Below are 1,137,974 nucleotides of genomic sequence, written 5' to 3'. Positions count from 1 at the left end.
ACAGAAACAATTGAATACTGTAATCAGTCAACAGCTGAACAACTGAAAGAACTAGATCGCAGATGCAAGTGTGAAAAATGAGATTCCATCACAGTGTGTCTGGGCTCATTGTTAGAGACAGGGTGAGGAGCGCTGAGATTTGGAAGATTTGGGAGAAACTCTGCATCGAAAGTAGCCAAATAACATGGTTTGGGCCTGTGATCAGGAAACCTTCTGGATGCGGCCATGTTCAACTGCAGGGAGACCTCGGGGCAGACTCTGGACACTCTAGAGAGATTATCTCTCTCAGCTGGTCTGAGAACATCTTGTTATTCCCACAGGAGGAATTGGAGGTGGTGGCTAGGAAAAGAAACATCTAGGGATCTTAGACTGCTGCAATTTGTGACCCAGGCCTGAATAAGAAACAGAAGATGGATGGATGGATGGTCAGTTAGTTCTGGGGATGCCCTTTTTTATGAACTCCTTTTGTTTTTTCCACTAAAAAGAATATGACCTTAGTGCTTGAATCAGATGTCTCACACTGGGTTTTTTCTTTCATCTTTTTTTTGTAATTAGTTGTCTGACCTCCAATTGGCTACCGATTGGAACAAGTTCCTGACAGCAGCCTAGAAATTCCACCATCAAAGGGAGATGATGTCAATCACTGCTCTCCCATTTTCAGTCCAGGAATGTTGAATTAAATGTGTAGTAGCCCAGGCAGTTCACTTGAGACAGAAACCTGCACAGTATATTTATGTGGCAGTGCTACACCACTCCTATCTGTTGATAGACTTGGATTCATATGACACTGCCTTATTAACAAATTATGAAGTGCGGTCAAATTAACACATCCATCCATCCATTATCCATCCAGCAATATCCTAACTACAGGGTCACGGGGGTCTGCTGGAGCCAATCCCAGCCAACACAGGGCGCAAGGCAGGAACAAATCCCCGGGCAGGGCGCCAGCCCACCGCAGGGCGCACACACCCACACCCACACACCAAGCACACACTGGGGACAATTTAGGATCTCCAAAGAACCTAACCTGCATGTCTTTGGACTGTGGGAGGAAACCCATGCAGACATGGGGAGAACATGCAAACTCCATGCAGATGAATGGACGAATGAACGAACAGGCAAACAAACCGAGGTCTCCTTACTGCGAGGCAGCAGCGCTACCATTGCGCCACAGTGCCGCCCCAAATGAACACAGTGGTGATAAAAAATTTAATCACAGAAATATTTACTGCATTAATCACATGTGTAAATGGTGATTAAACAGCACCCCTACTTTTAACAAAAAGTTTTATAATTAAAAACCATTTCTTGAAGCAACATGTTTTAAAGTTAATAAAAGGTGCTAGATCGCCAGTGTTCATGTTATATTTGGATTGCTGTACAAGTCATTATTAACAATTTACTGTGCAACCAAAAACATTTGTCCATCCCTGGTCTAGGGTTAGTTTTTGTTTAGCATGTAATGCTGACAGGTTATGCATCCACCTCTAGAATAATATATTGGAACAGAAGGAGTGAATAAGCAAATAAATTGTGTATGTTGCATACTGTCAAGATGCATTGTCAATGTGAAAACTTGGATGTTGTACATTATGGCTGTGTATTAAAGCATTGCTCCATTTTTGTAATCCACATATCCAGTTTGGAGTGCACAAAAATCTGTTTCCTATCCCAATCCCAGTATTCACACAGGGACACTTTCCTGTTGCCAATTAACATAACACACATATTTGTGTTGTGGGAGCAATAATAATAATATATAGCTAAAACTGTTTTTTGTAGAAAATAAAAATAGTCATTCAAACATATTTAATTACAAGATAACTTGGCACATGCAATAAGTCACTTGACTCCTAGCGTGCATGTTCTGTGTACAGTGAATGCCAATCTAATACAAGTAACCACTACGGATGAATGCATTCATGTTAATGGGAAAATGAGAAAAATACTTAAAAAATTAGCATTGGTAACATGTCAGTTTTTGTGCTTCAGGGTAGAAAGTATGGTTTGAATACAGGCATTGTCAGAGTTTGCCTCATGATTATGGCTATAGATCATGATCCATTTTTCCAACATTACACATAGTTTAGCAGTGTAATGTATGATGACTGCACAGGGATCAGTGGAGCGTTTTTTAAGAAGACTATATGTGAATTTCGGATCTTTTTGTTTTTGTAGCCTGTCTGTTTTACATCAGGTATTTGTAAAGCTTAACTAAGTTAAAATTATGAAAATATTTATTCTCATTCCTCACATTTGCATTTGATTCCTAGTAATATTTACTTTATTAGTCTAATCAATGAACAACCAATCTTTTCTTTCATCAATTTAAGTGATTTGGTGGGTGTTAATACCAGTTGCTCTATACAGTCTCCTGGTAAATGATGGACATTTGGACTGATATATTCTCTGTATGCCTGAAATTTAAAAAAGCAGATCACGAGGAGACAGAGAAAAGGAAAATGTAATTTTGTATTCAGTGTATATTGTTATACACAGGCCCATCTCATTCTTCTCAAAAGTAATTGGTTTTAAAAATTACTAGTGGCCATTTAATGCTACTGAGGTCGGCTCAGCCTCCCATAAACATCAAACCCTGAATCAGATTAAGCAGATTCAGAAAACTGATGGGTTAATTTTGACACTTGGTCATAAATGATCAGTCTGCATCTTGGGACTGTCCTCTGGTTAAATATTCAACAAAGAGAGTAGTTCTAATAGTTTTGTGTCATTTCATATTAACAGACTTTCACATTGAACACATGAACCACTTAAATAAACTGTCCTCACTGAAAGGGCATTCCTTCTTTTCATTCCATTGCCACCAAGATGTATTTCACTTTCAGGACATGGCATAAGCTGTCTTGTGCCTGGGATCAAGCTAGATTCATAGCCGGAGGATTTGACAATCTCTGTGTAGAAGACTTTCACTGTATTTTAAAGGCTGTTTTTGAACTGTTCTAAGTGAGCAGAAAAAATAAACCTTAGATGGTTTCCTAAAAGAAAGGAAAATAGGAAGGTATCTTTTGTAATTGTTCCTCTAAATTTTACTGCTTTTATTAAGGGTAACTATTAATTTAAAGAAGAGGAGACTCTTTTCACCTTTAGCATTTCACAACCAAAACTCTTCTGAAAGTACTACTACTAATATTTTTGGAGCATGCACCAGCCAAATACTGTTTTAGAAAGAGTCAGTCAGCAAAGAGTCCAATTGATTCTGGAGAAAGCTAGTATTCTTTGATAAAATTAATAGTTTATGAAAGAAATTAATCTCAAGTATTTCATAATTTCATAAATTTTATTTTTACAGGCTAGTTAGTATATACTTGAGTATTAAAGAATATTTATTAATCTCACTGAATTGTGAATGTGGGTGTGCTTAATGTAGGTATGATTCAGGTGTGAATGACTTACCATGGTATCTAATGACCATAAGAATCCATTTATGATCCAGTATAATTAATTAATAAAATAATCTTGTAATCAAGTTGGTTTGTTCAGTGTTGTAGAACAATAAAATGTGAATACTTTTTAAATGTACTATACATTGGGATTTGCTCTCCATATGAAGTGCTCTCCATAAAACGACAACATTTCGGGGAATTTTACTCTAAACCTGTCATCTAAGATGAGCTCAGGGTTGATAATAAGTTTAAGAAAACAAAGTAAACAAAACGACAATGAGACACATTAGAAAAAAGAAGGTTTATTTCATAAGTAGATCACCAGCATCACTTATTAGCTGGCAAACTTGAAAATGGATGGATTCATCATCTTAAGTGAATTAAATGCTTAAACTAGTAATTAAAAATATAAAGATTCAAAAATAGGATCATTGCAGAATTCAGAAGTATGCATTGCTCTGTGGAACCCAGGCCTCTTCCTTCATATTGATGACAAAAGGCCGGTGTTGTAGATTGATTAAATTAGTGGGTGGTGAAGTTTTTATTTTATTAATACTGCCACTTCAAAACTGAAAACCAAGAACAGTAGTTGGTCTTTTTTTTATTTGGCTACTACTGAAAAAATAAATGGTTTTTAGGACAGTAATAGTGTGTTCTTAACATTTTGTGCTGTTTGTTTTTGAATGTAATTTGGGTTAGTGAATTAAATGTGTTCTTTACCATTTTTAATCCTTTAGTTACATGTCTTATTTTTGCTGTTTTAAATATATACAGTGCCTTTGTTTTTCCAGCATGGGTTACAATCATTCTTAACAGAGTGGGATAATTTAAAGGCCCGATTTAGCCTTGATCTCAGTAAACAAACACTTTCATGTCTCATTTCTTTCTGAATAAATGTCATGGCTTTCAAATCTGCTTTTTATGTTTTTTTTTAAAATGATGTGCTAATTTTTTTTTTTTTAATTACTTGCAGGGCAAAATATATCAGCACTGAACTAGGAATACGGGAGAGACTTTTTGTTGGAGTCCTTACATCCAAAAATACCCTTAACACTATGGCAGTGGCTGTAAACCGAACAATTAGCCATCATTTAGAAAACGTTGTCTATTTCACTGGAATGCGGAACCGAAAAACCCCCCATGGAATGTTTGTGGTCACTCATGGTGATGAACGCCATATCTGGAACATGTTCCAGACCATTAAGTATGTGCTTGAACACTACATCAATGAGTACGACTGGTTCTATTTTCTTCAAGATGATACCTATGTGGAGGCAGACCGCATCAAAATGCTAGTGGGGCATTTAAGCATTGATGTGGATCTCTACATGGGCAAACCGGAGGAATTCATTGGAGGGGAGCTGGAAGGAAGGTATTGCTATGGTGGATTTGGCTATTTGCTGTCTAGGATGCTTCTGCTTAAACTGCAGCCGTACCTTGAAAACTGTCGGAATGACATAGTGAGCGCCAGGCCAGATGAATGGCTAGGAAGATGCATCATCGATTACGGCAATACAAACTGTGTAAATGAACATGAGGTAAGATTCTGTCTTGTAATTTGTTTTTGTGTATTACATTAAACTAAAGTCTTTAAAAAAAACTCTTAATGAAGTGCAGGGTAGAACAATGTTACCATGTAAAGCAACTAATATTTGAAATAATCCTGAATTTTAATGTTCTTGAAACTTTAAAATTACTCTGCAGTTTTCCTAAAAGAGTACCTGGTTAACATGTTTTTCTGCCAGACTTGTGCAGTAGCATTCTGCCCATTCATTCATTATGAATTGTTCAGTGGTGTATTTTGGGTGTGTTTGTATATGCAGAGGCTTTTACATGTAATACAAGGAGTCACTTGTAACACATGGGTGTAACAGTGGCGTCAGAAGTTGACGGTGGTGGCACCTTGTAACTTTTCTGTATTTAAAACTGAAACCAGTCTCATATCAGGCTGTCAAGTTGATCAACATCGAATGGCAACAACTGTAGACTCATACTATCAAATAATTTTTGAAATAATCAGTGGAAAATAAGGTAGTAAGTGCTGACACAGTGGATGTTGGAAAAGTAGCCTGGCCTTGGTTTCAAAGTTATTAAAAATTATATTTGTAATAGAAGAATGAGAAATGTTATGTTATACTGTAAATATTTTATTGTTCATAAGAACTACTTATGAGCTTTTCTTGGAAGGTTAAAAATAGCAAAATTCGCACGTATGAATGTGGGGTATTTTTTAGACTATTTCAAGGCCAGTGATTATGAATTTCCTACTATTTTTGATTTTTGATCCTTTATGAGAATATTTGCACTTTAAACATTTAAACTAAATCATGTATTTAATCATTTTAATGTTTCAATCATTTGACCCAGCTATTCTTCTTTATTACGTATTTCTACCTCATGAAGTAAATCATCACATTTCTTATGAACACCCTGAATTAGGGCGGCTTACGCTAATTCAGACTTTTTATTATTAGAGAGTGTTATTAAAGAACGTTTGCTGTCCATTTTGAAAGCAGAGCTGAAAATATTCTCCGCTGGTGGTGATGAAAGGCTCCACACTCCATCATAAAAACTGACATCAGTCCATTGGCTAAGATGTTGTGTGTCTCTTGGTGTATGGCGACATTCTACTTTTCCAAAGTTTGCTGGTTGGTTCCATATACTTTTCCTTTTAATGAGACTAGGAGGTAAAAATGGCAAGATGATAGGTCTGAAGTGCTTGATGACCACAACCATGCATTGATACCGCTTTCCTCATTAAATATACATGTATTTGGATGACTGAGCTGTCAGTCATATACCATGTTGCTCCATCCTTTGTTATAATCACCACATCCAACTGTTCTTCACTTGAGTATGTCTGCTGTTGGTGCTGAAATGGTGATGGGGCTCCTTATTATGCTACTTCTTTGTGTACCAACCTGTATAATGTAACAGTAGTAAATAATAAGGGGATAAATTATCTCTTAATTTTTTGAAACTGTCAGGGTCCCCAGCCCGGAGACCTGATAAGAGACATAAAAAGGCAACACAAGCACAAAGAAAGAGGGATGTAAGGACTAGAATGTCCGATAACCAAAGGCAATGAGATGAACAAAGACAGAAAGATGTAAGGCATATCCAGTGAACAGAGGTTTGTAACTACCATTGTACCATTAAGCTCTTTTTAATGATGATGAATATACACAACCACAAATAGAAATAAGTTACATGGAGAACTGCTGGCTCTTTTGTCATTTTTATGTTGTTGCTTATAAGGAGCAACAGTGAATGCAGCTGTTTAAGACTAAAATAAGAAATAAAGGGTGGAGAATCTTAACAAGAGAGACGACTAAAATGAAGCATAAAAATATTGCTTAAGCACTTTTTGCTTTGAAACCAATAATTGTCTTTTCATTAAGAAATTAGGCTGGAACCACAATTTGCAGCCACTACAGCCCTCATGGACTGACTTTGCACACTCCAGATTTAGGGCATCTTTTTTCAGTAATGTTTTATCGATGAACTAAAAAGCGGTTTAACTATTTGTTACAAGCAACCTGGGAAACCTTTAAGCCATATAGGATTGAAGTTGTGATCATAATAAAGATGTTAACAATGAACATTATTGTCTATTGACCTATTTTCTTGTACTTTTGGTGAAAACATATTGAATATTCCTGCTGCAAATAAATTATTCCTGGGACAACACAGTCTGTTTAAACCTAAACTGAAAATTCACTACAACACCTGGCTAGGATGTAATTAGGGGTTAACATTAATGGCCAATGTGATTGTATTTGCAATGCTTACATTGAGTAAGCCACCCTATTGCATTTTTGGGTATGTGGGAACAAAGGATTTGTTTAAAATTCTGGCTTGAGTGCACACTGAAGAGGCTATTTAAACAGACCTTATTTGTGAATGAGTTAAGTTTGATGAGCTTCTTGATCGCAGTGATCAAAGTGATTGATGATCACAGCTTGCTTACTGGACTGAACTACTTTATTGTCTTCTTAAGTGTCAAGTTTCTAAATAACCGAACTGTTTGCCTTCTCAATAGAATTGGCTATTTGTTCTACAAATCTGCATCGTCAGAATGTTTGTTTGACTGTTGCTTTTTTTGGTAATTTCTTTTTACATCAAAGCACTCCCAAACTCAGGTTTGGTTCATTCCTCATATTAAATGATAGGTAAAACTTCCATGCTTACACTTTTATTTTCAGGACAGCATAGAAACAACAATTTGATTCATTTAATTTTATTTTTAGTGTAACACTACACACCACTACCATTACATTATAGTCAAAAACAAAACACATGAAAAATATAGCATAAGCAAATATATTACACATACATAAATGAAAGACCTGTTTGTGTATTGAGCAGTCCGCTCTGCTCACGTTCAACCACAGCCACTAGATGGAGCATGCATGCACTTATAATTTTTTTCTGTGCTTGCATGCACCTCACTTCTCACTATGAAAGGCCTGTGTACAGCAAATGCGGCCACACAGCAATGTGCACGAGAAAAACCTCAGCAACAGAGGGCAAGGCTTGAAGTTTTCATTAAAAACAAAGTATTTTCTCCAGGCAAAGATTAATAGGACTTGTATGCCAGAGATACAGCTAAGATATGGCATCACTAACGTTTTTCTTACTAAAGCCATTGGGGCAGCAAGCACAGGTGAGTCCACGTCATCTGCACTGCGGAATTCTTAAGAATTCTGACTGGCTATATACAGTACTGTGCATGGGGTTTTGTACAGCTTTAAGAATTGTTTTTGGTAGAACATCTGGCCACTAAATGTTTTTTGATTGTGAAACACTATATACATTTACATTAGAAGAAATACAAATAAATATTAATACAATGAAAAGTAACAGAAATTTCTGAAAATTCATTGATATCGCACAAGATGACTGAAGTAACACAAGTTAGTTTCCCAGACCTCTTTTCGAGGCACCCCAGCCATTCAAAGTATTTGTTAAATGTCCTGAAGAGCACATCTGATTGAGGTAGTGATTAGCTGAACCAGGTGTGCTAGTGGGGTGATTTAACAAATAAATTACTATATTGGATTATAGCCACAGATAATGTGGTGCCTTGAAGACAGGTTTGGAAATTGCTAAGCTAACACTTCACAGACATAAAATCAGAGTTTTGTATCAATAAGGCTATAGTTAGTGAGTAATAGCATGCTGAAATGTGGTATCTAAATGATCAGAAATCTGAAGAAACTGGGCAAGTTGAAGACTGAAAGCACAGTGAAAGACCCAGGAATTAACACAGAAATCGGAGTGTTGGAGCTAAGAAAGCATTCTTGCAGAAAAACAACATGCAAATGAGATTAAAAAAAAAAAAACATAAAACTTGGAGTGGTAGCCAGTGGCTGAAGTCTTACAGAGTAATGAATCCTAGTTTAAACATTTTGGTAAATAAAGACACAAGTCTGTTAGAAGAAAATGTACAGAAAAGTGCCATGATGCCTGTTTCCAGTCTGTGTGGTGGGGACTCTTATCATGTTCTCTAGAGAGTATTTTATAATCTAAGGAGTCTGATACATAAGTAAAATTAATATAAAAATGAATAAAAAGTGATATTGCATTAAATCGTATGTGTTAAAATGAACTACCTTGAAACTCTTTGACCTCAAAACGGATAGGATTAAAAAAAAAGGCAGTAAGAAAAATTCGTTTGAATTAATAACTTTTTACATATTTTTATCGTGTGCCTGCATTCATTATATCAAACCTGTTTAGCACTAAGCATATTAATGTTAGGGGTACCTCTGCCACAGTAATGTTGCTGCATAATTCAGTATTTTGATCCTCTGTAGACTGTTGCCCTGCATAAATCAGCTCAAGAGGCTTTGTGCGTTTTCATTAGTTTAAGAAAAAGGTTTGAGTAAAGAAGGCTTTTGTTTCAAATCCTGTTCACTGACCCACCCTGTGACCCTTGTGTAATTTGCCTAACTTGATGCTAAAACAGGAGGAGATTAAAAAAAAAGAAGATATACCATGCATTCAGACTATGGATTCCTACATTTTATAATAGAACAGCCTGTACTCCTTTGTTTATCTAACAATTACATTTTTTTTCTCAGTCTTTTTTTTTTTTTTTTACCCAAAATAATAATAAGTTCATACAGTGCATCCGGAAAGTATTCACAGCGCATCACTTTTTCCACATTTTGTTATGTTACAGCCTTATTCCAAAATGGATTAAATTCATTTTTTTCCTCAGAATTCTACACATAACACCCCATAATGACAACGTGAAAAAAGCCATTTTAAGATCTCTCCAGAGATGTTCAATCGGATTCAAGTCTGGGCTCTGGCTGGGCCACTTAAGGACATTCACAGAGTTGTCCTGAAGGCACTCCTTTGATATCTTGGCTGTATGCTTTGGGTCGTTGTCCTGCAGAAAGATGGACCGTCGCCCCAGCCTGAGGTCAAGAGCGCTCTGGAGCAGGTTTTCATCCAGGATGTCTCGGTACATTGCTGCAGTCATCTTTCCCTTTATCCTGACTAGTCTCCCAGTTCCTGCCGCTGAAAAACATCCCCACAGCATGATGCTGCCACCAACATGCTTCACTGTAGGGATAGTATTGGCCTGGTGATGAGCAGTGCCTGGTTTTCTCCAAACGTGACACCTGGCATTCACACCAAAGAGTTAAATCTTTGTCTCATCAGACCAGAGAATTTTGTTTCTCATGGTCTGAGAGTCCTTCAGGTGCCTTTTGGCAGACTTCAGGCAGGCTGCCATGTGCCTTTTATTAAGAAGTGGCTTCCGTCTGGTCACTCTATCATACAGGCCTGATTGGTGGATTGCTGCAGAGATGGTTGTCCTTTTGGAAGGTTCTCCTCTCTCCACAGAAGACTTCTGGAGCTCTGAGTTAGTGACCATCCGGTTCTTTGACACCTCCCTGTCTAAGGCCCTTCTCCTCTGATCGCTCAGTTTAGATGGCCGGCCAGCTCTAGGAAGAGTCCTGGTGATTTCGAACTTCTTCCACTTACGGATGATGGAGGCCACTGTGCTCATTGGGACCTTCAAAGCAGCAGAAATGTTTCTGTAACCTTCCCCAGATTTGTGCCTCGAGACAATCCTGTCTCGGAAATCTACAGACATTTCCTTTGGCTTCATGCTTGGCTTGTGCTCTGACATGAACTGCCAACTGTGGGACCTTATATAGACAGGTGTGTGCCTTTCAAAATCATGTTCAATCAACTGAATTTACCACAGGTGGACTCCAATTAAGCTGCAGAAACATCTCAAGGATGATCAGGGGAAACAGGATGCACCTGAGCTCAATTTTGAAATTCATGGCAAATGCTGTGAATACTTATGTACATGTGATTTCTCAATTTTTTTATTTTTAATAAATTTGCAAAAACCTCAAGTAAACTTTTTTCACGTTGTCATCATGGGGTGTTGTGTGCAGAATTCTGAGGAAAAAAATTAATTTAATCCATTTTGGAATAAGGCTGTAACATAACAAAATGTGGAAAAAGTGATGCGCTGTGAATACTTTCCGGATGCACTGTATATATAATATATACATACATACATACACATACAGTATATAAAACTCCTGGTGACAGGGTTTGAATCTCTATCCATTCACTGTTTGAGTTAACTTTACATATTTTACCCATTTCTGTGTAATTTTTTTCCAGGTGTACCAGTTTCCTCACATAGCCCAGACACATTAAGCTTATGTTGTTAATTGGTGACAAGTGAATCTGATTCTGTGCGTGAATATCACTTGTGTTATACTGCTCTCTGTCCATGACTTAACTTCTGCCTAGTTCTGCTAGTGCTCAAAAGGAAAATAAGGGTTTTCAAAGCTGTAGTCAGAAACAATTGAGAAATTCCACTTTATAATTTCTCTTTTTATTTGGATGTTTCGGACAATGATCAAAACCACACTGGCCCATATATTGGAAGACGTTTTTACTAGCATAAGTTTCATGTAAAGCCTTTTCATTCATCACTGTAATATCCGATGAAAGGACCCCTCTTTCCCATGATTCCCGCGATCCTCCATAAGGGATGACTTTACCACAGGCAGGCAAAACAACTTGGCAGGTGGGCCGTGACACGAAGAGCCACATTTGAGTACCGCGAAGATAAACAAAATAGGTGATGGTTAGTATTCAATTATAACTGTCATGTTACTTATGTTTTAGTGCTAATGACTAACAACAGAGATGCAGTATGTACAGTTAATCAGCAGCTTTAGTCAGGATATGCTAAACTGAAGTAGTGAGTCTTCAGCCGGGATTTAAAGGCGGAGACCGAAGGGGCATCTCTTATAGAAGCAGGAAGACCATTCCACAATTTAGGGGCCCTGTAACTAAAAGCTCGACCTCCCACTGTTATTTTATAAATCCTTGGAATCATAAGCAGACTGGCATCTTGAGATCTTAATGTGCGCTCAGGTTTGTAAGTCATGATAAGTTCAGACAAGTAAGCCGGACCTTGGCCATTTAATGCTTTATATGTTAAAAGGAGGATTTTGAAATCTGCCCTAAACTTAACCGGGAGCCAGTGTAAGGATTTAAGAACTGGAGTTATGTGTTCGTATTTTCTTGTTCTTGTACTAATTCTTGCAGCCGCATTTTGGATTAACTGGAAGCTATATAGAGAACAGTTTGAACAGCCAGTGTACACCGCTTTGCAGTTGTCAATCCTACTAGAGATAAATGCATTAATTAATTTCTCACAATCCTGTTTATTTAGAAAGCGCCTTCATTTCCTAACATTTTTAAAATGGAAGAAACATGTTTTGGACAACTTTGTAATATACGCTTTAAATGACATACTAGAGTCAAAGATAACTTCTAGATTGCGGACTGATTCAGTAAAATTAATTGGGATTCCAACTGAGTTAAATGATGACAAAATATTGTTGTGATCAGCGTCATTCCCTACAACAATTAACATCTCTTTTTTATCTGTATTTAAAGACAAGTAGTTCTCATTCATCCACTCCTTTAATTCACTAACACAACTAATTAAAGACAACTTCTGAGAAACTTCATTTGATTTAAATGAAAGGTATAACTGGGTGTCATCTGTATACGAGTGAAAATTAACATTATGTTTTACTAATGAGAGATCCCAGTGGAAGCATGTAAAGTGAAAACAGTAAATGTCCCAATACTGAGCCCTGCGGGACACCATATTGAACTTCTGTGTATAATGATGGAGTACTGTCAGCACATTTCTGTACATATTGGAATTGATTTGATAAATAAGAACTAAACCAAGCAAGCACGGGGCCTGTTAGCCCAACATCATTTTCTAGCCTGTGCAGTAAAATAGAATGGTCAATGGTGTCAAATGCTGCACTTAAGTCCAACAACATAGTTACAGTGGAGTTTCCTTCATCAGAGGATATCAGAATATCGTTTACAACCCGCATTAGTGCCGTTTCTGTACTATGACCAATGGAAAAACCAGACTGGAATTTCTCAAGTAAATTGTAATGCGTAAGGTGTGACTGAAGCTGACTGGCGACTACTTTTTCTAGTATTTTTTCAAGTATTTTAGAAAGTAATGTGCAGAATGTGTTTCTGTCTTATACAGTTTGTTTGAAATATTTTTTTGAAATCTGCTCTTTCATTTTGAATAGTCCTGTATATATTTTACGGATAAAATTAAACAACATGACAGCTTCTAATTATGAGAAGCACTTTATTTTCTTTTATGCCATATGTATTATGGATAAAAAATTTTGTACATATTTTATTTATATGTATTTTATTTTAGCATTTTTATGGTCACTGAACAATAAACCTACAAATTTTCATTCACTTGTTAATAAAATAATGAAAAGTTAACAAATGTGTTCCACAGATTAGTTATAAAAGTAAAGGTTAATATAGGACATAAGGCTTCTAAGTGTCTGTTTATGCAGGAGTTAAGTGTGAAATGTTTTTTAAAGGGATAAAGGAAAGAAAAATGGAATCTGTATTGAAATCTGTCGATCAAGTAACATGAAACTGGTGATCGGTATCTGCCTTAAAAAAAAAAAAAAACATGATTGGAGCATCCCCAGTTGTTGGCCTTTGCATGAGACATACCTGATAAATCTCCATTTACAGTTTCTTTTTTTTTTTTAAAACAGGGTACTGTTGTTGTTATTGCTATTATGAGTTTATATAAAAATGTGCAATTTCTTAGTCTATACCAGCATTCATATTACGTTTAAGATATCCATAATGTGAGTATGACCTTACCCTTGGATATCACTATGACAACAGGTGCTTATTAAATATAAATAGGTAATAAAACAACCTTGTATTCCAAACTGTAGTTCTCATCAGTTTACAGCTGCAGGCCTAAATTACATCTTATTCAGCAGCAGCTGCTGTTTGCTCAGTCTACACTGTGACTTATTTTAAACCCCCCAAAAATCTGATAGGCTTCTGTCAACAGCATCTAATGTTGCAATAACTGCTTCATGGACAGATGAGTAGACATGTTAAAATTTGCTTTCTGCAAGATTCTTTTTGTACATTGTTTTGTACATTGTTTTTATGTGGGTGAGTTTTCACTCACATTCCAAAAATACGCGGTTTTGTTTGAATGGTAAGTCTTAATTAACTGGTTATTAATGATTGTGAGTGGCACAGTTTTTCAAGTCTGGCCCTGATACTGTGTGTGTTTATTAGTTTTTCTCATGTTGTTGAGTTTTCTTCAGATATTTCTTTTTTTTCCCCACATCACTAATCAATTGCTGGTTATCCCTAGTCCTTTATGGGTGTGCCCTGTTACATAATTCAATCATTTTAATCTTTTTCTGTGTTGCTTTTGATGCTTGCACCTTCATCCTTGTATGTATTTAACTTGTTTTGTATGTTTTGTATGTCACCATGGATAAACGCAAAATAAATGAATAATTTAACAGTAATAAAAGGTTAGGTACTGCATTGCACTTAGTGTGGCCAAGAAGGTCTGTGGTACCCCATGTCCCTTTTTGAAGTAAGCAGGTTTGAAAAATGAAGAATAATAGAAGATAGAAATGAAAATGTTACATATGCTATTTAGAGTGTGTTTTGAATTGGACTGCTGTATCATTCGATATAGCTTCCTGCTCTCCACTAGATGCCACAGGGTTAGACTTTGATATCTTTTAGTAGTATGAGCAGGTTTTGAGAAATGTACATACTAATATAAATTATTGTGCTTTGTGTTTTATTGATCTTTGCGATTTGCCTACACTGCAAAGACTTAGAACATCTAATCGTTCCTACTGTTGTCAATCAGAATCACTTTTATTTGCCAGTACTTAAAGTACAGGAATGTATCTTGTTAGCTAAGGAGCTGCTTGTAATGGAGCACAACATGACATACAAATAACAAAAGTTAAACAACATACATTGTAAACAGTTGCAGAATAATACAGTTATAACTGCACACCAAGAAATTTGTCATGTCTTTGATAAAAATTGATAGTTTTTTATCAAGAGTCAAATTGATTTAATCAAATTGATTTAAAAATATATCCAGGACATTACTAGTGTTTCCAATGGCTATTACAGCTTGAAATGACTGATTATTAACACACAACTGCAAATCTCCATTTTCAGTAGTCATTCCTTTATTGTCCTAATAATAAAACCACATTAGTTTATTCTTAATTAGTCATGTATAAATGCTAATATTTTTTTTTTTTTTTGTTTATAGAAGCTATTTTAATCGCATTGGCACCCCTGACACCTGTTAATATATTCACTTTGGCTGCAAGGTTCTCGCGTTCTTAAAATTCAGTTTTGGGTTCAAAAACGGTGGCTTTCTCAAAAAACATGTCAGTCTGTTGTGTTTTTTGTGGTTTTTTTTGGAAACCAAAGGTTATTCCATGTGAAAAATTGGCTAATAAACTGAAGATTTCATACAAAGATGTCTAATACTGTCTAGAGTGAAGAGGGCAGTATAGATCTAACTAGAACAGATAAAGAAGATGCATAACTGCATACGTGAGAAAGTATATCAGTGTTTGTAATTTGAGAAACAAATATCTTACATGTCCACAGTTAGCTTCTTCCTTAAATACACACCAAATACCAGTGTCATCTGCATCAGAGAAAAAGTGACTCAAGGATGCTGGCTTAAAGCCGATGTCACATTTTTGTCAGACGTGTCAACCACAGTCGCTGATCTCATTGTCCCACCATGTCAGATTAAATGACAGAAAATTGTTGGACATGTCTACCAGTCGGGTTACCACTTTCCAACACAGTTGTTCTCGCCCCTTTTTCTGACCGCCTTTAGCATGCTACCTGATGAAGTTCTGGCATTTGTGAAGAGTTAACAGCTGTTGCAAGTTCAAGAGCAATCTCAGCCACCTTTTTATTTCCATTTTGACATGCTTTGTAAATTCTTTGTAAATATCTTTAAAATAAGGCAGTCACAGAGCTGTATCCAGCAGGGGGGCGGTAGTTCCCTTGTTGAAATTAGTTATTTTTTAATTGCAGTGTGTTACATAACCCGAAACTATACAGATATCTCTCTATTATAAAAAAAATCCTGGAGAGAAACACAAGGGCATCAAGACATGATCTTCACGTTAAGATCACGGAAGATATTTAAAAGAAACCGCAAGATGAGATTGGCCACAGAGCGTCTTGCGGGGACCTTAAATGACCACAGAGCGTCTCGCGGGGACTTTAAACATGAGACTTTGTGCCAAGAGGTTGACTCAGGACCGACTCGCAATGACGTGGAACATGAGATTCTTGCAAGACACGCCCTACTTACAATCAATATCAAATAAGCCAAGAGGCAGCAAAACATTCAGTCGTCTATAGGATTTGAGCACACACAGATCCAGGGCTCTCAGTGCATATAAAGCGTATAAGGACGGTATGTTATAAATGAAACAACGACGAATAAGCGAAGAAGAAAGCAGCATGGAGAAAAGAGACTCAAAAGCGTTGGAGAGAAAAGAGAACAAAAAAGAATAATCTAGGTGCAAATTCAGAAAATAAGGAAAGTAATTATCATCTCGGAACAAGTGGAACTGAAAATAAAGCACGTCCATTCCGGCTCAGAATTAAGACAGATTAAAAGACAAAGTAGAACTTCATAAAGACGTTCACAAATGTTGGCGCTAAACACTTGCAGAGCAGGTTAGAGGTTATGAAAGCAGTGGAATTCAAAAGGCTCAGAAAAAAAAAATGTTGGCGTGATACACATGTGGAGAAAGTTAAAGGATATGAAAGTAGGAAAGTTAGAAAGTATAAAAAAAAAAAGAAAGTAAAGATCCCAGTAGTGCAAACAAACAAATTGCCTCATTTAGCTATGCACCTATCTAACTTTGGTTTTGCACAATAATCTCTGCACTATTGCAACTTAACACTTAATTCTACTTTATTCACATAATTTTACTTCTTTATTATGTGCAACTATACTGTTATCTTTTAGTCTATGACTTTTTGTTAATCTAATTGATATTCTTCTAACTTTGCACAGTTTTTGATAAGCGGATCAGGATGCATTTCACTGCATGTTGTCCTGTATAACTATGCATGTGACAAATAAAGAATCTTGAATCTTGAGATTTTAAAAAACGGAGTTTACTGCACGTGCATTTATTGGTTACTTTGTAAAAAAAAAAAATTAACTGCTGATGTTGTAGATCACTTTGTCTGGGCTGAAATTCCAAATAGTGAAACCTATCCTGAATTATGGTACAAAGTCATTAAACACATGTCTCACTGACCTCATTAAAAAGATTCAGCATATTGGGACTCGCAAGATTCCAAATATTGTTTTTACAGAAGTACTAAAATAAAAGTGAAACTAATGAAATAGCAACAATTCAAAGAAAAAAGAAATCTTAAAAGTGTGTATCTGGAAAACCAAACACGGGGGTTGGCGAGCAAAGCGAGCAGGGGGCGAAGCCCCCTAGTAATATAAAAAAGCGATACCCCACCCTTAGTTATACGACGGTAAGAATCACATAGGAGAAATAACTTAGCTTTCTTTAATGACGATTTATGCGGCATAACAGATGAAGGAAGCCATGACAAGATCCCAGTTCGGGATTAAGGGCCCGATGTATAGAGTGTGCCATTTTTGTCGCTGCGTTGGAAGGATTTTCCAGATCGGATGACGTTATCACCCATTCATCTGTCGGCTTCAAAGGTGTGCTGGGAAATGCTCCAAGGCTTTATACCCTTTCTTCATGTGCAGGCCCCCTCTTAGGTGAATAATACAATTCCAAACAAGGCAAAAATTATACAATTGCATGTTGACAGACAAAAAATAGTCCAGGTTTCCCCAGCTGTCTTTATCTGTCTTGTCTTATGCTTTGATTAGCAGTTCTAAATGATGAGCCCCTGTGCTAAATCTGTTTCCACTCTGGATGTCAGTAGAAAGAAAAGTAGATTTATAAAATATTTTTGTACAGAGGACAGTGACATATTAAACTTATGTTACGGGAGCCCAGATAAAAATTCAGAACATTTCTTTATTTGCACAGAGATAATCACAAATTTCTAAGTCCATGGAGTGAGTGAGAGAGAGTGAGAGAGGTTAGGTGCATGCACTGATACAGTGCATTGCCGCACCCACCACACGACAAACCAATTCAGGATCCAGATTAGGACCCGAGTGCGGCCATGCAACGGGTGATAGATACCTCAGCACCACACTAGTTGAGATGGAGTAGAACAGTGTGAGGTTTTTTTATGGTGGCTGGAGTGCCAATTCTGCCACCTACCCCCAAGTTTTTCCCTGCAGGTTGGAGGGCCTACATGCAGGGATGGATGCAGATCATTTAAGCAATTCATCCTTTTTTAATACTTTTCTATTACTATTATCTCATCTAATATATCACATCATCTCACTCTTAATATGCAGAATTTTTTCATTTGGTAGCTCATAAATGTGCTGGTAAATATGCCATTCGAGTTTCAAAGCTAACTTCAATGGACTGTGCTGTAGTAGTGTTCCACCGGACTGTCATGTTAATTACAAGAGCTGTGATCAAAAGGTTTTTGGGATTTGAGAGTTTGTACTGTGAATTTAGCTTCAAAGTGAGATGAAAGTATTGTTGGCTGTGTTGCTGTTTGCTAAGTTACAGGTCACCTATCATTTTCAGATGATCCTACTGCTGAGATCACCACCTTTGTGCATTCATTTATATTTAAAAAGTATTATCTTGGTGTACTTCAAATATATAATGGTGCAGTACTCAAAACATTTGGTTTGTTGATTCAAAAGGTGGTATTGTGTTTCACAGACAAATAAGTGTTACATCAGCTTTATGAAGGAGGCAAAGAGTACGATGTTGGTTCACTTTCCTAATGTGATTCTCCACTGTGTGACCCTGAGCCAATCTTAATTATTTTAACTCACAAATGAATTTGTTATTCTATGTTTATTGTTACATTTCATGGTGCATTTATTTTTGTGCTCATTCATTTACTTCATTTTGTCTAAAATATTCCTGCATATTAGCCATGTTCACCAATAAGTCATAATCTTTATTTATTTAGTTTCTACCTTGTTTCCATTTCTTAGAACAAATTTGTATTTTTTGTCTACTAATGTTGCATTTAGTAATTGGTATAATCTATACTTGTGTTTTAACTGAGAACTGTTCCCACTGTGCTGTGGAAAGCACTGTAAAAATTTAAGTTGTATTGCATTGTAATTGTTTACATACACTTTTATAATTGAATCACAAATGAGCCTCCTTTGTGTTTGTTTCATAGTAGGATGGGGTTGTTTTTTGTATGCATTGTTTTATCTTCCTTGACCATGGAGTTGCTGTGGCTTACCACAAAGTTCTAATTTAGTTTAATCTATCCAAAGGAAGAATGGCTGTGAGGCTAGGGATCTGTGCCAGCAATCAGAAAGTTTCACATTTGAATCCTGCAAATGCCAGAAGTGATTCCAATCTGTTGGGCCCTTGAGCAGACCCCTAACTTGCAATTGCTCCATCCAGGCTATGATGTTAACCTGCATCTAGCCCTGCATGCAGGTCCTCCAACTTGCAAGGCAGGATTAGCACTCTGGCCACTGCAAAAAAACTCACACTGTTCCATTAAATCTGAACTAGCGTAGTGCTGAGGTGTCACCTATTTCATGAGTGGACTCTGGTCCTAAATCTGTGGATCCTGAGGTGGTTCATCGTGTGGTGGGTGTGGCAATGCACTATATTAGCGCGTGCTCCCAACCGCTCTCCAAAGAACATTTTTGTAGAGGCAGTGTGGCTTGCCAACATACATTTTTATCAAATTCCATTTTAAGTTCTTTTGTGCTTGCCCTTTAGAAATGTGGTCTCCCATAGAGTCCAATTTCATTCTGACAGCAATTGATGCTTCATCTTGAAACTATTATACTGTACCTTGATCTTGGAGGTCACCTTGAATGTGTTATTTTTTTGGTTCTTTCTCCACCATTTGAACATCATTCTGGGATAGTCAGTTTTGAGTTGGCTTTCTTCTTGTGGTTATGTTCAATGAGACTTGCTGTAGTCCCATGGACTTTAAGCCTTCTGATAATATTAGCTACCATGGTTACATCAACATGAAGTTCTTCATAGATTGTCTTGTGGCCTTTACTTTTGACCATGCTTGACTATTACCTTATTCCATTCATCCTCAGTCTAGCATTGCAGAGCATACTTATACTGGAAAAGTACTGAAAAACCCCAATTTTAAAATGGTATGGTTCTAGCATTTCAGGATTTTGGTACTGGAAGTAAATGTCAGTTTTCCTGTTAATCTCCCACATCATCCCCTCCCACCCCTTGACACTTGGTAGTTGTTGAAAAAACATCCTTTTTGTAGATATTACAAGATGTAACTGCATGCTTCAACGTGATGAAAACCCCCCCACCCCCACCGACGCCCATTGCTTCCACAGAATTGGGACTTAACCAGGGGAAAACACCTCCCTCAAAACTCCATTTCCAGCTTCGATATGATTTGCACTTCACATCTGTAATGACAGAAGTGGGGAATAGTGCTGCAGAAAGGCACTGTGCACCATGGAGGCTGGAGTTATCCATTTTTTGCTTTGTAACCATTTTGTTACTGGTAGCTGGCATCAATACTGAAGTCAAAACTTTTACACCGATCTGACAGTACCTCAGACAACATTTTGCTTTTCCTTTTGTTGGCTTTGGTCAATGTGATGCACACAATGAAGCAACACAGCTGAGTGAGACTTTTTGCTTTATTCACATAAGCTGAGTGACTGATTATAAAATTGAAGATACTTCTGATACTAAGAAAAAAATATTTAAATGCCTTTCAGACAGCCTTGGTATCACAATCCCTCCTAATCCATTAACAACTGTGTTTGGTGTACCTCCAGATGGGCTTGAAGTGGAGAAGGACAAACAAACAGTAATTGCCTTTACTTCATTATTGGCACGTAGACTTATCATGCTGGAAGAATCCTAACTCACCTCTTTTAAGTCAATGGGTAACTGGTGTTATATATAAATTGAAATTGAAAAAAAAATGTAATTCTCGCTTAGAGGATCTGTGCAAAACTTTTTAAAACCTGGATCTAATCAATAACATTTTATAATAAGCATTTAAATTGAGGAAGTGGATTGTCTTCATGTATGTATGTATTTATGTACGTACGTACTAAAATTTTACTCTGTTGGACTAGCTCTCTTTCTCATGAGTGGGAGTTGATTTGATTTAAACTTAGTTTTGTCAAATTTGACTTGCTTGTATAGAATGTTATTTTATTTTAATAAATTCAATAAAATGTTAAAAAAAAATAGATTGAACTCATACATAAACCAAATATATTATACTAGACATTAAGCCCGTTACAATAATGGGTGCTAGAACAGTAGTGTATAAACATTAGTAGGAACAGTCTATATTAAATGGCAAGGGACCTTGACCTCATTCTGTTTCTTGTCTTAATTTTTTTTTTGTCAAAAATATTTTTGCAAGACACCTAAAGTAAAATAATAATAAAAATAAAATAGAAACGTATATGACAATACAGTAAGTATAATTAATATTTCCTTACTGTAAAACTTTGTAACAATCTGTAAGACACAATATCTGAAGAAGATATTTAGGTAAAATTTTCTATTTTTTTATCTCATGAAATTTTTGTATACAATTTCATTATAAACAACATTTCTTGTAAATATTCTGTCTGAATTTTGCAACAGTTTGCCTTGTTCAGGAATCTCTACAACCTTGACAACAACATCTGGAAAACTTCTAACTCTTGATAATGCAACATATAACTGACTGTGGCTGTGGCACTTTTTCTATGGTTTGCTCTTCTGAGTCTTTCTCTTTTGGCTTTTTTTCTGACGGTCATTTTCTTTTTCTTCAATCGATCTATTTGCTCGTATTTTTCTTTGTCTTTCAGCCTTTCTTTTGTTGATGTTTACATGTTGAGCTTATCGTTCTTCCAGGATATGTTGCTTATATAGGATTTGATTGTCTGTGTCTTTTTTCCTACTTGACGTGTCCTTTTTTTTGGGTGGCATGTTGTTAGTAGATACGTCCGTAATATTTTCTCCTACAGTAATACTGGCTTGTATGTGGCTGTAATATGCATCACTGTATTGTGGGTCTTTAATTTTCTCGCAGTAATACTGGTTTGTATTTCCTTAAAATGCCTGTAATTTTCTCTGACAGTAATACTGGCTTTGATGACCGTAATATGACTTTAATTTTTTGTCACAACAGTGGCAATCAGCAGAGTGTCCCCAGCAACTGATGTAATGTGTGGTGTGCTGCTTATAATCATGCCTGTGGCGTCTCCCCAGCAAGTACTGTGCAGTTCCCCAGCAAGTATTTTAATCTGTGGGGGCGTGCAGCTGATTATTTTATGTGTGGCATCTCCCCAGCAACGGATTTTATGTGCGTGGCCGCGACTACCCAATCAGCACTGTCCCCAGCAGTGGCGTCCTTTATTTCTTATCATGCGCGGCAGCGGCAAGGCCATTCACTGTGCCCAGCTTCCAGTGTGTGGGCATCCATGGTGCCGAGCACATGGGCGGGGCATGGTGCAATGTGTGCCGCGGCCCCCCGCATGCGCACTTCACCAGAAGACACACACACGGACACCTGGACGCTGACAGGGGTTTTATTAATGAGGATTTATGTCTGAAATGGGGTTATAAATTAAAAATCGGGTGAACACAAAGTACTGTGTTTGTTGAATCAATATTAGCAGGCAAGAATATTTTTTTAGTCCTTACAACTTTAAGGTTTTTATATAAGGAACAGAATGTTGTTTTCTATTCTCTAAGTTAGTGTTTTCTTGATTCAAAGATACATTTTAAATGTTACCAGGGATGAATATGTTGAAACAGTTTCATCCAATAAACTACATTTCAAGGCTTTTTTTAGACTTTAAATTGAATTACTGCCAGTATTCATGGTTTTTGAAAGGCTTACTTTGTCTGCATTGGCAATCATGTAAGTTTGGGACATTTTTAGCCTAGGAATGTGCTAAATTTGATTTTCTTTGCAGTTCACCATTTTAAGTCACTGTAAAACTTAAGTACCTGTCCACCTCTTTACTAAATGAATGATGAAATGCAAACCTCCAATGACTCCTCTTATTCCTCTGTTACCTTGAATTTTCACAGTTGCCAGTCAGACAAAGACTCTTGTCATACCCATCATATTTATGAACAACCATGGCTTTATTTCTTTAACAGTTAAAAATTATATGGAGCAATGGAGTATTTTTTCAAAAAAGAGCTTGTTTGCGTGATAACACAAATTCTTTTTGCTTTGTTCACTTAGCCTGTTAAGTCATTCTGAAAAAGGAGTATAAAATAATAAATGGAAATTATGTTTATATTTACTATTTGTAAAACAAAAAAGACACTTTTAGGGTAGCATGGCAGTATAGTGGTTATTGCCTTTATCTCTCAGCTTTTCAAATAATAGGCCCACTGTCTGTATGGTGTCCCTAGATTCTCCTGTGTCTCCATTTTTATATCTTTCACATCCTAAATAATTTGATATCTCTAAATTGGATAGTGTGAAATGTATCCTGGTTTCCACTTTACACAAAACTTCTAGGATAATCTCCCATGGACTCCTCAGTGAAATAAGTAGACTTTGATAAATAAGTAACTGAATGAATGAAGGATCCATCCATCCATCCATCCATCCATCCATCCATCCATCCAATTCAGATTACTGAAATAAAATTGATTAATGCATTTTTCATGATTCTTATAGATTTATCAGTCTTTTTGATTTCCTTTCCTTTGAGTCTTCCTCTAGTAAAACACATTTTACTGAACCATTGTGGGGAATTTGCTGCAGGCCAAAAAAGGCAATGAAGTAATTTTACAGTGACTTGCTTGTATTCTGTTCCTCTGTGTCACACATACATTAAAATAAGTGTTTTGTACTATACAATTGGTTATCAAACAGTTGCATTTAGTATGAATGAGTTAAATTAATTGTAAAAAATCAAAATTAGCTTGAAACCTGCTTGGGGGCGTATTGCATAGCAACTAGCAGAGGTGACAAGAGACAGCATTGTTGATTCAGGTTTTATTATAAGGGAAAGAAATGAAATAGCTGTGCTTGACCCAGATTGTGGTGGGAGTTAACAGTGATAAGTGTATTCTGTATTTTTTCAGTGCTGTCAGTCAGCACCTTTAGGTAAGTCTTTAATAAAGTGCTATACAAGGAAGTAATAATTCTGTATTAGATTATAGATTGTATAAAGCTAAGGTAAATGAAAAGAAAATACTAAGACAGTGGTGTCAAGTTGTGTTGGATACATAAGGAATGTTATGATCCTCATGGACTACCCAATTTACGTACACGTGCTCATACAATGTGTGACCTATAGGGGGTGCCACTGAGCCCCCAGCACACCGACACCAACAGAAGACCTGGGTACAAGCAAATGAATTTTAATTTCACAATATCTTTTCAAATCTCCGTCACTCAGTAATAGAATCATCCAAGTACAATTCCCTTCTCTCCCTCTCTTTCTTCTTCTCCTTCCACTCCTCCAGGTGGGCTTTGTCCTCCACCTGTTGACTCTGACTCCCTTAGGAGAGATGTCAGATCCCTTTTATACCAGACCTGTGATTGTTTTAGGTATTACTGCACTATAAGTTGGAAGCACTTCCAAGTCAGATGAAAGTTCCTTAAAGTAGGGACAGTCTTTTCTTGCAGCTACTCCAGGTGGTACTCATGTAACCAACCAGGGCAGTCTAATGGGACTGCAATTTCCAGCCTGCCCTGCGGGTGTCCTTGCAGGCTCAGTAATCCATAGAGACTGCAGCCCAATATATAGTTCATACGAGTGGTCTCCCCCTGTCCTTCTGTTAAACTGGTCTCCTGGCCAGGTAAGGCAACTTAAACCACCCCGGTCAGAGTGTCAAACCATGCTTGGTGTTCATGACAAAAGTTACTCAGTGACATTTTCTGTATGATAACTGGAATATCGTGGAATAACATGACATTCTGAAGTAGGGATCTGAGCAAAAAACTTGTAAAGGTTTAACCCATTTGAAGTTGAAAACTGGTTATGAAAATTAATAAAACTGATTGTATGTAAGCCTCACTTTCTCATACCATTACCCCAAATGCACTTTACAGAGATAATGGTGTCAGGACTGTGCAAGGAAAGAAGGGAGAGAGATTGCACACAGTGAATAGGCAAAAACAAAAAGAAAAGATTGTAATATCAAACAGGAAAAGAGGTGCTGCACATTGTAAACCCCACCTTCCACTATTTAAACACAAACCACCTACATTAAAATAAAACACTGAATAAATTGCGGAGCTTTTGTGTTGTACTTGTAGATATTTTAGAGGTACAGTGCAACCCACGTGACCTTCTAGTTCTTAGGATTCATCAAGAATAAGACAAACATTAAATCTGCCTATTTGGAGTTCATATAATTTGACATTAACAAGTAAAGATTTTTGTATAAATGTTTACACACTTCAATTCTTCATATAAAATGTTTGCCAAATTTCTAGGATTGAAGAATCCGTATAATCCCTATTCTGAAGCTCTTTTTTTAAAATCAGTACTTACAAACCATTGTCTAATTGTTATTATATCAGTGTCACATACACATCTTATTTACAAATACTCTTTAAGGTCCCATTTATAACGGCACACTTTTTGTATCATCAAGTTACGTGTGCTGTTGTAAGACTTATGTTTGTTTCAATATATGCTGTAAACCATAGCTTTTTCATTACACTGTAAAGTAAAGGATGTGTTAATTAAAAAAATACTAATGCCTTAATTTTTCCAATCTGTTCCTTTTCTTCAATATATTTATGTCCACTCATCTGCCATCAAATTTCTTACTTAAAGAAAAATCCAGTATCTGAGAATTTCTGTAAAAACAGTCCTCCTTATGTTGTTTACAAGGTATCACCCCTGAGTTATTAGATGTTTGCTAGAGCTTGTACCTGGAACCAACCAGAACACACAAAGAAATTCAAACCCGAAATTACCATAAACAGGACATATAGCGTTAAATGTAGTAATTAATTCATTAGTTAGATCATTTCACAGTTCTTATACTTCACCGCTTTTGCCCAAGTTAGTTGCTGTACTGACAGACAGTCCATTGATTTCAAAAACTGAAAACAAGCTCTGCAAATGTGATATTTGCTCATATATTATTCACATTGTAGTAAGCTGTTTTAAAAGACTTGCATCTGCACATGGTAGTATATAAAGTATATGGAGTGATACTCATAAGACCAAACGAGTTATACCAAAAGTGATGAAGTATTTAACCAGGGTAAATGCACCACCTTCAGCTTTGAAATCTAGCATGTAGAGTAGGTTGGGCTTGAAGCTATACTTCTGGGTAATGTTGTTATTTTAAGTGATTATTATGATTCTTCTAGCAACTGCCCCAAACAACTTGGGGATATGTTCGAAGTCTCTGATCATGGTTTTGGCGACTTTCTGACCCCTGTAGCCAACTAACGCCTGCAGTTCTCCAGCTGTGATCCTTGGGGATTCTTTGGCCTCTTGAACCATTCTCCTCAATGTTTAGGGTTAGTATAGACATTTTTATACACACATTTTCTTCCAGGTTGATTCTTAACTTCAGTTGCTTCTATTCATATACATTTTTTTTATTACTTAATAGTAATTGTCCTGATAGTGGACATGGCCATTTTCAAATTTTTTACTATTTTCCATTTCCCAATTTGTGCAGCTCAATACAGGGACGGTTTTATTTATGTCATTACTGTAGATACTGTATACTGTAGATTATACTTGGGCGGCATGGTGGCGCAGTGGTAGCGCTGCAGCCTCGCAGTTAGGAGACCCGGGTTCGCTTCCTGGGTCCTCCCTGCATGGAGTTTGCATGTTCTCCCCGTGTCTGCGTGGGTTTCCTCCGGGCCCTCCGGTTTCCTCCCGCAGTCCAAAGACATGCTGGTTAGTTGGATTGGCGATTCTAAATTGGCCCTAGTGTGTAGTTGGTGTGTGGGTTTGTTTGTGTGTGTGTCCTGCGGTGGGTTGGCACCCTACCCAGGATTGGTTCCTGCCTTGTGCCCTGTGTTGGCTGGGATTGGCTCCAGCAGACCCCTGTGACCCTGTGTTCGGATTCAGCGGGTTAGAAAATGGATGGATGGATGGATAGATTATACTTGCATGACTTTCTAAGGAGTGCAAATAATTGTGAGAGGAATTTGTTTTATGATGAAAACTTATTTTTCCTTTCAATTATTTTACTTCAGTTAAAGTTTAGATTTTTGTTCATTTTTTGAATGGAATAATGAATGTACAGAATTATTTCAGCTTGCTTGTGAAAACGAGTATAGGGAACATTCTCTAAAGAAGAAGAGGATATGATTAATTTTTTTTTCCATTTTCCTGTTAATTGCCAAGTGTTCTAATATTAATGGAGGACACGCTATACAGCATGGTTTATGCCCAAATTGTAACTGTCCTGGGTCAGCTTCAATACAGTAGATGACACAGTAGACACAGCATCCTACGAACTAATGTATAGGATAGAAGAACACACTTTGCAAAATTCTCAGGCAGCAGTTGTGATGTTTAGATGTCTTCTTGTACTGTAAGGCACAGTGCAGTAGATCTTCAATGTAAGCATTCGTCCATCTTTCTCTCAGTCCTCTAGCCCACGTTTTTTTTCCTCAAGTAGTTACTTCTACATCAGAGCCATCATCAGATTTCTGAGAAGTGTTCTCTTCATGTTCACTTTGCTGTTCTCTAAGAGTGAACTACCATGGAATGATCATGCAGTCCAGATGGATAGTTGTTTAGAGGTATGGCATTTCAGCCTTATAAGAAGAATCTCACACTTGGGCTTTAATCACAGACTATTGTCATTATGTTGCCCAGAAAGAGAAAGTTCCCTATGGTCGTTTTCAGAAGCAGGATGAAATATTTGTGCAAACACTTTATGGAGTGTGACTAGTTTGGAATTGAAACCTTGCTTTCTGGTGCTACTAGGTGCCCCTCTACACCTCTATGCTACCCTTTAATCTGTATTACTTCTGTTTTTATTTAGCAAACCCATGTGAGTCTGCTACCAGTGTTCATCTTCCTTACTGTTCGCATTCAGAGATCTTGTGTAATTCAGTTACAAGTAGGAAAATTATATTTTAGATTTGGCCTTCTACACATGGAAATAAAAAAGAATCTTTTTTGAAGTCTGTTGCAGCTGCTTATGAGAGATGCATTTATTCATAATCTTGGCAATGATTCTTGTTATCTTGAAGTAAGCAAGCTAAATTCAGAAATAAATTAGATGTTCCTGCTTTTTTATTGACCTACTAAAAATGACACTTTTATAGCCCATTGGAAGAAAACCAAATAAATTAGGAAGTAGGAACAACTGTTGCTTCTCATCATCAAAATCCTGTTTGTACAGATTAAATTAGCTTGATTTTACATTATGAACATAAATGAACATCGAAATGAGTTTATATGGTTCATTCATATCAAAATATTACTTAGTATTTTTCAAAAGCTATTTTTCAATATGCTTATTACATGAAATATGTTAACTTCATCATGGGCTGTTTGATGTGCTACATTTGTTGTGAGAAAATGTTTAAAGTGTTGCAGTAATCATTCGTGTGTTAATTTTACAAGCCAGGAACAAGGAAATGACCAGCTCTGAGCAGGGCACAGCACACATCCAAGCATACAGTATATCCATGCTTTTTTGCACTGGAACAAAAAACAGTTGGTAAGTAATCTAACCTGCATGTTAGTCACTCATCATACATACTGTACATCAGTCCTCATATCCTAGAAATTCAGAGGTGAAGTGTTAGGTTGTGGGCAAGTATAAATAAAGCCAGAGCCAAGTGGACTAGGAAACTGGAGTTGGCAATTATACAGTTCAAGACCTGGGGCATGCATAGATCCTAAACTTTGAACAAATGATTTTTTTTATCTGAATTTTTAGCATATCATTTATTTTTTTTTATTTTCTCCGAGGGCGGAGTGGTAGCTCTGAGGCTAGGGATTTACACTGGCATTTGTAAGGTTGCAAAAAACACCAAATGCTACTTCATTGGGTCCTTGAGCAAGGCCCTTAACCTGCAATTGCTCTGTCCTAGGTATGATGTTAATCTGCATCTAGCCCAGCATGTAGGCACTCTAACCTGCCGGGAAACACTTGGGGGTTGGTGGCAGAATTGGCACTCCAACCACCATAAAAAACCTCACACTGTTTCATTCCATCTGAACTAGTGTGGTGCTGTGGTGTCACCTGTTGCATGGCTGCACTCAGATCCTGAGTTGGTTTGTCATGTAATGAGGGGGGCGATACACTGCATCAGCACGTGATCCTAACCTCTCTCTTGCTTTTTCTCTTCGAGAGACATTAAAATGTGCATATGCAAACACAAATGTTCCTTTTTCTTGCAGACAAATCACAAATCATTTTAAATTTGCACATGAACAAGAATGTTTTTTGACCCCAAAATACCTTATGTGGTAGGATATAATGCTATACAAGTAGCAAGTAGTCACCCGTGTAAACTTAACACTAGAATTACCAGAGCCTACGAAAAAACTCGTAGGTCCATCCCGCCTTAAATAGCTTCTTAAATCCCTTCACACCTCTCTGCCAGCGTCCTTTGTCCTCTAAATGTGCTGAAAAACTTAGGCTGCAAGCAGCCGGCTATTCCATCCCCCCACCGACAGAACGTGCACAAACTTCTCCCAGCTCATGCCTTGATTGATTTTCTGGGAGTGAAGTGGAGTTTTAGAGTGGAAATAATAGATCGTTGTTTGGAACACACGCATTTCATGTCTGTTCCGTTTCTAACACATTGTTAAAACAGAAACGTTTTTTATATTCTAGTAGTAGATGACAAAATGTAGGCATAAACTATATAATGTATGAAGCCTGAAGTCCAAATATCAAAGAAACACTTTCACAAAAGGTACAAATCTAACACAACAATTGCGCTTTTATTCAAAAATATAACTGCAGAAACAAAAAGCCGCCTTAACATGCGACATTGACAACCGTTCATTATGACTGCCTCCGTGGTGTAATAGAATCAGCTGCTGACTGGGAATCAAAAGGTTGCGAGTTCGATCCTGCACCACTCCGTTTTGAGAAGTAAACTGCTCTTAGTCTTACCAATCTAGAATAAAAACATACATTTGATTTCAGTCTGTAACAGCTGGTGTAATTTATGATACTTGTAAGGGTTAGCTTTGGTTTTTGTTTTTTTTTTAGTCAGTTTTATTATCTCAGCCGCGTTCACGAGCCCAAACACACCCCACCCCCGCATCTGATACTGCTGTTTTCACATAGACGCGCTATAACAGAGGTAAACTCAGCTCCCTTCTACATCAGAGCAAGAGTGCACATACCATTGCTTGCATACTAAAGTATCAGCAGGCACTTTTCGTGGCATTACACACATTTTTGAGCATGCCCTCTGCACACTACTTGTGACTTTAGGCTTTAGGAAGTAAGTAAATAAATAAAGGTAAATCGTGTCATAAAATGATTTCTTCAAAACTTCACATATATTTGTCTCTTTCTTTTTTTAAAATGTGCGTTGATCACCGCCACCATGTTGTAGCACACAGCATCTGGCCACCTGCATGTTCTTGCGCGCACTGAATAAGAGACAAATATACAGTCTGACTGAAGAATCAGACTGAAAAAAGCAAACATTTAGAAATGCCATACTTTTACAGCTGATCTGACGCTGTTCGTTTTCAAATAATATTGCATTAGTGCAACAATGTTTTCACATATATTGTCTCTTTCTTTCAGGTGTGTAATAGAAACCACAGCATAGAGAGAAGTGTGTACAACGCTTCTTACAGGAAAATGCGATGGAAAAAGAAAAGATGATGCAGCATCAACAAGCTTCAGTTCTTTATTTACCTTTAGTTACCTTTATTTATTTACTCACTTCCTACACCGTAAAGGCACATGTAAAATGCAGAGCTTCCCATATACATATACAAAGTACAGCGATGGCAAAAGTGCGATGTGCATTCTAGCTCCGACGCTAGATCTGCAAAATGAAGTGTATGCATGCACTTTTTGTGGCATTACACATGTATTTTTTGAGCATGTCCGTGCCAAATAAATAACATTTGCGCTATAGCGCGTCTCCAAATAAATAACATTCGAGCTATAGCGCGTCTCCAATAAATAACATTCAAGCTATAGGGCGTCTCCAAATAAAAAACATTTGAGCTGTAGCGCATCTTTATGTGATCCAATTTTTCACATAAAGGTGCTCTATAGCTTGAATGTTATTTATTTGGATCACACAAAGACGCGCTATAGCTCGAATGTTATTTATTTGGCACGGACATGCTCAAAAAATACTTGTGTAATGCCACAAAAAGTGCATGCAGACACTTCGTTTCGCTAGCATTGGTAAGAGAATGTATCGTGATACACTGCAGAGCTATAGCGTGTCTTTATGTGAAAACAGCAGTGTCAGATGGGCGGCCTTAGGGAAGGATCCTGAACGCGACTGACAGAATGAAAAGTGAATAAAACTTACATACGTTTTTATTCTAAAATAGTAAGAATAAGATCAGTTCACTTCTCAAAACGGAGTCGTGAGGGATCGAACTCATGACCTTTTGATTCTCAGTCAGCAGCTGATACCATTACGCCACCGCGCCAGTTGTAGAAAACATGCATCAGAATGCAGTTACACTTTAGAATAAAAGCGCATTTGTATTGTTATATTTGCACCTTTTGTGAAAGTGTTTCTTTGATATCTGGACTTCAGGCTTCATACATTATATAATTTATGTCTACATTTTGTCATTTACTACTAGAATATGAAAAACGTTTCTGTTTTAACAATGTGTTTACACAGATTACTGTAGAAACGAAACACACATGAAATGCGTGTGTTCCAAATAAGGATCTATTATTTCCACTCTAAAACTCCACTTCACTCCCAGAAAATCAATAAAGGCATGAGCTGGGAGAAGTTTGCGCACATTCTAAGTCGGTGGGGGATGGAATAGCCGGCTGCTTGCAGCCTGATTTTATCAGCACATTTAGATGACAAAAGATGCTGGTGGAGAGCTGTGAACGATTTTAAGAAACGATTTAAGGTGGGACGGATCTACGAGTTTTTTCGTAGGCTCTGGTAATTCTAGTGTTAAATGGTAAGTGAAATAGCAAATGATCTTTCATATGTTTGCATGTTAACTGAAAGTGCTTATAGTGCAACATTAGACGATTGTATTGTACCACTCATTTTCAGGAATCCTGTCTTCTGGTAATCCAATCTTAATTGTGCCTTAAGTTCTTTTACCTTAAGAGTAACTAATGAACTGTGAAGACTTGTAGTGAATTGTAGCCTTCATAACATTAGGCAGGCTTTGCCTGAGATAAGGCAGAGATGCTCCTAATCTGTTTGCATGTTCTTTCTGAAAGAATCCCCATTGCAAAGAACCCTTGCATAGAGAGAACTTGCAGTCCAACTGGAATAGCGTGATTGCACCTAGTTGAGCTCTCAAGAACGGGATACAGATGTTGATAATCATCCATAAAGATAGCCCATGGCAATTGATAAGAACTTTTGAGCTTTCATTATCATGAGCCAAAAACTCTGTAAGATCTCTAAAAGTGCACACTGTGCATATTGTGTAGTTGTTGACATCTTCTAGAAGAACAACTGCATCTATGGCTCCTCAAAGAGTTTTGCCTATATATTGTATATAGTGGACACTACTATAAGTAGTGATAAGTAATGCTAGACTGGTGAGGAGAATGTCAAATTTTAAAATAACAAACAAATGGGAATGTTTTTGTTATAGTTCACAGCAAAATCAACATTTTTAAATCACATATGTTTTTATTCTGATGGAGTTAAACAGTCTTTCTATTTCATTTTCTCAATTATTTCTTCCCCAGTACCCTTTTGTTGACCTTTACCAATATTAATCCATTCTTATTTTGGGTTTCTATTTTTTATTTTTTAAGATTTTCACAGCTCATGTGAGCTGGATCTAATATGCTGGTTTTTTGTTTACTCTTCATTACTTTAATTTAAATTTCATACCATCATGAGTAAGCTTCCAAAGAGAAAAGAAATTAAGCAAGCAGTAGCTTACCAGTGATTGTGTTGCGTTTTCCGTTTGCGTATATGGACATTTCATATCAATTGCAGGTTTTATAAGTCCCATTTTTTACATTGATTTTTCACATATGAACAAATCCATGCACATATAGTCTTTTCAACAGCAATTGTGCTAAGCTGGATATCTCTGGTTTCTTACTGTGGTCTCACTATGATTTCTCTATTACTGCACAAGCCAAGAACCAATACTGGGTAAGGTGCTCCGGTGAGGAGGAGTGAAAAATTATTGTCAATGTTTACTAATTTACTGAAGTAAAGATTTACTTTTTTACTTGGCTTTGAGTCTGCTGGATCTGTTCCTGTCAGAGCTTTCTCTTGTTTCCAAGGTACCTGTGGTGGTGTAGGAAACTGTACTAACTGACAACTTGGCTTTCTTTGCAGTTTCCTTAAAGCAATAACATGTTTAAGGGTTACACTGGGCTGTTTGTCTTTGTTTGTTAATTGCAGTTTTCTTGCCATTATGATACCCTTATAAAGTGCAATGTTGTCAAAATAAAGTTTCGGAGGGTGTAGCAACACAGTTTGTTCCAGTACTGCTTAGTATTCAGACAGAGGGTTTATAAGTAATCAACAAAAATGGGGGCACCTGTAGAAATTGTTTGAATCAACTTTCAAGTCGTAATTAATTTCCAATACTGCAGAAAAGCTGTAAGTTGTTAATGTATTATTTTTTCCCTGAAAAGTGTCTGAAAATATTATTTTTCAGTTTTTTTTTAACATAATTACCATTAGGTACCATTACAGGTTAGTCATTAGACTTGCTTAAATTTTTATTGAAAATGGAAAAATGGGTGGTTTCTATATAGTACATGGTTGCAAAATATGATTAACATATTCTATTACATGTGTTTCTTTAATTTTAGTTTTTCTCCCTGCCCATTTGTGTATGCTGCATTTTTCACTCAACAGAAAAAAACTAATGGAAAAGATTAAAGAACAGCTTTACTTTGAGAATGGTGAGAAACTTGAATAAAGTGCTGTGCTGTTACTTTGAAATCACAACTTTAATAACTGTATAGATGTTATCTGTTTTTTCTGACATTACCTGGACTCTACTCTTAGTATGTAGATTTTCCTCTATCAACAAATTGAAGTAACAGTTTGAGGTATGGTTGGTCTGTTTTAGGGTCAGTGGAGGATGAAGCCTGTTCCAGGAGTATTGGGCACAAGGCAGGAACCAAACCTCAACAGAGCATTGATCCAGTCAAGGACCTCGTCTTGCACAAACCCTCAGTATTAGTTTAGAGTCATTATGCCATCTAACATAACTTGCACATCTTTGGGATATAGTTAGAAAAGCAGAGCACTCAGTGATGCATTGACCGGGTGTGGAGTTTCAACCCAGAACACTCATATGTCCTGTAATGGACATTATATTATCAAACATGAGCTCGGGCAACCTTTCTGGCGGGTTTTCAGAAGATTTTTTTGTTCTGTAAGAACAGTTCCGGCAAAGGCTATAGTAACCTTTCTGTGTTTCGCAAACCTTCAGTTATATTGAAATTTCTGTTACAAGTGTTTCGTTTTTCAGACCTTAATGGGGAAGCATCTGTGGTATTCACTTATCATACATGACCAAATGCAGAAACATTTACCATAACCAGAATCATTCATACATATATTTGTTACTTATAAGTCAAATGAGTGATTTATGAAAAGAATGATTATTATGAAGTCCAGATTCATACACTGTTGAACTGATAAAGTAAACATGTGAGGTGCCTTTTTTTTAAGTGACAACAACCTTCTATTTTCTTGCCTGTAGGCTCTGGTTTCAGCAGGAAACCAGCTTACTCAAGAGCCATTACCTAAACATGAACACAGTGCCTTATTTAACAGCTTCCTCGTCACTCTGGTCTTTTGGGGGCAGGGAGAACTTAGCCATTTTAGAAAGTGCTGTGTTCTTCACATTGGCTCCTAGAACATACCCAAATAAATTAAAACTCTTAAGAAAGCTACTGCCTCTTTTCGTCTTGCTCTGTGTGCTTCAGCTAGGAGTCAGTAACGGTTATGATACAGGCCCGCCTCTGTGATACTGGAATACGCTGGGGGTTTGCTATTTACTCAGCACTACTCTCCTGAGGGCTGCTTGGAGAGTCAATAAAAAACTGTGAAGTTCTAGCCTGGCCTCAAGCAGGGAGATGATCTGTCAGCAAGCCTAGGTGATCTTGATAGCACAGACAAGGCACGGACTGGAGGTGAGAGGCAACAAAAAAAGCTTGCAAATATCTGAAAAGGCTTTTCTGTTGGAGCAGAGAGTTAAGCATATTTTAATGCCCTCATAATCCAATCATTTATTCCATTTCACTGGTCCAGCATTATTAATAACCACTTTTTTGAATGATGCTTATTTTAATTTTGGTTTGTAGATGGTCAGAAATAAATGTTTATCTCATGATTTCACAGAGAGCAGAAATGACAGAATTGCTCGTTCAGTGGGCTTCAACGTGGACCCAAATGGAATAAGAGCAATATCAAAACATCCATTAAAATTGTTTGCTGCATAATACAAATGCCATATGTTCACAACATCCTAAACATACACTGGTGAGGCAAAACATGATGACTACTCCTACAGTATATGAAGAATGTGACATTGATTGTTTTATAACAATGGCCCATGTCAAGGTTGGAGGTACATTAAATAGTAAGCTGACATATGATGTTAACCTGCATCTAGCCGTGCAAGTAGGCCCTTCAACCTGCAGGGAAAATTTGGGGGTTGGTAGTAGGATTGGCACTTTAGCCACCATAAAAACACTCACACCGTTCCATTCCATCTGAACTAGTGTGATGCTGAGGTGTCGTCCATTAAAGGGCTGCACTCTGGTTCTAATCTGGGATCCTAAGGTGGTTTGTCATGTAGTGGTTGCTCCAAAAAATAAAAAAAGGTTCTGGAAGTCAGCGTGTTGCAGAAGATATTGGCAGGTGTAAAAAGCTGGGTGACTTAGATAAAGGACAAACTGTTATGACCTGGTGACTAGGGCTGTGGAGTCGGTAGATAAATGCTCCGACTCTGACTCCTCAGTTTCTAAATCTTCCGACTCCAACTCCGACTCCCCGACTCCGACTCCTCTGTATGTATATACTATGCTAATGTATTTTCTACATCCATTGAAGGAAAGGAAGGCAACATACATGTAATTTCACCACAGAACTACTGGCTAGGAAGCCAACACTCTACTATAATGCCAGATTAAAGACAAACACAATGAAAACAAGGTTTTGTTTATTTTTTTTTTTTAAACAAGTGTCTGGATAGTAATAGCAGGCATAAAAATCAGGAACAGGAAATGTATTGGTTCAAAAATACAAACCACATTCTTTGGTAGTTTTAACTTTTAAAACAAAAAAAGCTTAACTATATGAACTAAAAACAATATCTGGAAAACCTATATTAAACTTGGAATACAGTTATAGTTAAAGGAAAGGAAATAAATATGGCAGCCTCCATATTCCTCTGACCTCTGGTTCCCTTTAAATGCAATCTAAAATCAGTGTAGAGTTCTAAGAAACAGAATTGCTTCAGCCAGATCCTCTTTCATAGAGGCTCTTAAATCTGATTTGATTATTTTCAGAGCTGAAAATAATCTTTCAACACTGACTTGGGTGGGTGGCATTGCCGTTACAATTCTAGCCACATCACCAATGATCTCTGGATACACAAGGATGGCTTCTTCAACACTAAGTTTTGGCATTACATCCCATATAGTGACGCATACAGTCAATGAAAAGCATGCTTCATGGTTACTTGACATGTTCGTTTTGTGGTAACATTATGCACTGCATGCATTGGGCTTTATTCTTACAGCAGAGAAGTAGTTCATTATGACTGTTTGTGAACTGGGACATTTCAACTTACTTTTTTAATTCCCATTTAAATTTAGTAGGAGTCGGAGTCGGTTAACTTTTTGCCGACTCCAACTCCGACTCCGACTCCAGGTACCCAAAATTGTCTCCGACTCTGACTCCACAGCCCTGCTGGTGACCTGATCACAGCATTTTTAAAATAATAAGGTTTGTGGGGTGGTCATTAGCATCCATGGTGAATACCTATCAACAGTGGTCTGAGAACGAATAACCACATACGAGTATCGGATCAGACCTTGGATCAATGGAGGAACTTCACTTCATCCGATAAATCCAGTTTTCATGTTGCATTATGTGGAAGGGCAGGTATGTGTGTATCGTTTAACTAGGCAAGAGATGGCATCTGTATACTGTACACTGTGAGAAGAAGACAAGCCAATGAAAGGATTTTAATGTTTTGGGCAACGTTCTGCTGGAAAATCCTGGTTCTGGACATGCAAGTAGATATTAATTTGAGGAGTATCATCTATCTAAACATTGTTGAAGACCAGGTACATTCCTTCATTGCAATGGTATTCCTCGATGGAAGAGGCATCTTTCAACAGGATATTATATACCCCGCCAGACTGCACAAACTGTTTGGCAATGGTTTGAAGAATGTGACAAAGAGCTCAAGGTGTTGCCTTGGCCTTTAAATTTCTAAGATCTCCATCCAGTGAAGCGTCTGTAGGATTTGTTGGAACAACAATCCATGGCAGCTCCACCTTGTAAATCAGAGGATTTAGAGTATTTTCTGCCTGCTAACGTCTTGGTGTCAGATACAACAGGATACTTTCAGAGGTTTTGTAGATTTCATCCCTCAGTGGTTCAGAGCTGTTGTGGAAGCATACACATATTAGGCAGGTGATCATAATATGTTCACACATCATTACTGAACTATTGTTAAATAAACCATTACAGAAAATGTGCTAGAAATGAAGAGTCAACTGTCCCCTCATTTGTTGGTCTTACATTTATGTTCAGAGTGGTAAGCCATAAGTGCAATATTTAAAGGTTATTCAATAACAGTTTGTAAATTGACTTTATGCATCCCACTTGTGCATAAATACTAGACATAATTTCTACATGGTAATGTTTTCTCCCACTTTTCTTTAGCTTTTAATTGATTATCCATTTTCACTTGCAATATCCGGTCACCCACTCTGCCTGACCATCATGACAAATCTGCTTTCTTTGCACAGTATGGCCCGCCTCTCTATTTTCAAATGAGAGTCCATAGTGATCACTAGTCACTATGAATAGCAGCTTACTTATGCTTTTGTCTCTCATTTAGACAAGCAATAACATTAAGTGTCTTGCTGTGAAATGCAGTTCTAGTTTCATTGAATGTAATAGTTCAGTAGCAATTTGTTCATTGGTCTGCAATCTGACATTCTGGGCAAACAAATTCAGCTCTCTCTGCAGACTCATCAGTATGTCGCCTGTCAGGAGAAATACTTTGGTGTTGTGATTCGATTAAAGTTAGTATTTGAGCAGTCTTTTTGGTGCGTAAGAGTTTCAGGGTTTTTGCATTTTGCTCAGTTCTTGTCAAAAGTTCTTTGTAACTGTTAAATTAAAAAGTAACTAAGAAAAATTACTCATGCATGGAGAGATACAAAGTAGAGTCCATTGTTCTTGGTAATTCATGGCTGTAGGTATGCCTTATTACCTGAAAAGCACATAGTTATACAGCAAATGAAAATGAGAATATGCTGAACTCTAATTCCAAATGAGGTTCAACTTAGTAATTTATGTAAGGTGCTAACTAAGTGGGAACCTAGGGTAACAGCAATCCAATTTGATTGTGAACCAGAGAAGGTGAACATTATGGTCAGTAATATAAATAATATGCTTTGCAACTCCATTAAGTTTCTGGCCTCTTCTGTAGGGCTGCGCATTGGGTTTATTTTTTCTTTTTATTTATTTGCATTATTCTTTTAATTTTATTGATTTTATTGTAATCATTCCATACAAATAGATAAGTTTTTACAAAAAATCGGATTGAAAACAAATCAACCACCACCCCTGAGAAAGAGAACATGGCCAACGGAGTAAAACTTAAAGCTAGTAAAAATAAGTAAATTGATGAGTTTTATAAGTGGATAAAGATAGATGGAGAAGAAAAAGAAATGGGAAGAGAATCAACTTCCTCAGTGCTTTTAAGAGCTTAATCTGAAATGTTATTGATTACATCCTACCAGGTCTTTAAAAAGTTAACGCACAGATCCTCTAAGTGAGAATTGGATTTTTTCCAAGTTCAAATAATCTAAAACATCAGTTACCCACTGACTTAAAATAGGAGAGTTAGGATTCTTCCTGTTTAGCACGCAAATTCTACATTCCAATAGTTTAGTAAAGGTGATAACATTTTGTTTGTCTTTCTCAACTTTAAGCTCATCTAAAAGTAGGGAATCCATTCCCGGATGGGTTTATCCAGATTTCCAAAAAGAACTTTGAATCGTGACTCGTCTGACCACAGAACAGTCTTCCATTTTGCCACACTCCTTTTTAAATGATCCCTGGCCCAGTGACAACGCCTGAGCTTGTGGATCTTGCTTAGAAATGGCTTCTTCTTTGCACTGTAGAGTTTCAGCTGGCAACGGCGGATGGCACGGTGGATTGTGTTCACTGACAATGGTTTCTGGAAGTATTCCTGAGCCCATTCTGTGATTTCCTTTACAGTAGCATTCCTGTTTGTGGTGCAGTGTCGTTTAAGGGCCCGGAGATCACGGGCATCCAGTATGGTTTTATGGCCTTGACCCTTACGCACAGAGATTGTTCCAGATTCTCTGAATCTTCGGATGATGCTATGCACAGTTGATGATGATAGATGCAAAGTCTTTGCAATTTTTCGCTGGGTAACACCTTTCTGATATTGCTCCACTATCTTTCTGCGCAACATTGTGGGAATTGGTGATCCTCTACCCATCTTGGCTTCTGAGAGACACTGCCACTCTGAGAAGCTCTTTTTATACCCAATCATGTTGCCAATTGACCTAATTAGTGTTTATTGGTCTTCCAGCTCTTCGTTATACTTAAATTTACTTTTTCCAGCCTCTTATTGCTATTTGTCCCAACTTTTTTGGGATTTGTTGACACCGTGAAATTTTGAATTAACATATTTTTCCTTTGAAATGATACATTTACTCGGATTAAACATTTGATCTGTCATCTACGTTCTATTACAAATAAAATATTGACATTTGCCATCTCCACATCATTGCATTCAGTTTTTATTCACAATTTGTTTAGTGTCCCAACTTTTTTGGAATCCGGTTTGTATATACACACACATTTGACTGGGACAATGTACAAGTAAAATTTAAAGCCAGTACTAAAAGTGCCAGAGAGCTGGCTGAATCTTGGCTATCAAATGAGAATGCCATCAACAGACACTTGAACATAAATCCAGCATATGCAAACTTAAGAAGAACATGTTCATAATAAATAAAACTTTACAACCAATACCCCCCCACTCTTTCTTGATCACACTGACTTAGCCACCTACCCCACGTAATTTTTTGCTATATATTGCCTTTGATTCTTGTAAGTCTAAGCATTATCCTCTGATGAAGACCCCTGGCAGGGGTTGAAAGCTCAGGAATAAAATCTACTTTATGATACGTGATTCATTTTCTTCCTTTGTGGATCTCCAGCTGCAAATATGCAAACCGTAACACAGACCTTGTCTTCCATATATATATATATATATATATATATATATATATATGTAATCATTTTTAATGTAGGTGGATCATTTTGACCTGGTCATTTTAAAAGTAGCTCACAAGCCGAAAAAGTGTGGGCACCCCTGATCTAGTTAGTTGCAATAATAAGAGCGTAGAAAGCACAACATGTCCAGCGTGCAGTCATCCAGGTAAGAGCACACCTTCGTGCAGAGTACGCCAACCGCTGAGAAAGCATGCTCTGCCTCCACTGAAGTAGGCGGCACAGTCATCAGATACTGATACACTTATTCTAAACAACGCCCGCACGCTGTTGCTCTGAAACACCGTCATTTTAGCTTTTCCTGATGCATCCAGTTTCTTGTGAATTCTCTGCATTGCTACCTTCCACTCCTTTTCTGATATGTTGAGTGAGAGATCCATTTCCCACTGTCCTCTTGGAGCTTTGAAAGGGAGGGACTGTAAAATGATTTTATATATTGTAGAAATGCTGTCTTGAGTCCACGAAACTGAGCAATATTAAGGAATGATGAGGATGAGGAAAATCAGCCAGGTTTTGTTTAACAAAGTTTCTAATTTGAAGATAGTGAACAAAATGTATTGCTGTAAAGTTACATTTGAAATGTAATTGTGCATAGGATGCAAAGATGTTGTCTATATAAAGATCTCTAAGTAATTTAATCCCAAATGTTTTTCAGATATTAAAAACTGCATATGTTTGCGAGGGTTGAAAAAGGTGGTTCTCATGCAGAGGTGCCAGAGATAAAAGATTCTTTATCTTAAAATGCTTATTGGGTTTATTATAAAAAAGACACATAACCTGGCAAACTGGATCATTGTGGTCTCTGAATATTTATTTTTCCACAATTGCACCTGAAGGACATCTCACCAGTGCATTTGTCAGCCATATGAACAGCAAAATATGTTTGAAAGGACACAAATGTTTGGTGTGTTTGAGGCTTGGTGGTCCGTCCAAAACATCACAGTACATGTTAGGTATATCGATGTGACAGTGAAATGATACTGTCAATGGCATGGAGGCTTTCACAGCTATTGGTACTGAAGTACAACTCTGTGGATTGAACATTGGACCATTAGACCACTATGTCACTGCTTTCTTTACCTACTCTGAGGTGTGTTTCATGGATCACTGGGTATATCCTTGAACTATAGATTTTTAAGTCAAAGAAGAGCAATTCCATTTAAAGCATCTATTAAGACATGTGTCATTATTTGGTCATAATCACAGACAAAATTTGGACTGGTTTAAACAGGCAATACTGCTGCAGAACTGTGTCATGTTTTCTCCATTCACAAGCCCTGCTTCTCAATTGGATTCAGTGACCATTTAATAGCTCATACCAATAGCATGAATAACTAAAATTCATACATTGCCAAATATTACATGTTAAGAACAGAGAGAGTTTGGTTTGAGCTACCCTTGCTGCTTGTTAGGGATAGCCTGACTATAAAAGATACATTATGGAGGGGATTCATTCAGTAATAATGATTCTCATGTATAAATTTGTTGCTTGCTGGTTTTGGGATGATTTCGTATTCACAAGTGTACACTGTAAACAAATGTACACCAGTAAATGCCTTTTTTTTCTTTTGTACCCTTTCACCAAGTGATACATAACTAAACAATCTAATGTCTTGCTGCTTTAAAAGGGTCTAACTGTTGTGATGAGCGTTATACTTCAAGGTTCTTAATGTGGTGTTATAAAGACTTTTTTAGTTTCAATTCTATAATGTTGCACACACTTCCTCTCTAGCTCTTGACTTAAATATCTTAAGGGTTTCATTTAAGACATTATTTCCAACCTGAAGGCATTATTTTCTAACCTGTAGTAGGTACAACTTTAGGAATGGAAAATGGTACTCAATCCATATCAGTGGTAGGAAATCAAAATCTGGTTTACTATCAAAGGTTTAGTCAGTCCAGTGATTAGCAGATATAACAGGTCATCCCAGCTTATTTAAAACTGTCTTAAGTTCTTACGTGCTTCTTCTAAAAAAATATGCAATGCAGACTGTGCAGGAAATCGGGTACAAAAACAGTGGAGTCTTGGCTACATTAACCATTTCATAAAGTTCTTTTTAAAGGAATACACCACCTAAAGATTATTATTTTTTATATATTTCTTGCCCCATGTACTATGTAGTGAAAAAAAAATTACTCCCAAGCAGAACACAGAGAAACAAATATCTGAAATAATAGGACCCAATGTTGGCTAAAGCTATACAACGGCTAAACATGTGAAAAACATCCATGGAAAATAGTAGAAAAATTTCAGGTTCAGTATTTAACACAATAAACCCCTCTAAGCTCATATCCAAGCTCAGGGACCTGCATCTGAACACTTGACTATGTAGGTGGGTTTTTAACTTGTTAACAGGCAGTCTCCATGTGGTTCGAGTGTATTACCACACTTCATCATCCCTCAACACAAGAACTCCACAGGGCTTTGTCCTGGGTCCTCTATTATTCTCCCTTTATATGTATAATTGCATGGCTGCACACAGTGCTAAAATCATTGTCAAGATTGCTGATGACACAGCAGTGATAGGCCTGATCTCTTACAACAATAAACAGGGTTACTTACATGAAGTAGAGACCTTGTTACACTGGTGTCAGGACAACCGTGTTCTCAGAATGTCAGCGAAGCAAAGACAATGATTGTGGACTCGGGGAGAAAACAGCAGAGGCACTACCACACCCTCGAAATTCCAGTGGAAAGGGTGGACAGTTTCAGATACCTCGGTGTCCACATCACAGAGGACATGACCTTGTTTAAGCATATTGGTACCATGGTGAAGAAGGCCGTACAACATCTTTATGATCACAGATGTCTCAGGGATTTTTGACTAGCCTCCTAGAAACTAAAGAATTTTTTTGTAAATCCACCATTAAAAGTATCCTGACAGGAAGTATTACTGTCTGGTGTAAAAACAACATGCAGCAGGACTTCAAGGCTGTACAGAGATAGGTACAGTCAGATGAATGTGTCATAGAGTGTGCACTCTCAAACTTCCAGGATGTCTATACCAGGGGTCCCCAATGTTGCGGCCGTCTGGCATCCGGGCCGCGAGACTCACTTACTGAAGGGCTACAGTAAAAAGGCTGTCTCCTTCACTGAGGACACTTTTCAGAACGATAGGCGGGTGGGGCTTTGCAGCGGCGCAGAGAGAGGAGAGAGACCGAGGTGAGAGAGTATTACAACAAAGAATTTTTATGTTTCTGACAGTTTCCCCATATGACACAAGTCTATAGAAATCTCGTTACTATGAAGTACATTCAGCAGCAGATACTTTCATTACAACGAAGTGACCTTGAAATGCTTGAATGAATCATCCACAGAGCAGTTAGTTCTGTGGTCGCAGCTCAGTTGTGCACATTTGCACAATGATCCCCAAACAGTAACACTGTAAAAAAATGTTCTTTCTTCAAACTTTCCTCGTACTGTTTTTTTTTTTGCCGTTTTTGTTATCTGTGGTTTTCAGTGATACCTTTTGCTTATTGCTCGTCAAAAACATCCATTGGAATTTAACTCATTGTCACCCTTCTATAGAAATGGCAGACACGGAAAAACGATAACAGTGTTAATGTTTGTGACGTGCAATCTGTTGGAATGACAAATGCAATGCATATGTCTTTGTTATATGTAAAAAAGAAGAAAAATCTCGGGTTGCAAGTGTATGCGAACTGCTGCATTTGAAGACGGCGAAAAAGACGTTTTTATGTGGTTCAGTGATGCTCGTTCAAGAAACATTCCTATTAATGTGGCACTCATTCAAGGACATATATGGTTTTTAAACTCTCTTGGGACCTCCGTCAACGGGACAACACGCAGTGAGCCTGCTGTTTCCCTGCCCCGGCAATGGACAAACAATCTTACACAGATGATGCAATCGTGCTTCAGGATGCACTTCAGTGTGACATTCCCTTTGGGTGGGGGGATCCCAAAATAGTTCAGAAACCTCACAATATGAAGAAGAATATAAGGATTATTCGGATACAGATTAATAACTGTGCTGCCCACAACATACTTCCACATTCAGATAATGTTCGCGTTAAATTCCTCCCGCCCAATTGCATAGCAGGGCTTCAGCCATTGTATTTGGGCATCATTCGCACCCTGAAAATGTATTATCGCAAGGAAATGCTGAGAAAAATTATTGTCAGCATAACTTGTAGGCAAGAGCAGATTAAAATTAACACGAAAGAAACTATTGAAGCTGCTTCCATTTCCAACATCCTATCTTTGTGAGGCAGCGTTTTCTGAAATTACAGCAACCAAAACGAGATTACATAGTAGACTGAACATAAGCAATGCACTTCACGTGTCACTGTCTTCCATTGTACCCAGATGGGATCTTCTGGTTGCAGGAAAACAAGCTCAGGGCTTCCACTGATTCTGCATTATGGTAAGGTGTATAATTTCTATTATGCTATTTAAACTTAATAATAGAAATGTAATGTAAATTGTGTATAAAACTACCCTATGAACCCGCCCCTAAAAATCCCTATTGCATTTAATCCAAACTATGTCACGTTAAATGATAGAATACAAGTATTGTATTCTGTATATGAATGTGCTGTTTGAATTCTTTAAACTATGAAACTGAGTGCATAGACAAGCTCTCAGTTTGTAATACCAAAACAAACACTCATAATCAAATAATAAAAATTAAAAGTATTTAATTTGTAGTAACTTTCTTTTTTCTCATTTGTTTCTATTTCTCATACTGAAAAGATCATTTTTCTTAATTTCTGCCTTTGCAGTCTCCAGAAACAAATATCTAAACATACTCAAAATCTACCTAGCAAACATGCCTTTCCCCAAATAACTTTACATTACATTTTTAGCATGGTAAACACTGACATTTTGTATAATCAACCATTTCACTAGAAGAGATGGTGTTGAAAGACATGTTACACCTTGTAACTCTATATAACAAATTCTTAGGAAGGCTCTGAATGACTGTCGTGTTGAAATACTGTGTACATTCCACTGGATGAGTTTGAAGTCACATGCTAATAATGTAAAGTTCCACTGCAAAACTTGACAAAGTACGGAGATCTGGTGTACCTCCGTTTATTTGTTTTCACTGTTATGTGAGTTTATGGTTTATTTAAACATGATAATTACAAAAAAAATGCTTATATATATGGTGATTTTAATGAATACAAAATTTGTGTATATGCTGTGTACAGTATGTATATTTTTTGTTGATCACACTTTTATTAAAATATGAAACACACAATTTAAAGGGGAACATAAGCCATTCTGACAGGAATCAAAATAAAATAAATCCTCATGTTTGGCACCCACCCCCTAACCCTAGCAACCCATAACACAATCGTATCCAACCCAGTCCCGCTACATTAAAAGTAATAGCAGCAATAAAAGAATAAAGGAGAGCCCTACTGCCATACTGGATGCAGACAAAAGCCCAATGGTATAACTCAAGATCCAGCAGGGAAACAACACCCCCACATATATGTATATTATTTACTACTTCTATTTTTTTTGCATCATCCTTCTTGTTCCCTCTAATTTTAAGTTGTTTTTCATTGCCAGTTTTTTTCTGTTTGCCCCTTAATTTCTTTTGTGGTTTATATACAAAACCATAGCTACATACATAATACAGCACCATGTGAATTAGTGTGCTCTGCAATTTTCTTTCTATAAATGTCACAATCTATTTCTCTGATTGACAGTCAATTTATGCATTTCTCTTTCTATTTCTATTTCTTTGACCTCCACTCCCCTCCTCACAAATTCTGGCTCCTCTGCTGGAGGGAGGTGGCCCCTTTTATAATAACCTGGATGGGCTCCAGGTGCTCCGTCCGACAACACTTCCTGGTGTGGCAGAAGTGCTGCCATCCAGGGTTCCATAACTGTCCGGGCGCCCCCTGGCGGTGGCCACGTCCTCCCATAGGGTTGAGCTTCCCAGCTCTGTTCCAGTGGCCCCCAAGCAGACCAAGGCACAGGGAAGGTATCGTCCCTCTCGTGGATCGTCCAAGCATCCCGGCTGGGTAGAGTCCCCAGCCATCTGGGACACACACACACACACACACACACACATATATATATACACACACACACGGTGTACACACATATACATACTTTATATAAATATACAGTAGGCTTTGCTATTTGTATTAAACCATTATTTGATTGGCTTTCTCTCTTGAAAACTTAAAGTGCATTGAGTAACTACATCAAATTTTATAAAATTAATTGACTTTTTTGTTTTGTAATGAATTTATAATTTACCTTGCAATAAATAATTAGTCAAAGCTACAGTGCCTTGTATAATGTTGTAGCTAAAAATTATTTGCACTGCTACTTGACTGCATTTGTTATTGTCAAAGGGCGTGCCACTGAATATTATTTCTGTATGTTCCTTTGTATTGAGTATTCCAGTCCTTGATTGGACCATATTCAGATTTTGTTGTATTTGTGGATGTAACCTTCAACACACCTCAACTGGATTATAGAGGCCATATCTTTTCAGTAATTGAAACAGAAGGATCTGTAAAATATTGGTCTGCTTGTTCTCGCAGAGAACCTGTTCTTTGTCTCTGGCCTTGAATGACACCCTTTCTTTTTCATAGATGTTAATCTAATATAACAGTGAAAAAGGTCAGAGGGTGTTTACCTGGTATGTTGTTTATTCTTCAATTTCTGGTTTTTCCTTAATTCCATTTCCAAGGATTTTAGTGATTTAAAAAAAAAAGAAAAACTGTAAATTTACAGGATACCCACACATTCTTTCTTGCCAAGTCTTCCTTTTTTTATTTAAAGCAATTTTACATTTGTTTTCCAAGGTAGTTACTCTTTTATCAATAACATTGACCATTAGTTCCAAATGTTGAACATGTAAACATTTTAAAAAATGTGTTTTCTTGCAGAGTTGAAGATGAAGCATATTCATTGTACTGCCATTTTTTTCCAAACAAACTTAGGTGTTTCACTTCAACTTTAATTTCCTGCTTGGAATTAATCCTTCAGTCATATATCATACTTTCCTTCATTTTCTTCACATCCAACCCCAGCGTAATTACCAACTTTCTCAAATTGGAAACATCTTCTGTGTATTCTTTTATATGAGGTGCTGACAGTGTCTCATTACCGCTTGGTGTTTCTGCAGGAGTTGCACATTCAAAAAACAAATGACCCACAGAGATTGTTTTGTAGACCATATGTGAATTGTCTTCATTGCTGATCTCATTTCAGGTCTCAGTCTTTGGACTGGCTTAGCTAGGACCCTAAATTGGATGAAGTGGGTTTATAAATTGGATCAGTTATTTTTGTACAGACTTCTTATATAGCTCCCAAATGAAAACATTTATTTCAGTGGAGAGCTTTTAGTCTACAAAACCATGCCCAACTATGATTCTGAACTTGGAGTAGTGTCAGAGACACTCAGGGACAGAATTTCCTGGCTAATCCTCAATTAAAGAGCAAGGGTCATTGTGATGCTAGTCATATTTGGAGTAGACGAGGTGAATAAGAGTGGAGACAGTTTAGGTGGTTTAAACATTTAGTAAGAATGCCTGATGAGTGCCCATCGTAATGCATATGTGGCATATTGCCCTAGAAGCAGACCCAGAGGCAGACTTTAGGATGGCAGGCACTATTATGTACTGTCTCATAAACAAACTCTGTCAGGGCAGTCCTGTAATCAAAGCACTTTGCTTCTGTCTACTTTATAGTATGTTTCTTTTAAACCAAAATGCAATATTATTCAGATTTCACCCAAAAGTAACAACAATATTTTAACAGCACTGCTTGTCAATTCTATGAGCATTTTACAGAGACTAAAAAGTGGAGAACGGACACCAATAAATTCTTAGCTTAGAGCCAAAAAACAGTAATAACAAGTGACTCACTACCAAAGATCAGCAATGAGCTTCCTGAGTTGTGCAGCTTCTCCTCCTAAAGGAAGTCATCAGACTTCTAAAAACAGAGGGTGCATTTTTCTCTCTCCAGATAATCTAAAAAAGGAAGTCTAAAAACTGTTTATACTTTTGGATTGAAGTGTTTAATCTTCAGTTTACTGAATAGCATGACAAGGTGACCTAACACCATATGCTCCAAAGTTTGGTAATATTTTTATTTTCATATGGTGTATACATAAATATTATAGATTATTTTCAACATTATACATCACCTGTGATTGAAAGCTTAGCTATTTTATGGTCTTGCTGAAACAATGAACCAGAGATTGATAAAGTCATGTACTTTAATATTACAAAATCTCATGTTAATAAAGGTAACATAAAAATGAATGACAAGCTTGTGGCATCTACAGCAGAAATATTCTATCTGTGGCCTCCAGCCCAACATGAGACTACAAGCTATAGCATATGATTTGACTGTTAAAGAAGTCTAGAGAATAAGAGCAATTTAAGAAATATTTTTGGTATGCATTATAAATAAGGAACTGCTTTAAATAGATGTTAGTAAACATGTCTATATATGTCTGTTTACTGACTTTGCTGTAAAACTAAGCAGTATGGAATAAAAATGCTAATTTTAGTAACGTGTTGCTGTTCTGCCCTGTGGCTTGTGCTGATGTTGATTTTGGCCTTTCAGTCTTAAACGTTTGGACACCAATGGTTTATGGCAATATGTCTTTTCTAACTATCATCAAAGGCCTCAATGGCATCCCTTTACAAAAAAAGAAAATTCAATTGGATAGTTACAGAAGATGGAGTCACAAGGTAGAAACCATCACAGAGCACATTTCCCAATATCTGTCCTGGTAGCAAGAATTAAACCTGGTTGGTATGCCAGCCATTAAAAGGTACACATGCATATCACCCCCTCCATTGGTTCATTTGCAGAACCTTGGAATGTTAGTCCGTTGCAAGGCATACCCATTCAAATGCCAGATACATTAAAGGCACATGATGTGTAGTGCACAATTACTAAAGAGAAGACAAGTTCCTTCAGAAACTTTATTGCACCTTTTTTTCCTTACAGTAGTAAATCTTTTTTGATATGAAAAACTTTAAATCCAGAAAGTATTTCTACCCACTATTTTTAACCAGTTATATTTAAATAAAGTCAAATTACACATTCCACTGACCTGCACCATTTATAACTACTTTGAATATTGCCCTCTATGATGCCAGTATGTCTAGACTGTGGCTGTAGGAATTAAATGAATGAACATAGAATGGTGGTGTTCAAAAAGTTTTTTGTTCTTTGGAAGATGTTTCATTTTGCTCTGTAAACTCCTAAAGCTTTTTTTTTGTAATTTTTAAAAATCTTTTCAAGTGTAATTAAAAATAAAAGCCAAAAATGGTTTGCTTCTTTTTCCTCAGTCACAACTATATTTAATCTTAATCACTGTTTTACTTAGAAAGATGACCAAAAAAACACATAGCTTTATGTCTGTGTTTAATGATTTATTTTAGTAATTGTTTCAATTGTTTGGTCATTTAAACATATAAGTGAAAATCCATTCACTTACCATCAAATTATTAATAATGATGCCATTATAATATATATAGTATAGAAAATATACTTTTAAAACGCATACCTATAAATAGATATGATAAAACATTCAGGATTTTCTTGGTCACTTGAATTGTTAATTAGCATCTGTTTGCCAACTTCAAGACAATATAACACCTGGAACTGTCATGTGGATGATTATAAAATTAAACATTTTAAATCAGTTGTTCACAGCTTTCAACACTCCTTAATTAATAACTGAGCTCTTATGAGACATTTTTGTCCCATATCCTAACAAATGTAGAAAGCAAATACTGCTTAAATAAAGCCTTACATAACTTGTTTCCTTAAACTAAATACCCACCAAAATGTTATAGTAGTCCTATGTGAATTTATAACCGTGGCATTTATGACACCATAAGTGCATACTTGCATATGTAGTTTAACTCTGTGTGCAGTGCACCTTGATCATGCCATGTGTGCCAGACCACCAAAGAAAAAATTAAAATAAGCACGGAAAATGGTAGAGAAAAAAATTGGATGCTCTGATGAGATTTTTTTCAGGCCGATGTGTTAAGCTTGGTATTTTTACAATTAAACTACAGACAACATATTTGTTTTACTTGTTCTTTTTTTATGAACAAAAATGAATTTGGTTGGCTTATTGTTTGGGGACTGTAAAAATTTTAAAATAAATAATACAGTAATCCCTCGCTATATCGAGCTTCGACTTTCGCGGCTTCACTCTATCGCGGATTTTAAATGTAAGCACATCTAAATATATATCACGGATTTTTCGCTGGTTTGCGGATTTCTGCGGACAGTGGGTCTTTTAATTTATGCTACACGCTTCCTCAGTTTGTTTGCCCTGTTGATTTCATACAAGGGACGCTATTGGCGGATGGCTTAGAAGCTACCCAATTAGAGCATGTATTACATATTAACTAAAACTCCTCAATGCTATAAGATATGCGTCCTGTGCGGTGCTTGATTGTTTGCTTGTCTCTGCCTCTGTCTCACCCTCTCTGACATTCTCTGCGCCTGACGGAGGGGCTGTGAGCAGAGGTGCTGTTTACACAGAAGCTGTTTGCCTAGTGGATACGGACACACCTCTAAGAAATGCCGCTTCCAAAAGCACACTTACTGATTTTTTGATGGTTTGCTTTAATCCCGCTCTCTCTCTCTCTGACGTTCTCTGCGCCTGACGGAGGAGATGTGAGCAGAGGGGCTGTTTGCACAGAGGCTGTTTGCGTAGAAGATACTGACGCTCCTCTAAAAAATGCCGCTGCAAACTTAAAAGCACACGTTTCTCTGAAATTCTCTGCTTCTGAAGAGAAGATCTATTTACATTCTTTTAATTGTGAGAAAGAACTGTCATCTCTGTCTTGTCATGGAGCACAGTTTAAACTTTTGACTAAAGGGTGTTATTTCATGTCTAGAGGGCTCTAATGATGTTAACAGTGTGGGAGAGTTTATAAGGGCTTAAAATATATAAAAATAACTACACAAACATATGGTTTCTACTTCGCGGATTTTCATCTATCACGGGGGGTTCTGGAACGCAATCCCCACGATCGAGGAGTGATTACTGTATTCCTTAAAAACTTGCATTTAAATTAATATAGAGTAATATTTCTATGTAATACATATATTATAAAAGAAAGTAAAGTACTTATCATAATTATAACCCAATATTCTAAGGAAATGTTTGTGAAATGTTTATCAAGAAGATAAAAGGCCAACATGCTCATCACGTTTACACATAAAATAGACAAATTTGACCTTTAAGCTAGCAAGCCTATCGTTTAGTAAACAGCAAGGGCAAATTCTTTATCTGTTCTTTTTCTAATTAAAAGTGTGAGCTGCTGTAATAAACACAAACTTAATCACTGCCTACATTAGGACAACAAACGTCTGCTTTAACTAAAGAACTAAAAGAAAAGGTCTGAACCTATTAAAGCAACTGCTGTTTTCATTTGTGCCAAAGATGTGCCACCTTTTTCTTCCCCTCAAAGTTCAGTTCAACGATATATATACTTGCCATTCATTTACATGCATAAGATGACACAGATTCCTCCTTCTTAGTTTATTCCTCCACATTCTTTAATGTAAAATAAAATATTCCAGTCTTTTACCTCCCCTAAAATTCCTGTCTGCTCACCGTTTATAGGAAGTTCCGGATGCAGCAACACAAACACTTACTCGGGTACCATAATACTCCAAGTAAAGGAGCACTACAAATAAGTAATATTAAAGCTTGGAGAATTGTCCAATTTAGATCATCTGCTGGTTGATCAGAGCATCCTTAGACTTTATTACCACTACCTCAGTCATGTGTAATTTACATTTTTCCTGGTGTTTGTGTATTTCCATGTGAAGGGAAAATTCAGACTTGGGGAACAGTTTAGCAAGATGCACTTCATTGGCCCACTATAGGTAATGTTTACACATAAAATGTACAAAGGATGGTTAAGCAATGTACATCTGCTCTATTATTGTAACAATTTAGCTAAATTTGATAGAAAAGTTTGTTCTTTTAGCATTTTTTTCTTCATTGTTTCTTTGTTTTCTTGCTTTCACTACAGCTGAGTTCTAAACCTACCTATTTGAATCAATGTTTTCAAAATCCTGTATGTAAATACACATTATGGTAGAAATTGAGATTTCCGGCTTTTGCCCTTATTGAGCCTTGTCAGGTGTATGCACTTTTGCATCCCCTACCTTGTAGTACCCATTTTCTACCCAGTTTGTAAAAATGTGTTTACAAAAAAGCTGAATATAAAGCAGCCTTTCACAGAAAAATCAAAATAGCCCATCTTATTTTTTAGTATTGCTTTTGTAAATTCTTGCCAGAGTCTGAAGAAGCTTTGGGCTGTTCCTTGTGAAAAAAATTTGAACTTTTCTAATTTTAAGCAAAATAAGGCATCCTCTTCCCAGCAAGTTAATGGTGGGTTAAATAATGGATTGTTTTGATATAGTAAGAAAAGATGACAAGCAAGTGGTACAGTACAAGATGTCATGAATGGAGAAACTTTAGTGCATCCAGAAAAATGTAACATTGTTTAATTGAAGTTGCAGTTAATTGCAGTTGTTGGGGACCTGTCTAAAGCACATTTTAATATACAATTAAAATCTTGTGCCATCCTAAGGTTATAAGAACTTGGGAATTAATGAGGAATTAAGTAATTTTTTATCCATATATGAAAACACTTTTTTCTTCTCTAAGTAGCCCCCGGCAGTGTGGGGGTGTGTGAATTGGTCATGTAATGAACTGACTTTCTGTCTGGGACTGGTACCATACTTATACCCAGTGCATTGGATTCAATAGGTTTGAGAAGATTGTCTTGCTTTAATGTGTCATTTAGTTTTAGATTTTTCATAGTAATTTTATATTTTATTGTGTCTGTAAATTTGTTTATTCTAATACTATTTAAGAACAAACTTAAACTATGGTCTCATTTTTAAATCAGTTGCCAACACATTTAATGCATGTGCACACATACACACACAAGCTACTTTTAGAGAGGCAGCATGAGCTTGTAAAATATACACTTCCGTACTGACATTTTCAGCATGACTAAGGGTCAGCATGGTCCAGTTTAAATATGCTTACAAATAGGAAAACTATTCAAAGAGGCTCAATAGTCAAAAAGCAAAGGAAGTCTTAGTACCATGTGAAAAGAAGACTAGACTATTCAGAGCTGAAAGATCATCAAGGATAAAATGAGTGAACACAGTAAGCTGGAAACTGAGAGAAATAAAGTGCAAAAGAAAGCTCTTCTTGCTGCACAGTCTCACTTAAATTCTTTTTGCGCAGATATTTTACATTTTCTTTATCTTGTTTGCTTCATCAGGCCGTGATCTTCAGCTCTCTCTGGATCGGTTCGCAGCTGAGTGTGAAGCGGCTGGGATGAGAATCAGCACCTCCAAGTCCGAGACCATGGTCCTCAGCCAGAAAAGGGTGGAGTGCCGTCTCAGGGTTGGGGGAGAGATCCTGCCCCAAGTGGAGGAGTTCAAGTATCTCGGGGTCTTGTTTATGAGTGAGGGAAGAATGGACCGTGAGATCGACAGGCGGATCGGTGCGGCATCTGCAGTGATGCGGGCTCTGCATCGGTCTGTCGTGGTGAAAAAAGAGCTGAGCTGTAAGGCAAAGCTCTCAGTTTACCAGTCGATTTACGTTCCTACCCTCACCTATGGTCATGAGCTATGGGTAGTGACCGAAAGAACGAGATCGCGAATACAAGTGGCTGAAATGAGTTTCCTCGGCAGGGTGTCTGGGCTTTCCCTTAAAGATAGGGTGAGAAGCTCAGTCATCCGGGAGGGGTTCAGAGTAGAGCCGCTACTCCTCCGCATCGAGAGGAGTCAGATGAGGTGGCTCGGGCATCTGATCAGGATGCCTCCTGGACGCCTCCCTGGTGAGGTGTTCTGGGCACGTCCAACCGGGAGGGGGCCCCGGGGAAGACCCAGGACACGCTGGAGGGACTATGTCTCCTGGCTGGCCTAGGAACACCTTGGGATTCTCCCAGAAGAGCTGGAAGAAGTGGCTGGGGAGAGGGAAGTCTGGGCCTCTCTGCTTAAGCTGCTGCCCCCGCGACTTGACCCCGGATAAGCGGAAGAGGATGGATGGATGGATTTATCATGTTCAAAAGGCAACTCTTGCATTCTCATCAACTATAGTGACAACGTTAAAGATCAGGTGGCAGAGTTACATTTGCAAAAAGAAACTAATATTTATCTTACAGCATCTGCCATCTCTGCTTATCCTGCATGAATCTATAAAGACAAATCACATTTTTTTTCCAGCCTGAAAAGCTCACTATATAACTGATGTTAGTCATTCCATAGTTAAGCTCCTTTAGTTGAAACATTTAAATTAAGAATTTGGCCCCATCTTCTCAACTGCAGCTTTGTAGAGCTCTGTTAAATTTATCAAATGTATTCTGCACAGTAGACATGTATTACACATCTGTTTCAATTAATTCTTACAAAGCACTCTTCAGTACACAAGTCAGGGGCGCATTGTACAATGTAGTTAAATTACAAAATAACATGAAGCAACACACAAAAAACATAATACTAAACACAAGTGACTGTGCGAAATACACATGGACATAAGCAAATATATACTGTAACTAATTTAGGGTGTGCCGGTGCCACTGAGCCCCCAAACCACTGACACAATTTTGCCCAACACAATCTTGGGTTTAAATGAAGGATTTTTGTTAATCACCAACCTTTTCATGTTAACACAGGTGTTAAATATGCAATCACAATGTTCTTCTACTGCAGGTGAGTGTTGTTTACTGCTTTCCAACTCTGACTCCCCAAGGAGATGTGGCAGGCTTCTTTTAAACTGGACCCGGGAATGACCCCAGTGTTGCAGCTGTCATCCGGAGCAAATATGGACACCAGGGCAGTCTTCCCCAACAGTGCCATGTTGCGGTACCCAAGGACCCTGACAGAGCTGCACTTTTCTACCCTCCAACTCCTATTCAACTCTACGAGAATCCTAACTGTGACCAGCCTGGAGGGACACTGCCACCTGTCTTCCATGCTGTCTTTCCATTATGGCCTCCCAGCTGGGTAATGGATCACTCTCCATTCCAGTCGGGATCCCAGTCCATTTGCCTTGGCACTTACAATACATAGACTGTTTGAATTATGTTGGGCTCTTATAGAGAAAAAAATAAAAATATAATAAGTTAATACCAATTGAACAAATGGTAATGCTATTTTTTCTAATTGTATCTGCTGTTAGTCATATTTCATTCAGGCTTTGCACAATGCACTACAGTACAGTTACAGATTAGTAACTCTTGCTAAATACAATTAGATTCTAAAATTGGTCCATTACTGGTAAAAATACTAACACACTTGGGTCCCATTCAAATTCCAGGAGGAATAGCCTCCTCAAAAATCATTCAGTGACACCAAGTGCTACTGCAGGACCCTGAGAAGTGAAACTGCATTGAAATGTTCAGTAGATTCAGTCATAGCTTCACATCCAAAAGGAAAAAAAGGTTTATTTTGTTTATTGTTTACAGTTCAGTATGGAATAGGATTTTCTTTTGAGCAAGTTTCTTATTTACCATTTAAAGGGATGTGAAAACATTGTCAGCAATGACTTTTCTCACATTGCCCATGAAAGACACAAGTCTGTCTGTCACATTTTCTTTCCCTAGCAATAAAGTGTAATCTTGTATGGTATAGTACCTGGTATGTATTTGTTACTTGCATCAGCAGGTATCCAAAATTTGATTCCCAATGGGGTTAGTTTGAGTTTCACAGCATGGAAGGACATCAGTATTTTAACAACTGCTTAATAAGCTTTTTTACCTCATGTATGTGCCACTTCGCATGTTCTCCCTTCCCTACATCAAATTCATGTTCCCTGGTGTGTGAAAACCATTGCAATGCCATTTCAAGTGAGTTTATAGTCTTATTTTAGTTAGGTTGAAAAAAAAAAAAGTACAGACATTTAAAAAAATTTTTTTTCATTTTAGTTAGGTTGAAAAAAAAAGTACCAACATTTTTTTTTTCTTCTTCATCACACATAATGATGTGTTTGAGTGATTATGAAGTGTGACTTTTTTACCTTGCTTATTTCATAGTCCGCCTTCAGCTGGCAACAATTCGCATCTGAGAAACCATTTTCAGTAATATCGATGACAGTGATAGGAATATGCAAATGCAGTAAAGTGCAAGATGGAGGAGAGAGATGGCGATTCACACCTCGGTGCCAGTGTTGAATGGTATTTCTTATGATGGTAATAGGTGGGTCTTTTGTGTGAAAAACAAAGAAAATACATCATCAGTCATGTTTTCAGAATAGAATTTCAACTTTGCAATGGCATGACATTTCAAGCGCAGCAATTTAGGAAAAGTCGAGGAAGGACAAGAGCATGACATGCACACTGATAAAATAATTAAAGATTTAAAAATACAATGCCATTGGCAACAGCCATGATGCTTCATTAATTATTTTATCAGTCTACTTTTCTTAGTGCCCCTTTGAGTTTTTCACGAGCATCACAGTCAGTTTTATGCTGATTGCATCTCAAACTCAATCGCTTATAAAAGGTTTTATTAATATGAGATATGAGGCATTAATGTGTTGACAATTATTCCAGCACTAGACATTAAGCCTGTTACAATAATGGGCGCTAGAACAGTAGTGCATAAACATTAGTAGGAACAGTATTTTTTGTCAAAAATATTTTTGCAAGAAGCCTAAAGTGGGTGGCACAGTGGCGCAGTGGTAGCGCTGCTGCCTCGCAGTTAGGAGACCCGGGTTCGCTTCCCGGGTCCTCCCTGCATGGAGTTTGCATGTTCTCCCGTGTCTGCGTGGGTTTCCTCCGGGCGCTCCGGTTTCCTCCCACAATCCAAGGACATGCAGGTTAGGTGGATTGGCGATTCTAAATTGGCCCTAGTGTGTGCTTGGTGTGTGGGTGTGTTTGTGTGTGTCCTGCGGTGGGTTGGCACCCTGCCCAGGATTGGTTCCTGTCTTGTGCCCTGTGTTGGCTGGGATTGGCTCCAGCAGACCCCCGTGACCCTGTATTCGGATTCATTGGGTTAGAAAATGGATGGATGGAAGAAGCCTAAAGTAAAAAAATAATAAAAATAAAATAGAAACGTATATGACAACACAGTAAGTATAATTAATATTGTCTTAGTGTAAAACTTTGTAACAATCTGTAAGACACAATATCTGAAGAAGATATTTAGGAAAAGTTTTGTATTTTTTTACCTCATGAAATGTTTCTATAAAATGTCATTACAGACAACATTTCTTGTAAATATTCTGAGTTTGGCAACAGTTTGCCTTGATCAGGACCATCAACAACCTTGACAACAACATGTGGAAAACTTCTAACTCTTGATAATGCAACATATAACTGATCGTGGCTGAATACTGGTTCTGGCAAGTAAATGCCAACTTTTTGTAAGGTTTGCTCTTCTGAGTCGTTCTCTTTTAGCGTTTTTCTGACGCTCATTTTCTTTTTCTTCAATCAATCTGTTTGCTCGTATTTTCTTTTGTTGATGTTTACTTGTTGAGCTGACCGTTCTTCCAGGAGATTTTGCTTATAGGATTTAATTGTTTGTGTCTTTTGTCCTACTTGACGTGTCCTTTTTTTTTTTTTGGGTGGCATGTTGTTAGTAGATATGTCCATAATATTTTTTTTGTTTTATTACTTTATTTTACTCTGTAGCACTTTGAGATCATTCATATAAAGTGCAGTATAAATAAAATTTATTATTATTATTATTACTATTTTCTCTTACAGTAATACTGGCTTGTATGTGGCTGTATATTGCGTCAGTGTATTGTGTGCCTTTAATTTTCTCTTGCAGTAATACTGGTTTATATTTCCGTAAAATGCCTGTAATTTTCTCTGACAGTAATTCTGGCTTTGATTACCATAATATGACTTTAATTTTCTGTCACAACAGTGGGCAATCAGCAGAGTGTCCCAAGCAACTGATGTAATGTGTGGCGTGCAGTTGATAATTGTGACTGTGTTGTCTCCCCAGCAAGTACTGTGCAGTTTCCCAGCAAGTATTTTAATATGTGCTGGCGTGTAGCTGATTATTGTATGTATGGCGTCTCCCCAGTAACCGATTTTATGTGCGCGGCGGCGACTACATAATCAGCACTCTCCCCAGCAATGATGTATTTTATTTGCTTATCATGCACTGCCATGGTTAGGCCATTCACTGTGTGCCCAGCTTCCAGTGTGTGTGTATCCAAGGTGCCGTGCACATGGGCAGGACACGGTGCGATGTGCGTCGTGGCCCCGCGCTTGCGCACTTCACCAGAAGACACACACACACAGACACCTGGACGCACACAGGGCTTTTATTAAAGAGGATTTCTTTGACTTGTGTTTTCTCTCTGTAACTAAACTGGCTCTAGAAAGCAACAACAGGGCCCCATATGTGACATAATTATATCTTGGGGAGGCATGGTGGAGTAGTGGTTGGCAATGCTATCTTTCAGCTCAGGTTGCATTTTTGCTCACAATAATTGGTCCAACATAGTTGGCAGATGCATCCCGAGCCATCAGGGACACTTTTAAAAACCGTTTCACCACTGCAATCCACTCAAAACTAGTTTAATTTCCCCCTCCCTGATTTATAGATAATTAAATTATTTCTGTTCTATTTGGTGGGTTGGAAACTCAGCTGAGCTGTTTATTTACAACTTTGTATTCTGTATGTAAGAGAATCTTATAATCAGTTCTTAAATTAACTGTAAAGTCAATAATGTGATTTAATTGATCATACTCCATTTTTTCATTGTATGCTGTTAATTGTAGAGGATTAATAATGCTGATAATTGTAGAGTAATTTGAACCACTTTACTGTAAAGCATTTATGAATATCTGTGAATTGCACTGGCCTTTATGTTTGATGTGTAATCATTTTCACGTACCTCAGTAATGTATTCATATTCCTGTTTTCACTTCATTATTAAGTAAAATTATACAAATGTAAAGTTGTGTATATAGGAAATTAATCTGTTGTATATGTTCTGGTTACAAGAAGGACATAACTGCTTTATAGAAGATGAAGGGGAAGAGCTACTAGACTGCTCACTTGCCTTACGTGTTATATGAGGAAAGACAGAAGTAATTTAATTTATTCAGCCTAAACCAGTAATTTGAGAATGACATTACAGACATTTAAAACAAATATATGATCAGAATAAACTGGGTGGATACAAGCTGTACCTTTTAAAATCCATTCTTCCAACAAGTACATGTGAAACATCTACAAAATAAATATTGCATAAATGTTACAAAATATTTCTTCACTTAGAGTACAGTTGGCATGTTGAACAAGTTATTTAGCGTCGTAGTTCAAAGTAGCGCTTCAGATACCTTGAAATATCAACATTAGCTTGGACAAAGCACAGTTTATAAGCAAGGTTGATCTAAATGACCAATTCTTTAGAAAATGTTGTGACATGTTCATTTGAGTGTGTGGTTAACATCACCATTATTGCATGGAGGATGGTGAAAATGTGTCAAGTGTTATTGTTCAGTATTGCACACATTATTTTTATATTTGTTTGTTATAAAAATCCTTTACTTATATTTTCCAGATGTTAACAGATGAATAAGTTAAAACATCTGTTCAACTTATTTTTTTCATTTTAGGGAATCCTCTACAATCACTTTGAAATGGGCAAAAATTCAGATCCAAGTAAAGAAGATAATTTGCAATTTAAAAATGCCTTTGCTGTTCACCCTGTGTTGGATCCTGTACAAATGTACAAATTACATAAGCGCTTTACTGAACTTGAATTGCAGAAGACTTACAATGAGATTGAAAAACTTCAGGTAGGCATTCTTTAAACACTTACTGGATGAGCTTTATGGTGTACAACTGGTTAGACGAGCTCAGGCTCAGTGAAGACTTTTAAACTAATCCTAGAGTCACGTCATACTATTTGGATTTCAATTCTTGTCTTGTTTGCAACATCTGCCTTGTGAAACTTCATATAGTAATGGTGTATTACATATGTTAGGTGGCACACACATTGTTGGTTCTTTTTTGTGGGAAAGCATTAATTTTTTTACATTCATTAGGTTGTATAACTGCTGTCATTTTCATTAATAACTTCTGTGTAAATAGCTTTTCTATTGTTTACATGCATTCTGAATTATTTTTAATAAAAATGTAAATGCTATAGAAAAAGATTAGGTTGTAAAAGTGTAGCATTAACCAAAATATCCTTAGTTTTATGTTATTATAAAGCTTTTTACCATGATAGAGCTTAACTAATATGTTCCTTAAATTGCTGATATTGCCTAAAGATAAGATGTGCTCCACTTTTTGTGTGCAAAGAGAAAACATTTATTATACACATGGTCATTGTCTTTTCAAACCCAGTTTTCTATATTCATTTATTGCTCTTCATTGATTAATATTCATTGCTCAAAATGCTGCATCTTCATTGTATACATCATTAAATATTCTAATGGCAGTAAGACAGACTCTTCATTTTAAATGCTAACTATGAACCAAAGGCTCTTTTCCAGCACTTATAACTGTCTACAGAAGATGCTATCTGCAGTTTTCTTATAAACCTGTTTTGTTTGAAATTGAATGCATTACTCCTCAGATCTATGATGACAATAAATGTTTGAGTTAAATATGTCCTAGAATGACTTTTCCATCATTGTTGTTATTTTTTGTTACAGGTGGAAATAAAAAACATCAGTGAGCTTGCCATTGATGGAAACAGAAGTGCCCATTGGCCAATTGGTATTAATCCGCCTTTCCAGCCAAAGAACCGTTTTGAAGTTCTTAGATGGGACTATTTTACTGAAGACTTAGTCTATACCTGTACGGATGGATCTCCAAAATGTGAGCTTCAGGGAATTGACAAAGCAGATGTGGCAGACATTATTGAAACAGCAATGGGAGAGCTTAATAAAAAATACAAGCCCGTACTACATCTTAAAAAGCAGCAGCTCTTAAATGGCTACAGGCGCTTTGATCCAACACGTGGCATGGAGTATACTTTGGATCTTTTAATTGAGGTGGTTAACCAGAAAGGGAGGAGCCGTTCCATTACAAAGCGAGTTCATCTCATACGACCTTTAAGTAATGTAGAGATTATTCCTATGCCATATGTCACAGAAGCAACAAGAGTTCATATTGTGCTTCCAATGACTGTACACGATCGAGATAATGTTAACCAGTTTTTAGAAATATATGCAGCCAATTTTTTTGAAACCAGCGAAAATGCTGTTCTGTCTTTCTTATTTATATATGATTCTTTTGAAGCTCAACAAGTTAATCAGAATGATATTTTTGCAAACGTTAAAGCTAAAATTACTTCTTACGAGCACAAGTACCCTGCAACGAAAATACCCTGGATAAGTGTCAAAACTGAAGCACCATCACAGATTAAGATCATGGACATAATCTCAAAGAAACATCCTGTTGACACCTTGTTTTTCACAGCTAACGTCAATACAAATATAAATTCAGAGTTCCTTAATCGCTGCAGAATGAACACTATTAACAACTGGCAGGTCTTCTTCCCAATCCATTTCCAAGACTACAACCCTGACATTGCTTACCATAACCAACAACGCCCCATAACTATTGACCTGGTGAAGGATGCTGGTCATTTTGACCGCAATGTTTTTGATGAAGCTTGTTTCTATAATGCTGATTACATGGCAGCAAGAACAAAAATGTCTTCAGATGTGCAAGAGAATGAAGAGATCTTGGAGATTCTGGATATTTATGAAATGTTTATCAAATATGCCACTCTTCACGTGTTTCGCGCAGTTGAACCTGCTTTACACTTGAAATACCAACAGAAAGTGTGCAATCCGAGACTAAGTGAAGATATTTACCACAGATGTGTTCAAAGTAATTTGGAGAGCCTTGGATCCCGATCTCACCTTGCAATGCTGTTATTTGATCAAGAGCAGGGGAACAGTACTTGACCAAACTGAAGAGTAGAGCTGGCGTTTTCAGTAATGAATCATAGGGTGTTTTTAAAGTTTTTTTTTTTTTTCCTCATCCTTGAGTAAAGTTTACACTACAGAGCACCAGGACAGGACTGCTATATCCATTTTATCACATTCTCTATTCTTCTTTAAATGAAGTAGATTCTGGATTTTTTTCTTTATATATATATATATATATATATATATATATATATATATATATATATATATATATATATATATATATATAAGATTTCAGTCCAAATTGCTGGCTTCAATATAAATGACTGTAAGTTGAATATTTAAAGATAGAAAGCTGATTTCCTGGTTTTTCTACATTTTGCAGTGTCTTTTACCCTGTGGTTCTGCAAGTTTACAACTGCAGATTAGCTTGAAACATCTGTCTGTTGTCTTCAGTCACTCCATTTTGGTTTAACATAAAGGCATTCCAGCGACTTTCTTTTATCATTCTAAACTGAAATTATTCTTTTTCTTTAAGACGTGTAAAGAAATACTGAACTATTTTTATACTATTTGTGTATTATAAGTAAATGGAAAATTTTAACCAAGGCTGCTTTATATCAGGCTTTAAAGAATCCATACTGGCACTGACCTGATAATCTTAGACTCATTGGAGGTTTCAGTATAGTGCAATATGAGATTATTAATGTTTAAGCAGGAATGTGTTTAATGTGTCCTGCTGGCTTTTCATAGTTAAATCCACTCCAGGATGCCAAAACTGGACTAAGAGTTAACCAGCAGGCAGAGTATGCTCATACCAAAGTATGTTAAATGAGAAATACTGGAATGTATGAATGTACAGTAGCATTCTGTTTAGTTAACATGTGAGACATGCACTGCTGTTCCATTGTTTCACTTTGTAAATCAAAAACTCTTTGTTCATGTTCAAATAGTGTAACACTTTTTTCTTAGAAATATATTTTTGTAAGAATTATTTGCTATTGGGAGACATAGTCATTAAAAAGGAGGGTTAAATAAACAGTTTAAAGGTAAGCATTAAGCAAAATTTTATAGCTTACATGTATATAGGGGAAGAAATAATGACCATAAGCCCTGTGAAATTTGACTTTTATTTTTTTGTTTAGCAAGTCTGTAAATGAAACCAATTCTTAATGACTTGTTCACATTAGTTCTGTACTTTTTGTCTCTCTCGGGCTTTGTGCTTTGTTTTGTTTTATGGATTAGCTAAAACTGACCATGTGCAATAATTACAAGCTTAATGGCAAACATTGCTGTTGAGCCAGATAAGGAGTTAGCATTGTGTTGACTTGTTATATTTGTCGAAACACTTCCATATTATAACAGAAATAATATTAGGAATTCTGGCACAATATTACTTGTACTGCCGACTTTTTCAACATACAGTGGCATTTGCTTTAGCTTTAATTTAAATTTTTGGAGTAATGTGTGTCTTATTATATTTATATAGTGGAGGAAAGAAATGTGATCACAAAGTTGGAATAGAGATAAACAGTGCAATATTTGAAAATGATTACATACGTACAATATGCTGTGTTCACAGGCCTACCAGTCAGTTATTTCCAGTTCATGATCACTTTCACAGACTAAAGTTTAAACATATTTGCACTGTCATGTACATGTTTCTCCCGTTTCACACCACATTGGTCATATATGTTAACTTTTGTTTTATTTCAAAGTCCATTTTTAGTTAAAATTTACTCGTATTTCATTGACCCTTTTTGTAAGCATGAATGTGTGTTTGTGTGTGTGTGTGTGTGTGTATATATATATATATATATATATATATATATATATATATGTGTATATATATATATATATAATGAGTCATTTTTACAGATGAGTTGGCAAGGTACCACAATGGTTAGTGTTGCTGCCTCACATTTCTAGGGACCTGGGTTTGATTCCCAGCTAGGTCAGTCATGGTGCAGCTTGCATGTTGTCCCAGCTTTATTGTGGGATTTTTTCTAGAGAGTCAAGTTAGTTTGCTAGGTTACTCTAAAGTAGTCCTGTGTGGGTGTGTACAGTTGGCATCCCAGATGGAGTTGGTTGCTGCCCTGCATCTGATATTGTATGAATAGGGTCTGACTCTTCACAGTCTTTTATTACAAAAAATAGGTTCAGAAAATTGACAGATGGCTGCAGCCATTTGTTGGAAAGACATGATAGGTCAGTATTACTGCTCCATCACAACTCCAGGGTCCTTACTTATTTTGTTGGTGCAGTCACTGCCTTTGTTGAGCTTGCACATTCTCCCCAAGTTTGTTTTTCTGTGAAAACTACCAAATGACATGAATGAAAGGTTAACCAGTGGCCCTGAGCTAAGCTGATGTCACATTATGTGACTTCTTGTCATGGGGTATGTCAGACTTGCCAACAGCAGTTGCTAATCTCATTGCTGGACCATGTCACTTTAAATTGCAGTGGATGTCAGATTTAAAGATTACATGCTGACCTTCCAGTATAGTCATGCTCACTTCATTTAGTGACTGCCAGGTGGAGTGCTTCCTGATGGAGCAGGTGCTGTACAAACAGTTAACAAGTATAACAAGATCAGCTGCAATCTCCGCCCCTTTTTTTTCCACCATTTTGTCATGGTACATAAAACAAGACACATCAGACAGATGAGCTTCTCTTCTTTTTTTAATGTCCAACACACCTCATTGTTGCACTCTACACATTGGCAACTGTCATGCACAGTAAGCCCACCGTCTACAACTGAAGGCAAATTTGATTTTAAGGGACCGAGTCACAGTCACAATGCTTTTAGGATGGACCAGCCTCCCGTAACAGAAAAATGAATGGAGCTGTTTGCTGTAATTTTACATTATGGATTCTACATTTTGGTTTTCATTTTTTCCCCGTCATTATATACAGTATATACTGCAGTACTAGTAAAACATATTACCAAAAAAGTTTTTTTTAAGCTAGTGTAGGTCTTTTGTATAGACCTCCCTTTAATAGATTATTAGAGAGATTTGTATATATACAGACTTGAATGTAATGTACTCAGTAGTTTCATGTATCACGCTTCTCATTGGGCACACTGCATTACATTGCACTTTCTATTTTATTCATTTCTATGACACTGTGTCATTTGCAGATGCCAACTACACACATCATATACATTCCAAAGGTATACCTTCACCATTAATAATAAATCACCAATTGTATTCTGTTTCATACATCAACAAAATTGTTTTATTCAGCATATTTCTGCCTTATTTGGGAGATTTTGATTTAGTTTTTTCACATGTGTGCCATTGTTACTGGAGAAAGTCTGTGCTTATGGTTGTGAATTCTATGCAAAAGCAGGGTGAGGGAAGTGTTGAGGTTAATGTATTACTGTATGCTGAATTTATTGTAAATATATTGCAGATGTTGGTGAGGACAGGATATGTTTGTGTGCAGTGCTCACCCAACACCTATGTTAAATGTATATAACAGGTAAATTGGTCATAAATCTAGTTAATGAGATGAGCAATAGACCAAAAGGATTTTAGAAAATATAAAGTACATACAATACACATGACTTTGTTAGCACTGACTCTGGATTTGAAATGTCTGTTGTAAGCACATTTTGTTATTTAACTCTGAATACAAGGAGCTGTCTCAAATGTTGAATACACAGTAACATGGATGGTAATGGGCCGTAAGAAAGTCTGTACACTAATGAAGTATATGTTTGCAGTTTGAGTTATGTATCTTTTTTTAGAACCAAGGTCTCTTGCAGCTTGTGATGTACAAATGATCCTGATACTGCTCTGTCTGCTTCAGATATTATTTAACATTATGCTTTTGGTGTCTTACTGGCAAAGTTAATCTAAACTCTGCATATTTCACCGTTGATCTCTGAGACCTGTCACTTCCAAGTCCCTGCAGCAAGCTGTTCATAGTAGGAAGACATTTGAATGGACAATTTGAAAGTGTTGTGAAGTGCTGTTTCACACAGGCCCTCTGTGCTGACTGATGGGTCTCAGTCATCAATACGTATTTAACCCTTCATTGGAAAAAAAGATTGTTTTATTCATGGTACAATGCATATGGTAATTGCTATGTTTCTTATATATTTTTCTGTTTTTACTACTTTATTGTATTTTTTTTTTTTTTTTATTTTCTTTTATGATGTAGCTTTTAATGTGACTCTGCTGTTTCCAGGGTTAAATATTCAATGGTGAATTTTACTATAATTGAGCCTGACATGAGTATGTAGAGTGTGTGCCCCTTGTTAGATAGCATCCCATCTTGCCTTGTGAGGAATGCTGTCATGATAGACTATATTAAACACTGAAAGACAGATGGTTTATCTACTGGATGAATGGACAGAATATTCTAATGAGAACTGAACACAGAACATGGCAGATTTGAGTTTTATCACCAAGTAAAGTGAATGGCTTTTTGTGATCCACAGAGAAACAGTCATAAACGTTTAATGTGTATATATAGGTAGGCAAAGAGCAAACAAGCTCACATTTGCAAAATGAAAAGAGAATGACATTCATTATCACAATCATCATCATCGTGATTAAGGTAGTATTTAGAATTAATGGTGCTGGATTCACTAGTCACGTGTCCACTTGGACGTCTGTTTGATCCCATATCCAAAAGGAATGAAGATTAGGGGAATGGGAGATTTTATTTGGTATAACATGACATGTGTGAGGTTTCTTTGTGTGTGCATGCGTATACATTGCGATGATTTTGTCGAGGTGAGTCATACTAGATGACTGACCTTCATGGAAATACACTGCCAAATGCTTCTAACTTGGTAATTACCGGTTATGTCAATGAAGGCTGTTACTGAAAATTGCTGGACAGTCGTCTAATATGACATTGTCTGAAATGGCTTTCCAGACTTCAAACACAGGCCTTTCTACTTCCCGTAAATACCGGAATTTCAGGAACGTTTCCTAACTTTTCTGACTATAAAAAGAAAACAAGTGACCGCTGTGACTAAAGGTTCAACAGGAGTTTCTTAAATCCTGCCTTCCTGAAGTTGAAAGCAGCTAATATGACACTAAGAAATGAAGGCACGTTTTGTGGGCCTTCATGCAACTTTTTTTAGCCCATTGTTCTACTTTCCTTGTCCTCACCCAGTTGTGTCCCAACAGTAATCTGATTTGCATCTGTGACAGTTACAATAGACTTGGCCTGATTAGACCTCTTCTTCTCAAGGCCTACAGTCACTTGTGTTTGAATAAATGTCACTTCAGACTTTCTCTCCAGCGTCTAATTTGCAGAGCTGCTACAGGCATACAGTATACCCGTGTAGTTAAGACTCGTTTGTTGCCTCAAGTGTAAAATAAATAATTCAGCCAGGCAAAAGCAACTGCAGTTCCAAATGTATTTGCAGTATTGTCGTGTGACTATACAGACAGGCTTTGACTCAGAGGTCTGTTAAAGGGAAGAAAATGGCGTTCGCTTTCCTGACAAGAGCATGATTTATTGATTCTCACAATTAGTACCAAATGACTAATATGTGGATCTGCAATATCTAAGAAGTAAATCTTCAGTTTTTAAGCTTATATGGTGCGTTGAGGTTTGGTTGTCAAAACCTTGAGCCTCCCACAAGAAAGCTGTTCAAATTATTCCATTAGCCCAAGTCTGCGGCTATCACTGTATGTTTTTGCCAGCAGACTCTGCAATTACTTACTTGCTTTCAAAAATAAATCATGCTGTTTAGTCTCTTATGAAAAAAATGACTTTCCTGTAATAGAAGCAAATGCTCCGAGATACGTTAAAGTGCACAGCAGTGTCATTGGTGGTAAAATTCAGAGCTGAAATTCATGTAATAGGAGGATCTATTGATTTAGCTAATCTGTGTTATGTTTTGAGGGAGTCAGTAACTATCCTGGCAGCATGAGACACAAGGCAGGAACCAACCATGGGCAGAATGCCAGTCAATAACAAGACACAGACATACTGAGCCAATAAACTCAACCATTTATTTTGTTCAGATAGTGCTCTTCTCATTTGCAGTAGGTGGAACAGTCATATTTCTTGGGTAGAATCGACAGTCCTTTACTGGGGTTAGGCAGGAAAAGTAAAAGCGTAACAGGCTTTATTGCCCGTGCAGTAAATTTCACCTGCAATAATTGTAACTTTTCTGTTCTTCTGCCAATCAGCTGAAATTCTTCTGTAGATTTACACGACATTGGCCTACATACTATAGCTGTGTTGAGCCAACACAGAATTTTGACAGCTGTCTAATCTGTACCTTGAGAGGAACTCTAAATAAGAAATAAAAGTCCTGCTTCATGTAGTTTATCATGGAGCTGGTTTAAGTCCCAAGGAAGCTGTACTTTTAGGGATATTTGGCTGCATTTTGTGCCAGTTTAATGTTTGCTCCTTTGAACTTTAATAGCATTATTTATCTAAGGAGATGGTAAAGTTTTGAACAGACTCAAAATATAGGGGACCCTCTTTAGGCTGATACATTTCCATGTGCGGCACATCACTGAGAGCGTTTGTCTTTTAACTGCCCACACAACACCTAATGTGGTTGATATGTATATAATACAAATTGTCAGGTTCCAGTGAGGTATGATACAGGCAACCAACCCCAATGAAGCTTTTTGCCAATATGTCATTGTCTGTACTTGCCAGTCTTTACAAGAAGATCGAGTCAGACTTTGAATTGCCACAGTTAGGTTGTCAGCTTCTCTGAGGTTGACACAATTTTTCTTCGGCCTGTTCTTGTCCTGCTGCCTAAGACTGTAGCATATTGATTTGAGTCTAAAGAGTAAATTAAACAAATAACTGACATTATGTACTATATGTACATACACTTTCTGTACCAAATTGCCCTGTATTATCCACCATTGTTTCTGTATTCCACTGATAGTGTTCAGGATTGCTGGGAGCTGAAGCCTATTACAGCAACGTTGCAACTAACCTTTAACGGGGGACCAGTCCATTGCTTGATACTCTAATATATACATCAACAACCATTTTAATTTGTTTTCCTGAAGTGGCCCTATGGACATTTTATGTTAGCTGCTGATAACCTTCCCTTTGCACACATATAAATTAGACCAGTGTTGGGCTATTTCTTTTTTTTCTTTTTCTTTATGACACCGTTCTATAAATTCTTGTTAATGGACACCTCCATAAATATATAGCTGGAGGTGTATGTGTTACTTAGCTGCTCCCACTATACTACTGTTCTGTTCCATTGTGATTACCCATCAAGCTTTACTCATGCCAACTGAATCTTACGAAATTTTCTATATGCACAGAAATTATAAAAGTTGTTGGGCTTCTGATAAGTAATTGCTTTTTTTCCTTCACTAGTGTTCATCCCAACAGCATCTACCACAAAATGTTGCCTTTTTTTGGTTGTTTAGTTTGTTTAACATCTTTTTTTTTTTTTTTGGACAATGGCTAATGTGTAAGTTGAAAATTAACAGTACTATATAATAGCCATGGCAACCATTGATAAGCAGAAGGTTTGATGTTTTGCAGTAAAAGTACAGCATATTCTAGTATGAAGATGTTTGAATATAAAGACTTAAAATATAACTGTAAATATCGTTGGCCATTTGGCCAGCATTGATATTTAATTTAGTGATGGACTGGCATTCTGTCTGGGGAAGGTTTTTAGCTGTCGGTGTAAACTTTGAATCCCCAATCTCTGAACTTTGAAAAAGACAATGTGGAAATGGATGAATATGGCATTGACTTTATTCAAATTGCAAAGACTTTAAAACATTCTGATCCACTGACAGGGTAGCTGGTCCAGAGATCATGTTTAATTACTTATATTCTCATGTTTAAGGGCCAGAAAGGTGTCAGTGCACATTCAGACGATATGAAGCATGTAGTGTATCAGGATCATTTGGCATAAATTATAAAGTTTATTTATCACTAAACACTTGATTGAACAACTGTGAATTTGTAAGATTAATCCATTAAATATTATTTAATATTGAAAGATTTGTGTGTGGTTATTGATTCTGTGCTAATGTGTCTTAAAGCTGCCTAATGTAATGGAGTCATTGAAACTGGTGAGCTGGAGTCACTTCTGAGCTGGGCGTCCTTAACATATTTTACTCATTTTCGGAGTTCATGTTTAATCCACGTGACCTGTTACTTGTTCAGCATACCATGTTATACATTTCAAGTTGCACAACAAAAAAAGATTACAGTTTGAAACAAACTTCAAAATTGGCGAGCAGTATTGGTGGAATACCATGAACCTTCATTAAACATGAAAAGCAGAAATAATACAATAAAAAATGCATATAAACAAAAGTGTATGATCACAGTTTGTCATTCAGTACACCCAGAAAGAAATGTCTGAAAAATGAACACTTACTGTAATTCCAATAATCTGTAACAATTTAATAGAATCCACTATCTTATTTCCATCTCTTATTATGTACACTTATAAATCAAGCCTATGTAAAGTATTAGAGCCTCACAAAATCTTTTAGAAAACAAATGTGTCTTTGTTTATGCCCATGTTAAACCAGAAACGTTATTATCTGCACCAGAGACACAGGCTGGTAAGCCACTCCATCCATCCTTACGTTTTCCGCAGGTAAATTCAGACTTGGCCCTGATTAATCTGGTTAGATTTTAATATGCACGTCATTTATACAAAAACGTTTGTTAGAATTAGGGCTGATAATGGAAATCTGTTAGGAGGCGTGCATATCTCCATTTTACACAATATAAAGATCCATCTATCTATCGAGTTGCCAATAGGCATGTGTAAGCTGTTACAGCAAATGTTTCATTTTTCAAGTTCTACAATAATAAGTCAAATTTAATAAATATATATATGGTGGTACGGGTGGAAAAATACTTTTTAAAAGGGACTGGGAGAAAGGCGTAGTCGAAACAAAACTAATTTGCAACCAGAAGAGTTGCCAAACATTAAAACCAAATGCTCTAAGCCACGGGTGTCGAACTCCAGGCCTGGAGGGCCACAGCGGCTACAGGTTTTCATTCTAACCCTTTTCTTAATCAGTGACCTGTTTTCACTGCTAATTCACATTTTAATAGCTCTGTTAGAAGGATTCAGTCCTCTGAATTGATTCGTTTCCTCATTAAAATGCAGCCAAACAGAAATGAGACGTGAAACGAGCCAACAGATGACCAGCTAAACTAGGGCTTCAAACTTCAACCAGTTTCTTAATGAGAAGCCAATTCTTTCTGTTAATTAAACTCATTATTTAATTCCATGGCTTGTTGTTGCTCTCGTTCTGCTACAGCAGATATTTCCAAAACTGTTGATTTTCTGTTTTTCATAAGAACATCGTCAAAGTGTTTTGGTGAGTTGAGAGATCAGCCTTACTGAGACCTTCACCTTTCTTTATTTTCAGATATTGTGTGATGTGGCGGCTTGTTTTGTGCCTCATTATTGTTTGGCTACTAATTAAGGAAAAAGAAACAACTATGGGGCCTGAGTCAAGTTAATTAAAAGAAGTAATTAGCAGCAAAAACTGGTCACTAATGAAGAAGATGGTAAGAATGAAAACCTGCAGCCACTGCGGCCCTCCAGGACTGGAGTTTGACACCCCTGCTAAGGAGCAAATTGGCAGCGAATCACCTTTAAACACACTCGCCTTGCTTTCAGTTTGTCAAAGTCGAACAAATAGGAAGTGCCCTTGCTGACCTTTACACATTTGACCCATTATGTCAAACATTGTGATCTTCCAATCAAATACTGCATTAATGTGTTCAAACAGACAGTAAATCTGAGTTGCAGAGTCAGAAAGTCCACGCCGAACACTACAAACTCGGAAATACAATTTGGACAAAACAAAGCTACACACATTGTCCGAGTTAGTGCTAATCTTTCTGACCTTTCACCTTAGACAGTTATTTAAAATAAAACACAGTATCCTGGGCAGCCCGAAATGACATTTTTTAGGTTGAATTGCATTTGGAGAAAAGTGATACATTGTTTAATAGATTTGTTTTTTGCTCTCTTTCCACATAAAAATGCTATTTCTCATTTATTTATTAAATTATTTATTTGCAAAGCAAGTAACAAAATTAACAGCAAACTCGCGTTTCTCCAAAAAGACCTGCTGAAAATTCACATTAATGCACTGAAGTGGGAAGGTGAAACGTCACAACTCGGAGCTCCGAATAGTCCAAGAGCATGTGAACGTAGCAATAATCTGGCAATCAAAAGGCGCTTTTCCACTGCATAGTACGGCACAGCACGGTTCAGTACAGCTCACCTTGGTTTGGCTCAGTTTGGCTCGGTTTGCGTTTCGACTGCAGTTTAGTACCGCTTTAGAGTGGGCGGGATTATTCACGTGTCGTTATAGTTGCGCCGCCTCTACTGCCGTGACATCATCGTAAACGCACCACAAACAAACATACAACAATGGAGCATATCGACGGAATGGTGTTCTTCATTCTCGGCATGGTGTTGTGTCTCGTGTCGCAAGTTCAGTGACGCAGTAATGACGATTTTCTCCCGCCAATCAGTGACCAGCAGAGTTTACACGTCACGTTTTGGTAACGGTTCGCGCTTGGAACCTCGGCTGAGGTGGTACTAAAAAAAGGACCAGGTACTGTTCCCAGTGGAAAACCCCCCAAAAGTGAGCTGAACTGAACCGTGTCGTGCCGTACTATGCAGTGGAAAAGCGGCAAAATGTTCACAAAATGGCTGTGCCCATGACTGCCAAGATGGGGTCATGGAAGGTCACTAAGATTTTTTTTTCTTAAAATGAATTGCTTCCTAGTTAACTGTAGGTCTGTAAATAAGCAGTATACTAAAAGGAGATGGCAGAGTTCATGTTTAAATATGAAACAAAAATGCATGTTGTAATCCCTGTAAAACCCCAGTAACATGTTGAGCGAGACATTGTAAGGCTCTTGGTCCGTCCCCGAGACAGACACGTTTCTCAGCTGGTCGAGGACTGTCAGAAGGGGGATGAAGTTACCTGAAGAGCCATATCATAAAAGCTGAGAGCATGGAAAGGAGGTTTGCAGAAAATCAGCTGCTAATGTCTGTCGACCTTGGTGTGCGGCCACCAGCAAGTCATAAGTAGGATCCTGCATTTGGATTGGCTCAACAACATTTATTTATATAGCACATTTTCATACAAACAGTAGCCCAAAGTGCTTTACATAATGAAGAATAGAAAAATAAAATAAGTCAACATTAATTAACATAGAATAAGAGTAAGGTCCAATGGCCAGGGTGGACAGAAAAAACAAAAAAAAACTCCAGACGTCCAGAGTCAGTTGCAACTTTAGGAACCATAGCAAATTCCAAACCTGGAAAGAAAGGCTTGTAAGTGCATGTCAGTGGTACTCTTTGTATTGTGCTGTCCTTAACTTTTATTTACCCTTATGGATACCTCCCTTATGTTAAAGAGCATCTAAGATCAGCACACCTACTGGTTCTCCACTTGAATGCATTCAAGAATGTCAATGAGGCTTTCCAGTCCAAACACATAGCCCCTGTCTGGTCGATCATGGACCATTTGGTCATCACGAAAACCATTATAGGTGCTGTGAGCAAAGTCTATCATGCGGACATCTAGATTCGGAAGAAGACGAGCATTATCCTCGGGGAGAGGGGCTGGGGCTGCATTGATGTTTGCAGCATCTGTTGCTTTGTTTGACAATGGTTCGGCCGTCTCACCTTTCCCCTCATAGATGATGAGAAGAGAGCTGGAGTAGAAACAATAAGAAGCCTGCTTTTCCAGTACACTACAGGCTCAGGGAGCTGGAGAACGTTTGGCAGATGGTGTTGCCACTGACCTTAGGTGAGCAGTGTGAGACAAGGCCAGCGGTGTGTGTGTAGGCTCAGGGTGAGGCAGCCAGGAGTATGTGGAGCCATAGAACATCAGGGGCAACCAAAGCAGGAGACAGTGGGTTCGACCAGGAAGGCACCAAAGGACCAGCAGCCACTAGTGCTGTCTTATTGCTAAATGTGTTTCTTACACTCCCTCACAATAGATGGATTAGGGTCACTTGAAAAAGGTACTGCATTAAATGACATAGGTTTATACAACCACTGGCAAAAAATGATTATCTTGGTGAATATTCATTCAGTTGTTTTTCTTTGTTGCAAAAAACAAATCACAGATATGACACAAAACTATTTACTGAACAGCTGAACATTCTAGCATTAAATTAATTAATTTTTTTCAGACCAAGTAGAGGAACAAATTATGGAATTACTCAACGATGAGGAAAAAATTTTGGAAACCTTAACCCAGAAACTTACAATCAGCACTTTGTTGCACCTTTTGTGACAGCTGGAATTCTCTGAGGCATGGACTTCAAAAATGAAAAAACAATATTCTTCATCAATCGGGTTCCAGCTTTCTTGTATAGCAGTTGACAGATGAGCTTTGCAGGATGATGCCTTGTCATGGACCATTTATTTTTTTTTACTTTCTCGTATACATAGTATAGAGAAAGTATAGGAATTGCGAGATTTTGATTAATCTTGACGTTTTAGAGCTGAAAATACCATTTTTTAAAATTATGTCTATCTGTGTGTAAACACGATAACTCGAAAATGCTTTGATCAATGTCAATAACATTTTTTACAGGACACACACACACACCAAGCACACACTAGGGACAATTTAGGATTGCCAATGCACCTGACCTTTGTCTTTGGACTGTGGGAGGAAACCTACGCAGACAACAACATGCAAACTCCACGCAGGGAGGACCTGGGAAGCGAACCCACGTCTCCTTACTGTGAGGCAGCAGTGCTACCACTGCACCACCCGTAGTACTGAAACAGTTCTAGTGAAATTAGTAAATGACATGAGAATTAATGCAGAGGCAAATAAAATATCAGTACTTTGGTTGTACAGTATAATGTAAATTACCATAGACATGCTGATGACACACAGCTCTATTTATCTATTGTGCCTGATGACCCAGAGGCTTTAAACCTTTTAATCCATTGTCTTATTAGTATGAATTTCCTTAAACTAAACCGGGAACAAAAAAGGATTGTTACTTATTAGCAGCATAAACAAAGTGAGAATCTTAGAAACTGAATTAATCATCTGGCCCTGTGAATCAAACCAGAGGTCAAGAATTTAGGTGTTATTATTGACCCCAACCTTAATTTCAGATCACATATTAATAATATTACCAAGACTGCTTTCTTCCATCTAAGGGACACTGCAAGGGTGTGATCTCTTATCACATTTAAAGAGATTACTGCAATGCTCTCCTATCAGGACTACCCACGAAGGACATAAATTGGCTACAACTTGTCCAGAATGCAGCAGCAAGAATTTTAACCAAAAGGAAAAAATATGAGCATATATCTTCAATACTAATATCATTACATTGGCTGCCAGTGTTCTTTAGCATCTATTTTAAAATACTTCTTTTTGTATTGTCATGCACGCAAGCATAGGGAGCTGCTTAAAGACCCGACCAGCAGCGTAGTATATCGTGCCAGGAGACAAAGGCAGGGTACTAATCTCTCTTTCTTTATTTCCACAGAAAGTCCAAAGCAACACCGCCTTGAGTTTACCCGGACTCCCTAACCACGCGCTACCATTTTCGCATTCCTTCCTTCCTTCCTTCCTTCCCTCTGGTCCACCTCTGATGACGTCATGACTCCCATCCATCACTATTGTTCCTTCCCAGCATTCCATCTGCCTGTGTCCAGTCCCACCCCATAAATTGTTCCCCTATGCCATTTCATGTTGTCTGTTGTAACGCATCTAAGCAGTAACTGACCTTTCTGAAACCAAAGTATGGCTGGAAACCCCAAACCTTTATGATTGTTTTTGTCTTGTTTTACAGTATATGATGTTTTAAACAATCCTGCCCCTACCTACAACTCAGAATGCCTGTTTCCATGTGTACTACGTTGTAATCTTATATCTGCAAATTCTAGTTTGCTTGTTTTTCCAAGATCAAAGCATAAAAGATCTGGTGAGTCAGGTTTCTGTTCTTATGCACCTTAAATTTGGAATAATTTACCAATTCAAATACTCCAGGCTAAATCTGTGGAACATTTCAAAAAGACTCCTAAAAACCATTTTTTTAATCTGGCTTTCCAGGAATCATATCATAATATAGTGACCTGAATTATATGTTTAGGTCTTTGATGTGTTAATAAGTACCCAGAAATTAATCCGTTTTTTTTCGTTTTTTCTTTTTATGTTTTTTGTCTCCCATCCTGCACCACCCACACCTGCTCAAAGCGCTCTATTCTGCAGTCACTTGGAGGAAACGAGGAGGCCTTGGAAGCCTTTATTATCGACTGTGCTAACTTGATCAGCTGTGCCCACCAGAAAGTGGGTGGCCAGCTGCCCCGGGTCATTCTGACTTTCATGATGCAGAAACCGATTACCATCAGACCTAACAATTTGACTTGCTTGTTTCTGTTTTCTGACCGTAGCCTCAAGAAGTTTAACTTTCTCCAAAGACTTTTTTGTTTTCCTCTTCTCGGTGTCACCTGGTCAAAGACTCACATTCAGGAATCAAGAAATCCATATACAGTGGAACCTCGGTTTACGAGTAACTTGGTTTACGAGTGTTTTGCAAGACGAGCAAAAATTTTTAATACATTTTGACTTGATAAACGAGCGATGTCTTGAAATACGAGCAGTATGGATACAGTTTGTCTGCTGAGCATGTTGTGATCACAACTGAGCTGATAGTTCTTCTCTCTCTCACGCGCGCGTCTCTCTCTCTCTTTCTTTTTCTCTCTCGCTCACGCGTGTCTCTCTCTCTCCTTATCTCGCTCGCTCACTCTTGCGTCTCTCTCTCTCTCTCTCTTCTCTTGAGGGCAATCGTCTCCTATTCGCTGTCTGAGTCTGTGTGCCTCACTCATATAGTCAACATCCGTACGAGCGTATACTGTTTACTACAGAATTGTGACTGTGTGTGTGCGTGTGCTGTGAAGTGCGAGTTCCCATCTTGTGCCCCAAAACACGAGGCTGAGTCTCAGTACTTTAACAACACCAGCTTTATTCAGCTTGAAACAGCAACAGCGCTGTTATTTATTGTAGCGGGATCTTTATAATGTTCCTTGTATGACCCATCGACGGCAGGCGCTTATAGCATGTCTGTGATCTTTTTGGATGCGCTTATACGGCGAACTGCTACAGCGCTGGGAGACTGCGATTGCTTTGGGACGCTCTTCCGCATGTCGTCCCATTGGATGGAATCCCACAGGAGTTTAGAAACTCGCTCACACCAGCCATGATTCTTTTTAAAGGTAAAGTGCAGGTTAATTTGTATTATGTATTTTACTTTATATATTGTATTAATCATTTTTATATGAATAGTTTTGGGTTGTAGAACGAATCATCTGAGTTTCCATTATTTCTTATGGGGAAATTCGCTTTGATATACGAGTGCTTTGGATTGCGAGCACGTTTCCGGAACGAATTATGCTCGTAAACCGAGGTTCCACTGTACAGTCTAGTTCAACTGAAACCGCCGTTTTATTTGCTTTTGTATCTTTTCATTAACTTTAATAACATCAAACTGTTTCTACTAAATAAGTTGTCTATGTAAAATGTAGATACATAATACAGGGTGGTCCAGATCTAATTATGCAGATCCAGATTGTCTGGATGACTTTGACTTATACGGGGACGATTCCAGTTCGGCGCGAAAACGATTCTTCATGTCGTCAGTTCGCACACTTCTTGATTGTCCGGGATTTTTCGGGTGATTTTCTAAGTAATAAACTTATTAAGTTATAGCGTAATGAAAATTGCATAATTAGGTCTGGACCACCCTATATATATATATATATATATATATATATATATATATATATATATATATATATATATATATATATATATATATATATATTTATTTTTATATAAATTAATTAGAACTGCTTGTTTTATTGTCAACCTTAATGTATAAATATTTAATTAGAAAACCTATTGTCTGATAAGGGTGAAGGTTTGTTTTGCACTTTAATGATTACATTTTACTTACATATTAATCAGATTACTAGGACAGCATTTTTTAACTTAAGAAATATAGCAAAAGTTAGACCTCTTATAACATTGCAAGATGCTGAAAAAATAGTTCACACGTTTGTTTTCAGTCGGCTAGATTACTGTAATGCACTCCTCTCAGGAATACCCAAATAAAGACATCAATCGATTGCAGTGAGTGCAGAATGCAGCTGCTAGAATCTTAACTCGGAAAAGAAAATCCGAGCACATCACCCTTTTGATGTCACTACACTGGTTACCTGTGCCATTTAGACTTTAGAATAGTGCTTATGGTTTACAAAGCCTTAAATAATCTCGCTCCATCCTATATTTCAGAATGTCTTTCACCTTACAGTCCAATTCGTAACCTTACATCTTCAAATGAGTGTCTGCTTAGAATTCCAAGAGCTAAACTTAAAAGAAGTGGTGAGGCGGCCTTCTGCTGTTATGCACCTAAAATCTGGAATAGCCTGCCAATAGGAATTCACCAGGCTGATACGGTGGAGCTCTTTAAAACACTGCTAAAAACTCATTACTTTAATATGGCTTTCTCATAGCTTCATATTAGTTAAATCCTGATGCTCTGTATATTCAATTAATTATTATTATTATTCATGGTGGCTCCAAAATCCACACTAACCCCTACTTTCTCTTCTGTTCTTTTTATGGTTTTCTGAGGTGGCAATCTGTGCCACCACCACCCGATCAAAACACCGTGCTGTCCTTACATTGATGGATTAAAGGCCAGAAATCCACATGACCATCATCATCAAATTCTTCCATGTGAACCCTGAATACAATGAGGACTGATCATTTATGTTGGGTAGAATGCCTAGGGGGCTGGATGGTCTTGTGGCCTTTGAACCCCTGCAGATTTTAATTTTTTTCTCCAGCCTTCTAGTTTTTTTTTTTTTTTCTGGCCATCGGACCTTACTTTTATTCTATGTTAATTAGTGCTCCCTAATTTTAATTATTTAGTTTGTCTTTTTTCTCTTTCCTCATCATGTAAAGCACTTTGAGCTACATTGATTGTATGAAAATGTGATATAGAAATAAATGTTGTTGTTGTTAACAATACCTGGCTGATTTTGTAATTAGTATACTTAAATTTAGAAATGATCATAGTATTAATTAATGATAATAATCCAAGTAAATTTGGTATAGCTGGTATTTGGTATAAATTTGGTATATCTTTGTTTTTGTTGATTGATCTATGGAAAGCATCCTTGAGTTGCATGTAAATGCATGATAAGGTTGTATATAAATAAAGTTATTATTATTATTATTGAATCTTTAGCACAGGACCCCAAAGCTGTGGTTGATCTTCCATGGTGCCCCATCAGTCCCAGCACTGACATCTGGACTGTGGACCCTTTCTTTAGTCCAGAAAAGCCAGATCAGAGCAGTTGACTTCCTGTTCATGCTTCTCAGTAGACCTCTGGATGAAGACTCAAAGCTCTCATGACTGCTCAAGGTGAATCTGCTACATGGTCACTTGAGCTTGGGTGAACCCTTATGCAATCAGTTATTGTGTAGTTTATATGTGTAGGTCTTTTAGAATACTTCATAGAGACCTGTCTTCACTTTGACATTAAAGAGTATCTTTTCTGTTTATGAAGGTCGAAAAAGCCAAATTAAATCAACTGTGATTCAATGTTGTATACTAATAAAATGTGAAAACTTCCAAGGAGGTTAAGAATTTATAGACACCAGCACATTAAGGTCATCTTTAACAAACCTTACAACAAATAATAATGATTGTTCTTAATCAATGAAAGTGCACCCTTTTCATTAAGACTGTGTATTTATATATGTAATGCCTGAAAACTGAATTATTTATTATTACATATTTTTACACTATGCTGCATAGTCTATGCATAAATATCCATCCATCCTCTTCCGCTTATCCGAGGTCAGGTCGCGGGGGCAGCAGCTTGAGCAGAGAGGCCCAGACTTCCCTCTCCCCGGCCACTTCTTCTAGCTCTTCCAGGGGAATCCCGAGGCATTCCCAGGCCAGCCAGGAGACATAGTCCCTTCAGCGTGTCCTGGGTCTTCCTCGGGGCCTCCTCCTGGTTAGACGTGCCTGGAACACCTCGCCAGGAAGGCGTCCAGGAGGCATCCTGGTCAGATGCCCGAGCCACCTCATCTGACTCCTCTCGATGCGGAGGAGCAGCGGCTCTACTCTGAACCCCTCCCAGATGACTGAGCTTCTCACCCTATCTTTAAGGGAAAGCCCAGACACCCTGCGGAGGAAACTCATTTCAGCCGCTTGTATTCGCGATCTCGTTCTTTCGGTCACTACCCACAGCTCATGACCATAGGTGAAGGTAGGAACGTAGATCGACTGGTAAATTGAGAGCTTTGCCTTACAGCTCAGCTCCTTTTTCACCACGATAGACCAATGCAGAGCCCGCATCACTGCGGACGCCGCACCGATCCGCCTATCAATCTCACGGTCCATTCTTCCCTCACTCGTGAACAAGACCCCGAGATACTTGAACTCCTCCACTTGGGGCAGGATCTCACCCCCAACCCTGTGAGGGTACTCCACCCTTTTCCGGCTGAGGACCATGGTCTCGGATTTGGAGGTGCTGATTCCCATCTCAGCCGCTTCACAATCAGCTGTGAACCGATTCAGAAAGAGCTGAAGATCACAGCCTGATGAAGCAAACAGGACAACATCATCTGCAAAAAGCAGTGACCCAATCCTGAGTCCACCAAACCGGACCCCCTCAACACCCTGGCTGCGCCTAGAAATTCTGTCCATAAAAATTATGAACAGAATCAGTGACAAAGGGCAGCCCTGGCGGAGTCCAACTCTCCCTGGAAACGGGTTCGACTTACTGCCAGCAATGCGGACCAAGCTCTGACACCGGTTGTACAGAGACCGAACAGCTCTTATCAGGGGTCCGGTACCCCATACTCCGGAGCACCCCCCACAGGATTCCCCGAGGGACACGGTTGAACGCCTTTTCCAAGTCCACAAAACACATGTAGACCCTCCAGGACCCTGCTAAGGGAGTAGAGCTGGTCCACTGTTCTGCGACTAGGACGAAAACCACACTGTTCCTCCTGTATCAATAGTTTTGATTAAAATATTTTTCATATAACTGCTTATTTTGTAACTTCCTTTTCAGTTTTTCCTTTTTTTAACATAGGTGAATTATCTAAACCGTTTCAAAATAACCCACGTTTATATGCACAAGTAATGTGCAATCCCCCCAATCATTAGGGGGATTGAAGCGCAGGTGTGCTCCAGAGAGAGAGAGTCTCGTACGGTGTGTTGCCTTCCGGGAGCACAGGTGGGAGACCTCCCTGGAAGGGTGGATAGGCTCTTGGCCAGAGCGGGGGTGGATCCAGTTGTCATTGTCCACGTTGGAACAAATGACATACATAAGGGTAGTCTGTCAGTTCTGCGATCCAAATTCAAAGAGTTAGGTACCAAGCTGAGGAGCAGAACTGACAAGGTAGTCTTCTCCGAAGTTCTGCCTGTGCCACGCGCCAGTCCAGGTAAGATTGAGGAGATTAGAAGGCTTAACGCGTGGCTCAAATCTTGGTGCAGGGTAGAAGGGTATAGGTTTATGGGGCATTGGGACTCCTTTTGGAACAGATGGGACCTGTTCCGCCGTGACGGGTTACATCTGAACCGGAGGGGCACCAATGTATTGGGGAGGCGTATGTGTAGGCTAGTCGAGGATTGTTTAAACTAGGGAATGGGGGGGCAGGGAGTTTAGGACAGGCCAGATTTAGATCTATACATGGAAGAACAAACAATGGTGTAGAAATAAAAATGCATAGTAATGTAAATTTTAAGCAAACACGTAAAGATAGAAGGATTAACACATTAAAAATAGCTTGCCTTAATGCTAGAAGTATCAAAAATAAGGTAAGTGAGTTGGAGTTGTATGTAGCAGAGCACAATTATGATATTATAGCAATAACGGAAACCTGGCTAAATAACAAAGATGGGGATGAGTGTAACATAGAGGGATACACATTTTTAGGAAGGATAGACAGAACAGAAAAGGAGGTGGGGTTGCTGTTTATGCCAAACAGGAATTAAATGTAAGTCATCTTCAGTTGGATGATGAGCCCCATCTTAGTGAGGACATGTGGCTTCGCCTGGAAAATATTAGGGAAAAGGTCTCATTTTAGGAGTGTGTTATAGACCACCCAATTCAGACAGTAATTTCAACACACATCTTTTAGTAATATCAAAAGGCAAGTTTACAGGGGATATTATAGTCATGGGGACTTTAATTATCCAAATATTAACTGGGATAACCTTACAGATGGAGGAGCACAAGAGCAGGAGTTTTAGAAGTAATCGCGACTGTTTTTAACACAGCATGTTAAAGCACCAACAAGGGGTGAAGCCTATCTGGATTTAGTATTCTGTAATAATCAGGATAGAATTGAGGGTGTAGAGGTGATTGAACCACTAGGGTCAAGTGACCATAATGTAATACAATTCTCAGTATTTTGTAAGAGTACAGATGCAAAGACTAAAATTGTTAAGTTGAACTTTAGTAGGGCTAATTTTGAGCAGATGCGACAAAGTCTAAGTAGGATAGACTGGGATAAGCTTTTAAATGTGGAGACAGTCGAGGAGCAGTGGAACAGGTTTAAAATGTTTTACATGTAATGCAGGACAGATACATACCTAAATTTGGAAGTAATAGGAAACTAAAAAATCTCCACGATGGATTAATAAAGATTTAAAAAAGAAGTTGCAAAGGAAAAAACTGCTGTATAAGGCATATAAGACTAATGACTGCAAAGAGAACCGTAGCGTATGAGAAAATGAGGGCAACCATTAAGAAGGATATCAGAGAGGCTAAAAGACAGTTGGAGAGGAATATAGCAGATAAGGCAAAGAAGACCCCAAGAGATTCTTTCAGTATTTTAGTAGTAAAAGAACAGTTAAGGAGGAGGTCAAGTTCATCAGGAATAGTAAAGGGAATTAAAAGATACAGACAATGAAATAGCAGATGCCCTAAACTTACATTTTTCTGAGGTGTTTACAAGTGAGCAAGTGGATAACCTGCCAGAGGTAAACACAACTACTAAGGAGGTACTGAGGGATTTGGAAATTGTAGAGGGAGAAGTGCTGCTCAGATTAAATAAGATGAAATCAAACAAATCACCAGGCCCAGATAATATTTATCCTCGTGTTCTTAAGGAGGCTAGTGAGTACATATATAAACCCTTGACACATATTTTTAGGAAGTCACTGTGCACTGGAGAGATTCCAAAGGACTGGAAAATGGCAAATATCATCCCATTATATAAAAAGGGTGACAGGGCAGATCCAAGCAACTATAGGCCAGTAAGCTTAACAAGCATCACAGGAAAATTAATGGAAGGAATTATTAAGGATAAGATTGAGCAACACATGACAAGGACAGGAGTTATTCTGAACAGTCAGCATGGGTTCAGAAGGGGGAGGTCGTGTTTTACTAACATGTTGGAATTCTATGAGGAGGCAACAAAAGGATACGATCAAAGTGGAGCTTATGATATTATTTATCTGGACTTTCAGAAAGCATTTGATAAGGTGCCACATGAGAGGTTGGGCATCAAGTTAAAAGAAGTGGGAATTCAGGGTGATGTTTTTAGATGGGTGCAGAATTGGCTCAGACACAGGAAGCAGAGGGTGATGGTGCGAGGAACCTCATCAGAACTGGCGATGTTAAGAGTGGTGTTCCACAGGGGTCAGTGCTAGGGCCGCTGCTATTTTTAATATATATAAATGATTTAGATAGGAATATAAGTAACAAGCTGGTTAAGTTTGCAGATGATACCAAGATAGGTGGATTAGCAGATAATTTGGAATCCGTTATATCATTACAGAAGGACTTGGATAGCATACAGGCTTGGGCAGATTTGTGGCAGATGAAATTTAATGTCAGTAAATGTAAAGTATTACACATAGGAAGTAAAAATATTAGGTTTGAATACACAATGGGCGGTCGAAAAATCGAGAGTACACCTTATGAGAAGGATTTAGGAGTCATAGTGGACTCCAAGCTATCAACTTCCAAACAGTGTTCAGAAGCCATTAAGAAGGCTAACAGAATGTTAGGTTATATAGCACGATCTGTGGAGTACAAGTCCAAGGAGGTTATGCTCAACCTTTATAATGCACTGGTGAGGCCTCATCTTGAGTACTGTGTGCAGTTTTGGTCTCCAGGCTACAAAAAGGACATAGCAGCACTAGAAAAGGTCCAGAGAAGAGCGACTAGGCTGATTCCAGGTCTACAGGGGTTGAATTATGAGGAAAGATTAAAAGAGCTGAGCCTTTACAGTTTAAGCAAAAGAAGATTAAGAGGTGACATGATTGAAGTGTTTAAAATTATGAAGGGAATTAGTACAGTGGATCGAGACTTGTATTTTAAAATGAGCTCATCAAGAACACGGGACACAGTTGGAAACTTGTTAAGGGTAAATTTCGCACAAACATTAGGAAGTTTTTCTTTACACAAAGAACGATAGACACTTGGAATAAGTTACCAAGTAGTGTGGTAGACAGTAAGACGTTAGGGACTTTCAAAACTCGACTTGATGTTTTCTTGGAGGAAGCAAGTGGATAGGACTGGCGAGCTTTGTTGGGCTGAATGGCCTGTTCTCGTCTAGATTGTTCTAATTCTAATTCTAATTCTAATTCTAATCTTCTGTTGTTCTCCTATAGCAAAATGCTCCGACATCTTTAAACTGCGCAAAAAACAGTTTAACATCATCATCAACCACTATCAATCCAAAATTAAGCATGACGGCGTCGATCATTTTCTTATCTTGTACATAAACGACTATGTTGGAAGTGTGTATGTCTGTCTGGCTGGCCCAGAAGTGAGAGGTGGAGTCGGGGTAAGGGCTCCACATCCGAGGATACACAAGCAAGGCAAGCACATCGGCAAAACGAAATCTCTGAAGACAGAGTCATTCACTTAGCCGCTAATACAGAAGTGAGGCAAGCACATCGGCAAAACGGTATTCCTTTTACTTTTCCTCACGCCGCTAATACACAAGCGAAGTGAGCACACCGGCAAAAGGAAACCTCCAAAGAAAGACAGTCGCTTAACTGCTAATGCACAAACGATGCGGGCACGTCGGCAACACGAATCCTCCTAAAGAGAAATGGCCAAAGTAGTTCCAATTACCTGACATCTGTACATTTCAATTTTTTCCGACGATTTCAATGCTTTGTACGACCCCGTGCGGCTTACACAGCTAGTGTTTCATAAATGTGTTAAGTCAAACTGAAGCTTTATTTGTACAGCTCTGTTAGTGAATTGCATGCAGCACAATATTTTCTGCTTGGCTGTGCCACTGAGCACAGCAAACAGCTTCTTGCCTGTCACCCAGTGCTGCTAAAATAATAATAGTGCAGGCATTTTTATTTCAATAAGACTAAGTATTATCTTAGGTTAAACTCGTTAGTATAAAAAATAATCAGACTATGTGACGCACGATACTTTTCCGTGTTCCCCTACTGTGCTCCCAAGGTTTCGTTTGCGGAGTTTAGCACTGCTCATCAGTATAAATTTATCAAATTCTGAAATATGGTGACGGATTATTATGCCAGGCGAAGAAAGAATTTCTCTAATCGGAATAGGATTGTGCATTTTAGAAATCGAGTTTCCGTGAATAATCGGGTTATTGAAGCCCAGCGCATGTAAACACGCTAAACGACGAGTTACATCCATTTTGTAAAGCTTTGCGTGCGCCCGGGGGCTGTCTCATCCGGGTTTAGATCTTTCACTAAACCAGGAAAAAAGGAAAAAAGATTTTCTTCAATATAATAAAAACAGTAGAGTTACGCAGCCACCGATGTGCAACTTTAAATATTGTGGAATGAGTAGGACTGCAGACGCAACGCGAACGCGAGACGGGATAAAGCGGGATGTGGAAAGTAATCGAGTGTGTGTGCGCGTGCGCGCGCGTTGTGTGTCTGTGTGTCCCGTCTGCTCTCCTCCAGACTCCGTTTAGACCTGCTGTTTCACTGCAACTGAAGGGGTTCAAATCACGGTCATTTACTATTATTCTTTCCCTATGTATTTTCCAGATCTCTTCCCACATCCAGATGATGTGCCAGTTAACTGGACTGGAGACTTAAAAATGGACGAACGAGTTTGTGTGCATTAGAGTTTTTTTGCGCCGGGACCTCGCATTTGAATTAAAAAGGGTCAAAAAACGAAAAGGTTGTCATTTTCTGTTACACCTTGTAAAAACTGACAAAAAAGAAGTGCGCGAGTAATAGACGACCCTGTTATTCTGGTATCGACCCATAGATGTCAGCAAAGACCACAGTAACTGTGAAGTGCTACAGTAACGGGACATCTCGTTTTCAAAATAAACAGCGCAGCAGTCACTTTGTATGATACACAGAAGCTGCGATGTTTCACTGTGATGCTGGGATACACGGCTTTTGCATACACTCACTGGAGTTTTCATTTAATCAGATGTGAATTTTAAATGGTATGACAAACAGTTCGTTCTTCTGAGTCACCGCTTTAATAAGCAAATCAAGTAGCTGTATTTTGTTTCTGTTCGCTATTCTCACGTCTTCGCCTGTCCCTTCGTTTTTACTTAACTTTTATTAATGATTTGCCCATTTGTGTGGTTCACAGTGTCCGTAAACGTCTGTCAACCCGATGTAATATTAAGGGAGATTTAGAAAGTATTTTAAGACACCTGAAAGTGAATGAAAGACACCTGATAATACCTCTGTTTTAAATGCATTTCAAGGTATCTTAAAATGACAGCAGCCCTTGGGATATCTAAACCGCTTTTCGAGCTATACGCGCATTTACAAATACATTTTGAGACGTTTTAGAATGACTAATGTGCCTGTAATGCAAACCAGGATATATCTTAAAATTGTTTCCTGTTAAATGTCCTTGTTCTTTTAATATGAGAACATCTGAATAACAAATTCGTCAGACCTATTCACTGATGTTTTCAAAAGATTTGAAAGTCTTTTAAATCCTTATCTCTACCACACTACTTAATAATTCATTCCATGTGTCTAAAGTTCTTTTGGCTTCTTGTCGTGGTAAAATATCCCAAAATACCGGGGAACTTACTGTACGCTATCTGCAAGTACATTTTGTGTACACTATCTCACCGTGATCTGGATGTTACTTTAAGATATTGGTGAATGTAATCAAGATGTCACTCTAAGATTTTAATATATCATAAAATACAGTAGTAAGAAGTCCTACTGAAAACATAGGAAACTGAACAGGAACTCATTTTGAGATATCCTGAAATGTAACTTGAATTATTTAAAGATATCTTGCTTTGTGTTTGACGTATCTCCAAATGCATTTCCTGATCTCTTAAAAGAACTTGTCAGTATTCAGAGATACCCATCCATCCATTATCTAACCCGCTGAATCCGAATACAGGGTCACGGGGGTCTGCTGGAGCCAATCCCAGCCAACACAGGGCACAAGGCAGGAACCAATCCTGGGCAGGGTGCCAACCCACCGCAGGACACACACAAACACACCCACACACTAGGGCCAATTTAGAATCGCCAATCCACCTAACCTGCATGTCTTTGGATTGTGGGAGGAAACTGGAGCGCCCGGAGGAAACCCACGCAGACACGGGGAGAACATGCAAACTCCACGCAGGGAGGACCCGGAAGAACCCGGTCTCTAACTGCGAGGCAGCAGCGCTACCACTGCGCCACCGTGCCGCCCTATTCAGAGATACTGTAATCATATTTCAAATTGGCCTGGATGTAATGAAGATATCCTAAAATGTTTTTCAAATATCGTAATGACTCACGTCTGACAGATCAAAAACAAAACTGTTGTGACAGTTTTTTTTTTTTATTTTACATGTCTTTCCTATCCACAAATTCATCAGTTTGTGGAGCAGAACGACGGGAAACTTCAGGTGCAGGAGTGAAGTGATGATGGTGCAGCCCACCAGCACACATTCCCCCTTTTTGTCCTACTCTGTTGGCCTGACTGGTCAATACAAAGTTGTAAGTTTAAATCCAGGAGTAGGCTGACGTGAGGTGACCATGGTTCCAAACTTTTACACTCACTCTCCCTTGTGAAGTACTATCTCAGTACTGATTAGTTGAAGAGTGAGCTGTTTTCTTTCTGAGGTACAATGGTGTCACCGTAGTGCTTACAAAAAGAGTGACTGTTAATTTGCTGGCCTGCAAAACTGATGGTTTAGCTCAGCATATAAAATGTTAGTTTTGTCGCAGAGATAAATTTAGTTTTTTTTCCACTGTGGGGCCAAAGAATGTAAGTTTGAGTGGTATATGGAGCCAACTTGAGTTGGGCATGATAAAAGGTTATTACATTGGTGTTATTAGTGGGATAATCTTCACTTTCAGTGGGATATTTAGTGTACAAGAACATAACAGAGTTAAGAGGTGAAACTGTTCCTGTGGTCAGTATAGTGCCTTCACCTCTCTTCATTCCAGATGAATAACTGGTAGCATTGTAGGTGGCAAAGAAGAACTGGGGCTACAGACCAGGTTTTAAAAATTGTTTGGCATCAAGTGCAGCAAAAGCAAGATTAACTTCATAAAAATGTATATAAGAGATGACAACTTTTTTAGACCAGTCTGTAGCGTTGGACTCCATTAATATTTACTGATCATGGTGCTGGAGAGTCAAGAATGTGTTGCATGTTAGTCAGACATGCAGGTAAGAATTTCACTTTATTGTGTTCACATGATAATCACTTTGAACTTGAAATTTAAATAGTAGCAAATATATTCATAGAAAGCTGACATTTCATGTTGCTCATTAATGTGCCAACCACAGGAACTCTTAGAGTTTTTACATTTTATTAGTATCTGACTCATCCTTGGATCACCCAACAGGGATGGGGCTGATGGCAAAGCACACCCGGGAGACGCGTCGATTTCAGTTTCTTATTTTGATGAAAAGCATAATATGCTCTTCTGTGACTATTTCAGAGAGCTGTAGAGCCAAGGATGTATATTTAATGAATTATTTTATTATGTCTGTAACTGTTGCATGTTGGTAAAATTTAATTTTTTTTTTATAATAGAGTGACATATAAGAATTTATTGGTTAGCACTCACAGCTCCATGAGAGAGAGAGAGGTTAGAAGCACACACTGATACAGCGCATTGCCGCACCCACCACACGACAAACCAACTCAGGATCCCAGATTCGGACCCGAGTGCAGCCATGCAACGGGTGACACCTCAGCACCACTCTAGTTCAGCTGGAATAGAACTGTGTGAGGTTCTTTATGGTGGCTGGAGTGCCAATTCTGCCACCAACTCCTAAGTTTTTCCCTGCAGGTTGGAGGGCCAACATGTAAGGCTGGATGCAGATTAACGTCATACCCAGGATGGAGCAATTACAGGTTAAGGGCCCAACGGAGTAGAGTCAGACTCAGTTTAAATCCCAGCCTTAGTCACTGTCTGCCTGGAGTTTGCATGTTCTCCCCACCTCCTTAGAAATTTGTTCCAGGTCACCCAACCTCAGATAGCGAGTGTGAGTACCTAATCAACCAAAAATGCTTATTTTTGGAATGTAGATGAAAACTGGGGTGTTGGTGCTAAAGATTACCCCCAACAGCCAGAGAAACAGGGCAGAAACCACCCAACAGCATTGGGAACCATCCTAGACTAAACCCCAGCTTTCTTCTACCTTCCATACACATTTTTGATTGATTAAGTACTCAAATTGGCCTACTGAGGGGGTGTTCCCATGCTGTTGGGATAGGCTTTAGGGCCTGTCACCCTCACACCACTTCCTGCATGTCCTCGTTAAGGGTCTTATTGGTAGTATATGATGTTGGTCAGAACACACAACTCTATGCTTAACAGCCATCTCCAGTTATGAGATTTATAGATGACACAGCAGGGCATTGTCCCAGTGATCCATACTTTGTATACTTCCAGTGAGTGATGTTCACTTTAACTGGCTCCACTCAGTCAGGAGAAGCAGCATTTCTACTATAAGGTCCTCCCTTATCGCTGTGTTCCTCACCCTGTCAGAGAAAGTGGTGACAGCATCCCTGTGCAGAAACCTTCTTTCGGCCACTAGTACTCATGATGTCATTCTTTCACTCACTATCCAGAGCTCATCACCATTAGACAGGAAGTGGAAGTAGACTGACATGTAAAATGAAAGGTCCATTGCCAAATTTGTTTCCATTTCACCGGTATTGTCTGGTACGACATGAGCACAATTCATTGGTTAGTCACACTATCATCCTTGGGAACAAGTCCCTGAGATCCTTGAAATCTTCCATATGGGCTAAGTGCTCACCTCATACCTGTAGAAATGAGCCGCTGTTTTCCAGGACAGGACCATGGCCTTCGATTTTAAGGTGCTAATTGTCATTCCAACCACATTTTAACAAGGAGCCATTCCATTGTGCACCAATGAGGAGAACAACATCTGCAGATGATTGAAAGAGCAGAGATTCAACCCTTAGATGCTCAGCTGGATACCCTCCAAGCTTTGGAATCACCTTGGCATAGACACAATATTACAAGCTCAATTTGTCCCAAGAAAATGTGTTGTAAAGTAATTAAACAATGCAAACATCACCATAAAATTTAAATAGTATTAGTAGTATTTCACACATTCAAGTCAAGTTGGGGAGCATGTACTGGTACAGTGCGTTGCCGCACCCACTACACAACAAAAAAACTCAGGGTTCTGTCTTGCAGACATGCGGTCCAGTCCCACCCTCCGGAAATGACCCTCTATCTGCCACAGACAGGTGTTACGTGGGCGACCCCTTGGCCTGGTCCTGCCACTCAGGTCCCCAACAATGAGGATCTTATGAGCCGGATTACCCTCAGGGAAACGCGCCACATGGCTGTAGTGCCGTAACTGACACTCCCTCACAATCCAGGTAATGTGCCTCATTCGGGACTCCATGAGTAACCGTTCATTCAACACTTAGTCAAACCAACGGTACCCAAGGATTTTCTGGAGAGACAAAGTACCAAAGGAGTCCAGTCTTCGTCTCAGTTCACTGGATAACATCCATGTCTCGCAGCCATATAGCAAGACAGGAAGCACCAGGACTCTAAAGACTTGGACTTTCGTTCTTTTGCATAGATATCAGGAGCACCACACACCCCTTTCCAGTGACCTCATAAACCCCATGCTCTCCCAATCTGTCTACTGACTTCATAGGAAGAGTCAAAAGAGACATGAATGTCACTGCCAAGGTAAGTAAACTTCTCAACAAGGTCAACACTCTCTCCGCAAACAGATACACTGCTGATGGCTGTGCCCAAGAGATCATTAAAGGCCTCGATATTGGTTTTTATTCAGGACACTCGCAAGCCCAGACACTCAGACTCCTCGCTCAGTCTCTTGAGCGCCCTGATCAGAGCCTCCATTGACTCTGCGAAGATCACAGCATCGTAGGCAAAGTCTAGATCTGTGAATCTTTCTTCACCAACAGATGCCTCACAGCCTCTGGACCCCACAACCTTGCCCAACACCCAGTCCATACAAGCATTGAACAGAGTAAGAGCAAGAACACACCCCTGATGAACCCCAGAATCAACTGGGAAAAATTCTGAGGTCCTGCCTTCATTCTGCACATTACTCACAGTACCAATGTACAGGCCAGCCATGATATCCAACAACCTCAAGGGGATCCTGCGAACCCTCAGGACGTCCCTCAGGTCAGCTCGATCAACTGAGTCGAATGCTTTGCGAAAATCGACAAAGACTGCAAAGAAACTCTGCTGATATTTGTGTTTGCGTTCCATGAGAACCCTCAGTGCCAGGATGCAGTCGATGGTAGACTTCTTAGGCGTAAAACCAGACTGTTCCGGTCGCTGTTAGGTGAGCAAGTGATCACAGATCCTATTGAGGATGACCCTAGCAAGGACCTTACCTGGCACTGAGAGCAGTGTTATCCCCCTTTCCAGATATGGGCGACAAGTCCCATGTTCCAGTCAGTTGGAATGATGCCAATCTCCCAAATGGAAGCAAAGATTGCTTGCAATGCCAGGAGATCAGCCTTACCCCCAGCCTGGAGAAGTTCACCCCAGATCCCTGCATCCTTTTCCCCCCTCAGCTGGTTCACCACCTGTGCATCCTCAGTGAGATTGGGTGGTTCACAGCTAATTGGAGGATCAGCCTCAAGAACTGTGAACCCAGAGATATATGGAGGATCATCTTTGAACAACTGCTCAAAGTAGCCAGCCCAGCGGGTCACAACTGCAGTGTCATCCGTAAGGGCTGTTACATCAGACGCCCTTACTGCGACTCTACGAGGAACAGATTCAAGTGGGTGTAATGCTTTAATTCATCTATAAGCAGGACATGGGTCGCTAGACCACAGATGGTGTGTCACTTGCTCACAGATTCCTCTAACAAACGGCTCTTTATCTGCCCTCAGAGCCCTCACAGACATCCTTCTCAGCTCCCGGTACAGACCAGAGTTCCCATTGAGTCGTGCACTGCGACTCCTTTCGATGATATCCAGGGTGCCCTGCAGGATCAAACACCTCCTTCGGGGAACACCAGCAACACCAACGCAACCCTCAGCAACCTTCAGGGTCTTGTAACAGAAGGTCTCCCACATCATTTTTAGGATTGGCAGTCGTTCCCAAATCTGCAAGTTCCTCACACAAACTGCGTGCTAACTCGTTAGAAACAGCCTGGTCTTGGAGTCTGACCAAGTCCAGGCTCATTTTTGTAGTAGGTGGTAACCTACTGGACCTAAGCTGAATCCCAAGAGTAGCAACAACAAGTCTGTGGTCAGAATTCACTGGGCACTTCTGTAGACCCTGCAGTTTTGCAAGAGCCTCCAGCATCTGCCCACGAGGATTTCATCGATCTCCGTCACCGCTCCACCAGTATTGGAGTACCAAGTCCAACGATGCAGTTCTGGGCACTGGAACCAGGATCCAGCAATTCGCAGCCCTTGACCTTTTGCAATTCAAGGAACATGGAGCCACTTTCACCATGGTCACCAGACCCATGGGGACCGAGACAATCCTCATAGCCAGCCCTGTCAATGCTAGTGGCTGCATTGAAGTCACCCATGACCAGAGGAGTGTCACTTTGTGGGCCCCCATCAGCCACCGAGTGAAGCTGCGAATAAAATGTCTCCCTCGCCGAGGCATTACTCACTGCAGTCGGAAGCATACACTGAGAAAACAGACAAGGCACCCAGGGAGTGCCGTAATCCGAGTCTCATAATACGCTCGTTGAAAGGAGTGATATCGGACACCATATGAAGAAACCACTCTGCTACAGCAACAGCTACTCCCCTTGTATGACAGCCTTCAGACTGACCAAACCAATAAAAGGTGTATGCACCTACTTAGATCTGGCCAGTCCCTGGTTTGCGCACCTCACGAGAGTTCCGCCACTGAAATGCAGAGTTTACGCAGCTCCTCCAACAGCAGAGGAAGATGATCATCTTGCCAGAGAGACAAGACTTTCCATGCTCCCACCTGTATGGGCTGCCTCAAATTGGGACCCGAGTGCTGCCGTGCAGTGGGCGACGCCATAGCACCACACCAGTTCCGATCCCCAACAGACCTGACCTTATTGGCCCTCCAACGGTTTCGACTCTTTGGTGATGGGGCTCCCGAAGGCTTTCCCCTTATCCCCTTCATGATGCGAGCAGCCTTCGTATGGGCGGCTGCAGCAGAACTACTCCCGCGGAGAGCAAAAAGGAGTCATTTGTGTCATCTTGGAGCTTTGTGAAGTTTTTTTTTACAGTGGCTAGAGTGACAATCCTGCAACCAACCCCCAAAGTTTCCCTGCAAGCTGGAGGACCACTTGCAGGGCCAGATGCAGTTTAATGTCATACCCAGGACCCGACACATTTAAGTATTTAATTAAAATTCTGAGAAGGTTTTCCCTTTCATATGTTCTTATAGCACATTTCCAGCCGAACTGTGCTTGTCTGTAATTCAGACACATTTTCATGATCAGCTTATCTGCCAAGGTAGGGGTAAGTAGGGTACTGCACTCCATCTCCCAGAAGATTGTGTTGTTGTGTAATAATAATAATAATTTTTTCAAACTTTTTGGTCATAACCTGATTTGTACGTGTTCCGAAACGTTTGTGACCAGAGGTTCTACTGTACCTGCTTCCTCCATAAAAACTGAATTAAAAAATAAGATGGTTTCTTAAGTGGCAGGATCTTGAAAAGCTTGTTGATTTATTTGTGTCAAGCAGACTTGACTATTTTAAAGCCTTATGGTCAGACTGATGGAGTGGCTCCTGTACTACTCCACAGTTCATTTAAAACAAGTAAGGATAATAATTGGAAGTATGAAGTACAACCAGATGAGTCCAATTCTTAAATCACTTCAGTGATTTCTAATTACCTTAAATCTGATGTTAAAATTTTCCTTCTTACATATTAAAGGTTTTATCCCCACCCTTCTCTCATATGATGTATGAATGGCTGCACTTCAGGGTGTTCTGCAGGTTGCACTGCAATCTTGAGACACAGGCTTCCTTAAAATTCCAAAGATAAAAATGAATGTAGGAGGATGAGCACTAAAACCCGGGAATGATCAGCATATAAATATTAGAGAAGCTCCACTGGTCTTAGCATTTAAATCAAAGCTCAGGATACATCACGGTAATATGGCATACTCTTTTTAAAGTTGCTGATGAGGTGGTTTAGTTAATGCTTTTTAACTAATTGGAATTTTATTTCTCCTATTAACAAGTCTCTATGTGACTTTTCCAAATCAGTCCTGCATGAGCGAGCGTAAGTGAGCCCTGTGGTGGTCTAGTTGTCATCTTGTGTCCAATGTTGCCAGAGCAGGCTCTGGTTCCATGCAGACCTGAATTGGATTAAGCAGGGTTTGAGCTGTCCCTTTTCTCACTTTTTGCTGTCTGTGGTGGAACTTGATTTACCTTGGGGTGGACTTGGCCATGTATGGAGATTCTGCCCTTCAAGGGGGAAAAAAAAAACAGTCAGGAAAAGGCTGAGTGGGAGAATGCTTATACTGCTGATGATCCTAAGAGTTTGTCAAAATAACCAAGGGCAGTCAACTGTGACCATGGAATGCTTGAGAGATGGAAACTATTGTCATCTTCACATCCAGGTCAGCAGTCAGGGCCACTATAACAATCATTCAGGTAAACATACTCTTTTCAAGGGTGTGTCTGACTCCCATGACTATGTACTTCACCATTGCAACTGAAGAGGGTGAACCATCCTTGGAAAGGAAGTAGTCTCCCTTCAAACTGAAAAGCAATGGTAGATTCAAAGAGTTTGGGTGGCAGACATCAAATAACCAGTGCATGCTGGGGTTGAGTGGATAAGAGTGCAGCTGGTCCTTGTTCAGAGTGCTAACATTTTTCCAGTTGATACTATCCATCAGCCTTCAGGGACCAAAAATCCTAAAATTCGGGTAATCTCCACTCCAATACTACCACCAAATGCTTCCTCTGCTTGAAACAATGTGCAACAGTCATTGTTGACATCCAGTTGTGAGGAAATCAACGCATCTCACAAAAAAATAACTGAGACCTTCTGCTTGAAAACCACAATATTTTTACTACCTCATCAAAGGTTATGGGATGGACCTATCAGGTATAATATGAGATTGACACATGCAGCACTCCTCCAATTAAACACGATCCTCAGCACATCCCACTATCTAGTCAAATGTCTGCTGATAACATAATTACGAAAATGTTGGCAACTAGAATTATAGAGCCCTCAGAGTCGTCTTGGTGCTCACCAGTCATTCTAGTCCTAAAGCAGAACAGAAGCTGGTGGCTTTATATACTGTAGATTATTGGTAGGTAAATGCCACCAATTATAAGGATTCGCACCCACTGCCACAAATTGAAAAGTTGTTAGTTGTGGGATGAAGTTTGTTTTCATCACTCGACCTCTGGAGTGGGCACTATCAGGTGGAATTAATGCCTGCCACAAACAAAAAGAACTGCTTATCCCGAGAAGCATTTTATGGCATTTCTGTGTCATGCCATTTGGACTGTGTAATTCACTGGTGCCTTTCGAAAGACATGGACAACTTGCTTTATGGCATACCCTGCTCACAGTGCCTTGTGTGTGTATCTCAATGATTTATTAGTGCATGGACAAATATTTAATAATGTTTTGAGTGATATTTTCCAGAGGCTATGAGAGGTGAAGCTGAACTTACATCTGGAAAAATGTCACCTGCTGGACCAGGAGGTTTCAGTTTTGGGACACCATGTTAGTGTTTGGGTGATCTACACTGTGGAAGATAAAGTAGCAGCAGTTGGAGAGTGACTGATTCCTCTGTCCTGGTAATACGTCCTGGAGTTTTTGGGACTGGCATTGTGTTACAGGATGTTTGTCCTGACATTTCCCACCATAATAGCACCCCTTCACCAGTTACTGCAGCAAGACAAACTCTTTCTTTAGCAGGAGAGCAGGAGACATTTAATCAGTTAAAGGCTGTCCTGTGCTAGGTGCATACATACATACATACTGGCACCTATTGATCCCCACTTGTCCTATATCTGACGGAATTAAAGAAATGATACACACAAGAAGAATGTCCAGTGGCCTGCTACAATCATATTTGACATGACCAGAGCACAACTATTGAGTCACATGGAGAGATTTATTGTCGGTAGTGGAGCCTGTTCAACATTTCCAGGATTATTTCTTCCCACTCCCCTTTGTGGTCCAATTGATCTTGCGGTTCTTCAGTGGTTACTGTACTTCCGTGAGCCTGAACAACAAGTGTGTTTATTAGTATGAATGGCTCCAGAACATCCACTTCAAGATTGAACACTAAGGGGAAGGTGGCCACCACAATTATATGAATTTCCCCTTGGGATTAATAAAGTATCTATCTATCTATCTATCTATCTATCTATCTATCTATCTATCTATCTATCTATCTATCTATCTATCTATCTATCTATCTATCTATCTATCTATCTAATACAGTCTATAGTCTTATAGGCCATGTACAGAGTAATACTGCATAGAACTGGGAGAACGGGAATGAGAGATGACTGAGGAGAATAAAAGACCAAGCTACTTGCACACTCACTCTCCCTGAGTGTGAAAGTTGTTGTAAAGTACGCCAAGAAAAGATCTAGACCTATGCAAAATCAGGGCTAGATAGAGAGGTGTGCTGGATCAAGGTAGAAATGGCTGGCATTTCAAAATAATGTTCTTAAGGGACTTTCATCCCAATGGAACAGTTTGCCAATTTGTGATGGCATAATAAAGTGATGGTGATGTGATTCAGGTATAGGAGAAAGATGGTGGAAAATTGTAGTACTGAAGTGACTGCAGGAAAAGATGCTAAAGAGTTACAACTGCAAGGTACAAGGAACGTTCAAAAAGTTTAAACACTTTTTTAAAACTCTGTTTATTAAGAAATTCAATAAGTGACATCACTTTTCTACACAGTCACCTTCATTTGCGATTCAGTTTTCCAAGCGTCGTACCAACTTTTTAATGGCCAATTACTACTCCTCCAACCTTCACCATTTCCAAAGAAAATATAAAAGTGTGGAAACTTTTTGAATGTCTCTCATACTTTGGTGCCACAAGACCTTAAAGTGTTTCAGAGTTTTTATTGGGGCGATGTTTTAACGTTGTGATATCTGCACTGCCCTACTAGTCAGTCCATTGTGCCATTCCAGCAATATTTCATCAGAGCACCCATGAACTGACAGGAAGGAGATGTGTTGGACCTCATTCCTAAATCTTCCCAGAGCATCTGCTTTGTGTTAGTGGACTATTTGACAAAGTGAGCAGGGTAAAAAAATCACCAGGACCAGGAGCCAGAAGCTGTGGCAGAGGTGCTGATAAAGGGCATCATCGGCCAGGTCACTGTGCTGTGCACTCTGACCAAGGGCATCATTTCTAAAGACAGGTATTCCAGGTGTACCCAACTTGGGTTTCAGAAGACCTCTTCATCCACAGAGTGACGGGCTGGCTGAGTGTTCTTTCTGGACTCTGAACACACAACTAACTTTGTTCACAGGCATAGATCAGTATTATTGGGACCATCATCTGTTATTGATCTTGTTGTCATTGTGCTCTGTGATTTAATAATCCACCAGTTTCAATCCTGCATTTTTAATGTTGAGACAGTAACCTGTGAATACCCCCACAGCCTTGGTGTTTGGATTGCCCCCAGACTGTCTTGCAGATAAACTGGAGGTAGTACATATCTTACTCGTGAAAACTGCGATGTCTGAGTTTGATTAAATCCTTTATTTGTAGGAGATTGTGTTGGGGACTACAGCCCAAAAAGAAAGAATAGATGATCACAGAAACTTGACAGTGTGTTGGTTCTCCAGTGCCAAGTTTTAGACAGGATTAGGGAAGTTGTTGTAAGTGACCTTACCCAGGACAGAAAGTATTTCTCCAAAAGGATCACTTAACGTCATATATGGGGGTGGGGGAATACCAAGCCTGCAGAAACAGCTGAGAATGCACTCCCGATTTGCACATAGTTGCTTTCCAGCCATTTTCATTTACTCAGCCATTGACTGACCCCACGAGTTACTAATGACCTCTCTATCCTGATGCAAAAATTACCTTCTCAACACCTCCAGCAACCCCTAGAAAAACAATACAACCAAAACATCTGCCTGCCTGTTACAAAGACTTTCATTGTCCTCAATTGTGAGGAACTAAACTAAACTAGTGAGAGCTAGTGACTCAGTACCACCTGGACAGGCAGTGGCATATTCCAAAAAGTATTCATGCTACAAACTCAGGAATGTTTAAGTCCAGGCCGACACTGTCAAAGCAGAGAATAAATACAGAAGATAAGGGGTCTTCAGTGAATTGTGCAGAGACACAGAGCAGGCAACAATATGAGGATGAGGGATACTGAATGAGTTAACGCGATGAAGGAATGGCACAAGAATAGCTGTGTGTTTTTGCCAGTGGATCTTTATTATATGAGCCATTTTCTGTGGCCATAAATGTGGGAAGGTGGGACTTTACAAAGACTGGGGTTCATTCTTTTATTGTGAAATAAGCCTTATTTGATGTGTTCCTCAGTTATTCCATCTCAATGCTTATATATATACTAGGGGGCACTGTTTGGTTTACTGGATATACAATTTAAAGAGACTTTGTTATTTTCATAGGAATTGTTACATATGCATTATTTTCACTTTTACTTTAAAAACTTTTGTAAAAACAATACTTGTCTTTTATTTCAGGCCCCGGGTGTGGTTACATCTATTTCTTGCTGAACACACTGTATAACGCTGCTCACATTGTGAAGGGGTTGTGGCAGAACGCATGCTAAGGAGATGCCGTCAGATCATCTGCCGTCTTTTTGCTGCTTGTGTGCTGCCTGTTCTGCTTGTCGCATGTCATTGTTTTAAGAGCTGGGAGCACATGATGTGTGTCTGCCAAAGCAATCCAGCAACTGCTAGGTTGGATGTCCATGGATTTGTTTTAAATGATGGCTCACTGCCTTGTCTCATGTGACGTTGTAAAAACAATATTTGTTCTTTATTTCCGGCCCCGGGCGTGGTTAAGTCTTTTTCTTGCAGGACATATAACGATTTTGCTGCTGTCGATCATTTTAAAGCCTGTACAGCCACTGTCCTTTTTGCCACTACGTGTCTCTGCTGCTCGCTTTGTGAAGAGGGGGGGTTAGGGTGGCTGGGCGCATGAAAGGAGAAGTGGTCAGATCATCTGCTGCGAGCTGCATGTTTTGCTTGTCTGTTGTCATTGTTTTAAGAGCTAGAAGCAAGTTAAAGTGTCTCTCGTGGGACTTCAGATTGTCTTCTGAGAAGATCATGTCTCGTCTCCCTAGTCTGCCTCCCCAAGATTTTTTTTATTATATATACATATATACAGTATATATATATATATATATATATATATACAGTATATATAAAATATGTGCCATTGCCAGGAGACATGAAGTTGCTCAAAATAACAGGAGAGCTGAACAGGGCCGTAGAAGGTCCTTAACTCATCAGCAGGACTGACCGGTGTCTAGTAGGCCCTGTGCTCACTGCCCGGTACCGTGGAGCTCAATTGGCATTTGACATAGGATACGAGAATTGGCAGGTCCACTACTGGCACCCTGTACTTCACAGATCACACAGTTCACAGATGGGAGCAGGTTGACCCTGAGCACATGTGACAGACGTGAAAGGGCCTGGAGAAGCCGTGGAGAACGTTGTGCTGCCTGTAACATCATTCAGCATGATCGGTTTGGTGGTGGGTCAGTGATGGTCTGGGCAGGCATATCCATGGAGAGACGCACAGACTTCTACAGGGTAGACAACAGCACCTTGACTGCCATTAGGTATTAGGATGAAATCCTTGGCCCCATTGTCAGTCCCTATGCTGGTGTAGTGGGTCCTGGGTTCCTCCTGGTGCACGACAATGCACAGTCTCATGTGAGGAGAGTATGCAGGCAGTTCCTGGAGGATGAAGGAATTGATGCCATTGACTGGCCACCACACTCACCTGACCTAAATTCAATGGAACACCTCTAGGACATTATGTTTCGGTCCATCCAACGCCACCAGGTTGCACCTCAGACTGTGTAGAAGCTCAGTGATGCCCTGGTCCAGATCCGATAGGAGATCCCCTAGGATACCATCGTCTCATTAGGAGTATGGCCCCCCTGACATTGTCAGACATGCATACAAGCACGTGGGGGCCACACAAACCACTGAGTACGGTTTTGAGTTGCTGCAATGAAATTTCAGCAAAATGGACTAGCCTGATGCCTCCCTTTTTCACTTTGATTTTCCGGATGTCTTTGAATTCTGTCCTCTGTAGGTCTGTAGGTCATTTCCATCAAACGATGTGGTCAGATCATCTGCATTTGCTTTTGTTCCTAACACATTACACAGTCCATATCAGTATAGATATCCAGCAGGATTTTTTTCCAATTGAGATGTGATGTGTTTTCAAAGTGTTCCTTTAATTTTTTTGAGCAGTTTATATAGGGTGGTCCAGATCTAATTATGCAATTTTTATGACGCAATAACTTATTAAGTTTATTACATAGAAAATCACCCGAAAAATCACGGACCATCGAGAAGTGTGCGAACTGACAACATGAAGAATAATCTTTGTGCCAAACTGGAATCGTCCCCGCATAAATCAAAGTCATCCAGACGATCTGGATCTACATAATTAGATCTGGACCACCCTGTACATAGATATAGATTATATTTATTATTTTTACACTTAGGAAGTGATGACGACTGGTACAAGGGTGAACAGTAAGAGGTAGGGAATGGGACTTTTGTACCCTGAACCTCGTACTGGTTTAATGAAGCTCTCTGCTACAAAGCTTGTATCGAAGATTTACAAGCATGTGAGTGATAACATCTGAAGCTTCAGCACCTTCAGCTCCCTGACTGCTAAAAAAGCTTTGCTCTGTCATTTATGCTATGAAAGGGAATATGAAACTACGACTCGTATCTTATACATGGATGATATTGAATTAAATTTGGAGTTCAGATGTACGACAATAAACCAAATATGATGCTATATTATTTTTCTGTAATGGAATTTATAATGTGTCATGAATGACTACTGTAGGCACATTCTCTAAACTCTTGTGTGTGCCCAGTTCCAATAAACCCTGTTATGATTCATTTTGCCCATAAGACAATTATTCCCCCAAGTACTGATGGAAAATATTAATCTTTCACATTGCTTCACAGCAAGACAAACAAAAAATGTCACATAAGTGTGAATCAGTGGTGGCTTATAATGTATGGTAGCGCCTCGCCATTGTTCACCAGCTCTGTGCATTTTTGTTGTTTACAGCACTATTGTAATGGAGCTGTTAGGCTGCACCAGCCTGGACATGAGTCATCAGCAGTATTAGTTGGCATTCTGTCATACAAATGAGCAGTTTAGTGCCAGCTGCAGGGGAGCAGATAAAAACAGCAAGCTTGCCAACATCTCAAAATAATTCCAATTAGAGTGGCAGCAGCAGCAAGTGGTCCTTCTGAGGATAGTGTGCTACCTAAAAGAACCATGAGAAGAGGGAGAAGCTATTGGCACTTGGCGCAGGTGAGCACTGGGGCGGCGCTACAATCTCAGTATTCATAATGGCATCAAAATACAACTTTAGGACTAATGATACCATGATTATCATAACAGCAAAATGAACACACAGAATATTCTTGGGCTTTTAATGTTTTAGTGCACCTCTCCGATAGTAGCCATGTGATACACAAGAGTGAGAAGTAGTTGAGTTGTGTCAAGCTCATGGCTGCTATAATTTCTGTAACTCACCAGATGTTAACTATTTTCGAGGGGAAGTCACACCCGCCTGGTTCTAAATAAGTCATTTTTCCACCATGCCAATGCGCCAGTGCACACTGCAAAGCTACACATTGACACTTTGATGCCATCTGGCATGCAGCTGGTTGAACACCCTCCTTATTCACTCAATTTAGACGTGGCTGAAGTTGACTGTTTGTTTTCCAGCTACTTATTCGAATTTTCCCGCTGGTGAATAAGTAGCCAACTTCAGCCTCTTCCGATTTAACACGTTATGATTTCTGGTTGTTCCCAAAACTTAAAGAACTTTTTGTATGGAAATGTTCTTGAGACGCGTGATGAATTGATTAATGCAGTGAAGGAGCAACTTGAGAGTTTAAGTAAAGGTGATTTTTCTGCTTCCTTTGACAAATGACATGTGCATTGAGTTTGACGGTGACTATGTGAAAAAAGTATGAATGCTGCTTTGAAGTTTCTCATAAATAAGGTTTGATTGGGAAAACCTTTTTTTACCTAAATTGTTATTTCTTTCATGATAGGCTTTGGACTTTTACAACACCCCTCATTTATATAATGATTCAGTAGAAAATGATCATTTATTTTAATCTGCCTGTCTCCCATTGCAAATGCACACACAGTGCCCCCCAAACCCAGATATAGGCAGTGTGGGCTTGGGATACCCCAGTTAAATACGGCACTCACCCAATGTGGGTGCTGCTACAAGGAGATGTATCGACCTGCCGAGCTACAGCAGCATACGTCACTGTAGGCCTATACCACCATATATACCTTCCCGTCTGGAAGTGACGTCCAGACCAGCAGTTTAGTAATAAATGTTTATACTGTAGCTCATCACAAATCAAATTGATCGACACGCTAACCACAATAAACCCTAACCTTAACAAAACTAACCCCTAACCTTAACCATTTATCCTACACGCTAACCATACTAACCCCTAACCTTAACTTCTGTCCTGTAACTGCTGGCCTAGAACTGCTAGTGCAGACCTGCAGTCACGTATGGTGCTCTGGCTCTGCAGTTAGTTATTACTGGACAAGAGGACCCTTAGCAGCATTCCTCTAGTGGTCCAAAATGGAATGGTCACTGGCAGTACAAATTCAGTAAGTGCCTCATTGGCACAGTGATGGTTTGGTAACACTGGCCAGTGTAAACATTGCCCCGTTAGTTTCCCACTTTTTATTGTTTTTGCAGAGTAAGCGATGCAGCGAATTATTCTTTTCAATGGGTTTTAGATTTTGATGATGGAAGTATGAACACCAGTTTGGACACCTTCAAAGGGTATCATTGGCTAAAATTGCACACTTTTTAGAAATATTATTGTTAATGTTTTCATGTTCAGGGTTATAACATTGCACAAAAAAGGGCTCAACTAGCACCAAGAATCAATAGTTTGAAGCCATGTCAGTATTGTGCTTTTGCATTTCTTTTGTTATTATCTCGGGAACTGCAGGTCTGACATTGTGGTCAGCAGCACTGGAGCGCTGCAGGAGACTGTACTTTCTCTGGTCCTGTTCAGCCTATATACATCAGACTTCCAATACAATTCGGAGTCCTGCCACGTGCAAAGGTTCGCTGACGACACTGATATCGTGGGCTACATCAGGAGTGGGCAGGAGGAGGAGTATAGGAACCTAATCAAGGACTTTGTTAAATGGTGCGACTCAAACCACCTACAACTGAACACCAGCAAAACCAAGAAGCTGGTGGTGGAATTTAGGAGGCCCAGGCCCCTCATGGACCCCGTGATCATCAGAGGTGACTGTGTGCAGAGAGTGCAGACCTATAAATACCTGGGAGTGCAGCTGGATGATAAATTGAACTGGACTGCCAATACTGATGCTCTGTGCAAGAGAGGCCAGAGCTGATTATACTTATTTAGAAGGCTGGAGTCCTTCAACATCTGCAGCAAGATGCTGCAGATGTTCTATCAGACAGTTGTGGTGAGCACCCTCTTCTACGCTGTGGTGTGCTGGGGAGGCAGCATAAAGAAGAGGGACGCCTCACACCTGGACAAACTGGTGAGGAAGGCAGGCTGTATTGTAGGCATGGAGCTGGACAGTTTGACATCTGTGGCACTGAGCAGGCTCCTGCCAATCATGGAGAATCCACTGAACAGGATCATCTCCAGACAGAGGAGCAGCTTCAGCGACAGACTGCTGTCACCGTCCTGCTCCACTGACAGACTGAGGAGATCCTTCCTCCCCCACACTATGCGACTCTTCAAATCCACCCGGGTGGGTAAACGTTAACACCATACAAGATTATAGACTGTTATACCTGCCTCACACTCTCCACCTTGCATTTTTTAAACTTGCACTGTATTTTTATCACTCTTTAATTAATATTGGTTTTATCAGTATGCCGCTGCTGGAGTATGTGAATTTCCCCTTGGAGATTAATAAAGTATCTATCTATCTATCTATCTATCTATCTATCTATCTATCTATCTATCTATCTATCTATCTATCTATCTATCTATCTATCTATCTATCTATCAACTTGTAAATATGTATAATTACATTTAATTTAATTGATAAAAAAACAACTGAATACTAAAAAAAAGTTTCATGGAAAGTAAGAGGTAAACCAATGGTAGCGCTGCTGCCACCCAGTGAGTGATGATACTGGGGTTCACATCCTGGGCCCCCCCATGAATGGAGTTATTTTCCCCATGTCCGTGTTTTCTCCCCCAGTCCAAAATCATGCAGGCTAGGTGGACTGCTGATGCTAAATTGGCACTATGCTGTGTGTGCGTGTCTGTGTGAGTTCATCTTGTGATGGGCTGGTGCCAGTTCAGGGGTTGTTTCTTCCTTCACCCATTGCTTGCTGGGATAGACTTCAGGTGCCCCACAACCCTACTGTAGACAAGCAGATATAGGAAATGGACGGATGGACAATAGGTATGCACTTTTTTCAGGTTCTCTGTTTGTCCATACTGGGCCAGAGATTTAGGGTCAATGTTCCCATGATGTGCAAAGTGCCTTGAGAATGGGACTGGAGCTATATAAATAAAATTATTATTATTTCACATTATCTAATTAATTTAAGTAGAGTTTTTTAAATATGTGGAGGGGGGATGTCGCCCCACAATACAAACTGTCACTGGTTGTTAGCTGTTGTGTCTTGACAATTTTTCTTGTATCTCTGTAACAATGTTTTATATTTTTGTACTGTCCTACTGTAGACAAATTTCCCTTTGGGATAATAAAGTCTAAGAATGGCGCCCCCTAAAGTGGTTGTTCCTGCCGCACTCACAAGGCAGCAGCTTCCTGCGATCCCAAAACTGACAAATCTGTTCGATAACAGCCCAGAAAACAAATTGCCATTGAGCCAGTGTGGGTCGCCCACAATGTCCCAGTTGGGTTTTGATCGTGAAATAAATGTGTTTATTTGCACAACGTGCCGGGTGTCAGCGCATGTCAACGTCCATTAAACATTGGTTCCCGCTGGTATTTGTTTCCTTTCCATGTGAATACCTAGATTTGCTGAGTGAAAGGACGCCAACCAAATGAGAGTCTATGATCTTTTGGCAAGCAGGTGACCTGAGGCTGCCCTTTAATTGGTTGCTTTCAGATTTTCCCAGGGACGCAGCTCTCTCCACCCCGGACACTCCCACATGTATTGGCAGCGAATTGTATTGTTTTAGGTTTTTTTAATTTAGTGTGATTGGACAATCGTCGATGCACTGTTTTATGTTGACGTCCATGGTTCACAGTTCACACCTGCCATTAACAAAACTACAGATAAGTTAACGCAACTTTAGGGAGATGGCAACTTTAAATGGAACTTCAGAAATCAAAGAAAATTCAGTTAATTCTTTAATCAAATACCCCTTCATGAATTGTTCACTTGAAGAAAAAGTAGAAGATTAAAGGAGCTTGGACTGGACTCACCAACTTAAGAATTCAGGAGCAGGCAAAGTGATCGAGGACGAGCTTTCACACGGACTTTTTCCTACACACCCTCTGCATGTGGTCGAGACCTGTCTGAGGAAGACAGGACAGCCTGGAGGAGCTGGCATAAAAGCAGTGCCACGATCGCCATGATTGAGCACTTCAGACATGTCTCCTGGCTGCTAGAGTCCATCTGCCCTGGGTGTGTGGGCACCAGCAAGCCTCACAGGGCTTGTGGATATGGCAAGAGCGATGTTTGGGGGTGGCAAGTGGGGCGACCACCCCAGGCCCCACGCCTAAGGGGGCCCCACTTTTGAGGTCTGCGTGTCCCGTTCAAGCGGATTTGTCAAGTTACTGTATATTCTCTAGTATTTATATATTTTGAGATGCTTCTAATAGGAATCCTTATTGCATACCAAGACTCAGAGTATACTTGCAATTTGGGTAATTTTCTAGAAGAGGCCCTGCTAATTTCCGCATGACACTGCATTGCATTTTGCACTGTCGTGGCATTGTCATGAATTATGAATTGCACTTTTTTAATAGATTATATCATTATATTTTGATAAAGTCCATGTGTTATCTTGCAAAAATTCAGCTGAATACTGTAATGTAAATTTGCACACAAGTTTATACAGTCCACACATACTGGTAATGGCATTTGACATAAACGGCCCCACGTGGGGTGGTCCTTCTTAGGCCCCGCACACCCCTAAGGCCGCCTCTGGGATATGGGCATAAACTGGGATGTAAGACTTGCAAAAAATCAAACGACTAGTGATTGTATGATGTGGATTAATGGAATACAGTGGAAATGGTCAAGGGCTGGGCACTCTGTTAGCAGAGGCAGCTAAAAGTTAGCTTGGACTTATGTTATAGATGTATTATAGGACAGAGAGAAGTCCATGTTATTGGACGAGTACGGAGGTGGGGGTGCAGACATTATGGTGTGGGTTTTGGCAGAATGGGGAACTGGGCAAGTTGGCAAAAGATTCTGCAATTTATAGACAGGTGTAGTATAAAATTTGGGTGGCAGGTGCACCAAGTTATGGGAAGAATAAGGGGACTGCAGATGTCACGGACTGAAGTTTCAGAGCACAGTAGAATTGGGAAAGCTGGCATCAATTTGGGCAGCATGGTGGAAAGAGTATGATACATTTTAGTGTGGATATGTCCTGTGGTTCTGGTACTGGACAGGCCAACATGTGCATTGACACTATGATGAGGAGCACAAGAGAATGTGAGATGACCAGATGGATAGTTATGAAAGGCACTATATAATAGATGTGAAAGGCACTATATAATAGATTGATAGATATGAAAGGCACTATATAATAGATAGATAGATATGAAAGGCACTATATAATAGATGTGAAAGACACTATATAATAGATTGATAGATATGAAAGGAACTATATAATAGATGTGAAAGACACTATATAATAGATAGATAGATATGAAAGGCACTATATAATAGATAGATAGATAGATAGATAGATAGATAGATAGATAGATATGAAAGGCACTATATAATAGATGTGAAAGACACTATATAATAGATTGATAGATATGAAAGGCACTATATAATAGATGTGAAAGACACTATATAATAGATTGATAGATATGAAAGGCACTATATAATAGATAGATAGATATGAAACACACTATATAATAGATGTGAAAGACACTATATAATAGATTGATAGATATGAAAGGCACTATATAATAGATGTGAAAGACACTATATAATAGATTGATAGATATGAAAGGCACTATATAATAGATAGATAGATAGTTAGATATGAAAGGCACTATATAATGGATAAGTTCTGCTTCAGTTTGCCCCCCCCCCCAAAAAAAAAATGTGCCCCTGCTGACAACAAGCGTTATATAGATGTATATACACTCAAGATTAGTTTAAAGACGAATAATTTCATCTAACAATGCACAAAATAAAAATTCAGAATTTAGCTTTAGCATCTCTACCGGTAACCGAATTCAAAATGCGTATAGCAGGAGGTCTTGAATCTGTTGCTCTTTCTTGCGCTTGTAGATTAATTTAACAGAACTCGTGGGTCATTATGTTAAGTTCTGGTAAACCGTGCACGTCCTCAGCTTGCCTGTGGTGATGAGAGCTGTACGAAAATGAACTGTTAATAGTAAAGAGCCCGGGCGGCCCGCCACATTAAAGAGTGAAGACTGCGCACCTCTAGTCAGGCTACATATAGCGCCATACATTTAACTTCAAACATCAGAAGGGGCGATCCTGCGCGCACGTCTGCCTCATCCAGCGCAATTGTTTCATATTCATCATGCATAAACTCCAGAAAATGTCTGAAATGGATTTTACCGTGTAATGAAGCAAATCGCACTCTCCCACTTCCTGCCTGCATGGCTAATGCGCTCTCAAACGTCGCTAATGCTGCATATGGAATGATCCCACGACAGATCGCGCTGCATGACCAGAATAAGCTCTGAATGCATTACGGGGTTCTATTATGATTATCATATAATTATATATTGATATAAACTCGCACCCATAAGAAAAAACAGCGCAATGACTGTTCTGATGAGACGCGAGCTGTATTCTTGTGACTGTGTGAGGCGCTATATAACTAGATCAATGACTTATTCCTGTCGGCGGTACATTTCCTTCCAAGAGATGCATAGGCTAACAAGCTGGCAGTCTTTCCAGTCCGAGACCTGCAGAAAATCCTACGCGTGAAGTTAGGAAGCGTGTCGGCTTGTTTCAATCCCTCTCAAGCTTGTTTCAGGCATTTCTCTGCTATTTGAGTCTTCGGTGCCTGTTTGTTATCTACTCTTAGACAGCCAAGGGTCCACATAATTTGACCCCAGGTAAGTTTCAATCAATATTCAAGTAACGTTTTCATTTCCAAAATTGGCCAACGGTGACTTAGAAATTCATTAGGAGGCTTTTCTTCAGCCGTAGCCTTAATCCGAGCTGGGCAATTAAACTAAATGAAACGTAAAGGAAAAAACACAGATCAAAGATTGATTCAATTACGCCTCATTTCTAGCCATTTGATGAGTTAAACTCCCAAAAGAACACAAAATCCCACGGTTGAATAATTTGCTCATTATTCAGAATGTTTCAAGTCTTTTACATTTTTTTTAAATTAAAGGTCCACTGTTCACCTCCTATTGAGTGATGCCTGATGTTCACATCAAACTTATTGTAATAGTTTTACAATGATTTTGCATGGACATCTGAGACATTTCTATCTGTTACTATTTGAATTGTAAAACTAATGAATAAAATGTGCAATGTTTATCTTTATCTGTCAAGTGAAAAATTATGAAGTGTATGCAGCTCTACTGGTTAAAATCACAGAAGACATCATTTGTTAATCAAAGGTGGTACAACTGAAACATGTCAAATTCCCACCTTTATTCTACTTATTTAAAATTGTTAATAGTGTATATTTGAGTATTTGGAGAAAATCAATATGACTAGTCCACAAACTTAACAAAGACCCTCTCTTTAATGTTTCATTAAATGGACTGCACATTCATCATTGTCACTTCACAGCTCCGGAGTCCTGGGTTCAAATTTTCTCGTCACTATGAAGTTTGCACATCCCCTGTGTGTGCGTAGTTATTTGATGTGTTCTAGTTTTCATCCCATATACAGGGTAACCCAAATGAAGTACCACATTTTTCAAGGTCATTAACCAAGATAGAGGCAGCCGAGTGGGGTGGGGGTCCTTTGATAGGCGACTCCTTGTAGTTTTCAGTCAGCACATGCCTTGGTCCGGTGCACACTGTGCTTTTGCTGTCGAAGCGTTCTTCAAAAACAACAAATCCATCATCATTACGCAATGCACCTTCTGAACGCACTTCAGCATTCCTCCTAACGGTGACATCTCAAATCAGAAAACAATTCTTCAGTGGGTGGATAAATTTAGACATTGAACAGAAAATCTCCAGGCCGTCCTCGGACTATAGGAATGCTTGAAAACATCCAAGCTATAAAGGCATCAATTTTGCAGTCTCCTAGATGGTCAGTGCACAAACCCGCTTCTGCCTTTGGCATTTCCAACACGTCTTTGAGGAGGATTTTGCACAAAGAACTTAATTTCCACCCATACAAAATGAAGGTAATGCAGGAACTCACTGAGTGAGACTGGTAGAGCCGTAGAGAGTTGTGAACAAACATTCTGAAAACTGTTCATCGAGAGCACTGTGCAGCAACGAGGCACATTTCCATTTGAGTGGTTGCATAATTAAGCAAAAGTTTTGCTGTTGGGCTGAAACCAACCCTCGTGAACTTCATCAGAGTCCCTTGCACAGTGAGCGTGTTACAGTTTGGTGTGTCGTTGAATATTTGGCTTCGTAGTCCCTTATTTTCTCTTTTTGGGTGCAACAGTCACTGTCACTTCAACATGTTACAATCAAATGCTTTAGAACATTTTACGGCCACAACCAGAAGTAAGGGATGTGGTGGATACCTGGTTTCAATAGGATGGAGCAACAGGTCATGTGGCACGGAGATACAATACAATACAATACAGTTTATTTTTGTATAGCCCAAAATCACACAGGAAGTGCCGCAATGGGCTTTAACAGGCCCTGCCTCTTGACAGCCCCCCAGCCTTGACTCTCTAAGAAGACAAGGAAAACCTCCCAAAAAACCTTGTAGGGAAAATGGAAGAAACCTTGGGAAAGGCAGTTCAAAGAGAGACCCCTTTCCAGGTAGGTTGGGCGTGCAGTGGGTTTCAAAAGAAGGGGGTCAATACAATACAATACACAGAACAGAACAAATCATTAATACAGCATAATAATAAAATTTTAAAACGGAGCAGAATTTAACAGTAGATGATATCACATAATAAGATTTGAATATTTTTAGAGTCCTGGAGACCTCATCCATCAAGCTGCCTCCCCATTTGGCCATTCCACGGCTGAAACGCTGCTCGCCAGCCAATCCGATGAAAGGACCCTCTTTCCCATGATTCCTGTGATCCTCCATCAGGGATGACTTTACCATAGGCAGGCAAACAACTTGGCAGGTGGGCGTGGCACCAATTGCCACATTTAAGTACCGAGAAAGAAACAGAATAGGTGAGGGTTAGTATTCAAATTATAACAATCATGTTACTTATGTTTTAGTGCTAATGACTAACAACAGAGATGCAGTCTGTACAGTTAATCAGCAGCTCTAGTCAGGATATGCTAAACTGAAGTAGTGAGTCTTCAGCCGGGATTTAAAGGCTGAGACCGAGGGGGCATCTCTTATAGAAGCAGGAAGACCATTCCACAGTTTAGGGGCCCTGTAACTAAAAGCTCGACCTCCCACTGTTATTTTATTAATCCTTGGAATCCTAAGCAGACCGGCATCTTGAGATCTTAATGTGCTCAGGTTTGTAAGTCATGATAAGTTCAGACAAGTAAGCGGACCTTGGCCATTTAATGCTTTATATGTTAAAAGGAGGATTTTGAAATCTGCCCTAAACTTAACTGGGAGCCAGTGTAAGGATTTAAGAACTGGAGTTATGTGTTCATATTTTCTTGTTCTTGTAATAATTCTTGCAGACACATTTTGGATTAACTGGAGGCTGTATAAGAACAGTTTGAACAGCCAGTGAACACCGCATTGCAGTAGTCAATCCTACTAGAGATAAATGCATGAATTAATTTCTCACAATCCTGTTTATTTAGAAAGTGCCTTAATTTCCTAACATTTTTAAGATGGAAGAAACATGTTTTGGACAACTTTGTAATATGTGCTTTAAATGACATGCTAGAGTCAAAGATAACTCCTAGATTGCGGGCTGATTCAGTAAAATTAATTGGGATTCCAACTGAGTTAAATGATGACAAAATATTGCTGTGATCAGCGTCATTCCCTCCAACAATTAACATCTCTGTTTTATCTGTATTTAAAGACAAGTAGTTCTCATTCATCCATTCCTTTAATTCACTAACACAACTAATTAAAGACAACATCGAGAAACTTCATTTGATTTAAATGAAAGGTATAACTGGGTGTCATCTGCATACAGTGAAAATTAACATTATGTTTCCTAATGAGAGATCCCAGTGGAAGCATGTAAAGTGAAAACAGTAAAGGTCCAGTACTGAGCCCTGCGGGACACCATATTGAACTTCTGTGTATAATGATGGAGTACTGTCAGCACATTTCTGTACATATTGGAATCGATTTGATAAATAAGAACTAAACCAAGCGAGCACGGGGCCTGTAAGCCCAACATCATTTTTGAGCCTGTGCAGTAAAATAGAATGGTCAATGGTGTCAAATGCTGCAATTAAGTCCAACAACATAATTACAGTGGAGTTTCCTTCATCAGAGGATATCAGAATGTCATTTACAACCCGTGTTAGTGCCGTTTCTGTACTATGACCAGTGCAAAAACCAGACTGGAATTTCTCAAATAAATTGTAATGCGTAAGGTGTGACTGAAGCTGACTGGCAACTTTTTCCTAGTATTTTAGCGAGAAACGGTAAATTTGAAATAGGCCTATTATTATTTAGTATGTGTGGGTCTAGGTCTGACTTTTTAAGTAATGGTTTAATGACTGACACTTTTAGTGCATCAGGTACTGTGCCATGCAATAATGAACTATTGATAACGGTTAGAATAGGCACTGCAAGAACATCCATGGCACTTTTACTAGTTTTGTTGGCACTGGATCTAGGGAACAAGTAGTGGGCTTCATTTTAGTAATTAAAGTTAAGACTTCCTGCTCAGTTACAGGATTAAAATTACTAAAGTGCTGAATGCAATGTGCAGGGTCGGCTAAGCTAGTATTTGGTTTGTACTGTGATGCTGAGATCTGGGATCTTATATTTTTAATTTTCTCATTGAAGAAGTTCATAAAGTCTGTACTGCTAATATCTGTTGGTATTTTGCACTGTTGATCTGAATTCCATTTGTTAATTTAGCCACTGTTCTAAACAGTACTCAAGGATTTTTATTATTGCTATCTATTAATGTAGAATAGTATTCTGAGCGAGCTTTAAAGAGGGCTTTTTTATATTTATTAACACTCTCTGTCCATGCAATTTGAAAGACATGTAGCTTTGTTGTTCTCCATCTGCGCTCCAGTTTTCGACACTCTAATTTAAGAGCTTGAGTATTTTCATTAAACCAGGGAGAGTTTCTATGTGCTTTGATCACTTTTGTTTAAGGGGAGCCACTGTGTCCAGAGCATCTCTCAAGGTCACATTATAATGTGATGTTAGCTGATCTAAATTGTTTTCCACTTTTACATTTGATGTTAACTGATCTAAATGGTTTTCCACAATTACACTCGACTTACTCAAGGTATCTATAAATTTTGAAGCAGAATTACAATCTAGATGTCGCACTGTCTTTGTTTTAATCTGTGAGTGCGTTGGCAAGGGCAGAACTAAATCAAATGTAATTAAGAAGTGATCGGAAATAACTTCATTTAATGGAGTAATATTTAAATTTTGAATTTCAACTTTGTAAGTTATAATTAAATCTAATGTGTAGTTATGATTATGAGTTGGGCCTTTGACAATCTGACAAAATCCTACTGAATTTAACAAATAAGTAAAACATTTGCTAAAAGTGTCAGCTTCCACATCAATGTGTACATTAAAATCCCCCATCAGTACTACGTGATCATAATTTATAGCCAAATCAGATAGAAGGTTGCTAAATTCAGTCATGAACAATGAATATGGCCCTGGTGGTATGTAGACTAGCACTATAATCCATGCAAGTTTTGCAGGAGATGTTTCAGAGGAAGCTGATCTCCCTGGGTGGTGATGACGGGTGGCCTTCACGTTCACCTGATCTCGCGCCATGCGATTTCATCTTGTGGGGCTAAGGTATACACACACCGACCTGTATGTCCAATATTGATTGATAAGCAGCTGCAGGCCAAGACTGTCCACCGATGGGCTGATACGCCGTCCGGGGTTTCTTCTTTCCTCATGTCTGATTGACATCCCCATCAATTTTTAGTCAAGTAAATTAACAACTTCAGGCAACCAGATCAGTCTGACATTATGTCCTAGAAGAAGTCATGAAATGTGACATCAGCTTTAGATATAAGAGCACCAAGATGAGAGAGACAGGAACATCACAAAGTATTAGCAGTTTAGACCTTAAATGTATGGGCACATGCTTAATCCTAGCACACCTGAATCTGTTACGTCCCTGGAGGCATGTGGCCACCTCTTCTTCAGCATGCCATTTCTGCTTAGGCACTCCAGGCTTCCAGTCTTTTCTTCTTGGCTCCCCCATTTTTTAGCCTCCTAGAACCCCAGGGTGATAGAATTTCATAAAGGTTTTGATTTTTTACAGTTGACTGTTTCTACAGGTAGCTGGTCCAACCCTAACACAATGCTCAATAGACAGATAGGAAAATGTGGCTTTTTATACAAGCTCTTTAAATAAAAAATACATAAATAGATGGATAAATAAATATACATGTACACACAATATGGTCTTAAATACACCAGAATGACTAAAAAGGAAGAAAATTTAAAAAGAAAGCGAACTTCTGAGTTGGCAGTCCAAGTCTTAAAGGTATTGCTGTCGGTATAAAGGAGCCCCCGGAGTGTTTCTTGACACACTTCTGCTGTGTAATGTGTTGTTTAAAAGTCTTCAGTGTTAGTGTGTCAGAGAGAGGATGTGCAGCATTCTTCATAATGGCACTCAGTTTTGTTTTCATTCTCTCCTTCGCTACGACCTCCGGGGGACTCGGAGTACTACTACTTCAGTTTAGGATACCCAGACTAGAGCTGCTGATTAACTGTGTATACTTAATCTCTGTTGTTAGTCATTAGCAGTAAAACATAAGTAATAATAAGAGCTGTAAGTTATTACTAACCCTCGCCTATTCTGTTTCTCTTCTCTGTTCTCAAATGTGCCACTGCCCTACTGCCAAGTTGTTTCCCTGCCTAAAAAAGTCATCTCTGATAAAGGAGCACTGAAATCATTGGATAGAAGTGTTCTTTAATCAGATTGGCCGGCCCAGCACTGACTCAGCTGTGGAATGGCCATGAGGGGGAGGGGCTGGGGGAGGCAGCTTGATGGCAGAGTCTCCAGGACTCTCAACAAATCAGAATTCTATTATATGATAATCATCTACTCTTACATTGTGCTCTATACTTGTACTGTTACTATTATACTATTGCATTGTACTGAGGATTACTTGTGTTCTGTTCTGTGTATTGTATTGATTCCATTTTTTGACACCCACTGCCCTCCAAACCTACCTGGAAAGGGGTCTCTCTCTAAATTGCCTTTCTTCCATTTTTTTCCTACAAGGGTTTGTTTGGGGGGAGTTTTTTCTTGTCTTCTCAGAGAGTCAAGGCTGGGGGGCTGTCAAACAACAGTCCATGACGGTACTCCTTGTGAGTTTTTTAGGCTAAACAAATAATAAATTGTATTGTATTGTGTTGTATCTCATAACTGAGGCTACCCTTGCAATTATCTTGTTAATTCAGTGGGCCTCATTCGCAGTGATGTTGCCAGCCCAGCACACCACAGTGTAGGAAATTGCTCTGACCATCACAGAGTTATTAAAGATGTGAAGGATGTCACTACCCTCATTAAAAGAACGCAGTCTGCTCTGCTCTTTATTATGTAGTTCCTCTGTGTTTCAAGACCAGTCCAACTTGTCATTGATGTGGACACCAAGTACTTGTAGGAGTGCACCACCACTACAGGGTGGTCCAGATCTAATTATGCAGATCCTGATCATCTGGATGACTTTGATTTATACGGGGACGATTCTACTGCGGCACGAAGACGATTCTTCATGTCGTCAGTTCGCACACTTCTCGATGGTCTGGGATTTTTTGGGTGATTTTCTATGTTATAAAGTTAATAAGTTATAGCATAATGAAAATTACATAATTAGATCTGGACCACCCTATACATCCACTCCCTGAATAGTGACCAGACATACTGTAGAGGTCAATCAATGTGCCGGTGTGCCCGCCTTGTGCTCTGTGCTGTTCAGATCTGCTCTGCCCCTGCAGCCATGAATTGTGTTGCACTCACGGATACTTTTGAAAGTTAAGTACACGTGCGCTCAAACTTTGCATGGGGCTCAGGTTTTTTTTTATACATCTGCAAATTGACAGTTGCCTGCTATTATCTGGATTTCTGTGACTTCATTTAGAAGTTTTTTTTTGACAAAGTGAACTGTTTTAGCCAATCAATAACAGAAACATGACATTTGGCTCAGTTTATTTTTATTAAGCACTCCTCACTTATACATTAATCTTGCTGGGGTAGCCAACCGTAAAATTCTCTGGTGAATCTGAACCGAGGCTCTGCTCTGTCATTGAGAGGCGGCTAGCAGGCAGCTTAATGACTTTGGGTGAAAGACCATTTTTCCTCAAGTGGCTGCTAATGTTTAGGACATTTATCCGGAGGAGATAGAGATGACTCACACTAAAGATGAACGTGTGTCCAAACTCACACGCAAAACTGTACAGAGGCTTAGAAGGTTATGTCCTGCTTCTCAGCAGAATTATGTTTACCTGCAGAATATTTAAGACATTTCACTAACTGAAAAGTTCTTTTGTTAAATCTTGATGAAAGTTGAGCCTGCAAATCAATTCACCCATCCATTTTTTTAACTTGCATTTTTAAATAAAGCTGGAATCTATCCTGGCCATGTAAGGTAAGAATCAACCATGGATGAAGCAATGTCATGATAATTTAGTCTCCAGTCCATTCAATCTGTACATCTTTGGAAGGTGGAAGGAAGCTGGAGTACATGACGAAAACACACACAAAGTCAAGCTGAGAACATGCACAGGCCACACAATGACAACCCTAGAAAATAAACCCAAACCCTTGGCCCAGTAGGTTTGGAGTATTAAAAACAGGGCCTAGACTCCTTTGTTTTATTTTTTCTTCAAATATCTATAGATGTTTGGTGATGGGGTCAAACTGAGTTACCGTAAGTTCAGATTCTGATGCTATGATATTCAAAATGTTGAGAACAAGATATGAATGTATGTGTGGAAAATTGAAATGGAATTTAATTTCTTAAAATTTTTTCCGTTGGAAAATTAGACATTTTTTTGCATTCTGTAGAGTTCCTGTATGGCTACATCCTAGCAAAGATACAAAAGTTTGAACAGACAGTTTCTGGGATATCTGCCCTGAATGCCAAGACACCAATAACCTCTAGTCTCAAGGCCTATTGTTTTTGATTCAGTTGACCTGGTACTTATCTCCATATCCTTCAAAAACTGTTTGATTTGTCCAACTAGCTGTCCCCCGCTGCTCTGCACATGTAGTAGTGAAATAGGACAAATTTTAAAAATCAAATTAAAAAATTAAGAAGAATTTATATTGATAGCTTTCATATCCGAGGGCTTCTTGATATACAGTATTTTTGGTTTTGATATCAGGGGTGAGAATGTAGCTGTGATCTCTTTGCCAAAAATGTAAAAAGTTGGCAAGGTATTTCTGGCCAAGTGAAAGGTTGGTACACTCCAACATCAAACATTGCCACTGTATCTGATCATGTTCATCTCTGATGGGATAGCTTCCTCAAATTGGGGAGAAGAGTATGTGGCTGTGATATCTCTGCCAATGAGCAGCTATCCTCTTAAACACATGTGGCTGTGATCTCATTCTCAAAAACGTCAAACGTTACTTCTTTAACAAAGATGATACAAACAGCTATCGCTAGCTAAGCGGAGGCAAGATACACTCCAACATGTGGCGAGAGGTAAAGTGACTCGAATGGAGGATGGCGCGTGAGTGAGGATGGCCAAGCTCAGGTCCCTACTCCTGAGGTCCCGCCTCCCCCTCCCCTCAGCCTGCAGCCTGTCTCTCAGATTCGCACGAATAAATTGGTGCCACAACCGAACTAGAATAATTAGCGCGATGAGAGAAGTTGCAAGATCAATTGGAATGTTCAAGTAAATTATAAAAAAAAACTAAATCTGTTAAGTAGTTCCCTCATGAAACACAGACAGACATACAGACAGAGAGACGTTGGATTTTATATAAATAGAGATGATAACTGACATGGACATTGTTCAAATTAACCCAGAGTTTTGCAGTCTGCACTGTTTCGTCATGGGACCAGACCCAAACTTTTTGCATTATTGGTTTTTGGGATAAGATGTAATTTACATGGAAGTACTGTATGGACCCATTGCATAATGATTTTTTTCTTCTCAGACAGCTAGTGAGTTTATAATAATACAAGATGGTGGATCAAGAGGTAACACAAACGCACTGCAGCACAACCTCATTCATTCATTCAGTTTCTCACTTACTTCAACATAGTGTCGCAAGGAGACTGAAGTTATCCTGGCAGTATAGGGTACAAGGTAAGGTCATGTACACTCCGGTACTTACTTATACACATTCATAGTCAAGTATATGTGATGTGTGAGGAAAGCAGAGTTCAAAGAGATAGCCCATGTGGATATGGGAGAATATGCAAACTCCGCACAAACAGCGACCATGCCAGAATTTACACAACAAAAGAGAGGCTTTGATGAAAACAGGCCTCTCAGCCCAAACAGTCTTGTCAATCTTTATTCACCTCATTCTTTAACAAAAAACAATCAAGTTCTGATTGCAAGGTCCATAAATTTAGTTCACTACTTCAGAGCTTATGCCATTTATCTGTCATGATCACTATTGTGACCTGTTCTTGCCCATAATTTTTTCATAAGAATTACTTATGAATGCTTTGAAATCACTTCAGGTATTTTTGTCCCGTGCATCTTGACTCACCGGTATGATATGATATACTGTTTAACTCATCTTCATGTCGAGCTTTTTGGTGTGTACCCCTTTTTTTGGCCCTCTTGACCTGAAAAAAACTCCTATTTTTGCCATTTTGAACCACATTTTATGCATCAATTTATACCCTTATGATAAAGAGTAAATCAATAGGCGTCTTCAGCACAAACGATCAGAAAGACTTGAAGTTGTGCATGCTTCATCAACAGACCCCAGGGGTTCACCCCCGATGGAACACAAGGAGTCAAATGTACTCTTTTTCACAAAACTCACAATGAATAAGATACAGTAATACAGGCATATTTTGAGGCTGCTGGTTATGAGTATGATAATAATTTTGGTATTTGATTCAGTACTGGAGGTCCTTGCCCTCTAAAAGACACTCCAGAAGGTTACAGTGACAAATTTTGAAGATATTCATGTGAGATATCATTTAGACTATGTCAAGGTCAGTGATTATGAATATGATGTTATTTTTTATTTCTGATTCTTTACTAGAGATTTAGCCTTATGTGGACTTTTATCAGAGGTTGAAAAATGATAACTATCTTGTACAATTGTGCACATGTAGACTTTAAACATTTAAGTACACATTTTAATATGTGTTATATTTGACCCAATTTTTTTTGTTTATTATGTATTTCTATCCTTACATTTCTTATGAACACTCCACATTAGGACAGCTTATGTTAATTCATTTAAGTTTGAACCATTATGTTGAATTTGATATTTTTTATCATTGTCTTTAGTGACATTTCCACAACTCCATTTTGTCTTCTGGGTGCTGGTTTTTCGTATTGTTCACTGCTAATAAGTCTATTGCCAATCGATCACCTCGATTAAGTCAGAAGCTGTACCTCCTGCACTTCAGAACAGGTCATCCACTGGAAGCTGAGCTTGCCAGTACTTGCGTGAAAGACCATTTAGGAAAAGTTTGGGTTGCTCCTGGAAGAGGTGTTTGGTTGAGTCCAGCGGGGAGCGCTTATTTTGTGGTTTCTGTGAGGATCCCAATGCAGTGATGGGGACACTGTACTGTAAAAATGATGCCATCCTCTGGATGAGACATGAAACCGAAGTCCTGACTCTCAGGGGCCATTGAAGATCCTGGGTGTATTTCAGAAAGATCAGGGTGTGTCCCGATGTCCAGGCTAAATTGCCCTTCATAGCTTTGTTATTCTGGCCCCCTAACCATCTCCTGTCTCTAATTAGCTAATTATCCCTTAACCACCTAATAGCTAATGTGTGGTGAGTGTACTGGAAGAAAATGGCTGCCATTGCATCATCCATGTGGATTCTACAAATCGGTGGTGGTTCTCCACACTTTATGTAAAGCACTTTGATAGCGCTATATAAATGTAAAAAAATATTATTATTACATGACACACAAGTCATGTGGCATATTACAATCATAATGACCCACCAATATAAGATGGCATAACAAATGCTTTGGTATCCTTGATTTGGATCTCTTTCTCTCACAGTAGAATTAGATGAAGCTCCCAGAAAGTCATTAGTGCTAGGACCTTTCTGCCAGTTCTTTTGACTTCATTTAACACTTTATAAATTGGGCCTTTTGTTAGGTTCTCCTACTCCCTCTTTCATAGGATTCAGAATTTTCCCAGGACCTCAGAAAAAATTTCAGCTTACCCTTCTTGGCGCTTTTTAATCCCCATCTTTACTGTTTCATAAGACACACCCTGCTTCAAGATGTTCCCAGTAGTAGTGTTGAGGAGACAAATTCCTGTGAAACTTTTAAGACGTCTTCCTGATTGTGCTGGAAAGATCTGAAGTTTCGGAGCTTCAAAAATAGTAACATCTTGTATTTTACAGGAACCAGAGCAGCCAGCAGAGGAAGCACAAGTACAACCCTTATTTTAGCGCATAGTTTCAAGCCTTCAATTGCACTAAAAGCCTAAGAACACTCTTTGTGCTCATCTTGATGTTATTATAATCACAATGTCATTACAATGCTGCAATAAATGCACATGTTAGTATATCCAACACTTTTCTACAATAGAATACTGTTCAAATCTATTTTTTCTAAAGATGTAATTCGTTGCCATAACAGCAGCCATTATAAATAGATTGTAAGCCAGCACTAATTCATAATTATTTTCTTTTTCATGTGTGGGGAGTTTTGCTGTGAAGCAATGTGAACGATGAACATTTTCCCATCAATGTCTGGGAAATAATAATACTAAAGGGCAAAGAGAATCATAGCAGGGTTTAACAATGTGTTTTTAGAACAGGGAATAGGGAAAAGTGAAAGGGGCAGGGGCAGTGTATATGGGGGTTTAGGGAATATACCTACAGTAGCCTGCAGTATTTCTGACATGTTATAAGTTCACTACAGAAGAATTACATAGTATATTATTTACCTTATTGTCAGATAACAGGTCAAAATATTCCTGCATTCTTCATTGTTTTTTTTTTTCCAGTTTTGCAATGCATATTTAATTCAAGTTTGTCTCACTGGCCATCAGAAGGTTGCCGGTTGAATCCCGTAAAACGCCCAAAGTGACTCTACTTCATAGGTCCCTTGAGTAAGGCCCTTAACCTGCAATTGCTCCATCCTGGGAATGACGTTAATCTGCATCCTCTAACCTGCAGGGAAAAAACTTAGGGGTTGGTGGTAGAATTGGCACTCCAGCCAACATAAAAAACCTCAAACTGGTTCCATTCCATCTGAACTATTGTGGTGCTGAGGTGTCACCCATTGCATAGCTGCACTGGGGTCGTAATCTGGGATCTTGAGTTGGTTTGTCATGTGGTGGGTGCGGCAATGCGCTGTATCAGCGAGTGCTCCTAACCTCTCTCTCTTTGTATAAAATACAACCAATAGTTTTACATCTCCTCTCCAATGCAGTCAGGGAGTTCCTGGTGTTTCAAAGATGTTCCAACTTTCCATCTGTGCCCTGTGTTTTAGTTTGACACATTTTAATAGAACTACTAGAATCTAAAATATGAATTCCATTCATGCTTTTAAGGAATTTAATCATTTCACTGTTTAATCTTTCTTTACTTAAACTGTAACAACTCAATTCCTTTTATCTTTCACCAAAGATCAACCTGGTTGCTCATCTCAGGACTTTCCCTAATGATGCTATGTCTTGTTTTGTAATTTGGAGCCCAAAATCACCGACAGCAGCTCAGGAGAGGCCTCACTTGTGCATGACATAGCCTAAGGGGAACGTTCCTTGATTTGTTCCCAAAACATCATGCTGTCTAAACCATAATCCTGTTAACTTTCTTAATCTCTTCTGTCAAGCTGTCAGGATGTTGTAGACATTTTTATTTGGCTGTGAGTTCAGATGGATGTTAAGTTTAAACTCATCCAGCTTCTCCACAGCCTCATGTCTCCTAACCAATGATGGAACAGAAGCAGGGACAATTAATCAGACTCATATTTATTGCTTTTGATCTAAAAGTACAAATTTATCTTTATGGTATAAATACGTTATTGTAATAATTGAGTAATTTTCACTTCTAAGTGTTTACAAAGCTTTGGTGTATATACTCGTAGAAATCAATATGACTGCAATTAATAGGCTCTTTTTATCTGTAACCTCAGAAGTTAAGGCTAGACTAGCAGGTGTTCTGTAATAAAACCTCAGCAGGTAAGCAGCTGTCTTGGCGTGTGTTACATAAAATATACGGTGCACCCCCAAAATTCCCAGAGCACCCGCGAATTGTGAAAAACCATGACTTTTAAATTTGGTTAAAAAAATGACTTTTAAATGCCTATTTTTATATTTTAAACCGTAAATACAGTATACCCACAAAGCACTTTCATTTCATTGCAAACTCAGCTTAATACATTAATACATTATCCAACAAAAATTACCTTAATACATTACCTAAAAACAGAATGTAAAGGTAAACCCGTATACTGTACAGTACTGTACTGTTATGTCTCCCGCGGTGCTAGAATGTAAAATACCGATGTTATTGCTATACATACTGTAATTCATGCAAGCACATTTTCTTTGTTATAAGTAGAGTAAATACATAATAATTTCATTTAATTAAAATATAGTAAAATGTACGGGTACTCACCAATGATTAATGATATTGATGATGAAGTAGCTGTGCAGTATGATGCAGAGGATTTAAAACTCCTTGGGTGACGCCTCTTCTTCAGGCGCTTCAGGAGGAGTCATATCTTTGGACGGGTCTTCTTCTGGTGGGGTTTTGTGTTGGCTTTTCTTTATAGGTTTCTTTATATGCTACATTGTCTCCTGTAGGGAACTGCTGGTACAATTTCTGTGCTTTCTCATGGATGATGTTACTGTCCAAGGGGATGTTCTTGTGGTATAGCAGGTCTGAGGCTTCCAAAAAAATGGGTCGGTTTTTTAAATCTGTATAGCCGTGTCGTTCTCCATGGGCGTGATTGCACGACTGCGGTGAGTTAATGAGGTGATTTAGGGGAGGTAATGAGGGGATCTGAGGAGCGACTGCGGGTGCGCGAAGGATCGAGGGAGGAGAGTTGACCTCGGTGGTCTGGCAGTGACATCCTGTTGGAGGCCAAGATGGAGGTTAACTGAAGGAGGTCGTGGTTGTTGTTCTCCGCTGGCTGCGAGTAATGATGAGCCGGGGAGAGAGTGATGGAGGTGGGTTGGAGAGTAAAGAGAGAGAAAGAAACTGTGTTTTAACTGCCGCACATATTAACCTTGTGTTTTAAAGGATTTATTTATGGTTGGTTTTAACCCCACTGGACACTTGTTTTTATGGATTTATTTATTGAACTTTGACACTGCACTTTTGGGATTTTTGTTTTTGATTATTTTAAATAAAAGCACTTTATCACTTTTTGGAATATATCCCCTGGCTTTGAGAGATTTGTCCCCATTTGTCAGCTCATCTCGGTGACATTATCGACGGTGTTGGGTTCAGGACCCCCATCAGGACGCTGGAAGCATGGAAGAGAACCGGCATCGTCACAGTTCTTACGGTCGTTACCTTTTTGGCACTATCACAGAAACTTACAGATATGGTACTCCAAATTGCTGCTTCGTTCTTCTTTATGTAGCGGGCGGTGCTTTCATTAATGCGATAGTGGCATGCTACTGCAGCATAACTTTTTAGTTCCTGGAGCAAATCCAGTAGTTCAACCTTCTCCTGGAGTGTTTTAAACTTCTTCTGGTACTTCTAGGCTCAGTGCCAGAAGTCTTAGAAGGTGCAGGGCGACTCGCTGACATCTTGTGCATTTAAGAATAACAAAATGAAAAACATGATGACACTCAGCTGGAGTCGCATCACAGGGCAGCAGTCAATCAGCAGCAAGGAGAAATGAATAATGCTCTTGGATTGGCTACTTTCACCATCACAAACCACGTTTCCCTCAGCAGTTGCTTCCTGTTCTCAGCAGAAGACCAATCAGATCCACTGCAGGGCCTGCTGGGAGTTGTAGTTTCAAATTCTATTGGCTACTTTTAGGTTCTACGGAAAAATCCACGAATGACTGAGTCCGCAAACCCTAAATCGCGACTTTGCAGGGATCTACTGTATTCCATACATAACCTCAGAGGCTGGGCGCCATTCTTTCAGCATGTGTTTCAGAAAAAACCTCAGGAGCCAGGCAGCTTAATTTAATTCAAATTTTAACTATTAATGAATGCTCACAAAATAAGCATATTCAGACTGAACCTCGGACGCCAAGTGTCCACAGTAAAAGGGACTACTACACCTTTTTAAACTGAGAGCAGCTATAAAACCAGTATAAATAACAATTTATTAATAGCAAACCCAAAATTATATTCAGTAACAAAATAAAATAAAGTTATAAAACAGTAAAAATAGGAATACTAGATGTGAATTCTAGAAAACCAAAAAAACGATCTTCCCTTCTTAAATTTGAAACTTATTCATATATACCCTGAAAAGTGATTAAAGATCATCTAATATGGCAATGCATGGCCATAAAATCTTCAAAAGAGTTAACACCAATTCCATTTACTGCCAAGAGATACAAGCAGAGGGAGGACGAGGCTGACATTTCAGATGTCATAAAACTCACAGTTTATACCCAGGAAAACATACCTGGGATCTGCTTCATTAATATTCATAATTATAGGAAGCTTTTGCAGAGATATAAGAGCAGAAACATACCCTCCTGAAAATAGGCCAGAAAGGTTCACCATATAATTAGAATTAATTTAAGACCAAACATGGCAATGAGGATATTACACATTATAGAAATTCTTAAATTTATTCCAATGAACTGGTAAGACATACAACTGGTTGAATGTCCATTTGGCAAAGGGATGGAAGACTTTTGACAGCTGTGTTCATAGGGAAAGCCCATCTTATCATGAAGTAAAACAGTCCTCAGAAGGTAAACAGACACTCGTACTTTGTTTATTGCTGATGCACATGTCATTTCTTTATGCCACATGCACCAGTTGGCCTAGAATGTGACAAGACTACTGTTGAGATATCTTTCTCCCTATCATGTGGTGCGCTTGTAACTGTCAGACCACTTATTGTATAATTAATGATTGTGCGGTATATCTGCCTAATTCCTGCTTCTGTGTCTTCTCCAAACATAGCCAGCTGTGCACACTGCACCATCAATTCTTGGATCTTTTAGCCTGACCATCTATCCATCATGCACTATTTTATGAAACGTTTTTAGAAAATGAAGAAAAATAACATTGTATGCACTTCCCTAGTCGAAAGCTTTTCTTGCTTTCACATTCAGTTCTAGATTATTAAACACCACCTCATCATCTAGTCCCACGTTGACTGCCCTCTGATACACCCATACTTGACAGAAAGTGCTCGATTTTGTCTTTAACTGTTACTTACATCATGTTAATTAACTGGTTTATATTTACTAGGATCAAAACAACACCTTTTTTCTTAGTAAGAAGTGGTAGTTGCGATAAATAACAAGTTCTAAATGTGCATTTTGGTTGTTTTTGTGTTTTTTTTACTATCAGGTTTCCATTCCCATTTTATTTTTTCTCGCATACACATCATGTCTGCATGCATCACATGAGCATGATCATCATGTTGATGATGTTGAGGAAGTGATGCTATAAATAGATCAATGGGTTCAGTTTGCATCATCCTTCAGTAAATAATGTATTGAAATCTTTAGTATAGTTAGCTCTGTTTCCAAGAAGGCCAGAGTGTCAGGCTTCATTTTTGGCTCTTATTTTGGATTCTGCTTTGCCCTTTTCATTTTGGCTGCCATTCATTTGCCAACTCTGGTTTTGACTCAGCTTGTTACTCTGCATTTATTAACTCCTGTGTTTAGATTTATAAAACTTTCGTAAACACAGTAAGATGCTCTAAATATCTGAACGCAACTTCCCATGCAAAAGTAGGGATTTTTAAAAGAAAACTTCACAGGTGAGCTTGTGTATATTTAAGGGAACTCTGATTCTACCCTATGCAACACTTCAGAGAAACATCGATAACCATGGTATGGTAAGGAATTGCAACCAAACCAGCTAAATGACGACTTACATACACAATAATTCATATTACTGAGCTGTTATTTTAATGTGAATCGACGTGACAGACATATTAAACTTCAAAAGTGATGAATATTAAAAATATGCTTTTAATAGTGCCAAAGCTGCATATTTGTACTGTAGAACTAGCAGTAGTTGGGTTTTCTTGAGTTGATATCAGCTGCTTGTTATCACTTCTCAGGATTAATAGTAATAATTATGTTAAAAGTAAAACACAAAGGTGACTCACTCCCTGTGTACAAAACACTCTAACTCTGCAGCCCTACGGCCGGTTTGTACTCTAATGGTTTGACATAACACATCTTGTTTGGTGCTACATGAAGACAATACAAATGGTCAGATACAAAGGGAAACAGTTTTTAGGGACAGGCAGGTTTCTCCCCATGATGATATCAGGCTGATGAGCTGATTTAGGCCCCCAAGTGCCGTATATTTGGAACTACACTACCAGTCAAACGTTTTAGATCACATCAGTTTTTTCCAGTTTTTCAACTGATTCAATTATAAGTTGTTCTAAAACTTTTGACCAATACTGTATGTGCTGAGCTGGGCCCAGCATTAGAAAGACAGACTGGATGAAATCAGGCCACACCTGTTCATATCCAGTGTGGTCCCCGGCTGGGGCTGGAGCCCAGCCGGGACGCCCAGGAGGACGAGAGGAGGGCTTGTGCCTCCTCCAGACCGCGAGGGGGCGTCCGTCCTGGTTATGTTGGGGGCCTCGGGTAAAGGGCTTGGAAGCCCAGCCCTGTAGGGACCCGTGGCCACCGCCAGGCGGCACCCCAGTGCCTTATTATCCCAGGAGCCCGGCACTTCCGCCACACCACACACGGGAGTGTGTCCGCGGGAGATTGCCGGGAAGCAGCTGGAGCCCATCCGGGTTCCTATAAAAGGGGCCGCCTCCCTCCAGTCAGCAGTGGAAGTCGGATGGAAGAGGACGGAGCTGGAGTGAGGACTGGAGGCGGCCAGGAGGAAAAGAGGCACAGGACTGGGTGGCCTGGACATTGGGGGAATTGGTGCTGGAGGCACTGGGGTTTGTGCACGTGACTTGTTTGTAAATAATAGTTGTAAATAAACAGTGTGAGGTGAATTTAAGATGTCCGTCTGTGTGTGTCCGGGTCCAAGTTCACACCAGGTTTTAACACCGGTTAGCTTTCTATCAACGGGCCCCTACCACAGAGAACTGGCCGACAGGTCAGGAATATCTCAGTCAACTTTCAACTTCAGCATGCCCGCTGTGCTGGAAGCCCTAGACTGATGGATGAGGCACCACATTCGTTTTCTGTATGGTGTGGGTGTACAGGCCAACAAAAAAATGGTCAATTTGCATGAGTGCCCAGTTTTCCTAAGGTAATTGACTTTACTCATTACAAAAGGGGCACCTAGAGAGAATGAAAGGCTTGGAAGGAGACGAGACGTGATTTTCTCTGAGACACTTTAACGTCCCGTGAGACAAGGCAGTCAGACAAAAGGACAGCTGCTGTACAGGCTTTTAAATGTTCGAAGTGCAGCGCGACATGCAGATCACGCAGCTTAGCAGCAGCAAGCCAGCAGCTGATCTGACCGCATCTCTTTAGTGTGCATTCAGCCCCACTCTTCAAAACGTGAGTGGCAGAGATGCAAAGAGGCTGGTGCATAGTGCACCCTACGAGTGGGTGGGTAAGCAAAGCAAGCAGGGGGCAAAGCCCCCTAGTTTTTTTTAAAAATCATATGTTTTTTGGCATATACATTTTCCTGCTTTTGGTGTGGACATACTTTTGCACTCAAATCCATTTTACATTTTACAAATGAGACCCCTGGTCTATTTCTATTTCACAAAACATCCTCGGGCATTCATATGTCTCTTAACACTAGTCCTTAAGAGTTTCTCCACAGTTTAATTACAATCCCTGGCACTCAGCAGTAAAGGTTGTGTGGTTTTTGGTATTAATTTGATTTTATTCATTTTAGTTGTAGCAGTTCTTCACTGTCCGTAGTCTTCATTAAGATTCCCTGTAGTTATAAGGAGGTTTCTGACTTCTTCACAGATGAAGACTTCAGAAAAATCTGAATCTGAAAGCATTTGCCATTTCACTTTCTGTATACTTGATCCCCCTTGCTGATGTGAATGCACTTCTCGACTGTTTCTTGCTGCTGAAAAACCTGAAAGATCCTTTTAGGATTGACTTTTATATTTTTGGCTATCTTCATCCTTTACTGACTTTCAGCGTGTTTAATGTTTCTTTCCACTGTTGCTCTCATGTACGCATAAGCCCTGCAGTTAGCACTACACTGTTTGGATCTTTTATAAAGTTTTTTTCTGTAATTTCTTTCTGAGTTCATTACTTGCTCACTGAGTATTTCTTTTAAACTTGCAGTTTTTCCAGATTTTGTGATGTTCTCATCTTACTTGGTATGAAGTATGGCTTTAAACTGACCCCAGTGCCATCTCCATGGTACAAATGTAATTACAGTTTGTTTCTTTAAGGCAGTCGATATTTATGTATCTAATTAAAATGTAACAATTGTAGTTTTTGTATATACTCTTTGACCCACTATGATCAAATTTATATTGTGACCACTATACCTTAACAGCACAGTGACCTCTATACTCTTTAATCTGTCTTGACTAACAGCAATGTCTGTGTTTCTTATTTTAGACAGAAGAGTGAAAATGAAAGGACAGATTTAAAGCTGTAATACTGATGTCAAAAGACGTTCTACCATGGATGAATTTGGCAGGCCACTGGAGCAAGTAGTGGGACCAGAAGAAGAAAACGAAAACTAATAACCAAACAGGAGCCCAAAGCAGAAGGTCAGTAATGTGTGTCTAAGCTCAGTAGAAATTCAAAACTTGTGCACAAGAAAACATTGGAAAAAGGTTAAAACCAAATGCAGTGGTACCTCAGTATACGTCCTTAATCCGTTCCAGTAGGATAATTACCTATTCTAAGTCAACTGAACATATCACACCTATTCTCTCTGAACGTCTCTGGCTCCCAGTCTACTACCAAATATGATTCAAAATGCTGCTCTCCAAGATCAAAGCTCTCCACAGTCTTGCTCCTCTTTTTATCACTGATCTCCTACAGACATACACTCTATCTCGCTCCCTCCGATCTTCATCGGCAGATTTACTTTCTGTACCACATATCATACTCTGTTTTATTGAAACAAGAGCATTCTCTCAAAGTGCACTTCAACTCTTGAATTCTCTTCTCTCTGACATCCATCAGTTAGACTCAATAACACAATTTAAAACTGCTCTCAAAAATTAACTTTTCAAACTGGCATACCATCTATGATTTTACCAATGTTACAGCCAGCTATCTTTTATCTTTGTTGCTATTTTTGTATCCTGATTGTTGTTTGACTTTATTGTTCTATTTGCTTTTATCTTTATTACTGTTTAAATCTTTATAAGGTGACCTTGAGTGCTAAAAAGCCAATTAAATAAAATGTATTATTATTATTAGTGACACACTGGCATAAAGTTTGTGTTGTGCACGGCCTCCAAATCCAAGTACTGTGAACAAAACCTGTCGATTATGCCTATTTTACTTCTCACTTTCATCTTATCGTAAAATAACTTTTTTGCTGTGGTTTCTTGACTATGATTCTGGTTACTGTTAGAACTTTATTAAAAGATGGAATATACTTTTCAGTATTGGTTTTTAGCTCGTCGTTTTGACTATGTCCTTTTATTTAATATTCTGCCCCCTTTATCTGAGATATAAACTTACCATAATGCATACCGGAGAAATGCATTTTGATATCATGATACTGTAATTCTGCTTATCGATTAAGTTTCACAACACTGTATTAAAATGAGAGAATTAAGCAAGAAGAAGATTTAGCCCAGTGGAATCCTCAATCTATACCTCTTCCTTTTTTTAAATAAAATTAAAAAATGTGTCCATGAACTGCAACACCATCCTTCTTGTGCGTTTCCAGTTACTAGCATCTCTGCCTCGATACCTCTGTCCTGTTAAAGCCATTCAAGAAGAAACTTCAGGACTTGGTAAAAATGAAAGGGGGGTGGTAGATGGTTCATTCTAAATTTGATAATTTCACAGTGTCCTTCAGACTGTAGAGACGTTTGTAGCATCCCAGTAACACTAACTGTTGATCAAGTTCCTAAACCCTGCAGGAAGCAAATTTCTTCTAGCAATCCTGTGATCTCTTTTATCTCCTGCTTAAGGAGTTTCATTTGAGAGATGGTGGCAGTATTTCTGGAACGTTACAACATCACATTACTTTGTCTGACTTTCTGTTTATTTGATCCCACTGCATTTGTTTTACTTATAACAGGATAAATGTTAATGAGAGTGTTAAACCATTCAACTGATCACATACACTGGATATTCCTTTATTAATATGCACCAGAAAAGAAAAGCAAACAGGAATATCTACTCTAAAGGCACACAGTGACTCATTTCTGTTTGTTATTCCTGACATGAATTTTCTAGAAGCATACATTAGATGAAATAGCTTGTGGCATGAAAAGCGGCCTGCAGAGAATAGCAGGACAAAATCCAAGGGAGTCTTTGATTTTACAAGAAATCCTTCCTGATATAGTAATCTGAATGCTTTTATGTTTCTTTTACCCTATGGCAAGGCATAAAAGTGTTTTAAATAGTCCAAAGTTCCTTGTACACCGGAATACATTTTGTTCAGTCATGTAACAAAAAATAAAGCTAAATATCACTAACAACTATTTATTATGCTAATAATTAATAGAAACAGCGATGGACAAGATTACTTTTTGTTAAATATGTATTGTTTATCCAATTTGTTACAGATATACATATACAATATGTGACAGAAAGTCAGTGGTTCAGCTTGCAAGGAAACCATTCTCAAATGATAGAAACAGAATGTATTGCTCCTGAGTGGGACTGCATGCAAAGGTCATTGGTGTTGGGAAAACTCCCCTATAATGCAAGTGACAATATATCATGGCTTTGAGTCAGCGGAACACCCTAAAAATATTGAGGAAGTAATTCTGTACACAGGGTGTTGTCAAATAACTAGCAGGGGTCTGAGCAAAGATCAACAGGACTGAAATGTTGAAATGTAAAACACAAATCAAAAGAAACACACAAAAGTCCTAAATCCCTTACTTCATTTTCAGTAAACTAGAAGATGGTGTTTAGAATCCAGAAACTTGGACAACATGATCAGTGCACTGCCATCTTGAAGAGTGAGTGACAGGTGACACAAGTTCAGTTTGTCACACTCTAGAAACTTGTCACATTTGCTAGAAATAACATGGGGTAAAAATACACACAATTCAAGTGACAGTGGATCAAATCAACACATACATTGGCAGTGCTTAATGTTATAAAGATTCAAAATAACAGTAACCATAAAATGAAACCAGAAGTACATCATAAGTGCTGAAATGAATTCAGCAGGTTCCAAAACCCAATTTTCGTTTCATTTATTTTTTATTAATTTTAATTCGAAGCAACAATTAAGTCAAACTTAACAAAATCAAAATTTAACGCCCACCCAAGAGAAAGGGAGGAGAGACAACAACGAAAGCTATAAGCAACAAGAAAGAAAGAGTATCCTTATCCTTTAAATGGAAGCTTATTCTAAAATGTTATCGATTTTATTTAAAAAAAAGTTTTTGAACAGCTCCACTAAGTGAGAATTAGTTTTTTCTCAATTTCAAAAAGTACAAAACATCAGTTACCCACTGACTTAAAAGTGGTGGGGTGGGATTCTTCCAATTGAGCAAGTCAAGTCTATGTGCTAGTAGTAAGGTGAAGGTAATTATGATTTGTTTGTCCTGCACTTTCACTCCATCTGTGAATTCACCAAACACAGCTGTTAATGGATTAAGAGGGATTGTTACTCCAAGGATGTCTGAAAGGCATTTAAAGATTTTGGTCCAAAATGATGTTAATTTGGTGCCCACCCAAAACATATGGCCCAATGAGGCTGGAACTTGATTACAACGTTCACTGATTGGATCTTGTCCTAGAAACATTTTGGACAATTTTAAAATAGATAAATGCATTAAAAATGTATCTGTATAATGTAATATATATAGTTTACTGCATTTCATCTTAAAAAAGATTTCAAGAGCTCCAAAAAGATAGTGCTTGGAAATCTAAACCAACTTAGAAGCCAGTCATCATCATCTGTAAATACACACTCTCTTCTATTGAATTGAATTCCTTTATTGTTATTGTATGGTACAATGAAATTCAATATGCAAATCCTCCATAAACTTATTTTCCAATAAAATGGTATAATAATAATATAAAAAACAATGAAAAATATACAATGTGAAAGTATAAGTGGCTCTGGTTGTGCAATATTACAACTGTAATGCAAGTTTACAGTGAGGTGAGCACAAACAGTTCTACCAGGAGCACGTGATGGAATGATTGAGTGCATTTATAGCTGTTGGGATGAAACTATTCCTGAACTCCAAGGTTCTTACAGGTAAGGCTCTGAAAGCATTTGACGAATGAGAGAGTTCAAATAGACTGTGTGCATGGCTGAGGCAGCATGTGCTATAAATGTTCTTCAGGGTAGATACTGTATCCCGATAAATCTCTCTGCTCTTGACACAATCTGCCATAGAGTTTTCCGATCAGCTGCTGTACAGCTGTGATTCCCCACCCAGACACAGTGGGTTAAAATATTATGAGTGGTGCACTGAGAGCAACAACGCTAAAGCAGCTGTGATATTTTGAATAGTTTGGTCATTCTGTGCACCATGATATAGTTACAGGTTGATTACAATCAGATGCCTTAAACTAAAAACCAATATGTGGTTAATTTCAGTGTATTTGATAAAGGGATGTGAATCTAAAAAAGAAAGGGAAACCACACAGGAACAGCAGCACTGCTTTGATGCTGGGTGCCCCCAGCTTACAAAATCGAGCCAAAAACTTGCGTACACAATGGATTTTGCTGGCATGAGAATGTGCGTGGCTTTACTACGTTTAGTTTTTATACATTATGATGTGAGCATGGAAACGGGTGTATGCAACATTTTTGTGCATACGCATCATTTGTACATGAGGCCCCAGGTCTTTATCGCTTGTATATTTGCTGCCCAGTAATTGAACTAAAAGTTAGGTAGTGCCCTTCTGCTTTAAGTCATTGTAGGGTCTCCCTTTGGATCTGTATATATTTCATATTCCAAATAAATTAGGCAATTGTTGAATCTCATTTTTTAAAAATGATTTCTTAATATATATGGGGATGCTTTGAAATAGGAAGAGAAGCTTGGGAAGAATGATCATCTTAACAGTGTTGATTCTACCTGCCAAGATGGAAGGTAGACCATCTATTCACATCTTGTTTTATTTTTTTTATGCAGACAGCAAAATCTTGTTGAAAAAGAGCTTTATAATTACCCATAGATATTTATACCAATACTGCTAAGATAAATGGGAAGGTGTCCAGTCCGATATTGTGTGCTAGAGATTTCACTGGAAAAAATACACTTTTATTTAAAGTCTAGTTAACTTTTGAAAATCTACTAATGTTTTAAGTACTGCTGTCAAAGAATTTTTTGGGTCAGATATATACAGTACTATACGATTTGCATATAGTGATATTTTCTGTTCAAGACCTTCTCTGAAAATCCCCATTATCTCAAATTTTGAAAGTATACAGTCAATGTATGGCAATTAAAAAGAGCAAAGGTGATAAGGGGCATCCTTGTCGAATACCATGTTGTAGTTTGAAGTGGTCTGAAATAATGATTTTCATACAAACTGAGGCTTCTGGAGTTAATATAAAGTGGTTTGATCATGCACATATGTTTTGGCTGAACCCAAATTTCTGCAATGTGGTGAATAGGTAATCCAATTCAACTATATCAAATGCTTTTCTGGATCTAAAGATACTAAGATCTTTGGGATGTTAGATTTATCCATCCATCCATTTTCTAACCCGCTGAATCCGAATACAGGGTCACGGGGGTCTGCAGGAGCCAATCCAGGGCAGGGTGCCAACCCACCGCAGGACACACACAAACACACCCACACACCAAGCACACACTAGGGCCAATTTAGAATCACCAATCCACCTAACCTGCATGTCTTCGGATTGCAGGAGGAAACCGGAGCACCCGGAGGAAACCCACGCAGACATGGGGAGAACATGCAAACTCCACGCAGGGAGGACCCGGGAAGCAAACCCGGGTCTCCTAACTGCGAGGCAGCAGCACTACCACTGCGCCACCATGCCGCCCCTGTGTTAGATTTAATTGGTGAATATATTATATTAAACAAACATTAAAGGTTAGAAGTATCTGCTGTTAATAAATCTAGTTTAGTCTTGTGATAGTACACAAGGAAGCACTTTCTCAATCCTTCTTGCTAGAACTTTGGAGAGTATCTTAACGTTATTATTCAGGAGTGAGATTGGTCTGTATGATGCAAATTGTAGTAAGTCCCTTTTTTCCTTAAGAAAGATAATAATTATTGCTTGGTGAAAGGTGTGAGGTAGAATTTTGTTGTGTTTGCCTTCTATAAACAGTGTTAATAATAATTGAGATAACTTATTTTAAATAATTTTTTACAAATTCCACTGGGAAGCCATCATGGCCGGCTGCTTTCCCACTTTGAAGTCAGTTGATAGCATCTAGTAATTCTGAAAGAGTCAGAGGTTTATCAAGTTCCACAGCATTGAGTATCTAGCTGTGATATGTGCAATGAATAAAAAAACTAATTAGATTGTGTCTTATCTTCTTTAAACCCAACTTTTAACAGCATTGGAATATGGCAGCAGGCTGCTCTGCCATGAAACATCATGTGATGGGTGGCAAGATTTCTTCAGAATACTATTGCATACTAATAAGTAGAGGGGGCATTGTGAAGGACACTGTGAGATGATATTATCATGATACTCGATTTATGATACAATATTTTTGTGTTTTTTTGTTTGTTTTGCAATACATTATATATTGTAATTCAATTTTTCAACATCATGCTGAAATTATATTCTTACTGTAAAAAGAAAAAAAACATTATTCAGTACATCCCACTTAAAAGAATACCAAACCAAAAATAGGATTTTTTATATATTACAAAAACAACATTTATTTATATAGCACATTTTCATAAAAATAATGCAGCTCAAAATGCTTAACATAATGAAGAAAGAGAAAAAATACAAAATAAATTAGAATTAAAATTAGGGAATACTAATTATCCATCTATCCATCCATCCATTCTCTTCCGCTTATCCGAGGTCGGGTCGCGGGGGCAGCAGCTTAAGCAGAGAGGCCCAGACTTCCTCTCCCCGCCACTTCTTCCAGCTCTTCCGGGAGAATCCCATGCTCCCAGGCCAGCCGGAGACATAGTCCCTCCAGCGTGTCCTGGGTCTTCCCCGGGGCCTCCTCCCGGTTGGACGTGCCCGAACACCTCACCAGGAGGCGCCCAGGAGGCATCCTGATCAGATGCCCGAGCCACCTCATCTGACTCCTCTCGATGCGGAGGAGCAGCGGCTCTACTCTGAGCCCCTCCCGGATGACTGAGCTTCTCACCCTATCTTTAAGGGAAAGCCCAGACACCCTGCGGAGGAAACTCATTTCAGCCGCTTGTATTCGCGATCTCGTTCTTTCGGTCACTACCCATAGCTCATGACCATAGGTGAGGGTAGGAAGGTAGATCGACTGGTAAATTGAGAGCTTTGCCTTACGGCTCAGCTCCTTTTTCACCACGACAGACCGATGCAGAGCCCGCATCACTGCGGATGCCGCACCGATCCGCCTGTCGATCTCACGCTCCATTCTTCCCTCACTCGTGAACAAGACCCCGAGATACTTGAACTCCTCCACTTGGGGCAGGATCTCTCCCCCAACCCTGAGAGGGCACTCCACCCTTTTCCGGCTGAGGACCATGCTCGGATTTGGAGGTGCTGATTCTCATCCCAGCCGCTTCACACTCAGCTGCGAACCGATCCAGAGAGAGCTGAAGATCACGGCCTGATGAAGCAAACAGGACAACATCATCTGCAAAAGCAGTGACCCAATCCTGAGTCCACCAAACCGACCCCTTCAACACCCTGGCTGCGCTTAGAAATTCTGTCCATAAAAGTTATGAACAGAATCGGTGACAAAGGGCAGCCCTGGCGGAGTCCAACTCTCACTGGAAACGGGCTCGACTTACTGCCGCAATGCGGACCAAGCTCTGACACCGTTGTACAGAGACCGAACAGCTCTTATCAGGGGTCCGTACCCCATACTCCCGAGCACCCCCACAGGATTCCCGAGGGACACGGTCGAATGCCTTTCCAAGTCCACAAAACACATGTAGACCGGTCGGGCAAACTCCCATGCACCCTCCAGGACTCTGCTAAGGGTGAAGAGCTGGTCCACTGTTCCGCGACCAGGACGAAAACCACACTGTTCCTCCTGAATCCGAGGTTCACTATCCGACGGACCCTCCTCTCCAGAACCCCGAATAGACTTTTCCAGGGAGGCTGAGGAGTGTGATCCCTCTATAGTTGGAACACACCCTCCGTCCCCTTTTAAAGAGGGGACCACCACCCGGTCTGCCAATCCAGAGGCACTGTCCCGATGTCCATGCGATGTTGCAGAGACGTGTCAACCAAGACAGTCCTACAACATCCAGAGCCTTAAGGAACTCCGGCGATCTCATCCACCCCGGGCCCTGCCACCAAGGAGTTTTTGACCACCTCGGTGACTTCAGTCCCAGAGATGGGAGAGCCCACCTCAGAGTCCCCAGGCTCTGCTTCCTCATTGGAAGGCATGTTAGTGGGATTGAGGAGGTCTTGAAGTACTCCTCCCACCGACCCTAACGCCCGAAGTGAGGTCAGCAGCGCACCATCCCCACTATATACGGTGTTGACACTGCACTGCTTCCCTCCTGAGACGCCGGACGGTGGACCAGAATCTCCTCGAAGCCGTCCAAAGTCGCTCTCCATGGCCTCTCCAAACTCCTCCCATGCCCGAAGTTTTGCCTCAGCAACAACGAAGCGCGCTCGCTTGGCCTGCCGGTACCTATCAGCTGCCTCCAGAGACCCACAGGACAAAAAAGTCCTATAGGACTCCTTCTTCAGCTTGACGGCATCCCTCACCGGTGTCCACCAACGGGTTCGGGATTGCCGCCACGACAGGCACCGACCACCTTGCGGCCACAGCTCCGTCAGCCGCCTCAACAATAGAGGCACGGAACATGGCCCATTCGACTCAATGTCCCCACCTCCCTCGGGACGGGTTGAAGTTCTGCCGGAGGTGGGAGTTGAAGCTACTTCTGACAGGGGACTCTGCCAGCCGCTCCCAGCAGACCCTCACAACACGCTTGGGCCTACCAGGTCTGACCGGCATCTTCCCCACCATCGAAGCCAACTCACCACCAGGTGGTGATCAGTTGACAGCTCGCCCCTCTCTTCACCCGAAAGTGTCCAAGACATATGGCCGCAAGTCCGACGACACCACCACAAAGTCGATCATCGACCTGAGGCCTAGGGTGTCCTGGTGCCAAGTGCACATATGAACACCCTTATGCTTGAACATGGTGTTCGTTATGGACAATCCGTGACGAGCACAGAAGTCCAATAACAAAACACCGCTCGGGTTCAGATCGGGGCCATTCCTCCCAATCACGCCCTTCCAGGTCTCACTGTCATTGCCCACGTGAGCATTGAAGTCTCCCAGCAAAACGAGGGAATCCCCAGAAGGTATGCCCTCTAGCAACCCTCCAGAGACTCCAAAAAGGGTGGATACTCCAAACTGCTGTTCGGGCATACGCACAAACAACAGTCAGGACCCTTCCCCACCCGGCGGAGGGAGGCCACCCTCTCGCCCACCGGGTAAACCCCAATGCACAGGCTCCAGTCGGGGCAATAAGTATGCCCACACCTGCTCGGCGCCTCTCACCGGGGCAACTCCAGAGTGGTAGAGAGTCCAGCCCCTCTCAAGGAGATTGGTTCCAGAGTCCAAGCTGTGCGTCGAGGTGAGTCCGACTATATCTAGCCGGAACCTCTCGACCTCGCGCACTAGCTCAGGCTCCTTCCCTTCAGAGAGGTGACATTCCACGTCCCAAGAGCCAGTTTCTGTAGCCGAGGATCAGACCGCCAAGGTCCCCGCCTTCGGCCACCACCCAACTCACATTGCACCCAACCTCCTTGGCCCCTCCCATAGGTGGTGAGCCCATGGGGAGGAATACTAATTAACATAGGATAAAAGTCAGATGGTTAGGGAGGACAGAAAAAACAAAAAAACTCCAGATGGCTAGAGAAAAAAAAAAAAAATCTGCAGGGGTTCCAAGATCACGAGACCATCCAGCCCTCTCTAGGCGTTCTACCTAATATAAATGACCTCAATCAGTCCTCATTGTATTCAGGATCCTCATGGAAGAACTTGATGATGACGGTCATGTGGACTTCTGGCCTTTAATCCATCAATGTAGGGACATCACGGATCAGGTGGTGGTGGCGCAGGTCGCCACCCCAGAAAACCGGAAAAAAAACAGAAGAGAAAGTAGGGGTTAGTACGGATTTTCAATATGAACGCCATGAATAATAATGATAATTAACTGAATATACAGAGCATCAGGAATAAACTAAGATGAAGCTATGAGAAAGCCATGTTAAAGCAATATGTTTTCAGCAGTTTTTTTTTAAAGTGCTCCGCTGTATTTGCCTGGCGAATTCCTATTGGCAAGCTATTCCAGATTTTAGGTGCATAACAGCAGAAGGCCGCCTCACCACTTCTTTTAAGTTTAGCTCTTGGAATTCTAAGCAGACACTCATTTGAAGATCTAAGGTGACAATTTGGAATATAAGGTGTCAGACATTCCAAAATATAAGATGGAGCGAGATTATTTAAGGCTTTGTAGGCTATAAGCAGGATTTTAAAGTCAGTTCTAAATGACACAGTTAACCAATGTAGTGACATCAAAACTGGAGAGATGTGCTCGGATTTTCTTTTCCTGGTTAAGTTTCTAGCAGCTGCATTCTGCAGTAGTTGCAATCGATTCATGCCTTTTTGGGTGGTCCTGAGAGGAGAGCGTTACAGTAATCTAGTCGACTGAAAACAATAGTGTGGATTAATTTCTTAGCATCTTGCAATGTTATAAGAGGTCTAACTTTTGCTATATTTCTTAAGTGGGAAAATGCTGTCCTAGTAATCTGATTAATATGTGATTTCAAATTCAGGTTAGTGTCAATAGTTACCCCTAAATTCTTTACCTCCGTCTTGACTTTTAATCCTAATGCATCAAGTTTATTTCTAATAACCTCATTATATCTATTATTGCCAATCACTAAAATTTCTGTTTTCTCTTTATTTCGTTCGAGAAAATTACTACTCATCCATTCAGAAACACAAGTAAGTATCATTGTATCAGTGAATCAAGAGAGTCGGGGTCATCAGGTGCTATTGATCAGTACAGTTGTTTGTCATCAGCATAGCTATGGTAGCTTATGTTATGCCCCGAGATAATCTAAGCTAATGGAAGCATGTAAATCGAAAAGAACATGCCATTCTGCATGAAAACATGAGGGAGAGATTTTTTTTTGGGCATCACCATAAACTACATAGGGGATAATAGTATATAAACAAATTATATTTTGGTGGAATATTCATTGTTATTGTGGAAGTAAACTTCTGCTATGTCAGTAATCTTTGGAATAAGACTCAGAGTCTATGCTTACCATCTTCTAAAGACTGGAGTGCATGATACAAATATCTGTCTGCTCCACAAGGTTTTTTTTCACCTGGAAAAAGGTGGTAGCACTGTTAGGGTTATATTTTTTGATTTCTACAGTGCCATCAGTACCAATCAGCCACCCCTTTAAAGGTCTAAACTCGGGTATATTGGTATGGGGGGGTCAATAAGCCATTGTATCCTGGACAATGGAGTGTCTGTCATACACACTGCTGTTTGTGTGATCAACACTGGACCACCACAAATAACATTCCTCTCTCCTGTTCTCTTCACTCTGTACACTATAAATATAATACCAGGTCACGTCACTTGCAGAAGATTCCGCACTTATGCAGTGTATTGATAAGGGGAATGTGAATAGGAGGAGACTATTGGAGTCAGATAGAGAGCTTTGTTTTGTGTTGCAAAGAGAATTGTCTTTAACCTAACATCAGCAAAACCAAAAAACTGGTTATTGACTTTCGCTTAACCAAATAGCCTCTACATCCAGCCACTATTCAGGAAGAGTGTGCAGTGGTGGATACACTCCTACAAGTACTTAGGGTTCCACATTAAGGACAAGTTGGACTGGTCTTGTAACACAGTCAAATTATATAAGAAAGGGCAGAGCAGGCTCCTTTTTCTTAAAATACTGTAGTCCTTTAATGTGAAGAGCGACATCCTTCACGTGTTCTATAACTCTGTGATGGTCAGTGCGATTTTCTACTCCTTTTTGTGCTGTGCTGGTAACATCACTTCAGAACAGGCTCACCAAAATAACAAGCAGACTAAAAAGACAGGCTCAGTTTTGGGACACACTCTGGACCCCCTGGAAGTCGTAGCAAAGGAGAGAATTAAAACAAAACCGAGTGCCATTATGAACGATGCTGTGCATCCTCTCTCTGACACACTAACACTGAGGACTTCCAGCCAACAGATTATTCAGTTGAATTGTGTCAGTAAACACTACTGGGACTCTTCATACCACCAGCAATACACCTACATAATGCCTCACTTCGACTGGGACTGCCAAGTCAGAAGTTTCCTTTCCTTTTAAATTTTCTTCCTTTTTAGTCATTCTGGTGTGTGCTCAGACCATAGTGTGCATCTATCTGTTTATGTGTACAACTGCATAATGCCTCGCTGTGGCTGTAACTAATAGTGTGTGGTCAGGATGTGTGTTTATTTATTCATTAATTTAATTAGCTTCTAAAAATGCCAAAGTTACCTTTGGGGACAAATAATTATCTATCTATCTATCTATCTATCTATCTTTCATACACACATGGGTACTTTGATCACCTTTAGCTCTAGGAGATTACATTTGAGACAAGTACTGAAGTCTTTATTAAGGCTGCCAACCAATAATCTCAATAATTAATATTTTTAAAAAAGCTATTGTTGAAACATAGGAATAGTTACTAAAACATTTTGGGGTTGTATTCTTCTAAGCTAATAATAACAAGAAGTTTTCAAAATTCATCATTTATTAAACTTTCATACACAAATAAAAAGTGTTGAACGCCTTTCACTTCTCAAATACTAATAAAAGATTCATTTTAATTAACGATGGTGAAAGACATCCCACCCATACTTTTTTTAAAGACTTTATGTTTTTTCCTTTGCTTGTAGCGTTTTGTTGTAGCTTTTGACAGATTTATGTTTCCCACAGACAAGCTTTAGCTAACAACACCTGAGTAAACACTTTGTGAACACAGCAGCTGAAATTGAGTTCACCTTCTTCTACAGCAGTGATTATGTTAATGACACACAATTTATGTTGCTATGGAAAACCATTAAAATGCTTTGCTGCTAAAGTCTTTGTTCTGTGTAGTTCTACAAATAATACTTCACAAGGCATCACTGATATATCCCCTCAAAAAATACTACAATGAAATACTACATCTGATTCGTTCCCCCAACTGTACTAACAACTAATAGAAGTATCCAATTGTTAGTAGACATTGATGCCCCACATCACGACATCCCCTTTTCAAGGTGTTGTCTGAATATTGATCATTGTTCTCTTTGCCTCCATGAGCAAACTTGACATTCAAAGAGCTGATGCCAGTTCATAGCTATCCAGGTTACATGAGTCTGTACAAAACAGATGAAAAGTGAGGGTGGTCAATGACAGATATTGTGAACCTCTGTTTCTAGATATTACTGACCAATCTTTGAATAAATCAACATAGACAATGTGACCAGCCCACTGCATGAGCTGTCGGTCCTCCTATGGTGTGGTTCTTCTAGGCCTAAGAGCTGCTTCCCAATGCACACAAGGCTTCCTGGTTGTATCACTAGCAGCATCATCCTACTGTGACCACGGCATACTTAGGACTGACCATGTGGTCTCTCCAAAATCAAAGAGTTTTGCCATATCCACCTCACTGAATTACTTTTCTGACTAATGAATGCTTCATCAAGGCCTTCTAGGTTTACCCCATCTTTAGCAAAAGTCATAATTCTGTCTGGTCATTGTGTTTTTATAGTACAGTATATCACCCCTAATGTTGCTTGTAATTATAATGGATCTTAAATTTCTCATTACCTGGCCCTGCATATGCTCTCAAGATAAGTTAGTACACTCCAGACAAATTAGGCTTCTGCTTTTTTTACCAGAGAGTGTGAAAGTTATAAGCGTATAAAGTTACTTATTAAAGATCTGGCAGTTTGTATATCAAGTTCTTATATTAAATTTCCATTATTGAAACAGTTCTGAGATGGCTATGTGCATGTTCTAAACGGAACCTAATTTAAGCCTCATGCTGCATAAACATGACAGCCATAATAGCTAAAGGGGCAAGTTTAATGGAGCTCCACAGGGCATGTAGGGAAAATATATATACTGTATCTCTCTGGAGCAGACATGTTCTAATTTCATGTGCATGGATAGCTGACATCTGGTAAATCCTTTAAGGAGGTATAGCAAAGAAAAGAAAATCATCTTAAATTTATAAATAAATGTTATAGTCACCAGTTACTATCATATGTCCGTTATAGCTTGTATTGATGCCTGGATGTGTTCTCCACAACACCTTTCTGTTTATATAATTAGCAAAAATAAAATCAAAATCTTTATAATTGTTATGTAACAACATTAACAGGTTTATGTTCTATATATATCTGTTAATGTATTTATTTATTTAAAAAGCTTCTATAAAAAGACAAATTTCCTCATGGGGAAAAATAAAGTTCTATCTATCTATCTGTCTTTCTAAAACAAACATTTCTGAATACAGATCCAAAATTGCTAAACTTCAAAATCAAAATTCAATGAAGAATTAATTAAAGAAAGTAAGTACTACAGAAACTGAATACTATTAAGACATGAAAATGAGCGACGCTAACTGAAAAAAAAATCTTAAAGACTGAAAAAAATGAAAAGCACAGAAGTGACTAAGGGCTAAAAATATGGAACAATAATTTTTAAACAATTTGCACTTCAGCCAAACATCCAAAATCCATAATTTTAATTACCCTAATAATTAGCCAGAGATCATAAAAAAGGAAATCCATAAACCCCAATGGTCAGAAGTCTGCAAAAACTCACACAAAAAAGGAAGCTCAGAAAGGAGCTGAAGAACAAAGTTGCAGAGTCAACATTTAAATATCTCTAAAGTATCTGCAGCCCTAAAGACCGACGGGCACCACCTCAAAACAAGAACTTGCAGGGCAAGGTATTGGCAAAACAAAAAAGCAAAGAACCTAAAAGCACAGGAGTAATAAAAATGATAAACTAAAAGAAAAATTAAAAAGAGAGGCAACACACTGCAGCAATCCTAAGACATACCAATCAGAATTATTTGAGAAAAGCTCATTATGTAAAACATGGTGTGTTTGTTTAAATACAAGAAAATGACAAACACGACATATGGACAAAGTAGACAGAAGAAAATCAGACCCTATACAGATCTGAACTCTGTGTACCAGGTGGAGTCTTTCTTGATCCATCAGCCCGGAATTCGTTTTCCTGCTAGTCGGCTTTCATTTCAATTTTTTTTTTCTGACTCCATTCTTGATCATTCTTCTGATTTGAGGTGCCTTAAACTCCCTTTTTGTATCACCCAGGGTCATATTCAGTTCCAGAGTTAGGAGCCAGAAAGCCCTCTAATGCTGCCTACAACCTACACTACACCCACCTCAGCCTTTAGCATTGCTTAAAGGGCCCGTTCTCCCAGGAGCTTGACTGCTGCCTAAAATAAGGAAACATAGTTACTCTCCACCAAGCTTATCTCTCTAGTAGATTGACTGAAGAATAACAGTAACTTGTGCCATTACTTCATGGCCTCATCCTTCATTAGACAAACTAGACAGGTTCCACACCTAGTGAGTCAAATTATTTGCCTCCTGTCAGCTATTATCTGCTCTAATTGACCTTTGTCTCTCTCTTTCTCTTAACAGAGATTAAGGCACCCTGGTTTCTGCTGTGTTGACTGCCCTCTAGAGTCTTGGAGGAATGTATGCAGATTCCTTCCCAGCTACCATTCTTTTCTTCTTCCTTAGTGCCCTTAACCTAATTATTATTATTATTTGGAGGCACCGTGTTTGACAGGGTCTGCTGTGCTGTAGTGTCCTATACACAGATAGATAGATAGATATTGTTGTGATTGTGCATACAAGATAGCAAAAAAGGTGCAAGGCTTCCAAATTGGTCCACAAAGCAGACAGAGGCCTTCTAACCTGCCTAGAGATGGCCTTACCCCAGGCAGCCATATCCAAAAACTCAACAGGCAGTTTTTGGCCTGCACAACCCTAAAATGAGGTACTTGCTTTCAAAGTTCAAAATACATTTTTAAAAGTTTGAAAAAACATCAAAAATACCCCACAAGGGAGAGGAACTGTTAAACCTCTAGCTTGAGAGACAGACCAAACAAAAAGCTTTAAAAATGATGCAATGTATTTAAAATAAACAAAAGTGGTAAATAAAATTGGCAAAAAGTGTTTGCCTAAAGTGGCAACCTAGAGAAGACAAGTCCCAATATGAAATCCAAGAGACAAAAGCAAAATAAATCTAGAAACCAGAGCATGTTCTGTCAAATTGTTAATGAACCAGTGAAAGATCAACTCCCTGATCTTAAATATAAAAGCTAAAGGGTGGTCCTCAGAAGTGAAGTTAAGTTGGTTACATTTCTGCCCGCAAAAAACACAAACAACATATGCAAACTTAATTACATGATGCATAAATTGTGAAATAATCAATAAATACAGGGTGTCCATAAAGTCCATGTGCAATTTGAAATAGTTGTAACTTTGTAAGTATATGTGATAGAAAGAATTTGTAGAAAGGATTAGAAAGCTTGATGTATCTGTTGTTTTTTTTTTTGTCTTTAGAAGTTTTATTTTTGCCATATTTGGGGAACTGAAAATCCACAAGAGTCTGTTGAATATGAAAGAGATCCCCCAAAGTTAACGTGTGGTGTGCTTTGAGAAAAAATCGAGTCATATGGCGATTCTTTTTTGAAGGGCGTGTTGTTAATGGTGATAGCTATTTAGAAGTGCTGCAAAATTACTTTATACCTTAACTTGAACAATTAGGACTGATAGAGAATACAGTGTTTCAACAAGATGGTGCTCCTTGTCACTTTGCTTTAGATGTTAGACAGTTTCTACATGAGAAATTCCCTAACGGATGGATTGGAAAAGGTGGACTGTTTTCTTGGCCTCCACATTCGTCAGATTTGACTCCATTGGATGTCTTTTTATGGGGACATATGAAAACTAATGTTTATTTGTCCTCACAGATGGCACAGTGGTAGTGCTGTAAGGAGACTGTGGTTGATTGTGTGTTCGCTTCCCGGTTCCTCCCTGTGTGGATAGCACTTTGAGTACTGACAAAAGCGCTATATAAATGTAATGAATTATTATTATTATTATTATTCAACCAAACCTCGATCTTTAGAAGACTTGCAAGCTAGGATAACTGATGTGATTGCTGGCATTACTGAAAATCAGCTTGAAAATGTTTTCTGAGAACTACAAAATTGTATTACCCATTGTATTAGTAATGATGGTGGACATGTTGAACATTAACTACCAGGGTGGGCCATTTATATGGATACACCTTAATAAAATGAGAATGGTTGGTGATATTAACTTCCTGTTTGTGGCACATTAGTATATGTGAGGGGGAAACTTTTCAAGATGGGTGGTGACCATGGTGGCCATTTTGAAGTCGGCCATTTTGGATCCAAGTTTTGTTTTTTCAATAGGAAGAGGGTCATGTGACACATCAAACTTATTGGGAATTTCACAAGAAAAACAATGCGGTGCTTGGTTTTAACATAACTTTATTCTTTCATGAGTTATTTACAAGTTTCTGACCACTTATAAAATGTGTTCAATATGCTGCCCATTGTGTTGGATTGTCAATGCAACCCTCTTCTCCCGCTCTTCACACACTGATAGCAATACCGCAGGAGAAATGCTAGCACAGGCTTCCAGTATCCGTAGTTTCAGGTGCTGCACATCTCGTATCTTCACATCATAGACAATTGCCTTCAGATGACCCCAAAGATAAAAGTCTAAGGGGGTCAGATCGGGAGACCTTGGGGGCCATTCAACTGGCCCACCATGACCAATCCACTTTCCAGGAAACTGTTCATCTAGGAATGCTCGGACCTGACACCCATAATGTGGTGGTGCACCATCTTGCTGGAAAAACTCAGGGAACGTGCCAGCTTCAGTGCATAAAGAGGGAAACACATCATCATGTAGCAATTTCGCATATCCAGTGGCCTTGAGGTTTCCATTGATGAAGAATGGCCCCACTATCTTTGTACCCCATATACCACACCATACCATCAATTTTTTGTTCCAACAGTCTTGGAGGGATCTATCCAATGTGGGTTAGTGTCAGACCAATAGCGGTGGTTTTGTTTGTTAACTTCACCATTCACATAAAAGTTTGCCTCATCACTGAACAAAATCTTCTGCGTAAACTGAGGGTCCTGTTCCATTTTTGTTTTGCCCATTCTGCAAATTCAGTGCGCCGATCTGGGTCATCCTCGTTGAGATGCTGCAGTAGCTGGAGTTTGTAAGGGTGCCATTTGTGAGTAGCTAATATCCGCCGAAGGGATGTTTGACTAATGCCACTCTCCAGTGACATGCGGCGAGTGCTACGCTGTGGGCTCTTGCTGAATGAAGCTAGGACAGCCACTGATGTTTCTTCATTAGTGGCAGTTTTCATGCGTCCACATTTTGGCAAATCCAACACTGAACCAGTTTCACGAAACTTAGCAAGCAGTTTGCTAACTGTAGCATGGGAGATGGGTTGAAATCTGCTGCAATGACCCGGTTAATGCGTTCACCAGACATCAACACAATTTCTATCCGCTCCTCACGTGTTAACCTCTGTGACATGTCAATGGCTGTAAACAAGGAGAAACTTGTAAATAACTCATGAAAGAATAAAGTTACGTTAAAACCAAGCACACCATTGTTTTTCTTGTGAAATTCCCAATAAGTTTGATGTGTCACATGACCCTCTTCCTATTGAAAAAACAAAAGTTGGATCCAAAATGGCCGACTTCAAAATGGCCACCATGGTCACCACCCATCTTGAAAAGTTTCTCCCCTCACATATACTAATGTGCCACAAACAGGAAGTTAATATCACCAACCATTCCCATTTTATTAAGGTGTATCCATATAAATGGCCAACCCTGTAGAACAATAAAAAATGTAAGTGTTTCTTCTTTCTAATCCTTTTTACAGATTCTTTCTATCACATATACTTACAAAGTTACAACTATTTTAAATTGCACATGGACTTTATGGACACCCTGTATATCAATATTAATAAACATTACATACAAACATGAAAAGTGATACTTCAAAAATGGCAATTAAAAGGAAAGTACACATAGACAATCCCAATTGTCCTTATCATCAAGCCTGTCATTTGAGGCTTAGAAAATAATTCTATATTTTTGGACTCTGTTTCTCTTAATTATACAGAATATCTGTCTTATGTAAGTATGTATTATTTATTTTTGTATACTGTTTATGCATTATTTTCTTAACTAAATTTACTTTGTTTTCCTTTCCATGTAATTACTTCTTTGACATTTTGTAAAGCATTTTGAGCTACATCATTTATATGAAAATGTGCTATAGAAATAAATGTTGTTGTTGGCTATAGCATAAGAAATATTCAGTACAAATGTAAGTACAAATGGTTTTAAAGGGGCACACAAAAGGGGAGGAGCCCCCATTCCTGTCTGTTTTCTTCCCAGAGAGGAATAGGATGAGAAGGAGGACGATGAGGAGAAGGAGAAGAGCATGCCACTGTCTGATGTGGGTGATTAATTCCATTCTTCCTCCTGTCCAGCTGTTCCTCAGTAAAAATCCAACCACTGTTAACAGCTGGGATGACAATCCAGATGAACTTTTGAGTTATAACAGTCACCTATGTAGAAGAATGACTTTTTATACTTTATTTTTCCTTTCCCACCGTCTCTCTAGTACACAAGGGCCTGAGTTGTTTTTTTCTGGTCTAAGTCTAAATATACATCCAGATAAATTTTTTACATTTTTCACTGGGCAGAGCATTGAATAAAATTAGCCACTTTGTAATCCTGGCAGTGGTGTCCTTAGAGACAGGCCAGCTGTAATTGAACATAATATCTGCTTAATCAATGAAGATATAAAGTGTCATCAGTGTAAATGGAAAGCAGTTTTTAAAATTCTGTTTAATTCAAAAGTAGCCTTATTTTGTTTTTGATGCATTTTTATTTCCCTTTGGTAGAAGGGTTAGGTTGCCAGAAATTAGCAGACCGTGGTTTTCTAGTTTGATCATTGATTAGTGTTATAATAAAGCACGTAATGCATTTTTCTTTCCATTTGTGAATGCTGAGGATAAATTTATATTAACACCATTAAATGTAAAATGTGTGACCTTTATCCTTGATTACATCGACTGATGTGGTGTTAAAGTCAATCAAAAGTTAATACTGAAAGGGTTGGCACAGTGATTAATAGATTTAATTTGAATTGTATTTAATCCTTATACGTTTCCAAGTTTCTTGGTTTTTATTTTAAATACTTCCTTTACAATGTATGTCTACAATGGTTAGTCTGCAGTTTGAGTGTTGACTCTAAATTGGCTTAACATGAGCAAGTGTTTGGGTGTGAAAAAGACTAAAGCCTGGTGTATACTCAGTATGTCCGCGCTGGTCACGAGGACCTCTCAGTGAAAAGACCTAGATGAAGAGACACAGGGTTTCACATGCTCGGTTTTTGCATTGAATTTTGTCCTGACTACTCGGTGGTGTGATTGCAATGCCATGTATCCAAAATGATGAATTTTGAGGAGAGGCTAGTGACACATGTGATCCTACCAGGCTTCAGTGGTAGACTGAATATGATGCAACAGGTCATCAAAACACAAGCCAGACATGCAAAAATATTTGAAATTCATCTCTTCATCGTGTATGCCACCCACTCACAAAAAACATCAGCCTTAAACCCACCCTTCGTCACTTTGGGTTAATGGGCCTGACATTTTCTCTTTTTTTTCCATAAAGCGAGTAATAACAGGCACTGTCACTACCCAATCTGTGCTACCTTCCCACTACTGCTGATATCTTTGGCTGAACAATCATGTAAACAATTCACTTCCTCTGCTGTGAAATTGTAAGGTATGCAACATTGACCACTTACTGACTGGGAGAAAAAAATCGACATGCTGATTGTACGGGTCGCCACAAGTTTAAAAGAGTTTTGGTCATTAGCCATTGATAGTGCACAAGCTTAACATGGTAAGTGTAGACAAAGCTTAATGTCCCATCAATTGACTGTTTTATTGTGTGTTTTGATCCCAGGATTGGTTCAGGCTCTCTGCAATTCCATAGGCAGTAAATAGATGAATATTAAACGGGAAGCCAATTTGTAGCTGTGTCTGTACTTCTTAATTCATTTCAGAGCTGTTGGAGGCTGAACTGTCCTGGCAGCATCAGATCCTGGTAAGCGTGTCCATGTACAGGACAATTTCATACAACCCTGACACACATATACAAAGACAATGTAAACTTTCTAACTGGCCTTAGATGCTCCTTTGGGACGAGAGAGGGGAACAAGTTACTCAAGAGACCTCCACCCACACAGCAACTGGTAGGGATGTAAACCAAGTTTCCTGGGGTTGTTAGGCAGCAGACATGTGTCAGTACTCAGAACTCCAAACTTTATTAAGCAAGTTCAGCCCAGGATGAATGTAAGGAAAATGAAGCGGCATTTACAACTACATGGGGCAAATTTCAAAACTAGCTGAAGACTTAACTTGAAAAAAATTTAGAGATTAAAGTAATTGAATTATAGGGTCATTATTGTTAGCATGTACATGCCACTCGCTGGTTTAATGATCAGTGAATATCACAACATTGTCCTGAAACCTCTATTCTCAGCCTCCAACTTCAAAAAAAGACCTAAATGGTTCGAGTAAGCCTCAGGGTCTATGCCCTCAAAAAAGCCTGAGGCCAAAAAAAACCAAACCTAACAAGGGAGAGGTGGCCCATTTAAAATCCTGGCTCAAAGAACCAAGCTAAGATTTCTTTTAAGAAAAAAACTAAGGTCTATGTAGAAAAAAGTTCAAAAGAGCAAGGCAAAGAATAAAATTCAAATGGAGAAGTATACAAAAAAAAACAAACACAGGAAACCCTCACTGTCCATCGATTCCATTCCCAAGGATTTGCTTATCCACAATTATAACAATGCACCATTTTGCACAAACCACTGTCTGCTTATTCGGCAGAAATGAAGTTCCAAAAGGCCTATTATGCAGCAATAAATGTTTGATCGAGCAATAGTAAGTCTCAGATGCCCTATAGATGTCTGGGGTCGCACACGTGGTACTCTGAATGAATGAACGTGTGCCTATCCAACTCCTATAGACATGAGTAATCCATTGCACCCCATTCATAATGAGATATGGCACTTACAATTGTTCCCCACAAATGAGGAACAAGTGCAGGTCATTGATTATGTCCCTGCCCTTTGTACACACTGACAGTTGGTATTACAAATTGCACACCATAATGAGTCCTAGGATCAGTCCTGCTGTGGTCACTTGTGACCTATGGTGGATCGCCTAGAAGACAATCTAATCTTAACTATAGGAGAAGTAAACGTCATAACAAGGTTAATGCAAGTGAACCAGCTGAAGGGTTAATTACTGAGCCTCAAGGATTGAGTGCTGAGGGCCGAAGTGTCTGCCCACCCCGTCTCCTCCTGTCAGTTCTCCCCAGTACTTCTTTATTTAGTGCCAGAAAAATATTTCAGTGTAATGCAATCAAACACAAACACAGTCCACTGCAATGACACAGAATACAAATCAAGGTATACAAAAATAAAAATAAATACTGGTGATGCTGTACAGTAGGTGCAAAAAAATAGACTTGCTTTGCAAGGAATGCTCACTATTAGCATGCATGGTCACACACTCACACTATAGCTATGCTCTCCCAGTTGACAGACTATCAAAAGGTGACCCCTGCTGACTGGTTATCCATTTTATATGCCAGGTGTGTCTGACCCGGACAATCCCAGTATGCGACTTCCATCACATTCAATGATTGAGGATGTTGCGAAGTCCATCTACCATTTACTTCTAATTAGATGAATGCCCTTTTATAAATTCTTCTGTTGCACGTGCGTGTGTATCTACTGGCATACATACGTGGATGTATCTCCATCTTTCAGGTAACGTTTGCCTGAACTCCTTTTGGGACCTTAACTCTATTATGGCTCTTTCTGCTAACCAGCATACATGTTCTCACTCTGTCAGCAACCTCTGCACATCACATGGACTCAGCAGATGTAATGCCGGGATGTTAGTGCTTTGGCGATTGAGGTACATTTGGTTCGATAGACCTCCTCAAGCCATCACGGTCGACTGACTGTAACTCTCTCCTTGTACTTCCCTCCAAGGTGTGACTTTGTTTTGCTGCCCATCCATTTCTTTCTGGATTATTTTCCATCATTCCCCCATAAACACAATGTAAGTGAGCTGTACGTTAGAACATTAGCACAATCTAGACAAGAACAGCCCATTCTGCCTAACAAAGCTTGCCAGTCCTATTCACTTAATTCTTCTAATAAAACATCAAGTCTAGTTTTGAAAGGCCCTAAAGTCTTACTGTATACCATGCTACTTGGTAGCTTATTCTACGTGTCCAAGTTGTCTGTGTAAAGATAAACTTCCTAATTGTTGTGTGAAATTTCCCCTGAACAAGTTTTCAGCTGTGTGCCCTTGTTCTTGAAGTACTCATTTTAAAATAACATTCTCGGTCCACTTTATTAATTCCCTTCAATCATGTCTCCTCTTAATCTTCTTTTGCTTAATCTGTATAGGCTCAGCTCTTTTAATCTTTCCTCATAATTTAACTCCTGTAGCCCTGGAATCAGCCTAGTCGCTCTTCTCTGGACCTTTTCTAGCACTGCTATGTCCTTTTTGCAGCCTGGAGACCAAAACAACACACAGTACTCTAGATGAGGCCTCACCAGTGCATTATAAAGGATGAGCAGAACCTCCTTGGACTTGTACTCCACACATCGTGCTATATAATCTAACATTCTGCTAGCCTTCTTAATGGCTTCTGAACACTGTTGGGAAATCGATAGCATAGAGTCCACTATGAATCCTAAATCCTTCGCATAAGGTGTACTCTCGATTTTCCGACCTCCCATTGTGTATTCAAACCTCACATTTTTACTTCCTTTGTGTAATACTTTACATTTATTGACATTAAACTTCATCTGCCACAAATCTCTCCAAGTATGGTGTCCAGGTGCTGTATAACTAAAAAGAAAATTGAGGTGTAAACAATTGTAAGAAAACAAAATCAATTCCTGTGTTATGGCCCATCACATCTAGTAGCATAGTGCATAAGACAAAAACGAACCTTAGACAGTAGGCCAGTCCACAGGGCATGGCACATACAGATGCTGACAGAACTTAAAAATGCCATAGAGAATGTTCCTCAGCTGGAGCAGAAACCTAGGTCCATAATGTTATGAAAATTACATGCCTTTTTCTTATCTGAATACAATTTTAAAAACTTGGCCGGATGAAAATAATGAAATGTGCTCAGAGTGGGCCCAGGTCAGCTTATGAGTGACAAGAACTTGCCCTAGTTGGCCGTTAAGTCATTTATTCTTATAGCAAGAAGAATCCTAATCAGGCCACACCAACACAATCCATGAACTCGGTAAGAAATGCATTTCCTAATGTATATTTGAAAAACAGCGTCTTTAAAATTGAGTGCCCAAAGGTTGTTGCTGCACTAGTAGAAGTGCATTGTTCATATTGATTGGCATAGATGAGGAGAGCTGATGTCTTTTGCAAAGAAGTTTGTTCCCATTTTCACAAAAGAGCACGTCTTCAGCATTTAGAATGGCTCTAGTAAATAAACCGCAGTGACCTGCATGTGCTGAGTAGCCATGATGGAAGGCACTGACAAGTGATTGGTATTGGGAGGGTGCTGCGGTTGTGCCGTGCATGCCAAGCAGCTGACAAGCAGGCACTAAAAATGTTAAGGGTCTCGGAGAGAGCACAAATGTTGTAGTCCTTGGTGTCATTATTCAGACTGGGCTTGACGTGTGAGGGCGCTAAGGTTATGAGTGTCTATATCTGTGTTAGGAATAAAACATAATGGATGAGAAGCTTATTCACTGTTAAGACTAAAGGAAACAAAATTAGACAGAGAAAGACAGAACGGCAAGAGAACAAATGTCTTTTTTTTTCCAATCAATGCTGCTTCGCATACATTTATGTTCCATAGTAAATCAAGTAAAAATCGAGAGCTGCCCTTTTGTTAGTGTCTACATTGGTCAGGCAGGTGTGGCGTGGTGGGTAAGACTTAGGACTTCAGCACGTGAGGTTGTGGGTTCAAATGCTGCTACTGACACTTTGTGACCATGAGCACATCACTTCACCTGCCTGTACAGTACGCCGATTGGATAAAGCAAAACAAATGTAACTAATTCTATTACAAATGTTGTAAAATGCCCTGAATAAAGGTGTCACTCAAATAATAAGAAAATAATAACAATACATACAAACTAGCTAAGCTATCTGCCATCAAGCAAATGCTAGTCCAGGAAAGAGCCTCATCTTCAGGGTTTCTTAAATTGCTGCCCGTCTTCATAACCAGGTATGTAGCACTGATTGTAATTATAACTTTGAAAACTTAGATATATGTTGCTTGTGTATCATCTGTGAAAATATACTGCTGTGTGCTGTTTCAATAATTCAGTTATTCTGTTCAATGCATTTGCAAGACTTTAAATATGCTTACATCCTGTGGAGTTTTTATTATATATTTTATTTTGTTTGTAGTTTTCATTATAGTGCACATGTATTGAGATAATAATCTCGAAGCACCTGTCAGAGACCATCAGTGCCAAAGGCTGCTAAAGTCATAGCTCATCATTACATCCAGAAATTCTCTGCGTCTTGTGCTGCATGTCATCTCAAGTGCTTCACAGATGAGAGAATCTGATGTCCAGCTAAGCTGCACACTGGCAAGTTCAGACACTGACAGCATGCCAAATATATGGGGCCGCAGATTCAGTGAGAGACTTTGATCGACGACAGACAGCAAACATCAACCATCCTCATATGTATGTAGCACAGCGTCTCATGTTAAGTGGTCATAAAGACATTATAGCACATTAGAACAATCTGGATGAGAACAGGCCATTCAGCCCAAGTAAGCTCTAACCAGTCCTATCTACTTAAGTCTCTCTATTATAATAAAAAAAAATCCTGGGACAAGACGTGACTTTTTCAGAGAGATACTTTCACGTAGCGCGAGACGAGACTTTGTTCAAAGAGATTTAACCAGGCCTGGGGTCGGAAATAAAAGACAAAGAGTAGATGACAAAGTAGAACGTCGTAAAGAATTAAAAAATGTTGGTGCGATTCACATGCAGAGCAGGTTAGAGATAATGAAAGTACTAAAATTCGAAAGTCTCAAAAAAATGATAGTAAAGATAGCATTAGCGCAAACAAACAGAAATTATTACTCAGTGAAATAACGGAACAGTGAAAAGAGATCGAATATATTGTTCGGATTTAAACTTTAAGTCGGAGACTTGTAGATCGTCTAATTCGTGTTGCCATCAGGGAAAAGTAGTGTTTCTTCCCAATGAAGAGGCGTATCCACGAGAATTAAATGATTTGTTGTTTGGTGAAAGTGAAATCCACAGACGTGAGTGGCAGAGACACAAAGTGGCTGGGGTGTAGCGCAAGCTGGGGGGCGTTAGCAAGAGAATCGAGCAGGGGACACCCTAGTATAATAATAATAACGTCTGGTCTAGTTTTGAAAGGCCCTAAAGTCCTACTGTCTACATGGTCACTTATTCCACCTGTCTGGCTCTCTGTGTGAAGAAAAGCCTCCTAATTTTTGTGTGAAATTTACCCTTAACGAGTTTTCAGCTGTGCCCCTGTGTTCTTGATGAACTCATTTTAAAGTCAGTGTCTCGATCCACTGGACTAATTCCCTTCATAACTTTAAACACTTCAAACATGTCACCTCTTAGTCTTGTAGCACTGCCACATAAATGTATGTTCTGGTTTGTCTCTCTATGTGAATCCTGTCTCCGTCTGAGCACAACTGTAACATAAGATGGGCAGGTTGGATTATGTAAATAGGGAGGACCTTTGTGAGGTGTCATTGCAATTTCCGGGAGTGCCATGGGAATGGACGCAGTATTGAAAAGGAGTGTGAAAAGGCAGGAAGAGAGAGGAAAAACAGCCCGAGCTTTATGACGAAGGGGAAAGACTTGATCTATCTAAGGCCAGGAAAAGGATTGTTTCTTGTGGAGAACCAAAAGTCCGATGCAGTTTGGGGGTGGCCACCTTGAGGAATCCTAATACACCGAGGGAAGTGGACTAGACAGTGGATGGGATTGGGATCAGAGTGAGCAATAAATATTTTATTCTGGAATTGGCATGTTTGAAGAATTGAAATATTGGGAGATATGATTATCTTATAAAGAGACTAAACTGAGTGGACATTGTGGGATATTTTTGGGTACACTATTTTATGGTATTTGTGTACTGTATATGTTGGGAGTTGGCTTATGTCCGGGGAGTTTCTGGGATTGCATATAAATCATTAATTACATTTTTTCTCTGCACCTTTTCACTGAGTCATTTCTATAAAATACACTTTTATTAGATGTAATTCTCAGTGCCGTGGGAAGGGATCTGAAGACAGTTTGGGGTTGACATGCAATCTGTATTTCATTTTTCACTATAAACTTAGTCAAGCGTATAGTGGTTACGATCGCTACAGTCTTCTTTTGCTTACACTGAAAAGGCTCAGCTCTTTTAATCTTTCCTCATAACTCATCCCCAGTCTTATATGTCTACGTATATATATATATATATATGTATATGCATTTATCATGCTTCTATAATCTTTGTGTTTATCAATAAGTTGCATTATTCTGTTTCTTAAAACGAGTGTGCTTCAGTTACAAATCTAAAGGCCAGAGACCCTCCTACAGCAGAGAAAGGTAAGGTAAACAATGCAGGAGCCTTGCTGAATTATTTGATTAATTACTGGTATCGTGGAAGGCAAAACTAATAGTTAATTAACCAAGTCAAAAATGTCTTTTAAATCGCATATTATTATGGCCTCCTCCTGGGTATCCACCTCATTGCTTATTAATTAATCAAACTCCCTACCCTGTGTAGCTTTGGCTTTATGCTTGGGGTCGTTGTCTGGCTGAAAAACAGATTTTCTTCCAAGGTGCACATTTCTTGTAGACTGTATCAGGTTTGCTTTGAGGATTTCTCCTGTGCTTTGATTTTACTCTCTACCCTCACAAGCCTTCCTAGAGTCTGCTTCAGACAAGCATTTCCATTATGCGATGCTGCCACCACCTTCATTTATGATTAGTTTTTGGTCTGGAACCCCTACAGATTTTATTTTTTTTCTCCAGCATTTGGAGTTTTTTTTTTGTTTGTTTTTTCTGTCCACCCTGGCCATCGGACCTTACTTATTCTATGTTAATAAATGTTGACTTATGTTTATTTTTTATTGTGTCTTCTATTTTTCTATTCATTTTTTAAAGCAATGTGCTATATAAATAAATGTTGATTTATTGATTGATAATGTGTAGTGTTTAAACAATTAATTTTATTCTAATGGTGAAAAAGTCCAATTTTGCTCTTCTCAGACCATAGAACCATCTTCCAGCTGACTTCCGAGTCTCCCATGTGCCTCCTGGCTGACTCTAGCTGGGATGTCATGTGTGTGGGTGTGTGTTTTATTTAACAGTGACTCTTCTTTGCCACTCTCTCATAAAGCTCTGACTGCTAAAGCACCCAGACAGCAGCTGTTTTATGTCCAGTCTTGTAGTCACTGTTGCTTGTAACACCTTTAGGGTTCTCGGTGGTCTCTTGGTGGCTTTCTTTACTAGTCTCCTTCTTGCATGATCACCCTGTGTATGTGTCCAACCTGCCCTAGATAGATTTACAACTGGCCCATACTCTCTCCATTTCTTCATGATTCATTTAACTGGACTTGAACGGTTATTCAGTGACTTGGATATTTTCTTGTCTTCTTCTCTTGACTTGTGCTTTTCAATTACCTTTTTATGGAGTCGCTTGGAGTGTTGCTTTGTCTTTATTGTGTAGATTAGGCCGCCATACTAACTCACCCCAGGTTAGACCTTCCAGATTAGCTGTATTTATACAACAATCAACTAAAACCCCAGGCAGGTGATCTCTATTGGACTAATTGTGCGACTTCTAAAACCAATTGGCTCGACCAGTGAGTCATATTGAAGGGGGTAAATACTTATGTGATCAATTATTTTGCATTTTAGATTTGGAGTTAATTTAGGCCACTTTGCAAACATCTGCTTTTACTTTCATATTAAAGAGTCTTTTTCCAAACTAAAACCACGGTGGTTCAATATTCTATAACAATGAAAAGTGAAAACTTAACTTTTAAGGGAGTACTTTATATAAGCACTGTATATAAGTATATTGTCACCTGAGGATCACCACCCAGACTCTGAGGTGTGTAATACCACCCCACGACTAGAGGGGGCACGGCCGCTAATCTTGTCATCTCTTTTTGTCTCCGTGGTACCAAGGGACCGCCCCTTGAGGGCAACTGAACTCCTCCCCCAGAGGCCCTGCCCATGTGAACTGTGATGCAATAAAACCATGACGCTCTCAGAAAGGTGCATCTCACCAGGGCCATTTTGACGCATGGGCATGCTGGGCAGTTCCCTGAGGACCCCATGCTAATCTATGTATGTAGTGACTTGCTGAGTGGTTATGTAGGTAGGGGCCCAGTGCCCTGCTTTGACCGGGGAATGCTGTTAAGATGGCCGTGCATCTCACCTCAGGGAGAAGCCTTTGCATGACTTAACTCCTTGTGACTGACCCACTCAGACTTACTCCTTTTTCTAACGAGCCTTGCTGACTAAGACGGCATTTATGAAGCCTGACTTCTGTTGCACCACCGAGAGAATATTTGTGTTTGGCCTTAGGGACTGTTGCATCAAACAGGATGGTCTGGTAGGCACCCCAACTTTTCTTTGAGACTCCAGTCATCCTTTCATTTATCACAGTATGTATTCCATATATTTATAGAGATTTTCTGAAGAAGATGTGAGATGAAGCACAGAATGTCTGTTAACACAATGCTTTCTATCAGGTGGTACTCAAACTTTTAGCTACAGGGCCCAAAACTATGGTTGATCTTCCTGCTGGTGCCTGTGAGGCCCCATCATTTCCAGCATTGACCCCCAGACTGAAGACCCTTTCTATAGTCAAGAGCAAGTAGATCAGAGCAGTTGACTTGCTGTTCACACTTCAGTAGCAGGAGTACGTCAGGATTACAGCACAAGAGGAAGGCAGACTCACCACACAGGGTTCAGTGATCTTTATTTTGACATTTAGTATCGTGAGGTTCATCAATAACAAGAAAGTCGATGGGATAAAAGGAATGCTTCCCCAAAATGAAGCTAATCATTGTCTAAATGAAGCATTAATTGCCAAAGCCTTCAAAAAAATCTGATGCCAGAGCAAGACTATTTATGTATTTCTTTATTTATTTATTGTTCATTCATCCATTCGTTACATTTATAAAATGTGTTTTAACTAAGGATATACAGTCACAACAGTAGACTTCTGTACAGCAAAAAGTTCCATGTTTCCTTCTGATCCTTTTGACCATTTGCATCTCATTTCATTTTAAACACCACAACTAAGTTTTAATGATGGTTACATTTGTTTTCTTTAGAAGTGTTGCCTTGCATATTCTCAATTTATTCTCTTTTTCGCTCAGTTTAACACAAAACCTAAAAATGGCACAACACTTGAAAATATTGGCTGTAACAAATGGAGAATACAGTTTGATTAACACAGTTTCCGCTACCCTGTCGCACTTTAATTAGGACCATAATTGGTAATTCATTGTAACGAGGGATACAGCTTTTTGAAATCAAGCAGCCCAAATTTATCTTCCAACCTACATTATATATACTGTATATCGTATCTACAATTTACAAATGCAGGTCGAGTGGAAATGCTTTGACACAGAGTGCATGGTGTGGTCGAGAACACTACACTAATTACATTAGGATAGCTGTGTCATAACTGTATGATCTTCACGTATCAATAGAACAGAATCGGCATCTATTTGTATGTATGTCAGTGTACGTACATATTTTATATTTGTTCTAGCATCACACAAAAATGGCTGCACATATTTTCTGGAAAAGTGGAGGATCACTCAGGAATACTCCAGCTGTGGAAATGAAGACCTTGATGTTCCATCAGGTAACTCGGGCCGAACAAGCACCATGAAATACTACACTGTGATCTATAAACAGAGAAACAGTGCTGGGCAGATTGCAGTTGTGCTGTAATAATTAGTACACTTGCTGTCTATGCAGTCTAATATCTTTTCTTTAATCAGAATTCTCGCTATTTTCATCACCAGTGTTATTCATTATAATTTGAGGTTGCAATCTTTCACAATTACACCGCCATCACAAATCTCCCAGCGCTTTTTCTCTGTCATATTTGAAGTCATATTCTGTTACAACATTAAGCCATCGTAACCCCCAAAGCCGAGCCGATTCGCATGACAGTTTGCTATCGCTGGTCGTATTTAGTCTGAAGACAATAAAAATTACCGTAAGCTTTTGGAATAACAGCTGGGACTTGATGGATGGCACAGCTAATTCTTAATAAATTCTTACCATTTCGGTTTCTTAATTTAGTCAAGAGACAGTCTAGTAAAAAGAAAAACAACTATGTTGAAGATATTGAATATTTCAGATTTGTAATTCTGACAACTGTTCCTAGTGCAGTTGATAAACATGCAGATGAGTGAAATTCAGTGGAGACGTTCAGTTCCTACTGTGAATTTCAAAATGTAGTGAAATTAGAATCTAATTTAAAAAAATAGTAAAAGAGTATATGTGGAAAATGTCGTATTTGTGATATTTTTTGATTATGTATAATAAGTGTAAGTCAGATGAAAAGATGTAAGCTTAGTGTGTGTGGCTTGATTTGTAAAAGGTTTAAAAACTAGCGAACTGTTAGTGAATTATGCAATTCCAAATAAAATTGTGGCATCCAATGTGTCAAATTTATCCACATGTTTGTTTGCGAAAAAGGAAATTTTAGTTTATGTGGACATTTTAGAATTATCAATATGATTTAAAAACATCTAATAGGTCAAATTTATAACACATCTGATGATGGAAATGGCGATTTGTGAATGAAATCTACGGCTAAAATGAGAATTTATGTGCTTGTTACTTCAAGCGGTTGACTTCTGGGGCTACCGATGAAATCTTTCCTCAAAAACCCATTTGTGTTTTTCTCATTCACAAAGTACTAGGGTGTTGTACCGTGTTAGCCATTACGGATGTGGTGAGAAGATAAGCAAAATGACACATTTTACTGGCTAACTAGAAAGATTACAATATGCAAACTTGCATATTGTAATCTTTCTAGTTAGCCAATAAAATGTGTCATTTTGCTTATCTTCTCACCACATTCACAAAGGAAAGGAAGTGATGTTCTGTCCATAAGCAGTTCAATAATACCCCCTCAGTGTAAATTTAAAAGAAGACTACTTGTCAATGCCCAGAGTATCCGTCAGGACGAGGAGAATGAGCATTTAGAGTACATTTTATCTTAAACTTCTTAATATTTTCGGTCATGTACTTTCACTATCATTGTTCTGATATTTTGCTGACATGATAATACGTATTATTTTCGTATTTTATATTGCAACATGAAAAGCTAATGCATTATGTGATTATATAATTAAATATGAGGATTAAGTGTTTAAAAGATATTCATGATAATTATAAATAATCAAAAAGGCATGCAGTGTACATGAACTCTAATAACATGCTAAGTGCAGTATATTTTTATTATGAATGAAACATGAAAGTTACAGTTTACAGATCAGTATGCAGACGATAACACAAGTAAATAAATATTATCTGATGACAGCTTAGCAGCCAAAATGTTGTTTCGCTATTTTCATCATTGAATTACCTTTCACCAAAATCACATGCAATTTTATGTTTATTAACGATTGATCTTTTGTTTACTATACATTGGCATTGCTGTTTGATTTGATTGCCCTGACTGATGAATATTTATGATATGCTAACTAGAGAAGTGAACATTTTACTGTTTTGCATCTGCTAAGTCAGTCCAGTGTCCTTGTGCCAAAATCATGTAAGAATACTTAGATGACAGATGACTATTTTTTGCAAATATAAATATGGAAAAATATAACAGAACTTCTCTCCATTTTCTGAATCCACATTTCCCAATACTCTAAGACCTGAAGCCAACGTGGCATCAGCCTGTGCTGACAGGAGCCAAGATTGTTCACATCAGAACAATGAATACTGGGGAGCTGATCAAATAGTAAATCACTACACAATGTAAAAAGACTGGCATCCTGGGGCTGCTGGGAGAAACTGGAAAGTTCACACATAAAGCATCCCAGTGAAGAACTGGTCCAGGGTCCAAGCCCTGCTTTGCTACTGTGCCAGTTTCGCTTTTTAGTAGATGACAATTAGCTTTAATTTAGAAGTGCGATAATCTTCTTGGGGAACTACATCCTTAGTCAGGAGGTTCAATGGCAGTAGCAGACGATTTGTTTGTTTTGGTTTTTTTAACTGTCCTCAATTTAAGTTTCACGCAAAAAAACATGACTCATGAGCAGCAGCAGATCAAATAATTTGTTGTTCTTGGATTTTAAATCTGACGATAAACTACTACTATTATAGAAAGACAGACATAAAAAATTCAGTGCAATTGAGACAAATGACACTTGGAGATGAACTAGTGTTGCAATATCAACACAAACCTGACAAATGATCTGTTTTACTGCAACAATTCTAACTTTTTAACTTAGACCCTAACCACAACCTAATCATTTAAGATTGCTGAAGTCTTTCATGGTAGGTACATTAGGATAATGAAGGGTGTAGTTAAGCAAAACAGACACAGTCTAGTTAACAAAGTTCCTTCCTTTTACTGAGGGCAACTCACCAAGCTAGGGCTAAGGCTATGTCCACTCTACCATTTTTTCATTTAAAAACAGAGTGTTTTCAAACTGAAACGATCTCCGTCCATACTAGCATTCTCACATTGTTTATGAAAGTCCACACTAAAATGACTGAAAACACATATGATGTAGACTTTCACCTACATTTAGCACATTTGTTGAATGGACGGACAGTAACACAACCAGCCATGGGATTTACTGCAAAACTCTGGTGACCGGTAAATTATTTGCTTTGTGTGCAAGTATGCAGATTTCAAACTGTACACATAAGTTATTTCCACGCTGAAAAGGAACAAATGTTAAAGACAACCTTAGCTAACCTTCTTTCCTTTTCAGTTTTGAAATCGTTTTTCACCTTTTTATCCTGTGCAGATGCACACTGACGCAGCCCTATAGTAAAAACGCAATTTAGATGCATACAGGTAAGCAGCACAACAAGTGCCATGTAAAGCAACTCTTCTGTGTCCACTAGGTTGGAATATGTAAAGGGAGACCAATCAGGAAATGAGATGTTAGGATGAGCAGGATCCAATCGGGGAAGGGCTACATGATAAGCACTAACAAATCTTCATACATCCACATTAGAATGCTGAGGTTGTGTTTTCAGAAGGGAGAGGATTTTTAAAAATCTGCATTTTTGGGGTTTGAAAACTCCTGGGGCAGTGTGGACGAAAGGTGAAAATGGAGGCAAATGTCTGTGTGTTTTATTGAAAATGCAGTAGTGTGGACAAGACATCAGTGGAGTCGCTGTGTCAAGGATGGCTTAATTGAAAGAGCTGAAGAAAGTGGAGATTCACAACCGCGATGGCATACAATGACCATTTTAAGAGATATTAGCATTATTTAAGAGATGCGGTCTAGGTGAAAGCAGCTTAACATCTTCTAAGCACACCTGAGCAGTTCACTATGTAGTGCAGACAAATTACAATGAAATTCAGCTCCTTCAACTCATTGAGTGTGTGGTATGCTTTAATTTAGATGAGTGGAGAGCAACTCTCATTATGAAATTAAGTTACTACTAAATGCTGTATTAGTAGTGATAGATTTAGAGAGTACGAAATGTAAGCGAAAATAAAAGTGATGTGCACAGGCGTCTGAGTGTGGTATCAATTTTCAGATTTAAAGTGAGAGCTAACACGTAATGACAGAATCTGTAGCTCAGTTTATATCAGCATTTTTAGTGACCCTCTGCTAATGATCAACAGGAGAAGGTTGTACTGTTAATGAGTGCCATCATTAGCTTTTTACTTTGAAAAACTAAACAATGCTGAAAAAATTTGAAATGTGTGACATCTCATTTAAAATGAAAAATGGCAATGTTGCTACAGAAGCCCAGTCGGCGCTCTGCTCTATACCTTATGACTCGAGAAGAAAAGAGTGAATGAATCTCCAGCAATGCCATCCGATAGACAAATCACATATAAACATAAGCAAAACTCTGAATTTGTGTTTATTTGTTCCAACCGAATTATTTGAAGACTAGCTTTAAGTTTCATATAACAGGGTCTAATGGCCAGACGAAGATCGTGTTCTGCTTCAGCCTTTCTTTGTTAGGCTTTTCCATGGATGATGGAGGCTTTACAGTTACATAGATGGTTTAAAGGCTGTAGTGCAGAAAATGCCAAAAATAAAAGTATACGGTACAAAATATCACGGGTGCAGTACGTGTGGTTTAGATGTGTATGGGCTGCTTTGTTTTGAGCTCTAGACAAAAGAGCATGTTATATCTTTAAAAATAAGTTTGAAAATGTTTTAAAAATCATTAAGATTAATACACTTACAAAAAAAATAAAACAACAAATATTTAACAGTTTTCATTTTCTGGAACTGGGCATTGCCAGTTGGTAATTTAAACAATTGTTTTTTTGTTTTTTTTTTAAATAAAATCAACAGTGTCCTTAATATGTACAGTATATCTATTTATCAAAAATACAGACCCATAGATATACTGTATATAGAAACATCCTTAAGATTTCTATAATTTATTTTTTAAAAAATAAAGGACAAATTTATATAAATATAAATTTTAAATATTTAAAAAATATCACATTTTGCACACAAGCTAAAGAAAACGTAAGAGATACTAAATAAAATTAACAGCCAGTATATGATAACCAGTATAACTTTTACTAATCTGCCTGACTCACAGAAACTAAGCACACAACACAGAAAGAAAGAAAGAAAGAAGATGAGGAGGAGGAGGAGGAGGAGGAGGAGGAGTGCTCGATGCAGAGTTGATGGTTACTGATGTTACTTAACACACTTAGCTTGTCAAATTTCTCTAATATACAGTAAAGGCGGCTATTTCTTTACACTGTCAGTTCTATTTTCTCATTCATGAAGACATCTTCAATTCTTTTTTTTTCCTGCCATACTGCTTAAAAACTACTTTTCCGTTTAAGAGATATTAATATTCAACTTATTTTTGAACTTATGCTATGGCTTCCATCCAAGCTCACTGAATTAGCTGTCGATTTCGCGGACTCCTCGATTGACTGAGATTTGTAAAGTGGTCATCATCAGTGTAATAAAAGACTTCAAAGTAATGGATTTCTTTTTAATTTAAATCTATCCTATTTTATAAAGACACAAATAGTGGTATAATGACTAGAGTGATGACTTCCTTTGTTATGCAAATAACACCTTTCTACTAACAGGATTCATGAACTATTACGATGATATCTGTTTTTGGTGTTTATTTCCACAAAACAGCGTTTCTTTTTAATATCTGCATTGCTTTCCCGGCTAAAGCATCACCTCTAACATGTTGAAAATATCTTTTTGTGTTACACACACAAAAGCACAGGAAAAGTTTATACTTTACATGAACATCTATGAAAAAGTTACCTCAGTTTAATACTGTGTTTAAAAATTCATATATGTGCAAAAATTGATTTATTACAACCACAGTCTGAGAATAATATTTAAAAATATGTCAAGGAATAACTTAACGTACAAACTGTTCCTAGACAAAGCACAGTCCTCATTGTAATCTATGCTGACCCCTGTAATATTGTGTCGAAATGTCAAATTAATTCCGAATATTCTTCAAGAAGAGGGGAGGGCAGGGAGATGCAATTCTTCTGTTGATCATTTAATGTCATCCAATTGGTGCCTTTGTATCACTGATATCTTTTGCACAGTCTTGGTGCTTGGCTTTGGCTGCAGCTTTCACTCATGACAGCAGAAGAAAAGAAAAAAAAAATCAAACGTCTTTAAAAGTCCAGAGTTTTATAAAATGGCCCAAATACAGTATGGAAACAGTGCAAGATCAGGCCATAATCCTGAAGTTTCAGCAGGCAAAATCCTCAAAGACACCATGATGTGAGTGATGAATGGGATGATTAGGAAGGATATTCGTTGAATAAGCTCCTTCTGGATGGCTTCTCATCATTTCACAAGATTCCTAAGGAAATAAGAACAGATCTTACATATACAGATTTATCTTTAAAAGTCATGCTTGCATATCTTTCCAGTCTGACAATGTATAAAATGGAATTATAAAACATTTCTATATTGAATATGATATATAAAAAAACATTCTGGGTTGTGTTTGTATCCAGTACACTTCTTTTATCATGCATTATTCAGCCTGATTAACTTAGTTGAGGATTTTAGGGCTGAAGTCCATCCTAGCAGCAATGAACACAAGGATGGTACCAATAAGCACATAGAGGGGCACCAGTCTATAACAGAGACATTCACACACTCACACACTTACACAGGGCAAGTTTAGAGTTGCCAAAAAACTTAACACATGAGTGGTAGGAAAAGCAGAAAGGCCAGAGAAAGCCCCCCACAAAAAAAAAGAAAAAACAGTGAGAATGTAGGAAGTCCATGCACATGGTATTGAGAGTAGGCATCAAACCAAGGGCTCTGGAGCTGTAAGGCAGCAGTGCTAACCACAGGGCCACAGTGCTGCCCACCTCAGTTCAGACCAAGATATCCTTATGTGCGTACTCCAGAAAGCTAAATAGCAAATACATTTTAATGACAATGACAGACATGTAAAATCACATAAAATACATTTTAAAAGCACAAAATACACTTTTATCTGGTTATTCCAGTCCAACGAGAGGATATGTGCCTACAGTGCTGTTTTCCCTTGAACAGAAAAGTAGACAGCCTGCTGAGAGTAATCAAATTACCCATAATTCCCCAGAGAGCTTGAAAATACAGATACAGCTAACCTCATTTATTCCATGCATTGTATGATTTCAGATGAAGAAGTGAAATTTAAATTGGTGCCAGCCCAGGTTCTAGCCAGAAGTGAAGTGAAATTGTTAATCCATAGCAAGGAGGCTGTTATACATAATGGCTAGAAAGGTCCCCAACCCCACTGCATACTGAATATTGGCTGTCCTTATTCATACAATGACAAAGAGAAACACAAATTCAGAAACACCACTGGACTGCCCGGCCATATGCTTATCTAATGGAATATGGCCAGGTTGCTTGATAACATATGGTGAGAGAGTCACTATTACTGTTCACATTAAATGCTCACCAAGCTCTTTGTCCAGTTTCTTTATGGTTTGCAAATAGATGAGTGACATGAGAGAAACTCACAATGGTGAAACAAAAATGTTTTCTTTAAGGGACATGGTATGCGTAGCTTCGATGTACTGTGTGTAGCAGCTCAAAGTAGAGGCCCAATGTAAAACATTACATATTAAATATTCAAATGATGAGAATGTTTACGATAAAAGTATAGGAAATAATAAAATAAATGAAGTACACACAAAATGTACTGCAAGAAACACATCTTCTGTAGACATAAATCAGCATTAAAAAAGAACCAACTATTTTAATATACTGCAATAATGACAGTTGATAACTTGTATATTCCAGTGTGGGAGAAGAAAAATAATATTAAAAAAAATCCAAAAAGACAATTATATGAGGAACTGGTAGTTTCTATACTAGAGACTGAAGTGATAACATTCCAAAACTTTATTAATTAGATTAAAAAATGAGGTGTCTGTGGGTAGAAATAGTAGAAAGTGACTGTGGCTGGTAGTGTACCAGACGGATTAGTTGTCATCATGTTAGAGCAGTGCTGTTAAAAGAAAATGAATGTGATGGAAAACAGAGTGTGGGAATGTGGGTGGTGGGCCATATACGCACGCTAAGGAGAAGTGGCTTTCTGCTGCTGGTGAGCTGCGTGTTTTGCTTGTCATTGTTTTAAGAGCTGGGAGCACATGAAGCGTGTCTGCCAAATGCAGTCCAACAACTGCTAGGTTAGATGTCCATGGACTTGTTTTAAATGATGGCTCACTGCCTTGTCTTGCGTGACATTGTAAAAACAATACTTGTCCTTTATTTCCGGTCCCTGGGCGTAGTTAAATCTCTTTCTCGAAGGACGTATAATGCTGCCCGTGTTGTGAAGGGGGCCGACTGAACGCACACTAAGGAGATGCCGTCGGATCATCTGTTGTCTTTCTGTTGCTTTTGCTGCTGTTGCGCTGTCCATCGATCAGTTTAAAGCCTGTATACCTGCTGTCTGTTTTGGCACTTTGTATCTCTCCCGCTCGCGTTATGAAGATGGGGGTTAGGGTGGCTGAACACACATAAGGAGAAGCAGTCGGATCATCTGCTGGATTTCTACTGCTGGCGAGCTGCGTGTTTTGCTTGTTGCTTGTTGTTGTTTTAAGAGCTGGGAGCAAGTTAAAGTGTCTCTTGTGGAACTTCAAATTGTCTTCCGAGAAGATTACGTCTCGTCTCCCTAGTCTGCCTCCCTAAGATTTTTTTTATAATAGAGAGATATCTTGAATATTCTGTACACTGTTTTGGAATTTTAAAACCTTCCATTGAAAACCATTGGCAAATTCGTAAATTCATCTTAAAATGAAGAAATATTCAGTGTGACTTCAACAAATAATTAGTTTACTGTTTCAGTTTTACCTTGACAGTGGTGACACCATCTTGTATATTTTGTAGATTTTCCTCTTTTTCACCTCCAATAGCCGCTACTGACAGCAAACAGACCCCCAGTACAAGTTAATAAAACAGACAGACTGCTTGCATGGGAAAGACGTTACCTGCTGTTACTGGCAACTTGAGCACAAACAGGATAGCAATGCTTTGTCTGCAAGTCCATTGAGGAATGCATGGAAACCTCTGTATCAGCAAATTGATTTTTGCTTTATGAGATTTTCTCAGCAGCTTGATCACAAGGCAAGGAGAGTAACAGCATCAGCACCTTAGGCCTTCTGATGCCTTAAGTTATAACAAGTAAGTTAAACGATCTTTCTAGTCATAAAAGTATAAAATGGAAGCAAAGTAAAGGTTATTTAGCTATGAAAGATATGTCCTGTGGTATGATGCGCAAGACTAAAAAAAACATTCATTCAGTATTAACTTTACACTTAACCAACTTTAATTAACCAATTATCTGCACAGTACCTGCGGTGGGTTGGCACCCTGCCCAGGATTGGTTCCTGCCTTGTGCCCTGTGTTGGCTGGGATTGGCTCCAGCAGACCCCCGTGACCCTATTCAGATTCAGCGGGTTAGAAAATGGATGGATGGATTATCTGCACAGTACAATAATTCACTATTCCACTGTAAGTAAAATTTACTAGGGTGACCAGACATAATGGTGACAGGAACAGTCCCAATTTCTGGTTAAGATGCCTGATGAATAACTGAAGAATATTGCAATGTCCCAGTCTTAACAGGCTGCCGATCCAATTACTTTGCAGAAACAAACAGTATATTAAAAACAGCACATATGAAACTTCAAGGCCCAATCCCCTCCCACATACTTAGGCCACCATCCTTCGATGTAATATATGTGTAACAACACAGTCAAAACTCCTGAAGAGGAAAGGTTGAATAAGAACTAAGAAATTTGAATAGCATCACAGCGAGGACCATGACCCAGACAAAACAGAGTACAGACATTTATTTTTTACCACATCAACCACTACGTCAAATCATGTCTTCATATGTGTTTTATTTTCAAGTGCCCTGATCCCTCTCTTTGATGACGATGACATAAAGCAGGCATTAAAACAAATGCGGATGGGATTTACATACATGCTACACAAGTGTCCAGGTTTGGCGCTATATAAATAACATGTATTGTTATTATTATATTCATAATGGCTATTCACTGTAATAAAATTTGCCATTCACTTCTGTTATTCCTTAACATTTGTCACAACTGAATAGCTTTGCAAGTCCCATTTCATAAAAGTTATAATGGCCAGACATGCTGTAACTTAGAAGGAATTCATTACAAATGCTTTTAATTTTCAATTTAGGTTTTTTTAAACTGTCATTTGCAAATTGTGGTGTATGTATGCATGTGTGCATGTGTGTGTGGTCCCTGTAATGGACTAGAGTCCTGACCAGGCCTGTTTTCAACTTTTTGCCAAACACTGAACTAGATTGAGAAGGGGTTCTACCTACTGAACTCAGTCCATTGACAGCTACAGCGCCTGTGCAGTCTTTGGAAGCTCCTGAATGTTACACCTTTTCTAACTTGTTACCTTAAATCTTTTACTATTGCTTTGTCATTCTGTCATATATACGCTCTACACTTCTTTGTCATTCATTCACTTTCTCTGCTGTGTCTTCATATCTGTTGAAGAATATTTCAGTGTGTCAAAATATAGAGTATAGTGAAGCAACCATTTTCTGCCTGACAACATGATGAGAACTGTATAGATTAAACAGTTTGAAATGCTTGAAGGGAAGAAAAAAAAAAGATTTCTATGCATGAGCGCTTGTATGTTTCTTTTCAGGAAAGCTAGTGAGAGCCTGGTAAGCTCTTCTCACCACTGTTAGTTGCTTCTCATTATAGCAAGACACTCAAGAAACATGGCCTATGTCTTTCTAAAACCTGCTTACTTCAGTTTAGAAAATGTGCAATGCTTGATGATACTGAAATGTGCAATAGTAACTGCATAAATCGTTTAACACCTGAAAGTAAATTATGCCCCCTGCCACAGTTCTATGTTCATAGCTCAGAGAAAATGGCTGAAAAGAAATATTGATTTGAAAAAGTGCACTGATTGAATTTCTTATAAAGGAAATTCACTCTTGACAATGCACACTTGTAGACACCTGCAAGGTAACTAACAATGTCAGACAAAGAATAAAGCACTTTAAAGACAGAAGCACAAACATCTCCTACTGTTTTAGACGGATTGCCAAGAAAATCAGAGAAATAAGGCTGCATGGTGTTTCTGTGGTCCGCACTATGCTTTTTGTGTTCATGCTCTTTTAAAATTGACATTGTATTGTGAGAAGGGTAATGTTGATTAGGGAAGCTAAGAAACAGCACTATAAAATATATCCCATATTCAGGCCATTTTGCATAACAAGTAGAAATAAGCATACATCCAAATAAGTGAGAAGTTGAGTGTAGGACTGGATTTTAGCTCTAACTATCACCATTAACCACAATTATCATTCTATTTGAATGGAAGAAAGGTTATGTTATGATATGAGAAAATCAGGCAAGCGTCTGGCATACACAATTAATAAACTTAGCATCTTACACCTATCTATTCAAGAAACAGTACAGATTTTATTATTCTAAATTCTCTGTTTATAATTTTTTACTGCTGTAATTATATTACTGACTTTTTTGGAAACGTTTTATTTTTTACTGCAACAAGTCAGGTTGAAGAGATTACCATTGGCAGCCTGCAAGAATATTCCTATATACATTGGAAGATTAGACAGTATACACTAATGCTTTTCACATGATTGTCTGTTTACCAGTAAATTCCTGATAAACTATAATAAACTAATGCAATCTTAATTTAAGATGTGGACATTTGCAGCCCAGAGCTGTTCTCAGTATAGCCTCTGAGGCTAATGTTTTTGTCTAACAGCTACAAATATGTGGGTTTGTTTTAAATTATTCCATGGGTACTGAAAATCAAACCCAAACCAGCTCATAACCATTCAGTTCAATTCAAAAACACCCGTATCCACAGCAGTTTGTAGCCAAACCCAGCCATACCTGTGTGACTTTGCTTTTTTACATTAATTAATCCCACACCCTGTTCACATTTTCTGATGCTGTAAAACTGTTTCTTGTTACTTAACAAAATAACAGTCCTCATTGAAGTGCAGATGGTTGTTTCCAAATGGATTTTATTTGCAACAACTCAAGATTTATACATGCAAGAAATCCCATCCTGCCACTGACTGTATGGATTTAGCATGGTAAATTCCTATTGGTTCATACAGTATAAGTTTCCTCTCACATCCTAGAGACATACCTGTTAGGGGTGAATGGTGACTCTAAACTGACTTGTGATAAGATTGTGCACTTTAGACTGGTAACTCATCTAGAACTGCTTCCTGCAACCTAATATTGGTCCTGCTTTCTGCATACCTGCCTTGGAAGAAAAGTGTAGATATACAGAAAACAATCAACATATTTCTCCCTTTCAAAGATAACACTCAAGAAAATAAAACAAAAATTAGCCAATCCCTTTCAATCCTTAAAAAGCCTTCCCTGCATTTGAATATGAGAACATCTGTTAAAATAGTAAAATCAGATCACACCAAGTTTAAAGTCCCATCTAAGGCTGGATAACATCAAACACATACACACAGAGAGCATTTTTAGTGTAACCTGAAAATAACCATGTGCATGCTTTTGTAGCGAGGGAAGAAATTGCAGTCTCTAGGTGAAAACACTCAAATACACTGGGATTCTACAATCAAGGTTCTGGATTTACTGGAATGTAAAATAAAAGTCACTAATTTCAAAAAATTTGTTGAATTGTGCAGCATAATGTGTGTTTGCACATTAGGTCATACCTAAAAACAGCCTTAACGTGAGCGAGTTTGTTTAAAATTATACAAGTGAAGTTGCTCTTTGACGGTAATGCTTAAAGCTAGTTTACTATGAAGACCTGATTTTTACAACTCTACTTTAGTGGAATTTTTAGTTAATATATAAAAATATTTTATACTCTATTGCAAGTATATATGAAGCTATAACAGAATGAATTAACATTAGGAAAAGGATTGAATGTAACTCAAGGGTTAACTAAATATAATTTAAAGCTTAAGTACATTAGGTCTCTGTCTCATCTCAGAGAAGCCAGCAACGTAATTCTCCAAGGTCAGAATGAGGTAAATGAGTAACAACCATACCTCCAGAAAGCAGGGACAAACTGATATGAAAACCCATATACCCATCCTATGAAGCAGTGGTAAAATCAATGGAAAAATCCACTGAACACATCTGTTGACAAACTGGCATTCAGAATAATGGGAGAATCAACATGAGTCAGAAATTACTGGTGGCATTAGTTGATTGGAGGAGGTAATAAAGTTCAGCATATTAAGAGTCAGATGACATGATGCATTAGATGAGGTAATAATCATTGAAAAAGTATTAAAGCAGATGAATTGCTTAATTAATTGCTGGGTCAATGGACTGAGACATTTGTGGATAACTGTGAAAATAAGGTATTATTCTGCATTCTAATCTGGACTTTGTGACTGCCTTCTTTGAATACAGAGAAAGTTTTTTCCATGACACTTTGGGGTAACAACAATTTCTGCTGTCAGAATTTGCATTGTCAAAGTTAAACATACATGTATCGGTTAAGAAACATGCCTGGCAGAAAAATCCTGTCACTGGAGCCATGAGCTGAATTCAACAAATTTATGCTGACCTGTTACCGTGGAACTATTTGCTGCTGACAAAATGAAGGCAAAATGCATGATGTCAAAGACTGAAATAAGTAAAACGTGTTAATGCATTATAAATGTGCCATCATCAATTGATGGTCAGTGGCTCTGCAAGGAGGAAATTTATCTTTTGCTCAAATGGGAAGACGCCACCACTTTTACTACTTGTTTTCATACCCTGCTAGAAGTGCATGCTCACAGCTGCCACAAAACATTGCGTTTCACTTTTACCAGATGTAGTAATAATAATAATTCTTTACATTTATATAGCACATTTCTCACTATTCATAGCGCTTCAGTGACTCGGGAACCACTTCATCTACCACTGATGTGTAACATCCACCTGGAAGAGGCGATGGCAGCCCTTTTGCGCCAGTACACTCACCATACATTAGCTGTTAGGTGCTGAAGGAGATAGCCAATTAGAGACAGGGGAAAATCAGGGGGCCAGAATGACTAGGCCATAGTGGACAATTTAGCCTGGGCATTGAGTTACACCCTACTCTTTCCGAAGGATGCCCAGGGATCTTTTATGACCACACAGTTTTTTTAACATTTAATCCAAAGGACGGCACCATTTTCACAGCACAGTTTCCCCACCACTGCACTGGGGCATTGGAATTCACATTCAGACCACAGGATAAATGCCCCCTGCTGGCTTCACTAGCACCTCTTCCAGCAGCAACCCTTTCCAAAATGGTCTCCCATCCAAGTATTGGCTGGGCCCAAACATGCTTAGCTTCAGGTGAATGACCTGTTCTGAAGTGCATGTGGTATGGCTGCTGACTTGTACACTTAAAGTGGCACTAGGCTGGAGTCATGCCAATCTGAAACTAGCGTCCCTCACAGTCTTGCAAGAATTTAATTGCATAAATTCTTAACAGGTATATTGGATAACTTAAATACTCTATAGAATGTTTTAAAAATTACAATTTCTACCTTAATTTTTGGCAAGTTCCTTCTATTTTATTACTTTGAATGTAAGGAAATTCTTCAGCCTGCACCCATGAAATGTTTGCAGTGTGGTAGTGAGTATAAGGAGGGATGAACCCGCACCTCTACTCATAAAAACTTTAGTTTGTTTGTCACATTGGTCATTATTTATCTCCATATTCTCTGTTCTTCCAATGTCTATGCATTTTCTCCAGGTAATCCTTCAAATTCCTAAAATGTGACTGCCAAGTCCCTAAGCTATTGTATGGATGAATGTGAAGGTGTGTAAATGTTTTAATCTCTTGATGCACCAGAATCCCATTCAGGGTGTTTACGTGTCTTACTCCTGATGCTGACAGCATGGCTTGTGGCATTCCTTGCCTTTATAACAGATGGTTTTAATTTATCCATCTCAGAATACCAAACTGACAAAATACAAGACTTGTTTTTGGCCAGTCTTATTCATTTGTTTTTCAATTTTTTACTCCCCCCACCCCCCCTTTTCTGAATAATGTACAGACAGTTTAAGAAAAAGGATAGTTATCTAGCAGTGAAAGTTGTATTCTTTTTTTTTTTTACTTTAAGCTAATCAATAATTACTTTTCATTTTATCAAAATCTAAAATAAATAAATAAATAACCTGGGGTTTCATATCTTCCAGTCGTAATGTAGCTACACTGCTTGACTGTCTCTTGTTCTGTTCTTTCTGGGGTTTCAGTAGTCTGTGAATTTTGTCCTTGATCACCTGAGGAGGACAAAAAAAAGTTAATGATCATGGTAGCAATAAAACAATATGACTAGACAAGGCTGGTTAATGGCATTCAACTACTGCTAATGAGCTCAGTGGCTGTCTCAGTGACGGATTGTACAGCAATGAACATAATTCACTCTTATCTTTATTGGCACATGAATTCATCAATACTGTAGTTCACTCTTAGATTCCAGTCTGAATCATATGTAGTGCATGATTTCAACTGTCTCTTATGCACAACTGTTGTCTTTTAATCTTAATTCGCTATACTGAAAGTAGACACTTAGATAGCTTAACACAAAAACTTTTTATTTTTATTTCAGTATGTGTGTGTTTCTGATTAAATGTTAATTATTTATTTATTAATCACCATTCAGTGTCATTATTCTTATAATAGACTGTGATGTACAGTAATTATTTGGCAGCTATGGCAACTATAGTGAAATTACATGACTAAATTTGTTTTTGATATTTTGTAATTACATTTTTTGTAATTAGGACAGATCATATTGTAAATATTTCCAAGCATCTTTTAGTTATTTTATTACCTCTAAATACAACATAAAAGATAAACTATGACCATGACTTTCTGCCAAACATGGCTAATTTCTGCTCTAGTAATGTTTCTAAAATAAAGCTAAGTTGAGACATGAAGCCCCAGAAGGTGCTACTTTTAACTAAACTTTCAGTCGAAATGGTCCCAAAATTTTGCCTCCTCTTTTGAAAAAAATATCATGTAAAATGTTTTAGAATAATTATCTTACATCTGTTCCCTTATGTTCTTTCTGAAGAACATTCCTTATATTAAAATAGCAGTCTGTATCCACCTTTATATTTTCATATATAATGGCAGTGAAATGGCCCGGTTCTTTTCAACTTTTCAATAGTGCTGTAGTCCATCTTTTAATAAAGTGACTAAAACTACAGCATCATTCTATTACGCTTATAATTGAAACTGGAAAATTTGTGATTTTTCAAGACATACGCTAAGTTTTTGCTCTGATTATCATAAGCTATTAGTAAAACTTTACATTTGTTTACCCTGAAATATACTCACCTAATTTGGAATTTGGCCAAGTATATCTTTTATAAGCATTTTGCTAAGTAAATGCTGATCCACCCAATATAGTATCACTTGTAAATTTAACAAAATGTAACAGATCTTTACTGTGGAATATGTTTGACCCAACTACATTTAGAAAAAGATCTTTTATCAAAACCCATCATTGTACTTTGTTTAAAACAAGCCTGCATATACCTCAATAGCATGCCCTGTTGCTGCTACCTGTTGTTTCATTTTGAGCCTCCTGTGGAGTACTTTATAAAAATCATTTTGTAAATTAATACTGAATGTTCTAACTCTATCAATTATTTAAATTATTTACTAATGAAGTAGATTTACTGAAGTAAATCTAAGGTATTACAAGAAAATGTACATTATTATAAATAGGAAGTCGAAATGTGAGGATTTTTTAATATTGTAATAGATTTGAACACACAGTGGGAGGTCTGAATGGTGAAAGTACACTCATGAAAGCAATCTTGGAGTCATAATGCACTTGTTACTATCTTCATTAAGACAGTGTACATAATATTAGGTCACATAGCACAATGTGTGGAGTACAAGTCAAAAGAATTTATGTTTAAGCCATACAACAAACTAGCAAGGCCTCACCTGGAGTACTTTGTACAATCAAAAATATAGCAGTGCTACAGACAGTCCACAGAAGAGCAACTAGGAGGATTCCGGGACAAAGAGGTATGACTTATTAGAAAACATGGAAGGAGCTGAACCTTTCCAGTTTAAGAAAACACAATAGAGGTGACTTGACCAAAGTGTTTAAAAATATGAAAGGAATTAGTATAGTGGATTCCAGTGTTTAATTTAAAATAAATTCTTTAACAAGAACATGGTGACACAATTCTAAACTTGTTAAGGGAAGATTTCACACAAATTTTATAAAGTTTTTCTTCAGGCAAAAAAACAGAGAGAAATACAATAAGTTACCAAGTAGTGTGGTGGACAGCAGACCTTTAAAGACCTTGAAATCTCAAATGTATGTTATTTTGGTCAATACTGGTAAATAGGATAGACAAGCTTGTTGGGCTAAATGGTCTGATCTCATCATAATATTTTTAATTGTCTACATTTTTCTAATATTCCAATAAATCTTCAAATACTGTGTAATTTGTTGAAAACATAATGATGTAACAATAGTCAATAGAAACCAAAATCACCACCCATTGAGGGTTGGATTCAACATCACACTGAAAAACAAAGTCAAAAACTGAAATCACACGCTGATCCAGCTTGTGTGAATTTCATCCCAGCAGCTCATAATGTGACTCAGTAGTGTGTATGCTCGACACATGCCTGTATGCACTCCCGGCACTGTATGGGCATGCTCCTGATGAGAGGGCGGAAGATGGTTTCCTGGGGGATCTCCTCCCAGACCTGGATCAGGGCAGAAGTGAGTTCCTGAACAGACTGTGGTGCTACATGGTGGCGTCGGATGCACCAGTAATGCACCGTAATGTCTCAGAAGTTCTCAACTGGATTCACATCTGGGGAATGTGTGGGCCAGACAATGGCATCACGCCTTTGTCATCCAGGAACTGTCTACACACTCTGGCCACATGAGGCTGGGCATTGTCCTGCACCAGGAGAAAACAAGGGCCCATTGCACCAGCTCAAGGTCTGACAATGGCTCGGAGGATTTCATCCCAGTACCTAAAAACAATCAGGGTACTGTTGCCAAGAATGTGGAAGTCTGTATGACCCTCCAAGGATATATGCCTCTCCAGATTATCACTGACCCAACACTGAACTGGTCATGCTGGGTGATGTTGAAGGCTGCATAACATTCAGCATGGCATCTCCACACTCCTTCACAACTGTCCCATGTGCTCAGGGGAAACTGCTCTCGTCTAGAAATGGACTTTTAGCAAAGGTCCCACTAGAGAACATTGGGCCCTCATGCCATTCTCATAGAGTCTGTTTCTGTCAGTTTGGTCAGTAGCCATTTTGTTAGGCTCTGGCAGTGTTCCTCCTCACATAAAGCAGCAGATACCAGTCCTACTGCTAAGATGATGCCCTTTTATGGCCCTGTCCAGCTCTCCTTGTGTAACATCCCATGTCCTGGTATCTCCTACATGCTCTTGAGATTGTTCTGGGAGACACAGCAAACCTTCTTGCAGTGGAACGTATGGATGTGCCATCCTGGAGGAGCTGCACAACTTGTGCAACCTGAATCTGTGGCAAGTACTGCCTCATGCTACCTGTAGAGACAAGGACACTAGCAAAACATGAAACTAAAGAAGAATAAGGAGAGAGCAATGGTCTGTGGTTATCACCTACAAACCCATTTCCTTTATGAGGGTTGTCTTGCTGTTGCCTCTCCAGTACACCTGTTGTCACTTTCATTTGAAACAAAGCAGATAAAGTTGATTCACAGTCACTTAGAGTTCCTAACTAGACAGGTTTCCTGAAGATTAATTTACTTGGTATTGAAGATTAAGTGTTCCCTTAATATTTTTGAGCAGCGTACATAGTAAAACCCATTTGGTAGGTTATTACTTTATGTTAAAGAAAGCAGAAAGAGTGATTGCAGAAATGGATGCCACTACTCAGAAATCACCAGCAATTTAGAAAATAGAAGAAACCGTACTGTAGGTTATTGTCATCAGAGTAACTGCCATATGAATGCAGTGGACATAAAAAGATTATGACCCTTGTCTGTAATAATACAAAGAATAATGTTTTACAATTTATTATTTACTATACAGTATGAAAAGTGACAACTTTTGTTAAAATAAATGATTAAATACTAATTATTCTTATTTATGATTAATTATTTTCTTAGTTGTGAATGTTTACTTACCTCATAGATGTAATCTAAAATTTCTAGAATAGTGAGAAGACTTGCTCCAATAAATAATCCCATCTGACCTCCTATGTCACCTAATTGAAAAAAAATTAATGAGTAACAGTAAAGGCATTAAAACAACGTGTAGTGCAAAAACTATTAACTGAATGCTTACCCAATAACCCTGCCACATCATAAGCTCTTTTCTGTTCAATTGTCTCATAATTTAGAGCTTCAAAGAAAATGTCCAAAACCAGAAAATTTTCCCTGCACAGAGAACAAATTTAATTAAACTGATATTTTCTTTCTTAGTAAATGACAAACACTAGATGTTGCAGAGGGAAAATGTGTATTATTGAAACAGTGTTTATATGAGTTGTAAACTACACATCTACTGTATTAACAGAAAAGATTAAATCATTATAACCATATTATAAAAATGCATGAAAACGAGATTCGATTTTTATCAGGGATCTACTTCAAAATAATTATAAAGAGGCAAAAAAAAAGAAAACTATATCTGCAGCATTTAGAGTTATTGAGTAAATTAAAGTTAAATGCACATTAAATAAACAAAATATAGTGGAATACAGTGTTTAAATCATTGTTCTTTGTGGATGTTTTTGAATCTGTCTTTTCAAATAATCATGTTGGACTGTACAAGACATTACAGCATATTATAAAATACATTTTTTAGCAAAAAACAATGTTTACAATAAATGATTCTTTGTGGAACACCTATAATAAAACAGATAAAATACGTGTAATCGTTACAGATACCTTATGTGTTCTTCTGATTTGTTATATTTTTTGGATAAGTAATGTACTGATCCCCTGCTTGGAATTTTCACCATGGAAAGTTCTTTTCCGTAACGTGTTAGGTTGCATGGAGTCTCACAAGTACAAGGATCTGTAGAATTCTTTTGAAAGGCAGCTGTAATGTAACAAACATTGAAGTTATAAAAACTAGATCATTTAAGGGAAACTTTACACACAGACACACACACCAACACTAAAGCCAATTTAGCAACATAAATCCACCTAATCTGCATCTCTTTGGACTGTGGGAGGAAACCCACATGCACAGGGAGAACACGCAAACCTCATGCTGGGAACACCCAAGATGTGCACCCTTGTCTCCTTACTGAAAGAGCACCACTGTTTTGCCCTAATAGTTCACAGTTTATATAAAACATAAAGATGATTGCTGCATTTTTCTCTATCATTCTTTCATGGCATTTTCTTCAAAACAATATTTTGATGCATATACCTATGCCTCTGTGAAACTATTTGGATTCCAGCAAATTTCTCTTACTGGCAGCCTGAACAACCAACATTGTTTTGAAAAGATGTGCAGCTAAATAATCAAACAAATCAGCCAAATAGGTTCACCAAGAGGCAGAAGTATTATAGCTGTTTCAGCCTTCAGTATCAGCATAAAACATTGGGTATACTGCACTTCTCACAAAGAAACTTGACAACGGGTTTATAAGAAAGATTAATTATTTATCATTTTCCATTTCAGAAATTATTTCCTTTAAGGAATTGTAAAAGCTTGACAGAAAAAAACATCACAGAAATTTTAGTCTAAATATCTTGTAATATTAATTTGAGCCTTTTAAATAGGCACAGTAAATAAAGTATTGAGCACAAATCTATGTTTTCATTTAAATTTACTGCATTGCTTAGGCATATATTTAATAATAAAAATACTAATAAATGTTAAATACTTAACAATCTAACATAAATCAAAAGTATGAAATCTAAACTGGACCACTTTACATAAAAGAATATTTATGGTATATTGGACATTAAAGCCAAAATGTGTAGGTTGTGTTACATCAGTTATAGAATAAGAGTATATTTCAATAACTTCACAATGCTTTCACATGCAGTTTTCACACGTATGTTACTTACACCTTGGTGAGGATATTAAATTACATATATCATTTGCAATTACTGTAAGTCTGTACAGTATGTATCAAGAAATATTTACATTACGTTTTAGGATGCAAAAAAAGGCAATATCTATTTCAAATCATGATTTCTATATTACTAAAACCTTTTTTTTTTTTTACTTAATGTTTTTTACAAAGTTTTATAAATCAAAACAAAACTGCTTACCAAGGGCATCATCTGCACACTCAATGTAGAAATTTGGAGAGCATATTGTTTCATTTCCTATAAACATAATTTAAATACAGTAATTTAAACTGAGAGCTGACATACAAAAATTACTATTAACATTCCAGAGTGAAAATAAGAATGTACTGTGAGTGTATCAACAAAAATAATTGGGTATACAGTATTTCTAAGAAAGAAATCGGACAACAGTTATTACAAAACAGGAGTATCCATAGCTGAACAGTTTCACTTACTATATTAAAGCCTTCTCTTTCTATCTGATATTTCCTTAGAGACAAGAATATCTTTACATTCTTTCTTCCCAGAAAGTGTGTGTACAATGCAAACTCATTTTTGGAAGGTTGAGGAGTGTAAATATTTACTGGCTTGTATTTGTGTCTAGTATAATTAAACACTCGCTTGCTGACAGATTGCTACCACTTGCATTGATGTACAGTGTAAACGATAAAGCATTGTTTGAAAATGGAAATGGGTTTTTGAAAGTTTACTATAAAATAAATATTAAATGGGAGATTGAGCATTCTTGAGAATTAGAGTGAACTTTGCATTGAGATTGATTTCACATTATTTCTCCTCATGTGCTCATTTAAGTTCATCTAAGTTGGCTGAAAATTATTTCAAGTCACATAGTAGTTAAATAACTCTGTCGGATGAATGCTAAAAACTTGATTCAATGATTTTCTTATGTTTTCCAAAATACTGCAAAAGGGTAAAAGCAATACAATGAAAGAAACAATCTTGAGCATAGGCTAAGTATATTGTCTAGTGAAGTTCAAATAGTGTAACAATTGCTTGAGTGGCTTGATACATCAGTATTCCGCTGTATACACTATAAAGCTACAAGTCCCTGACTGACTTGCTGGCCAGAAATCCTTGGCTGTTTGCAGAAAACGTAAGGAAGTAACATTTTAACTAATGTATTATTTGCATTACCTGAGGCAGCAAAAATCTACCCTCACTGAAAACTGTATTTAGTCATGATAAAAATGGAGAAAACTGCAATGATGTATCATAAGTTAATATTGGAAAGAGTGGTCTTTGTAGCAATTGATAGCATAAATGGTAGCACATTTGACTGTGAGCCAGTGACATTATAGTTCAGTTCCTAAATGAGCCCTTTTCATCTTGATCTTTATATTTCATATACAAAGAATAATTATTAGCACCACTTACATGGTATCAAAAAAAAACCTGATTGTTTATTGCTATAAAATTAGATTTTGTCATATAAAAATAGAGTACCTGAATTCCAATCTCTTACATTGTTCCAAAAAACAGTAAGATACACTTTTCAAACTGTACATCTGTTGCTTATGTATTAAAATGTGCAATTATAACATGCATTCAAACAATAAAATAAAAGTGAACATCTTTTAACTTCTTTTAAATTTGTCATTGCAGTCTTCTTGATTACATTACCAGTACCACATTGGAAATTACAAACCATCTCTGCCCCCGTATTGTTCTTTATTATTTCACATGTCTGATTTGCTCCTGCACAATTATTTGGTTGGGAGTTTAGAATTATCACTTCTACTCATAAGTACATCATTAGTATTTCATGGATTTCTTTGTTCCTAGAGTATCCATTCCACTCAAAGAAGTCGTGTGTATTTATAGGCAGTATGGCATGGTTTAAATGCTGTTGTTGTGAGTTCAAATCCCAGTAGCGACACTGCGTGACCATGAGCAAATCACTTTGTCTGCCTGTGTTCCAGCTGAAAACAACAAAAGGAAATGTTACCAATTTTATCTCAAATGTTATAAGTCGCATTGGATAAACACATCAGAAAAATCTGAATTAATATATATATATATATATATTTTTATTACAAGACAGAGTGCAGTGATTTTTTTGTTTATTTAAAAGACAAAAAGGGAAAATGATGAGATAGAGAGAGCAATTCAACCCTAAGGAAATTACACTCCTCTGCCTATCTAAGAAAGATTCCATTTAGAGACAAACATCTTATAGATATCAATCAGAACTCTGCATTTTTGAAAGAAACACTTAGTACTGATATATATTTATCTGCATCCTCAAATAATTTTACAAAATGTGTGTAGTGACCAGAAGAGTAAGACCCATAACTACAGAATCGAATAGTATAGGTAAGCAGCTTGGAAATCCAAAAAATAATTTGCGTCCAAATCAAGGTGGTTTGTGTGCCTGGCAACTTCCAGTGTAGATATGTATAGCACAGACAGATGGATGATAGCTGTCACAGACCAAGGACACAGTAAAGAGAATATATCTCACGTGCTTTCTGGAAACTCTGGAAATTAAATCTACCTTGACTAGCTTGTAGTCAAGTATGTTTTTCTCCTTGACACAAGTGACAAAAGAGTTGCATAGATGGTCAGACAGACAGACAGATAGTTTTACATAAAATTAGAACTTTATTAGGTCTCCATACATTTATATAACTTTGTTTTAGAAAATAATGTAAATGCTATACTGTTATTAAGCTATACTGATACTTTGAATCGCTTAATGTTAATTTCATATTTTCTGAAAAAACAAAAAATTGCATCATACACTGCTTGGATTTTACATCTCAAAACACTCAACATTATTAATTGCAAAATGTTTTTTTTAGCCTTTTTGTGTGCAATCTGTATGAATTAGACATTTGGGGTTTTAGCCAAGGGCCTTATAGATATCCTTGGCACATTTCAAGTGTGGATCAGAGCTTTAACCTTATATAGCTAAAAATAGAATCAAGTGTCTGACACTTAAAAAACAAAATTAAACAAAGAACTCATCAAAACATGCTGTACATTTCTCCTATTTCTAACTAAAAAAAACTATGTTTAATGCACACGACTAATTAGTTTGCACCTTTTGGAACTTATTAACTTGTATCATGACACATATTTTTAGGAAGTCACTGAGCACTGGAGAGATTCCAAAGGACTGGAAAATGGCAAATATCATCCCATTATATAAAAAGGGTGACAGGGCAGATCCAAGCAACTATAGGCCAGTAAGCTTAACATGCATCACAGGAAAATTAATGGAAGGAATTATTAAGGATAAGATTGAGCAACACATGACAAGGACAGGAGTTATTCTGAACAGTCAGCATAGGTTCAGAAGAGGGAGGTCGTGTTTTACTAACATGTTGGAATTCTATGAGGTTGCAACAAAAGCATACGATCAAAGTGGAGCTTATGATATTATTTATCTGGACTTTCAGAAAGCATTTCATAAGGTGCCACATGAGAGGTTGGGCATCAAATTAAAAGAAGTGGGAGTTCAGGGTGATGTTTTTAGATGGGTGCAGAATTGGCTGAAACACAGGAAGCAGAGGGTGATGGTGCGAGGAACCTCATCAGAACTGGCCGATGTTAAGAGTGGTGATCCACAGGGGTCAGTGCTAGGGCCGCTGCTATTTTTAATATATATATATATAAATGATTTAGATAGGAATATAAGTAACAAGCTGGTTAAGCTTGCAGATGATACCAAGATAGGTGGATTAGCAGATAATTTGGAATCAGTTATATCATTACAGAAGGACTTGGATGGCATACAGAATAGGGCAGATTTGCGGCAGATGAAATTTAATGTCAGTAAATGTAAAGTATTACACATAGGAAGTAAAAATGTTAGGCTTGAATACACAATGGGCGGCCAGAAAATCGAGTGTACACCTTATGAAAAGGATTAAGGAGTCATAGTGGACTCTAAGCTATCGACTTCCCAACAGTATTCAGAAGCCATTAAGAAGGCTAACAGAATGTTAGGTTATATAGCACGATGTGTGGAGTACAAGTCCAAGGAGGTTATGCTCAGCCTTTATAATGCACTGGTGAGGCCTCATCTTGAGTACTGTGTGCAGTTTCCGTCTCCAGGCTACAAAAAGGACATAGCAGCGCTAGAAAAGGTCCAGAGAAGAGCGACTAGGCTGATTCCAGGACTACAGGGGTTGAATTATGAGAAAAGATTAAAAGAGCTGAGCCTTTACAGTTTAAGTAAAAGAAGATTAAGAGGTGACATGATTGAAGTGTTTAAAATTATGAAGGGAATTAGTACAGTGGATCGAGACTTGTATTTTAAAATGAGTTCATCAAGAACACGTGGACACAGTTGGAAACTTGTTAAGGGTAAATTTCGCACAAACATTTGGAATTTTTTCTTTACACAAAGAACGATAGACACTTGGAATAAGCTACCAAGTAGTGTGGTAGACAGTAAGACATTAGGGACTTTCAAAACTCGACTTGATGTTTTCTTGGAGGAAACAAGTGGATAGGACTGGCAAGCTTTGTTGGGCTGAATGGCCTGTTCTCGTCTAGAGTGTTCTAATGTATTTGAGATTAGTGCAGAACCCATGGAGTTCTTTTTCAATTCACCCACAATTGTGTTGTCAAGCATGACAACAAACTTTAATGTTTAACCTAGAACTAGTCAAACCAATACTGGGGGACTTACACTGGGAATACAGGCTTGGGCAGATTTGTGGCAGTTGAAATTTAAAGTAAGTAAATGCAAATTATTACAAATATGAAGCAGAAATGTTACATTGGAATGAACTTTTGAATTGTAGTGCACTGGTCACCATCTATATCTAGATAGTGTACAAAAGCCATTAGGAAACAGAATTAGGTTATATAGCACAATGAATAGAATATAAGTCAAAGGAAGATGCTCTTAAACTTTTTAAAATACCAGTGAGACCTCATCTGGAGTACTACATGCAGTTTTGGTCATAGGGCTCCATAAAAAAGTCCAGAGAAGAGGCTAATTGTGGGACTGAGAAGTACAAGCTATAGAAAAGATTAGAGGAGCCGAACCTTTAAGTTTAAGAAAATGGACACTAAAAGGTGACATGATTTAATTTTTTTAAACTTTGAAAGGAACTTGTACATCAGAGCAGGCTGTTATCTTAAAATTAATTCAATAAGATAGCAAGGACGCAGTTGGAGAATAGTTATGGGTAAATTTTGTACAAACATTACATTTTTTTCACATAGAGAACCATAGCAGCATGATAGAGAGCAGAACTTTAAAGACCTTCGAAATTCAACTTGATGTTATTTTAGAGAAATAAAGTGGTTAGAACGGGTGAGTTTTATTAGGCTGAGTGGCCAGTTCTTATTAAGATTATTCTAATGTTCTACTGCTCTGATGACAATAATGAGAAAAGCCAACTGAAAGGAGGTTGAAGTTTCACTAAATAGCTCAATAACAACATGTCCCTCAATAACAAAACCAATGGAGCTGATTTTATACATCAGTGGACTTACTAGGGGTCATGTACCTAATAATATTAGTGGGGTTGCTTTAGAACCAGTAAGTGACTTTAAGTTCTAGGTTTCCATGTTAGTGATGGCCTTTCATGGTCCCTCAAAACCATTGATTTTGTGGAGGGGTCAGCAGTACCTTTAATTTTGATAAGGCTAAAGAAAGACTATTTATTCCTCTGCCTCCTCAGTAACTTCTGCAAATGCAGTTTGAGACTGTACTGACTACATGCATCGCTGCATCTAATATGGAAGCAGCCGTGCACAAGATGCCAAGGCAGACTGTGAGTAATTAACAGATGTTTCTGCAGCAAGTTGGATTTCTCAGAAGATTATTTGAATAATACAAAACAATGACTTTTCAATTAGTTATTTGTGAATGAAATGTTTTCCAGCTTTGTCGTGAGAGATAAAACTGATTTTTTTATAATTTCAATGTAAACACTTAAAATAAAAATCTTCTTCTTTCAGCTGCTCTCATTAGGAGTTGTCACAGTGGATCATCTTTTCCATATTTTTCTGTCCTCTGCATCTTGTTCTGTTACACCCATCACCTGCAGGTCCACTCTCACCACATTCATAAACCTTCTCTTAGGCCTTCCTCTTTTCCTCTTTACTGGCAGCTCTATCATTAACATCCTCCTCCCAATATACCCATCATCTCTCCTCTGCGCATGTCCAAACCAATGCAATCTCGCCTCTCTGACTTTGTCTCCCAACCGTCCAACATAAGCTGACCCTCTAATGTCTTCATTTCTAATCCTATCCATCCTTGTCACATCTAATGTAAATCTTAACATCTTTAACTCTGCCACCTTCAGCTCTGTCTCCTGCTTTCTGGTCAGTCTCCAACCCATATAACAAAGCTGGTCTCACTACTGTCCTGTAGATCTTCCCTTTCACTCTTGCTTATACCTGTCTGTCATAAATTACTCCTGACACTCTTCTCCACCCATTCAACTCTGCCAGTGCTCTCTTTTTCACTTCTCTTCCACTATCCGCATTACTCTGTACTGTTGATCCCAAGTATTTAATCTCATCCACCTTCACCAATTCTACCCCCTGCTTCCTCACCATTCCACTGACCTCCTTCTCATTTACACACATTCTTGTTCCTACTGACCTTCACTCCTCTTCTCTCTAGAGCATATCTCCACCTCTACAGGGTCTCCTTAACCTGCTCCCTACTCTCACTACAGATTACAATGTCATCAGCAAACATCACAGTCCACATGGACTCATGTCTAACTTTGTCTGTCAACCTGTCCATCAACATTACAAATAAGAAAGGGCTCAGAGCCGATCCTTGATGTAATCCCATCTTAGAGTTGAACGCATCCATCACTCCAACCGCAGTCTTCATCACCGTCACACATCCCACGCACATATCTTGTACAGCTCTTACATACTTCTCTGCCACTCCTGACTTCATCATACAATACCACAACTCCTCTCAAGGAACCTTGCCATATGCTTTCTCCAGGTCCACAAAGACGCAATGAAACTCCTTCTGGCCTTCTCTATACTTCTCCATCAACACCCTCAGATCAAACATTGCATTTGTGGTGCTCTTTCTTGGCATGAAACCATAGTGCTGCTCACTAATCATCACCTCCCTTCTTAACCTAGCTTCCACTACTCTTTCTCATAATTTCATACTGTGGCTCATCAATTTTATCCCCCTGTTGTTACCACAGCTTTGCACATCCCCGTTATTCTTAAATATCGGCACAAGTACACTTCTTCTCCACTCTTCAGGCATCTCTCACTTTCCAAGATTACATTAAACAATCTGGTTAAAAACTCCACTGCCATCTCCCGTAAACACCTCCATGCTTCCACAGGCATGTCATCTGGTCTCAGGGCCTTTCCATTCTTCATCCTCTTCATACCTGTCCTAACTTGCTCCTTGCTTATTTGTTGCATTTCCTGATTCCCTATCACCACATCATTCAACCGTTTCTCTCTCTCTCTCTCTCTCTCTCTCTCATTCTCTTCATTCATCAGCCTCTCAAAATACTCCTTCCATCTGCTTAACACACTCTTCTCACTTCTAAGTTTCCATCTTTATCCTTTATCACCCTAACCCGCTGCAAATCTTTCCCAGCTTGGTTCCTCTGTCTAGCCAATCAGTACAGGTCCTTTTCTCCCTCCTTAGTGCCCAACCTCTCATATAACTCATCATACACCTTTTCTTTAGCCCTTACCACCTCTCTCTTCACTTTACGCCTTATCTCCTTGTACTCTTGGTCTACTTTCTGCATCTCCCTGACTATCCCACTTCTTCTTCTCCAACCTCTTTCTCTGTATACTCTCATGTATTTCCCCATTCCACCATCAGGTTTCATTTTCCTCCATCCTCTGTCAAGATGTCATGCCGCACCAATCTGGCTGTCATTCTTACTACGCCTGCTGTAGTTGCCCATCTGTCTGGTAACTCTTCACTGTGACCCAGTGCCTGTCTTACCTCCTCCCTGAACTCAGCCTTACAGTCTTTCTTTTTCAGCCTCCACCATATGATCCTTGGCTCTGCCCTCACTCTCCTCCTCTTCTTTGTCTCCAACGTCATCCTACAGACCACCATCCTGTGCTGAATAACTACACTTTCCCCAGCCACCACTTTGCAGTCTTCAATCTCCTTCAGATTGACCCTCCTGCATAGGATATAATCTGGGTTATATGCATCAAATAAAACACTGAAAACACAATATCCACCACTTAACTTTTTGGCATGCACAAACATGATGCAAAACCTGTCAATGCTGGCAAATGCAAGGATTAGAAGAAAAAATGTAATTCATATAAACACATATGGAAAGTACAAGGCATAATTGTTGTCCATCAAGCAACTGTTACAAAGAAGAAAATACTATAATCTGACTATTACACAAGCTTTATTTACATCCGATGTATTTGTCTGCTCATATTACTTGTTCTTCCTACTTGTTCAACATGAAATAGCAAAAGGAAACAATTAAGCTGGAATTTGCATTGTCACACGTTTTTTTGTTGGCTTTTTTGGAGCAGAATAGGAGTTTGTGTTATGTAAGATTTTTTTTTTAAATAAATAATATAGAATCTCTCTCTCTCTTTTGTATGTATATATATATATATATGTATATATATATATATATATATATATATATATATATTGTAAAGGCGCTATATAGTGCCCGACCCGCACAGACCACGCAGAGGCAACGTGTACAAAACACTCAGGCTTTATTATTTTTTCAGCTGTGTGACACGCCTTCCCGTGCCACACAGCCCAAACACAGTCCCAAAAGCACAAAGCCACAAAACTCACTTCTCCACCTTCTCTTCCACCACTCCTCCCAAGCTTAGTCCTCCTCCTCCCAACCCTGGCTCACCGAGTGGTGGTGGCTGGGGTTTTATAGCCCACCGAAGCATTCCAGGTGATTAACCACCTGGTCCTAATTGAACTTCCGGGTGGGGCTGAAAGCTCGCTCAGCCGGGCTGTGGAAGCAGGCAGCTCCCCTAGCGGCCATTCCGGCCCCAACCAAGCTGTGGAGGACTCCATCTCCCATGGAGCCCCGCGGGTGGTTGGGGAATCACCGCCGCCAGGAGGCTGCCACCAAGCGTCCCGGGAGGTATTGGACTGCCCATGGCGACCCCGAACAGAAGAAGCAGGCGCCCCTGCCGGGCATGGGACCCGGCTGTCCGTCACAATATATATATATATATATATATATAGTGTAATATATATATATATATATATATATATATAGTGTAATTATATATATAATGCACAGTTGACTCACTGAAATTTGGTAGGATGGTACCTATATGAGTAGGCATCCAGTATGAAAGGACATTTCTATATATCAATATTTTGGGATAACCACTCCACAACTGAAAAACAAAATACCCCAAAATCACAAAATGCAAATGAAGGATGCCACAGAAATAATAGACTAGCCATGCAAATAATACCAGTATCCAATTTGGTGAACAAAAGACTAAGATGGGATGGTGTCCTGGACAATGCTTAAAACATTGAAGGAGAAAACCCTTAGCCAAACCCTGCTCTTCGATCAGAATGCTGTAAACTCCATGGGAGAAATGTGGGTCTTAAAAAGCGGTGCTTGAATCTGAAATTGGGAAATTTTCCATGCATCTCAGTCATCATGTTAATACATCAGTATAACACCTAGTGTACCAGCACTTATGTACATCCACTTATGTGCGCTGCTTTGCATATACATTCACATCCGTGGACTTTAATGGAGGACTTACAACCAACTATGAAAAACATGAAAAGAAATACTGTACTTGAGTGAAAAGGATAAACAAATGAAAATTGTAAACATCTAATAATGACAACAATGTACAATGTAATAACCCAGGGAATGCAGAAGACAGAGGAATGAAATGAGCTTGCTAGGTGAGTTGACCTAAAAAGGAAAGTTGGAAAAGCAGATATTGATCTAATGCAGAAATGTTTTACTTATGGACAATTTTGTATAGTATGTTGAACAGTAATTAGCTCTAGTGACCTAATCATATAATTACTTATAATTTGGAAAATTATCTTTATTCAAGGTGACTTACAACATCTGAGATACAGTTAGTTACATTTCTGTTCTTAGTTTGAGCACAGGCAGGTGATGTGTCTTGCTCATGGTCACATAGTGTCAGTAGCACGATTTGAGCCCACAACCTCAGGGTTTGAAGATCTAGCTCCAACGTCTTAACCACTACACCACGCTGTGTACCCATAACATTAGCCCTTTGTAAACAAATAACTACAGGTATTGTATATAGAAAAGCACTTTGTTTTATTTACATATTACTTCTGATACGCCTGATTAACAGACGGTGCTATAACTGACACCCATTGTCTTACAAAATTTCCTGGGCAAAGCTGAGCAACACAGCTAGTAATATATATTTCAGTATGATGTTAACTTGTGAGGTTTGCCTTAAACATCTTAAACATAAGCATAATATTGACACTACTGTATATTTAGGAAAAAAAATCTGAAAAATATTATGAAAGTAATAAAAATTCTTTTATTTTTGCAAGCATGTTTATTTTTATTGAAAACCAGACCTGAAATGATTATTTGACTTTTCTAGGATTGTGACCTTAGTGTACCTAAGAGCTTCTTGTTGATTGGATTGGACTCCTAATAGAGATGCCCTTGTCAAACTGATCTAAGGGGCAGAAATCAAATAAACAGAAATACATTTGTCTCATACAATAGACGTCATAAAACTAGGCAAACATCACCATCTATTAGGACAAATTTAACATGAAATAGAAGTAACAAAACAGCATTCATGTCACAAAATGGTATTAGGTAGCACAGTACATTTTTGCATTTCTCTCTTAAAACATTATTCAATAAAAACAATACATATATGAGAGGAATAATGCGCAGTTACTATATTGTAACATTCAAAAAAATGTTCCTCTGCTGTATTGAGACATGCTGAACAAAAAATATTTTTTGTGAGCAACTCAAAGACCTCAAGTGGAGGCACACACAATATATGTGAGGTAGTTTAAGTGCCTTCAGGGACAACAAACAGCTGTCATAACTGTGTGTGCCAGAAAAGATATGCTGGCACTAGTTCCGGCAGAAGTAAGGATTAAAGAGCTGCTTTCCATGTAAATGAAGGCCAAAAAAGTAATCCATAGCAACTAAGCATGACTGCTATTGCAAATGAATCATTCTATTTAAAAACATTTTTTAAAGTGCACACACTTGTAAAATGATTTTTTTTAACTGAATATGGAAATAATACAAATATATGAAAATCTACAAAGGATTACAAAAAAAATTATTTTTCCAAAGTACAATTTTTGACATACATTTATACATATTTAGACACCTTAAGTGATGCTCTAAAATTAATTCAAGGATTGTTCAAACTTGACTTTTAAGACTTTTAATAAAGTTTTTAGAAATTAGTATTTGCTGTTTAAACAAAAACAAATATTCCTATGGGGAACAGTAATTATTTATTAGTAAGAAATCATACTATTATTCACATACAGTATATGCCTGCCAAATGATTAATGCAGTTTCCAATTTTAGTAGTAATACCATTTTAAACAAAACATTGTTAGTGATATTATCCTGATGTCACAAAACAGTGACAACCATAGTTTGTATCAGTTAGGTATAAAGTATAGAGTGAAACCTACTTGTCACTCATATTATACAACAACAGAAAGCTACACAGTGTGTTTTTAGAAAAAATAACTGATATACTAAAATAGACCAAATCATAGATTTGAAACTAAAAGCATGGATAGTTTTTAGAAATATTACCTGGCATATGAACCATTCTGCACTGACACCGACTTAAAACCTCCTCTTTCTCACACTTTAATCGGCAGGCACTGATACTGTAGGTATCATACCCTGGGATCATTCTTTCTGTAGTTGGCCTACATTTTCCCCAAGGTTGTGGTAGGTATGTCAGCTGCACAAAACAGGCCAAAAAAATTCAAAATTAAAATAAATAATGCTGATATCACCTAAGTCCTGTACATAATGTGTATCAAATATGTACAGTAACTGCATTTGTACCTCCACCAACATTAAGAAAAGTGCCATAAATGATAAGTTATAAATAATTCAGTATTAATTGGCATAATGATTCAGAAACTCATGAGAGGCTGCAGGGAGGCTACATTACAAATCTTTTTTTTTTAACAGCAGATCAGAGTCCCTAACTTTAAAAGTGGAAACCAGAGGTTGTCCAAAAAAATCATAAAACCATCAAGTGTCCTGTGAGACTCATATGGAGGGTTTTGAATACTGTGGTAGAAGAATAAAAAAAAAAGAATCAAGTTTTACACTAGTTACATCACTGTATACATTTATATTTACTGCTAATATGAAAACAAAACATACATTAACAACTTGTCTTAGATGCACTATACTGTACATTTATTTTAACTTCACAATGTGGAAATTCCACAATCAAGAAAGTCCATTATGTACAGGTGTCTACTCCAATACAGGACCGTATAAAAAATGTTATTAAATCGAGCATATGCAAAGGCTACTATCTGTACAGAATCAAATGTTTTTAACATGTAGTATTATAATATTATTTTATTATAAGTAATGTAATACACATACAATATTTGTATGTAGAATATTTTTGCACAATCACATACAAAACACTGTATTCAGTTTTGTTACCCAACAACCTTATCTGAGTGACAATTACATGGCAGTAATAAGCACAAAAAATGAACCTATTAGACAACAGTAATGTGTACATTGTGTGTTAAAAAGACTAACAAGGAAAAGTGTTGTCACTAAAGTAACTTTAAATATATTAACAAGATACATTTCCTGTTTTGAGTACTATTTTACTATGTTTTTCAAAGATGGCAATAGTCTTTCATTTCATAACATATTTAAAACATAAAAAGGTCCTTCTTATCACCATACAAGAACTTCATTTATCTGTACTCTATAAGAGAAGGCAGCTCTAACCTGCTTTGCTCTCTCTTTTAAATGAAACATAAACAAATATAAATATGCTTATAATGCAACATAATTAGTTAAAACAGCTGTCTTACTTCAATACACTAACTTAAACAACAATGCCTACTCCACTAGGTAAGATAAAACAATATCATGAATGATTAGACTACAGTACAGAATCTGAATATGTTACAGTTTAAACTTATTCTTAAATATATTACCCTTGAATGCATTGTTGTAGTTTAGAATTACAACAAAAAAGATGTACAACAGTGCTTGATAAAATACTTGGTTATTCACTTGTTAGTAATTATGATTGTCTGTTATGTTTTCAGTGGCCACTTTCTTTTAATACCAACAAGTGTCTGCAAACGTAAATGGAAAATATTGCCTGGCAACTAGCCAGACAATGAAAGGATAAAATGTTGATTTGGAAATTAAAAACTTGAATATTATATTAAAAAGTGGTGTTACACTTAGAACTGATTCAAAGTGGATGTATGCATGTGTGCCATGTGATGGCCCAGAGCCCTATTCAGTGCTGGTTTCCACCTTGAACCAGTGCTGCTGGGATAAATTCTAGCCTTATTGCAGCATAATTTAGATTAAATGGCTTTGAGGATGTATTTATGCACATATAAGGTCACTAGTCTGATCTCCAGCTCCAACTCTTTGTGAAACTTAGCGACTCCCATGATCTGTTCATATTACAGTTGTAAAATGAATGTGAACATTTTTACTATGGAAAGGTGATATATAAAGAGTGGTACAGTGGCAATGTAGCTGACATGAAACAAGGTGTTCATGACCCGTTTGCTCTCTGTGTGGAACATGCATGGTCTCCTCGAGTCTGCTTGGGTTTCCTCTAAGTGCTCTGATTTCTTCTCACAGTCCAAAGGTGTGATAAATTGAATAAACTGGACCATGATGTGTGTCTGATTGTTTGACCTTGCAATGGGCAGGCACCCTATTCCTGCCTTGCACCAGATGCTTGCCGGGTTAGGCTCCAGCTCTGCTGACACACTGTTCTTGATAATTGGGTTTAGAAAATTGATAGACAGAAGTTTGATCTACCAAAAACACATAAATTAAAGCAATGCATTTGTCAATAACATGGTTAAAGTCTGTGTGTCTGTCTATCTCCAGTTGTTATGTCTCTGTCTTTCCAAAAGATGGCACATCACCAACATTAACACTACTTTTACAACATTTAAACCAAATGGAATATAACAGAGACATATACATTGCATGGTGCCTGCAAATGTTAATTCTCAAGTCTTTGCTAATTACTTTGATTTCAACCTATCTTAGTTGGGTAGCACAGCTAGTTATGAATATTTAAGAAACGTATGATTCTGGTAAACTGGGAGAATATGTAATTTTTTAATTTTATTGCATTCATACTGTAATGACAATGCACATATTACAGACAATTAAGGCACACAATGTATCAATTATAGAATTCAATTCAAAGCCAATATTGAAATACTCTTTCCACTGCCCATGAAAGGAGAATACAAATGGGATAGAGTGAATAAAAATTAGTCATTCAAAAGCACTGACATATTGAGAGAGTTAGCAATGGTTCACCACATTCAATTAGTTAAGTATAATATTGATAGGTCCCTGCCAAGTTTCTAAACATTTCAGAGCTGATCCTCATGAAATCATTTTTTTTTAACACATTAAAGCATTATTTACCCATTGGCCACGGTAGGTGGGCTGGCACTCTTCCTAATAAGCAAAAAGAAAAAAAAACAGCATGCAGCAATTGTGGTGTGTCACCAGTACTGTCAAATTGCCAACTGAATTCCACACAATATAAACACATTAATATGAATGTATCATTCTTAAAAATGATTATAATAGTTTTGTCAGACTCTTTTCACTGACTCTGTTTTTAAGCTAGGTAAATACTGCCCAGTATAACTGAGAATTTCCATACCCGCTGTTCTTGACATGAAACAAACGTCTGAAATCCAGGTGAGACTCCAAATCCAAGCTGATGGATATAAGGAGGTTCATCTTGACTGTGGATCTGAACTTTTATTCCTGCTTCTAGAGATGTTTCATCTGATGTATAAAAGAAAAATGTGCAAGTCAGTAAAAATGTCACAAAATTTTAAATCAGCTAATTTTAAAAGCTATCATTTATATTGTAGTGGACAAACCATTTGTCCTATTTGAATTAGCAGCTAAAAATTAAGATGCATAATTTCAAATCTTCTTCAATGTAGTATATTCATCATCTATAAAATTAATGCTGATTAAACCAGCTCCTGTTTTATATGCAGTGTGTAACAGTGCCAGATGTCATCACCAGTTTTATTTAGTTATTTATATTTATTTCCCCAAGGAGGGAAAGAATGTTGTAACATATATTACCAGGTACAGCAAATGACATAAAGCCTGAAAATTGTTGCCCCATCTTTTTTTTTCCAGACATCTCAAAGGATGATAGCACTCCAAAGAACACTTCAGATTATATTTGATTCTTTAATAGTTTATTATAAATACAATAATTTAATATGTGCTAAAATTTACACACTTACTCTGAACAATTCACACTAACTCAATCAGACTAAGAATAAATGTTTTATAGTGATACATCATATATATATATAAACGTAAAATGTCAGGCATCTGCTGATTCGCCAATTTTTAAACAAACAAATTATATGCTTAAATCCTACTTGTTTCTTTCCAGATGGGCAGGTATTCATCTTGCTGAATATCGAGCATTATTTCAAGTCCATTTCCCATTCCACTTTGTTTAGTTATCCTTGAGGAATTTTTATTTGCATTGAAGGTGTAGCATTTTCCATATCTTGTATATACCTAGATATAAAATAAATTAGATAGATTTCAGCAATCTATTTTTTCATCTCATGGAAAATAACAAATGTTTCATTAAACTCATGCAGTAAACTGCTGTAATTCACTAATTCTCTGAGCTATAAAGGACCCTTTGCAAATTACTAACCCAAATCGAGACATTCCATTAGTTTTTTGCCTTGCAAAACCAAGTATTAGATTTCTTGCATCTGAACAATTAATGTCAGATCCATGGTGGCATGCCATGTAAAATTTTGTGTTTTGCAATAAATGGAAAAATCATTTCAGGAATTATAGTGGTTTCAGCTTTTAGTTAAGCGTATAAGTGTTACTGATACTTTAATTGTATACTGCACCTAAAATTCACATGATGCTGCATTTAAACAAGTTGTACACCTTAAATTTGTCAGTACTTTATCAAAACAAGTTCACTAGAAGTATTTTGCAACTATGTACTCTGCTTCAGCATAACATACCTGATAAATTATCTTTAAGCATTTATTTCATCCTCAAAGCATTTAAATTGTGTCCATACAAATTTAATTCAATATCTATAACATTTTAGATGGACTGTGTGCATAAAAATTATTATAAAAGATAATTCTTTCTGTATGTCATTTAATAATAACACCTTATTGCCAGATAATACTCTATAACATCCTGGCTGATTTAGCTTTTAAATATTCAGCAAATGTTTGGTATTAAGAAGTAACATACACAAAAAGAAATGCAACATTACAAGTAAAACAGAACAGCACTCATAAATCACCAAGAGTAAAATTATGAATAAATATCAAGAAAAGAAATTGATCTGTCAAAAAACTCTTATGTAAAATGAATAAACAAATGTGAATATAAAGGTTAACTGTTTTTACAATATTGTTTTTCCTGAAGTTAAGTTAAAGAATCAGTTTTCGTCCAACCTACTGTTCTATCCAACTTTATTTCTGGAAAATTCCTTATCAGTGTTCTCCACATGCACCTGCAACAACCACTAAAAGTCCATTAAAATTCCATTAACTACTTTTGGGTTTCCATCATAGTAAGGAAATATCTTTTCTAGGACGTTGCACCTAGGTTAGAGGGTATATGCAGAGTGCTATAAAATCATTACATAAATTAAAAACATTAAAGCTGTGAATCTGCCTAGATCATTAAAACTGAAGTTGTTACTCTATCTGAGCAGTGATGTACTGGCTGAAAGATTTTGTAATTGATGGGAAGTTGTTTAAAGTGGAATTTCTAAAATAGCAGTCAGACCAGACAGGTCAAAAAACAATAAATAAAACAATAAATCAACACAGCTGTATAAACCAAAAAAAACCAAAACAGAATCAAAAGTCAGAAGATCAAAAGCCAACGTGATAAGCCAAATGAAAATGTAGTAAACTACACAAACTACCCAATAAGCTAGTCTTCCTTAACAGATATGTTGTTGATTTTAATAAACAAAACGCAGACACTTACAGAGCCCCCAGCTCCTTCTTTAAAGGACAACCCATGTGACCACACCACAGCCCCCATGACACATTTCATCATAGCGAAAGAAACATAAAATAGTGTTAGTGTTGTCACCAACAGAAACCACTAAAATGTTTTTAAAAAGTACACTGAGTTCACAACTGTTATAACATATTGAAGATACTTTTAACCATTTTTGATAACAGGATTGTTGCTTTTGTGCTCATAATGGATTACAAGATCCTTACCAGTCAAAGCTTTAGCTTAGGTGTACGAATGTTGTAGATAAAAAAAATATATTCTTTTTAAGTCAATTTATAGAAACAATGTATGTAACAACTAAACATATTTTGTTAATATGTCCACTGTCAAGAAAAGGACTCTGTTGCAGCCACCTTAAATACCATACTTAGAATAATACCAACTTGTGAATTCTTGAAGTACAATCATGATTAAAAAACAGAATGGGAGCTATCTAGATTAATCAATCTTTAAATTTTGGTCAAATTCTGAACTAAATCCAAAATGTCAACCTGTGCCAGGTCATACTTCAAATGCTACATCATATTAAAGTGGCACTTAAATAATAGTTATTATACTTGTTGTAATGCTTCCTTCAATATATAAAAAAACATCACTGGTTTAACTGTCATTTCCTGGGTTGGCCCAGGTGTACCTGTTGCCCCGAAATCCTTTTTTTTACTTCACTCTATGCCATATTGGGCATCCTTTGGAGTGAGAATCATTCCTCTTATGTGATCTCCCACTACCGCCTATCATATTGTTTTCAGCCTCTCTCTCTGGGTCTTATCCTCTCCGTCTCCATTACAGTTCACCTCTTCACCCAGCCATCCTCTGCCTGTTGCTCCACATGTCTGAACCACCATCATCAGTTTCTCCACAGCACAACAATGTTTGCCTACACACCAAGTCTTTTTCTCAACTCAACATTCATCTTCTTTTAACTCCATGATACTCCATACTTGCACCTGATAGCTGTCATTTCTGTTTGTTTCAAATATGTTTAATTTTTCACCTTCATAGGCCAGTTCTCAATCCTATAAAGCATACTAATCCTAACACAACTTTCAATTACTGATTAATGACATTTACTATCATGCCAATACTGCCATCTGAACAACATGTGACCTAAGTAGACAAACTTCTCTATCGTATTAAAAAAAACTCCCTTGCCTTTACTTAAATTCACACTACGTCAATATCCTGCACCACTCTTGTACATTTTGTTTCAACAAGTTCTGCACTCATTACCTGCAGACTACTCTATACACCGCTACATGTTTCATGTTCCCACTTACGACATTGGATTGACTTTCTCCCAGCACCTCCATTGCATACCTTTTACTTCCAAACCTAACTATAAAAATCTTCAAATGACATGTTAACAGACTGAAATTTCTCATATGCAACTCTTCTGGTAATTTTCAATATGCTCCCATATTGCCTATAACATAATGAATGTAAGCCTCAGCCATGGTTTGTGACAGTAACTTGAGTTCAAGGTCATTCTCCTCACCCATCAGTGCATCTATGGACATGCCCCCCTTTACTTACAGGAACTCCTTACCCCTCATACCTCCTCACGCACTCTCCACTCTGTACACACTAACACTCTCCAAGTCCCTAGAACCAAGCTTCGCAGTATGGGTGATAGGGCTTTTTCATCTGTGGCGCCGAGACTGTGGAACGCCCTCCCTGACTACCTGAGAGCCCCACAGTCGACTGATGTTTTTAAACGGAATCTAAAAACTCATCATTTTAGAAAGATATTTTGTTAAAGTATACATAGATTTTCTTGTTTGATTATTTTTGTTTTTACTCTGTAGCACTTTGAGATTTCTAAAATATGAAGTGCAATATAAATAAAATGTATTATTATTATTATTATTATTAACTTGGAATGAAAAAGGAGATAATAATTTCATTAGTGATTTACGCAATAATTTTTGCACTGTTCTGAATGAGTTCCTTTGATTCAGGATTACTATTTTCATTCTTTGATTTTTTTTTATTGAAATTACTTTTATTTTAGCAAATCAATTGCAATTTTTCTCACCTTTTGAGCAAATCAAAGAAACTGTATCACTTAAATAACATTTTTTAGAGGACTGATATAATTAAATGAATGAATTTCACAGCCCTGTGAAATGAATATAATTTGTTAAAATCTTGGAATTACCCATGGACCGCAGACGTCTATCATATTACATACTTTTGAGATGTTATTTGTGGATACGGAAAATATTATTGTGCATGACTGAGAAAATAAAACATCTCTCTGTTATATAAAAAAATCTTTCGAAGCGACAAGACTTTTTGGAGATGAGACTTTTTGGAAGAGAGATTTTCTCAAGTCACACCCTCCTCTCAATCATTTTCAAACAAGACCACGGTCCTCTCTCATTTGTGTAAATGCTTTTGTCAGACACACTTCCTGGCTCTCAGCTCTTATAAATTTTAACGTTCTACTCACTTTAATTTGCCAATTAAAGAAGACTATTATGTCCCAAATATTATTGAAGAATTTTATCAGAAAGGGTTATCAACATAAAAAATGAGTACACGCAGAATCCTAGCACAGAGAAACGAGGAAGTCAAATGAATTAACACCAACAATGTTGATCGGTGACACACCAAATTGGTTAAATGCGTCCATAAATGTTGAATGGTTACACAACAAATTACGACAACTTACAATATCCCAAAGAATATCTATAACCGTTAACAACATCTGGTCTTACAATGCACGAATTACTGTAGAAAGAAGGATATATCCAAGAAAGTTAATGTAGTACATCTTCCACGGATAACATGAGACAACAAAGGAGATCTTGATATGCAATTAAAATGTTAACAGTTTCCAGTTAGAATAGCTTTTGCAAAGATAATTAACAAATCTCAGGGCCAAACATTTGAAAAAGTTGATTTATTTAATAGAGAGAAAGAAATAAAATTCAATCACGGGCAGTAATATGTTGCACTGATGCATAAGTAACAATTCCCATGAAAATAAAAATCTGTTTAAATTGCATCTCTGCATCCCCATTCGTAAGTGGCAAAATGGCAAAGAGGCTAGTGCCTAACGCAGGCTGGGGGCTTGGCGAGCGAAGTGAGCAGGGGGCAAAGCCCCGTAGTCTTCTTAAATTAACTAAAAGTTATTTAAATAATCATTTTCACATTAAAAAAAAAACATTTTGGGTTGTCAGTGCTGTTTTGTCTATCAGTGGTTATGTTTTTAATATAAGACTTGAGTGAATGTTTTCTGAAAGTATAACATTCAATCATTTTCTGTACCTACTTTATAATAATCTTGGAAAGAGCCCGGAATGGGATGTCACATCACTGGAACAGGTGCTGGAATACCCCAACAGTTAGTGACAGTACATTGGCACTGACTCTGAGTCACAAGTCAACAAAGCAGAATATCTTTGGACGTACATAAACACAAAGAGAATGTGCAAAATCCAGACTCTCATTTCAGATACAAAGTTAGAAAGTGCACACATTTGGAAAAATATAGCATATAATTACAAATAATGAAGTTTATTAACTGCTTTATATTTTTTTAAGTTTGACATCATTATTAAACTCTTTATAAACATATCTTGATTTTCTTTGTCTCACAGAGATGTTACAAAATGGCACACGTCAATATTTAATTTTGTGTGACTTAGGAGTTTCTTTCACTAACTGGTTAAACCATACCTGACTTATGGGCTGTGCATGCCAGATATGTTCTTTGTTAATATTTTAGACAACTATCTCCAGAAATGTGTTTAAATGACCCGGTTATTAGCAACTTTTAATACAGTAATGTTAGAAATTATGTTTTAAAAAATGAAGTGAAAATATTCACTTATTTTGCCTTTCTTTAACTTTACATCCTATAAAATAAATATTTATAATGATTTTAAGTGAGGATGTCATCCATCCATAGGTAAACAGCCGTTTATGATAACACATGTACTTTTTGTACATGTACAAGAGATATAAATCGTTTGCAACGAGTGCAGAATGCAGCTGCTAGAATCCTAACTAGGAAAAGAAAATCAGAACACATCACACCAGTCTTAGCGTCACTACACTGGTTACCTGTGTCATTCAGAATTGACTTTAAAATTCTGCTTATGGTTTATAAAGCCTTAAATAATCTCGCTCCATCTTATATATCGGAATGTCTGACACCTTATATTCCAAATCGTAACCTCAGATCCTCAAATGAGTGTCTCCTTAGAATTCCAAGAACAAAACTTAAAAGAAGTGGTGAGGCGGCCTTCTGCTGTTATGCACCTAAAATCTGGAATAGCCTGCCAATAGGAATTCGCCAGGCTGATACAGTAGAGCACTTTAAAACACTGCTGAAAACACATTACTTTAACATGGCCTTTTTATAACTTCATTTTAATCGTAATTTAACTTAATCCTGATACTCTGTATGTTCAATTCATCATAACAACTATTCATGGTGGCTCTAAAATCGCTACTGACCCCTACTCTCTTTTCTGTTTCTTTTTCCGGTTTCTTTGTGGTGGTGGCCTGCGCCACCTCCACCTACTCAAAGCTTCATGATGCTCCAACAATGATGGATGGATTAAAAGGAAGAAGTCTACGTGACCATCATCATCATCAAGCCCTTCCGTGAGAATCCTAAATCCAAAGAGGACTGTTTCATTTATGTTAGGTAGAATGCCCAGAGGGGACTGGGCGGCCTCATGGTCTGGAATCCGTACAGATTTTATTTTTTCTCCAGCCGTCTGGAGTTTTTGTTTTTCTGTCCCCCCTGGCCATTGAACCTTACTCTTATTCGATGTTAATGTTGATTTATTTTGTTTTATAATTGTGTCTTTCATTTTTCTATTCTTTAATATGTAAAGCACTTTGAGCTACTGTTTGTATGAAAATGTGCTATATAAATAAATGTTGTTGTTGTTGTTGTTTGTTGTTTATTGTGGGAATATGTATGTGTGTGAATTCTGTCTGTTTTTTTGACCAATGGAGAACTGTAGTTTCTAAATGCTTTCACTGCAACCCATGAGCATTCCTCCTTAGCAACTAATAGCTTAGTTTGATATTGTCTTCCATTATACTTATTTAGATTTAACCAGGACTGTTAAATTACCATAATATCGTCAAAAATCAGCCCATGAGAATAATTTTCCTATCCAAGAAGTACGTTTTGTATTTTTTTAAATAGCATTCACATTTAACACTTGGCTGAAGCAGACTGATGGTCGTTTCCAAAGGTGGAACGGGACTGCGTGTCTGACTGGGGGGTTGCCAACCAGGATCCCGAGCTGTTTAGTCATGTGGTGGGTGTGGCAATGTGCTGTACCAGTGCCTGCTCCCCAACCAGACTCGACCTGACATGCAGTCAAACTGACACTTTGCAGACTGTGTTACACTGACCTCTACATTATAATTTTGTTTTTTCATAAATGATCACCCCCTCCCCATTTCATGTAGACAACAATTAACAAGCAGACTAAACATTAATTTATGTAAAGAATATTATTTGAAAGTGATTGAGGTTTGTAAAATGTGTTACAAAAGTAAAATATTCTGTGGTATATCTCTAAATCTTCAGTAAGAGGACAAACACTGGCAGATAAATAGTTCTGTTTAAAAATAAGTTCAATATGAACCACAATTTAGCTGATTAAGAAATTGGTTTTAATTAAAACCTATAGAGCTGAATATGCAGTGTGTAGTATAATAAGACTGCAAGTAGAGAGAAGGAATTGAACAAAGGTCTCACATACACTTACAGGAGTAAAATCTGCAGGTCCACAGGAATCACCTTGGAATTTACACTCCACTAGCATATCCTCTATTTGATGCCCCAAACGGTAATAAAAGTTCATCATATTTTCAGGAACTTTAGGTGGAAGAAAACGTGAGAAATTTGCCAACCTTGATAACTGCTTTCTTTTGTCTTCAGTTAAATACTCCATAACATTTGTATCAACAGATTTGTTTTCCAAAGTTAAGCCCAGCCAATGCCCAGCAAAATATAGGTCCGACTTAGTAAGCTTATGAAAACGAACCATGTTATTGTTGCAAAACGTTACTGCTGGAAAATTAATTACATTTGCCCACATCATATGAATCCTGGTGTGGAAAGGAAATGACATCAGATAATGAATTCTGTTACTTGACCATGTACATAGGAGACAGACTGAGGCCAGAAAGGCTAGGATCCAAAAAGTTCGTCCTTTGCATGACTTCTGTCTCAGATACATGTAACGGATGCCATGAAGTTTTGTGCTTTGCAAAAAGTTAACGGTGATCTCTCTTAATGGCTTTGGACTTTCTTTACATGGTTGCTGATTGCTATCTTCATTGCAGCAGTGGTGGACCATATCTAAATACAACTGTATACAGTAAAGGGAAAATTTAAAAAAATTAAAAGACATATGACCACAACTAAAGTACTGTAAATAATTGGAGTAAAACAAAAATTTAATGTTAAATACAGAGCAACAAAAACATATACATATATCATGTGTGAATTCAATTCATGACTTAGAACAAAATGGCTTTATTAATTTTATTAAAGACTTTTTCTACATATAAAGACACAAAACTGGATGGAATATGGGTCAATAGCATATCTTGTAAACAAAACATTATTTGAGACACAAAACAACTGAAACAATGTTTCTTTTAATGGATGTCTGACATCTAATTTTCAGTATGAAAGAAATGTACAAGTTGTTAATTGTTATCTAAAATAAAATAATTTTGTAGATTATTAAGGATATATTTTTAAAATTATACAATCATTTAAAGAATACATTTTATAAATATAGAAAGATATAAATGGATATATGAAATGTAATTTCAAATATAGTTATGCATGTGTAATAACTCAGACTAATATAGTTCTTGTTGGAAAAGCAGAAAAAGCTATCATTACAGAATGTGCACTTTAGCTGAGTGCTTGCAGCATTTTAAAATACAGTAGGAACCGCATGTAAGCTAAAATGGACAAGCAATGAGTGGCACAACAAGCTTTTTGCTATTAAGCAATTTAAAATTTGCATGCTTTAATGAATTAAAATGCACATCCTTGGCACAGATTGTACCAGACAGTCATTTTCAAATCTCACAACAAATGTAATAATGTATCCACTTCTCTCTGTGAATTTACATTACAATGTTAAACGGACAGATCATTATTAGACCAAAGTACTGGAACATTTCCAAGCATCCTCTATTTAATTAGAATAAGTTAAAAATGTTTCTCACTGTTAAGCAAATCACCTCCATGTATTTCTCTTATAAAACAATAAGGTGGTGCAGTTGTTAACACTGCTTCCTGGCAACTATAAAGCCCCGAGTTCAAATCCAAGCTTATGTACCCATTTTGCAGAATTAAAATGTTCTCCCAATGTCCATATTTTTTTCCCTCTCTGGTCTATCAGTTAACCTTGAACTAGATTAAGTGGGGTTGAAACTATTTGTATGTATGTACATAAACAATATTTCTTATTTTCCTTGCTTATTCATGAATTGTATTTTTCTGTTAACACCTCCTGGGTTGAGGGAGGTATCATGACTTGCTCCTAACTGTACAGGTACAGACACTGAGACAAAACACAGAAAAAACTGATCAATGTGTCTATTTTTATTTTTCACACGTATTATTATTTCCAAGAATTTAAATATTATAAACAGTAAATCAATGCATATTTACTGTTTATGGGGGTTAGGTCTAAAACAATTTAAAAATTCATTAATATTTCTCATAATCTACATTTTGCATAACTGAACATTTCATGGTAGTGCTGCTGCCTTGCAACAAGGAGGCTGGGGTTCACATCCCAGATCCTCCATGCATAAAATTTGCAAATCTCCATGTGCCCCGGTAAGTTTTCTCCAGGTGCTCCACTTTCCTTCCAGTCCAAAGACATGCAGGTTAGGTGTATTGGTGATGCAGAAAAATGGCCTTAGTGTGTGTGCACGTGTATGTGTGTGTGCATGTGGGCCTGTGTTTACCCTGCAATGGACTCGCCCTGTCTAGGGATTGTTCCTGCCTTTCACCCTATTACTTGCTGGGATTGACGCCATTTTCCCTGCAACCCTACTTAATATAAAGCAGGTTTGGAAGGTGGATGGATAAGTGTGCACTCAGAAAGTGTATAATATTAACAATAAATGTGGAGTATTTACAACATGAAGAAGCATATAAAACAAATGATAACCAAGCTCATTCATTGATCAAGAATGTTTGTGTATGTGTTTATATATCTTACTTTGATATGTTATATATACACTGTAGCTATCAATAGCATACACAATATTTTTTTTTTATAAACCAGAGCAAGCTCTGTAGAAATGCTGCGCTAACTTAACAAATATCTACATTAAGATATTGGAACCATCCATCCATCCATTTTCCAACCTGCTGAATCCGAACACAGCGTCACGGGGATCTGCTGGAGCCAATCCCAGCCAACACAGGGCACAAGGCAGGAACCAATCCCGGGCAGGGTGCCAACCCACCGCAGGACACACACAAACACACCCACACACCAAGCACCACTAGGGCCAATTTAGAATCGCCATGAACAGCTTAGCTATTAGCTAAACAAACATGCCTGCTGGAATGAATGGCCCCTCTAGTTTATCAAATTTCTTATGTTCTTATCTTTGATGGTCATAAAGCCTAATTACTTAACTACTAATTAATTACTTTATTACTGTTAAACACTAATGTATCCCTATAGATAACCAAAACACAATAATGAGTGTATTGTACCTGGCTTTCAAAAGTTTTCTTTTTCTTTCATAAACTAAATGCTAATGCACATGGGCATTGCTATCACTCATTAAATCTTTGATAATAAGCGTGTAAATCCTACCAGCCAGCTCAATAGGGGCCCACTGGGCCAGTTCAAAGTGACTGATGATCACTGAAAGCTTCCATTCAGTGAACTGACAGCAAACCAATCAGGTGCAAATTAATGCTTCAATTATATTCACTGAACAAGGAAAACGTTTTTTTGATATTTTATTTGTTTATTTATTTAGCCTTTCTGAAACATAATCTGAACAAGACTGCCGCATTTGCAATACGCTGGTCAAGGAAATGGACTGATCAAGGGATACTTAAAACTTCATTAGTGTTAATGAAGTACAGAAATCTTATATGCATTTAAATAAGTTTATAATAATAAGATAATTTTAAAGAAATATATATATATATATATATATATATGTGTGTGTGTATTATTTTCAAGTATGCAGTTATTCTTAGGAGTCTGTTTCGGATCTCTTTCCTTTTTGCCACTTAAAGGATGTGTTACGTATTGAAAACAGATTATCATCATCAGTCAATAAAGTCAACGCAAGCACGGGACTGGGTTTTACTAATTTGTTAATCCAAAGAAATAAACCAATCAGTCAAAGGGAACAATTTTTCGTTTCTAGCTCTAAGCCTTCATACACAAGAGAACACCTTAAGAAATTTCATCGAGGGCTTAACAATTACCTTAAGGCCTTCTTTAGATGCTATTGAGGTGACTTTTGACACGGAATGGCAGCAAATCTTATAATAAAACGCGTAATAGGCTTTTCAAACATCACTTAAATAACTGGTAAAACAAAATATATGCACTGCTAAAAAATGTATGAACCCTCCATTTCTGTTTAAAGGGTCGAGGTACGTTGGTGCCTATCCCAACAGCATCTGAATACGGATATTGTAGCGTATGGTGGTTGGTTCAAATCCCGCTACGGACACTATGTGACCATGAGGAAGCCACTTCACCTGTCTGCGCTTCAGTTGGATAAGCAAATGTAACCAATGTTTGGATAAAGGCGTCTCCCTAATAAGTAAATATTAACACGAATAGACGGGATGCCACGTAACAGCTGCATTAAACCGCGGTCTTTTCCACTCACCCAGTGTCGGCCTGCCAATAAGCTCAACACCAGGACTCTTAATGCCAATCCAGGCGAGGGCAAGGACCGGGAAAACAAACCTGAACCCAAATGCGAAAGTTCTATCCAATGCTTTACTGTACCGTCCTTTATTCCATATTAACATTTGTGTTAGTTTTAAGTTAAGAATATTGACATTATTTTATTGAAATATTTATCATAGTGTTTCATCTTTGGTGTACGGTAGTGCAGATTTTGTGGGTCGCCTATTTTAACACTGAAATTTGCCTGTGTGAGTAGTAAAGTATCTGCCGTATGTTCATTGCACATTTCTTATCTACCTATGAATTGTGCATTTGTAAAATGTTACATATTGTTAACATACTATATACTGGCAACAGGTACACAATAATACAACTGCAAAAATGAACTTTTACCGTGTGTTTAAATTATCCTGAAGCAGTCCTCTTTATCATTTTACTGTAATGATGCACAGATTCTTTAGCATTACCGAACGTTTTAAATGACTTAAAAACAGCATGCAGTTCCATTACGATTCCAGTAGAGTTATTCACACCTGTAGTATGTAGGTTTCAATGAGCTTGTAGGCAACATGAATAAGAAGAGAAGTACCTCGCTGTCCACTGGGAAGGGATGAGACACAAGACACACTACTGGCTTCAGCCTCGAGGTTTTAAAGCGATGTCTTCATCTTGACAGCCGTCCAAGTCACCGTAAAAGAAAGATGTAAGTAACGTGCCTTTGCTTTGAGGTCTGGAATGAAACAAAAATACCGCCCCTTTTCGTAGGTGCGACCATCTGCTGCCTGAATTCGAGGTGCCCGGATGCGCAAACGCGTGCGCGACGCGCGCCACCGCCAATACCTTTTATTCGCTTCGCTGAGCGGAGATTGCACAGCTCGGATGTATGGTGGTGAGCTGCTTGTCAGATCGCCACAGCTCTCGTTTAACGTCGACAGCACAAGGAACGATAAGTTATCAGCCTCTCTCCTTTCTTCTTCCTTATTTATTTATTTACTTACCCCAAAGCGGAATAAAAGAAAGTTATCTCAGTGGTGAGACATTAATCAAATGCGTTAGAACCACGTTGTTTCTTAGATCAAACCGGAGTGATTTATGGATGCTGGGAATTCAAAAACTCGTCTGCCTTACTAATAATGTATTAGTTTTAGTATCACATTCGTATCCCTTTTTGTGTCATTTTCTCACCATCCATCCATCGCGGTCCACATCTTTTTAATTTGATGCGGGAAGTGGATGTTTCATTTTGGTTCGCAAATAGTTCACTTTTTAAATATACAGATAATTTGAGTTGTAAAACAGCACTAAATAATCATCTAAGTACGCGCAGAATCAACTTAAATGGCAAATAACATGTTAGGCTAGATCATTAAACCTGTTGAATGTAAATCAAGGAATGCTGTGCTTTGATTATATAATGCCCCAGTGAGACTGAATCTGTGCAGTTCTGGTCACCATGAAAGGACCTACTGTAACAGCACTTTTGAGCTATGCAGAGAAGAGCAACCAAGTGCATCCCAGTACTTAAGGATATGTCTACTCTGACAAGCTTAGGGAGTAAACATTGTTTGGCAGAGGAGACTTTGTTAGGATTAAATCCAGGTGACTTCTGAATGCACATCACGTTGAGCCTTGATACAGATTGGCAACAGCAGCCAGAAACCACACCTGGTGGCACTCCTGTCAGCTAAGAACAAGTAACTGAGGCTACAATTTGCACAGGCTCTCCAAAACTGGACAATAAAAGACTGGAAAAACATTGCCTGCTCTGATGAGTCTCGATTTCTGCAGCGACATTTGGATGGTAGGGTCAGAATTTGGCTTCAACAACATTAAAGCATGGATCTATCCTACCTTGTCTCAACGGTTCAGGCTGCTGGTGGTGGTGTAATAGTGTGGAGGACATTTTCTTGGCACATTTTGGGCCCCTTACTATCAACTGAACATCATTTAAATGCCACAGCCTACCTGAGTATTTTTTCTGACCTTGTCTATCCCTTTATGATTGTACTAGCAAAATACCCGCGCTTCGCAATGGAGAAGTAGTGTGTTAAAGAAGTTATAAAAAAGAAAAGGAAACATTTTAAAAATAACGTGACATGATTGTCAATGTAATTGTTTTGTCACTGTTATGAGTGTTGCTGTCATAAATATATATATATATATATATATATATATATATATATATACACACACACACACACACACACACACATATAAACATATATACATATACATATAAACATATCTACATATACACGTATCTACACATACACATATCTATATATATATATACACATCTACATATATACATATATACACATATCAACATATATATACACATACATATACATACATACATACACACACATATATATATACACAGACACATATATACACATCTACATATATCTATACATATCTACATATATACACACATATATACAGTGCTCACAAAAATTAAAGGAACACTTTAAAGAAACACATTAGATACATCAGATCTCAATATGAAGTTGGATATCTATACAAATAACGACAGGGCAATGTCTTAGGAACAAAAGGATGCCAAGTCTTTTAATGGAAATAAAAGTTTTCTGCCTACAGAGGGCTCAATTGTGTAGACACCCTAAAATCAGAGTGAAATGAAGATGTGGCAGCCTAGTCCATTTTTTTAAAAACTTAATTTCTGCTACTCAAAATGCTTTTCAGTATCTTGTGTGGCCCCCACGAGCTTGTATGCATGCTTGACAACGTCGGGGCATGCTCCTAATGAGACGACGGATGGTGTCTTGTGGCATTTCCTCCCAGATCTGTATGAGGGCATCCCTGAGCTGTTGTACAGTCTGAGGAGCAACCTGGCGGTGCCTAATGGACCGAAACATAATGTCCCACAGATGTTCTATTGGGTTTAAGTCAGGGGATCGTGAAGGCCATTCAATTGTTTCAATTCCTTCATCCTCCAGGTACTGCCTGCATACTCTTGCCACATGAGGCCGGGCATTGTCGTGCATTAGGAGGAAACCAGGACCTACTGCACCAGCGTAGGGTCTGACAATGGGTCCAAGGATTTCATCCTGATACCTAATGGCAGTCAAGATGCCGTTGCCTAGCCTGTAGAGGTCTGTGAGTCGCTTCATGGATATGCCTCCAAGATCATCACTGACCCACCACCAAACCAGTCATGATAAACGATGTTACAGGCAGCATAATATTCTCCACGGCTTCTCCTGATCCCTTCACGTCTTTCACATATACTCAGGGTGAACCTGCTCTCATCTGTGAAAAGCACAGGACGCCAGTGGTGGACCTGTCAATTCTGGTATTCTATGGCAAATGCCAATTGAGCTCCCTGGTGCTGTGCAGTGAGCACAGGGCGCAGTAGACATTTGGGCCCTCAGGCAACCCTCATGAAGTCTGTTTCTGATTGTTTGGTCAGAGACATTCACACTAGTGGCCTGCTGGAAGTCATTTTGTAGGGCTCTGGCAGTGCTCATCCTGTTCCTCCTTGCCCAAAGGAGCAGATACTGGTCCTGCTGATGGGTTATGGACCTTCTATGGCCCTCTCCAGCTCTCCTAGAGTAACTGCTTGTCTCCTAGAATCTCCTCCATGCCCTTGAGACTGTGCAGGGAGACACAGCAAACCTTCTGGCAATGATACATATTGATGTGCCATCCTGGAGAAGTTGGACTACTTGTGCAACCTCTGTAGGGTCCAGGTATCGCCTCATGCTACCAGTAGTGACACTGACTGTAGCCAAATGCAAAACTAGTGAAGAAACAGTCATAAAAGATGAGGAGGGAAAAATGTCAGTGGCCTCCACCTGTTAAGCCATTCCTGTTTTGGGGGTCATCTCATTGTTGCCCCTCTAGTGCATCTGTTGTTAATTTCATTAACACCACAGCAGCTGAAACTGATTAACAACCCCCTCTGCTACTTAACTGACCAGATTAATATCCCAAAATTTTCATTGACTGTATGCTATACTCTGATTAAAAAGTGTTCCTTTAATTCTTTTGAGCAGTATATATACATATTCACATATATATATAGATATCTACATATATATATATATATATATATATATATATATATATATATATATATATATATATATATATATATATATATTGTATATAGCAAAATCCCCGCGTATACCACGTTGTCAGTTCAGCAGTCTGGTTGTAATATGACCAAGCTGGGCACTGAGATTACTTTTGAGAATGCAATGTCTAGTTTTGTCCAGGATTAAAGCAATGTTGCCTCAAATCAATGGCAACCTTTTGTGGGGTGTGTCCCTGAGACTTATTAATTGTCATCGCGAAGCAGAGCCTTACTGGAAATTTGAGGCATTTGAATTGAAATGGGAGATCAGAGGGTATAACGGTGATGTGAGGAATACATTCAGAGTGTGGCACTCTGCTGTTTTTTTGTGTAGCTGCCTTCACACAGCTTCCCCGCTGCTTTATAAACGAACGGCATATAAGGCCACTGTTTTATTGTTCGTTTATTACGATTCTTATAGTTATTGTGTAGCTATTCGAGACTTTCTGTACTGTTCAGGTACCCATTTCCTTTATTTAATCCGCGGCTTGTACGCTATTTTTTGTTCGTTTATCACGATTAGAGATATTTATTGATTCCCTTCTTCAGCTGACTGCCTGCCCATATAAGGCGCTTTGCTGGCTTTTTGTGAAGCAGCCTTTACACAGCTTCTCCGCTGTTAAATAAATGAACAACATATAAAGCCATCCTCTTTCCTTGCTTTGCCAAGAAAGCTGCCTTTTTATTTAATCCATGGGTTCTCCGGTGTTTTATTTTTCGTTTATTACAATTATTATAGTTCTCTTTATATATCACGTTGTCAGTTCAGCACTCTGGTTGTAATATGACGAAGCTGCGCAAGCTCACTCTTGAGAATGCAACGTATAGTTGTCCAGGAGAAAAGCAATCTTGCCTGAAATCAATGGCAACCTTTTGTTGGGTTTGTCCCTGAGACTTCTTACTTCTCATCGAAAAGCAGAGCCTTACTGGAAAATGGAGGCATCTGAATTGAAATGGGAGATCAGAGGGTGTAATGGGGATGCGAGGAATACATTGAGTGTGGAGAAACTCTAGAGACAGCATGTGTATTAACTTGTGGATTTTTCTGTGAGTATTTGGTGGCAGCGTGATGAAGTTACTTCCGCAAGACCGCATTAGCTGTGGAGCTCAGCTCAGAGCGAAATGAGGTGAATGGGAGGGGAGAGGATGACGTCACTTCCCCACCCGCCTCAACTGTCAATCCCCCCACAAACACAGTCTCTCGGAATTTGCATAAGCACAGCCCTTCACCAGCAACTTTAACTTAGTTACAAAGTGATCAAAACTCGTTTATACCCTGCGTCCTCTCATTAAACTTGTATCCCGCATTAGTCGTGGGCATGACAAACGCCAGCAGCAGCCTGTCTATGAACTTAATTTAAACTTTAGGTTTACACCGTGCTTTGTTTCCGAAGTAGCTGCACTCATGAATATGCTTGTATGCGTCACTGTGCATGACAAACGGCAGTGGGAGCGTGTCTATAAACTTAATTTAAACTTACGGTTTACACCGTGCTTTGTTTCCGCAGTAGCTGCACTTATGAATATGCTTGTATGTGTCACTCGCTCGCTTCTTATTGTTTCGCTGCCTTCTCAATTGTATAATGCATGTTTTCTTCAGCGCTTTTTGGAGCTCTTCCTTGTTTTCTACGTACTGCGCTCACAGTCATTTCTTGTGATTACGTGGGAGGCGTGATGATGTCACACGAAACTCCGCCCCCACATGGCCATCGAGCTGAACTCCATTACAGTGTATGGAGAAAAATAGGTTCCAGTTATGACCATTACGCGTAGAATTTCGAAATGAAACCTGCCCAACTTTTGTAAATAAGCTGTAAGGAATGAGCCTGCCAAATTTCAGCCTTCCACCCACACGGGAAGTTGGAGAATTAGTGATGAGTGAGTCAGTGAGTGAGTGAGTGAGTGAGGACTTTGCCTTTTATTACTATAGATTGTACCCATCTTCTGATGGCTACTTCCAGCAGGATAACTCATGCCACAAACCTCAAATCATCACAAACTGGTTTCTTGAACATGACAATGAGTTCCCGACGCTCAAAAGGAACCTACAGTCACCAGATCTCAATCCATATGAGCATCTTTGGGATGTGGTGGAACGGGAGATTTGCATCATGGATATGCAGCTAACAAATCTGCAGCAACTGTATAATGCTATTATGTCAATATGCGTCAAATTCCCTAAGGAATGTTTCCAGCACCTTGTATATATACGAATACACCTCTAAATATATACTATATAATACATTTGATTATATTAGATTAGATTAAATAAACTTTTGATAATGTAAAATCTCAAATTAAGACCAATCATTTCAGAGTGCTCTTCACCTTTAAAAAGATCTTATAACCAACAATATTTAAGTAAACACAAGTACATAATTTTTTTTGAAGGAAAGTTAAAAAAGAAACTTAATGTTTTGCTTGCATACACTGTCTTTTACATTTTTGCAAATGCTTAATCACACTCATTGCGCTTGCATAGTTATTTTTAACAGTCATATATATATATATATATATATATATATATATATATATATATATACAAAAAACATTTAACCTAAATGGTATATGCTTAGTGGCCACGTTACCTGGTAGCCCATTTCTGTAACACTAATTAGTAAAGGTGACATCCATTCAATGGACTCATAACACATACATCTAGCTGATTTGTGACAATAGACAGTATTCCCAAAATCCTTCACCTTTGCAAAAGTGTGTGTTTATGATGTCATCTCCATGAAGACACCTGGAAAAGTGAGAGCCATGGCACAACAACAAGGAGACACCAAGTGCTCTCTAATAAGAATATGAGTGCTTCCCTCAAGTTTGGAAAAAAATGAACGGTGGCATAATTGGTACAGTATGTTGCTGACATACTGCATTTGTACCTTGGTTCAATTCCAGTGAATGTTTCCAAGACTCTGGACTACCTCCTGTGAACCCGGCCCGGACACAGACAGGCGGACATGTTGTTAAAACACCACCACACGTTTATTTAGAATATAAATAAATGATATGGTCACAAAGACCCCAATCCATTGGTCACTCAGACCCCAGTCACATGCATAATTACCCCAATCACAGTCCTGGCCACAATGCCTTTCTCTTCGGGCCGCCTCCACAGCTCTCCTGAGCTTTGTCCTTCCACCTCCCGACTCCAGACTCGAATGAACGGAGATGGCCCCTTTTATACAGTCCCAGGATGAGCCCCAGGTGTTCCTGGCATTCCTCTTCTGGCCACGCCCCAGCGTGGCGGAAGTGCCGGCTGTCCTCCCGGCAGCTCTCTGGCGCCGCCTATTCTTCCCCAGCACTTCCTGGTGTAGCGGAAGTGCTGGGGTAACAGATCCCCAAGGCATTGGGGCGCCTCCTCTCCTGGCGGTGACCACGGGCCCCTACAGGGTAGAGCTTCCATGCCCTGTACCCATAGCCCCCAAAGCAAACTGAAAGGCGACCCCCACGTGATCCAGGGTGGGCACAGACCCACATCCGGTCCCTCATGGCGTCCCGGCTGGGTCATGGCCCCTGGCATCCCTGACACTCCACAATCCAAAGACTTAAATTGTTTTTTGTTTGCATAACACTTAAAGAAGTACAGCGGTGGTCTGTTCTTGGTTGGTTCCTGCCATGCTCTTGATCCTGCCAGTTTATGGGAAGGCAAAACAAAGCCAGAAAATAAAGAGAACACTATGAAAGCACCAACAGCACAAGGAGAAACAAGAGAAAATATGGTTTATAGACAGGCTCAACAATCAACAAAAGGAATGTCTAAAATCCATCACTGATGAAGTGAAACTGCTGTTTATGAAAGATCCTTGTTTTCTATTAATACTTTTCTTTTAGTTTGTCTTTTTAAGAAATGGTATTTTTAAAAAAATTGTGTTACAGTGCACATTTCCTCCAGCTTCTTAGATATTACCCTGCATACTTTCTATTTGTGGACATCGTCAACCAAAAGAACAATAAGTGCTTGCGTGTTGTCTGCAGTCCAGAGCACCTGTGATGCCAATTTCCACTAAATAAAGCAGTCATTGCACAAAACAAATCTTATCCAAACCATTGTTGAAAGTGATTGGTTAAAATGATGTACCAATAGCAACAATCCTTTCACTGCTGTTTTGTGGATGTGATGATCAGACAGACAGTATTATGAAATGTAAGTGGAGAAAAGTTCATTTTATTAAGCAATATATATCAGAGAATAAATAGGGAAAGAAACAATAAGGGTTGTTAGGACTGAGTGGGTGTTGACATATTGAGGTCTTTGAAAGGTTAAGTCATAGGAACAATTGGAGAAGAACAATGGGCTTAAACTCAATACACACTCGAGTCAAAACTGTTTTATTGCCACAAAATGCAAAAAGGAGAGGGAAACAATGAAAGAACTAAATTGTAGAATCTACCTAATAAATACAATTTAATTAAAAAATCAAACTACTAATCCAAACAAAGAATCAAAAGGTAATACATAAATAGAAGCTGTGCAAAGGTAGACAAAACAATGAACTAATGGCAAATAATACAAAAAGAATAAACATTTCAGAAAAGAAGCAAGAAATACTAAATAAATAAAATATCAAAATATAGAAAGGAGCACAAGTTCAAGGAGATAATAAAAATAAATGCAAAATTACCAGAAAAAAGTGAAAACACAAAAATTAACAAAAAACACAAACAATAAAATCAGAAGGTCAAAAGCAATAAAAAATCCAAACAATAAATAAGCCAGTCTCCAAAATCCTAATCTAAACCACAGAGCCAAACTTGTAAAAACTCCAGAAGAATCATGCAGTAGTTACAGTGGTGGAGCAGATGTTTTTAAGTGTGAAGGCACCCTTGTTAGTGGGCTCCTCACTGAAGTCCCCTCTCCCCATATAAATGTATTTTGGGGGCCGTTTTGGTTGATCCGAAAGTCTTCTGGATATGGAGGAGGTTGCTGAGGAAGGTTTCATGGGTGGATGAGTGTTCTGAGGATTAGGTTGTCGATTGCTTTGGTTTTCTGCAGCATGGAAGTGCTTTCTATTTTTGGGAGACAACTTCCTTGAACCTGTCATTTGGTTGTTCCCCAGCACCTTGGTTGGTTTCACCACTGAGAAAATGTTCAGATAGCTCTAAAAAACCTAACCAACAAAGCAGAAATTCAAAAAACAAGCAAAGATACAGTGAACAGAAGTTAACTAACGCCACGCCAAAGCATGTATAGCCACCAGTAAATGTGCATTTTATGTAAAACTAGCTGTCCTCCATGGCTCTGCCTGTGCAACAGTGAAACAGGACAAACTTTAAAAATCAATAAACAAACAGGTATCGCTAGCTAAGCAGAGGCAAAGTACACTCCAAAACGTGGCGAGAGGTAGACTGGGCGAATGAGTGAGGAGGCCCCTGCCTGGCGTTCCCCTCCTGACATCACAATTCCCTTTCCCCTTGGCCCAAAGCCTCTGTCTCAGATTAGTGTGAATAAATCACTGCTGCAACCGAACTATGATATTTAACATGATGAGAGAAGTCGCAAAAATCAACCGGAATGTTCAAGCAAGTTGTAGAAAAAAACCTGATCTAAATCCGTTAAGTAGTTCTGTCGTGAAAGCAGACAGACAGACAGACAGATGTTGGATTTTATATATAGGGAGAAGTATGTAATGTATTTATTTGTTGCATCATATTAAAATTATTGCCACTGATTTCTGTCCTTGAGCTTTCATGGTAAGGCTGCCATAAAGCTTCAGAAAACCAGCTCTAAAGAACTAAATGGTCAACAAAAGAACAATTTCAGTTTCATGAGCCCTCCCTGTTGCTGCATTGATGCTGAATTCATGTTAAAATGGCAAAACACAGGAGAAAATTCATAATGGATTTGTATAATTCACAGCAGCGAAAAGGTGAGGTCGGAGTGGCTGTGAAGCGATAGGTGCACTCCCTTCAAAGGCAAGAGGCACAAGCAACACACCCTCAGCACTGCTAGCCACATCCAGCGTGCCTGCTCTTCCTCTGTAAATTCATCTTTATCAAAATAATACACATAAATTCACAGTTAATCCACGTCTATGTTGTCTGTTGATTCATCAGTGTCTAGGGATATATGATCAGCTTGACTGAACGGTACCTATTTCATAGATTATCTTTTAATTTATCACTAACAAGCTCCAAGTAAATGTCTGTAACATACACCTTTAATACCTCTGCGTCAGTAAATGTTTTTCTTGTCCTTAGCCAATATCCAAATAGGTTGGAGGCAACCAATGTTGCCTTTTCTCATTGAGTTATTGAATGGGTGAGTATTTTCCTGCTGTGATTGTAGCATGCATTCAAGGCCTCAATTTTCTTCTGTCGGGCCCCAGACTTTGCTGGAGAAGATTAATCAAAAGTGCAATGATGATCCTGACATATAATGATTTACTCTTTTATGACAGTGGCTGTTTCATTGCAGATCAGACTGATTGTTTGAGCATTTCAGAATGATTGAATTGAAAAGGCATACAGAAATGATGATTCTCTATATCAATTTTCCTCTTAAGATATTTTGACAAGAAGCATTTTTTCAAGCTAATTCATTTCGATAGCCTACCTTGTCATGAGAATATTGAACATTGCTTCTTGGTTAATAAGAAAACGTTATATGATTGGGTACAACCATTGCAGATTATCTTGAAAAAGAAATTTGAATTCAAGTGATTGAGTTTGCTTGTTTGGAATGATAACATCAGAATGGATTCAAAGCAGGATATGTTTGATGATACCTTATCTTTCACAGATATAAATTTGACGATCCCTGGACTAGAACTCTTTCCATTTTTGGATCAGCATGCTATGTGAAAAATCACAAAAGAAACATTGCGCTAAAACATCACTGGGTAGATCTACCATCAGGGCATTCAGGGTGCGCATCCAGAAGACCATAATGGAAAACAACCTTTTCGCCAATATCTCCCCTCAGGCCAAAATTTCCAAAACTACTAATCATTAGTCGAAACATCCAAGGGGCAATGAAGGAATCAAGTCTTGTAAAAAAATCAAGAGTGAGAGATTCTGTGCTGATTAACTCTCTATTAAGGAACTAAGTCACCCAGGGGGCTATGGGGGTCTTAATCCAAACTTGAACATCACATCATCTCTATTGCATACTTTCACTATCATTGTATCGATGCCTGCAACAATTATTAAAAAATAAATAAAGGATAAAATAAGATAAAATCCTATGCAAGATTGTAATATAAACATTTTGAGTATCCCCCTCTCTAAATCCCCCATCCTAAATCTGACACATTTTAAGGTATATGAAAATACAAAGATAGGTGGCGGAGGCAAATCAATTGACAGCATCAGAATTACTTGTAGCTGCCAGAAAAATTCTCCTGTATCACCTGAAAAAGCACCCAGCTGAGAATAGAAAAGTTTTATAAATATAATATTTCAGTATGTTAAAAGTTCATGGCACCACCCTATTTTGAACTGTAAATCATAAGCCAATATAGGCCTAAATAACCTGATGATTCAATATGAGACCTCTTTGACATCAGCTGAATGACATCCGGTTCACTTGTCAGACATCACAAAGCCATCAGTTTCCTATCAATACAATCCAATCTGGTACTCCTGCCTCTGAAATGGATTGTATCACATTTATGGTCAGTTTTTGTAAATGTGTTTTATATCATAGAAAATACACACTTTCTTTGTAAGCTTCCAAGTGTGTCATTCTATGTAGTCAACATTTCTTTCACCTATCACTTCCTGCACATAAACCATGAAGATGATGACATTTTATGACATTTTTATTAACAGTAGTATTTATATATAATAAATTCCTAACTAATAAAAACATGTTTGCTATCTAGTTTTAATCTATCTAACTATTCTGAAAACATAATATAAAGATATAGGCTGGGCTATGGATTATACTATTTATCCATATCTTGATTTGTATAAAACCAAATGCTCCCCATTATTCAATCTTGTGTAATGGATCTAACTGATCATATGTTGGCTCCCTTAATACTGTTGCAATAAAGGACATCCATCTTGGAAACACTACCGTGGTTATCCAGGCTATTATTTATAGAGAATTTTTACCAAAAAGGTGTAACATTTTAGATGTACTGTCCTGACTCCAATAAAGATTTCTTTTTGACATGATGCACTTCAGTTAAATTCCATGGTTTTCTTATCCAGTCTCTAGCATGTGAGACTTGGTTTTGAGTACTTGAATAACTGTGTCCATGTTGGACTGGTGTCCAGTCTAGAATGGTAGTCAGACCCTGTTTTTGATCTGTCCCTGCTGGTGTTGCTTGAGGGGAGGAGAGGGGACATGTTCAGAGGTGTTGTTGCTTTCTTATAATTACATGGAAAAATGTTAAATTATGAACCAAATATTTAATTTAAGTCAAAGCATATTATCCCATCTCTAGTAGTAGTGGTGGTAGTAATAGTACTCTCATATATACAGAGTACAGTTAAATTCTTATTTTCATGTCTGACCATTCAACACTTCACCACTCTCTGGCTCCATGATAAACATCCATCCATCCATTATCCAACCCGCTATATCCTAACTGCAGGGTCACGGGGGTCTGCCCATGATAAACAAGAATTATTAAATGCAATTGTAAAAACAACATATAATAGTTTTTCCATTGTATAAACATTTACCAGGTTACATGAGAATGGGGGTAATGCAGTTTCCTTCCCTTAATTGTAGAATGGAGGACAACTTCAGGGGAAAGAAGCAACGTCACTTTCTCCACAGTTTAAGACACGGAGAGATCAGCAGTCAGCATTCATTACTGAACCTGCAACTGATGGCGACATACCTTGTTCCTCAGAATTGCACCTCAATTAACAAGGAATATACCTGGACCATGACAGTCCTGACAGGTGTTTCCTGTACAATTTATGTCATTTGTAAACACCATTAAATGAGGCCAATATCTCAGATCCCAAATCCTTATCTTAATAATGTATGGTACGTGTATATGCTTATAGTTATATGCATATTGCTGTGGTAAACCTTCCATGTTAGTGTGTGAAGTGTTATGAGAGTGCCTTTTCTATACTTTCTGTGTCATTTACCATGAAGATCATTTGATTTTAAGGCTTTAACTATAGTGTTATATGTAACAACATCCTTTTTAATAATAGGGTGCTTGCCAAAGTCTTTCTGTCTATCATAACTGTTTTTGGATCTACAAAGATACAAGGTGAGGTATGGATTATACCATTTATATGTATGTTGATCGGTGCAAACTAATGTATATTTTAACTGTGTTATGCATATTATCCTGTCATTTAAAAATGAATCTGCGCCCAACTTTCACCAGTTGGGGTATACTTCTTGAGTCTCTGCTCCACATTCCAGGTCAGCAGGTGGCAGTAAAGCACCTTTACATTGTCCTGCCAACCGCCACAAAAACTCAGAAGACAAAGAAAATCCTTACTTAGTCTGTCATAAAAACTGACCTGATCGTTTCTGGGACTCTATCAAGCTTGTTGTAATAAAGGACATTCATCTTGGAAACAATACCGTTTAAAAGAAAATTTTCACAACAACTAAATACAAGTGTTTTTCATAAAGTTTTCTGTGTTCCGTCTAATCCATACTGTCATAGACATATTTAACTGTCTGTCTTCCATTATAGGTTCAAAGAGTCATTAGTATTCACATGCAGGTCAAATAAGGTTATGTTTAAGCTTTATAATGTACTAGTAAGCTGCAGTTTTGGCCTTAAGCTATAAAAAAGACAAAGCAGCACTAGTAAAAGCCCAGAGAAAAGCAACTAGGCTAATTCTAGGATTTCAGGATATGAGTTATGAAGAAAGATTGAAGGAGCTGAACCTTTTTGGTTTAAGCAAACAAAGATTAAGAGGTGACATGATTGGAGTGCTTCAAGTTATGAAAGCAATTAGTACAGTGGATCAAGACTGTTACTTTAAAATTAATTAACCAAGAAAATGGGACATGATAGAAACTTGTCAAGGGTACATTTTGCACAAGCATTAGTAAAATTTACTTCAAACAAAGAACTATAGACAAATGGAGTAAGTTATTAAGTAGTGTGGTGAACAGTAGGACTATCGGAACATTCAGAATTTGAGATGGTGTTAACTCTGGAAGAGTTAGGTGGATAGAATTGTCAAGCTGTGTTAGGCTGAATGGACTGTTCTCATGAAAAGCTTTTCTAATGTTCTAATGTAGAACACAGAACACTAGGCCAACCGCATTTTAACATGTACAAAGTACAGTGACATTCATACTTACAGTTATGCTTGAAAGTTTATGAACCCTTTAGAATTTTCTATATTTCTGCATAAATATGACCTAAAACATCATCAGATTTTCACTCTAGTCCTAAAAGTAGATAAAAAGAAACTAGTTAAACAAATGAGACAAAAATATTATACTTGGTCATTTATTTATAAAGGGAAATGATCGAATATTACATATTTGTGAGTGGCAAAAGTATGTAAACCTTTGCTTTCAGTATCTGGTGTGACCCCCCTTTGCAGCAATAACTGCAACTAAACGTTTTGATCATTCCTGCACACCGGCTTGGAGGAATTTGAGCCCATTCATCTGTACAGAACAGCTTCAACTCTGGGATGTTGGTGGGTTTCCTCACATTAACTGCTCGCTTCAGGTCCTTCCACAACATTTCGATTGGATTAAGGTCAGGACTTTGACTTGGCCATTCCAAAACATTAACTTTATTCTTCTTTAACCATTCTTTGGTAGAACGACTTGAGTGCTTAGGGTTTGTGGATGTGTATTATGGCACAGACAAAAGAGATTGGCAGGGTTGTAAGGAGAAAGCCACTGCTCTCCAAAAAAACATTGCTGCTCATCTGCAGTTTGATAAACATCACGTGGACAAACCAGAAGGCTATTGGAACAATGTTTTGTGGACGGATGAGACCAAAATAGAACTTTTTGGTTTAAATAAAAAGCGTTATGTTTGGAGAAAGGAAAATGCTGCATTCCAGCATAAGAACCTTATCCCATCTGTGAAACATGGTGGTGGTAGTATCATGGTGTGGGCCTGTTTTACTGCATCTGGGCCAGGACGGCTTGCCTTCATTGATGGAACAATGAATTCTGAATTATATCAGTGAATTCTAAAGAAAAATGTCAGGTCATCTGTCCATTAACTGAATCTCAAGAGAAGGTTTGTCATGCAGCAAGACAACGACCCTAAGCACACAAGTCGTTCTACCAAAGAATGGTTAAAGAAGAATAAAGTTAATGTTTTGGAATGGCCAAGTCAAAGTCCTGACCTTAATCCAATCGAAATGTTGTGGAAGGACCTGAAGTGAGCAGTTAATGTGAGGAAACCCACCAACATCCCAGAGTTGAAGCTGTTCTGTATGGAGGAATGGGCTCAAATTCCTCCAAGCCGGTGTGCAGGAATGATCAAAATGTTTAGTTGCAGTTATTGCTGCAAAGGGGGGTCACACTAGATACTGAAAGCAAAGGTTCACATACTTTTGCCACTCACAAATATGTAATATTCGATCATTTCCCTTTATAAATAAATGACCAAGTATAATATTTTTGTCTCATTTGTTTAACTAGTTTCTCTTTATCTACTTTTAGGACTTGAGTGAAAATCTGATGATGTTTTAGGTCATATTTATGCAGAAATATAGAAAATTCTAAAGGGTTCACAAACTTTCAAGCACAACTGTGCATGTGCGAATCAATATGTAACACATCAGCACTTTATTAATCTTCTACTGAGAAACAACTACATGCACAGCAATGCCTTCCAAACCTTGTAAATGATCATTTACTTTATGGACAGTTTCTGTAATCCTTAAATTAGCTGGAGTCTTTATTAGTTAAGAAGGCTGTAAAGGTGATTACCAAACCTAGAAAAGCCTGATAACTAAGGTCGACTGCTACAGCCAATGTTCCATTTTCTCCTCATGCTCTCATAATTATTTATCAGCCATTCTGTTACCACTACATTCAATTGAATTGATGAAATGTATTCATTTTTATTCTAAAGTGTCTGGTCAAAGTCAATTGCTGATTTAGTTGGGAATTTTTTTTTTTTTTCCTGATGTTGATCTGTGTAATTTTCAATTGAGATATCTGAAGTGAGCCACGAAATAAAAAAATGGAGGAAACTTCATAAACCATATTTTAATGATGCTTATTAGCATTTGCATGGTGTAAAGTGAATTGATTCTTAGCTGAAATAAGCTTGTAAGTGGATTTGAATAATAATGTAACAACGCTTTCTTTGAAGAAGCGCTATAAATGCCTCAATTTCAGTTGCAGAATATTGTATAAACCATTTTCAGTTAAAGGAAACTGCCTCATGAGTGTTATTTAGTGTTTCCAGGGCTGAAGCCTGAGATCAACAAGGGAATAAAATTACTCTGTCAGAAAACCATCTTTCATTTCCTTTCAGTATAAAGGGTTCAGCAACCCAGGGCTTCTCTTTAGCAACAAGACTGACAGAAGCATAAGTGACAGCTTTATTAAATTCGGGAAAAGTATGATGTTACTGAAAAGATGAAGGCCACTCTTAAAAAATACTTTTAATCAGTAAAGGAAAAGGATTAAAAAGGTTTAGACCTTTGTTAGTGCCATTTTTCTCACAGAGTAAAAGAACAAAGACGTCTTTTCAAAGCCATGTACTCTAATTTAGTGCAGGCATTGACATTTTTTAATGAAAATCTTTCACAGAACAGTAGTATTTTGTGCACAGACATAATCAAGGTTATCATAAGTCCAAGTTATGAGCTGTAATCACAGGTTAAGATCTTCAAGAATGACCTGCATTACTGAAAATCTTTTAATGCTATTACTAAAGTCACACTGACTCAGAACTGCAATGTATATCGCCAATATTGCCACTGAAATCGTTTCATTGAGACCAATTCAAGGCGAAGCAAAATGCAGTATGCAGAATTATTTTCTTAAAAGAAACATAAGAAATTTAATAAACATTAGAAGACCATTCATTCCATTAAGCTCATTTGTTTAGCTAGTAGCTAAGCTGTTCCAATGTCTCATCCAGATACTTCTTACAAGTGGCCAAGGTTTCCGTCTTATAGAAGTTAGAACTTATACTGTGCACTTTTCTGTTTTATTGAAAAGCATAAAACATTTTTGTCTTAACTGTCTCAAAAATAAAAGCATTATCTATTGTGAAAGAATAGGCCTTAAAGGTAATAAGAGGTAACACGTTTAATGCATGTTTGGGTTTTTGGGCTGAATACTCCAGTCTCACTCATGCTAGAAGTACAACCACGATGTAAATGTTTTCATAAACATTCATAAATATTTCCCCCAAAAAACCTTTGCACTCATAAAGTGCTCTGTGCAGGGGGATTGAATAAAAAGGGGATTGAAAAAGCTGTGGCGGCACAACAGTGCAGTGGGTAGTGCTGCTGCCACGCAGTTAGGAGACTCAGCTTCGCTTCCCGGGTCCTCCATGCGTGGAGATTGCATGTTCTCCCCGTGTCTGTGTGGGTTTCCTCCGGGTGCTCCGGTTTCCTCCCACACTCCAAAGACATGCAGGTTAGGCAATCCAAAAAATTCCCTAGTGTGTGTGTGTGTGTGCGCTGCAGTGGGCTGGCGCCCTGCCCGGGGTTTGTTTCCTGCCTTGCACCCTGTGTTGCCTGGGATTGGCTCCAACAGTCCCCCATGACCCTGTACTTAGGATATAGCGGGTTGGATAATGGATGGATGGATGAAAAAGCTGGGTCGTTCGGAGGCTGTCCAAGCTGGCAGGAACTCAATGCGTGTAACCCCTGGTGTGGCCATGAAGGGCAAACGGAAGCCAGGAGTGTCTGGTAAAATCCAGAAAGGTCCTACTTTGGGAATTGTGAGGCAATAAGCCTCACAAAATGACTTTTAGTCAAAATAGATAAGTACTGTTTGAAACAGAATCTTTTTACAGAATAGTTGAAAAGTAAAAAAACGCATTTAAATATCGAAGCAGTTATTGATGGACAAGGCTGAAAGTCAATTTTGTTTTATTTCATGTTACAAATGAGTGGTGATTAGAAGACACAGCAGGCACAAAGTAACTACAATACAAATATTAATACCCACAAATAGACAACAATACAACATATTTCAGACAAAATAATTAATGATCAGATAATACAAGTAAATAAGCTAAAGATGGCCGGTATGTTTTAACTGATAGAGCAAACTGATTGAGAGTGCAGTTGCTTGTGCGATGGACTCTCAGTCGCAGGGCAAGCTGATGATTATGATTACATGAGTTATCAGTTTAATGGCCCCACTTTTTGTGAGTCTGTTGGTATGGCATCAGATACTTAAGCTCCTGTATATCACTCCCTGGATGGGGGAGACTAACAGTTTGTGGCTGGGGTTTGTGAGGTCTGGCAGGTCTTTCTTTAGGCAGATCTACTTCTAAAAGTCTTATGTGGACAACAGTGAGATGAGCCGGACCATTTTTAATTTTCTGACTGCAGAGTCTTGTGATCTGCCCCACTGCATTTACAGTACCAGACGGTGATGTAGCTAGAACGTGATAACCAAGTTATACTAAAAACAGCCTGGCCAAAACATACCAGGACTATCTGTAATTTTTCTTATTGTCAGCAATCTGGAATTAATAAATCACTTGCTTTATTGAATTGTTTTTATTTTATTGTGTGGTCAGTTTTGCAAATAAAAACCGAGTTAAAGATAAGGAGATATTGATACTTATATTTTCTAAATAGTTACTTATTTCAGTTCCTCTAGAATTCATAATGCATTTTATTATTTGGTAAGCACACAGACCACTACTGTAAAGATGTAAAAGTAATGCTTCATATGGTCAGAACGTTTGACTATTGGACAATCTTCTCGATTGTCGCTTGTGGCATGTGGCTGGGGGTGGTACCCAGCCGGGACACCCAAGAGGACCGGAGGAGGCCACGAGGGGGCGACCACCCTGGTTGCTTTGGGGACTACGGGAACTGAGCTTGGGAGCTCAACCCTATAGGGGCCCCCCAATGCCTGAGGAGCCCTGGCCCTCAGCACATCCACCACACACACTGAGGAGTGCCGCCGGAAGCTAATCGGGAGGCACCTGGAGCACGTCCGGGTGTGTAAAAAAAGGGCCTCCTCCCTCCATTCGAAGGCTTGAATCGGGTGCAGAGAAGGACGGAGCTCTGTAGGAGAGGAAAGGAGGCAGCCTGAAGAGAGAAAGGCATTGTGTGAGGCCTGGACTTTGGGGTTGTGTGCACTTTATTGTTGTAAATGTATAATAAACATGTGTTGAGTGAATCATCACTGTCCGCCTGTCTGTGTCCGGGTCATCGGGCACACCCTGCAAATTCCTGCCTCTAGAGCATTTTTGTATGCTGTATCTTGGACTTTGTCTTGCATGCTTATGAGCCATCGCACTTGCCTGCTGTTCAATTGCTCTATGTATTGTAACCAGTAGGGGGTGTCACTGGGCCCCAAATCCCAAACACAATCAGACCAGACACAGTTCCAGGTTCAGATAATACTTCTTTTATTAATCACAGGATCTAACTACTACCACAATAAACTGTCCTTTCCTCTCTCTTTCTGTTCCTCCAGCTTAGTTTTACCCTCTGCCTCCTGACTCTGACTTCCTGGGTATGACAGAGTGGCTCCTTTTATATAAATCCCACGAGCACAGCTCCTAGACGGAGACTCTCCAGAGTATGGAGAACTTCTCTTGGCAGCACCCTCTGGTGGCATCAAGAACCCCAATAGGGTTGCCCTGTTGTCCTTGCAAACAACAGGTCCCATGATACCTTGTGGGTGTCCAAACTGGAACTGGATCAGAGAAGCAGAGAAATTGTCCCAGTCTATCCATTATAACCCGAGTGCCCCACCTGGGATTGGAAGTGCTAGCCATCTTGGTCAGGTTGCTTCTATTATGTTGTCCGTCCTTTATGAACTTCCTCGACAGGTAAGGCATTACTCTTCATCCTAGCTAGGACAATCATTCTGGCACTTACACTATATTCAGGATTACTTCTTGTTTGTTTGTGTGCTTCATCATCTTTTCCTTTATCTTATTCCTTCTCGTTCTTTATCACATAATTGGCTTCTGCAATTTCCTTGATGTTGTTATATCTCATCCCAGGTTCCTCACCTGGCTGGGTTTCAAAGTCTTATTTTGATGTCCTTTTTCTTTGCTGTAACATTTATTTATGTTAAAGTTACATTTGCTAATCATCTGCTACATTTGCTTTGCCTGTGTTATGTTCCATTTGTTTTGTCGATTGAACTGGAGTCATTACAATTTTCCTGGTCTAAAGGAAGAATTTTGTTCCTTTCGTTCATTTTCTAACCTGTTTCACCTACATCAGTGTCATATATGCTGGCACCTTTATCGATAGCATTGGGTACAGTCCCCAGTCCTGGGTAGTTTGCCAGCCCATCATACAGACATCTACAACAAGATCAACTTAGAGTCATCAAGTACCCCAACACATAAGAATACCCAGAAAATGTTTTAGGAGCAAAGAAAATTATAGTCACGAGACAACCCAGTGTCAATATAGGCAAAGGTAACCATTCACATTGTAATCCAAAACTCAAAGCAGAAAACCAGGAAATTCTAGTTAAAATAATCATTGCAAAGGCTTTATCAGTAGCTCAATTTTGTCAGACTCTGTTTATACCAGATTTGCATACTTTGGGTGTTGCCATCTTATATAGGCAGAGCATGATGATCTCTCTCTTATGTCAAAGGCAACAGACATTTCTACCACCATGCAAAGACACAGTAGATGCAACATGAATGATCATACAAAAAATTGCACAAAATGGCAACAACCATACAAAAATCAAGACGAAAGAAGGCATCTCTAGATTAATGATATGATATAAACACAAAAAGAAATGTTTAATAATTACAAAATTATAGTAAATACAATCAGTTTTAGCAGCTGATGTTTGGGCATCTTTGCTTACACTGCTGCCCTCCGTCCTGGACCAGGATAAGCAGCAGAAAAATGAATGAACGAATGGACTGGTGGACGAACAGATGGACGGATGGATGGATGGATGGAGCAAATAGACTCACAATAACAGTGACCCACAGAAAACAATATCATGCGGCTATGAAAAAGCAGCTCTACTACCGTAAATACATCAATATTAGACATTAGAGTTTCTATGATAAAATAGCTCAAATTGATATGTTCAAAATAGAAATTACAAAAACATGGTCATGTACCTTATTTTTATGGTATCACTTTAGATTAGGTGTCCCTTATTATGCTGTACTTACCATGTAATTATCGTATATTTATAGAGTAACTAGATGTTATGACCTTGTATTTACTGTGTAACGTAATGTAATACTCTGGTTAAGCACTCTATTGTAATTGTTATTGTACAGTTTATGCACATAACATACTTTTAAAAATGTGGAATAACAATTATAACTGAGTAATTAATTATAGTGTTACAGTGTATTACACAGTAAGTACAAGGTAATAACACCTAGTTACACTGTAATTATATAAGTAATTACATGGTAATTATATTACATTTTTACTTTATGCACAGTAGATGGCTAAGAAGATGCTTGCCTTTTTGGCGGGGCAAGCAGAGCCTTCACCAGGCCTGAAGTAGATGTATGCCTGCCATACTGCTAGCGTCACATCGCACAAGCCTGCCAAAGTCAAAGTTAAAATCCTTGTGAAAGCGCACCCCTGCACTTCAATGATTTAAACACATAGGTGCTTCTCTTTTTTTTCTCTCCATGTGTAAATCCTTCTACACTTCTCTTAGAATTTTTCTTTTAAATTGGTAATGCCTGGTAGGGAGATTATCGCAGCTTTCCATAATCTCATAATCAATGAATTAGGTTCTAATTAAGGCTTCCAGGTGTATATAACTTCCATCCATCCATTTTCTAACCCGCTGAATCTGAACACAGAGTCACGGGGGTCTGCTGGAGCCAATCCCAGCCAACACAGGGCGCAAGGCGTAAATTTATATTACATTATTTTATAGATTTTATAGTTTTTTTTCCTAATTGATTGATCTGAAATATAAAGTGTATTGGAAATTGTAGTTGATCTAGCCATAAGATTCAAAGCTCAATGAGCAAACGACTCTAGTTTTTGTTCTTGTTTCACCCACAATGATTGTACTATCTATCTATCTATCTATCTATCTATCTATCTATCTATCTATCTATCTATCTATCTATCTATCTATCTATCTATCTATCTGCTTTAATAAAAGGTCAAGTGTCTGTGTGTATGTGTGTCCATCTGGTTGCTACATCTCTGTTATTTGCCATTTGGTATAGGATTTGTAAAAGTAGTGCTAATGTTTTCATTCTGTTTGAATGAAAAATGCATTGCATTTTATTACTACATGTTTGTGATGCACCTCCTGTTGGAATGAGAAATGTAACATTTTATTATTACATGCTTCACTATCTATCTATAGTATTTTTTATTTCAGAGAATCATATTCATATTTTTAATTATAAAGTTATCATTATGAACAATGGGTTTTAAATAGCATAAAGGGACTTACTGAATATTTTATGTGTTTTATTATAACCTTATTATTGCTTTTTTAAATGTATAATTTATGACATACTTAATATTTAACAGGAAAGCTACTGTATTTTGTATATATGATGTAGGAATAGATCCAGGAGAGTGAGGTTATTAGAGAAGGTGGAGGAAATAGCTTTGTGGCAGGTGCTGCTGTTCTGTTCATCATATGTCAAGCACCTGGGTAGAAACTCAAAGGTCATTTGGACAGAAAGTAGAAAGCAGGAAGGTTAGATGGAAGTCATTTTTTTTCAATCCTGCATTAAGATCTGTCAGTAGGCTTAGTAGTGGAGCACTTGTAAACTGTGCCATGAGTATCCATTTTTAACCCACTTAGTCCTTATCTATCCCTGCAGTGTTACACACACAGCAAGAACCAGATAGCACAATATGTCCAGCCAGTGTCAGGGCACACTTGCTCACATGACTATGCCTTATGACTCCAGGTCATTTTTGATATACCACTCATTGTAACATGCTTGTTTCTGTGATAGGGAAAGAAAAAGGAGTGTCCAGTGAAAACAAACACAGAAAAATGGGGAACATGCAAATTCTGCACAGGTTCTAGCTGGGAAAATAACTGTTTTGAGCTCCTGGAATTGTCATACAGTAGGGTTATACACTGTGCCACCCTCTGCCACAATGTGCAAAGAGTTGATATGTTTATATTTCTAGAACATCAGAATAAAATTAAGTGATCTGATGCCAAGGTCTTGCAATGTCAAATGTCAAAGCAACTCAGATCCTTGTCTTATGATAGCCATTCTGTCTACATAGTATGATGATTAATTTGTGGCAGCAAACAGAACTAAAGGAAATTTGACCGATAGCAATGCATTAGTTATAATTGTTTTTTAATCAATCATTTAATAAAGTATCTATGAAACATCAACCAAACTTGCATCATGGAGGACATTATAAATGTTACTGTACTGAAATTCTGTAAGGGGGATGAGTGCAATTCTCATTAAACAACAGATTTGGAAGACTTAATGTGACTAATCTTCTGCATAGATTATGAACAGCTGAGCAAATAACACGCAGTGACTGTTAGAATCCCGAATGGCATTTAAAGCGTAAACGTGATGTGGGTGTCACACTAGAAGTCAGCTGAGAAGGAGCAGATTCAAAGAACACAAAGACTGTAACACATGCCTCCTTTAAGGTTAAGAGACAAGACCTCCAGAATGTTTTAAAGAAGAGAACTGTTAGCGTGGATGAGTGTAGTTGTGCATCTGGTGCTCTGAAAGTTAATCCAGATATTTATGCTGGCCTTACACAAAGTGTTAGTGGGAGAGACTTCAGCCTCCATGACCCTGAGGGAATGGAGTGATATTTTCTAGTGAATTCTCAAAAAGAATGAGCCAGAGCCTGAAGAGTTTATGTCTTAGTGAAATGTCTGGCAGCGGAGGTAGTAAAACAGTGCCTTAAGAAACTTGATTAACTGTTGTGCTATTAATTGTTTTATCAAACGTAAAGAACGTTGTTAAGTGGGCTCTCTGGTCATGTTGATCTCTCTCTTTGTTTTGAGAGGGTGAATACTGATTTCTCTATTATTTTTCTTTTGTATTCTTTGGATTGATTTTGAAGCATATTATTGTATCTGTTATGTTATTCTTATTTGTTTGTTTGAGCTGTGTGCTGTTGTAATGTTTTGTTTTGACACCGATCAACTTTAAAAGACTGATGTGAAAACAAATCTCTGCCAAGTGGTCTAAATTAATTAAAAATATAAAACACAAAATTACTGGTCATGCCAGTGTTTGAACCCTTTAATTTGACAGTGGGGCAGCCAATTAGTTTTAGAAGTGACATAATTAGTTCAGTGGAGATTACCTGCCTGTAGTTGAAGGGTTTCAATTGATTGTCGTATGAATGCACCTTATCTGGATGGACCAACTTGTAGAGATTCAGTATGGTGGGCTAACCTACACAATAAAGACAAAAGGACACTCCAACTCTGTGAAAAGGTGATTGAAAAGTTCAAGTCAGGGAATGAAGACAAGGAAAAATCCAAGTCAGGAAGTATCCCTTTGAATACAAATATATCTTAATTTTTAAAAAAAGACTAAAATGCGTCTAAATCTCTTTTTAAGGGGGTCTTTTTGAGAGGAGGCTTGATTTACTAGAGAAAACCCAAGTGAAAATGGGAAAATAATTCAAATTTCAGCAAAATTGCTACAGAAGGGCATGGACTACATGCGGGCTTGGGCAGATTTGTGGCAGGTGAAGTTTAATGTCAGTAGATTTAAAGCATCATGTGTAAGATGTGGAAAGGCCGATGTGCATCAATACAGTGTAGAGAAGCAATCAAGAAAGCCAATAGAATGTTAAAGTATATATCAATGTGTGTCAAGATAAAAATGTTACATTTCTCATTCCAACAGGAGGTGCATCACAAACATATGTAGTAATAAAATGCAATGCCATATTAATTGCAATAGAATGAAAACATTAGCACTACTTTTACAAATCCTATACCAGATGGCAAATAACAGAGACATAACAACTAGATGGACACATGTACACAGACAGATACAGTGTCCTTTTATTAAAGCAGATAGATAGATAGATAGATAGATCATGCCTTGAGCTCAGTGATGCCAGGATAGACTATAATTTCCTGTTTCATGTATTGAAAAGATGATTATGTAAACTGGATGGAGGGATGAATATTCTCTTTTTTATGGAGTGCTCACCTCCACCCGTGTCCACATGGACACTGCAGCTCCCTTACACATCCTACAAAATACATGTTAGCTTAACTCAGTGTTTCTCAAAGTGAAATTCAAAGATATGGAAGACCACCTATGGCTGACAGCCACTTATTACCATAAATTCTGTTACAATCATAATGTTCTTCTTTTCCCAGGTACTCATGAAAAATGCTGTAAGCACCTTAAGAACAATAGGCACACAAATACTGAGTTAGTAAGCCTGAACGGGGTTGTTTATTGGAAAGCACCACCTTAACTAAAGTGCCTGTACTACTCCCACTGTTAGCCCCAGTCATGTTTCTTGACACACTTCTGTTGAATAATTTCTTGACTGAAAGTCCTCAGTGTTAGTAGGTCAGAGAGAGAGGATGTGCAGAATTGTTCATAATGACACTCAGGTTTGTTTCAATTCTCTCCTTTTGCTACCTCCAGGGGCTCTGGAGTGTGACCCATAACAGAGTCTGCCTTTTTAATTAGCCCATTAAAAAGGCATGAACAGTCAGTCCTCTCCCCTCTGTTCTTCTCCCTCTACACAAATGACTGCACCTCAAGAGACCCATCTGTTAAACTCCTGAAGTTTGCAGATGATATGACAGTCATTGACCTCATCAAGGACAGTGACGAGTCTGTATACAGATGAGAGGTCGAACAGCTGGCCCTCTGGTGTGATCAAAACAACCTGGAGCTGAACAAGCTTAAAACTGTGGAGATGACAGTGGACTTCAGGAGGAGCCCCTCTCACACTACACAACAGCATTGTGTCAGCTATGGAAAACTTTAGGTTTCTGGGATCTATAATTTCCCAGGACCTGAAGTGGGCATCAAACATAGAGACAATTGTCAAAAAGGCCCAGCAGAGGTTGTACTTCCTGCATCAGCTCAGGAAGTTCAACCTGCCTCAGGAGCTGCTCATCCAATTTTACTCTGCAGTAATCCAGTCTGTTCTCTGTTCAGCTATCACAGTCTGGTTTGGTTCAGCCACAAAACAGGACAGGAACAGAATACAACGGAAAGTCAGGATTGCAGAAAAAATCATTGGTGCTGATCTGCCTTCCATTCATTACTTTAATAGATCTTGAGTCAGGAAACGGGCAGAAAACATTGCGGATCCATCACACCCTGGTCACAACCTTTTTCAATTACTTCCCTCTTGTAGGCACTACAGAGTACTGTTCGCCAAAACTACAAGACATATGAACAGTTTCTTCCCTCAGGCCATCACTCTCATGAACACTTAAGTCAGTCTCACAGCATCAGGGACAATACTAGGAAGAAAACCAGAATCCAATTCCTTGTATGTGTTGTGACAGTAGGGGGCAGTATCGCTCCCTTGAACCCTCAGGTACCACGCCAAACATGAGGTAAAAGTGCAATAATTCTTTGTTTTATTATAATAACTATGTGCACCAAGCACCCTCCACTCCACACTATTCATAAACAAATCACTGATCACAATAATAACCAATCCTCCAGCTCCCAGACGCGTTGCCACCCTTCCACCCAGCTCAGCTCGCCGTCTGGGAGCTCCCACAGTCCTTTTATACTCCCTGACCCGGAAGTGTTCCTGGCCAACAGTCCACAAGTCCTTATTCCTTCTGGGTCAGGGTAAATAGTACTTTTTCTTCACCCCGGAAGCCCGTCGCTCTTCATATGACGATCTTCCGGGTCATAGTGCACAAATGAGTCTACTGGCCTCCCGACAGCAACTCCCAGTGGTCTCCAAGGTATCCAGCAGGGCTGCGCATAAAAACTACATAGTCCATGAGGCCCTGCTGGAACTCGGGACCCGTCCAAGCTCTCGGGAGAGCTCCTCCTGGTGGCCTGGGGTTGAGGGCCGGAATATGAAGCCGGCCATCCATCACAGTGTATATATACTTGGCCAATAAAGATGATTCTGATTCTAATTCATTTGTTAGGTCTCTCTTGAAATACAAGTCCAGGGAGGTAATGCTTAAGTTATATAACACACTAGTGGCACCTTACCTGGAGTGCTGTGTTCAGGTTTGGTCTCCATATTACAAAAAAGACACAGTTGTACTAGAGAAAGTTCAGAGTAGTGTGACTAGAAGGATTCCAGGACTAAGAGGGATGAGCTATGAGGAGAGATTGAAGGAGGTGATCTATTTCAGTTTAAACAAACAAAGATTAAGAAGTGACACGAACAAAGTAATCAAAATTATGAAAAGAAGTAGTACAGTTTATCCCAGCTGTTGCTTTAAAATAAATTCTGCAACAAGAACATTGGGACATTCATACAAATGTTAAAAAAGATCCTCATTAATAGAACTATAGGCAGGTGGAATGAATGACCAAGTAGTGTGGTGGAGAGCAGGACTTCAGGAACTTTCACATCTCGACTTGATGCTATTTTAGAGTCATCTTGAATAGGTTGGGCAAGCTTGCTGTACTAAATGCCCTGTTCTTGTCACAACTGTTCTAAAGTTCTCATGAGTCAACATCACTCCAAGAACTCGGTAATGTCAATGCTACCCATTGTGTCACTGCACACAAAATATTTCTGTTTATTTCAGTTGAACATGGCAAAGGCTACATATGTCATTCTTTAGTTTTTTTCTCCCATAATTTGTGACTGGATATAAAAGATTGAGACGGTGGAAATTCTGAATTGTTTTTTCTTAAGGGTCAGTGGTTTAGACAGTAAGGCACCAACCAGTTTTTTGAAACTCAAAGATGTGAGGAGTCAAATCTTATCATTGTAGAAATGTAAAAAAAGACTCAAATGTGCCTAATGCAAGATTAAACACATTATGGGAATGTTCTACTCTCAAACCAATCTGGGGACACATTTCTGCATATGTGTCAGAGAGCTTTGTATCTGAAATCACTTCAAATGTCTTAACAACACCTTTTGGAGTCCTACCAGACAGAATAAAAGTGTGCTCAAGAGAATCTATTGTGATATTATGAAGATATATTTTGCTTAACTAGAAAATCCTAATCCAGTGGGTAAGTGATGTTATGTACTATAGGAGGAAAACATCAATTTCTCTTTACAAAGATCTGTTTAATTTTTTTTAGAATTTGGAATTGCAAAGTTGGCTTGCCAAGCCTGTGCTGAACCATTTTACTTTATTTGCTATTTTATATAAAGTGAACAACCACTTTAGATGGGACTCTCTTATCGGTGGGTGTTGAGTACTGTGCTTTATGATTCTCTTCAAAACAATATGGGGTACTTATTATGTACTTTCTTTGTTTTAGAAAATGTTTTGTTCTTTAAATGAAAAAGTACATGTAAAATGTAAAAAAAATAAACAGAATTTTTATACAGTATGCTGTATATAAAACAGTCAACGTTCAGCTTTAAATATTTTACAGAAATGAGAACAAAACACACAAGAGTATTGAGTTATATCAACCCAGGAGGTTAACAGACCTTTGTTGTCAATTTTGTTTTCAAATAATGAATGATTTATACTGATCGTTAAACAGAATTTACTCCATTCTTTAAGTAAAAAATAGCAGTTAAACACTTTATGATTTTTATTAGCATTGAACTCATTCTTTTAGATGGGAGCTGATGCAAAGCTTAAAGCTCTGTACCAATAAATATGATGTACTATGACAGAATGCTGTGCAATAACACACCGTCATAAAGATGTTCAAAACTTGATATCATTACAAAAGATATCGCTGTGCAGTATTAATTTGTTTTGGGGTTACTGTCTTGAACAAGGAATATGTAATGCATCATTTTATTATTCCTGACTGCCAAGAAAGAGCCACTCTCAGCAGACACTGGTGTAAGGCAGATAATACATCAAATAAATATTAGCCATTTTCATTTACCACACATGGATGGCTCAGTAATTAACACTGCTGCCTCTCAGCTCAGGTGTCCTAGCCGCTGTCTGTGTGGAGTTTGCGTGTTCTTTTTTTTATGTGGGTTGTCATCTGAGCACTTGTGTTTTCCTCACACATCACAGAGACCTGTATGTCAGATTAAATTAGTGACTCCCAACTGGTCCTACATTAATGTAGGTGTGTGTGAATGTGTTTTGTGATAGACTTCTTCCAGGGCTGGTTCCTGTTTTTTGCTCAGTGCCGCTGGTATAGGCTTCAGCTCCAATGACCCTGAAACTAATAAGCTACAAAACTGATAAATGGACGAACTTAGTACACATCTCATATGTCAGAGGCGGCCTTAGGAGTATGTGGGGCCTTGGGCGAGTGTCATATGCGGGGCCGAGAGCCATAAGTGTAGGCTATATACTGTACCAGCACGCTCACGGGCTTGTCCGCCTCTAATGCTGTATGCCTTATTATTGTTAAAAAACATGGTGCCTTATGTAGGTACCATTGGCCGTTTGATTACATTAGGTATTGTAATTGTTCTTATATTGGTTTAGTGACCTTTAACCAACTTAATTAATGATTCCGAAACATTTTGCACATAAAATTAACAAACTAGATAACAGTCGTTTCTGCCAAACCCGCTGGAGTCGGCAAATTTATTTAATTACGGAGAACCAGAACACTTGTAATAAAACAAACACTTACCAAACAGCTGCTTTGACAGTCACAGACGGAAGTCCACTTTTCTGGCTTTTTGCTGAGCAAAATCGTTGTTAAGATCCTCGTAGTCCAATGTTGAGGCAAGTTCCTTTTCGATTGACAAAATAGCTAAACTGTACAGTCTGTTTTGCAACATTGTTGATCGTAGATAATTTTTGATAAGTTTCAACTTTGAAAAGCTTCTTTCCGCGCTCGTATATTTGTATGATGAGCTGATGGTGACAAAAGAATCTCCTATCACGGAGCCCCCTCAGGCGCGGGGCCTGGGGCGATTGCCCTAGTCGCCACCCCCAAAGGCCGCCTCTGCATATATAAACTTTAAAATAAAAGGCACATTAGACTTAACTTAAATATTTTATCTATACTATTAACTTGTAACTTCTCATATATTAAATACTTCTACAATTCTAAAGATCTAGAGCCTGCACTGACACTCTAACACCCATCAAGGATGTCCAAATCTGTGACCTCAGATGACTGAATAGACCGATCCTAGAGCCAAACTGCGGACATTTTGGACTAGCTTCAACAAATCTCCCCTTATTTTCCGCACTGCCAGTCATTTTCCTTTATTAAACTCATCCAGGAGGATGATGGTCTCAAAATGAAGTGCTGCATGATGGATCATATCATGCCATAAGTGATAGTCCATTGTTAGGACGTCCCAGCTGGTGAGAACAAGCCCTGAAAGGGTTGTCAAAAAAGAGGAGGAAAATTCAGGAGGCTGAATTCACTGGAGAAAACCCAATTTAAAAATGGGAAATCATTCAAAGCATATAATGCAGAATTTACTAAATGGTTACAAAGGGATATGGACAAAATACAGACTTGGGTCAATCTGTAAGAAAATTTTTACATGTAGAAAGTAGAAATGTATAGATTAGAAAACAACATGGGATGTTTGAAACTTGAAAGTACCCCTCATGAAAAGGACCTGGGAGTCATAGTGGACTCATCACTATCTACGTCCAAACCGTGTACAGAAGCAGTCAAGACAGCCAATGTGATGTTAAATTATACATCCCGAGGAGTAGAGTACAAGTCAAGGGAGGTTACACTTAAGTTATAGAACATATTGGTGAGGCATTATCTTGGGTACTTTTGGTCTTCATATTACAAAAAAAGACATAGCAGTTCAAGAGAAGGTCCAGAGAAGAGCAACTAAGATGATTCTCAAACTATGAGATATGAATGATAAGGAGAAACTGAAGGAGGTGAACTTTTTTAGTTTAAAAGTAAGAGGTGACACGGTCAAAGTGTGTAAAATTATGAAAGGATTCTATGTTTCAGTTCCCATTGACCATTCAAGATGTGACTCTATGCTTATGATTTTACAAGCTTGGAGGATAGACATTACTTTATGAAAAGAATCCAGCATATGGCACTTCTTCCAAGAAATGTAATGATTGGCTCTTCAAAGAAGAAACACTGAGGAATATTGCCAAAGAGCTACAAATTCTTAGAAGCATTCCATGTTTCTGCTTTTATTAGATTAGCATAAGTAACACAGTCCGCTAGTCATAAGATCAATGCTAATCAGGCCAATACTGATAGCGAACTTAGCTACATTTAGCCCACTGTAAAATCAGAGATACATAAAAATATAATTCTTCTCAGTGTTAAATTGCAAACAAACTGTAAAGTCTTACCTGATGATCTTGGTCATGCAATCACAAAAGATTGTGCAAACGTGACACCTGTAAAACTGTATAGCATAAGCCTCCTTCTGATCAACTATCAATCCAAATGTGTAAATGTGCTTGGGAGAGCTCCCAAACTCCAGATGTCATAACATGTGAGAAAAATCGGAAGATGTGTGCCCTCCCTAAACTTGACACCTGTCCATTTCATTTTCTTATTTGGTACCCTCGCTGGTTGTACCGAAAGCAGGTGCCTTGTAAGCCAGGACCCACATTAGACTCTTGTTTAATCTCGAGCAGAGGAGACTGCATGGGGACGTAATACAGGTATTTAAAATCCTCAAAGGCGTTGATAATGTAGATCTAGCAACATTCTTTCAGCTTAAGGGTGAAGCACATACTCAAGGCCATCTGTGGAAATTATGGAGAAATGTGCAATTAAAACGGAAGCCAGGAAACATTTCTCTGACACAAACTTCTGAAGACATGTAGCTGAATCAGAAACCTTTCAGAAGAATCTGGAGGAGATATTGGGATAGCTTAGCTATTAGCTAAACAAATGGGCTTGATGCACTGAATGGTCTATTCTCATTTGTCAAATTTCTTATGTGAACTTATTATTATTACTTTTTTTTGCACAGGCTTAAATTTAATTTAATTTAGTTTAATTTTTATTTTTAATAATGTCTCAAGCAATTGCTTACATACAAGCCATCAAGATGCTTATGAACCATGAGAATCATACTGTATATTCAGTGCTTTGTGTTTAGGTTTTTTTTTTATGTATATGCAGTCTTAGGCCCGGGGGTCCCAGGCACTCACTCAGTTGTCCACATGATTAATCATCTCTGTCTATTTCATTTTCACGGAACTATCTTGGTTCTGACTTGTGTTGATCGGCTAAATTCACCAAAGCATTTTTCAGAGAAAATATGCCATATTCGCCTGAGACCTTGTTCGGCAAATATTTTCTTGGAAATTCACCTTTTTTTGTCAGTGCCCCATGATGCTTTGCAAGAGCAGTGTAAAATCACAGAGCTGTAGCAGCCATTTGCAAAAATTTCACGCATGTATAATTTAAGATTGTTGCCGATCTGCTGCAGGCATGCATGATGTCATGACCTGCTCAGTACTCCTGCCTTCCAACTTGCATGCCTTAAAAACAAACTTGCATTATTTTTATTTGAGGGGTACATAATGAGTACGGCCACCAGATTTAGGACAGTGATCCCTGTGTGCTGATAGCACAGTGCCGCATGGCTAACTTACATCCATAACTAGTCTTGTGCTACAGCAGCAATCAAAAACAAGCTTAAAACAGACCTGCACATCCCCCTAGAAAAAAACACAAGTGACCCTGTGAAATAATTATAATAACATAAGAATTATTACTGTTTACAAGGAGAAAAAAGTGCAAAGCATCTACACAGAATTAGCAATAAATAATAATAATGCATGTTATTTGCATAGCACCTACAGTATGTTAAAAGAACTTTAGAAGCAAAAAAAGATGTTCCAGTTGTTCCTGGAGCCAGGACTTCATACAGTGGAACCAGCTAGTTCCATGTGCCATTTTGTCACACAGCTAAGGTGTGCCCCTAGATTGTAACTCTGTGAGTGCAATTATATATGTACTCTATATATATTGCTTGTTGGTAGTTTCTGGCCATTTGTTGTAATTTTTCTCTATTGTGGTTATCGTTCCATCTTCATCTTTTGTTGCTTAAGACATGGTGGCACAGTCATTAGCACTGCTGCCTCACAGTTCTTCAGATGTTTTCCTAGCCTTCAGAGACAATTAAAACACCATCACACCATTACAATCTGCTCAAAAAGAAATTCAGTTCCACCCTTCCTATTGACTTCAATGCATTTCACGTAGTTTCGTGAAGTTCTTGAACATTTTGTGACGCAAACACTGAAGAGTTTGCTCATCACTAGTCCCAGCCTTTAACAAGAGGGTACCCCTTACTGCTTCCTGGAAGCTATGAGTTTTTATAGCCTCTTGTCAGTCACTCCAACCTCATTCCCCTTATCTATCTTATATATAAACATCTACGCTTGGAAGTGTGTGTGTCTGTCTGTCCGGCCCGGAAATGAGAGGTGGAATCATGGTAAGGGCTCCACTAGGGAATCCATTCCTGGACATTTTTCATTCCCGCATTCCCAGGAATGACACTGCTGTAATTCCCGGGAAACCGGGAACGACCAAGCTCGCATATATAGCGTGTAAAAGTGTAAAAATCGATCAAGAAATAACAGAGTTATAGTTGAAAATAATTAAGTGGCACGGTGTTTTGCTGATTAATTTAGTCAACCAGCAGCAGTCGTCAGTCTCTCGTCTCCCACTAAGACTGAGCACAGTGGACTGGGAAGAGTCTGCACTCGGCAGCTCACGAATGCCGGGACAGGGCAGACTTCATTGACGTCTGTCAGACAACAGCTTTGAACAGTAACTTGAAATCGCAATGCGTCAGTCTGTTGCATCCGCATTATCTGTGCCAAGAAACTTGTTATCACAGAATGATGACAAGAAACTGGATGCATCAGTAAAAGCTAAAATGGCGGTATTTCAGAGCAATGGCAAGCGCAGGAGTTGGTTAGAACAAGTGTATCAGTATCTGATCAGGTAGATCGCGTTGCATTCAAAAAGTTTTTTTTTAAACGTTAGTCTGTCATATATCCTCCCTATGTCATTTGACACTTGATTGACATACAAGGCAGCCAGTCTGAGATCTCTTTCCTTCTAACACACTGGTCATCCCACATGCACCCATACAATCAGATTGTGATTTAGACTACGAATGCCATGAATGTAATTACACCGATCTACATGCTGTGAAATAAACGAACCACACACCGTGGCTTCGCCTCTGACGCTGACCTGCAGTGAGTGTGTATGCCTGATGAGCCCAGAATTAGGGCAAAATACTCTGCATTATTTGACAGTAAAACTTTGCAAAATTCTATGATCTGCTTCTCGCAACTGAAGAGGGCACCGTGGCGGATGTTTGCCGACACAAGCGTTACCTTGTAGGTAACCACCCATACAATCAGATTGTGATTCAGACTACGAATGCCATGAATGTAATTACCCCGATCTACATGCTGTCATATAAATGAACCACACGCCGTGGTACAACGTAAAGGGCGAAACATGTGTCGCGTGCTCTTATTTGACAGTAAAAGTATGCTATATATCTATACTAATAACAGGCAAAGCCCTCACTCACTCACTCACTCACTGACTGACTCACTCACTCACTCATCACTAATTCTCGAACTTCCCGTGTAGGTAGAAGGCTGAAATTTGGCAGGCTCATTCCTTACAGCTTACTTACAAAAGTTGGGCAGGTTTCATTTCGAAATTTTACGCGTAATGGTCATAACTGAAACCTATTTTTCTCCATATACTGTAATGGACGTTAGTTTGATGGCCATGGGGGCGGAGCTGCGTGTGACATCATCACGCCTCCCACGTAATCACGTGAACTGACTGTGACCGCAGTATGTAGAAAACAAGGAAGAGCTCCAAAAAGCGCTGAAGAAAACATGCATTATACAATTGAGAAGGCAGCAAAACAATAAGAAGCGAGCGAGTGACACATACAAGCATATTCATAAGTGCAGCTACTACAGAAACAAAGCACGGTGTAAATCGTAAGTTTATAGACATGCGCCCACTGCCGTTTGTCATGCACAGTGACGCATACAAGCATATTCATGACTGCAGCTACTTCATAAACAAAGCACGGTGTAAACCTAAAGTTAAATTAAGTTCATAGACACGCTGCCGCTGGCGTTTGTCATGCCCACGACTAATGCGGGATACAAGTTTTATGTGAGGACGCAGGGTATAAACAAGAGTTTTGATAGCTTTGTAACTAAGTTAAAATTGCTGGTGAAGGGCTGTGCTTATGCAAATTCCGAGAGACTGTGTTTGTGGGGGGATTGACAGTTGACGCGGGTTGGGGAGTGATTTCATTATCTCCCCTCCCATTTACCTCATTTCGCTATGAGCTGAGCTCCACAGCTAATGCGGTCTTGTCACACTGCCACCAAATACTCACAGAAAAATCCACAAGTTAATACACACGCTGTCTCTAGAGTTTCTCCACACTCTGAATCCTCCAGGCACTACTTACAAAAGGTTACATTGGCAATCGTGTTACGTTATTTTTAAAATGTTTCCTTTTCTTAGCACAAGCACAGCTGAGAAACTTCGATGCATGTGCTCCATAACGCCTTAAAAAATCACGTATTTAATCACACTTTGCATTCCAAGCAAAGGGGAACTTCTCTCAATGCATGATTTCCTGGTACACCGATTACATTGATCAGCGCTTCCCAATTCATTTTACCCTCCCACACCCTTGGTTTGACAAGAAGTATGAAAAAATATGAGGTTAACGCAGAAAAACAGATCACCAATTGAAGCTTTATGAATAATGGATACTTTATTCACCATTCTCCATTTTATAATTTTTCCGTGACTAGCCATGATTAAATGAACGGTAAAAAAGTAAGAGCAAAGCGAGGGTGACTTATTCAGGCAGGCAGGCGACAGCTCAATAGCTCGAATTTGGATATAAGTAGGTTCTATTTAGTCGCCAGAAATATCTGGTAGGAATGGAAGTTGAATTTAGTCTTTAAATTTCTATGGTGAAGAAAAATTTATGCAATGATGACTAAATTTAACTTACATTCCTACTAAACATCTTTCTGTCGACTAAATAAAAATTACTTATATTCAAAATTTAAATAGAACTTGAACAGATACGATAGTTCATAATACCCACACAGCACTAAGTGCACGTAAGAGCAGGAATCATCTGTTTTAACAAGCAGCGTATTGCACTGATACGAAATAGCCTGCCCATTTAATTATTTAGGAATGGATAGATAAATTAACATTTTGTACAAATAATGTTTTTAATTTTTCTTCCTCGATGGATTCTGGCACCCCCAGCAACAGCTGCTCGCAACCCAAATTATATATATAAATAGAGAGAGAGAGAGAGAGAGAGATAGATATAGATATAGATTTAGATATAGATATAGATATACATATATAGATAGATAGATATAGATATATAGATAGATAGATATAGATATATAGATTATATAGATAAATAGATATATACATACAGATAGATATATAGATAGAGATATATATATGTATGTATATGTGTGTGTCTATATATGTAGACATGTATGTGTATATATATATATATATATCCCAGCAACACTCATGACAATGACAAAACAATTACTTTGTCAATCATGTTAAGTTATTATTAAAATGTTTCCTTTTATTTTTCATTACTTTAACACACTACTTCTACGCTGGAGAGCGGGTATTTTGCTAGTATATATATATATATATATAGAGAGAGAGAGAGAGAGAGAGAGCATTTTTAATGGAAGTAGATCATTTCGACCTGGTCATTTTAGAAGTAGCTGTCAACATATTGCAGTAGTTTTATTAAAAATAAGTGTTGGTCGTTCTAAAACCGTTCACATGTGAGATGCCCATGCACTGTGTCATCCCCGGGAGCCCAGGATTCCCAGGAATGACATGTGGGATTCCTGAATTCCTGGGAATGGATAAACCCATCCAGGAATGGATTCCCTAGACTCCATCTCCGAGGAAACAAACTTGCATAGCTGCTAATACACAAGCGAGGTGAGCACATCAGCAAAACAAAACCTCTGAAGAAAGAGTTACTTGCTTAGCCTCTAATACAGAAACGAGGCGAACACATCGTCAAAATGAAACCTCAGAAGAAAGACAAAGTTGCTTAGCCACTAATGCACAAGTGAGGCGAGCACGTCGGCAAAACAAAACCTCCAAAGAAAGAGTCACTTGCTCAGCCGCTAATACAGAACTGAGACGAACACATCTATAAAATGGTATCCTTTTTACTTTTCCTCCCACCACTAACACACAAGCGAGATGAGTACGTCAGCAAAACGAAACCTCCGAAGAAAGACAAAGTCACTTAGCCGTTAATGCAAAAACGATGCGAGCACGTCGGCAACACAAATCCTAGAAGTGAAATGCCCATAGTAGTTCCTTTCAATTACCTGACATCTCTACATTTAAATTTTTTTCTGATGATTTTAATAGTTTCTAGGACCCTGGGCATTTTACAGCACAGGCTTACACAGCTAGTGATGATAATAATAATATATTTTATTTATATAGCACCTTCCTCATGCTCAGTATCTGGCCAGTTAACTCAAGCACATGCTGGTTGTCTGCCCTCTGCACTGTGCAGGGTGGGCATTACGTGTTTCAATGTAGGCTGCAGCTCTGTTTCTCCAACAGCGGTGCCCCACCTAATGCTTTGAGAGTATCTACTGCTCCTTAGTAGCTCCTGGCTTCCCCACACGGTCTTCTGTTTCCCAGATGTGGCCTTATCTTTTCTTTGGAGATTTTATCAATTGAATTCTCCTTACCGTGTGCCTTTCTGGTGGTCCCCTCAGTGGTCATTAGTTGCCCTGTTCAGAATTATGAAATGAATTTTGTTCACAGAAAAGAGAGTTTATGCACAATATGACAATTTCATGAATGCACAATATAGCTTAACCTGCAACATAACTCACACTTATGTTAAAATATACTTAAAATACACTGTAAATGGCTTTGATTTCTTTAAAGTAATTTTTGTGCTGAATGGGGGGGTTCTTCAGGGTACTTTGTGAAACTGACACATTCTGTTTTTCCTTTTCATATACTATTCTTTGAGATTTAGAGAATGAGGGTGTGTTAAGATTGATATTTTACTAGATATTCTCATAAACACCTGGGGCCCTGAACAGCCCTTTTGCAGATAAACAAACAGACCAAAATTATGACAGGAATCCATGCGTCACCTTTTAAAATGTACCTATCTATTTCCATACTTTGTTTTCTTCAATTTCTCCTCACAGTCCTTCTAACATTTTTACCCACTATTCCACATCACTGAGACAATGCCCGCTTTTTTTAGCTTCTGTCTTCTGGTACGTCTTGTCTATTAAATACAGGAGTATAGGATTCCTTGATGGGTGGCAGAGGAATACAGGAGCCGCTTCTCTCTATCTCTCTTCTTATGCTCATTGCAGTAGTAGAACTGCAGGATTGGCAGAAACTGTCTGGAATCATTGATGCAAGGAGGCCCAGCAATTTGAAGGAGTCTGTCACACATGACATGTAGTTCCTTTTGTGTGCTTGAGAACTGAACATTTTTGCTCATTTATGGATAAACTTTGCAGCACTTGAGAAAAGGAACAAGAAGACAACTGGCAACTGAAGGTATTATGTGGAGGAGTGTTGTACGGCTCTTAGTGTCTAGTTGCTTTTTAATTGCATTTTATTTTTGGGGTTTATCATACGCTGAAGCTGGCAGTTTGTACTCGAGCTAGATTTATCAATTGAATTGGCACCACTGTGTGACCCTATCCAAGTCATTACACCTTCTAGTATTATTTTCCACACTATGCACATATACTTTGTATGCTCATTTCAGTAGAAATGTCAGTTAAATAAACATAGATGTCTCTGGATGAGCCGCACATGCTTCAAACTATAAATAAATTAATGTTGAAATATGAAACTGTCAAAGACCAAACAGAGGTGGCGACATGCAGTGAGCAGAAATCACAGCTTCGAAAATACAACAGGAAAGAGGAGGAACAGTTTACATATCTGGTAGAGTTTCCCACCTCCTTTCTAATGGCATCTCAGGAGCCAATGAATGCAAGATGATCTTTAACATTTAGGTTTTGAAAGGTGATATTTCATCATGAATTCAGGAAAGACAAGCTGCCAGTGAGAATCCATTTGCCACGCTTCCCTTTTGAAAGTGACACAGAGAATAATCTTTCAGTTAGAGGATCTCTGACATGAAGATTAGATAAATCCATCTCTGTCTTTCACCCTGTTGTTCTCATACTGCTCGGAACCGGCAAGTGGAATTAGCACTCCTCAGGGTTATTCAAGAAGGATGCCTTGCCCTAGGCTTTAGCAACACAATGCCCAGGAAATGTTTTGAATCATTTATAGCAGCATTTCCTTTAAAAAATAGATAATATGTATGTATGTATGTGATCAGGTCTAAGGGGTGTGGGGGCCCACAGTCTATCTTTACAATATTTGGTGCAAGGCAGAAACTTTACCCTGCATGGGGCACACATCTACTCACACACAATCACACTGTGTGGTCCGTGACTATGTCCCAGGTTGTCCATAGGCTGACCCTAGTCATCATTCTTAAAAGAACTTTCTGGCTGATAAGGCCACACAAAAAAGCTCTAAATATGCCTACAGGAACACGCCTCAAATCCCACCCACTTCCTTCCTCGAAACAACCATATAAGGACCATGCTAATTAGCCTCACACATATGATGTATGATGAACTGTCACCATTGCTGGTCAGGTGAGTCAAAGGTGATAACAGAGACGAAAGGCAAAAAGCAAAAACTTAGCAGAGTGTGAGGTAGATGTTCAAGTTTATAAAGCAGAGGCATGCAAAGAACCAACAAGCACAAGTATGTTGAATGAGAATAGATTATCACTTCCGTGAATGTGGGGTGAGCTCTACCAGCCGTACCATTCCTGAAATATCAAATAAATAAATAAATATGGTCTGATCTTAGATTAAGATAATGCAGATCTATTACTAGTCACCGGCAGAATGTGAATGCAGCGGATTGAGAAAAAAGCACATCTATGCTCTTTGATTTCAATAAACAAATGGCATCTGTAACTGGAGATGCCTTATTATGTGGCATTATGCCTGAGCAGTGCCTTTGGGTTGATGGAATGTCCCTGCTTATAGTTAACAAAAGCAGCTTCTTTCGCACTTATTGCAATACGAGTGCAGTCAATTGCATTAGTAAAACCGGTCTTTGCTGCTGCAAATTGTGTTTTTATGTTGACTTGTACTCTCACACCATAAGGACACTGAATGTGGTGTGTCATCAGTTGGTTTATGCCTTCCAGCACAGCAGACATTATGGAGCTGAGGTTTCGCTGAGATATTCCTGACCTGTTGGCCACAATGCCGATGGTTATGAAAGCGGGATATGAACAGGTGTATGGTGATCTTGGGCAACCTGTTGTTCTAATGCAGGGCCCAACTCCATATGTAGTTTCAAGAGAATGGCTCTTAAAAGCCTAAATTGGGCAGTCATCATCAGGCTGGGCAAAAAAAAAAAAAAAATCCTTCTGATGCCTAAAACCTCTTTCATTTTGTGTCTGACCATCTGCACACTCCTTACATAGTGCCAATCAAGAAATGTTTTGTCAAACCATTAGGCTATGAATAGGCCATAGGGTATGATGTTTATAGCTTTCTGTATGAAGGGATTGACTCATGTCTGTGTTTTTACTTAATGCAATTATTGACAGCAAGGAATTGCATTGGTTTCTAATATAAAATAATATAAATTGAGGAAAACCTGATTAAATTCAGTGGAAATATGCACCATTGGCCCTCTTAAAAGGCAACTATACTGCAGTACACATGTCATACTCATTATATTTGAGGTTTATATGACAACACACATTGTTATAATGTCTCAGGTTGATGGTGGTTTTGGTTCTTATTTTGCTCTTAAGGCTCCAGATAAAGAACGTGTGTATTAGAATTAGAACTCAGTGGCTCAGTGATATGCATTATTCTGCACATCAGTCATCATTTAGCTTCTTGATCAAGGGTGTCATCATTTCTCAGTTTCTATGAAATGTTGTGTAGGCATAGATCACAGTTCACGTAAATGTATGCAAATTCCCCAACCAAGTTTTGCATGGAAAGCTTCTCTTTGTGTATACATAAGTTTTATTAATCTGAATCCCGTTGAGAGGCTGGGACTTGTGAGTACAACCAACAAAAAGGTGACACTCATAGAGCAGCAGTACAAGAATTCATTTACAAAATATAAAGAAACTGAGGAGCAATGCGAGTTTGACAGACTTCTGTCTGTGCTGGGTGTCTGTTGTCATTTTTTTTAGGGCACCTTCAGAGAAAAGCCTAACAGTGGGAGTAGCACAGGCACTTCAGTTAAGGAGGTGCTTTCCAATAAACAACCCAGTTCAGGCTTACTAACTCAGTATTTGTTTGCCTACTGTCCTTGAGGTGCTTCCAGCATTTTTCATGAGTACCTGGGAAAAGAAGAATGTTATAATTATAAAACAGAATTTATGGTATTAAGTGGCTGTTGGTCATAGGTGGTCTTCCATATATTTGAATTTAACTTTGAGAAACACTGAGTTAAGCTAACATGTATGTTATAGGATGTGCAAGGAAGCTGCGGTATCCATGTGGACACGGGCTAGAGGTGGGCACTCCATAAAAAAGAGAATATTCATCCCTCCATCCAGTTTACATAATCATCTTTTCAATTCAGGATAACAGGAAGTTATAGTCTACACTGGCATCACTGAGCTCAAGGCATGATCTATCTATCTATCTATCTATCTATCTATCTATCTATCTATCTATCTATCTATCTATCTATCTATCTATCTATCTATCTGCTTTAATAATAGGTCAAGTGTCTTTGTGTGTATCTGTGTGTGTAAATGTGTCCATCTGGTTGCTATGTCTCTATTATTTGTCATTTGGTATAGGATTTGTAAAAGTAGTACTAATGTTTTAATTCTGTTTGAATGAAAAATGCATTCAATTTAATTATTACATATGTTGGAATTAGAAATGTAACATTTTATTACTACATGCTTCACAAAATACATTCAAATAGATGTTGCACTGCAAACATTAATGCTGAATACACTGAGGTCTATGTTTATCTATCTATCTATCTATCTATCTATCTATCTATCTATCTATCTATCTATCTATCTATCTACCTACAGTGGTGTGAAAAACTATTTGCCCCCTTCCTGATTTCTTATTCTTTTGCATGTTTGTCACACAAAATGTTTCTGATCATCAAACACATTTAACCATTAGTCAAATATAACACAAGTAAACACAAAATGCAGTTTTTAAATGATGGCTTTTATTATTTAGGGAGAAAAAAAATCCAAACCTACATGGCCCTGTGTGAAAAGTAATTGCCCCTTGTTAAAAATAACCTAACTGTGGTGTATCACACCCGAGTTCAATTTCCGTAGCCACCCCCAGGCCTGATTACTGCCACACCTGTTTCAATCAAGAAATCACTTAAATAGGAGGTGCCTGACACAGAGAAGTAGACCAAAAGCACCTCAAAAGCTAGACATCATGCCAAGATCCAAAGAAATTCAGGAACAAATGAGAACAGAAGTAGTAATTGAGATCTATCAGTCTGGTAAAGGTTATAAAGCCATTTCTAAAGCTTTGGGGCTCCAGCGAACCACAGTGAGAGCCATTATCCACAAATGGCAAAACATGGAACAGTGGTGAACCTTCCCAGGAGTGGCGGCCGACCAAAATTACCCCAAGAGCGCAGAGACGACTCATCCGAGAGGTCACAAAAGACCCCAGGACAACGTCTAAAGAACTGCAGGCCTCACTTGCCTCAATTAAGGTCAGTGCTCACGACTCCACCATAAGAAAGAGACTGGGCAAAACAGCCTGCATGGCAGATTTCCAAGACGCAAACCACTGTTAAGCAAAAAGAACATTAGGGCTCGTCTCAGTTTTGCTAAGAAACATCTCAATGATTGCCAAGACTTTTGGGAAAATACCTTGTGGACTGATGAGACAAAAGTTGAACTTTTGGAAGGCAAATGTCCCGTTACATCTGGCGTAAAAGGAACACAGCATTTCAGAAAAGAACATCAACCAACAGTAAAATATGGTGGTGGTAGTGTGATGGTCTGGGGTTGTTTTGCTGCTTCAGGACCTGGAAGGCTTGCTGTGATAGATGGAACCATGAATTCTACTGTCTACCAAAAAATCCTGAAGGAGAATGTCCGGCCATCTGTTCGTCAACTCAAGCTGAAACGATCTTGGGTGCTGCAACAGGACAATGACCCAAAACACACCAGCAAATCCACCTCTGAATGGCTGAAGAAAAACAAAATGAAGACTTTGGAGTGGCCTAGTCAAAGTCCTGACCTGAATCCAATTGAGATGCTATGGCATGACCTTAAAAAGGCGGTTCATGCTAGAAAACCCTCAAATAAAGCTGAATTACAACAATTCTGCAAAGATGAATGTACCAAAATTCCTCCAGAGTGCTGTAAAAGACTCATTGCAAGTTATGGTAAACGCTTGATTGCAGTTATTGCTGCTAAGGGTGGCCCAACCAGTTATTAGGTTCAGGGGCAATTACTTTTTCACACAGGGCCATGTAGGTTTGGATTTTTTTTCTCCCTAAATAATAAAAACCATCATTTTAAAACTGAATTTTGTGTTTACTTGTGTTATATTTGACTAATGGTTAAATGTGTTTGATGAGCAGAAACATTTTGTGTGACAAACATGCAAAAGAATAAGAAATCAGGAAGGGGGCAAATAGTTTTTCACACCACTGTATCTATTATATAGTGCCTTATTCTATCTATCTATCTACAGTATCTATTATATAGTGTCTATTATATAGTGCCTTTATCTATTATATAGTGTCTATTATATAGTGCCTTTATCTATTATATAGTGCCTTTATCTATTATATAGTGCCTTATTCTATCTATCTACAGTATCTATCTATCTATCTATCTATCTATCTATCTATCTATCTATCTATGTATGCTTGGGCATGTGTAATTTGGACAGGCCAGTGCCTTACTAAACTTAAGTGATAAATTATATTTACTCAAACATCACATATGAAAATCCTCCACTAATTCAAAATTTACATTTTTATTAACAGTTCACAGAACCTGCATGGCATATCTAACACCTTGTCAAATGGTTCTTAACTACATTACGGGAAAGGAAAATGGCAGTATTGGAATTTTTAATGGTGCATTGCTTAAAAAATTAGCTAAGCCCTGATAAAATATTTCTCCAGTCAGTGAGCATATTGCTTTAATGTTCTGAGAGAAACATTTAAACAGTTATTATATATATATACAGTATATATATATATATGTACAGGAAATTATGATAAGGAAATGATTATTTATTTGTTGCAAGGCACATGAGGCAAACCTTTGGCATTTACTTAAACTAATGTGCTTTGCTTTTGCTTGTTGTATTTCTCTAATAAACATGGTTAAAACACCCTGTCTATTTAGTCCTGGAACTTAAGACATCCATTAGTACAAGTCTGTATTATTTAATTGTATTGTGTATGTAGTGCTGCAATCTTGTTACTTGATAAACATAATTACTTACTGAAAAATGAATTTTATCAGGACTCCTTATATTTACTTATTTTAAAATTACCCTACTCGCAACATGCCTGCTGCAGCAAGATAATAAACTCATTACGTTGTGGTACACTGTGTCTTCAATTTTGTTCATTTCACAAGAAGCAACAGCCATTTTTAAATGCTGCTTTTCAGTGGCACTTTTGGACTATTCTTGTAGTGAGCTGCACAGAGCTGGAGCCATAATGGAAAATAAATGGGATATTATCTGCGGCAGTGAATAGGGAAATGCTAATCTAAAACAGATTTTCTTCCAGGGGAGTCAAAGCCATTTGTTTCAATTCCTCCTAATAGTTCAATAAATTACACAGATTAGAAATCAGAGCCCCATATTCTAGCATTTTATGTACCATATATCAAAATCCCTATTTATTTACAGACTTGAAAATTGCAGCTTTAGAGGAAAAACAAAGCTTTGTTGATCTTTGTCATTTCTGCATAGAGGCTGTCAGACAATTATTGTGTTTTGATTTGTAGTTTTTAAAAACAATACAGAACTAAAAATTGACTTCACCTTCCAGACTGTCAGCTTTTTATTTAGTAAGCTGTTCCAAAGCTTAAATTGAAAGATATCAACTCCATAATATTCTTAACTAAATATAGTTTTAATAAATTTGCAAACCTTTCTGAAAACTTGTTTTCACTTTGTCATTATGGGTTATGGAGCGTAGATTGATGGGCAAAAAATGGTAAATTCTTCCATTTATAATTAAATCTACAACACAATAAAGTGTGCAGAAAGTGAAGGGGTCTACTTCTGAATCAATTCATTTACGTTTAACCCTCTCATTTAAGGATTCACTGGGATGTTTTTAGCGTTTCTAACTACATAATACAGATACAACTCAAAGCTGCTTTATGTCATTCTGCAGGGTGGCAGAACCATCTTTGTGGATAGAGTGCCAATGCATCTGAGGACCCACTCATGCACTCACCCACCCATTCTGCCAATATGGATTTTCCAGGTCGCCCAGCATGCACCTCTTTGGTAATACTGGACAGACAATAGTGCAAAGTCATGGAGGGCTTGCAGACTGCACACAGACAAGGCCAGGTGCAGGATTTGAGCCCAGGACACAATACCCATGTCACCCTGTACATTACCTTTCATACGTAAAGTCATATATTAATGTTGGTGTGGTTTGAAGTACAAACACTGCACTTAAAGTAAGCAATTACACTTCAACACTCTCTATCACAACCTGGCATAGCACAATAACTAAAGCAAATGAGAAGAACCTGGTGAATCATAGACTGGGGATCTTCCTTTGGTTTCCATCTTGTACAGTAGATGATGTTTCAAACAGGCCAACAACATCATCACGGACTCTACCTATGCCAGCTCTTTCCTCTTAGATATCTCAGGGAGATGTTTGAGATCGGTTTCCACCCAGACCTCTCAACACTGTGACACATTCTTTCTGATTTAAATAGGACTCCTTCTCTCTGGAGCAGGGGTGGGCAATGTCGGTCCTGGAGAGCCGCAGTGGCTGCAGGTTTTTGTTTCAACCCACTGTCTTAATGGGATGTCAATTATTTCTGTTGAAGCACTTATTGCTTAAGTGACATTTTAATGCTTCATTTGAGTGGTCTCGCTTGCTAAGGTTCTCCAACCTTAATTGCTTATTTCAATCTTAAACTGCTGCATTCACTGTTTTAATGGCTCCTTATTAGCAATGAGATGTAAAAGACAAAGCAGCCAGCAGTTCTCCAGCTAGCTGTTTTCAAATTACATCTGTGTGTGTTCACCATGCATTGTTTGTTTTAATAAAACATTTAATAAAAGAATGTGACGGACTGAAAATGTTCAGCTTTAGGCTTCAAATCATTAGGATGATAGCTTTGGAAAGGAAAAAATCTACGATATAAGAACCTCACATTGTGCAGGCTAACAAGCCATAAAATTAAATAAGGTCTGAGACTGACAAGGATTCGTTTCTAATTAAGCAATTGGGTTGGAATGAAAACCTTTAGCCACTGCGGCTCTCCAGGACTGACACTGCCCATCTCTGCTCTAGAGTTAAATCTTAACATACCATTCACTGTCTTCACTGGCCACTTGCACTATTGTTTTAAACTTGGTTTCTGTGGGGTTCCAGAACTGATCTCGGCAAGTATAAGGCAGGAGCAATCCCTGGACAGGGCACCAGTCTATCACAAGGAAAACTCACACACACACACACCAAGCACACACTAGGGGACAATTTAGGATCACCAATCCACCTAACCTGCATGTCTTTGGACTGTAGAAGGAAACTGGAGCACCCGTAGGAAACCCACACACACACAGTGAGAACCTGCAAACCACATGCAGGGAGGTCATAAACCCTGATCTCCTTACTGCGAGGCAGCGGCACTATCACTGTGTCACCGTGCTGCCCCAACTTTATTTTATTATTGCATAACTGGATTCAATGTTTTGCATTGTCTGCAGTTTATTTTAATCACTTTGTAGTGTTACACTGTAATTGAGCTGAACTTTATAACTTTTGTGTAGTATCTGGGTTTGTCCATTTAGTTTTTTCAATGTTTGTATTTACTGTATACATTGTCATTGTTGTGCTTTAATGTTATTGAGCTGGGCTGCTGGGCTGCTGGGCTGCTGGGCTGCTGGGCTGCTGGGCTAAGTTAAAATCCAACCACTTAGGTTGTGTTGTGTTCAATATACTTACACTGAATAAGCACAAGTCCTTAAAAGGTTTACTTTCTTCCTTTGACTTCAAATGAATTGATTTGGCAGGCTGTGTAGTCGCTGATTAAACATCACACGTATCAGATGTCATAGTAATCAGAATGAATCAAAATGCAGTAGTTGTAAGAAAATGTTTAATTTATGTGAAGCCTAACACATCTCAGCACTTACTACTGCGGTATTAAAAGCTCTTGAAATATACATATGGCCTCCTGTGTCACCTTAGGAACAGTAGCAGGGAATTTTTGAAACTGTCATATCAATAACCTTCTGTCAGATCAATACATTTTTTCATAAGTCATATTTTATACTACACAGACTGCATTCTTTGATCATTGTGAAATGTTTATTTTGATCACTACTTAATCGTTTTTCTAGCTTCTTACCATTGAGTTTGTAGCCTTCAGATGGGTCTATTTAGCACTATACTACTGCCACACTGTGGCACATTTGGGAAATGCGTTTATTAATATGTCCCATTCTTAAAGCTGAAACTTAACAGCAAATGTATTATATAAATGTAACATTACCAAAGTTTTACAAAAGCACTTAAATAACAGAGTATTTATTTACTCTATTTATTTAATTAGAAAAAAAAAAGACTGGACTGCATCCAGCTCCGTATATTTCAAACTGTAATTTTACTAATTTTGTTTTTCCAGGCAATATTGTTTACATCTAATGATTGGAGCTTCAGGTTCAGCTCCCACCTTTGTGCTTCAATGTGTGCGAACTCACACTGGTCTCCAAGTCTGTCCAGTCTAACTCAGGGAATTGTGTGGAGAGGCATTGTGGTGCAGAGCATAGTGGTGCTGCCTCATCAAATCTGACACTTCTTTGAAATTACAGAGGGGTGCCCTCAGGACAGAGTTGATATGCTGTCCTTGAGTTCATACAGTTCACCTGCAGCATGTCCAATTACCTTTCATAGCCTTTCAATATGTAGTTAGCTCAAATGAGCACTCCAACTTTACCTCAACATTGCTAAATGTAAGTTGCTCTGTACTGACTTTAAGGGCTGGCTCCTGATTTGTGCCCATTGAAAGCTGGATAGAATCCTGCTGCCTGCTACCTTCTAAGAGAAGAGTGACATTAAAGACCAGCTGTGACATGCAGCTGTGCAAATATGAAGTGCTTTACAGTATGTTACCATTAAAATTGATATACTGTATATAGTCAGGCTGCCGAGTGGCTTAGTGCTTATTGTTTCCTTTTGTATAAACTTGTGCCCTCTGACTCCCTGAGACTTTGTCCTTTACTAAATCAGTGGTTACTGAACCTTTGCTATGCCTGTGGGTCATTTTGAGTGTCAATTCTGCTCAATAACGACCTCAACCACCATTCCAGTATACTCCCTCTCTCTCCCTATATACAGTATATACACTATATATATATATATATATATATATATATATATATATATATATATATATATATATATATACTGTATATATATATATATATATATATAGTGAGACTTCTGAATTATTTTGAGACCCTCCCCATGGGATGACATGCAGAAGCACGACTGCCACATCAGTTGAAGTTTGCTTATCTGTTACCGAGACAACCGCAGGTTCACAGCGCCACAGAAACAAGCTGACCTGATGGGTGATGCAGGGAACATCATAACTTGGACACTGATTTGGGTGATCTGGCCCTGACCCTGTGACCCTGCCCATTTGCTGTGTCTGTGTATAGTAGAATGGTAGATCCTGTTACAATAAATAGCTTTGCTGATCCTGTTTTGAGGAGAACAAAGCTGGTTTTGGTAAAGTACTTAGATACAGCCTCATCTGTATGTAAGAAGGGGCCTGAGTTGCCTCGAAAGCTTGCACATTGTAATCTTTTTAGTTAGCCAATAAAAGGTGTCATTTTGCTTGGCTTTTCTCTACATTCATAATGGCTAACACAGTACAACACCCTAGTACTTTAAATATATATATATATATATATATATATATATATATATGTTGTGACCACTAAACCCCAGCAGAGCTCCAAACACCAGAAACACAGTCCCAGGTTTAAAATCAGTACTTTTATTTAATGGAGTATCTCTAACAGGCTTCTTTTCTAAATATGACACAGCACAATCCTTATTTTCTCTCTGCACCACTTCTCCCAGGCTAATGTTGTCCAGGTCCATTCCTGACTCCCAATCCCTGTGCAAAGTGGAGGGCTCTCTTTCAAACCTGTCCCAGGAGTACTTCCGTTGTGCAAATCGTTATCTACAGGAAATACTTCCAGGTCAGGCGTAACCGCCCTAGAACAGATAATTCAAATCCTATTTGCTTCCCCTGTCATCCCCTACAGCACCCAACAGGGTAACCCTATGGGACCACAACTCCCATGGTGCCCTGAAGGCTTCTGTACAGGGGCATCCCACAAGGGTTGCTACCTCAAAGAGTATGGAAGGAACAACCTGTGCTTGGAAGGCAGTCTACCACTGTGCTTCACTTCTTCTGGCCTCCAGACCAGCAAAGGGACTGCTGACCATCCCAGTCAGGATGCCTCTTCATCAAGGTCATCTGTCCATTACGATGGCCTCCCAGACAGGTAAGGAAGTCTCATCCATTGCTGCTGGGATGTCAGCCTTGGTGCCCCAGTAGCCGTTGTACCCCTCCATGCCCACCTCCTAAGGTGTGAGCAGGAATGTCAGACCCCCAGGTAAGGAATTGAGGTTCCATCCACACATTCCATCCACACACACACACATATATATATATATATATATATATATATATATATATATATATATATATATATATATATATATATATATATATATATATATATACATAGAAATATACATATCTACACACACAACATGGGCGGCACGGTGGTGCAGTGGGTAGCGCTGCTGCCTCCCAGTTTGGAGACCTGGGTTTGCATGTTCTCCTCGTGTCTGCGTGGGTTTCCTCAGGGTACTCCATTTTCCTCCCACAGTCCAAAGACATGCATGTTTGGTGCATTGGCGATTCTAAATTGTCCCTTGTGTGTGCTTGGTGTGTGGGTGTGTGTGTGTGCCCTGAGGTGGGCTGGTGTCCTGCCCGGGGTTTGTTTCCTGCCTTGCACCCTGTGTTGGCTGGGATTGGCTCCAGCAGACCCCTGTGACCCTGTAGTTAGGATATAGTGGGTTTGATAATGGAGGGATGGATGGATGGATAAATACAACATATATATATTTTTCACAATAGCCACCAGAGGGCAGCATATAACAATATATGCCTTATCACTTCACAGTCTATTTAAAATTCATTCCTGGTACAAATTTTTAGGTGGTGTTTGACACGATGGTCCTTTTAGAATACATTTTCAGCTTTTTTATCTCTGTGTTTCATTAAAAGGTGCCCATTATCAATATACTAATAAACAGCCTTGCAAATCTGATTATTAAACTTATTCCATTATCCAATCCTATAGAACAGCCAAGTTGCCTACTGTAGTGGCAGAAACACGCTGCTCAAAGAAGGCACTCGGAAACCTCATGGTGTGCACGCAGAATCAAGCTTTATTACGTGATGTACACACGGTCTCAGTTCAGATGAAATGAGCAATTAGCAAATTCAGCGAGCTCACATTTATTCTTATCACCGAAACAAAATACTCTCCTCCTTTTAGTTCTTCCCATCATTACCTAACGTTCAAACCCACCATTACCTAATGTCCATCACTTGACCGAAACTGCCATCATTACTTCATACCCTGTGCAGGTGACTGAAACGTATTCATTGATCAAGTACACAACTTAAGTCGACACCAGGAGGATCCACAATAGAGATATGGTTCTGCTCGAATGAAAGTTACTTGTCATCCAAGCATCTCTCAAGTTTGAAGTTTTAAGCAACTGCATTTCTAAAGCAATGGCCTGCTTAGTTTTCTCACAGTACACACAGTTCTTGGCTTTTCATTACCTCATACTGGTGTTTAAGCAGAGATCAAGGCCACCTGGCAGGCCTACTGCCCTCCTTGGTCCTGTCCAGTTCCTGCCACCATTATCTCTAGTCCTCAGCCCTCGCTCGCCACCTGCCTGTTAGCCTCTCTCTACACACTTGACCTTCATGAAATATTGGTGGTTTTCCAGCTTGCTAAGAAAAAGAAAAATACACAGGCAGAAGCCTGTTTGTGACTTAACCCTTGCTATATTATTTTCATACATGCTTATGATTCTCTTTGAACATATGGAAATCATCAACTTTAAGAATATACTCTTCTATACTACTGATAATAAGTTTTGAAAAGTTAGCGGCAAACTGAGACTTGCAGTGTAAGTGTATTAAGTGTGGCACTGAGCAGACTTTGTTTAGACAATTTTTGGATGTATGCTTGCAGTTATTACCGGAGGGCGAAGGATGAAGTCATCCTTCATAAAATGAGCCAAGGACGTGTGTAATGACTGTGCAATCTCAAGGTCACAGTCTCCGCAATGGGCTAAATTTAAAATGACTAAAGTTTATAGTTAGCCAGGGCAGCTTTCCGCTACATGAATATATACTGTGAATATTTCAGTGTCCTACACAGAAAATGTTGGAAAGTTCAGATTAATGGCAGACTAATGAAGCCAATCATTTTATATTCCTCACTCATTAATTTTGCCTGTATGTCCATCATTGAGCCTGCTATGTTTCATCACCAGTCACAAGGCACTGGAATCGAGCCTGTCCCAGCAGCATCAGCAGTAGCAGTCCCACGCACATATGTAACAGCACATGCACAAAGGGTCAATTCAGAGTCAGCATTTAATCAAAACTGCACATCTTTAATGTGAAAGAATAAACTGGAGTACCTGAAGAAAAGCACCATACAGACACAAACCACACCATTCTCAAACCCCTTGATCCAGTTCAGGGTAGCAAGGGATGAAGTCTATCCTGGCAGCACTAGGCATAAGAGCATAAGGCAAGAAATTGCCCTAGACAGAGTACATGTTTATTGCGGTGACACTTTTACTTGAACATTCACACTCACAGAGGAGGCAATTTGAAACTTAGGCATGACTCTGTGGTGACTGGCGGGGGGAGAAACCAGAACAGACTCAGAAAAATGGCCACTGAGACAGTAACGAGGCACTGCAATCATGAAGAAGAAATGCAGACACACCTACTACTATGCTAAAGTGCAACTCCAAATCTATCTATCTGTCTAAACTGATTTAAATCAGGGTTTTTTCTATAATTTGCTTCAACGTTCCGATTGATTTTGTGACGTCTCTCATTGCAGTATGTATCATAGTTTGCTTGCGGTACTGATTTATTTGCGTGAATCTGAGAGAAATGAAATGCAGTGGGCCAAGAGGAGGGGGAAGCGTGACATCAGGAGTAGGCAGCTGGGCAGGGCTCTCCTCATACACGCGCCAGCCTTGGGGCATGTACCTTACCTTCGCTAAGCTAGCGAACGACAGAACTACTTAATGTTTTTTTTTTCTACAATTTGCTTGAACATTCCGGTTGATTTTGCAACTTCTCTCTTCGCGCTAAGAATCATAGTTCGCTTGCAGGAGCGATATATTCATGCTAATCTGAGACAGATGCTGCGGACCGAGGGGAGGAGGAAGAACCCTGATGTCAGGATTGGAGATCTGGGCAGGGCCCTCTTCACTGTCCTTATTCACTAATACATGGGCGGAGCCACGGGGGGCACAGCTAGTATATATATATATATATACACACACACACACATACAGTATATACTGTATGTATATATATATACACACACACATATATATATATACTGTATATATATATATATACGTGAGATACTATACATATAAAATGATCATACAAGTCGTGTTCTACTCCAATTTTGGATAGCTACAGGGTTTCCAGGTTTTCATTCTAACCAATTTCTTAATTAGTGACCAGTTTTTGCTGCTAATTCATTTCTTTTGCATTAAACGACTTGCTGTTAAAGCATCAGACCCCTTAATTGTTTTATTTTTTTCTTAATTAGCTGCCAAACAATAAAGAGAAACAAAAAAAAGAGCCCACACCGGACCAGCTACACTGTTTCCATCATACAAAACCTTATATAAAGAAATCTTTTTATTTTTATATCATGAAAGGTTGAAGTTCTCAGTAATGATGATCTGCTCAGGTCCACAAAGCATTTTGATTGAGGCCTTACAGAAAAAAACATAATCAACAGTTTTGGAAATGTTTGCTGTGGCAGAATGAGAGCACCCAACAAGCCATGGAATTAAACAAATGGTTAATTAACTAAGATAATTCTAATTCTTCTAATTATAAACTGGTTGGAATTAAATTAGTTGGAATTTGAGGCCCCAACTTAGCTGGTCATCTGTTGGCTCGCTTCACATCTCATTTTTTTTTTGGCTGTTTAAGGAAAAAGAAGCAATTCAAAGCACTGGGTTTTAAAAAACAAGGTAACTAAAATGAAGCAAAAGATATTAGAAATTGGTCACTGATTAAGAAAGTATCAAGAAAAACAAACTGCAGCCACTGCGGTCCTTCTGGATTGCAGCTGAACACTCCTGACATACTTGCTGTACATGTCATAAATATTTTTTCAGAATAGCCACCAGAGGGCAGCATATATCAATACAGTATATACCTTACACACAACCTATCTGAAAACTTTTTACAGTCACTGGAAATTAGTCAAGTTAGTAAAAAATATATGAAAGAAGTGCAGTGTACATTCTTGAAGCAGCACCTCATATAGTGCATCTCTTATCTGATATCCATACATTTTGTATTGTCCTGAAATATCACCATGTAGTTGCCAACAAATACAAACAGAGTGCTATTGTAATCGCTGACAGAGCTCTTCTTAGTCGTGTATCTTCACTCAGACCTGCAGGGTATGAACTCAGGATGGTCACTGCCTAAGTAAATTTCTCGCTAGTGACATTTGGGGGCTTATCTGGGATTCATGCAGATGGACTGGGGTGTGATTGTACTGAAGCTCGCTTGTCACTAGAGAGAGGAGAGTCTCCCTTCAGATCCACTGGCTAAATCAGCTGCACTCCGGATTCTGAATTCAATGGTCCCAGTCTGTCCTGCAGCTCTGACATGTAAATGAAAGGGGCGTCACACGAGTGAATTTCTCACCAGCATTAACTGACAACAATACAAAAGTTTTGTAGTCACCAGCATTGTGAGGTTCAATGCATGGAATAGCTTGACTTTACCAAGTTGTTCAGAGCATAGATGGCACAACTCATGCACTGTGTGAGACAGCAATGTTACCCATAGTGCCACAGTGCTGCATGATTTGTTAACATACCAAGGTAAAAAAAATCAGCACAGCAAGAACAAGCCAGTTCTTCAAGAGAAAATGTCCCTTCCTTGTATACTTGTGTAAGGTTCAAGGTGTCAGCATGGGATTAGATGGGAGGTTGTGTTTTAATAATATGCTGGAAGTCTTTGAGGAAGCAACAAAAGTATATGATTAGAGAGGTGCATATATTACTTATCTTGATTTTCAGGTCCAAAATGAAGGACTGGGTATCAAATTAAAAGAAGTGGGAGTTCAGGTCATGGTGTGCAGGTGGGTACCAAACTGTTTCAGACACAGGAAGCAAGAAACCTTATAAGAATTAGATGATGTTAAAGGTGGTGTCAGTGCTAGGGCTAAGGCTGCTGCTATTTTTTTATATATATACAAACAATCTGGACAGGAAAATAAATAACCAGCTGGTTAAGTCTGTAGATGATACCAAAGTACATTCTTACAATACTTGTTCTTTAATGGCACTTTAATGTTTTTTATTGGGTTGTGTTCTTCCTCGTTGAACCTTTGCTTGACCAAGCACCATTTCATTCTGGGACACTTTCTAATATGCATGAAAAAAAAAAGAAATCTTTAATGTACCTTGGACTAACTTGAACACTAACAGATTAAGAAAACCAGGACTTAGCCTGGGCGGCACATGGCGCAGTGGGTAGCACTGCTGCCTCGCAGAAAGGAGACCTGGGTTCACTTCCCAGGTCCTCCCTGCGTGGAGTTTGCATGTTCTCCCCGTGTCTGTGTGGGTTTCTTCAGGGTACTCAGTCAAAAGACATGCAGGTTAGGTGCATTGGCAATTCTAAATTGTCCCGTGTGTGTGTACCCTGTGGTGGGCTGGCGCCCTGCCCGTGGATTGTTTCCTGCCTTATGCTCTGGGATTGGCTCCAGCAGGCCCCCGTGACCCTTAGGATATAGAAGGTTGGATAATGGATGGATGGATGGACTTAGCCTGCGTTATTGTATGCAGTGAGTGTCCTTTACAAATCATAACCCATGGTATTTCACAAATCTGTCACCATCTTTTCATAGTTATTTACTGAATGGAGTCTGTTCTGCCCCACATGCTGTTAACTGTTACTATTATTTGTCGAACTGTGTTCTCCCTTTGTGTTATCATTTATTATCGCACCTGTCAGTCACATCCTACATGCACAGTGGTGTTATAAATGTCTATGAAACTCACGTAAAGCATGTAGGTCCCATAATAAACATTTAAATACAATACACTCCTTGTGTCTCACATAGGCACCCCTTATCTCATGTTTAACACGTATCTCTAACGTATATAAACCCTTGGGTCTGGTTACTTGTGGTACGCAGCAGTTTGGACTTCTGTCTACGCACTTCTCTTTGTCTCGATCTGACTGTGGAAATCACTCGCCTTGTAAGTGTCTTTTAAAGCTTCATTGTTTAATGTATACTGTCTGCTATGTATTGCCTTGTAAATCATTCTTTATTGTCTTTGGTTCTACACCTGTATATACCTGTATGTTTTTTTTTTATATATATTTCAGTTTACAAGGTGTGTCCAGTAGAAGCCTTCAAGAAAGCTCACCCTTGTCATTTTTATGTGGATTTGCCGAGTTATTTAAGCTCTCAACTGTGGCCGCGTTGCACAGACAGCGCAGAGTGAGGCAGACAAGAGCCTGTTACAAATGTAAAGAAATTAAAGGTTTTTTCTGGAACATTCATGTGGATGGGTCTTTTGGGAACCAAAAATGGTTCCCCTATGGCATTACTGTAAAGAACCACTGTAACAGCAGAGCGTAGGTGGAATGGCAGATAATGTAGAATCAGCCACATCATTACAGAGGGACTTGACAGGCATACAGAACTGGGCAGGTTTGTGACCAATTTAACTTAAGGAAATCTAAAGTATTACACGTAGCAAGTAAAAATGTTAGATTTGAATACGCAGTGGGAGATCTGAAAATTGAATGCAGCTCTTATGTGAAGGACCTATGAATCTACGTCCAGGCAGTGTACAGAAGTGATTAAGACAATTCACAGTATGTTCACAGTGTGTTAGGTTATATAAGTCAAGGGAGGTTATGCTTACGTTTTCTAATGGCGCTTTTCCACTGCATAGTACGGCACGACACGGTTCAGTTCAGCTCACTTTTGGGGGGTTTTCCACTGGGAACAGTACCTGGTACCTGGTCCTTTTTTAAGTACCACCTCAGCCGAGGTTCCAAGTGCGCCGAACCGTTACCAAAACGTGACGTGTAAACTCTGCTGGTCACTTATTGGCCGGAGAAAATCGTCATTACTGTGTCACTGAACTTGCGACACGAGACACAACAGACCCGCTAGATTTTTAGCACAGCCAGCGAAGGTTCGGACGCACCATTTTGTTTTAACCAAAAATGGCTGTTTCGTGGTCTATTGAGGAAGTACAGATGTTCCTCTCGTTGGTAGCCGAGGAGCGGATCCAGCGAGAGCTGGATGGGGCGACGCGGAATGAAAAAGTTTTTCAGGAGGTCGCTTGTGGCGCGTTTACGATGATGTCACGGCAGTAGAGGCGGCGCAACTATAACGACACGTGAATAATCCCACCCACTCTAAAGCGCTACTAAACTGCAGTCGAAACGCAAACCGAGCCGAACTGAGCCGAACCAAGGTGAGCTGTACTGAACCGTGCTGTGCCGTACTATGCAGTGGAAAAGTGCTATAATGCACTGGTGAAGCCTCATCCGGAGTTCTGTGTACAGTTTTGGTTTTTGGACTACATAAAGGAACTAGCAGTGCTACAAAAAGTCCAGAGAAGAGCGACTTGGCTGATTCCAGGGCTACAGGTTTTGAAGAAAGATTAAAGGACTTGAACCTTTTCAATTTAAGGAAAGGGAAATTAAGAGATTACCTGATTGAAGTGTTAAAGGAAGTAGTGCATTGAATCCAAGCTATTACTTTAAAATGTATTCAACAGGGACACTTTTGGAACTGATAATGGCAGATTTCGCACACACATTACAAAGATTTTCTTCACGCAGAGAACCATAGACACATGGAATAAACTACCAAATATGTGTAGGACTATTGGGACCTTCAAAGCTCAAGCTGATGGTATGTTGGACAAATTAGATGGATATGATTGGTGAGCTTCATTCATCTAAATAGCCTGGTCTCATTCAAATTTTTTATTGTAAATGATTTTAGTTCTGTATATATCAAACGGCTTTCTCATTGTAGCAGCTTGCACGGGTTCCTAATTTGTATCTTTCATTAAAACATATCAATTTACCTCAAAGTATTTTTCCAGCAACAAAAAGTGAAATGGAACTCTGGAAAGAAACATCTTTGTGTGTGAGATAACGTCATGCCTCCTTTCACATCTTTATTTCAATGCTGACCTGGAAAGTTTTGAGATTGAGTTACATTATATATCACTTACTCATCTCCTGAATATTGATTGCACTTTTTAAATCAAATTTGATAATACAATTCATTGTTTTATCATTTTCTGTAATCTTTGCTCACACATTCCAGCTTCCCAAGACCATGAATTAGGAAATACAAATTCAGAAAATTTAATAAAAGTCTACTTTGAAACAGCGATTTATCATAAGGATCTTGTGATACTGTAACTGTTAACAAATGACTGGAGTTTAGGAGCAATGTCTGAATACCTTTAGCACTCCATTAGTTGTAATTCCACACAACATCACTAGAGGGCTCTCAGAGCAAAGTAATGAAACCTCATTCAGCCAGCGCTGCAGGCGCTTAATTTTGATGAACAACCTGGCTGCAAGTTACTACTGTAGTTTATTTGCTAGAAGCAGTCAGCAGAATTTTGAGCACACCAAAGACATGACTGTACAGAAAGAGAGTTTATCCTTAACTTTAACTAATATAATTTCTTCTCTTTTTTGTTTCCTTTTTTCATCAACATTTTAGTACTATACTAGGGTGTTGTACCGTATTAGCCATTATGGATGTAGTGGGAAGTCAAGCAAAATAACACCTTTTATTGTATAAAGGTGTCATTTTGCTTGAATAAATACAATAAAATGTGTCATTTTGCTTGACTTCTCACTTCGTCAACATTGCGAAACACTTGCTCATTGCCTTTTTTGTGTCTCAGGGAGTTGTGGTTTATGATGTACATCCAACTCTTGTGAGTAATGGACTGTATAAGCATTTAAGCACAAACAATTCCATTCAGAGAGAAGGGCATACAGTGGTTAACCACGTTATTGATCTGATGGGCTGGGTTTGAATTCTGGCTTGTTCACTGTCTATGTGAGGTTTGGATGTTCTCCCTGTTTGCTGCTGTCTTCCCATCACACTCCAAAGAAACTGAAGGAAGACTTTAGCCTTACGGTTCTCAGCATTCTCACCAGCTTCTACCCATTTTCTTTACTTATATTGCGGTTCCACATTATGACAGAGAATTTGTATGTTCTCTATCAATTATGTATAAAACCATCAAGCAAGAAACTATTTTTTATAATTTTACATGTGAAAAGTAATGTACAGGGAGGTAGGAATATCGTGTCTAGGGTTCAAATGCTGCACCGGACAATTTTCAGTGCAGTGCTCAATGGCTTTGCACTGTAGCTTGTCCAGTTTTCCATGTTTATCCCAAAGACATGAATGTTAGACTCACAGGAGATCCAATGCTGGCTCTATGTGAGAGTGATAATGAGAGTTTTTGAGTGGGTCCTCAGATGCACTAGTGTCTCATCCAGGGTTGGCTTCATTGCTACCTGGACACACTTGAGTCTCCATGACCATGATTTGGACTACTTTTTTTTTTGCAATTATTCATGATCACTCCAGGGACCCCCGTCTAAATAATTGTTACTTAATGTCTGCATGTTGTTAGTGTTTTGTGTGCTCCAATTTTACTCTCAAATACAGGCAGGTAGGAAGGCAGGTAGGCAGGCAGACAGACAGACAGACATATAGATAGATAGATAGATAGATAGATAGATAGATAGATAGAACAAGGCACTATATAATAGACAGATAGATAGATAGATAGAACAAGGCACTATATGACAGATAGATAGATAGATAGATAGATAGATAGATAGATAGATAGATAGATAGATAGATAGATAGATAGATAGATAGATAGATAGATAGATAGATAGATAGATAGATAGATAGATAGATAGATAGTGTGAAGATCAGGTCACAGACAGACACTGAGACACACAAGTTCTAAAAGCACACGGTTAATTTCTTTATCTGCCCTTTACAGCACCGTGCACAATCACCCACAGCACTATTGCTCAGTCCTTTTCCCTCTTAGTCCTTCTCTGTTGTTTTTTTTTTCTTCTTCTTCCTTCTCTGCTGCCCTCACTTCTCCACTCGCAAGATCTGTCCTCTGCCTCCTATCTCCTGCTCCTTGAATGGAGTGAGGCGGCCCCTTTTATGTTACACCTGGATGGCCTCCAGGTGCACCTGGATTCTCTTCCGGCAGCATTTCCTGGTGTGGTGGAAATGCTGTAGTCCAGGGTTCTGGGATTGTCCAGGCATCCCCTGGTGGTGGCCATGGGCCCCCATGGGGTTGTGCTTCTAAGCTCTGCTCCCGTGGACCTAATGCCAACCCTGGCGGCTACCCTCTCGTGTCCCAGGGGAGGTACTGTCTCTCTCTCTCGGTCCTTCCACTCTCCAGGCATCCCGGCTAGGCAAGGGTCCCACAATAGATAGTGCTTTATTTACCCTAAAGGGGGATAGAGCTATTGCAGAAGCTCAAAAACTAAAAAAAATATAACAAACAACAGCCCTCTCCTAAAACACACACAAGAATTACGAAAAAAGAGAAAACTAATAAGAAAGTAGTCACAGCAAGGTACGGCAGAGCTACAGATGTGTTTCTTGACACACTTCTTTTGAATAACTTGTTAGCTAAAAGTTATCAAGCCAGCAGCCATACCACCTACACTTCTGAACAGGTCATCCAGCTGAATCTAAGCTTGTTTAGGCCTGGCCAGCACTTGAATGAGAGACCAACCAGGAAAGCTTAGATTGCTGCTAGAAGTGATGTTTTGTGAAGCCATCAGTGGACGCTTATCCTGTGGTCATTGAGTGGATCCCAATATCCTGGTGCAGTGACGGGGACACTGTGCTGTAAAAATGGCATTGTTATTTAAATGAGATGTAAAATCAAAGGTCCTGACTCTTTTTAGTTATGAAAGATCCATGGGAATCCTTTAAAAAGGGTAAGGTGTACCCTGATGTCCTGGCTAAATTGCCCAGCATGGCCTGATCATTCTGGCTCACTAATCAATCCTTGTCTCTTACTGACTAAGTATCTCTCTCACTCCTTTACTACCTAATAGCTCATGTGTGGTGAGTGTACGAGTACAAGAATGGCCGCCATCGCATCATCCAGGTGGATGCTACACATTAGACTTTTCATTGTTCTGTGTGGTTGTGGCTGCTTTTTTTATATATAATTCACCAAGACACCCGACCACAGTAGTAGCGAGGTTGGGCTTCGTTGTTTCCTTCGCATGGTTTTTCATGGTGGACACGGTCGGGTGTCGAAACCGGAAAAAGAATAATGAAAAGTCAACGTGGCTCAGACGTGCATGTGGACTCCTAGCACTGACGAAAGGGACTAACTGGGTGGTCGGTGAGTTTTTGCGTCCGGGCACATGGGCAGGCAGTGTGAATGCTTAGAGAGCAAGGGTAGACGCGGACTGGTGAAAAAGGAGTGTTGGTGGGCAGGGAAACGTCTTTCGTGTTCCTGCAGGAGCATCTGAGAAGACGCATGTTTGTCGCGGATGCGAATTGCTGTATGTAGCGTGTAAAACAGTTTGCTATGGTGCACGCGGTCATGTGTCGTAACCGAAAACTCGGTTTTTAAAGACTGTTTACTTCATTGTGTTTTAACCTCAGTTGTAAAGGATCGCTTTAAGGATCCCATGGGATACCCCTCGCAAAAAGTTTTACACGCTGCATATGGTGATTCACCTCCGAGAGAAACATGCCTCTATGAACAGTCAAAGTGGCTGAATGAAAATTCAAAGTGGTGAATATAAATGACACCGGTTTTTCTGTGTTGTTGCGTCCGAGTTGGTAGGCGTGGCTCTGCGAGTTGTCGTCGTATCCAATGGTCTTGGAGTTGGTGGGCGTGGCTCCTTCCTGCGTGCGCCATAGGTGTCTTACTTGTCGGCGGCTTAGTGAATCCACGCCCCTTCCGGCATGCTTTCCATGGTTGTCTTGTCTTAGTGAATTATACAGTATATAGATTATATTACACACTATCCTCTCCATTGGGTGACAGGGCCTGACACAGAATTTAGCCTTTATTTTGCTTCAAGGATCTCAAATTGACTCTCAGATTGTGTCAAAGTCAGATCACAGAGCCAGTTCTGGATGAGAAGAATATCTTTATTGACACATCTGTGGAGTCACTCTGTACATTGAAGGATATGATTGACTTACAGATGGTGGTAACACTTCTTAAATACACTTGTCAATTATAGAAGTGAGTAATTGGTTTAATTTTTCATGGCCTTGCAAGTTACTAATAAACAGAACCCTAAGAGTCAAGATTCTGCTACACTAGATTATACTGAGTCTCTTATTAATCCTTAATCTTGTGCTAAAGTAGCAGCGGGACTGAGTCACAGATCAACAGGCTTAATTAAAATGCTTTCTTAGACTGCTAAAGGCAAAAGCTAACAGTTAACATTTACATAAATCTTTCAGTTTAACAAATACATATATACATAACCAATTTTTGAAATTCATGTTTATCTGTAATAATTACCTATAACAGTTTCCCATTGTCTGTGTGGACATTGTTTTTATTCCAGATACTTCTTTTTCATTCCATTTGTTCCAATTGCTGACTATAGGAAGTAATTGCACCTTTTTTTGTGCCTTGTATCTCATAATGCCTTACAAGGCCTCAGCTTCCTGCCGCGAAAGAAGCTGGACCAACGAATAGATAGACTTTTCTTTAGAAAGCTGCCATGGAGGCACAATAATCAGTGCTGCCGCTTCACACCCCTGGAGATTTAAATTCCATTCCTGGCCTAGTAACTGCCTGTGTGGGGTTGGCACATTTTTGTTTATATTTGGGAATGTTTTTCTTTCTGAACACAATTCAAAGGCTCTTCACTATCACAGAACTATAAAGGACTTTCCATAGGATACAATGCCCAGACATCATCAATTAATACACATAGCAATATCCCTGTTCGCATAGTGACTTTTTCGGACCACAAAACCACACAAATGAAATCAAAATGATAAATTTATTATACAGAATATATACATAATAAATCTAGTGGTTAACTAGTTATAAAGATTCTACAAAAGTAAAATCAAACCAATACCAGACATGATTATTTTAATGAAACAGCACAGCAGAGTCTACATCTGTATAGTGGGTGCTGGGGACTTAGTGTGAGAATAATATAAACAGAGACAGACGCCCTGAAATTAGAGCTGCGACTGAAACATGTCTTGCTCAAATCATGTTTTGATTGCCAGTTGATTCTGCTAAAATCCATCCTGTATGCTGCCAGCAATTGATAACTTGGCTTAAATTAGTTTCTGAGGCATTTGCTAGACTCAGATAATAAAAAGAGAATCTCTTTTTCATAAAATTTGCCACATGCAATTACTTGCACATTTACAATATTGTTCCAGTGCTCGTCTTGGACACTGCAAACAACATCCTTCTGAAAGCTCTGCACCAAAGACTCGAAGCTACGTAGTGCATCATCTCTAACCGCTGTGACACCGATAAGTGTTTGAGACTATTCTGCCTGCAGCATTTGTAACTTTAAAAAAATTGTCCTTTACACAAAATTTGTGCTATTTGCGGTGAATCATTTGTACTAAAAAAATAATTTTCTTTTATCCAGCAGTACTGAAATTCATTACAGGCATCTGTAAAATGTTGTATCTCTTTCATTTTTTGTTTTAATGTGTAGAAGATCTCAACATTTAATCTTGTGGTTTACTTCAAAGGATTTCCACATTTTAATTTATTTGTAGCTTTCAAATTTGTGCCATTGTTTACTCTCTAACCTATTTGTTACTTCATCTCCGGACAAAGTGTGATGTGTTGTAGGGGAAAGCGACACCCTGTTAGTTCTCCAATTTGTCGGGAGTGAAAATGTGTAATTTCGCCAATGCCATATAGTCACAAAGAAATTAATTTCTTTTGTGTTATATTGATATTAATGGATGAATTACAATCCTTAAATCACATGTTAGAAAGGTATACAATATGCTCCTATCCATTTGTCAAACATTGGTTTAATGTGAATGGTAGCAGTCGTGTGTAAATTCAGGGACTATCATGTGGATTTAGGAACAGCAGGCAATATAAAGTACCTCTTTGTACATATGCCTTATACGTCTAGTCACATTCTGTCACATAAAACTATGCTGCTGGCAAAAAAAAAATTGAAGAATAAAGGTTTAGAATAATAATGCAATGTATTCATCAATATATGGAAATATTCTAAAATATTCTTCCAATGTAATTGTAATGCAGCACAAAATAACCTGAAATTAACCTTAACCTTAAGCATAATTAGACACATTTATCATTATATTTTTCATAAAGTTATTCATGCATGTATTGCCTAAGAATATTCATCCACCTATCCTGACTGCTACAGTCACTACTTTTTAACACAGCACTCCAGTTTGAAAATTCACCTCTCAATGTATGTACGCGCTAATCCCACTATAAACGTAGTTTTCCTAGTACTGCTTCTCAATCCCACCTCACTCATTTCAATGTCAGAGCCCTTCCTAGCTTTGGCTATGTCAATCAAAATCCAATTAAACCAATCCTCGGCTAATGTGGCTTCATCCACTCAATCGAAGATTAGAATCTCGCAGTGAGGTCAGAGTCTAACCTGGCAGCGCTAAGTACAAGGCAAAGATTCACTTTGAGCAGGGTGCCAGGGCACTCTCACTCAGATACAGCAGGACAGAAAAGTCTGAATTAGCACAAGCCATCATAATTTGGGGTGTTCATAAAAAAAGAAATGATTTACGGCATGAGGTAGAAGTACATAATTAACAAAGAGAGCTGTGTCAGATTTTTGAAATATTAAAATGTTTGTTTTAGTGGAAAGAGGTCCATTAAGGGCTAGATACCTAGTAAAGAAACAAACATTTTGACTTTAAAAATTGTCTAAAATGATACTGAATATGATAATGAAATTTAATGTCAGTAAATGTAAAGTATTATACATATTAAGTAAAAATGTTAGGTTTGAACACACAATGAGAGGTCTAAAATTTGAAAGTACACCTTATGAGAAGGTGTTCAGAAGCAATTAAGAAGGCTGACAAAATGTTAGTTATATAGCGCCATGATGTGTGTAGCAGAAGTCCAAGGAGGTCATGCTCAACCTTTATAATGCACTGGTGAGGCCTCATCTGGAGTACTGTGTACATGTTTGGCCTCCAGGCTAAAAAAAGGACATAACAGCACTAGAAAAGGTCCAGAGAGAAGTGACTAGGCTGACTTCAGGTTTCAGGATGAATTATGAAGAAAGATTAAAAGAACTGAGCCTTTTCAGTTTAAGGAAAAGGAGATTAAGAGAAGACACAATTGAAATGTTTAAAATTATGAAGAGAATTAGTACAGTGTTTTGAGACTGTTATTTTAGAATAAGTTCATCAAGAACATGGGGACACTGTTGGAAACTTGTTAAAGGTAAATTTCACACACACATTAGGAAGTTTTTCTTTACAATGAGAACCATAGACATTCGGAATAAGAGATAAATTAGTGTGGAAGACAGTAAGAATTTAGGGACTTTTTTAAAGTAGACTTGATGTTATTTTAGAAGAATTAAATGGATAGGAGCACCAGGTTTTCTTGGGCTGAATTTCCTGTTCTCGTCTAGATTCCTCTAAAGTTCATAAGTGTGGGTTTTCTCATACAGGTGAGTCAGGAGGCGCCAGAAACAAATAACTGAAGTGATTTCAAAGCATTTCTAAGTTGTCCTTAAGAAGACATTATTCACTTTCCCAGCAAAGTAGGCATGATGGATCACTAAAACCCTTAGAATCACTGATTGTTCCTCCACTTTGGAATATTTCAATCTATGGAACTTCTCTGAGTTGCTTGAGTCAAGAGAAAATGGCTTCTTTAAGTGTTTATGGAAGGAAAATCAAATATAAACAATGTAAATACAGACTACATTGAAACAAATATATTCTACAAATAAAAATGTTGAAATGTGACTGGTAGATCAGTCTCGACCAAATCCCAACTCCTTTGCCCTCCATGGTGCCACTTCTAGCAATCAAACAGTGGTAACACAATGTCACTCTTTGTAAAGTTAAATAAATGATCATACTTACACCTGAACACCAGCAAAACCAAGGAGCTGGTGGTGGATTTTAGGAGGACCAGGCCCCTCTTGGACCCCATGATTATCAGAGGCAACTGTGTGCAGAGGGTACAGACCTATAAATACCTGGGAGTTCAGCTGGATGATAAATTGAATTAGATTGCCAATACTGATGCTCTGTGCAAGAAAGGAAAGAGCCGACTATGCTTTCTTAGAAGAATGGTGTCCTTCAACATCTGCAATAAGATGCTGCAGATGTTTTATCAGATGGTTGTGGCGAGTGCCCTCTTCTACACGGTGGTGTGCTGGGAAGGCAGGATAAAAAGAGGGATGCCTCACGCCTGGACAAACTGGTGAGGAAGGCAGGCTCTATTGTAGGCATGGAGCTGGACAGTTTTACATGCGTGGCAGTGCGATGGGCGCGCCAGACTGAGGAGCAGCTTCAGCGACAGACTGCTGTCACTTTCCTGCTCCACTGACAGACTCGTACCTCCCCCACACTATATGACTCTTCAGTTCCACCTGGCGGGGGTAAATGTTAACATTATACAAAGTTACTGTCTGTTTGACCTGCATTTTTATCACTCTTTAATTTAATATTGTTTATTTTTATCAGTATGCTGCTTCTGGAGTATTTGAATTTCTCCTTGGGATTAATGAAATATCTATCTATCTATCTATCTATCTATCTATCTATCTATCTATCTATCTATCTATCTATCTATCTATCTATCTATCTATACTAGAGTTAGCAAGAGTGAGAGAGAGAGAGGTTAGGAGCACCCGCTGATACAGCGCACTGCCGCTCCCACCAAATGACAAATCAACTCAGTATCCCCAGATTAGGACCCAAGTGCAGCTATGCAATGGGTGACACCTCAGCACCACACTAGTTCAGATGGAATGGAACCAGTGTGAGGTTTTTTATGGTGGCTGGAGTGCCAATTCTGCCACCAACCCCTAGGTTTTTCCCTGCAGGTTGGAAGGCCTACTTGCAGGGCTGGATGCAGATTAACGTCATACCCAGGACGGAGTTAGCAAGGTTAGATAATAAATATTGAGACATTCTGTACATCTCTCTATATATAAAATCCAATGTCTGTACGTATGTCTGTCCGCTTTTCATGAGAGAACTACTTAACGGATTTAGGTTGTGTTTTTTTCCATAATTTGCTTGAACATTTTGGTTTGTTATTTGCGCGAATCAGAGAGAGGCGTGGCAGACCGAAGGGAAGGGGTTGGGGCCTTCCTCACTCACACTACAGCCTTGGGCGTATCTTACATCCACTTAGCTAGCAAATGGATTTAGATCAGGCTTTTTTTCTATAATTTGCTTGCACATTCAAGTTGATTTTGCGACTTCTCTCATCACGCTATGAGTCACAGTTCGCTTGCAGGAGTGAAATATTTGCACTATTCCGAGACAGAGGCTGCGGGCTGAGGGGAGGGGGAAGCATGACATCAAGAGTAGGGAGCCAGGCAGGACCCTCCTCATTCACGCGCCAGCCTCCGTTCAAGTCGCTGTACCTCTGCGTTTTGGAGTGTACCTTACCTCCACTTAGCTAGCGATCCCTGTTTGTTTATTGACTTTTAAAGTTTCTCCTGTTTCACTACTATGTGGGCGGAGCCGTGGGGAATGGCTAGTTTTGTATAAAAATATGGATTTTTCTCTGCCATTAAAGAAATTTTCCAATTGCATACAATACACTCTAAATGAATGTTGTAGCAGTATTATTATTATCTTATGTACTGAGTACAGAGAAAATTCTCGTCTGAAATATGTGCACATGTACTGCCTTCTCAATATGTAGACCTCTTTCTGTTACTTGATCGATAAGACTTTGGGATCCCAACAAAATAAAATAAAACAATATTTTAGTAAATGAGTTAATCTTTATACTATCATGTGACATTAGTTTTCTCTTTCTGATTATATTAAGCTCAACAAAGACAAGCATCCATGAGTAAGAACAAAAGTGAGGAAATGGAAAACAAAGACTGTCCATCAAGCATCATTTATATACTGTAGCAAGCCTACAGTAACATATTTCAATGTCAGTAAAAGTTAAGTACATTTTAATTGCTTCAATTAATCTTCTAGAATCACATTAATAAAATACATTATTACATAGGAACAATGATACATATAGTCAGTAACATATTAGCTTGAATATTTTACATTCTTCTCTTTACACATTAAAGTAACATGGTGGGTTGCTTACTGCATAATATTTCTTAAATGAAGATAAATATTGAAACACAACCATAAGCAGAACTCAAAAAGACTGCAAGTTTCCTGACACTTCTAGGTGTCCGTGTTCCATTCATGGCCTGGTCAATGTCTGTTTGGGTTTTTGCCAGTTTGTCTGCTTTTCTTCTGCAGCCCGAGCCATCCCTCAGCTAGCCTAACGGTGTTACTATACATTTAACAGATACCATTTTCTTAGGTTGCTTACAAGATAAGAATACAGTGAATTATAATTCTTTACAAGTTGTATATGATGGAAGATATCAAACAGGGCGTAAATTTTGGGGGGGAGTGACAGGAGAAAGTCAATAGGGTGTAGAAGCTGTGGCTTTAGACTTTAAACTGGGAGGCATCTGCTTTAATTCTTGTGTTAAGTCTCACTGTGTAACCTTGAGCCTCTCTTGTAGAAGATACTTTTTAACAGACTACTATCACTCTGTAATATGAATATTATTTAATACAGAAAAGTACACCCATACATTTTCTTTCCCATTATCCCAGCAGAAACCAATGAAAGTTTGAAACCAACCCTGGTGTTATGGTTTGGCCATGGCTCCGTCCCTGGCTTTAGTTTTGTCTTTTTCATTTTGTCTATTTTTTTGGCTATCTGTGTATTATTTATTTAATTTTTCTAAATATGCTTTGTTTTTTTCTATTTTCGATTGTTATTCTTTAATGTGTATTGTCTTGTTTATGAATAGTATATTTGTTAAAAATTTCAACTTAGTTTGTTCTTTGTTTTATGCACCCTCAAGTCTGAGCCGAAGAGGGAAGGAACCTCTAGTGCTGAAGCTGAGGGACTGCTCTATATAAGTGCCGAGAAGTCTCAGTATTATTGCTAAGGCACTGATTACTCTTCTCTTGTTGTTTGGTTCTTTTCCGCCCTTTTTCTATTCTATTGTTTTAAGTCTTCTGGCTTTGAATTCTTGCTTTCATTTCTGGCTTTGCTATTTGGATTACAGATTTGGCTTTGTTCAATTCTGGTTTGCCTCTTAGGTAATTATATTTTTACTTTTGTTTGGTTTTGCCGATCTTTTTCAATTATTAAGAATCCCTTTTTCGTTATTTTCAGCTAGGGGTTTCACAGTCTCCCTCTCCCTTTTTTATAATATAAATATTTTGCCCCTTTTTCGGTGTGCAGACCACAAGCCGCATCTTGTGTCTTGGAGCCAGGCTGACTTTTGTTGTAATTTATGTTTATTATTATTTTTTTTGTGGGCTTTTCAGGAGCTTTACAAAGAGTTATATAACTTTTCTGTGGGTTTCTGGCCCAGAGAAACCATACTCCCGCCCTGCTGCCTGCTGTTGATTGTTGATTTTACAATAAAATAAAATTAAAAGAGTGATAATTCTAAAACTCTTCACTTTTAATATAAAGCTGTAATGCAGAGTTTCAGCATAGTATATGTGTACCAGATTTCAGGCTACAGGTTATTTGATTTTTGACCTTGACCTTCCTGAGTTGATCTTTGACCTTGGAGGTCAATCATCACTCCATAAGTGGATAGTAGACGTTGCATATCACATTTCATGTTAATAGGTCAAAAGGTTTGTGAGCTACAGGTGATTTAAAATCCTGGACAGACAAACGGAGAGCCGTGGTAGCGTATTATATATATACCAATAACGCCGCACTGCTCGATAACGTGCAGTGAATACACTTAACTTATAGTTTTCATACTCTTTCTCTGTACGTTTAGCATTCATTTGCTCAGAGATTGATGTGCTTGCTGCTTCATGTGCAGCTCTTCTTTTCTTCACTCTAGCGGCCCGCTTCTTCTTTTCTAATGTCGGCATCTTTTCAGTATTTGTGATGCAATTATTTAGTATATTTTTCTGAAAACTTAAGTGTTCCATTTGCCTCAAGAATGATTTAGCCGCCCTGCTACCGAAAGTTGGTTCTACAATAAAATAAAAATAAAAAGAGTAATAAAAATCATCACCCCAAAAGCGGACAGTAGAGGTCACGTAGTATATGTGTACCAAATTTCTGGTCAATATGTGAAATAGTTTGCGAGCTACCAGTGATTCAAAATCCTGGACAAATAAATGGACAGTCACGGTAGCGTATTATATTAGATTATTTTCAATGCCACTTTGCTTTTCCAATGGGTGCCACCCTATCGAGGACTTTGCATCTCTATTTACTATGGTAACATATCCCAAAATGCACCAGAGTGGTGTGATAATGTTATTGTCTGTGTGACTATATAAAGGTCACCTCTCACAGTTCTTGTTTACCTGAGATTGAATTTACTATGAGCTTTGTGAATTTTTATCATAAAACCTTTGCTCTCTACTTTGACTTTGTTTTTTGAGTTAGCATGTCTAGTTTTGTTGTTTCTATCTTTGATCTCTGGCTTTGACCTTTGCTACATTTTTTCATTTCATCTTTTCTGCCAGTGCTTCCTCATAAAAAGTTTCTGGATTTCTTTTTGAGCTGTGGTCTTGTGAGGTCTACCTGTCTTTTTTAGCTGTACCCGAAAACCTAATTTTTGAGGTTTTGAGTTTAAAGTATTTTCTTTTATTGAATGACATGTTCCCGGAGATGGGCCACTCACTGCAAACCCAAACTCACTCATACTGGGCCAATACAAAGTTGTCACTTAATCTAACCTGTACAGCTTTGGGAAGTGCGAGAAAAACAAATATATACACAAGAAATGTGTAAATTCCATAAAGGCAATACCCAAGCTAGGATTCAAATTAGTGGTACTGAGTTATGATGCAACAGAAAGGATGTTATAGAAAAGTGGTGATTGGTTGGAAGTCAACCTTATAGCCAGCTAAGTCCATTATGATGTCAGCAATAAAGTGGACTGATGAATACATTGTGGAAAAACATAAAAAAGCAAAAAAGTGATTAGTCAGTAAGATTAATTCCTGACATTATGTAGCCAAGGATGTATTTAACAAGCAAAGAGCTGTTAACTAAGCATATGAACTGTGGGGCATAGTGATATATTTTGCAGTGAAAGAATGAGAGCAGCTGGTAAAAGGTGTCTGAAATGTGGAGGTGGTAGAACTAACATGGAGGGAATCGACTAACAAGCTGACAGACTAACACACACATCTTGTGCACAATTCTCAAAAATAAAAATCAAATCAAGATCATTGTTAATGAAAAACAAAATGAATATGTTGCAGGAGGCACAAATGAGCAGAGAGAATAAATTAGGGGATAATTAGCAAGTAAAAAGTGCAGTCTTGAGCAGATAAGGCTTAGTGAGGACCTGCAGTGAATTAAGGTCTTCAAAATTTCCAAAGTCAAGGATAACATTTTTCCATCAGAATGCTCTCAATTAAATAATGAATCACATACTTTAGGATACTGGTGGAAATTAAGGAGTAGTGTATTTAAGATGGGAGGCAGGGAGCACATCTTCACACAAAGAGTCATGGGAATCTGGAACAAGCTAGCAAGCTAAAATAGTGGAAAGCCTAAAAAATGTGTCTGGATGGAATACTGGACAAAACGTACTCGGAAACCAAATAAGTTTGACCAGCTGAATGGTTTCCTCCTCTTTATGAAATTTCTTCTCAGGACTGAAGGGATAATTGTTTTATTTTTGCCTTTGTTTAATATGTTTAATTTTTCCATATTAATTAAACAGACTGTCATGACTGATGCCATGATTATTGTCATTTTACATAAAATGGTTTCTGTGGTACTAGGACACATAATTCCTGCAGCGTGTACTTGGCCTGCCCTTTTGATTTTCTTCTAGTGTCTCCTGCCAGATATACACCTCCCATTCCCTACTAGCTGGCCAGCCATTGTCTCTTCAATCTACTATTTCTTTTGTGTTACATCACCCGGAGTGGCTCTACTGTTTTTATTTATGATAGATAAAGTTTTCTTAAGTTGTGAACTTATCTTTCCAGAAGCTTTGATTTTAGAAGTTTTTCTGTGGCTTGCTTCATCTTTCTCAATGGGCGTTTGTTGTGTGCCATCCTATAGGCTATCCAGAAGGACATGCCACAGAATATTGGGCAAGCATGGGGGCATATTAGTGACGATGAAGAAACATCTAGGAGTGAGATATTTATCTTTAATCTGCCTTCTCAAATCAGCTACTATTAGCTCCCATTATATATATATATTTTTGTTATTCATTTTATTGGAATCCATACAAAGCAATCAAGTTTTTACAAAAAGAAAAATTGAGTTAAGAACAGATCGATCCCTACCCCTGAGAGAGAGAGCAAGCCAAACGGCGTAAAATTTAAGGCATGGATAAACATACCTAAATTAATAAATTCTCTGTGCTTCATAAACTTATTTTAAAATATTACTGATTAGATCCTGTTGTTTGCTTGTTGCAACTCCTGCCGCTGTGTTTCGTTTGCTTGTTTCCATTCCTGTTTCAATACCAGCATCTCCTGTTTCAATTCCTGTTTCAGTCTCTCATGTGCCTTTGCCCTTGCTTTCTCATTTGCCTTCTCGGTTTTCTTTATATCTTGTATGAGCTCAGCGAACATCACCTGCAGCTTAGACATTTCAATTGTGCTTTCTTGTATAGTAGGTGAAGCGTCAGGCTCTACTGTAGGTGGTGTCCCCGCTATTCCCGGCTCGCGTGGAGTAATTGAGGTCGCGGACTGTGAGGCCTTTTCCAGTTTCAGGTGTTCTTCTCCGATCGACGAGTGGACCTTGGTCCCAAAGAGTCTGTACTTTCGCCCAGCTGATCCAGGTCTCTCTCTGAAAGGCCATATCTTGAGCTAGGGCTTGCTGATCTTAGCTTGGGTGCAGCTTTAGTTTTTGATTCTTTCGGACCCCCATTCTTGCTGGCCATGTTTATATATGCTTACATATATACTGTAGCAGTCTCCTTGGGTTGAATAGATACAGGATATCTCAGGATAAGCAAATAATATGAAAACAACACCGCTGCTAGCGGAGCTCCACTTCAGACGTCCATCTCTCGCATCGGACGAGACCAACTTCCAGCTCCCATTATCTAATGCCAAGGCGTTGGTAGACATGAGGCTGATGTGTGTATTCTGCATGGAGCAGAATATTCACCCTTCTCTATTCCTTCAGGTAAGCCACCATAAGCTCCAAGCCTTCAGCCACTGAGACAACACATTTGCAGACATGGGGTTGATCGTTGTAATTTTTATGAACTACAATATACATCCAGTGAACAAAATCATAGGACCACCACACTAATACTGGGTAGGGCCTCCTTTCACTCTGAAAATAGCATCAGTTCTTCATGGCATGGATTCCACAAGATGTTGGGAACTTGGAGACCCAAGGAAAAAGGTGAAGCAAGCCACAGAAAAACTTCTAAATTCCAAGATTCTGGAAACAGGTTTGCAAAAGACGAAAGCTTTATCTATCAAAAATCAAAACAGTAGAAGGGATGCAACACAAAAGAAATAGTAGAAGGAAGAGACAATGGCTTGCCGGCTAGTACACTGGTGCAGTCTTAAAAGTATCAATAGAGGAGAACACTGAGTTTGTCTCAATGACCCCTAGCCTTACAGTTAGCCATATCAAATTGTTTTAAGAGGAATGGATAAACAAGTAGCAATACAACATTTTTACTCTCATGATACATCAAAAATGTGTGATATTTCCGCTTGAACCGCAGATATTAGGACATACCTTTGAAGCCAGGCCTGGAGTGGTGTTCACTGACAAGTGTCTACCAGCAAGGCGACACATTTAGTTTGGCTAGATTCAGCTCCAAACTCTATGTAGAGCTACTAGGTGGGCAAAGGTAAAGGACAGCAAACAAAAGTTGGAAGGACTTTGGCATGTTCATGAAACCAGATTATTGATGCAGGAAGTAGCCATTATAAGGTGAAAAAATTGCATCCATGAAGTGTTGCACATGGACAACAGCAATACTTAAATTGGTTGTAGTATAAAATAGACGATTGATTGTTATTAACATGCCCAAAGCATGCCAAAAAAATATTTTCCACACCACTACATCACCACTACCACCAACCTGGACTGTTGACACAAAGCAGGTTAGGTGTGTGGATTCACATTCTGACACCACCATCTGTGCGCCTCAGCAGAAATCGAACTTCATCAGACCAGGCCATATTCCTTCAGTCTCCAACTGGTGAGCTTGTGCCTGACTGACAGGAGTGGAACCTAACGGGGTCTTCTGCTGTTGAAGTTCATGTGCCACAAGATTCGACATGTTGTGCATTTGGAGATGCTTTTCTGCTCACCACACTTGTTACTGTACATTAGAACATTAGAACAATCTAGACGAGAACAGGCCATTCAGCCCAACAAAGCTCGCCGGTCCTATCCACTTGTTTCCTCCAAGAAAACATCAAGTCGAGTTTTGAAAGTCCCTAACGTCTTACTCTCTACCACACTACTTGGTAGCTTATTCCAAGTGTCTATCGTTCTTTGTGTAAAGAACACTGTAGCCTTTCTATCAGCCAGTCTGACCATTCTCCACTAACTGAATCATCAACAAGGAATTTCCTTCTGCAGCGCTGCCACTCTCTGCATGTCTTTTGTTGTTCGCACCATTCTGAGTAAACCATAGAGAGTGTTGTGAAAGAAAATCCTAGTAGATCAACTGATACAGGAATATGCAAACAGGCCTATCTGGTATCAACAGTTGTAATCACTTTTCCCCTGTTCTTATCATTTCCAGATTTGAAGAAAGAGATTCATGCAATCATATATTCTCATTTAGATTACTTTATAAACTGGTATCTGTCACTCTTCTTTGTGATGTTTGCAATCAGTAAAGAATGCTTTGGCCAGATTATTAACTGGTACTAAGAAGAAAAGTCACATCACTCTGGTTTTTAGTATCCCTTTATTGGCTCTCAGTTTGGCTTAGGATTTATTTCAAAGTACTACTTTTTGCTTTTGAAGGTTTGAATGGCTTGACCCCATCCTGCCATCAGGTCATTAACATTGTCATGTCAGCTATTGTTAGATCAATTGCAATTAAAACTTAAGTGGGATTATGCATTTGCAATAGCTGCCCTGAGACTGTGTAGCAGTCTACCCCTTAATGCTTGAGCTGCTCCTTCTATTGCTGGTTTTAAATTTGACTTATAACACACATTTTTATCTTTTGATGCATGTTTATATACTTGGCTTTTGCTTTATGTCTTAATTGATTCTATTCCAGTGATTGTACAGGGGTGGCACGGTGGTGCAGTGGTAGCGCTGCTGCCTCACAGTAAGGAGACCTGGGTTTGTTTGCATGTTTGTTCGTTCATTCGTCTGCGTGGAGTTTGCATGTTCTCCCCATGTCTGCGTGGGTTTCCTCTGGGTGCTCCGATTTCTTCCCACAGTCCAAAGACATGCAGGTTAGGTGCATTGGCGATCCTATATTGTCCCTAGTGTGTGTGTGTGTCCTGCGGTGGGCTAGTGCCTTGCCTGGGGATTTGTTCCTGCCTTGCACCCTGTGTTGGCTGGGATTGGCTCCAGCAGGCACCCAGGACCCTGTGTTAGGATATAGAGGGTTGGAGAATGACTGACTGACTGACTGATTGTACGGTTTGGGTCTTGGCTGTCTTTTTCCTTGCCTTTTTATTGTTAATATGTGCAGAACTGTAGTTAACACTTTGTTTTTAAATGTGTTTTATAAGTAAATTATGCTTGCTTGCTCCATCATGTCAAGGCTTCAGTTCTATAAAAAGACTAACTAGTGTGATTGCTGATTTGGGTTTTTTTTTGTGTAGTGCTTGCATGTTCTTCCTTTGCTTCTTTTTGAGATTCTGAATCTGTAGGAATTGCTTTCATTTATTTTGTAAGAGTAAGTATATGTGTACTTGTCAGCAGCCATGCCACCTGCGCTTCAGAACAGGTCATCCACTTGAAGCTAAGTATGTTCAGGCCAGGCCAGTACTTGGATTGTCGATGATCTAAGAAAAGCTAGGGTTGCTGCTGGAAGAGGTTTTGGTGGGGCCAGCAGGGAGTGCTTACTCTGTGGTGTGTATGTGTAGGGATGCCAATGCCACAGGCAGGGCCGGATTTTCCTATAGGCTAACTAGGCTTCAGCCTAGGGCCTCAAGATCAAGAGGGGCCTACATTCAAATTGTTAGCAATTTGAACAAACTTAAAAATGGGAGGTGAAAGGGCCTCATAAGTGGAATAGCCTAGGGCCTCTTTTCATCTAAATCTGGCCCTGGCCACAGGGTGATGTATATATGGCGCTGTCCTTCAGATGCGAAGTAAAACTGATGTCCTGACTCTGTGTAGCTATAAGACAGATATACTATATCATAAAAGAGCTTAGTTTATCCGGATGTCCTTGATAAAACTACCCATCATAGCCTTACCTGTTTTGACCCGCTAAATACCCCCTGTCCTACAGATGAGACATAAAACTGAGGTTCTGACCTGTAATTATAAGAACTCCCTGGGCATCCTTTGAAAATAGTCGGGGGTACTCTGAAGTCCTGGCTAAACTGCCCCCCATGGCCTCCCTTGTCTCTCATTGGTTCTCTCTCACCCCTTCCCAACCTAATAGCTAATGTGTGGTGACCATACTGGCACAATCATGGCTGAACTATCCAGGTAGGTGCGACACATTGTAGGCGGTTCAAGTGGTTCCTCTTTGTCCAGTATAGCACTTTGACTAGCGTGGAAAGTGCTATATAAATGTAATTAATGATAAATATAATTACTATTACTTATTTTGGGTTCTGTGATGGATAGACTCCCTATTCTTCTTTGTTTCTGTCCTAACTAGGATAGATTCTAGTTTCCCACCATTCTGCATTGGGGAAGCTCAAGGAAAATTAACAGATCAGTATTTGGACAAGTAAATGACAGCTGCTCATGTATCTTGCTACAATTATCATTAAGGCTTAAAGCAGACAAAAACACTTATGATAAAAGTGATAGTGAGAAATGTATACCTGACCCAACTACAATTTTCACATGTCGGCCTCAGCTTGCTTGGTTACATAAACAGTCGTATTAGGTGGCCCATTTTCAACTGCAGGCAGAGTGAGAGAGTGAGTAATGTCACATTTGTCAGTCACTTTACATCAGAAAAGGTAATTCACACTTTTAATGCACACAGTTGTTTGAGAGGCAGTGCTTCAAATCCGCATCAGTCAAAGGTCAACATTTCTAATTCACACTTCATTTTGTAAGACTGTATTAAACTGTTGTTAAAAACCTTGCCAGTAATGATATCAGCACAGTGATTACAGCTCTAGTTGATGCACTGTAATAATCTTTACTTGCTGAGGTGATTTTACAATTTTCTAAAATAAAGGGTGCAAACAGCCTTTAATATTTTGTTTATGATAGTGAGTAGAATAGCATATGTTATTTTATAAACTCACAGACTCTTCTGCTGATTGTCCTGGTGAGGGTCACAGTGGCAGGATGCTGAGTTATTCAGACCAAGCCACCCACCCCATCTCCTATCACAAGGGTCCAGCTTGATTTTAATAGAACAATATATGCACCCTAATAAAAAAAATGCCCAGAATGACAGCTCTATATGGTATCATTGCATTTCATCATGGTGCTCATTATAAATGCCATTTTGAGTATTGCTCTGTGCCTGCTTGTGACGGTGCGGGTCTGGCTCCATGCTCCCTCTTCTCATTTGGGAGCTTCTTGAACCCGACACCATCAATAGTCTTGGCTGGGATGATCAGTACAAATGAGGACACCAAATGAAGCAAGGGGAAGGTGCAAAGGTGTTCAGTGCTTTTATTAAAAACAATCCCAAAAGGTTTCATAAGTGTAACGCGCCATCAAAAGTAAATAATCCAATAAAAAACAAAGGTGAAGTGGAGGTTAAAATAATTCCAATAAATAAATCCATTAAAAACAAGATTATAAACAACTGGCAGGAACAGTCCCTTTTAAAAACCCAGTGCCTTCTTCTTTTAACAATGGCGGCTCCCCTGCTTATCACATGCAGGCCTTGCAGCAAAGAAGTTGCTCTAACAGCAGATGCAGCTGACCTTACTCAGGTCCGGTTGCCTGTCATCCCATGGCTATGGACAGGTTCCCTCGCCAGACCAAGACTTGGATCCCTAACAGCAAGGGCGCTCACACTGGGGCTCTACTTCCAAGTCTCCTTGACCCCCGCTGCCTTCCCGGTCTTCTGCGGTGGGCTGCGCAAACTCCTGGTCACTCCCGCTCCTTGAAAGAGCTCAGTTCCTACCACTCATCCCCAAGTGTTGGCCACACACTCTCTTCCAGGAGCAATCATCCAAGCTGCCTACTTTCTTACGCTCGAGTCTGCTCTCCTCAGCTCACTCACTCCCGCACCGGCTCCTTCTGCCTCCTGCCTTCTTGTCTTTTTAACCTCCATTCATTTTCCTTTCTCGATCCTTTTTTTTTTGTTTCCCTCCTCGCACTCATGCTTCCCCTTTTAAAATGGGGACGTGGCCCAGCTTCAGTATGTCGATTAGCCGCTCCCGGCATCAGTTAGGGTCATGGACAATCCCATACCCGTGCACTTATTTTTGGGCCTCTCTTGCCATGCTACCATGCCCCCTCCTACCAAGACGCAAGTGGGTCGATTATTTATTTAAAAAGATGCCGATCAGCCACGGACTTCACTTTACCACACTGCTATTCAGTAATTACTCAAGAGATCCAATATGTAAACTGCAAGAAGGTACATTTTTATCTCTGGTTGATTGTCATCACCATACCACCACCACTTTTTCATTGTGCTGGTCAGTTATGAAGAAAGTTGAAGAGAGAGCTGAGCTAAGTTCTCAATTTTCCAGATGTATGTGGAGGCTCATGGTCATGAGCTTTGGGTAGTTACCAAAAAAAAACTTGATCACAGATAAAAGCGGCAGAAATGAGCTTCTTTCACAGGGTGTTGGGGCTCAGCCTTTGAGACAAGGTGAGGAGTACAGACATTTGGGAGAGGAACAAAGTAGAGTATACTGAAATATAAGATTTGGTTTAGGAAAAATACTGAGATGGTCAAGTAAATAAAGAATGTACCAGAAGAAAGGCTGATGTAATAAACACAATGTACTGAAGGATGACTAAGAAATCAGCAGATGTACTATAAGCAACAAGAATGGACAATTGTTATATGCACAGAATTTTCAAGGGTGTTGGCGCAACTCAAAGGTATAAGAAGAACAAGAATCCTTCTATATAAAAGCGGTCGGATTGTCCTTCCGTCCTGTGAGTGCTACGCAGACGCGGAGTTTCACACACGCCCTGTCCATTTTGCAATGCACGATGGGATTTGTAGTTTCGTTTTTCCAGGTAAAAGATGATTTTCTACTCCAGACTGTGCGATATCTGCTTCTTCTTTCTTACTATATAAAAGCGGTCGGATTTGTCCTCCTGTCCCGTGAGTGGAAAGCGTAGTGGTATTCCGATTATCACAGACTTACTACTTGCAGCTTGCGGTACGAAGCGACATGATGTGAACAGAGTTCTGGTGCTCCCATCGGTCCCTTGCTTTTGTGTACGATGTGCTGGAAAAATAGACAAAATTATGTCTCTGGAAATAATTAACGTTGATGGAGTACAAATGCCTCACCGTGTAGTAAATATCAGGGGGGTTCAAAAGGGCGACCTCAACATAGAAAAAAAGTTTAAATTTCCTTACAACAATAACAGAAACTACGAGTATTAAAGTAATACCGCTCAAATGCAATATAACCAAATTAATGGGTTTTCTATAAAATATCAAATTGATCTACAAATTGAATTGCCTTAAGAAGTGGTCAACTTAAAAGTCGGTCGCCTTAAAAGGCGGGTCAGCCTAGTATAATATAACATACTTTTATTTTATATAAATCATTTGGGTGTAAACCAATGAACCAATCAGAGTAAAATGTCTGCATTGATTGACACTGTATGTAAATTCAACAGTCTATAAAATGAACCTCTATCCTTTATTTCTCTGATTATTCTGACAGGCTGTAACGGACTGCTTTTGAAGAACGCTCCCTCCAAGACATTTTGCTGAGGAGTAATTAAAAGATACAATGAACAGCTTTTCTCCTGCCTGATTACTGAATTGTCCTGTTAAAGGATGTTTCTTTCTTTAATAAGATGTTAAATTTTGACCACACCATTCATTGCAAATTTACTGTTTTATGGTTTAAATCCCTTGGATCCAAGATTTCAAAGAAACATTAGTTGTTCCCCGTTACAACAGTACATTCATTTAAGTAGTATATATGTGTCCAATTTGTGTGCGCTAATAAGGTTTAGCCAGCACCACATTACACAACATCTAGTTGGAAGGGATGTTGAACTTGATGACTGCAGTTGCTGATCTTGTCACCTGAGGATGTCAGATTACAGAACTAGTACTAGTAGGGAATGACAAATTAAATGACTCCATGGTTACTTTCCAGCACAGTTTCACATTTCCAAAATATCACTGTTCTACCAATAAGAGGATAATGGCAGATCATGAAGAAAGACTTGAAAACGGGTCAGAAGATAAACCTTAAGTAAATAAAAATGCATTGTGAAAACCAGGAAGGAAAGATTAATACATTTCTAAACCTATTTAATGAACCAAAAATCAATAAACCGTTGTAAAATCGTAGCCAAAAAATGCAAAAACCTAAAACACAGGTAGCAGTAGTAAAACACAAAATAGCACAGGTAGCAGTAGTCAACCCTGACAGTGAATGTACTAAGGAGCTGGCTTAAGTATTGTCACTTCAATTTGTCACTCAAAATGTCCTTAGTTTTCCATTACCTAGCACCCTGAATTCACGCCCTTGCACAAAATAGCACCATTTGTAATAATAATAAGATGGTGTCAAAGTAAAATAAAAATAAATGATAATTCATTTAAATCATGCCATAATGCAGATCTGAAACAAAATGAACTGCAAACTAGACATTTTTATTGCAGAAATGTGAAAATCTTAGCAGGGGTGATGCCTGTGAGGAATTTTCAAAGTTATTTCATTATATGTGAGTTTTTAATGAACTTCTTAAGGCTGTTAATGGATTAGATTAAGTGGCAACTCTGAAATGGTTCAGTATGAGTGAATATGGGAATGCGCACATGCGCATGGGAGGCAGCTAAAGGGCTCAAATTAAGGTAATTCTATGCCAGACCAGGGGATGGCAGGGTGCACTGATCCCTTCTCTTTTTAATCGGCAGATTGACCACGGAAAATTTCGCCTGGATTCAATAACGTCACTTCCGGTCCCATGCCCCGATGATGTCAGTTCTAGTTCTGGGTCTGACGACATCACTTCTGGTTCCAGCCCCGAGGACGTCATATCCAATTCCTGTCCCACTGACATCACTTCCCCTGCCTGACTTTAAAACTGCCATGTTTGCCTGTCTGTTTGTTCTTGTTTTGGACTGAAGTCTGTGCAAAGTTTGAACCACAGCCTTCACTTTTGGCAGCCTATTTCAAGTATATGCTGCCCCAAACCTCTTTCTGTATCCATTTGAATCCTTTCACAACCTCCAAAACTAATCCTATTCTCCAGGTACACATGCAGGTAGACCTACAAAATACCAGGTAGACCTCACAAGTTCAAAGTAAGCCTGACCCTAAATGTGAGATGCAGGCTTATGACCTGCACACCAAAAAGGGGTCAAAGTTTATATTATAAAAAAGGGAGAGTGGAACTGTTAAACAAAACCAATGACTCTTAACAATTATTAAAAAAAAATCAAAAAACAAACCAAAAGTTAGCAAATGATTGTCAAAAAGGCAAATCGAAACTAAACAACACCAAATGACAAACACATAAACAAAAGCAAGTCGTTAAAATCAGAAGACTCACATATATGAAAAAGATTTGCTGAAGGCAGAATAATTATATATAAGCACAAATTTACAACACATGTGATCTAGTCACTTTTACCAACGTGCTGCCTGACAGAGCTGTCGCTGCATGAATGTTTTTCAGGTACGGCGAGTTCACTGCAGTTTCTCGGTGCCTTTTTTTCTTTTCTTTTGTATCCCGCCATGGTACGTAAAACTTAAGATATCAGACAGATGAGCCTCTGTTCTGTTTGTCAGGTCCAAAACCCTTGCGTTCCTTATTATGATAAGCTGATTTATATGCATTGTACTTCCAGTTAGTTGTCAGCTCTTATAGCAGACTGTTTCGTGCTTGCCCTCTGTGTTATGTCGTGTGCGTTGAAACAAAAGGCAGTCAACAGTTGGCTGTCTCCAATTTTTTATTCTTATGCAAAGAAAGAGAAAAGACAGCGACATCACACAGGGAATCTCTCTCACTCTTTTATTGCCTTTTAGCACTCACACTTCATCTCCATTTACACAAATATAACTACAACTATTTACATGGGTATTCGAAAAAACAATTCACCTCACTCAGAAATCTATTTACAATGATAACATAGATATACCTTACACAAAGCAAAAATAAAAGACGGGGCATCAACTTCTCTGTCTCTTTAAAAAAATCCAAAAAAATATTCCATCCCAGTAACGGCGGACTACACTATAACGTGCAGAGAATACACTTGACTTATAGTTTTCATCCTCTTTCTCTGTATGTTTAACATTCGTTTGCTCAGAGGTTGATACTCTTGCAGCTTCCTAAGCAGCTCTTCTCTTCTCCACCCTAGCGGCCTGCTTCTTCTCTTCTTTTTTCTGCATCTTTATGCGTTAAAACTGATTAAGTCAGTGTTTGTGTTGCAACTACTTAGTACGTTTTCTTAAATTTTTCACTTAAGTCTTCAATTTGCCTCAAGAATGATTTAAGATATGAAGAGGTAGGGGAAGTGACGGTGAAGGTGGTAGGGATGAGAATGGCGCCTGCATGGCCGCACTTCTGGCCGCTGCCGTGAGTTGATTCTACAATAAAATAAAAGTAAAAAAAGGAATAACCTTTGAGGTCAAGCATCACCTCAAAAGCGGATAGTAGACATCACGTAGTATATGTGTACCAAATTTCAGGTCAGTACGTCAAACGGTTTGTGAGCTACCGGTGATTTAAAATCCTGGACAGACAAACAGACAGCCATGGTAGCGTATTATATAAGAAGATTAAGATAACACAATGAAAACTGATGCTATGCGATTTCAATATGCCACAGATGCCAAGATGCAGTGAAGCAAAAGCCATGTGCGTGGACCTTCCAAATGCTGTAATGATTTTAATTATGTAAAATTATCCTCTTTAATAAAAGCCCTGTGTGCGTCCAGGTGTCCATGTGTGTGTGTCTTCTGGTGAAGTACACATTGCACTGTGCCCCGCCCATGAGCATGGCATCTTGGACACCCACACACTCGAAGCTGGGCACACAGTGAATGAGCTTGCCGTGGCAGCGCATGAAAAGCAAATAAAAGACATCATTGTTGGGGAGAGTGCTGATTAGGTAGTCACGGCCGCGCACATAAAATCCGTTGCTGGGGAGACTCCACACATAAAATAATCAGCTACACGCCAGCACAGATTAAAATACTTGCTGGGTTACTGCACAGTACTTGCTGGGGAGACGACACAGGCACGATTATCAACTGCCCGCCACGCATTACATCAGTTGCTGGGGACACTCTGCTGATTGCCCACGGTTGTGACAGGAAATGAAAGTCATAGGCCTATTACGGATATCAAAGTCAGTATTACTGTCAGAGAAAATTACAGGCATTTTACGGAAATACAAACCAGTATTACTGCGAGAGAAATTTAAAGGCACACAATACAGTGATGCATATTACAGCCACATACAAGCCAGTATTACTGTAAGAGAAAATATTATGGACATATCTACTAACAACATGCCACCCAAAATAAAAAAGCACACGTCAAGTAGGACAACAAACACAGACAATCAAATCCTATATAAGCAACATCTCCTGGAAGAACGGTCAGCTCAACAAGTAAACATCAACAAAAGAAAGGCTGAAAGACAAAGAAAAATGCGAGAAAATAGATCGATTGAAGAAAAAGAAAATGAGCGTGAGAAAAAAAGCCAAAAGAGAAAGACTCAGAAGAGCAAACCATAGAAAAAGTTGGCATTTACTTGCCAGAACCAGTATTCAGCCATAGTCAGTTATATGTTGCATTATCAAGAGTTAGAAGTTTTCCAGATGTTGTTGTCAAGGTTGTAGAGATTCCTGAACAAGGCAAACTGTTGCCAAACTCAGATAGAATATTTACAAGAAATGTTGTCTGTAATTAAATTTTATATAAAAATTTCATGAGGTAAAAAAATAGAAAATTTTTCCTAAATATCTTCTTCAGATATTGTGTATTACAGATTATTACAAAGTTTTACACTAAGACAATATTAATTATACTTACTGTATTGTCATATACTGTACGTTTCTATTTTATTTTTATTATTATTTTACTTTAGGCTTCTTGCAAAAATATTTTTGACAAAAAAAATTAAGACAAGAAACAGAATGAGGTCAAGGTCCCTTGACATTTAATATAGACTGTTCCTACTAATGTTTATGCACTACTGTTCTAGCGCCCGTTATTGTAACGGGCTTAATGTCTAGTAAAATAATAATTATAAAATAACTACACATACAGTGTAGCACATACTGTACTTGAAATGAAATGCTACAGATAGTAACGGTGTGCCTTTCATATAAAAAAGTGAAAATACTATAAGTAAATCAAAATTATAGTCGAGAGAGACATTGGAACGCACATCTTACCCTTTCAGCGCTCATACTGTGTCAACTGAAAGAGCAGACAGCACAGTGCTGAGGTGCAACACTAATTAACGCCCTACGACAACATGAGGACGAACACTATAAGTTAACTCTATCAATGCAGGGTGCTGATTTTGGGAAAGCTCACCAACTACGAGGGGGACTCAAGCTAAAGTTAAAAAATGGGATTTATTAGAAAATGTAACAAACCTTAACAAAACTGATAAAGTCATTTTTCAATGTGGTCTCCACAAGGCTGTCTTAACAGCATTATAGGCCCCTGGGCAAAGCAGTGCACTGGGGCGCCTACCTATACAATCACTCACAGGAATTAAAATGTAAATGGTTGATGAAATTAAACATATATTTATTGTATTGGTACTTCCAACAAAATCAGTATTTAAACATTAAAAAACATGCTGTACAGCAAGGATTAATCAACACAAACATTTGAACAATATAACATGAGCCTTGAAAAACACAAAAAGTTCAACATATAAATGATACTCAATTGGTAAACCATACAGACGGCACAATATGAAATTACTATGAATTATGTACAGTATTATTAATCAAATGTTCAACACAAACATTTTTTTTATTTCTTTGCAGAGAATTGAGTTGAAGTGAATGCTTTTATGTTATGTAGTTTGTGAGATCCATACACATACGTGCACGTGAAGTTGCAGAGGTGACCATGATACTAAATCAGAGGCGAATGCCAATGTCCACTTGTAATACAGTAACAAATATTTATAGTTTAGTATAGCATTTATTTATTGACAGAAAGTCACAACATACATAGATTAGCATGGGGCCATAATGCTCATGGGGTCCTCAGGCAACTGCCCAGTGTGCCCATGCGTTAAGATGGCCCTGAGACTCCAACCTTCTCAATACACTTGCACCACCTGCCTGGAAGTGCCTGGATTCCAACAGAATGAAAGGTTTTGTCTTGTTCTTACAACCACTCATGCACCACTTTCTTCACGTCGTCATCTATCTTGAATCGACGACCAGCCAGGTGTTATTTTAGCAGTCCAAAAAGGTGGAAATGACACGGTGCCAAATTTGGCGAATAAGGAGGATGTGACAATACCTCAACCTTCAGTTTCTCCAGATATGCCTTGGTGTTCTTAGCAGTGTGTCATTGTCTTGCACAAAGGGACTCCTTCAGACAGCAGTCCCCACACTTGGATCGAATAGCAGGCTTCACGTTGGTCTCCAGCAAGTCACAGTAACTTGCACTAGTGAATGTAGTACCCCCCGTCATGGAGTGTTCGACAATAACCCGGGTGCACGAGTGATTGCGATGACAAGACAAAACCTTTTATTCTGCTGGAATTCAGGCACTTCCAGGCAGGTTGCACAAGGTCATTGAGAAGGGTGGAGACTGCATTGAGAAATGACATTATCAGTTTTGTTAAGGTTCATTCATTTTTTTAAATAAATGTCATTTTCTAACTTTAGCTTGACTCCTCCTCGTATCTACATATAAAAAATATAAACACTTGGCTACACTCTCACATGCACACAAGCCCATACCTCTGACTAGCATTGATTTTGTTGGGGCGAGTTGCTGACTGGCTGGAATGAGTTGCTGGGCATGTCAAACTGCATGACAGAGTTTAAGTTTGGGACTACAAATCATGTAATGTGACACGGTCCTAGTTGGTACTTACTGTGATTGTTAATCTCTATGTATTTATGGTCACTAATAAGGTGATAACACCCATTAAATAAAACTTTTAGAGACTCAGGCCAATGAAAAGACGTTATGTGGCATTCTTGTGGAGTGGAATTTATTGTATTATAAAATTCTCTTTATACTGCTTCTAAAGACAAATTTAATATTTTTGCTTACATTAATAACACAAAAATGACATAATCACATTTCTCGTAATAATGAGTTTTAATAGTATTTTGCTCAAATACACCTGGTGTTAGTCCCTCAGGCTAAGGTTATTTTATGTATTTAGTTTGCCTCTTGTTTAATTACTGAATTCAAATTTATCCAGCATTACATTGTAAAATATACTCGGCTGAGAAACTTGTAGCTGTGTAAAAGGGCATCCCAGCAGATGGCAGAAGACATACATTACAGTGTGGTCCTGGAGCAGGACCTGCTCTTTCATGTCACACATCACTGCTGCTGTCTCCCTTTAAAGGGCTAATTGGACAAACAAGACAGCCCTTGGCTAAGTGTCTTAAAGACAGTTCCGTGAGGTAAGTGCCTTTTTCTATTTTTGGATGCCGTGCTATGTGGCAGCCTTTATAGAAGTCCTCTTTCTCTTTTTTTATTTAGAATAATTAATGTTCTTAATGTAATGAATAAATATTATTAATTAGTAATTTTAACATTTGACTTCTACCTTGTTGCCATATGTTTTTGAATGAATATTTATAAACTAAACTGAAGAAATACTGCTGTCAATGCAGACCCGTGCACCAGCCTGCCTCTCAGACAAGCTGTGATATTGGAAAATGTCACTGGGTGAATGTAAAGGATCCAATGGCTGCCTACATCTATAAATTCTGAGAATGTGGGAGACTCTGGGGAATGTAAAGTGGGATATATTAGACATTCCTGTATTCACCTGCTAACTATAGAGTCCCCCTAAGCCCTATTGGAAGAGATGGTCATCCAAAAATGAAAATGGTGAAAGTGTGAACATCTGGACCTAGAACAAAAGTTATAAACTTGCCTGGAGATGGAGGAGTCAAAGATCTGGAACAAGGATAAAAGTTACAAACTCGTCTGATAATAGAGGAAGTGGTGATTTGTCTGTTTGGGGCAGATGGAATAAGCTATAAAGGATTCAGCCCTGGCCTGACTTCATGAAGTGAGAAATGTTCAATTGCTATCATACAACTTGTTTGAACTATTATATCTATGGCGAGTAATGGCAAGTTCAGGTACTGTGATATTTTGGGTACTGACGAGAACCAACTTACACCTCTTATTTTATTCACTATTTTAATGCTGGACGAGTTTCATCAGACGGAGTGGACCAAAGCAGAAGGGGGATTGGAGATTTTTGTGAAAGTGCAATGGTGAAAAAGTGAGCACAGTACAATTAAAACTAAAATGCATGAATGAGATATTGAGACGTAGAATGAATCTGTCCACATCACCACCCTGGAAAGTAAGGTATATCATCTTGACTGACTCAGCAACAGAAATGAGTAACACCAATATCTTAATGATGAATCATTCTGAATGCAAAGCAAGGAATCAAGTGTCTTTTAGGCATGTTCCATTTGTGGACACTGCAAATATCAAAAACTTTAAATATAAAACTATAGTACAATCTGTGCGGTACAATCTGAGCAGATCCGATCTCATCTTACTGCTGCCTACAAGCCTGTTATTGACACCAGCAGCATCTCTCTGTTATCCAAGCCAGAACTTTTAATGCATGTTGGGGTTGTTGTTTCTTTTTATTTATTTTGGGAGCTTCTGTAAAGTTTGAGGACATTAAAGTATCTATCTATCTATCTATCTATCTATCTATCTATCTATCTATCTATCTATCTATCTATCTATCTATCTATCTATTACATTGAATATGATAAACTAATAATGAGTGCAACATCACATCTGTGGGAAATCTACTTTTTCTGTTATTGCAGTTAATCTTCTTCTTCTTTCGGCTGCTCCCGTTAGGGGTCGCCACAGTGGATCATCTTTTTCCAAATTTTCCTGTCCTCTGCATCTTGCTCTGTTACATGAACATCTATTAAATATTTTTAAATAGCCTGTAGCAGTTTGTAGTAAAAGGGTGATATGTAACTGAGCTTTTGGGTTTGCATATCTGCACCAAGACCGTAAAGGGGATCCTTTATTTGAGTTTGGTGTTGTTAGGTGTGTCTTACCTTCTGCAGTGGCCTTGCTATCTGCTACATTGCAGTTCATGTCTATGTTGGTGTTACAGGGTTTTGCACAAATGGAGTGTGCGTTGATGATTTTAGATCCTTTCTTAACTTCTGTAATGTCACTCTAATTAGTCTCAACTTCAGAATTCACAGCTTGTTGAAATCATTTTTTTTTTTTAAATGTCAGGTATAGTGTTTTCATTTCTCTGCCCCACTGGGGGTGGCATTGTGGCACAGTGGGTAGCACTGCTGCCTTGCAGTTAGGAGACCCGTGTTCGCTTCCCGAGTCCTCCCAGTGTGGAGTTTTCATGTTCTCCCTGTGTCTGCGTGTGTTTCCTCCAGGTACTCTGGTTTCCTCCCACAGTCCAAAGACATGCAGGTTAGGTGCATTGACGGTCCTAAATTGTCCCTAATGTGTGTGTGTGTGCGCCCTGCGGTGGGCTGGCGCCCTGCCCAGGGCTTGTTTCCTGCCTTGTGCCCTGTGTTGGCTGGGATAGGCTCCAGCAGACCCCTGTGACCCTGTAGTTAGGATATAGTGGGTTGGATAATGGATGGATGGATGGATGGATGCCCCACTGGGCTCTTGCTTTGAATGACCATCAATGTGGACTTTTTTTTTTTATTGTATGATAGCTCATAAAATGTAAGATCTAAAGAAGTGACCTTTTAGATACCTTCACAGATCGGGGCCCCCTCCCCACATATCTATCAACATGAACTTGAACTTTTCTGTTAAAAGCATTTTATTTAAGTCTGATTGGATAGGGGACACGGTGGTAGTGCTGCTGCCTGTCAGTAAGGAGACCAGCCCCGCGACCCAGTTCAGGACTAAGCAGGTTAGAAAATGACAGATTGATTAGGTTTACTATCGTGTTTACTGGACACTGAAGTTTTGCAAGTGCCTGTTTTGTAGATGAAAATTTGGACTTTTCCTGTGATTAGACATTTTGTATATGCAAAGGTCCTTTTGTGAGAAGAGCCCCAAGTCACTCTGATGGTAGATCCGGCGAGGAGTACATGTCATTTTAATCATGATGAAAACACATACTGTATGCTACTGACAATAACTATTGAACACACAACAGTAACAAGCTGTGTATGAGCCAATGAATTGCGGACTGAGAAGAAGCAACAACAAAGACTTGAGAAGACTGCAAACTCCATACAGGTGATACCTGGAAAAAGGGTTTGAACACAGGATTTTGACACTGAGTGGCTACAGCCCTAACAAGTACTAAACAGGCTTAGGGAAAAACGTCTTTGTAACATTCGATCACCCCAATGAGGCAATATTATGATGATTTACACATATAGGTCTTGAGCTTAAAAAGATGATCATATCATATCAAATCATATCATATTCTATCATGGCTAACATGATGTCAAAGACAGATGTGCACATACATATCAATAATGCCAGCGTCCCAGCAGAGATTGTGTCAATCAAGTAATCTGATGGTGTCATCGATGCTGAATACTCAAAGTTCAAAATGTAAATAACAGAGTGATGAAAAGAGATTTCCAAATAAATTACTATCAAAACTTAATAACAACATGAATGCGAGAAAGGCTTGTGGCTCATTTGTGTTGTGTCACCACAAGCTGAGGTGTAGAAGAATAATGGATTAGCAAATGAAAGTAAAAACCCAAAGTGTGGGTAAAAACCAGAAAATCAAGCCTATCTACTGTATCATAATAGACGAAACGTGTATCAAAAGTCAAAGTCAGGAAACTGTAGCTTTAGACTGTTTGACTAAAAACACAAAGAATGTGTAAGACATTCAGAATGTATCCAAAAGTGCTTTACACCAGCTTAAAATCGTTGTGCCAAGGGTGTCACTTGGTACAACTTTCAGGAACTATAAAGATTTTTTGAATATCCTTGTCAGGGTTTTGAAGACCAAGGAATCCATTGATTAGATCTATTCTTTATTCGAAAGAGTTTTTAAAAATGCTGAAAGTTCATTTTTGTTTTTCTCTTTTGCTTTCTTAAGGGCACCACTATTGTATTGACTGTTGCTTTGCAGTTTTGCAGTTACCAGGAGTGTGTGACATGTGACTTCAGCAAATAGAATCTACGAGGGGGGACCCAAAACTGAGATTTTTTTTCTGGGGGCTGGGGGAGTTAGTTCCGATGTTTGCCAGCTAGATGAGTGTACTACAGTGGTTCTCAACCTGTGGGGCGCGAAGATGTGAAAAAAAGAAAACAAGAATCAAAAATATGAAAAAAACATCTGTTGAAACCAAAACAAATTAACTTAAACTACATTCTGATACTAGAACAATAAATATAGAGTTAGATACTGTAAATGTCGATAAAAGTTAAGTAGGTATAATAAAATATGCAACTACATTTCGAAAAAATGTTGGGGGGGGGAGATTACAACTGTTATGAAAACTTGCGTTGCAAATACTTAAAGGCTGAGAAACGCTGGTGTACTACGTTGCTCTCTGCTTCATTTGGCCAAGTGACATCCTTAGGGAAAAGTCTGTAAGGTCAGTGTAATGTTTTTCTTGGGCCTCTGTTACTGACGATTTTGTGATGGCAGACTTGAAAGAATAATGTGTTTGCATCAAAATTCTGTTTTCTTTTGGGGAAACAGCAGCAGAAGCTGTCAAAATGCTTCAATAGGCTTTCAAAGAAGAAGCTTTGAGCCAGGCAAGGGTTTTTACCTTAAAGTGCTCAAGTAACTGAGTGATGCAATGTGGAGGAAACAACCTGAATTGTGGCGATCAGGCGAGTGGCTTCTGCATCACGACGACACTCATTGAGCGTGTGGCAGTGTCTCACGAAAAACGGGATGACAACGGTTTCCCCGCCCTATTCACTGGACCTTGCACCCTGCAATTTTTTTCTTATTTCCAAGAATGAAGAGGGACTTTAAAGGAAAGCATTTTCAGGATCTAGAGGAGGTCAAGAAGCAAACAACGGAGGCACTGAAGGCTGTTACTTTTCAAGAGTTTCAGAACAGTTCTGAACAGTGGAAAAAGTGTATTGTGTCTCAAGGAGAGAATTTTGCGGGTGAATAATTTTGGAAATGTTCAAAGAAATACACGATTTAAAAAAAAAAAAAAATTCTCGTTATTTTTGGGCTCCACCTCGTATAAAGCATAGCCTGTGCATTCTCTCATCTTCTGAGATTTCAGATTCAAAATCTTTAGTGATCATTCTTATTAGTTTATCCCAGTTACAAAATCTTCTTCTGTTCTTTGACTCGGTATAACATCTGCTCGATTTGATGATATCCTACATTGTATCCTGACTTCGAACTTTGATGTGATGATTTGGTATCATTTTGGGTCCTGTATGGCCACCAGTGTTTATTTCCGTTGTTAGTTCTGCTTCCAGCATTGCTAGGGGTGTGGCTTCTGAGGTCTGGACCAATCAACATGACGGGATAAAAGGACAACTATGCATACAAATCCTTATCTGATCTGCGGATGCCAACACTTTGAAGTATTCCAAGTTTAAGTTTGTACTTTTTTTTTTTTTCGTGTGTGCTTTCGATTTTGACTCTCTTGCTGTCTCAACCATGAATATTGGCTCTCATATTGGGCGTTCACTTTTTTTTGTTTTGTTTTTTAAATGCATTTTCCAGTTTTGCTCAAAAGTTAATTCGCTGACAGAACATTTGCTTCACCTTCTGAGCTTTGCTTATTTATTTGACATCTTCACAGTTTTGACCTTTGGCTGGTTATTCTGACTTTGTAATATTTGCCATTTTATTTAAAACTGCTACTACTCTAGAAACCTGACATTGAATTTCAGCAATGACCTCGCAAAATGGCAGCTCCCAATAAATGTTTAACACAAAACTTAAAATAATACCAACTAAGCGAGATCAAAAGAAATAAAGTGTTTATTCCTTCCTTAATCCTTGTGATTGAAAACATAAGAAAATAACCCAAGAGATTTAAAAAGACAGCATTGATAACAATTTGTAGTGTCCTCTTGTCCTTACCTTTCTACATTTTACTAGCTTGATGCGCATCCCATGATTTTGCTTTGCTCTTTGTTTATGGATGAATGTGTGCACCAAACAAAACATGATAAAAGTAAGTTGAGAGTGGCTTAAAATGAACCTTTATTAATGGCCATACCAAGAATCTTTACATTTTTGTCTCAATAAACTAAATAGCAGAAGGAATGGCACATTTAATTATAAATCATGCAAAAATAAATTATGTATTATACTTTTTTTCAGGTCTTAGGTTTTTATAGCCCTATCATGTTTTCTTTGAAAATCAATCTTCTTAGTAATCTACCCAGACCCCTTTCCACCAGAAGGCTTTCATCAAATACATAAAGGTAGCTGATTTTTCAGAAGCAGGAGCCTCGTACTTGCTGACTGACAAGGCAGAATATTAATGTTAATGAGGAGACCACATTTAGAATCACTTACTTTCTATGAGCTGGAATTAAATCAACTTGGAGCATGTTTCGTTTAATATATTTATAATCTACCTTGCGCCCCTTTCAAGCCTGTGCAGGTGGACACAATTTTGACATCCCAAATGGCATGTTTCTTATGTTAATAGCTCACATCCAAATGGTAGACTAACAATATTTGCCTTCTTATTATAGTGGTTGCCTTTCTCAATCACTGCTTATGATTAAATATTAAAAAGAATAATACCCTTCATTTGTTTCAGTTAGAGATACCTTTTATATGTTTAATATATATGAATATAACAAATTCCTAATGAATATAGGCTATTCTATTTCAGTTTATTTAAGCATCACCCTAGAGTTCTGCCCTGCTTCATCCTCAGTTTTTAATGAAATGATTCTGAGTATAATGTGGATGTTGTAAAAGTATGTTCTCTTTCTCTCTTCCTAGGACTGTGACCTTTATTTGGTGGGGGCTTGTGTGCCTCAGTGATTCATAAAGTTAAATAGTCTGCAGATATGTGTTCCTCTTCATGCCACCCATGGTATAGTATGTCCCTTTCTTCTCTTTCTCTCTCTCCACTCCAGGTGAGCTTCATCCTACTCTGTTCCCAACTGTGACTCTCCTAACCATGGCAGAGTCGACCTGGGAATACTTTCAGCAACGTAGCCAGAAAGGACTTCTGGGTCAGGCAGAACCTTCATCTGACATTTAAACCTCCCATAGAGGCACCTGTGATCTCCAACAGTGGTGGCCTCCAAACCTACAGCTCCAGTGCAACACTGCGGGCATCCGAATGTGAGCTGTGCCAGAGAGACAGCCCCAACCTGGAAACAGGAATCATCCTGGGTGGCATGCCCATCTATCCATCCAATAGGGCTTCCAATTAGGAAAGGGAGTCCTGATCCTTCCAGTTGGGATGCCCATCCACCCATGCTGTCCATTTCAATCTACATAACCTCTTTGCTAAGAGCTCTCATACCTGTCTTAAATGTGTTTTCTTTTTATTCAATGTTTTTTTTTTTTGTTTATGTATTTTCTGTCTTTGTAAATGTTTTGTTGTTTAAATTTTGCATTGCCTCCGCCATCTGTGGCAACCCCTAACGGAAGCAGCTGATAGAAGAAGAATATTAGCAATATATACTCATTCTTGATGTTATGTGCCTTATCCTGTTTATGCCAAGCCTAAGGGGTTACGGCCCCTAACACAGCAGTTGTGGGACTGACCTAAAGCTTTATTTACTCATTTTTATTGGATTTTAATTTGAAGCAAATAGCATTTCATACAATAAAGTCAAACGTAACAAACCAAATTTCAATCTCCACCCAAGAGAAAGAGGGAAGAGCCAACAACAAGAGCAAATCTTTAAAAGCAGCAAAGAAGGAAGAGTATTATTTTCCAGATATAGAAGCTTATTCTAAAATGTTATTAATTAGATCCTGCCATGTTTTTTAAAATTTTTGAACAGATCCTCTAAGTGAGAACTTAATTTTTTCCAATTTCAAGTAGCGCAGAACATCAGTTACCCAGTGACTTAAGAGTGGTGGGTTGGGACCCTTCCAAGTTGAGCAAAATACGTCTACGTGCTAATAGTAAGGTAAAGGCAATCACAGTTTATTTGTCCTTCTTCATTTTAAGTCCATCTGTGAGTCCACCAAACACAGCTGTTAATGGGTTAGGAGGAATTGTGACTCCAAGGCTGTCTGACAGGCATTTAAAAATTTTGGTCCAGAATGATGTTAATTTGGTGCAGGCCCAAAACATGTGGTCCATTGAGGCTGGAGCTTGATTGCAATGTTCATTTGTTGGATCTTGCCCTGGAAACATTTTGGACAATTTTAAGTGAGATTTTAAGTTAAATGATTTAATGCTTTATGCATATGGAGCTCAAGTGTATTCTGTGTGTGGCTGTCTTCCACTCCTTTTCTGAAATGTTGAGTAAGAGATCCTTTCCCCAATGTACTCTGCAGTCTTTGAAAGGAAGGGACTTCAACTCTTTGAGGGCTGAATTATTTTTCAAGAAAACAATGATTTTACTCAGAAATCAACATAAAACGTCTGTTGCTGCATGCTATGGCTGCCAGTTTGTCAAGAATGTGCAGCAGGCTTGCTGCCGGGCTGTCTTCGTATAGCTGGGACAGCAACAGCGGTCACGGTCGCAGTGCATTATAATCTGGTTTCTACCTCTTATCATTGTTAAGTGGCAGTCCTCCCTGGTGAACACTGTCAGTACCATGATTAGCTGGGGACCGATCAGCTGAAGCTGGAACCTCACATTCATTTTTGATCACTTGTATCAAAAACTGAGTCAGACAGGTCATAGTCCAGTTGAGAAATAATAGGCAAAACGTCATCCACTGAGTATTTTGCTTTATGCATTCGCTTTGATCTCTTGTGCCATTTTTGCCGTGGTGTGCGCCTTACTACTCATGAGAGCGCCGGGAATCTCGGTCAAACCAATGAATCTAACTTTCCTTCTAGCAATGAGAGTCCAACTAAAACATAACAGTTGGTTTTGTCACAATTTACAGTTGATTACCATTGTCAACTCCTGCTTTTGACAAAAATCGACATCATCCCTGAAAGAGTTAAAATGTTTTTATATATAGTAGAGTCTTCAAGACTGATCAATATTTCTTCTGGAATAGGTGGGAGGTGAAGAAAGTTGGGCAGGATACGTATAGCAAAGTTTCTAGCTTGAAAGAAGTGGGAAAATTGTGTTGATGAGAAGTTAAATTTGAAGCTTAATTGTTCATAGGATGCAAAGACATTATCTATGTACAAATCACTAAGTGTTCTAATCCCGGACATTTTCCAATCATTAAATACTGTGTATGTTTTAAGATGGTAGAAAAAGGTGGTTGTCATGTAGAGATGCAACAGATAAAAACTTTGCTGCCTTAAAGTGCTTCTTACATTTGTTCCATATTCTGAGTGAATGAAAAGCAATTGAATTATTAGTGTATTGACGATAGTTTGTATTAACTGGGGCACTGAGCAGGGACTATAAAGAAGTACTGCAGGATTTTAATTCCATTTCAGATCAGGCTTTGTGTATATTCATCGACTTTATAAGACTGCAAAAGCCACGGACCTGCTAATGCTGAAGCTTCAGTGACTTCTGATTCTCTTAGCAGCTCTTTTGAATTTTGTAAATTATATAACTTTAGGTGCTTCTTCTATTTGAGCTGTTGGTTATGCACTTTAGTGTGTTTATGGATTAAGATAATTGAATTGCAGACTAAATTGATTTGTTTTAGGTTTGTCTTTTAGACATACCTTTCTGGACTCCTGTTTGGCTTTTTTTTTGGGTTACTGTTTTTGAATATTTGTTAAATACATTTCTAAATACTTTTTTGCTGTTTATTATATGAGCCAGGGTTTTTCAGTTCTTTCCTAATTTTCTTTTTTTTTTTTTCACTTTAAAGCCTCATGTCACTTTTTGTTAGGCCCGTGGAGACCAGAAGCCTGATTTTAGGGTGGGCTTGCAATGATAGTAGGCCCATGTAGATCTTTGACACCTACTTTTGGAAGCAAAGCCTCAATTTTGAGGTTTGAAAATCCAGCAGATTGTAACACTTGGCATTAATGAACATTAATTAGTACTTATTTTTCAATACATTTGTACTTAAGGTAATCTGAGTCACCACTAAGAAAGCAAGAATCAGAAGAGTGCAATCAAACCATGACATTACTACTGTGTCCATCAATGTTCTCTGCTCAACCCTTTTTATTACAGCGTTAAAGTTCTTTGTAATGTAGGGCGCCGCCTGGTTATTTTAGGCTTTGGCTACACACAGGCCGGACATTGGATGACACAAGTTACAAAAAACAGATGAACTGATGGAAGTGAATGAGTGTGTGAGCGTGTCTGCATGTATTTTGCAAATGCCTTGCCCTGAACCCATTCATCAGATACAGGCAGCTTCAAAATGTAGGTGCTGACATTTGACTTGACTTGATTGTATGTTTCTGCAGAGGACTGGCATACCTTCTACGGTTGGTTGCTGTCTTCCACCACATTCTGCTCATGCCTGTATACCTCTGAACTGGGTTAAAATAGATTGAACATTGCTAGACTGACTTATTGTCAAGTAAGTATAATGGTTACCCTATTTTCTTCAAAAGTAAATGCAGCACTTTGCACTATCAAAAGACTCTGGACACTCACAAATTGCATAAGTGAGGTAGAATGATGCTGCATGGGTAGTATGTAAGTGTATGCTCACGGTAAAAAACATAAATGACGATAAGTGGATTTTAGCTTCTTAGTTTTTAAAGGTATACTTAGTAGTAGGAGAATGCACAGAGGAAGCTTTGATACTCACCCTGGGTAAGTCCCGAGCATGGCTTTCAACATATAAGGAGCCTGTAGATGTCACATGAGCTGGGTGGGCATCCCGGCAAGAAGATAACACCGGAAGGAAGGACTAGAAAGAGTGGACGGACAGCCCATTAAAAAGAGAAGATATCGCTGGAGTTTTTTATTCCATCAGTGCCCCGTGGGAAGTCAGCAGGGCATACCGGGAAATGTAATCTGGCAGGGCAGCCCTGCTGGGGTCACAGGGTGCCACAAGAGGGTGCTGCAGGGAAATAAGCTCCCTACTGTGATGATGTACTTCTGTGTGACCCAGAAGTACTTTTCGATCAGGCAATCGTCATTGCACCTGAAGTACTTCCACGTCTGTAATAATAGGGACTGCACTCCCTTATCCAGGTTAGTCGGAGCTGGGAGGTAGAGCGGCAACACTTGACTGGAGGAGGGCAGTGTGGTGATGAGAGAATTATTGTAGAGAATGAAAGAAAGAAACCAGTGTTTTTTTGCTTGTTGTGACATATTTGAAGGGAATTTGTTTAATAAACCAACTTTTATTTGCACCCGGTACTGTGCTTGTGTGTTCGTGTTGGAGTTTGGGCTGGCTGACGCCTGGGTTTCCATCACAGCCAGAATCTACACCATCTAAGAAAAACACCAATGCCACCAAGTGAAATAAAAAAAAGCTAAAGAAAATGGGAACAGTCCGTGTACATAGCAGAACTTCCATTGTTGAGTATGGAGAGAAATCTACCAGTACGGGGCTTAATAAGCACATTGATCAGATTATTATCAGATTATCTTCTCATCCAATCAAATAGCAGCAGTGCAATGTATAAAAATAGGCAGATACAGTTCTGGGACTTCAGATAATGTTCATATCAAACACTAGAATGGCAAAAGATGTGATCACAGTGATTTTGACTGTGGCAAGTTATGTGGTTTGAGTAGTTCTGAAACTGTTGATCTCCTGGGATTTTTACACACAAAATTATTTAGAATTGTGTAAAAAAAAAACATCCAGTGAGCAGCAGTTCTGCGCATAGAAATGTCTTATTGGTAAGGGAGGTCATAGGAGAATGGCCAGACTGGGTCGAGCTGTTAGAAAGGCTACGGTGACTCTGTATAATTGTGGTGAGTAGAAAAACATATTAGAATGCACAACTCGTTGAACCTTGAAGTGGATGGACTACAACTGCAGAAGACCAGTTTGGGTTCCACTCCTCTAAGCCAAGAACAGAAAGCTGAAGGTTTAGTGGACAGAGGTTCACTAAAACTGGACAGATGAATCTCAATTTCTGTTCAGGCACATAGATGGTTGGATCGGAATTTGGTGCCACCAGCACACATCTGTGCACCTAAACTGCATTATGTAAACAGTTCTTGCTGGTGGTGATGGTGCAATGGTGGAGATGTTTACTTGGCACATTTTGGGCTGTTAAAATGAATCAATCATCATTTGAATACCACAGCTTTGTTGCTGACTTTGAGCATCCCTTCATGGTCACAATTTACTCATCTCCTAATGGCTACTTTCAGGATAATAATGCACCATGTCACAAAGAAAAACTAATTTCAATCTGGTTTCATGAACCTTGCAAAACGTTCAGGGTTCTTCGGTGGATCTGAATCCAAAAGAACACATTTGGTATGGAAGATGAATGTGCAGCTGGCAAATCAACAGAAATTGTGTGATGCAGTTTTGTCAAAATGAACCAAAATCTCAAAGAAATATTTTTGACATCTTATGGACTCCATGTCACGAGGAATTGAGGCTGTTTTGAGAACAAAATGGAGGCCTACCCAGTATGGGTACAGTCGTCCTAATCATTTTCCACCATGCGTGAAATCATACCTGTTTAGTAATAAACTACAAGAGAAGGCTATGCCAGTGCTGCTAAGCTCCTTGCATTTGTTTATTTGTTTTTTCTGCTTTTCTAGATTGACATTTGAGAAGTGCCACTTCATCACTGAGCCTGAAAAGATTTCCAGAGACATCTGCTAAGAGGTGTGTTTTGATGATCTTAACCTTCAGTATGTTAGTTTGATGGAAATCTGCTGGGCAACCAGCTTGGCTTTCTGTGATCATCTCCTGATGACTGCCTCCCATGTGAGTGTACACATTTGATTCTTGGCCACTTTATGCGTCTGATTTGTCAAGTAGCTCTGTGTACTTCAAGCACTAATGAGTGCCATGGGAGTCCACTGTGCAAAATATTTACGAGTGACAGACAGCTTTGCATAGCTCTGTCAGTTAAGAGCCATTGGGTATACTGCACATTACACAGATCTCATGCAGTATTTTGTTTTATAGGTTTATTTTAATTATTTTCTGATTAAGAAGCTTGCTTATAACCCATTTATAAAAACCACTGTGCTACAGAATTTATTTTTGTGGAATGTGCTGTACATTTCTTGTCTGCTGATTTGTGCTTAACAGGATTTTTATATGGCAGCATGGTGGCATAATGCTTAGAGTTCTATTACAATTTTTGAGATCTGGGTTCTTTTACCCCACTTATTGGTATCTTAGTGCTTTTGTGGATTTTCTCAGGGTCCTCCAAAGATGTAGCATTTAGGTTAATTGATTGATGTGTGTAATTTCATCAGGTATGACCCATGAGTGTGTGGGTTATTGCCTCTATTCCATCTAGGAATGGCTCATACATTGGACACAGTATTACTGACATAGGCTTCAATTTATGAAACACCATGGGCTCAATTTAGCCAATGTTTTTGTTTGGTTGCATTATTATAATTAAGGTTTATTTATTTATTTTGGTACAAAATCTTATATTCACTGTGGTGGACTGGCACCCTGCCTGGGGTTTGTTTCCTGCCTTGCACCCTGTGTTGGCTGAGATTGGCTCCAGCAGACCCCCGTGAACTTGTAGTTAGGATATAGTGGGTTGGATAATGGATGGATGGATCTTATATTCAAACGTAAATGATTTCTGTTGTTGGTTTTGCAAGCGGATGTAAACCTAAGGTGTGCCAACAAATTGATAATGTCTATTACTGCCCCTTGGAGGACTACATGGCCAACTTGTGAAGGTGTTTTACCATTAAATACAAGTGTCTTAGCCTGTTAGTTCCCATATTGACTAAATATGGCAGCAACTGCACTATGATTGTGCTCTTGAAAAGTACCATGGATTAGTGTTCATAATGGAAAAGCCAAATTCTCCTTTTCCTGAATTAGAATTAATCAGTAAAGTGTAGCGGGCAGCTGTGCATATCCAAGCAGTGTCCGTTCAAAGCAGTGAAGGAAGGAAAGCAGAGCACTTTGAAGACACAGGTAGAACATGCAAACTCAACACAGTTCCAAAGTGATAGCCCCATTGTAGATAATATTATCCATCCATCTATTAATATGTATTCTGAACATTTCTCACTACAGGGAATGAAATGACGGGGTGTTCAAGAGCTATCAAAAAACCCAAATAACTTTTCTAAACAACATCAAAAAAAACTTTTCACACGAACACACCATTCAGCCCAACAAAGCTCTCTAATTCAATCTATCGAATTCCTCTAAAACATGTTTTGAATGTCCCTAAAGCCACACTGTCTACCACACTACCTGATCATTTATTTCATGTGTCTATTGTTCTCTGTGTGAAGAAAAACTTCCTAACATTTATGCAAAATTTACCCTTAACAACTTTCCAGCTGTGCCCCTATGTTCTTGTTGAACTCATTTTAATGAAACAGTCTTGATGTTGCAGGTCTGACATTGTGTTCAGCAATACAGGGGCGCCGCAGGAGACTGTACTTTCTCCAGTCCTGTTCAATCTATATACATCAGACTTCCAATATGTCTCGGAGTCCTGCCACGTGCAAATATTCGCTGATGACACTGCTATTGTGGGCTGCATCAGGAGTGGGCAGGAGAAGGAGTACAGGAAGCTAATCACAGACTTTGTTAAATGGTGCTACTCAAACCACTTACATCTTAACACCAGCAAGACCAAGGAGCTGGTGGTGGATTTTAGGAGGCCCAGGCCCCTCATGGACCCGGTGATCATCAGAGGTGACTGTGTGCAGAGGGTGCAGACCTTTAAATATCTGGGAGTGCAGCTGGATGACAAATTGGACTGGACTGCCAATACTGATGCTCTATGTAAGAAAGGTCAGAGCAGACTATACTTTCTGAGAAGGTTGGCATCCTTCAACATCTGCAGTAAGATGCTACAGATGTTCTACCAGACGGTTGTGGCAAGTGCCCTCTTCTACGCGGTGGTGTGCTGGGGAGGCAGCATAAAGATGAAAGACGCCTCACGCCTGGACAAACTTGTTAAGAAGGCAGGCTCTATTGTAGGAGTAAAGTTGGACAGTTTAACATCTGTGGCAGAGCGACGGGCACTAAGCAAACTCCTGTCAATCATGAAGAATCCACTGCATCCACTTAACAGTGTCATCTCCAGACAGAGGAGTAGCTTCAGTGACAGACTGTTGTCACTGTCCTGCTCCACTGACAGACTGAGGAGACCCCACACTATGCGACTCTTCAGTTCCACCCGGGGGAGTAAATGCTAACATTACTCAAAGTTATTGTCTGCTTTTTTATTTTTATTTTTTCATTTTATTACTATTTAATTTAATATTGTTTCTTTGTATCAGTATACTGCTGCTGGATTATGTGAGTTTCCCCTTGGGTTTAATAAAGTATCTATCTATCTATCTATGATCCACTTTACTGATTCCTTTCATAATTTCAATTAATTTAAATAAATCATTTATTTTGCTTTAAGTAAAAAGGCTCGACTCTTCTCTGGACTTTCTCTTGTGCTGATAAGTTGCTTTTTTTTAACCAAGAGACCAAAACTGGAGTGTGCAAAAATGAGGAATTCCTAGTATGTGTGAGCCATAAGCTTGCACTAAGCGACTGCCCTTTGTACACACACCCATCACTACTACTAAAAGGATTGTGTAGTAAGGTTCTCGGATCGTCCAGACTGCAGTCACTTGTGACCACTGTTGGATAGTCTAGTAGACAATTACACTTGACTATCTTAGAGGAAGTAAAAATTGCTGCAAATGTTCTGTAGTGAATCTATGGCAGGATCACTACCAAACTTCAAGGGGCATCCAAATGACCCCGTCTCCCCCACCTGTCCTCCCACCGAGTCACTGCACTGCCAGAACCTAACCCCATTTGTCTTGCTGGAATAATGCTTCATTATCTATATTTTTTGTATCCATAGAGTTATTCAGGAATGTAACACAAGGTGATATACCACAGTTATAAGAATGGCATGCAGCTTTACTTATGTATGTATCTTTGTATTGTTCCTGATGATACTTATGCTCTGGGCTCTCTGATCTAATATCTGTCTTGTATTTCTAAATGGATGAGTAGTAAACTCCTCAAGTAACAAACGGGAAAAACTGAAAACTTATATCCATCCATCATCCAACCCGCTATACCCTAACTACAGGGTCACGGGGGGGTCTGCTGGAGCCAATCCTTAGCCAACACAGGGCGCAAGGCAGGAAACAAACCCTGGGCAGGGTGCCGACCCACCGCAGGACACACCCACACACCAAGCACACACTAGGGACAATTTAGAATCGCCAATGCACCTAACCTGCATGTCTTTGGACTGTGGGAGGAAACTGGAGTACCTGCGAGGCAGCAGCACTACCACTGTGCCATCATGCCACCCTCAGTATATTATATACTCTGACTTAAACTTTAAATCATATATTGGCCATATTACCAGGACTGTATATTTTCATTTAAGGAACCACTTATAACATTGCAAGATGCTGAGAAATTAATTCAAGCTTTTGTTTTCAGTTAGCTAGATTACTGTAAAAAATTCCTAACTGGTCTATCTAAGAAAGACATCAATTAGTTGCAAGTATTTCAGAATGCAGTTTATGAATCTTAACCAGAAAAAGAAAATCTAAGCACATCTCACCAGTTTCAGCATTGTTACATTGGTTACCTGTATCCTTTAGAATTGACTTTAAAATACTGCAAATCTTACATATAAATGTTTACGTGTGGAAGTGTGTGTGTGTGTCTGTCTGACCCGGAAGTGCACGACTACATCATGAAGCTCAAAGAGCTGGCAAGGTGGCCCCAAGTTAACGAGTTAACGAAGAAGAAAGAAATACAAAGCTACAGCATGAAGATGAAAGAAAGCCACTCCGTCACCAAAGTGAAACCGCCAAAGAAATTAAAAAGTCGTTTAGCTGCTAATACCCAAGCGAGGCGAGCACATCTGCAAAACAAAACCTCACAGGAGTGAGAAACTCGCTGCACGTCCACAAAACGAAACAGCCGACTCTGCATTTCAATTTTTTTTCTAACGATTTCAATAGTTTCTAGGAGCCCAGGCTTTTTACAGCACGGGCTTACTCAGCTAGTAGTATATAAAGCTTTAAATAAACTTTCCCCTTATTATATTTCAGAGTGCCTGTCCCTTACATTCCAAATGGTAACCTTAAATCTTCCAATAGTGATCTGCTTATTATTCCAAAAGTCACTCATAAAAGAAGTAGTGTGACTGCCTTTTGTTGTTATGCACCTAAAATGTGGAATATTTTACCAATAGAAATATGCCAGACTAACACCGTAGGTCTTTTTAAAAACACTCCTTAAAACCCAGATTTTTATTTTGTCTGTTTTGTTTCATTCTATTTGTTTTATTTTAGTTCTACTCTTAATAAACTACAGTACATGTGTGTTGAATTTTCATACTCTTGTATGAATCTGTAATTTTTATTAATCTTTTCTCTGTTTTCTATTTTAGTTTGTTCTGCGCCACCACCACCTGATCAAAGTCTCGTGCAGCCACCTGTGATGTTTGAATGAAAGCGGATACACCAAATTCCCACGAAACCCACTGAATCAAATCCTCTAAGATGAAGACTAAATAAAATAACATGGAACTACTTAAGGACATTTACGTTAGGTAGAATGCCCAGTGGGGGGCTAGGCAGTCTTTTGGCCAGATGTTGCCTTTTTGGCCAGTTTAACTAGAGTTTTTAAAATTGTTTCTGTACTCCCTTGTCACCTGACCCTATCATCAGACTCACATTGAGTGATTTAAAAGACATTCCATATTTAAGAACATATCTATGTTATGTAAGTCTGCATTATTTATTTTTGTATACTCTTTATTGATTATTATTCTTACCAAATTTAATTTGTTTTTTTCTTTGCCTGTAACAATTTCTTTGACATCCTTTGTATAAAAATGTTGTTATCAATAAGCAACTGTAAGAACCAAACATGGAAGAACAAACTGGTTCAAGATTGGGAAAGGAGCATGTCAATGCTGTATGCTGTCACCTAACTTGCTTACCACATACTGTATGCTGAGTATATCATGCAAAATGCTGGTCTACAGTAGATGACGCAGATGCTGGAATCAGAATTACTTGATGAAATATCAACAACCTTGATATGAAAGTGACTCTACACTAATGGCTGAAAGCGAGGAGGATTTGAAGAAGCCTTTGATGAAAGCAAAAGAAGAAAGTTCAAAAGCAGGCTTCTGCTCAACATCAAGAAAACCAAGATTATGCCAACCAGCCCTCTCAAGTCTTTGCTAATAAATAACAAAACTCATCCTGGAAATTCATTGTTTGAGCTCCTCCCGTCAGGCAGACGCTTTAGATCCATCTGAGTACGCACAGACAGACTAAAAAATTGCTTTTTTCCACCTGCCATAAACTTTCTGAACTCTGAATCTCCTCAGTCTGAGATCATTTTTAATTGAACATGTGCAATAAGCTATATTGGTAATGGGCAATATACAAATGTACTACAATATATAATATGTAATGTACTATTCATTAACAGATGCAATAACAATTTATGCTGCTGTACTTTGAGCAATAATAATTTGATCTGGTTACTTGATCACTTAACACTGTATACGCCATATTTGGAATTATTTGACTTTTCTTTAAATGCACCTTGGGGCTGTCACACAAAGTAATTTGGTTGTGTTACACAATGACAACATCTGTTTTTCTTTTCTCCAAGATTTCTGTTGATGGAGACTGCAGCCATGAATTTAAATGGCTCTTGTTTCTGGTACGGACAGCTATGTCCGATTTACAAAGGACACCAAAGAGCAGAGACATCACATTGTCAAGAAAGGTCCATATTGTTACCGCTAAGACGTTTCCACTGGTGATGTATGGCTATGAGAGATGGACCATCACTAAAACGAAGCTCCAAAGAATCAACACTTTTGAACTTTGGTGCAGGATAAAGCTGCTGAGAGTTCCTTGGACAGTAAAAAGGTCCAGCAAATCATTACTTGAAAAAATATAAGCAGACTTCTCATTGGAATGCTTGACTATCAAAGAAAAGCTTGAATGCTTTGGCCACACAATGAGAAGAGAGGATTTCTGGAGAAGAATCTCATGTTGGAGAAAACTGAAGGCCTAAGAAGAGGACAACAGAGACTAAGATGGACAGATAGCATTACTGAAACTATCCATGGGACCTTGAAGAGTCTCAGAGGAGTAGTTTTGGATGGAAAGGTCTATGTTCTAAAGTTCATAAGGTCATGAAGAATCGGACACAGCAAAACGATTAAACAATAAAAAACGTATTTATAAAATGCTAATGTAGCCCTTTTGGTATGAAAAAGCACATGAACACCTCCAAGTCTTGAAATTCATAAGCAATATAAAGTGTTTTACCATCCCAGCCTATTCATTTGATTTGTGCTTTTGGGCCCCGTTTGGTGGAATGGGAACTCTATATTAACCTCAGTATGCACGTCTGTCACAATTTACAGTACAAGTTATCTTAATAGCTATCTATTTGCCTATGAAGCAGTAATAAAATAAAAAGACTGTAATTAAAGGGCGATGAGATTACATTATGTTTACAGAACAGCCTTCAGTTCTTGCTGAGAATTAACACTGCTCTTCTTTCTTTTACGCTTCAACCTTCACAAAAAAAAAATGTACCTGAACCCTGAAGTATAATGCCTGCAGCAAGAACAGAAAATGAAAGGGCAATTCACAAATGGGAAAGAGAGAACGGGAGAGAGAATGAGAGATCACAGAAGATTTAGTCTACGCAGCATTTTTCTTTTGAAGTTCCAGTTCTTTTAAACTGCTCTGCCCTTTACTGCACTTAGGAAACTCCTTACTGAAATATTAAGCACAGTTATATGTTGTAGTTTAGACGCTGTGCTTGGCATAATTCCTGGGAATAGAGGAGAGCTGATCTTGCTCAGACATATTTAGGGTTATAAAAATACAACTTCTAATCAGATGCTTATACAGCAGCCTATGCCAACATGGGGTCACCTGCATAGTAAATCATTGTGTGAAGTTCTACAGGACTCTGCAGGATAATTGATTGATTAAATGATGATATATTCATCCCTATAGGATGATAGAAACCACATGCACTCCAGGATCTATATTTCTTTTAACGTAAATCTGAATCTGCAGCACAGTGGCATCTTGCAGTTCCAGAATCTTGGGCTTGAGTCCCAGTCCACGGTTTATGTCCAGTTTGCACATTCTCACCATGTCAGTGGAGGATTTACTTTATATACATCCTGTCATAGATAACATGGGTTGGCTGGCATCCCAGCTGGGATTGATGGCTCATTAGCTGGCTGGGAAGCCTTTTGGAATGGAACGATGTCTATGGATGGACATTTTTTCTGGGTTATTTGCTTATACCATTCCCAGCTGGTAGGCATTTATAGCATAAGGAAAGTGGGAGACACCCTATGCTGACATGAATTCCTCCTGTATACTGGGTGGCAGCATCCCTCTAGTGGACCTTCCATTTGCACACCCACAGGGCAGCATAGAAACTGTAGTCCCAAAGGGTAGCCCTGTTGGGGTATTTGGGTCGCTGCTGGGGTAGCTTCCAAAACAGCACGCCACAGTCCTAGGGAGATTTCACCTGACCCACAAGTGCTTTTCTCTAGCAATACCATTGCACTTGAAGTGCTCCTGGGTCTCGACTGATAAGCAGCTGTTCTGCCTTCTCCAGGGGAGTCAGAGTCAGGAGTGGAGTCAGACAAAAGTCACCTGGTGGAAGTGGAGGAGAAAAGAGGAGGAGAGGGAAGAGAAACAAGCAGGAGAGTTGTTGAAAGAACAGGTAAGAAGGTATTTTCTGTAAAATGAAACACTTTAATTGAACCCACAACTTTGCTGGATTTGGGGCACTACTGCAACCCAACAGGTCACACACCCCATAGCATTATGCTGCCACCACCATGCTTCATCATAGGGATGGTATTAGGTAAGTAATAAACAATACCTGGCCTACAAAAAATAGAGCTTGAAATTCTGCCCAAAGGGTTCAATTTACCATCTCATCAGACGAGAGAATCATTTTCCTCGTGCTCTCAGAGTACTTAAAACTGTCGAATACCCTCTACTCAACAATAACTTCCATCTAGCAAAGCTACCGTAAATGCCTGATTGATAAAATGTGGCTGAGATGCTCATTCTGCTGACAGATTTTGCCATCTCAGTTGATGACTTCTAACGCTCTGTTAGAGTGACCATAGGGTTCTTGGTCACCTCAGTGACCTGATGCTGCTTTGTTGAATTCAACCTCCCTATGATCCTAATTTTTTTTTTAAGAATTCACAGCTTTTCACTGCAAGTTGCTGGGTAATTTACATTTGCTTGGAAACTTTTTGACTTGTGTGGTTCGAAACTAGAGTGATGTCAGAATAAGACCTGGCTCTCAACAACCATTATCTAGATGAACAAGATTTGACAATAAATCAATGAATTGACTTTTTGAGTAGGTTTGATTTGACAGGCCATTTAACCTAGATGTCTTGATTACTGTAGATTCACATGTTACTATCTCATCTATCTTGGAAAAGTCTGTTTAGGGCCTCATTCAATAAGCAAACCAGTGATGTTCTAATATTCAATTATTACTTTGGAGATGTACTGCACATATAAAGTATTATGAAAGTTTATGAATGTTTGGAATCAGGTAGTGCTCTGGGGAGATGCAGTGATGGCATTAAATGTCCTGTTTAATCCACTTCATGGTTATTGGTAGCCTGATCATATCTCTGTAGTACTGAGTGCTACGTGGAAACGTACACTGAATGGGCTGCCAGTCGGCTGCAGTCCAAACTGGTGCACACATTCATCCTTATGGAGTCAGTTCAGAGTTGGCATTTATCCTAATAAGAACATCTTTAGGACGTGTGAGAAAAATCAACCAACTGGAAGAAAAACCCATATAGACACAGAGAGGATGCGTAAACACTACTCATATAGACAGAGTTCAAGCTTAAAAATGTACATGACTGTTATGGTGTAATGCTAACCAATGTGACCGCATGCAAATGGAGAAAGTTCCCAGGCTTTAATTGCCGGATATCATTACTATTTTGTGGGGGAAGCCAGAAAAGAGGAGCAAGTCTACTCATTCAAACATTAAAAAATTAGAAACATTTGACAAGAAGAGGCAATTCACCCAACAAAGCTTGATAATCCTATCCACCTACTACTCCAAAATAACATCAAGTTGAGTTCTGAAGGTCCATAAATTCCTTCTGTTGACCACACTACTTGTACACACTAATTCCAAAACATTGGCGTGAAACATATGCAGAGCAGGTTAGAGATTATGAAAGTACTAAAATTTAAAAGTCTCAAAAAAATGGTAGGAAAGATCGCATTAGTGCAAACAAATTGAAATTATTACTCAATGAAATAATGAAACAGAGAAAAGAGATTGAGTATATTGTTCGGATTTAAACTAAAGTCGGAGACTTGTAGATCGTCCAATTCATGTTGCCATCAAAGAAAAGTAGTGTTTCTTCCCAATAAAGAGGCGTATGCACGAGAATTAAGAGATTTGTTGTTTGGTGAAAGTGAAATCCACATATGCGAGTGGCAGAGACGCAATTTGGCTGGCGCGTAGTGCAGGCATGTTGGTTGGCAATCGAAGCGAGGAAGGGACGAAGCCCCCTAGTTTTCTTGAAGGAAGAAAAAATGAGAACAATCCACACAGATTGGAAACAAAAAGGACATGCCAACTGCATGAAGTGCAACTTCAATAAAATGCTGCATGGCATGCCAAATCAATACCCCGGAGGTAGGAACTCTGTGAGTGCAATGATATATATATATATATATATATATATATATATATATATATATATATATATATATATATATATATATATATATATATATATATATATATATATATATATATATACACATATATATATATATATATATATATACATGTGTGTGTGTGTGTTTTACTTATTGCTAGTTTTTGATCACTTGTTGGTTGCAGTATCAGTATAAGCGAAGACAACCGAGAGATTGCTACCTCTGCAGCTCCACCACTGCTGCTCTCACTGCTTCTATGTAGAATGTATCATTCTCTGGCTGGCAGCACTGATGTAATAAACAAATGGCGTATGGCCTTTGTGGCATGTAGCAGCTGGCTTTGGCCATTATTACCCTATTGTTTTCTTATGGCCCTTGGATAGAAGTATAAATGGCCTCAGCTAGGATAGCTATAAATCAGTGCATGACTGTATTATTACTTGTAAGGAAATCACAAAAGTATGTAATTGCAATAAAATAGTAGGTGACAGGAAAATTTGAACTTAATCCATAAAATACACCCAAAAGCATTCAGGAAGAAAAATCTTTGTTGTCCAGTATAATTATATTAGCTGAATGTTAAAGCAAAGGATGGGCCTTGAATGTGATTGTGGAGGCATAGACCTCATGAACCTCTCAGTATTCTTAGAGTTTTCCACAATGTGGTGATTTTACTGTCGTCATCATAAGACATGCCATCTAGTTAAGTGGGTATCTGTGCGTATGAATCAGCAGGCACTATCTTTCTCTCCACTATGTATCTCGATAGGCTTTAATATTTACTGACTCCAGATGGAAATTAAGGTACTTAAAAGAGATGAATGAAGCATCTGATGTATCAAGGTATCTGTACCTCTAGTTTTGCTGAAGCATATGATGACTTGTTTAAAGATCACCTGCACTGTCTTCTTGTCAATGCAAGAAGCCAAAATTGAAACCAAAAACAGTAACTCCAAGAACATCAAATAAATAAAATTAAACGTTTCTATTACTAAAATAACACAAAAAGGTGAAATATATGTAGCTTTAAAGTAACAAACAAAAGAAGCATGAACAAAACACCCTTAATGACCCAAACTAATGCAGCTCTCGCATCTGTGTCCATCTTGTGGGATGCCTTATGCACTTGCTCTCCTATCGTTTCTTTCACCTTCCATATATATTCTTACACCGCTGGCTTCTCTTCCTCCTGCTAGTCAAGCCCTTTCCATCACTAACAATCCCAACTCCATGCTCCTTGTTTTGAAGGCTAAAAGGGGCTTTTAAGCCTCAGCAAGGAATTGCTCCTAGACATGTCCGGAAAATAACTTTCAGGGTCTTGTCCAGATTTTGAAATTTTGGGGATGTCACAAGAGCATACATAAGAAATTTCATAAATAAAAGAAGTTTATTTAGTTCATCAAGCTAAGCTGTCCCAGTGTCCCATCCAGATACTACTTAAATGTTATCAAGGTTTCTGCTTCAACTACATGTCTTAGTAGTTTCTTCCAGATTCACACACCTCTTGCTTCCTGACGTCAGTCCTAAATGCACATCCCCTAAATTCTCACTGTTGTCCTCAAATATGTGATTAATCTTTAAGCTGTAAGAATTCTGCTGGATCTGCTTAATCAATGCCTTTAGGAGTTTTGAAGACCTGGATTAGGTCAGCACTCAATCTCCTCTATGTGCGGCTAAACAAGTTTAATTCTCTGAGCCGGTCAGAGAATTACACTACAACATGTCCATATGTCCTGGTTGCTCTCCTCTGCACAGCTTCAAGTGATGTATTGTCATTCTTTTGGTGTGATGACCAGATGTGGTCTCACTAGTGGTCTATGTAGTCTCAGAACAAAGCCTCTTAATGTATATTTATTTTTTTTTTTTACAATATAATGTCTTAGACCTTCCCGTAGTGGTCCCAGTTGTCCACCTTGTCTTACGTCTTATCTGTTAATTTAAGTGCTAGGCAACCCCCATGTCACTTGTCCAATTAAAACAGAGAGAAAGGAGGTATGTAAAACTGAACAAGTCCCCTTGCTGCCACCCTATGGCCTGCACTAGATTCTTGTTTCTAAAACACCTTACAAGGTTAGGCAATAAATTGCACCCGTCAGGTGTCAAGTGACACTGGGAAGTTGCAAAGTTTTTGTAGCACATCCTGGACAAGTACAGTAAGTATAGCCCTGGCCCACCATCACACACACAGAAGAACATTTTAAAATGTCAGAAATGTGAGAATGAGAGCAAATACTCTTAACTTCAGTTGAGCAACTTAAAAAGTTTCTAAAAAAGAAATGAAAGTCAGCATCGGTTCAACAATATTTTTTCTATAGATAATAAATAATTCAGAATTCCTTTCTTCAAAGGCACAAAAGCAATTTTAAGTATATAAGAAGTAATCAGTCAGTTTTAACAACTTCCAAGATAGTCTATTATTCAAATAATTTTGCATTAAACTTTTATTTCACACTGCAATGCTTGTGATCAGATGCTGGATGACATGAGCCAAATACTAAATGCGTCTTATATCTCCTATGGACTAAGGCAGCTGATTTGAGTGTACAGAAGAGTAACTAATGTGATGTGGAGAAGTGGTGAGAATTTCATGATTATAGGCCCAAACTCCATTGATAAAATCAAGTGTAGGCCGCCTAGAATATTATATCTACTGCTCGGCTGGCATTACATTCTGCAGGGCTGTAGTTGATAGATAGATAGATAGATAGATAGATAGATAGATAGATAGATAGATAGATACTTTATTGATCTAGCCTTCAAGTAGTTTTGAATTTAGGCATAAAATCTATATTATCACTCAACCCAAAATTCCATAAAACTTTAAATTCTTGGCTAATTTAAAGCCTCATTTTGACTGATGAAACCTGAAGGGAGGGAGTGAATTACTGCAGCATTACTGTAAATAAAGATGCCAACCTGAGGAGAAGTTAAATGAACCAGAGATGGGGTATAAATGTTAAAACTCTAAAATGAGTTTTACTTTATTTTAGGAAATTTTTTTTTCTATGTACATCCATGAATTTTCAAACCTGCTTAATCTAATTTAGGATCACAGGGTGACATCGTGTGCAATGCCCTGGACAAGATGTCTGTTCATTTCAGTTGCAATAAATGAGAATGAAAATGACTTTAAGATCATGAGGGTCGTTATTTCATTTATTAATTAACCTTGAAGCCTCAGGCCAATTATTCTCAGTGCAAGTTTTAATTTTCTTCAGTTATTATATGTTTATATAGGTAATTATATAAGATGTAAAGATAGGGAAATTTGAATGATGGGAGCCTCCTCCATAGCAAATATGTGAAATTAAATATTTAATACTGCAAGATAAAAATTGAGCTTTGTTTGAATGGCATTCTTTCATATGCATCTATTAGCCCAAATAGGTCTACTCCCCATGCCCACCACAGATGTGAAATCAATGATCCCACTGCATTTTATGTGGTAATAGCTTCTGTTATCCTCAAATTAATACATTATTAATATAAATAACCAATTTTCAAAAATGTACACCATGTAAATGATAAAGTGCTATATTTTACATTTAGGACCATTTCCTGACATGAATGAGCTAAATGGTCACGTGGGACTCCTCAGTCAATGGGGACCCCAATTCACACAAAGAGGATGGGTTTAAGAGAGGTGGCCCCCCCAAATAGGCCCCTAAAGTGACAAAAAATGTCAACATTATTTATCAGCTTTACAACCACTGCTTTACAGTACTTCTGCCTTTTACTTATGGATAGTTATGTCAGCGCCCTGTCCGGGTTTATTTTTCCTGCCTTGTATTAGCTGGGATTGGCTCCAGCAGACCCCCATAATCCTGTAGTTAGGATATAGCAGGTTGGATAATGAATGGATGGATAGTTATGTCAGCAAGCTGACAAGTAAGTTTAATGAGCACCAGGAGACAGAAAAAGGGGCCAAAACCAGGAGATCAAAAGACACAACCATCAAGTCAAGACACAGAACAAAAATTATATCTGTGAAACAGGAAAAAGGTCAGTGCTGCAAAAAAAAAAAAAAAACAAAATCAAATCAGAAAAGTTTAAAGCTAAGGACGTAGACAAGGGTTTTGAATCCACAACTTGGTTAAGTAAGTGCCCATTAACTGACCTTTTAACCCATTTTGCCGAATACCCATGGGTCATGACCTCTGAGAACACGACACTGGAAATGTGAGATGCTATCCTAACGACGGGTATCCAAAATGATGAAAGTAAGTTTGACGCATCGCCAGGTCGCCACACAAGGAGACGACCTGCCTAGACAGGGTAGGGCACAAAGAAGAAGTGTGGAAGAGCGGGTGAAGCTACGGATTCCCTTCCATTTTCTAAATAAAAGAGAGCGGTGCTTTCGATGCTTGAGGTGGGGACACTGATGGAGACACTGACCCACCCATCATGATATGGAGTCAGAGCCGCATTTTTTTCAACCGTGGCCACTGAAGGCTCCTACTAACTGTTATTATTCTTTTTGCAGAGGCCAATTTGCACATTCGGATTATGATCGACTGCCTGTGCACACCTCCTCCACCCTCATGGGGCGAGATACTGATCCCTACTGGGCTCAGCTGAGGCAGGAGTTATGTAGAAGGATCAGAGGACATACCATTAACCAGAAAGTAGGTCCGAGTTGAACAATGGACACATTGGCCAGCAGGGTGGAAAGATAAGTGTGCTCAGCTGTTTCAAAATAATGGATGGATCAGTGGAAGCTGGAACTTGGGAGTGATTCCATCCCCCATGCACTAGGTGGCAGGGGTCCTTATATAAGAACCCAGTTGGGACACCTGCAAGGGTGCTAGGGAAAGCGAACGTGGAAGTGCAGCCCTGTAAGGTTCCCTTCTTGGGATTGGTAGAGACTGCTGTTGGGGGAGGACCACCCTACTTTGTCTATGGCTTCTTAGAGAAGACAGAATGGCATTGGAAGCATTCCCAGGTCCAGCATAAAAGGAAGCCCAGTGCCACACATGCAGAGTCAGAATTGGGAGGCTGCAAGCAAAGCTCAACGGAGGAGAGGAGGAGGAGGAGGAGGATTTATTATGCTTCTTATTTACATATTGTGTTATTCTGGCTGATTCTTGGAGGAAGGTCTGTGACGAAGTGCCAGTGGGGAATAAAAGTTGACTATTTTATTCAGTTAACGTGTGGTGTTTTACTGCGTCTGAGGTTTTGGGCTTTCTAGCATCCTCTTGTGGCCATGACAGACAGACAGACAGACAGACATAACTTAATTTGTCTCGAGTAGGAAATTTGACTTTTTATTAAAGCTCTTTAAATAAAAAATACATAAATATGTAGCTATGACTATAAAGCAAGAAACTTTAAAAAAGGCTGGCTGTAACAGTCCCAGTGAGGCATTATGCGGACATACTGTATTGCTGTTGGTATAAAGGAGCCCCACTTGTGCTGCCTGACACACTTCTACTGCATGATTCATTGGCTGAAAGTCCTCATTGTTAATGTGTGAGAGAGAGGATGTGCAGCATTGTTCATAATGGCACTCAGTTTTGTTTTCATTCTCTCTTTTGCTGTGACCTCCAGGAGGTCCACAGTGCATCCAATAACTGAGCTGGCCCTAATTTGTTTGTTGATTCGCTTTGCCTCTCTTGAAGTGAGGTTACCAGTCCGGCACACCCCAGCTGTGACATGTGTCACAAATGTCAATAACAACACCCAAAAAGTCATTAAATGTATGCAAATGCTAAATATGGGAGTGTTAAATCTGAGTTCTATTGTAAATGATTTTGTTTTTTCAGGCAGGGACTCCAATTCTCTTATTCTGGTCGGGGAGTGATGGGGCACAAATTCTGTGCTACACCACTAGAAACGTTTAAATAATTTAATTCACAAATATTTTTTATGTGATAATTTAACTAATTAGAGGAGCAGTACAAGCCATGTCAATACACAGTTGTGCTTTTAAAACTCTGAACACTGAGGATATTATTCAAAGCAAAGACACTAATTCAAAGTTGCAGTTTAAACCGATATAGCAAGTAAAGTTTAAAAACAAGTACTTCTTGAAGATAAAGGGAAAGATGTTTGGTGCTTTCTCAGACTTTGTAGCTATAAATAAAATGTACTTAGGGAAGCAAACCAGCCGTCTACCAGCTTTCAAATTAAAGTTTGACAAGAGAGATTGCTCCTTGTAGTTATAAGAGTCAGGTTGAATCAAGAACAGTACAAATGTTAAGCAAACAGAGGTTAAGGTTTATTGAAAGAACATCATGGCAGATTAAAAAGTAAGGTTTCTCTCTGATGAGTAGAAGTAGAAGCTGTACAAATACTCTACAAATAGGCAAGGATGGGACATGAATTTGCAAGAAATGTTGGCACAAAAGGTGACTTACTTCTGCAAAAATCAAGTTTTGATTCTGTGGAAAAATAAAATTTTAGTAGTAGTGCAAAATCAATAAAGGAATACCAGTTAGAAATTATTCATCCATTTTTGAAAACTTTTTAGGGCCTGCAGGAACATATTCTGCTGCCAGGCTGGAGCCAACCCTGGACAGAGGACAAGTCTATTGAGGGGCACATTTTACTGACATACATTATATATATATATATATATATATATATATATATATATATATATATATATATATATATACATATATACAGTATATATATATATATATATCTACTATAAAAAGATCTTGGGAGGGAGACTAGGGAGACGAGATGTGATCTTCTCGGAAGACAATTTGACGTACCGTGAGAGACACTTTAACATCATGCGAGACAAGGCAGTGAGACAAAATTTAAAACAAGTTCATGGACATCTAACCTAGCAGTTGTTGGAATGCTTTTGGCAGGCACACTTCATGTGCTCCCTGCTCTTAAAAAAACAACAAGCGACAAGCAGAACACGCAGCTTGCCAGCAGCAGCAGCAGGAAGCCAGCAGATGAGCCAAACGGTTTTCCTTAGCATGCGTTCAGCGCCCCAACAATGTGAGTGGCAGAGACGCAAAGTGGCAAAAGGACAGCTGCTGTACAGACTTTTAAATGATCGATGCGCAGCTTGCCAGCAGCAGCAAGCAAGCAAGCAGATGATCCGACTGCTTCTCGTTAGTGTGTATTAAGCCCCCCTTTACAACACAAGCGGCGGAGATGCAAAGTGGCAAAAATACAGCTGCTGTACAGGCTTCTAAATGATCAACACACAGTGCAACAAACAGAGCAGGCAGCTCACCAGCAGCAGCAGAAAGACAGCAGATGATCCAACAGCATCTCCTTAGCGTGCATTCAGCTGCCCCCCCTTCACAATGTGAGCAGTGTTATATGTCCTGTGAGAAAGAGATTTAACCATGCCCGGAGCCGGAAATAAAGGACAAGCATTGTTTTTACAAAAGTTTTAAAGTAAAAGTGAAAATAATGCATATGTAACAATTCACTGAAAATAACAATTTCTTTAAATTGTATATCCGGTAAACCAAACCCGGAGGTGGGTGAGAGCGAGCAGGCGTACCCTAGTATATATATATATATATATATATATATATATATATATATATATATATATATATATATATATATATATATATATATATTGAGCCTCAATGGGCGAGGTTTTTATTGGTTAGTTAGTTTTACCCGCCACTTTTTTGGGGAGTGGGTGGCGGCACAAGGTAATCCGACTTCCTGGTGAAAACATGAGTGATGTAACCTTGATGTGTAGTCACAAACAGACGTCATCCTGCCCTGTATTTAGCCCTAGACCATTGAAGCTGTGAGGCAGCAGCACTAATCATTACTCCACCAGGCTGTCACAGAAAATGACTGCATGCAAAATGACTCTTTTTAAAAAATGGTAGTCGCATATGTTTTTATAAATGACCTTTATGATCATTTCATTTGGCAGGCACTACGTCCTAACCACAGTAAAGCTGGACTGGGAACCCCAAGGATGTTGTTTCAAAGCCAGACTCACTTTGGGTTAGCGCCTATTTCAATTAAGGGTCACAAGGAGCCACAGCCTTTTCCGTGTTAAAATTGGGTTGCCAAATTTGTAAATTCGACCAGGGTACTCAAATAGAAAAGCAGCATGTGATGCTCACTTGTTTCTGTGTGATCAGGAATGAGATGTTCCCTAAACCATCTCAGCTCCTGCTAATGAAAAATTAAACTCCTCAATACTGAAAAAAATAAATGTCAAAAATTGCAAAACGTCTGTACAAATCATTTTAAAATAGGTGTGCAAAATGTACAAGCAAACAAGTGAAAACTGCAAGAAACTGCAAAGTCAAAATTAGCGAATAAGTGAAATGGACAAGTTTGATTTGCATACAGTTTCTTGAACCAAACTTCATTTCACAGGCAATTTTGTAATTTGTGAAATGCAAAACTAACTAAGAAGAGTTTTCTGTAGGTTGTAAAGTTTTTTTTTTATTTGTGAGGGGGAGGCAGAGGTGGATAACAAGAAATATTCCTTCCTAAAGCCGCATTCACACTTCCATATTTATTTGTGTTCTGTAATGCATGTAATCCAAGATAATCTAGTAAAATCCTTTCTTTTTATGTATTATACAATTTGAATCAAATATTTTTAAGCAATACATGATAATTTTTACAGTTTAATACAAGCATATACTTAATGAAGTTGTAACAATAGATTATTAAAAGCATAAAGAAAAGGACTGAAGGTAACTAAAGGGTTAACTAAACGCAGCTTAAAGCTTGGGCACGGGAGGAGCCACCAAATTAGTTTTCTAAGGTTAAAATGAAGTAGATATGTAATGAACACCTCCTTAAAAAGCAAGAAGAAACTAGTGAGAAAACCTAAGCACCCCTATTAAGAAGCGGTGATAAGATCAATGAGAAAACCCATGAGACACTCCTATTAACAAAGAGATGTTTAGAATGATGGAAGAATCGACATGCATATGAACTGGCTGTAGTAACTGTAGTCAATTGGCTAAGATGGTAGAATTCTGCTTATTAAGAGTCAGATGGCATGATGTATTAGATAAGGTAATGGTGATAGAAAAGTATAAAAGGGAATGAATTGTACTAATGATTGTTCACTCCATGGATTGAGACATTTATGCATATCTACAGTCATTGAAAAAGTTTGGGGACCCCTCTTACTTCTTTGGATTTTTGTTTATCATTGGCTGAGCTTTCAAAGTAGCAACTTCCTTTTAATATATGACATGACTTATGGAAACAGTAGTATTTCAGCAGTGACATAAAGTTTATTGGATTAACAGAAAATATGCAATATGCATCATAACAACAAAATTAGACAGGTGCATAAATTTGGGCACCCCAACAGAGATATTACATCAATACTTAGTTGAGCCTCCTTTTGCAAATATAACAGCCTCTAGACGCCTCCTATAGCCTTTGATGAGTGTCTGGATTCTGGATGGAGGTATTTATGACAATTCTTCCATACAAAATCTCTCCAGTTCAGTTAAATTTGATGGCTGCCGAGCATGGACAGCCTGCTTCGATGATATTCAAGTCAGGCTACTGTGACGGCCATTCCAGAACATTGTACTTCTTCCTCTGCATGAATGCCTTTGTAGATTTTGAACTGTGTTCTGGGTCATTGTCTTGTTGGAATATCCAACCCCTGTGTAACTTCAACTTTGTGACTAATCCTTTAACATTATCCTGAAGAATTTGTTGATATTTGGTTGAATTCATCCGACCCTCAACTTTAACAAGGGCCCCAGTCCCTGAACTAGCCACACAGCCCCACAGCATGATGTAACCTCCACCAAATTTGACAGTAGGTAGCAGGTGTTTTTCTTGGAATGCGGTGTTCTTCTTCCACCATGCAAAGCGCTTTTTGTTATGACCAAATAACTCAATTTTTGTCTCATCAGTTCAAAGCACTTTGTTCCAAAATGAATCTGGCTTGTCTAAATGAGCATTTGCATACAACAAGCTACTCTGTTTGTGGCGTGAGTGCAGAAAGGGCTTCTTTCTCATCACCCTGCCATACAGATTTTCTTTGTGCAAATTGCACTGAATTGTAGAACGATGTACAGATACACCATCTGCAGCAAGATGTTCTTGCAGGTCTTTGGAGGTGATCTGTGGGTTGTCTGTAACCATTCTCACAATCCTGCGCATATGCCGCTCCTGTATTTATCTTGGCCTGCCAGAGCTGGGTTTGACAGGAACTGTGCCAGTGGCCTTCCATTTCCTGATTACATTCCTTACAGTTGAAACTGACAGTATAAACCTCTGAGATAGCTTTATGTAGCCTTCTCCTAAACCATGACACTGAACAATCTTTGTTTGCAGATTTCGAGTGTTGCTTTGAGGATCCCATGCTGTCACTCTTCAGAGGAGAGTCAAAGGGAAGCACAACTTGCAATTGACCACCTTAAATACCTTTTTTCATTATTGGACACACCTGTCTATGAAGATCAAGGCTGAACGAGCTAATCCAACCAATTTGGTGTTGCACGTAATCAGTATTGGGCAGTTACATGCATTCAAATCAGCAAAATTTCAAGGGGACCCACATTTTTGCACAGGCAGTTTTTCACATTTGATTTAATTTCATACAACTAAATACTGCTTCACTAAAAATCTTTGTTCGGAAAACACCCCGGTACTCAGATGTTCCTAGAAAATGAAAGACATACCACCGTTATCTTTTTTGTTGAAAGTAGAGTCGATTATAATGCAGGCTGAGAGGGGTTCCCAAACTTTTTCATATGACTGTATATGCAAATAAAGAACATGGTCTTCAAGAGTAACTTCTTTGAAAACAGATGAAAGGTTTTTTTCCCTAATAGTATCTTGTTCATATCACTACAAAGTAACATACATGTATTTTTAAAAATGTGATATGTTGCAAATATTCCATATGAAGGCACATTAAATTGCATGCTTGTGATAATTACTGGGTTTTCGTCCACAGTTAAACTCAGGACATGTCGCCATTGCCACCCCTCCACTACCTAGCAACTGGCTTATCCTAGCTGAGGATATGCACACTTCTGGTGTCTTTTTTACTTTCTCGTATATGAAGTATAGGGAAAATATTGTAATCGTCCAAAAATTTGCTGTCAAGCTTTTGATAAAATCGCTTTACACCTTCCTGACTTTCTCATATACGAATTATAGGGAAAGTATTGGAATCCTCCTAAAATTCCATTTTGAGATTTTGAAGAATCTCAACATTTTAGACATCCCTGAGTCTGAAAATACCATTTTTGGAATTATGTCTGTGTGTCTGTCAGTGTGTATGTGTGTGTATGTAAACAAAATAACTTGAGTGTGCTTTCACTTGTATTAGGTACAAAACGTAGATTTCTATCAACATTTGAGCTATTTCCGTTAACTGGAAGTGGTACTTCACTTTTTATTCATGTAGCTGCTGAGTCTGATTTATTCAGCTTTACTTTTATAATAGTATAATTTATAATAATTGTTCAGTATATGGGCGGCACTGTGGCGCAGTGGTAGTGCTGCTGCCTCACAGTTAGGAGACCCGGGTTCGCTTCCCAGGTTCTCCCTGCGTGGAGTTTGCATGTTCTTCCCATGTCTGCATGGGTTTCCTCTGGGTGCTCCAGTTTCCTCCCACAGTCCCAAGACATGCAGGATAGGTGCATTGGCAATCCTAAATTGTGCTTCGTGTGTGTGTGTGCCCTGCGGTGGGCTGGCGCCCTGCCTGGGGTTTGTTTCCTGCCTTGCACCCTGTGCTGGCTGGGATTGGCTCCAGCAGACCCCCGTGACCCTGTGTTAGGATATAGCGGGTTAGAAAAGGACTGACTGACTGTTCAATATATTATTAATTTGATTTGATTTGTTGTTGATGGTTCTTTAATGTACATAATATAAAAATATAATCATTGTCTTGCGGTTTAGTCCTCAAATATCCATCCCCATATCTGAGTATACTAGAAAGTCTAAGGGGGACCACTCCCGATTTTTACTATTAGAAATCTTTGTTTAAATACAAAATCGCAGGCGGAACTTGAAGAATTCATGCATGAAAACACATCCAGTCAGAAAATAAACAGTGTTCATCTGGTGTTAATAGCTGTAAGTGAAACACAATTCATTTTGTTTTGAAGAAAAACATTGATTTTTGCCATAAATCATTTTGCTCATCATGAGTCAAATGTGTTGTGTGTCTGGTTTCCTAAGCACATTCCTTGTGTCTCAATTTATAAGGCACAGGATTCCATGACTTTATACACACACATTATTAACTGGAAGACAATGGAACATTGTCAGATACAAAACCAGCAACAAAACGTGCACAAAATGCGCATTTACTTAACAGTGTGGAAAAGCATGTAATTGTTTGGGCCCAATGCAAGGTCCAAGCTCAGCACACATGCCAGTCCACTGGGGGCAAATAAGTTTTAATAGCGTGAAGAGATCCTTCATTCCATCAAACATGTTTGGTTAGTTAATACATAATCTGTATAAATGTTACTAACACTTTTTAAATGCTATCAATGTTTTCAGTTCAACTACATACATACTGTATTGCTACAAATTGCTTTTGGAAGGTGACAGCAGTTTTGAGGAGAAAATTGAAACAGGAGATGGCATGGAGAAGTCAGAATTCACACAGGGTTCAGCACTGGGAATATATAAATTAAATAACAAAGCCCTGGACACGTAGCCAGAATTGCAGTTGGAGAACACAATGGTAAGTCGTAAGCCAAAAATAGATGCTGTAACCTGAGCCAAGAAATATGAGACATAAATTGTAATCAGAGGGCAGAAACAATTGTCATAATCAGTAAATGCACAACATAGAATGAGTGGAGCCAGCTTTAAAACACGTCACTCTAGTGACATCATGACACACAAAAACCAGGAACCACCGCCAAGCAATGGGTCCTCAAGTCCTAGAAACTGATCTCCGGCACTGCATTGTTCATAAGGAAAACAAGACATCGCTGTAGGAAAATGTGAATTATTTTCAACAATGTCGAAGATACTAGAAAGCACAAGATGAACATAATAATTAGAATCCTTGGCCTCAGAAACTTTGAAAATCGATGACAGAGCTGTGTGTGCAGTTGTGGAGTTCTTTGCCCAATATCCCGCAGTGAATTTATGGAGTAATGTTTAGCAGGCTGTGACAGAGCTATGTGCGAACTTGCTGGGGTCTTTGTCTGGATATCCCAAGAGGGCCCAAATGATGGAAGCACTGTAACAGCGTTATGTGTGGGACTGATACAGGGGCTGTTGGCTGGGAAAAAAAAAAAAGAGTGCTTTCTGATGCCCTGATTTTTAAATGAAAAACATCCTGATGGTGACTCTCATCTCCTTGTGTTATTTTGATCAATTGGAACTTTAGTTATTGATGATTTTAAAAGGATTTAATCATTTATTGCACTATACTTTTTGCACTTGAATAAAAAGTTCACCGATTGAACACACAGCAAGTGACTCCTTCTACTGTATACACTTGGCACTGATTCATCTCGGTTCGTGACTCCACGATGTCCCAAAACAAGGTGGTGTCCATGACTTGGCTGTTTATCCTAATCAGTATGTTTGTGTGTCTACATCATGTCATTTGTACAATTTGTGATTTGTATTGTATCTGTAAATCATGTCAGAGGTCTCTAAGCCAGCACCAAATGAACAGCTCTATATGGAAAAAAAACCTGTTTTTAAATATTGAAAATGTGCAAATTCCATACAGGTAGCAACTGTACTGGACCCTGGGGCTGCAAGACAGCAGAATTAGCTCCTGTACCATCATGCAGTGGGTCAGTGGGTAAAAACAATGTGTACTGCCTGCTAGGGGGTGCACAAAGAATCTTCTCATGTAGTGTCCCCACCCCAATTAGCAATGTTAGCTTAGTACAGAGCTTCTAAAGTAGATATTAATTAAGTTAGAAATGATCATGCTGTGTCTTTAATAACATTTTAGTTGTTTTTACTTTCAGAGTGTAGATGGAGGCCACTTAAATATATTATGCATTACTATATCTGAACTGTGAACAAAAATGACAAATTTTGGGGAAACATTAGGAATTTTATTCCATTGGGCCTTTAACCTGCAATTGCTCTGACCTGGGTATGACGTTAATCTGCATCCAGGCCTGCAAGGAGGCCCTCCAACCTGCAGGGAAAAACCTTAGGGTTGGTGGCAGAATTGGCACTCCAGCCACCATAAAAAACCTCACACTGGTTCCATTTCATCTGAACTGGTGTGGTGCTGAGGTGTCCCCAGTTGCATGGCTGCACTCGGGTCCTAATCTAGGATCCTGAGATGGTTTGTCATGTGGTGGGTGCGGAAATGCGCTGCATCAGCGCCTGCTCCTAACCTCTCTCTCTCTCTTAGGAATTTAATTATTCATTTTTGGCTATTAGGTTATGTGCACTAATGAAAAACTAATAAAACACTCAGCTTTTAGAGTACTGGTGGTAGACATGGAAGAAAAAAATTAGTACAGTGTACTCCTGAAATATTTTTGTCACAATTTATCATTAATATAAAGATTTGTTTTCCATCCATCCATCCATTATCCAACCTGCTATATCTTAACTACAGGGTCACGGGGGTCTGCCGGTCTGTGGGAGGAAACCTGATTACCCGGAGGAAACCCATGCAGACACGGGGAGGACATGCAAACTCCACGCAGGAAGGACCCGGGGATTTGTTTTGCTGTTGGAAAATAAATTGCTCCTATATTCCCAAAGATGGCACATCTATATATAAAAAAAAGTCAATGTTTGTACAGTATGTATGTTCCAATATCACGTCAGAACTGCTGGAGCGATTTTCATGAAACTTGGTACACATGTTCCTCATTGGTCGACTAAAAATACTGTAGGGAGAAATCAACCCTCACCCACCACTTTCAGGGTAGTGTGGGGGGTGATCTTGTGGTCTTGTATGCATGTTATCATCCAGTTGACAATCGGAACGACCACCAGAGGGCGAACTGGAGGCGACTGCCAGCATTCTTTATGTTTGTAGGCGCCACCACTGCGTCCCTGTTGCTTTTGAAATGAAATAGAGTTCTACGTGTGGAAGTGTGTGTGTCTGTCCGGCCCGGAAGCAAGACATAAAGTCGGGGTGAGGGCTCCAGCTCCGAGGATACGCAAGCAAGGCCAGTACAATGGCAAAAGGAAACCTCCTAAGAAAGACAGTTGCTTAGTTGCTAATGCACAAATGATGCGAGCACTTCGGCAACATGAAATCTTCCAGCAGAGAGATGCCCAGAGTAGTTCTGACGATTTGAATACTTTCTAGGATCGCATTCTTTATTTTTAAGCAGCACCACGCCCCTGTTGCTTTTCAAATTAAATAGAGTTGGCCTGCTCTGAGCGTCAACTAGATAATAACATACATACAAGACCGCAAAACAAGGACGTTAGTGAGTCTTTGTTTCTTAATTTATTTTTAACTTTGAAAACAGCTTGTTAATAGTAGTCAGGTGTACGTCACATATGGCAAGCTACATGTATAGGAGGAGGAGATCTATAGAGCTCCCCGGATTTTCATTATTATACATTAATGAATATTCAAAAGATACATTTCAAATATGAACTATTGATGGACAATCATACTACAGACATCTCACCAGGAATGGCCAAGATCTAATATTAGATGATATACCAATGTGTGGATTATAAACCATAAACTAAATATGTTAAGCCTGGGACTGTGAAACACTTGAAATCCATCTCTGCAGTATAATTAAAAGAGAATTAAATGGGATGAACTGAGTCCAGATTTTTTCTTATTAGGTAATGATTGACATGTTTGTGCTTATTGAAATATGATTTCAGATTTAAAGTCTATTGAGTAAAAAAAAATAAAAAATTAGAACAAATAACAGTAAAATGTAGAACTGGATGATAATGTGTACCCATTTTGTAAAATATTGTATTGTGATTAGTTATGAGCAAAACAGGCATGTTTTAGTTGTCATACAGATTTCTAAATATGACACTAAAATTAATTTTGCAGAAAATTTTGTATTTGTGAAGCGCAAAACACACTAAAAAGTTATTTTGAGTGTGGAAAATAAGTAATCCTGCTCCCTAATCATTCATTTACATTTCTGTGTTTACCAGCGCTTTTTTCTGTGGCTTCATAAAGCATGTAATCTGTACCACACCGGTGAAATTAGTTCTATGTATGCCTCTCATTCACATCACCATGGAGCATTAAAGTGTGTTTTTTATAGGTGTGATATGCTGCATATTTTCCACACAAAGACGCACTAAAATCTGCCATTGTTCATATTACTGTGTCTTTCCTACAGGAAAATGCATTTATTTAGCACAGTTTTGGTCATCAGTTAATTAAGATTGTATTGTATTGTATGTACTTGGTGATTTCAACCCCTAGTTTTTAGTTAAAGCTTTTTGGCAGCTTAGATCAGATGCTTTACCACTGCAGGAACTTTGTTTCCAGGAAGCAATGAGTTCCTGTATGATGTAGGCCTTGAGCCACTTGTAGTCCCTGGCCACTTTTGTGTGTTGCGTTCCCACTATATAACAGGAGCTGTAACCTTTATGAAAAATAGGTGATGTAGAAAGAAATGCGTTTGGGAGTACTGTACACAGGGGAACCCCCTTCCCTTATTGATTCGATGTACTCTGGGCTTTGTTGAAGAAGATGATTGCTTCGTTCCGGTGCGTGGTGCAGCCCACCTGGGAAGCAGCTATGAAGTGTGAGGCGATTGGGAGTTCACAGGGAACCCTACATCTTATTACTTTGATGCAACTGTGACTTCACGATGGATATTATTGCTTTGATGTTATGCATGGCTTGGCACACCAGTGAGGTTTCAATGAAGAGTGAACTGCAGTGTGATCAAGCATTCACGGGAGACGATTGTGTCTTCATGGGGATGTTTATTGCTTTAATGCAGTGAATGGCACTGTGCTATGAAAAGTGATACAGTGCGAAGTGCAGCTCTCCATCTTCGATGATAACTCTCCAACGTCCAAACTGCTAATAGATTGGTAAGATGGTGCCAGTACTTGTGGTCTGCTAATCAGCATAATTAATTGCCGTGCCCTACCCACGATAGTTTCTGTGCATACCCTGGAATTACCTACCAGGAATTCCAAATGGACTGAGTTCCTGCAGTGGGAATTCTACATAAGTTCCTGAGTTTCTAAAAAGTCCCTGGTTCCTGAAAAGATTCCTATGGGGGGAGAATGACATTATTCTATGATTTCTTACCATGAAAGGTACAAGATAAATCTGGGCAATCAAAATGTCAAATTAATTCAGACTTGTGTAGACTAATTCATTTTAATAATAATAATTGCATTATGTCAAGTAAAAAAGTCAATAAATGCATCTCCTAGTTTTACACAAGATGGAAACTTCACTGTTGTTTCCAAGCTCAGCACATCTTCCAAGCAGGCTTGGAAGTCAACAGATAAAGAATGGCAGCAGACTGGACACTGAACGAGACTCATGATGATAGAGATCAAATTTAAAATCAGCAGCATGCTTTTGTAATGTTTATAGTGCTCCAGCACAGAATGACGGTTGTAGTTAATGCAAGGTAAAAATTAAACTGATTCTACTGTATTCCTGCATTGACCAAAATTGATAAAGTGAAAAATTGACCAATTATGGGGCATAAAAGGCAAAAATCATTTTCTGTACGGTTGTGGTGGGTTGGGAAGACTGGAAACCTGCACAAGGATCTGCCATTAGTAAGGTAGAAAACTTACTGTAGTTCAGAGGGTCTGTTTGCAGTCAAGGAATAAAATTGGACTCTACGATATATTACAATTTTGGTTGGGCATATCATTTGTAGCAGAAATATCAGCTGAGGTTGGCAGCACTTGTGGAAGACAAATGTTCTCTTCGTTCCCTTGTACTAATTCATGTCTGAGAAGTAAGCTTTACGAAACCAAGTAACAGCATGCTTTGTTTTAGCAAACAGAAAATATTTGTGCAAAGGACTCAAGGTCTGAGCATTCCACACTGAGTCTGCCTTATCACATTTTCCCTTAGCTTACATCTGAACGCCATAACAAAAGGAGCAAAGAAATCAAGTTTTACAAGGGACATTAAAGGGGCTCAAGGTTTGTGTATAATAAATGTGTTGACTGTTGCATTTTATAATGATATTAAATCACGCATTCTAGGGCTATAAAACTGGACCCCACCCAACAGACGGGGTTCAGAAGAGCCCTGACGCTGTCATGTACATTTGATTGTCTGCTTTTCTGAAACTCTTCTCACCGCGACTCTAAAAATAAAGCTGCTTTATAACCACACTTGCTGTCTGGTCTGAGTTTTCGTCCACACACTTTATAGCAGCATCAGGATAACCTAGCATGGTCTTAGAGAAGGCAGCCACACTGCTGAGAGCTCTGATACATTAAAAAATTCACTAGCAGAGAAACAGCCAAGAAGAGAGAGATAAGGAGAATTAAGGAGCATTACAGATAGGAGATCCATCACATGAAGACTCTAAGAGTATTGCTTGTTTGAAAGATTAAACATAAATTAATGATTACTTTCTGCCTGGATCAATATCAAAACTCCCAGTAAAGTATGGTAACATTTCTTACATTTCGCAGTTAGAAGACCTGGGTTCTCTCCTGGGGCCTCATGTATAAACGGTGCGTATGCACAGAAATGTTGCGTAAGAATGTTTCCACGTTCAAATCGCGATGTATAAAACCTACACTTGGCGTAAAGCCACGCACTTTTCCACGGTAGCTCATACCCTGTCATACGCAAGTTCTCCACTTGGTTTTGTAGACTGGCAGCACCCAGCGTCAAAGTGTTCCTGTGTGGTTAACCTTTCTATCTCAGATACACATTTCTGACGAGGCTTTATTAATACACTGAAACTAACCGCATATTGTTTATTAGTGTAATACATCTTATTGTAGATTACCTGTAACAATATAATGGCCCAGGGAATAGCCATAGTATTCCAAATACCATAACTGCTTTAGCATTGTTACTTTCACTGCACCTTCTTCTTCTTCTTCTTCTTTCAGCTCCTCCCGTTAGGAGTTACCACAGCGGATCATCTTTTTCCATATTACTCTCACTGCATCACTCAGAGTATTTATATCACTGTGAGTGTGAATCACAGCAGCAGCTGATCGGAAAGAGAATTATCAGTATACAGTTTCATGGACACACTGTCTCAGCCACTGCAAAACGTTTTAAAGCCTTTCCTGTACGGACCTCGCGGTTCAGAAACAGTTTCATCCCAAGAACTATAAACGCACTCAATCAATTGCTAAGTACAATTACCCCACTGTAAACTTGCACTACAGTTATAATATAACCTGCGCAACTTTATAAAGCGCAATTTACATATGATGGCAATATCATTTTTAAGATGAAAAGCAGCAAAATATGTTGATTATATTATACAGATAAAACTTTAACTTCATTTAAATAATCTGTATTGTTAATAATTAAACATGCGAGGACACGGTGCCGCTGCACTAGCAAGTTCACGTATTGTTCCTGCCTCGCTCTGTATATTTGCTGAGGCTGGTGCGACACTGGAAGGATTGACAGATAGAATAATTAAACACGTACTATGAAGATATTTCAATGTTCCTTACAGATGGCTTAATGTCTATTACAGAGCTGATTGTGTGGCGATTGGGTATTTGGAGAAAGAAAAGTAAGGACAGGAATTGCAGGTTAGTATGTTTGAAAGAGACAGTACTGCTACAATAAATTATTTCATCGAAGGTCACTCACGGTGCAGCAGCATCTTGTGCGAGACATGAACAATCACTGCTCCATCGTAGTCCCATTTAATAACATGCTTTAATTCCAATCATCATGAAAATGATATCACATATACATCTCAGCATTTTAATTATTCAGAGAGCTGTAATATCACGAACGTAATGGATTCTGTGTCCTGTCGGAGGTAGAGAAAGCCGGTTCAAGAAGCACGTAATGATTTACACACATAGAGCACATTTAAATCAAATGCAAAACAAAGCATTTAACATGCTACTTTAGTTACGATGGGATTTGTGAAACTAGTAAATTAAATGATTTTAAGATGAAGTTTCTGATGTTCTATTTTAATGACAAAATAAACTACGTGATTAAAGTGGAAATTTCGAGATTACAGTTGACGTTTCGTGCTTTTTTCCCACTGTGTGCCTATTTTTTTTTCACTGTACCCTAATAAGCTTTCATATGACACTCAGACACCTTTTCACGGCGACTTTGATATGTGACTTCTTTTTTATTTCCGGCACTGTGTGACTTTGTGAACTTGAACTTTCGAGTTTCTCCAACACGCTATGTCACTCGATCAACTTCCTTTTGTTGTTTATTCCACTGTTTAAACCAACAAATAGTATGTTTTTCTTGTGCCTCCACTTGATATTTGCTGAAATTATTATATTTTCCCCCGTGCTTTTCCCATTATCTTTTCACAGAACGCTGAGCTTAAGGGCTATTTATATTGATTTACATATTCAAAGAGGCGTAATTCTGGGAGGAATTGGGGCAGGAAGCACATGCGTACACGTGCGTTACTTTTCAAGCTGACCGGGATTTATGGAGCGGAAGAACATGTAAATTGGAGTACGCACAGATTCCTGCATCTGGATTTTTCTGTGCGTAAGCACATTTTGGCTTTTGTGTTTATGTCATGTTATAGTGCAAATTCTACGCACGCCGTATTGCATGAGGCCCCTGGTGTCTGCGTGGGTTTCCTCCGGGTACTCCGGTTTCCTCCCACAGTCCAAAGACTTGCAGGTTAGGTGCATTGGCGATTCTAAATTGTCCCTAGTGTGTGCTTGTGTCCTGCAGTGGGCTGGCAGCTTGCCCGGGGTTTGTTTCCTGCCTTGCACCCTGTGTTGGCTGGGATTGGCTCCAGCAGACCCCTGTGACCCTGTAGTTGGGATATAGCGGGTTGGATAATGGATGGATGGGTAAACTTGTTGATAGATTTTAGCCACAATATTGATTACAGATGTAGATACCTCAATAAACATGAAAACTTGTATTTATACAATTTTTAAATTTTCAGAATTACATTTCATATGAATATATCAGGCAGCATTGTGTTACAAGGGTTAGAGTTGTTGTGTCACACCTTCATAGGCTAGAATGTAACCTACATTTAGCTTAAGTGTAAGTTAATCAGGAATCAATCGATAATAAATTTAATTAACAGGAATAGAAAAGAAGTAATTAAACAAAATAATTAATCTTTAATAGATAGAACTTAAAACACAGACTTTTTTATTTGTTGAAATTTGACAGTTAGTGTGAAAATGGCCAACAAGTCAATTGCTGTTTTAAACCCGGTGTTACTGGGATAGGCTCCAGCTCCCAGCAGACCTGCAAAGGATTAGGCAGCTTAAGAAAACGGATGTATGGATAAATATGCTGCTTCACCACTTGAAAGGATCTCAACTTAAAGACAGCAGTCACTTTCATTGATTAAATAATAAACTCTCTACAGGCTTGTTTAATAAAATGTTCAAAGGACTAGACAAGCTGTGGAAAATGTCAATAATCTGTTACTTTTCACAAATTACCCACTTAAAAAAAAACAGAAATCAAAAATTTCGGTTCTTTCCCTGTACAGTGAGACAACCTTATTGTCATAAAGGTTTTCAGCTCTACTTTTGGCCCAGAGCTGTCCAGTAATATGGCACCCTATCTTTGACCACAGAATACAGGGTCAAATGGGTGACCTGCCCCTTTGCCCCCATGACAATACAACGGCTAGGGCTTCTGTCCACTAATGCTTGGATCCTTGCATTAGTTGTCAGCTAACATGTCCACCATGCAGAATTTCTCTGTGGAGTTGTGTAGCTTTACTCCATTATTATAAATGGCAGCAACTGACCTGATTTATTGTGATAATGACAACTATGTAAAAATCCTTATTTTTATTAAAAGGCATCTGTTAAATGTCCTGGTCCATTTCTATCTAATTCTCCATCAGTGACATTACTCATGTATTAGTAATTGTGCTACATGAGCTGTTCAGATTTAGCGATGGGTGTTTTCAAATGACATTGTTTTTGCATTCCCATGTTACCAAGACTGGTGACAAACTACAGTAAATGTCACCTTCATACAGTATACACTGTATGTGATCTGCATGATTTGCATCAAAAGCCCTGCCGGTCTTTTGTATTGGTTTGGCTGAAATAAAAAACATCAAAAGATGGATAAATGGGAGGGTTTTGGTGTCAGGAAAGGTATCAGGCAGTACAAATAAAATGCCGAAAGCTTTAAAACTTTGACCCGACATAGAAGTAGGAAAAGATGAAGAGGAAGAAGAAAAAGAAGAAGACTCTGAATAGCAAAAGTAGGAAAGCGGAACTGCCTACAGGAAATCCTAAAGAACAAAGTCTCAAATATACAAATCTAATAAGGAGAATTCAAATCCTAATGCAGGGAAGTAAGACTAAAAAAGTAACAAGAAACAGAGAAAATCAGCAAAAAGAAAAACACAATACGTACAACCAATAATACCCACCACGCACTCCAGAGTGCATTCAGGTGAACCAAAACTAACTGCGTTTCCCATTAGCCTTTTCAGGGTTGGTGGCAGTCCCTCTAGGGAGATGTACAGGTGGCCTCGCCTCTTGGGGAACCACCCACAAAAATACACAATGCATAATAGAAAAGTAAAACACACATAGACACTAAACTACAACCAAACAGAAAAAAATACATAATTAAAGAAATAAATGGACAGTAGAATATTAAAAAAGAAATGGAAAACAATGAATGATAATGAAAAAGAATAAAAAAGACAGAAATAACAAAATTAGGCATAGAAAATGGGGAAATAACTCTGGCTTAAGCATAATAGTATGGTTTTCTCATTTAATTTTGTGTCCGTTTATAGTACTTTCTATAGGGTGGTCCAGATCTAATTATGCAATTTTCATTGCGATATAACTTATTAATTTTATTACATAGAAAATCACCCGAAAAATCCCGGACCATTGAGAAGTGTGTGAACTGATGACATGAAGAATCGTGATCATCAGAGGCGACTGTGTGCAGTGGGTGCAGACCTATAAATACCTGGGAGTGCAACTGGATGATAAATTGGACTGGACTGCCAATGCTGATGCTCTGTGCAAGAGAGGACAGAGCCGACTATACTTTCTTAGAAGGCTGGCGTCCTTCAACATCTGTAATAAGATGCCGCAGATGTTCTATCAGATGGTTGTGGCGAGTGCCCTCTTCTACGCGGTGGTGTGCTGGGGAGGCAGCATAAAGAAGAGGGATGCCTCACGCCTGGACAAACTGGTGAGGAAGGCAGGCTTTATTGTAGGCATGGAGCTGGACAGTTTGACATCTGTGGCGGAGTGACAGGCGCTGAGCAGGCTCCTGTCAGTCATGGAGAATCCACTGCATCCACTGAACAGTGTCTTCTCCAGGCAGAGGAGCAGCTTCAGCAACAGACTGCTGTTACCGTCCTGCTCCACTGACAGACTGAGGAGATCGTTCCTCCCCCACACTATGCGACTCTTCTGTTCCAACCCTTAATGTTAACATTATACAAATTTACTGTCTGTATGTTATACCTTTATTGTTATTACTCTTTAATTTAATATTGTCCTTTATCTGTATGCTGCTGCTGGAGTATGTGAATTTCCCCTTGGGATTAATAAAGTATTCATCTATGTATCTATCTATCTATCTTTGCGCTGAACTGGAATCGTTCCCGCATAAATCAAAGTCATCCAGACGATCTCGATCTGCATAATTAGATCTGGACCACCCTGTATTTGTATAACGTTTAAAGATTAAAATGTACAAAAGCCTGCTTTCCTGCCTGCATATTTGCTTTATTTATCCACCAGGAGCAGAGAACCAAGTTCTTTCCTCAACTCGATCAGTCAGGAGTGAGGGAGAAAGAACATTTCCAATATGAAGGCTACAGTGACATTCATACTTGGTAGAGTCTGAAAGAAACTACTGACAGAAGGTAGTGGGCTGTAGCCCTGGGTAAGAGTACACTGCGGCTGTGAACTGCATATCCCCAAATGCTGTTACATGTAAGAATAGGCAAATAAATAGTGATGGAAAATTATGCTTTATACTGTGGGTCCACATTAAAAGGAATCTGCACATTCGAATAGGGGTTTGTATTTTAAGGAGAGGTGTCCCAAGGCCTTCCCAAGATGAAACATTATGTGACTAATGGGTTTTCGGCTTTAATGCAGTTAAACATGTCTTGGTGTTTTTATTTCCTTTCAATGTGTAGGTTTATAGTTTTATATGTTCAATATTTTCATGTGACCAGAGTACAATGAAATTCTTACTATGTTCTAATTAACATGTAGCATATCACCACTCTCCCACTTTATGATTAATGAGAATCAGCACCTTACCTCAAATTGAATAAGAGACAAATAACTACAAGAGCAACGTGATTGGTGATGAAAACAGCAGTCCAGCAAAAAGCCACCAGAAGCACACTCAGTTCAGCACATATACGTTGAGCTCACAGTCCATGGCCCACACATACTTTGAGTACTTAAAGAAAAAAAAAACTGATCTGTAAAAGCAAGCTACAGAAGTAAATGTTTTATTTTACAGTTATTATCAAAAAAAAGACTTATCCCTTTCCAAGGTTGACAGCAGTGCTGTCCATATAAGCTCCAACCACAATTTTATTAAGCAGGTTTGTTAACGCAAGAGTAAATGAATAAAAAAATAACTACCTTTAATGCCTGATATTTTCAGTTAAAGGAAGAAATTATATATACTTCACCCTCATTGTATTTTAGTGAAGAAAAGGGGCAATTTAATATTTTTTTATTTTAATCAATAAAGTGTAATGTACACATTGAATTTTTTCTTTATCTAAGTGTCTTTGAATGAGCTCCCACAATGGTTTACATTGTAAATGCAAGTCAACCTTTAAAGCTGCTGGAATGAATAAAGCTCCCCAAGAAAAAAGAGAAACAAATCATCCATCCTTTTCCACTTGAAGGATTAGTAAACGGCACACGTTTTCTTGTTTCTGGAAATAATTTTGTATGTGCCATGCAGTCATATTTCTTGTAACGGTAGTTGACATATTTGAATCTATACTTGCAGAAGTAAAAAATGTCTTCTTTAAAAGCAAGAGCACACTAAAAGTCTGCATGTTGCTACAATAAAGGTGATAGACAGTAGAAAATAGGAAAAAATATACACGTCAGGACTTAATTGAACTTTTTAAAGTGTCAACAAGCCACATTTAATTCTTTAGCATTTTTGAATTTCTCAGATTAGAATAAGACAGGATACATGAACATTCATTGTTCAGTATATTAAAATAACCTCTTGCATTGCTCAGTGATAAAAGAAATCAAAGGAAACCCAATGCAATTGATGACTACAAACATCAGAATATTTAATGATCTATTACTTTATTATTAACATAATGCCGTCCATTGCCCTGAATTTCATTTAGTAAAGTTCTTTGCATAATAATAATATGAGTGCTGACATACAACATAAGAACAACAGCAATCATCAAACCTCTACAATGCATGAACAACCAATTTAACAGAAGTATTCATTAAATCATAAATTGTAGACTCTTAAAACATTGACTGCTTATTACCAAGGGGCTACCGTATAGGCCTGTGCATTTAGGATAAATAATGAATTCTATCAAAACTTGTAAAAAATTTAAAGAAATGTACTAGAAAGGAATGGTTTTATTATCTTCAGTAACTTTGTGAAAGTGTAAAGAAACTGTTAATTACTTAATTTTCACCAGCAACATGGCTAAAAGTCTCCATTTGAATGAGTGCCCTTGAAGCATAACACCACGCAGAGTGCTGGTTTAGAATCACATGAGCTGCAAATATAACGTGTTTCTTTGTGCTGTCCATGCTTGCTGCACACAACACATCTGTTAGTTAGTGACTGCTTGCGCTCAGTGGGAGGCAGAATGTCCATGTACTGTTGTTCTAACAGTCATGACAAGTCGAACGCCTTATGATGAAGAAATGCCTTTGGAGCAGCGATCTGCATATGTGCCAGAGCCTACAGGTTTCATGTCAACCAATTAATTATCACTATCTCAATCTCTGTCATAATCATCAAAATATTCATCTTGTAACATATCTAGTTGTTTCAAAACAACAGCCGCTTTATACGTTTTTTGCAACAACTTAACTACGAACTGTCAATTTATAGCACTATTTTCTGCAAAATAAATTCTTTTGCTATCCATTAGATGGCAGCACTATAGCCGATGACTGAGACACAGCAACAAAGTTAACTAGCATCCTCGCCATGTCTAGAGTGACTGTATACTGAGAAACAGTTTGTCTTGTACAGCATGTCACATTTTAAAAGGTTCAGTGAGCTATGTTTTAACTCATACCTTGCATTCAAAGTGTTAAAGTCAGGATAAAAACTGGAATTCCTAGGGCCTCATGTACAACATCTTGCTCAGAATTCGCACTAAAACATGGCATACGGACAAAAACTAGAAATGTGCGAACGCATAAAAGAATTCAGATGTATAAAACTGCGTTAGCAAAGTTCCACTGCACATGCACGTGCTTACTGCCCCACCCTGACTCCTACCTAAACTGTGCCTATTTGATATGCAAACCAGTATAAATAGCCCCTTCTGTTCACTGTTTTGTTAAAAGGCAATGGCAAAAATATGTGTAAAAACAAAGAATTTCAGTAAATTGTAGAAAAGGAAAAATATACTATTCGTGGCTGAGGTAGCAGTATAAACAAGAAAAGGAAATTAATGTAATGTTACAGTGTGGTTAAGGCACTCAAAAGTTCAAGTTCAAAATGTTGCACAATGCCCAAAACAAAAAAGAAGTGGTTAGAAATCAAAGTCGATTTGAAAGGGAGAGTGCCTGAGTGTCAAGCCAGAAGTGTATTAGGACCACAGAGAACAAACAAAACAGGGACACAGTGAAGAAAAAACAGGTCTATGTCGAGATTAAATTCAAAATGTCAATTTTAAGAGTGAAATTTCCACTTTAATGTTGTAGTTTATTTTGTCATTAAAGTAGAATATCATACACCTCATCTTAAAATCAATGTTTAATCTACTAGAGTTTCTCAGATCACATTGTAACTAAATTAGCAGGTTAAATGCTTCTTATTCTCAGTGTCCCCGACCCAGTCACTATGTGCTTCTTAAACAGGCTTTCTCTTACGCTGACAGTACCGCACAGGCAGTGATCACCACACACACTGCATTACATTCATGATACAGCTCTCTGAACATTTTAGAATAATAAGATGTTTTCTTTTTGATACCATTTTCATGATGAAATGCATGTATAAAACATGTGGGGGCACGGTGGTGCAGTGGTAGTGATGAGCTGGCGCCCCATCCAGGAACTGTTCCTGCCTCCCTCAAGATGCCTGCTGGGACATTGGCAGCTCTGAATGGAATTATTTATTGCAGCAGTACTGTCTCTGTCAAACATACTAACCCCCAATTCCTGTCCTTTTATTTGTTTCTCCATGTAACCAATCACAATCTACAATAAATGTAATACCAGCTTTAGGCTTAGAACGCTGATTTGCAAGAAAGGAAAAATCCCAGGACAGGGAGCTAGCTCATAGCTACCGATGTGCCAGCGTGCCCCCCATTATTTAAATGAAGTTAACAATTTATCTGTAAAATGTAATATACATACAGTACTTCGATGCATTTCATCATAAAATATCAAATATGCATCCGAGTATTCTAACAGCACACCGCTCCAAGAGGGTCATCATCATCTGTCTTCAAATTCTTTTCTTTGTGAGGTCTTCTAACAATGCTAAAGCAGCTGTGGTAGCTGGAATGGTTTGGCTATTACAACCTGGCCTTAAATTGAAGGCGAAAGTGATCTTTTCCTAAAAGTCCATCAGCAATTCTTTTATTTTCCTGACATTTACTTCCATATTATTTAGGTAACACCATTTATTTATTATTTATAATTTAAAGCGGACACCACTGTGTGCTAACAAAAGCAGCATTAACTAACACACAATAAGTTCAGACTCAAATGAAAAAGGAGACAGAGCTTCAGGGAGAACTGAAGACTGGTAACCCATCTGTCATTAGTTAGCACTGAATCACCATCCGCTATACAGATCACTCACAGCAATGAGAAACTGGACAAAGCAAGACCTGTGCACACAATGACCTGATGTGCATGTAGATGTGTCAACAGTAGCAAACATGACCAAAAAACAAATCAACAAGGTTCTACAGGCCCAATTGACCAAAACCAGCAGGGGAAGTTACATAACCATCCAATGGAATATACGAGAGGTGGAAATAGACGCTTCCTGCAGTCTAGTTACATAAACAGCATTGAAATGTAAAGTCAGATATCAGAAAATTACCTTTTTTTAAAGAACTTTTCAAATTCAGAATCTCTTTTAAGATTGTCAAGGAAATATATCAATGTTTCATTTAAAATTGATGACATTACATTGTAGCTGTGAGGTCGAAATCCAAATTGTCATGAACACTCTCTTGTGAAAACTAGGTTTATTCAGAGGTTTCTTACATTATCATCATTTGTTTAAATTATTAATAGTTTTACCACATCATTTTGTGTATAGACTTTAACCATAGCTATTTTGTTATTGGTGTTTTAAGGCTATAGCCAATGGATTCAGAAAGTACTCAGATCACTTCTCTTCCTGCATTCTTTTTTATGTTATAAATTTAATATTAAATGGATACGTTTCTGTTTTTGCCCATCAATCTACACTTGATAACCAGACATGAACAAAGTGAAAATGTGGTTTCAGGGAGATCTACAAATTTATTAAAAATCAAGAACTGAAATCTCTCATTCACTTAAGTATTCATACATATTTGCTATGGCACTCCAAACTGTGGTTGAAGCATCTTGCTTGCTTTAATTCTCCTTGAGATGTCCCTAGACCTTGATTGGAGTCCACCTGTGGTAAACTGAATTGATTGGAAATTGTGTAGAAATGTATATAAGGTCACACAATTCACATGGCATGTAAGAACAAAAACCATGCCATGAAGTCTACTGTAAAGAAGTCTCTGTAGACCTGCATGATCAAGTTGTCGTGAAGCACAGATCAGGGCAAGGATACAAAACCATTTCTAAAGCTTTGTGTGTTTCCAGGAGCCAAGTGGATTCAGTAATTGTGAAATGGAAGACATTGGGCCTTGGTCAGAGAGGTTACCAAGAACCCAATGGTCATTCTAACAAAGCTTCAGAAGTCATCTACTGAAATGGAAGACCCTGCTGGGGGGGCGACCATCTAGGCCACATTTCATGAATCAAGCATTTATGGTAGAGCTGCTAGATGGAAGCCATTCTTGAGTAAAAGATATATGACTCTGCAATTCATGAGGAAAAGATCCTCTGGTCTAATATGATAAAAATGTAATTGTTTGGACAGAAGTCCAAGCACTATGTCTGGCAAACACCAGGCACAGCTCATCATGTGCTTAATACCATTCCTACCATGAAGAATGGTGGTGGCAGCATCATGCTACAGAGTGCTTCTCCATGACAGAGAGACTGGTTAGTATTGATGGGATGAATGCAGCCAAATACAGAGAGGTTCTTGAAGATAACCTGCTCACCTTTCAATGTGACAATAACGAAATGAATACAGTCAAGACAATGCTGGACGGGGTTTAGGACAAGTCTCTGACTGCCCTTGAGTGGCCCAGACAAACCCCATCTTCAAATCTATGCAGAGACCTAAAGATGGCATTTTGCAAACGCTTTCCATTAAATGTAATGAAGTATTAGGGTCTTCGAGGTAGATAAACTTCCCAAATCTATGCATGCAAAGCCTGCAGAGACTTACTGAAGAAGACTCAAAGCTGTAATTGTCACAAAAGGGGCTTCTACAAAAGTACATGAATGAGGGATTTCCATTTTTGCTTTTTAATACATTTGTAAACCTTTGTCATTATGTTTTATTGAGTGTAGATTGATGAGAAAAAATAGCACATTTCTTAAAAATTCAATTAACAGCACAATGCAGTGTGTAGAAAATGAAGGGATCTGAATGCTTTCTGAATCTACTATCGCTTGGAGAAATCAGGTGGACAGGATTGGTGAGCCTGTTGGGCTGAATGGCCTTTTCTTGTCAAAATTGTTCTAATGTTCAACCAGCCTGATGTTCACATCTAATAGACGTGAAAGGAAAAATAGAGTACTGCAGCAAAGCCATGTAGGTAATGAAAGAATCTTTTAACTCCACTGATAATCAAGCCTACAACTCTGTGGCAGCCGTGCTAGCCCCTATGCCATCATGTGGTCCAAATTAAACACCGTAAAGCAAAATGTTATTTTAAACAGGGGAATGTTTGCAAAATAAAAAATGAATGTAAATGATAGAAAACAATGTGATTAGCCACTTGTGCAGGAATCTTTAGTAATGCATCCCACAATTCCCTAAGAATTTAGTTTATGTAGGAAATATGCATCTCTTCAGGTAGATTCTATGACTTAGCCAGACCTGTCACTTTCTGTTATTATTGGCACTATAGCATTAGGAGAAAATACTCACCATTGACTGAAGTAAAAACAAAAAATAAATAGTAATTTAGTACTAACAAACACAAAAGGGAACGTTTCATGTGTTCTAGAAGAACTGCATTGCTCCCAACGGGATGAGAAATTAAATTCCGCAATGGTAGGATAAACAAAGGTTAAGGAGGTTTGATGATGATTAAGTGTTCCGTTTGTGGTGGTGCAGTTGGACAAATTAAATTAATTGAAATAATCTTGGATTAAAAGCTTTACATTATGGAATTCATTCTGTGCCTGCTTTGTTTCAAGTTCATTTATCAGGAGGATAATGGTGCAAAACATTATTTTTACTAACTAAAAACAACTAAAAGAAAATAGGGAAGCTAATTAGGACAGATTCCTTATCTTGAATCACCCTAATGAATGATACAACAGAACTTCAGTAATAACCAAAGATTGCATTTGTAAGTTTTATAGCAGCTGCCTTGATAAAGCACCAGACTAGGCTCCTTATTTCTACAATACATAAGTTACGTGTAAATTCTATTAGCAAGGGATATAGAAATTGGACTCAAATGGAAAATGGCTTTCTTTAAATCACATGAATAAAATTGTTCTTTGAGGAAGGGTTTTATGGCCTAACTCACTTTCATTTATCAAAGCTTCCAGCTGCATCTAATGTTTATGAGCAGTACACAATATAATAAATAAAGGACCATTAATTCATGTACAAAAACATTTTTAAAACTAAATATTTATATCTAAAATCCAACAAATGCTAAAGTCAATATGGAACAATTGTGAGTCTTCAGCTTTTTTAATCAAGGTAGCACCCAGCTGACATGACACTTAAGTAATTCCTTATATTCCTGGAGAACATCACATTGCTAAACTTTGAAGACATTTTATTTTTACATTTTTTAATATTTCTTGACTGACACATTTGCATAGCATTAGGATACATACGTTAGAGATACTGCTTCGGGAGACAGATGGTTAATTCCTTAAACCCAGTCAACATTTGCGCACATCCGATCCCATCTCTCCAGTTTTGATGTCACTACACTGGTTACCTGTGCCATTTAGAATTGACTTTAAAATACTGCTTATGGTTTACAAAGCCTCAAATAATCTGCTCCATCCTATATTTCAGAATGTCTCTCACCTTACACTCCAAATTGTACCCTTAGATCTTCAAATGAGTCTCTGCTTTTTAATTCTAAGAGCTAAACCTAATAGAAGTGGTGAGGCAGCCTTCTGCTGTTATACACCTAAAATACTGATATAAAATTTGCCAGGCTAATACAGAGGAGAACTTTAAAAAACTACTAAAAAACATTGCTTTCTTATAGCATTATATTTTGTATATTCATTTAATTATCATTTTTATCATAACACCGCAATCCATACTAACCCCTACTTCCTCTGCTGTTCTCTTTCCAGTTTTCTGTGGTGGTGATCTGCACCACCAAAACCTAATCAAAGCACCGTGATGTCCTACATTGAAGGATTGAAGGCCAGTTGTCCACATGACCATCATCATCTAATTCTTCCATGTGAAGCCTGAAAACCATGAGGACTGATTGAGATATTAATGTTAGGTAGAATGCCCAGTGGAGGCTGGATGGTCTCTTGGCCTTGGAACCCCTGTAGATTTAGTTTTTATATTATGAGCCCTCTGTTGTTTTTTTTTTGTTTGTTTTATTCTGTCCTCCCTGGCCATCAGACCTTACGTTATTCTTTGTTACTTAGTATTGCCTAATCTTATTTTTATATTTTTCTTTCTTCATCTTGTACAGCACTATGAGCTACAGCGCTTGTATGAAAATGAGCTGTATAAATAAATAAAAATAATATTTTTGATTTAATAGGCGCCTTTCTTAGCGCTCAGGGTTACCTTACAATAAAATTAAACAACATTAGTAAAATAAAAACAAGAGAATGATAAATCACAAAGCAATAATTAGCGAACAAACAAAGATAACAGGCAGTAACAGTGTAGAATTCACAATTGGTATACCAGCTTGAAAAGATAAGTTTTGAGGGCAGTTTTAAAATGTGTTATTGAATCAAGCTTATGTATATGAGAGAGAAGAGAATTCCCGAGTTGAGGAGCACTATAAGAGATACTCGAGCTCCCATAGCACTGAGTCTGATGTGTGCTACAGGAAGTAGAGCTGCAGATGAGAATCTGAGTGAGCGAGGGGGTGTAAGTTGTGGAGAGCTTTAAATGTTAAGAGCGGTATTTTGTATTGTATTCTGTAGTTAACAGGAAACCAGTGGAGTTGAGAGAGAGTAGGTGTAATATGTTCAGTGGATTTAGAACAGCAGGTTATTATCCTGGCAGCAGAATTTTGAGGATGTTTTAAGCGATGGATACATTTTTGGATAATGTTCTTGTTGTCATATATTATCTATTTATCTTTGTGGAATTTCTTCTACTGGTTGGTTGGTTGGTTTTCATTAATAAACTGGTCAATTGACCTAGTGTGTTTAAATACGCGTGTGTATGAATGTGCCCTGTGATGGACTGGTGCCCTTCCATTGCAACTGATGGTACTAAGATAGGATTCAGACTTCATGGCCATGAATGGGCTGAAAGGGCTTCAAATTGTACAGTATGAATGGATACTTAATAATGAATAAAAAATAATGAATGAGCAGGTGTAACCAGCATTGAATGTTCTGTCTCCTCTACTCACAGATTTAGACATTTATGTGTACTAGGTAATTACCATGAATTTATATTGCAGTCATCTTTAACAGCCTCATACAATTACAGTCCTGGCCAAACTGAAGCCAACCTGGAGTGATAAACAAATCACCCTTAAGGCCAAATTGAAAATACTGCATGTCTGGGTCCTTTCAATCTTTTTATATACACATTAATTCTGGACCTTGACAGCAGAACTGTAGCAAAAAATCCAAGCGGTGGAGGCGAGGTGGTACAGAACTGTTTTGGAGATTTCATACTTTGACCAACCACAAGTTTGTTGCATCCAACAGCAATCAGGCAATTATGAAGACCTCCTCATGACTGTAAAGAGGAGAAAACTAAAATAGTATGGTCATGCCACAAGATCTGAGAACCTCTCTAGGATAATCTTGCAAGGACTGATCCAGCAAATAAGAAGAAAAGGCAGACAAAGAAATGAATGGATGGACAACATCTCAGCGTGGACCCAGATGACTTTTACATAACTGGCAAGTACAGCGACAACTTGCTGAGTGTTTAACTGTACAGCACCGCTATGAACACATCTGGTCAAGAGACCTGAAGAGGAAAGAGAAGAATCTCTAACAAATATAGAGTATTCTGTTCCATGCTGTGTCTACAGGGGCTAATGTGGAGAATTCACAGGAGGGAATGTCAAAAGAAGCCAGGGAGTTACGGTACGTCCACTTCCACCAACACGTTAAATGTCATTGACCCAATTCAAGCTCACTGAGGCCTTGCCTGACTTTACCCATCTGCCCATCATCATCCTCAACCATAGGAGCCCCAGTTTTAAAAAAGGCCATCGGTACATCTGCTCTTGTCTCTAAAGACGCTTTAAAAAATCCATAATTTGTTTCCAAATGTAATCATTATGCCATTTCACCAAAACATTTCTATTCCTGACCCTTCATTAAATGCCATTAAGACCCAAATACTTTTTTATATCTCCTGCGTTTGTTTTCTTCACAATACCTAATGAAAATCTGAAGGCATTACTGAAAAGAAATACATAGTAGTATGTGTATAAATACTGTATATTTGTACTTTATGCAGATGTGACTTAGCCAGGGTACATCAAAGGTGGCATGTTTGCATGAGCTTCTATGCAGAGACAGTAAAGAACGTCATAATCATGATCATATCAAATAAACATGTTGGGACACCTTAGTAAATCTAGTGATTATTACAGAAAAGCCATAAAGTGAAGTAAAGTGTTTTTTCCCCTCTGTTCCTATCAAAAAAACTAGCCAATGTACCAGACATTGCCTGGGTATATTTATAGAATGTTTTAAGGAAAGAAATCAAAGGTTTATGTGTTTTTTTAAATGGTGACCCTATTATTATTGCTAGCTGTCCCCTCAATCATTCACACTGTCTCTGCTCTCGTGAGTCAAGAATTTGTTATTTTTGGGTCCAATTGGACTCCAGAATTGTGGTAACTCCTTGCTGGGTTTTAACTATGAACATTGTCATGTCTGACTCATACTCGTCGTTCAAAATAGACAGTTCATAGTGCTTAAATTATGAAGAATAGATGACAACAGCCCTTTGATTCTCCTTTGTTTTGGTTGGCATTTCCACTCTTGGTTGAGCCTCACCCAACACCCCACTGCAAAAGCACACAATACTCCTTTTTTATAATATTACAGTAGATAGAAGGAGCATGCAGCGTTGCATGGGTAATTTTTAACTCTGGTCATTTTTCCTGCTAGTCTGCCGTTCATTCTGTTCAGATGTTTCATTTGCTCTGAGCCAGCAGTTGGCACATGGAGGAAAAAAAAAACACTTAAAAATTTTGGGTTCCAAAGAAGCCTATCATGTCCGTATGGTCCTTGAAAGCAACTATGCAAACTTTGGTCCACATCAGTCAAGAGGTGTAGGTTTGTAAACAGAACATACAGACAGACATTCTGTTTTGTATATACAGTAGGTAATACTTATATTAAAAGAAGCGGGAAAAGATGAAGAGGAGGAAGAAGAAGAAATATAATAATAAGTGAAAAAAGTGAATAGTTTAAAAGTAAAATAGTTTTTTCAGCAAGAGGTGTTTGGCTTTTGCATTGATTTCTTTTTTTAGTCTGTCACTTTTCTTTAGAAAAGGTTAAAAAGATGCACAAAAATAGCATAGGCATTCAAACAACGAGAACCTTTAAATCCTTCTGTCTATTGTGGTATATGGCCAGCAGTTCATCCCGGCAAATACCCCCAAGCCACCATATGTAGCCATCCCTGCAACATGGAGGGGCCTCAATTTTTCAGCAGGGAATCACATGGAACTTGGAGTCTTTCATCACAGCCCTGCTGGATAACGTGGGGGCCGCCAGGGGATACTGCAGGGAGGCCCAGGGACTTATATTTTCCATATAACCCGGAAGTACGTCCTAGTCATGGGGACAGAGGAAATGACGTACTTCTGGGCTGAAGAAAAAAGAGGACTTTTCACCTGACCCAGAAGCGCTGGGGAATCACATGGACTGAGGGATCTGAAGCACTTCTGAGTTAAGAGATATAAAAGGACTGTGGGAAACCCCAGCAGGTTGAGCTGAGTTGTGAGGAAGGGTGACAACGCGTCTAGGAGTGGAGGATTGGATTTGATTATTAATTGTTTATTGTTTATGAGTATAGTGGAGGTGTTTGGTGCACATTATTGTAAAAATAAAATTAATATTTGGACTTTTATCTGGTGTCTGGCGTCTGGTCCGAGGGTTCAAGGCAATGACAGCGCCCCTTATCTGTCACACTATGTACAGCTCATTGGTGACACCTTAAATTTCACAAATTTTATTCTCACACATATATTCCCAAGCAGAGTATAGCATAAAGTTATGCAACATCTGAAAATGAATATGTAGATATTAATAAACACACACAATGAATTCCAATTTGGATAAGCTGCTTTAAGAATTCAGATTTTAAGGCTGTGTTTGAGTTTTTAACTATATTACCTCATTTTCACATTACATTTTGGTGTGCAACCACGTGTGTCATTTCCTCCATCTCCGTCATTTGGCAAATGTTTGATATTTTTGGTATTTATTTGTCTTTGTCAGTTTTTACAAAGGGCTGACCATCTGTCACTTATTCTACACTAGAACAACCTCAAGAGCAAAAGGTAAAGTAAAAGTTTTTGATACAGAAAAACAAGGACAATGAATGCTAAATAAATGCAGAGTTGTTACTTTATACAGTTGATAATATGCAGACAGAAATATTTGTGTTAATTAAATGCAGTAGTAGGGCATTGTACCATGTTAGCCATTACGAATGTAGTGAGAAGTCAAGCAAAATGAGACTTTTTAATGGCTAACTAAAAAGATTACAATATGCAAGCTTTTGAGGCAACTCAGGCCCCTTCTTCAGGCAAGACGTAATGATTAATTAATGGCAAAGATTAAACTGTTAAATACATATTTATGCATTATAAGTATAGGAATTATAAGAGGAACTGCATTACCCAGAATTCAGAAAAAAAAATGAGAAGGAAGTTAGAGCACAATTGTTTCAAGTTTAAGTGAAATTGTTCATTGTTGTGTTACACTAATTAACAATTAAACTTTGCTTCAAAAAGAACGATGTATGGCACCTTAGTGAAGTTCCTGTTTGCCAAAAGAGTGTTTATTCAAAATATTGTGCATAACAAAGTACATCCTACTTAAACATGTTATTTAATTCAAGTGTCACGTATTATACAAGTACCAGTAACGACGTACTGCGTGATAACGTGCAGTGAATACGCTTGACTTGAGCATTCCTAGTTTTCATCCTCTTACTCTGTACATTTAGCATTTGTTTGCTCAGAGGTTGATGCGCTTGCTTCCTGAGCAGCTCTTCTTTTCTCCACCCTAGCGGTCTGCTGCTTCTCTTCTTTCGTCGGCATCTTTTCATGTTAAAACTGATTAAGTTAGTTTTTGTGTTGCAATTACTTAGTACGTTGTCTTTAATTTTTCACTTAAGCTGGCAATTAAGTCTTCAAACTGCCTCAAGAATGATTAGCGAAGGTGGTAGGGAATGAGAACGGCGCCCATACGCATGCGCCGCACGGCCGCCCTGCTGCTCACTGCAGAGAGTTGATTCTACAATAAAATAAAAATAAAAAGAGTAATAAAAATCATCACCCCGAAAGTGGATAGTAAACATCATGTAGTATGTGTGTACCAAATTTCAAGTCAATAGGTGAAACGGTTTGCGAGCTACAGGTGATTTAAAATCCTGGACAGAAAACGATCTGCCACGGTAGGGTATTATATAAGAAGATATATACAACAAGCTTTTAAGCATACAAGTTGCATGTATGCATAGACACCATCCATTTTTCATCTTTCTTCTGTGCTTAAAACCGTAACTGATTTGTCAAACAGGAGCTTATTTTTACATTTTCAACTAACCTCAAATATGCATCCTTGGGAAGGTGGGAGGAAACTCAGAGTACTGAAAGGAAAGCCCATTGAGAGAATGTGCAATTGCCACACATACAACAACCAGGTTGGAACCGTGCACACCATATCCATGATCTGGCAAATGTATGAAATAAGAGCATGTGGGGAAATAAAATTACATCTGCTTCAGAAAAAAAAAAGAATTCTGCCGTTTTTACAGCCTTAATCTTTTTGTTACTGTATCTAACTTTTAGTTTGCTTTAGTTCAATTGTCAATTATTTTAGTGCTAGCATTGTAATTAATGCAAGGATGGTAGAGCCTGTTTTACTGTGGACAGGACACACACTTGAACTTATCCTCTGAGGTTCGCAGCCTGAGTATTCCTAATTGGAGAGTATTCTTTAATAGTGAAGCTTTGAATCAAATGTAACACACGTTAAGTTAAGCTGCCTAGCCTCTAAGGTTTTATTCTGCACCAAACGCTAAGGAATAGCCTTGGGTTACCTGCATAGTGAACCATTATTCATATAACACATGCTAAGTGAGTTACTTAGCCCCGGATGCTTTATTATAAAGCACATGCTAGTTAAACAGCCCTCAGTCTCTGAGGTTAAGCACTGTATTAGCCATTGTCATATTGCTTTTTAGGGTTATATAACCTAATGCTTTACAAACAGTCAATTACTAACTCAAATATTACAGTTGCTATAAGACTTATTCATCTCTTAAAGACAATATTGGTCAAATAGACTAAAAGCAATAAAAGCACTAATTTGAAGTCAGATTAATGATCCACACTTCTGTACTGACAATGATCAGGAAACATGAGGCTGTAATGAAACTGGGTGAACTGAAACATCTGTCTTACCTCATGACCACATATCAGATCTACAGAGTGCTACGTCCTGCAGCACCAAAATTACTATTATTTCAGTATGACCTCTATATTAAGCCATGAAACCAAAAATTTAATTTGGTAGGAGAAAGAGCAGAGCACCATGCATATATTCTATTAGTATATGGATCCTTATTTTTGCTGTACTCTCTTGAGAAATCAATCTTTATTTCACTTTTCCAAAATGAGGAAATATACATCTAAAGAAATTGGTCTGAATCCAATATGCAGTGAATTCAATTCTTTATATGTTTAAGGCTTAGGCCTTTTAATTGTCAATGATCAATAGCATTGATAGCATTTAACCATTCCTATAGTTTGGAACCTCCTTCTGCTGCTCTCTCTGGTCTTTACTGAGGCCTCCTTATCAAGATCTGAGTAAATTCCCATAAACTGTTTTATCTCATTGAATGGATAAATACTTCCAGTCATTCTCATATAACCTGCCATAAGGGAAAATGTCAAATATTTCTAAGGTGACTGTAGAAGGTCAAAGGAGTCACCATTAAAGACAGAAAGGTTCTGGAAATAGCATTGAGCATACAGGTCTGGTCCATTCTATGCTTTCAACCAATGTATTAGTATAATAGTGTGAGGTTCAAATAACTTAATTAAATAGGACTTGATAGGGTGTTGGTCCTGGAGACACCAATTCACAAGTTTACATCCCATCTCTAACTGCAGAATCTGTGAAATGTATTATTCTTATAAAAATACAACCTGAAATGTGTTAAACGAAATAAAGGTCAATTACACATCAGTGTCATCGGGACAAGGAGAAGCCACTCTGTTTTCTTCAGTTTTAAACGTGACGCTGTAGTCCATACTTGCCTTTTTTTAGAGTCTACAAAGATCAAATGGTTACAAACATGAAATGCCTTACCACCTAGCCCTTAGCAGTGTATCAGCACTACCAAGACAGAATCGGATTAATTGAAGGAAGAAGCTGCTATGCAATCATTGACATTTCACTTGCCCTGATTTTAGACTCATCATTGGCCGCACACCGATCTATGCATGTATACCTAACAAGCTCCAGAGGACTTGATTGCCATGCCTAGCACTGAGGTGATTTTTTTTTTTTAGATGCTTCAGGAAAAGAAAATTAAAATGAACATAAATAACTCATTTTAAAATTACATCTTGATATTTTGGCTGTATTTCTTTTTACAAAAAAAAAAAGGAATTGAAATGTCTGACAACAAAGGAGAAAAGCATCATTTACAGCTTTAAATAGATTGAATTTGGTGTGTGACAAGAAACGTGTTGAAATCTTATTAGGATATATGGATTTTTTGCTTAATTTTGATCATTGTGAAATACTCTACAAAGCTGACCTATTAATCTATCCATCCATTTATTTTGTACAATGCTTAATCCAATTCAGGATTGAGAGGTAAAAAAGGAATAAATGAATAAACTGTGTGCTGTGTTGAATGTTTGTTGTGCTAAGGGTATAGCTGAATTACAGCTAAATAAAGGTCATATTAAAGGGGCAGCAGTAGTAGCAGTAGCAGTATCACATATACCGTACACAATACAGTGAAATTCTTACTTCTGTCTAATCAACGTGTAACCCGTCTCCAGTCTCGTGCAGTGCCGTGATACGCAAGAATGTCACAAATCAGCTTACCTTTTTGTGCGCTGAGCTGGTCATTTAAGTTAAACATATATTTTAATCTCAGCCATACCATCAGTGAAGCTACTGTACAGTATGCAGGATATTTTCTTGCAATTGTAATTTTAGGAATAGTCTGACATTGTAAAGCCTGAGGGTGGGTTTTAAGTCCAAACTGTGATGCCTTCACACTTTATTCATGTTGATATGTATTTCTCTTATATTCTGAGTTTCTGTCTGATTGACCAGACACCCAATGTATCATCTAAGGACAAGCCACCAAATTCCTGACCATAATGTTTGCACACTTACAAAACATCTGTATTTACAAGTACAGCCTCTTCTATTATTCTTTGCCCTTCACTGCCACCCAGTTGCACTACACATCAGTCTTTCAATAATTGAGAGGCGACCATTCAGTGCGTCAGGCTTGTTTTTTTAGCTAAGCTGTCTAAGTATCTCATCCAGATAATAATGAATGGTTGTTAAGGTTTCTACTTCAACTACATGGCTTGGTAGTTTGTTTTAGATTTCCTCAACTCTTTACATATGGAAGTGCTTTCTAGTATCCCTTTAATTTCCTTTGATGTCCTCAAGTATACTGTACTAAACAGAGTTGATTCACTGAATCTGTCGGAGTAAGACAAATTCTTAAATTCTGGGATGCACTTGGTTGCTCTCCTCTGCAGAGCTTCAAGTGCTGCTATGTCTTTCTTGTAGTGTAGTGGCTAGAACTGCAATCAAAATTCCAGATGTGGTCTGACTAGAGCGTTATATAGTCTAAGCATAACATCCTTTGAATTTATATTCAACAGTTTTTACGATACAAACTATAGATAAAAATTAGATGGGCAGAGAGAGGAACAGATAATTTAATGAAAGGAGAAACATCCTTCCATCCATCATGAAAAGTTTAGACTTCACCTTTTCATACAGTAGATTGACAGAAATGCACTACACTATTTTAAAGAGATAGATATGAAAGACACTATATAACAGATAGATAGATAGATCTGTCAGGCATCCTGGGTTTCGGTAGAAGAAGCTGTCAGGGAGGACCTCCCAACTTCTTTTATGGCCTGGAAGTGTATCCCAGAAGACATGGCATGACCCCGTAAGCATTCCCAGGTTCGGCATAAAAGGCAGCCAACTGTCACCCATGAACGAGTCAGAGTCGGGAGGCACCAGGCAAAACTCAGCAGACATACATAAGAAGGAAGAATTGCATGCTTATTGTGTATTTTCATTATGTTTGTACAACTGGTCAAAGAGGAGATTTGGAAAAGTGCTTGTGAGGAGAATAAACATCCTTTATAGCAAATGTGTGGTACTTTACTGTGTCTGTGGTTTGGGGCTCTCTTGCACCCCCTTATGGTTACAACAGATAGACAGATAGATAGAAATGAACTACAGTACTTAATAGAAACAGATATGAAAGACACTATTAGATAGATAGATAGATAGATAGATAGATAGATAGATAGATAGATAGTACTTGATTTATCCCAAAATTATCTCATTTAGAAGAGACCTATGAAACATACTCTTAAGTGAAGTGAACTGAATGTGTGGCTCAGGCACATTTAGTCACACTTGTCTTTCTAGAAGAACTTCTTTTTGTGTGCCATCTGTTTGTTCTCTCCGTACGTGGGCCTTACATGTGGCTGCTTTGCTTGATTTGAAGGAAAACAATGGAAAATTCCCATCATACCTAATATCCAAAAACCTGTGTGTCAAAGAGGTGTCATTGCTGCTGGGGTGAACCGGTGATAACATGCTGTATATTATTCACATATGCATGTTGTGTATTCTCAGAATATCACACATTGCTAAAAGTTATAAGAAGAGTTTAGCCCTTGCAAAGTCACTAGAGTAATGAATAATTTTATAGAAATGAGACTTGCAAGGAATGTTTTGTCTATCAATACATCTTGTAATTAACAAAAGTAAGTATTTTTAATCTGATGGTATCTAAAGTGTTGCCTGTTTCTATTTATTTGGAATGTTTTTACTAACAAAGCAGACTCCTACTGTGGTACTGTGAAGCAGAATTTTTCAGATTTGTTTCTCTGTAAACACTCACCAGGGAGTCATGCTTAGTCTTTTGTTGCATTGTTTTATATTAACACAAGCAATGCAGTTTTTTTGAAATGCATTAATACAGTATTGACTTAAATTATGGTACATAATTTTTTAGAAAAATACAATGCTATATTTTGCACATTTTATGTATATTCAGTTAAGAAAGTTTGACACTGTGATTGTACTGAAATATGAATAATATAATACAGCATGTTTTGTCACTGTATGTGGTGGTTGATGGAGGGTGCTCTTAAGCTGTCCCCTTGCCCTAACATTGTCAAAGGAGGGCAAAGAAGTGCATTTAATTTGAAACAAAAGGAGGAATAAAAAAGAACAAAAATAGCAAAGGAAAGCAAATGACTCGCTGTGGCTCTGGGACAGTTTAAACTTGACCTGTAGGTGATGTACACTTTGCTACAAAAAAATAACCAAACCAAACATTCCACTTTCTTATTTCCCATACCTTTTGCTATCACTTCACATTCAGAACACTAAGGATGGGAAGAGCATTCAATTGTCAACCAAGAAACCCGGGCAAATCCATCAACTACTACTGAGGTCAGATTTGCCTTCTGGATCTCCTGGAGCCATGCAGTTAAAGCATTGCCTAAAGGCTTGAATTATCCTTGAAGGGTTGAGCATTTGTTCTTCTTCAAAGTTCCATGAGATGGCCAGGTGGTAGGAAGACAAAAAGAACATGTAGGAGCTCCCTGCTATCAGCTATTGGACTGGAGAAACTCCTAATCTGCTCCTCATTCTGCCACAGTATGAGTTTATCTGACCCTCAGATTATCTCTGTCCACTCCCTATTGGTCAATGCCTAACTACATTAATGGCTTCTACCAGGGCAACTTCCATTAAGGCATCTTCTGTCCTCTACTGTCTGAAAGGGCCTATAGCCCTGACTAGGTACCAATTAACCAATCAAAAGTCGACAAAGAGCCCCTAGTGACACTGCTGACATTAAAATTGATTTCATGTTAAATTTTGCAAACCCTCTCATAGATTTATATATATATATATATATGTGTGTGTGTGTGTCTGCACCCTGTCACTTTCAGCAATATGAATGGACAGTTTGGCTTTGGCGTAATTTGCCTGTTTTGCTTTGGTGGATGTGACTGAAACAGGAAATGCAAATGTTAGACACACAAGAAGGAGAAACAACATAGGAGAAACACTGACAGAGTCGCCTTTGAAAACGAGAAGTATAAAAATGGACAGGAGGTAAGAACGGCGCCTCGAAAATAATGGCCAAGTCTGAGAAGCAGGCTTTGCAGGAACACGCTTTAAAAAGGGAGTTCTGGTGAAGAGAGGTTCAGACATACTCAGATACAGAGGAAAAGGTGCTGAAGGTACACGTAGAGCAAGAAATATCAAATATTTTTAAATTACGTGGCTAGTAGAAATATAAATCATAATGCAAAATTCTCAAACAAACTGAATTCTGCTCAGGAATTTGGGGATGAAAGTCTGTCCTGGCAGCATCACATGCTCATGTGTCTAGAGTGGGCACCAATGCATTGTGGGCCATGTCACACACATATACCTGGACATTTCCTTGGCCTCTCCTGGCCTTTTCATAATGTTTAACAAATCAAAACCCACATGACTTTGGGACTTAGGAAGAAAACCTGGATCCAGGGAATCTGTATACATGCTTATAACGAACATGCCCTTTGTAATATATAATTTGTATGTATCTGCTTTTGTGTCTCCTCAGCTTTTTACTGTGTTACAGTCAGATGGCTGTATAAGACTCGGGGTTACTGCTTGTATGTATCTGGCCGTTCTATTGTTTGCATGACTTTTTTTTATCAGATTGCAAGCTGGATTGCATTTCGTACTGTTGGTTTGGATACACTGCTTTGTCAAATCAACAGGTAACATATTACATAACACAGCTTATAAACATATAACATAATATTGCATTTGTAAATAATCAAAATAATTTTGGTTAATTGAAAGAAAATGGCAAGTTTAAAAACAAATGGTAGAACTGCATAATTTGTGCTATATAATAGAAAACAGATCAGCAAAGAGAAGGTTAACAGGGAGTTTCCTTTTTATTTTCTTAAATGTTCTTCTTTCCAGCTTTACAAGTCTACTCTTTCTCTCCTGAACTAACACACCTACACATCATGAAGGACATCTAAAAAGTGGGGCTGTGTCAAGACAGATGCTTGGTTGTGATATAGCAGGGTCCATTTACCAAGAGTAATATCCTTAAAAAGGTTTGCCTTAACAGTGAGCTCTTTGTGCTTTCCTTTTTTTGACCTTGTACCTAAAGTGGTACAGATGCTGCATATGGGATTAAAAAGTTTGGGAGCGCATTAAATCAGATGAGAAACATAACAATGCCTTTCTCTTTGTCCCCATTACTTAATCAATGTCATATTCTCTACTTAGCTGTTATATCTACAGAAAAGGCAGTTTTAATCCAAGCACACTCCATTTGGCCATCCATATTTTTTTTCTAGCAAGAGTTTCAAGAGCTTGCTTCAACAACAGCATACACAAAGTTAACCCCAGTATATTTTCGAATGAGACTGTTATTTATTGTCATTTCAACATGACTCAAGCCAGCACCATGTTACATTCAAGGGTGTTTGATGTCAATGTCAATTTATTTATATAGCACATTTAAAACAACATAGGAATGCTGTCGCCAAAGTGCTTTACAATAAAAGAAGAAAAAAAAACATACAATTAACATAAATAGAAATACAATAAATGAATATAAATAAAATAAATAATATACAAGTAAGATTACATAATCACAATGAGGAAGCCATTAGTATTACTGAAGGTCACGGAAAGCAAGTGAATAGAAATGAGTCTTTAATCTTGTTTTGAACAGTTCAATTGTAGACGACTACTTTATGTAACGAGTTCCACAGGCGAGGAGCAGCAGCTGCAAAAGCCCTGTCCCCCTTAGTTTTACACTTGGTACGAGGGACAACAAGAGACAACTGACCAGAAGATCTAAGCACACAATTCAGATAAATAGGCAGGAGCAGGCCCATGTAAAGATTTAAAAACTAGCATCAAGTTCGATGCCACCGGCTGCTGAAAAGCCAAGCTTTAGCTCTCTTTTATTATAGCCATCGCTGCAGTGCAGCATTGGCTCAGCTTGTGTGGCACTTCTGAATAGATTTCTTTGGCTTTGTTAATCTTCAAAAGTGTAAATGTGTGGGAGTTTACAGTTGATTGTGCACCACTGCAATATGAAACAAATGACATCAGCTATCTTGGAAATACTGCATATGTCAAGGTCGGGGATATATTAGATGGTAGGCTGACATTCAACACTGACAGTCAATGTACTGAACGTGGAAGATATGGGCAGGCGTAAAGACCTGGGTGACTTTGCTAAGGGCAAAATTGTTATGGCCAGATGATTGGGTCATAGAATTTGTGAAAAAGAAAGCCTTATGGGGTGCTTGCAGTCAGCCATGGTGAGTATCTACCAACAGTGGTCCGAGGAGGGAAAAGCATGTACCACTGACGGGTTCTTGAGTGGCTAAGCTAATCGATGCGAGAGGTCTACAAAGACTAACTTGTCTAGTAAGAAACAAAAGAAGGGCTACTGTGGCAGAAATCAAAGATAATTTTAATAAAGGTTATTGGAGTAATGGGTTACAACACACAGTGCATTGAGCACTGTAGCTGCAGGCCAGTCAAAATGCCCATGCTAACTTCCTGGTCACCACGGAAAGCACCTACAATGGACATGCAAGCATCAGAAGTGGACCCTTGGATCAATGGAAGAAGGTGGCCTGGTCTGATAAATCTTATTTGGATGTACTGTGGGAAGAGGACAAGCAGGTAGAGGGGCTGCGATACTTTGGGTGATGTTCTGATGGGAAACCTTAAGTCCAGTCATTCTTGATCTCATACACCCCTTCATGGCAATAGTATTCCATGATGAAAGTAGCATCTTTCAGAAGGATAATACCCCATGCCAAACTACATAGATTGTTGTGAAGAGGTTTGAGGAACATAAAGAGTTTAAGGTGTTACCTTGGACTCTAGATTCCTCTAATGTCAATCCAATCAAGCATCTGTGTGATGAAGAGCAAGTTCAATCTGCGGTTGCTTCTCCATGCAACTTACAAGATTTAGAGGATCTGGTGCTAACACCCTAATGCCAAATACCACAGGACATTTTCAGAGGTCTTGTATTGTGCTATTTTTTGTAGTATCCAGTTGAGCAACAGTATATTAGGACACAATGTTTTGGCTTCCTCACACATCTCAAAGAGATGCATTTTAGATTAATAAGTTACTAATGAAACACGCACACCCATGGTCCTAAAGCAAAATGCAAGTAAAAAGCAAATTAATGGTAAGGAGCTGCTGATATTTATGTTTTCTAAATAATTTCTTGTTTCAGTTCCTCTAGACGTTTTAATGTATTTTGCTGCTTCTGGAGGGCCATTTAGAGCAAGCAAATTGTTTCTATTTTGGCTACACTTTGTTTTGTTGTCTACATGATAAAACACAGCTTGACATTGATCACATCGGTGATGTAACGTGCTAAGTTGTGGTATTTCCATGATGATCAGAAGATGTCACTCCTTTTCTTTTTTTTCTGCTTTTATGGCTGTTATTACTTGCTTTAAACTCTCCTTGCTGTAACCACGCAACCACAGGTCACTTTGCAGTTATGTATTGATGTTTAATCAAGTTTGATGTTTGATGATCAATAAACAATACTTACACTTGATTATGAATTCTGAACAAGTACATGTCACGGTACATTTCTGTCCTTGGAGCGTTCTTGCATTCTGTGTCCTGGATTTTGTGTTGTATGCCTATGAACCATTGCATCTGTCTGCTGCTTAACTGTTCAGTATTCAGGATTATTTCTTGCCTAATAATGTGGTTCAGTGTCTTGTCTACTGAATCTTTTTCATTCTGCCATAATTTTATCACCTTCTGTGTGTCATGATTAGGGCTGAATTTTAGGGTCTTATTGCTTTTTCTGTAACAGATGTCATTTTGCATCATCGTCATCAAGATTGCGTCCTGCGTTTCTTGGGGTATGGTCTGCAGGGTTGTGACCTCGAGTTCTTTGGCACAATGGGACAAAAGGTCAGCGAATGCACCAAGCTTTATCCAATCTGTGGGTAAATTCTTTAAACACAAAAGAAACACTCTCTTAGCTTTTGATCTTCATGTCTTGGCTGGTTTTGACTTCTTGCCTGATTTTTAACTTTGATTCTTGCCTCTTGTCTAGATTTCAGTCACTTCATTTATATTTTATTTGTTTTGTTTTGCTTTTTGCATGCATCTCCTGGTTCATCTCATGAAATTATTTTTTTCCTGCCGAGCCAGGACACTGCAATGTGCTCGTTGCTCAGTAGATGTCTCTGCTCTTCTTTTTCTTTCATCTTAATGTCGCATTCTTCATCATGTAAATGGCACCCCTGATTTGTGTGATGGTCAGATGATGTTGCTGCTGTTCTTTAACTTTCTGCCATTTCATTTGGTTTTGCATTCGCTGTTTAATGATAAACACACTGGTTTCTGCTACCTAAAATTTTCGGAATATACAGAATGTATCAGGTCATAGGCTTTAAATTAGGACCAAGATTAAGTTTCTAGTCCCAGTATATCATGATTTATCCTAGCAGGCCGTAGCATTTTCTTATATGTGATTATTCTAATTTGGCCCTGTGTGTCTCTTAGTTTGCTTCCTGTCACATCTAATACTACCAAGATATACTCCGACCAACAGTGACTTTAAACTGGATTAAACTGGTTTCAGAATATCATTTTAAATCAGACTGCCTGGTGCATGTTACCTTGTTGCTTATTTGTGTATTGGTTCAACTGATGGTTATAAATCTTGCTAGTGTTTCTTATAAAATGCAGTCCCTAAATATAAATATAAGGCGGTAGTTTGAGATCAACAGGATCACATTGTTCAAAATAAATAATATAATATTCCCAGACATAGAATAATCTCAGTGAGGGCCTCAGAGGACCAAGGCTTACAAAAGCAGCATTAGGTACAATGGAGGAACCAGCCTTGGACATGACACCAGTCTATTGCAGGGCCCATTCACATTAAATATCACATAAGACCAGCCAACAATCACCAAAAAGAATATGTTTGGGATGTGGAAAGAAAATCTGAGTACCCGGAGAAAAACACATGGAGGAAAAGGGAGAACATGAAAACTAGAAAGGGGATTTGAACAAAGGATCTTGCAAAAGCAATACAATCAGAATGCCACCTGATAATGTGATTGAATATATTATATGAATCTCAGATTTCCATAAGTGGTGCATTTAATTCATGCAGACCTTTTATCAAGCTAAAGTATAGATACTGCAAATCAGAGGAATACTACACAAATCATAGACATCCAAATGCTGTTGTGAAGTTTCTTTGCTGTTTTTTATTTCCAGATCTCATTATCTTCTATACTCTAATGTAATTATAAATAATAATTTATGTTTTCTGACTTCTGTCTGGAAAGTCTTCTGTCTGTGGAGTAGTGCCTCTAAGGCTAGGGATCTGTGCTGGCAATTGGAAGGTTGCTGGTTAGAATCCTGCAAACGCCAGACCTGACTCTACTCCGTTGGGCTCTTGAGCAAGGCCCTTAGCCTTCAATAGCCCTGTCCTGGGTATGATGTTAACCTTCATCCAGCCCAGCAAGCAGGTCCTCCAACTAACAGGTCTCAGATGTGGATGTGAGCAACACTGGAGCACCACAAGGAACAGACTTGTCCCCTGTTCTGTTCACTCCGTACGCTCTGAACTAAAAATGTAACACCACGTCATGTCACTTTAAGAAATCCACGAAGATTCTATACTTACGGGGTGTACAGATAAAAGGGATGAGACAGAGTATAGGAGTCAGGTGAAGAACTTTGTTCTTGGTGCAAAGTCAATGTTCTGGGATCAACAAATCCCTGATATGTAGTGTGCAGTTGGTCCAGAATGCTGCTGCCCATTTTTTGGTCAGGGCAATAAAGTTTGATTCTGTATTTCCAATTTTATCCTCTTTACACTGGCTGCGTGTTAGTTTCAGAATTGATTTTAAGATTTTGCTGCTGATTTTTAAATGAATACATGGGTATGCACCCACTTATTTATCTGAATTGTGTGTTATACACCAGCCATCCAGAGAGGTTAGATCTACCAGTCAGTTGTATCGTGTTTTTCCTTGTACTAAGTGCAAAACTAAGGGGGGCAGGGCTTTTGCAGCTGCTGCACCTCATCTGTGGAATTCTTTACCAAATTACATTAAGAAGTCACCCTCAATTGAACTGTTTAAAACAAGATTAAAGACGCATTTCTATTCTCTAGCTTTCCGTGACCTTCAGTGATACTGATGGTTCCTTCCTCATGGGCATTTGTTTGTTTTTAATTTACTGCTGGTTTGTATTGTGTTTTATTATATTTTATTCTATTTATGTATAGTGTATGTTTTATTGTAAAGCATGTTGGCTACAGCCTTACTGATGCTGTTTGAAATATGCTCTATAAATAAACTGCCATTGACATTGACAGTGTTCTGCGACTTAACATCAGCAAAACCAAGGCACAAGGTACTAAAGACCCTCTGCATCCAGTTTCTATTCAGGTAGTGAGTGCGGAGGTGGTGCACTTTACAAGTACTTAAACATCCACATCAGTGACAGGCTAGAACTATATAAGAAAGATGGTATTCCTTTAATATGGATAGTGACATCCTTTACTTGTTCTACTGTATATCTCTGTGAACGTTAGTAGTAATTCCTACACTGTGGTGTTCTGGGTGGGTATCATTACTTAGTTCAGTTATGGGACACACTCTGAACCCCCTGGAGGTCGTAGCAAAGGAGAGAATTAATATAAAAATGAATGCCATTATGAACAATGCTGCACATTCTGTTTGTTACACACTAACACTGAGGACTTTCAGCCAATGAATCATTCAGCACAAGTGTGTCAGGAAACGGTATGGGGGATCCTTTTTACCAAAAACAATACATTTTTGTGTGTTTCAGTGAGACTGCTCTTTGTTAAATTTCTTGATCATCTGGAAAACATTTAACTTCCACTGGGGTAAAATAAAGTATCTATCTATCTATCTATCTATCTATCTATCTATCTATCAATCATTATATAGTGCCTTGTTCTATTTATCTATCTATCTAACACCTTCACATTGCCATCATGTGTCTATCTTGTGCACGAAGCATTTTCTGTCTTTATGTGTAGCATTTTTCATTTTCCTTTACAAAATTACAGTTTTTCATTGACAAGATATTATTTACATATACTTATAGAAGTTGCCACATAAGTACTGTCTTTGGTGTTGTCAATTCCCCTTTCAACACAGTGACATCAAGCCACACAAATATGATGTCAAATGTCACACCCGCATGACCAGCAGCAGGTGTCATTGCCATTAATAACATGGCTGGGCTCATGAGAAATTAGCAGCAAAGGTTCAAAACACCAGATTCAGCTCTTGAATGTGTGGAGTCTGCACAAGCACTCTGTGTCTGTGTGGGTTTTTCATGGTGTCCTCTGGTTTTCCTACTGTGTTCCAAAGACATGTGTGTTAAGTAACTTGACAGTTCTACATTGGTCCTCTGTGAGGTCAGGTGTGTTTATAAATGTGCCCCATCCTGGATGTTTCTCGGGGTGGCTTCTGCCCTTGCATCCCAGAATTGGATTAACTTTCAATAAGGTAGGGTGGCTGTTCCATTGTTTTGAAACTTAAACACAATACCATGCAGCAGGAAATTTGATTTTCATCTTACCGAATTTGATTTTTTAATGTCAAAGTGTACAATAAATCTCATTAACCAAATTTCTGGTTCCAATCGATCAGGTTCCAGAAATAAGTTTAGGCCTATGTCAAAAAATATATATATAAAGGTTGTGTTTTGAATAGAAAAGTTATAAAGCCTTGTCCTTTTGAAAAATAAAAATGACAGCTGATCTCTGGAGTAAAGAATAATATAAAAGTCACAATGACATATGTGACATATCCGCCTGTAGACAAATAAAGAGATAATTAATACAAATGCTGCCTTTGAGGTTTCAGGGTCACAAAACAGCAGCTGGCTCAGCCACCTTTAAATTTCCGTCAAAGTGTTTAGTCTCCTGTAGCTTGAACAGTGTTCTGCATGAATATTGCTCATCTTGAAGTACATATCCCCTTATTTTTTAATAATAATGATTCTGCATCAATAGATGACACGCTAAGAAGTAATTTTACATTATTCTGCAGAGATTAGAGTGGTTAGCCTCCATGCAGGTACTCCTCATCCTAGCAGCTTTCATAGGCTTACAAGCGGATGCTGTGTCATGTCTTCTTACATTCAATCAAGTAACAGTAGACATGCAGGCACTTCATTCATATCACGCCTGCCACGACAAGCGGATTTAGCAGTTTCCAGTCAATCATTTTTTAAATAACTAATAACTGAACACCATCTCCAAAACCCTTTCTACATACAATGTAATAAGCATAGCATTTACTAGCACAGGACTGAAACACGAGGCAGCGATGGACAATTTAGAATGCAAAAATGTGTTTTACCTGTTAACTATAAGGCACACAGCAGAAAGCTACAGAGCAGCCAGTGGGAGGGAGTTTGTGCCCTAATGGCTCCAGCTGAAGCTTACATTCACACTATAGGATGTCACCAATGATACTAACCAAATGAGAAATTCACCAAGCTGAAATACTGTCTTCTGATATACTGTAGTCTAAGTACAAGTGTAACTTCTAGTATATTTTCATGTGTGCAGCAGAGAAATTTTTCATTGAACGTTGTGACACACGAGTTTGGGGAGAGTCTCACGAGGATGAGTTTTAAACACAGGAAGAAGAAAAAGTGTGAGACACCACTGGAAAAATGGCTTCTGTTCCCATTGAATGGAGGAAAAGGTAACAGAAGATGATCGACATAATTTCCGCGGGTGTCACCGCTAGCCCCACCTCTTCTGGTCTCATCGCCATACTAGGAGTCAGCGTTCAATGCTAGACCTACTGTGGAAGAGAATGGAGCTCTGAAGAAACATACATTTGCAAGCCATTGGTGGAGTTTTAGGGGGGCCCTTAATGGATGCACATGTTACTAAAATAAATATCAAATAAAGGATTATATTTTTGCCTCAAAGTTTTGTTTTTAAGGTCACATCTAATGTAAACATGCTTATAATCTATGAATACAATAATTTAATTTATCCTACCTAAACAACTCTTCATTGCACGGCACCTACCCTTAAAACAGAGAAACATTCTTTAGTACATAAATTACGGATTAGTTAACTGAGATTTAGCTTGAAGTAGGTAATTTGAGATTGTATGTTTTGTACTCAGTGTTTTCCTTCTTTAATTGTCAGATAATTGCTTGTGTCGGCAGAACATATCATGAAGCAACTTTTTAAATGACCACCCAGTCTTGTGTGTCCATCTTATATGCTTGAATGTAACTTCTGTATAAGCAGCTGTGCAGACATTTGAGCAAACCTCAATTACAAGTCAAACACATCTCATTACAAAACATTTAATAAACAGAAATGTCCCATTGATGAAGTAAATAAGAAATTAAAAATGCTTTAATTTTCCATCAGTCCAACGGTTTTCTAAACCTACTTATCCAATGCAGGGACACAGGGAAGCTTAAGCCTAACCCAGCAAACTTCGGGAGCAAAACACAATCAATCTCTGGATGGGACACAAGTCCATTATAGTGTGAAGACGAACACACATTCACACTTACACACACACACACACAATTTACCCGAAGTCCACTTACTCTAAAGCAGTTAAACTATTTCAGAACATCTGAATAATATGCCTTCTACATACAATATAGTAGAATTTAGCACTAGTAGGACTGACTACTGCGATGTTGTGTTCAAATGTGGATGTTCAAACTGTTCTCTATATAGCTTCCAGTTAATCCAAAATGCTGCTGCAAGAATTATTACATGAACAAGAAAATACAAACACATAACTCCAGTTCTTAAATCCTTACACTGGCTCACGGGTAAGTTTAGGGCAGATTTCAAAATCCTCCTTTTAACCTATAAAGGCTTAAATGGCCAAGGTCTGGATTACTTATTTGAACTTATCATGTCTTACAAACCAGAGTGCAATAAAATAATAAAATAACAGTGCAAGGTCGAGCTTTTAGTTACAGGGCCCCTAAACTGTGGAATGGTCTGCCTTCTACTATAAAAGATGCTCCTTCGGTCTCAGCTTTCAAATTCCGGCTAAAGACTCACTACTGCAGTTTAGCACACCCTGACTAGAGCTGCTGATTAACTGTACAGACTGCATGTCAGTTGTTAGTCATTGGCACTAAAACATAAGTAACATGATAGTTATAATGTTTACTAATCCTCACCTATTCGGTTCCTCTTCTCGGTACTCAAATGTGGCACTTGGTGCCACTGCCCACCTGCCAAGTTGTCTGCCTGCCTAAGATAAAGTCATCTCAGATATAGGAGCACTGGAATCATCGGGTAGAGGGGTCCTTTCATCAGATTGGCTGGCCCAGTGCTATCTTAGCTGTGGAATGGCCAAATTGAGGGAGGCAGCTTGATGGCCGAAGTCTCCAGGACTCTAAACAAACCCAAATTGTATTATGTAATATCATCTACTGTTAAATTCTGCTCTGTACTTGTAATATTTTTATTTTACTGCTATACTGTATTGAGGATTACTTGTGCTCTGTCCTGTGTATTGTATTGTATTTACCCCTTTTTTGACACCCACTGCACGCACAACCTACCTGGAAAGGGGTTTATCTTTGAACTGCCTTTCCCAAGGTTTCTTCCATTTTTTTCCCTACTAGGGTTTTTTTTGGGAGTTTTTCCTTGTCTTCTTAGAGAGTCAAGGCTGGGGGGCTGTCAAGAGGCAGGGCCTGTTAAAGCCCATGTGTGATTTTGGGGTATACAAAAATAAATTGTATTTATTATATTGTATTTTCTAACTTGGTTAAAAATTAAAAAATGTTTGTTTTATAACTTAACGACAACATAATAGGTTTGTGTAATTTCAATGTTATTAACAGAACTTGTGTACTTTTTCAAAGTCTCAAAGTTTTAAATATGTTTATGTAAGTGAGGTTTAGGTAATTTAGTATTAGGAACAATTTATGATATGAGACTTAGGATATGGTGTCAATATGTAGCAGTACTGTACAGTTGTGTTGTTGTTTATGGCTTGTCTGGACCCCCAAGCCTAAATGTCAAACTCCAGTCATGATACAAGCTGATGCCTGAATGTGAAGGAGAATGTTGCTTTTCATCATTTATTCTTTATTTTTCCATTTGGACATTAAAGCAGGATGTCCTCTGGAGCACCAACTCTTTATCTTTGTGCTTTGTATTTTTTACAATGTCACATCATGTGTAGGAGAAAGGTCATATCACTTCAGCAAAACAATCCTAATTGACCATTGTCTGATTTTATTTTACTTAAAAGACTTTAACAGTGTGGTGCTCTGGATAAACAGGGGAGGCATTTATAGAAGCCTGCACAAAAATCAGCATATAAAATCAAACCAACATGCAACATGTCATATACACTTTAGCACAGTGGTTAGCACTGCCCTGTAAAAGCATATTTAATAAATATCTTAATTAATCCCTACAAAAATACATCTCTTAATATTATATTTAAAATATGAAAGCAAATTACACTAAATAATTGTTTTAAAGTCCATACTTGTGTCTTACTTAATAAAAGTCTTACTTTATAAAATAGACTTACTGAATAAAATTTTAAAGGTACTTTGTATATTTTATAAGTATTAATAACTCATAGACATTCTTAATATACTGCTCACAAAAATTAAAGGAACACTTTAAAGAAACACATTAGATACATCAGATCTCAATATGAAGTTGGATATCTATACAAATAATGACAGGGCAATGTCTTAGGAACAAAAGGATGCCAAGTCTTTTAATGGAAATAAAAGTTTTCTGCCTACAGAGGGCTCAATTGTGTAGACACCCTAAAATCAGAGTGAAATGAAGATGTGGCAGGCTAGTCCATTTTTTCAAAAACTTAATTTCTGCTACTCAAAATGCTTTTCAGTATCTTGTGTGGCCCCCACGAGCTTGTATGCATGCTTGACAACATCGGGGCATGCTCCTAATGAGACGACGGATGGTGTCTTGTGGCATTTCCTCCCAGATCTGTATGAGGGCATCCCTGAGCTGTTGTACAGTCTGAGGAGCAACCTGGCGCCTAATGGACCGAAAAATAATGTCCCACAGATGTTCTATTGGGTTTAAGTCAGGGGATCGTGAAGGCCATTCAATTGTTTCAATTCCTTCATCCTCCAGGTACTGCCTGCATACTCTTGCCACATGAGGCCGGGTATTGTTGTGCATTAGGAGGAAACCAGGACCTACTGCACCAGCGTAGGGTCTGACAATGGGTTCAAGGATTTCATCTCGATACCTTGGCAGTCAGAGCACCATTTCCTACGCAGTAGATGTCTGTGCGTCCCTCCATGGATATGCCTCCCCAGACCATCACTGACCCACCACCAAACCTGTCATGTTGAATGATGTTGCAGGCAGCATATCGTTCTCCTTGTCTTCTCCAGACTCTTTCACGTCTATCACAGCTGCTCAGGGTGAACCTGCTCTCGTCTGTAAAAAGTACAGGGCACCAGTGGTGGACTTGCCAATTCTGGTGTTCTTGAGCAAATGCCAGTCGAGCGCTCCACGGTGCTGGGCAGTGAGCACAGTACAGGACATCGGGCCCTCAAGCCATCTTCATGAAGTCTGTCCCTGATTGTTTGGGTAGAGACATTCACACCAGTGGCCCTCTGGAGGTCATTCTGTAGGGCACGAGCAGTGCTCAGCCTGTTCCGCCTTGCACAAAGGAGCAGGTATCGGTCCTGCTGATGGGTTGAGGACCTTCTACGGCCCTGTCCAGCTCTCCGAGAATAACAGCCAGTCTCCTGAAATCTCCATGTTCTGGAGATTGTGCTGGGAGACACATTAAACCTTCTTGCTGCAGCACGTGTGGATGTGCCATCCTGGAGAAGTTGGACAACCTGTGCAACTTCTGTAGGGTTAAGGAATCGACTCATACTGCCAGTAGAGATAATTACTCAAGCCAAAACTAGCACGAGTGGAAAACCAGCCAAAAAAGATCAAGAGGGAGAAACTTGAAATGACCTCCACATGTAAAACCAGTCCTGTTTTGAGGGTTTTCTAATTGTTGCCACTTTAGTGCACCTGTCGTTAAGTCCATGAACACCAATACAGCTCAAAGTGATTAACAATGACCTCAGCTGCTTAACCAACCAGAAAATTATCAGACAGGTTTAATTGATTTCATGCCAGGCCCAATAAAAAAAGTGTTCCTTTAATTTTTGTGAGCAGTGTTTATCTTCAAAAAGATCTGACGAGCTGTAATAGTCATATTAAGTGAACTGTAACTTCTTACAGAAAGGGCCATCACAACAGGTTCTAGCTCAGTTTCTCAATGTCCAGGATGAGGCAGCTTTGGAAAAGGCAAGCAGGGGTTAATTGCAACTGATTCATTTCTGGCTAAATCTTAAATGCAAATATTGAGGGCTATAGGGCTTCTTCCATTTTCACAATAGACTATCTTGTCAGCTGCTGGTACAACAGCAGCTAATAGTTAATCAAAGACATTTTAGCTTTAGATAGATAGAAGACATGATATAATAGACAGATGGATAGTTAGAGATGGGCAAATGTTAGGATTTAAAGCAATATAAATGGTTAGCTTTGTACATTGCTTGGCAGGATAAGGCAAATTTTACCTGTAGGACAATTACTCACCACTAGCTGAAATACCCAGCATTGCCTGAGAGGAAAATAACAATTTTTTTGTTATAATTGTTTGAGAAAAACATAATTAAAAAAAAACACAACTTTAAAAATAAAAATAAATTAACAAAGAATAAAGACTTGCTAATGTAATATTTAATTTCAAAAGCAACAGGGGCGCGGTGGCACTTAAACATAAAGAATGCTGGCAGTCACCTCCAGTTCACCCTCTGGTGGTCGTTCAGAGTGTCAACTGGATGATAACATGCATACAAGATCGCAAGATCAAACCCCCACACTACCCAGAAGGGGGTGGGTTAGGGTTGATTTCACCCTACAGTATTTTGAGTCGACCAATGAGGAACATGTGTACCAAGTTTCATGAAAATTGGTCGAGCCGTTCGGACGTGATGCTGGAACATTCATACACACATTGACTTTTATATACAGTATATAGATATAATGTCTTAAAATGTGTTTCTTTTGGTGCCATTTTTACATTTATATATATATATATATATATATATATATATATATATATATATATATATATGTTTATTTTAATTATATCTGTTCAATGTGTCTTGTATTTGTTTCATTTGTATTATTTTTTTTACTTTTCCATTTACTATATTCAGATATATTTACTTTAATGGTTTATAACTATTGTACTCGGTGTATGTACATTTCCTTGAATATATTATTTTCTCAATTGTTTGTAATTTTGTTATCTACTTTAAATGTATGACTTTAAGTTATACAATATTATTATTTGGTTATTCCATTATTATTAGTTAGGCTACTCTAGTGCATTAGACAGTCTGAGCACAATGCACCGTGCTTTATATTCAGTACAATATAACCTAACATTTTATTTACATTTTTAATTGTTTCTGCACATTTCCTGAATGACAAGACTGTGGCATCAACATTAACTCCTGCATCCATTTCAGAATTTCTGTCCTTTGTGTCAGTTTTCAGTTAATATTTCAGTTAATATTCCTTTAGCCAATATGTAGTACTTTGCACTTCTCTACACTGATCAGCTTTATGTTGAGCAGAGAAGGAGCCAACAGTCACAAAGGATCTAGAAACCGTTTAATTTAAGAAGCTAGTGGGATCTGACATGTGTTTAAGTTTACTTTTCTTTTTCAATTGTGTCCGATTCTGGAACTAATTGTTGCTTTTGGGCTGCAAATATTTTTACTTTAAAATTCCTGCTCATTATTATTCACGCATTACTTATTTTGTACTTCATAGTTTTTATTTACTTATTACTTTTTATATGGTTTGATTATTAGTGTAACATGTTGGTGGACATACAATTTTACTGTACTCTGCACAAGTGACAATACTGCTGACTCAAGATCTCAAGATGTCAGTCTGCTTATGATTCCAAGGATTAATAAAATAACAGTAGGAGGTCAAGTTTTTATTCACAGGGCCCCTAAACTGTGGAATGATCTGCCTGCTACTGTAAGAGATTCCCCTTCAGTCTCAGCTTTTAAATCCAGGCTGAAGACCCAACACTTTAGTTTAGCATACCCTGACTAGAGCTGCTGTGCATACTGCATCTCTTTTGTTAGTCATTAGCACTAAAACATAAGTAATATGATATTTATAAACTGTTACTAACCCTCCACTATTTTGTTTCTCTACTCTGTATCTTTATGTGCCACCTGGTGCCACTGCTCTACTGCCAAGTTGTTTGCCTGCCTATGGAAAAGTTTTCTTGTGTAAAGGAGCACTGGAATCATTGGGTAGAAGGGTATTTTCATCAGATTGGCAGGCCCAACACTGACTCAGCTCTAGAATGGCCAATAGGGAGGAGGCGTCTAGTTGACGGAGGCTCCAGAACACTGACATTGTGTGGCTTGTCTGACTTCTTTTCTACAGTTTGGCTATAGTTCTTCAATTAACTGATGGATAGATATTGTTGTTTTCATTTAAGATAATTAATTTATACTTAATTAATTATTCATTTATACTTTTGATTAATTTGAACAAATCTGTATTCTTATATGTGGTAGTTCTGTCTTTAGTGACTGGTATAATCTATTCTTGCATTTTGCCTAGAGAGTTGTTGCGATGCTCTGTGTCTGCACTCGGTGAGGAGCAGAGTAAGAACAAAGAGTTTCTCTTATTATATTATTTGTCTAAGGTGACACTGATAGATTGGCCATCTAGTTCTTATAAAGGATTATTTGCACTCTTTTTTGTGTTTTGTATTTACCCCATTTTTTTGCCATCCATTGCACAACCAACCTATCTGGAATGGGGTTTCTTTCTGAATTGTGTTCTAAAAGGTTTCTTCCATTTTTTTTCACCAGTAAGAGTATTTTTTTATTATTTATTTCTAGTCTGTTTAGGCAGACAAGGCTGGGAAGCTGTCAAAAAACAGGGCCTTTTATAGCCCATTGAGGCCTTCCTTCTGTGATTTTGGGCTATAAAAGTAATAATTTGTTTTTGTTGTTGCTACTGCTTCTACAACTGCTACTAGCCGATTAACAATTGCTATTTGTCTCTTGTTCTCTTAGTGTGACAAGCCAATGAGATCATGTCATTGTTGACTTCTGTGTCCGTTGTTTCATTATAAACTGCAACTCCCATCCATCCTTCATTTCATCTATCCTTTTTTAATTCTGATTATGCTAAAGGGACATCATGCTACAAAATTAGTAACATGATTAAAAGAAATGGAGAAATGATTCATTGCATTGGATTGATTAAACAAATGGAGTTAAAAGACAACCGAATGAACAATTTCAAATTCATTATTTTTGGAGTCTCTACCATCCGGTGCAATTGATTATAAACTGTGGGGTTTATATCTACAATAACCAAAAAAAAGTTATAGGATCCCATTACAATATGTGTTGGACTCCTTATTAACAAAATAACACACATAAATTCTACAAACTGCATTAACATTGAATGTCAAGCTCAAGTTCAGGGTAATAGCCTTCTCCCATGGTTGTGTTTTCTTCAGAATGCATTGCATATTGAGATAATAAAGCCTTAATAATTAACCTGTCACTCGAGCACTTGTGTGTGCTAAGGAAACTTCAACAAACTAGGATAGAATAGAAAATTCAAACCTCTTAGGAAATAAAATGACGCTTCCACCTGCAGGTCCTGACCTCAGTTGGAATTCCTAGTAAGCACATGAAATTTTATATTATGGAAATTAAATAGAAGTGCAACTGTAAAGGTTTAATCCTTTGTAATGCCTTTTCACCTGCTTTTTCAAAGTGCCTAAGGCAAAATCTCTGAAATTGCGGCCTGCACAGATATGACGAGTGTTCCTTCAATTCCAAATCCTGCATTCACCTTGGCTTTACAAAAAGCCAATGGCATCCCAACATTGTGAACCAAATAGCTCCAATCATGCAGTAATTAACAGTTTATCTCAAGTTTCCATCTTTCCCCCTGAACAAAATTCATTTGGTTGAAAATGGAGGAAATGAAGCTATTTTGCAAATTAAAAGCCCCATTTATCAAGCTGTGTGCATTCCAGAAAGATATGGCATCATGAATAATTACAGGTGTGCTTTATTTATCAACAGGTAGCAGGCAGCATCACTGCAGAAAACTGCCGTACACGGGAGGCTTGAGCTATACAGCTTTCAGCCAAATTAACTCAGTGTGTGACCTGTTACACTAAATATAACTGAAGTAAACTGTAATGCCTTCAAGTACAACCTGAAACACAGAGATATAGCACATTTCACTGCTTACATAAAACCACAAGTCCATAGTGAGAATCAATCGATTGGCTCAACCGTGACATGGTAAAGCCTTTCAGAATAGTTTCTTAGCAGAATTACCCCAAATTATATTTACTTCGTATTTCTGAACTTAACCCAGAGATTCACGTTGCATAGGATACCTATAGATTACATCTGGGAATTGGATTGTAGGATTAGAGCAGGTGTCTGCAAGTTCTCCGTTAGATTCCAAGTACATTCATCTTTAGTGTGTGTGTGTGCATTGAAAGACAAGCAATTATGTGTGTGTGGTGTGAAAGCCTTGGGCGCATACTGCCACCCAAACCTCGACACACACAAGTGCAAACAGCGCACAATTTATTTCTTTTGTTGCCTTCCCAGGACAGAGTGCACAAATCACCACAATAATACAGCTCAGTCCTTCTCTTTTCTCCTTTTTCTCTCACTATTTTTCTCTTCTGCCACCTCAACTCCTCTCACGCAAGCTTTGTCCACTTTCCACCAGACTCTGGCTCCTCAAATGGAGTGAGGCGGCCTCCTTTATAGTGCACCCGGAAATGCTCCAGGTGTACCTGGATCCTCTTCTGGCAGCACTTCCGGGTGTGGTGGAAGTGCTGCAGTCCTGGGCTCTGGAACTGTCCAAGTGTCCCCTGGCGGTGGCCACGGTCACCAGCAGAGTGGAAGCTTCCGGCCCCGATGCATTCCAGGGGGGTTGCCCTCTCGTGTTCTGGGGGAAGTGTTGCCATGAACATGCCCACTGCCCCAGTCCTTCCATCATATGTGCATCCCGGCGGGTTAAGGGCCCCAGTTGTCCGGCACAGTAGAATCAGAAAGTTGCGAGTAGGTGGCAGCTACAAGGCTAATACTTCCACCGGGGAAGGGGACACCTTCTCCTCTTTTGCCTCGAGGACCGATCCTACCCAGACTACTGACATCATTTGCTCTTTTCTTGAACCAGAAAGAACATTGGCACTAGAAGTCTGCGTTCATTAGTGGAACCCATGCCTGAGTGGAAATATCAGTACACCAGAAGCAATTTATACAATAACCTGTATGGTCTTGTGTGCATTTGGTTTGTCCTTGCCACTTAATTTTTTCTTCTAAACCGGACACATCCTTGGGATACTCCAACCTTCTTCTTGAGTTTTGTGTGTGATAGTCGTTGTATCCACATGTGAGCATAGTTGCAATTTATGTTTTTAAGCTGTGTATTCTCTTGTTAAACTTAATTTCAACATTCAAGTTCATTTAAATTTTTGAACTTTAATGGAAAATAATTGTACTGCCTGTTGATTTTACTAAATACATTTTTTTCAGGCTCTGGTGAGAATATACCTAATTTTGTTAGTATGATTGATGGATGTGACATCTTTACAATTTACAGACTTTTACATTTAACATGCTCCTTTTCACTGAACGATGCAAAGTTATTAATCATCTCTATTTCATTTTTCATTTTAATTTTTTTTTCTTTTGTTACTCTACTTATATCCAATTTCATTTTTGCAGTTGAAAGATATTTATTTTGCTCAATGTTTTGATCTGCAAGAGGTAATACAATTAACAAGTTCAGATTTATAATTTAGCACCACTGGTTTATACCTTTAGAGGCTTTACTTAATATACAGCACTTTTCACAGTGAGAAGCTCCACATACTAAGAATTAGTCAAAGTCTTCATAGAAAGGAAGGTTAACAGAGGCACAAGAGTAGATAAAAAGGAGAAGAAGATGATGATATACAGTGGTGTGAAAAACTATTTGCCCCCTTCCTGATTTCTTATTCTTTTGCATGTTTGTCACACAAAATGTTTCTGATCATCAAACACATTTAACCATTAGTCAAATATAACACAAGTAAACACAAAATGCAGTATTTAAATGATGGTTTTTATTATTTAGGGAGAAACAAAATCCAAACCTACATGGCCCTGTGTGAAAAAGTAATTGCCCCCTGAACCTAATAACTGGTTGGGCCACCCTTAGCAGCAATAACTGCAATCAAGCGTTTGCGATAACTTGCAATGAGTCTTTTACAGCGCTCTGGAGGAATTTTGGCCCACTCATCTTTGCAGAATTGTTGTAATTCAGCTTTATTTGAGGGTTTTCTAGCATGAACCGCCTTTTTAAGGTCATGCCATAGCAGCTCAATTGGATTCAGGTCAGGACTTTGACAAGGCCACTCCAAAGTCTTAATTTTGTTTTCTTAAGCCATTCAGAGGTGGATTTGCTGGTGTGTTTTGGGTCATTGTCCTGTTGCAGCACCCAAGATCGCTTCAGCTTGAGTTGACAAACAGATGGCCGGACATTCTCCTTCAGGATTTTTGGTAGACAGTAGAATTCATGGTTCCATCTATCACAGCAAGCCTTCCAGGTCCTGAAGCAGCAAAACAACCCCAGACCATCACACTACCACCACCATATTTTACTGTTGGTATGATGTTCTTTTTCTGAAATGCTGTGTTCCTTTTACGCCAGATGTAACGGGACATTTGCCTTCCAAAAGTTCAACTTTTGTCTCATCAGTCCACAAGGTATTTTCCCAAAAGTCTTGGCAATCATTGAGATGTTTCTTAGCAAAATTGAGACGAGCCCTAATGTTCTTTTTGCTTAACAGTGGTTTGCGTCTTGGAAATCTGCCATGCAGGCCGTTTTTGCCCAGTCTCTTTCTTATGGTGGAGCTGTGAACACTGACCTTAATTGAGGCAAGTGAGGCCTGCAGTTCTTTAGACGTTGTCCTGGGGTCTTTTGTGACCTCTTGGATGAGTCGTCTCTGTGCTCTTGGGGTAATTTTGGTCGGCCGGCCACTCCTGGGAAGGTTCACCACTGTTCCATGTTTTTGCCATTTGTGGATAATGGCTCTCACTGTGGTTCGCTGGAGTCCCAAAGCTTTAGAAATGGCTTTATAACCTTTACCAGACTGATAGATCTCAATTACTTCTGTTCTCATTTGATCCTGAATTTATTTGGATCTTGGCATGATATCTAGCTTTTGAGGTGCTTTTGGTCTACTTCTCTGTGTCAGGCAGCTCCTATTTAAGTGATTTCTTGATTGAAACAGGTGTGGCAGTAATCAGGCCTGGGGGTGGCTACGGAAATTGAACTCAGGTGTGATACACCACAGTTAGGTGATTTTTTAACAAGGGTGCAATTACTTTTTCACACAAGGCCATGTAGGTTTGGATTTTTTTTTCTCCCTAAATAATAAAAACCATCATTTAAAAACTGCATTTTGTGTTTACTTGTGTTATATTTGACTAATGGTTAAATGTGTTTGATGATCAGAAACATTTTGTGTGAAAAACATGCAAAAGAATAAGAAATCAGGCAGGGGGCAAATAATTTTTCACACTACTGTAGCACCTGCAGATGACGCCACAGTGGCTCCCCACGTTAACGTTTCCCCTACTTTCATAATAAAAGCAATCCAAAGGACCAAAACACTACCATTCCCTTGCCAGTCTTGTGTTTAATATCATCAAATCCACTAAGCACCCTCCTAAATAACCTTGGTTATGGGGTCAACACCAGCACTCGGAATCAACCAAACCCCAAGACAGACATTCATTTCTCATTTACAGATGACCTGAAGCTATACATCCTCAGCAACTGGCAACTACAAGAACACCTGCACTTGGTAAAAGTATTTTCAAATGACATCTAAATGACATTTGGGCTCGATAAGCGTGTCAAGGCTATCCTCATCAGCGGAAAATTGACAAGTAGTGAAAATATCAACCTTGATGGGTAATGCGTCCTCTGAGATTTAAATTGAGAAGAAACCTATAAATACCAGGTATAACTGAAGGTGTCTACATAAACAAAAGAAATTAAGGCAAAAAGTCAGCAACGAGCACATCCCCTGAACAAAGCTGAAAGAAATTCTCTTATAGTGTGCAATAACATGTTTCCTGGCTTATCATACAGCTTTGGTATCATTGTCTGGCCAGAAAACAACTTGCATAAACTTTACCCCAAATCACAAAAATGGCTTGATGCACACCGATTAATAAATAAGAATTAATGCATCCCATGACTATGTACTCCAAGATCTGAAGGCGGCATGGGTCTATTTGAAATTGACAACATGTACAGGATGACAAGCATTGGACGACAGACACAGCTAATGTTTTCAATAGCCCATCATATACTGAAAGTTCACAACAGATACTATATTTTTTTCTTTTACCTTCAAGTGCACATTTTGAAATCCAAGAGATGCAACTGCATGCATTCACTATAAACTGTATATATATTTAGATTGATATTCAACCCTTTATTATTTTGGGCACCAAATGATCACCAGACACAACTGCCACAGACACAGTTCCAAGTTAAAATAAAGTTATTTTATTTAATATCGGTATACCTGCAGACTTTTAGGTCTGTCCACACAGGATAATCTAATAACTCAAATGCCTTTCTGTCTCCTTCCACCTCCACAGTGAACATTATCCTCTTCCTCCTGACTCTCACTCCTTGATGATGACACGCTGGTTTCTTTCATGCTGGATCAAGGTCCACTTCCGGTGCCAAAGCATTGCACATTGGAAGTACATACGGGCCAGGTGGATGGGACCAAAGAAGAGACAATGGTCCTTTGCAGCTCTCCTGGGTGTTAGCCAAGTACCCCAACAGGGCTGATCATTCGGACTACAACTCCCACTATGCCCTGCTGGTGTACAAATGGGTGCTCCATCGGGGGAATGCTTTGACCTCATGATTCAGGGGAATATCTGGGCGTAAGTATGAAAAAAGAAGCTTTTTTGGGTTTTAAGTGGAGAGAGTGTGTGAGAGGAGGAGGATTTGGGTTTAACAGAGCATGGTATGGAGAGTAGGGGCTCGATTATTCTGTCTTTTGATTTCTTTTTTTTTTTTTTTGCTTGTTTAAAGAAATGTTAACTGTTGTAAGAGCACCATTCAGGTGATAAATGTGGATAGAGTGTCTAGCTGCGTAAACTTTGTTTTTTGCTAGATAGCAAAGCTAGTGTTGTCCTCTTGCCTTGGTTCTGTTTTGTGTGTATCTGGCTCCATATCTTGTGAGATTTTCTTTTTGACAATAAATTAAGTCTGTTTTAATTTCGCTGGTTTAGTTTTTTTTTCCTTTGTTTTGTCTCTCTCTCACTTGTGTTAGGCCTATTTACAGTATATGCGCCTAGGGGTAGGCCATAAGATATTGAATATGTGGGTAGCAGACATCCTCTGTCTTTCCACTATAGCTTCCCAACTGGGAAAAGTAATGATAACCAACCAATCCATTTTTCTATCCTCATAGTGGCCCACTCGCCCTCTATCCTAATCGTGATCCTCACCCATCCACCAAAGCACACATATCCTGCTTTTCACTATTGATGCCTTTGAGAAGAATATAGGAATTCAGGAATTATTTGAGCATATGAGGATATATATAACACAAATGCACTTGAATCTAAAGTACACAAATAACATTATACAATAGGCTTAACCTTATTTAAGTTCAAGCAGTTCAATCTGCTTAAAGAATGTTTTCAAGTATAATGAGACTGTTCCTCCCACAACAACAATAACAACAACAATTTGTTTCTTGAATAGCCCAAAATCACAATAGAAATGCCTCAATGAGCTTTAACAGGCCCTTTTTTGACAGCCCTAGCCTTGACTACCTAAGAAGATAGGAATAAACTCCAAAAATACAAAATAAATACATAAATAAAAACCTTGTATGTAAGAAAATTCAGAGAAAGGCCTTCTACATGCCAAATATATGTCAGAAATTCATGAAATCATTAATATTGTGCTTTTCAATATATTCCTGCAACCCTGAGCTTAACACATGTACTAGGAAATGTATTAATGGATGCATCATCATTCGGTTGTTTTTTATGACACTTTTAATGTTTGGGGTATATGGTGATGCAGTGATCACTGCTGCGACCACTCATCTCTAGTGTCTTAGGTTTGAATCAGGGAGCTCCGACACTTTTCCTGTGTTTGTCTAGAATTTTCTCCACCTAGTCCAGTTTTCAACTTACAACCCAAAGGTAAGTGTTTTAGAATCATTTGTCTAATCTAAAAAGGGCAATACTGAGAAAGCAATTGTGGCCTGGCACCCTGTCTGAGACTGTCTTCCACTTTGTATCTAAAGCTGACAGAATATGCTTTGGCCAGAGAGACCCCAGAATAGATAAACACGCCTGAAAATTAAAAGATCAATCCTGACCACAAAGGATAGCACAGTTCTTCATAGGAATAAATGTTAGTTCACTGGAGCACAGAAAAAATACATGTCTTGCTCATTGTTTAGAACTCTTAAGTGTTATTGGGTGGTTTCCCATCCAGTTACTCAGTTACGAATTTTGTAGTAAATTTTTATGTGGAGAAAACACAGTAATGTGCGCCATGGTGTGTTTTCTTGTGTCTCTGTATGGAAAATATGCAGCAGGAGACATTTTTTAAAACTTTGCTGTGATGTGAAAGAAAAGCATAAATAAATGTAATTTTACCAGTGCGGTACAGGTTACATGAAAACCTGTTATCAGAAAAGAACACAGGTAAACACAGTATTTCTTGTTTTCCACCCAAAAAAGACTTTAATATTGCCAAAATTCTTTAGTGAGTTTTACGTTTCTCAATTATGAAATTGTCTACAAAATGATTTTTAATGTAAGCTTTGCAAAACTGAATGTGGACTGAAACCTGCCTGTTTTGCTACTCGCTAGAGGATACTCAAACTGGTTCAATTTCAAGTCTTCAGTTAACCTCAACACAAAAGCTTTTGGGATATGAGAAAAAAAGCAGAGGTGTCTGGCGAAAAGTCCAGCCAAAGTACAAATTCCACATTTATAATGTGATGGGCCAGGCTGGCTGCAACTGGCTTAACTTTCTTGAACCCAGGGCAGTCAATAGTCATGTAGAGAGATGAACCGGGGCAATGAGGAGACCAATTGGCAAGAGTAAAGTGCAAGCAGAGCATAATGCTTTTATCCCAACAATCACAAGTTCAAACCCAAAGTGCAAAAGTGCAGCGATCTTCAAGAATAAATAAGTCAATAAATAATCCATAAAAAGTGTTAAAGTGAAGGTTAAAAAGTCCAACAAATAAATAAACCAATAAAACAGTTAAAATCCCAAGTCCAAAGCACCATCAGGATCTTCTTTTAAAGTTACCACAAGCCTTAGTGCCTCCCTCTAAAACTTCAGTCCTTAGTTCACCATTATCATGTCTCCTCAACATGAAGAGGCATCAACCGACTGATGCAGTCATCCTTTTCTTCAGCTTGGGCCCCGGCTACTTCAGGCAGTATCCACTGGGGCACTCCAGGCCCAGCTTATGTCATCACCACAAGCCATGCTCCTGTCTCTCGTCATCATACCTCTGTGTCTGCAGGAGCCCATTCAGTGCGATTGGTCACTTCCTCTCCTACAGTGTCGACCAAGTGCAAAACCCTGCCACTCCCAGGGCCGATCGCTTGCTCATCTTGAGGTCACTCACTTCCCGACTGCCTGCCTTCTCTGCATATCAACACTAGCTCCACCAGAATCCTGACACCTTTTCCATCTTTAAATTCTTAAACTTCTGGACTTCTTAAATTTTTTTAAGTTTTTTACTCAGGTTCATCAGGCTTCCATTTATACACCTGTGAATGCAGCAACCTAATTACTATCTACAGAGTGGGCTATACTCACAGATCCTGAACTGCACTGATTTTTTTATTAAACTTGTGCCGCCACAGACAGTAAACAGGACAAAACTTGAACTCATGTCATGAAAATGGTTCTGAACAACTCTGAACAAGTGATTTTAATGATCTTTGTCTCCTCCCAGGAATTTGCTCTAAGGTGGTGCTGCCCACCTGTCATGAACCTTTGATGTTTTGTTGCAAAGATAAGATGCTGTCCCACTTTAGTGAGCAATAAAGGTAGGACTCGTCTTGCTCTGTAGTGTGTAGCTTGTCATTTTGAAACGACGCACTTCTGTGTGTGCAACGTCAAGGTGTCCCTCATTTGGACTATGACAATTTTCTCAAAAAAAGATTAATAAATATTATTTTTTTCTTTTACACACTATTGCGTAATTACAACACATTTACATATTTAATGACTTTTAAGTGCACCTATGCCCCCTTTACACGTAGTCAAACCCACATCAATGCACACACACACACACACACACATACACATACACACACAGATTTATCACACTGCAATACATCTGATGATGCATCCCTGGGACTTCTAACTGTTCATCTCTAAAAAGACAGAATAATCTATTAGGCCTCAGTGAGGAAAAATGATCACATCAATATAGCCATTTCAGAAAAAAAATAACAACTTATAAAGTCCTGACTTTAAGCAAAAGGAACAAAAATTCCCCATGAATTTTTAACAAGGGAAAGCCTGTACAAAAAATGTAAGTTTGGACACTATTATACAATTTTTTAGATGCAATCATGTGAAAAATAAGCACACCTCAGGAAATGTGTTGACTTTTTCAACATATTTGAACAGTAGACCTTCATGCAAATGGCACCTACAGATAAATGTGATATTATTGAATAAAAACATAATGAAAACGCATCTTCTCAGTCATTTATTCAAATATCAATTGATGGAGAAAAAGTGAATACACCCTGAGAAGCTGGTATTGCTGTTTTAGCAGCAACGAGTCTGACATTGACTTGGCGTAATTGTTGACCACTCTTCCATGCAAAATTCTTTCAGTTGTAAGATGTTTGTGGGTGTCTCCCATAACATCTCAGTTTAATTCAAATCATGGCTTTGACTAGTCCAGTCTTCTTTTTGAGACATTCCTTGGTGGATTTGCTAGTGCGCTTCAGATCATAATCTTATTGGAAAGTCTATTTGTGGTTCAACTTCAGCTTTTGGACAGATGACCACACATTCATCTCAAGCACACTTTTGGTATGATGCACAATTCATAATTGACTCGATGTCTACAAGCTGCTCAGGCCATAAGACAGCAATGCAATTTCTAACTAGCATATACACCACCAGGCTTCACAGTTGTTATGAGATTCTTCTCCTGAAATGCTGTTTTCAGTTCGCACCAAAAATTTTGACTGTTACTGTAGGCCTGGCCTGGTCTTTTCCCATATGTTCACCTAGCTGTATGAAAAAAGCAACCCAAAGACTCCATAGCAGTTTTACTATATTGGTGAACTTACAGAGGCATCAGCTAAGTGGGACGGGGCAAATCGTATCTTCTCTGAGATGGACGTGTTGTTGAGTGCAGCTGTGGATCAAATTGAGCGGGACAGGCTGAAACCAGTGTCTGGCAAATGTACAGTAGCTCATTGTGTGAATGTACAACATGCAGATACCACAAAACTGAGTTTGACTGCTTGGGTTGAATGAGAAGTGATGTGCATGCAAGTACCAGAAAAATTTAAAAGTGCATGCAAGTGCCATTTCACCATATGCCAATTCCAGTCTGGCTTTCGCACTGGTCATAGTACAGAAACGGCGCTAACACGGGTTGTAAATGACATTCTGATATCCTCTGATGAAGGAAATTCCACTGTTATTATGTTGTTGGACTTAAGTGCAGCATTTGACACCATTGACCATTCTATTTTACTGCACAGGCTAGAAAACAATGTTGGGCTTACAGGCCCCGTGCTCGCTTGGTTCAGTTCTTATTTATCAAATCGATTCCAGTATGTACAGAAATATGCAGACAGTACTCCATCATTATACACAGAAGTTCAATATGGTGTCCCGCAGGGCTCAGTACTGGGACCTTTACTGTTTTCACTTTACATGCTTCCACTGGGATCTCTCATTAGGAAACATAATGTTAATTTTCACTCGTATGCAGATGACACCCAGTTATACCTTTCATTTAAATCAAATGAAGTTTCTTTGATGTTGTCTTTAATTAGTTGTGTTAGTGAATTAAAGGAATGGATGAATGAGAACTACTTGTCTTTAAATACAGATAAAACAGAGATGTTAATTGTTGGAAGGAATGACGCTGATCACAGCAATATTTTGTCGTCATTTAACTCAGTTGGAATCCCAATTAATTTTACTGAATCAGGAGTTATCTTTGATTCTAGCATGTCATTTAAAGCACATATTACAAAGTCGTCCAAAACATGTTTTTTCCATCTTAAAAATGTTAGGAAATTAAGTCGCTTTCTAAATAAACAGGATTGTGAGAAATTAATTCATGCATTTATCTCTAGTAGGATTGACTACTGCAATGCGGTGTTCACTGGCTGTTCAAACTGTTCTCTATACAGCCTCCAGTTAATCCAAAATGCGGCTGCAAGAATTATTACAAGAACAAGAAAATATGAACACATAACTCCAGTTCTTAAATCCTTACACTGGCTCCCAGTTAAGTTTAGGGCAGATTTCAAAATCCTCCTTTTAACATATAAAGCATTAAATGGCCAAGGTCCGGCTTACTTGTCTGAACTTATCATGACTTACAAACCTGAGCGCACATTAAGATCTCAAGATGCCGGTCTGCTTAGGATTCCAAGGATTAATAAAATAACAGTGGGAGGTCGAGCTTTTAGTTACAGGTCCCTAAACTGTGGAATGGTCTTCCTGCTTCTATAAGAGATGCCCCTTCAGTCTCAGCCTTTAAATCCCGGCTGAAGACTCACTACTTCAGTTTAGCATATCCTGACTAGAGCTGCTGATTAACTGTACAGACTGCATCTCTGTTGTTAGTCATTAGCACTAAAACATAAGTAACATGATAATTATATTTGAATACTAACCCTCACCTATTCTGTTTCTTTTCTCGGTACCCAAATGTGGCAGTTGGTGCCACGGCCCACCTGCCAAGTTGTTTGCCTGCCTATGGTAAAATCATCCCTGATGGAGGATCACAGGAATCATGGGAAAGAGGGTCCTTTCATCGGAACAACGTTTCAGCCGTGGCATGGCCAAATGGGGAGGCAGCTACTGTAGATGGATGAGGTCTCCAAGACTCTAAAAATATCCAAACCTAATTATGTCATATCATCTACTGTTAAACCGTACTTCTAAAATTTTTATTATTATGCTGTATTAAGGAATTGTTCTGTTCTGTGTATTGTATTGTATTGACCCCCTACTTTTGACACCCACTGCATGCCCAACCTACCTGGAAAGGGGTCTCTCTTTGAACTGCCTTTCCCGAGGTTTCTTCCATTTTTCCTACAAGGTTTTATTGGGAGTTTTTCCTTGTCTTCTCAGAGAGTCAAGGCTGGGGGGCTGTCAAAAGGCAGGGCCTGTTAAAGCCCATTGCGGCACTTCCTGTGTGATTTTGGGCTATACAAAAATAAACTGTATTGTATTGTATTGTATATGCAAGTCACACTTGTATAAGCTTCTACATCTTCCGTAGAATTAACACCAACTCCCGTGGTTGTGGGTGAGCGTGAGCAAAGTGGACTGCTCCATACACCCACATCTTTCATAGTGAGAACTGAGGTGCATGCTTGCACCATCTAGTTGCTGTGGTTGAGCATGAGCAGAGAGGACTGCTCCCTACACACAAACTCACACAAAGGTCTTTCATTTATATATGTTGTCATGGACGACCGGGGCTCTTGCCCGGTCAAGACACCTCCACCCTGGAAGGAGCAGGGGAGGAGACATGTCCAGAACATTACCTACCCTGGAACATAAGGTGCAGCTGCCCAGAATAATAGCGGTGCCTCAGACTCCATCAGGGCTCCATGGGAGTTGGAGTTTGATACAGCCTTGTTGGAGTCAATGGGCGCCACCAGGGGGTGCTGCAGCAGATGCTGAACCCTTGAGCACAGCATTTCCGCCACTGCCGGAAGTTCATCACCAAGCACCTGGAGCACTTCCAGGTGCCTTATATACAGTAAGGGGCCAGAGTTTGGAGGAAGAAGATAAGCCTGAGAAGGACTGGTGGCATGAAGGCACTCTGTTATGTGGTGATTTGTGCACTGTGCTGTGGGGAGTTGGGTGAAATGCTCCCCAATTGTAAATAAACATGTGCTGGGTGGAAAACCTGTCTCCTGCTTTTCTGTGTCTGGGTTGGCTTCACAATGTCTATGGGCAAACTGTACACTTGCTCTAATGTTCTTTTTGGACAGAAAAGGCTTTTTTTTAACTGTCACACAAGCAGGTCAAATCTTTGCAATTTCTTTCTGATTGTAGATGCATGCACTTTGACACCAACTGTTGCAAGACTTATTTACAGATCCTGCAATGAAATTTTGAGGGTTCTTGCTGGCATCTTTTAGTATCAAACAGCCGAATTTGCTGGGCCAGCCATTTCTGCAAAAATCTAGAATAATTTAAAAATTTTCACAATGAGTTTCTTGACAGTGGAGTGATTCATTTCAAATAATCTGGTGATCTTTTGAAATCTCTTTCTAGACTCATAAGCATTCACAACCTTCTTTCTGAGGGCTTTTGATTTTGGCATATTGACACCACACACATCAATAGAAAAGAGAACACCAGAACCCAGATACATACTGTTTTAATAAGCCCTGCATACTCCCTAAAGAGGTTCAAACCATTGGCACCTAATTTGGAACACTTGAAATGTATGGATTTGGAGTGGTGATAAATGTAGGGGAGTACTTACCTTTTCCACATCACAGATCCACATTTTACTTAATTTAGATTAATGAGAATGAATACACCATGTCACTTTTATGTGCCATTTGTTCAAGTATGTCATCTTTGTCTGTAGGCACTGTTTACATGAAGATCTACTATTTACCATTTCAAATACAGTACGTTGAAAACAACAAGGCAACAATTTCCATGGGATATACTTGCTTTTTCATATGACCGCATGTACCTGACAAACACACCTTATTCAAATCTGCTTAATACAAATCAAGTTCACATGATCTTCTCCAATCAAGTTTAGGCCCCGCACAGGGCAGTCCAGAGTTGCTAATTGCTCAAAGAAAAATATCTTAAGAAATGTGGGAGGGCAACCAGACATAGGGAGAATGTGTGAACTCTGTTCAGACTATAACCAAGATTCAAATTCCAGGATATTGGATCCATGATGCAGAAGTGCTTACCACTACTTCACTGCCCCTTGTGAGATTACAGTATTATTTTGTTCAAAAAATGGTACCTTCATATGCAGTTTTAGTGGTTTGTTGTTTTCCCACTTCATTACATTTTGGAGTATGGAAAAGCTAATGAAGTAGCAAAGTAAATGAAGTGGCGACAATTTAATTGATACATTAAAGTGTACAGAATCCTGATATGGAAACGTCAAACAGGATTTTGGCTCATAAACTACATTTCTGCTTACCCATGGCCTATTTTGTTTAGTTACAGTACATTGAGCCTTTCAGTCAAGCTTCTGAGCACAATGTTATCCCCTGGTCTGTCCCTGCGTGTGCCCCCTTATCATATGCTCATATCTAATTACTCTTCTGGAGCTTTATGTATAACACCATGTACAGAATTCACACTAAAATGTGGTGTAAGGACAAAACTAAAAATGTGAGTACCCACAAAAAAAATCATAAAACCGTGTGTAAGCAAAGTTCCCTTTATGAAACCCAAATAAAATGTATTTTAACGTACATGCACCATACTACAGCCCCACCCCAACTCCTCCCAGAATTTCAGCTCTTTGAATATGCAAATCAATATAAATAGCCCCTTCTGTTCAGTGTTTCGTGAAAAGACACTGGCAAAAGCTCATGTAAAAAAGAAGAATTTCAGCGAATGTGAAACAGAGGTCCTGCTCAGTGAAGTATAGGTAAGGAAAAACATAATATTTGGTGGCTTAAGCAGTGGTATAAACAACTAAAGGAAACTGATGGCGTAGCAGTGTGGCGGATGCACTGAAAAGTTCAAGTTCAGAAAGTAAAAAAGAAGTGGTCAGATATCAAAAGTTTTGTGAAAAGGTGAGTTGCAGCCCACCGTCTGAGTGTGAACACCACTTGAGGTAGTAGAGGAATTCTGGGGCTCACACTGTTTGAGCAGCAAGCTGCTGCAATTATTGTTGAGACACTTATATATCTCACCACAACGTTAACAAGACACATTTTTGCATCACAGATAATTTTCACATTAATGGAGAGGAAATGGTTTGTATTTGCAGAAGTAAATTCATTCTCTGAAGGCAACTTTATAGCAATGCATATGCATTCAATCACTCCAGTTATATTTGGAAAACTGGACATTGCAGTGAATTACACTTTGATGTCTGCCAGTTCAATCACAGTGTAAGGAAATCTGATATATCTGGATGACAAGCAGATAATACCATCCTATCTACCGTGAAAATGTGCATGGCATTACACCAAGCTTAGTTTTTATATATCTAGACGTGAGTGTGGAAATTATCGTATGCACCATTTATACATGAGACCTCAGCTCTGCATTCTTTTGTATTCCTTGTGCATTGTACATCTCCTATCATCATCACTGATTGCTGTTTGTCAATATTATGCTGATTTGTACAGATGTTGCTCTTTGTTCCACATATTCTTATGTAAAATCATCCACCCCTCTATACTGTTATATTGCTATTGTCATTGCATTGTGGCCCAGGGAAACATAATTTCATACCCAGTGTATAATGTACCAAGGCATGTCTATAGATGGTATGACAATAAAACCCACTTGACTTGGCTTCATTGATTGTTGCTACAGATGCCTTTAGCAGGAAATGATTCCAGTTTTTCTAGCCATCAATGCTTATTTTTATTATTGATTAGATATCCCCTGAAACTATACTTAATTTTCCTATTTTTTGTTGTCATTATACTGCCGGTTGCTAATGATCACTACAAGCTTGACTAACAGCGAATGTATTTTGCACAATCTTCCTTTAATCTCATCTCGCCTCTTTACATTTCTCACTTGGTTAGACATTGTGAGCGCAATTTAATTTTATTAGTTGTTTTAATAGATGCCATGAAGCCGCCGTTTTTAATCTGTATTATCTCACCTCATTAAAAGACATTTTAAGATAAAATGTGGGGTAAACGATTTTGTGGATATTAGCTAAACAATTTGGAATTTCTGTAACAACAATACTTATTTTGACACTTATTTGAGGAAAAATATTTCTGCAATGCTTTTGCTTGCTTTTGTCCACCAAGCAATTAGCTGTGCCAAAGTCTTTTTATTAAGCGACAAGGCAATTGGCAATAAAGACTGCAAACCAAAAATCAATTGCTTTCTCATTCAAATCAGTTTTCAGAATTAAATTGACAGTTATTTCCCTCTTAATATCTAAAAAAATGTAAGTGTAACAATTACAGAATGAACAACAGACTCGCACAAATAGCTGACCCCGCCGCTTACCCTCCCAAATCCCAATTTAATTAAAGGATATTCAGACACTCTTCTTTAATTTGTTGTGTCTAGGGCCACTTCTAACTTTATTAAAAAAATGTAAAAAAAAAGCTATTCCCCTTTCTTTGGGCTGCTAAGTCTCCATGAAACTGTTCAAGAGGTATATAATATGTTTTTAATTTCCCCTAGGAAATGGTGTAGAAACCATTTCATAGTGCGTGGCGAGGATGAGTGAAAGATAAAGGTAATGCGTTTTTGGGTCATGCACTTTGTTCTCTTTGAGGTGGGCCGCCTGTTACTGTCATAGCTGAAGATCACGGCCCGTTTCAGATTTCCTGTTTGGCCGGTGAATGTCGCTCTCAAAGTGAATGAGCAAATCAACGGCGTCTTCAGAATTATTGAAGGCTTTGGTCAGAAACTGAATTACTTGGCATTTGTTTTCTTTGCATAATGCATTTTAATTAAACTCTAATAGCCTAATCACATGCTGAATTCAAGGCATTACTTAGTGATTAATCAAAGGCCTAAATCAATGTGTACTGTAACCGCCTGTTTCAATTTTTATTTGATCCTTTAGTTTACATTACATTAGCATTCTCTGCATTCATTCCCCACCTCCACCTCCCTTCCTCCTGTGAAGGAGTCACAAGTAAGTGAAATCTGGAGCAGCACATGTTGTTTATTAATTAACAGCAGCTATAATATTAATTGCTTTTAAAGCTAAACAATTACCAAGGAAGATATTCCTCTGTGACATTTGTTTTGTCTTTAACCGCATTTAAAGCATTTCAAGTACAACATTTGAATTTGTTGCTGATATTCTGGTATAGGCCAATGTCCATGTAGACATTACCTGATTTTTTTCTTTTCATTCGGACAACTCAGTCAAAAAAGCAAAACGTTTATAAGGAATATCCAAGACTATCCAATCAGCCTCAAGACCAAAGCAGAAATAAGATTTCAGCACATGAGCAGGTACATGCAAACCCAGCACTCAGTCATAAAGGGCCAAATTTCAATAATGAAGGAAATCCATTGGATGGTATAAGTGATAGAATCCTAAACCTGGGTCTTCTTTTTTATATAAATGTTGTGCTTGTTTTTTAATATGACATTTATTCAAAAATAATTGTATTTTGATATTGTAGATGTTCTAGAAATATAGCAGCATTTTACACCTGCAATTTGCAACGATAGGTCACATCCTCTCATGGTCCTGAATTAGATTAATCTGGATTGGGAATATTATGTTATGCACACTTTATATTATTACGTGACTTAGAGTGCTAAACACTTGAAGAAATGTAAAACATTAAGTCAAAACCAAGAAAATTTAAACAAAAGTAACAAGATGTCACAATGCCATATCCATTTATTCCAACTAAGAATCACAGACAGGTGGTGTGACGTTACAGCCAGGGTTTGTTCCCTGGATTGTTTTTTTTTTTTTTGCACTTTATTGTTATTTTTTTTTATATTTTTATTGTTTTTTTATTTAATATTTACTGTTTATGTTTTGCATATTTAAGTTGTTTGAATAATTTCCTTGCATTTTGTGAGTGGAGCCTCAAGAGGCAGGGCCACCATGATGTCACTATGTGGAAGCACCCTTAGCCTTTATATTGTAGTTAATCCAGCAGAGCATCACTGGCAATTGTGGAGAATATTATCATTGTGAAAACGCTTCTGGTTTTCTTGTTTAGTGTAGATTTTTTCTTGGTTTTTGGTTTCCAATTTCTGGGCTACACATTAGCCTAGTGTTGTCCTTTTGGCACACCCGCCTTTGACTTAATTTTCACTGTTTTGCCATGTTATGATTCTTTTTGTTTATATAAATTCATTCTTCATTTACAAAGATACCTGAATGGCATGGTGGCATAGTGGTAGCATTATTTCCTTAAGACAGTGATGCCTGCATTCTTGGTGCTCCCTGCATGGAGTTTGTGGGTGCTCTGGTTTCTCCCAAAAACTTGCAGATGAGGTGAGTTGGCATTGCTAAATTGGCCGTAGTGTGTGTGTTTGTCCTGCGATAGACTGGCATCCTGTTCCAGTGCTGTTCCTGCCTTCTGCCCGATGATTGCTGGGGTAGGCCCCAGATAACATTAAACCCTGCCCTGTATAAGTGTATTAAGAAAAATGGATGGATAAAGATACTTTGTTAGCCTTTTGGGCTTGGCTAGCCTCTTGAATTTGTGGTTTGGCTGCCTGGGGTGAGGCCTATTTTGAGGTCTTCGTCAGACCTTTCTTTGCTTATTTTGTGGTCTTTTCCACCTTGCACCATCTTGTGTGCTGCTATTTGCAACAGATTGAGTCAATTCCAGCAGCACTGTGTGCAAGGCAGGCCCAGTACAAAAGTAATGAATGACAAATATACTGTAAACTGAGAACTGCTGAGGATAGGATATTTCTTTAAGAGAAGAAAATCAATTGTCAAATCAACCACTTCCAGATCAATTGTTAGCAAGTAACAAGGACAGAGAAGCACATCTAACCTTTAATCACACAGATCCATTAACTGTTGTGTTATCTTGTAAATTAGTAATGAAAAACAAGACAGCAATTAATTAATAACTACCTAATTACAAACACAATCAAAAATTATAAATAACTCATGTTTGTCTTGCTCAGTTTGTGCATACTGTCTAAAGTATGTTATAAAAACTTGGCAAAGCAAATAATTCCTTCTATTTAGCATTCTTATATTTAGAAGTGCAATAGTACTACAAAACATGAACCAGAATAAAGAACTGGAAACATATTAATTTTTGTAAGCATAAATGTATTTTCATTATTACCTTCCTTTCATTCTGTCGATTTTTTAAAACATATATAAGGGTTTGGGGTACAGGATGACATAAACAAAATAAAAAGAAAACGAAATAACCAATGTGGTCCAAAAATAACTAGTGGTGAGTTGCTTCTGAGGCACAAGATCCATCACCATCGTTCACTGGCTTGACAATACAATACAATACAATTAATTTTTGTATAGTCCAACATCACACAAGAAGTGCCACAATGTGCTTTAACAGGCCCTGCCTTTTGACAGCCCCCTAGCCTTGACTCTCCAAGAAGACAAGGAAAACGCCTAGTAGGGAAAAAATGGATGAAACCTTGAGAAAGTCAGTTCAAAGAGAGAGACCCCTTTCCAGGTAGGTTTGACGTGCAGTGGGTGTCAAAAAGAAGGGGGTCAATACAATACACAGAACAAAACACAAGTAATCCTCAATACAAACGCTAACTTCTGGATCTTCAGTTGCTTTTATAAATGGTGGGGGCAGAAGAGTCAAGTCTTCCACGTAATATCACATCATTTCTTTGAATTCATTTTCTTCATTGTGCGGTGTGGTCCCCGGCCGGGACGCCCAGGAGGACCAGAAGAGGGCTTGTGCCTCCTCCAGACCGCAAGGGGGCGTCCGTCCTGGTTATGTTGGGGGCCTCGGGTAAAGGGCTTGGAAGCCCAGCCCTGTAGGGACCCGTGGCCACCGCCAGGCGCCGCCCCGATGCCGGTATATCCCGTGTGGTCCCCGGCCGGGGCTGGAGCCCAGCCGGGATGCCCGGGAGGACCAGAGGAGGGCTTGTGCCTCCTCCAGACCGAGAGGGGGCGTCCATCCTGGTTATGCTGGAGGCCTCGGGTAGAGGGCTTGGAAGCCCAGCCCTGTAGGGATCCGTGGCCGCCTCCAGGCGGCGCCCCAGTGCCTGATTATCCCGGGAGCCCGGCACTTCCGCCACACGGGGGTGTGTCCGCGGGAGATTGCCGGGAAGCAGCTGGAGCCCATCCGGGTTCCTATAAAAGGGGCCGCCTCCCTCCAGTCAGCAGTGGATGTCGGGTGGAAGTGGACAGAGCTGGAGAGAGGACGGGAGGCGGTCAAGAAAGAAAGGCACAAAGGACTGTGTGGCCTGGACAATTGGGGGATCGGTGCAAGAGGCACTGGGGTTTGTGCACGTGATTGTAAATATTTATTGTAAATAAACAGTGTGTGGTGGAGCCAACAATGTCCGTCTGTCTGTGTCCGGGCCAGCGTTCACAGTGGCGTAGTCGGCAGGATGGTCTGTCTGGTACAAGATGGGGACCTGCTTTAATATCAAGTATATCTGTGAACGGCCCGGCGCAGCAGCGGACCCCACACACTGGCCGCGGGAGAGACCGTCGCCGGACCGCAGAATGGCCATCCCCGGGTGCGGAGGAGAAGGAACAGACGTCGCCAGAGTGCAGCGGGCTCCAAGAGCCGCGCTGTCAGGAAGGACGGCCTGGTCGGCGTTGCGATACAGAAGGCCACACCGAAGCAGGGGCCTCAGAGTGGCGAGAGTCGGGAGGAAGCAAGACGGAGCTGGAGTGAGGACTGGAGGCAGCCAGGAGAGAAAAACAAAAGGTGCAGGAGGCACTGGGGTTGGTAGTGCACGAAAACTGTAAATATTGTATATAATAAAGGGTGTGTGGTGAAACTATGTTGTCCGTCTGCCTGTGTCCGGGCCAGCGTTCACAACGGTAAAAAGGAAAGTAGTTACAAGTTACAGTTCTTTCTCTCCGATAGCCCACTTTCTACACACAATATTCTATATATATGGATATATATATATATGGATATATATATTTATATATATATATATAAATCCAAGGATAAATTAAAAAGTAAAGACAAATTGAAAGCTGACACAATACAAGTTTGTGATGGCTTATGGGCAGATGGAATATGCACCATGCAGCGTTCTGTCATTACTCTAGTTGAAGCCAATGTCAAATGAACATGGATGCTCCACTGTGGGATTGTATTATTGTTAAACAATGTGCCGTTGTGACATTTCTTTGGGTAGAGAGAGTGAAACCTGCTGAAATTCATCAAAGGATGTTGGCTCAGTATGGAAGTGAAAATGACATGACTTAAGAAAAGGTATGAATGGGTAGCAACGTTTAAAGTGGGAAGAACAAGTGTAATCCACAAAGCTCGATCTGGTTGAGCATCAACATCATGGCAGATGCCTTCATCAGAGGCGATCAATTGATTGCATTGTCTGCTGTTTTTGCACATTTGGATAATAGCTATGCATCTGCAAATGCAACAGTGTATGATGACTCAGTACTGTAAAGTTTGCGTAAGATGGACACCCAAGCAACTTATTGATCTGCACATGCCAACAACCTTCAGTGAATGTCAGGAGGTTTCACACCATTGTCTCAAAGAAATCTCACTACAGTGCGCCGTTCAACAATGACAATCCCACAGCGAAACGTCCATGTTCATTTGACCTTGGCTGCATTTGTCTGTCAACTTCTAGCCGATGCAGTTACCATGTAGTCTTCCTTTACTTTTTGGTATATATTTAAAATATATATATACATCGGGTGTCTCATACAGCCCATAACTTGATTAATTTTTGTACCTTTTCAGATATACCATATTGGAAGTATGGCTGAATAAAGGATAAACTTTGCAAAAAATAAGTTTATCATCAAGTGCTACTGGAAGTGTGATTATTTTCAACCTTCTCATTATCACCCTGATGTGAAGGCCTATCTTGACAAAAATCTGCAGAACAGGAGGATTGGAGGAAGAAGTCACGTTGAATTTCCTCCGCGTTGACCAGACTTTTTTTTTTATGGAGATACATAAAAGATAAAGTTAATAGCACAAAACCGGCAATAATAAATTAAATGAAAGCAGCAATTCAAAGAGAAATTGGCCAAATATCAAATAAAGTGATTGTTAGTGTCTGTGATTCCATTGGTCCTCATTGTCAGCAGAGCTTGGATCAGAACGGACATCAGTTTGAACACTTGCGATAACCACAACAATTGTACAAGTGTCTCCTTTGATATGAAATGAAAACTTTAGAAATATATTAATAAATATTGGATTTATAATATTTTAAAGTGTGTCAAACATTAGGCTGAACTAACTGCAGGGCAGAGCTCCCTTTTGACTGAGATGTGTGCCAAGGGTGGCTAACTTTCATCTTTTGTTTAAGACTCAATGTTGAGATCATGTCATTGCATACTGTTTTTGTTTTTGTTTTGTAAAGATTAAATGGGACCATCTGGCTGGTTTCCCAACTTTACATATTTCAGGACACTATCATCCCCGCACTCAATAACTATATACAATATACCTATTAGTCATATATACTGTAAATGAAAAACCTGTATGTGTGTGTGTCTGGAGCAGTCCGCTCTGCTCATGCTCAACCCACAGCCAATAGATGGCGCATGAATGCACTTTTTTAAAATTTTTTCACCGCATGCATGTACCTCACTACGAAAGACTTGTGTGCAGTAAAATGCCGTTGCACAATAATGACGTTGTGCTAATGACACAGATGAAGAGACACAAAGTCGAAAGGAAGCAAACACCATGGCTGAACAGCGTGCAAATGAAACACCATAGCAATGGAGAGCAAGCTTGAAGTTTCCACTAAAAATATTGTCTATCTGGAGATTTTTATCTTGAGACAACGATCAATAGGACTCATATGTGAGCAATATGGGCAAAATATTGTATCACCAGTGTCTTCTTATGAAAGCCAATAATATATATTCTTTTTGTTTTCTATTATTATTTAAATAATATTGTCCTAATACTCATTTTATATTAATCATGTCAGTTGTTATGTCTGCAATACTTGTCCACCTAATGTTGTAGCTGAATTTGGATTTTGCAAGTAATTATATATTTTTTTATTTATTAACTTTGCATTTTGGGTTCTGTTTTTTGAATTGTGGACTTGTTTTTGGTATTTTTTATCTTGCCCTTTAGGTAAACATTATTTACTCCTTTTGTTCTGTTCATTTTGATTAAAAACTTTAATATATATATATTTAAGAATGTTTTATTATTTGGGCCACAGGATTTTTTTTTATTTTTTTAACAATTTATTGTTCCCCTTTAACTTTTCATATTTGTCTGCTTAAGGCACAAGCCTGCTTCTTGAGTTTCAGGGACAGGCCTAATTTATAATAAGTTTTGAGTCTGCCTTTTTGATTTAAGTTTTTCTTGAGTTATGTGGAGCCCCTAACACATAGCAGTTTAAAAGTGAGAAAAAAAACAAAACAAAACTTGTGATCAAAATCAGTTTCAAATGCAAAAGAAGTTGGGAAAAAATTGCAGTCTAGTAAAAGAATTCAAAATAATACTGTGAGTAAAACTAAATTCCAGCTGTTTAGCAGAGGTTTTTCATCCAGATCTCAATTTGCATTTGAATTATTCAAGCAGTGATATGTAAATATACATGTAACAAAAGCGAAAGTCTATTCAATATAAAAATATAAGTTTGCTTTCAAAATAGCTTCAATCTATATTGCACAGTATGACAAGAAGAGGAAAGAATAGTAACAAATCCCAGAATGCAATCTAAAGGGCGCTTGCCATATATAGAGATACATTGTATGTGGTTAATATATCATTTTCGCTAAGCTATTTTAGAGATAAAACCATTAATTTGATGCATAATGCAGCTGTGGCTTCCTTGTTATTGAAACAAAGCCACTTTGTGGGTTTCACTCACTCACTTATTTAGAATCCCATTTTACTTCATAAATATTTTGAAAAAAATGTGTTTGAGGTTTGAAGAAGAATTCCAGCTGAACGCCAGTGTGCAACAAAATCCATTTAAGAAGAGCTGATGATCTTACTCTTGTGTGGGCCATTTATTTCGGCCACTGATACTGGTTAACCTCAGCCATGTGACATCCTACACTGACAACATCCAATCTAAAGTGTCTGTGAAGACTGACAGCTGTACTTTGATATGTCTGCAGAGAGCAGTACAGTCTCCTTATTCTCTTTGTGGCTATACAGCTCTAAACACAAAAGTAATTTTGATCATTTAAAGCTTTTCTCCACTCCAAAATAATAAAAAAAAAATAACCATGTACTGTTGATTAATTTGTCTATCTTCTGCCTGTTGCCCAACTGGCATTGCACTCATTGTTCAGTTTGATGGTGGTGGAAGTATATGGTGGCTCCTTGTGCCTTTTTTAGACTGAGCATGATCAGGACACATGGGTCACCCAGCTGCCAGGCACTGGCAGGCTATGCTATTCTCAGGTCTGGCCCTGGAAATGGGTTTCTGTATCCCTGTTATAAGTGAGGTTCAGTTTCATTAATATTAATATTAATGAAATTATTTTAGCTAAATATTTATATAATTAAATTATTATAATTAATGTTAATATTCATTCTCAGGCGCCGCCGCGAGTGGCAGCCTTTCCACCAGCTCCGTGTATAACTTTATTTTTCTACCTTTTTCTCTATTTTACTGATCACTCCTATCACTTTCTTTTATGTGGACTCGTTCCCTGGACACTTTTTACTACATTATTTTCATTCTTTAATTTAATATTTTTTTTTGTGTATGCTGCTGCTGAAGTATGTGAATTTCCCCTTGGGATTAATAAAGTATCTATCTATCTATCTATCTATCTATCTATCTATCATTATAACAATGTTTTGATCGAAAATGACAGTTTATCAAGATATCATTAAATTGATTTGAAAACGAAGCCAAGACATTACTGGCTATTACTGCTTGAAATGAATGATTTTTAATTTATTATTCTCCAGCAACTGCAAAACCCCATATTCAGCAGCCATTGCTCCAGTGGCCTAATGGTTTGCTCCTTTATCTTATTCTTAATTAGTCATGTTTAAATGCTAATTTGTTTTTAGAGAAACCAGCACCATTGAAACCTGTTATTCTGTTCACTTGGTTTGGTGTGCACTGACATTCCTAAAGTTCAGTTCTGTCTTAAGAAACACATCAGTCTATTGCTTTTTTGAAGACTGAAGCTTATTCCATGTGTTACATTGTCAAGAAAATTAACATTTCATTCAAAGATGTCTATTACTGTCTTAATAAAAATTAACAAATACAATAAAGCATTAAATACAGATACCTTTAAATAGATAAATGACACCACCGCTATCCTAAGGTCACATTTAAAATTAGACAATTTTTCTCTATACAGTATATATTGTGATGGACTGAAGGCATAGACTGGTGTCCCGACTGTGACGGTGTATGATTCCTTAAATGTCCTGGGGAGGGAGTTGTATTGAATGGCCAAGAAGAAAGGCAGTCCCTTCTCTCCCTTTGCCAGGATGTTGGCAGGAGGTGCCAGCCTCAGAGTGAATATGCTGGCATCCCAGCAGGGACGGACCAAAGATAGGCCAGTGTAAAAGAAGAACAGGAGACGCCACCTGTTCAGGCTATTTAGTCCTCCGACATGCTCGATGGCAACGGCCCTGGGATATGGTTACTCATACAGATACCTGCAAGGTATGATGGGAATTGTAGTCCTGTGGGGGTAGCCATGTTGGGCACCTCCAGGGGATACTGCAGGTATTTGTGGTCCCTACTTTGGGGAGTTTCTGCCTTACCCAGAAGTACTTCCTACAGCAATGCACTGGCACTGGAAATTCTCCCAGGTCTTCCATAAAATGAGTCACCTCTGCTTCACCCAGGCGGGTGGCATATCTAGGAAGAGTGCAGGAAGATAAGACAAGTTATGGGAGACAAGATAAGATAAGATTTGAGAATTGTGATTGTGCATATGATGTTGAGAAGCCTGTTTGGCAGTATTGCTGAAATAAATTATTTATTTACACCCGGGACTTGTGTTTGTAGAGCTCCGTCTGGGGTTTGGGGTGCTGCAACACCCCCGACAGGCCACACTATATACCCTACTAGTTGTCCCCTGCGTCTCTGCCCGCGAAGCAATGAAAAAGGACAAACTTTAAAAATCAATGAACAAACAGGTATCACTGGCTAGTGAGGGGAGGTACAGGGACTCAAACGGAGGCTGGTGCGTGAATGAGGAGGGCCCCGTCTGGCTCCCCACTCCTGACATCACGCTTCCCCCTCCCCTCAGCCAATAGTCCCTTTCTCAGATTTGTGAGAATAAATCAGTACCGCAAGCAAACTATGGTACTTAGTGCGATGAGAGAAGTCACAAAATCAACTGGAATGTTCATGCAAATTATAGAAAAAAAAGTAAGTAGTTCTCTCATGAAAAGCGGACATACATACATACATACAGACAGACAGACAGACAGACATACAGAAGTTGGATTTTATATATAGAGAGATATATACATGTTATTCAGGTCAGGTGACTTTGAAAATTTTGTACTCCAGCCTTATTCACATACTGTAAATTTAAACCATGCTGTTTATGCATCATGAAGACTGTAAGCATTAAAAATAAAAGGGTGGTGATAATCTGTTAAGCTCTTCTGCAGGATTTGCCATAAAGTCACTTCTCAGTAGATCATATTTTATTATAGTTTCTGACGAGGTTTTCATGCCTGGCTCTGCTCAGTAAAAAACTTTGTGTATTTTTTTCCGCTAATAAGAATATTCCATTGAGCATTAATACAAGTGTGAGTGAGTTCCTGTAATTATATTCCTTGCACACTGTCAACGTTTTTAATTGCTCTGCTATTCTTCATTTTTTTTTTCTTATTTGAAAAGCAGATAGTGATTTGCCTTTTGAAAACAGTAAAGCACTTGATTCCCAGAACCTTGTCTAGATAATTTTTATTGTGTCTGACAGGCTGAGTTAGGTTAAGCCACACACATGTTTGACCCCCTGCTAGTTTGCCTTCTGTGAGCACTTGAGGCAGGTGTCATTTATTGTCACTGGGTTTGTATGCATAACACTTCTCAGAGTAAAAATTCAGACCTAGAAATTTGGAAATTTAGTAAATAATTCTAATTTGGTCCTAAGTGTGGCACATTAAAAACCTGAGAATATCCCGACATTAAATGACATTTAGGAGACTTCACAAACCACTATAATTATTCAGGAGACACAACCCAAAGAATTAAACGATGTACGGATGATGGTGTGTTTATACTACATAATGAAACTTACTATCGTATAAAATGTGAATTATGCATTGAGAAAATATGCAGCCTACTTGTTCTTTTTCTTTTAAATGCAGAGAACCAACATCATTTATTATAGAGGCATTGCAAGAAGCTCTTTCTTTACTATCAGACCCTCAGTCTCTGTAGTTTGGCCTCTGCCTTTCCTGTTAGGTGAGCTCAGCTACTCACCTCTGTAGTCTTCATTCAGGAAGCCTTTGTGCTATAGATGGCTTTAAACTCCTGTCACGCATGCAAGCTCCCAGCATGCCTCACAGGTCTGGGGTCAAATAGTAATATGGGAAGGATTTGGATGTGAGACTGCCGTTAACGCAATTTCCGTACGGAAACTACCCTGAGGATGAAAGACGTTACTTCTGCCTTGATCACCAGCCACTCTGCATCTTCCACTTCCGCCTGCGTATATAAATTACTTGACCCAGGAAGTCTCTGTCGGTCTCGACCTGTCTTCTGAGTAGAATGGACCTCCTTTGGAGAGAGTTGCTTAAAAAGACATCAATGTTGACATATCCTTCTTTTGTATTTTTCCCGCCAATTTTCAACTTGGACATTAAAGAGCATCACCCCCGGAGCTTCAAACATTCTTTTGCTTCTGTTCCTTCATTTCATGCTCCATACCAGGGGAATCTCCGCTTAACTGCACTAATTTGGTTCTTGGTCAAGGAAAGTCCTGGTTTAGCAATGGTGATCTAGGGCTAAGCTAATGCCATCTCTGCACCCATGAACCTTCGATCTCTGACAGCGGCAATATTTTCCCTGCTTACCATAACTAAACTTCTGACAAGGCTAACATTGGTTGCAGCACAAGACCCCAGAAATTAATTAAGATGTATTCAAAATATTTGTTCTTTATTTTTCACACAAATATTCCTTTTGCTAAACTAGCCAATCTAGTCCACTTTAACCCCTTTACTGATATCCCCTGTAATAGCTCGTCCACTGCAAGTCGTATGCACACGATCATTGCTACGTTTACACATCTCCACTGAACTCCAGGTAGTGACAGCACTTGTGGCAGAACGAGAGATGAATATGGGCCTCACATTGGAAAGCATATCAGCAAAAAAGTGATTTGTTTGTGCTACAACAGTGACTTCTTCTCCATTAAGAGTAAACTTTGACTCCACTTCTGAATGTGAGTGGTCCATTTACTCATCTCTAGAGAGCAAGGCAGATTCATCAAAAGTGCCCAGCGGATGCAAGCTGTATTAAACCTGATGTCTTTTTATTTAATTTTTTAAAATTTATTTGTTCAATTTTTAATTTATTTTCATTATGTTCTTGTATATGAAGTATAGTGAAAGTATTGCAGTCATCGAAAAATTCGACCTTGAGATTTTGATGAATCTCTACGTTTTAGACACCCCGCCCCCCGAGTCTGAAAATACCATTATTGAAATTATGTCGTTGTGTCTATCCAACGATAACTTGAGAATGCTTTGAATGAGGTAAATCAAATTTTGCATAGATATATTACATCCAAAATTGAAGTTTCTATATATTACATCCAAAATTGAAGTTTCTATCAACTTTTCGGCCACTTTTGCTAACCAGAAGTGGTACTTTACCTGAAAATTAATACAGTAGCCAGAAACCATAAAATTGTCAAAAATAATATCTTATACCTATACATATAATAATAATGACCATTTTTTTACCGTTTATCCATATGAATGACTCATCCCCATGTCTGAGTATACGAGACAGTCGAGGGGAGGTGACTCCCAATGTTTTTTTTCATAGTTTTATCTTAAAAGCCAAAAACACCTGCAATTGTGAAAGTAACTTAAAAGTGTTTTTAAATATTTTTAATAATGAATAATAATAAAACATTTTGTTCAAATATTTTTTCCCCTCTCTCGTCTAATCTCAGTCTCTTAAAATAGATCGTGCCCTCTTTGTTTTCAATTTTTGACATGGCATACTGTTCTGTGTTGGAGAACTTTACTTAAAAAAAAATCTTAAGTTACATTATACATTGCTTACAAAAAAAGCAAATAAATATATAATTGCTTATTACAAAATATAACTCTTTACAGTGTATTAATTTTGTGTTACGTTTTCTTCTTTTGTATGAAAAACTGCACATTTCACTCTCCAGCATTTGTTATTAAATCCTAAGCCCATGTGATCCTTCATGGAATTGAGCCGAAACTGAATGCTTTTCTCGTGTTTCACAAATACATTTAGTCCTTCATGTGCTGTGTTCTCCTTTTTCAATCTCCAAAACGAGCCCCCGACTTTTTGCGATATGAACACTGGCCGCTGCTTCACCAGGGGCCTCATGTATAAATGGTGCGTACGCACAAAAATGTTGTGTAAGCCTGTTTCCACGTTCAAATCGCGATGTATAAAACCTAAACTTGGCGTAAAGCCACACACATTTCCACGGTAACTCATACCCTGTCGTACGCAAGTTCTGCCCTCGGTTTTGCAGATTGGCGGCACCCAGCGCCAAAGCAGTGCTACTGTTCCAGTGTGGTTTGCCTATCTTTTTTGATCCACATCCCTGACGCAGCTTTATAAATACACTGAAATTAGCCGCATATTGTTTATTAGTTTAATGCATCTGATTGTAATTAACCTGTAACAATATAATGGTCCATGGAATGGCCAAACTATTCCAAATACCATAACTGCTTTAGCGTTGTTATTCTCACTGCACCTTCTTTTCCTTCTCTCAGCTGCTCCCGTTAGGGGTTGCCACAATGGATCATCTTTTTTCCATATTACTCTCACTGCACTACTCGGAGCAGCTGATCAGAAAGAGAATTATTGGTATACAGCATCAAGCTCACGCTGCCTCAGTCATGCTTTCTATTTGAACTGCTCTCACATGGCAAACGCTTCAGACCTTTTCTGTACGGACCTCGCGGTTCAGAAACAGTTTCATCCCAAGAACTACAAGGAGCTGGCGCTCCTTTCACGGATTGTTAATGCCTTGTGCTGTATTCTTAGGGCTGGCGCAACACTGCAAGGATAGATGTCTATCTGTCTGTGTGCGCACTCTGAGGTGGACTGACGCCCTGCCCAGGGTTTGTTTATTGCCTTGCACCCTGTCTTGGCCAGAATTGTCTCCAGCAGACCCTCGTGACCATGTAGATAGCATATAGCGAGTTGGATAATGGATGGATGGAATCTATACTAATAAAAGACAAAGCCCTCACTGACTGACTGACTGACTGACTGACTGACTCACTCACTCACTCACTCACTCACTCACTCACTCACTCACTCACTAATTCTCCAACTTCCCGTGTAGGTAGAAGGCTGAAATTTGGCAGGCTCATTCCTTACAGCTTACGTACAAAAGTTAAGCAGGTTTCATTTCGAAATTCTACGCGTAATGGTCATAACTGATCCTACTTACGTACATATATACGGCCATAGCCTGCAGCTTGGTCGCCGTGTGAGGCGGAGTTGCGTCCCCCATCACCATGCCTCCCACATAGTTGGCTACCTGCCTATATTGCGTCCCCCATACCCACGCCTCCCACATAATTGAGTGCCTGCCCATATAAGGCCGTCCGTCAGCAGCAATCCAATAGATACACTGCCTTTACTGCTGGGATAATGGAAAAAGTTCCGACAGCACGTGGAGCTGATGTTTTCTGGCCCGCTAAAAGTCAAAGATGAGATTGAGAAATGCAGCTACCTGCTCCTGTGGACTGGGGAAAAAGGAAGAGACATTTTAAACACATGGACTCTCACCCAGGAAGAAGCCAAGGTACTGAAAACTTATTATGACCATTTTGACGCGTTTGTCATGCCTAAGACGAATACGGTATTCGCAAGATAGAAGTTTAATGAGAAGACGCAGGGTATAAACGAGACTTTTGATCACTTTGTAATGGAGTTAAAATTGCTGGTGAAGGACTGTGCTTATACAAATGAAGATGAGATGGTCAGAGATAGACTAGTGTTTGGCACAAACTCAGCGAAAGTGCGAGAGAAACTTTTAAGTGCAAGGTAAGGTGTAAGGTCTTAGCTAACATTAAATAAAACCGTGGACATCGCAAGATCGCACGAGATAGCACAAGCACAGCTGAGAACGTTTGATGCAGATACGCCTAATGGCTCATGTGAACTGACTGTGAACGCAGTACGCAGACAACAAGCAAGAGTTCCAAAGAGCGCTGAACGAAAAAACGCATTACACAATTAAGAAGGTAGCAAAAGAATATAAAGCGAGTGACGCATACAAGAATATTCATAAGTGCAGCTACTGCAGAAACAAAGCACACGGAGGAAGAAGTCAATGTCCAGCTAAAGGAAGACAGTGTAAAAAATTTGGTAAATTGAACCACTTTGCTAAAGTTTGCAGGACTGGGAAGGGTAAACCCGTGCATGCAGTGTGTGATGTCTCAGATAAAGAGGAAGACGAGCTGTTTATTGATGCAGTAAGAGAGGAACAACTCTCTGAAGCTGAACAAGCCTTTGTAGACATATCAATAGGAAAGCAAGGTGTAAAGATTAAGTTTAAATTAAGTTCATAGACACGCTGCCGCTAAATATTCACAGGCAAATCCACAACTTAATACTGGGAATGCCTGTTAAACATCTTAGATTCACGAGTACCGATTTGGGTAGTGAACACTTCGATGAATGAAACCTGTTATCTTTACAACGGTTGACAAACACGGAATGTAACTTGAACACAACACATCCTCCAAATACGAACCTGACTGAAAGAAATAATGATAATCAAATCCTTGATGACAGCAACACTCATAACAGTCACAAAACAATTACATTGACAATCATGTTATGTTATTTTTAAAATGTTTCCTTTTCTTTTTCATAACTTCTTTAACACACTACTCCACTGCGAAGCCCAGGTATTTTGCTAGTTATTAATAAATAATAGGTGAATGAATATATAGTAATAAGTTAAAATAGATAGTAATACATAAATAAATCACAACAGCTATTAATAAAAAAAAAATAAAAATAGTAACAAATATAACAGCTCTCCTGTATGTACAGTAGATACGCTGCCAGGAGCAGATTAGAAGAGACGGGGCAGGTCAGAGTTCAGAGTCTGAACAGCTAAGATGTACAAGCTCATGCATGAGCCATATATTAACTGCAGGTACTGTATATTCCCCAAATTAATTTCTTAGAATAGTCAAGGAGCTTTTTTTATATAACTTTAAAATTTACACACAACAAAGCAACTCAGCTGCCTAGCCTGGTGTTAGTTAAATAGCTATGAATGTAACAGAAAAATGAATTTCTACTGGAAAACTGCAAAGAGTTATCTGATTAAACTTGCGCTTTCAGCCACACCATTTCAACTGATTAGGAGTGGCAATTCTTAAAATATAATATTTAAGTGTTTCTCTGCCAAATATATACGTCTAAGAGCATGAAGCACTTATAGATCCAATATACTATGAAGTGATAAGAATCATCCACTAAATCAATTCAGGAAGTGGCTGGAATTTAATGATTGTCACTCACCAGAAGAGAAGTCATTTCACTTAAAGAGAATTTAAACAAACTGTGCAGAATATTTACAAACGTCTGTTTTTACTACACTATAACCAAGATCATTTTCATACACAGTGCCCTCTACACCTGGCATGTGGGAATGATCCAGGGCTCTAATCTCCACATACAGATAAACAACAGAAAGAAGTCTCTGTCACTGACAATAATATCCATGGAAAAGTGTGCCCAAATGTCACGGACACTGGGATGTAAAACACAAGGCTGCTAGTTCAATCTGCAGATGTGTGATCCTTAAGCAAGTTATTTTACTACCCCTGTGCTCTAGTTGTTAAATGTCACATAACCTGACCTTGCAAGTCACCCTGGGTAAATACAACTCACAAGTAAGATGACTTACTAAACCTTCTCAATGCAATTTTATGGACTTTAAGATCCAGAGCCCATCCAGGTAGCATTAGCCACAAGGCGGGGACTATTCCTGATAGGAGCATAAGTTCATTGCACAGCACACTCACACACTAACTCAGACCGGTTCATTTTGGGCTAAGTTATAGTTACCTATTAGCATAACATGTAGGTCTTTTGGAAGCAGAAGAAAAGCTGGAGTAATAGCAGAAAAAACCCAAGCAGACACGTGAAGAACATGCAAATGACGAGCAGGACCACAGCAGGCTTTCCTAGAGTTGTGAGGCAGCCGGATTAACCATTCTGCCACTTTGCCTCCCACAACTCATGATGATGACGATGATATTATGGATAGGGTATGCTATTTAAATGACTGTAAATGAATGTTTCATAATACATGATGGACCTGTTTTCTGATGTCTTTTTCCAACTAAAATTGTCATTACTTGCAGACGCTTTGATTTTTTGTAAAATGCAGTTGACCTAAACAGAATTTAGATTACTTCATATTTACTGGAGTTAAAGATATGCATGTGTGTAAGTATATTGTCAGGTCAGGTCAGGCTGGGGAGCATGTACTGGTACAGCACATTGCCACACACCACCATTTTTAAAGTATTTAAAGAATACAGTTAGTAAGCTGGTTAAGTTTGCAGGCGATATAAAACTAAGTGGATGGGTAGATGATGTAGAGTGAGCTACATTTTTACAGAGGAACTTGGACAGCAGATTTGTGGCAGATGGAATTTAACATAAGTAAATGCGAGGCTTTACATGTAGGAAGTAAAAATGTTAGATTTTAATAAACAAAGGAGAGAGTGCTTAGGAGCACCCGCTGATACAGCGCACTGCCGCACACACCACATGACAAATCAACTCAGGATCTCCAGATTAGGACCAGATGCAGCCATGTAACGGGTGACACCTCAGCACCACACTAGTTCAGATGGAATGGAACCAGTGTGAGGTTTTTTATGGAGGCTGGAGTGCCAATTCTGCCACCAAAATACACAAGGGGGGGCGGATCTGAAATTTGAAAAGAGCCCTTAAGAGAAGGACTTTGGGAGTCATAGTGTCCTGTTTACTATATAAATCAAGACTGTATTTAGAAGCTATTAAGAAGGCTAACAGAATGTTAGGTTTATAGGACGGTGTATAGAGTACAAGTCCAAGGAGGTTACGCTTATATTAAATAACACATTAGTGAATGCTGCATTTAGTTTTGATCTCCATGTTTCAAATAAGGTGTAGCAGCACTAGAGAAAGTTCTGAGAAGAGCAACTAGGCTGATTCAGGGACTCAGAGGTATGTGCTGTGAGGAGAGACTGAAGGAGCTGAACCTTTGCAGTTTAAGCAAACAGAGATTAAGGCCTGACATGACTGAAGTGTTTAAGATTATGGAAGGGAATAATACAGTGGATCAAAGTTATTACTTTAAAAAAATCTTCAACAAGAACATGAGGATTTTGATGGAAATTTAAGAGCAGATTTTGCACAAAAGTTAGAAAGTGTTTCTTCATAGAAGAACCATAGACACATGGAATAAATGACCAAATAACTTGATGTTATTTTGAACAATCTAGGTGAATAGGATAGAAGAACTTGTTGAGCTGAAAGGCCTGTTCTGATCACAACTATTTTAATGCTCTGATGTTCTAATACTGTCATGTGCAGCAGAATAATATGAGTCTTACGGGGACCTATTTGAAAAAGAGGATTTGACTTGTACCACCACTAACCAATTTCTTCATTTTTTCCATAATTGTGAAAATGACCCAGAAGAGCTGTACTGAACCTGACTTCAACTCCCTGCCAACCATTTTCTTTCTGGTCTCCACGCTTCATAGCCCCAAAGACAACTCAGCAATGTGTCAGTTATGATAAGCGCGTGAAGACAACACACCGGTGTGACTAGAAAAGGAGCATTGTTATTTACGTCAGATGTGTAACTTTTCTTTTATTGTTTTCCCCTCTTTACTCTTCCCCTTTTTTCAATCTGGAACAATCACTTCATCACACTGATGCTATATTTCTCGAGATAAGAAAACATTTTCTTTTCGCTTGTGTGGTACCAGCGGCCTTTCGGGAAAGAGTCCTAACATATATATGGAAGTAAATTAACATGTGGCTGGGACAGTTTCTGTGATTTTGTCTTTCCAGCGGAAATCACACCTCTGAGGGTGAAAGGCTTTTGCAGAGGAAGGGAAGCACTGAGTTAGCGCTCGCAAATGGTCTTCCTTTCTCATAATATGTTTTTTTGTTTGAAATGATATGTTTGGTGCCGCCGTGAGTGGCACCTTTCCAGTAGCTCCGTCTACGACTTTATATTTCTTTATATACCCTTTTCTCTGTCTCACTGATCATTTCTACCACTTTCTTTTATGTGGACTCGTTTCTTGGACACTTTTTACTTCTTGGACATGTATTGTTACACGCCGAGACTCATCTATTCAGGTAGTCAACTTCTAGCACTAAGAACAAAGGCCCGCACCGGTGAGGTTCCCTATTTACCTGATGAGGTAAGAAGGTGGTATCGTGGCAGCAGAGCTGGTGCTAAGCTAAGCTAAGCGGCTAGCGAGGAAGTGGCGATACAAGCCTTCAGTGTCTTCTGTGATCCTGGGAAATGTAAACTCACTACCAATTAAGAGTGACAAACTGGCTGGGTTGGTGAAAAATGACAGGACCTGCAGAGAATGCAGTTTGGTGTGTTTTTGTGAAACGTGGCTAACGATTATAATCCCAGATGCTAAAGTGGAGCTACCCGGGTTTAGCACAGTTAGAGCGGACAGAAACGCAAATACCTGCGGGAAGCGGAAAGGAGGAGGACTCGCTCTCTATGTGAATGCAAGGTGGTGCAACCCTGGATATGTAAACGTCAAAATCTCCACTTGCTTGCAGGGACATCGAACTGTTGGTCTGCGTCCCTATTACTTGCCTAGAGAGTATGTTTTGTGACCACCAGGGGGCATACCAGCTGCCCGACCCCAAGTAGCACAATACAATAACAGTCCAAAGGACAGTAAACCAGCACTTTCTTTCCTTCTTCCTTTTCTCCTCCTCCTTTCACCTCTACTCCTCCTCTGGAAATTTTTGTCTTTCTCCCTCCCGACTCTGGCTCCCCAAGTGAAGTGAGAAGCTCCTTTTATGCTACACCTTCAGGTGGCTCATCAGCGTTATCTGGAAGTACTGCTGGGTGCGGTGGAAACCCAAAATAGCCCTGGCAGCCCCCACAGAACCCAACAGGGCTGTGTCAAACTGCAACTCAAATGGAGCCATGTGGAAATCCAATGTGCCGCAGCAACCCAGGCGGGCTACCATCTAGTGTGCGGGGGAGGCAGTGTCCTGTGCATGTTTACTCCCCAGGTCCTTCCAGTGCATTGGCCTCCGGGCTGGAAAAGGGATACAACCGTCCATCACAATGTATTTATACATATAGTTTGTCTTGCACGAGCACACAGGGGATGGTTTAAGGGCTCTGGTAACAGTAATTCTCTCTCACTCCTGGGGTTGGCAGTCAACTATAACATCTCTTTCTCTCCCTATGTAGACTGGAAGATTGACGGCTTTTCCACTGCTGACATTATTTCCGATGTCGTCCTACCTGGACCTGCCTCTTTCTGCCTGAACGGTTTTAACCAGAATAACCAATCTTTGACCAATCTCATCTGTAAACATTCAACTTACCGCCTTACCTGCGTTTTATTTTTCTGTTTTTGAGACTCCAATTATACAGAGTTTGACTACAGGTGTCCCGTTTCTCACTGTTTTTATTGTGTTATTACAATATATATATATATATCCAGACTTTGCTATCTATTTGGAATTTCCATTTTATTTTACTGCTATTATTCATCCATCCATCCATTGTCTAGCCCGTTGAATCCGAACACAGGGTCACGGGGGTCTGTTGGAGCCAATCCCAGCCAACACAGGGCACAAGGCAGGAACCAATCCTGGGCAGGGTGCCAACCCACCGCAGGACACACACAAACACACACTAGGGCCAATTTAGAATCGCCAATCCACCTAAACTGCATGTCTTTGGACTGTGGGAGGAAACCCACGCAGACACGGGGAGAACATGCAAACTCCACGCAGGGAGGACCTGGGAAGCGAACCTGGGTCATCCAACTGCGAGGCAGCAGCGCTACCACTGCACCACCGTGCCGCCCTGCTATTATTCTATTTCAATAAATACCACATTGGTTTTTAATGTTTATGTTTTGTTTTTATATTTAGAGTGATTTGAAGTAATAAAGTAAATAGCAGGGCACCTATTTACTTTAGGATTTCAGAGGCTGAGAGAAGATGTTCCCAAAAGAAATGTATCTCATTGTGAGGTTAAACAAATCATTGGTAGGTTGGTTGCTTTAACCAAAGTGTGCCAGCCTCCATATGTCCCAGGGACATGGGAGTGTTGTTTGTTGAGAGCTGGTGAGTCCCTATGTGGAGTATTGCAGATAAACATTTAGTGTGGGCATCACTCACAAATAGTGAGTGAGTAAGTAGGGTATGTGTGTGTAAAGTTTAAAGTGTGATAGCAGACAAATCCAGTAACAAACTTGGTGAGTTCCCCTCATTCCTCGATGAAACAAGCGTTTATAATATTTTACACGACATAATAGTCTCAGTCCCACCTAACCTAATTGAAGGTCACGGGAGGTCTAACCCAACAGCTTTGAGTACAAAGTAGGAACCAACTCTGAATCAGGCAGCAGTTCACCACAGGGCCTACTCACACACCAATCCAGAGTACCTTAAAAAAACAAAAATGGAAAGAAGCGAGCAAAAGCTACAATGATTGGGTGTGGGATCTGAACCCAGGACAGTAGATTGGTGAGGCAGGAGTGCTAATCTGTGCTCAACTGTACTATCCACAATTACACTTACAATTTAAAATAGCAAGATAATTTACATGTAAAAATGTGTCTTATATAAACTATAATAAACAGCCCAACGTCTACCAGACGTGAAATGTGTGCTTTCTTCCAGTAAATATTTCCCAGAATACAGAGACAGATTTTAATTCTGCACTGGGCACTTCAGGATATGAGTGTTTCTCATTTCTCTGCTCCCAAGGGCTGAAGCTCAAATAAATTTGTCAGAAAGCAGGACCCCTTCAGGGTTGTGAATTTCATGTTTGCCTTGGGAGTTGCACAAACATCACAGGCATTCTGCAGGTCAACTCTTAACACAGCACCACCTCCGTGGCACTGGAGGGATAGTTTGATATCTTAGTCATATAATCAGAGGTGAAGTTTGCATGATGCTAACTCTTTTCCTGCCAAGAATTAACTGAAATTGAATGGCTGAAGCAGGTTTTCATACATACAGTATCATGCTGGACAGAGTGTCAAAAGATAGTGGAGCTGTAATAACTGGCAAAATGTTTTTTCACAGGGTGAATGATTGCTATGTTTCCAAATAACACAGCCATCCATCCATTTTCTACTCCTGTTTATTTTTGGCAGTACCAAGTGCCAAAATGGCAGCAACGAATCTTGGATTTGGTACACTCACTTACTTAGCCACATCTACTCAGAGTTGTCATTCTAACAAGAATATCTTTAGGATGTGCAAAGAATGTGAAGTACCCAGGAACATTTGAAATGTGTGCTGGGACAGCACCCAACCGTGGGCATGAGCCCAGGTCGAATTAGTTGAGAGCCACTGGGAAATCCTTCATGGACACTCCCTATCCATTTACAAATTTGTCCCTGCACCTGCTCAGTCCAGTTCAGGGTCATAGGAGTCAGCCAGCCCTGGACAGCACAATCGATACCGTTATCTTCAGCACATTCAGTTCTGAAATTGTGTGATATTCATAGTTTGTTTTTTTGCTGTCTTTCTGTTCTGAAAGTTTATACATAGCAAACTAGTTTACACAGCTAAAATATCCAAGACTTTGAATAGGAAGTATTTAAATGAGTTCCTCATCAAACTGTCAGAATATCGGAAATCACCTATCTAAATGAGAATTTAATTGGGCGAATAATCTACTAGAGCCAATATAATTTCATCAAAAAGTGTATATGCAAGACATAATGAATTTAATATGCCTGAATAAATACATCTATGCTGTCTTGTTGTCTTGGTAACCTAAATCGATCTGGATGCCATTTACTCAAGCTCCCCATCCTGTTGTGGTGGCTCTGTATGGAAATGTGTGGCTATGGAAGGTGACGCATATCTTCATTTTGAAGAGGCCATATGTCAAAGCAAAAACCATTAGAGATGGATCTCCAGAAATGACAACACCCAATCAAAAAGAAAACGTAACTCAAACAAAACCCTGATGACTCTCTTCAGGTTCTGACTGCACCCAGTTTTGATTATAACTTGCAAAAAACAGAAAAAAAATTGTTCCTGACAAATACCTAAATATGTCAATAGAATTGTTCGATCACATACAGGTTTTAAGAAAGAGGTGAAGGTTCAAAATGAAAAACACTTTTTAGAGAGAAAAATGTATATTTTTTAAATTAATAATTTATACTAGAAGTAATTATAAAATACAAATACACAGTACTTGGTTTAAATATAATTATTACTTACAGAAATTAGTCAATTGATAGTTTTTTTTTTCTTTTATAAAACGCTGACGGAGTTTCATGATGGTATCACCAACAGTCTCTACTAATATAGACTCACTCCACTTCCACTTGAACAATGTCCCGGTGCAACCTCACCTCATGTTCATCAGATACTATTCCCATGGTCTCAAAGAAAAACAATCCAAAAGAAGGTGTAGTAAGTGGATTTTTAAAGACATGTTGTTCCCAAGTGCTAGGTGGGAAGAGACAGCCTCCTCAGCTAGTTCCTTGTAGTTTTCAGCCTTTGTATTCACAAGAAATATTTTTTTTAGTAAAGCAAGGGTGTGTGGGTGTGTGTGTGTTGTAGTGACACAGGGGCGCAATTGGTAACACTGCTGCTTCATAGTAAGTTGACCAATGTTCACGATCCGTGTCCTTCCTGTGTGGAGTCTGCATGTTTTCTACAATGTGTGTCACTATGTGATTTGACTGGGGCCCTGTCCAGGGATTGATCCTGCATTGTTTCCAGTGCTTGCTGGGATAGGGTCCAGCCGCCACATGGCCCAGCTCAGGATTAAGCAAGTTTGGGAAGTGGTATGGTATGGTGTGGTATTGTATGGTATGGTACGGTGTGGTATGGTATGGTACGGTACGGTACAATGTGGTATGGTATGGTATGGTATAGTATGGTATGGTACGGTACGGTGTGGTATGGTATGGTATGGTATGGTATGGTATGGTATGGTACGGTACGGTGTGGTATGGTATGGTACGGTACGATGTGGTATGGTATGGTATAGTATGATGTGGTATGGTATGGTATGGTATGGTATGGTATGGTATGGTATGGTATTGTTATAGGGTGTGTATTCATCTATCCTTTGCTTATCTTTCACCTGGTCAAGACAACGAATGGATTAACCTGACCTTGGATACTTTAACCACAACCATTTAAACAACAAATTTCACTCTTCTGGACAATAAAAGGACATTTTTCTAACTTTCTCAATATAAACTGCCGGCTTATTTGAAGGAATAAAAAGAGAGAAAAATACACAGCAAAAATGTGCAGCAAACACTTGCTTTTAACTTGTTTTCACCCCCATTAATGTTAAGAATGAGGAAGACTGCCATTTTTCATTTCAAAAGATACTATTCAAAGCATGAAGAATACTTATGTACTGTAATATTGCCATTAAGAAACGTATTTAAAAAAGATCTTCACTTTTTTTTTTAAACAGTGTTTTCCACTAAATCCAAAATCTCGGAGAAATGGTTTCCAATTTCAATTAGATTCAGAACACCTAAATGTAGAAAGTATACCAGTTTTTTGTGCAGGAATATTTTGATGCAGACTAGTCTTATATTTGCACCTACTGGCGTAGTTCACCCAAATGCCCACCTAAATGTAGCATTAAAGAATTCTCTTCTTCACCTCCCTTCTTCTTCTCTTTTCCTACCTTAGACATTCCTCCTTCTCTTGTCCCAACTTACCTCTTCAGTGTACAGTAAACTGAATTTTAGCTGTAAGACCAATTTAAACTAGTCCAGGAGTTACTAACATTGTTAGAAACAACCTTACTTCTTACCTGAAACACAAGTACTTTTAGCAACCCTGGTGTCCCTACACTTCTGGGTCTATTGAGCTACTTGCAACTGCCAGTTCTATTAAAGTGAGAACATGGTCACATAAGTTCCAACCAGGGACTGTGAGACACAAGGTGTTGCAGCTGGAATTCAAAACCTAGAAATGAGTATCTAATCAAAACACAAGTACCCAGTAGTGCCCATTAGCAATGCAGGTAACCACGTGGCTAGTGTTATGTTTAACACAAAGAAAGGAAACTGAAATTAATGGAGTTGACCAGGATAGGAAACATAGAAACAAGAAATTCATAATCAAAAGGCATTTCTATTATCATCAAAACAAAACTACAACCCAATAAGTCATAATCTTAATTCAGAAACAAAAATTAGAAAACCAGGTATTCTATAAAGCACTAAATTAACACACACACACACACACACACACACACAAAGGTTTTTCCTTGAATTATCCTCAAACTTGGATGATGATGACTACAACGTTCTAATTTCTATGACGTTGTGCTGGTGACATCAAACCTATGACTTGCGGGGCTGTGATCATTAGCAACTGAAGTTGCATCTTGACAACAGCAACCCAAAGTGGTGACATCTCAGGAAAAACAAAATGGCGCAAAATAATTTTTTAATACCTAAATATAGTTTCTAAAATTAAATTAAATGCAAATACTGGATTTAGCACCTCAAGCAAAAACATAATAGGAAATAACACTAAACATTCAGAAATCATAACACCTAATGACTCCAGCACCTGGGGGATGTAATGTAGTTAGAGATCTTGCCCCTGCATTTCTAATGAATGTACTTGCATAATTAGTACAGAAATTAAACAATAATAAAAAGAAATTAACAAAAAACAAATTTGGAATAGGAAGAGAACAAAAGAAACAAGCAACAAAACTAATATCAGGGACAAGCCGTTTATGAAATTCTGACATGATCACATCATGATGACTTGGAGACAATCGTACTACTACTACGTGCACCAATGTGCCCACCCACAATGCCTCACAATCATGACTGTTAGCTGTGTGAACAACAGGGTAAGCTTGACAGAAGATGAATCATTGGACTTTTTACAGAATGGCTGTAATGGTTGTGTGAGAGTGAGAGGGTGGCAGTGCTGGCAAGGATAACTATGAGGTGCCCCTCGGTCTTTTTGGAAGGAGATGAACAATGGGAATACATGTGCAACTTCGTTGGGAATCTCAGACTTGCCAACTACAGTTGCTGATCTCGTTTGCAGACCATGTCAGTTTTCACAACTGAATATTGCAGGATTTGACAAATGTAGCACCTGCATGACAACTTTCCAGAACAGTCGTGCTTGCCCATTTTGCTTACAAACAATAGTGTGCTGCCTGATGGAACCGGTACCATACAAAGGGTTAACAGCCTCAATCTTTGTCCTTCTTTTTCTTTATTCCATTCTATGGCGGCACATAAAACATGACATTCTACTATGACAATTGTGTTCCCTATTCCTGCTCACTGGATTATATGCGTTGTAGTCCCAGATGGGCATTCATTGCTTGTCAGCTCTCATGCGTACACAGAGCCCAACTCTATGACTAAAGACAAAATAAAACTTGGGTTTGGGTATGTCAGGAAATTGCTGCCAACTGCTTCTGACTTGCTAAAATTACATAAATGAAGGCTAAAACTGAAAACCGCTAGAATAGTCGTCTAATGTGACAAGTAGAATAAAAAACAACACCTGACCACAAACAGCTGCCATTTTTCAGGAATATCCCTGTGATTGAACTGTCCATGTGTCTTATTGAGAATGCGCTTGACAATTGGAGATGATAACTACAGGCTGGTGCACACTGTCTAATGAATATTGCTACCTTATAGAAGCAGCTGCACAATAACTGGGTAGATTCCACAGGATGCCATTTAACATTTGTGTGATTTCATGGCACAAATGTATTGATGATCTTTTGGTGCCATTATGTAGCCCTGCTCTGCCCCATTAAAACTTTTTTTGTTCTAGTTTTGGAATTTTTAACTCTCACGTCTGTCATACGTACTCTGTAGGCCAGCAATCTTAAAACAGACCGCTGTTTCTGGATGCAACTATAATATTCCTACCTTAATGCTGAAACTATTACTGTAGCAGTATTAACACATCATAAAGTAGGATTTAGAAGCCAGAATGTAAATATACACAGATTATTATTCGATGTTATGCTTTTGTAATGAATATCCATTATGAATTCACTTGGGATGTAGCAACTCAAAAGCTCATTAACTAAAACTTCAAGTGCTTAACATATAATTACTATTAATGTCTAGTATTATTTAGGGAGTGATTTCACCATAAGGAATACCAGAGTTCCTAAATGATATTGTGTAGTAGCCCGGTCATATGGCAAGCATTCACTCATCAAAATCCCCCAGCTATTCACGAGAATGAACTTAAAGTGAATGTTGCCAGGTATTCTAATTTCACACAGTTTAAATGTAAAGTTAATGTTTTATTTACATCTATGTATAGCACTGATTAATTTGTTTTATTCAATATTAAAAATATGTTATTAATAATTCTTAAATAGGTTAATTTAAGACAGAGTGGCATGGTGGTAGAGCATCCGGGGTTCAAATCCTGCCACTAACTGCAGTTCATTGCAGTTCGGCAATGGAATCCTTCCAGAAGGCAGTAAAAACAGTTGCTGGGTTGCAAGTTGGCAGAAACGTACGGTTGACTTAAGAGAAAACTTGACATTACTCCTTCATAGGTTGGCTTACTCCCATCAGACAGCCCTCATATAAAGTGTCTAAACTTACAACCATGAATTTCATTAAATGGCTGTGATATAATGGTTACAGTAAAATCATCATGGAGCAATTTACTATGCATAATTGCCAGTACAGTGCCTTTTTTTAGGATTTATGAATGTGAGATGGGAGCCTTTCAGAATGAACGTCAAGATAAGATATTACGATAGCTTAGCTATTAGCTAACCAAACAAACTTGATAGACTGAGTAGTATATTATGTGTGCTCTTATAATATAAATAGAGTGAGTAGTGTATTATGTATGCTCTTATAATATAAATTGAATGTATAATGTCAGTTCAGTTTTGTAATATAGAGGCATAAAGTTTATAAGATGACAGATCTAAAATCATTAGTCATTTGTTTGCAGTCAATCTGAGTCCTTTACTCTAACAATACATATATTTTTTCTCAACACTTAGGACTCATAGACCAAGAGGCCAGGTTTTGTTTTAAAATTTATATTGTTTTGATGTGATTCTGTTTTTTATTCTGTGGTGTACAACATGGTGGTAATGAAATCTTAAACAATTTGCTTTGACTCAGTCAGAGATCTTCATTCACACAAATTTTATTTTCTTCCCTACAATTAGAAAACCCAGAGTGAAGTTGCCTAAAGCATACAATTGCATGGCTGACATGTAAACATGGCTCTAGAATGGGCAAACGTGGCATATATTAATACATTGCAGATGCATTGAATGGAAAGAAACAACAGAAATTGGTTCCAGCACCACTACCTGTGTAGGCCCCAATTCAGTGAGGTCTGTCAACAGGAGCGCCTTCATGCTGTTCAACAACATTTTCATTCTACAAAGCTACGGCGTCAGCCCACTGCTATACAGTCTATTACCTAGGACTGTGTAGCAAAGCATGAAGGCAACAGCACCATCGAGCCTGCAGAGAACATCACCATGAGTTGGCCTCATCAGTGGTGGTAATTAGGCTGCCATCTGGTAGGAGGTAAAAGAGCTGACTGTGTGGTGCCATGACTACAACCTCTCCCTGAATGTCGACTTCAGGAAGAACAAAAGCAAGTTGTGTTCCACTCCACATAAACAGCTCCCCTGTTAGGACCTTCAGGTTCCTGGGTTTCCAGATCACAGACTGCCTTTTATGTTCTATCAACACCACTTACATCTTCTAAAAGACTCCTTTTCCTGAGGAGGCTAAAGAGCTTTGGGATGGGAACCAAAATCCTTTTGAACTTCAACTACTGCATTGTTGAAAGTATCCTGACTGGATGCATCACTGTGTGGTTTGGCAACCTGACATGCCAGGACCACAAGCTCCTCTAAACGATAGTCCATACTGGTTCTAAAATCATTGGAGCTACTCCACTAGATGGGTGAGGATGTCTGAATCCATAATTTTTGATGCCAGCCATTCAGTTCTTCTCCATTTTTCACTTCTGCCTTCTGCTATATGCTACTGCAGTCTCACCACATGCTGCACCTGCTTCAAGGACAGCTTTTTCGGCATGCTGTAAGGTCACAGAACTCTCGGTAACCTGCCCTGTACTGTACCCACCTGCTGGTTTATGTGTCTTTTTCACATGTGTGCTGCCATCTTCACATTCAGAATGCTCTCACAGTGTACATATATGACAATACAGATGTAATCTAATCTAATCCAATCCCTCCATTTGACTTAAGTAATCATGCACTGATGCAATTGTTCATTAAAATAAATGCAAGATAATCCAATATAAGGTATATAAGCAATGAGAAAACCATGACTAAAACATATTCAGTAAGGCCAAGGCCTTTAGTAGGATTCATGAATTGGGAATGATACTCTGACAAGGACATCAAAGCTGCAACAGCTTCAGCAAGAACATATGGCAATGGCAGAGGAACATAACACATGAGAAAAACATGGTTCAGGAAGTTAATCACACGCTAGTGAGGACCCTTATTTTTGTATTCTTCCCAGGAAGCATAAAATTTAAAATGCATGAGAAAGAAAAATATTTTTATGAGATGAAACAGATGGTATTGGGGGCAAGGGCTGAGGGCTGATGACTTGCTAGCATATAGATTGTGTAGGAAAAATAGATTACAAATGGGGTGCTCCTTAGTAATTTCAACATCTGAAATGTGCCAATGGAAAACAGATAAAGTGCTGAAACTTTTCAGTTTGTTTACTCTGCCATGACAATTTTGGAATGCGATTTCACTTGAGGCACACAGTCCAGGCAGATGAGAAAATTGCAGATGCCTCTAATCAGTACTTCATTTATTGTCAGTTATGACTATTTGCAATTCATTTTCTGAACCTCATTTTATAGCTAGGAGCCGAAGTCCATTGAAAATAAGAGGGGAACCAGTTCTGGACAGGACACGAGTTTATCATTAGGACAACAAGCACACTTCTACACTGATGCACTTTCACTTAATAACATAGTTAATAACAGAGTAGCCTATCTGTCAAACATGCACAATTTCATGATAAGGGAGTACCCTAAGAAAAGTACCCTGATCTGGAAACTCACTGCAGGCCACACCCCAGGCAGCCAGAACCCCAACTGTAAAGGCCCAAAATGAGGTACTGGATTATAAAACTGAAAAATATAGCTTTAGTGATAAAAATACACAAGGGAGAGGAAAATAAAAAAACATCTGCTTTAAAGGACAATGGCAGAAAGAGTCTTTATACATAAATAACTTATTTTTGAAAGAACAACAATTAAAAGGTCAAAATAAGGCAAAATATATAAATAAAATAAAGGCAATCTAAAACAACCAAGACAAAATCTGAAATTCAAAACCTTATTCACAAAAACAGGGCAAAAATATCAGACATAAAATAAAATCCAACAATAAACTAAACTACACAGCTCTCCATATCGATCTGGAGGGTCTAACTCTCTGCCTTGAATAAATAGGCTGAGGGTGGGCCTCCAGCTGGACATTATGGTGGTTCCACACCCTATACATCATCTTAAGGGGGCATAAGATGAAAATGGAAATGCATGAATAGCACACAAAACAATATTCAGAACACAACAAAAAATGTAATATACACAAATTCGACACCTAACAAAAACATCATAACACATACAACTCTTCTTTTCTCCACCTTAGCGGCCCGCTTCTTCTCTTCTTTCATCGGCATCTTTTCGCGTTAAGACTGATTAAGTCAGTGGTTGTATTGCAATCACTTGGTACATATTTCTTAATTTTTCACTTAAGCTGGCACTTAATTCTTCAATCTGCCTCAAGAATGATTTAAGAACCGAAGAGGTAGGGGAAGTGACGGCGAAGGTGGTAGGGATGAGAATTGCACCTGTTACGCATGCGCCACACTGTCGCCCAGCTAGCTGCTGCTGAGACTTGATTCTACAATAAAATAAAATAAAAATAAAAAAATAATAACCTTGGAGGTCAGTCATCACCGCAGGAGTGGATAGTAGAAGTCACATAGTATATGTGTACCAAATTTCAGGTCAATAGGTCAAACGGTTTGTGAGCTACAGGTGATTTAAAATCCTGGATAGACAAACAAACAGCCACAGTGGCATATTATATGCAAAGACAGATATAAAGATAGATTGATTTATTTGGGAAATGTAGCTTTTTACCAAAGTAAAAAAAATTAATAACTGAAAATAATAAAAAAAAACAATGATCCCCCTCAAATACACACCAGAGCTACTAAAAAGAAAGGAAATCTACTGACATGGCTAAAGATGAGAGAGCAGTCCCAGTCCCAGTGAGACTCGTATTATTCAGGCATATTGCTGTTGGTATACAGTAAAGTAGCTTCCATAGCATTTCTTGACAAATCTCTGCTGAATACTTCATTGGTTGAAAGTCCTCAGTGTTAATGTGTCAGAGAGAGGATGTGCAGCATTGTTCATAAAGGCACTCAGATTTGTCTTCACTGTCTCCTTCATATATAACTCTAGGGGCTCCAGACTGTGTCCCATAACTGAACCTGCCTTTTTCATTAGCTCACTGATTCGATGGGCCCCTCGTTAAGTGATGTTATCAGCTCAGCACCACCACAGTATAAAAATGGCCATCACAATGTTGTACAACATATAAGGAAGTCAGTACCTATGTTAAAGGAGCACAGTCTCTCCTATGAATAAAAAGATTCTGCTCTGCCTGTTCTTTTAAAGTTTGTCTGTGTTATGAGACCAGTTCCAGTTTGTCATTAATGAAGACCCCCAAGTACTAGCAGTGCACCACCTCTGCATCCACTCCCTGAATAGTGATAGAATGTCTTTGGTGCAGTGAAAGAAACACAGTTCTCCCCCTGACTCATATCCTCTATATCATCCCCTCATCAGTATGCTTCATCAGTGCAGAATTAGAGCGTTATATTTATAGTCTGAGGGGTACAAGATGAGGAGGAGGCAGGACTGCACCTTTTTCTGCTCCAGTGTTGCTTACATCCACATCAGAGACACAGTCCTTGAACCTCACAATATTGTTATTTATCAGCAGCCTTTACCTAGGATAAGTAACATAAATGAGGACAATAAGTTGTAATTCATGGAAAAAGAGCCAAAGATTAAAAATAATTGAAAATGAACTTTTACTATTGCCAAGGCTGTCAAGCAGCAGTCATACAGTTAAATGCATTTAGCTTTTCACAAATTGCTTTTCTGTGATTTCACAGCCTAGAGTGTATCTCTATAGAAAATTCATGATGCAAATCTAAATTTAGAGAGAAGGGCTGCCTTTTTGTTATTATAACTACTCTGAAGAGCAGAAACCTGAATGCACTGCGAAAATGAATTTGGAGCTTCATCAAGCTATTTGAAATTAATAGACAAATCTTTTGAAAACTGAATTGTATCTGTTTTAGTGTCTGAAAATCAGCCATTAGAATAAAGGAGATCCTGATCTCTTGATTGTTTGCTTCACTCCAAGCTTAACTAAATCTTATAATTTTACATTTTGAAAATAAATAATAGATAGATAGATACACACGCACACACTATGGTCTGAACACACATGAGCATGACAGAAAAGGAAGAGAATTAAAAAGAAAGAAAATCTTCTGACTTGGCAATCCCAGTCACAATGAGGCATTATGCAGACATATTGCTGTTGGTAAAAATGAGCCCCAGCAGCATTTTTTGACATACGTCTGCTGAATAATTTGTTGGCTGAAAGTCCTCAGTGTTAGTGTGTCAGAGAGAGGATGTTCAACGTTTTTCAAATTTAACACTCAGTTTTCTCCTTACTACTACCTCCAATTGGTCCAGAGTGTATTCCATAATGGAGCCTGCCTTTCAATTAGTTTGTTGATTTGGTGGGTTTCTCTTGAAGTGATGTTACCACCTCAGCACACCAAAGCATAGAATTTCACGCTGGCCATCATAGAGTTGTAGAAGATAGGAATGATTTCACGTCCACATTAAAGAAACATAGTCTCCTAAGAGAAGCTGGAACGGCTTTGCCCTTTGTTTTAATAGTTCCATTGTGTTATGAGACTGGTCCAACCTGACATTGATGTCAACCACCCAAGTACTTGTAGGAGTGGACCACCTCTATATCCATTCCATAAATGCTGACTGGATTATAACTGCCAATTCAAACAAACAGTATAATTGACCATATATCCATCAAGTCCAGGGCTGGGTTCTGTCTAATGGAAAATGCTGCCATTTAGATGTTCAAAGTAAGCCAAATTGTATGATTTACTTGACGTGAGTTGTCTTAGATTTCTCATCTGCTAGGCAGTTTTAAGATTTGTTGAAGGAAACTCATGGCTACAATGTTTATCTTCAGCAACACATAATGACTCAGATAATTGAATATCTGACATCACATACACCAGTTTACATAAACAGTGCAATAAATAACTAGATAATATTAAACTATGGATGGAATGTATTTTCAGTGTCTACTATATATGAGGTGAGACACAAAAATAACCAGACTGCTCTTGGTGCTTTCCTGGAAAGGTAGGCCGGATGTGAATCATAGAACTATATTACCCTTCTACACGCCATCTCAAACCGCCAACCGGCTTGGTATATCCTGTGAATAGCCCTGTCAGTATTTGCACAACAATCTCTTCACGAGTTGCCGCTATAATGTCGAGTGAAAAAATCGAACAGCGAATCAACATCAAATTTCTTGCAAAATTGAACAAAACGGCCAGAGAAACTTATGAAATGATAAAAACAATGTACAGTGATAGCAGTTCGTTTCGCACACATGTTTTTCAGTGGCATAAATGTTTCAAGGAAGGACAAGGAACTGTAGAAGATGTTCAACGCCCAGGTCGCCCACCCTCATCTCAGATGGATGAAAACATCAAAACGGTGAATCAGATCGTACTGCTTTTTTCTGTAAAGCAGTTTTTGACTGACAAAAACATTCCTGTCCTCGATCATCCTCCCTATTCGCCCGATTCAGCTCCCTGTGATTTTTTACTTCTTCCCGAAAACCAAAAGTGACCTGAAGGGAACACATTTTTCGTCAATGTATGAAGTGAAGACAGAAACGGCAAGTCTGTTGAAGATATTTAGCACTGTTTCAGTCAATGGAAGATACGTATGGAGCGATGTAGAGATCGGGAGGAGGAGTATATAGAAGGTGACAATGTTTAGGAAGTCATCAATAAATACGGTATATATTTCTTTACCAATCTGGTTATTTTTGTGTCTCACCTCGTATTTATATAGTATCTATCTTTTTTCAAAGATTTTTGGCAGTGGTTAGTGCTGCTGTCACAGGGTTAAAACCCCTCACTGGTGACTGTCTCTGTGACGCTTACCTCACATAATCATATTTTCATTTGGGTGTCGAGTTAAATGAGAACTATAGCTGTCCTGGTGTGGGTGTTTACAGGAGTGTGTTCTATGGTGGACTGGTGCCCATCTCCAGATCGAATCCTGTGTTGTACTAAATGCTACTGGCATAAACAGCAGATTTCTTGTTTGTGCAGTGCCTAAAACATGCATTCATCGCCATGGAAACTTTTGCATTTTATTTACATACAACATCGAATCTCAGTGGATTTAATTTGCCGTTTTTTGACACTGATCAACAGAAAAAGCCTCTTTAATGTCAAAGTGAAAACAGATCTCTGCAAAGTACATCTAAGTTAATTACACATGTTAAACAGAAAATAACAACACAAAACACAACCCAAAATAATAACACAAAGCACAAAATAATATTCCCCCTCTTCATGTCAGTATTTAGCCGATGCACCTGTCTCAACCATGACAGCCTTGAGTCTGTGTGCACAGGCCTCATGCAGCTTTACACATCTGGACACTGCATTTTCTTTCTCCATTATTCTCTGTACCACTTCAAGCTGTGTCAAGTTACATGGGGAGCACAAGTGAATAGCGTTTTTCAGGTCCAGCCACATACTCTCAATTGGACTGACATCTGGACTATGACTTGGCCACTCCAGGACAGTAACATTCTTGTTTTGAAGACACTCCTCTGTATCTTTGGCTTTATGTTTGGGCTCATTGTCTTTCTTGGACAGAAATCCTCTTCCAAAATGCAGGCTTCTTTCAGACTGCATTACTATGTTTTCACCAGGATTTTCCTGCATTATGCTGCTTACATTTAACCCTTACAAGCCTGTCATATAGAAGCATCATCTCAGTGTGATGGCTGCCACTATTCGTAATGGTGGGGATGATATATATCTGAAAGTATGGGTTGAAGCATGGTGTTTAGACTGTTGGCCAAAAACCTCAATTTCATCATGTCAGCCTAAAGAATTTCTTCGAGCTGACTTCAGAGTCTCCCATGAGCCTTCTTGCAGTCTCTAGCTGAGATGTCATGTGTGTTTTGTTTTAACAGTGGCTTTCTCTCAATTGGTGATGCACCCAATGTCACACATACAAGTCAGAGGGTCACCTTCCAGGCTCATCATAGGTAAAGCGCTACTATGCTGGAACACAAGGGTGCACTGTCACTGGTGGAATTGCCTCTTTTTCCACCCACAGCTCTGAGAAGACACCCAATGAGGGCATCTGACTCCACCCCTTCCAGTCTGAGGACTGAAAATTGAGATGCTCCTGGAAGGTGACATCTGATTTGGGAAAGAGCAAATGGCTAAAGAGAGTTTCAGCCTAAACATTGACCGCTCTTCAGGGATACCATAATCTGTGTTTTGAAGGCCTAATAACTGTTTTACTCTTGTCTGCACCATGTTTATTTTTGCCTTGCCAGCCCCATTATTAAATGGGGCAAACAGGTTGGCACCAAGCAGTGAGTTGGACTTGTGAGTTCCCATGACCACACTAGGCAATACTGGTTGTCTGCCCAGTCTCTCCAATCTGAACCACTCTAGCTTGGAACTCCATCAGAGTTTTCATAGGTCTCTTGATGTCTAGTCTTCTTGAACAATCACTCAGTTTTCCTGGATGGTCTGCTGTAGGCAGATTTACAGCTATGCTATACTCTTTACATCTCTAAATAATTGATTTAGCTGGCCTAAAAGGGATATTCAATGATTTTTCTAATCTCCATTTGCTGAGTTGTGATTTCCAATGACCTCTTCACAGAGTTACTTGGAGTGTTCATCTTGTCCTAATTGTGTAGGATAAGCCTCCATTTAGAATCAATCCAAGCTGGACCTTGCAAATAAGGGACATATAGTACAATCTATCGAAACCCCAGATAAATCATCTTCATTGAACTAATTATGTGGCTACTAAAGCCAATTGGCTCCACCATTAATGATCACATTAAAGTAGATGAATACTTACACAATCCATTATTTGTGTTTTATGTTTGTAATTAATATATACAACTAGCAGAGATCTGTTTTCACTTTGACATTAAAGAGTCTTTTTCTGTCGATCAGTGTCAAAAAAGCCATATTAAATCCATTGTGAGTCAATGTTGTGATCCCGGCTCTGAGGCTTGGGATCTGCACTGGCAATCGGAAGGTTGCCAGTTCGAATCCCATAAATGCCAAATGGGACTCTGCTCTGTTGGGCCTTTAACCAAGGCCCTTAACCTGCAATTGCTGAGCGCTTTGAGTAGTGAGAAAAGCACTATATAAATGCAAAGAATTATTATTATTAACACTAAAATGTGAAAACATTCAAGGAGTTAAATACTTTTAATAGGCATTGCATTTTTATATTATTATTATACTAGGGGGCTTTGCCCCCTGCTCGCTTTGCTCGCCAACCCCCCGGCCTGCGCTATGTGCCAGCCACTTTGCATCTCTGCCGCTCGCGTATATGGATTTCACTTTCACCAAACAACAAATCTTTTAATTCTCGCAGATACGCCTCTTCATTGAGAAGAAACACTACTTTTCCCTGATGGCAACACGAAATAGATTATCTACAAGTCTCTGACTAAATCCGAAAAATATATTTGATCTCATTTCGCTGTTCCATTATTTCACCGAGTAATAATTTCTGTTTGTTTGTGCTAATGCGATCTTTGCTATCATTTTTTTGAGACTTTCAAATTTTAGTACTTTCATTATCTCTAACCTGCTCTGCATGTGGATTGTGCCAATGCTTTTGAATTCTTTACGACGTTCTACTTTGTCATCTACTCTTTGTCTTTTATTTGCGGCCCTGGGCGTGATTAAATCTCTTGGCACAAATTCTCGTCGTCTCGCAGGACATGAAAGTATCTCTCTGAAAAAGTCACATCTCGTCCCAGGCTAAAAAGTCTCATCTCATCCCAGGATTGTTTTATTGTAATAGAGAGATTATACCTTCCAACATGTTAATAGATTGCATGTTCTGAAACTGTGGAAATAAAGAGGTCCAGAAGTGAAGGCTCCAGGACTCCTCTGACCAGACTGCAAGACAAATGCTCAGTCCTCAAGCTCTCTTAATCTTATGTCATTTATCGTCAAGCTAATATGCATGCTTGAGAAACTCTCTCTCTCTGGCCCATTTTCTGATAACTGTAATTACCTGAATTGAGGCTGATGGCTGCCAGGTTGGTAATTCAGACATTGCAGTGTATTTGAGAGTTTTAAGCTTTATAACAACTTTTACACACCTAAACACATTCAGTTAACATTAGATAGATAGATAGATAGATAGATAGATAGATAGATAGATAGATAGATAGATAGATAGATAGATAGATAGATACTTTATTAATCCCAAGGGGAAATTCACATAATCCAGCAGCAGTATACTGATACAAAGAAACAATATTAAATTAAATAGTAATAAAAATGAAAAGAATTAAAATAAAATTAATGTTCGCATTTACTCCCCCGGGTGGCAATTGAAGAGTCGCCATTATTAAAAAACAAGGACACAGATCTCACCTTAGACTTAGGTGTGCAATATGCATAATGGTAAAAAAACCTCCTGCAGCATGTGAGGCCGGGGTTGCCCACAGCTGGAATACTCGTTCTTCAACAGGGGACATCATGTACTGATTAAGGACTGGGCTTTGAGGACACATTTGACAGCAATGCTTTTAATTGTCATTCAGTGAAACAATAGCACAAAGGTGCAGTGCAAGTTATCAATAAATGAATAAATAATCCTTAATAAAACAGTGTTTGCATATGTTAAAATGAAAAAAAAAAATCCAAATCAAAAAATAATCCAAACAGTTATGGTCATGGATAAAACTACAAACAGGATTTGTCCATCATGTGCTTTTGTTCTTCCTTCTAAAATGATGAGAGAAGTCTCCTCACTGAGAAGAGATGTCCACTGGCAAACACAGTCTCTTAGTCTATCTGTTATGAGTCCAAGCCGCCATCCCACAGAATTCAGTGAGGAGCACTGTGAGCCCTACTCCCTTCTCCTGCTACCACCCCTTGCCATTCTGTCAGAGTCACTTGGAATGGTTGGTTATTTCTGCTCCTTGGGTGCTCAACAGGAGGGATCCTGTCCACTGAGTGCTGTTGTGGAATAGCAGTTCTGCGGCTTAGGAATAGGTGGCTAATTTTAAATAAACAATAATTGTGGGGCTCCAATCAGAGCGGTTGTATGCACGCTTTGGCTAATTGGGGTACTTGGCTGTTCCTGCTGCATACACATGCAGAAGTGGGTGGATCAGTTGGGCACCTCAACTGAGCCGCAGAGATAATGGCTTGTCGGACCCTCACCCTATTAAAGAGGCAGTATAAAGAACAGCCTGCACAGGACAAAAGGACTGGAAAAGAGAAGGTTAAAGTCGGGACTGAGAGAAAGGCAGGAGCGGACGAGTGCCGGTGTGAGTGAGTGAACGAGAGAGAAAGAGAGAAGGCAGGCAGCTGGGAGGTAAGTACTTGGAGAGTGTGTGGCTGACGCTCAGCGGCTGAAGGAGACCAGTCCAGCTGAGCGATCAGAAAGCTGGAGGATGCGCTGCTTGGATGGAGTGACTTGCAGTGTAAGGCCGGGAGAAAGGCAGCGAGGGCTGTAACGGTTATCCGAATGCCTGGTGAGGCATCCTGCGAGAGAGCAATGGACTCCAGGGACACAAGCCTAGCAGCAGGAGCCAGAGGCTTGGCGTGGTGCCCTACCAGGGCCACAAACAGCTGCTGGGGCCCAAGCCAAGGAGCAAGGTGGTTCGAAGAGGCATGGGAGCCATGGGCTACAAATAGATGCACCAGGGGGTTGATTTCAAAAAGAAGTTTCCTGCCTTGGGTTTTTAACCTTGATTTTACAGGATTATTTATTGACTTGTATTAACCTCCACTGAACACTTCATTTTAGTTGGATTAATTATTTACTGCTCATTTGAACACTGTTTTGATATTTGTGATTCTTTTAAATAAAAGTGCTATTCAACTTTTTACACCTACCCCTTGCTATTTGTGTGTGTCCTCATCTACCCGCCTCATCTCGGTTGTGGTATTGCCGGTGGTGGGTTCAAGAGGCACCCAAAGAATGGGGGCATGGAACCAACCAGCACCATCACAGTCGTTCATTCCCGACCTCTTGCCTCTTCACTCCTGCCATAATCTTGCCTTTTCTTTCTTTCTTTCTTTCTTTCTTTCTTTCTTTCTTTTAACCTCCTGGACTCTTTCTCAATCTTTCTCTTAATTTTTTCCTCTCTCGATTTTCCTATTCAAGTTTCTTTATAATCGAGAGGATGTAGGTGACTTATTTACAATTCCCAATGCATTAATGAGGAAACTGGCTGAGCCAGACACATCTGTATGTGCATCCTTGCACAGCCAATCTCCTAATCAACAATCTATGATCACCTGGCTATGTTACCATGCATATCTATGCTGCCCAAATTTGGAGTGCACTGTTTTAAGTTAATATCTTGCACACTGCCACAGAACCCTAAATGCATTTTACCAGAAAGCACGATGAAAATAATTTAACTGTATTTTAACTTTAAACATTAAAACCTTGAATAAGAAGAGTATTAAGGTGGTTTCAAGCTGATAAGGTATGATCATTTTTATGCATTACGTTTTTTACTTCTTATTTAGAAATATAATCATTTAGTGGCACTTTATTAGGTTAACCTGCTACTCATAAAGTAAATCAACCACTCAATGGTATGTGCAAATAATGCTCTTTAATAGAGGATGGTAGATAGTATCAACAGATCGTGTGTGTGTGTGTGTGTGTGTGTGTGTGTGTGTGTACAATCGGTGGAGAATATGAATGCCTGAAGATTTAACAGACTTTGAAGACAAAATTGTAGCAGATGGTGAGAGTGCTGGCATCAGTGTGTCAGGATCAGCTGGACTGCTGAGGATTTCATACACCACAATATCATGAGTGAACTGAGAATGAATCTTCAGGCAATAAAACATCTAAGCAACATCTGAAGAAGTTCAATTAACAGCATACAATGGTCTCAGGATATCAAATTAAATTAATCAAAACCTGCTTCTACAGCGACACCAGAGTTGTCTTCCACATAAATTCAATTGCAACTATTCAAGAAGCCACTTGTTGGCGAAATGTGGTCTTTGGGGTAACTCTTCATGGCCTGTGACTCTCCTGAAAACTATGCCAGCAGATTAAAGACACTGTTTATATTCTAGTTTCTGATGTTTTGTGCTGATGAATTGTTAATTTTTATTTGTTGTTGTTTGGAAGCTGTGTGAGAAGTATGTGACTTTGGCATGGATTGTCTGTAAAAGACAGCGGAATAAAGTGCAATACAGTAACAGAAGTTTCACCTTCATCAGAAACTTAATACTTAAACCAACAAACAATACAGAAAAACAAAACCAGTTATGTAACTGATAGCTTTATTTTGTAGTTTTGAATCTGATATTTTTCTATTAACATGCTCAGAGATTAGCCACAATTTCTTTTGCCTACTCCTAAAAAAAGACCTTTTAAAAATCTCTGCCATTCACTGCATTCTTTGTTCCCTTGGATTTCCTGTTCATTCTACAAAATATGTTCATAAAGAACAAAAGAGCATAAAAATTGAATATGGTCCCAGCTACAGGCCAATACGCCACTCAATATGTGACCTGAAAAGATAACAGCAACCGCTAACGAGCAATAACCACTTGCTTCAACTAAGAGCAATTATACATGCTAAATTTCTATAAACAATCTTAATGCATTGATCTTTGAGATTATGAAATGTCATTTTCTAAACTGCTTAATCCAGACTGTGGTCATGGGGGTGCTGGAGCCTATCCCACCTAGCACAGGGCTCAAGGCAGGAATAACCCTGGACAGGGTGCCAGTCCATCGTAAGGCAAATGTACACCCACACACATTATGGCCAATTTAGCATCTTTTGACAGTGGGATGGACGGCAACATGCAAACTCCATGCAAGAGAACCCAGGATGTGAATTCTGGTGTCCTTACTGCACCACTGTGCCACTCTTTCCACTGAGAATAAATAATGTAAATTAATGGAAAATATGAAATCTACTTCAATAGTTATGAGTATTTGCTCCATTCTGAGTTATAAACCTTTAACTAAAATTCAGGCATCCTAACCACACAATAAAAAGGACCTCAGTAATTCCAATTCAGGATTGCTGAACTCAGAATCAAAGGAATTTGACTGAGGTTATATTTAAAATTCTCACTAATAAAGTTCAGACTAAATAAGGAGCTAGCAATATGTGTGAAACTGAATTCACAGATAAACTTAAAAGTTACATTCTGCAAATGTAATTCAATTTAAAAAAAATGCAAACCTACAAGGATCCAAGAATTTATACTATTAAATATTTTATTCTTCCTAAAAGTCACACATAGCTTTGTTTTCACTGGATAAGCACACCAAAAAGTTACTAACATGGTAGAGAGCGTAAGGCAGCAGTCTCAACATAAACTAGATTTAACAATTTTCTTCTTGTTTTGTCTTATGTTTTAGCCTTATGTGACTCTTCTTTCCCCTTTTTGTAGTCTTTATTGTGAAGACTTTATCAGAATGCCTTAAATCCTATAAAATTACCACTGTTTATAAGGAATTATACTGTACTTCAGCACTTCTCCCCACATTCCCTTCTACATTTATAACCTCAGGCATTTAGATAGAGTAAAAGGACAAGCAGGAATTAAGTTACTCATTTTAATAATGCATTAATAATAATATTCATAAAATATTAATAATGAAGCAGAGAACGTGTGAATACTGGCAAACCCTAATCATACAACCTGGTAAATGCTAAATGTGTGGTTTCAGGCAGCACACAGACTTGTAGTTACTCAAACGTCTCTGGTCAAGTCATCATTCTTCAGGATAGGCCGCATCCCTGTCTCAATATGGCTGCTGAGTTGTGCTCCACATTGTGTTCTCTTTATGGCCATGGTGGGAGATAGAGAAGGTGGGGTAAAGCAACCAACTTTATGAATTTCCTGTCCAAATCCTTAGACCAATAGGGCATCATGGTACAGAATGGCCTCTGATTCAAAACCAATCCCAAACAGCCATACATCAGACCAATGGGTGCACACATTGCCTTTTTACACCTGCCCTCAAGTAGTGGATAGAATTATAGAACGGCCACCATTTGTGGCAGGTAGGTAGTTTTATGGCCTTCCTGTGGGGGTTCGCTTATAGAATGTCCTGCACTGAATCACACTGGCGAAAGCAGATCGAGACCCCCTCATCCACACTGCAATAAATTTCACATTCTCAGTCAGTCCTAAAGACTTGGGAGGTTGGTCAGTTTGACACGAAAGTACAACAAACCTAAAGGAGCAACAGTATTACAATTGGTATGTCTAGCTTGGAAATAAAGGCATACAAAATGTTGTCACACATGTGCGCTTAGGAGGCAGTCAACAAGTCCTGAGGTGAGTGAAACATCGCGAGATGAAGGGTTGATTTATGGTACTAACGTCTCTGTCTCTTTTCATCAGACCAAAAGAAGAAAAATAATTCCATTTACTCACCGCTCAAACTTCTGGATTCACAAGATGGCTGCCCAACGTCACCTCTGCTTCTGACTCCAGATGATGACGTCACTGCCAGTCTCCCGAAGGTGATGTCATTTCCAGCTCCCAGTGATGTCACCTCCGGTCCCCCGTTGATGATGTCACCGCTCGTTTCCATGATGACGTCATTGCCGGCTCCCGATGATGACATCACTTCCGTCACAACCACGATGACATAATTTCCGGTCTCCTAATGATAACGCCACTTCTGTCCACCTGGTCTGATGTAATCTCCTGCCACATCACTTCCGCCAGCCATATTTTGCATAAATAATGCCATGTTACTGTTGCAGATTGTCAATTGCTTTTGTTGTTGATCATTTTTTCAAATCTTTCTTTGCTACGTCCACTGGACATTATATGGAGTCATTCCGCAACTCTTTTTATTTTGTTGTGATTCTTTATTTACGACTATATACGAAATATCACTCCACCGCACTTCCCAATATGGATGAAGGGCAGCTGATTTATTTGAGGGTCCATCCAATTTAAAAAAAACATTTTCAAGTGGCTAAATCTGTAAAACAAAAAAAACTTCTCCGCTAGGTTTATGTTTGTAATGACTTCCTTGTATCTTTTCTTTAGTGTCTTACAATTGGTTTGCTAACATGGACATCTGATGTGACACCGTCATGATGTTCTTCTCACAATTTTATGGTTTTGTTTGCATGTGTGGTATCAACAGCAGATTCCCAGGAATTCAAATTTGCCTTGAAAATGGAATATACTGTACACACTGATTTTCTTGGGATATCAAATATGTCTTCTCCTTTTTCATAGAACCTGCAGTTACCAGTTAATTCCCAGGATAGCCAGCACATGAGAATGGCCTAAACAGCTTCTAGGTTTGCAGTCTTGGTTATTGATGCTACAGTCAACTTTTCTTCAAATTGCATCATATATATCATTTTAAACCTGACTCAGAAAAAGGATTCTGCAATTTAAACAGCATACTAAATGTGGAACATACCTTTACAACTAAAAGATTTTGTTTTATTTAAAAATATTTTTTTACATTCAGTGATTTAACAAAAACCTGAGAGACAACACACTCACTCTAGTCTCCAATACATATTAAGGGAGGCAGGTATATGTTCTATACACACCTGTTTTATAAATACTAGGGGGCTTCGCCCCCTGCTCACTTCGCTCAACAACCCCCCAGCCTGCGCTATGTGCCAGCCACTTTGCGTCTCCACCGCTCGCGTATGGATTTCACTTTAACAAAACAACAAATCTTTTAATTCTCGTGGATAGGCCTCTTCATTGGGAAGAAACACTACTTTTTCCTGATGTCTCCGACTTAAAGTTTAAACCCGAACAATATCTATATACTTTTGTCATATCACTATGTCCATATTTTCAATCTCTTTTCGCTGTTCTGTTATTTCACTGAGTAATAATTTCCATTTCTCGGCGCTAATGTGATCTTTACTATCAGTTTTTTGAGACTTTCGAATTTTAGTACTTTCATAATCTCTAACATGCTCTGCATGTGTATTGCGCCAACATTTTTTTACCTCTTCACGACGTTCCACTTTGTCTTCTACTCTTTGTCTTTTATTTCCGACTCCGCTTGGAGCTGAGAGTGCAGGAACTGTGTCTGACAATAGCATTCACACAAATGAGACGTGATTGGACTGTGGGCATGGTCGTAAATGTTTGTATGGAGGGTAGGACTTGTCAGAATCTCTTGGCAAAAAGTCTTGTCTCACAGGACCTGAAATTATCTCTCACGGGAGTTGAAAGAGAAAGTCTCGTCCCAGGATTTCCTTTTATAATAGAGAGATATAAAAAAAGGGGTCACACGTTTGAGATAGCATTTTACAACGAAAGAGGAACACAAGTTACTTTTTTGCTAGAACTATGAAAAACAAAAACAGAATTTGCATCTCCCTGGTGCCATAGGCTGCACTGCCAGCTACTGCAATTAATCAATCCTGCCATCCGTCGGTTTTTTAATCTCTCTTATTTTAAGGGAGAATTACTAAAATCCAAAGCCTATACTGGCAGCAATGGGACAAGAGGAGAATCAGCCCTCATATACCACCACACTCAGCAAGCTGTATGTCTTGGAGATGTGGGAGGAAGCCAGAGTACACTGACAAAAGTAATGCTCATTGATAGAACACACAGATTCCACAAATCCACTGAGGTGAGCATCAAACCGGAGTTACTAGAGCTGAGAGGTGGCTGTGCCAAGCAGTGCTTCATAGTGGCACACCATTAAGCCTGACTGAACTGTTTTATTGAGCAGAAAGCTGCTTTATTGCCTCTCACAGAAGTAGTGAGGGCTGTTGCTGTCAGTTTTTAAAATAAACATAACTTATAAAATAAATATCACTAGCTGTGCTACCTATCTAAAGTGGGCTGAAATCTAAGTAATGAACGCAGACCTCAGAGTTAATGTTTGCAGTGCACCATGCAATGAATATGTCTCTGTTGTATACCATTTGGTATGGGATTCATAAAAGTTGTGTTAATGCTTGTGACGCGCCATCTGTTGGAAAGTCAAATGCAAAGCATATATCCCTGTTATATGCCATTTAGTATGGGATATGTGAAGGCAGTGTTAATGCTTGTGATGCTCCATATGTTGGAATGACAAATATAGTTTTTACTAAAAATTTTTATGATGTCCCATCTTTTGGAATAATAGAGATATAGCAAGCACAGACCATTATCCTTTTATTAAGTGGATATTATGAGTTCTGCCTGTGGCTTATGCATATCATTCCTACTGAGTATTACACAAAGGATAATGTAATTTCTGGCCTTGCTGTGGAGCAAAACAAGCAAGCAACTGAACAAATGACCATTCTCCTTCAATGAAGACATGATTCCACTGCTGAACTAATGAGATGCAAGGAAGAAAACAGCAATTGTCAACTCCAGTAAAACCATTTTGCTTCACTGTCTGCTGGTCGTTGAGTTACTTCCTGCAAGGAAGTACTTTTTTTACATACCTAGGCTATTATTACTGACTGTGCCATTGATTCATTTGAAAACAATTATTAAAGGTACATTAAGGAACCAAAAAAGACATGGTCAGAAATAAGTCACTAGCAAGTGTACAAAGAAAGAACATATTGACTGCACAAAACTGAACAACAAAGCCAAGAGTCAGAAGCATAAGAAGTACAATTATCAAAGTTATAAAATTAAGGAATATTTGGGTAAAGCATAAAGCTATTAATTTATTGAAAATCATGTCATTTATAAATTGAAATGAGTTCAAATGACCTATTCTGTGATCTAAATGCACATGAATGTGTCTCTGTTATTGTATCAGAATACATCATAAACCATAAAGCTGCATGCATAACAAGCATTTAAGAGATAAGAAATATAAAAACATGATTATAAAACTAATAAAACTCATAGGAAATGGCACATTTATTGTATTTCTGCCATGTGGCACAATGCTCAGCATCGTGATTTGAAGTCATTAATGGCAGCTTGATGGACAGTTGTGAGACTGTACATAGCTGGCTTCTGTTGTACAGCAGAAACTTACATCTGTGACTGAGGCATCATGACAGCTCAGCACAGATCACGCAACGTCTAAAAGAGCTTTCTTAAGATCACAGCCTTTTTGCCAGAGGCATGGATTGCCAGTATAAAGATTTAGAAGACTGCCTGATGGGTGAACAAATGCCATGCAGTCACTTCAAGTCATGAAGTACGTTTTACTTTTTAAAGTGAAGCTCATCTACTAAAACGCCAACCCAGACTAATTCTTTGGTTTAGCTATAACTTGAACATTTCCATAAACTTCCAAACAAACGACATTCAAGGACAATATGGTTCAAATAAATAAACAAGTCAGTTTTATACCAAATTAACTAAAGGAACAGTTTAAAATTATAGCTTAGGTTAGAGTCATGAGTGTAGTGGAGTTACAAAACATAACTGTCTCAAACCTGCTTGTCACAGGTGGGCCGGAGTCTGTTCCAAAAGACTTGGATGGAAGGTAGATAGCAACGCTAGTCTTTTAGAGGGCCCATTCACATTTACACTTACACAGTGAAAACTTACCAAATAACATATGACATGGGTATTTGGGATATAGAAGGTAAACATGAGCACCTGGGGAACAAAATCCAAGCAGAACCTGCAGAGTCACAAGATTTGAACCCAGAATGCCAGATCCATGAGGCACCACCACACTGCTCAAACATAACAACATTCTAGTGTTAATCGCTTACCACCTAAAAACCTAAACAAGCTCACTTCTGAGTTTGTAGAAATATAGAAGGCTGTCAATGCTCGTCGAACTGCAGGAGAGGAGATCTGCAGTCGAGGAGGCCTCTGAAGTTAAGGACCATACACACCTCATGGGCAGCCTCATCGTCAAGCAGCACATCTTCTGAAAATCAGTACGCGCTGGACAAGACATGATTGTGTTTCAGTTTTTTTTCATATAGCATTCTTCACAAGTAAAATACAACTGGAAAAGTTCCTAATTACTAAGCATGTGATGCATACACATAAAGATAAACACAAAGGATAAAAGAGCAGTCCTAAACTCAGTGCAATGCATTGTGGTGTATCAGGCAGTGTGGTGTAGTCCTTAAGACTTTGTACCTCAAAACCTGAGGTTATAGGATCAAATGTGTGACTGTGAGCATGTCACTTGACCTGCCTGTGCTCCAACTGGAAAAACCAAAAGAAATGTAATTACTGTAATTGTATCATAAATATTGTAAGTCGCCTTGGATAAAAGCGTCAGCCAAATGAGTAAATATAAACTGATTTTAATGTAAATGGAATGTTACAATTTCAGCCTATTAACATTATCGCAAAATTAGAACTTATTAACAACAGAATAGAGGAAAATGAAAACTGTAGTCAGCAGCATCCCTGGAGAAAATAAACCTATAGAGGGTCCACGGCAAAGCTGGATTAAGACCTCTACAGGCCCACTTCCCCACTCTCACCTTACTACCCCACTAGGCACATGTCTACTGTATACTCACACTCGACGAACATCACACGTGTTAAGAATAAATCAGGTACGGGGTTTGAAGTAGTAAAAAAAAAATCTCAAACCTTCATCAAGTCAACTTCACCTTCCATTTCTGTTAGTTGTTGCATTTTAATTAATTTAACAAATAATTAATGCTTGCAACATCACATCTACAGAAAATCAACTTTCCTCTGACCGCACACTTAACTAACCTCAATTAAACATTTTTAAAAGCACTATGCCACTTTGTTGGAAAATGTGATGTGAGTTGAGCTTTTGGATTAGCATAATTGCACCAAATAAAACAAGAGACCATTCGATCAGATTTGGAGTTTCTTGGTACATCTAACCAGAGGTAGTGGACTTGTCTTCTACTTTGTTGTTTACGGTTATCTCGATTGGATAGGACATCACAGAATTAGGCAGCAAATTGCTGCCAGAAATGGGGATGTTTGCTTCATCTCACTGTCTCTAAAGTCGATCTCATTTGTCTCAACTGCAGTATCAGAGTGCTTGATCAAATCATTATGTTAATTTATTATTGAAAATATCGGGTATAGTTGCTTTGTTATGAGAGCGTCCTAAGGTGACCCCTTTTTTCCCTTGTAGATTCTTTACTATGTAGACCTTAACATAATGGCCCAAATCTCATCTGTAGTCTTGTGTGTTTATTCCTATCAGCCTGGTCATTGTCAGGCGTGACTGCTATTCTACTTAACTCTTTGAAGGCTGAATATTTTTTTGCAAAAAACAGTTTTTTGAAAGGCAATGGTTCAACACAGAAATCAACATTAAACGTCTGTTGCTACATGCTGGGGCTGCCAGTTGCCAGGCTGTGTTTGTGTGGCTGGGGCAGCAACAGCTTTGCATTGCATTCTGGTTTCTACCTTTGATCATTGCTAAGTCAGGCGAACAAGTGCCGTAGGCGTGCCAGCTACATGAACCCGTTCAGCATTATGATTAGCTGGGGACCAGTCAGCTGAAGCTGGAACCTCACATTGCTTTTCGATCACTTGTATCAAAATCAGAGTCCGGCAAGTCATAGTCCAGTTCAGAGAGAACAGGCAACATGTCGTCCACGGAGTATTTTACTTTACACATCTGCTTTGATCTCTCGTCAGGTGTCAGGGCCTTTTTTGCCATTGTTTATGCCTTGCTACTCATGGGAGTGCAGGAAATCTCGGTCAAATCCAATGAAGCTAACTTTCCAACTAAAACGTAACGGTTGGTTTTATCATCGTTTATAGTTGATTACCAACGTCAACTCCTCCTTTTGACAAAAGTCGACTTCAGCCCTGAAGGAGTTAAATATGTCTCACTTGCTTTTACATATATAACCTCAGGCAATTAGAGAAAAAGTGCAGGTAAGAGAAAAGGTTACATATTTATTTATGTATTATAGATAATATATCCAAAATATAAGCAAAGTACAAATGTGAGTATTGGTAAAATAATATTAATACAACCTTGATAATAGGCTACCAGGTGGCTACCTGTCTTAGCTTGTTAAATGGTCTCTGATCTGTTGTATTCCAGCATGCTCTCCTCTGAGAGAAAGAGAGAGAGACGTCTATCCTCTTTCTCAGCTCTTCATTTACTGTAAGTCCTGTCACGTCAACTTTGGCACACCTCTTGGACTAGTATGTGCAGTTCCCAATGACTCAGCTCTTCAGTATGATTCTGACCTCATTCCAGTACAGTCCAACAGCCAGCCTGTAACACATCCTTTCTTCTCAGTTACAAAACATACTGTAATATAACTGTCTCAAACCTGCTTGTCAGGAGTCTTTATCAAAAGAGTTGGATGGAAGGTGGATACCAATGCCACTCTTTCATAGGGCCCATTTAGTTTCACTCTTGTACAGTGAAAACATATGATTCTGTCCCCATTCCAGCACAGTCCAGCAACCAGTCTGTAACATATCCTTTCTAGCTGCTCAATGGCACATTTTCATTTAAAAATGGCACCTTTAAACAAACACAATCTCTCTCCACACTAGTGTTGCTTGTGAAATTATCTCTGTCCAGACCAAAACAACCAAAAACGCATATGATGCAAACATTCGCCTACTTCATGCATGCATGCATTGGCAGAAAAATTCTCAAAGGGATTCTAGCAACACTGACCACGCTGCTAGATATACGGTGTAGTATCTGCACATTTCTATATATAAGGGTTTTTGTCTTTGTTAGTCTGTTAGTTTTTTTTATCAGGTGAAACTAATGTTTTAAGGTTTCTAACCATTTTTTTAACCAAGTTTATGTTTTTGTTTTATTCTGTTTTTTTGTTTTGTGTTTGGTACATTTGTGATGTAAATGGTAGATGTGCTATAAATATGGAGGCAGTTCCATGTTTTGGTATGTTTTGATAAACTTGAAAAATGCGCCGATTGTGGTCACACGACATGTCTCCCTTCACACATGAACAAAGGAAAGTGGACAAAGTAAAAAAATAAACTTTATAAAAAAAAAACAAAAGCAGTCAGAAAAAAAATAAAAAATAAATTTCACCAGGAAAAAAAACTAACAAAGACGCAAAGCCCACATATAAAATGTGTAATTACAGCACAATGATCTAATCAAAACTGTAACAACTATAATTGCCTTTTGTGCATGAAGGCAACATTCAAACTGGCAAATCTCAATCTAAATGCATGCAAGTAAGCAACACATCCAGCGCCATGGAAAGCAACTTCTCTGTGTACCATAGATACTCAAATATACGTCTTGAAACCCGAAAAATCGATCACAAAATCAGACCACGACATATATACTTGTTCAAAAATACGACTTCATTTTTTTTTTACATCTTCTTGCTTCCTCCAATCATGCATCAGTTTCTCATGCACATTGAATTTTGTTTCAGCAGCGCAGTTACCAATTTCTTTCACCACTACAACGACTTTTAATTTAAAACCAGCTTCATATTTTCTTCTGATCGAACGCTCGATCATAGATAAGGGATGCTCTTATGATAAAGGTGTATGAGTGTGTCAGATACAAAAAACATAAATCAGTGCAAACGTTGCTTCGGAATAGTTTGGGTATTACCGTGTGGTCACGTAGGCACAATACATAGGAAAAAAGGCAATGTGCTCTGTGGTTACTCTCTCAGGTGGGCATTAGCATATCATAACCTCTTTGATCAATAGTGTGAGTTTTCCGCATTTGACCTATGCGGCCGACATTATAAAATACCGGAAGTTATACGGTAAAATCAAGCCCTGATTTATCCACGGGAGAACTTAAATGTGAGTATATATGGTAAGCCATGTTGGAATTTGTTTTTTCTTCCATGAAGAATGACCAATCAATGAAAGAAATGATGTAATAAGCAGGATCCAATCGGCGAGGAGCTTTGCAATAAGCACTGGTTCATAATGTCTGCATTTTTAAAAGTCTCCGTTTTCACTCATCCAGATTGTAACAATGAGTCTGTATTTTTAGAAGCATACAGCTCTGGAGAACATTTTCAAAACTCTTGCTTCTTGGTGGTTAAAAATGTGGAGGTAGTATGAATGAAAGGTGAAAATGGAGACCAGTGTCTGCGTTTTTAAATGAAAAATTCCCCCAGGCTAACTGGCCAGTCAGTACCTGCTTTAGAATTTCAGCCTAGGGCTACCTGCATGCAGAAGTCATATCTGATAACTGGTCTGGCTTAAACATTATTAAAAATTAAAGTAGAAGTATAAAGACAATGTACAAAATATTTATCACACTAAATATTACCATTTTTGTCTCCACTACAATAGTTTTTTATACAATAGTTTTTCTTTTTTTGAATGACCATCCATGTTGAGTTTTTGTCTTTTTGTGACACTCTAAAATAATCAAATGATGTAAGAGCTCATTAAATTGACCAATTAGAGACCTGCTCTGATTGTGTGCTTCCCATATTAACCAATCAGAATCCCAACACACCTTTCAAAAGCTTTACAAAGGTTTATAATCGTGACAATTAAAGTGGGGTAGGGGTGGGTGCTGGATAGCATATTGCTTTGAGTGCTGTTATTTTCTTGTATATGCTAATGATGCTTTGAGAAAAAGGGTCCCAGGGTGTGCATCCAAATCATCCTGACCATAGATCTGGCCATGGTCCACAAATAGTTATTACAGAAAATGTCAAAAGAGAAAGTTTTCAGTTGATTTCTAATATGTGCTTTAATCCGTTCATCCAGCTGTCCTCCTGACCTGCTGTTCCAGGTGGTGCAAGGCAGGAAACGGCCCTGGAAAAGATGTCAGCCCTAAACTCAGATATTTAAGATAAAGATTACGATAACTGACCTAACATACACCTCTTTGAAATCTGGAGGACATAAGAGAAAATATAATTTAGGCATAAAAAAATAAAAACATGCCACATAGACACTGGTCAGTCTTGAGACTCAACCCACACTGTGCGAGGTGTGGGCCAGTAGGTCCTAAATATGACACCACTGTGCTATCCTATATGTTAGGATGGGATGTTTTAATTGAAATAAAAAATAAAGTTGGCCAACATTTTATACTGCCAGGAGAGCCAAACAGTTGTGTCTTGGGTTATTACAAGGAACTGCTTTGGTCTTCCTCCTTTTTTATGAATATTATTTTATTAATGGTGCATTTATTAATTTTCTATGTTGCTTTATGAAGGTTATTAATATAACATGAAATATGTAGCTTAAATAGCCAAGCATTTCCAGAGTGAAAAATAAAAAATTGTAAAATTTAATAAATGGCTTCAAAAGAAAGTGCTGGCCTTGAGTGAAGTGCATTGGCAGTGATAATAGACAGGTATGTACTTTAATGTAGACTTTCTTGATCCATATTGCTTTCCAGTTAAAAATGAAAAAAAAAACACTGGGAAGTGCCTCCAAGGCCCTTAGAATTAAGTAGATGGAAAGATTTGCAGAATGACAAGTCGAGTTAAACAGCAATGAAAAAGCCTGTCTGAGATGTACAACATGATTTGCTACTGAGTGCTGCCACAGACGCAGAGCACGATCCGAGTAAGTGTTGCAAGTGGTCACCACAATCATGCAACTGCTAATGCGCTGTCAAAAGTCATTAGCCAGGGGCCTGTGTTGCCAGTGTGTTACATGAAGAGCTTTTTAAAGACCAACAGCTTGTTTCACAGATTAACAGAATCTCCCCAGCGGTGCATGGTCTCCATTTAAATCTGCAGCGGCAAAGTGAGGAGCACACTTAAAATTCCTCCATCCATTCATTTCCAAACCTGCTTAATCAAATTCAAGGTCACGGAGACTTACATTTCCTATCATATAAAACAAACAACCGTTAACGTTTAGGAGATTAACTGACACGGATTCCAGCATGAGGCCAAATCTGATAACATGAAAAATATTTTTTTATGTTTTTGCATTCAAGCAATGATTAACAAAAACAAAGTTCCTTTATTCCGTAATCCTCCTCTCCCTTTCCTAAGTTAGATTTCACTCAATTGCAGGACATGAGGACATCCACTCTCTGTTAGAGAGATGGAAGTATTCAGCAACCCAATAAGTGTGGGCTGTAAACAATAGGGTGGAAAAAAACAAGAAAAGCTGGACAGAAAAAGAGGAAATGTGAACGGCCGTAATTTAGAATCACGAAGCAGCAGCCTCCTACTCAATACAACATTGTAATAAAGGAGCACAGCTTGATCATTGGCTTGTTTCTTGGTACTTGTGCTCAAATCCAGTGCCCTGAATCAGAATGCTTTACCTTATAGAGGTGTTGTCAGTCGGTTTAAATGGTGAAATAAGCACATACTGATCAACAAGTGACTCAAAATGCAATCTCAACACTGAGCCATCAACCAAAAAGAAAAGCTTTGGTATTAATTGATAAAAATGATTTAATGTACATTATGTTACAATTACAACTAGTGATGAACAAACACTACTGAGTTCTTTGAAATGTTCAGGAAGTTTGCTGAACTCAGCAAAATGCATTGAAGTCTCGGCGGTGGAGGAACTGAACTACTTTTGAGTGGAGTATAATGGTGTCAATGGTCTTTTATGTGATCCTGAGGGTGAGAGAAGCATCTGGCAGGTATGCTGGATCAACTGTGACCAAAAATGTGACCTGAGGTGTGAGACAGCAGTGCCAACCACTGTGCCTCAAGCAACAAAAGACGATATCGGAAGAGAAGGAATTTAATTATCAGTTTTGTTTTTTGGGAAGCCAGTAATTTATGGAATTATTTGGTAAAGCTCCTACTTTACCTTCCTTAACTTTCTCTTTAGGGGGTGTATCTAGCCATTAGACTTATGTCAAGGTAACTAAAGCACACTCATTTCCAGAAACAGTCAGTGATTTTCTGACCCGCTTGGTCCTGAACATAGTTTTGGGGGAGCTTGCTCGAGCATTTTCCAGCAAGCATAGGGTGCAAGGCAGGAACAAACCCTGGACAGGGTGCCAGTCCATCGCAGGGCAAATACACATACCCACACACACACACCCCATACACACTAGGGCCAATTCAGAATTGCCAATTTACCTAATCTGCATGTCTCTGGATTGTGGGAGGAAACCAGAGCACCCAGAGGAAACCCACAGACACACAGGGAGAAATTTACAGCAGTATGTGAACCAGGGACGTGCGGTCAGGGGAGGCAAGTGAGGCAGAGCCTCACCTGTCATTATGAAAAGTAAAGCAACTAATAATGATAACATAAAATAAATTTGTCTGCTGGGCTGTGCTATAAATTTGTTTTCTGTATGATTCCAATAATTGTGATAATTTGTATAGTCAAAATCGTTGAATTGGTACATTCCCGGTTCAAATATAGAGGAGAAATGTGAGGTGCGGCAGCAACGAGACGAGACGAGCCTCACCTCAGACTGCGCTACCCTCAATGCTGGGTTGATGCATGCAATTGGTGTGTGCCTGATGCTGTCTCTCTTTATGTTGCCAATATAATGTTTGCAGGCACGTTTATTATACACCCTGACTTTCCACAGTCTGGCTAATATCTTTAAAGTGACATATCTAGTCTTGCTGATCGGACATTAAACCGAGAAGGCACAAGGTAAGTTCTTCTTGTTACTACTGTTCTTCTATGCAGAGGCTGCAGGCGCTAATAAGTTAGCGATATCAGAAGGTCAAGTGAACTGCAGCGGCCTGTTTATTTTTATTTTTTGTTCCAACTGACTGCCAAAATGGAAGATTAAGACTTTTAAAACTAAATGAAAATAAGGAGGACTTTTACAAGAAAGTGACTGAGATTTTCATGGAGCAGGATAGGCGCATGGACTTAATTTACAAATAAAGGTAAGACCATAAACGGTTTTCAGTTTTATAAAAATGGGATCAAACTAAGAAAAAAACAATCCAATATTTAAAAAGTTTTGACCTTAAATAAAATATTCTTTCTTGTTATTCTTTTGTTGAACAGTCTGTATTAAAATTGAATAAACCATCAGAATTTAAAGCTTTTAACAGCAACTAAATATTTCAATTAAGGTCAAAATTGAAATCTGCTTTTTTGTACATCACTCTATACATTCATTTGTATTGAATGAGTATGAATTGTGAAATTGCAATGGCAAATTTAGAACATGTGGAGGGTGCAGAGCAAATGCACTCTCTCCGCTCTCTCTCACCGCTATAAATGTAATGTTCTTTCTTAGCCAAATATGTACCTTACCTATGTGTTTGTAAAGAATGCTGATGAGATTTGAAACATAAACAGTATTCAATGTGCAGGCTGCCAAATGAATAGTGAATAAGCTACTCTTTGGGGTACATATATTTGTAAATCTCCCTCTGAAGGAGTCAGTGTCTCACCAGCCATGAACCTCACCACAGCAATACCATTGTTCCACCGTGCTATCCTTTCAAGAAACAGAAAATACAATTTAATAATAATAAATAATAATAAATTTTATTTATATAGCACCTTTCCCATGCTCAAGGCACTTCACAGATTGTAAGAAAGAACAGCAGGGTATACAGTATATAGCATTGTACAAACCAGATAAATAAATAAAGATGAGTAAGATAGTAAATTCAGAGAAAAAGCCTAACAGACACCATAATTAGTGATCTAGCACACACATACAGGTTACATGAACATCTTGACAGAGAGGTAAACTGAGAGAAGGGTAATAAAGTCAAGTACAGCTAAAAACCTTCCTGAACAGATGAGTTTTGAGTTGTTTTTTAAAAGAATTCATGGAGTCAGCTGACCTGATTAATTTCGGTAGGTCATTCCAGAGTCTGTGCGCTATACAGCTGAAGGCCCTGTCACCCATGGAGTGTAGATTAGTGTGGGGCACAACAAGATTGGCAGAATCAGAGGACCTTAGTGGGCGGACAGGCACATAGTGATGGAGAAGGTCACTGATGTAGTTTGGCGCAATGTCGTTTAAGGCTTTGTAGCTTATTAGTAGGATTTTATATTTGATTCTGTAAGACACAGGGAGCCAGTGAAGACGGAGCAGGATGGGTGTTATGTGCTCACTGCTGCTGGTTTGAGTAAGGACTTTTGCAGCCGAGTTTTGAATAAGCTCGAGCTGTGATATAAGATTAGAAGGGCACCTGCCAGTAGGGAATTACAATAATCGATGCGGGATGTGATAAAAGCATGGACAAGTTTCTCAGCATTAGAAAAGGAGAGGAAGGAGCGAACATGGGATATGTTACAGAGGTGAAAGAAAGAAAGTTTCTTAATGTGATTTATGTGGGCGGAATAAGAAAGGGAGGGATCAAAAATTACACCAAGATTCTTTGCAGTAGAGGCAGGTATGATGAGATCACCGCCAATATGGACTGGGAAAGAACTAATTTTATTAAGTTGCACTTTAGTCCCAATTTGCAGGAGTTCAGTTTTGTTGCAATTTCATTTTAAAGAGTTCTGCTCCATCCATGTATTAATTTTACTGAGGCAGCTGAGAGAGCTCTGATGAAGTTCCACATTTAACATTGAAATAGAGTTGAGTACTGTCTGCATAAAAATGATAACCCAGACCAAAGTTATGAATAATATGGCCAAGGGGAAGCATATAAATACAGAAGAGAAAAGGGCCAAGGATAGAGCCCTGAGCTACTCCTTGTGTGACTGGCACTGAGCTGGATCTGCTGTTGCTAAGACTAACAAACTCTTGCCTATCAGTCAGATAGGACTTGAACCACTGGAGGGCAGTGCCAGAGATACCCAACATGTCCTCCATTCTGGACAGTGGAATGTCATGTCTGACAGTGTTGAATGCTGCACTGAGGTCTAATAGAATTAATATGCTGGTTTGTCCAGAGTCTGCTGCCAGAAGCAAATCATTGGTTCCCCGTAGCAGAGCAGTTTCACAGCTGCGCTGCGCCCTGAAACCAGAATGAAAGGGTTCCATCAAATTATAAGAAGTTAAGTAATTGGTGAGTTGGGAAGCTACAACACGCTCAAGAACTTTTGACAAAAAAGGTAAGTAGGAAATAGGCCGAAAATTGTTGATTGTCAGCATCAAACCCAGACTTTTTTTAATATTGGGGTTACAGAAGCGATTTTAAAAGTGAGCGGCACAGAGCCAGTGTCAAGGGATGAGTTTATTATTGGTTGTAATAGTCGGGATTATGGCATGAAGGCAGGATTTAACTAGTGTGGTGGGGATGGGGTCCAGTACACAAGTAGTCATTCTCATCTTACAAAGCAGATCATTAACAAACGCTGATGTGACTGGTGAGAACTTAGAGAAGGAGCTGGATGGAGTGGGAAAACAAGGAGAGATATAAACAGGTGATGTATTTATGTTAGTTGAATTATTTAGACCTTTAATTTTGTTACGGAAAAAGTGGAGGAATAACTGCATACATATTTACATAGAAGACAGGACGCATGACACACATATAACACAGGAGAGGCTGGCTGTTTGCTTGCTATTTAGAGCTCTGATTTATCTTAAGCAGTTTTACAATACCAAGTCTTTAAGGATGATGCCCAATGCTGGTTGGAGTTGTTGCACTGGGTTCAAGTAGAGCTTGAGGTGGTGTGCATTCTTTCTCTTTGCTGTGGGGTCCTTTTGTTTATGGTTTGCTGTGCTTATCTCTTTGCTGTTTCATCAGCATCTTCAATGGGTAAAGCTTAAATTTTTCTGGTACAAGAGCTTAGATGCTGAAGTTCCCTTCTTGAAGTAACTGTCTGCGTCTCAGTTTGCATCTGGGCTCAGTCACTGGAACAAAGCTTGGCTTGGCAGATCTAGGCTTTCAGATGCACACAGAGAAGAGATTGTCAGCTTTCAGCTCCCCAGTAAGAAAGAGTGTCTCATCAGGTTACAGTTTTCATAAAACAAGCAGATTACACAGAGAGCTTTCCAGAGGTGAGTGCGGCTAATTTTTGAAGGAAGGGTGTGACCTCAAGTGATTGGATCAAGGTCACTTCCAGATACAGAACCACTGCCTGCTCAAAGACACATTATTTTGACCATCAAGGTTGCCACTTGTTGAATTATAGCTTTTTGTTCAAACTTGGGTGTCCAGCTGGTACTCCCATTGAGATGTCTCTGCAGTGTTACTTGGTCTGAGATCGATCTTCTAATCAGACAAGACACAGAGGCTGCATTCAAAAGTTTTAGTATGCTCTGTAGTTTAGTCATTTTTCTGGAATGTAGGTTGAATTTGGATTTCTGAATCCCTGTTAAATCTGCTGTCCTAACAGGCCTTGTATGCCACTAGAAAGCTTAGCAGAATGTGCAATGCCCACCTAAAAAGAATTATAATCACAAACACATTACTAGCAAAAACATAAAAATAATTTATTGTTGTACTCACAGAATTCCAAACTTTTGGGCACTGATTAGCCAAGCTATACAGCATTTTCTAATATCATGCTTTTAACCAACATGCACAATTAGCCATGTGGTGCAGCAGTGTCCACACTGCTGGTGTGTCTTATTTGTTTGCAATCTGTTTGCGCTACTGCACTACTCTATACCTGCTCTTCTCGGTTTGAGATTCCAAGAGCCTGTGATACATGGAGAAGGGTTGGAAGCATGTACTGATATAGCACATTGCCCCACCAACCATACAACGAACCACCTCAGAATCCCAAATTGGGACTCGAGTGCAGCCATTACACCTCAGCACCATACTAGTTCAAATGGAATGGAACAGTGTGAAATTTATAGTGGCTAGAGTGTCAATCCTGCCACCAGCCCCCGAGTTTTCCATGCAAGCTGGAGGAACCTGCTTGCAGGGCTGGATGCAGGTTAACATCATACCTGGGATGGATCAATTGCAGGTTAAAGGCTTTGCTCTAGGGCCCAATGGAGTGGAATTACTTCTGGCATTTACGGGATTTCAGCCAGCAACCCTCCGATTACTGGTGCAGCCTCAGAGCAACCACTCTGCCACCACTCTGATGTATAGGATTAGTGTTACATACTCTGGGAAATCTTTAAGTCACTACTGGATCTGTGCTACATAGCAAGGTGCATAACATGCTTAATCCATCAGTGGAGACACAAGGTACAATGAATTAATGTAGAGCAACACAGCATTTTCATAATGTTCTCATCGCGTATCTGTCAAATGAAAATGCTGCACATTATTTTTTTCTTAATCATATGTGGGGTGCAAATCTGACTGGAGCACTGATAGGATAGTTGTATCATGTATGTGCGAAACAGACTGGCCAGATATGAGATGAAATATGCTTACTGTACACACACATTAAAGTTCTGCATATGACTGTAACTGCTCTGTGATGTCACACTGGCCACGAACAGAATCATGAAGCATTGGGATAAAAAGTTCTAAGCGTCTAAGTCTGCCGCACAATATATTCACAAACAAGATCACCAGTGAATATAGAATATTCACTGTGAAAAAAGCTTTGGTGAATTTCAGCAATTAAAACTGATTACAATGGAGACATTGCGCTATAGAGTATATCTGCTCATCCATCCATTTTTAACTAGTTTAATCCAATTCAAGATAAGGCAGTAGTCCATTGCAGGTTACACTTTATATTAACCCTCATGACATTCTGTGCCAATATCTACTTCCACCTACGTGTTTATTCAATATGGTAGGGAAATCAAGTTCATACCAAGAAAGCCCCAATAGACACGGGGAAAACATGCAAGGTCTAAACAGCCAACAATCAAGCCACAAATCAAATGCAATCTTCTGGAGCTACAAAGCAGCAGTGCTAACCAGCCCTATGCATCTATAAACTGGGCATCCTTGTTTTTTGAAGACTTAGGAAGCAAAAATCAGCAAACAAAACAAAAAACAAAAAACTCTAATCTGCATTCAATGGGATTTTGGAGATGGTGTCTCGAATAACAATATTATGCTTCTCTTAGGGTGTATTTTCTTTCTTTCTTTTTTCTTTCTTTCTTTCTTTCTTGTCTTCTATAAATCAGTTTCTTCTGCCTCTGGGCATATTAGACTTCTGATTGTAGTGGGAGAATGGGTTTTATTGACGAACAGCTAGAAGGGACAGAGATGAGAATTAAACTCCTTGGTCTAATGGCAATATATTGTTCTTTTCATTAGAGAACAAATGAAAAGGCACAGTAAATGTCTGGTCAGGAGTCTGTCCCATTCTGTCTTCCCCTAAAATTAGTCCCTAAAGAATCCAATCGATGGTTGCACTTGTGACATGACATATCTAAATATATGTGTGCATTTACTTATATTGAGATAGAGATGCTTGTCTGGGCTTTATATTTATTATATAGTTATATAGTTCTGGGTGGTTACTTGGTTCAGGGGTGGCATGGTGGAGCAGTGGTAGTACTGCTGCCTTGCAACAAGTAGGCTGAGCAGTTTACATCCTTAGTGTTCCCATTGTGTAGCCTGCATGTACTCTCTGTGTCTGTGTTTGGTGCTCAATTTTCCTCCCACGTACAGGTTAGGTGGTTTGGAGGTGTGTTAGTGTGTGTGTGGATGGACTGACTCCCTACCTTGGTGTTGTTCCTGCCTTGCATACTATGCTTGCTGGGACAGACACTAGCTTCTGTTAGGTTTAGAAAATGGATGGATGGATGCTTGTTTCAGTGTGAGCATTTTGACAGCTTAACCTGTGAACTCTTCATTTCCCTTTTGTGTGTTTCTCTTTATTGGATTGAGATTGTTCTGTCATCCCTCTGGTTTAAAGTAGGTGAAGTTCTGGAAGAGGCAATGGTTCTGGTAATTGAACTTCAGAGAGTAGAACTGTACTGTTGTTTTGATTAACAAATAAACATCAGTTTGACTTGTTTTGTTCTCCTCTTGCTATAATCTCAATCTTCAGCCTACCTGATTTTAAACAGAAGTCGTATTCCCACTAACTAATCGTGTTGATCAGTGAAACTTACCAAAGCGTTTCTCTCAGTGAATTTGCTGGGTTTGCTAAATTTTTTTTACCATGTGGTCGACTTTGATGAATTTTTTTCTCAGCACCCATTATGTTTTGTGAAGCCAGTTTGACAGAACAGAGCAGTAGCAGCCATGTTGGATGGAGATGTCACTACCTGATCTGTGCTGCCTGCCTGATTTGAGTTGTGTGTGCACAGAAATTTAATCTCATGCATAGAGTTCACCGCACACTTTATGTTGTTGCTCTTTCTGCTTTGCACATGCATGAATAACATACGGCATAGGCATGTATGCATGAGGTCACTACTTGATCAGTACTCCAACTGAATTTGTACCCCACATGCAATTGGGAAAAAAAGGCTGCAGTATTTTCATTTGAGGGGTACATTAGCTAAGCATAATGAGAATATTATTAAATGTAAATGAAAAATATTTTGCTTTGCTGCATAAATTCATTGTACATTGTGTTTTCACTGCTGGATTAAATAGACTCCTCACAATGTAGCACGGATTGGGTAATGACAGGGACAGCCCCTTAGTACACAAAGTTGATCCTTTACATTACAGGCTGTGTAGGTATCAGATTATTTGGGGTTGCACAATGGCACAGTGGTTAACACTGCTGTCACGCAGCTCAGGTCACAGTTTTGATCTCAATAGTCAGTCCAGAATAGTTGACTGATGCTTTCCCAGAACTCAGAATCACTTAAAAGACTCCATTATAATAAATACACAAAACGGGTTCAGTTTCTCCTTACCAATTGACTTTGCATTTTGCAGAGTTTGCCGATATTCCCAGACATTTTCATTGTACTTAAGGTGAAGCAAATTCACTATTGTCTGATTATTTACTTGGTCATGGTGAAGCTAGCAGTGGTTATTTGGTATATATGCATGGCATTCTCCAGGATAATGAAAAAAAAATGTTACACACAAAAATAAAAAGAAAATGAAGATAAGACACACTGTATCTGATTTTCCTATCCCATAATTACTTGTGAGTTTCTTGGGGTATTTTCCTCAAGGTTTCCATACTACTTAACATATATTATAGAAACGATGGTATAGAATACATAAGGTAAGCTGTTTTATATTAATTCGCCGCGGTACCTATCACAAATAGAAACAAGAATAATTAAAACATATTTGCTATATCTTGCCGTACATGTATCTTCAGCATCTTTTATCATTTTTGCGTGTGAATGCCTCTTCACTGACACTCCCTCTCTTGAGCATGTTCCTGTACAGCCTGCTTCTCATACTCTTTAATTATTTTCGAGGCACTGTTCTCACCTCCTGTCTAGGTTTATACTTGCCAAATTGGATGATGACTCTATCAGCATTGCTCATACCCCTTAACTCCTCCACATGCGTGTCACACTCACACTTCCTCTTTCGTTGCATCACCAAAGCCACACTGGTCAATCACACCAAAGCCAAACTAAACAATCAGATTCCTCTGAGGGACTGGGCACACCTCATTTTTTTATACAGTATATAACATAAAGTTACATACTTACCATATATACTCACGTGTAAGTTGGGTCTTGAAACCCGAAAAATCTATCATAAAATCAGACATATGCCCGTTCAAAAATGCAACACTTACATTTTTTTTAACATCTTCTTGTCTCCACCAATCTCACACCAGTTTTCTCAGATGCATTGAATTTTGTTGCAGCAGTACAGTTACCAATTTCTTTCGCTACTTCAATGACGTCTAATTTAAAGTCAGCTTTATATTTTCTTCAATCGAATGCTCCATCATAGATAAGGGATGCTCTTCCAATAACGATGTATGAGAGTGTGAGATACAAAAAACACAAATCAGTACAAACATTGCTTCAGAATAGTTTGGGTATTACCGTGTGGTCACGTAAGCACAATAGAGAGAGAGAGCTGATACAGTGCATTGTCGTACCCACATAGAAAAAAAAGGCAGTGTGCTCCGTGGTTACTCTTTTAGGTGGGCGTTCGCATATCATAATCTCTTGGACCAATAGCGTGAGTTTTCCGCATTTGACTTATACAACTGACATTATAAAATGCCATAAATTATACGATAAAATCAAGTCCCAACTTATCCACGGGAGAACTTATCCACGAGTATATACGGTAAATACATTCTTTTTTCATGGTGTTTGTTTTAAATGTTATCAGATCACTTCTGACACACACCTAACATGACAGGTACCCACAAACCTTTTTTATTAATGGGGGGCGGGATAAGAAGAAATGTCAAAAGCAGTTACACAAGTGTTATCTATAACCTCTTACTCATCTCACTGTTCATGTTGTACTCCGTGTATTGAACCTTAGGGACCCCTATCAGCAGGCTGCTCGCTGACTGTTTACCATTAATAGAGGTCTGCCAAAGAGCTCTCTTTCATGCCTTGAATACAATTGGACAAGGAATGAACAATTTAGTTGTAACAAAAAACTAGTAACAATCAGACAAAGATACTGACTTTATGCTTTTACTTGAAAATTATATTTATTTGAATGAAAACAAGTAGCGGTAAAAATAAGTAATACAAATAATTATACAACATAGGTGGGCTTATACAGTCTTTATTCAGTCAAATTAGCAACAGAAAGGAAAAGATGATGCTTTCCTATATGGTCCAGTTCCTCAGTACATATCCTCATTCGAAAAAAAAAAAAAACAATATCTTTCGAGAGAGAGAACTCTTTGTGATGTGTACATAGCAGCAGAAATATAGAAGAGCTTAACACATATCTCCGTAACAGCAACTGAACTAGAACCTCCATTTTCTAACAGTATCTGAGAAAACTGTCCAATAAAAAGGCGGCCAGCCTCCATCTCCCTTCTCGCACATATGAAACACCTGGCTAACTTGTTTTCAATTCCGTTAGCAAAACACACATTTTGCAGTTTCTCAAAACACACAGAATGCTACTAAATCATTAGCACAAGCTCAAGGTAACTTTCCCATGAGAATCAAAACCTACACTTTCTTAAGTAAGCAACTAACTCTAAATCTAGCTTTGTCTTTTAGCATTCCTAGAATACACTGCACTCCTGCTCATCTTAGCAAGTCTTTCACGCTTAAGGTCTATCGCTTGAAATCTGTCAGTTGAAAAGGTTAAAGCATTTCCCATACAGTACTGAAGAGTAAAGACGTGTTGATTGGACATGCAGATCAAAATTTCTCTGTACTCTCACAATGCTTTATGTCTACTACTGCTATTTCCAGACCATTTCTTCCAAGAAAGGATGGGGAAAGGCAGCTTACTCAGGGAATTGCCACCACAGATTCCCACAGGGCACACTGGGAAATATAGTTGGTTGCCTCTACCCTGTTTGGGGGTGGGGCAGAAGAGACTAGTGAGCCCTACTTAGTCAGGCTTCAGCCTTACCCGGAAGTAGCTTTGGGACACCAGAAGTACTTCTGGGTTTTAAATAAAAAGAGCAGCTCCACTTCAATCTTGGAGTCAGAATCGGAAGGAGGAGGAGTAGGAAGCTTGTGGAGAGAGGAGCAGAGAAGAGAAGAGAAAGATGACAGAGTTACTCTGCATTGGAATTAGAGTGCAGCTCTGAGGTGTGAAACGCTTACATGAAAGAGTTTCCCAACCGTAAACCCCCTATTCACTGGTTAACTTGTGTCCAAGCCGTTATTGTCAGGAGTTTGGGGAGCTGCAGTGCCCCCTGGGGATCACACAATCTATATGGAATCTACATGTTCCAGCATGGGTCTTTCTCTCATATTCAAATGTCACGTGTTTTAGGACAGCTGAAAACTCTAAACTGACTTGGTGCGAGTGAATGCATGAGTGTGCCCCTTCTACTACTGTACTGTATGTACTGCATGTCTAGATTGCGAATGCTATGTAAATGAAATCTAATATATATTTTTTCTTTACAATAATGAGTTCTATATTTCTTTGCTTAGATGTTTGCTATGTGCAGGTTGTATGTTCTCATTGTGTTTCCAACACTTCCTACAGGAACTCTGGGTTTCTCACACAGTCAAATGGAAATAGTGAATGGTAGATTTCGAATTGCCCGATGGTGAGTAACTCAGGTATAACACGACTGTTCCCTAGAATGGACTGGCATCTGTTGTAGAAAAAACATTCCTCTGTTTTCAAAGAAGTCATTCTCGGAGACCAGATGAAAAATCAGAAAGATTCTTTAGATATACACAAATGTCTCAGTCTATGGAGCGAGCAATCAAGAAAACAATTCATTCCCTTTTCTACTTCTCTATTACCATTACCTTATCTAATACATCACCTCAACTGACTTTTACTATGCAGAATTCTATCATCTTAGCCAATCGACTACAGCCACCAATAATTTCATATACTGTACATGTCATTTTTTCCATTATTCTAAACATTGCTTCATTAAGAGGGGTGTCCTACAGGTTTTCCCATTGATCTATCACTGGTTCATAATAGGGGTGTTTGGGGTTTCTCACTAGTTTGTTCTCACTTTTTAAGAGAGTTCATTTTAACCTTAGCAACTATCTTGGTGGCTCCTCTAGATAAGGCAAAAACCTCACACACACACAAGCTTTAGGCCGCGTTTAGTTAACCTTTTAGTTACTTTCAGTCCTTTTCCTTATGCTTTTAATCATCCATTGCTACAGCTTAATTTAAGCATATACTTGTATTAAATTGTAACAATTATCATGTGTTGATTAAAAATATATGATTCTATACATCCCACTCAGAGCTGATTTTGGTCTAACATGCAGTGCTGCTGGTATAGACATCGCTTCCCTATGACTTTGCACTTAATAAGACCCTCACGTCACAGTACAGCTTGGGCAATCAAATTTATTTTGTATAGAACTAACAGCTGTTGGTATGGGTTGCCCAAAATGTCACAGTATGGACCTACCTACAATCAAAGGTAGGATGAGCTTCAGTGTTTGATTTAAGTTTTAGGTTATTTCCATTTAGGGCTGGTTGTGTACTAATCGGATCATTTATCATTATGTACTTCTCTGTTTTCTGACAATATTTTTCTTCTACCTTTATATATTTGTGTTGAACTTTTAAAATAATGAATTGCCTGAAATTTCATGCTTTAGACACCTGTGTGTGAGACCTTGTTCAATAATTTAATCTGCTTTGTTATTTTATTTGTTTGGATTATATAATCCTTTAGAAAGGGACCTACACGGTCATAAAACACATCAGACATGATCAGTCATCTTGGTCTCCTTCTGTGTTCTCCTTCTTTTTGAAAAAACATGTATGTCCGGGTCTCTGAAAACCAGAACTGGAACAGCCTAACCTTATATAAAAGACCTTGTGGGATGTAGCAAACAGGTGTGGACATTTTTTTATATATTTGGTTTACACAATATTGTCCCCCAAAACCCAGTTCACTACAATCGTAGGTTTATTGGGTAGCTCTGGTGCCGATGCCTATAGTATTCTGTATACTTATACCTAAATGCTGGTGAAGGGTGCATTAGGACATTTGTCCCTGGAATAAGTTAATTATTACAGCTATGTTTTTTGTATGGAAATTATTACATTGGTTAAAGGTAGATCTTTATCACTAACTAGGGGGCTTTGCCCCCTGCTCGCCTCACTTGCCAACCTCCCTTCCGGGCCTGCGCTATGCGCCAGCCACTTCGTGTCTCTGCCGCTTGCGTATGTGAATTTCACTTTCACCAAACAACAAATCTTTTAATTTTCGAGGATATGCCTCTTCATTGGGAAGAAACACTACTTTTTCCTGATGGCAACACGAATTAGACGATCTACAAGTCTACAAGTTTACATCCAAACAATATATTCAATCTCTTTGCACTGTTTTTTGGTGTTATTTCACCGAGTAATAATTTCTGTTTGTTTGCGCTAATGCGATCTTTACTATCATTTTTTTGAGACTTTTGAATTTTGGTACTTCCATTATCTCTAACCTGCTCTGCATGTGTATCATGCCATTTTTGAATTCTTCACGACATTCTACTTTGTCATCTACTCTTTGTCTTTTATTTCCGGCCCTGGGTGTGGTTAAATCTCTTGGCACAAAGTCTCATCTTGTGGGACGTGAAAGTATCTCTCTGAAAAAGTCATGTCTCATCCCAGGCAAAAATGTCTCGTCTTGTCCCAGGATTTTTTTATTATAATAGAGAGACATTATTTAATTGTACACTGGGATTGGTGATATGATAAATCACGCACCTATTGATTTATAGAAATATGAAGGTGACTACAACTGTATATGGGTGGTGCTATTCTGATTCCCAAGTGCATTTAAGACTTAATTATTAAAGAATAATTATTATTACTAATTGTCTATTATTTTTTTGATTTAATGTGTTCTATATACTGTCAAAGATTAATCCTGCCCTTTATTGGTGGTGTGTCCGTAGTTTGACATTTCAGGCAACTGACACCAACAGCTGTTAGTTCTATACAAAATACATTTGATTGCCCAAATTGTACTGTGACATGGGGTACAACTGATTTTATGTATTTATTTATATACTAGCGTCTGGGAGCCCGATCGAATTGGGCTACAAATTCTACGTTTGTGAAATCCATACTTTCTCTGCAAAGAATTATTTGTTTTTTTAAGTCCTTGAAATGATTTTGTTATCATGGTACTGATTTGTGCTTAAAATAGACCTTTTCGGCCGATGTAATGAAGTGCTTCCTGTTTAAACGGGGTGCAAGACGTGAATTCGGCTCTTCTACGCACCTCATTTGATTCAAAAATTTTCAAAACAGACCATATTTTACGACTCTGTTCAGAGTTGGAGTAATAATTATGTTGGCGTGGTCATTTTAGATCTGAGATCGGCTAAAATTTAAACAATGACCGTTGTTAATACCCTGCCGTCATTACTCAGTTTGCCAATAGATGTCAGAAGGACAGATGTTAAAACCGAACTGCCCAAAGATAGATTTTGGCGTACCAAGCAAATGGAGATACGTTCTAAATTACTTACGGTTCTGGAGCTGTCAAAGGGTTTAAGTCAGTCGACGATGTTAGTCCTGGAAAGTACGCCCCACCAAACCAGCGTTCCAAAATCCAACCGAATTTACTGTTATCTGCTCGAACCAACACCGACTTACTATACTCGGCCATCCAGCGGCGTCTCTGAAGCATTCAAACATTCTTAGCCTATCATGCCATACTGCATCTGCGTTTGCCACGTTATGTTCTAACTACAGAGGTTCTAACTTGTATTGAGTCGAGGTATTGACGTGAACACCATACATACGGGGTATTGACGTGAACACCATACATAAGGGGTATTGACGTGAACACCATACATACAGATTGTATCAAATTATATATAAGGATAGGCTGGTTTATCAAGTCTTCTCCTGATTAAGGGAATTTAAAAATGAAAAAGAATTGAATTTCCAAATATTTGTCACTTCTCTCCATCTCTCAAACTCAATGGCTCCATGTAACTGCCATTGTTGTCCACATATTTCAGTTCATTACCTGTTAACGGCAGGTTGTTAACCAGCAGCAGAGGTGAGTCCATAGTGAAGAGCTATAAGAATATACAGTATTGTGTTTCAGTTCATTTACCTTTTCTTTGACAGAGTTGAGTTTGACGACCCATTGTCATCAGACTGGAAACACTGCAAGAGTGATCTGTGCATTATTCTTTAAAGGATGTGCTTCAGCCTATTGACTTTGTAACTGATTGCTTGATTTCTTGAGCTGGACAGCTTGCAGGATCAGTAATTGTTTAGTCATTGGTTCTGTGGTCAGATGGAGGGTTTATTGATTTTGTTAACGGTTTAATCATTGTTTTTTTTTCTTTTTTATTTTGTAAATTGCATCAAGGCTGTGGCAGACATGTACAGGGTGAAGATGTGAAGCCAGGGCAGACACTGTCTGGTCAGAAATTACTCAGCCACACTAATTGTTTGTGTTTCTAAGGTCACGACTGGATCTGTTAATATGGACATAAAAACATCTTGAATCTTAAAAAAAGAAGACCGCAGCCTTGATTACAGTTCTGTTTGTGTTTCAGGCAATTTTAAATCAAATGCATCTTCACTTTCTAGTGGATTGCAGAAAAACACAATCAGCAAATTCTGCAGGATTATGCAACATAGGTGTAGGAGGACAGATGACACTGGCAATCTTACTTAACTGCTTAAATTCAATTTTAAGTCACATCAACAGAGAAAAGCACGTTGGCTGCAAGCCTACATATATAAAACATACAGAAAATTAAGTCAAGTGCTTTCTTGGGACTTTAAATACAATTAATTACAACAGAACATTTGACTTTACACTGATCACGACTCGAATAGTGAGATACTGTACATCAGGCAGTCTGCTCAAGCAAAGAGGTTATTCCTCAAAGTAAACACTATTGCAGCAGATTTATGGTTCATGCCAATTGCTTATTGTATGATCATAAAACTTCATCCATGCATTCACTTTCCACACCTAGCTATTCCATTCAGAGGTCATGAGATAATGGAGTCCATCCCAAATGCTGCACATCATAGACAAAGTAAGAACCCAATCCGATTGAGACTCCAGTCAAATTGCATTCATAAACATTCACCCAGACAGACCAATTTAGAGCCCGCAGCAGGATACGAGAGGAAACCAAAGTACTGAACAGGAGAATGCCTGTGGTAGGGAAATAGGTTAAACAGGACATGAATGCTAATGAAGGATAGTATTGGATGATGACAAGATTGCACAAGGTTTGAACCTTAAGGAAGTGTCCAGTTACAAGGGCAATGTAAAGTTCAGTGTGGACCCATACAGTGGATTCAGAAAGTATTCAGACCCCTTCAGTTTCAGTTTCTGCACACTTTATTGTGTTATAGATTTAATTTCAAATTGATACATTTTGTCCATCAATATACACTCAGTAACCCATAATGACAAAGTGACATGTTCTCAGGAAGGTATACACATTTATTAAAAATCAAACTGAAATTTCTCGTTCAGACCCTTAATGCAGTATTTCATAAAAGCCTCTTTGGTAGGAATTACAGCTCTGTGTCTTCTTGGGTATGTCTCTATAGGCTTTGTACATCTGGATTTGCGCAGTTTATCCCTTTCTTTCCAGAAGGTCCTCTGAAGCGCAGTTAGATTGTATGGGAAGCACCTAGAAACTACCATCGTCAGGTCTCACCACACATGCTCTATGGGGTTTACCTGGGAACTCAGGGATAGTTATAGAGTTGTCCAATGTCACTCTGGCGTTGCCTTGGCTGTATGCTGAAAGGTGAACTGTTGCCCCAGTCTGAGGTCACATGCACTCTAGAACAGGTTTTCTTCAAGGACCTCTGTGTATTTGGCTGCATTCATCCATTTTTCAATTCTGACCATTCTCCCTGTCCCTGCCGCAAAGAAGCACCCCTATAGCATGATTCTGCCAGCACCCTGCTTCACCAAAGGGATGGTGCTAGTCAGGTGAAGAGCAGTGCCTGGTCTTGGAGTTCTGCTCAAAGAGTTCAATTTTTGTCTCATTAGACCAGAGAATCTTCTTCAGAGTGGAAGTTAGCAATTCTACCAGAAATACCTGATGAAGTGCTGCTGAGATGGTTACCATTTGACAGGTTCTACCATCTCAGCAGAGCACTTCTGAAGCTTTGTTAAATTGATCATTGGGCTCTTGGTCACTTCTCTGACTTCTTGCCCGGTTACTATGTTTGGTAACTCTTGGAAGAGTCCTGGTGGTCCAAACTTCTACCATTTCACAATTATTGAAGTCACTGTGTACCTGGAAACAATCAAAGCTTTAGAAATGGTTTTACATCCTTGCCTTACTATCATCTGATTGCAGAGACCTTCAGTTCCTTGGATGTCATGGCTTGGTGTTTGTCCTGACATGCAGTGTGAATTGTGTGACCTTACCTGCATATACACAGGTGTCCAGGTCATTTCAGTTTACCATAGGTGGACTCCAATCATATTCTAGACACATTTCAAGGAACATTAAAGCAAAAAGGACATACCTGGCCACAGCAAAGGATCAGACTACTTTTAGAAATGAAAGATTTCACTTTCTGATTTTTAATAAATTTGCAATCCTTTCTGAAAACAAGTTTTCACTTTGTCATTATGTATTATTTATTTAATTGGCAAATATATCTATTTAAAATTAAATTTACCACACAATAAAGTTAGGAGGCCTGAATACTTTCTGAACCAACTGTAGTTTGTTTTTTACTTAGTATTTATTTGATGTAGATAATGCAGTGTTTAGTGCACAAAACAATCATTTGATATAAGCTGAGCTGCTGCATTTCACACACTGAGTGATAATTGAACTAGAAACTATGCAGTATGCAGCCCAGTCCCTTAGCCACTACGCCCCTCTAATTACCATTTTCAATTGTATTATTTGAAATGGTCAAAATCCATAACATTTCATATGTTGCAACGCTGTTTCTTACTCATTTGCACAAAAAATAAATTGTGGCAATTATTATGAACTCTTACCGACCATACTCTACTATGTGAAGAGGTCTGAATCTGCTATAAGTTAGATGGACTTAAAGCAGGGTACCATTAGAAAAGGAAATGAAATAAGAATTGTGGGAAAAAGTTATTATAACTTGGTATTTTTTATCTCAGTTTTTAAGATTTTCATTTTCATCAAGCTTTTTCTTCCACTTTTGTAGATGTTGTGGTTATTTAAGCAGTTCATTACTAAGGAGGACACTAGTGAGTCTGACACTACAGTAGCTTCATCCTTTCAATATTGAAAGTTGTTTGCATTTGTGTCTCTTTCACTAGCCATTAACCTGCATTATTAGAATACATGTAAAGGGAGTGGCACATTACATGACTTCTAGTCAGTGTGGATGTCAAACTTCAGTTGCTGATCTGGTCGTCTGAGGATATCAGATTACACATTCTTGACTTTTTAAAGGATGACATTTTAGATGTTGTGACAACTTTCCCGTACAGTTTCACATTTCGCATTCCCACCCCTTTGTCTGACAGTCAATAGCATATTATCTGTCAGAGATGTTGCTGTACAAATGCTTTCTAGGTACAGCTTTAATTTCTTCCTCTTTTTCCCTTTTTTACTTTCTCATATACGAAGTATAGGGAAAGTATTGTAATCGTCCGAAGATTCGATGTCGAGATTTTGATGACTCTTGACGTTTTAGACCTCCCTAACTTTCTTGTATATGAAAGCATAGGGAAAGTATTGGAATCCTCCAAAAATTCCATTTTGAGATTTTGATGAATTTTAGACCTCTATTAGTCCGAAAATACAATTTTTGGAATTATGTCTGTTTGTCTTTGTGTGTGTGTGTGTAAGTAAACATGATAACTTGAATATGTTTTCACTTAGGTCAACCAAATTTTGCATACAAGTATTAAGTTCAAAACACAGATTTCTATCAACTTTTAAGCTATTTCCATCAACCAGAAGTGGTACTTTACCTTTAATTCATGCAGCTGCAGAGTTCGATTTATTTAAGTGTACTTTTATAATATTTATTCAATGTATTATTAATTTGACTTGATTTTTTTGATGGTTCTTTAATGTACATAATATAAAAATACAATCATTGTCTTGCGGTTTACTCCTCAAATATCCATCCTCATATCTGAGTATACGAGAAAGTCTAGGGGAGACCTCTAATGATTTTTCAATTCTGTAAAGGTACATAAGACACCATACATCAGACAGATTAGCTTCTGTGGTGGCAGAGCCTTTCAGTAAGGTTTAGGCTGAGTAGGCAGCTTAACTGATGTCACCAGAAAGCAGTCTGCATGCAGTGTTCAGAAGCAATGGACTGCTTGGCCAAGGCCAGGAGCTTCCTTTGGCTGAGGCTGATAAGATACTGTGGGTTTGTGGATGGCCACCAGTAGTTACCACAGTGCAGATCTGTGAACCGACATGACTTCTTGGTGTGAGTCCATGGCAATACAGATTCTATTTGTTTGCAAGGTCCAAAACAGCCATGTTCCTTATTCCCCACAGCGGAATTATAAGCATCATTTATTCAAAACTACAGTACACACAGAATGTGCTTCTGTGACATAAAACAAAATTAAAGTTGTTTGATTTTGTTGTAACAAGTCGCATACAGGTCAGACCGAGTCGATGGGTATGTCAGCCTACCCGACTAGCGGTCTCAAATTGCTAAGATTATGCAAGAGAAGTCTGTGACTGAAAACAGGTGGAAAAGTCATGTAATGTGACAGACCTTTTAAGGAGCAAACTACACAAAAAACTGAATGATAGGGGAACAACAAAAAAAAATTAAGTATTTAAAGCTCTGGCAAAAACAGAAATATTTCTATGTTTCTGATAAATGTAAATTTGTCACAACCAGCGAACTAAGAAATGAAATCAGTTAAAGAGAAAATAGTTTACCAGTTGTGACACTGTTTTAGAAGAGAACCCTGCAGCCACAGGGGTCCACCGGACTGAACTTGAGAACCACAGCTTTACAGGAAAGCCCAAAGAGGACGTAGCTTTTTTTTTTTTCCTACTTCTGCTTGTTTCGTACTTGTTTCCTTCCTGTAATGAACCTTCCTTTCTGTTTATTTTGTCACTATAGCTGCATCTTTTTTCATGTTTTCAGCATTTTTATAGGTTAAAAGGTGAGTGCCTGCTATCATTTGGATTCCACATGGACAGCAACCAGGCTGGATTTTAACCCAGACCGCTGGAGGTGTGACTGACTACTGCAGCACCCATGCTGCCAAAATTTTTATATGCTTTTTACGATACTCCGTATTGGAAACATCAACTAACACACACATACCTCTTTTACTTTTCAATGAGAGAACTAATAACTCTTAAGGTTACATTCATGTATCATCTAAATATGTCAAAATTCAAGGACTAAAGTCAAATACACATACACTAAATATTGCTTCTCATTCAGGCAGGTCAAGTCATTGCCAGTTCAAACATTATTGATGGCTGAATTTGACTGTAACACGGCTTCTCAGTATAATTTATTTTAGTATCTCTCTCTCTCTCTATTTCTCTGTCTATCGACTATATATGAAATCACTCAAATGCAGGACAAACAGAACAACTAGCTATACTTGATTGATCCCCAACAAAAAAAAAAAATACACTTTAGGGTAACTAAAAAACAAATTAACTAATCCACCGCCGCTTTTTCTTTCATATCCAGGTTTACGACTTTGTCAGACTGTTGAGGTCATATAAGGCACTATAAACTCTATCTGTGTTCAGTAAAGCAGGTGATGTTGTCAAGATGTGGAAACCAGTGGCCACAGGTTTGTAAAATGAAACTGCGCATGATATGAGTAATGGGCTATTGCCATTTGCTTAATGGTGCATTAGTGAAAGTTACATGAACTTGACAAATTCCCATCCTTCTTTCAGAAAATTCTCTTCCATGCGTTTTGTTCTATTAACAGAACTACAGTGCAGCCATCTGAACAGAATGCCCATCATACAGCAACCGTACATGTGTTGTCTCCAAGCTGCTGTCCCATTTTATATCGTACACTTCTAAAATTAATATATTTTAATTATATAAAAATAATAAAATGATTTCATTTCTTTTTTACACAGGTGGCATCATGCAGTGAACCGGAGACAAGGGATTAACTGGCAGTCTTGTGGTCTAAAGTCCAATGGTTCACTAGGCCACACTCCTCGCCAAATAACTATAAAAACAAATCTGACACAATTTACTTTGGCAACTAGAATTTAAAAATACTGACTTGTAGGCATTCACACTTGTTTTTGTTTTTTTTGGGCACATTTTCTCCCAAAGTGAGCGTGGTTCTTTTAGTTTCACAACAGTGTGAATGTTCCAAATGAAAACAGCCTCCCACAGAATTTGTTCTACATAACCCTAAGCTGAAATATCTTTTTTTTAAATTTATTTAAAGGGCAAAAACTCTGATGTATTTAAATACAGAAATGCTGAATGCACAAATCTTTACTCAAACCGCAGAGCAGAGAAGAGGGTTTTGTGAACACACAGAGGAGATGCACCAAATATTCAAAATAAGGCATCACATAAATGAACATAAGGTACCATAACATTCTTAAATCTGCTTGATCCAATTTTTGGGTTGCAGGGTTTCAAGCCAATCCTGGCAGGAAACAGCACCAGACAGGGCACCAGTCTAGCACAGACCTCACTCACGTACACACTCACAAAGACACAAAGTCAGTTTGGAATGATCATTTAAGCCACCCTCTATACTAGAGATCAAAAACAGAGAACAAATTACATTATTGTAATTTACAAAATCACTGCATATTCAAATCAAATGTTATCTCAATATGAATAGAAGAGTCATCTTATAATCATATTTCATCAGTGAAACTATCCCACATCAGAAAATAAAAGATTTAAACAAGATAATTGAAGGGGCTCAGCCATCAAAATTAGAGAACGCAATGTGATAATTAATAGTTTGTTCTAATCTGGCAAATGTCTTAAAATACCAGGCAACACCTACTGATCAGTCAACATTGGTAGGCATTTTGTAAGATGTTGAGCCACTCTAGGGTAAGTGAAACGCTGCAACATCAGGTTGTTCAGATGAAGGCTGTTGGGATGACCTTCTTAGCCATTGGAACAGAAGTTGGCCATTCCAAAAGCATAGTTTCTCAAATAAATAAAGTCATTCATGTCCTGATAAAAGGGCGGACACCCATGTAAGACAAATGCACGAGAAATCAGGATGATATGGACACTGTCAGTCGGGGATAGGTTCAACATCCCAGCTGGAATTGCTCACCAATTTAGTGCTGAACGGAGCAAGAATTTGTCTCAACATACAGTGTCTTGTTGTCTGAGAAAATTAGAACTGAAGGCCCAATCCACTGTGACCAAGCCTCTCATCAGCAAGAAGAATAAAAAAGCTAGAGTAGCTTTTGCTGAGGAGCATGTTGTGTGGATTGAGGAGAACCCCAAGAAATGTACCCCAAGGATTGGTACTGAGTCTTTTCTCTTTGTACACCACCTCACTGGTCTCCATCATCCAGTCCTATGGGTTCTCTTGGCAATGCTATGCCGATGATACACAGCTGTACCTGTTTTTCCCTCTGGAGGATAATACGGTATAAGCTATAATCTCTGCATGTCTTATTGATGTATCAACCTGGATGAAGGACCACCATCTACAGCTCAACCTGGCAAAAACCAAACTTCTTGTGATTCCGGGCAGCCAGTCTGTTCATCTCCCCATCTCTGTATAGCTTGGCTTACCGTTGCTAACACCTGCCCAATCAGTACGCAACCTTGTGGTGGTGATTAATGAGCAGCTGTCTTTTTGTGACCACATTTCTACTTTTTCTTGTTCATGCAGGTTCACACTGTACAACATTCACAGGATCAAACCTTATCTGACAAAGTATGCAGTGCAACTTCTGGTGCAGGCTCTGGTCTGGTCGCGTCTGGACTACTGCAACTCGCTTCTGGCAGGAGTACCCACAAGTGCTACCAGATGACTCACAATGCAGTGGCCTGTCTTTTATTTAACCAGCTCGGATGGGCACATGTCACTCTCTTCACATCGCTACATTGGGTCCCTGTAGCAGCACACTAAGTTCAAATCCGTGATGCTTGTCTACAGAGTACTCAGTTGGTCAGCACTTGTGTTTATGGAGACACTGGTGTGGTGTAATGCTTCTTCTCACCCACTCAGGATGTGCCACAGTGAACAGCATCTGGTGATGCCACCTTTACATGGTATCAAGTCTCATTCTAGACTCTTTTCATACTGTATGTGGCTCCTGGTTTGTGGAACGAGTTTCTCACTTCCATCTGTACTGCTGACTCCCTCAATGTGTTTAAGAAGCAACAGAATACCGAGCTGTTCTTTGAAAATCTGAAAATTTGAAAAAAATAAACCTATGCTCTGTGATTTTCATACTGTTGTTTAATTTGTTGTTTCATTGATTTTAATCTGTGATTGTAAATTGTTAGTCATTACATCTTTTCACTTGTCGCAATCAACTTGTTTCCTCTTCTATTACACTTGCTGAACAAACAGGCCCTCAACCTTACGTTACTCGATTGTTTACTGCTGCTGTAAGTCGCTTTGGATAAAGGCGTCAGCTAAGTAAATAAATGTAAATGTAAAATGTAACTTGTCCACAGTTAACTTCAGTGATGAAAGCAAGTTATTTTAGCTGCTTCAGATGGGAAATGTTATGTTCAGCATCGAATTGTGGAAAGACTGAACCCAAAGTGTGTAAATCAGTAAAGTTCAGAGGAGGAAGCATCATGATGTGGGGGAGTCGCACCTCTCGTACAGCTACATGGCAAGGTGAATGCTAATTTGAATCAGAACCTCCTGTGGTTCCACCCCTGCCAGCATCTCCCAATCAGCCAGCCATTTTTATTCAGGAGAGTGCCCCTTGCCATGCTGTAAAACAGATGAAGCAATTCTTAGAAGAGGAGAATATCAATTTGATGAAGTGGCCAGCCCAGAGTCTGATCTGAGCCTGGCTGAGAATCTCTGGAAGATAATTGGTGACAAAGAATTGGCAAAGAAACTAATACATTTACCAAATTGTGGAAAAAGAAGTGTGGAACAAAATCAAGTCCGATTAGTGCAAGAAAGTGTTCATGTTCAGTGGGGGCTAAAGTCATTGAAAGCATGGACCTCTACACTTCCTACTAAATTCTGAAAGCTGTAACTGTCAAAATTCTTTTGCAGGCTTCCTTTGCAATACAGTTGTTAAAAGCTCTCTAATTTTGATCACTGTAGTTTTCCAAAATTAAATGTCTTTTTTTGAAGGACTTTTTCTTACCGTGGTTATTTTTTAAAACATTCTAGTAGAACCCTAATCACACCTACAGCTACTATGACTTTAAATTTTGAGCAATGACAGACACCAATATTTCAAAGAAACAGTTCTTCACAAACTGATCTTGTAACGGACAACCAGGGGTTCTACCTGGGCAGGACGCCTGCATAAGGGAAGGAGAGCTTGCATGGGGGATTACCCCGAACGGCAGAGGGCAGTCTCCCTGGCTTAGGACAGTTCCACGGGCTTCAGCCCCATTGGGGCCCATCGTCACCACTATGGGTGCACATGGAGAACAGCAGAGCCCTTCATAGCAAGAATGCCACCACACACAGAAGTGGTGCTGGAAGGAAATCACAGTACCCCTCCAGCACTTCTGGGTGCCCTATAAAAGAAGCCACCTCATTCCATTCAGGGAGCTAAAGTCGTGAGGGAGAGGACGATGCTTGCCTGAAGAGGAGGGGGTAACGCAGAAAAGAGACAAAGTGCTGTGATTTTTTGGTGGTTAGGTATTGTGCATAGGTAGGAAACAAAAAGAGGAAAGCGTTTCCCACACTTTAATAAAAGCAAACTCCACATAAAGCATATCCTGACGCAGTGTGTTGCATCCATGAGGCAGCAATGCTACACACATTCCCACCATACTGACCCTTTTCACAGGGTGTGTTATACTTAAAGTAATAAACACTGAAATTACAATTGAGATAGTTCATGTTCATTAAACCATCTTCATAGATGGAGAAACTGGTCTAAACTTGAAAAATCCTGTTTATTTTTATAAAAATTTGTAATGAAAAAATTCACAGTGCCATTAGACCCTAACACATTTACTATGACAGGCAGTAGGTATGTGTATATTAGTTCAAACATTTATTTGTGCACTGAAATGATCAAGAGGGGTATTAGGGTTGTATTCATCTGCTGCTTCCCAGTGCCGGAGTGTCCTTGGGGAAAATTTGGCTTTTTTTGAGTAAAACACAAAGCTCTACCAACTATACGAGTTGAAGTAACCGCGCTCAAAGTAAATTTGAAACAAAATATTAATTCATAATTCAAGTCACTCAGAATATTCCTCAGTTTTAATATTAAAAGTATGAAAAGTTGCCAACAAAGATAAGCACAGTCTATCTGAGATATCTTAATGAACTTTAATTGTTCTGACAAATTTCCTTGAAGAATAAGTGTGCCCAACTAAACAAAATCGGTCGACTAGGAGCCAAGTGGTTTCATGCAAACTGACAGACAGACACACAGACATGATGACAACAATAGGTGTTTTTTGTATTTTATGCTGTCACACGAGTGCACTTGGGGAACAGCTTACAGGCTTAGTTGATGACGATATTAACCCGAGCCACCTGGGTGCAGCGTGCAATAACGATATCTCTTCTTCTTTCCTCTCTATAGAAGATTGACGGGCCAACATCTGTGACATCACTTCCAGGTAATGACCAACAACACCTGCCTCTTCCCCCCAGAAACCATCATAACTGGAGATACCGCCATCTTGGGGCAGACTCGAACATCACATGGAAATAATCCATGTCATAGCACTATACAGTAATCCCTTGCTATATCGCGCTTCGACTTTCGCGGATTCACTCTATCGCGGATTTTAAATGTAAGCACATCTAAATATATATCATGGATTTTTCGCTGGTTCGCTGATTTCTGCGGACAATGGGTATTTTAATTTATGCTACACGCTTCCTCAGTTTGTTTGCCCTGTTGATTTCATACAAGGGACGCTATTGGCGGATGGCTTAGAAGCTACCCAATCAGAGCATGTATTACATATTAACTAAAACTCCTCAATGCTATAAGATATGCGTCCCGTGCGGTGCTTGATTGTTTGCTTGTCTCTGCCTCTGTCTCACCCTCTCTGACATTCTCTGCACCTGACGGAGGGGCTGTGAGCAGAGGTGCTGTTTGCACAGAAGCTGTTTGCCTAGTGGATACGGATGCACCTCTAAGAAATGTCGCTTTATCGTGGTGCTTACAGAAGCACACTTATTGATTTTTTGATGGTTTGCTTTTGATGGTTTGCTTTAATCTCGCTCTCTCTCTCTGACGTTCTCTGCGCCTGACGGAGGAGATGTGAGCAGAGGGGCTGTTTGCACAGAGGCTGTTTGCTTAGAAGATACTGACGCTCCTCTAAAAATGCGCGCAAACTTAAAAGCACACGCTTTGATTTTTGATTGTTTGCTTTTTCTTTGCGAGCGCTCTCTCTCTGAAATTCTCTGCTCCTGAAGAGAAGAAGATCTATTTGCATTCTTTTAATTGTGAGAAAGAACTGTCATCTCTGTCTTGTCATGGAGCACAGTTTAAACTTTTGACTAAAGGGTGTTATTTCATGTCTAGAGGGCTCTAATAATGTTAACAGTGTGGGAGAGTTTATAAGGGCTTAAAATATATAAAAATAACTACACAAACATATGGTTTCTACTTCGCGGATTTTCATCTATCACGGGGGGTTCTGGAACGCAACCCCCGCGATCGAGGAGGGATTACTGTACCACACATTTTGTTTTGAGCCTTTTGTGGACATTTCAGTATATGGGGTTTGACTTTGATTGCTTCAGACCCTTTATGAGAATCTTGTGTGTTTTCTCTTATAATGCAAACATGTCTAAAAGCTGGCTGAATGTTCTGTTTTGTGATTGTTCAGATTTTCTACACCTGTTTTGGAGTAACTGAGACACAACACCAGGAGGAGGTTTGCTTTAAGTCATACCCATGTGTTTACACTGTTATGTAAAGTAAGATAAATAGAAATATTTCCTCAATGCTTTGCATGACATTCTTGTCAGGATCAGTGCATCTTCTGGTCTTCACTGTTGAAAGCCTCTCATGATGTCAGCAATAGACTTTTGTGTCTCCCTCTTGGAAAATTGGATGAAGAGCAGATGTGAAAATACAGGCCTCCCCACACAAGGTTCAGGTCGAATGTTAGAAAGTATTGGCTAAAAGTAAACTAGAAAATTGCTAGAAAGTACCTCTGCATTTATTGTGGACAGTAAGTCAGTCATTTTCTGACCCACTTCGTCCTCAGTAGGGTCACAGGGGAGCCTATCTATCACAGCTGGCATGCAGCGCAAGGCAGGAACAAATCCTAGACAGGGCAACAGTTCATCACACACTATGGCCAATTTAATTTCACCAATCCACCTAACATGCACACCTTTGGAAGGAAACTGCATGCAATGACGACACGGGGAGTACATGCCAACTCCACACAGTGGGACCCCGGATGTAAACCCAGGTCTTTTTACTGCTGTGTCACCCTTAGTGTGAACAATCATAGATAAATGTAATAAATAATTAAGTAGTCTAGTAGATTTGCAAGTAGTGCTTTCTTTAAACAAATTGAATAAATAGGAATTGACAAGTTAAGCTGAGCTGAATGGCTTTGACTCATCAAAGGTTTTCTGATGTTCTCATATCATTTGTGTCCTACAGCTTTGTGACTGAAGAACTAGTGCACTCTGTGAACCTAGAAAGCAGTGGATCTACAGAGTTAAGAACAGTCAGACAAAACTAGGATTTCATATTTGTATTTACATTTCTTCTTAACCTTATATTTCAATAATTTTAGTTCCCTACCCTTTTCCATCATGCAGTTCTGTTTTCTTTGTGTTTGCCCTATTGTGGTTTGTTGAAGTTACCCAAAGAAATCTAGCAAGCTCCACAGGTTATGAGGTCCATTGTTGTAAAGAATAATCTCTTGTGGCCCACTTTAACAAATTAACATACTATAAGATAAGTTTTTAACAAATTGATATCTTTTAATTGGTGAATCATGTACTCAATTGTTTATCTCACCAAAACCATAAGAAAACAGACAGACAAAAATAAAACGTTTCAATTGATTTTGCCTCTAAGGAAAAGTTTGATAGTAATTTAATGGAGAAGCTATTGTAGAATTGTAAGATCAGTGAAGTGATTCAAGAAAATACATAAATAAATAAATTGAGGTCCCAGTAGCTTTTGCGCGCTTGACCTAAGTTACAAGTGTTAGTAAATTAATGAGCCCTGATTGCTTCTTCTTAAATCAGATATAGTTCATGTGTATTACCTGAAAGTGAATTTATGAATAGTATAAACTTGCAAGAGCTAAGGATGTATTTGCTGTAAAGTGTTTTTGACAGAGGCATTCTCAATAAAACATCAAACAATTCCTGAAGGAATCTTACCTATTGAATTTCTGCTGTGCATTACCTTCTACATACTATCATGATTCCAAGACTAACAATATATAAATACATCAGATGTCCAGTTTTCAGTTCATCTTTCCAAACAAAAATGAGAAAAAAAGTGAAAGATTTAAAGGAAAAAGTTTAGTGCAAACATGTTTTCAGCAACATTTTGCCAAAAGTGTTAACTTGCATATTACCTTGTAATTAAAGATAATTCATTGTGATCCTTGGATCCAGGGATGGCCTGAGCTGACAATGGGCTTAACAGATGGGCTGACACAAAAGGCCAAAGGCCTTGGTGGTAAATAAAGTAGCTATCAAACCATCTGCCATTAGTTCAGACTGTGAGGTAAATTAACACGTTTGAAATATTGTCTGGGGTGCTATCTTCTCCTCTTATAGATTTGTCGCTTGCCTTGAAGCTTCATGAAGTGGTCATTAAGTAGGACACCAATCATGAACTGGATGTCTAACAGCCGAGTACCTGGACAAGGGTAACCTCAGCGGATTAAATCAAAGGTCACGTGTGCTGCACAGTATACAGGATTTATTCTGTACAGGTCTATTATTGCATCTTTACACTGTAGACATCTGTGTCTATTTCTAAAATGTATTAATTTTGTTATTTTGTAATGCATTTTGTACTCATCGTATCTCATTAAGAACAATATGTATAATTATGAAAAAAAAAGCTTTAAAAAGGGTACTACCACTACCAGTTGAATTCTACCATCTGAGATATTCAGTCGAGTCTCAAAGTGCCACCCTGATCAAATGTGACTGACTCCTGATTTAATACCCTCTTAATATCTCACATCAGGATCAATTAAAAACTTGACCTGCTCATCAAGTCTCTTCTTATCCACACAGGCAATCATCACACAGCATCTTCCTGGAGCAACGAGTAAAACCGCTTATTATATTAATCATCAAGACCGTGAACTGGCAAAGCAGTTTCAGAAATGCAAGTGTGTATGAAAGTTAAATACACAAGATATGTAATAAAATAAAGGAGATGTAAATAAAAAAGAATTTTACTGTAAAAAATGCTTCCATGTTGTTAGATGTTGGTCCTCCCCACCTGTAACGGGACAGGCGAGTGTAAGGCTGTGAGAGGAAGCCTGTGGCACTCACAATCAGAAGCTGCATTGGCTGAGAAGGGTCTTCATGAATCCCTAGACCCTGAGTTTATGTTTAGCTTCTGTCTCAGGAAGAGTGTACAGTTATGGTGGGCATGGGCTTGAGAAAGTTCTTCAACCGAATCAAACATTGCTGTGACCTGGATCGAGGATAAAATGAAAGTAAAGTGAAAGGTGAGTGTAACATTGAGGGAGAGAGAAAACCTGTTGCTACATAAGAGGAACCCAAGCAATTACTGTCCAGAAAGAATTAGTACTTCTAGTATTGTTAGCGGTACAGAGTACAATGAAAATCTCACTTGTATTTGTTTCACAAAGCTAGGGGGGAATATGAGAACTTCCAGATAATATGAGAGTGGCTATTCACCCCATGTGCAATTTCCTAAGTAGGGAGAGCTTGGCATCCACAATCAGTATATTGGTTGTGGCTTTTTAGATATTTCTATCAATTCCATTAACTTAACCACAAGCCCTGTACATTATAAAGTTCCCCCTTTCATTAATTTTCTGAACCCATTAATAGAGGATTATAAGGAACTGGAACGGTATCAGGCAGAAATCACCAGCCAACCCTGCAATTGACGCCTATCCAATTATTATAACATTGCTGTCTCAACAATACAACCTTCTTTGCTACTCTCTGCTTTAATCTCATATTCCCTGTACATTAAATTATGTCGCCTGAAGCAAAGTACACTTTTGTCACCCTTCTGTATATCCTAACTAGGAATGAGACGATAGACATACAGTAATTGACATACAATATATATTGTAATACAGGTTCAGCATACAATGCATTCTCTACAAATCACTCAAAAAATATAATATTTTTAGAAAAAAAAATAAAACATTAAAAAAATATAGTTCTGAAACAATAAAATACAAGATAGACATTAAAAAATATAAAAATATAATATGTAACTGAATGTGAAATGAAACTCGACTGTATCGCCCTCCTGTACTTCTCTAATTACCTTTGGCTGTTTCGAAGTGTTCCACAAGTTAAAATGTGGCTAACAGTGCAAACCTAAGAGACTTTTTACAGATATTGTGACTGAGTCCAGAAATTAACATTTTTACAAAATGACTTAACCAGTATGTGTATATTGAGATATGCATCTGTGCTGACTTATCATAAACAGTGTGGAGGGGAAAAATTATAAATTAAAAAACATAATAATATTATTAATAATAATATCCTCAAACTGGCATAACATATGAGACACAGACAGGTCAAAGTAAGTCAAAACAATCAACACAGCAACAGGACTGCAACTGTTGACTTTGAATGCTGATTTAATTCAAAAGTATAAGTGTCTCTTGAATGGGCTTACATTAAATCTCACTCTAAAACTCAGCAAATGCCATCCTCTGTTGTTTACCATCATGAATGATGACTATACTCTTCACATTCACACCTGGGGCCTCATGTATAAACGGTGCGTACGCACAGAAATGTTGCGTAAGAACTTTTCCACGTTCAAATCGCGATGTATAAAACCTACACTTGGCGTAAAGCCACGCACTTTTCCACGGTACCTCATGCCTTGTCGTACGCAAGTTCTCCGCTCGGTTTTGCAAACTGGCGGCACCCAGCGTCAAAGCAATGGTACTGTTCTTGTGTGATTACTCATTATTTTCATGACGCGGCTTTATAAATACACAGAAACTAACCGCATATTGTTTATTAGTGTAATGCATCTGATTGTAATTAACTCGTAACAATATAATGGTTCAGGGAACAGTCATAGTATTCCAAATACCATAACTGCTTTAGCGTTGTTACTCTCACTTCTTCTTCTTCTTCTTCTTCTTCTTCTTTCAGCTCCTCCCGTTAGGAGTTGCCACAGCGGATCATCTTTTTCCATATTACTCTCACTGCACCACTCGGAGTATTTATATCACTGTATCTGAGTGTGAATCACAGCAGCAGCTGATCGGAAAGGGAATTATCGGTATACAGCTTCAAGGACACGCTGTCTCAGCCACTGCAAAACGTTTTAAAGCCTTTCCTGTACAGACCTCGCGGCTCAGAAACAGTTTCATCCCAAGAACTTTAAATGCACTCAATCAATTGCTCCTTGTAGAACGGTTTGTACTTATAAGTACAATCACCCCACTGTAAACTTGCACTACAGTTATAATATCTCACAACCTGAGCCACTTTATAAAGCGCGTATTTACATATGATGACGATATCATTTTTAAGGTGAAATGCAGCAAAATATGTTTGTTAAATTATACACATAAAACTTTAACTTCATTTAAATAATCTATATTCTTCACTGGGAGTGTCGGGAAAGATATAATAATTAAACATGTACTACGAAGATATTTCAATGTTCTTTAAATGTTTTGAAGAATCGGCGCTAAGCTTACAGATGGCTTAACGTCTATTACAGAGCTGATTGTATGGCGATCGGTTACTTGGGGAAAGAAAAGCACTGACTGCAGTGACGGCTACGCCAATATATATTGAATATAACACAGAAAGAGAAAATAACAACACAGCTAAAAACGCAGCGACAAATTTCGACAATAAATTATTTCATCGAAGTGGAACACATGTTTAATAACGTGCTTTAACTCCTATCATCATGAAAATGACATCACGTATACATCTCAGTATTTTAGTTATTCAGAGAGCTGTAATATCACGAATGTAATTGATTCTGTGTCCAGTTGGAGGAAGAGAGCCAGTTTAAGAAGCAAGTAGTGATTCACACACATAGAGCACATACGAGTAGAAGATCAAATACAAAACAAAGCATTTAACGTGCTACTTTAATTACAATGTGATTTGAGAAACTGGTTAATTAAACGATTTTAAGATGAAGTTTATAATGTTCTACTAAATGACAAAATAAACTACGTGATTAAAGTGGAAATGTCGAGATTGAAGTTGACATTTCGTGCTTTTTCCCCACCGTGTGCCTTTTTCTCTGTACCCTAATAAACTTTCATATGACACTCAGACAGTGGGCTTACAACTCTTCTTTTCACGGCAACTTTGATATGTGACTTCTTTTTATTTCCGGCACTGTGCGATTTTGTGAATGTGAGCTTTCAAGTTTCTCCAACACGCTATATCACTCGATCAACTTCCTTTTGTTGATTATACCACGGTTTATTTGAACAAATAGTATGTTTTTCCTTTGGCTCCACTTGGTATTCGCTGAAATTCTTATATTTTCCCCGTGCTTTTCCCATTGTCTTTTCACAGAAGGCTGCGCTTAAGGGCGATTTATATTGATTTGCATATTCAAATAGGCGTAATTCTGGGAGGATTTGGGGCGTTACATAATGCGCGTGCACGAGCGTTAGTTTTCACGCTGATCGGGATTTATGTAACGGAAGAACGTGGAAGTTGGAGTACGCACAGATTCCTGCATCTGGATTTTTCTGTGCGTAAGCACATTTCGGCTTTTGTGCTTACGCCATGTTATAGTGCGAGTTCTACGCACGGCGTTATACATGAGGCCCCTGGAGAGCTAAAAAATAACTTTTAATATGGTCTCTCACTGGATGTCATGCATTGATAAGAGAGATATATTAGCGAAGATACTTTAAACAGGAATCATGGGTAAATATTTAGAGATAGATAGAGAGTCATTATACTTCAAATTCATTGAATTTTGTGATTATTTTAAGGTAGTCAATTCAATTCATATGCCTTAATATAGACTATATGGTTATAATTTATGTGGCTGCATAGAAAAACACTAATTGTGCTGTCACCATCGCTTTAATGTACCAGGTTGGCTTAGAGAGCTAGGCTAAATATTATCATTATTCTTCCATTAATAGATAACACTTTTTTTTAATCATGTGACTTAGATTCCAGCTTTTTTGCAGAAATGTGAAATGCAAAAAATAAGAAAAGAAAACCTGTCAGTACATCCCATTTGCTACATGCTTTTTCAATGTCATGCTTCAAATACGTTTTTTTCTAAGATTCTTGGATACTCTGGCGAGGTGTTGCAAACTGCGTTATGTAAAAAGTGAAACATTTAAAATGAAAATACAGGGCTATTCATAATGAAAAAGCAGATTTCAAAAATGTATTTCAAACAAACTGTATAAGACAGAAATGCATTCCACATATCACTGGATAGGGGAAAGTTCAAAGTTTGTTCCTAGGGTCCTTGAGGTTGCATGCACTCAATATAAGTACCATGTGTAGCGTGACAAACATCAAAACGATAGACCATTTCTTGCCACACACAAATCAACTGGATTAACAGCTTCAACAATTTGAAGTTGCAAATCTAAAATATTAGTGGGCATGGGTGGCACAAACACTCCTCCGGGTAATGCCGGACCTCCAAGTGGAAATGAGGCGGGACACCATCTTTCAGGAAAATGAAGTCATTTGAATCTTCCTGAAGTTGAATTTTTAAACTTTGAACTTTCCTCTATCCAGTGATGCTCAGAATGTGTTTCTGTCTTATACAGTTTGCTTGAAATACATTTTTCGAAATCTGCTCTTTCATTTTGAATAGCCCAGTATTCGTGTTTTTTAAATGTAATATATATTGAACCATTGGGTGAGTATGTAATAGTTAATGTTAATATTTAAGCTTTTTATATAACAACATACTATTTTGTAATGTTAAATAAAATGTACATATAAATGCTTCCCTTACCAAAGTGCTGCCTATGCTGATTGTCTCGTCACTTCACCTCAGCAATGTTCCACTATGTTACAGAAAAGAGGTTTCTTGAATACTACCAAAACCTACTATTGGAAATTCATCCTAAAAAATAACGTATCTGGATGTTTTCACTTTTATAAAAAAAATTAAATGTGGGATCATGGCTTGCTTTATTGCTCTAGTGCACATTTTTTCCATTCCCCAATGCTCTGAGTATTGTAAAAACTTCAGTTTTCTTTCACACCTCCAGTGAACATGTTAAATTAACTGATGATTCCAAATCGCACAGTGTGGGCATGGGTGGGCCCCTGCAATGGACTTGCTCTCCGTCAATGGATGGTTCCTCTGCCTTGTGCAAAATGCTGCCTGGAAATGTTCCTGATCTGTGTGACTTTAAAGTGGATTAACACTAGAATTACCAGAGCCTACGAAAAAACTCGTAGATCCGGCCCAACTTAAATCCGTTCGCACCTCTCCGTCAGCGTCTTTTGTCCTGTAAATGTGCCGATAAAGACAAGCAGCCTGCTGTTCCATCCCTCCACCGCCGCAGAACGTGCACAAATTTCTCTCAGCTCATGCCTTGATTATCTGGGAGTGAAGTGCTGGAGTTTCAGAATGGAAATAATAGATCACTATTTGGAACACATGCATTTCATTTGTGTTCCGTTTTTACAATAATCTGTGTAAACACATTATTAAAACAGAAACATTTTTCATATTTTAGTAGTAAATGACAAAATGTAAGCATAAACTATATATTGTACTAGCAAAATACCCGCGCTTCACAGCAGAGAAGTAGTGTGTTAAAGAAGTTATGAAAAAGAAAAGGAAACATTTTAAAAATAACGTAACATGACTGTCAATGTAATTGTTTTGTCACTGTTATGAGTGTTGCTGTCATCAAGGATTTGATTATCATTATTTCTTTCAATCAAGTTCGTATTTGGAGGACGTGTTGTGTTCAAGTTACATTCCATGTTTGTCAGCCGTTGTAAAGATAACAGGTTTCATTCATCGAAGTGTTCACTACCCAAATTGCGACTCGTGAATCTAAGATGTTTAACAGGCATTCCCAGTATTAACTTGTGGATTTGTTTGCAAATATTTAGCAGCAGTTTATCTATGAACTTGTGGATTTGCCTGCGGGTATTTAGCGGCAGCGTCTCTATTAAATTGTGGATTTGCCTGCGAGTATTTAGCGACAATATGTCTAGTAACTTGTGGATTTTTTTGCGAGTATTTAGCGACAGCGTGTCTATGAACTTGTGGATTTTTCTGCAAGTATTTGGCGGCAGCGTCACAAAGTTGTTTTCATCTAGGTGCATCAGAAAATGTACCACGGCATCTGACATGTCATTATCAGTTTGAGTTTCATGGTTTGTTTCAATTACGTTAGTATTTGCAGGACTTGTGTTGAAGTGACTTCGGCTTCATTGATAACTTTGCATCCAGCTTTTGAGAGTTGAAACATTCATAAACATCAAAGTGTCCACTACTCAAATCGTCACCTGTGAATCTAAGATGTTCAAGAGGCATTAGCGGTTCTCCAAAGGTGTAAAATATTTGGCCATTTCAGTACACTTGAAAGCAACAACTGAACAATTCAGCGGCAGCCATCAACTCACATGCAGAAGCATAGGTGAAGTGCTTAAGCATTTCACTCTTATAGTGCCACTGTGTAGTATAATTATCTCTTGTACCGTCATCTGTCCACACCTCGAACCTGTCCGAGTCATTCAATACATAAGACACAATGTTCCTCCGGATATCAAGAGTAAGCCTGATATGGCCATGCAATATGTAACACAGAGAATGTAAAAGGCAGGCAGCATCTCTGGGCATGGAAACCACTCGGTAAGTGACAGTTCGTTGATCGATGGTGATCCCCTCGATAGACATGTTAATGGGAGTACAGTTGGAATGATAAAGGAAATGGGTACCTGAACAGTAAACTAAGTCTAAAATACCTACACAATAACTATAATCGTAATAAACGAACAATAAAACAGCGGAGAAGCCGTGGATTAAATAAAAAGGCTGTAGTTATCAGCTGGGAGACATGAATACCGTGGCGAACCAAGGAAGAGAATGAAGAGACAGGAGTGAAGGACGGCCTTATTTGGGTAGGCAGTCAATTATGTGGGAGGTGTGGGTAAGGGGGGCGCAATATAGGCAGGCAGCCAACTACATGGGAGGCATGGTGATGGGGGATGCAACGGCGCCTTACACGGCGACCGAGCTGCAGGCTATGGACGTATATATGTATTTAAGTAGGATTCAGTTATGACCATTACACGTAGAATTTCAAAATGAAACCTGCTTAACTTTTGTAAGTAACCTGTAAGGAATGAGCCTGCCAAATTTTAGCCTTCTACCTACACGGGAATTGGAGAATTAGTGATGAGTGAGTCAGTGAGTGTGTGAATGAGTCAGTCAGTCAGTCAGTGAATCAGTGAGGGCTTTGCCTTTTATTAGTATAGATGAAGCCTGAAGTTCAAAGATCAAATAAACATTTTCACAAAAGGTTAAAGGATGATACAACAGCTTCCGTGGTGTAGTGGTAAGATTTGCTAACTTGTAATCAAGAGTCCCCGGTTCTATTCCAACTGCCTCCTATATTTGCCGTTTTCAGTAGTGAGCTCCTCTTATTGTTAATATTATACAGTACACACATACATTTGGTTTGCATCTGTAACAGATGGTGTACATTTATAGGACTTGTAAAAGTTACCGTTTTTTTCACTTTTATTCTCTCAGTCATGATCACAATATATACTACTGCCCTAGGGATCTGACATTGTTACTCTTTATTTCAAACTGGGAATAACTGTAGATGTGAGTGGCATTTTGAGGCAATGGAACTGGACATTCTCTGATCTGGAGGGATAAAAGCTGACATACAAACGCTGGTGAGTCTGCCTTCTTCTTATCTCACCATCACTTGATTTTTTATTCAGTTTTATTGAGTGTTCCTGCTCACACTGAATTAGTATGCGCCATTCTGAAACTCCAGCACTTCACTCCCAGATAATCAAGGCATGAGCTGGGAGAACTTTGTGCACGTTCTGCGGTGGTGGGGATATGGAATAGCAGGCTGCTTGCTGCTTGCCTTTATCAGCACATTTACAGGACAAAAGACTCTGATGGAGAGGTGTGAATGTATTTAAGGTGGGCCGGATCTACAAGTTTTTTCGTAGGCTCTGGTAATTCTAGTGTTAAGGAAATCTGAGAATATTATTTTATGTAAAATCAACCTGCAAAATGTTACATTTCTGATAATGTAGATCAATGTTCAGCATATTAAGAGCCTTTCACTCCTGATCTTCATTTTCCAACAATCAGTAGACAGAAATCTCTAGGAAGTTGAAAGTTGTTAAGTAATCTGGCAAACTGGTGACACATGCCTAAGAGTGGCAAGAGATGTTTTTAGCAAAAGTGATAGACATGGTTTATAGAACATTTTGTAATTTTAATAAAGGGTACTGTACAAGAATGTGATTTTGTTATTTATATTTTTGCTGGGCTTTAAAGTGTTCAAAAGGATTACAGATAACTTCCCTGACATTAAACAGTAAGTTCTTTAATTTTGTTTTTCACTTGAACTTCTCACTTCTGAAAAAGCAGCAAGCTTTAAACCTAGAAAGAAGAAGTGTTAGTAGAGACAGAAGGCAGGTTTTTCAGAAAGAATATTTTTCTGCAGACAGACACCTTTTGCATACAAGTAAAAATTAACTTTGGCAGACAAGTAGGATTCAGAGAAAGGTCAAAACGTTAAACAGCACAATGATCATTTTTGCTAGACATTCCATATGCTTAAGGGTGAGACACTTGACCTTTACATATGCTAAAATGGTCTGTCAGATATCATTGGACAGAGAGAGGCTAGGGGTGTTTTCTACTTAGCATTGAAAAGCTTTAAAAATAATTTTTAAATAATAAAGTTATGCTTAAAGTGAAAGCACACCAAAGCGAAAGTAAGAGGAAGGTGTTTTGTGCTGTGAGACACAGTAATGTAACTTTAAGAGAACAAACACCACACATGTTGGGTATGTTGGATGGCATTGTCCATAACAGCTCTTGAAATTCCCAGGTTGTATTATTGGTGATTTGCCACACCCATTTGCTTTTATTAGCTTTCGCTTTTGGCACATTAAGGATATTTAAGAATGTTACAGACTACAAGATCTGAATAAAAGTTATATTACCTGCTCCTCCTGTTTGCATTTAGTATTTGCTGTGTTTTACCACATAGGGTATAAATGAAGAAAGATGTCCTCTAATAGGAGAAGTGAAGCTCTGGGTGTAGTAGGGAGCTGTAGTCCCAGCTGCAAGTGCATTGTATCAGCGGGCTGCGTCTCATTCAAGGCCAGGTGAGTGCAAAGTTAAGAGGACCAGGAAGGGGTGGAGGATATTTGTGTAGGTTTATGTAAAAAAGAAATTGAGTGTGGAAATAAAAGAATCTATGTTTAAGGATAGGTCAGGTTAGGTTAGGAAGCATGCTCTTGTAGAGTGCATTGTCACGTCCACCACAAGATGACAAAGATGGAGATCTCATTTGACAACCCTCCAGGCAGAGACATGGTTCAGTCCAAGGAAATAACCATCTATCTGTTGCAGCCAGGTGTTATGTGGGTGTCCCCTTGGCCTGGGCCAGCCAATCAGTTCCTCAACAATGAGGACCCTGCAAGCTTGATCACCCTTGGGGAATTGTGGCACATAACCGTAGTGCCATAATTGATGCTCCCTCACAATGCAGGTAATGTGCTTCATTCGGGACTCCATGAGCAACACTCATCTGACACAAAATAGCAGTACTGGAGGATTCTCCAAACAGACACAGTACCGAAAGAGTCCAATCTTCTTCTCAGGTCACTGGATAGCATCCATGTCTCGCAACCATATAGCAAGAAAGGAAGCACTAGGATTCTAAAGACTTGGACCTTCGTTCTTTTGCAGAGACATCAGTAGCGCCACACATCCCTTTCCAGTGACTTTATGGATTCACCCCAAAATCCTTCTATGAAAGATACATAAATGGAACCTTCTTTTGGATTTTTTTTGCATACATGAGGATTTGCAGCAAGCTATTTCTTGTGACCTTTCAGCCCTTATTGTGCTTGTAAAATTCATGAAGTAAAGGAAGGGGAATTTAAACATAAGTTTTGTTGACATTTCTAAATCAGATAAACAATTGAAGCTGTTGTGTTTGGGGTGACTCTTGCTTTCTGAATTAAGCATAATGATGGGCAGTAATAAAACAGCATTGTGTGTCTTGTTTGCATTATGAGGAAGCTGCCAATGTTTCAAATTATAATATAGGATCCAGAGCTACTGTAAGTTTATAAATATGTATTTTTTGAAGCAAAAGGGCAGTCTTGTATTATAAGGATTGGGTCGTTTAATTTCCTTTGTGTGCTATTGAGCCTCCAGAAAGTCTATCGATTCTTCACCCAGAGATGAGCATCATAGGAAAACAATTGCTTAGATATTAGCAGGTGTCAAACAAGCACGGTGGTTGTCTAATTACTTTTTAGATCATGTCAAATCTTTATTTTTCCCCACTCTACATGCTCTTAGATCAATCTTCTGCTCTAAATTAGATGTGCAATGTGCCTGACATTTGTTGTGTTTTATATGCTCTTTAAAACAAAAAGAGTAATATGCTGTAACCCTACACAACAGAAACTTAGTTTCTGCATATTTCATTTTGTAAATTGAGCTTTGTGTGGGCAGAATGTGAAAAGGTTAAGCCATGATCCAAATACTGCAAGGAATATACAGTGTGTATAACATCAGCAATATTTAGTCATAAAACACATAAAAAAGAAGATTCTGGGTTTACCGGAGAGCACACAGTGATTTTAGATTTGTAGAAGCAAACAGACATCCAGTGATCACTATAAATCTAACTCATGGTGCCACAGGTAGCACTGTTACCTTGTGGATTCAGGATCTTAGAATCAAATCCTTAATCCATTTGCCATCTGTACAGAAGTCAGCACATTGTCCCCATGCCTGTGTGGGATTTCCTTCTGTGTACGTAGACTTGTGTGTTAGTTTATTAGTGATTTTAAATGGACCCTGTGTGGTTGTGTGTATGAGTTAGCCCTATATGTATATGTGACTAGTTAGTTTCTACTTTGATGCCGAGGGGAAAAGCCCTAGTCCTGGGCCAAATAATAACATAAATGTTATGTTCTGTACAGAGAAAACTAATACTTTTCACACAAAATCAACCTCTCTAGGAAAAATATAACAAAAACCTGGCACCTGAATGTCACCAGAACTAATGCAGAGAGGACTTTAGGTGTGCTAGAGGCAGGCAGGTCAAGTGATAGTATAGCTAAACACTGCAGATTAAGTTGTTTCATTGACTCCCGACAGGTAAGGTTTTGCAAACCAGCAAGACAGATGAATGTCGAAGATCTGGTGACCACACCAGAGCAGGACTGACACATCAGACTTGTTCATCTGAGAGATTATCTTTGATCCAGAGCAGACAGGACACTACAGTATGCTACCACTCTATCAAATTCTCTGCTCTCATGAGTCAAACATATGTCCTTTTTGTGATAGGACTGGATTCCATAACTGTGGTAACTCCTTGCTGGGTTGGAACCTTGAAGGCTAATTCTTTGTATCTCCAGGGTTAATGGATTTTACAAATAAACGCTTACGCACCCATTAATAAAATGGTGGGCTTGTTGAATAATTTAATCCATGGACTGTGGAAAGCAACTCCAGTAGGCAGAACCAAGGGGAGATTGGGGTTCACAAACATCTCTGCAGGTGTCTATATTATTACAGGAACCATCACCAGTATTTAATAGTGTAATACAGATGATTCAGAATTGATTCATTCAGCGTTGATTTAAAATTGTTACAGGTTGTACTGACACCAAAGCCTAAAATTATTACTGCCTCATCATAATAATGGATTTGAATAAATATCTACCATGAAGAAATAGGGAAAGGGAAGTTACTAGTGGTGTCTTCTATTGTTATCCTTCTAGTATTTATATTCTGAACTGTGAACATGCAATATAACTTGCTTTGTTTTTGGATTTTATTGATTTTAATAATAAATAACATTCCATACAAATAAGTCAAGTTTTACAAGACTTGGTTTAAAACAAATCAACCCCCACCCATGAGAAAGAGAGCTAGGCCAGCAGAGTAAAACTTTAAGCAAGTAAAAATAAGCAAATAGCTAAATGAATAAATAATTAAAAATAAACAGAGGAAAAAAAAGGAAAAAAGAGGGGAGAGAATCTGCTTCCTCAATTAAAAAGCTTATTCTAAAATGTTATTGATTAGTTCCTGCCAGGTTTTGAAAAAGTTCTGCACAGTGAGAATTTGATTTTTTCCCGTTTCAAAAAGCATATAATATCAGTTACCCACTGACTTCGAATAGGAGAGTTTGGATTCTTCCAGTGGAGCAAGATAAGTCTACGTGCTAATAGTGTAGTAAAGCAAGTTACTGTTTGTTTGTCCTTCTCCACTTCAAGCCCATCTAGAAGAACTCCAAACACAGCTGTTAAATGATTAGCAGGGATTGTGACACCAAGGCTGTCTGAAAGGCACTAAAAGATTTTTGTGCAGAATAGTGTTAATTTGGTGCAGGCCCAAAACATGTGGTCTAGTGAGGCTGGAGCTTGATCGCACCGTTCGCAGGTTGGATCTTGCCCTGGAAACATTTTGGACAATTTTAAATGAGACAGATGTGCTCGAAATATAATTTTTAGTTGAATAATTGTATGCTTTGCGCATATGGAGCTCAAGTGAATTCTCTGCGTTGCTACCTTCCGCTCCATTTCTGACATGTTGAGTGAGAGATCCTTTTCCCACTGTCCTCTTGAATCTTTTAAAGGGAGGGGCTGTAAACTGATTTAATATATTACGGAGATGCTGTCTGAGTCCTCAAGACTGATCAACATTTTTTCTGGCATAGAGGTAGGTGGGAGGTGAGGAAAATTGGGCAGGTTCTGTTTAACAAAGTTTCGAATTTCGAATTCGTAGTGAAAGAAATGTGTTGCTGAAAAGTTAAATTTGGAGTGTAATTGTTTGTAGGATGCGAAGACATTGTCTATGCACAGATCTCTAAGTGATTTAATCCCAAATGTTTTCAAGACATTACTGTAAAAACTGTGTACGTTGGAGAGGGTGGGAAAAGGTGGTTCTCGTGCAGAGGTGCTACAGATAAAAGTTTCTCTGTCTTGAAGTACTTCCTACATTGGTTCCATATTCTGAGTGAGTGAAGCACAATTGGATTGTTAGTATATATAACTTGTGTTTCATTCTGTTTCATCATGGCTTCTATTTGTTTCACATATTGACTATTTAATGGTGTAAAATAACACTAGCATTTAGAAAAATGCAAGACTTTGCTTTGATAAAAATGTAGTGTTGTCAGTTGATTTCAAAGTTATTATCACGTCCATCCATCCATCCATTATCCAACCCACTATATCCAAACTACAGGGTCATGGGGGGTCTGCTGGAGCCAACACAGGTGTAGAATGAAAATCCTACCTACATGTTTGACCAACATGGAGCAGACAACCGCTGTCCTTGTGAGGCAGCACAAATCACACTCCATTGGTTCTGTATAATATAAAAATAATAGGTAGTGGAGATTGAAAGAGCCAAGTATTCTTTCTTATACAGTTTCATGAAATTAGCGGTAAACTTTGTGTTTTCATGTGATCTCACAACTGTGAATATCCCTAAAAAGAGTCTATTGGAGTTTGAGAAGTTGTTTTGGTGCTCAAAAGAGAGGAACATTGCTCCTTATGGGTCTGGTAATACCGCACTCCACTTTTGGAACCATGTAGTTCTCAGTGAAGGGTCCAAATGAAAATACTCAGGCAACAACTGTCTTTTGGAAATTTTTCATGGTTAAACACAACCCATGATGTGAAAAAAAGACAAACTCTTACGCAAAAGGTGTAATGCAGTGAGACAATCAAACTGTCTTCCAAATTTGTCAGTAAGAACATGCAGCCTTAGATGAGATCCCTCTTTGGCCAGTGCAAAAGTTTGTGTGCACTGGTGAAGGTGTCCTTCCATCAACCCCAGTGCCCTTCTTCTGCCTGATGGGAATTGCAGTCCTTGTGTCGGTACTTGTTTTTGAGTTCCTCCCATTGCTACCTATATGCCTGATTTTGAATTGAACCAACAGCAACATCTATGCAAAAGTTTGCAAAATTCAGTTTAGGCATTTTTCTGTAATTGGCAAATAAACAAAGAGGCAAACAAACAAACAGCTTATGACTTTAATTATATACTGTAGATAATACAATATGCAGTACTGGAGGTGATACAGAAACAGGAGCCTGGCAGCCCTTTTCTGTTGCTTGTGCGCTGTACTGCCTCTTAGTCCTCAAAAGTGCTGACAGCTCTGCAACTGTGTTTTTAGTATGGAACAGCACATTACATGGGCATGCAAAGCCTAATTGACTGGTAACTCCATGATTTGAAATGCAATAGGTCACAGGTGGGACTTCCTCATAACCAATATTGAATTCACCCCACACCTGCCTTCAGCTGAATCCTGTCACCGAATGCAACATTTTATATAAACCACATGCCACATTTCCAGCAAAATGTTAGACTCTTCCTAAAATAAATTACAAACCTGTCCAGATCTCATGCTGATATGCGACAGTACATCTTTACTTTTTTTCCCCCTGCAACCTCCTTGTCCTCTGTAAACAAGCATAAATCAGCCAAATTAACCTTTTAAACGCCCAATGCTGAAATCCTTTAGAAGAAACCTTGCATGCTTTGACAATGCGCACACACAGTGTAAGTCCACGATTGCTTCTGCAGGCACTAAATGTCACCCTCAGATAAATATCATTGTCTCGTATTGGAGTTATAGATGCAAACCTTTGAAAATGTCATTTTGCTGTCCAGCAGTATGGGGGGAAAAAAAAGCCTAACATGCTTTTTCACACACATTTTGCTTAACAGTGAGGTGGCTCAATTTTCTGAGCTTTGATGCACTGTTTATGCCACAATAGCCAGTTCATTGTAATCATTTCTTTCACGATTAAAAGAAAGAAGAATAAGGCAATCGATGGAGCTACTGTATATTTTAAGATTCCATCACATTCTTTATAATTCAAAGTATAGAGCAAAACAAAACAAATGCTAAATGCATTCAATTCAGTGTTACAGGGGGCCACAGACTATCCAAGCTGCACCTGCAAATCTGGACAGGGGGTCTATTGCAAGGCACACATGCACACAACTACACTCATTCTGAATCATCAATTACAAAAAAACTGCACAGGGAAAATACAAAATATCTGAAATAAATGTGTTGTGATAGGGGCCAGGCTGCCAAGATGATGCTAGAGTCGGAAGTGGCAAATGGCAGTGAATTGAAATCAAATTAACCTGGGATGGTCAGTATCTTAGTAAGGGTGCCCAAATTTGTTTGGGTAGTCACTAAGGACCAGGATGCTTCATATACATCACAAGGATAATGCAGGCTGGTGGTCGCTAAACGACTAGCTAGTTTTGAGGTATGTAGGCAGTCAGCCGTTTCATGACCCTGCACTGGAAATGTCGATAGCCCCAGACTCATTTACTCTGTAGGTGATAATCTAACAAAATAGTTATGGGACGGGAAGCTGGTTCCGTTCTCCCAGACAATCTATATACAGTATATAAAAGTCAATGTGTGTATGTATGTATGTATGTTCCAGTATCACTTTCGAAAAACTAGAGCGATTTTCATGAAACTTGGTACACATGTTTCTCATTGGTCGACTAAAAATACTGTAGGGTGAAATCAACCCTAACCCACCCCCTTCTGGGTAAGGTGGTGGTGATCTTTTGGTCCTGTATGCATGTTATCATCCAGTTGACACTCAGAACGACCACCAGAGGGCGAACCGGAGGTGACTGCCAGCACTCTTTATGTTTGAGCACCACCGTGCCCCTGTTGCTTTCCAAATTTAATAGAGTTGGCCAGTTCCGAGCATCAACTGGATAACTTACATACAAGACCGCAAGACAAACACATTAGTGAGTCTTCATTATTTATTAATTTATTTTTATTTTTAAAGTTCTATTTTTTCTTTTAATTATATTTTTGTCAAAAAATTGAAAAAAAAAAAAAACACTTTATTTTCCTCCTGGGCAACGGCAGGTATTTTAGCTAGTAGTAAATAAATTGGGTTGTCACAATAACAAAATTTCCAACTTTGATACGGTACTAAAAAAAGTATTGAAGTTCGATACCATTTTCAATTCTCAATTCAGCATAACATGTAAATAAATTGCAGTTGTGTATGCATTAAAATCTTAACATTGATGAAAACAAACAATAGAAATTTTAGTCATTAAATATTCACACTTTTGTAAAAAGGTAAGAGTAAAGTTCTACAAACAATAAAGAGTAAAGAACATTAAATCTGGTCAGATGAAAACAAATGTTATTACTGAAATAGTACAATGAAATGTTTCAAATGTCATTATTTTTTTTTTTGTGATCGTGATTTTTTATTGATAAAATAAAAAAGAAATATAGTAATATGAAACCAACAATAATAACTGATTTTTGGGCTATGTTACAACATAACCACAACCACTGCCCACCCACCCAGAAACACAATAGCAGAACAAAAAAAAAAGTTGACAGATACAGTTTCCTCCTTTTTCATGTATTTCAAGGAGCTAGACAGAGCTGTCCTTTTTCCCCCGATTCTCTTTATGCTTTCATTAGAATCTTTAGCAGAAGCAGTCCGATATTGATTAAAGATATAGCCCAAAAGGTTTCATTGTATGTTTATGGTGTTCTTTTCTACCATAGTAATGCCCCTGCTAAAGCTAACTTTAACCCTAAGTTTTCTACATATCCTTCATGTGTTTAACATCTATGAAGCCCTATCTGGTTATAAGATTAACTGGTCTAAATCTGTTCTTCTCCCACTACATTTTTCGTGTTGTCTCTCTACATTTCCCTAATTCTTTCAGATACCTGGGACTGGAGATCTATGCCGGGGTCTAGGATCTTGCAGTAGCCAGCTTTTGCCATGTTCTGAAGGGTGTCAGAGACTCCATTTCTTCTCGATTCCACCTTCCTCTGTCAATCTAATCCAGACAGTCAGGTTAGGTCAGGTTGGGAAGCATGCACTGGTACAATGCATTGCTGCACTCACCACATGTCAAAACAGCTCGGGATCCTGGGTGGCAACCCCCCCAAGAAGACAAGCAGCCTAGTCCCAATTGAAATTGAATCCGTACTTGCAATTATTAAAATGAATTTGCTTCCTAGAACTTTGTTAGCTCTATTCTCCTTCTTTCTCCCCCTCCTAGGTTCAGGCAATCTGTTAAATATGTGGTGTCTTCATTACTTTGGAACCACAAGAGACCTTCTATTAGACACTCCACTTTGATCTGCGAAGGTCGGATGGTGGTGCCTTCCACCCTGATTCTGAGCTGTATCACCTTGCTTTTACTCTAAGGTCAGTCTGGAGCCGGGTCTGCACCCCCCAGCAGCAACCTTCTTCTTGGTTGCCCATGGAAACAAAATATATTCTCTCCCATTGCTCAAATGTCATTAAATGTTAATTGAATAAGTATTGCAATCTTTTGTAAATAGTGTGTATAAAATATTAAAACAAACATTAAATAAACATTTAAGTAAATAGAACATTAATTCAGCCATTTGTAAACAATTGTTTAGAAAACTAACATACAAACAGACCACTAAAACATGTAAAGGCTTTGCAGATGTGTGCAGATTGCATTTTTGAGTAAACAAATTATCTTTGTAACTTTGAATTATTTTAAGAAAGACTAGCATGTTATTGTGCTCTTTCGTGAGGCCACTGTGTGCTTTTGTTGGACTACATTAAGTACACATTCGGAAGCACAGTATGAGGTATACGACAACACAGAGGAGTTTATACAGTTGAGCACTGAAAGATTGCAGTGGATTACATTACATTGTAAATTGCTGAAATATAATTTTAAAATCACATATACTGTAATAAAGTCAAAAAAGTAATGGGAAAAGTTTAAAAATTGAGGAAGTGATGGAGCTCTAGTGCTAAGGAGTATTGCCTCTTTATAAACAGCACATAATAAAAGTAAGATAACTGACGGCCCCGTCTTGATGCATTAAATGTTTAACTGGCAACTAAAATTGTTTTAACCTGTAGAAAAAAATTAATGTCACAGCCCTACTTCAAACGCAACGGTTCACAAGTTTATAGCTACCAATATTTATGTCATTTTTAAATAAAATACCTCTTAAAATTTTTTGTATTGACTCGCTTGCAATTCTTTCATACAGGCTTGCATGTATCTTGTAGTTTTCCGTTTGCCTTCACTACAAAGCCAAAGCATTTCAAATGCCCCTCCGGCTGCCCTCTTTTCCAGTTACGTGTGCTGGTGAATGCTCCAACATGCTGAAACTGCCATCTTATTAATGCTTGTGAGCGGATCAAAACGGGGCAGCAATTTGAGCCATGGTGAACTGGAAGTGCATGCGTAATATACGCTACAGAAAAAATACCATGAAAAATGACTATTAAAGTAAACTTTAAAATGTTAAATATGTCAATATTTTTGCCAACCATAGTTTGAAAATACAGTGGTACCTTGAGATACGAGTGCCCCAACATACGAGTTTTTTGAGATACGAGGTTGATTTTTTGCCTTGAGTAAAGAGCCAAAATTCGAAATACGAGCCATCAAAGAGCTTGTCGCCGCTCAGCAAACTGACGACGGAAGAGTTGAAGGAACTACAGATGCGGCAACATATGGAGGTTCTTCAGGAGATCGGTATCGCGGAGGAGGTTATCTCTTAAAGTGAGATAAAGAAAGTGTTTGCAATGTGTGAAAAAGTTTCGAACTTTAAAGAAAAGAAACACCCTGAAAAAGTTACAACTGATAGTGCAGCGGCGCTATTTAATGACATTTGCCTAACACTTGACTTTATTGAAAAGAAACCCTGAAAAAACTGCAACTGATCGTGCGGCAGCGCTATTCAATGACACTTGCCTAACACATTTCAGAAACATTCTAAAGGGGAGGACTAAACAAAGCTCCTTGGACAGGTTTCTATTGAAACACCTTGAAAATGAAAGTGATGAAAGCATGGCAAAAAAGAAAAAAACTAGTGAAGAAGAAAATTAAGTTAAACAAAAGTGAAGTGAAAGAAAAAAATATTACAATACGCTAATCGGCGTCGCCAACATCTGTTTATTTCTTTAGATTCTCTTTTATGTATTAGGTTTCATTTTGTTTGTATACAATATCTGTTCATTAGAAATATATTTTTCTTATGTTGAAAACATTTAACAAAAAATTGGAGTGTTTTTTTTTGGGGGCTGGCACGAATTAATTTCATTTCAGTTAATTTCAACGGGAAAAATCGATTTGAGATACGAGCATTTTGACTTATAAGCTTGGTCACGGAATGAATTAAACTCGTATCTCAAAGTACCACTGTACAGGAGCAAAATATAGAATACTGCTTCCTAAGGCATTGTTCACACTTTTGTATTTACTCAAGCCAGGGTTTGTTTCCTGCCTTGTGCCCTGTGTTGGCTGGAAATGGCTCCAGCAGACCCCTGTGACCCTTTAGTTAGGATATAGCGGGTTGGATAATGGATGGATGGATGAAGTTTCTAACTGTGTGTCCATGCTCTTGATGAACTAATTTTCAGTCTTGATTCACTGTACTAATTCATAATTTTAAACACTTCAATCATGTCTTCTCTTAATGTCCTTTCCCTTTCACTGAAAAGGCTCAGCTCAGCTTTTAATCTTTCTTTATAACTCATGCCCTGTAGCCCTGGAGTCAGCCTAGTTGCTCTTCCCTGGACTTGTTCCAGTGCTGCTACGTCCTTTATGTAGCATGGACACCAAAACTGCACACAATACTCCAGATGAGGCCTCGCCAGTGCATTATAAAACTTGAGCATAACCTCCGTGGACTTGTATTTCATACATTGTGCTATATAACTTAAGATTCTGTTAGCCTTCTTAATGGTTTCTGAATACAGTCTGACAGCTGATAGTGTCGAGTCCACTATGACTACTAAATCCTTCTCATAAGTTGTACCTTGAATTTTCAGACCTTACATTGTGTATTCAAATCTAACATTTTAGCTTCCATCCTGTTAAAACTTTACTTTTACTTACATTAAATTTCATTTGCCACAAATCTGCCCATGCCTGAATGCTGTTCCATGTCCCTCTGTTATGATTCCACAGATTTGAGATTATCTGCTGATCCACCTACCTTGGTATCATCTGCAAACTTAAGAGCTTATTACTTATCACGGACCCCTGAGGGACACTACTCTTAACATCAGCCAATTTCAGATATAGTTCCTTACACCATCACCTGATGCCTTCAATGTTTTAGCCAGTTGTGTACCAAACTACACACAACACCCCAAACTCCCAGTTCTTTTAGTTTGATACCCAACCTCTCATGAGTGACCTTATCAAATGCTTTCTGTTTATATCTCTCCTTCACATTACCCTAGAGGAGTACAGTTTGTTTTTTAAAAAGGTGACATGCTGTATACTGTAATTTCCAAAATAAAGCTCTACCAGAATGCATTGTTAGGCACAATACTGTATTTTCTCCACTGGAAAACAAATTACACAGAAATCCGCTTGTGGCATGCCCACCACTGGGCTGTACATTATCTAGAAACCACCCTTTCTGGTTACTTCCCTACTTGCTGATGAGCTTCACAGTATGCACACTCCATGTATGGTGGAGTTTTGAGTTTCTTTTCTGTCTGAAATCCATCTACAGGACTGCAATCACCAAGATTGTACGAATAGAACAACCACAATACAAAGCTGACGGCTTAACAAAATGTCTACACATGACATGTAAAGGAGATATTTTTTTCACCAGAGATCCTTATTGAAAGACTAAATAACAGGTAGCCACATATGGAATCAATGCTTGCAAATGTTCCAAGACAGGGATAAACATCGGCATAAATTTCACTGCAAATGAAGCATAATTTATTTTGGGAATCAAAACACGAATGTTTGCCGCAAATTCAGTTTCCTGCAAACCATTTTGCTCTTTATTAGTCAAGGCATAACATGCCAGTCCAATTTTTCTTTGAGATCTGAGAAATGAAGACTATCTGGAGAAAACCCACATAGAAACAGGGAACCCATGCATGTTCCACTGAGATGTTCACTGGGCAGAGATTCATATTCCTCTGGTATGAATGACTGCACCAGCCATTTTCTGAGGGAGTCACACGAAAGCAAAGCATCTCTGTGACAAAATGAGAATTCATTTGATGTACATTGATCACCTGAAGAGTTCTCTTCCTTTATGAGAAGAGGAAATTTACAAAAGGACACAAGTTAATAAAAAAAGAACTCATCATTCAGCCTCATCCATGAAAGAGAACATTCTGAATAAAGAGCCCAATTTAAACTGACCATCGTTCCTCCACTAGACAGTGTTGCAATGGTCTCTAGGTCTGCACATCATCTGCAGGACCAGACAGTATCTGATAGAGTATGCAGAACAACTTCTGGTTGTGTTACTACAGCCACCCTCTGCTGGAAGGAGTACTGGCATGTGTCACCAAGCTGCTGCAGAGTTACAAATTGCCTCTGGAAGCAACATCACCATAAGAACTCCATGAAATGGGTTTTTATGGCCAAGCAGTTACACACAATAGCTTAAGATCACTATGCACAATGTCAAGTGCTCATTGGAGTGGTGTATAGCAAGCCCCCATGGGACTCTGGATCAATGGAAATTTGTTCTCTGGAGTGATGAATCATGCTGGTAGTCGTATGGATGAATCTGGAATTAGTGGATGCCAGGAGACCTTCCAGACTATATAATGTCTAACTGCAACGTTTTTCAGGTTTTGGGTTAGGTCCCTTGGTTCTAATAAAGGGCACTATTAATGCTGCAGTATACAAAGACATTTAAGACACTTGTGAGCTTCCAACTTTGTGCCAACAGTTTGGAGAAGGCCCTTTCTGTTCCGGCTTGACTATGCCCCTGTACACAAAGCTGGGTCCATAAAGACATGGAGGAACTTGAGTGTCCTGTACAAAGCCCTGACTATTGAGCTCCTTAGGGATGAATTGGAATGGCAGATTTTCTTGTGAAACATTGGTACCTAACCTCACAAATGCTCTTTTGGCTGAATGGGCACAAATTCCCACAGACACACTCCAAAATCTTTTGCAATTCCTTCCCAGAAAAGACAAAGCTGTTGTAGCTGTATTGTGGGGGCCAGCTCCACATTAATACCCATGGTTTTGGAATGGGATGTCCAACAAGATTTTATAGGTGCTGGTCATGTAGCCCCAAACATTTGGCCATATAATGTATACGACATATTTAGTAGGAGCTCATTTTTACCAATTTCCAGTAAATTTACCAACATCAGCAATCCAATTAACTCCAATCCCTTTCATAAAAAGCCTTTTTTAACAGATTTGTGTTGCCTTCAGAAATGTTCCCACTACTTTATTTTCATGTTCTGCCTAACAAACTCTAAACCATAATCTGTAACACACTTCATTTTGTTCTAAAACTGACAAAGATCAATGGATCCCCAAAGAACTTTCTAATCCTTAAATATCCTAAAGGGCAGCGCTTTATCCTTACGGATTTCATACCACTACCTTAAAACCCTTTGAATGCTGCATATGGCAGCCTTTTAATTCCTGATTGCACTTCTGGGATTACTCTAGTGATTTTTGCAGGGCTACATTTTTTACTTCTCCTTACAGTAGAAAATCTGCGCGCAGAAGTGTATGAATACTAAATGACTTGCAATTTGCATTTTAAAGTCTTACAAATCGATTGCTGATTATCCTAAAGCATAACTTATCAAATGCTGTCTAAAGAGAAAGTCTTTTCATCTCACTAAATAAAAGCAGCTTGCAAAGGCAATGGACTGTGCACTGCTAGTGATAAAGCCGCATTTCACTTATAGAGCGGCGTATTGACTGTTAAGCAATTAGAGCCAATCACAGCTTTCTTCCAATCTGTTCAGCTTATATATTCAGCTCCAAATAATGAAAAACAAAACTTAATGTTGTTAAAAATAGATTTGAATACTAATAAACCATTACTATTATGTGACTGGTACTAATCAAAAATGAATATTTCTAAAGCGTAATTTTTTTGTTAGCATATCTCATGAGAAGGAAAAGTCAAGTAGGGAGACACCAGTAATCAGCCAGCACAAGATAAAATAATAATAATTATTAGAATGTATATAGCGCCTTTCTCACTACTCAAAATGCTCAGCAATTGCATGTTAAGAGCCTTGCTCAAGGGCCCAACAGAGCAGAGTCCCTTTTGGCATTTATGGGATTCGAACTGGTAACCTTCTGACTGCCAGTGTAGATCTCTAACCTCAGAGCCACCACTCCGCCTACGATGAAGATGAACCAAAGCCAGTGAAACCAAACACAATAGTCGGGCTGATTGTGTGCCTATCCACTAACTATGGCAAAGACACCAAAAAGGCAAACTCTGCACCCAAATTTACAACAGCAGAATGGTTTCCTGCAACCGGACTTACAGGGCAGTGGCATCAACTAGAGGAAAATTTTACAAAAAAAACGCTGCCAGTAAAACCTATGAATAGTCGTGAAAGCCAGAAAACCTGCCAACTGTTCTGTAAATAAAGAAATTTAAAGATCTAATGCTGTTTGCAGATTTCAAAACTGGTGATTGAATGAATAAGACAGCTTACACAGCAAAGCATTTCAGTGAAAATGCCACTCAAGTATTTATGTTGAATTGTCAAAATATAACATTTAGTTTGATGACATTATTTGCAAACAAGTCAAAAAAACTGCTTCTGCGAGAAAAAAAAAAAAAGATCAGAAGTTGACAAGTAAGAGCTGGATTTACAAAAGTAAAGAAACATTAAAATACGTTTCAAATGCTATTTTTTTATCCAACCTTCCATTTTCTAGTTCACTAATTTTGTTCAGGGTTGTAGGGAGTCTGTCAACTATCCCGACAATGTAAATAGAAATGTATTTTTAAACTAGCCACGGCACCTGTTGAAGACAGTTAATAGAATAATTAATAAAATATTTGCTATCTTCTGCCTTACGTGTACCTTCAGCACACCTTTCCATAATTGTGTGTGTGTGAAGTCTCTTCACCAGCGTTTCCTTTTTCAAGCACATTCCCATAATTATGGGAATTATAACAATTATTATACCTCTTTTATGTATATGTGTTACAATTCTTTTGTAAGTTGCTTTGCTAAGCAAATAAATGTAAATGTGAAACCATTGCAGTTACTTGAGTATTTTTTTTCTGCACCTTTTAATATACTTTTTGAACCGTGTGGGCTGCTCACTCAGCTGCATTTCACTGTATACCCCCGTGTGTGCAAATAAAATCTAAACTTTCAATCTCAAAATCTCAAATGATATCACCGAAGCTGATTCCCTTTTGTTCATTAACGCTGCCTTTAAGTTCTAAAGGAGTCAATGCATTGTGGGTTACAGTCAATACAATGTATCATTGTGATTGAGTGATTGATGATGATGTGTTTAATTATAAACACCTCTGTGTATTTACTTATTTACGCACACACACACACACAGTCACAATGCTGTACTAAACAGTATACGCTCGTGTGGATGTTGACTATATGAGGAGGCACTCAGACGGAGAATAGGAGACGATCGCCCTCAAGAGAAGAAACAGAGAGAGAGAGAGAGAGACGCGCGAGCGAACGAGATAAGGAGGGAGAGACGCGGGCGAGTGAGAGAGATGAGAGAGAGAGAGAGATGCGCTGCCCGCGAGCGAGAGAGATAAGGAGAGAGAGAGAGAGAGAGAGAGAGAGAGATGCGCGCACGCGAGAGAGAGAGAAGAACCATCAGCTCAGCTGTGATCGCATGATGCTCAGCAGACAAAGTGTATCCATACTACTTGTATTGCAAGACATCGCTCGTTTATCAAGTCAAAATTTATTAAAAAATTTTGCTCGTCTTGCAAAACACTCGTAAACCAAGTTACTCGTAAACCAAGGTTCCACTGTACTTATATGCAATATGTACATGGAATGATCCAAAATTGACTCACCCTGAATCTGAATGGGATATTTTATAGTGCTGATTTTGTATGTGGCCAAACACTAAAATATCTTAATTAAAATTTTGTAGTATATATAAACAATTTTACCATATGTTTATTTTTTCTAGAACCAAGCTGAAACCACAAAACCAAGTATTATATATTCACTGAATTTGTTGCGCTACAGAACAATATGATTTTTCAGTAGGATTGAGGGACAAACACAGGCAAGCTGTAATGTCTACATAGGACTCTAACTTGTTTATTTCTTAATAGCTGTGCTACCCATCTAAGATGAGTTGAAACCAAAGTAATCAACTTCAGTGTTAACATTAGCATTGAAATATATTATGTAATGCATATAGTAATAAAATGCACTGTATTCATTCCAACAGATGGCGCATCACAAAATTGGAGTAATAAAATGCATCACTGCAAATGTTTGTCATGTGCCTTCTGTCTCTTTTATATGCCATTTGGTATGGGGTTTGTAAAAGCAGTGTTCATGTTTGTAATGCTCCATCTGTTGGAATGACCAGTGCAATGCATTTTAGTACTACAGATGTTTGACATGCCCTACCTGTTTGAATAACAGAGACATAGCAACCACTGTGGAAGAATAACTTTAGGGTAACATAACATTCATTTTAAAGAAACAGCATAAAGAGTTAATAAATGTGGGAAACCAAATAAAGGTCAAGTGAACACCAAAATGTACACTGAAATATAAGAATTGGTTTAGGAAAAATATTGAAATGGTCAAGTAAATAAAGAATGTACCAGAAGAAAGGTTAATGTAATATACACAATTTACTGAAGGAAGACTAAGAAATCAGCAGATGTATCATAAACAGCGAGAATGGACAATTGTTATATGCACAGAAATGTCAAGGGTGGTGGCGCAACTCAAAGGTATAAGGAGAACCAGAATATAATATGACAGACTTTTATTTCATATATAAATCATCTGAGTGTAAACCAACAAACCAACCAGAGTAAAATGTATGCATTGATTGTCATTGTATGTAAATTCAACAGTTTATAAAATGAACCTCTAGCCTGTGTTTCTCCGACCAGGCTGTATCAGACTGATTTTGAAGAACGCTCCCTCTAAGGTATTTTGCCGAGGAGTAATTAAAAGATACAACGAACAGCTTTTCTCCTGGCTGATTACTGAATTGTCCTGTTAGAGGATGTTTCTTTCTTTAATAAGATGTTAAAAATTCGACCACACCAGGCAGACACAAATGTAGACAGAAAAACAGACTCTTTTCTTTTTATTAAAGTGGCTAAAAGTGTCTGTTCTTTTTTTCTAATCTTTCCGATTTAAAGGATGTGCCTTTCTTCCTCCTGGACTGGCTGCTGCCACCCAGATATTCAGATCAACTAACCTTGCAGTCCACTGCCTCCTAGTCCTGCCTCTTAAGATCTTTCACTTTCTCAAAATCTCAGTAATGGGTACTGAGTGTTTTATAACACTGTTGCATGTTTTTAAAATTTATTTTCAGGGCCGACCTAATATTTTGATTTTCAGGCTTTCAGGGGGTCCCTCTAATGCCCTTCATCCCCATACCCCCAGCATTTCACACCTTGCAAGGAAAGCGTTCAATCTTATTCTGCTTCATGGCAATCCTGCCATCACAGAGCATGGATTTCAAAAGCTACCCTTAAATACTTTGGATCTAGAGAGAAGCCACAGCCACCCTCTTCTCCTTGAAATTACCTCCAATTCCTCAGCATGAAGGACTAGCTCAGTGGGACATGAGAATGATGACAATTTCAAGTCAGCTACAGAAGAGTCACAAATGTTTTGATCTGAGTGCCATAGAAAAGCTTAATGAACATTTTTAGAAATTTATGAGTGTCCACAGAAGTCTACTATACTGTATAATAAAAGGCTACTCTCTGTGTGTTTGTGTGCGTCCGGTCCCTACGGGAAATCTGATTGTTCGGTTTGCCAGCTTAGTGGAACAGGTGATGACCCAATACATTATAGGTGCAAAGATCAATTTCTGGTTGTAACATTTTTTTAAATTTTTTTACAAAAAAACTAAAATGGAGAATTTAAAACAACAGCAAAGTGAATAAAGTAACAAGCAACGTTGGGTCACTAAATACAAACGATGCAAAACGAGCTGCCTTTAGAAATAGAAAGTGTTTACACAAATAAGAATGATAGTGATAGTCAAAAAGAGGACAGGGGGTGAGCAGAGCACTTTGATATAACCAAGTCTGAGAAGTAGAGGAGCGCCAGCCAAGAGAGGTTCAGGCACATGCAGATACCAAAGAAAGGTGTGGGAGGACTGATCAGGGTATACATGTCAAATATCAAATATTTTTATAAATGTATTCTATTACATGTAACACACTGCAACTAGTCATATTGTAAAATACATGATTGATTTACTAGTGGGGCAGCACGGTGGTGCAGTGGGTAGTGCTGCTGCCTTGGAGTTAGGAGACTCAGGTTCGCCTCCCGGGTCCTCCCTGCATGAAGCTTGCATGTTCTCCCCGTATCTGCGTGGGTTTCCTCCGAGGACTCCCATTTCCTCCCACAGTCCAAAGACATGCAGGTTAAGTGCATTGGTGATCCTAAATTGTGCTTGGTGTGTGCCCTGCCACGGGTTTGTTTCCTGCCTTGCGCCCTGTGGTGGCTGGGATTGGGATGGATAATGGATGGATGGATTTACTAATGTCTCTCATAAAAGTTCAGACTCCAAATTTTGATCACCCTTCATATAAATTTTAGCAAGCGTTCACAAAGAGAAGTTTCAAACAATGTCATCTTTTGGAACACAACTCCATGACAGCTGAAAAAGTAGTAACAAACAAATCTTTGCCAGCTACAAGGCAACTTTTATAGATTCCAGCTCTTAAAGCAAAGCCATTATTAATAAAGACTGACCTAGGTCCATGAAAAAAACACGTTTCTCAAAAATCTATGTAAAAATCAATATTTATTGTAGCATTGATTAGGTTTGCTGTAGCTGAAATTCATACACAGGGTTCAAGATATTTATCATGCAAGAGAATATAGCATTCAATCAATAATATGATGGTACAATAAAGTCAGTAATTAAGTACATAAGCCAATTAGTCAAAGTGCAGTACAAAAAGTTAGAATTAAATAATATAAAAAAACAGGATTTAAGTTATATTAAAAATGAGTTTTACTGTTATAATTAGGGTGGCACGGTGGCCTATGTGACATTTGCACATTCTGCCTGTGTCTAAGTGGGTTTTTCTCCAGATACATTGATTTTATTTCCACATTTTTGAGAAATGCACGTTATTGAGTGTTAACTGGGATGTGTACATTGGCCCAGTGCGACTGACTTGACATGAGTGTATGCTGCGTTTGACTTGTGCTCTGTGTTGGTTTGTTCCTGCCAAGTTCTCTGCACTGCAAGGATAAGCAGTAACACTCTATAAGTCTAAATGACAAAAGTTGGTTAGAAAATGAAAGGAAAGATGGATGCAATATATAATCAGTGAGTAGTTATTGATAAAATAAGTAAAAGACCACCTTGAATTTAGGTTATGCCTAAAAGTTTTAAAATTCTAAGTATTAATACTTCAGACATGGTTCTTTAGAGGGAAAGTTACAAGTTTCCAGATGATGATTCTCTTTCTTGTTGACAATAGCAGTGACAGCTGCAAATTCCAGAAAACTGTACCATATTGTTTCTGATACAACAGTTCAAAATCTAACCTAATAGTGCAGAGAAAATATTGAAGATCGTCTTAAAGGGAAGGGGTGGCACAGTGGCGTAGTGGGTTGCCCTGCTGCCTCGCAGTTAGGAGACCCGGGTTCGCTTCCCAGGTCCTCCCTGCGTGAAGTTTACATGTTCTTCCCATGTCTGAGTGGGGGTACTCCGGTTTCCTCCCACAGTCCAAAGACAAGCAGGTTAGGTGCATTGGTGATCCTAAATTTTTCCCTAGTGTGTAGGTGGGCGTGTGTGTATGCCCTGCGATGGGCTGGTGCTGTGCCTGGGGTTTGTTTCCTGCCTTGTGCCCTGTGTTGGCTGGGATTGGCTCCAGCAGACCCCCGTGACAGAGGGATGGATGGATGGATGGATCTTAAAGGGAAGTTAAGGGTTGTGAACCACCATTGCTTGGTTCACCAGCACTGCATGCATGATGGAAACAAACTCTGGAACAGTCGTCAGTCCATCACAAGCACCCACCCAAAATAAAGTTAAGTAAAACTTGACAGGATGTTGTGTTTTATCAATAATGTTTAAATTACCCGAGGTTCAAACAAGGAATCTTTGCAGTTGGATGTACAGTTTTTTTTTAAATATTTTTTTCCAAAAAACTCAGTTTTCCGAAAAGCACACAAAACAATGGTTTCACATATAAAAAGTCTGTTGCTGCTGTTGGCAGCTGTTTGGTGTCTCTGGCAGCAGCGGGTGCATGTGGCAGCTCGATGGCCTACAGGAATATGCGGCAGACCTGTTGCCTGGCTGTTTTTGCAGTGCGACACAGTCTGGTTTGTACCTTTTGTCACAGTAAGTGGCGGTCCTCGCAAGCTGTAGGTGCATCAGCTACACAAATGCATTCAGCACTGCGATTAGCTGAGCACCGATCAGCAGATGCTGGTACCACACTGTCATTTTCAATCTCCAAATCACTTGCAGCAAAGTTGGAGACTGACAAGTCCGAGTCTGATTCAGTGATAATATGCAAAACGTCCTCCACAGAATATTTCCAACAAAAGTCGACGTTCGTCCTGAAAGAGTTAAAGTGCAAAATCACCATGCAGCTTGGTCCAAATACACTGTACAAATTAGAAGAATTACATGAGACCTGATATAAAATAAGAAAATAAACCAGAAATGAAAATAAAACGACATCAATAATAATAATTAATAAAATTGGAACAAAGTCTTGCACCGTGCTGTCCCTCGAATGATGGATTAAGGGCCAGATGTCCACATGACCGTCATCATCAGATTTTTCCATGAGAACCCTGAAAACCATAAGGACTGATTGAGGTCATTTATGTTAGGTAGAATACCTAAAGGGGGCTGGGTGGTCTTGTGGCCTTGGAACCCCTGCAGATTTAACTTTTTTCTCCAGCCGTCTGGAGCTTTTTTATTTTTTTCTGTCCTCCCTGGCAATCGGACCTTACTTTTATTCTACGTTAATTAGTGTTCCCTAATTAGTGTTAATTCTTATTTATTTAGTCTTTTTTTCTCTTTCATTATGTAAAGCACTTTGAGCTACATCATTTGTATGAAAATGTGCTACATAAATAAATGTTGTTGTTGTAAAAGTCTCAGTTGAGTGAGCTTCTCTTACACATAATGGCAGGCCATTCCAAAGATAAGGTGCACGACAGACAAATGCTCTTTGACTAACTGATTTTTTCTTAACTGAGGGAATGACCACAAGGACTAGCGTTAAGAAAGCGAAGAGGATGCACTGGAGTGTATGTAGTTAGCTCAGCTAAGTAAGGAGGTGCAACTCCATACAAGGCCTTAGATGTTAAAAGACGAACTTTAAAATCAGCTGTTGCACTGGTAACCAGTGAAGGGAAGCTAGAATGGGTGTTATGTGCTCACACTGGGCCAGGTTAGAGCTACCAGTTAATCTAACCTGCACAGCTTTGGGGATGTGGGAGGAAAACCAGAGCACCAGACATAGGGAGACATAGGGGGAACAGGCAATGACACGGAATGGGATTCGAACTCCGAATGCAGGAATCATTAGGCAGCAGTGCTAACCACCATGCACCATACCAGCCTTGTTTTATTATAGTTTTATATTATCTTTATGTATAATATGCTACCATGGCTGTTTGTTTGTCTGTCCAGGATTTTAAATCACCTGTAGGTCGCAAACCGTTTGACCTATTGACCATCCGCTTTCGGGGTGATGATTGACCTCCAAGGTTATTCCACTTTTTATTTTTATTTTATTTTATTGGAGAATCAACTCTCGGCAGTGGCTAGCCGGGTGGTCATGTGGTGCATGCGTACAGAGCGCCGTTCATCCCTACCACCTTCGCCGTCACTTCCCTTACCTCTTCATACCCTAAATCATTCCTGAGACAGATTGAAGACTTAAGTGCCATCTTAAGTGAAAAATTAAGGAAAACATACTAAGTATGTGAATTTCCCCTGGGATTAATAAAGTATCTATCTATCTATCTATCTATCTATCTATCTATCTATCTATCTATCTATCTATCTATCTATCTATCTATCTATCTATCTATCTAATTGCAACACAAACACTGACTTAATCAGTTTTAACGCGAAAAGATGCCGACGAAGGAAGAGAAGAAATGGGCCATTAGGGTGGAGAAAAGAAGAGCTGCTCAGGAAGCAGCAAACACATCAACCTCTGAGCAAACAGATGCTAAACGTACAGAGAAAGAGGATGAAGACTATGAATGCTCAAGTCAAGTGTATTCACTGCATGTTATTGTGCAGTGCGCTGTTACTGGTATGTATTATATTACATAATCACTTATTTACAATACTACGCTTAGTAATCAATTAAATCGAAAGCATATGCATCCCATACTAATTTTGTGCTTTGGAATATATTTTTGCTATTTCCAATAATTATATTGTTATTGTGTACAGCACTCAGAGCTTGTCAGTGGGAAGCGTACTATAAGTAAAGAAACGAATTGTTAATTGGCTCTTGAGGCTTTACTGTTTTTTAATTATCTTTTGAGGTAGAAACATTTGCAGTGAGTGAGGGTCTTTATGAAATGTCCTGTATTTTTTACTGAGTAGTTTGTATGACTGATGAATCTGATGTCACCTTACGTAACCATAATTCATAACATTTAATTAAACAATGGCATACTGCAGTTCGTTTTTGATATGAATAATATCAAGAGACCCTTTGATGAACTAAGTGCATGTACAGCTTAACCTCTTTTCAGCTCTGGTGAGGATCTGAACGCACCCAAGTGTACATTAATCCTTTTCAAAAATAGTCGAGCAGCACCTGTTTAGCAGGAGCCCCATTAAACGGTGGGCCTATCACAAACATTCCACGAAACCCCTAAATTAAAAAACAAGTCACGACCTTTAGGTGCCATCCTTGCTGAATCCTCCATGCTTGCATGTGTGTCTCTCTGTCACAACCAATCCAAATATCCCCATCAAGCAGCCAGTGAAATACACGATCCCTGACAACTTTTCAAATCAGAAGGGGATTAGAGAAAACGGCTTATACTGGCCTTGCCGGCACCAAGGGATAACATTTTTTGATTCAGCAATTTAAACTAATTTCAAGGCTGGCGCCGCAGCAATTTTCTGGATCAATGGAATGTCATAGCTTGTCCAGCCGCTTGCTTTCTTATCACAGGTACCTACAGCAAAGGCAGCTATGCTAATCAGCATGAGAAAAAAAAACACATTTTATACTGCGAGGCACTGTCCCATTCCTCAAAGGTGATAATGCCAAGCAATTTTGTGTTTGTGCAGTTCACTTTCCCCAGCGTTACCTCGCAGGCACAGGCAATGCTCACATGACACATTATTGTTGAAAGCACACAGAGTGTTATGCTGGCTAATGGAGAAGAAATATGTAAAGATGGTCAGCAGGAGTTGCAAAATGCCATGATGCACCCTAAAAATGTGCTCTACATAACTTTCACTTTATTGGTCACATATTTAGACCTTAATTTATTTCATAATGACTGCAATTAGTAAAAGACATCAAAGTGTAAAGAAACATAGAGCCTATATCATTTGTTCCAAAAACACCTTTGATGATGTGACACATCTCCAAAGACATGATTAATGAAGGTGTCATCCCTTGTAATTTTTCAGACCAGGTGCAATGGAAGATTTTACCTCTAAACAAGTAGAACACAAATTACTGAATAGTGAAACTATAAAAGCTAAAAGTGGAATTTTAAATGTATTTTGAGTAGATGTATTTTGCTGTGGAATATTATTGTAGAATGATAATCTACAGTATAAGTAATGTAAGGCTGCTTGGTGTACCACCGGGTCCTCCTTTTGAGACCCTTCTGCTACTCCTGAAGACTTTTATAGAAGCTCTAAGCTTTTTCTCGATAAACTTTGCTTTTTTTAAATAATCATTAATGCTATAATTAGATGTCATCTGGCTTGTCACTAGAAATGTATAAGGGGATTGGAAATTGAGGAAATGCTGCAGTCATCACAAACCCAGGCTTTGATTCATTTCAACTGCCTTTCAGAGAAGCTACAAATTTGAAAGAAGTCCCAGGGAAGCAAAGAAGACCACTGAAGGCCACTTTATATCTACAACATCTGAAAATATAAGGGATTCTGAGGAACATAAGGTGGAGTGTAGTAGACATTCCCATAGTAAGCTGGTAGCCCTGCAATGACGGGCCTAAGAATCCCTGTTATGTCTTATTGAATGGGCAGCTCATTTAAAAACAAAGTGGGCAAAGATAACAGTAAGGAGGAAAGGTTTTCAAAACTGGTCTGCCGCCCTATAATTAGGAATGTTTGAGCGCCTTTGATTAAGATGGATGAACTGTCACATCTCATGGTGAACAATGGCACCTTCTGGTTCTGTGGTATTTTGTGCTTTGCAGAGAACAGGCTTAAACTTTTTATTCCAGATGCTATTTAAAAGCTTGACAGATTTCATCTGATATGATCTGAAGGAGTGGACTGGGGACATCTATGTGAAAAAAAACAATGGTGTACAAGCAAGCACATTAAATGAATACTAAAATGTGTAATCCATGTATTGAAATACTGGCTCTAGCAATTCACCCATGTTAATGCCTTGGGAGATACGTTACAAAATCAATCTTGATGAATGTTTATAGTCCTCCCTAGGGCCTTAGCAAAACAAATCATTTACTTGGTTGAATGAGTCATTCCAACCCTAGAACAACAGAGACATCAACCAGAGAAACTCTGGAAGAAACAATGACAAACTTCCAGCAGCATGCATCATGTTCCATTTGAGGACACAACAAGCTGAAGCTTCTTTATTTAAATGCTAAATCCTTCTAATTTAAACCTGCAGCACAACTGGGCAGATCTGATCACAATCTGATCCATTGTACTCCAACCGTAAAATGTATTATTAGATGACAACAGATCTTTTATCATTAATAATAATAATATAATATAATATATATATATATATATATATATATATATATATATATATATATATTGTAGCGTCTTCCCAGACGTAATGACGATGCGAGACGGTCACTTGGTTAGTCCTTTCTTTATTAAATAAAACGGTTGCTGTTGGCGCAACCACGCGAACAGGCAGAACTCAAAAAAACAAACTCACAGCGAGAGCGACATGACCGAACTTCTCCTGTCTCCACCCTCCTCGCTCCAAACCAGCGCCCCCGCCTCGGCTCCACCCCCATCCCTCCGAACCCTCCTTTACCTTCCACTCTATTACATGAGAAATAACAGGGACAACAGAATAAATAACTGAGGGATGCAAATCACAGAACACAAACTGCAAAACAGAACTCTACAATAAAGAACAGAACGCTACTATATATATATATATATATATATATATATATATACTGCTCAAAAGAATTAAAGTAACACTTTTTAATCAGAGTATAGCATAAAGTCAATGAAACTTATGGGATATTAATCTGGTCAGTTAAGTAGCAGAGGGGTTGTTAATCAGTTTCAGCTGCTGTGGTGTTAATGAAATTAACAACAGGTGCACTAGAGGGGCAACAATGAGATGACCCCCAAAGCAGGAATGGTTTAACAGGTGGAGGCCACTGACATTTTTCCCTCCTCATCTTTTCTGACTGTTTCTTCACTAGTTTTGCATTTGGCTACAGTCAGTGTCACTACTGATAGCATGAGGAGATACCTGGACCCTACTGAGGTTGCACAGGTAGTCCAACTTCTCCAGGATGGCACATCAATACGTGTCATTGCCAGAAGGTTTGCTGTGTCTCCCTGCACAGTCTCAATGGCATGGAGGAGATTCTAGGAGACAAGCAGTTACTCTAGGAGAGCTGGAGAGGGCCATAGAAGGTCCATAACCCATCAGCAGGACCAGTATCTGCTCCTTTGGGCAAGGAGGAACAGGATGAGCACTGCCAGAGCCCTACAAAATGACCTCCAGCAGGCCACTGGTGTGAATATCTCTGACCAAACAACCAGAAAGACTTCATGAGGGTGACCCAAGGGCCCCATGTCCTCTAATGGGACCTGAGCTCACTGCTTAGCAGCATGCAGCTCGATTGGCATTCGCCATAGAATACCAGAATTGGCAGATGCACCACTGGTGCCCTGTGCTTTTTACAGATGAGAGCAGGTTCACCCTGAGCACGGGACAGAAGTGAAAGGGTCTGGAGAAGCCATGGAGAACATTATGATGCCTGTAACATCATTCAGCATGAGCAGTTTGGTGGTAGGTTAATGATTGTCTGGGGAGGCATATCCATGGAGGGTCACACAGACTGCTACAGGCTTGACAAAGGCACCTTGGCTGCCATTAGATATCAGGATGAAATCCTTGGACCCATTGTCAGACCCTGTGCTGGTACAGTGGCTCCTGGTGCACGACAATTCCTGGCCTCATTTGGTGAGAGTATGCAGGCAGTTCCTGGAGGATGAAGGAATTGATACCATTGACTGGCCACCACACTTTCCTGACCTAAATCCAATAGAACACTTCTGGGACATTATATTTTGGTCCATCCAATGTCACCAGGTCGCACCTCAGACTGTCCAGGAGCTCAGTGATGCCCTGGTCCAGATCTGAGAGGAGATCCCCCACAACACCATCTGTCATCTCATTAGAAGCATGCACCGATGTTGTCAGGCATGTATACAAGAACACAGGGGCCATACAAAGTGCTGGTTCACTCTGATTTTTGGGGCGTCTTTGAATTCAGGGCTCTGTAGGTTGATCATTTTCATTTCCATCAAACGATGTGGCATCCTTTCGTTCCTAACACATTACCCAGTCTATATCAGTATAGATATCCAGGAGGATTTCTTTTTCCCATTGAGATCTGATGTGTTTTAGTTTTCAAAGTGTTCCTTTAATTTTTTTGAGCAGTTTATATATATATATATATATATATATATATATATATATATATATATATATATATATATATATATATATTATTTTATTAGCCCAGGCAGGGCTTCTTGTCTGCATTTGTTTAGGGAGATTGTTATTTTTTATAATATTAATATTTTTCTTGGGTGTCTGCAATGTCTTAATCCCCTCTTGGTGACAAATAGTATCGAACTGTATATCTATCTATAAGCTTCACCTACAGTTTATACTGTAAATGTTGAGTAGATTCTCCACTTTTGACTCTCCTTGTTTTAGACATAAAGACCTTCACACAGTTAAGGAATATATCTAAAAGATTAGATTATGTTTGTATAATAAAGGATTTCTTCTTTATTCATCAGTCACTCCTTTTGACAGCTCTGAGGTACTGTAGATAGTAGTATTTGGATGTCAATGTCCTCCAGAATTTATACAACATTTACCGGCACTCTAGAAGATGAGATAATATTTCAAGAATATAAGACTACTTTTGTATACGAGTTGAGCCAGTCTTCCTCTTCTGAGAGCCTTGAAGTAAGCAGTGGTTTTCAGGGATCAATGCCTTCTAACATTTACAGGATATATGCTGGTACTCTAGAAAATAAGATTCCATTTGAAGAAGCAAAGAATAAAGACTTCTTATATAAACATTTAGCCAGTTCTTCCTCTGTGACAGCCATAAAGTAGGTAGTGTTTCCTTAGGTGACAATGCTTACCTACATTTACAGAATATATTGTAGCACTCTATAAAATGAGCTTATATTTCAAGACTAAAAGACTGTTTATATTCTAACCGATCCCCTTCTTCTGAATGCCGTAAGTACAAAGTGGCTTTTAGCTATCACTTTCTTCCACCTTTTACAGAATATATGCTAGTACTCTACAAACAAGGTTAAGTTTGACAAGAAAAAGGCTGGCTACATAAAAGTGGAGTCGATCTACCTTTTGGCAATCTGGAACCAGGTGGTGGTTTTCAATGTAAAAAATGTTCAACCTTCAAAGAAAATAAGGTACACTAGGGACCTAATGAGGTACACTAGGGGTAACGAGACTGTTTGAAGGGTAAAATACTATTTATAACACTTTGATTTTTCAGTGCCTTCTACCATTTAAAGGAGATATGCTGGCACTGTAAACAATTGGGCCAAATCTGAAAATGAAAAGACCTTCTACAGTGCCATGAAAACGTGTTTTCTCTTTTCTGACTTTCTCTGTTGTTTCAAGTTTTAGACGCTGAATGTTCTTAGTTCGTCAACCAAAATATCATGATAGGTAAAAGGCATCTGAGTAAATAAACACATATTTTGTTCATTTAATGAAGAAGTATATTGAACACCAACTTCCATTCTGTGAAAAAGTAATTGCCCCTAGCTAAACCAATTTAAGTGATGATCAGGGTGAAAACAGTCGTGTTTGATTAGAGAGAGAGATCTTCTCCATATAAAGCTCATTTATGTAGACTCTTAGCATCAGAGATTCAACAAGTAAAAAAAGGCCACAAAGGAAATTAATAAAGAGAAAATGATGCTCTTGATCTCTGTCAGGATTTGGGACCACACTGAACCACAGTGACTGCCATAATCCCCAGGTGGAAGACAGTATTGAACCTTCCTGAGAGTGGTTTGCCTGGTAAAATTACTCCAACAACACAACATCAAGTTATCCAGGATGTTGCTGATATCCTAAAAAAATCCAAAGACCTGCCAACATCTTATGCTTAAGCACAGGTCAGTATTCATAACTCCACAATCACAAAGGTATTGCACAAAAATGGGATTATTTGGCAAGCAGCAAGGCAGAAACTACTGCTAACCAAGAAGAGTAACAATGTTTGACTCTAGCATCTGGATGTACCCCAAGCCTGTTTTCGGGACACATGAAACGAAAGTGGAGTGTATTGGATGACTTGTGCCCAATTATGTTTTGCATAAAGCTAACCCAGCATTCCATAGTAAGAACATCAGTGGTTAAACATGGCGGTGGCAGTGTGATTCATAGGGAATGCTATGCTGCCTCAGGACATAAAAGAGTAGCCATAATTTAAAAACCCATGAATTCTGCTATGCATTACAAAATTACTAAGGAGAATATCCAATCATCTGGCCTTAAGTTGAAGCTGAAGTCTAGTAGGGTCATTCAGCAAGACAATGACCTTAAAAACACAAATAGAAGTCCATATCAAAATGACTAAAAAGACGCAAAATAAAGTTTTGAATTGGCCTATTGAACAGATTCTATTTCAGTTAATGAACAACAATCCACCAAGGTTTCTGAAGGTTTGTAAAGAAGAGGGAGCTAAAATTCCTTCACAGTGAAGTAATAGAACTGAAACTGATTTATAGGAAGCATATCGTAGTTGCAGTCTCAGCAATCGTTTACTAATTTAAATATATTTCTTGTTGTTGGATAACTTTATTCATTCTAATAACATAAATAAAAAATGTATAATTTGTTCAATCAGGTGTGCTTTGTCTAATAGTAGATGTAGGAGCCATTTTGTTAGTTATTTAGGTTATGTTAAAAGTTGATAGAAGTATTTCCTTAGTTATGTTAAAATATTTGCCTATACAGTATATTAATGCGTAGTCTATTGGAGACTTTACTCTATTATATCCCCCACAAGCTAAACTGAAATGGAATATTGTAATTCTGTTTTGTCTCTCTGACTTCAGATTGTGACGATGCGGTTTCTGCTCCATGGCTCCCACTTCTCTTAAAGGAGCCTCTTGAACCCGACACCATCGGTAATGTAGCTAGCTGGATGAGCTGGACAATGAGAACACCAAACGAAGCAAGGGGAAAGGTGCAAAGTGCTTTTATTAAAAACAACAACAAAGTGTCCAAATAAATAGTGCAGTTCAATCAAAATGTTCATAAATAAATAATCCAATAAAACTGATGTTAAAATACTGGCTGGAAGCAATCCCTACTTTGAAAAAAAAAACACGCTGCCTTCTTCAGCTGGCGGCTCTCCTGCTTCTCCCGTTCGGGCCCTGCACCAGGGGAGTCACCCTACCTGTAGCTGACCTTCTCCCTCTGCTGGTCTGGTAGCTTCCCGATCCATGGATTCGTTCAGCTCCTCCAGACCAAGACTTGGATTCCCCCAGCGACCAGGACACTCACACTAGGGCTTCCACCACCCAAGCCTCCAAATCCCACTGCCATCCGCGGCCTTATGGGGCAAGCCGTCCTCGATCGTGGTCACTCCTACTCCTCTGCAAAATTCAGCAGGAGTGACCCAATCCGTCTGACCCCGGGTGCCGGCCAAACACCCCACTAGGGCTCACTTCCCAGCTGCCTTCTGCTAACCATGAACTTGCTCTTTCTGCTCACTCGCTCGCACTCGCACCGGCTCTCAGCTTCCCCTTCTTCCTCCTCTAACCTCTGTTCTCTTTTTTGATCTTTTTCTTCAAATCCGCACTCACACTCCTACTATTTATAATGGAGATGAGGCACAGGTGCAGCAATTAGCAGCTCCCGGCATCAATTATGAATATAGACGATTCCTCACCTGTGCACTTAAGTGAGGAAACACCCACACCACATCGCATTTGAGAACCGCTTCGGCCACACTATCACATCCCCTCTTTAAGTCACGAGTGCGACGAATATTTATTTAAAAGCCGGCCTTTTCTTCTAAGATGCAGACCGACTATATGACACAGATAAGTTTTATGATCTGCCTGCAGTTGGTAAGGCATGGATGGCAAACAGTTTTCAAACCGTATCCCGTAACATATCATATTGACCATATTGAATGTGCCCTACATACTGAATGAAAGATTTCCATAGAGAAATAATGCAAACCTTTTAAGTATAGAAAATAATTGAAGTTTAACAAGAAAAAGATAAGTTTGTAGAAGATAGAAGAACCATTTTTTCCTTTTTTGCCTTTTATCTTAAGTGTGTAGTAACCGTTATGCTCTATTTTTGTGTGAGCTTTATTTCTTTGAATTTTCACTAAACCATTTTAAAACAAACTTTATTAGACTGAGAAATTTCTTTTGTTATGCATTTGATTCATGTTGGATCCTACCTTACCAACTCAATAGCAGCTCGATTTTGAGGAAACTGGAAAAGAGGACGCTACAGTAGATGTTTGATGAAGAACTGAAAACTTTGTGTTTTAATTTTTGTGTAGGTGGGGTTCTTCCTGCTTTTTTTTCCTTCTTGAAGCAGGTAATGATTTTTGACATTGAGGTCTTCAATTACTTGGAGAACATCTGATTGAACACTAAAAGCCTGGACTATGCTTAAAGAAATAAAGGCTATTTGTACAATTGTTGAACCAATCCTCTTTTTGTGATAGCCTTGAGTTAGGAAGTGTTTAGTGGTTATCAATACTTTCTTCCACTTTCAGAATATATGATAGCACTCAAAAAGTTAATATCTATTTATTTACTGTAAGACAAGTTGTGTAAATGTTCATCTGAGCCTCCGTTTTCAATAGATGCTAACTATGTTAATGGTTTAGTAATCAGTGCCTTAAAATGTTTTATGAATATAAGCTGCTACTGTAAAAAATTAGACTAGGCATTTATAAACAGTAATAATAATCTTTAAAGTCAGGACCTGACCCCAACCTTTTTAAGATGTATCATACATAACCAACTAGAAAGTTGTGGGTTTTCGAAATATGTATTGATCATGTATGTTTTCATTTTTTTTAATTTCCACCTTATGTGATATGCAGTACATGTTTCAGAGAATGTTCTTATTCTATTATAACATACAGTGTATAATTTTGCTATTTACATTGCTGAGCTAAAGAAATTTTCCCATGACCACCAAAGCAATGACATCTCTTTTTCAATGTAGGATGGGAACATGGCCCAGAAATACAAAATCACTCCTTAATGCTGCTGCAAAATGATCTAACACTGAATAATGATAAAGTGTATGAAGACACACAGTATACAGGATACTGACTTTTGGGCACTATCTACGGTATATCTATTAGGAATGTACTGCTATGTAACAACACCTCAATGGGGTCTTTATTTAATAAGAGGAGTGCAGTGCCAGTATTGTAGTTATTCATCTGTTTCTGCAATGTCACAAAATATGAACAAAGCTTCTTAAAAAAATAAAATGTATTATTGTTTTAAATCTATAATTTATAAAGCATGGAAACATGGTGTGCTCTAGTCAAAATTTACAAGAAATGCTTTGTAAAAATGCATGAAGATTTTGTTTATGTCTTCTTAATAATTAAGTGCCTGTCATCCAAATTCATATTCTAGTGGTCAACACTTAATTGAGAAATTAATTTAAGAAGCTTTTAACATTTCCGAAGTTTATAATTTTGTAATAATTTAGTTAACTTTAATGACCACGATAAAATAATGCAGCACAGCTAATGATTAGTATTTGATGTAATGAATCAAATGATTTGCATTTATTTTGTAATCTTTTATTATTGCTTTCATAGCATTTAGTTTAAATGCTGATTTTTACTTTTCTGCATTGGAATGAAATATATACAGTGTGCATGATAGATAGATCTGCGGTGGGTTGGCGCCCTGCCCGGGATTGGTTCCTGCCTTGCGCCCTGTGATGGCTGGGATTGGCTCCAGCAGACCCCCGTGACCCTGTGTTCGGATTCAACGGGTTGGAAAATGGATGGATGGATGGATGATAGATAGATAGATAGATAGATAGATAGATAGATAGATACTGTAGATAGATACTGTAGATAGATAGGAAAGGCACTATATATTAGATAGATAGATAGATAGATAGATAGATAGATAGATAGATAGATAGATATCTGTTTGGCTCATTGACTGACTGCCAAGAAATTCTTGGCTATTTTCATACAACCAAAGGTAAAATGATTTTCACTAACGTTATCAGTCTCATGGCCCTGAGGATCATTTAAATCCAACATCATTGAAAAGAAAGAAAGTGGAGAAAATAATGATGATGTTTTGCTTTTAATTGCTCTAAAGGGCTGTCTTAGTGCTCGTGTACAGCAGTTGCACAATAGTGCAGATGGTGGTACATCTGATTGTTCAAAAACATTATGGTTTAAGTCCCATCTTCACCTTTTTATTTTGATTTTATTTTTGTTTTATAAATAACAATATCTGCAGAAGAATGTTTAGTAAATCATACCTAAAGAGTATCAAAAATCAAAATTAGATTTTTTACTACTATAAAACTTTCTCTTATCATGAAAATATATTGACACATATTTTTCTACAAAATTTAACCATCCTCTGTACTTTCATCCAGTTCTTATGTATTAAGATGTGCATTTATTTTGTACTGCTTCATTGTCCTGAAGCATACTAACATCCTTTGATTTTTTTTTAATTTTCCATTTTTTGTATTCTGAAATTTAAATACATTACATTACCAGTGTAATTCTTTAAGAAAGCAAAATTATTGCTGCCTCCATCTATCCGATATTTATATTTGTTCACATGCTTGAGCTGCTCCTGCACATTTTAACTGGCTGTTTAAAACTGTCATTCTAGAAAGAATCCTTAATTTTATTAATTTCTCTGTTCCTATACAGTAAGTGTCATCATGATAACTATGTTACCTTCTCATATATACATGTACATTTGTTTCCATCCATCTCTCAGGTTTAGAGTAATATAGTGATGGATCTGTGGCTAAGGATCTACACTGGTATCTGGAAGGCTGCCGTTTCAAATCCTGTTACTGCCATTAGGCTCTTGAGCAAAGCCTTAACCTGAAAATTGCTCCAGGAGTGCCGTACAATGTCTGACCCTGCTCTTTGACCATCAAAGGTCATGCAAAGACAATTTCCTCTCTAGGATTAGCAAAAGTATATAAAAATATTTATTTATTTATGTATGTATATATATGTCAAACACTTGCTCCATGGAGACAGATTAAAGGCTCTAGTGGTGGTAACTCCTCACCAATCAGCAGGATGGTGCTGTATACAAACGCCTCTTCTCTACCTCACTCTGCAGACTGAATGATTGACAAACTTGCTACCTTGGACATCACTTCCGGTTTCCCTCCATCTGGACCCACCTCTTCCTAACTTGCCTGTATTTAATCAGAAGTGTCGCCATCTTGGGCAGTCTAATCTCAATCTCGTATCTACAAAGATATTCTTTGCTGATTTTTGCATATACAATACCCTTTATCTTGTCTTTGTCCTCCCTTAGTATCTATCTATCTATCTATCTATCTATCTATCTATCTATCTATCTGTATATGTGTGTGTGTGTGTGTGATACACTACCTGCTAAATAATACAATAATACTTTCTCGCAAATGAGAGGATGTGGTGGATGTTTGGCAGACCACCCATCCAAAATTATCAAATTTCTTCCTTGTTGTATGTCATTTGGTATGCAATTTGTGAAAGCAGCATTAATGTTTGTGTTGCACCATTTATTGGAATGACAAATGTAATGCATTTTATAAAAAAATATTTGTGATGTGCCATCTTCTGGAATGACAGACACACAGACACTTATCCTTTTAATTAAGGTGGATATACAGTGTGTATATATATATATATATATATATATATATATATATATATATATATATATATATATATATATATATATATATATATATATATATATAGTGGGATATGGCCTGCCTTTCATCTCGGCCAATACCCCCTGGCTGCCAGGTGGAGCCCTGGAAGCAACATAGAGGTGCCCCGAGTTCCAGCATTGCATCATGGACAATGGAGTTTTTCATCACAGATACCATGGGGACCTCCAGGGGACACTGCAGGAAGACACAGAGACTTTGGTTTCACCTAAAACCAGGAAGTACGTCTTAGTCAAGGCGACAGAGGGAATGACGTACTTCCAGGATAAAGAACAGGACTTTTGATCTGACCTGGAAGTGATAGGAAGTCACGTGATTGAAGGATTGGAAACACTTCCAGGTCAGGGACTATAAAAGAGACTGAGAAACACCAGAGTGTTGAGCTAAGCTGGGTGGAAGGGTGGCAACGCGTCTGGGAGAGTGGAGGAATTGTTTATTGTGTATTTTGTAGTGATTAATGAGTATTGTGGAGAGGAGGGTGCTTTGTGCACTGTTGTTAATTAATAGTCAATTATTGGACTATTATCCGGTGTCTGGCGTGTTGTCCGAGGGTTCAAGGGAGCGATAGTGCCCCCTATCTTTCACTATATATATATATATATATATATATACTGCCTGTATTTAAATGTGTGTGTGGGTGTGTGTGTGTACCAGTATACTCATATACCAAAATATCTATCTATCAATCTATTGTGGAGAATGGCTGGCCGTTTACCCCGGCCAATACCCCCAAGCCGCCAGGTGGAGCCCTCCTTGCAGTATGGAGGTCCCCAGAAGACCAGCAGGGCATCATGGACAATGGAGTTTTTATGCGCAGCCCTGTTGATGCCGTGGGGGCCACTAGGGGATGCTGCAGGGAGGAACAATGGCTATTTTACATGCAACCCGGAAGTTCGTCATAGGAAGAGCGACGGGCTTCCGGGATGAAGAAAAGAACTTGTACCTGACCTGGAAGTGATTGAGAATCACATGGACTAGGGATTAGGAACAATTCTGGGTCAGGAGATATAAAAGGACAGTGGGAGCTGGAGGATTGGTTTATTGTATTATTGTGATTAGTTATTGTTATTATATAATATAACATTTGGACTTTTATCTGGTGTCTGGAGTCGTGGACAGGGGTTCAAGGGAGCGAGAGCGCCCCCTATCTATCTATCTATCTATCTATCTATCTATCTATCTATCTATCTGTCTTAATCAGTGTAAAGTCCTCTATTTTGAAAAATACAATTACTGTAAAGATTGAAGTACAGCATAAGATATAATACGTTAAATTTCATGTTTCCAAATAACAAAAACCAATCTGAAACATGGCACAAATAAATTTGGATTTTACATACAAATCCAAAGACATAAATAAAAAAGCAATCTCCACTTCACCACTGCCTTCCTTCAGGTCTGATGAAACATTTTAACATGCATTGCGGCCCAAGAAGAAACATCACAATCCATTGTCACTGTGATCATATTTCAGTGTAATACTACAACACTTTAACTGCAGGTACAGTATGTGTAAAGTTTTACCAAATAACAAAGAGAGATATGAAGAAAAGCACCAGCATGAATGACTTGTTTCCAATCGGACTTATTAAGTTTTCCAAAACTGGGAAAAAAAAAATCAATCAATCAATAAGCATAAACAATGCATCTGCCTTGCTGGAGGTGAAGCGGGTCTTATCACTTCCACCATTCAGCCGTGCTGCCGGTCTCATTTTCCCTTTGATCGAGCATGACTTAAAATGCAGCCAAAGCTTCAAAGTTATCAAGGATGAAGGAATCAATCCAAACACATGATTTGATTTTTTTCAGTCTGCAGTAGATAACTCCATGTTTCCTTTAACTGTGTGAACATTGAAGGGATACTGGCAGCTTAAAATAAAGAATAAAGTAAAAGAACATGTTGTTATCTTGTCAAGTTTTGTGCTAACCAGATGTGTATCAGATACCCTGTCGAGGTTATTACTCGGTGGCCAATTAGCCCTGCTCTTCTCTTTCTCACATCCAGGTAACAATGCATTGATCCTGAGAAGTGAGGGTTAAAAAGCAATTTCCCCACCATGACATTTGTACAAATGTATGGCAGGAAATGTAAGAAATAAAAGGGAAAGATAAAAAGAAAAACTTTGCACGGTACTGAGGTTAATCCTCCTGTTTAATCTGTTGCAGCACAGAGTAGTCTTATCTCCCCTTCCTGCTGTAAGAAAGTGTGCTTATTCAGCATTGATGCCTTGCTGCAATCATTCAGGAGTGAAGGGAATGTTTCAGGGCGAGCCCATGGCTTTGCTGCCCCAAAGACTTAAAAGCTTATGATAGTCCAGTCTTTCAATTGTGCATGTCCTGTGAAGAAATCAACTTAGAAAATCAGACTCGGGACCCTCAGGCTTATTCGTCTTCTTACCGATTCTGAATACTGAAGTCACACTCTCAGGATCTCCAAAACTTAAAGTGGCAGCTTGAGAGTGGGCATGACAAGCAAAACTAAAGAAAGCAGATCTGAGTTCACCCACTTAAAGAATCATTTAACCTTTTGGAAGCTCATGATTCATTGTTCTAAACTGTTTATTCTAAAATTTAAGAAGGTCACATGGAAAAGCTAAGGTGGAAGGTCCAGCCCTTACTAAAGTGTGATAATTGTAACATCTTGTACCTGTAAAGCACCACTGAAGAACATCACAACAACATCCACCATGAATAAGTAAGTGGTGGATTATATGCTGCCTGGCCCAATCTGAGGTTTCTACTCAAAATTCTTAGACTCTAATTTATTGTCTATCACCTATGCATGGTAAGTGAGATCTAACACAGGTCCATATAAAAACAGTCACGCATACGCATACAGCATGATTTAGAGACAGAGAAACATCTTAAAAAACATACACATCATCAAAAGGTTACACTGAAAATGGGAAATAAACCCTATGAGACAAAATGATAACTTATCCACCGTCATGCTCTTCATATTTAAAGTATAATTTCTAAATATATACAGTATATATGTTTCTTAAATATATACAGGTTGGATTTGAGTTATTGCTGAATCTACAGCTATGGATGCGTACAGAACCCCAAAATGTGAATACATAGTAGCTATTCCTTGCACTCTGGGCATAGTGAAGTACATGAAGTGTTTTGGAACCATTTTCCATCATTTTGTGTTTTTAAGCACTCATGTTACCTGATGAAACTGGAAGTACACAGCTACAAACAATACTGAAAAAAGAAAAGATTCTCTGTCTACGATATTTTTCTTCAGTAAACCCACTTTGCCAGTTCAGGATCACGGAGAGCCAGTTCCTGTGCCTAGATGGGATGCAGTCTCATGTATCCTGTCCTGCTCACTCATAATGGCCTAACTTGGAGACACCACTTCACCTAAAATCAAGGAGGACCACCAGAGAACCTGAAGAAAAACCAACCTGGACACAACTTCTTATACCAGCTTCTTATAAGCAGTGACCAGGCCAGGGCTCAAACCCAGGACTCTAGACATGTTCGATGATTATGCCACCATGATACAGTAGCTTTATTCAAAACATATTTGTATTTTCTTACAATATCAAAATTTAACCTAAAAGAAAAAAATGTGTGGCTTGTCTAAAGTAAAGTCCAAATGAATGTGGCATTAAACAAAGCCACTCACATATCAGATATTTCTGTCATTCCTGAAGAATTGCAACTAAAGCATTTCACATAAAAGCAGAATTGGCCCTCAGTCTCTGATTAGACCCCCAGTGACTAAGGAAATACAAAAAAAAGGAAACAGCAGGGGTTAAGTTCATCAGATGGGCTTTCAGATACCAACTAATAATTGAAATGTCACTTTGGCCGCAGTGGGAGATCACGTAATCAGGCACAGATTAAACAAAAATGATGAGAATGGTTTCTGCCTTTAACTGTTGTCGATTATAACCTCTTACAGTTTGCCACATTTTAGTGCTTTTTATAGAATTAGGTTAGTCTAGAAAATAAAAAAAAGTAAATAAAATACAGAAACAAAAGTAAGTCTTTCATTGTTATACCAATGACCATTACATGGACTTTGCCAAGAACAACACCAATACAACTTAAAGAGAACAGCAGTCACCTCTCCCAACACTCAAACAACAAACACTGACATACAGTACATTAACCACATCATTGCAGATGACTCAAAAAATCAAGATGTTAAATTTATGTGCTTCACAGCTTGTGGAAAAGTCCTTTCATAAAATCTCATAATTTGAATCTTGATTGATTGGAGCCGTTTACCTGATGGAAGGAGGAAGGTCAGCAGAGATTGGGCCAGCATGGCGGGTCGAGTTCTTAATGGCTTTCTGTTTCAGTCTGGAAGAATAGAATGAATCGTAGAGTGGCGAGGAGGTGGGCAGCGGTACACACCATTCTATTGTATCTAGCTGCTTGCAGTCCTTTTTAACAATTTGACAAATTGTGATTGAGAATTTCAAAACAATTTCCAAAAAGACCATCAGAAAATACTCATTCCTTCCTATTATTTTCCAAACATCTTTCCATGTTTCAGAACCTTCCACACTTAAGTGCGTAACACTAAGATTATCTTTAATGGTCACATTCAAATTATCCCAAAAAACCCACATCTTTTCTCTTACCCTTATAATTGTATCTATACTGTCTAACCTGACACTTCTGGGCAACTTTACTAATTTAGATTCTACTGTCCGGTCATCTCTTTCTGACAATCCACTGCCAATTCACATTTACTTGCACAGGCACTTCCCTTTTTTTCCTTTTAAATTAACATGTATATTTTCATGTATTTGCTGTATCTTATTATTATGTAAAGCACTCTTATTAGATTTGTAATAAGTTTGGGATGATGGTGTGCTTCATGAATAGTGTGATACAGTCTTCACTGACAGATTTTTTTACAGTTTAATAAAACACTTTTTACACACAAGATTTACAGAAACGGTTGCTCTGTCCATCTTTAAACACATTTATCTAGGATAGATAGATAGATAGATAGATAGATAGATAGATAGATAGATAGATAGATAGATAGATAGATAGATAGATGGATATGAAAGGCACTATATAATAGATAGATAGATTTGAATGCCTGCCAAGAAATTCTTGGCTATTTGCATACAACCAAAGGTAAAATGATTTTCACTAACGGTATCAGTCTCATGGCCCTGAGGATCATTTAAATCCAACATCATTGAAAATAAAGAAAGTGGAGTAAATAATGACAATACTTTGCGTTTAATTGCTCTAAAGGGCTATCTCACTGCTCGTCTACAGCAGTTGCACAATAGTGCAGATGGTGGTACATCTGACAGTTCAAAAACATTATGGTTTAAGTCCCATCTTCACTTTTTTATTTTGATCTTATCTTTGTTTTGTTTATAAGAATATCTCTGCAGAAGAATGTTTAGTAATCTTTCATAAGGAGTATCAAAAATTGATTTTTTTCTTACTATAAAACATAAAACTCTGTTATCATGAAAACACATCGACACATATTTTTCTACAAAATCTAAGGTGTTTGTACTATTCTGTCTACTTCTATCCTGTTTTTTAATGTATTAAGATGTGCATTTATTTTGCACTGCTTTATTGTCTGGTAGGTGATTAGAACTGCACATACTTATCACGTACAATTTCACAGAAAAGGACATTATTCCTTGGCCCAGTTTATTGCTCACACAGTCATTGTCTGTTAACATGTCTGTTAGACTAGCTCAGTACCATTTAGCACACATGGAACAATCCCCTCGGCTAAGGGGTGACTCATTATAGAGCTACAGATGTCTGTTAGACCAGCTCTGTACCATTTAGGGGACAATACCACCTCGGCCGAGGTGTAACTCATTGTAGAGCCTGATGGCTGGGGGTACAAGTGACATCACAATGTGCCCATTGGAAAAAAACACAGTTGCCTCAGTATGTTACTAAATGAGCTCCACTGTTTAGCCAAAACCTCATTGTCCAGGATAGTCAGCATCTTCCTGAATGACCTCTGTTCCTGCAGTGAGTCCAGCCTGGCTTCCAAGATTGAACCAGCCCTTTCTTTCAGTCTGTTTAGTCTGTTGGCATCACCTGCACTAATGTCACTTCAACAGCACATTATGGCATAGAAGAATAAATACACTGGCCACTACAGACTATTAGAAAACATAGAAGAGCGGCCTGCACACAGCAAACAACCTCAGCCTCCTCAGGAAACAGAGGTGATTCAAAGCCTTCTTGTATACAAGCCTCTGTGTCTTTCGGGTAACACCATGAGGTACATATACATCCTTACCACCTCCACATTTTTACCATAAATGAATGATAACTGGGGACAAAGTAAACCTGACCCTCCTGAAGTCTATGATTATATTTCCTTTGTCTTACTGATGTTGAAGTGCAGTTGATTCAGTTTACACCATTCAACAAAGTCCTCTACTAGTGTTCTGTATTCATTCTCTGCCAACCGTTGATGACTATGGCTGTGTCATCAGAAAATTTCTGCAGATGACATGACTCAGTATTGTATCTAAAGTCTGAGGGCCGCAGAGTAAACAGGAAGGGAGCCAGTATAGTAAATACATTGACTCATGATAACAGAATGTATCTGTGACTTAGAATAGACATCATTTTCAAATAGGTTGTCTATTTTGTGAATCGTCTTACACGGAGGCTATTCTTATAGGGTCAAGCAAATACAGACTGGGCACCATTCAGCTGAAGGGCACACATACACATTCTGACAATTACGACTTGATGATTCTGTTATATGTATGTGTTTAGGATGTGAAATTGGAGTACCTGGAACAGTCATGTAGACACAGGGAGTATGTGAACGTTTCACTGGGCTAGGCATTGCATCCAGGTTACTGCAGCCATCTCCAGCATCCTCATCATGTTGCCCTAGTCCTAAATCAGCCATTATATATCTGTTTCACCATCGCATCACAAATGTGAAGGTCTGCTTGTGCTGTAGAAGGTCAGCGTTAGTGGGCAATAAGTGAAATGTCACCTTTAGCAGCAATGGAGAGATCTGTGGTCATCTAGTTCTGCACAGTTTTTACAGAACCCTCAGTTCACCTTTAATATTGAAAGAAATAAGAAATAAGCAAATAGTCTGCCTCAACAAGAACAGAACTCTGAATTTTTGCCTCCAGCTACAAAAACAATTACCAGAAAATCCATTTCTGCGTCTTGGCACCATTTTTTAATGAGTCTGTTACGATCAGATTCAATCGACCCACCAAGCTTTTTATACCATTGTTTTTTCTTCGTTTAGTTTTCCTGAATTATATATATGTGGAAAAAAATAAGACTTGGGCTTTCATACTATATTCTATGGTTTTTAACCACTTTATACATTAGTTGATTTCCATAAGCTGCTACCAAAATAAAGACATTCACTACCATAAGTGTTATTTCCGAATCAATCCCAATTATTTATTGGTTACTACTTACATGGCAGGGTGTGTGGCCTTAAAACTTTGCAGTCGGACCACTTCCAGCTGACTCGTGTACATATGCAAAGACTAATTTGGCATCTTTCTCAAGGTGTTACCATAAACCGTCAATCTGTACATGGAAGTCAAAATAGTCAATTGATTGAAAGTAAAGATTGCTTCATATCTGGTCATTCAGATGACTTCAGTTCATTTTAATGAATCATATTATTTAATTACAATTTATGTGTGACTGGAGTGCTGTCAAAGGTAGAGAGAACCCTTCCCATGTTCAGTGCCAGTTATGGCTCTCTCCTCGGTTACCTTAAATTGGGCAGAGCAGGTACTGTAGTCCAGGTCTTGTTCACGCCTCGCACCCAGTGGATTTCTGGGATAGTCTCCAGCTGCCCTGTGATCCAGCCCTGGATGAATGAGGTAGGAAAACAGCTGGATGATGGATGGATGATTGTACAGGCAGTATATGTGCTAATTTAAATGTCCAATAAATGCACCTTTTATGTAATTTTCTAGTTACCTGTCTTTACAAGATAAGTTCTCTTTTTTAAGTAATTATGAAAAGTACTGTACTGTGTGGAATAAGCTAACAGCACAGGGGAAACTACAAGATGGGGCAATGAGAACTCTGGATGCTTTAATGCCTGCTCTGCTTCAGTCTCAAGAAGGATCTAGAAATGCTTCTGCCCAGGCGGGATCAGGAGGGGCACCAGATGTACTATGGGTAGCTACTAAGGTCAAAAAGGGGACAGCTCATTCATGTCACATGGCCTCAAGGGGATGTAAAATGGGGATGGGAACAAAGGCAGTTCTCCGAGGACATTGTTGTAATATATTTAATAACTCTGTTCACCAGGATAATAGAACTTAAAAAAGTTGAGAACCTTAAGTAAAATAAGTATATTTAAGTTGGTGAAACTATTTTAGCCTGATAGACTGCTTTCGTGAGCACCTCCTAACAGTCACAGGTTGTTTAAAATCAGTTTATGTAATTAATGGATGTACAGGTTTACAAGACAACATCTGGTGTGCCTTCTTTATAATCAAGTACAATAACTGAAAGCACAAATATTATTATAGAAATGTTTAGGGTTAATTACAGTAGTAAATCAAATAAATATTATGTTAAAAAGATACGACTATCATTTCATGTTGCATGGTATTTTGCCTGAAATGTGCCATGTTAAAAAACAATAAGTTAGATTGAGCTGCTTAAGTAAAGCGCTTAGTGTTTGCCATGGTGACTGGTAAGTGAAAAAGAGATTTATTACAAAAGTTTGATGCTCCAGCTGTGTAAAATGTTAACTATTTTATCGGCTACAAAGGGGGCCGGGGAATATTGGATGCCTACCAGACAGTTTGAGTAACTTCAATTAAAATGTACAACCCCTTCATACTGTTATAATTATGTATCATGTATAATTTTTATTTCATTTTCCACGATGACTTTTACATATAAAATCAAAGTAATGAAACTCACATTCATGTACCTTGTAATTTACATCTTTTCTTGATGCCCTCTTGGTTTTCACAGACGTCACCATATTGGGGTGTGGCTGCCATCACGTTACTATGGCATAGGCATGTTAATGTATGATGTGTGACGTTATTATTGTGACAGCATAAACAGTCCAATAAATGAATACATTTGGATAACGACATTGAACTTTACGTGTGCTTTTTCTTCTGGAATGGATGTCGACTATGATTTAGGGTTTTGTGAGAACTCTCTTATGAACTCGGCTAAATTTTGACGCACATTTATTCTTCTAGTCCCTTTACCTTCCATCTGCTCAGTAGAACAAATACAAAGTGCTGTGTTCTTTTGACTCAGAAGGGAATATGATTGGCATATAAAAGAAGCAGATGCTCATCCAGGCAATATTCCTAATTTGGAATCTCTGTTCAACAGGACAGGATCTGCTGCTCTGCAGTGGGGTTCCCAATTTAACCCAATGAAGAGCCATTACCAGTGGAACTCGGTCCTATGGCAGGCCTGCTGAAGAATCAAACTTTTGTGCTTGCTCTTATTTTTGGTCCCACTTCTATCTAATTCAGTTTAATCTGCAGGCTCTACTTTAACTGCTGAAGTTTTCATCACTGGGAATTTCCTTATAGAATTATTCAATATTGCTTGTTATTATTGCAGATATGGATTTTGATTACTGTACTTTGTACAACATAATTATAAAATACTCTAGTGGAAAAAGTTACACTGTATAAATGCCAGGATTTTCATATAAAATAATTATATTTTCAGCATAAAAATAAATACTTACAATAACGGAGCCTACTTATTCATATTTATGCTAGGATTGCAGGAAATCAGAGCGGTGCGAAGCCTTTAACTGGCCATTAGTCCATTGCAGGGCACATTCAAACACACTATGTCTAATAAGACACAACAGATGGCGTAACATGCATAAATTTGGGCTGGGCTTGGACCCCCACCGTCCCAGGGGTTGTGTGAGAGAGGATTGCCGCACCCACCACATGACAAACCAACTCAGGATCCCAGATTAGGACTCGAGTGCAGCCATGCGACAGGTGACACCTTAGCAGTTGACTAGTTCAGATGGAATAGAATCAGTGTGAGGTTTTTTTATGATTGCTGGAGTGCCAATTCTGCCTCCAACCCCCAGGTTTTTCCCTGCAGGTTGGAGGGCCTCCATGTAGGGATTGATGCAGATTAACGTCATACCCAGGATGGAGATTGTGAGACACAGTCTTAATCTCAATACACCTAATAGTATTAGTAATAATAATATAATGGTGACGTAGTAATTAGCGGTTGCTACACCCCATCTCCACAGACGTGGCATTGATTAGCACACTCTGTCCTCATCCATTGTGGTTTTCTCCAGCTGCTTCATGCAGATTAATGTCATCTAATGAGGAGAGTGTGGCCTGTGCTAGATGGACTCCTGCATGGAAATCAAAGCTGCCAGGTTAGGCTCCTAATATTTATGACTTTTTAATAGAACATGTAGGTCCAGAAATGAATGGATCAATGAAATAAAAATATTCTTTCAGTTCATAACATTTGCACTGCTAATAAAATATTTGCTTTTCTCAGTTTACCAGTATGAAAAAGATCCCAATTTTTCCTTTAAAGGTTTTAACTAGTTTAAACTTGTTAATTTTAGGTTATGATTTTTTAAAGGTCATCTAATACAGGCCTTCAACAAAGCACTTAGTCAAGTTAGAGGTACTAAAATCGCCTTGTAAAAGACCTGTGTGGTGCTGGCATGTTCTCCCTATATCTAAGAGGCCTTTCCTCCGAGTATTCCAAGCAGCATTCTTTTTGGATGCATGAAGATGCTACCATTTCTAAGATATGATTTAGTGCAGCTATTTAAAATAGATAAAATGCTATTTTGTCTAAAAGCAAACTTTGTAAAGCATATCACTCTTTTGCAAAATGAAAGACTAGCATAAGCCTGCACCATAATTTTAGCATGCAGTACCTGTTTTTTAATTAAGCTTTTTTGACACTGAAATATAAATAATTAAGTTCCACATCTAATGTCCATAATTTCACCCATGGAAACTAGAGAGATAGGCAACCATAAAGCACACTGTATCGTCTCAAATACCGAATGTTAATTATTGTTAAGTTAGTGACGGAGCTCTGGCTGCCCTGAAAGTGAAATGTGCCAATGAATACAATTACCCAAATAAACAGGCTTGAAATATGTTGCCTGAGGGCTGGCAAGGGTTTCATTTTAAAAAGAAAATTTAAATGAGATGAGCTAGGAGGATTTCTGAACACCAATATCAGTTGTCTGTTTCACTTTTTTGTGCAGGATAGTACATTTCACCGTTTTTATATTAAAGATGGGGAAAAGTATAATTACGCATTATAAATGAAATATAGTAAAATATAGAAAAGGCCATTTTTGAGTAACAGCTTCAAGCAGCAGAGGAAGACTACCAGAAATCTGTTCACATAACGTTGCAAGCAAGTTGAGGGTGGCCACTAATGTCTCAGATTTATACCCACAATGTGGGACTCCAGTGCTATTGGATGCTGATAATGGAGTAGTCCTTGAAACTTCTTTCCCTGGATTGTTGTCAATGGTGGTGCAGATTTGTGTGTCTGTTATTGACATAGACACTGCTGCCTGTAATGGAATGAATTGATTTAGAAGATGTGTTTCTGATGCTTTTGATGAAAAGATGTAATATTTCTCATGTTTAAATTTATTTATATCATGGACACATTTTTTCCATTAGTGGCCCTGTTCTGTACTGACATCCCATTCAAGATTCATTCCTGCCTTGTGCCCTGTTCTGCAGAGATACATACAAATGACAGGCTCAGAAATGTATGGATTTACTTTATAGCAATGAACTGGCATTTTGCACCTGATACCTCAGGGATAGCGTTCTTCCACAGTGACGAAAACAAGCAGTAAAAAAAATAATCACCACAAGAACCAGAAGACGAGAAAACACTAAATCAAAAAAAGCACAAGTCAAATCCAGGAAATGAAAAAGAACCAAGAACATCAAAACCAATAAAGAAGAATTAATCAATAACCACATCAAGTCCTAATTCCCTAAAGTGATATTTAATAACCAATCACAAAAGCAAAGACACAAAATCGGGGACCACCTTCTTAAATGTTGATGGCATCATGTGATGTCATTTCCAGTAGTGACATGAAAGGAACCTCAGTGTTGTGAAGAGGTGCCACAAAGAGTAATAGGCCTCCAAAATCATCTACAAACCATGTCAGGACCTTACTGCATAGCTCAGAGATAGAAAGTCACTCCACAGGCAGGCTTCAGCATGCACAGGCCCAAAATAGGGAACTGGCTTATCAAGTTTAAAATATACTTTAAATGTTGAAGGTTGCCCTTCAAAACAAAAGAAATGGTCAAACCTTTGGCTTTAGGGAGAAGGTAATGAAAAAAATTGTATAAATGAAGGAAATCTGTACAAACAAAAATCACAAAAAGGTCAAGAAAATTATAAAATAATCCCAACAAAGTTATGCCCAAAAGGCAACCAAGTCAAACAAAAACAGTCCATAAATCAGAATCAGAAACCTAGAAACCTAGTTAAAATCCAACAAACCATAAGAAGCCAAACAACAGCAATCTGCAATTGACAACACTAAATGGCACTCTGTGGGAATCCATTCCCTCCACCAGAATATAAAGGAGGAGGGGGCGGTCCTTCAGACAGGAAGAGGTGGCTCCAACATGACATCATCAAGGCCTGCCCACAGAATACTGGGAACATAGCTACGAGACAAACATACACAATGCTAAATGATAAATAACATTTAAATAAACTACTTTTTAAACAAATACATAAACATAAAAAATAATTTTTTTTTAAACAAATAAATAAACATATATATTAACTTAAAAATATCAACAAAAAGGAAAGCAAATATAAGCCACTGCGGTGGGCTGGCGCCCTGCCCGGGGTTTGTTGCCTGCCTTTGTCCCTGTGTTGGCTGGGTTTGGCTCCAGCAGACCCCCGTGACCCTGTAGTTAGGATATAGCGGGTTGGATAATGGATGGATGGATATATAAGCCATGCAACAAACTTTGGCTATAACATAATGCAGAGCTCAGTTGCCAACAACAATATGGCTGCTCCAATGATGCCCAGATAGTTTTACCCACAAAATAGTGGCACCAAAATAAATAAAATGAATGGTAAAACATAAGCACAAATTCTAAACTAATATTACATTACAAAATATGTGCAAAATTTATTTTCCACACTTCAGAACCATAAAATCATTCCAGTTATGCTGTATAATGTGTAACAAGCAGGGGGCGCCACCAAGCCCCAAACCCCAGAACTAATAATTCCCAGCACAGTTATGGATTCGTATAATGGATTTTTAATCCACCAAGCACTTTTTCACAATGAAGCAGAGTCAAAAGTATGCAAGCAATGAACCTTTTCCCTCTCCTTCTGCCTCCAGTTGAGTATCAACCACAGTTTCCCAAGTCCAAGGTAAGGTAGCAGGCTCCTTTTATTCTGGACCCTGAATGGCTTCCAGTGGGCTAACTTGTTGGGAGCACTTCTGGGTTGTTTGGGAGCCAAGGTAGTCCTCCCCCAACAGCGCTCCCTTGCAGCACCCAGGGCCTCCTATGGTTGTCTACTTCCAGACTCCAGTTCCCATGAAACCCTGTGGTTGTCCAAGCTGCACTCCTCCAGGGGACCACTTGCACCTAACGTATGGGGATTGGAACTTTGCACCTTTCATCTTGGTAGGAGGGCATGTCATCATCCAGCCGGGATGCCTGTCAGTCCTCCACGGCAAAATTGCAGTCAGACAATGGACGTTTCCACTGCTAGTCAGATAGCTATGAGTAAGAGTGTATTTCCAAGCATAGTAGCTTAAGCTTTCCTTAAAAGCAGCCCATTTATTTCAAGATAATTGTGTCAAGCGGGATTAACAGACACCAAACAGAAATAAAACAAAAAGAAAAGTACATTAAATGCAAATTTTGAAATGTATTTTCTCTATCCTACATTATTTCAAGTGTCTTTGCTCTGCTCCACAGGCACATCCACCAACTTACTTTCATGTTTAATATTTCCATTTAATAGTGTGACATCAAAAATGCTAGAATATTGCTGTGATTTGCTTAAGGGTGTGTGAAAGGCCGTTTTTTAATAGTGGCTCATAGAGTGTTAGACCGAACATCTGAAACCTGAAAAGAAAAGTTGGTGAAAATGGAGGAACAAGAAGTGTGAGCAAACAAGAGGGGATGATTTAGCCCATTAAGCTTGTTTGTTTGGCAAAAACAGTGATGCCCCAAAATTCCATCCTGATATTTGTAGAAAAACTGCCAAGGTTTCCTGTTCAACTAACTCAGGATTCCCGCGACTCCTTTATATAAATAAGTTTATCTTAGATTCCATATTAAACAGACTTCTCCTCAGTCCCCCCTTGGTTGCCCTGGAGTACGGAATTCATTATTGAATTGGAAGAATTTTATTGGATCTGCTTTATCAATGTCTTTAAGGATTTTGAAGATCTGGTTTTGGTCCCCAGGTTCTCTGCACAAGACTATCGACGTTCAATTCCCTTAGTCTGGTTGTGTTAAGACAATGATAGGACTACTGCAGTACTAAAGCCAGCACATACTTTTTAGTATGGAAGGAAACAGCATGCTAAATCTTTAAAAGATATAAACACTTTAATGAGGTCTAAGAGTTGTTCCTTAAATAACATCTAGTTATTGATGTACCCGGACATTCTACTCTGTTAGGCTAAAGATGATTTAACAAATGAACAGAATAAGTGAGCAATGGGAATAATGGAAGGCATGTGCAATATTAATAATGAAAAATGTAAACCTGGCTGCAGAAATAGTAATCAACCTACAAATATTTTAGTGTGTATAATAATGGCCGCAATTCATGACAAATGAGGCGGATGAAAGTCTGTAACTCATGAAAATGTCACGGAGGTAGTTAAATGCTAAGCTAAGATAACTAATGATGAGCTTTGGTGGATTTCTTTTGCATGCACGAGAGTGAAGTCAGAGCAAAGTGTATTAGTGAATTGTCATAACTCACTTTTGTGAGCTTCTCTGCTGCGGTGGGGGGGTGGCTGGAATACGGCATCAGCCAATGTATAAGTAATGGTGGTTGTAAAGTATGTCAAATAAGTTCCTGGACTTCAAGCCAAGTTCAAAGTATGCAGTTCCACATTTTACCAAGCTGTCAAATTATTGGCAGCCATTTAGCCATGCTGTTGAATAAATACAGTAGAAGTGCACACTGTATGCAGAGTAAGCAGTATGCTGTGACCGGTCTCGCTGATAAGGCACAGGGGCAGAGAAAGGTGATGCAATGACATGCAAGTCTGTCCCTACAATGTTCAGAATTCATCTAGCGATAATAAAAAGAAGGCTCAACTGCTTGATTTAATTGGCTTAATAGCCAAGGGCAAAATTTCAGTTGGGAGCAAGTCCCAAGGTGCTTGGAGGTCATCTTGTGATCAGTCAGGATAAAGTAACATTAAATATTGAGCCAGTCTGTCTGCTTTTCAGTGCCTTTCATACATTTTGTATCAAACTGATTAGATATTTCACTTACAGTTCAGTTTATATAGCAAAATCTGGGAATAATAAAAAAAAACACAGAATTGGCTTCTTTTTTTTAGCATAGTACTGTTCACAAAATGGCAAACCATTTACATTCACATGGGTAGAGCTAATGGAAGTAAGCATCTTTATATATAATACTCTACTGTCCCTGTTTGTCTGGCCAGGATTTGAAATCACCAGTAGCTCGCAAACCGTTTGACCTATTGACCTGAAATTTAGTACATATATACTACGTGACGTCTACTATCCGCTTTCAGGGTGATCATTGACCTCCAAGGTTATTCCTCTTTTTATTTTATTTTATTTTATTTTAGAATCAACTCATGGCAGTGGCCAGCAGGGCAGCCATGCAACGCATGTGTATGGGTGTCGTTCTCATTCCCTATCACCTTCGCCGTCACTTTCCCAACCTCTTCATATTTTAAATCATTCCTGAGACAGATTGAAGACTTAAGTGCCATCTTAAGTGAAAAATAAAGGAAAACATACTAAGTAATTGCAACACAAACACGGACTTAATCAGTTTTAACGCAAAAAGATGGCAACAAAAGAAGAGAAGAAGCAGGCCATTATCGGGGAGAAAAGAAGAGCTGCTAAGGAAGTAGCAAGCGCATAAACTTCTGAGCAAACGAATGCTAAACGTACAGAGAAAGAAGATGAAAACTAGGAATGCTCAAGTCAAGTGTTTTCGTGCAGTGCGAAATTACTGGCTTAAAATAATTTGACATTTTCTAACCCACTTGATCTAGTCCAGGATTGCAGGGGATGGTAGGGCCTGCCCCAGGTAGCACAAGGTACAAAGCAGAAACAAACCTGTTCAGGGTGCTAGTCTATTGCACACCCACACACCTAACACACACCATGTCCAATTTCACTTAATCTGCATGTCTTTAGACTTTGGGAAGAATCTCATGCAGTCTTGGGGAGAATATGCAAACTCTGTGCTGGGAGGGCCCAGTACACAAACCCTGGTGTCCATACTGAGAGCCAGTAGCACTACCACTGCTCCACCATGCTGCCTTCCATTTAAAATATACATGACAAATATTATCCAAGTCATTTTTTTTAATTATTCCATCACTGAGGGCCAAAGCTTATCTTGCAGATTTCAGTCGAGGATGGGGCAGCAGACTATCAAAGATACACAGCCACATTCACTCCTGGCCATTAGACACATACCAAGTCATGAAATATGCATGACTATCTAAAGCAAGAACCTGGGAAGAAAGCTCAAACTCTACACAAACATTCACCAGACCATTTCCTATGAAACAACAGCACTAACCTCTACACCAGTGTGCCACTCCGCAAACGCTTATCTGTTATGCAAAGATGAACCAACTTTTGGAGTGAGACTGGGAGAAGAGACGCAGTCAAAACAAAAGATAGGTCAGAACCAGAAGATTAAGAGGACAAAACCAAAAAGAGAACCAAAGACCATAGTCAAAGGGGCAAAATTTGTAACCAGGAAAAACGGCATTAACATCTAAACAAAATGGCATCACCCATAAACATAAAACAGGAGTGTGATATCTAATAAAATACATTCAAAACAATAATTATTATATTACAATTTGTGACTCCTGGACACATGGTTGTTTTGCATTAAATGTTTTTCCCAATGCCATAGTTTTTCTGCTTATCTTCCCCATTTTAGTATTTAATCAATCAAAATTTAAATTTAACAATGGGTATCAGTGGGTAATCTGTTCTTCATGTCTTAAATGTAAAACTTGAATGAAAATAATGTTTTGAGTCAGTTTCAGTGACAGAGCTGATTATGGCCATGTCAGTTGATAAGAAAAGAGGATGGCATCAGAGGCCCGAGGACTTCAGGACAGAGACAGGAAAAGGAATCTTTGAAAGCCAACTCCATTAAGATAAAATCAACAAGCCGATGTACAATAACTCATTGCACTGCTGCTAGATCATATTAAATTCATTTTAAGATATCACTTTATCGCTTATCTATTATCTTAAATATACAGACTCTCAATTTCACTGCCGCTGTCGGCTCATAACTGTTTGTTTTAGGGCCAGAAACTTTTTGAAGTTTTAGGGCAAAATACCTATTTGCTTTGTTTCATTTCTATTTGTGAAAAGGTTAAGGAATTAGAGATAAGCTCACATTTCAGCTATTTGTGATTAAAAGTCTGCTCTGAATAATACAGCATAATCTTTCAAATGTCTCTCCAGTTAAACATTGTTGGTACTCAGTGGTAGTGAAATACGTTTAGGCTCCCAATGAGCAAGAATTGGAAAAAGTGGAGGACAAACAAAGCTCGTCTAGGAGGAATGGAGGAGAAGAAAAAGAGAGAGTGAGATAGAGAGAGAGAGAAGGAGAGGAAGACTTTATTATATTGTGTGTTTAACAAGAAGCCTGCATTGAAAGGTACTTGTATTAATAAACCTTTGATTTAAACTGGGACTTGTATGATGTTGCATCTGGGGTTTGGGCTATTGCAATGCCCCCTATGGGTCACACCAGTTTAAATGTGATGGAATCCATCCATTATCCAAGCCACTATATCCTAACACAGGGTCACGGGTGTCTGCTGGAGCCAATCCCAGCAAACACAGGACGTAAGCAGGAAACAAACCCCAGGCTGGGCACCAGCCCACTGCAGGGCACACACACACACCCAAACACCAAGCACACACTAGAGACAGTTTAGAACCTAACCTACTTGTCTTTGGATTGTGGGAAGAAACCGGAGCACCCAGAGGAAACCCAAGCAGACACGGGGAGAACATGCAAACTCCACGAAGGGAGGACCAGGGAAGCGAACCCGGGCCTCCTAACTGCGAGGCAGCAGCGCTACCACTCCGCCACTGTGCCGCCCTGTGATGGAATCTCAGATCTGATAATAGGGGGTGCAAACCAGCACAGGCAACTGCCTTTCCTCTTGAAGACCTTTACTTGCCTTCTCATACAACTAAATTATAATAACACACTTGGATTGTCCATCCAAAAGCATTTAGGACACAGAGAAGGAAAAACTTAATCTATGAAGACAGTGCAGGTTAGTTTGAAGGTCACCATTGTACACTTCATTATCATCATTATCATCATTATTATTAATTTGATTATGTAGCAGCTAACCTTATCCAAGAAGACTTACTTAAACGTCATTCATCCATCCGTCCCTGCAAACAGTTTTTCTCTCCAGTTGTCCAGTACAAAAAGGACATAGCAGTGCTACAAAAAGTCCTGAGAAGAGCGACCAGGCTCATTCTAGGGCTACAGGGGATGAATTATGAATTATGAAAGATTAAATGATCAGGAGATTATGAGGAGACATGACTGAAGTGATTAGTTATGAATTAGTACAGTGGATTGAAACTGCTATTTTAAAATGACATAGAAACACATTTGGAAACTTGTTAAGAAAAAATTTCTCACAAACATTAGGAAGTTTTTCTTCACACAGAGAACCACTGACTGGAGTAAGCTACCAAGTAGTGTGGTAGACAGTAGGACTTTATGGACTTTAGAAACTCAAAATTATGTTATTTTAGAAGACTTACAGTAAGTAGGACTGGTGAGCTTTGATGGGCTGAATGACCTGTTCTAATTTAGATTGTTCTAATGTTCTAATATTCAAACCCAGACAGATAACAGGGCAAATGCAGAATCGTTACAAAAATATAATATAAATATATGAATATATTTTGGCAAACTCCAGGCGGGCTGCCATGTGCCTTTTACTAAGGAATGGCTTCCGTCTGGCCACTCTACCATACAGGCCTGATTGGTGGATTGCTGCAGAGATGGTTGTCCTTCTGGAAGGTTCTTCTCTCTCCACAGAGGACCTCTGGAGCTCTGACAGAGTGACCATCGGGTTCTTGGTCACCTCCCTGACTAAGGCTCTTCTCCCCCGATCGCTCAGTTTAGATGGCTGGCCAGCTCTTGGAAGAGTCATGGTGGTTTTGAACTTCTTCCACTTACGGATGATGGAGGCCACTGTGCTCATTGGGACCTTCAAAGCAGCAAAAATCTTTCTGTAACCTTCCCCAGATTTGTGCCTCAAGACAATCCTGTCTTGGAGGTCTACAGACAATTCCTTTGACTTCATGCTTGGTTTGTGCTCTGACATGAACTGTCAACTGTGGGACCTTCTATAGACAGGTGTGTGCCTTTCCAAATCATGTCCAATCAACTGAATTTACCACAGGTGTACACCAATTAAGCTGTAGAAACATCTCAAGGATGATCAGGGGAAACAGGATGCACCTGAGCTCAATTTTGAGCTTCATGGCAAAGGCTGTGAATATTTACAGAATGTACATGTGCTTTTTCAATTTTTTTGTTTTTAATAAATTTGGAAAAACCTCAAGTAAACTTTTTTCACGTTTTCATCATCGGGTGTTGTGTGTAGAATTCTGAGGAAAAAAATGAATTTAATCCACTTTGGAATAAGGCTGTAACAACAAAATGTGGAAAAAGTGATGCACTGTGAATACTTTCCGGATGCAGTGTACGGTACCTTTTACTGCAGCTCCTGCTATATTAGGCCAGAGGCTGACTTTAAAGCTGATTTGGTTAAAGCTGAAGGAGTAGTGTAAAAGAGGGGTTCTGGGACCTCTGAAAATGAACTAATTCAGAGTTTAGCTAATAGAAAGCCCAGTGCAGGAATCACGGTCAGATGACTGGAGATAAGAGACTGTTGAATTCCAGTATTTTATATTTTATTTAATGTAACAAACAATTGATAACAATAAACAAACAAACATGCTGCAGGTAAACCAATATGGTGGAAAGAAAAATATTAAAGTTTGTGTTACATGTAGCAAGAGTCAGGTGTTAAACAGTACACATAGTGAACTGTTGCTCAATGGCTGACTACGGACTTGCCTATAAAGTTAAATTCTATGCCAACAGCGCACAGTCATTCCAAACTGACAAAGGTAATTCCAGAATATTTTCTATTAAGGTAGACTGCAATTACAAAGAAACTTTACTAAACAAAAGTGTGAGCAATTTTATAATTTGGACACTTAAATGCATACTTAAGATAAGATTGCCTGTGCACCAATAAGACAATAACTCTTTAATATTTCTTCATCCTAGTGACAATGAGGCCAGTCACATTGTTTACAGTGTGCCTTTCAGTTTCTGAGGTTCCCATCTGTCAGTGCAACGGGTGGAATTGTAGCTGTTCTTGTATGACCGGCCCAAAAGAAGCTGTGTGAGTTGTGAGACGTGATCACGCCATATTTGACCTGATTGTGATAAACAGAACTCATTTTACAAGTAATCCAACAGATTGTGTGGTTGCAGTGACTCATGTTTCACGCATCAAACATAGCTGCTGTAGTTCTGAGAGTCACATAACAGATGTGTTCATGATATCCCCTCTGACATGCTGTGAGGTCAATCCCACTGTGAGTCTGAGGCGGCAAAACTGTTATGGTGACAGGCTGATTAGTTCCCCCTGTTGCGATTGTAATTTTCATAGAGGAGTTAATTAATGTAGGATCCCGGGGCACTCTGATGTCACTAATTCTGTCATAGGCAAAGTATTTTTAAACGCAGATTTTCTTTTACTTTCATGCTGGAAGCTTAATTGCAGCCTTTCCAGTCTAAAGACAATTAGTGTGTCAGCCACACTAACAAAAGCACTTGCATGTCTAGCCCCCAAGTGATACCCTAATGCAGCCAAAACACACTTCCTCCTGGAAATCCTAGCAGCTTATCATTAAGTACCCAAAATGGCGTTACTTCAGTTTGACGCATCTATTGTGTGGATCCTCCTTAAAACAAAATATGTGAAAAAACTGAAAGCATATACAAACAAATAAATAGTTGGCAGTGTAGTGCAATGACAAATAGCTGCAGCCCCCAATCTTTTGGTGCCCTGCATTCAAGTTCTAGCCAGTGTACCAGCTTTGCTGGAATTCATATGTGATGTTGCTGTGTCTCCTTGGATTTTCTCCAGGAAATTTGGTTTACTGTAGCATTCCAGAGATGTGCGGAATTGGTGGCTTTGTGACTGTAAATTGTCTGAGGCAATGGTGGGTGCTTTGTGATTGATTGCCAGTTCATCCAGGGCTGATTTCTACATGGCACCTAATGCTGTGTGCATATGTTCCATCTGTGATAAATCATTATTTTAGGCAGTCGCTGATTTGTTTTATTATAGTTTTGGATTTTTTATGTATATTAATGGTTTACTCATTTTTTTTTTACCATACTGGGGATACCATGTTGTATTTTTCTTTTTGTATTTTCACCTGCATTTTGTGACTGTTGTTTGCCAGGCCATAGCCATATTGTTTGTAGCTGCTATGCCCATTGCCAATCACATGATGTGGCAATAACATTGTATTGTTGTGGAAATGTCCAATGGTAACCTTAGCCTCACCTTAGGACTTTCTACATCGAATGAGTATCTTCAGTCATTTGACTCTTGCTCTATTAAGTCTCACTTACCTCCCTGTCATGGAGATGCAGCTGCAAGTCTACAACTCTGCATGTAGTCACCCTTAGTAAACTGGATATGCATAGAATCATCATACTCTTCAGTGAATCTGTAATCGTTATTCATCTTCAGGACTTCTCTCTGTTTTCTTTTCCATTTCTTCTGTGGTGACGTTTTGCACCACCACAACCTGATCAAAGTCCTGTGCAACCATCTGCGGTGTTTGAATGAAAGCAGATAACCCAACCTGCCACTAGGCCCACTGCGTCAATTCCTCCAAGAAAACAATTAAGAAGTACTTAATAACATTTATGTCAGGAAAAATTCCCAGATTTTTTTTCTCCAGGCTTAACTGGAGTTTTTATTATTTTTTTCTGTACACCCTGGATATCTGACCTTATCATCGATCAACTAGAGAATTACAAAAGTAATTCTATATAAAAGGGTTCTTTTACTCTTATTTACACGTGCATTATTTATTTTTGTGTACTGTTTATGAAATATTATTCTTATCTAATTTTTCTTTGTATGTAACTACTTCTTTGATATCTTGTAAAGCACTGTGTACCAAAATGTGCTATAGAAATAAATGCTGTTGCTGTCACCAATAGTATGAATTAGGGTTGGCTGCATATAAGGCTAAATGACTTTCTCCCTTCTCTAATCTCTAGACCCCGTATGATTTAGAAAGAGCTTAAGGTGAACAGAGAAGCAGTTTGAAAAGTTTATTCACTTAATATAGAATATAATATTGTAAATTATATTTTTTAATGTGCCAAAACCAGAAGCAAAGCAAATGGATGTCAAAAAAGTAAAACCACAACAGATAGCAAGTCTAGGCACTCAATGTGTCAAAATATCAAATGATTCTTTCATTCTTGCAATGCACTTCTGAACTGATAGGTCTTTGATCCAATATGGTGTCAAGATGAATATTGTTGGAAAGAGAAACAGACAAACCCTGGGCTCCTGGCTTGCCCAAATATTTATTGTATACTTCCTTAATATACATCTTGGACTAATGGGGCAGTGTGGATTAAGGGCCAACGCCATTTTCATATACTTGCCTCATGCCTTGAATGAATCCTGGATACTCAAAACCTATGTTAGTGAACCTTCTACCAATCAGTGTTCTACTCCTGGCCATGGGCTAGGGTGAAATATTTATCTTGTTTTTGCAATAATGTGTCAGTACAGGCGACCCCAAGTAGCTCTTTTAACTGTTTGAATCTGTTAAGCGACAAGGAGTTTTTATTATATATTGACTAAAATGTTCTTTTTTAAACCTTAAATGCCGGTAAAGTTGCGTAAAAAATATGTACATGTACGTTTGTTTCCTTAGCAAAAGTTTTTATCCAAAAGCAATGTACAAAAAAGGTCAACATCACTCTGGGGGAGTGTTTGGGAACAAGCATTTAAGGCAAGGTTACAAAACTGATTATCACAAGTGAAGATCGCAAAGCAAAATACTGTAATGTGTTGCTGCATAGACCTCTAAATATGCTTCATCATAAATACAAGCAAAATACAATTTCTAGGTTACAAAACCTAACAGCCAATATCAGTTGACAGAAATTCACGAAAAAAGAGAGTCTTCTTGAACACATTGAGGGACTCAGAATTTCAAATGGAGGTGGGCAGCTTAGTCCAATAGCCAGGAGGTACATGAAGAGTCTGGACTGAGATGTGATACCATGCAGAGGTGGCATCACTAGACGTCATTCAACAGCAGACCTAAGTGCTTGAGAAGGACTATAAAACCACAGAAATGTCTCCATATATATATATATACACTGTATATATATAGGTGCTGGCCTGTTGACTACTCTGTAAGCAAGCATCAAGGATCTGAACTTAAACAAGAAGCCACTGTAGTGGTCTGAAGAGAGGTGAAACACTAGACGTGAAGCTGCATTTTGAATCACAATATGAAAGAAGACACATGCTCTGTCCATAAAGGATGGCAACAGCATTTATCCAAGCCTTGGATCTCTCAGCAAACAATCTACAAATATGTGAGTTAGAGAAAATCAAACAAGTTAATGCAAGAACCTGTTTGCAAAAAACTTTAGACTGCAGCTTTGTTTTACATATTGTTTTTTTTTTTTGCATCCTGTATAAATCTCTGCTCCAGTTTATTTTTAGATGATTTTAGTCTGTTCCTTTTCTTCTATTTATTGGTTTCTATCTTGCAGAAATTTCTTTTTTGGTCAACTACCTCACTTTTGTCATCATATCACCACCTTTTGTAATTCTGTTTTTGATAAGAAGGTGTTTAAAATAAATTAATGAATTTAAAAGTAAAATAAGACAAACTATCCCATGTATTTCAGCACACACAATAAAATATAAAAATGCAAAAAACTACTTATCAATGAAATATTTCACAAAATGTGTGGTCCATGACTAATAGGTTCATTGTGATCTGCTGTTTATTAAAAACATCAGTAGCACAACCATAAGGCAAAAAAAGAAGCATATTCAGGTGCATTAGTGCTGGTGGTTAGACTTGCTGCCTTATAGTTTCAGCATTCTGGGTTTGATTTATGCGCTGTTGTCCATTTGTACTTTCTAAAAATGTTTAAAAATAGGAAAGTTTGGTTAACTGTCAATTCCAAATCGGCCTAAATGTGTTGATGTGGGCACAAGTGGGTCATGCCATGTTTCCTGACTTGTGGTCAATGGTGCCAGGTTATGTTATGTTTATTAAGATGTGCTAGATGTGTTGCTGAGTTGCTAAGAATTCTTAAATAATGAGGAGACAACAAAGAAGAGCACATTGGGATTAAAAGTATGAAACACTATGCCACAAAATGAAGTTGAATGCATAGGTCTTAAGAACAAGCCTGTTCTCACTTGCTTCTGCATAGACAGATGCGAGTGTCTGCCTGACATAAGTAGCTCCTAAGTAGCAAATGAAGCCTCACAGAACTATAAAAGGAAAATAAGTGTAAAACTGTAAAAAAGTAACAAAGAGAACAATACGGAACTGGGTACAAAGCAGGAGCCAACTTAGCACAGTGATCCAATCTCACTCACACACACATGCACACTGGACCAAATTAGAAGCACCACTTGACCTTAACACACTTATCATTGGATTTTGGGAAGAAAACCAAAGTGCCCAGACAGAAATACACTCGAGAGAAAACAAAGTATAACTCACCAATCCAGGAGGCAGTATTACAACCTTGCCAAGCCATTGCATTTTTAATTATACAATATAAATCATTGTTTGAAAAATATTTTTAAAAAACTCAATGACTCTGATTTGCTTTATGTGAAATCAGTAATAGACGGATTAATGCATGCCTCCATGGATAAAAAAATAGCAGTTTACCTCCTTAGATTGGTTGTTTGTCTCCCTCAGTCTGTTTGAACATTTTTCTGAATTCCCACCTCTTCACTCTCACATCTTGATCTGTTCTTCCTACATTATCTAAAATGATCTGTATCATGTTTTAATGAGCTACAGCTTGTCAGCTGTATCACTCTCCTGATGTCAATGATTTTTCCACCTCCTGTTAACAGCTATCAATATTACATTCTTGACTTAATAATATTTTAATTTTATTTCTATCTACTCTATTTCTGAACATATTTTAGTCATATTTTATCGTATTATAATCTTACTTGATTCACAGCATGCCTTATTTTGGAGACTTGAATGGCACTATATAAAATAAAGATTGATGATATTTTTGGCCTCAGACTCTCCTTTTCCTGTCACTGATATTGTGTAGTCAGTACCTTTACTGGCCAATGACCTGACACCATGTGCAGATAAAGAGGCAGATTCTCCACAAAGTACTCACTGTAACTCTATCGATCAATCCAAAAGCTGGTTACCCCTGGCAACCAAGGCCACACACTGGTACACAGTCTGTTGGCATTCCCTGTCCAAGTTGCCTAGTAACTGTGCACACAGGTTAGTGTCACAGTGAACAGGAATGCCCCAAATAATCCCTTCATTAAATTAGTTGCCCTTAAGTGTCACTGCATTGCCAGACTTGCACGGTGACAAGTCCTTAAATTTTCCTCATACTATATTCATTTGGACTGTCTCATCATATACTTTAAAAAAAAAAAGAAATAGAAAAAAGCATGCACTGCTGGATGATTAGTAATGATCAATATGCCATGTAAGTAAGAATTATATGAATCATAGCAGCCTTGATGAAAAATGCCTCTAGCATAATTAATAGTGATTTTTACAGCTTGGTAAAGTGTTGATAAAGCTAAATGCAATTACTTTTCAAACCAATTAGCTAAATTAAGGCTTTATCCACAATCAATCCTATGAGGACATTTTCTCTACTAGATGAATATGAGGCACAGTGGAAATATAATAAAAATATTATCAACTTCAATACAGTCACTCATTCATTGTTTGAGTAGCAGGCACTTCAGTACTTTTCCTACTAAAATGGTTAAAGCTGCTTTTTGTGCCGCATGCAACCCATGTATACATTACTTGTAATGGCTCCGTCCAATTCAGGTACACGTGTAAAAAAATTTTCAAATTCTGATAAAGGTCAATTGAGTCAGGGCATTATTACATAAGGTCAGTTATATATGGTGTATTTGCCGATTAACTGTGTTCATTTTTACTATAATGGAAAATCAATTTCTTCAAACCAGAATGATACATCTACCAAATACATTAATTTTTTAGTATATATAGTGCTCTTGATAACAAAGATGCATTTTCCTTGATTTATCACTCTGCTCCACAGTTTAAAATAACAAATCAAACAATTCAGACATGAAAAGAGTGCACATTGCAGACATTAATTTAAGGGGATTTGAATCCATTTTGGTCACACCATTTAGAAATGTCAACACTTTGTCTACATCATCACACACATTCACACCCCCCATTTCAGGGCACCATAATGTTTGGGACAATTGGTGTCATAAGTGTTTTATGATGACTCAGGTGTGTTTCATTGCTTCATTAATACAGTACCTTGGCTTTCTTCCACCCTTTAGAGTCTGTAGTTGCCATTATCCATTATGAGCATAAGGGCTGTGCCAATAAAAGTTAAAGAAGCCATTATGAGACAGCAAAGCAAGAATAAACCCATATGAGATATCGGTAAAACCTTAGGATTGCCTAAATCAAGTGTCTGGAATATCATTAAGAAGAAAGAACGCACTAGTGAGCTCAGTAATCACAAAGGCACTGGTAGGCCAAGGATGTTGACAGGACAGTAGAATCCTTACTTTGGCAAAGAAAAGCTCCAAATGCTTAATATTGAAACTGAATCATTCAGCCCACTTCAATTCAATTCATTTTTAATTCAATTCAATTAATTAATTATTAAAGCCCACTCAGTAAAGTTCAGAAAGGGTCTGAGAGTCTGTTTAGGCAGCATCAGACACAAGGCAAGAACCAATCCTAGAAGATGCACCTCTCTGTCAGGTTATACTTTATCCTTCACTATCTTCACATGGATTATTTATTTCAATAGGAGTCAAGAAATTCCAGATAAGTCAGACACGTGTGAGTAGGAAGGAGCAATAAACCTTTCCAGTGCCCTGAAGAATGTCATTTCCTGTTCCGCCATGTCACTTCTGGTTCTGCCCTTTAAAACCACCATATTTTTACTAAGAAGTCAGTTCAATTGTGGACTCTAACCAATGCATATCAGTGCCATTTACATAACCTTTTTGTAGCCAGGGATATTATATGGGTGGCTGCCCCAAACCTTTTTTTTGAGTGTGATGAGTCTGTTTATTTCACTTGATGTGTGTGTGTGTGTCCTGCGGTGGGCTGGTGCCCTGCCCGGGATTTGTTTCCTGCCTTGCACCCTGCGTATATATATATATATATATATATATATATATATATATATATATATATATATATACACCTACCTGATTGACTAGCTTTCCTGGTGATGGAAATGTCTGCCTAAAAGCTTTGATTCTCATAATTTTTCTGTGCAACATCTTATTGTCTGTAGTTCTTTTACTATTAAGTAAAAATAATGGTTTGAATGTTTATTATTTGTATGCTTATTAATATATTGTTTATTGTGATAGTGCAAGTGTGACTACTTCCTTATTTGTTACATGTACAATGGACTTACTTTCTGAACAATTCATTGTGTTGTAAATTTCCTTTTAAATGGATATATTAGCCATTTTTGCCAATCAATTGTACTCATAATGACAAAGTGAAAACATGTTTTCCATAAAGTTTGAAAATGTTTTAAAAATTAAGAACTGAAATCTTTTATTCGAGTAGTCAGACCAATAATTTAATGCTTTGTACAGGTAAATCTCTTCAAGCTTTGTACATGTGGATTTAGACAGTTTATCCCATTGTTCATGGCAGAGCCTGTTAAGCTCTGTTATATTGGATGGGAAATCTCTGTAAACTGCCATCTTCAGGTCCCTCCAGATATGTTCTTTGGTATTTAAGCCTGGGCTTTGGCTGTGCCGCTCCAGCACAGATAAAGACTTGTCCTGAAGCCTCTCCAGCATTGTCTTGAATGTATTCTTTGGGTTCTTGTCATGTTGAAAGGTAAACTGTCACCCCACTCTGAAGTCAGATACTCTCTGAGAAGTCTTTTCTTCATGGTCCTCTCTGTATTTGGCTGCATTCATCCTGCCCGCAGTTCTGACTAGTCACTCTGTCCCTGCCACTGAGAAGCACTCCGCATAACACCATAGAGGACAGTATTATAGGCAAGTGATGAGCAGAGTCTGGTCTACTGTACACCAGACATTGTGCTTGAAATTCCTCCTAAAGTGTTTAATTTTTGTCTCATCGCACCAGAAAATCTTTTTCCTCATACTTGCAGAGTCCTGTAAACTCTCACATGGCTTTTACTCAAGAGTGACTTCAGTCTAGTAACTTTGCCCTGATGGAGTACTGCTGAGATGGTTGTCCTTCCAACAGATTTCTGATATTAGCAGGGGACTTCTGCAGCACTGTTAGAGTGACTACTGGGTTCTTGGTCCCTAACAAAGGCCCTTCTTGCTTGGTTACTCAGTTTGGTCGGACAGCCAACCCTACAACAAATCCTTGGCATTCTGTACTTCATCTGTTTCACCACTGCTGTGCTTCTGGGAAGTCCCAAAGCTTTAGAAATGTGTTTTTTTACCCTTGTCCTGATCTATGCCTCACCAGAATTTGAGGTCTATAGGGAGTTCATTGGACGTTATGGCTTGATGTTTGCCCTAATATGGAGTGTGAATTGTGTGACCTTCTATACGCAAGTGTGTGCCTAACAATGAAACGGCAATTTAATTCATCACAGGTGGACTCCACTCAAGTTCTCGACACATCTCAAGGAGAATTAAAGCACCAAAGCAATTTGATGTGCCAAGCAAAGCATCTAAACACTTCTGTAAATGAAATATTTCCATTTTGATATTTTAATAAATTCGCAAGTGTTTCTGAAAACATATTTTCAATTTGTCAATATGAGTTATCGAGAGTAGACTGACGGGCAAAAATCGCAAATTTGTCCATTTAGAATTAATCCTAAAACACAATAAAGTGTGCAGAAAGTAATGGACCTGGATACCTTCTGAATCCAATGTTTATTTATTTATTGAGGTAGGACCTAGATCACTGCTTCAAGATTTGTTGCTTATTTTCTCTCATGTCATTTTTCTAGGGATAAATGGGGGTGCGGTGCAGGGTTTCTGCCGTCTAGACCACAGTTGTTCTCAATTCTGTTTTCTTGCCGTGGCAGGGGCCACTTAAGATTTTAGACTCTTTAATTATGTAGTAATGTCACACTGCCTTTGCTTGTATCTATTCATTCCTCTGCTCCACACCTCCCACTGTAATAAAAATAACAGCAAGTGTAGCAGAAAAATTAAACGGAGATGAGTATAAGAGGGTTTAGAGCTGCACTCAAGGTCACACTGTCCTACTGGCAGACGGAGCCAGAATTGTCCTGGATTTGAACTCTTTCCCTTTCCTATAACTACTGGACCATTCTATTTATAAAACGCTGAATGAGGAGCACTCTCAGAGTGACATTTACCTGACAGAGAAGTGTCAAGGAGTCAAGCCTCAGCGGTACTGAACAATGATTAAACCACAGGGAACAGCCGGTCATGCAATGGAAACAAGGTAAAAGACCTTTCTTCGGACAAAATATTATAGGCTTTTAAGAGTAATTGATTTTGAATATAAAGTGCTTTCATACTACTGGACATGAAAGCATTCTGCAAGTTGAAGGAGCGTAATGCCTTTTTATTGCCATCATTCAAACACACTATATAGGGCTCAAAGTTAAAAGGTTACACACTATTCAATCAGTCTTTAATGTATACAGTATATCACCTTTCAAGTCCCATCTAAGTGCATTTTATCAAACTTTTATCATAAAAGTCCACCATAACTTTGAGATGCACATTTCTACAATCAAACATCAAGAAGTTAAATGATATTCTCAGAACAAATGTCCCCCATGCCAGAAGGTGAGATATGGGCCTGCAGCCTCATAGGCAGTTTTTAAATAGTCATTTTTTTTGTCATTAGGCCAGGCTGTCTGAACACAGCTAAGATAAGCATTGCCTATTATAACATAAGAAATTTCAGCAAATATTTACTACAAAGTTAGAAGAGTGTATACCTCTTAATAAAATTGTGACCTGAACCATCTGATCAAGAAGAACCACCTTGCTTCTTAAACATTGCTTGCACACGCGTCCACCCATGAGCCTATTTCGCCATGGACGGGTGCCACTCGTAATAATCTTGTTATATATGCTGCACTTTTTATTTTCTAACTGATTTAACAACCATTAGTTAGTGAGGAAAATTTTGTCTGCCAAGTCATTTAAATTAAAAAGACAAACTTTCATGCAAATTTATAAAAATATATACAGAAATGTACAGGGCTAAGCAACTGCCCTCTCAAAACTGAAGCCGGTCCTACTCAACAAGAGAGAAGTCCCTGGAATCCCTTATGATTGTAACACTTTATGCACGGTGATCCTGCCTAATGCTACTTTTTAAAATACACCGTACAATGTCTGCATCATTACGCCATCAAAGAAGTGCATTAGGAAAACATTACTGAAGTTAGCCAGCCATCCCAGCTCTTTGTCTTCTGTCTGAAAATGTTGTACTCTGCTGAGGCTCAGCATTTAGAGGCGAAGTCAAATAATAACTTAGTAATGATAAAAATTTAACATCATATTCTGAAATCCAGTTTGAAATTGTGGGGGGGCTGGAGCCTAAACCAGCAGCATCAGGCAGAAATAAGTCCTGGATGAGGCAACTGTCTGTCACAGCTCCTAAATATAAAGTAACGCAACATAACATTCTCCAATCTACTTAGGCTAATTCAGAGCCCAGGACATATCGCAGGATGGAAAGCAGGAACTGGACAGAGCTGGTCAATTTGGTATCACCATCTTAGCCAGCAAGTCTGTGAAGATGTGGGGAAGGCAAACTCAGAAAAGGGTGGAAAATGTGCATAGCATACTCCACATGGACAACATCTGGGGATCAGACAGTATATACTTTCTCTATATATTGTAAACGCCAGGAGTCTCTGTTGCCCTTTTAACCCCAACAGACAGACGCTTAGGACACAAATTAAAAGCACCAATAAGTGGCTTAATAAATATTTCTTCTTCCACAGTGCTCCTAAAACACAACCACCATAATAAACAAATAATAAACACAATAATAAATCACTATTCTCTCATCCACACCTCCCAGCAAGCTCTGTCCTCTACTTCCTAACTCCAGCTCACTTGCTGGGTTCCCATCAGTCCTTTATATAGTCTTCAACCCGGAAGTGTTTCTGTCCTTACGACCACGTGACTGGTTAGCACTTCCGGGTCTAATGAAGAACTGGCTTTTTTCTTCAGCCCGGAAGTACTTTGGGGCTTCCGTCCTCGTGACCACCTCATACTTCCGGGCTATAGGGAAAGGATGAGTCCCCAGCTCCTTTGACAGCTCCCCCTGGTGGCACCCAACAGGGCTGAGAAGCTGAACTCCAAGTCCCAGGATGCCCTGCGGTAATCCGGGACACCGCTACACTACAGGGGAGCTACCATCTAGTGTTTTGGAGGAGGCAGTGTCGCAAAATATCTGCCTTCCCCCATCCTTCCCTCCTTTGGGCGTCCCGGCCAGGTTGAGCTGCCGGCCGTCACTCACAATTTATATATATATATATATATATATATATATATAATGCTTCCAGTACTGCTAGAATTGGGCTGCACAGCTCATAGTCAAGGAGGTGACTCCAGAGAATTGGTAGTTTTATAAGATAAGGTTTTGCATTTTTGAATAGAGCCATGTTGTCATTTGTTCCTGACGCTTTCTCTTAATCTTGAATGTGTATTTAGTAGTTTAATAAACAACTCATCCCCATGAGGACCTCACTATGGATGTTGTAGAGGCACCATTCTAAACACGAAACAGAAATCTTACAACTTGCAGGATACGGTTATTGCACATTCTTTACATCTGTCGCCCAAAGCAGCCACAATGAGCGGCTTTAATTTCATTATTTATTTTAAAATTATTATTAACATCTATGTGTGTAGATTTAAAAGAGTCTAGGGAAATCAACCTTATTTAGTAGAATCTGAAAATATATGAAAATAATTTAAAGAAACATGTAAATAATTCAAACAGGTTAAAAATGTAATTCCTGCATACCTAAACTGGTTTAAATATATTCATTCATTAATCTGTACTGAATCAGATTTCACAAGTTTGATTGTGACATTATCTATCTATCTATCTATCTATCTATCTATCTATCTATCTATCTATCTATCTATCTATCTATCTATCTATCTATCTATATATCTATCTGTCTGTCATATTCATAGGTACGAATTCAATACATTTCAATGTACATATGTATGATTGCAGCTGTACTTTCTTAAAGTGTTTGAATTGACAGTTTTAGTTCTGTCCAGGTACCATCAGATTAAACCATATGAAGCTAAGTAGCATCACAGAGTTCTTCAGAGAGCCTTCTAACTGGGCCCTGTTTGTGCATCACCTCCAGGAATTGCCTATTCATGTGTTTGGTTGAATAACTTTCTTGTCAGCAATAAACCGGACATGTTTCTGAGAAAGAGGTGCTTTTGAAAGGCTGGCTTGTCTGTGATGTTCTCTTCTTGGCTGGCATCACTCATCTGCCAGCAGGCTGTGCCAGCCAGTGTGATGTGGCATGGGCATTTCTATCCTCTGTCTTGCATATTACAGGGCGGGTGCTGACAAACAGCAGTGGAGTACCATACTCCAAAAACTCATAATGTCTCAAATTGTCATATAAAACACCTTTTACTTTTTGAAAAGTTCTGCATTGGTCTGAGAAGTTGATGAATAAATATGTTTTTCTAAGTAAATACCTGTATACAAAATATGGTAGATTGCAGGAACAATGTTAAAGTAGTTTCTCCCCACAAATGTAGTTAACATTAACATCCATTTACTTCGAGATGTGATCTGTCTGTATGGTGACCAGATAAATGTTATCTAATAAAAAGCTCACTCACTTGATAACCTTACAGTAGCTTAATGGACCAAGCACTGTCACTCTTCTTAAATCTGATATGCCTGTGCGGCTATTATAAGCCATACTGCAGAACCAGTGAAAGACAGATTTATATATATAAAAAAAAAAAGAGGATTATGAATCAGCACATCTACTGAGGAAAGCACACTGTATGGCCGAGCTGAGCTCAGTGTATATGTAAGAGGCAATGGGAGAAGTGCTGGGGACTGTGTGTGCTTAGACTCTAGCCAGGGATGAACTGCCTAAATGCTACATCATTATTCACAGCCTGCTTTCTTTTTACTCTCTAATTAGCTCAGACTGGGTTTGCAGCGGGGTTCACTTGTCAGTTTGTGTGTTTTTCATGTGAAAAGCTTAAATAAAACATGTTTGCATATTTATATAAGGCCTGCCACCCATTGCTTGAATAGTCCATGCATGAATAGCAAAACAGAAACAGAAATATAGTCTAAATAGATAGATAGATAGATAGATAGATAGATAGATAGATAGATAGATAGATAGATAGATAGATAGATAGATAGATAGATAGATAGATCTTTATTTGTCTCCAGAGAGAAATGCACCTTTTTGCAGAAGCTTAATCAATAAATAAATGCATAAATAGACAAATAAGTAAATATATAGACACACTATGATCTGAACATAATCACTAAAAAGGAACACAAATTTAAAAAGAAAATATCTTCCTTGGCAGTCCCCATCCCAGTGAGACATTTTGCAGATGTACTGCTGTTGGTATAAAGGAGCCCAAGTCACATTTCTTGACACATTTCTGCTGAATGATTCATTGGCAGAAAGTTCTCAGTGTTAATATTGTCAGAGAGAGGATGTGCAGCATTGTCCTTAATGGCACTCTCCTTTGCTCCTTCCTTTGGTCCATAGTGTGCCCCATAACTGAGGCTGCCATTTTAATTACCTCGTTGATTCGGTGGGCCTCTTATTAAGTGATATTACCAGCCCAGCACACCACAGCATAGAAAATTGCACTCGCCATCACTTAGTTGTAGAAGATGTGAAGGATTTTACTTCCCACTTCTTACACTGCTAATGATAGTTCTTATTTTTAAAATTAGCTTTATTTTTATTTTGATTTAAACTATAAAATTCATTTTTTTTAAATTATTTTTGAGACCCCTCTACAAAAATGTCACAAATGATCCTTTCATATGGGCTCATCACTCATTTAGGCTGGCTGATCTTACCCAGCACGTCATTATTTTGCACCAATTTAATTTCCAAAACATAGCAGGGGTGGTTCAGTGCATGACAGGATGTTAATTCTTTTAAAGATTAATTAACCAAATGATTTTGTGTTCCAACAGGTTTTGCTTGGTCAGAAATCATATCGACCCTGTATTGGAGTAAAGGGGTTTGGGAAAAGAATGAGAAGAGTGGCACAACTTGACACATTCATTAAAGAATTATAAATACCCATATAGTTATCACTACCAAAATGAAGCATGCATTAAGTCCCCAAATTTGTAAATGAAATGCAAAAAAATAAACTTTTTTAAACCCACTATTCCAGAACTGGGCTACAGGAGCCTACATGAGCAAATATAAAGCAGGAATAACCCAAAGACAAGGTGCCAGTCCCTCACAGGGCAAACACACTCACGCACATTTGGGACTAATTTAGCTCCAGCAATCCATCTGACCTGCATGTCTTTGGGAGGAGACCAGAGCACTCAAGTAGACACAAGAAGAACATCCAAACCACACAGGGTGCACCAGCGATCTGAATGCTGTCTCCTTATTGCAAGGCAGCAGCGCTACTACTGCACTACCATGCTGCTCTGTTCTAAAACATTTGAACAGACAAATATTTCTATTTTAAAAATTCAAAGACATATACAGGTATTAATTACTGGTTTATCGTGTATTTTCCATGCAACATTTCAGGTGTAGAATGTCCTAAGTATCTAAACCAATGTTAATGAACCAATACACTTGGAACCAATGTACTGTACATATGACCAGCCCAATAGTTTCCTACAGTAATACCTCACAATATTCAGCATATGCAAGTAAAATATAAAGTTAATTTATCATTAAAAAAGGGAAGAAAAAATATCATTTCACTTTTGCTAATGCTCACAAACAAAGCAATATAATTAAAATGTATTATTATTAATACCAGGTGGCATGGTGGCACACTGGTAGCGCTGCTGCCATGCAGTAAGAAGACATGGGTTCTCCCTATGTCTGCGTGGGTTTTCTCCAGGTGCTCCGGTCTCCTCCCACAGTCCAAAGACTTGCAGGTGCACTGGTGATCGCAAATTGTCCCTAATGTATGCTTGGTGTGTGCATGTGTGTGTCCTGCAGTGGGCTGGCGCCCTGCCCGGGATATGATCCTGCCTTGCACCCTGTGCTGGCTGGGACTGGCTGCAGCAGAACCCCTTGACCCTGTGTTAGGATATAGTGGATTGGACAATGACTGATGACTGACTGATTATTAATACCAGTAACCGTGCCCTGTATGATACCGTGCACTGAATACACTTGACTTGAGCATTCATAGTTTTCGTACTCTTTCTCTGTACGTTTAGCATTTGTTTGCTCATTTGTTTCCTGAGCAGCTCTTCTTTTCTCTACCCTAGCGGCTCACTTCTTCTCTTTTTTCGTTGGCATCTTTTCGTGTTAAAATTGATTAAGTCAGTTTTTGTGTTGCAATTACTTGGTACGTTTTACTTAATTTTTCACTTAAGTGTCTAATCTGCCTCAAGAATGATTTAAGATATGAAGAGGTAGGAGAAGTGACAGCAAAGGTGGTAGGGATGAGAGTAATAAAAATCATCACCCCGAAAGCGGACATTAGTGGTCATGTAGTATATGAGTACCAGATTTCAGATCAATAGGTGAAATGGTTTGTGAGCTACAGGTGATTTAAAATCCTGGACAGACAGACAGCCACGGTAGCATATTATATAAGAAGATTATTATAGTATTATAGAACGTTTGATATAAATGATGTATAAAGTAAAAGTGATATGGTTGCATCTCTTCTTTATATAACCATATATCTGAAGGAAGCCTACATTTAAGCTTTGACCAGCCCACATAATATTTTTCCTATCAGTTTTCACTCAGAACTGTACCCTTTATTTAAATGCATTGGAAAAAGAATAGACAGGTATTAGTAAAGCCATCACAGATAGTTTGATAAGACTGTTTTCCGTACTGGCATAAAGGAAAGGAATTTGACCAATGAAACAGACATACCAGTTAGTCTGCAAATCTTATATATGAACATCTATGCGTGGAAGTGTGTCTGTCTGTCTGTTCAGCCCGGAAATGAGAAGTGCAGTCGGGGTAAGGGCTCCACCTCCGAAGGTACACAAGCGAGGCGAGCACGTTGGCAAAGTGAAACCTCCGAAGGAACAGTCACTTGCTTAGCGGTTAATACAGGAGCGAGGAGAGCACAATGGCAAAACGTCACCCCTTTTACTTTTCCTTCTGCCGCTGATACACAAGAAACTTTCAATTACCTGACATCTTGACATTTCAATTTTTTTTCTGACGATTTCAATAGTTTCTAAAACTGTATAAAATAAAAAGCAAAAAGTGACACAAGGGGATGAAAAATTTTGAAGTAGAAAATGAAATGAGCAGTCAGGCTTTCCAAATGGGTCCACATTAAACTTGAAATGTTATCGCATCTTGACATTCTGATTCCATCCTTTGGTGGATGATTCAAAATGCATTGTAGTGCCTACCTAAACAATTGATAGAACGGCTTCCAAATGATTAAACATTCTTTAAATATGAGTACATGAGCTGAGTTTTTGATGATGCTTCAACATAGACATCAACCAGATGCTCATTTGTTATTTACTTGCTGCGACCCCATTAGCTTCTTTGCATGTCCAGTGCCCATCAGATGGCTCTGTGCCCAGAAGCTTACATTCAACAGATGCCCTCAGAAATATGACAGCATCACATCTGAGAAAGTTTCCTAAGATCAAGATATTGTTGTTTGAATGTTAGTTTATTTATATTAAAAATGTTTGTTTTCTTTTTAAAAAGATTCTCAAACTGTGGGGCAGGCCGCCCTAGGGGGGCGCAAAGATGTGAAAAAAGAAAACAAGAATCGAAAATATGAAAAATACATCTATGGAAACCAAAACAAATTAACTTAAACTACATTCTGATAGTAGAAAAATAAATATAGAGTTAGATAAATGTTGATAAATGTTAAGTAGGTGTAATAAAATGTGCATCTATGATATATCATTAATTTAAAAAGAACTAATTGGTATTAGTGGGTTCCTTTCAAAAAAAACTTAGGGAGGCACAATTATAACTGTTATGAAAACTTGGGTCACAAATACTTAAAGGTTGAGAAACGCTGCCTTACATTAATTACTGTTTCACTACTCTACGTTACATAGGTTAACAATAAACTATTTACTACATACCATGTGTGTTTATAACACAATTATGGCATGTAAATGAAATGCAAAATGAGGAATCATTTGCTGATATATATACATTTTCTTTCTCCATTATATCTAGTGTTGTGTATTTGACCATCTTACTGTTCACATAAGGGAAGTATTCAAAGCATGGAAGCCATTGACCCAGAAGAAGACCTACAACTGCAACTTGGCTTCGACCTTAATGCAGGTACAGGTTCTGAAACAATTAGAAGACAACCAGGGAGAAAGATAAGTTAACTTTGATAGTATAAGAAAGGAAGCTGCTGCTTCAGCAGCTGATGACAATGTGCTTATGCACATTACAAGAAAATCAACGTTGACTTGTTAAGCAGGGATTTCACATCTTGGGACACCAACTCCTTATCTCGTTTTCTGTGCTTATTCGCAGATCATTCGTTTATCACACACACTCCCACATCTGGCAACTTCTTTAAAGGTGTTAATTGCACCCATTGAAAAACTCATACAGTAAGAGAGGAACCTGCAATCCTGACACAAACAGGAATTCAAAATGAGGATTTTGAACCCACGAAAAAGCAGTGCCACCAAATTTGCAGTTTCTTCATTATATGTATTTGTACTAGCTAAGTCAAGAGCACAGACTTTATCGGTTTGTAAAGTTTCACAGCTCACTTTCTGTTGGGAGTTTGCACTTTCTCCCTTTATCTTAAAACATAAGTAACATGATAGTTATAATTTGATACTAACCCTCACCTATTCTGTTTCTCTTTTTGGTACTCAAATGTGGCACTTTGTGCCACGGCCGACCTGCCAAGATGTTTTGTCTGCCTAAGGTAAAGTCATCCCTGATTGAGGATCGCAGGAATCGTGGGACAGAGAGGTCCTTTCATTGGATTAGCGCTATTTCAGTTGTGGAATGGCCAAATGGGGAAGGCAGCTTGGTGAATGAGGTCTCCAGGACTCTAAACAAATCCAAATCATATTATGTGATATCATCTACTGTTAAATTCTGCTCCGTACTTCTAAAATTTTTATTTTTATACTGTATTGAGGATTTGTTCTGTTCTGTGTATTGTATTGTACTGCCCACCTTCTTTTTGACACCCACTGCGCGCCCAACCTACTTGGAAAGGGGTCTCTCTTTGAACTGCCTTTCCTGAGGTTTCTTCCATCTTTTCCCTACAAGGGTTTATTTTTTTAGGGAGTTTTTCCTTGTCTTCTTAGAGAGTCAAAGCTGGGGGGCTGTCAAGAGGCAGGGCCTGTTAAAGCCCATTGCGGCACTTCTTGTGTGATTTTGGGCTATACAAAAATAAACTGTATTGTATTGTATTGTCTGGGAGTTTTTTTCTTGGTATTTTGATTTTCGCCCACATCCTGAAGTCATGCTAGATGGGTGGACTGGTGACTCTAAATTGGGTCTATGAACAAAGGTGTTCTGCAATGGACTGGCAGCCAATACAATTTACTGCCTTGAGTCTGAAAATAATGAGAAAAGCATATGGGGAATCTGGAATCAGCAGGTTCAGTCGAAGGTTGAGTGGGCATTGCTCTTCAAAATAAATAGAAATTATTTGCTGTAATCCTAAATGAATATAATAATTCTTTACGTTTATATAGCCCTTTTTTTAGTACTCAAAGCTACCACACAAGGAGGACCCGGGAAACAAACTCATGATCTCCTTACTGCAAATCAGCAATGCTACCACTGCGCCATCTGCTATGTTGTAGTATAGTGGTTTTCAACTTTTTTTGGCCTTGTGACCAATTTTTATTTATTGTTGTTTAGTGAGAACCATTTATTAACAGTAATTTTAATACAATTGAATGACACTATTTGTCACACTACTCCTCTCAATTGATTATCTTCGATTGGCATTACCTACACTCCACTAGATTGGTTCAGATCCTACCTCTCAGGCCGCACTCAGTTTGTTCAGCTTAAAACTTTCACATCCCAACCCACCGCTGTTACTTCAGGTGTACCCCAGGGCTCTGTCTCTGTCCTGAGGATGCTCCTTTTCATTATTTACCTCCTTCTTTTTGGTAATATTTTTCATAAATATAAAATTAGCTTCCACTGGTATGCTGATGACACCCAGCTCTATCTCACTAGCAAACCTATTGCTTCCTTTCCACCCTCCTCACCAAATGACCCTCATTTCTCAGGATAAACCAAGAGTACTGTGTACCCTCTCTTAGCCTTAATCAGGCTGCCCAGCAGTACTGAGGTGAACACTCCATCAAAGACACTAAAATGCTGACAACAAAGATGATCTCTGATGTCAATCTTTCCATTTTTTTATGCCTCCCAGATCCCTTTCTTTAATCTTGACGTACACAGTACCCAGTACCTTCTAATTACCTAGCGCTCTTTACGTAGTCTGATCTACGCACCGTAACCTGAAGGAAGGCCTTTCAATTTGTGACCCGAGCTCATGCGCATGTGAACAGCCTCAGACACTTCAACTTCGATTACGGTCCAGTAAATAATCTCCCTTTTCTTTCTCTCATGCCCTTTTCTCGTACTGAAATGGCTTCACTACTTTCATTTTCTCCCTCTTAGCTTGGTACCTCCAAGCCAGGATATCTCCTCTCATTCAGGTTTGGATGAGTTGTGTAGCACTATGCCTCACACTGCCTTGGATTCACACACCCTCGCAGCTGCCTTCCAGTTTCTTCCACCAGAGCTCTCATGGGCACTGCCTTCCAAAGCTCAAGGTAATCACCCTCGTAGCTATTTAAAAAGAAAGGAAATCTATAAATACTTACCCAAAACACAAGATGAAACTGTAGCCATAGCACCACTCACCACAGCGGGGCAGAACGCACTGGATATGAAGCATTAAAGCAGCTGTGGACAAGATGCCCATCCATTGCTGGGCATACTTATGCACACTCACCCACACTATGCATTTTGTGATAAGCAATTAAATAAACAATCTAGTCTTGAGGCACATGGGGAATAAAACAACGGAGAGTACACAGAGAAAAGCTCAGGTAGACACATGGAGAATTCCACACAGACAACCAGAAGTAGAATTCAAATGTAGAAAGCATTCCTAACCACTGTGCCACCCTACCACCTACTGTACAATATTATAACATAATCAATTATTAAATGTTATTTATATTGCAGACTGGAAACTGGTTATTCTCATTTTTAAAGGACACATTTAAAAACATGACCCACAATGTTTCCAAAGACCACTATACTATAAAATTCAGAATGATTGAGTTTTGTTACGAACAATACACATTTTGTAACCTGAATTACCTTTAATTTGAACTACTTGAAAATAAACTTTTAGCAAGGTACAATGCGTGTAATCTAGAAAAAAAATAATAACATTCCAGGCTAATCACATTTTTGCATATCATACGCTTTAATGGAATATGACAAAAAAATTGAAACTGGATAACATTAGCTACAAATGTTTGCACAATTCAGACCATAATTAACCTCTTGTGACTCCATTAATGCTTTTAAATTCACTAGCTTAAAAGCTAATCTGCATAATCAGGGTCAGAACCCAGAGGAAGAGAGCATCAACGGGACTGTTCATCACACAATTTCATTGAGCTACGATTCAGATTTGAATCATATAAATAAATGCATGGAGTCTTGACAGCTCTCTAAACGAATAGATCGACATAACATTTCAGACAGGACTGAACAAATGACCTCCTACCTATACCGTGAAAGATGTTTTTCCTTTACTCATTAAAATAGGTAGTTGAAAGTCATTCATTTATTTAGTCATATTTCTAATCACTTCATATACCATCAGATAGTTTGGTTAGTAATTTATGCATGTCCTCATTGATACATACACTGCACCGTTCCATTTCAGCACTTGCCGCATATCAATATTGGTGTCACACTGTTATTGACTGCTGTTTTCTGCCTTGCACTCATTGCTGCAGGCTATCCACAATCTTACATAAATTAATTGTATAAAAACAAAAGGATGACTAATAATATGTATCACAGGCATAACTGAAAAAGACAAAAAGTGTGTTATAATTCAAGGAATAGTAATCGTTCATTATTACTTGTTATTTTAATCCGCTGACTTGCAAAACACTGGTCTGTCTTTGTCAAGTGCATTAATTTGAAAATGTACCATTTGTACCGATACACAGCACTCTTGCTAACTACTTAAAGAACAGGTTTGATAGCCAAAGTTCCTAATCCGGTTTAACTGCACATACAGAACAAAGCAGGATTTTCTTCTTGGATTTATCTGTTGTTATAAATTTTCCTGTACTCTGTGTAAATGGTTGGAGCCCCTTTGAATTTGATGGTGGCCACCATCACCTAAGTAAGTGTGTCAATGTGAGGCCTACAGGGAGTGATGCAACAAATATGGCACTTTTTTTTTTTGACCTGGAACATCATTAGAATGATTTAATACTAGATCATTTTTAATGAGGAGAGGCCATTCAGCCCAAAAAATCTTGCCAATCCTATTAATCTGATTTCTCCAAATAAACATGAAGTTGAGTTTTGTGGGACCCTAAAGTCCTGCTCTCTTCTTACTACAGTACTTGGCAATTTAGTCCATGTATCTATGATTCTTTCTAAGGTTTGTGCAAAATTTACTCTTAACAAGTTTCCAGTAATACCCCTTGTGATCTTTGGCCGGCTTGTCATCCCGGCCAATACCCCCAGACCGCCAGATGGAGCCCTCCCCGCAGTATGGAGGTGCCCCGAAGACCAGCAGGGTGTCATGGACTTTGTAGTTTTTATCCTCAGTCCTGCTGGATACCACAGGGGCCACAAGAGGGAGCTGTGGGGAGGACCGAAGATTCCTTTGTGCCCTATAACCCGGAAGTGCGTCAGAGAAAGAGCGACGTGCTTCCAGGGTGAACAAAAGGAGTTTTTTACCTGACCCGGAAGTGATACAAGATCACATGGACTGGGGATTGGGAACACTTCCAGGTCAGGGAATATAAAAGGACTATGAGAGCTCCCAGACCACGAGCTGAGCTGGGTGGTAGGAGGGCAACGCATCTGGGAGTGTGGAGGATTGTATTTGTAATTGTTATTGTCATTTATATGAGTATAGTATAGTGGAGGAGAGGGTGCTTTGTGCACTGTGGCAATTTAATAAAGTCAACTATTGGACTTTTACCTGGTGTCTGGAGTTGTGGACAGGGGTTCAAGGGAGTGCCCCCTATCTGTCACACCCTGTATTCCTGTTGAACTCATTTTAAAGTAACAGCCTGGATCCACTGTACAAATTCCTTTCTTAATTTTAAAAACTTCAAGCATGCCGCCTCTTAATCTCTATTTGCCTAAACTGAAAAGGTTCAGTTCCTTCAATATTTCCTCACTGTTCATATCTCTCGATCCCAGAATTCGCTGTGTCTTTTTTGTTGTCTGAAGATCCAAACTGACCTCATTACTTTAGGTGAGGTCTCATTAGTGTGTTATAAAGCTCACATATAACCTTGTTTTATTCGACACATCACGCAAAATAACTAACATTCTGTTAGCCTTCTTAATGGCTTCTGTACACTCCCTGGATATAAATACTGATGAGTCCACTATGACCCCTAAGTCCTTCTTACAGGGTGTACTTTGAGGTGGAAGACCTCCCATTGTGCATCCAAATCTAACATTACATTCACTTACAGTAAATTTTATCTGCCAAAAATCCACCAAGGCCTGAATGCTGATCAAGTCAACCTGCATTTATCTGCCATCACACCCAGCTTGGTATCATCTGCAAATTTAACCAGCTTGCTTCTTATATTTCTATCCAGATCATTATCATGTAAATTAAAAATATCAGCGGCTTCGGCACTGAGACCTGAGGGACACCAAGTTAACCATCGCCTAATCCTGATAAGTTTCTTAAAATCATAATCCTTTGCTTCCTGTGTTTTCGACAAATTTCCACTCATCTACATAATGTGCCTCAAATTCCTACTTCTTTTAGTTTGACGTCCAGTCTCTCATTGTGGACCTAATCAAATGCATTCTCTGCATGTCTCTGATCATATCCTTTTGCTGCCTCCTCATGGAATTCTAGCATATTAGTAAAACATGACCTCCCCACGTTTTTAGTCATGTTGACTGTTTACTAAAACTCCTGTTCGTGCCATGTGCTGCTCAACAGCTTCCTTAATAATTCCTCCCATTAATTACCTATGATGAATGTTAAGCTTACTAGTCCGTAATTAATTGTATCTGTCTGATTGCTTTTTTGTATAATATTTGCCAACTTCCAGTCTTTAGGAATTCAATCAGTGCACCGTGGCTTTCAACAAATAAGCACAATAGTATATTCAATCTTATAGTTTGCTCAATTTGCATACCACAGCACCACACCAAAGCACTCTCGTTCTTAACTCTCATCCCTCTTTACTTGCTGTCAGTTGAGCTAGTGTCCATTTCTTTTCCTGACACTGCACTCAATAGGGCTCTGGTAGACAATGATGTCCCAGCACCACTGAAACATCAATTGCCTTCCATGGAAGCCCAACATTGTGTCCATGGCAGGTCTTCATCTTTCTGCTGTAGTTCTGTGTGCCCTCTAGCAGCCAGGAGGTGTTGGCAAATCTGGTATGTTCTTCTTTTCTCTCTCTTTCAAAAGATTAGCCAGAATGCTATTGGGTCACCTGTCCTCTATCTGCTTCTCTCTCTGAGATATGTTGGTGCCCATGCTTGCTGTCAGGTAGTACTCAGAGAATTGGTGGCCTCTGTACTCTGTATGGACATACACAGGACCTTTTCTGCTAGTGCAGCTATGGTTCTGTCTCCTTTCCTGGTCACTGTCTACTTAAAACTAGATCTGCCCTGTGCCAACCTGCCAACTCTGCCAACCAGCCTACAGATTTTATTTTTTCTCCAGCCGTCTGGAGTTTTTTTGTTTTTTCTGTCCCCCCTGGCCATTGAACCTTACTGTTATTCGATGTTAATTAATGTTGATTTATTTTGTTTTCTTATTGTGTCTTTTATTTTTCTATTCTTTATTATGTAAAGCACTTTGAGCTACTGTTTGTATGAAAATGTGCTATATAAATAAATCTTGTTGTTGTTGTTGAGCTCTTACCCGGCCAGTGACCTCCTCACAGTACTTTTAGCATTTGAATCACACAAATATAAAAGTGGTTAACAATAAAGATTCATCCTTCCATTATCCAACCCGCTATATCCTTACTACAGGGTCACGGGGGTCTGCTGGAGCCAATCCCAGCCAACACAGGGCAAAAAGCAGGAAACAAACCCCGGGAAGAGCACCACAATAAAGATTCATATATTTAAAATTAGTGAACTGCACTAATGTAAAAACAGTATGCTTCAAGTGAAAGTATTCATTATTTCAGTTGCACCACTTCTTTATTCATTATAGTCTAGAATAGTAGAGTAGAGTTTGATAAAGTAAAGTAATAATACAATAGAGCAAATGTGCTTTCCAACATGTGATAATATTTATACATACCGTATATAGACATTATATATAATATGTTGATTTTACCTCCAAAACACAACCAGTAACGGAAATGTACGCCTGGTGAAACTGATGGAAATGCAAGTCTTTTATTAATTAGCTAAACATTAGAGATTTCCAGTTCAGTCATGGCCAGATGAATTGGCTGTGCCATTAAGATAATTTAAGTCAGTGAAACAGATTCCATAGCCAGCTAGGTACAGGAGTCTTTCTGTTTTAAAGGCTACTTGGTTTTATTCCATGCTTAATTAAATTAGACTGTTCATTAAACCTGAACCCTCTCACCTCAATAATAAAAATGTCAAGGCTTTAACAAAGGTACTTTATGCACAAAATCAATTTATTATTATTACATGCATAGCAAAATGCTCTTGCAACTCAATAACTAAAACAATAATAAAACGTGTCGTTATAAATATGATTTAAAAGTGAAAGATGTGATAGACAAATCCCAAGTGGCAAACATGGGGCTTCTGCAGCTAAAGGTGAGAAAAAGGACCCAAAGACACCTAAAGACACTGTAGCTGGATGCCCACAATCTCACAATTGCCTCCCATAATATAATTGTAGCCAATCATGCCAATGGGCATGAAATGGTGAAGGTGGCTCTTCATCCAAACCTTCCTGCCTCTCTACAGTTTCGTATTCTCCCATCGGCTTACGCTCATTCCAGGTCCAGTTAGTGAATTTCGCATTAACCCTGCACTTTCACAATCTCTATATTCCTCATTCAGATGTGAATAATCCTATTCATTTTTAAGGAATTGTTGTCGTTAGACTAAACTGTAACAAGCCTTAGAAACATACATTGGGAAATACTGATGAAAATCACAGCACCTCCAAAAACAATTTAGAAAACATTTATATTAAAAGGCATCTTTGAGAATAAATAATAACATAGGCTCCCTTTTTGCCAGAAGAAAAACCTGATATAATTATAGATCATGTTTTAGTGAATATTATTATTATTATTATTATGTGCCTAGGGAGCCCGAAGCAAATAATATCCTTGTAGGAAAAATTCTTTATCTAATTGAATTGTCAACCATTAGCTAAGAGCATCAGAATAGGTTAAGACAATAATCAGCTTTCTGTATTTGGCTTCATTGTTTTGTAAATGGAAAAATAAATCTGGTTCAAAGTATGAGAATTAATGGAGTGATAATCAAATCTAAGACATATAATGCTCAATAAATACCGTCATTAGTTTATTTAGCCCAGGAGGATGAGGGTCATGCTTGGAATCTTTTTACCTTACTTGTTGAAGCACTTAAACCAATTTATAAAATCAATGGTGTAAAACAGTCATTGATGTACTGAAGTTATGGCTATAAGTGTATTTCATTTGACTCTTTAAATGACGGGATGCTGATGTATTTATCCATGGCTACACAAGCTGTTATGCCCTGTGTGTTCTGACACCTTTCTGTCTTGGCCAGCATTAAGTTTTTAAACAGTTTGTGGTACAGCAGCTCCTCTGTGGTATCAGACCAGAGGGGCTAGCCTTCGCTCCCCATTTGCATCATTGAGCCTCGGGTGCCAATGACCCTGTCTCTGGTTCACTAATTGTCCTTTCTTGGATCACTTTTGGTAGGTACTAACCACTGTATACTGGGATCACCCCACAAGGCATGCCATCTTGGAGATGCTCTGACCCAGTCATCTATCACAATTTGGTACTTGTCGCCTAACATATCCCACCCCTTGACACATGCGTTTGTAATGCGATAATCAATGTTACTCACTTCACCTATAAGTTGTGTTACTGTTATGGCTGATCAGTACATGCTGTATATTGTTAGGTGCATAGGGAGGTCTGTCCCTGTCAAAGATACACTGAGTTAGGGGTTTGGAGATAACATAGCAGCTTACCTAACTTCCTTTTCAGCACAAGAGAAGAACACAGCATGTAAAAAGAACTGTGACCCTCCATCTCTATGTCAGATTACTGTGGAAACCTTTAAAGAAGGAAGTGGTACTGGACTTTTCATTCTTGTTGTGTAGCTTTTACTGCATTACCTTGACATGGAAAAGTTCAAACTGTAAGTGTAAATGCATAATTAAAATTACAAAAAATGATCACAATAAGAGGCTGCAGCCCAATAACTAAAGTGGAAGCTCAAGTTGCATACATACACAAACAACCTTGGGTAAATCCAGAACACTACAGGGCCAATACGGTTAGCCCCCTAGCCAGAAACCAACTTGAAGCACCTGGCATAAAGATTTCATGTACTACAACAAATTAGTTAATGGACGTATGGCATAACATGTAGGTGCGTTTGAGGGCTGTGCAGTCACTGTAGCCTTCAGTGGAATGAGTTGGTTGCTTTAAGCGTACATGGCTATTGCAATAGGTCTGTCACACGTTATATGTGAACACACCTAAAAAGTGAGATTTTTCCAAGATAAGAAAAATTGAAAAGAAAACAAAGCTGAGTGTTGGTACACACATTTTATTAATAAGGTAAATTATTGAAAGAAGCTTTTGCTGATTTGTACAACACCCAGAGTTTAATATGTACTGTGAATATTTGCACATTCAGAGAAATGTTTGCACAATTACATGTTATGGAGACACGCCTGTTGATTCAGCTATTCATTAATAAGTTAGAAAATGAAATCCAACATACCGCTGGCTCACAATGCTGGAATAATAAATTCAATAGTCAAGCTGCTACTCCGTTCACTTTTATCTCCGCCACTATTGGAGCCTGAATATCCCACAGAAATGAAGCACATGTGACTGAATCACAGCCAACTTTATTTATTTTTGTTTTTTCCTTTTTCAGTTTACTTTTGTTACTAACTTTGTTGCAAATAAACAGGCATCTTGGGGAACCTCAACACTTCATAGTGTCTTGTCCTATTTATCCTACAATGTGCGTCAGTTTCACACTGGTGATCTATGGCAATGGACAACATTTCTTAAAAACGAAAATAACTGCATTTGAAGGATTTTACTAGTAACTTTTCCTTTGACCAGTGGTCCGATTTCTTTCACATTTGTAGAATATTATTCTATGAAACCCACTAAGAATGTTCTGCAGCTCACAAAAGTGTGAATTAGATCCCATTATGTGCATCCATTTGTCTCTTCATTTGTCGTGTAGCTCAGCCACAGTTCTCGGTCTGCAGGCCCAGCCTACATCCCCATCACGCCTTTCATTCAAACACCAACTTGATATAATGGCATACAACATGAAATATGCAAATGGTTCTGTTGTAATGTTATAATGGCTTTCAGCTTGTAATTAGAGTAATAATATGGTATCTCTCTTGCAAGATTCCTTTAGACCAAAACTGAAAATGTGCCTACCTGTTTTTTGCTGAAAATTCAAGGAGACTATTTACATGAGTGTCACCTCCCAAAAAAAGCAACCATAACTGATATTAGTATGTACCAAAGGATTGGTGAAAATGTAAGTGCTGATATCAAATTTTTATACATGGTCTCATTGCTGTGAAGATTCCATACTGTAGCGTTGGTGTCAGGCCCTGCTTATTCAAGTTTCTTTCACCAAAAGTGTGTTAAACATGGCCATAGCAATCATCACTTGCACCACAACATGCAGCTATATTCAGGGTTTTCTGGAATTTTTCCAAAGGCTAATCCTTGGACATTATCATGGAGGATCATTGAGGTCAGACAGTGTTCTTTTATTATTTGGTAATGTTCATTTGTCCATTTCTTCTCAGACTCTTTAAACATCCACCATTTACACTTCGAGATTTTCTAATTCCCAATCGTCTAAGAGGCTGCAGTTTTATTCCAGACTATGTGTTGCTTGTACCTCCTCCAGACCGTGAGGGGGTGACCGCCCTGGTTATGTTGGGGGCCACTTGGAAGCCCAGCCCTGTAGGGACCTGTGGCCACCGCCAGGCGGCGCCCCGGTACCTGTAGAAGTCTTGAGCCCAGCACTTCCGCCACACCAGGAAGTGCTGGGGGGAAGACACCCGGAAGGCTTCCGGGTGTGCAGCCGGCATTTCTGCCACACTGGGGCGTGTCTTCGGAGGAATGCTGGGAAGCAGCTGGAGCCCATCCGGGTTCCTATTTAAGGGGCTGCCTCCCTTCAGTCGAGAGCGGAAGTCGGGTGGAAGAAAGACGGAGCTGGAGAGAGGATTGGAGGCGGCCAGGAGAAAGGCACAAGGACTGTGAGGCCTGGACATTTGGGGGAACGGTGCAAGAGGCACTGGGGAGTGCATGTAAAGAACTGTGTAAATATTGTAAATAAAGGGTGTGTGTGGTGAACTTAAGATGTCCGTCTGTCTGTGTCCGGGTTCAAGTCCACAATATATATTTAATAAATACAATACAGAAACCTTAAATATGTATACATAAATTCTTACAAATATTTGTGTAAATTTGATCATCTAGTAGGACAGTAGTCAGCTTTGTGGACTCACAGCTCCAGGAAACTCTGGATTTGAACAACAACTGTCTTTCTGGAGTTTGCGTGTTCTCGCAATGTCTTTGTGAGTTCTTGGCAGTCTGGTTTTCCTCCCACATCGTGAAGTCATGCATATCAGGTAAGTCAGTGAACCCTCCTTTGAATGACCGCTGCAGGTTTACTAAATGGCTAAGCCATCCATTTTACATTTATATTTATTTGCTTAGCACTTTTATTCAAAGTGACTTACAAAACAGGTCAGCATAATCGAGTGTTGATTCCTGCCGGGGCAGTCTCTGGATTTTCATGACCATGACTTTTATAAGCAGGTATGTAAATTTATGGGTGGATGAGCTTATTTTAATTAGAATTTCACTGGATGATATGTGTTAACACATTTTTGTTAAATAAGCTGGCTGCTGCTGTAATCCTACTGCAATTTTACATCTGTAATATATTCGTTAATAACGTTTGATGCCGTAAACTATCACATTAGATTAGGAAATGCATCAATGAATGAGATTATAAGCATTTTATGGAGAAATAATATATTACTGTACCTTTCATGGGCAATGTGAGGAAAATCATTTTACAAAGTTTACTCCAGGTGATCAGTTGAGAGCAGTCTAGTAAAATCTAAAATCATTTTACAGGAACGAGTGCAAAAAAATCTGCTAATCTTTTTACATGTCATGGCAAAGAAGACCAAGAACAGTGCATCAGTCTTCAAACAACTATCCTAACACACTTTTATTTATCTTCTCAAGGGTAGCTTGTTGGGGAGGTTTGACTAGAGCTCAATAAGCTGACAGAATGGAGCAGCTGCAGATTTTAATTTGAACTGATATTGGGAAATGAATGGTAATAAAAATAACAAACTGTGAGTCGTAATCGAGAAAACAAGAAACAAATAACCAAGGTTCAATGTATTTAACAAATATTGTACTCAAGTAGCAGGAGAGAAATTCAAAAACCAGTTGTGAAAAAAAAAAGGGCCAGATTTTAAATGCGTAAAACTGTGTTGCTCTCCATGGGCGCGATTGCACAGCCGTGGGGAGTTAATTGAAGTAGTTGGAGTGAGTCACACCTGCACGTGTAGGTGCGATCGTTCGCGATTGCTTCATTGGCTTCCTGCAGAGTGTAATTAAGGTGCTGCGCCCACGGAGATGCGGGTGTACATATACGGGTCGGCACCAGGGAAAGGGGAGAACTTGAGATGGAAAGATAGACAGATCAAAGTGAAGAAAAGAGGTTAAAGGATGTGAAAGATGTGAAAGAGCTGTCTTAGCAGCTATGATCTGGCAACCTGTAAGGAGGAGATACCAAACATATATATGTAAGTTTTCAAATAAGCTCGAATTAAAGCATGACAAAACACGTGTCATAAAAAGTCTCATAAAATTGTCGTACAAAATCATTACACTTTTAGGCTTAGGATTTTATATATAGAGAGTAGATATAGTAAATATATATATATAGTACTAGCCAACCCGCGGCATACCATACGCCGCATAATCAGGCCGATTTTTTTATTATTTTTAAGCACAGGGAGAAAATTAACATTTGAAAAATCGGTAATGTAATAAATCAGCAAGAAAAGCAACATTGTAACAATGTACGGAACGAACCAACACACAATCGTCCGTGACTGAAAACTGAAAACGCCATCGCACCTTCACCTGCCAGACAGAGGGATGCGAGTGCACTGCACTCAGGCGCGGAGTGTGGAATGGCAGGAGAGGAGAAGGACACCCACTCAGCTCCCTCCATCATGCTAGTCTGCTGATTTCTCATTCAGGATGCACTGCCCGCTCATGTGCCCACCTCCAACTCGTCACTGGAGTCACTGTCGTCTTTACACAGTCCAGATGCATCTATGACTCGCATAGACGTTTCATTGCTCTGTGCGGTTTTGGCTGCTTTTCTATATATAACCCACCAAGACACCCGACCACGGTAGTCGCGAGTTGGGAGTGGGGTGTGCACAAAGGGTAGGGACGCAACCAGTGGGAGCGTATGAGTCGCACTTAGTGGGAATTCCATGGTTTGCAGCCCGAATGGGGTTCAGCGGCTTACCCACACCTCTATGCGCCTGGTAGACACACGCTCAATCTCATGCATAATTATTAATTGAATGCTAAACACTTCTGGAAAGACACGGTTGTCTAAAATGGGTTGGTGTGAGAACACAACATTCACAAAAGTGAATGAAAAGATGGAACTCTGGAGAGAGCAAAATACAACACAATAGTGAAGCCGCGGCATAACAAACGCTGCATAATTATTTATTGATGGTTGAACATTTCTGGAAAGACACAGTTGTCTAAAAAGAAAGGGTTTGAGGATACAACAGAAAGTGAATGAAAAGATGGAACTCTGGAGAGAGCAACATATAATTGTCTGTGAGTGAAGAAGATGCATGTTTGTCATGGATTCGAATTGCTGTATGTAGTGTGTAAAACAGTTTGCTATGGTGCACGCGGTCGTGCGTCGTAACCGAAAACTCGGTTTTTAAAGACTGCTTACTTCATTGTGTTTTAACCTCAGTTGGAAAGGATTGTTTTAAGGATTCCATGGGACACCCCTCGCAAACCGTTTTACACGCTGCATATGGCGATTCACCTCCACGAGAAACTTGCCTCTATGAACAGTCAACGTGGCTCGGAGGTGCCAGGAGTTGGTGGGCGTGGCTCCTTCCTCCATGCGCCATTGGTGTCTTACTTGTCAGCGGCTTAGTGAATCCACGGCCCTTCCAGCATGCTTTCCATGGTTGTCTTGCCTTAGTGAATTATATATATAGATATTCATATACATATTTATTTGTTTAATATGCTTCTTTAAAAAAACAAAAATCCTCCTGGGAACAAATAAATTTCTATCTATCTATCTATCTAAATGGTTGCGTGCAAATAAACAAACATACCAATACAATTTAATATAACTAAAAAATGACCAAGATTGTACATAAAAGATACCAAAAATAAGGATAACAAATCCTAGAATGATTACAATTACAGTCATCTCCAGTATTAGGTTTTATTTTTCAGCCGTTTAAGACAATGAATGTTACTAAAATAGGGTCGACCATAACGGCACAAATCTGTCCACAATTAGAGTTCAAATGGCTGCAACTCTGCCAGAGCCAACAAAGCTTACAGATGGAGTGATGCCTGAGATTTTAGGGCAGGAATAAAAAGGTTGAGTGAGGTACATAGTATTTAGACTATGGAAAAGCAAGCTCGCTGTCCCCTCAGACTATTATAAGGTCCTGACACCTTTGCGAGGAAATCTGAGTCCATAGAACACAGGGGAACAGATGGAAGCTGAACATCATAGAAAATTTTCCTTTTCTCAGGAAACCACAGATGCATGAATTACGTTACTAAAGAAGTAAGGTAGATGGTAGAACTTTAGGGACTGTCAAATCCCAACTTGAGGAATTTTAGCAAAAGTTGCATGAGTACGGATTGACATTCTGACCAGGCTATTCATCTAGTAGTGACTGCTGAATATTAAAAAGGAAAGACACGGGTCTACAAAACAGAAGCTTGAGAAGATTTTAGTTAATCTTAATTAATGTTGTTTGATTACACATTAGATAATTAAGAATGTAATTCCAATTTGATTGTACTCTGTAGATGTGTTTTTGTATTGGAAAAGTAGAGCAAACCAAAAGTAAATGGAGAAGACAAATAAAAGTGCTGATATCTGTTATTATCTTTAGCTTGTTTTTAGCAAATGCATAGTAAAGAATGTTTGGGGTGGTGTTTTTGAGTAAAAGATGTTGTGAAATCAGTCAGATAATCAAAAATAAAAAACAGCCAACACATCACTTCAGGCATCCTGCTGGGTCTGACCCTTCTACTGCCCCAGCATCTGACCTCTGACCTCTAAATCCTTAGCAATGGATTTATTACTGCAAGTAACTGGCTGACTTCTTTGCACAAAATACCTGAAAACTGTGATATCTGCTCTCTGTTTAAACTCTGTATCTGTATCTGTAAATCCTGAACATGGGGGAAAAACAAAGCTGTTGAGGGAGTTTGCCAAAAGGCCCATTTGAGACTCTGAGGTCAGTTGGAAGAAGGTTCTATGGTCTGATCTTCTGATCTCTTTCCCATAAGATCTAAACACCACGTTTGGCATAAGCCAAGCACTACATATCATCAAAACACACCATCCTCACCATGAAGTATAATGAGGTACTGGCAGCATTGTGCTGTGGTGATGCTTCTCTGCAGCAGGCCCTGGAAGGCTTGTGGGGGTAAAAGGAATGCAGCAAAAGAAGGGGAAATCCTGCAGAAAAACCTGATGCCATCTGCAAGAAAGCAACACTTTGGGAGATTTCTTTTCCAACAAGACAACAACCGTAAGCATAAAACCAAAGCTACACAGGAATACCTTTAAACAACATCACTGTCTTGTAGTATCCAAGTCTGAGTCCAGATCTCAGTCCAGTTGAGAATTTGTGGCTGGACTTGACACGGGCTGTTACCTCACAATCTGCTGTAGTGACAGAGCGGGAGTAGTACTACAAAAAATAAAAGATGGGGAAAAATAGCACAGTGTCCAATGTGCAAACCTGATAGAGACCTGCAGATACAGCCTCAAAGCTGTCATGGCAGGCAGTGTAAAGCTGTTTACAGAGATCAAATCAAAATCTTTATTGTCACTGTAGCAATGAGACATTGTACAACAAAATTTTTAGTTGCAATTTTTCAGTGCAGAAAAAAATAAAATAAAAATAAAAGCAAAAACAAAACACAATTACTCAAGTTACAACTAAAATAAGGGAATAAAATAAGTATCCAAAATTGTCCATAACAGCAGAACAATGGACAATGGACTTATACATACATACATACATACATACTGTACATACATTATATTGCACTTGTCCCTTTTCTAATGTTAACTTAGAATGAAGGTGCACTCAGTCAAATTGACCACTTAACAGCATTCAGCATGGAGATGGCTGAAGGATAGAAACTGTTTCTCAGTCTATTTGTCTTCGTCTTTATGGATCGGAAACTTCTGCCTGAAGGCAGGCGTTCAAACAATGCATGTCCTGGGTGTGATGGGTCCTGAAGAATTTTCTTGACGTTCCTGAGACAACAGGAACTATGTAGTTCTTCTAGTGAGGGGAGAGGACAGCCAACTATCCGCTGGGCAACCTTAATGACCCTGTGGAGCTCTTTCTTCTGTACTACTGTGCAGCTGGAGAACCACGCATAGAGACAGTAGACCAGGATGCTCTCTACTGTGCAGCGGTAAAAGGGCACCAGCAGTTTCTCAGGGATGTTGTTCTTTCTGAGCACCCTCAGGAAGTACAGTCTCTTTTGGGCCTTCTTCACTACCTCAGCAGTGTGTGTTTCCCAGGTCAAGTCCTCCGTAATGGACTGTATAAGGATCTGTATAAGGTATGACATTAAAGAATCTTTTTTTTTCATGGTCAGTGTCAAAAATGTGATTTGATATTGCATAACAATAAGAAATGAAAATTTCCAGGAAGGTAAATACTTTTGTAGGCACTTTACATACTGTGTATGTTGATAAGGGATGATTAAAACAGGCATATTTTGTGCTGGTTATTTTTTTAAGTGGTTTATCATGTACTAAAATATGTTAATTACACACCCCTAGCATTTGTATTTAATATGCAATATACTGCACATGGTTCATGTAACAAGGTATGTCGTGTGATAGTAATTAATACTGATTATTTTGAAACATAACAGGAAACCCACACTGAGAGAATTGTTAAGACTGCTGACTGCCAGCCTGAGAAGCCTTAGTAGTTAAGTAAGTGATTGTTAGAAATGATCTCCCATTACCCTGTATTGGATTAAGCAGTTAAGAAAATGGGGAGCTGAATGGTTGGAATAATGCATGTGTATGGCCAAGTGCTGAAAACTGCAGTGATAGCATCAAAACTGTATTTATGGAGAAAAAAAGGCAGAAAATACAATGACTGTTGTTTATGAGTTGTTAATGAGAAAAATACAATCATCACCGAGAGCAAAACTGCAGCCTCAGCGAAAGCGAGATGGAAACACATTGCAACCGAATCGCAGGATGTATTTATGTTTAAGGAGGACCTTGGAAAAACATTAAATAAAGCACCACCTGTCACATTATTAATTAATTAATGACCACTAGCATCAGGCCTTCAAAAAAGCCTCTCAGATTTACGAGAATTAATTCAAGTTAGAAAGCTTGCTGTCACAATTTCTGTATATGGAACAGTTTTTTCATAGATGGATCTTACATTTAACAAACAATGATTCTGTTAAATATATAAATATACTTAAACAAGTTAAAGGAATACAAAATGTGGAGAAATTTAAAAAGGGTGTTACCTGTCAGTTGTTTTTATTTATGATAGTTATTGCCAAACAAACTGAAAACCATAATGCACACTTATACAGTAAGTTCTCCTTGAACCTAAATATGGTGCACGGAGATCAAACGATGGGCCTACCTGTACTCAAGGAGGTCCTGGTCTACTTTGTAAAAAGGCCGCTCTAGTTTTCTACGAGTGCAGGAAATTCATTCTTTCATCCTATCTAAATGACACACTCCTTACAATCCCCAGGCCTCTCTTCCTCCCACCAGTCAAGCCCTCCCCACTTACTTCTCCCAAGTCTAAGCTTATTGTACCAGTGGGAATGGAGTAGCTGTATAATAATAATCTATTGGAAGTTCTATAGCAACTCCAGCAACCATTTCTAAGGTCAGAAAGTCTCATACTTTAGACTTGAAGTGCCTTATGGCAAGAATTCTGGGCCTCGATCAGCATTTAAAGGAATTGACATAGCCTGTCCTTCTGACCCTCTAGTTAGGATATAGCGGGTTGGATAATGGATGGATGGATGTCCTTCTCAATAATAAAATAATATAAAAGACCTGTATGTTGCCCTCAAATGGACTGGGTTGGGGCTCTCCTCTTTTGTCAATTATTTCCCACTGCCAGTTAGCTCATTGCATTTGGGCAACTACTTCATGGAGTCAACTAGCCCCCTCATTCTCAAGTTTTTTTGGAGGAATTTCTAAGAAGGTATGTCTGTCTGTCTTCCTCTGGCTCTGGTTGCTGTCTGTCTAGAAAAATATCACACACTTATATTTGGACTTGCTTAATCCAGTTCAGAGCTACAGGGACTGAGGACAATCCTGGCAACACCGGGTACTGGGCAGGAACCATCCATAGATGAGGTAATGTTATATGTGTCTGTATCAGCAGCAATTTAACTTGAGAGGCTGTATGGCTTGAATAATTAATTTGTAATCAAAAGGCTAAGAAGGATTTAATGATTAATAAAGTTGCATCATTATTTGCATAATTTTTGGTGTTTAATACAACAAATATTGTTACATTACAGTCATTTCCTTTATGGTCCTTACAGCATCCATCTATTTTCTAAATCCACTTATCCAGGGGAGCGCCTTGAGGGAGCTATCCCAGCAAGCACTGGTCATAAGGTAGGACATGGCACCAGCTCATCACAGGGTGAACACACACAAAGGTCAATTTAGCAGTAGCAATTCACCTAACCTGATTTCTTTTTGCTATTGGAGGAAAATGGAGTACACGTGCAGGGAGAACATGCAAATTCCACACAGAGAGCACTCAGGACATGAGCCACGGTTTCCTTGTTGTGAGAAAGTAGCGCTAGCACAGCACCATTATACCACTCTCTGTACAGCATATTCTTAAGAACAATTTAAGCTGCAAGTTATCATTTTTCCTTTCATTTACTGAAAGGCTATTACAAACCCCGGGCTGTGATGATCCATAGCCTTTCTGAGACGCACTGAATAGAAGGCAGGAGAGAACCCTAGATGGGAAACAAGTTCATTACACAACACCCTGTCACTCATACTGTGCCAATGTAGAGTCACCATTCCACCCAACCTGCATGTCTTTGAGATGTGGGAGGAAAACCAAAGTACTTGGAGCAAAACCATATAAACTCCACACAGATTGTGTCTTGGTGGAGATTTAGAAATAGGACTTCTGTAGTTGTGAGAGAGCAGCAGCATCCCCTTTTGTAAAATTAATACATTGTTTGTAGTTATTGTGCATTGTCAAAGGCACTTTTACATAGATTCTTAATTGGCCAGAGTCTTAAAAAGGAAGCTAGAGTACAGACACTTAAATCACCTTCCCTTTACATTATCATACAATATACTGAGTTGTAAACAAATGATATTCATGTTTTTACTTGCCTGTTTTATGATCCTAGATAACTATATTTTATTATATGCATAAAAAAACATTAAACCAAGACATGATATTAAATATGAGCACAGATTCAAAGAAGGACTTGTAGACTGCTATTAAAATGTCACTTCTAATGTTGAAACTCCTCAGATTGCTAAGCGGGAGTAGACACTTCTGAATGTTCTTGCAACCAGAACTGGCTTGCTGAGAAAATCCTGTTTCTACAATATTCTTGATCTACTACTTGAAAGAGAGGATTTCGGCCATCATGTGCCCACCTTAATTTTTACAGCTACAGTGCAAATAGGATGGTACAAATAGAGAGACAAAATTGCTTTTCTGAGTCCAAGATATCAACATGCCTTCCATTGTGTTAAGAAGTAGTGCTGAAAGGCCATATTCAGTTCAAGCCCACTCCACTGATTATTTTCCAGTGCATGTATGCTTATGAGTCTAGTGCTGCATGCAGTAGTTACAAACATGAGCAGCAAAATCAAACATAAAACATCATTTTGCAGATTAAACAGAAACACCATGGACATATACAGAGGGTGAAAAATGAAAAAATAATCAGCAATTCTTTACATTTATATAACACCTTTCTCACTACTCAAAGCACTTTACATAGAGAGTGGGGAGCCACTTCACCCACCACCAATGTGTAGCATCCACCCGGATGATGTGACAGCAGCCATTTTTTCTGCCAGTATGCTCACCACACATTAGTGAAAGAATCAGAGAGATAGCCAGTTAGAAACAGAGGATGATTAGGGGGACAGAATGAGTAAGCCATGGAGGACTAATTAGCCCTGACATCGGGATACACGTTTTTCTTTACAAAGGATTCCCAGAGATCTTTAATGACCACAGAGAGTCAGGGCCTCAAATTTACATCTTATCCAAAGAACGGCACCATTTGTACAGTACAGTGTGTCCATCAGTGCCCGGAGGCATCAGGATACACACACAGACCACAAGATAAGCACCCACAATTGGCCACTCCAACACCTCTTCTAGCAGCAACCCAAGCTTTTTGTAGATGGTCTCCCTATCCAAGTATAGGCTGGGCCCAAATTTTTTAAACTTCAAGTGGACCTATTCTGAGTTGCATGTGTTATAAGCTCTACAAATGGTAAGGGGTCCTGTCTTGTCTTCCTTTGCTTTTTGTAATTATTTGTGTGCATTTGAGGGGATTGTTGCTTTTTGTTTGGAATCTCTGGTCAAAGCCATCCACGAAGGAAAGGAAGGACATGGTGATCAAGGAAGTGACAAGAATGTAGAAAGACTCTATTTGGTGAAGTCTGTCAGCCGAAGCCAACTCTTCGGAGGGTATTGACCAAAAAACAATGGGACAGACTAGCTTTTGAAAGATCCCCCAAGCAATACTGAACTTCCTTTCAGGGTCACAAATGACACCCTTCCAAGCCCAGGCAATGTGACTTGATGGTTTAGCACAGAAGACAAGTGTGACTTGTGGTGCAGATTACCTTTCTTTCAAGCTGTGTGTCAGTAATAAGAGGTGTGACAGTAGGGGGCGCTATTGCTCCCTTGAACCCTCAGGTACTACGCCAAACACCAGGTAAAAGTCCAATAATTATTATTTAATATAATCATAATGTGCACCAAGCACCACTAATCCACACTACTACCATACAATAACTCAATAAACAATCAATCCTCCACTCCTCCCAGCAGCTCTGTCGCACTTCCTCCAAACTCCGGCTCTCGTCTGGGAGTTCCCAAAGTCCTTTTATAATCCATGACCCAGAAGCATTTCTTCTCCGGGTCAACTCCACATCTTCCTTCTTCCAGTGCCTTGGAAGTACTGTGGACTTCTGTCCTCGTGACCCAGAAGTACTTCCAGGGTGGCGTAATCATAAAAGTCCCCGGGTTCTTGGTGAGCACCCACAGTACCCAACAGGTCTGACTCCATGTCCCATGCTGCCCTGCGGGAATCCGAGGAGCCATTTCTATCCAGGGGAGCTGCCATCTAGCATTCCGGGGGATGTAGTGCCCTTTAGAGGCTGTTTTTCCCAGTTGAGGGACATCCTGTCTGGACTGAAATGTCGGCTGTCTCTCACAGAGGTTAACTGTTGATTTCATGTTTAACAGATCTTAGCCACTAGACTATGTTGTCTCCATTGGTTACATGAATACTTATGAGACTAAATCATATAAAAAGGGGCTATGGGTCTCAATTTCAAATTTTAGGCACACCGTCACATCCTGTGTGGCAGTGAGATCAACCAGGGTTGAAACAAATAGTGGCACAACCAGGTGCTAAGGAAGCTGGCAGAACTTACAGAGTACATAAGAGTGGAGGCAAATGAAAAGTCCTGATGTCATAGAAATCAGATCATTCAAGTGTAAAAGCATTCAAGGATGTAAAGTTCCAACCAGCACAAGAAGGATATCAGTCTTGGCCTAAGGAAAAGACTGAGTCATGAGAGCAATATAAGTAGGCAGTAGGGCTGCAACGATTAGTCGACATAATCAATGTAGATTTTTTATTGTAAATGCGTCATAAATGGAACCTTCAATAGAGGCTCCAGTCACAAAGAACCACATTGTTTTTTGTAACTGCAATGCACTACATGAACGTCTGGGGGCAGTATTGTTTGTTATTGTTTGTCAAGATGCAAACCGTCTCTCGAGAGGTAAGTTTTAGCGAGTAAAGTTAATGTCACGTGTTAACGTTGATGTTTGTATAATGTGTATATCAAGGTTTCGACAATGATAGTTAACCCTTAAACCGACACATACTTGGGGGTTAATGCACCCCTGGATGCCAAATACTTTTTAGCTGCACTTTTTAAGTAAATGTCACAATTCACAAAGAAAATGTGAAATTGTAATGGAATACGTATGTTTTTTCATGCAAAGAGCATCAAAATTACTGCAACACTGATCATTTTACACACTGCCATTGAACTGTAAAAACTACATAAAAAAAAAACTACTACAACAATCTATTACTATATGTTCAATATGCAACTGAAGTCATTGATGAAATTCAGTATATTAACGAGCCAACTGCGCTTGAACTCACTGCATGCAAACACACAGGGGTAAACTCTGATGACTGCAGGCGCGTCTAGTGCAGCGGATGAATCCCAGTGACAGTGTTGCTGCAGTTCTGCCGGGGCCGGTAGTGGTTGTGAGCTGGCTGCTCAACGAATATATGGCACTGACTGATCAGATATGGGGTGCTGGCAAATTGCACTGAGAAACAAGTTTAGCTGGTTGCAGAGTTCAATGAATGTACGTCGCCAAATACAGTATATGTCGCCGCATATATTTGGCTTCGGCGTGCTTCCAAATCGCACTGGAAACCGGCGTTCAACAAACGCATTTTTCCAAATATACTTGGCTCCAGTGTGCTGGCAGTAATTACCTTGTTACATATTTTAGTTCATTATTTTTTTATTTTGGCATTATATAGTACATGATGTGATAAACTATAACACTTTTCTTTCAGAGTGTGATGATTAAAACATCTTTCTCTGTCTACAAAATCATTCTTATGTATTCCTGCTACCTCTGCGCGTCTCTTCTCAGCAGCTGGGAACATTGTCTCGAAGAAGAGAGCCAGCCTCACACCAGAGCATGTCAAAATGCTCATGTTCCTGCACTGCAATCAGGAATAAATTAACTGAATCTTTTATAAACTGTACATTATTGTTTTATTTTATTTAAATGGAAGCTTTATTTAAACTTTTGAACTTTAAGACACACCAGTGGCCATTTTTGGATAAGTTAAATGTACTTTTTGTATTTAAAAAATATGTGCACTTTACAAGTAGTTTGTATTTTTTAATGTATTTCTTTTTTATTGCGATAGTCACACTAATATAAAAACATCTGATTATTTTCAAATTCATATGTTTCACTTGTTGTTATTTTAATTTGATTATTATTAATTTTAATCGTGTTAATGCAGAGACATCAGGGTGCCATTCACAGGTGGACAGACGTGAGCAGATGAAGTAAGACATGCACTGGAGCCCAGAACAGGATGTTCAACCACAGGTCGCAGGCATCAAAATAGTCAGGCATGAAATAATTGTGACTAATCAAAAAAAAAAAAAAATGAACAATTAGTCGACTACCAAAATAATCATTAGTTGCAGCCCTAGTAAGCAGCTAAGGTTCCTTACTGAGATCACTATCATCTCACTGATGATTGACATTGTCATTTGGTCGACAACCAAGAAGCAGTTATGGATGATTGAGATGACAGTTCCCTAGTAAGAGGGCATTCAGGAAGCCCATGAAAAAAAGAAGGTAAAGTATGCTTTGCTGAGAGCAGAATGCAGAGCAAAGTTTTGGAGAGGAGGAGGCTGGTTGCCACGTCTTCATGAGCCAAGACGTGCTTCCTAGAGGGCACTCAAATGACTGCCTCAAAACTACAAAAGGCAATGAAAGATCTAGATGAGGTGACTGAGACATTAAGTTTTTGGCTGTGGCCATGAAAGAAAGACGAGAGCTGCTGGACTTAATAAACCAGAAAATTAGTCAAGGAAGGTCCTGAAGATCTAAATACAACTGCAGGGAGTGTCAGAGAGGCATCCCTGAGATGTTCTTCGATTAAAGAGGTGAAATATTTGGCTAGCTGATGACCCTGTAGCAGAAATACGACAGGCAACAGTGCCTTGCAGGGTTTCAACATCTATATGTTATGAAAGCTTAAGCTTACTTTCCCCCGGGACATATAAAGTACTGTCTGTCTATTTATCTGTCTATGTATGGGTTTTCACTGGAGTCCCATGCACTATTTATTTTATCATTACTGCAGTTGGAAAGAAGACATTCTGTATTCATTGGAACATTGCATTTCAATTCAGCAGCCACATATTCATGTAGTGTCTTTCAAGATGATGCATGAGAGATCCTAGAAATAATACTCCATGAGGTAGTTTTACAAATTACTCTTCTGCTACAAGAGGCCTGAAAGAGTTAAATAGAAATATTCTGTAGTAACAATATCTTGTGTAAGTTAGCTTTAGTTATTCAGGCTTCCTAAAGTTAAGGTCTGGATCCAGTTATCACCATAGTGGTAGAACACCACCTCAAACAAACAGCTCCCCTAGGTGCTGATAAGCATGTGAATAATCAACATGAACCTCCATGCATGCAGCCTCTAAACCCACTGAAACTCCATAGCTGCCTACTAAGCCGAATCCTTGAAAGACATTAATATTATTGTTCTGCTGTTATCGAGAGACATACAAGTAAGAATTTCATTGCACTATGTACATGTGACAATAACCTTGACATGGTTATTTCCTTATTTCGTTCAAGGATTTTGCTAACAAATTCATTTGATTATTCTAAAGTCACCCCATGCATACTATACATGTTAGCTATAATACAGTATACTTTTTTTATCAATAGATGATTTTCATATTTTTCCTAAATGTGGAATAATCTCTTTTTAAAGAATTTAATGGTAAGTTTGTTAATACTCATTAAACTATTGCATTTGGTTATATTGTTTGCCAAGATTTGCCACTGAACACAAAGTAAATATAGATATTTTTAATCTCATTAACTGATGACAGCTGTTTTTTAACATTTTTCATTCTTGATAAATGGGTATCACAAGAAGAAACATATAAAACAATTTATGTAAAATAAGTGAAATACCAAAAAAACTGACAATACCAGGCCAGGATGCCTTATGATTTCCCTCCTTATTAGGATGCCCAAAGGTTCCAGGAATTGCCAAGAGAGGATGGTGGGGAGCAGTTCATCCCTCACTTTAATAGGTTCCTCATATGGAGTCCCAGTTTGGGCACATGCAGGGCTGCATGGGAGCTGGAGCCCAGAGGTGCAGTCCTGTAGGGGTCCCTGGCAGACAACAGAGGGTGCTGCCAGGCCTTCTCATGACCCAGAAGTGCTTCCGACTGGCTATGTCACAACACCGGACGTACTCCTAGGTCCTCCATAAAAGAGACCACACTGCCTTGTCCAGGTGAGTTGGATATGGGAGTGGACATGGGCAACACTTGATTAAAGGAGTAGCAGTGCAGTGGAGAAAGAGGGAGAGAGAAGGAAGAAGAAACATAGTTTACAGTAGTTGTTATACAAGGTAGTTGTGTAATAAAACCCCTTTTATTTAAACCTGGGATTGTGTTTGTGTGTTCGTGTTTGGAGTTGGGGCCTCTGTGGTGTCTCCAAGCCTTCACGATAGATAGATAGATAGATAGATAGATAGATAGATAGATAGATAGATAGATAGATAGATAGATAGATAGATAGATAGGTCCCCAAAAATGCAGGTCCGCTGCTGCTTCACAGATTGACAGAGTTTTCTTCACAAAAGCCTGTGTTATGTCCATTTCTGTCTTCTGACTGGCAGCCTAGCAGTACGGCAGCTGCTGCCAGGTTCATAATTTACTCACAAATATCCTAACAGGAAAATGCTGCCTAGCTAATGTTCCAATTAGAAAACTGCCACAAAAAAATGACAAGCATCTTGACAGAATAAGGTCCTGTATAGAATGTGAATTGTATAAAAGTACCTTATTGCAGTAGCTCCAAGCTCCATCGGCTATTAGGGTTGTGAGCCTCAGTTTTACATCTGCTTATTCCCTGATGCAAACCAGGGTTGTATAGTAACAAAGTGTAAAGTACTTACCATACATGAGTATGATTTTTGAGGATATTTCTCCTTTACTCAGGTATAAAATTTTCCTTCTACTTTCACTTTTACTTCACTACATTTTTCCAACACAAATAGCTACTTCAACTCCTATATTTTAAAAGACATTAATGACTGCAGTATTAAACCTTGGAAAAAAATATGGGCTGCACAAATAGGCACAATGCTTTGCTCAGTCATTTATTCGAAATGCAGGGTTCCTCCACTTTAGAAAATGTGAGAATATGAAGAATCTGCATTGATTTTTAAATGCATACCACTGGTGCAAACACCCAAACATTTACACAGTCATTCCGAGCGCACCTCTCTGCAGCCCACAGAACAGGGCAGGGCAGGATGTTAAGGATGTGCAATCTCTAGTCTTGGTCATTAGTCACTATCCTCATGGTAGTCTTTGAACGAGGCAGGGCTGATCCATACGATGCAGTGAGGTGTGCTTTTGTGTTCACGTGCTGTCATTGTTGATGATGACACATGTAGATCTTCCAGGATCTAAGAAAGTATGTGATACCACCTAGGGGATGAGAGGGGGTACTGGTGCTAATTGTTTCTTCTCTGTCCACTGTAGCTGTTGGAAAATGTCTCAGAATGGCACCCCAGTCCCACCCATAAGAGAAGTCTCCCTGAGAAGTCTCCTCCCCTTCCAACCTAGAGAGAGAGAGAGAGAGAGAGGTTGGGAGCATGCACTGATACAGCACAAGCCACACCCACAACATGATGAACCACTTCAGGATCTAGACACCAAAAAACTGTCAGTCCCTAAAAGGAGGTGTCTATTCTGGACCTGGAACTCAACGGTGACAGAGTTGAAGGGCCATACCTTTTTGCTGCTGCAAGGTGCTGGAATTTGAATGCTGAGGGCACTAATTTTTTTAATTTTTTTGCCAAATAATTAGACAGCATTACCTAATTGGCATTCCAACCTTTCTTCTGGCATCCATGGTCTGTTTACCCAGTCACAATGACTCCTCACATTGTCCTGGGAATCATGGCTCAGAAGCAGATTGCGAATAATTTGGAAAAGCCCAAGAACATTCAAAAAGCAGTTCTTTTGAATGTGAAACGAGAAGTGATTAAGTTTTATTAAACATTATTTATGTCTTATTAGGGCTTGTTTTGATGATTGTTATTGGTAAACTAATTGTGTCAGTCATCATGTAGTTCTGTGTTTTTTTAACAAAACTGAAGGCCATTTATGGGGCCAGGGAACACCTAAAAATGTTTTTTATACTAAATAATTGTAATTAGGCATTTGTTTTACAAAAATACACTTTGCAGGGATGGATTAAATTGTACACCTCTCCTATTAGTGTCTTTACCACTAAATTAAGGTACAGTCATTAAGATGTCCACTCATGCTGAATGTCACTGCTTTAAGTTGCAGTTGCTTGGCTCCTACTTTAGTGATTGTAATCAAACAAACAAAAAGAAGGTACCCTGAGTTATTTTAAGTTTTTTAGAATGTTTTTGACTACATATAAAACAGAAATAGATCTCTACGGTTACTTGTACTTTCGATACTTAAGGACAATTAATATCAGATACTTTAAATTGTTAGGCATTTTTCAACCCGCCATATCCTAACACAGGGTCACGGGGGTCTGCTGGAGCCAATCCCAGCCAGCACAGTGCGCAAGGCAGGAACAAATCCCGGGCAGGGCACACACACCCACACAACAAACACACACTGGGGACAATTTAAGATCACCAATGCACCTAACCTGCATGTCTTTGTACTGTGGGAGGAAACCGGAGCAACTGGAGGAAACCCACGCAGACAGGCAAAAAATTATTTTGATTATGCGTTACTTTACAGAAAGGTCTTTAGTTTAATTCAAGTATGCCTTTGGGTACTTTATAAAACACTGATACAAACTCCCATTGGATAAGTGCCACTGGTCATTATTGGTATCCAAACGGACACGTTGAATAGCAGTTTAGCTCATCACCTCAGTGAATCCAGTCACACACTGGCATTGTTTTAAATAAATGTATCGCCTGAGCCCTGCTGCACACTCGTATGTACTTTGTTTTTATAGGAACTCTGCTTTTTCAGCACATCTGATGCATGTCAGATCTTGGTACACACATCTATATTTCTATTTTCCCTTTAGAAAATCAGGTCATAAATTCATCCTGCCCTGTTGCACACTGTACTTGCATTACTTAGTTATTGAGCAAATACACTTAGCACTACTGGGATTTAAAGATCTTCCCCCTCTACCGATCAATTATACAGCCTGCATTTCCCAATTCCCACACAATTCAAACGCACCGCTGTAGCATGAAGGCAAACACATAAATGGCTAAAGGTGAAATGATGTCCCTCAGCACATGTCTTATTATGCTGCTGCAAACTAGAATTATATGGAAGAGGGCAAATCTATTGCTTTGGGACAACTTCACAGTAGGAATTAGACAAACATGCTCCCACTCGCAGTTTTTTTTCAACATATTCTTACAATTTCGATGCCACATAACAGAACCCTCGCACACATTTTATTGGATGTGCTTTTTATGCTTCTGCTCAGTATTCAAAAAGTGAGTGTTCAATTTGCAACACAATGCTACTGTGAAAAAAATTTGTGTTACAGAAATTTTCACACCCATTAGCCACATGGAGGGTTAGGGTTAGGATTAGCCCTAATCAGGTATTATCTCCACTACCTTAACCTTACCCTATTTTACTTGGTTACATTTTTTTGGTTTGATATTTTTGGCAGTTGCATAAATGAGTGTAAAATTAACTGTTTATAGCATTTGCAAAAATTAGCACTTACCACATAATTAGCACTTGAGTCTGAGCAGGTAGCTAAATCTGCATTTAGCTGCATTTTAGTTGTTTAGATTTTTTCTGTGTGAATTGGTAAAATATGTTTACTAATGTAACAGAGAAAACAGGCAATGTAAAGACTGGTAAGCAAATAAGTTAGGATTTTTTTAGCTAATTTGAATAATGTCAGGTAGTCATTTAATTTTAAGATCTATTGGTCATTTTTTGGCAGATTTTGAGAGTCCTGGGGCCTCATGCATAATGCCATGTGTAGAATTCACACTATAACATGGCGTAAGCACAAAAGCGGAAACGTGCTTACGCACAAAAAATCCAGATACATAAATCCATGCAAACGCCAACTTCCGCTCCATAAATCCTGGTCAGTGTGAAAAGTAACACACGTGCACATGCGCCTGCTGCCTCACCCCAACTCCTCTCAGAATTACGCCACTATGAATATGCAAATCAATATAAATAGCCCTTAAACTCAGCGTTCTGTGAAAAGGCAATGGCACAAGCATGGGGGGAAATAGAAGTTTAGCGAAAGTAGAGGCAAGGAAAAAGTACTATTTGTTGGTTTAAACAGTGGTATAAACAACAAAAGGAAGTTGATCGAGTGACATAGAGTGTCGGAGAAACTCGAAAGTTCAAGTTCACAAAGTCGCACAGTGCCTGAAATAAAAAAGAAGTTGTCAGATATCAAAGTAACCAAGAAAAGGAGAGTTGTAACCCACTGTCTGAGTTTCATATGAAAGCTTATTAGGGTACAGTGAAAAAAAAAAATAGGCACATGGTGGGAAAAAAGCAGGAAATGTCAACTTTAATCTTGAAATTTCCACTTTAATCACGTAGTTTATTTTGTCATTAAAGTAGAACATCATAAACTTCATCTTAAAATCATTCAACTTACTAGTTTCTCAAATCCCATCGTAACTAAAGTAGCACATTAAATGCTTTGTTTTGCATTTGATCTTCTATGTGCTCTATGTGTGTGAATCACTACGTGCTTCTGGGCTTTCTCTTCCTCCGACAGGACACAGAATCCATTCCATTCGTAATATTACAGCTCTATGAATAATTAAAATACTGATATGTATACTTGATATCATTTTCATTATAATAGTAGTTAAAGCATGTTATTAAACATGGGAACACGGTGGCGCAGTGATTGTGTGTGACCTTCAATGAAATAATTTATTGCAGCAGTACAGTCTCTTTCAAACGTACTAACCCCCAATTCCTGTCCTTACTTTTCTTTCTCCAAATACCCAATCACCACACAATGAGCTCTGTAATAGACATTAAGCCATCTGTAAGCTTAGAACGCAGATTCTTCAAAACTTTTAAGGAACTTTGAAATATCTTCATAGTATATGTTTCATTATTCTATCCTTCCAGTGTCACGCCAGTCCCAGCAAGCATACAGCGCGAGGCAGGAACAATCTATGAAAGGAGCGTCAGATCCTTGCTAGCACAGCGACACTGTATCCTCACATGTTTAATTATTAACAATATAGATTATTTAAATTAAGTTAAAGGTTTATCTGTATAATATAATAAACATATTTTGCTGCATTTCATCTTAAAAATGATACTGTCATCATATGTAAATACACGCTTTATAAAGTGGCTCAGGTTGTGCGATATTATAACTGTAGTACAAGTTTACAGTGAGGTGATTGTACTAATAAGTACAAACAGTTCTACAAGGAGCACTTGATGGACTGATTGAGTGCATTTACAGTTCTTGGGATGAAACTGTTTCTGAACCGCGAGGTTCGTACAGGAAAGGTTTTGAAGCGTTTGCCAAGTGAGAGCAGCTCACATAGACAGCATGGCTGAGGCAGCGTGTGCTTGATGCTGTATACCGATAATTCTCTTTCCGATCAGCTGCTCTGAGTGGTGCAGTGAGAGTAATATGGAAAAAGATGATCTGCTGTGGCAACCCCTAACGGGAGCAGCTGAAAGAAGAAAAAGTAGGTGCAGTGTGAGTAACAACACTAAAGCAGTTATGGTATTTGGAATAGTTTAGCCATTCCGTGGACCATTATATTGTTACAGGTTAATTACAATCCAATGCATTAAACTAATAAACAATATGCGGTTAATTTCAGTGTATTTATAAAGCCACGTCAGAGATGTGGATCTAAAAAAGAAAGGGAAACCACACTGGAACAGTAGCACTGCTTTGATGCTAGGTGCCACCAGTCTGCAAAACCGAGCGGAGAACATGCGTACGCCAGGGTATGAGCTACCGTGGAAATGTGTTTAGGTTTTATACATTCTGATTTGAACATGGAAACTGACTTACGCAACATTTTTGTTCATACACACCGTTTATACATGAGGCCCCAGGTGATCATAAATGTTGTTTTCATTAGAAATCACTTATTTTTAGTTGAATTATGTATATTTTCAGAACATCATTACCATCTCTAGATTTAATAAAGTATATCAAATCAAACAAAAAAGTCATTAGTTGTCTTATCGTTATAATCATCTCTAGCAACAATGAGTCCAAGGCTAGAACCAGCTTCAAGAAGAGATGCCAATTTACAGTCAGCCATTAACCTCAGATGTACACTCACTGAGCATAATTATTAGGCACACCTGCTTATCCATGCAATTATCTAATCAGCCAATCATGTGACAAGGTCACAAAGCATAAAATAATGCAGAGTTTCAGTTAATATTCACATCAACACCAGAACATGATAAAATCTGAGCTTGGTGATTTTGACTGTGGCATGACTGTTGGTACCAGACAGGCTAGTTTGAATATTTTTGTGTTTGCTTATCTCCTGGCATTTTTATGCACAACAGCCTCAAGAGTTTACTCAGAATGGTGCAAAAAAACCCCAAAAAATAGCCAGTGAGTGGCAGGTATGCGGACAGAAACACCATGTTCATAAGAAAGGTCAGAATGGTTTGAACTGACAGAGAAACTACAATAACTCTGTACAACTGTGATGAGAATGTCTCAGAATGCACAACACGTTGAACATTGAGGAGAACGGGATACAACAGCAGAAGACCATGTCGGGTTCCACTCTTGTCAGCCAAGAACGCAAAGCTGAGGCTACGGTGGTGACAGGCTCGCCAAAACTGGAGAAGACTAAAAAACATAGCCTGGTCCAATGAATTTCAATTTGTGCTGAGACACACAGATGGTAGGGTCAGAATGTGGAGCCAACAGTATGAATCCATGCCAGCCTTGTATCCACAGGTGGTGGTGTGGTGTGGGCAATGTTTTCTTGGCACACACTTTGGGCCTGTTAATAACAATCAGTCATCAGTTGAATATCATTGCCTATGTGAGCGTTGTTGATGACTAGCTGTGTTACCTGACTTCACCCAAGAAATTTTCTAAGGCAGTGGGCCTCAGTTATAGTCCCAAGGGTTAATCAAATCATTCAGATGTACTATGTAACTTTCTAAGTTCTCTTCTTTAGAGGAGGTGTACGTGTGAAAGAGATTGCAGCAGAACTCTGAATTACCAATAGCACTATTTCAGTAATTGTACAAATGTGAATTTAAACTCCAGGGCTGCTTGTTCAATCCCTGTCTGTGACTCACTGTGTGACCCTGGGCAGGCTGTCTGTGCTCAAACTGTAAAAAATACCAATCAACAGTGATATTGTATTCTGAACTCGTAAGTCATTTTGGATAAAGGAATCAGACAAATGTAAGATGATAATAATAATATGACGTAAACTAACTATTATATGATAATAAATATATATAGTAGATCTTGGACATCCTGCACAACCACTTTTCGACAGATTCGGGAACAGCTTCTGTCGACAGGTTGTAAAGTTACTGAACAACAAATACATGGCTTCTGTCTATATATTGTGAGCTGGAGGGCTGATCGCACCCCAAATAGATACAGACGCCCCTGGGAAAACCACAAACCCTGAAACACTGACTACCCTCACATTGCTCCTTATCCTTGCACTATAACGCGTAATACAAGCCTCACGCGGTACTCCGCCGACTTATAAGCCTTGCAGCGCCTGTCAGTTTTGGAATTGATTGTTTGCTTTTATCTCTCTCTGCTCCTAGCGGAACTGTCATCTCTGACTTGTCATGGAGCACGTTTAAGCTCATGTGTTTGCGGTGTTTGAATAAAAATCCTTCTTGTTTCTACGACCTCCTGTGTCTCTGTGCAAATCTGTGACCCAAGCGTGACAATATATAAAATGGAATATCTGTTTGCCTTTGTGTTCCCTATACAATCCTAAAACTTTTGACTGATACAGAACAAATTTGGCAAAGTTGTTCCATAGGAACATACAGACTACTTTACAAACTGAAATTTTGACCCTGGGGCTCCAGGTATTTTGTTTTTTAGTGTTCTACAGTTTGCACACCAGTGCCACCTGCTGGCTCAAAGCAAGTGAAACAGCTGAACAGACTGAAATGACAAACAAACAAAATGACCAGAGTTTAACATGACTTACCCGGGCAACGCTGTGCACTACTTCTATGAAATATTGCGAGCTTTGACAGGGGGGTGTTGGGTGAGGTTTGATCGAGAGTAGAAGCGCAGCGTAACACAAAGGAGAATAAAATCACTTGGAATAAGTTACCAAGTAGTGTGGTAGACAGTAAGACATTAGGGACTTTCAAAACTCGACTTGATGTTTTTTTAGAAGAATTAAGTGGACAGCACTGGTGAGCTTTGTTGGGCTGGATGGCCTGTTCTTGTCTAGATTGTTCTGATGTTTTAACTAAGTTGAAGAGTCAAATATGACAGCATTCTTTGCAATAAGCTACCACAATTCTGGAATTCTAAAAGAACAAATTCTCGACTAACGAGAGCAAAGATATTGATAGACAGGCAATATGGCTGATGGAGGAGACAGCAGTAACAACAGGGTTACCATTTAACAAACATATAAACCTTTGCTTTCTTTCCTTAGCTCGTTTTACAAATATGCCTAGGCAATGACAGGTACTTCAGCTAATATTATATAACAAAATTTATATATTCAAAGGTGAGTCAATGAAAACCTTATATGCATAATTTATTGGAGCAAAGGTGTCATATACAAGTGTATCATTCTAATAAGTAATCTCCATGTCGTATGATACAAGTCAGTGCTTACAAAGTGCATGGATTTCTCCAAAAAAAAACTTTTGGTCAGTGAGCCACCACTCATTCACCACCTTCTTTACCTGTTCATCTGGCTTGAAAGTCTTTCTACCCATTCAGATCTCAGAATGGTCCAATAACGTGGTAATCAATGGCGGTGAGGTTTGTCGAGAAATGGCGGATATGGAAGACACTTGAAGTGCAGGTGGAAGTGGAGCACATCATGGATAATGTGGTGTGCTGAACCTTGTCCAGGGGTGCAGCTTTTATATTCACTGTCACTTGATGATGTGTTCAACTTCTACATTCATCTCTGATGTCAGACCCTATCAATGAGAGCCTGACACAGACCTCACGCCTTTTCAGAATTTCCCCTTCACTTGTACACTTGCTATAGTGAAAGATATGCATCACTGTACTGAACCTTCAATCGCAGATGACTATCAAATGGTTTAACCCCTTCAGTGCTCAAAATGCAGATAACAGAACACTGTTTCTCTTTGGTGTATGTTTCCAGTAGGTTCTGCAATCTTTGTGCTGCTACTATGATGTCATGTAGCTCGTCTGTACCACGCTTCCACCTGCTGGACACTACTAATGTCCTTGCTAACCATGTTGCTGATTTACATGACAATGGTACAATGTTTATAATTTCTTTTGCAGTGTTAAAGTTTTCATTTGACTCGTGCTGCATACACATTACAATGAGCTTGACCTTAACTGAATCTTAAATACTATAATAACATGTCTATCTATAGTTGCTGCTGCCAAGATAGGCTCTGGTAGTCCATGAATTTGAGCAGCTTTGAAAATACAATGTAATGCTATAATTACATTTTAATTATTAGATTGTTGGGATAAGATAGTGACAGTGCTGTGGGAATCTTAACAGCAATGGTCAGTGCCAGGAAGTCATAGTATTATTGATTAAATATTAAAGAATGCATCAAGGGGGGAAAAAATATAGACTGAAGGCAGATTTGCTTTCTCTCCACTACTTTAGTTTTTAAAATCCTTCCATTGTTCTTCTTCTTGATTAAAATCCACATTATCTCTTGTGTAACTTTCCTTCTGACTTCATATAATGCATTTTCAAACAGTTAAAGTTAAAGGCTGGGAAAATTCTCTATAGCTAAACAAAACAAAAAAAAAAAGTAATTACTACAAGAAAAAAAAATCTGCAGCACTAGCCAACAAAACCATGACTGGCAGTTTGCTTTTGTATTAAAACTTTTAGCCTGGGGTCACTCCTGTTGTCTTCAAGGTGGCTTCTATCAGAATGGCAAAGCCATCAGTGCCTGGCCTCTGACACAGGGCATTAGATACAAGATTCAGCGGAACAAACCAAATAATGGGGGCGCAGTAAGAGCCAGGAGAAATGGACAGCTGAGATTCAGCACTCTTACATGACAAGGGTATGTGAAAAATAGCCAGAAATAAAATTCAGATGCTCCGGCTCCAACATTTCTTTAGCTAATTTGAAATCTACATAAGGGTGGAGGCTTAAAAAGTGTGACTAGTTTAGCAGTCCTAGATAACCCTGACAAAACAGAAAGGGAAAATGTAGAGATGCATGAATAAGGAGCGGGTAGCATTAACACCTTACACCTTGAACCTGGCCTTCAGTGCCTTGTGGCCTTCTCTGGGATGTTCGCATGCTCTTTTTCTAGCTTTCTCGCATCTTAATATAGGGTGATTTTTAACTCTAAATTGGCCAAATGTGAGTGTATTTGCTCTGTGAAACACAGGCTATCTGTCTAAGACATGAATAGATACAGAAAACGAATAGATGAACGTGAGGTCAGATACATGGAATACATTAAACACTCCCAAGCAGTTTAACTTAGCAGTACCTAAACCAAAACTGAACAGGAATTTAGTCCATCATAAGACACAGGCAAACGACCATACAACTACCCACTCAATTTTGAGACATCAATTAGTTTAAAATGCAGATCTGGGGGATGCTGGAGAAATCATTGAGCCCTGAGAAAAGCCACATTGACACAGGAAGAATGAAGAAACAAATAAACAGTCAAACCCAAGTTACTTGTGCTGTTAAATTAACCATAATACTACCCTGCCATTTTTGTCGAAAAAACTTTCCTCTACTTCCAAAGAAGTATTTCACGGAGACAATATGAGAAAGCAGAACAATTCTTTATCTGTACATAGACATGCACAAAGGTCTCAGTCTATGGAGTGAACAATTAACAATACAGTTCACTTGCCTTTACGCTTTTCTACTACCATTACCTCATCTAATACATTATGTTAGCTGACTTTTAATATACAGGATTCTGTTATCTTAACCAATCAACTACAGCCACCAGTAACTTCATGTACATGGCGATTCTTCCATTATTCTAAACATCGGTTTGTTAATAGGGGTGTCCAACGGGTTTATTCCATTGATCTTATTACCGCTTCAAAACAGGGGTGTTTGGACTTTCTCACGAGCTTGTCCTCACTTTTTAAGGTGGTGTTCATTACTCATTTACTTCATTTTAACCTTACTAACTGCTTTGCAGCTCCTCCACCTCATGTGCTTACATTTAAAACAGCATTTAGTTAACGCTTTAGTTACATTCAATTATTTTCCCTATGTTTTAGTAATTCTTTGTTACAGCATCATTTAGGTATATACTTATAACAGATTGTAAAATATTATATATTGTCATGGATGGCCAGGGGCCTTGCCTGGCTTGGTCAACTCTGCCGTGGAAGGACCGGTGGAACAATTGCAGATAGAGGATCACCTCCCCCAGAATGCTAAATAGCAGTCCCCTGGATAGCAGTGGTGCCTCGGACTCACAGGGCTCACTTCATGAGAGCTCGTTACAGCCCTGTTGGGATCCGAGGGCGCCACCCTGGTGTGTTGCAACTATTTCTGAGCCCGTCTGGGTGGCTCTTCCACCACACCTGGAACTGCTGCCTGAAGTAGGTCAACGAGCACCTGGAGGGAACAGCAGCCACTACTCCAAGAGCCAGAGTCGAGTGGTAGAGGATGAAGCTTGCCAGAGAGGAGTGGCGGAGATACAGAGAAGATGACTAAATTGTGGTGTGTTTTGTGCTTTGGGGAATGTGTTGTGTGCTCATGGGAACAGGGAAGACGTTCCACACGAGCGAAGAATAAATAAAGGACATTTGTGTTTTATCAGTGCCTCCTGTACTGGGTTAAGCACTGGTATAGCACCATCTGCTGTCACAATTTTAAATAAAAATTCCATACCATAAGTCATTGTATTGAAATAAGCTGCCAGAAGAAATTGTCAGGAATGAGAGGTCAATTTATTTGATTTGTTTCTTTTTGCGTATCAATTTTTATGACAATTTGATGTTGCCTCCTACCATTATTTTGTGATCAGCAAACTATTAGATTTTCATTTCTGATGCTTTTTTTCTGTTGTGTTGCATTCATTTTTTTAATAATAATACTTACCTATCATTCACTGGTTTTTGACCGAAGGGTCTGACGTGCCACCTTCTCTGTTTCTTCCTCTTAAAGTATTCTTCTTCCATCTGAAGTGTCTCACATTCTCTTCTGTGACATTGTTAGCTATGTGACATTGACCAAACTCTGTCACTTACTGACTAGAAAAATATCAACACACTGATTGACAGCATAAAGTATAAATGTGTTTTGGCTGCTTACTGCACACATATGTTGCGTTGTGGTCTGTACACATGCTTCACGCTGTAAGGATAGACAAAGCACAGACATTGGTATTTCTCACTCTTGATGTTGGCACAGTACTCAGTTGCTTCATTGATAATTATCGCCTTGGTCATCCCAAATTACAAATGCTTGATCATTTCATCATGGGGTGACAAAGCGTCTTGCCATCATGGGCTGGCTGCTTGGCGTGCATCCACACTGCCCTGATGGTAGATCACACATTACACAAAAAGACAAATTCACATTAATCAGGACTGGTCTTTAACTATTGGATAGTCAAGGTCATTACCAATTTTATATTTTGTTAAATCCTACTGGAGTAATTTAGAAATGCCTGTTGTGAAAATATTGTGTTCTGAGTCTACTTTTTGTTATTCAACAAATGATTACCTAGTTAAGAGTTTTGCTTTGCATAAAATTTCACAAATCAAATGGTGTTTTCTCAAATACGCCAGGAAAAGATTTGTGGATATTCTCATGCCAATTCCACAAATTCAAAATTTACACAAATTGTTTCGCTTACTACTAACCATCATTAATTTTCTCTCTTTTAGCTTACAGTTTTCTAGAACAAGTTTGAAATAATTTTTGCTTTCAAAGAAAATACAAAAATGTTTTATGATAAATATGTAAATTGTATGACTAATATATAATGGTATTTGATTTTTTTTCATTCAACCCCCTTTCAACCACACAACACATATATTTAAAAAGAAAGTACTGTCAAGCTCACATAAATGAAATTGATTTCAGACACAGATGGTGACGCTACTGACAGTTGAGTTAGAGGGACCCGATTCTTTCAGAACCAATATGGGACGGTTGCCAGTGGCGTGGGAAGATTTGGTGCGTGTTTTTGTGTCAAAAGTGCGTGGCTTATACTGATGCATATACAGTATATAATTACTGTACATCTTTTATTTTCTTCAGAATTTATATTCTAGTGCCAGCTTTTGTAGACACATCTATATTTTTCACTCACATTTACAGTCTTTGCACATGTGACAGTACTAAAGCAGTTGGATGAGTATCTGCATAGCTATTAAAGGAATACTCCACCAAAAATGTTACTTTTTTGTATGCGTTGTTACTAACTCCATGTACTTTGTAGTGAAGGCTGATTTATTTTTTAATTTTTTCTAAATTTCATGTTTTAATGCAGAATGGAGGGAAAAAAGTTAATGGTATAATAAAAGCCAATAGTGATACTATAAATGTAGTACAATCGCAAACAAAGAGAAAAACATCCATGGATAAATCCTCATGGGATTGTCTTTTTAAACTGAACTCTTCACTAATAAATGATGGGAAGAGGCGGATCTTCGATTCAAAATGTGACTCCCATGAAAGTTTAGTTTGCTGTTCATGATTTGCGCTGATTTTTAGTCATATCTAAAATACAGGGCACCTCCTACAACTCCTCCAGGGGGATACCGAGGCATTCAAAGGGCAGCTGGGATATATAATCTCTACCCGAAGCAGATCTAATTATGCAATTTTCATTACGCTATAACTTATTAAGTTTATTACATAGAAAATCACCCGAAATAATCCTGGACCATCGAGAAGTGTGCGTACTGATGACATGAAGAATCGTCTTCGCACTGAACTGGAATAATCCCCACATAAATCAAAGTCATCCAGATGATCTGGATCTGCATAATTAGATCTGGACCGCCTTGTAGATAGGGACATACCTTAGATCAACCAGGAAATCAAGAACTTTGCGTTTAGGCTCAGTTCTCACTTTACCATGACTGACTGGTACAGCATTGGAATAACTGCTGACACAGCTGCAATCTGCCTGCCGCTCTCTCATTCCCTTCTTCCCTAACTTGTGAACAAGACCCCAAGATACTTAACCCTTTAATCTTAGCCCTACTGTTTTGACCCATTGTCAAGAGTGAAAAATAATGCAAATTTTGTTTTTATACAAACAGCATAAAATCATTAATTTCCTCATTGCTATAATTAAAGTACAGTGTTTTGCTGTTAAAATGCCATATTTAGGTTAGGTCAGATTGGAGAGCATGCACTGGTACAGCATAACACACAACGAAACAACTTGGGATCCCAGTTGGCAACCCCCCCAGTCCAGTCCCACCCTCCAGAAATGACCATCTATCTACCGCAGCCAAGTGCTATGTGGGCGTCCTCTTGGCCTGTTCCAGCCGCTCAGCTCCACAACAATGAGAATCCTGTGAGGCTGATCACCCTCTGTGAATCGCGCCACATTGCTGTTGTGCCATAACTGACGCTTCCTCATAGTAATAGGTAATGGGCCTCATTTGGGACTCCAAGAGCAACCACTCATTCGATACAGTCAAACCAGCGGTACCCAAGGAGTCCAGTCTGGATAGCGTCCATGTCTCGCAACTATATAGCAAGACAGGAAGCACCAGGACTCTAAAGGCTTGGACTTTCATCCTTTTGCACAGATATCAGGAGCGCCACACACCCCTTTCCAGGTGTATTGCAAACCTGTATATAATATTATCATGTTTTTCTTTCTTCCCTCAAGACGGTCAAATTACTGAATGACAGCAAGACCTGCTCCCAGTTACTTTCTAGAAAGTCCTGATTCATTTGTGTACAATTTGACAGATGATTATCTACTCATTGATCACGTTGTTTCAACTTTAATATGACACAACTTTTCACTTTCTATATTTTTCACTTTTTAAATTTTATTTTTTTTGAATGTTGCAACTACAGGTGTCTAATTTGGATATACAATATAATTTCTTTACCCACTATAAATTCTGACACAGTAATTTTTTTCCTTCCAAATGAGAATTCAACAATAGATACATATGATATGCATACTTATTTAAAAACAGTAACAGTGAAGAAAAAGAATCCTGTTTTTTGTACTGTTTCAAAATAGTAAAATTTAAAAATACTACTTGCAGATATTTCATACCAATTTTTTTCTGGGTGTTCCTGACTCATTCCCTGACACTTTTATATTGTTTTGAAGCTTATTTTAACACGTATGGAAATAAGATTAACATGCAAAGTACTTTATTGGTGAAAGCATTACTGAATTTTATAACTTATTCTGCTGCAACATATGTGCACAACACACAAGAGTCCTCCAAGAGTCAAAATTGTAAAAGAGAAATGTCTAAGGGGTAGAACATGGATATTGAGTGAAGGATGATGAAGTTATAGCCAGTTAAATGAAAGGAGTAGAAAACTGGAATAAATGAGGCTGAGTTAAACTCCTCCTCTTCAGGTAGCACCGCCCCCTTCACTACTTCACACTCAGCTGCAAACTGCCACAGTACAAACCCAAGGTCATCACTTGACGAAGTCAACAGAACCACATCACCAGCAGGCAAACGCAGAGAAGCAATCCAGAGGTCATCGAACTGGACCACCTTCACCCATTGACAGCACCTAGAAATTCTGTCCATAAAAACTGTGAACAGGCTTGGTTACAAAGGGCAGCCATGGTGGACTTCCGCACCCATCATATAGCCCATAACAGAAATCTACTTCTAAAATTGAAATTAATTTCTAGCTAAACTTATTTTTTTAAATTAAAGATACAGCTTCTAGGATTTTAGCACAAAATAAAACCTCCTATATATAATAGTTTTTATTTGCTACGGTGTCTGCTTAGCATTTTCTGAATGTTTTGGCACAGCTTCCACTGAAAAATCCAATACTATATGTCAAACAAATGAGCCAGAGACATCAAAAAACGTTTGGGGCAGTCACCCGTATATTGTGCTGTGGCTGCAAATGGGTAAATTGTTGAGTTGTTCACTGAACAGTGTCCAAAACAGAACTGATTTTTGGATGGGAAAATGGCGGCTTTAAAGCCCAGGACAGGAAGTGATGTCATCAGGACCTGAACCAAAAGTGATGTGATCAGGACCGGAAGTGGTGTCATCGACTGCCCCGGAACTGGAGTGACGTCATCAATGGAACCGGTACTGGACGTGACTACATCATCGGCACCAGAAGTGAGTGGGATTTCCCGAGGATGGTCTGCAGAGGATTGAGAGAGAAAGTCAGTGCAGCTCGCCACCCCCTGGTCTGGCATGGTACTACTATTATTATGGCCCTTTAGCTGCCTCCCAATCGCATGTGTGTGACACGTAACAGAGCAGCCACACAAGAATGTCTCAATATGCTTCCTGCTTTAATGCAGAAGAATTTTTAGGAAACTACTTTAATTTCTTTTATACTGTAGGTCTCTGATCCATCTAATTATGGGAAATACTGCCTATGTGAAATTATAGTCTACAACTGAGTATGTCTTCTGATTTAATCCAATTGATTTCAAATCTTTTGCTATGTAACAAAATGCAAAGATGACAAGATAATTTCTCCCAGTTCTTTTGCTAGTAGGCATGCCGTAAAACTCAGTGATAGACTTTTCTAAAACTATAATGCATTAAGTTTAAAATTACAGCTCAAGGTTGAAAATTGCAAAAATGTGATGGGTTATAGTCATGGGGTCCAGAATAGTGTATTGGCACAAGTTGTTCATGGTGAGGTCCTCATCTGTTATGATTTTGGTTGAAGCTTTTATAAATAACTTTCACAAAAAACATGATTGCCAGCCTGCTCTTGTGTTTTATACAAGGATATCAATACTAATTTCATTCCTTATTAAATTCTTTAAATGCTTAGTAAATAACTTTCACAAAATAAATCTACAGAATAATTAGCAGAGAGATGAGCATATGTTTAGTAAGTAGTTATTTATGAAAGGTTCAGTAAAACATGCAGTCATTGCCATTCCAGTGTCATCTTAGGGCAGATTCTCCTTGGTTTGTTCAAGTGACTACAACCAGGGAATTAGAGATTAGAACTCAAAAAAAAAGAAAAGTGGGAGTCAAAGTAAAGGGGGAAAAATTAGAGGCAAAAATCATATTTAATTATTATTAGTCAAAGTATCCAACTTGGCCCGGCTATATTTGTAGAACAAGTTAAGGAAAGAAAGCAAAGGTTTATGTGTCTTTTAAATTGTGAGCCTGTTGTAATTGCTAGCTGTTCAACATTCTGGACGAGCCTAAAGCCAACTTCAGACTTGCAAACCACACTCTTTTAGAGTGCAGTCCTTAGGCGGTAGTATGAAGTAGCAGTATCCTATATGCCTAAAGATTTTCTGAACAAGATTTAGGAATAATGAATATTTTATTAATAATTCAAATTTTCTCATGTGATCAAATTATAATAGGGGCCAATTAAAACTATGTTTCTAAATTTTCTGGCAGTAGTTAAAGGTGCTTTCTTCTAGATATGAAATGTGCCAAGGGCATCAGCAGTGCTTTAAACCAAATCTACAGTATGTATTCTGCAGAGACATTTAACAATCATCTGAACAAGCTCCTAAAGTAAATATATTTTACAAATTTTTCATGGCAACCTGTTGTTTATCTGCTTTTACTTGGCCTATTTAATGTCTACTGAAGTGATCCAATCATAGTTGCAGTAGAGAAATCAGAAAACACCACCATTACAAGTCCAAGTCCATCTGCAGTTGTTTCGGACCTTTTTTTTGCATTTTATGACATTTGTTTTTGGTTTGTTTTATTTCCTTGTGTTTCCTCATATGGTATTTGCAGCACTCTGCTTTGACATTATATGTTGCTCTTGACCGAGTAGTAGCCCTTGGGACGATTTTATTTACTGTATGAATTTGTAAAGTACTTCCGACTATGCCTGCCTGTTTAACTAAAACATTCTGAACGATTTGCACTGAGCACATCCTTAAAGAGATTAAATCAAATGACATTTTGAGTTTTAATTCTGTTCCCTATAAGAATTTACACTGTCATACGCATGCACTTGAAAAACAACTTACGGGCATAGATAATAATAATAATAATAGTAATATTACCCCGGGCCACCCGAGGGTGCTAAGCTATAAAGGCATCTCTTCTTCTTTCCCCTTGATTGACGTGCTGGCATCCATGATGTCACTTCAGGTGTCAACCCACCTGTATCTTCCTGTTCCTAACCGGAAATACAGCCATCTTGGGGCCGACTTGACCAGTTCACAGTCTCGCGGTGTTGACATACTTTTTTTTTTTTTGCACCTCTTATGCTGTTTACAGTATATTGGGTTTGCTCACTAGTGCCCTGGAGTCTTTATGAGTGTCTTTGTGCTTTCTTATAACACATACAGTAAGACATGTCATTCAATGAATCAGATATTTGTCAGAGAATTTGAAGCTGTTGAACTATTTTGGGGCTTAAGAGATACTTGTGTTTATCTGTTCACTGACTGGTGTATGCTGAAATGCCTCATGACTGTGTTTTGCAGATGAACCAAACTTATTTAACTACAATGCTTTGTTTGATTAATTAGTCTTTTTGTCAGTGCAGGCTCCATCAGGCTTGATGTAATAAAGAGCATCCATCTTGATTTCATTGTTACTAGTGACTTAGGACAGCTTGTCCTTTATTTTAATATATTCCCTAACAGCAATGCAGTGATCTTTTGTTTTGTTTTGCTGTGTATTTTTAACTAGAGGTTTGTGTTTTCCTTTGGTGTATTGTCATGACAGACATTGCAACCTTTCTGTTTTCATAATCTTTTTTTTTGTCAGTTATAACCTTTTGTGACCCATAGCTTGTTTCAAAACTAAGATGTTGGTTTGATGAACACAGTGGTTATGTGCTCTTTCAGGCACATGCAGGGTATTAGGAGAGCTAAAGGGACTGGGAGATGAACAGCAAAGCCCCACAACAAAGTCAAACAAACAAGGATCAAAACTGTGAAGATGGCCGTGTATGTCAAGTTTATGGGGAGAACCAAAAAGAGTGTCTTGAAACTGAGGCCAAAGTCCAAAAAAAAAACCAAAAGAAACCTCTCTTTTTGAAGCTAAGTGATTGAGAACTATAAGGATGTGTTCCTTATCCACAGAGGGTTAACTCTGTCAGTCAATGGCGCCAAATGTACATTTAATGGCACAACATACTGGGCCAAGTGACTTTAAATGACATTACATAAACCCACAAAAATAACCTAAAGAATCAAATAAACAACAAAATCCAATTCTTTACAAGATTATCATAAGGGTTAAATAATATAAATACAGTATATAAAAAACTAAAAATAAATAACAGTAAACCACAATTATATAAATATTATCCTCATCTCTGCCAAGTCAAAAAGTTATTTTTTGCTGAGCAGACTTAAAGGTGAAATCATTAATTTCACTTTTTATCTGATAAGATGTAGTAGCAAACCATAATAATGAATTGAAGGAAATAAGAAGAAGGTGCCTAATGAATATTAGTAATTGGAAGTGTATTGTATGAAGGCAAAATAAAAAGTAAAGGAAATTTGAAAATTATATGGTAGACACAATGGATAGAAACCGAGGCAATATAACAAGTGGCTTATGGGTGCCATTAGTCTAGTAGAGCCAAGGTCAAATGAATATTTTGGTTGCACCATTGTTGAACAGAGGCAATGAAGCCTTATTTTTTTCCAATCTGTTGCTGTTGTTCCTTTATTCATTTTCTTTATTTTGCAGACTACCTTTGATCATTTTTGTAATTACTGTATATACTGTCAGATAAGTTCTCCCGTGCATAAGTCGGGACTTGATTTTACAGTATCATTTCTGGCATTTTATAATGTCGGTCATATAAGTCGAATGTGGAAAACTCACGCTATTCATCCAAGGGATTCTGATATGCTAATGCCCACCTGAGAGGGTAACCACGGAGCACACTGCCTTTTTTTACTATGTATTGTGCCTACGTGACCACCAGGTAATGCCTGAACTATTCCAAAAGAACATTTGCACTGTTCTGTGTTTTTTGAAACTCACACCCTCATACACCTTTATCGTAAGAGCATTCCTTATCTACGAAGGAGCGTTTGATCAGGAGAAAATGTAAAGCTGGTTTTAAATGAAATGTCGTTGAAGTAGAAAAAGAAACTGGTAACTTCGCTGCTGCAACAAAACTCGATGCGTTTGAGAAACTGATATGAGATTGGAGGAGGCAAGCCTTGGGCGTATAAGTCTATGATCAATTTTTCAGGTTTCAAGACCTGACTCGTAACTAAGTATATACGGTATTGTATTATTCTCTACATATTGTTGCTTTGAACATTATTTACTTGGGCCAGGGGCCTTACCATTCCCCTCTCCCTTAACTGTAGGCTGCAAGCTTGTTCCAGGTTAAGATCTATTTGCAGATGTCAGGCCTTTTATGAGTTTTATGGCCTATTATAATAACAGGCTATATGGTTTGTAATTAGCTTTAATTTCTGTCTCAGACTTGTATAGTTTATGTGATTTTTTTTTTCATGCTTTTTTAAAACCGGCATCTTACTGTATTACTTAAAAAGAAAATATTCTTAGAATAGCAGTTATGGAGGTGAAGATCAATAATCACAACCAACCTAATTAGTCACTGACACAATGCTGTATTTTATCTCAACCAAAAAAAACTTAATTTGTCTTTAATTTACCTAACAAAGAATAATAGACTGTGCAAGAATTTTACAGTTCACAGTGTGTGTTAAAAATTGTATGCACAATCAGCTTTTGAATCAGCTTAGACCCGCTGTGCTATAAGTGAGAACACAGAAAATTTAAGAGGTAGATCGGGAGATGGACATAGTCAAAACAGGCAAATGATCCAAACCAGAAGAGAAAAGGAAATGTAAACAAAAGCACCAAAAATGAAATGAGACACAGGGTCTAAAATTGTAGCAAAAGGTCACACCAGAAGACCTCAGAAAAAGGTTTAGAAGTAATGAAACTTTGATTCAAAAAGGCAGCAGTTCTCTCCGCCAACTCACTTGTTCTAGGAGGTCATGAACTCTGAAGCCCCACCCCTAACAACTGCTATAGCATCCTAGCAACAGTTAAATGACAAAATTTATCACAAAATGGTATTTGGTCTCTTTTAAAATAAAAATTGGAAATCAAAATGAAATACCAAACCAATGTACTGATAAGGAAATCAGATTTCTTGATATTTAAAACTCCAAAAAGACAACAAAACCAGCGCAAAAATTATTTAAATAATTGTTTCACTATAAGACCAGGGATGGCGTACAACTGTGGCTTCAGATTTTCATTTTAACCAGTTTCAATCTTAGCTTGCATCAATCTAATCATTCAGCTGGCCTTTCTTCTTTTCTTATTCTGCATTTGAAAAAGTGCTCTAAGTATGACATTGGCATTTAGAAGAAATTTAGAAATGTGTTTTCTTTGTCCCAGTTTTAAACATTTAACTTTCTTTTGTCATTTTTATTCCAATTCACTATTCTTCTGTGGCGTTTGCTCCTTAAATTGTAGCCAAATACTGACAATTAGTGTCGAGCAGTGCAGACACAGTCACAAATGGCAATGAATGTTAAAGCAGAGACGCTGTTTCAATGTTACATTAATTTATGTGTTAATTAGTAATAAAAGGCTTAACTACAGTAAGTGGTCCTCAACGTTAGTCCTGTGGACCACCTTAACCGAGTCATCTGCTTTTAAATGGACACCTGAGTTTATTAAAGAAGCTGTTATTTTCATCTTCTGCTAAATTTTTAAGGGAATATAACTATTTGTGTTTATGACATTAAACATTGTCCTTTTTCTTGCTTTTTAGGATTTTGCTTTTTAATATTTCGGTCATTTAAACCATTTCTTATTAATTAACTCACAAGTGAAACTACTTTACATTTATACTGAAGTAGCTGCTTCACTTTCATATTCAGTCATTTGCACCCATGTCTGCACTGCTCATCACTAATCGGCCATATTTGGAAACATTTAAGAGAGCAAATGCCACAGGAAAAGGTACAAATAAAAAGACTATGGTAAAAGAATATTAACATTTAAAAATATGGCAAAAATTCAAATTTCTGCATTTTGTTTAGTTGTGGGGTGGCACGGTGGCGCAGTGGGTAGCGCTGGTGCCTCGCAGTTAGGAGACATGGGTTCGCTTCCTGGGTCCTCCCTGCGTGGAATTTGCATGTCTCCGTGGGTTTCCTCAGGGTGCTCCGGTTTCCTCCCACGGTCCAAAGACATGAAGGTTAGGTGCATTGGCGGTCCTAAATTGTCCCTAGTGTGTGCTTGGTATGTGTGTGTGTGTGTTGGCACCCTGCCGGGGTTTGTTTCATGCCTTGCGCCCTGTGTTGGCTGGGATTGGCTCCAGCAGACCCCTGTGACCCTGTAGTTGGAATATAGCTGGATGGATGGATGGATGTTTACTTGTATGTACATTGAATGTGAAATTAAAGAAGAGAAACACTAATTGAATAGTTTGATCATTTACAAGCAAGGCTGAGCCATTTATTTGTGAAACTGGTTGGAGTGCAAACCCAAAATCCTAGTGGTGCTGAACTTGGGGACCCCCGGCTTAGACCACTTCAAGGTCACGGAGGCCAGAGACTGAATACCAAGCCAGGGTGCGGGCACACCATAACACTACATTATATTTTAGATTCACTATGAATTATTTGATGAAAATATGTGTTCATTTTTGAGTCACCCTTCATGTACAAGCTGTTTTTTTTAACTGAAATTATGCAAGTGGGTTACACATTAGTTCACCGCTCTGACTTTTAAAACACCAGCCGTACTAAACATCTGTGGTGTTTCATGGGCAGAAAATTAATTGAAATTGTTGTTAACAATATTCAGCTCCTTATCCAAGTAGGCTACAGCCATGATACAAGACGTTATGGTTCAGAAAGAGTTGTTGCTCTGGCTCAAGTTGTTTTCTTTTTCAATTAGTCAATTAATAATTTAAATATAATGTTTCATATTATACTACTATTTCTGTTTTTGGTTTTGTTTTGTCATTATACTGTATTTATGCAATGAGATTTTCATTCATTTTGTTATATTGTTGTATATATGTATTTCTTATTGTTCTCCGTTGTCCTTTGTGTGTTGTGGTCTAAAACCCCAAGGGGCAGGGCCACCAAATCAGGCAAACATTTAATCCGAAGTTGCTGTTATCACTGGATGTGGATTGTGTTTTGTGGATTATTGTGTTCTCCTTGAATTTGGATTGGATTTACTGACTTGTTGACCCCTGTTTTGGAATTAAGGTACTACCTATGTTTCCTATATTTGGATTTGTTTGCTTTAGGTTTCTACCTTTTAGGCAAAACCTGTTTTGGCTCCATCATACTGTGACCTGTGGTGGGGGGCATACCAGAACCCCATGCACCCAGACACAATCTGACCACAGCCTCTGGTTCAAAGAATGATATTTTTATTAAACAAAACAACTTTTATAGGGGGTGGCGCAGTGGTAGTGCTGCTGTCTCGCAGTAAGGAGACCTGGGTTTGCTTCCCAGGTCCTCCCTTCATGGAGTTTGCATGTTCTCCCCTTGTCTGCATGGGTTTCCTCCGTGTGCTCCGGTTTCCTCCCACAGTCCTAAGACATGTAGGTTAGGTACATTGGCGGTCCTAAATTGTCCTTAGAGATTGGCTCCAGCAGACCCTCGTGACCCTGTGTTAGGATATAGCGGGTTGGGAAATGATGGACTGACTGACTTTTATAAGTTTATATTACCTGGTAAATTAGTCACAACTCATTTTCATTCTCTTTCTGCCTCCACTCTCCTCCAAGCCGACCTTGTCCACCTCCGCCAGCCTTTGAGTCACTGGGTGAAGTGGAGTGTCTGCTTTTCCACCCAAACCCAGGAGTACATCCGGTCCAACAGGATTGCCACTTCCGGATCCGGTGGAACCTCTTTGTTACAAGAGAATCTTCTCACAGCAGCTCCCCCTAGTGGCACATGAGGATCCCAGCAGGGCTGCCCAGTAAAACCACAATCACCCTGTGTAGCACTGCGAGTGTCCAAAGAGGAGCCATACCAGAGGGATACCAGCTCCCTGTGTACTGTGGGAACACATATCCAAAGCAGGCATCCTCCCACTGTCCTTCATTTATAATGGCCTCCCGATCCTTTATCATGGCTAAGAAACTATCCACTCCGCCCGGAGTGCCAGCCATCCCATGTCTTCTATGACAGTAATTAAATAAACTCTTCAGAAATATTCAGGTGCTTAGTTTTGCTTGCCAGAGAGATTTTTTTTTTTGGTGCTGTTCACACCTGTACCAACTAAAAATGAAATATTGTCTTTGAAAAATCAAATTTTTGAGACAAAACAGGGAGAAGGAAACAAACTCAGAGCCTACACCTTGTACTTTATTTATTTATTTATTTATCTGTTGTAACTAGAGAACCTGCTATATATTCAAAACATCACACTCATTGCTAATTTTAAAGGAAGACATCCAGTCATTACAGACTGCAGTTTATCCAGATAAAATGAATGTATGAAAACTTTATTACCCACAAGGCAGCCTAAGACGAAAGAGAACCAGCTGCTCTGGAATAATCCTGCTGCTTTAAACTTTCTCTGAGAAAGTGCTGAGTTTGTGTGTCTCTTTCTAAATCTTCAGCACATCGCATCAGGTCAGCCTCTAATCATATAACAGAATGATCAAAGTATTCTGAGCAAGCAGGGAGAGCATCGCTCCTAATTTCACAGAAAATAAGCATTAATCCTCTAGATTCCCACCTAGTAACGTGTCAGGCTTTGCTGACACTGAGTAAGAATGACAGGTCCCCAATCTCAGTAATCAAGAAGATTAAATATATAGGAAGAATCAAAACTCCATATGCCCTTTTAGATAGATGATCACAAGGATAAGGGAAAAGGGTAAATCGCAAAACCAGTCTGTCTCCTTGCAAGGTGATCAAAATAGTGTAGCGGTGAAAGGAGACTGGCTGAGAATTTTTAAGGGATGCCATAAGCCTTAATATTGGGAGAAGCTCATGTTAGCTCAGTTTGCAGAGTCATCAGCTGCTATTGTTTGTCTTTCATTTCTGTTTTATTGGTAAACTACTAGGGGACTCCTGAAATATTTATAGCATTGCTGTTATATGCAGTGGATTAGTTTGCTATTAGTACTGTATGTCAGCAGTTTAGGGTAAAGGTATAGTAAATAAAATTTTTTAGTAATCATTTCAAATACTTATTCTACCATGTGCAGAATATTTTTTGAGCAAGGTAAAAAAAAATAAACACAAGGACGCACTTTATGCAGTTGAATTTTATTCAGCTTCTGCCTTCTGCAACTTATTATCAGTCTACAAAACACAAGGGAAAATAATTGTGATTTTTTTTAATGAAAATGTATTTAAAGGCAGGGCATTGTCAAATGGACTGTCAAGTCTACAGCATTATGATTGCTGGGCTCGAAGCTACACACTCTCTATATGTGCAATCTACACGGCCCTCCAGTTTCTGAGAGCACATTTCAAATCCATGCTTGTTGAATTAACTACATGATTTACCTTGGCCTGGCATGATTGATGGTGGCAGTGTGTGTAAGTGTGCCCTGTGATGGATTGGTGGCCCACCCGTGCCTCAATCTAAATGCTCTTTGTCACACTACAATGAAAACAAAGTTAGGAAATGGATAGATGAATGGAATTCCTCGCAGTTAGTTCAAGTTCAAACTCCGCTCAGCTGTCCTGTACATATATGTTTTATTCTGGAAGGGATTGTGGATGACCCAAAACATAAGATACAGGGTGGTCCAGATCTAATTATGCAGATCCAGATCGTCTGGATGACTTTGATTTATGCGTGGATGATTCTAGTTCATCAGGTCATCAGTTTGCACACTTCTCAATGGTCCGGGATTTTTCTGGTGATTTTCTATGTAATAAACTTAATAAGTTATAGCGTAATGAAAATTGCATAATTAGATCTGGACCACCCTATACTTTTATTTCCATGCTCAGATTCTTCGTTATGTAGACCCACACATACATTATAACCGCCACCCCAACTTTTGTTCTCTTATCCATGCACTCTTATTCTTTCTCAAGCTAACTTAGTGGTTGGCAAATATGAAAATAGTGAAGGTCTGAGAAATAAGTTTAACCTCTTAGCATTAAAAGTCAAGGTTGAAGAAAAAAATTTGAGTGTAATCATGGACCCTGACCTAAACTTTAAATTGCACATTAACCATATTACTAGGACAAATGTTAGACTTCTTATGATAGTGCAAGATGATGAGAAGATAATTCACGCTTTTGTTTTAAGTAGGCTAGATTACTGCAATGCACTCCTTAGTGGTCTACCTAAGAAAGCCATCAAAAATGAATTTTGGATATCTTAAAATGTAATTTACTTTTTAAGATATCTGAAACTCGCTTTGAGATATCTTAAAACAATTTCCTTTACATTTTAAGATATCTACAATACATTTTGAGATATCTCAAATGTATTTCAAGATATCTCAAATACAGTTTCAGATATCTCAAAATAATTGTGTCTGCATTTCAAGATATCTCAAATGAATTTTCAGATATCTTAAATTGACCTTTCATGCATTTTAAGATATCTTAAATGCATTTCAAGATATCTCAAAATCATTTCCTGTAAAATTGCCTATTATTTCAATGGGACTACTTGTTTATTATAAGATATCTTAAAATGTATTTGAGATATCTTGAAATGTGCAGGAAGTCATTTTAAGATATCTTGAAATGTATTTGAGATATCTGAAAATGGACAGGAAGCTGTTTTAAGATATCTGGAAATGTATTTGAGATATCTTAAATTGTATTGTAGATATCTGAAAATGCTATTGAGATATCTTGAAATAATTGAGTGTCCTTTTAAAGATATCTTAAAATGCATTTTAGATATCTTGAAATACAATTTGAGATATCTTGAAATACATTGTTAGATATCTGAAATGGAGCAGAGACCCATTTTAAGATATCATGAAATTAATTTTAGATATCTAAAATGTATTTCAGATATCTGAAAAAAATGAATTTCAAGATATCTTGAATGCTTTTAAGATATCTAAATTATATTTCGAGATATCTCAAAATAACTTCCTTCTCATTTTAAGATATCCCAAATTCATTTTGAGATATCTCGAAATAGACAGGAAGTCCCATTGAAAGAATAGGAAATGTTACAGGAAGTGATTTTGAGATATCTCAAAATGTATTTGAGATATCTTGAAATGCACAGGAAGTTATTTTAGGATATCTCGAAATGTATTTGCGATATCTCAAAATGCACAGGAACGTATTTCAAGATATCTCGAATTGCATTAAAGATATCTTAAAATGCATTTCAGATATTTCAAAATCTACAGCATATCATTTCAAGATATCTTGAAATCTATTTAAGATATCATATAATGCTTTTAGATATCTTAAAATAGATGCATTTTAGATATCTGTAAGTCAATTTGAGATATCTAAAATGCATTTCCAGATATCTTAAAATCCATTTTGAGATATCTCTAAATGTTAATTCGCTTGCCATAGCAGTAACAATTTTAACCAGAAATTGAAAATTTAAGCACATCACACCAGTTTTAGCGTCAATACATTGGCTACCAGTGTCCTTTAGAACTGACTTTAAAATATTACTAATGGTATGTAAAGTGTTAAATAATTTGGCTTCTTCCTATACATAGTGGAGCATATACAGTATATAACATATGCTGATAAATATTTTGTATGTTTCTATTTGCAGAATTAGCATTTAACTTCTTCCTCTTTATCTTTTCCCACTTCTTTGTGAAGTCAATTATAATCTTTAAAGAGCAAGAAATATGGAGAATTTTTTTTCCTCTACCTGTAAAACTTTAGGAATGCTGATTTTTATGACTAAATTGCTGGCCACCAGTGAAAGGGAGGGTTAGTTTTATTGCTTACTAGCAAAATACCCGTGCTTCGCAGCAGAGAAGTATTGTGTTAAAGAAGTAATGAAAAAGAAAAGGAAACATTTTAATAATAACGTAACATGATTGACAATGTAATTGTGTTGTCATTGTCATGAGTGTTCTGGAATATATATATATATATATATACATATATATATATATATATATATATATATATATATATATATACATATATATACACACACACATATATACACACATACATATATATACACATATATATATACACATATATATATATATATATATTAGGGTGGGACTCGATTAAAAAATTAATCTAATTAATTAGAGGCTGTGTAATTAATTAATCTTCATTAATCGAATGTAAGCACACATGAAAATTTGCCCCAAGTCGCAAATGTTGTTTTTTAATTTAAAAGGGTTTTAGTGGGCGACAGAATCAAATAATACAGTAGACATGGACATGAATATTGTAAACTCAAGCTGTTTTAATTTCTGAAAAAAAAAATGCATTTAAACTGCATTTCATTTTAAAACAGAAACAAAAATATGATCCCTGGCTAAAATTGGGCAGACTTAAAAAAAAAGTGGTATTTTAAGTACTTTAAGTACATTTTCAGAATGTTATTGTCTTTAAATAATAATAACAAAAATTTCAACATTAAAGTGCAGTTTTTCTTCTTAAAAAAATAAGGCAGAAACATAAAAGGTAATTTGACCAGCTTAATCTTTAAACTGTGAGTAACCTTAGCCAAAATTATTTTGTACATTAGGCTAAAACAGTGTGATCATTGAACATTTTGTAATTAGATGTAATTAGAATTACTAACGGTCACGGAAGTCCAATGATCCCCAGTAAGAGCCACAAAGTCCGCTTTCTGTAATACATCTAATTTTGCTTGCTTTTCAATGTCATAAAGCTGTTGAATTTTACTTGAAATACGCTAACTGTAGCACATTTTCTAACCCCTTATCTTCCACCACTGTTAGTGGTCTACAGTCCAAAGCAATGTATTTTGCGAGAGAATTTGTAAGTTTGACCTATGTTGACTTACTAATTTTGGTCCTGAAGCCAGTCATTTCATGAGGTTTGGGCTGCCGACACCTTTTGTTGGTACTCGAACCCGTACTGCTAGTGCTAACAGCATACACAGTTTCTGTGCTCGCTGTAACATGTTTTGCATTTAGATGGAACCGTAATGTTGAAGTGCCTCGGTGGTATGCAAACTCATTTTTGCACAGTTTGCACCAAACCACGCTTTTATCAAGGCTTTCGTCGGGTAGTCTTTTGCAATGAAATTTGCCTCCGATCAGTGCTAGCAACACGCTTTATTCCGACTCTTACATTTTTGTAGCTCTGATGTGTGCATCAATGTAATCGATGTACCAGGAAATCATGCATTGACAAAAGTTACCCTTTGCTTGGAATGCAAAGTGTGATTAAATGCGTTATTTTTTTTAATGCGTTATTTTTTAACGCGTTATGGAGTACATGCATCGAAGCTTCTCAGCCGTGCTTGTGCTAAGAAAAGGAAACATTTTACAAATAACGTAACATGATTGTCAATGTAATAGTCTTGTGACCGTTATGAGTGTTGCTGTCATCAAGGATTTCATTATTATTATTTCTTTCAATCAGGTTCGTATTTGGACAGTGTGCACAAAACCACACTTTTATCAAGGCTTCCGTCGGGTAGTCTTTTGAAATGAAATTTTCCTCCGATCAGTCCTAGAAACGCGCTTTTTTCTGTCTCTTACATTTTTGTAGCTCTGATGTGTGCATCAATGTAATCAATGTACCAGGAAATCATGTATTGACAAAAGTTACCCTTTGCATGGAATGAAGATGTTCAACAGGCATTCCCGGTAGTAAGTTGTGGAAATTGCCATTGAATATTTAGCGGTAGCGTGTGTATGAACTTAATTTAATCTTTTCCAGTCCTGCAAAGTCAGTTGACACGAGCCGCTCAGAGTACATGCATCGAAGCTTCTCAGCTGTGCTGTCCACGACTTTGTTTAATGTTAGCTAAGACCCGGCACTTCAAAGTTTCTTGCTACAGCAATTTTAACTCCGCAACAAAGTGATCCAAAGTCTCGTTTATACCTCATGTCGCGAATACCATACTCGTCGTAGGCATGACAAACGGCAGCAGGAGTGTGTCTATAAACTTAATTTAAACTTACGGTGTTGCGTAATTCGTTTTTTGTTCAGCACTCTTTGGAACTGTTGCTTTTTGTCTGTGCACTGCGTCAGTTCACGTGAGCCGCTCGGTGTACATGCGTCAAAGGTACCCAGCTGTGCTGGTGCCATCTCGTGCGATGTCCACGGCTGTATTAAATGTTAGCTAAGACACGGCACTTAAAAGTTTCTCTCGCAGTTTTGCTGAGTTTGTGCCAAACACCACCCTGACCATCTCATCTTCGTCTGCATAAGCACAGTCCTTCACCCGTGAATATTTAGGAGCAGTGTTTCTATTGGATTGCCGCTGACGGACGGCCTTATATGGGCAGGCACTAAATTACGTGGGAGGCGTAACTCCACCTACCACGGGCATCGAGCAGAAGTCTATTATAGTATATGGACGAAAAAATAGGTTCCAGTTATGACCATTACGGGTAGAATTTCGAAATGAAACCTGCCCAACTTTTGTAAGTAAGCTGTAAGGAATGAGCCTGCCAAATTTCAGCCTTCTACCTACACGGGAAGTTGGAGAATTAGTGATGAGTCAGTGAGTGAGTGAGTGAGTGAGTCAGTCAGTGAGTCAGTGAGGGCTTTGCCTTTTATTAGTATAGATTTACTTGCATTTCTTTTCTTGGTCGTGTTAATTTGAAGGATGTTCACAAGAAACAAAATGACTTGAAGCTAGGGAGGATATGCCTAAGCTATTCCATTAGTGAATGGCCCAGGAAGGTTTGTGATTGTCAGGCAGTACACATGGACAATAAAGAAAGAGGCTTGCAAAGGCATGGTCTCTCTGCCATGCTGCATCCTGAGGAAAGCAAACCAGATGATCACCTGAAAAAGCTGGATTGCCTGGGCCAGTGCAGATGATGAGCTGACCAGGAAGAATCGAATGCAACTATAAGTTATTGCATAACCTGAAATTACACATCTGGTATTATCAGGCTGAATGGTCTTGGTTTACAAAGCCACATTCTATTTGTTTGTTCGACACTAATTATAATAAAATGTATTACCTATCTTATATATAAACATCTACGTGTTGACGTATGTGTGTTCGTCTGTCCGGCCCGGAAATGTGAGGGTACAGCATAAAGCTCAAAGAATTCGACTCTATCGCCAAAGTGAAACTGCTGACAAAAAAGAAACTTGCATAGCCACTAAAAAAACAAACGAGGCGAGCACACCGGCAAAACAAAACCTCAGAGGAGAGAGAAACTCACTTAGCCGCTGATGGACAATGGAGGCAAGCATGTCGTCAAAATGCGATGCGATTGTTTGATTGATTGAAGTGCCAGAATCCATGGTTTCTAGGAGCCCGGGCTTACAGTGCTAGTAATATATAGTTAAAAGTGGAGCTCTTTCTCCTACCTATTCTTTCACTCAGTCTAATTGCCTGAGGTAATAGATAAAGAACTGAAGAAGTGTGTCTGACCACAAAGTTGTAAGTGTATGGGATTTGAGCCATTTTACAAAGGTCTACACAATAATGATTATAAAGGGGAAAATAGAGTCACCATAGGGTCCTATATAGCAAAATACTATATTTTGGACACCCCTCTCCCTACATTCCAAATTATAACCTTTGATCTTCTAATAACTGTCTGCTTATTATTCCAAAGGTTAAGCATAAAAAGTGGCGAGTCACCAAGCACCAAATATCTGGAATAACATTAAAAAAAAACTTTGAAAAGCCCACATTTTTAATTTGGCTTTTATAGAGCAACGTATTAGTTGTACTCCTAATAGATTATACATGTGTAGAATGATCATATTCTTCATGGGTTTGCAATCATTACTAATATGTACATTTCTCTGCTTTCTTTTCCAGTTTTTCTGTTGTGGCATTTTGTGCCACCACTATCTGATTAAGGCACCGTGCTGCTCAAATGAAGGCAGATGCCCCAGCTGTCATTGAGATCCACTGAACTGAATCCTCTGGGACAAATCCTGGAAACTGTAAAGAATGACTTAAATACAGGTAGGTAGAATGATGGACTTGATGGTCTTTTGGCCTTGCAGATGTTTTTTCAGGTTAACCTGGCATTTTCTTTTTTTTTTTCTGTCCTACTGGCCATTAGACATTATCATTGTATCCTCTTTATAGACTTTATAGACTCTACTCTGACTCTAAAGCCAAATTGTGAAACCAAAATCAAAGTTAAAAATTTGTGCTAAATCAAAAAACAAAAGAAACTAAGCTAATCAAATTTCCAGGCCTAAAAAGGGTTGTTTCAAATTTGCAAACTCGGATAGCAAAGTGCATCCAAAGATGACCTTTTAACTCGTTGTGTCATTAATCAGAGGTCACACCCTGAGGACACGCCCCTAACAACACGAGAAACTACCCAAACAATGAGATGTCAAAATAGTAGTGGTTGTGAATAAACCAAAATGACAGTGAAAATGGCCCAAAATAAATAACATAAACATAAGTAAGCTTTGATTCAGAAAACAAATTGCAGATACAGAATCTATGACAGAAAGAGAGAGAAATCATCATCAAAAACATTAGAGAACAGCATGCAAAATCATTTGCAACACTTCCTTTCTAAAAATATACAGTAATCCCTCGCTATATCGCGCTTGGACTTTCATGGTTTCACTCTATTGCGGATTTTAAATGTAAGCATATCTAAATATATAACGCAGATTTTTCACTGCTTCGCGGGTTTCTGCTTGGACAATGGGTCTTTTTACTTCTGGTACATAGTTCCTCAGTTGGTTTGCCCAGTTGATTTCATACAAGGGATGTCTGAGAAGCTACCCAATGAGAGCATGCAGTTAAGTCCTGTGTGCTGGTTGGCTTAGCGACGGAGCGCCGAATTCGATTGCGCTGCGTTAACCAGAAAGTCTCGTCACACTCATTCAGGATCAACGTGTTTCGCTGTGTAAAGAGTTAACTTTTGTGCTCTTTTGTGTTTATCTTTGTGCATAGTCAAGCCTTTCGTTATGGCTCCAAAACGATCGTCTATCGTAATGGCTGTAACATATGTGATATCGGAGACGCTCAATATCTTTAAAATAATATTTAGGTTTTAATGTATATAAACAGTGTGTTTACGTACATAATTTCAACGTATCTTATTTAATATCAATAGAATACAATGGGTTTGTGCTGTATAACTGTGGTGGAAATGCTTATAAAAGTGTGGGAGAGTTTATAAGGGCTTAAAATATATAAAAAAATAACCATATAAACATATGGTTTTTACTTCGCTGATTTTCACTTTTCGCTGGGGTGTTCTAGAACGTAACCCCCGCGATAGGTGAGTGATGACTGTATATCTATTTTATGTAAGCTTATACTGATTCAGTTTTTGCTATTTTTTCATTACTATTCGTATGTAATTCCAATTGTTTGTTCTTTTCTTGCATCTGTCATGTTGCTATGTTGTAAAGCACTTTGGGCTACATACTGTGAATAAAAATGTGCTATAGAAATGAATGTTGTCATTGTTATTGCACTGACCTGGCCTGGAAGGAAAGAGAGCCTGCAGCCGCAATGGGATGAGAGATCCTATCTGCACCTAGAACTAACTGCTTCTGTTCTTCACTTCTCCTTCTTATTCATTTATACCCCAGGTGGCGACAGAGAGCAAATACTAAATGTTCAAGACAGAGCAACAAGGCAAACAAGGGGAGGATGCAATAAACTTTTAATCAACTAATACAGCATTCTAAAAGTTTTTAACGTGTCAAGAAACAAAAGCAAATAAAAGTAAATGGGTTCACCAAATCGTCAATAATACAACCTGGCTATTTCAGGAGCTGTCACAGACAATGCTGGTCAACAGACCCAAAATATGTGGCATTCAGTCTCTTAAGTTTGCATCTCATGGCACGCATCTCATTGGCGACTATATTCTTTCTTCTCCTTTCTGGTTTTCTCTCTCTCTTCAATGGTTTCCCTTTAAGTGGCTAACTTTTTAAAGCTTGTCAGGGCCAAGGTGAACACCCCTAGCCCCACTATGTCCAATATCATTTATGTAAAGGTCAAGCATATGGGGTGTCCAGCAAAAATGACCATTTTGCTTTTTAAAGATTTGACCTTTCTCTAAATCCTACTCATCTGCTAAAGTGCAGTGGAAAGTTTTTCTTTGCAAGCCTGTCTTCTGTTAGCTACCAACAATTCCCTTTTTTCTGTGGGGTTAGGTAAACTGTTGCATAAATCAGACATTTAAGTAAAATAAAAATTTTATGCTGCACTTCTCGTCCAGAGAATGCTTATAACAAACAAACAGAATGAAAGAAATGTAGTTAACTAAAAAAAGTTTAACATTCTCGATTCTTCACTACTTTTACTACATAATAAAATCGTATTCCCTAAAATTATTACAAATAAATTTTTACTCTCACAGACTTGTGACAGTTGAGGAGGTCCAAAAACAGAGAGCAAACACAGACAATGAATACAACACCATACGTCAAATTCTACATGTCATGTCATTTTCTAACCCACTTAGTCCTGAACAGGGTCCTGGGGGCTGCTGGAAGTTATCCCAAGTCGCAAGGCAGGAACAAACCATGGACAAATCACCAGTCAATGACAGGGCGAACACACACACCTGTGGTAAGGTGAGGTCTGTGGCTCGTTACTTTGTCCATTGTCCATGTCCGTATTGATACTAATCGCCACACCTGTGCCACATCCCAATGTATAAGATGAGAAACGTTAGTGCGAGTGGAGAAAAAAGAAAGTTAATAGATGGAACGAAATTGTTGAGAGGGAAAACAGATGATTAAAGAGCAGTCTCGGGAGGATGATCTGGCCACCTAAAGGGAGTAAAGGCAGCATGAGCTGGGGCACAATGAAGGAGTGTAGGCTGTGGTGCTCTAGTGGCTGGTTTGCCCTGCTGAATAATGGTGTCGAGTGGGGTGAGCATGGCGGATGAACTTCCTATGGATCTGACGTACGACTGTGGGTGCATGAAGGAAGACAGGAGGACAGCCGACCTCGGATGGTCTGGCTGTGTGGTTTGGAGGAAGACAACATGGGGATCCAAGGAATGAGGTTCGTGGCTGCGGAGTCTCCCCCGGCTGTGCGAATGATAGGTGAGCCGGGGAGACAAAGAAGGAGGTGGGCTGAGATTAGCCAGTGACTGCATTTTAGATTTATCCCCATTAGTCAGCTAAGTTCGGTCATAACTATCAATGGTGTTGGGTTCGAGAGTATCCCAAATGTGAAGAGCGAGTCTGGAGTGGACCTGCATCGTCACAACACCAGGGCCAAGATAGCATCGCCAGTTCACCTAACCTGCATGTCTTCAGAGAGTGAGAGGTAACTGGAGAAACCAGAGGAAACCCATACAGACATGGGAAGAACATCCATACTCCATTCAGGGAGGACCCGAAGTATAAATCCTGCAGTGCTACCACTGCGCTATCATTCAAATAAAACATTACATAGTCAAACACTCATGCAATTGTCAGTAAGATCAGCTATTAGTAGCTGCAAGGCCGAAGGATAAAAACTGTAACAGGATTTAGTGATAACCTAAAATGGAGTAGGGAGAAAAATGGCTGTGGTCTTTAGTAATGCTGTTTAGGGGTGTCTTATACAGTTCTGTTTGATGGTGCGGCCACACTTTGCCATCCAAGAAAATTATTTAGAGCTAATAATCAGGACAGCAAGTGTTTATTAACGTAATCTGTTGGTCTTCTCTGATGAAGGCCTTCACCATGTTGGTGTGGGCTCGTGTGCACGATGCTGATGGTCAACCAGATCAAGCTTTCTTGATTATAATTGTCCTTCCTGCTTTAACCCTTTCAAGTCATTCATAAACGTTTCATCGCGTCGTGCTATTTTCACTTCCACACTGAGCCAAAATCCTTCTTTGAATTTCAGTACGCTTCACTGCCTTTACCCAAGGTGCGTTGTTCAACAATGGTGCAACCTGGGATGTTCAATTGTCCTTGGCTCCCACTAGACTGATGGCAGAGTGCTTCACTGTGCATGTTTCAAACTACCCATAAGTCAATGCAAACTTGTTTTATTGTGTCAGCTTCTTTCCGTTGTGGCTACCACGTAATCATCAAATTGCCTTTACATTTTGATTTACCTTACCTTACAATGCCCTCTCAACTACTGATATTTATTAGGCATCTTCTTATTTCCCTGTATTCCTCATTAAGGTTTACTACTACATCTTAATAGAAAAAAAGTGAAACTAAGAATTCCCTTTAAGTCTTTAAGTAAAAATTAAGTTTTTGACTTGGCCGAGATGAGGATAATATTTGTGTGATTGTGGTTTACTGTTATTTATTTTTGGTCATTTTTTATACTGTACAGATAATAGTCAGTCAGTCAGTCAGCCATTTTCTAACCTGGCAGAGTGGCTAGGGATCTGCACTGGCAATCGGAAGGTTGCCGGTTCGAATCCCGTAAATGCCAAAAGGGACTCTGCTCTGTTGGGCCCTTGAGCAATGCCCTTAACCTGAAATTGCTCCGCCCTGGGTTTGACTCTAATCTGCATCCATCCCTGCATGTAAGCACCCCAACCTGCAGGGAAAAACTTGGGGGTTGGTGGCAGCCACCATATAAAACCTCACACTGTTCCACTCCACCTGAACTAGTGTGGTGCTGAGGTGTCACCCATTGCATGGCTGCACTGTATCAAGGGGGGGCCACAAAGTAGGAACAAACCCTGGACAGGGCACCAGTCCATTATATGGCAAATGGACACACACATACACCCACACTTCAAACACACATGAGGGCAAATTTAGAGTTGTCAGTTCATCTCATTTTCACATCTTCAGCCAGTGAGAGGTAACCAAAACACCCGGAGGAAACCCACTCAGACATGCACACTTCATGTAGGGAGGACCTGGGACATGAACCCTGGTCTCCTTACTGTGAGGAAGCACCGTTACCATCCCCACACCATCCAAATAATACATTACTCAGTCAAACACTCGTGCAATTGTCAGTATGATTGGCTGTTAGTAGCTGCAAGAGAGAGAGAGGAGGGGGGTTTGGAGCATGCGCAGATAGCTGCACTCACCACAAACCACTTGGATTAGGACCCGAGTGCAGTGGTTGACTCCTCAGCATCACACTGGAACAGTGTGAGGTTTTTTTTTTTACGGTGGCAAGAGTGCCAATCCTGCCACCAACCCCCATATTTTCCCTGTAAATTGGAGGACCTGCTTGCCGGCCTGGTGCAGATTAATGTCATACCCAGGACAGGGCAATTGCAGGTTAAGGGCCTTGCTCAAGGGCCCAACAGAGTAGGCCAGGAAGATAAAAACTATAACAGGATTTATTGATGATCTAGAAAGAAATGGGGAGAAAAGTGGCTGTGGTCATTAGTAATACTGTTTGTGTGTGTCTTACAAAGTACTGTGCCACCCAAGAAAGTCATTTAGAGCTAATTATCTGGACAGCACGTGTTTATTTTCTTGTTATAACATCTGAATAAATAAAAAATAAACGTAACAGTAAAATGCAATAAAACCGTCTCTTCTTTTATAATAGAGAATCTCTATTTTGTATGGCATCTCCTAGAATTCAATACGGAAGCAATTCACTTTGGTATAGTGCTCTATAATTTTTTTAAATAGACATTGAATTAATTCTTCAAAGCCTTTGGCAGAATTTATGTCACTTTTGTTTTTACTTTTCAAGAAGTCGCACACAGCTTCAGTTATTTCAAGGTCAGGGCTCTGAGGTGGCCACTTTAATGCTGTTTATTGCTCCGTCTGCAGACTTCCACTTCAAGTCGGCCCTAATTGTGTTTGCTGTGCATTTGGGGTTGTTATCATCTTGAAACATTACACTTTTTCCAATAAGTAGTTTTTCTGATGGAACAGAGTGACACATCACAATCTGTTTATATTCCTCAGCATTTATCATTCCATCAATTTTGACCCCTTTTAGACCATGACAGAGCTACAATTTTCCATCACAGAAGGCTGCAGGGCAGCATCTATATACTGTACTTTTTACAAACTCTTTTTCTGACATTCTGGTGTCGTTGTGAACCAAAAACTTCTAATTTAGACTCAAGAGACTTTCTACCACAATTTGCTGCTCCATGTTCTACATGCTACACTCTCCTCTGCTTGCCGTCTTTTAGTAAAAAATTGACACCATTTCTGGTAAGACTTCTTCTTATGGTTGACACTTGAGCAAGTATTTTACTGGTTTTCCATCTGGCCCTTAAAAGAATGAGATCCTTTGGCACTGTTCATCACAAGCAGACTGCACTTTGGGTCTTCAGGTTGCCCTGTTTATTCATATTTGAACACTGGCTTGGTGTGCTATTACACCCGGCTCTAGCCTTGTTAATACAAAACCATGATTTCAAATCGGTCAAATTGTGTCAGCTCAGCCATTCCCAAACCTCTCCTTGAGATACTCCAGTAGCATCCAATTCACCCATTTACTTGCTTTGTTGGTTAACTTATGCCACTAGCTCACCTGATTTGGCAAATCATGCTGCCATTATTTTGAACCATGTGTACTGTTGGTGGAATTTAACAAAACCTGTGAATGGATGAGGTGCCTCAAGGAGAGGTTCTGGGAACCAAACCTGTGTCATTATAGCCTTCTCACAAGACAGCAAAAGCTTTTTGCAAAACACAAAATATTCATTTTACTTTTGATCACACCGAAGCTTATTTGTACCTATTCAACTGTTCTGTGGCATGAAAGTGTTCCAAAAAGGCACTTTAACTTCTAAGGTTCTCTTTATATTGGTAGACAAGTCTATACTGGAAATGCCCAACTGTGATATAGCGGGTGAGTGGCTCAGAAAGAATGGCCAGTTTTAAAATAAATAATCGCCACACTTGCTACTTAAAGAGGGGGTGTGGTAGTGTGGCTCAGACATGATGTGGAGTGGGTGTTTCCTCACTTAAGTGCACAGGTGAGGAATCGTCTGCATCTGTAATTGATGCCGGGAGCTGATAATTGCCACACTTGTGCCATTTTATATAGTAGGAGTATGAGTGCGGAGGGGAGGAAAAAGGATTGGAAAAGAAAATGGAGGTATGAGAGGGAAAAAAAGGCAAGAGGTGAAGAAGCCGGTGCTGGAACGAGCAAAAGCAGGCTCGCTGGAGGGTACATGCAGCTGGTAGAATAGCCAACACTCCGGGATGTTGAATGAAGCAATCGCTCCAGATGAGGAGTTCGAAGGAGTTGTAGTGACCGGCAGAGTGGAGGACTCGCCATGGAAGGAAGCGGCAGTAAGGGAGGCTCGGGAGTGTTGATCCCCAGTGTGAACTCCCTGGCCGTTGGCAAACCCAAGAGTAGCATCTGCAGATGGGGCGTCTGCCCTGTTGCAGGACCCTTATGGGAGAAGCAGGGGAGCTGCCAGGTAGAAAGAAGAAAGCACTGGATTTGGTTTTAAAGGACTGCTTCCAGCCATTGTTGTTGTTTGTTGTTTTAATCTCGTTTTAATGAATTTATTTAATGGATTACTTTATTCTGCACATTTCACCCTGGTTTTATGGATTATTTATTTATTGAAACATTTTGAAGCACTGCACTTTATTTGGACACTGTTTTGGTTTTGACTGTTTTTCTTAATAAAAGCACTGTCTGCACTTTGCACCTTCCCCTTGCTTAGTTTGGTGTCCTCATTGTCCAGCTCATCCGGTTAAATTACTGACAGAGTCGGGTTCAAGAGCTCCCAAAAAGGAAGTAGGAGCATTGAGCAGAACCCCACATCGTCACACCAACCTGTTGGCCTTGATTCACATATATGTCCTGCAAAAGTTATCAGTTTAACATTCACTCAGCCCAGACAAAGCTCAAATACAAAACAAGGATTTCTCAACACTGGCTGAGGATAGCTACAATAACTTGGATACTGTACCAGGGGCCAGAGGCCTTTCAGCTCACAAAGCGTTCCTGCTGGGATTCACTTACATGTCAACCCGTCTTCAGATTGCTTCCCCTGAAAGGGCTACACTTCAGACTTCCCCAGTAAAAGTCAGAAACCACTACTCCTGTCGGCTTTTGTATCCTGATGACTATCTTTGAAAGGGCTGCACAATCTAACAGAAGTCAAGGGCTAACTGCTGCCCCTGACAGTATGCAGCCTAAATGGACACAGTTCATGTCATTAACAATCATCAGTTATTTCTGAATGTCTACAGTAAACAACATTTTAATAATTAATTATGTTTATTTGAAGGAGAAGCCAGGTGTAAATGTCAGACATGAAAACATACAACCTGAACAATTTAAATCAGGGCCACACAGCAAGCCTTGTATCAGGTAGCTGTGGCCTTGGTTGTTATAGTCTTCATTTTTTTAAGCCAGGTGTGATGCTTGGGAGCGGAGAGGCGGTCTGTAGGTGGCAAAGTGTGACTGAGTTGTCTTCTCTTTGGCAGTTGTTTCTCTCTCTTCTCCTCGTCTTGGCAGTTATAATGTCTCTCTGGGCATGCCTTCTGCTTCTTCTTGTTTTACTGGCAGTTGGCAAACAGCAGTTTAGGGCATTACTGTGTGGAGTGCGAATCAGAATATTTTCATTACTGTATTCTCTCACTCAAATTGGTGTCTTTCAAAAATTGTAGTAGACATTGATAGCACGCATCCCCTGACATCTTCTGCAAAATATCTTCCAATGTAAGATTCTCTTTCAGTTCCCTGAGGTTTTCCACTAAAATTTTCCTATCCTTGTCATACCTTCAGCATTGTAATATCACACGTTTGACTCTCTCTCTCTCTCCACAATATTCACCTAAGTCGGTGTGATGTTTCCCTATCCTATAAAGTGAACTGTCTGGACCACTGACTCCAAATCTAAGCCTTGTTATCAGTCGTTCATCATTTCTGTTCCACCCTATACATCTCATTTCTCCCACTTTAATCTGAACTCTGTAATACCATCGTTCCTTCCTTTCTTCCTCTCTTTTGCCACTTTTCCTTCATCATTTGTTTCACAATATTTCTCACATTATATTTACTCAGACCAATGCCTTAAAAAATCCTTTGAATTTATAGTGTTTTGCTGACTGAATCTCACCACAATAAAACAATGCCTTATGTAAGATATTGCATCAGTCAAAGTTTTGGACAACTGATAAGTTCCCACGGTCTGGTTGATTAAGTTACTTTTTGGTAGACACAAAACATGTTCATCTTAAAGTTCCAAGTCTCCATTTCACATATACTTACAAGCAAACCTATACTGGTCACTTTATCTAAGCTTAAATTTTTACATTCTAATAAACAATGCCACTCTTTTAACAATTTTTGCTTATTTTCCTGGAATTACAGTCTATTTATTTATTGGCTGTTTCGTCATGTGGTGGGTGCAGCAATGCATTGTACAAGTGCTTGCTCCCCAGCCTGACCTTAACTAAGTGTTAGAGGGAGCTGGACCCTATCCTAAAAGTATTAGGTGCTGTTCTGTGAAGGTCCTGAGCAAACGTGAATCTGTATGCCAGTAATCATGTAAGCTGACTTCACCACCATCTGTAGTCCTTTCATATCACACAAATTGATGCTCCAGAAAGGCCTTGCATGTCATAATAGAGCAGACATGGAGGCATGCAGTAAACAGTGAACTGAGGTGTAACTACAGTATATTACAGCTGTATATGTTGGTTTATCACATCTCACCATTTATTTCTAGCCTTCCTGAAATATTACCATTTCGGCCCTACTTATAGTCTTGAAAGATATATGAGTGATCAGTTGTTCACAAGCCCTTATGATAAAGGTAAAAAAAATTGGAAGTTAATTTGTTTTCCAAAGATTTCCGGATTAAGCAAGATTGATAATAAATGTATGCATAGATGGAAAGATGGAGGGATGGATGGAGAAATAGATGGACTTCTAGCAGGGTGGGTATCACTACTACCTCCCAGATTCAAAGATTTGGTTCTGCATGTTATCCTTATGCTAGAGTGTTATGAGTTCCACCTATAAGTCAAAGATATGCATGCGCCGATGTCACATTATGCAACTTCTGGACGTGGGGTTTCCCAGATTTGCTGACGACTGTCGTTAAGCACATTGCTGGAACGTGTCAGTTTACACGAGTGAAAATTGTTGGCCATGTCACCTTCACTGACTGTGTGCTAACCTTCCAATACAGTCTTGCTTGCCCCATTTCTGTGATAGTTAATATAGTTGTGCTTGAAAGTTTGTGAACCCTTTAGAATTTTCTATATTTCTGCATAAATATGACCATATACATCATCAGATTTTCACTCAAGTCCTAAAAGTAGATAAAGAGAAACCAGTTAAACAAATGAGACAAAAATGTTATACTTGGTCATTTATTTATTGAGGAAAATGATCGAATATTACATATTTGTGAGTGGCAAAAGTACAGGTATGTGAACCTCTAGGATTAGCAGTTAGTTTGAAGGTGAAATTCGAGTCAGGTGTTTTCAATCAGTGGGATGACAATCAGGTGTGAGTGGGCACCCTGTGTTATTTAAAGAACAGGGATCTATCAAAGTCTGCTCTTTACAACACATGTTTGTGGAAGTGTATCATGGCACAAACAAAAGAGATTTCTAAGGACCTCAGAAAAAAGAGTTGTTGATGCTCATCAGGCTGGAAAAGGTTACACAACCATCTCTAAAGAGTTTGGACTCCACCAATCCACAGTCAGACATTGTGTACAAATGGAGGAAATTCAAGACGATTGTTACCCTCCCCAAGAGTGGTCGACCAACAAAGATCACTCCAAGAGCAAGGTGTGTAATAGTCGGCGAGGTCACAAAAGACCCCAGGGTAACTTCTAAGCTACTGAAGGCCTCTCACACATTGGCTAATGTTCATGTTCATCAGTCCACCATCAGGAGAACACTGAACAACAATGGTGTGCATGGCAAGGTTGTAAGGAGAAAGCCACTGCTCTCCAAAAAAACATTGCTGCTCGTCTGCAGTTTGCTAAAGATCGCGTGGACAAACCAGAAGGCTATTGGAAGAATGCTTTGTGGATGGATGAGACCAAAATAGAACTTTTTGGTTTAAATGAAAAGCGTTATGTTTGGAGAAAGGAAAACACTGCATTCCAGCTTAAGAACCTTATCCCATCTGTGAAACATGGTGGTGGTAGTATCATGGGTTGGGCCTGTTTTGCTGCATCTGGGCCAGGATGGCTTGTCTTCATTGATGGAACAATGAATTCTGAATTTTACCAGAGAATTCTAAAGGAAAATGTCAGGACATCTGTCCATGAACTGAATATCAAGAGAAGGTGGGTCATGCAGCAAGACAACGACCCTAAGCACACAAGTCGTTCTACCAAAGAATGGTTAAAGAAGAATAAAGTTAATGTTTTGGAATGGCCAAGTCAAAGTCCTGACCTTAATGCAATCGAAATGTTGTGGAAGGACCTGAAGTGAGCAGTTAATGTGAGGAAACCCACCAACATCCCAGAGTTAAAGCTGTTCTGTACGGAGGAATGGGCTCAAATTCCTCCAAGCCGGTGTGCAGGAATGATCAAAAGTTACCGGAAATGTTTAGTTGCAGTTATTGCTGCAAAGGGGGGTCACACCAGATACTGAAAGCAAAGGTTCACATACTTTTGCCACTCACAAATATGTAAAATTCGATCATTTTCCTTAATAAATAAATGACCAAGTATAATATTTGTGTCTCATTTGTTTAACTGGTTTCTCTTTATCTACTTGTAGGACTTGAGTGAAAATCTAATAATGTTTTAGGTCATATTTATGCAGAAATATAGAAAATTCTAAAGGGTTCACAAACTTTTAAGCACAACTGTAACTTGCTGCCGGATAGAGCTGGTGCTGTACAAAGGGTTAACAGCTATGACGAATTCAGCCGCAGTCTCCATCTTTTTTTCTTTTTTCAATTCAGTCTTAGTATGAAAAACACAAAACATCAGACAGAAAGCTTCTCTTCTGTTTACAAGGTCCTTATTCCTCGTCACTGCATTATATGCATTGTACTTCAGGATGAGCATTCATTGGTTGTCAGCTTTCATGCACACAAGTCTGTCCCTATGACTAAAGGCAAAATCAGACTTGTTTTGATTTTGACAGAGTGAGTCATGGATTAGTTTGAGTGTGTTGATGGGCACATCACCATCAAATGGTGGGAGTGCACCATCAAATGTGTCCGACTACAATTATATAAATAAAGGCTGCAACAGAAAATCACTGAAAAGGTTGCTTTATATGTCATAGCCTTTAGATGAAGCACTGTCAGGGTGTGTGACGGGCCAGCACAACCAGGCAAGGTTCTTTAGTACCTTGCCTGTAAATTCTGCCAGCTCCCTAAGATCCTGTACAGAAGAAAGTAGTTTTGGAAAATAAATATTTCTAATTATTTCCCCCAAAAGTTCTAATGCCTAAATACATATCTATTTGCATAATTTAGCCTGGAAAATGAATGCTTAATATGCATAAGAAATGCTACAACATACTGAGAGCATTTATTTTAAAGGTAATGAATCTGATGATTATTATTTGCCAGTGGCATATTGATCAAGGAAGCCCATTCAGAAGATGCATAGTAACTGGCAAGACTGACTTCCAGTATTTGTGATTCTCTGTTCACAAAACCTTTCTGAGAGATCAGATAGCTCTTCTGGAGCCCTGCCAGTGCTATAAAGAGTCTACAGATGAACTTGGGCAAAGGGCTCACTGTTAGAGAGGAAGACAAACTAAACAGAGAGAAACTGGAGAAATAGGGTGTGACATGCAGAGTGAGAAAGCCATCCTGCTGGACAGACCCAGATAAAAAGTCTGAAGACATGACCAAGTGGGGCTGTAAAGATAGATAGATAGATAGATAGATAGATAGATAGATAGATAGATAGATAGATAGATAGATAGATAGATAGATAGATAGATATGAAAGGCACTATATAATAGATAGATAGATAGATAGACTAGCATGGTTATTTATTGTAGCAGGATCTACCACTCTCTTATACACAGACACAGCAATCCGGCAGAGTCGTGGCCAGGTTACTAGCCAAGGAATTACTGTTCCCTGCAGTTATAATGTCCCTTGCATCACCCATCGATGGCAGTTGCTCATAGTGTGACCACAAGCTGCCACAGCGCTGGGAGTCCGCGGTTGCCCCGGCAACTGATATGCTACTTTCGACAGACACGGCAATCACACTTCAGGATGCTGTTAGGCATGTCATCCTGTTGGGGGAGTCACAAAAGAGTTTAGAAATCTTACAAGACAGACAGATAGATAGATAGATAGATAGATAGATAGATAGATAGATAGATAGATAGATAGATAGATAGATAGATAGATAGACTTTCTAACCTTGCGTAAAACACAGCTTGGAAGTGACAGTTTTACAGAGTTAACTGAAGCCGCCACTCAAATTTATAATTTTGGTTGTTCATTTAATCAATGAATGGTTTGGGAAGTATTTCTATTGAGCCTTTGAAACTGTAAAAATGCCAGTCTTGATATTTTGTGCCTTTTGAGTACCTTGCTGTAGATATTCACACATGATTTATAAGCATCAAAAAATAATATCTGTTTTATTATTGAATTCTTAGATTGTTATGTATAATTAGCCACAGGAGCTTGTATTGCTTGGGTATACAGAGTATTTGTATACTGTGTTAAGGTAGGAAAGCAAATATGTATGTATTTATTTAAATGTTGACCTCATTTCAATTGTTTGTTTGCTTGTTTGCATCTATCTATCTATCTATCTATCTATCTATCTATCTATCTATCTATCTATCTATCTATCTATCTATCTATCTATCTATCTATCAAAGGTTTAGGACAGCCTAAGATTCCAGTTACATTATTCTCAATTTATACTGGTCTGTACTGTAATTTTTATAGAATCAATAATTCATTATTATTGGATGAATATAATGCCTCCCTTTAAAGTAAGTGAACCTTTTGCACATTTCTCATATTTTATTATGAGTTCATTGCTGGCATTGTCATCTATCTATCTATCTATCTCCTTCCTGTTCTTGCTGTCGCTGTGCATGCTGGGTGGTTGTCTCGAGTGTGAGCGAGTGGAACTGGTGGTGGACGCTGAGGTGAGTGTGGTGATTCTTTTTCTTCTAATTTTCTAGTTTCTTATTTCTATCTTTCTTTGGTGAAAACAGCTACACTTGTTTTTGTACTGAGTGGCTTAGGCCACGGCAGCCGCAATGGCTGCTAATCTTGAGCGTTTGAGCCGCCGCCATGGGATTAAACTTATATCGGAGGAGTTTGTTCCTTTAGAGGCGGGGTTTTGGCGGTAGGCGAAGTGGTCGGATGTGACAATATTAAGTCAGCTTCACGAATGAGCGGGAATATCGTGGTTTTTTTGAGCTCTGTGGATTTAGTTCCGACAGTGGTTGAGAAGGGGGTGGTTATTAATGGCTCCTTTGTACAGGTTTCCCCTTTAGCCGTCCGTCCCGTAGAGTAACAATTTCAAATGCGCCGCCTTTTCTCAAAAATGAAACTATAGCGAAAGAGTTGGAGCGGCATGGGCGTCTGGTATCGAAAATTCGGCACATTCCTTTAGGTTGTAAATCGCCTGATTTAAAACATGTCTTGTCATTTAGGAGACAAGTTTTATGGTTTTAAATAGAATGGATGACGAATTAAATGTGGCAATGAAGTTTAGAGTGGACGATTTCGATTATGTGATTTTCGTCACTTCTAACGAAATGAAATGTTTTGGGTGGGAGTGAAGCACATTTAATTAAACAGTGTCCTGAGAGACAGCAAGGGAGCAAGAAAACTGGCCGTACAAACACAGAAATAGAGGGGCAGAAAGTGGAAGATCACGAAATTGTGGCTGATGGCGCAGAGGCGCAAGGTGATAAGAATAAAATGCTACTAGAGCTGAAGGGCAGGAGAATCAAGTGCGCCCAGAGATGAGCCGAATGAAGGCGGTAGTGAAACGGTAGATCAAACAGCGACTGCAGCAGAAAGTGTGTGGGGAGAAATTGATATGGATGAGGGAGGCAGCAACGAGACAGAGGAAAAAAGTGAATTTAAACGTCCTGCTCAAAAAGGCAAGGAGAAAGAGAAGATCGGGCACGAAAGAAAATTGTTTTAAGTCAGGGCTCGGGGTCGTTGGAGAGGATCCCGCCTATGGTCCTTGTCAGGAGGATTTTCCGTCTTCGCGGAGACGGCCGATAACGTCTCAAATGCGGGGAGTGTCGGGGAAGAAAACGACGACGGTAATATCTCCGATGGGTCTGCTGCCTCGGAGCCCCCAGAGTTAAAAGCCAGGGGGGGTTACAGCGCTCAAAGTGTGAAAGAGTTTTTGGTGAATACCGCCGGAAAAAAGGGGGTGGATGTGGCCGAATTTTTCCCTGACATTGACCTCTTTCTATCGTCTGTCCGCGGGTTGCGACGAGACAAAGCAGCCTCCGCAATGTTTGATGTTAAAGAGCTCGTGAGGCTAAAGAATTTAACAAGTAAACTGAGAAAACAGTCCAATCTAAACACCACCTAATGGCTAAGCCCCTGTTAAATCTACTCCACAGTCTTTGTGGTGGTCCCTGTGTTTCATTGTGTGTTCATCTATCTATTCTGTTACCATGGCAAGTGTACACATAGGAACCCTAAATATTAACGGTGGGAGAAGTCCAGATAAGAGGGTCGCATTGTTTGATTTTATCAGACAAAAGACTTGAATGTCACCTTTCTACAAGAAACCCACATTGATGAGCAAAATCAGTGGGAGTGGAGCAGAGATTGGAAGGGGGACATTTTATTTAGTAATGGGACAAATGTTAGTGCTGGAGTGGCCATTTTATTTCTTGGAGGACTTCAAGTAGAAGTTTGCAGCACTGATGAGCTGGTGAAAGAGACTCCTGAAAGTGACGGTGAAACTTCAAGGCAGTGTCGTCACTTTCATTAATGTGTACGCTGAATGAGGGTGAGGAGAGGCTCCACTTCTTTAACAAGTTAGGAGATCTTTTATCCAAGTGTGACCCTGAGGAAGTGGTGGTGTTAGGAGGGGATTTTAATTGTACACTTGATACCAGAATAGACAGAAATAATGGGCTGGAACCGCACCCTCGCTCAGCACGAGCTTTAGGTAAAATAATTAAGGACATTGGGCTGGAAGATGTATGGAGGGCTAAAATGGGGCCTGTCGGCAATACACCTGGGGCGGACGAGTGGAAATACGATCTCAATGGCAAGACTCGATCATTTTTATAGTTTTAAGCACCTGTTAGGTTTATTTAAGGTGTGCTCTATTGTGCCTACTGGATTCTCTGATCACAGTTTGGTGTGTTGTACACTTATTTGTAACACTTACAGACCCCGTAGTCCATACTGGCATTTTAACACACTCCTCCTTAAGATCAAACTTTAAAGAGTTATTTGTTCATTTCTGGGGAGGCTGGAAGGCTATGAAGAAGGAGTTCACCAGCTTACAACAGTGGTGGGAGGTTGGGAAGAGTCACATCCGGCCTTGTGTCAGGAGTATACCAGAAATGTCACCCAAGTATTGCGGTCAGAAATGGCAGCTTTAGAAATTAAAATAGCTGAATTTCAACAGCTTCTAGAGAAGGGTCCAAATGAGCAGCTTCAGGCGAGCCTGACTTCTGCTAAACTGGGGTTGGCTCACCTGCTTGAGACCAGAGCTCAGGGGGCTTTAGTGAGGGCCCGCTTTCAACGACTGACTGAGATGGATGCACCAACTCAATATTTTTTTGGTTTAGAGAAAAAAAACTCGCAGAGTAAAATCTTACATTGCATAAGAACACCCGATGGCAGTGAGACACAAGAGCCCAGTGAAATAAGGCAGGTGGTCCGCGAATTTTATGAACTTCTGTTTGCTGCAGATGGAGATGGTGGCAGTGAAGACCAACAGGCCTTTTTGCAGGACTTACCGCAGCTGCCCAATGCAGATGTGGCACAGCTAAATAGAGAGGTGACCTTTGCAGAACTCACCACAGCCCTGGGACAGCTGAAAACAGGGAAGGTCCCGGGAATCGATGGAATACCAGTGGAGTTTTATAAAGAGTTCTGGGATGTCATCGGCCTGGACTTATTGGAAGTGTTCCGATGGAGTTTTAAAACTGGCTTGTTACCGCAGAGCTGCCGTAGAGCCGTGATCACGCTGCTGCCGAAGAAGGGAGACTTGTGTCTCATTAAGAACTGGCGGCCTGTGTCTCTCTTATGCGCTGATTATAAAGTTCTCTCTAAAGCCTTAGCCAACAGGATGGTCCAAGTTTTAGGGAGAGTGGTGCATCCTGATCAGAATTACTGCGTGGCTGGCAGGTCCATCTTTAATAACATTTTTTTAATTCGGGACATTTTGGCTGCTGCAGAACTGTTTGGTTTTCAGACTGGTCTTATTTTTCTTGACCAGGAAAAGCTTTTGACAGGGTCAGTCACTCATTTTTATGGAATGCCATGAAGGCGTTTGGGTTTGGGGGGTCTTTTATTAAACATATTCGCTTACTTTATAGTGACATTTCTGGTATCATAAAGGTCAATGGTGGCTTGTGTGCACCTTTCAGTGTCAGAAGAGGAGTCAGACAGGGATGTTCTTTGTCCGGCATGTTATATGCTCTGGCGCTGGAGCCTTTCCTGGTGCACCTGAGGAAGGTGCTGACTGGTCTCTCCATCCCCAACTGCAACATGGACCCTGTGAAAGTCACTGCTTATGCAGATGATCTTGCTGTGGTCATCACAAGCCAGAAGGATTTGGACAAATTAACTGATTGTCTGAGGAATTACAGCAAAGCATCTTGCTAAAGTGAATTGGAACAAAAGTAGTGCAGTGTTGGTTGGGAACTGGAAAGGATGTAGTCCTCCTCGACTGAAGGGGGGTCTGCAGTGGACAACTGGAGGCTTCCTGTACCTGGGAGTCCATCTGGAGATGACCACTACATCCAAAAGAACTGGGAGGGTCTGTTGGACAAGGTTACAGCTCGGCTTGCCAAGTGGAAGTGGATACTCCCTCAGTTATCCTATAGAGGACGGATGCTGGTCATTAATAACCTGGTGACCTCCAGCCTGTGGCATAAGTGTATTTGTCTACAACCTCCACCTTTGCTTGTTCAGCAGATACAGAAGGCGATCATGGATTTTTTTTGGACTGGTACCCATTGGATACAGAAGGGCGTTCTATTTTTACCATTGGATGAAGGCGGACAAGGACTTATTGACATTACCAGCAGGATTGCTGCTTTCCGCCTTCAGACCATTCAAAAATGCTGTATCCTGTCGAGCAGAGCCAGTGGATGAACTTAGCCGTACTCTTCTTTAAACAAGCCAGGCATATGGGACTTGGGAAAAGTTTACTGCTGTGCCACTTAGATAAGATCAAGACTTTACAGGTGCCAGGTTTTATAAAAGCCTTCTAGCAGCGTGGCAACTGCTGTTGATAAAAAAGGACTGTGATGACCTCTCCACATTTTGGGTCCTTCATGAACCACTGTTCTACAATCCTGCTGTTGGCACTGCTACAGGACTTTCTGAAAATTGTATTAATCATTTCATAATACATGGAATAACCACAATAAAGGACATAATTGACTGGGAAAATTACACTTGGAAAAGTGCACAAGTGGTAGCAGTGGAGACAGGGGTACACTCAGTCCGCCTAATGGAGAAGTTTCTGTGGCAGGTACAATCATCAATGGACAGGGAATCCATGACACTCCTGCACGGAATTTTCTCATCACAATTGAAGCCAACTGACGAAACACCTTTTCCAACGCTTACTGTGTCTCCGGCTGTTGAACTGAGGGATGGTGAGACTAATGTTTTAGCCTTAAGTTCTCTAGAGGCGTTATCTCTACCTACAGTGCCGGGGAAACAGCTGTACAGGATTTGTGTGAAGGTGAACAACCTGGAGCAGCTGAGGACACGAAGACACGACACACCATGGAGAGACAAGCTTGGAGCCCCTCAAGGACTGAACCCCGCATGGAGGTCGTTGTACAAGCCGCCATTGGCCAGTAGGGTGGGAGACCTGCAGTGGAGGTTGGTACATGGGATACTAGCGGTGAACTCCTTCTTATCGATTATATGTCCGGGGGTCTCAGATTGCTGCCCTTTTGTGGTCTGAGGGAAAGTGTCTTTCATGCATTTATGTATTGTGAGAGGCTCCAGACCTTTTTTAGTGAAATTGAAAGAATAGTAGAAGGGCTGGGGTCCGTATAATGGCACGGTGTTTGTGTTTGGGGTTAGAATTACAAAACACACCAGAGAAAATATGAACTTAATTAATTTTATTATCGGGCAAGCAAAACTGTCAATATGGAAGACCCGTAAAAACAAGATTACTGGGAGTGGAAATGAAAATGTTGTTGTATTTTTAGAAAAGTATGTGAAAGTAGGATATTAGTGGATTTTAATTTTTATAAGTCCACAAATAATTTAGCAAAGTTTAAGGAAATGTGGTGCGTGAATAATGTGCTTTGTGTATGTGATGAAGATAATTTGCAATTTGTGCTTTGACTTTGGTGTTTCATTCCTTTATAAATTGGGTGGATAAATTGAGAATAAGTGGGATTGGAGGGTGGAAACAATGGGGGATTAGATAAATATATACTCCAAGAACAATATGAATATGTAATGGTTTAAAATGAATATTCATCATTAGGAAAGTGTGTACGTGTTTTTGTAAGACTTAAGATTTTGAGTTTTACTGTGTTTTTTTGTATTTATTCCTGTGTTTATTTAATAAAGTTTGCTTTTAAAAATAAAATATCTATCTATCTATCTATCTATCTATCTATCTATCTATCTATCTATCTATCTATCTATCTATCTATCTATCTGATTTTTCTTCATAATTGTGAAATTGTTTTTGGCATACACTATTGTATGCAAATATGCTATATACTGTAAGTAAATGAGGTTGTTATTCTTATATATATTCTTATATACAGTATATCGAATTGCAGCCACTTGACTGGCTATTTGTGAGCATTGATGAGCAGGGTCATTTAATTATAGCGGCACTAGTGAATTACAGCCAGGTAATTTTCTTAAAATCTTTTTTTAGGTGATCTTATTAAAACCTTATTCAGTCAAATGTAAAACACTATTCTGTTTTTCTAGTGTTATCATATTAATACAGATGAATGAAGGGAAACAATTTCCATTGTGATAGTATGCATCTACACAGAAAAAAAATAATGGTTCAGAAAAATGGAGATATCAAATAGTGCAAAAGTTTGACTTTAAAGTGGGAAATCAAAAGGCCAACCCACTGCTTTCTCCATTTATGACTTTGCATGCTCCTTCTCTGACTGAGCTTACACCTAATCAATGAACTCCCTGGCTGTTCATGTTCAGCTCCACTAAACACGTTAATCAGCTGCTATTTAGATATCGCAGGAAGAATTATTTCGAATGCATGCATGATGATTTTTCAGTTCTGTGAAATGCAGAGAAAGCCTACCTCATTAGCAAGAATGTAAGAAGACAGGACTGTGTGGCCTTAAGAGCATAAAAGGACTAAACGGACTTAACATCAAATAGTGAGGGTTTACTTAAAGGTGAAACACTTAGGACAATGCACAATGCTTTCACACCTTTACTTTCAGTATCTAATTGAAGAGAGAACTGTCTTCTTGTCTTCAGCAATAACAGTTTATTGGGAACAGTTCACTCAAACAAATAAAAACTTGTAAATGCAGCATTATTTGTACAGCATCTTTAAGGACAGTATTATGCACCAAAACAATCTGAGATCTTAGGGACATTTTCTGAAAGGGAATCTCTCCTTTATCAGTGAATCAGATAGCTTTCTTCCATTTTTTAATGAGGAAATGGACTTTAACTGGTATGTTTTCATTTATTTATATATCTATGCAGACAAATGGATTTTCTTTCTTTGTTAAATGTTTGAGTAATGATGATGATGATGATGATTGTTATTATTATGGAAACTTTATACTGGTATTTCCTGTTGGGATTTTTAGGGTCACTCATGAGGACATTCCGAAGAGAACCAGAGTAATATTAGGGAAGCTGAAGGAAGAGCGGAAAATGGGTAAATTATTAACAAAACATTAAGGGAAAGGGGAGGTGCTGGATGAAATGGAGAATCTAAAATGCACACAGAGTAATAGACCCTTAGGCATTCAGGGCTTTACTATACCAAATAAAGACCCTTATCGAACCATGGAGTGCCAATCTCTTTCCCACATGTAAACTGCTATCAAATATTCCCTCTGACCAAACTCACCTCTCACTAAAACTCCAATCGCTTCTAAAAATTCACCTGACTTCAGGTTTGCCAGTCTGGACACCAGAAGGAGAATAATAATATTCTTGCTGGGACCAATGTCCAGTAACAGTGATCCTACATAGAATACCTGAGGCCATCCATGACAAACACCAACCACAGCATTCCTGAAATCCTAAACCCTTACCTATAATATAACAGGCTAGACAACTCTACAAAGGGGGCCAAAACACATCCCTGCTGCCAAACATCATTCTTGGAAAAGTTATTTCATATACGTGTTATGAATCTAAAGCCCTGTTTGGATGGGATTAGTCTGACACTAGAAGGAGTGATAAAGTAATTGTTACAGGAGGATCTCATGAATTTTAGTTATATGTGAATCACTTATGTCAATAACTTTATGAAATTCACATTCAAGTCTAAGTAAAGATTACAGAGTCTTATACTTTTTTTAAGACGTCCATAAAAAATAACCCCAACATAAACTAATCCCATTGAAAGCATGTAATTTATTTAGATCACTTTACAGAAAATACATTGACATTAGAGAGTCTTTTTCACTTGGTCAATGTGAAAAACCAGTGTTTTATAACGTCAAAATGTGCATTCTATCTATCTATCTATCTATCTATCTATCTATCTATCTATCTATCTATCTATCTATCTATCTATCTATCTATCTATCTATCTATCTATCCTATTAAATGTTTTTAAGTTTGTGCATATTTCTTTACCTCCTGAAGCATTATGTTCTTGATTTGTACTAATGTTTATCTGAAATGTTCTAGCTATAATGAAGTCATATATTCTATCACTATATAGTGTCTTGTTCACTCTTTTGTGATTCTCCACCTTGAAGACAATATGTGTAAGATGCTAATTAGCTACTCAAATCTTTCTGGTCAAGACTAATGTCTCATTACACATGAGATCTATCATTATATAGTGCCTAGTTCTATCTATCTATCTATCTATCTATCTATCTATCTATCTATCTATCTATCTATCTATCTATCTATCTATCTATCTATCTATCTATCTATCTATCTATCTATCTATCTATCTATCTATCTATCTATCTATCTATCTAACACATAAAATCCTTAAGCTGTCTGTAAACAGCAGTTGTATACATGTTATGCAATTAACATTAACAACTTTGATTTGCAATTCTTAATTAAAGGTGCGGGTGAACACACTAATCTGTCATGCATGGGAAGGCAGGCATTGATTGCATGTTCACACTGAATGCCAAACACTTGTGACCAGCCTGCGCTTGGATGGTGCCAGATTGAAAGCTGCTACAGAGTGTCTGTTTAGTTATTCACAGAAGCTTCCAGTTGGTTCGAGACATATTAAAGGCTTCCAAAACAAGCCCCCACAGTTATGTGAGTGTGCATCTCTGCGTGACTGTAGGAGATCGCCCGCCGCCTGTCATACACCACCTAGAACTGATAGCTATGTGTGTGTTACAGTTGTTGCGAGCCAGCTCTTTTAGAGAACTTGCTATCATTTGCTTTTTATTCAGTGTTTGTAAGGGGTCTGTTAAAATGCACAGATGCTAGATGAGAAGCATTCTAGTAGCCACACTATGTGAAGAACATTTTTCAAGCTTTGATTCTGTGAATAATGGTTCATTTTCAGTTTATATCAGCTTTGATGGGTGTAAGCACTTTTATTACATTGATTATTAAACTGTGAAGCTTAATTAAAATATTCACTTTAACAGTTCTCAGTATGAAGTAAAATTTGCTTTCCATTACAATACTTTGGCTGCCAATGGAAACTTTGATTGGATTCTTTGCTTCTTTGGAAAATAGAATACTGCACAGTGGCCAGTGAGAATAAAAATAGCTCTATTTAAAGAGCTTTCTTTTCATGAAATAGATGATGATTATTTTGTTGAGGGGCCTTTTGGCTAATGCAACACCCACACCCTTGATTGCATGAAATTTATGTCTTTTTTTGGACATTACTCAGGCGTGCATTTACCCATAGAAATGTAACTTTCATCTTTCATTTTTTTAACACTGCATTATGCTGCCATGCCAACTTTCTGCAGAGACTAGGTTCAAAGCTGCAGCTCTTATTGACATTTCAATAATTGTAGGCATCAGAACTTTAGATGTGTTCACCTCTGATATTTCTAATAAATATATACTGCATGTTTCCTGATTTAAGTGGGTATGGCTGGTTGTCATTAAACAAATACTGAAAGAAAGAAAAGGAGGGTATGTTTTTATAGTTAACTTGTCGTTCTGCAACACAATATGCCACTTAGTGAGTCTGAAGACATGGGTTCAACTCCAGTGTTATCACGGAGTTTACATGCCACCCTGAGTCACCTTGTTAATTCTTCTCCCACATCCTCAAAAGTGCAATGAAACCACAGAGAGAAAAAAATGTTATTTAAGAAGTGTATTTACCAAACATGTTTAATTAAATATAGACTCCAAATTGAGCCATACTGAGTAAGTGTGGGTATGTGTCTGAGTGGGCATTGTAATGGACAGGCACCCTGTCTGCCTTCCTCCCTAGAAGGCCTACTGAAAGATAACATTTTTAGATCTACCTAATGCAATTCTTGCTTTTTTGACACTGATTAACTGAAAAAAGACTCTTTTTGTCAAAGCAAAAATAGATTGCTGCAAATCAGTCTAAATTATATAAAACAAAAAAGAACTATTCACATAAGTATTCACCCCTACAAGTCAGTATTTAGTAGATGCACCTTTGGCAGCCATTACAGCCTAAAGTCTTATCCCCAGCTGTCTATGGGCTTTGAACATCTGGGCACTGCCATTTACCTTGTACTTCTTTGTAAAACTGCTCGAGCTCCACCAGGTTGCATGGGGATTATGAGTGAACAGCCTTTTTGAAATCCAACCACACATTTTCAATTGGACTGAGATCTGGACTTTAACCTGGCCACTCGAGAACATTAACATTGTTGTTGTTTCAAGCCATTCCTGCATAGCTTTGGCTTTATGTCTGTGGTCGTTGTCTTGCTGGGAAACAAATCTTCTCCCAAGGTATAGGTTTTCTTTCAGGATGTCCCCTTATTTTTCTGCATTCATTTCATCTTTTGCTCTCACAAGCATTCAAAGGCTGGCTGCAAAGAGACATCCTCCCAGCCTGATTCTTCTACCTACACACGTCACGGTGAAGATGGGGTATTTTTGATAATGTTCAGTGTTCAAACATGGCATTTAGTTGGATGGCCAAAAAGCCCAATTTTTGGTCTCATCAGACTATAGAACTTTCTTTCAGCTGACTTCAGAGTCTCTTACGTGCGACTGGCAAACTAACCGAGATGTCATGTGTGTGTTTTTTAACAGCGGCTTTCATTTCCCTTTTTCATTCTCCCATAAAGCTGCAACTGGTGAAGGATCCAGGCAACAGTTGTTTCCTGCACGGTGCCTCCAATCTCAGCCACTGCTAGTTGCAGCTCCTTCAGAGTTCTTGGAGATCTTTGGTGCCCTCCCTCTCTAGTCTTCCTCTTTATGATTGCTGTGTTTTTTTGGGTAGCATGCTGTAGGCAGATGGGCAGCTGTGCCATGCTCTTTTCATTTCTTAATAATTTATTTAACTGGACTCCAAGGGATATTCAGTGACTTGGATATTTTTTTGTCACCATCCCTTGACTTGCGCTTTCCAATCACTTTTCACAGAACTGGTTAGAGTGTTCTTTAGTCTTCATTATGTAGCTTAGACCACCATACTGACTCACCACAAGCTGACCCTTCCAGATAAAGGAACATTTATGCCACAATCAACTGAAACCCTAAAGAATGAGATCTCCAATGAACTAATTCTGTGACTTCGTAAACCAATTGGCTACACCAATAATGATTTAGGTGTGTCATGTTAAAGGGGAAAACTTATGAGATCAATTAGTTGGTGTTTTATATCTGTAATGAATGTAGACCACTTTGCACAGATCTCTTTTCACTTTGATGTTAAAGAGCCTTTTTCTGTTGATCTGTTTTAAAAAATCCACTGTGGTTGAATGTTGTATAACAATAAAATTTGAAAACTTCTAAGAGGGTGAATAATTTCTATAGGCACTGACTTACTCATTCTTCAACAATAACACTGTTTCCCATTTAGCTAAAAAACACACATTTGGCAGGATGGTACAGCTAGGGCAGTAGGTATCCTGTAAGAAAGGACATTTCAATATACAGGAGTGAAATAAAAAACACAACAAAAAAAAACAAAACTAAATACCCCAAAATTAGCTGAAATTTGGCAGGATGGTATGTCTAGGACAGAATGTATACACTAAGAAAGGACATTTGGATTTATCAAAATTTACTCCAAAATCTCAAAAATGCTTTGATTGTTTCGATTGAAATTTTGTGATGTTGTAGAAAAGAACAAAATTAGCTGACACATATTTTATACTTATTGATGTTCATTGTTAATAATACCCTAGCGAGTGTGACATTCTAATGCACTGCAAACCCTGTTTTGCCCCGGTGCTGACAACAACAACAACATTTATTTATATAGCACATTTTCATACAAACAGTAGCTCAAAGTGCTTTACATAATAAAGAATAGAAAAATAAAAGACACAATAAGAAAAACAAAATAAGTCAACATTAATTAACATCGAATAAGAGTAAGGTCCAATGGCCAGGGGGACAGAAAAAACAAAAAAAAAAACTATATGTATGTATATGTATGTATATATATGACAGGAATCGCTTGGAGAAAAGGGAGGGGCTAGTTTATGCAAATGAAGGCCATCTGCAGAGGTGAAGTGAAAGTTTGGTAAAGCTGAAAGATGTGTTTAGCAAGTGCTTGCCAAGCACTGTACTGTGAGAGTTGTTTCCACCACTGATCAAGAAAGAAAGTTATTTAATATATATATATTTATTTATTTATTTATTTATTTATTTATTTATTTATTTATTTATATATATATACTTTCCTCCACTTTCTTCTTATCTACAACCTTGTGCAAATGTCGAGGTTAAAGAATCTTTTTCTGTTGATTACTGTCAAAAAACCCGAATTAAATCCACTGTGATTCAATGTTGTAAAACATTTTACATATACATTTTGTAGATACCGTGTGGGGAGAAATCCAGATTACCCAGAGTTCAACCCACTTTGGCAAGGGGAAATGATCCAAACTGCATTAAGGCACAGGAAAATAGATGGAAATTAGGTTTTCTTCAAATGTTACAAAGTTTGTCTTCACCAAGACTACCATTAACACATGGAATAAATCACTAGGTGGTTTATGTAGATATTTGGACTTTGGAAATTCAGCTTGATTTTTTTAAAGAAATTAGATGAATAGAGTTAAACCTCCTCATTGAGCTGAACAACAACAACATTTATTTCTATAGCACATTTTCATAAAAATGATGTCGCTCAAAGTGCTTTAAAGGATGAAGAAAGAGAAAAAAGACAAATTATATTAAAAAATAAAATTAGGCAATATTAATTAACATAGAATAAAAGTAAGGTCTGATGGCCAGGGTGGACAGAAAAAAAAAAAAAAAACTCCAGACAGTTGGAGAAAAAATAAAATAAAATCTGCATGGGTTCTGAGGCCATGAGACCACCCAGCCTCCTCTAGGCATTCTACCTAACATAAATGACCTCCCTCATGGTATTCAGGGTTCACATGGAAGAACTTGATAATGATGGTCATGTGGACTTCTGACCTTTAATCCATCATTGATTGGCCAGCACTTGTCAAAACTATTGTAAAAAAGACACCATCGAGGCCTTAGATTTGGTCCCAGGGTTCTGGATACCTGCACCATGCCACCTCACTAAAAATAACTGAAATGTTGTCAAATGCACACATCTAGTGGCATTGAGATTACAAATGGGGAAGGAAAGAGTTGATGTGCAATTACTCACAAGTTTCTTCAATAGAGTTTAGCCGCAAACCTCCAGAACCAACCAAATTGCACACATCCATTGATGTTTAAAAGCCTTTGCATTATAAATCAGTGATGTTTTGTCATATATCCAATCATTTATGTCTTTCTCAACATGCTCAAATCAAGGTGTTCTCTTAGAGGATTGTTACAGAATGGTTAGGGTTAAGGTTGTTTGGTGCATTATCTTACTCATGAGTGATGATGCCTATTAAGTAGGTGTTTCGTGAAGCAGGACTATCTCTAAGGCAGAGACAATGATATGTAGTGCTGCTAAGCACAATCAGACCTTTCTTGGAGTATTGGCTGTGCAAAGCGTGTGACATAAACATGAAGTTTGTTTAGCTGTCCAGCAGATCCCTAGAGTCACAGAGCTCCCAAGGTCTGCAGCTAGACCCGTCCACATTTCTGGCTTCAGTCCTTAGACCAGAAGAAGTCCTGCCTGAAGAGCTGTGATGCCATTGCAGCTGCACCCCTAAGCCATAATCATTGTGGAGAAGAAGCTGCAAGCTCTCAGCAAAAGTGATATAAAAAAAGACTTTTAATAAGTGAATGATGACATGTTATTCTTCTGTCCTGTTCCCATCTCCTTCCTTTGATTCTTTTTCTTTCCAATTCTGTTCTTTGCCTAAGGCAAATTAAACAGTGCTTTCCCAGCAGGGACCCTAACCGTTTATAAAGCGTTGTCTGTCTTCAATTCACATTATTTCCCACTCTATTTACTGCAAAAAAAAAAACACTTGACATGAGACATATTGTATATGTGGCTTTCTCGTGAGATGTGACAGTGAAAGTGTTAATAGAACTTGGTCTACACTTTTTTAAAAGGTATTTTTGTAAACAGTTTTGTAGGATCAACAACCTCTAAACCATAACTTCTTCAAAATGAAACATATCTTTACTTCTTTGAGTGTTTGTTTTACAGTCCTCCTGTTTCTTGGTAGCAATAATAGTAGTAGTAGTATTATCACATGTACACAGCAGGATGAAATTCTTACTTGCAAATTAAACCATGAAAAGCCACAACATGTCAAACACAGTACTTCTAACATCATCATTTCAAGCACTTTATTATGAAGCTGTGTGTGTGCGTTTTTTACTGCCGCACTGGCTAACCAGCTACTGTGTCACTTGGACGTTCAGAGTTTTGCACGTTTGCATTTATCATCTTGGAAGGATGCTAGCTACACACCTCTTTGTGAATTCGCCCCCCAACTTTGAATCATTTGCTTTTAGAAGAGTGGGCAACTCACCTGACAAGGTCTTAATTCTGTTAGTAAGTCCACCAGAGGCACCAGGGTTTTGTTTTTCTTGTTCGTTCCATTAATATTTTGCGATGTCCCTATACCTTTTAAACTTGGCTAGATGATTTTTACAAAAGAGAGCTGAACAGGGATTAATGAGATGTGCTCAGCTGAATGGAACTGTGTTCATCAAAACAGGTCTGATTTTTGTATGTTATTGCTGAATACAGGTTTTTATAAATATCACCTCATGTGCTTCCTATTTACTGTATGTACTAACCCTAAGTTTTCTCACGTTTAGTCATCCGTCAGTCATTTTCCAACCCACTATATCCTAACACAGGGTCACGGGGGTCTGCTGGAGCCAATCCCAGCCAACACAGAGCGCAAGGCAGGGACAAATCCCAGGCAGGGTGCCAACCCACCGCATGGCACACCCACACACACCCAGGTCTCCTTACTGCATGGCAGCAGTGCTACCACTGTGCCACCATGCTGCCCTCTCACGTTTATATTACACTAATAATTCTGGATGGTGGATTGCAATGTATAGGTCATTGGTAATTTTCTTTGATTATTTTATTTGTTGTTTTTAAAATAGGATACTAATCAATAGTCTGCTTATGCTGACCAGTTCATATTACTCACACACCACCGTCTGGACTTTCGCTAAGACCCTCCTGCTGTTTAATTCATCCCTGCATCATACAGCATTAAGAAGCATTTTCAAGCCCAGACAGCCTTTTCAAGATTGATGATATGTTAATGACATGCTAATGAAATGACCCCCAATGCAGCAGAGGGTACTTTAGTTTTATTTATTTTATACTGCTATAAGGGTCAGATTTACAGAGATCATACCTCATTTTCAAATAGCTGCCAAAAGTAAGCAGAATCCCTCTTATAGATTTAATTCGCTTTGTTTTCCCAAATTATTATTCTAAGATTTTTTTATTTTTACATTTGGTGGTGTTGGATTTTGTCTTGCAACTAGTATATCATGTAATGTTGGCTCCAGTCTTGTGCTAAATGCAATAGGCAATCACTTCAATTCATTTCATTCCAATTCAATTAATTGTTACTATAAATTATAATACAATAAAAAAGTATTTGTTTCTAGTTTCAAAGTTAAAATAATAAATAAGTAATAATAATAAAATAGCACAATATTTTTATAGCACAAATAAGGTATGGTACAGTGATGCCTCCAACTTATAAAAATTAATATTAGAAATAAAATTATATCCTGCATCAAATTCATCCATCTCTCTCTCTTTCTCTATATATATATGTATACTAGTAACGGCGCACTACACAATAACGCGCAGTGAATACACTTGACTTGAGCCTTCATAGTTTTCATCCTCTTTCTCTGTACGTTTAGCATTCGTTTGCTCAGAGGTTGATGTGTTTGCTGCTTCCTGAGCAGCTCTTCTTTTCTCCACCTTAGCAGCCCACTTCTTCTCTTCTTTCGACGGCATCTTTTTGCGTTCAAACTGATTAAGTCAGTGTTTGTGTTGCAATTACTTAGTATGTTTTCCTTAATTGTTCACTTAAGCTGGCACTTAAGTCTTCAATTTTCCTCAAGAATAATGTAAGATATGAAGAGGTAGGGGAAGTGACCGCAAAGGTGGTAGGGATGAGAACGGCGCCCATACACATGCATACGCCGTACAGCCACCCTACACCCACTGCCGAGAGTTGATTCTACAATAAAATAAAAATAAAAGGAGGAATAACCTTCACCCTGAAGGCAGTAGTAGACATCACGCAGTATATGTGTACCAAATTTCATGTCAATAGTTCAAACGGTTTGTGAGCTACAGGTGATTTAAAAATTCTGGACAGACAAACGGACAGCCACAGTAGCGTATTATATAAGAAAATATATGCATATAAGGATCACATGAAAACCACTGCACTTTTTTTGCAGATTTTTCATGTACACTAACTTATAATATAGGCTACTAAACCTTTTGACTTCCTACTTATAAATATCCAGAAAGAAATAAAAAAACTAAGACAATCTCACTAAAAGTTGCCATTAGCAACAGGAATATTACTAAATTAATTGCAGTACATATCTGCTATATGGCAGCAACAGGTTAGTCGTATGCTTAATTGCAATTACTAAGAAGCAATGGCACTTTCTTTCTTTAGAATCTATCTATCTTATCTTATGTCTTATTCTTATTTTTAAATATTTACAAAATTAAATTCCTGTCTGTTCAAACATCACACAAAAACCACCACACTTTTTTCTGTAAAACTACACAGTTATTTTTGATATAGTCTAACTTTGAATCTATGCTAATAAAATTTTAGATTCGATTACATTAGATTATTAGATTACAAAAACTTTTTTAATCCCAAGGGGAATTTTAGATTTTCAATATATAAATATTGAGAAAAAAATAACAAAAGCAAGAGAACAACATATATTTTGTTGGACATTTCTGCCTTTTGACCTTAATATCTTAAGAACATAACATGATATCGATGTGGTTTTTGCTTCAAATATCTAGAAGTGATTTTGTAACAAAACAACAACAACTTCAGGTACTTTTGTGGAACCCAATAATTACTGAGATTTTTTTTAAATATTTAAGAATGGTGAAAAAAAAAACAAGATTTGCTGCTGAAAAACTCTTAATGATTAATTGTATCAAAAATCTGTTCCCTCTTTCACGAATTCTCCTTTTATGACGAACAAAATGGTCATATTTCGTTTTTGTTTAGGGCAAATAATAAGCAAGCCTGTAACCCATGTGTCAGTAGAATGCGACGCCGGGAGTGAAGAGGGGTGGACGCTTTTAGGGGATTCACTAGGAGCGTTGATGAGGGATGCGGGTTTGTGATTTGTGTGTGCTGCTCGACCCTCATTTGCCTCTCAGCTGTCGAGGAGTACAATATGACAGTGGTGCATTCTACACACTACATAACATTTTAATATCACTGCTGAAATCTTAAGATAATTATTGTTACTGTTTTATGAATTTTCCTTTGCTGCAAAATTACTTCTGTTTCTCTTTATTTTGCAGTTCATTTTGTAAAGGCTTAGTGTGCTGAGAAACAGTAGATGCTAAATAATACTAAAAATACTTGCCTTTCTGGCGTGATGAGGAGGTCATGAGGATCTCTCATTAGGAAACATAATGTTAATTTTCACTCGTATGCAGATGACACCCAGTTATACCTTTCATTTAAATCAAATGAAGTTTCTCCGATGTTGTCTTTAATTAGTTGTGTTAGTGAATTAAAGGAATGGATGAATGAGAACTACTTGTCTTTAAATACAGATAAAACAGAGATGTTAATTGTTGGAGGGAATGACGCTGATCACAGCAATATTTTGTCGTCATTTAACTCAGTGGGAATCCCAATTAATTTTACTGAATCAGCCCGCAATCTAGGAGTTATCTTTGACTCTAGCATGTCATTTAAAGCGCATATTACAAAGTCGTCCAAAACCTGTTTTTCCATCTTAAAAATATTAGGAAATTAAGGCGCTTTCTAAATAAACAGGATTGTGAGAAATTAATTCATGCATTTATCTCTAGTAGGATTGACTACTGCAATGCGGTGTTCACTGGCTGTTCAAACTGTTCTCTATACAGCCTCCAGTTAATCCAAAATGCCGCTGCAAGAATTATTACAAGAACAAGAAAATATGAACACATAACCCCAGTTCTTAAATCTTTACACTGGCTCCCAGTTAAATTTAGGGCAGATTTCAAAATCCTCCTTTTAACATATAAAGCATTAAACGGCCAAGGTCCGGCTTACTTGTCTGAACTTATCATGACTTACAAACCTGAGCGCACATTAAGATCTCAAGATGCCGGTCTGCTTAGGATTCCAAGGATTAATAAAATAACAGTGGGAGGTCGAGCTTTTAGTTACAGGGCCCCTAAACTGTGGAATGGTCTTCCTGCTTCCATAAGAGATGCCCTCGGTCTCAGCCTTTAAATCCCGGCTGAAGACTCACTACTTCAGTTTAGCATATCCTGACTAGAGCTGCTGATTAACTGTACATACTGCATCTCTGTTGTTAGTCATTAGCACTATAACATAAGTAACATGATAATTATATTTGAATACTAACCCTCACCTATTCTGTTTCTTTTCTCGGTACCCAAATGTGGCCATTGGTGCCACGGCTCACCTGCCAAGTTGTTTGCCTGCCTATGGTAAAGTCATCCCTGATGGAGGATCACAGGAATCATGGGAAAGAGAGGTCCTTTCATCGGAGCAATGTTTCAGCCGTGGCATGGCCAAATGGAGATGCAGCTAGATGGATGAGGTCTCCAGGACTCTAAAAATATCGAAACCTAATTATGTCATATCATCTACTGTTAAACCGTAATTCTAAAATTTTTATTATGCTGTCTTAAGGAATTGTTCTGTTGTGTATATTGTATTGTATTGACCCCTACTTTTGACACCTACTGCACGCCCAACCTACCTGGAAAGGGTCTCTCTTTGAACTGCCTTTCCGAGGTTTCTTCCATTTTTCCCTACAAGGTTTTATTGGGAGTTTTTCCTTGTCTTCTCAGAGAGTCAAGGCTGGGGGGCTGTCAAAAGGCAGGGCCTGTTAAAGCCCATTGCGGCACTTCCTGTGTGATTTTGGGCTATACAAAAATAAACTGTATTGTATTGTATTGTATTGTATTGTCATAAGTGTCAGATCTGCTTTTTATTTATTTTATGCATGTAATGAACATTTTGTCACTCTTCCAGGTGAAGCCAGGTAGAACAGCCAGTAGATAATAAATTTGAACTTGAAGAAACAATAAAGCAGGTAAATTACATTTCCAGATTATTGCTTTTAGTTCTTTTTAGAATTATGTAATACCTCCCAGCCTATTTATTGTATATTAACAGTATGAACACTTTGTTAAGCACCCCTGCACTTTTTATATAATTAACTGCTCCATTAGTGAGTTCTCTTCATTGTACAGACAATCCTGTTTAAAGCAGGAAAGAGAATGGCTGTAGATTTTGAGTGTGTGCATGTAATAGAAAAGAAAAGGGAATGAGACTAAAGAGTTAAAATGGCTTTCAAAGTTCAATGTTTCATGGAATTTGAGGCACTAACATAAGTAAATCAGAATGGGCAACATAGTTGTTCGTATAGACTTAATAATGAATGTGTTAAGGATGTGTTACCACACAGTGGTGGTTTTGAGATCAAAAGCAGACTTTTATTAAAATGTCCAACAGCAATTGATAAGACCTTTACAGAATAGTAGACAGCCGCTTATCATGTATATGAGCTTCACAAGTGCTTTTACTGGGACCGATTCAAATGGACACACGGGAGTCTGGTGATGGGGTTACTCCTTCTATAATTGTAACTTCCATTGCTATTTCCAGCGCAGAGGAAGTTCTGCCCAAGGGCTGACACGATGCCCGGAGTTTCATTGCTTCTGGCAAGACAGAGAAAGTAGCTGTCATTTGACCATCAGCATGCAGATTGAATGCATCATCCCTCTGGCTAACTTATGAGATAAGTGGAGCAGCTCTATAAAGGATTATAATATTTTTTAATTATTTCAGGTTTGTTGTCTTTAATATACACTCAACTAGGAGTTGCAAACAACAGTGAGGCTCAGAGAGACTTATCAACCATTTACATTTTATCATTAATAGAGTATGGATTCTCCACTACTTTCAGAAAAGAGCAGAGCATGATGTTAAATTAGGCAATGGAACACAAACACTAAACGGTGAAAGAAAGGAAAAAAACTGGCTGGTCTAATGAATCACAGATTCGTGCTGAAGATTAATTAATTGTGAATGCATTTGAAGAATTCAAAAAAGCTCTTGTATGAAATTAAAGCCTGACAACAATTACATACCAATTAAATATTCATAGGTCAACAGTTGGCAGAAGGATGAAAAAACAAACATTCACATGTGACAACAAGGTCAGGAAGCAACCACATATGGTTTAGTAGGCGTAAAATACTGACTAATAGAATCTTGTCCATCTTTGCAAAGGCCAATTGCCTCATCTTGCAAAAAGACGTAAGAGCACTTTTGTCTGAAGATGTAACCAAAGATGAGTTTCCAACTTTTTTCCAAGCTAACAGAAACAAAATAATTGCAAACCTATGATTGTCATGGAACAAAATATACCAGGACATTAGAAGGTCAGCTCAGGTTGGGTCAAGATTGCATTGGTTTGGACATGTGCAGAGGAGAGAGGCTGGGTATATTGAGAAATGGAAGTTAACACTAGAATTACCAAAGCCTATGAAAAACCCGGCCCAACTTAAATCCCTTCGCACCTTTCCGTCAGTGTCTTTTCTCTTGTAACTGCGTCGATAAGCCCAAGCAGCAAACAGCCTGCTATACCATCACCCCCACCGCCATGGAAAGGCCAAAAAGTTCTCCCAGTTCAATCCTTGATTATCTGGGAGTGAAGCGCTGGAGTTTTAGAGGGGGAAATAATAGATTGTTATTTGGAATACATACATTTCATGTGTGTTTTGTTTCTACAACAATCTATGTAAACACATTGTTAAAACAGAAACATTTTTCATGTTTAAGTAATAAATGACAAAATGTAGACATGAACTAGCTCACTCTCAGATAATCAAGGTTTGAACTGGGAGAACTTCTTGCCCATTCTGCGGTTTAGGGTGGTATTGCGGCCTGCTTGTGCTTATCGACACCTTTACAAGACAAAAGATGCTGACGGGGAGGTGCGAAGGGATTTAAGGTGGGCCAGGTTTACAAGTTTTTTCATAGACTTTGGTAATTCTAGTGTTAAGGAGCTGGCATTGAGCTTCAACGTTTGTGGGAAAAAGTAAACACCATGCATTTAAGTGGAAGCATTCCTATTTCACAGGCTATCTCTCAGAGGCCAGGGAATGAACATTCCATTTCTGACAATGACACTACTGTATGTATGAAATGCAGTGATAAGTAGAGCAGTTCTTAAACATGAGTCTACTGATCATTACCGTGCAGTAATTTGGTAAATTGTATTGCTTCTTTCATGAATCAAACAAAGACTCAAAGTGCCCTACTTTACATAAAACTAAGATTGGCAATGGCACTGTGTTGTAGTATCTCACTGCATACAGAGGAATATAACTATAAGCTACAAAAAATGATTAAGTGTGTAACATTGTTTATGAATGATAAATAATAACATTGGCGGTCTACCAGATGACTAATTCATGAATAACATCTTCTTGGAAGGTCTATATAGTGCCAATATTTGTGGTAAAACAAATAGACCCTGTGTGAAATGCATGCCATTCCAATTTCACGTCGGATTCTACCCCAGCAGCCACTCTCTGTGTGTCATGGCCTACCACCTCCTAGCAGCACTCATCTTCTCACACTTGTTTTCTTTTTTCCAGACTGCCTGGTTCTCTTAATGTAGTTGAGGTTGGATGAGAGGACTTCCCTTTGACGTATCCAACTTTGGTGGTGACCTAGGAACTTGCCCCTTTAAATCTATAAAACCAAAAGGTCATTTAATGATGTTACTTTTGTTTCAATAGACGACAAAATCCTCAAATGAAGTTCATTAAATGGAATTATGAACAATTAATATTGGAGTGCAGTTTGAAAGGATTAAAGGCTAATTTAAATCCAACTAATTCACTTGCATTTTACTTCACTAAACATGAAACTATATGCATTAGGAAAACTCCACACACTAAGCACTTATTTCATGCTGACCCCCATCTCTAGGATTTAGCCAAGTTTCTACTAATTTAACATGATATTTATGTACCATCACATATAATTCCAAATCATTTGCTATATTTTTAATGTCACTAATTCTATGCAAGCTTATTCTCTGATAATATTCACAAGTTATAGTTAATTGCACTGTCAAGCTAGCATTTCAAAAATTCATTAATATCACTGACCAAAATATCTGATTTGCCTGATCCAGAGTATAAACAGCCCTTTACCGACTCAGCAGATGCCTTCCCAGTACATCACTTACCCTTTGACTGAAGCATCATCACAAGAAGCTTTAATAAATAAACATGAATAAAGTCCAAATACCACCCATAATAGTGTAGTTAAACAGAAGTCAGGCTTTATTTTATATACCACCTTTCACGTGGCGCCCCATTACAAGTCACTTAACAAAGTATTATTGAATATAATAAAAGCCTTAGATCAATAGATGTAGTCTATAAATATTTTATTTACTATACTTTCGACAATAATAAATGGTTATTAAAATAATAACACTTGAAATATATTACTATCAATTTTCATTGTTTAATATTATGTTAATAAAGCTGCAGACTGTTAATAGCTTCTGATAACAAATACCTAAAGTGTTATCAGTGCACTGCTAGTTATAGTATCTTAAAAAAAAGATTTGCTAGTTATTAACAATGATTAACAAAGCAACAATGTCAAACGTAACGGGGAGAATAAGGGCTGCCTATAATGCAAACAAGTACGTCTGTGTAACACGACCTTAACTGGGCTCTGCTTGCATCACACACCATAGTACAGTATGTAGTGAACAGATTCACCACTCATACTTATTCTAAAGTGTTAGAGGTGGCATATTAGAGGGTGGTGCACACTCAACAGTCTTAACTGGAATGCCTTAAAAACAGCAGAAATGATTGTGAATTTTAGAAGAAACTCCTCACCTTTTACACCCCTAGTTACAAATGGTGTCACTGTGAACAGAACTGTGGAATCATCTAAATGTCTTGACACAACTATCACTCACAGTTCGAACTGGAATGAAAACATAACTGATTTACCAAAAAATGTTCAGCAGAGGATGTTTCTTCTCTGTCAACTGAAAAAGTATAACCTGTCCCAATGAGCTCTGGGATAGCGTTATAGAGCCAACATTGAAAGTATCCAAACTTTCTCTATAAAAGTCTGGTATTGCAAATTATTTAATCACTCAAAACATAAAATGAAGTGTGTTATTCAGAAAGCAGAAAAGATTGCGGGACTGAAACTGGACTCCACTGTGTCATACCATTTATTATTTCTATTAAATGTTTTTTAGTTGCATATTTCTATATAGTGTATTGTTCACTCTTTTGTGATTCTCCACCTTGAGGCAATATGTGTAAGATGCTAATTAGGTTGGACATCTGTCTGTCTGTGTCCGGGCTTCTATCTATCTATCTATCTATCTATCTATCTATCTATCTATCTATCTATCTATCTATCTATCTATCTATCTATCTATCTAACCTTGTGTAAAACATGGCTTGGAAGCAACAGTTTTACAGAGTTAACTGAAGCAGCCTCTAAAAATTATATTTTTGGTTGTTCATTTTATCAATGAATGGTTTGGGAAATATTTTTATTGAGCCACTGAAACTGTAAAAATGCCAGTCTTGGTATTTTGTGCCTTTTGAATACCTTGCTGTAGATATTCGCACATGATTTATATGTGTCAAAAAATAATATATATTTTACTATTGAATTCTTAGATTGTTATGTATAATTAGCCACAGGAGCTTGTACTGCTTGGGTATACAGAGTATTTGTATACTGGGTTAAGGTAGGAAAGCAAATATTTATGTATTTATTTAAATGTTGACCTCATTTCAGTTTTTTGTTTGTATCTATCTATCTATCTATCTATCTATCTATCTATCTATCTATCTATCTATCTATCTATCTATCTATCTATCTATCTATCCATTATCCAACCTGCTAAATCCTAACTACAAGGTCACGGGGGTCTGCTGGAGCCAATCCCAGCCAACAAGGCAGGAAACAAACCCTGGGCAGGGTGCCAGCCCACCACTGTTTCTATCTATCTATCTATCTATCTATCTATCTATCTATCTATCTATCAACAATTTGTTCACTATGTTTTTGAGTCTGCGGTGGGTTGACGCCCTGCCCGGGTTTGTTTCCTGCCTTGCGCCCTGTGTTGGCTCCAGCAGACGCCCGTGACCCTGTAGTTAGGATATGGCGGGTTGGATAATGGATGGATGGATGTTTTTGAGTGCACTTGACCTTTTTCAGTTTGACCCCATCGTACTCAAGTGAATGTAACTGACCTGTTTTTTTTTTTAATCTGCAGACTAGTAATCATCCTAAAATGCATTCCTTATAATGGATTTTTTTCAATATGCAAATATAAGAGAGTTAAATCTTTAAACTGTAAATATTTCCAACATTATAAGACATTAAAATGTGCTCCTTGACATGCGGTGCCACTATCTATGCAGTTACTTTTACACACAGGACCAGTGTGGACAGCATGCTGTGAAGTCAAAGACTAAAAGGTTTCTTTATTTATGGTGAGCTCAGTGATGACCTGAAGCCCCTTTTCTTCAGGCTGCCTGGATAGTTCCTGTGACTCTGAATTTCATTAAGCAGGTTTTCAAATGTTGTGCTGCGTTATGCTACGCTATAATCCACTATTTTGTTTGTAAAGTATAAGGTTAAGTGAAGCAGTGTTGGGGTTCAGATGACTGTTTCAAGATGTAAACTTTAAATGAAAGCATCAGCATATAATATTTCATTTTTCTGTTTTGCAGCATATTACGCTGAGGAATTACAGGCGCATAGTCCATTTTCTTTAATAAGGAATGAACACACTTTTGGTGAAAATGACCATGAAGGTCATACAGAAAAGTGAGCTTATGATTTGTGAGTTTGGAGCTTTGACATTTATTTCATAATAGGACTGAAGTTCTTTCTGCAAAGCATGTTATTATCCTTCAGTAATATTCTATGAGAATGTCAAGGTCAACCATTAATTTGACAAAAATGTTATAGCTCATTAAACTTCCTTATTTATTCAAAACAACTAAATGGGTCCTCAAATTCAAGTTTTGAGAAATCATTTGGTTCACCAGCCACAGTGTTGCAACTTGAACTTCAGATCATATATATTCAGAAGGCAGCACCGGCGTTCCAGTGAGGTGCTTAAGAAATCTAACGCTTTATCATTGACCTCTTCTGAACTTGAATTTTTTTTTAATTTGTTGAAAACAACTGTCAGAAATCGCTCCCCAATAAGATGGATTTAATCAAAATGTGTAATTGTGCTTAAAAGCCTTCTCTATTATTACATGCCACTAGACAAATTAACATTTTGAAAGTATAGTTCATTGGATTTTAAAACTGACATTTACATTTCCATCTGAATTTGAGAAGAATTAAGTTTTGTACCGTGCTGTGTAGGATGGGGAAATTGCAGTGAGACAAAATGAAACTGATTTAAATAATCCAATGAAAGGAGCCTTTTTAATTTATATGGATACATCTTGGTTATTGGCAATCAGATCTTTTATATTTTCTAATATGGTGACTATACATGTATTATTCACCCTTATTAAAAGTGTGAATTCACAGCATGCAGAATTAATTTTGAATTTGCATGGTATAAAGTATCTCACAAAAATAATATGTCTGAAAACCTGTCAGTCATGGCTGCTTCAGTGCAGAAGCAGAGTGCAGCCAAAGTGCACTTACTCACATTCTTTGTTACTCTAATTCAGGGTCCCTGGGGTCCAGAGCCTATGGTGACGGCACTGAGATCAAGGCAGGGCACACACCAGGACAGCAAATTTCAGGGCCCATTAAGCCACTCACACAGGGCCCAGTCTAGAGTCATCCATTAGCCTAAGCTGCAAGTCTTTGGGAATGTGGGAAGAAACTAAAGCACCAGGAAGAAAACCCACAGAGACTCAATGACAGCTCCAGTCAGACAGCAGCATTTGATCCCGAGACAGTGGATCCACTGAGCTGCAGCACAAACAACAGTGCTACCACATCACCCATAATTCTGAAACCTTACAATATGTGTGGCTAGCTAGTGAGCTGTGCATCTTGGACTGTGTAACACTGAATTTGAACTGCAAAATAAATAAATAAAAAAGAATATTACAGTCAGAGCAGGGCAAGAATGGGAACAGAATATGGTGTAGGGTTGGCCTGTCTGTATTGGTTGTGGCTTCCTATCAACATAATATATTGGTGGTTATTCTTCATATTCATCAAATTCTTACACGACATACATTTCACCAGTCAGATATACAAGAGGTAGCCATTTTATTAGGTCCTCCTCCTACACAGCCAGTTTTACTCTCATTTTCCTGTGGCAGGGTCTGAACTTATCAGGATACAGAGCAATGAAATTGCTGAAATTATGGTAAAATAAATGCTAGCCATTGAAACCTCCAATGTGTCTCTAAATTTTAGAAAGTTAGCTGCTAGTGAAGATCTGCTCTGAACAGCTCACATATGTTTGACTGGCTCAAGATCTACTAATGTAAGAGGTGTGTATAAAAATTAAGCAGACTGAAGCCATTAAAATATTTTGTTATTTTCAAATTTACTTCAATACACTGTCCCCCTGCATCCACCCAATGCTCGAGAAGCTTGTTCCATTGCTCAAAGCACTGTTTAAAGTCTTCTTCTTTGATCGCTTTCATGGCAGTCATCGATGCTTGTTTCATGACATCTGTTGATTCAAAATGCTTCCCTTTTAATGTGCTTTTGACTTTTGGAAACAAAAAGAAGTCAGGCTTTTTTATAACTTCATTTTAATCTTAATTTAACTTAATCCTGATACTCTATATGTTCAATTTCCTCATAATAACTATTCATGGTGGCTCTAAAATCCGTACTAACCCCTACTCTCTTTTCTGTTTCTTTTTCCGGCCTGCGCCACCACCACCTACTCAAAGCTTCATGATGTTCCAACAATGATGGACGGATTAAAAGGCAGAAGTCTACGTGACCATCATCATCATCAAGCCCTTCCGTGAGAACCCTAAATCCAAAGAGGACTGTTTCATTTATGTTAGGTAGAATGCCCAGAGGGGACTGGGCGGTCTCATGGTCTGGAATCCCTACAGATTTTATTTTTCTCCAGCCGTCTGAGTTTTTGTTTTTCTGTCCCCCCTGGCCATTGAACCTTACTCTTATTCGATGTTAATTAATGTTGATTTATTTTGTTTTATAATTGTGTCTTTCATTTTTCTATTCTTTAATATGTAAAGCACTTTGAGCTACTGTTTGTATGAAAATGTGCTATATAAATAAATGTTGTTGTTGTTGTTGTTGAGGTGAGTACGATGGGTGATCCATTACTGGGATATTTTTTCAGTTTGATCAATCCGCTCCAAAACATCCGAACAAATTGCTCTGCGATTTTCCTTTTGACGAACAGTAAGAACTTGCGGAACCATTTTTGCATGTTAAGTTTTTCATGCATAATGTTCCACACGGTCATTTTATCAATATTAACCATTACACTAATCATCCTAACACTTTGTCAATGGTCCCATTGCATAATTTCACTGATTTTCTGGACGTTGTCATCAGTCTTTGAAGTTTAACAAGTAATTTCAAGTTGATTCGTTGTTAAAGTTTGGGTGACGACATTTTTCTGATGGTAGCAGAAGAAGAAGGCTAACTTAAACAACTGCTAGAGTCACACTGTTTGAGATATTAAGTTGAAACGGATAAGAGGCGTTGGTTAAGATATATGATAAGAGAGCATTGACCATATTGACCCTCCCCTCCCTAGAGCAACAACAACAAGAGCAGTCCATTTATTGCTTATACACACCTTATATCATGATGAAGAGGCAGTCATGTTCCTGGAACCATTCTAGTGATTCGGGCATGAGAAGTTTTCCTACTCAAAGCTCCTTTTCTGAGATGCATACACCTTATCAAGAATGATCATATGACACCTTTTGGAATACAATTGCTGCCCTGCCTATGCCAAACGACATGCAATTCATGATGCTACATCAGTACCAACATCTTGTATTGTTGGCACCCCACAAGTTGAATCCATCTGTAGCAAGGCAACATATTGTAAGTTTAGTGAAAAATCTAGAAGCAATGCATGGTTAAGCTTAGAGGACCCCACTTGGTATAATTTTTTGGCTGCCTTAAGTTAGTGTTATGTTGTCATGATGTCGGAGGAAGTGACGTGGTATTATTGCAGGACATTTATTGCCAACTTAAGAGAAGGAGAATCGAGTAAATGGATGATCACCTATGGAGGAACGTATGGATCGACCTGATTTGGTGAGTCAAACTGGTTTTGTTTTATTAGGATAGCATTGAGCCAGTTATTTAAATCAGCTGTCCATTTTCCAGTTATAAGACAACCACATCACAAAAAATCAAACTGGACTTTCAAACCTTATCTGATCAGACTTCATTTATTCTTTTTTTATGTTGCTTGACTATATGTATTGATGCCTTTGAGTGTGTGTTACATAAGAGGGAAAAATCAGTAGTTTGTTCAGGAGTGCAGATGTACATTGGGAAAGGGGGCCACTAATAGCACTTTTTCTTTGTAAATGTACTGTTACGCATGTGCATCAGAGGGTCATCTTCCAGGTTCCTCCCAGGTATGTAATACCAACGTGGGCTGAGAAGGGGCACTGCCACTAATGATGCTGTCTTCCTTTGACTCCATAGTATCGAGAAACCACCCAGCAAGGACAATTAATTCCACCCCTTCTGGGCCCCAGACCATAAAAACCCCGGAAGGAGGCGTCACTAATTGACAATAGAGCAGGAGAGATGGCGTTCCTCCAAGCCGTAACAAAAAGCCTGGACAGACAGCATTTTTTGTTAAGAGTACCAGGGGGCAACATTTTTTTCTGTTATTATGCTATGGAGCAAAGTTTTCTTTTGAGTTTTGAAGAAAATGGGGACAGCTGGTTTGGCGCCCCAACATTTATCATTGTTATTCCCTCAGATGTCCATAATAGATAAACAGTGTTTTTTGCGTCAGTAACATTTATGGATGTGGTGAAAAAGGACATGCAGGTGATGGGTGTAGCAGAACAAGATGCAGAGGACAGATAGATATGGAAGGAGATGATCCACTGTGGCAACCCCTAACGGGAGCAGCCAAAAGAAGAAGAACATAAATGTTAAAGAAAGACACTTTTTTCCTAATTGACTGCTCTTGCTATTTGTGTTTTAGAATAGTAGGAGCCGAGAAATGAGCCTAGGACCAGTACAGTTCAATGCTGGCAAACTTCCAGACATCATCCATCTCCCTAATGGGCAATTAAGTGTGGCCATTGCTTCTTTTAGAGGCCGATTGGTACACATGAACGTTTCACAATATCCTGGTGCTACCATTAGAGGGAATCTGCAGGAACTGGGATTTATCAGAGTAGACAAAATTCTCTTACGGTCCTCCTGTGTCTACTCTCATCCTCAGCACCTTTTTGTTTTCTGTTGACAGAAATGCAACCTGCTTGAGATGGTGACTGCCATACTTAATCCATGATAAGTTACCACTAACTCTGTCAAACAAAAAACACCAGTAAACCCAGATCAGGCCTACCTACCAGGTATCAGGTACCCTAACTAACTGAATGGGCCTTTGATTAACCTGATTGACCTCTGGCTACCTGCTTCCTCTCAGCCCACATATGCACTTCTCTATCTTCTCTGTCACCTACAGAATCTCACCATTGCCCTATCTTCAAAACTGGGAACATTTATGGAAATTTTGCAACTACGTAGAGCATACCAAATTTTTTGTCCATTATCTTGACAAACTATTCATTCCATTAATTCACAGAAAGCAAAAAATAAAGTGGTGCACATTTTATTACGCAGGTTGGTGTTTAAATATTGTTGCCTGAAGATGGTATTGGGCACATTTGAATTTAAAGGTCATTAAGAGAAAGAGATGGGTGTTGGTCTGAAAACTGGAGCACTAAAAGTTTAAAAGTCCAGTTAAAGCAACTAAGGCAACTTCATGGAGCAACTTCAACTCTAGTAAATGGTGTAATTGGACACAAATTCAAGTTAACACCCTTCTCCAAAATCATTTTGAGCTGACAGTATAAAAAGGTTCCTGGAAATTACTATTCATTCTCTGGGTTCACTTAATACCATCTAATTACTCATTCCAGTGCAGTCGCCACCAGCTCCCTGTAAGCCTCTGCTTCACTGTGACTATTAATAAGGTGAATTTCCAAACTTCAAAAAGAGCAAACTTTGACTTTAAGTGCAAACAGCTTCTCAGATGACCAGCTTTATTTGGCATCCTTCGTGAAAAGAGGGGAACTCTTCACTTGTGGTCCAACCCAAAGTAAAAATGCAGTTTTCCAGGACTCCTGCACTTTCATGGGTGATTTACATAATATTTTCCATGGTTGAGGTATGTTTTTATTTGCTTTGAATATTTACAGTAAATTATATATTATAATTTTATTATATAAATGATATAACCTGTGCATCCATACACCTCTGCAGGCTATGTTTCCATAGTCTAATGTAAAAATGTCATAATGAATGGTTAGCACTCTAATACTTCTTTAAAAATTGTAAGTCAGTTTACAATGATATTTACAAAATCCCACAATCCGCATAAGTCTATATATAGTATGCAGTGCCCATAAAGTATTCACTCCCTTCAACATATTTGCATTTTGTTATACAACATTGAGTCACAGTGGATTTAATTTGACACTGAGCAATAGGAGACTTTTTAATGTCAAAGAGAAGACATCCGTGACAGACTGTGTGCACAGGTCTCTATCAGCTTTGTACAACTCATCGACACTGACATTTTTCTCCCTATTCTTCTTTACCAAACTGCTCAGGCTCATTGAGACTTTTACTTGGCCATTTTGGTGTTTTTAGACATTCCTGTGTAGCTTTGGCTTTATGCTTGGGGTTGTCTGGCAAGACAACAAATCTTCTCCCAGGTTTCTTGCAGACTGCATCAGGTTTTCCCTCAAGATGTTCTCTTTATTTTGTGGTATTCATTTTACCTTCCATCCTCACAAGCCTTTCACGACCTGCTGCATAGACACATCCCCACAATATGACACTGCCACCATCATACTCCACCATGTGGGTAGTGCGTTTTTGATAATGTGCAGTGTTCAAACGTGGCATTGAGTCTGATTGCTACAAAGCTCAATTTTGGCCTAATTAGACCATGCAACCTTCTTACTTCTAACTTCAGAGACTCCCTTGTGCCTTCTAGCAAAATCTAACCGAAATGTCCATTAAATTACCACTAACTCTGTAAAACAAACAACACCAGTAAACCTAGGTCAGGCCTAACTACCAGGTATCAAGTACCCTAACTAACTGAATGGGCTGTTGATCTACCTGATTGACCTCTGGCTACCTGCTTCCTCTCAGCCCACATCTCCGACACCTACAGAATCTCACCACTCCCCTACCTTCAAAACTGGGAACATTTATGGAATTTTACAGCTCTGTATAGCAGACCAAATTTTTGTCCATTATCTTGACAAAATATTCAACCCATGAATTCACAGAAAGCAAAAAATAAAGTGGTTCATGTTTTATTATGTAGGTTAGCATTTAAGTATTATTACCTGGACACATTTGAATTTAAACAATCGTCATTGGTGTTTTTTTTTTGTTTGTTTTATTAACAGTAGCTTTCTCTTTGCCTCTATTCCCTAAAACTGTAACTGGTGAAGCACATGAACAAAGGAGAAAGGTGTCTCATTTTGGTCCGAGCCTACTACAGAATGGAGTTTTTGCATGACCTAAAGCAAAAACCTGTTTTGTTGTTATTGGAGGCTAGATTGGCCTGCTTTCTGTTGTCGTTGTGGGCAAGCCAAGTTTTACTTTTTATTTCAGTTAAACAGGTTTGTCTGGCAGGCTACTCAACTGTTAATGTGGACTCCTTGCTTAAAATATATTTTTTGCAGGATCTTCTTTTTAAATGGCTGAAGCTTTGAATATTGGTGTTGTTTTGTTCAAAAATGACAAATATAAACTATTTAACAATGTGTGTGTTACAGAAATTGTGTGGATCAAGACTTGATAACTGTGCCTCATAGCCTCCATTGTAAAATGGCAGTGCCGGCGTGACACTCTTTTCAATTTATAGGAAGTAACTAACTTTAAAGCACAATTTCACATGGCAAAGGCATATATAGCATGTTAATGAGGAAATAGCTTTGACTTGAAAAATACAAAACTAATCCTTAAAATGATGGCTATTACTTTTTTGTATAATGTTAATCTGGCCAATTAAAGAATGTAGGAAAAAATCACATTTTTTTAAATACCATTAATAATAAACAACAATTAAATTAATAAATAAGTTAACACATAATAAATAACAATAAACACAAAAATGTACAGTATTTTCAATTAAAAATACTTTCTCCAAATAAAACTTATCTGTCAGATGAAGAGGATTATATACACACACACATATATATATAAATCAGTGTATCCTGCTAGATAGATAGATAGATAGATAGATAGATAGATCTAGAGCCTAGAGCAGTAGGAAAAAAACACAGTAGAATCCAATTATAAAAATCTCCATCTTAACAGGCAAATGGAGTCACTTATAAGAATGTCTCCTTTCACTTTAGCATAAGACTAAATAACAAATTAATATTTACAATAAGACACAGTATAATAGATAGATAGATATTAACTTTATGAAAGGCACAATAAGATGGAGGAATTACATATTTAAGGTGCAATATAATAGATATACAGATAGATAATGAAAGGCACTATATAATAACAGATTGGAGAGTCACAAAAGTGATAGATAGATAGATAGATAGATAGATAGATAGACAAAATAACACAAGTTAAATTTTAAAGGCTTATTACACTACTTGTCACTCATTCTTCTTAATGTTTGTGAGAGAGTAACCTTGTATGGGTGTTCACTCGTTTCATTATGTTCTTGTTAAAGAAATCATTTTAAAATAACACCTAGGATCCACCATATTTATTACTGCTATAATTTTAAGAAATTGAGATAATTTCATTTCTTAGTCTCCATTTGTGTCAACTGAAAAAGTTCAACTTCTTCAGTGTCTCCTCAGACTGCTATTCTGAGCCTATATATAGTGATATTGTCACAGGTAAAAATGTAAAGAGTACAAAGAAACTCGTAGTTGCATGTTCAACCAAGCCCTACATCACCATCATAATAAACAAAAATATATATACAATATTTTTAATTTTCAAAAATATGTCTATACCTTCCATATGTTCATATTTATATATATGCTCCAGCCGCCCCACAACCATGCCCTGAATAACTGGAATCAGAAAAAGACAGATATATACAGTATATAGTCACTCACATGCACATGGGCACAGCTTAAGGGCTCTACTAATAGTAATTACCCACCAAAGCCAGGGGTTGCTGCTGTGTTCTGTCTTCCTGCCTCTGTAGAATGTAGGTTTGACAGCCGTTCCATCACTGACATCACTGGACCAGCCCCTTCCTGCCTGGGCCCATATGACCTGAAGTTTGTCCATTATAAATGAGCAGTTCTGAGCTCATATCTGAAAGGATATTAGCTGCAACTTGTTGCAAGTTTTTCATTGCTGCCTTATTTGAAATATATACTTTGACATTATTTTCTCTCCTCTTTACAATATATACTGTGGCAGATTGCTGGGGTCATTACCTGGCCAGGATGCCTGGAAAGGCCGGAAAGTGTCAATTATAGCTTCTGGGCCACGAGGGGACAACCGCCCTGGACTATTAGAGGATCATGGGAGAAGAGGGAAAAGATGTTATCCCATTGGGACCCGTGACCACCGCCAGGGGATGCCTTAAGCCTCGTCGGACCGGGGGAATGTAATTTCCGCCACACTGAGCAAGATGGCGGATGAACCTGCCAGGGACGCCTGGAGTGCTTCCGGTGCAAAGGGCAGCACTTAAGCCAACTAAAGCACATCCGGGCAGGAATAAAAGGCGCCGCCTTCATACAATCAGGGAGCTTGAGTCGGGAATGGGAGCAGGACGAAGCATCCAGGAGGAGAAAGGCAGCCAAGAGCTGAGGAAGAGAAGGATTATTGTGGTGATTTAATTAGCTGTGTGCATTGTGTGGTGTTCAGGACTTTATTCCTGTGATTATTGGTGGTGAATAAAAGTGTGTCTTTTTATAAAGATGTGGTCTCCGGGCAAGTCTCACAATACATACAAGGGGTGATCATAAAGTTTTCCGTGTTCTACCTGTTCTGTCTTTTAGGCCCATTTTAACTATGTCATTCCTTATTACATTTCTCAATACAAGGCTATATACAGTACAAGGCAATGCTTTCTAACCCTTGTAAATGTTCAGTTATTTTATCCAGATAAGATTTATGGAGTCAAACTTGTTTCAAATGAGAGATGATTGCCTTTTATATAGCCTTTTTTAGGTTACAATAAAAGCCATCAGCAGACGTCTCTCAAGGCGTAATGGGATCTATATCTCCATCATTCTAGGTTCAAATTCAGTGCTTGGTCATTGTCTTTTGCTCATTTGCTCATTTTACCTGTGCCTCAATGGCTTCTTCTCTAGGTACCCCATGACCCTGAATTCATTTGAGAAAATTTGTGTCTGAGATATTTGGGTGAGTATAAATGAAAACCATCAGGGTAGGTCGTCCTATTATAAAATACTTATGATTCACTTTTTTACATAAAAGACCACCCAGTTTTATTATGCTGTGCAAGTCAAAATTTGCATTCATAAGCTTTTTGAAGTCTTCCCGATGTGGCTGGCCTTGAAAGTGTTAACGGACACATCAAGTATTCTTCTTCATAGATCAATGTCAGTGAAGATTTCAGATTGCTTTCCTGATGTGAGCCAAGTTATCTGTGATTCAACTTTAATAGGTTATTGAGCGGCACAGCATTTAGGGAGCAAGGCTGTATTTCAAGCTATCGACAATCAAATCCACACAACTTTCTCATTAACATACATTAGGACAAACAAAATTAATCTTTAGTGCACAGTCAGGAGAGAGAGAGTGCGAGGGGCAGTACCTTCGAGAAAGAGGTTAACGTGCAGCGGGAAGAGCTGAACACAAATGTTCTCGGGCATCAGCAGTTTGGACGCACGTCAAGAGTACTGAATAAAAGGGCCTTTAGAAACTACTACAGAAATTGGGTAATTCCACCAATTTACCCAGATATTCTCACACACACGTATATTGTAGAGACAGCGGCTAGCAGGCTTGGGAAGCCTTTAAAATTTTCCTTTATTTTTTAGCTAAGTGACAAATTTGTTTTTCACTTCCATATTGTTGCTTGTAAGATGTTGTTCAAGGTGAACAGGTCTCACGTGATTTGTGGGAGGTGTAGCCTTATATCAACCAAAGCTCAAGGCTGTATAGACTTATGAGGTCCACTTTTTCTTTTCATCCATTTTCAGTCCTAATTTAATTTAGTTCAGGGTCACAGGGCATCAGTACCTATACTGGAAGCGTAAGACGCTTTTATACAAGATACCAAACAAACAAAAATATCATAAATGAAGTTTATTTTCAAATAATGACCTGGGCACTGTGTTTATGGAGTTTGCACACTCACTCGTGTCTGTTTACCTTCTTGAGATGCAGACAAGCTTTAAATGGCTACTTATGTTGCTACTTCACTGCTGTAAGGACCTAACAATAATAATAATAATAACAGTACATGTTATTTATATGGCTACGACCTGAGTTCAAAATCTGGCCTGGTCATTGTCTGGGCAAGTATACATGTGTCTTCATGTGTCAAGATGAGTTTTCCCTCACATCCCAAAGATGCATAATAAACTAAGCTCTTAAAATATTTCAGCTTCTCACAGGGTGATAAACACTGATGGCTCAAAGCTCCTATGACCTGTGTTCAAATTTATTCTCACATCACAAAGATGCAGAATAAAGCACCTTTTTAAAATTATTACTGGTTTTTACACGGTGTTTGATACTCCTGCTCTAGTTGCCTGAGTTCAAATCCCAGCCCCATCAATGTCTGTGTCTGTTCTAAATGTTCATCTTGTGTCTATGTAGGTTTACATTTATATTGCAACTGCCACACACATGTGTCTGAGGGACACCTCAATGACTCATCCCCAGGATGTAATACTCCAAAGGGGTGAGAAGGGGTGCTGCCGCTAACACACTTATCTCTTCTTCAGCCCGGAGACGATGCCCCTGAGCGTAACTAATGACACCCCCTCTGGCGGGACTGGGTTGAAAGAAAGACAGCCCTGAATGTCATATCGCACTTTTGAGACCAATGGTGCTCCCCAGACCTTTTGACAGCATTTATTATTGTAACCATTTGTTTATTTCAGCACCATTGAGTGTGTATTTGTTTTGCACACTACCAGAATAAAGCGGACAACCTGGTTGGCACCCCAGCACTTCACAAGAGTTAAGTATCTTTCTTCCACCCATCCACACAATGGTGAATAATAAATGATGGATATTAAATATTACTGAGTTTAACATGAATGCATAGTGTTTAACACTGCTCCCTCACTACCCCTGTGACTAATCTGTTTAATCTGTGGTTAGTCTGCTTGTTCTCTGTACATCCCAGAAATGTGCAATTAACTGATTTTTAAAAAATATATATTATCCTTTACAACATGGTAGTGCAGTGGTTAGTGCTGCTAGTTTAAACATCCTGTGATCAAATTTCCTCTCACATCCCAAATATGTGTAATAAGTCAATTTTTTTTTAACTTTTACTTCTTTTAGGTAGGTGGCACACTCCTGTTTCTGTAGGAACCTTGGATCAAGTCTCAGCCTAGTTACAGTAAGTGTGCAGTACAGATGCTGTTCCCGTGTCTACATGAATTTACTGTTATAATTACAAAAATGCATAATAACCCAAGTATTCTATATATAAAATGCTAAGATCTGTCCATCTGTCACTAGTAATCTAATTTGGGTAGAACCTTGATCTTGGACTTAATCGAAAGCTTACGATCTAATATTTCAGAAATTCAAAAAATTTAAGGTAGCGACAGGCTCAGCAAACCCAACTGACATGGTAGAAAGATAATCAAGAGCAGGGACATCTGCTAAGCAGCAGGCAAATTGCAGAAACCTATTGCATCATGAAGAACACCATAATAAGAGGATGAAGAAGAGGAAAAGCAACAACATTTGCCGAGCATCATGTGTGGGATACAGAATGCAAGAATGACAAGGATGAAGAAATGCATACCGATAATCAAATATCTGTTCAAAATGCATAATAAAGTGTAAGGAGATTTTACTGTGGTTTATACCTTGGCTTTTGCTGTGTCACTCTGCCCCCTCCCTAACTTGAAAGGGTCCTTAACACTAGGATTACCAGAGCCTACGAAAAAACTCATAGATCCATCCCACCTTAAAACACTTCGCACCTCTCCGTCAGCATCTTTTGTCCTTTAAATGTGTTGATAAGCAGCAAGCAGTCTACTATCACATCCCCCCACCCCGCACAGTTTTCTCAGCTCAAGTCTGTTTACCTGCGTGTCAGTTGCTTAGAGTTGTATAGAGTGAGAAGTCAAGCAAAATGACACCTTTTATAAATACTATATCGTTATTCGGAACACTTGCATTTCATGTGTGTTCCGTGTCTACAACGATCTATGCACACACATTGTTAAAAAAGAAACGTTTTTCATGTTTTAGTAATAATTGACAAAATGTAGACATGAAGTTTATAATGTGTGAAGCCTGAAGTCCAAATATCAAAGAAACACTTTCACAAAAGGTACAAATATAACAGAACAAATGCACTTTTATTCAAAAATATAACTGCAGAAAAACAACCCGCGTTAGAGTGCTATATTGACACACATTTGCTAGGAGTGCTTCGGTGGCGCAATGGTATTAGCTCTTGACTGGTAATCTAAACTTCATGGGTTCGATCCCAGACAAGTCCATTTTGAGAACTGAGCTGCACATATTCTTTTTATTTTAGAATAAAAATATACATTTGATTCCAGTCTGTAACAGCTGGTGTAATTTATACTTGTAAAGGTTGGCTTTGTTTTTTTTTTTTTTATTCAGTTTTATTCTCTCAGCTGCGTTGACGATCCCCACTCCACCCACAAACCCCCCGCATTTGACACTGCTGTTTTCACATAGACACGCTATAACAGAGTTAAACTCAAATCATGACGACGATTCTACATCGGATCAAGAATGCATTTTTGCCATCGCTGTACTTTGTATATGTACAGTACATGGGAAGCTCTGCACTTGTGACTTTACGCTGTAGGAAGTAAGTAAATAAATAAAGGGTCTTACAAAAAAAGGATGGTGCATGTACCCAAAACATTTACATTTATATGTTACTTACATAAAAGCCAGATCTAATGTCATTTACCTTGAGTTATTTACTTACATGACGACGGTTCTACATCGGATCAAGAATGTACTTTTGCCATCGCTGTACTTTGTACATGTACATGGGAATGTTATTTACCTTTATTTATTTACTTACTTCCTACAGCGTAAAGTCACGAGTGCAGAGCTTCCCATGTACATATACAAAGTACAGCGATGGCAAAAGTGCATTCTATATATTCAGTGAAAATAATTCACTGTAGCACATGAAAAGTGCTCAGTGCCTATAAAAAGTATTTGCCCCCTTTGACATTTTCACATTTTATCCTTATACAACACTGAATCGCAGTGGATTTAATTGAACCTTTTTGACACTGATCAATAGAAAAAGACTATTTAGTGTTAAAATGGAAAGAAATTCTGTAAAGTGACCTGAATTAATTTCAAATGCAAAGCACAAAACGATTAATGTATATAAGTGTGTGCCATGAAATCAGCATGATTGAGGCGGCCGTTCATCATAAGACGATAAATTATGACTCATTTTTTTTTAGATCAATGCATTAGACATTTTGAACCTGAGACCCATGAGTGCCCTTTAGTTCCCATAATTTCTGTAGGCCAGATAATATATTTCATAGTGTTCTGCCACCCATGTCCACTCTGAACTTGAACTCGACTGCACCTGACAGCTTCATGTTATTATGGATGAAACACTGTCAAAGGTTACCCATCACACTTTATCACCTCCTCTCATCTGGATACCTGCCATTCTGTTTTCAGTAGGGGTGTTAACACCAATTGCCTCATGGACCTCTAGATATGTGCATATTATTATAATGTGTTAATCCTAGGAATTGAACTAAAAGTCTAACTGGAATGTGTCTTAACCCAGAGTAGGGCATGAGAAGTAGTCATGAATCATCCTACGCCCACTCCCAGCAAGCAGCAGGAGTTCATATTTGACAATGAGTTACAGCACCTCAATCTGCAAAACAGCACTCATAAACATATCTTGTAGTTTCCTTGGATAGCAGTTTTCTGATACTAATGCTAAGGTTTCACCACAAAGGTACTACTATTCCTCCTCCTACTACTAATAATACTGTTCAAAGCAGAAGAAGAAGGAGAACATAATAAGGTAGGATATTATGCTAATCTGCATGTAATTTTTGCCAAATCAGCAATAATACTAATCCATGACCATTTGTGATTCAAATATATGTTCTCCTCCACACTTGGATCAGTGATCTTCATAAGCATGCCATCAATTACACCAATGGCAGGAAAAACTGTGATTTATAGGAATGTAGGTTGTTTAAATACTACCTCACTTGGAATGGTAGGGAAATGTGTATTAACTCATGACTTGTAAAGGTGGTTAAAGCTTGGTGCAAAATTTGAGAAATGATTTGGTGATGACATATCCAATGGATCTCTGTTGCAAAGCTGTATTTTCTCCAGGTCCAAAAAAATGTAGCGTTACCAACAATTTAATTTAATTTCGTCTGATAGCACACGTCTCCGTGTACATGGAGTGATCATGTGATGTACAAGATTTATTACTCTGTCAGATCAATAGCTTTTCATGAGTTTGTTGTTGTTCACCATTTCCAAAACCTTCTACCTTTCCTGAAATTTACATACTGATCTCTCCCTGAACACCATCTTCTGGAAGCTCCTAACAAGTTAGGACAACTCCTAAATTCTGGTGAAGTTAGTAGTAGTTTCTTAAATTAGGAAAATGGATGAAGTGCTGTTACTCTTACTCCTAAGGGTAGGACTAGATTTGTGTAACTGTGATTTTTGAGCCACTTAGGACTGTTTTCCCATCCTGAGATACTTCATAAATACAAGTATGAGTCATTGTTCGCATGGAATTTGAGTGTTCTCCTCATATTTGTGTGGGTTTTCTTCCAAGTGTTTTGTTTTCCTTCTGCATCCCCAAAGACGTACAAATTGAGTCAATCTATGATTCTAGATTGTCACTCTGTATGTGTGAGTGTGCCCTGTGACGGACTAGCTGACGCTATTGTGTATAATGTATAATTTATAAAGTGCTATAGGGCTAAGCCATGATAAAGCGGAATGAAATGTGACTTTTAAGCACATGCTAAGTCTCCATTAAGAATATGGTAGAAAGAGAGGGGACGACATTGGTGACCTCTACTGTATGTTAATGGTAGACATTTATTTAAGTCCATTTTATGATGACACAGCTATAATTTAAGGCATGGTTGCCAATACAGTGTCATGATTTGTAGCAACTGCAAATCAATGTTGAATGGATTAACATATAACCTTATCAAATACCACCATTGGTGCTTTCTCCTTTATTAATACAGAGACCTACACTGATGTATGTGAACCCCAATCCATCCAATCGCCTACTGCTCCAAATGCTTTCTAGAGTCCATCCAGTTTATTAATCTGGAATTAAACATATATTCACAAAACTACAGTAAACCACAAATAGAAAGAAGCAGTGCTCATGATGAAAACCCAGTAAGCAGTTAGGGCAATTTTAGAATCCAATTGTTCAATGTAGAAACTCTCGACTAATAAAAGCAGAGAAATTGATAGTGAGGTAGTTCAGATGACGGATGGGCCATAAGCATTTCAGCCAGCAATGACAAAAGGGTCAACATTTAAAGAATCTATAAATTGGGCTGGCTCTATGCATAGGCCATGTAGGCACCGGCCTAGCGGTACCATGTAAAGCCTTCCTTGATCACCGGAGATGCCTGCCAATCTCCCACCAACCCCACTCGTAGAGTTCATTTGTGATCTTGTGAGTACTGATCTCAAAGGGGAAGTTGTTGATTTCATCTGTGATCGCAAAGGCGCTGCTCTCCAAGGTAGACTCCGGCCCTTCTCCTTTGTCGATTTCAGTTACAGATCCAACCGTGCAGATGTAAAAGGGGGTTCTCTTTTGGATGTCTGTCCTTTTTTGACACTAGGGGCGCAATGTACCCTTGAGCTGGCCCTGTACATAAAAAATTGCCTTTTCACCTTAACTAATTACACAAATATACCCCGGTAATGACAGGCACTGCAACAAGTTTGTTATAAATGAAGATGACAATCACTTAAATAAACTAAATAAAAGGTCAGACAGCCATGTGAAATGAGGACAGCACACAGCAATCTTGTCATATACAGTATATATACTAAATGTAATTTGGTACCACTTCTTGCACCATTCATTTGTAATAGTGAAATATATACATATTGCAGACATTATCATTATCTAATAAAGTTTACCTTGCAAAAGCTTTATAAAACGGGAAAAGTAAAAACAAATATTTTCATTTTATCAGTCAAGTTGACATCAAAGTCATTGCTTAAGAATGTTCAAACACAGCTAAAAGCCATTTCACGAGCAAGGAATTAAAGTCTAATGTATTTAAGCCAAAATGCAACATCATTTCCACTTGCTTTTATGCGATCAGTTAAATAAGGAAAACTCTGGAAGGCTATTCAATCAGGGTGCATTGAGCTCTTTGGCTCCACTTAACATCTTGTACCCTGCTGCCCAGAGGAAAAAGCAGTTGCTGTTGCCTTGGAGTTATTGATAGAAGGAACTTTTAATACGACTCTGATACCATTTGGAAAAAAATAAAATAATAAAAAAAGTATAGCTGGCAGGAAAGAAAAAATAGTTAGAACTCTAGTCAACTTGGATAGTTAATCGCCCTTTAGGCAAAGAGCTGCCACTCTGGATGTCTGTGCAGAACGAGGGATTTGCGCTGTCAAAATAGATTTCATTCTGGAAAAGAAGAAAAAAGATTCTTATTGATTTATGTGCATAAATGTGTTTTGAAGCTTAATAATATGTTGTTGAATTCCTAACAAAGCAAGATAACATTGCGGATTTAATGAAGTCAGTGATTGCATGAAGGGGAAACTCACAACATTTTAAAGTACAGGGGTCTCCACTCCCATCACCCATTCCTCTGTTTCTATTTCCTCTCTTTATCTGATTCCCACCACAAATAAAGCATTCTGAGGTTTAACTTGAAGGCTTCAATTTACTGATCAAGCCCTCCCAGACCAAACTAACGCCAGGACTACTGGACCACCATCAACAAGTGGATCAACTCGGAAATGTGCTCCTCAAATGTCTTTTTGTCTGCGTTGTATCATTATGACAGACGTGACAAAGCCTCAAAGAACTTCTAGAACAGCAATGTGAAATGCAGCATGAATGTGCAACAAAAGGTAAATAAGTGATCACCAAGAGTTTATGACATTGTCAGATTCCATGATAACTTATTCTTGTACCACTCACTTCAGGCTGCATTCATAATCTCAGAAAAAAGATGCAAGCATGGCAGATTCCATTCCCAGTTTCATGTGTCATGAGACATGAGTCTTGACCAGAAAGATTGGAGTACCTAATTAGCATCCTACACACATTGTCATGTCCAGGGGAAGAATCACAAAAGTGATAGATAGATAGATAGATAGATAGATAGATAGATAGATAGATAGATAGATAGATAGATAGATAGATAGATAGATAATGAAACACTATGTTATAGATAGATAGATAGATAGATAGATAGATAGATAGATAGATAGATAGATAGATAGATAGATAGATAGATAGATAGATAGATAGATTTTCGATTTGGCTTAGAAATACTTTGGCGTGAGGGAGCTCTGTTTTATTCCCAATCCAGAGTTTACACTTTCTTCTTGTGTTCATGTTAATTTATTTTCTCTGCGTACACCTAAATGATGGTTAAATAGAGAATTGCGCCATTATTTTTGCTTGCCTCTAGTTTTGACAGTGCCTCTAGTTAGTCTAGAGTCAATTGTTCCTGACATTCAGTTTAGTCAGGTTTGTCTTCTTGCAACCCACATTGCAGGTCACTTTGCCAGCCACTATGGAATAACAGACCATCCTCAGCAGCTTGCCACACACACACACTGAACCTGCTCACACAGAAGAACGTGCTATGACGTTTTTTTTGTACATCAGCTCCATATAGCACATTCCATTTAGTCCCCAGTTCGGATGAAACTCTAAATTTTTCTGTCACAATTTCAGTAGTAAAGGCAGGTATATTTTTAAATTAGCATCAATGGGTTAAGATAAGAAATATTTTTAAAACTGGACAAAATTTCATAACCAGATATCAGTTCCAAGACCAACTGGCACAGTCAAGACAACTAAAGTGAGAATTCTGCATTTCCGAAAGTCAAAATGAGCATAAAGCAAAGAATACCACACGTAAAGTATTTTGATACAATCATAGATGACCTGATCTTTAATACCATTGCACAATTAATAATGATCACTACATACTCCTCGTATAAACATGGAAATCGAAGTCACAACTTCCAAAGAATGGCGATGATCTACAAAAAGCACATGGCATCAAAAAAAAAAAAAGTGAAAATAAACAAATGTCTCTGAGCACGTTTCTAATAGTAAACTACACAATCCAATTTAGCACATTTCAAAACCTTTACAGCAGAAAGAAGTTCCTAAAAAGGTGCATACCAAACCAGGAAAAAAATGAATAAGAAATGCATAGCAGTTTGCACCATCTCTAGGTCCTCCGTTTCCATTTTCCTCCCTGGCAGACTCAAAGTCCACATTGCCTTCATTATTTTAATTGCAGGTGGTCCTCTTTGCTCTTTCTGACAGTGACCCCCGCCACTTTTATAATGATGTTTAGTGCAGGTGGTTTTCTTAGCTCCGCCTGACAGAGTCCACCATCACCCTTCTTATCTTCATTGATTGATGTGACCTACAATGAAGGAATCTTTGAGGGAACATAAACTGGAGTTGCATTTAGTCAATTGTGTAGAAAGTGAAGGAAAGGGGAGACAGGAGAATTCTCTGGGGTGCTCATCTTGCTAATCACCATTGCTGACACAAACACTTGGAGCCTCACACACTCTTGCCTAGATGGTTACCATTACTAAAGAAATAATCGTAAACTTATGTTACAGCACCTAATCATCAGTTTCCTTAATTTTCTTTATCAAATCTGACATGCATTCAGACTTTATAGAAGTAACTGTGTGCACAGCAAACCTGCCAGTGTTAAATTAACTCTTTAAGTTTGTACTTGCCTCATTTTCCATATATACACTTTGTAGGGTTACTTTCTCATTATCATGTTAATTAAACATTAGAAATTTTGCTGTGTGGGGGATAAAAGGAGGCAATTGGCAACTGACTCTGTTAGGGGTCCAGTGGGCCCAACATTCACTTCTACCCAGTACTGCATAGGAGATGGTCATGGTGTAATCTCACCAGTGGATGGGTGATCAAAACATTTTGAACCTGAAAAAGGTTATCTATACTACTGATTTTAAGTGGCTAGTGATGAGCTACTGCATATTAAACTACGGTATGTCACTTACAGATTTCTAGGATCTGTCTTTTATACTGTACTAGCCATGCTCCACAGGTCCACCCACGAATTAGTGAAAAAGGACAGCAAGGAGTGCCTTGCCCAGCTCCCCATTCCTGACGTCACTCTTCCCTCTCCCCTCGACCTGCAGCATCTGTCTCGGATTTGCGTGAATATATCGCTCCTGCAAGTGAACTATGATTCTTAGCGCGATGAGGGAAGTTGCAAAATCAATCAAGCAAATTCTAGAAAAAAAGCCTGATCTAAATCTGTTAAGTAGTTCTCTCGTTCGCTAGCTAAGTGGATGTAAGATCTGCCCCAAGGCTGGCATGTGAGTGAGGAGGGCCCCCCTCCCCTCGGCCTTTCGGATTCACCCAAATTAATTGGTACTGCATGCAAACTATGGTACATAGAATAATAAGAGAAGTCGCAAAATCAACCAGAAAATTCAAGCAAAAAATCCAATATAAATCCATTAAGTAGTTCTCTCGTGAAAAGCAGACAGACATACAGACAGACAGATGTTGGCTTTTATATATATAGAGAAGTTTCTTGTTTGAGAACCTAGTTAACATGGATGCTGCAAACCACAAAATCAAGTATTGTGCTGCCACTGAATTTCTAAACTAACACACCCTTTTCCTCGACTAATGAACACACAGAAGAACTAGACCCCTTCATTTGCAGCAGTCAAGAGATGGGATAGAAAATTTGATTACAGTAGGTGGGCATCTGTTGACAATGGCCCAAAGCCTTCAACAGCATTCAACAATAAGTGTTGCCACTGTGAGCTGAATCGTAATGGAGAACCGAAGAGTGATGGTGCATGAAACAGAAGACACTGAAGGGATTAGTAATATGTTAGATGAATCCATTTTTCTTGAACAATTAATTATACACTGTCACACACGTACGGTTGGGAGGCAGGCTAAAGGCTTAACTGAGGGCAAAACACAAACGGCAGGGGTAGATGAAGTGCACTAATGTCTCTTCTCTCTCTTCTACAGGTTGCCAGAACAGAAGCCCACCTAAACTATGACCAATTCCTGCATTCCCTTCCTAACCATGGCCCTTCTATTGACCTCACTTCCGTCCAGGCCCCTTATGGACCCGCCTCTTTCTCTCCTCCACCGATAAAAGCCAACCACCATCCCTCACCACCCTATTCCATTTTGGACACTGACCCACTGACCCTTGTTTAAGCAGTGCTGTGTTTCAGATCCCCAACTCTTTTTTTGTTTACTTCTTCTTGTCTTACAACACGATCAAGGTCAGTGCACTTTGGGTGTCCAGGAGGTTGACTTCTGAAATGGAGCATCTTGCTATCCAATGTTCCAAGGAGAATCTTGAAGTAATGAATTTGAGTTGGTGAAACATTCAATCAAAAGTGTAAGTATTATAGTCCTCATAGGGGCGAAGAGGGTCTTAGAAGCAGTCTGGGTGGGGTTGGTCTCTTTCAAAGAGCTCAAAGAGCTTCTGTGTAAACCAAAGGCTTCTGTTATCTTGCAGCTGCTGCGGAACACTTAGTTTTGACAGCAATCGGGGAATCTTGGACTAACACAGAAAGCATGGTGATTGAAGGTTCACGTTTTTACCAGTAATGACACTTTTAATGAGGCTGCTGACATTGTCCATGTGTTTACATGCTCCAAATGACCCACATATTTGCTTGTCAATATTATGCGCGTTTACATAGACATTGATGGTTGGAAAAATCAGTGAGGAAAACCATCAGAATCATCTTTCTGCTTCCTGAAAAGGCTCCTTCTCATACTGCATGAGTTGCAAAGTCTGCCCTCAACTTTTCTCCAGGACATCATCTCTAGCAAAGACCTAAAAGGCTGTGCTTTGCTCACTAATGTGATGGATTCAGAGCTAAATGCAATAAACCACTAGAGAGTGACCCCAGTTACTACTCTATTAGACTTACTGTACCTCATGGGTGATTAATCTTTCTTTAGTTCACAGTCTTGTTGTAAATTACTTCTCACACCCTATTTTTGCACTGTTGTGCTATAGTATAACAGATTAATGCCACGCTCACCGTAGGTCATCTCTGTCTAGGTCCTAAATCCATGACTTAGCAATTTCTCTCTTTCGAGTGTAAGCAGTTTGTCTTTCTCCATGTTCTCTTTTGCTATCTTAACTTAATGTATATTCAATAGGTATATTGAATGTAATGGTGGGGAAGGGGGCCAGGTCTAGGGGTTACTCAAATAGGAATTCAGTGACTTTCTTCATCTGTACAATCAAGAGGGTAAAACAGAGCATTAAGGGTATAGAGGACAACCCATTACTGAAGTCACAGTGATGTCAACACCCCACTCCGAGGAGTGACAGTAGAGTATTGGACTAATAGAATATCGCTTTAGCTAGTCAAGGTAACCTTCTTCTTTTTCTGCTCATTCAGACAAGTCAAATGACCTGCTCAGCACATAAATAAATGCCCTGAATGCATTTTGAGAGTGATTTACTAGCATTTGTGGAAGTTTATCTGACTCTAAAGACCGTTCTATGTATTTTATATATTTGTAGTATATACTTCTATACATTCATTTTATAAACCAGATTTTTTTTTTCTGTGGAGTGTTTGAGAGAGAGACAAGATGTTCCACACACCTACCCAAATGGGCTGCCTTAAATTGGGACTCGAGTGCTGCCAGTCCAATCACCAACAGGCCTGACCCCATGGCTCTCTAGCTGTTTCGACTCTTCCAGGGACGAAGCTCCAAAGGGTTTTCCCCCATCCCCTTCACATTGCGAGCAGCCTTCCTATGGGCAGCTGCAGCAGAGCTACTCCCATGGAGAGCAGAAAGGAGTGCTATGTGCCGTTTCAGAGCTACATGAAGTTTTAATAGTGACTGGAGTGCCAATTCTGCCACCAACCCCCAAGTTTTCCCTGCTAGTTGGAGGACAGCTTGCCTTGCTGGTCGCAGTTAACGTCATACCCATTCTTTTTGGAGAATCCTTGGGTACCGGTGGTTTGACTTTGTGTCAAACAAGTGGTTGCTCACAGAGTCCCGAATGAGGCTCACTACCTGCATGATTTCCTGAGGGTGATCCTGTTTGCAGGATTCTCATTGTAGAGGACGCAAGCAGCTGGACCAGGTCAAGGGGACACCCACATAACACCTGGCTGGGGCAAATAGATGGTCATTTTCGAAGGGTGAGACTGGACAGTGTGTCTGCTTGGAGAGTTGCCAACCAGGATCCCAAGCTGTTTTGCCATGTGGTAGGTGCCAGCAACCCCCTTTACCAGTGCATGCTCTCCAGCTTGACCTAACCTGAGTGTTACAGGGAGCTGGAACCTACTGTATACTGAAAGCATCAGGTGCAAGGCAGGAGCCAATCCTGGTGACTGAAGACTGCACACACACTTTTAACTCTTTGCGGGCTTAATATTTTTTCCAAAAAACACAGTTTTCTGAAGAGTACACAAAGCAATAGTTTCACACAGAAATGAACATAAAATGTCTGTTGCTGTGTGCTGCGGCTGCCAGGCTGTCTTCATGTGGTGGGGGTCAGGATCAGAAGAGCAGGTTAAAATGCATCGCAATCTGGTTTTTACTTCATGCCATTTTAAGTGCTGTTCTCACCCACGCGAACATTGTCATAGGCGTGATAGCTACACAAACCTGGTCAGCACCACGATCAGCTTATGCTGGTACCTCACATTTGTTATCAATCACTTTTATCAAAATCAAAGTCCAACAAGTCAAGAGTACAACTCAGCAATAATATGTAAACTGTTGTCCACAGAGTATTTTTTCTTTATGCATTCGCTTCGATCTTTTGCCAGATGTTGATGCCATTTTTACCACTGTTTGTTCCTAGCTACTCACTCGAGCACAGGGAATCTCATTCAAACCAATGAATCTAACTTTCCTTGTAGCAAAGACAGTCCAACTAAAACATAACATCAGGTTTTGTCGCTGCTTATAGTTGATTACCATCATCAACCCCTTCTTTTGACAAAAGTCAACATCCACCCTGAGAGAGTTAAAAAAGTCAATTTAAGGATGTCAGTTAACTAGTCATCTAGTAGTAGTAGTAGTAGTATTGATATTGCAGGGAAATGTGATTTTAATATTGAATTAGATGTTAAATGTCTTGTTACTGTGTTAAGGTCTATACTGTAGATGATGTATTTATAATATGAAAAATCGTGATTGGTCTTCTACACTTTTTCATATACTCAGATATGGGGATGGATATTTGAGGAGTAAACCGCAAGACAATAATTATATTTTTCTATTATGAACATTAAAGAACCATCAAGTACGCCAAACCAAATTAATAGTACAGTATATTGAACAATTATTATACTGCAGTGGGCTGCCGCCCTGCCCGGGGATTTGTTTCCTGCCTTGCGCCCTGTGTTGGCTGTGATTCGCTCCAGCAGACCCCCGTGACCCTGTGTTAGGATGTAGCAGGTTGGATAATGACTGACTGACTGACGATTATTATAAAAGTAAAATTGAATAAATCAGACTCTGTAGCTGCATGAATAATAAAAAAAACAGAGTATGTGTTCAGGTAAAGTACCCCTTCCAGTTAGCAAAAATAGACCAAATGTTGATAGAAATCTGCGTTTTGCACCTAATACTTGTATGCAAAATTTGCTTGACCTAAGTGAAAGCGTACTCAAGTTATCGTGTTTACACACACGCACACAGACAAACACACAGACATAATTCCAAAAACGGTATGTTTGGAATCAGGGAAGTATAGAACATCAAGATTCATCAAAATCTTAAAATGGAATTTTTGGAGGATTCCATACTTTCCCTATACTTTGTATACAAGAAAGTCAGGGAGATGTAAAATGTTGAGATTCATCAAAATCTCGACATCAATTTGTTGGACAGTTATAATACTTTCCCTATATTTCATATACAAGAACTGTTAAAATGACTAAACTTGAAGTATACATTTTATCTTATCAATCTTCTGATCTCTGTAACATTTTAGCTAACCAAATAAAGAGGAAAAGTTAGTAGAGACAGAAGGCAGTTTTACAGAGAGGGGATTTTTCTGCAGTCAGCAGAACAGATAGAAACATTTTGCAGAGAGAACAATCAAAACTTTAAACAGCAAAATTATATTTTAAGAAATATCATGTTTTAAACATCATTTTCTAGACTTTCTACTTGCATAAAAAGTGACACCCTCGAACAATTGGTCATTTCGTGCATAGACACTTTGTGAACATGGACTGATATGATCTGTCAAAACTACTTTGGTCAGAGAGGACTAGGAGTGTTCACCTTGGCCCTGACAAGCTTTACAAAGTCATCAGCTTAATGTGAAAGTGCCTCTTGAATTGAAAAGTGAAGAACCAGGAAGGATAATAGGAAATGAGAACCAAGAAGAACTATAAAATGAGATACAGAAAGGCAAGCAAGGCTGGATTAGGATGCCCACAGGCCCCTGGATGACTTAGCTCTGTAATAGAGAGTTGATCATAGTTTTAACAATGCAGAGTCGGGACACTGGGTTGTTTAATGCAGTACAGTGTTTCTCAAATAATAATTTTGACTCAAGGATATTCAATCGCTTTGCTGAGTGGAGTGGAGGTCTCCCTTGGTAGTTTCAACACACAGATACTCAAGCAATTGTTTCATCATGGGGAAGGGGAGTTCTCAGCATGTGAATACTTGACTATTAATACAAGCAGGAGGGGAGGTCACCCTTGGTTACTTAGGTGCAGATACTCTACTGTTTCATCAAGTTTGGAGGAGAGGCTTGATGAAAAGGCCCCTTGTTGTCACGGGCCCCTGGGCGTGCACCCAGAACTTCCTGATGGTAGATACAGACCAGCATCACCTAGGGCAGTTCCTGAAATAGCCAAGTTGTGTCATGATTTGCCACACACACTTATTTTCTATTTGCTTTCCCTTTTTGGTATATTAACAATAATTATGAAATAATTATGCTCCCCTTGCTTGCATTTAGTATTTGCTATGTCTTGCCAACTGAGTTAGAAATGAAGAAAGCGAAGATGTCCTCTAATATAATAAGGGAAACTTAGTAGCAGGCAATTCTGGGTGTAGAACGGATCCATTAGTCTCTGGTGCAACAGAATAAGAGTTGGAGTAGAGGACATATTTATAGATCTACATAACAAATTTAGGATGTAGTTACCCTAAAACCCTTCCACAATAAAACAGTCATATTTACGGAGTACTAGAAAAATTCTATTTAAATGTTCAATCATGTATTCCCTTTGCAGTTTTGATGTCACTACACTAGTTACCTGTGCCATTTAGAATTGACTTAAAAAATACTGCTTATAGTTTACAAAGCCTTAAATAATCATGCTCCATCCTATATTTCAGAATGTCTTTCACCTTACATTCCAAATGAAAACCTTAGATCAAATGAGTGTCTACTTATATTCCAAGACCTAAACATAAAAGAAGTGGTGAGGCACCCTTCTACTGTTATGCACCTAAAATCTAGAATAGCTTACCAATAGAAATTCGCAAGGCTAATACGGTGGAGCACTTTAAAAAACGTATTTTAAGAAATTAATTTTAAAATGGCTTTCTTATAGTTTAATTTTAGTATAACCCTGATATTCTGTATATGCATTTAGTTATCATTTTTATCATGACTATGCAATCCATACTACTACCCCTACCTTCTCTTCTGTTCTTTTTATAGTTTTCTGCGGTGGCCACCACCGCCTGATCAAAGCACCGTGATGTCCCTACATTGATGGATTAAAGGCTGGATGACCATGTGACCATCATCATCTAAGTCTTCCGCTGACTGAGATCATTTATGTTAGGTAGAATGCCCAGTGGGGGCCGGGTGGTCTTGTGGCCTCAGAAACCCCTGCAGCTTTTAGTTTTTTCTCCAGTTATTTGTTTGTTTTTTCTGTCCTCCTGACCAGCAGACCTTATTTTTTTCTTTGTTATTTAGTATTGCCTAATCTTATTTGTGTATTTTTTATAAACTTTTCAACTTTTGTCTCTTCATCTTGAGCTACATCATTTGTATGAAAATGTGCTATACAAGTAAATGTTGTTGTTGTTGTTGCAGCTTTTTGGAACCATGATAAATAAGAATGCATTAAATACAATTGTCAAAGCAACATGTAAACTATAACCTGTATGTCTTTAAGATGTGAAAAGAAACCTAGGTGTACATGGAGAATATGAACATGAACACAAGAAGAAAGTGTAAACTCTGGAATAGGAGATAAAACAGAGCTCCCCCAAGCCAAAGTATTTAAAGCAGAGTGTCTCCTTGATATTACAACTATCTATCAGTTGTGACCACATGGGTGTACCACTGAGCCCCAAACCCAAGACACAATAAAATACCAGACGTTTTAGACTAAAATAAAAGATATTTTTATTCTCAAAAAAAAAACACTTCTTCAATCATCTCTCCAGAAATCTGCCACAATAACACAATAAGTACACAGCCACAAAATACAGAATTCTTCTTTCTTTTCTACCTGAGTATTGTCTGCCGACTCCTCATTCTGACTCATTGATATAAGGCAGGGGGTTCCCATTTAAGCCAGACCGGAAAATGCTTGTGGTGCTATGCCATGTCTCCCTGAAAGCACTTCCGGGCCATTGAAAAAGTAGGTGGGTCCACCCTGACAGCGCCCTCTATCGGTTCCCAGGGACCCCGACAGGGCTGCACTTCAGGACTCGATGTTCCAAACACCCATGCAGAGGTGTCTGAACTGGGTTACCATATAAGGACTACTGCTGCGTAGCACATTGGGGAGAGAACAACTCCCGATTCTCTGCTCTTATCAGGCCGTCCATTAAACCATCCCAGCCAGGTATACTGTAAATGTATTTCCTTATCCTGCTGAGCCAATTTGCTTGTGTCATTGCATTGACCTCCTGTCCAGGTAATGAAACATCCTCCATTCCTATCTATCTATCTATCTATCTATCTATCTATCTATCTATCTATCTATCTATCTATCTATCTATCTATTATATAGTGCCTTTATCTATCTATCTATCTATCTATCTATCTATCTATCTATCTATCTATCTATCTATCTATTACATAGTGCCTTTATCTATCTATCTATCTATCTATCTATCTATCTATCTATCTATCTATCTATCTATCTATCTATTACATAGTGCCTTTATCTATCTATCTATCTATCTATCTATCTATCTATCTATCTATCTATCTATCTATCTATCTCTCTCTCTCTCTCTATCTCGCTCTCTCTGTTTGTCTTTAACTATTCTGTGGTTTTTCACAGCTGATAAGATGCTCAGACACTTCTGGTCAAGAGGCATATCTCATAACTCATGAGAAATAACAGTAGTTGGTCGAATGTTTAGTTACAGGGCCCTGAAACCAAGGAGTGGTCTGTCTGCTTCTATTCAGTCCATCCATCCATCCATTATCCAACCCGCTATATCCTAACTACAGGGTCACGGGAGTCTGCTGGAGCCAATCCCAGCCAACACAGGGCACAAGGCAGGAAATAACCCCTGGGCAGGGCGGCCACCGCAAGGCACGCACACACACCCACACACCAAGCACACACTAGTCTCAGCTTTTAAATCTAAGCTGAAGACTCACTACTTAGGATACCCTGAGTAGAGCTGCTAATTAGCTGTGCATACTGTATTTCTGTGGTTAGTCATTAATACTAAAATTTATAATTTTAATTTATAATTCTGAGGTACAATGATAGATTTAACATAGAGCTTCATGAAGAAGATTACTAGCGGCCTGTTTTATTTTTGTATTTATCCAATTTTTTGACACCTATTACACGCCCAACCTACAAGGGTCTCTTTCTGAATGGCCTTTCCCAATATGTCTTCTATTTTTTCCACACTAGGTTTTTTTTCAAGGCTGAGGGGCTACCAAAATCAGGGCCTGTTAAAGCCCTTGCGTGATTGTGGGCTATACAAAAAACAAATTATTGTTGTTGAGGTTGTTGTTGCATTGGTAAAGGTATTGCATGTCCAAGCATTGAAAATCAGAAAACGATAAAATATGAAAATACAAACCAAATAAATTAACCAGATACATACAGTGCATAGCTCCTTTGAAATATGGCCCACTGTAGCAACATTCCAGCACAAGCATGACAAATCTAATATGCTAGCATTAAACTATGAAGTACTGTTTGGCATTAATGGAATGTCACCTAGCTTTATGGCCATATGTTAGTATGAAAGGTCAAAGTTGATGCAAAACTAAAATTAAAGCAAAGCTTGGAACACGCAATGTTTCAACTGTTGAGTACGCAAGTATCACTATGTGTCATAAGACCATAAATACTTAATATCTGTGAACAGAGAAGTAGATCAGTGTCACACATCTCATTAGCAAGTGGCACAGTCAAAGAGGAGGTGCTTGGGAACTGGATTTTTACCCATCAGCATCAGGTGCAAGACAAGTGCATTGAGGGCATCGCCATGCACACACTCACATTGGGCCAATTTAAAATGATCTCGCAGTCTGACCTCCATGCTTTTGAGATGTGGGAGTGAAACGGAAGTGCCCAAAGAAAATACAGACAGAGGCGAGCAGAACTCCAGTGACCAAGTTCAGATTTAAATACAGGTTCTTAGAGCCGCTGGACAGCCACACTAATTACCGCGCCACCATGTTCGAAAGAATCTCACAAACTTGATTTATTATGCATACACAGACAGTAAACACATTGTTTTCATGCAGCTTGGGCTTCACACTCTTAACAGTTTTCTTGCTTGAAACAATTTCCCTTTTATGTGGCAGACATCCATTTTTTTGTTTCTTCTGAAGAAAAATCTGTTTTAGGATCTTATAATTTGCTGGTCACAACAATCTCCAAAAGAACACATTGCCTGGACAGAAAGCAGTGTAATCCCTTTGCCTACTGTTGTGCGTATTTCACTAATCCCTTCTTTCTGCTGGCTATTTGCCAGTCATAGATGCTGCTTTGCTGAATTTAAGAGTCTTGGGCTCAGTGCTTACATTTTCTCATGCTACATTAAAACAAAAGACCTTTTGAGATACTAGTCTGCAGAAAAAAAAAAGCACAAGATGCCGAGTGTGGAATCTGTAGGTGAAGTTCTGCTTTGCTTCATTATGGAGGAATGGACTGGGCAGTTCTGGGAGAGTCTGTGTGCTTGAAGTGGATGTCGGTTATGTATAAGTGCCGTTTAAATGTAAACATTTTAAAAGTTGTGTGTTTTTGAAGTATACATCTACCCTAATAAAATTAAAGTGCTACAATAGGCAGCATGGTGGTGCAGTTGTCAGCCGTCATTCTTTATGGCTCCAGATAACTCAGTTCAGTACCCTGTTGTTAATATTACTAAATTAGAGTATCCAGGGACTAAAAGGGAACAAAAATACTGCCATGTAGATTAACTGATCATCAATCATGTGAGATGAATGGACTCAAGAAAAAAAAAAAAGAGAGAAAGTTACATGGTTAAATATGGAATCATGAGGAGTTTATTTTTAAAAGATAATTCCAGAATCCACTCTCTGGGCATTTTCCTCAGAATAATTCACTTTGCACATTTTTGTAATGGCATTGGTGTCCATACAAAGTTAGTTTTCAGCTTTACAGATGTTTTGTTTATCCAAATATTTGATAAACACCACCTATCTGTGCGTATTCTGGCTTTGAAGTGTAAAGATGAAAGTAACAGCAAACCTTACTGTGCATCTATCCAATAATCCTTTCCTTATCCCTAGTTGACTTCAGTAAGTCTTTGAAGAGCACACCAAATCTTTTTGTTCATTACTCAGTTTTCTTTGAATCAAGTAGCAAGTTAACTGATTTGTGCTTAAAACTTCCAATATTAGTTCAATATGAACAGCCAGTTATTTCACACCTGTTCATTTTTTTTCTTTGCAATGCTTAGCTAATTTGGATTTAATTCCATTAACTACTGCATATGCTTATTACCAGGACCAATCGGCGTTTTTTTATATAATCCTTTAATCTCCATCATTTTTCTAGCCTGCTTATTCTGTTTAGGGCCACAGGGCACCAATGCTTATCCTGCCCCAATCTGATGTAATCCACTAACCAGCCCTGGATGGGCTGCCAGTCAAACACGGGAATCTCTCAGACACACACTGGGCTAACTTACAGTTACCTGTTCATTTATTCTGAGTGATTCTGGGATGTGGGAGGAAAAGCACAGGATAGGAAGAAGGCCCACCGTGACACAGGGAGGATATGCTAACTCCAGACAGATGTCGATCAACTAGGGGTTTGATGCCAGTCTCTCGAAGCTGCAAGGCAGAAGCACAAAGCACCACACTACTTTCCTGATATAAGGATCTCTACATCTATATCTATCTATCTCCAACGCAGGTGTCCAAACTGGGATGATTTGGGAGGTCCACTGCCACCTGTCATAACTGTTGTTGGCCACTGTCTTCTGCTGATCCATCCTTTATATACCTACAGCCTGGCAAGATTTTCCAGTCCAGCCAGCATACCCATCTGTCATTCATGACACATACAGCACGTAATAAAAAAATATACAGAGCCTTCTACACTTCAGCCAAAATTAACCGGACATGACTGCCGCCTGTTTTGCGGTGCCATGAAACAATCCAATATGCAGTTGGGCCTCAAAATGGCGACACGCTGAGATCTTGTGTATTAAACAACACATTGTTATTGAATTTCTTGTGGTGAAGAAGAAATCAGCAACAAACATTCACAGGTGGTTAAAATGTAAATGGAGAAAATGTTGTTTTTTGATAAAAGCACTGTTAGTCAAAGAGCTTCACAAATTGCAGTTTCTGAGAAAGGTCAAGTAGTTTGAGTGTGTTGAAGAGGTTGGTGAAGAAGTGGCACTGAGTGCAGGATTCACACGGCTACAAAAAGAGGATGTGTGCTCTTGTTTTTCACTGTCACAAACCTATAGGCCTTCATGTTGGGAAATGAGTGCAGCAGGTACTTGTAGTGAAGCTATGAGAAAACTCCAACAATTCTAGAAACAATTCCTAGCAGTGATGACCAGCTTCAATGCTGAAAATCCATAAAGTATGCAGATAATGGCAAAGACAAGAAAAGGACCTGATGTGCTGGCAACAAGTATTGTGCTTAGGTGGAACTGGAGGGTCAGACATGTGGAGTGAAAGGCAGAAGATGGTTGGGTCAAGAAGAACATGCAGGGAGAGGGAATGAGACCCAAAGGGAGACCAAAGACAATGTGCTTGAAGGTGGTGTCAGATGAGGTGAAAACAATGGTGGGCACCCCAAAAGATGTCCAGGACCCTGGAGAGTGGAGGAAACAGATTTGGGGAGCAACTGGTTAAGCTGGGTAAACCTGGAAAAATTGCCATTAAACGGGTAATGATGAAGATGAAGGTGACATTATTCTGTTTCTTGGGGTTACCTTTCACATATGCCGGCCACCTAAAAAAAATACTTAAATGGCTACAGTTTCAAATCCCTAGGGTCCCAATTTCTAATGTTTTTTTCTTATACTGTGAAATATGTGATACCAATTTTGCAAAATCTATAAAAGGTAAAAGCCCAGGACTCAAACTGTTTTTCTTTAATATAAGAAATATTTAAAATGTCATCCAAATGTCAGACAATTTTTTAGATCTTGAAAATCAAAAGAATGAAGCATAGGTGCCCCCAATATAACCTTAGAATACCATATTAAGAAACATTAATATAGGACAATCCAAAAGCTGTTATAAACAGATATTGTTTGTATTGATGTTTTGTTTGCATGAGCTTAAATAATATTGGAATCTTTATTTTAATTTTTGAGCTTATTGTAAGTAGCATGGTGACATAGTGGTTAGCACAGTTAGAACTGAGTTATTGCATGTGTGGAGCTGGCATGCCCCCCTTGTGTCTGTTTTTCCTTTTTTTATTTTTAAACAGTGGATTCAGAAAGTATTCGGACCCCTGTCTGCACACTTTTATTGTTTTGTAGACTTAATTTTAAATTGATACATTTGCTATTTTTTTCCCAATCACTTTGTACTCAATAACCTACCATGACAAAGTAAAAACATCTTTTCTGAAAGGTCCACAAATTTACTAAAAATTAAAAACTGAAATCTTTAATTTATATAAGTATTCAGGCCCCTAATTTAGTGGTTTATTATAGCTTTGAGTATTCTGAGATAAGTATCTACTCGCTTTACACACCTGGATTTGGGCAGTTTATCCCAAATGCAGGTTAGGTGCATTGGCGATACTAAATTTTCCCTAGTGTGTGCATGGTGTGTTTGTGTGTGTGCCTTGCGGTGGGCTGGCACCATGCCCGGGGTTTGTTTCCTGCCTTGTGCCCTGTGTTGGCTGAGATTGGCTCCAGCAGACCTCAGTGACCCTGTGTTAGGATATAGCAGGTTGGATAATGGATGGATGGATGGATCCTATTCTTCCTGGCTGATCCTCTCAAGCTCTGTTGGATTGGATGAGAAGTGTCTGTCAACTGCCATCTTCAGGTCTCTCCACAGATCTTCTACAGGGCGTATGTCTGGGCTTTGGCTGGCCCACTCAAAGACAGTCAGAGACTTGTCCTGAAGCCACTCGAGTACTGTCTTGGCTATATGGCTCAAACCATTGTTCTTGTTGAAAGATCCCAATCTGAGGTTGCATGCAGTTTGGAGCAGGATTTCCTCTCTCTTTTTGGCTGCCTTCATCTTTCACTCAATTCTGACCAGTCTTGCCATCTTTGCCACTGAAGAGCACCCTCACTACTTGACACTACCATGCTTTACCATGGTAGATGTATTTGGCAGGTGGTGAGCAGATATAGTGCTTGAAATTCAGTCTATAGATTTCAGTTTTTGCCTCATCAGACCAGAGAATCTTTTTCTCATGCTCCATGCTCTCTTTGTCAAACAGAAAGCAGGAGTTAGCCACATGACTGACAGAGTGCTGAGATGGTTATCCTTCCAAATAGGTTCACACATCTTCTGACGCTCTGTTAGAGTGATCATTGGGTTCTCTGTCACCTCCTTGACTAAAGCCCTTTTTGCCTGATTATTTGGTTTAACCAGATAGCCAACTCTCGAAAGAGTCCTGATGGTTGTGAACTTCTTCCATTACTAAGGCCACTGTACTCCTGAGCAAGTATAGCTTTAGGAATGGTTGTACACTCTCGCCCTGATTTATGTCTCACCACAGTTTTACCACAGAGGCCCACAGAGAGTTCCTTGGACTTCATGGCTTGGTGTTCACCCTGTCATGAACTGTGAGACATTGTATACACCAGCGTGTGCCTTTCTAAATGATCTCCTATCAATTCAGTTAGCCACAGGTGGAGCTCAAGTTCTAAACACATCTCAAGGAGAATCAAAGTAGGTTGCACCAGACCAGAAATTTGGAGTGCCACATCAAAGAGTGTGAATATACTTATAAAAAAATGATAGATTTCCATTTGGACTTTTTAACTAATTTGTAGACTTTGCTAATATGGGTTACTGAAAGAAGATGGATGGACACAAATGGCAAATGTGTCAATTTAAAATTAAACATACAACACTATAAAGTGTACAGAAAATTAAGGGGTCTAAATACCTTCTGAATCCACTGTATGTTCGATATTTTTATCCTTAAAAACACGATGATGATTTAATTTGTGACTTTAAAATGCCTGGTGCCCTGACAACATCCAGCTCTCCATAATCCTAAAGCTGGACATGAGGACTCAGTTAACAGATGGGTGGTATCATATTATAATCAGGGTCTATTTCTTTCTACCACCTCAAATGCATGTAATGTACAGTCATGGCCAACAATTTTGAGAATGACACAAGTATTGGTGTTCACAAAGTTTGCTGCCCGGGATTTGTTGCGCCCTGTGTTGGCTGGGGATGACTGCTGCTTCAGTGTTTTTAGGTCTTTTTGTTAGATGTTTCTATGGTATACTGAAGTAGGATTACAAGCATTTCATAAGTTTCAAAGGCATTCATTGACAATTACATTAAGTTTATGCAAAGAGTCAATATTTGAAGGGTTGGTACCTTCTTTTTCAAGACCTCTGCAATTCAATAGGCATGGTAGCAAAACATCTTCTGAGAGCAACTTCTCCCAACCATCCAAGAACAGTTTGGTGATGAACAAAGCCTTTTCCAGCATGATGGCGACAATGCCATAAGGCAAAAGTAATATTTAAGTGGCTTGGGGAACAAAATATCAAAATTTTGGGTCCATGGCCAGATTTTAATCCCATTGAGAACTTGTGGTCAATCCTCAAGAGGCGGGTGGACAAACAAAAACGCACAAATTTTGACAAACTTCCAAGCATTGATTATGAAAGAATGGGCTGCCATCAGTCAGGATTTGGCCCAGAAGTAGATTTACAGCCTGACAGGGTGAAAACATCTGACAAAAAAAAATCTAAAAACACTGAAATAGCAAACTTTATGAAAACCAATGCTTATGTCATTCTCTAAAGTTTTGGCCATGACTGTACATTGTTTCATTTTTATGTATGAATGCCTCTAGCACATTATTTGGATGAATGAAAGGAGTTATACAAGAAATTGTTACCTTTTGGTTTTATTAGGGTGTGAAAAATATGAAGGAAATAACTTTCTTGCTTGTTAATGAATAAATGAAGATGTCAGCTAGTCAATCTCTAAACATTAATCAATCAGAAAATCACCCACCCAATACTTATTTAAACTTTTTTTAATATGAAAATCAAGGACCACCTCCACTTTTGTATTGTTAAAAGTGACCTGAAGTCTCTTGCTCAGGGATAACAGCTGCTTTGTGCCTGATGCTGCCAGGACAGACTGCGAGTCTGAATTGGAAGGCCCTACATTTTTTTCCAGGATATTTCCAACCACCTTTGCCTCTGAAGTGAATACTCTAAGCAATGACACTTTTGAAATGAATTTCATACTCTAAGAGCAATCATCGGACTGATAGTGCTCTAAGTTATACCTGCATACACACTTACTCACTGCTAACACCTATACGTTTTGTTATCAGTCATTAAACTGCTGATAATGGACCTCCTTAACCACCTAAGAGGCTCAGTAAGTACCTAGTGGCCCGTTCATATGGGAATGATAAGAACTGATGACACTCTTTCTAGCTAACAGATCGGCTCACTCTCTCACATCCCATTTGTTTGCCATTAGGCTTCACTGTTTTCTATGAAGGAGAAGCTGCTCCAGAGAAAATATTGAAATCTTAATACTTTTTATTAGATCTCTGACAGGACACATATCAGCAAAGGATTTAACAACAGTGGCAGCCCAGGCTGCTATACCTCTGGATAATTTTACTTTCCTAAGCCTTTAACCAAAGTCTAGGGGCTTATCGGAGTGAATAAGAATCCTACTTTCATACTTTGTATTTTCCAAAAGTACATATTTTGCTGAGCCATGATTTCTGATAAGGTTAGTTCTTTTTTTTTTTTCTTTCTTGTATCAGTTAATAGAGGATTTGTTTGTATGGAGAAGGACAAAGCATGGAGTGCTGCCCTCTAATGACAAACTCAAAACAATAACTTAAATTCTTCAAAAGATGTCAGAATGGAGGAGTGTTGTTTAGGAACAGGACACTTATTCAGGTTCTAAAATCGTCTCCGGGTCCTTGCAGACTTTGGTTGATGCTGGAGAAACCTCATTTATGTCACTGCCTTTCAGCAGCATGCTGTACCGCTCCCTGTTTTACTGTACACATTTGCTCAGGTTTGCTCTCTAGAAGTTCTTCACCTGTCATCCTTGGCTGCCACTTTCCCTTCACTTCTCCTCCTTGTAATTTGGCTGCATCCTTAGAGCACTTCTAGACTGTAAACTGCTGAGTACAAATGTGCCTTGCAATTATCTGTGTGTGTGTGTTGTTTATGCTGTTAGCTTCAAGCGGGTTTTTTATTAATCTGCTTTGGAAACAGCTGTTATTACACAACAGCATTTTGCTAATTCTTAATTATGTTTTCCTTGTTCTCTTTTGGTTTGCCGCAGCCAGCTGAATTCCTCACGGAATGAACTATCATTAGAATCAGTCCGTTATTTCTCTTTTAAATTACAATGGCAATTTTTATCTTGCCTTTACGCTATTCATTACATTATATTGCAAATAGGTTATTATTTATTTACACATACTGTACTGTAGTCATTTTCGTGATTAAAACACATACTCACACTGATAGAACTTCTCAGGAATTGTCAAATTTACATTTGTATTGAGTTAAAAATAAGCACACTATATATTTTTTCTAAATTCTCGATATAAGGTACAGAACTCATAATAAATATAAAATAACAGACAGGAAGAGATTTTAAAGGTGTCATTTATCTTTTCTAATAGTTGAGGGTGTCTTCTGCCTTATTTCACAATAAAAATGAATACTGTAAGCAATGGACTGCGTGGTGCTTCCTTTTATTGCCTCACAAATCAAGGACAGGGTTTACTTCAAACCCTAAACCCTCTCTCCATGAAGTTCGCATGATCTCCTCACGTCTGGGTGGATTTGCTTAGGTTTCTTTCCTAAGCTAGGTGAGTTTTGTTAATGACTTCTGCTTTAACCAGTACCTAACTATCTAAAGATGTAATATAATGAACCAAGATTGATTATTTTACTCATATTACATTTTTGTACTGTTTTTGGGACATCCTGTTTCTGATAAATGTCTCTCATTTATCTGGATGTCACACTTGACACTCACGTTAGCTCAAATCTGTTTTGCCCAGGCTGTCTCTCCTGGCAGCTGCCGTGTAAACTGGCCACAATTCAAAGCATAACTGTTGTCACGCACGCGCGAGTGGGAGACCGCGAAAGGATCTTGACACACCTGGGAAGACATTCGCCGGCAGGGAATGGCGGGGTACTAACTTTCTCCCTATGCTTCCTTACAGGAAAAAAGACGCTCCGCCACCATAAGCCAGGTTTGCCCGCACCACGTCTACTTCCGCCCTTCCTCCGCCATCTTTCCTGCCGTCATCGATCCCATCCTCCCTCATGGTTCCTTCCCAGCATTCCTCCACTTCCGGCTCCTCCTCCATAAAATGGCCGCTGACGCCATGCTTCAAGGTCACGCTTATGAACAGTTTTTGTGTTTATATTTATGAGCATTTTTTTGCAGTTTATTGTGGATTGTCGACAATATATAAATTATATAATATAAAACCCCAAACATTTTTGCTGTCTCCTCCTCACTCTTTTACACTGTATATGTCAGTCTGGCAAAAAGAATGGAAAAATATCACTACTGCGTTAAGAACGTAATGAAGTATTTTGCATCTGTCCATCAGAAAAAAAAGTTAACAGCCTTGTATATTCGTAATGAGGTTATTATCGGCATTAATTGCTAACAACGTCCCAAACACGTACTTTGGCTAAAATATTGTCTCTCTATTTAAAAAAAAAAAACTTTGTAAGGAGAAGAGACGTGATTTTCTCGGAAAGACAGTTATATGTCTGCGAGACGAGTCCACGCCCGGGACCTGAAATAAAGGAAAAAGACTAGATGACAAAGTAGAACATCGTAAAGAATTAAAAAATGTTGGAGCAGTACACATGCAGAGCAGGTTAGAGATAATGGAAGTACGAAAATTCAAAAGTTTCAAAAAAAGGATAGGAAAGATCGCATTAGAGCAAAAAAATGGAAATTATTACACTGTGAAATAACAAAACAGCGAAAAGAGATTGAATATATTTTTCGGATTTTAACTTTAAGTTAGAGACTTGTAGATCGTCTAATTTGTGTTGCCAATGAGAGTTAAAAGATTCCAAAAATGTTGCTGCGGTATGAACTCCTGTGAGACGGAGACTTTTAACATGAGATTCTTTCAAGTCACACTCTACATACAACTATTTTCAAACAAGACCACGGTCATCAAACCTCAGTCATGTGAATGCTTTTGGCAGACACACTTCCTACACTCTCAGCTCTTATAAATTTTATCACGTACTAGATGGCATATCAACAACAAAGCAAAAAAGAAAGAGCATAGACCAACAATTGAAAAAGAAATTTATTACAGAGAAAGAAACGATATTCTCTCACAGGCAGTTGTGTTGTCACAATGTAAGTCCAAACATGGAATCAAAATTTAATGCGATCTTGAAGAAAAGTTAATTCCAAATATTGTTTTTACTAAAGTCTTAAAGTAAAAGTGAAAATAATGCATATGTATCAATTCACATGAAAATAACAATCACTTAAAATTGTATATCTGGGCAAGCAAATCTTGTACTGATCATAGTTTATATATTTTGGGCTTTTAAAGCCAACTCATCTTTTTGAGCCTGTGTTGGCTGAAGCCAGAAGATATTAGTTTGGGGACAAGCTGGACTGGGGACTGCCGAGAAGCTCCTGGCCTGCTTTTGTGGCACCTTTGGAGGCCTCATACCCTTTTGCTATGTTTGGGACTCCAGCTGACAGCAGCAATGTTTTAATAGACAACACCCTTGTGACTATTCATCACTTGATTCTTTTTATGCTCTTAAAAATTACAATGAACATCATCTATCAACATGGTGCTCATAAAACCATCCACTGTAATGTTGGGAAGTCAACAAGATTTTTATAGGGTAAACCAAATCAGAGATGCAAAACAGAATAATAAGGCTAGCACCAGGAGATTGCTAAGTGCCAAAACAGTGAAGCCAAACAGCAAGATGAATATCAAGGTCAGAAGGACAAAACAAAGGTTAGGAAACCAAGAGACCAATGCAGAAAGCAGGAAATATCCATAAAAGGTTTAGCAAAGGATTTTATTGGATCTTAGATAAACATGCTGCAAAGTGGGCAGATATTCTATCCCACTGCTGCAATTAGCAGCAGGTGAAAAACCCTTAGGCCACGCCCCCCGCCCCCCCCAAATATGGGAAAGGTTGCCTTGGCAACTGGAATAAGCTGCAGTGCACTTAAGGCACACGAGACAGCAATCAGAAGAAATGAAGTGCAAAAATATAAATATAATATATAAACATTTGCATCACATTTCTAATTTTTAACTTTCCAAGAAAACTTTTCAGGCAAAATAAAATAATATATGGATGGTGTAAAGCTCTTGTTTGGATTTTAAGTCACATTGTCATAACTCTATCAGGTTTTCTAAACTCATTAAAGACTCTGGACTTTAATTTCTCTTTGTTAAGCACTATATCCCAATCAAAAGTTATAGAATCTCATGGTAGCGGTGCATTGTTTGATTCAAAATGATCGAAACAGTATCACACTGAATTTCAGCTAATTTCCTCTACACTGTGTGCACAATTATTAGGCAAGTGAGTATTTTGACCATATCATCATTTTTAATGCGTATATTCCAACTCCAAGCTGTATTAACTTGAATGCTTATTGGATTTAAGCACGTCAGGTGATGTGTATTTGTGTAATGAGGGAGGGTGTGGCCTAAGGAGATCAACACCCTATATCAAGGTGTGCAGAATTATTAGGCAGCTAGTTTTCCTCAGGCAAAATGGGCCAAAAAAGAGATTTAACTGACTCTGAAAAGTCAAAAATTGTAAAAAGTCTTTCAGAGGGATGCAGCACTTTTGGAATTGCTAAGATATTGGTGTGTGATCACAGAACCATCAAACATTTTGTTGCAAATAGTCAACAGGGTCACAAGAAACGTGTTGAGAACAAAAGACGCAAATTAGCTGCCAAAGATTTGAGAAGAATCAAACGTGAAGCTACCAGGAACCCATTATCCTCCAGTACTTTCATATTCCAGAGCTGCAACCTACCTGGAGTGCCCAGAAGTACAAGGTGTTCAGTGCTCAAAGACATGGCCAAGGTAAGGAGGGCTGAAACCCAACCACCACTGAACAAGAAACATAAGTTGAAACGTCAAAACTGGGCCAAGAAATATCTGAAGACAGATTTTTTCAAAGGTTTTATGGACCGATGAGATGAGAGTGACTCTTGATGGACCAGATGGATGGACCTGTGGATCAGTAATAGGCACAGAGCTCCACTCCAACGTGGAGGTGGGGTACTGGTATGAGCTGGTATTTTTAAAGATGAGCTAGTTGGACCTTTTTGCATTGAAGATGAACTCAAAATCAACTCCCAAACCTACTGCCAGTTTTTCAAGACACTTTCTTCAAACAGTGATACAGGAAAAGACCATGATTTTATGCAGGCCAATGCTCCATCACTTGCATCGAAGTTCTCCACTGCGTGGCCAGCCAGTAAAGGCCTTAAAGATGAAGGAATAATGACATGGCCCCCCTTCCTCATCTGACCTAAACCCTATCGAGAACTTGTGGGCACTTCTTAAACGCTAGATTTACGGGGGAGAAAAACAATACACCTCTCTGAAGAGTGTCTGGGAGGCTGTAGTCACTGCTCCACAAAAAGCTGATCGTCAACAGATCAAGAAACTGACAGACTCCAGGTTTATGACTGTTATTGGAAAGAAGGGTGGCTATATTGGTCATTGATTGATTGATTTATTTTTTTTGAAATGTCAGAGATGTTTATTTGTAAATTTTGAGGTGTTTGTTTATTATTCTCACTATAACAGATGAAAATAAACAAGTGAGATGGGAAAATTTTCATTTTTCCTTTAGTTGCATAATAAATCTGCACACTAATAGTTGCCTAATAATTGTGCGCACATATGTATTCCCCTGATGATGTTCACACTCACATTTCCGTTGTGAAACATTCAGGTTTCAGGTTTCAGGTTTATTAACATTTTGGATTGACTGATAGCACTGTGTTTGTTCCATATTAAAATTAATCCTCAAAAATACAACTTGCCTAATAATTGTGCACACAGTATAGATGTCCCTGTATAGACATTCTACTTGTCCACATCTAGAGAGCACATTGAAGTGATATTCTGTAATACAGCAGAATGTTTTGAGTAGAAGAGAAGGAAGATTATTGAACTGTTATAGTCAAAATGTTCTTTATATTGTTATTTTTATTCATGGTAAAGGCAAAACTCTTCTGGAGTTGTGAAGACCTACATAAATACATGGACAGAAGTCTACTATATAATAAAGTCCTACTGTCTGTGTTCCCAGTCCCATCAGATTGGTCAGTTTGAGTTTGGTGACCTCGCGGGTCAGAAACAGTTTCATCCCAATATAAACACACTGAATCAGTCCATCAAGTGCTCCTTGTAGAACTGCTTGTACTTATAAGTACAATCACCTCATTGTAAACTTGCACTACAGTTATAGTATTGCACAACCTGGGCCACTTTTTAAAGCACGTATTTACATATGACAATATTATTTTAAAGATGAAATACAGCAAAATATGTTTATTATATTATACAGATAAAACTTTAACTTCATTTAAATATTCTATATTGTTAATAATTAAACATGTAAGGACACGGTGTTGCTGCGCTAGCAAGAATCTGCCGCTCCGTTCATGGATTGTTCCTGCCTTGCACTGTATGCTTGCTGGGACTGGCGTGACACTGGAAGGATAGAATAGTTAAACATATACTATGAAGATATTTCAATGTTCCTTAAAAGTTTTGAAGAATCAGCATTGTAAGCTTACGGGGGCTTAATGTCTATTACAGAGCTGATTGTGTGGCGATTGGGTATTTGTAGAAAGAAAAGTAAGGATAGGAATTGGGGGTTAGTACGTTTGAAAGAGACAGTACTGCTGCAATAAATTATTTCATCGAAGGTTGCGCACAATCACTGCGCCACCGTGTTCCCATGTTTAATAACATGCTTTAACTCCTATCATCATGAAAATATCAAGTATATATCTCAGTATTTTAATTATTCAGAGAGCTGTAATACTGTATTACGAATGTAATGGATTCTGTGTCCTTTCAGAGGAAGAGAAAGCCAGGAAGCACGTAGTGATTCACACACATAGAGCACATAGAAGATTAAATACAAAACAAAGCATTTAACGTGCTACTTTAGTTACGATGGGATTTGAGAAACTAGTAAATTAAACAATTTTAAGATGAAGTTTATGATGTTCTACTTTAATGACAAAATAAACTACGCGATTAAAGTGGAAATTTCGAGATTAAAGTTGACATTTCGTGCTTTTTTCCCCACTGTGTGTGTATTTCTTTTTCTCTGTACCCATTAAACTTTCATATGAAACTCAGATGGTGGGTTACAAGTTGCCTTTTCATGGAGACTTTCATATCTGACAACTTCTTTTTTTATTTCAGGCACTGTGCGACTTTGTGAACTTGAACTTTCGAGTTTCTCCGACACTCTATGTCACTCAATCAACTTCCTTTTGTTGTTTATACCACTGTTTAAACCAACAAATAGTATGTTTTTCCTTGCCTCAACTTGGTATTCACTGAAATTCTTCTATTTCCCCCCATGCTTTTGCCATTGCCTTTTCACAGAACACTGAGCTTAAGGGCTATTTATATTGATTTGCATATTCAAAGATGTGTAATTCTGGGAGGAGTCAGGGTGGGACCGTAGGCGCGTGCACGTGCGTTACTTTTCACGCTGACCGGGATTTATGGAGCGGAAGATCGTGGAAGTTGGTGAACGCAAAGATTTATGCATCTAGATTTTTTTGTGCGTAAGCACATTTCAGCTTTTGTGCTTATGCCATGTTATAGTGTGAATTCTATGCATGGCGTTATGCATGAGGCCCCAGGTCTCGGTGGCTTTCAAACCCCAAAACACGATACGCCAAAAATTGGTTCACCGCAAGGATCAGGTGCCCCGACACAGACAGAATAATATTTTTTTATGCAGTTAAGTGCCAAGAGGATTGCCGTAAATAATACATCAGGGAAACCAAACAACCACTGGCAAAGCGGATGGTACAACAGAGGAGAGCTACCTCATCAGGCCAGGATTCCGCAGTCTATTTACATCTACAGGACAGTGGTCACTTTTTCAGTGATGAAAATGTGCACATCCTGGACAGGGAGGAATGCTGGTTTTACCGAGGAGTCAAAGAGGCCATTCACATAAAAAGAAATGACCATCTCTGAACCGAAGAGGGGGCCTAAGGGTACATCTTTCATCATCTTACAATGCGGTGATTGCAGCAATTCCCCAACACTCGGTGAATGGTACTCATGGCCATTGATCAATGGACAATTTGCATATCATTGATCACACGGCCCATTGTTAGTCAACCTGTTAGTCAGGTTGGAGAAACCTGCAGTCAACTGAGACTGAGGAAGTCACTTGGATGAGTGATGAAAAGTATCGAAAAACAAACTATGTCCAGATGAACAGAATCAACTTTCTAGAATATTTTTTTTATCATTACTCTATAATAACTTTAATAAAATTCAGCAGTTCAGTAGTCTCATTTCCATTGCAATTCAGCAGGTGGCTGAGGATTCTTCCAGTTACGCAAAATGAAATTGCAATCTTGTAGTGAAATGTAAAACCCACAGAGCATTGGAGTTCAATCAAGTGTTACCACAAAGAAGTCGGTTAAAGAAGATGATCTTTGAGGAGTCACATTGTGTTTGATAAATAAATGTGAGCATTTAAAGTCAGCAGTGTAAAGAATGACGCCTTTCTTAACAGAACATCAAGAATATTCATTAAGTTTCAGTTTTTAATTGTAATTTCACGCACTTTAAACAACTATTATTCATTGACAACAATTTTGCAACAAATAGGTTTATTCCATCATAATTTATTAATGCTGGCATGATCATAACAGAGCTGCAAAACTGCAAATGTCACATTGAATTTTGTGTAAACTTAGGCTGATGACAAATAACTTGATTGACCTCTGGCACGTCTTGCTCTTTCATTGTCCCAGTGCTGCCTAATGGTAAAATAAGCAACCATTCATAACACTTACATTATGTCATTGTGGTAACCTTGGCCGATGACAATTAAGTGACCATTTGGAAACTATTATGTTCTATCGCTGAGCCAACCTCCTGTGATGACAAATTGGTAAAACATCCAAGTACGGAGGATGAATATGTTCCATCATTGTGCCAGTGTTGGTTGATAGTAAGTATGGGACCAAAATAAAGTATCACAGTCTCATTTCGTGCCAAAGTTGGCTGATGACAAATTTCAGATTGTTGGTAAAAGATTATGGTCTGCCATTGTGCCAGCATTAACAGATGGATGAGTAGGCCATTGCTGGGCCAGAAAAAATTCTCCACGTGCCAAATCATATTAGCATTAATGGACAACCAAAATGACTATCTGCCAACCTTGTCCCACCATACAATTTTCTAATGGGAGAGCTTTAGGGCTGTTGAGGGAGCGTTTATGAGCTGCTCCAGAAGCAAAATGTTCAAAATTTTCTTCCATGTAAATCCTGACTAGACTAAAAAACAAAAATTGCTATCGCTGATAATAACTAAAAATTAAACAAAAAGCCACAATAATAATAATAATAATCAGAACCTGACTTTTACTAAACAAATGCTCTTTAGCAATTTAATATTGTAAGATAACATTTTATTATGTGGAATGAAACAAATAATTATATCTTTAAAAAATATACTCTCTTCCAATGCATATGGCTCTGTTATATTCCATTTAGTTTGGAATTTGTGAAATCAATGTTAATGTTTGTGATGTGCCCGCTATTAGAATAACAAACGCAATGCATTTTAATCCTAAAAATGTTTGAGATGCACCATCCTCTGGAATGACAAAGACACAGCAACCAGATGGACTGACAAACAGACACCTATAGTATACTTTTATTAAGGTGGACAATTGTGTCAAGTTTTATTCAAACTGAGTGATTTGTTTATAAGAGTCATGACTGTGGTCTTAAAGACAAGCACACAGCTCTCTAAAAGAGATCAAAAAAGTATATTCAGCAATGCTAGGAACATGTAAATCCATTGAAAAACCTGTTGAAAAATATACATTTTGAGGTCTGTCATGAAATTATTGAGGCAGATAATAAAGAGAATCTTACTCAAAAATTGTTACAGGTTAATACATGTCAGTCTTTCATTGTCTACTATTATTCTTTGAAATTGTCATCTGTTATGACTCTGTGAATTTATATATATACAGGGATGGGCAAAAGTAGGTTTACAGATATGAGTATGTGAAATAGTTTATTCTTGTATAATTATTTATTTATTATTGTATCATTTATTTGTATTATTTGTCTTCTTATTTGTATTCTTCTTCTTTTTATTATCTATACTAATAAAAGGCAAAGCCCTCACTGACTCAATCACTCACTCACTCACTCACTCATCACTAATTCTCCAACTTCCCGTGTAGGTAGAAGGGTGAAATTTGGCAGGCTTATTCCTTACAGCTTACTTACAAAAGTTAAGCAGGTTTCATTTCGAAATTCTACACGTAACGGTCATAACGGTCGATAACAGACGACAACATCCGCCATGTTGAACTTTCTTATTTATGGCCCCATCTTCACGAAATTTGGTAGGCGGCTTCCCTGCACTAACTGAAACTGATGTACATACTTATTTCAATGGTATGACGCCACTGTCGGCCGCCATATTGAACTTTCCAACGTCACTAATTCTCCAACTTCCCGTGTAGGTAGAAGGGTGAAATTTGGCAGGCTTATTCCTTACAGCTTACTTACAAAAGTTAAGCAGGTTTCATTTCGAAATTCTACACGTAACGGTCATAACGGTCAACAACGTCCGCCATGTTGAACTTTCTTATTCATGGCCCCATCTTCACGAAATTTGGTAGGTGGCTTCCCTGTGCTAACCAAAACCGATGTATGTACTTATTTTAGTGGTATGATGCCACTGTCGGCCGCCATATTGAAGTTTCCAATGTCACTAATTCTCCAACTTCCCATGTAGGTGGAAGGCTGAAATTTGGCAGGCTCATTCCTTACAGCTTACTTACAAAAGTTAAGTGGTATGACGCCACTGTCAGCCGCCATATTGAACTTTCCAACGGTCTTTGTTACTTATGGGCTCATCTTCAAGAAATTTGGTACACGGGTACCCAACGCTAACTGAATCCTACTTATGTACATATATACGTGCATAGCCTGCAGCTCGGTCACCGTGTGAGGCGGCTTTGGGTCCCTCATCCCAACACCTCCCACGTTTTTGGCTGCCTGCCTGCCTATATAAGGCCGTCCGTCGCTCCAGTCTCTACATTCCCTTCCTTGCTTCGCCACGGGATTCACGTCTCCCTGCTGATAACTACAGCCTTTTTATTTAATCCACGGCTTCTCCGCTGTTTTATTGTTCATTTATTACAATTATAGTTATTGTGTAGGTATTTTAGACTTACTTCACATTGTTCAGGTACCCATTTCCTTTATCATTCCAACTGTACCCCCATTAACATGTCTATCGAGGTGATCACTATCGATCAAAGAACTGTCACTTACTGAGTGGTTTCCATGCCCGGAGATGGCACCTACCTTTTCCATTCTCTTTGTTACATATTGCCCGGCCATATCAGGCTCACTCTTGATATCTGGAGGAACATTGTGTCTTATGTATTGACACTTTGATGTTTATGAATGTTTAAACTCTCAAAAGCTGGATGTGAAGTTATCGATGAAACCGGTTATATACTTACAACGTTTGACAGATGCTGAATGTCTCTTCAACACAAGTCCTACAAATACTGTCGTAATTGAAACAAACCTTGAAATTCAAACTGATTATGACAGCAGCAATCCAAGCTGTGAGATTTGAAACAAGATTACTGTTCACATGGCCAACTGTACGTTGCATGCTCAAGAGTAAGCTCAGCGCACAGCTTGGTCATATTACAACCGGAGGGCCAAACTCACAATGTGGTATACAAAGAGATCCTTAATAAATAATTATTGTATATTTTCCCTCAGTTTAAAAAGGTTTAATTTTCTTCTTAATAATAATTTTAAGGCAGTACTTCACCGATGCGAAGCGCGGGTATTTTGCTAGTTATTATTAAAGTGTGCCTAAGTGTAGCAATCCTAATCTGTATGTCTTTTTCTATATGAACAACTGTAAACCTACTTTTGCTTATCCATGTATATGCACATGTATAGTGGCAGTGGTAGTACTACTGCCGTACAGTATTGTGTCCTGGTCCTCCCTGTATGGATTTGCACATTCTCCCCTTGTCTGCACAGATTTTCTCTGGGTGCTCTGGTTTACTTCAACTGTCTAAAGAAATGCAGGTTAAGTGAACTGGCAACGTTTAAATGACCAGTGTGTGTTTGGTGTATGTGTCTGTGTTTGTGCATTCATCCTGCAATTGACTGGCACCCTGTCCAGGATTTATTTCTGCCTTGTGCCCTATGCTATCTGGGATAGCCTTCTACACCCACCCATGACCCTGGTCGGAATTAAGCAGGTCAGAAAATGACATGACATATAGACATATATAAATAAAAATTTACAGCTTTTCTTCAGCAATAAAAGTTAATTATGCCTTGAAAGTTGATGGAAACAATTTCTAAGGGTGTTCCATTTTTTGTTGATTACTTACAAACCCTTTGTCTGAATAAAAGCAGAGTTGGAACAAACAGTATTACTGTACGCTCTGATGACACTACACTGTATAATGCATTTATAATGCCAAGATAGAGGTAATTAACAAACAAAAACAGAGAGACCATTATAACCCATAAAAGTGTACAGTAGGTATTTCCTTTAGAGAGACTGCAAAGAAAGCCAAAAGTGAACACAGTTTCCTACATCAAAAAGAACTTTGAAAATGGAGGACACTCTGATAGGAAGAGGTCTGGCATACACAAAGCCACAACAGAATCAGAAGACGACTTTCAAAAAGCCAAGAGTTTGTGTGATATGCACCCCGCGGTGCAGTGGTCAAAGTCATTATCAACTGTGTAGTTAAAAAATATGAGAAATTATAGACGCAAACTCCAACAAAACTTGTGCAAAATATTGCATTCTTTGCACTCTGGATTAATCATTGGTTGTGGGGGCTCTATAATTAAATTTAGTTCATGTCTCTTAAACATAAAACTTTTTCAAAAGTATCAGATGGAGAGTTAAAGTCTATGTTGAAGTCTCAAACTAAAACTGATGATTGTAACTGTCTTTACTATGATGGATTCCAGGTCATTGTGGAGCTTTGCCGTTAACTAAAGGCTATATAATATTTTGCAACTTTTCAATCAATTTTCAGTCGTAGTCTTCATTTACACAATCGTAGTAAGGCAGAGGCAGACAGCAGCATGCTCCCACGAAGGTCAGTCACATAATGCGGCATGCCTTGCAACTCAGTCCAACTAATCTGTGACTCGCTCTGATAAAATTAAACAGGTCTGATTTTGTCTTTAGTCGTAGGGACAAGCTATGTGTCCATGAGAGCTGACAACCAGCGAGTGAATTCTCTTCTGGAAGAAAAGTTCTTATAATGCAGCTATGAGGAAAAGGGACCGCAGGTGTTTTTGGCCTCGCAAACAGAAGAGAAGCTTGTTTGTCTGATGCCTCATGTTTTATGTACCACAAGAGAATGAAAATAAAATAAAATGTTGAGACTGCAGCTAAACTCACTTTAGCTGTTAATGATTCAAAAAGCACTGGCTCGGTCAGTCAGCACATTATTGGCTTTTACAAAAATGTTTGAGTGCTGTGGTACTGGGAGGTAGGCACTCAGCCAGTAAATGTGACATGTCGAGAAATTTTCAGTTGTTAAAATTCACAAAATCCAGCAACGAAATCAGCAACTGCAGACAGCAAGTCTTAGATACTCCACAACTAAAAGTCACGCAAATATTGAATCAACATAATCTTTTTGTAAATGCATCCTTTTAACACCTTAAACAAATTAAATCACAAGCAATAAAATAATGGTATAGAATTTAAAATAGCACCATGAGGTGACAGTAGTTAACACTTCTATTTTACAACTCCATAGTCCTCGGCTGAAATCCCTGTATGGGCTCTGTCTGTGAAAGTTTGGACATTCTCTCTACAGTACATCAACCCTGTGGGGCATTTTTATTGGTTATCATTAAACCATCAAAATCACAGACTTCTAGGATAGCTTAACTGGCTACATTTTGTGATCGAGCCTTTATCTGTAAGCATTTTTGCAGTGGACCGGTACGCTGTGTCCAGGGTTTGTGCCTCCATTCTGCCCAGTGCTGCTTAGGGAGGCTTTTTTGAAGTTAGCAGGTCAGGTTTTGCTGCTGTGGAACTGTCTGCTCATTCATCTTTGGTTTCCTCAGGCACTTCAGAAAGCCTTCAATTGCTTCTCAACACATTGTTGTTTAGTTTGTTTAATCTCTCCCTGTTCTCCCCAAATAAGGGTTGAACATCTTCCTGTTTCATGCAAACATGTTTCTAGTTTCTCTCAGGTTTTCAGAGATACTATCCACAAGAAGAAGAAGTCATCTTATTTTCCTATCACATAGCAGAAAGAGACTTACACAGACTTGAGGGAGACACAGTTACTTTCTATATTATTTGATATATATGGGTCAGACTCGCCAATTTACATTTGTCATTAGCCATGCCATCTGCACTTCAGGGCAGGTAGCCCACCCTGAGGCTAAGCACATTCAGGTCCAACCTGTACTTGGATGGGACACCATCTAGGAAAGGCTTGGGTTTCTGCTGGAAGAGGTGTTGGTGAGTCCAACAAAGGTTTACCCAGTAGTCTGTGTGTGGCCCAAGTGTGGCCCAAGCCCAAGTGCAGTGATGGGGACACTAGGCTGTAAAAATCACATTGTCATTCAGATGAGAAATAAAACTGAGGTCCTGACTCTCTGTGATCATAAAAGATTCCTGGGCATCCTTCGTAAAAGGTGTATCCCGATGTTCAGGCTTAATTACCCTCCATTGCCTGGTCATTCTGGCCCCTTTGATAAAAAATTAGGCATCAGACAGGAAAAGGTTTGGGGATGGCAACCCCGTATACTGAAAATCAGCAAAAAAAAACATGTCTTTACATAAACAGACCTCACAACTGAGCTGACTAACAGGTTGAGACTGATCTATAAATATGGTGGATAGGAGGAAGAGGTGGAGTCAGGGCAGCCGGAACAGGAACTGCTGTGGCAGGAAGGGGATTCTGGGTACCGGAAATGATGTCATCAGGGTTTGCTGGAAGTGGTGTCAACAGTGGGTGAACCAATGGTGATGTCATTGAGAAGGAGGGCCCTTGGCTGAACTGCAGAGGAACAAGAGGAGAGAAGATCAGGTGAGATTGCCAACCCCTGGTCTGGCTGACGAATAACACTATTTGAACCTGTAAACTGTCCCCCACACACACTTGTATCATACCCCCTAATCATCCCCTGTCTCTAACTGACTCTCACTCACCCCTTAACCACCGAATAGCTAATATGTGGTGAGTATACTGGCGCAAAAATGTCTGCCGTCATATCATCCAAGTCAATGCTACACCTTAGTGGTGGCTGAAGTAGCTCACAACTTTCTATGTAAAAGAGTAGTGAGAAAAGTATCTTATATATAAATGTCTACACGTGGAAGTGTGTGTGTCTGTCTGTCCGGCCCGGAAGTGCGAGGCTACAACATGAAGCACAAAGAGCCGGCAAGGCGGCCCCAAGCTAACGAGTCGGAAGAACAAAGAGATACGAGGCTACAGCATGAAGCTGAAAGAAAGTGACTCTGTCGCCAAAGTGAAACTGTCGAGGAAAGACAAACGAGAGAGAAACTCGCTTAGCTGCTGATAGACAAAGGAGGGGCGAGCACAGCCGCAAAACGAAACCACCATCTCTGCATTACAATTTTTTTTTCTGATGATTTCAATAGCTTCAATAGATTCTAGGAATTACACAGCTAATACTATACAAATGTTAAAAAAATTATCTGCTTATGAGTTGTGGTGTCATTGAAAAATACATTTTATAATTTTATAATAAGTAGTCTAGCTTTGAAAATGGATGGAAGTAGAAGTAAGGATATTACACTAGTCTATAGGGTATATGTCAATAAATTAAGAACAAAATAAATTAATTATATGCTTCATGCCAGGGGAGCCAGAACTGCAGGTGCAAGACATATCTGGCCTTAGACTGGACAAGAGTCAATTTCAATTTAAACCGGAAAATTAAATTAAAAAGTCACTTCTGTAGTAATTAACGTTACACGTTTCTAATTAGCCAATAAACATATCCTTTAGTGTCCAATTAAACACAAACACCGCAGATTAACAACTATAATAGTCCATACTTTTATACTAGTGCTTGTTTGGCACAGGAAATGTACTGTCAAACATTTTTTCTGCATGTTCTTTAAAAATGTATAATTGTCGGGACACAACAAAAAAGACAATGTCTAAAGTTTGCATAATCATTTTTGGTCACTTCTAATATAATAAGCTTGATACTTGTTCTTAGAATACATTTAAAAAATATCACACAAGAACAAACATTCAATTGGAGTAAATGGGATCAAAAAATACTGAAAAAGTACATTAGGACGAAAAATCCCTCTTCACATTGATCTTTTTAATGGGTATTTGCTTTTAAACTCTATGCTCACAGAGTTACACACAACCAAAACTCACTAGGTCTTCATTAATGAAAATGTATTGCTCTTTTTTTAGATAGCTACAAGATGTCTGTTCTAGGCATATACTTTTATGTATGGTGTATCAGGACAAAACCTTAGCATGGGCTTTGTTTTTGTAACTTACTAATAAGTGACTTATTGATGCACTATGACAAGTGCTTAAAGGCCGCTTTCAATAGTTTACCTTATTGGTACATAACACAAACACTTTGTTAATGTTTTGTCAGACAGCAGTACGTGACTAACTGACTCACTAAACACCAGGCAGCCTAAAGTGCTGTCATTGGCACTTTGCAAGTCTTAATAAAACATTGTTAAGCCTTATTACATAGTAGTGCTAATCGACAAAAAAATTAGCCAAAGTGTTTTTCATAGCAAATATACCGTGTTCACTGGTGACCTTCTCCACCAAATATTTTCATGGAAATTCACCTTTGGCCAGCTTAGCTGAACATTTTTTATCACTGCCCCATGATGCTCTATGAGGCCAATGTGACATCACAGAGCTGTAGTAGCTATGCACAGAACCATCGTGTATGCTTACTGAAAGACCGCTGCTCGATCTGCTTTACCCAAGAGTGATTTCATGACCCGATCCCTACTCCATCTGGATTTGCACCTTGCATGCATTTTTCATTTGAATGGTACATTAGCTGACAATAATGAGAATATTATGAGTACTGCCACCAGATATATAACCCTGGACTCTGTGCCTTTACCATTCAGCACCACTATATGCTACAGATCTGAGTTAAAACAAGCCTTAATGTAGCCTTCCCCTTCCCAGAGTCAGAAAACACAAGACCATGTGAAATAATAATAATAATAATAATAATAACAAAATGTATTACTATTTACAAGGTGTTTCCTTCTTCTTGACGGAAGAAAAAATGTGAACCATCTGCACGGATACATGGGCGCAAAAAAGATGTTCTAGCTGCACCTAGAGCTGTGACTTCAAGCAATGGAGCAAGCCACCTCTTCATGGAAAGGCCTGTGTATACCCCTAGATTGAACTGTGAGCGTAATGAACTATATTTAATTTGCATATTGCTAGTTTGTGGCCATTTGCTGTATTTTGTTTATGTTATTCCTTTGGTCTGCATCTTTTCTTGTTTGAAGCGTGAAGGTGCAGTGGTTAACATTGCTGCTTGATAGCACAAATCACTTTTTTGGCCACAATAATCCAACTTTCTAGCCCTCACAGACACGTAAACAACCATTGCACCATTATAATCCACTCAGAATTAGTTCATTTCCTCCTTCCTCATTGACTTTAATGCATTTTGTGAAGTTCAGTGAAGTTCCCAAATATTTCCAAGATGGTTTTTGAAATCATGGCAAACCAAACTCTGCTTGGTTCACTCATCACTATTATATAGTAATAACCATCAAGTTGATATGCCCAGGTAGCCACTATCCTAAAGTCTTAGCACAGTTCAAGCAAGCCCTTAAATTCTATGCCATAAAACAGGGGTTGCCAACTCCAGTCCTGAAGGACCACTGTGGCTGCAGGTTTTCATTCTAATCCTTTTTTTAAAGGGTGCCCTGGTTGCGCTGCTAATTAACTTCTTTTGAATTCATTTTAATTGACTTGTTTTTTAAGATTGGTTCCCCTGAATTTCTTCATCGTTCCTCTGAATTGCTTCATTTTTTTCCTTAAATGGCACCCAAAACAGAAATGAAATGTGAGGTGAGGGAGCCAACAGAAGACCAACTAAGGGGGCCTGAAACTCCAACCAATTTCACTCAAACCAGCTGCTTAATGAGGTGCCAATTCTTGTTGTTAATTAAACCCATTCTTTAATTCTGTGGCTTCTTGCTTCTCTCACTATGCAATAGCAGACATTTCCGAAACTGCTGATTTTCTCTTTTCTAAGAGCTCCGTTAAAATGTTTTGTGAACCTGAGAAGATCAGCATTCTTGAGACCTTCATCTCTCTTTATTTTCAGATAGTGTATGACAGACACCAATTGTTTTGGCTCATTTTGTATCTCGTTATTGGTTGGCTGCTAATTAAGGAAAAAGAAACAATTAAGAGTTCTGAGTCTTCATAGGCAAGTCAGATAAAATTAATTCAAACCAAGTTAATTAGCAGCAAAAACAGGTCACTCATTAAGAAAAGGGTTACAATGAAAACCTGCAGCCACAGTGGTCCTCCAGGACCCTAAGGTGCTTACTTTATAAAAATGTATGAAACTCAATTAATTTTAGGTAATTTTTCAGCTGATACTGAAAAACTATTCTGGGTCATTGCTTATATATTTTAAGATAGGGATATAAGTTGATTTTCACCCATTTTTGATACCTCATTGTCATAAGTAATATTAAATTCAAATTTGCTCTTTTTAAGTGCATTCACATGCAAAGTGAAAAGCATCTATTGTGATAGTCATGTCTGCCTGTCTGTCTGTCCGCATCAAACAACTTGCCTCCCAGTGGACTGATTTAGTTGTATTTTGGCACTTTTATTCTTCAGGAAACTTTATCTGGATGGTCACATTTTTGAGGAGATATCTCAAACCCAACACTCTGTACACATTTTTGAAATTTCAAAATCTCCCATGAAAAAGCATTAATCTAATCTAATGTTTTAATCTAGACCTGTGTGAATTTCTGCACATCTTGATTAAAATAAAACTAAAAAGAAACTGTCCAACTTTAACTGCAAATTAGTTTAATGTTTCAATTTTACCTTGAGCGTGGTTACTTCAACTTTTATAATTTTTTTTATTCAATAGCTGCTCCTAAAGGCAGAAAAGTGAAACCCCTACAGTCTTGTGGACCTCTGTGCACCTCAGATTATGGGCAGGGTTGGATGAATAACTATTATCATATAAGAAAGGTGTGACATTAGATGTGTATTTATGTATTCAATTTGTTAATAATGATAGTCTTTACTTATTCAATATGGTAGTAATGATACTGTTTATTTACTTATCATCATACAAGCCGTCCCTTACTGTACCACAATGCAAGAGTAGGTCCCCTTATAAGCTCACAGACTGGCTTCTGCCTCCACCCCACCCTGTGCTTGTCTCTGCGTCTGTGTGGTGACTGCTCCTTGAAATCATAATGGGTAAGTGACATGATGTTCATGTCCATCTTCTTCTTCTTTCAGCTACTACCATTAGGGGTTGCCACAGCGGATCATCTTCTTCCATATCTTTCTGTCCTCTGCATCTTGTTCTTTTACACCCATCACCTGCATGTCCTCTCTCACCACATCCATAAACCTTCTCTTAGGACTTCCTCTTCCCTGGCAGCTCTATCCTTAGCATCCTTTTCCCAATATACCCAGCATCATTCCTCTGCAGGTGTCCAAACCAATGCAGTCTCGCCTCTCTGACTTTGTCTCCCAACTGTCCAACTTGAGCTGATCTTCTAATGCACTAATTTCTAATCATATCCGTCCTTGTTACACCCAATGCAAATCTTAGCATCTTTAACTCTGCCACCTCCAGCTCTGTCTCCTGCTTTCTGGTCAGTGCCACCGTCTCCAACCCATATAACATAGCTGGTCTCACTACCGTCCTGTAGACCTTCACTTTCACTATTGCTGATATCCGTCTTCTCCACCCATTCCACCTTGCCTGCACTCTCTTCTTCACCTCTCTTTCACAATCCCCATTACTCTGTACTGTTGATCCCAAGTATTTAAACTCATCCACCTTTGCCAACTCTACTCCCTGCATCCTCACCATTCCACTGATCTCCCTCTCATTTATACAGATGTATTCTGTCTTGTTCCTACTGAGCCTTCATTCCTCTCCTCTCTAGAGTATATCTCCACCTCTCCAGGGTCTCCTCAACCTGCTCACTACTCTCGCTACAGATCACAAAGTCATCAGCAAACATCATAGTCCACAGGGACACCTGTCTAATCTCGTCTGTGCATACGATTAAAAAATAAAAGCAATTTAACTAGATAGGTATGCAGGATGGCTCTGTGACACTTTATGCTACAGTAACTAGATGTGTACTCAGTATTTCTGTTGCACTAAAAATAACCTCATGGCAGCATTATGTAAAGAATCAAAATGATTCAAAATTTCTGTGACATTATAATACATGCCAGTAATGATGCACTGCACAATAACGTATAGTGAATACACTTGACTTGAGCATTCATAGTTTTCATACTCTTTCTCTGTACGTTTAGCATTTGCTTGCTCAGAGGTTGATGCGCTTGCTGCTTCATGAGAAGCTCTTCTTTTCTCCACCCTGACGGCCCGCTTCTTCTCTTCTTTTGGCGTTAAAACTGATTTAATCAGTGTTTGTGTTGCAATTAGTACGTTTTCTTTAATTTTTCACTTAAGCTGGCACTTACGTCTTCAATCTGCCTCAAGAATGATTTATGATATGAAGAGGTAGAGGAAGTGACGGCGAAGGTGGTAGGGATGAGAACGGTGCCAGTACACATGCGCCGCATGGCTGCCCTGCTGACCGCTGCTGAGAGTTGATTCTACAATAAAATGAAAAGAGGAATAACCTTGGCGGTCAATCATCACCCCAAAAGCGGACAGTAGACATCACGTAGTATATGTGTACCAAATTTCAGGTCAATAGGTCAAACTGTTTGCGAGCTATAGGTGATTTAAAATCCTGGACAGACAAACAAACAGCCATGGTGACATATTATATATGAAGATTGGCATAGTGCCACAACGATCCATTATCTATCATGTTTTGATGCAGCCAATAGTTTGATTCTTCAACACAGATTTTAAAAGTCCATTAGCACTTCTTTGAAAATTTTTATATTTAAGAAAGTTAAACTACAATTAGCCATAGATCCTCCACAATTAACAAGAATGCATGAATCTTCTCATCATTTGAACTGGTGTCTGCAGTCTGTGAGAGAAACAGAAGTCACATTATATTGTAAAATATTAAAAACATAATTTATGTACACTGCTAGTACATGTAATTGCATTCTTTCATCACTGTTATCTTTGAATATGGCTCATTGCTAAATAAGTATGTAATGAACAAACTCTTTCATGAAGTGAATTGAAAATTAAGAAATGCTCCTATTTTCAAGTCAGCTAACCAATTCTCACAACACACCTGAATTTTACGTCATCTGTACATCTTATTACTTGTTGACTGCATATTCAAACTTTTGTGTTCCTGTATGTAAATGATATATGATTTCATTCTTTTTGTCATTGCTTTATGGTTCAACACCTGTGGAAGCATCCTAGGTCGATCCACTGTGAAGAGTGCTTTACCAAAATAAACTGAACTGAACTGAATCTATCGTAGTTCCATTCATGTGTCTAGAGCATTGTACACATCAACTAAAACAGTATATAATTAGCGATAGAAGTCTGTTGGTTGGTCACAATCTCTCAGCACTATTTTTCTTTTAAAAGGTTGTTATTTCCTTGTAATTTTGGTGAGGAGGGTGAGTCCTCAAGCATAAAATCTGTCTAACATGAAACTTTAATATGTATGAGGGGGAACAACAGCCCCCAACCCCACACACACAGTTTTACCTTAAGAAGCTAAAACAACACACAAACACACCATGTAATATGTGGACAGCAATACATATGCAGACATGGACTTATTTATTAGTATCCTTACAGCTGATTGAAAAGGATCTGTATGCCTCCTGAAAGTGATTAATTGAAAAGCAATCGTCCCATGATACCTGCATGCCTTTGATACGTCATCAAGTGTTTTGTCTCGGTAGAGTTCTACTGTATATTACTCTACTTTCCCCTTTTGTATTATTAATGTGTAGCATTTGTCAGAATGCCTCAAATCTAAGAGACTGACCACTGTTTGTAAGGTATTGTACTTTATAACCTCTCCCCACCTTCCCTTCTCCATCTATAACCTCAGGCAATTAGGTGTAGTTAAAGACAAGCAGGAGTTAAGTTACACTTTAAATAATGTATTATTGTGGAATTACTGACACAGTTGGAAACTTGTTAAGGTTACATTTCGCACAAACATTAGGAAGTTTGTTTTCTTTACACAAAGAACAATAGACACTTGGAATAAGCTACCAAGTAGTGTGGTAGACAGTAAGACTTTAGGGACGTTCTGAACTCGACTTGATGTTTTATTAGAAGAAATAAGTAGATAGGACTGGTGAGCTTTGTTGGGCTGAATGGCCTGTTCCCATCTAGGTTGCTCTAATGTTCTAATGATAATATTCATAAATAATAACAATAAGAAAAATGCAAGTGAATATTGGCAGCAATACAACCTGATAAATGGTGATGTGTAGTTTCAGGCAGGACACAGACTTGTTTGTTACTTAAAATGTCTCTAGTTAAGGCATTATTTTTGGTCAGCTTTCTTCAGAACAGGCCTCATGCCTGTCTCAATATGGCTGCTGAACTTTGTTCTTTATTGTGTTGCCCTTTTAAGTCCATGCTGTGTGAGATGCTACTTCATGATGATGGTGTAAGGGAGAGAGGCAGGGGTAAAGCAAGCAAATTTATAGATTCTCTGCCCAAGCCCTACAGCCCATAGGGCGTCGTGGTATTTAATGGCTTCTGACTTAAAACCAAGGCAACTTTAGACCAATAGAATTCTGGTGTGACACTTGTCCCTAATACCATTTGTTAAGGTGAAGCTTGTAAGATAGGTAGTTTGCCTCCATGTAGGGATTGACTGAGAGAATCCTGCAGAGAATCACTTGCCAAACTGGTTTTAGGCAATTCACCTGACCCTGTCATAAAATTACAAAGACTTAGTCCTAAAGAATGAGGGGTTAAGGATGGGTTGGGGTGGTTCTTCCATTGAATTGTCTAAGTTACAAATAAAGACATACAAAATATTTATCAACTTATATACAGAATTTCACACCGCTTTATCAACTGAAGCAAAACAAGTGTGAAAAAGATCAAATATTGGCTATTCTACAAAGATATTCTAAAATGGCTGGACACATTTGTTGGTACCCCTAGGAAAGATTATAAATAGTCAGAGTAGAGTAATTTTTCAAATTACGGTAGCTGCTTTCTTTAATTAGTATCACACATGTCTCCAACTATGAAATCAGTCATTCAGCCTATGGAGAAGACTAGTCACTCTGCTGTTTGGTATCATCGTGTACCCCACACTCAACATGGAGAAAGTAAAGTCGAGAGCTGTCTGAGAAGATCACAAAGAAAACTATAGACACGCATGTTAAAGGCAAAGGCTATAAGGCTATCTACATGCAACTTGATGTTCCTATAACAACAGTTGCAAATATTAATAAAAGGTTTAGGGTCCATGGGACTGTAGGCAACCAGCAGCAAGAAGAAAATTAACCCCAGAATGGACAGAAGGATAGTGAGAATGGTAGACAAAAAGCCAAGGATAACTTCCAAAAAGATGCAGTCTGAACTCCAAGGTCAAGGTGCATCAGTGTCTGGACGCACAATCCGTTACTTTTTGAGTGACAACAGGCTTAATGGAAGAAGACACAGGAGGACTCCACAATTCAAAGAAAAACAAAAAAGACAGACTGGAATTTGCTGAAATACATATTGACAAACTGCAGTGCATCTGGGAGAATAAACTTTGGACAGATGAGACAATTCTGAAACTGTCTGGCAAGTCACATCAGCTCAATGTCCACAGAAGAAAAAAAATTAAGCTTTTCAAAGAAAAGAACACCATACCAACTGTGAGATATAGAGGAGACTTGGTTATGTTTTGGGCTGCTTTGCTGCATCTGGCGTTGGGTGCTTTGAGTAAAAAAAAAGACATTCTGTCGCAAAATGTACTGCCCAGTGTCAGAAAGCTCTGTCTCAGTGGTAGGTCATCGATCGTCCAACAGGATAATGACTCAAAACACACAGCTAAAAGCACCCAAGAATGGCTAAGAACAAAACATTGGGCTATTCTGAAGTGGCCTTCGGTGAGCCCTGATTTAAAATCTATCAGACATCTATGGAAAGAACTGAAACATGCAGTCTGGAGAAGACCCCCTTTCAAACCTGAAACAGCTCACTAAGGAAGAGTGGGCCAAACTGCCTGTGGACAGGTGCAGAAGTCTCATGGAGAGCTCCAGGAATCGCTTGTTTGCACAGATTGCCTCTAAAAGTTGTGCAACAAAACTTTACCTTAAGGGTCTCACCATTTCCATTTTGTGTTATTATTTGAAATGTTCTGTTGAATCAAAACTCCAAAGCAAAGTCTGATTTTTGTTAAATACGGAAGAAAAAAATGATGGGTGCCAATTACTTTTGTCAGTTTCAAGTTGTTTCATAGACATTTGTGGCTTCTTCTTTTTTCATGGAGGGGTACCATCAAGTTTGTGGAGCTGAACGTTCAAACTCAGGTGCCAGCACTTAGATCAATTTAAAATTGAGGATGGAGTGGTGGCTCTGAGGCTAAGGATCTGCGCTGCTATCCCAAAGGTTGCCGGTTCGAATCCCCATCACTGCCAAAAGAGATTCTACTCTGCTGGGCCCTTGAGCAAGGCCCTTAACCTGCAATTGCTCCAAGGGTGCTATACAATGGCTGACCCTGCGCTCTGACCCCAAGGGGTGTGTGAAAACGAACAAATTCCTAATACAAGAAATTATATAAGGTGAAATAAAGAACAAAACAAAACTTGCAGTCTTTGGAGTTGCTGAGGGCCATGAGTTCAAGTCCTGCTTCTGCCATCTTAGGAAAGGTAACAGAGAGAGGTGCATCTTTCTGAGCAGAAATGTACTCCTTTAAAACACCTATGTAAATATTAATTATATTAATTTTTAAAAGTTTGAATATTTTAGGTTAAAGTTAACTAGTTGGGCAGAAGAGAAAAAAAATCTTGTCTGCACAGAATGAGTCTCCCTTTGGCTATATGTAACCTACCTACTTTATGAACATTTCAGCTGTTATTCAGATGATGCACAATGCTTGTTTTCAGAATATGCTTATCGTCTTATAAAATACGCTACCGTGGCTGTCCATTTGTCTCTCCAGGATTTTAAATCACCTGTAGCTCTCAAACCGATTGTCCTGAAATTTGGTACACATATACCACGTGACGTCCACTGTCCGCTTTCGGGGTGATGATTGACCTCTAAGGTTACTCTTCTTTTTATTTGTATTTTATTTTATTGTAGAATCAACTCTTCGCAGCAGCCAGCAGGGCGGCCGTAAGATGCATGCATAAAGGGTGCCGTTCTCATCCCTACCACCTTCGCCGTCACTTCCCCTACCTCTTCATATCTTACACCATTCTTAAGGCAGATTGAAGACTTAAGTGTCAGCTTAAATGAAAAATTAAGGAAAATGTACTGAGTAATCGCAACACAAACTCTGACTTAACCAGTTTTAACGCGAACAGATGCCGACGAAAGAAGAGAAGAAGTGGGCCGCTAGGGTGGAGAAAAGAAGAGCTTCTCAGGAAGCAGCAAGCACATCAGCCTCTGAGCAAACGAATGCTAAACGTACAGAGAAAGAGGATGAAAACTAGGAATCCTCAAGTCAAGTGTATAACGTGCAGTGCGCCATTACTTGTTTAAAATAAAACAGAACCAAAGTAGAGAAATTCTTTTGCATGGTGGGGGCTTGAGACAGACTAATTCCCCCATGACAGTTGTTTCCTGCCCCACATTCTATACTGCCAGGCTAAGCTGCAGCCCCTCCAGGACCCTGAACTCGATGCGTTTTGTTGTTTATATTATACGGCATTGTAAAAGGACCTGTGGCCATTAAGTGTTTGTTTTAAGACTGTACTTCATTTACGAGAATTTCCAAAAATGATTGAACAAAAGAAAAAGCAAAAATGAGGTCCATTTACTTTTCTTCAGTTGCATTAGAAGATGAATGCTGAAGCCTGAAGATTTGTTTGTTTTTACCATTTCCAAGGTGTCCAAAATTCTTGAGTGCCTCCGTAGGTAAAAACCTCTGACGTGAGCCCCAATGGGACACATCATAATCTGGATTTCCTTGTCTGTGACTTACGTTACTCTTCTTGCATGTTTGCTGTGAGCAGCACATAATTCTTGGTAAGATAAAAAAAAAAAAAACAAGAGAAATTGGATTTTTCCTGCTGTTTGGGCCTGCAGTATTCCGGGGTGGCAGTGTACACCAATATACAATGCAGTGTAGACTGTGTGCTGTACTGTATAGACAGTAAATCCATACACAGCGTGAACAGTATTTGTATATGTTGCACAGCAGGTACCAATAGCACTACTAAACAGCGCTAGTCTCGCCAAGGTGAGTCAAAGAAAGTCGGCACTGTGGCAAAGCTGCACACAATTCCAGCCCAGTCTAATATGCTTTGACAGATATTACTACTACTAGCTGCTATAAACATTTTAGTGAGTTATTTTTAAATATTTCTGCTGTGAGCAATATGCCCTAAGGCACAAGCTAAATTTCTATGCTCAAGTTTACAAGTCAGGTCAGGCGAGAGAAATAGAAAAAGAAAAAGAAAAAAAAATTCCCCTGAATATAAAACTCTGTGGGAAGAGTATTTTTGGTGATTTCACTATAAAAAGATGAACTCCAGAAATGACAGCATTCTTCAGAGGTCCCAAGGTGTTGTCCTCATTCTTTGGAATAATAAAATATAAATGAACAGGAACTCTCTTCAAAAGTAGAGGCTGGAATTCTCTTTTGTCATTCAAATACAAATAACAGCAGCTTATCTCAGGCGCAATTTTGACTTTTGAGTTCTCAAGAAGATTTGGTTGCACAATATCAGATTCACACAGACGTGATGTTTCGTGTTTAGAAAGACGGGAGCACTGCACCACTAATTAGAAATATACATTTCACATAAATACTGCAAAAAGGTATGTCAAGAAATCAGCTAAGGGAATGCAGAGAAGCAGCGTACCACATTGATCATACAAATGTGAAGTTAATAACTCATTTTGTTGAGGATGCTGTGGTCCAAATGTGATATCTGTAGCAGCACCTTGCATTTCATTGCATTTCTTTCTATACACCATAGCTTTCTGGGAGAAACGGGCAGCTTTATTACACCAGATAGAAAAAAGATTTATTGTACACATGGTCCTCCATTAACTGGAATGGGCCAGGCGCCAATGGCGTATTAAATACTTTCATATAGATTTAGCCAGACACCTTAATGAGGTTTACACAAATACTAAGTTCAGATCTGGGCCAGCTCTAAGAAAAATGTCCACCATTTCCTACTATCGCTTCTAACTCTCACCAACTTGTGAGAATAAACGAGGATGTTGTATTTTTTTTTTTCTGTACTCAAAATCTCACTTTTAAGTATATAGGAGTAAATTTCAAATTAAGATACACACAACCAAACATATAAAAAGTATACAGTACATATAAAAGATACCATTTACCCTTCTAATTTCCATCCATCAGTAATCCAACCCACTATATCCTAACTACAGGGTCACGGGGGTCTGCTAGAGCCAATCCCAGCCAACACAGGGCACAAGGCAGGAAACAAACCCTGGGCAGGGCACACACACACCCCCGGGACAATTTAGAAACGCCAATGCACTTAAACCTGCATGGCTTTGGATTGTGGGAGAAAACCGGAGCACACGGAGGAACCCCACACAGACACGGGGAAAACATGCAAACTCCACGCAGGGAGGATGCGGGAAGCGAACCCGGGTCTCCTAACTGTGAGGCAGCAGTGCTACCACTGTGCCACCATGCTGCCCCTATTCTTCTAATTTTCTGATTTTAATTTATTCAGCATGATGTTATGGGGAAAATATTATCCATACAAACAAAAGTAAAAAAAAAGAAAGGCCTAGCAGTTAAATCCATCCATCCATCCATTTTCCAACTGACTATATCCTAACACAGGGTCACGGGGGTCTGCTGGAGCCAATCCCAGCCAACACAGGGAACAAGGCAGGGACAAATCCCAGGTAGTGTGCCAGCCCACCGCAGTAGCAGTTAAATGCTAGTACTGAATATTGAAAAATAAAGTAAATTGCTGGCATGTGACAGAAATAAATGTCATTTTGGACTATAAGCCATCCCTGAAGAAACACCATTTAGAAAACAGTACAGGACCATTCAGAGACTGAAATAGAACCTGATGTCAAGGCTGAAAAAAGGTGGTCTCCCCTGGACTTTCTCATATACTCAGATATGGGGATGGACATTTGAGGAGTAAACCACAAGACAATCGATGATTTTTAACGCTTCTCGGTATACTGCCTTTACAAGAACTGACATAAACTCACATAAATAAGGCACACCAGCCCATCAATTTTCCTTCCAGACTGTTTCCTATTCATGCTTTGTATTGAATTTATGTTGTTTTCTCAACAAGGCTTTTGCGTTTTCTTTTTTGTTTCCCCTATTTGGGTTTTTGATTATAAGGGTTCAATTAAAGATTCTGGTTTTTATTTTTGACACTTATGTAAGGTTTTTGTATTTTTATTTTTATAATTTCATCTGCATTTTGTTGACCTACACTCACTGCCATTTGTTTATGGTTTTCCTTGATCACAACCTGAATATGTGCAGTTCGTAACATTATCGAGGTGACAGGATCGTGCTATATTTTCATTGTTAACCCAATATACTGTACCTATAGTGAGGAAAGACCACATCCAATTTTTCTTTCTTTCTGCACTCCATGAAGAGAATGGCTAGACAGAAGACATTTTTAATTAAAAGACAATTGATAACTTGCTTGGAGTTTGCCAAATAGCATTTAAAGGACTCTGCTCTGAGACAAAAATGGAATTCTTTGGGCAGAACCCAAAGCATTATGTCTGGACAAGACCAGGCACTGCTCATCATCCATATAAGAAAGATTGGTGGGCGCAGCATCATGCTATGAGAGTCCTTCTCAGTGGCAGGGACAGGGAGACTGGTCAGAACCAAAGGAAGGATGAATGCAGCTAAATACAGGGAGGACCTTGAAGAAAACCTGCTTCACAGTGTATGCAATCTCAGATTGAGGTGACAGCACAATAATGACACAAAGCATGCAGGAATAAACACTGGAATGGCTTCAGGACAAGTCACTAACTGTCCTGGAGTGACATAGCCAAAGCCCAGACTTAGACACCATAGAACATCACTGGAGAGATGCTTACAATCCAATCTAAAGGAGCTTAAGAGGATCTGTCAGAAAAAATGGAATAAACTCCCCAAATCCTGGTATAGGAACTTACCACAAGAAAACCTGAATTTGAAACTATTGCCAAAGAGACTTCTATGCAGTACTCAATTAAGGATCTGAATACTTATACGAAGGAGAGATTTAAATTTTTAATTTTTATTAAACTGGGAGCTCCGCCCCCTGCTTACTTTGTTCGCCCAACCCCGGGTTTGGTTTACAGAATATACAATTTAAAGAGATGGTTATTTTAATGGGAATTGTTATATATGCATTATTTTCACTTTTATTTTAAAACTTTTGTAAAAATAATACTTGTCCTTTACTTCCGGTCCCAGGCATGGTTAAATCTTTCTCGCAGGACATATAACACTGCTCGTGTTGTGAAGGGGTGGCTGAACGCACGCTAAGGAGATGCCGTCGGATCATCTGCTGTCTTTCTACTGCTGCTGCTGCTCGCAAGCTGCGTGTTCTTTTTGTCTCGCTGCATGTCGATCATTTAAAAGCCTGTACAGCAGCTGTATTTTTGCCACTCCGTGTCTCTGCCGCTCGCATTGTGAAAGGGGAGGGGGGGGGATTGGTTTGTTCTGAATGCATGCTAAGGAAAAGCAATCAGATCATCTGCTGGCTTCCTGCTGCTGCTGCTGCTGCTGCTGGTAAGCTGCATGTTCTGCTTGTCATTTGTCATTGTTTTAAGAGCTGGAAGCACATGATGTTTGTCTATCAAAGGCATTCCAACAACTGCTTGGTTAGATGTCCTTGAATTTGTTTTAAATATGGTCTCACTGCCTTGTCTCGCGTGACGTTAAAGTGTCTCTCGTGTGGACATCAAATTGTCTTCCGAGAAGATCACGTCTCATCTTTTTAGTCTCCCTCCCAGGATTTTTTTTTATAATAGAGAGATTTGTAAACCGTTCCAAAAACATGTTTTCACTTTGTCATTAAGGGTTATTGAGTATAAAGGCAAAAATGGCAAATTTATCCATTTACAATTAAATCTATGAGCATATAAAGAGTACAGAAAGTGAAACGGTCTGAATACTTTTGGAATGCAATCAGAAAGTAACACCACAAAATAGTATTGAGAATCTTTGACAACCGAGAGGTGTATATGACCCTGACCTTTACACTCCTGCAACAGTGACATTTTCCAGCTATTACATGGAAACAACAATGTCAATGTCAATTTATTTATATAGCACATTTAAAACAAAATAGGAATGTTGTGGCCAAAGTACTTAATAATACAATACAATACAATAATACAGTACAATAATAGAAGAAAAAACATACAATTAACATAAATAACATAAATAGAAATAATATAAAACAACATAAATAAAATACTTTAAATAATAAATAGAAGTAAGGTTACATAATCGCAATGAGGAAACCATCAATATTACTGAAAGTCATGGAATGCAAATGAATAGAAATGAGTCTTTAATCTTGTTTTGAACAGTTCAATTGTAGACGACTCCTTTATGTAACGAGTTCCACAGGCGAGGAACAGCAGCTGCAAAAGCCCTGTCCCCCTTAGTTTTACACTTGGTACAAGGGACAACAAGAGACAACTGACCAGAGGATATAAGCACTCTAGATGGATGGTGTAAAGCACACAATTCAGATAAATAGGCAGGAGCAGGCCCATTTAAACATTTAAAAACTAGCAAAAAGATTTTAAAATCAATTTGAAAACTGACAGGCAGCCAGTGTAAAGAAGCTAATATTGGAGAAACAGACCCCAACTAGAAAGCGAGCAGCAGCATTCTGGACCAACTGTAACCAGCGTATCAGGGCTTTGCTAATCCCAGAATACAGCGACTTGCAGTAAGTAGCTTTCTCAAGATCCCTAGAAGATAAAAAATGCTTGATCTTACCTAAAAGACGAAGCTGGAGAAGCAACTCTTAACTACAGAATTAATCTGTTTCTCAAAAGAGAGGTTACTGTCAAAAATAACACCAAGACTGCAGATTTGAGGTTTGCAAAAGACAAAGAAAGAGCCGGGAAGTCCAAGACCAATTTGAGCTTTAGCTGATGGACCCACTATAAGCACCTCCATTTAATTTTGATTCAGATCAAGAAAATTATTAGACATCCAGGATCTTAGTTCAAAAAGACAGTTGTGCAGTTGATTCATTGCAGAGTTGCAGATGGGAATATAAACCTGTATATCATCAGCACAGCAATGAAAAGAAATACTGTATTAAAATTCCTAAAAATAGCTCCAATAGGGTGAAGGTACATAGAGAATAAAACAGGACCCAAAATGGATCCCTGAGGAACACCACATTTAAGAGGAGCAGTAGATAAAAAAGAGAAATTTAAAGTCACTGAAAAGCGTCTACCAGTTAGATATGACCTGAACCAGTTAAGAGCAGCCCCTTTAAGCCTAACAAGATGTTCAAGCCACAACAGCAATATCTCATGGTCAATAGTGTCAAAGTGGACAGGTCAAGGAGGACAAGGCTACTATAACACACAAAGAGCACCAAAACTAGTGGCACAGCATAACTTGAAGTAAAGATATATACATACACAAAAATAAAACAAATGTAAATGTATAAACTTTCTAAAAAATTTGCAAACATGTTCAGCGATGTCCAGTACTCAGAAATACATACAGCTTACACACCATGCCTGTATTTTGCCAGTTTAAGTGATGTAAAGCAGAAATTCATGTAACTAAGACACATCATCCATTGGTCCATAAATGTATGCATCAATATGTCTGTCCACAGTACCCAGTGAATTATCCATGTGTACTGCATTTGTTTGGAGAGAAAGAGCATAATTTCTTTCTTTCTTTCTTTCTTTCTTTCTCTTTCTTTCTTTCTTTCTTTCTTTCACTTCTTCCACTTTGACCCAAGAGTATTTCTGGTGCATTAGAACTGTAAGGAGGAAGAACCTCCGGGTCTGGCAGAATCTCCATCTGACAGCACCCTCTAGTGGCCCCCAAGGACCCCCATCAGGACTGCAACTGTCCATCTGGGGGTTACACCAATGGGATGCTGACACCCTGTGTACTGGGAGAAGGCAGAGGCACCCCCTGTCCTGTGTCACTATGTTATCCTCCCGACCGGGAAAGGGAACAACAACCATCTTAGCCAGGATACACATCCATTCATGACCTCCTGGTCGGGTAAGGAAACACCCTTCATACCATTTGGATGCCAGTCCACCCATTATGTCCATTACACTATATATCATTTCTTTCTTAACATGAACATTTCAATTTTACTTACTCGCCATATTTTGGCATGTTACGTGATGTGAAGCGGGTCATGTAATGGTGCATATGAGGGAACTGAACCCGCTATGTCTTGGCTGCAAATGTAATTCTAAGGTCAGAAAGTTAGATTACCAACACTGTGCTGCTGTGAGAAAATTCTTACAGAATGAATGCAAGCCTGTGAAAAAACATAATTGAATACATACTGCTTATATATAATATATATATATATATATATATATTAGGAGAAGAAATATGATCTAGTAATACATCAAACATACCCCCACACATTTGTGTGCTGACAGTACTCAGATATTCAGAGTGCAGTGGATGCCTTGTCAAAAAGGAAAAAAAATGCTTCCTTAGGTAAATATCTCCCTTGAGTTAAAAGTGCTCAGTGCCGGGCTTGTTGCAAGGAATATTGCTTCACAGAGACATTTTTAAAGTTGAACATGGCCCCCTGAGAAGCACCGACACAGAGGGAGCATGCAGAGGTCTGACCTATTACAAACAAAAAGACACAAATGTGCATACACACACACACACACACACACACAGAGGACCAAGCTATGGCTGTGTGGACTTCGCTGCCCTCTGAGGGCTCCTGCGGAGCTGTTTGAAATACCTTCTGTCTCCCACCCCACACACATTGCACACTTTATTTCCAAATCCAGATTTTTTCATTACGTAGATGAAAACATAAAAGAATCAAGGAGGAGAGGCCGACCTATAATTAAGGTCAGACAAAGTCGTGAGGTTGCACTTTTCAGTGGCAAGAACTATTGTGAAAGTAACAAATGAAAAGTCTTGGCCCTGCATCCACAGCCCTCACAGCTATTGTTACTAAGAACAGCTCAATCTTGGCATACACAGCAACGCACTGGAGTGTCGAAGGGGGGAATTTCACGAGAAAGGATCCATGTGTTGTTTTACTAGATCCTAACAGCTATCAAACAGCAGATCATTACACCATATACAGAAAAAAAATGCTGAAACTGTTATAATGAAAATGATTTCTGGAAAACAAATACGTTGGAACTCTTACATAACAATCTGCCACAGTACAAGATGTGCAGAATTTTTTAGATTTACAGTCACTGTGCTGGTTTAATTTTATGATGTGCTTCGGGTTGGAGCTTATCACAAGTAATTCTCCTCACAGAGAGCTGATCCGTCTTCAGTAATTTGATCTTTTTATGGGACCGTCCAACTGTAATTGAATTATTCCTTGTACCTGTTTTTGGATGAATCATATCAGGCCAAATATTGTTTCATTAAGCGTCCCTCTCTACCTGTGTGGTTTTGTCTTGCCTTGTTTGAGATGTCTAAGCAACACTATACCATGCTTTGATTTTTCTCATATCCAACCTTCTTATTATTGGAAGTGAATGTATAAAGAGTGTATCGACAGCTTCTTGCTGTAAAACATTTCCAGAGAAGGGCTTTAACGCAACCCCCGCACTCACCTTCATGTTTGTTTAAACACCACATTGCCATTTATCAAACTTTCAATACGACCGTCTCTCTTGACGGAGGACACAGCGGTACGGCAGTTCTTAGCAGGAGTATTGATGTGTGCCTGTGTACAGTGCATAACTCTAAGAAACATAATTACTTGTGACATTTAAAGCTAAAATGGATTGGCCACATTAGGGAGCAAATGGCAAAGTCACGCTTTTCTGAGAAAGAAACAAAAACCCAGTCACACAAAGTGGGACGAGATGAGCTGCTGAATCCACCAATGTGGAAACTGATAGGCACTCCAATGTTTAGCATTTGAATTCTAAACCAAATGAGGCCCCGGCGAATCCCAAGCATTCACTTCACTTCTAATTCATGAAAGCCAATTAGCACCTTGTGGGTGCACAGCAATATTTTGAAAAAGTCGTGTCTTACAGCACATCTCTTCTTCTTTTCTTGAAAGAAAATGTATGACATATATTAGATTTGCTGCCTCACTCCTAAGTGCCAATTCCAGCCTCTGTGAAGTTTGCCTGTTTTCCAAGCATCTTATCTTTGTATTCAGGTTGGGTCAACTTGGGTCCCTGAATTCCCCCAGTGTTGGAGACTGTGAATGCAGTGTGCGGTCGACTGGAGTCCAAATCACAGCTAGTTAAGGCCTAGTGCTGCTGGGAGAGGATCTAGGACATTGCTACCCCCTGGGGAATAAGCTGGTTTAGGAAAAAACCAGCACACAATTTAAGGAAAAACGAGCACACAATTGGCTTCTTTGGGTGATGACTTTATCCAATGCAACTTACAACACTTATGATATGAGAAGTCATGCAAAAATGACACATTTTATTGGCTAGCCAAATGAAAGGTGTCACTTTGCTAGCCTTCTCATTGCCTCCATTATGGCTAAGACAGTACAACACCCTACCTCTACAAACATTTAGGATTCAAGTGGTTACATTTCTTTTGTTTTTTTCCAGTTGGAGCACAGGCAGGTCAAGTGATTTGCTCAGGGTCACATAGTGACAGTAACGGGATTTGAACCAACGATATCAGGGTTTGAAGTGCAAAGCCTTACCCACTACACCACACTGGCTGTCAAAATATAACTAGTGCCTCCGTAACTTAAGCAAAGTAAAGCCTTGGAAGGCGAAAAACTTTCTAATATGAGGGCAATCGATACACCTTAAAACCAGCGCTCTTTAGTAGGATAGGATGCAGATAACAAAATTTAAGTGCTGTACGGAGCCCTGTTTTTCATTTTTGCTAATTACTCCCTTGGTTACGACATTGTGTCTTCTCCACTGATCATTCAAGTTGTTTTATGGAAACTTAACCGTAAACGTCTTTTGGTTCCCTACACCACCAATGCACAATGACCCTAAGGACAGTACAGTACAATGTGATCCTTAGGGACACTCAAAATGATGAGGGCTTAAGCTGAGATTTTTACTTGAATGACCTCTACAGACATTGATAGTCCAACTTGTGTCAGTTCTTATTGTTACCGAGTGCCAACAGGGTGATGATACTCTACAGTATAGTGAAGATGTGCCATCAAACCAACACACTGCTGTAGACTAGTAACATGCAAAACTGATGACCACTCATGACAGGAGCCTTTACAGATGGCACCAGAATTGTTTTGTTTTTTTCATGGCCATTTGGGTCATGCCATACGTTAACATTAGATGCCCTGGGCTGTTTTTACCCATTTGATTATCCATTTGGCCAACAGATGAGAATACATTTTAGCATTTCATATCTTCTGCTGTACTTCTAGAACAGTCATTGTGGCTGTATAAATAACACCTCTCCCTTTTCAGCTTTTCTATTTATGACACGTTGTGCACCAGGGCAGTGAACTTTACTGCTCTCTAATTAAGTGTGCGTATGTAGCAACTACGGCGGCTCCTACATCAAATACATCTTTATGTTTTTAGTACTGTGTAAAGACAAAGTATTGCTTAGAATTAATTCAGGATTGCTTAACATGAAATTTTATTATTCTGTATTTAATTTTTTTAATGTAATTAAAAATAAACCCACAAAGAGATAACTTTCACAACCGGCATCCTGAGTAATTGGTCCCCGTAGTGCAAGGCAAACACCAATGTGCAGAATACTTTCTAATCTCGAACTGCACAGCGTTTAATGTTATGAGAGTCAGAATATAAACTCATAAGCGCTCTTCTAGAATATCATTCTAATTGCATTGTGCAAAAACAAAAGAAAAAAATGAAAAGATGACATACAGAGAGTGGAGTTATTAAAAGAGTTCAACAAATAAATATGTGAATTGTGCTTTCACGAACCTTGACTCTTCTTTCGTTATTATCAACAGCAATCTCTGTCAAGGAGACTGCTGTTATATACAATATGTAGCAGCAGCGTCTTCACTTTTGATATTAATTTTTACTTTTTAATAACACAACCGTAACTTGATACTGTCCAAGTTGAAATAATGCTTTATGGTGTGATAACATTTGTATTGTGGGGTATGCTTTATGTAATGTGATTCTGTGTGATAGTAAAACTCTTGAAAGTCACATTATTTAAATGTGTTGACGATGACAGTAATAATGAATACATGTGATAAGAGGATGGGACGTGGAATATTACAAGAGATCCTTTTTCAATTGATCTGTCTTATGAGTGTAAAATTCTATACAACATCAGTTTTTTACTTTTCAGCTTAAAGTATAATTGTTGCAGTTTAAGGTGAATAGATCGACTAAGTGTAAATGTGTCTGATGCTTTTCATAAATGTGATTTCATTATTAGATGGCCAGATACAGAAAACAAAATGTTCCAAGAAATTATTCGTAAGAAAATTGAAATATTGTAATTAAAATGCTAAAAAAAATCATTGTGTCTAGTTAAAGGCAAAAACTGAAAGTATTGTTTGTGCTTGCTTAATTACTGTAAGTACAAGAGAAGCTACGACTGCATTTAAAAAAAAATAAAAAATAAGGGAAAGTGGTGTTTTAACCAAAACGTCTTTTAAGATCCATTCATATTTGTATATTTGTCTTTTGCTAGTTACTGAGACAAATGTCCTTTGGATATGACAAGGGAAAAAAAGCAAATATTGAAGTGCGGTACAGAGAAAGGAAGAGCAACATGATGGCTGTCCATCTTTTTTTAGATGGGATAAGCAAATTGCTTGATCGTATATCTACAGTAGCTGTCTTATTGCTGGTGCAGAGTGATAATGCCACTCAGAAAGGTACTAATGTATGCTATACACATATGCAGAATAAGTTTACATTTGTAAAAAACATGAAGGAGTATTTCTTTCCATGCATACTGCCAGGAGAGGCTCTGTCTCCCAATAACCCAAAATCAAATTAAGCAAGATAAACAAACACCTGGATTATTATGTGATATATTCTAAAAAATATATATTCATTTGTAGGGGGAAATTGGGAGTCATAAAAAATCTATCTATCTATCTATCTATCTTGATATAGTGCCTTGTTCCCTCTTTTGTGATTTTCCACCTTGAAGACAATATGTGTAACATGCTAATTATGTTTTCAGATCTTTCTGGTCAAGACTAATTGTTTCATGACACATGAGATCTGTCATTATATAGTGCCTATATCTATCTATCTATCTATCTATCTATCTATCTATCTATCTATCTATCTATCTATCCTTTACAATTTAAATTCATGTAATTATTAGTATTATCTAAACAGAAGGGAGTCTGTATCTCAGTAATAAAGTATCTCAATAATGTCTATCATTCCATAATAAATATTTAACAAATAAACATAAGAAACAGTCTACTGAAAATTATTATATACATATTAAAGAAAAGCACATGTGGAAAAAGTGGAATTTAAACTGGACACACAACACATTTATTTGAAATAATTAAACTAAAGGAAATGTAAATGTGCATGTTTTTAAAATTTAGTGAAACAAATAGCTGCAGATCAGATTTCTTTCACAAGTACAAAAATAGCCATCAGGCCTGTTTTACTTGAAAATTCTAATGATATGGAGGACCTTTGCCTTTAAGAGTGATCTGGTTGTGTCACGCATACTCAGGCGGCACGTCCAAATATCCGAGCTATTGAACAAGTGTATATTAATACTAATAGAAGAAAGAGAATAACCCAAGATCTGTAAAGAAGTACAAATCATTCTTTTTTTTCATTTTGGTGCACAACCAGTAAGCATTTAAACACATCTAAAGAAAACAGAGCAATGGATTGTAAAGTAATTTATATTTTGCACACAGGTCAGGTTTTTTATACACACATACAAGAGCACATGCTGCTGTACCATCAATATAATTATTTAGATGGCGTCAATTCTTAGTATGTACACCAATCTTCTTTCCTCTTCTGTTCTAAACATTATTTTAAACATGAAAAGTTTAACTTGCAGCTTTTCTCATACAAAGAAGCTCAAGTAACATATGTTTATTCTCTCCTTTATTTTCTGTTGTATATTTCATAGAGAACAACATGTCAAGGTGCTTTACAAAGCCAATAATAACACACTTCAAAGCAATTCACTTAATATTAGGTGCAATCATTTATACTGTAGACCAAGAAGTGAGTTACACAAACCATTTGCACATTTTCTACAGCATGAATCAATGGAGGGCCAAACACATCTCAGCCCATTTCTTAGAACCTGCAGTCATGTAGCCAGCCTGATCAGTGAATTAGAAAGTTTTCCTGGAGTTGTGATGAGACTTGTGTGCTGCTATTGAGAGACTTTGTGCTAGAGCTCCACCACCAGCTGGCAGATTGCTTTCTGGCCACAGCAGCTCATAGTTGCTTGTAGATCAATAATAATAATCACTGTCAAATTCAAGTTCTGAAGTCCAAAATGTATTGAGTTACATTTATTTAAACAGCTGTGACTGTGTGAAACTACTGGACATCTGTTAAACAGGTAAAGATGAGAAATACCTCTGTTTCAAATGTAAATAACGAGAGCATAACCATACAGAAAGGACTGGTAATGTCATAGATCAGGGAAAAACTCAAAATGCATTTACACTATTGGCGCAATAAGAACAGGCAAAATGAATAAATGTTGAGTAAATGTATGAAAAAAGTATGAAAACATTAAACATCTGGCGAGTTTGAATAAAAAAGCTCAGATTAGAATAAAAAGATTGGCTGCTGAACACTGTTTGCAAGCAATGAATTAACAATCCAATTAGAAGTATAAAGCCATTCTTTTTTACCTATATTCTTAATTATTGTTATTATAAGGACGTTGCCTTGTGAGTTTAATTATTAATAGATAGATAGATAGATAGATAGATAGATAGATAGATAGATAGATAGATAGATAGATAGATAGATAGATAGATAGATAGATAGATATGCACTACAAAATTTAATAGAAATTGATATGAAAGACTCTATATAACAGATAGATAGATAGCCATTCTTTTTTACCTATATTCTTAATTGTTGTTATTATGAGGAAGTTGCCTTGTGAGTTTAATTATTAATAGATAGATAGATAGACAGATTGATAGATAGATAAATGCACTATATAATAGATAGATAGATAGATAGATAGATAGATAGATAGATAGATAGATAGATAAAGGCACTATATAATAGATAGATAGATAGATAGATAGATAGATAGATAGATAGATAGATAGATAGATAGATAGATAGATAGATAGATAGATAGATCTGTAGTGCACTAGAGAGATTTGATCCACTCACTACGGTCATATTTTACTGCACATACATCCATTGTCATCAGTTCTGCTGTTCTTTGCAAATGGCACAAGTACATTCCTATTATTGCACTTTTTTGTTTCCTTTATTTTCTTCTGGTTTTGTGAAACCCACGCCTTGGCTAAGTTGCTGTGCTCAGGTTTTGTGTCCACCTGCTTTCTGTATCCCTTTCACGGTGATGATAAGCAGCATTTCAGCGTGTATTTTACTGTCTCGTGAAGCCATCAGTCCTACTACACCAGTTAACCCATTACAGCCCAATAGTTGAATCTTTTTCCCGAGCTTTGTTTAAAGTGACAGACAATGTCTTTCAGGCTCTCTGGTATTAAATCTCGACAGCCAGTTTGCTCCCTTATAACTGTCACAGCATTGTTTATGATAATAATACATTAACCTTGTATCACAGTACATACCTGCAGTTCTCTGTAATTTCCCGTACTCTCAAAAAGTAAGATGGACAGCAATCCATTTTCATTTGCCGGCTATACTGCAGGTGCTGCAAATGATTTTATTTCCATTCATCTAGTCTGTCTAAGATAGGCTACATGAACACATGCATATAAATGATTATGATGAATCGAGCCCAGATTTAAGTCTCCTAAAAGTAATAAAAAAAAAAAGAAATGCCCGCTCTGCCAATATGCAGAATGTACAGTAGCTAAGGGAGACAGCTGCTGTGGAAACATTAAGTGCAGTTTTCTACTGTCACTGAAAGGGCACAAGGTAGATTAAATCCTCATGCTGAAGCCCATTTTCTTTCGCTGTACTGTCGTAAGAATTGCCGGGAATGCGTTCTGAAAAGGGAATGTATTGCCGGCTTTCTGTTCCCGAGAAGCAGCTGAATTGTAATGCATGTGCATTCATCTGCAAGCAAAGCAGAGGCAGTTACGGTACCAAAAACACCGGCTAGTGAATGCCTCTCTGTGGAGATCTAGTAAATACCAGTTCAATTTCCTGGTCTGGTTACAACTGATTGAATCAAGGATTCGTTGCCTTTATAGCAGTATCAGCTAGATTGCTGTAATAATGAACCTGACTTTGGCTGCTATTTATTCAAGTTTGTAATAACGGCTCTTCAGAAGGCACTGACATTCATTGACTATTAGGACTCTGTAAGTAGAGTGCAGATGCACACAAGTACAAACTATAAAATGCAAGTTGTTCTCATTTAGCATGTGCACACATACACATAATTACATATATATATATTTAAATCTATAGCTGTACTGTATATACTGTGTATATGTATTTATATATATATATTAGTATGCGCACACACACATAAATACATATACATTTATAACATACAAAATACACACTTCCATACTTAAAATATGCACACCAATTACACAGTGTGTTTACTTACATCTTGCATATTTAAGTATATTAACTCATTGTATACATGGAGTGTCTTAAATGCACTTGTGTATATTTTATACAGCCTTAATATCTCAGTACATCAAAGTGTATGTGCACAGTTTCTCGCACACATGCACATGCTACAGTAAATTCACAGAGTTACTGATTTGCTCATTCTCACATATACAGCACCTACCATACGTTATGCATACCTAAACTTTCTGATGGAGTCTTTCTTTTCACTGCCTGCACATAAACACTTTACAACGAGCACAGTCAAGTCCCTCTGAATTTCTCTTTAGATTTAATTAAGCGAGTTCACACACAAACATAGGTCAAAGTATATTGTCTGTTATTTTGTTTTATCATGCTTTACAATCCTTAAAGGTTGCCGCTAAAGTGTGACAAGAGTCAGACAGAAGCCCTTTCTCAAGCACACAGTTACTGTTCAAAATATTGCAACTTACCACCGAAAAGTCCTTGGCAGAGCAGTTCTCCCCACTAAAGTTACAGCTCATTAGCATCTCCTCTAGTTGGTGCCCTGTCCTGTTAAAGATATCTTCCATGTTGGGCTCCGGGTATACCAAATCTGTTGCTTTGTGACCATCCTTATTCTTTGGAGGTAGCCCGGTCAAGTTAGCCAGGTGGTAAATGTCGGCATCGGTGAGTGCAGAAAAGCGAAAGCGGTTGATGTTGCATATGGTCACTGCAGGGAAGACCATCTCCGGGCTAGCCTCCTCATCCAAAGCTGTGACGTGGGGGTGCTCCAAGTAAAAAATGGCACACTTGGCCGCCTGGTACAAAAAGAAAGCAAGTGACACCAAGAAGGCCAGTGCCCAGAGGGTCTGCTTGATACCTAACCTCCCAGAAACGAAGATGTGATTAATCCCGTGAAGGGCACAGGAGTTGGCAAAGCCAGCCAGGTCCTTGGTTGGAGGTGCACAGGTCTCTTCAATCAGGCTCTCCTTGTCCCCTTCCTGCTTGCCTTTCTGCTTCTCATCCTCCTCTGCAAATTTAATTTTGCAAACAAATTCGATCGGCATGTGGGCAGCCAGGTCTGCGTCTGGTTACTTGGATAACAGCTATCAACCTTACTGTTTTTCCTTGCTTTCCTACCTATTGTCATCTAAACAGATCCCAACTACCAGAAGGAGAAAAAAAAAAAACCCCGAGAACTGTGCTGCTGCTGCTTGCTGAGGCTATGCCAGCTTCTTGTCTCACTACTTGATCAGCTTGCTGAGTCTTGCTTATCAGCAGTAATACAGCTGTCAAAAAAACACCCTTGCTCTCCGCTTCAGACCCATGGATAAAAATGCAGCATTTAGACCAGTGCTAAAAGAAGCCAGGGGCTACTTAATAATTCATGAGAAGGCAACATTGTGATTATTTCTCCCTCAGTAGCACAAGCTGCAACTTCTCCTAGCCCCTTCTCTTCCCAGACACTACTTCTTAATCCACTTGTTTGAGTGCCTTTCGTTCCCTTTAACCATTACAGGTTTGTGCCAAAGCCTCTCGTCCGAGAGGTTCTTCTTGAGGGTATTCCTAGGGGTGTCACTGGTTTCTAATGCTCCCCTTGGGGTCCCCAATGAGTGACTAATTGGAACAATAATGAAGAGTGAGAGAAGTGGAAACTCGCACGAGGCAACTCTTAGCGATCAATCTTTTCATCGGAACAAAAAAAAGTGAAAGACTATTGATCTGGCTAAAGCATCTGTCAGGGATTAAGGAAGGCAGTACAACGCTTCTTTCTTATCAGGAATTAATGGTAGCATCACTAGGCTCCAGCACGAATTTAAATTAGTGTCCGTCTTCTGATTTGTATCCAGATGACGTTAGAGATGTTTAAATAAAGTATTGATTTTTTTTTTTTTTCACTGTGTGTGCTTTCCTCGTGTTAATAGCTTTTTCGCCTATTTGCCAAACAAAATTATGTAAATAGCAAGAATATAAAGCCCACATTCTTATACACTGCTTATGCTTTAAATGGGATTAGTCATGCTGCTCTTGTTTTCAGGAGCACAGTGCTTTAAAAAAAACATTTAAAGAAATCATTACATGGCATTTGTACATGCAGTAAGCTATTTTATTTACAACGTGGGTAAAGCAGGGAACACCAGAGACAGATCAGCTAGGACAATGATGTGAGCTCCTGGACAGAAATGATCATAAAAAGAAACACAATAAGGATGCTTTAAATACGCCTGGATTTACACAAGGAATGGCAAGTGGTGCAAAAACAAGACATGTTCATGACAGCAGAAAATTCCTAAAGTGCTTTTTGCCTTCATTGGGTTAAAATCATGTTGGATGCACATTCATATGCAATATAAATTACAAGACTCATAAGAGATTCTGCATTATATATAGTGGGAAATCTAAGAAAATAATTATCTTAGAAAGAAAAAAATGTTTTTTTTTCTATGTTATAGTAAGACTGCTGTTTTATTTATGCGTGTGTGTTTTATGCAAAAAAAAAAGTCAATTTTTTAGTCTGCTTTTGGCATCTACATGAGAATGTAATTATGTCCTTTTAACATCTTAAGAGTAAATTTAGTGCTATACCGTGGAATGAAGCAGGGGGTCACAGACTCTCTAATTCAGTGACAATAATTTGTGGTGCCTGGTTAGAGTTTATTATATTATATTATATTATATTATATTATATTATATTATATTATATTATATTATATTATATGGGACAGCATGGTGGCGCAGTGGGTAGCACTGCTGTCTCGCAGTTAGGAGACCCAGGTTTGCTTCCCGGGTCCGCCCTGCGTGGAGTTTGCATGTTCTCCCCATGTCTCCATGGGTTTCCTCCGGGTACTCCAGTTTCCTCCCACAGTCCAAAGACATGCAGGTTGGGTGCATTGGCGATTCTAAATTGTCCCTAGTGTGTGCTTGGTGTGTGGTTGTGTGTGTGTGCACACCCTGCGGTGTGCTGGCGCCCTGCCCAGGGTTTGCTTCCTGCCTTGTGCCCTGTGTTGGCTGGGAGTGGCTCCAGCAGACCCCGTGACCCTGTAGTTAGTATATAGTGGGTTGGATAATGGATGGATGGATTATATTATATTACAGTATATTATATTATAAACCATACCACTCTTAATTGCATTTATTCATGCTGAAGGTTGCACAGGAATAGAGTCAAGGCACAAGGCAGCAGACAGCCATGGGCAGGGCATCAATCCCATTGTAATATATATATATACACACACACATATATATATATATATATATATATATTATCCATCCATTTTCATAACCCAATTATCCAAAGCAGGATCACAGGGAAGGTGGGACCCATCTGAGCAAGCATCATGCACTAAATTAGGAATAATCTCTGGAAAGGCTGCCATGCCATCACAGTATGGACACCATACACAGACGCACACGCACACACGCACACACACACACACGCACACACTAACACTAAGGCCAATTCATCATCACCAATACATTTAGCCTAAAAGTCTTTGGACTGAGGAGGTAATCAGAGCACAAGTGGGCACAGGAAGAACATGCAAACATAGGGAGTGCCTGGGACATGAACACCAGACTCCAAGTTTGAAGGCACTGTGCAACCTTTATATTATATTATATTATATTATATTATATTATATTATATTATATTATATTATATACCACTCTTAAATGCATTTATTTCTGCTGAGGGTTGAGCAGGAATGGAGTCAATCCCTGCAGCATCTGGCACAAGGCAGCAGACTGCCATGGGTAGAGCATCAGTTCATCCCACTGCAATATATATATTATCCATCCATTTTCCTAACCCAGTTATCCAAAGCAGAATCACAGGGAAGGTGAGACCCATCTCAGCAAGCATCGTTCACTATATAGGAATAATCTCTGGAAAGGCTGCCATTCCATCACAGGATGGACACCGTACACACATATGCACGCACACACACACACCCACACACGCACTCACACACACACACGCACACACTAAGGCCAATTCATCCTCACCAATCCATTTAGCCTGCAAGTCTTTGGACTGAGGAGGTAATCAGAGCAGAAGTGGGCACAGGAAGAACATACAAACACAGGGAATGCCTGGGACTTGAGCATCAGGCACCAAGTTTGAAGGCACTGTGTAACCTTTATATTATATTATATTATATTATATTATATTATATTATATTATATTATATTATATTATATTATATTATCAGAGTAATTAGTGCAGTTTGCGTGGGTGTGGTTAAAAATATGTATAGTGTACAGTGTATGCTATTAATGTCTACAGAATATTACAGACATACTGTACAAAGACAAAGTGGTGCATCGGTTAGCAGTGTTGCCTCAGTGACCACCCAGTGTTCTGGCCTTAATCCTGTTCCCAACCATTGTTTGTCTGAAATATGCCTATTTTCTCTTCACTGATGTAGGTTTTTCTCCAGGTACTTTATCCCACATCCCCAAAGATGTACATGTGAGTGAGTTAATTTTGTGAAGGGCTGCCACACCATCCAGGTTGGATTCCTGCCGTGCGCCTGATGCTGTCAGGGGAGGCTCTGGCCTCTTGTGAACCAAGTTTGGGTTAGGTGCTATTGACAATATTATTTTATATTATACATATATGCAGAAATTCATTTTAAGTGCATACATTTATGAAATTTACAGCGCCCAGGGACACCTCATTCAGGATAGAGAGGAATTCACTGCACATATAGGAACTGATGATCAAAATGTTTTAACCTGATCTATCAAGAGAAATCAACATTATACCCATGAATATTTCTCCTTCCAATCACAAATCTTCCATACTTGACTTGGCCTCTTTATCTTTAACATGGCCCAACTTCAGACTGAAGAAGGGGGTCGGCTGACAGCTTTCCTTGCTGCTTTTTTCTGACTGACAGCTGCAAACACCAAAATAAATGAGCATAATATTGATTGGTTACGTTAGTCCTTTATGAACTACACACCCTAAATTTGGCATATCATCTTGTCAGCACTGGGTTGGACCCTGAATGCTTACGCTCTTGTAAAGGACTCTGGACCATAGCGAAGTATTCATGTTCCATTCCCAATTATTAAACTCTTGGAAAATTTCTCCCGTTCCGGATACAGGTTCAGTAGTCAACAACCTGGGGACTCAACATGCATGAACTTTAATTGTGTGTGAAGAATATATTCAGCTGACCCATTACTCATCTCTAAGATGTTTGCTATCACATGCACTACCACTTGTTAATTATCCATTACAGTTTGCTTAATGGTGGCAAGTTCTTCTTCCATTGCCAGTACTGAAAGCCTTTAAGACCTTGGGTCATACCTGGGAGATGTCTTCTTCAGCCCATCTCTTGAAGTGGCATATTAAGGGACTGATCATGGTCACATTGACTTGGGGGGAAAGAATCTTCAAACGCACAATTTCTTCGGTTACAGAATGGGCCGAATACTCGCTTTTCAGGATAAGGTTTCTAACATTTTGATCAACCTTTGTATCTGTGAACAACACAGTATGTTAACATATGTATATACATTGTCATATGCACGTGAGTCAGGAGCATTGTAGTGACATTTCCCAGGTAAGAATACACTGACTGGCATGGGGGAATTCACCATCGTTAACAGCCCTTTCCATTTCGTCCACAGCCAAGAACGAAGTCCACTGATTTCCTCCAACCTGAGAGCTACATAAAGTACCGTGGCATTGTAAATTGCGATTCACTTCCAAACTTGAGCAAGGAGCTCCTTGAAAGAGCTGCATTTATTAAGCCTGGAAAGAGAGACACCAGAGGATGACCAGTGTCTGAAGCACTTTTCATTTCAACCCTTTTCTTTCTTTTTGTCTCAATCTGAGGTCCCTAGCACTTTGTTATATCCCTCTTGTAATAATAATAATATTCTTGTCTATTCTTTCATTTCAATGCACCTTAATAATTGGATAAGTGTCTGTGTGTCTGTCCAGTTGCTATGTCTCTGTCATTCCAAAAGCATCACAAACATTTCTAGGAATAAAATGCATTGTCATTGTCAATCCAACAGATGGCACATCACAAATATTAACACTGCTTTTACAAATTCCATATGAAATGGAATATAGTAGAGACTTATGCATTGCCTTTGTCATTCCAATAGATGGCGCACCACAAATATTTGTACAAATGCATTTTACTACTACAAATGTTTGTGATGCACAATCTGTTGGAATGACAAATGCAATGCATTTTATTTGTAGTTGCATTACAAAATACATTCCAATAGATGGTACCCTGCAAATTTTAATGCTGATATTTATTATTTATTGCATATTGCAATGGAATGGAAGGATGGGGGAAGGCAGCTTGTCAAGGACACTGCCTCCCCCAGGACGATAGATGACAGCTTCCCTGGACTGCAGTGGTGCCCTTAATGCCCACAGGGTACTATGGAACTTGGAGTTCAGCAACACAGCCCTGTTGGGTTCCGTGGGTGCCGCCCGGAGACACTGCAGGGAAACTGGGGATTCCCTACTGTTTACATAGCCAAGAGGTACTAACAAGTCACAGGGACAGAAGCTCTGAAATACTTCCGGGCTGACCTCAACTTCTCCATCAGACACGAAAACGCGGAAAAGTCTTGTGGACCAAAGAACCAAAGCACTTCTGGGTCAGACACAATAAAAAGGATTGCTGTTCCAGTAAGTGAGCTGATTTATTTGCTTATTTACTGTGGCTGCGGTTTTTGAGGGTATTGTTTGGAAAATAATAGAATAAAAATACTTCTCATTGCTTTTACCCTGTGTCCAGAGCATCTGTCTGCTGGGTTTAAAGCAGCAACAGAGCCCTCAAGCGTTTCACTATATATATATATATATATATATATATATATATATATATATATATATATATATATATATATATATATATATATATATATATATCCATCCATCCATCCATCCTCTTCCGCTTATCCGGGGTCGGGTCATGGGGGCAGCAGCTTAAGCAGAGAGGCCCAGACTTCCCTCTCCCCAGCCAATTCTTCCAGCTCTTCCGGGAGAATCCCAAGGCATTCCCAGGCCAGCTGGGAGACATAGTACCTCCAGCATGTCCTGGGTCTTCCCCGGGGCCTCCTCCCAGTTGGACATGCCCACAACACTTCACCAGGGAGGCATCCAGGAGGCATCCTGATCAGATGCCCGAGCCACCTCATCTGACTCCTCTCGATGCGGAGGAGCAGCGGCTCTACTCTGAGTTCTTCCCGGATGACTGAGCTTCTCACCCTATCTTTAAGGGAAAGCCCAGACACCCTGCGGAGGAAACTCATTTCAGCCGCTTGTATTCGTGATCTCGTTCTTTCGGTCACTACCCATAGCTCATGACCATAGGTGAGGGTAGGAACGTAGATCGACTGGTAAATTGAGAGCTTTGCCTTACGGCTCAGCTCTTTTTTCACCACGACAGATGCAGAGCCCGCATCACTGCGGACGCTACACCGATCTGCCTATCAATCTCACGATCCATTCTTCCCTCACTCGTGAACAAGACCCCAAGATACTTGAACTCATCCACTTGGGGTAAGATCTCTCCCCCAACCCTGAGAAGGCACTCCATCCTTTTTCGGCTGAGGACCATGGTCTCGGATTTGGAGGTGCTGATTCTCATCCCAGCCGCTTCACACTCAGCTGCTAACCGATCCAGAGAGAGCTGAAGATCACAGCTTGATGAAGCAAACAGGACAACATCATCTGCAACAAGCAGTGACCCAATCCTGAGTCCACCAAACCGGACCCCTTCAACACCCTGGCTGCGCCTAGAAATTCTGTCCATAAAAGTTATGAACAGAATCGATGACAAAGGGCAGCCCTGGCGGAGTCCAACTCTCACTGGAAACGGGCTCGACTTACTCCCGGCAATGTGGACCAAGCTCTGACACCAGTTGTACAGGGACTGAACAGCCCTTATCAGGCGGTCCAGTACCCCATACTCCCAGAGCACCCCCCACAGGATTCCCCGAGGGACACGGTCGAACGCCTTTTCCAAGTCCACAAAACACATGTAGACTGGTTGGGCAAACTCCCATGCACCCTCCAGAACTCTGCTAAGGGTGAAGAGCTGGTCCACTGTTCCGCGACCAGGGCCGAAAACCACACTGTTCCTCCTGAATCCGAGGTTCGACTATCCAACGGACCCTCCTCTCCAGAACCCCCGAATAGACTTTTCCAGGGAGGCTGAGGAGTGTGATCCCTCTGTAGTTGGAACACACCCTCCGGTCCCCCTTTTTAAAGAGGGGGACCACCACCCCAGTCTGCCAATCCAGAGGCACTGTCCCCGATGTCCATGCGATGTGGCGGAGACGTGTCAACCAAGACAGTCCTACAACATCCAGAGCCTTGAGTTTTTTGACCACCTTGGTGACCTCAGTCCCAGAGATGGGAGAGCCCACTGCCTCATTGGAAGGCATGTTAGTGGGATTGAGGAGGTCTTCGAAGTACTCCCCACCGACCCTAGCGTCCCAGTCGAGGTCAGCAGCACACCATCCCCACCATATACGGTGTTGACACTGCACTGCTTCCCCCTCCTGAGACACCGGATGGTGGACCAGAATCTCCTCGTAGCCGTCCGAAAGTCGTTCTCCATGGCCTCTCCAAACTCCTCCCATGCCGAGTTTTTGCCTCAGCAACCACCGAAGCCGCATTCCGCTTGGCCTGCCGGTACCTATCAGCTGCCTCCAGAGACCCACAGGACAAAAGTCCTATAGGACTCCTTCTTCAGCTTGACGGCATCCCTCACGCTGGTGTCCACCAGCGGGTTGGGGATTGCCGCCACGACAGGCACCGACCACCTTACGGCCACAGCTCCGGTCAGCCGCCTCAACAATAGAGGCACGGAACATGGCCCATTCGGACTCAATGTCCCCCACCTCCCTCGGGACGTGGTTGAAGTTCTGCGGAGATGGGAGTTGAAGCTACTTCTGACAGGGGACTCTGCCAGCCGTTCCCAGCAGACCCTCACAACACGTTTGGGCCTACCAGGTCTGACCGGCATCTTCCCCCACCATCGAAGCCAACTCACCACCAGGTGGTGATCAGTTGACAGCTCACCCCTCTCTTCACCCGAGTGTCCAAGACATATGGCGCAAGTCCGACGACACGACCACAAAGTCGATCATCGAACTGAGGCCTAGGGTGTCCTGGTGCCAAGTGCACATATGAACACCCTTATGCTTGAACATGGTGTTCGTTATGGACAATCCGTGGCGAGCACAGAAGTCCAATAACAAAACACCGCTCAGGTTCAGATCGGGGGGGCCATTCCTCCCAATCACGCCCTTCCAGGTCTCACTGTCATTGCCCACGTGGGCATTGAAGTCTCCCAGCAAACGAGAGAATCCCAGAAGGTATGCCCTCTAGCACCCCTCCAGAGACTCCAAAAGGGTGGATACTCCAAACTGCTGTTGGCATACGCACAAACAACAGTCAGGACCCTTCCCCCCACCCGAAGGCGGAGGGAGGCCACCCTCTCGTCCACCGGGGTAAACCCCAATGCACAGGCTCCAAGTCGGGGGCAATAAGTATGCCCACACCTTGCTCAGCCTCTCACCAGGGGCAACTCCAGAGTGGTAGAGAGTCCAGCCCCTCTCAAGGAGATTGGTTCCAGAGTCCAAGCTGTGCGTCGAGGTGAGTCCGACTATATCTAGCCGGAACCTCTCGACCTCGCGCACTAGCTCAGGCTCCTTCTCCTTCAGAGAAGTGACATTCCACGTCCCAAGAGCCAGTTTCTGTAGCCGAGGATCAGACCGCCAAGGTCCCCGTCTTCGGCCACCACCCAACTCACACTTCACCCAACCTCCTTGGCCCCTCCCATAGGTGGTGAGCCCATGGGAAGTAGGACCCACGTATATACTGTATATAGTGTGCAGGACGCCATGACAATGGAAGGACCAGGGGAGAAAGCTTTTTCAGGAAATTTTCTCCCCTGGACTGATAGAGGGCCGATCCTTTGGCTTGCAGTGGGGCCACGGCTTTGGAGCATGGAAGCTCATCCCTGCTGGGGCCCGTGGCCACCACCAGGAGGCGAATGGAAATTTGCTGGGCACTGTTTGCCAGCACTTCCACCATACCAGGAGGTGCTGCTGGAAGAAGGTTGTTGGACACCTGGAGCTCCTCCAGGTGTCCTATAAAAGGGGGCGGGTGGCAGTCTTCCCATTCACCGGCCAGAGTCAAGAGGAAGAAGAACATAGTCTGTGTGGAGAACTGGAGGCAGAAGAACTGTAATGCAACTGTTGCTGATAGAAAAGTGATTCCCCATGGATGAATAAAGGTATGTGTGTTGCTGGAACTTGTGTCTCTGCCTGTCTGTGTCAGGTTAGGGCAGGTGTACGCACCTATATATATTTTTTTTTCTGTAGCCAAAATGTTTAAAAAGTTGTAAAGTTCTATTCGCTCCACATTTTTTTTTTTAAAAAAAGGCAAAGCAGGATATACAGTGGCCCATCTCAGGGCCATACTGTAGGCATCAGTGTCCTCCATGTGTGTATGCATAGATGTATCTTATACAATCATACAGTAATGTATACTTAAAGTGTATTTAAAGTGGAATTTATTGCATAATTTCTTTGTTTGTATAATTATTGTATAATTTTTATGCAGTAATGAGTGGGTCTTATATGAATATACAGAATTAAACTCTTGCAAAAAGGTTTTGTCCTATTTAATGCTTGTTATGGAAATACAGACGTCTTGCTGCCTTCTGAAGGTAACAAGATGTGGATGGTAATGTGTAAGGTGTCTTCTAGTGTGAGACAAAAATGAGGGCAAACTGGCCATTAATAGTAAAGCTTAAACTAGTTCATGAAGAATGGCTATTGCTATTAGCTACGACAGCCTACGACTATATTCAGCTAATATGTGACTATTGACAGGATTTATAAGGCAGTGAAGGGAAGGTGTCTGAAAGGGATTTGCCCTTGATAGAATTTGCAAGTAGATAGAAGGAAGTCTCTTTTGAGAAAATATGGAAATGCAGAAATAGAAATGTCTAAGAAAACACTGTAAACTGGAGATAAATGATCCCTCTAAAGCATATAGCCAGGACGCCAAGATGTATTGGGCAAATGGGATTTAGACTGAGCTTATCAAAAGGAAAAAGATTTTGCCATTGCAATGAACAGCGATAAAGCAAATGTAAAATTGTGACGGACAGGAAAGGAATAACAAACATGTCACAATTTCTGGAGAGAAAAGTGAATGTTATCAAACCTCTGTACTAAAGGAATTGTGGAAAGTGTTTACCTTTTAGAAAAAAAAAACTAAATAATTATCAATGTTTTGGAATACTGTAGAGGTTAAGCATAAGCACAGGATGTTTTCACTGAACATGTAAAATGAAGAGGTCAGAACAAATCCTCATATTTAATTGCAGTAGAATGTTAAAAGTCGAGAGATACATTTCTTATTCTCTATATCCAACATTTTTTTTCATTCTAACAGATTGATAATGTTATGTTGGGGTTATCAAGATCAGAGAAAAAGCAAATATATTCTGCTCAGAGGATAATAACAAAAATGAAACCAGTTCAATATAATATTCTCAGACCTACTTAGTGTGACTGAGGGATATACGGGGGACTTGAATCTATCCAGGCCGGCGCCACCATTAAGGCGAATTAGGCATTTGCTTAAAGCACAAATCATAAGGGGGGAAAAATCTAGCCACATGGGTAGCTGCCAAACTGACAATTGACGCCACTAATAAGCTTGGCCTTGGGTGCAAGATAACTTAGCATCAGCACTGAATTTATCATAAAAACATCGGGCTAGTCCATAGTAGGCACCAATCCATAGTAGAGCCAACCCAAACACAGTATGGAATGGCTGGAAATGGAATGGGTGGAAAAAAACAGAGACTAACACTACTTAGGCACAGGGGGAGCCTGCTGGGTCTGAAACCAGGATCCCGAGCTGGTTCGTTGTGTGGCGAGTGTGGCAACACGTTGTATCAGTGCATGATCCCCAACCTGACCAGACCTGACCTGACGTGAACTTTACCCAAGTCAACTGACAACATTTGAGAGATACAATTGGTTGCATTTCTTTTTATTTTAATAACTGGAACACAGGCAGGTGAGATGACTTGCTCACCATCACACAGTGCCAATGGCAGGATTTAAACCCACATCCACTGTGTCTGAGGTCCAAAGTCTTAAGCCTTTGAACCTGGCAGGCCAGTTTTAATGTTATATAAACTGAAAGGTTGGAATAACGACCCACCTATCTACTGTCATATTCCTGCTGGTCTAAAAACGGCCTATGCATAGCTGTTATGCTACTCTACTGTTACGCTACTCTATGCTCTAAACCTTGCAGCCTGTTGCCATAGAGGTATACTGCTTAAATACTCTGAAAAACTGCTACACCTATCTACCACCGTAATCCTGTTGGCCGTTATACTGGGATTTGCTATATTAAGCTAAGCACATAATATACCACTGCCAAGTTACACTGTAAAGCTACTTATGCAACTTATGCCGCTGTTGGTTTGTCTTTGCTCATACATTTCCAGAAGGAAATAGAAAGGATTTCAGTTGTACTTTAGCATGGGTGCAACTCAAACAATAGATGCACAGTATGCAGGCAAAGACAGCCTTTGCCCATCTGCTACATGGGAGGTTTCTGTGCTCCCTGAGCTCTCCTTAGGACGTCTATGTTATGGTGTGCTGCCCCAGTTAATCTCCCCACCTGCTTTTGACCCCAGAGCGGGTCGCACCACACTCAAGGGAGTTTGGATATTTGCCGCCAGAAGCAAGAGCTCTGTTTGGAGTGGGAGACAAAGGGCAATTGATCCAAAGGCAGTGAAAATCATGTGAAGTGTTCTTGTGCATCGCTTCTGGCACTGAAAACTGTTTTGAAGCAAATCATTCAAAGCTGCAGTTTTGGCATTAGATCTGTACAATGTACGATACGACAAGATGACAATTGTGAAATTGTACATGATGCAGATTGTTCTATGGTATCAATTTGTTGTTCTAACATTTGTGGCTTATCATCCTATTATCATTATATAATAAAGTTTTACTTTTATAAATCGAAATGTTTGTTTTTAAGAATTGTTAAAAATTGCTAGTGAGGCTAGGGTTTTAGTGCTGGGGAGTGCCGGGTTTAAAGGGTTAACCAACACGTTAAACTGTCTGCCTGCATATATATATATATATATATATATATATATATATATATTGTGAAGGACAGCGGGTCCCATGCCGGCAGGGCGCCCTGCTACTTATGTTCGGGAGCCGCCATGGGCAGTCCAATACCTCCCCCGGGACGCTTGGTGGCAGCCTCCTGGCCGACGGTGACTCCCCAACCGCCCGCAGGGCTCCATGGGAGATGGAGTCCTCCACAGCTTGGTTGGGGCCCGGCATGGCCGCTAGGGGGAGCTGCCTGCTTCCCACAGCCCGGCTGGACGAGCTTTCAGCCCCACCTGGAAGTGCAATCAGGACCAGGTGGTTAATCACCTGGAACGCTTCCAGGTGGGCTATAAAAGGGCCCAGCCACCACCACTCGGTGAGCCAGAGTTGGGAGGAAGAAGGAGACGAAGCTTGCCTGGGAGGAGTGGTGGAGAATTGTGAGTTTGTGCTTTGGGACTGTGTTTGGGACTGTGTTGGGCCTGTGGGACACGGGGAAGGCGTGTGCCACGGCTGAAGAAAATAAAACCTGTGTGTTTTGTACACGTTGCCTCTGCGTGGTCTGTGCCGGGTCAGGCGCTATATAGCGCCTTTTACAATATATATACTGTATATGTAAGTCTTTAAAGTGTGACGAGGGAGACTTCATCAGGGTTGCGACTGCAGCTGCCCAATTGAAGACTATGCCTTACGAACATTATTTCCTAAAAATAGATATTCTATATTAATTAATGAGACAGGATTCTCCCAATATAACAGCAGACAGCAGTGGACCTGTCGTATAATATATGGCCCCTTGCTTATTGGCAGCCTACTGGACTGTTTCAGACTCTTTAAAACAGAGCAGGACTTAGAAATTGCCAGGACTCCTGGGATTGCTAGAAATAGTCTTGGGAGAACACCTTCACAGAATCCAGGCTTGAGGTCTGACCCCAGGAATTGTTTCCATGTTATACTCAGAAGACGTTTAAGTCGAGTTTTAAAAGACCAGCCAGACATTAAAGAGGGGCACTGAGAATTAGGAGGGGAGAGAAGGCTAAGGGCAGAAGAGAGAGGCCAGAAATGGTGAAGGAAGTGTAAGAGGTGAAGGCAGGGGATTTGTTAGCTTTAGTATTTATTAGGGGCTTAGTCCCCCATCTGATAATCCCTCCACTTTAACATAAGTGTTTGATGGAAAAAAGGGAGGAGGGGGGTCCCCTGTGGAGATTTCGGAGATTTCATGCAATCAAAAAAAGGGTTTTGTGCAATTTGTCTATACATGTCAGAACGGAAGGAAAAGGAGCAGGACTCTCAAAGACCAGTGGATGAGAATCTCAAAGATCACAGGCTGGATGCCTGAGATCAGTAAATAAAGCCCTGGAAGTCCCCTCTGAAAGATGCTACCGGGTAAAGACCAGAGGAATTTCTGTGATTGTTTTGGTATGAGAGTGCATAAGACACCCCACCTGTGAAGAGGGGCGCAAAATCCCCTGTAGTGTGGCCAAACGGGGCTGTAAATTACTTTTTTCATGGTACTTGTTTAGCACTTTTTCCTGCTTCTTGGATGTATCCTTGCATAATACATTCACTAGTTTTTGTGGTCTCTTTGGCATGTATTCTGGATTCGGGGGGAGTGGGGTTTTTTGTTTCTGCTCCAAGGCACTCCTATTGATCACAAGGGTTACTGAGAATTTTATTGTAAATGACAAGGCTGCCAGCCAAATTCTATTTCTGACCTGCCAACTGACACTGAGCAACTCACCTGTCTAATCTCTAGATGGACTTGGACGATGTTTCCCACAGAAAGGTGGTACATAAAATTAAGGATGTTTGTGACGGACTTGTGCCCTGTCCCGGGATTGCTTCTAAATTGCATCCTATGCTTGCTGGGATAAATAGGATTTAGAAAATGGAAGGATGAATGTATTTAGAACATGGAAGGTGACATTTTCAATAATTTTTGCACTCTAAATAAAGATTATTCACAATTATGAAAAAAGGAAACTATTCTGTTAATTATTCATTTTCTGATTTTTTTTTTTAAATTATCCTGTTTCAGGTGGGAGATGGTGCCAATGTCAGCAAAAGTGAAATTGCCATCAAATCTGGACCCTAATTGAACTCTGGTCCTCCATATCTACACACAATGGTCCAGCTTAAAATCACCAGTCATCCAGCCAACATGGCTTTTGATGGTCACCTAGTCCAGAAAAGGAACCTTCTCATGCTTCAGTCAGAAAATATTTCTAGTTTACTGCCCAATGCAGGAATAAAGAAAGATAAGCCACCTGCTCCCTTTCCCTTAATTCTTAATAAAACTGAACTCCTACTTTGCAAAACAATGTCATTTTGAATGGACTACTAATTTGAAACCCTATTGATTGAAGGGGATATTCTACCAACCTTCAGTAAATAAAACTCTCTACCCGATCTATGTAAATGTCATGCGAGGGCCCAAGGGTATGAAGAACCTTTGAAAGCCTTTCTTTTTAATAAGCAATTTTAAAAAAGCATACAGAAGTAACTTTTCCTTAATACTTTACTTTAGGTTCTCTAACAGGAAATATTGTAGCAACTCTACTATGCAGCTGTAATGTTATATTATTATCATCCTTAAAAACTAAAATATTCAAATCCACAACATTTTCTTCTTTTTAATTTTAGCTTGAGGGTCTCATTAACTAAATCATACCCTGCCTCCCACCTATCCAATCTGTTTCCGATGCTTTTTAGGACAGCATAGAGCACAGATTTTAAAATTCCTGGTTGAATTTGTAGTTTCAGCCTCTTACCTTATCTATTTGGACTGGCATCACAGTGATCAAATGATTTGAACTGCTGTATTTCTTTTTCTTTAAAAGCACCAGTTTTGCTAATTATTGGTGAATCAGAAAGACCACCACGAAACATACAAAGATTTATGTTTTGACTCAGAGTTCTTCAGACAAAATCTCATTGTCAACATAATAGCACCTCATGGAGCGATTTACAGTTTGAGAACTGAGGGCTGGAAGTCAGTAAATATTTTCTGTGATTTCTTTCTACAGAATACTTTCTGTAGCACAAAGAAACAAATCAGGAATACAGAAAAATGGCTACATTTGCTGTAAAAAGAAGGAAATCTCCTAGGAGAGTGTTACAGATTTTAAACGCTAATAAACATGAAACCCTTAAAGATAGGGTGAGAAGCTCAGTCATCCAGGAAGGGATCAGAGTAGAGCCGCTGCTCCTCCGCATCGAGAGGAGTCAGATGAGGTGGCTCGGGCATCTGATCAGGATGCCTCCTGGACGCCTCCCTGGTGAGGTGTTCCGGGCATGTCCAACCAGGAGGAGGCCCCGGGGAAGACCCAGGACACGCTGGAGGGACTATGTCTCCCGGCTGGCCTGGGAACACCTTGGGATTCTCCCGGAAGAGCTGGAAGAAGTGGCCAGGGAGAGGGAAGTCTGGGCCTCTCTGCTTAAGCTTCTGCCCCCGTGACCCGACCTCAGATAAGCGGAAGAGGATGGATGGATGGATGGATGGATAAACATGACAAAATCTCAGCCTGTGTGGAGTTTGCATGTTTTTCTCATATCTGCACGTGCTTCTGTAACAGGGAGTAATATCTAGCATTTAAGTTGATAATATTTTTTATTATTAACTAGTTATGTTACCTAAATACATTTTAAAAAATTTGATATTTGATATCTCTTGCCTTTTGTGTACCCTCAGCGTTCATCCTATGCATTTCTTCTGTATCATTGTGTGTCTCAACCTGTCTTGACAGGTGCTCCTTCTCACAGTCGCATTACCATGAAGCCTACTTCTCAAACGGACATTTCAGAGTGTGTTGCTCATTTCCTGTCTGCTTTTTCACTACCACCAGTGGCTAACAGGCTCCCATTACCCACTGTGAAAACATCATTTGTACTTTTGTGAATATCTGAAGGTGGCTTCCTACGCCTTTCCGTCATATCCTCATGTGTATTAACCTCTCTTGCCCAGTGCTTTCTGTCTTGTTCACATTTGACAGAGCAAGCAAAACAAAACTGACCAATCAGACCAAAGCCAAATTAACCATTTAGATTACTCGGTGGGACCGGACACACATAGACATTATCTTTTTATTAGATTGTAAATGTCTAACAATATAAAGGTTTAAACAGGCAGGAAAGCTATTGTCTATATAATTTTAAAATGCAAGAAAGCTGGATAATCCAGTTGTTCCTCTGTTACATTTATGACTCTAATAGATCAGATAAGACCCATGATGAAGTGCTCTGTTCATCTGTGATGGGGAGTAGGAAAGTTGACCAGAGTGGGGCAGGTGTGCAGGCAATCAGACAATTAAATGTATGACTCTGAGAGAGAGAATCGGTTTTGAGTAGGCAGTTTACGTCATAATTACCTGTATATTCTTTTGTTCTTATTTGTCTAAAACTACATTTATGCATCTTTTGAAACTTGAGAAAATCTGCTATAAAACAAAACATGACATAAACTGGAGAGGGCTGAGTCTGCCTAAGATGATTCAATGGAAACTACACAGTCCCATTCTTGCAAGAGACTTGAAATGGACTATTAGAATGGGATAAATGATTCCTTTAAAGACATGCTCTCTTTCTCTCTGCCATTTTCCATCCATAGGGGAGGAGGAGGCCAATCCATCTTTCTCTCTATTCATAAGGCATGCTGGAACACAGGCTAAGTCAGAGAAGAACATAAGACAGAGAACCATGTTGTAAGAAAAATCTACTTAGGTTATAATGATATTTTTGTCACACTCTTTATGCTTTGGGTATTATTTTGGGTATACTGTCTATAATATGTGAATATAATATATTCTGTTATAGAATGTAAAAGAAAGGGGGAAGTGTTGAACTACAGAAGCAGTCAGCCTTGACAGTGTGGTAAGTTCTATTAAGGTCTTCTGTTAAGATCTTCATAATAAAGAGTAAAGACAGGAATACGATCACCCTAGGACCCTACCACGACAAAACATCTTCCCTATAGCTACTCCTGTAGACCTTTAAGATACATGTCTTGGGTTTTTTGGCAACTTTAAATTGACCTACTTTGGAGTGTGTATAGTACTGTGTCTGTGCATGAACAGACTCTACGATAAACCCCTAAAAATAGTTTGTGGCCTTATTGATTTAGTGTCCTGTGTTTGAATCTTACTTGGTATTACTGTTTGATTGGTATTGATACCAGCTTTTGGACATTGGAACTGTTTTGGTACCAGTACCTAAGTAAATAATGGATACCTCCAAAACCCCCGTCTTACTCTAGTCTCCCTGGTGTGCAGTACAATTGTTCACCTCTCTTGTGCACCATGTCATCATGCCACACTGCCGTCTTATAAGCTGGGAAGTCCTGATAACATCAAAGCAATAAGGTGAGGGTAAGTCCAGTTAGAAGGTCCAGGAGGGTCCCATGTCAAGTCCTGATTATGTATGTGCAATTAAAGTGGGGTGAGATGTTCTTCTTGAAGTCCCAAAGGCCAGATTGAGTCAAAGCAATGGGTGAGGTCAAGTTCTGAACGTGTTGAAGCATGTAGTTTCATTTTGTGAAGTCTCTAAAATGGACATTTATTTCACAACTGCAAAAGCAAGTTTCGAGGGAAGTGTGGGTGTGACAGTTAAGCTGGTGTTTACTTCCGGGACCAAATATCCTGAAATACTGGTACTGCACTGTTTTAAGTTTTTTGATACTTTTCCAGTACCGGTATGCCAGTACTGGTAAGGCGTCATTCCCCTTGTGTCTATATATGCTTTCCTCCAGGTACTCCTAGGTTAATTGGTGGTTCCCAATTTCCCTGTGAGTATGAGCATAGGTGTGTACATGTAACGGATTGGCACACAGTTCTGGGCTGATTACACCCAGTGCTGCCTGTATAGCCCCTGTCCCTCATAACTATATCACAAATATTGTAACAGCAGAAAAAAAATGATCCAATCGTATTGCGTTGTGTTTGATGGCTGCGAGGAAACAGGAAACCCATTAGAGCTTACAGGAGCACTGTAGTAGAATCAGACATGTGCTTGAGGTACTCCATGGGTTGACTAGAATGTCATGAACACAGTGTGAAGGATTGATCTTGACAGCCAGAGTATAAAGAATAAAACCTAAATAAAACTCAACATAAACACTCAGGCTCTCATTATTAGAGATGCTATCTACAATACAAGGAAAACAAGTTAGTCCTTCAACTGTCCAAAAATATACAGTACATCGTACTGATAATGTGGGCAGTTGTTGAAATGAAAGAATATTTAAACTGAGAGCTGTTTATCCTTTCTATATTTAACCTTCCATCTGATGGGAAAAAAATGAAAATCCAAAACTGTAGAGGATGGCAGCTTCTTGAAAGAATTCACTTCCCAATGTGCATTGCTTGTTTGTTAATGAGCTTTGGTCATATAGAACTGATCATTGTGTCCTAATTACTTCGTCACTCTGTCTAATTCATCTTAATTTTTGCTTTAAAATGAATATTTCTAAACCAGTCACTTGCTATGTTGTTTAAAACAGGCAGGGTCTATAGAAATGTGTTACTACATTAGAATTAATGTCAAAAAGACAGCTTGGCTTTTATCAACAGGACTCCACCATTCTGCTCATTTTTTGGTTGGCAAACAACTGATTGTTTGTTATCTTGACCAGTGTGTTCATGAATGAACTCATCTTTGTTCAATGTTAGGTCAAGGGGCAGCCTAGTGGTTAGCACTGCTGCCAGAGTGTTTGGTTCAAGTCTCAATCTGATTGCTGCATGTTCTTCTTGTGCATGCTCTCCTCCCAAAGACCTCCATGTTAGGTTAATCAGTGCCCGTGAACTCGTGTGAGTCAGTGTGCCTATATCCAGGTAAGCTTTATGCTTTAAGTCTGGTACTACTGGAATAATTTTGAAGGCTTTCCAACCATGACTTGGAATAAGAGGGTGTGATGTATCAATGAATGAATGCATTCACACGGCAGAGAAATCTGGGGGTATATTCTAAACCAGAACCGAAATGTCTGTGCTTTCAAGACTATTTCTTACAATGTTCTAATCTGATTTAAGTGACAGGCACAGCTATAGACAATATGACCAAAAGTATGTTGATATGCCTCCATATCACTACGTTCAGGTCTTTCAGGTGTACCCATTGTAAAGAGGTGCAAAAAATCAAGCACCATAGCAATGCAATCTCCATTAACAATACAGAATGGATAATACTAAAGAGCACAGTGACTTTAAATGTGGCAAGTGACACCTTTGCTACAAGGAAGTATGTAGAATTTCTGTTTTGCCACATCTACTCCAGTTAGATGTAAGTGCTATTATTATGAAGATGAAGCATCAAGAAATAACAACAGGTCAGCTACAAAGTGATAGATCACGCAGACTCACAGACTGGGGCCGCCAAGTAATGAAACGCATAGCACAAAAATAGCACCTATGCTCTGAATTCCAAACTGCTTCTGGATGCAACATCTGCACAAGAACTCGGCGTCAGGAGCTTAATGAAATGGGTTTCCATGGCTGAGCAGCTGTACACAAGCCTAAGACTAAGACACTATGTACAATGGCATGCTAAGCATTGGCTGGAGTGGAGTAACACAAGCTGATATTGGACTCCAGAGCAGTGGAAACGTGTTCTCTGAAGTGATGAATCATGTTTCATTATCTGGCATTCTAACAGATGAATCCTGCCTACTGTAAAGTTTGATTGAGGAATGTGAACAGACCAGGTCTGTTTTAATGGTTTGGGCTGGGCCCCTTTACTCCAGTGAAGAGTACTGTGAATGCTACAGAATACAAAGACATGTTAGGCAATTGTGCACTTCCAACTTTGAGGCAAAAGTTTGGAGAAGGTCCTTTTCTGCTCTGACATGACTGTGTCCCTGTGTACCTTAAAGCAAGGTCCATAAAGACATGGAGGTACTTGAGTGGCTTGAAGAGACCTTTGTGATGAATTCAAAGACTAATCACAAGCCAGGTCTTTTCATCCGTCATCATTACCTGACCCCACAAATGTTGTTTGGGCTGAATAGGCACAAATTCCCTCAGACGCATTCTGAAATCTTGTAGAACACCTTCCCAGAAGAATGCAGGCCATTGTGAGACTTGCCCGGACACCACCAGTTGGAGACCACATCTTTATAAAAAGACACACGTTTATGTCTCCCAAATAAACACAGGATTTAAGTCCTGAACACCACACAATTTACACAGCTATTAATCACCATAATAACTCTTCTCTTTCTCAGTCCTTGGCCACCTGTCTCCTCCTGGGAGCTTTGTCCTGCTCCCACTCCCGACTGTAAGGAGGCGGAGCCTTTTATTCTCGCCTGGATGTACTCCAGGTGGCTGTTAACAATCTTCTGTTCTGTAACAATCTTTGCACTGGAAGCACTCCGGACGTCCCTGGCAGTGACAGCTCTCCGGGTCCCATGAGGCTTGAGGCGCCACCTGGCGGTGGCCACAGTTCCCAACAGGCCAGAACCTCTTTGTTCCTTTCCTGTGGTCCTCTCCTAGTCCACGGCGGTTGCCCCCTCGTGACCCAGAAGCTATTAATGTCCTTTTCTGGTCCATCCAGGCATCCCAGCCAGGTAAGAACCCCAGACATCTGTGACACCATATTACTGCCTATGGTTTTGCAATGCGATGTCCAATAGGCCCATAAAGGTATGATGGTCAGGTGACTACAAACTTAGGGCTATATAGATACATGCAGTAGGTTTCTTTGCTGATGTATAATACTGCATGTTCACATATTTTACATTGTATGTATATAAGTCAGCATGAAAAGACAGCCCAGGCTTTAGAAATCATGAACACAGCATTGCTGACAATTGCTCTCTCTCTCATTCTTTAAATCTTTGGACTAAGTTTTCGATCCACATCACATCAATGTTCCAATTCTTATCTATGATCACAAACCTTTTTAGCTGAGCAAAACAGTGTGATCACTGGTTCTTCTATTTAAAATGAAACTTCTTCTCAAGATTGCATTTTTCAAGGTAAGAGTGGAATCTGTCCATGGTGGTGGAGTCCAGCTACTTCCGGATCCTTTCTATGAATCATTTATGGAAATCATAAGAGCTGCCATTCTGCGGAAAGTAAACTGGATATTACTAGTGTAACAGAAGGTAATGCACAGTTTACTGCTAAAACTGTGTTCTGATTGTGACTAAAAGAGTTGTATTTTAAGTACAGTATGTAAAACAATGAGTCTCAACACACTAGAAAGGTTTGGGGCAGCCACCCATATACTGTCCCTGGCTGCAAAAGGTTTAAAGAAAACAAGTTGTTGTTGTCAGGTTGAGTTCCAGGACTGAACCGATGAGGTTTTGGAAGGCGGTGATTTTATATGTTGTGAACCGGAAGTGATGTCAGTCTGTGCACCGAAAACAGAAGTGATGTTAAATCAGTCAGGTTTTAGTGTATTTGGCCTGCAGAGATACCAGAAGTCGGTTTAGAGCACCCAGCCACCCCCTGGCCTGGCAGGTAATTACCTCCACTTGGTCCACTCAGCTTGCTCCTAGTAGCACATGTGTGACACGTGCAAAACACTAAACATTGTGTTGTTGGACTTACTCTTTGTGACAAGGTGAGGTTTCAGAGTACAGCCACAGTTGCTCCAGACTGTGAGGAACCATTTAAAGAGGTGTGGACAATCAGTGAAAATACACCATGGTGCCACCCTTTGAAGGTTTTCCAGGCATCGGTCTCTAGAAAGATAATCAAGAGGTAGACCACGACATGCTGGAGGCAAGGGGGATTATTGGACTGCGTGCAGTTATCCAAGGAGAAAGCATCGATGAAAAGTGACAAGGTGTTTTAATACATTCATCTATTCACAGGAGTGTAAGAATGCCGAGGGTGAGAAAATTGATAGTGGGGAGAAAATGAGAGATGTGACCTTAAAGAATAAAATGCAATTGGGCAAGGAAGGAGAAGCAATGAAGTGGCAGGGTGTTTTATTACATTCACCCATTCATTTTGTTAATCTGTTTAAGAATAAGAGCAAACCAGGAAGCAACCCTGGACAGGAGGCAAGGTCTTCACAGGGAGCACACACACAGGTCAGTCACCAGTTAGCTCAGCATAGGATGGAAGAGAAAACTATAGCACACAGAAAACACACACAGACACACGCAGGCACAGAGAGAAAGTGCAGATTTTACACAGAGCAGGTGATGAATCTAACAGGAAGCAAGACAGACACATCACTATCTTAATATGGACTGCCTGTCCACTTTACTGCAGCAGGAAAGTCTTATTACCTATTATGGAGAGATAAGCTGTGCCATGTGTTGCAATGTTTCCTTCAGAAAAGTCATATACGGACATTTGATTTGATTTGACTTAATACAGTATGTTCAAATACAGCCTGCATCATTGTTTATTTCAACCAACAGCAGCACCGCGCACATTAAAAAGCAATATGGTATTGTGAATTATACTGCAAACGTACTTTCCTAATTCGTTACATGTTTTAGATTTGTGTGAGTTTGTGTTTTAAAGACACCATTTGCTGATTGCAATATCTTTGGTAAACAGAAAGATGGCAGTACAAACAGATTCTTGTGTTCTTCCTGTCTTGCTGGTGTTCTCTAAGAAGCACATTGTTCCAATTTTCTTTCTCCTGGATTGATTTTGCTCTTTTTAGAAATGTTTTTGCTTCAATAAAACTGAAAATATTTTTGTCAAAGTAAATTATACCACAACCCTTTCAGATAGATTATCATACCTCGTCTGTGCTCTTGAAGTCTAGAATGTGGCCTGTTGGTGAACAGCACCCTTATGATGGATTGAAGTGTGTGAGAGTAACTAAGTGCTGCAGGCTGGCATCTCTGGGCTCACAAGTGTTGTTACCTTTGCTTGCTTCTTCTCATGCACCTCTGGTCATAGGGAAGCATTCCAGTATTTCACATTTGTGAACCTCATAAGGATAATAAAGTATCTATACAGTATATTTAGTATAAACTAACTAATTAATTAAACAGACATATGTAATAAAATTTGGGGTGTTAATGATGTTTTATGGTATAAAGGAACAGCTAGAGGTAAAATGTGAGAAGAAAAGCTTGAAAGGTGTAAATGTTTTCATATATTTTAGGCTGATATGTATTAATGACTGTAATCAGAATATAATTGTAAATAAAGGTTGTTTTAATAATTTAAATTCTGTCTATCTACTGTGAATCACCAGGGGGCGTACAGCTCCTCAAACCCGGAAACAAAAGACACAGAGCCCAGTCTTGCCACACAGCACCCGTTTATTTTAAGTGGGAAGCACTTTTCCATTGCTCCCCACTACACAGCACGGTGCAATATAAAGCACCAATACACTGTCTCTTTCTTCTTTCTTTTACTTTCCTTTCCTTCTCTTGCCTCCACTCCTCCTCCAGCAAGCTTTGTCCACCTCCTCCCGACTCTAGCTCTCCAAGTTGTGGCAGCTGGCCCCTTTTCTAGAGCACACAGAAGTGCTCCACGTGTGCCACAATCTCATTCAAGCTGCACTTCCAGGTGGTGGTGGCAACCCTGCAGAGGATGGCTCAGGTGTTCTCCATGTGCCCCTTGGCAGTGCCCATAGGTATCAGCAGGGTTGAGCTTCCATGCTCCAAACCTGTGGTACTGTAGCACATGAGGGTGCTGCCCTCTGTCATCCTGAGGGGGGTATTGTCCTGTGCAAGCTCCTTCCCCCGGTCCTTCCATTATGGAGGCATCCCAGCCAGGTAAGAATCCCAGCTGTCCGTTACCCTATCTATCTATCTATCTATCTATCTATCTATCTATCTATCTATCTATCTATCTATCTATCTATCTATCTATTGTACTGTTATATAGTGCCCTATCTATTTATCTAATATGTAGTACCCTTCATATTCATCTGTCTGTCTATTTATCTACTGAAAAACCTTTTAAAGATTTATTTTCTTAAAATGTACAGTGTGATGGACATAATGGATGGATTGGCACCCTGACTGGCATGTAGGGTGTTTCCTCACTTGTCAAGAGGTCACTGATAGATGGAGCAGAGAGATGGGCATCCTTGCTGAGATGGTTGGTATTTCCTTTCCCAGATAAGGAGTGACTGCCTCCCAGAGCTGTGCCTTGCCCCAGTACACAGGGTGGCAGCATCCCTTTGGCGTAGCTCTCATCCGGGCACCTGCAGCACCACTTAAGAGTTGCAGTCCTGGACTTTAGCCCGGGTAGGTAGGGCTCCTCAGGAGCCACTAGAGGATGCTGTCAGATGGAGATTTTGACTGACCTGGAGGTGCTTCCTCATTACAGTGCTGATGCACCGCAAGTACTCCTAAGGGTCAAATGTACTCCTTTTCACAAAACTTTGCAAAAAATAGGAGTTAGTAGTAGAGGCATGTGAGTTTGATGATCACAAATATGCTATTCTTTTTGATATTTATTTCTTTAGTGGTGGTTTTCAAATTTCATATGTAAGCACGAAGGTTATCATTTTAGACTATTTACTATACAGGAACAGCACAGTTATTTATTGCAGCGGGATCTGCCACTCTCCTATACACAGACACAGCAATCTGGCAGGGTCGTGGCCAGGTTAGTGGCCAAGTAATCCTGTTCCCTGCAGTTATTAGGTTCCTTGCACCACCCATCGATGGCAGGCACTTATAGCGTGACCGTGATCTTTTCGGATTTGTTTTCGCAGTGAGTTGCTATAGCGATAGGCTATCTTCCACAGACGCACCAGTCGCGCTTCAGGATGCTCTTCGGCATGCCGTCCCATTGGAGGGAGTCCCAAAACAGTTTAGAAACATTACAATGTGTATTCCACTGTATTCATGTAAGCCGGCTGAAGTCAATTAAATTAAAGAAAGGCCATGCTGTAGAAATCATGAATACTGCATTGCTGACAATTGCTCTCTCCCTCATTCTGCAAGTCTTTGGAGTAAACTTTTGATTTTCAGTCATCAATATCCCAAACTTTTATTGCTGAGCAAAACAATGTGATCACTGGTACTTTTCAGAATGAAGTTTTTTCTCAAGATTGCATTTTTCAAGGTAAGAGTGGAATCTGTCCATGGTGGTCATGACCATTTTAGACTATTTCAATATCGGTAATTATAAATTTGATGTTATTTTTGATTTTTGGTGTTTTACTAGGAGTGACATGTATCAGATGTGACAGCTTGGGGCTTTGTCTTCCCCTTGAACCCTCAGATTATACGTCAGACACCAGTTAAAAGTCCAATAGTTGAATTTATTATAATAATAAAGTGCACAAAGCACCCTCCTCTCCACAATATTCATATAAATATATACAAAACACAATAATCAATAATCCTCCTCTCTGCCAGATGCGTTGCCACCCTGCCACCCAGCTCAGCTTGCTGTCTGGGCTTTCCCACAATCCTTTATAGTCCCTGACCCGGAAGTGTTTCGCTCTTCTCAGTCCATGTGATTGGTAATACTTCCGGATCAGATAAAAACTCTTCTTTTTCATCCCGGAAGTACGTCATTTCCTCTGTCCCTGTGACCAGGACGTACTTCCGGGGTATAGGGCAAATAGAAGTCTCTGAGCCTCCCTGCAGCGTCCCCTTGCGGCCCCCATGGTATCCAGCAGGGCTGTGAAGGAAAACTCCAATATCCATGATGCCCTGCTGGAATTCGGGGCACCTCCATGCTGACGGAAGGGCTCCATCTAGTGGCGTGGAGGTATTGCTCAGAGGGGACTGGGCGGTCTCATGGTCTGGAATCCCTAGATTTTATTTTTTTCTCCAGCCGTCTGGAGTTTTTTTTTGTTTTTTCTGTCCCCCACTGGCCATTGGACCTTACTCTTATTCTATGTTAATTAATGTTGACTTATTTTGTTTTCTTATTGTGTCTTTTATTTTTCTATTCTTTATAATGTAAAGCACTTTGTGCTACTGTTTGTATGAAAATGTGCTATATAAATAAATGTTGTTGTTGTTGTTGTTGTTGTTGTATTGGCCGGGATGACCGGCCGGCCATAGTTCACACAGAGTATAAAAAAATGACACGTTTTACACGTGCTCATGGGAGACAGCTAAAGGGCTTGAATGACGGCAATTTCGAATCAGACCGGGATGTGGCAGAGTGCACTGATTCTCTTTCTCGCTTTTCTACAGACCATTCACAGGAAATTCCGCCTGGCCCTGTTGATGTCACTTCCGGGTCTGAACCTATGGATGAAGACCTTTCTGGTTCTGGCACCTCTGATGTCATTTCCAGACCCAAGCCTATGGTTGAAGACCCTTCCAATCCCGGCCCCTTTGACGTCACTTCCTATACTGACCTTTAAGAGCCTCCATCTTTTCCCTATCCCCTCAGTTCTGTTTTGGACTCTGGTTTGTGCACATCAGTGCCATAACTTGTTTGTAATTTTGCAGCCCGGAAAGCAATATATGGGTAGCTGCCCAAAATCTTGCTATGGCTCTGGTTTGAGTTTGTGACAACATTTAAATTGAAGCACACATTTTAATATTTCAAACATTTGGTATACGCATAGTGGTTTATCTGTGGTGGGCTGGCGCCCTGCCCAGGGTTTTGTTTCCTGCCTTTCACCCTGTGTTGGCTGGGATTGGCTCCAGCAGACCCCCATGACCATGTAATTAGGATATTATGGGTTGGATAATGGATGGATGGATAGTTATTTATTATGTACTTCTACCTCATAAAGTAAATCATTATATTTCTTAGGAACACTCCAAATTGGTGGATTACACTAACCAGACTTTTTTATTTATTTCAGTTATCATTTTTTATTGTTATTTTAAATGTTTTGCTTGTCCATGACCTAATACAGAGCCAGTTTAGATCTACAGTTTAACTTCACCTGAATGTCTTTGGGATTGTGGGAGGAAGACAGAAAAGGCCAAACACAATCTGACACAAACACGTGGCGGGTGGACGGCCGAGCCAACACACACAGAGAGCAGCAGACCTAGCATTTGAACCCGGGAGCAGCAGCACTGAAGACTGTTTAAGAGCAGTGCAGGTCAAATGTGGTATGGGGCTTTTACCTTTTATTGATTATGATTTTTTTTTTTTAAAGAAAGATTTGGAATAAAATTTTAAAGGCTGTTGTTTTCATTATTTCTTTTTTTCTGAATTAATCAAAAAATGTCAATAGGAAAGGCTTCCAGCACCCCTGCTCCATGTTTAAACATATATTGTAGGAAAACATTTTGTAACCTTTTATGCAAATCTGACATTTTCCTGCCACTATTGTTTAGAGAACAGAAAATGTGTATACTGCAGAATCCTGATTGGATTTTACGCTGATATGGCAAGGATTGTAATTGTACAGACAAGGAATCTTTTAAGATGTGCAGGGAAGAATAATCTTCTTTTATGATACCTGTAACAGAATAATCCCTAAGGGTGTTTTATATATCAGGAAACACCTTGCAAGATCATGTTTGAGAGATGGAACAGTTTTTTACAATTTTAAATAGAAAAAAAAAAACCCTTCCCTCTAAATAGGCACCAACTGGGAGCCAGACACTAGGCTTTGTTTATTAACAATCCAGATTAAATTCTAATGTGCCTTTTTACGATACCTTCTTGGCAATTCCAATGAGTTTTGTATTAACTGCATGCTTTGATAGCTAAATACAGAAGCAGGGAGCCATTAATTCCAATCAAATAGGTCTTTTTCTCTAGAATTCACTCATTCATGTTATAATCAGAAATGCTGCTTGTCACAAGCAGTTTTTGACATTTTTTTTCAACTCCATGCAGCTTTTATCTGCCTTGAGTATGCATAACTACATAACAAATGTTTTGTTATTAAAATTAAAATGTTAGCAACAGTTGTTTAAAAACAGATCGTAGTCAAGTAAATAAATCTAAATAAAGTTGGGGTGAGCTGAAATGACTTTGCATGTGTGTATAGCACATAAAATGACCATTTTTAACCTCCTATTATGTTGATTAAAATGGCACCTTTAGGGTTCAGGGTAGATTGGCCCCCACAGTTTACAGAAAGTGAAAAACAGGCAGCAATCCCATTAGATTTTCAGAACATTTAGTAAGAAGAAACATGAGAACATATGGAAGATACACTATTATTAACAACTGTTTAATAAACATTTTCTTTCACACAGACTGTGGCATTTTAATAACACTGTTCAATTAATGTAATGCAAAGACATCTTTTGTATGTTGTTGAATTACAATAACTGTAGCTATGATTTCTCCTTTACTTTACTCCTCACATGATGTGCACAATGTTAAGTGTGATCTTTCTGCAGACATAGTTGCTGCACTGTATGCACATGGCACATTCATGGGCACTCTCTTTTTGAGAGGGGCACACCATTGCTATTACAGGTATCCTCTGGGTCCATTTCTTTTAGATCACATGTGACTCTGGGCACACCAGCATGCACTTCTGTCACAATGGCTGCAGCCGCTGGGGATCATGGTGGCAGAATCCTCCTGAGGATCTTTGTAGTGTAATAAGTGCTTTACCAAGCTTCTCTACGAAGATCTGACATCAGCACCATTGGCCTTAATTCCAACACATACAGTACAACACATTGTAGGCAGACATCTCAAAATATTGAAAAAAATAATCAAAGACCAACAGGCATGCACTGGCAGCTGTATGTAGCTAGAAGTTTGTCCAAGTTGTCAACCCTTCCTTTAGTGGAATTTTAGTCCAGGATTTTTTGTGTCGGGCGGCATGGTGGCACAGTGGTAGTGCAGCTGCCTCGCAGTTAGGAGACCACAGTCCAAAGACATGCAGGTTAGGTGGATTGACGATTCTAAAATTGTCCCATGGGTGTGTGTGTGTGTACTGCGGTGGGTTGGCACCCTGCCCAGGATTGGTCCCTGCCTTGTGCCCTGTGTTGGCTGGGATTGGCTCCAGCAGACCCCCGTGACCCTGTGTTCAGATTCAGCGGGTTGGATAATGGATGGATTGTATTGTCAAATGTACGTCACTGTGTGTGACTGCAGTGCACCCTTTGTGTAATCCATATCTTCCCAAACTTTTTTAAGCCAAGGCCCCCCAAAACGTTATATCATCTGTTCAAGGGCACATTTCACATACAAGTCAATGCACAAGGAACTTGCCTTTAAGACAGTAATACACCAACAGAAAATAACATCTCCCAATTTCTTTTAAATGCATGTTTTTTATTAACGTATACGTGTATTTGCATGTTGTTTACAAATTTTTAACATGCCAGTAAGACTTTTTTTTATGAATTTCATACCAAATTAACAAGTACATCTCCCCGTTCTACATTCTGTAATATATATGTTTGCATATGTGTTTTGGGTTAAAATTTGGTTTTAAATAATAAGGAATGGCTTCATGAGGTTTATTTTTTGATTCAAGATTAATTGAAAAAAATCATTCTCTGTTTATTGTCACATGGAAGGCAAGGCCATGACGTCACTGGAGATAGTGTATAAAAGGGTTTCAGTTTATTCAGTCTTCACACCTCAGTGGATTCTTTGTTCTGAAGTTCATGAGTGTAGTTAGCTAAACACTAGGTAGGCCAGAATGCAAAGGTTAGGGTTAGGGTCTTCACTTCATATCCAGTTCTCATATTTTATTCAGCCCTATTATTCTTGTGTGCCTGAATTTTGTTTTTGCCTTTATGGTTTTTAGGGTTTGCCTGCCTTTTGACTATACATACTGCTTAGCACTTATCAGCCCCTGGTTATTTTTCTCATGATACTTTTTGGATGCCCATAACGCTGACAGTAACCCATCCATTTTGAAACATCCAGTTTAGGACCGGGGTTTGGGCGACAACAGGCACAAGACAGGAAGCAGCCCTGGATGGCACATCAGTTTCAGAAACCTCAGTGTCCACATCACAGAGGACCTAACCTATTCTAAGTACATTGACACCTTGGTGAAAAAGGTATGACGATGCCTTTACCACCTCAGAAGCCTCAGGGATCTCAGGCTGACCTCCCAGATACTAAAGAATGCCTATACATCTACCATTGAAAGTATCCTGACTGGAAGTATCACTGCCTGGTTTGAAAAGGGGTGCAGGGCTCTATGGAGAGTGGTGTGATCAGCTAAAGGCATCACTGGGTGTGGACTCTCTAACTATCAGGACATCTACACCAAGCGATGTCGGACCAAAGCAAAGAAAATAATCAGAGATGCATGCCTCTTCTGTATGCATCAGGACCGGGAAATGCTACCACTACCTTCTGACAAGTGACAGGGGCTGAGGAGGAGTCCATCTGCATCCTAGGTTTTTATGATGTCCTACTCTTTATTTCTGCTATTTTAAGTTATGTATTTGTTATACATATTTTTATAATATTATCAAGTATATAATGATATTTATAGAGTTGAGTGTTTCCAATTCATTGTCTTTTAATATTCTTCTAATGCACAATCGTGGAGTTCAACAGCTAAGCATTATATTTTTATAATATTATCAATGTATATAATGATATTTATAGAGTTGAGTGTTTCCTATTCATTGTTTTTTTATATTCTTCTAATGCACAGTCGTGGAGTTCAACAACTAAGCATTTCATTGAATATTGTAATAATTGAATGTGACAAATTAAATCTGACTTGATTTGATTTGAATACATTGGAGGGTTTATAACAGTAAATTAAATAAATCTGAATGTGGTAATGTGGCTGCTCCATTTTAGAAAGTGAAGTTTAAAGTTTAAGTGTTGGCATTTTATTACTGATGAAATGCAAAACCTCTACTTATTCAATATATAATGCTTTCCTGCTACTTTATGAAAACTTCTTGGAGTCCAAAGACCTCTCAGGTTTCATCATAAAACTTCAATGAATGAAAACCAAGTCTGTGCATATATCTAAAAAATGTTATTCAGGGAAGCCTACCTTTAGGGTCCCATGTTATTTTACAAAGTGTTATCTGAGAAAAAAAATTTAAAAAATCAAACCGGCCACCAGATTGTGAAAATAGAAAAATAAATTATATATATATATAAAAAAAGCAAAATAACAATTGTGATTTACTTACTTTACAACCACAAGAACAATTAATGAGGTATATAGATTCAAAAATTGTTATTAAACTACACAGTGGAAGAGATGACTCTTTTTCCTAGAACATGAGTGCCTGGAACACAAAGTAAGGTTGATAATGGACTTTGTAAAACTAATGGAAAGCCAGCCTGTGGCTGATTGACTGAAGATGAGTTCTATAAATGGAAATGTTCAGTGTGCATCTGTGCTTATGTCAATCAATACCATTAAGAGCTTGTAGAAATACAGATGCCACAGAAAAGCACCTGCCAAGTTTGATCTTTTAACAGGTTTGACAGGAAAAGGAATACATTGCCCAGCATGGTTCAATAAAACTATAGTGACATCTCTGACGATCAGGCTCATGGCCACTACACTAATACCACTAGAATTTAGCACCTGGAGTCCAAAGGAAGACAGAAGCATTGTGCCCTGTGACATCTTTTCCCCCAACAGTATGTTACGTGTGATTTCGTTAACATTTATAAGTGTCAATGAGTCTCAGTGTTTTACTAAATGAGCTGGCAAAATAAAGAGAGTGTGATCAGGAGACGAGGCATAACCAAAATTCAAAAACTAAAGGTTTGAAACCAAGCGATCAAGCCATACCAGCATCAAAAGTGAAGTGAGTGGCAAAAAAATCAAAAGTCAAAGATCAGTACCAAAAATGTGAAGGACAAGATTGTGGTTTAGAAAAAAGTGCATTTCAGAATCCACAAACTTAGATGAAAACGTGAATCTGAGATGACTTTTTAGTTCCGTTGTGCATTTCCTAAAAGGTCACAATCTCCAAGGATGTGGCTACTGCAAACACGGGGCAATATCGTATTGACGTGGCGACAAAATGGCAGCTAAATATGGCATGTAATAAAGAAAAATCAAAACTAACTTCAGAATGACAAATTTAATAACATTCAAATTCTAGGACTAGAAAAAACCTCCAAAATGAGTAGTCAATCAAAAATTGATAAAGAGATATCCAATCAAAATTAATCAAACATCATTTCCTAACACTATGGTCACTGCTGCCTCAAAGTCCTAGAGTCCAGGGTTCAAATCACAGTGTGGTTAATGTCCGTGCAGAGCTCTGTGTATTTATTTCAAGTTCACTTTATTGATGACCCTGTTGGAATGGTTGTACCTTAGCAATGGGTTGGCAAACATGTGCATAATGAAGTCAAGATGCAATACTCTTGTCATCATATAACCCTGTACTGGAATATGTTGAATCAGAAAATAAATTACTGAATGCATCTGGGGCAACATGTTAACACAATGATTATTACGGACCAGCAATGGTGCACTGCACGATAACGTACAATAAATGCACTTGACTTGAGCATTCCTAGTTTTCCTCCTCTTTCTCTGTACATTTAGCATTTGTTTGCTCAGAGGTTGATGCGCTTGCTGCTTCCTGAACAGCTCTTGTTTTCTCCACCCTAGCGGCCCGCTTATTCTCTTCTTTCGTCAGCATCTTTTCGCATTAAAACTGATTAAGTTGGTGTTTGTGTTGTAATTACTTGGTACGTTTTCCTTCATTTTTCACTTAAGTAGGCACTTAAGTCATCACTGCCTCAAGAATGATTTAAGACAGTGGTTCTCAAACTGTGGGGTGGGCCCCCCTAGGGAAGGGCGCAAAGTAACAAAAAGGGTGGCACAAAGATGTGATAAAAGAAAACAAGAATCAAAAATATGAAAACCAAAACAAATTAACTTAAACTACATTCTGATACTAGAAAAATAAATATAAAGTTAGATAAATGTGTATAATAAAATATGCATCTATGATATATCATTAATTAAAAAAGAACAAATTGGTATTAGTGGGCTCCTTTCAAAAAAACGTTAGGGGGTCGCGATTAAAACTGTTATAAAAACTCGGGTTGCAAATATGTAAAGGTTGAGAAACGCTGATTTAATATATGAAGAGGTAGGGGAAGTGACAGCGAAGGTGGAAGGGAATGAGAACGGCAGCCGTACACATGAGCAGCAGGGCTGCCATGCTGCCCGCTGCTGAGAATTGATTCTACAATAAAATAAAAATAATTCACTCGAGCTCCATATGCATAAAGCATACAATTATTCAACTCAAAATTATATATCGAACACATCTGTCTCGCCTAAAACTCTCCAAAATGTTTCCAGGGCAAGATCCAACCTGCGAACGTTGCAATCAAGTCCCAGCCTCACTGGGTCACATATTTTGGTCCTGCACCAAATTAACATCATTCTGGACCAAAATTTTTAATTACCTTTCAGACACCCTTGGTCTCACAATCCCTCCTAACCCATTAACAGCTGTGTTTGGTGTTCTTCCAGAGGGGCTTAAAGTGGAGAAAGACAAACTAATTGTGATTACATTCACTACACCGCAGACTTATTTTGCTAAACTGGAAGAATCCTAACTCTCCTCTTTTAAGTCAGTGGGAAACCAATCTTTTATACTATTTGAAATTGTAAAAAATCAAATACTCAGTTAAAGGATCTGCACAGATTTTTTTCAAAACATGGCAGGATCTAATCAGTAATATTTTAGAATATGCTCTTAAAGCACAGAGGAAGCAATTATTTCTGCATTTCTTTTTCTTCTCCATTCATCTCTATTGGCTTATCAAACTTATCAATGTAGGTATGTTGACAAGCCTTAGGTTTTACTCCGTTGGCCATGCTCTTTCTCTTAGGGGTGGGGGTCGACTTGTTCTCAATCCTACTTTTTGTAAAAATTGATTGATTTGTATGGAATGATTACAATAAAATTAATAAAAAAAAATAAAAAGAAGAATAACCTTGGAGGTCGATTATTACCCCGAAAGCGGATAGTAGATGTCACATAGTATATGTGTACCAAATTTCAGGTCAATGGGTCAAGTGGTTTGTGAGCTACAGGTGATGTAAAATCCTGGACAGACAAACAAACAGTCACGGTAGTGTATTATATATAAAGATTTGTCCTCTGAGTCTGAAGGCTAAATTCATGGTGTGGTCAACTCTTAATGTGATGTGTGCTCACTTTTGCCATGTTAGCATTGGTTTTCTCTTCAACATTAGACTAACTGGACACTGATTTGGCACTGTGTGTTTTCTCTGAATTATACCCAGTACTAGTCCAGTTCCTTCAAAACTATAAATACCGGGTTATTCATGGATGTCACCTAAAACTCTACACTGATTTTTAAGGATTCCGGGTGTCAGCCTGAAGCACTAATGATTCAGTTCTGTTGTCCACAAAATGACAACATGGAAGTGATGGTCCTGTAGAACCAACTCTGCTGGATGGGCCACTGCGTCAGAATGTATGACAAGATCTCTACTCCTGACTGAGCTGAGATCAGAGGATTTGGAGAGACTAGAGGAAGGGGTTTAAAAACACCCCCAATATTTGCTTTAAAAAAGGTTGGGTCAACATAGCTAGCAAAAAAGAACCCCTTTTGGTATTACGAGATTCATCAAGCAGCTCTTAGAAACTGGCAACCCCTGGAAAGAGAAGAACCCAGAATTGAGGAAGTAGCTCACAAAATTGAACTTTCCCCTCCCCACTCTCTCATGTGACCACTAAGTGCTCCATCTGTAACAGTAGAAGACAGATTATTTCAAAAAAGGGGATAACGAGATGGAACGTTAAACATAACCCTAACGAACATTAATGCTCAGAGATCAGAGACTCAGGAACAAAACCAAAACACTAGATGGATTTGTAGTCAAAAAAGACTGAAGTTTGTTCAACACCCATGGATCAGAAACCAAATGCTAAGCAACCGTATTGTCGTATGTTCTTGCTGATTTGTAACTTTTTAACTATAAGAACAACTGCACACTTTGAATCAACGATCCTTAATATCAAATACCATGAAATGTTTAAAAAGTCATGATAATTACGTCACACAGTGCAGCCTTCAGAAACAAAGCCCCCAGCAACTGCAAAATGCACTGTGGCATCAGATCCACAAGATAACGTCGGCCAAGAGAAAATGAAAATGGTATTGCAGCAAAGAAAATCATGACTTATAATATTTCTTTACTTTTGTTTGACAGATAAAACAAAAACAGTGACACAGAAGGACCTTGAAATCTTCCAAAAATACATAAATACAACGTAGCAAAATATGCACAGAGCAGAAAAAGTATTTAAAGCAGCCTGCATCATAACATTAAAAAAGATAAATGAAAAACGTGGGTTCTAAACTGGAATAGCTAAACAGATGCGTGTTTTTGTTTAACTGAAATATTTGTTGATTACATGACTGTAAGGCCCTTCAAACGTCAAAACAAAGCTTCAATCCAACACAATTAGCCATTAAGGTTCCTCAAGAAACAAGCTTATCAGTCAGTAAAGGCCATCATGGAGAAAAGAGAATAAAATTTATAAAAATGTATCTACAATCCAAGAAAGAGACGATAAACAGATTAGTTTTTATCCCTGTAGCTTTTGGGTGTTTCAGGTTTCTAAATGCCTAGCAGCAGACTGACTACTGCTGCCTGAAAGGGATCAGGAGAGCTGAACGTAGGCATCACAGCCCTCAGTTACTTCCGGTGATTTTCAAGACAAAGCTCACCTATGCTCCCATTCCATGACAGCTTTATACTAATATAACATTTCAAAACTTGCTTAATCTAGTTCAGAATCACAGGCTTGGGCCTATCCCAAGAGAATCATGTGTAGGGCAAAAATAAAAAACAACCTAGTCCATCACCTACTTGTGCACAACATTACTTCAAACCACAACATTTGAGTCTAGTTCACAAATAAAGCTATTCATTTTAACTGGAATGTCACGTTTGTTTAATGGTTGTCCACAAAGTAATTAATCAATTGGAACTGAAGTGAAAAAGAGGTCACTTGAAGCTGGAAGAATACTAGAAAATTTTCCCAGATTAATAGATGGCAAAAGTAGGTTTCTTCTTGAAAAATATGAGCTGCTGCTGTATATTTTCAAACAGGTTGCACCATACAAGGCATCAAGTGTGCATAGTCCTATAACTGTAAACTAAGGTTCTCGAGTTCAGAGTTATTTCGGACTGCCATGTGAAGCTCTGATGGGATGGCTTTGAGGTTTTAAAGGCCACTCTGTGCTACAGAACCTTGAAGCAAAGACTTAATTAGCGGTGACACTGTGCAGGCAGAACTTAAGAAGCAGATATACAGTGTACCGAACATGAGACCTAAAATATCCATACCCAGAAGGGAAGCTAGGGGGTGCTTTCATTCTTTGTGGTTTCTCTTTGATTATTCTTTTTTTTTGTTAATTTTGGCTAGCAATCCAATATTTTGATGTATTTGGTGCAAGCTGACTTTAGCATTTTTTAACTTAAGGACAGCCTGATGATGCAGTGGTTAGCACTGATCCCTCATGATTCAGCACTCTGAGTTAAAGTCAATTGACCATGTAGGTGTTTGTGTCGAGTTCATCCACTCTTTTTAGGTTCTTTCCACATCCGTAAAGACAGGCAGGTTAGATGAACTGCTGATTTCAAAATGGCACACAGTAATGTATGGTCTCTGTATTTTTTCCAGGTAAGTGCTGCAGAGATAGACGGTGACCATCCAATGAATTTTAGTTGGGTTAACTAAGCTGAAGCAGATTATTTCATGTTAACTTTTGTTCAAGGTTGAGATGGTACTAAAACGTTCCTCTGTCCCTCCACCCCACTTTCACAGTATGTATTTTTTGTAGGGTGCATAGTATTTATTCTGTTGCTCTCATAACATATATTTGTAAATGTGCACAAGTTATCTAAGAAATGGCATTAATAAGCAAAATATAAAATGAATTGAATGGAAGCAAAAATGAATAAAATAAAGCTTTTCATGTGGATAACAAAAAAGTGAGTCTTTAGTATCACAGACACCTCTATTCCTGAAGTTTTCTTTAAATTCTACATCAGCATTAGAACAGTAGATCAGAAAAGAGAGCAACTTATTTGGAGTATAACTGGCCATTAAGAAGAAAGGAAACATAACAAAAAAGTATATTCAGCTAGCAGAAACTCTGTATCAGTTCAAAGACTAAGATGTCTGAGAAAAGAGAATAGCCTAAAACATTCCACGAAGAACACTCTCCACTTTCGTTCCTTCAGGAAATTAATTAGCCTTGATGGACCAAATGACATTTTCTTGCCCCATTAGATGCTTCTTTTTCATGCTTTTCTACCACACATAGGACATGTGAGGTACAATGAATGGATCACTCAGAGGAATATGTGTTTTGAAAATTGTATCCCACTTCTGAACCTAAATTGCCTGCTGGTATTTTTTAATGACATATTTCTCATGAACTAATCTAGGTAATGTGCAATATTTAATTTTGCTTCTGCCTGAATGTCAAATGGAATAAAGAGATCTTTCATGTCAGAAAGAGTGGAATCAAAGGGCTACACAACTGTCTTCAACAAAATGCTTCAAAGTAGCACATTTGTGGGTGACTTGGCCAGATGATAAGACTACTCAGACTATATTGGACTATTTGGTTTGTTTCAGCAGCTGTCAAGCTTGGGTCACAAAGTTGCACAGCAGAGCAGAGAAGGTTTTCCGGGGAGTAAAAACTTTATTGTTTACTGGCAGATACAAACAACGAGCCTTTCAGAGGAGGTCTGCGTTCACAGGAAACAGCTGTCAAACAAATGATAGCTCAGCCCTGTCTCCAGGTCAAAAGAACATAAAGTCTTCCTATTCAAGCAGGTACAGCAGCAACCGGAGCAGAGGGGGTCTGGGTAGAGTGAGACATTAGGATGGGTGCAGCTCAGTCTTTTAAATGTTTGAAGCCCCACATGAGGAACACATCACACTGCAAGCCTGCAGCTGATCCTGCACAGATGAGGGGGAAGAGTGTGCAAGAGAGTGTTTATTTGTTTAAGAGGGAGTTTCTGAAGAGCGGCCATGTTCCCAAGCGGTGGCGGTCACACCCCCACCCTCAGCTTTGTTCACACCTTTGTGAACTAAGCAATCTACCAAACCAGGCTCAGCCAGCCAAGACAGGACATCCACATTGACATGTGCAGAGCCGGGATGATGACGGACAATAAAGAACCACCTTGTGAGACGGGAGTTTGTATCGCTCTGTCTGTAGCGCCACTGCAAGGGGCATGATCGGTCAGGAAGGTAAATTAATGCCCTCACAAATAATAACAAAGAGATTCCACTCCCCATTTAATCACCAAGCACTCTTTCTCAATGGTTGAGTAAGTTCATCTCTGGGAAGCAATTTCCTACTCAAATATGTGATGGGATACTCTGCACCATCAAAAACCTTAGATAGGACTGTCCCTAAACTGAACACACTAACAACTGTCTACAGGGTGAACTCACTAGAGAAGTCAGGATTCCTCAAAATAGTATGATGACAAAGCAGCCTTTTTTTTTTTTAGTCTTATTAATTTTATTGCAATAATTCCATACAAATAGATCAATTTTTACAAAACAAAAAAAGGATAAAACAAATTGCAGCCTTTAAATCACAGAAGGAGTGTTCACAATCAATGGACCAGACAATGGATCGGTTCTTTCTACCCTTTGTAAGATCAGAAAGAGGAGCAGTTCCATCTGAAAAATTAGGGATAAATCTCTTATAATAACCAGCTAGTCCAAGGAAGGCACGAACTTGCTGCTGCGTTTCGGGACAGGGGTAAGCAAGCACCTCATATACCTTTTTCAATTGTGGTCTAACCAAACTCTTTCCCATAGAATAACCTAAGTAGTGAGTCCCTGACATACCCAATTTACACTTCTTAGTGTTAGCCGTCAACCCAGCCTGTCTCAAGTTGTCAAGTACAACCTGAAGGAGCTCTAAATGCAACTGCCAATCATTACTGAAAATGACAACATCATCAAGATACGCTCCGGACTATTCGAAATGGGGGCGCAAAATCTGATCCATCATACATAGTAAAGTTAGAGACACGTCATGCAGACCAAACGGAAGTTTAGTAAATTCAAATAAACCATCAATGGTGGCAAATGCTGTTTTTTTACAACTGGAGGCTTCAAGGTGCACCTACCAGTACCCTTTCGTAAGACTGAGTGTAGAGATATATGATGTCTGACACAGTTTTTCCAGTAATTTGTCAACACAAGGCATTGGATAAGCACCAAATTTGGTAACCTTATTCAAGTGTCTAAAATCGATACAGCACCAAATCGAACCATCCAGTTTCTGTACCAGAATGATCGGGCTACGCCAAATGCTCTGGCTTTCATGAATAAAACCTAATTTGAGCATCTGTCTGACCTCATCACACACTACATTCCTCCTTGCCTCTGGTATCCTTGCCTCTGGATACTGGAGCACCTGTACCTTAACACCAGGCTTATGTTCCGTAAGTCCAGTTAGGCCAGGCAGGGAGGAAAAGATATCAGTGTTTCATCCCATCAAAGTCGGATTTCAGGGATCCAGTCAAATTGTTACCAATAGTAACGTCCGTCTGATAGATTGCAGCTAACACCTCCTGAGTTTCATGCCAGTCTTTCAAAAGATTAACATGAAATGGATGCCAGGAAGGTAGACATGCATCCTAGCTGGGATAAAGGAAGGATTCGTACCAAGCTAGGAGACCATAATGGATGGAGAGGGCAAACAGGCTCACTTGGAGCAGTTCATCCCCCACACAACAGGTGGGAGTGTCCCTCAAGGCTGGACCAGATTGAAACACCCACAGGGTGGCATGGGAGTCCAGAAAGACAGCCCTGTTGGGGTCTTTGGATACTGCTAGAGGGCACTGTTTGTTTGGGCTCTGCCATGGTTTCTGCACAACATGGAAATGCTCCAGATGGCCTGGACAGAAGACTACAAGCAGTTCCTGGGTCTAACTTAAAATAAAGAGGGCAACTCTATTTTGGTGAAGAATGGAGGACTACGAATGGTTTATTTTGCTGCTAATTGTATGTAAAAGTGTTTTGTCAAATAATAACTATTTATTTGAACCTGGAGTTGCTTTCATCTATTACTGTGCCTGTAGTTTGGGGTTCAGTGGCAGCCCTAGTGGTTATTTCATCCAACTTTGAGCCCATTCTATCTATCTATCTATCTATCTATCTATCTATCTATCTATCTATCTATCTATCTATCTATCATATAATTCCCTATTTATTTATATTAAGTGTAGTGTCCTTTATAATCATCTATCTTCCTATTGAACCCTTTTAAAGATGTATTTGTTGAAAATGTGTGATGGACATAATGGATGACCTGGCATCCCAACTAGGATGTAGGGCGTTTTCTTGCCCAGCCAGGAGGTCACTAAAGGATGAACCAGATGGAATTGCCTCCTTACTGAGATGGTTGGTATTTCCTTTCCTGGTGAAGGAAGGACAGGGGTAACTGCCTCCCAGTGCACAGGGTGGCATCATCCCTTTGGCATAGCTCCCATCTGGACACCTGCAGGGCTGCTTGGGTGTTGCAGTCCTGGATGGCAGTCCTAGTTGTGCTCCTCTTGGGCCGCTAGAGGGTGCTTTCAGATGGAGGTTCTAGCTAACTTTTCAATCTAATATCTAATTTCAGGCTAATATCTATGATTGTGGTGAACATGAGCAGTGCCCAGTGTTCCTCATTTCAAGGTCAAGAGGAAAGGCTTTTCAATGTAGAAGTGATAACAAATGATGTCACAGGATGCCAAGAAGACTAAAAAGGTCCAGATGTAGTAGCAGCCGATCACAATGATAGCATCAGTTATTAAAAGTCAGTAATTTCAGCCTAAACTGCAATTTTAACAGCCTTGACTTGAGCGGTGAGAATGACAGAAATAACAGCTTTGGGGTTCAGATCCCAACTTAGATACTGTCCTTGTAGAATTAGTACATTCTCCTTGTATCTAAATGCTTTTTTCTTTTTCCCCTCACACATCAAAGACATGTGGGCTTGCTAATGGCAGGACTGGATAAATAGTGTTCCCTTTTATTACTTACTAGCAAAATACCTGCGCTTCGCAGCGGCGAAGTACTGCCTTAAAATTTTTATTAAGAAGAAAATTAAACCTTTTTAAACTGAGAGAAAATATACCAATAATTATTTGTTAAAGATCTCTTTGGATGCCACGTTGTCAGTTCGGCCCTCCGGTTGTAATATGACTCTTACTCTTGAGCATGCAACGTACAGTTAGCCATGTGAAAAGTAATCTTGCCTCAAACCTCACAGCTTAGATTGCCGCTGTCATAATCGGTTTGAGTTTCATGGTTTGTTTCAATTACGTTAGTATTTGCAGGACTTGTGTTGAAGTGACATTCGGCATCTGTCAAGCGTTGAAAGCACACAACTGGTTTCATCGATAACTTCACATCCAGCTTTTGAGAGTTTAAACATTCATAAACATCAAAGTGTCCACTACGCATATCGTCACCTGTCAATCTAAGATGTTTAAAAGGCACTGGCAGTTGTCCAAAGGTGTAAAATATTTGGCCATTTCGGTACACTTGAAAGTGACAACCAAACAATTCAGCGGCAGCCATCAATTCACATGCAGAACCATAGGTGAAGGGCTTAAGCATTTCACTCTTATGGTGCTCCTGTGTAGTATAATTATCTCCTGTACCGTCATCAGTCCACACCTTGAACCTGTCCCAGTCATTCAATACATAAGACACAATGTTCCTCCGGATATCAAGAGTGAGCCTGATATGGCCGTGCAATATGTAACAAAGAGAATGGAAAAGGTAGGTGCCATCTCCAGGCATGGAAACCACTCAGTAAGTGACAGTTCTTTGATCGATGATGATCACCTCAATAGACATGTTAATGGGGGTACGGTTGGAATGATAAAAGAAAATGGGTACCTGAACAATGTAAAGTAAGTCTAAAATACCCACACAATAACTATAATCGTAATAAATGAACAATAAAACACCGGAGAAGCCGTGGATTAAATAAAAGGCTGTAGTTATCAGCAGGGAGACGTGAATCCCGTGGTGAAGCAAGAAAGGGAATGTAGAGATTGGAGTGAGGGACGGCCTTATATAGGCAGGCAGCCAACAACGTGGGAGGCGTTGGGATGGGGGACCCAACGCCGCCTTACACGGTGACCGAGCTACAGGCTATGGACATATATATGTACGTAAGTAGGATTCAGTTAGCGTTGAGAACCTGCGTACCAAATTTCTTGAAGATGGGCCCAAAAGTAACAAAGACCATTGAAAAGTTCAATATGGCGGCCGACAGTGGCATCATACCACCGAAATAAGTATGTACATTGGTTTTGGTTAGCGCAGGGAAGCCACCTACCAAATTTCATGAAGATGGGGCCATAAATAAGAAAGTTCAACATGGCGAACATTGTCAACCGTTATGACTGTTACGCGTAGAATTTCGAAATGTAACCTGCTTAACTTTTGTAAGTAAGCTGTAAGGAATGAGCCTGCCAAATTTCAGCCTTCTATCTACATGGGAAGTTGGAGAATTAGTGACGTTGGAAAGTTCAATATGGTGGCTGACCTGACAGTGGCGTCATACCCCCGAAATAAGTACGTACATTGGTTTTGGTTAGCTCAGGGAAGCCACCTACCAAATTTCATGAAGATGGGGCCGTAAATAGGAAAGTTCAACATGACGGACGTTGTTGACCGTTATGACCGTCACACGTAGAATTTCGAAATGAAACCTGCTTAACTTTTGTAAGTAAGCTGTAAGGAATGAGCCTGCCAAATTTCAGCCTTCTACATCCACGGGAAGTTGGACAATTAGTGACGTTGGAAAATTTCAATATGGCGGCCGACAGTGGTGTCAAACCAACGAAATAAGTACGGACATCGGTTTCCGTTAAAAGTTCAATATGGCGGCCGACAGTGGCATCATACTACCAAAATAAGTACTAAACTTCAGCCTTCTACCTACACGGGAAGTTGGAGAATTAGTGACGTTTGGAAAATTCAATATGGCAGCTGACAGTGGCATCATACCACCAAAATAAGTAAGTACAGCGGTTTCGGTCAGCGCAGGGAAGCCGCCTACCAAATTTCGTGAAGGTGGGGCCATAAATAAGAAAGTTCAACATGGCGGACTTTGTCGACCGTTATCAACCGTTATGACCGTTACGTGTAGAATTTCGAAATGAAACCTGCTTAACTGTTGTAAGTATGCTGTAAGGAATAAGCCTGCCAAATTTCAGCTTTCTACCTACATGGGAAGTTGGAGAATTACTGATGAATCAGTGAGTGAGTGAGTGAGTCAGTCAGTCAGTCAGTGAGGGCTTTGCCTTTTATTATTATAGATACAGTATTTTTAACATTTTTGCTGACTGCATTTCATTGACATTTTATATTGTTCTTCTTTGCTAGGCTCCACAATTTTAGATGTAAGAGTTAATGAGGGTGTGTACCTAAAAGCAGCCATTGCCCCCCATGACGCACCTAGCTTAACTGAATGTGATAACTGAAGTATTGCTATTTCCTATTACGGCAGCACCAGGCTCAAGGCAGAGATGAGCCTTGGACTGGAAACTTAACCATCACACATGCATCCCTTTCACTCATACCGGACCATCAATCATTCAAGGATTTAGATTTGGAAAGGACTCACGAACCTCACACTGTGAGGGACCTTTGGGGGAAATGGAGTAGTGAGAGACCAGCATTAACAGCTAAACAAATGCTCCACATATTTTAAGTAATCATGTTCAGTTAATTTATTAGAAAATTCAATCTTAGAAAAACAAGAGCATTTTTTCTAACAAGATTGATAGTCAAAATATTTAAGATGGAAATAGTAAATTGCATTACATATACAGTGGATTCAGAAAGTATTGAGACCCCCTCACTCTCTGCACACTTTATTGTGGTGGAAATGTAATTGTATATTAATACATTGGCCACTTCTGCCCATTGATCTACACTCAATGACCCATAATGACAAAATGAAAACATGTTTTCAGAACAGTTTGCAAATATGATTCAAGATTCAAGAATTTTAGTTATACAGGTACAATGTGTGGAAACAGACGTACAGTAACATAAAAAAACTTTCTGTCCAATTTTCTCTTTCTTCCTTGTGTAATGCTTAAAGATTTAATCATTCAATCAGACAAACTGATTAACTTTGGATTTAGTTGCAAACGTTTTAACACTCAAATCCCTGAAGCCTACGAAAAAAGTTGTAATGCCGGGCCACCTTAAATTCCTTCGCAACTCTTCATCATCATTTTTGTTTTGCAAATGTGTTGATCAGCACAAGCAGCCTGCCATCCCATCCCCCACCAACGCAATTGAAGTCAGTCTCAAAGTTCTCTCAGCTGTGGTTGGGCGATGAAAGGACAGACTGTAAACAGTAGGAACGTTGGGACACCAAGCAGGTCGTCCTATTTAATCATCACGAACAAACAAAATCAGCAAGTAATGAAAAATAGAGCTTCAGCGCTCTGGCGTACAGGGACATCTTTCCAAATAAAAGAACTCTCAAAATGTCACGGGCTCTGGCGTGCACCTCATTAAGGTATCCTGGCAGAAGACACCCTTCTCTTTGTCGATGCTTCCTTTATACCGGTACTTCCGGAAGGGGAGGCATTAAGTACCCTCAGAGCTTCTCAGAGTTGTGGGGGAAGAGGAAGAGCAGGACAACGTCAGCGGTAGCACCCCTCTTGTCTCGGCGGGCTATTGTTTACTTTTCCCTGGCCCGTAGAGGAGTCCTCTGATGCCCATGCATGACACAGGTCAAGTCTGCTTATATGGGCGTGAAGTTCCTTGAAATGTATAGGGTAAATAATGCAGGGTGGCCCACATTTATGTATATGTCATTTCACAGGCTGTAGCATTTAAAATACTGACATCACTGTGTAGCCTGAGAATGGGAATAATGATGTGCTGGATGGGGCAACCCCTGCTGTGTTCGAATAAAGAATCGTGGTGAATTGATTGTCGTTAGAGCAGAATATACTCTGCAAGAAACAACTATGCGGTGGTGAAACAGAGGATGGCAGTTGAGTTTGGAAGTAGTGGCCCTAGTGTGCTAACCATCACGAATAAACACAAAATTCGACATCAGCAGTACTGTTTTGCAAGCAAAGGGAGCAGGCAGTCCCAGGAGTGTGAGTACTGATGCCAGAACAGCTCTTGTGGTGAATGCCTTTCAAAGTTGGGTTCTTCTTCAGGTGTGTATCGATCTGGATGTCACATTGGTGGACCATGCCATGGAGAATGGGGGATGAAAAAACATTTAAGGGTCTTAACGTTCATGTTCCATTATGTTACTTGATAATAACATTGGTAGTTTCCTGACAATAACGTCTTTTCAATCATATACATACTCTAAATATGGGCCACCCTGTATATTGTTATTTGGAATGCACATACATTTCACAATCTGGGTAAATGTAGGATGACAGGAAACGTGAGGCAACATAATTAAAACAGAAAGCTTTTTCATTTTTTACTAATAATTGGCAAAATGCTGACGTGAAGTGTATAACGTATGAAGAATGAAGTCCAAATATCAAATAAACACTTTCACAAAAGGTATAACAAAACAAGTGTGCTTTTATTCAACCAAAGAAAAAGAAATTATACTACATTTTTTTGTGGGCTTCAAGAATTCTAGTGTTAAAAGGTTGTTAAGCTCAAGGCAGGGCAGTTGTGCCGAGTGGGATCATTGATGACTCAGATTGTAAAGAATAAAAATTGAATCGAATAAACTCATAGAATATGGCTTATGTTAATTTCCATTGTATCCTTGGCTAAAGTGTGGAGAAAGGTTCTAAAAACAAGTCAGAAAACAAAAAGAGCAGCTCTAATATTCCATAAGCACGTAACCATAAAAAATGACAGATACATTATACTTATGTTATTACAACAACAAGAAAATATGAACACATAACTCCAGTTCTTAAATCCCTACACTGGCTCCCAGTTAAGTTTAGGGTAGATTTCAAAATTCTCCTTTTAACATATAAAGCCTTAAATGGCCAAGGTCTGGCTTACTTATTTGAACTTATCATGACTTACAAACCAGAGTGCACATTAAGATCTCAAGATGCCGGTCTGCTCATGAGTCCAAGGATTAAGAAAATAACAGTGGGAGGTCGAGCTTTTACAGTATTTACAGGGCCTCTAAACTGTGGAATGGTCTGCCTGCTGCTATAAGCGATGCTCCTTCGGTCTCAGCTTTCAGATTACAGCAGAAGACTCACTACTTCAGTTTAGCACACCCTGACTAGAGCTGCTGATTAACTGTACAGACTGCATCTCTGTTGTTCGTCATTAGCACTAAAACATTAGTAATATGATAGTTATAATTTGTTACTAACCCTCATCTATCCTGTTTCTCTTCTCGGTGCTCAAATGTGGCAATTGGTGCCATTGCCCACCTGCCAAGTGGTTTTGCCTGCCTAAGGTAAAGTTATCTCTGATGGAGGATCACAGGAATCATCGGGTAGAGGGATCTTTTCATCGGATTGGCTGGTCCCAGTTGTGGAATGGCCAATAGGGGGAGGCAGCTTGATGGCCGAAGTATCCAGGACTCTAAACAAATCCAAATCATATAATGTGATATCATCTACTGTTAAATTCTGCTCTGTACTTTTAATATTTTTATTTTACTGTTATATTGTATTGAAGATTACTTGTGCTCTGTTCTGTGTATTGTATTGTATTGACCCCCTTCTCTTTGACACCCACTGCACACCCAACCTACCTGGAAAGGGGACCCTCTTTCAACTGTCTTTCCCAAGGTTTCTTCCTTTTTTCCCTACTAGGGTTTTTTTGGGAGGTTTTTCTTGTCTTCTTAGAGGGTCAAGGCTGCAGGGGCCATCAAAAGGGCCTGTTAAAGCTCATTGCAGCACTTCTTGTGTGATTTTCGGCAATACAAAAATAAATTGTATTGTACTTATGCTAATGTTATGAGAGTCACATCTTTGGCAGGTGGCTTGTAACTTGAGCCTGAGTACAGCAACAGAATGCAACATCTGCTGATCCATAAGCAAGTCAAAGGTGCCTGTAGAAGAATTAACGTGTGGATAATGTGTGTCAGAAATGCATGACAGTCCAGTGACAGGTAACTATAAAATAGCAGGCTGTACAGAGTGGAGAATGCTGTGAAAGAGACAACAGCTTACAAATTAAATAAATTATCCAGACTTGCTGATGTGGGATTCCTTGACAGGTGACAAGACAGCAGACGATAGCACAAGACAAGAAATGAGCATGTTACAACTCATTCCAGCTTATCAGAATTACCGGTGACAGAAAGAGGTGGGAAGTGCATTGGAAATGTGCCAGAAAGTCTGGGGCTGGGACAGCTGACCAGGCCATGTTAGGATTTGGGATAATTTTTTATTTTTTCTCTCGTTTAGCTCAACATAAGCTCTTGATTATTTCTTTCTTTTTGGGGGCTTTTGGAACATAAGGAATTCATTTACATTTTTTCCTTGTGGATATAAGTTTGAGTTGACAGTTTTAAACATATTTCATATGATGTTATGCAGCCACTTTTGGTGCTGCTTGTGTGCTATGTCAAACACTTCTTGTTTATTTGAAGACAGAAAACAAAGAAAACCTTTTGCCATGTTACTTAGCATATAATTGATTAAAGGGATGAGAAAATCATTTTGACTTGATTTCAGGTTTTTCCTATTATGATTAGTATTTATAAAATTTTGACTTTGGTATTAACCTTGCCTAGTATTTTGACTGATCTTTCAGGTCTTCTAGTGCTGCATATTTCATAGGCAGAATGCATATGAATTATTAGAGAAAGTTCTGATACCACACTATGACTGGTAGATCAACAAATTGTGCAGCAGATAATGAGCTTCAACACTCAGAGAAAGACGAATGTCTCAGTGCAAGAAAAAAATAATGTCACAGATGAATAACATACACTATATTGCCAAAAGTATTGTAACACCTGCCTTTACACACACATGAACTTTAATGACATCCCATTCTTAATACATAAGCTTTAATATGGAGTTGGCCCACACTTTGCAGCTATAACAGATTCAACTCTTCTGGGAAGATTTTCCACAAGGTTTAAGAGTGTTTTTATGGGAATTTTTGACCATTCTTCCGGGAGAGCATTTGTGAGGCCAGGCACTGTTGTTGGACGAGAAGGCCTGGCTCTCAGTCTCCGCTCTAATTCATCCCAAAGGTGTTTTATCGGGTTGAGGTTAGGGCTTTGTGCAGGCCAGTCAAGTTCCTCCACACCAAACTCGCTCATCCATTTCTTTATAGACCTTGCTTTGTACACTGGTGCACAGTCATGTTGGAACAGGAAGAGCCATCTCCAAACTGTTCCCACAAAGTTGGGAGCATGAAATTGTCCAAAATGGCTTTGTATGATGAAGCATTAAGTGTTTCTTTCACTGGAACTAAGGGGCCAAGCCCAATCCCTGAAAAACAACCCCACACCATAATCCCCTCTCCACCAAACTTTACACTTGGCACAATGCAGTCAGGCAAGTACCATTGTCCTGGCCAGACTCGTCCATCGGATTGCCAGACAGAGAAGCATGAGTCGTCACTCCAGAGGACACATCTCCACTGCTCTAGAGTCCAGTGGCAGAATGCTTTACACCACTGCATCCGACACTTTGCATTGCACTTGTTGATATAAGGCTGGATGCAGCTGCTCAGCCATGGAAACCCATTCCATGAAGCTCTCTACCCCGCTGTTCTTGAGCTTTTGGAAGTCTGTAGCTATTGATTCTGTAGAAAGTTGGCAACTTCTGCACACTGTGCTTCTCAACATGCGCTGATCCACTCTGTGATTTTACGTGGCTTACCACTTTGTGGCTGAGTTGCTGTTCTTCCCAATTGCTTCCACTTTTTATAATACCACTAACAGCTGACCATGGAATATTTAGTAGCGAGGGAATTTCACAAATGGACTTATTTCACAGGTGGCATCCTATCATGGTATCATGCTTGAATTCACTGAGCTCCTGAGAGCAACCCATTCTTTCACAAATGTTTGTAGAAGTAGTCTGCATGCCTAGGTGCCTGATTTTATACACCTGTGGCCATGGAAGTGATTGGAACACCTGAATTCAATGATCTGGAGGGGTGTCCCAATACTTTTGGCAATATTGTGTATATTAGGGGGCCAATGTTGCCTTCAAGGTGCACGTGTATGCAGATTCATACAACTTTTTAAGCTTCAGTGCATGACATTTTCCAGCAGTGTTCAAAGATGTCAGTCAAGAAATCTTTTCCATGCCACATTGATGAAGCCAGAAATTTGAAAGTCTGCGGGGCACTGGAAGCAATTGGATGGGCTGCCATAAGCCGTTTTATAAATTCTAAAGCTTTTTGTGGACCAGAGGCATGTTTCAGGTTGGTTTAGAGTGGCTTAACTTATTTATTCAATGATGATCAGTCTAAGGTCTTTAGGGAGGTCCCCATCATATTTTATAGCAGCTCACTTCATTGATGATCAATTTAAGGTCCGGGATGGCATCCCATGGAGTTTATAGCGGCATGTTCAAATGATTGACAATAGAAAAATTGGGGCTTGGCTTCTAAAAGGGGGGCTTGGGCCAACCCCTAGGTCACTCCACAATTTCCTCCCTGTCATGTCACCTAAATAAAGGCAGTCCTGGATATCAGTTGTTAAAACGTATAACGTCTCGAAAGTACATAGACAAATCCTTTGAAATCTGACATTAAGGTGACCAAATTACTCTGTCTTGTGTCCCCAAGAATGTTATTTGTGCAATTTAGCATTTATTTGCATTGAAATAGGTTTACCAAATTAGCCAAATTAAGACTGTATTTATATTAAAAATAGTTATATATTTAAATATATTTGAACTTGGGTTAAATACTCTAGGCACATCATACATATTTGCACTGCATATGCTGTTTTGATTGGTTGCACAAATGATAAAAAAGCACCTATTGTGGTAGCCAAGTTGGTTTGTCCATCGGTCTGTCATAATAGAATTCCAATAGGAATTCGCCAGGCTGATACAGTAGAGCACTTTAAAACACTGCTGAAAACACATTACTTTGACATGGCCTCTTTATAACTTCAATTTAACTTAATCCTGATACTCTATATGTTCAATTTCCTCATAATAACTATTCATGGTGGCTCTAAAATCCGTACTGACCCCTACTCTCTTTTCTGTTTCTTTTTCCGGTTTCTTTGTGGTGGTGGCCTGCACCACCACCACCTACTCAAAGCTTCATGATGCTCCAACAATGATGGACGGATTAAAAGGCAGAAGTCTACGTGACCGTCATCATCATCAAGCCCTTCCGTGAGAATCCTAAATCCAAAGAGGACTGTTTCATTTATGTTAGGTAGAATGCCCAGAGGGGACTGGGCGGTCTCATGGTCTGGAATCCCTACAGATTTTATTTTTTCTCCAGCCGTCTGGAGTTTTTGTTTTTCTGTCCCCTGGCCATTGAACCTTACTCTTATTCGATGTTAATTAATGTTGATTTATTTTGTTTTATAATTGTGTCTTTCATTTTTCTATTCTTTAGTATGTAAAGCACTTTGAGCTACTGTTTGTATGAAAATGTGCTATATAAATAATAATAAAAAAAAAAAATAATGAAACAACTCGGCTGTGGACCAATTTTTTTGACATATGGCATACTTATTCTTTAAGGAAAATTGTCAGGTTCTGTTTTCATTGAGATATCACAATGTATAAAGTTTTGATTATTTTTAAATCTCCCATTGAAAAGCATGGTCAAATTTGCAGACTTGTTTGTCTTTAAACACAAAGACATTCTGTGTGACTTCTGGAAATACGGATTCATTAGCTGTTTAAAACTTACCTTCCGAGAGGTCACTACAACATGTATATTTTCCTCTTTTACTCATCTGATAGCAAAAACGATCCTCAGTACGAGTGAAATTCCCTGGTACACCAGGTCACTTCTCTTGCTTTTTAATGTGAGTTATGTCCATGCCACATTAGACAACTTTTCAAGTGATTTTCATTCTTAGCTTTCATTTACACAATCTTAACCAGTAAGAGCCAGTCGGAAGTGTGACACACCAAATGACTGAGACCAGCTAGGCGGTGACTGTGAGAGATGAGAACCAGTGAGCGTTCAGCTGGCAGTACATGCATAGAATGTAGAGATGAGGAAGGAACATACATGTGTTGACCCTCACGGATAGATGAGAAGCGTGTCTGTCTGATGTCTCGTGTTTTCTGTACTGAAACAGAAAAAAAAAACGGAAAAAAATCAGAGACTGCAGCTGAACGCACCACAGCTATTAACCCATCATACAGCGCCAGTACAGCATCAGCTCCATCATGCAAACATACGGTAGCTTCAGAAGAGATGGGAGATCTTGTTGGAAGGACAACCATTTCAGAAGCAATCCAACAATCAGGTGTTTATTGTACAGTGACTAGATGGAAGTCAGTACAGTAAAAGGCATTTGACAGCTTGCTTAGAGTTTGTCGAACGTCATTTAAAGCTCTCTGATCAGACAAAAATTGAACTCTTTCAGCAGAACTCCAAGTACTGCATCTGGTAAAGATCATACACTGCTCTTCACCTGCCTAATATTGTCACTATAGTAAAGCATTGTGGTGGCTTTGAAGGGACAGGGAAACTGGTCAGAACAGAGGGAAGGAAAAATTTGCCCAAATACAGAGAGGTCCTTGAAGAAAACCTGTTCAAGAGCTCACACAACCTCAGACTGGGATGACGGCTCACCTTTCAGCATGACAATGACTGGAAGGATACAGCCAAAACAAAGCAGGCATGCCTTCAGGACAAGTCACTGTCTTTGAGTGGCATGGCCAAAACTCATTTAAATCTCTTAGAACATTTGTGGAGAGACCCGAAGATGGCAGTTTACAGAGACTTCCCATCCAAACTATCTGAGCTTGAGAGGATCTGACAGGAAGAATGGGATAAACTGCCTTAATCTGGGTTTGCAAAGCTTATAGAGACATACCCAAGGAGACACAAAGCTGTAATGGCTGCAAAAGGGACTTCTACTAAATACTAAATTAAAGATCCAAATTCTTATATGAAGGAGAGATTTCAGTTTTTGATTTTTAATAATTTTTCAAACGTTACTAAAAGATGTTTTCATTTTATCATAAAGGGATACTGAGTGTAGACTGATGAACAAAAATGGCAAATTTATCTGTTTAACATTAAATCTACAGCACAGTAAAGTGTGCAGAAAGTAAAGGGGTCTGAATACTTTCAGAATCCATTTTATCTTGTTTGGAAACTCTTGTTGAGGGGACAGAGAAGTCTAAACTATGTATTGAAAAGTTTAAAAGCTTAAGATATTCATACGCTAGGTAAGAAGTGATAGATAATCCCATCAGGTTGCACTGTTATAATCCACTTTTGTTTGACCCAGAGCCAGTAGTACCCCATTTATCTTTGCCGATTGCCTCTATCTACTGTGAATTAACCCAAATAAGTAGAAAAATCAGTTTAAGAAAATGACGACGGTTAAATGGACGATTGGAAATGGCCACTAAGTTATCAATGTCCTAACTCAGTTTAACTTTCTCTAAACACTTCATGTATGTAAAACTACCTGGAGAGACAAGGTTGAACATGGCACCTGATGTGCCCAACACATAAACAAGCCCAGGGAATCAGAGTAGTAAATAGTCTTTTATTCACTTTTAATCCAGAAACCATCTTACAAGCAATTATAGAGTAAAACATTAAAAACAGTAAAAAGTCATGAAATGATTAACTAATTATTACATTTAGGCACACTTCAACTTGCACCTTATCTCTGTACAGTGTTCTTAGCCAAGATATGGCATGTTTGAGTTCTGCGTATATCTTTTCACATGGCTAAAATGATAATCTTGCTTGTAATGCTTTCAGATACACCATCTCTTGGTTTGTTTTGGATATCTTACTTCATCCTAAACTTTTGTGTTGACTGATGTCACACTTTTGTGTGAACAAAATGATTTCTTTGGTGCTGACATATACTGAGCAACGGGACAAGGACTAGCAGACAATGGCTTCTTTAGTTACAGCTTGTCATACTCCTGATGTGTTTGTAAGCTGCTGTCACTAAACTGTCTGTCATCTGCCTTACACTGTCGTTTTCGTTTAGTTCTGAATTCTTATGGTTTAAGCACTCGGTGAGTGTGAGCCCTCAGAACATTTAATTGATTAACCCATGAGGCATTATTACAAGAAAGTCATCAAGCCTTGTATCTATCTATTTCCCTAAAGTCAATATCTCTGATCAAATGAGACTTTTTTTCCAGTGCTACTTAAAAGACAGTCAAACTTTCTTCTTTCTGCTATTCCTGCTCCATGGGATTATGACTGGAAAAAGCTCCTAATTTACAGATCCTGAAATTTATGTGTGCGATTCATTGGGAACTCCAAATTGTCTCTGTGAGAGTGAATGAGTACAGGAGGGTCTTAGATTGGCACCCCATCTATGATTGGTTCCTGCCTTTTGCTCTGTGCTGCCAGAAAAGGCAACTATGCCACTGACACTGAAATGGCTTTGCTTGTTTGCGAGTTTCTTGTTTCTGTTTATTTGCACCCTAGTTTCGGAACACCAGATGGAATTTAGAAGGGGCTGAGCAGCAGCTGGTCCAACTACCATGGACAGGAGATTTCTTGTTACCATCGGCCAGAGGTGCTAGATGAAAAAAACACCCTTTCTACGACACTGTAATCCTGGACACTGCCACTATGTAACTAGCATTTGCTACGCATTACACAACAGATCAAAGAATGCCTTGACATACACTTGGGCTAATAAATAAATGAATACATAAAAAAATTGATAGTCCTGAATTTTACTTTCTTCCACTCAGCAGATCTGCTCATGTTGTAATTTATGTTGATCTGGATTCTCTACCATTAAGTGCAATCCTTCTGTTATAAACTCATGAATAATGCAATTTAAAATATGCTGCATTGCAGAAAGGTGGCAAAAACAAGATGGATTTTTAAACATATTGCCAGGCTAATATAGCATGTTTAATAATCCAAGCTTTGGAATGAGAGAGAAACTCATGTGCTGTAATGTAAAAGCTCTTGAGTTTGTACTCACAAAGTAAGTTAGTGCAATAAATGAAAGGGGATGTTCACCCTTTTTCACATAAAAGACGTTTTCCCAGTCCAAGAACTTTGTTTTCAGGACCCACTCAAGTTTGTGTACAATGCAGCACATGCCATTTGTGGTTCCTGGCCACTTTCGTGTGTTGTGTTCCCACCTCACAAAAGAAACTGTAACAAGTCAAGTCAAGTCAAGTTGGGGAGCCGCACCCACTACACGATGAAACAACTCAGGATCCCGGTTTGCAACCCCCCAGGCAGACACGCGGACCAGTCCCACCCTCCGGAAATGACCCTCTATCTGCCGCAGCCAGGTGTTACGTGGGCAACCCCTTGGCCTGGTCCAGCCACTCGGGTTCCCAACAATGAGGATCTTACGAGCAGGATCACACTCGGGGAAACGTGCCATATGGCCGTAGTACTGTAACTGACGCTCCCTCACAATGCAGGTAATGTACCTCATTCGGGAGCAACCACTCATTCGACACAAAGTCAAACCAACGGTACCCAAGGATTATCCAAAGAGACATAGTACCAAAGGAGTCCAGTCTTCGTCTCAGATCACTGGATAGCGTCCATGTCTCGCCAACCATATAGCAAGACAGGAAACACCAGGGCTCTAAAGACTTGGACCTTCGTCCTTTTCCATAGATATCGGGAGCGCCACACACCCCTTCCCAGTGACCTCATGACCCTCCATGCTCTCTCAATCCATCTACTGACTTCTCAGGAAGAGTCACCAGAGACATGAATGTCACTGCCAAGGTAAGTAAACCTCTCAACAAGGTCGACGTTCTCTCCGCAAACAGACACCCTGATGATAGCTGTGCCCAAGAGGTCATTAAAGGCCTGGATCTTTTATGCAAAACAAGTGATAGGCAAAGAAGGGTAATGCAGTGCAAAGTAAGGCACTTCAAGTCAGTGTGTGGCATTGGCCAACAGAGAGGGGGCTATAAAGAATGATGTAGTGTCAAGTATGGTGCAATCGGGAATTCACAGGGGAGATTATGGCTTCAATGTGCCACATGGCATGGCGTATTATGGAGGCGGCTATAAAGAGTGACACTGTGAAATGAGGCACTTTGGGAGTTCACAGAGGAGACCCCCACCACCTTATTGCTTTGAAGTGATCACAACTTCACGTGAAATACTATTGCTTCTATGAAGTGCACCAGGGAGGCTGCTATGAATAGTGAAGTGGTGTGAACTCTGGCACTCTATCTTCACCGATAACTCCCCAAAGTCCAGACTACTAACAGATTTGTACCATGACACCAGTGCTTGTCAGTCTATCAGCACAATTCCTCATCCGAGCTCTACCCATGATAGTTCCTGTTTAAACAAAAATTACACACTCTGGGGTAGGAGCTAAAAAAGTACCAGGAACTGCCTACCAGGACCTACAAATGGCAGAGTTCCTGTGGTGGTAACATTACAAAAGTTTCTGAGTTTCTAAAAAGTTCCTGGTTCCTGAAAAAAAGGTCCAATGGTGAGAAACTTTCTACTGACTTTGTCTAATATTATAGGTCAATTCATACTTTATCTATTGCATTACAAACAAATGTGATAATTGGATTAATCTATCATTTTGACCACAATGCCTTCCCTTGGCTCCACTAGTCTTTGGGTTGTTAACAATTTTTTTTATTTGCTTTAACTCTTTTAGGACTAATTTTTTTTTCCTTTTGTTCTTGGGCTAAATATTTACCCAAAAAATAACTCAATTTTCTAAAAAGCACACAAAGCAATGGTTTCATACAGCAATAAGCAAAAATACTTTTTTATGACAAATGTCACTCTGTTGTATGTTGCATAAGCCTTTACACTATGTGATGTCACACATAAAACATACCTGTTACATGGTAAAGCTAAGCAGGGAATCACAAATTTGCTTATCGTACCCGTTTGTCTCGTCAAACATTATCTGAAAGACAACTTGAGTAAAAAAACACCTGAAGTAGTCCAGCGGCTATGAATCGGTTGAGTTCACCAGCAAGCCATTCTATCTTCTGAAGTCCGGTAGCCAGCTTGCTTCCAACATATTGATATCTGGAAACCTTGCTAGAGGAACATCAGTTGCACAAATGTGCTCAGCTGGCGGGGTACAATCAGCTTGGGTACGATCAGGTGATGCTGGTTCATTCAGTCTCCCATTCGATCTCCAGATCAGTCTCATCAAAATCCAAAAAGTATGAATTCAACTCAATGATAATGCACAAAACGTTGTCCACTGAGTATTTTGCTTTGTGCATTCGCTTCACTCTCTCTTTTTTGCTCTTCGCTACTCACACACATCCAGTGGTTGCTCAGAGGCTAGGGATCTGCACTGGCAATCGGAAGGTTGCCAGTTTGAATCCCATAAATGCCAAAAGGGACTCTGCTCTGTTGGGCCCTTGAGCAAAGCCCTTAACCTGCAATTGATTCTGCAATTAGTTTTTTTTTTTTTGGTTTTTTCAATTAAACTTTAACTGCAGTATTTTCTGGGCCATTTACACAGCCACTTTGATTATTTAAGAGAGCCACCTGTCTCCTGTTGTGTCTCCTGTTGTTGGGATAGTGAACCGTGTTGTTAGGGGCGTGTCCTCAAAGGTGGTGACCTCTAGGTAACAACATGATGGGTTGAAAAGTCATCTTTCAGAATATTTTCTCATCAGAAATTTGCAGTTGCCAAAACCATTTCTCAACCATCCTTAGACAATTTCAAAACTCTTTTTCATTATTTGTTGTTGCTTTTGAATTTTAATTATTATCTTGGTTTTGGTTGTGGTGCTGATTGACCTCCTGGTTTGGATTTTTATTTTGTTGTTTGACTTTGTCTTTTTTCCCCAGCCACTATCATAAACTACTCCTTACTAGCAAGCCTAGCATAACAGAACTACAGCGTCAAAGAGTTGGAATATCACCCAGGTAAACCCCATTTAATAGGTTAACCAAAATGAAAATAATGCAAAAATAACCTCTTTAGCAATGGGTCTGACTGTTCTTGAATTATTGCTGAGCGGGAGCTTCATCTTTCTCAGATACAGGTCCTAAAATTAACGGCCACTTGCCAGAAGTGGCCAGCATATATTGCGGTGTCTCCTAGAAGGGTTGGTTCTTCTGGGGAGTCCAGGTCTTCAAGATTCTCAAAAGCATTGATAAAATAGCTCCAGCAGAATTATTTAACTTAACAATGAATCACGACCTCAAGGACACGAGTGGAAATATAAAGGAACTGTATGTATGACTGCTGCCAAGAAACACTTCTACAAACAAAGAGTTGTGGGAGTCTAGAACAAACTACTGAGGCAAATGGTTGAAGCAGAAACCTAGACAACCTTTAACACTAGAATTACCAGAGCCTACGAAAGAACTCGTAGATCCGGCCCACCTTAAATCCGTTCGCACCTCACTGCCAGCGTCTTTTGTCCTCTAAACATGCCGATAAAGACAAGCTGCAAGATGCCGGCTATTCCATCCCCCCACCGACTTAGAACGTGCACAAACTTCTCCCAGCTCATGCTTTGATTGATTATCTGGGAGTGAAGTGGAGTTTTAGAGTGGAAATAATAGATTGTTATTTGGAACACACGCATTTCATGTCTGTTCCGTTTCTACAGTAATCTGTGTAAACACATTTTTAAAACAGAAACGTTTTTCATATTTTAGTAGTAAAAGACAAAATGTAGGCATAAACTATATAATGTATGAAGCCTGAAATCCAAAGATCAAATAAACACTTTCACAAAAGGTTTAAGGAAAAGACAACAGCTTCCGTGGCGTAGCGGTAAGATTTGCTGACTTTTAATCAAGAGTCCCCGGTTTGATCCCGACTCATTCCTATATTTGCCGTTTTCAGTAGTGAGCTGCTCTTATTGTTAATATTATACAGTACACACATACACTTGGTTTGCATCTGTAACACACGGTGTATATTTATACATTTAAGTTACAGTTTTTTTTTTTCACTTTTATTCTCTCTAAATCACGATCACGATACATACTACCACCCCCCCACCCAGGGATCTGATGCTGTTTGTTTTTATTTGAAACTGGGAATAACTGGAGATGTGAGTGGTGTTTTGAGACAATGGAACTGGACATTCTCTGATCTGGAGGTATAAAAGCTGACAACACAAATGCTGGCGAATCTGCCTTCTTTGTATCTCAGCGTCACTTGATTTTTTTTATTCAGTTTTATTGAGTGTTCCTGCTCACGCTGAATTAGTATGCACTTTATGGTCTATGATGTCAAAAAAAAAAAAAACAGAGATATAGGTATATATGATATTTGGAATAATTCATTTTATGACCTGTATAGTACATTTTGGAAAACTCTGTGGCATGGGTGCAGCATTATTCATATTATTCATATTCATTCATATAACATCTTACGGTTTGTAATCAGTGACCGCGTGTTTTGTTTCCCCGATCGTGCCAGTCCCCACATGTTGCTGTATGCTGTTTCTTTTGTACTCGGGACACGCAGAGGAAAGAATAATACAGAGCAGTAAGTTCAGCACTATATGCAATCATCAGATTCAAATGTTAACAGTTCACACACATGCAAGGATCGTCCTTCCTATGTTTACAACGTGTGTACCTGTTACAATGTACACACTTCTCTCTATGCTGTGGCTTCTATTACACACCTGAAAGAAAGAGACAATATATGTGAAAACATCATCGCACTAATGCAATATTATTTGATAACAAACAGCGTCAAATCGGGTGTGAATTCATGCTGGCGATGTTACTTAGAGTCAGATCAGGAGCTTATTCAGTGCGCGCAAAAACATGCAGGTGGCCAGTTGCTGTGTGCTACAACATGCTGGCAGTGATCAATGCACATGTACTGTGCAAGGCATGCACGGGGGGCCACTGTGATAAGAAGAGTGTTCATGGCTCAGTTTGCAGAGGAACTTTGTCATTGCATCTTACTTGTTAATCAAAATGACACCTTTTATAAATACAATATCGTTATTTGGAACACTTGCATTTCATGTGTGTTCCATGTCTACAACGATCTATGCACAGTAAACACATCGTTAAAACAGAAACGTTTTTCATGTTTTAGTAATAATTGACAAAATGTAGACATGAAGTGTATAATGTCTGAAGCCTGAAGTCAAAATATAAAATAAACACTTTCACAAAAGGTACAAGTATAACAAAACAAGTGCACTTTTATTCAAGAATATAACTGCAGAAAAAGAACTTGCGTTAGGGTGCGAGATTGACACATCTTTAATACAACCGCTTTGGTGGTGCAGCGGTAAGAACTGCTGACTCGTGATCATGGTTTGATCCTGGATGCCTCCGTTTTGAGCAGTGAGCTGCTTTTATTCTTACTATTATAGAATAAAAACATGTATTTGATTTGAGTCTGTAACAGCCAGTGTAAACATATAATAGTTGTAAAGGTTAGCGTTTTCTTTTTTTTTAATTCAGTTTTATTCTCTCAGTCACATTCACGCTCACCACAATCTAAGAAATATATACAAAAATGTAAAAATATATTTCTTTTTCTAATAAAGTTTTATAAGGTCTCTGACAGAACAGAGCCATCCACTCAAACAGAATGGTGTACAATTTACTAGCTGAAGAACCATGTGTTGCTGGTATAAATAAACTGTGAAAAACTTTATTTTGAAAATTAAGCATTATAAGACACAACCCAGGATGAGATAAAAAGATGTTTTCTTAGGCAAAAGATGTAATTCTGCAAGACAATGAAACTGTTCTCCAAATTAATTGAGAACAAAACATTTTATGTACCTGTGGTCTTAACATGCTTTGGCCGGTAGAAAACTTTGTGCCTCTTGATGTTATCGTCCATCAGCCCTTAAACACTCTTGTTACCTAACTAGAATTGTAGTACCAGTATCAGTGCTGTTTTTTGGGTTGCCCACCTCCCATTATAACCATTATGACATTTATCCTAGTTGGGAAAAACAGAAAGCCCTGTTTAAAAATTTCATGAAGGCAGAAACCCCATGCCATATTGCTCCTCCATTTTTACAGCAACCTCTGGTAGCACCCATAGTACTCAAAAGGGCTGAGATAAAGAACTCCGTCCCATAGTCCGTGAATCCGGGGCACTGCTGCAATCTAGAGGAGCTTTCATCTAATGTTCTGGGGGAAGCAGTGCCCTAAAGAGGCTGCCTTTTCCCATCCTTCCACTTTCTGGGCGTCCTGGCCATGCTGGGCTGCTGAACGTCTCTTACATATTATTATTATGATTCTTCTTCTTATTAATTTTATTACTAGATTTATTATCCTTTCAGATAAGCTTTCTGTGATCAGTTAGCATATTCCTTACTTAACAAATGACATTAGCCTGTTTCAGGCTTCCATGAATGATCATCCCTGTCTATGGATCTGACTGGCCCACAATGATATTATTTAAGAATGGACTGTGCATATATTAATCACATATACACATTAATAAATTAATGTGTAAAAATATTATAAATCATTAAGTGCATGATTTTTCTCTTTTGCACTCTGTGAGTGATGCAAATGTCAGAATTTCTTTGTTGCAAACAGTTTATCCCCTTAGTGAGACAATGTTATACCACTCCCGAATACAATTCTAATGCGTCTGTTGCACTATCACAATCTTTAAAACTTGCAGGAGTTGCTCCAAAGCCCCAGTGACCTGTCTGTCGATTGTCTAGCTGTTTTCTCCACTTACCCCAGATTCCTCTCATACCTCAGTATCACACATGCTGGATTAATTGGTGAACCTGTAGCAAGGTTACATAACTTGACAGTCGGGTTGGCCTCCTGGACTGTCTGTCACTTTATTATGTTGGCTGGAAGGGTGTTTGTAAATAGCCCTTCAGGCACCTTTGGTGACGTTCCAGTCTGGAAGGACCCCGCCCGGTAAATATTCCAGCTGCCTGTTGCTGGTGTGAGGTTGCCATAACAACCGAGAGGGGCAAGGATGTTTCAGCGGGAAACTTTTTCTATTTAAGGGGAATGGCGGATCAAGGCAAGAGGGAAGAGAATAAAGGAAAGAAAAGGCTGAAGGCAAGGAGAGACTATCCACGCTCAAAGGATCATTCAGGATCGCTGATGACACTGCTATTGTGGGCTGCATCAGGAGTGGGCAGGAGGAGGAGTACAGAAAGTTAATCAAAGACTTTGTTAAATGGTGCGATTCAAACCACTTACACCTTACACCTTAACACCAGCAAGACCAAGGAGCTGGTGGTGGATTTTAGGAGGCCCAGGCCCCTCATGGACCCTGTGATCATCAGAGGTGACTGTGTGCAGAGGGTGCAGACCTTTAAATATCTGAGAGTGCAGCTGGATGACAAATTGGACTGGACTGCCAATACTGATGCTCTATGTAAGAAAGGTCAGAGCAGACTATACTTTCTGAGAAGGTTGGCATCCTTCAACATCTGCAGTAAGATGCTGCAGATGTTCTACCAGACGGTTTTGGTGAGTGCCCTCTTCTACGCGGTGGAGTGCTGGGGTGGCAGCATAAAGATGAAAGACGCCTCACGCCTGGACAAACTTGTTAAGAAGGCAGGGTCTATTGTAGGATTAAAGTTGGACAGTTTAACATCTGTGGCAGAGCGACGGGCACTAGGCAAACTCCTGTCAATCATGGAGAATCCACTGCATCCACTGAACAGTGTCATTTCCAGGCAGAGGAGTAGCTTCAGTGACAGACTGCTGTCACTGTCCTGCTCCACTGACAGACTGAGGAGATCGTTCCTCCCCCACACTATGCGACTCTTCAATTCCACCCGGGGGAGTAAATGCTAACATTAATTTTATTTTAATATTTTTCATTTTTATTACTATTTAATTCAATATTGTTTCTTTGTATCAGTATACTGCTGCTGGATTATATGAATTTCCCCTTGGGATTAATAACGTATCTATCTATCTATCTAGGATCTTTCTTCACCCAGGGACGTCTGCTATTTGTGGGTGGCCACCCTGAAGAAATAATCGGGCGACGAATCTCCGAGAAGAGGCCAGGTTCTGGTGTTTTCCAGGTGCTCCCGTCTGGTGAGTCAGATACCTGAATTCGCATTTCTTCGTCATAGTCCGCGGAAAAGCCGTTTCCACCAGAGGACTGTTGTGTTTTCCTCCTGCCCTATGGAAGGAACTGAACTGCAGGATTTATTTTTCCTTATATTTGGATTAAGTACATTTTTCTTTTTTGGCATTTTCGGAGAACATTTTTTTTTATTATTATTTTCTTTTCTTTATTGTCTACGTCGAACCGGGGTTTCGGATTTGGGCGCTGGGAGGGCGTCTGGGAAAGGGATTCACTAATGAGCACTCAGGCACCGGGCACGTAAATGTAAATAGTAAATGTTAATATATTTTTTAGTCCCACTTTCCTTTGCGTGACATTTTTTTGCCAGTTATATAAGGACGTGCATAGGGGACAAGAGGGGCCGAGGACCGAATATGGTAATGCTACTTTAACCTTCTATTATCGTCCACTTCCCTTTGGGTTGTGAAGAGTAGGAATCGTGTGTCCGTATCTTGCGGTTGCTACAAACCTCAGTGTGAATACATGAGGGTATTTATTAGTGTTATTTGACATTAGACAAAGTGCCATCCTGTACAGGGCTGGTTTGGATTTTATGACTGATGTTGCTGGCACTGACTCCTCAAGCCTGCGATTAAATAAATGGGTTAAGAGAATCAATGGATGGATATCTCCCATTTTACAGTAAGTAAGTTCTAAAACTTTTAAATCCAGTATACACCACAACCTTAAAGCGGCCCAATTAATTTCAGGGTCAAAGGGGGGCTATGGCCTATTTAAGCACCATCTGAAGCAGCACAGGAAACAATCGAGTGCCAGTCTATTGCAGGTCCCATTTAAGCACACAGCCACATTCATACAGTGTTAAATCAGAATCTACAAATTAGGTTGAGATGCATGTCTTTGGATATGTAGGAGAAAAAACGAGTATTTAGACAAACAAGCAGTACAGACATGGGAGAACATGGCAGCCCCGCATACATGACTGGCCACAGGATTTGAATCCAGCTGTGCTAACCACTTTGTCACCCACTCTAGAAGTAATTTCATGTGTTTTTTACTGTATAGAAAAAAGAGGAGCACAGCAGCAGAGGGGTTAGCCTCCCAGCTCTTGAACCCCAAACTGGGCACTGTCTGGATGGTCTTCTCCCTCGTATCAAGTATTTGCACCGCAGGTTAACGTGCAACTCCAAATAGGCCCAGTGTGAATGAGTGGTGCCTGCTTTGTACCCAATACTTCTGTAAGTGACTCTGCTGCAATGTGTTAAGAAGCTGGAGCACGCAGGTTGAAAAAAAGGGACTGGTGAATGTATGTTCAGTTCAAAATGATAGCACTGACATAATTCAATAATTCGTCTCAATCAAATACTCATATATTTTAACCATCATGAAATACGTTTGTGTTTAAGAAAGATGGAAAAATACATTTGGAAAAAGTGAAAAAGCTCCTGTGACAGCCTAGTGGACAAGCAGGGATTAATAATGAATGACCCACAAAACAAAAGGCTGTTTTTTTTCCTTTGCTAGCAGGTCTCCTACTGCATTGTGAACGGGACAAAAAAAAATAATTATAACAATGGTATTAATGTAGTTTCTTCATGGTTTGCAATTTTGTTAGATTTCACCTTGTATGCTTTAAATGCTCAAAGTAAAGAGGTGCAAGTCAGCGTGACCTATCAGATCATTTTAAACATTTTGATAAATCCTACCATTTTAAACTGATTATGAAGATGCTTCTTTTCACATTACAAGCCTCTTCTTTATGCACAGCTCTACAGTGTACCTAACATTTGTATTTTATTAGTATTTTGTTGCATTCTAGAACACTCTGTACTTATATGGAACCATAATGTGGGTAAGTACTCAGTGTGAGGGTGGCGCGGTGGCATAAGGTTTAGTATTGCTGGCTCACAGCTCTAGAGTTCTGAGTTTCAATTCTAACTGATATTTGCACTTTTCACATTTAGAAGTTTAAAGTAGCATATTAAAAATATAGGGTATTTTACATTTGGGAAAAATTATTTTAATAAGATTGCTGAATAGTACTTTTTAGATGATAAGTGAAGCATAGGACTGTAAACTTTCTCTTTTTCTTACCTTTTATATTTTGTTTTACTTACAACTTTTGACCTATGTAAAAGCAGCTGGTCTTAAGCACGTGAAACAGGAAATGTTAGTAATGGTACTGCAATTATGTTCTTTGATTTCTCCAAGTGCTAACCAGCCATCTTTGTTAAGGGGTAAACTCGGGGATATGGAGGTGGAGGAGCCTATGGGGTTCTGGATAATGGACCGTTTGTCAGGCACACCACAGTTTGTGAAACTCAAGGACTGTGTTTCTGGCTGTGAGCAACACTGGAGCACCACAAGGAACGTCCCTGTCTCCTGTTCTCTTCACTCTGTACACCTCTGACTATAAATATAACACCAGGTCATGTCGCTTGAAGAAATTCTCAGATGTTTCTACACTTATGGGGTGTACTGATTGGGAGATGAGGCAGAGAATAGGAGTTAGGTGAACAGCTTTGTTTCTTGAAGTCTGTAGCTAAACATTAGTAAAACCAAGGAACTGATAATTGATTTTTGATGCACCAAACAGCCTGTATATCCAGTCACTATTCAAGGAGCGGAGGTAAAGGTGGTCCACTCCTACAGGTACTTGGGGCTCCACATCAATGACAGATCTGACTGGTCTTGTAACAAAGAGGAGCTATATAAGAAAGTGCAGAGCAGACTCTTTTTCCTTAGGAGACTGCATTCTTTAATGGGGTCAGTGACATCCTTCTCTGGCTCAGCGAGTCAACAAGCTACTTGAAAATGTGACCCACTGGAGATAAAAGCAAAGGACAGAACCAAAGCAAAACTCAGGACCATCATGGACAATGCTGCACGTCCTTTCTCGGACACTGAGGAATTTCAGGTAATGAATCATTCAGGAGAAGTGTGTCAAGAAACACAACTTGACCTCCTTCATACCAACAGCAATACGCCTGCATGATGTCTCACTGTGACTGGTACTGCAAAATCAGAAGTTTTTATTTGTTTTTAATTTTCTTCCTTTTAACTTTTTTATGTTTCTTTTTAATTTTCTTCACTTTTATTTAACTATCTGCCTGTCTTGTCTAAACAAGTTAGTTAAACTTGGTTAGTGGTGAGAAAAAAATTGGTAATATCTAGGAGATATAGTGAAAAATATCACTTGGATTGTCTTTATTTTTATAGGCAGACCATTTATCAAATAAGACTATTCCATGAAGGTAGCACTTAGCTGAAAATCCAAAATAGGAACTGACTGGCCAGAGAAATAACACAACCTTTAAGTACAGAAAGCAACTGAAGTTTAACAAGAAAAAGCTAAGTTTGGTGAAGAAGTGTTTTATTCCTTTTAATGCCCTTCATTCTGCACATGTAACAACTCTTTTCTCTATTTTTGTGTGAACTATTTTGCTTTGAATTTTCACTAATTCTTTTTTTTTTAATTAACTTTATTGGACTGAGAAATTTCTATTTTATGTGTTTGACTCTTGCTGATCCTGCCTTACTAATTCAGTAGCTCTTCAATTTTGAGACCCTGGAAAAAAACACAGCTACTTAGACCCTTAATTCAGTAGCTTGAAGAAGCCCCTTTGGTTAGAATTACAGCTTTGAGGCTTCTTGGGTATGCCTCTATAAGCTTGGATTTGAGTAGTTTATTCCATTCTTCCTTGCTGGATCTCCTCCCAAGCTCTGGATTGGATGAGAAGTGTCTCTAAACTGCCATTTTCAGGTCTCTCCACTGATGTGTAATGGGGTATCAGTCTGGGCTTAGGCCAGGCCACTCAAGAACAGTCAGAGACTTGTCCCAAAGCCATCCAGTGTAGTCTTGGCTTTATGCTCGTATTATTATCTTACTGAAAAGTAAACTGTCACCCTAGTCTGAGGTTGTGTGCACTACTGGAGAAGGTTTATCTTCAAAGACCTCTTTGCATTTGGCTGCATGTAATTCTGACCAGCCCCCCAATCCCTGCCACTGAGAAGTCCTGCTATAGCATGATGTTGTTGGCACCCTGCTTTGCTGTAAAGGATGGTATACAGAAAATAATAATGACAAGCTCTTTTTTCCCAGCCACAGTGCTTGGTATTCTGTCCAAAGATTTGAATTTTTGCCTCATCAGACAACAGAATCTGTTTCCTCCTCCTCTCACAGTCCTTTAAATGAAATTTGGCAGACTCCAAGCAAGCTGTCATATACATCTGAATGATGGAGTGCTGCTGAGATGGTCATCTTTCTGACAGGTTCTCTCATTTCAACAGAGGACTTCTGATGCTGTGTTAGAGGCACCACTGGGTTCTTTGTCACCTATCTGACCAAGGCCCTTCTTGCCCAGTTACCCAGTTTGACCAACTCTAGGAAAAGTCCTGAGGGTTCTGAACCTCTTCCATTTCACTATTACTAAGGCTATTGAGCTCATGGCACACATTAGAAATGGTTTATCCCCTTGCTCTGATCTATGCATTGCTAACATTTGATCACTGAGGTCTATAGAGAGTTCCTTGGACTTCATAGTTCATTTTTCTGTCCTGACATGCAGAGCGGATTGTGGCACTATATATACACAGGTCTTTCTAAAAGATCTCCGATGAATTCAGATTAGCACACATGGGTTCCCATCAAGTTCTAGACACATCTCAAAGAAACTTAAAGGAAACGGGATGCACATGAGCATAACTTGGAGTGCCACAGCAAAGAGTCTGAATGCTTTCATGAATGAGAAATTTCAGTTTGGGAATTTTTAATAAATTTGCAAAGCTTTCTGAAAGCAAGTTTTCACTTTGTCATTATGAGTTATGGAGTGTAGATTATTGGACATACATAGAAAATTCATCCATTTAAAAATAAATATGCCACACAAAAAAGTGTGCAGAAAATGGAGACTGAATACTTCCTAAATCCACTGTATGTAAATGTTGTAGATTTTAGTCATTTGCTTCTAATGTACTGCAGAAGAAGATTTGTCCACATGCTCTGAGATTTTACTCAGAGAAAATCTCTGTCCAAAATCAAATTGAAATGAACAATCACAGGAAAATAAATAAGGTTTAAACTAGCTTACAATACCGCAGATGAAAGGAGCGAAAACATATCTGTTAACATGCAATATGTATTGATTAATCAAAATAGGCTACAACATTTGCCCTAGCATATTCCACCGAGATGAAGCCGCGAAATTGATTTCCCCTTTGGTGCACATACAAGTGTTTATTAGAAATACACAAGAACATTTCTCAAGAGAATTTCACTGAAGAGCCTTACACTAATTCTTTTTTATTAAGAAATCTATACAGACTTGTTTTTTTTTTTGGTGAATCATGGTCACAAGCATTTCAAGATGTAGAACACTACCAGCTGTAGGCGGCCTACTAGCTGTAAGCAACAGACATAACAATCCAGGACGAGCCACGAAATCTAACAGACCTGCACAGACGACTTCAGGAAGTACAGCTATGGCTGAAGGCGCTTCTCAAGTAAGCAGCCTAAAATACAAATGTCAGGACTGACTACTGGAACAAATGCAGTCATGCGTGACTCGCTGAATGCACAAGTACCAATAAATAATAGATGGGCCTCCTTTTTTCACTCTTGTCCTTGTAAAAAGTAGTGTATTTGATTCTTTTTTTTTAATTTCCACTATTATTCCATATGGTGTAAAGTAAAATCCACCTCCTTTATTCAGTAAATAGAGGATAGATGTATTGTCAAGTTGACTTTTCTGTTTGTTAGTGCTCAAGCACCAAGACTGAGGAAGCAGTGAGCTGCTGAGGTCATAAATACAGACCTGCACTGCCTTATCAATGAACTTATTTTCTTCAGAGTATGAAGTCCTTCAAATGAAAATTAAATGCTAATATAAGATGTACTGACCATTCAAGAAAAAAAGTAATAGGGAACCAAGGGTCTCTTGGTGGCTGATCTCAAGTATCACAATTTAAACCAAGCATTAAAATCAAGTCTTTCATATGAAGAGCTTATGCTCTGTCAATACATGACCATCATGAATCTCCTCCTGCAGTAACATTTGCACAAAGGGTTGGTTCTTCCTTATTCTGCACAGCCAATGAGCGACCTCCACACAATTAAACCTTTTGTCCCATCAATAGAACCTTATCAACTAGAACACTGTCATCAGTGGAAGACTATCCTGAATTTTTTTTAAAAAAGTATTTAATTCATATTGTAAATGTAAGAGCATAGTGCCTTTCAAACCATACTCTATCAAAGGGCACCTTATCCAACAATGTGTCAAACAGCTGAAAAATCTATGAGTGAAATTAAAAAATAAAAGTGTGATAAAAATCAAAATGCAGTCTAGACCATAGAAAGTGCTTGGAATAGACATGAGTTCACCCATTCAGTTATTCACTTTTTACATCCACTTAAATAATTGTGGACCACTGGAATCCAGTGCCAGTAGCCACAAGCTAGGAAACAACTCACTCACATACACAGCAAAACACACCAACCTGGAGTGACCAGCTACCACAACACATCATTTGGATCAAGAGGAGCTGCAGCAGGGCTCCATTTGTAGAATTAGTCCTTTCAGGAATAAAAAGACTCAAGCTTTTAATTTGAGAGAGACTCATGGATGGTCCTATCTTTAAACCTCCATAGTGTGAGAGCCACAAACCAAAGACGTTCAAGAAGAGTATTGTAAAGAAACACCTGGATAGAGTGGAGACTTACATCAGATGTCATCATTGTTTGTCTCACTAATTGGTCTGTGGCAGTCAGCATAGAAAAGACTTCAAGGTCAGGGGTTATAAAATGTTTTAATCTAAGGACCATACTGGGACCCGAGAAAAAGATTATTTCCACTATGACAGCACATAGAAAATCGGGAGTGTGCTCCCCTGGACTTTCTCGTATACTGAGATAGTGCAAAAGGTCATCAGAACCACTTCCAATTGCGCAATATTTCTCAAATATCATATTTCTTTGTTTCTCATCATATGTAATTGATAATATCGATACACAATCATTTATCTCTATTTATAACCAAACTTTATATTAAAATTATATTTTTGCACTTAGGGAGGTCAAAAAAAGTGGTTGAATTTTTTCAAGATTACATATGCATTGCCTAGATTATGTTCAAAGTAAAATGAGTTATAGTTACCTAAAAACATAGAAAAAGTGTTATACAGTAATCCCTTGCTATATCGCGCTTCGACTTTCGCGGTTTCACTCTATCGCGGATTTTAAATGTAAGCACATCTAAATACATATCACAGATTTTTCGCTGGTTCGCGGATTTCTGCAGACAATGGGTCTTTTAATTTATGCTACACGCTTCCTCAGTTTGTTTGCCCTGTTGATTTCATACAAGGGACGCTATTAGCGGATGGCTTAGAAGCTACCCAATCAGAGCATGTATTACATATTAACTAAAACTCCTCAATGCTATAAGATATGCATCCCGCGCAGAGCTTGATTGTTTGCTTGTCTCTGCCTCTCTCTCACCCTCTCTGACATTCTCTGCGCCTGACGGAGGGGCTGTGAGCAGAGGTGCTGTTTGCTTAAAAGATACTGACGCTCCTCTAAAAATGCCGCTTTATTGCGGTGCTCGCATATTTAAAAGCACACGTATTGATTTTTGATTGTTGTTTTAATCTCGCTCTCTCTCTGACGTTCTCTGCGCCTGACGGAGGAGATGTGAGCAGAGGGGCTGTTTGCACAGAGGCTGTTTGCTTAGAAGATACTAACGCTCCTCTAAAAATGCCGCGGCAAACTTAAAAGCACAAGTATTGATTTTTTGATTGTTTGCTTTTCTTTGCGAGCGAGCTCTCTCTCTCTCCCTCTGAAATTCTCTGCTCCTGAAGAGAAGAAGATCTATTTGCATTATTTTAATTGTGAGAAAGAACTGTCATCTCTGTCTTGTCATGGAGCACAGTTTAAACTTTTGACTAAAGGGTGTTATTTCATGTCTAGAGGGCTCTAATAATGTTAACAGTGTGGGAGGCTTAAAATATATAAAAATAACTACACAAACATATGGTTTCTACTTCGCGGATTTTCGTCTATCGCGGGGGGTTCTGGAACGCAACCCCCGCGATCGAGGAGGGATTACTGTACAGTATAATAAGTATAGCCTTGCGCCCTGTGTTGGCTGGGATTGGCTCCAGGAGACCTCCGTGACCCTGTAGGTAGGATATAGTGGGTTGTATAATGGATGGATGGATAATGAGTACATAATATTTGTTGCAATAAATTGTTATAGGTAAAAATGCATTTAGCTACATTTAATTATAATAATGATGGTAGAAATTTAAAAAATATATATAAAATTAAATGTATTGCCAGTGTGGTGTATGGCCGGCCGTTTATCCCGGCCAATACCCCCAAGCCGCCAGGTGGAGCCCTCCCTGCAGTATGGAGGTTCCCCGAAGACCATCAGGGCATCATGGACATTGCAGTTTTTATACACAGCCCTGCTGGATGCCATGGGGGCCACTAGGAGATGCTGCAGGGGGGAACAACGGTTATTTACCTTACGCCCTGGAAGTACGTCCAAGTCACATGGACAAGGGGAATGACGTGCTTCCGGGGTGAAGAAAAGAACTTTTTACCTGACCCGGAAGTGATACAAGATCACATGGACTGGGGATTGGGAACACTTCCAGGTCAGGGAATATAAAAGGACTCTGGGAACTCCAGATGATGAGCTGAGCTGGGTGGTAGGAGGGCAATGCATCTGGGAGTGTGAAGGATTGTATTATTGTTTATTATATGAGTATAGTGGAGGAGAGGGTGCTTTGTGCACTGTGGAAGATTCAAAAAGTCAACTATTGGACTTTTATCTGGTGTCTGGAGTCTTGGACAGGGGTTCAAGGGAGCGATACTGCCCCCTATCTGTCACACCAGGAACACAACAGGGACGTAGCAGCTTATTGTTCCCATTACATCTTTATATTTACATGGCATGTTCAATGTCGAAATTAAAATTAATAATAGTTGTTGAAAGAATATGCATTATATTGAATGCAGTTTTTAATATAGTGTACACATTTATATTTTGATGATACAAAAGATTGGGATGGTTGTTTAAATAAAATACTACAGGTAAAATTCCATTACAACGAATATCTTTACAACGTAATTTTCATTACATTGAAGTATTTTTATGGTCCCGACAGCTTACCCACATGACATGAGTCTATAGAAATCTCCTTAATATGAAGTGCATTCAGCAGATACTTACAATGATTACAACGAAGTGCTCAAAAGACCTTGAAATGCCTGAATGAATCATCCACAGAGCAGTCAGTTTTGTGGCTGCAGCTCAGTTATGCACAACGATCCCCAAACAGAAACATCGTAATTTTTTTTTCCTTCTTCGAACTTTCCTCAATGGGTGATGCAAGGCTAGGAGCACGTACCATGTAAATGTAGATAACAGGATTACTTGGTCACTGACCTGGCCATGACCCTGCCTGACTGCTGTGTCTGTGTATATTAGAGTGGCAGATCCCACTACAATAATTACGTGTGCTGTTCCCGTTTCAAGCTGAATAAAGCTGGTTTTGTTAAGTACTGAGACTAAGCCTCGTGTTTTGGGGTGCAAAACAGGGACTTATAGCACGACCCCGATTTTTATGATTTGCTTCTTTGGTCCTTTACTGCAGTGCTATGAGCCCTGTTTTTGACCTGCCCCGGCAACGGACAAACATAATATGAAGAAGAAAAGGATGATTTGGCTTCTGATTGATAACTGTGCTGCACACAACATGCATCCAAATTTAGATAATGTTCGTGTTGAATTCCTCCCACCCAATTGCACAGCAGTGCTTCAGCCATTGGATTTGGGCATCATTGACACCCTGAAAGTGTATTATGGCAAGAAAATTCTGAGAACAGTTCTCATCAGCATAACATGTAGGCAAGAACAGATTAAAATTAACACAAAAAAAACTAATGAAATGATTGCAAACGCCTGTGGACGCAAGTTAAAGAAAGCACTATAGTAACAAATACAGAATCACGTTACAACGAAATATATTTTAGGTCCCTGGGAGTTCGTTGTAACGGAATTTTACTTATATTTCCAGATGAGTAATTTTCCTCAAATTTATCATTATAAATATTTATACAAATTTTGAATCCTCTGTAATTATAACAATAATTTACTTGACATTTCGGAAAACTATTCAGTTAATGTACCACTTCCAGTTGCGTGATTTTTCTCAAATTTCATATCTACTTATTTTTTGTCATTTCTAATATCCACGCAAAATTTGAATCATTTATTTTTATTTATAGCAGCAGTTTACTTGAAAAAATCTAAAATGCGTTCAGGTAAAGTACCACTTTTGGTCGCTGGAAGTGCCCCAATAGTTGATAGGATTCCTTATTTTTGATATAAAGCAGATGTACAAAATCTCATCGACTGAAGTCAAAGCGTTTTCGAGTTTTCGTGTTTACACACAGACAGACAGACATCCATCTATTATCCAACCCGTTATATCCTAACACAGGGTCATGGGGGTCTGCTGGAGCCAATCCCAACCAACACAGGGAGCAAGGCAGGAAACAAACCCCGGGCAGGGTGCCAGACCACCGCAGGGCACACACACTCACAACAAGCACACACATTAGAGACAATTTAGGATCGCCAATGCACCTAACTTGCATGTCTTTGGACTGTGGGAGGAAACGGGAGCACCCGGAGGAATCCCAGGGGGAACATGCAAACTCCAAGCAGGGAGGACCTGGGAAGCAAACCCGAATCTCCTAACTGTGAGGCAGCAGCACTACCACTGCACCACCATGCCGCCCGCCCGAAAGACAGACATAATTACAAAAATTTTTTGGACTCAGGAAAGTCTAAAACGTCATCAAAATCTCGAGGACAAGTAACAAAGGGCATGTAAAAAAATAAATAAACTTTTTTCTTTCTATTCAAACATACTTGTCACATGAACATTACTTAAGAGAAACATGAAAAAATTATATATAAATAATATCCTAAGGATTTTCTGTATATCACACAAAATCTCACGAACCACTTTGCTTTGAGTGATAATCTTGGTCTTAATCAGGAACTTGTGCCATGATAAGCATAACACATCCCATGAACCTTTTCGTGGCAATCAATTACACAACCTTATTCCATGAAAAACAACACAGTCCTCAACCTTAGATCAGTTCCAAACTAAAAGCACAAGTCATTTAATGGATGATGAACGGGAAATGAAGAGACAGCAGGACACTGCCACACATACCAAAGCAAGACATCAGCCTGAATATACTGTAGAAACATTCAGCCATTTTACAGACTACAGAACAAGAAGAACAGCAGTGCCCGCTGTCCAGCATTTAGTTTGACATACACAGTGCAAGCACTGATGAAGAACAAAAAACAACACAGTGCAACTTCCTCAGGATGTGCAAAAAGAAACTATTTACAACACATACACAGCATCAACGCGTTTAATACAGGATACAGAAAGCAAGAACGAGAACAACAGAGTACTTTGCACATTTGATAAGCATGACCTAGTAAAGCTCGACCAGCAATGTGCTCACTGTGGAACATGATAGATAGATAGATAGATAGATAGATAGATAGATAGATAGATAGATAGATAGATAGATAGATAGATAGATAGATAGATAGATAGATAGATAGATAGATACTTAATTAATCCCAATATAGATTCTTTGTGAAAAGAAAAGTGACACTTGCTCTGTATAAACCACCTGAACTACTGAAAGACATTATGTTTTCAACAGGAACCTTTTTAAAACACATATGCAGAAGGAAAAAGATCAACATTAATCATATTATTTTGAGGACCACCTGTTTCCTAGTTCTTAATAAAGTAATAATTATCATTTCAAACATGTAAAAGATTTCTAAAGTATATTACTGCCAGTATAAATGTTTAGTGAAAACCTTAATAAATATGAGACAAATAAATTCTTTATAATGGGTGTGGGATGAGGGTATGATGATTTCTGAAAGAAAACTGTGAACAGCCACTTAACGTAGTCACTAGACTCATGATGCCGGTGGGTGGTAACGTGTTGTGTGTTACTCCTTATAGATGTCCTATTTGTACTGGGTTAAATGAGAAATAACATAGACGAAAATAAATTCATCAATGCAGTTTCTTTACTTTGTCTTAAATAACATTATTTTTTAAATACAGGTACTCCTCACTTTACGACCGAGTTCCGTTCCTACGACTATGTCGTTAAGCGAATTGGTCGATAGGCGAGGAGCTTGCGCTGGGAATACATACATTGTTCCATATGCCTTGCATACACTTATCTGTCACTTCGTCCCAAGCTGATTTAATGTTTTTAATGCAATCTAAAATACTGTACGATTTCCAAAAATCACGAAGGGTTACTACATCATTTTCTGTTGCTGCTACAGCTTGGGAAAAAGTCGTGCGCAAATAAAACGCTTTGAACGTAGCTATAGCGCCCTGATCCATTGGCTGTAGGACAGCAGTTGTGTTTTTTGGAAGATACACTACCTTTACGTCTGGTGTAGATCATCAAGATGCTGGGGGTGGCCTGGAGCATTATCAAGCAGGAGAATGATTTTAAAAGGAACTCCCATTTCCAAACAATAATGCTGGACTAAGGGAATGAAGCAGTTCAAAAACCAATCTTAAAATAAAGGTTGCGTCATCTATGCATTTTTATTTGCACGATAAAGACTGTTTTTACTAACGTTCTTTAATGCAGCGGCATTCCCTCCCAACAACAATGTGATCCTGTCTTTAAAAGCATTGAAACCGGGCATTGCCTTAGCTTCTTTGTGCATATAGATCCTTTCAGGCATTTTTTTCCACCAAAGCCCGGTTTCATCCACATTGAATATCTGTTTCAGGCAGTAGCTGCCTTTTTTAATTATTCCATCCTACAGGGTGGGGCTTCCATGCCCTGAACTCGTGGCCCCCAAAGCAACCAGGAAGGCGGCCCCCACGTGATCCCAGATGGGCACACGCCCACTTCCGGTCCTCCAAGGCGTCCCGGCCGGGTCGTGGCCCCTGGCATCCTCGACAATATATTAATACTGGTTATATGTAATTAATACCGATACAGTGGAACCTTGGTTCACGAACGTCTCGGTACACGTACAACTCGGTTTACGACCAAAAAGTTTGCCAAAACTTCGGTATACGAACAAGCCAGTTTCCCTTTCGGTTTGTACATGTTCAGTCTCTCCCTGCGTATTTCCTGTGCAGCGAGCAATTGAGAAAGTGCGACACACACACACAGGCAGCGCGAGAAAGCACAGCACACAGAGGCAGCGCAAGAGAGCGAGACATACACACACAGAGGCAGCGTGAGATGCAGACACACAGGCAGCACGAGAGAGAGCTGGACGCATTAAGGTATGAAGGCAGTTAAAGAATGCACTGGGCTTGATTTTATTTTCACTTCTGTTTCCAGCGATCGGTTCGTAGCGTGCATTGTTGCAATGTTATTTTTCTTGGTGGTTTATTAAATTACGGATTTTTTCAAATGTTCATTTTTTATCCCTGTGCTTAAAACTCATTAGAAAAGTGCTTTTAGCTGGCGGTTGGTAGCGCTATAGCGCAAACTATTGCAGTGTTAGTTTTCTCTGTTATTCAAGGTTTTCTCAATGTTTTTACATTTAGTTTACTATAACGCTGTGCATTCTATGGTTTAATTAACTATATTTGTGCTTAAAAACTTAAAAACAAATATAGATTTACATGGGCGGCACAGTGGCTGCGTGGGTTTCCTCCGGGCGCTCCGGTTTCCTCCCACAATCCAAAGACATGCAGGTTAGGTGGATTGGCGATTCTAAATTGGCCCTAGTGTGTGCTTGGTGTGTGGGTGTGTTTGTGTGTGTCCTGTGGTGGGTTGGCACCCTGCCCAGGATTGGTTCCTGCCTTGTGCCCTGTGTTGGCTGGGTTTGGCTCCAGTGGACCCCCGTGACCCTGTATTCGGATTCAGCGGGTTAGAAAATGGATGGATGGATGGATAGATTTACATACAGTTCGTATGGTCTAGAACAGATTAATTGTATTTACATACAATCCTATGGGGGAAATTGCTTCGGTTCAAATCGATTTACGACCAGAGTTTTGGAAAGAATTATGGTCGTGCACCGAGGTTCTACTGTATATGTCATTTTTTTTTGCTTGAGCAAAAATGTAAAATGCTAAAAATGATTACCTTTAAAACAACAAAACACACAAAATTCATATTTAAAACTCTAAAATGTATAATACAAAATTGAATGTGAAACATATCCCCCTCCTGCATGCTTATCTAAGTCTCTTGGCTGTTTTAAAGTGTTGTGCAAGATAAAAGGCCTTTTAAAAATAAGCAGGCGCACTGAAAAGTGACGTGATTTTTTTAACAGACATTGCTTACTGACACCTTAAACAAAACAAGGTGATATAATCAGTGTGTATATATATATATATATATATATATTTTTTATATATTGTGGAACTTGACCTGGACACAGACAGGCAGACACGTTTAAGTCACCCCACACACATTTATTATAGTGCTCCATATTTACAATAAAGTGCCACAGTCCCCAAAAGTCCCCAAAGTCCTGGCCAACACACACAATGCCTTCACTTCTTCAGGCCGCGATTGATAAAAGAAGATGTGTTGGTGACCCGGAGAGGAAATACTTCTGGGTCAGAGACTTTAAAAGGACTCTGGGAAAACCCAGTAGATCGAGCTGGAGTTGGGTGGTAGAGTACGGAGCTGCTGGGAGTGGAGGATTGATTTGTTGTGTATTTATTGTATTGATTATTATTGAGAATTGTGGAGGTGCGTTGCTTTGGGCCCTTTATTGAAGAAGTATTATTCTTCTGTGGTTTTACACGTTTGTCTGGGACGTCTGTCTAATGGGTTCAACGGGGCAACAGCGACCCCTAGCGTCCACAATATATATGTATATATATGTACACTATAACACTTCTGGGTCCGTACCTGAGGAGCACATCCTTTAAGTTTGTTTCGATACAATTTGGTGTACATGGGCACCGACCTGTCATAAATATTGGTACGAAGAGAATTTAAAAAAGTAAAGATTACAACACAGTTAGTAATTCAGCAACAACAACATTAATAATAATTACCAAACTGGCAAATAGGAGACACAGACATGGCAAAGTAAAATGAAATGATCAACACAGCAACACAACTTCAAATATAAGAATCTGTCAAATGAGATTACATTGAAACTCAGTGAATCCCATCCTGAGTTGTATCATCTGTAACTTGAAGATTATAATTTTCACATTCATTATAGTTGCATTTTTATTATCACAACATTTTCTCTAGCACCACTTGAGGTTCTCACAATTTTTAAAAGGCAGTATATAAAGAAGGCACTGGGTGCATCTTAGGGTTCACATTTAAATTTTTGTTGTATCATTTCATGACAATGTTGCTCTCACAATGTGCTTAACAAGATTTTAGGCTTTTGCCCAGCTAAATGACCCCCCTGAAGCTGGGCCTGTAATCAGCCTATTCTCCCATTAAGCACTCCATAGGCTAGTATCTTCTTATATACTTCATGTCTGAGTTACACTATTTTATAAAAGACCTTCATTTCCCTGACCCACCGTGGCCCCCTGACAAGTCCTGCTACAAAGGTCTGGGGGCACTAGACAGCAGTATGACCTGGGTGTGTGCTTTGAAAGTGGACAATGGGCAAATGAACCAACATGAAGAGGAGAGAGTTGTGACTCAGGTTAGTGTACACCATGCTTCCCCCAGAACATTAAAAGGTAGGTTCCAAGGATACCCAGATATCTAAAAAGTAAGAGAGCAACACCATGAGGTTTCTAAGGATGCTAGAACACCCCCTGACTGATAGGAGGCAGCATATAGTCCTAAGTCAAAAGTAGCATCCTTTAAAAGGTGGGGACTATTTTACCTCCACCTCCAAGAAGCTAAGTGTTCAGAATTGCAGGTGTAACAGAAGACCCTGGAATAAAAGGATACCCTGGAACCCTGAAATGATGCCTAGATTTTGATGGAAATTACCATACGAAGAAGCATAAAACCTGGCTAATGTGTAGTTGAATCAGGAGACTGAAGGAATGGTTGGGATTAAGGCCAAAAAACGTTAGGAGAAAGAAAGAATGGACTTGAGAAAGGGAGAGTTTAAGTTTGAGGATGTCAAGAGGACCAGCAACCCCACTGAGTATTTAAAGCTTTAAGGCCTATTGAGGCAGGCCTTGGGAATCAGTAGGTTTCTCCCTTTATTCATACCTCTCTTTTGGAAATTTTAACATGAGAGTCCCCCAGTATCACAGTGATAGACAAGGGCCTCCATATTTTTTTGAGTCAGTCCCAGCAGCACAGTTTATTTGGCGACATCTCTCCCCAAATGGGATGTCAGTCCACTGCAAGACACACAGACACACTGTACCAGTCTGCTGATACCACTCATCCAGTCTCTAAAGCAAAGGCAGTAAACTCCCTGGAAAAGAAGCATTCAGCTGTGTTTCAAATGTTATTTTTTTATCCTTTTCCAAATCTTAATTTCTTTGAGACTTGTGCAAATGAAACTAGGAAAAAAATACAATTCTTCAGATACCGCAAAAAAGGACTACATTATTGATCTTATAAGATTGATCAGACTAGAAATGATACAGCAACCTACGTGATTTATTCAAGACCTAATATATTGTGACATTCTCTTCTCCCGGGAGTTTATACACAGAGACATCAAATATTTGCATCATTTTAAACATCTCAACACTTCTCCAAAATGCAGACTCAACTGATCAGCAGGAATGTATAAGCAAGCCATATTAATAAAAAAAAATCTGTAAAAGAAGCACACCTTTATTGTTTCTTATGATTTCTCTCTCGCTCTCACTTTTAGTCCCCTCAGATATCTGCTAATGCAAGTAGAGAATTTCAGCCATAGTTTCTTGTCTGTTTACAGCTTGAGCTGCTCATCATGGTCACCTTGGACCCTCTTCAGCACAAAAGCCATGCTCACACAGATACACACTGCACAGACATTTCTTTTTTTTTAGTACCCTTCTTTCTCTGCACAAAATGCTTGATTTGACTTGTTCTGCTCAGAGACACTTTTGTTTAGATTGGTGCAGTGGTGAGCATTGCTGCTTCATGGATCCAACATCCTGGGTTCAACTCCCACACCGATTGGAGCCTGTATGTTCCCTCATGCTAGTGTGGGTCATATTCCCGTAATTTTTCTCATGTCTTTAAAATTTATGTGTTTTAGCTGTTAATGTTTTGGTATTTTCAAATGGTTATTTCAACCATTTTCTTAAATGTCATTTCCCATTAAAGGTTCTTTGAATCACCAAATCTGATTTTTGCATTTATTTCCTTCTTAGAAATTGCTTTAAAAAATGATTTTGTGTCTCTTCTTATCATCATTTTGTTTTTGCTGAGACTCCACCATTTTGGGTCACCGTCATCATGATACAACATTAGTTGTTATGAAATACTGTATGTCATACGCCTGACATCAACAGTGCAGTGCTATTAAAATCCTCATGTCAGATTCAGCATGATCCGGGTTTCAGGATATTCCAAGAAAAACTTTTGTGTGTGATTGTGTTAGTTAACCTCCTTAGCGATACATTTTTTCTCAAAAAAACATGTAAAAACCGTTATTTTTGTGGCTTGAAAAATTACATTTTTAATAAATCTCATCTTCCTACTGTAAAACACTTGAAGTACAAAGTCAAAAGTGTAGCTTTAATGATACAAATAATAATAATAATAATAATAATATGAACAGCACACTGCACCTATGCAAGTGACACAAGCATCATTTTTAGACTCATCACTTTTGCTTTCACTGTTCATTTCAATTTCACTGCCTGTCTCGGATAGGTTAACTTCGTCATCACTGATGAGAGGCGTTTCTTATGAGACGCCATTATGAGGCTAGAAGAAGACATGTCTACACCTTGTCTGGGTAACACTTGGGCCAGCACTTACGCAAGACATGCCTATACCGTTGCCCAAGTGATGCGCAGTACTAATGCTGCTGGCACTTTTATAGCCCGAGTAATCCTCAGTCTAATGCGTCTATACCGTTGGCCACATAACACTTGGGACTTGCACTTTTAGGACTATTTTTACAGCCCAGTTGACGCTCAGGTCTAATGCTAAGGAGGTTAATGATCTTTAGAATTCCAAGGTTCTTGACTTTTGCTTCTGAATTTAAAATATGACTAATTAGGCAATGGTTTAGTTAAAGGCATTTTCACACTTCTAATACGTTTGCTTTGTTCTGAATCAGTCATTACTTTTTTCAATTCACAGTGAGTTTGGTTGCATTTCACACTCCAAATTTTCAGGCAAACCATAGGTAACAATAATTATCCTGTGGGCATGTTGTGGACTTCTTATATTGGGAAGAAACATTTTTTTTCCTGGGACAAAATATCATTAAGGGTCGACAACAGTTGTTTTTGTGCACTGGTCCATTTTACATAATTAGTTGGCTTATCTACCAAACAACTCTTTTCATGAAAATCTAGGAGAATACAGAAAAGTATTTGTTACTATTCATGGTGTAAAAAGGATAAGGGGTGTACAAAAGAAGGTAAGCTTTGCTGAAGGCATACACTTCAATTTTATAACAGTGGATGTGTCAGGTGAGTTTTATTTAATGCGGTGTATTTATTCTCTGGTAGCCACCATATGAACATAACTTCAATTTAGTATATCTCAAATCATGTCCACTGTCTTACTTATAAATATTTGTTACTAATGTTTGTTTTGGAATCTCTGGTTAACATGAACTACTTATGTAAATCTGAATTGCATCATGTCTGAAAAGTTAGGAGAAGGCCCTACTTTTCATGGTGTGATATTAGAGGGGTTGGTTGGTTTTAGAGGGCACTGCTATTTATTCATATGTTTGTGTTTTGATCAACCGGATCACAAATTGATTTACAAATTTAGACTCCCACTGCTCCCAAAACTGCTCTCCAGTCACAAGCAAGAGAGACTGAATCAGGTGCTAGGCTTGCTCTGACTGACTGGTATTTGTGTGAGATGTTTTATATGAACTGTGCTACATTTCTTAGCTTTTGTTTTTAATGTTCTATTCTCTTATCTCATTATACAGTAAACTAGCAGTCCCCCGTGTGTCTGCCCATGTAATAGTGAAACAGGACAGTGAGGTGGGCCCTGCCCGGCTCCCTACTCCTGACATCACGCTTCCCCCTCCCCATGGCCCGCAGCCTCTGTCTTGGATTAGCGCAAATATATTGCTCTTGCAAGCAAACTACTGTATGATTCTTAGCATGATGAAAGAAGTTACAAAATCAACTGGAATGTTCAAGCAAATTATAGAAAAAAACCCAGATCTAAATTCGTTAAGTTGTTCTCTCATTTGCTAGCTAAGCGGAGGTAAGAAATGCCCCAAGGCTCACGTGTGAGTGATGAGGGTCCCGAGGGCCTGCTGTGTGTCTCTCGGATTCATGCAAATAAATCGGTACTGCAAGCAAACAATGATACATAGCACAGTGAGAGAAGTCACAAAATCAACCAGAAAGTTCAAGCAAATTCTAGAAAAAAACACGATCTAAATCTGTTAAGTAGTTCTCTCGTGAAAAGTGGAAAGACAGACCGACAGATGTTGGATTTTATATATATATTGATGAGATTCCCTACAGCAAACACGTAGTGAGACAACAACAGCGTGCACAATTTTACCTCTAATGCATAGCATTTCATTTAGTGAGAGCAGCCCTATGTTGGATTACATTATCTCATGTTGACTTCTTCAGGGTCAACTTGGTACCACACCAAGACTCTTATTTCGAAAGAGTCTCTGTATAGTTGTTGTGGTCTTCACCAGAGTGTTATTTGCATGTTCACATCTACCTAAATGTTCTGGACTTTCAGGTAAATCAAACAAGAGGTTGAAAAAAATGCACCTAACAAACTATGTGTGAAAAAGTTGTCAAGCATGTGCATTTGGGAACCACCTTCCAGTCTCTGTCAAGGTAAGCAGTTCCATCCTGGGATGTGATGGTGCCCTAATACCAACAGTGCCCTCTCTGTTTCCAGTAGCATGAAGCTTCTGCTGAAGGAAGACATGTAGCTCTGCCCCACATATCTAGAAAACTGTGCCTCCTCTGGTGCTGGTGCTATAAAGATGAGGCAACAAAGGAGCCTAGCGGCAGATGTTGACCAGTGAAAGATGAGGGCAGAGCATCCAACTCTGAAGTCACAAGAAAACGAGGTTAATGAGACCGGCACCCTAACGTTAAGCTTGCTTATGACAGTCCATTGTCTGCTGCATTACAACACCTTTAGACTATGGATAGGGTTGACTTTTAGTGGCCACTGCCACTTACTTTATTATGCCTTTGGAAAGGCAACCATTTATTCACCCTTCCTCCAAATAACGAACAACTGGTTTACGAAAATTTGCATATCTGAAGAGTGTCTTTTAATGCCCTTTTTCATAATGTTGTATGATAAATTAAGTTTCAGTGGCATTAACATCTGCTCTTATTTTTACTTTTTGTATTAAGTTTAACGTGTCTAGGATGAGGAGGAATTCTTTCTCCTAACAATATTGTAAAGTGCTCTGATAAATTTCATTCTTAATGTTTTTCTTGGACAAATTGAGACCTGTAAGAACACGAGGAAATATCAAAATGGAGAGAAGAGACTGAAGGGTGAAGAACTCTGGTGTTCAGCACAATGTCAGTCTGCAGCATTAAACATGTCAAACTGGACTGTTCACCAAATTCTTCATCAAGAGTTATCCTGTCACCATTATAAAGTACAAGTAGTGCATCATTTTTTAGGAATAATTTAGCTACACAATTCTGCTAAATGAAAACTGTGATATGACAAAAACTTTGTGAGGTAATCTAGAAGAATGTATTGTTAGAAATAATGTTCAAACAAAGTAAATAAACTGCACCGATTCATTATTTTTTGAGTACTTTATTACTTATCCAGCACCATGAATCAAGTGACCAAGTTAAGTGGCCATTCCTACCCTCTTTTTAAAAATCTTCATATCCCTGTGCTGCATCCATTATAAAGAATTTATTTCTCCCAGGTTTACTAAACTTTACACTAATCATTTACAGTAGCAAAGATGTACCTCAGGAATGTATGCTATTTTGAATGATAATTATTGCTTTATTAACAATATGTTTGCGTTCCACTTTTCTCTTTTAGAAAAAGTTATATGAGAAAAATGATTGAATGGAAACAAAAATGCTTCCTGTTTATTAATTTATGGCCAATGTTACGTGTCTCTGTTATGGCTCTGCTGTCATTATGGCAATAATTGTCTTCTTGAGTACTAGTAGGGTAAAAATTTTCTTGTTTGGGTCTTCAGATTAAAATGGTTAAGAATCCCTGGATTATAGCTGAACTGTCAGCTCCTAAATTGGCCTGGTGTGCCCGAGATGGATTGGCATCCCATATGTTGATTACTGACTTACATCTGAAGATGCCAGGATTGGCTCTGGCTCTCCATAACCTGGATTCAAGATAATAAGCAGATGTTTGATAAACATTAACGCAAATCATTTCAAAAATGAACACTACCATCATCTTCATCAATGAAGCATCTCATATCCTATTATAAAAGTTGAGTTCCTTTTTCTCAGCTTTAGCAGCATATTGTATCAGTTGATGAGCAAATCTCTTTAACGAAAAGGAAAAAATAATTAAATTTTCGACTGAAGTCTGCTGTGAAATTATTTCATTCTGAAAGTCAGCATCTCAAGATACTGTAACATGCTTGAAATGCTAATTAAAATAAGACATGCTTCACGACTCACCTAATTCAATCCCCAATCTCCAATGCTTTGTATAATGTAAATTTTCATGTCGCTTCCGTGTATTAACTCAAATTTGTACTCACGCAATCTGAGCTAGTGACTGGCTTAGGTCCTCGAATACCAAACTGTGAGTCTTTGGGGTCCTTCTTATTTCACGCACTGACCTCTCATCTGATTAAGGCTCAGCATTCAAGGGAAAGGTTCACTTACTGACATTTCAAAAATATCAGTGCAGTTGATGCTTTGGATGCTTTTCAAGCTCATTATGCTGTTGGGAGACGAAAAGAGAATGCTGGCAAACATATTGGTGAAAGTGGAAATTGTAACATGAAGAAACCTTACTGCCAAATGTGACTGCACCAATGACATTGTTATACTAAAAATGCTTACTTACACTAAGCTTGGGAAGAGGTTTCCAAAGTCAGTAAGTAGCGTCCAGCATTACGTGAATGGCAGTCTTATAAAATTATACAGCATTGAGTCAGTGGTGGTCTGGACACTTTCATTGCCTTTTCAGGGTTTCTTGTCAGATAAACCATACTTATGGATTGCCAAAGACAGAAATTAGGTGTTTCAATAAGTACTGATTCTGATGTGTCAATGACCTTATCTCATTATCATACTGGAAAACTCCATTTCTGATTGCATCCATGGAAGTCATGACAACTTGTTTCATCACGTCATTCATAAACCCCTGAATATATATAGAGATTTGTGTTAATGAAGAGTTTGCTGTGACCTTATCTTATTTAATTTGACATATCCTAATCCACTCACTAAAACACAGAGGGAAAAGGACATCATATTTCAAATTTCTTTACAACTGGGAAAAAATGTATTAATGTTCTCCATAAGTAAGCACGCTGGGACTCTGTTAACCTTTTAGATGCTTCAATATCTTTGAGTGACAACTATATATTGGACAATCCAATTTCAGATGGGTTGGAGATGGCATTATAGTAAAATCTGATATAAACTACGGTGTTACGTATTGCATGCCGACTTGTTCTGTATCATTATTAAACTAATAAAGACAGAAAAATGTGATGAATATAAAAACCGTACACTGGTCCAAGCATAACACTCTGAACCAGTCTAAAGAGCATGTTCATGGTTAAATGGTTTGAATTACCTGAATATCTTACAAGTATGTCTTTACTTTCAGCTTTGTAACATACTGTAAGACACAAGCAATGCTCTTAACATGTCAGTGAACAGAGTGACTTACTGAGCCCCATTGTCTGGGATATGGACCTGCGACTATTGTAGGACAAAGTGGGCATTGCCCATTCTGCTAGGCCTTAGGGATGCACAAAGCCTGTGAAGACAGCAGACTACCAGGTGCACAAAACCCACAATTTAGATTCCCAAGCTACATTCCAGAAAGTGGCTGAACTGTTCATACTAGAATCTCTCTGTACTTCATTTGATAACAACTGATGTGACTTGACATCTTTGCAGAGGCTCTCATTCCAGCAGAAAAACCCAAAAACTGACTCCAGGCAGGACAAAGACCTATAATTCAAGGGGTGACAATTAAGATGGAAAGAATAACCTGCCTATTAGATGACACTTATTTTGTAACTGTAAGTGACTTTAATCCAGTCAGGAGATGGTTCAACCTTCCTTTAAAACCACATAATCCCATTTCTCAAAGGGATAAAAAAGAATGACAAGTTAAGAGAAGTTCAGGAATTCACACTCACTGAAATCCCAGAGGGATTCTGAGAGAACTCTGGAATTTTTTCCATTGGCACTCTTTGAGCACATACTTCAAAATGACATTTTAAACTCCTTCTCTTAGAAACTAACATGCTGTGAGCCACTCTCTTTATGGAGATCTGCAAAGATGACCCATTCTTCCCTTTTGTGGACATGAAAGCTGAGATCTAGTTTGCCAAGCTAAGCACTGAGCCCTGTCTGCTGAGGAGCAGGCATTACATCAAAAAGGGAACTTCTAAAGTCATGAGCCAAATGCCTATCAGACAGCCTTGGAGTCACAATCTCTCCTAATCCACTAACAGCTGTGTTTGGTGGACTCCCAGATGGACTTAAAGCGGAGAAGGACAAACAAACTGTAATTGCCTTTACTACACTATTGGCATGTAGACTTATCTTGATCAACTGGAAGAATCCTAAACCACCTCTGTCAAGTCTGTGTGTTATATACTATTTGAAATTGGAAAAAATCTAATTCTCTCTTATAAGATCTGTTCAAAAGTTTTTAAAAATATTGGCAGGACCTAATCAATAATATTTTAGAATAAGCACTTACATTGGGGAGAAAGACTCCTTTCTTTCTTTACTACTCTTAATTGTGCCACTCTGGCTGTTGGCCTCCCTTTCTTTCTCATGGGTGGGGATTGAATTGAATTTAGTTTTGTTTTGACTTGATTGTATGGAATGTTACATGCTTTTAATAAATTCAATAAAAGAGTCATGACCCAGAAAGACTAATGCTTTTCTCCATGAAGTTACAGCAGAAGGCCAGCGGGGAAGACAAAGTATACCTTGGACAAGGGATCATGAAGCAAAGAGAAATACTTGAAGAATCCTCTATTTGTACCTTAATCAACAACAATTCCACACATCGGATATCATCCATATATATTTGGTTTCATAAAACTAATTATCTGTGCCAAGATAAATTAAAACTTTAAATAACCAGTAAAGAGCCAGCCCATATGTTATAGATTTTTTATAGTTCAGTATCTTGTAATGTTACATCGTGGAAAAGATATGCATAGTACCCACATATTATCAGTGAAAGACTTTGAGCCAGAAATGCAGTCAATTAAAACATTTAAGAGTCTGCTGTCCCCTTCTCAGGGTCATACTGGTAGGGAGCCAATCTGGAAATGGGGGATACAAGGTCAGAATGCTGAAAAGCATGAAGACTGTCATAAAATCTGATTAAATGAACAAACCATTGAGCAAAGCACCAAAACAAGGTGTTTACTGTCACTACCTGCCATAAGCAACTCATTCTACGCAGAACAGAGCTGACCAATCTGTGGACAATGTTCTCAGTGACTTGGACAATGCGGTGTGTTTTTTATCTAACATCTGAGAGCAAATTTACAAAAGAATATGAATAAGTCACATTTTACACATACTGAACTTTATAGTCTTTCTAATACTTCTTAAAATTTCCAGCATTTGTTTTTATGCAGCCAGTTTAGTCTTTTCTCCCCTTCAGTCTAAAAATCTTTGGTCTTAACGTGGGTATGGGGTGCAGAGGAGGTAGCAGAGCTCCCTTTAGTCACCAAGTTTGAATGGTATAAAGCACCTCAACTTTACATGCCAAAGAATACAAGTTTTAATGACGATAATACAGCAGAACAAAATGTCACAATATATTAGGGGCTGAATAAATCATGGTGCTGTATCATTTGTGGCCTGATCAATCTCGCACGATCAATAATGCAGTATTTCGTCATGATATGTGAGGCTGAATTATTTACATTAATCAAGATGAGCAGACCAAATGAACTGGCAGAAAGGGAAAGCAAATAGAAAATGTTCCAAATATTGGTTTTGCTAATTACGATAACAGAAAGCAGGATTGCTTTTAATATTTAGCTAATGCTTTTATTATCATTAGATTTAAACCTTGTTTCATTTATCCAAACATTTTCAGAATGTGATTTATATAGGATTGGATTGTCCAGACCCTGGGCACAAATTAGAAACCAATCCTGGAAAGAGGGCCACAAAACTATTATCTAAGAACTTAGAACTTAGTCGATCAATGCAAACATGTCACCCCTCTTCCCTTTTTTTGCAACTCATTATCAGATAGATAGATAGATAGATAGATAGATAGATAGATAGATAGATAGATAGATAGATAGATAGATAGATAGATAGATAGATAGATAGATAGGAAAGGCACTATATATTAGATAGATAGATAGATAGATAGATAGATAGATAGATAGATAGATAGATAGATAGATAGATAGATAGATAGAATAATGCAATAATCAACAAATGCAACATTAACAAAATTAAATGGCACAAAATTGATTAAAAATACACATGAAACAAGTATTTGAACTCTGGCAGAAACATAATAATCCTTCATTTGCGATCATTTCCAGAATTCTCCAGAATGTGCAACACATTTGACATCACTGGAGTGACCCATACAAGTCAGTATGAGTATTTCCACATTATATAGACTGACAGATATCTCCTATGTAGCGTGCAAACAAACATTTTTTATCTTTATCCTTCTACTTTAGAAATATGAGCTTTTTGTTTAGGTAATTGTGTTCTAATTAGCAATCCATTTTTTGATGACAGATCAGTTTGACAGATCTAGCTTTGACCTTGGCTTGTTCTTGACTGCTACGTCTTTCGGTCCTTATCATTAAACACATACCATCTCATTCAAAGTCAGTAAACTTAGGTTCTTAGACTACAACTCTTTGATCAAATATTCTATCTGTTGGTCCTGTATTCTTTTTTCCCATGGCCTGCATATATTCCAATGGCTCTGGAAAGCCAACAATTTGGAATAGCAGGGTGTTGTACCATGTCAGCCATTATGAGTGTAGTGAGAAGTTAAGCATAATGACACCTTTTATTGGCTAACTAGAAAGATTGCAATATGCAAGATTTCAAGGCAACTCAGGTCCATTCTTCAGGCAAGATGTAATCCATGTCATGTGATTACATCTTGCCTGAAGAAGGGGCCTGAGTTGCCTCGAAAGCTTGCCTATTGTAATCTTTCTAGTTAGCCAATAAAAGGATAGCAGAATGGGAAGGGTAATAGCACCTGCCACATGGTCAAAGAGCATGAAAAGGAGTCACCTTGTAAAATATTGTATCCTTGTCCAGGACTGAAATGTAATGATAGCCAGTGATTTAAGCAACCAGACAGAAGTAGACAGAGAGATGCTTGATTAAGTATCAAACAAGTGTATTCAGTAAGAACAAGTCAATTATTTGATCTTTGTGAAACCCTGATGAGTCAAGTTTAACCAGAGGTAAGCACAGCTGTTTCTTTTCTTGTCTTACTGGATGTATTTCTTTTTGACCTCTCATACGGGCGGGGTGGTGGCTCTGGGGGCACTGGTATCCCAAAGATTGCCGGTTCGAATTCCAGGCATAGCCAAATGAGATCCTACTCTGCTGGGCACTTGAGCAAGGCCCTTAACCTTCATTTGCTCCAAGGGCGCTGTACAATGGCTGACCCTGCGCTCTGACCCTAAGGGGTATGCAAAAAACCAAGTAATTTTCTTCGGGATTAATAAAATATAATAAAATAAAATACTCACATTGTTCATTATGTTCTGCTTATCAACACTCAGTGTATTGTAATGGAAAAGAATGCACATAACACAAAATTGAGCCCTTCTTTAAGTGCAGAATGGTCTACAACCTCTGGACTTCTGTGTGAACATCCTTGCTATGATGATCATGAGGAAGGTACCCTAAAACAACAAATGCAAATGGACTGACTGAGTGGTACCAGCTACTGCGTGCTCTGGTTTGTGATATCAGTTTCTGCCGTATTATGTAAGAACTTGAGCCAATTTTATTATTTGTGTGAACTTTAAGTAAGAAATTAATTTCCACTCACTCAGTGCCATTGAGAAACATTATTATCTATATATATAATTCACTAAGGCAAAACACCCATGGAAAGCACGCCGGAAGGGGCGTGGATTCACTAAGCCGCCGAAAAATAAGACGCCCATGGCGCACGCAGGAAGGAGCCACGCCCACCAACTCTAAGACCATTGGATACGATGACAACTCGCAGAATCAAGCCCACCAACTCGGACGCGATGACACAGGAAAAACGGCGTCATTTATGTTCGTCTGTTGTAGAGTCCACATGCACCTCTGAGCCACGTTGCCTGTTCATAGAGGCATGTTTCTCTCAGAAGTTAATCGCTATATGCAGCATGTAGAACAGTATCCCATGGGATCCTTAAAACAATCCTTTAAAACTGAGGTTAAAACACAATGAAGGAAGCAGTCTTTAAAAACCAATAAGCCCTGTGCCTCTGTTTCATTACCATCTCACCTGCTTCACCAATGCAGGCCTTGCAACAGTCGAGACGTTCTCTCAGCAGCTGACCTTCTCTGTGCCTGACCGGTTCACACAGAGGCAGCGCGAGAGGAAGCCGCACACACACAGGCAGCACCAGAGACAGACAGAGGCACACACACAGGCAGCTGGTGGGCGGGTCTCCGTGAGTTTCTCTTGCGAGTGGGCACATGACCAGGCGGTGTGTATGCTTCGAGAATGAGGACTATCTAAGAAGAGGTATGTTTGTCACGGATGTAAATCGCTGTATGCGGCGTGTAAAACAGTTTCCGAGGGGTTTCCCATGCGTCTTCTTCACTCACGGACAATTATATGTTGCTCTCTCCAGAGTTCCATCTTTTCATTCACTTTCTGTTGTATCTTCAAACCCTCCCTTTTTAGACAACTGTGTCTTTCCAGAAGCGTTCAACCATCAATAAATAATTATGCGGCGTTTGTTAGAAAAGCAGCCAAAACCGCACAGAGCAATGAAACGTCTACGTGAGTCACAGGTGCATCTTGACTGTGTTCAGACGACAACGACTCAAGTGACGAGTTGGAGGTGGGCAGATGAGCGGGCAGTGCATACTGAACAAGAAATCAGCAGACTAGCATGACGGAGGGAGCTGAATGGACGTCCTTCTCCTCTCCTCCCGTTCCACACTCCGCAACTGAGCGCAGTGCACCCCCATCCCTCCGTCTGGCAGGAGAAGGCGCGATGGCGATCCGCCAGTTTTCAGTTACGGACGAATGTGTTAGTTGCTTTTTTTTGCTGATTTATTACATTACCGATTTTTCAAATGTTAATTTTCTCCCTGTGCTTAAAAATCACTAAAAAACCGGCCTGATTCTTCGGCGTATGGTTGGCTAGTGTCTTTAAATCATCTTGTTACTTCATGAAATTATCTGATATTACTTCATATTATATTCTTAATACAACACTCTTTGATGACGAGGTTGAAGTTAAAGATTTATTGACTATGGAATGCTTGTAGCACTTATGTGATGTTATTGTTTGATGTGATAGTCAGATGTCCTCATCGGTACAGAATATACAAAATTCCTGACTTATAGTCCTTGCTCATTATTATTAGGAACAGCTTTTGTTAGCTTGACAAAGCAATGCCATTCACTTTTATGGGGTAACATGAAATGCTATATTACTTTTGCAGAAAATACTAAATAGAGTCTTGAGACGCTGTCATATGTAAAAACATCAAACATGACCATCCTTTATTTGCACCCATAGGTGGAGCCCCCCATGTGCCTTCTTCAAAGCATCATGGCAGACTAAAAAGCTTCCTTTATAAGTTGGATTCATTTACATATAACATTTCAATATATTTTCATTTTCACCAATCAGCTTTAGATAAATGGGATACTCCAGAGACACACATCTGAATTAAGTGTTATGTAAAGTCCCAAGTAAAACATAATAAAAGTCCTAGGTATAAGAAATAATACTTCTTTATATGTTAACTGTTATCACAAAGTTAAATGTTATATATGAGCTCATTTTCTAATATAAAGTGTGCTGGAGGAAATGAAGTCAGGATGTCCTAGTTTAACAAGCAGGCAGTTTCGAGCATTTTTTTTCTTTTCCCTTAAAGTGACTATTTTAAATAATATTACTTTTATCACAGATTCTTTTTTCATTTATATTTTGAAACTTACTGGTTCTTGCTAAAATGTAACATATGGCAAATGATACAAATTGTTCATCATCGGTAGTGGTACCTCCACATCATGGATCTTGTGTCCGGGGTTAGAATTTCATACCTGGTTGTTGTCGGTATGGAGTCTGCATGTTCTCCCTGTGTCTGATGGGTCTTTTCTTCAACATCCCTGAAGATGTGGTGGTTAGGTTGATTGGCAGTTCTTGAATTAGTACTGTAAGAGTGTGATTATGAATGTGTGCACGAGTGAACTTTGTCATAGACTGGGTACTCTGTTCTGAGTGGGCTTCATGCTTGTGCCCAGTGCTGCCAGAAGAGACGGATAACGTTATATTGTGCAGTTATGCTTTTATTTGGTGCTGTCTGTATGTGAGGGTATAACTGGTGGTATTGCTAACATATACCTAAGGGAAATTTAAAAGTATTTTAAATTTATAAGTTATGAATCATTATGGGATCAATCAAGCATGCTAAATGCAAATTAGCCTCATTCTCCTACAGTCAAATTTTTTGAATAGAGCAAGTTTTTCTAACCAGTCTGCATAGCACCTCAGTCATTCCTTATCTGCCTTCAGTTCAATCATCAGCTCACGTGTACATCTAGACAACTGACTAGTCAAATCTGCTGCACTAAAACTGAAATGCATCTAAAGTGTGGAATAGCTGAGGAGACATATGGGACTAGATTGTTCTTTATGAACAATTCTACTATCAGCACACCAGATTTGATTATTCAATGGTCTTGATAAGCAGCTGATACTATACACCTGGTCTTGACGGAAAGACCAAAACAGTTAGATAAATTGGGAACAGAAATTGTAATCTGTATTACCAAAGTATAATGTAAAGCTGATTGACAGACTCATTCACTTATTGATCAACAAAAACATGCTGCAAAAAAACTGAAAACCTGGCAGGATGGCAGGATCGAGGCCAGTAGGCATCCGCTAATAAATTACACTTTGATATATCAATATTTAAGGGTAACCCCCTGCAATAAAAAACTCAACATTGATACATTTTTTATTTGTTGATATTTATTACATACATGCTCTGTACTACAAAGTGATTTATGTAAATGAAAGACAGAGCAGAAGTAATTGACAGGTGGACAGATGACTGAAGATGGGGTGGTGTCCTGGGCAGATAAAAGAGACACAATCATTTGGCAAAACTTAAGGAATGTGTGATACTCAGTGGTTAGCAAGCACTGTGTTTTGCTGTTGACTGCCAGCGCTCTAGTACTCACCGTAAAGTACTCTCATTTAAAGGATGATTGGTGATGGGTTCCTCTATGAAGCTTTGCGCAATGCAAAGCTCCATCACATAAACAACAATGGGAGGTGAGGGGGTTTTGAACTATGGAGTTTCAGGAGTCACGGGTGCATTACTAAAGAGTGGAAGAAATGATAACAGCTGCACAGCTCTTCTAAACTACTGGACGGGAGGAGGTGTGAGCAGGACCATAAAAGATGTGCAGTAGTTCAAAAGTGTTGCACCCACATACCTTAGAGGGTGTAGAGTTGATGACCTGTTATTTAATTCAAAAGGATACTTTCCTATAAAACTGCGTTTTGCAATGACCATCAACACAAGCCAAGTTACTAGACAAAGCAGGAATTGTTCTAATGCAGGAATGTTTTACTCATGAACAATTGCATACAGCATTTTCAAGACTAAGCAACTCCATTGACCTAATATTATTTTTACTTATTATTTGGCTGAAGCCTTTATACAAGGTGATTTACAACATTTGAGATACAATTGGTTACATTTCACTTGTTTTTTCTGTTTGGAGCATAGGCAGATGAAGTGACTTGCTCATGGTGTCAGCAGTGGGATTTGAGCCTGCAACCTCAGAATTTGAAGTCCCAGGTCCAAAGCCTTAACCACTTCAACACACTGCCTGCCAACAATTGTAGCCCTTGTCAAAAAAAAAAAATAATCAGTCAATATTGCGTACAGAATATCACCTAGTTTGATATACAGTAATTCTGACACACTCGATTAACTGATGGCACTATAATTAAGGTATGCTGTCTTAGAAAATTTCCCTTGTTGTGCCGAGTAACACAGCTAGTTTGTACTTAATTTTAAAATATGTTGTTGGACCCTGAGGAACACGCAGAAAATTTGAAATAAGCTACAACAAAAGTAATTTCTACTTTAATAATCATATTTCATACTGCAGGAACAATAGACAGTGATGCCGCATCACATATCCTATACCGCAGGTTCGGACCCTGTGCCCAGGTGCTGTCTGTGTGGAACTCATATATTATCCTGTGTCGATATGAGTTTCATGTTAGTTTTCTTGTTTTTCTTTTGAAAATATGCATGTTGGGCGTAATGGTGACTCTAAATCCGCCACATGAACACCAGTGTCTGAGTAGGCCCTGTGATGAACTGGTACCCTGACAGGAGATGATTCCTGCCTTGTGTCCATTGCTGCCAGGAGAAGCACCAGTTCCCTATGACCCAGCATTATGTGTGCTGGAGGATTTTATATTATATTCTATCTTGGCTATTTAGTATTCATCCATTGATTCAACAATCCAAAGAGACTTGTCCCTGTGGGAAAGAAAAACAGGGCATGTGCTCATGATGCAAAAAAGAAGTTTCATGTCTTTCCAAATCAGGCATTTACTTCATGAGATAAGTCAAATAGTTTGCACTTTGCCACACACATTTTTGAAATGCCATGTAAATATCAAGTCTAAGCTTCACTGCGATTAGCCTATGAGGTTACCAAGTTACACGGAAGATATTATTTAAACAGATCTCTTTTCTATTTGAGTAAATTCAGGTGAAACTGCATGTTGACATGATCTTTTTAAAATGCATTTATACCATGGTCTGCAAAAAGGTGACCCACATTAAAATCAGCATTTCAGGAAGAGACTGCAAAAAAAGAATGAAAATAGCACTTTTCTTTAAATGAAATAGTGCTGCTTCTGGATTTTCCAAGTTGCCTTTCTGCTTTAATGACAGCCCGTCGTCTTCTCAATGAAGCTGCAGCCTCACAACACTAACTTACCTCAGATGTGATGCTAGTCTGTTGAAAGCTGTGCACAGACATCTTTTAGCACTAGATGATGAGGTCTTTGCTTAGACAAAAGTAATTTAGCAAACAATCTAAAAAATATATTTTAAATAAAATAATATGCGTAGTTTACACAAAATTTCCACGTCAGTATGTTAAACCTGAAGAGCATGGTGGCACACTGGTTACAGCTGCTGCGTCTCACCTCCAGCAATGCAGGTTTAAGTTCTGGCCCAGATACTTTTTTGTGGAGCTCACACAAGCCCTGTCTTCCACCTCCCAAAGATGTGCAGTAGCAATGAATGGGGATGTGGATGGTTGGTTGGCTGCTTCACATCTTGTATGCTGTTCTGGTTTCTGTGGCTTAAGCAGCTTTAATAATGAATGAATGGATTGCATGCAGATTGTTGTGGTGACACAGTGACTGCTACATTACATCCTAGGTACGTCCAAGGATTTACTCATGAACAATTGCATATAGCATTTTCAAGACTAAGCAACTCCAGTGACCTAATATTATTCAGCTCAGGACCACAAAGCATTACACATGGTGGCGGAGGTTGAAATAGAATATTACGGGTCCGCAGCCACCTTCTGTTCAGGACATACACTCACCCTCCACTTTATTAAGTACACCTTGCTAGTACTGGGTCAGACCCTCTTTTACCTTCAGAACTACCATAATTCTTCATGGCATAGACTCAACGAGGTGCTGGAAACATTCCTTAGGGATTTTAGTACATATTGACATGATAGCATCATGCAGTTGTTGCAGATTGGTTGGCTGTACATTCATGATGTGAACCTCCTGTTCCACCACATCCCAAAGGTGATCTTTTGGATTTAGATCTTGCGACTGTGGAGGTCATTTCAGTAGAGTGAACTCTTTGTCATGCTCAAGAAGCAAGTTTGAGATGATTGGAGCTTTGTGACATGGTGCATTATCCTACTGGAAGTAGCCATTAAAAGATGGGTACACTGCGGTAATAAAGGGATGGACATGGTCAGCAACAATACTCAATTGGTACTAAGTGATACAAAGTGCGCCAAGAAAATATCCCCACAGTATTACACCACCACCACCAGCCTGAACCATTGATACAGGACAGGATGGATCCATGCTTTCATGTTGTCAATGTTAAATTCTGTCCTTACCATCCGAATGTCACAGCAGAAATCAAGACTCAGCAGACCAGGCAATGTTTTTCCAATTCTATTCTATTCTATTTCATTTTGGTGAACCTGTGTGAATTGTTGCCTGTTCTTAGCTGACATGAGTATCACCCGGTCTCCAGGGTCTCCTGCTGCTGTAGCCCATCTGCTTCAAGTTTCAACATGCTGTGTGTTCAGAGATGCCCTTCTACATGCCTAAGTTGTATCGAGTGGTTATCTGAGTTACTGTTGCCTTTCTATCAGCTCAAACCAGTCTGGCCATTCTCTTTTGACCTCTGGCATCAACAGGGCATTTTCGCCCAGAGAACTGCCGCTGATTTTCCCTTTTTTGGGCCATTCTCTGTAAACCCTAAAGATGTTTGTGTGTGAAACTCTCAGGAGATCAGCATACTCAGACCAGCCCGTCTGGCATCAGCAAACATGCCATGTTCAATAACTCTTAAATCACCTTTCTTTCACACTTTGTTGCTCGGTTTCAACTTCAGCTGATTCAACTGATTAGAGAGTTGGGTCAACAAGTAGTTGAACAGGCGTACCTAATAAAGAGGCTGGTGAGTGTATGTACACAGGCAAACATTGTCAGTGTTGTAAAGTATATGAAGTAAAAGTACTTTTATGTCAGTATATTTTTCAATACAAATGGGTGCTTTAACTATGACATATTTTGGTTAGACACATTTAATGCTTTAATACTAAATCAGAAACAAAAGGGCTATGCAAATACTAAGTCAGTTATCTATAATACAGGCAAACCCATGTATATGCTGTCACAGATATGCTGGGGTCCTTACCCGGCCGGGATGCCTGGAAAGACCGAAAGGTGACACGTATATCTTCCGGGCCATGAGGGGGCAACTGCCCTGGATTAGGAGAGGACCACAGGAGAAGAGGAAAAAGATTTTAACTCGTTGGGACCCATGGCCACTGCCAGGGGCGCCTTAAGCCTCGTGGAACCTGGAAATAGTTACTCCCGCCACAATCGGCAAGATGGTAGAGGTACCTGCCTCGGACGCCCGGAGTGCTTCCAGTGCAAAGGGTAGCACTTCCACCACACCAGGAAGTGCTGTCGGAAGGACATCGGGGACACCTGGAGCACATCCAGGCAGGAATAAAAGGGGCCATCATCCTACAATCAGGGAGCTTGAGTCGGGAGTGGGAGTAGGACAAAGCTCCCAGGAGGAGAGGAAAGACTGCCAAGGACTGAGAGAAAAGAAGCCCATATTGTTGTGATTATCGCTGTGCACATTGTGTGTAGTGTTCGGGACTGTGAACCTGAGTTTATTTATGATTAATAAATGTGCGCAATTGATAAAGATGCGGTTTCTGACTGGTGGTGTCCGGGCAAGTCTCACAACGCTGAATCTTAGACGATTTTCAAATGTGCTCCCCAGCACTAACCCCCGATCATCTATGCAGTTGTCAACTTCACTGCGGCCCGCTGAATAGGGTGGGGCTGCTCATTGGACACCCGCAGTTCCAGTCTCAGTTATTTCCACAGCTTATGCTGCCATGTTCACACACTGTGCCCACTCCAGCTCGCCTAACAGTACAGGGCTGATCTGCAGGCTGTAGCGGGGTTGCGCTTCTGCATTCAGGTGATGTGGGTCACTCACCTTGTCATGTGTGTTCCTTAAATTATTCTGGGCATATCACACTAAACAAGGACATGAACTAGTTGGAAAAGTCCAAGAAACAATGAAAGCCTATTCCTTTCTTCGTCAAACTAGAAGTAATAAAGTCTAGGTAAAGCATTTTATTAAATACTTGCTATGTTACCTGAAGACGGGTGGGACTAGTAGGGGGCACATATGCACCCCAAACATTCAGACACAACCAAACCACACAGTCACAGGTTGAAGGAAAGAAGTTTTTATTCTGTCAAGTTTTTATCACTGGATAAATCAGTCATAATTCTGTTTAGTTTCTTTCCCTCCCTTTTCCACATCCACTCTCCTCCTAGCAAGTCAACGTAAAACTGACTAATTAGACAGAAGCCAAAATGACCAAATTGACCAGATTGCTTGGAGGGACCGGAGCCATATAAACAGTAGTATTTTATTATTTAGTAGATTTTTTATTGAAAAGCATTGCCCTAGTAGGGTTTGTTTTGATGACTGTGGTTATTTGTAAACTAACCCTGTCAATTTTTATGGAGTTTGGTATTATTTAAACAAAATGGAGGTTATTTTGGGGGCCAGGGAATGCTAAAAATATTTTCCCTTTAAATTAATTGTAACTATGCAATTTGAAAATGATTGAGGGTTTTCAGAAGCAAATGAGCTCCTCCTTAAAGTGGGGGACGCCTGCACATCTCCTATGTTAGCATCAATCACACTGAATTAGGACACAGTCATTATGATGTTCACTCACACTGAATGTCACTGCTTCGAGTTGCAGTTGTTTGTCTCCTACTTTAGTGATTATAATAAGGTAGCATGAATTATTTTCATTTTGTAAGAGTTTTATTTGACTATATATAAAACAGGGAGCAATCCGACATTTACTGTAGTTGTACTTTTGATACTTGAGTATACTTTGTCACACACTTTCGTTTGGGAGGCAGGCTAAAGGCTTAATGAAGGGCAGAAACCAAGGAAAGAGATTGACGAAGTGCACTAACCTGTCTTCATCCTCTTCTGCAGATCACCTAGACAGAAACCTTCCTAAAACTCCTCCCACTTCCTGCACGCCCTCATAGTCACACCTCCTATTGACCTCACTTCCACCTTGAGCACCAACAGACCCCCAGTGACTATAAAAGCCTGGCACCTTCCCTTTTTTTGTCCCTATTTGGACGCTGAACCAGACAGTTCTCTGGTGCTATTAGTTTGTTGACCTGGCAGTGTGTTTATAAAACGGGGTGGATTCCCCAACTGTTTTTTTGTCTTCTTTCGTCTTTTACAATTTATAATCAGATACCTTAAGTTTATACTTAGGTAGTTTGCTTGTGGGCAAATTTTATTTTGACCTTACCTTTTAACTTATGCTCAGTTTTGGCTGTTGGGTGCTTAATAAAGACCTCCGCCATCATGCACTGTATATGCCAGTATATAACAGTACAAGACTATAAGCACTCCCATCATTAGTTTCAGGGATGGTTTTTTATCCACAAGTCATAAGGCTATGCAACAGCAACTGTGTGTTTCTTGTATGTATTGCTTGATGTTGTGTTTAGTGTATGATGTTTTATCCATCCATCCATCCATCCTCTTCCGCTTATCCGGGGTTGGGTCGTGGGGGCAGCAGCTTAAGCAGAGAGGCCCAGACTTTACTTTCCCCGGCCACTTCTTCCAGCTCTTCCAGGAGAATCACAAGGCGTTCACAGGCCAGCCGGGAGACGTAGACCCTCCAGCGTGTCCTGTGTCTTCCCCGGTGCCTCCTCCCGGTTGGACGTGCCCGGAACACCTCACCAGGGAGGCATCCAGGAGGCATCCTGATCAGATGCCTGAGCCACCTCATCTGACTCCTCTCGATGCGGAGGAGTAGCGGCTCTACTCTGAGCCCCTCCCGAATGACTGAGCCTCTCACCCTATCTTTAAGGGAAAGCCCAGAAACCCTGCCGAGGAAACTCATTTCAGCCGCTTGTATTCGCGATCTCGTTCTTTCAGTCACTACCCATAGCTCATGACCATAGGTGAAGGTAGGAATGTAGATCGACTGGTAAATTGAGAGCTTTGCCTTATGGTTCAGCTCCTTTTTCACCACGACAGACCGATGCAGAGCCCGCATCACTGCGGACGCTGCACGATCCGCCTGTCGATCTCACGCTCCATTCTTCCCTCACTCGTGAACAAGACCCCGAGATACTTGAACTCCTCCACTTGGGGCAGGATCTCTCCCCCAACACTGAGAGGGCACTCCACCCTTTTCCAGGTGAGGACCATGGTTTCAGATTTGTAGGTGCAGTGACCCAATCCTGAGTCCACCAAACCGGACCCCTTCAACACCCTGGCTGCGCCTAGAAATTCTGTCCATAAAAGTTATGAACAGAATCGGTGACAAAGGGCAGCCCTGGCAGTCCAACTCTCACTGGAAACGGGCTTGACTTACTGCCGGCAATGTGGACCAAGCTCTGACACCTGTTGTACAGGGACCGAACAGCTCTTATCAGGGGTTCTGGTACCCCATACTCCCGGAGCATCCCCCACAGAATTCCCCGAGGGACACGGTCAAATGCCTTTTCCAAGTCCACAAAACACATGTAGACTGGTTGGGCAAACTCCCATGCATCCTCCGGGATTCTGCTAAGGGTGTAGAGCTGGTCCACTGTTCTGCGACCAGGACGAAAACCACACTGTTCCTCCTGAATCCGAGGTTCAACTATCTGACGGACCCTCCTCTCCAGAACCCCTGAATAGACTTTTTCAGGGAGGCTGAGGAGTGTGATCCCTCTGTAGTTGGAACACACCCTCCGGCCCCCCTTTTTAAAGAAGGGGTCCACCACCCCGGTCTGCCAATCCAGAGGCACGGTTCCCGATGTCTATGCGATGTTGCAAAGACATGTCAACCAAGACAGTCCAACAACATCCAGAGCCTTGAGGAAGTCCAGGTGTATCTTATCCACCCCGGGGACCCTGCCACCAAGGAGTTTTTTGACCACCCTGGTGACCTCAGTCCCCGAGATGGGAAAGCAACACCTCAGAGTCCCAAGGCTCTGCTTCCTCATTGGAAGGCATGTTAGTGGGATTGAGGAGGTCTTCGAAAGTACTCCCACCATATACGGTGTTGACACTGCACTGCTTCCCCCTCCTGAGATGCCGGACGGTGGACCAGAATCTCCTCGAAGCCGTCCAAAAGCCATTCTTCATGGCCTCTCCAAACTCCTCCCATGCCCGAGTTTTTGCCTCAGCAACCAGCGAAGCCGCATTCCGCTTGGCCTGCCGGTACCTATCACCGGTCTCCAGAGACCCACAGGACAAAAAGGTCCTATAGGACTCCTTCTTCAGCTTGACGGCATCCCTCACCGCCAGTGTGCACCAACGAGTTCGGGGATTGCCGCCATGACAGGCACCGACAACCCTACAGCCACAGCCACAACAATAGAAGCACGGAACATGGTCCATTTGGACTCAATGTCCCCCCACCTCCCTCGGGACGTGGTCGAAGTTCTGCCGAAGGTGGGAGTTGAAGCTACTTCTGACAGGGGACTCTGCCAGCCATTCCCAGCAGACCCTCACAGCACATTTATTGATTATGTTATCTTTATTTCCATTTCATAATATTATACTATTGTCAGTAGTGTATAATAGGTAGACAAGTAAAAATCTGTTTATACTACAACATGACAATACAATGGAACTTGAATTTGACATCTGATGATCCCATTACCCTGGGTTTAGTTTCTGGCCAGTCACTTTTGTTGTGGTTTGCATATTCTTCTCTACCTCTTCTAGGCTCCAAAAATATGCAAGATGAATGAGGGTAGATGTGTGCCAGAACATCTCATCTAGGTGTGGTTCTAGCTATGTGGCTCAATCTGCCAGGATAGGCTTCTGTGAGTGAATTAAGCTGAAAATGGATTAATATCTGTAGTACAGCGGGTCCATGGCTTAACATTTTAGCAAATGGAGGGGTTGGTAAAGTAATTAGGGTAAGAGGGCAGTAGTGAGCAAATTGGTGCTAGAAGAAAGGAAGCAGGCAGCCTGGGGAGAGAAGCGTGTGGCTGACTTTTGAGGGGGCTGTGGGTTGCTCCTGTTGAGCAGTCTGGAAGAAGGAACAATCACCTTACTCCAGAGGACTCGCCACATAAGTCTGGGAAGGCAGGGTAAGTCAAAGAGTGAAGGCTCGGTGGCCCACTGTGGAGCTCCATTAGATGGGTGGCACCAGCAGAAGGGTGTCTGTGCCAGTTGGATGACATCTATCTGGGCTACAAGATCCAAACAGGAGAAGTCAGTTTTTAAAGGGTTGCACCAGGGCTATGCTTTTATGGACAGCTTCCTGCCAAGTAATTTCAACCTCACTTTTATTGGATTATTTGATGGATTGTTTTTAATTTCCACTAACACCTTGATTTTTATAGATTGTTATATTAACACTTTTGGAACACTGCACTGTTTTGGGACACTTTGGTACTATTTTAATAAAAGCACCAAGGCACTTTGCAACAAGCCCTTGCTATGTTTGTGTGTTGTGTCCTCATTTGCTGAGCTTATCCCTCGGGTACGTTATTAGTGGTGGTGGGTTCAAGAAGCACCCCAGAAGGGACTGGGTAACGTGTGGATGACCTGTACCATCACAGTCTCTTACACTAAAGCGGGCATACCATTGTATGTGATGCTGCCTCACACTCTAGGGATTGAGTTTTATGTGACTAGTTTGGTCAGCTTTAGTTTAGATCATTAGTTTGGTCAGCTTTAGGTCACTTACATGCCTGAGTTTAGACATTCTCTTTTTGTAATTTAAAGATATACCTGTTAACTATGTGACTCTGAATTGGTGTGCTAAGATATAGATGTGTGTTTGTGTGTATAAGTGAGTAACATCCCAAGCAGAAGCATCTCCATGCCTTGTAACTAAGGCTGCTTTGAGAGATTAGTGTGTAATGAAAAAACACAAAGAGGTGGATTTCTGTACATTGGAAATGACGTCATTCTTGTTCCAGACATTTGGCCGGCACTTTTATCTAAGGCATCTTATAAGATCTGGATACGTTACAACGATTTACAGATTTTTTACACAGTTGGACCACAGGAAGGTTAAGCGACTTGCTCAGGGTCACAAAGTAAAACAGAACCACCAGGTTTGTAGTTTGAAAGCCAGTGCTTCAGCCACCAGAGCATACTGCCCACATTTCATTCAGCTAATCATTTTCCCCATCCAGTGTTGTTCTGCCGGTTTGATTTGATTTCTTATTTCATGGAACTCTTATCTGTCTGCAGAAAATACAGTTTAAATCTGGTGTCTTAGTATCTTTATCAAAGCGCCACTCAAATTCTTATCTGTGATAAAGAGTCTTGACAATCAACTCATATTCCACAACACAATACCCAGAGGTGTAACATTCATAAACAAAATTAAAATATCGAATGTACTTGTTTGGAACAAATCAAGGGACACTGACTCATCTGGGCTTACAAAATGAAATGCCGGACTGAAGTAGCCGGCCAATATGAAATTAATTTTTATTGAAGTTATAAAGCAGGTGATGGTTGAAATCAGAAAGTATAAAATAAACCAGGAGTAATAATAAAAACAAACTTAAAATCCCAATAATAATAAAAACAAGACTCCGCCACTCCATTTGTAGTCTTGATAAACGTATATATTGAACTCATCACAGTTCCTCTTCAAAGGTCAGTCTGATGGATTTCCATGGAAACGCATGAGTGAGCTACATTTTTCCTATTTTATTTCATTGAAACATTGTGTTAGCTCGTAATATTCAATATCTTTGTAGGCAAACTAATTCTTCTGAGAGTTCTTCTTTTTAATTAAGTTCTCATGAAGTTCTTTATAAATTTTGTCGGTGCATCTGACTTTATTCCATCTATCTAACCATCAATCCACACACACATTTTCTGAATCTGCTTCTGAAAGGCTGTGAGAAGCCACTGCGTAATCCACCATCATCAAATGCAAACTAGGATTGAACATCCAGTCCATCACAGGGAAACACAATCAACTCATTCATCCATCCAGTTACTCAGTTGATGGTCGCAAGAATCCAATAGTTGTGTCGGCTGCACTGATGTACAAGACCGAGCCAAAAAGTGTGCGAGATGCAGCTCCATTATTGGGTGGAATTATGCACGATCATGCACAAATGCTTAGAAGACATTTTTAGGGCTGCGGTGAGTTGACAGGGGGCGCTGTTGCTAATAACTTCACCATTTACTGTACACCCACAATTCAGAGGGATGTCGGCCAGAGGATGACCAACATCAGTTCTGCATTGACCGCAGAACAGGAAACCACTAAAAAGACTCAGTGGCAACAGGCAGCGGGCATTCATTAAAGGATACATTTGGTATTTTTCAAGTTGAAGTCATTTCTTCACAAACATGTTATATATTCATCTGCCATGCAAAACTGAGTTCTAAAGTCATATACTTTTTATAAATATCTTGCCCATGCTAGTGCTTTACATTGTAAGTTATGGGACAAGGAGGAAAACCTTAAAAACGTACCAAATACGAATATATTTTTCAAGCCAAGGTAGTTGTAGGGTGCTGATGTGCATCTTGAGATTACACACAAATTGTGAAATAGTTTATACATGTCATTTTTGAGGGTGGTGCAGTGGAAAGGCTGCTGCCTCACAGTAAGAAAGAGACAAGGGATCAAGTCCTGGGTCTTCCCTGTGTGAAGTCTGCATGACTTCCTCCGGTTGCTCCAGTTTCCTCCCATTCTCCAATGACGTGCAGCGCAGGTGAATTGGTGATGCTAAAGTTGGTCCAAGTGTGTGTGTGTGTGTGTGTGTGTGTGTGTGTATGTTTGCCCTGCAATAAACTGGCACCATGTCCAGTATTTGTTCCAGTCTTGCATCCAAAGTTTGCTGAGATAGGCAAAAAGCCCCCAAACCGAGACCCTGGTCTGGATTAAACAGGTTAGAACAAAAAAAAAAAACAATATTATGAGATTCGGCCATTTTAAAAGAAGACCAGCCGTACGTGATAGCTTAGCACTTAGTCCTTCTGTGCAGCAACCTTTCACCCCCGCCCCGACCCCCTTCCCGACAGACCACATCACAGTAAACTTTTGGTGCCATGTGGTTGGTTTGGTTTTGATTTACTTCCAAATTTTTGTGAGAATTTGTACAAGCCAATAAAAAATGCATCCTTAATGTGAGAAAAATTATACCAGTAATTTGTAATAAAATAAATAATTCCAGATTCCCTTTGGCTCAGTGGTAGCACTGCTGCCTCGCAGTTAGGAGACCTGGGTTCGCTTCCCAGGTCCTCCCTGTGTGGAGTTTGAGTGAACTCCCCGTGTCTGCGTGGGTTTCTTCTGGGTACTCTGGTTTCCTCCCAGAGTCCAAAAACATGCAGGTTAGGTTCATTGGTGATTCTAAATTGTCCCTAGTGAGTGTGTGTGTGTGTGCCCTGCAGTGGGCTGGCACCCTGCCCGGGGTATGTTCCTGCCTTGTGTCCTGATTGGCTCCAGCAGACTGCCGTTATTAGGATATAGTGGGTTGGACAATGACTGACTGACTTTATTGTCACAAACATGTGCCAAAGACATGGATCAATCCTCATCAATTATCTTGGATTGAACAACGGGTGTATTTGGTAAATTTTTAAGCTTTTTCTCCATGCCCCATAACCTCCATTATAAAGCACCAAAGCTGGTGGGAATGTGCTTATTTTTTTTGCACAATTTTGTGTGATAAATGCATAAATACCATGTTTGTGAAGAAATAACTTGGACTTGAAAAATACCAAACTTTTAAGGAACCACTACTGACAATGATAGAGCTCTGAGTTAGATGCAACTTCAAATATCTTTTGCCTATTCATGGCAGATGCCATTATTTAGCATCTGCCTCTGTTTCTAGGAGTATTACTTAGTAGCTTATTTTTCTCACCTAAATATTCAGTAGATAGTCACACAGAGCAATTGTCTATACCAGCATGGCTAACCCCAAAACTGGATAAGAGGGCAGTACATCAGAGGGTACTGTCACTCACACACCCACAGCTGTTCATCCATTCATTTTCCTATGCAATCAGCATCACAAAGAGCTGGTGTCTACTAGTTCAGGGCTGATCGCTTCCCTAGACGGTGCGCCAGTCCATTAGAGGAAAATGTTTTTCATACTGCCAATAAATATGACTGGACAGAATATTGAAGCAGCATCTGTAAAGCGATCAGAACCGAACTCAAACCCCTGGAGCTGCTGAAGCAACAGTGGTAACTATGGGGCAATTATGCCACCTTTGCCTGTTAAGTAAAAATATTCACTAAAGATCAGCTAGTTGGTAAAAATTAGATTTTTTTTTCCTGCCCTTTTAATCAAAGCCCTCCATTTCCTTCTGCAAAAGGTAATAATCCAGCTCACTCTGGGCTTCCCTTATCTCTCCGCCTGAATTTCAGATCTGTTGACATGCAGTATCCGGTGTAATATATAACTTGAGTGAACTGTTTTCTCTTTGCTGCCATCGGCTTACCTTTACTAGCCTTTTCCCATTCACATAAGTATTAGGGGGTAAAAAAAAAAATTAACTGAACAGTAGCCATCATGTGAAAATGGTGGAGCACAACCTAATGATGAGAACTGTTTGAACTATTTGCTGGTGATGTTTTATTTTGACATGATCATTTACTTGTAAACACTGTAAATATTGTCTCTTGAGGTTTGCATGGAGTGCTGGGCAGGCAGCCCACTGCCTTAAATGTTAAATTATGACTTATGATTAAACTTGTAATTCTGAAGCCAGTCATGGAGGAGCATCATCGGTTTTAATGAGAAAGTGAAAAGCCTCAAAAGAGATGAATCAGCTGTGGGCCCAGCAAACCCCTTTTATTTTATAGAGCAGCTTTCTATAATGAACAGTGATATATTAAAATATGGATAGGGTGATCAAAAATGTTTCAGCCTGACATACTAGGAGTAAATAAAACTAAACAAGCTTTATTTTACAGCATAATTAATAATTTTGTGAACACTAACACACTTGTTGTAATGTTTGCAAAGACTTTCAATGTCCCTCAAATAAGATGTTTTGTCAGTTTTCTGTCGCTAACGTGATCTCTTTATCATTAACATGGTACATCCCATAATGGTCACCCATCTGACTGTGGACAGCCAATAAATACAAGGGGCGAGTGCCCATATTTATTAAGTGTCTCATGGTAGCAAAATGGTTCTAACTGGCACAAATGTGACACAAATGTGGTCGTATGTAATAGCATTTTATGAGCTTCCATAATTTATGAAACTCCCTACTCCTAACTTTATCAAGATTTTCACCAAGGGGTCCTTTCATCGGATTGGCTGGCCGAGCAACGTTTCAGCCGTGGAATGGCCAAATGGGAAGGCAGCTTGATGGATGAGGTCTCCAAGACTCTAAAAATATCCAAATCTTATTATGTGATATCATCTACTGTTAAATTCTGCTCCGTACTTCTAAAATTTGTATTATTATGCTGTATTAATGATTTGTTCTGTTCTGTTTTTTTTTATTATATTGACCCCCTTCTTTTGACACCCACTGCACGCCCAACCTACCTGGAAAGGGATCTCTCTTTGAACTGCCTTTCCCAAGGTTTCTTCCATTTTTTCCCTACTAGGTTATTTTTTGCGAGTTTTTCCTTGTCTTCTTAGAGAGTCAAGGCTGGGGGGCTGTCAAGAGGCAGGGCCTGTTAAAGCCCATTGCGGCACTTCCTGTGTGATTTTGGGCTATACAAAAATAAACTGTATTGTATTGTATTGTATTTTGTAGAGTCCATGAGCTGTCATAACTCAATTTGAGAGAGATGAAATAATATTTGTAACAAGTCTTGTACGTCACGTGATTGCTCCATCTACACGGACATGCCATATGCTGTCAGCTTAAACAAAAGTGTTGGTAACGTTATGTTTTTTTTTGGAAACTAGGGGGCCCCTGCTCGCTTAGCTTGCCAACCCCTGTGTTTGATTAATCGGATATACAATTTAAATTTTTTTTTCTTTGGAATTGTTTCAATTTCATTATTTGCACTTTTACTTTAACGCTTCATTAAAAACAATATTTTTTGGAGACACATTTTGACAATGCAACGTATAACTGCCCGTGAGTGAATATTGTTTCTGTTTCTCTAATAAATAATGCAACTTTTTTTAATGTTTGTCCCTGTGATGTATTGATTGTCATAGCAAAAGCTATTCTCACAGTAAACTGTAAACATTTTAATACGAATGGCATATCACAATTTCCTTTGGTGTGTAATGTAATTCGCGGAATATATACATTACCTTTCTTTTTGCCTGTTAAAATTTGCATCATTTCTCCGTGATCATAAATATACACCTGACCGAATTCTGTATTCTTTGAAATTCAACTTGTCGTCGCTTTAACTGTTGTGGGACCACAGATTCTCATAGCGCATGGTCTCTTATTGTGTAAATCCACGTTTTGTGCATAAGAATGATGCGAATGCGAAAAGACTCTACTCTTTGCCTTTTTTTTCTGACCTCGATTTGTCCTGCTCTTTTTTCAATTAGACCTGGTTCTGATGGCTAATCACTTTTTGTTTTGAGGTAATGCAATCCTTTCTATCTTTTCTTTGATACTGTAGCGACTCACATGATAAAGTGTCACAAAAGTTTTGCTTGAACAATCGCTGACCTAATAATCCCAAACACAGCTTTCTAGCACCATCTCGAACCCCTCATTCCCCGCGTCTTGCCCGCCCTTACCGCATCAATCAATACCCCGCTATCAGTCTTCCGTGCTGTACCCTCTGTCAATCGGACTGAACAGTCAGTCACTTAAAATAAAAAAGGCCACAACCTGGCTGGGATGCTGCAATACTTTCTAATTTTACTGGTTTCATAATCCCTTATCTGCCTTTTTTTCTCTCCAATGCCTTTGGGTGTCTATTCTCCATATGTCCTGATACGATTTATATGTGTTGAGAGCACAGTATGTATGTGCACTACATGCTTTTTCACGACTGAGTGTTTTTTGATGCATGTGCTCTTGTATGATATCATTTGTGAGTAGGGCGTGTCTTGCAAGAATCTCATGTTCCACATCCCCATGAGACGGCCCTGGCACCGTCTCTTGGCACCAAGTCTCATGATTACGGTCCCTGCGAGACGCTCCGTGGCAAGTCTCTTTTGTCTTGCGGGTCTTTTAAATGTCTTTCGAGAACCTCCGAGAAAATCACGTATCATCACTTTGCTTTTGCATTCCAGGATTTCTTTTTATAATAGAGAGATAGGAAAAAGGCAGCTTTGGAATAACGATGTTTTAGGGATGGAAAAACCAAGCACTTCTTGAATTATTCACCAAACTTTGCTCACCTTGACATAGTGTGAGGTAAAACGTACATTTATACTTTTCTCCACTACTCTATGTGAGGTAATGATAAAGCAAGCTACAGTCATGTAAATCACTGGTGTTCCTAAATTTAATGGTGACCTGTTTATCATTAACATGGCACATCCCATAACGGTCGCCCTTCCGACTAGGGAACGGCCAATAAATGCAAGGGGCCAGCGACCACATTTATTAAGTGTCCCAGGGTAGCAAAATGGTTCTAACTGGCACAAACATGACGCAAATTTGGTCATATGTAATAGTATTTTATGAGCTTTCCTAATTTAGTAAATAACTCCTAACTTCACCAGGATTTGGAAGAGTCCAAATAGCATCACTATCAGAAAATGATAAAACAACAGTCACCACAGTGTGAGCAGGCCATTGTTGTGAAGAAGCATACTCAACAGCTTTCCTTACCACTTTTTCCTAATTCAACATCATAAATGCCAAAGAAATCAGCATAATATTGACCTGTTATGTGGGCCTTTTGAGGCATGAAATCAACATGGATTTACACCCTCAACATTATAAAAAAAGGTGCATATGATCATGCTGGTTCATGTTTATTTCTTCAGTTTCTTTGAGGTTGAACAATCCCAATGACTCAATTTTTTCAATTGCCCTTTGAACTTTGGGTCAGAATAATGTATGAAAGTTCCATCCCCAGTTATTAAGCACTTTTTAATTTTCTCAGTCTGAATACATTAACTTGAGATTCACCTTGGAAAATTGAATGCAGTGATGCTTGATTTCAGAAATCAGTAGTCTGGGCACCAAATATGCATAAACCTCATTGTTCGTGTGGCATTGTTCACGAAGAATAGATTCAACTGGGCCATAACTAATCCGTAGTGTCTGCTATCTCACATGCCATCACCCTTTGAAGCTCCATTATGGTTCGCTCCAGAATGGTGAAAGTTTCTTTTATAATCAATGTTGAAGGTCATTCAGAGTTTGAGTCATCTTAGAGAGATGTTTTGCCAGTCATTATGGAATTCTGTAGCTTGTCTCTTAACTGTTACTCTTAAAGGTGGCTGGCCCTGGTACATATTGAGTAGGTGAGAATAAATCTATATAGACACATTTTTCTCTACTGTTAGAAATGATTTTTTAGTGTTTTTGTGCATGCTAAAAATGTGCAATTCACATATGCTAGGTTAAAGGAGTTAATCTTTATCACCATAAAATATCAATTCAGGTTCAGACTGAAAATTTTCCTATCTCCTCTCATATGTGTTCAACACAGAACATTAGAACTTTCATAAGTGAGAGGAGAACACAAAAACATTTTTGAATAATTAGTGGCTTATTTGCTTCAATGTCTCATCCAGATATTTTTCAAATGATCTTGTAGTTGTGACCTGCTGGGCTGGCTACTTTGAACAGTTGTTCAAAGCTGATCCTCTGGCTAGGACACTGGATATCTCTGGGTTGACGGTTCTTGAGGCTGATCCTCCAATTAGCTGTGAACCACCCAATCTCACTGAGATTGCACACATGGTGAACCAGCTGAGGGGGGGAAAGGCTACAGGGATCTGTGGTATCTGGGGTGAACTTCTCCAGGCTGGTGGTAAGGCTGTCCTCCTGGCATTGCAAGCAATCTTTGCTTCCATTTGGGAGACTGGCATCATCCCAACTGACTGGAAAACGGGACTTGTTGTCCCTCTCTGGAAAGGGAAGGGTGATCGCCTGAATTGCAGCAACTACAGGGAGATAACACTGCTCTCGGTGCTAGGTAAGGTCCTTGCAAGGGATCCGTGATCACTTTCTCACCTACCAGCAACTGGAGCAGTCTAGTTTTATGCCTAAGAAGTCTACCATCGACCGCATCCTGGCACTGAGGTATCTCATGGAGCGCAAACGTGAATATCAGCGGAGTTTCTTTGCAGCCTTTGTCGGATTTTCATACAGTGTTCGACTCAGTTAATCGAGCTGCCCTGTGGGACATCCTGAGACTTTACAGGATCCCCTCAAGGTTGCTGGATATCATGGCCAGCCTGTACACTGGTACTGTGACTGCTGCGCAGAGTGGAGGCAGAGTGGAGGCAGAATCTCTGCGTTTTTTCCAGTTGATTCTGGGGTTCGTCAGGGGTGTGTTTTTGCTCCTACTCTGTTCAATGCTTGTATGGACTGGGTGTTGGGACAGATTGTGGGGTCCAGTGGCTGTGAGGCATCTGTTGGTGAAGAAAGATTCACTGATGTTGATGTTGCTGATGATGCTATGATCTTTGCAGAGTCAACGGAAGCTCTGATTAGGGCGCTTGAGAGACTGAGCGAAGAGTCTGAGTGTCTGGGCTTGCGAGCGTTCTGGATAAAAACCAAGATCCAGGCCTTTAATGACCTCTTAGGTGCAGCCATCAGCAGTGTGTCTGTCTGCGGAAAGAGTGTTGACTTTGTCGAGAGGTTTACTTACTTTGGCAATGACATTCATGTCTCTGGTGACTCTTCCTATGAAGTCAGTAGACAGATTAGGAGAGCATGGGGGGTCATGAGGTCATTGGAAAAGGGTGTGTGGTGCTCCCGATATCTATGCAAACAAACAAAGGCACAAGTCTTCAGAGTCCTGGTGCTTCCTGCCTTGCTATATGGTTGCGAGACATGGATGCTATTCACTGACCTGAGACGAAGACTGGACTCCTTTGGTACTGTGTCTCTTCAGGGAATCCTTGGGGTTGCTCATATTGTCACAAATGAGGAACATTATCTGCATTGTGAGAGAGCGTCAATTACAGCACTACAGCCATGTGGGGCACGATTCCCAGATGGTGATCTGAGTTGTAAGATCCTCATTCTTGAGGACTGAGTGACTGGCCCAGGCCAAGGGGATGCCCATGTAACACCTGGTTGCGGCAGATAGAGGGTCATTTATGGAGGGTGAGAATTGACTGTGTCTGCCTGAGGGGGGTTGCCAACCAGGATCTCGAGCTGTTTCATCATGTGGTGGGTGTGGCAATACACTGTATCAGTGCATGGTCCCTGACCTGACTTTGTAGTATTTGGTTCAAATAAATTACTTGGTAGCTTGCTATGGATTTTTATTTCCTTTGGTAAGAAGAAGAACAATTCCATTTTATTTCTTCCTTTATTTTGTACCCTTTCTCAAGTTTTCTTTTTTTTTTTTTTACTGATACCCATAGCACTAGTTATCAGCTTTATTCTTCAATCAGGATATGGTTGGGGTTCAAATGCCTTTTTATTTCCACATCATTAATTTTTTATTTCTTTTTTATTGCTGATATTTTTTGCAAGTTTAATGTCTATGTATCTACTGCTATGGTCTGTGTGTCTTGTGAGTGGTTCCCCAAGAGGCGGGGCCACCTAACCATCACTACAAGGGTCTCTTACAGTTCATTGAATGTGCTGTCATTGGTCAGTTTGTTGGGTTCTGATTAAATTTGTACTTTTGTAATTTTCTGAAATTTTACCTTTTGTACAGATTTCTTTTGTTTTAACTCTTCTTTGGATTGTTGTATTGGGACTCCTGTTGCCTCTTGTGCTCTTTGGAGTTTCATTGTTAACAAAAGCATTTTTTTGTGATAATGAATCTTTATAAATAAAAAAAAATTGCTCTCTCATTCCTTGCCAGGGTTTGATAGTTCACCCGCTCTAGTAGGCATTTTAAGATACTTTTGAGACTTTAGGTTCACAACATCAGCAAGCTAAGAAGGCCAAACCATAAGAAATCAATGTTTCTTTAAAATGTACTCTAAATATACATATAAATATACATGTTCAAGTAGTAAAGACATCAATATTTGTTTGACATCAAATCATCAAGGGAAGAAGAGAATGGACACTTTTTTTTACAATAGTAATAACAAAAGCCCTGTAACCGTGTTTGTTTAGTTAATAACTACAAATGCCTGAACAGCTCTGTAAATAAAACTCTTCACTTTTCACAATAACAAATACTTGCATCCGGGAGCTCCTCGATGCTGTCTAGAGGAATTACTGTAATTCTTTATAGTCAGGAGGTAGGTGAGTGATGGCATAAACTTAATTCTTAATTCAACACACACCTATTTCTTAATTAGTAAACACTGAATTAATCAGTAAATTGTTACTATACTTACCAAATGGACTTTAAATTTTTTGCACTTGATATTCCAGAAGGCTATGAAGAATCATCTGAAGGTGCAGAGTGGCGACTTGCAAACCTGAGTACCAACTGCGCACTCCACATAAAGATTCAAAATCAGACACAATTTGAAATTGTTTGTATCAGTGACATCTGAATTGTTTTTCTGAAGTGCTGCATTCTTGAGGCATCATATAATGTTGTTAATAAATTGAATTGACAGACACACAAACTACAAGAGGATAACATGCTTTACTTATAATGAGTGTTAGACATTCACTAAACTTAAAAATGCGAAGGAATACAAGTCATTTGTGATTGCGTGTCAGTAACTCAGAGTGTGTGTGGGCTGCATGCTCAAATAGGACATGCTGCATGGTCTGCACGTTGTGAATGCCTACCTTAAATATAACAATTCTGTGGGATCAAGTGTATTTATTAATCTGTTCATTTTATGAACCTGCTTATTATGGTTAACAGCTGCAGATAAGCATAACCCATTCCAGCAACGTTTCGTTCGAGGCAGAAATAAACCCTAAGCAAAGCAGCAGAGCCCACTCATGCGCATACACACAATTTAAAGTCAAAAAATAAAATAATATGTGAATCTTTATGATGTGGGAGGAAATCTGAAGTGCACAGAGGAAAGCTGACATATACATATCCCGTATAAAGCCAAATATTCATAGACACTTGTCCATCGATTTTAGCTTGATGGGCATCCCGTTCCAAAATCCATGGGCAATGATATGGAGTTGACCCTCATTTTGTGACTATAGCAGCCTTCACTCTCCTGAGAAGGCTTTTCACAAAATTTACAAATGTGTCTGTGGGAATTTGTGCCCATTCAGCCAAACCAGAATTTGTGAGGTCAGGTACTGATGATGAATGAGAAGTGTGCTTGTATTTTTTTGCTGGGTACTCCAATTTTTTTCCAACATCCCAAAGACATGAATATTTACCTCCCTCATCTTGAGTTTCTTCAAGATGTTTGGTAGAAGTATAGAAAAGTATATGCATATATTCAGAGAAATTAATGAGCATATATGAAAATAAGTATTATATCTTAGTGTACGCTAGTATAGTAAGGGTTAACATTACAAAAAGCCTGTGCTTGCATATTTATTTTTCTTAGCAAGATGGAAACCACCAATATTTCATAAGTCAAGGTCAGGTATACAGTGAGGGGCAGACAGGCAAACCCCATACACGTGGTGAACGGGAGCCAAGGATTGAAAATAATGGTGGTAGAAACAGGACGGGTGCAAGGTGGGGAGAGGGCCTGTCAAGTGGACATAATGGATAGATAGATAGATAGATAGATAGATAGATAGATAGATAGATAGATAGATAGATAGATAGATAGATAGATAGATAGATAGATAGATAGATAGATAGATAGATAGATACTTTATTAATCCCAAGGGGAGCAGCAGCATACTGATAAAGAACAATATTAAATTAAAGGGTGATAACAATGAAGGTATAACAGACAGACAATAATTTTGTATAATATTAACGTTTACCGCCCCCACGTTAATATATATATTATTATAGCTGCACAATAAATTAATCAAGATGCAACATAAACACAAAACAAAATTTAAAAAATATAAAACAACATGCAATATACAACCCCCGGTGGAATTGACAGAGTCGCATAGTGTGGGGAAGGAACGATCTCCTCAGTCTGTCAGTGGAGCAGGAAAGTGACAGCAGTCTGTCACTGAAGCTGCTCTTCTGTCTAGAGATAATCCTGTTCAGTGGATGCAGTGGATTTTCCATTATTGACAGGAGTCTGCTCAGTGCCTGTCGCTCTGCCACGGATGTCAAACTGTCCAGCTCCGTGCCTACAACATACTACTACTACACTCATTAGGCTGGGAAATATTGGTGGAGCTAATTATAGGCAGGACCAAGGGAAGAGCATGGAGTGTTGTGAGTCAGATGAGAGTGTCAAATGAGCTAAGTGAGGTAAGCTCTTGATAAGAACTGTAATAAAAGTAAAATGGCCCCATTGCTGGGCGCTCATTTCACTGAACTGAGACAGTTCTGTACTTTTTGTAGTAAAAGGGTACCATGCTGTCTGCACATCCTGAGGTCTTTGAGTGCCTTCTCTGAACAGCGAGTATCTTCCACAACAGAAGCTGCCAGGGTAGTCTCCATCTGCCCATGGCACTGTATTGGGCAAAACAACTTCATAAAATGGACGAATCAAGAATTTCTAGGCAGCTTTCCTCGCACCCCTAGAAGACTGGGTTTGGCTTAGTCCTTCTTTGCATGGAATGAACATGTCCTTGTATTTGTGGGATTCCATGCTGCATCTTAAAGATGTGGATTTTTAACAAACTGGTAACTGTACATTGGGGGGTCTGTCATGGTTTGAGACCCCATTTTAACCCTATGAACCCTAACCTACAATTGGAGTTACTGGTTTTAGAATAAGGATATATGCTAGATGTTTAGAAGACACTTAAAGAATACATTCATGAATGGAAGTAAGAAAAAAAATCAAATATGAGTGAGCAGAGTCCTTTCTGTATATTTTGAGGGATAAGGAGTTTTGGGGATTTATACTTTTGTAGTGAGTCTTCTATAAAAACAGCAATGTGTATTCCAGCATTAGTGTCACACTCTTAGTAAATTCAGGAAAACTCAAGCATGCTAATGAACATAGCAAAACATTTTCAGATTATTCATCATGTTTCTAATTTTAGCAATGAGAGAGGCGGGTAATGAATTATAGTAGTTCGAAGGGTGGATGTATATAGTTGCCGGCATGTTCACATTATTCATTAATGTAGCCTTAAATTGAATTAAAATTAAAAATAAATGCATTCGAGAAGAAAAGTATTGCATTAATTATGAAATAAGCAGAGTGGGAATATGAAAGTCAAAGTGCATTAGCAATTTAATGCTGCCTTAATCAATAGCAATAAAGAAACTATTAAGGGAACACAACAACAAAAGTACTACGCCAAAGCCACTTGTGTTTACTCAATTTATGGCATAAATGACATAAGACATTGTTTTATTTTTAACTTGCTTTAATGAACAGTTTAGATCAGGGGTGTCAAACTCACATCCCAAAGGACTGCAGGTTTTCGTTTCAGCCACTGTCTTAATTATTAGCCAATTATTGGTGCTAATGGATAGACTTACTGTATCTCCCTTGATTTTGATTGACTTACTTTATTAGATTCAGAATCCTTCATTTTCTTCCTTAACCAGAAGAGTAACAATAATGAGATGAAAGAGATCCAACAGATAATCAGCTAATTGCATTCCATTTGAATCTTTTTGGTCCATCATATACAGATGTGGCCAGATGTTTTGAGAATGACACAAGCATTGGTTTTCACAAAGTTTGCTGCTTCAGTGTTTTTAGATCTTTTTGTCAGATGTTTCTGTGGTATACTGAAGTATAATTACAAGCATTCCAGAAGTTTCAAAGGCTTTTATTGACAATCACATTAAGTTTATGCAAAGAGTCAGTATTTGCATTGCTGGCCCTTCATTTTCAAGAACTCTGCAATTCGCCCTGGCAGGCTGTCAATCAACTTCTGGGGCAAATCTTGACTGATGGCAGACCATTCTTACATAATCAATGCTTGGAGGTGGTCAGAATTTGTGGGTTTTTGTTTGTCTCTTCTCAATATTGGCTGTCCACCCAAACTGAGTTCCTAAGCAAGAAAGAGCTTGGTCAGGGAGGTGACCAAGTACCCTATGGTCACTCAAACAAAGCTTCAGAAGTCCTCTTCTGAGGACCTGTCAGAAAGATGACCATCTCAGGAGCACTCCATCAAGCAAAAATTCATAAGTGAGTGGCTAGATGGAAGTCAATCTTGAGTAAAAAGCAGTTTAATGTTTCAGAGAGCATGGAAACCTGAGGAAAAGATTCTCAGGTATGATAAGCAAAACTGTACTCTTCTGGAAGAACTTGAATCACTATGTCTGGTTAAGATGGTTCATTTCATGCCTAATACCATCCCTAAGGAGAAGCATGGTGGTTACAGTATCCTGCTATAGGGGGTTCTTCTCAAAGGCAGGAACAGAAAGACTAGTCATGATGTGAGGAAAGGATGAAGGCAGCAGAGGTCCTTCAAGAAAACCTGCTCCAGAGTGCACGCAATCTCAGACTGGGACGATGGTTCATCTTTTAGCACGGCAATGACCCGAAGCATACAGCCAAGACAACACTGTAGTGACTTCAGGACAAGTCTCAGACTGTTCTTGAGTGACACCGCTAAAGTCCGGACTTAAACCCATTAGAACTGTAGGGAGACCTGAAGATGGTGGTTTACAGACACTTCCCATCCAATACTAACTGAGCTTGAGAAGCTCCACCAGAAAAAATGGGAAAACCCACCGATATTTAGGTATTTAAAGCTTGAAGGGACTTTTTCCAGAAGGTTCATGGCTGTAATTAAGATTCTATAAAGAACTGAATTAAGGAATGTAGAAGTGTTCACTACATTGGTTGCCATTTCCTATGGACTTTGTTATGGACGTCATCGTGTATAGTTTTTGTTAGATGTTTGTTGTTGCTTAATTTGTGTTTATTGTAAAGGGAACTAGGGTGGGATTGTTTTGGTTCATGTGGTTAGATTTCCTTTATTATTGTTTAATACATTCTTCAATTTCTGTTTTAATTCTGTTTGCTTTTTGTCTCTTTGAGGGAGTGTGTGTGAGTCGGGCCAAGTCTGGGTGCATTCCTGGGATCCCCACCGAAAAAATAAATAAATCACCATTATCATGGCAGTGTCAATCTTAGCTGGACTTTAGACTTATACTCTTATGTGAATAAGAAATTTTAGTGTTTGATAAATTTGCAAACCTTTATAAAAATAGACTTTCATTTTAGATTATCAAGTGTAGACTGATGGGAAAAAATAAAAAGCTCACCCATTTAAAATTAAATCAATAATGCATTTCAATGTGCAGAAAGTGAAGGGGTGTAAATACTTTCTAAATCCACTGTACAGTAACTGGTGGCCCTAAACTGCCCAGTGTGTGTACATATTAAAATTCACTTGCTCCATCCAGAGTAGGGCCTGCAGTTGACAAGACGGGCCCCCACAGTCGGAATCGCAGGTAAAAAAATTAATGAGTATTTAAAATAACTTTTATTGAAATTAAAGTTAAAAAAGATGACTTTAAATTACTTTGGGAATTGAATAATGGATTTCAATTAAAAAAGAATATTAACTTTTTAATTATATAATTCACCAGTAAATATGCTGGAGTATCATTAGCTTTGGTATGCCGTTCAATAATTTAACTGTTTCTCAGGTTTGACCCTGACATTGCACCTTCTCTGTCTAGTTTCGTTGCTATAAAGCTCTTAAAGTAATCCCTGAATAGCAGGATGATTTCAAAGAGCACTTTTCTTGATCGGGTCATTTAAAATGTTTGTAATTAGCCACTCTTTAGAAACAGCAGCTATTAGGATGATCTAATCAAGAAGAATAGAGGGATAACACCACAACTTATTGCTTACATGAAGTGGATACTTCAACTGGAAATCACAGAATCTGAGTGGCTGAGTATAAGACAAAGTATATATAAGCAGATGGCCGAATGGTAGTAATGAAAGACTGGAACTGCATCTAATGGGGTCACTTCTAAGGTGTCATCTGATCTATGGGACCTAATGTGCAGGTTGTGATCCAGCAGTTCTTCTGTGCAGCTTGGAATTTTGAAGCTTTACATTCCATTCATTTCAGAAGCAACTTATTCCATTTTAGGACTCGAGGAAGCCAGACCCAATTTCAGGAGTACTGGATGTTAGATAGCAACTAGCCCTGGACGGTACAGCAGTTCAATGGAAGGCACACTTAAATACACAGCTGCATTCACTGCACTGCAGTCTAATCAACCAAGCATGACACGTTTTGCAATAGGAAAAAAAAAAAAACAAAGTACCTAGAGAAGATCCAAGTGGACTTCACAAAGTCAATGGCTCAAAAACTGAACCAGAGACACTGAACTCAGACCACCAAGTAAGCCATATGATTGCATATTCAAAAGTGAACATAGCTGCAGCTCATTATAGTGATAGTAACATAACGCAGGCTATCATTATGGTTATAATTTTTCGTAAAAATCTGGATCCAGATGGCTACTGTATATTAAAGCTCAGCTGAACACATTATGATAAAGTACAGAAAGTGGCATGTCATGCACCGATCGATAGATAGATAGATAGATAGATAGATAGATAGATAGATAGATAGATAGATAGATAGATAGATAGATAGATAGATAGATAGATTCCTAATTTCTCTGTTCAATGTGTTTATCTCTTAATTTACAGGTCAGGTCAGGTCAAGGAGCATGCACTGGTGTAACACGTTGCAGCACCCACTACATGATGAAAAAGCTCAGGGTCCCTGTTGGCAACCCCCCAGACAGACTCGTGTTCAAGTCCCACCCTACGGAAATGACCACCTATCTGCCACAGCCAGGGGTTACACAGGCATCCACTTAGCCTGGTCCTGCCGCTCGGGTCCACAACAATGAGGATCCTGCAAGCCAGATGACCCTCGGGCAATTGTGTCACATGGCTGATGCTCCCTCTCAATGTAGGTAATGTGCCTTACTCAGGACTCCATGAGCATACCAGCGGTACCCAAGGATTCTCCGAAGAGACACAGTACCAAAAGAGTCCAGCCATGACTAGTGTGGTGAATAAATAAAGCGGTTAAAGAATAAGGAATGTTCTTTATTCAGTTATCTAAATAAAAAAACAATTAAATTTCAGGCGACTTTCTAAACCGGAATATCACCTAACAATTGGCTATACAGTGAGCAACAAGCTCAAATCAATGCCAACCAACGGTCTTCACAATTAACCATTGGCCATCTAGCTTTGTGAAGAAGAATACTTGTGTTCTGTTTTGTGTGTTGCATTTTAGCCCATTTTGATACCCATTGCATGCCCAAACTATCTGGAATGGGATCTCTTTCTGAATTTTTCACGAGTTTTTTTTGGGGAGTTTTTTCTTGTCTTCCTAGGGAGTCACAGCTGGGCAGCTGTCAAAAAACAATTGTAGGAACCAGAATTTTCAGTCCTAAATGTATTCAGCTATGGTCAGATACAGAGAAGTACCATATATACTCGCTTATAAGTCGGGTCTTGAAACCCGAAAAATCAATCATAAAATCAGACCCCGACTTATATGCCCATTCAAAAATGCGACACTTAATTTTTTGTTTTTTTTTTACATCTTCTTGTTACCTCCAGTCTTGCACTGGTTTCTCAAACACATTGAATTTTGTTGCAGCAGTTATCAATTTCTTTCGCCACTTCAGCAACTTTTGATTTAAAACCAGCTTCATATTTTCTTCTGATCGAACGCTCCATCGTAGATAAGGGATGCTCTTACAATAAAGGTGTATGAGGGTGTGAGATACAAAAAACACAAATCAGTGCAAACGTCGCTTTGGAATAGTTTGGTTATTACCGTGTGGTTACAAAGGCACAATACATAGAAAAAAAAATGCAGTGTGCTCCATGGTTACTTTTTCAGGTAGGCATTCGCATATCATAATCTCTTGGACCAATAGCGTGAGTTTTTAACATTCGACTTATACAACTAACATTATAAGATACCGGAAATTATACAGTAAAATCAAGTCCGACATATCTGCGGGAGAACTTATCCACGAGTATATACGGTATGTGAATGACTAACTGAAGAAATTCACTTTGACAAACTTCATCAAACGTTTTTTACAGTTTTGAATAAGTAGATAAGGTCCACCCATCGCTTTATCTATTTGAAACTGAAGAGGTTTCAGTTCCCTTAACCAGTCAAAGCAGGTTATTGGTCTTTAAAGATATGAATTCCTGGCAGTGTTTTAGAAGAATACTGGTCACACCGTAGTTGTACCTGCAGAACAACTCTCATTTTCACCTCCTGTACCTGCAATGTGGCATGCGAATGCTATCAGCCCTGGGACATTAGCAAGTCAAGTCAAGCGAATATCACAAACATTTCTAGGTTTTATGTGGAAGAAAGGGTTATTTCTCTCTTCTCTAGGTCACAAAACAGTCTCCTTAGCTTAAGGTCACACTCCAATGTACATCTCATTTAAACACAATAGACATTTGTTCATCAGGACAACAAAATAGCCACATTCTCTCAGTGCATACAATGAGGACCTTTCAGTAAAGCATATCCATGCACTCAAGCAGGAAGACTGCTTGGTCTGCCTACCAGTATATCCATTTCACATCAAGGAATTTTGACCAGTGCTTTACCACTCTCCCCACTTCATGAAGTATATTAAGAGCTCTTGATAAATTACAGTTATAGCTCAGTCCTCACAATAAACAAATAGGAAAGGAAAAGGGGACCGCTCTCCAATGCAAGTCACCATCTTATACCGATGTTCAAGCCTGATGAAATGAAGTGTATTTTGTGTCTTGATACACAGTGACTATTTCTCTGGAGAAATGCAGACCTTTTTTATATTTGCAAGAATCTCAACTTGATCTGGGACTCTGTTTGTAAGACTTGTGCACTCAAGCACAATGCCACAGCGAGTCAATCATATCCGTAGTGCTGCTTCCATTTCCAGTCCCAGTAGGGGACTTGAACTTGTCATGTGAATGCAGCCGCCTTCTCGAACTTAATCACAATGGTTTGAGGATCATCCTCCTGGGGAACTGGGAGGTCAGGTAAACAGTGTAACTTAAGGGATGATATCCCTCATCTGTTAAGCCCATGAATGCTCCTGAAGACAAAGCTGAGAAAGGTTATGAATGTGGAACAGAAGAAATGTTTTTTTTTTCAATTCTATATCAGTTTTTATTTAAGATAAGTGAGGATGCTGGACATTTGATTGTTGTGTGTTATTTTTTTACAGTAGATGGGAAAAAATGTAGTGCACGTCTAAATTAGGTAAAGAGAGCAGGAAAGGTTTCAGAAACATTTAAATTACTGCAAAGGAGAGGGGACTTGTTATAGTTTGTTTCACACAATATGTTTACGTTGTAACTGTAAAGCATAGTATACAGATATAATATAGTATTTCTGACACTCCTGTACACAACATGATTTGATCGGCACATTTTTTTGTAAACTTCTTCACTTTGTTATTTTAAATGGTTTGAAAGGCACTGTAAAGAACAGATATTGACTGATTAGAACAGTTTAGCTATGTCTGCATTTATTGATTAATACCAAGAATCTAATAACACATTATATTTTAATTCAGTAAAGTGTATATAAGACAAAAATCATACACCTATTTGAAAGTTTATTAATTATGATTTCTAGATAATATCTAATAGTGCAGTAAAAAAACTAATGAACAGGCCACATCTAAATGTACAATGGTGAATGAAGGGACGCATTTAATTCGACAGTATACACCAATCAGGCACATCATTAAAACCATCTGCCTAAAAAAAAAAAAAACAGCTCTTACCCTTCGAAGTATGGACTGCACAACACCTCTCAGTGTGTCCTGTGATATTTGGCACCAAAACATTACCAGCAGATCTTTTAAGTTCTGTAAGTTCCTTTATAGGGCCTCCATGGATCAGACTTGTTTTTCCAGAACATCCCACAGATGTTCAGATTAAGATCTGGAGAATTTAGAAGGCAAGTCAACACCTTGAATTCTTTGTCATGTCCCTCAAACCATCCCTGAATATTTTTTGCAGTGTTACAGGGCACATTATCCTGCTGAAAGAGGCAATCGGGGAGTACCAATGTCATGAAGGAGTGTACGCGGTCTGCAACAATCTTTAAGTAGGTGGTACGTGTCAAAGTAACATCCACATGAATGCCAGGACCCACAGAACATTTCCCAGAGCATCACACTGTCTTCTCAGGCTTGTCTTCTACCCATAGTGCATCTTGTTGACATCTCATCCTCAAAAAAGCAATGCACACACACCCGAAGATCCACAAGATCTAAAAGAAAATGTGATTCATTAGACGACGGCACCTTCTACCATTGCTACAAGGTCCAGTTCTGACATTCACATGCCCATTGTAGGCACTTTTGGCAGCGGGCAAAGGTCAGCAAGACCACTCTGACTGGTCTGTGGCTACATGGCCCCATATGAAGAAAGGTGTGATGGACTGTTTGTTCTAACACCTTTCTCTAATGGCCATCATTATGTTTTCCAGAAATACTGTATGTGCTAGAGTAGCTCTTCTGTAAGATTGGACCAGACAGGCTACCCTTCACTTTCCACGCACATCAATGAGCCTTGAGCATCCATGACCCTGTCACCAGTTCACCAGTTGTTTTTTTTTAGAACATTAGAACAATATAGATGAGAACAGGCCATTCAGGCCCGCCAGTCCTATCCACTCATTTCTTTTAAAATAACATCATGTTGAGCTTTGAAGATAATTAAAGTTCTACTGTTTGTCTACCACACTACTTGGTAACTTATTCCATGTGTCTATGGTTCTCCGTGCTAAGAAAAACTTCCTAATGTTTGTGTTAAATTTAACCTCAACATGTTTCTAACTGTGTCCCCTTGTTCTTAATGAATGAATTTTAAAATAATGGTCTCGATCCATTGTACTAATTGCACTCATAATTTTTAACACTTCAGTCGTGTCTCCTCTTAATATTCTTTAGCTTAAAGTGAAAAGGCTCAGCTCTTTAAAGCGTTCTTCATGACTCATTCCCTGTAGCCCTGGAGTCAACATAGTTGCTCTTCTTGGGACTTTTTCCAGCACTGCTATGTCCTTTTTGTAGCTTGGAGACCAAAACTGGACACAGTACTCAAGATGAGGCCTCACCAGTGCATTATAAAGGCTGAGCTTAACCTCCTTGGCCTTGTACTGCACACATCGTGCTATATAACCTAACATTCTGTTAGCCTTCTTAATGGCTTCTGAACACTGTCTGGCAGTTGATAGCTTAGAGTCCACTATGACTCCTAAATCCTTCTCATAAGGTGTACTCTCGATTTTCAGACCGCCCATTGTGTATTCAAACCTAACATTTTTTACTTCCTATGTGTAATACTTTACATTTACTGACATTAATTTCATCTGCCATAAATCTGCCCAAGCCTGTATGCTGTCCAAGTCCCTGTGCAAGGATTTAACAGATTCCAGATTATCTATCAATCCACCTATCTCTGTATCACCTGCAAACCTAACCAACTTATAACTTATATTCCTATCCAAATTATTTATATAAATTAAAAATAGCAGCAGTCCTAGCACTGACCCCCATTCAACATCACACTTAACATTGGCCAATTCTAATAAGGTCCCTCGCACCATCACCTACTGCACCCATCTACAAACATCACCATAAAGTGCCACTTCTTTTAGTTTGATGGTGCTCATGTGGCACCTTATCAAACGCTTTCTAAAAGTTGATTTAATTAATTTATGTGTGCCCCACGATTTTATTTAGTCACATATAACCACAAAAATTGTGGTTAAGGAAAATTTTATTTTTTGCTTTTTAGTGCATTTATAACTAAAGTAAATACAATTGTTTTAGTTAAAATTTTTTATACATATTTTTCATGTTGTCAAAAACACGTTACATTTTATGTATGATCACCCATATCATACAAAAACTGAATGTAGCGCCTTACCAGTCAGTTAATGGCTTCCAGCACAGCAGGCTTGACGGAATGAAGCTTGGCTGAGATATTCCTGAGCTGTTAGCCAGTTTCCTGAAAACTGACAATAGCCAGCTGATATAAACTGACAACCAAAAAAAGTTCTTCAGTGCAAGTATGCAGCATTGGTCCTCTTAAAAGGGAACTAAAATACAGTCTGTACATCAAATTCATCACTTTTGAGGTATAATATGTTTGTCACGTCGACGCATATTATAATCATGGCTTGGTGATGTGTATTATCATGCATGCAAGTAGTCACTCAGCTGGCTTGGCTGCATTTCCCTACTTGATCAAGGCTGTTGTCATTTCCCAGTTTCTCCAAAATGTCACATGCTCATGGACCAGAGTTGCCATAAATATATGCATGTTCCCCCATCAAGTTTTCTTTTATAAACCCAAATGTTTATGTGGGAAGTTGTATATGCACATTTCAAGCCCCTTTTTGTGTGTATCCAAAGTTTATAAATGAGTTTGGAGTCCTCTGGGTACTTCAGTGCATTTCACAATGTATTAGGCTACCAGCACCAGTGATAAAATAATAAACTTTTAGCTGAATAATGACATACAAAAAATACACAAACTTAAAGTCTATCAATGTATTATTTTTTCATAGAGTACAACCACCAAATGACAGTATTAAAAGATTTCACTATATCAACATCAAAGCACAAATGCAAATTAATATTCATAAATTTCCACTTTTTGTTCAATGGATAAAGTTCTAAATTGTATATAGAAATATATATTGTATATATAAATTGTATACATAAGTAATCAATGAGATTCAAACTAATGGTGCAAACTTTCTCAAAATAAGGGGATGTGCAAGCTCATGGACTCTTTAAATTAAGTCACAAAATCAATCACTGGGTTAGTAAAAAGGACTCTGGCCATAAAGCTTAAACCTGATGTGAAATGTTCAGGCAGTACATGGCACCCCAATTAAAGGAATGTAATATGTAACGATGTAGGGTTTTAAAAAACTTTTTAAGAACACTTAAAATTATTGAGGCAAGTTTAATACGCTTTTAACTTTTGTACAACAGCAACATCTGCTGAGGGACGGAGGCATTGCTGCAACTGCCCTTAATGTAGAGATAGACGCTATTGCTAAAGACATAAATAATAAAGAAATTATATCTAACATTGTAGCATCATACTTATTAATGTACTAAAGCTAATATTATACCAGTATTGGCTGTCACAGTACAGAAAATAAAAAAAGAATATGATCCCCCCGTGCAAGATTTTCCATGTTCTTGTGTTATAATCTATAAATTGAATCAATTTTAATTGCCTTGTTTGGCCCTGATCCAAAGCACACAACAAACCAAATGAATACAGAGAAGTTATTTTATTTTGAAAAATAAAACAATAAAGCAAAACTGAAATGTTTTCAATTATTAAGCATACAACTCCTTATGCTATTGCTTAGTGGAAGCACCTATGGCAGCAACTACAACTACCAGTCTTTTGGGGTAGCTTTATACAAACTGGCACACCTGGATCTTCCCTGACTTCTCTTTACAGAACTGTTCAAGCCGGGAGTGGCAAGTAGTTTTAAGCAGACTTCAGTCCGGATTCTAGATGGACCTTTTCGAGGTGTGGCTTTCTCTTGCCACCCTCCAATCTATGCCAGATCTCTGCAATACTTTTGATATTGTAGCACAATGTACTTCTTGTCCTTTGTTGGCCACTGAACTGTGTATGGTCTTTCAAGGTTGCTACTGGATTTCTTATCTTGGATGAACGTCCTGGTTTTGGCAGACTGTAGATGGTGCCATGCACTTTCCAGTTCTTAACAGTTGACTTAACAGCATTTTGAAATATATCCAGAGCTTAGGAAATCATGTTATATAGTTTACCTGATGTGTACCTTTCCAGAACTTTGTCACACACTTTTTTTGGAGGCTCTTTAAAACCCATGTCACTTTCTTTGTGTGTGACTGCACACAGCTGCTTTTATTTAAGTTATCAAGTTCTGGATAATCAAGTTAATATTGATCTTGAAGGCAATTGATTATTTCAGTAATACTTTTATTGATGCTATATGAAAGGGGGAGTATACTTATTAAAGACAGATATTTTTGTCATTTATGTTTAATTAACTTAAGACACTTCAGAACTATTTTTTCATTTTTAATGGTCAAGTATTCTGTAAAGATTAGTAGGGAAAATACCAATTAATTGCACTTAAACTCTAGGGTTAAGGTTAACAAAATATGAAAATTGTTAATGAGAGTGTATTCTTATTTATCCATTTTACATCTTATAGTAGAGTATGCTAATATCACCATATCTGCACTATATCTGATATAGATATACCTGTATATATATGGTCATGATGGCCGGGGTCCTTGCCCAGCTGGGACACCTCTGCCTTGGAAGGACTAGGCGGCAGCCCCCCTGGAGGGCAGCAGTACCTCGGACTCCCACAGGGCTTCATGATAATTGCAGTTCATTACAGCCCTGTTGGGATCCGAGGGTGCCGCCTGGGTGTGCTGCAATTAATGAAGGTGACCTATATAAGGGTTCAGCAGACAACATTCAGAAATCCAGAGTTGGGTGGTAGTGGACGAAGCTTGCCGGAGAGGAGTGGTGGAGATAAGGGAGAAGTAGAGTAAGAACTGTGGTGTATTTTGAGCTTTGGGGACTGTGTTATGTGCTCGTGGGAATGGGGAAGACGTTCCACACAAACAAAGCATAAATAAAAACATTTGTGTTTTTATAAGTATGCCTCCTGCGTTTGTCTGTGTAGGATTAAGCACTGGTATATCTGCTGTCACAATATATATTATATATATATATATACAGTGGAACCTTCGGTGAGCCGAAGCAATTTCCCCCATAGGATTGTATGTAAATACAATTAATCCATTCCAGACCATACGAACTGTATGTAAACATGTAAATATATGTAAAGATTAAGCACAAATATAGTTAATTACACCACAGAATGCACAGTGTAATAGTAAAATAATGTAAAAACATTGAATTACACTGACACAAAACACCCAGGCTCCATGCTCAGCTACACAAGCAGGCTCGCTCACTCTCTCTCTCTCTATAGCACACCGACACTGTCAGCAGCACGTGCTCGCTCTCTCTCTCTCTCTCTCTCTCTCTGAACAGAGGGGAACATTTGAACAAATCCAAACTTAATTTAAAAACCAACCACAAGCAACCAAAAAAGTACAGTAACAAGATCACGCTATTTTAGCCTTACAGTCCGATCGCTGTAAACACTTTTTTTAAAATGAGTTTTAAGCACACAAATTGGTTAATGAGTAAACTGGTACACAGTTTTTCCACCTCTTCCAGCACTTGAAGCCTCTGCCTGGTTAACGCTGTAACTCCTTTTGCAATATCTGCTGCTTTAATAGATTCATTCTACTTCAGAGTAGTCGAAATCATAGATTTTGACTTCTTGTACTCTGCGGCAAGGTCAGTAACACAAACGCCACACTCAAACTTTTCAACAATTTCTTTCTTTACTTCGATTTCAATTTTCTTCAAAACTTTCTTCTCACCACTCTTCGCTTGCTTAGAAGCCATAGTTAACTGCAAAAGCACACGAAATACTGTAGAGCACAAAGAGAGTGCAAGTAAAGCACGCACGTCTGACTGAGAATAATGAACAGGGAGCGGCTCTGCTTAAATGAACCAGCCAGGCAGGCACGTGGCTCGCTCTCTCTCTGCTGCACCCCCCTGCCCCCCGTCAGTAGCAAGCAGGCAGGCACGTGGCTAGCTCCATCTCTATCTCTCTCTCTCTCTCTCAGCAGCAGGCAGGCACGTCTGACTGAGAACAATGCAACACATGCGGAAATCATCGGCGCGCACAAACCGAAAGGGAAACTGGCTTTGTCGAATGTGTGGGCGTGAACCGAGGCAAAAGTTTGGCAAACTTTTTGGTCGTGAACCAAGTTGTACGTGAACCGAGATGTTCGTGAACTGAGGTATATATATATATATAAATATAAATATATATATATAAATATAAATATATATATATATATATATATATATACAGTATATATACAGTGATCCCTCTTTAAATGTAAGCATATCTAAATATATATCACAGATTTTTCGCTGGTTTGTGGATTTCTGCGGACAATGGGTCTTTTAATTTATGGTACATGCTTCCTTCAGTTTGTTTGCCCAGTTGATTTCATATAAGTGACGCTATTGGCGGATGGCTTAGAAGCTACCCAATCAGAGCACGTATTACGTATTAACTAAAACTCCTCAATGATATACGATATGCTTCCCGCGCGGTGCTTGATTGTTTGCTTTTCTCTGTCTCTCTCAATCTCTCTCCCTGACGGAGGGGGTGTGAGCAGAGGGGCTGTTTGCACAGAGGCTGTTTACTTAGAAGATACGGACGCTCCTCTAAAAAATTGCCGCTTTATTGCGGTGCTTCGGCATACTTAAAAGCACAAAAGCACATATTGATTTTTTGATTGTTTGCTTTTCTTAGCGAGCGCTCGCTCTCTCTCTCTGAAATTCTCTGCTCCTGACACGCGCACTCCTTTAAAGAGAAGATATATTTGAATTCTTTTAATTGAAAGAAAGAACTGTCATCTCTGTCTTGTTATGGAGCACAGTTTAAACTTTTGACTAAAGGGTGTTATTTCATGCCTAGAGGGCTCTAATAATGTTAACAGTGTGGGAGAGTTTATAAGGGCTTAAAATATATAAAAATAACCATACAAACATATGGTTTCTACTTCGCGGATTTTCATCTATCGCGGGGGGTTCTGGAACGCAACCCCTACAATCGAGGAGGGATTACTGTATATATATATATCTTTATATATAATACGCTACTGTAGCTGTTAATTTGTCTGACCTATTGACTTGAAATTTGGTACACATATACTATTATTTATTGTAGAATCAACTCTCGGCAGCGGCCAGCAGGGCGGTCATGTGGTGCATGCGTATGGGCACCGTTCTCATCCATACCACCTTCGCCGTCACTTCCCCTACCTCTTCATATCTTAAATCATTCTTGAGGTAGATTGAAGACTTAAGTGCCAGCTTAAGTGAAAAATTAAGAAAACATACTAAGTAATTGCAACACATACACTGACTTAATCAGTTTTAAGATGCCGATGAAAGAAGAGAAGAAGTGGGCCACTAGGGTGGAGAAAAGAAGAGGCTTTTATGTGAAAAATAAATTAAAAATCAGTCATTTCAAGCAGCATTAACAATTAGCATTGCATTGGCAGTATTTTTAATTTAATGTAATGATATCTAAAAAAGGCATTAGCTTCTTTCAAAACATGAACATTTCTGGGTGTGTTCTGACTTTTGACTGGTAGTGTAAATCCACATAATAAGTAGGTTCTCCTCTTTTCTCAGACAGCTAATGTATTATACATATTCAATTTACAAATCATTAATAATATACAGTATTTAGCTGTTCTTTATTTTCGCCCTGAAGAAAAGGTTTCTACCTCGAAACATGTTAGTGAATTACAAAATATGCTGGATACACAAGATTCCTATCAAAATACACCAATTTCTTATCAAGACTTTTCAGGTGGTACCAGATTATAAAGTAAGACTCACTGGACCATTGAGCTCACTCACATTTTTATTGTTTTTGAACTACACTCATTACTTTTGCACTTTTTTTTTTGTCTTTCCCTAACCCTTTAACAATGAAGATCTCCAAATCTGAGACCCCCTAAAAGAATAAATATGAATACAATCAAGAATTTAAAGCATCTCAGTAAATCAGACAACAGGAATTTGTACCTAGAGTACCACAATTTAGACACTAAAGAAAGAATAACACAAAAGAAAGTTAGGAGTCCCATGAAAGCATTGTACCTCCTCTTGGCATGGTTAGTACCATTAAGTTTAGTATCAAATAACTAAAAGAGTGCTATTTTAAGAACAACAGGCCAACATCCAAAGACAATACATCTACATTTACAAAGTAAAGGGGTGAGTGGGGAGAAGCCTAGAGGCAAAATCAAAATACATGGTGGAGCGTGCAGTCACTCACCGAATGTGAGAGGGACAGAGGGGCTTATCCAAGGACAGAGCTCCAAGGACAGCCATTGTACAAAAGCTGAACAAACCAAAGCCCTGTGTGTTATTTTTCTGTATAGTTTTGTTATACTAATGCATTGTAAGATATTTTTTCATTTTTTGGTAAAAATGATGTACAGTATACATAAATATTATTATATTGTTGCATTATGTATTATAATATTCAACCATTTTAAATTTCCATCACATATTTGTGTATTTCATTGCATCTCCCTATCTTGTGAATGGTTAGATTATTTGAAATTCTTGAGATGTTATTTTTCTAGTGCTGTGTGATCACATTGTTTTATTTTATTTTTATTATTTTTTTTCCTATTCTTTTAAATATTCTCTTTGTTTTTTACATTATGTTACAAATTCAAATGTTGGAAATAGTGACAATCAAATTTCTTTTTATTTAATTTCTATTTGTGTACCCTGTCACACTTTATTCTTCATGATAAAAAAATACCAATATACAGTATGTGTTGGTTGTTCTAAATGTGCTTTATAAATTAAACTAAACTAAATTGCCATTTATTTAACATTTATTCCTTTGTTATATTTCTTAGTTAAATTTTGTTGGTTTGAAATTTTCAGTTTAAAACTGCATATGATTGTTGCAGTGCATTTGCTTGTTTATTCTGACTTCTAACTCTGAGATTTTTTTATTTTTATTCATTACACTCTATTTATTTAAATAAGTAAAAGTCTGTGAGCATACAATAATAATACATTTTACTTATATAGTGCCCTTCCGATGCTCAAGATGTTTTGGGTTTACATTTTGATCTTTTTTATTATAATATATTATAATATCTGTATATACATATGTTTTGTATTGTTTGCATCTTTTTGCTTTAATTTCCTGCTTATTAAACATTGTGAGTTTATCTTATTTTAATATCCTGCTTATTAAACATTGTGAGTTTATCAGTAGTAATGAGTGAACCCCACTGAATTTGAGTCACCTCAAGTTTGGTGAAACCACAAAAATAGTTGCTCAACAAAATGCACTGACGTCAATGGAGAAGGAGGAATTGAACAAGTTTTGAGTGGATTATAATGGTGCAATGGTCTTTAAAGTGTTGCTGACAGCTAGGGAAGCATCTGACAACTATGCTGGACTGATTAGTGTGACCAAAACTTTGACGTGATTTGTAAGGCAGCAGTACTGTGCCATTGTAACTCCCTGACATACAATTGATAAAATTAAGCATGGAAAAGTTGCTATATAAATAAAATGTATTATTTGTATTACTATTATTAAATACAGGAATGGTAGAATTGCTTGCAAACAGGAAGCATGAATTCAGGAGGTACTCACCTCCCTTGAAAAGTATACTGTGCTATTTTGTTTTCCTTGATGCTTTTGCTCATTCACTGTTGCATTTGCTAGATAATTGCAACATAAAAACACATGGATTCTTTATTCCTTCCTGTCTGTATCAACTGCACAGCACTCTGGGTAATACGATTAAAGTGGCAATCTCATGTATTACATACAGGTCATATACAAGTCCACATAAAAAGACATTACCTATCCCTCTGCACCTGCATTTTTTGTTTAAATGTATTCACAAGTTATTCACTCATTTTAGGCTACTATTAGAATCAGAATTATATATTTCTGGGGCTGTCCCATTCAACATTGGCTGCTACATTTCTGTAATATCACACTGGTTTTGCAAAGCATCATCGGGCACTGGGAAAAAAAAAGTTTGCCTAAGCTGACTGCATGGCATATTTCCAGGAAAATATTTGGCGAACACAGCATATTTGCTACAAAAATCATTTGGAGAATTTCAACAATCAACAGTTTTTATCAATAGTAGTGGTAGGTTATTCTCTGTAATTTACACTCACTTGTTCTAGCAGTGAAATACCAACAACAGTCAGCAAATTAAAACAGGGAACAGAACATTGATCCATTATCCAACCTGCTATATCCTAACTACAGGGTCATGGGGGGCTGCTGGAGCCAATCCCAGCCAATACAGGGCATAAGGCAGGAAAGGCAGGAAACAAAACCCCAGGCAGAGTGCCAGCCCACCGCAGGACACACACACCCACCCGCACACCAAGGACAATTTAGAATCACCAATGCACCTAACCTGCATGTCTTTGGACTGTGGGAGGAAACCCGAGTACCTGGAGTAAACCCACGCAGACACGGGGAGAACATGCAAACTCCATGCAGGGAGGGCCCAGGAAGCGAACCCAGGTCTCCTAACTGCAAGGCAGCAGCACTACCCACTGCACCACCATGCTGCCCGGAAAAGAACATCATACAGTAAATAGCAAATGCAATATCCGATTGTAGATACTAAAAAAGAATGCACATGGAGTTGTCATTATGAGTGACTGTCGAGTAGCCTTATGAAATGAGGTTAAAACTGTCTCTGAATTGCGTTGTGCATGTTCTGCCTTACATTTTGTTGGCTGAAATTGTTATTTTTTGGAATGTGCAACCCAATGTCTCATCATTCATTAATACACCTTTTACTCATGTCCCACATTCATAGTCATGTTATAAATGCCTACATAACTCTCATATATCACAGCGGTGACATAGGGAACATTTACACACAATGCTGCCTTTGAGCATCACAGAGGTACATCCTTTATCTGTTGTTTCAGTCACATCTGAAACGTATCTTTAAGGTATAAAAATTCCAGGGTCTGGTTAGTTGTTTTACTTGATGCTCTGATCTCTTTCTACATGCATCTCTCATTACAATCTGACCCTGTAAATCCCTTGCCTCGTAAGTGTGATTTAATTATGTCTTTGTTACAGCTTTATTGCTTAATGTATGCTGTCTACTATGTAGTGCTTTGTAAATCAATTATTCCTTATTTACTGTCTTAGTTGTCCTTATTCTTGTTTTTTGTTGTTGCACTTGTTTACAACATGGTGTGTCAAGTATATCCTTCAAGAAAGGTTATCATGGTCGTTTATGTGGATGTGCCGAGTTGTTAAAGTACTCTGCAGCTGTGCTGTTCACAGGGGAGTCCCCATATAAGGTGCGGAACGGGCTGAATAGTGTGAGTGCTAATGTCCTAAATGAAAAATGGAGAAAAGTGACTGCCGGATAGCTACTGTCTTTTATAGTACTGTTTGCCTTTCTAAGGAATGATTGTGATTTATATGTCATGAACAAAAAGCAGCTGGATAAGCCAACAATATTCTCTGATTAACTCTTTGAGGGCTGAATATTTTTTCCAAAAAACATAGTTTCTGGAAAGCAATGGTTTCACACAGAAATCAACATAAAACATCTGTTGCTGCATGCTGTGTCTGCCAGTTTGCCAAGAATGTGTGGCAGGCTTGCTGCCAGGCTGTCTTCGTGTGGCTGGGGCAGCAGCAGTGGTCACGGTCTCAGTGCATTGCAATCTGGGTTCTATTTTTTATCATTGTTAAGTGGCTTTCCTCCCTGGCAAACATTGCCAGTACCACAATTAGCCAGGGACCAATCAGCTGAAACTGGAACCTTACATTTGTTTTTGATCACTTGTATCAAAGTTGGAGTTCGACAAGTCATAGTCCAGTTCAGAGATAATAGGCAAAACGTTGTCCACTGAGTATTTCGCTTTACGCATCCGCTTCGGTCTCTCACCAGATGTCAGTGCCATTTTTGCCATTGTTTGCGCCTTGCAACTCACACGAGCGCAGGAAATCTCAGTCAAACCAATGAAGCTAACTTTCCTCCTAGCAATGAGAGTCCAACTAAAACATAACGGTTGGTTTTGTCACAGTTTACAGTTGATTACCCTCGTCAACTCCTCCTTTTCACAAAAGTCAACATCACCCCTGAAAGAGTTAAGTATGTGAAGGAGGGATATTTATCGGGGATTTTTTAATCACATTTTCAACAACCTCCTTAGTGTTGTGTTTACCCCCCAAAACAACAATAAAAAATGTCATAACAGAAATAAGAAAACACCAAAATGGCAAAAATAATACAGTAGGAAAGGTATGTCTAGTGACGTCTGCTGTACTGTGGTATATTTAGTTATTAGTGATATTAGAAGCATGTTTCTTTGCACACTTTTCTTATTTTTTCTGTTGCTTGCACATAAGAGGGTAGAGTGTCCATGCCTGATCCACATGATGAATGTGCCCCTTGCACTAAGTACTTCCATATTTCCCCTGACATGAACATTGACAGCTGCTGCATTGCCAACAGTGCTTATGGGAATAACATCTTTTTTTGTCCTTCTACTTGATAACAAGTATTTTGTCGTTGCACCACATAAAAAATGCACTCCTCTGCAAAGTTACATGACTGAAGTCACCAGGCATATCACAGCAGTTTGGTCAGGAAGTGCCATAAGTTCACTATCCGTGTCAATGTCTGACGACCATTTGTCACAACTAATATTGTGGTTTGAATTTGTTCTAAAACTCACTTTATAGTCTCTCGCTTACACGCCACTGTGTTTTGGTTGAAGACTCCTCCCAACTCATTAATATTGATGAGTTACTTTAGAGTGGCAAAACACATAGAAATATTTTGCAGCATGACACCATTTTATCTTGCAGAATACTGTTCTGAGAGTTATTCAGGATTTACACTGTAAAGCAAATTATTAAATGTCACCCCGAGTCTGACCCAGGCTTAACCATAATAACACAGAATTCTGATCCCGAGTCCCACTTGGGGTTAATGCCAAGGAGGTTAAAGAAATCTGTTAAAACAAATCAGAGCAAATCAAACAAGACCATGAAAACATCAATATATCCAAAAACATATATCCCCATTAGCACACACTCAACTGCTCCCACAGCTCCAGGTAGCTACAGTTTATCACAGGAGAGAGAAATCACATTTGCATTTTTTATCAATTTTTATTAAAATAAATATGCAAATACAAATTGGAGCTACTGATGTTCAAACTGTATTTTATTCTTTAGAGGGTCATAGGAATCCAGCCTATTCCCAGCGCAAGGCAAGAACAAACCTCAGATAGGATGCCAAATAAAACATACAAATTGTTTATTCCTTCCATGACAGTGTAACAGGATGGAGTAAAGGTCCTGGCAGCATTGGTTGCAATGAATTAGATGCCAGTCCATTGGAGGGCATAGTGCCCACACAGCCACAGTCACTCAGATGACCATTCATTTACTTAACTGGCATAATCAAATTCCAAAATTGTGGTTTGTCAAACCTGAAAGTAAGACAAGAAACAACTCTGGGTTGTAATGCCAGTCTATTGCAGGGCACACTAAAGTAATGCTTAAGAAATATTTTATTTACCAGTTGGAGCCTGTCCATATTTATTTAAGCATGGAAAGCTTTCCAATTTTTTATTCAGAACATTAAAAGCTTTAAACAGGCTGCATGTTTGACATTTCACTCTAGTAAAAGAGGTGAATTTGTCACATTAGATTTAAAAAGAAGAAAAATCTAACTGAAAGCAAGAACAACTCAATAAGAAGGATCAATTTCTAACTCTTCTGGAAACAGGGCCTAAATGTAATTTTAAAATGCTCTTTATTAACTCCACTCCGTTACACTGTAAATGTGACACACTTTTGATTTATACCAGTCACTTGGCTAGAGGCCATGTCAGAACATCAGCTTCCTGCTTTCACCTTAACTTAGGGCAGCAGAACTGAGGAGGGTATTGAGCGATGGCTTCACACTCACAGCGCCAGGCAAGATGATTAAGTTAGGAAAGTACATGAAAGAGGAAGCCTGTTAAATGTCCCTCCTGCTCTATGACATGGAGGAATATTTGTTAGCACTTGAATCTCACAGTAAAGCAACAAAATGAAGAACCGTGACAAAATGTTACAAAGTGCGTTTTAGGAAAATGATGAGCGTCTTTACTTATTTACAAAGCATTTCAAATAACTAAAGTGGAAAATACAAAACACATATTGATGTAATATAAATTAGCTGGTGAAGAATGATATTGTTACGTCTCGGCTTTTCAGTCCCAAAGTCATTTTCAGGTTAAGAGGGAAAATAGGGGAAATACCTGGAGGGGCTCTGTTCCTTTTCCCATTGAGGGTTGAGGAGAAAAACACATTTCGAAACATATTCTACTAAAAAGCTATTAAAGTGTACATCACACTTTTTTTAAGTAACTGACTCTGCTTCTTCAGGAAATGTATCAGTCTGTATTTGATTTTATCTTGCTCTGCAGTTAAAGAATCAATCATGAAACAAAATTTGAAAGATTAATTTTTATCCTGCTGCTTGTTATGACAGTTTATATTTTTTTGTGGTTCAGATTTCAGACTTTAGATATAATAGTCTAAGCCTTCACATAATACTCCATTACACTGTTAAATGCATTACATGCACAATTTCACTTCACTTTCCCTTCCGCTATTCCTGATGAGGGTTGTGGTAGCGACATGTAAAAAGTAACAGTGCAGGCCACCCTGAGCCTTGACCTCCTGGAACTCCTGGGGAATTCCCAGACACTCCCAGGTCAGACCAGAGTCTTAGTCCTGCCAGTATCTGTTGGGTCTGCCCAGTGCTTAAAATGTAAATCATGAGGTGCCAAAGCTCATAGTGACTCTACAGCATAGAACAAGGACTATATGGGCACCCTAGTGGAGCACTGTTGCAGGACATTGATTTAAGTCATCAACCTAATGAATATGTGAGATCAGTATGGCTTGAGAACACATATATGAGAAGGATTTAGGATTCGTAGTGGACTTGTCACTATCAACAGCCACACAGTGTTCAGAAGCCATTACGAAGGCAAACAGAATGTTAGGTTATATAGCACCCTGATGTGTGGAGTACAAGTCCAAGGAGGTTATGATCAAGCTTTATAATGCACTGGTGAGGCCTCACCTGAAGTATTGTATGCAGTTTTGGTCTCAAGGCTAAAAAAAAGACATAGCAGCACTAGAAAAGGTCCAGAGAAGAGCAACTAGGTTGATTCCAGGGCTACAGATGATGAATTATGATGAAAGATTAAAAGAGCTGAGCCTTTACAGTTTAAGTGAAAGAAGATTAAGAGAAGACACGATTGAAGTGTTTAAAATTATGAAGGGAATTAGTACAGTGGATCGAGACTGTTATTTTAAAATGAGTTCATCAAGAACACAGGGACACAGTTGGAAACTCGCTTAAGGTAAATTTCTCACAAACATTAGGAAGTTTTTCTTTAACCAGAGAACCATAGACACTTGGAATAAGCTGCCAAGAAGTGTGGTAGACATACAGTAGAACTTTAAGGAAATTCAAAATTAGACAGTGTTATACTGAATGAATTAAGTGGATAGGACTGGTGAGTTTTGTTGGGTTGAATGGTCCGTTCTCTTCTAGATTGGTTATCTTGCAATCTTAAATTGTTTAGTTGTCCACACTCTGTGTTTCTACTCTCTTCATTCTTGTCTGTAGTCTTTTCGGCCCCATTGCCTCGCTTCTGCACTTTTATCTCTCAACCTGCATGTCAGTATCCACAGGTACTCGGCCTGAATCAGCTTCTTTTTTTAATTACATTGACCTGATGATTTATTTCAACTTGTGGGGCTTCCAGTGTTTTTGACACATATCAACCAATGAAAAAACAGATAGCTGTCAGTTTAGCTAGGTACTGTAGCTTTTATAAAATAAAAAAAAAGTCTGTATAATAATATTTCTTTTTTTAAACATTATAAAAATTAAATAATGATCCTACATTAAATGTGGAGGTTCTGCAACACAGAGAGTTCAAAATCAGAGCTCTAATAATCTCTGGTATAAACTAAGCACTGGATCTACCTCAGGTATTCTCCCGGTGGGTTATAACCCCATTCTGACACCATGTGAAACACTCAGGAAATGTAAGAATCAATTTTGATGAAAATATTGTTAATAAAAACGATTTTGTCAATCCCTATTTAATTGACTTCTGCAAAACATTATCAAGTGGAGGTCTGAAGATGGCTGAAGTACTGCTGTTTGCCATGCTACTTGGTAACTTATTCCATGTGATTTTGTTTGTGTAAAATTAACCTTATACAGCTCTCATCCATGTCGTCTCTTTAACCTGGGCGACAACCTAATTATTTACCTTACCGTCAATCTGGAGATGTCATTTTATTCAGAAGCCCTCCAGTATTTTTGAAGACCTCACCCTCTCACAGACGTTAGCCGACTAACTACATATAGGAGCTTAATTTTGGCTGCTTGTACTTTTAATCTCCTTCTTTCAGTTATTTCCCAGACCTCATGACCATATGTTAGAATTTACATCATCAGCTGGTAAACTGAAAGCTTTGCCCAAGGACCTAGCTCCTATTTCACCACTAGAACACTACAGTACAACACCAACCATACTGCTGCCATGGCACTAACGCTTTGGTTAATCTTGTGATTGTCTCCATTCTCTACCCTAATGTACATGAACTATTCCATTTGTTTCAGTTTACAACCTCTTTCCTCTTTCTCCAGGAGAGGGCCGTGACCTCAGATTTGGAGATGATAATTGTCACCCTATCCACATCACAGTCAGCTGTAAACAAGTTACAGTGTGCATTACAGATCAAAGTATGATGAGACAAGGTGCGCAACATCAGTCTCAAACAGAAGAAATGCAACCCTTAGGTTCCCAAACTGGATACTCCCTAAACATTGACTACAATCTGATATGCTTAGCTTTACAAACAGAACCAAACCACTCACAAAATGCCATACAAGCCTTGCCCTTCAAATACAGGGACCAAGTGGGACACAGGAGCATCCTAAAACCTCAAAATTCTGTCCCACTTTCTCAAGATGAATGGGGTACACAGTCAAAAGCTTTTGTCATGTCTACAAAACACTAATAATAAAGTCTGGTAATCTCTAATGTCCGTTAGATGTGTATAAGGACAAAGCTTTGGTCCAATGTCTCATTCCCAAGACAGATATTTCACTTCCAGGATCTGAGGTTCCACTATCTGACAGAATCTCTGCTCCAGTACCTGTATATCATCATGGGCTTTCCTCTTGCAGTGTTGGAAAGTCACCACACCAGGCTGCAGCTCTCCTCTGATCAGAATAGGAGTAATCATAGGGAGAAAACTGAGGCATAGGAAAAGAAGAATGCATTTAGCTATACCACTGTTGACAGATGGCATCACCAGGCAGTGATAACCCTGCTACTGTAATGAATGTCTTGGAAAGACTAACCACAGAGTTTCTTGGAGGCTTAAAAATGAGGAGTAGCAGTAAAAGAATGTTAATACTGCTAGAGGTGTAGCAAAATTAATTTTTTCACGAATATGTGACCCTCATGATTGGGTGACAATAAGGTCAAAAGGGGTTGGAACTAGGAAGGAAGGCCTCCAGGTCAGCAGAGGACAAACCATGGTTCCAGGTAGGGTGACTAGCACTACACTGCCATTTTAAGAGAATGGGCATTAGAAAGATATGTGGCTACATTAAGATGATGGGTCACTTGGTGTACAGAGGTACCAGGGTTTCCGGAGGGTGCTTTAGTCTGTGAATTCAGATACATTTACATTTATTTGCTTGACAGAGCCTTTAATCCAATGCTGTAGTTGTTGGAATGCAATTGGCCCTGAAGTCATTTAATAGCTTGGCCTAATGTTACTTGTAGAACAGGATTCAAAGTCACCGATAACTGGGTGGGCCGCTCCATCTAGATATGGTTCAACATCAGTGTCGTCTGGCCAGTGAAGTCAGTAGGTTTTCTTGATGGTCATCCTTAATAAGTGTGTAGTTCCTTAATAAATCACGTGGTTTTGTACATTCTGGACTGGTTGGTGTTATTCCTGGGAAGTGTGTCACAACAATATTGCCCCTTGTTAAGAAGGATGTTACAGACAGATGTAAGTTCACAAAGTAAAAAAAAAACAATATGTTGTAGTAGGGTGCCTGGTTGGAAGCAGAATTATAATCTGCCAGGATGTTAAAAGCAAGCAGGGCTCTACAAACAGGGATCAAAACACTATACTAATTGTCTCAGAGCATGCAGTCAGCGTGACAGAAGAGAAGTAATTTCATTGTAGGAGAAGAGAGGTATGGGAGAATAAGAAATCTAGATGTTCCCCCAGTTTGACAGATGGTAGAAATGAGGTCTGTTGCAATATGTATGGCTACATGAGAATTGTCCGGCACTTTAAATATAAAAGGCTCAAGTTTGCAGCGACACCTGGGGGTAGTAGGGGAGAGTTTCTTAAGAATGGCCCCAGAAATTACAATTGTAGAGTTCATGACTCCAATAGTGATTTCAAAGTATCTTTGGAATCATAATATAGATGAGCTTGAAGTCAGGAAATAGCATACAGTAAGAGCTTGACTGGCGGGAGGATGTAAGGGCTGAGGCATAGAAGGTGAGAGAAATAACGAGAGGAGCATTTGACTTGGTATGGAGACGGGAAGGGGATCAGCCAACTCACCAAATAGACAGTGAGTGACCTATTTAGGAAAGTCCAGAGAGTCAGTAAGTTCATGGTTTTTTGTTTACTTTTTGCTGAATGTTACACCTTTTATATACTGTATCTCCTTCATTGTGTGCATTATTTTTCATGAATACATTGACCTTTGATCTCCTTACCTTTTATTTTGTGTTTAGAGATGCCTTGAGATAGATAGATAGATAGATAGATAGATAGATAGATAGATAGATAGATAGATAATATTTATTATTTAACACATAGTTTTTATTCTGTTAAATTGCTAAATTGTTTAAGAAGTAAATTCAAGTTAAGGGCTGACATTATGATCTTGTTAAAATATTAAAATGAAAACATTTATACTGTAGATCACTGACTGCCACTACAGGTAAGACAGAATATCTGATTATATATTACTGAATTCTCAATATACTGTAGATGTCAACGTTAACATTTGTATTTTGTAATGCATGTACTTATAAAATGCATTACTACAAATGTTCTGATGCTCCATCTACTGGAATGAAAAAGAGCAATACATTTTACTGCTAAAACATTTTGTGATGCGCCATCTTTTGGAATGACAGAGACATAGCAGCTGGATGGTCTCACAGACAGACACACAGACACTTTTCATTTTTACTAAGATGGATAAGTGACACACACAAATAATAGTGTGTGACAACTGGTCTTGTGAACAGAGGGACATTTTGTTGTTGAAATATTTCATTTATGGCTTTTACAACTAACCACTTGACACTTCTGAGGGTCTGAGTTTTTTTCTCTGCCTCTTTTTGTATCTATTGAATTTGCAACTTCAAATGGACTAACTGCTCTGAATGACCTCGCACTTCACTTTTTGGATTGGATGTCTCAGATATAGCTTTTGTCTAACCTTTCCTGACTTATACTTCACTCCAGTATGGATATATTTCATTACAAAATCACCCATTTTCCATTTTGGCTTAATTTAATTTGTGTTTAACAGTACATTAACATTTAAAGTGCTACTAAAAATGCAGCCATTCTGTCTCATGTGCCAGAAAATGATAATGAGCTATTACTGAACTTGTAAAAGGCCATGAAACATATTTCTTCTAGGAATTAGTCCATTTTTAGATATCAGCTCATCTAGCTAGGTGTCACAGGGAGTAAGACTCTCCTATACAAGACCAACAAAAAATTTCCCTTGGTCAATTAGGGACTCTCATATTGCTAAAAGAGATTCATTCAATAGAAGAGCTGGTCTAACACTACCACCATACAGCTCTTGGTCCAGGCCAGGCTGTGTTCTCAGTGAAGTTAGTATGTCGAACACACATTCATGTGGATTATTCAATTTCATTGTCCACTCAAGTTGACCAGTTGACTCTGACAGCCTTGTTGAATCAGTAGATAAAGTTAATATCTTTTCCGACATTTCTGTATATAACTATATCTATCTATCTATCTATATATAAATATTGTGGCAGACGCCCCTTCGCTATATATTCAGTGGGAGCAGCCATTGACTGTGCAATACCTCCCCCTGGACACTAGATGGCTGCCCCCCTGAGTTGGAGTGGTGCCTCGGTTTCCCGCAGGGCTCCATGGGAATTGGAGTTAGGTGCAGCCCTGTTGGGTCCCGCAGGTGCCACCGGGGGGTGCTGCAGCTGGGACACCTGAGCCTGTATGGGCAGTGTATTCACCACACCTGGAAGTGCAGCCGGAACTTGGCAGTCAACCACCTGGAGCACTTCTGAGTGGACTATAAAAGGGGCCAGCAGCCACCACTCAATGGCCAGAGTCGGGAGGAGGAGGACGAAGCTTGACAGAGGAGTGGTGGTGCAAAAGAGGAATTGTGTGTTGGTGTTTTTGGTGTACTTGGGACTGTGTTGTGCCTGTGGGGGTCACGGGAAAGACATGCCCCACAGGTGAAGAAAAATGAAAAGTTCTTGTGTTTATACGTGCCTCCACTGTGAGTCTGTGTCTGGTCGGGCACCTATATAGGCGCCTTTTACAACATATACAGTATATATACTGTATATATGGTGAAGATCAGCTGGCTAAAGACAGACACAGGACTCCCAATATCCAGAACACACACGTTTATTTTGCTTTCTTCAATACCGCACACACACACTGCACAATTCACCCACAAGGCTCAGTCCTTTTGCTTTACTTTCTTATCCTTCTCTTCAGCCGCCTCCACTCCTCTCCCTCAAGCTCTGTCTTCTACCTCCCGACTCCGGCTCTCTGAATGGAGTCAGGCGGCCCCTTTTATAATGCACCTGGATTTGCTTCCTGGTGTGGCGGAAGTGCTGCATGGGCACCCAGAAGCACTCCGGCTGTACTTGGTTCCTGTTCCTGCAGCACTTCCTGGTGTGGTGGAAGTGCTGCAGTCCATGGCTCTGGAACCATCCAGGCACCCCCGGTGGTGGCCATGGGCCCACACAGGATTGAGCTTCCAAACTCCGTGACTCCTAAGCAAACCAGAGCAGTTGCCCTCTCATGTCCCAATCTATTACACTATTACAATCTTTATCAATCTATTATATCATTATTACAGTCGACCATAATCAGCTACATTTTTATACAATCTTTCTCAGTCTATTACATTCTACAACCTATTGCAGTCTTGATTGAGTCTTAAGTTTCTTGTGCATGTTGGTGAGTTCATCAGAGGCTATGCTCTCCCAGACCACTGTGGCTGTGGCTGTTGGGAGGGTCCTGACCGGTTCCACCATGTCTCTGACTCTGATGAGCTTGTAGATAGTCTTAGACAGTCGAAGGACTGTGAATTGCACTCTGTACCGTGATGTGCTCCGGGGAGTGAAGAAAAACGCTTTCCCGGTCTTGAATAAAAGTGTGTTGTGTGCTGCACTTGTTTCTCCACCTGTCTGTGTCGGGTTGGGGAAGCTGTATGTGCCCCAGTGGTTCACAACATGTAAAGTTCGCTTTATTGAAGATAGCACAATGAGAATTGGACTTTCATAACAAATCTCCTCAAAGAACAAGAGTGCAGAATTTCAGCAAAATCAGACCACAGAAAGCTGAACTGTTTCACACGGACAGACAGGCTGACATGGCGATTGCAGTCGATGCTTCTTACATTATATGTGTGATCACTCAATGAAATGGAATAAAACAATAAAGAGTGGATCAAGAGAACAGGCATTCATAAGTTTTGAATTGTTTTATATTCTGGATGCCAACATGCTAACAAGAAGGTGAACCTATTTTGACTTGATAACTTTAATATTGATATTTCTCATTTTTAATTCACCCACTTAATCCTGGAATTCAGAGAAGATTTGCACCATGACATACTGGCAAGATGTGTGCTGCTGTTGTGACTTTCAGTCCCTAGGAGTTCATTCACTCTCTAACTTCTATTATTGCATTTTTGCAAATGACCCTTTAAAAGCAGGCAATTTTCATTAAACAGACAAAAGACTGAATGACAATGAACTAGCATCTCATCTACAGAATAAACTCTTAACTACACCCTTGTCGGCTCATTAGAATTCTCCTCCATTTTAAGAATTGTTTGAACAAAAGAGAGATTTTAAGAGGTAGGTCAAAGAGCTATCAGTCATTATTTTATATAGATCCTGTCACAGCAGGCACCATCACAAGGCATTTTACAAAGAAAACAAGAATACAATAGAAAGCCGCATAAGATAACACAGTAGATTACAGGATAAGCAAACTGCACAGTAATACTGAGCATATACATACAGCCTGCAAATGTCCAGGCATTAATTTAAAATAAAAGAAAAGAGCTGTGTGGGCATCCCGAGAACTCGTAGCGCCAGAGTCCTGGTTCTCACCATCTGTGTTGAGGTGCCATCTTCCACGCAGGCCTGTCTATGTTTCCTCCCACAGAGGTGGTTTTAGGTTTACTCTAAATTGAATATCTCGGTGTTCTCTGTGATGACCCAGTATCCTGTCTAAAGTTTGTCCGTTTTGTGTGCTTGAAGCAATCAGAACTGGCTTTACCTACCTGCAATAGCGTATTGAAATAAACTACTTTTGCAAAATCAACAAATGAATGAATAATGGAATCACAAGACTTTAAAACTTACAGTAGAAGACCAAATGATTAGGCCAGCATTCTAAAGTAAAGTAGGATCAATTACAAAAGAAATACATGCAGAGATAGAAGGTGAAAATTGCAACAGTGAAAAGTTTTAAGATGTGATTTGAAGTTTCAAAAAGATTAAACTGAAATGAAAGACTGAGAAAAAGAGTTCCACAAAGCACTGTAATTTTCACTGGGGGCTGCACTTTCGGAGACCTAAATGACAGGTGAACTGACTGTAACAAGAGCAGTCAGTCCCAAAAGTTCAAGAGTAAGAATCAGGAAAAAGAGTCAAGGGTCAAAAAGGGAAATGTCAAAGCTAAATCATAAACCAAAACTCGTAGTTAAGGCGCAAAGCTAGGTTTCTTCAAAATACCAGTAATCAAAGTTTAAAGAAAGTAGGACACTAACTTTGGTCTAATCTTGGATACAAGTGAAAATTTTAGGGTGATCTTTATACAAGTGTGTAGCTAACATCACAAGCAGTGCGTCCCCAGTGTTTTATGGGAAATCTCCATGGAACCAGCAGCACACCCCATCAAGAAATGGTGTTGGTAAAAGATGGTATAAAAATATATAACTTCTGAACCAAAGCTCTAAATGAAATCAACAATAAAGCATCAGAGAAACCCAAGAAAAAAACTAAAAAGAAGCTTCATACATAACAGACAATTATAACAAGATGGACTGGAGGATCTCAGGATCCTCACTAGTTCATATATGGTTGATCCAGTAGTGATAATGAATATTCTAGCACAGTGCTTACCAACCCGTGGGCTGTGGTGGCGTTGCAGGTAGGCCACGGCTGACAATGGATGAAACCCCCCAGCCCACTACTCTGACAACTGCACTTGATTTGCAGTGGCAGCATCACAGGTGGATCGTGGCCAATTCTGAATGACCTCCCCAAGCCCTGCTCTGACAACCGTGCTCAATTCACCAAGGTGGGAAACAAATGACGATTGCGCTTGATTTATGTGAAGTTCTGAAACTGTGATGATCAAGTGGTACCCCTCCCTTCACTCAGAGGGACAAAGTGGGTTGTGCTAAATTCATGGAGAAGGATTGGGACACCATCCCCTCCCATGTGAAAAACTGGGTTGTAACACCACACTGTTCCAGGATGCTGAGGTTTTAAATCTATAACTTAGCAACAGAATTTTAAAGTTCATGATTCACTGGAAATGTCTAATGTATTTCTCTCTTGTTAGATTAATTAGAAAAGGAAAAGTCTACCATAGGGTCATGTTCATTTCAGGTGGGTCAAGAAATAGATAAATAGGGAGTATGGTTAAGTAAGGAGGTCAGGTGAAGATCAGAATTTGATTGAATAATTTTGACTTTAATCAGAGCGCAGGGTACATTCTAGAAGTGGCCATAAGTTTGTCTTAACATTTTCTGAACCAATGTATCTTAAGCAGCACAGGATCATTATCAGCCTTATTTTCAGTAGCTGAAGGAGATGCTTGTTCACAGTAGGACTATAATAAGTTGTGAAAGCTAAACATGCTGCAAAAGTAAAAGAAAAGTAAATCATAGAATTTAGAACATCAGATCAATCAGATGAGAACAAGCCATTCGGTCCAACAAAGCTCACCAGTCCTATTGACTTAATCCTTCTAAAAAAACAATGTCTAGTTTTGAAAGTCCCTAAATTCTTAGTGTCTACCACACTAATTGGTAGCTTATTCCAAATGTCTATCGTTCTCTGTGTAAAGAAAAACTTCCTAAAATTTGTGCAAAATTTGCCCTTAACAAGTTTCCCACTGTGTCCCCTTGTCCTTGATGAACTCATTTAAAAATAACAGCTTCAATCCACTGTACTTATTCCATTCATAATTTTAAGCACTTCAATCATTTCTCCTGTTAATTTTCTTTTGCTGAAACTGATTAATTCTTTTAATCTTTCTTCATAATTTATCGCCTATAGCCATGGAATGAGCCTAGTTGCTCTTCTTTTTACTTTTTCTACTGCTGCTATGTCCTTTTTGTAGCCTGGACACCAAAACTGCACACAGTACTCCAGATGAGGCCTCACCAGCGCATTATAAAGGTTGAGCAGAACCTCCTTGGACTTGTACTCCACACATCGTGCTATATAACCTAACAATCTGTTAGCCTTCTTAATGGCTTCTGAACACTGTCTGGAAGTCGATAGCGTAGAGTCCGCTATGACTCCTAAATCCTTCTCATAAGGTGTACTCTCGATTTTCAAACCTTCCATTGTGTATTAAAATCTAACATCTTTACTTCCTAAATGTAATACATTACATTTACTGACATTAAATTTCATCTGCCATAAATCTGCCCAAGCATGTATGCTGTCCAAGTCCCTCTGTGATGATTTAACAGATTCCAAATTATCTGCCAATTCACCTATCTTGGTATCATCTGCAAACTTAACCAACTTGTTACTTATATTCCTATTCAAATCATTTATACATATTAAAAATAGCAGCGGCCCACTCTTAACAGCAGCCAGTTCTGATAAGGTTCCTCAAACCACCACCCTCTGCTTTCTGTTTTTGAACCAGTTTTACTCCCATCTACAGACAACACCCTAAACGTTCACTTTTTTAGTTTGAAGCCCAGCCCCTCATGTGGCACCTTATCAAATGCTTTCTGAAAGTGAAAATAAATAATCTTCTAAGCTCCACTTTGATCATATCATTTTGTTGTCTCCTCATAAGATTACAGCATGTTGGTAAAACATGTCCACTCTCTTCTGAACTCATGCTGACTGTTTAGTAAAACCCATGTTCCTGGAATGTGTTGCTCAAACCTACCCTTAATAATTATTTCCATTAATTTAGTTGTGATACATGTTAAGTTTACTTAATATAGTTGCTTGGATCTGCTCAGTCACCCTTTTTATATAACAACAAGATAATATTTGGCCATTTCCTAGTCCTTCAGAATTTCCTCAGTGCACAGTGATTTCCTAAAAATATGTGTCAAGAGTTTATAAATGTACTCGCTAACATCCTTATGACATTGAGGATAAATATTATCTGACTTATTTAATCTAATCAGTACTGCCCCCTCTGCAATTCCAAATGACTCAATACCTCCTTACTGCTCCTCACTTGTGAACACCTCAGAAAAATGCAAGTTTAGAGCATCTGTTATTTCACTGTCTGTATTTTTTATTTCCCCTTTATTATTCCTGATGCACTTCACCTCCTTCTTGACTGATCTTTTACTACTAAAATACTGAAAGAATCTCTTTGGGTCATCTTTTGCCTTATCTGCTGGATTCCTCTCTAACTACCTTTTAGCCTCCCTAAAATCCTTCATAATGGTTGCCCTCATCTTCTCATACACCCTTTGATTCACATTCAGTTATTAATCTTCTAGATTTTACACTGTTGTTTTTTTTCCTTTGCAGCTTGTTTTTCAACTCTTCACTAACTAACTGCAGAGTTACTTTAAATTTCCTATTAATTCCAAATTGAGGCATGTACCTGTTATGAATTACGTGCAAAATGTTTTTAAACCTGTTCCACTGCTCCTCAACTGTCTCTGCACTTAATAGGTTATCCCAGTTTATCTTTGTTAAAATTTCCCCTACTAAAGTTAAAGTCTTTACATCCACACTCTTCCAAAACACTGAGAACTGTAATACATTACGGTCACTTGACCTTAGTGGTTCAATCACCTCTACACCCTCAAATCTATTCTGATTATTACAAAATACTAAATCCAGAGAGGCTCACCCCGTGACAGTGATTTAACATACTATGTTAAAAAACAGTCACTGATTACTTCTAAAAACTATTGTGCTTCGCTGTTTGCCAGGTTATCCCAGTTAATAATCGGGTAACTAAAGTCCCCCAATAGTATAATATCCCCATATAAACATAAGTACTACTAAAAAGATGTACATTGAAATTACTGTCTGCATTGGGTGATCTATAACACACTCAGAAAACAAGATCTCTTTCCCTAATGCTTTGCAGACAAAGCCAGATGTCCTCACTAAGGTGGGTCTAGTCATCCAATTGAAGAGGACTTGTGTTTAAATTCTGTTTAATATAAACAGAAACCCCACTTCCTTTTCTGTTCCGTCTATCCTTCCTAAAAATGTGTATTCCTCTATGTTACACTCATCACCATCTTTTATTTAATTAAAATTAAATGATTTAACTTGCATGGTAAAACCAAACGCCAAAAAATAAATGTATTCTCCCCCTCAATGGCCTGCTGTTTCTCCTTCTATGGGGTTCATTTTTCTTTGTCTGCTCTCCTAATTTTGTGTCCCTCACTTGAAAGGTCTCCACTTGCACCATTTGTATTTCTTTGTATTAATGAACCCTTACACTGGTACCCTCCTAATTGCTTGTCTTTTCTTACCAGTAACAACTGTTTAATCTAGAAAAACTCACCTACTGAATATTCACTGCTAGTTAATTTCTTATTGTCTTGTCTGCTCCTACAGCTGCGGGTGCCTGATCAGCACCTTAACACTAGCTGCCTGTATACGTGTCTCAGAGCTCTTCTCTTTACTGCTTTAAAGTCAGCTGCTGTTTTTTCTTCGCTAAAGAATTGTTTCTGTTATTTTTAATTTGTTATCACTACAATGGCAGTTATTTACTTAACAAAAATGCCAGCGTCAGCTGATGCTTGTTACTGAACTGCTTCACTGATGCTAGTTTGAATTAAAATTAAAAAGTACAAATAACTTTTCGAAATGATCCACCAAACACTGAGCTGATTTTGCTCATGTGCAGGCAAAAAATTAAGCAAAAAACCCTAAAGGTTTAAAAATTCCCGCATGGCTCCTCAGCAGCAACCAAAACACAAAGGTTTTAGTAGTAAAATGTATTTATTAATTAACTCTCACACCTCTAAACTCAAAACTCTCAGCAGCTTCTCTTCCATTTGCAAGGATTACATCAGCACATCAGTACGCCTCATTCTCCAATACTTTGTTTAAAAAATTTTGAAACTGCACTAGGAAATGGGACAGATCCATTAGTGACCAGGCAAAAAAAAGGGGAGAAGAGGTAGGTCAAATACCAGAAAAAGACTAATAAGACTAACCAAAACAGGGCAAGCACTTAGTCAAGACAAAGTAGGTCAAATGTGAACAATCCTTATAATAACTTGGGCTTAGCTCAAATTATTATTTATTTAGACAAGATCCAACACTAGAACAACAGAGCCTGTGTGCTGCCATCTTTTATACAAACAGCAAGATAACACACACGATCACCTGACCAGCAACAGGCCTAGCAGCTGTAAACAATATGGCCGTGACCATACAAAATGGCTACAAACTGGTGTCAAACATCCCAAAACAAAATACAGAATGTTGTTTAGGTTATAATATCATTATAAAGAAAAATACATATAAATAATGAAAAATACATAACTAAAATGAATGTCTTTTGTGGTTTGCATCATTTCTGGAATTTCAGAACATGTTATCATTTTGACAGTGACTTAATTTCTGCACCATTGTTTGTCATGGGTGCCGTCATTCTGTGGTTATTTCTGAAGACCACAGTCATACCATTTATAGTAATGGCATCTGCCGCCATCCATCACGTAGGTGGGTACTGTCATGATGTCTTTTAGGTTATTACAGCAAATAACCTCTTCTGACAGACTGTGGGATCCTTTTTCAAAGAACAAATAATGAAAATTAGAGTAGTTTGAGACAAATAATACAAGCTGGTATGACAGCACTACAACTTTTTTTTTTGTCTTGGATATCGGTTTTGCAATTTGGCTCTGGTGGTTTGCCTTGAAAAGATTCTTGGCTATTGACTGCTCACTTCCCTGCCACTTCCTTTTTTTCTCCTTCACTTAAATTCCCCATGACCTCCTGTACTTCTGCCAAGCACTGATACCAGCAACATACAGCAGTTTGTTCCCATGTTTCTTCTCTGTTGGTCATGACATTTTACAGCTGATGTTGCTAAGAAAGGCTTCCACAATTGTGATCTGTGTCAGAATGAGCAGGTTTACAAAATGAAAGAATGAATGAACAAAATGTTCACAAGTGGTTACGTATAATGATCAAGTCTTCCATCCTGGCCTTTCACATTGAGCACTAAGATAAAGGACTTACAAGCAATTAGCACTCTTTCAAGTCTCATTCATTTGTAAATGCATTCATTGTATTTAAAAGACAGTACTATATAAATCAGTCAAATGTCTTCTATGGAAAAATGATTGTGCAGAGTTACAATAAATGCAAAAATCCTGCAATACCTTCATTTAGAGCACTAAACAATTTTTACATTCTATTGGAACTCTTCATACTCATAACAGCAAATGAGAATAAAAAAAGAAATATAAATAAAAATAAAAGATATTAGTACCTAAATATTACAGCTAGTGTGTCGAAACAGAGTATTTCATAAAGCAGCATTGGCTGGACTAATTATAATTTTTGGTTCTATAAAAAGCAATTCAAAGGCAAAATAAAGTTAAAAAGACATCCGGGACTGGTGTCTCACTAAGCACCTCGGGGGGCAGTCCGTCCCTGTTTATAATAAACACGTTGATTACACTTTTACCTGACAACCATGGCTACAATTAAATTTAGCTTAGCTCCTTTGTGCATCTCATGAACCTTGCCTAATTTTTTAGGAAAAAAAAACATACACAAATTGCCTGCTATTCATATTAGAGTCATTTAATTCCCTCAGCTCGGTTTTAAAGTTGAGTAAAACATAAACCTTTAAGCTGAATTATCATTTGTGAGGGAATCCTCTGAAGAGCAAAAAGAAAAAAATACCCTGAAGAATGCAAATCTAATGATTCTCATTCTCTCACTTTCCAAAGTTAAAGCAATGAAAACATGATTCTTTTCAGAAAAATTAATAAAACTGAGTCTTTTCTAAAATTATTTAAAAGAGATTTCATTTTTGAAAGTGAAAATAATGAAAATATAGCTGTAATCAGTAAGAGGAATTAAACAGAGTCTCTTATAGAAGTTATTTAGAAGATACTCTTATCGATACATACTGGGATGAGTGTCCAGTAAAATAAAATGAAAGGAAAAATGACCAGGGGCCACATGCATAATGCCGTGCCTAGAATTCACTCTAAAACATGGTGTAAGCACAAAAGCGGAAATGTGCGTATGCACAAAAAAATCCAGATGCATGAATCTATGCATACTCCAACTTCCATGTTTTTCCGCTACATAAATCCTAGTCAGCGTGAAAAGTAACGCATGTGCACGTGCCTGCTGCCCCACCCCAACTCCTCCCAGAATTACGCCTCTTTGAATATGCAAATCAATATAAATTGCCCTTAAGTTGAGCGTTCTTTGAAAAGACAATGGGAAAAGCACGGGGGGAAAATAGAAGGAGTTCATCGAACACCAAATGGAGGCAAGGAAAAACGTACTATTTGTTGGTTTTAACAGTGGTATAAACAACAAAAGGAAGTTGATCGAGTGACATAGAGTGTCAGAGAAACTCGAAAGTTCAAGTTCACAAAGTCGCATAGTGCCCGAAATAAAAAAGAAGTTGTCAGATATCAAAGTCTCCATGAAAAGGCGTGTCGTAGCCCACCATCTGAGAGTCATATGGAAGCTAATTAGAGTACAGAGAAAAGACAAAAAATAGGCATACAGTGTGAAAAAAAGCTTGAAATGTCAACTTTAATCTTGAAATTTCCACTTTAATCACGTAGTTTATTTTGTCATTAAAGTAGAACATCATAAATTTCATCTTAAAATTGTTTAATTTACTAGTTTCTCAAATACCATCATAACTAAAGTAGTACGTTAAATGCTTTGTATTGTATTTGTTCTTCTTTGTGCTGTATGTGTGTGAATCACTTCGTGCTTCTTAAAGGAGCTTTCTCTTCCTCCAGCAGGATACAGAATCCATTACATTCATGATATTACAGCTCTCTGAATAAATTAAATACTGAGATGTATACTTGATATCATTTTCATAATGATAAGAATTAAAGCATGTTATTAAACATGGGAACACGGTGGCGCAGTGATAGTGACGAGCTGGCCCCCTGTCCAGAGATTTTTCCTGCCTCACGCAAGATGCTTGCTGCGCCGTGCGCTACCTTTGATGAAATAATTTATTGCAGCAGTACTATCTCTTTGAAACGTACTAACCCCTAATTCCTGTCCTTCCTTTTCTTTCTGCAAGTACCCAATCGCCACACAATCAGCTCTGTAATAGATATCAAGCCACCTGTAAGCTTAGGACGCCGATTCTTCTTAACTTTTAAGAAATATTGAAATGTGTACATAGTACAAGTTTCATTATTCTACCCATCCAGTGTCACACCAGTCCCAGCAAGAATACAGCACAGAATAATCCCTGAACGGGGTGCCAGATCATCGCTAGCGTTGCAACACTGTGTCCTCACATGTTTAATTATTAACAATATAGATTATTTAAATGATGTTAAAATTGTATCTGTATAATGTAAAAAACATTTGCTGCATTTCATCTTAAAATTGATATTGTCATCATATGTAAATATGTGCTTTATAAAGTCGCTCAGGTTGTGCAATATTATAACTGTATCGCAATTTTATAGTGAGGTAATTGTACTTCTAAGTACAAACAGTTCTATAGGGAGCACTTGATGGACTGATTGAGTGCATTTAGAGCTCTTAGGATAAAACTGTTTCTAAACCACGAGGTCCCTACAGGAAAGGCTTTGAAGCGTTTGCAGTATGGGTGCAGTTCAAATAGCGCATGGCAGCAGTTCAAATAGCGCATGGCTGAGGCAGCATGTGCTTGATGCTGTGTCCCAATAATTCTCTTTCCAATCAGCTGCTTGAGAGCTGTGATTCCACACTGAGATACAGTGGGATAAATACTTGAGAGTAACAACGCTAAAACAGCTATGGTATTTGGAATAGTTTGGCCATTCCGTGGCCTATTATATTGCTACGGGTTATTTACAATCAGATGCCTTATTGGTCATTTCAAAAATGCAGTTAATTTCAGTGTATTTGATAAAGCTGTCAGGGATGTGCATCTAAAAAAGCATGAAAATGTGTGTGGCTTTATGCCAAGTTTAGTTTTTATACATCGCAATGTGAGCATGGAAACGGGCATACGCAACATTTTTGGAGATACAGTAGACCCCTGCGAAGTCGCGGTTCACAGTTCGCAGCCTCAGTCATTCGCAGATTTTTCCCTAGAACCAATCTAATAATTGTTAGTGGAAGCCGCAAATATCCTCCGCAATTTTTGTGGTTGTTGTCGTGGCAATACTGCACTGTAGAGAGAACAGGAAGCAACTGTAGTGGAAAACGCAGTTTGGGATGGTGAAAGTAGCCAATAGAATTTGAAACTGCAACTCCCAGGAGTCTCTGCAGTGGCACTGATTGGTCTTTTGCTGAGGGTGCTGGGGTTGTTGGGGTCAAAGGATGTCAGCGCAGCTTTTAAAAAGGGGGCCGGTGACCAAAAGCAAAAAAAAAAGATTTTGTAATTTGTGTTAGAAGTTCCTGTCTGTCTGCCTTCTGTTTGGTTACCCGTACTTATTCATTTTGTCCTGGATTGTTTCATGCATCTGGATTATCTGCCTGTGTACATGAAGACTGTAAGTAGATTCATTTGCTTAAAAGCCTGAAGAGCATATGTCCTTTTTGGCTGATTGCTTTGTTTCTCTCTCCTTCCCCAGATATCCTCTGCTCCTGTTGGGGTCCCGCTCCCATTGTGCTCCCCTATAATGTTTGTCTATTCTTTAATCGAGAACTAAATGCATACTGAGCTCATTTTACTTCTGAAAGAGACCTGTTTGTTTGAAGTGTTTGAATAAAGTTCCTGTCGCTACAATCTCCTGTGTTTCTGTGCAATTCTGTGACCCAAGCGTGACACCCTGCAGCCTCACTGTCCCTGGGATTTAGCCGCTTCACTAGACTAGCCTGCCAGCATCAGCGCTTACCTCTGTGTGATTGCATGCAGCCAGTTCACGCGTAGTTGGCTCACTGATTTACGTCAATGGCGTCTGTTGCACTTTGTACATATTGTTCCAGTAGTTTTTTAAATAGTTTTTATAGTTCATTATCAGTGTGTAAAATGATTAGTGTTGCAGTAATTGTGATGCTCTTTACATGAAAAAAGTGTTCCATTAAAATTTCACTTTTTCTTTGTGAATTGTGATGTTTATTTAAAGTGCAGCAAAAAAGTATTTGGCACCCAGGGATGCACGTCCTGCACCTTTTAAGGCTTCTGGCAATGAAAACACACTTGCATGAATTACAGTACATATAGTGGTAACATCGGTATTTTATATTCTAGCACTGCAGGTGACATATCAGTACAGTTCTGTGCAGCAGGCATGTCAAACGCTGCCCCACAACAGAAATTTGTCCAGCCCACATGACAGATCCTAGTTAGCACTAAACTTGTACAAAATGATTACTATCGTTTGTGATTGAATCATTCTGCATCTTTGGCGTTACTTATTGAATTTTCTTACTTCCGCCTTATGACAAAAGCACATTTTCCCGTGGTATTATGGTACTGGAAAACGTCATCTGCTAGTATAGTTGCAGCTGCGGCGTCAGTTCCATGATACCCTAGGCATGACACTGCCCACCCCTCACGAGCCTTGACCAAAGTTAATGAGCCGCGACGTCACAACTGAAGTGCTAGGCTGCACTACTGGCTGGGCTGCTGAGACTGGCCACAGGGCAGAACTGACCATCACAAGTAGTAATAGGTTGCATATTTTCACGTAATGGTGCGGGAGATCGACAGGCGGATCGGTGCGGCATCCACAGTGATGCAGGTTCTGCATCGGTCTGTTATTGTGAAATAGGAGCTGAGCTGTAAGGCAAAGCTCTCAATTTACCGGTCGATCTACGTTCCTACCCTCACCTATGGTCATGAGCTGTGGGTAGTGACCGAAAGAACGAGATCGCGAATACAAGCGGCTGAAATGAGTTTCCTCCGCAGGGTGTCTGGGCTTTCCCTTAAAGATAGGGTGAGAAGTTCAGTCATCCGGGAGGGGCTCAGAGTAGAACTGCTGCTCCTCCGCATCGAGAGTAGTCAGATGAGGTGGCTTGGGCATCTGAACTGGACGCCTCCCTGGTGAGGTGTTCTGGGCACGTCCAACCGGAAGGAGGCCACGGGGAAGACCCAGGACACGCTGGAGGGACTAGATAGATAGGTAGATAGATAGATACTTAATTAATCCAGCAGCAGTATACTGATACAAAGAAACAATATTAAATTAAATAGTAATAAAAATGAAAAAAATTAAAATAAAATTAATGTTAGCATTTACTCCCCCGGGTGGAATTGAAGAGTCGCATAGTGTGGGGGAGGAACGATCTCCTCAGTCTGTCAGTGGAGCAGGACAGTGACAAAAGTCTGTCACTGAAGCTACTCCTCTGCCTGGAAATAACACTGTTCAGTGGATGCAGTGGATTCTTCATGATTGACAGGAGTTTGCTTAGTGCCCGTCGCTCTGCCACAGATGTTAAACTGTCCAACTTTAATCCTACAATAGAGCCTGCCTTCTTAACAAGTTTGTCCAGGCGTAAGGCATCTTTTATCTTTATGCTGCCACCCCAGCACACCACCGCGTAGAAGAGGGCACTCGCCACAACCGTCTATGTCTCCCGGCTGGCCTGGGAACACCTTGGGATTCTCCCGGAAGAGCTAGAAGAAGTGGCCGGAGAGAGGGAAGTCTGGGCATCTCTGCTCAAGCGTGAGTTTGTAAAATTAGTGTAGGTCGGGGGCTTTTTGCATATCGGCTTATTTTACAATAAAAACTTTGAAGTAAACTTAGTAAAGTAAATTTAGATTTTTGGAAGATTTGTTTTCCAACTTAAATTACTGAGCAATGAATTCAGTGAGCGTTTTCATGATTTCAGTTCACACGAACAGGACTTTGTGCTGTTTACGTCACCATACTCTTACAACGTTAAGAATGCGCGTGAGAATATCCAAATGGAATTGATTGAAGTGCAGTCAGATTCTATTCTGAAGGCAAAATGCAATGAAGTTGGTATGCCAGGCTTGTATGCTTACCTGCCACCCTTGTATGTGCAGATCCATAAGTTGGCATCGAGAGTACTGTCTATGTTCAGAAGCACTTACCTTTGTGAGCAATTGTTTTCGTTAATGAAAGCTACCAAAACCCCACATCACTCAAGACTTACTGTCAAGCACCTTTCATCCCTCATAAACGTTGCAGCTGCACAAGATTTCAAGCCTGGTATTGACAAACTGGTTAGTAAGAAGAGATGCCAAGTGTCGGGACAAAAGAAATAGATCTCAGACTGTAAGACTCCTATATAAAGACCTAGCTAAGAGGCTAAGACTCTAATTGTACACTGTTGTACAGAGAGTGTATGGAAATAAACTGCTTTTGTTGAAACTTTAAACTTTAAGTGTTATATTTTTTAAAGTTTTCAGTATTGGAAAGAAAGCTACAGTAACTTTGTATAATAGTATAATAGTTTTTGTTACAGTGCGGCCCACTGACACACGTATGGCAGTCGAAGCGACCCACCAATGGTACTGAGTTTGACATGCCTGCTGTACAGTATGCAGGTGTTTACCTTTACATTCTTTTTTTTTAGGTAATGTATTAAGTAAGCTGAGTTTGAAATTAAATTAAAGTTTTTTGGGGGCATATTTAGGGTTTAAACTATAAAAATGGGCATTTTTTAACCACCTCCAAAATGTGCGGTTTTTCACAATTTACGGGTGCTCAAGAAACGTAACCCCTGCGAATTTTGGGGGTGTACTGTATACTGTACACTCCCCAAATTAGCGGGGGTTATGCTGGAAGTCCACTATAGGGCACTGCAGCTTCCCCTGGTGGCCCCCACAGAACCCAACAGGGCTGCACCAAACTCTAGCTCCAGGTATGCCCTGCGGGAATCTGTGGTGCCACAGCCACCCAGGAGCGCTGCCCTCTAGTGTCCCAGGGGAGGTATTATCTCACCAATGCTCTCTCTCCCGGTCCTTCCATTCTGTTGTTGTCCCAGCCAGGTAATGGCTGTGGCTGCCCGTCACAATGGATAGATAGATAACTCAGTTAAAATTAATATAGTAAATAGCTGAAAAAACAATCTATGCAGATTGTTATGTTATTAACATCATCAGATATCATACCTAGGGCACAATGGTAGTATCGGCCCTTTTGCTGAAGGTGTTTCGCAAGTTAATCGTGGTGTCATGAAGAATGGTGTCAGACATTGTTCACAACAGTCTGCATTATAACCAGCATTCTTCTCTTTGAGGATGACCTCCAAACATTCAGTCTGATGCCCACAATAGAGCAAATCTTGCTGATTTCAGGAGGTTTCATGTTGACAAATGCTAAGGGCTACAGGTATACTTGGGCAGCATATGATGAATATGTGAATGATGTTTGAGGGAGGCGTGATTTACTGCAGAGTTACCAATGTGTTGCTCTGAGTTTCACCAAAGTATTTGAGAAGCCTGCTAAAGAAGAAAGTACAATTGGTCTTGTCCTTCTACAGCGCCTGACCCCTAAAACTTGAGTAAAAAGTTAAATAATAACAGAAGTACACTGACGCAGATCACAACCAAATGGTAAAGTAACTGTGGGAGACCAGAGAATTTTACAAATTTTGATTGAAATATTTTAGAATGTGTTTAATAGATAGGACCCATAGTGAAATTTAGATTTTTTTTTTGTTTGACATTTACAATAAACACTTATAGAAATTCCGACTCCCAAAGAGTACAGTAAAAATCCAGTAGCCTCCAAATCAGTGAGTGTAACACAATTTGAATGCATTAAAATTCAGCCTGGCTGGGCAATCATTAAAAACAGACTTAGTTTATAAAAATGGAGGCAACATTTAAATCAAGATGAGGCATAGAAGAAGTGAAGCATTATCTGAATAGAGTCAATGTTAACTTTAAGTTTGTAACATTTTATTTACAGAGCAAATCCTGCTCGCCCTGGCATCTTGCCTTGTTTACTCTTACTAGGTCCTTCTTCCATCATTTTCTGTGCCAAAGTATTGACAGAAAATGAAAGATTAATGCTCTCTGGCCTTACCTAGAGCATCAACCTCACCCATAATTTATTAAGCATCATCTGGAGCCAATAGGAGACATGCAGTGAATTTGAATTACAATTTAATGTCACCAAAAATGTCAAAACACAGGCTTAAATATGGGCTCACGGTGTCACCTATGTTACAATCTTTAATTTATTATAAAAAAGTTTGTGCAAAATTTCATAATTTCATAGCAAGAGGAAATATAATTTCACATTTATCTATGTTTAATGAAAAGTAAATTGTCATTGTTATGATTTTGACTATCTTAATACTTCAGCTGTATGCATTATGAACTTAACGCTCTAGTGTTAAAGCTCTTATCTAAAAAAAGACATGGTTGTTTATAATATATTGCAATCCTACACAGCCAAAAGCTTAATAACTTTTTTTTACTATTAACATTAAAATTACACAATGTGTTCTGAAATGAGCTTTCACTATTATTTATTTTAAAATGACAAGTGGAATAATCTTTCGTTCAACATTGTTGTCTAGCTTTTCAAAGTTCATGCGTATTAAATTGTCTCCTTACTCTTATGTTCATTCTGGATTTGGCAGTGCTGTGGTCCAATAATTAACAGATTCTGTAATTATGTAAATAATTAATCTTCATGACAGTGATTTGCAGCACACTGGGATGTTTCATATCTATATTCTGCCAAAATACACTTCAATGAAGTGCATGTGGTATTGGCATGTAAGTTCAACACATTTCAGGGACAACAATATGAAATGCTCCTTGTGGCTTTGTAGGGCACCAGTCGGAAAACGCAAGTTAATTTGTTCCTCAAACTGTAGTCAATTATAAATAGGTTACAAAGCAATATATTAAACTTAGAATTTTTCCTGTTTACAGTGGTTTTCAGACAAGTAGAAAAGGTTTATCTTCACATATTTTAACTACACATAGTTATCTTACAAAATAATGCATTTGGCAAAAAACATACAAGTGAAAATGTTGGCAATGCGGAACAGCCGGATGTCGCAGAAAAAAACAAACTGCCTTCCAATTGAGAAAGAAGTGTCGTGGGCAAGGGGTGGTGATGTCGGGGGTGTCGCCCACTGTTCTGCTGAACTGGCCCTTTCCAAAAAAGTTGGAAATGACACATTGGCGGGTAAAATCACTCTCCGTTTGTTAGCCAGCATTTATTCTACCTCTCTACTGTCACTTCCAAAGATAGATTTTAGCAATGAAGAAGTATTGTTGAAAGGCACTATAAAACAGAAGCAACAAAAGTAGACAAAGGCAATAAACTTCTCATGGATGTATTTCTGTATAAATGACACATACATTTGTTCAACCAGTATGGCGACAGTTTGAGCTAAGCTGTTTTTTTTTACTACTAGAGGAGCTTAGCCCCCTGCTCGCTTAGTTCACCAACCAACGGGGCCTGCGTACGCGCTAGTCTCTTTGCGTTTCTGCCACTCACATATGGGGATGCAGATGTACAATACCCGCTAGCCTCTTTGTGGTTCTGCCACTCGTGTATGGGGATGCAGATGTTTTTTATTTTCATGGGAATTGTTACATATGCATAATAGAATTATTTTACATTGCAGCGAGTAATTAACCATATTATAAAATAGTAAAATGTAATAATTTTGTTGTCTAATGTTATTCGTGGAAGATGTACTACATTACCTTTCGTGGATACGTCCTTCTTTCTGCAGTAATTCGGCCAGTCGAAGGGCGGATGTTGTTAACGGTTGTAGATAGTCCTCGGGATATTGTAAGTTGATGTTTTCATCTTCTGCACGATCACCACCAACTGTTTCAGCATAGTCTATTGATACGCATTTAACCAATTTGCCATGTAATTGATCAACATTTTTGGAATTAATTTGTTTGACTTCATCGTTTCTCAGTGCCAGGATTGCCCTTGTACTCATTTTTTCTGTTGATAACCCTAAATGATGAAATTCTTCAATAAGATTTGGACATAATATGTCTTCTTTAACTGGGAACTTAAGTGAAGAAAACGTTAAAATTTATAAGAGTTGTTAGAGCAGGAACTGTGTCTGACAAAACCATTCCCACGAATAAGAGGTGAGAGTACCATGTGCATGTTTGAATATGGTTGAGAGGAGGGCGTGATTTGAGTTTTTGTGTTCACAAAAACTACATGTGAAAAAATCACATAGACATTAATACTAAATGTCCAAGGTTGGAAATTCCACAAGACATACTTCCAGAGGACCTTCTGTGCAGACAAAGTGCTCAATTGATCTTGAACTACCAAGAATCTGTTCATCTGCATGAATATTTTAAAGATAACAAAAATCATGTGGGACCATGTTGGACCAGAGACCAATCAACATACTAAGACAATGAGCCACCTGGTAAACTAAGCACTAGGAAGAACCGATTATTATCCAGGTTGTATTGCTTGTATTTTGGTCATATTATCTATAATACATGAATACATGTAAAATGTTTTCTCCTGCTTATTCTGATACTTTATTTAATTGCTTAGGGTTACAGATGAAAAAGGAAGGGAGAACTAATTGATTACAATAGCAGTCAACCCTGCTGGTAAGAATACACACACTAGGGCTAGCAATGGGATTAAGGGTGTTGTGTTAATGTCTACTTTGTGTAGCATCTGAAAGGGAAAACAGGCTCACAATAGGACCCTACCATGACAAAACAACAAGTTATTGACAGGTATATTGGTTTGTTAAGATTTGCTTCAGTCAGGTGGTGCCCTGCAATACTCTTTCAAAAAATAAGTTTGCAGCCTATGTACTACACAAGATTGCTCCACTCAGGAGCACATACCTTGAGGAACACAACTTGGAAAAACCTGAACCCAAAAATATTAAAGTAGACAAAGGCAATAAAAGTCATGCTAATACATAATAAATATGGTTTCACTTTCACTGCTTTTTTATTAATAAGTACACTTTTCCTGGTCAGAGAATGTACCCTCTGGCTGTGGTCTACCACCTTTTTAATTATCCCTATCATTCCTGGTGGCTCCGTAATCTGTATTAACCCCTACTTTCTCTTCTGTTCTTTTTCTGGTTTTATGTGGTGCCAATCTGCGCCACCACCACCTGATCAAAGCACCGTGCAGTCCCTACGTTGATGGATTAAAGGCCAGACGTCCACATGATTGCCATCATCAAGTTCTTCTATGTGAACCCTGAATACAATGAGGACTGATTGTGAAGTCATTTATGTTAGGTAGAATGCCTAGAGGCGGCTGGGTGGTCTTGTGGCCTTGGTACCCCTTCAGATTTTATGTTTTTTTCTCCAGCCATCCGGAGTTTTTTTTTTTTTTTTGTCCTCCCTGGCTCTCGGACCTTACATTTATTCTATGTTAATTAGTGCTCCATAATTCTATTTTCTTATTTATTTTGTCTTTTTTCTCTTTCTTCATCATGTAAAGTACTTTGAGCTACATCATTTGTGTGAAAATGTGCTATATAAATAAATATTGTTGTTTTTCCCCCAACTGTCTTATAAATCCAGTGTATTTTTTAAACAGCACTGCTATAGCCCACCCATTCTTTTTTGTCTGATGTCAGTTAATCAATCTGCCACTGCTAGCCGCAGTCATTTTCTGGGCAGTTTCTACCTGTAGACACCTCACGTGAATATCTTTGCCTCTTGTTAGTTAGGTATCCTTAGCCTTTTCCACTAGTATGCAAACTGCTCGTTACGCGTACAGTTGCCTTTTGTTTATAGCATCTTGTGACATCTCCCTTCACCCCCACTGAAATTTATTTATACACGTTAACAAAGTGTTGAATGCGTCAACAAAGTCATCACTGCAGTGTTTTAAAATAATTACATCTTTTGTTATGCTCAGATTTGTGCATACAGATTGTGCTTTATTTTCTCTTGTGTTTTCTGCATATGTCATTTATTTTTACTGGACTGGAAACAAAGACAGAATTTGTTATACTCACTGACTGTGATGCTGGAGAGCAGTGACTTGTTGCATATTGTGCACCTGCAAATTTCACTCTACTTATGACCCATAACCTACTGCAATAATTCCTTTATTGGTATATTGAATTTGTCGGAGTGTTTTACAGGGCTTGCACTTGACTAATATGAGGAAGGAATTCAGGGTAACACCACCACTAACTTTTGTTCCATTTTTCTCTTTAAACTAAAGGTATGATGCCTGGATTGCCCACCGCTGCCATTCTTCCCTTGATCCAGGGACATCGATTGACATAAACCGAGGATGGACTTTGCAAATGAGGACATGGTAGAACAATAGTAGGTGAGTCAAAAGTGTTCAGTGCATTTTTAACACAATCGAGACTGTGTGCTCCTTCATTAAAACAGTACTCATGGAGGTTAAAAATCAGCAATAAATAAATTCTACATCAAATGCATTAAAATCAATGTTTAAAAACAGGCAGGATCTGTACCTTTCTAATCCACTTATGAGTCTCTCTCTTAAACAGCATCTCCTCTGCTATGTTCTCTTTCCAGCAAACATGGTTAACCCTTAGTTGGCTCGTGTTCCCACTGCCAACCCTCGATGTCCCTGGAGACCTTATGAGTCCAGCTCCCCCTCTCCCACCACAGTTTTGTGGTGTTGGCATGACTCTCAGAGTGAATGGTTGCTCCTGCTCCTCTGCACTATTCAGAAGAAGTGATCCTACCCTTGGGGCACCACTGCTTCAAACAGGCCATCTTCCCCGACCACCAAACCTCTTCTCTGCGTCACCCACTCTGCCACAATCCTGAGTGACTTCTTTTCTGTTCTGTTTTTCCTCTCAGTTTAAACTCTCATCTTTCCTTGTTTCTCGTCTTGTTTTTCTTCCCTGCTTCTCCTGCTCAGAATTTTTTTCTACCTAGTGGGCCATTGGTGTTCAATCTAACGGCCCACAGAATGTCAATGAGGAAGAGCTGAGTTGATCGCAACTGCACATAACAAGCAATCAGCTTGCCTCCCCCATTGAACACCTTGCACAGCAAAGCGTCACACACAAACAAGCCTGAATTGCTGCACTGTTTGAACAATTTAAAATGCACTTTGCCACCGACCCTCATGGCGTTTCCACAGAACCCTGGATGACAACTGATGTCACTTCCTTGTTGGGTGAAACCCCGCCCCTTCCAGACCTCCAGGTACTTCCATCGGCGTTAACATACAGACCTACTTTGCAGTAATCCGGAGCTCTGAGCTTCAACAGAATTAGTATTTTTTTGTCATTGTGAATATGGTGAATCCCCAAAACAATCACAGCACAATCGTGCATATGATTGCATTTTTTTCAAACAACCATCATTAAATAGGGATTCCCTTTGGGACCCCATTTTGGTCTTTATTCTTCCATTTTGCATTGCATTTATATCAGGTTGATGTTTTGTACTGCTATTTAACAAAAACCATCAAACAATCACATACCTTAAAGGGCAGGTTTTTGGGCGGCATAGTTTCATTTCAGCATTGTAAGTATATTTCTTGTCAAGCATCTTCTAGAAAGATATCAATTAAGGAAACAGTATGGAAATAAACTCATGAGAACAGCACAAGTAACCCTATTTTATCAAGCAAACCAGCCTGTGATCTCCACAGGGAGGTCCACACAGGTCTCATCCCATTGTCATTGTCTTGCTCAAAAAAGGCAATGTTCTACATGCCAACAATATTTGTTCCTTGATGCTTACAGTGTTTGCTAATAATCATGCAAACTTCTTCATTTTTAAATGTAGAGAATAAAACAGTGCTTAAGTTACTCATTCACATCCAGAATCGAATGACCTTTTTATGAGTTTTGTACATTCATTTTCCCTTGTTTGCACAGGTTTCTCATGTGTTTCTGGTTTCCTTACACGCCTGGAAGATTTGCTGGTACATCGAACCCTCTATCCATTCTTTAATTTTTTGAGTCACCTTTTTCATTAGAGGATTGACAGAAACCAAAGGCAATCTGAACAGATTGAGACGCAAGGTAGGAATCAATTCAGGACGGGACCACCATTTATTGTAGGGGATACTTATTTACTGACAAACTCATTGATTATGGGTCATCTAACATTTATATCTTGGGAACGTAGGAGGAAAGCAGAGTGTTCATGTGAATACAAGGGGAATGAGCAAACTGCATACAGACAGCATCTGGCCCATTAATTGAGCCCAGGTCTCTAGAGCTACAAGGAGGGAGAATTAATCACTACAGTGTCATTCCATCTTGTTACATTGACCGTCAATTTTAAATTGACCTGGCATGAATAAGTGCTAATGTGCACATGTGCTGGCTAACTGGCTCTTGGACACATCTTGCTAATTCAGTATCTGAGTGGTGTAATTATTGCCTAAAAACGGCCAAGGTCATCATGAGAGGCTGCAAAAGCTCTAGGTCCAAATAAATTAGCTTCTACTGTTGTTTGTATGGCCCTGTGATGGAGTGATGCATTGTTCAAGGTTTGTTCCCACCTTGTACCTGGTACTGCTCACTACAACTCAGTACTGACCCAAATTGGACTAAGCAGGTTTAAGAAGGTTATGCTATGCTACACTATGTTATGCTATTAGCAGTGTTAGTAATTAGGGCTTAGGGCATTACAGCAAATTTAAAATATTGACTGACCATACCCCACTGATACCACGTTCCAGCATCTTCTCCCTTTTTACAGGTAAATCATCAGTTTTCCCAAAACTCACTTCAGCTACTGAAAAGGCCTCAGTCAAAACTTTCAAACAAGACTATTTAAGAAACAGGTTCGTTATCACAGGTTAGGTGACAGATTCCTGTGGCAAACTTTGCTTTTCAGTTTCTTGAAGAACACACCACCAGACAAATACACACAATCAAAGTCAACTGAGAGCTGAAACCTCAAATCAAATGTTGTTTTCACACTCCTAGTCTGTTTGCTTTGTTCTGAATCAAGAAAGGAGTTTATACTTTGTTTCAATTTCCAGTTAGTCTGGTTGCATTTCACACTGCAAACTTTCAAACAAACTAAATATTAAAAAACAACCCCCCCATGGACACGTCATGCACGTTTTTTGTTTTTTTTCATTAGACAGAAATATTTTTTTCCAGGGAAAAATATTATGGAATTCAACAACAGTTGCATCTGTGCACCTCTGGATTTTCCACAATTTATTAAACACAGTTCTATAAAATGGCTAATGTCAAACAACTGAAAGACTACTTGCAAATTATGCATTATTACATGTGGTACGTAATGGACACGTTTCAAATATGTAAACCTAACAAAAAAGGCAAGCTCTGCTGAGAACACACAGAGGTGTCCTTCACTTTTAAGACATTAGACAGATCTGGTGAGTTTCAGTGCACTGCATAATCTTGCATATTTACTATCCACTAGCCATCATATGAACATAACCCTAGTTTATCTCAGGTCACATATCTACTGTCATAATGTTCACTTTCGAATGTTTGATTAACATACTGTATATTAAATGCTTGTGTGCTCTCACACGGAATAACATAAAGGATGTCTGAAATGGACTGGGTATAATTACTGGACTCAAGAAACCTGGGGCTCATGTGCTAGGAGAGGATATGTACAAAGCCAATGCTCTGAACCAATTTTTACTAGATTTTCTCTCCCATTGCCACTTACCAATGACCAGTCCCCCCTACATCATCCCTACTACATCAACAGCTCCTATCACATTAACTGGAATGGCCAGCGACAAGTCTACCTGCGACAATCAGTGTGGGCTCCCCATAACTAAAGACCCAGTAAGGAGACAACTGAGGAACCTAAAAACAGGACATTTTGCAGGACTAGATGGTGTCAGTTCTCAGGTACTTAAGGCCTGTGCTGACCAACTTTGTGGTGTCCTCCATAACCTGTTCCGTCTATCTCTAAGGCTCCAGAGAGTGCAGCTGATGTGGAAAACATCTTTCATTGTTCCTGTTTCAAAGAAGGCAGGCAGCACTTCACCTACAGAACCGATGGTACGTCTCACATCACAAAGTCCTTTGAGAGTCTGACCTGAAATATATGAGTCCTCTTGTGGTAGACCACCTGGACCCATTAAAGTTTGCCTATCAGACAAAGACTGAAATAGAGTATGCAACTATCTATCTGCTCCTCCAGGCTTATTCACACCTGGACAAAGCTGGTAGCACTGATATTATATTTTGTTTATGGGATAAACTCAGAGATATGTGGGTGGATAAGCCTATCCTGGATAACTGACTATATATATGATTGACCACAGTCTGTGAGACTCAAGGACTGTGTTTCTGATATGGATGTGAGCAGCACTGGAGAACCACAAGGAACAGTTCTGTCTTCTTTTGTCTCTGTACACCATTGACTATAAATACATCAACGGTTCATGTCACTTTCAGAAATTCTCAGATGATTCTGCACTTATGGGTTGTATTGATAAAGGGGATGAGACAGAGGTGAAGAGTCAGGTGGAGAAGTTTGTTTCTTGGTGCAAAGTGAATTGTCTGCAACTAAAAATCAGCAAAACCAAGGAACTGATTATTGACTATAAAATGGCCACCCTGGCCATTGGACCTTACTCCTTTTCTATGTTAACTAATGTTGTCTTATTTTAATTTCTTATTTGGTCTTTTATTTTTCTTTTCTTCATTATGTAAAGCACTTTGAGCTACTTTTTGTATGAAAATGTGCTATATAAATAAATGTTGTTGTTGTTGACTTTCACTGCGTCAAAGAGCCCATATATCTGGTCACTGTTCATAGAGTGGATGCAGAGGTGGTCCGCTCCTATAAGTGCTTAGGATTCCCCATTAATGGCAGGTTGGACTGGTCTTGGAACACGCATCCTTCACATCTTCCATAACTCTGTGATGGCCAGTGCAATTTTCTATGCTGTGTTGTGCTGGAATGGTGACATCATTTAAAGTGTGGTCCACCAAATCAATAAACTAATTGAAAGGGAACGATCAGTTATGGACCCCCTGGAGGTAGCAGCAAAAAAAGGAGAGAATTAAAACAAAAGTGAGTGCCATTATGAACAATGCTGCACATCCTGTCTCTGAAACACTAACACTGAAGACTTTCAGCCAATGGATTATTCAGCAGAAGTGTATCAAGAAAAGCTATGGGGCTCCTGATACCTCCTGCCATTTGTCCTCCATCGTCTTTACCACATATATAATTTTTAGTTAAAGGATCTAAAAAGTCACAACAGTTTTAAAAGAGCTTTGCACTTTTTTATGTTTCTTCATTTTGTTAATTTATTTTCCAATTTTCTGTGTATCATGCATTGAGAACACTCAACTAGCAGGTACAGACAGCACTGTTTCTATTCTGCATGTGCTCCTAATGTGATGTTATTGACCTCATTTTTGTATATAATTGCAAGGTCTGCTCAGCTTCTCTGTCAAAACGTTTCTACAGTTTGGGGAAGATGAATCCACACATTAGCTTCTAGAGGAAAATACATAAAGACAAAGAAACAGAGAGATTTCTGGATTTGAATTATTTATTGTTTCAAGCTACCAAATGTACTCATTGTTCCTGCATCATGGTGTTATGAAGTTTAAAAATCTAAATTAAGAAAGAATTTAGGCTGCTATGAATTTATCCACCTTTGCCTCTACAATAAATAGCATTTGGTATTAACAATAAATCTATGATCTGCATGTTAGTTTAAGACAAGCAGAATGGCTGCTCTGGTATCTGCTCTGCTCTGCCCAAAACACTCTTCTTTTATCCTTTTTGCAATAAAAAGATCTTCTAACTTATAGTTTTTATAATTTGCTTATTTTACATTTGAACATCACTTTCCAGCTACTTTGATCGGGCCCCAGATCAATACTTATTGCAGTATCTATTATTAGCATTTACATATTTATCTGTCTATTAGCATTTTCCCTTACTTTGTTAATTTTAGTATGGAGGCCAAGATCTGAGTGCCTGGTGATACTGACCACTAGGCTACCTTGCCTTCAATAACAGGAAGAACAAGATGATAAGAAGTGGCTTTTAGAATTTTTTCAATAATCATAGCTTCAATGCTGTTGAACGCAATTTTAAGATTTCATGTCCTGATGATGGATTTGCACTCACGAACGTGATCAGCTTAAGGTATATGTCCTTTTATCCTGTATTAAGAGTGTGACCCAAAGCCTTTAAATAAAGAGGATTCATTTCATACGTGTATATCAGGCATGTCAAACTCACTACTATTAGTGGGCCGCTTCGACTGCCATACGTGCGTCAGTGGGCCGCACTGTAACAAAAACTATTATACTATTATACAAAGTTACTGTAGCTTTCTTTCCAATACTGAAAACTTTAAAAAAATGTAACATTTAAAGTTTAAAGAAAAGGTGTTAATTTCCATACAAGCTCCGTACAACAGTGTACAATTAGAGTCATAGTCTCTTAGCTAGGTCCTTATATTATTATGTTATATTCATTATATTATATAGGAGTCTTACAGTGTGAGATCTATTTCTTTTGTCCCGACACTTGGCATCTCTTGTTAGCGACCAGTTCGTCAATATCAGGCTTGAAATCTTGTGCGGCTGCAACTTTTATGAGGGATGAAAGGTGCTCGACAGGAAGCTTTCATTAACGAAAACAATTTCTCACAAAGGTAAGTGCTTCCGAACATAGACAGTACTCTTGATGCCAACTTACGGATCTGCACATACGAGGGTGGCAGGTAAGCATACAAGCTTGGTACACCAACTTGTTGTATTTTGCCTTCAGAATAGAATCTGACTGCAGTTCCATCAATTCCATTTGGATATTCTCAGGCGCATTCTTAATGTTGTAAGAGAACAGTGCAAAGTCCTGTTCGTGTGAACTGAAATCATGAAAACGCTCACTGAATTTATTGTTCAGTAATTCAAGTTGGAAAATAAATCCTCCAAAAATCTAATTTTACTTTACTAAGTTTACTTCAAAGTTTATATTGTAAAATAAGCTGATATGCAAAAAGCCCCCTGACCTACACTAATTTTACAAACTCAAAATCACAAAAATATGTTAATAAAAAAGTCATCAACTTCTCGCGTCCACTTCAGATCTTCAGCTGTAGTCTGCACTTTTTGTTACAATACTAGCACAAAATTACATAAAACTAGAGCAAAATAATGTGAAAATATGCGGGCTATTACTACTCATGATGGTCAGTTCTGCCCAGTGGCCAGTCTCAGCAGCCCAGCCAGTAGTGTAGCCTGCGCAGAGGCGGCCCTGGGCAGAGAAAGAATCGGTGGCCTCTTCGCTCGCCAATGTCTATATGGTATCTTATGCATGGTGGATGGCCACGTCTGTTGCGGACACTGTACTGCACTGCTTCTATATGCGCGTGTCCGCAACTTGAAAACAAGGTGGGGGTCCATGATATTCTCATTACGGCAGAATGTTATAATACTACATATAATTTACTGCTCCGACTCGAGCGACATTAGTAAATACAGCGTACTAATTAACAAGAAACACAATGTTTTTTGGCCACATTGCCATCAGCTGTGTCGTTATTTTCTCTTTCTGTTTTATATTCAATATATATTGGCGTGACGGCCCCTGGGAGTTGGCATCCCTGTGCAGATGCACAGTTTGCACATGCCTAAGGCCACCCCTGCTGTGACGTTGTGGCTCATTAACTTTGGTCAAGGCTCGTGGCTACACTAGCAGATGACTTTTCCGGTAACGTAATGCCATGAGAAAACGAGCCTTTGTCAGAAGGCAGAAGTAAGAAAAGTCAATAAGTAATGCCAAAGATGCAGAATGATTCAATCACAAACAATAGTAATCATTTTGTACAAGTTCAGTGCTAACTAGGATCTGTCATGCAGGCCGCACAGATTTCTGTTGCGGGCCGCGTGTTTGACATGCCTGGTGTATATGACTCCTTCAGGTTCTTTATTCCGTCTCTAAAATATTTGGTGAGATACTTATATAGTTTGTTTTCTGTTTCCTGTTCATTTTCAAAGATTTTTAGTATTTCTTTTAGAATATTTGTTTGACTCAGTAGAGGAAATTTTTTATTGCAATTTTTTTAATGTGTTTCAGAACTTTTCAATTTTTTTTTTCTCAAAGATTTGTAATTTTCAGATATTTGCCTAACTATCCTAGCAGGCCTGGGTGCCAAGTAGGAACCAGTCCTGATTAGGGCACTAATCCATCACATGACCCAGTCTCTCATCCACACACACTTACTTGTTCAGAGGGTGATAATGAAATTCTCAATTGCACTTATCACTATAATGAGCGAACCCCACTGAATACGCATTACCACAAGAAATTGTGAAAATGGCTAGGAAACACATCAAACTCACTTAAGTGCATTAAAGTCAATGTGGAAAGAGAAAACTGAACTTGTTTTGAACAAATTATAATGGCACAATAGTCTTCTAGGTATACTTCAGGGATAGGGAATTGTCTGCCAGTTATGCTGAACTGACTATTGTGACCAAAAATGTGACCTGAGCTGTGAGGCAGCAGTGCTAACAACTGTGCCACCATGTCTCCTTCAGATATACAGTGGTGTGAAAAACTATTTGCCCCCTTCCTGATTTCTTATTCTTTTGCATGTTTGTCACACAAAATGTTTCTGATCATCAAACACATTTAACCATTAGTCAAATATAACACAAGTAAAAACAAAATGCAGTTTTTAAATGATGGTTTTTATTATTTAGGGAGAAAAAAAATCCAAACCTACATGGCCCTGTGTGAAAAAGTAATTGCCCCTTGTTAAAAAATAACCTAACTGTGGTGTATCACACCTGAGTTCAATTTCCAGGCCTGATTACTGCCACACCTGTTTCAATCAAGAAATCGCTTAAATAGGAGCTGCCTGACACAGATAAGTAGACCAAAAGCACCTCAAAAGCTGGACATCATGCCAAGTTCCAAAGAAATTCAGGAACAAATGAGAACAGAAGTAATTGAGATCTATCAGTCTGGTAAAGGTTATAAAGCCATTTCTAAAGCTTTGGGACTCCAGGGAACCACAGTGAGAGCCATTATCCACAAATGGCAGCAACATGGAACAGTGGTGATCCTTCCCAGGAGTGGCTGGCCAACCAAAATTACCCCAAGAGCGCAGAGACGACTCATCCGAGAGGTCACAAAAGACCCCAGGACAACGTCTAAAGAACTGCAGGCCTCACTTGCCTCAATTAAGGTCAGTGTTCACGACTCCACCATAAGAAAGAGACTGGGCAAAACGGCCTGCATGGCAGATTTTCAAGACGCAAACCACTGTTAAGCAAAAAAGAACATTGGGGCTCGTCTCAATTTTGCTAAGAAACATCTCAATGATTGCCAAGACTTTTGGGAAAATACCGTGTGAACTGATGAGACAAAAGTTGAACTTTTTGGAAGGCAAATGTCCCGTTACATCTGGCGTAAAAGGAACACAGCATTTCAGAAAAAGAACATCATACCAACAGTAAAATATGGTGGTGGTAGTGTGATGGTCTGGGGTTGTTTTGCTGCTTCAGGACCTGGAAGGCTTGCTGTGATAGATGGAACCATGAATTCTACCGTCTACCAAAAAATCCTGAAGGAGAATGTCCGGCCATCTGTTCGTCAACTCAAGCTGAAGCGATCTTGGGTGCTGCAACAGGACAATGACCCAAAACACACCAGCAAATCCACCTCTGAATGGCTGAAGAAAAACAAAATGAAGACTTTGGAGTGGCCTAGTCAAAGTCCTGACCTGAATCCAATTGAGATGCTATGGCATGACCTTAAAAAGGCAGTTCATGCTAGAAAACCCTCAAATAAAGCTGAATTACAACAATTCTGCAAAGATGAGTGGGCCAAAATTCCTCCAGAGCGCTGTAAAAGACTCATTGCAAATTATCGCAAACGCTTGATTGCAGTTATTGCTGCTAAGGGTGGCCCAACCAGTTATTAGGTTCAGGGGGCAATTACTTTTTCACACAGGGCCATGTAGGTTTGGATTTTTTTTCTCCCTAAATAATAAAGACCATCATTTAAAAACTGCATTTTGTGTTTACTTGTGTTATATTTGACTAATGGTTAAATGTGTTTGATGATCAGAAACATTTTGTGTGACAAACATGCAAAAGAATAAGAAATCAGGAAGGGGGCAAATAGTTTTTCACACCACTGTAATTGAAAGAATTAAATAATAGTGCAGTAGGATTTCTTGCAGACAGGAAGCAAGAATTCACAAATGCTTGCCCCACCACAGATACAATAGCAGCTACTCACCTCTCTCGAAAAGTACACTGTGCTATTTTGTTTTCCTTGACGCTTTTGCTCATTCACTGCCACTTCTACCAGACAAGGGCCACATAAAACCATATGGATTCTTTACTCCTTCTTGCTTGCATCAACTGCACTGCACTCTGGGTAAAACTATTAAAGCGACAGGCTCATGTATTACACACAGGTCTCATGTAAGTCAGTGCAAAAAGACATTAACTGTTTACTCTGCTGAAAATTAAAGTTTGGTCTTTTTTACCCTAAACGCTTTTGCTCGCTCACTGCCCCTGTTACCAAATAAGCATAACACTAAAGCACTTGGATTCTTCACTGCTTTCTGTTTTCATCAACTGCACATAAAGGGTCAGGCTCACAAATTATACACAGGTCACATACAAGTCCATATAAAAAGGCGTTACTTTATAAACACAAACACATCAACTTTCTATATGCACGTGTTGTGTTTAAATGTGAGTTTTCTCACAATCTCTCACTAACTTTCAGCCCCCGTCCCCACATTATATATTTTTGGCCGGGGCTGTCCCATCCAACATTGCCTGCTTACAACACTGTTATGCTACACTGGTCTTGCAAAGCATCATGGGGAGCTGGGAAAAAATGTCTCTTGTATGAGCTGGCTGCAAGGCTAATTTCCAGGAAAATATTCAGTGAACAAGGTCACCAGTAAACGCTTTGGCAAATTTCATTTATCAGCACCACTTATCATTTGTATCTAGGGATTTAGGAGGAAATTCTAGTGTATTTGGAAGAGAATGTACAAATGCCATAGAGACAGTGACTGGGCATGGCATTTCAAGGTCGGATCTGGATGCATAATGCAATAACCACTTTGAAGAACAAGAAGAAGATGAAGACAAAGACACTCAAAGCACTTTACATAGAGAGGGGGGAGCCACCTCAACCACTGCCAATATGCAGCATCAACAACAGCAGCCATGTTGCACCAGTACGCTTACCACAGTGTTTTTAACCATTGTAAATGTCTTTTTTTTGGAATGTCTTATAAACCATTTAAACTCTTCTATTTGCATTCTACTTGGTCATGAAAGTATCTGAGATGTATTTGTATTGGCAGATTGCTGTACAGGCTTAGGTTGCTGCAGATTAAATTAGCAACTTTGTTAAATGTTATTACTGAAAAATTGTTACATTTTTTTTTTAATTAGTACAGTCTAAAACATCAAGTCTAGAGTACAATCTCTTAAATGCCTAGGGATTATCTTTCTTACATGCACATCATATTACTTGACAAACATTCTCCTAAAACTAACATCTTATTTGCAAGGCGCAGGTGGTAAAGTGCACTTTAGAAAATGTGCTCACTTTGATTACGTGGCTCTGTGAAAGAAGCCGATTGACATCTATGTCAAGTGAGATGTCTGTTATTAACAAGCATGAAGAAACTATCAAGACTTCAAGAAGAAAGTCACCGAAAGTGCATATTTATCTTTTAGAGCAATCTTTTCCTTCATCCCTGTCACTTAAAAATGTTATGTTGTGAAATGACAATTTAAGCGTGCAGGACTTTCAAATTGCCTTTAATTATCCTTAACCATGAAACCCTGGGTGAAATGACAGTCTGCTTATGAAAAACACCTCAGATGATGTCAGTCACAGCAGCAGGTGCCTGACTGAGAACATATGTTAAATATGTTTGTATGGAGGGCAGCTACAACGCACTGCATGATGACACAGGCTTACTCAAGGACAGCTTTTAAAAGGTTTTTGTTAAATCTCTGTTGTTCTCCTTCCTGCTTCTGTGGATTCTAATACAACAGGGGATAGGCTTCATTAATTCACATAAGAGTGCCATCTATGAGAAAGCTGTTATGTTTTAGTCAGGGCTTTTCCCTTGGCTTATATTTACATTTGTTTTTATTTCTTTTTTGTTCATTGGTTTCTCTAGAACAGATCCTACAGCATGTCCTGGCGAGGAGAATTGTCAAAGGTGCATCAGACATGCACAGGGGAGTCCCGGGAATCGGTGCTGGGTCCTCTACTTTTCTCTCTGTACACCTCCTTGCTGGGCTCCATCATCCAATCCCAATGGTTCTCTTATCAGTGCTATGCTGATGATACACAGCTCCACCCACTGGAGAAAAACATGGTATCAGCTAGAGTCTCTGCATGTTTAACAGATATCTCAACCTGGATGAAGGACCTTCATCTACAGCTCAACTTGGCAAAAAATTAGCTTCTTGTGATCCTATCCAGTCATCCCAGTACAGCTTGGCTCACTGATTCTAACACCTGTCAAGTCAGTATACAACCTTGTGGTGGTGTTTAATGAGCAGCTGTCTTCTTATGGCCACATTTTTACTGTTTCTCATTCATGCAGGTTCACACTGTACAACATCCGCAAGACCAGACCTTATCTGACGGAATATGCAGCATAACTTTTGGACAAGGCTTTGGTCTTGACGTGTCTGGACTACTGCAACTCACCTCTGGTAGGAGTACCTGCATGTGCTATCAAGCTGCTGCAGATGGTCCAGAATGCAATGGCCTGTCTTGGATTTAACTAGCTGAGACAGGCACATGTCACTTTTCTGTTCAGGTCACTACATTGGCTCCCTGTAGCACCACACATTAAGTTCAAATCCCAAATCCTTGTCTGCAGAGTACTCAGTGGTTGTGCACCTGAGTATATGGAGATACTGGTGAGGTGCAATGCTCCTTCTCGCCCACTCAGGTCTGCTAGTGAACTGCATCTGGTCATGTGGCCTCTGCGTGGTATCAAGTCTCAATCCAGACTCTTTTCCTGTGTAGTTCCTGGTTGGTGGAATGAGCTGCCCATCTCCATCCGAACTGCTGACTCCCTCAATATATTTAAGAAACAATTAAAGACCCATCTGTTCTGTTTTTATTAATTTTGTTCTGTCCATTGTGACAACTAGGGGCCTTACAGTACCCCAAATCCCAAACATGACCTCACAAACAGAGTCCCAGGTCCAAAATATGAATATTTATTGAACAGACGGCCTATACAGTAATAGGTTTCTCTCTGTTAACACAGCACAGCAATGTAATTCTTTCTCATCTCTCCTCCACTTCTCCCCACCATGTGTTGTCCAGCTCGTACTCGAATTGAGTGAGGCAAAAGTGCTTCTCTTATACAAGACCTAAAACTACTTACTGTATCTGGGCATTGTGCATAGGTAGTACTTTTGGGTCAGGCAGAAGCCTCACAAAATTAGGGAGCAAAGGCCCCTGCAGCTCCACCTGGTCGCACACCCTGAAGCCCAAAAGTGTCAGTCCACAAAACTTCAGTTCCCAACATGTCCTGAAGGTGTCTGTATGAGTACCATAATCCAGGGATGCTGCCATCTAGTGTCTCAGGAATGCAAATAACTACCGGTTCATGATGGATCCTCAACTAAGCTCTCCATTATGTTGTTGGCACCTCCTAACAATCTCCTGGTTATGGCAAACTTGGCATCCCAGCTGAGTAAAGAATCTTACACCATGTGTCAGAGTGGGATTTGAACCCCCACCTTCAGGGTTTGACATTCAAATCCTTAACCACTACACCACACTACCTGCATTTTGGAGTAGTTCCAGTCAGGGTTCAGATCATGACACAGAACAGAATGAGCTCTTATGAAGGTTATTAACAATTTGTTGACTGTTACCAACTCTGGGGATGGTGTTATTTTACTAGTTGGATCTGTCTGTCACAATCCACACAACTGATCAAATCTAACTCCTTCAATGCCTTTTGTTGCCATTCCAGGTACTACTCTCAAATGGTTTACTTCATGCTTAACCAATAGATCCAGGTCAGTTAATTGGAAATAGATAGATAGATAGATAGATAGATAGATAGATAGATCTTTATTATCATTGTCACTTTTACAAAGGAACAACAATATTGAAGGTGCAGTTGACTCAGTGTGAGGCATAAGAGATAAAAAGACAAGAAGACAGAAAATAACAACAAACCCATCCATCCATCCATTTTCTAACCCGCTGAATCCGAATACAGGGTCACGAGGGTCTGCTGGAGCCAATCCCAGCCAACACAGGGCACAAGGCAGGAACCAATCCTGGGCAGGGTGCCAACCCACCGCAGATAACAACAAACCGAATAGTAATAAAAGTACTTTACAAAATATACAAATTGCACTTGTTACATATGCAAATTGCACTGGTTGGGAGAATGTTATGGAGCGGTTTTATTCTGAGTTCAGGGCCATGATTGCTTTTGGATAAAAGCTGTTTTTAAGGTGGTGTGTCCTGGTTTTCATTGCTCTGTATCTCTTGCCCGATGGCAAAAGCTGGAAGAGGCAATGACCGGGATGTGATGAATCCTGTGAAATGTCCGTTGCTTTTATTCAGCATCGGGAAGTGTAGATTTGTTCCAGAGTGGGGAGGGTACAAGCAATTGTTCTCTCCGCTGTCCTGAAGACCCTGTGGAGCGCTTTCCTTTCTGAGGAAGTGCAGCTGCTATACCACACACACAGTCCGTACGTGAGCACACTTTCGATGGAACAAGGCAAGGAGCAGATTTTTGGTTAGATGGTTCTTTCTGAGGATTGTCAGAAAATACAGTCTCTGCTGTGCCTTCTTCAGCAGCTCCTTGGTGTTGGCGCTCCAGGTCAGGGGCCTCATGTATAAAGCTGTGCGTAGAACTCGCACTATAACATGGCGTAAGCACAAAAGCTGAAATGTGCTTACGCACAGAAAAATCCAGATGCAGGAATCTGTGCGTACTCCAACTTCCACGTTCTTCCGCTACATAAATCCCAATCAGCGTGAAAACTAACGCTCGTGCACGCGCATTATGTAACGCCCCAAATCCTCACAGAATTATGCCTATTTGAATATGCAAATCAATATAAATCGCCCTTAAGCGCAGCCTTCTGTGAAAAGACAATGGGAAAAGCATGGGGAAAATATAAGAATTTCAGCGAATACCAAGTGGAGGCAAAGGAAAAACATACTATTTGTTCAAATAAACCGTGGTATAATCAACAAAATGAAGTTGATCGAGTGACATAGCGTGTTGGAGAAACTTGAAAGCTCACATTCACAAATCGCACAGTGCCGGAAATAAAAAAGAAGTCACATATCAAAGTCGCCGTGAAAAGCCGAGTTGTAGCCCACTGTCTGAGTGTCATATGAAAGCTTATTAGGGTACAGAGAAAAAAGGCACACAGTGAGGAATAAGCACGAAATGTCAACTTCAATCTCGACATTTCCACTTTAATCACGTAGTTTATTTTGTCATTAAAGTAGAACATCATAAACTTCATCTTAAAATCGTTTAATTAACCAGTTTCTCAAATCACATCGTAATTAAAGTAGCACGTTAAATGCTTTGTTTTGTATTTGATCTTCTATGTGCTCTATGTGTGTGAATCACTACTTGCTTTTAAACCGGCTCTCTTCCTCCAACTGGACACAGAATCCATGACATTCGTAATATTACAGTTCTCTGAATAACTAAAATACTGAGATGTATACGTGATATCATTTTCATGATGATAGGAGTTAAAGCACATTATTAAACATGTGTTTCACTTCGATGAAATAATTTATTGCAGCAGTACTCAGGGGCGGCTCTAGGCTTGTGGTGGCACTGGGCAGAGGAAGAATCGGTGGCTCCTTCGCCCGCCCGTCAGTAAGGTAGCTTATGCACAGTGGATGGCTGCATAGCCGCCTCGTGCTCATGACACAAGCATTTAACTTTTGCCGAAATTTGTCGCTGTGTTTTTAGCTGTGTTGTTATTTTTTCTTTCTGTTTTATATTCAATATATATTGGCATAGCCGTCACTGCAGTCAGTGCTTTTCTTTACCCAAGTAACCGATCGCCATACAATCAGCTCTGTAATAGACGTTAAGCCATCTGTAAGCTTAGCGCCGATTCTTCAAAACGTTTAAAGAACATTGAAATGTCTTCGAGTACATGTTTAATTATTCTATCCTTAATGACACTCCCAGTGAAGAATATAGATTATTTAAATGAAGTTAAAGTTTTATCTGTATAATTTAATAAACATATTTTGCTGAATTTCACCTTATAAATGATATCGTTTCTGTTTCTGAACCGCGAGGTCGGTACAGGAAAGCCTTTAAAACATTTTGCAGTGGCTGAGACAGCGTGTCCTTGAAGCTGTATATCGATAATTCCCTTTCCGATCAGCTGCTGCTGTGATTCACACTCAGATACAGTGATATAAATACTCTGAGTGGTGCAGTGAGAGAAATATTGAAAAAGATGATCCGCTGTGGCAACTCCTAACAAGAGGAGCTGAAAGAAGAAGAAGAAGAAGAAGAAGAAGAAGAAGTGAGAGTAACAACGCTAAAGCAGTTATGGTATTTGGAATACTATGGCTGTTCCCTCTACCATTATATTGTTACAAGTTAATTACAATCAGATGCATTACACTAATAAACGATATGCGGTTAGTTTCGGTGTATTTATAAAGCCGCGTCAGGAAAATAAGTTGTAACCACACAGGAACAGTAGCACTGCTTTGACGCTGGGTGCCGCCAGTCTGCAAAACCGAGCGGAGAAGTTACGTACGACAAGGTATGAGGTACCGTGGAAAAGTGCGTGGATTTACGCCAAGTGTAGGTTTAATACATCGCGATCTGAACGTGGAAAAGTTCTTACGCAACATTTCTGTGCGTACGCACCGTTTATACATGAGGCCCCAGGTCATCCTCCAGCTCAATGTCCAGAAACCTGAACACCTGGACCCTCTCCACATTGTTAATTATGGCATTCCTCCAAGGTTCAGTTTTGGGGCCCACCCTGGTTTCATCGACTTCCATTAGCAGACATCATTCTAAAATATCATGTCTCCTTTCACTTTTAAGTTAAATAAACTATAAAGTGATCCTGGCACTTTTTCTGTACTTGATGACTGCTTTGTGGAAATAAAGACACTTAAATGAAAAGAAAACAGAGGTTGTTTTGTGTCATTCCAATAGACACCTCAACCTGTCTTCAATTGATTTTGGTTGTGCTCATCATTTATGAAAGTGGATGCTAAGAATCTGGGTGTCATTTTTGATACTGACCTCAAATTTGATAAGCAAGTCAGCTCTGTGGTAAAGAGTAGCTTTTTCCAGGTCAGAATGATCTCCAAAATTAAAGTTGTTCCTTTCTTTTAATACCTTGGAGACTGTCATCAGCAACTTTGTTACCTCACAATTAGATTATTGTAATCCACAGTATACTAGTTTAAGCCAGTCTTCTTTAGCTTGTTTGCAGCTGGTCAAGAATGTAGCAGCTAGACTGCTCATGGGTAAAAAGAAGAGACCACAAATCACCAGTCCTGACTTCTCTTCATTGGCTTCTTGTGCATGACCAGGCTCATTATTTGTTTTAATGCACTCCATTTCCATTACCAAGCTCCCTGTTAAATTTCTGATCTCATTACAACTTATTACCCTGGTATACTGCTGCTGTCATCTGACCAACAACTGCTTGTGGTTCCAGATTACACACTGAAATCAAAAGATGACCTGCATTTTCAGTTATAGCACCCAAGTTACAGAATATTAGATCAGTTGTATCCTTTGAGGTTTTTAAAGCTAAACTAAAAACCCATCTTTTTCTATCAGCTATTCCTATATGTCATTGCTTGTGCCTCTGCTGGTGCATTTTTATTTTAGTATATTTTTTACTTTATATTGCTTATTTATCCTGCTCTTGTGTGCTATTTGTATTGTGTTTTATTTTACTTTGTACAGCATTTTGGTCAACTTCAGTTGGTTTAAATGTGCAATATAAAATGTGAAATTATAAATACTTTATGAAGTTCTATTTTGTAGGTAGATCCCCAAGATGCGGGGCCACTCTTAAGTCACCACTAATGAACTACCCGCCTAGCATTTAAAAGCATGTTGGGAAAGTTATGAGTCTTTCTTGTGAGATTGCTATTTTATTGCTTTACTTAGTTTTAATGCCAGTTTTGCTTTTGTCTCTGGATTTCAATTTCAGGATTATTTTATTGACTTATCCTGTTTTGCATTTTTTTCTTTAAATAATTTTTATATTTACTTGTAGAATATTATCCATCCATCCATTATTTAAGCCGCTATATCCTAACTACAGGGTCATGAGTGTCTGCTGGAGCCAATCCCAGCCAACACAGGGCACAAGGCAGGAAACAAACCCCGGGCAGGGCGCCAGCCCACCACAGAGCACACACACACACACACTCACACACCAAGCACACACTAGGGACAATTTAGAATCGCCAATGCACCTAACCTGCATGTCTTTGGACTATGGAAGGAAACCAGAGCACCCTGAGGAAACCCACGCAGACACCAGGGAGAACATGCAAACTCTATGCAGGGGGGACCCGGGAAGTGAACCCAGGTCTCCTAACTGTGAGGCGACTGTGCCACCATGCTGCCCCCTAGAATATTATATATTTTACATATGTTTTTATATTTTTTATTAATAAATCCTTCTTTTATAAATGCTCAGCTGTGTGCCCATTTATACACAAGCCAGCAATTGATGGTAATCCCCTCCCATGTGGGGCATTTTTAACTTTTAAAGGTAAAGCCCATTCTGGCCTGTTGTAGGCTGCAGCCAGCCTGTAGTTTCGGACATAATCTTAATGAGTCGGGGCAGTCCTGTGCCTTTCAGTCATATAGTCTGACATATCCAACAACTCACTCCAACTTGTCCACAACTCCCACAGACAAAATCAAGCTTTGATTTTGGCTTTAGTCATAGGAGCAGATTTTGTATGCATGAGAGATGTCAACCAATGAATGGACATCCAGAAGTGTTTTGGACACAGAAGATTGGCTTGTCTGTCTGATGTCTCGTGTTTTATATACAAGAACAAAAAGGAACGAAGAAAAAAGCAGCAGAGATTGCTACTGAGTCCGCCATACCTGTTAACTCTTTGTACAGCATTGTTTCCATCAGCAGGATGCTATTGGCTGTGCTGGACAAGTTGTTACACAATCACTAAATGTGCCATGACCAGTAATTTTCAGTAGTGTAAATTCACACTATCTAGCAACAAGATCAGAAACACAATTGGCAAGTCTGACATACATTAGCTTTAGGGAATTCTTTTCACCTCTTTTGAGCACCTCTCCTTATTTCTTTTGGTTTAACTACATTTTTAAAAGCATTCTTGTTTTCACCTTGCCTTAAGCCAACCCTCTGCTTTGTTTTTCCCCATTGTAAGTTATTTTTTCAAACATTGAGTATATTTTGAACAATATAACCATTTTGCAAGCCAAGTGAGACAAAAGCCTACTGTTGTAGTTGGAAGTGAGCTGGAACTGAGTGAGCATATTCTGGGCTGGCCAGTGAAGGTCCTGGTCGACTTTTCCGCAGCATTCTGGAGGCCTTTACCAATATTCATCATGTTTAAGACTTCATTTTATAACAATGAGAGTTTCGCACTGAAGCAGAATGTAGTGTATCACTTACTCAGGAAGAGCTTAGCAGCAAAGAACACCAGAAGACACGTTAATCAGACACTTGTGAGCACGACTGAAGAACATACAGCAGTTTTCTGTTTTATTGTTGAAGTAGTAGATGGCAATCAAGTACAAGAGCTCATTCTTGGTTGTATGTGTATGTTTTTTATATCTATTACCGACTGTATGACTAGATTTCTGTTTATGAAGCCTCAGTCATTTGGAAGAACTACAGCCAAATTTCATCAAAATCTTTCCAAAGTTCTGTCTGAAGTCTGTCTCTATCATGATAACTCCTGCTAACTTTAGATAAACTGAATGTACAAATAATAATAATAATAATAATATTTATAATAAAAGCAGTTCTAAAATGTACTCAAAGTAATTGATAACTTGTGAGGATACACATCACTTAACTACACATAAATAAAGAAAGAATGTAAAACAAATTACTCAGAATTCTCAAGCATGGTCTTCTTCCAAGTAATTACCCCAAAGACATACTAAGAGCAATCAAGAAGTAGGAATACAGAGAACGGAAGGGGAAAAACACCAAAATGTTTGCCTCATAATCAAAGATTCAATTTTCTTTGCATTAAATGAGTTCTCTATTTCACTGGGGAAGTGATCAATGTCAAATTCAAGTACAGAGGCAATATCCAGCAGGAATCACAGAGGGACTGAGCGTCTCAGGCACATGAATGAGCTGCCGGTGCCAGGGGTATTCAGGCATCTATTCACTAAAATTATACAACTGGCCCAATTGCTGCTGCTGCTGCTTTCCATGCTGTTGGAACAGATGGTGCCCTCACACAGCATGAGTTTCAAATAAGGAAGCACATCTAATTCAGTGTGGATTCAGATCTTCCTGTGGTCTTCTTTAATTTTCATTATAAAGTGATTTGAATAGATTCCAAATCAACTCAAGAGACTAAAGAAAAGCAAAAAAGTTTAAATAAAGTTGTAGCGTTCATTACCCGTCCCACTACAATTTCAGTCTTTTAATTGTGGATTGCATAAACATATAAACTATATTACACATGGATCATTTTTTTGGTAGTGTCTTATGAACCTCAAAATGACCAACCAGCCAAAACATGAACATCTCCAACAGTGGAAGAGATAACCCATTGATCAGTTTGAGCTAATCTGGCATTAACATGTTTTTTGATTCTAAATTGTTATAAACTACATCTGGTATTAAAAAGCATCTCCATTATCCACACTGTGTCTGAATAGAGATCTCATAACACCTTCCCTGCGCAAAATTCAAATCAGCTTCTGCTGTTGAAAACACATCCGAGCACATTTCTCCAGTTTTGATGTCACTACACTGGTTACCTGTGTCATTCAGGATTGACTTTAAAATTCTTCTTATGGTTTATAAAGCTTTAAATAATCTCGCCCCATCTTATATATCGGAATGTCTGACACCTTTTATTCCAAATCGTAACCTCAGATCCTCAAATGAGTATCTCCTTAGAATTCCAAGAACAAAACTTAAAAGTGGTGAGGCGGCCTTCTGCTGCTATGCACCTAAAATCTGGAATAGCCTGCCAATAGGAATTCGCCAGGCTGATACAATGGAGCACTTTAAAAAACTGCTAAAAACACGTTGCTTTAACATGGTCTTCTCATAACTTCACTGTAATCAAAATCCTGATACTCTGTATATCCAACTCATTATAATAACTATTCATGGTGGCTCTAAAATCCGTACTAACCTCTACTCTCTCTTCTGTTTCCTTTTCCGGTATCCTTTTGGTGGTGGCTTGCACCACTACCATCTACTCAAAGCACCATGATGTTCCAACAATGATGGATGGATTAAAAGCCAGAAGTCTATATGACAATCAGCATCAAGTGACTCCGTGGGAACCCTAACTACAAAGAGGACTATTTCATTTATGTTAGGTAGAATGCCCAGAGGGGACCGGGTGGACCCGTAGCCTGGAACCCCTGCAGATTTTTTTTTTTTTTTCTCCAGCTATCTGGAGTTTTTTTTTCTGTTTTTTCTGTCCACCCTGGCCATCGGACCTTACTCCTTTTCTATGAACTAATGTCTTATTTTAATTTCTTATTTTGTCTTTTATTTTTCTTCATTATGTAAAGCATTTTGAGCTACTTTTTGTATGAAAATGTGCTATATAAATAAATGTTGTTGTATGCGGAAAGAAATTTGCATTTTGCATTTGCACTTTTATTAAATGTGGTTGTCTTCTGTTTCTAATCACCTCTAAATGTAGTCTGAAGGATCAGAAATCACAATCTGATCACAAGTAGGTGATGTTCTGTGCTTTAGAAATCCTATGACATTCTTGGTGCCTGGGCATTTAGTAGATTATGAACCAACCGTAAAGCCACAAGTGAGTGAGACGCAACAAAAGCTGTCATTTTACTGCCACAAGTGCACGTAATAAAACAATAAGAAAAAATCTTTGTCATATAAACCCAGTAACACAGTTTAGTGATGACACGCAAAAGTGATAAATGCTATATATATATATATATATATATATACATATACTGGATATATATATATCCAAATCTGAGACCATGGGTGGAGTGCCTTCTCAGGGTTGGAGTCGAGATCCTGCCTCAAGTGGAGGAGTTCAAGTATCTCGGGGTCTTGTTCACGAGTGAGGGTAGAATGGAGCATGAGATCGACAGGCGGATCAATGCGGCATCCACAGTGATGCGGGCTCTGCATTGGTCTGTCGTGGTGAAAAAAGAGCTGAGCTGTAAGGAAAAGCTCTCAATTTACCAGTTGATTTACGTTCCTACCCTCACCTATGGTCATGAGCTATGGGTAGTGACCGAAAGAACAAGATTGCGAATACAAGTGGCTGAAATGAGTTTCCTCCGCAGGGTGTCTGGGCTTTCCCTTAAAGATAGGGTGAGAAGTTCAGCCATCCAGGAGGGGCTCAGAGTAGAGCCGCTGCTCCTCCGCATCGAGAGGAGTCAGATGGAGTGGCTTGGGCATCTGATCTGGACGCCTCCCTGGTGAGGCCAGGGGGAAGACCCAGGACACGCTGGAGGGACTATGTCTCCCGACTGGCCTGGTAACACCTTGGGATTCTCTCAGAAGAGCTAGAAGAAGTGGCCGGAGAGAGGGAAGTCTGGGCATCTCTGCTCAAGCTGCTGCCCCCGCGACCTGACCTCGGATAAGCGGAAGAGGATGGATCTATGGATTGATGGATATATATATATATATATTTATACAGTATAATAAAAAGGATTATTTAAAAAACATACACCTTCATGAGCTATGCAGTGAAACCAAAAATAAAAATAGTTTTACTGTACCAAAGAATAATCACAAAGTCCAGGAGGTTATTCCAAAGAAAGTCAAAAAGAGAAATCAAAAGTACAAAATGAATCAAAAAGTAATCAATAAGCACACAGCTCAGCACCTCTCCTGCCCAGCCACTGCCAACACTCCACAAAGTACTGTAAATGGGAGGTTAACTCAAAAGCACTCTTCACTATCCTCACTGCTCTTCTAATAATTAGCAGGTCAAATCTGGTCAAAGACAACCTTAGCCTCCATGGGGTTTCAACATCCAATCCCCTTTGGCACTTTTGGAGTTTATCCAATTGTTACATGTAGCAATATTAGCCATGTTTTCATTCCAATGGTAACTCATGTAACTATCTCATATCTCTCTATCACTCCGTCCACTACTTCTGCGGCTCATTGAACTTTTCTGAACCCATCCCAATATGTGTGACAGCAACCGTTCGTGCTCCTGCTCCATAGTATCAGACTACCATCTGGATGACGGTCTCAGTAACCATCATCCTGCACTTGTTCTTAGGCCGCTAGACAAAATGCACATTCTGGGACGACCACCATCTAATCTTCTGAGTGCTGCTATGGAGTCACGATAATGAAGTTCATCTCTTTACAAAAATTCACTTTCTTAAGTTAGGTGCACTTTTAGTTGTTTATAAAAGGGCTCTGAGCTGTAAATAGTTAAATATCTGTAACATTATATAAAATCCGCTAATCCTTTGATGCGGCTCATCTCAAAGTGAGTTTTCTGTTTTTAATGTGTTCAGTGACCGGATTGCTGAAAACAGGATGCCATTTGTAAAGTGGACCAAAGAGTTGCCAGGTAGGCTGAGCCTCAAGTTGGGAAATGTGGGCACCCCAGCCACCTTCCTGTTCAATCTAGATACCTCCATCCATCCATTATCCAACCCGCTATATCCTAACTACAGGGTCACGGGGGTCTGCTGGAGCCAATCTCAGCCAACACAGGGTGCAAGGCAGATAACAAACCGCTGGCAGGGTGCCAGCTCACCACAGGGCACACACACTAGGGACAATTTAGAATCGCGAATGCACCTAACCTGCATGTCTTTGGACTGTGGGAGGAAACCGGAAGCACCCGGAGGAAACTCACGCAGACACGGGAAGAACATGCAAACTCCACACAGGGAGGACCCAGGAAGCGAACCCGGGTATCCTAACGGCGATGCATCAGCACTATCCAATGCGCCACTGTGCCGCCAATCTAGATACTTCAATTTTTAAATATAATTCTGAGACATGTACCCTAATTTTGGAAGTGATTCCAGGTTGTAGTCAAAGCTGGAGCATGGGTTGTGGTGAAACATAAAATATGCTCTGTGCAAGCATTTATCAAACTTAGAGCTAAAAATTAAAGCAACATTTTACTTGCTTAGAAGAAAGCAACAAAGAGAGCCCAAGCAAGAGGAGGAGAGAGGCAAGATGGAGATGGCATGTGTGTGTGGGCTGAGCAGTGCTGGTTTCCAACTTAAACTTAATAAAAATATTTTTTACCTCCAACACACATCCACTCAGCCTCTGTGTATTCTGGGATGTGCTTAATTGTTAATCAAAAAAGAATGCACTGACTGAGATCTTTATACTGTAGAAATGTGAAGTCACATGCTATTTCCATCATATTTGAGTATTAAAAAAGGTTTTCACACCAAATTCAAAAGTGCTTAATTATTCCTGAAAAATGCAGTATTTAAATAAATAAAATTCACTACATGCTTACCTTACCTCACTCTGCTTTGAAAAACACGTAGCTTTATGTCTGGCTTTCAGAAAATTAATTAACCAGAAAAATTACCTTATCTCCCTTACATTATATACTTATTAGAAATATTAAGATTAAAACTTGCATTTCAGGTATCTTAAAATACAAGTTGACTTGACATGATCAAGTTTCTGCTGTTGCTAAAAGGTTATTGTCCGAGGACAGTCATACATTTCCAGCCAATCAGTTTTGAACTCATGACAGAGGCAGTAGGAAGACATGATAGGGACAGAAGGATAAGGATGATTGTTCAGAATGTTTATTACAACTCCAAAAAAGGAAGAGTAGGAAATGGAAGTAGCCTAAGGAACAGGTAAAAGACAACAGGCTGGGTTAAAATATCCCAAAATGGAACCCAACTGAACTGAATCTAAGCCACAAACCAGAAACTGTGGTCAAAAAATTAATAGCAAAAGTCCTCAAACCAACTTGTTTTTATTTCCTATGATTAATACTAATCTTCATTGGTAAGTACCCCAAGCACTAACTGCTGCCTACCTCCATCTTAAATAGGTGAAGTGTGATGGCATAGAATGACACATGATTTCCAAGTCACATGACAGGCAAAAAGCACAAACAACATGCATAACATGGCCGCATTCATCAGCAATTTTTAGAACATTGGTGAACAAGGCAAACAGTATTCCAAAATAACACTGTGTCAGCATCACCATTAAAACAATAAAAAATACACAATGTTCAAAAATAAAATGGACAGTCCATAGATGTAACCAAAGGAGTATTTATCACAAAAAGAGATACAATATGCTGATAGTAGACAATGATGCTGACGCCACATACCAAAATGCATATGCATACTACCCATATTTTTGATTTACTGCAACTCACGCATGTGTCACATTAATTTCTGAGGATGTGTTCAGATGGAACATCCAAAGAACGCTGGGAATGAGTGGCACCAATGATGCGTGCGTGTACACGCTCTGACCGTGAAGTATAAATCGGCCCTAACTTGGAAACTGGCCAAAAAACTGTAAATCCCAAAAATACTTTTCAGAAGCCCCCCCGATAGGGAGAGGGAAACCAGAAACCTCTGGCTGTGTAATAAAGGGCAGATAAGGAATCTATATAAAAGTTAAACAGTTATATTCAAAAAGGTTCTTAAATTTCAAAATGCTCAAAGAGTGCAAATTGCAAAATAAGTATGCCTGAAGACAATCTAAACGCAAACAAGGTCCAAATAAAAATAAAGTAGGGTCCAAACACCAAAAAGCAATAAATTATAGAACATAAGAGAATTTAGTACACCGAGAACAGAAAAAAATGTATGCAAAGACTACCATATCTCCTACACCTTTATAGGGTTGGGGACGGATCAACATTGAGACAGACAGCTGGTCCCACCTCTTGGGGAACCACCCACAAAGCACAAGGGACATAACAGAACATGAATGCATACATGAGAACTACACAATAATGAAGAATTATACACATCAGATCTTCTTCCTCTTCCTCTTTTCCCACTTCTTTGTGGGGCCGATGTGCTTGATCAGCCTTCTCCAAACAGCTCGGACCTGCACCTCCTTGCCTGTCAATCCCTTTTCCTTCATATTTTCTTTTAATTTATCCATCCACCTCCACTCTGGCCTTCCTCACTTTCTCTTCCCCTGTACTTCCATTTTCATCACTCTTTTAGCCACTTATTCATTGTCTGTCCTCATCACATGTCCATACCACGTCAACCTACTTTCCTGTACTTTCTTAGATATCTCTCTCACTTTTGTTGTACCTCTGATTGTGGATTACAGACACTGCACCGAAGCGTGGCGTGAAGCACGCCTCAGATGTGGGTTAGCTCTCAGAGATGGAAAGCAATGTGTCATACAGGTTGCCTCTGACCCTGGGCAAGTGGGATGAGGTGGAGCTGAGTGGCATGTGTGAGGTAGGGATGCATGGATCTACAGAACCCCCAAGCAGCGTGGTGGAAGTGACCACTGAAGATGCCAACGGTTCTTTTAAGGGCCACTCACCAGCAATCAGCAAGGGGGTTAATTCAATACCTCCATCTCTGACATCCCCCCCAGTCATTATAGTATGTTAAAGTTTAATATTATGTTAATTAAACAAACATAAAAAAGGAAGTTTAACAGTGAATACAAAACAAAAACAAGCAGAACCATGATTTGTTTCATTACCGGTTTCTAGTCAGACCAGTGAAATCCTGGTATGGCTTTTTGTGATATTTTGAGGCCTGTTCACCCCTTCTTGGTCATTCTGTATTGCTGCTTTAAATGTATGTCTTTGACAAAATTAAATCAAAGTACAAAAATAATAAAGAGAATTCTTCATAGGGTAAAACATATACATACACAGAAATATTATGCATAGTTACTAAATCAAGCTTAAAATAATTAAAAAACACCACATAATTATCACAGATAATGTTCAGTATGAAAAGTACAAGGAGCTGTTGGGCAAACTTATGACCTTACGAACATTACTGAGGGCAAGGAGGGCAAGATATAGAGCCATAGGAGCCTTTAAAAGAAAACAATGGATCAAGATGCAGTAAGAACTGGTGGTGATAGAGGTGCCATTTTTAAGATGGACCCAGGACTTCTAGTAGCGTTTACGTACCTATATGTTATTCTGGAAAGTGGCCGCCAAAGTAACCCTATGATGAGGTTTTAAAACCAGCACCCTGTCACAGCTTCATTGAGTCTGGTGTCATGAGGTGAGGGTTCAGAATATGAAAGACAGAGGACAGGTGATGAAATGAGGACCCTTGAATGCTGCTGTAGAATTCTTGGGTTTCACAAGCTGAATAAAAATAGGCTGCCTGGTGAAAGCTGAATAGTGCTGCTCTAGCGTTCATATGTCTGTCTGTCTGACAACAAAGCCATTCTTCATCATGAGCACATCAGCCGCATGGGACATCCCTTCAGTCCTATTGTTGTTATTTGTCATAATTCAGAAAGCAACTTTTCATTTGCTATTTTGTAAACCTGCCATTTACCCCTCCTCTCCCATTATCTGCAGCCCTGTATTTGTCTTCTTTAGTATGCAGCACATTGAATAAAAACTAAGTGAAAACTGTAATCCTTTTTCTAAAAGAAGAGTCGTTGTTCACTCTCATTACCACACAAAAGAAAACTAATAATAGGCCGACCTTGCCACTCAGTTTGGTGGGAACCTCCGATTTGAAAGTCAAGGTCTTTCGGAGAGATAAGCAGAAGTGAGTTTTAATCCTTAGCACTGCTGAGTCTGAAGTCTGGTTAAGTCACAGCCTTTTTTTTTTGCAATTTGGATTTTCTTTTTTTGTGATTGTACTTTCCCAGGCAGCTCAGGACTTTACAAATCCAGCTATTGTTTGGTCAGATGTGTCAAAGTTGATCTTAAACCTGTCTTAAATTTTAACTGGGTTCATTTAAACACCAAATTCATATCAGTGACAAACATGACAATATTCCTTTTATCCTTTGAGGAGACAACAGTTTTTATGACCCGACTTTATTTTTGTTCCCCTACAAACATACTGAATTGCTTCCCTTGACAATGTCATTTCTTTTGGTCTGGCATTTTCAAAATTAGAGTGTAGCAGCCCTGGGTGCAGACCTGAGATGGACACATTCCTTAGGGGATGGCACTAACTGGAGAAGCCGACAAAAAAGCAGCACCGCAAGTGACGTTGGAGAGGATTACAGACACAGCACCGAAGCGTGGCCACTGGCATGCCTCAGATGTGGGTTAGCTCTCAGAGATGGAAAGCAGTGTGTCATACAGGTTGCCTCTGACCCTGGGTAAGTGGAGTGAGGTGGAGCTGAGTGGCATGTGTGAGGTAGGGATGCATGGATCTACAGAACCCCCAAGCAGTGTGGTGGAAGTGGCCACTGAAGATACCAACGGTTCTTTTAAGGGCCACTCACCAGCAATCAGCAAGGTGGCTAATCTAATACCTCCATTTCTGACATCCCCCCAGTCATTATAGTATGTTTAAAGTTTAATATTATGTTAATTTTAACACAACTCTATTGGTTTAACATTTTTAAAATGCAATATTTAGTTTCCAAAACTAATCTGATGATATTTTATTTAGATTTGAGCTTCTTGATTCTGCAGAGATAATAATTTACAGCTCTGATTCCCAATGAATTTTTATGTGAATCTGTCATGGTTGAAAAAAAAAAACCCAGTGAGATGTTGATGAATTCTTACGAGTAAACTCTACGGTAAGATTGTAGAATTACACAACGCGGCTCCTGCCAGTCCAGAGATCTGATTTACTCTTATGCTTGTCATTAATTTTGTGCCGTTCCTGTGGAGTTTTGGGGACTTCAGGGTGTTTTTTTTTTAATCAAGGGATTACAATTTACAATTTACAATCTATTACAAATGAGAGTATTTTATTTGGAATTTAGTTTCTTCATTATTAAAGATCATTTTTGGTTTTCATTATCAAAAACTTCTGAAATTAAACAGTGTAGATATTGTTATTATTAAATGTTGCATTACCATGATGTCATTCTGTTTTTGGCTGAAGGTGCCATCATTTGACAGTTCTGTTGTCAGAACACGGTTCCTGGTCATTAGGGGGTGTGGTCTTGGAAGTTACATCATGTGATTATCATTGTCACAATGCCTTATAAATCTTTACAGTTGGTCATTCTTTATCTATGATTGTTTGTGAATAGGATTGTGTTTACTGGTATTTCTGATTGAATTTCAGCTAGTGTTTTCTTTTGGAGTTTTGGTATTGGCTTTTTGACCTTTCTACTTTTATTTTTTGTTTCCATTGTTCCATCTCTTGACCTTTTGCTACATTTTTTTTAGTTACTTAGTTGAACCACATTTTCTTCTACCTATTCCCTTCTGTGGTCGTACAATCTGATTCTTTTATTTCCTTCTAGAAATCTGACCATTTATTCTGTTTTGCAAAAGGTGATTTCATTTTGGAATGATCAAGCCTGTCATTTGCTCTACAATCCTATCCATAATCATCCAGGAATACAAAACATGTAATGTTATCGGCATGACTTTATAAAGATCGGCATGTGCATTCCTGCATGATCCAAGATTTCAATAAACTTAGTATTGGTGAATGATTCTTTAACGTGTATTTTTCCTGGTTAAATACTGTATATACTCACGTATAAGTCGGGTCTTGAAACCTGAAAAATCGTTCAAAAAATCAGACCCCGACTTATACGCCTGTTCAAAAATGCAACACTTAAATGTTTTTTAATCTTGCATCAGTTTCTCAGATGCATTGAATTTTATTGCAGCAGTGCTTTTAGCAATTTCTTTTGCTACTTCAATGACATTTAATTTAAAACCAGCTTCAAATTTAATTCTGATTGAACACTCCATCGTAGATAAGGGATGCTCTTGCGATAAAGGTGTATGAGGGTGTGAGATACAAAAAACACAAATCAGTGTAAACGTTGCATCAGAATAGTATTGCCATATGGTCACGTAGGCACAATACATAGAAAAAAAAAAGGCAGTGTGCTCTCTGGTTACACTCTCAGGTGGGCATTAGCATATCAAAACCTCTTGGACCAACTGCATGAGTTTTCGACATTTGACTTATATGACCGACATTATAAAATACCAGAAATTGTATGTCAAAGTCCTGACTTATCCGCGAGTATATACAGAAACTAATATTTTCTTATATTTTGGCATTAAGACTTTTGATTTTTGTGTGGTGCAGTAGAAACATTGCTGCTTCATGCCTTGTTTTGCAATTTATGGGCACTGTCATTTTCGTACAGCCTTTGTTTTTATACATATATATATATATATATATATATATATATATATATATATATATATATAGTAACCCCTCGCTGTATCGCGCTTCGACTTTGCGGCTTCACTCTAACGCAGATTTTATATGTAAGCATATCTAAATATATAACGCAGATTTTTCACTGCTTCGCGGGTTCTGCGGACAATGGGTCTTTTTACTTCTGGTACATGCTTCCTCAGTTGGTTTGCCCAGTTGATTTCATACAAGGGACGCTATTGGTGGATGGCTGAGAAGCTAACCAATCAGCATGCAGTTAAGTTCCTGTGTGCTGACTGGCTCAGCGACGGAGCGCCGAATTCGATTCTGCGGCGTTAACCAGGAAGTCTTTTCTCGCTCATTCAGCATCAACGTGTTTCGCTGTATAAAGAGTTAACTTTTGTGCTCTTTTGTATTTATCTTTGTGCATAGTCAAGTCCTTCGTTATGGCTCCAAATCGATCTGGCCCTGCTACTGCTTCAGGGGCTGTGCCCAAGCACCAACGTAAGATGCTAACGATTGCCGAAAAGGTAAAAGTTTTGGATATGTTGAAGGAAGGGAAAAGCTACACCGCTGTAGGACGCATTACGCCATCAATGAGTCCACGATTCTTTTTATTTAAAAAGAAGAAAAAGAATATAAGATCTAAGGCCGCAGTATCCTTTTCACCAGGGCACAAAACGAGTTGTAAATGGATGTAATAAGGCAGTAGTCCGGATGGAATCTGCTTTAGGGATTTGGATTGAAGACTTCCGGAAGAAGAACAACGGTGGTGCTACACAGTCGCCTGAAGAGGCTCCTTTAGAAGAGCTGTACCGCTCTCCTTTGTTGTGCAGTAAAATGAAACTCATCATTATCAGACAAGTCATCGTGTCATTGTTGGTGAGTAACCATAATCAATCTTCTACTTACAGTACTTAGTACATGTACGTACGTTTAGTGTCACTGTATACACATTTACTGTATACAATTTTTCTTGCATTGTATGTATTATTGCTGGTGTCCTGTCTATCGTAATGTCTGTAACAGATGTGATATCGGAGACGCTCGATATCTTTAAAATAATATTTAGGTTTTACTGTATATAAACAGTGTGTTTACATACATAATTTCAATGAATCTTACCTAATATCTAAGAGAATACAAAGGGTTTATGCTGTATAAGAGTGTGGGAGAGTTTATAAGGGCTTAAAATATATAAAAATAACCATACAAACATATGGTTTCTACTTCGTGGATTTTCACCTATCGCAGGGGGTTCTGGAACGCAACCCCCACGATTGAGGAGGGATTACTGTATTTTTTTTTTTTTTAATTGTTGTGTGTTATGAAATGGGGGTTTTCTCCAAGGCAATTTGAGTGAGGCCTGTGAAAACAGGCCATGGAGCAGGCTGGAATCCAACATGGTCTGCACAGCAGTGGCTCACCTGACTTCAGCCAGGTTCCCAAAGCAACGTGCTGGCTTCAGCTGCAGCAGGCTAAACAACTAAAAATGTCCTGAAACAAAGCAAAAGTCCCACAAGTAGCAGGATGGCCACTAACGTTAGCTTATGCACAAAAAGGGCAGCAAAGAATTTTTGTAAATCAAATATTTATTAAAATAATAGAAAATAAGGCAGCAATGCACAAATGAGCAAAACAAGACACAAGGGGTTACCTAAAAAGGCAATACAAAGCAAACAAAATCTCAGTTACAGCACAGAAATCAGAATCCTTAATACAAAGCAAAAAGTAAATGAACCCTCCAAAAAAACAGCAAAAACACAATAATTTCTCACATAAATTCATTAAATGCATGATTCCCACTCCTGAGCCTTTCTAAGCCAGTTTAAATAGTTGCAGGGATGCCACAATAATGGTGATATCAGGGAGGTCCCTCCTCTTGGACCACAAAAAAGAACATGGAACATAACTACATTTAAGAGACAATAATTCTATAATAAACATAAAAGAAAACACATAATTACTCAAAAACAAAAAAATAGCAATAAAACACAAAGACAAGTTAAAACATTACATTATGCTAGGACTTCCACATTTTTGAATATTGTGAATAATTTCAATTGCATCTTGAAGCATTATTGCTACGGTTTATGGGTTTTTGGATTTCTGGCTATGTGTTTTTGACTTCATCTTTTGTTTTGTTGATTAGGGATTAAATGCTACGTATTCTGGCTTGACGATATTTGACCTTATCTACATTTCACAGCTTTGATTAGAGGCCAGTGAGTCAGTCTTAATGTAAAGTTTACTCTCCCTAGTTTTGTCCCTTGCCTGTTTTTTGATTATGTTTCACCTCTTGGACCTTGTACTTCATTAACATGACTACTGCGGCTTTGTATCAGTACACAATTGCTGTTATGTCTCTGTTGTTTGTATGCCATTTTTATGTATTTTTATTACCTGAATATCCTCCTACAGGGTTTTAGTTCCAGGAGTTAATTTCCATCGTAAGTTTAATTTTACTCAATGTAGTTGGATAATTATATGTTTTTTTAAACTATTGGTGCCACCATAATATTTATTATTGGTGCCACCATTTTGTGTCAACTGTCATTAAGATGTATCATGCTGTTGTCAGGGGCAGGTCCTCTGAGGTTGTGATCTCTGATCATTACGACATGACTAGATAAAAGGTTAGCATTTCCTTATCTGAGTTTGTGTATATGGTCATGCCAGCCCCAGCAAGCATATAGCACGAGGCAGGAGCAATCCCTGTATGGGGCGCTTGCTCATTACTGCTGCTGCACCACTGTGCCCACACGTTTAATTATTAACAGTATACATTACTTAAATGAAGTTTAAAATTTATCTGTATAATATAATATACATACTTTACTGCATTGCATCTTAAAAATGATACCAAAAGCTCCAAGAAGACTTTTGAAATCAAAATTGACTTACTGTAGAAGCCAGTCATCATCATAGGTAAATATGTGCTTTCTTCTTTTGAACTGAATTGAATTCTTTTATTGTTATTGTATGATACAATGAGATTCAATGTGCAAATCCTCCATAAACGTATTTTCCTATAAAATGATTAAATGACAATCTATACTAATAAAAGGCAAAGCCCTCACTGACTGACTGACTCACTCACTCATCACTAATTCTCCAGCTTCCCGTGTAGGTAGAAGGCTGAAATTTGGCAGGCTCATTCCTTACAGCTTACTTACAAAAGTTTAGAAATTCTACGCGTAATGGTCATAACTGGAACCTATTTTTCTCCATGTAATGGACGTTAGCTCGACGGCCATGGGGGGGGCGGAGCTGCGTGTGACATGATCATGCCTCCCACGTAATCATGTGAACTGATTGTGACAGCAGTACATAGAAAAGAAGAAAGAGCTCCCAAAGATTGCTTTTCTCCTGGACTACTATACATTGCATTCTCAAGAGCTCACTCACGCAGCTTCGTCATATTACAACCGGAGTGCAGCCAGAAACTTTTAAGTGCTGGGTCTTAGCTAACATTAAATAAAGCCGTGGACATCGCAACATCACACAAGAGAGCAGCTCACGTGAACTGCCTTAACACAGTACGAGTGATCACTTCCATGCATCAAACCTGTTCAAAAAACGCATTACACAATTGACTTGGCTATATATGTCGTTCGGTTATAAAACAGCGAAGAAGCTGTGTAAAGGCTGTTTCACAAAAAACCAGCGGAGCATCTTATATGAGCAGGCAGTCAGCTAAAGAAGGGAATCAATAAATATCTATATAATCGTAATAAACAAGCAAAAAATAACGTACAAGCCGCGGATTAAATAAAGGAAATGGGTACCTGAACAGTAAAGTAAGTCTCGAATAGCTACACAATAACTATAAGAATCGTAATAAATGAACAATAAAACAGTACAGAACCGCGAAGCAAGGAGAAACGATGGCCTTATATGGCGTTCGTTTATAAAACAGTGGAGAAGCTTTGTGAAGGCAGCTACACAAAAAAACAGCAGAGCGCCACACTCTGAATTTATTCCTGGCATCACCGTTATACCCTCTGATCTCCCATTTCAATTGAAATGCCTCAAATTTCCAGTAAGGCTCTGCTTCGCGATGACAATAAGTCTCAGGGACACACCCTACAAAAGGTTGCCATTGATTTGAGGCAACATTGCTTTCCTCCTGGACAAAACTATACATTGCATTCTCAAAAGTAATATACAGTATATATATATATATATATATATATATATATATATATATATATATATATATATATATATATATATACCCGATCTACATACTGTCAAATAAACGAACCACACACCGTTGCGCAACATGAGGGGCTTCGCCTCTAGCGCTGACGTCCGAGGTTCGATTCCCAAGAGGGGGTGCAGTGAGTGTGTACTGCCTGATGAGCCCAGAATTAGGGCGAAACACGTGCTGCGTACTGTTTGCATTATTTGACAGTAAAACTATTTCAATATATTTAATATATATATATATATCAGCGCTTCCCGGTTCATTTTACCCTCGCATCCCCTTTGAGAAGTTTGAGAAGAAGTATGAAAAAATATGAGGTTAACGCAGAAAAACAGATCACCAATTGAAGCTTTATTAATAATGGATACTTTATTCACCATCAATAATTGTCTTGGTAAAGCCATACTCAGTGTAATCCTGCTTCCATGTTATAATTTTTCCGCGACTAGCCATGATTAAATGAACGGTAAAAAAGTAAGAGCGAAGCGACGGTGACTTATTCAGGCAGGCAGGCGACAGCTCAATAGCTCGAATTTGGATATAAGTAGGTTCTATTTAGTCGCCAGAAATATCTTTGGTAGGAATGGAAGTTGAATTTAGTCTTTAAATTTCTATGGTGAAGAAAAATTTATGCAATGATGACTAAATTTAACTTACATTCCTACTAAACATATTTCTGTCGACCAAATAAAAATTACTTTTATTTAAAATTTATATAGAACTTGAACAGATACGATAGTTCATAATACCCACGCAGCACTAAGTGAACGTAAGAGCAGGAGTCATCCGTTTTAACAAGCAGCATATTGCACTGATACGAAATTGCCTGCCCATTTAATTATTTAGGAATGGATAGATAAATTAACATTTTGTACAAATAATGTTTTTAATTTTTCTTCCTCGATGGATTCTGGCACCCCGAGCAACAGCTGCTCGCACCCCAAAGGAGATACAGTATATATATATATATAGTAGATAAAGATATACATAGATAGATATATACATATAGATGGATATATAGATATAGATAGATATATAGATATAGATAGATATGTGTATGTATAGGTGTGTGTATATATGTAGATATGTATGTATATATATATGCCAGCAATTACAATCATGTTACGTTATTATTAAAATGTTTCCTTTTTTTTTCATTACTTCTTTAACACACTACTCTGCTGCGAAGCGCCGGTATTTTGCTAGTATAATAATATTAATACGATAAACAAAATTAAAAATTTACAATATGAAAGCATAAGTACAATATACATGCACATACAGTGCAGACAGTGCAAATAGTTCATAAAGTGGCTCAGGTTGTACAATATTACTGTATAAATGTTATAAACTGTACAGCTAATTTACAGTGAGGTAATTGTTCTTATAAGTACAAACAGTTCTACCGGGAACACTTGATGGACTGATTGAGTGAGTTTAGAGCTCGTGGGATGAAACTGTTTCTGAACTGTGAGGTCCCTACAGAAAAGGCTCTGAAGCATTTGCCGTATGGCGGAAGTTCAAATAGACTGTACGCATGGCTGAGGCAGCGTGTGCTATATGCTGTATCCTCTTTCCAATCAGCTGCTGTAGAGCTGTAATTCCACACTCAGATACAGTGGCTTAAAATGCTCGTAAGTGATATTTGGAATAGTTTGGCCATTCTGTGGACCATTATATTGTTACAGGTTTATTACAATCATATGCCTTAAACTAAAAAACGATATGCAGTTAATTTTATTGTATTTGATAAAGATGCATCAGGGATGTGAAGGGAAACCACACAGGAACAGTAGCACTGCTTTAATGCTGGGTGCCACCAGTTTGCAAAACCGAGCTGAAAACTTGCATACACAAGGGAGGGTACTGTAGTGAGAATGTGCATGGCTTTATGCCAAGTTTAGTTTTTACATATCACAGTGTGAGCGTGGCATAAGGCCCCTGGTCTCACTCCATAATAAACACAGCAGCATTGATGTGTCCGTTTTTGATCTACATAGGCATTCTTAGGAGTTTGAAGAGAGAAAGAGACAGAGAGGTTATGAGCATGCACTGATACTGTGCAATGCCGCACCCACCAGATGACAAATCAACTCAGGATCCCAGATTAGGACCTGAGTGCAGCAATGCAATAGGTGACACCTCAGGACCACACTAGTTCAGATGGAATGGAACCAGTGTGAGGTTTTTTATGGTGGCGGGCCAACATGCAGAATTTGAAGAACACTTTTCAAAACATACAGAAGAAGCTAAACTTGGTGGCTTAGATTACACATTTCTCCAGCAATAAAATACTGAGTAAGTATCTTCTCTAAATGTATGCTTTTCACTAATCTTGACCCCCATATATGAATCCAGATTGTTTTTTGTTTTTCCTTTTCAGTCACACACCTGATAAAAGTTATGCAGCTAAAAAGTTGGATCACTAACCTTCCATTCTGTTTTTTCTATTTCTTTATGTGTTTTTTTTTTTTTTTGCAGCCCTTTACTAACTCTTCTGTAATATGTTATAACACAACAGCTTTATTTGCAAGCCTATTACACTTCACTTACTAAACTGAATCTAAAAATAACTCAAATCCTTAGTGTTTGAGTTACAGTAGCTAGTCGGTCTTCAGTCTGTAGTAGGGCTGTGAGAATGATTACCAAGGTCTGATCCTGTCTAGGAGATGTTGCATGGCTGGTGCTAAGGATGAACCCAGTTTTCATTACACTGCTGTCAGAAGAAAGTACACCCTTCCCCAAGGATACTGAATTTTCAGTCTAGTCCACAAATCATTACGACAGTATTCTCAGAAAGGGAGCATAATTAAACATTTAGTTTAGATCAAAATCCTGGAATTACTGCAACTCTCCAGGATTGAACTTGAGCACCCTAGCGATAAATTATTATTTTTGAAGCAAAAAATATTATTCCTCTCATTACTGCATTTTAAAAGATTGCTTTGCTTCTACAACATTTTGTGTGTTTTGCTTTGAATGTTTATTGTCTGAATTAATCAGCAACAAGTACACATCTACACCAATCAGCCACAACATTAAAACCACTGACAGGTGATGTGAATAACATTGATTATATCATTACAATAGTACCGATCAAAGGGTGGACTATATTAGGTGTGGCACAATACCTGATGCACTAAAAGTGTCAGTGATCAAACCATTAAAAAAAAAATCAGACCTAAAGCCACACATGTTTAACACTAGAATTACCAGAGCCTATGAAAAAACTCGTAATTCCGTCCCACCTTAAACTGCTTCTTAAATCCCTTCACACCTCTCCATCAGCCTCCTTTGTCTTCTAAATGTGCTGATAAAGAGAAGCTTGGAGCAGCCGGCTATTCCATTGTGGTACACTGCAGAGCTATAGCGCGTCTTTAGTGAAAACAGCCGTGTCAGATGGGGTTGTATGGATTGATTCTGAACGCAACTGAGAGAATGAAAAGTGAATTAAAAAAAAAGCTAACCTTTACAAGGATCATAAATTGCACCGGCTGTTACAGACTGAAATCAAATGTATGCTTTTATTCTAAAACAGTAAGACTAAGAGCAGTTTACTTCTCAAAACGGAGAGGCGCAGGATCGAACTCGTGACCTTTTGATTCCCAAGCGGGAAGTGATTATATTGAACCATGGAGGCAGTTACGATAAGCTGCAGTCAATGTCACATGTTAAGGCGGCTTTTTGTTTCTGCAGTTATATTTTTGAATAAAAGCGCAATTGTGTTATTCTTGTGAAAATCTTTCTTTGCTATTTGGACTTCAGGCTTCATACATTATATAGTTCATGCCTACATTTTGTCATCTACTACTAGAAAATAAAAAATGTTTCTGTTTTAACAATGTGTTGACACAGATTACTGTAGAAACGGAACAGACATGAAATGCGTGTGTTCCAAATAACAATCTATTATTTCCACTCTAAAACTCCACTTCACTTCCAGATACTCAATCAAGGCATGAGCTGGGAGAAGTTCGTGCACGTTCTAAATTGGTGGGGGGATGGAATAGCCGGCTGCTCCAAGCTTCTCTTTATCAGCACATTTAGAAGATAAAAGGGCGCTGGCGGAGAGGTGTGAAGGGATTTAAGAAGCAGTTTAAGGTGGGACGGAATTACGAGTTTTTTCGTGGGCTCTGGTAATTCTAGTGTTAATAACTATATACCCATTTCAAATTTACCGTTTGTCAAAATACTTGAAAAAGTAGTCAACAATCACAATTTTTTTGAGAAATTCCGTCTGGAATTTACACATGTTGTAAATGACATTCTCATATTTTCTGATGAAGGAAACTCCACTGTAATTATGTTGTTAGACTTAAGTGCAACACTTGACACCATTGACCATTCTATTTTACTTCTGGGGCTGGAAAATGATGTTGGGCTTACAGACACTGTGCTCACCTGGGTTAGTTCTCATTTATCAAATCGATTCCAATATGTACAGAAATGTGCAGATAGTACTCCATCATTATACACAGAACTGAGATATGGTGTCACGCAGGGCTCAGTACTGGGACCTTTACTGTTTTCACTTTACATGCTTCCACTTGGATCTATCATTTGAAAACATCACCATCACGTTAATTTTCATTCATATGCAGATGACACTCAGTTATACCTTTCTTTTAGACAAAATGAAGTTTCACCGATGTCTTTAATTAGCTGTGCTAACGTATTAAAGGAGTGGATGGTTGAAAATTACTTGTGTTTAAACACTGACAAAACAGAGATGTTAATTATTGGAGGGAATGATGTTGATCGCAACAATTTATTGTCATCATTTAACTTAGTTGGAATCACCATTAATTTTACTGAATCAGCCCACAATCTAGGCATTATCTTTGACTCTAGCATGTCATTTAGAGCGAACATTACAAAATTGTCCAAAACATGTTTCTTCTATCTTGAAAATGTTGGGAAATTAAGGCATTTTGTAAATATGTGGTATACTGAGAAATTAATTCATGCATTTATTTCTAGTAGGATTGACTACTGCAATGCTGTGTTCACTAGATGTTCAAATTGTTCTTTATACTGCTTCCAGTTTCTCCAAAATTCTGCTGCAAGAATTACTAAAAGAAGAAGAAAATACAAACACATAACTCCAGTTCCTAAATGCTTACACTGGCTCCCGGTAAAGTATACGGCAGATTTCAAAATCCTACTTTTAACGTATAAAGTGTTAAATGGCCAAGGTCCAGCTTACTTATCTGAACTTATTGTGACTTACAAACCAGAGTTCACTTTTAGATCTTAAGATGCCGGTCTGCTTAGGATTCTAAGGATTCATAAAATAACAGTGGAAGGTTGTGCCTTTAGTTAAAATGTGAAATGGTCTACCTGCTGCTGTAAGAGCTTTCAAATCCTGGTTGAAGACTCACTGCTTCAATTTAACATACCCTGACTAGAGCTGCTGATTAACTGCACATACTGCATCTCTGTTAGTCATTTACACCAAAACATAAGTAAGTTATAATTTGTTACTAATCCTCACCTATTCGGTTTCTGTTCTCTGTACTCAAATGTGGCTTTTGGTGCCACTGCCCACCTGCCAAGTTGTCTGCCTGCCTAAGGAAATGTCATTTCTGACGGAAGAGCACTGGAATCCTTAGGGAGAAGGGTCCTTTCATCATATTGGCCAGCCCACCACTGACTCAGCTATGGAATGGCCAATAGGGGGTAAGCAGAACAAATCTGAATCGTATTATGTGATATCATCTAATCTTGCATTTTCCTTTGTACTTGATATATTACAATTGTATTGTATTGATGATTACTTATGTTCTGTTCTGTATATTGTATTGTATTTACCCCTTTTTTGACACCCACTGCACGTCCAAACTACCTGGAAAAGAGTCTATCTTCAAATTGCCTTTCTAAGAATTTTTCAAGGGAGTTTTTTTCTTGTCTTCTTAGAAAGTCAAGGCAGGGGACTGTCAAAAGACAGGGCCTGTTAAAGCCCATTACAGTACTCCTTGTGTGATTTTGGGCAATAGAAGACTAAATTATATTGTATTGTATTCATGGTAGTAGTGTGTTGAGCTTTAACCCTATAATAATGGGTAATAAATTGAGATGTACTCTGAATTCCGAATCAGTCCATTAATAATAAATAAAATCTACAAATCAATAATATTACCAACATGAAGAAGTTCAGAATTACTTAGGCATTAGGGTGGTGTGGCACTAAGAACTGGTAACAACATTGGGGGTTTGAATCCCGTATCCTTGTGGAGTTCTGCTTGTGTCTGCATAAGTTTTCTTCTCAGTACACTAGTGTACCTCCAACAACCCAAAGTCATGGAGGGTCAGTTAATTCAGTAACAGTTAACCCTGTGCATGTGTATGTTCATATTGAGATGGACCTGTGGCCTATCTCTGGACTCTGTGCTGCCAAAAGATGGAGATGTTATTCTACGGAAATTATTTAATAATTCCACAAATCATTCCTGTCTTAAATTCAAGATTTGGTTGACTTCAATGTATTGTCAAGAGCATGACTGTCTGACTGAGCTCAACCAGGCTGACCAAATTGGAGCACAGGTAAGGGTCTAAGAAGATGTTTAAATCCAAGCCATTTTCTGTGTGGAGTTTGCATGTTCTCATCAGGTCATCTGGTTTTCCTTTCATATCCACAAATACATGCATGTAAGTGAACTGGCAACTCCAAATTGGCCCAATGAAAGTGTGCATATGTGTGTGTTTGTGAGTCTTATGGTGGACTGGAGTTTAAATGTTCAAAGGCATAAAAAACACATCTGCAGGGACATTAAAAGACACAGTTATGGCTAGAAAAAAAGTGCTTCATACTTCCAATAGGATAGCCAGCTTCTAAGCTGAAGATGACCTGCATCATTTCTCCACAGCCTCTCAGTTAAATGTTACATTTTTTTTTAATTTGTGTAATTCCTCCATTTCAAAAGATATATGTAGAATGTAACTAATTATTTCCACTTTGAAAAGATAAAAACTCGCAGCTGATAAAAATACAGTGCTTTAATTAAATGGAGCTTCAAAACAATTATGATAATCCTGAAGAGCCTTATGAATGGCTATAAAATCAATTGAAAAATATTAATAACACAAGACAAATCGATTCATCTCTAGCAGTAAAACAGAGCAATTCAATATAGCCATATAGAGAATTTGATCCTTTGCTTTCAGTGATATTTAGCCAAAGAATAGAGAGTGTTATTGACAAAGCATAATGAAGGAGATTTAACCTTCTTTAGATTTTTTTTTTTTTTGCAAGCAAGAATTAAATGAATGTTAGACAGACAGAATCTCTAACACACTCCATGACAGGTCTGGATCTTTCCATATGTTATGAAAACCCTTGTCCACTTGTGAGGAAAGGTCAAGACCATCGGCAGTGGAGACCCATAGAAGCCAACCTCCAGTGAATGATGATGATGGTAAGAGAAAATAGCATTATGCACAAGGCATGAACCATGCATGTGAAGACATCAGTCCATCATATAGCCCACTCACACACACGCTGACATGGTGACAATTTGGAATTGTCACTTAATCTAGTCTTTAGGTTATAGGAAGAAAGCCAGAGAACCTTTGGAAAAACCCAGTGGACTTGCAACAAACAAATAAATTCAACACAAAGACACAGGACTTCAGCGCGGGATGCTGCTGGAGCCATGAGGCAGCAGTGCACCACCCCGTTTTTTTGCAAGACTTCATTTCTGAGTCATTTCTCGGTGTTTCTTCGTTAGCAACAATACTTGTTTCTTCTTCTTCTTTTGGCTGCTCCCGTTAGGGGTTGCCATAGCGGATCATCTCTTTCATCTCTTCTGGAATTTATTTGTTAGCAAGAATACTTGTTTCTGATCACAGGTTTTTGAGATTGCAAAGCATAATCGCTAACATCCGAGCTTTTGCATTAAAATAAACAACAAATAAGTCATTTGTTATTATATAAGAAAAATTATTTGTAATTATTGTTTAGGAATTTTTGGAAGATTTTATGAAATTGATTTTTTTTTAGTTTAGATGCATTTTTCCAAGAACTGCCAGCAACATTCCTGGTGACCATTTCTTAACAATTCATTAGATCAGCCCCTTCAGGCATTTCAACTCCTTACTCCTTTTTAATGTCTAAATCATTTGAGAAAACCATTCTGTCAGTGCTAACTACAATAAAAATAATGACCACGTTAAGTTTTCTGTTTTTTTTTTATGGACAGATCTAAATGGTTTACAACATCCATGGCATCGAGACAACTCGATCAAACATGCCAGTACCCTCTAGGGCATGTTTTCAAAGTATAACAAAGACTGAGGCTGGCCTCAAATCATGTACTCTAGTTAAACCTACAGCAAACCTCAGATAACATTCTGGAAGAAATCACACTAAACATAAAGTTGATTAATGACTGGTCAGCCTCTTTTACGCCAGTGTGAGAGAATCAGAACATGATTAGAAAATAAAATCATAATGAAAACATTAGTAAGAAGGGAATGTCCTGCACATGTCCAGTAGCACATGCTAAGAGATTAAAAATAAAAGGCTGAATGTGTCTGTAACTCTTTCAAATTTTCTACAGCATTGGTATGGTTGTTCGCTTCCCTGGTCCTCCCTGCATGGAGTTTGCATGTTCTCCCCATGTCTGCGTGGGTTTCCTCCATTTGCTCCGGTTTCCTGAAACAGTCCAAAGACATGCAGGTTAGGTGCATTGGGGATTCTAAATTGTCTCTGGTATGTGCTTGGTGTGTGTGTGTGTGTGCCCTGAGGTGGGCTGGCGCCCTTCCCGGGGTTTATTTCCTGCCTTGTGCCCTGTGTTGGCTGGAATTGGCTCCAGCAGTCCTCTCTCAACCTGTAGTTAGGATATAGCGGGTTTTATAATGAATGGATGGACGGATTGGTATGGTTGAGTGGCACAGTGGTGTAGTGGTTAGTGTTGCAGTTCATTAGATCCAGGCTTCAGATCCCACACCTGGTCATTTTCCTTTTGGAGTTTGCACATTTCCTTTGTCTCTGAGTGAGCTTTGCTACAGACACCCTGGTTTTCCTCACACAATCTCAAATACATTACATCGCTAAAAAATATGTGACACCTCTCCAAATTGTTGAGTTCAGGCATTTCAACCACACCCATTGCTAAGAGGTGCATAAAACCAGGCACATAGCCATACAATCTCCTTTGACAAACACTAGATCTGCTTCAGTCAACTGTAAGTGCTACTATTCAGGGTGAGTTCAGGGTGATGTTTTTAGATGGGTGCAGAATTGGCTCAGACACAGGAAGCAGAGGGTGATGGTGCGAGGAACCTCATCAGAACTGGCCGATGTTAAGAGTGGTGTTCCACAGGGGTCAGTGCTAGGGCCGCTGCTATTTTTAATATATATAAATGATTTAGATAGGAATATAAGTAACAAGCTGGTTAAGTTTGCAGATGATACCAAGATAGGTGGGTTAGCAGATAATTTGGAATCCGTTATATCATTACAGAAGGACTTGGATAGCATACAGGCTTGGGCATATTTGTGGGAGATGAAATTTAATGTCAGTAAATGTAAAGTATTACACATTGGAAGTAAAAATATTAGGTTTGAACACACAATGGGCAGTCGGAAAATCGAGAGTACACCTTATTCGAAGGATTTAGGAGTCATAGTGGACTCTAAGCTATCGAATCCCCGACAGTGTTCAGAAGCCATTAAGAAGGCTAACAGAATGTCAGGTTATATAGCACGATGTGTGGAGTACAAGTCCAAGGAGGTTATGCTCAACCTTTATAATGCACTTGTGAGGCCTCATCTTGAGTACTGTGTGCAGTTTTGGTCTCCAGGCTACAAAAAGGACACAACAGCAGTAGAAAAGGTCCAGAGAAGAGCGACTAGGCTGATTCCAGGGCTACAGGGGTTGAATTATGAGGAAAGATTAAAAGAGCTGAGCCTTTACAGTTCAAGCAAAAGAAGATTAAGAGGTGACATGATTGAAGTGTTTAAAATTATGAAGGGAATTAGTACAGTGGATTGAGACTTGTATTTTAAAATGAGTTCATCAAGAACATGGGGGCGCAGTTGGAAACTTGTTAAGGGTAAATTTTGCACAAACATTAGGAAGTTTTTCTTTACACAAAGAACGATAGACACTTGGAATAAGCTACAAAGTAGTGTGGTAGACAGTAAGACATTAGGGACTTTCAAAACTCAACTTGATGTTTTCTTGGAGGAAACAAGTGGATAGGACTGGCGAGCTTTGTTGGGCTGAATGGCCTTTTCTCGTCTAGAGTGTTCTAATGTTCTAATGGTCTATTGTAAAGTGGATTAATCTAGGAGCAACAATGCCTCAACCACGAAATGGTAAGCCATGCTAACTCAGAGTACGGCCACTGAGTCCTGAAGTGTATAGTGCGTGAAAATCGCCTATCCTCATAACTCATAGAGCTCCAAACTGTCTTTGAAAGCAACATCAAGTCAAAAACTGTGCATTGGGAGCTTCTTGAAATGGGTTTCCATGGCCAAGCAGCAGCACACAAGCTTAAGACCACTGTGCACAATGCCAAGTGTCTGCTGGAGTGGTGTTACTCAAGCCACCGATAGACTCCAGAGCAGTGGAAATGTGTTCTCTGGAGTGAAAAATCACATTTCGCTATCTGGATTCTGATGACTGATTCTGTGTTTGGTGGATGCCAGGAGAACGCTACCTTCCAGACTGCATAGTGCCTGCTATAAAGTTTGGTGGAGGAAACATAATGATCTTGACTGTTTTTCAGGATTTGGGCTAGGCTCCTTGGTTCAAATGAAGTATACTTCTTTTTCTCCCGGCTGCTCCTGTTAGGGGTTACCACAGTGGATCATCTTCTTCCATATCTTTCTGTCTTCTGCATCTTGTTATGTTACACCCATCACCTGTATGTTCTCTCTCACCACATCCATAAACCTCTTAGGCCTTCCTCTTTTCTTCTTCGCTGGCAGCTCTACCCTTAGCATCCTTCTCCCAAAATGTTCAGCATCTCTCCTCTGCACATGTCCAAATCAATGCAATCTCGCCTCTCTGACTTTGTTTCCCAGCTGTCCAACCTCAGCTGACCCTGTGATGTACTCATTTCTATTCCTGTCCATCCTCGCCACACCCAATGCAAATCTTAACATCTTTAACTCTGCCACCTCCAGCTCTGTCTCCCTCTTTCTGGTCAGTGACACCATCTCCAACACATATCACATAGCTGGTCTCACTACCATCCTGTAGACCTTCCCAGTTAATTCATTTTAGACTATTGTGAGCTTCCAACTTTGTGGCAACGGTTTGGTGAAGTCCCTTTTCTGTTCCAGCCTGTATGTTTCCCCTTGTACAATACCAGGTCCATGAAGACATGGAAGATCTCAAGTTGCCTGCACAGAGCCCTGACCTCAAGTCTATTGAACTCCTTTGGAATGATTTGAATTGGAAAGCCAAGTGTGAGCCAGGTCTTCTCGTCCAACATGACCTCAGAAATGCTGTTTGGACTGAATGGGTATGAATTCCCATAGAAACACTCCAGAAGGCTTTTGGGAAGGGAAGAGTAGAATCTGTTATGGCCACAAGCAAAGTTGTGGATTGGTAATTCAACAGTTTGGAATGGGATGTTCAATAAGATAATATAATGGCAAGGTATTCACAAACCTTTGGCCATATTGTGTGCATGTGCATGATAAGCTAATTGGCAATTTGAACCTGGCTGAGTTTGGGTTGTGTGTGTGTATGTGAATGGGCTCTGTGCTTGACCCTATGATTAGTCTTGTACTTGAGGTTGTCATCTTAACTAACAATAGGAGTCTGATGGGCTAAATGGTGGATAAGTGGGTAAGGGTGATAGATAGATAGATAGATAGATAGATAGATAGATAGATAGATAATGAAAGGCACTATACAATAGATAGATAGATAGATAGATATTCTTTTCTTACTTATTGCCGTGTATGTCAATATTATAAATAGTCTACTGTCATAAAATTTTAATAATGACAATTTAGATATTACTTTCTGAATTATAATACTCAGCTGTCACGGAATTATTCTTATGGAACCATTTAAAGATAATTTTTCAAGCGATGTGTTATGATCTATAGAACAGAGTAACCTTATGCCCGTCTAATCTTTAATCTTTGTTTTTGGTGGGCTGACAGCTTTCTTTGTGGCAAATTAATATAATGATTATCTCTTTAACTATATACGAATCATTTTCAGCAGACTTATATAACTTCTTAACAGGAGAAGGCCAGAGATTTTCCAGCTGAGGTGGGGTGGTCCTGCTGGGATGACAGGAGTCTTACAGAGATTGTCACATAAGACAAACACATACACGCAACTTTGAGATGTTATAAAAGAGAACATAATGATAGAATCAAGTGGGCCTTCTAATCAGAAAACTAAGTTAAAATTGAATAAGAACAAATTTAAGAATACTTATTTGGAAATCATTGAAGGAACTGTGTTTAAAAATCCATTACCTAGCCAAGGTAGAAGCAGTGTCTATAAAAAGTATTCACTACCTTGGAAGTTTTCACTTTTCATTATTACACATTGAATCCCAGTGGATTTAATTTGACATTGATCAATAGAAAAATACTCATTATCTAAGTGAAAACAGATCTCTTCAAGTTGGCCTCAATACATTACAAATATAAAACAAAAAAATGTTTGCGTAAGTATTTAACCTCTTTAAGTCATATTTAGTAAATACACTTCAGCAGCCATAACAGTCTTTTTCTGTGTGGCTGGGTCAGCTTTTCATGTCTGGACGCTGCTATTTTTCTGTTCTTCTTTGTAAAACTGCTCAAGCACTGTCAGGTTTTATAGAGATTGTCAGTAAACAGCCTTTTAAAAGTCCAGCCACAAATTCTTGAGATCTCAACTCTGACTCAGGCACTATTGTTTTTAAGTCATTCCCATGCAACTTTGGCCATTTGTTTGAGTTTGTTGTCTTGTTGAAAAATAAATCTTGTCCAAAGGTGCAGGTCTCTTGCAGACTGTATTTCCTCCAGTATTTCCCTGTATTTTGTTTTATGCACTTTACCCTCACAAGCCTTCCAGGGCCTGCTCCACAGAAGCAACCCCACAGCATGTCTTACAGTACAATACAATACAATTTATTATGTATAGCCCAAAATCACACAAGGAGTGCTGCAATAGGCTTTAAGAGGCCCTGCTTTTTGACAAGCCGACGCGAAAAACTCCCAAAAAACCCCTTGTAGGGAAAAAAATGGAAGAAACTTTGGGAAAGGCAGTTCAAAGACAGACCTCGTATGTCTTGTGCATTTTTTTAACAGTGGCTTTTCTCTTTGACACTCTTCCATAAAGCTGTAATTTCTAAAGTACCTGAGCAACATCTGTTTTGTGCAGTCTCTCCAATCTCAATCACTGTAGCTTGTAACTCCTACAGAGTTCTCATAGGTCTCTTTTTGCCTCCCTTTATTTAAAATCCCATTCTGCCTAAACATCTTTAATGCAATCTACAAAAAAAAGTTCTCAACCAGAGAGATTTCATTGTGGTGTCATTTGGGCAACTTTAACCTTTATTTGTTTGAATGTACTCAGACTCAGTGGTGTTGAAAAACTCTTGGAGCTGTGGGACATGCTGGAAAACCATTGGCCAATTAAAGATTACCAAGGGCCTGCCATGGTGTCACAATGGCCTCACAGTTTGAGAGTTTTGGGATTGAATCCGACCTTTAGTCACTCTCTTTGTAGCATCTGCACTTTCATCCATGAATGCATGATTGTTTTTCAGTGTACTTTGGTACTGTTTTATCTTGATAGAGTAATATATTTTGCTCTACTTCCCCCTATTGTATTATTAATATGTAGCCTTAGAATGCCTAATCTCACAGACTTACCACTGTTTATAAGGTATTATTGTATATAACTTAACCCCACCTTCCCTTCTATATCTATAACCTTAGGCAATTAGATGTAGTAAAAAGACAAGCACTAGTTAAGTTACACATAAAATAATGTATTACTGCTAATATTCATAAATAATAACAAAATGCAAAATACATTTGAATATTGGCAGCCATACAACCTGACAACATGGTGATGTGTAATTCAGGTGGCACACAGACTTGTAGTTACTAATAGTTAAGGCATCATTGGTGCTCAGCTTTTAGCCACATGTCTGTTCAAAATGGCTAAAGCTGTGCTCTTCATTGTGTTGTCTTCAGTTCATGGTGTGATGGTCTTCTTCAGTTGTTAGCAAGGGAAAGATACTTCTACATCATCACAGGTTAGCAAGAGAGATGCTTCTTTCATCATATGTTGGTTACAGAGAGAGAATGTGGTGGAGCAAGCAAATTTATAGGTTTTCTGTCCAACCCCTACAGCCATTAGGACATCATGGTACTGAAAGGCCTCTGAGACAAGCCAATTCCAAACAGCCATACCTCAAATGGGGGGAAATAGTACATCTTAACACCTGCAACAAAGACCATATGTTAAACTAACCTGGCTTTGTTTGCGGGATGAGAAAAAGACTTTAGCAAAGAAACTGGTTAAGACACATCCCCAAATTCTTTTGTAAATTACAAAGAAACTTAGTCGTAAACGGGGTTGGGGGGGAAACACGAATGCCTCTCACCAAAGTAACACTAAATTACATTGCTTTGCCTGAATTACAAATAAAGACATACAAAACATTTATCAATTTACAACAGGTACTCAGTCTGGAAAAGACCCCCTTCAAACCCAACACAGCTGGAGCAGTTTGCCGAGGAACTGCAGGCCAAACTACCTCTGGACAGGTGCAGAGGTCCCATTGAGAGCAACAGGAGATCACATGTTTGCTGTGTTTGCCTCTAAAGGTTGTGCAATAAAATATTAGGTTAAGGGTCCTATGCCAGTCTCATTTGTGTTATTATTTGAAATATTCCATTGAATCAAAACTCTAAGGAAAAGTGTGATGTTTGATAAATGCTGAATACACAAGGATGGGTTCCACTTACTTTTGTCATCTTCAAGTTAATTTAGGGAATTAATTGTGGGTCCTTCTTTTTCCATGGAGAGTTACAAAAAAATGTGTCTGCGGATTTAGGTAGACCTGTCATTATGGGAGTAGTTTAGAAGTAAATCTGATTTCATTGAGGCAATACTGTGGCAGTAGTTGGGCAACCCATCAATTCTGGACATTGGATGTCCGTAGTTTTCTTTTTAAGCAGAGTAAAGTTTATTGAAGATTTTTCCAGCTTTTGTAATAAAAATGAATAAAGTCTGAAACAAATGAAGTGCAGAAGCAGATTAAACACATAAGGCTTGAGTTCATGAGTAATGTTTAACCTTCCCAACTGCACCTGTAACACACTGACTCCACCGACAGGTGGACATAAGGTGATTGAAAACAGTAGTTGGTTAGACATGCAGATGATGAAATGTGTGTTCTGTGTGAGATGTTCTGTTCTGTCCCAACGGAATGCTTTGTCTGTGCTCTCTAATGCATCTCGGTTTGAGGATATCCGTCTAGGAAGAGTGCTGCCCAAGCAAATTGCCTGTAGCTTTCAATGAAGCAGGACATTTCCAGTTTGCATTCAGTTGGACATAGAAGGTCTGGGAGTGGATGCTATTGCCTGTAACAAGGTTATCAGGAAGTGAATGCTGTTGTGAGAGACTGATAACCCGAGCCATAGCGTGACAAAACAACGCCTGGTGCCGAAAGCGAAAATAAGTGCCCGTCTTCAATCAAAATGGATAAAACAAATTTATCATATCCTCTCACATTAGGAATATTTACATCCTTTTCATTGCTTTCTTCACTTAAATTTTTACTTCTGGTTGAAATCCATTGTTTTAAAGTATTTGAGTACTCTTTTGGTACGTATTTTTGTTCTTTCAGATTTTGTGCTTCCGACTTCTTTTTAGGACCCATTTTCTGACATAAATTGAATAGGAATAAGTATGATAGTCCCAAAATAAAAATAGTTAGATTTTCTATTTTATTAAACATCAGTTCAAAATTCATAATTAGAATAAATAAGAACATTTGATCATATTCCTTTTTTTATTTTTTTTTACAATTTTTATAGTCAAATCTATAAATTGATATACTGTAAACTAATATAGCATACAAAATTAACTTACCTTAAATAATTGCAGAAACCCTCCAAGAGAGTAGAGATATGAGTAGTTGGAAGATCACTTATCGCTATGAGAGCGTAATGACTGGTTGTGCATTGCGGTTCTGACAGTAAAAGAGCACACCAATCAGTTGAGGGTTTACAAACAGTATTAGTGGAGTGACAATTTTCAAGCAGTGCATCATTCTCATTGTTATTTTATTTAGAACTGCACTTTTATTTCCAATGACTGTAAAAGACAATATAAACACATTTCAATGTACAAGTTGTTTACAAAATCATAAAAAGTAAAGGAAAAAATCTATAAAAGTTTTACTAATTTTCAGTGATATTAATGTTTTAGTAAATTTTTTCTTCTTCTTTTTAACCCGAACCAGCCACGGCATCGATCAGCACCGTTTGAAGATCGGTGCCTGGTGCGGGTGCACAGTTCACACCACCCATGCTATGGCTCTGCTGATAACCAAATAAATTCAGAGAGGTGGACTTCAATGAGGATTTCGGAAGTGGGATTTCTAAACCATGAGTACATACTCTGCCTGCACAAAAGTTGTTTGTTCTGTGTTTGTTTTCTTTTGCTCGTGTTATACAAATGAACGGGTCAGTGTGTGATATTGTTCAGATTCTATTGATCTTCTTCAATGTTTTTTACACCACAATCATTTGTTTTTCTGCCACTATAAATGGTACAGACTTAAATAAAGCACCAAAGGCCGGGAGATGTAAACATTAGTCAAAAACAACGTATCAAGACACAAAGGCTAAACCAAAAATTAATAGACAAAATGGGAAAAAGGTTCATTTGCAGAGAAACACTACAAAGGAATCACTGTTCTTTCTTACAAAATATTCACAAACCCCTAACTAACCCAGTCCTGCATTCTAGCAATGGTGGTGAAAAATGAACAAATATGGCATCCTGGGAAAACACAATGCTTATAAGCATTAACTATTTAAAAAAAATTTTTACTAAACAAATAGAGATCAGTTCTGATTCACTGATATTGCAAACATCAGGAAAGGCCCAAAACGTGGAGAAAAATGTACTAAGTTCAGAAAAATTAAAAATGAATACAGACTCTTGTTTGTTCTCAGATCACGTTTTTTGTACCAACTGTAACTTTATCCAGTTACCTTTTCTCATAATTAAGTCAGAAATAATGCTGGAGTCAGAAAACCAAAAGATCAATCAACATCAAAAAATATGTACTTACAGTACATAGTACTTAGTGTTCTTTTATCCCCAAGGCTATGTCCACACTACTATGTTATCCTTTAAAAATGTTTTTGTTCAGGGTTGTGCTGACTGGAGAAAGTCAAATAAAGTAATTAAATGAAAAACGTACATTTTCACACTCACAATGTAAAAAAAACTTGCCGTAAAGCCACGCACATTTTCAAGCCAAATCAATCCCTTGCATATGCAAGTTTTTTGCTCGGGTTTGAAACTGGTGGCACCCAGTGTCAAAGCAGTGCTACTGTTCCTGTGTGATTTCCCTTTATTTTTTAGATTCACATCACTAACACAGCTTTATCAAATACCCTGAAATTAACTGCATATCATTTTTTAGTTCAAGGCATCTGATTGTAATCAGGCTATAACAATATAATGGTGCACCAAATGGCCAAACTATTCCAAATACCATAGCCACTGGGTATTTTAACCCAGTGTATCTAAATGTATGGAATTATAGCTCTACTGCAGCTGATCAGAAAGCTCTATGGCAGATTGTGTCAAGAGCGGGGAGAAATATTGGGATAGAGCTTCTAGCACACACTGCCTCAGCCATTCGCACAGTCTATTTGAACTTCTATCATTCGGCAGATGCTTCAGAGCCTTTCCTGTATGGACCTCGCAGTTCAGAAACAGTTTCATCCCAAGAGCTATAAACGCACTCAATCAGTTCATCAAGTGTCCCTGGTAGAACTGTTTGTACTTATAAGTATAATCACCTCATGTAATATTGTACAACCTGAGCAACTTAGAGAGATTTGCATATTGAATCTCTTTGTACCATACAATAACAATAAAGGAATTCAATTCAATTCAATAGAAGAGAGCACATATTTACAGATGATGATCTTCTTGGAGCTCTTGATATCATTTTTAAGATGAAATGCAGTAAAGTATATATATTACATTATAAAGATACTTTTTTAACTTCATTTAAATAATGTATAGAGAGTTTAGGAGCACATGCTGATACAGCGCATTGCCGCACCCACCACACGACAAACCAACTCAGGATCCAGATTAGGACCAGGATTAGGCAGCCATGCATTGGGTGACACCTCAGCACTACACTAGTTCAGGTTTTTTATGGTGGCTGGAGTGCCAATTCTGCCACCAACCCCCAAGGTTTTTTCCCTGCAGGTTGGAGGGCCTACATGCAGGGATGAATGTATGTTGTTAATAATTAAAAATGCGAGGAATCGATCCCACAGAGGTAGCGATGAACTGGCACCCCATTCAGGGATTGTTCCTGCCTCACACTGTGTATGCTTGCTGGGACTGGCGCAACCCTGGATGGATAGATGGATAGAATAATTAAACATGTACCACAAAGATATTTCAATGTTCCTTAAAGGTTTTGAAGAATCGGCTTATTAAGCTTACAGATGGTTTGACATTTATTAAAGAGCTGATTGTGTGGCGAATAGTTATTTGAAAGAAAAGGAAGGACAGGAATCGGGGGTTAATATGTTTGAAAGAGACAGTACTGCTGCAATAAATTATTTTATTGAGGGCTGCGCATGGTGCAGCAAGCATCTTGTGGGAGGAAGGAACAATCTCTGGAAGGGGCTCATCACCACCACAGCGTCAATATGCCTCAATGTTTTATACATGCTTTAATTTCTATCATCATGAAAATGATATTAAGTATACATCTTAGTATTTAAATTGTTCAGAGAGACGTAACATTATGAATGTAACGTATTCTTTGTCCTGTCGGTGTAAGAGAAAGTCAGTTTAAGAAGTACGTAGTGATTCACACACATAAGAGTACATAGAAGAGCACATAGAATACGTAGCATTTAATTTGCCACTTTAGTTACGATGGGGTTTGATAAACTATTAAATTAAACGATTTTAAGATGAAGTTTATGACGTTCTACTTTAATCACAAAATAAACTACGTGATTAAAGTGGAAATTCAACCTTTTTTCACACTGTGTCCCAGTTTTTTTTCTTTTCTCAGTACCCTAATACGCTTCCATATGAAACTCAGACGGCGACTTTGATATCTGACCACTTCTTATTTATTTCGGAAACTGTGCTATTTTCTGAACTTGAACTTTCAAGTATCTCCGCCACTCTGTCACTCGATCAGCTTCCTTTTGTTGTTTAACTACTTAAACCAACAAATAGTACGTTTTTCCTTGCCTCTAATTGGTATTTGCTGAAATTCTTCTTTATTCCTGTGCTTTTGCCATTGTCTTTTCACAATGGAAAACATAAGGGGCTATTTATATTTAATTGCATATTCAAAGAGGCGTAATTCTGGGAGGAGTCGGGGTGGATCAGCAGGCACGTGCGTCACACTGACCGGGATTTATGTAGCAGAAGAATGTGGAAATTGGAATACGCACAGATTTATGCATCTGGATTTTTTTGTGCATACGCACATTTCTGCTTTTGTCTGTACGGCATGTTTTAGTGTGAATTCTACGCACGTCATTATCCATGAGGCCCAAGGAGAATGAACGAAGTATAAGAAATGATGCATAAGTCAAAACCGATCTACAGAGTCCAACATGCTAACCAAAAATCAGTGTCAAAACGGAATATTTAAGACGTCAAGTACCAAAAGAAACAGGAAGATAGCACGTAAAAAGTAATAGTTTTTATCCAGTCTCGGATATCAAGCTTCAGCTCTGGTGGCCATCATACTGACCGGTGGTGAAGTCATCGTCTTCCAGTTGCAAATCATCTGTAATCAAAGCTTACATTTATAGAATTGTATATGTTTGTCACTTGCCCCTTGACTCTGCAGGTACTGATCCATTATTGGACATTTCATCATACGGTTTCTCTTTGTGCCTTTTTCATATTGCTACTCCTTTCAAATTTGTATATATAATAATATCTGCCCCTTCCCTTACCATTATGTCATATAAACTAGACTTTGGCAGAAAATACTTGGGGAACTCTGAATTCAGCTAGAAGAAGGTTCTTTGGTTTTATGAGACCAAGTCTGAAGTTTTTGACCTTCAGACTAAACACCAAAAATCACAAATTATCAAAAACACACTATCCCCACCGTGAAGCATGGTGTCTGCAGCAACATGCAGTGGGAATGCTTCTCTGCAGCAAGCCCTGGAAGGCTTGTGAGGGTAAAATGAATGCAGCAAATTCAGGTAAATCCTGGCCTCTACAAGAAACCTGCACCTTGGGAGAAGATTTATTTTCAAGCAAGACAACAACCTTTAAGCATAAAGCCTGAGCTACTCAGGAATGGCTTAAAAAAAACATTGTTAATGTCCTGGAGTGGACTGGCCGTGTCAGAGCCCAGATCTCAATCCAGTTGAGATTTGTGGCTGGACGTGAAGAAGGCTGTTCACTCATGATCCCAATGCAACTTGACAGAGCCTGACTCAAGGCTGTCATGGCCCGTGTGATCAATTATTTTGTGTTTTATATTTGTAATTAATTTAGACCAATTTTCTGAGGTTTGTATTCATGTTCTTAATCAATTTCAAAAAAGCCAAATTAAATTCACTGTGATTCAATGTTGTATAATAAACTTATCTATCTATCTATCTATCTAAACTAACCACAAACACACTTCCAACTCAAATAAAGGGTTTTAATTGATCCCCAATGCCTTTGTAACAACAAGAATAGATAGATAGATAGATAGATAGATAGATAGATAGATAGATAGATAGATAGATAGAATAATAACAAAATAAAGCACCAAGCAAAATCCTTCTTCAGACTCTGACTTATTAACTTAGGCAGTGGGCTTTCTTTTAATGTCAACCCAGAAACTGGTTCCGTTCTCCTCTCCAAGTTGTCCGGAGTATTTCGGGATCGTGTGGCAACCAGGGCAGTCCTTCCCAAATCAGTGCCCTCTGGCAGTTCCTAAAGAATCCAACAGGGTTGCATTTCCAGACTACATTTCCCCTGCAGGTGTCCTAATAAGGTACACTGCCACCAGCCATGTGGGGAAATGATCTGTTCCTGGAAAATTCATTGTCTAAGTCCTTCCATTATGACATCTTGGATGTCTGTTCCCCCTCCTGGGCACCCACACAATCTATCTGTCTAATAATAAAATGTGAAAATGTTCAAGAGGTTGAATACTTTTTATAGGCACTGTACTTATAAAGTGCAGCAGCAGAGTTGTCGTTATTGTGATTACCCCTTCTTCCTTACCTATCTGTTGAAATCTGGATTAGAATGTTTTTGGGTTACTCCTAAAAGCTCCTCTTCCAGGCTCTTGCTATTCTCTTGTCATCTCACCCAAGTGTGCTATTCATAGAAGCGACATGCACATCTGGGACTCATTATAAGTGCTAATTAACCCCTAATTATAGTGCCAACAATCTGACAGCATATGGAAATTTACAAAACTATTTAGTGTACTTGTACGATGGATGGCTGCCAAACATTCCTTTATGGTGCTTAAATACAATTCTAACATAATATACTGCATGTCTCTCTGTGGCTCCAAGACAAAAAGCATTGATGAGAATGGACATTTTATGGTTTTTTTTTTTACTTTATTGTTGTTTTATTGAATAAAAAAATTAAGGTGAATAGTAATATTATATATTATAAACACATTATCATACACTATAAAATTCATGACACATTTGAATGAAAAACGTGAGAAAATGAGAGGGAGGAATTAATGGATTAATTAATATCAATCAATTAATTATCAGTTCTGCCTATGGCAATGTCAGTAATTAATTAGACAATCTGGTAACCCTTCCACATTTCTCTCCAGCCTTTTGATTTATATCAGGGTAATGGAAGCATACCTGTTTGAAGAAACAATTAAACTATTGATTGATAAACAGAAGGATTATTAAAAGATGATAAACATCCATATATTGATGCAAATGATGGGGCATAAGATGACGAGACAGAGAAACATGCCCAGTAGGGGGTGGGCAGCCAAGGTCTCTTAGACTGTCGCTGTGTCTGACTTTGTCTCTTATAACTGACCCAGAGGTTTATTTTCTCCAGGGATGCTGTTGACTGGAGTTTTTGCTTTCCTCTCCTGCATTGTCGACTGGCCAGAGATCAACAATTACAACCTCAACTCAGAAAATGTTGGGATAGTTTGAAAAATGCAAATAAAAACAGAAAGCAGTGAATTTAAAATTCACTTTAGCTTGTACCCCATTACAAAGAGAATAAAGACCAGGGGGGTATTTTTCGTTTAGCCGGATGTAATTGTTGACGATTTGGCCTGATCCTGGATCTGTCGGTTTTTCGAAACTCTTGCTGAATGTGTTGTCACAGCAGCACATCCAAATCCTCAAACCTGCTCGGAGCAGGTTTGTTCAATGTAAACAAGGATTAACTCACACACTTAATCAATGTCCGTGCATGGAATTCATTCAGTCATGGCTTTGCCGTTAATGAATGAGCTACTAATTGATATCGTTGCGCAAATTATCAGAAGAGAATTTCATATAGAGAGGGTTTTGCGCGATCGGCAAGATCCTTTATTGCTCCCGGAGGAAATTCTTTTCGAAAGATACAGATACCGCTTTAGCTGGGGGGGAATATTGTACCTCAAAGATTTATTAGCAACTTATATTTGAAGTCAAACTAGGCGAAGTCGGGCTCTCACAACCACACAGACAGTATGCATTGGCTTTGAGTTTTTTTGCAAGCGGCACTTTTTTAATATACTCTATAATGCGGAAAATCTATCTAAAAGTGCAGTTTGCCAAGCAATTTGTAAAGTCTGTTTGGGTCTGAAATATTTCTTTTGGGCTTTCATAGTGTTTCCTGGACACCTGCGTGTGCAGACAAAAAAAGAGGCGTTTCATGCCATTGCAGGTAGGTAATACACAGGCAAAAACACCCACAGTTCCATAAAGAATCTCACAATCAGCCTAACATTCTCATTACTCTGGATTTCCAAATGTGATTGGGGCACATGGGACTGATCAGAGTGGAGTTTGATCAAACATTATTTGGAAAATGTACCTCTCCTCCTGATCAGACACAGTGTCTTCATCAAATAGTTGACCTTCGTCAATATCTCGTTGATCAGACAAGTTTTAGGGATATGACATTCCCTGCAACTGACCCAACAAAACAAAATGCCCTCAGAAACAGGGTGATGGGCATTTTGCTGGAGTGCCAACTCTTTTGCAGGGGTTAGGTCTGGACCGCGTGGACCTCCATCTGTTTTTTGCTTGTCTGCCTTCTTATTTGCTTTAAAATTAATGTTTTTTATATTATGCATGATTCTTTATGCCAACAATTCTTTAAATAGTTATATACCAATATTTACCAGTTTAAAGTATATTCTTGTACTTCACTTTAACCGGTTCCCCGTTCTCCTTGTGCTCATGTTTGATCTGGAATTATGACATATTAAATAATAATTAATCTGACACATAGGAAATGAAACGCTGCATTCAGCAAGTACTGTACAATGCACACTACTTAGCGTTTAATTTGTCGGCCACTTTTTGCCAGCCGTCTTTTCTGGTTTGGTCTGCTTTTGCAGTGTTACTCCTTGTGCATACTAAATCTTGAAATTCTTTATATCCTTGGAATAAAAGGTCCTGCTCTGCTTGTGTGAAAAAAAATGCGCCCATTCTTTCGTCATTTTGTTACAGCCTATCAAAGACTTGCTGATCATGTTTTCTAGACTCAACGTATATGGGCTTTTCAATCAGTGCAGCGTGCACATTTATCTCAGATGATTAGATCCAGCTAGACTAATCTACTACACGGCTGCGTATGAAAAACTGACATATCCCGGATGAGCTTCACTGGCATTAACTCATCCAAGATGATGCATCTGATCTCGGATGATTTAAGCGACGTATGGAAAATACCCCCAAGATAAGTAAATAGATAGATAGATAGATAGATAGATAGATACTTTATTAATCCCAAGGGGAAATTCACATAATCCAGCAGCAGTATACTGATACAAAGAAACAATATTAAATTAAATAGTAATAAAAATGAAAAAAAAATAAATAAATACAAAAAATTTAAATAAAATTAATGTTAGCATTTACTCCCCCGGGTGGAATTGAAGAGTCGCATAGTGTGGGGGAGGACCGATCTCCTCAGTCTGTCAGTGGAGCAGGACAGTGACAAAAGTCTGTCACTGAAGCTACTCCTCTGCCTGGAAATAACACTGTTCAGTGGATGCAGTGGATTCTTCATGATTGACAGGAGTTTGCTTAGTGCCCGTCGCTCTGCCACAGATGTTAAACTGTCCAACTTTAATCCTACAATAGAGCCTACCTTCTTAACAAGTTTGTCCAGGCGTAAGGCGTCTTTCATCTTTATGCTGCCTCCCCAGCACACCACCGCGTAGAAGAGGGCACTCGCAACAAACATCTGGTAGAACATCTCCAGCATCTTATTGCAGATGTTGAAGGACGCCAACCTTCTAAGTAAGTATAGTCGGCTCTGACCTTTCTTACATAGAGCATCAGTATTGGCAGTCCAGTCCAATTTGTCATGTAGCTGCACTCCCAGATATTTATAGGTCTGCACCCTCTGCACACAGTCACCTCTGATGATCACCGGGTCCATGAGGGGCCTGGGCCTCCTAAAATCCACCACCAGCTCCATGGTCTTGCTAGTGTTCAGTTGTAAGTGGTTTCAGTAGCACCATTTAACAAAGTCTTTAATTAGCTTCCTGTACTCCTCCTCCTGCCCACACCTGATGCAGCCCACAATAGCAGTGTCATCAGCAAACTTTTGCACGTGGCAGGACTCCGAGTCATATTGGAAGTCTGATGTATATAGATTGAACAGGATGTCATTTTTTGGTAAATATGCTAATTCTTGCCATTAAGAGCCTGCAACACATTCCAGAAAAGTTTGGATGGAACAATTTAGGGCCAATAATTTGTATTTTAAAAAAGAAAAAAAAACTGCTATGAATAGAAAGAGACACCAGGGGGCATGATCGCAGACTCTCTTGTCTCTCCATTGCTCAGAGAAGACACCCAGAGAGGGTGAATGAACCCATCATTTCCAGTCTACAAGTAATAAAATGAAGGCACTCCTAGAAGAAGGTGTCTCATTCGGGAGAAGAGTTCACCCGCTATATGAGTTCACCCGCTCCTACTGTGTAACTGGACGGCTCTTTAGAGCCCGTAAATTCTCAACCAACTCCTAAAAGACTTTAGGCATGAAAGTTCTGTGAATAAGCCAAGTTCAGAGGCCATAAATAATTCAAGTAAAGAGGCAGCCTAATGGCTTATCACAGAAATTTGTAAAGAAAAATGTAAAAGAAATAAAGTTTTCATTTACCTGTTTTATCGTTCCTACACAGATGAATACGGCAGCGGTACAAAGTTTTAGCGGCAGTTTGAGTGCCGGGATGTTCGAAGGTGCTGCCTGGGGGCCTACAGGTGTCCTGAGCAGAAGCTGTGGGGTTCAAATTTGCTGAGGCTATTTTTCGAGCGCTCTCATGGTTTCTGATGGCCAGGGGCCTCATGTATAATGGCGTGCGTAGAACTCACACTATAACATGGCTTAAGCATAAAAGAGGGAATGTGCGTACACACAGAAAAATTCAGATGCAGGAATCTGTGCATACGCAAACTTCCATGTTCTTCCACTACATAAATCCCGATCAGCGTGAAAGTAACGCTTGTGCACGCGCCTGCTGTCCCGCCCCAACTCCTCCCAGATTTACACCTCTTTGAATATGCGAATCAATATAAATAGCCCTTAAGCTCAGCCTTCTGTGAAAAGACAATGGGAAAAGCACAGGGGAAAATATAAGAATTTCAGCGAATACCAAGTGGAGGCAAGGAAAAACGTACTATTTTTTGGTTTAAACAGTAGTATAATCAACAAAAGGAAGTTGATCGAGTGACAGAGTGTCTGAGAAACTCGAAAGCTCAAGTTCGCACAGTGCCCAAAATAAAAAAGAAGTTGTCACATATCAAAGTCGCCGTGAAAAGGGGAGTTGTAGCCCACCATCTGAGTGTCATATGAAAGCTTATTAGGGTAAAGAGAAAAAAAAAAATAGGCACACAGTAGGAAAAAAGCACGAAATGTCACCTTTATCTCAAAATTTCCACTTTAATCACATAGTTTATTTGGTCATTAAAGTAGAGCATCATAAACTTCATCTTAAAACCGTTTAATTTACTAGATTCTCAAATCCCATCGTAACTAAAGTAGCATGTTAAATGCTTTGTTTTGTATTTGATCTTCTATGTGCTCTATATGTGTGAATCTATGTACTTCTTAAACGGCTTTCTCTTTCTCCGACAGGACACAGAATCCATTACATTTGTGATATTACAGCTCTCTGAATAATTAAAATACTTAGATGTATACGTGATATCTTTTTCATGATGATAGGAATGAAAGCATGTTATTAAACATGGGAACACGATGGCGCAGTGATTTTGCGCAACCTTCGATGAAATTATTGCAACAGTACTGTCTCTTTCAAACGTACTAACCTCCAATTCCTGTCCTTAGTTTTCTTTCTCCAAATACCCAATCTCCACACAATCAGCTCTGTAATAGACATCTGTAAGCTTACAATGACGATTCTTCAGAACTTTTAAGGAACATTGAAATATCTTCGTAGTACATGTTCAATTATTCTATCCATCTATCCTTCCAGTGTCGCACCAGCCCAGCAAGAATACAGCACGAGGTAGGATCAATCCGTGAACTAGCTAGTAAAACTAGTAAAACATAAAGAAAGACACTAACTTTGACAAGTACTATACATTTACAGCAGCTGTTACAGATGCAAATCGAATGTATGCTGTATAATATTAACAATAAGAACAGATCACTACTGAAAACGTTTATTTTGGGAGAAGTTAAGACTCGAACCCACAACCTGAATTGGAGTCAGCAGCTCTAACCAGTATACTACCTGAGAAGTCAGAACAACATGCAACACTAACCTGATTTCTTTTTCTTCTTATACTTGTATCTTTTGTGAAAGTGTTTCTTTAAAATATTTGGAATTCAGGCTTCACACATTATACACTTCATGTCTACATTTTGTCAATTATTACTAAAACATGAAAAACGTTTCTGTTTTAACAATGTGTTTACTATGCATAGATCGTTGTAGACACGGAACACACATGAAATGAAAGTGTTCCAAATAACGATATAGTATTTATAAAAGGTGTCATTTTGCTTGACTTCTCACTCTATACAACTCTAAGCAACAGACAGGCAGGTAAACAGACTTGAGCTGAGAAAACTGTGCGAGGTGGGGGATGTGATAGCAGGCTGATTGCTGGTTGCTGCTTATTAACACATTTAAAAGACAAAAGACGCTGACGGAGAGGTGAGAAGCGTTTTAAGGTGGGACGGATCTATGAGTTTTTTTGTAGGCTCTGGTAAGTCTAGTATTAAAGAAGTGTCTTTTTTGTCTGTAGAAGTGTCAACTCATCCTTGGCTAACTTGGCGTCCTTGTTATCAGATGAAATAGATAAAGCAAGCTGACTGAAAGATTAAAGAGCTACAGTTTAGCCATTCAGGTTAGTGTTCACTCTGAAATACAAATGGTGGGGTAGAAGCACTTAACTTTCTGCATCTCTGTTAAGTCAGCTCTCTTCAAAGGCATAGTGTGCCACTGAATGTCTAACAAAATGGGGCAAGGTCCACTTTGTCCTGCATCATCCATTTTCTAATCCTATTTTTTTATCACGTTTATGGCGATATAGAGTCAATCAGGGCTGTACTGTAAAACATGATTGTTTAAACATTTCTTAGCATTTTAAGGGTTTGCCTTTTTATAATTGTTAATTGTAGTGTTTCTAAACTGCTCGTAATCACATGTACCTGAACCCTCTATTAAAATGCTTCTTCACTTCAAAGAGCCCCTCGATGGTGGAGATGATTGCCTAACTACTGCTGAAATAACTGCTCATTTGCCTGCCTGCTTGAAAAGAGTCTGTTTTAATCAATATCATAATTTAATCAAGTGAAGACTAAAAAAAAAGAAGCACAGGAAACACATTATAGGGAATAGAGCCATTCTAAAGCCGAGATTACAATGATGGATTTCGTTAGAATAGAAAGAAAACACTTTTTTTGTCTGCTTACTGCTGAAAGTAATCTTTGAATGCAAGCCATTTTATTTGAAGCTCAGAAAAGAGAATGCATTCCAAACTCATCCAATAAAGAGAGCCTGGAAACCATCCTAAGCTTTCCTTGAATAGATGTCACAATGGAATATTACAGCCTTGGCAGCTAAGGTACACTAACCCACTCATAATCTCTCCGTTCACAGTCAAACGTATTGAATTGCATATTAAAAAGCAGTATCTTTTTATAGTTTAGCTAATGAAGTGCAGGAAAAATATATTAGCACAAGATTTAAAAATAGATTTTGTTTTCTCTGTTATGCTGCATACAGTAAGTAGAATGACATTTACTGTAAAACATACATGCGTAACATACATTTTCTTACTGACTTATCCAGTTCAGGGACAAAGCAGGGCAAAGCTTAACGTGACAACTTGTAGAATTTTACTCTAATTAAAGGTGGGTTTTTGCTGGGTCCTACAGTTTCTACCCACATCCCAAAGGTGGGTGGTTTACATTAATATTCTCCCCAAATTGTCCCTGCATGCGTAGGTATGAACTTGCATGGACTGGCATACCATCCACTTTTCATCAAGTCTTACATAAAGTGCTACTGTGACTGGCTCCAACTCACTGCAACTCTTTACTACAGCAACCTGAGGAAAAGATGTTCAAAGTCAGGCCAGCTCATTCGACATGTGGTTAGGTCTGCCGAGTCACAGCTTTTATGTTCTAGATTTGATTCCCAACCTGGTTACTATATGGGTAGAATTTCTGTAGTTTCCCTGTGTTATGGCTTCTTATCACATCATTGGTTTTATGGCTGGTCTACGATGAGGGTGCATGGTTTACAGTGTGAGAGGATAATTTGGACGTAACAGTAGTTAAGTACTTTAGAGTTCGAACACTAAATTCGATCTAGATCTAGAGTTCGAGCGATGCTTTTAGATTCAACCTGTGCATGCAGTGAAAAAATGCTGCAACAGATTCGTGGTGTGGTCCATGGCTGGCTTTGTATCCCGGCCAATACCCCCAGGCTGCCAGAGGGAGCCCTCCCAGCGGCATGGAAGGTCTTCGAATTCCAGCAGAGCCTCATGGACATTGTAGTTTTTATGGACAGCCCTGCTGGATACCATGGGGGCCACCAGGAGCCGCTCTAGGGAGGCTTGGGGAGTGTTATTTGCCCTAAGCCCCAGAAGTACTTCCAAGTCACATGAACGGAAGGAATGATGTACTTCCGGGGTGAGAAAAAAGGACTTTTATCTGTCCCGGAAGTGATAAAGAATTATAGACTAAGGGATGAGAACACTTCCGGGTCGGGAACTATAAAAGGATCATGGGAACTCCCCGACGATGTACTGAGCTGGGTGGCAGGAGGGCAATGCGTCTGGGAGTGGAGGATTGGTTACTGTTATTATTATTGTATTGTGTTTGGTTAATGAATAGTGTAGAGTGGAGGGTGCTTAGTGCACATTATTATAATAAAAATATTAATTGTAGCACTTTTACCTGGTGTTTGGCGTGGTACCTGAGGGTTCAAGGGAGCGATAGTGCCCCCTACTGCTACAGTGGCAACAAATCTGCCTTTATCTTCCTCTCCAATGGCCATACAAGACATCACCAATCCTCACTAAGGTACAGTAAATGCAATTTTCATTTTATTATATAGTTTTTTTCATATTTTATTTATTGTTTTCATGTTTTATTCTATTATTTAGGGCATTAAATAATGTTTACCTTAAATTATGTGTATTTGCTATGTAAATTTATCGAAATGGGTATTTTTTAGGGTCTGGGAACAGTTTAATTCACTTTGCATCATTTCTAATGGGGGAAATTGATTCAGACTTCGAACAATTCAGAGTTCAAACAGCCTACTGAAACAAATTAAGTTCGAAGTACAAGGCACCACTGTATTTTGGTTTGCAGTGCACATTGAAATATATATAGGGATATATACGCAGATAAGTCGAGACTTGATTTTATAATATAATTTCTGGTATTTTATAATGTTGGTCGTATAAGTCAAGTGCGGAAAAATCACACTATTGGCACAAGAGATAATGATATGCTAACACCCACCTGATAGAGTAACCACGTAGCAAACTGCCTTTTTATTTCTATGTGGGTGTGGCAATTCGCTGTATCAGCACATGCTCTTAACCTCTCTCTCTCTCTCTCTCTCTCTATTGTGCCTGCTTGACCACACGGTAATACCTGAACTAATCCGAAGCAATGTTTACACTGATTTGTGTTTTTTGTATCTCTCATACACCTTTATTGTAAGAGCATCCCTTATCTACGATGGAGTGTTCAATCAGAAGAAAATATGAAGCTGGTTTTAAATTAAATGTCATTGAAGTAGTGAAAGAAATTGGTAACAGCGCAGCTGCAACAAAATTCGATGCGTCTGAGAAACTGATGTGAGATTATAGGAGGCAAGAAGATATAAGTCAGGGTCTGCTTTTATGATCGATTTTTTGGGTTTCAAGACCCAAGTTATATGTGAGTATATACGGTATATAAGCATTTATTTGAAAATGGCACGAAGAAAGCTACTGAAACAGTTAAACAAGTGTACTAGTATGACAGTTAATGTAATAAAATGTATGCATTGATTGACACTGTTATGTAAATTTAGTTGCTTGTAAAATAGATCTAAACCTTTAATATTTGAACCATTCTGACCATGCCGTAACAGACTGCTGTGGTGGATGTTCCCTCTTCAGCCTGTAAGGGCTGCAGGGGTAAATAAATGACTCAGAGGACAAGCTTTCTCCTGCCTGATTACTGACTCAAAAAGGTTTTATCAGACTTGTCCTGGTAGAGGATAAGTTTTTTTTTTTATTTAACATGTTTGATTTCTATCACAACACAGGCTAGCGTCCCACATGAAATGGGTTCTTCATTTACTCCTGGTACATTAATAACTCAATAATGGAAAATCAGCTAGTTAAAAATTGATGGATTTATGCCCTAAGATACAAAATAGTTGTCTAAATACACAACTTTAAAATGATAAAAAATATTCAAATCCCAATTCAGCAGGTCCTTGTCAAAATATTTACAATAGACTGCAGAAATTTGCAGATAAACATTATTGATTGGACAAAATGAACATTGTGGGAATCATCTACTCACTCTGTAAAATATATAATAAAGAGAGTGGTCTTTATTATAATGAAAAGAGGGAAATAATTTAAAAAATATTAATCCCCTTAGAAATTTCCCACTTTCTTTCTGTACCAAATTAAATCACAATGGATTTAATTTGGCTTTTTTGGCAAAGTGAAAAGAGATCTCTGAAAGTGATCAAAATTAATTACGAATATAAAACGCGAAATAACTGATTGAGTAAGTATTCATTGTTAAAATTTGTTTTTGTGTTGTTATTGTAGCAACTTGACCAGTGAGGGAAGGGGCAGATAAGTCTCTGCAGAGAGGAAGATGAGGCCAAAGTAATGAAGGTACAGCAATTATCCTTAAAGATGAAGAGCAGCATCTCCTGAGCCTAACAATAGAGTTGATAAGGATCCTTTCTTATTGGGACAATAAATAGTCCTTTAAAGGACTATTAAACAGCTGATTGTGTCTTTGTGTCAATCCTTACTATCGTACCTCGAGTGGTACATTATGCGTGTTATATGACATGATGAAACATTACATTTTTTCTTGTCAAAACTTGAAACTTCCTGCAGAATTGTCACACATGCATTTTACAAACATTAAGTGACTGAGCACCTAAAAATAATGAAGAGATCCAAAATATTAGGAAATAAACTGCTACAGAACCAATGACAGTTATTCTGTGCTGCCAAAAGAAAAAAAAATTGTGATGTAATTTAATGTCTGCATGCAGATACTCTTCACACTTTATGATCATAATAATAAGGTAGCTCTGTAGTAATCTTTAAGCAATAACAGTGCTCAGGGCACCAAGGGAAAGTATAAGAAAAGTTACGAGAAGGCACCAAAAAGCATTATTTTTACATCTTTTGATCTATGGATGTTGAAAAGTTTTATTTTTTCAAGGTTAGAAAGCAATGAAATGGAAGATGTTTTATTTGGTACAAATAAGTAACTTCCTTCATTAGGATATATTTTTTAAAAAAGTGTCCAGTAACTTCAATTTCTGTAGAAAGAAGTTTTTAAAAACTGAAGTGTGCTCTCAAGATCACATAATTTTAGCAGTGTGACAAGTTTGAAAGCTTTCTTTAGTCGTCTGTGTTGTAGGGCCTGTTCTCATAGTCTTTGCTGAGGCCGTATTCAGTCAGCGGAGATGTACATTTTCTATGGTACGTCTTAATAGATATTTTCTTCATGTTCACAAAGATGCTTAAAAAGGCCTTATTAAAGTCTAGTTGGGGTTGCTTTTTTTCAATGGGAAACCAGAGGAATTTGGAAGAAAACATCCTTGATTACTCATTTTTTATTGATAATCTTTTTACACTTTTTACTTTATAGTCTATACCAGGGGTGTCGAACTCCGGACCTGGAGGGCCACAGTGGCTGCAGGTTTTCATTCTAACCATCCTCTTAATTACTGACCAGTTTTTTGCTGCTAGTTATCTTCTTTTGCCTTAGTTTTAATTAACTTGACTCAGGCCCCTTAGTTGTCTCTTTTTATTAATTAGCAGCCAAACAATAAGGAGACACAAAATGAGCCAACACATGACCAGCTCACCTGTGCCCATCACACAATATTTGAAAATAAAGAAAGGTGATGGTCTCAGTAAGGTTGATCTCTCAGATCAGCAAAACATGTTGACATTGTTCTTAAAAAAAAAAACAGAAAATCATGGAAATGTCTAGTGTGGCAGAATGAGAGCAGCAACAAGTCATGGAATTAAATAACGGTTTAATTAACAGCAAGAATCAGCTTTTCATTAAGAAACTCTTTGGAGTGAAATTGGTTGGAGTTTGAAGCCTCAATTTAGCTAATCCGCTGTTGTCTTGATTCAAATTTAATTTCTGTTTGGCTGTCATTTATTAAAAAAAAGAATCAATACAGAGGACTGAATCCTTAAAAACAAAAACTATTAAAATGAAGGGAAAAGAAGTTAATTAGCAGTTTAAACTGGTCACTGATTAGGAAAAGGGTTAGAATAAAAACCTGCAGCCACTGTAGCCCTCCAGACCCCTGGTCTATACAGTACACAACAATTCTGTGTCATAGCCCTCTTACACCCTGAGCGGCCGAAGTGATCATTTAAAAATATTTCGCTACATCATACAGGTGATCTGTGCCACTCCAGCCGTCCGCCACAACATGTATAGTGGATATGTCTGGGAACACCTCAGACGTGAAAACTGTATCAGAAAACAAAAAAAAATGAAAACATTAGATGTCAGCACTATAGTAGATAACTGATACCTGGCAGGAAAGCTCACCAGCAAGTTGGTCGTGTCTATAGTGGATGTATACTGACGTACAAGTTACATCATGTGATACGACTTAACTCACACCTCGTGTACAAAGCATTAAGGTTTACTTTTCGTTTTGATTTTGTTTGACATTTTTGGTCCCATCTTGATTTTCTTTGTTTTTGTGATGCCGTCTGAAAGTATCATGTGACCACAATCATCATTCTGGTGATGCGATGGAAGTCACTTAATAAATACGGCTGTAGTCGTATTGTGAGTTATCCATCAAAGGCTACACAGCATTTTCAATTCTTTATTAGTCTAGTCAGTAGGATTGCACTTCTTGTTTTGATTTTGTTTTGTCATTGACTTTTGAGTAATGTCGTGTCTGTTCAATTCTTGTTTGCCTGGTTAATTTGCCGCATCTTTGCCTACTGTGATAATAATATGCCAAAGACATCATAAAGGTTTGGGGCAGCCACCCGTATATTATTGTTCCCAGCTGCAAAAGTTTATGTTTTTTGAAGCACGATGTGCTATAGTAGCCCAAGATGGAGGCTTTAAATGTTTGGAGAGGAACTGATGTCAGCAAAGGGGCCGGAACCAGAAGTGACGTCATCAAAGGGGCTGGTTTCGGAAGTGATGTCATCAAAGGGGCCGGCTTCGGGAGTGACGTCTTCTGAGGCACCGGAACCTTGCAGGATTTCCCAGAAAAGGTCTGTAGGGAACTGAGAAAGACTCTGCCGCCCCCTGGTCAGATGTTCTATTACATTTACTCAGACCCTTTAGCTGCCTCCTACTCGCGCGTGTGTGACACTACGTATATCATTGGCTTATCTTTCAGCATCACACAGTAATCCTCAGACTTTTCATGTCATAACTGTACTGACTGCATGCTGGAAATCGAAAATATTTGAATGGCCTGTGCAAAAAAGTGTTGGAATCTAGGCATCTTTTTTGTGTTAGAAGAAGCATCTTGAATTTGATCTTCAATTTAACTGCAGAGTGTCCTAATCCTCATTGTCATTAGCACAGTTATATCTTGTGACGTGCGAGTCCCTGTCTTGAACCCCAAAACATGAGGCTGAGTCTCAGTACATTAGCAAATCCCGCTTTATTCAACTTGAAATAGGAACAGTAGGGTTATTTATTGCAGTGGGAGCTGCCACTCTCCTGTACACAAACACAGAAAATGGGCATAGTCGGGGCCAGGTCAGTGGCCAAGTTATGCTGTTCCCTGCAGTTATAATGTCCCTTACATCACCCATTGGCCAAAGGCACATATAGTGTGATCTTGATCAGCTTACAGTTGTTTCCGCAGCGCTCTACTGCTGTGCTACGAACCTGTGGCTGCCAAAGCAATGGACAAGCAGTCCTCCACAGACGCAGCATGCAAGCTTCGGCATATCGTCCCTTTGGGGGGGAATCCTAAAAGAGTTCAGAAACCTCACAATCTGAAATGGAAAAAGATTTTCAACAGGATCAAGAAAGAAACAGGTGAGCCAGAAGCATGTAGAGTATCAAATCTAGAAAACTAAAAAATATTAATGTTCTAGCTATGAATGAATTCAAACATCAGAGTCAAATCAAAGTGAAAAGGAAGGAAATTCTTTAAGCCAGCTAGAATCTTCGGCCTGTACTACACAGATACACCAACAGAAGTTTTGTTTTGGGTATCAGGGATAACAAGCCACAGCAATCGTGTTGGGGGACACCAAAAAAAAAAACAAAATGATGGCAACTGCAGGAAAATGTGAACAGGTGGGATGGCACAATGATGGAAAAAAGCTAAAATCTAGTAATGAAGTCAAAACTAATAAAGAAAGAAAAAAAAATGAATAACAGTGAGCTCTACAGATGCCAAAACCTCAGACTCATGCCATGCACCCTCTCTTCAGCAATAATGGGACCAATTACTGATAATGATGACTACTATAGAAGGTTTGTTCAATTTAGTGTTAACTTATTATCACCCATTCTTCTGTATATGTGTGTGCGTGCTCATGAGCCACACATGGTAAAATAATAATTAAAAGTAAGTGCTTGTGGGGGTGGACTATGGCTGTCACACCATAATTAAAACATTGAATAATGAAGACAACACTGTGCTTATTTTCTACTTCTACCCTTTTCTTATAAATGAACCAATTCAACATCTGACTACCAAAAAAAGTCAAAAGTTCAAAATGTTATATTTTTATTATGAATCACCCTGACTGGCGTCCACCTAGAGGGGTACTTTTAAAATGGTGGGAGTGAGTCAAGTTAAAAATGTCATGCTGGCATTAAATGATGAAGTATAAAAGTAGGCAATTTTTTTCTCTTTTGTTTTCAAAAATAACCGTCTGACATGCACATCAGCTTGTGATGCAATTATTTTCCAATTGATATAAAAAGTGAAACAGATTACTGTTTTCTGAGTGGTGAGGGGGAACTGACAGCTTTCAGTACATAATTACACCAAATGGAAATAAAATAGCTACGACAAGCAAAGTGAAACAAACAGGCCTGGTTGCCTGTCAACAGTCTCATTTTTTAGTTTTTTTCGACACATCTATTTCTTTCCTTTTCATGGATTCTGAAGAGTGTTAACAGAATTACTTTTCAAAAGTTCACAATGCTTGCATTATACTCTGCTTTTATGTTTTGCTGTTGATCGGTGAAACCAATGGGCTTCGACATGAATGTTTCCATTGTCAAGCAGCTAGATGTCAGGTTTCCTTAGGAATAATGTTCAAAACAAGCGATTGGTCATGGTGGGCGATTACAACACATCACATTAATGCACTATGATATGACCATGGCCTCGCAAGTGAGACCAATTAGTTCAAGATTAATGAATGGAGATGCCAGATTTGCTTTTTCTGGTAATGCTTTTCAAAATGTTCCTAAGAATGTGGTGCACCCATTGTTTTAAAGACATTAGTTCTTATTTTTTTCTTATACTTGCTAATCTATTAAAGGTTCAGAAAGATCGAAGAGTTCCCCCTACACCTATCCGTTTCCTGATCGCACACACCATAATCATGCAGCCTTAAAATCAGAACGCATCACCTAACCCAGTCAAGCTAAAGTGGGATTTGCTCATAAGACGATACAAATTAGAAAGAGGCAGAGCCATGAATGACTCTTCACTGGTGAAATTTTGGGTCCCATCTAGAATTGCTTGGGAAAGGAAAAGGGGCAGGAATAATGCAAAGGAAAAATTATTGATGCCAGATTTCTCATAATCTCTTCTTCATTATGTCATATACCAAGACTCTCTGGACTCCAGAAAGTATATATTAAATTTATATTTCAGAGATGTCACTAAAGCATACCATGCATGTAAGTTTTCTGTTGTACTCACAGACAAGCCAACAAATTGTTGTTCAGCTGAAACTTTCCTAGTGTCACACTTGTGTGGATGGGAGGCAGCTAAAGGGCTCGAATAGTGACAATTCCATGTCTGGCCAGGGGGTGGCGAGGTTCACTGACTTTTTCTTTGAATTCTCTGCAGACTATTCACGGGAAATTCCACAGGGTTCCGCCACCTGTGATGACGTCACTTCCTGCCCAGATGATGTCACTTCTGGTACTAGTGCATGTGATGATGTCACTTCTGATTCCAGCACCCATGATGACGTCACTTCCTGTCCAGACCTTTAAAGCTGCCATCTTTGCCACATGTCATCAGTTCTGTTTTGGACTTTGAACCAGACAAAACTCTACAAAATCCAACCTTTTTGCAGCCAGGGCATAATACACAGGTGGTCTGCCTCAAACCTTTTTATGTCTCCTGTTCATTCTTGTGACAATAGTTCCAAATATACAAGAGCATCTTTAGCATACAGTATAGCTCACAACATGCAAAACTTTAGGTGAGTACATTTACTTAAAAAAGAGCAAGAAGGATGATGTAAATGTGAACAATGGAATATATTAATAGTGCTGAGATACAAGGTCAGAGCAGTTTCCTGAAGAAGTGTCTCCATACTTAAAGCCACATAGACAATTACTAGTATAAAACACTTCTGTGGTAATGGTAATCTTATGGCATCATTTCAAAGATAAGTTGAACACATCTGCATCTCTTACAACAATACAGTACTTGCTTATTTAACCTCTTTGGTGTTATCCCTGAGTGTGACTTGGTCTCAAAATTCTATGTAGTTAAGCCGGAGTTAAACTTGGGGTGAAGTTTAATGATCTACTTTACAGTGTAGAGCACACATAACTCTCAAGACAGATATTCTCCTGCTATCTAATGGATAACATAACATTATGCTGCAAACAATCGTGAATATTTCTCTGCATTTGCCACTCTAAGGTAACTCATCGATATTCATGTGTGTGAAGGCGTAAACTAAAACACATTAGCATGTAAACAAGAAGCTATAAAGCCAGTTTAAGCGCAAACTGAAACTGAACTATTAGTCGAATCAAGAGATAGTGATGACAATGTGACTCTGTCATCAGATTATATGACTTAACCACCATGATATGCCTGGTGAATCTGGTTACTTGAAGGTTCAATGTGACGCAAATACATGAGTGGCAAAAATGCAAAACGACTGCAGTTAAGTGGAAGGACAAGATAGATGTTCGCCCCCTAAGCACTGCTAACAACTGTCGTTCATGTTAGGGCAAATACCTTGTACTGCGGTATCCTACAATTACACATAACTTTCAAATGGCTAGGTGAGCACATTTACATAAAAAGGTAAAGCAGGATGATCTAAACATGAATAACCATGCAGATCGGGTACTGACATTGTACCATCACACATGCAAACAAAATAAATATTATAAGAAACTTGTGCAAAGAAAGACTCTTCTACTGATTTCAAAACATATCGCATGAACAACATGTACTAAATTTGCAACAGTACATCAGTGAACACTAGACAAACACTGCCGGAACAAAAAAAAATCATCACACACTCTTAATACTTCTTTGGACCACCGTTAGCTTTGATTATGACACACATTCACCATGGTATCATTTCTGTTAGCTTATGCAATGTGACAACATTTATTTCTGTCCAGAGCTGCATTATTTCTTTGCCAAGATCTTGTATTGATGATGGAAGAATCAGGCTGCTGTGTAAAGTCTTCTCCAGCTCATCTCAATGATTCTAAATGGGGTTAACGTCTGGACTCTGGGGTGGTCAATCCTTGTGTGAAAATGATGTCTCACGCTCCCTGAACCACACTGTCACAATCTGAGCTTGATGAATCCTGATATTGTCATGTTGGAGTAGGCCCGCGCCATCAGGGAAGCAAAAACCTATTGATGGAAAACCTGGTCATTCAGTATATTCAGGTAGTCAGCTGACCTCATTTTTTAGGCACCTAACATTGTTGAACCTAGACCTGACCAACTGAAGCAACCCCAGATCATAACACTGCTGTACAGCAGGCACTAGGCATGATGGGTGCATCACTTCATCCACCTCTCTTCTTACCCTGATGTGCCCATCGCTCTGGAACAGGGTAAATCTGGACCCATCGGACCACATGATCTTTTTCCATTGCTCCAGAGTCCAATCTTTATGTTCCCCAGCAAATTGAAGCCTCACTGATAAGTGGTTTTCATAAGGCTACGCAGCTGTTTAGTCCCAATACCTTGAGCTCTCTTCACATTGTGCTATTGGAAATGCTCTTACCTTCACTATTAAGTGAGTGAGTTCTACTGTTGATATTTTACGATTTTATTTCACCAGACATTATCTCTGATCATAATCATTCAAGATTTTTTCTGACCACATTTCTTCCTCGAAGATGATGGTTCACCACTACCCTTACAGGTTTTAATAATCCATTGGACAGTTCTTAACCCAGTTTTAGTTCTTTCTAATCTCCTAAATTGTTTTCTTTGCTTGATGCAGGCCAATAATTTGACCCTTTTGAAATAGTGTAACATTTTTTCAACAACCACAGGATATTCCGACATGGTTGTTTAAGAAATGGAATGGTACTCGTTGCATCAGTTTCGGTTAAATAACTTGTTGCCAGCTGAAACATAGAAATCACTTCAGTCTTTATCCAATGGAAGGCCCTTACCCATCTGCTTAGTTAAATCCAGGTGGTGACTTTTTTTTGGTCAGGCAGTATATCTTTCTTCCTGTATTTATGTTAACCTTTTCATATTAACACATTGCTGTTACACATAACTTCTTGTTGAAAAAAAAAATCTACATTTTTGACTTGTTTTTCTGGCAGTAAACATAATGCAAAGGAGGCTACCACAGTTAGAAAAACCTGGTGAGCCTAAGACTCAAAGATGCTAAAGGGCTGTAAAAAGATTTTCACCAGCAAGGTTAAAAAGAAAGAAAGAGGAAGCTCTCTGTGTAATATCAACTCCTTGCAGTTAGAGGAAGATGTCAGAAGCCTGCTTGCTCAGTTGATCAAGAGATGTTCCATTTAGCTCACCTAAATGTGCTGACACTTTTAGACTCAACAGCACCAGATTTACAAACCTGTCTCACAGTGTGAAGACGGGAAATGGAGACAGGCAGGGTCTTGAGCGATTTCCTGATGGTAACATTCAAAAACTGTTTATTCCTATATGGAATATTTGAACTTTATAGCAAGAACTAGCAATAGAACAATGGCAGACACTGAGGTGGCAGTAAAAACAATTTATAAATATATGGAAAATGCAGTTTAATGTAGAAAAGTTCAAAGTGCTACACGTTGGCTAAAGGAACATCTCTCTATATATATATATAAAACCCAATGTTTGCCTGTCTCAATGTCTGGCCTCTTTTAACAAGAGAACTACTTAACGGATTTAGATCGGATGTTTTTCTATAATTTGCTTGAACATTCCGGTTGATTTCGCAACTTCTCTCATTGCAGTAAGTATCATAGTTTGCTTGCAGGAGTGATTTATTCACGCTAATCTGAGACAGAGGCTGCGGGCCGAGGGGAGGAAGAGGAAGCATGATGTCAGGAGTGGGATAAAATTCATTTTTACATTTATGTAAAATCTAAACCCTCTTCTTCCATCATACAGTTCCTATCTTAAACCGAATACAGCCCCTTATGCAGCTTTCTATGGCGATCTCCTGATGCAAACTCTTGTAACAATATATATATATATATATATATATATATATATATATATATATATATATATATATATATAAATCCATTTAGCACACGGTTCTCTACCTCACAGTGGAGGATTTTATTCATTCACCTACTTATTTATTTTATAATCTTATTCCAATGTTGGGCAATGGCAGGAAGTGACTAGTCCAGCTGTGTTCACAGGAATCAGCCTTAAATATGGTGACAGTCCTTTAAAGGGCAGACTCACTCACATATTCTTACTAATATTTTGACATTTAATTAACTCATTCATTCATTTTCAAAAACCTGTCTATTCCAATGCAGGATCATTGATGGCCAAAGCCTTTCCCAGCTTCACTGGACACAAGTCAGTAACCAATCACAGATGTGGTGTCTGTCCATCTCAGGACACAATTACTAATATATACACACTTATATTTGGAGATAAAATGTATTCATCCATTTATTGATCATTCAAACCCTCATCTTCCATTACAGGGATGCAGAGACTAGAGCCTATTGCAAATATGTCAGGTGCAAAAATAAATTCAGGGCAATTCACTGATTCCTTACAGGTTGAAGGTTGCAGCTGTACACATCTTCTTTGTTCAGGTTTGGGGATTCAACCTAAAAATGAAAAACTACTACTGACTAATCTTTTCTGGCCCAGACTTCAAATTATGCCTTTCATTTTAGCTCCCGTATAGTACTCTGTTTCTAATTTAAAATGTCTTTATCCTGACTCCATGGACAATATGCAGATAAGACCTACCTTGTTAGTCAAAATATCTTTCTCAGTATCACTTCGCTTTCAAAACAAAATACACAAGTCCACAAGCAGCCATCTTGAGCACAAGAAACATATGACCACACGAGCATGCACGATTCAAACACTCAGATTCAACTGGCAATTACAAATTTTATTAATAAAAAGATACCAGGCTGTCTACATAAATTTAGTGAGCCTCTTTAACTAGATAGTCAATTTAAATAAGATTTTTTTTTCTACATACAAATTTTGTTCAATCGGAATTTTCAGAGGCAATGCGGGACTTGGGATTTGTCTGTTAAGCTCAGGACAGTCCCACTCAAATCGGGACTTCTGGCAATCCTGCCTAGTGCAGACAGTACATTATTTCACTTATAGGTTTAGGTTTAGGTTTAGTTTATTTATATAGCACATTTACAACATCCACACGACTGACCAAAGTGCTGTACATTTAGAAACATCAACATAAAATAGAAATATTCGATTTAGCCAAAAGAAGCACAGCAGAAACACATAAAAATAATTTGTATAAATATATCTATACATATACATATATCTACACATACACACATCTAGGTAGGCAAAATAAAGCCTAGTAAGCCAGAGAAAACAGATGTGTTTTTAAAATACAGTAATCCCTCGCTATATCGTGCTTCGACTTTCGCGGCTTCACTCTATCGCGGATTTTAAATGTAAGCACATCTATATATTTATCATGGATTTTTCGCTGGTTCGCCGCTTTCTGCGGACAATGGGTCTTTTAATTTAGGTTACATGCTTCCTCAGTTTAATTGCCCAGTTGATTTCATACAAGGGACGCTATTGGCGGATGGCTTAGAAGCTGCCCAATCAGAGCATGTATTACATATTAACTAAAACTCCTCAATGCTATAAGATATGCTTCCCGCGCGGTGCTTGTTTGCTTCTCTCTATCTTTCTCACTCTCTCTGCCTGACGGAGGGGGTGTGAGCAGAGGAGCTGTTTGCACAGAGGACACGGACGCTCCTCTACAAAATGCCGCTTTATCGCGGTGCTTCTGTATACTTAAAAGCACGTATTGATTTTTTGATTGTTTGCTTTTCTTAGCGAGCGCTCTCTCTGACATTATCTGCTCCTGACGGCGCTCTTTTGAAGATAAGATATGTTTGCATTCTTTTAATTGTGAGAAAGAACTGTCATCTCTGTCTTGTCATGGAGCACAGTTTAAACGTTTGGCTAAAGGGTGTTATTTCATGTCTAGAGGGCTCTAATAATGTTAACAGGGTGGGAGAGTTTATAAGGGCTTAAAATATATAAAAATAACCATACAAACATATGGTTTCTACTTCGCGGATTTTCACCTATCGCGGGGGTCTGGAACGCAACCCCCGCGATCGAGGAGGGATTACTGTAGATTTAAAAATAGTCAGACTAGGACTTATTGATCATTACAGGGTGGTGACGGTCAGAGCTGATCCTTACTGCTTTTGCCATGATACTAGTGTTTTGGAGCCTACGGAATAATATGTTATGTATTTTAGTTATTTAGTTCCATTTTTTGTTAAGATATTGTATTGTCATGCTTGTGTAATGGAGAGTAATAACTAGCATAGAAGTTAGTAATATTTTTATTAATACCTAACAATGTCTAATTTGAAAATATGGAGAAGCTGTATGATCTAGTTCTTCCTCTGGGACATTTACAACATCACAGATCAGATAAGATCTTTTGCTTGAGGGAAAACTTTCATTGATAAGAGGAGCACATAGGCCATTTTACAACTTTCTGGTTTGTCCGAAACTACAGTTGTGTGTTACTTTGAAATTGCTGACAAGAACAAACCTGGACTTGAAGGGAGGGTGTTGCACCTCAGCTGTTTCATTGGTGAGTCAGGGGCATCAGGGCACAATACGAAAAGCCTTGCAAAGGCACACTCTTTCACTCACTCTCACTCTCACTCTGCCATTTTCCATCCGTGGACAAGGAGGCCAGGCCATCGCTGTCTCCATTCAAAGGCCATGTGGAACTAAAGACCACGCCAGACCAGAGCATAACGCACTGAGCCACCTGATAGGAAGCATCTACTTAGGTTGTATTGGTATTTTTACCACACTCTTTTGTACTTTATTTTTAATTTTGGGGATATTATCTATAATACATATATAAATATGGAACTTTTCCCTCTTGCCTGTTCTGGTACTCTGTGTAATTGCCTAGGGTTATGGAATATAAAAGAAAAGCAGAAATGTTGAACTACAGCAAGTGACAGCATGGTAAGAGTATGGACTTTGAGGCATTCTGTTAAGGTCTACATAATAAAGAGAATAAAACAGAGAATAGGGTCACCCAAGGACCCTAATACAACAAAACAGTTTGTAATGTTTCCATACCACCATTTTGTTTTTTCATTTTGGACCGTAGTTGTCTCCCATTTTGCATTTTATCCAACAGCTATGGCTGATTTCTTGTTAGGCAAGGGTGCACTGTTGAGGTCAAGTGACTGCCTTGTTCATAACACGCAATATTAGACTTCCAAGACCCTTTAAGATGGCAGCACATTGCTCAGATCACCAAGGTTTCTGGGTATAAAACAAACCTCTGAGGTGTGTCTGATTAGTTATTCTCTTCCTCTTAGTGTACCAGAAACCTTGCTGTCTTTAAGCCAATTACTAAACATTTGATTGCAGATTATTAGTTGTGGTGTTCTAGTTTCGCAAGACCTCTAACTCACTTTGAGTAGGACTTTCAGTCTTTATTTCATGGTCATTTATTTGGCTTTCTCAGTCCTGTTGTTTCTCCTAAGTCAGATCAACTTTGGGTGTTACACATTGAACAATTCAAGCTGGGTCAGTAGTCCATCACAGACAAGACACAATCGGTCACTCCTAAGAATAAAGTTCATTTTCCAGATCAGTTTTTCCAAATATACTATTCAGTCATTCAGGTCAGAATCGACTGCATTGGACATGACAGAAGGACCAAACCTGGAGGGGTTGTTACGGAGGTGTTTAGCCATATCCCTCATAGTGTAACATAGTGTAGCATAACATTATCAAGTCTATTTAATCCAACTCGGGGTCATGGGGGATCTGTTCCATTGGCACAGGGCTGTATTCATGCTTGGCAAGGTGCCAGTTCATCATTGGTGAATTTAAAGTTGACCCTTCACCTGAGATGCACATCTTTAGGGAAAAAATGTCTCTTCAAGTGTACTGGTGTTAACATCCTTAATTTTACAAGTCTAAATCAGAGAAGTTCAGACTTACAGATATTAAATGCATTGTACTTCTGACGAGTCTGCACCTTTTATTTAGCATTAGGTCACCGCAAACAAAGCGAGGACCTTTAGATGGTGAGAATGAAAAGAAATGGGATTTCTGCCAGATCACAGGTTTGACTTACTAATTTTCCAGTTAACCCACAAAATAAGACATTTCAAATTTCACCGGTGTGCACATTTTCTTCATATTTTTAGCAAGGTCACGGATGAGCTATGATACTGTAAATCCTAATGGCATGCTAAACATTATTGAAAATGCTGTGTGGTAACATGGAGTGTGTTTGTTAGGATTGATTTATTGAGAATGAAGAGTGGAAGGCAATTAACATTTAAAAAGCCAGTTCGACTCATTTTTAAAGTGGGCAGTGATGAATTCTGTTCCAGAGGTGCCCCGATATGTAGATCTGTCTAGATAAAATACGAGTCAACCGGTGGAGAGCTAAGCCTTTCACTGCTTACACTAGCTTTTTTGCAGAAAGTGAGGGCTATAAGGTGCAGGCAAATATCTATTTAATCTAAAAGCCATGACTTCAGGTTAAAAATTGTGAGTAAAATGGAGAAAATTGTAAAAAAGAAAAAAATTCAAAGTAGCTGACTTGAATGGCAGCAGTGTCTCACAGGGGCTGTGTTCCAGTAAACTAACAAGGGAGGCCTTTCTGATTCACTGCCTGAGTTCATTTCATAAGCAGCTGCAGTTCAACAATGGTGACATCACAGCTATTTTTTGCCTTTTTTCTGACAAAAACACTCCATGTACAGAATGGCAGCTGACAAAATTATTCTCGCTGCCAGGATCGCTTTAGTGATTGATCATCATTGAGAGAGACAGCCAGACTTAAACATTTTCCTTTTCCCTACAAGACAGTTATCAGGGGTTGACATTTCATTTTATCAAGAGGGGCATGTACACCTGTGCATTAGAATAATGGCCTTAAGGGCATCTATTAGTCTATTATTGCTATGTAACACAAATAAAGCATTTATTAAGCTCTTGTTATGCAACAGTACATGAATAATGCATGTATTATAGATACCTCTATTTTATAGATGCCATTGCAGCTTTAAAAGTCTTTTTAGGTGTTCGATGAGGTTATTAAATAGGAGTAGGTGTCTGACTGATACACCATAGATAGCCTCTAATATAAATCAATGTAAGTCTTATTAAGACCATACAATGTGACTGCTAAGACTGTCACACATGTGCACCAGAGGGTCACCTTCCAAGCTCACGTACGTTATGTGATACCACCCTGGGATGAGAGGAGGTGCTGTTGCTAACAGATTTATCTCCTTTTACCCTCACAGGCCCCTTCTGGTCTGCTTCTTACTCCGGAGGGTGCTGTCTCATTTCGGATTTGACCACAGTAGCAAACGCTAAGGAAGAAAGAGAGAAGGAGAGAAAGTGCAACCCTGAGAGAGCACTGGTTTCTATGAGATCTACAAGAGTGTGTTTTTTGCTGCAGTTTCCATTTTTGTTGTTAGGATTAAACTGGGTTTGGCCTAGTTAGAACCCCATGCATTTGGCTTTTGCCCGGTATCATCATTCACCCCTCTTCAACATCTTGCTCTAACTAACAGTGTTAACAAGTATACATCAAAAAATAAAAATTTTAATGTATTTAAATCATACATCAGTTTTCTAAACACTCTTAAGCTTTTGAGGGGCAAGCAGCAGATGCAAGGCAGGGGTGAAATCTGAAAGGGGTACCAAATAATCACAGAGCTGTATCATACACACATTCTCAGCAAATTAAATGTGCCAATGTAGGAAACCACCAGTTTAAAAATGGCACCTGGCTGATAAAGAAACAAACAAATACAAGGGCACCTCAACCTGCCAGTGTGAGTAGGCACGAGTCATGGCGGGCAGTTTCTCATGTTGTTTTATCTTGTGATCAGGTCACCTGTGACATGTACCTAACATGAAAGGTACCAACTACAGTACAGTATATATTCGCATTTAAGTTCTCCCGCGGATAAGTCGGGGCTTGATTTTACTGTATAATTTCCAGTATTTTATAATGTCGGTCATATAAATCGAATGCAGAAAACTCACGCTATTGGTCCAAGAGATTATGATATGCAAACGCCCACCTAAGAGAGTAACCATGGAGCACACAGCCTTTTTTTTCTTATGTATTATGCCTACTTGACCACACGGTAATACCTGAGCTATTCCGAAGCAATGTTTGCACTGTTTTGTGTTTTTTGTATCTCACACCCTCCTTTATCGCAAGAGCATCCCTTATCTACGATGGAGCATTCAATCAGAAAAAAATATGAAGTTGGTTTTAAATTAAAAGTCGTTGAAGTGGCCAAAGGAATTGGTAACAGCACTGCTGCAACAAAATTCAATGTGTCTGAGAAACTGATGTAAAATTGGAGGAGGCAAGAAGATGTTAAAAAATAACTAAGTGTTGTATTTTTGAATGGGCGTATAAGTTGGGGTCTGATTTTATGATCGACTTTTCGGATTTCAAGACCCAACTTATACATGAGTATATACGGTGTGGTCTAGGGCCGGCTTGTCATCCCGGCCAATACCCCCAGGCCACCAGATGGAGCTCTCCCTGCAACATGGAGGTGCACCGGATACCAGCAGGGAATCATGAACTGCTGGATACCACAGGGGCCAACAGAGGACGCTGCAGGGAGGCCCAGAGACTCGTTTGTGCCCTATAACCCGGAAGTGCGTCTTAGTCACAGCGACAGGGGAGATGACGTACTTCCAGGATGAAGAGGAGGACTTTTTATCTGAACTGGAAGTGATAAGGAGTCACATGGACTGAAGGATGGGAAACCCTTCCGGGTCAGGGACTATAAAAGACTGGGAAAAACACTAGACCATTAAGCTGAGCTGAGTGGAAGGGTGGCAACGTGTTTGGGAGTGGTGGATTGTTAATTTATTGATTGTGTTTATGAAGATTGTGGAGAGGAGGGTGCTTTATGCACTGTTTATTAATAATAAAGTCAACTATTGGACTTTTACTTGGTGTCTGACATATTGTCTGAGGGTTCAAGAGGATGATAGCGCCCTCTATCTGTCACAATGGTAATCTCTTTGGTTCCTTTTTAGATGGGGATCAGAAGAAATATCAAAATCTATCACAGTATCTGTACTGCACCCCATATATTTATCCCTAGGGACCTTCATGGCAGGCTGCTTGTCGAATGAGGATGTTTTTACTTGCAATTTTTTGCTTCATCCCAGTTTACAAACAATAGAAGGCTTTATAATTGTGTCCCCTTGTGCCATTAAGGGGCTGCAGTTAGACAAAGAATGTACAATCTAACCTCTCATCCCACTAGTAGCAATCAGAGAGAGAACACTGGCTTTAGGCTTTCACTCACCTATTATATTTATTGTCCTCAAAAACAATAACAGAAAGTAAAAATTGATAAATAGAATTATACAGCATGGGAGTGTTGTCTTTAAAACCACCCACCAGGACCAGCAAGTTCACACAGTTTGTTTAGTCGCAAAGTATGTGCTCTCAAGCAAAATGAAGTTATACAGTATTTAAATAGAGACAGAAAATTCTTACATGGTAGTTAAACAGGTTGGTGGCACCCTTAGAGAGAAAGAAGAAAGCAGGATAAAAAAGCAACAGAGGCAATTAAAGCATGGGAAAAAAAGGAAAGACACAAGAATGAAAGGGTGCGGGTGTTAAACATTTTCTAAAGGCAACACCTCATTTGAGTTGAGCAATGAAAGTGATCTGTGATTGGCCTACACTGACATCCAGCCCAATCCCCCTCTGCAGACTATAACTAAGTCAGAAGCTCTGCAATACCGGGGTCATGCCTTGGACTGGAAGAGCAATACCCACCCATCTTGGCCATTCTTGCCAAACATTTGTTGACATCCTTTGACAGGAAAGACTATCAGATATTAAACTGACAGGAATATGATCACACACAGAAACATAACAAATAAGATGCCAGGATGCAATGCTGCTTAGCTGTGGACAGCCTGGTGGGGGCACTAAGTGAAAGTTGCTTCTTTTGCATGGTACTTCAACAGGTTGGTGACACCATTAGGGACAAAGCAGAAGGTAGTTTTCAGTTTTTTAGTAAAAGGCATAAATATTCCTCCTCTCTTCTTGCCCAAACTGTTATGTGGGCATTTCAGACAGGGTGAAATGGTGTGTGAGGCCTCCAAAATTAGCCACAAAGGTGGGCCAGAAGCTTCACAGGCCAGTCCAGAGAGAGAGAGAGGTTAGGAGCATAGAGAGAGAGAGAGGTTAGGAGCATACCACATGACAAACCAACTCAGGATCCCAGATTAGGACCTGCGTACAGCTGGCTGGAGTGCCAATTCTGCCACCAACCCCCAGGTTTTTCCCTGCAGGTTGGAGGGCCTACATGAAAGGCTGGATGCAGATTAACGTCATACCCAGGACAGAGCAATTGCAAGTTAAGGGCCTTGCTCAAGGGCCCAATGAAGTAGAGTCACCTTTGACATTTATGGGATTTGAACCTGCGACCTTCTGATTACCAGTACAGATCCCTAGCCTCAGAGCCACCTCTCCACCCCGCACAGGAAAGGTGCTATATAAATAAATTGTCCTAGTCATTATTCTTATTATTTAAGTTTAAAAAAGCAAAGAAGCCCCAAGAAATATGGGGATGACCAACAGACAGCAGTTTGTGAGGCTGAGAAATTGTGTGTCAGAAATGGTGGTGTGTAGTACTAGAGTACCTCAGGGAACTGTTTAAACTCAACAGACTTCCAGCAAAATACCAGTGCTTGCCATCTACAGAAATTTTCTGGTGACTCCTTCATCATAGGCTACATTAATAATGACAATGACTAAGAGAACAAGAAGGCTGTGGAGGACTTGGTCTTGTGTTGCAGGGATAACGACCTGCAATTCAACATCAACAAGACAAAAATGCTGGTGGTGGACTTCCAACCGGCCAAGAAGCCTTTATGACCAGTCGCAATTCAGGGGGAGGACATGAAAGTGGTGCAGAGCTACAAGCACCTGGGCATTCACATCAACAACAAACAACAATAGTGGCACTATACAAGAAGGGCCAGAGCAGACTGTACTTCTTAAAGGAGACACAGGACTTTTCATGTATGCAGCAAGCTGCTGGAAATGTTCTATCAGTCTATAGTAGCCTGTCTGGTTTTCTATGCTGAAGTCACCTGGGGAAGCATTTTGAGCTCAAAAGAAGCACAATGCCTGAATAACCATACCAGGAAAGACTGGTCCATCACAGGGCAAACCTGGACACAATAGTAGCTATTGTAGAAAAGAGGATGGTGGCAAAATTGGATGCCATCATTAAACTTCCCCTTCATACCCTTCAAGATACACTCTCTTAGAGCACTTTTAGCCACAGGCACTTTCCACCACATTGTGCCTCTGGGGTCATTTCTGTCCACTGCCTTCAGGCAATCTAATACTTCCTCTTGATGTCCTTTTCAAGTTCATTTTGAAATATCTGCACAGTACACATTTATTTATTCATTTGTCGATTAATTAATTGATTGTATGCATCGGAATTCCCCCGTGGGATTAATACAATTTTCGCAAAAATGTCTAATAAGAGAGACAACCATCAAATAATCCAAATAATGAATCTTAATAAATCAAAATATTCTTTGCTAAATAGGAAATAATTGAACAAAATGCTAAAGAGAGCAAAACAATTTTCCTAAAAGGCAATCCTAAGGTGAGTAAGTCCAAATCCCACAATACACAAGTAAAACAAAAGATAGCAAAAATCAGAAAACCGGTAAATCCAAATTGAGCTCAATTCTTATAAAACAAACTCCAACCAAACTCAATGAAGCACCCCTGGATCGCTCCTATTCACAGTCCTATAGAGCCAAAAGGAGGATCCAGTAGCAGTGACATAAGGGTGGCCCCACCTCCTGGCGCTCCATCCACAGAGTACATGGAACATAACATTTAAAAAGAGTACAGCAGATGTTTTCAAATACAACTAAAACAGCAATAAAACATAAAATACTCACTAATACGGGCTGGCACGTGACATAAACAACATGGCTCACTTTCTTATCCCTGATACCAAGGCACACGGACATTTTACGGTTAGCCAAAACACATTGAAAAAGAAAACAAGAAAATGTTGCAGACATCTTTTTTACTTATAAGGGAACATCTTGCCTGAAGAAGGGGCCTGAGTTGCCTCGAAAACTTGCACGTTGTAATCTTTTTAGTTAGCCAATAAAAGGTGTCATTTTGCTTGACTTCTCATTACTAAGGGGGAAAAAACTCTTTACAGACCTTGATACTGTTTATTTTCACTTGAATTCAAAGCTAACTAAGCGAAACACTCTAGAATCCTAGTCCCATCATGCACTGCATTTTTGTTAAGCTTGACTAAATGTCAGGCTAATGGCCTATCACTTGATATACTGCATGCCTGCTGAAACATTTAAAATGTCCTTTGTACACCTGTAATTGTGCATGGTGCCACAGTGGCACAACAGTGGTGGGTGTACGAAGCCATTGAAGCTCTTCTGGACAGACAGGCTGCTGCAGAGATTTCCCCTTTTGGGACAATTGGGACTTTGATATCTATGGAGGATTGAAAGGTGCTATAAGAACAAATGTATTATTATTATTATCTACTCTATATATTGTAAGAAAAGGAGATATATAGCACCCGACCCGACACAGATTCACACGGGAGGCACAGGTAAAATAAATAAACTGTTCAATTTTCTTCAGCTGGAGGGCAAGTCGTCCCCGTAATCCCTCCAGCCACAACACAGTCCTAAGCACAGTACAACAATAACATCAAGCACTTTCTCTTCCTCCACCACTCCTCCCTGGCAACGTCGTCCTCTTTCTCCAGATTCTGGCTGCTGAGTGGTGGTCGTTGGCTCCCTTTTATTGGGTACCCGAAAGTGCTCCAGGTGCTTGATTGGTGACATCTGGCTGCACTTCCGGGTAAGGTGAAACCAGTGCCCAAAAGGGGCCAGCAGCTCCTGTTGCAGCACCCCCAGGCGGCGCCTGAGGAACCCCACATTGTTGCACAGAACTCCAACCCCCATGAAGCCCTGGGGGAGTCTGAGGCACTGCTGCAACCTAGGGAGGCTGCCATCTAGCGTCCAGGGGAAGATACTGGGCTTCCCACCCTTGTCCCCCTGGCAGATGTAGTGAAAGGGCATCCCGGCCAGGCATGGGCCCTGGCCATCCGTCACAATATATATAAAATCCTAAGCCTAAAAGTGTAACGATTTTTTGTCACGTTTTATTTTAAAACCTATATATATATGTTTGGTATCATTCTTTTCAGAATTTATCGAACTTTAATGATGATGTTGTTCGATTTTTAGATTCTTATTCCATTTTTAAATTACAAACTAAAATATCAAGAAAGTCATGGTTTATAAAAATGTCATTTAAAATGAATGGATCATTTATTTAGCCTCTTATAAATACTCATCAAGCATAGTGGACCTCAGTTTAATGGTAATCTTCCAATCGATAAGAGAGTAAATATTTTATTCTCATTTCATGATTTTTACTCTGTTAAATAATAATTAATTTTTCTTTTACATATTTATAGAATTTTGTAATGTTGACTCTAATAAATAATAATTTTTCTTTTGTACATTTACAGATTTTACTAATATTCTGTGCCTTGTGCCCTGTGTTGGCTGGGATTGGCTCCAGCAGATCCCCGTGACCCTATGTTAGGATATAACGGGTTGGATAATGGATGGATGGATGGATGGACTAATATTCTGGCTGCAACTGGGGGTTGGGCGCTGAAGGTGCCAGGGGAGGTTGGGCTTGCCCCCCCCTAGTTATTGTTATTATTATTAATAATAATAATAATTATTATAGCATTGGAGGCGTTTAGGTGCTAGTCAGGACTTTGGGGGTGCAATGGATTTCTTTGCCACTAGAAACGAAAATGCTTGAGGATTCTGCTCCATACTGACACTCAAATGAATAAGACGAACTGGCACCTGATCAGAAGTGCCAAAATAGTCACTTCCCATGCTTTGTTTTACAATTAAGATGACCACTATAATTCTAGCAAAAGAACAATTACCCCTAAAAATAAAACATAAAATGAAATGCTGTGAAGCAGTGTTCTCACTTCAGCACTGTGCAAGCCAAGCAGAGCAGGGGTGCACCTTCTAGGTATCCTGTGATTCAAGCTATTCACTGATCTCATCTTAAGGCAGGTCCATATGTACATTATCTTCTTCCTTATCCTTCATTTCCTCATCCCAGTCCTCATCCTCATCTTTTTCTAACAGTAAGCTGTTTGGCCAGTTTAATGTTCAAGTCTTTGTTTGTTGTTTCTTTTCATTTCAAACTGCCTCTTTTTTGCTTGCTCCTCTGGTTCAAGCTTCTCCTTTTGTTCCTCACTATTTTACCCACCTTTCTTCATAAATATTTTCATCTGTGATATCTCAGCTGATGCTAGCTTTCTACAACCACACAGGCATGGCAGCTCCCTGACCCATGAAAGTTATTCTGCACCACAAGATTGGCCAGAGCTGTGCCAAGACGCAAACTGAGGAACTGCTGCTTAAAAATTTGGAATGAGAAGATAAAGATCAACAAAAGAAATCAGAAAAGTGGGACTAAATGAATATCTTGAGTATGTACCACCCTGCAGGAAAGGACTACGGTTTAATGAAAATTCAAGATCTCAGCACACCTTATCATAGTTTGGCAGGAGACAGGGAAGAAGGGTCTGTCTGTGATTCAGATTCGTACAAACCTCTCACTGCTGATGACCCTGCCATTCTTTTTTATCTGCATACTGTAAATATTCCAAATCCTGGATAGGTTACCATTAAGTGAATTAAAGTTGTTCTTCCACTTTTCCATCCCCAAGCAATAAATATGTGTGTAAGATTATTTGGTGACTATAAGCTGTATACATACGTGTGTGACTGGGCTCTGAAAAGGGAGTGGAACACTTTTTAATGTTACATTATCTTCCATGCTGTCCACTGCTGAAATATCTTCTGATCTTTGTGAACCTGAGCTGAAAGAAGAGATTTCAAAGACGGGTGGATGGATTTAAACATAAATTGTTTTACTAGCATCAATTTGGTTTTTTTTTAACGGCCAACTAAACTGTGAAATTTTCTGATTTGTGTGTGGAACATGTGACAATCCCAATGAGGCTGTGGTGACTTTTGTTACCATTCAGACAACACAAATGTCCTCCAGGTTTTATTGCTACTTTTGTGTTATTAAACATTCACATTTGTGGTTCAGATTTGTTTTACTTTATACACTTGTTGTGAAGTAGCATGTGCACTTGATCAAAGACAGGGGGAAAGTACTTAAAGACATTGTTCAATGTGAGTGGAAAATATCGATATATAACATAGTATGATGTATAAATGAGATGTATAATTGAATAGCAAGAAATGTGGCAAAACTGACATCCTCAACAGTATAATATGGTAAGGAGTGACATGAGGGAGACATCAGCCAAAAGAACAGAATTGATGCACATGTATTGAATAGGTAATTATAAAAATATTTGTCTGTGACGGGATGAGGTTGTGGAGTGTTTTAAGAACTGATGAATTTATTAGTTTAACGGTTTTAATGCATATCGAGCAGTGAGTTGAGGCGAGTTGCTCTTGAAAGTGTACGACCATGTGTGTTGATCCCACATAGCCAGGAGCCATGAGAGAAAGAAAGCTAAAGTACAGTAAGTGCAGGAGGAGGAATGTAAGGAAGATGAAGGAGCACACATGAGAATAGCAATTTTCTGAAGGCTAGACGGACAGTGTCTGTGCTACTGATGCTTCTTTTTGAGCAGGACCGAGGGCTGGTGCTGAATTGTGGAAACAGCAAGTACCTGCGACTGCTGCCAATTTCCTAAAGAGCAGGGGAGATGCGATGGCTGCTGAAAGGTCTCGTAGATGACTCTGTACAGTTACTGAAATAAGGTGGGAGAGAGAGAGAGAGAATGGGGATTGAAGGTGGTAGAATCGGAGTGAAACATTAGAAGCTGTTGAGGTCTTCACTAGGGAGAGGCAATATGGGCAGCAATGCCCAAGTACCTGGTGTTGCTGGGGACTTTGCCAGGATTATCATTCAGCATTCCTAAGAGGGGATTGTTTCACATTATGGATGTAAGATTGGATTTTATTGATTTTAATTATTTACTGAGCACTTGCAGATACTATTCACATTAACATTCATATTGGAGAAACTCTGTTTTCTAATTCTTTAAAATAAACACTGCATTGTTTTGCACAGGGAATATTTGAGTTTAGTCTTCTCGCTTGCTACTTGTCCATCCTCAATCTAAGTACTACCAGATGCCTTGACTATGAATATGCCATGGGCTGAAGGCATGAAGCATTACATTGTTCTTTGTGTTTCATATAAAAAATATACAAGTTAGGCCCACTTTAGAGTTCTTGCTTGCAATGGCTCAACACATGGAATCAAAGCCATCTACCTCATTTTGGTTCCTGGTTGTTTCTAGTCTTAGAGTAATTCAGAATTAGATGTGATAATTGGTTGGTGGTCTGTCCCCAGCTTACATCCTTTTCTAAATCTGATTAAATGTTGGCTTCCCGCATAGTCTGTATAGCAGTTTATTAAAATGGATGAATGAACAGATGAAGTAGAAAGAGCACAGATTAGACCACAAACCTGAACATGAGACACGGCTCTGTCAGCAATCAGACCAGACAGTGTTTACGAGAACTTCACTGATGCACCTGACACAACAAATTAAGTAAGGGGTGCGCTTTAGCCTGTTAGTCGAGCCAATCTTCTGTACAGCTTACAAATTAGACAGACCTATCATTAAGCAAAATGAGAAATTATCCACAAAGCTTCTAAAATAGCAGGCTACATGATAGGTACAAGCTGCAGTACCGGTAGTCCCATTGTAAAGACAAAAAGAACCCATCAAGGACATGGATGGAAATTTAAAGTAAATTAGCAGTGATGTTTGTAAACCAACAAAAATATTTATTGCCATTGGTGAGTAATCACTGAACCGTAAATCGATGAGAAAAACAATTAAAAATTATGAAACCATGAAAAAGAGGCAAAAAGTGAGTGACAGTTGGAAAAAAATTCTTGACAGTGCTGGTAACTAATTCAGAAATGTTCGTCTGATTTCCAAGGAAGTTTGTGAAATGCACTTTTAGCATCACAGAAATGCCTCCATGACACGTGGAAGAGATAATGGTGATTGAAGATGAGGCTGATCTGAAAATAAAGATGGGAAAATCACAGTGTAGCCAGGGGCATCACACAGCTGTCCTGGGTGAGATCAATAGAAGCATCTAGAATGCCAGCTTTGAAAAAAGGCAAAAACTTTTAAGCTGAGACAAAAACAAAAAAAAAAGATCAGTGTATGGTACCTTTTGAAATGTGTTCATGTGTGATCAGAATTCAAGAATGGTAGCACTAGTTCAGGAAATGTGTTATGGGTAATGTCTGGTATACAGTACACTTGAGTGTTTTCTTAAAAGAATGCAAAGTTAAATGAAGCATACAGCAAGATCTCAACAGCCTTTTTCAGACACTGACTGCTGCAGTAATAACAGGCAAATGTGTTCCTGATGTAATTGGTGCAAGGACCAGAAAATTCTCACAGATGGCAGTCAACGTTTTAAACAATAATAACTCTGACTGCACTAGAAAAAGTAAGGTTTGAAGAACAGGAATGATGGACAAATTCAGTCTTCTTATAGGTGTCACGCAACACAAAATGGCTAAATAAAATCACAAGTGTAATCAATCCATCAGTTTTAAGAAACAAAACAGAAGATAAAGTATCAGGTATTATACAGTCAGCAGTTTAACCTTTTTATACCTAATTCTATTTAATCTTTACAAAAATTTAAATATTTAAAATTATGAAAGGAATTAGTCCTATGGATCCCAGCTGTTATTTTAAAATATTTTTTTTCCAGATCAGCATTGGGGTACGGATGGAATCTTAACACAGAATTACCAAAGCCTACGAAAAAACACATAATCCTGGCCCACCTTAATTCCGTTTGCACCTCTCCGTCCGTATCTTTTGTGTTGTAAATGTTTCGATCAGCACAAACAGCAAGGAGTCTGCTATTTCATCCCCCAAACAATGCAGAAAGTGCAGAAAGTTCTCTCAGCTCAAGTCTGTTTATCTGTGAGTTGCCTGGAGTTGTATAGGGTAAATAATATATCGTTATTTGGAATACATGCATTTCATGTGTGTTCTGGTCTACAACAATCAATATAAACACATTGTTAAAACAGAAACGCTTTTCATGTTTTAATAATAACTGACAAAATGCAGACATGAAGTGTACAGTATAATGTGTGAAGCCTGAAATCCAAATATCAAATAAACACTTTCACAAAAGGTACAAGTATAACAAGACAGGAATATAACCAAAGAAAAGAACGCACGTTAGGGTGTGACATTGACACACCCTTAATACGACCTCTTTGGTGGCGCAGCGGTAAGAACTGCTGACTGGTAATCAAAAGGTTGCCGGTTTGATTGCAGACGCCTCCGTTTTGAGTAGTGAGCTGATCTTATTGTTACTATTATAGAATAAAAACATACATTTGATTTGAGTCTGTAACAGCCGGTGTAAATTTATGGTACTTGCAAACGTTCACTTTTATTTAAATTCAGTTTTATTCTCTCAGTCATGTTCACGCTTCCCCCAGTCTGACACTGCTGTTTTCAAATAAAGACTTGCTATAGCAGAGTTGATCTCAGATGAGGAGGAGGGTTCCACATCGGAGAAAGAGAAGAGAAGCCCTCCCCACAAGAAACATCCACTCACATATAAGAACAACACAGCTACACCAGGCATAAATGTGAAAGATGGCACCATTTGGATGAAGCAGCAGGTTGGGTGCCATCCTGCCAGTTAGCCTTTCCCACACCTATCCTTCAAAGAAACAGCATGACTTACAGTGCTCGCCAAAGTATCATGCAAATTCCTATTTGTGATTATATTTTGTGTCTTTATATGTAAACCATGTATATGTTACTTTTATAAAAGCCAGGTTGAATGTTTTTTACCTATATTTATTTACTTATCTTCCTACGGTGTAAAGTCACAAGTAGACTGTAGAGCTTCTGTTTGATCGACACAGGCATGCTCACAAAGTACATGTGTACTGAACTGACTTTAGCTGCAGGTAAAATAGCAGGCTGCTTGCTGCTTGTGCTGATCGACACATTTACAACAAAAAAGAGATGTGCGAAGGGATTCAAGGTGGGCCTGGATTGCGAGTTTTTTTGTAGGCTTTGGTAATTCTAGTGTTAAGGGTTTAGTATTGATGTGGAAAACACTTTTCTTGTCACACGGAGCCTAAACTTTAGGTTCTTTCTTATGTAGGAGCTTATACTCCAAACTATGACACCTTCACCTGGAGAAAACACAAGTAGAAAAGCAGTTATGGCAAACTGTTCATTTATTCAAATAACTAAGCACAGGCAGAAGTACTACATGAAGTATACAGCATAGAGACTCCTGTAGCTGCAGTAGTTTAAGATGGTCTTTCAATCCAGGTGGTGTATTTCTTCGTTAAAGATCCTCTCTAGAAACACACAGCAGCTTATGTCATTCTCAGATGTAAAGAAGAAAGAATCTCTCTCCGGGCTATTGTCTGTTGCATTTATGTCTTCAATTTATTAGGCATGCGCATGTTGAGAGCTTGCTTCCTTGTATTCTATAAAAATGCTTGTAAACACAAATAAGAAAGTGTTCACCGTTAAACAAGTCAATCAATTCCAGTAATGTCAATGTAGGAATTTAGTCTCTACAACAAAGTCTGTGTATTTGATGGGTGTACCACCATCATCAGTATGGCATAATTAAATTGAAAATCTTTAAAGTTCCAAAATTTTCATTTACATATCAGGGTGATTTCACTCAAACCTTGGTAAGTTTTCTTCATGCAAAGAACTATGGACATATGAACTAAATTACCACAACTGTCCAGATTAGAAGTGGTAAATACTGGATTTCAAGTACAGGCAACAATGTTAAGAGATCATTGGCTTCATGGAATGGAATATTTGGATTCATGGGATCATGCCATGAAAGAAAAAACAAAAGTAGATAAACCTTCAACTAAACTATATAGTGTTATAAAAGACCTAAGGTCCAGTGCCAATGTACCTTGTGAGCTCTCCTTCTCTTTTCTTTTTTATATTACACTAGCTGTGTAAGCCTGTTGTGTAAAAAGCCTGATGTCATATAAACTATTGAAATCATCAGAAAAAAAAAATTGAAACATAGAGATGTCAGGTAATTGAAAGGAACTAGTGTTGGGAGGAAAAGTAAAAGGGATACCATTTTGCCGATGATAGCAGCTAAGTGACTTTGTCTTTTCTTCTGAGGTTTTCTTTTGCTGACGTGCTGGCCCCGCTTGTGTTATTAGTGGCTAAGTGAGTTTTCTGTTTCCTCAGAGGTGGAGCCCTTACCCCCGACTCCACCTCTCACATCCAGGCCGGACAGACCTTTATATATAAGATTGTTACTGCAGGAAAAGTGCTTCCAAGCACTAAAATAAAATGGGCAAGTCCAAGACAGACAGAAAGTGAAACCACAGCTCAATGTAAAGTTCAGAAGACTAGATGACAACAGGAAACCAGTAAGTCATTTACTGCACTCACATCAAAAGAAAACTGTATTCCAGCTCATCTCAGTGAAGAACACTGAAGTAGTGAGTAGCACTAGTGCTTCACAGCTCGGGAGTCCTAGAGTTTATCCTAGTCAAAGTGCTCTCGTTTGCTTTGCATATTCAGTAGACATGCATGTCAAATTCATTAGCAACTCTACATTGGTCCATATACACTAAGTGAGAGTACACTATGGCCTGGTTCCCCAAGATTAAGCAGGTAAAATATTTATTCATTTAACTAATGATTCTATTCCTGTCTTGTGCCCTATGATTGCTGTAATAAGCTCCAACTGCCCCAAGGTCCTGCTTTTCGAAGGATGGATGAATGGACATACTAACTTTAATCAACTTCAATTAATTGTGTGCTGTTTGCAAATCAGGCATCAAAGCAATCAGTGTTAAAGTCTCAAATACTGTAGTACTATTTATTCTCCAAAAGAACATTCACCTGTATTTCCTCTTTTTGTACACATTCATTCAGAGTCACAAGCAGATTCAGCACCATGGACAGGTCACAGGTATATCAGTGCAATAACTGAAGCCATTCAATTATGTCCTTCATTGACAATGAATCTTTAAGGAGGAATATTTGTGCCAAAACATTAAATGCAATCATTTAGCTTATTTACATTGCCAGTTTCTTCCTATTCAGTGAGATGGCAGATCCCCTGTCTTATCAACTCCCCGATCTTCATCATTAGTGCTGGGTGAACACACTCATGGCCTCTTAGCCCAACTGTTGACACCCCTTTTCCTACCTTTTGATGCTGATTGGTCATTTAATTACATGCAGTTTTGGCATGATTATTGTACAGTCTCAAACTAAATGCAATACACTCGGAGAAGCCGTCAAGCAAAATGCAATACATTTGCTTTAGCTTTAGTTATTTTCATGTAATTTATGGACATGAATTAAAATGAAACATACTTTTGTATTGTATTTTAAACAGACATGAAAATTGCATGCCATAGTGAAAAGCAATCATTTGGTTGATATGTTCCTAATTATGACAAAATAAAACCATGCCAAAATAAAATGTACCATGTGCATATGTACTGTATTACATAGAAATATAACTGACACATTGGATTACATTTAATTTTGGCATTAATAATAAATTATAAATTATAAAATAATAAATCTGAAAGCCTATCTAGAATTTATACAATCACTCACAACAGTATCTTTTTATTGTAATGACAAGACATCTTTAAATATTTGGAATTAATTGTAGAATAAATGTCTTTTCTAACCTGCTTAATCCAGACCAGGGTTGCAGTTGTCGGTTCGGGTAGGCTGGAACCAATCCCAGCTAGCATAGGGCCCAAGGCTGGAACTAACCCTGGACCGGGCACCAGTCCATCAAAGGGTGAACACACACATACACACACGCACACACACACACACACCAGTTTAGTGTCACCAGTTCACCTAACCTGCATGTCTTTGGACAGTGGCAGGGAAACTAGACTACCCAGAGGAAACCCCTACAGACACTGGAGAACATGCAAAATCCACACAGGCCTCAAACTCCTGGTCTCCTTACTATAAGACAGCAGCAGTACCACTGTGCTACTCTAGAATAAATATATTTTAAGAAAATATCAGGAAATGTACAGTAAAAGTCCAGAGGCTACAAGAAATAATGAAAGAACATCAAAGCATATTGACTGAGCATAACAGCAGGAAAGTAAGCCAAAAGCCTTGTTGTGCGAACACATTTCTCAATGCAAATATTTAAAAACTCCACCGTACATTAGTTTTAAAGGGCTACTTTGATCACACACAGGCCATGGGAGACTGGAGGCACCTCAGAGAGATGTGGTAAATTGCAGATAACAATGCATTGTAGTCCATTACCCTGATAACAGAAGGCCGCTGGTTCAGTTTACTTTGTGTACCCAAGCAAGTAACTTAACCTGTCTGCAGTACCAGTTTGAAGCCCATGTGGAGCCCTAGGCAAGGTTTCTTTGCTGTTACCCCAGACCCCCCACTCCAAAAAGCACCATGCCAAGATAATAATAATAATAATCATAATAATCATAATCTTAAACAGGTGCTTTAAGGTAAATGTATAATTTAAAATATATGACTGTGAGAATAAATTAAAGAACACAATTATCTCTGGAACTACAGTATGTACATTATACAATACTCTATATCACTTAAACCAAACACAATAATTTCAGCATTTTCACAAATGACATTTAACAAAATGCAAGGAGTGACGCGACATTGTCTCAGATACCTGAGAAAGTTGTGTTTGTTGAGGGTAAATCCAGATATTGTAAAATTGCATATTAAAAATTAAATAAATACACCTTTGTAGTTGCCCCATTGCCTTTTATTATAATACTAGCTATGGTTCTTGCCCTATGTGTAGCTTCAGCAGCAGCCCCAGCATCTGTCCTCTACATTTGTGTGTGTGAACATCTCTTTACCGAAGCTTTGTCTCTTGAGTGCATTCCCATAAAGCCTGCTTCTCAGACTCTGTCATTGTTTTCGAGGCACCTATCTCGCCTCCTGCCCTGTTTTATACTTGTTGTTGTTGAAGGCAACTCACACAGTATGCCTCATATGCCTTTACTCCTCCTTGTGCATCTCACATCGCAACTTCCTCTTTCATTATGACACCAAAAGCCAAAGTGACCAATCAGATTGCTCAGTGGGACTGGACACGCAGACCTCAGTGTTTTATTATATAGTAGATTACTGATTGCATCTATTAAATGACCAGAAATAAAACTTCTGTTGACTTAATATGTCTATGGAGGCAAGCTTAATAAGACATTAGCCATTAATGATGACAATGCAGTTACTTCAGGTCAAATGTGCAGTCTTTTCCTGAAAACAATTTCTGACCACTACAAAACTTGGTGATGTCTGTGATGTCTAGATAGCACTGTTGTGAAGAAAACAAAATACATGTGTGTTGTTAACATCCGCAAGCTAACTTTGCACATTGTCACGCACATGCAGTTGGAAGACAGCTGAAGGGCTCTGGTGACAGTAGTTGCCCACCGAACCACGAGTGGGCTCTGTTTACTAATGCCTTCTGTCTTCCTCCCTTCGCAGATTGGAAGACTGAAAGCCGTTCCTCATTATCTACCCTCCAGGACCTTCCCCTTCAAAGCCTAGAATCCATATGACCAGCAGTTGGGCCATCTTGGAGTTAGCTCTATTCAGAACTCCAGTTTGAAAAGACTACTTTGCATTTATTACGTGTTTTCTTTGTTTATTCTTGCATCTCATTACTAGGGTGCTGCCCCAACTGTTTCATGTTGTTTTCTCCTTTTACAGCATCCAATATCTAATATAGCAAGCTTATTTGTCTCATTTTTGTCCTAATATTCAGAGTTTTGGTGTGGCACTGCTCTGATAAAGCAAACACAAATGAATCAATGACAGAAAAGTTCACTTCTCCTCTTCTTCTCTTTTCCTTTTGCAGTATTAAGCTCATGATGGCTTTTGCATTTTCATTTTGAAATGTTCTTCCTTGAAGCATCCTTGCCCTCTTGTTGATATTTCCTTTGCAGTGTATGTTTTTTGTGGGGGTAAGTAGAAGGGAGAGGCCCACCAAAGTAATGTAACAGCGGCCTTGACATTTTTCACATCTTTCCATATCACAAAAGTATTCTGTGCTGGCGCTGTTGAAGATGAATGATCTTAAGGGTATGAGCAACATGATGTGCGCAGTGTTGTCCACTTGCTAAAATTGGAAAATCCATGTATGTCACATAATGGGTTGACCAGCACTGCCTGTTTGTGCTCAAACTGTAAAAGAACTGAATGTAACTGTACTGTATAATGATGCTGTAAGTCGCCTTGGGTAGACATGTCAGACCAACATACAATAATATTAGGTAAATGTTATACTACTTGATTTGAGGTCCGAAATAGGAAGGGTCAAAGTTTAGAAATGGTCATATTTGAATGTACACTCCGTAAGAGGCAGCAGCTGACATAAGAGCTTTTTCCAAGAGTAGGAATATAGAGTATGTTTAGTAAAAAGTTCTGTTTATTTCACATCAGAAGCAAGTTATAAAAATGATATAGATTAAAGAAGACAAAAGAATGACCTCAGAAGTGCAATAGTTTCAAGTGGATACTATGGCCTGACTGCTGTGATATTTTGAGGAACATATCTAACTCCAGATGTTAACCCCACAAACTCTAATGATGCCTGATTGAGCGTAAAGCCCTAGGGTGTCTTGGCAATAGCAAGAAAATAAGATACTGGTGTTGCTGAGACAGGGCTTCAGGCTTTAGTCAGGTAACATTTAGGAACAATGTTTTACAATCCATTTTTATTTCCTAGTTGTATTTATAACCTTTGCTGAAGTCTTCCTAATTCATTTAAGGTGGCACTTTGGATAAATGTATTCTTCATGGAGCCATCATTCTGGTTTAAAATCCTGGACCTGGTTGTTGTTTGAAAATTCTCCATATTTCTACATGGGATGCCCTCCAGATATTCTGCTTTTCATCTCAGATCTCCAAAGACATGCATGTTAGGTTAATCAGCCCTGTGGAAGTGTGAACATGAGTGTATGAGCAGCCATGCTTACAGTCCCATTGGGAGTGGACATTCGAGGACAGGAGTTTTAACAAACACTCAGCATGGGTTCTGACGGAGGAGGTTGTGTTTTAATAATTTGCTGGAATTTTAGAAGAAGACAACTCAAGGATTTAATATTATTTATCTTGATTTTCAGAAAGCATTTGATAAAATCCCAAATGAGTGGTTGGGCATCAAACAAAAAAAGAGTTGGGAGTTCAGGGTGCGGTGTGTACATAGATGCAAAATTAATTCAGAAACAGCAAGCAGAGGGTTATGGTGTGAGGAACCTTATTAGCATTGGGTGATGTTCTTCAGAGGTCAGTGGAGGGGCTGCTGCTGCTGTGGATAGGAAATTGTATAACAGGCTGGTTACATTTTCAGATGATACCAAGCTAGGTGGATTGACAGATAATGTGGAATCCATTGAATCATTATGGGGGGACTTGGATAAGAGACAGGCTTGCGCAGGTAATTTGCAAATGAAATTTAATGCAAGTAAACGTAAAGTATGACACATAGAAAGTGTCAATGTTTGATTTGAATACACAATGGGAGTTCTGAAACTTAAAATTATCCCTTATGAAAAAGATCTGGGAGACATAATGGACTTGTCACTATTAATGTCCAGACAGTGTAGAGAAGCCATTAAGAAGGCTAGCAAAATTTTAGGTTATAAAGCTCGATGAGTAGAGTACAAGTCCAAGGAGGTTATGCTTAACATTTGTAACGCACTGATGAGGCCTCATCTGGAGTACTGTGTAGAATTTTGATCTCCAGAATACAAAAAAGACATAGCAGTGCTGGAAAAAGTCCAGAGAAGAGGGACTTGACTGATTCCAGGAGAGCAGGGTGAGTTTTGAGGAAAGATCGAAGGAGTTGAACCTTTTCAGTTTAAGGAAATAGAGATTAAGAGGTGACATGATTGAAGTGTTTAAAATTAGAATTAGAACAGTATATTGAGACTGTTACTTTAAAATGCATTCAACAAGAACAAGGGGATACAGTTGGAAGCTTGTTAAGAGTGAATTTCATGCAAACATTAAGAAGTTCTTCTTCATACAGAGAACCACAGACACATGGAATAAGTTACCAAGTAGAGTGGTGGAGAGTAGGAGTCTAAGGACATTCAAAACTCAACTTGATATCGTTTTGGAATGAATGAAATGGATTTTGATTGCCATGCTTTGTTGAGCTGAATAACCTGTTCTCGTCCACATGTTATTGTCATGTTCTAATGTATGTTTAAGTGGGCCCAGCTATGAAGTGATCCCCTGTGCAGGGCTGTTTCTTACCTGCCACCACACATCACTGGACTGGATTAAGTGGGATTGAGAAGGTCTTATTATTATGATTATTTTTTAATTCCTTTGCTGTATTAGTCAAAGAAACTCTTTTCCATATAAGAAAAAGTAAAAAAAAAATGAAAGATACAATCGATGCAATTATTCACATAAACTAATGAAACAAACTACCCGTATATCCTGTTTCCATGCATTCCTGATTTCATTTGTGAAGGATATAGATTGCCAGTGTTTTATAGCGTCTTGTCATATGCACACATAAAAGATGGCTGTTCTCGTATTGCTTTTAAGAAAAGAAAAGCATCGAGTAAAAAAGTGAATTTAATGTGCTGAAGAAGTGTACTTGACAGAGAATGTTATTACAACATGGAGAAAGTCGTTCTAATCACTAGAATGTCAGTAACTGTGTAACGCACTTCAGAAAAGGAGGAGTGAGTCTGATGAATGAAGATTGTTCAGAATCGCTTCAGACCTCCAAAGCAGAGAATTATAAATGACTGTGTTGACATCATGCTCACAAACAACAGACATGTCATCACAGCTGGAATGACTTCAGAACTTAATATTAGCTATGGATCAGCTGATCCAAATTTTCACTATGACCTTGCATACGCTAAAGTGTGTCTGCCACATGGGTTTTCCGGATGAAGAAGCAACAAGAAAAGAAGGAAGAGGATTAAAATGTATTTTATAGTGGAATACACAAGTTGAAGTCAGGATGAAATAGTACATTGGAAAAGAAAGACGTTGTATAGATTATAAAAGAAAATATTTGATTTCTTTGAACTGTTTTTTTTTAACATTTTCAATAAATTATTTCCATGGTAAAATAATGCATATACACATCAAATAAATAAATATTGTCACATTTATTTCCAGTCAAAGTCAATTGCAAAAATGTTGAAAGGAATTGAGTTCATAGCAAGTACCAATCTCGTAGAAAGAACAGTAGGAAAGAGATGCCTAATGGACATAAAAAGGTCTGAAAAGCTATTAAATATGCCAGTAGTTTGGAAATTACTAATGGGTTTTATAGCTTTCTTCGGGTCATCAAAGTTTACATTCGAGGTTTCAGATTCAACAGAGAATTGGTGTCAAGGCAGGACATGGCTCTGATCAGTAGCTGGTGACATTTTATCATCGATACATTTATAAATGTTTCTAAGCATGTTATGCTCACAATTTAAAAATGCATTGGAACAAATGCCCCATCTAGGGTGGGTTTCAGCCTTGCCACCACTAATGAGCACTGTACTCCCTCATTCCTAAACTGGATTAAGCAGGGTCAGTAAAGGAGGGCTTTAGTGATTGTCAATTTGCATGTGTGTCGGTTTATTTTCACATTTTTGTCTAATATTTAGCCTGTACCACTCCTGAAAAATATGTTCAACCTCTTGTACAAACGGACCTACAGTACTTGTGTAAACTGCTCTTTTTAACATCCAGAGTAGTTTCCAGCCTTGTGCTGGGTGCTGCCAGGATAGGAAAAAATAGTGGATAAGCAGGTTAAAAAACAAAAAGTCAAAGTTTTTTTTTTGCAATGAGGTTTGTATTAATTGAAAGTGAAAAATGAATGAGAATGATTAAGTAAAGTAAGAGCCAAATGTGTAGAATTCATGTGATCACTCTGATATAAAATTTGATTTTCATTCTAAAGATACAGAGATCCAAGCGGTTCTTCTCCAATGGCTCTGCTTTCTTTCTGTTATACTCGTACATATTCCTCCAAGCTGACAAGTGGGTCTGATGATGACATGTGGACAAAAAGATCAAGGATAGAGCAAGCGACTGAGAAGTAATATTTCCTTAGAGCTTGTAATATAATAGCCTGAATCAGGCTTTGATACTGCAAATTTCACTGTGATGCCGAGGAAAGAAAATTTCCACACTATCACAATTCCATCTGTAAGCACACACAAAGCCAGGATGGTGTGCCATCTAGTTTATTTGTTTCACGTTTGTTCTTCATTCCAGTGGGTAATAGTTTGCCGAGAAGTGTCATTGACTAAAACAGACAAACGTTTAAGCAGTGAGATGCCTGGACTGTAAAATAGTCCCCAAAGCCTAAGATATCGATTTCTTGTCGGCAGAACACAAACAGAGGAACAGGAGTGAGTGCCGTCTTTATCTCTTCTTTCTATCACTAATGTGATTGATAGTCACAGCTGAAGAAGACTTTTGACCGTCATTCCATTCTTTAAATACGTGGGAGGCTATTATGGCCATTATTGCCTCTTCTTTAAAGCCTCACAATGGCAAAACTAAAATGTACTTGAGCCCATCCGAATTAAAAAAAGCTGGAAATATAGGTGAGTTGCAATCATAGTAGGCAGCTTGTTCAATGTGAAAGGCGCCATTTAAGATAAAGTCAGTGATAGGATTAATAAATATTCTTTTATTGTGCTAAAAACGACGTGTGTGTCCTTACACATAATGATATCCTGTCTATTGAAAGCACCCTCTATATACCACGAAAAAGAATTTTCCATTCACAGCTAATGTGGGTTCATGGCCATCACCAGATACTCACTGGGTTTGGCTCCAGGAACGCTTCTTGAACTGAATGCTGACACATTCTGGCATGTTCTTTTCTGTGTATACATTGATTTATTCTGTCTCACAGTTCTAGGAGTCTCAGCTCGACTACAGTCTTTGAGGATAACTCAAAATCTCCCTGAAAGGTTTGGCTAACTGGTAAGTCTGAAACCAGTCTTAAATTAGTGGTGGACTTTTACCCCATCTATGGAATGCCTTGGTTTATTTGGACCTGTGACCCAAAATAGGCTTAAAGTGATTGATGGTCGTTAAATTAATATCTTATTTATAAAATGTCAAAAACAAAAAACTGCAAGCACTGTGAAACTCCAAAAATGAAGTGTGACCTCAATATTGACCTATGCTGTTTTTGGAGACAATGTATTTTGACAGTTAATGAGATAATAAAGAAATCCAGCAAATCTAAATTGAGACCCAAATCAGTGAGTGGGCCCTGCAATGAACAGACAATTTTTAGGGAAAATGTTTCTGTATAAATTTGTAGAGTATTTCTGACTGTGCCTGCTTGTGTAAATAAGACATTATTTACCATTCATATCTAATACAGTACTATAGAGATGACACCATATGACATTTTAATCTTTTAAACCATCTACTCAAAGCACTGTGATGTTCCAACAATGATGGATGGATTAAAAGCCAGAAGTCTGTATGACCATCAACATCAAGTGACTCCGTGAGAACCCTAACTACAAAGAGGACTGTTTCATTTATGTTAGGTAGAATGCCCATAGGGGACTGGGCGGTCTTGTGGCCTGGAACTCCAGCAGATTTTTTTTTTTCTCTCCAGCCGTCTGGAGTTTTTTTTTTTCTGTCCACCCTGGGCATCGGACCTTACTCATTTTCTATGTTAACTAATGCTGTCTTATTTTAATTTCTTATTTTGTCTTTTATTTTATTTTCTTTATTATGTAAAGCACTTTGAGCTACTTTTTGTATGAAAATGTGCTATATAAATAAATGTTGTTGTTGTTTTAACTGTAGGTATTATATGTAAGAAGTCCTATTTAATGATCAGATGCCAGTCAAAGTCTTTTTGCTATTTTGAGACCTTTAGATATTCAAAGATATGGGTGTGTTATAGATCATATCATTTATCTGTATGCTGATTGGATGTGTTTCTTCAATGTATTAAACAAATAAACCTGACTTATTTAAGATTGTCACTTTGTTATACTCTTCAGTCTTGTTATCAACAAATGACCTGTACACATGTCTATTATTTAAAAGAGCACTTCCCTAATAAGTTGGTGCCGAAAGCATGGTTATTCCTGCATGGTCCTTGAGTTGTGGATTTCTCTTGTTTAATGCTGATTCATAATTGCCACAGAAACATCTTCCTTGTTGCCACTAAATCCGGATTGCCATTGTCTTCTGAACTCCAGGGCTAGCGCTGCATTGGGAAGGCTGAATTCTTGGATATTACTGTTTGGTGCATGTTATTCAAAATAATAATCCCTAACACCCTCCACTAATGGATAGTTGCCTGTTTTTCCCAGTGCTGCAGGGAGATGCTCCATGGTTATATATTTGTGGTTTCATACTTTACAGAAAACTCTGTAGTCACTGTGAACTTCTGGTATGATACCCCTGCATGGGTTCAGAAGAGGGAGGTCATGTTTTATTAACATGCTGGAATTCTATGAGGAAGCAACAAAGGATATGATCAAAGTGGAGCTTATGATATTATTTCTCTTGTCTTTCAGAAAGCATTTGATAAGGTGCCACATGAAATGAAATAGGGTGTTGTGTGTACAGTATATGGGTGTAGAATTGGCTCAGACACAGGAAACAGATGGTTATGGTGCTAGGAACCTTATCAGAATTGGATGATGTTAGGAGTAGTCTCCCTCATGGGTCAGTGCTAGGGTGTCTAATATATATATATGAAAATAATCTGAACAGGAATATAAATAAAAAGATGGTTAAGTTTGTAGATGCTACCAAACTAGGTGTATTGGCATATAATGTGGAATTCATCAACTTAGACAGCCTACAAGCTTGGGCAGATTTGTAAAAATGAAATTTATAATGCAAGGAAATTTAAAATATTACATGTAGGTGATAAAAATGCTAGGTTTGAATACACAATGGGTGGTCTGAAAATTGAAAGTCCACCTTATCAAAAAAATGTAGGAGTTGTAAGGTATTATGAAGGTCCAAGTTTTTAGGGTCTTTGTGCTTCCTGTTTTGCTATATGGTTAGTAGACCCGGATGCTATCCAGTGGCCTGAGATGAAGACTGGACTCCTTCGGTACTGTGTCTCTTCTCAGAATCCTTGGATGCCACTGGTTTTACTTTGTGTTGAACGAGTGGCTGCTCACAGAGTCCCAAATAAGGCACATTACCTGCATTGCAAGGGAGCATCAGTTTCTGCACTAAGACCATGTGGTGCTATTTCCAAAGGGTTATCCGGTTCGCATGAACCTTTATTGTTGAGGACATGGACAGTTGGACCAGGCCAAGGGGACACCCACATAATGCCTGACTGCGGCAGATAGATTGTCATTTCCAGAGGGTGGGACTGGACTGAGTGTCTGCCTGCGGAGTTGCCAACTGAGATCCTGAGGTGTTTTTTGTGAGGTGGATATGTCAACATGCTGTACCGGTTCATGCTCCCTAATCTCACCTGAACTGAGGGATTACTAAGGAAAATAATTGAGCAGAACATTCCTAGAAGTAGACTGTTCAAAAATAATCAATATGGATAGATATGAGGAAGTCTGACTTTCACATATACTGTATGCCTGAATTCTGAGGAAGTAAAAAAAGTAAAAAAATATACAATCTAAGAAGTGTGTATTATATTATTAAACCTTGATTTTCAAGGGCATCAAACTAAAACAAGAAGGTGTTCAGGATATAGTGTGTAAATGGGTGCAAAATTGTTCAGAACACAGGAACTGTGCAAGGAAACATATCAGAATTTGTTGATAACGTCAGGGGTCTGTGCTAGAAATACTGCTATTATTTATTTGCATACATTATCTGGATGAGAATATAAGCAACAACATGGTCAAGTTTGCAGATGATATCAAACTAGATGGATAGGTCGATAATATATTAAAGATGAAGTCTTGAGAAGATTTGTGGGAGATGAAATTAACTGTAAATCAGGTAATGTAATGTACTGCATGTTATTACACATTAGAAGTAGAAATGTTAGATTTGAATGTGCAGTAGCAGGTCTACACCTTGAAACATCCCTTATGAGAAGGACTTAGGAGTGGTAGTGAACACATCACTATCAACTGCCAGACAGTGTTCAGAAGCCATTAAGCAGGGTAACAGAATGTTAGGTCATATAGTACGATATGTACAGTACAAGCCCAATGAGGTTATACTCAAGATTTATAATACACTGTTGAGGCCTCAGTTGGAGTACCTTGCTAGTTTTGGTCTCGTGGCTACAAGAAAGACATAGCAGCACTAGAGTATGTCCACAGAAGAACAAGTAGGCTGATTTGATGAGTTATGAGGAAAGATTAAAAGAGCTGAGCCTTTTCAGTTTAAGCAAATAAGATTAAGTGGTGACATGTCTGAAGTCTTTAAAATCCAAGTCATCTACTTGTCAGCTGGACCCCCTGCCTACAGTTTTGGTTAAAGCCTGCCTCCCCTCTCTAGTCCCTCTTATTTCTGCCATCATTCACTCTTCTCTTACTACTGGTATTATTCCCTCATCTTTCAAAACTGCTGCTATAACCCCAATATTAAAAAAACCTGGTTGTGATCCTACTAATTTCAATAATTTTCGCCCCATTTCTAACTTGCCCTTTATCTCCAAAATTCTTGAAAAAATAGTAGCTATCCAACTTCACACCCACTTGTCTCACAATAATCTATATGAGAAGTTCCAGTCTGGTTTTCGCCCCCATCATAGTACAGAAACGGCACTTGTTAAAATTACTAATGACCTCCTTATGGCTGCTGATTCTGGTCTAATCACTATTCTCATCCTTCTTGATCTGAGTGCGGCCTTTGATACTATTTGTCATACCACTCTCCTTAATAGATTATCTTTGATTGGCATTACTCACACTCCACTTGATTGGTTTAGATCTTACCTTTCAGGCCGCACTCAGTTCATACAGCTTAAAACTTTCACATCCCAACCCACCGCTGTTACTTCTGGTGTGCCCCAAGGCTCTGTCCTGGGGCCTCTTCTTTTTATTATTTACCTTCTTCCCCTTGGCAATATTTTTCGCAAATATAACATTAATTTTCACTGTTATGCTGATGACACCCAGCTCTACCTTGCTGGTAAACCCACCTCCTCTTTTCCACCACCCTCACTTATTGACTGCATTTCTGAAATTAAATCCTGGTTCTCTTCAAATTTTCTTAAATTAAACAGTGACAAAACTGAGGTTCTCCTCATTGGTTCAAAATCATCACTATCCAAAACCAATAATCTTTCTTTTATTATTGATAACTCTGTTGTTTCCCCATCATCTCAGGTCAAGAGTCTGGGTGTCATCCTCGACAGTACTCTATCTTTCCAATGTCACATTAATAACATCACCCGGTCTGCTTACTTCCACTTATGTAATATTAATCGCATTCGTCCCTCCCTCACTCCTCATACTACTGCCATTCTTGTTCATAGTCTTGTCACTTCTCGGCTGGACTACTGCAATTCAATCCTCTTTGGTCTCCCTAATAAATCTCTTCACAAGCTTCAGTTAGTCCAGAATTCTGCAGCACGTATCATCACTGGAATCCCATCTTTTCACCATATTACACCGGTCTTGCAGCAGCTTCATTGGCTCCCGATCAAGTTTCGTATTGATTTTAAGATTCTGCTACTACCTTTTAAGGCCATCCATAACCTCGCACCTCCATATCTGTCTGACCTTCTACATGTTGCCATTCCATCCCGTAACCTTAGATCCTCTTCCTCCACCCATCTGACCGTTCCTCCCTCCCGTCTAACCACCATGGGGAGCAGAGCTTTCAGCCGTTCTGCTCCCAAGCACTGGAACTCATTACCTGTGGATCTCCGAAATATCAAATCATATTCATCTTTCAAATGTAAACTTAAAACACATTTGTTTAAAATGGCTTTTTCTTCTTCCTCCTAATTATAGTGATTTTGTTTGGTTTTAATTTTTAGATTTTCTGATGTTTTAAGTTGTTTATAATTGTGTTTTGTATTTATTTATTTATTTGTTTGTTCGGTGTCCTTGAGTTCCCTGAAAGGCGCCTTGTATAAATAAAATGTATTATTATTATTATTATTATTTAAAATCATGAACTGTATTAGTGCAGTGGATCCATGCTGTTACTTTAAATATGTTGTACAAGGACACAGGGGCACAATTAGAACTATGTTTTGAGTAAATTTTACACAAACGTTAACAAAGTTTTTCTTCACACAGTGTACCATAGATGTGTGGAATAAATTACCAATTAACATGGTGGAGAGTATTACTTTAAGGACCATCAAAACTAGACTTGATGTTACTTTGGGGAAATTAGGTGAATAGGATTGATGTGCTTTGTTCCCGCTGAATGGTTTGTTTTCATCAAAAATTTTTCTAATGTTATATTGTTCTAATAGCTACAAAGACAAAAGATTGCAACATAAGTGTTGTAAAAATCACACCAATTGATGCACTATTGTTAGCTTTCTTTTAGTTTTTGGAAGGTCTATTGAATAATTGTTTGTCATATTTCATAAAATAACATTTTTCAAATAAAGTCTGAAAAATATTCAAGATAAAAATAAAAATATTAGAAATAACTAATACAAAAGCAAAAAGTGAGCAGATTTTTCAAATTAGCTAATAATAAAGAGCTATGGCACTTATTTAAGTTTCATTGGCTGCTTTAGTACAACAAGAACATTAAAACAAGCTTTATTTCACTTTGACTCACCAGTTGATTAATTTCAAAACACGTAACTAAACGAGGCAGTTAAAGCCAGAATCATCAAACACATCAGAGATGCTATCGGCGTTCGCCTTGGCGCTTGTGGCTTTGTTAACCGTCGGATTTTTCAGTCTCTAAAAATGGTTTGCACACTCCTGTTTCTGTAAATCAATTCTTGCTTGTGAGGCACAAGTGGCATGGTAAATAACCTTGCAAAGAATGTAATATCAGGGCCCAGAAGCTATCTTGCCCTCAAGGCAGCACAGATAAACCCATTAAAGTAAGTTTACTATGCTGCATGCCTTATCTCCTTTTTCTAAAACCTTAGATTGAAAAAAAAAACAGACATCAAGCTGGCAAAAGGTACACCTAACTAAATCTCGTTTTGCAATATGCTGAGCGGAGTTCTAAATGACACCATTTTGTTCCGCTTTCACTTCTTTACTGGTCCTGCTGGATGATTTTAATCAGAAGCTGGTGATCTCGCTCCCTATTCACATATTTTCATGCAGCTCCTAATAGGTTTCACAATGTAATTTAGTATTCCATATAAACCTAAATCAGACAGTGGAAAGAAATATAATAAAGTGTAGTTTGTGTGTAATTTACACACAGAAACAGAGTATATGCAGCCTGAAAGAATTACAGGTACACAAAATGGCCTAACACATATGGACTCGCAAAATTCATTGCAGTGTTCTTTGCAATGTTGTAGTTAGGGTTCAAGAACTGTGTTATGATGTCTATAAAGACAGGATCCTGAGAAGAAGATGCATGTCAGGCAGGAGGGAGATAAAACAAAGAAAATTTGTTGGAATACTTTGCTCAGAGTAGTCTTATATTCTGTTTTATGATTTCTTACTATTTGGGGGTAAATGTTCTTGTTTGCTTAGTAACCAATCTAACAAATGACTAACCAATCATAAAAAATGCCACTGACAGCCTATTATATGCTGAGCCAATCGTAACATTTGATCATTGTAACAGATTTTATAAAAACACGTTGTACTCATTGTAAGTACTTTGTACTTTCAGCTCTGCTGAAATAAACTGTTGACTGACCGGACTTTGAACTCCATTGTCGTTCTTCATTTGCACCGCCATTAAGGGGGAGGGCGCAAACTGGCACTTGCAGCATAAGCTTACAAGAGACAGGCATGGCATAGAATGCTGAAGCAGAACAGAAGCATCCCTCAAGAAGAGTAAATCCTGCATGAAGAGGAAAATTTTCAAAAGTGACATTAAACAGCACATTGTCATTTGGGTGTACTTGTAATGTAACAGTGTTTAGCATAGGGGACTGCGTACTGTGTCCCTGCAGATAACGGCACTAGCTGGCCTGCTACACACAGTCTTCTTCAGCTCTGATGATTGAAAAGTTTAAGAGGCCACTCTACAGTAAAGTACAGAGCACAAAGAGCTGAGATTCTGTGCTTAACATGGAAAGGGTGGGTCGGTTTAGACATTTATTTCTTAATACTATCCAAGTTCTTCATTTAATATAATGTCTTTCTCTAATTAGCATCATCCTAAGCCACTTTTCAAGTACAATGGTCTATGGATATTTTATACAGTTGGAGCACAGGCAGAATAAGTAATATTTAAGTAATAAACAAGTAAGTAATATTCAAGTATTAAGTATTTGCTAAGAGCCCCACATCAAGTCAGAGGCATGAACTGAACTTGCAGCCTTCCTTAGTCTCTACATCAAAATGGGTATTATTAATATCATTATCATGTATTTATTTAAAAGGACATACCGACTACTAAACCTAAGCTGACTTACAAAAATTACAACACATGTAACATGAATGGGTCCTTGGCAATGCAGGACAAAGATAAAAGTAAGATGAGAAATTATGAGAAGGGTCACTGATGATCAAATAGAAGCACAGAAACCAGTAAAGGTGAGCACATGAAGCCCACACTAAAAAAAGTGTCAAAGAAATGTAAAGCAGAGCTGAGAGCAAGAAAGATACAGTAGTTCCAAGATGTTAGGTAGAAGTAAGTCTGATGGTGAGGTGAAGCGTATTCCTCAAATTCAGTGTGATAGTGTGACTTTGAAGATAAAGTGTGAAGAATGTGGAAGAGGACAGAAAGGCCGAAGGTACAGAATTGGAGGATCTACTCAAGGGATTGCAGAATAATAGTTCTCTGTAGTGTTGATTGGCAAAGTTCGGCAAAGCGTTTTTCCCAGCAAATATGCTGGTATCCTTGTATGCCAAATATTTTCCTGGAAACTCATCCTGCAGTTGGCTTAGGCCAACATTTTTTCCCAGTGCCCCATGATGCTTTGTGAGGCCAGTGTGACATTACAGAGCTGTAGCAGCCATGCACAGAATGTTAATACATGCATATTGCAAGATCATTGCTTCAGACATGTGCAATGTTGTGACTGGACCAGCACTCCAGCCTTCCTCCCTGAATTATTTTTTTTTTAAATTTGCAGTATTTTCATTAGCTAACCGTAATAAGAATATCATGAGAACTGCCACTGGATACTGCACACGAGCCCTGTGCACTGGCCGTGCAGTGCCAATAGGCTAACTTACATGCATAATTAGCCATGTGTCCAGCTCAAAACAAGCCTTAAAGAAGCCCTTTCTATCCCACCCCAAGTAAGAAAACAAATGCAGTCCTTTGAAATGATAATATACCAAAAGACTTAATATTGTTTGCAAGGGTTTTATATTTTCTTAATGGAAGAAAAAAGTACAAAGTACTACTGGTGTGCTAATGTGCTCCCCAAAATTGGAATTCTCTTTTAGCAATAATATATACAGTATATGGTAAATATAAAAAGAAAACTATTAAAAGACATCCCCAATATAACATCTTCTCCATCGTCTGGGTTACCTTACCGAACTGCAGGTCCCCTGGAACCCTGTGGATGCCCAAACTGAGACTATACCAGGGCAGCACTACCACTTTTCACCCTGGGGAATAAACTGTCCTCGAAAACCAGTCTCCCCCTGTCCATCCATTATATGATTGCCCCCCATTGGGATAGGAGATTATATTTTATACAATATCTGCCAAATAATGCAAAGAGTACATGTCACATGTTTCACCCTTATTGGGGCTCATCAGGTGCATGCTCTTTTGCATTTCCTTGCAGAGATCAAACCTCGGACATTTCTAGATAATGGCTATTGTATCTTTTATTGTTTGAGGCACAGTGGCACAATAGTTAGCACTGCTGCCCTATAGCTCAGATCACATTTTTGGCCACAATATTCAGTCCAACATCGTTAATGGACACTTTCCTAGCCCTCAGGGACAGTTGCAACACCATTGCACCATTACTCAGAACTACTTCAGTTCTACCTTCTCCACTGACCTCAATGAATTTTGCAGAGTACAACAAAGTTTGTGAACATTTCCTTTTCCAACTCACAGTGAAGCAAATTCTGCAGGTCTTGCTCATCACTAGTTATGTATAAACAGGCTCTTAGCTGTAGTCAGGGTCCAAATGACAGATTCGGATGAGCTGGAGAGGTCCCTGAAACGCCAAAGAGACAAGAGGCCTCCTCATTGAAGAATCAAGACCTGTCTCCCTCATGGCAGCTAAGAAAGCCACTACACTAAGAAGGAGCAGTAGGAATGTTATTTTCCATACTCCTGGGCTCACATAATCATTTAGTGTAACTAATGGCCTGAAGAACCAAAGTGGTTCAGTGGTTAGTAATATCGCCTCATTGAGGCCAAGTTCTTGGACACCATCTGTGCTGGTTTTGCACTTGTTTCTGTATGTGCATGGGCATTTCTCAAGGTATTCCAGTTTTTCATGGACATCCTAAAGAAGTGATAATTAGTTGGCAATTCTGAATGGGTTCAATGTGAGTGATTGTGGCAAATGGCTGTGTGTCCAAGCCTTGTACCTTGTACGCAGTGCTGTCAGAGCAGACTCCAGCCACTGAAAAACGTGAATTGGATTATGCTGGCTCTAGAATGGACAGAAAGATAATAGTTAACAATTCAGAAAAGGGTCTTTAAGGGCTTTCTGTGGAGCATCTATCAGCACAAACAAAGTTGTAGTAAAGGACTTGATACGCCGCAGAAAGTGACTAACAAATGTGCTTTTGGCAGTCCTGTCTACGGTGTCATTGATGATTTGTAAGTTTTATTAAGACAAAAACAAAAAGTGTCAGGCTCTTGTTACATAGCATTAGTTTACTAATTGATGCATTTAGGTAGCATCTGTTCTAAAGCATTACAGAATAGTGCCTTATCTTAAACGCTTTGATCCTTCTCACAGGCAATAATGCTTTATTTAATACAGCAATTTATAGAATGAGAGATAATCTAAAACTTTGTGAGATGTACTTTACACAATTACACACTACATGACTTTAAAGAAGCACATCACATTCACTCCCTCACTTAACACCCCAGTTCACAGTCTGGAATTTACAAATTGTCCTGTTCTCCCAATAGTCTCTGTTCATCATTCCTCTCACACTCCAAAAATGTGAATGTTAGGTTAATTGGCAACTCTCTGTTCACATTTTATGAGTGAGTGTAGCAGTATGCACAAGTGTGCCCCATGATGGACTGTTATCATGTCAAAGTCCAGCTCCTGCATGATAGGCTTTGTTTTCCTACAAATCTGTAAATGATCGGGTCCAGAAAATGAATTGATGACTACTTGACATAATAAGATACTTTCAAAAAGGCCAACTGGCATTTAGTTGTGTTTTTTTTAATACAATAACAAATAAACAAACTAGCTGTTTCTGACAAGAGGAAGATCACATAGTAGGAGTGAATTGTATTGGTGCAGAAGGAACCCTAATTAAGCAATAGAAAAACTGAAGGTGTCCTTGAAAAGTCTGTGAAAGTTAATCTTTTATATTTGATGCATCAGAAAAAAAAAATCCTGGCATTTAGCACGATAATAAGGATGTGATTTTTGAGTTCAAACAGAAATTGATTCTAATCATAGATACTTTATTAAACTCTCCTCCCTTAGTCCTTCTCATCTAATTATCCTTTTCAGGCCTTCTGACATCCATAAAATGTTACACTTCAAATGCATGCATTATTCGGCTCTTCAGAAATTAAGAATGAAGAAAACAAGCCACATAGGGAACATTTTCCTATTTCTATCTATCTATCTATCTATCTATCTATCTATCTATCTATCTATCTATCTATCTATCTATCTATCTATCCACATTACTTCAAGTACAGTACATGCAAAAATCAGTTCAGCCATTACTGGATATGCAGCTGTGCACAGCATGGGATGCTTTCAGGAATAAACGGTATAATGATAGATTTCTGTAGACACAGACCTTCTCTACTTCCTTTGCTGATTGCCAAGCACTCCTGGTTCCTTAGCCATGGTTGCCTTGTCATGTGGAAAGAGCACTTGAACAAACATGGCTAGTCCTAGATGAATGCTATCTATTCACCTCACTGTTAACACTAAATAAATCAGTGCAACTTTTAAAATTGTATGAATCCAGCTTTTTTTACTGTCCCATTAACTTGTTCTGCTCATTTTGATAAAAGCCACAGAAATTGTCCCACCCAGTAGCAAGTAGTCTCTTTTGTGTTTATAAAACAATACACAGTAAGGATCGGAGACATTAGTCTGCAGTTTATAATGTAAGAATTTTACAGCTGCAGCGTTGGTGTCAATGAAAAATAATATGAAAACTAGTGGTAGTGAACATATCCATTTCCCTTATATACACATGATTTTTTGCTAAAATATTGTTAAATAGCTATGTCCGGAATACTCAGCACAAATACTAAACAGTACTGAGTAAAGTATTGCCTCATGGCAATCACTTTTTGAATTGATGATATGACTCTTGACTAAAGAATGAAGGAGAGAGAAAAATGAGAATATCTCATTTATGCTTTAAGTTGAGACCTCGGTGCTGTGAAAATATCCACTGCAGTTGAAAAAACTCACTGGGGGCTACAGACTGTAAAGGGAACAAACTAAAGAGAACATAAAAGGTTGGAGACCGACTTGGTACCTGGTTTATTGAAGCCAAAAATAAGAAAAAAAGTTCAAAGATAAAATCACTTGCTCTGTATCTCTCAAGTTTCATCAGTAAATATTTCTCTTCCTCAGAGCTCCATGGTCTTCAGAACTGGATTCCCAAGTAAACATTGACTTCTGATGCCATTGTTTTGTAAAAAGCCCTTAGAGAAGAATGGACAGGAGCTTTGGGACAGAGAAGTGTTGTTGTGGGACTTACATTTCCTTATTTGGCCTTTATCCACGGCAACTTACAAAATGTATGATACAAGTGGTTACACTTCTTTTAGTTTTTCCAATTGGAGCACAAGCAGGTCAAGTGACTTGCTCACAGTCACACATACTGTAGGTAGTAGCAGAATTTGAACCAATGATCTCAGGGTTTGAAGTCCAAAGCCTTAACCACTACACCATACTGCCTGCCTAATTGGCCCTCCAGTCCATGGAAAAAAGGGTTTCTATCTATCTATCTATCTATCTATCTTGTTCAGTCTTTTGTGATCCTCCACCTGGAAGGCAATATGTGTAGGATGCTAATTAGGTTCTCAGATCTTTCTTGGCAACACTTTAGTCTCATGAGACATGAGATCTATAATTATATAATCCCTAGTTCTATGCCACCATCTATCTATCTATCTATCTATCTATCTATCTATCTATCTATCTATCTATCTATCTATCTATCTATCTATTGTGTTGGATGGCTGGGGATCGTGCCCTACCAGGAGACCTGGAGGAGCAGTAGACCAGGAGAAGGGCAATTTATACCCCGGGACATGACAGGGCAGCCCCCTAGGTTGCATCCGGGCAACAGGTTTGGGGCTCTGTAGCTCAAGCCTGTTGGGGTCTGTGACCACCACCAGGGGGCGCTTGGACAGCTCTGGAAACAAGAATCTGCAGCACTTCCACCACATTTATGACATAGTACCTTCCATGATCTATCTATCTATCTTTTTTATAGTGCCTTGTTCTATCTATCTATCTATCTATCTATCTATCTATCTATCTATCTATCTATCTATCTATCTGATGCCTCATAACTCCAAAGACATAGATTTCATTCCTGATTCTATACATTATTTCAGTGCCAGTATGAATGTTTTGGTGGTCCCATAGTTGCCTTTCATGTACCCTTTTCAGCCCAGTGTGGCTATGTGCTTGCATCTCCATGGTCTCATCCAGAGATGGATCCTGCTATTGTCACACTCATGTGCAAAACCTGCCTATTCCAGGACCTGGTGTGAGTCAAAGCAGCTAAAATGTCCATGACTTCTGCTCCCAGCACAAGAATACCTGGAGCCTCTTCCAAAGCGCCTCCATCGGTAGACGCTGCCATTCAAGTCCAGCACATGCAGAAGATACAGAGGAGCTGCTCATCTCTGTGGTATAATCATTCCTAAAAGATTAGCAGGGCATACTGTGGTGATTCAACTCTTTTGTTTTGTTCACAGGGAACTTTTAAAATATGGAGACAGAGAGACTATTGCAATTATGGGTAGAGTGTTTGTTTACAGTGTACAGTTAAGGTAAGGCCTTACATAGGATGAGGAATAAGTTAACAAACATAATTAAAAGTGATTTAAGAATATAACTTATCACAGTAAAACTATTTAGCCAACAGTACTTTATAAATTGTAAAGTAAATTGCAGTTATTCTTAATTCTTTAAATAATTCAGCCTATTTATATTCTTAAACATTAATTCTCCCTCAGCATTCAATTGCATTTAACATTAAAATGATGTCTCCTGTTGTTTCTTGTAATTGGCCTAAGTGAGCCATATAATGTACTAAATCTCCATAGGTGGTAGTGTTTCAAATTTTGCAAGCCTTCGATTTCAGAGGAAAGCTTTGTGCTACAGTATATTTTTAATTACATTAACTTGTAAATGGAATAATAAACTGCTGACTGACATGAATCTCAAAGGCTATTTCATATTTTCTGATTTGTTGAGATTGGCATGAGTCAGATTTTGGCTGACCAACCTCAGAGCCCATAGGAAGGCAGGAGAGACTCCTTGGCGTTAACGTACCCCAGGATGCCAGGTAATTATTTTCATACTAGTCCATTTCTTATGGAAGAGATACAGCACTAGAGTAGTACAACTTAAGACTTTCCAGGTCCTTAAAATCCTCCTGCAAGGTGTCTGGTAGTGATGAGTGAACCCTGCAGATTTCATTTCACCATGAGTTTGGTGAAATTGTGGAAATGTTCAAGAACATTGCTTAGCTTAGCAAAATGCATTGAAGTCAAAGAGGAAGGTGGAATTGAACTAGTCTTGAGTGCAGTATAATTGTGCAATAGGTGTTTAAGGACCCCTAACGGCTAGAAAAGCAACTTCCAACTATGTTGGACCAATTATTGAGGCCAAAAATGTGGCCTCTGCTGTGAGAAAGCAATGCTAACCACTGTGCCACCGTGCCTCAGACAACAAAAGACACAGATAGATTGATAACCACAAATGGCCACAAACTACAAAGAAACTAAAAACTATACAATGGACACCATAATTAATGGACAGGCATCTCAAGAACAAAGAAGAACAAAACATGACATATATATATTTACAGCAAATAAGAAGGGGAGGGAAGGTGGATGTAGGGAGAGTGGGGGGATTAATGAGGTGGGGTTTGGAGAGTGTTGATCATAACATCTTTTTTATTATGTGCATGTTCTTCTTTTCAAGCCTGCATATGCTGGGTTAATGTCCAAAGGTCTGTTGATAGTGTTTTGCCTTGGATTCATGTATGTCTAATCATTTTCATCTGATGATGACTCCTGATAGCTTTATATTCCAAAGCTTTCAACTACTATTTTAAGATACGTGATTCATTTTCTCCCTTTGTTGATTTCCTGCTACAAATATGCAAACTGTATCACAAACCTTTGCTTCCATACATATAGTCACACACGTGCGCTTAAGAGGCAGTCAAAAAGCCCAGAGTTGAGTGAATTATTGACGGATGAAGGACTGAATGACAGTAACTCACACGCACCTCCAACAATAAAACTTCCAGAAATGGCTCCTCAACATCACTTCCGGCCCCATATCGATGACATCACTTCCGGCTCATGACGTGGATGCCACTTCCAGTCCCAGTCTGATGACATCACTTCCGGCTCATGACAATGACATCACTTCCGGTCCCAGGCAGATGACGTCACGTCCGGCAATTCCTCAATGACATCACTTCCTGTGTTACCTAATTTCCTGTAGTTATTTTCTGACTCTGTATAAAAGCCACCCAAAAACCACCATCTATGTTGAATGTCTGATGTTTTTTTCATCATATTTAACTAATTTAATATTGTAACCAAAGCAATATACGAGGCAATTCCCCAAACCTTTGACGTGGTTTGTCAAATCGATTACTATATACATATATATATATCCATCCATACATCTATCCATCCATTATCCAACCCTATATATCCTAACTACAGGGTCACGATGGTCTACTGGAGCCAATCCCAGCCAACACAGGGCGCAAGACAGGAAACAAACTCCGGGCAGGGTGCCAGCCCACTGCAGTATATATATATATATATATATATATATATATATATATATATATATATATATATATATATATATATATTGTGATGGATGGCCGGCTTCCTATTCCGGACCTCACCCCCAGGCTGCCAGGAGGAGCTCTCCCGACAGCATGGACGGGCCCCGAATTCCAGCAAGGCCTCATGGACTATGTAGTTTTTATGCACAGCCCTGCTGGATACCCTGGACACCACTGGGAGTCGCTGTCGGGAGGCCAATGGACTCATTTATGCCCTATAACCTGGAAGTGCGTCATAATCCTGTGACAGGAAGAAGTGGCGTGCTTTTGGGGTGAAGATAAGGACTATTTACCCTGACCCGGAAGGAATAAGGACTTGTGGACTGTTGGGCAGGAACACCTCTGGGTCAGGGGGTATAAAAGGACTATGGAAACTCCCAGACAATGAGCTGAGCTGAGCTGGGTGGTAGGTGGGCAACACGTCTGGGAGTGGAGGATTGGTTTATTAATTATTTTGTATTATATTTGGTTAATGAGTAGTGTGGAGTGGAGGGTGCTTGGTGCACATAATTATTATAATAAAACAAAGAATTGTTGCACTTTTACCTGGTGTCTGGCGTGCTACCTGAGGGTTCAAGGGAGCGATACTGCAACCTACTGTCACAATATATATATATATATATATATATATATATATATATATATATATATATATATACTGCAACCTCGGGTTACGAACATCTCGCACACTAAAAATCGGGTTATGACCAAAAAGTTTGCCAAACTTTTGCATCTGTTCACGACCACACACTCGGGTGACAAACAAGCCAGTTTCCCTTCCGATTCATGTGTGCCGATGATTTCCGCACGTGTTCAGTCTCTCCATGTACATTGTTCACGGTCAGACGTGCGCGCATGCAAGGTTAGTTGTCTTGGTTGTTTATGGTTAGTTTTTGTATAAATTAAGGATTTTTCAAACTTTCATTTTTTCCCTGTGCTTAAAACTCATTAAAAAAGTGTTTACAGCGAGCGGTTCATAAGGCTTTAGCATAAACTCTTGTAATGTTAGTTTTCTTGGTTGTTTATGGTTAGTTTTTTTATAAATTAAGGAGTTTTCAAATTTTCATTTTTTTTCCCTGTGCGTAAAACTCATTAAAAATAGTGTTTACAGCGAACGGGTTCGTAAGGCTGTAGCATGAACTCTTGTAATGTTAGTTTTCTCTGTTGAAGGTTTTCTCAGTGTTATTCAATGTTTTTATATTTCGTTTACTATTACACTGTGCATTCTATGGTATAATTAACTATTTTTGTGCTTAAAAATCTTTAAAAATAATATATTTACATACAATGGAATGGATTAATTGCATTTACATACAATCCTTTGGGGGAAATTAGTTGAGGTTACGACCAAATCGGGTTGCGACCAGAGTTTTGGAACAAATTATGGTTGTGACCCGAGGTTCCACTGTATATATATATTGTGAGACTTGCCAGGACACCACCAGTCGGAAACAACATCTTTATATAAGTCACACTTTTATTACACACCTCCAAATACATGAATAAAGTCCCAACACCAACACACAATGCTCTCAGCAGTAATCACCACTGGGCTTCTTTCTCTCCAATCTCCTCCTGGGAGCTTCGTCCTGCTCCCTCTCCCGACTCTAGCTGGGAGGCGGCGCCTTTTATTCCCGCCCAGATGTGCTCCAGGTGGCTGATGACAATCTTCCGGCAGCACTTCCTGGTGTGGCGGAAGTGCTGCCCTTTGCCCAGGAAGCACTCCAGGCGTCCCTGGCAGGTTACTCCGCCATCTTGGCAAGCGTGGCGGAAGTAATGTTCTCCCAGGTTCTAGGAGGCTTAAGGCGCCCCCTGGTGGTGGCCACGGGTCCCAACTAGTTGAAAAGTCTCTCCTCCACTCCCGTGGTCCTCCCCTGCTCCAGGGTGGTTGTGTCCTCCTGTCCCGGAAGCTTTTACTGCCACCTTCCGGACCTTTTAGGCATCCTGGCCGGGTAAGAACCTCAGCCGTCTGTGACAATATATATATACATTTTGTTTATATTTTATATTTATATTTATACAAGGTAACTTTCTAAGCACTCAAGGACACCGAACAAACAATAAATAAAAAAGCACATTATAAACAAAACTTAAAAATCAGAAAATATAAAAATTAAAACCAAACAAAACCACTGTCATCACTATTCATAGTGGCTCTAAAATCCATACTGACCCCTACTCTCTCTTCTGTTTCTTTTTCCGGTTTCTTTGTGGTGGCGGCCTGCGCCACCACCACCTACTCAAAGCATCATGATGCACCAACATTGATGGACTGAAAGCCAGAAGTCTACGTGACCATCATCATCAGATCCTTCCATGAAAACCCTAAATACAAAGAGGACTGTTTGACTTATGTTAGGTAGATTGCCCAGAGGGGACTGGGCGGTCTCGTGGTCTGGAACTCCTACAGATTTTATTTTTTTTCTCCAGCTTTTGGAGTTTTTTTTTGTGTTTTCTGTCCACCCTGGCCATCGGACCTTACTTATTCTATGTTAATTAATGTTGACATATGTTTATTTTTTATTGTGTCTTCTATTTTTCTATTCATTTTGTAAAGCACTTTGAGCTACATTTTTTTGTATGAATATGTGCTATATAAATAAATGTTGATTGATTGATTGATTGAGAAAAAGTCATTTTAAACAGATCGGTTTTAAGTTTACATATGAATGTTGAGAATGATTCAATATTTCTAAGCTCAATAGGTAGTGAGTTCCAGAGATTAGGAGCAGAACGGCTGAATGCTTTGCTCCCAATGGTGGTTAGATTGGTGAGAGAGACGGTCAGATGGATAAAGGAAAAGGATCTAAGGTTACGGGATGGAATGGCAAAATGAAGAAGATCAGACAGATATGGAGGGTCAAGGTTGTGAGTAGCGTTAAATGTTAACAGCAGAATTTTAAAATCAATTCAAAACTTAATCGGGAGCCAATGAAGCTGCTGCAAGACCGGAATAATATGGTGAATAAATGAGGGTCGAGTAATGATGCGAGCTGCAGAATTCTGGACTAGCTGAAGCTTATGAAGAGATTTATTTGAGAAACCAAAGAGAAGCGAATTGCAATAGCCTAGACGAGAAGTAAGAAGACTGCGAACAAGAATGGCAGTGGTATGGGGAGTGAGGGAGGGGCAGATGCGATTAATATTACGTAGGTGGAAGTAAACAGACCGGGTGATGTTATTAATATATATATATATTGTCCCACACGTGCGCTTGGGAGACAGTTAACGGGCTCAAATAGATGCAGTTACCCATCAAACCGGGGGCTGGTGCTGCCCTCTAAGTCTTCTTTCCTCTCTCCAGGCAGAACTAAAGAAACCACCCAATAACATCACTTCCGGTTCCAACCCTTAAGACCACGCCTCTTCCTACACATCATTTCCTGCAGACCACCTATATATACTACCCTCAGAGAGAGAGCGAGAGAGAGTAGATGGCATAATGGATGGACTGCATAAGTGGAGGTACAACATGGTCGGGATGGCTCTCTCAGTGAGGTACATGAAACATAGTACAGGTTAACTATATGCAATGGCCAACAAAACAAGTACAAGACAAAACAAATACAATACAGAAGACTTACATTGTTAGGTTGCATGTGGATAGATGTTTAATGTACAGTTTACTTATTGTAACTATGGCACACATTTTTAGGAAGAAAGACTACCAGGGGCTAAAAATTGTTCTTGAACTGTTCACTAGCATGCCTGGCAATGTATGATGCGGCACCTGAGAAAAAAAAGTTCATCTAAGCTGGCCGCACAGTATATTTCCTGGAAAATATACTGTGATCAAGGTCATCAGCGAACACAGCATATTGGCTGTGAAAAACAATTTGTTGAACTTCACTGACCCAGTATGTCCACATTATAGTATGTACAGTATGTGCACATTTACTTTTGGAATATTGAATCACCAAAGTCAAGCTGGTTTAGTGAAATGTTAAAGGGGAGTGAAATGTAGGTTAAAAGGGATGCCTGAAAAATAAGTGGAGTTAAAACTGTGATTTTAAAAGAAGTTCAATATGATTTAAACATGTAAGTTCTGGCCAATCTAAATTTCATCTGACATTTTAAAATGTAACTGGTGAAATTTTAACATTTTTTGTGTGTTTGTTCATTTGCTAATAGTTAAATATCTAAAACTGCTCTCCTATTTTCTCATTTTGCTTCTATTTTGCCCAGCACAATAGATTTTCCTATTCTAAAGCCCAGTAAAGAAGGTTGAAAAAATAATAATAGACAAATGTTAAAAAGTGACGCATCAGTAGATTTTAATGGTAATGTTGCTCATTTGAATTTTAAGAAAACTGTAGTACTATAAATAAAAAGGAGACGGTCAGCTCAACTAATCGCCAAAGAAATTGTGTGAGCTTTGAAGACAAGTTAAAAGAAGGGATTTTTAGGCCAGTGCATAGAAACAGCCAGGCAGCATTTCACTGAAGCATTTCAAATCCCAGGTGGCATTTGCAGGAATTTCCCTGACTACTAATTTTAAATACTGCATGGAGGCAGCCATATGGTGCCACAAATGGAAGATCAGCGCGTGTTACTTTACAACATAAAGTATATGACCACTGTACAGCTTTGCGAGGCAATAACCAGCCAGAGAGGTAACATCATTTAACAAATGAATAGTGCCTGATGGAATGTGTGCGGTTTTTCTCTCACCATATGCTGTAGGCTGATATAGTGAAGAAATGAAGTAAAACTTCATAGCCTTGCTAACAAAAAGATATGACTAAAAGCATGGGAATATCTGCACAAGATTCTCCAGTACTGTAAAACTGTGGAAAAAGCAAACTACATTTTTATTACTATATTTAATAAAAATATAGCAATATGAGAAGAATGCTCATATTTCTGTCTGAAATAATAATATATCATGCCTGCAAAGACTGCAAGAAGGCACACTCAATGAATAGAGGGTTTACTTATAATGTATCGTAACGTTATGTTCTCTGTAAAGAACCTATTGATGGCACAGGCCATTGATTACCCCTTAGGAAATAAAGTTTCATTAATTGAAGGAAGAGTTTTATCATGCTTGGTGTAATCGATGTATAAGGAGAGTTAAGCTACAAAAATAATTATGAGAAAATACACACATAACATACAACATTTTGGCGGTTCAGCTGACTGGCTAAAGACAAAAGGGAACTGAAGATATATGGGGCAGGAAAGAAGGTGCCAGTAGGGTCCCACAAGTGGGTGAAATCCACAGTCAGCCATTGTTTTTTCCAATATACCCACGTAGAGACTGTCAGAGGTACTGAGCCTGTGATTACAGCTGGAACACAGAGGGGCATTTTGATAGGAAGTTTTGTTCATTAGGAAGTTATGGGGAATTGATAACAAACTAGTGCTGGAGGAAGTAACCCACATGGGAAAAGGAAAGACATACTGCTGCCCAGTACGGAGAGCGGGTGTCAGAAGTGAAGTCATTTTGCTGCTTTATTTAGATTTTTTTTTCTAGGCTTTATTATGTGTTTGCTTCTCTTTGACACCTTCAGTCATTAGGGAAGTGGTCTACATCTGCTTTTTGTTATGATTTGTAGGCTCATCCAATCCTAAATGGGCAAAGTCTTCAAAATAAGCCAGGGAGTTGGCCAGAATCCCATCTGGTTTGCCTAGCAGACACGATCTTTATTTCAGCCGGACCCCAAAGGCTACCTGCTGGCTTCAGCAGGAACAGGCCCCAAAAAACAGGAAGGTAGCAAAAACAACTAATAATATTTTTAAAAAATATAAAAAAAACACCAGAAGGAAAAAGATGACCATAAACCTTCAGCCTTTACTTAAAAGGCAAAACAAATGATCTTTATAAATAATGTATTTGCAAAAATAGCAAAATACAGAAAAAGGCTCAGTAGAGCAAAAAGGAGCACCAATGAACTGACTTAAAGGCAAACCGTTCCTAAAATTGAACCAAAAATCAAAATCCTTTAACCTGAGCAAAAATAATCAAATGATCAAACCAGAAAATCCAACATAGAAAACACAAAACTTACAAAACTCCACTGTAATGAATGGTTCCCATTCCTGAGCCTTCTCAACCATTTGAAATAGCCTGAGGGAGGGCTCAGGAGCGTTAATGTCAGGTGGGCCTGTGGCTCCACCCACAAAGAAAATGGAACAGAAATAAATTTAAAGGGACAGTGCACAATAATCCCATCACACTTAGAACTAACAGAAATTACATAAAAGTCATTTTCTAACTTCCTGACAATAATTCTTGTTTTGCCCCTTGATTTTTTTGTGAAAGATAGCCTTCCTGGTCAACAAACTTAGCATGACTGGATTTGAACATGAAAGCATGTGTATGCCAAAACCAAAAATGGTATTTAGGAAAATCTGATGTGCACACAATTCAATGTAATTTGCCTTTTATAAATCATCTTGAAAATATGTGTACGGGAATGCATCTCAAACCCCATCTGGTTGTCACACTGAAATAACCATGTATGTACAATGCTAATTAACCTCATACATATGCAAATGCAATGCTGCAGATTTCAGTGGCATCCAGACTTACAAGAAATTTCTACAGCAAATACAGAAGAAAGTGCCTCCTAGTACCGCGCAATAAAGTCAGCACAATAAAATATATTAATTCTTTTAGATAAGTAATTGGCAGCATTTTCTAATATTTTGTTGGCAATGTGTACAATCATTCTATCTTTATCTTCATCATAAAATGTAGCCATTCTTCTGCTGCAGTATTTGATACATGATTTAGCCTTGCACGATTTTACTTTGAAAAATGTAAGATAATTATTACATTTTTGCTTGATAACAAATAAAAACACATTAGATAAACAAAACTCTGAACAGTAATGTAAATAAGAGTAATAATAATTGCAAGTTGTTCTTCCACAAAAGAGAGTGGATGACATTCTAATTGTCTTGATTTTCATTTAGCAGTTAACTATGAATACAAACCCTGTTAATAGCTCACAATAAATATTCACTGTATGCCCTATTGCTCCGGAGCTTGTATAAAAAACTACTAATTAGTGCCATTTCGCGCGCTGGCCGCTTTCATTTAAGAAAAGTAAAGAATTTTAGGAAATCATGCAAACTAATGATTCATAATTACACTCTCTTCTGTTGATGTGTTTTCCATAACATGAATGACATAAAATATCTGTCTTCACTAATGCTATTGACACAAGGGATTCTGGGAGGTTAGTTTTATAACACCTGTGGAGGTTGGACGAGAAAGGGCCCCAGCCGAGACACCTTCATAATGGGAAGACCGGGGGAGAGAGCATGAACAAGGATGGGTAGATGTTGCCTCATATTCCCTCAGGGCACACTAGGAATTAGAGTTTGGTGAATCAGCCCTTTTGGGTTCTGGAGGTACCACCATGGGGTGCTTCAGGGACTGCAGAGCCCTACTTCGTTGGGTTTTCCGCCTCACCTGGAAGTTCTTCCGGTCCAAATTAACGGACCACAGGAAGTACTCCCGATTGCAACATAAAAAGAAGCCTGCTGCCTTCATTCGGAGTTGGGAGGTGGAGGACAACATGATGGATGAGGAGTGTAAGCAGAGAGAGTGAAGAGACAAAGAGTTTCTGTGAGCTGACTGTATTGTGCTTGTGCTACACTGTTTTGTACTCGTGACTGAGGTGGGAAACACTCAAAGAAGAAGTGTTTCCCATGAATAAAAACTCTCTATTCCTTTTATACCAGTGTCTGAGCCTGTCTGTGTCAGGTTTGGGGAGCTGGACCATCCCCTACAGTCTACACACCTTAAACTTAAGCATTTGACAAGAACAAATTATACCTACTATGAGCCACCCAAATCTTTCAACAAGTTTTTGAATTATAGTATTACCTAAAATAATTGGATTTCGCTTTCTTTCTTACATTGCAGCAAGGATTATGTTGATGTGTCACAATATAGGCATAAATGTTTTTATATCAGCTAGACTAACTGTGGTAAAGGTTAAGTCTACACTGTATATACAATGCTTTAAAAAATGATTCACCTCTTTGCCTTCACATTTCATTGCTAGAAACGCTAAATTACAATGGATTTAATTTTGGCTTTTTTGAAACTGAAGAAAAGTAAATTTCTTAAATAAAATATTTAAAATGAAAAACATTGAAAACATGAAAACAGATCTCTGCATAGTGTCTAAATTAACTAGAAATATAAAACACAGAACAATTGCCCCCTAAGTATTTTTCACATTTAATAAGAACCCCCCCCCCAAATTATCACTAGTGTAGCCAATTGGTTTTATTAATTACAGAATTAGTTCAATGGAGATCACCTGTCTTTAGTCAGGAGTCTAAATGCTCCTTTATCTAGATGGGCCAACTAGTGGTCAGTCAGTATGGTGGTCTAACCTACACAATCCGAGGACAAAAAGAACACAATGCAGCTCTGTGCATAAGTGAGAAGCATAAGTCAGGGGATGGATACAAGAAAATATCCTTGAAAAGTCCTTGGAGTCCAATGAAACCATTCATTAAGAAATTGAAAGAGTATGGCAGTGTTGTAAATCTGCTCACAGCAAGCTGCCCCAAAAACTGAGTGACCATACAAAAAGAAGGCAAGTGGTCACCAGTAGGCTTGTGAGAACTCTAAAGGAGTTATAAGCTTCAGTGGCAGAGATTGGAGAGTGACAAAGAGGAAAAACATACAAAATAATGTATGTCACAATTCGGTTTGTTTCTGTCAGCTGGAAGAAGGTTCTATGGTCTTATAAGACCAATATTGAGCTTTTCGGCCATCAGAGTAAACACCATGTTTGGAGTAAACCAAACAATACACATTTTCAAAAACTCACTGTACCCTCTGTGAAGCATGATGGTGGCAGCATCAGGTTGTGGTAATGCTTCTCTACAGCACGCCCTAGAAGGCTTGTGTAGGTAGAGGGTAAATTGAATGCAGCAAAATACAGCAATTCTGGTGGAAAACCTGATGCAGTATTCAAGGAACCTACACCCTCCTGGTTGTTTCTAGAAAGACAATGACTACAGTCATAAAGCCGAAGCTACACAGGAAAGGATATACGTAAAACAAGAATGTTAACATCCTGGAATGGCTGAGGCAGAGTCCAGATCTCAATTCAGTTGAAAATTTGTGGCTGGGATTGGAAAAGTCTATTGAACAACAATCAACATGGAACACAACAAAGCTTGAGCAGTTTTGGAAGAAGAAAGGGGAAAAATGTGCAATGCTGATAAAGACCGGTGAAAACAGATTCACATCAAGGGTGCAATTACTAAATACAGACTTGAATGGTGTGAATGCTTATACAATCAATTATTTTGTGTTTTACATTTGTAATTAAATTCGACCAATTTGCTGAGATCTGTTTTCACTTTGATATTAATGAGTCTTTTTCTGTTGACCAGATTCAAATGAGCCAAATTAAATTCACTAGCAAGGTTTTAAATATCATTTATTGGCACTGTAGGTATTGCATAAAATGATATAAGCATTATATTCTTCTAAACCAAATAGCGTCAAGTTTAAAGCAACCACAAGTTTTCTACAGGAGCCTCTACAGGTCACTACCAATTCACTCTTCCTGAACCAAAACTGCCTGGGGTAAATCATGACTAAAGTCAGCTTTAAGGGAACTTTTGTAAGCTTGGCTTTGATCACTCAAAAGACTAAAGTAAATGTGTTTTCTTTTTTCACACACCAAGAACTTCCTGTTTGTTCTCAATGTAAATCTCTGTGATGTTCAAGAAGTGACATTGAGCAGGCTATCCTGGCATCCTGCATTACATACAGTCAGGCTTCTCCATTATAAACTAACATTTTCTTTCCTTTCCCATACAAACAACATCTCACTAAACATTTTATTTATTATAAATATATATTATAAATATTTTATTAGTTGTGCTGTTTCCAATTAAAGAATGGTTCTTCTCCCTTCTGAAAAGTAAAATTTACATTTTTCCTTTACCCATGAGACTCACTAACATTTTCTCTTTTTTTCAAAACAACACAACATTTTCCCCCTTTCGTCATTCCTCTTGCACAATACCGTTATCCTATCCTTTCCTGATGGCTTCTCCGCAAGACAAAGTAATTTCCAGAAAGCTATAATTGTCTATTGATTCATTTATTGAAAAGTCAATTCCCCATTGGGATGCTTGGTACAGTGTGGTGAAAACATCAGAGACCTCCTTAGATGATAAGAAAGGGAGCCCAAAGGAGCTGTAAATGATTTAGTTTGTCTTAAAAGGTGTTAAAAAGTATTTTAAAACAGCAAGCAAGCATTGATTTGAAAGTTTTTCTTGAAGTTCCAGAAAAGGATAGGAAGCAAATTGCTAAGAAATGTGACCAGAAGAAGGAAATCCCAGATAAGGATATTAAGTGTCGTGATTCCTGCTTCAACAAACTCAAAATTGGATGCAGGCTTTAGAAACAAAAACACAATCCAAGCCTGCCTACCTTGTAGCTTTGGATCCATGGAATACACCTCATTCTAAGAAACCTAGCCCAAACCCAAACGGCAGCCTTGAGGCCTGCCCAAGTTCAGAAATGGGACTCAAATTCAAAAGCCTCAAAAATGCTCCTAAATGAAGAGATGGAAAACCAATAAAAAAAGAGAAACACAAGACACACTTCCTTATATTCAAAGAATCTATTAAAGAATTCAAACAGAACAATGAGAATTTAATCAGGAAAAAAGAAGCAAAAATAAAACATAAGGCAAACTAATCCACCAAATAACAAAACAGTGAACAAATGCCAGCACCCCAGGTTCACCATTAGGTGGCCCTGCATCCTTAGGCTGCACAGACAGGAGACAGGACAAAGATCAAGGAAATCTAATATATAAAACCATATATACAACACTGAAAAATGAATAACATTATAGTAAACAAATAACTTACAGTCAGAACAAAACCAAAAACAGAATTAACAAAACATATACAATCCTAATTGAAAGTTAAATAAACGGAAGAAAAAACACTTGAGTCACAGAAATAATCCAAAATAAAATTCCAAATAATGAATGGAACTTTAAGAATAAGTAGTACAGGGATGTGTTAAGGATGAGGAGAGAAGAATGTGATGAGCCTCAGTACTGAGCTCCCAAACATCAATTCTGTTTAATTCTAGAATTATTAGACCAGCCTCGTCGGCAATTGTAGGGGATAGTAAGGAGACCTTTATTGTAATGTCATTTTGACTTTGAATTTCTGTTTTAGTTATGATGATTGCTCTTGGTTTTCTTCTTGGTGTTCTTCCCCGCCAATTTTTATATTATGATTGCTACTTTGTATGAGAAGAGAATAAAAGAGTAGAGAAGGTTTTGGAGGTGATGGCTGGCCTAAACAGTAAATTTAATATTGTGTCATCACAGGAGTGCAGAGTGCAGATGACATGTCTCAAGTTAAGATTGGAAAAATGAGAGCTATGTAATTTAATTGCAAAACAACATTGAGTTCTGGTCATTAGCCTGAGTAAGGTGGCCCCACTCTCATTAGCAGCACCAAGATTTTGGTTTTAAACCTTTTAAACAGTGTTGGCAGTACTTGAAGTTAGCTGCCTTCTGCATTAGGTAATGAACACTAACAAAATCAGGATTCAAATAAACAAGTTTAATGGAAAACGTTATCACAATCACAAACAAGAAAGACAGACGGTCAGCTCTTGATGATGCAGCAACAATTATATACTACTTATAGACACCAGTCAAGTAGTAGAGAAAGCAGGTGAAGAAAAAGAAAAAACTCATACTTGGTGTAAATTTAATTAAGGAGGAGGTTAGGAGTATGTGCTGATACAAGGTTTGAATTTAATTTATTCCTTACAAAACAAGTACTTTATTCTAGTGATGGTGTGGAAAAGTCTTTGCTATCACTTTGATAATCTCTTTTTATTAATAAAGAAGTATGCAAGGGTGGCACACTAATGCAAAGTACATGGATGGCCTTGACACCAAGGACCAGCTTGAGTGCTGTGCACAAAAAGCTTTAGTAACATTTTTCTCTGAAGCATGTGTTAACACTTTGAAGTGTTCATCAGATTGAAACACAAAATCACTTCTTATTAAGTCATACCTCACATCAAAGGAAGTATATGGCTCAGCACTTTAATTCTAATTAGCCAAAAGTATTGCAGCCACGTCACATGAAATTGACCTGACAAATGTAATTGCCACTCTTTATGTCAATGTGACCTTTCTCATTTGTTTTTATGAAATGGACACGGTTGATTGCTTAAGTTACCAACAATATGCCACCATCTATCTATCTATCTATCTATCTATCTATCTATCTATCTATCTATCTATCTATCTATCTATCTATCTATTTTACATACTAGATATAATTTATATAAGGGAAGGCATACAGTATATACACATTTATGCATGAAAATCAAAAGTGTGCAAAGACTCAGCACTGTTACTGTTACAACGATGGCTCTGCAAAATAGTCAAGTATGGACAGTGAATATTTATGTAAAGTACATATTCCCTTTTTTCATTCTAAGATTTTGTCTAACCTAAAACAAAATCATATTTTAAAGTTAATTTAAAGTTTCAGTGCTCTGAAATATAAACATCACAGAAAAAAAAAATTTAAGTCTAACATTTTTTATTTGCTAAAATTACAGAACTGGCCAATACTTTTGCAGAGCTTCTCATATGGAGGCAAACTACAGCTTGTATCCTTCCTTTTGGGTCCTGTCAATAAAAACCACAAATGTCAGCAAATTTACTGTAGTTAGAGAAGAGACGTTTTTAGTTATTTTTGCCTATGTATTGGCTCACAGTTTGAATCTCTGTTAGTTTATTGTCCATTCTTTTCCCTGATCTTAAACACCATCATCTATTGGTTTTTAAAATCAAAAAATGTGCTTTGGAGTTGCCCTTTTCTATCTTGGCCTGAACACAGAGCATATGTTTCTCTTTTTTTCAGAGCAGACCTGGAGAAGCAACCAGTGCCGAAGTGGAGGAGTCATTCCTAGAGGGAGCAGCTGTCCAATGCACGCTCACTAACACACACGCACATCACAGACTTGCCTACTTCCACACACTAACTTAACAGCCGGGATTTGAATGCAGGATTCTGGGAATACCAAAAATCTGTGCTTACCAATATACTGCCCATCTTAATAAAAGGACAATTATCTGTCTGCCCATATGTTATGTCTCTGTCATTCCAACAGGTGGCACCTCAAAAACATTTTTAGTAATAACATGCATTTGTCATTCCAACAGATTGTGCATCACAGTCATCTGTAGTACTGCATGCTATTGCTACAAATGTTTGAGATATTTGTATTGTATTGTATTGACCCCCTTCTTTATTGACACCCACTGCACACCTAAACTACCTGGAAAGGGGTCTCTCTTTGAACTGCCTTTCCCAAGGTTTCTTCCATTTTTTTCTCTACAAGGGTTTCTTTGGGGAGCTTATCCTTGTCTTCTTGGAGAGTCAAGGCTGGGGGGCTGTCAAGAGGCAGGGCCTGTTAAAGGCCATTGTGGCACTTCTTGTGTGCTTTACGCTATAGAAAAATAAATTGTATTGTAATTGTATGTATTGCACATGCCATCTGTTGGAATGGCACACGCAATGCATTTCATTTCATGCATTACAAAATACATTTCAATAGATGGTGCACTGCAAATGTTAACTCTGAGGTCTACACTGATTACTTAGATGGGTAGCACAGCTAGTGCTAAGATAAAGAAGCAGATTTTCTTCTAAATAAAACTTAATTGGAAAAAATGTAGAATAAATATTTATGTAGGTGGGAAAAAAATTATTATACACTATGTTACTTTCTTGAAATAAATGTAAAAACTAATTCCAAAAATAAATAAAAATAACTATAATACTGACACACATTGAACAATTAAATATCTTGAAAATGTATGTTCCTCACTTGTTAATGAAAATGATGGAACCATAGAAAGCTAGTCTTAAATGAAGATCACCTTATTAAAATATGCTCAGTGCTTAAAAAACTAATTGCTTCTCTTATGAACATTTGCCAAAATAGAAGCAGTAAGGAGAGCCCACACTGAGTTAAAGGCGAGTGACGAGATGCTAATCATCTAAACTTCAAAAAGCAACTAAAGCTTGGACCGCAGCTCTAATTAATTTGTAAAGCTTAATCCAACACCACAGAAGTGGCCCAAATGACTAAACCCTTTAATCCAGTGTATGGGAATTTGTCTATTGCCAAAAACAATTAAATAAAAAAGTAATCGGAAAGTGACACATTTTAGACTTTTACACTGTTTTATTAGAATATCATAGTGAGAGGTGGCAAAGTGGAGCAGTGCTTAGCTATACTCCCTGGCAGTGCCAAGGGTACTTGGGTTCAAAATGGGTGCGTGTGAGTGAGTGAGTGAGCTTTTTCTATGGACGATCCCAGCTACCAGAGTGTAACAGGCACAAAGGTATGTGTTACTTGCTTTATCTGTAACTTTAACATTTTTTTTTTGTTGTATTTATGTAACATACAATTGTAATTCAAGCACAGTATTAAAGTGGGCAAGGATTGGGAATGGGCCGATGAGACCCACACAATCTAAGGAGGAGGGTGCAGCTATGAAGTCACCTTTCAAAAGGAGAGCGGAAGGATTGACATTTACTTATTTGGCTGACGCCTTTATCCAAAGTGACTTACAACATTTATGATACAATTGGTAACATTTCTTTTGGTTTTCCAATTGGAGCACAGGCAGGTCAAGTGATAGATAGATAGATAGATAGATAGATAGATAGATAGATACTTTATTAATCCCAAGGGGAAATTCTGCTTATGGTCACATAGTGTCAGGATCTGAACCCACAAGCTCAGGGTTTGAACTCCAAAGCCTTAACTTCACCACACTGCCTGCCTAGAAGGAACAATAAAGCAACGAGATTGATGGCTTCAAAATATAGAGTATGAAAATGCAATTTGCTTGTGCAACCTACCAGATAAGAACCACCAGGTGAACCCAAAGCTGGACCATAGGTAGATATAAGTGGGCCTGGCAAGGCTAAAGATGGCTCCAGTAGAGCAAACAGTTCATTTTTGGCAATCCTCTATTGGATGTCATGAATTAGTGTTTTTTCAGATTTGCTTGCAGTTGCTTCTAAATCCATTTCCATTAATCATTTCTGATGATTATTTTTAGTTGTGAACTTATTTTAACTGATGAAGGGATGTTAACCTTTTCCATCATGATATTGTTTTTCATGTGACTGCCATTTTGTGAGTTCTCAGTTACTAGGGTGTTTGTCACACTGAGATGCCCAGAGGTTGTGCCTGGTGACGTCGTCTGGTCGTCAGTTTAAAGGTCAGCTCTAATCGCTTCCAAACTTCACTTGTTGGTGTGTGCCTTACTTTGTTTTGACCTTGAGTAACAGACATTTTTCTGACCATGATATTTGTTAATTTTTGGGTTTTGGTGAAAGAAGGGACGAGTTTTGGGTTTAGCTTCAACTTGGCATGAGTTTGCCTATTCTCTTGGATACCTTCATAAAATTTCACTTGCCCTTCTCCAAGACACTTTAAGAAGTATCCATCTTTCTGAAAAGCAAGTTATGATATGAATTCACTGAGTTTCACTGCAAAATCAATTTTGTGTTAATTGTTTCATCATTCACTACACAGTGGCATGGCATTCTGAAAATAGCTGTGAACGATTCCCTATAACATTGGGAACAATTTAAAACCAAACGTACATGTGATATAGTTGGTCCATGGCTCCAAAAGAATGGCCGAGTTTTTAAATAATCCATTGGCCATGTCAGTCTCCGTTGGTGTGCTTACCTGCGATCTTTCCCAATTACTACTTAGGCTTCCTGCAGTGCGTGATTGAGGCTCGGTGCCCATGGAGCCATATAAGTATGGGCCGGCACAGAAGGAAGGGGGGAGGAAAAAAGAAAACAGACAGGATGGAGGTTAATGGAGAAGAAGGCTGGAGACATTGTGGTGCGACCGAGCAAGAGAGAGTAGGATCGTTGAAGAATGCAGGCAAATGGGATGGAGAGCCCCTAAAACATTGTCAGGCAACCGGTGCGCTGTGGAATTTTCTAGGGGCACTGCGAAAACTTTTGTAAAATATTTAAAATTGCTAGTGTTTTTGAACTTTTGGTTGATTAAAAAGATAATGTTTAAAAATATATATTTTATTTTGGAAAAACAGATAACGGAACACTTATGGAAATGACGTCTAAGAAACGCGAGAGACTTCAAATGATCGACAAGGAAATGCGCCTCTGTTTTTAAAAAATTGATCCTCGCATCAATCTCATATGTGCTGAAAAACAATCTCAACGTTCACATTAATTAAATTTAAGAGTTATCCTTTGATTCCTTTATTAATAAAATGTCTTTCAAACTTGTAAAATTAACTGTTTTTATTGGCGATTGTCCATAGATTGTGTCGTCACAACTTTATTTATTGGCAGGCCCTCAGGTGCGCCGCGAAAGAAAATTTTTGGCTTAGTGTGCCGCAACTCTAAAAAGGTTGCCTTTCACTGCCCTAAAGAGTAGTGTGTGGCCGACACTCGGTGGCAGTTGGAAGTGGTTGCTCCAGCTGAGTGCTGGAGTGACCAGCAGTGTGGATGACTTGCCGCCGAAGACAGTGGGAGTTGAAGAGGCTTGGGAGGGAGACCTCCGGTGTGAGCAACCTGGATCCTGGGGAACCCGAGTCTTGGTCCAGCATGGGAGCTGTATGCAGCCAGGGGACGGAAGGCAACCGGACTAGAAGTACAGTCAGCTGCACCTGCGAATAGAGACACTTCCCTGTTGCAGGGCCCATATGGGAGAAGCAGGGGAGCCAGCATCCAGCCAGATTTTAAACTTGTTTTTAAGAATTACTTATTTATGAATTTGACATTTTAATCATTGCACTATTTATTTGAACAGTTTTTTTTTGTTGTTGTTAATAAAAGCACTTGCACTTTGTACCCTCCTCTTGCTTCATGTGTGATTTGTCCTTATCTGCCAGCTCATCCAGTTACATTACTGACACTGTTGGGTTCAAGAAGATCCCAAATGGGAAGACAGAGCTTGGAGCAGGACCCACACCGTCACAATACAATATCATACCATAATCTTCTTTTATTAATATTTTTCATTGATTTTAATGAGAAGCAAATGACATTCCGTACAGTCAAAACAAGTTTAACAAATCAAAGCAAAATTTGACCTCCACCCAGGAGAAAGAGAGTGGAGCCAGCAACTGAAGCTACTCTATAGAAGGAGCAAGAAAAGAAGGGTATCTTTTTCCCCAAAATGGAAGCTGTGAGTCTCCTGTAAAATTACTATTTTGGCATTTAGACTTGTTAAGTGTGAGAGTACCTTCTTTCTCTTGAATTCATGACTGAGACCCTTGACATTCCAACTCACAAAGTTCACTATCTGGTCATGGAAATATTTCTTCTGAACTTCTGCTGACATTTTGTAGTCTTTGGTTAAGGTAGTACATTGTACATAGATTTCATATTATTGCCAAGTGATGCAGCTATGAAGCATGTTGTTATGTTGTCATTAACGGTTATTTGGGTATTAGGAATAAAAAAGAAATACTGTAGCTTTGCTCTCTTTCTCTCCAACCTGCGGGGATTTGGTTGGTGACAAAACAGGTACTCCAGCCACCATAAATAAACCTGACGCTGTCCCATTCCATCTGAACTTGTGTGGTGCTGAGGTGTCACCCGTTGCATGGCTGCACTCGGGTCCTAATCTGGGATTCTGAGTTGGTTTGTCATGTGGTGGGTGCAGCAATGCACTGTATCAGATGTCTTGAGCTGAATTGAAACTGACACATTTGGAAGAAAAAATGTGTGGTCATAGTGATGTGTGCCATATTTCATTTCAAAAAAGTATGTAGGGGCAGCACAACAGACCAGTTTGTGGCATTGCCAGCTTACAGTAATCTTTCTACTGATTTCCAGTGGACTAAGAAAGTATTCAGTCTTCTTCACTTTCCAGACACTTTGTGTTGTGGATTTACTTTTAAAAAGTTGCTATTTTTGCCATTTAATCTATCCTCAATTGCACATAATGGCTAAGTGAAAATGTGTTTTCAGAAAATGTTTCCAGTGTTTTTAAAAAGTCAAAAACTCTTACTTAGAAAAGTGTTCCATGGCACACCAAGTTGGGGTCAGGTGCATCCTGTTTGCTTTAGTTCAAATTGGACTGATTACTCATCTCTTACAAAGACACATATCAGTGTATATAATATCCCACAATTCACACTGCATGTCTGGATAAAAACCAAGCCATAAAGTCTAAAGAACTCTCTGTAGACCCCCCATTATGAAATTGCAGTGAGGCACAGATCACAGCAAGTTGATAAAAGTACAGCAGTGGCCTTAATAATTGTGAAATAGAAGAAATTTGGACCCAGCAGAACTCTTCCTATATTTGGCCTTCCAGCCAAACTAAGTAACCAGACAAGCAGGGCCTTGGTCAAGGACCCCAATGGTCACTCAAACAGAATTTCAAAAGTCCTCTACTGAGGTTGTAGAACCTGTCGGAAAGACGACCATCTCAGTAGTACTCAATCAGACATTGATGACAGAGTGGCTAACTCCCACATAGAGTTTGTCAAATAGAATTGAAAGGAAAGCATGAGGAAAAAGATTTTCTGGCCTAAAGAGACAAAAAATACACTCTTTGGGCAGACCTTCAAGTACTACATCTGGTGTAAGACCAGGCACTGCTCATTACCCACCTAATACAATCCCTTCAGTTTAGGAATTTTCTACAGCATAATTTCTTAAACCATGGGATGCGGGTTGCCTAATTTTGGATCACACAGAGTTGAGATTCACCATTGTGTTCAATGGAGAAGAGTTGCGTATGGTTTGTGGAGTGTCTCTTGTTGGGTCGCCATGGGGAACTTAAGCAATTGACATTGAAAATTTGGAATAGCCTGCCAATAAGAATTTGCCAGGCTAATACAGTAGAGTACTTTAAACAACTGCTGAAAACATATTACTTTAACATGGTTTTCTCCTAACTTCACTTTAACTTAATACTGATACTCTGTATGTTCAATTCATCATAATAACTATTCATAATGGCTCCAAAATCCATACTGACCCCAACTCTCTCTTCTGTTTCTTGTTCCGGTTTCTTTGTGGTGGCAGCCTGCGCCACCTCCACCTACTCAAAGCATCATGATGCACCAACATCGATGGACTGAAAGCCAGAAGTCTGCGTGACCATCATCATTGAGTCCTTTCATGAGAACCCTAAATACAAAGAGGACTGTTTCATTTATGTTAGGTAGATTGCGCAGAGAGGTCTCTTGGTCTGGAATCCCTACAGATTTTATTTTTTTTTCTCCAGCCTCTGGAGTTTTTTTTTGTTTTTTATGTCCACCCTGGCCATACTTATTCTATGTTAATTGACTTATTTTTATTTTTTATTGTGTCTTCTATTTTTCTATTGTTCATTTTGTAAAGCACTTTGAGCTACATTTTTTTGTATGAAATTGTGCTATATAAATAAATGTTGTTGTTGTTGTTATTGCTCTATAATGACCTGTGGCGGCAAATCTCCAAGGAGGGCTCCAGGGAATGACTGTCAGTGGTGATTATCTAAGTGAGAGGGGATTCTGGGCCCCGAAGACACTAAGAAGGCAAAATTGGGCCCTGACAGAAAAGGTTTAAGGAACGCTGGTCTTCAAGAAAAAACTAGTTAAGTTTATCTTGCAAGAATTGTTTTACTTCAGGATAAGATGGGCTTTTTTCCTAATATTACAGCCGTTAAAAGTCTTCTAGAAGTTAATCAAAAGGAGATTCAACCAGTTGTATTTCTTCATTTTATAGTTTATTGAAATGAATTTGAGAATTTTTATCTCATGTGTAATATCTTCATAGTTCTGTTTGGGCTTAAATTAATGTTAATGTTATGGTGAATCTTTCTGGGCTATTTTATATTTTTTATTATAGCTCTTGAAAATCTTTCTATAATTATGCATTTTAATGACGCAGATCCCAGGTTTGCTGTCTCTGGGTAAAACTGGGTGTTTTATGATGTGCACCTTATGGGTCTGTTTGCCCTCTCTTTGTATTTCTCAGGAGCAAATGGAAATCATAACTCTTTGGATGACAATTTTAGCCACACGTTGTCTCAATTCAGTTATCTTTGATCTCTGTCTTATAAAAGTGTAAGTTTGGAGGTATGAGGGAATTTAAACGTCTTTCTTCCAGAATGCATGTTTGTGCATTTCTACTATTCCTTATTTTGTTGTTTGTATCATTGTATTCTATTTTGTTATAGTGTATAATTTTAAATTGCCATTAATAAATTGTCAATTACTATACTGGTTATCTACCTGCTGTCATTATAATTAATGCTAAAAAGATGTAGTCGCTTTTACAGTGGACACACACTGGAACTAGCCCTCTGTAGTTCTCAGTCTAAATGCTTCTATTTGATGAGTATTCAATAAATACGCTTTGAAATAAATGTAATACACGTTAAGTTAAGCTGGCTAGCCTCTGAGATTTTATTGTAAAACACACACTAAGGAATGGAGCTTCAGTTAATGTTAACATCAAATACCAAAATAGGGAAAAATGTGATCTCAGTGATTTTGACTGTGGTATTATTGTTGATGCCAGGCAGGCTGGTTTAAGTTTCTGTAATTGCTGATTTCCTGTGGTGTTCATGCAGAACAGTTTCTAAAATTTACTCAAGTATAAACGTACATACACCTGTTTCCACCCTTACTTTGCGATGTATAAAAACTAAACTGAATAAAACCACGCACATTTTCACGGCAGCCTCATACCTTACGTATGTACTTTTCTGCTCGGTTTTGCAAACTGGTGGCACCCAGCGTTGAAGCAGTGCTACTTTTACTGCGTCATTTCCTCTCTTTTCCATGTTTGCATCCATGACGCAAGCTGTATCAAATACACCAAAATTAATGTATATCGTTAACAAATTTAATTCACTTGATTGTAATCATTCTGTAACAATATAAAGATACATGGAATGGGCTAACTATTCCAACGACCATGGTTGCTTTAGCGTTGTTAGAAGACATTGCAAATAGAAGAATTAGAAGAAAGCACATATTTTTAGCAATGATAATAACTGGCTTCTCAGTCGATTTTGATTTCCAAGAGCTATTCTCTTGGAGCTGTGTGATGAGCTGGCACCAGCTTTACAAAAGCAGACTTTAAGGGATTGTGCTCTACCTGCTCCTTTGCACATTCTGTCCACCCTCTGGTTTTTACCCACAGGAGCTTTTCAACGTGATCTTGGATATATCACAATCATCACTGAGTCACGCCATGCCAGCTGTATAGGATGGTATTACCCATTTGTCATCCAGATTTATAAGATTTTCTTACACTGTTGAATTGGACAACATCAAAGCGCAATTCGCAGCAAGTCTAGTTTTCCAAATACTGTATGATTGGAGCAATTGACTGCACACACATTGCTATTGCAACGGCGCTGGGCAAGTTACATCAGCCAGGGATGAATCACCAAAAGAACGAGCTGGCATTACATCATCTATAGCAGTAGAGTGTATAAAAACGGCAGCTCTGCACAGTCACATGTGCTTTTTCCATCTACAGCAGCAAAAGGTAAGCAGTGCTTTTACGGATAGCTAGTCAACTCAAAGAGCAATGTGAAGAGCAGAGAATCTATCAGTTGTGGATCTCGAGGCCAATGCTACAGTACTGCATAAAGGCGCCTTCAGAGAATGAATTTTGCTTATGTAAATAAAAAGCATTTCCACTCTGTTAACATGCTGCTCTATAGCCCACAGAGAGTGTGCTGCATTGTGAAAGCAGGTAATGTACCACATAATGTGGCACACAGTCGTGGCTTGCCCATATCTAAAGAGATGTGGTATGATGAACCAGACCCTGACACACCAAGTGATCAGCAATATTGGACAGCATTACAACTTTGTGTGACTATAATTAGCAGAATGTTAAACCGGGTAATCAGATGCAGCATTTATTTTTAACCAATTAATTTAATTTGCACTCAATATCACATAGTACCTGCGGTGGGCTGGCATCCTACCCAGGGTTTGTTTCCTGCCTTCTGCCCTGTGTTGGCTGAGATTGGATCAAATAGTACAGCCCTTATATTCCTTAGTTCATTGGCCACATCTCTTATTGCATTCTCTATTGCATTTTGTTACTGCAGAACAGTCAGTCAGCACATCGTCAGATGTTTCCGAAGCAGAGATGTGTGTGCAGCCAGCAAAGATGTGCTGGGCACAGCAACACTATCATCATGTGGATTTGTGTCCCTAATAAGGAGATCAGTGTTTGTAATATTGTCTGGAACAGAATAAACACATGGTGGGCTGTGATCCACTTTTCATGTCCACTTTGATATCTGACCACTTCTTTTTTATTTTGGGCACTGTGCGACTTTCTGAACTTGAACTTTTGAGTGTCTCCACCAATCTGTATCACTCGATCAACTTCGTTTTGTTGCTTATACCACTGCTTAAGCCAACAAATAGTACATTTTTCCTTGCTTCCAATTAGCATTCGCTGAAATTCTTCTTTTTTCCATGTGCTTTTGTCATTGTTTTTGAACAAAGCACTGAACAGAAGGGGCTATTTATACTGATTTGCATATCATTTGCATATATAGTCAGGTGGGGCTATAGGTTTCACTTTCATTGAGATTTATAAAGTGGAAGTGAGTGGAACTTGGAGTACACACAGTTTTATGCATCTAGATTTTTTTTGTATGTGTGCATATTTCCAGTTTTGACAACACGCCATGTTTTATTGTGAATACATGAGGCCACTAGTGAGTGATGGTTTTGCTAACAAAACCTCCTTGTTAATAAGAGAGGTCAGAGGAGAATGACCAGGCTGGTTCAAGCTGACAGAAAGGCTGAGGTAACTCTTGTAACCACTGCACAGTATAAAACTGTGGTGAGCAAAAAAAAAAAAAACATCTCAGAATGCAGAACACATCAGACCTTAACATGGATGGCCCACACTCCTGTTACCCAAGAAAAGAAATAGGTTTCAGCGGGCACAGGCTCACCAAAACTGGACAGTTAAAGACTGGAAAAACATAGCATAGTGTGACGAATCTTGATTTCTGCTGAGGACAAATATTTAAGGGTCAGAAGCTGGCACCTACAGCATGAATCCATGGCACACAATCAATTATCACTTCAATGCGATGGCCTATTTGAGTAGTGTTGCTGATCACATGCCTACTTCCAGCATGATAATCCATTATGTCACAAAGCAAAAGTAATTTCATATTGGTTTCATGAAGACTACAATGAGTTCAGTGTTTTTCAGTTGCCTCCTTAGTCACCAGGGACCTCATGCATAACGCTGTGCGTAGAATTCGCACTATAACATGATGTAAGCACAACAGTCGAAATGTGCTTACGCACAGAAAAATACAGATGCAGGAATCTATGTGTGCTCCAACTTCCACGTTCTTCCGCTACATAAATCCTGGTCAGCGTGAAAAGTAACGCACGTGCACGCGCCTGCTCTCCCACCCCAATTCCTCCCAGAATGACGCCTCTTTGAGTATGCAAATCAATATAAATAGTGCTTAAGCTCAGCGTTCTGTGAAAAGACAATGGGAAAAGCATGGGGGAAAATATAACAATTTCAGCGAATACCAAGTGGAGGCAAAGGAAAAACATACTATTTGTTGATTTAAACAGTGGTGTAATCAACAAAAGGAAGTTGATCAAGTGACATAGCGTGTTGGAGAAACTTGAAAGCTGAAGTTCACAAAGTCGCACAGTGCCGGAAATAAAAAAGAAGTCACATATCAAAGTCGCCGTGAAAAGGCAAGTTGTAGCCCACCATCTGAGTGTCATATAAAAGCTTATTAGGGCTGTTATGGTGTATAAAATCTGTACATTTTGGTTTCCATTATATTTTGTTCGAGACAAGACAACAGATGAACTAAGACAAATCAAAGCAAGTTTTCTTCCCTTACACCTTACTTTTATACGGTGCTTCATAGCTTAGTGTGAATTTGGTATTACAGCCTGGGAAAGGAGACTGAGCTGATACCTCAGGCTATTGATTATTTTATGGATGGACATCTGGGACAACAATTGGGTTTACGGCCTGGGAAAGGAAAACTGAGGCAATATCAAAGAACTTTATTACCTGGGGAATTAATTCATCGACCATTTTGACAGCCAGTCAATCAGGTGCATGTGTTGTGAAACCAAGGCATGACATTTCATAATAAATATGCCTTAGTTTGAGACAGAAGAGAAGCAAAGAGATGAAGGAGAAGAAGAAAGTACAGAAGGAGAAGAAGAGGAACGGACGAAGACGGCACTAGTTGTCAGAAAGGCATCATGAACATCGATTGCTAAATCAAACACCTCCCGGGGACATTCATCCTTGTCATCTGTACCTTTTTCGTAAGCTTTTTCTAAAGACTATATATATTCAGACTTTCCTATCAGTACCTATTTTCTATTATTCTTTGTTCCAGTGGTATTATTATTATTATTGTAATAAATACCATGCTGCTTTTAACTTTTTATGCTTTGTCTGAATGTCTAGAGTGATTGAATTAATAGGTTAGATTTCTTTGAGCACCTACTGTAGCCGGATTTTTGCCATTATTTCTGTGCTGCGAGGTTTATAAGGCTGAGAGTGAGGGCGCCACTCAATAGTTAGGGACAGTACGAAAAGAAGGTATTTTTGGCTGATAAATGGTCTATAGTGAAGAGTGCTGAGTCTTTAAGCGTTTAAATGCATTCTTGTGGACCACAAATAACATTTAGAGCTGAGATATCATTAAAACATTGTGTAGCGTCTTCCAGACATAATGACGATCAGAGACGGTCACTTGGTTAGTTCCCTCTTTATTAGTCACAAACAACAAAAAAAAATGGTTGCTGTTGGCCACAACCACGCCGAACAGACAGCAATCCAAAAAAAGCTCTCTCAGTTAGGCTGACAAGAATGTCCTCCTCTCCTCCCTCACCCCACACCCCTCCTCCATTTTCACAGCTCCCCCGCCTCGGCTCCACCCCCCATCCCTCCGGAACCTCCTTTACCTTCCAAACTATTACAGTCCATCAGAAATAACAGGGATAACAGAATAAATAACTGAGAGGGATGTAAATCACAGAACACAAACTGCAGAACAGAACTCTACAATAAAGAACAGAACGCTACAATTGTATGTTGTTTGTGCCAATAATAAGTAAGTCTCTTGAAGTGCTGAGTGACAGGCTGTGTTATTCCTAACACACTTGTGTGGTTTAAAGTGCTAGAGGTTAATCAGTGTGTGTGTGTCATTCATGGAGCACTGTTGTGGTTAGGGTCTGTGTGTATGCCTATAGCTATGTATGTGTGTGTTCATCTTAAAGTGCAACATTAGACCAACCCGATAAAGAACTTGACAGCTGACAAATCTACTGAAGCTGTGTGATTAGTCACGTCAACCTGGACCACAATATCAAAGGGATTTTTTCAACATCTTGTGGAATCCATGCCACAAAGAACTGAGGCTGTTTTGAGAGCAATTGGAGGCCCTATCCAGTATTAGTATAGTGTTCCAAATAATTTGATCAGTGAGACAATGCATATTAAATTATGCAAAATTATAATATGCTGTCTGTAAAAAAATGTAAAGGATATATTCAAGTGACATACTGTATACATTTCTGATAATTTCTTCAGCTGATAGACTGTAGATAGAGAAGAGAATGGCTGGGAGCTGTTTCATTGCAACACAGGTTGGTATCAAAATTTTAAAGCATAATGTATCAAACCTGAAGCAGCCCATCACATAATTATATAGCCCATGTGTATTAAATATTAATTGCATATACAAAAGGAAATTTGTGAACACAGATTTTCAACAAGCAAGTGAGCGGATTACTAGTGTAATGAGCAACTAGTACTGCAGTCTGACAAAATGAAATCTGCACCCTAGTCCTTTACTGGATCAAGCAAAACTCTCATGAATTAAAAATGGCAATTACCGCCCTCAATTTCTCTGGCATCCTCTAGAGCATGAATAATTAGTTGGAGCTCTCAGAAAAGAAAGCCTGCCTATCTTCAGCATTTTCCAGTATGTACACAGGGATATTAAACTGGGTACTTCCGCAGCACTCTGTTGCTCCATAAACTGTTTCAGCAGACAGAAAAGCTGCCAATAATCAACTTTGAGTGGAGTGCTGAAATTGAACCTTAGTTTGTTTCACTTTGACAGAAGAGCAATTTATGAAATCCCAGAAACCCTCAATAAATATAGGATGGTACATTCTGGAAACACTTTGACTTCTCTGTATTTTACTATAAAATAAATCTGAGTTGATTAAGCTATTTGTAATATCTAACTTAGTCTTGATTTATTACAAATGGACAGGCATTTGTAGTGACATATTATAAGCATACAGTCTCATACCCATCAAGTTAGCAGACATGTAACACAGACTATGGCTGATCTGTTATAAAAGTGTAATGCTTACTGCTATTATTAATCAATAAAGAGCAAATAATGGAAACACATGTATTGGCATGCCATTGTTAGATACTTGGCACAAAGTATTATTTGGCTCTTAACTTCTTCAGAAAAGCTTTGTGCTTAAATTATTACTATTATAGAGTTGTGTTTAAAACTATAATAAAATCATTGCTCCCCACCTCCCTACTCTTACTTAATTTCAGTTTTCTAGACTGAAACCTAAAGCCAATAAGATCTCATCTGACCTGTCATCCCTTGTCTACCTTGTGTTCCCTCACAAGCTATAGCATCTTTGAACTTAACCTCTTGACTTTAAAAGTCACTCCAATAATTTGATAAATGTGTTTAACTGTGTATGTGTTTGGTTCGGTGTTTGTATCCATCCTTCACTTCATACCACATCTCCTTCAGGCTTTTTGGAGTGGGATGGAAGAAATGCAACTGGCACACAGTAGGAGCTCACTAGGCTCCAAACACTTTTAGAAAGCTCTCATTCCACTAGGGGTTCACAGGCAGCTAGAGTTCTCTATAAGTCATCAGTATCACAGAAACTAGTTTGATTAACACTATTGTATCAGCAAAGCTGACCACCAAACTCTTCAGTTTAGGACTTCCCACTGCCCTCTGAAATTGGATTTTGGACTTCCTAACCAACAGACCACAACATGTACAGATTGGCACCACCACATCCTTCATGATAAACTTCAACACAGGCAGTTCACACAGGTGCTGATTCTTCTACTGTACTCCTTGTTCACATCTTATTGTGTGGCCAGTCATAAATTCATCTCTATTATTAAATCTGCTAACAGCACCACCAATATAGGCCAGTTGCTTGCAGAAAGGATGCTTACCTGCTGATTTAGTGATACCAGGACAAAAATCATACCATACAGGTCAGCAAAACCAAGGAACTAGTCATAAACTTCATGGACAAATGGCAGACCACGTTGTGATCTACAAAAATTGTTGAAACAATGATTATGGAATGGAATGGAATGATTATCACCGACAAAGTGAAGTGGGTACAACACATTTCGTACTCTGTCAAAATGGCTCACAAACACCTCTGCTTCCTTCAACATCTGAGGACAGCTCAAATTTCTCCATCTGTTCTCACTAACTTCTACAGGTGCTCAGTAGTATTTGCCCTCATTGGCAGTATAACATGCTAGTAGTACACTTGATTAGACTAAGACTGTAAAGCATTGCAGAAAATGTTAAAGGCGGCACAGAATATTACAAACACGCAGCTGTTCATATCATATTCAACACTCATTATCTTAGAAAGGTGCACAGGATTAAATATCAGCCGTTTGGTACATTCACGGACAGTTTCTTTACAAAAGTATTAAAAATTGCTGATCAGGCAGTCATTCATGTATTATATATAGTCAATCCTCTACCTTCACGGGTTTAACTTTTGCAACTTCAAGCAATTGTGTGATTTTATTACTAACCTCATTTTTACTTTCTGGTTGGCAGCTGTGCACATTTGCAGGCTTTGTAGCTTGGCAGAGTAGAGAAAAAATGAGAGGCTCGATGCACACAAGTTTGGAGAGTGGCTAGCATCCTACCAGGCACTTCTCTGGTCTTGTTCATCCTACTGTTGTAGATTAAAGAGCCTCTCATGTAGTTATTGTATATTTTCATTGTTTTGCTTAACAAATCGAGTTTTGTGTTGCAGTTATACCCCCGAAGTGTAGTGCGGCTCCTTCAAGCTCTGAGCTCAAGTGTGCAAAGTCAGAAATACAGTTTAACGAAAAAATAAAGATGTTCATTCTGGAAAGTTGTCTTCTGCTATTGGCTGCAACCAGCTGACTAGAGACATTGATGCTGCCAATGCCATCATTATTCTCAGACCCAAGTTAAATGTCAGTTTACCTCTTCTATATTCCCATTCTCTTCTACTTTCAGCTGCTCCCGTTAGGGGTCACCACAGTGGAATATATACTCCCATTCTGCAAGACCTTTAATCTCAAGCAGATGAGAAGCACATTTGATGATGGATTAGGCCTATTTTCATGCCGGTGCTTCCTCCATGATCTCCAGCCATGAAGGAGAGTGTTGGAGGTGACTTCGAGTCTTGGCATTTTTTTTGTATTGAGATGTTAGCACGAATGGTTACAGAATTGTAGGGGATGACTGGCGAGAAAAAATGTTTTGCATATCAGTTTTATTTTGTGTACTGCATTTTATAGGTCTTTTCATTGTTACTGTGTTATGAAGTGCATAATTTCAGAAATAATGTTTTGTTGTAAAGAATTCTATGCAAAAAAAGTGTATTTTGAACAATCTCTAGTGAAAGATTACCACTTTTATTGATGGCAAGAATCAAACCCCTATTTCCTTTGGGTTCAAAGTATTAACATTCGCATTTTTGACTTTCATGCTGTTTTCAAGCAACATTGTACCCATGAAACTTATATACTGCATAAACTTCTTATGTTATTAAGAAGTTAGATTAGATTAGATTAAATTAGGTTAGATAAACTTTATTAATCCCAAGGTGAAATTTCGATTCATTCCTGTTCTGGTCTTACTCACAGGGCTGCTGGGACAGTATAAGGGAAATTGTGTTTAACAAGAACATCCTGACATCATTTGTATCATCTCATTTAAGTTAGAGATAGATCATATAATATTTTAACTTTGTATTTTGTTCTCTGATAAGAGTTTACATAGAAGAAGTCTTATTTCTATGAACCAGATATTTACCCCAGAATTTTAATAAGTACCTAATTTGGATGGTACTTAATGGGAGTGAGGTATTGCCAGAATATACCATTTATCTGTGTGCTGATTGGTGTAATTAAAATGCTTTTGAGCTTATTATACAGTATGTAAATGAAGCTAACTGATAAAGGAATGCATTCTGTTAGATTTCTTCAGTCTGCCATTCTGCACTGAACAAGAGCTCCACCAATCCACTTTAATAAAAGGATAAATCCCTGTGTACAGTGCATCCAGAAAGTATTCACAGTGCATCACTTTGTCCACATTTTGTTATGTTACAGCCTTATTCCAAAATGGATTAAATTCATTTTTTTCCTCAGAATTCTACACACAACACACCATAATGACAATGTGAAAAAGTTTACTTGAGGTTTTTGCAAATTTATTAAAAATAAAAAAATTGAGAAAGCACATGTACATAAGTATTCACAGCCTTTGCCATGAAGCTCAAAATTGAGCTCAGGTGCATCCTGTTTCCCCTGATCATCCTTGAGATGTTTCTGCAGCTTAATTGAAGTGCACCTGTGGTAAATTCAGTTGATTGGACATGATTTGGAAAGGCACACACCTGTCTATATACAGTAAGGTCCCACAGTTGACAGTTCATGTCAGAGCACAAACCAAGCATGAAGTCAAAGGAATTGTCTGTAGACCTCCGAGACTGGATTGTGTCGAGGCACAAGTCTGGGGAAGGTTACAGAAAAATGTCTGCTGCTTTGAAGGTCCCAAAGAGCACAGTGGCCATCCATAAGTGGAAGAAGTTCAAAACCACCAGGACTTTTACTAGAGCTGGCGAGAAGGGCCTTAGTCAGGGAGGTGACCAAGAACCCGATGGTCACTCTGTCGGAGTTCCAGAGGTCCTCTTTGGAGAGAGGAGACCCTTCCAGAAGGACAACCATCTCTGCAGCAATCCACCAATCAGGCCTGTATGGTAGAGTGGCCAGACGTAAGCCACTCCTTAGTAAAAGACACATGGCAGTCTGCCTGGACTTTGCCAAAAGGCACCTGAAGGACTCTCAGACCACGAGAAACAAAATTCTCTGGTCTGATGAGACAAAGATTGAACTCTTTGGTGTGAATGCCAGGCGTCACATTTGGAGGAAACCAGGCACCGCTCATCACCAGGCCGATACCATCCCTACAGTGAAGCATGGTGGTGGCAGCATCATGCTGTGGGGATGTTTTTCAGCGGCAGGAACTGGGAGACTAGTCAGGATAAAGGGAAAGATGACTGCAGCAATGTACAGAGACATCCTGGATGAAAACCTGCTCCAGAGCGCTCTTGACCTCAGACTGGGGCGACGGTTCATCTTTCAGCAGGACAACGACCCTAAGCACACAGCCAAGATATCAAAGGAGTGCCTTCAGGACAACTCTGTGAATGTCCTTGAGTGGCCCAGCCAGAGCCCAGACTTGAATCCGATTGAACATCTCTGGAGAAATCTTAAAATGGCTGTGCACCGATGCTTCCCATCCAACCTGATGGAGCTTGAGAGGTGCTGCAAAGAGGAACGGGCGAAACTGGCCAAGGATAGGTGTGCCAAGCTTGTGGCATCATATTCAAAAAGGCTTGAGGCTGTAATTGCTGCCAAAGGTGCATTGACAAAGTATTGACCAAAGGCTGTGAATACTTATGTACATGTGATTTCTCAGTTTTTTTATTTTTAATAAATTTGCAAAAACCTCAAGTAAACGTTTTTCACATTGTCATTATGGGGTGTTGTGTGTAGAATTCTGAGGAAAAAAATGAATTTAATCCATTTTGGAATAAGGCTGTAACATAACAAAATGTGGAAAAAGTGATGCGCTGTGAATACTTTCCGGATGCACTGTATCTGTCTGGTTGTTATGTCTCAGTCATTCCAAAATATTTAGTAATAAAATGCATCACATTTGTCATTCTAATAGATGGTGCATCACAAACATTAACACTGCTTATTGAATCCCATACCAAAATCCCATATATCAGAGACAGATGCATTGCATGGTGCACTGCAAGTGTTACCACTGAGGTCTATGTTGATTATTTAGATTCTTAGATGGGTTGTGCAGCTAGTTGATGTAATAAAAACACAACCATTTTGAATTTTATTTATACAAGTGACTCAAGACTTTTTTTTTATTTACAGTGTATTTCAACAACAGATAAACTCTGGGTCCTGTGACCATGACCTGGGGTCAGTAATGATTGAAAGGACAAATATTTATGCATTCATTTAAATATACCCCACCCTGGCACTCATTTATTTTTATCTACTTCTGCTTAAGCAGCCTGAACCCCTAGCATGTTCCTGCTTTTAATCCAAAAAATGCTTCCAATAATATTCATGTAATTAAAAAGAGTTTCACATTTGAGCTTTTCATGTTCTTGAGGTGAAGAAGTACAAACATTGTATCATTTCCACAGGTCACTCAGGCTTTTAGGTGAATTACATCCATCAGAGGAGCAGAAGGAGAATCCAGGACACCCTGTCCTTGACAGGGAAGCTGTGTGTGAGTTAATTCAAAAGTTATCCAGAAAATTTAGAAAATGGTGTTTTTGTGTATTAAAAGCAAAATAAAAAACAGAAGAACTGCGGTGGGTTGGCACCCTGCCCAGGATTGGTTCCTGCCTTGTGCCCTGTGTTGGCTGGGATTGGCTTCAGCAGACCCCCGTGACCCTGTGTTCGGATTCATAGGGTTAGAAAATGGATGGATGGAAAACAGAAGAAAAGTACCTGCTTTTGTTGGTTTTAGTCCTTCTAAGTATGACGACTATTGATTGCCAAATGTAAATATATAGTATGCACGGGCTATAGAGTGTCTCATCTGACAGCTGCACTTCTTTCATTCAATGCCCTGCTAATATACAAAAGATGGAAGTCAGAAAGACCAAAAACGGTATTTTCCTGCCAGTTACACTAGACAGCAGCTGTTGGAATATGCAACTTTAGGCCATTAAGAAAATAAAATGCACTGCCTGCACTGTAGAAGGCAAGAGAGGCAGGCAGCCATAAAGTGTCTGATTGCGCTGAGCTGCACATTAAATTGGAGGGGTGGGGTGGAAACAGTATGAAAAGCACTTCCGTGACCACTCGCATTGCAAAGCACACTTTGTTTCTTATTTTTTCTCCTTCGTGATAGCGCTTCTGCTGAAAAAAATCTGCCTTCAAAAAACAGTCATTTCAGCTCTAAGTGGTCAATTTTAGTGCATCATGAAAAAGGACCTTAGTGTAATGCATAGCAAAATCAAACACACAATGAATCAAAGCTCTTCAGTTTTAATTCATTTTTTTGTACATTTCAGTATATTAGTTAAGCCATTAAACTATTTTGCCGAAAGACACCCGTGCTGCCTTAAAAAAGGATTATGTCTGGATTACTCTGCTTGGCTTATTATGGTCATCTGAGATAACTTACAGTGTGGAAAAGTTTTACTCTTACAAGACTCCCTAGTAAACAGTATGTGAGTGAAACTCTGGATGAACAAACAAATTCAACAAGACTTTATTTTTAGCTAGGTACACGGTATGGCTGACATTTATAAATAGCAAGAATTCCTCTTTGTTAAATTATTTTCCTCCTGACCACTGATATTAATAAACCAACAATGTGATGAATGCAAGCAAGAAAAATACACAGCTAAGGGGGGAAATGCTAGACAATTAATTCTCTTTTCACCCAAAGAGAAATATACAATTAAGCAAATGAATAATTAATGAGAGGCTGTAGGAGAGCGGCAGGAGGCTGAGTGTACTTACTGATATACATGACATTGACTATACGATACTTGTACGCATGCTAAGTAGGGATGCGGGTGTCAGTCTGGCGGTGCGTGAATAATGAGACTAGCACTTACAAAGGATGAGGAGATGCTCATCATAAATGCAACCGCACTGCTAAGAGAGCAATTTTGTTCAATCTGTTTCAGGTGCAGTACTTTGGAGAGAGTATGAAAGAACTAAAATACAAAGAGGTGGCACAGTTGAAGGTAAATGATTGCCTCACCCTGCGAACCTGGCCTTGTATGCTTGAAGATAGCCAAAATTCAATTTCAGAGCTGCTTTTTCTTTTGTGTTCAGCCCAATTTATTTTATTTTCCTACTGTCTTTACAGAAATGGAGGGGGGCTCATTCTTAATTAGACAGCATGCTTTTGGTTGTTGTTGCCTTCTCTGAAATGGAGACTTTGAAGGACTGAACGATCACCTTTCATCTTCTGTTTGCACCAAGCTTCCTGTGTGTGTCTTGTTCTTTCTGCGTATCAGGTGTGGATCCACAGCATTCACACGTTTCCATTTACACTTATTTGCTTGGCAGATGCTTTTATTACAAAAGAGGTAAACATATTCGAGTAATATTAAGTTTGGGCCTGTTTGTTTAACCAGTGTAGTAAGTGAGGTACCAAAAGGTGATTGCCACAGGTGAAATGATGTAATAACTCGTAAATATACAATCATAGATTACAATCGATAAAGCAATTCAACTTAAACTAACACCAAATTAACCAGTAATATAAAATATCACAGAGCAAAGGTTTGTTTTTTCTATCAATTAGACAGATATTTGCAGATCAGATGGGTTTTCAATTGTTTCTTAAATGCATTGAAGGAGTCAGCAGCATGGATGGAGGTGGGCAGCTCCATTTACCAACTAGGAACTTGTGGAATGGAATTTAAAATCTATTGCTAGCTTCTGTATGAAAATCTGCATGTTCTCTGTGTGGCTAGGTATTATTATTAACAGAAGTGTGCTTCCAGCTGTGGAATGCAGCTCTCAGCCACTCCCCGGCTTGTCTCAAGCAGTGTCTGGTTATTGTCCAAGTAAGATGCCAAACATATGACAAGCTTTCTGATAAGCTTCATTTTCAAATATAAGACTAATCAGCAAAATTTTGTAAAGAATGTTCTGTGGCCTTGGATGGAACTGCTCTATTTTTTTTCTAACCATTCTCTTTGAAGATTTTGTTATAAATGCAGCTGAACCCCCCTTGTCGGGGGCCTTCCTTGCATTTTCTCTCTGTAAGGAAAAGCCACTCTGCTCACCAAGAAGTCAGAAATAAAAGATTCTGCTTATTAGAATTGATGTCTGCCTGCTATTTGTTTGAACCTTCGTCCACAAACTACACAGGAAAAGCGTCTGGATTGAGACTTGATATCATCACCAGACGCTGTTCACTGACACACCTGAGTGGGCGAGAAGGGGCATAGAACCCCTCAGTCAGGCCCGCCAGCAGAAATATTTGGGCCCCAGACAACTGGGTACGTGTGGGCCCCTCTGCCTTCCCCCAGGTCCCCACATGCCAAAACCTTCAAATACGTATACAAAAAAAATCAAGTGTGAAGTGGCCCCCTTCCATTAGGGCCCCGGACCAGAGTCCCGTTTGTCCCCCCCGGCGACGGGCCTGCTACAGTGTCTCCATATACTCAGGTGCTGACCCACTGACTACTCTATAGACAAACATCTGAGATTTGAACTTAGTGTGCTCCTACAGGGAGTCAATGTAGTGACCTGAAGAGAGGAGTGACATGTGGCCGTCTCGGCTGGTTGAGTACAAGACAGGCTGCTGCATTCTGGATCATCATCATACATACAATAGTACAATTTGTCCGTATGACTTGCACTTAAAAGAGACAGGCAATGAAATTCAACAAGAGCTGTTAAATGTGTCAACTTTTTTTTTTTTCATATTCAGTGCCATTAGTCTATTGTGTTGGAGCACCAGCTTAATATTCTAATCTGCAATTCTACTGCTTCTCAGTAGTGTTTTATATTTATTAAAGTATTTATCTCTTCTATCTTCTAACCTAGTTCAAGGTTGACAAGAGCCAGTAGGTATCCCACCAGTACTGAGTATATGGTAGGAAACAACCCTTGATGGAATTTCAGTCTATCACAGGGTACACTCCTGTGCATACCCAAGCTGCACCAATTTAGAAGACATTGGTTGTTTCTTCAGAATTACTTTTTCTTATTGTCTACTTCTCTATATATATAAAATCCAACATCTGTCTGTCTGTATGTCTGTCCGCTTTTCACGAGAGAACTACTTAATGGATTTAGATTGGGTTTTTTTTTCTATAATTTGCTTAAACATTCCGGTTAATTTTTAACCTCTCTCATCACACTAAGTATCATAGTTCGCTTGCGGTAGTGATTTATTTACACGAATCCTAGAGAGACACAGCGGGCCATAGGGTGGAGGAATCGTGATGTCAGGCGTAGGAGGTCAGGTAGGGCCTTCCTCACTGTCCTGTTTTACTTCTATGTGGGTGGAGTCGCCAGACACAGCTAGTATTAAATAAAAGTCATATAGTAAAGAAAATAAAGTGGATACTCCATAGGTTTTCAGCATTGATGATTGAAAATAAAATAGATCTATTTTAACATGTTTGGCCAAAGGCAACTTGTTGAATAAAAATACATCTTTTTACAGGAAGATTTTATAGTTGGAGCACAATCAGGTTAAGTGACATTTTCAGGGTCACACAATGAGGCGTTAACTAAACCAGCAGCTCTGCAGGATGAATTCCATTGCCCTGGTCACCACCCTGCACTCCATGCCCAGCTAATTGTATAGCTCTTAGTTGTATCCATTTATTTGGTATCTACATGGTTATCTGGTTGTTTTAATATAGTGTAGCCTAGAATCCATGACTACAGGGACACCCATAGCTGTCAGGGAGAGTGATAGCAGGACAGCCCCAGGAGTTCCAAATAGAATTACTGATCCTAGAAGTTGATTTTTGAAGTAGTTCCACACTGGAGCTTAAAAGTCTCTTCTAACCTTAACATGTTTGAACTCAAAAGTCAGGGGTGTAGTGGGAATCAAGACCTCAACTAGTAGGTTGAAAATGAACCAGTGTGGCTTTAAGAAAAGGTAATGAAGGTAAGGAAGACCTCCTTCTGTGAAGATGTGAGTCTCCCTAAGAAGCCCATTGTGAAATACAACAATGACAAGCTGTGGTTGTGGTAAAGTGAGCTCTGAAGCAGATTGGCAACTTTTAAATAAATAATCACCAGACTCGTGTCTTTTTGTCGGGGGGTGTGGTAGCATGGTGAAAGCAGTTCCTATGCGTGATGTGGGAGCGTACAGCCCTGCACTTAGTGCAGAGGTGCAGGATCACCTGCAACCCTAACTGACATCGGGAGCTGCTTATTGCAGCAGCTGTGCCACATCCCCATTTCAAAAGGGTAGCACGAATGCGAGGGAAGTGGATCAAGAGGAAAAGACAGAGAAAAGACCGTAACAAGGGCAGAGAAGGCAGACAGCTGGGTGGAAGTCCCTCAGAGCATAAGAACAGTGCTCGGGTGCTGATAGTCACTCCAGTTGAGTGACCTGGGGAGCTGGAGTGGCCCAAGCACTGCTTAGTTGTAGTGACTCCCCACAGAGAGGCAGTGCAGCTGCAGGGTAAGGAGAGGCTGAGAGAGGCACCACTGGGATGCAAGCCTGGCAGCAGGAGTCAGAGGCTCGATGGGGTAACCTGCCTGGAGCCAGAGAGGGCTAGAAAGGCCAGAGCCTTGGAGTAGCACTGGAGGTGGAATGAACTGCCAGATAGGCACCTCCTAAGCTGCAAGGACCCACTTTGGGTTTTGAAGGACTGCACCGGGACTCAAGATTTTAAGAACAGTTTCCTTCCTTAATTTTAAGCTCATTGATTTTTAAAGTAATATTTATTTGATTTGACTTTAACCTCCACTTTACACCTTTTTAACAAATAATTTATCAACACTTTGAAGCACTGCATTTTTTGGACACCTTGATTGTTGAATTGTTTTAATAAAAGCATTGAGCACTTTGCACCTTCCCCATGCTTTATGTGATGTCCTTATTTGCTCAGCTCATCCCAGACATGAGTATCGACGGTATCGGGTTCAAGAGGCTCCCAGAATAGAAGAGGGAGATTGAAGCTGACCCACACCATCACAGAGGTATGCCAAGGAGCTGAGGTTTCTCATAGCTGCTAAGGATCAGGCATACAGGTCAGGGAACAGGGATGAATATCAATCTGCAAGATGGCAGTTTAATAAAGATCTGAAAAGTGCAAAAGCCACATATAAAGATCAGCTGGAGAAAACCTTTAGCAGTAACAGAGAGGCACTGTGGAGTTCTCTGTAAAAACATACAAATTACAGGCAGAAGTGCTCCCAAACCTTATCCTTCCCAATCTTGGCTAATCAAGTAAATAAGTTTTATTGCCGGTTTGATAAGAACATGAGCCCTTGCCTGAACCCTGACCTTCTGCCTTCTATATCAACAGTCCACCTCTCTCCCTCTCACATCCATTTCAGTGTCACAATCCCGCCCCGCACCTCCCCTTCATTGAAGTTTGATTCGGCTTCTTTAGTTTTTCCTCTTCCAGTCGTTCCCCTCCACTCCACTCTATACTTTTTTGTGAAGCAAGAATATTAGGAAAGCAGCTGGCCCTGATAGAGTCCCACCTGGTACTCTTAGACATTGTGCAGACCAGTTAGCACCTGCCTACACTGACATATTCAACACCTCCCTGGTAGCTGGACAAAGATCTGGAACTGCTTTAAGGTAGCAATTATCATTCCAGTTCCCAAGAAGGATAAAATCTCTGAACTTAATGACTATTGACCTCAGTGGATATGAAAATATTCAAACATCTTCTGCTGTTCTACCTAAAGTCCATCACCGACCCTCTGCTTGATCCACTTCAGTTTCTATATAGGGCAAATCGCTCAGTGGAGAATGCAGTTAATTTATGCCTCCACTACATTCTTCAGTACCTGCACTTGCCTGACACCTATGTGAGGTTCTTGTTTGTGGATTTCTGTTCAGCCTTCAATACTATTGTTCCAGAGTTCCTTCAGTATAAAGTAATCCAGTTTGGTGTACCCTACGGTGTCTGCCAGTGGATTAACGTTCCTTAACAGGTAGGAAGCAGTATGTGAGACTGGGCCCTTATATGTCGGATCCAATGTCAAAAAGCTTAGGCTCCCAACAAGGCTCTGTTCTTTCACCCATCCTATTTCACTTTGTACAGATGACTCTAGATCCATGAACAAATCTGTAAAAAATCCTAAAGTTTGCAGATGACACAACCATAGTGGGTATCATTTCCAATAATGATGCATCTTCCTATCAAAGAGAGCTGGACTGTCTTGTAGAATGGTGATCTTGTAACAACTTGGTGCTCAATGCTATTAAGACAGTGGAAAATGAGGACTGATTTCTGCCAACAAGTCACTAACTAACTGTCCACCTTTGCAAATTAATGGCTAGACTGTGTCTGTGGTTCAGTTGTTTAAATTCCTAGGGACTGATTTCGCTAATACATTAAAATGGGACAAACACAATGCCTCCATCATCAAGAAGGGCAGGCAGAGATTGGTCTTCCTTCATCAGCTTAAGACGCTTGGCATATCAAGGCGTATATTGTTAAATTGTTACTCATCCATCATTGAGAGTATTGTGACCTCCTCCATTAACATTTGGTTTCCTTCTGCATCCTCTAAGATTCGGCTGCAGCAGGTGCAGCTTGTCTCCCAACATTAAATGTCAATTCTGGTATGTTTCACATGCTAGCAATAAAGTGATTCTGATTCTGATATTAATAGCTCTTGGGTTAATAAGTGAATCAGCTACCCTATAAGCTCAAGTGAAACTCTTTGGGTGTGCCTAGTTAGACACAAAAAGGTTAATCAGGATTTATTTCTTAAGTATTTTTATTCCTTTTCTGCTTGTGTACCCCTGTAAGTTCATTTAGCTGAAGCCAATGCCACATTATTCTACTTCTAGTCAAAGGGTATGTAAGATAAGCAGAATGAGGTTGCTGACATCAGTGGGCTAGTGGTAAACGTCATTGAGGTATGTTATCTCTGTCACTCAGCTGTACAACATTACAGTTGGAGTTAATGTGAGGTTCAAAGAATTGGTGACGTGTGTTCACAAAAAAAAATATGCATTCAAGCTAAAAGTTGCGTTGTCACACTCGGTTAACTGAAGTCCTGTTAAACGCTTTGGTAATGAACAACCACAGGGGATGCTAATTTCTGTGGTCAATACACCCAAAAGAGCAATTGTGACTAAAGAAACTGATGGCACTCCAGTAGAACCACAGATGAAGCTGCACAGCATCCACTATTTGAATGTAAGTCTAAACTAATAGCTCTCTCTTTCTCTCTCTCTCTCTCTCTCTCTCTATATATATATATATATATATATATATATATATATATATATATATATATCTCATTATATTCTTTAAACTCCATCTGTTGCTGTTTTGCCATGTGGTGACACAATAGTCAAAGAGACAGAAAGCTATATAAATTCATCATGCTTCAGTTACATTGTGTTACTGAGTTCTTGAATGGATAACAGCAATTTTACCTTTTTATTTTCTCTTCTTGTCAAGTCTTTTGCTCAATTTGTTTTTCTTTCCATAATTATTTGTGTAATTCATGAGCAGAAATGGGACACTGCAACCCCGAACATTTAAAGTACATGGACAGGAGGAAACTGGAGGATGGCTTTTAGGAAGGAACTCTTTGGGCGGAGGCTTTTCAGCCTGCAGATTTTGCTGCTGTTCACGGGAAAGTTTTTAACGAGTTGTCCTCAAATGATTGTTCTTGTTTGAGAATCACGTCTAGCCCCGTTTTTGATTTTTCTCTTTCTGAAATGTTTAACGTTATATTATTTATGAATTATTATGTTCTTTTATATTATGCTAATGTATATATTTGTTCTTTGACCTGTTATTGTGATTCCTGGTACAAAACACCAAAATGAGGCATACCGTCCAAAAATCTGGGCTAAGATTTATTGTTCAAAAAGGGGTTCTCCAAAATATTAAAGTAGGCTGCAGCATACACAGACAAAAATTGGAAAGCTTAGAAACAAAACAATCTTTGTAATCTTGAGTACCAAAAATGAATAAAGAAGGTCAGGTGAGATCAGGTTGGGGAACATGCACTGGTGCAGCACATTGCCCCACACACCACATGATGAAACATCTCAGGATCTCACTTGGCAACCCTCCAGGCAGATACATGGTCCAGTCCCAACCTTCAGAAATGACCACCTATCTGACGCTGCCAGGTGTTACTTGGGCATCCCCTTGGCCTGGTGCAGCCACTCAGGTCTTCAACAATGAGGATCCTGTGGGTCGGATTACCTGAGGGGAATCATGGCATATGGCTGTTGAGCTGTAACTGACGCTCCCTCACAATGCAGGTAATGTGCCTTATTTGGAACTCTGTGAGCAACCGCTCATTTGACACAAAATCAAACCAGCAGTACCCAAGCATTCTCTGAAGAGACACAGTACTGAAGGAGTCCAGTCTTCATCTCAGTTCCCTGGATAGCGTCCATGTCTCGCAACCATGTAGCAAGACAGGAAGCACCAGGACTCTAAAGACTTGGACCTTCATAAGATATCAGGAGTGCCACACATCCCTTTCCAGCAACCTCATGACCCCCCATGATCTCCTAATCTGTCTACTGACTTCATAGGAAGAGTCACAGAGACATGAATTACAAGGCAAAACAGAAATATACCAAAGTGCAAAAAGAACACAGCGGAGTTGTCCAGAAATAAACCTAGAACAAACAAAATCCAGTCCTTTATCCAATAATAAAGGGTGCACAAATCACAGTAAGAAATGAAGTTTCAAAAGAGTACAAAATAACTCTCAATGCCATTATTAGGACCTGACCCTCTGAATGGAAAATATAGGCCTAGGGTGCCCATCCAGGTGTACATCATGGTGGTCCCATTCCCTGTCACTCTACATTAAGGAGGTAAGGAAACATAAGTAAAAACATTAACACAAACTTTAACATACATAAAAAATAAATAATTATCAAAATAATACACAGAAAGAATAGAAACCATAATATACATAATAAGTTCACTTAAATATCAAGAAAAAGTGAAAACAAAAACAAAATGAATGAAACTACGTTTAAGCCACCTGTCCCTTTTATGTGAGCCTCAGTGGGCACACCACCTAAGGATGCAGCTGGAGGGGCTGCTGCCATCAGTATTAACATGGCTGCTTCACCATTAAGACTGTTTCCTATCGTGCGATTTGGGCTTTTCTTTTTACTTTTGGATTACCTGATTTTGACACTTCTGCTCACTACTAAAGGTACTATTCTGGTTTATTGGATTTGGCTTCATTTGGCTATTCAGTTTTTGTTCATTCATTTTTTGTTCTTGCCTCTCTGTCCTGCATCCTTATAATACATATACACATATTAGAGGAATCTTGTTTGGTTTCCTTGGGCCAGTTTAATTTTTGTATTATTTTTTCATCTCTCCCTGTGAAGATATTTTAAGATTTAATGCCTTTGACCCATTTTTGGCCTGTACAGGCCGAAAGGCTGCCTCTTGAACATGGGACAAGCCTGTGCAGACCTGTGGTGGAGTGACGGTTTATAGCAGGCAAGATCGCAACACACCGGCCATTGCTCTTCTTAGGCAGTAAGTATGGCTACATGGCATTTCAACCATTGGTAGTTCCCTTCTTCCATGTGTCATCCAGCTAGTGTCTTCAGCTGTCTGTGACAGGGTCCCTAGCCTACATTTGCCCCTCCTGTTGGTAATCTTCCTGTCTACCATGTCACCCATTACGTATTTTAATTTTAATGTTGGGGAAATGAGAAATTTTAGAATTCTTTAAATTGTACAGTGCTACCAGGGTGAACTCAGCTCCTTCTCAGATCAAAAATTCTAGTCACTCTCTGCATGAAGTTTGTAAATTTCCATAGGTCTATAAAAGATTTTCTCTGGTTGTGCTAGTTTTCTTGTTACATCCTGAAAACATCTGTCCTTGAATAAGTGGGGTCAGAAAGACAGCGGGTATAGGTATGAGAATGCCCTATGATACACTGGTTCCCTTTACAAGGATGGCTCCTACCTCATTCTTAATGCTGCCATTCCCCTGAAACTCTGGACAAAACAAGAAGGAATAAAAAATGGATGTTTTCAGATCTAAGTGTGACTTTTCATTAAAAGATGCTATATACAGTAAATATACAGTATGCACTTACAGTATATAATCAAATATGGGTGGCAAGGTGGCACAGTGGTAGTGCTGCTGATGCTAAATAGACAAAGGTGTGTGTGTTTGTGTGTGTTTGCCTTTTCCTGGTCCTATATATATTGTCGCATGCAAGCACATTGGAGGCAGCCTAAGGCCTAAGGGCTCTGGTGATAGTAAAATCCCACCAAACCTGACTAATGCCATTTCTTTTCCTCCCTCTGCAGAACTGAAGACTGACAGCCATTTCACTGTTGACATCACTTCCATTCTCTGCCCTCCTGGACCCACCCAATCCTGTTGGGATCAGTTAAAACTACAAACACCACCATTTTGAACCAGTTCTGTTCTGAACTTGTTTCTTAAAAGACCTCCTTTCAGTGTTGCTGACGATTGTCTTGTTTTTCTTTTCTTTACAAATTATACTGGGTTACCAGATGGTGTCGTCAGTGCTTTCATTAAAATATGTAAACACATTGTCAGACAGGAGCAAATAGGGCTGCGATAAAGAGGGCAATGCCAATCCCTACTATGAGAGTGCACATTTTGTACCACCTGTTTTGCCTGCAGGACTGGCTAAGCAGCAGGATACTGTCATCACATCTTCATCTTTCTACTGTAAAACGTGTAAAACACTAAAAGTTCAAAGTCAAAACTGTAGAAAATATAATCTTCTTATACAATACGCTATCATGGCTGTCTGTTTGTCTGTCCAGGATTTTAAATCACCTGTAGCTCGCAAACCGTTTCACTTATTGACCTGAAATTTGGTACACATATACTACATGACCTCTACTGTCCACTTTCGGGGTGATGATTTTTATTACTCTTTTTAGTTTTATTTTATTTTATTTTATTGTATAATCAACTCTCGGCAGCGGGCAGAATGGCAGCCGTAAGTGCATGCGTACAGAGCGCCGCTCTCATCCCTACCACCTTTGCTGTCACTTCCCCTACCTCTTCATATCTTAAATCATTCTTGAGGCAGAATAAACACGTAAGTGCCAGCTTAAGTAAAAAATTAAGAAAATCATACTAAGTAATTGCAACACAAATACTGACTTGATCAGTTTTAATGTGAAAAGATATTGATGAAAGAAGAGAAGAAGCAGGCTGCTACGGTGCAGAAAAGAACTGCTGCTCACGAAGCAGCAAGCACATCAACCTCTGAGCAAATGAATGCTAAACGTACAGAGAAAGAGTATGAAGTCAAGTGTATTCACTGCACGTTATTGTGCAGTCCGCCATTACTGGTAATGATATAAGTAATAATAATGATGAATATTAATAATATGAACAGCACACTGCACATGTGCGAGTGATGCAAGTGCCACTTTTGGATTCACCAGAATCACTTTTGGTTTCACTGACCGCTTGAATTGCACTGCCTGAAGACGGATTCACCTTGTTATCACTGCTGATGAGAGGCGTTTCTTACGAGACGCCACTGTGGAGCTAGAAGAAGATATGTTTACACCAATGCCTGGGTAATGCTCGTGCCCGCCGCTTAATGCAAGACACACTTATACCGTTGCCTGAGTAATGCTCAGCACCAACGCTGTATGCACTTTTACAACCCGAGTAATTCTTGGGTCTTACTCAAGACGCGTCTATACAGTTGCCTGAATAACACTCGGGACTAACACTTTTAGCACTCTTTTTACAGCCCGAGTGATGCTTTGGTCTGACGCTAAGGAGGTTAAACTGAAAGTCCTGCCACTTCCTCCTCAGGCTGAAGATCAATCCTGGAAGTCGATGTGACTTTGGAGCTTACCACTCAGTGTGCCAGATCACCACAGCAGTAGTAACGTGTTAAGTGAAGAGTTTTGATTAATTGTGGCTAACATGGTCAATACTTCTTTCTGTACTTTCGTGCTTTAGTTTTGCTTCTCACGGGGCCTATCCTAGTGGGACCCCAACCCTCTCAGTGCATTTGTGCATTTTCTTACAATATGCATATACACATCTGAGATTGCACACGTGCAAAGAATTAAAGCAATCCAAGAATGAGCAGTCACAGTGCCAAGGAGAAAAGCAATTCATATTTTAAAAGCAGCTTCAAATCAAGAGAGACCAGTACAATCAATCTGAACACAATTCATTCTGATATGTAAGGCAGTTTTAAAATTCAAATTTCCAATTTCCAAATGTGATATTAGTCTCAAAGCAAAAAGAAAATCATAAAGGGCACCATTTGGTCACAATTATCTTAGGCAGTGTGTTATGGTTAACTGGCAGGAGACTGATGTAATAAACTTTAAGGTTCATGGAAGACATGTCACCAGTGCCATGTAAGAATTCATGAAGTGAATGATGTCTGTCTCCTAATTACGTATCTAATGTCATGCCAGTTCACACAAATTCTTTGGTGCCTATCCTAGCATCAGACTGTGTAATATAAACAAGGTTGGCTAAAATAAAAATGTCAAAAGGGGAAAGCTGAAGCTTGTCTTTCCAGTCTGGAAGAAATATTGAGGAGAACATGTAAGCCCCCACTCAAGAATCTAATCTCGGGCCCAAGCACTGTGAAGTGGCAATGCAATATACAACACTGCTGTGCTGATGTGAAAACTTGCATGAAAAAGTCAATAAAACATAAAATTCCAGGAGAGCTTTTTAACTGACAAAGTGGAATACATTGTGTACGAGAGAAACAACAATTCAACTCATCAGGTTGTTTCACCAGTCATGTATCGATCCAAGTAACTCATCTGATCTTTTCTTAACAGAAGGCAGTGCCTTTATTTCTAAAACAGAATAAGGCAATTTCTCCTGCACTGCCCAGCCGCCACCCTCACAGAAAAAAATGCTGCCTCTCATCTGCCTTTAATGTATGCCTCATAACAAATATCCCCTACTTCCTTCATTTTCGGGGGCTAGGGTTGGTAATAAGGATGTTGCATGATCATTTGGTGAAGGCCAGATAGATTTGGAGTAGACTATAATTTTGTTGTTTTCCTTTTTATTGCCAGGTTGCCTTAGCTTAATAGATATATGCTGTTTAATTGTATCTACCTTTCCCAGCAATCTTGGGTACAATACAGGACATAGCTCTGGATTGGATGATAGGGCCCACTCACACACTGTCAGACTCACAGCAGGGCAAATTTGGAGTTTTCAATTAACCTGGCAAACCTGACATGAGTGTCTTTTGGGATGTGGGAGGAAAATCCGTGCAACTACAACTGACTAACAACAATTAACATTAAATTTGAACTTAGGATGCTGGCTGGACCCATAAGGCAGTAAAATTTCCCACAGTGTCACTGTGCCCTGAAACATATGGTATGGAGTTTGTCTGTTTTATGTTTGTAAAACCTTCAAAGTTCTCCTAGGTCTCTCAGTGTCCACCCTTACTAGTCTTCTTCTTGCACAGTCCCTCAGTTTTTGTGGACTGCCTACTCTAGACAGAATTACAGGTCTGCCAGACTCTTCATTGCCTGAAGAAGGGGCCTGAGTTGCCTCGAAAGCTTGCATATTGTCATCTTTTTAGTTAGCCAATCAAAGGCGTAATTTTGCTTGACTTCTCATTACATTCCTTAATGACTGATTTAACTGGACTCCTATGGACATTCAGGGACATGAATATTTTCTTGTCTCCATCCCCTGACTTATGCTTGTCAGTCCCCCTTTCACAAAGTTCCTGGGAGTGTTCTTTTGTCTTCATTATGTAGGTTAGGCCATCATACTCTCTAATCACAAGCTGTCCCTTCCAGATAAGGAGCATTTAGACTACAATCGATTGAAACCCCTTGACCATATTGAACTAATTCTATAGCTTCAAAAACCAATTGATTGCACTAGTGATGATTTATATGGAGTGAATTCCAAAGATGTTTCCACCAGAGGGAAAACCATTGGGATAAGTGCATTCATTCACATGGAGAGTACTTTAAAGGAGACTAAAGTTTCAGTAAGTAAAAATGATTAAAATATTTTTTTTTCAATTCCGGTTATTTCTGGGTACCCCCTCGTATATCCGCTCCTCTTGTCCTTACATTATGGCAGCGTCCCGGCCAGAAAAGGGCACCGGCCGTCCGTCACAACAAAGACCCAGTTTTGAGGACTGATGCCTACTGGCTTATGCCAGCCTGTCAATGGGCACATTCACACACAACATTCACTCATATCCAGGTAAAGGACTTAACCTGAATGTCTTTGAGATATGGGAGTACAGAGAAAATTCCACTGGAAGAACATGCACAGTTCACACAAGCAATAAATTGCCCCAGGTCCCTTGAAATATGAGGCTAGTCATTGTGCCATATTTTCTTTATAAGTTATTAGATGCCATTTCTTGAGGATTTTGGAATCTAAGTATTCACTATTGTTAAGCTTAAGACCCCTTGAATTAATACCACCATCCAAACAACTGTTAATGTTGCCTAGAAAGAAAAAAAACCATGACACCCACTGTAAGGCGAATCTGACATTGTGAGGTAACAGGACAGCAATGAGTCTAAAGATAACACGGCCCTTTACAGTTAATAAGAATCAGAGGACCAGGGCATAATGGAGCCAACATTTACAGTGGGACAGAACAAAGGCCTCCTGAAAACCCCATCAAGGTGGAAGGGACACTTTGAAAGAGGAATCAAGAAAGTTCCCATTTTAACAGCTGCCAGAAACAAAAGGAGTGCATGTCCTGTCTTATCGCAATGCCAATCCCATTAGTAGATTGATTGGCTTTTCCGATGGCCGTCTAGATAACTGCTGAGAGAGCACATGCATTGACTGGACATAATAGTCCTGCGCTAAATGAGCAACACACATTTGCTTCCTAATAAGAAAAAGACAATTCACTCTGCAGTGGTCATGTAAAATGTCCATGGTGAATGAATTCTGGAACTTCACCCTACAACTGCCCCTTCAAATTCTCAGTCAAATTATGAAGTCAGAATATGAAGCAGTTCAGTTCTAGTATGAAACGCTATTTGGCACTTCTCAATATTTGCATTTCAAAGAGAAAAATGAACTCACCCTAAAAGACCCCGAAGGATTTTATTGATTTTAAATTTTCATTAAAAAAATTGAATATGTAGGTGTTTCTGGTCTGCTCAGTTAATATAAAATAATCTGTGAATGTTTGATAAAATAAATCACTGTTTATCAATTGCACTGTTGGACTGATTTCCCCAGTGCACGCCTTTAAATAATGTCACTGCTTCGAGTCACACAGTGGAATAATCAGTTTCTCTTTAAGCAGAGCTGGCAGGATGATTTATTCCCACTTTCATGCCTAGATTGGGGTTCTCATGTATTTAACGGATTGCGTCCCGTGGAGAAAATGATGCATAAGGGAAGGGGTGTAGGAGGGGGAGGGAGAGCAAATATACAATTTGGTGGCTCGATCCCAAATTCATTTTAATATTTGACAAATCAAATCTACTTAGCCAGGAGCCCTGGCTGTGTGAAATCAGAGATTTATGACACATTAATAACAGCTTTTTGGCTATGAATAACACAAAATGCATCTCTATATATTGGTGTTATTTCCATATCAATAAACTGAAGAAGTGCAAAATCAGGGAGACTCTTTATCTTAAAATAGAATCCTAAATGTTGCAAGTCTCTACTGAGTGACTGCCTGTATTCATAAAAGTTCAATTGTCAGTTATCTTTTCAATGATCCTGGATGAAAATCACCATGATGTAGCAGCTGATAGAGACAGTTCAAATTTTATGTCCTTAAGACAGTGAAAAAGAAGTCACAGGTGCTTCTGTTCTTCATATAAATAATAAAAAGTGAACATAGTTTGGCTTTGTATAAAGTCAGATTGCACCGTTAGGATCTGGGTAGTTAAACCTGATGGCTTTCTCTGTTACTGCTTGTACAATTTAATACTTTATAGATGGACATGCTTGTGTATGTGAATAGTCCATCCATCTGTTCTTTTTCAAACCTACTTAATTCATTTTGGTGTCAATGGGTGGCTGGAGGCATCAAGTGAAACTCAGGAGCCATTTCTGGATGAGACTGCACACACTCCTATTGGCTCAAATACATAACCTAATTTTCAATACATAATCATCTCTAGTACTGCTAAACCGGCCTCCATTTTGGAGCCGGTCCCAAGCCTGGATAAATGGGAAGGGTTGGCAACAGGAAAGGCATTTGGCCATAAAAATCACACTGCAACCTATGAAATACCGACCCCACAAATAAGTGGGAAAAGATGAGGAGGAGGAAGAAGAAGAAGAATTATTTCTAGTACTGCTCACCCAGTGCAGGGATCTGGTCACTAAATGGCCCCAAACTAAAGATTCATTGACTAAAGCCGCTGTGGACAACAACATTGTATGCCTGTGCCAAGTCCCAAAAGTGCCCCTGAGGAGCACTCCCCAAATAAAGCACAGATATGGTCACTAAATAAAGTCCCCATAGAAAAAAACATATTTTAATGAAACATAGCTTGTGATCTTTGACCATACAAATGGAAAAAACGTGCAAAATTTGTTGGAGTTAGGTGGAACAGTGTGAATATGCACACCAGGCAAACACATATTTAGCTTAATACAGTATATCAGATATACATGCTGATGAGAAAAAACATCATGAACGCTAATCTGAAGCAAATGATGTTGACTGCCTCATAACAATGGACCATCTTAAGGTCAGGAACATATTAAACAGTAAGCTGACATTAGGCATTTGTAGTGGAATTGTTGAAAGCAGAAGATATGAGCAGGTATAAAGATTTGATTTATGGCCTGACGACTGGGGCAGAAAATTTCTGAAACAGCAAGGCTTTTGGGGTGTTCATGGTCAGCCATGGTGAGTACCTACCGACAATAGTCTAAAAAGGTAAAACCAAGATCTGCCAACAGGGTTCTGGGTGGCCATCAATAACAGAGGTAATTGAAGCCTATTTTATTTAATATGAACCAACAGGTGGGCTATCATGGCACAAATGATGGTTACAAGAGTAATGTTTCACGACACACTGCATCGAACTCTGTTGTAGGCCAGTCAAAGTGCCAATGCTAACTGCTGTTGAAAGCATCTACAATGGGCAGACTAGTGTTGGAAAAGGACCTTGGATAAATGGAAGTAAGTAACCTGGTTCAATGATTCCCATGTTTTGTTGCATCATATGGGTGCATCAATGAGAGACGACAATGAATGCACTGTGGGAAGAAGACAAGCTGGTGAAAAGTTTGTGAATCTTTGGGCAATTTACTGCTGGAAACCCTGGGTCTGGGTATTCATATGGATGTTAATTTGGCAAGCACCACTTACTTAAACATCTCTGCAGTAAAGGTAACACCATTTTATGGCAATAGAATTTCTCAATGGAAGCATAGGACAATGTGTCCTACAGAGATGGTTCAGAAATGGTTTGAGGAACATGATAAAGCATTTAATATGTTGTCCTGGCCTCCAAATTCCTCAAATCTCAATCCAACCCAGATCTGTAGGATGATTTGGAACAGCTAGTCCAATCTGCAGTGGCTTCACCTCACAACTTACAGGAGGATCATCTGCTAATGTCCTGGTGCCAAATACCACAGGACACCTTCAGTGGTCTTACAGAGGTGCTGGTCATCCATCTGTGCAGAGGAGCAGAAGATGAAACATTACCAAGAGCCAAGTCTAGATTTGTTAATCAAAAGTCCTGCCTTTCACCAAAACTTAGAGTTATAAACAAAAATAACAGTCAGAGAACAAAAACAAGGAATCTGTTAAATCATGAAAATCAAACATGTGTAGACCAATAAGGAAAAGTTTGTTATCCAATCTTAGATACCAGGAAGTGCATGAAGTTTCGCTTCATACTCTTGAACCCTGATGACAGGTACAGCATGACCCCAGACATTACCTACAGCAACCATGACAACAATACTCCATAAAATACCAGCATCCATGAAAAAAAATGGCTTCACTGGAATATGTGAAACATTTTTAGGACCCTTAAAATGAGAGAATTTCAAGTGAATTCCAACAAAACTGAAAAAATGAAAATAAAGCAAGAAAAAATGAAATCCGAAAGCAGTTCATGACAGTGGATCTAAGCTGTCGGTCATAATGTTTTGGCTCATCAATGTATATACTGTATACACACTACGTATTGCCACACATGTGTGGATGGGAGGCAACAAGAAATACCAAAAGAAGGCCAGGGGGTGCAGTAAACCTATCTCTTCTATTCCTGCAGAGACTAGACACGGGAAATTCCGCCTGGTCCCGATGACGTCACTTCCAGTCCTGCACCCGATGACCTCACTTCAGGTTTAGGCCCTGAGGACATCACTTTTGGTTACGCCAGCTCGGATGACCTCACTTCTGCCGACCTGCCTTAAAAGCAAGACATCTTTTCGCTTGAATTCAGTTTGTTTTGGACTCAACCTGTACACTACTGAGCTAACAAACCTCGATTTGCAGCCTTGTTCAAGTACTGTATATGGGTGGCTGCCCCAAACTTCTTTTTTGTGACAAAGTCTTTCATTTTACAATATATACATACCTGACTATTTCAGTTTTTCATAGTAATCCATTTCGTTTGTTCATTTTCCAAAATCACTCATCCTAATAAAAATTCCAATAAAATTTGTACCTTCAAATTAGAGGTGTGCTGTACATTAAAATAGTCTGCTGGTCCTTTGACATCTTTCACGTCTTTTGTTGTCTTTCCTGAAGGTCTCAGAGTTTTAGGAAGACATCCTAAATTAGAGAAATGGGACTACAGTATATTGCCATTTAAAATTGGTGTGTAATTTTTGTATATCGCATGTTGTTTTACATTTTTTAAATTTTGTTTTGTGTTTATGTTGCATCTTGATTAATTTATTGTGCAGCTATAATATTATATATATTAACGTGGGGGCGGTAAACGTTAATGTTAGACAAAGTTATTGTCTGTCTGTTATACCTTCATTGCTATCACTCTTTAATTTAATATTGTTCTTTATCAGTATGCTGCTGCTGGAGTATGTGAATTTCCCTTGGTATTAATAAAGTATCTATCTATCTATCTATCTATCTATCTATCTATCTATCTATCTATCTATCTATCTATCTATCTATCTATCTAGCGTCTAGCAAGCCTTGCTCTTAAGTAGTATTATGTTATATATAAATGTTTACGTGTGAAAGTGTGTGTGCCTGTCTGGCCCAAAAGTGAGAGGTGGAGTCTGGGTAAGGGCTCCGCCTCCAAGGATATAGAAAACTCGCTTAGCTCACTTAATAACACAAGCGAGGCGAGCATGTCAGCAAAATGAAACCTCAGAAGAAAGACCAATTCGATTAGCCATTAACATCGGCAAAGCAATAACCCTTTTACTTTTCCTCCTGCTCCTAATGCACAAGCGATGCGAGTACATCGGCAAAATGAATCCTCCTAGGAGAGAGACACCCAGAGTAGTTCCTTTCAATTACCTGACATCTCTACATTTCAGTTTTTTTTTTCTGACGATTTCAATAGTTTCTACGACTCCAGGCTTTTTACAGCACAGGCTTACACGGCTATTGTCTAATAAGATTAAGCTGAACTGAACTGAACTGTCGTCTCTCCAGCCCCATAGAGAAGCACACACTCCCAAAGTGGTAGGAGAGGGAGTTCCCTCTAGTGGAGTGCAATAGCAGCTTGTCCTCTTTTTTGACCAAAAGAATTCCTCCTGACCATAATGTGAGATGTCTGCTACCTTTAATGGCTGACTTTTGGCCTCTTACTAGACTTGTACAGCTTTTCTCAATCTAAATAGAGTGTAAGGCAACCTGTTCATTCACTTACACTCTATTGTTAGGGAGAATGACTGCTTTTTATCCTCAGTGCCTATCTCTCCTGACCGGGTATGCCAGGTAATTGTGGGGTCTGCCAGTGAGGACTTATTTCTTTCATAGTTTTGTTGCAGGACTTCCTTCTGGTGGTGTACTTGTCCCTTGTAACTGCTTTCAAGCAGAGCACTATTTTAGAAGGTGGACTCCAAGGACTGGTAGTTACTTTTACCTGTATGACACAAACACAGCCTTAGTTAAGGTCCTATAATGTCTAACTGTCTGATGCGCTGTAGGTATATCCTATTCTGGCTGTTGTTGTTAGTACTTTAAGACCAACTAAAAACCTTTGTTACAGTGCATTCAGAAAGTATTTCACTTTTTTCACATTTTTTAATGTTGCATGCTAAAAAAAGCATGTAAATTCATTTTTCCCCACATCAAGCAACGCTTAATATCCCAGAATGATGAAGCAAAAAAAAAAAAAATGAAATTTTATATTGACAGAAGTATTCACACTCTTTGGCGTGATTCTTGAAATTTGCCTCAGGTGCATCCCATTCTATTGATCATTGTTGAGATGTTTCTGAACCTTGTTTGGAGCCCATCTGTGGTCAATACTATTGATAGGACATGATTGGGAAAGGCACGCGCCTGTCTATACAGTAGAAGGTGACATAACTGACAATGTGTACCAGGGCAAAATCCAAGCTTTGAGGTTGAAGGAGTTGACTGCAGAGCTCAGGGGCAGGATTGTGTCAAGACACAGATTTGGGACCAGCTACAAAAAAAAACTTCCTGAAACCTTGAAGGTGTCCAAGAGCACAACTGCTTTCATAATTATTAAATAGAAGATGTCTGTGACAACCAAGGCTGGCTGGCTGCCCAGCCAAACTAAGCAAATGGGGGAGAAGAGCCATAATAAAAGCGGCTCTGGATGAGCTCAAGAGAACCTGCTTGGAGATGGCAGAAAATTTCAGAAGGACAACCATCACTGCAACACTCCACCAACTGAGCTTTATGATAGGGTAGCCAGACAGATTTAAAGGAAGACAGTTTGGAGTGTAAAAAAAGGCACCTAAAGAACTTTCAAACTGTAAAAAAACAAGATTCTCCAGTCTGATGAAATCAATGCCAGCATAATTTCTGCAGGAAGCCATGCACCACTCATCACCTTTGCAATACAATGAAGCCGTGTGGTGGTTACCATCATGCTGTGTGGTTATTTTTCAGCAGCATGGACTGCGAGACTAGACAGGGTAGAGGATAAAGTACAGAGATATCTTTAACGAATGCCTGCTTCTGAGCACTCTGGACCTCACTCTGGGCAGAAGGTTCACTTTCTAACAGGGCAATGACACAAAGCACAAAACAAAGACAACACAGGAGTGGCTGTGGGTGAAATCTGTGAATGTCTGAGTTGCCCAGCCAGAACCCGGACTTGAACCCAATGAAACGTCTCCAGTGTGACTTGAAAATAACTCTTGTGTTGGATGGCATGCATGGGCAGGCATCCTGGCTGGGATGGGGCAAAGTTTCTTCCTTGAACAGGAGGCCAGCCCTTTGGAGGTACAAGAAGAAAGGTAGGGTTTTCCATGCCTTAGCTAGGAATTTGGCAGAAGATGCCAGTGCTGAAGTGGTTACACCATCATCATGTGCTGTGGAGATTTATTATCCCTTCTTTCTGGGTCTTCTGATTGACCCCAAAGTGCTTACAACAGGCTTTGCCTTAGCACAGAAAGCACTTATTGAACCGAGTTGGAGTTGAGTGGAAGACAGACAAAGCTTACCGCGAGGAATGGAAGGAGATGGAAAGGTTAGAACAAGAAGAATACTTGTGTTATCTGTGCAATTATCTCTGGGGTTTGGGATGCTGTAACGTCCCCACACTGTCCACCAACAGTCTCCATCCAACCTGACAGAGCTTGAGAGGTTGTGCTGAGGAGAATGGCAGAAAAATTCCCAAATCCAGATGTGCAAAGCTTGTTGAGTCAAACCAAAGAAAACTCCAGGCTATAATCTCTGCCAAAAGTGCTTCTGGGTAAAGGGTTTGAATACTTGTGTCAATGTGATACTTTTATTTTTTTTTTTAATAAATTTGCAAAAAATTCTGGCATCCTGGGGTACTGAGATGAGACAAAAAAAAATAATTTAAATGATTTTAGCAGAAGCCTGCAACATAGCAAAATGTGAGAAAAGTGTGAGTACTTTCTGAATCCGCTTTTTAGAGCAGTAACTGATTAACAGATGCACCTAGGTAAGTCTTATCTGAATGTTTCTTGCCTTATTTTCTTTTTTAACTATATTATAACAATATTTCATGTAAGGGCATATCCATTGTGACTGAGCCCGTGTGCTTTTTCACTGCCATGCTGTGTTTGATGTATCTGCACTTTTAAAGTATTACCAATGACTTGCTGCAAATTAAATTTGTGCTGTAATTTACATACTGTAGCAGTGCATTTCAGAGGAGCTCCAAGTAGATGCTTATTTTAATAAACAAGATATTTGTGACATATTACATTCGTTTATTTAAGTAAGGTAGGAAAACATTGAAAAGGCTATTATAAATTTCTCATTTAATTTTCATTTTCTGTTTTTAACCTGACCTTGGTTGAATCACAAGTCTCTGAATGGATCGACTAAAGTACTCTAAATTAATTAAGATATATCTTAATCTAGGAAATGAACCATTATGAAAGAACAATTGTTCTCAGCACTGCCATAACAAGTGCATGCCGTAAAAATAAAACCTGCAGTTAACATGCAGGCGCAGGCGTAGCCATGGAACAGAATGAAAGCTCGTCCACAATGCCATACAGACTGTTTATCACAGCAGTCCTATTAATAAGCATTGGCACTTGTAGCTATTAAAGCGGAGAGCTCGCCGTTGAGTCACAATTATGTGTGGGAGCAACATGACTTTTAAACGTGACCCTGTGACACAGTTGGTAAATCCACATCTGAACTGATGTTGTATGACAGGAAAGCGTTGAACAGCAAAATAAACGGGAAAGGGCGGATAAGTTTTCTTTAATATTCAGTGAAATGTTGGTGGAGCTTCCTCTCTGCTCCTTCAGAGTCATTACTGAAAGGGTCATTTCATGCTCTTTTGCTTAAATCATTATCAGTCACTTTAATTGACGCTTGCAATAAGGTGTTAATTGTTCCGGCACTAGACACACGTTTAACAAGAGAATCAGATATGAGCCTGGCCAGGAGAAAGAACGTCATTACTAAATTTTCAATATCTTGCAGGCTTATGGATTAATCACTCATTCAGTGGAGTCACAGGAGATTCCGGCAAGCTGAAGCCACTTTCTATGTCTTAATAAGGCCAAACAAATCATTTGTTGTGATCTCGTTAGTGACGGACTGACCACGGAAAGGAAGGAATACATCGCTGTTGCTCTTTAAGGTTTAGTGCAGTCACTTCTCAGGGTTGACCATCTCGACTGAGGATAAAACAGCATCTTGCTGTGACGTGCTGCATTTTTTGGTGACAAGAGTCTCATTTTGTGTGTGGCATAATTCAGTTTCCAGATGAAAGGTTCCATTAATATCATAAGAAAGGCATGACAGTCATATGCTAATGAATGAGCTGCTGATAAAGACCCCAAAGTGGGCACTCAACCAGAAGTGAAATGGCATAATTCTAAAGTGCATTGGCAGCTTCTGAAGTTAGGGTGGTCTAATGTTAAAATGGCTTTGTCGACAAGTACAGATAGTAAAAATAATTAATATTTATATGCACAGTTTGCATATTGCAGATTGCGTTGTGCAGAGGAGAGATGCTGAATATATTGGGACAAGAATGCTAAGGATAGAGCTGCCAGTAAAGAGGAAAAGAAGAAGGCCTAAGAGAAGGTTTATGAATGTGGTGAGAGAGGACATGAAGGTGATGGGGGTAACAGAAAATGATGCAGAGGACAGGAAGATATGGAAGAAGATGATCAGCTGTTGCAACCCCTAACGGGAGCAGCCAAAAGAAGAAGAAGAATATTTATATGCACAGTGGTGCAGTGGTTATTCATACTGCCTCACTGCTCTTTGGCCCTTGGTTCAAATCCTAAACCCAAATGCTGTCCACATGCAATTTGTTGTTAATTGTTCTCCTAGTGTTTATGCGGGTTTTTTTCTAAAAAGAGATGTCAGTGGAAGTGATTAAGACCATGCAATGCAATGGAATGGCATCTGGCACCACATTGAATGCTGCCAGAATATGCACTGGTCATCTGTAAACTGTCAATTGGATTATGTGGGTTCAGTAATAGAGAGAAAATTAGTGCATGCTTACAATCCTTTTATTATTTCGCGTGTGTCCGTCCGTGCTCGATATAAGCAATGGTTGCCACAACTACTATATCCCTCCACAACAATTGGTGCTAGGCTTATCATCAAGTCTTCAATTCTTCAATGTGTCCAAATATCGACTGTGGTATTTGACTGTGCATACTTTGTTACTCACCGAAACTGCATTATGATTCTACCATTTTACACCTCCTTTTTCCTTCACTTCAACGTAAGCCACCCGATAAAATGAAAAACGTATATCCTGCCTAGCAGCGACCAACAGTAACGGTCTCGCCGGCCTCCATATTCAGACCAACACACAGAAGCAGAAACATCTACATCACACCAGACCAACCAGCACAGGCAAGATGCCTTAGAACAACAAAGACAACATTTGACAAACCACAGAGCGACATTATCTGAAGATCAGAGGCAGCAAGTCTTACACCTAGACAGTGAACTAAAATTAAATTACACACACAACCTTTCTAAAGAGCAGCGGCAAACTGCCAGACAACAAGAAACATTACGACAGAAAAACTACAGGGATTCCATAACACTGACAACTCAAAACAAGATATTCTCTTTATATTATAGCATAGGCAATTCCCCATTCATTTAGCATATTGTATGACTATCACCAAGTCACAATGACAAATGTTTAATAACGTCAGTGTTTATTTGCCAGGCCCTGTTTTTACCCATAGCCAGTTGTACACAACATTTTCCAGAGTTATATTGAAAACCGGGTTAAATGTACAGTTATTTGCGGGTTACACACAAGGGAATATTTTCACTGACAATAAAGTTTATGCAACAAATTACATTTTCTGACAATTATTACAGACGTCAGTATAATACATTACCTAATGGCCACACTTCACACATACTGACCTGCATGTGCCCTGCATTTCCCTTCTTATCCAATATGTTCTGCTAACCTGTTCATGTTTTGTATTGTATTGTAAATGTTCATGTTGTTGTAACTGACTATAATAACATCCCATACTAATCATGTGACTATTCTAATATTGAGTCCTCACAAGTCACTACTTATTAAAATAATCTGCTCTCTTACTGAAACGTGTGATGTTCTTCTCTCCCTCATCATCATTTCATTAACGATTTTATTCTTGCAACATTTTCGCAAGCACGATTTGCTAGTCACTAAATAAAGTACTAAGTAAAGAGAATATTCCAGCCATCCATTATCCAAACCTGTATATCCTAACTACAGGGTCACAGGGGTCTGTTGAGCCAATCCCACCAGCACAGGGCGCAAGGAAGGAAACAAACCCCTTGCTGGGCGCCAGCCCACCGCAGAAAGAGAATATTAAAAACGTCTTTACATACAGTATACTGCAGCTTATGAAGGTACCTGATATTCAATGAGTACATTAGAATGATTAATCTATAGGACACATATATTGATTTTCTGACTTAAAAATATATGAATATACAAATGAATCCTGCTATCACTCCAGATAAAAACAGTATCAGATCTTACTGGCCACAGTACCACATTGAGAACACTTGGCTGTTTAACGTGGCAAGAATTTGATGAACATGGAGGACTTTCTCTCAATACTGGAGAGCAATCATGCTTGGCAGATGCATTAATGGTTTAGTGTGGGGTGGTCATCCCTATAAGAAAAGGAGAAATACATGCAGCAAGCAACTGGAAATGTGTATTTGTGTCTCAAAGTAATGTCTTTTCATATGGACTTATATATGACCAGTGTGTGATACTTGAGCGAACCCCTATAATAGTATTACCCAGAGTGCTCTGCAGTTGATGCAAACAGGAAGGAGTGAAGAATCCACATGTTTTAGGGTTGCACTTATTTGGTAGCAGTTGCAGTAAGTCAGAAAGTACTGAGTCTGTACTTTTCAGCTGGAGAGAGGTAAGTAGCTGCTATTGAATCTGTGAGTGGGGCAAGCCTTAATGAATTCATGCTTCCTGTCTGCATGAAATTTTACTGTTCTGATATCGACTTTTCTTAATTTTATCACAGGGAGGTACGGTAATGCAGTGGTTAGTACTGCTGCTTCACATCTCAGGTCACATTTTCAGCCACAGTAGTTGGCAGACGCTTCTCTAGCCCTCAAGAACACACAAATATAAATACATAAATAGTCTAGTCCCTTGTTCCCAAATGATTTCAGTGCATTTCACTGGGTTCAGTCAAGTTTTTGAATATTTGCAGGATTTTGCTGACCTCGGGGTGAAGCAATTAGGCTGGGTTCAATCATCTCTATATATCACTGAGCAATGCCATTGGATTATTGTAGGTTGACGTCTGATTTCAGTCTAAAAGTCCATCTCCTGGCCACACACAGTGATAAATATCTACGGATTCTAGGGGAGCTGTCCCTACAAGCTGACAGTTGCTGATTTTTTTTTTTTTGTTTGTTTTTTCTTTCATATATTGTACTGTTTTCCTACTCCATGTGTTAAGAAATGCATAATTTGTCATACTCTGGTCTGTAATTTAGGGTGAATACCCAGTTGCAATGGGTTAACCTGATTTTCAAAATTCCAGAAAGGGCCATCAATCCTTATTTGACAACAAAAAGACACACCACCGAGTGGATGCCTCAGCTAAGGATTGCATTATCTCCGTGTAAATGAGGGGAATGAATCACTTAACTCACGGTCTGGTTTTATCCAAACTCTGACCATCTAAGTGCAGACCTTTAAAAAAGCAGCCATCGCATTCAATTATGTGCACCAAGACAGAACTGACATGAATCTGCCCATCCATTCATTTTCCACCCAGACTGTGTCCATTTCAGGGTCAAAGGGAGAATTAATATGAAAATTTGAAATAACACAACAAGTATGTTTCAAGTAAAATAAAAACTAAGGAAAATAAAATAGCTGAACTACCAATACCCCTAAGTGCACAGTAAAATACTACAAATAAAATAAAACCATGAACAGAAAAAAAGGGAGAAACAGTTTTAGAATTTTTGTTCAAATAGTCACTTCAATTATTACAAGCCACTGTAAATGAAGTATGTGCTTAAAAAACATTATTTTTGTACTGAACAAGGCAGTAGGGTGGCACAGCATTTAGCCTTGCTGCTTAATTGATCCATGGTCCATTTAAACACTGCACCTCAAAGCCATCCGTACCGAGTTGGTGTCTTCTCTCTGTGGGTTTTCTTTGAGGCTGGCGGCACCCAACGCCAAAGCAGTGCTACTGTTCCAGTGTGGTTACTCTTTTATTTTCCTGATGCGGCTGTCTCAGCCACGGCAAAACGTTTCAAAGCCTTTCCTGTACGGACCTTGCGGTTCAGAAACAGTTTCATCCCAAGAACTTTAAACGCACTTAATCAATTGCACCTTGTAGAACTGTTTGTACTTATATCACCCCACTGTAAACATGCACTACAGTTATAATATTACACAACCTGAGCCACTTTATAAAGCGCATATTTACATATGATGACAATATCATTTTTAAGATGAAATGCAGCAAAATGTTTATTATATTATACAGATAAAACTTTAACTTCATTTAAATAATCTATATTCTTCACTGGGACTGGCGTGAAGGATAGTATAATTAAACATGTACTATGAAGATATTTCTATGTTCCTTAAACGTTCTGAAGAATCGGCACTCTAAGCTTACAGATGGCTTAACGTCTATTACAGAGCTGATTGTGTGGCGGTCGGTTACTTGGAGAAAGAAAAGTAAGGACTGCAGGGGCGGCCATGCCAATATATATTGAATATAAAACAGAAACAGAAAATAACGACACAGCTAAAAACGCAGTGGCAAATTTCGACAAAATTGAAACGCTTGTGTCATGAGCACGAGGCGGTTATGCAGTGTCCGCAACCGACGTGGCCATCCACTGTGCATAAGCTACCTCACTGACATTGGCGGGCGAAGGGTCCACCGATTCTTCCTCTGCCCAGGGACACCACAGGCCTGGAGCTGCCCCTGAGTACTGCTGCAATAAATAATTTCATCAAAGGTCGCGCACAATCACTGCACCATGAAACCCATGTTTAATAACGTGCTTTAACTCCTATCATCATGAAAATTATATCAAGTATACATCTCAGTATTTCAGTTATTCAGAGCTGTAATATCACGAATGTAATGGGTTCTGTGTCCAGTCGGAGGAAGAGAGCCGGTTTAAGAAGCAAATAGTAATTTACACACATAGAAGATCACATACAAAACAAAGCATTTAACGTGCTACTTTAATTACGATGTGATTTGAGAAACTGGTTAATTAAACGATTTTAAGATGAAGTTTATGATGTTCTACTTTAATGACAAAATAAACTATGTGATTAAAGTGGAAATTTCGAGATTGATGTTGACATTTCGTGCTTTTCCCCACTGTGTGCCTTTTTTTTTTCTCTGTACTCTAATAAACTTTCATATGACACTCAGACAGTGGGCTACGACTCACCTTTTCATGGCGACTTTTATAACTGACAACTTCCTTTTTATTTCCGGCACTGTGCGACTTTGTGAACGTGAGCTTCCAAGTTTCTCCAACACGCTATGTCACTCGATCAACTTCCTTTTGTTGATTATACCACGGTTTAAATCAACAAATAGTATTTTTTTCCTTTGCCTCCAATCGGTATTCGCTGAAATTCTTTTATTTTCCCCTGTGCTTTTCCCTTTGTCTTTTCACAGAAGGCTGAGCTTAAGGGCGATTTATATTGATTTCCATATTCAAAGAGGCATAATTCTGGGAGGAGTGGGGGCGGGACAGAAGGCGTGTGTCCATGCATTAGTTTTCACGCTGATCGGGATTTATGTAGCGGAAGAACGCGGAAGTTTGAGTACTCACAGATTCCTGCATTTGGATTTTTCTGTGCATAAGCACATTTCGGCTTTTGTGCTTACGTCATGTTATAGAGCGAATTCTACGCACGGCATTATACATGAGGCCCCTGGTCTTCTCTTCCAGCATCACTACCTGACCTCACATATGCTCTTCTGACTGAATGGGCACAGATCAATACAAACAAATCAAATTGTGAATGATTTCTGAGTAAAGAATGTTGCAATTGAAACTAAAATGTGTTATCCTGTCATTGAAATACTGACTAAATTTGTCCATGTTACTGCATAGGGAGATAACTTACATCATTCATGATTCATGTTTATTAAGTCAGGAACAGAAGTGATACACTTTGCACTAATATTCTAACAAGTGCAAACATTCTGACCGTAGAATGCTGGTGGCTTATCTAGGAAAGACATTGAAACTAACCAACTTCAATTTGCACGCACCATTTGTGGGCACATCCAGCTGGACCTGCTCTTTTTGAATGTTAAACCTACAAGTGAGCTGATCTGACTACCTTACTGCCTACTACAAGCCTGAGATCGACAGCAGCGGCTCTCATATTCCAGCCAGAAATCTTTATGTATTTTATATATAAAACTAGCCACGGTATGTGTCATTGACTGGTAACAGAACGATTAAAAAATATTTGCAATCTCTTGCCCTTCATGTACCTTCAGCACCTTTTCTCTCTATTTGCATGTGTGAACGTCTCCAAACCAGGGCTCCCTCGCTCAAATGTGTTTCCGTAATGCTTGCTTCTCAGACTCTGTCATTATTTTCAAGGCACCTTTTTCACCTTCTGTCCAGATTTACACTTGTCACTCTTAAAGGCGACTCTCTCAGTGTGCCTCATATGCCTTTAGTCCTCCTCACGCGTCTTACATTCACACTTCCTCTTTTATCTTCTTTTGTTGTGTCACTTAAGTCAAACTGACCAATCTGATTGCCCAGTGGGATGGGCATACAGACTTTGGTGTTTTTAGTATGTAGTATATTTATTGATTTATTTTATAGTAGATATTTATATTTTACTTGAACTTCTGTAACAAAGCATTTCACTACAATTTGCACTGAATGTATAACTGTATGTGACAAATTTTGATTTGTTTTTTGTTGATTTTTGATATAGTGTAGTTCCCAAAGGATCCTGGCAAGGGAGCCCTCAGAGGTTTAGTTAACTTATGCCAGGAAAATACCCTGGTTGTCAAAACAGTGAGGTAGCAGTGTTAACTATGACAGAAAATATATCTTTCTGTTATTCTCTGAGTCCTCAGTACATGGTTGTGGGACATCTAACCAGTTGCCTGTATGTTAGTTGCAGGGCAGGAATTAATCTACTCTATATACAGTATATAAAATCCTAAGCCTAAAAGTGCAACGATTTTGTGCAACAAATTTATGTCACATTTTTATGTCACTTTTTGTCACACTTTAAATTGGGCTTATTTTAAAACCTACATATATATGTTTGGTATCATTCTTTTCAGAATTTATTGAACTTTAATGTGATATTGTTAGATTTTCAGATTCTTACTCCGTTTTTAAATTATAAACTAAAAAATATCAAGAAATATTTAACCACACCCGGGGCCAGAAATAAAAGACAAAGAGTAGGAGAGCTGCTGTACCGGCTTTTAAATGTGGCACGGCAGCAGCAGCAAACCAGCAGCTGATCGAGCAAAGAGGAGGTAAAAAGAAAACTATTGGTTTCCCATTGTATCACCGTTTAAGAGGGGGTTTTGGAGGAGTACCGCATCTCCTTGGGGTGTGTTCAGACCCCTCTTCACAGTGGGAGCAGCAGAGACATGAAATGGCGAGGGGGGTTGGCGAGCAAAGCTAGCAGTGGGCGAACCACCTAGTTAATTAATGTTAAAAAAAAAACTTACATTTCCCACAGGATCAATAAAGTTTCTATCTATCTATCTATCTATCTATCTATCTATCTATGTATCTATCTATCTATCTATCTATCTATCTATCTATCTATCTATGATAAATCATCAATGAAACATAATAATAAAGATGACTCATACCTGTAGCCTAAATAAGACTAAAGTCAAGCTCCTTTCAAAATCCATGAGGCATACTGCACTGAAAGGCATCCAAATAAATTAAAAGCACATCAAAGATGTCATGCATGTCACAGTTTAGTTTATGAGAGTGCAGATCCAAATGTGATGGCATTCATGAAGCAAAGACCAATCTGAGAGAAATCCATGACACCTGAAATACATATGCGTCAGTTAATTGAAGGAGGAATACCAAAGATGACATTGCAATTTACCTGTAAATAGTTTCTGATATTAACTTCCTCGTATTATTGAAGTAATTTGACAAATAATATTCAGCAGTAAAAATGAATGCTATAGTGCATGATTATAATTTCTGTGATGCTTTCTTAATCTAATGCATTATTTTATCTCTTATTATTGGGCTTTGATCATCCTCTTGGGACCCTTTGTCCCTAGAAAAAGGTAAACAGGGCACAGAGATGCTGGAATAATTGACTAGTTACAAAACAAAATGAACACAGGGATAGGACCCACTCAGTGGGCCATGACACGCCGGTACGACATACTACTGTAGCTTTATTCCATTTTTTTGCAGCAGACTACAGGCAGGAGGTGGGGGTGTACTGGCATCTCATACTCTGACCATGAAGGCAGACTCCCCCACCACTACTCTCTGAAATATTGTAAGTATGTTATCACACTCGAAACTCCAAAGGGGAAGCTTGATTAGGATATCAAGGTCAATGACCAAGAAGCCAACAAAAACAGAGACTATCAACACTTATTTGTTTCTGCTTCAAGCATTGGTTGCACTAAATGGGAGAACACAAAGTACCAAAAGAAACTAAGGATGTAAAAACTCCCACTGACTCCCTGGTCCTGACTAGCCGGTATTATGACTTGCTATTTTATTTTATCAGTATGTTTTGAATTTACTGCAATGCCTTTTTGTTTTTGTAATGGGTGCCACCACTGAAGTGACCACTTATTTCCAAGGGGCATGGTGTAGAGTGACGTCATCGACATTGCGAGGAAATCCCTGTCTAAGTTTGTGGATAATAAATAGAAAACTCTCACATATGTTTTAGTGAAAGAGTTTTCTGATTTTGGATTTATTTGCATGTTTCATTAGTATTTCCAGCTTAGACCCTGGTGAGTAGGTTTGTGCAAATGTGTGGACTCTTTGATAAACTGCCATTGAATCCTGAGGTAAGCTCTCTACCTCCATGATTCAAAATTGAATTCAATTTGGTTGGAATTGTTCTGTTTGGATCCTGGATTTCATGTTGGGTCTTGATGTCCTCACAGGGTTTAGTGAACATGTTTTTTGATTGTTCTGTCTGAGCAAGACAGGAAGAGGTTTTATAAAAAATGACCAGGAGATAGAGATGTGGTCCCAATATCAAAATGACTAGCCAATTTTTTTGTCAATCCAAATAACTAACCAAAAATCAAAGGTCAAAAACTTGAAGCAGATGATCAAAAAGCCAGTAAGTACAGCAACAAAAGTAAAAGTACAACAGTAGGTTTTCATTTATCCAGTCTCACATTAAGTGAGTTTGAGTTTAGTGATTAAAATTCTGTTGCATATTATGACATCAGATATCACACTCTCCCAAAGGCTCATGGGAGAGTAGCTATAGTGACATGAAGCAAACTCAAAATATGGCGTGGCTATATAAAACACAAATTTTGTCATGAAGCAACAAAAATAAAAAATAAACTTTTAATTGAAGAGATATAAAAATATAACAATCACAGAAATGAATTTTACTGTTTAAAAACACTGGTAATTGATAAATAATGTCTGTAAAGTCTCCAAGAAAGGAATAAACAATTACCAAAATTCATAAATCATGACACTGGTTGTAAGATCCAATCTTAGAAAGTTAAAGCTTTGAGTTAGTATTTGCTTAATTTGAATAGAATATAGATTTCTTTCATAGTCATAGACAATGGTATAGTCTTTTCCCTCTCTATGTTAATATGAGATATAATTTTCTTGCTATAACTAAGAAAGTTAATTGAGTCAGTTGTTTTTTAGAACAGGTCCCAGTGCTAACAGGGACTGAAAGACCCATTTACAATATGAAAATGGGATAAGCATACAGTTTTCTGACCGTTTTTTTAAATGGTTCAGAAACGATTAGAAGTGATTTGTAATGATTAGAAATGAAACAAGATGTATAAGCTTTGAACATAACTTTTCTTAACAAATACTTTTCTTTTTTTGCTATATCAATTTTCTCCTTTTTCTGTGAACTGTTTTGCCTTGAATTTTTACTAAAGCTTTTAAAAACAAAGATATTTTGTCTGTGGGATCATTTTGACGCGTCAGGCTTTTTCTGAATCCCATTTTGTATGCTAGAGCTGGTGAATTTTAGTAATTTTGGGAAAACGCAGCTACACTGGTGGTTTAAGTTTTGGCCAACTAGTTCACCCACCTAATGTTAAATCTATAGCTCCCCCCAACAACTCAAATTCAAAATGGCATACACTTGTAATTCTTTTATACCATGGGTACCCGGCAGGTAACAGATTCTGTTAGAACTGTCAGTACATTATTTTCTGCATGTGTGCTGGGTACCTTGAAAAAGTAATAGGCAGGGGCACAAACAAAGATGGAGGGGAAGTGTGTTATGTATAACAAGACAAAAGAGTACAATAGAGAGAGAGTGAGGCTATGGGAGAAGGGCAAAGGGCTGTACAATGCTCTTAATAACATAAAAACACAGGAAATCTGACAAATGAAAGAAGACCGTTCAGTCCATCAAGCTCATTTGTTCAGCTAATAGCTAAGCTGTTTGAATATCTCATCCAGGTACATCGTAAAGGTGGCCAAGGTTTCCACTTTAACTCCATGTCTCTGTAGTTTGTTCTAGATTCCCACAACTCCTTGAGTGAAGAAGTGCTTCCTGGCCTCAATTCTATGTGCTCTTCTCCTTAATTGCCACTGATGTCCTTCAGTACGTGATCCACCCTTAAAATGGAAAAATCCTGCTGGGCCTACATTTTTAATCTCTTTGAAGAATTTTGATGACATGAATTAGGTTCTGATGCTGTCTTCTCAACTCAAGACTAAACACCTTTTACTTCCTGAGCCTGTCAGAGTCTGACAAATTCTGAGATACACCTGGTTGTTCTCCTCTGCACAGGTTCAACTGCTGCCAAGTCTTTCTTCTCATGTGATGACCAGATACTCTATAATACTCTAGATGTGCCGCCACTAGTGCATTGCATAGTCTGAGAATTATGTCACCTTAATTTATTTTCAACAGTCTTTATGAAATAACTTAATATTGCATTGCTTTTAATAGCATGTGCACATTGCATACAGGATGAAAAAGTTGTGTCAGCATAAACTCCTAAATCCTTTTCAGATGTTGCTTCTTGTAGGACAGTGTGTCCCATCTTGTATTTATGATTGACAATCCTCTTCCATGTGTAGCACTTTGCACTTTTCTATATTAAACTGCAATTGGTCATAAGAGGACCCATCTTGTTCCAGCTGGCAACTTAAGGGACCATGCTATTACAATGATAGAGCAGGATGTATGGCTACTGCCTGTGAGAAAGGCAACAGGAGAAGCAGCAGTGGACATTATAGGAACATTCATGATTTCGTCGGACATAGCCAGAAGTTTCCACCAGGTTGGATTTAAAGTCTCCTCTTGGCCAGGGAGAATCTGAGGAACAAAGAGAGTTTAGGATAATGGCTGTACTGACGAAAAGATAAGAGACCAGGGTCAGGCCTTTAATGACCTCATGGACACAGCCATCGGCAGTGTGTCTGCCTGCGGAGAGAGTGTTAACCTCATTGAGAGGTTTACTTACCTTGGCAGCAGTGGTGGGCCGTCAGGGCCTGCAAGGCCTTCTCTGCTGGCGTAAAAAAATATCCGAATCACAAACTGATGTTAATTATATTTTGTCCACAAATACTTATTAAATAATTCCAAATAGTCTGTCCGCTTCCTTTCATAGCTTTTGCTTCCAGACATGTATTTTCATATTAAAGCATTTAACCAATCACATTTCATCCATCATTTGTTGCCAGGCAGGGTCAAAGTCAAAGAAGTCTGCCCGGAGGCCTTCACAATCTGTTCTGCAGGCCCTCTAACACAAAATAAATGTTGATTAAATTGTTGCTTCAACCAATCAGATTTTGAGTTGGTGTCAGTAGGGCCCTCTAGCAGGCGTACGGCAACGTCACCGTATTCAGACCCAATGATTGGATAGGATGGTGTAATAGCTATTTTGTCACCCCACAATGGCTAAAGGAGGAGAAGAAATAGATTTGGTGGCAGATTTACTTTCAAGGCCATTTTCAAGAAAAGCTGGACATTGTTAAGAAAGGTCAGACAACTCCGATGCTAGCTAGCCTGTCACAACCAGGAGTATTTGTCCCCCACTTTCAGGTTACCAACTACGAGCAGTACCCCTGGCTCACAGGGTCCAAGGAACACTGCAAATTGTATTGCTGGGAGTGCTTGTTATTTGCCACTGATGGACATGGTGTTTGGAGCCACACTGGGTTTGTAAATTTGACTTGCCTAACCAAGGCAGCAACGACACATCAAAGCACTGCCGGACACTTACAAGCAACGGTGCGTTCCAAAACTTTTGGGGAAACCAGAGTGGATCTACAGCTGAACAAGCAAGTGCACAGGGAAACGGAGCTCCACAACGAAAAGGTGAAGAAAAACAGAGAAATCTTAAAAAGACTGATAAACTGTGTCATTTTTTTGGGCAAACAGGAACTTTAATTTCGGGGACACGATGAAAGCGCGGGATCCAATAACAGAGGGAACTATGTGGAGCTTCTTTCTCTAATTGCTGAGAGCAACATGGATTTACATTACCACCTGTCCAAGTGTTTGGTGGGACGTCGGGTAAAATACAATACAACCTGATCACTGCTATTGCTGAAGTGATGGGAGAAGAGATAAGAAGTAACGTTAAAAAGCACCATTCGTATCTATTATGGTGGATGAGGTGACAGATGCGAGTTACGCAGCGCAGCTAGCACTGGTCCTGTGTTACGTAATGGGCACAGGTGTCAAGGAGCGATTTGTCAGATTTGAAGATGTTACCAGTGGGAAGCGAGCCGATGACATTGCAGGTCTTATCACTAGATTTTGGTTGGAAAATGAATGTCTGGGTAAAGTTGTGGCACAGTGTTTTGATGGCACAGCGGTCATGTCTTCTGGATTAAATGGGGTGCAGGCTAAAGTTAAAGAGAGAGCACCTTTGGCTTTATTCATACACTGCATGCACATCGGCTCAATTTAGTACTGACTCAAGGGGCCTTTAAAGCTTAAAGAATGCAAGATCTCTTTCGGCCACATCAATGGCCTTGCTGCATTTTTTTCTAGATTGCCTTGGCGCACGCAATTACTGGACAAAATCTGCCAGCGGTGTCTCCCTCGTGTGGCACCAACACGGTGGCAGTACACATCCAGAGTGGTCAATACGGTCTTTGAGAAGAGAGATGCTCTAAAGGAACTGTTTCATCACATTCTGGAGCATCATGATGAGTATGATGAGGACACAGTGCGCTGTGCTGATGGATTTAAAGCACGTCTGGATGATTTTGAGTTTTGTTTTTTGCTTCACACATTCAATGGCATTTTTGAATATTCAGACGTGCTCTTTTCAATACTACAGGACAAAAAACTGGATGTGCAGTTTTGTCTGGCTAGGGTAAAGGAGTTCTGTGACACCGTTGAGCGAGATAGAAGGCGATATGAGGAACTCTACGAGGCCACTGAACGCACTGCAGGCGCTCCGAGCGCACAAAGAGGTCAAGCGCAAGATCCTCGTGCGCACTACTGCCAACTCCATGGCAGGATTCTGGACAATATTATTTGCCAGACACAGACCAGATTTCAAGACCACGAAAAACTGATGTTTGTCACGCTCCTCGACCCCCAGAAGTTTTGGGAATACAAGAAAAATTTCCCGCATGCAGCCTTCTCCAGTTTAACACAGAGCCACAGAGCGGTTTTTGATCTGTCTCGGCTAAAAACAGAACTGACTGTAATGTATGCCATGGATGATTTTCCCGCGTCCACTGCTTCTGTCGAGCGGACATTTTCAGCCCTAAAGCGTATTAAAACTTATGCCAGAAATACAACAGGGCAGGTTCGACTTTCAGCATTAGCTTCGATGGCGATAGAAAGGGACTTCGTGATGGAACTGAAGCACACAAATAATCTGTACGACAGAGTGATTGAACTGTTTTTGAGGAAAGAGAGGAGGATGGATTTTGTTTACAAATAATCCAAATTTTTGGTGGTAAAATGTTACGATTTTCCTAAATAATAAAAGTTTATGAGTTATTATTGATGTATTTTTTTGTGTGTCGCGGCTGTAGCTGCAGTAGAAAGGAACTTGTTCACCCCTGGTTTGTCTATTCAATAAAGGCATTTATTGTGGCTACAGGAGTTAACTATCTGTGATGCAGCAGCTCGTTATACTGTATTTCTGCATATTAAGATGGTTTTTATAACCATAAATTAGTTTTTGAGGGGCAGGTTGATTTAGACGGAGCACTACTGAAGGCCTAGGTGTGAAATGCACAGTCCGCCACTGCTTGGCAGTGACATGGTGACTCCTCCTATAAAGTCAGTAGACGGATTGGGAGAGTATGGTGGGTCATGAGGTCACTGGAAAGGGGTGTTAGGCGCTCCTGATATCTCTGCAAAAGTATAAAGGTCCAAGTCTTTAGAGTCCTGATGCTTCCAATTTTGACACTATGGCTGTGAGACATGACGCTATCTAGTGACCTAAGACGAAGTCTGGACTCCTTTTGGTACTGTGTGTCTTCGGAGAATCCTTGGGTAATGTTGACTTGACTTTGTGTCGAATGAGCGGTTGCTCATGGAGTCCCAAATGAGGCATGTTATCTGCATTGTGAGGAAGCGTCAGTTACATCACTATGGCCATGTGGCGCAATTCCCAGAGGGTGATCCGGCTCACAGGATCCTCATTGCTGAGGATACGAGTGGCTGGACCAGGCAGCACATGGAGGGTCATTTCCGGAGGAAGGGACTGGACAGTGTGTCAGCTTGGGGGTGTTGTCAACCAGGACCCCAAGCTGTTTTGTTGTGTGGTAGGTGCAGTTATGCACTGTACCAGTGTATGCTCTCCAACCTGACCTGGCCTAGTCAGGATTCAGGAAGAGAGGAAAGGTGTGCTGGTGCTGCTTTGGTGGGCCACCTGTCTGGTAGACAGACACGGCATCAGGATCCTTAGAGGTGGGTCCAAAGAGGATTTGGAGGTCTTATTAAATCTTTGCTGGTATTTTGTTTTCTCTTTCTGTTCATTCTTCTTCATTGAGGAAAGTGCCAATTCTGCTCGTTTTGGTTTCCTTGGTGTTATTCTGTATATTGATGGTCGTCACATCCTATCACGCCATACTTTACCTTCTTGCCAGTATCCTTAGCCAGTACAAAAAGTTTTAGAGCAAAACATTTTCAAACCCACTTAAATCAAATTTAGAGCTGTGAGGGGCTGATGGCTATGCCCACCACATAGCAGAATCCAAGCATGAATGTGACTCCAGTTCATTGTGAGGCCCACTTATACAGAACCTGTTTTGAACCAACATGTACATCTTTATAATGACTGAGGAAAATCAATTCAGACACATGAAGATGGTACAAAACAGCACACAGACCATTGACCAAGCACTTGAACCCAGTACACTGAATGAATGAGGCACCAGTAGCACCTAAATTAGGACAAGGCGAACATGACCTGGAAGTGATGAGAGATGGCAGAATGAGAAATTCCATCATTCTGTTTTTTGGCTGTTTATTTCAATAGAGATGGGTTAGCGCCCTGCCCTGTGTTTGTTCCTGCCTTGCGCCCTGTGTTGGCTGGGATTTGTTCCAGCAGACCCCCGTGACCCTGTGTTAGGATATAGTGGGTTGGATAATGACTGGCTGACTGACACATGACTGGCATGACTATTTCAATAGTGGATCACAAGGAACTGGAGTCTATTGCAGTAGCACAGAACTCAAGGTACAGTAGACCTTGATGGAAGTTCAGTTTAGACTCATTAGTTCACTGAAACTGTGAATCCTTGTGGGTGGAACCTGTGATGCTAGACATGGACAGGAGGAAGACACAAAAACTCCACACAGTTAGTGATGAGTCGAGACTTGATCCCAGCCCTCTGAATCTACAGCAATAAATCCTCACAAATGAATGAATACAATAAAGTTTGGAAATGGTATGGAAAGCTACACTGTTCTTCTGCTTCTGCTTGGCTGAAGGCTGATTTTTACCAAAGGTGAATAACCTGCCAGTATTTCTTCAGGAATGGTGAAAAGAGTTTATTTAGAGACAGACAAGCAGGAACATTCCTCAAAAAAAATAATGCCATAATATTGAGCTAAAGATAAGGATAGTGTAAACAAATTCTGAAACCTAATAAGACAAAATGACAGTTGGAAAATGTCCTTGTTAACAGCAGCATATAAACAGGGCTGAGGATCTGTGCTGAGTAGAGAGACTGACATGTGTGTGTGAAGCTCTCCAAAGCAATAACTCAGAGGCACCGGATGAGCCCACATGTGGAAAGTTGCCGCCATTTGTTTCCTAGTCACACTTGGGCAACAGTCATAAATAATGTGGAAATGCATCCAGTATGTTGAATAAATCAATATGTTTTGAATCAGTTTGGCACTTACTGCCACATGATCGTTGCCAATTTAGAAAAACTCACAAGGCAACATTTAATGAAAGAGCAGATCTGCACATATTTATTATTCAGTATCATGCATCCATCTATCCATTTCCTAAACCACTAGTAAATACCTTAGGTAAGGAATGACATTAAGATGGAGGTGCCCCCCAGAGGAAGAACAAAAATAAGCAAAAGCAATGAAAAAACAAAATTACACATTAAGTAAAGCACACTTACTGTATAATAGAATGGAGTCAGGCTGTGCTGCTTGTGTTGAAGCTGAGCAGAAGACACACTACATATGTCAAGGCTTGCTTCTTTAATCTGTTCTTCTTTCACATCTCTCTGACCATCTGTCCTCCACACCAGTTAGCATCGCCTTTTTCAGGCCGCATTGTCATTCTGTGGTGAGAGGTCCACTGCTCAGGTCTGTCGGCATGTTTTTCATGTTCCAGATATCATCCTCCTTCAATCCATTCTGCACCAAATCATCCCTGATGTGGTCTGGCCGTCTCATTTTCTGTCTTCCTACATTTTTCTTGCTGGTGAATCCCATTGTTGTGTTAATATAGTCTTTACACCCTACCTCATGAATAAACCACCTTATCCTTATCTCCTGCACTTTATTATTGATGTTGACTTTTCCCAGCCTTCCTCTGATATTATTTATACTTTATCCTTTCTCTGAGTCACACTGCAGTGATCCATTCTAGCATTCACATTTCAGTCCTCTCCATTTCCCATATTTCCAAGCCATATAGCAAAACTGGTCTCAAAGGGATATTCCACCCAAACATTATATATTTTTTATGACACTACCATATGCATATGGTATGTAATAATGGTCGAGAAAAAAAATTATATGGAGAATAGAGATAACAAGATGTCTGACAAAATGGCTATCTTTGGAGACCATCATTGGACCATAGCAAACAATATAAGAACATCCTTGAAAAAAATCTCATGTTACTTCTGTAACATAATCTACATATCAGGTTAGTTAGTCCTATATTCAAAATTGGCAAAACATACTCTTTGTACTAAAATACTGCTAAATAAAAGTCCTGCTGTGCATGCAGAGGAAATATGTTCACCCGGGATCCAGCATTTGAACTGATGATTCACCTACCCCCCTCATTCACTGGTCCTGTTTTCAATTGAAAAGTTTGCTCCCGTGTGAACACATTTCCTCTGCATGTGGAAATATTTATTTAATAAAAATTTAAGTTAAAAAGAAAAACAGCATGCAGTTTGCACATTGTGAGCATATGATTGACCATTCTATTTTACTGAACAAGCTAGAAAATGATATTGGGCTTACAAGCACCGTACTCGCTTGGTTTAATTCTAATTTATCAAATCGATTCCAATATGTACAGAAATGTGCTGACAGTACTCCATCATTATCACAGAAGTGAGATATAGTGTCCCGCAGGGCTCAGTACTGGGACCTTTACTATTCTCAATTTTCATGCTTCCACTGGGATCTCTCATTAGGAAACATAATTTTCACTCGTATGCAGATGGCACCCAGTTATACCACTCATTTAGATCAAATGAAGTTTCTCCGATGGAGATCTTTAATTAGTTGTGTTAGTGAATTAAAGGAGTGGATGGATGAGAACTACTTGTCTTTAAACACAAATAAAACAGACTCACTGTAAAGGAGCACAATGTCAGATGGGTGAACCCCAAGAAGGCTGCCACCCTAGATGGAGTACCTGGTAGGGTGCTCAGAGTGTGTGTCCACCAGCTCACCCTTATCGTCACCAAAATCTTCAACCTCTCCCTAGCCCAGGCAGTCATTCCGTCCTGCCTAAAATCAGCCACAATCATACCAGTGCTGAAGAAGTCTCCTATCACCAGCCTAAATGATTATCGCCCTGTGGCCCTAACTGAGGTAATCATGAAGTGCTTCGAGGGACTGGTTCTCCAGCACATCAAGGACTATCTCCCCCAAGACTTCGATTCCTACCAATTCGCATATCGAATTTTTTCCCAAAAGCCATTACCATGCTAAACTCACACATGCACTGACTACACAGTCTAACACCCCAACCCCTGGACTTCCTTTTAGCCATCAACTGTGCAATATCCAATATCTAAATGGTATTGATAATAACTGTGCAATATCTGTATACTGTACAATATCTTTACACTCAGGGTCCAACATCCACTACTCACTGCACATGTTCATCATTATTGTGCAATATTTTTTATATAATTTAAATAATGTGCAATAACCCAATAGCGAAATAGTTACAGTTATTTATTCTTTACATATTTATATAGTGTTGCAGAACTTTTTTTTTTTTGCAACTTTTCGCACCATTTGTTTATTTGTTTGTTGCACTGGACTACTTTTAATCTCATTGTACATGTGTATAGTGACAATAAAGGCATTCTATCTATTCTATTCTATTAATTATTGGAGGGAATGACACTGATCACAACAATATTCTGTCATCATTTAACTCAGTTGGAATCACCAATAATTTTACTAAATCAGCTCGCAATCTAGGAGTTATCTTTGACTCTAGCATGTCATTTAAAGTTCATATTACAAAGTTGTCCAAATCATGTTTCTTCCATCTTAAAAATGTTGGGTAATTAAGGTACTTTCTAAATAAACAGGATTCTGAGAAATTAGTTCATGCATTTATTTCTAGTAGGATTGACTACTGCAATGCTGTGTTCACTGGATGTTCAAGCTGTTCTTTATACAGCCTCCAGTTAATCCAAAATGCTGCTGCAAGAATTATTACAAGAAGAAGAAAATACAAACACATAACTCTGGTTCTTAAATCCTTACGGTTAAGTTTAGGGCATATTTCAAAATCTTCCTTTTAACATATAAAGCATTAAATAGCCAAGGTCCGGCTTACTTGTCTGAACTTATCATGACTTACAAACCAGAGCGCACATTAAGATCTTAAGATGCTGGTCTGCTTATGATTCCAAGGATTAAGAAAATAACAGTGGGAGGTCGAGCTTTTAGTTACAGAGCCCCTAAACTGTGGAATGGTCTGTCTGCTACTATAAGAGATGCCCTTTGTTCTCAGCTTTTAAATTCCGGCTGAAGACTCACTACTTCAGTTTAGCTTATCCTGACTAGAGCTGCTGATTAGCTGTACAGACTGCATGTCTGTTGTTAGTCATTAGCACTAAAACATAAGTAACATGATAGTTAGAATTGGATACTAACCCTCACCTATTCTGTTTCTCTTCTCAGTACTCAAATGTGGCACTCGGTGCCACGGCACACCTGACAAGTTGTTTTTGCCTGCCTAAGGTAAAGTCATCCCTGATGGAGGATCACAGGAATCGTGGGGTAGAGGGATCCTTCATCGGATTAGCACTGTTTCAACTGAGGAATGGCCAAATGGGGAAGGCAGCTTGATGAATGAGGTCTACAGGACTCTAAACAAATCCAAATCATATTATGTGATATCATCTACTGTTAAATTCTACTCCGTACTTGTAATATTTTTATTTTTATACTGTATTGAGGATTACTTGTGTCCTGTTCTGTGTATTGTATTGTATTGACCCCCTTCTTTTTGACACCCACTGCACTCCCAACCTACCTGGAAAGGGGGATCACTTTTTGAAGTGCCTTTCCCAAGGTTTCTTCCATCTTTACCCTACAAGAGTTTTTTTGGGAGTTTTTCCTTGTCTTCTTAGAGAGTCAAGGCTGGGGGGCTGTCAAGAGGCAGGGCCTGTTAAAGATCATTGCTGCACTTCTTGTGTGATTTTGGCATATACAAAAAATAAATTGTATTGTATTGCATGATTGGAGGATTTGATAAGCATATCATGTGACATGACTGATATGAGATTTTTTTTTAATGGGTGTTTTTATATTGCTTGCTCTGGTCTAGCATAGACGACCATGCTATCAGAAATTTTGTTCTGTCCATTCTCCATGAAAAGATGAGATTAAAAATGTTCTCAGCCGTCACTACAAAGTACACAAGGTAAGTAACACATAACAATATCCAGTCATCTAGCCATTACAATTTGGTCCTTATCAAAGTCCCCCAGATTCTTGCGCTTGCTTGCCCATTTTACCTGCTTCCAAAACATCAGCTTCAATATCTGATGGTTCACTTGTTGCCTAATATATCCCATGCCCTAATAGGCATCTTTATAATGTGATGTTTTTGACTTCACCAGTCAGTGATTTTAATGTTGTGGCTGATCAGTGTACATTATGTTCCAATGTTAGGCCTTATCTCACATCTTGTCTGATCAAATCCAGCACCTTTATTAAGACTGGAAGACTGAACCTTAGTATACACTTAACTTGACTTCTGACTGATCTGTCAGCCCACTTCAACATCTACTAGGTGTTGTGAAGTTTCCATATATGACTTTGATTATCTGTATATGTTCTTTAGTTTACACCCATCATTTTCTAGGGGCAGTATATTATCACTCCAAAAACCTGATTAAAAGTAAAAACAATTCCACACCACATTCCACACACCAGTGAAGAATCCCCATTTGAATCTGTTAGGCTTTGTGTACTGTGGCCCCTTATAGTTCAACCTGTTGGATTTTTTGTTAACCATGGCAGAACAATTTGCTCTCATTTTAGTTGAATTATATTGGAGTTACTGTATATGCCAGGCCATTCTAGCTTTCCCAGTGGCATCTATTTCTGCCTGGTAAATTCCCTAATGCTCATTCAACATTTAGAGACAGTGAGACACAATAGATAGATGTTGTGAACCACATGGGGGTGTTGCAGCACCTCAAACCCAAGACACAACAGCACAGACACTGTTGCAGATTCCAATAAAGAGATTTATTGCCACAAATACCTCAATATATTCCAGGGCTCCAGCAATATGACTCTCTCCATCTCCACTCCACCCAGGTGAGGTTCGTCTAACTACTCTCCAAACTCTCACTTCCTGGGTGAAGCTGAACAGATTCCTCTTTACTGGACTTGGTAGTAATTCCGGTGCTATCACATTTTATCCAGGAACCAGTTCAGAGTCAGGGAGAACCTCCTCATAATAGGAGAGTCTGCCTCCAGTGGTACCCAAGGACCCCAACAGGGCAGCCCACCAAAACTACAACTCCCATGCAGCCCTAAGGATGTCCAAAGGGAATGCTTTTCAGAGGGGTATTGCCACTCAGTGTACTGGGGAAGCACATGGCCCTGGGAAGCAGTTTTCCCAATTACCATTATAACAGCTTTACGACCAGGTAAGGTACCACTAACCAGCCTGGTTGGGATATCCTTCCAGCCACATCCTTTCATGAAAAGGGTCTCTCAGCCAGGTAAGGAAGGATCCATCCCGGCTGTTTCCTATTACAATAGATAGATAGATAGATAGATAGATAGATAGTAAAACAGTCATACTCACTGATCATAGCGCTTGAGAGTGGTGACATGTTGCATGTTGATTAGCACATGCAAGTAGAAATGTCACGTGACAGTAATGACTCAATGAATGACTTTGAACAGAATCCAGCATAGGAGAGCCATGATGACAATTTAAGATGGTGATGAGCTGCAAAAACTGTGTAATTACTGTACATATAAATCCCTTCAAGTTGATGGAGTGATTGTAAATTAAGTGGTTACAATAATCTGTTCATTTTAGTGCAGTAATCCAACAGAGGCAGGAAGGAAGCGGACTCAGGCTTAAACTAAACAATTCAGCCATTGCTGCCCGCTTGCAGTGCTGACTTGTAACTTGATCCTTGCTGGAAGCTGACAGTGGTACTGAATTTGGTAGGTAGGAGACAATGAGAGGGAATTGCTAAGCAGCAGGCTGCTCAGAGCCTTTTTCTTATCACTTGTCACCAATGTCTTTCAATCATTCATCCATCATCATTAGGCGCTCATTCTTAAGAGGTCTGCGGTGAGCTGGTGGCTAATACAGAAGGCAGAGCATGCAAGGTGGGAATACCCTCTGGACAGCATGTCAGCATGTGCTAAGTATACCACAACCCTGTGTATTAATACAAAACAGACAGAGTAGCAGCAGATGGCTGCCCACCTTTAGCCAGCAAAACAAAAGCAAAGCAGGTGGATGACATCAATTCAAGCACACTTACTGTAAAAGCTGCAAATGTCACACACACCTAGAATAAATTTGTTGCACTGGAGAACCACTATACTATCGTTCATTTATTTTATGTTAGTATTTATCCACTAGAATTTCCAAGTCTGCTGAATCACACTTACTGTTTAGAAGCCTCAGGAGATACAAGGACCCAAGACAGGTAACAACTTATAGACATTCACACACTGCAAATCTATACTAATAAAAGGCAAAGCCCTCACTGACTGACTGACTGAATGACTGACTCACTCACTCACTGACACATCACTAATTCTCCAACTTCCTGTGTAGGTAGAAGGCTGAAATTTGGCAGGCTCATTCCTTACAGCTTACCTACAAAAGTTTCAAATTCTACGCATAACGGTCATAACTGGAACCTACTTTCGACCATATATACGGCCATAGCCTGCAGTTCGGTCGCCGTGTGAGTCGGAGTTGCATCCTGCATCATCACGACTCCCACTTAATTGAGTGTCTGCCCATATAAGGTAAATATTCACGGGTGAAGGACTGTGCTTATGCAAACGAAGATGAGATGGTCTAGTGTTTGGCACAAACTCAGCGAAAGTGCAAGAGAAACTTTTAAGTGCTGGGTCTTAGCTAACATTAAATAAAGCCATGGACATCGCAAGATCACACAAGAGAGCGGCTCACGTGAACTGACTGTGAACGCAGTATGTAGAAGACAAGGAAGAGCTCCAAAGAGCGCTGAACATAAAACGCATTACACAATTGAGAAGGCAGCAAAAGAATATGAAGCGAGTGATGCATACAAGCATATTCATAAGTCCAGCTACTACGGAAACAAAGCACAGTGTAAACTGTAAGTTTAAATTAAGTTAATAGACACGCTGCCGCTGGCGTTTCTCATGCCTACGACGAATACGATATTCGTGAGATACAAGTTTAATGAGAAGACACGAGGTATAAACGACACTTTGGATCACTTTATAACTAAGTTAAAATTGCTGGTGAAGGACTGTGCTTATGCAAACGAAAATGAGATGGTCAGGGATAGAATAGTGTTTGGCACAAACTCAGCAAAAGTGCAACAGAAACTTTTAAGTGCCGGGTCTGAACTAAAATTAAATAATTGCTGGTGAAGGACTGTGCTTATGCAAATGAATAGAAAGCAAATGTTAAGTTTTTTTTTAAATGTTTCCTTTTCTTTTTCATAACTTCTTTAACACACTTCTTCTCCGCTGCGAAGCGCAAGTATTTTGCTAGTAATTCTATAAAATTTAAATAAGGGTAGCATGCTGTGATTAGTTAGTGCTTCTACTTCTCATCTTCAGGAAACTAGGTCTAAGTTACAGGCCTGACCACTATCTGTGTAGAAGCTGCAGGCATCAGATGTAACCTAAAAACTTGATCTCCAGTAGTTTTGTCGACAGGAGACAAAGAGTACAGATAAGAAGAAACTGCTCCAGGTGGAGTGAAGACATCACTGGAGTCCCTCACAGGTCTGTCCCAGGTCCTTTACTTTTTCTAATGTACATTAAGGACATTGATTCTGGTATAGTTACTAAGCTTGTGAAATTTGCAGATGCTACAAAAGCTGGAGGAATGGCCCACACTGAGGAGACCTGGGGCCTCATGTATAAATGGTGTGTACGCACAAAAATGTTGTATACGAACGTTTCCACGTTCAAATTGCAATTTATAAAACCTAAACTTGGCGTTAAGCTACGCACATTTCCATGGTAGCTCATACCCTGGCATACGCAAGTTCTGCACTTGGTTTTGCAGACTGGCGGCACCCAGCGTCACAGCAGTGCTGCTGTTTCAATGTGGTTTCCTTTTCTTTTTTAGATCCACATCCCTGACACGGCTTTATAAATACACTGAAATTAACCGCATATTGTTTATTAGTTTAATGCATCTGATTGTAATTAACCTGTAACAATATAATGGTCCACGGAATGGACAAACTATTCCAAATACCATAACTGCTTTAGCGTTGTTACTCTCACTACACCTTCTTTTTCTTCTTTCAGCTGCTCCCATTAGGGGTTGCCACAGAGGATCATCTTTTTCCATATTACTCTCACTGCACCACTCAGAGCAGCTGATCGGAAAGAGAATTATCAGTATACAGCATCAAGAACACGTTGCCTCAGCCATGCTTCCTATTTGAATTGCTCTCACACGGCAAATGCTTCAAAACCTTTCCTGTGCAAACCTTGCAGTTCAAAAACAGTTTCATCCCAAGAACTATAAACGCACTCAATCAATCCAAGTGCTCCTTGTAGAACTGTTTGTACTTATAAATAAAATCACCTCACTGTAAACTTGCACTACAGTTATAATATTACACAACCTGAGCCACTTTATAAAGCGCGTATTTACATATGATGACAATATCATTTTTAAGATGAAATGCAGCAAAATGTGTTTATTATATTATATAGATAAAACTTTAACTTCATTTAAATTATCTATTTTGTTAGTAATTAAACATGTGAGGACACGGTGCTGCAGCGCTAGGAAGGAGCTTGTACTCTGTTCATGGATTGTTCCTGCCTCGCGCTGTATTCTGGCTAGGGCTGGCGTGACACTGGAAGGACAGAATAATTAAACATGTACTACGAAGATATTTCAAAGTTCCTTAAAAGTTTTGAAGAATCTGCGTTCTAAGCTTACAGATGGCTTAACGTCTATTACAGAGCTGATTGTGTGGCGATTGGTTATTTGGAGAAATAAAAGTAAGGACAGGAATTGGAGGTTAATATGTTTGAAAGAGACAGTACTGCTGCAATAAATTATTTCATCGAAGGTCGTGCACAATCACTGTGCCACCATGTTCCCATGTTTAATAACATGCTTTAAGTCCAAAGTATACATCTCAGTATTTTAATTATTCAGAGAGCTGTAATATTACGAATGTAATGGATTCTGTGTCCTGTTGGAGGAAGAGAAAGCCCGGAAGCATGTAGTGATTCACACACATAGAGCACATAGAAGATTAAATACAAAACAAAGCATTTAATGTGATACTTTAGTATCACTAGTAAATTAAACAATTTTAAGATGAAGTTTATGATGTTCTACTTTAATAACAAAATAAACTATGTGATTAAAGTGGAAATTTCGAGATTAAAGTTGACATTTCGTGCTTTTTTTCCCACTGTGTGCCTATATTTTTCTCTGTACCCTAATTAGCTTTCATATGACACTCAGACGGTGTGCTACGACTTGCCTATTCATGGCAACTTTGACATCTCACAACTTCTTTTTTATTTCAGGCACTGTGTGACTTTGTGAACTTGAACTTTCGAGTTTCTCTGACATGCTATGTCACTCGATCAACTTCTTTTTATTGTTTATACCACTGTTTAAACCAACAAATAGTATGTTTTTCCTTGCCTCCACTTGTTATTCGCTGAACTTTTTCTATTTCCCCCCGTGCTTTTGCCATTGCCTTTTCGCAGAATGCTGAGCTCAAGGGCTATTTATATTGATTTGCATATTCAAAGAGCTGTAATTCCGGGAAGAGAAGGGGAGGGACAGCAGGTGTGTGCACATGCATTAATTTTCACGCTGGCTGGGATTTATGTAGCGGAAGAACGTGGAAGTTGGCGTTCGCACAGATTTATGCATCTGGATTTTTTTGTGCATAAGCACATTTCCGCTTTTGTGCTTATGTCATGTTATAGTGTGAATTCTATGCACTGCATTATACATGAAGCCCCAGGACATGCTTCAGAAGTGGCTGGACACTTAAAAAATTTAGTGTAATGTAGACGACAGCAAAGTACTACACGTGGGCAAAATGAAAGTCAATTAAAAATACAAGATGGGAGACACTGTCTTACAGGAAGCCACCTTTGAAACAGATTTAATAGTTTGTGTTGACACAACATAGTTGTATAATCTAAGCAATGTGCAGTAGTGATTAAAAAGGCAGGATAGGATATATAGTAAAAACTGTTGAATATAAATCAAGGGGCTATATATTGCAAAAAATGAGACTGCATCTGGAGTCTAACCTGGGGGTCCATGGGTGGGTTTCAGGGGGTACGTGAGGGTCAGATAAAAATAAACATTTATATTTAGAGTTGATATACTGGTGGTAGTAGTAATGGTAGTAGAAAATGTAGTAGTAGGTCTGTTTTAATTTGCACAAGAGGATTGAATTTCATAATTATAATGAGTTGTCATTACTTTTTGCATAAAAAGGAGTGTTTTTTAGATTGTTTCCTTTAAAGTGTAATAATACTTTGTGTATGTGATATATGTATTAGACAATCAACTCTCAATAAATAAAGTATATTATATTAAATGCATGCAAAGTTGTGTTTATGTGAATATTTCTGGGGAAGGGGGTCCATAGCATTCATCAGATTATTAAAGGGGTCCAGGACTCAAAAAAGGTTAGGAATCACTGATCTAGAGTATTGTGTGAGTCTGATCACCATTCTACAAAAAAGACATAGGAGCACTTTAAGCTTCACAGTGGAAAGCAACCATGTGCACCCTAGGACTTAAATACGTGTCTCACTCCGACAGACTCAGAGAATTAAACCTGTTTAGTCTCAAGCAGAGGAAACTGCATGGGGATCTATTCCAGGTCTTCACAATTCTCCAAGGCATTGATAAAGTAGATACAGCGGAAGACTTCTTGGTAATAGTGAATCACGTACCTGAGAACACCAGTGGAAATTATGAGGAAAAGCAGTTAGGACTGATGCCAGGAAGCACTTCTTTATGCAAAGAGTTGTGGGAATCTGGAACATACTACTGAGATATGGGGTTGAAGCACAAACCTTGACAACCTTTAAGAAGTATCTGGAGGATCTATTGGGACAGTTTAGCTATTAGATAAACAAACAACTTTGATGGACTAAATGGCCTTCGCTTGTTGGTCAAATTTCTTATGTTGTTATGTTCACTCATTCTATTAGGGCGACTGGCTGATGTCAGTCAGTGTGCTCTTCAATTTGCATTTTCTCTCGACTGGTGTCTGCCTTGTACCTGATAGGTTGCCCCATGTTAATTCTAACTAACAAGAAGTTCATACTCTGAAAGTATCATGAACACAATTCATACAAAGCATGGCATCTTTCCACATTTTTCATTTGAACAGAATCTACTAACCTAAAGGATAATGCACCAGTGTTTAGTGAAATTAGCACTTGAATGAGCTTGCTTGGTCAGCCTTGAATCTTGATAAAACGTATGTAATTGTAAAGGCGCTATATACGAGGCGGAGTCAAGCTAAAGTTAGAAAATGGGATTTATCAGAAAATGGAATGAACCTTAACAAAACTGATAATGTCATTTCTCAACGTGGTCTCCACCCTTCTCAATGTTCTTGAAAGTGCCTGGAATCCATCAGAATAAAAGGTTTTGTCTTGTCCTTGCAACCACTCGTGCACTTAAACTTAAATTGACGACCACCCAGATGTATTTTAGCAGCCCAAAAAGGTAGAAATCACAGAGTACCAAATCTGGTGAACAAGGAGGACGTGGCAATACCTCATACTTCAGTTTCTCCAGACAAGCCTTGGTGTTCTTAGCAGTGTGTCATTGTCTTGCAGCAAAAGGACTCCTTCAGACAGCAGTCCCTGCACTTGGATTGAATAGCAGCCTTCACATTGGTCTCCAGCAAGTCCCGGTAACTTGCACTAGTGACTGTAGTACCCCTCAGCATGGAGTGTTCGACAATAACTTGGGTGCATGAGTGGTTGTGAGGACAAGACAAAACCTTTTATTCTGCTGGAATCCAGGCACTTCAAGGCAGGTGGTGCAAGTGCATTGAGAAGGGTGGAGATGGCATTGAGAAATTACATTATCAGTTTTGTTAAGGTTCATTACATTTTCTAATAAATCCCATTTTCTAACTTTAGCATGACTCCCCTGGTAAATAAAGTGTATTATTATTATTATTATTATTATTATTATCTGTTGCCACAGTATCCATTGTCACTTTAATTTATTGGTCTAAGAGACAGATGATTGCTCTACCATTACAGGTCAACTGAAGTATATTGAATGTGAAATGCTCCTTTTTTATCCAGCCAGACATCAAACCAGAGTCAAACCATCACTCATTGCGTTACTGTTCTGCCATCATTATATCGAAACTTTAGTATCTGTGGGAGCAAACTGCAGTCATCTCACAGACACAAAGTGTAACATGACTTACAACCAAATCTGAGCAACAAGCAGTAGACCATGTCTGTGTCAGGCCTCTGTGTCAACATGTTAAAAATAATCATATGAGGTCTTTCAAGTGTGGTAGTAAACTTCTGGCAGGTCACATAAAGCAGCAAGTGCCACACAAAGGAAACCATAGGAGGGAGCAGAACTGGAGTGCCTCCTTCTCATCATATTAAATCAGCATAATTAAGTACCATTTAATGTTTTTGAACTGTGAGAATAACCAGAGGTCATCTCATATTGACATGTGGAGGACACTGAAAATCTTCACCAAAGGTTCACCAGTTGACAATCAAAATACCACCATGAAGTCTCATTAGATTCAAACTGAATAATTAAACATCAAACCAAGTCACGTTTACTGACAAGTGTCAAATGAAATTCGTACTTATGTGCCTTCTCAGAGCAGTTGAGAAAAATTAAGAAAAAATAAATAAAAAGTTTATTTAACATGCAGCATATACTGTGCCTAAAAGAGTATTCATCGGTGGATTTAATTTGTCTTTTTTGACACTGATCAACAAAAAAAAAGACTCTTTAATGCAAAAGTGAAAACAGATCTCTACTGAGTGGTCTAAATTAATTACAAATATAAAACATTAAATAATGGATCACAACAGTGTTCACTCCCTTTAATATAACCCAACTAAAGTGTCAGTGGTGCAGCTAATTGGTTTAAGAAATTACATAACTAGTTCAATGGAGATCATCTGTCTGGGGTTTCAATTGTAGTATGAAAGCACCTTGTGGTGAGTCAGTATGGTGGAACCAAACTACACAATGAAAACAAAAGAACACTCCAAGCAGCTCCATCAAAAGGTGATTGAAAAGCACAAGTTGGGAAATGGAGACAAGAAAATATCCAAGTCACTGAATATGCCTTGGACTCCAGTGAAATCAATCATTAAGAACTGGAATGAGGCTGACATAACAGTAAGTCTGCCAAGAGCAGGCCATCCACAAAACTGAGTGATCATGCAGGAAGAAGATTAGTGAGGGAGGCCACCACGAGACCTGTGAGAACTTTGAAGGAGTTACAAGCTACAATGAACGAGACTGGAGAGATTGTGCAGATGACAAACTGTGGCCCAGGTGTTCTACCAGTCGGAGGTTTATGGAGAAAGAGAAAAATGCACATGAAATCTTAACTGGAGTTTGCCAGAAGGCACACGGGGGACTCTGAAGTCAGCTGGAAGAAAATTCTATGGTCTGATGAGAACAAAATTGGGTTTTCTTACTATTAAACCTAACATCATGTTTGAACAATAAATAATATCAAAAACGCACCATCCTCATTGCTTCAGTGGATACATGTGGATACATCTCTGCAGAAGACCCTGGAAGGCTTGTGAGGGTAGAGAATAAAAGAGAGAGGTTAGGAGCATGCACTGATAGCATGTTGCCATACCCACCACTTGGATTAGGCACTGAGTGGGTTGGGTGATACCTCAGCACCACACTGGAACAGTGTGAGAATTTCATGGTGGCAGGAGTGCCAATCCTGTCACTAACCCCCAAACTTTCCCTGCAAGTTAGAGGACCTGCTTGCAGGACTAGATGCAGATTAACATCACACTCAGGACGAAGCAATTGCAGGTGAAGGGCTTTGCTCAAGGGCCCAAAGGAGTAGAGTCACTACTGGCATTTGCAGGAATCGAACCAACAACCTTGCAGATCCCTAACCTCTAAGCCACCAGTAAAGCCTGAGGCAGTCTGCAAGAAACCTTTGCCTTTGGAGAAGATTTCCTTTCCAGCAAGGCAACAACCCCTAGCATAAATCAAAACTACACAGGAATGACTTAAAAACAACCATGTTAATGTCCTGGAGTGGCAACGTCAGAGTCCAGATCTCAATCCAATTGAGAATTTGTGTCTGGACTAGAAAAAGACTGCAAACCTGACAGAGCTTGAGCCGTTTTGAAAAGAAAAAGGGGGGGAAAGTACAGAATTCAGAGACCTGTGCACACAGAACTCAAGGCTGTCGTGGCTGCTAAAGGTGCATTTGCAGTACTAAATACTGACTTCAACAGGATCAGCTTATGGGATCATTTATTTTGTGCTTTACATTTGTAAATGATTTAGACCACTTTTCCGAGATCCGGTTTCATTTTGACATTAAAGAGTCTTTTTCTGTTTATCAGTGTCAAAATAGCCAAATTAAATCCACTATTATTCTGGGTTGTATAATAATAAAATGTGAAAACGTCCAGCTAGGTGAATACTTTTTACAGGCATTGCTCATACAATCAAGCACAATACTATATATGTACACTATGTATCTGCAAGTACTATATTATATATTTAAACAAACTGTTTGTTATATTACGATATTTAAATTTTTATAGTTGACAGCAGGGCAGCACGGTGGTACTGTGGGTAGCGTTGCTGCCTCGCAGTAAGGAGACCTGGGTTTGCTTCCCGGGTCCTCCCTGCCATGGAGTTTGCATGTTCTCCCCGTGTCTGCGTGGGTTTCCTCCCACAGTCCAAAGACATGCAGGTTAGGTGCATTGGCAATCCTAAATTGTCCCTAGTGTGTGCTTGGTGTGTGTGTGTGTGTGCGCGCCCTGAGGTGAGCTGGTGCCCTACCCGGGGTTTGTTTCCTGCCTTGCGTCCTGTGTTGGCTGGGATTGACTCCAGCAGACCCCTGTGACCCTGTAGTTAGGATATAGCGGGTTGGATAATGGATGGATGGATGCTTGACTGCCCAGTCACCGTTCGACATGTGGTAGATGATATCCCTAAATTACCGTATATACTCACGGATAAGTTCTCCCACGGATAAGTCTGGACTTGATTTTCCTGTATAATTTCTCGTATTTTATAATGTCGGTCGTAGAAGTCGAATGCTGAAAAGACATGTTATTGGTCCAAAAAAATTCTGATATGCTAATGCCCACATGAGAGAGTAACCACGGAGCACACAGTCTTTTTTTGTGCCTATGTGACCAAATGGTAATACCCAAACTATTCCAAAGCGACGTTTACACTGTTTTGTGTTTTTTGTATCTCACACACTCATATACTTTTAGCGTAAGATCATCCCTTATCTATGATGGAGCATTTGATCAGAAGAAAATATGAAGCTGGTTTTAAATTAAAAGTCGTTGAAGTGGCGAAAGAAATTGGTAAGTACGTGGCAACAAAATTCGATGTGTCTGAGAAACTGGTGTGAGATTGGGGGAAGCAAGAAGTTGTTTAAAAATAAAAATTAAGAGTCATATTTTTGAACAGGCATATAAGTCGGGGTCTGATTTTATGATCTTTTTTCGGGTTTTATGACCCTGATTATACGTGAGTATATACGGTAAATGACGTGAGTGTCAATGGCCCTGCACCGCTTGTCTGAAGGTAAGAATGAGAAAGGCAGCTCTGCAGGGTGGCTGAAGTCTTTAAGTAGACGTGTTGTCATGTCCTGAAGAGAAGGCAGCTCAGTGTTGGCAATATTCTGTACTGCCTTCACCACCTCTTTGTTGTGGCAATAAACCAAAGTCACTTCACCCAGAACTCTAGACAAAGATTTACCACAACCGGCAATCAAATTGGAGCCATACTGACACTAATCAGACATACTTAAGTGAAGAGCTTTACAAAATATTAGTCAAGAGTGCAATGTATGGAGAACAGACCAAGCCATGTATAGGAGCAAATAACAAATGTTGTAAACCCTCATTCATAAAATCAGATTACATTTCGAACAAATCTGAATTTTGTCTATTTATGTGGCAGCAAGGTTTATAAAATAAAATCACCAAACCGTCAAATATCAAATAAATACACATTTAAATGACATCATAAATAAAGAACATTTTTGTAGTCAGTCAGGGTGTTTGTTCATGAATAATTTGCCTTAGCTACTCCAAAAATACATCAATATTTTTAAAATTCTTGAAATTGCACAGTGCTTAAGCAAGATCAAGAGAAATGAAAAAAAAAAAGAAGTGAAAAGGAGCATTTCAGTTCTTACAACTGGTAATTAGGAAACTCGGATTGTCCTCCAGAACATCTGCCCAGTCAATGAAACTCTACACAAGAAAGAAGATGCAATTTTAATGACAGTTACTGAAGCATGGAGCTGGGAGCTGTGTATGCATTAAAACCAAATTATACTGTATGCCAGAATAATTAGCTACTTAATTAAACTGAGCATATTTATCCCACTTATTCCTCTTATCAGTGACGTCACTGGAATATTGATTTGAATTTTTCTTTTAACAAAGCTTTTAATTAATACATCTTTTGTGTTCTCTGACAACCAGAATATTGCTGTGTTAAAGAAATGTTTAACATAAAATATCCTGAAACTCAAAGAAGTTCATATAGTCATAAGATTATAGTGAATTACCTTTTTAATGATGTTTACCTGTATACAGTTATCATCATCTAAGATAAAGTATACGATCAGAATACATTACAACTATTTACAGATATGTCTGACTTCTGGAGCAGAGACAAGCCTAGTGACTTACTCAGGATCACACAGTGAGTGGGCCTTGAACCTGCAGCTTTGAAAGAGAAAGGCCAACACCTCGGCCATTACATCAAAGCTAAGAGGCTGGTGTAACAGATTTTGAAAAAATGAAAAGCAATTCACAATTGTTTTCGTTCATTGAATGACTTTGAATGAAAAATGAACAGATGTGCTATTTGTGTCTATAGAATAGGTATAGGCACCCCTGGCTGGCATTGCCCTCTTTGGCAGAATCAACCTCAAGTACACATTTCACTCACTCCTTTATGCAGTGGTAACTTGCATGCACAGCCCATTTCAAATCCCCCAAAGCATCCCAGTGGGATTCAGATCCGGGCAAATGTGGCATAATGTTTGTTATATTACAGCAACCTTATCTATAGGTATGGTTTAAATGAAGATCAAATCTTATTATGTTCACATATGTTACAAAGGAAAACAAATCTCATCAGTTACACTTACTATTTCACATGAAGTGTAGATAGATAGATAGATAGATAGATATGAAAGGCACTATATGATAGATAGATAGATAGATAGATAGATAGATAGATAGATAGATAGATAGATAGATAGATAGATAGTTTGGTGGATGGCTGGAAATCCTGCCCAGCTGGGATACCTAGATGGACTGAGAGAGGGACAATATCTCTCCAGGACCACGAGAGGACAGCTGCCGTGGTCTGCATCGGGGCCACGGGATCAGACCTTAGAAGCTCAGCCCTGTTGGGGCCTGTGACCACCGTCAGGGAGCACCCAGAGGATTATGGAGCCCGAAAGAAATTCCAGGCACACCTGGAGGGCTTCCAGGTGCTCATGAGGCACTTCCGCCACATCAGGAAGTGCCATTGGGAGATCATTGTGAAGCACCTGGAGCACATCTGGTGTGTTATAAAAGGGGCTGCCAAACTCCATTATTAGAGCCAGAGTCAGGAGGAAGAAGAAAGAGGAGGAGAAAGAGAAAAGAGGACTGTGTGCTGATTTGTGCAGTGTTTGGAGCTGTGACAGGAGGCAGCAATAAACGTGTGTGTTTTGGGACATCTGGTGTCTGTCTGTCTGTGTTCGGGGCTGAATCTCGACGATAGATAGATAGATAGATAGATAGATAGATGGGTGTCACAGAACAAGATGTAGAAGACAGGAAGATATGGAAAAAGATGATCCGATGTGGCAACCCCTAACGGGAGCAGCCGAAAGAAGAAGAAGAATGTCAATGATAAGTATGAATGGCAACCCTAAAAAAAGAGTTAAACCAAGGGTAAGAATAACTTTCTTCACTTACAACATTACACCTAACATTTTACAACATTGGAAACGGCAAACTTTGTGGACAGTTGTTTGCGGGTGATGAGCTTCTAGAGAACAGGGTGTGAAAGATTCATTAAAAGCTGTTTGCGTGCACTTAGTGTCAGGGTTTGATTCTCTCATTATTCTTTTTTTTAATTTAACACAAGGTTATAAGGTGGCTTTGCCAAAGCTGGGAACAGAATGTGTGGCTGTAGTCCAAGTCTGAACCAGTAACCCATTTATTCTGTCTACAAGTTATGTTAAAAAAACATCATCTTTCTTTTGAAGTTGTAACATGTCTGTCTGGTTTGTGCATGTAGCCTCCTGTCTCTTTTTCCATGACTCATTCATCTTTCCTTTTCTTTTCTTAGATCAAACTTCTCCACCTCTTCTATTGTATGATACTGCACAGCAGCACTTGATGCTTTGAAGGATGCTTTCATAATGCTCCATTGTGTGGTTTTGATGAAAGTTGCAGATTGATTGATAGTGGTGTCATAAATATGGCAGAGAACGCCATACTGTGTTTATTGTACCCATCTGCCAACAGCAGCCAATTCGGCAGTAATGTGTTCAAATCCAGTGCTAAGAAAGAAACAACTGTTATGGAACCAATGAGTTTTACTTAAGTAGCAAAAAACTATTTTTCATCTTGAAATTTTGAATTTTCTTATTACCTCTAAAGCCATTAAACATATGTTAAAGCCATTCACAGAAGTCTCCATGCAATCGCAGCAGCAGTACTGTTTAAAGATCAAGAAGCATTCATTGACTTAGTAAATTCACAATAAAAGCAGATGGAAAGCTAACTCATGTATTTTTTTAAATCATATCTACCATTCATGTGCTGAATCAGCAGTATTGGATACAAGGTAGGTGTTAAACTCCAGGTGACACTTGGGACAGTCACCCATGCATCCAATCCCACTCACATGGAGCCAATGTAGGGTTCCCAGTTAGCATAATGTGCATGTCAGCCTTAGTAGGTTGTAATCAGAATATTAAGTTTAATGTCAGTGTGCTCTGTACAAAAATCCACTCACATGTACAGGCCAGGCCAAAGTTAGCACACAGGGGCTCTCAGCATTTAGAACTGCTAGGCAAGCATTTGAAGAGAGAAAGGTAGAACTACGAAAATGGACATTGTACTATTTCTGTATGTTAGAGATGAAATTGAATCCTCTCCTGGCCTTGTTTGGAACCTAAGTAAGGGCCTGCACGTGGAGAAGACAGTATAAAAAGACTTGGACAGCAGCCAAACAGTTTGAAGCCAATGGACGGATGGGTGATAACGTTATCCATTCTAAAAATCCTTTCAGCACAGTGACGAAAATGACAAACTATATACAAAGTGTTGTCATGGCTTCCTAGTCATTAAAGACAGCTAAGTTATTTTCTCGTATGTGATTTTTTACCGCCGTATCACTATGGGAAGGATACCGCCTTTTACATTATATCTATATAGTTTCCGGTTACTTAAAACACCGCAATTAAAAAGAACTTATTCCAACTAGGGAGCTAGCAACCCTTATTGGAAACATGGGTCCATGTAAGTGCCATTAATTTAGGTGGGGTTACTATGAGGGGGAGTCAAACTAAAGTTAGAAAATGGGATTTATTAGAAAATAGAATGAACCTTAACAAAACTGACAATGTCATTTCTCAATGTCGCCTCCACCCTTCTCAATGCACTTGTGCTACCTGACTGGAAGTGTCCAGCAGAATAAAAGGTTTTGTCTTGCCCTTGCAACCACTTGTGGTCCTGAGTTATTGTCAAACAGTACATGCCGAGGGGTACTACAGTTACTAGTGCAAGATAGCGTGACTTGCTGGAGACCAATGTGAAGCCTGCTATTCAAGCCAAGCGGTGGGGAATGCAGTCTCAATCAGGGCCATTTTAATAGCATTATAGGCCCCCACGCAAACCAGTGCATTGGGACCCCTACCTACAAAACCACTCAGCAAGTCACAACATACAGTTACGACACAGTTCCGTTCCTACAACATTGATGTAACCCGAATTGGTGTAAGTCGAAACACACTCTAGCCTAAGTCACTTACCTATCTTAACACATTTGCAAAATCATAATCTAGAACAAAAAAACACAAAATCTAAGCCTGATAAAAAAAGAAAAGGACATAAATATACTGTACTGTACACTGTGATGTAGTAACAGAAAAAATGAGTGTAAAAAAATCCTTACTTTATTCCTTCTCATGTCTCAGTTTTTTTAAGTTTTTGTGGTAGTGAGCGTTGTAAACTCGAAACATTGTATGTCGAAACGTTGTAACCCGAGGACCCCCTTTATATAGATTAGCATGGGGCCCCGGGAGAACTGTCCAGCATGCCCATGCGTTAAGACAGCCCTGGTCTCAAGGAGTCCTTTTAAGAATCCAGGCACTTCCAGGTAGGTGGCGCAAGAGCATTGAGAAGGGTGGGGACTGCATTGAGTAATGACAGTATCAGTTTTGTTAAGGTTCGTTCCATTTTCTAATAACTTTCGTTCTCTAACTTTATCTTGACATCCCCTCGTATATGTGAAGCAATGGAGTGTTTGCGCCCCCACATGTTAACTGGTATCAAAGATCTATGCCCATACTTATCAAGTTTCTCAAAATTATTACTTGTAATTGCACTAAAATTGTGGCCAGGACAAGAATTTATCCAACCTGAGGCAGGATATGAGAGGAAGTTATAAAATGTCCTACACCTGCTTCCAGTGAGGAGTAGGAGTTCAAATTTGAGAAGGAATGACATCATAATTTTATGGCATCCTGACTACAACATTTGCACACATCGAGGTCCTTTAAAATCATGATGACGTTTTGTAATTTTCTGATACTAACACTAAGCCTTAACCAAAAAGATAATAATAATAATAATGTGAAAGCTGAGCAACGGGTGTTGAATCTGGATAAGGAGTCAACAGTAATCTCTACTGAAGGTATGCCTTATGTCCAAGAAGATGACATCCAGGGGGGATGTGATTACATTTAAGTAAAAGGTTTATAACACTTTAATGGAGTACTCGGGAGTCATGCATTGAACGGAGCCACTTCACAGCAACATCAAGAATAATATAGTTAGCATCCATTGCCATCTACAGTATGTGTTGAAATTGATATCGTTTACGATTCAAATATGTGTGCTCATCCACACTTAGGGCAATGACTTTTATGTGTGTGCCAGCAATCACACTCCACAGGAAAACCAGAGATCTGCATGAATGTAGCTGACTTTAATATTAACTTACGTGGAGTGGCAGGGTCATTTAGAAATCTGTGTATTACCTCACAGGTTATTAGGGTGTTTAGTGTTTGGTGCTAAATTTGAGAAATGGTTGGTCGTGACATACCCACTGTAGCCAGAAAATGGAACGTTACCAACACTTTAATTTTGGAACATGTTTTTTTTTGTGGACATGGAGCAATCATGTAATGTACGAGATTTGTTATGAATAATTTTCCATCTCTATCAGATCAATATTTGTTCTTCAGCATCTTTTCCAGAATGTGCATGCCAATCTATGTCTGAATGCCACCTTCTGGCAGCTCCTAGTGACTTAGGACAAGGAGCAGATATATTATGAAACTAATGAAGCTTACTATTCAGGGCCCCTAATCCTGGAGGGCCACCAGAAGCAGATTTAGTCCATATTGCTTAAAAATGCTGGGTGACTACTGTATGAGAAGGGGGTCTGGGATAAAGTGGTTACATTTTTAAAAAATATGTGGTGATCTGTCATGGAATGACCCTGTATGAAGAAGGAAACAGTGGCTACCCAGGTCTCATTGCTGGCAGTGAAGGGGTCTCCATAACAGTTCAAGCTTCAGGATTCCAAAAATGTAGGTCCACCACTGGAGAGAACAGCTCATCAGATCTCATAATTCCTGGTGAAAATATGGGTAGCTTCCTAAATCATTAAAATCTAAGAGTAGAATTGACTGTTTTCCTACTCTGAGATGATTAATACATACAGGCACTGTAGGCCTTTTTCACTGAAACAATAATAATGTTGAGCTGTGCGGTGCTTACTAGCCCTAACCCTTGCTGTCTTTAGAAGGATGGCTCAGTTGGTGACAATAGAATAGGGGTCCTTTGCCTTTTTTATGGGGCTCATTTGAATGATAGAATGCCAGCTCATACTGAGGGTTAGGTATTCCTAGGCTAATTCAAGAGTCAGCACCACTGCAATGAGATTTAATGTTAAATTGTTGATCAATCCAGTTGGTGCAATGTCAGTGAGACTTCAAAGATGAGAAAACTACTTGGGAAGTTGTCCCATTACTCTTGGTATAAGCTATATACATATACACAAGTTTGGAAGTACCTGTAAAATCAATTCCTGAAAGTTTGCACTTCAGCATAACAATGAATTTTGCCAACAGAAGCATTCTGTCAGCAGAAGCTCTTGCACTGCATGTCAGCTGTTTCCCTTATAATGATCATTCTACCGATTTTCAGGGCCTTCACCTCCTATCACACAACAACAATTTTGTTTAATTATACTACTCTGAATGTCAAGCACAAAACATAAATGGTATGAATGAGTTTAAAACAAACAGTACACATATAGGCCTCTGAACTTGCAAATGGAAGCACTCTAAATATGAGTACATCAAGCTGAGCTGAAAATACAGAACATCTGACATTCATTACTGCGCAAGAACTAATCTGGTTCAGGGTCCACTACAAAATAAACAGACCACATGGAGTCACCTCTTTTAGAGAGATAAACCTCTCAAGTTCTTTACCATTGATGGCAATATTAGATGAAGAACATCTGTTGCACACAGATTCAGTTTATTTCAATATACTGTAGAACACATGGGGTTTGGTATATTTGAGAATTAAAGATGGCTAATGAGCTCCCAAAGCACAGCTTGCTGTCATCATGATCCCTTGTTAAAAAGCTTTGGCATACTGAGGCATTCAAAATATATTGAGATGATTCCAGTCCAACCATTTTCTATTGTTGGAGTGTTTAACATAGAGAAGTACAGGGCAATCCAAGTTGAACTAGTCCAAAAACAAGGCAAGAAAACCAGCAAAAACAAGAGAACAAAATCAATACTTACAGAAATCTCCAATACAAATGCAGTGATCTGCTACTGGATCTCTCTAATTCTCAGCTTTTTATAGTGAGAGGGAGGAGCCAGTAGCAGTGATGTCAGGGTGGCCCCACCTCCTATGGCTTCACCTTCAAGGTTAATGGGACATAAGAACATTTAAAGGGACAGCCAAACATAACAGAATTAGCATAACAAAAAGAAAAATAATAAATGCAATACAAAATAAATAAAATAAAATAATTACAACCTAGGGAAAAACACAACATTGATGATAAAACCATGAAACACCTCCATTTGTGTGTGCTGAAGTGCACCTTTTTGTTAAATAGAGGATTAGACTATGGTGGGGTTGGATAACCGAGTATTCAATATAAGAAAGGTATGATGCTAGATATGTAATTATTTATTAAATTCACTAATAATGATATTCTCTATTTGTTCGATATGGTAATAATGGTACTGTTTATTTATTCTTTACAGTACAGGATAAGTACTGTCCCTTACTGTACAAATGTAGCAGTAGGCCTTGTTATATGCTAATAGCCTGACTTCTTCTTCCACCCCATCTTGCGCTCGTCTTTGCAGTTGCAGGATGTTTTATGCAAACCTCATTCACACCAACTCACTTCTCCTGCTTCATGAAATAGATGAGGTTATGTGACAATGGCGTTCATGTTCATAAAAGTAAAAAAAATAAAAGCAACTTAACTTATGAAATATTTGAAAGATGGCTTGGTTATACTTTATACTACCATGACTAGACGTGTACTCAGTGTTTCCATTCCACTAAAAAACAACCTCACAGCTGCATTATCTAAAGATTACAGTCATTCAGTATTTCTCTCACACTTTAATGTATCACCAAAGTGCCAATGATCTGCTGCCTATCACGTTCAGATGAAGCCAACAATTTTAACTTAAGACTTCAGCACAGATTTTAAATCTCCACCAGGTACTTCTTTAAGAAGTAAGTTTGAAATGCAGAGACCCTCCACATCCAGCAACAACTAAAATTAGCACAGGAATGTTTTTATCACTTCAGTTGGAATCTGCTGTCCATGAAACCAGTTTCAGCCACTTAAAGCTGGTATTAAAAACATATTGTAAAGTTTCTGGGGTTGGACCTCAGAGGGACATATGCCTCAAGTGTCGGCAGACTGTCTGAACGGGTAGCGATACCTGGAGAAAAATGGCCCCATTAACAGCATGTGAGGGAAGGGGACAGAAATACAGCACTTTGAGAGCACTTTGGATGTATCTTCTCATTTTTAAAGCCCATTGGCCATCATGAAAAGCCAGCGGTGAATTTTGGAGGTCACTGATCCGGGGAGAGTTGCCTCTCACTTTGTGTGAGCTGAGTAAAGTGGAGTACGTGCAGCATGCCTGAGCTCACAAAGGGACAAAGCAGCTGAGAGCACGAAGTGCTGTCAAACACCTGGATGGTGCTGGTGTAGGGGTGCTGAAGAAACCACAAATGTCCTTTTCAGGCCAGCACTCTAGCAATTGGCATAAATAGGCTACTTCCATTTTTCCGTCTCTCAAACTCAAACTTATTACACTGGTGTCAGAATTAGAATAGAACAGACTAATGACCCCAAGATGGAGGACTGGTTTAGCACTAACACAGGCAGACCTCTTGATCATGCTCATGATGATTTGCTTCAGGAAGGGCTACTGCAAAGCCACCAGTGGACTTTGGAGCTCACTGAGCCAGGGAATATTGTGGCATCTGGGTCATCTCTCACCACAAGTGAACAGAGTGAGGACGGAGCTGGCATTGCATGCAAGAGTGAACCAAGGGACAAGTAGCTGTTGAACACCTGAAGAAACCACAAAGGTCCTTTTTGGGCTAATTCTATTGGTCCATTCCTTGCACCCCGGTGTTGTTTCTAGATTCTATGTACACTACTAATTCATGTAATTCAATTCTATTATCTCTGTCATTTTTAAATTTATCTCACTATAACAAATATATGTAATAAAGAAAACAGTGATAACAAGTTCATTGATGAAGTGAGGAGAAACTATTAAAATGTTCCAACATTTCACACCAGTGAACCAAATCTCCGCACCTGAATGCTATGCTATGCAGACATTTTCTTACTTGTTCTCCCATGCCTGGGTACACTGTCATCAAGTCGAGCCTTGAAAGTCCCTAAAGACTTATTGTCTACCACACTAGTTGGTAGCTTATTCCAAGTGTCTATCGTTCTTTGTGTAAAGATAACTTCCTAATATTTGTGTGAAATTTACCCTTAACAAGTTTCCAACTGTGTCCCCGTGTTCTTGATGAATTCATTTTAAAATAACAGTCTTGATCCACTGTACTAATTCCCTTCAGAATTTTAAACACTTCAATCATGTCACCTCTTAATCTTCTGTTGCTTAAACTGTAAAGGCTCAGCTCTTTTAATCTTTCCTCATAATTCAACCCCTGTAGCCCTGGAATCAGCCTAGTCGCTCTTCTCTGGACCTTTTCTAGCGCTGCTATGTCCTTTTTGTAGCCTGAAGACCAAAACTGCACACAGTACTCAAGATGAGGCCTCACCAGTGCATTATAAAGGTTGGGCATAACCTCCTTGGACTTGTACTCCACACATCGTGCTATATAACCTGACATTCTGTTAGCCTTCTTAATGGCTTCTGAACACTGTTGGGAAGTCGATAGCTTAGAGTCCACTATGACTCCTAAATCCTTTTCATAAGGCGTACTCTCAATTTTCTGACCGTCCATTGTGTATTCAAACCTAACATTTTTACTTCCTATGTGTAATACTTTACATTTACTGACATTAAATTTCATCTTCCACAAATCTGCCCAATCCAAGTCCTTCTGTAATGATATAACGGATTCCAAATTATCTGCTAATCCACCTATCTTGGTGTTATCTGCAAATATAACCAGCTTGTTACTTATATTCCTATCTAAATCATTTATATATATTAAAAATAGCAGCGGCCCTGGCACTGACCCCTGTGGAACACCACTCTTAACATCGGCCAGTTCTGATGAGGTTCCTCGCACCATCACCCTCTGCTTCCTGTGTCTGAGCCAATTCTGCACCCATCTAAAAACATCACCCTGAACTCCCACTTCTTTTTGTTTGGTACCCAACCTCTCATGTGGCACCTTATCAGATGCTGTCTGGGCTCACTGGGCTGTGGGGTGGGTGATGGGTGAAAACTCTGGAGCAGGTGTTTTAACTTCATGACGATGTTTGATGCTTCGTGTTGATTTGCACTATTCTGTATTAGCATATTTTATATTTACTTAATAATATCTTAAAAAAGAAAAGATAAAATTACAGTAAGTAAGAGACTTCCGATCATAAAGAGAAGCCACAATTGGATTTAAATATGTCAGGTTTTTCTTTTGAATTTCTACTTTCACACCAGAAGGAATTGCTTTAAAAAATCTAGTTTTATTATGATAGGTTTAGCTTTTGGCAAGTTGGCACTATATAATTAAATACATGCTTTTATATATATGGTGCAAATGGTGTTTTGGTACACTTTAGAATAGAGGCTACCTAGGTGCATGTATGAGTCACACACTGCTGCGTAACAAGAGCTTAACACGGCTTTGTTTGTATTACACAGCAGTGAGTGACTATAGCAAGGAGCCTTACAGCACTTAGTCTAAAGTGGTCCCAAAATTCTTTGAAAATTAGGGTCTATTTCAAGTGAACTAAAAGATAATTATATTTCTGCAAGTTAATTCTTTTATCTGACAATGATATTAAGAGTGTTAATGACAAAGAGCTCCATGGTTATTTCTCTAGTCACATAATGATGATTCATCAGCAAAGTCATAGGCAGTTCAAAAGATATCCAAATTTGCAAAATTTTCAAACCTCACTTGTAAATTCAAAGTCAGAAGTATAATCATTTTAATGAGACTTTATTCCTTGGTTTTATATCAGAAAGCATTCATTACTGAAATCCTTAAAGATTTACAGTTTTATTATGATACAGATAATTGGGTGGCATGATAATGCAGTGGCTTGAGCTGCTGCCTCACAAATACTGGGTTCAGATCCTGCACCTAGTTCTAGACATTGTACTTTTGCCATGTATCTAAATTGGTCTTTCTTAGTGTTGTGATTTCCTTGCCAACAACAAAATTGATAGCATGTTAAAAACTCACACAAAAAATCTGAATCAGATCTGGGTATAGAAAATGACATTACTACAGCCAGCCAAGCTTCAAAATCTTCAGGCCTGCTGTGGCTCAAAAATGAGGATAAGGCCTCCTTAATAGTTAATGGTCAAAAAATGTCCCGATGTGGAGAGTGTGAAACTTAAAACCTCTAAGCCCAGGCCTAGACAATTTTAATAATGTATTCAGTACTAGGGTGTTATATCCTGTTATCCATTGTTGATATAGTGAGAACCATTTATTGACTAACTAAAAAGATTACAATATGTAACTTAGGCCCCTTCTTCAGGCAAGATGTACAAGAAGAAGGAGCCTGAGTTGCCTTGAAAGCTTGCATATTGTAATATTTCTAGTTAGCCAATATAAGGTGCCATTTTGCTTAACGTCTCACTACAAGAATCTATTCCAGAATTCAGAAAGGGCACAGGAAAGACTAGGCAGGAAAAAGAGAAGCAAAAATAGGTTTTACTCCAAAATGTAAAACAAAACCTAAAGCAAACAAATCCAATAGACACACAAATTGAATCAGTACCTTACATGCTAGCAGGGAATCCAAACAAAATTAGTCGAAAAATCATCCATCAAAGACAGAACGTCTACTCCATTTATACTGATAATACATAGTCAGGTAGCATAATCAGGTGCCCCCCACCCCTCCTTTAAAAAGATACTGTAAGTAAAACTAAAATAAAAAGAAAACAATCTGGACAACCAGCTCTGCAATTCCAGTCTGGAAAGGCAGAGGTGGTGTAAATGGTTACTCACACTAGTGACCAAGGTGCCTACTAAGCCCAGTTTCAGTTCTGCCGGTCGTGCAAAGCATACATGCACGAAGGTGGCCGAACATAGGCCGCCCTCAACAGAACGCAGGCTCGATGAGGGGCTCGTCTTTTCCCGTCGAATGTTGGTAACTTGCTTCAAAGAAAAACCGGAAAGTCACAACACGTGAATTGTGGCAGCTCAATTACGCAGCACATCAATCAAAAGTTTTTGTAATGTTCAGTGTTTAAACAAGTGATGGCATTATAGGGTGAGGGCACGGCTGAAATTAAATGGCACAATGGCGGCTTCGCCTGTAGAACCGGGCCTGACTAAGCCACACAATGAAAAGTTTTGAGTGTTTGTTGAATGCACACCTCCGAGAATCATCAACCTACATCTAACAAATCCAGCTTTCTGAAAAACAAAAGGCTCAATTAAAGTTTGGCTGAAGAGAGCCTCTTGTTCAGGTTACTTGTGCTGCCCTTGGGGCTATATTGTTTTGACACCAGAAGTCATTGATTTCGAGTTAAAGAAAAAGAAAAGAAAGAACATTAAATGGGATGACCTGGTTGGCATCCCAACTATTCTTCTGTTGTCACAGTCCTTTCTTCCAAGAACTGGCCACACTGTCCATATTCCAGTAAAAAATGTAAGAACTTGCAATTTGTTGAGCACACAACAGGCCTTGAGGTTTGTTAAGTCCACAAAATATTTATGTAAAAAGTTGAGTTGCTTGTTTCTGCTGCATTTGAAGTGAGAGTTCTTCAAATTCTTGTCTGTCTTCTTACCAGTTGTATTTCTTTGTCCACCTCTAACTCTTAGCAGTTATCCCTCTGTTTCCTAAGAGCTCTTGTAAAATGCTGCATGCCCAATGCTTGCATATTAATCTGTTTGATAAAAATCTCGACTCTGACACTTAGACTCAACCTCATTGCTTATACTATCCCAGGAGTAAGTATATTTCCACAGCATGACCCCGGGCATAGATAATGATTAGAGGTCAAGCAGTTAATGCCGCCATTATTCTGCTGCTCTAACATCTTTCAAGGTATCGACTTCATCACACGGATTCCACTTATCGCCATCTATTAATATAAGAATGCTACATAAATTAAAGGCTCTGAATTGTGGGGTTCCAAACAATTTATTCAAATGTCTTGCTCCAGTGGATTGCTTTAGTTGCAGAGTGAAATGAAACGCTTACAGCTTTCTGAATAAGCTAGTAAATATTGTATGTGAATGTATGTAACCATTTGGCATTTAAATTCAATTCAATTCAATTCACTTCTCAGCACAGAACTTTTACAATTTACAACCCAAAGTACTGCAGGTACTTCTAAAAAAATAGAAGAAAATACTACAGTATATTTAAAATTAATCACAAACTTACCACCCAAACATTCATTATTGAATCCATCTAATCCAGTTTAAGATCAGCATGGTAGATATCAACCGCAACTTACGAAAGGATGCAAGGCCATATCTGAGTACACCAAAACTCACACAGCGCCAATTTAGTATCACCAAATAACCCAACTTGCATGTCTTGGGGATGAGGGAAAACTGGAGTTCCTGGAGAAATCCATACAGACGGAGAATGACTTCAGGCACCTTAGTGCCTATGAAAAATCTATAGGGGACATTTGAAATTTGGTGGAGTGTGATATTAAACTTTAAAATAAGGTATTGCAACTAGACAAGCAGAAGTTAACTTTCACATTCAGGCTCAACAAACAGTAAAGTGACTTAGTCACTGCTAAAAGCTGGCATTAAAAAATCAGGTTTGGATTTCATGGATTTATGTATGACTAGCAAAATACCCGTGCTTCGCAGCAGCGAAGTACTGCCTTAAAATTTTTATGAAGAAGAAAATTAAGCCTTTTTAAACTGAGGGAAAAATATACCAATAATTATTTGTTAAGGATCTCTTTGTATACCACATTGTGAGTTCGGCCCTCCGGTTGTAATATGACCAAGCTTTGTGCTGAGTTTACTTTTAAGCATGCAACGTACAGTTGCCCATGTGAACAGTAATCTTGTTTCAAATCTCACAGCTTGGATTGCTGCTGTCATAATCGATATGAGTTTCATGGTTTGTTTTAATTACGACAGTATTTGTAGGACTTGTGTTGAAGTGACATCCGGCATCTGTCAAGCGTTGTAAGCATACAACCGGTTTCATCGATAACTTCACAATCAACTTTTGAGAGTTTAAACATTCATAAACATCAAAGTGTCCACTACTGAAATCGTCACCTGTGAATCTAAGATGTTTAAGAGGCATTGGCGGTTGTCCAAAGGTGTAAAATATTTGCCATTTCGGTACACTTGAAAGCGACAACCAAACAATTCAGCGGCAGCCATCAACTCACATGCAGAACTATAGGTGAAGGGCTTAAGCATTTCACTCTTCTAGTGCTCCTGTGCAGTATAATTATCTCCTGTACCGTCATCAGTCCACACCTTGAACCTGTCCCAGTCATTCAATACATAAGACACAATGTTTCTCCAGATATCAAGAGTGAGCCTGATATGGCCGTGCAATATGTAACAAAGAGAATGGAAAAGGCAGGTGCCATCTCCGGGCATAGAAACCACTCAGTAAGTGACAGTTCTTTGATCGATGGTGATCACCTCAATAGACATGTAAATGGGGGTATGGTTGGAATGATAAAGGAAATGGGTACCTGAACAATGTAAAGTAAGTCTAAAATACCTACACAATAACTATAATCGTAATAAACGAACAATAAAATAGTGGGGAAGCCGTGGATTAAATAAAACCGCTGCAGTTATCAGCAGGGAGACGTGAATCCCGTGGCAAAGCAAGGAAGGGAATGTAGAGACCGGAGTGACGGACGGCCTTATATAGGCAGGCATCTAACAACGTGGGAGGCGTTGGGATGGGGGACCCAACGCCGCCTCACACAGTGACTGAGCTGCAGGCTATGGATGTATATATGTACGTAAGTAGGATTCAGTTAGCGTTGGGAACCCTCGTACAAAATTTCTTGAAAATGGGCCCATAAGTAACACAGACCGTTGGAAAGTTCAATATGGAGGCCGACAGTGGCGTCATACCACCGAAATAAGTACGTACATTGGTTTCGGTTAGCGCAGGGAAGCCGCCTACCAAATTTCGTGAAGATGGGGCCATAAATAGAAAAGTTCAACATGGCTGACGTTGTCGACTGTTATGACCGTTACGCGTAGAATTTTGAAATGAAACCTGCTTAACTTTTGTAAGTAAGCTGTAAGGAATGAGGCTGCCAAATTTCAGCCTTCTACCTACACGGGAAGTTGGAGAATTAGTGACATTGGAAAGTTCAATATGGCAGCCGAAAGTGGCATCATACCACTGAAATAAATACGTACATTGGTTTCGGTTAGCGCAGGGAAGCCGCCTACCAAATTTCGTGAAGATGGGGCCATAAATAAGAAAGTTCAACATGGCGGACGTTGTTGATTGTTATGACCATTACGTGTAGAATTTCAAAATGAAACCTGCTCAACTTTTGTAATTAAGCTGTAAGGAATGAGCCTGCCAAATTTCAGCCTTCTACCTACACAGGAAGTTGTAGAATTAGTGACATTGGAAAGTTCAATATGGCGGCCGACAGTGGCGTCATACCATTGAAATAAGTACGTACATCGGTTTCAGTTAGTGCAGGGAAGCCGCCTACCAAATTTCATGAAGATGGGGCCTTAAATAAGAAAGTTCAACATGGCGGACGCTGTCGACTGTTATCGACCGTCATGACCGTTATGTGTAGAATTTCGAAATGAAACCTGCTTAACTTTTGTATGTAAGCTGTAAGGAATACGCCTGCCAAATTTCAGCCTTCTACCTACATGGGAAGTTGGAGAATTAGTGATGAGTGAGTAAGTTAGGGCTTTGCCTTTTATTAGTATAGATTATCCTATTAATAACGTCTGCTAAAAAAATCAATAATGTTGTATCTATGACCTCCTCCAACAGGCACCTTCCTTAATGTTTTGTTGAACCTTAGAACAATGTATTGATAAATATTAATACAAGATTATATTGTTATATATTACTGTGAATTAATATGTAATTTATGTTTTATTGTTCTTTTTGTTCATTTTACTTTATTCTTTTTTATGTCAGTTATTTTCTCACCCACCTAGTCCTGAACAAGGTTATAGGGTGTGCTGGAGCTTATCCCAGCTAACACAGAGTACTAGCAGGAACAAACCCTTGGCAGGGCCCAGACTGCCGTAGGGCAAACACACACACACCCTAACCATACACTATGGCCAATTTTGTAGCCCTGATCCACCTATCTTGCATGTTTTTGCATTATGGGAGGAAACTGGAGCACCCAGAGGAAACCCCCAAAGACATGGGGACGCGAAGTGATACCATTGTGCCACCATGAAACCCTTATTGTTCACGTGTTTCTGTTATTTCTGCTAGTTTCAATTGCAATTCTGTAACAGTGTACTGTTCCTTTAAATGTGCTTAGGTTCCTGGTTCCTTGTGTGTTAAGCCCCAGAAAGGCGGGACCACCCTGATATCACGAATGCTGAGCCATTGTGTCTATAAAATTTGCTGAGAAGGCTCCGGAGCTGGTGATCATTCACTTATAGTGTATTCTGTTTGGATTTACTGTTGTTTAATTATGTATCAATTGTATTCTTCTTCTGATTTTTAGATGGGACTAGTTTGCTATGATTTACCTTTTAAGTGAATTCTTGTTTATTTTTTAGTTTTTGTATTTTTTTGTAGATTCTTTGTTTAACCTCTTTTGTGGGGTTTTTGTTATATTTTTAGGACATTTCAGTTTATTTCTAAAACTAAATTCCTTTTTTGACCTACAAAACCCGAGGCAGTTTATTGAAACTAAGGTTAAGCCCATTGGGTGAAGCCTATTGCAGGCAGGCAAAAGAGGCCTAGCCAGGCCAGTGAAGGCTTTTTTCGATTATACAACTTGAGGGTTTATGGTCATCCCTCCTTTTGTGAGCCTTTTGTTATATTTTAAGACATTTTAGTCTATTTCAAAGGCTCAGTCCCCTTTTTGGACTTGTGAAGCCTGGGGCAGGCTAGTGAAGCTCAGGTTAATTCATTGGGTGAGGCCTATTCCAGGCAGGCAAACAAAGCCTGCCCTGGCCAGTGAAGGTTTTTGTAGGCCTCACTCCCGTTTTGCAATGTGGAACACTCTGCACCATAACAAGGTAAACATGCTAGATGTTAATATTCATAACTATTGAAATTAGGAAGCTCAAGTCACTTGCTAAACAAATAATACAAATTCAAAATCTCCAGTAATGCACTTACCTGAAATTAAGAAATTGACATAAATACTTCTTAGAATACTTTAAAAAGTATTGTATTCCCATTTTTCTTTTTTTCCCCATTTATATTGTAATACTGCTTTTCCAAAATCTCATTAAAGGGTGCAGGCCACAAATTTTCAAAAGCCACAACTGCTCTTTTTGCACTCTGGATCCACTAAGCAGACATCACCCTAGGCAGTCTAGCTCCAAACTCCAATCTCTTGGCATGCATGGCCCTAAAACTTGGTGAAGGCTTTTAAACTCAAATATATAACAAAGGGTAAGAGGAAAATTATATGATGGGTCTTACTGCATCCCACCATAGGTACTTGATATCACTTGCCCTACATGTACTGTCAGTGTTCCTCCTACAACTTTCCTCAACCTGTCTTGATCTGCGCTTTCCTACTCAAAGCCTCTGACTCTGACATTTCTCTGACTTTGTCATTTCAAGGCGTCTTGCTCACCTTCCACCTGCTTTTTCATTATCACCAATGGTAGACGGACCTTCATTACCCACTGTGAAAACTTCACTCCTATTCTTGCAAATACATATTCCCTCATTAGTATTTAGTGAGCCACTTTCAGAAAAATAAAAATAAAAAAACTTGTTACAATCATAAATTGAACTTTGCACCCTTAAAAAATTGTGCCATTAGACCTACCACTGAGTTACCACAGCGAAACTGACCAATCAGACAAAAGCCAAACTGACCAATCAGATTGACCAGCAAATACACACAGAGACAGTTGCATTTTATTATGTAATAGATAACATAGTATGTGTACGGACATTACTTAATATATAAGATTCTTTAATACTCTGATTAGTTAAAGTGTAGGTGGTAAGTTAACTTATAATTAAACTTAATACTTTATTTTCAAAACACCATTTGTTACAGTTGATTAGGTAAAGGTCATAGATATCAAAATTTAGAACAAACACATAATAGTAATAATCATATCCCAACAACCCCAATGAACCGAAATAAGAAAAACATGCTTAGACTTTTAAATAATATAAATAAAAAACTATTATATAATAAATAAATATGTACATTTTAAACAGTAAAACTACAAATCAGTATATGATATTGTAGTCAGAACAGCAGTGCATTGGTTAGCACTGCAACTTCACAGCTGATAATAAACCTGGTAAACCTTCCATAAGGCTCGGCCCTGTGGGACTGATAAACACTGACAAAGTCTATTTAATGGGCTGACAGCAAAGTGCTTGGATGAACCATCTGGAAAATTATTGCTCATTTATTCCATGACAGGACTACTTTATCAGCATCACAAGGTGCTAAGCATGTTGTAAGGCTAGCTCATGGAGAGTGGTCCCCAATGTCGAGGAGAAGCTCAGTTTCATGATCTGCTGTCATGATTTGTTTGGTTACCAGGACAATGGCCTTCCATCAAGTCACTTCCACTGATTACTGAAAGACTCTTCCCTAAATGGTGAATGCATGGGTGGGAATAGGACCATGGCACAAGCTCTATTTGCAGACAATCTCATTTTGTGGCATTCTTAAATCTGTAGTCCTCTAGCAGTCAGCACTCTTCTTGTTTCTTGAATTAGATTTTTGATTTGCCATGGAAAATGTGAGTTACCAGATTGTGTTTGTAACATGATAAAGAGTCAATTTTGTGTTTTCTCTAAGCTGTATTCATATTTGTTCCAATATTCTTTTACATTGTACAAGCCAGAACCTGAAAAATAAGTCTTCAGTGCGAGTGACGTGTTTAGTATGACACACAGCTGTCAGGATCCAGTTCCTCCCATGGCTGGAGTACAAATCTTTGTCTTATATGTTCCTTTTTCAGGTTTAATTCTTTTCTGTATGTTAATATTGTATGTTAGAAATTTGATATTTCTTATATTTTTTTATTAGTTGTTATTATTAGTTAGTTATGTATTTTTATTTGTGTATAGGCTTTCTTTGTTATGCGCCTTGTGTTTTGTTGGTGGATCCCTAAGAAATGGGACCCCCTGCCCATCAACAGCAGGGATTGCCCGTCAGCCCTATAAAGGCAAAGAAATTCTCACAGATCCTGGCAGTTCATTTGAATGTTTTTTGTGCTGATTTTAATTTATTGAATTTGTTACATTTTTTTACTCCGTCTTTTGACCACTCATTGGATTCTGAAACTGGAAGTTTATGTGCATTAAATTGCATTATTGGTTTAAGCAACTCCATTTTTCCTTTTGTACTCTATGGATCTTCATTCTTGTTGAAGAACATTTTGTGAAGAAAAAATCTTTTTATTTTATAAAGATTCTGTGTTGTATTGTTACTAGCCAGGGTTTTGACACTGATATCCCTCTCTAGTGTGGGGCGTGCATACTTTGGGACTCCAGGTCACACCAAGTAGCTTTAAGTTATTATTGCTTGTGTTTTAAAGAGTACCTTTTAAATTTTCACTGTTCCTGTTGCCATTTGCTAGGATTTCATTTGGAGACATTTTTCTTACTTTTGGTGGCTGCTGCCATGTTTGGGGATTGTGGGGATGCATGACCTTTTCACACTATTGGTACAAAAGATTGTGGCGTACATTATGTTGCCTTTCAAAATGTAAATAAAAAACTGTAAAAAACAATCAGGATATGTTTATACAGTGAAAGGATATGAGAAAGAGAACGGACTGTAAAAAAATGTTGACTTTAAGTTATGCATTGGCGAAAAAGGGTCTGGAAAAAGACATTTTTAACATGTTCCTGCAACATCATTTTGTTTGTTTCACAGACAGCAGCATTTTGTCAAGGTTGTGTTGGCCATTGCTGTGGTGAATTACTTACAAATTCCCAGGGATTGTGCAATGTGTGATGTCATCGATGTTACAATATAAAGATGGGCACATGGCATCTCAAACTATCCAAGGATTGGATAAAAATGCGGTTAGTGTGTTTTATTTTGCAATTCAAACTATTCTTTGGCTACTGATGCTTTTTTGTTGTATTTGTTGTTATGGCACACAGGTGACAAAGGATACTTGTGAGCGCAAAAAAACAAGAGTTTGCAGCAATAGGCTGAAAAATTGAAGTCAAAAGATAAAGTCAGGTCAGAGACTAAGAGACAAGAATTTGAGTTAAAGTTGCAAACACAACTTCCCATAGGTATGAAAAATCAAAAAAGGGATCACCTTAATATCTTTTTGGTTTCTCCTAGACGACAATGTGATCAGCAATAAATACAATTAGAGAAACTTTCTTTTGTCTTATGCTTCTTGGTAGTCTCACAAGTGTCTCCTCTTGGGTTTTAGCAGAGATCTCAGCAAAGACACACAAGAGATGCAGATTTTCCAAGCACTGTCTTTACATTTATTTTTGTAATTTGACTGTATTTTCATTGTGCACTCAGTAAATGAAAGGTGAAATGCATTTATCATTGTTTGTGGTCATAAAACACCATGCTTCTGAGTAATGCTATTAGTTACTCTAATTTATTTTGCTGTGCTCGAGGTTGATCCGGCTTGCAGGATCCTTAATGCTGAGGAGCAGGCCAAAGGGTCGCCCACGTAACACTTGGCTGCAGCAGATAAATGGTCACTTCTGGAGGGTGGAAGTGGACTACGTGTCTGCCTAGGGTGTTGCCAACTGTATCCTGAGCTGTTTTGTTGTGTGGTGGGTACTTCAAAGAGCTGTACTAGTGCCTGCTCCCCAACCTGACTTGACCTGCTCCAATTAAATCATACTCATTCTGGAAGATACGGTAGGCAATATGACATTAGACTTCAAGCCCTGAGGTTATGTGTTTAAATCCCACTGCTAACACCATTTAACTATGAGCAAGCCACTTCACCTGCTGTGACGATGCGGGTTCTGCTCCATGCTCCCATCTGCTGTTTGGGAGCCCTTGAACCCTACACTGTCGGAAATGTTACCGATGAGCTAGACAGTGAGGCAACAACATAGCATGGGGATGGTACAAAGTGCAAAAGTGCTTTTATTTATAAACAACAACATAAACAAAGTGTTCAAAATAAATCAAGTGCAGTGCTTCAAAAGTTCAATAAAGAAATAATCTGTAAAAGAAATGTGGAGGTTTAAAAATAATTACAAAAACAATCCTTTAAAACTGAAGTTAAAACGTTGCTGGAAGCAGTTCTTTAAAACAATGACAAGCCCGGTGCTTCTTTTACACTAGACGCGATCCTCCCGATCCTGGCTTCGGTCTCGCACTCATCCCAGTCCCGAGACTTGGTTTTCACCCAACAGCCAGGACGCACACGTTGGGGAATCCACCACCAAAGCCTCCCGACTCCCGCTGCCTTCCTGGCCTTACGTGGCCAGTCGCCCTTCACTAGTTACTCCCGCTACTCCTGCGCGAGCGACCACTGCTACAACTCCCGGGTATCGGCCTAACACCCAGACAGCATTCACTCGCTCGCTCGCTTACCAGCACCGGCTCTCTCTCTCTCTGTCCTGCGTCCTGCTTTCTCCAGCCACCTCCGTCTTTCTTTCTCTTCTTGTTCTACTCTCCTTTTTTTTCTGTTTTTCGTTCATTCTTTCTTTTTCTACCCCTCTTTCCCTGGCCGGCTCGTGCTTCTATATATGTCTTGAGAGGGCATAGCAGCTGTGACAGATTAGCAGCCCCAGGAACAATCACGGATGTGGGCAGTCTCTCACCTGTGCACTTAGGTGAGAAGCGCCCACACCGCAGATCGCCCTGAGAACTGCTACAGCCACAACTACCACGCCCCCTCGCTAAGCCGCAAGCGCAGTGATTATTTATTTAAAACTGGCCTTTGCTGAGAGAGCTGTGGACCCGCTATATCACACCTGCCTATACTCTAATTAGAAAACCAAAAGAAATGTTACCAGTCATATCTCAAATGTTGTAAGTCCCTTGGATAATGGCATCAGTCCAATAATAAGTCAAAAATATCCAGTCTTGAAGAGATTTAAACAAGATGAGAAAGAGATCTCACAAAATATAAATAACATGCTTTTCAAACCAGATTGTTAATTTTGATTCATTTTACCTCATGTTTTGTATCTCATGTCACCTTTTTGTCTAAAGCTATCCCTCCTATGGAATTTTAGGAGAAACGTCTGTAATAAAGTTGATTCTTAAATGAAACATAAATGAGAATCTCTTGTAAGGCTCATGTACCATCAAACATTAATCATTGAGCAGTGACATTTTCCTTTGGGTTTACACCAGGGCCTAACTGTTATATAAGTTAGCTACACTGGAAATATAAGCTTTTGTATGAGTATAAGAGTTTTATCCAATTGAGAGATAATTTATCAAATGATGACAGTATATTTATATCTGCAGAAACTGTGATATAATTGATGTGCTGACTGTGGTCACTGACACCTAGACCATGTTGCGTAAACAAAGAAAGAAAATAGCAAAATAAAATGTTTTAAATTTACATCTTGAAAGCATCTTGCCTGAAGTAGAAGCCTGAGTTGCCTGAAACGCTTGCATATTGTAATCTTTTTAGTTCGCCAATGAAAGGTGTCATTTTGGTTGACTTCTCATTGCATCATGAAAACAATAAACAAACTCCAAAAAACAAATTCCCTATGATAAAAAAGAATAATGTAAGCCATAATACACATACAAAACAAGGTAAATACTGCACTTGGGTATTTGATTTCCTCTCAGCGTTTTAAACTTGACAATAGTGCAGTTCAATTGGTTCTGACTTCGGCTTCTGTTTTGACCTTGCTGATGTTAATGTGAAATTTAACATTTCAGCATCGTTCACTATAATGTACAGTTGTGGGCTAAATACCTCTCATGGAGTTGATGGACCACTGGAGATGATCTTATGTATATTGCGTTCTTTTTTTTTTTAATTCGCCAGTTTTACAGAATTCAGTTTTTCATAGTGACTACTGCCAAATAGCACAATATATATAATCCTAATCCTGTTATTTTTTCTGCCTTAATAGTAGAGGTTGTAATTCTCTCTTAATGGCATAATTAATTACTTTTTTTGCACATATTCCAGAATGATTGCTGAACTCGATGTGCTGAGGGGAAAGCCTTGAAATGCAATTGATAGGCATAAGCTGGCCCAAGTCGATAAAAAAGGGCTCAATTGGAAATCCACACAGACATGATCACCACAAAAGATAAATGTAATTTATGAACTGTGCCAGAGACTCAAGAATTGTGAGCACTCCTCCTGTCCCAGCATGTACCCTTGCCATAGCATTACAAAACATCAACTGCAAATTCTTTGCAGTTGTAACAAATACAGTAAATGCCCCAAGGTGAATGTCGTCAATGCCATGTAAATTTAACATTCAGAGGGTTAATAGGAAGTCATGTGCTCAAAAATATTACATACAGCGGTAATTAGAATTTCAACAGTTGGTACAATATAATTCCAATAGACAGTAACAATTTGAAATAAATTTTAAAAAGCTATGTTGAGCTGATGGGAAAGCCAAATGCAAAATGTAATTTGGAAGGAAAAGAAGATTAAATAGTGAAGGTGGGGATAGTGATATTGCCTTCTTAAATGTTCTAAAGGTTACTTTCATGGAGAAGGCTTACAAATTCTATCTCCTCAAACAAGTAATTATGTTGGCTGCCTCATTATTGAAAATTGTCTTCCATTCCAAATAGCTCCACAGAGCCTGGAGTACTGCTACGGATTCCTTAATCCATTAACCTCTATCTAGGCGACAAAGCATGTCTTTACGAAATGATGCAGTGCCCTTTTCCTTCAGTGATCTGGCATAACGCAGGTTACTAAGAGGTATGAGCAATAAAAAAGACATTTATGTTTGAGGAAAATATTGTTTCTTTATTCCAGACGATTGTCTATTTAGCTGATGTAACACAATTCTCAGAAGCATGCACAAAAAAGCTGTACCATAATTACTCCTTATAAAACAGCTTTATATATTGAAATGGCTCACTGTGCATAACCTCTTAAAGTTACTTTGAACATGAGAAATGCCGTAGGGGAGTTGCGGTGTCACGTATTCCTTGAGAATGGCAACCTCCTTAGGAATCACCCCAAAAACGCCGGGATAACCTTTGGAACATGGAATACTCTAAAGGAAGCAAGCCCAATTTCTTTCAGCCACACCTTGGCCAAACCCTAAAAAAGTGGGCACTACACAAGATTAAGACATTTTCAATATAATAAACTAAAACCCTAATGCTCCAAACAGCTATTTTACTGTATATAACATGAAAGTAAATAGCATAGGACTTGAGTAAAATCGTTGGTGTGCTGTGCCTTAGAATACCCATCTATCCATCCAAAGATGCCCAGACATCTCTTTTCCCCACCACCTCCTTCAGCTTCACCCCAGGGATACTGAGATGTTTCCAGGCCAGCTGGGAGATATAATCTCCCCAGTGTGTTTTAGGTTTATCTCAAGATCTCCTTACATTTGGACAGGCATGAAACACCTCTACAGGGAGGCATCCAGGAGGCATCCTAATCACATGTCCATATCACCTCAACTGGCTGCTTTTGAAGAGGAGGAGCAACATCTCTATTTTGAACTTCTTCCTAATGTTTATGATCCTAACCCTGTCTAAGGATGAGTCCAGGTACCATGCGAAGGATGCTCATTTCTGCTTTCATCCGTGATCTATTTCTTTCAGTCACAACCAGAAGCTTGTGACCATATGTGAAGGTAGGAACATAGACTGACTGGTAGATAGAGAGCTTTGCCTTACAGCTTAGCTCTCTCTTCATCAAGACTGATCAATACATCAACCATGCAACATAACTGCAGATGCTACTCTGATGCACCTGTTGGTCTCTTGCTCCTATCTTCCCTCACTTGTGAACAAGACCCCAAGATGCTTAAACTCCTCTTTTCAAGGTAACATCCCCTTCCCAACCAGATGAGAGCACACACTTTTTTGGTATCTTAGAAAAAGCAATATTAATTATTCTGCTACAAAGTAATCAAGTTATAGTTATGGAGCCTACTATTTTTATAAGGCCATGTGCAGTGCCTAACAGGGGAAGATGGCCAGCTAAACTTTGACTTTACTCATTTCATAATGTCCAACTATCATTGTTTTATCATTTTAAATTTGCTATTATTTGTGTTTCGTTTTTGCTAGCGAGTTATTACGTTATTAATTTATTCTTTCCTTTTGGTTTACATTTTGCATATGACTATCACCTTACTAAGGTATCAACTCCAGATCTGGGGCATCATGCATAACGTCATGCATAGAATTCACACTAAAACATGGCGTACGGACAAAAGTGGAAATGTGCGTACGCTCAATAACATTCAGATGCACAAAACCGTCCGTACACCAACTTCCATGGACTTCCGCTGCATAAATCCCGGTCCGCGTGAAAAGTAATGCACGTGCCTGCCTCCCCACCCTGACTCCTCCAGGAATTTTGCATATTTTAACATGCAAATCAATATAAATAGCCCCTTAAGTTTAGCATTGTGTGAAAAGACAATGGCAAAGCACGGGGAAAATAGAAGAATTTCAGCAAGTACCAAGTGGAGGCAAAGAAAAATATACTATTTGTTAGTTTAAGCAATAGTATAAACAACAAAAGGAAGGTGATCGAGTGACAGAGTGATGGAGAAACTCGAAAGTTCAAGTTCAGAAAGTCGCACAATGCCGGAAAATAAAAGAAGTGGTCAGATAACAAAGTCCCCATAAAAAGGCAAGTCATTGGCCATTATCTGAGTGTCATACGGAAGCGTATTAGGGTACAGAGAAAAGAAAAAAAATAGGGACACAGTTAAAAAAAGGTCAAAATGTCCACTTCAATCACGTAGTTTTTTTGTCATTAAAGTAGAACATCATAAACTTAATCTTAAAATTGTTTAATTTTCTAGTTTCTCAAATCCCATTGTAACTAAAATAGCAAGTTAAATGCTTCGTATTCTATATATTCTTCTATGTACTCTATGTGTGTGTATCACTACATGCTTCTTAAATGGGCTTTCTCTTACTCAAAAATGACACAAAATAAATTACATTCATGATATTACAGCTCTCTGATCAATTTAAATACTAAGATATATCTTGATATCATGTTCATGTGAAATGAAGTTAAGCATGTATTAAACAAGGAGTAATGGTAGTGATGAGCTGGCTCCCCGTCCAAAGATTGTTCCTGCCTCCTGCAAGATGCTTGCTGTACCGTGCATGACCCTCGATTGAATAATTTATTGTAGCAGTACTGTCTCTTTCAAATGTACTAGTCTCCAATTCCTGTCCTTCCTTTTCTTTCTCCAAGTAACCAATCGCCACACAATAAGTTCTTTAAATGTAAAACCATATTTAAGCTTAGAATGCAGATTCTTCAAAACTTTTATGGAACATTGAAATATCTTCATAGTACATGTTTAATTATCCCATCCATCTGTCCATCCAGGGTCGTGCCAGTTCCAGCAAGCATACAGCGTGAGGCAGGAACAATCCCTAAACGAGGTGCCAGCTCATAGCTGCCGCAATGAAGTTAAAAATTTATTTGTACAATGTAATATATATACTTTGCTGAATTTCATCTTAAAAATTATATCAAGAGCTCCAAGAAGATAGCACTTGGAAATCTAAATCGATTTAGAAGTCAGTTGTCATCAACTGTAAATACGCGCTCTCTTCTATTGAATTTAATTGAATTCCTTTATTGTTATTGTATGGTACAATGAGATACATATTTTCCTATAAAATGATAAAATAACAGCAACAATAATAATATTACAATAAAAAAACAATGAAAATATACAATATGTAAGCATAAATGGCTCAGGTTGTGCAATATTACAACTGTAGTGCAAGTTTAAACTGAGGTGATTGTACTTATAAGTACAAACAGTTCTACTTTGAACACTTGATGGACTGATTGAGTGTTTTTAGAGCTCTGAAGTGTTTGCCGTATAGAAGGAGTTCAAATAGACTGTGCACATGGCTGAGGCATCATGTGCTAGATGCTATATCCCGATAATCCTCTTTCCGATCAGGTGCTGTACAGTGGGTTAAAATTCTCTGAGTGGTGCACCAAGAATAATAATGCTAAAAGCAGCCACAGTATTTGGAATAGTTTGGCAATTCTGTGCACCATTATATTGTTACAGGTTGATTTCAATCAGATGCCTTAAACTAAAAAATGATATGCGATTATTTTCAGTGTATTTCATAAAGCCACATCAGGGAAGTGAATCTAAAAAATAAAGGGAAACCACACAGGAACAGTAGCACTGCTTTGACGCTGGGTGCCTCTAGTTTGCAAAACTGAGCTGAAAACTTGCGTACGCACAGGTTAAGGCTGGCATGAGAATGTGCATGGCTTTATGCCAAGTTTAGTTTTTATACATTGTGATGTGAGTGTGGAAACGGTTGTATGCAACATTTTTGTGCATACACACCGTTTATACATGAAGCCCCTGGTATGTTCCAGCTATCATCGGCTGGTACATCTGCACACTTTGTGTGACATCATTTGGGACAATCTTATACAAGGACTGAGGCTACATGGTTTCTGAACTTTGAATAAAAAGACTAATAAATATTTGCCTAAAGAGTTAGGTTTGTAAGTTGACATTGGTATTATATGCTCCATAAATATCAGATGCCAGTTGATATTTAATAATTACACGTTTCATTTACTTTTGAATTTTGGTGGATTATCTCTTCTACTCCTGAATGAAAAATCTTCTAATTAACTTCAAATTAGCTCTCAGTTTTGTTGAAACAAATTAATACATCCACAATACACAGGATGAGGAACAGCTCCAACAAAATACATTTGTCACATGTGCCAGTGGCAAAACATCAAAGAAAGGAAGAACTGGCATTAGCTAGGTAATACTGTATGTCATACTGTGCAAGATATTTATTTACAATAAAGTACCTACAGCCAGTGTTTTATGTTTAAACTTTATAACATGATTTATATAGCCTTGGACCAAGCTAACCACTGCAAGCCCTAATATAATATTGTGCATGTGAGGCACTTGTCTGCATGTGCTAACACCAGGAATAGGGGTCTCCAACTCCCACCTAATGAGAATAAAGCTGCTTTTATTAACCATAGGCAGTGACATTTCATAAACGCACAAGTCATCTGTGATACCAAGATGAGACTCACAATACTCAGGACTGCTGTGGCATAATGCTGCATAAAAAGGCAACTCCAATTACATTTGCAGATCGAAATCATACAGCATAGATGTGCTGTTTTCCCTCCTCTCATTCCATGAACACTCTGGCGGTGACTGCTTCGTCTCCAGAGATCAGACATTTTTTTATTTTATTTTAGGCATGGTGCGGCTGGAGCACACAGCATTTATAGCAGAAGTAACATTCAACGTATTTGCGCTTGTTGCTGACACCTGTGTTTTTGAGATATCTCTAAATGTTCATTTGGCTTGCCATATGCCTCTAATTTAGAGAGGAGAACTTCTGTCTCGCACTACTGGATGTGTCATGTAAGAGGCTGCTCTATCAGTCAATGATGGTCTGCAGCATCATGATTGCATATGTATGAGGCTGATTAGTATGGTCCATATATGGTTGTTTCCGGGTTTAACGAATACACGTCTACAAGATGATTGCGATTTATAAAGGACAAATTGCATAGAAATTTTATAAATAAAAATATTTTTTTACACATTTTTATATAGGTTTTGTAAATGAGGTGCCTGGATTGGAGATTGGACATAACACTCACATATTACCTGTTTTTTCTTTTCCATCAGCAAATTCAATGTCTTAAAGCAAATTCTGAATAACAACAGAGTATCTTGTCCATTGTGTGTGCGGGCATGGTGTTTACCCATCAGGCACCTAGCCTATGCTTATGTCTGTCTGAAAAAACAGAATAAACATATACATTATGATATACTAAAGAAAATCTCATATGAGTGACACAGTATGCCTGAATTGTCACTGAATTGTTTGGATTGCTAATCCTTATTAGATGAACAGCACAGCTATGAAGGGTTGCACCTCCGTATGGATTTTTCATTATTTACAAACTGACCAATAGTAGACCCAGCCTATTAAATTTCACTCTTCCAAGACAAAACAGAAAATGGTAACTCTTTCATCCTAACCAGAAGCAAAAGCAATATTTAATGGCATCAATACTTGTCTAATGGTTTTTAAAACCAAATTCCTGGAATGAATAATTTACTGTTTGCTGTTACATTATAGTCACTGATAACAAAACACATCTCAGATATCAACAAGAACAAACATCTTTATTAGATTAGATTAGATACCATAAACTTTATTAATCCCAAGGGGTAATTCAGATGCATATAGCAGTAGAGACATAAATAGCAAGGATACAGACTCACAGGATAAAGTATACAGCCAATCATTCAATTGATAAATAAATAAATACATCTATTGAGTACATTGGGTGGAAGCATTGAATTGCAGTGGCCAGAAAACACCCCCAGAGGTGATTCCATGGTGGAATGAGCCTGTGGCTAAAAGTGCTCCACGCAGGGGATTTTTCATGATGGCACCAATTTTGATACCATCCTCTTTTCAGCACTAGCTTCTAGTGTGTCCAGGGTTCACTCTATAATGGAGCAGGCTTTCCTGATAAGTTTGTTCAGGCTTTCTGTTTCTTCTGAGCTTAGATTGCATCCTCAGGAGACTGCAACATAGAGTACCACACTGGCTACTATGGGCTGGTAGAACACTCCCAGCAGCTGGCTGCACACATCGAAAGACCTGAATCTAATTAGGAAGTACAAAAAAGTGTATTACCTGACATGTCTCCATCTGTGCTTATAGCCTTGTGCAGGTACACAGTAGAGTTCATCCTCACTGGCCACATAACGCCCTGATATGGCAGAGCGCTATGTAAATAATATGTATTATTATTATTATTATTATTAATCTCAACTCAGGACTGTAAAGCACTGCAGAGTGTGATGAAGGCGGCACAGATGTAACACACACTGTCTTAGAGAGGCAGACAGTATTATTAATGATACCAGCCATCGTAAACAGCTTGCCGTTTATGGTCATTGTGACTTTTACCACCAGACTAAGAGACAGTTTTTTATCTGCAGGTCAGAAATCTTCTTCACAGCCTCCCATACTAACAACGGCATTAGTGTACATATCTGATTATTTTTAAAATAGTTAGATATTGCATGTAATGTATGGTGTTGTATTTATTTTTTGTGCTGTATTCATTCTGTATTTGTATTGTATTGCTGTCACTACTCTGTGGAAGACATGCAAGTAAGAATCTCATTGTACTTGGTATGAACACAAACCTTCAGTCACAATTTAATGGCGCACCACCTTTCACAGACTAAAAAATGGTTTTGTCTTCCACCTCTTAAAATTTCTTGATGTTGCTGTTGTCACACAAACGCGAATAGGGGACAGCAAACGGGCCCATCACAGCGTGAATACAACAACCCGGGAGATTTGATGTTTAGCACTAATGCCTCTCTCTTCAGGAAAGCAGATGATTACAAGACTTACCTTCCAAAACTCCATTCAAAATCCATCCAAGAAACAGTCCTCTTCTGGGTACCAAAGATACGACGATATTAGATGATCTCATTTCCGGGTCACTCCAGATGACCTCACTTCCGCCACCAACCCATCTTATCACCTCCGGCACACCATTTCATCGTCACTGTCAATTATTATTGTCATTTCCTGTCTGTCACATAAAAAAATCCCCTGTATCATGCAAATATTGTCTCATGGAAGTCTTTGTTAATGTTACAAGACAACTATCCGCAAGACCTACAATATACGGGATTGGGTTCCAAACCTTTATGTGTTTCTCTGTTATTATTCTGTCTTCACACTGTTAATAACCTTGCTACTAGCAGTTTTGTAGGCTTGTGAGTTGCTTTCTCCATCTTTTTATTTATTTATTTACTTATTTATTAGTTGCCTTTACCCAAGGCAACATACAAAGCAAGTTATAACACATACAAGAATGAAGGTGCAAATATCAATGCAAATAGAACAATTTAAAAACATGAGTACAAGGGAACAGAACTACTACATAATTATACCTACAACTAGACTAAAGGCAAAATGACAAACATCAGTATCCTAAACTCTTTATCAGTGCAACAGCAACTATCTTGTAAGAGAGAAGTTAAGCAGATCCAAAAACGTTTAGGTAAAGGTACGTTCTCAAAAGACACCTAAACACAAGAGATTTTTGTTTGAAACATTGTGAATGTGTCAACTGTGCTTCATTAAATAAGTCTGATTGACATCCATTCATCTAAAGTCCAGTTCAGGGTCACAGGGCCAGAGATTGTTTCAGCAAGATCAGGAACTAAGAAGGAACCAGCCCTGAATAGGATGCCAGTCCATCACATGTATGCTCTTAATATTTAATTAATTAATTGAACTTTGTAAAAAACTGAATGTCCTCCCTTGGGGCAAATAAACTGCTATTATATAGAGTACTGTAACATGGTTGGTTGTTTCAAGCCTATTGGAGAGCTTGCCGCAGTTCTGCTGCAGACTTTTGCCATCTTACTTGTAATCCCAGACTGGCTTGATGACGGTGAGATCAGGGCCATTCCATCTTTATCAGGATTCCCTGCAACAGCTTGTTAGTTTGTTATGACCAGTTTGTTAGTTATGACTGTTTTTATGACAGTTAGCTAGTTTGTTATGATCTTGGCCTTGCATTTAGGGCACAGGTGTCGAACTCCAGGCCTGGAGGCCACAGCGGCTACAGGTTTTCATTCTAACCCTTTTCCTAATCAGTGACCTGTTTTCACTGCTAATTCATATTTTAATAGCTCTGTTAGAAGGATTCAGTCCTCTGAATTGATTTGTTTCCTCATTAAAATGCAGCCAAACAGAAATGAGACGTGAAATGAGCCAACAGATGACCAGCTAAACTAGGGCTTCAAACTTTAACCAATTTCTTAATGAGAAGCCAATTCTTGCTGTTAATTAAACTCATTATTTAATTCCATGGCTTGTTGTTGCTCTCGTTCTGCCACAGCAGATATTTCCAAAACTGTTGATTTTCTTTTTTTCATAAGAACATCGTCAAAGTGTTTTGGTGAGTTGAGAGATCAGCCTTACTGAGACCTTCACCTTTCTTTATTTTCAGATATTGTGTGATGTGGCGGCTTGTTTTGTATCTCAATATTGTTTGGCTGCTAATTAAGGAAAAAGAAACAACTATGGGGCCTGAGTCAAATTAATCAAAAGAACTGGTCACTAATTAAGAAGATGGTTAGAATGAAAACCTGCAGCCACTGTGGCCCTCCAGGACTGGAGTTTGACACCCCTGATTTAGGGTCATTGTTATGCTGTAGAATGATGAAGGAACCAATCAGATGCTTCCCTGATAGTACTGCATGCTTGTTCTTCTCAGCAGCGAAGGGTCACCAATTTTGAACTAATCAACATTTTTTTTTACCAAAAATGCGATTCCAAACCTGCAGGGAACCTCCACGGTGCTTCACTGCTTGCTAATATTCATCCATGTGCTGTTCTCCAGACCTTCAGCCGACTGCCTTCTGTTAGATCAAAAAAAAAACTAATTTTGACTCATTAGTCCATAGCACCTGCTGCCATTTTTCTGCACTCCAGTCCTTGTGTTTTAATGCATAGGTGAGCCCTTTGCCTCAGAGAAAGGCTTTATGCCATTCTTTTCCATGATTTTTTGGGACTTTAGATGGGAGTGCCAGGGTCCCAGCAGTGTTTGCTGGCCATTTTTTGATTCCGGGGGGAAGTAAGCTTGATGCACTATATGTTTGCTTCACTTAGTTGTTATGGCTGACCACTCTGTCCTAACCATTTGTTTTCTGCTACTGCAGAAGAGCCTGGACAGCACATCTGCAAAGCCTTGTCTGCTTGGAAATGATATTCATGATTCAGGATCACCACCTTGTTTCTTATCGCTATGTTTACTTTTGCCATTGTTTAAACACTCCACATCTATTGCAATTTTACCACATTATTACGGTGGTCCGTTGTCTAGTTGTATTCCCTCTACACAGCTGTTTCTGTTTATCATATTGGTTGAACATTCACATTATGCCATTAGTGATTAGCACATGCGTGCTGGAAAAGAAAGTGGCCTTCACCAAACTGTTACTACAAAATGGCTTTTAAATGGCTGTAGCATTAACAGTACCAATATGCAAGAGACCTAGCATAGCCCTAAAAAACAACTCCTGGCCATTATCCCTTCTCTTCCTCTGCCTCCAATAAGCAATATGTAGTCTAGAAGGTAGCATTCTCCTGGCATCCACCAAACTGAGATTCTCACTCATACCCATTTGTTTTTGCTTCTACAAAAAAGCCTGAACAGCACATCTGGAAACACCTGTCTGCTTGGGAGCTACCTTCATGATGCAGGATGATCATCTTGTGTCTTATCACTATGTTTACTTCAGCCATGGTTTAAACCCCTACATCTATTGCAACCTTACCTTATTAGTATCATGGCCCGTGCCCAGTTTTATTCCCTCTACACAGCCGTTTCTGTCTCAGTTTATCACTTTGGTTGAACCTTGACATTATGTTATCAGTCACTAGCACCTTAATCAAGCACTGGGCAGTATGCCTACAAAGATCTTGCATTTTAAAGTGGAAAGTGCTCTATTACTGTGGTCATTTCTTTCCTTAAGGGCATTCCAACATCATACTGTATTGCTTCACTTTTTGCTAAAGGAATGTTTAGAACGCTAACACATGCTCTTTTCTATTGACCGTCCGTCTACGGTAAATATACTTATGAACTCCCTGAAGTACCTAAGCGTTTTGAACAGTACTGTATATTTTATCCCATTTTTTTTTGCACTCCAAATAAAATTAACACTTCCCACCCTTTTATCCAAACATTACCTTAATACATCTGTTCTTGGTATGAACATCTCTGAGGATCTCACTTGGACCTACCATATCATATACCTGACAGGCATGGCCCAGCAGCCTTTGTATTTTTGGAGAAGGCTGAAGTGAGAAGTCAAGCAAAATGACACATTTTATTGGCTAACTAAAAAGTTGATTGAACATGGTACAACACTCTACTACTACAGACTGTGGATCTAGGGGTCATTGTTTCCCCTTAAACCCAACAGACAGACACACAGGACACAGGTTAAAAGCACCAAGAAGTAATCTTTTAATTCTCCTCTTCTTAAATAGTGCCTCGAAGAACCACAGCCACAATAAAGAGGCAAGTAAATCAAACACCAATCTCTTTTTCTCCACCAGACCTCCCAGCAAGCTTTGTCCACCATCCACCTGACTCTGGTTTGCCTGCTGGGTTCACAGCAGTCCTTTATATATGGTACAACCTGGAAGTGCTTCTGCTCTTCCATCCACGTGACTTGTTAGCATTTCCGGGTCAGATAGAGAAATCAAGTTTTCTTCAGCCCGGAAGTACTTCTGGATTTCCGTTCTCATGACTCACTAGTACTTCCGGGCTATGAGAGCAGTATGACTCTCCAGGTCCTTCCACAGCACCCCCTGGTGGCACTCAACAGGGCTGAGATACTGCCTCCAAGTCCCAGCATGCCCTCTGGGAATCCGGGGCACCGCTATTCTCCAGAGTAGCTGCCATCTAGTGTCTTGGGGGAGGCAGTGTTCTAGAAAAGCCGCCTTCCCCCATCCTTCCATATCATGGGTGTCCCGGCCACGTTGAGCTGCCTGCCGTCTCTTACAAGACATACAAGACATGGGATTACATCGTGCCTGAAGAAGAGGCCTGAGCTGCCTCGAAAGCTTGTGTATTGTAATCTTTTTAGTTAGCCAGTAGAAGGTCTCACTACATTCATAATGGCTAACAAGGTACAACACCCTAGTACTACTTAAGAAGGCTGAGGAAGTTTGGTATACCAAGCACTATCCTCAGTGACTTCTACAGATGCACAATTGAGAGTATCCTCACCTACTCCATCACAGTCTGGTTTGGGAATAGTACAGCATGGGACCACAAGACTCTACAGCAGGTTATAAAATCGATACAAAATAGCATAGGAATAGAACTCCCTGCACTAGAGGACATCTATAACATGAGAATTCTCAGGAGGGCCCATAACATTATTAAGAACACATCCCACCCACAACATGAACTGTTCATACCATCAGGGAGATGCTATAAGAGTATAGCAGCTTGAACATCAAGGCTGAAAGACAGTCTTCTCCCTCATGCCATTAGGCTTGTAAATTGAACCCATCCACTGCCCTTCCCCTCAGCACTGCAGGCTAGCTCGTGTCTGAAGGATGAAAGGCCATCTTGAGGCCATATACCTGCACAGCTTACACTGAATCACTTATTTATTTGCACGTGCACTCTTACTTCTGTTTTTTAGGTTATTGTTGTGTATTCTTGACTGTTGTAGCGTATTTTTGTCTATTGCTGGAGAACTCGCAGAATAAGATTTTTATTGTACTAAGTACATATGACAATAAAGTCAAAGTTGATTTCTTTAGCCCATAATGAGATCAATCGGAGCTGGTGACTATTACAGCCGCATTGGGTAGAAAGCAACGATGGACCCAAGATGCTGGTCCATCACATGGCACCCTCAGACACATTCAGGCTCTCACTTAGCATGCAGGTTTTTAAGATGAAGGAGAAAATCAGACAATTCACATGAGCACGGGCTGAAAGCACCAAATCTATGTAGGAGACAGGCCGGGGGAGTTGTGATACAGCAGGACAAACTGTTGCACCAGTGTGGCACGCAGGACAGAGTTCAGATTTAAAAACCTTAAATATTAAGCAGCCACAAAATTCCTGCAGCTGTACTATACTGAACATTTCAATTCCAATTAAAAAAAAAATCTGCCCACCCAATCTTCACTTTCCCATAAAAATTAGGCAAATTAAGCAAATAAGCATTTAAAAAAATAAAATGTTTATCAATGTTCCGCCAGGCTCCAATTTTCTCACCACCTGTGAAATGTATTTTTTCAGTGCTAATCATGCCAGGGTTTATATTTTTATTTAAATTAAGCTTGACAGATAAAATTGGAGAAACCTACACTTATCTTGCTGGGAATGAAACTCTAAAAAGTAATCTATATTTTATTTTGGGCCTATAATTCATAATATGGCCATGTTTTTGAGGACCTGACCTATAGGAGATTGTTGGACATTCCATTTCAAATCCTTATATATTAGTAGGGATTTAATACCACCACTACCAGCTCCCTCTTTGCCCACTAC

At 38.9% G+C, this 1,137,974-nt stretch overlaps 2 protein-coding genes across 2 annotated transcripts in view; one reads left to right on the top strand and one right to left on the bottom strand.

The window, feature by feature from the left end:
• The window catches only part of chpfa (chondroitin polymerizing factor a), a 103,442-nt gene extending 40,827 nt beyond the window's left edge, over window positions 1-62,615 (top strand). Inside the window, exons 2-4 of the mRNA XM_039757398.1 lie at window positions 4,378-4,942; window positions 60,156-60,338; window positions 61,203-62,615. Of these exons, the coding sequence (XP_039613332.1) occupies window positions 4,378-4,942; window positions 60,156-60,338; window positions 61,203-62,465 (2,011 nt within the window). The 3' untranslated portion in view covers window positions 62,466-62,615. The remainder of the gene's footprint in view (window positions 1-4,377; window positions 4,943-60,155; window positions 60,339-61,202) is intronic.
• A 102,385-nt stretch (window positions 62,616-165,000) lies between these two features.
• On the bottom strand, window positions 165,001-733,273 carry asic4a (acid-sensing (proton-gated) ion channel family member 4a). The gene is made up of 10 exons (XM_039757397.1): window positions 732,610-733,273; window positions 196,732-196,876; window positions 195,984-196,111; window positions 192,866-193,019; window positions 181,293-181,349; window positions 179,949-180,102; window positions 179,344-179,435; window positions 179,184-179,263; window positions 175,192-175,296; window positions 165,001-166,355 (listed from the first exon to the last, which is right to left on the bottom strand). The coding sequence occupies exons 1-10, from the start codon at window positions 733,183-733,185 to the stop codon at window positions 166,242-166,244; spliced, it is 1,605 nt and encodes a 534-aa protein (XP_039613331.1). The 5' UTR covers window positions 733,186-733,273; the 3' UTR covers window positions 165,001-166,241.
• Window positions 733,274-1,137,974: the final 404,701 nt, after the last annotated feature.

Source organism: Polypterus senegalus, chromosome 6 (genome assembly GCF_016835505.1).
Source record: "Polypterus senegalus isolate Bchr_013 chromosome 6, ASM1683550v1, whole genome shotgun sequence".
NCBI classification, from domain to species: domain Eukaryota; kingdom Metazoa; phylum Chordata; class Cladistia; order Polypteriformes; family Polypteridae; genus Polypterus; species Polypterus senegalus.
The sequence above is the reverse complement of the archived record's forward strand: the minus strand, read 5'-3'. Positions and strand labels throughout refer to the sequence as shown.

Bases quoted from the DNA above. Each gene is read 5' to 3' on its own strand.
- asic4a (XM_039757397.1), bottom strand. From the start codon at position 733,185: ATGCCGATCGAATTTGTTTGCAAAATTAAATTTGCAGAGGAGGATGAG. The intron at 196,112-196,731 runs GTAGGATTTAAG...TTTATACATCAG, and splicing joins GCCCATCTGGAAAGAAACAA to ATGAAACATCTCTAGAAGCA. The intron at 193,020-195,983 runs GTATGGAAATTC...TGTTTTGTGCAG, and splicing joins TTTCATGTCAAGAACAGCGG to CTGACATACCTACCACAACC.